The sequence below is a fragment of the Aythya fuligula genome, chromosome 1, assembly GCF_009819795.1.
Source record: "Aythya fuligula isolate bAytFul2 chromosome 1, bAytFul2.pri, whole genome shotgun sequence".
Lineage (NCBI taxonomy): Eukaryota > Metazoa > Chordata > Aves > Anseriformes > Anatidae > Aythya > Aythya fuligula.
Window position 1 is genome coordinate 199,631,654 of NC_045559.1, and position 1,050,395 is coordinate 200,682,048.

The 1,050,395-nt window shown below is 38.1% G+C and overlaps 1 protein-coding gene across 9 annotated transcripts; it reads right to left on the reverse strand.

The window, feature by feature from the left end:
- Positions 1–67,566: 67,566 nt before the first annotated feature.
- On the reverse strand, positions 67,567–951,335 carry DLG2 (discs large MAGUK scaffold protein 2). 9 transcript variants are annotated; one of them, XM_032198439.1, is made up of 24 exons: positions 951,246–951,335; positions 700,648–700,728; positions 630,736–630,897; positions 484,400–484,453; positions 463,171–463,221; positions 414,909–415,033; positions 392,242–392,411; positions 364,935–365,071; positions 353,542–353,686; positions 350,448–350,589; positions 334,624–334,779; positions 303,784–303,852; positions 292,853–293,009; positions 276,276–276,378; positions 161,879–161,993; positions 120,356–120,532; positions 110,296–110,371; positions 91,404–91,449; positions 78,548–78,598; positions 77,918–78,019; positions 76,749–76,921; positions 75,935–76,044; positions 70,294–70,385; positions 67,567–69,245 (listed from the first exon to the last, which is right to left on the reverse strand). In XM_032198439.1, exons 1-24 carry the CDS (start codon positions 951,300–951,302, stop codon positions 69,139–69,141), a joined length of 2,658 nt encoding a protein of 885 aa, XP_032054330.1. In that variant the 5' UTR covers positions 951,303–951,335; the 3' UTR covers positions 67,567–69,138. The 9 variants fall into 9 exon arrangements, with proteins under 9 accessions (XP_032054330.1, XP_032054339.1, XP_032054347.1 ...); XM_032198448.1 differs by lacking the exon at positions 951,246–951,335 and adding an exon at positions 950,032–950,515; XM_032198456.1 differs by lacking the exons at positions 700,648–700,728; positions 951,246–951,335 and adding exons at positions 938,475–938,549; positions 950,032–950,515.
- Positions 951,336–1,050,395: the final 99,060 nt, after the last annotated feature.

The following is a 1,050,395-nucleotide window of genomic DNA, read 5'->3' on the forward strand; positions in this document are numbered from 1 at the left end:
GAAATCATGCTGCTCTGAGAGCTGTAATAAAATGATGTGTGTTCTCAAGTTTTAAAGTAACTCTTCATTTCAGTGCTGATGTGTGGATATGGCTAAAGGCAACAAGCTAGTGGTAATAGGATTAAATTAAGCAGTAATAAGATTAAATTAAGGAACGCAAAATGAAACTTCAATAAGAAAGAAATTTCCTGGTGGTGAGACTCAAATAACCTGTCAAGTACAGCTCATAACCTGACATTGAATCATTTAGGAAATATACAATAGAGAAATTTGATACAGGAAGGCATTAAGTAATCTAGTGCCTCTTTTCCATCTGAGAGTTTAAACAATTTCTATCTTTGCAGACTCATGTAGTTTATGATGAAAAAAATAATTAAGAACAAACACTGTTACAAGTTGACTCTTATAAATCACCCATCTGGAGAGGAGGTGGGCTGCTTCTGTCATTGAACAAAATGATCATGATTTGGAGAAGAGATTGGAGCAAAGCATAGTCTGAATGCTGATGTGAATGACTCAGATTTACAAGGATGAGAGGAAAGGGTCCAGATTTCCAAGGATTTCAGGCTGCTATTCTCTAAACATATTTTTGAACAAAGCTAATCTTTTATTATTATTATCATTATTATCATCATTATTATCATTATTATTATTATTATTTTATTTTAAATGCGTTTGAAATGCGTTTGGTTGTTTGCACATTCTTTTTTTGAAAAACAGTGAAAAGATATGTGTGTGCATGATTCAGCTGATAAACTTTTAAATAGCCCTTCTTCTGTTACTGATACAGAGGTAGCATTTTGTTGCTATTGGTTTGCATGACAGAAGTTCCAGCTGACAATCACTCAGGAAAAGGTTAATGTGCCTCTTGAAATGTAAGTCGTAAATCAGAATTGTGCCCAGCTGGCAGTGGATGGAATATTTCCCTCCTGTTTGCCAAATTCCTCCCTAGAGGAGTTGAAGATTTTACAGAGTTTACAGAGAGCATACACAGATGGAAAAGTTGAACAATTCCTTTTGTCCACAGAAACACAGAAAGTGGTTAGAGGAAGTCCTGGTATTGTGTCAGCACTGCTCAGCAGTAGACAGAACACTGGTGTGATACCAATGCTGTTCTGGCTACAAGTGCAGAGCACAGCACTGTATGGGCTGCTGCAGGGAAAGTTAACTCCATCCCAGCCAGACACAGTACAGCTAAGCATTTATTTATTTATTTATTTTCCGCAAAATGTGCTAAAAACTGATACCCAAGAGTGTGTTTCATAGAATTGTGGTGGTTTTACCGTGCTGGGCAGCTAAACCCCACAACCGCTCTCTCACTCCCCCTCCTTTAGATGAGGAGGGGGAGAAATAAAGCAAAGAACAACTCACGGGTTGAGATAAGGATAATTTAATTAAAGGGAAATAATTATAATAATTAAATAAAGACTACCATGAACTAAACAATTTAACTAAGGGGAAGTAAAAGGGAAAAGGGGAAAAAGGGAGGAAAACAAACAAACAAAATAAATGAAAGCTATATGGAAGTGCAGAGGAAAGAAATTACTCTCTACTTCCCACAAATGAGCGATGATTGACCACGTCCTTGAAGCAAGGCCTGAACGCACGCAGCCGGTGTTCGAGAGGAGGACCGACGTCTTCTCAACGAGAGCCCACCCCTCCCCTCTTCTTCCTGTTTCCACCTTTTATTGCTGAGTGTGACACCACATGGTATGGAATATCCCTTTGATTGGTTTAGGTCAGCTGCCCTAGTGATGTTTCTCTCCTCACTTTTTTCCCACCCCCTAGGAGGGTTAGAGAAAGGCCCAATGCTGTGCCACTGCTGCTCAGCAGTAGACACAACACTGGTGTGATAACACTGCTGTTCCAGCTACAAGTACAGAGTATGACACTGAATGGGCTGCTGCCGGGAAAGTTAACATTCCAGCCAGACCCAGTACAAGAATGTATTGATTAGGCATGGCCAGGGTGGTTATGTGGCTTGAACTGAAATCTCTTAAAACCTGTCCCAGTATCTTAACCAAAGAACCCTTTTCCCTTTTGAGTCAGTGGGAATTTATCCACCAGGTCCTAGAATCACAGTATTCAATAGTAGATGTGTAAGCAGAGCCTAATAGTTTTCACTGGCTTAAATCCATGAATTTTCCTTCCTTGACATCTTGGCATGGGATTGGCTTGGTGATGAGAGAAAGCTTTGAGCACAGAGCTGATAATTTTAGTTTCCTCTTTCTCTTCCCTTGTCTCCTTTTTGGAGACTGATCTTATCATCTGCTGTCTACAGGAAGCCTTAGACACACTAAGGGCACTAGGAAAGGTGTGTGGATTTTGTTGCTTCTATGAACACATTTGTGAGGCTGGGTGTGACAGCTGCTGCCTGGTCCTCAGGCAGATCAGTGATGTAGACATATTGGTCATAAGTCTAATTGTCTGCAGCATACAGGCAGCTTTAGGAGACAATGAGCAATTCAAAAGGATGTGATGAATTGTACAACACTGTTTAGAGCCAAACATTTCTTCAGCCACTCCTGTGTTAGGCACAGGTAACAGATTTAAATAGTTAATGCAGCATGACCAAAACTGTTTAAGAGCTTCAGTTTCTCCATGAATCTGTCAGAAAAGACCGAAGTGTTTCCTAACCCAGGACATCTTGAAACACAAAGCTCTGAAACCAGGGCATCAGCAGAGCCACTTTGGAAGATTCTACTTAACAAACAGACCTAATGATATTTCAATTAATGTCATCCAGAGAACAAATATGTCTTATAGTTTTGCAGAAGTAAAGGGCAAATAGGTTACTAGCTTGAATCAGAACAACTCTGTAGGCAGACTTCTAAGTGTTTCTTCATAAGATAATTTCCTAAGTTAGAGCAGCAAAATTTGAACAGCTTCTTTATGATGCAGCCCAAATGCAAGAGAGTAACATGGAAAGGCAGTGGAGCAAGAGAAAATCGATTTTCATTTAACTCTGGTAGGCGTTAACTGGAGTGTGAAAATCCAGTGGCCAAGATTTGCTATAGAAGGAAACTGTTCTCATTGTCCTGAGGGGAAGAACTGTTCAAACAGCTGATTTTTTTTTTTTTTTGTATTCATGACCTGAATTGGGCTTGACTGAAAGTAAAAAAAAAAAAAAAAAAAAAAAAAAGTAAGAAAAAACAGCAAAAGCAAACAGATTTCATGTCAAATGAAACAGATAATTAACTTTATTAACATTTGAAAATTCAAAAGTTTGAGAAAATTCCAAACATTCAATTTAAGAAAAGAGGAAACAAGACTTGATATTTCATAACTGAGACTACTCACCAAAGCAGTTGTCTGAATTTATGATTTGTTACAAACTATATGACCAAAACATTTTATGCCAGTCTGCACAAGGAAGTCATCTGGTAGCAGAGTTTTGCATTGGGCTCCACAAGCTACACAGGGACACATTTCTGTGTGCCAGAGCAAACACATTTAAACAAACTTCCCACACCACAAGAGAAAAAGGAAAATGTTCATGAAAGCAAAAGCTCCAGTACAATGGAGACAGAGACCTGTAAAAGAAGAATGAGCGCTGGCAGCAACCTCATTACAGTGCTTTTCTCGTGATGTGGCAGTCCATGCAGCAGCACTTGCAGAGATGGGGAGGATTGAAGAGCAAGTCTGTGCCAGGATTGCCAGATTTTGCTTTCGTTTTTAAAGCAAGCTGATATGAAAGGAGAGTTTCTTCTGGGTGTGGAGGGCCATGAGTCAAGCTGTGCTGCATGTACTGCATGTGTTATGCTGCACAGATCCCTTGGCCACAGGATATAACAGGATATGTAACATAGCCAGCTCTGTAACAGGAGAGCCTACAGGCAGTTCTCACTTAGCCCCAGTGATTACACCACCTGTGTGGCCTTGTCTTAATTAAAAAGTGCAGTGAGAACTTCTCATGTAAATGTCCCACTAGAAATAAAGAATAGCGTTATATCCTTGTGTGAAAATCCTGTAATAGTCTGAATAACCAAAACTGGGGAACATTGTCTACAGAAGGGATCTGCAGGGTGCGCAGTGTGCAAATCTGAGGAAGGCTCATCGCTATTCAACTTAAGGTTCCCAGCATCTGAAGTAGTGTAAGATTATCTGTACTTTTTTCTCTTTCTTTATAGTGTTAGCTCTAATAAATAACATCTGAAATGATACTTTAAAGAGTCTGAATGTTTTTTTCATATGGGCATCATAATAGAACAGAACTTCCTGGTGTAAACCAGGTTGTTTGAATATATGCATTGACAGTTTCAAGCATAGGAAGGTAGCAAGAAGGATTTGACTGTAATGTGAGGCTCAGAGAAGGCTCCAGCAGAGGCTTTGACAAATTGAGTTTTGTGATTGGGGTACTTCTGTTCACATTGCTGCCTTTTAGTTTCAAAGCATCTGCATTGTCCTTCAGAAGGGCACAAACCATGGAGCTGCAGTGTGGACATGTTTCCTCACCACTCAGCCACTCCCATCCATCCATCCATCCATCCATCCATCCATCCATCCATCCATCCATAGCTGGATCTAACATGCAAAGTGTGCTTTGAGCTGTCCCCATACTCTCTGCCCACCTAACCCCACTGAGAGCTCTGGAGCTGGGTCTACACATGCACCAGAACATGTCCTGCATACACAGCATGGGAAGGAAAGAAGTAGATATGCCAGACTCATGAACAGACTGTTTAATGAAGATACACAATGACAAGTTGCAAGTGTGCTTGCAATGATGTCTTCAACAGTATTGGGTGAAACTGCCCAAGCTGCTGTTCTGTTGAATTCCTGTATTTCTATGTCTACTTGGTTAATCAGCATGTTGCAACAAAGAAATCAGTGTAGGCACAGGCAGAAGCCACCAGGAGGAATCTCTGAAACTGAGTTAGTCAAGAATTTAGTTGTGAAGATGTCTTTGAGGGCAATAAATCACTGTCTTATGCTGGATTGTTGTTTGAAGCCAGTCCATTGTCTCATTTCTGCAGTGAATGAGCTCAGGAGTTCCTGAACACCCAGGGAATTAATGACTCAAATGTACTAGGTGATGTCCAGTTATACCACGGTAATAACTACAGAATAAACTGGAGTTTCACACTTGCAAATTAATGCTCAAGCTCTTGTCACAAAGTCTGCATTTCAGCTGGCTCTACCTCACATACTGAAAACAGTGGCCTGAAGAAAGGTGTCCTCAGTGACTTGGCTGCCATTTATCTCACACACCTGATGAGGAGGAGGCTGGTGGCTGGGCTATCTGTGAGCAGGAGGTTCAAGTAGAGACCTCCTGGTGTTCCTTCCAGCCTCCTGTGATAACTCACATACCATAGGCATAGACATGGAATATTGGAGTTGCTGTATTTGATCATATTAGCACATGATCACAGGGGAATGGAAACTGAAAGGAACATCAGGAGATCTCCTGTTGAATCCCCTGCCCTGTCGGCTATGAGGCCAGGTTGCTCAGTCAATTATCCAGTTCAATCTTGAAAACCCTGAAGGACAGAGATTGTACAGTGTGTCTGGGCAACCTGTCCCAGCATTTGACTACCTCATGGGGAAAGTTTTTCCTTATATGTACTCTAGTCTAGTGTGATAATATTCTTCCTTTGTAGCCTATCCTTACATACATTTCTAGTATGTATTCATTTTGCATTAGAGCTCAGTCATGAGTTCCTGATTAGCCAGGCCGGTCTTCTAATACATTTTCTTATTTTCCTCACTTTGTGTGGACTATTATTCTGCCTGGAAAAGGCAATCCTTAATGATGTGTCCACACACATGAGCATATTTGTCCTTCATTGAAGGACCTATCCCAGATGGACACAGACACTGTAATAAAAACATTTAAAATGAATAAAATGCTTTCAACACCTCTTCTAATGAATAATTAGAGAGGCCAGTGTATTAGTCTAAAGTTAATGGAGTTTCCTTTCTTGCATTCGCTGGTCACATATAATCATTTTTGATTTGCTTTTAGAAATAAAAAGTCCTCCTAGACTGTGCAGTTCAGAGAGGTTTCTACTGATCTTGTTGAAAGAAGACATGCTGCCGCTTATCTGTGTCCAGCATGTCCAAAAAGAGGTGGATTGGCTAATTTGAAGTGAGATATAAAAAGAAGATTAACACTCCAGAAGGAAAGGGCAGGTGTCCTGCACTGAAGTTGCTCAGGCATGGTAGCCAGGAAAAAGATGCCCACTACCAGAATGCAAAACTTGCTAACTTTTTTTCATTTTGGTGGGTCATTTAAAATCTTGCTAACTTTTTTTTTTTTTTTTTCTATCTGGTAGCTTTCTGTGATGGAGCAAGTTCATCAGTCAACCAGGGAAGAATGACTAATGTCATCTACCTGTACTTCTGGAAGGTCTTTGACAGAGTCTCATGTGACATCCTGACCTCTAAATTGAACAGATATGGATTTGCAGGGTGGACTCTGGTGGATAAAGAATTGGCTGGATGGCCGCAGTCAGGGAATTGTGGTCAATGGCTCTGCGCCCAGGTGGAGGCTGGTAACAAGTGGTGTCCCTTGGGGGGGGTCATCTGATTCTATGATTTTAATTTCACAGACAGAAGGGTCACTGTACCTTTGTACCTTTACTAACATGGGTTCACATGACTTGCATTATCTTATCCAGATATGTAGAGTCATCATCAGGTCTCTTTTAGAAGTGGAAGACCTCTAAAGAGTTCACCAGGACCAGTGCAAGACAGAAGCAGAGAGAAGACACTGCTAATATACACACTACAATACTCACACCACTTTTCTTCAGCCTTGTGTTCATAACCACCCTTGACAGTTAGTAGTGAGGTAGGGTCCTCCAAATTGTTTTGTTATTTGGCATCAAAGTCTTCCTGCTTGCCTGTAAAGAAAGAAATGGGAGCACCTGCCTAAGGTGTGCCTTCTGAACCACCAAACCACCAGTCCTTTCTGCAGGTTAATTAATTTAGCTCAAGAGATGTTAGGAGAGGACTTTTGCCATAAAGAACTCAAAACCACCATACAGGACATTTATTCATTGAGTTTACATTTTAAAATATATCCAAAGCAATTTTTTTAGCAAACTGTATTTGTAATAGAGAAAAGGGAAGGCAGATGAAGAAACAGAGATGCTGGTGTTTCTGCCTCTCCCTTTTGTTCTTCCAGCTGTAAAGAGGTTTCTCTTGAGCCCACTTGACTGGTAACACAGGGAACAAAGGGTGCACCACATCTCTCTGTTTTAGGTCCTTTGAAGCTACTGGATGCTGTAATTTATATGAGTCTTCAAACTTCAGTGAATTAGCTGAGTGCACATCTGTTCTATAAATGTAGGATTACAAAAGTGACATTTACACAATTTTCATTGTGGACTCTTTGAATAAAGCTTAAGACTGGGTAGGCAGGCTGTGTCTGCCTCCTTTGAGCCTGCGGATAAAATGTGACAACATGCACTGTAGTTTCTGCTTATTTAATATAGGAGCCAGCTTGTAGCCATCACCAGTGCTAGATAATGTGGAATAAAACATAGTTTAAGTCTGTGTACAGATTGCATCAAGAGCTTTCAAGGACCAACTCTAAAATCAGCTGATATCATCATTAGTTCACCCAGCAGTTTTCAGCAGGAGCAGCTTAGCAGCCTTTGGAACCGTTGACTGTAAGGTTTCTTCCTGCATTGGAGGGAAGAATGTAAAATAATATGCTATTTTCCAATACAAAAAGATAGTTTTTTCTTTTCATTATGAAGCTGAATGCCTTATCATTGTGACTTATTTAAATCAGCCCCAGGAATGCTGATTAAATGCAAGTAAAAGAGAGAAAGAAATATTATCTGAAACCCCTACTCGTATATATTGCTAATACAGTTTGTGTTGAGAATTTCAATGCAAGAGGTTCAAATGGTTCATCTAGCAGCTGTAACTTTACCTGTGGCTGTATCTGTCCTGTTGCAAATGTGTATATTGCTCATAAGAAGTAAGCATCCCTGCTAAAGACTGTTAAATCGATGTTTTGATATACACACAGGAAAGGTTCAAATTCCAGCTGCTGTGTGGATAATAATTGAAATGCTTATTATACATAAACGTTCAGAGTTAGACATAATTGTAAATACTGCATTTATTGATGTGCAACCATTGTATTACTATTAAATTTATGCCTTACTATTAAATTTTTGCCTTAGCTCTGGGAAAAGTCTATAGATGTGAAACAAATTTTCTTGGCTAAATGGTTGATGCTGTAAAGATTGATTGGAAATTGGGGCAGAGAAGGTGGTAATGGAGAAAAAATTAAATCCAGCAGCAAGAACAAAACACAAAAGACACACTTCTGAATTTATAAATGTGATCGGAAGCATAGCTTACATCTTCAACATTGCTGTGTGTGATTTTCCTTCATTTTCTTTTGTTTGGGCATGGTGTTGGTGGGCTGATGGTTGCAGGAGTTATTCAGCTCCCCACTGGAAGAGTACTCTGGGAAAAAAGGATAAAAAGGGCCGAGACAAATGATTATAATATTAATGAATGTGTTTGTTTATTTATTTATTTATTTATTTATCAGGTGGATTACTCTATTTGATGTGCATCATTTGAGGTTCTCTATGTCTCAATCAAATCACAAAATCATTCAGGCTGGGAGGGACTTTGGGAAGTGTCCAGTTTAGCCTGTTGGTCAAAGCATGGTAACCAAACAGGTTTCTCAGCGCTTTATTAGGCTAGGACTTGAAAATATCCAGTGGCAATGACTGCAGAACCTCTCTGGGCAGCTAGTCCTATGGCTCAGCTGTCCTCATGGGAAGTTCTTTTTCCTTTATCAATGGCTTTCTTGTATGGTTTTGTGTAAAACTGGGCACTATTTCCACTTCCCTGCATCTTATGTCTCTGCTCTTGTCCAGCCCAAGAGGCTGTTGGTCTCTTTGTTACCAAGGCACATGTCTGGCTCATGCCCACCTTGTCATCTGTTAGAACCCCCAAGGCCTTTGAGCAAAGTTGCTCCCCAACCAATTGCTCTCCAGCCCACCCTTCAAGGAACAGAACTTTGCTATTATGTATTTTGAATTTTGTAAGGTTCCTGTAGGCCCTTTCCTCAAGTCTGTCTATGTCTGAATGATAGCTCTGGCTTTGAGTTTGAACTGGTCTTCCCAGTGGATATAAGACTGTTGTGGGAGAAAGTGGTGAAAGGCTTGCTAGAAATGAGGTAAATTCTATTCACTGCTCCCCCTGACCCACAGAACCACAGGCCATTTTATCCTAAAAGGCAATCAGGTTGGTTGATTTACCCCAGATTAATCCATGCTGACTGTTCCCACTCTTCTTCTTCTCCTTCGTTTGGCTGGACAAGGCTTCCAAGAAGACTTGATCTGGTGGACTTGCTCCATGAGTTTCCCAGACATCAAAGAGAAGCTGAATGACCTGTCTTTCCATGAGTCAGCCTCTTGGACTCTTTTTTAAGATAGGGGCAATATTTGTCATTCCACAGTTGTCAGGGAGCTCTCTTAGCCTCCACAACTTTTCAAAGATGACAGAGGCCTGGCTGTGACATTGACCAGTTCTCTCAGCCCTCTTGGACTCAGCCTGTGACTCATAGTGAAACTTTGTGCAGATAGGTATCTTAAACTTTTTTTTTTTTTTTTTTTCTTGGAAAAATATGACTGATTTTTCTCCAGGTGACTGATTCTGCTCTGTTGAGGTCTTTGTATAAACCCTATCTCCATGTTAGCTTAGGATCCCACTTAAACAGAGAGTCTGGAGCATGCCAGAAATCAAAAGGTTAATAGTAAGGAAATACTTAAAAAGCTAAAAATAAACAACAACAAAAAAATCCCACCCTTTACCCTGAAAATAAAAAAGGGTGCAAGGATGTTTTTATTGTTTTCCTCAGACAACGAATTTTATAGCATGTGTGAAAACAAGTTCTTTCTAAATGGTCATTGCTGCCATTTTTCTTTTTTGACAGCCAAAACAAGCAAGGGAAGCATATATATTTATATGTTGGCCATAGCCCAGGAGTCATTGGGAAGGCACACTGAGACATCTATGCATATAAATGACTTTCAGCGTAAGAGTTATTGCAAGTATGATCCTCCAGTAGTGATAAACAGATTAGTTTATCTCATATATTATACAAGTGAGACACTGAGTAAGAACAATTAGATTCAATAGGACAGGAGATTGAAATATTAGACATATTTCTTCTCCCATAATGAACAAAGTCCAGACAGCATTACAAAGGTTCCAGTTTTCCTTTTCTTCTTGACCACTTTCTCAGAAATCAGTAGCTAACAGATAAGGAATATGGTAATAATTTATTTTTTTTAATTAGGTTTATCCTCAGCAGTCCTATGATAATATGGAAAAAATGTGCACCTGCCCAGTAGAAACTAGATGCAGGTTTAGCACTTGCATCAGGTAAGCATATTAACCAACTAAAATACTTGAATTTATTATACTCACAATGCCAAATATTAGTGAGTCTATTTTCTGGATATCTTATTGCAATAGCTATTAGTATGCTTACATTGGTCCTTTGTTACAATTAGCACTACTCACGAGTGCAAGTAGTTGCAAGATTCGCTGTCTGATGAGTGCATCTGAATCTAAAATACCCTTATGATTTAGTACAGAGACATTTTAAACCCTAACATATTAATGTCTACAGTAATGCTGTTATTAACATTAATGGTCCTATTACTCAATAAGGAAAAAAAATGTTTTCTCATTATGTACTCATATTTAAGATCTTATTTATTTCTGTTCTACCACAGTTTTATACATATGATATATACCTTCATAATCACAAATGTGAAAATAACTGGAAAGAATGCAAATATTTTACCATAATTAATGTTTGTGCATATGCTGAATCTTACAGCTCAAGAAGCCTTTCAGATTTTATGCTCAGTCCTTTCTTTCATCCTTTTCCCATGCTTGAAACCAAGGACAGAGACATCTCACGTGTCAGAGCATACCTGGGCATGCTGAAAATCTGCTGGTTGAGCAGGGAGTGACCCAGAAATAGGAAAACCAAAATGGACAGGGCAAAAGTGACTCTGGACACCTTTACCCCCTCTGAAGTCAGATACGTGGGTCAGGGATCAGGATGGGCACCTCTGTTCATGCATTCTAGCTAATGGGCTTCTCAGCTAATGCTGTGTACCTTTGGCTGTAGTTTCACAGAACAAGGCAGTGCTTGCTGTTTTTCTCGTTGAAGAAGAAATATAGGTCTGAGTTCAGGTCACCCAAAGGGACTCAAAAGCTCGTAAGAAAATGATTTTCTCAGGCTCACTAGGGCAGGCATTTTGGGGTCTCTCATCTCCTGGTTGAATGCAGCAAGATGAGGCTACTATGTAAAATGCAAGCGATGTGCTGATACTGGTCCTATTTCCTCCCGTGTTTTAAGCAGTGGTAATGTCTGTGCTTAATGAGCACACTGTCATGGTGTTATGCATGCTGCAATAACATGTACTGATCTGATCAGGCCTCTTAGGGGCCCCTGAGCTACTTTGCTTAATTTTTTGATCTGGCTTGCTTAGAAATAGGTGCCAAACTACTCAGAGGGGGCAAGTGCAGGGTATACACAGAGCTCTGTGCACCTGGGGACCTTTGCAATCCAAACAGACCAGATGAGCTTCATCTCTCCAATTCAGTCATAATGAGAACTGCTCTACTGGGAATTATAAGGTGATTCTGGGGAAGACAGCACTAGTGCTAGTTGTTAGCTGTTTCTCACTTTAGCTGTACAGTGGGGATAGTCATTGTACAATATTGCTCACTACTGGAGCATTGACATTTGCATTTATGAAATTTGACTGGAGTATCTCTTCGCTTGGAAGACATCTAAATGCCTCTTTTGAAGGCTCTGGAACATAACTGCAAAGAGCAATGAGGGAATAGTAACAAGTTTATTATCCAACAGTTGGTGTGAAAAGGCGTGCATTGGGTTGCCCTGAACATTTCCAGAGAAGTAAATGGCAATTCAGAGAAGGAAAAATGTCTTTGCTGTTGCTCTGTACTCTAGATGCCTGTTGGAAGATGAAAAATTATACAAAGGCTTCTCCTTGGGGTGACTCTGGTGATAGGGAGCTCCCAAATACAGCCTCCTGGGGATTTCCTGATGGCATAGTGCACAGTAAAGGGCTAAGAGGGCTATCTCGACCCGTGCTAGCATAGGCTGGAGTTAATCAGAAAAGGATACAGGGCATCATGGCCTTTGAAACCACCTATAAGTTATCAAGGTCTAGTATGATGAGCAGCGAAAGGCATTCCAAGGCCATTCTTAACACTACAATATCTCCTCACTGCTGTATGCAACTAATAGATAATCACAGCTTTCACCAGGTATTCAAGTCCCAAAGAGGTCCACTAACATTTTAGTGATCTGGCCCTTCTTCTAATGGTGATGGATGTGTTGTCCTCTATGCACTCTCTTCCAAGGGTAAAATCCAAAGGGACTTCTCTTATATGAGTTGATGCAGAAACCCCATGAGAACTTTGAGGTCAAGAGCTGGCTGGCCACAGTCAAAAGCAAACCAGGGACTCTGCCAACATATCGGGAGTACAGATGATGCTATTGCACTGCTTACAGCCTACATGGTTTTTACCAGTAGAATATCTGAAGGTAAACTGAGATGTCCTGACTGTCATACTAGGACAGAGCCAATGGATCGTGGCTAGTAGCCAGCTTGTTTGTGCGTCACAGAGGTTCTCACACCACGTAGAGGTAGAAATTAAAATAATTATGCTTTTGGGTTAAGGGCACCTCTTCCAGTTTGCAGCATGTGCAATGAAAGAAAGAGCTTATATCTTCCATTTAAGATTCTTGCTGATTCAAATACTCCTGTGCACCACAAAGGCTAAAGGATTGTTACAGGTTGCTTGGTCTAATAGTAAAGACAAGATAAAATGTTTTGCAGAATTACGGGAGAAGTGAGTGTGGATATCTCATTTTCATTTGGAAACAAAAATCATAAGACTTTCCAACTTCACCTTTGAAAATTCTCCCCTTAAATTTTAGCTGAATATCTTTTTCATGGATTCATATTATATTTTAACTAAAATGTGGAATTGTTATTTGGCCAGCAGTTTATTCAATAACTAAACTTGTAATTTTTCTTTTTAGAGCAGTTACTGATAAAGAAACCTCAACCCACACCCTTGCTGACTCAACAGATCTTTCCATGTATGCTGACATATTTTAAATTCATAAATCAAGTCCTGAAGTTTAATTCTGTTAATTTCTGTGGAAAGCTCATAAGCTACAGGAAAATGCCTTGCAATCCATTTTTGTTTTTGTATCACAAAATCATTATTACTGGTGGGTGATTTGCAAGTCAATAAAACCAACTTGACTTCCTGATCTTCTGCTGAATATGCTGTCAGTTAGGAACAAGACCCAATCTATTTTACTTGCAAATCAGACAAATCTGATGTAGAATCGTTGATTAAATACAGATGCTCCAAGATATATATATATATATATATATATATATATATATATTTTAAGAGAGGAATTATATTTGAAAGTATATATATATATTTATATATATATTTATTATATATAATATATTATATATATTATATATTATGTATATTATATATATAATATATATATATTATATTATATTATTATATATATTATATATTATATAATATATATAATATATTATATTATTATATAATTATATATTATATATAATTATATATTATATATTATATTATTATATATTATAATATATATAATATATTATATTATTATATAATTATATATTATATATAATTATATATTATATATTATATTATTATATATTATAATATATATAATTATAATATAATATATATATTATATATAAATTATATTATATTTATATATATATTTATTTATATATTTATCCCTGGAAGTCTTCAAAAGACGCTTAGATGTAGAGCTTAGGGATATGGTTTAGTGGAGGGCTGTTAGTGTTAGGTTGGAGGTTGGACTCGATGACCTTGAGGTCTCTTCCAACCTAGAAAATTCTGTGATTCTGTGATTCTGTGATATTCTGGGGGAAACAACTATATGCAACTATAAGCAACCATAACTTAACCTTGGATGTTTTTCATCTGAAGTCTTGGTAAAGAAAAGGTGGAAAAAGTGATTTCAGGAAATCTCAGCAGATATTCTGTGTTATGCCCCAGACAGCATACAACACACAGCTGCTTATTTTCTGTGACTAAAGCATTTTTGTGCAGCAAGGACCATGTATTTGCTTCAAGGACATTATCTAGAAATCTGGCTTCCAGGCTGCTGCTGGCAGCAAGCTTCTGATTTATTCTGTAAGCTGGTAGCTTAAGAGGCTGAGCTCAGTGAAAAACAAAAGCGCTTATCTGTGCTGTGGACTGCAGGGGACTCTTAGCATTAAGGCTTTCATTGCTGGCAGCACAAAAAGAGTTGCTCTAATGAGCTTTAAAATCACATTAGAACGCAATAAAAATCAAAGTTTTCTCAATGCATTCTTAGCAAGATCTGCTCTCTGTCTAGAGCTGTGGTTAAAAAACTCCAAAACTTCTTAGTTTTCTGATAAAAATCTGTTATCCTAAAGTTCCTTACTCCTTATTTCCAATTTTCAACTACTGTCCCTTGCACTGTGATAGTGTTGAGCAAGAAATTAATTGGGAATGATTTATTCAGTGGACTTTAATGTCTTAAGGTGTTGGTTAATAACAATTTTCTCAGAGTTCATTACTGATTTAAAACTGGTAGATGAGTAATTCCTGAGAGATTTTTTTGGCCCGTAATTAGTTGGCAAAGAGCTCAATGTGTCTTCTGGATGTGACTGATGGATGAGAGTTTAAACAGATGCATATGGAATGTGGTTGCCTTATTCTTTCATTAAATGTATTTAATAGGATAACTGTGCCTCTCTATTAAAATATATATTTAATTTTAAGGTTATAGCAAAATCCTCTGAATCTCAGCAATGATGGGAAACACCTATGTCAGCTCAGGGGTGCTGCGTTGCCAGAATTATGCATGATTAAATTTGACTGTGCTCCACATAAACAGCACCCTGATTTCACATTTCCTGTCACCTTCACTTCAGATGCACTGAGACGTCACCATCAGCCTTAAAATCAGCTTTTGAAAGGTGTGTCTGGTGAGAGGGACCAAGCCAATGGAGAACCAAAACCCCCAGGAGGAGTGTTAGGACTTTGCCCTTCTTGCTCTTCTTGAGTGACAAATTGGGGTGGAGGCTGCTGGCAGAGGGAGCTGCCCTTGCATACACACCTTGTGGGCACTGAGGCTTACTGGGGGGACTTCTGGGAGGAACTTCACTTCAGGAGGCTTTTCAAAATTGAACTTTGAGGTTCCTGAGTTAACTTGTGCTGCCACATGAGCATGCATGGGTGAATGGCGTGCAAGAAGAAATGCCTCCCTTGGGGATATGCAGCCTGCGGCAGCTATTTTTGGAGCAGTCAAAAACAATAGAGGGAGCAGCTCCTCCCATTTGCTCCCGGAGCTGTTATTTTACATCCTGTACTGTGCTGAGCAGCCAGCTGCAGAGACCACAGACACCTCCAGGGTGGATGCAATGAGCATTTGTGCTTTCTAAATAATAAAGTAGGAAAGATACAGAACATTTCAAATCTTTTTAAGAGGCCAGGACATGCATCCTGTCTTGAAGCCAATATTCATCTAAGCAACATCATAGATGCCAGGTTATTCACAGTGCACCTGCCTGGAGGCACTTGTCTCCTCTTGGACTTTTTGTAGTTTCTCTGCCTCTCCTTTCCCCCATCCCTCACACACACTCCTTGTCCACACACAAAACAAATTAGTGAGCAACACAACTGTAGAACTGGCAATTATTTTAAATAAGTCATCTCCCCCACTGAAGCCCAGGACAACATACTAACCTCTTAAACTGTATTTTGGGATGGTTTGGCTCATCCATGGTTTTCCTGAGCTTCCTCCTGTGAGACAGACTCAGAATAACCAGCAGTAGAGTCTCATTGCACACCCCAGGGACTATCCTGGTCTGTTGTATGGGGTCTGAGATGACCTACACCTCCACGTGTCTGCTAGGGGGGCAAAGTGATGGCAAGTGAGATCGAAAGCCCAGGTGAAAAGGTTGGGCTGCAGAGCCCTGTTGTGCACTGCAGCTGCTGCCCCAGCACTCTTGCAGATGGTATTACAAAGCAGTCATCCCACCTGCACCTGATGTTCTATCAACGCATTGCACCAGCCATAGCGCACCTGTTTTCATGAAAGGCAATAACTGGCCCATGTTTCGTTGTACTTCACAGTCCAGTGAGGGCTGTGTACCCTGACCTGGCAGATACAGGGCTCTGGGCAGTTGGGGATGCTGTGTCCAGCAAGAGGACTGTGGAGGCTGTATTGAGAAGCGGGGTTTGCTGCTGAGGTGCTGCCTTGCCAGGGCTCACTGGGGAGCACTGTGGTGAGTTCATCCTCCAGACAAGTTTGGCAGAGATGGTAGGTGCAGGTAGCTGCTGAGAACTAAGGTTATACAGGAAAATAAGAGGAAAGGTATTCAACTCACCGTAGAAACAGCAAAAGCTGGGCAAGTAAGGGACAGTTAAAAGAAAGAGAAGTATTTAAATTCTAAAAATATGAACTAATGGCAAACAGGATTCGGAAGGAACCCTGCTCAGTGCTACTGAGTATAGCAGAAATTGGACTTTCCATCCATAATTATTTGAATAGCTTAAAAACTCTTCATTAACTGAGTTGTAACTATGAGTGTCAGGGTTGAATTCAGTTCTGTGCCCTGAGATAAGGCTTCCTCCTGTTGTTCATGTGATGGAAAGCATTCAGCTTAACATGACATCAGCTCTCATTCCCCAACAACTGCACTGAGATTTATGACAGTGTTTCCAGCAGCATGTTTCTCCTGCTACTAGAGACAGAGAAGATGAGCACATCAAAGGCCTGCCCTCCTCTAGTGCAATGCAATGAGTTTTACATAAAGCAGCACATCAGTTTTGTCTCCCATTTGCAACTGATATGCTCAGTAATGTGGCAGCAGCTGTGACTGTGACAGGAGCAGTGAAGGTTTCTGACCTGTAACCTCATCTGTGCTGGCAAATGCAGCAGAGAGGCAGTAGGACAGTGGACATCCAGTCTCTCCAAGCAAAAAGTTATGCTCTGAAAAGACTTACTTACAAGGTTTAATTTGGCTTCATAGACAAGGGGCTTCCATGTAGCTGGGATACTGCCAGCCCTCCTTCCTCTCACTTGTGTGAAGAAGCTTCATTTACTTTGACAACCGTATCTGCTTCTCTTATATATCTTCCTCATGCTCTTCGTCATTCTGCCCCACAATGGCTTGCTGATGTTCTCCTTCAAATTACCTCTGCAGATAGCAGTGACTTCACACACAGATCTTGTCAGCTGTACATGACATGCAAACCCCATGTTCCTGAGAGGAGATGAGATCACTGCTGTTGAGAGCTGATTTGTCCCTAAGTGTGACTCTGGATAAGGAGAAGTTGTTAAGATTTGGCATTACAGGAATTGGAAGAGTGTTTAAGATTGAAGGCTCAAAATAAACAGAGCCAAATAAGGATGGAGTGAGAAAGCTCAGTGCAAAGTCACCTGTGGTGGTGGTGGAGTTCATAATGAAGTCAAAGCAAACAATGAGATGGTCAAGAAAAGCTATAAGCTTATGGCTGGAAGGTCATCAAGTCAATGAAACAGCAGCTGCGGGGAGGGAAGAAGGTGTTTGAAGATGGTAAATAGAGATCAGAGAGGAAATTCAGAGACAGTCTTAACTTCCTGCTGAAACAGAGACAAGTTACTCCAATTACAGAGGCAAGCCCTCCAAAGAGGGCTGATATTCAGCTGTGTCAGAAAATGGCTTTGTAGAGTTAACAAATTATCAAAATTTGTTTCTTCTTATCTTTAAGAAAGCACAAGACCTCCTCGGCACAAAGCTGAGGCACTCATAGGTGTGAGGAAAAAATGCCATCCTTCCAATCTAAACTACAGCTCCCACAAAGGAGGTATTTCACCCAGCTCCTGGTAAGACATAATGATTTTGGTTTAGTAAACTTACAGGTTATAAAAAAGATCACCCTTCAACAAGATATGACTTCAGTTTCAAGGAATAATTAGAGCTTCTGTCTTAACCTGCACCTCACATAGAACAGAACTGTGGAATTCCCCAGAGATTGCAGGGAACCAAAGGGATCAAAACATTTTGCATTTCTTTTACTTCTTTTAGTTCTTTTACTTGTACTTATTACAGTGTTCTTGATATTGAAGTCATCAGTTATTTCCACACATATGCCTTAAAAAGTCTATTCACAATTTTGAATGTGTTGTCATCAAACATCTTTCAGTTTACACCGTTTTAGAAATGATATAAAAGAAACACATCACATTTCAATATTAGGCATGTTATGACACTTAATTATTCTTTCCTCCATGTTTCTTATGACAGCTTTTCAGGCAAGCATCAATCAATAGATGTTTTCCAACTTCAAAGGTAGTGTTTGGCCTATGACATCTCAGAGTTGCTCATCAATCATGATATATTTGAAAGGCAAGGTAGCATTTAGATATTGTGACTGCCCTGTTAAGCATACTTGTTCAATAAACAGCACAAATAAATAGCATCATGCTTTGAGCTTCCAAAAAGCCAAAACTATACATTACTAGTAACCTTTGGCAAAGCTTAATTTATGCAGTCCCATTCATGGAAAAATCATGTATGACTGGATCTGTTTATAAGTGATCTCAGACAATTTTTTCTCTTCTTTAATTCCACTGATGCATACAGTAATACTCTCTATTTTCACTAGTGCATGTAGAAGGGTGAATCAGCTCTATATTATTCGTAATCTTCCCTCCCACCTTCAGGTTAATTATGTACTAGAGGGAGATGGATGTAGGAATTGAGACTGAAGTGAAGCATTTCATTCCCAGCTTCAAGCAGGTAAGGACTGATATATTCCTTGAAAAACAAATTTATACTTTTTTTTTTTTTTTCTTTACATAGTTACAGAAGAAGATCAAAATGTTAATGAAGAAAGCTTGAGGTGAAGGGAAGAACTAATCTTCCATGTTACTCACTCCAATGTTGTTTTCTCTTGGGAAAATCAGGTCCTTTTAGAAATGAAGATCAATGGCAATTGAGGTCCCTGCCAAGCTGAGAAGTTACAGCTCTTGGTCTGTACCTCTGCAGTATCCCCAGGATAAGAGAGAGTCAGGTAAGAGTAGAAACAAGACACATATCTGAGAACCTTCCAGGGTGGGCTGTACAGGGTTTTTCCATTATAACTTTCCAGTTATACCAATTTTAATCCATTTTAATCTTCTGGTTAATAGAATAAGACACATCCTTTTACCCTAAATCTTATCTGAGAAAAAATTTAGAGATCTGGCTAAAATAAGTGACCACTATTGCTAGAATAAAATGAAGACTGTTAACAACAGCATGATTCCTCTGAGTAGGTAATGCTTATCATGTGTTGGGTTTGCTGGATGCCCTTCAACAGCAGTGGATGAGCCTGGCTGTAGATTGCTGGTCTGGTGACAAATCATAGAATCACAGAATGGTTTGGGTTGGAAGGGACCTTAAAGATCATCTAGTTCCAACCTGCCTGCTATGGGCAGAAACACCTTCCACTAGAAGGAGAAAGGGTTTTCCCTTGTCATTTTTCAGCTGCAACTCTTAAGTGGAGAGTATGCAAGGGAAATGAAACTTAGGGATTACTCTGAACATGTCACACTGTGCTGTATATTTGAACAGTGAAATCCGACAGAGAATTTCTTAGAGTTGTAAGACTCTTTCCTTTGCTGGCACTATGATTGCCTTCACCACCACGGGCCTAGCTGTGCAAGCCATTGAAGAAGTGATAATTTATAACTAACACATTAAAAAAAAAAAAACTGTGAAAAAATGCCTAAAATAGAAATTCCATCTACAATGCCACATTTTTAGTGTCACAGTGTTAGAAGGAATTGATCAGTTCCCTGCTGGAGAGCTGGAATCTATTTTTTTTTTTTTGTTTGTCTGGTAGAATCACAAGTGATTAAAACTTATGTTGTTGCTGATGCCAGGCTTATTTCTATCTCTGTTAACTCCAGGGCAGCATAAGAATTGGCAGGGCTGTATGTTTGGGGCCAGTCAATAATTTTATATGTTGGCCATCAAAATCTTGTGGGGGTGCTTTCATGTACATGGGAAGTACCTGAAGCTGCATGCCCATCACTGACTCTTACCCCTCACTTGCGTTTTGGAACTTTTTTAGGATTCATAATTCTTTGGTCTTGGCTATTCTTTACCCTGGAACAGAACTGCAGAGGATGCATCAAACCTTCTCCAGTGCAGCTTCTGTTATGTTTTGGCAGTGCTATATTATAAGTGAAGGAACAGATATGTATGCCTGGAGAAGCTGGATGGTGGGCTAGTGGAACAGACTGTCCAAAAATCCTCGTATTTGTACAGAGGAGTGTTTTGACTGATTCTTCCTGATGCAGGAGAACTTAAATTGTTCCCGCGCTCCCACAGAATCACAGAATGGTTAAGGTTGGAAGGGAGCTCTGGAGGTCTCTTGGTCCAATTCACCTGCAGGGACATCCAAAGCAGATTGTCCCCAACCCCATGCTAACGAGTTAGTCAGTGCTATAGAATCAGACAAAATTTGTTGCTATTACTTCTCTACCTTTACAATCCAAAGTAATAATAAAAGATGAGCCTCATCTGACAAAATGGAGATACCTACATATATGATCTCATCATTTGATCTCCTTTAATGATCAACAGGAGAGTAATGATCATTTTAATTCATTTTAAAATAGGTACTGAAAATGTGCCAGATGTGTCACAACTTAAAAATGACTGTTTCTTCCTGTTGAGTTGAAAGGGAATCTATGGGGAGTATTTCAGGTACAGATATTGATGCTGTGATATTCCAAGATAAATGAAGACCTTAGCACCTGTCCTGGCAATATTTGGCAAGACCTCTAGAACTGAGCTTTACTGCTTAGGTTTCTCTTCATAATTTTCCTATTTGCTCAGGAATTGCTATCATGAACTTTTCATAAAGGGATCATTTCTTCCAAAGGGCAAAAGAGTTTTTCCAGAGGCACAGAAGCTGAGTAATAGTGGTATACTAATTGTTATAATGGTTTATAATTCCCCTCACTGTTTTTAGTTTCAATATCTACTTAATTCATTGTAGTGCATACAACAGAGGCACCTCTAGCTAAGTAGTGTCTGTAGCTTTGGTCCCTTCATCCTCTCCACTGTGATTTGGCATTCTTCTCAAAACATCATACATGGCAGATAACGTTTTCCACACTATTTTCTAAACACTGACATATAGAATCATAGAATCATAGAATATCCTGAGTTGGAAGGGACCCTTAAGGATCATCAAGTCCAACTCTTGACACCGCACAGGTCTACCCAAAAGTTCAGACCATGTGCCTAAGTTCACAGTCCAATCTCTTCTTAAATTCAGACAGGCTCGGTGCAGTGACCACTTCCCTGGGGAGCCTGTTCCAGTGTGCAACCACCCTCTCTGTGAAGAACCCCCTCCTGACGTCCAGCCCTTAGACATATGATAAGTAAGTGATAACAACAATGGTTAGCATTATGGCAATGCAAAGCAGTCTGTACAAGATCGGAATTAGACTCTTCTTACTTCTTCTGAACTGGTACACCCCTAATTATGCTAGTTCTTTTGCCATAATACTAGTGGGAATGGTATTGAGGGTTGGCCAAATTGCTCAGTAGTCTTACCAGCACCCTTATTTCTTGTATCTGCTGAAGATAATATGTCAGCTTACTTTCCAGCATCTGTTGTAATAACCCTTTTTAACTTAAAAATAAAAATCTTATTACTAAGAAATATCAGCAGATAATAATGTCCATTAGTGAGCTACATCTTTGAAAACCAAAGGAAGAGGAAAGCTTAGCAAATCAGCAGGGCAGACATAGGATTTTTAATTAAAATCCAACTTTTCCATCCAAGCCAATGCTCTGTTTATTATCTGGAGCAGCAACTGCTTGGGAATCTTTTGCAGACATCCAAACTTAAAAGCAGAAAAAATGATTCAGACATCAGAGGAAGCACAATACAACAGCAAATACTGATACACTAATTGCTGTGCTGCTCTTGGGTTAATTGAAAAAAATCTGTCACTGTTTATTCTCCTAAGACTAACATCTAGTTTACAGGCAAGCTCTATTTGTGGCTGCTTAAAAAATTAATTGACCATATCACAGTATTGAGAAAAAGCTACATTCAAAATAGTTGCACGAAATCTCTCATGTTTCTCTGCAAAACCAACAAAGATAAGTCCCTAAAGGACCCTTAAGCCTTTTCACAAGTCAGCTGCATTCAGAAATACATAGAAATAGAATACCATTTAATGTGGTGACACATTGTTCATATGAATTCTTACAATACAAACAGCTGCAGTGTTTTATAGTTATAAAAATCCTAGTAAGATCAGGAGCACTACAATATCAGATGATCTGAAGATGCATAGAAAACGAGTCTTTCCCTTTTGCAACCTTAGCCTTCAATCATGAATGATGTCTTCTTTTGTAGAGGAAGTGCTTCTGACTGGATGTAGACTCAGGTAGATGATGCTTCTCCCATCTCTCCTTTTTTAAGCATCTGGCTCATGGTTCGAAGGATCTCTTGAGTCTTGCATGCTGAAGGCTGAGTTACTGAAGCAGAAATTTCACAGCCCTTCTGTGCCTGCTGAGCCCTCTACAATCCAGAAGAACATCAGGCTGCAGAGGCTTCAGGGGAAGTGTTATGCAAACCATAATGTGGAAGTAAATTCCATGTACTAGCAAAGACATCACTATAAGGGCTATCTATCTTGGCTACAGTGCTTAAGCACTGTATATTTCATAGAGGAAGATGGATTTTCCAGAATCTCAAAGAGTGAAACAAATGAGAAAACATGCAGAATCATTAGAAAGAAAGCTCAGAGGACCACGATAAGATAACAGTTAAAGCCGTATATAAAGGTTGTTCTTCTGCTTTTTTCATGCTATTCACTCAAATAAAAAGCAAATAGAAGAAAACTCTGAGTTTACACCAGAAAATCATAGAATCACAGAATTGTGATTCAAAGGAAAGGTTGGACTTGGTGCTTAGGGACATGGTTAAGTGGATAACACTGGTGGTAGGGGTATGGTTGGACCAAATGATCCTGGAGGTCTTTTCCAACCTTAATGATTCAATGATTCCATGATTCTATGATTCTATATTTAGCAGATGATAAATAATACTAATACATGATGCTAATAAACAATAATAAATAATGCTGAGATCAATTCATTTAAAACCAAATTTATTTTAGGAGTGACTTCACCTGTTTGGGGATTTGTTTAGCCATACCACTTGACTGGTGGTTTCCTTTAAGCACTATTCATGCCAATGATTGATCTGCAGAAGTACTACAGCCCACAGCCTAGGTCTAAATGGCTGGGATACAGGACAATCAGTCTTTTTTCACAGATGAAAATTGTGGCACCTACTTGTCTGCTATTATATAAAGAGACTGAGATTTGATGTGTTTTGCTTTCATGCCATGCCCACAAGGTCACCCTTCTTTCTGACTCAGTGAATTGCTGGAGACAATTGATTTTTCTAAAGTGCAGCCTTGCACTTAGATTGGTTTGATTTTGTTTATTTGGGACTTTTTTCCTATTTGGGAGTTGTCTCCATTCAAGTTTCATACTGGTGACCTTTAAAAACACTGCATGGTACACAGAATAAGATATTTGTTTTTTCCTCTCAATGCCTTAGTGGAGAGAACCCCACATCATTTTTCTCCTCAGTGTCATTTCTGGTCTAGGCACAGTCTGGCCCTGACTGCTCATTCATGTCTCCAAGACCCCCCTTTGTTTGTATCAATACACCAAAGAAACGGTGCCTGGGAAATCCAGCTGGTGAGCTGAATTCACACCAGTGAAGTTACGTGGTCCCACAAATGCAGGGTTGAGGCTGGGAGCAGCACCTCCTTCAGCTGGCATGGCAGATCCGAAAACTGTCATAGAAATGTATGCTGAGAGATCAAAAACTCTTTTTATGCTTTTCAGGAATAACATTATTTGCACTGTACTGCGTGTGCCACACTTAAATGTAACATCGCCATCCCATTAAGCAGCTGGACCCTACTCAATTTAAATTTTAAATCCACCAGGAGATATGCTTCTGGGTTACTATCTTACTACCTAGTAAGCCCGTAGTGTATGTCAGTTTTCTGCCTTTGGCAGAGAGAAGATTATCAAGCTTACAATTATTTGGAGATTCAGCCCAACATAGGAGGTATGAGGGCAGCAGACATGCCTGTGCACCAAATGGAGTTATACCGTCTACCACAGACATAGAATTAAAACCCTTATGTCCAAAAGAATAAAGTTCTATGCATACAGTCCCAAAATTGTCATACAAGTTAGAAGAACCTTTCTATGTGACTAGATTTCCAGAATTAGAAAGCAAAGCTCTGATTCTACCCTGGAGGATTTGTTCAAAAGACAACGAATGTCAAAATCAAAGTGATTTACTGGACTGGAGTTTAATGGGTAAAGACCACGGATAATAGATAGGAAAGTTCATTGACCAGATGAGGGGAAAAAGACACTGCTGAAGGAGTCCTTTCTCATGCCGAGGACTGGAAAAAAGACAGACCTTGCAGCTATTTTCCTCTCTTTTAAATACAAATACTTCAATGGAAAGACATGCAAGCAAGATAGCTTGGGCCTTTCCGGAGAAGCGAAAGCTGTTGTTAGGAGATGACTAAAACTCATCCTTGAGATTATCCAACACAACAGAATATAGAACAAATAGAATCGTGTATGTTTTTAACAGGAGACTAATTATACATAACACCTTCTAGCCTAGCGTGTGCATCAGCAATTTGCCTTTACAAATTTCAACTTTCATACTTTCCCTTGACTAGTTTCTACTTTTTACCACCTATGGCTTTGCAGATATGTGTGTGATGATAATATATATACACACACATCCTTATAGAAGAAAACTTCACATTCATCATGCATATATTGTGATGAAATAGTAACAAGTACATCATATTCCTGGAAACCATTTCCAAAGATATATATAAATGACAAGAAGATGATTGGGAGAAGTTAGCATGGATTTACAAAGAGGAATTCATGCCTGAAAAATACGACAACCTTCTACAATGAGATGACTAGCTTGGTGGATGTGGGAAGAAGAGTTGCTATTGTTTATCTTGACTTTAGTTAAGCTTTCAACACTACCTCCCTTAGCACTCTCACAGACAAAGAGATGAAATCTCTTCATGAGGCACGAGCACTTGCTGGGGGTTGACTGGTTAGAAAGCAGCTTGGCAAAAAAGGATCTGTGGGTTCTGGTAGAGCTCAAATTGACCGTTAGACACTACTTTGCAAAGAAAGTCAACAGCATCCTCATCTGCATTGAGGAAGAGCTTAACCAGAAGGTCAAGAGATATGATACTTTCTCTGTACTCAGCACTGATGAGACACATCTGAGTACTGAGTACTTCCAGATAGTAGAAAAAGATGGGCTTACTGGAGCAAGCCCAGCAAAGGGCCAAGATGATTAACAGTTTGGAGTATCTGTCGTATGAGGAGAGGCTGATATAGCTGGGATTCTTTAGTCTGGGGAAAAGAAGGCTTATTTTTATTTTATTTTATTTTATTTTATTTTATTTTATTTTATTTTATTTTATTTTATTTTATTTTATTTTATTTTATTTTATTTTATTTTATTTTATTTTATTTTATTTTATTTTATTTTATTTTTATTTTTTTTCTCCATGTGTATATATATTTGATTGGAGGTAACAAGAGAGAGCAAGACTCTTCTCAATGGTGCCCAGTAACTGGACCAGAGTCAATGGGCACAAACTGAAATTTAAAAAAAAAAATCCTCAGAAATCCCACTTAAACATAAGAAACAGCTTTTTCACAATGAGGGTGGTCAAACACTGGAACAGGTTTACCACAGAGGCTCTGAAGAGACTCTTGGAGATATTCAAAACCCAATTGGTTACAGACCTGATCCCCCTGATTTGAGCAGGGCATTGGAGTAGATGGTCCCCAGAGTTCCCTTCCATCCACGTCCACCATGTGATATGTATTTGTAGGTCTCTGTTGTCAATTCTCAGTATATTCTACAAACACTAACAGAATCAGCCTCATAACATTTCTGAAAAGTGACTAAATATTATACCCATAGTATAAATAGAAAAGCTGAATCACAGCAAGGAGGATAAAAAGGGGCATCTGAAGTCCCCAAAACTGGACAAGTCTTGAATCTCCTGCTGTAGTAACTAGACAATTTATCTCCCTGACTGGATATGAAACAGACTTCTTTAAATGTGTTATTTAATGAGTAAAAGAAAAAATGGCAGTGATTGCTTAAAAATTCTGAAACAGACTGGTGGGGGTGAGAAGTGAGATGACCTGATTTTTTGCTGAATTTATTAGTCTTTTGGAGGGTCTTAAATCAGTATTCCCTCCCTTGCTATTAATTTGACTTCTGCTATTGACTCTGTTCTGACTGGGCCATTTTAATTAGCAGAAGTCTTTTCTTCTTTCCTTATCTACTGAAGAAGACTGGGATACATAACAGAGGATATTTCACAAGGACATGGGAAGCATTCAGATTAGTAATTTTACTTCTGTTGTTGAAAATAATTACAAACCTTTTACTTTTGAGTTGGATCAGTGTAGTACACAAGCTACATTTCAGAGTATTTCACTCTGCTTCCTATTCTAATGAGTTACTTAAGAGATTTCTCTTACACCTTAGATTAGAGAGACAAACAGAATCAAATTCATCAGTGGCTAATTTCTTTCTGAGAAAACAGTTTATTTTTCTTGAACTATCAAGAAGCCAGCTGTAATTTACATGTTCCAAATTCTGTTGGCACTTCAGAGGGGGTTGGAGCAAGTCTCTGAATTTTCTGGTTGAAGGTCTATCTTAGACAAGAAAAAATACCACAGCAAACTTTCAATGACATAAAGTACACACAAACTCAAACACTTGACTTTTACTGGTTGAGGGACTGATATTATAAGAATTTTTGAGCAAGGTGATGGCACAGCATATTTTTCCTCTGGGAAGATATGCTAAGGCACATAAAAATCAGAAAGGTGATTGGTGACAGCCCACATGGCTTCACTAAAGGCAAATCATGCCTGACGAATTTGGTGGGATTGTATGATAGGGTTACAGCGTTATTGGATTAAGGTTGACATGCTGGAGCGAATAGATGCCATCTAGAGGGATTGGACAGGCCTGAGAGGTGGGACTGTGAGAACCTCATGGAGAACCTCAACAAGGCCAAGAGCAAGGTCCTGCATCTGGATTGTTCTGTTCTGTCCCTCTGCTCTGTTCTCATCAGACCACACCAGGAGCCCTGTGTTCAGCTCTGGGGTCCCAGCACAAAAAGGATGTGGGCCTATTGTACCTGATCCAGAGGAGGGCCACAAAGTTGATCAGAGGGCTGGAGCACCTCTCCTGTGAAGACAGGCTGAAGGAACTGGGGCTGTTCATCCAGGGAGACCTTACAACAGCCTTCCAATACCTAACTAGAAGATACAGCCTACAGCCTACAGGAAAGCTGGGAGGGACTCTTTGTCTATGAGTGCAGTGACAGGACAAGGGGGAATGGCTTTAAAATAAAAGAAGGTAAGTTTAGTTTAGACATGAGGAAGAAATTTTTTACTCAGAGGGTGGTGAGGCAACAGGTTTCCCAGAGAAGTTGTGAATGCCCAACCCCCGAAATGTTTAAGGCCAGGCTGTTTGAGTAACCTCGTCTAGTGGGAGGTGTATGATTCTCTGATTAAGTGGCTTTCAGATTTTATGAGAATGCCATGAGTTGATCTCCTCTTTTTCTGATGCTACCTTGGCTGTGGCAGCTGGTGAGAAGCAGCTTTCCCTCTTTTTCAGGGGGAAGCAGCAATGGCCCTGCTGCTTCCTTGTAGAAATCTTCCACAAAAAAATTTTCCTGTTCTCTCCGTGGGATGTGATTAGCGGTAAAACTTGTACTGTTCCTACTAGCACTTATGACCAGTGTCATCCCCACAGCTATGGAACTGCCCTGTCTCAAGAACTGCTGTGTGGCTAGAGCGTACCTATTGGAAGAGACAACTGGGACACATGCATCAGCCCTCGTTTGTGTTGGTCTCTTGTGGTCTCTTTATCGACTGCTCCCAGCCTGCCCAAAGTAAAGAGTCTGGGGCTCATTTTTATGGGAACAGTTTTCCCCTGGGGGAGTTCTCTCCCAACTCTTTCTCTCCAGTATTTCTCAGCTGTGTGTGTATGTGTGCAACTGGAGAAAAAATAGTGTCTCTGCAAATTAATTATCTCTTATATTCATTCTTCTAGAATAACATATTTATAGTTACCTGAGCTGCTTCTGACATTATGAGCTAGCATGAAGTCAATCACTCACTGCCAACTTTCATCATGCTGTTTTGTCAGTGAATTGCTTCAAATGCACTCATCTTGCAAATTGCGCAGCAAGAAATCCCTCTTCCTTAAGGGTCATTTTAAAAATAGTTTCCAAGAAGGCATATTCTAGTCCAAATTGCCTCTGTTCTTTTTTTTTTTTTTTTTTTTTTTTTTTTTTTTTTTTTTTTTTTTTTTTTTTTTTTTTTTTTAATGAAACGGAGGAATACAGCCTATAAAGGATGAGCACAAATGAAAATCCTGAAGCCAAACAAGCTTGGATTTCAAGCTGTTTGAAGTTTGGTTCCAAACTAGCTAGATACAGTTTCTTTTACATTTTTCTTCACTCCCTTTAAGACTCATACATTTTCCTAAGGGAGGGAAACTTTTAGTCAGTAATTTACATTGGGAATAATCAGATTATAAGAAAAAAAATAATAGATTCTAGGCTACCTTTGGCAGAGCCAGTGACTAGCTTTGAAGAACTAGAGAAATCTTTGTAAATTACGAATCCATTTCATTCCAGAGCTGCTGCTTAATGTGCTGAATGGCAGATGTCATTTATTTAAGCACAAAGCAGGTTAGTCCTTTTCTTACCAAAAATGAAGCTAGTTGTATAAGCAAGAAGCCAGTTCCAAGAGATAATTACCCCTCAGGAAGAAAGCATTAGCAGCATTCACCCATACCTGATAATTATGGAAATGATTAGATCGTGATACCTGATAGTCTGTGCCTTATCATTTATTGAAGATTGACAGTAAGCATGCACACCTAGCATGCTTTGCCTTCTTTGGAGGCTTTGCAGGCTCTTGTATGGGTGTTTGATGGCCTCAAAGTCTGCTGAATGCAGTCACCAAAGCTTTTGACTTCTGTGTTTATGACAGAATCCTTCACTGAGGTGAGCTAGCAGGAAAGCTCTCCAGGACTGGCTGTACCAAGGTACTGCTTCTGCTGCAGATCTTTTGATTTTCAGACAGCAATAGACCTTGCAGAATAGGAAACATAAAGATCTTGTTTAGCCTCCCTCACCCTGACCACTAGATAAAATCTCACTTGAGATTAATCATAGCTATTTCTAAGCAGTTCAACTTGCCATTTAGTTCTGGTCTCCAGCTGAATTTCCTGCTAGAGCTAGAGGACTCAGTAAGATGTTAAGAAGTAGCCCATTGTTCATTAAAAGTCTTCTACATGTATTTTCATATCTCTCCCCCCTATTTCCATTTATTTCTGTGGGACACAAATAATCCTGAACTGCCCATATTATTTATCACATACTTATTTATTCCTTGTTAGCTTCCATACAGTTTTTCAGAGACAGGTACCACCTACCCAGCAGTTATAGCTTAAACTTCTACCAGTCCTTGTGATAACCTTCTTCTTCTACCTTATCAGTCAGCCTGTTCTCACCAGGGATTTTTTGGGTTTACTACAAACCACTGCATAGCAAAAACCTAAATATATCAAATGAGAGAGGAAGAGGTGATAAATGAAATGAAACATGGCACTAATCTTCTGTAATAAGTATGCATTAAACAGTGCAAAATGTGACTTTACATTGTCTGTTACTTAATGCCATGCTGGAAGTGAGGCATTAACGTTTTCACACTTGCAAATTCAACCTTGCATTTTTACATGTCCATGGTAAAGTGAAGTCATTGAATGGTTCTTCAACATATGCAAAATGCATCCTTGGTAGTGTTAATGACAACTGGAGACCTCAAAGGTCAGGAAGACCTTAAAAGATGAGCCTAGAGCTCCAGAGACTTTCTGGCTCTGAAAGGCAGGTATGTGCTAAGCCAACAGCTGACTCTACCTTGGCTTTCTGCACCACGGTCATAGTTTCAAAAGCCAGGGACCTGCTTGTCATGTCAGACCAACTTGAGTCTCACAGATGTGTTAATGTCAGCTGTGCACCATATTTAAGCACATATTCCAGAAAAAAAACCAACTGCATTTCTGTGGAAATGTCCAAGCTAATATAGACTGTTCAATGTATCCTGGTTTGGCATCCATGGCATGGATAATGTTCAACCATGATGGTTCAGTGATGGGTAATTCAGAAATGTCTCTATCAGTGCAAAGGACTGCAGAACTGGTCAGTTTTGCCCAAGGAAAGCAAGTGATAGGAGTGGAATGAGCAGACAATGTCAGTGGCAATGAGTTGCATGTGTTGCCGAAAAAGACAGGAAGCTCCTGAGGGAAGCCCATTCTAAAGGTTCCACAGCTCACAGACAATTCTGTTATGTAGACAAGTAACACGGAAACATACAGTGCAAATATATGATGTGTCCCTACCCAGTCTTTTGTCCCCATCTATCATGAAAAACAAACAAACAAACAAACAAACAAAAAACTTATTTTCCCTCCTAGACTTCCAGATGTGTTCTTAGCTTCACAAGATTTCCTTCACATCACGTTCTTTTTGAAACATCTTTTTGTGAAACAAAACTGATTAATCTATCTTGGGTCTTTTGTTGATTTTTGGAAATCATTGCTCACAAGCTGATCAATCTGCTGTATTATTTATGCTTTTGTTACTCTGATACATGGACAACTTTCAGCCTCCCTCATCCAAATTGCTGAATATTTTTTACAGACTGTTAAAATAGATAACACTATGCTATTACTAATCCAGTAATTCTGCAGCGCACATAACATAAGAGGTGTGCCACTGCCTTCAGAAAGAGTGGGGTTGTCAGCTGGTATTTATGTATTTACTTGAAGGCAGCTCTCTATTGCTGCTTGGATACTGTGGTGCAAAGTTTATGAATTTCCCAATCCTTCTGATTTTAGTAGCCCCTGCAATGAGCTAGAGGTAGGTACTGTAATCACTACTGAATTTGAGTTATTATTTCCCTCAGACAGCAGCTGAATGTATTTGAAGGCAATTGCTTTAAAGCAATGTCAGCACTGTCTGGTAACAATGACAACATGTCACAGAAAGAGTTGTGTTGAATGAGGTGCTCTGTTAGAGGAATAAATGTCTTGTCATCCTAATAGCCACTTTGCAACAGTCTGCCTCTGTGCAGGGGCTTTGCCTGGAGTCTTTGTAAATTTGCATACAGATTCCACTGACTATCTGTTTGCTTAAGCCTAGACCTGTAACTTGCCCATTCCCACTGCAAATTATAGCTCTTGGAGGACTCATGGCTCCCGGGAGGATACACTGCCTAAGTAAAGGCATCCTGAGCAAGAACCAGGCTATAAAAAAGGCTCAACATTTTAGTGGCTGTCTGCAGGAGATTTGCCTAGAAAACAGCTAGCAGGAATGGTGCAAAACAGGGCCAGGGCAGTGGGGAGAATCAGGGGTCTGGAGTCTGAGCTGGCTCCCTGGTCTTTTTTTATTTAGCATTTTTTGATGAATTATGCAATTTTCTCAGGTTAATGCTTTGTTTATTCACAGCTATGTCTCAAGAGCCTTCCTAAGGTCAGGCACTCCTTGCCAAGCAGCACAGACTCAGGGCAAGTCTCAGCCCCCAAAGGATTTACATCTAAAAAGACAAAGCAGAGGAAGAGGCGGGGGGGGGGGGGGGGGGGGGGGGGGGGGGGGAGGGGGATGAGGAGGGGGCACTGGCAAGGACAAGGTTAGATCACCTGAAAAAATAAGGTCAAGACAGACTTCACTTTATAGATTTTCTTGTACATAATGCTTTATGCAGCAGGTCTGAAAAGGCAGGTAAGCTCAAAGTGTTCTTCTGTGCACTGCAGTGCCTCTCCACAGTTGGACTAGAAAAGGTGATGCTGGTTTCAACCCCTATGGCGCTGTGCTGTCTCTCTAAGAAGATGAATATGGGAGACGTTGCAGAGGCTAAAGAGGGAAATAACAGGTTCTGAAGCCTTTGGCATGACAATTAACTTCACAGCCACCTGGAGATGTAGGACAGAGGGAGGAGATCACCAAAAGACTGCTTTTAGATTAATCTAAAGGACTAAAAGAGGAAACAGAGGATGTGACAGGCTGTGGAGGTACATGGGAGTTAAGACTAACTCCTCTAAATTGTGGTATGGGAGTTCAGAATGCAATAGGAGAGAACAACTCGCCCAATTTGTCACATATGTGCAGACTATCAAACCTTGGCATCTATTTGTTGATAGAAAGAATTTACGTTGCAGTGTGATTGCACAAGTTATGCAGTGGAGTAAAGGTAGATGAAACATGGAAGTGAGTAAGGACAGGAGCCAGGAGCTAGGCTATCTGTTTTGCTGCCCACAAACCCATGTGTTTATGTTTGTTTTTCTCATGCTACTGAGAAGAGAAGGACCCACAAAAAGCAGATTGTGCAGAGCGTATATCAGAGGGGGGCAGAAAATGGAGAGGGGAAAGAGGAGCTGTCCTGGTTTCAGTTAGAACAGAATTAATTTTCTTCCTAGTAGCTGGTGGAATGCTGTGTTTTGGCTTAGGATGAGAAGAGTGCTGATAACACCCCGATGTTTTAATTGTTGCAGAGCAGTGCTTATACCAAGCCAAGGACATCTCAGCCTTTTGCTCTGTCCTGCCAACGGGCAGGCTGGGGGTGCAGTAAGAGCTGGGAGGGGACAGACCCAGGACAGGTGACCCAAACTAGCCAAAGGGGTATTCCATACCATCTGACGTCATGCTAAACAATATATAGGGGTGGCTAGCCGGGGGGAGGGGGCCGGACTGCTCGGGGTTAGGCTGGGCATCGGTCAGCGGGTGGTGAGCAATTGCATTGTGCATCACTTGTTTGTACATATTATTATTACTTTCCTATTATCACCATTGTATTATTATTATTATTATTATTATTGTTATTATTATTTTGTTATTATTATTTTCCTGTCTTATTAAACTGTCTTTATCTCAACTCACGGGCTTCACTTTCCATTTCTCTCCCCCGTTCCAGAGAGGGAGGGGGGAGGGTGAGCGAACGGCTGCGTGGTGTTTAGCTGCCGGCCAGGTTAAACCACGACAGGAGCAAAGAGTTGGGAAGATCGGAGCAAACACAAAGGCTGAGGAGGAGCATTTTGGCCAGGATGAGTGAAAGAGTGCTGGAGCTCAGCCTGTGCAACCCCAGAGAGCTTTCCCAAGCTGGTGGCTCTCACTGAAAGGAGGTGGGGAGACCACCCTGCCTCTGGGGCTGGGGTTAACTTCTACACCAGGGACCTAGAGAACACCTCTCATTGTCTTACTTGGACTGTATCAGAAAGATACAAGTTTGGGATTTCCAGCCTAGGTGACTGACTTTCAAATGTTCATACACCACCCGCCTTTGAAAGCTCTGTACACAGGGAGCGGATGGGGCAGGATAGGAGGATAGGATGGGGTAGGACTTTTCTGTCTACTGCAGTCTCTGCAGGGACAAAGCAGCATGATCTGTGAAAAGCAGTGATTTTCAGAGAGGAACTGTTCCTTGGGTGCCTTTCAGGCCTATAATACACAATTTACTGATAAAAAGAAAAATAGGAGCTTCTCTGTTTTGTCATTTGATCACAGCTATGTTTGCTTCCTGCCAGCTTGTCAAAGTTTAGTGACAGCAGAAGGATCCTGCCAGTCTTGCTGCCAATTCCTCTAATAGAAGCTCTCGATAAATCCTTCCTTATGTTTTCTCCCAAATGGGCCTGAACCAGTACCTTGGATTTGAACATCTCCAAAAACAGTGGAAGAGGAGTGTTCAGTCCAAATCAGAATTGAGTTTTGCTTGATTTTATGTTGGAAATGTGATATATGGAGTAATAATTCGTGTTGAGAAGATGGTTGATATTAATAAAGAAGGGAGAGATGTGGGAGTGTGGCTATGGGGCGTCAACAAGCCCCATGGTTGGTGTTGTAATCAAGAAAAGGAATGGAAAATGGAGACTGTTGTATGATCTGAGAAAAATTAATGAAGTCATGGAAGATATGGGAGCACTTCAACCAGGATTACCAACTCCTACTATGCTCCCCAAGTCATGGACATTAATAGTAATAGACTTAAATAACTGTTAAACACTTGCCAGAATTTGGAAAACTTTGCCATGTTTATGTTTCAATTGATACCTTTTCTGATTGTACATATATATAGGTGTGCTAGTAATATGTGAAAGTAATGTTCTGTAATGAGACTGTAGTATCAAGTGTCATTGTTCTTTTACCCAGAGGAAGACGGTCCATACTGTTTCAAAGGCAAAAACAAAATACAGCAGTGGGCAGGTGTTTACAGTATCTAAATTACAATTTGTTAGCACCAGTAGAGTTCTATTAGGAGGTTATTTCACCTTCCTAAAGCTACCACCTCTCTGACAATACTGGTTAAAAACTTCTTTTTGTTAGAGCATTATAATTTCTTTGCCAGCACAGGGAGGCTTTATGGCTGAGGTTAATAAAATGTAACATTTCATTCCAGAGATCACAGTTTGTGTGTCATGCTGTAACACTCTTTGCTTAGAAACATTTTCCTCTGGGGTGGAAAATGGCTAGGTGAAAGTGTTACACAGAAGCACTACTTTAGAGCTATCTGTGTCTCTATCTGCTTTCATGCAGAGCCAAAATGGGGACTCCTAGGCTTAGTAAGCTGGAAAGCTCTAATTACAGTGAGTTAATGCACCTGGACAAAAAAAAAAAATCAGAAAAAAAATATATATTTTAAGAAGTGACAAAAGAAAGTTTCTAAAAAAGTTTCTTCCAGATCAGAAAGATTCTGATTTCAGTTTTAGGAGGAGATGATCTGAGGCATCTACTCTGCTATGAGTTTTAAACTGCTGACTGAAGGAATCAGTTTGCTGCCAGAGTCCTTACCCAAAAAATCAGGGTGCTCCCTGACTTCAGTTACATGGACACAGAAAATACCAATGCCCACAGAGATCTTCTGTTCTACTGGGGGAGTGATAAAGATAACAGTAAAATGTCATTTTCTTCCAGTTCGGGAGGAAAATAAGGGACACTGAGGGTAATGGAGGCAAGGATGAGCAGCTCAGAGGTCCAGCTTGGAGAGGGAAATGGAAGAAACAGCTGCACCACTATGTGATTATTTTGCTGCTTTTAAAATGTGTAAGGCAGCTGCCCTTAGTAAACAGAAATATAATGGAAGAGAAAAGGTATAGGAGGAAAATGAAAGTATTTGGCATTAATGATGTCTAAAAATGCAGCATTTTGATAATGGCCAAGAAGCCAGCAACAGCAACAGGCAATCCATTTTCTAGTCCTGAAATTCAGTGCAGCTTCATTATCATTTAACTCATAGTTGAGCAGTTAATGTTCTCCCTGGTAACTACATGCAAGAACAATGTCATACTTTGCAGTTCCCATTTAATCAAAGGTTCACAGCATTTCTCCTGCACAGATGGTAAATAGGACAGCCCTTTGTTATCCTGCTCAGACTTGCTAATGCTCAGACACAGGGTGGGAGGAGGGAAAACCAGAAACAGTGGAGAATGTCAGACCACTTGTTTCAGTCTGATAACATCTTTTTCATCTACATTCTCCCAGGTGCTACATAAATAGAGTACCATCATTTTAATGACAGGGGCTTTAATGCATCTGCCTTCATGTGGCCAGGGCCTAAGTTCCTATTATAAGCAGCACAGATGTGGGATGTGACTCAGCTTCTTAAACACGAGCATCCCGTGCCACTGGAGTTTCTTGGAGTCTGCTCTCCAGCCTTTCTCTGCCACTGCAGAAGGGAATGTGCCACTGTTTGGTTCTGTAACATATATAGCACCTCTATAGGGATGCTTCAGATATCTCAGGGCATGTAAAAATGATAAACAATGCCTATATGCAGCAACTGAATCAAGCCCAGGTCATCTGAGTCTGGATTTACCTTGGAGGGACATACACAACGGCAAAGAGCAGAACTGGTCAGAAAAGCCAAGCTGCAGCCTGCTGCCAAACTCATGGCAGGAAGACGAAGGGCAGATGATAGGAAAAGGTCTAGGGATGACCTCCAAGAAAGGTGAGATTAGATTGTTTTGAAGCTGTTTTGGGGACCTGCTGTGATTTTTAATGACCAGTGTGATGAACCCACTCGGTTGTGAGCAGTCTCCAGTACAGACTGACCCATGCCACCAAACATCTGCTTTTAGTAGCCCTCTCTGCTACATCAAATGCTGTTTTGTGATGAGAAGGTCTCTGCTGGATTCAGGGGCAAATAATGACTTAAATCTCCTCAGTGCTCCCTTGTGATCTCTTATTAACCAGGATCCATTCCCTTTCATGTGTGTTCAGATAAAATTAGAAAGCATTTTCCTTTTCTGCTTTTCCTAACAGATTATTTCTGCAAATCCCAGCTTCGCAAATGCCAACTGGTCAGACACTTGGGTTTCTGCATGCGCCTTGAAAGCTTTGCAGCAAAAAGTGTATATCTTCACAACACTGGTACACTGCCTTTACCATCTCGTGGCAGGTTTCCAGTGTAGGGAAGGAAGAAAGAAGTGGCCATGGATTCTGTGGGTTGAAGCCACTGGTGGGGAAGGGTTTTTCCCTGTTGTTACATTGAGCTCCCAGCTCCTGTCCTTGTCTCAGCATGTAGCAGGAAGCACTACATTTGAATGTAGACATCTCAGCACTTCTTGCCTAAACTCAGAAATCTTAGAATCAGGCACAGCCTTTATGCTTCTGATCATAATGTAACACTGTGTACTAGAGACCCAGGGCTGGATCTTGTTTAGGCCATTTCAAATCTGAAGGCATCAACACTGCAGAAGCTGGTAAGAGTCATCCCTGTGTGTCCTTTTGTCATAGCCATTATCTCTGAGTGCAGTCAGAGGGCTGCATTAGCACTGAATATGGCAAGGAGCATGGTGTTGTCTGCCAGGTGGACACAGCCACTCAACTGTCACATTGGGCATGAAAGTGTAGGTGAGAGAAGCTTGCTGCTGCACTGGGGTTTTGGGTGCTTGTGGGGTTTAGAACGATGTTGGCTCTGTGATGCTCAGGTGTGGGAATCCTCATGGTGACACAGATCTCCAGAAGTCTGAATGTCCTGGAAGGAATCATCTGTGACATGAGCCCTTGTGATTTCTTATGACTCAGAGCAGTGGAAAGTCATGCGTGTTGTAATATAAGGTCATGTGTGTTGTTGACTCTGCACTAGGACCCGAGGCAGGGAATATTTCGTGTCTCCATTTGGCTCCTACCAGTCTTGGAGTGACTTTTGTTTTATTTTTTTATTATTATTATTTTTTTCCCTATTTTGCTGTGTCACATGGAATATTTCTTTACTGATCAGAACAGGTTTTTATTTCTTATATTATGCTCTTACTGAGGACTCCTTGAAGCATCTTCTGACCAAGGCAGGGGTGCTTCTTCTCTTGCCCACCGCACTGCCCTTGGTCCTGTGGGACTGCTCCCACAATTTTGGACTAGGTACCCTATTCAGCCTGTGGTGTCCTTACCGAGGTGGCTGTTGCTGGTGGACTGCCTGAACAAGGGGTGGGGCTGGCCAGGTAATGGTAACTATTGCTGAGGCCTCCCTTGGTAGCCTGGCCAGAGCAGACTCAGGATATGGGCACAGCTGGACCTAAAGGCCAGGTGGTGAAAATTGCCAGGAAATTCAAGCTTGAAGGCATTGCCGTGGGCATGGTATCAGGACAATTTCAGATGCAGCCTGCCTGTCTCTCAAAGTACTTAACATGCCATCTGAGACTCTTGTGAGTGTTTGATTATAGAAATAATCTTTCTTCATATTGTTTTGGTTTTTGCTTTTTAACTTTTGGGAGAAAAAATAGTTCAATTAAATTACAGACATGAGTGTTTGTTGCATGCAAAATGGATGGAATCCTCTGTGAACAACTTATTCGGGAAAACTCGGTGACAGAGGTGTTTTGCCTTCTATCTGAGACCAACAGAAATGTTACAAATAGTTGAATGGAACCAGACCTGGAAAACACTGGGTTAGCCAGGTGGGGAGGTGGCTAAAAGTGCTATGCCCTGCACATTCCTCTCAACCTTCTTGAATTTCCTCTTTCTGTTAGGAAAACTGTTTTCCTCTTCTGCATGTTGCAGGAGGTGGATGGCTCCACCGCCCCAAACCCCACGCAAGCTCTCAGCTCTAGTAAAGAGTGGGCAGTGGGAAGATAGAAGCAAAGGCTTATTTTTGAGGAGTGCCACTCTAGGTGGAACATTTTAGACTGATAAGGTCTGCAGCTCTGCCAAATGCAAACTTAAATGTATACACCCAACTTGCAAAATGATATATATATATATTTTTTTCCTCTAAAATTACCATAGTCTCCATCTGGTAGCATCCTGCAGAACTGAGCTGTATTTGTGTGGATGCTTTGATCAGGACGTGGTGTACAGCCACTTATGCCTCCCATTTTGGGTTTTGCTCTCTGTTTATGCTGTAGAAGTAAATTAATTCATGTCACCAGCCCCAGTGTCTAAACGAAGCACATCTATGCAAGACAGCGACAGAGGCAGACGTGTGTCCAGGGAGGTTTACAGCACAGGCACGGCAGTGTCAGCTGCCTCATCCCTGCACATCTCAGAGTGCAGCCAGGCTGCTCTGTGCTTCCAAAAAGGTGCCAAGCGATGGATGTGGGAGCCAAACTGTGGGCACCAAGTTTGGAAAATCTTACAGGAATCTTGGCACTCGCCTACTAGCCTTGCCTGGATATAAACAGCAGTTTTTGTCAGAAATCTGCCTACAGATTCCCCCTCTTCATTTTCTATCCTCACTGTATCTCCAGATGAGAGCTTTAATGCTTCACAGTATTACAGGTTGTTTTAATTCAAACAAAACAAAACAAAACAAAACAAAACAAAACAAAACAGCAAGAGGTCTCCCTATCATACAGTATATGTTTATATGAGTATATATATATATAGGTATTTTGCTCTGGACAGCTATAAAATTTGGTAGGTCATGCCTCCTTTCATGTATAATGCTTTTGCAAAAAAAAAGAAATAAAAAATCAAGTGTGATTTTCTTTGAGGTCTCAAAAGAAGAAAGAAGGAGAGTAAATGCTCTGTGTGCAGTTTAAAATCTGTCACTGGACCATTTCCTCTCAGTTTGAACTTCATATTCATCTTTCCTGCTCCCTGCTGCATTCAATATATTTCTCCTACTGTAGTGGTTTTCACACAACTCCTTTGGCAGCCATAGGAGAATTTCGCACCACTCAGACTGCATTAGCACTTAGGTACCCTGAAACATCAACTCCTGTATCTGACTTAACAAAGCACTTTGAATGGAGGGGTGAAACTTTGCTGAAAATATGTTTGTGGAAGTGGTTCTGTGTTATAGAAGCCCTTTTCCTTCTTTGGAAGATGGGTGGAGAATGGATGGAGATGGATGGAAGGAGCAGCGGGTGCTCTGGCCTGCTTTTAGTCTTGGAGTGACCAGATCTGTGGATGTTCCAGCCCCACAATGTGTTCTTTTTTATGTTTCCTTTAGAGCTGAGACAGGTACATTGTAGGGATAAGGAGAGAGCTATAGGGTGAGTGAAGAGGAATGGTTCATGGGTTAGCAGCTGGTGAGCTCAGTGCAGGACCCAGCTCTGGTACAGTGTGGGCTTAGTGTTGTCCTCCAAGCTCAATTCTCTGTAGGTAGATGGGAAAGAAATTTGCTCTCTGCTTCCCAGGTGCATTGTGCGATGCTCAGACTGCAGAAATAGTGCTACGTAACATAGGTCGATATGATGATGAGTAACTTACTGCAGAAGAACAGGAAACAAAGATAAATGTTACCTTTCCTTTGTGCATCTTGGAGCCCTTTAGAGACTCTAAGGTATAAAATATAGAAGAAGCTTCATGAACATAGTAAAAGCATGTTTTTAATAAGAATGAAATCATTACACAGAAGTACAGCTTACATTGATTTTAGTCAAGTCCTTAGTAACTCAAATTAATATAATATAACCCACTGCTTAGGAAAAAAAAAAAAAAAAAGTAAACCATTGCACTTTTCATGGGGAGATGATCCTCAAGACTAGGATACTAGGATTTTCAGAGTTGTCCTCTAAGCAAGCCATTTCTTTTGGGGGCAGATGGAGATAATCAGTGTCATGGAAAGTGAGGCCTAATTAGCCTCTTCTTATAAAGCTGGGATTTCTTCACAGTTGTGGTAGACCAGAAACCTCTAGTAGCCTGGAAAATGCCTTGGGAGACTCAGAAGTTTTTTCTCATGCCTGATGTCAGTTTTGAAGCTGGAGTGAAGCCAGCAGTTTCTGTCTTTACATAGGTATTAGCGTATGTTACAGCAGAACTATTTTGCAGTGTTGTAATTACAGTTTGAGTCTAGCTTCTTACCTAAACTATTATGAGGAGTAAATGCATACAGGACATGCTTCCTGCAGAAGTAAGCTGAATCTGTCAAACAATTTAGAAGTCTACACCTATGGAAAAATAGACTTTAATCAAACTGCCTGATTTAATGCCTGCATTATCAAACTGCCTGATTTAATCCCTGTACTCCTCAGCAGTCATCCATGGAATACTTTTTAAAACCAGAGTCTTTTGTCTGGCATAGAAGTAATATAATAAATGCTCAAAAAACTAACTTATGTACAATAAGTTTTCATCCTGAGACATTCTGCCATCTTGTTCTGCAAGGTGAGAGCATCTCCTTAGCTATTGTTGGTAAGAGGTGCTCACCTGACTTCTAACCAGCTTTCCTCTAATGATACAGCACCTTTAGCTGGAGAAGTGTAGGTGCAACTGAGGAGTGCTGAAGTCAGTTGGTTCATGTCCTCCTCAGTAGTGTTCAAGTATGTTTTGGAGGAACCTCAAATGATTTGAGCTAGGCTGTTATTCCATTAATTCCAGTGTGTTACAGCTGTGTTACAGTTATTGTGTTACAGCTCCGAAACAGAAAGGTGATACCTGATATGTGTAAATATATATATATGTATGTGTTGTTCCTTCAGTTTTTGTGTTTTTTTTTTTTTTTTTTTTTTTTTGAAAAAATACTCTAAATGCTGAGTGGACTGTAACAGAAAGTATTGAAATTATTGACCAGTTACAAAGGCAAAGAGCATACATGTATAAAGTTGTAACAGGGTAGGTTTAGGTTGGATATTAGGAAGAACTTTGCCAAAATGGTTGTTAGGCATTGGAATGGGCTGCCCAGTGAATGGAGAAGGGGCTTGCTGGCTCCAGGGATGGCAGAGTCCAAATAATGGGCAATACTTTTCTTGGTAAGTGAACTGTAACTGTTCTGTGTTACTGATGTATTCATGATGCAGCTCTGGCATCACCCTGATCCATTGCTCGATGTAAATAGGTTTTCCCATTCTTAAATTGGGAGTTTTTGTGCAGATATACTTTGAAAATGAAGTCTGTCCCCTATTGTAAAGAAATAGGAAAGGGAAAGTAAGCCTCCTGAATACTGTCTGTTTTTTTTTTTTTTTTCTTTTTTCTTTTTTTCTGCAAGGAGGAAAGTGGCCAAGGTAGATTACTGGGAGAGACTTAAGTAGCACAAGTGTGGAGGATAGACAAGAAGATCCAGAAGGTTGTTCCAAGCTGCTGATGCAGCAGATAAGTAGGTGCAGCAATGACTGTGAGAGGAGGCAATGAACCCGCAGGGAAGATAACAGTGCCAGGCAGGGTTGAGGGGAAGAGACAGTGGTGGAAGGCTTGGCTTAACAAATTAGAGTATTTACTCTTACCACACAGGTCTGAGCAGCGGAATACATTTGGTGCAGGAAATTTGACTGCCACTCAGGAAATGTGCTTGTGACTCTTAATAAGGGTGGAAGTGAGGCTGGCTGAGACTATTCTGAATTTCCATACTGATCGTAATTCAGGTGAGCACAAGGGATTTCAGAAAGATCATGTCTCTGCCCTTGCCTATCCACATGGTACGTGCATAAGCAAAAATACACATTCCCCAGAGAAATCACAAATCAGATAAAAGAGGGAAAACCAACTTTTTTTTTTTTTTTTTCTTTTCTTTCGCAGCACTAATCACCATGGTATCCAAGTGTCTATTTGTTAGGCTTGCATAAATCATTGCTTTTGTAACAGCCTCGGGGGGGGGAAGTTTTATCTAATTTATTGTGACTGTCTTCCGCGATCTCTAGGCCTACACAAGAATGAAGAGCAGCAGAAGGAGAATGCAGTACAAGGAGGAGGAGGTGAAAGGGACAGGGCACAATGTGGAGTGATTCCTGTGAATACACAGAACAAACCTTTAATCCTACCTAAATGAAACAATGCCAGACAGGAGCATGCACAGCTAGAAACAACATTCATTATTCTCATACTAAACCACTAACTTCCTTTTGCTGACTTGATGCCTCAATTTAGCCATACTTTACTTTGGGTTGCTTCTGCTTATTTTTCGTTGTCTATCTTCATCTGTACATATCTCATAACTTCTCTGCCAGAGGAATTGATAGAGGTGTCTTTTGCTGTTCATGCCTGCTGTATTTTAAATGATTTTCTGAAGTCTGGGAGCAAAATTATGATGTGTTTAGGCCTACATACAAAGTGTCCAGGTGTCAAGGGATTTAAGGATTTGAAAATATATGGGCAACCTCGAAGATAATCCTTTGAATATTAAAAGCAGCAAACCTGCCAAGCCCTTTGGATAGCACACTATATAATCTGTGAAGGAATTCCTGTTACCATGGCACCTCTTGGAAAAGCTTAGCAATACTAACTGAAAAAATGGTGGTGGTGGGTTAAAGCAAGAATAGCAGCTCTGAGCTCAGGCACACTGTTGCTGTACCTCAGCTGACCATGCACTGAAGTGCACGTAGCTCTGATTATGTTCTTACTCCACCACAGGTGCATGTTAAAACTCACCACCATAAACCTTTTGCACTTAGGTTTCAATTTGAACTTGTGTCATAGCTAAAACCCAGCAACTGGTAGTTGTGTTGCTTGGTTAGGACTCACAGAAGCCCAAGAAATGTCAGTGATGTGACTGTGTCTCTGTGATGGAACTCAGCTTGCAGCTCCCTCTATGGTTTGGGCAACTCCCAAGAGGTGGGATTTGGCTGACTGAGTGTAATGTCTGTTTCTGAGCTAGTCCTCTTCCATTTGTCATGAATTGAGATAAATTGGCTCCTCTAGTTATGATATATCTCATTTTAAAGTAAAACTCTAAAATAAGCCAACTGGAACATATCCTAAAATCAAATTTTCTTCCATTGGCTATAAAAGACACCTTGGATCATTAGTGCTGTCAGTGTAGGCAACCACACCACAGACATTTCCGCAACTCAGCTAACCAGATGGAGGCTTTTAGTGTAATTTGAGATGTTGAGGGACCCGAGACATCTGTGTGGGGTTGGACAGGATGACATGAAGCCAACAGGAGACACATCTTTTGAAAGTGGCAGCTGGAGGATGTCTCATAAAGTACTAAATTCTGATAGCTAGAAACTAAAGAGGGCCCTTTGGATGGGATACAGCTCCAGACTAAGACATTTGAAGTAAGGCATTGTCAGGTAAGTGCATGTCAACTCAGTCTCTAAGCACCTCTAGAGAATTAAAAGCTCATCTCATCTGGTCAGACATAGGCATGCAGTACCATTTGAGATGTCCCATCTTTCCTACCATCTGCTATTCTAGAAATGTGTAAATGCTACATCATATCAGGCTTTGTATCAGACACTCTAGGGTATATAAAATATCAGATGACATCCCAACGGACTGAATCCAGTCCCTAGTCAATACAGTCAATGGATACTGGAGCACACATCATCTCACCTCAGCTCACTCCATAGCTGGCTGGCTGAATCACTCTTTAGCTGGGGAATTTAAAGATCCAGGGCTCATTTTAATTGCCCACCCATAGTCATATATGGTCTTTGAGGGGCTCTAGGATGTCTGAGACATCTGCATGGGCTTGGCAAATATGACACAGGACCTGTTAGACAGGACCTGTTAGAAAACTTGTGGCCTTCTGAACCAACAACTGCAGGTAACCAAGAGGTAAGGTCCTTTAAGGTGTCTCAAATTATTCTAAATACCTTTGTACAAGCAACTGCATGAGTGTAGCCACTGAAATGGAGGTGTCCGAGCGTCTGATTCAATCCTTCTCTAAAAGACAGTTGTAACAAATCTCACCCTACACTTTTCTCTCCTTATTTATACTAGGCTTCCTTTATATGATTGTCACTTTAATAGGGGACTTGTTCTTGTTGAAGCCTTTCAGTGTTGCAGTGAGGATAAGAGAAAAAACATAACATAATCGAGGCAGTCTGCTCATATGGGTATACCCCAGACCCTCTGCAATACTCCTCAGCACAGAGAATACTTTTCCAGCAGGGTCTAAGCCAGTTGCAATTCATCAACCATTGCTAAGAAAAACTGAATTAACTTCAGATCTCAATGCAGTTACACTCAGAGATGTGTAGCATTTTTATCCAAAGACCATAAATTTATTAGGTATAGGATCTTTCAGATACGCAGTTGTTTGTACAACTCTATACATTGTGCACTACATTGCTAATAGATATACTCAGAAACAGTCTCTTTGCTGGTAGAGCCCAAACTTCCTCATGCATTTGTCTTTCACCCCAAGAGAGAGCACTTCCTTCATATCCCCAGGGTTGCAGTAAAAACCCTATAAAAATATTGTTCCCATGGTGTGGTATTTACCTTAGCTGACTTCTGCTGTCTAAAGCCCACTCAGACCTCATCCAGATTCCCTTAAAAACACTGTAGCTGGAAAAGTGATATCCTGCTCTCAGCCCTAGTTACTCCCTTGTGGAATGAAAGCAGAAATATTTACTATTATCTGTTTGGTTTGTTTTGTGGCTTAAGCCGATAAAGTTTATAAAAGTATATATGACCAATATATTGTTATGATTGTTCTTAAGAGAGAGAAGTTGGAAAGATTCAGCTCTTTCCAACTCATTTATTCTTTATTGACATGGCAAGTGACACAAGTTTTGCCAAAATGTATAAAGGACAGCACTCTGAGGTCTGTCAGTTGTAGAGACAATACGTCAAATATCTGCCTTGATGGGGATACAGATCACTGTCTGTGCAATTATCTCCTGTGACCATTTGTGGTTACTGCCCAGACTTGATTTGCTGCCAACCTGCCAACCGTCTCCTTTCTCTCGGAATCTATTCAGTTTTATTTCATCATTTTCCAAAGAAAAGGCTTTGATCACAGTTTGGATTCTGAAGGAGAAGAAAGTGTCTGTTTTGATCTCTCCTCTACCACTTTATCTTCATAATATTCCCCTGACAAATGGCATCTAATCCTATGGTACGATAACTTTGGTAAAATATTGACACCTGGTTATAATACATATTTACCTGCAACAGCTCCCTGTAGTGAAATGGTTTGTTAATGAATTACTTGTGTATGTACTTGATGTTTGTTTTGTTTCCTTAGAAAATCCCACTTTTGTTTTTAAAATTTCAATCAATGCATGTCATTATCAGTTCCACCAGGAATGCAAATGTTTTGGTGTTTTTTATTTGAAATCTTGTTGATATCAATATTTGATTATTTTGCACTGGTTTTCATTGGTTTTTAACAGATGGACACTTTCCAGGGAAGAAAAGATGGTGACTGGGAGTTTCAATTCTGTTAGATCCACGTCTTGGGATGTGCCATCATGCTCCAGCCTGAGCTCAGGCATTGCTAAATTATGAAAGTTATAATCCAGCCCTCAGGGTAAATCAGCTGCACTGCGTCTTTCAAGAGATACTGCAGCAGTTCAGGCAGCCAAAGAATTCAAAACAACATGTTCAACATCAGTGGTCTCAGTGAAAAATGAAAATCTGCTCACCAAAGAACTTAGATTATGCAGAAACAGACTTTTTTTTTTTTTTTTTTTTTTTTTTTTATGTGTGTGTGTGTGTGTCAAAAAATTGCTGATGAAAATTCCCTATTGCTTTTGTGAGGAGGAGAGTTGTCAAAAGGCTAGAAAAGAGAATGATGTCAATATATTAATGGTGTGATTTGTGGCTAGTCTGGATTGCACTGTAGATTTTCTGATTCTTTGTGGTGATGTGCCCTAATGTGTCAGGGGCAGTGACAGAAGTGGAGTGGTATTTTCCCCATTCTGCCGAGTACAGTACCATTGCCTTGCTAGAGAATTTTTACTGCAGGTCCTGAGGAAAAGAGATTTTGTGACATTCTGTAGTTTTCTGTTAAGAAGGAGCCCTAGATTTTGCTCTAAATTTAAATTTCACCTCTGCTTCTCTCATTTTAACTACTCCTGCCTCACCTGCCACAAACTCCTCTAGGCAGTCCAGTTTCAACTCAAAGTCTAATGCACCCCAGATTGCTCAGAAGCAAAAGTGCAAAACAGATCCTTGGAAATCTTTGTGTTCCCAGTGGATGTCATGGACAGAGTCCAACTCTACCTCTGCTGCCCAAGCTGCTGAGACACCAATTTTCAGATTTTGTTCATATTCTGTCTAAGTGCATTTTAGACCACAGCAAATCAGAAGGCTTATAAATCATTACTTAGCACTGGGGAATATCTGATGGCTTGAGCACTCACAATCTTGTGGAATCTGGAAAGAAACACTGTGAATGAAAAGCTATTTTTATACAGAAAGGAAAGACACTGTGATATACAATAATTCCTTGTGAATCATGTAATTGGCAGTTTGTAAGCAAAATAAAAGGCATGCTATTTTGTTAACAACGTGTAGGAATTAATTTTTACTTTGATAATAGAGCAACCTACAGCAAGTGTCATGGCAGAACATTTCACTAGTAGACAAAAGAAACTTCCTTTGCTGCCAGTCAGATATTTTTTTGCTCCTGAATGACACAGGTGATTGCAATGCTTTGCTGTGTGCTGACAGCAAGAATCTGTGCAATCTCTCTTTTCATGAGACAAATTATTTTTTTCCAATATCAAGGCCAAATGAACAGGGACTTCCATAGGAGAAGACACCAGGACTTCCTTTCCTAGCAGGACTGTCTTGTTTTCTTAATTTTTCTTAGTAATGCAAAGTGTTCTTGCAAAAATTATGGCAGTCTATGTTGATGAATGGGAGAAAAGGTTTTGGCATCCCTGAGTAGTTCATCAAACCTAAGAGAAGATTACTCTTCTAAATACCAAAAAGTAACCATAACCTGTAACCAATGCAATGATGAGTGGAAAGAGTTTTCTTCCTGACTCCAGGACAAATAGCCTGAAGAAAGAGTTTTGACTGTCCCTATCTTTGCATACATGTTAAGTACTATTTGTAAGAAAGCTCCCCAGCCCTTTCAAAGACCTGTTTGTGGGAGCAACCATAAACTAGAGCTGGAATATACCTTTGCATTTCCCAGAAATTATTCCTGTTCACTATGAATTGGAGCTTCTCATTGACAGAAGGTGATAAGCAGCATTTTCAGGCTGATGAGTTTTCTAGGGTTATAAAACAGAAGACTAGTATGTGATAGTATTTTGAACCTACTGCTGTTCCCTGGAAAGCTAGAGGCAAACTTTTTGATTAATTTCAGAAGAAATGTTAGTAGGGTACCTACATCAATAATGTCCCTGTTGTCCAGCCTGATCCCATATCTCCAGTGGGCTATTAAAGGTTTTCTAACATTTTTATTTCTTAATCAATATGATCTACTTATTAGTCAGAAATGTTCTGTAGTAAAATTTTACCACAGCTAGCTGAGTTATTAGTGCCATTATCATAAAGTTATGTGAGTCCATGCATCCATGTGACTATGTTCTTGCTGGAGTAAATAGTGGGGGGTACCCTGACCCTTCTCAAGTGCTCCCTGAAGTAAGCTAAACTGGCAGTAACATTCTCCTTATCTAGCTGAAGTTTTTTATAACAAGATACCAGAGCAAAGAAGTGTTTTCATAAATACTTTTCACAGATAATAGATACAAATTTCCTCTTCATTCTCTAAACTTAGTATTGTGATTAATAATGAACAAGTGCATTAGTGTTTATAAAAATACTTGTTTCTCCAGCATCTCTCTGATTTGTGGTAGGTTCAAATCACATCAAAGGTTCTCATCTTTCAGCTGGTATGTGAGAGGTGTCCTCCTTTGGTCAATACTGTTCAAATACATGAAGCATTCTCCAGGTGTACTGTATAGGTAAAGATTCTCAGAGGGTCACTTGTTTCTTTGAGATGTTACAGAGTTTGGGTGGGAGGTTCCTACTTGTTCCTAGACTTGTTTAGGTGTTTAATGAGTGCTGCAGTTGACACCAGGGTGCCATTGGATTTGTAAGTGCTGACAAGTTTTAGGGGACCCTGGACAGCAGTCAGACTGAATAGTGCTTTTGGATCTAGGCAATAAATTCCACATGAATTTTGGAAACCAAGGCAGATGGTCTGAATACCACTCAGTTTTCCCAGTCTTTTACTCATACAGCAAAATTAAAGCAGTGTGATGGCAATCCAGGGCCATCGCTATAGCTAATCCTGTTGCAAATAAAAGCACAGAATTGCTAGCCAGCTGAGGAAAGTGATTGTCCTGCTCTGTTCTGCACTGATGCAGCCTCACAAGTAGTGTGTGAAGTACTGTGTGTACTACACCAGTGTAAGAAGGCCATAAAACGATTAGAGAGTGTCCAAAGGAGGGCTACAAAGATGGGGAAGGGCCTAGAGGGGAAAATGTATGAGGGGCGGCTGGGGTCCCTTGGTTTGTTCAGCTCAGAGCAGGGCAGGCTGAGGGGAGGCCTCATGGTGGCCTGCAGCTCCCTCACGAGGGGAGCAGAGGGGCAGGTGCTGAGCTCTGCTCTCTGGGGACAGAGACAGGACCCGAGGGAACGGCATGGAGCTGGGACAGGGGTGGGTCAGGCTGGCTGTTAGAAAAAGGTTCTTCACTGTTTGGGCACTGGTTCCCCAGGGCAGTGGTCATGGCACTGAGGGTATTGGAGTTTAAGAAGTGTTTGAACAGTGCTCTCAGATGTAGTGTCTGATTTTTGGGTGGTCCTGTGTGGAACTACTCCCTGACAGCCAATGGAATCATAACTAAGTAAATGCACTGGACGAGACCAGTGGACAGAGACTTAACTTATTATTGCTCATGTCACTTTCAGAAACTTTTTTTTTTCTCAGTTGCTCTCTAGGGAGCTTTTTTCTTAGTAAAAAGTAGTAAATAGTAAAAAGAAATTTCACCAATTCTTACACTTTTTTTTTTTTTAATTTTTAGCCTGCCTCTGAAAAACTGTAACATAGTGTCCTGTTTTCAGAGAGGAGGAGATGAAAATGATCAGTAAGGATCAGAGTTCAAGCAAACCTCATCATTCTCCTAGTCCATCCTCCAGGAAGAGGGATCTTCTCTGATGCATTTTCTATGACTTTATCCAGTCCAATTTTTCAATAAATCAAATGACTGATCTTCTACAACATTAATCTGGGAACTAATCCATGGTCCAAAGAAACTCACTATACAGAAATTTCCTCTTTGCTGCCCCTTGCTATACTAGTATCAATTTCCTGCTTTGTAGGAGCACAGCAGCATGGGTTTGATCAGTGATATACTGGTAGGGAGTGCTGTGGGATCAGCAGGTGCCCTACCAGACTTTGAGGACTTATGAGTAAAAAGGAGAAATAGATAGCTGCAGATCTGTGGTTAACATGTCAACAGAATTTACTAGTCATTTCTGCCTGGGTATATTATATTGGGACTGTATTTACACAGTGTGGAGAGGTAGTTCTGAAACATGCAGACAAAGAAAACAACAGTAATCCAGACAGTTTTCATACATCTTTTCCCTCTCAGTGAGAGATAACACCCCCACAGGCAGTGCATTAACATTATCATTTCTATAACAGCAGTGCCTCCTGGCCCCAGTGGAGATCATGGCCTCATCTGCTTGGAGCTATGGAAACATATACTTAAGGTCCGTCTTTATTTCACAGTGTTTGTGCACTTATAAGAAAACTAGAGATATGAGCAAGTTCAGTGTCGCTATCTTCATTTTATGCAGTGTAGGAAGAGGAAACAAAGAACAGAAATGTTAACAAGTGGACTCAAACCCTCTAAAATCCATCTTGGGACTAGAATACAACTGGACTGATGGCCATACATTGTTAGTGATGAAGAACAGGGGTCAAGGGGAGATGTGTGAGTCACTAATAGCTTCAAAAATAAGATCAATGACATTACATTAATTTTACAAAATTTTACTTATGAGAGAAAGGCTTTAAAAATCAGACAGTGCAGTATGAAATGACAGAAATCAGGTTTAAATACAAAAATGTCACACTGCATTACTTGTGGCATTTTGAGTCAAAATGAAAGCTTTTTTTTTTTTTTTAATTTACTCTTAAGTGTAATCAGCGCGACGTTGAAATGAGGATTTCTATAAAGGATCAGTGTCTCCTGAACATGAAGAAAAATTACAGAATCTTTATCTAGAGAAACCAGCTTACAGAGTTCTCCCCCTTTTCCAGTTATGGCTATTTGCTCATCTCACGATTTGTCTTCCACTGATGAGACAACAATCAATAGAAATTACAGCACCTGCTGACACATATGATTAATATTGGAAAATAGTTGTAACCTTTCTGTTGAATGCTTCTGGCAGGATAAAACACAAGCATTGGTTGCTGCTGGTTATACCCATGTTCCTGCAACAGTCCTGCAAGCCTCATCTTATTGACTGAGAAAGCATATTATATTATGTGTTCAATGATATTAATAAATAAACAGGGACACTGTCACTATCTCAGAATATTGTGGGATAAAAATTATAACCCAGTCCTCCTCCCATGGCAGTATATATATATGTTTTTTTCTGGGATAGCCTGGAGATATTCTCATGCCTTGCTGTCCCTCAAATTGTCTGGTTTCAAGGTGTCTGAGAGGTTGAAGGGGTCTGTCTCTGTTCCTGGAGATATGATGGCACTTTGTAGGCACTTCATTTCCCAGGCTAGACCAGCTGTCCTGTAGCCCAAGTTTTACTAAGTGTCTCCTGCTCCACCGATTATATCAGTCTCTACAGTGCTTTGGATAATGGAAGCTGAACCTATTCCTAAAGACAAAAGTGACATTTTTTGAGGGAGTTTGTCCCTTTTCCTTACCCTGTTTCCTTGTCCCACGCTTCATCACTCCGAGGCTGCAGCCTGCAGCACACCATACATGCTAGACATGCTCCTCTAGCATGCTTGTTTCCAAATCCATGAAAATTTGTGGCCCTGGGGGCTGTCTGCAACATGCTCTGAGAATTGAGTGCAGAAACGGTCTTGACCATGCAGTCATCCCCCTGAAGGGCACCCATGGAGGGGCTGCTTGGAATTTGTATGAACCTCTGCTTTGTCTGCCCTACTCACCAGCTGTCAGGAACAGCAGCATCCACTGCCCTTCCAAGGCCAGAAGCCATTGGACTTGCACACAGAATGTACTCTTGTCTTCCCTCAGTTCAATGCAGCAACTAAAAATGGATGTGAGGGACAAAGTGTAGAACTGACATGGGCCAGTGTGCCTCTGGGCATCTAGCTAGAAAGCTGAGAGCAAGTGACACATGTCATCTGCCAATTTAAATGTGCATGACTCTCATGAAGTCTTCAATAAGGACATTCAAAAAGGAAAAAAAAATAATCAGTAGCTTTTTGGTGGTAGAGCTATATTACAGCCTCCCACCAGTTTTAGTGGTTTTTGTTTGATTGTTTTTTGTTTGTTTGTTTTCATTTTCCTTGTTGTATATTTTCCTTAAGGAAAAAAAATATATTTTTTTACAAGAAAATAGCAGGAAATTTTCAGCTGACTCAACCCTACAAAAATACTTCCGAGATCTCATATTTTTTATTCTGCTCTGCACCGCAAAATATACAGACTGCGTATTTGCTTGGTGCCTGTGTCCCTGCAAGTTCACTTTCAGACATGTTAATCTGTTTAATAACTCATCTAATGTCAGTGACTGGCTGTTCAGATTAGATTTCTACTTTCTACAGCCACTCCACACACTTACTGAGGTGATTCCCTCTGCTCATACTGATCGGAAGAGTTTACCAGCGACTAGATTAGCTTGCATATGCTTTTGCTCAGATTTGTTGATATTTTAAGGACAGAATATTTCAAGAGCAGACTTTTCTCAGCTTTTTGGATGATTCTCAGATGAAAACAAAAAATGCTACATCTGGTGAGAGTTAATTATATTTCAAATCTGTTGCAACTGATTTGGCTTGGCCTATAAATACTAAGTAGAACGTGTTCAGTGTTTGAAGACTGAGACTATACTTCTGTGCAAGTTAGTTTTGTAAGTTAATGGCTCCATGGAGGGATAACAAGTGAGCTTTTGACAACCAGAAACCCCCTGTTGTGTGTTGGATAAATGCCTGGATAGAACTGAGACCAAAAGCAACTCAGGGCTAGATGAACTAAAGGGCATAGTACTGGGACGTGGTTTTGCATACAGAGCAGGGGAAGGTAAGAAGTCACTGTTCCTCCTTATCCAGTATTGCCTTACACAGCTGAGAATTTTAATCAAGGCCCAGGCCTTCTGAATAAACCCCAAATCATTTTGTTTTTCCTTTTGTCTACACCTCTTATCAATCTCTGTCATCATCTCTCAAACATGAATTTCCTGTTAGAGGTAGGATGATTTTACCATCCATAAATTCCAGATGGGGAGTCTGTGACCTGGAAAGAAGCCAGAAGAAAACCAAGCCTTTCTAAATTTCAGTCCATCCCCTGCCTAACAAGATCAAAGGTTTAGCTGTGCTCCTAGCCTTTGGCAGCCTAGAGCGGAGGCAGGTATGGCAGGCTCTTTCAATAGCAACAGAGCTCTATGGTGGAAAAAAACATTCAGTGACATCCAGAGGCAAGAAATGGTTGCCAAAACAGCCAACAAAGATATAAGGCATCATCCTCTGGTATCAGGTAAATTTTCTGAGGCAAAGAAAAACAAAAATAAAGGCAACAACCCAAATTACTTGTATATTATTCTCAATCATCACAAATACAGGAAGCACGATGTTAACTCACTTTGAAACTAACTCAATAAACCTGAGAAATCATGAGTTAAGGCCACCAATATAAGATCTTGATCATCTTTGTAGGCCATCACCAATACCTATTAATGCCCTGTATTTTGTGGTGAAACAACAGTGATGGAGAGATGCAGAACCAGACCTGGGCAAGCCATATCAGTGCTCACCTACTCCTTGACCTTAGGCACCTCAGTTGATTTAATAATTTAATGTGGTGTGGTCATTGAAGAGTCTATTAGCAGATAAAGTCTGCTTCCAGAGAGGTAAATCACGACATGCCCATGGATTTTTACTGTCTGTGTGACCTCAACAGACAAAGAAGAAATAACTGCAAAGGCTGAGAAAATTTGTATGCTAATGTCTTTATGAAGTGAAAATATTTCCAAAACAGTGGCACTCATAAAGATCCACAAAACCCTTCCCTGACCCTGTATATTTTTGGCAGTCATCACTGACAAAGTCGGTACATGCTATATTTCCTGCAGGACATAATTATATCTTTGCCAAAAAGATGGGTTGAAACAGGAGTTGGACTGCAAAGACAACTAGTCCTTGAGATGCTATAAGCTGTTGAGGTCACTGGGGAATGAAGCTACTGAGCATTTGGTATTGATTTTGTGAAAACTCCCAGTAAGAGATACTCTGTCACACAAAGAAGTCCACTGGTACTAGGAAAACAACAGACCAGGGATGTCTGGTGGCTTGCATGAATTTGAGGATCTAAAGTTACAAGGACACTTATATCAGTATAAAAACTGCAAGAAAATGTCTTTCAGGATCAGGTTACAGATGTATATTGTGACCTATTCTTAAATTTTTAATTATTTTTCTCCCCATGGAGGTATTAGGTTTTTAGAGACTTTACAAAGCAGGCAGCCTTTGTGAGGATAATGTTATTCAAATGAGATTTGCCAGGCTGCAAGGAATATTAAAAATTCATGCAAACACAGAAACCAAGAAGATTCTTTGTATAAGTTGACTTAAGATTGCTCGTTATTTACATATAGATATAGCGTATTTTTCTTGTCCTGACTAGATGCTTCCTCTTCCCCCTAAATTCTGTGGCCAAGAATTTTCAAAATTTGTGAATGAGAGAGTTTACAATTAGCTCTGAAGTCCTGCACAGGTAGGAAAACACAGGTCTAGTGGACGTTTCTAATCTTCTGAAGGACATGGAGAGAAAGGAACATTTAGTAGAGGTCAGTTCCACTTCCTTTATAATTAAATCTAATTGGAAATTAAGGAAGAGAGGTGTCTTTTCTTGCCATGCTAAAAGAACAGACACAACAGATTAGACTCAGCTTGCAGTTCAGCCCCAAAGAGAATCTTCCGTTGGTCATCTGTAGATGATCTTTTTTTCTTTTTCTTTTTCTTTTTCTTTTTCTTTTTCTTTTTCTTTTTCTTTTTCTTTTTCTTTTTCTTTTTCTTTTTCTTTTTCTTTTTCTTTTTCTTTTTCTTTTTCTTTTTCTTTTTCTTTTTCTTTTTCTTTTTTTTTCTTTTTCTTTTTTTTTCTTTTTCTTTTTCTTTTTCTCGTTCTCGTTCTCGTTCTCGTTCTCATTCTCGTTCTCGTTCTCGTTCTTTTCCTTTTCCTTTTCCTTTTCCTTTTCCTTTTCCTTTTCCTTTTCCTTTTCCTTTTCCTTTTCCCTTTCCTTTTTCTCAGTGGTATTTTTGTATATGTTGGCTGAAACAGGGGATTGGATGCTTTTGGTGAATTCCACCAAGTTCTGGCCAGTTGTTCTATAAAAAAATAAAAATAAAAAATGTTTTGGATATGTGCCATAAATTTGGGGTATAGCCATAAATTTTGGATGCACACATTCATTGGCCTATCTGCATCCAGAGGTGGAGCTCCTCATCACTTGAAGAGTATCTAAAGCCTACCCCAACTTATAGATCTTTGAAAGAAAAGCAAGGACAAGAGAAACACCAGAAATATTACCTCAAATTGCCCAGCCAACATGATCCCATGAGAGAGGGCTGAAAAGGTCCTTTTCTTCTGCCTGTTGGACTTTAGACATCACTTTTTGGACTGGAACATTTGGAATTCTGGACTGATAAGCAAAAATGGTATTGTCTTCAAAATAATAGTTTCTTATTAAAAAAAATAAATATATATATATGTGTTTTTTTAGCACCACAACTAGAACTCTATCCACTTTTAGTCTTACATTTCCTGGATGAACTTAAATGAACTTCCAATTTGCCCACAGCTCTGGCACTAATGTGTCACTGATATGGAGCAGTAAGTGACAGAAGAGATAACCTGAATGCAGTCAAGACCACATTTTGCTAGCTAAAAATATAATTGACACTTTTTATTATTAGTTGAAGAACTCAACAGCTTAAAAATATGCGATACGTAAACAACTTTTTTATTACATTCCCAAGCTTAAAAAGCAGCTTGCTGGGCAATTTTTGGCAGATAAGTACATAAACTTACTATTTCACTTGCAAACCAAGTGAGAAACATTAAAAGTGCACTGTTATAAGAAAATCACATGTAGACTAAGCTTCACTTGATCTCTGATGAAAAATGGCACTTTGTATTTCAACAGATCTTTATTTTGCTAGATTTTTTATGCCTGTCATCTTCATTTTTATTTCTTTTTCGAAATGTCTTGCTGACATTTTATAAGACTTTTTTTTCCAGCTTCTGAAACCCCATCAGCATCTCTCACACTTTCATAGTCTACAGGGCTTGGCTGACAGTACTGCCATTATGTTGTTTTTTACATTCTTCTATCAGTCTTTTTGTCCAGAAAAATGCTGAGATAAAAAATTATGGTACTGTCCCCTGATGCCCTTAGATGACGAAGTTGAAATAAGATTTTTTCAGAGGTCTTCTCAATTATTTTTTGTTATGCATGATGACTGCATGATGGAAGAATAAGAAAAGACAGGCAAGAAGTCATGCCTGGATTCCTTGTGAGAAGTTAGATTTGCTTGTGTTAAAGGTGTTATGCAAGTGTGGATGGTTTTGCTCACAGTCTTTAAATTACGGGATTTTAAGTCAGATAGGGAGAGTCCCACAGGTTATTTTTGCTGAGTAGGGAGAAACACCTCTCACTTGTAAGAAATAGTGCTTTCTGCTACATTCAGAGTCAGTGATGCAGTCATGCTGTACATGAAGAGTATCAGTCTTCTCTACACATCAAGTTTTGGTGCCAGGTTTTCCTATGGGTTACACTCCAAACTGACCGACTTAAGAGCAATCTCATTCTCCACTGCAGTCCTTTCCTTTTCTGACCATGCTTGTTTCTACCAAAGTATTTTTTCTCCCACTTATTTTGCTATTAAGCTCCCCTTCACCTGCCTGCTGTTTTCTGTGTTGTCATTCACTCTGCATGCCTTACAGTCCGCTTGGGCCATCACCATGGATGGCTAGTTTCTTTCAGCCCCTTTGTTTCATCACCTTAAATCTGTTTTTTCTACAATGTGAAACTTATTCAAACATTTGTCTAAACCATCTTATCTTCCTTTATTTCTAGTTCTTCAGCATTTACTGTGTTCTGGTATAAATACAAGTTGCTTGAAAACAACTTTTTCATGATCATTAATTAGTAAATTAGTAAAAAAGTAATTAGTAAAAAAGACCTTCAATAAATTTGGGAAGAAGGAAGGTTTTGGGATGCTTGGTATTTCTCAGGTATACTTCCAGCTCACTTTTCAAATGCACATTGCCATTTGGGCAAAGTCTCTAGTTCCTGCTCTATAACACATTTGTCATTTATTTCCTACTTTCACTGTTGGATGGGAATTGATCTGTGTAAGTGTATGATACGGTGTATGATATGGTCTCTTACTAATGGCTCACAGATCTCTTTCTCTGTCAAGTGAATGCCCATATCACATAATAAACTTCATACTTGACTCTGGAAACTTCTCAGGGGTCTGGGTAGAGCTCATCATACTGTCTGGAACAAACTTTTTTTTTTTTTTTTTCCATTAGGTGCTGTGCTTATCTAAGACAAACTTACCGAGAGCAAAAGACAGTTTATTTATTATTTTATTTCTTTTAATATTAAAAAAAAAAGGAAAAAAAGGAACCCTAGCTGACCCTAGCTGATATGGACTTGTGGTCTGTCTGTGAGCAATGATTTATTCTGAGCCCTAAATGTCAAAATATTTGTCATTTTTGGACTGGCACTTTTGAGGCATTATCTCTTCATGAAAAGTTCAACCACATTCAACTTTCCTTCTCTTTTTGACATGCAGCTAAAACCACAAAATTTCAAACTTGAGAGAAAGTCTTTCTTTTTTTTGTTGTTATTGTTTTTGTTGTTATTATGATTGTTATTATGATCACGATTGTAATTATTTCTGTCTGTGTATTTGACATTTGTCCCAGGAGCAGCAGTCAGTAGCCAGTGATACAATGCTGTAAGTGAGTAGGAAGGCATGGATTTAGGATAACTCTCTTTGCAGCCCTGATGATGTCATCAAGTCAGCTTTTCATGGCTATACCAACTCTTCAGCTTTTTTTTTTTTTTCCTTCAGTGTTTTTGCTCTCATCCCCATGAAACAGGACATCTCTAGGGCAGCAAGTTTTTTAATATAACAATGACCCACAGTGCTGCTGTAAGCCCATAGACCTATGGAAATAGCATAAAATGCTTAGAAGTGTGTGAGAGCACATCCACCTCTCTATTTTGAGGTGAAGGTAGGTCTTGACATTGTTAGAAATAGCAGAGGTGATTGGCACATTGTCCTGGCCAAATTCCAGCATGGCTGTAATTGAATGCATTAAAGTAGTGCCTGTAATGCTTCACTCGTGAAATGGAGGATGACATTTTCAGAGAACTTGAAGCCTACAAGCTCGAGAGTGCTGGGATAGGGCAAAAAAGGCAGGTTGTAGTGACACTTTTTCTCTTCTTCTTTCCTCCAGTTTCCATAACATTGTCTGGTGCCTGAATTTATAACATATACAGGACTTGATGGTGTGCAGATACTACCTATCACCTCTGCATTCTGTTTTCTCTGACAGAAAATGGTGCTGTCACCACTCTGGAGTCACTGCTTGTGGGGACAGCACACATTGCTTGCAGGTGCTGTGAGCTGTATGTCCAGCAGTGTCCGAGAGCAAGTCAGGCTGAAGAGACTGGCTGACCCATTGAGCGCAGAAGCCCTTGAACCAGACACAAGCATCCCAGCAGCCCTGCAGAGGGAGCCAAGTGTGGTAAATCCATAAGGGAGGCTTTGTGGCATCTCGTATTCGTACCCAGAGGGGTTTTCTGGTTGCTATGCCTGCTTCCCACCAGTTCATTAGCCAACTCCACACTAAAGTATGAAGAAAACACAGAGTAATTTTTCTATTTTGAAAGAGGATGGAGAAGAAGAGTAACCAAGGCACCTTAATTTCTCTCTCATTATACAGTTATCGATGCTTTTCTTCATTTTTTCCTGAAGTAGAAGAAAATACTGTCCTAAAGGAATAATGCTCTTTCCTCAGTTCTAGCTGCTGATGTCACTTAGGATAATGTCCTTAGTCTCTGTGACTGTTGGCTTCACAGCCCCCTTTCTCCCTGTTTCTATTAGGGCTCCCTATTTCCACCTTCCTCTTCTACTTGCCTCAGCTCCAGGTTGTCTCCTTATACCCCTTTTACCCCTACACAAGCACAGATATTCATTATGGCCTTTGCAGTGAAGCATCACTCTCCTGTCATTTATTTATCTATTTATTTATTGTTCCCTGTCTGCCCTTCTTGCACCTCCAGCTAAAACAAAACAAAACAAAACAAACAAACAACAAAAAAACCCAAAACAAACAAAAAATAAAAACACGCAATAAAGGCTGTGGTTTAAATCACTTCTTGCCTACGCTGTCCTAGCACAACAGAGATCATGCTGGGATACTGCAAGACACCATTATTACTTCTCAGCACCATGGGCACACATAATACATAGGTGAAATCCCCACTCACATACCAAATAGACAGCAAGAGCCACCTAGGGCAAATATAAATCTTTGTCTATGGGACAAAATGTTTTTCTGTGGAGAGCTTGGGAAGACTCTGCTCTAGTTGCTATTAAGAGAGTTGATCCCTGAACAACCAGCACCTCCAGCACCCCAATAGCTTTGCTCCAGCCAAGGTGGTAAACCCTCCATAAGATACCTGTACCCATAAATGTGCTTTCCATTTGTTTTCTAAAAGCTTACCAGGCAGGCTTGGCAGTCTAGAGGGACAATAGCTTCACTGCATTGAATTTCAAGATAGCTATGTACAAAACCTATTGTATACATTTCCTGCCCTGGGCTGGGCTGTAATGGGTACATGTTCAAGTACCTACATAAAGGACATCAAAGAACTGAGATGTAAAAATTTACCCTGTGGGAGTTGAAATGAGTCAGAGTTTCTGGACTGGTGATTTGTAGGTGGGAACATGGTGCTCACAGTCCAGGTAGGGCAATGTGGCACTGCTGCCCTTAAAGCTGAAATATTCTGGCTGTTTAGGTTTGGTGTTTGTGTCACTGGATGCTTTTGTCCATCAGGCTGGAGGCACAAGAGCTCCTCATGGCTACACGTTGGCTCTGTATCACTAAAGTATTCACACTGAGCCCTGTGCATTATTAACCAAAGGCTGCTGGCAAGGAGGTTTTTAACCTGCTCACCAGAGGCAGGTATCTCCTGGTGCATGTTACTGACCCTTTAAAGTATTTGTCGTGTAGTGGCTCAGGGGTGATACTGCCATCCAAACCCTGTCTCAAAGTCCCCTGTGCTGCAATTGCTCTGGTGGCATCAATGCCCCTCTGCCCCCATGGTGTAGGCCATGGTCTCTCTGGGCCTGCTCTGGTCCCTTCAAGCTCTCTTGTGGCTTCAGCTCTTTTGGAACCTGTATTGCTGTGGGAACTGATAAAAAGCTGTTCTGGAATGATCATCTGTGTGTGCTTGTGTCTCCCTCCTTGGAGATCTTCAAAAGCTGCCTGGACATGGGCCTGGGCAGCCTCCTCTGGGTGTTCCTGCTTGAGCAGGGGTTGGACCAGATGGACCCAGAGGTGTCTTCCACCTGCAGCCATTCTGTGGTTCTCTGTGCGCGTGTGCATGTATGTGCATGTGTGCATGTGTGTGCACATAGGGAAGAGCAAACCCGCAGATATTTATCATGGTTGGCAGAGCTAGTCTAAGATGAAGCCTGAAGGGTCTCTGAGTACAAGGTTACATAGGGTGACTACACATTCCTAGGCATTAAAGAACCTGAAATACACCACTAGGGAGCAGGCAAGTGGTAATGCATAGCCCTGTGAAAGAAGACAGTTTTTAATGGAGCCTTTGCTCATGGAGAGAAATCCCCATTGATCACATATTTCTACCCTAAATTCTCCCCATCCCAAATTCACTTACCTCACTTCCATACACTGCAGCCATGCCCCAAACCCAGTCCCACCATGGACTAAGCTGGTTTAGTTGGAAGTGCTCCTTCTGCCAATCACCTTGGAGTTGGGGATTAGAAGGGCTTTTCTCTTCTTAATGGGCACAGCCTCAGAATATTGCTTTCCTTCTCATTTGGTGTCATTAAAATACAACAATGTGGTTGCCATTGAAAAAAAAAGGCTCTGGATACACTGCCTGTGAGATTATATTGTAAACTAATAAGCCTGCTTACCTACAGCAAATGCTAGCCCTATTAAGGAAGGATTATATGTAGATTAGGAGTCAAAAGCTTAGAAAACATGTCTCTAATATTTTACTAGAGGTATATTCCCGTTGATCAGCAACTGAATCCCAGCAGATCACATCCAAGCAGGCAGAATACAGCCAATAAATACACCACTCGAGGAAGAAACAGGCTGCTTTCCTGCACACTGCAAAGCCTTTCTGAGACCCCTATTGCATATGGGTGATGACAGGAGTTTAAGGCAAACATCTGCCATTAGACCCTTGAGATTTGTTCTTTGAGCCATCAGGTTGACAACATTCAAAACACTTTCTGTTAAAAAAGGGGAGAAAGACATGGGTGTTTGACATAGATTTGACACTCTTAGTACTTAAGCATAGTGATAACTGTGACATTTTAGCCTCATGCTTTGACTTTCAAGATAATGAACAGCCCTTTGACCAGCTGTTACTGCATATGGCACCATGGCAACTGCCTTTCTTAGGAAAAAGGGAAAAGAAGATAAGATCTTAAAAGAATACGTTTCATTGCTGCCCGTCATTATTTATTACAGACCTTCATTCCTACTGTGGCAGGCAGAGGTCAGAGGTGCCACTGGTGAGATTTTGCTGCAGGCTGGGCCTTCACATGACCAGCTGTAAGAGGTGGATTTAACTCTGGGTTCCTAGCATCTTTCTGCTTGTCTTGCATGTTTAAAACCCACCCCAGAACTCTGCAGCTTAGGGACATCTGCAAATCACAGTTTACAGCTGTTTCCCTATTGCATTTCTAGACTCTACTGCAAGGCAGCATCAGGAAAATAGTGTGTGGAAGTGAAACAACAATAGGCTTAGGTTAAACTTCTTTACCTTCTGTATTTAGCAGAGCAAACTTCCAAATTCAGGCTTTTTGTTTAGCCTGGGACTTCAGCTAATGAGCTGGTGTACTGTAGGGACAAGCTAGGGTATTGCTTTTCTGCTGATGTTGTAACAGCCTTATTACTATTATGCAAACTATGTATTAGACCTAATTCATTTTCCCTAGTTGCTACCACCTGCTTCTGCTTAGAGGGAGGGCTAATGAGCAGTTGACAGTAATTAATGAGCTTCTGCAACAAGCATTTCAATTTCTTCACTGAATAAAATTAGATTTCTCTTGTGGGCACGGTGCTCTGCCTCCTTGGGACATCGAGCACCATTAACACCCTAGTGTGTCAGGGACAAAACATATCCATCAGCAAGTGTTTGTAGCGGTTGGTACTACCCAGAACAACCCTTCTTCACAGAGCAGGGGAGCTCTGTTCTGGACTCCAGCTTTTCAAACAGGTCTAGACACCAGGTCAGACATGAAAGTTTCAGTGGTGCCCAGCCAACCAACCCAGTCCCTGCTCTGCAGCTGTGGAATAGCCTTTGCAATGGGACTGTAAATGAGTCCTGCTGTGGCAGGGCTATTACAGTAACTATTCCTGTACTCTCCGAGATTTTTTATAATAAAGATTGCTGAGTTGCTTGACAATGGGGAAGAGTGTTTGATAAGTGCCCAGAGATTTAAGTAATGAAGCCCCATTTTCCTCCTCTCCCACAGGTGACACAGGGATCCAGCTGTCATTGTCTTGGTGCGTGTGAACTGTAAAGTAACACATTTATAGTGAATTGAATAATTGCTTATCCCAAGTAGGCACTTAAACTCCTTTGAAAACCAGTGAAGTGACTTTCCAAAGATCAACTAGGCACTTGGTTGTTTCTGTACATAGAAATACTGCTCATCTGCTTTGTGACAGGTCCCAAATAATTTTTCAAATTGGGACATCATGTCTTTGAAGCCATGGGGGCATGACTGGAAAAATGAGCCCAGATACGTGGCTGGATATGTGAAATGACCATTAAAAGGCAGTGGGACAAGTGAGAGAAGGAGCCCATTCAGAACATGCCACATGCCTGGCTGAGGCAACAGGCTGGCAAGCTTTGCCACTGCTGTCACAGCTTGTCTAGGTTCTGCAATTGTAAGTATTTCCTGTTTCCCAGGCATTTTACAAAATTTATTTTCCAAGTTTCTCTCTCTCTCTCTCTTTTTTTTTTTTTTTTTTTTTTTCCCCAAATGTAGTCTGGGGAATTAGTTCAGATTTGCCCAGAGACAGGGTGAAGAAAGTACTTTAAGAGAGGCTGCTCTGTAATGAAGAGCCCACCTACAGACTGCTTTGTACAGCACTGCTCAGGAAAGCAACTTCATTTTGTTGCTGCCTGTTGGGGCAGTAACTTACTGCTGTGAAAAATCTCAGTAAACAGTTTTTTTTTTTTGTTTTGTTTTTTTTGTTTTTTTTTTTTTTAAGTTATGCTCATCTGCATATGAATGTGAACTGTTGTTTGGCTTCTCTCCCTCTTCTAAATCTATTCAAGAACTCTAAAGCTTCACAATGAATGTTTAGATGATTAACCATCCTTGTGATTATGCACGTAAAACTCCATGAACAGAATTTTTCTCCCTGTAGTGTCAGTTCTGGCTCCCAGAGCCATATGGAAGCTCTGTGGTCCTCTGCAGACTGAATTTAGTACAGGCTGTGTCTCAAAAGCAGTGTCCCTGTTGCGTTTCTGTCTCTGCTGAAAATTGACAATGTTCATGTGACCTCCCCAGAGCCCACAAGACATCTGCAAAGACTTTCTTGGGATGGCCAACAGCCAAGGCTCTTGGGCTGTTGGGATCCCATAGCACAACTGAAGTTTATGCTCCACTAAACTGCTTGCAAGCATGTGACTATTACAATACTTAGCCCAATGGCTGTGGTGTCAGAAACATAGAAAAAGAGTCCTTAACTAAACGAAAAAAATCTGATAATTATTTGTCAAGATGTTAATGTTACCCAATATACAGCAAAAAAGTGATGTGGAGACCCTGCCAGTAGCTCACCAGAGTGAATCTTCTTTGTGGCAACTGTCACATTACTGTGAAGTCAAAGAGGAAAAAGTACAAGAAAGAAAAGTTTCTTTATCCTCGGTTGTTCTTGAAATCACCATCCCACTTCCAGATTTGTCTGTCTTGTGTGACAGATGTGATAGGGTCTCAAGACATATTAAGAGCATATTCATTCTTTTTTACTATTCTGCTTTAAGGAAAAGAGACAAATTATGCCTTGTGAAGAAGCCATTTGCTATAAAGTGTAAAAATGCTTTAATATTAATATTTATAATAAAATTCATGACATATTTATAAACACTCTATCAAGCATTTACAACTGAACCACAGCTGAGAGCTTGGACTGGAATAAATAAGCAAGGACACGGTTAGTATGAAATATACATCTTGAATTTTATAATTGTGTGTGCTTTATTCTTTACACAAATGGAATGGATGCGCAAAGTATTTACACATAACAGGAGTGTAAGCTGGACAGGGTATTTTGTAAACTCCAGTTCAGATTCTGAGTACCCCACACTACAGCTGGACTGAGAAACATCCTGCCAAAGAGACACGCATTGGCCAGCATGCCAGATGGAGTAGCCTGCCGCGTGCAGACTGTTGCACTCAGAAATTCGGGCTGACCGTTTCAAATTTAGGAACACAAATCCAGAAATGGAAAGATTGCTATCCCACTAAGAGCCAACAGTGTTGTCTTTTTATTAATATTATTATTATTTTATATTTTTTCCAAAGATCTTGCCTAGGATACTGGCTACTGCCCATCCTCAGGAATGCTCTTTGACACCAGAACAAGGTACCTGGGCTGTAGGTCAGGGCAAGAAGTGTAAGCTGGTAACGCAGGGTGAGTGACGATGGCTCACACCTCAGACTCCTCACCCTACAGATTCTTGAAAGGGCCAGCGGGGTTCCTATTGCTCTTGGTGAGATGACAGTGGTGCTGAAGCCTTCTGAAAATCTGGCCATAGCATTTGGCCCATGAGGTGTCTTCACATTTGGTAATTTCACTGCACCTACCTCCAAGGGATCTTGGTCCAGAACTTAGCCCTCTAGGTAATGATGTATTAATGTAATATAGACATTAATAATGGTGGAAAGTGCTGAGTTGCTGTTAATAACACGGCCCTGGTGCTTTACAGTAGTGCTAAAAGGTTGACATAATGAAAAGGATGGATGTTTAAATTCAGGTGGTGTAAATGGGATGGACTCCACTGAAACTGGTGGAGTGACCGTGATTTCCACCAGCTGAGGATCTAGGCTAGCTGTGTGTTGAAAAGGTTTTAGCTGTTATTTGCTGTCAGCTTTATTCTGATTTGTGCCCTAAAATATCCTGCAAGGGAACAGTCAATTTGTTTTTACATAATGACAACCTCATTCTTACCTCTGAGCTAATTGACAAGATGTCTTATTTTTAATGGAACAGGAAAACACATTTATTTCACCAAAGCATGGGCCTGAGCACATGAATGCAGTTGCACAGTGAACCACATGCATAACATGGCAGACAAAATGTTCAAGAGAAGAAATGCTGAGATTAAAAGCTATGAACATAAAAGACCACTTTTCTGTGAATATGGCAGATATTATGGCTTTAAATCTGCAGCTTGAAAAGAAAATGGAAACTTTTGTGCATTAACACTGTTTTCCCTACAAATATCCTCATATGTTGTCACTCACTGAATCCTCTGGTCAGGGATATAATTTGAAAAAAGAAAAAGAAAATAAGGAGAAACCCAAAGCAAAAATACAATTTGACTGACTGCTGATGAGCTAGTAACAGTGATGGTGTAACACCAAAAATTTCTCCATAGAAAACAAATGTAAATAGGTAGGTGGATGTTGTATAGCTAGGACACTGTTGCTGGCTCGTAGTGGTTATTAGCCCAGGTTCAATGCCACTCTCCAGGATGAGGATTTGAAATTTCAGTGCAACGGAGAGATTTCTTATCCTTGACTTTCACAGGGTGGTTCCTAGGACCCTATCCACACCAGAGCATCAAACCATGCTAGCTACAAACACAATTACATCACAGAATATTAATCTAGAAACAGCCTTTACTACCAAAGAAATTACAAAGCGCTAGCATGGACAGGGTACCTCTGTAGGAAGGGAAATTAAGCAAGAAAGAGGCTCTTTCACTGGTTCATGGTCAGACCATTAGACCAACAAAGAGAGCCTTTTCACTGAGCCCTGTTAGCAAGCTCTCAATGAGTCAGTGCACGGAAGATGCTCTGTGGCAAGGAGAAATAAATTGGTTGTAATATTGCACATCTGCACAAAGCTAGCAAGATGCCATTGTGATCATTCATGGGTGGACAAAAACTGTGATAATTTTGGTTCTGCTTAGACCCTATGGTGCTACACACTGTGCCAGAACATGAGAAATAGCACCAGGGGTGTGATCTGGCACTTTTCCTAAAGGGTCCAGCATTTGCATTTGTCTCATGTTTAGACACTCGCTAGTCTTTTACATGGACAGAAAAGGAAACTGATTACTCTAAGCTGTGTTAGCATCAATATGATCTCAGGTGCCAATTGCTGTGGGTTGTGATTTTGGACATTTTTTTTTTTTTTTTTTTTTTTTTTTTGCACCAGATGTAATTTTGCATGAATCTTGTGTTTCTCTTCCTCCTCCCACTACCACCCAGTATGATCTGAACAGCTGCAATGCAAAAATGAACTGCAGCTCTGAGGATGCTGAAACGTGAAACACAAACATCAACACACAAAACAAATGGGAGTATAAGTCCTAAGAGAAATAAGACTTCTTACTGCTTCTCTTGGTGAATTGTTTTTAAATATATATTTTATTAAAAAAAAAAAAAAAAAAAAGAAGAAGTGCAATGGCAACTCTAAACTGGAAGCACAAACAACAGACAAGGAAAAATAAATAGTGTTACTACAGTAACCAAGGACTGATGGAAAAATTGATTGTACTCAGCCATAGTGTTACTGTTCACTGTAAAGCACAGCACATGACAAAGCAAAACAGTTACTAGAAGGATAGTGCTGTAAAAGGTTGCATGCTGAACTAAGAAACAAAGAAGCAGGTGTAATTGATTGCTTAAAAACAGAGCTGAAAATTAGAATGAAGTTCCTGCTTTAGGATACTTATTTTTTTTTCAGGTCTGGTGGGCTATTTGCCAGCCTGGGGCAATAGTACTTTGCCAGCCTGGAATAATCCAAAGATCTGGGGACACTGTGGATTTCTGCAGAATTACCCAAAATCTAAGCTTTCATTCATTTTTATGTTATAAAAAAAGTTTCTAGCCCTTCTGGTTACAAAGCTCTTTTGGAGACTTAACTGAATCCCTCGTACATAAATCTGTGCTGGCCAGGCAAGAAAAATAGTTGTAAAAGAAGTGTGAACTTCTCAAAGTTACCATAGCAGGGCAGTACGTGAGGGGCCACCTCAGGGCCACTGAAATGCCTGCATTTTAACCTTGTCACCACTGGTGGCTATATTGCAAACATCCAGCTCATTGCACTCTCTGTGGAGGTTGGCTGGATATACCTGTCAGCTTGACAGGGCGCAGAAATGTAAGCTTCAAATGGACAAGTGACTGAGAAGTCTATTTAGCATTTGCCCTTAAAACGTCCTTAAACATTAGAGTTGCTGTAGCCACCAGCTAATAAGTATTGGACTCCTGCAGCATAGCAGGCAGGAGATTGTGGGTTTTCTATAAAACTTGGTCCAGCAGCAGCAAAGGCAATTCAGCTTACTGTCATTGTATCTCTTGCAGTTGTCCCCTTCTGTGTCAGAGTGAAGAACAGCATCAGTATACAAAAGAAGGGCAATGTGAAATGAGAAAAAAATACCTCCCTCTCCTCTTTCCCTGCACCCTAAACTGCGATTCCACAGACATTCCCCAAATCCCTCACAAATGACCATTGCCTCAGTTTTTGCTTTTAAGACCCTTGTTGACTGTGAAATGAATGAAGATACAAGTTAGTTGCTGACCTGCCTGCCTACAAAGAGAGGAAAGATCAAATACTTTTGGTATTTCATTTAAAGAAACAAGAACAATCATAAAACATTTTCGGGTGAAGTGTTATAACTGCACTCAAGCACTGACATCTTGCTTCTGTAAAATCATCCATTTCAATTTAAAGATGCATTATCCTTTTGTGTTCAGAAAAGGTCCTGCAGGGCAGTCAGTTCAAGAGATCTTCCCACAGGAGCTCATCATGATTAAATAGAGGCAAGGGAGAGGATTAGATTGAGAGACAAACAATCTGACAACTGCAATTTAAGGAATTATCTTGCTTGTCATTAGTAATAGAGAATTTGTTACAGAAAAGGGATAATGCAACTTGATGGTCCTCTTTACATTTTACAGTCTCACAAGGGTGTAAATATTTAATCTTTCAATTAATTAATCTTTACAAAATATCTCACAAAAACATTTGTACCTATAGAAATTAGTTTCTATACATCAATATATTTTTATTTTTATAAATTATTCCATCTTTAAGTGCCTTCTATCAATATAAATGATAAAATAGACAATCAAAAATTTTAAAGCTTTTCCCAGTTGTATCCCTCCTTGTCAACATAGGTGCTGTGAATCCTCATACTTGTGTGTGTCTGCACGGGAATGGGTTTGTGTGCACATACGTGTGATGTGAAATGCTTCCATCCTCTCTCACCCCCAGACTCCGTTAAAATAAATTATATTGTTATTAGTTCCTGATGCAATAGTGTTTCCAAAGGGGAGAAAAGAAATGCTTGACTTGGTTTCAGAAATCAAAAGATGTGCATAGTTACCAAAGTAGAGGTGTACCAACTACAAATGTGCAATGACAAGCTTAGAATAGGATCCACCTCCCAGTCAAGTCAAAGACAGACCTACCAATGACTTCAGTAGGAAGTGGACCAAGTACTCTGAGATTGATTTTGCAAGGTGCATGTGGCCCTGATCTAGCAAAACACTTAAGCCCGTGCTTAGCTTTAAGCACATGAACAGTCCTACTGGAACTGATGGGACTGAACGGCATAGGGAAGGATCACAAGTGACTCCAAGTCAATGGACTACTCACATGTGTAGGAACTGGGGTCAAGTGCTGAGCGCCTTGCAGGATCAAGCCCTATATGAGGTTCAAGAGCTGGGAACTTCTCTTTAAAGCAATCAACACACTGAGCTCAGCCATTGAAATTGATCAAAATGTCCGCACGGGCACAGGAGGTGGCTAGCTCCCCTTGACAGAGGGTCTCCATGTCAAAAGTTTATACCTACAACTGGTGCTTTCAGCACACAACAGATTTGCTTTATATGGTAGAAGTCTTTTTGTTCCTACCCTTTGACCCATCAGTGTCCTTCATGGCTTCAAACACTTTGTGTTGTACATTCATCAAAATTCACATTGACTGCAAAGAACATAAATGCAACAAAAACAGGAAAGCCTCCAAATAGTATATTATGGTTTTCTTCTAAATATTCTCCCGTCGTAATCAGAGGTGCAGTGGCTAATTTATAATTTTTCCTTTGAAGGAATCCAGATGAAAGGCCCAGATTGTTCTTCAATTACAAGTTTGCATTGATTATATATATCTTCTAAGCTATCTCCTTGGACAATAGCTGTGGTAAGAAAACATATCAATACTTCTTTTAATTGACATATTCTACAGCATTCTTTGTCAGCAGATTTTCAGTGTACTTACAGATAGTTATGCAATCAATAGAAATAGCAGCCCTGTGATGCTTTGATTATGGAAAACTCATACACCTTGCAGATGGCAACAAAGTTCAAAACAGTGGAACCTTCCCATGACAAAGACCCATCCCACTGCTTATAGTAAAGTCAATGAGCAAGGTTAATTTAGAGAACAAGTAGCTCTGTCTCATGAGGGCAGTGTGGTAGGTTCCCACCGTTTCAAGTCAAACTTAACATTTAATTTGATTTAGAAGCTAATGAGTAGCATCAGATTTACAGCCTGTTCTTTACCTGACCTGGCTATAATAAAGTCACCTTTGCCTGCAAAATTTAATTAGATCAGGCCAAAAGTTACAGAAGATAAAGCAACTGCAACACAAAGCAATCTCTATACTCTTTAATTGCTTGTCCTCACAGCAGAAATCTGGAATTGCAGTTCAGATCATGTGCATTGTCAGCATATGCAAGCAGTGGGAGCTTCTGAGTGCTATCCACAAATACCAGTTGAGTGAGTATAGAGCTGCCTAATCCAGCCCAAAAGAAATGCTGCAGCCCAGAGGCCTTAAATCCTGCTCTTCTCCAGGTCAGGAAGAAGATGCCTTTCTCTTTCCCTTCCACGATCCATGTGGGTCCTTTCCAACTTGGGATATTCTAGTATTCCATGATTATATGATTGTCTTGAGGCAGTGAGGAATTCTGCCTTGGTATGTATGAATGCAATGACGCAACATTTTTACTCATTTCAGCAAAAGCACGTTTGGGGCAGGGAGGGAATAAAATTCATGCACAGCTATTCCTTCAGGGCATCAAACTGCCCTTGAATTTCATGGGAAACAATAGTCCCACTCTAACAGTCTTTACAGTGGCCACACTATACTAATATGCACTTTATTCCAGTGACAGAACCTTTTGTAAGTTGTTTTGTAAGAAAAGACTACACCTTGGGAAACAACTGTTTTTAATAAAACATACCTGTAAAATATTCTCCAAATTCTTGTTCTAATTTAATTGCTCGATCATAGGTTTTCTTGGCTTGCTCCTCTGTAAGACGTTTATTCATTTCCCTAGAAACAGAGAGGAAGTCATCAAGTTTAGATTCTTACTCAAAGAGTTTTCTAAAAGATACACTCAACTTAATTCAGAGATTGACTGAGATTGGTATAGGAATCAAGTGCTGAAACTGTTCCATCAGTTCATGAGCAGCTTCAGTAGTTTATACTTATAATCTCATTTTTATGTAGTATAAACCTACATGTCCAGATTTTACCTCTGACTATTTCCCATTTCTCCCCTAGATTTTTATTTTGGGTTTACCACATCACATTCTCAAACAATATACAAGGCCTGGATTTGGTAACTGCTAACTGAAAGGGACATTTGGCATCAGGAACCCCTGGCTTAGTTTGGGAGCCAAGGAGGTCTCAAGGTCTGAGCACTTAAGGCACTTCTGCCTCCAGAGCTGAAGATCCTTCAGGAGCCTCCTTATTTCCCAGGCTCAAGGCTGCCTGTCTTGGCTGAATGAGGTTGTCCAAGCTGTTGAGGCTTGGACTTGAATCTGAGGCTTGACTGAAGCTGGGGTAGTTGAAGTGAAGAAATCATGAATAAAGGCAGGATTGCATGCAGTGAAAATCCTGAGTCTATTAGAGAAAGCCCAGAGTCATTGTGAACCCTGTAGGGCAGCCCCAGAGGGACCCATGCACTGTCTTCCAGAAAGACTTCTGGGTTCAGGTCTGGGCATGAGTTCTGTAAAGTCACAAGACATCAAACTAAGTCTTTGTGGAAGGAAGAGTTATGATGAGTTACTTATTTGTGTTCTCTTTTGTTCCAGTTCCTTCTGACTAAATATAGAGATTCCCAGTCAAGAGTGTCTTGTAGACTCTAAAATGTTCAGGGTACCAATAAATGTAAAAATGTAGAAAGTGCCAGTAGTATTCTATTATTGCAAATCTTTTGTTATTTGATGAAGCATTTCTGTTTCAACAGAGGCATTATTTAATAGCTGTAAGTAATGAGTTGTCTTGCCCATGCATGCTCGGTTGTTAATACCACTGTATACTTGCAAAGAATCAAGCTCATAATCATTCAGTGCCTTACACATACATGCCTACAGATATCCAAATTAATTAGTAATAATAAATAGAATTTTATTGTTTTAGGAGTTTCTACAGCATGGATTCAGTTTTCTTAAAACACGAGGGAAATTTTCTGAGGCAACTCAGAAAGCAAGAGAAGTGAGCACCTTGTGTCCTACATAAATCTGATTTAATGCCTTGCACTGAATCATATGATTATGTGGTAATGGGCTGTATACAGTTTGACATGTTTGATGCATGTAGGAAATTATGTGCATGATGGTGCATAAAAAATGATCTATGAAGTGCTCCACAGTCTGAACTCGTTACAGCTAATTCCCACCTAACTTCTGAAAAGCACCCTGTAAGTTGTCCCAGATGCAAAAATATTTTTGTAGAAAGGACTGAAAGTTGTCTATCTGTATAACTAAACCATATGAGTGGGAACACTGCTTAGTACATCTCTCTGGAAGTACCAGTGCACTGCAGAAAGCAGATTTATAAAATGAAGGATAAGAAAGATACCTATGAAAAGATTGTGGCAGTCATTGTGGATTGTATAAACAGGTTTAATATATGCCAATCTGCGTTATGCTGCTAAATTTGTAATACTACTAATTCTATTTATTGGAAGGATCGCTATCTAATTGAGTTCAGTCAGTTTTCTCATCAGCTGTGCCTATGTGAATGTGTCTTTCAGTGACTGAACTGAAATTCTGGCTTGGAGCAGGAAATAGCATTGCAAATTTGCAGGTGAACTTCACATTTTATCTCACTCAGCCAGTATTCTAGTGCTAAAAACATTCTCCTCCTTCCAGATCTGTTCCTGGTAAATTTCTGAGGTTTCCTCAATATCTTTGACTATCAGAAGAGAAAACATAAATAAAAATATAAACAAGCACTTAAGTGAATAAATGCCTTGGAATAAGCAGAAATTTGTATTATATTTGCAGGACATAAATTTGCCTGTGGTGTAAAACTGCTAGTTGTATTCAAGCCTCTGCCCAACCTGTGCCTCCAGGAGAGAGGATAGAGAAGATGGAGGACTATCGCTCATAGTGAATTAAAAATGCTGTCAAACAAGGGTCCCTTCGATTTTTTTTTTCTTTTCTAGCCAGGGACCTGCACAGATGGTGAATTAAAAATGCTTGCAACGAGCTGTCCCTCCAGGCATCTTTCCCAGAGTTTTTCTCCTCTCCCAATGAAGCACTCTCCCAGACAGCCTCTTCATTACTTCCAGCTCTCATCCTTGTGATCCAACCACTATCCTCCCTCTTCTAAAGAGAGGTAGAGAGGTACCAACAGGGTCCCCCCTGGGATTAAACCTGTGAGGTGGAGTCGTGTAGAGGTGGGCAAAGACGGAAGGAAGGCAGGAAGGGAAAAAAGTCTAATTTTCTGATTAGATTTTTTTTTTTTTTTGTCTTCTATGATTTTAACTTTCTCTAAAATTAACCTTCAACTCATTTGTATGAGCAAGGGTAGCAGTTATGGCAGATCTATCATTTCAAGCAGATTTTATACTGGTATAATTCCTATAATTTTTTATGTTTTCTGATTATAGCAAAAAAGAGGGCTGCACAAACAAATTGCCATGAGAAAAATTAGGTTGAGAATTTGCTGTTCATCTGTGGGAACTGCCCATATGCTTCTTCTTACCCCAGGGTACAAATGAGATGGCTTTACCCACTATGAGAATGTGGAAAGCTGCCCTGCATCTCCTGGGCAGCAAGAAGATAAGTTTAGCCAGACCTGAGTGATTTAACTTCATTACTAAATAAAATAAATGATTTTTGTGAGCAGGGAGTTTAGAATTATGCCATTATTCTCAATACAATTCTTAAAAGAGATTGATACTATTTATATTATAAGAACTCTAGAATAAAATTATAGTTAGAATTAGATGATTTTCTAATTCTAGAAAATTAAAGAATAAAATTTAGAATCTTATATGTTTGATAAGAAAAATACATATTAGATAGATTAACTAGATAAAAATGTTACTTGTGGAAAGCAGGCTGCAGGGAATACAGTAATTTAGAATGCCTGAATTCATTACTTTTTTCTCATTTTTTTCAGGAGGTGGTGTATTGGCTTTACATAACTTATTTCTATAAAGCGTATACCTGCAAAAAGATTCCAAACTAATACTGATATAAATGGACTTTTGCTGCCCTGTTAAAGTCTAGATTTCTAATTAAGGGTGTTTTCCGTGCGATACTGTAGAACAAAGAATTCAAAGTCATATCATGGATTTCACTTTGTTTATCCCTACTGTTCTATCAACACTGATGCAGGTTTAGGTTTAGAGAATGAAGAATAGCTTACTTTTGATTTATACTACTAAGGAAAATTCTGCTAACTCTGCATAATTTGTTTTGTCCTAAGTGAAATATTAGCATTGCTTTGGTTTATTAATAGGGTGATTGTCATAATATTTTGCCTTTTCATAATTCTTTCCAGTCAATCTTTTCAGGGATTTGTTGTTCTTACAGCACATCAGCTAAGCCTTCAAGTTATCGCCACATATTTGGTTGTTTCTAATGTATTTTCAGAGTAAAAAGCCTATTTATTTACTACATTTTTATCACACCAGATGCAATGTAAGCATTAAACAAATAATGGAAGCATTTTATGGATGGGAAAACTGCAGGTTAAGATCCATCTTAAAGCAATCAATGGCTGTCAGACTTCCTTGACCTTTCTATAGATAATCAGAATATAAGTGAATTGCAGGGCTGGAAGAAATGTGAAGAATTCATCCAACCTAATATGTCTTTGATCTGAATAGGACTTTAAAAGTACCACATATCGTGCATCATTCCCTGTAATGTGCCTGGGCCTGCAGGCACCAAAAGGTATGGCCAAAAAGGATGCACATTCAGTCATGGGGTGGGGCATGTTAGCTGTCTCCAGCTCTATGACCCAATGTTTGCAGTCATACATTTACCATAACCAGATATGCATCTGTCACAGGAGTGAGGGATATCTACATTTTAGTTATACAACAGATACCTATGGCGTCACCTGGTGTTTGCAAAGCTTTTGGTGACAGAAGAGTGGAGTTCTAACTGTCATCCACATCACAGCAAATTAAGCCAATATATTCTCTCCATAGTTGTACATGGAAAATGTGTATTTTATCCTGAGCTTTAACTACTGTGAAGATCACTACCCTATTTTCTCCTCAATCTTCTCTCCCCCCTTTCCTCCTCCACTTCCCGGGTGGTACCCAGAACCAGGACAGCACTCCAGCTGAAGCCTTATCCCTACCAACTAAAACAAAATAGCTGTCTATGTTGTCTTTACACAACACTGATGTTAATGCAGCCCACAGTGGCAGTTTCCTTTTTTGCAACAGCATTAACCATCCATTCATATTCCTGTGTGATCCATCCCAACTGCCAGATGCTTTTCTGCAGTGCTATTGCTTAATTATTCCCTGCTTGTACTTGTGCATTTCATTTTCTCTCCTTTGTCTGTGCTGAATTTCGTCTTACTCATTTTACATTGAATTTTAATCCTCTCCTCCAAAGTGCTTTCCACCTCTCTCAGCCTAGAGTTAGTCATAAACTTTACAAAAGTACTGCCCAATTCATTGTCCAAGTAATTAATGAAAATAACGAGTAGTCCGACAGCTCAGGAAATACACTTTCAGGATATCTGTTATCCTCCCACTTCCATTTTCAATGACCGTCTGAGTGTGGTTGTGCACATGCTCTAATGATTCCCTCTGGACAATATTTCCTTAAGCTACTACTGAGAATGTCCCATGGGCATGTGTCAAGAGCCAGAATAAAAATCAAGATGATACAATTATTGATACTCATCTCCTGACATAAGAAAATAAGGTCAATTTGACTTGCTCTTGACACTCTTGACATTGGTTGCCTCATAACTTTTTTTGTCCTTCCAGTTATGCACTTAAGCTGCTTAATTGTTCCCTTAATCCCAAGATTTTCCTTAGTACCGAAATTAGTCCGCCTAGAGACAGCATGAAATTGGTGCCTTCTCTTTTCCTTCTTGGAAGGAGTGTTTACCCCTCTCTTGTCATGCAGGTCCTTGCTTATCCTCTTGCTCTTCAAGCATATGAAGGGCTGGTGAAGAAGCATACACTGTGAGTCTGACACAGGTTTACCCTCTGGTTCACCCATGTGTGTGCACTGTGACTACACCCCAAGAACACCCAAGGCTGGATGGGACAAGCTGTGACACACAAGTCCTTGGTGAACCTGCTGCGAGGTTGGAACAAGTACTCCGAGCACTGGTGGGGAGTCCTTCATGGTCCAGCACCTAAGCCCACATGTCCAACTGGGAAAGGTTCAAAGGCAGCTTTGGCTCATTCCTTGAGACTCTGGGGTACAGCAGATGGTATGCATGGAGAGCAAGTCTTCACTGTTCTCACATCCTAATGTTATTACTGATTTTAGAAGACAGGCAAAACACAGATTCCAGACCTGTGATGTGCCACTTGAGATTACAGCCCCCCCCCCCCAAATATATATAAAAATCACTTGGAGGAGCTTGGAGGAGTTTATACTTACATCAGAGGCTCCCATGATTTAGGCTTAATGAAGATAGCGATGGGATAGAGTTGTGCAACTTGTAGTCGTTTGATAGCATTTCCTGACACATCGAGTATACAGTGCTTGCCCTGTTGGAAACAGATGAGGATGTGTTTATTTCTGCAGAGTTTGCTGAAGCTAAATCAAAAGAGGGAAGCAATTCTGTGAGGCAGTGCCCTGGGATGGGGCCATGGCTGACACACCAGGGAACGGGGACACCAGGGCCCATACTCTGTTCCTCTGCACTCTTGCCTTTCATATAGTCCTAATATAAAATCTACACTTGAAGATATGGGGACATATTTATTTATTTATTTATTTTTACTGGGGGTGGTGATGGATTTTTCTCAGAAATGAGGAAAATCAGTTCATAATAATAATATGATATCTATGTTCTGTACTGGTTAATTCAATTCTTGTTTGTGTCAAAGACTCCCTATGTCACCTGAGGCAAGTCATTTAATCTCTCTGGGCTTCATTCTTTGCCTCTGTGGAAGTGATATAAGTTTATTTACCTGTCTTATAGAGGGAAGAGGGAAGGCTGTTTTGGGGTGTATTTGAGGTACTGTGTTAAATTGCTGAATCCGTGGCACTACATCTAGGTACCAACTGTGCCAAGAATGTTATCATTCAAAGTTAGAGACTCTACACGTGGAGTCATCATAAATCTTGTAAATATTAGGATGACATTTTTCATATAATTTATATTTTTGGCAGAAGAAGCATATCTGAGATACAATGTGGCCACACACCAGATCATGTTGCATGGGCAGTAAAGCTGGTGCCAACCTACCCTTTCTGCCACAAATCTCACAGACTGGACACTAGTCCCATATAAATTATCATTGTACTGCCCAGCTTCTATAAATTTGTGCTCTTGAATATCCTTTTCCATTTGTTCTCTTGAAATGACAAAATGATAATCTCTCCCATCCACTTCATAGTCACGCTTTGGCCGTGTGGTATCTGCATGAAACAAAAAAAAGAAAGGATCAAGAAGTCTATAAAACCATGTCATGCAAAAATGCAGTGATTAAGATTTACTCAGTTGACAACGCTGTAAAGTAGAGGTGCTCCCCATCTGGGAGTATCTTTGGCTACTACACCTTGTTTTTAATGGAGTTATGACAACAAAGTTGTCATTTTGTAGTGATACCTTCTCATGTCTACCTCTAACCAATAATAATCACAGGATAACGTATAATAAGCATTTGCTAGAATTCCACTTTTTTCATTATGATCACAAACACACTCAAATGCAAAACACATTTCATATTGTGAAACCAATCCTACTGTGGCAGCAAAAATGAATGGCAATCTCATCAATTTAATTTAGCCTTAATTATAAGGCTGATTCTGATTTCATCTCTAGCCATTTTAAGCTGTTGTATTTGCAGAGCCAACATCTTTAAATGAAGTAAGACTGTAATCAGAGACTGCAATAAGCACTCAACAACCTCTAGTGATCCAAGATATAAACACCACTTAATTCAGGGACCAGTATTGCTTTCAGAGGAGACAGGCTAGATCTCACACAAGTCACAGGCTACTTCATAATTTTGTTGGTGGATGATATTTAACCGAGTTGAAACATTTTATGTGTTACCAGTATTTCAACATTTTATCTTGTTTAAGAAATAAAAGACTAATTGATTAGTAAACTGAGTTTGTGGTTAAAAGGCCCCCTATTTAAAGGGAGACATGAGGCAGCATCTGGACTCTTCTCACAGAGGCCATTCTGCAGCCCACCCACTACCAAACCTTACCACATAACCGTCATACACAGACCTCCACAATCTTTTTGCGTTTGTTCCTTTGACCTTTTTCCTCTGATGGAAAAATGGCTTTTGAGAAACTCTACATAAAGTTTGCAGATGCTGCTTTCACCTCAATCCAGTTAATGCATGGCGTCAAGGGATACAACTGACTCTGCTGCAGAACAAAGAATAAAATCATACTTACGTGGTACGCATGACCCAAACTTATCAGGGAATTCAGATATCAAATCATCGTTGATCCGATCTTTCATAGGACCCAGAATAATAACTGGCCTGGTGTAATTAACTGGCAAACAAAAAGAAAGGTGCATTTTGATGATGTTAGTGGCAATAACAGCAAATATTCCCAAAGTTGTACTAAGCAGAGTTGCTGCCTTTATTGTTAAGTTGCTGCCTTTAATGATAATTTATATGGGACTAGTGTCCAGTCTGAAGTCAAATCTTAGGTCTAGCTTTTATTGAGAGATCAATTTTTTATTGACATGTCTAAGGAAAATGGAACCAGTACTACTCATTTGGCAGGGCTCAGAGCTCAGTGATGGTGCATGCAGATGTTGTCAAACACCATTAGTAGAAGCCATGGGAGCCTACTGGGGGGAGTCCTGGGATTGTCAGGAAGCAGGCATATATAGTGAGGAGATTTAGATAGCAAGGGACACCCTTAAGTCATTTCTTACTCATGTGATGGCCTGAGTGGACAAGAAGGTGCCGTGGAAAATCTGGGCCTGCCATTTCAGGGCTTACTACTCTACTGTCCCCAACATGTAAAACGAAAAATATAAGGAACAGTGACACAAAAGCACGAGAAACTTACTTTCCTGTCTTGTGACAGGTTCATAAGAAAGGATGCAGTCTTCTTGGCCTCCTGATGAGAGAAGAAAGACAAGATTGAAGCTGACATGCAACGCTTCCAAAACTGAAGCTTCATAAAATGCTTTACACAGGCAGATTGGGTTCAACACTTCTCTCTGGAACTGTGCTCACCTGAACCATTCCAAAGCCCCTCAAAACTTCAAGCTGCTGAGATCATTTTTTTCCCTTTCCCTCCCTCCCCTATCATATATTTCAATTCTCTTCGCTGAAACTGGGCTTTTTCAATGATCCAGAATAGTGTAGGCAGTAAAACCTCATGCATTGACTTGATAGCAAGGCTGTTTACATGGATAGTGCAGAAACTTCAGATACAACTGTTTTGCTTGTCCACTTGTTAAGACCCTAACACACTGCTCCAGGACATATACATAGGCTACCTAAATTGAACATTTTACCCTCAGAAAATGTACATTTTGGCTGATTATTCTTCTGTGTGTAAACTCCATAGTTCAGTTTATTCACAGCCTGTTATCCAGCTATGAACTGTTCTCTGACCCTTACCCTTTACCTGAAGATAACTATCACAAAAGCGTCATATTTACACTCCTTACACTCCCTCCACTGTTGCTAGGAGAGTGTTGCCTCACTGTGACATTTTGGGAACCAAAGCAGAGGACTTTGACACAAGACACGAGTGGAACTATATGGTTTAGGACTTGGGCGCAGGTGTACAGCCCTCCTGCATTGCTGTCCCTTCCTCTACAAAAGTGAGAGAGGAGAAGAGGGAGGATTCTTCAATCTACTGCATGAATAATTCCTGCACATCTTTATTTTGGGGTCATTGTCACATGCTTGGTACCACATAAGGGCTCTGGCAGGTTATAAATATGATTTAGGCTTATCAAATTTAAAAGCATGACTTTATTTTTCCTCAGTTTGGGGCTCATTTTTGAGAAGATTCACAGCTGGGATTTTGTAACAAATTTAGATATTATGGAAGAAAGGGTGTCATTATGGGCAGCTGTGCTTCTGCAAAATAGGATTGCCTTCATGTCATCTGCTTGCACACACATGAGTCTGTATGACATTATTCTGATGGGCTCCTGACAAACCAAAGTGTGCATATAGAGGGGAAGAGTGCTACATGATTCCTGATGGATGATATAGGTAGGATTTAGAGGGAGGTACAGTTCACCCTGAGGTAGTCTGACTGATATCTGAGTCACTCTTGAGGCTCCTTAACTATATTAACAGGACTTCTATAGAATGCAATGCCTAGCTCCCAGGTAGGTACACAAGTTTTGGTGGTTTAGTCTTACCGACCCCTTTAGCCCCCTCAACTTTCCCCTTAAATCTAATTTGCTCAGAGATATTTTTTCATAATATATTACATAGACGGCAGTAAGAAACATGTCAGAAAACCTTCCGAGTAAAAAGAATTTAATTAAAGAGTACAGACAAAGCATATTAAAAATTAGTGGTGTGTTAGATCAAGAACATACAGGGTCAACTCCAAGCTAGCAATGGTATTGAAGCAGCTGAGAAAAAAGCACCATTTTTAATAAAAGGTAAAGATGAGACAGTTTTTGAGGTAAAGGCAACATAGCATATGAGAGCGTGGATAATGGATTATTTCTTAGTGAATATTTGATACTGTGATCACTTGCTTAATTTCAGTAAAGTTAAAAAACTAGAATTATTACTGCAATAGGTTTCATGCATCAGATTTATTATTTATTATTTATTATTTATTATTTATTATTTATTATTTATTATTTATTATTTATTATTTATTATTTTATTACTTTCTGTTAAGTTTATCTGGGAATTTTGGGGGTGATATAGAACTCAGGATGCCCCATTTCCCTGGGGATGAAATAATTCACTCAACAGGCTGGATGAGGATGCCCTTATACTGCCTGTCCTCCAGCTCCCAGGAGCCAAAGCTACACTTTCAACAGCCTGAGATGAAACCATCACATACTAAACATGTGGAGGGGAGACTGTCTGCACAAATACAGTCTTAAACTTCAGAATACTTATATCAATAGTGTACAGATCTTTGGGGGGGGGAATTCATTTCAGCTAATTTCAGAAACTTGTATCACAAGTGCTTAAGCCTGAGCTAGTCTCTAGGTACCTGATAGAGTCAGTAGGTGCTTGCAAATAGGCAAGTGCTTATACTAAGACTTGAGTCATCTGACTTCTTTCAGATGTCTACTTTGTGATGAGGGAAAAAGTCAGGAGTGTATGTGTCTTCTTTATCCCATAAAGGCATTTAAACAGCAAGGTCAGCTGCAGATATCTGCTTTTAAACAGATGATGAGTGATGGTGACAAGGACTAAAAGAAAATTTCCAAGAACTCTGACACTGTTTAAATTTTTCTCTGTGGTCTAATATTTTGCTTCAGCAAAGATTTATAACCAGCACAAGTAAGCCAGCACAGATTTTACCTTCTGTTTTGCTCAGTCTCTGGAAGACATGTCCACATATTAAAGCTGTCACTGTATCCACACAGTGTGTACAGGTACGGGCAAACAAGAGACAAACAAGCCTGGAATTTCACAGAAGTCTTGGACAGACTGAAGGCAATGAAACAACTCCAGCCCACTCAAATTGTATTGTAGCTTAAGCCAATGGAAAGGGTTGAAGCAAGCAAGGAGAAACTTTGAGGCTGACTGTGATGCATGGGGACTTACGAACATCCCTGGAAGTCTTTAAAAGACGTTTAGATGTAGAGCTTAGGGATATGGTTTAGTGGGGACTGTTAGTGTTAGGTCAGAGGTTGGACTCGATGATCTTGAGGTCTCTTCCAACCTAGAAATTCTGTGATTCTGTGATTCTGTGATCTTCCTGAGGAAAGGCTCTTCATCACTGAGCTTCAGACTTACACAGGATGTGAGCATGGTGGAAGTCTGTGCCATTTCCAGTAATTTACTTTTCCAGAAAAAGGGCTCGGGAAGCTTAAGTTTCTATGTGAATAAAATCCTTTCAAGCACTGTCCAGACCAAATCCTGTAAGTCTTTAGGGGCTGATATGCACATTAACAGTACCAGATGGTAGTCTTTAATGATCTCTTCTCAGTACTGCACAGTTTTGAAGTAGTACATAAAGTATTAAGTATAATGAAGAGCTCTAGAGTCAATCAATAATCAGATTGCCATAACCTTGTGATGGCTTTGAGGTGTGACACAGCATGAAATTCAGCAGGACACAGGCTCTTATTTATCATTTGACTAAGCCTCATTTACCACCTACATTAATGGCTTAATTAGCACAGGTTTGCTGTATTGATCTGGAAAATTGTTGTGAAATTTAACAGACAAACCAAACCAAACCAAACCAAACCAAACCAAACCAAAAAACAAACAAACAAACAAACAAAAAAACCTTTCTGTAGGGCTTAATCTCTTGTTCTTCAGTAAAATTCCATGAAGTCAAAAAGAGAAGAAAAGGGAGAAGATAAAGAAAGAGGGGAAATAAAAAGTAAGCTTTCTTTAATCTAATACACCATAAATAAAATTACTGCAGGTCTTTCACTTTTTCAGGTTTGCTATGGCTCCAGCTCCCTTTGTTCTTGGTTTGCCTGTTGGTGAGTTCTCATGCTCAGGAAGAGAAGACTAACTTGGAGTTTGTTATAACTTGTACCCTCTAAAAACTGAACAGAGAAGTCTAGGAGGTCAGAAGAGTTTCATAAGGATTCATTTTTTCCCATTAAAGGATCTTATGGTGTTTCAGAGAGTAACCCTGAAATGGATGTAAAGAGTTGTCTTTATTTTCCCTTTCTGGCTAGATGGCAGACACTGTGAAAGATTGGAAACTACAGTTTCAGTAGAATGCAACAGTTTCCTGCGACATTTTAGGCATTTTTCACGTAACACATAAAAAGGCACCATTTTCTACTGCCTTGCTAGAGCATCCAGAGCTTTCACAGTGCTGGTGTAACTGCATCCAGTGCGTGTGTAACAGGGCAGGAGAGCTGTTGTGAGCTGTCAAGTGCAGCCACCATCTAACCAAATGCTCATCCTCATCATGTATCTTATGTAGTGGAAATCCATGATTTTTGGCATCCTATTAATGGTAGTAAATGAAAACAAACAAATAAACAAACAAAAACAAACAAACAAAAAAACCATAAAGATATCTAGGGCAGTAAATAATAATAATAATAAAATAAAAAATAAATGAGTAGTGCTTCTGAAGACAGATAAAATATAAATTAAAAAAAAAATCTTGTTTTCTTTCATCTGCACAGTCTGTATTGGAAAGTCAATCTCATAAACTCTTTTTGACTCACAATCCCTTCCTTGGACCTCTACTTACCTAAATAAATGCATAGCCTTTCCAGATACGTTGATAGCTATGAAAGACTGGAAATCTAATGTATAAAAATATCATCAGAAGTCTAAGAATGAACTTATGACTGAAAAGTGGTCTATCAGTACTATATGTTTAAGATCAATATAGCTTGTGAAGCCATGCAATGAAACTTCAATACTTGTACAAATTTAAGTATGCCTGAATAATATACAAGCCCATGGGGAAAGTAAGAGGAAATGCAAGTGCTCTAATTAATCAGTGGCCTAACATAATAATCAGGACTCCTTTAAGCCTTGTTCTGAGTCTTCAGATCTCATGACAAGAATGAATTGCTGACCAAGTACAGAGGGTAAAAATTTTTGTTTCTAATTTTTTCTTATTTTAAACTTTTAGTCATGTATTGCCTCTCTAAGTAATTGATGCAATCACAACCAATTATGCAATTAGGCTAAATAGATGTGGTAATGCTTGTGTAATTTTGATGACAGCTGTAAAAACCTTTACTGAACTATGCATGAAAGCATTATCACACATATGCGGTGGAGAGACTTAAAATTCATGGCCATTATGAAAAGAATGTCTTGAAAAATAAAAACTGATGAGTCCATGGTAAAAAAAAATATGTTCTTACAAGCTTGATTTGAAATGGAAAATTAGAACATTTTAAGTTATACAGTTGAGAATAAGCTGCCAATCATTTTTTAATTAGCTGGTTTGGGAATAAGTCAAAGTTGGCTTCATTTATACTTAAGAAGGAAAACTTTCTGCTAGACCAGGCTTTCATATGCAACTCTGAAAACTTGATTTTTCTGCTGATAACAGGTGCAAATCAACTAACTTGGTTATAGTCCTCATATTAACATGACCCATGTAAGGCAGTAGCAGCTGTGTGGCAGCTTAGCCCCTTTTAGATCAGGCCAGAATTGTTCCTGGCTCAAAAATGCTTTCTAATCTTTCAGAAAGGGCCAAGTTCTACTATCAAGTATGTTTTTGATTCCCCCTGAAGTTGGTGGGTCTGAAGGTTATCTGTTGAGATAAAGATAAGGATTTGGAGAGGCTGCCATCTCCCCTTCTTGCAAGACAAGCACAATAGTGATTGCTGCTCAGCTCCTTTGGAGTCAAGAAGGAGGCATGCACATGTTTAGGAAAACACTCAGCTGGTTTGTTTTAGCTATCTGCTTAAGGACAAAACAAATTGTTCTCTGAAAATCCTTCTGTGTCTCCATTAACCTCAGACTGAATCTAGTGCAAGAAACTGAGAGGGTGATGGCTGTTTTAGGGATCCATACTGGTGAAGGGAATCCTACAGTTGATTCCAGCTCTTTTACTCATTTCAAATCCAATGCTGAGAGCACTGACAGAAGAAAGCAGGTTTACTATCTGCAACAGCCTTGTTCCTAAGGAGTGGTCCAAGGATTTTCTCTTGAGACCACTTAAGAGATTTTTCAAATAAATTAATATCTTGAAATAAGAAATATATTATTTTTCAATCTCCAAACCCAAAACATGAGCAATGGAATACTTCAGCCAAATACTCAAATGTTGATCAGGATATTGACTCAATAAATAAGAATGCATCAGGATATGTCTCAGAAAAAGCCCAGTCAGTTTGTAACCCGTCTATTAATCACTGTACAGGACACATCCTGGACAGCTCTCAGAAATGTTCAGCATCACTTTGTGTAGCTGTACCCCTGATTTGGAATGGTTCTAGGAATGATGAAGTAATAAAGGTTTCAGTACTAGCTACTTTTCACTAGATGCTCATCACGAGAAGCAAAAGTTAGAGAAACATGTTAAAGCAATTGCCGGAGACCCACTAGAGATAATGCAGAACACTTTACTTTGGACTCCAGATGGACTGTTTTTACAGGGACAAATATGAATGTCTGCAGGTGTACATGTGTCACCTGCCAGCCATTTCCTGTCCACCCACTTTTCTTTGTACTAGCAAGGTGTGAATTGCTGTTATTCCCCAGTTCAGAAATCAATGGGCAGGCAACCCCTTGTTCTTCCTGACTGTTTCCTTATGAAACAGAAGAGAAAAAAATGGGGCACTATACTAGGGTCACAGCCCTATGCAAAACCATTGAGCTCTACAGCACTATTATATTTGCTTGACAAGAATTTTCAGCTTCACATCCTTTTTCACCAGTGCACAGACTTAGGGCTAAATGAGTTTGCAGGTCAATGTACGTGGTGTCCTGGTAAAAACACCCGTAGTCCTTCACCTTGAACTGTCAAATTCTCCTCAAAATGGCACTAAATCACACTGAAGAACAGCTTTGTAACATGTCTGCCCCAAAACGGAATTAAAATAAGTTTTGTTCTGTAGCAGCAACTGAGGTTTGGCATTGTTTCCAGATACCCAGATGCAGAAAAGAAGAGCAGAAATAGCTGCATGTTGTCTTATTCCGCCAGGAATTAACTTTATCCTGAACACCCATTATTTTCCTTTTGTAAAAGTAAATAAATTAGAAGGCAATGTTCACAGACTAGTTCTGATTACTACTGTGAGGGGTATGGATAGGTTTCTACCATGCAGTGTCCTCTGTCAACTGTCCCACAAAGTTAGATCTGCAGTGAAATATGAAAACTGTTTCCATCATTCTTATCTCCATACCCTCACTGTTTGTCAGCTGCTCTCTGTGGCCACCCTTCTCTTGCTCTCCTCTATCTCATGATTCTTCTGATTCTGTCTTCTTCCCCCTTGTCCTATCATTATCTGCCTGAGTAAAAAAGTCACATTCCATCTTTTTTATAAGCCCCCTTAAAGTATTGAAAAGCTGCAATGAGGCCACCTTGGAGACTTCTCTTCTTTGGGCTGAACATTCCCAGCTTTCTCAGCCTTCATATGAGAGAGGATTTGCTGCAATGAGTTGTGTGATGGGATGTACTGCTGACATAGAGTAGCCTGGAGATTCAGAGAGTAGCCAGATGGACTCAGGAGGGCTATAAATCCCCATAGGAGACGTTCATATTACATGGTCTAATTGAACTAATTGAACACAGGGTCAGGCTAGAGTTGACATGCCATCGTGGCCATCTAAAACAGTAATTTCAAAAAGCTGGTGTCCAAAGTTGCTGGCTGCCTGAGGTCATGCCTTCAAATGTCATGTCAACACACACCAATGAAGCGTTAGCAAATGAAACTAGGCCCTTTGGGCAGCAGCTCCTGGATTTTAAAGCCACTTTTACTTGCTTAACCTAAGACTGACTGCTAAATGTCATAGCTCTGCCCCAGGCAGAGAAGAAACTACTCCCTGCATCTCCTCCAACAGGCAGCAGTTTTTGGACACACCAGTAATATCTGGCCAGCTCCAGGCAATATGCTTCTGAATGCTGCTGGGGTGAGACAGGAGCTTGCCCAGATGGAAACCAACCTTGAAGGAGATGCCTGCTGTGGGCAGTGCTTTTCCTTCCAAGCATCTATGTCCCAACTGACTACCCCAAACATCTGCATTCAGCTCTGGGGCCCCCAGCACAGGAAGGACATGGAAGTATTAGAGCGAGTCCAGAGGAGGGCCACAAAGATGATCAAGGGGCTGGAGAACCTTTCCTATGAGTACAAGCTGAGGGAGTTGGGCTTGTTTAGCTTGGAGAAGAGAAGGCTCTGGGGAGACCTTACAGCAGCCTTCCACTATCTACAGGAAAGTTGGGGAGGGACTCTTTGTCAGGGGGTGCAGTGATAGGACAGAGGGGAATGGCTTTAAACTACAAGAGGGGAATGGCTTTAAACTACTAGATATAAGGAGAAAATTCTTCACTCAGCAGGTGGTGAGGCACTGGCTCAGGATGCCCAGAGAAGCTGTAGATGCCCCATCCTTGGAGGTGTTCAAGGCCAGGCTGGACAGGGCTTTGAGCAACCTGGTCTAGTGGCAGGTGTCCCTGCCCATGGAAGGATGGTTGGAATGGGATGGATTTTAAGGTCCCTGCCAACCCAAAGCATTCGGTGATTCTGTGATTCTATCCCTGTTCTTGCACCTCAGAACATACACTTTATTTCAAGTTATTGCACAGCCAACAAAGAACAGGCTACCTGTTATGATGCAGTTTGGGAAGTAGGTTTTGTGGACCTGTCCCATATGTTGAGCTGTACTTGGGTGCCCATCTTAAGTCACTTGTTCAGGACAGTTCATCAGGAATGGGGTGTGTTCAGCCACCAGTCTAGATTCTTATCTGGGTTTTTACATTCTCACTCTGAAATAAACACACTTGGAAGAGACTTCAGGAAACTTTTGAAAATTTAATCTACTGATTCTGTCATGATTGTAAAGTCAGTCTGGTGAAGGAGCATCTTATATTTCAAATATAAAGTCCTCCCTTCCTCCCCAGTAGAGGACAGAGAAAAGATAAAATGGTTCAGAATTGGTCCTCAGCAGTTCAAAAGTGCCTACTGTTATCTTGTGACTCTGGCAATTGCTTTCCAATAAAACCTTTGCAATACAAGAGAATATAAACTAATTTACCATATCTGAATTGCATAAGATTAGCTGTTTTACTGAAACAAAAGAGTATTTATTAATAGAGCTTGACTGCTATGCACTCTACCAAGACTAGTAAGTACAAGGTATGATACCAATGATTACCTGAATGTATGCGGGTACTTAGCACAAGTGCCGAGTGACTGGTGGAAAACTTAAAGCTAAGCAAATGGCTTAAGGGAATTAAACAACTGTCTGATTTAGTAAGTATTTTCTATTTTTCTCTCTTTAATTACCTTTTATTATATTTCCATTAACCTACTCCAATGATTTTTTTAATTACTCTTATTTTTTATTTTTTATTTTACTTTTCAGCACTTCCAGAAAAATATTTACAATGGTTAATTTTTTGAGTATTGCTAATAATTACCCCCAATTTACAATCTATCTTTAGGTTATATGATCACATGTAGTCTGTAATCCAAATCAGATCACTTTGCAGGGTTGGGACCATCACTTATAGGGGATCAATGTCACTCAGTTGCAGTACTTAAGGGGTGAAGGTCTATCTTACCTTCTTTGAAGACTTCAATACATATTAGGAAACCTATCCTGCCAAAATTATAGGTTCAGAAGAGTTCTGGGGGCGATTTATTAGTTGCACATACAGGTATTCTGAAATGTGAGTAAAAATTGTGACCTTGTAAGGAGTATCTTTTGCAGTTTTGCCTGCAGTTATAGAGCAATTTTACTCTGAAAAGGTCATCAAGAAACTGTCCTCCTGCTTGCTGAAATAAACTTCCTGTTGCTATACCAAATAATCCTGATTTTCACAGACTACCCAAGGCCAGGTTTGGTTTTATATTCCAGAATACATCCCAAGTAGCAACCCTCCTCTCTTTTTTTATAAAGGTTGACAGTTTTCTTTTATAGCTTTGTACTCAAATGTAGTTGTAAAGAGGAATTTCAAGCCATTTGCTTCAACTGTTTTTTTAACATTAAAAAAAAAAAAGCAGGAAGAGAAACAAAATAAAAGAAACAAACAGAACAAGCAATGCAAAGTAAAAGGACTCTAATGAAAGCAGTAACTTACTGTAGCTACTTTCACTATCGCTGGCATTAGAAGAAACATGTTCTGCAAGAACAGTACAGCAAATTAAAGAACATAACCAAGCACCATAGAGCCGCAGAAACTCAAAAGAACTGCCACAGTCATGCAAAGGTAGTTGTGCAGAGAGGAAATAAAAACTATACAGTAACATCACCTGAAAATCTTAGATAATTTACACAGTTAAAATGAAAGCTTTCTCTCTAGTGGAGTTTCAGAAAGAGATTTTACGTTATCTAGTGATATGCATCATGGCAAAGCCATGTCATTTCTTGATGAGACAATGATATCTCTTATAATTTAATTTCAAAGTACAGTATGATCCAGTTGCATCTCACTGGATGACTCGGCTAAATTCACGAAACCTGAGTGTCTGTTCATGTTATTCGTCTAAACTAAAAGAGATCTGTCTCCAGCATTCATCACTTTGCACTATCCCAAGGGGTTAACAAAGTGACATGAAAGTGGTTTTGGTGTCCAGTACTGCAACTGTTTATCTTAACCTGTCCCAAACAAACAAACAAAAATAAATAAAAAAAAAAAAGGAAGAAAGATTTTTTTTTTCTTCAGACAGCCTCAGAATTTAATACTTCTAAAGTATAAAAATCTTTACCAGACTAGTCTGCATGGGTGAATAGGAACATAAGAATTATCACAGTGGGATACACTAGTGATTTGACAATTCTGGTGTCCTTTTTCTATTATTACATTACTTAAAGAAAAGTGCAGTCTATAGCATATGAAGTGGTTGTTCCAAGTGGTTGTTCAGTCAGCAGGCTGATTATCATCAGTCAGATCATGCTTTATGGTCTCCAGGAGGTCTTCAGATTCACATTAAACAGTAGTTTTAATAGTACCTCTGATAGAAAAACTTTGCAGATGAACTATCATTTGACAGTCGAAAATTTTCAGCTGGATTAGGGCATTTGGAAACAAATGCTATAATGGCTATATCGTGGGGAGCTGCCCTGGGTGAATAAGAATGAGAAACGGGTGGTTAAATGGTCAATGGGTACAAATAAGTCACCTCCTGACAAACACCAGGAACCAAAATTAATCCAATATTTGGCACTTATCCACTGGCCAGATTAGCCTGTGGGTCACCCACAGTCTTCAACTGCCTCTAGATGTTCCCAGTGAAAAACGGTAAACCATAAAAGTCAAGAATCCACTGGGGTGAACCCAAAGTAGACCACACGTGGAGGATGAGCATAGGAACTGTGCCAAGACCATCCCTTCTCTGCAAGCTGCTGCGTTCCCCCACATACACATCTAATGGCTGGGGTTCATAGCATGGGACTGACAGAGCTTGAGGAGCAGCTGAAACGAGAATGGATGATATCTGATAAAAGTAATAATTGAAAAATTTGGTCTTTGTCATAGTTAGAAGCTTCAAAACATTAGACTTACATTTTAAACAAAACCATGTATTGAATTTCGGACATTTCATAGCAAATTAACAGGGACTGCCTCAAACCATTATGCTATACAGGGCCCTGAAAATTTTTATTAAACACGAACAAATATCCTTCCTAGCAATAACTGTCATTAAAAACTATATCTTAGTTTAATATCAGTGAAAATTGGATGGGGCTAGAATGTCAGAGGCATGTCAGTAATTGAAAGGTAGCTGTAATATTAATAGAGAAACTAGAGCCTATATAATACCTCTGTGCTACTTTTCCCCTAACAATTTGCAGAATTTAGTTATCTCCTTTCAGGTGTCTGGATGTTATGAAGATTCATCTTTCTAAGGACACAGATATTCAGGAGAGTTTAGCAAATCAGAAATATTCTACTTCTTTTTAGGCAAGGAAAGTTCTCCCTTTGTTCCTAGTGAACTACTATAGCACTTTCCTTGAAGAAACAGAATGGTAAAATTCAGGTGTCAGTAACATTTGCTGTCTATCACTGAGAAAATTGGTCTTGTAGAACTGTTCTTCACACAAGAGAAGAAGCTTTCATCTTTAAATGGTGAGATACTTTATGGCTTAAACAGAAACCATTAAAATGTTCCATAAAAAAATCAACCAGGAACTGAATAATCTGTAAAACTGTGTGCATGGATGCGCATTCCTGTAATTAAAAAGCAAATACAAAACAGTAGGTGATGCAGTGTCAACATTCACATACATTTTGCTTCAATTACTTGGCACTTAAGAAAAAGAATAAGAACTGAAGGAAGAAGCAGCCAAACACATGCAAGTGCCATTTTGTTTAAATTATTTAGGTCTGGATACAGCATGTAACGTAGCTATTTATATAGAAATCAGCTGCAAATATTTCACTCTGTACAATTTTTCTGGTCTAACTTTCAAGGCAACAAAATTGTTTCTTAACATTTATCTGACATGTTACACATTCTGCAATGCCAAGTCTTGAGACAGGATTACTGCATCAGAAAAAGAAATTGATTAAGGTTGCATGACAGAGAATAGGTTGCTAATGGTGAAATGGGTCCAAAATTAGCTTTGGAGAAGGCATGGTCTTCTCTAGCCTGCAAATGACTTCTTCCACTAATAACAAATGCTAATCTAAAATCCAGCAAAGTGACAAACACTCCCATGCAAGAAGCTGAAAATGCAGAAGCAACAGCATAAAATAATTTTCTATTGATCTCCTCAGGATGTGATCAAGCTAAAATGTTTAGCTTTCCCTTTGGATGGAGAGGAAGGGATTATTGCTGAGAAGTACATTTTAGGCAGCAAAACAAGTTCTAGGTATGCTACTTTACGGAACTGCCATGATGAGAACAATAACATACTGTCAGAAACAAAAGGTGTTACTACAAAAGAAGTGAAAGTGTCTGCTTGATACGCTGTATGTTATTTAATATTGTCATGCAGAACAAAACAATTGAAACATTTTTTAAGCATTCACAGCTGGGTAACAAATAAAACTCTATCTTTTGCATGCTAGGAGTGAAGGGTCCTCAGAGAAGGAACAGAAGCCAAAACAAAACAAAACAAAAAAAGATTTACAGTGACCATTCCTGGGGACTTACTCAGAGTCTTTGTTCCATAACCGTCGTCACCTAATCCGGGGATGTCCTGCACGGAAGTCCCCAGAGAGAGCAATGAGAAAGGAAGAACAGCCGCAGAAGAGGAAGGAAGAAGTCAGTGGAATTGAAATGGATACTACCATGACTGACCATGTTGATTGAGCAATCTGGATCCCTGCTTTTTCTTTCTGAAACAACGTTAAGCCCATGTTTTATGGGAATGCAGCCAATGAAAGAGGCAGTGACCACTACACATGGCTTTTTAGCTGTGATGAAGAAAGAACAACCCAATAAAGTCCCAGAAAAAATCCTCGGCAGAAAATTTAGGAGAGAATTATTAAGGAAAAAAGTGAATTCTCTGGGCTTGGAACCAGCATAGATTTTGAATAATGCTGGTTCTCTATACGTACAATTTAAGCAGGCAGTAAGTGCCTGGGGAGGTACACATTCCAAGATCCAATTTACTTCTTTAAGTTATTAGTGCAGATGCTTCATTTAGTTTTTAAACTTTCAGTGAAGCTGTCCATGGAAATCAACTTGGAGAATGTCAGAGGCACAAATGAGATTTGAGCAGAACTTTTAAAAAGTAACAGTTTAGTTCAGTATTCTAAAATAAATCACATTTGCATAATTCTGAGCCAGTTGTGATCTGGAAATATTTAATTAGAGCCAGGTTTGGGTTTTCACAGGTGCCACAATGATTTTCAAGAGCCACATATTTTTAGGAAAGTGAAGAAATATTCTTCCAAATGTTCAGGTCACTGTTTCATTCTTCTAAAAATTATTTTTCCGAGGAAGGAAGGACCAGCTGGATCCAAATTGCAGTCACACATTGGTCACAGTAGTAATACCTCTCCTGCCTGCCTACAACATGTATTTGCCTAGATGTGTGGGATACTGGTATCGTGCGTGTCACCCATTTTTCGTGCTGCATGTGACATCGTCTCCAAGAGGTTACTTACGTTCTGGATCACTTGTTTCCTGCTCACTCTGCTCCTTGCTCTTGTAGAATGGGAATTTTCGTGAAAAGATGAAGTTCTTTTTACGCTTGTCATTGAATGACTGTGAAGGAGAAAAGGCATGGGGCAAAAACAGGGACGTCTAATTGTTGTCACACTCATGCTGACAAAACAACTAGTTTGTAAAAGTGGAGAGAACTGTAGTGACTCAAATCAGTCCAAACCAAGTGGATGGGAAGAATCACAGGTGGTGAATGGTTGTGGTGAAGCCTGCAGGTTGAAGGCAAAGCCCCTGGAGACTGGATCGATTTAATTACAGAGTCTCGAATGACAAACTTCAGCTCCTTATTTGAGAGGTATTGTGTTTGACTTGCTCACATAAAGGGCTACAGATGGCTTAGCATGCTTTGAGATCAAGCCACTCATCTTTAATCATAGCAGACTGTGCACAGAATTAATGAACCAGCTGAAAAAGAATAGGCTGCAAAGAGGAAAGAGGAAGTATTTGATTTTTTTCTAGCAGGTGTGTGAATGCAGCTCTGTGACCATTACAATCATATATGATTTCATAGTGCTTTATTTGTTCTCTAAATTGGCAACTTCTTAAGTGTGTTTTAATACCTTTTTTTTTTTTTTGGAAAACATTAAAAAAATCACTTTATTTTCTGTTTTATGTATATATTTACTCATTAGGTTCCTCTGGATATGCTTTTAGTTTTATGTCTTTTAGAGCTGGGATTCTGCTGATAAGCATTATTACACTGCATATTGAGCAACACATATCACTATATTTCTTCAAATATGGAATTAATATGGAGGAAAATGTCCTTTTTACATGACAAAAAGTTTGGCTTAATAAACAGTTGCAAGGGTTCATGGCACATTATGATGTAAAAGTAGTATATACCTACTTGGAACTCCTATTTCAGATACTAAATGAGGAGTTAAGATCCTTGTGTAGTCAACTGACAGAAGCTGGCATTTCCAGAGGGAACCTATGCTGAGCTATAGACAGTGCTTAACTGAAGTTATCCATGTTGTCTGTCAGACAATGTCCTGTGCTGTTTCCCATACAGAACATAAGCAAAGCTCAGACTCATGATCTTGCATGTATCACCTCCAAGACAGCAGAGACTTTCTCAGCTCATTTAAAGAAACAATCTCATGTGTTTGGGATTGCTTGAACAAAAAAATATAAGCAGTATTTGTCTCCAGATCTGAAATGGAACAGATTTAGGGTTTCAGATTGTTTTTTTATTATTTTATGTTATTTCATTTTATTACATTTTGGAGGGACAACATAAAATGTAGTTTAAAATATGTATTTTTTTTTAAAGATATGAAGGTAATCAGAAAATCTATTAAAATTGTTGTTTACTTGTGTCACGAAAGTTTCATGCCACTTTTACATTTCAAGCATATTTAAAGTTCAATAACTGAAAACAAAGGAAAAAAATGCACATGTAGAATAAATGATCCATGAAAATCTCTGAGTATGTAAACATTCAATGCGAAATTAATGTGGAGGTCATGCACAAATAATCCAGACAGCATGCAATTTCAAAACAAAGCAAATATGAAAGAAAGCCAGAGGTTAAAAATGTGTATGTAGGATTAAACCAATCTGTGTATGAAAAGAGGACTGACATGCACATTATATTACTTTAATGACCTAAGGATATAATTAAATTAAAATGTGTTTTCTGTGATAGTTTCTTTTACTTTTCCAAAGAAAGAAATGTAGCATGTTAACATTTCCCAAGTTGTGAAAATGATGTTTGTCATGATTCATCTCAATTTGATATAGTAATACTATAGGCATTGCACTTAAAAAGGAAAAAAATATAGATATATACACACTATATAGCACCTCACAAACAAAACAAAATAAAACAAAACATTTTTTTTAAGTGACAAACACTTCATTATCAAATGCCATTTCACTTTCAAATTAAATAGAATGTTATCAAACGGATATATAAATATGTTGTTTCACAGAGATTCTATGATAAATAACCACTTATAAATATTATCTTTCATTTTTTTCCCCAACATTCTATAGCAAAAACTTCAGAAATCCATTTGCATTGGAAGAACATATATATATTTTTTTCAAGATTATGCGTGATCTAACAGAATATTCCAAGTTAGACAATTATACTATACTGTTATATAAACTTTTTCTCCTTTTTCAGTTTAAAATTCTGGGTAGCTTGTTAAATGAGATATTGTTCCTTCAATTTGGATAATCAAAATCTGGCAATTCATAGCAGGTGACCATTATGTCCAAATGTGCTGATATCTATACCAAAAAAAACCCTTTTTCTTAAAATAATGCTGACTCAGTTTATTAATATCCACATACAAATGTTTATGCATGTGTCAATACTTCTATAAATTAATCAATGTGTATATTCATGTTATTCACCACAAACACTACCACAGTGTAGTCATATATATTATATTTAAAATAATAATAATAATAATAATTGTAAAATATTATAAAAGAGTAACCTGTGTCTGGTAATGCAAACTTATTAAAATAATTAATCTTTACTTTTAACTGAATAGGCTTACTGAGCATTTATTTAATTGCACATAAAGTGCATGGTTTTTGCAAGAAACCTAAACCAGGAGCCTGGATTTTGTTTTTGTATCCAACATAAATGTGATTAAAATCAGGTTGGCAGTCTCCACTTCAAGGATATGAAACCCTGCAGACATCCAGCAACATGGTTCTTGATAGATATCATGATATATATTTGTATTGTACAGAGATATGGGGGGTGGCAAAGAGATGATAGGGAGACATACAGAATAAAGCCATGTTTTTATCAAACACACTGTGTTAAATATAGATTTTGTTTTGTTGAGAGAAGAATAGAGATCAACAGTAGATACATATTTTCTTTTTTAGGAAGATGTGTGTGAGGAATGGTGGTTTAACAATAAAAATGAGATGTATATTTTTGAGAGGTTTTATTTCTGTAAAATGGAAATTTTGAGACTGAATAAAATATTCTGGAGACAGTTTTTACAGGGTCTCCTTACTTTGCTGAAGAGCTGTGAAATGGCAACAAGATGACTGAGAGAGGTATTTGCCTGCATCTCTCAGCCTGATGTAGAAGTTGCATGCAACCGGAATTGAAATTGTGATATCAAGCTTAGGCTCGATCCAACAGTATTTATGCAGGCAGAGTTTCTGAAAGTCAGTGAAAAAGTGCCTGAAAATGGATTCCTGTGCAAGTTGCAATGTCTTTGCGTAAACATTGTAAAATTCTGTAGTGGCAAATAACTTGGTTATTTCAAGCACAGGCTTTTTTCAGACACTGTACGATAGACAGCTTTTATAACTCACTGCCATGGGTTCACACAGCCTACCACTAACTAAGGAACTGGCATTAGCAAGCACTTTGTATAGACAGGTGCCTACGATATGAAAGCAGATGAAATTTTCAAGTGCTGTTTGACAACTGAACAAACTGAAGAGGCAGGTCATTCTGCACAACACTAAATATGATGATGATTTTTTTTTTTTTTTACAGAAAATAAAGGGGTGGGGGAGGGGACGCTTTCACTAACCTCCTGGCTTGAATTCTTATTTTGACATTACTTAGCTATAAGCCTGTGTTTTGAAGAATCCAGAAGAAAATTGTGATCTGCATTCTTGCTTGACCAAACATCCCCAGATGGCCCCAGTTTGGTACATGCGGCTTGCAAATACAGCTTTCCTCAGTTGTGACAGACATTAAGACACTGTGTGTTTTTTGTTTTTAAGAACTTCCCTTAGTATTTTTTGTGTGTGTGTGTGTCAACAACATTTTTGTATTCCAAATGCTTTCCTCTAGATGCAGCAGCCTTACAAATGTTACTCATCAGCTATTACGATAGTGTGTTTAAAGGAAATTTTCATGTAAAGTTGAACAAACAATCCAATTTCAGAATTTGCTCTGTAGTGGTAAACATCACAAAGAATAGTGCATCAATAATTTGATGGGTGTACCATGCTGCAATTGTCAACCATTACATTGTTTATTTGATCTCCCTCCTTGTATTTTTCCCAGTACAGCTGATGTAGCCTGTACTATATTTTGTGCAGATGTGCTCTTGATAGAGGTTGTCCTCTTTGTGTTTTTCAAGAGAGTGCAATATATTGGAAAAATATTTCTTCTAATGTTCTAAAAGCTTTAAATGCAGTTAGCTAGTCTAAAAGCCATTGAAATACACTGGGAATGCTTTATTTTGGTATTTCATTCAACCAATGCTAATCCTCACTCCTAAACTGGGAACCAGTGTTAGGGGATCACCTGAGGAACAACTGCTCCAGAGCACTGGCTGTAAAATTCTTGTGTACAGAGTGCAGATAAAATTCATTTATAGGCAGATTTGAGGTAAGCTTTAGCTTAGTTTGTATGTTACATGGTTATCTGTATCAGTCTTGTTATGAGATTGGTCTTGATGTGTATATGAGAATGATGAATATTCATTCATTTTACCACTTATCTGCCACTTTTTCAAATTATTATTCTTTCCTTAATATCTGCTTTTGGCCTAACTTAAATGAAGAGTCATCATTAATACAGCATTTTACCAAAATCTGCATGATCTATTATCAACTTCAAGGCTTTTCTTATTTTATGCACATTTTGCTCTTTAACAACATTCTTTTCCTCTGTTTGAACAGCACTTAACTTAATAAAGTTTTGGGCACTCAAGCACTGCTATATCTACATGAACTGATAGATCCCACTGCACCACAAAGTTACACTGACACCAGAATGAGAAGTTTGTGCCTGAAACAGATAATCAGTGTCATTTCTCTTTTCAAGTATATATACTACCTCTCTGCTTTTATAGTGAACTTTTTTCCTAGTAATCCAAAGTCCATGTCTCAAAAATGGATTTCTCAACAGAATCCTGTGTTAGTGTATTTTTTTTTTCCTGTGAAAAGTGAGACATTTCTGGGTCTGGGTCATTTCTCATACAGAGAAAGCTCTTAATGACATCTGTGCAAACAAGCAGAAAGATAAACGAAGAAGTTGTTAGTGGCAAATCTAAGGCTGGCTGTATAGTGTCCATGCAGTATAATCCTTGAGACATCTATCTTTCATTCAGTCTGTGCACACCATTGTATGTTGGCAAGCAACCAATGTTAACTTCTCCATATCTATCAGATGTTGGGAGTGGGATGCCCTGTTCTGTTAAGTCCAATCATAAATTTTCTTAGACATTGCAAGTATTTGCAAATAAAAGTGTCTTGTCCTACATTCATTCCTTACTGAATTTTTGCATCATGATCTGTTTTGATAACTTCGGGACTTTGGGATACTTTGTGACAGAAGAAGCTCAGGTGAAGATCTCTCTACTTGCTTAGCTTTTCTTAGAAGCTGCAGGAAGAGTTAGATCTTGGAAATTTGAAATGAAAAAGTACGAGCCTGATTAAAAACTCCATGCTGCCTAGATTTAAAAGGCAAGGGTAGTACTGTTTAATATTCATAAATATGAAATTTTACTTATCCACTTGTCAGCCAGCAACTCAATTTCAATTCCTAACAAAACAAAGGTTGAAAACAACACCAACTACCGGGGGAAGAGAAAGACTAATAGGCTTTCAAGAAAGCATGTAAAAACAGTATTTCCAATTCTGCAGACATGTTTTTAACTTCGTGCAAGGTTCGAATTACATTCAGAAGGGAGTACTCATCTGCTAATTTATATTGCATCGGTGTTGGCAGGATTGAAATGCCGATGTACAAAGCCTGAGTACGTGGCAGGCAAGGTCATGTGCAAGTACCTGAAGGTTGTACATAAAGAGAGGGCAAAGGATTTGTTCAAGCAGCAACACTGAAATTAATAGTGTGAAAATAAGAAAGGGCAAAGCTCCTTGACGGTAAAATCAATTTGGGTGTAGAATAATCTGCCCCAAGGGAAGCAGAAAAGCCTAGATCATTTTTCACATTTAAAAACAAATCTACCAGTCTTAAGTACTACAGGGAATAACACTGCAATGCTGGGGGAGAAACTGAAAGAGGGGTGATGGGAAAAGAGCCAAACAGTGAGCCTCTGCTAGCTCACATGCCTGTGCTTCTTGAGGAGCTGCTCACAGCCCAACACCATGGAGCTGTACCTGAGCCCACATCAGCTTTCACCCAGCCTGACTCACAGGCTGGGTGAAGGTCTCTTCCTCTGCTTTCTTAAGGCTGTCTCTGGAGCTAGAAAGTTGTTTGATGTTTGGCAGTGTTGTCTGATTCTTCTCTCTCTTTTTTTTTTTTTTAAATTTACTTCCCATAGTAACTTTCCCTCTTAGAGCTGATGCACTACCTCAGCTATAGATCCTGCTGATAAACCTTTGTACACGTCAACCTGTCTCAGCACCGTTCGTGCAACAGCAATGATGATGAGAGAGTCTCAGAGATCAACAATCATATTACTATGGACTTGGCAGACTTTTGTGACCATCTGATTGCCTGCCCAGGCCCACAGCTTTCCACAGGGAACATTTCAGTACCTCTGTCAACTCAACCTTCATTCCTCAGTTTTGACCAGATATTTTCTCAAATCTTTTTTTTTAAACCCTAATTGCCATTTAACTGCTGGTGCTTCCTCACATTTGAAAATGAAACTGAGGATTTTGGTCACCCCTATGCAATCTTTTGAGTTAATTCACTAGTAAATAAAACTGCAGAAGATGTTAGTTAGCTAATACAGTATAAACAACACAAAACCTTCTCCTTTATCACTATTCTTTGTAATTTATCATTTATTACCATGGCTATAAACTACTATATAAAATTTTCTTTTGCATAAACAATGGGCTAAATAAGGACCTTTGTTACACTTCTTTTGTAAAATAGTAGTGGAGAAGGATTTACAATACCTACATGCCTTCAGACCATTCACTGAAAGCTAATCAGAGCAGACTTGCTTTGCAACTGCCCTTTTGAGTTAAAAGGAGGTAGGTGACTGGGGTAGCAGACTGAATGATGGCAAAGATCTCACTCAGGAGACAGTCAGTCATATCAGGTTCATTACTTTCATTTAAAATGTTTATATGTTTGAGCTTTACAGCTAAAAAACATACAAAATAAAGTGATAGGCAAGCAAAACCAAAGTCACTGTAAGAGACTGGTGCAAGGCTTGTGCAGGAAGTTCATCTCCCATATATTCCAGTAATTCACCTCATACTGGCAGTCTCACAGATGGAATATCAGATTAAATGGACTTTGGATTTGACCCAGTTTGGCATTTCCTGTGTTCCTATAACCTTCAAAACATGGCCTGTGAGTCACAAAGTCAATCAGCATTAAATGGCTTGAATTTGAGTGAGACAGAAATAAAGATGTGAAATATGGAGACCGTAACATCTTGGTGAGCATTAACGCTTAACTCCACTCTTCTAGAGTTCTGTGTGAATATTTTTCTGTTTCTAATTCCTTGAATCTATTGCCAACACTATCCATTTTTATTTTTGAACCACTGGAATGCAGTTCCTGAGGTGCTTTTCAGAAGAATAGCCAAACAGCTATGAAATTACCTATACATACATGCAGATCTCCTACCATTTGATTCAGGGCATTAGACAACAAGCTATAAAAATAGCACACATATGAAGTTAAACTCAGCACAAATTTCTGCTGGAACAGCTTAGAAGAAAAGCAATTAACGCTCGGCTGTAAACTTAGGTATTCTATCTGTGCTAGCAAATTTTCACCCTCTTGTATTTAATCTGTGACCAATTTAAACTTTTTAACCCTTATGTCAGCAACTCTCCAACTTTCCTCTTACCTAAGCAGGATGGCACAGTTTTATAATGGCACAGAAAACACTTATTGATATTCTTATTCCTAACATTGCGGCCACGTAAGAAGCAGTGTTATCTCATAAATAAACTTCACACAATTATCAGGTTGAAAATCTATGAGATTAATGTATTTTAATTGCTCATTAACTGCAGAAATGACTCCACCAGTATTTCTTTGACTGATAAGCTGCCAACAAGCAGCAATATTTTTGACCATCTGGATATAGTTCAACGCCAAAACCTTTGTTCTCACATTTGAAACTCTATTCAATTAAGCTTACAAATTTTAGACATTTATAGTCTGTATTTCTCAATGAAATGAAAAATGGCTTTTTTTTTTTTTTTAATGGCTTTTTTAAAAAATGGCTTTTAATGGCTTTTTTTTTTTTTTAAAAAAAAAAAAAAAAAAAAAAAGAATTTTTCCACTGGATTATAAAAGAAAGCTATTAGAATATATTTCTTCACTTCAGGTGTGTAAAAGCCTCAAATTTGACCTGACAGTGTTTTCCACAGTTCCTCGAACTGTTTCATCACTTTAAAGAAAAAACGTGTTCCTTAAGGCATGCCAGTTCCCTGCTATAATCAACAATGCTACAGAGGAATAAATCAAAACTGAGGGCTTGTTTTCATTTACTTCCATTTGTGATCACAACACAACAGGCATTACTATTAAATTAATGTAAGTTTTTGTAGAGTGCCTCAGCATACCCTGGAGCAACAAGACAATATACAGTTAAATTTTCCTGGCTATGTGTTGTTTTATCAACTGAATTTCATTTGATTGCTTCAGCACGTGAGTGAACTAGATGCTGATAACTGCAGTATTTCCAATGTCCCTTGCAGAAATGCTGAACAAAATGTGTTTGGCTCAAGGGGAATGAACAGGGCAGCCCACTAATATGGGCTTAGGTCAAAACAGATGTGCCTGGCAACAGCTCCAGCTGTCGTGAAATGTGAAGACAGGACTATGAAGGAGGTGAAAATGTGTGGAAAGGCAAGTACAGATGGACAAATGAGCCCCATCTTTCCTCTGCCATGGGGAGGAGCAGCCTTCTCCAAGATATGGGCTGCAGAAACAGTGCTGAGATCTAATTCTTTTACGACCCCCACTGGTACCCCCATTTCTGAGGTTGTGCAGCCTCTGGCAGAACTTAAATACAACAAAGAAAAAACTGGAAGCAAGACAACATCAGAACAATATAAAGAGCTTACTGCTCCTCTGCCCTGCACTGGAAAGCTTCACACCAAATTTCTGAAGAGCAGCTTCAGACCTACTAATGCCTTGTGCCAATACAAAGTCTTTGTGCAGAAAATACCTCTGCTCAGCAATTTTCTTCTAATACTTTTCAACAGCCTTCTTTGGCTCCTTATGAAGACCTACCTAGAGGTCATATGGGTTGTAAAAGGAATTTTTGCAACATGGTTTCACATGGCTTTTTTATTCTTGTCATTCATTTCCATTTTGTCATAGAGGAAGCGTTCTTGAATGCTTGCTGAAGAGTAACAGCTAAAATTCAATATTGCAGAAACAAAGCTTTTGTAAAAGATTTTATGTCAATTAGTAATGGAGATATAAAACCAGAAATTTTATGACATGACTGATTTCCAAAGTTTATTTTAAGAAGCAAACATGAAAATTTGTTCTTATTCTCTGGTTACAGCAAAGCAAATTTCAATCATTCTAAGACGGGGGAGTGTACAGTAAAATACTGATTCACAGCTCCTAAAAGAAATGACATGCAGAATGATTTTCTATAAAAAGCTCGCTTCTGAGTAGAAGGGGGTTTTCTTGTCTGTAGTTTTTTCCACCTATAGCTCTACAATTAAAGAAGTTCAGGATCTTGCACCGTCTTTGCAGCAACAGCATAGTTTTTACTGACACCGCAGGAGCTATACACTGGGCTGAGCAGGGAGCTTACCCCCACGTATTTCTAGATAGCTTCATCTATGGACCCAAACGTATCCAAGCATTTACATTTTACACTTGGAAAAGTGGTGCCAGAAGACTTTATGCAGACTATCTGTCTTCACAGAATCACAGAACTGTAGGGGTTTGACGGGACCTTGAGAGATCATCTGGTCCAACCCCCATGCCAACGGCCAACACCCCTGAGCAGGCTACCCAGGTAGGCGTCCAGATGGGCCTTGAATATCTCCAGAGAAGGAGACTCCACAACCTCCCTGGGCAGCCTGTTTTAGTGCTCCGTCACCCTCACTGTGAAGAAGTCCATTCGCATGTTGGTGCGGAACTTCCTGAGCTCCATTACCCCTTGTCCTGTCCCCATAAACCACTGAAAAGAGATTGGCCAAATCCCTTTATCTCCCACATTTCAGATATTTATAAACATTGATGAGATCCCCTCTGTCTTCTTTTCTCCAGGCTGAACAGACCCAGGTCTCTCAGCCTTTCTTCATAGGGAAGATCACCTCCCTTGACCTGCTGGCCACACTCCTTTTAATGCATGCCAGGATCCCATTGGCCCTCTTGGCCACGAGGGCACACTGCTGGCTCATGGTCAACCTGTTGTCCACCAGGACCCGCAGGTCCTTCTCCTCAGAGCTCCTCTCCAGCAGGTTGTCCCCCAGCCTGTATTGATACGTCTGGTTGTTCCTTCCCAGGTGCAGAACTCTACATTTGCTCTTATTAAACCTCATTTGATTTCTTCCTGCCCAAGTTATTAGTACCTCTTTTTATTAGGTTATTAATAGCATTTTTTTTTTTTCCACTGCAACTACTAGTGCAAAGATCAGTCCAGAAGAAATGGCAGAGATGATTAAGTTAGCTCTGAAACTGCATAGTCTGGATACAGCCCTGTGGTCCTTAACTTTGGATTATTGTATCTGATCAAGATTAAATGGATAAAGCTGTCATGCCTTGTCCTTGTCATGCCACAGCCTCATGGAGAACTGAAGAGTGATAACTGTCTCACTGTGCATTATAATGGCTGCTCTGTGTTTTAGAAGGGCACCCAGCTAAGGCTCACAGAAACAGGATTTATTGCATCTGACTTTGAACAGGTACACTGTAGGTGCCTGTGGCAAAGACAGTGACCCCAGGCTCACTTCAGGCAGTGGTTGACCACATCTCTTCCAGGCAGCAGAGACAGGCTGGGGTTCTGGACCATGAAGAAAGAAAGAGCTCTTTAATATGGTAAAGAGCTCTTTAATATGGTATTTTTGAGTTGGAGAAATATTAATTTATGAGACAGCAAATTCATTTTATATAAAGACCAGCTAATATTTTACAATGTTTATATAATTGTCCCAACATCATGTGTAACTAATATTTCTGCAGGAAGTCATATTTAAAGCTTTCTAGACATTCAGGCAAAATTGTCTGATGGGTAGAAGCCAAGCTAAAACATTATGACCCATCTCTGCTATTTACATCTTTTCTGGAAGTTTATAAATAAATGCCTAATCAACGCATATTTTAGCTAGAAATTATCAACTTAAACAAATTATTTTTAATATCAGTAGGTGTCCAATAAATGTTTGGTGCTGAGACAATAAAACATTTTTCTTTGGGGAAAATTGTGATGTGTTTGTTGGGGTGTTATTGAAGACCCATTTTGTTTATACAGTCAGGGCCACACTGTAGCATTCTGGATGCTAAATGTTATGAGGAATGATAAGTTATTAGGAATCATAACAAAATATTTTATTCTATTTTATTTTTAATGCAACTGAATAAATCTAACAGTCCTTAGCAAAAACATATACTAGGGCTCAGGCCAGCTTCTCTACTGCATTTAATGGGAAAGGTTTTTTTGCCTTCAGCACACTGGAAACATGACATAATGGACCTAAAACAGAAAACTAAATCAATTGATACTGCAAGTGGAAGCAGCATCAAGGAATGGAAAAACAAACAAAAAACCCTAAAATTTAATTACACAACAAAGTTGGACTTTACATTTCAAATGCTCAGAATTAGTCAGAATTGACAGAATAGGCCTTACAGGAAAACTGTAATCTCCTACAGCCTTCTGCTAATAAAGGATTATCTACATTTTAACAAAGGCTAGCTAAAAAAAATTTGGACTGAACTAAAGTGCTTTGACAGTCACAGTGCAGAGTAAGCAGCAGAATCATGAATTTTCATGATCTCATCTGGGATCACATTAGTGGGACATATATCTGCAGGACAAGGAGGTTCAGTAAATGCCCATAGCCCCTGGTCCTTGCCAGGGCTATGCTGCAGGCTCGTCTGTGCCTTGTGTCCATCCCACCTTGCCTTGCTGATTTTGTGTCTGGGTTCGATTTTGGACATGGAAAGTTGATATGGACTTTTCTGGGAGCCACAGGGCTGTGGACCAACCTGGATTGTTGCCACCAGATTTGATGTTCATGCTGTGGGACTGCCTTGACACCCCGTGGAGCACCTTTCTCCTGATGTACCCTGCCACCATCAGTCCTTTTCTGGGTAGGTTTTTGTGCTCCAGATGATATCCTTGGTAGCTGAGATCTGACTACAGCTCACTCTGCCCTCTTTAGCACATTTTTAAAAATAGCAGTAAGTATAGAAATAGAACAACAACACTGCAGCTGCATTATTCACTGGCTGCTCCTCACAAATTACAGCAGTGTCAATCTAGAAAAAAATATAAAACTACTGGATTATGCAGGCTAAAAACAGACACAGACAGACTGCTGCTAGGCACCTTGCTCCCAGGCATACGTACCTCAAATTTCTGAAGATTACAGCTGTACAAATCAATGCTCCTTTTTTAGGCAGTTGTTGGAATACCAGTTGAAGATCAAGTTTTAACTGAACTGAGCACTTACTCCAGTAAGGGTACTCAGATTTCTTTGAATCCCCCCACAAGCAGCCTTCCCCATTAGAAAGAAACAAGAAAGTAGAAAGACTGGTGGAGCAGAGGTAAGTCAGCCAGATTGGCAAGAAGAGAGAAATCTGGCTGAGACTGAGAATAAAGAATGTTTAATTGTGTGTCAGTGCCTACGCCACCTTCAGTAACCCTCCTTCATATCATCCTTGCAGGTAGGAGTATACTGCTTCATTTTTGTTCAAGCTCTCTTCTTAGTAAATTGCTCCACCTGTGAACCCACACGTTCTGTTGTTTGACACGTCCATTGTCTTTTCCTCAGCATCAGTTGCTATTTTCTGACCACAAAATTTAGAGGAGGAAAAAAAAAAGGCAGACTCCCTCCTTTTCTCTTTTCATACATTTACAGATATACATACACATCAAGGTGTACAGAAATGTTATTGCCAATCCAGCATCTCTCCTTTCACTACCATTTAGCTGCTGACTTGAAGGTATTCCAAAAACAAACATGAGGAAGGAAAGGAAGGAACTGTGTGGATTACTTTATAAGGAAAACCTTATGAGTACATTTTTTTTTTTTTTGGATATGTGCTGAGAGACTGGAAGAGGCATGAATTTGTTTCTTTGGGAAATAAAATTGGTTATTTACCAATAAAAAACATTCTGGAGTCACTGGCTAATTAAGGGGTGAAATGAAAAGGCATATAGTATTTTAAAAAAATAAAAAAAAATCTGTTTAACTATTTTTCTGTTTTACCTAAACATTATGCTTCAGGATAGTGCAATACTTCTCAGGGACAAGAAACGTCCATGAATATTAGAAAAAAAATGAGGTGTTGACAAAGGTCTTTCCAAGAGCCACAGTTTCTGCTATAAAAATATTTTCAAGAGACAGTCAAGAAAGTGTATATAATCTGACAGTGAGAAAAGCAAGAGATGCTATTTCTGTCTCCTGAAAGACTGGTTGTAATTACAACAGTTAAGAAAAAAGTAGATTACTGGCTTGTCTCTTTCTCCTCTGTAATATTTCTGTCATTGTTTGGCATTCTTTTAATTCAGTAAAAATCTGAAAAGCCCTCAGCCACTGTAGGTTTTAGTATTAATAAAACAAAGTCTGCTCTTGCTAAGCCTGAAGCTTGTGGTAGGCATAATTACTAAGAGTTCAGTATGCTGCTTTGATAGATACTACTCCAGTAGCTTCCTTCAATATAAACATTTTATATAAACCTTTGTGCTGCTCATTTTCCACTGGTTATCCGTAGACCAGTTGGCCCCATAGACTGAGAGAGCATATGTTTAGGAAATGAACTATTTTAATTTAAATTCATTTGTGCTTTTGCAAGTTTGAACCTTTAAGGTAACCAGTATCCTGGAAATGCTGCCCTTTGCTGCAGTAACATAGAGCAGCCTTTGGGAATTTGGTGGATGGCCTGGCTGTTTTGATATGACACCCATGTTATTTAACAACTGGAAAAAGCTGTGAAGATCATTACTTCATTATGTAGATGAAGCTAGAGAATGAACTTGTTCAACCCAACTGAGGCACGATCAGTGTTTGAGTAAATGAAGCTGTTTATATCAGTCTTGTATTATTTTCCTTATTATGTAGGTGATAGCATTTCTGACTGATTTGATATCTTTAAAAACATTAGTAGGATCTAGGAACCTGATGATTTTTTTATTTATTTATTTTTTTTAATTTAACATAAGCTGTACTAATGTTTCATTTGCTGCTTATACAATAAATGATATATCTGAAACTGAACAAGTAAGTTTATTTTGCTCTAGGTGAAGGGACTAGAAAACAAGACTTAAAAGGAGCAGCTGAGAGAATTCAAGTCTATTAGTCTGGAGAAGAGGAAACTGAAGGGAAACCTGATCGCTCTATGACTAACTGAAAGGAGGTTGCAGTGAGTTGGGTGTAGTCTTTCTTCTCAGGTGACAAGTGATAAGATACGAGAAAATGGTCTCAAGTTGTACCAAGGGAGGTTTAGATAGGACATTAGGAAAAAATTCTTCATGAAACAGTGGTCAAGCACTGGAAAAGGCTGCCCAGGGAGTCCCCATCCCTGGAGGTATTTAAGAGATGTGGATGTGGTCCTGCGAGACATGGTTTAGTGATGGGACTTAGTAGGTCAGGTGGATGGATGGACTTGGTGATCTTGAAGGTCTTTTCCAACCTATATGATTCTATGAAAAGTAGACATGTTGGGTTAAGCCAACAGAGATCTAGTTAGCCCAGGAACTTTTTCCCCTCTTATAACCTCCCTGCTTCATGAAATGAACAATTAGTATGTCCTGAGCTACATGAACACAGAGTTAAAAGTTGTCACTAGATCCACTGCTTGAAAACTTATCTAATTCCTTTTTAATTTATTTATGCTTTGTACATAATCCTGTTGTGATGGGCATCAGAATTTAATTTTGCATTGTAAAAAAAGGTACAAAGGCCCAATTGTACTAAGGCCTGATTTAAACTCAAGACCATAAGATTTCACTAGTGCTCTCTAACTGAGTTTCACATTCCCTGTTTTTGTATTCATCCTGATTGTTTATGTTTTCTAATCCACAAGCCATGGACTGGAGGATTCTAATGAAATGAATTGAAAGTGGTATAAATATTCTAAATCATACTTAAAAAAATACTAGTAACTTTCTATATGAGGTAACACACTCAAGTTTGATTAGAAAAAGAGGAAATTTGGGGCCTTTGAAGAGGTTATCCTTTAGCTATTCACAACTGAACAGGTTTATCAACTGTATTGCTGAGTGTTCTTAAACACCTTCTTAATGAGACACAAGAACCCAACCAACAAATGTCACACAGTCTATAATACTGCATTTTTATCATATCTCTGAATATGGGATTAAAAATAAGGTACAAACAAATGAAAACACATAAGACTTGAAGCTGGTAAAATATCCAGACAATTCATATTTTAAAATCAAAGAGAGAATTTAGCTCAAAGAATTTTTTTCACTCTCTCATAAAGAAAAAAAGTCTTCTGTGGCTTATTAGCTCTTAAGCATTGCTTCTATAAGGAAAGAAAGTATTTGGGGCTACCAAGATAATTCATATAAAAACACAATACTATGAACCTTCTACCTGTGCAAAATGTTGAAGCAGTTTCTGTATTCAGTTATTTATTTATTTATATTTTAAAAGTTTCCATGCATATCCCCTGGCCAAATTTAGAAACATCACATGAAATGCTATTCTCCCAATTTCATCTTTAGGGTAAATTAAACTGGAAGGAAATTTCTCTCACTTGTCCACATGTACATATGAGCTCAAAGGTGCAACAGACACTCATAAGCCCCTTCCTATCTGAATTTTAGTTTGATTTCCAAACAGAAGAGTTCTCCTGGGCTTACTGCAGCCTTGTTTAGCTGTGCTGAATTTCTTCCAGATTAAAAAAAAAAAAAAAAGTAAAACATGCCCTGTTAGACAGCTTATGTCACTTCTTTTTGAACACTGAAAGACTAAATGGAAATGCTGATCACAGACCCACGCATACATATATGTGTATGCAAACACCATATTTTACATGATGGTGCTTAGTTTAACTGTGGACACTTTTACCCTTTATGCTCTTTCAAATACAATTCTACATTACCTTTTCCCAAAAAGTCTTGATTTTTTTTTTTTTTTTTTTGTGTAGACAAAAGCAAATTTTAGCAAATACTAACAATAGAAAGTATGTTCCCAAAAGGATACAACAGTCTTGATCTGTAATTATGCAATTTATGCATACTGAAACAAACATTGATATGAAGAGCAAGAAGATTAATGTTACACTGATGACAAAAAAGGAAAAACAATTTGGGGAATCAAGAGGTAATTAAATTTTTGACAGACTCTCTTGAATAAGGACCATTAGTTATATGAATGATTTATTCCCCTAAGGTTTTGATTATATACAGGAAATAGGCATTTAACAAGTGATTTCATTGGCAATATGAAGAATATTATTTCCCAAAATAAATGATAAAGTTAATTTACAGGGTTGTAGAGAGTGGCCATTTCAAATTTAAAAATGTAGTTCTGACTCCTGAAGAAACATGATGAGATAAAGAAGTCCTTTCACAATGCTGTCTATTATGTATTTTATAGCAAGTTACTTGCATATGCAAATAATACGCAGAGCCTGAATTATGATTCCATGCACCTTATAGATCTGGAAATTTGTTTCCATTGGTGCAATTATTCTGCATTCGCATTAAACTCAGGAACTGTTGTGCATGGCAGTAAGGGAAGTATTTGCAAATTGCAACTCTGAAATATTAGTTTGCTGGCATTTGGAGGCTTGGGAAGCACTGCGCTAGGAACTGCTTCTCAATGAGAGGATCTTTTCATCCTGCTAATCTGTTATAGTCTGAAGTGAAAGGACAGGATAAAATGGAAAAAAAATATGTATTTTTATCCTCATTACGGAGTGAAAATGAAGCAAGAAGAGATTAAGAGTGAGAATTCCAAACTAGGTAGAAGACCACAAGAACTACAGGTCTGGAAGGGACCTACTGAACCACTTATTTTTTGCTCCTTTCTAGCTCCTACCTATAACTGTGTATTCTGAGCTTTCAGTTTTCACCCTGAATTGTGTTTTCCGGAGCCAAATGGGACTTTTTGTTTGTGGCTTCAGAAGTACTCTCTTGGTTTTATCACTGAAGCTCTCAGTTGTAAATCCCACCCACATCAACTTTGTTTCAAAACCAAATCCCTGCAAAAGTAATATCAAGTGAATACTCTACTGCTAACATGTAAGCTATACTTAAGCAGAAAATTATACCCCCACAGCCAGTACTGTGGTCATTTTTCATGTTCAGAGTCTTGCCAGCCAGACGGTAATGTGTAAGGTATTAAATATCATACCAGTGAAAACAGTCAACTGCTGGGCACAATAAAGCTATGCTGAAGAGTGATAACAGCAGAAACGCTGCTCTGGTGAGCTAGTGCTGGTGGGAAGGTACTTGCAGATTTGGTGTTTACTAGCCCACTGTGTCTGCTGTGAAACACACCTGTGTTCAATGTCTGTCACAATTGTCAAAGCAGAATGTCCCAAAACCTAAATTTTGCTTTCAGGACTCTAACATTCAACCTTTATTTTGAGATGTAAGAGCTTTTGAAAACAGGAAATTTTTATTTCCTGCCCTGCTCTATTAAACATATATCCATATATACTTCTTTTTAAAATCTACCCTCATATTATATTTCTGTCTATATATTGCTATATTGCAGACTTTTGATGCAACAACCTCAATATTTCTCATGCTGCTGAAATTTTCTCTACTCTGAAACATATGAGTACAAAGTGCAACTTCAAGAGGTTTTGTTATTTACGTACCCCTTTTGCATCAATTACACCAGGCTTCGCATTGAATTTCACCGTCTTCAAACGGGCACGCTCCTTTCTTTCAACTCTGTGGAAAAGAAAACATAAATAAGGAATCACATGTTGATTAGAGCAGTGTTTTGTATGATGCGTTTGATATCTGATCTCCTAAGACCTCTGGTGGCTTATTATGCGTGAACAGAACATCTAAAGCAAATTTTACAAACTGGGAGAGATGTCAGATCACTTCCTCAGCCAATAGCACTTTGCTGGAAAACACAGGACTGACTTTAAGGAGCCTTAGCTCTCTTACACCAGCACTCCCTCCCAACACACAAGGAGATGTGGTAAAAGTGCATTAAGGATTTACCTTCTCTGGTTTAAGCTGTCCAGAAATTAGGCAACATTTATGGTTCTGTGGTTAGAGGAACAAAAGAGGGACAGACAGAGAATAAGCCATTCACCTCAGTGCTCTCAGATGTGTACTTTGGGGTACAACAAATTTCTCTCTATGAAGCCAACTTTTTCTTTTCCTATAGAGGAAGCTTTGATCCCTAGTTTACATAAAGGATGAACATTTAGATTGCCCAAATAAGGCAAAGTGAATCCAACCTATTTAAAAAAAAACACAAAACACACCATAGTTTCAGGCTCACCGACAGCTTAAAAGTTATCTTAAAATACCTTACAAAACAACATGTGACACATAGCAGTGGTGAACAATACCTAAACTCATGGCAAATGTAAACTAAAAAGGACAAAGTTTCACCTGATGGATTAAAATGTAAGAAATCAGAGTTGATGTATGTACTTTCTCACTACACCTCATTTTCCATCTACACGATAAGATGATCTACAATCATCTACAGGATCTACCATTTACTGGTCCAAGCAAAAAAATTCCGATCATCTGCCTATAATTGAAACAGCAACTCTGTTTGTCTAAGCTTATGAATTGCTCTAGGAAGTCCAAGTCAAATCCTGCAAAGCTAGCTTATAAGAGCTCAATATTGTATTTTTATTAGACAATGAATAGCTAGGGGAAAAAGAAAAAAAGAGGTTGATTATATCCTCCAAATTGGTCCAAATATGACCCTTTTTCTAACTTTCACAGTTTCCATAAAGGACATTAAAATATATTCTCTCAAATCTCTTGGTTTCTAAGTCTGGATAGCAAGATTACCTAGTTCCTTGTGAACATTTTTTTTTTTTTAAATAAAAACTCTCATCTTTTGATAGAATGATAATTAGCACAACATGTTTCCTTTTGTCTGAGTGGGCTTATACATTTCCTACTGAAACACAGTGAATGCTGGTTACTATAGTTACAGTTTAAATTTAGAATAAATGCATTTCTCTGGAAGTGTGGAATATTCACATGGAAACAGCTCAAATGCAGTTTTCAAATTAAATCTGTGTTATTAAAAACACATGAACAGTCTTAAAGTTAAACTAGCAGATGAAGTCCCTTGATAGTATCAGTAAGAAATGAAGACTTGAGGCTGTGTAATTGCCTAAATAGGATGGATGCCTTCTGAGAAAATAATTACCTCAAATGAACGCAGTATTCTACTTATTAATCTGTGTTAACATTTACACTAATTCCAGTCCTGTCTAACTTCCTAAAACATCTGCTTTTAACTTCACTTCTTATTTACTGCATAAAGAAATTTGGAAACTAACCTTGAAGAGTGGATCTTATTTATTAAATTCTTCATAATTGCCTTAGCAGTCAGGGAGGAATGGTTGCTCTCTACAGGCGTACAAGACAGATGAGGAACTGCAGAAGCATTCTGCATTGCTTCTAGTAGTGCATAAATAATATCATTAAGTGCCATTAATCCTCCTGGCAAGTGTAGCAACAGTGTTCATACATGCTTATAATGCCTGCTGAATATTACAAGCATTTCATAATCTACAAACTGTATTGAGGATAGCATACAGTGTTGTCTCCCGTTACAATTTTCCTGACACTTTTCATAATAGACATCTTTTCAGTTACTTATTATTTAGCTGAACAGTAAACTTCCAAGCCAAAATTTCATGCATCCCAGGGTGATTACAGTACTGCTGCTGCCCAAAGTGTCAACAAAATGGGTTAGCTGTTAGAGAAAAGCTGGCAGAAAATAAATGGCTTCACCCAGGATATAAAATTATTTTAAAGCACTTTGGCTCAGGTGCTCCACTGCCTTCATGTATTGGGTGAGGGACTTGAAGTGTGACAAGATGTTGCTCTGGTGTAAGGAACAAACCTCTCATTTTCCTTTAGGAATCCTCCCAGTATCCAAATGTCTGAAAAGCTTTGTTTCTTTGCATGCTCTGGAGAAATTTATTAGAAATTGGTTCTCCAAAGATTCTGTCTTTGTGGTGTCCAGAGTGTAGGCTGCAGTGAACAAAGATGATTCTATAATTTCTCATCAGAGCTACTGGGACATTTTTACCATAGACAGAGGCAAAAAAAAAATGGACTAAAAATTGTTGTGAATGACAGAAAATAAAAAATACTGAATATCGGTTTTGCATGCATCATTGATCCAGCTCTTTAAATATATATTTTAATTAACTTTTAAAAGGAACATTAATTCAAGCATTTTTAGTGTTTTTTTTGAATCTTTTTCAGTCACTATATTTTAACAAAAATAAATGAGTCATTTTATCCCCAAGAAAAAGAGGAGGTTAGGCACAAAGAGTGTTTCACAGTAGCTGACATTGGGAATGCCTAAATTCTTTACACTTCTCCATTGTTTTAGCTGCTAGTACAGCCACCATCCCTTGGACAATGTTTTGAACAATCAGCTTTGGCAACTGCTTTTAAAAGAAGAAAAGTTTCACTTTAAACTGCATTCATTTTTCATTCACCACTGCTGCACAAAACTGGATTATAAAGGGATTGAGCAAAAAATTAAGTGAAGGGGAAGGATTCTTCTCTGCCAAATTCTGCAGAGACACAATTTTGCAACCAAAAATTGCATGATATACATTGATCCCATGCCCCTTTCTAATTATAAATCTGTTTGGTAGAACTATGCTTACAGGTTTGAGAAAAGCAAGGACACAACTTCAAAAACTACTTCATGGCTCAAGTCCCATTGCCTGGGGGTCACTGAGGCTAAATGAGGTTTCAAGAGATGTTCAAAGATGTGACTTGGGAGCTGAAAATCTCTGAGCCTCACATGGAGACAGCCTCATCAAGCACAACTGATGAGGATTGCATCTCCTGCTTTCCACCTGCTCTTCAAGTGTAGCTCCCTGCAGAAACATTACGGTGTACAGTGAAATGGTCTAAGACCATCTGAGATCTGGGGCAGATGGAGTATATACTGTGTACTTGTTTTCTTCAGAGATGCTCATTCATGCAGGTTTCTTCCCTTACCAAAAAAAAAAAAAAAAAAAAAAAAAAAAAAAGGATAAACTGCGGTAAAAAACTTATAAGCTGTCCCAATCTACTCCATCACTACTTGTGTAACTACAGGGAGATTTAAATCTCATTAAACTCAAGGGGAAATAAGTTTTTGAGAGTGAAGTATGGCATCACTGTCTGTTGTGGCTACGCTTGCTTCCAGGGCATCTGTACTCACAGGAGAAACTTTATTTCTAGTTTATTTGCTTAGGCTTCTTGTGTGATGAAAAGAGAGTTACTGTCTCATATGGAGGAACTAGTAGAAGGACAATAATCTAAAAATACCTCTTCCAGCCTTTTGAGTAACCAGGGTGAAGTAAGACATGACCTTCCACCTGGCTTCACAACTTTGAAACTTCTCATGATAGGAGACACCTTATAATTTGTTTCTTTTTCCACTAATGATAGGGATTCATTCTCCTCTTCCCCAGTATGGCTAAAGGAGTGAAGTTCATTCAAAATATACCTCAGACTTCAATATTTCCTCACTAGCAAGTTCAAGGCTTTAGTTCCTTATGATGCTGTTCCCTTCTTACTCATTTTCTGAGTAACTTACTACTGGGATGCAACACCTAAAGGCATTGCAATGTCTAAACACCTTTCATGTCTCTTGAAAATGGGATTTTTCAAAATAAGACTTTCAGATATTTTTGTGCACTGCAAACAAGAAGAAATTGAGTAAACCTCAACTGAACATGAACTTTGAACCTTTATTGTTGGGTATTAATGGACCACTGGGAATTTTGTCAGTGCCTTTGTAAAAGCACTAATCATTCTTCTCAGTGGAGATGTAAAATAACAAGTGAGATATACATTAATCTTTAATAATTGCATTTATCATTGATGTAGGGATGCAAACAAAAAAACGGTGTCTGTAATACAATAAAATGGTTACAGTAGCCTAATTTGCATGGATTTGGCACTGAGACATTTTGTAGAATGAAAGCAACTTCCAAATCCAGTATGAGAACTGTAGTAATGAGAGTTACTACATATAATAATGCAATATAAAATGGATTTAAAAAAAAAAAAACTTGCTACATTTTACATCTTTGTTAACATGTTTCTTCATGTCTTGCTTAGCCATTTCCATGACACCCACTTTACATTTGTTTTGCCTGCCCATCAAGTGAAAGATAAGTGAAAATGTGTAGTCCAAATATGTGGAGTCAGTGCATAGTCTTTCATTGCTTCCATTCTTTGTACTGTTTAGCTTTGTTTATGTGAGGTCTGAGTGTACCAATAAATTCCTGTTCTCCAAATTATCTTTGAGCATACCTGAAGTGGTATTTTTACAACAGAACATCAGAATTTTTCAATAGCAGAGAACATGCTGTCTTTCAGCTCTTCTCCTTCACTGACTTGCTTATAGAAAGCAGCTTAGCACCTGGTCAATATTTTATGAAAATGGTAGATCTAATGCTATTAGAAAATGAATTCTCATAATACTGTAGAACAACTTAATTCTGTTTAAAAGCGAATGGCTGTTTTCCTTCAGCAGATAACTTTCCGTCATTGCAGGAGGCAGGAAGAGGATTATATATATACACATGCATATCAATTTTACTCCGTATTTATTTTTTCTCATTAGCTTAGTAAGCATAGTCAGGTAACATTTTAGACAAAGCTTACAAGATCATGCCACATTAAAAGTTTTATAATCTAAACATTAAAGTCTTAAGTGATATTTAGGAAGGTGGACAATTTGTAGGAGACCATTAAAAATAAAACTCACTTGAGTGGATAAACATGCCCTTCTGCCAGGCTGAGCAGAATAACAAATTTAAGCTGGCTTTTTGCCCACAGGGACTTCTGTGCTGAGGAAATCTCTTGTTCCTTGCCCTTAAAAATGTTCATGAAACATTGGTTTTTAATTTATTATTTTTTTTTTTTCTCCCATTTTGGTAGGAGAGTGTGGTTACACGTGTTTGCAGGGAGAATGCTGTCCATCTGACAACACAACTGTCAGGCTGGTGCTGCCGCACACCTTTAGTCAGTGATAACAGAGTTACACAATTCTTTGCAGCCACATGCACTCAAATGAGCTGAAAATGGAAATCTTGGAATTATGGTTTTGTGGCTGCACATTTTAAAGACAACAGAAGGATTAGTGTGAATACTATAGTGTTATCAGACCAACTCAGTGCCTACAGTAGGAGCAATAGTAGAAGTGGTGAGAACTTAGGCTAGGCTGTTGTGTGGAATTGCAAACTAAATTAATTTCAGACACACAGACCCAAGTCAAACAAAAGTACACACATCACAGAAAGTACTGAAGCTTTCCATTCTTGAAGTGGGAGGTTGCTGTTGTATGGGGATTACAATGTTTTTCTCTGTGCAGACGCTCGGCAAAGTGAAAAAAAAAAAAAAAGGTGTAAAATCAATGCTACAGCAAATTAAAATACATTTACTCCTAAATAAAAATATCTGTCTAGGAATTTAATACACTTTAACTTATGGACATTGGTTTCATGCTTTTTTTAAAATTTATTTATTCGCTTAAATGATGTGAGAATTTCCATGGGGAGGGAGTCTTAGAAATAGGCTGCTCTGCCTGCTACTGACCTTTATGGGAAGCTGAATCCATTTGATTATCCTGACAAGAGGAAGGACAGTGAGGCAACCAAAAATTATTGTGATCAAAATCCTAGCATATGTAGAAATGAAAATCTAAATCTATACATCTAAATCTAATAAAAATCTGATGTAAAAATCTAATACTGCTGGCCACTCTAGTAGAATATATAGTAATTTTTGATGATGTGGTAGTAATTCAGATACGTAAATGTAGTGCTCGTCTAAGACCATAGGCCAGCTGAGGCATTGGTATAGGACTGGCAGCTATCCCAACACCTGGGAGACCTTTCTTGCTTTCACCTTAGGCATAATTTGGATAAATCTTTGTTGTGGACATGTAACCAAGAACAATTTGGCTTGTAATATCCATTCATTATTACTATACAATAACAACTATTTGGTGACTGACCACAACTGAAGTGGTTTGCAGCCTCTTATGCTGAAGTTCTATGGTTGCCTACACCGATACGATCCAAAATCATAACACCTTTATAGCATTACATTTGGTTTCTACCCAACTGGCTACTCAGTCCTATGGTGCTGAACAACAGATGTAATCAGGCAGCAAATACATACTGACAAATGGATGAAATGCTGTCTCCAGATGCAGAAAGGGTTGCAGCAATACTTCAGCACTGCTGGGTATTGAGCATTTAGTTATTGCTCATCCCCAGTGAAGTCACTGGCTCACCAGTTTGTGAGGTTTGGTTCTTGCACAGATCAGTGGAGAAACACAAGGCCCCTGTCATTTCCTTGTGCTGCCTCTTTCGGAAATCTCCTTTAGCTGCAGTGGTACCCTCCAAAACTGCCTCTTAAAGTTTGACTTTACAATTTAACAACTTACACAACATCAAGTCCACACATTGACAGCAGCACTGAAATCTAATGACAAATAGCTTTCAAACTCTATTTAATCACTTAGATGTAAAGGCTGGTAATATATCCGACATCCTGGAGTTAATAATGAGTGGCAGCTCCTCTCTAGTTAGAAATTATGATTTATTCTGGTATATCATATATATATCATAGAGGAGAAAAGGAGTATGGAGTCATGATTTATTATTTAAAATTTATCTTATCAACTCATGCTACAGTGTTATTATTTGAGGAGCTCTTCTTGAAAAATATGTAAAAAAAGTGCAAAACATGATACTTGGAAAGCAATTATCTTTACACAGTGCCTTAAAGAAATAATATTTTATATAAATATTTTATATTTATATAATGATTTGGTGTGTATGTATACATATATTTATTTGTATACATACATGTATATATATACTGAGTAGAACTGAAGAGGTCGCTGGTTTTCAGAGCTATTTCATAATGATTTCACTTACGAAAAATGCAATAATTGTATGTTAGCTGTTGTTGAATAGAAGATAGGGTGCAAACCAGACAGCAAAAAGACTCATCCTGGCAGTGATAATCTCTGGATCTGCACAGCCTCCCTCTCACCCGAAATACAAAACATGTTGCAGTCCCACAGGACGGTATAATATTTACGCATATATACAATGGCAGAGGAAGGTATCTAAATACAACACACATACATGCACACACACACAAGAAATAAAAATAATAATAATAAAGAAATTATAAAGAAAATGAACAGAAATGAAGTGGAGATTGAAAAGCACAGACAAATATGAAATCTCTTCAGCCTGCAACTTCACAGAAAGGTGGGCTTGCGGGACAAGTCACATCTCAATAAACAGCCACAGATGGTCTTTTCCTCCTGTTCTATCACAAGACATATTTTACTGTTTGTTAATAAATACGTCCTAGTACATATCATGAAACTTCTAAAGAAATCCTATACATGTATAAACTGTAAGATGTATAACAGGAGCCTGGAGAAACCATTTTAAATGAAGATGCCTATATTTGGTCAGATGAATCCTGGAGCTATTCTGCTTTGGATCAAGTCTCTTGTACTCAATAACCAGCACACGTAGAGGAAATTTAACTCTGAATTAGCATATTCTGACAAGTCTGATGAGTTTTCTATAGCTCAGCCTTGTATGCACTGATGGCTCATCCTCCCCTTGGGTGGTGTAAATGACCACAGAAGTTGCTGGCGAGAGTGTATTGGTCTCACTGGTTCCGAGGTATCATCCAGAATCCACAATAAGGAAATAATAGTCACTTTTCAATGCATTTGAAAAAATAACCTTGTATAACTGAAACCTTTTATGAAACAATAGCACCCTCCCCCACTCCAACTCAGGTATATCACATCATTACATTAGTGCAGGCAGAAAATCAGATGCCATTGATTTTTTCAGACTACTGAGATTCACTAGTGAAGAATCAGGATGACAAGTGGAGAGCATGGTAATGAGACCTGTGTCTTCTCAAATTTAAGCCCCTTATTTTTAGACTGTAACCAATATTTTAACATCACATCCTTTCCCCAAGCTGTGTTGTATGTCTGACCTTGACTAGAAAGCCTCTGTCTTTGGTCCCACCATTGTGTATCACTATGTAGGGAAGCCAATAAGTCACAGGCACTTATATCCTCTCCACCTTACAGAAGATACAACACTTCAGCCGTTGCTTTGCTTTGCCCTTCTTTCCCTTATAGGTATCTTATTATGTTTGACAGCTTTTTGTAGCTTTCATGGTGCGTACCACACTTCCTCAGTAAAAATTGAACAGACTTTCTTCTTTGCCCATTTGTGATCCAATCGTGTCATTACAACAATATCTAGTGTTTATATTAATAATAGGCAGGAATTCCTTTTTCAGTATCTAGAGACTATATATGTTTGTTTAATGGGCACATTTTCCCCATCTTAAAAATTATAATGTGGTTTTTAGTTCTGTCTATTATAAAACTACAAAATTGCCTTTTGCTGAAAACCCTGGTGTTGTTGCTATTCAAACATGGCCACGATTAGAGAAAATAAGGTCTTTGCAGGGCTCATGTCAATTAGGTTTCTGAAGGCCTTTCAATTTACTTTTATGTAATTTAGAACAAGGGCTACCATGAATTCTATTAGCACCTGGGCCAACTCTCCTTGAAAAAACAGCAGGTGCTCTATAAAGCATCAGACATCCCATTTTCCCATTATAAAAAAATGGGCACGATCATTTTTATATTAATTCTAAAGCTGAAATAGCCAGGAATAGAAAGTTTATATGCAGTACGGGAGCATTGCTGCAAAAGAAAAATGTAATGTGGCTTGACAGATTTCATTTTCCTCCCACCCTTTCAGTTCTTGACCTTTTATAGTAACTATAAACAAAGGCACAAAGTAATGCTGATTTGTGCAGCAGTCTTGATACTATCAGGGACCTGTGGCCAATTTTATAAAACACCTAGACAGAGTAAACAATACAAATAAAGGGAAACATTCAGATGTCTATTTTCTCTCCACCAGTCGGCATAAATCCATCACAGCTAAAAAAAGATTTAGATTTAGCTTGGAGAAGGGAAGAAAGTTCCTTCATTTACATTACATGAAAAGCATACTGTGATATTGATTATCCATCAGTTTCCAGACAGGCAGAGATTAAATTAACAGATTTTGAAGTCAAAGAGGACCATTATGTAATTTAGCCTTGTTCTTTATATCACACAGGCTCAGCAGTTTAATTCTATTACTCTCAGAAAAGAAAGACATACACTCTTCATTTGAAAATGTCAAGACATTCATCACGTCCCTCAGCAGTTTGATGTAATGGCTAATCACCCTGACATTAAAACATGTGTTCTACTTCACATGTGCTAATTCCCATATTTTGGTTCTGGTTTTCCCTTTCTTTGTTGCAGTTCTTTAATAGACAATCTATCTTTAATAGATGGTGCTCTCTTTCTCTCCCCCATCCCACTTTTCTCTGTGAAAGTGCTAATCAAATCACCTTTTAGGTTTCTTTTCAACACAGCTAAATAGCCCAAGGTCTTTAAATATCACAGTGAAAATCTTATCTTCCAGCTCTTGAAATAATGACTGTGGGATTTTTCTCTACTTTCCCCATTTTTTTTTTCCAGCAGATTGATGCATACTTTTTTGTTTGTTTGTTTTTTAAACAAAATGGAATATTTTAACATCATGGCCAAGGAAGGAGGAAGGAGGAGGCAGCACTCACCTCCTCTTGCTGGGTATAACTCCCATCTCCTCACTGTCTCCCTCCAGAGTGACCCTTCTCGCCTGCCACCATTCATCATCTGAGGCGTTGATGACATGAAGGATGTCTCCGTACTTGAAACTGAGTCCTTGGCTTGGGAGGCCACTGTCTTTGCTCTTGTCATAGTCAAACATAGCTCTGTGAAAGGAAATAAAGATGTAAAGACAAGTGATTATCTCAGTCTTGGAAACATTTACTTCTGAACATTTTGTCATCTTTTATGTTCCAGCTAACCAGTTCTCCTTTCCAAAGAGAAAGGTCTTGGAGGAAAACTTCCTGCTTTGAAGGTAATGTTTACAGAATACATTTGTTTTAAGAGAAACTGAACAGTGAAGTATGATATTTACTATTTCACTCAATAAAGAACAATCACCGTTTCAGATTATCCAGCAAAAAATGTCTGGTGGCCGGCAACTCCTCTGTGACCTTGCCAGAAGTAATTTGTGGCTGTTAAAATTGTTCCTGTGATAGGATGGAATTCCTGAAACTTGAAACTAAACTAAACTGAAAGACGCCATTATCAAAGTAATGATAGTCTGGCACATGTCCCTTCAAAATGCCCTCTAGGTGCATGCAGCACTACCAGTTTCTCTGTCCACATCCAGTCCCCCAGTGCAGCACAACTTGTCCAGATAGCTCTGGTTGTTTTCTTTGATGTTGATGAGGTTTTCCACTGGTTTAAAGTGGACCTCTGCTTTGGGTATGCCTATGCAATAGTCCTATGTACAGTACATATATTATGTACATGGCCTATGTATGGTACATATATTAATATCTGTATATGGACTCTAAAGCAGAAATGGAGAGCCATGTTGGGAGTAATTCAGCATGAACTAATTGCCAAAGTATTCAACCAGATCCTGAGAAAGGATCTTCAGTCTGCACTGAGCTCTATATTACCAAACTACAGTGAAAACAATCCTCAGCCTCATCCAGGCCTATGCCCTGCACCTCCACCAGCAATCCCTGGGGTCAACATACTCTGTATTTCCCATTGAAAGGCCCTGGACATGAATTCCAGAAAGGCTGTATGTGTGTGCAGGTGGCTAGCTGAAGTTATCCAGATAAAAACCTAGATCTTGGTTTCTAATAAGAGAAGATATATAGATATTTTTTTTTTTTCCCCATACAAAATACAGTTTAAAGAACGTGTGCCTGACAACAACTGATGTTTATTTTCCTGTAGGGAAATTCCTATAGGGTAAATAATATGTTTATAATACTAACTACAGAAAGGATAGATGAGTAAAATCCCAAGAGGGACATAATAAGACCAACTCTTTATTGTCAGAAATAAAGTTGAAGTAATTTCTTCATTGGTAAACACATCTGTGAGAAGGATTTGATATAATTAATTGTTATGCATTGTAGTATAATTGCACAGAATGATTATAACAGCTTTATGGGTAAAATTAAAACACTCAAGGCTACCTCTCATAATGAGGAGAACTTATAAAAAAAAAAAATAAAATTATTGGAGTTGTAACTATGCAACCAAAATAATTCAAAAGGTCTCATAAGCACTCATTCTGCACGAAGGATCTGCTTCATGAAGAGAAAAAATGCTTTTTGGAATATGCATTCTCTTAAAGAGTTTACAGTCTAAGAGCTTCAGAAAAGCCCAGATAATTCCTTTCTCTGAGGATGAACACAATAACTAATCCTGCTGAACTTTATGTAATCCATGAGCTTGGATGAGCTTGAGCCTTTCTTGGTAAATGTTCTTGGAACGAAAGTAAAAAAAAACTTGGCTATATCTTAGTAAAAAAATATTTTCGTGAAGGATTCTTATCAGTAGCAGATCATCTGTTGCCTTCTCAAATAAGGCTTTCTATAAGGTCGAGTGATGAAGAGGAAGCTATGCACCATCAGCTGCTTATCCTTAATCAATTAATGACACCCAATCTCTGAAGAAATGGCAGTGCACATACAAACAGACTTACAGCACATCATTCTGTTGGTATTGCTCTTATCGGCATGCAACACTCTACATTTTATCACCATATTAAAGAGCCATCATCTGAGAAATTCGCTGAGTAATTGTGTTCCTTGTCATGGAAGCCTCTCAACATCTCAAAAGCCTGATCACAGAGTTGGCTGCCATGCTGAATATGGGGAAGATGTTACAATCCTGAATCTACACACAACTAAATCACTCAAAACAAATGACAATATTTTCCATTGCAGAGAATAAGCAAGACTGTCACATCCCAGAGGTAAACTGCATTCCAAACTGAAATGCTCAATATTTTGAAAGTTCTAAGGTAAAGGGTGTGTTGAAAAGCTAAGGAGGAGAAAGAAATCAGAGCGGTGTTCTTTGTTCTTGAACAGACATTTTCACCTTAGAGCAGAACTTAACATCACAGACTGCCATCGTACTAGTTGACATTAACAGGGAATGTAGAATGCACAGGTTGCCACTGACTTACTATGATTGGAGTAATCACATGTAATGATAATTAAAATGAGATTATAGATAGACAAGAGAATTTTCAAGCAAATGTTTCAGAGAGTGAAGGACTTGTAGCTGCATGCTCTACAGATGCTGATTACTCCATTACTAGACGAAAATGACAAAAGAGCTGACTTCAGTGCTCTTTCACAAACATTTCAAATTGAGAGACAGGTTTAACTTTATACATGTTTAAGCTTACAACTTTGAAACCGTTTGTAGTTCTGTAAAACATACTTTTACAAGTAGGCAGTTGGCCCAGCTTTAGAACAAATTGAGTTCTTCATTCTAGACACTGTTGTATGCATGTGCACCCTCAGTAAGTTTGCTGATGACACCAAGCTCTGTGCTGCGGTCAACATGCTGGAGGGAATGGATAGCATCCAGAGGGACTTGGACAGACCTGAGAGGTGGGCCTGTGCCAACCTCATGAGGTTCAACAGGGGAAAGTGCAAGGTCTTGCATTTGGGTCAGGGTAATCCCAAGTACAAATCCAGGCTGGGCAGAGAATGGATTGAGAGCAGCCCTGAAGAGAAGGACTTTTGGGATGTTGGTTGGCAAGAAGCTCAACATGAGCTGGCAATGCGTGCTTGCAGCCCAGAAAGCCAACCGTACCCTGGGCTGCATCAAAAGCAGCGTGGTCAGCAGGGAGAGGGAAGGGATTGTCCCCCTCTGCTCTGTTCTGCTCTTGTGACATCCCACCCATCATTCAGCTCTGGGACCCTCACACAAGAAGATGTTAGGATAGAACAAGTCCAGAGGAGGGCTACAAAGATGATCAAGGGGCTGCAGCACCTCTCCTGTGAAGACAGGCTAAGGGAGTTGGGGTTGTTCAGTCTGGAGAAGAGAAGGCTCCGGGAAGACCACAGACAGGCCTTCTAGTACCTAAAGGGGACCTACAAGAAAGCTAGAGAGGGACTTTTTGCAAGGGCATGTAGTGATAGGACAAAGGGTAATGGCTTTAAAGTAAAAGACAGCAGGTTCAGATTAGATATGAGGAAGAAATTTGTTACTTAGAGGGTGGTGAGGCCCTGGCACAGGTTTCCCAGAGAAGCTGTGGATGCCCCATCCCTGGAAGTGTTCAAGGCCAGTCTGAATGGGGCTTTTTGAGCAACCTTGCCTTTTGCAGGTGTCCCTGCCCATGGCAGGGGGTTGGAACTGGATGGGCTTTAAGGCTCCTTCCAACCCCAACTATCCTATGATTCAATGAAATGTCCAACTCTCAGCAAAGTCTGTCTGGCTTTTTCAGCCAGATACCATACAAGATAGGTTCTGTCATTCCATGGGAAATATCAGAAGAAAAGCTGAAATGCATTAGTATCTTTTCAAAATATTATGGAGAGGACATAAGCAGCCCAGTCCTATAAGAGACCCATCCTACCAAGGAGCACACATCACACATCTCTGAGAGATGAAGATATCTAAAAGAAGCACCAAGAAGTGTTATTCAGACTAGGATTTACCCCATACAGACCCATGCATTTTTCCTTGAAAAGTTAAAGGTATCTCCCCACAACACAAGTACACAGTGTAGATTATGGAGATACAGATTAGCAGAGCTAACGAGTTACTGAGCATACTAACATGACTAAATGCTGCCTGCTTATTCATGGGTTGCTCTAACTCATTTTTAGTGTCTTTTACTACAATTTTAAATAATAATGACCTCAATAACCTTACAGTTTTCTAATGGTGAATACCTGAGAGGCACGGATATTAACAGCTTCTCTCTCTCTCTTTTTTTTTTTTTTAAATTTTTTTTTTTTTTCTCCACAGCTGACAAAAGCACATCTTAAATAGGAGTTCTTCCTTCAGGCGTTTAAGTCCTCAGCCATCTATTTGCATCTACTGTTCAGTCCTTTTTGGATCACGTAGGACAGAACCAAGAGCTCTACAAGGCTCATTTTTCCCAGTCAGCTGATTAAGTCTACTGTTGAACTGATATAGTTATTCTTTATGACAAAGGAAATCAGTTTAAATTATTTAACTTTAATTTCATAGCCATCACCAATGTCACTGTTAGGCCACATCAGCATCAGAAAAAATTCTGTTCAGTATCTTCTGGATAGTGCATTTCACAAATAGGAACCTGGGTTACACAGGATAGATGAGACATTTTTGGGTTACAAATATAGAAAGACCAGTGATTATTCTGAAGTGTGTATAAAACACTGAAATAGGAAACAAAGTTTGCTGAAAACAATTCAAACAAGTGTGTTGAACTTATGAATTACCTTATTAGAAAAATAGCAATAGGAATGGGTGTGATTACCAAAGCTTTAAAGGATATGTGCTGCATTTCCATTAATGACTTTTTCTTTTTTCCCCCAGTTCCAAGTTTTTGCTTGAGTTTGGGGAAAATTATTTAATATTTGTACAACATTCTGAAATTAAAAAGTGCTGTTTGAATGCCATACATTGCTGCTGTCTTCTTTGTGAATGTTTCCTGCTTGTAGAAAATTAAGAAGCACAGTCCTGAGAAGTGAAACAGAAGGTGCAAACATTTAGAACATGCTGGATATCAGAAATATTCAAGATTATATGAGTCCCTGACATTATTCCAGACTTCAGAAGTGATCATTGCACTAAGCTAATCCAAGAAGTAATTTGGAAAGAAGCTAACAGGTTTTATTTTTTTGCTTGGTTGCTTCTTAATAATTATTAGGAACCCACTTCAGTGTAAAACTTGAGACAAGCATTTCACAACAGCATCAAAATTCCTTGCTCAAAATTTGTTTGAAATGAAAATACGGTCAGTGCCAAGACACAGTATACTACCAAATGTGCAGTGAGGTGTCTATACGACAGTGAAGACCACTAAAATGGGGACTCTTTTTTTCTTCAATTTAGTGTAAACACTTTAGCATTTGAGGTATGTTGAAAAACTAAGCTGCATCGCATAGTAAATTTACAGAATCACAGATTGCCTGAGGTTGGAAGGGACCTCTGGAGACCACCTGGTCTAGCCCCGTCCTGCCAAGCAGGGTCACCTAGTGCACATTGCACATGATGGTTTTGAATGGTTTTGATGGTTTTGGATGGTTTTGAATATCTCCAGAGAAGGAGACTCCAAAACCTCTCTGGGCAACCTGTGCCAGTGCTTGGTCACTCTCATGGTAAGGAAGTGTTTCCTCATATTCTAATTTCTATTCTAGTAATAACTCTTCTTGCATCAGGAGTTATAAATATTTGGCATAGGAGAACTTATATTAGATTTATGGAAATAGCAAATCAATTCATGGTTCAATCCCATGCATTGCAACCTACTGGCACCCACCATGCCTGTATTGTTACCAGCATTTCAAAAATGAAAAGTAAGGTACAGAAAGAGTAAGTGGTCTTGCTAAGCCTTTGGCAAAAAAAGGGAATTTAACAGAGAAACTGAGATTCCTCATCTGAGGTATTAAACACCGTTTGTAAGTAGTCTTCATGATCTTCCTGACGAGGCAAGGGATATTAATGCATTTCAAGCGCAGCAATATATTTTGCTGAATGCCCCTGTATGTTCAGTGCAAAAAAAAAAAAAACAAATCTCCCATATCACTGTATCATGGCTAGTAATCTCAACATGATACAGTTCAGGTACTGTGTGGCAGCTTTATTTACATCTTTGAAATTACTTTCTTCTTCTGGCACAGATGGGAGTTTGCACATAAATTTACAGGCTGCTCTTTGCCATTTACTTGATTATGAAATGACAACAACATTTAGCAGGAGAGATCTTCAGTTTCTGTAAACAGCCCTAACTCTTTTGCAATCTGCTAGCATATCTGCATTTACATGAGTTAAGGATATCACCATTTTCTCTGAAAATTTCCTTAGCAGAGATTTAGGGAGAGAGAAACTATTCTTCCTCTTCTTTACATCTGCCTTATGCCCCCCTCTTCCCCCATTTTTTTTTTTAAACGATGGGGAAATTCAACACACAGAGATCTAATAATTTTCCTGGTTTTATACAGTAATTCAGTACTAGAGTCAGAATTTGACCCCAAGTTTCTTTGCTGTCTTTTCTGCATTCTCGGTAATAGATGTATTTCCACCCACTTGCAGGCTCAGCTTGAAGAAAACATTAAAGCAAAATGAAAGAAACCCTAGTGTAATTCATTGCTATAGCTACAACAGAGAGCACAGCAGTGTTGTGATAGAAACAGCCATCGCAATGCAATTAAGATGTTATTAGAAGGGTTAAATTTTCACTTAGTAGCATGTCAATAAAGACTTCCACCTTCTTCTCCCAGGTTTTCTTTAATCTGGAGAAGCTGAACAGGTGAATCCTACGTGTAGATCATACTGAAAGGTTGCTCTCCCCACGTGAGCTTGGGAAGCTCTGAGGTGCTGCTTGCAATGCCTACAGGCTGCCAGAGCAGCCCCTGTGCTAGAAATGATCCAATCACACATTGTCACCTCTGAAAGGGTTGGGAGTGGACTGTTTTGAAGAACACCTTTCATTAAAAGTATACTACAACAGTGTGGTTTCAAACAAACAAACGAACAAAAATGTTTGTCTCAGGCCTTTGACTGAAAGAAACTGTGATTCCTGGTTTGTTGTGTGTTTGTTTCTTTCCAATGAGTATTTCCTGTTTTAATGATGTTGCATCATGAAGCCGATCCCCTCAACCTCAATTACTATAGTTGGTCTGAGAGGAACAAGTGTCAGCAGCATGTGGACTATTATATTAAACCATGCTAGGGCACTGCAGCATGGTTTCCAAGTGCTCTTTGGAAATCAGAATGGGCTAAGGATCATTCCCAGCAACAGTCTGGATACATCTCCCTTATGTGGTGGGCAATAGGGCATAAAGGAAGGGATGGGGCTGCAGTGGTGGGCCATAAGTCTGGAGGATGCTCCCAGGCACATGAAGTTTGGAGTATTAATGCAGCTGGTAGGTCTAAGCTTTCACTGATGGAGAGCCTGAGGGACTGGGGCTGCCCTTCAGGCACTTCCAAATCCTATCATACATTTACATCCAAGCCCCTTCCATTTGCTGTCATGCTATTTCTTTATTTCATTCAGCAGTTTCTCTATTCACTCCAAGCCATTCTTTATCATTTTGCTCCTAGTGGGAATTTGGTAGGGAGCTTTGCCACAGACTTCAATGAAAAGAGGTTTGGAGACAGCAGCATTAGTTCTAGAAAGATTTCACTAGGAGAGGGGAGATATTTTCTTTCTGTATTTACATCAGGAAAGAGGACTGCCATTTGTCATTGGGGAATATTTTGTTCATTTTGCAGATGCTACCATGATCCTTAATATCAGCTCCTACAAGCAGTGCTTGTTTGGTTTGCTTATTTGGGTGCTTTGCTAGTTCTTGTGTTCTCTCCAGGCAATGGGTTCTTCTACACTGAAAAACTTGAAGTCAATGCTTTCAGAAGTCTATACCCCTCTAAAAATATGTCAGTCAATGAATGTATGCTATACTTTCATGCTCTTGCTGTGCAACAGCACACAATGTTCTGTCAATGGCACAATCTCTGTCACTGTGCCGTGTCACAGCCAATATCGGTGGGGTTTAGGAAGGAAAACAGAAGTCTCAGATATGAAACTCCGAAGCTTGAGGTGTGAAGCATCACTGATCACTTCAGGAAGCTGCCTGTCAGAGCCTCAGGGACTCATGTTGTTAGAGAGGTTTTGAAGCTTTTGACTTCATCAGTGGCAGGAAGGATGACTGATCATGTTCCTTGTCTTTAGCTCATTTGCCAAATAGTCTGTGTGCCCATCACAACACACTGCTTGGGACAGTGGATCTGATGATCAATTCCAGGCTGTTCTAGGAAATGCAGCACAGGTGACAGCCCGCTGTGAGGAAGGACCAGCAGCTTTAGCTTTTCAGCCACGGACATAGACAGAATTCGTGTTGCTTTCAGACTTATCTGGCTTCCAGCTCTTCTAGAAGTACTTGAAAGGTAACCCAAGAAAATGAAGCTCTTTCATGTTCTCTGCTTTTCATTGTTTCAACATTTTACAGGGCATAAAGGGGCCAAACAGAATTTCCATTTGATTTGCAAAAATCTGAAACTAGCATTAAACTGTGAGCATATTCCTTGACCCTTACCACCCTTACCACATATTTTTTTTCTTTTTAGTTGCATTTCTGATAAATGTAGAAGCTTTTAAATTCACTTACATTGTACTCAATGTATTGTTAATGTATTTAGGCTACAATATTTTGAAAAAACTCCAGAGAAGATCTGCAATAACATACTGTTTGAGAAGTACTTTGGGAACTGTGTGAAATTTCATTATGAAGCCCCAAACTCGTGAGTGAGTTTTGAATTACTCAACAAAATGGAAAACTTAGGTTAGGTTTGTCCTGAGGGGTTATTTTAAAGAAATGCAATCATTTCTGACTGACCTTGACCTGGCTGGAGGATTATGCATCAAAATGATGTGAAATTTGCATGTGCTTCTTCAAGGATTTGTTTTTTTCTCCCCACACAGACTCAGTGAAACTGCAGCTTGACTGCATCTCAGATTTCTGTCTGAGGAACCCATACAGTTTTGCAGCACAGATTCCTGTGTTGTGACATTTAAGATTATCTATATCCAGAAAGAAAAAGAAAAGTGACTGGATGTCTAATTAGGGATACTTTAAACTAACGGGTAATTCACCTGAAATTTCAACCTGTGGGTTGCACAGTTTGACACAGGAGCCAAAGAGTTCCGTGATTCTTGGTTTTAAAGAAATGGTAACTTATTTCCTGCCTGAAAATACTAATTCATTTTTCCCCCCAGGAAAAATAAAATAAAATAAAATAAAATAAAATAAAATAAAATAAAATAAAAAAGATAAAATAAAATAAAATAAAATAAAATAAAATAAAATAAAATAAAATAAAATGTTATCTTCAGAGACAACAAGACTGAAACATTGGGACTCTGTGTGCAGCACTGCTTATAGCCATCCCCTCCCTCCCTGCTTCCAAATATGACTTCTTCCTAATACAGAATACACTGTATAAAAGCACTGAATTTATTATTTATTATTATTATTTTTAAATAACTAGTTTATGATATCTCTCAGTATTACAATAGCTCTCAAGATTCTGCTTTGGGTAGTTGTTTTTTTAGGTAGTTGTCTCAGACACCCTGTAGTTTGCAAATTGCTTTCTCCCAGACCTAATCATGACCCCATGTCCATTAGAAGCTTTTAAAATTACACTGTGGCCAGGCTGCCCACAGAATTCATTGTATTTCTACTAGGTTATAATCAAAAGAAAATTTTCAGCACAGGAAAGAACCCCACTGATAACATAATTATTACCACCAGCTAGATATATGATGACTTCTTTGTTTTTTTGGACAAGGATATTAGACATCTGGAGAACTAAAATAAGGGAAAGTCTTTCTATGTAAAAATGATCTACATTTATGATTTGTATAATTTGAACATAATAAATACAAAGAGAGTGGCATGACGTCATCTTAGCAGAATGACTCTAGTACTGAAAAACACCCCACCAGCCAAAATGCAGATAACTGTGACAGTAAAATGGGATATTATTATTATTATTATCAGAAATCAGTATGTAATACTAGAATGTTGTCAGACAGAATATTCATACTTATTTCTTTGCAGGAGATGTAAAAAGTTTAAGTCTTCAGACTTTTCTAGCATGAGAGTGCTCTTTTGATCATGTCATAATAAATCTGTTTATGCACTACAACATTTAGAGACTCCTTTTGAAAAAGAATTGTTCTCTAGCTATTAAAAAAGTGTAAACAGGCAAATCCAGGAGAAAGTATTAACAAGACAGAACATTGGCTAGAATCATAGAATATCCTGAGTTGGAACGGACCCATAAGGATCATCAAGTCCAACTCCTAGCATCGCACAGGTCTACCCAAAAGTTTAGGCCATGAGACTAAGTGCACAGTCCAATCGCTTTTTAAATTCAGACAGGCTTGGTGCAGTGACTACTTCACTGGGGAGCCTGTTCCAGTGTGCGACCACCTCTGTGAAGAACCTCTTCCTGATGTCCAGCCTAAACTTCCCCTGCCTCAGCTTAACACCATTCCCACAGGTCCTATCACTGGTGTTTACAGAGAACAGGTCACCTGCCTCTCCACTCCCCCTCACGAGGAAGTTGTAGACTGTGATGAGGTCCCCCCTCAGCCTCCTCTTCTCCAGGCTGAACAGGCCCAGTGACCTCAGCTGCTCCTCATATTCTTCCCCTCTAGTCCCTTCACCATCTTCGTTGCCCTCCTCTGGACACTCCAACCGTTTAATGTCCTTTTTGTACTGTGGCGCCCAGAACTGCACACAGTACTCAAGGTGAGGCTGCACCAGTGCAGAGTAGAGCTGGGCAATCACTTCGCTCGACTGACTAGCAATGCCGTAGAATCATAGAATCTATGGCTGCTTTGTCTCTGAGGAGAGAGGACATTTTGGAAAAGTCAAGATGTTTGTTTGCAATGGCTCCTTCTTAGTAATGGCTTCCTCTTGGACTTATCATAGAATATCATAGAATATCCTGAGTTGGAAGGGACCCTTAAGGATCATCAAGTCCAACTCTTGACACCGCACAGGTCTACCCAAAAGTTCAGACCATGTGACTAAGTGCACAGTCCAATCTCTTAAATTCAGACAGGCTCGGTGCAGTGACCACTTCCCTGCGGAGCCTGTTCCAGTGTGCAACCACCCTCTCTGTGAAGAACCCCCTCCTGATGTCAAGCCTAAATTTCCCCTGCCTCAGCTTAACCCCGTTCCCGCGGGTCCTGTCACTGGTGTTAATGGAGAAAAGGTCTCCTGCCTCTCGACACCCCCTTACGAGGAAGTTGTAGACTGTGATGAGGTCTCCCCTCAGCCTCCTCTTCTCCAGGCTGAACAGGCCCAGTGACCTCAGCCGTTCCTCGTACGTCTTCCCCTCCAGGCCTTTCACCATCTTCGTAGCCCTCCCCTGGACACTCTCCAACAGTTTCATGTCCTTTTTATACTGTGGTGCCCAGAACTGCACACAGTACTTGAGGTGAGGCCGCACCAGCGCAGAGTAGAGCGGGACAATCACCTCCCTTGACCTACTAGCGATGCCGTGCTTGATGCACCCCAGGACACAGTTGGCCCTCCTGGCTGCCAGGGCACACTGCTGGCTCATATTCAACTTGCTGTCTACCACGACCCCCAGATCCCTCTCTTCTAGGCTGCTCTCCAGCGTCTCATCGCCCAGTCTGTACGTGCAGCCAGGGTTTCCCCGTCCCAGGTGCAGGACCCGGCACTTGCTCTTATTGAACTTCATGTGGTTGGTGATCGCCCAGCTCTCCAACCTATGCAGATCCCTCTGCAAGGCCTTTACACCCTCATTTGAGTCCACAACTCCTCCAAGTTTGGTGTCATCAGCAAACTTGCTTGAAATACCTTCTATTCCTACATCCAGATCGTTTATAAAAATATTGAAAAGTACCGGCTCTAAAATGGAGCCTTGAGGGACCCCACTGGTGACCGCCCGCCAGCCTGACGCAGCCCCATTTACCATAACCCTTTGGGCCCTGCCCATTAGCCAATTGCTCACCCATCGTATGATGTTTTTATTTAGCTGTATGGTGGACATTTTGTCCAGTAGGATCCTATGGGAAACCATGTCAAAAGCCTTGCTGAAGTCCAAAAAAATCACATCAGCTGGTTTCCCTTGGTCCACCATATGGGTGATCTTATCATAAAAGGAAATCAGGTTAGTGACTTGAAAGTTCTCCTTTGAGAACAAAAGAATCAGAAGTTGAATTTGCATTTTTATTGTATCAGCTGTCTGGTTCTTTTCAAATAACGAGGTGTCACCTGCATATGGGAACTACAACATAGATTGACAAAGCCGATCAAAATTATTATGGAGATTAATTCTCCTGACAAATGTGGAGAAATGTGCTAAATCCATAAACTCTGCAGGATGCAACTATTTTAGAAATCATAATATCCTTTTGTCTCTAGGCCAGAACTTGAAGAGCTCATTAAGAATTTACTCAATCAGTGGGAGGTTGCTGATAGAGTCCTTTTTGTTTTAGCACACTAACTTCAACAGGAAGCAATGCAGTGCATTCCTGTTTTTGACTTTGTCTCTTTTAAAGAAGGGTGATTTTCTAAAGATCCACATGCAACCAAAGACTACTAAATCTATATTTTTATGGCACAAAGGTCAGGAAACTCTACATAACCTCTGGTTCTTAAGGCCAAACATAAAAACTCTAAAGGCTTCAGTTTGTGAAGCTATAACCCTATACAATCAATGGATATGGAACAATGCTGAAGGCCAGAGCTGAACTCAGCCAAGACCTTCTAAACAAATAACAGAAAAATAACAGTTTGCCTGAAGGAGCAGGAGTGATTAGAAGAGATGTACTATTTTCTCAGCCCATTCTGTGGATTCTATGAGCTATTATCTGTCATCCTTTACCTATCCAAAAGAGGTTTATCCCGGTAAGGTTTACTATATGATTGGGTTGCATGGTTTTCCTGGTAGATAATGTTTTCTATAAACCTTATTTTCTCAAGTCAAATGAATACTTTGTAAATACACTTTTCATTAGTAGTCCCTTCTCATGGGCTTAAAAATATGATGTCAGCATATTCAAAAGCAGAAATAAACCAAGAAAAAGAGCAAATAATGATAGTCTTTGGTGCTACCTCTTAAATGTCAAAACCCCATGATTATTTCTTCTTGTTAATGTTATGTTTGGTGGTTTTACTCTGTGTGTGGTTGTCAATACTCTTTAGAAACTTTGAAGTTTATGAACTTTGAAGAAAGAAGTGCTGATTAACCACTGTTATCAAAAATATTTAACAGTAACTATATGTACTTTAACAGTTATTAAACAAAGTTGCAAGGGGATGATGCTAAACTTCTTAGCTTCTGTCTTTTAAATATAAAATTAAGCCCATGCTGCACTGAGCTCCTTGCAGCTCATCACTCACTCCACTGCATTTCCCAAAACTTCCTTTCCTGGGAGCCCTGGCTCTCATGCACTAAAAACCCAGCAGGATTAAGGGTAACATCAGAAGCTCCTACATCCCATTTTTAAAGGTAACTTAAACACAACTGAGCCTAGGTTTTGTTGACTTTCAATGAAGATTAAGCTCTGAATTGCTAAATTGCCTTGAAGATGTTACTCTAAGCAGCTTTAAGATTGACAGAATTTGTGTTAAGCTGCTCTGAGTCTGATAGGATGAAGGCCTGGTGCAGTGACAGAAGCTCTTTGATTCCTTGCCCTTGGATGGTGCTAGGACTATCCAATAATAATAAGCCATTCTTTCTGCTGCCATGAAAGAGGCTCAGAGTTTTGATGGTTTGTCCATAATGACATTTCCTCATTTTGTTTATGTGTGATTCCTGATTTATGCAAGGACACTAAGCTACAGAACTGGGACCTTGCCTTTTAATATCTTTATTTAAAATGAGCCTTGTGGCAATAAAAAAAATAAACAAACATAAAAAGAAATTTTACTAGAAATTAGTTGTTTTCTTCTCCTATACTGGTTTAAGCTTACTTTGATTTTAAGCCTCTCTGTTTTACAGAAGAGAGATTTACCACTAACCCCTACTTCTACTTAGCAATTAATTTTAAATGGGGGCAGTTTATCAAAAGCCATGTCCTTAAGTTAGGCAAAGTAATAATAATAGCACTCTCTTATATCAAGCTGCAAAAAAATCATTTTCTTTAGCATTTAAGTAATCTGAATAATTTCAAGGGGATTACACAAACCTTGAGTTATGTATTGAGACTTATCTGTGGCATGATACTTTGTATGTAATATAAAACAATTCACAGATCAGTTGCTTTCCTAATGTTGCTCATATGGTCCTGCAACTAGGGACCCCCAATCACCACTACAGGCTGGGGGTGACCTGCTGGAGAGCAGCTATGCAGAGAGAGACCTGGGAGTTCTGGCGGACAGCAGGCTGACCATGAGCCAGCAATGTGCCCTGGTGGCCGAGAAGGCCAACAGTATCCTTCGGTCCTTCGGTGCACTCAGTAGAGTGTTGCCAGCAGGTCAAGGGTGGTGATCCTCCCCCTCTGAGTACAAGAAGGACTGAAGCAAGTCCAGAGGAGGGCTATGAAGATGATTAGAGGACTGGAGCACCTGTCATACAAGAACAGGCTGAGAGAATTGGGCCTGTTTAGCCTGGAAAAGAGAAGACTGAGGGGAGAATTCATCAATGTGTATAAATATCTGAGGGGAGGGTGTTGAGAGGATGGAGCTGGTCTCTTTTCAGCTGTGCCCAGTGACAGTATGAGAGGCAACGGGCACAAACTGAAGCACAGGAGGTTCTGGCTGAATATGAGAGGGCACTTAGTTACTGTGAAGGTGACAGAGCACTGGAACAGGTTGCTCAGAGAGGTTGTGGAGTCTCCTTCTCTGGAGATATTCAAAACCTGCCTGGATGCCATCCTGTGCAATGTGCTTTAGGTGATTTAGCTCAGCAGGGGGGTTGGACGGCATAATCTTCAGAAGTCTCTTCCAACCTCAGCCATTCTTTGATTCTGTGATTCTGTTATAGGCAAACATTTTCTTTCATATTTATTTTAAAAAAATAGAAAAAAGAATCCTCATTTTAGGATGTAATACTCAGTTTGTAAACCCCATATACTACTACTACTTTTTAAGTCTGAATCAAATAATTCTGTCATGCCAGAAGCTAGAACTTCATATACCTTAAGGATAGATTTGTGTGTGCAGGAAACGGGAAACAGAGAGGAATGACGAAAATCTAGCTTATGTTTCCAGCAGCTATAAGCGCACTCCCTCCCTCACTTACTGGCATCTTTCCTCTCTTTCATAAACCATTGAATAATGCCCTCTGAAAAAAAAAAGACTCTGTTGCATGTCTTTGTGTGGCATTTTCACCATGGCTGATCCAAAAATGTCCTCTTACTATGGTGCTGATGGCTTCCATACTTTGAAGCAGGAAAGTCCTTTCTAAGAAAAACAAAAACAAAACAAAAAAACAAACAAAAAAACACCAACAACAAAAAAAAAACAAAACCACGCTTGTCATTTAGGAAGCTGCATGAGGTTAGCTCTTGCTTCCACAGTAGGAAGGAGGAGCAAATCCCATTCTCCTGGTAGAGAAATCCATAGTAAGTACATGTATGACGAGAACTGTTCTAAAACTGCAGTCCCTGATGTCACAGGCCCTGTGGTACTAAGAGTCCACTAAGAGCCCACTGTCACCCTACTCAGAGATCATTAGTGGAGCTGATCTGAACATGTGAGAGAGGGTAGATTCTCACTAGGAGGATGGTAAATGTTAGTATAAGTGGTGCATAGAGGTTGTGCAATCCAGAGAGATATTAAAAACTCATCTGGATAAGGCTCTTAGCAACTTAATGCCATTTTGAAGTTGACTCTGCTTTGGAAAATAAGAATACTTAAGGAGAGTATTATAAAGAGAGTATGGTAAAGTGGCCATGTCATCAATGCCTGTGATGGGTAAATTAAACATAAAGGGTGAAATCTTTGTGATTTCAATAGAAGTAAGCATCTACTGAATCTACACATTAGTCAGAAAATCCTGCAGTGTAAATTACACTGTCATTTAGTGTTTGCTTATACAAAAATTATTTGAGTCCTACAGAGTAACAGAATGGAGACCCAAAAGCAAGTTCTTTTTTTTTTTTTTTTTTTTTCTCTTTTATTTTTTAATTTTATTTTGATATCCCAGGGATCTATGGAAAAACAAACAAGCAAGAGATTGAACAAACAAATGTCTCTGACTGAAAATGTATATTTCTTTCACTTCATGTGGACAAAGTTAATTGAAATATTCATCAACAAGATTTTTTTGCCTGGGCAAATTATTTTGTAACTTCATTTACAAACTGTAGGAAATTCATGTTTGTTCTCTTGCAATATGAAAAGAGCATTGCAATTTTGTGGATGATTTAAAGGCTGAGGAAGGATGCTCTCTTTGGAGAAAGCTGTGGTATACAGCAGGGTGAGTATCTGACCATATGTGCCCTGTTCCTATATGTTCCCTAAACATCTGCTAACAACTGTTAAGGAAGGGACAATTTGGCTAGATGGACCTTTATGCTGAGCCAGGATAGCTGCAAAAACAAATTGGTGTCACTTTTATAGAGGAAAATAGGTATAGAATGTGGGAAATAGAAATTGCCTGCACAACTTGGATTGGTGCTGACAGGAGAAAGGATGTGGAAAGTTTTCAGTGTTTAAAAAAATGAACAAAGCAATCTGGATGGAAAAAGAAATGAAACACTTGAAATATATGCAGGTGATAAATTATGAGAACTTCTGGTTTAGGAGAATTAGGACAAAGTCTTCAGTTTGCAGACAGTTTGTTCTGAGAGTTAGTGAGCTAATGGCCCTCACCCATCAGTCCTTGGGAAGAGCAATTCCCAGCACCTAGGATGTTGCACAGGCAACCCACAGGCTGCTAGACATCCCAAGGATCTGGGAAAGCTACTGCCAAGCCACAGAGATCCTTTGTATGTGTCAGTCCCAAAACTGTATCAGATAATTTTTGACCAGATCTACCCAGTGTCTCCTTGATAGAAGCCTTTGTTTCATGATTAGGATTATTTCAGCAACCTGAAACCTGTTATAAAGTAAAAAATGCTAGGTTGTGTTAAATAGGCTGCCCAGTTATGTGGTTGAATCATCATCCCTGGAGGTCTTCAAGAAATGTGCAGATGTGGAAGTTAGTAGTATGGTTTAGTGGTGGACTTTAGTACAGTAAAGATTGTGCAGCATTCAGATACTACATATCAATTACATGGGGCATTGGGGTGTAATAAGAAAGCTCAGGAAAGAAAAGGCCATGGCAATAAAGCTAAATGAATTATTTACAATCAACTTCAGGATGAGCTTAAGGATGAACCCACAGAAGAGCCTTTCAGATCTGTCAAATCAATGGAGCCATCTGCACTTGATGTGTCAGTAGACAACGTTTAATAACAAATCTATAAAGTGAATTGCAATAAATCACGAGGACAATATGAATGACTCGAACATGAGGAAATGTAAAATGAAAAGCCAGTTTTTTACAGGGAGACCACAAATAGATCAAGTCTAAGTTGAGTAGCAGGAAGATCTACTCAATTTCTTTAAAGACTTGGTAGAACTCCATGGATTAGGAGTTTCCAGCTGACATAGTAAACCTGGATTTCCAGAAAGCTTATAACTAACTTCTTAATTGTTCCCATTAGTGATCTAGAAAAGGTAGCAAAAAATGAAGCAATAATAGTTACCGAAAACACGTATGAAGGGTAGCAAACCCAAAAACTGACCAAGAAGACTTACAAAAGGATGTCAAAATATCAAATAAGTGGGTGATAAAATACTTGATGAAATTCAACATTAATACATACAAAGTTAGACATGGTGAATACCCATGGTCTTTGATAAATATTCATACTGATGTTCACTAGCTCAACAATTACTCCCAGGAGAAGAAATGTTGGAAACTTTGTGTATTATTCTAGGAAAACATGAATTCAATGCTTGGCAGTCATGAAAAAGGCAAATTTGTTCCTAGAGTTTTGAAGAAATAAATAAAGAACCAAACAGAAATCATTGTTATTATACCACCATACAAGGATACCCCCACTCTGGTACTACCAGATCCCCTCATTCTGAAGAGGATCTGCCAAAGGGAACAGAGAGGCCCATAAGGATAATCTTCTCACAGAAATAAATTATACAGACGAGGACTTCTCAACTTTAAAAAGATGACCTTTTTAAAGACTGTGATAGAAGTTAAGAAATTATGAATTTGAGGGAAGAGGAGAATATTGGTGTTCACTGTTCTCACAAAACAAGAAATTTAAGGTATCAATTTAACTACTAAGAAATATTATTCAAGACCTAATTAAGCAGTGGATGTAGCAGAGGTTGAAAAATTAAATGGATGTAAAAAAAAATCTTCCAAAAGAAGAAAAAAACATCACGTGGTAATTTTATAGTTTCAGAGCATTGGCTATCAGATACTATTAGACACAGAATAATGGGTGTGAAGGACCTGAAGTCCAGCCAAAATTGGTGGTCATGTTCACCTTCATGTGTTCACCATGCACCATTGGGATTTGGTTTTTGATCTGTATAACCTGAAACAATAGTCATTTGGCTCATGACGACCAGCTTGAAAGACAATTTTTATGTTTATGTCCTGCCCTAGCTGTGGAAACCAACTAAGGAATTCAAGCTGAAACTCCATTTCAGCTTGTACACAGTTGTACATACTTGATGCAGCTGCCCATAAACACTGCATTAGAGTGGGACCCAGAAAAAAGCTGGGACTCACTCCTAAGGCTAACTGTTTTCTCCATGCTATGTAACTTACTGTACATATCTCTGCTTCTTTACACAGTCTTTCTGTCTGAGAAAGCTTCGAGCTATGAAAAGTCCTAATTAAGAGACAGACATGACTGTTCTTATCTAAACATTTATTTTAGATAAGACCATTCCCTTTTCTTTCTTCTGGTAGCTATGTAAAAAGGGATGATTCTGATTTTAAAATCTTGGCATAGTTATTAAGGTTTATAAATCAAAATAGTTGAAATTAATTTATAGAATATTATTTCAGGGAATCATTGGGTTTTCCAGTATTGAGTATCAGTTCACAATTGAACTGAATACGAGGATTAAAAACCCACTGAAGATTTAAGGGCGTTGAACAATCTTCCCTAAACGCTTTTTTTTTTTTTGACCAATTCATTGTTTTCATGAAAATCTATGAATTTATTTTTACAGAATTTTACTGGTAAAATACAAAATGCGATATTTTTAAAAGTACCTATATATGTTCAGGTTTGCAAGATAGCAACTGCACATCTTTCAAACCTAGCATAGTAATATTCATATTTTAATCATACTATTGAATACATGCAGTGTCCTCATATAGCACCATATTTCTTTATGCAGTTAATCCAAGTATTCCTCAGTTTTAGTGAGAATCTTCTACTACAAATCTAGTTCCTTTTGCCTTTGGGTAAAAAACATGAGTAGAAGGGTAATTTCCGGAAACTGTCTCTCAAACCTCATTAGTCAAAACATTTGCATTTTCAGAGAAAATAAACTATTAAATTGGATGTCAAGTAAAAGCTGAAGCAGCAATATCTAAAGAAAATTTTTAAGAAATATGTTTGTATGTTTGCACCTCATAATAAACTAAATAAGAGAAATATTCTCATAATGTTCATACAAAAACTGCCTTGGAGAAAAAAGATGCCACTGTTTCCTAAAGATATCTTTGTTCTTGTATGTTGTTAAATGATTGACAGGGTAAAAAATGAAGTGATTAACTTCTAGCTAACAGACAACAGTAACATGGGTCTGTAATGACAGCACCCGCAAATGGCATAGTGTCCCCCTTATCTGCATTTTAAAGCAACAGCTGGGTCTTTTGCAAGGTCTGCAGAATTTTAAAGAGAGGCAAGATCAGAAACAACAGAACTTCTTTACTTCAAATGCCATGAAAGTGGTCCTCACAAAACCAGAGCTTGAACAGAAAGCACTGGGAGTATGTGCAATAATTGTACTGGTAGATGGAAGCTCTTATAATTTGTGACATCTATGTAAAATTTACCCTGACATTTCTGAATCAGCATAACCTGGATGTATGCTTTCACTATCTATCCATTCTTCCCTAGACCGAGACATTTGTCTTGAAGATCTTTTTGAATCTGAATATTGTTCTAAATGGAAGATAATTATAAAAAGATGCTTGTGCCTTTGCCTTAGTATTATTTTACATCTAAGCAGTTAGACATAGCTACACCAGAGTCTAAAACTGCCAGCTGGTTTGCAACCTCACTGTTCAAGGCTAATCCCCCGTAGCGCACACCATCCACACTGCTTAGAACTAGAATCAGGTCTGCTTTGAGCCCCTGTCACATCCTATGACCTTTAGAGACCATTATTTTATGAATGTTGTATTCTTCCTGTTCAAAGTGACTGAAGTAATGTTAATGGCATGTTGTAGCTTCACAGACTGTGTTTTATAGCATGATAACCAGAATAGCATTTCACGTCCTGAACATGGAGGGTGTGAGAGCATATAGGGATCTCTGAGATTGGAAGCCTGCTAGGATAGGGTTGCAAGACTGTGGCATACAAAGAGAAACAAATGCAGGGATGTCTTATCCATACTGCCTAGAGAAATCTCTGGAGTGAAATGTCCTAAAATAACATATCCATATTTGGTCTTGGAGGCAACCAGGTACTTTGCTCCAAAAGAGAGTTTGGGAGTAAATTAGCAGTATGGTGTGAGCAATCAAGGCTCTGAGTGCAAACTGGCCTGTGAGATTATCTGGATTATATAGTCATAACCAAAGAATTGTGCCACAGTAACATATTTTAAGAAACCGTATAATTTTGTGGTGAGATAAAGCTATGTCCAACATAACACATTTCAGCAGCTGGAACTCCCATTTTGGAGTGAAATGAATTCATGAAAAAGATTGTGGCTCACAAATCAACGATGATATTTTTTTTGCTAATCATTGATATTGTCTTTAAAATGGCTTGTTAGTTTAATGGTTTCTTCGGGAGAAAATGGCAGCTCTGAGACTATACAACCCCATGAAAATCCAGGCTGGCATGTGGTTTGTTTTAGATATAGATTTGATTGTGATTGTAATTGCCTTGGAGTTTCTTGATGATTGCTATTCAGAAAGCTTCAGATGATCCTGAAAATCACAGCCATTTCTAATGTTACCTCTTTCAAGTTCAACAGGGTAAAAGAGTACTGAATACAGACTATGACAAAACTTTCTGGACACTTTTAGTTAGTCAAAGCTGAGAGTAAGATTCAGACTGACTGGTTTTGATGCCTAAAATAGACTTAGATGGATTTTAAGCACCAATGTCTTCCTGAAAAAATCAGAGTTCCTACTACCTTTAGTAGACCCAGTATCTCTCTCTCTCTCTCTCTTCTCTCTCTTTCTCTCTCTCTCTCATTTAAGCATTTATGGAATTCACATTTAAGGCAGAGAAATATCCAAGCCGCACTTAATCCCTGCAGGGCTCAATCTTACTATGCTGTGAACATGCTTCAAAAAGCATATACAAAGTTGAATGCAGGGAAAAAAAAAAAGAAAAGTCTTTTTTTGACTATTTCCATTCAAAAATGCAGCTGTGATATTTACCTTTTCCTAGCAGACTAGTGTTTAGAGACTCACTTGGGTATGGGAGATTCAAGGTTTTCCTGATCCATTGACTGAGCAGATATAAATTCAGTTCTCTCAGCAGACTGAAGGGATTCAAAGACAGAACACTCTCATTTTCATAAAGTGAAGGTTCACAAGACTGTCATTTGTGGAAAACAAACAAACAAAGAAAGACATTTTTCAAAGAAGTTGGTGAGAACCTCTTGGGATTCAGCTGCCAATGTGCTATCCTGGTTGTTGTCAGTGGTTCTAGGCAGACTTTGACTGAAACAGCAATAATATGGGGAAAAGGACATGCACCTGCCAGGATATTTTGCAAAATGTAAGAATACCATCATCACCACCATCTCTTCCTCTTACATTTTAAGCAGAGATTGCTGCCTTGCAAATAATTGAGAGCCTGTCCTCTCTTGTACAACTTTGATCTTAAGCTCCCAGAAGAGCTGATACCTAATACAGAGACCAAAGCCAAGTTTTCAGCAAGAATAAGAATTCAGGCATATGCCTGCATTCAATTTTTCCTCTGAGCTAAATCCAGGGCAGACTGATTTAATCTAATCCACCTCTAAGGTGTTGCTGTGCTCTGTAAAGGATGATACATCCTTCATTAAGGATGTATCTAGCTAAACCCTCTGCCTACCACATCAAAACTGAAATCTCTACAAGGTATTTCCATTTACTGTATGCAGAATTTACGTGACTAAGTTAAGCACCTTGTACCACCCTCTGTAGACCATGTATCTGTTTATGAGATGTTTTGATGCTAAGGCTGTGCTCCTGTAGCTCACAATATGGCTTGCAAGTTGCATTTTCTTCCATTAGAAGTATGGGTGACATTGGAGTCAGCTATGTTCACTGCCACTGCATCTTCACTCTGCTCACTCCTACAAGCTACCTTGGAAAATGCTTTTAACAAAGTCAGTTCCAAGCTTCTCCCCTCATCAATCAGCAATAACTTACTTATTTACTTATTTTTAATACAAGCTGCTAAACTTAAAAGGATCCTCTACTTTGACCAGTCTATTGTCCTTGATTGATACCAAAAACTATTCAGTATGGAGAAGGGTGATTCAAGGTCTGACCCATTTTGTATTGACTTGAGGAAGAACAAGAGTGTGCCATGTTGCTGAATGGCAACATCAATTTCTTAAACACTGTGCAGTGAGATCAATGAAGATAAATCAATACATCACTTAACAAAAGGTGGCATGGAAAGAAGTCTCATAGGCTTTCCCTAAAGAGATAAGAGAAAGGAGGTAAGGAGTAGTGTTAGCTGCAAACACAATAAACCAAATACTGGGAAAGTCCTACAAAAATGCATTAACCTCCTTCAGAGACTGTCAACAAATGGGATTATCTAGAGCTCACATATTTTTCTTCCTGTCATTAAGAGCTCATCCCTCAGTTTTAAGAAACAAAACCTAGAGGTTTACCAAGTAAAATGAGATTATCTTTTGCCTACACAGCATAAGGAAAAGGATGAGAATAGGATTTAAAATGAGGCAGGAGTGATGTGACAGCAATGAAAAGATTTACATTATTACAAATGGTCTGGGAGAGCCTGAAAAACTCAGAACATTAAAGTATGGATACTGTCATGCTACCATGCTTTGATATAATTTAAGCATTTCTTCATTTCCAGTTGACATGATTCTGAAAGGAATGATGTTGGAAAAGCATTATATTTATGGTTGTATTAGGTGTTGAAATATGTATTCAAGTAGTTAACAGTGTTCTGTTTCCATCATTTCTCTCAATTAATTATGAGGGGTGATTTGTTTGAGAAGAGGACAGATTGAAAGTAGAAGGCATTCATGATGGTTTAGTTACGACTTAACTGATGTCTTATGAAATTTGAGAAAACTGCCACATTACTGAATGGATGAAAATTTATTGTGATGCTTTTACTATAGCACACTGAATTGTGACATTATTTGGCTAAGCAGAATTCTTAGAAAAGTCAAATACGTCATTGATAAAGGTGCATTTTTTTCAAAGGCTATTTTATTTGTGTATGATGCAAGGATAGAAAGATGAGAAAAAATGAATGGAGTATGCTTCCAGAGGAGTGTAATTCCATTCTTTCTGACAGCCAGGAAGGAATAAATCCAAATTAAGCTAGAAAAATTCATGTGAAATACACAACTAAATTTTAGGAATGGAAATGCATATCATGGGATGGACTATAATTTCAAAACACTGCTCAGGGGAACAAGCATTGAACAGTGGAATCTCACTAATGTGCTTCTCACTCAACCCCCAGAAGTAATAGATGCCTATAACTATAATCACAGGGAACATCCTTTAGGTTTGTGCATTACAGCCTGAGTCCCAGACTTCCAAAGTCCCATCTACTTCTCTCAAAGTTCCAGACATACACAAAAACAAGGGTTGAAGTGTTGAAAGATGTGAAATGTAATGACTGCAGCTGAGCTATTGAAGTAATGAAGAGCTGAATACCGTGACTGATAAGCTCTTAGATAATAGATTAATGAGTAAGATGCCTGTAATTCATCGAAGGACTAATGGTTATCTACACAAGGTATCTGCGGTATACTACAGAGAAGGATGCAGAGACCAGAAAACATCCAAATATAGCATTTAAAGAGATGAATAGAGCAAGAACAGAACAGAATGGTATTAATCATTTCAGGTCATACGTATACATCATGTATCTTAAGCAATCAGTGTATAAAGAAGGCATGAAGGACAACAACAATGTATAGAGAACAGATACAACATGAGTAAAATAAAGATGCAACTTGATTTTTTTTTTATTTATTTTAACAACGAGGCAGATGCCACTGTGTGATGCTTAATTACTAGCACCCTGTGTTAAATGCACATAACACAGTATACAGGAGTGGGAGCAGGGGATGGTGCAAGGGAAGCCAAAGCTCAGCATGAGTTGAGGCGTGCCAGGGGTGTCAAGGTCAACAGGAGCTTCTACACCTGAATTGGCATTAAAAGGCTGAACAAAGGAAATGTGGGACCATTGCTGAATGGGGTAAGTGATTTAGTGACAGGAGACACTGATAAGGCTCAATTCCTTCCTTGTTTCAGTCTTTACCAACAAGGTGTCACTGGGTGCTATTCTTGGAAATGGTGTTCAGGAAGAAGAAAGACCAGCGGTGGGTAAGGACTGAACTCAACCCGTACACACCCACAAGACTTGATGGGCTGTATCCAAGGGGGCTGAGAGAACTGATCAATGCCACAACCAGGCCTCTGTCATCTTTTAAAGGCTGTGAAGATCAGAGTATGTTACTGATGACTGGAAGTGGCAAACGTTGTACCCATCTTCAAAAAAAGCCAAAATGTTTACTCAAAGATGAGTCCTAAGTTCTGCACCTGGGACCACTAACCTCCTTATCCAAGTCCTTCTTTTGTTGCTAATGTATTTATAGAAGTAATTTTTATTGTATTTAACTGCAGTAGCCAGATTAAGTTAAGTAGGGCTTTGGGCCTTCTGATTTTCTCCATTCACTGCCTCACAACATCTTTGCAGTCCTTCTGGCCTCCTGGCCTGCCCCTTTCTCCAAAGGTCATAAACTCTTGCTCTTCCTTCCCTCCTCCTCCTCCTTCCTCCCCACCCTCCCCCCCTTTTTTTTCTTTTTCCTAAGTTCTATCCGAAGCTGTCTGTTTAGCCAGGCTGATCTTCTTTACCACCATCTCATCTTTCAGCACATGGGAACAACCTGCACCTTTAGGATTTCCTTCCTGGACTACTTTGTCTTTCAGGACTGCCACCCAAGGGACTCTGTCAACCAGTCTAAACAGGCCGAAGTCTGCCCTCTGGAATTCCAAGGTGGCAGTTTTGCCAACCCTCCTCCATACTTTTCCAAGAATCCAAAAAATCTATTAATTCATGATTCATCACCACAAGCCCTTCTCTCTCCCGAGAAGCAGGATCAATGAAGCCAACATGATTATTTAACAACGGTCATTATCAATTGAAAATACACTGAAGTTAAATCGTTCTTCCTCCGTTAAAGAAGTAGATACAATTTCACGGGCATTCAAGAAACATAAAGAACAGCCCCCTTCTACAGGGCATGATTACACAGCAACCCAGAACTATTCTAGAACTGGAAATAAACAACTCATTTTTTATTTTCTTCATCACAATTACCAATTAATTAGCTGTTAGGGAAATCTATGTCAGACAAAATATTGGCAGTAGAAACTTTAGCCTTCCTAGTAGATGGCTGCTTTTATCAGTGAAAAATGCTAAGAAATGAGGAAATAAATTCTAAAATTAGTCAATCAACTCAAATAAAGTTTCAATTATTCATGTAATTGGGGATGATTAGATCACTCTGTACACACACTGGGAAAAAAACATTCACAGAAATACTGAATAATCTTTAAGTCTCAGACCATTGTGATTATTTCAAAAGTATTTGTATTTTCATACAAGCATTCCTCACCAGCTTTGATTAGACTAAAATATTTCTGTTGGTGGTTCATTTTTCCAGGAATACTCTGCATAGCTGATTTCTTAAATTATCTTCACCCTATAAAGTCCTATTATCATGTGAGCAGAGGTGAGGGAACACATCATGAAAAACATTTCTGGTATTTGACTTCAAAAGACTGTAATGTTTCTGGTATAAGTATCTTTCAGAGAGAATCTTACTGAAGTAGTTGACCTGAATGTTAGCAAGTCTACTTTCAAGCAATACTCAAAGAAGAAAAGTGTTGTTTTTACCTACATCTCAGCAATCCCGATCCTCTCTTGTGGGTATAGACTTTTTGATATATAACAAAGACACAATTACAAGTATTCCCTATTTACTGGTTGAATAGAGGAAGTCCTTGACTTAGAAGGCTATGCCTCTAGAGTAAGTGTTGAGATGGATCCCATGCCAATAATCTTGGACCGTAGCTCATTTCCAGACCAGCAGCCCATCAGAGAAATAAGAGAATTTAAAACTACATAGATTTCTATTTTTGTTTGTTCAGCCTGTCATAACAGCAATGGATGAAAAGCCAGACATTTGATACACATTCAAAGGAAAGGATGTGGTGGTATGTTTTCAAAGGAGTTTATTTGAGTCAACATGATATCTTCACGACTTGTGTGGCTCCAGCACCTTAGTTATAAGACAGAAGGAAGGGAGAGACTGGATTATCCTTTTCTTAAACCTGTTGTGATTTTCTTGTTTATGACACCTAATAGCTTTAACCAGGGCCAAGGTCATTAACTGGAAATTCAAGCAAGTACCCTTCTGATCCCATTAGAAAAAGTGATTTGTGAGTCATGTATTTCCTCCCTTTTGTTGGCAATAAAAAAGGATAAAAACCCAAACTCTTCTCACATATCTAATTCAGAAATTTCAGATAAATTTTGACCTCAAACTTCAGTGTCCTGTAACTGAAAGACTCTTACACAATGTATTCAAACTCTATTTTATCTCCAATAGCTAAAAGTAGGTGTCCTACAATGAACAAACAACTCATCATAGTACTTCAGCATCACTCCACCTCTCTCTTGTAATACAATTGTGTATTTTTGGTCTTAGATATTTCAGAAAGAGCTCAGATAGGATTGAAAATTCTTTGTGTCCTTTAAACATGCAGGGAAATTCCAAGCACCATCTTTCTGGGTAAAATTCTTATTAGCCCTACAATTTTTGCCTGAGTTACATTGTATTACTCCTTGATTCACACTACATTAACCATTAGCTATACTGGCTGCAGATATGGTTTACTGCTGCTTGTAAAGGACATAATTATTACTTGCTTTTTATTATACTCTTTTAGAATAATTTCCTTATTCCATATCCTTATCTGTCTGCTCTTCCCAAATATAATAAAATCCCATTTCACATTCAAGTCCCCTATATTTCTGGAATATATTTAGACACCAAGGCAGCTGGCAAAAGAAAATAAAAAAAAATGATGGAACACAAAAAGCTGAACTGAAGCAACTTAATATTTTTATAAAATTTCCCAATAAAGTAGCATTCAAATTGAATTGAAGCATCCTTTCTTAAAAATTCAAAACCCATTAAGCAAATAGGGATTTTTCTTTCTTATCCTAACGTAAATCAAGGGCTGCTGCAATGAACCAAAGAAAATGATAGCAGTTGGAAAGTTTAGGGAAAAGAAACTTTAACCCTTCTTCATACTGCCCACCCTAAAAAGGAGCATGTTCTTATGCTGGTCCAGTGCCTGATGATTTTGGAATGCTGATACTGAAAAAATGAAACTAAAATAGCTTAAGAAGCACCTACCATACAGCTATTTCACACTCTACCAAGAGGAAAACAACCTCATGTTTTCCAGACCCTGAATTCAGCAATGGTCCTTGCATTCATCTGAATAATTTTCAAGTCATTAATTCAGTCAAAGTCCCTATTATTTCATACCTTCAGTAAGAAAAATATCTTGTCTGCTGATTGATATTCCTTTTTTTTTTTTTTTTTCTTTTCCCCTTCCTTCTACAGTCTTGTAGCCAGAGCTGCTGAAATTCTCCTTCAGGGCAAAACTATCTGCTGAATTTTATCCAGCCTTTTTCAATAGCTGTGAAGCTGTGATATTCTTAAAGGGAGACTATAGGGGAGTATTGCTAACTGAATCACTGTCTATACTCATGTACAGGACAGACAAAATCAGACATTGATTACTGAAGATGGATTTTTTTTTTTAAATCCCCATATTTCTAATGATCTTTTAAATCACTTTCTGAATCTTAGCAGCAAACAACAATATGAATGAAAGAAAACTAGAAATAACCTAAAAAATACAAATTCCTGAAAGTATCAAGAAAATAAAAGATCATTACATTAACATAGTAACTATAATAAAAAGTCATCCTTCCTGACTTATGCAAATATGCTGCATATGCACATTCAGATATTGAAATAATTTCTCAGGCACTTGCTTAATGAAATCAAATCTATGTGAAAGAACTGAACTGGTAAAATCATCCAGTTAACTGCCTTAAACCAGTTCCTGGTGGATGTCATAAAAATTTGTCTGTACCATCATGTCTGGAAGAGATACCACAGCAGGATTACTCTGAGGGTGAATGTACTTTGCGGGGCATCTCACAGGATATTGCATTCACATCGCCTTGCTGCAGCAGAGCCTTCTTGTTGCAATAGCTCACCACTGAAATAATACTGAAAGGGAGAATTGCATTTTGAATCTGTGAATCATGTTAGAAACATTGCTTCTGCCATGGCCTCTACACTTCTACTGAAAATGTTTTTGATTCTGTTTACAGTCTCTGTTAAACTGTTTTCAAGATAAGTTCACGTAGATGTCTTCTTCCTTCTACAGAAATACATGAGCATTTTTCAAATCAAAACTTTACTTCTCATACAAGAAGAGCTCTCTCAGTATTTTAAGTACCACAAATCTTGACAAATGCAAATCCAACTGCCTGGATACAGAGGGGAACATACAAAAGGTCTGAACTGTGTGTGACTCTACATCTTGAACCATCTGCAACAGAGAGGTAGGATACGGCTTGATGGCCATTAGGCTGGGCTTCCTATTCATGACAGATAACCTGTGATACTTATCTGCAGAAATTGTCTTAGAGTCTCAGCAGCAAGGAGTAATTACAACAGCCAGTCACTGCAACCTCTACCTGGATTCTGAAGTGCCTCAAAGACATTAAGAAGAGACAATGTGGCTGCAGAGATAGCACTTGTTGAAAGGCAAAATTACAGACCTTTTTGGTTCGCAGAAAGAAAAGAATATTGATACTTCTTGGAAATCAAAAGGACACACTTACCATGATCATCAGCATCCTAAGGTAAAAACTATTTCAAACTGGAATAACTAAAATCTAGGTGGCTAGAAATATGAGGCTATAAAAAATTTCTCCTATTCCCTCAAGTAACTGCTTCTATCCTAACTTTTAACAAAGCTTTCATCTGCTTCCTGTCACACCAGGACCCTTTTGAACAACTAGGAGGAAGATGTGAGAGTGGAGATAGCAACACACTGTTGCCTTCCCTGTAGGCAGTAGTTTGTATAGCAATAAATATTATGTGGTGCTAGCAGGCATATTGATAACTATATCAGCACAATAAACTGGGTGAAAGAATTGCATTGTCTGTGAGGTCAACTGAAAAACATAAGAAAAAGAAGTAGCATTTATGGAAAGCCTATGAATTTTTCATTATCTTAATTCTTATTTAGTGAGAAGCATCTGGCAGATTTTACCAAACAGCTCATAGTCTTCTTTTATTTGCTACATTTCTATGAAATCAAATTAGATAAGAACTTACAAGAGAAGTGTGGCCCAGTCAGTGTCTATAAGAGGCAAATCTGGAGACATTGCAGAAGGCAGATGCACAAACACAAATACATATACACACATATATTTATGCTTATCTCTGACACATTTTTCTACTCTGTGTGCTCTGAATCCAAGGTGCATTTAGAGAGGATCAGATCCTACCTGCCAGGACTATTGACTGTTGCCATACAACCATCCCCTAGAGCAAACTGCAGACTATCTGCATCTAAAATGCAATGTCAATGGTGCCTGGGAGGTCCCAGTCTTTGTTCCCTGCTGCAGGACTTTGTTCCCTGATGCAAACGGGGTAGTAGGGAATGACCAGATGGAGATATTGAAGAGCTCCCTGTGATCCCCATATTTGCTAAGCAATTCTCCAAATCCTTTTCAGGCTTGCTGTAGTTAGTACAGTCATTTCTATTTCTCATATCTCCATAAAAAGGTTGGGAAAATCCACTGATCTCCTCCTCAGCCTCATCACTTAACTTGGTTGGGCTCCCTTCTCAGAGGTGGACTGCCTTGTGGGGAGACAAAAGTTCCTCCTCATTTATCTTTACTGGAAGGCTCTTCAAATGAGAATTCCCACTGCTCTGTTCAGCAGGGTTATATTCTGTTTCAACACTGTTGTCAGCTTTCTGCCAGTGCAGCTAATTTGGAGAGCCTGTGCTAGAGCATCTTTATAACTTCCATTTAAGATGCTCAGGTGAAGAACTCTTTAACAGGAGCCAAGCAATCTTATATCTTTCTCTCACATTGGACACTGCTAACCTGTAGCGTGCCAATGCACATATTTAGATTTCCAACTTTTCACTGTAGTTCCATGAGTTTTTTCTTCAACTGGTTTCCTTCTCTGCGTTCAGGATCTAACTTTCTGTCATGTACTTTTCCAGTTGAGAGCTGCACAAACCCATTGTGTCCTATTATAGCTGTTGACATGGAAATGTCATAAGAAAATGTTTGTTGGATTAGACAGCTTTTTCAAATAGAACAGACAAAGCTTAAATGCATGTTTTGCTGACTCACTTTCAGCCATTTTAAGCCACAGACACTGATGGATCATCTTCTGAGTCTCTGCTTAGAAACGAGGCTGTCTGAAGCTGTGACTATCTTGGTTATAGAAATTTCAAACAAATCCTATTTCCACACATGGCTAAGTTATTCATCATCATCTTCTGGCTTGGAAATGATTCTATCTGACACTTTCCTGCTGGATGAGGTTCTAAACCAGAAAGCAGGCAGTCCCACTAGGGAACAAGAAATCATAATACGTGTGCAAGGAAAAGCTATTAAAGGAGCTTTTAAGAAAAGAAAAAGGTGTGCTGCTTCTTTAGAGCAGACATTGCATGTCAAGCACATTACCTGTTCTGGGACATTATTTAAATCACTTATGAAACAGAACAGTAAGGGAAATGGCCAGAAGTATGTACTACTTACTTCTACTGAAGCTGCTAATAGAAAAGCTGTTTTAGCAGGTATTAATAATTCAGCACTAAGGACATGATTTCAGATCTCAACCAGCTATTTCACATCTAACAAGTTTTACTGATAATGTAAAGATAAGATGAATTAGACAAGAAACACTTTGATAAGGAGCTGCTTTATATTCTGAGCTTTAAGAAGAGATTGTTATCTGAGATTACTTTAGGCTGCAGTTTATTCACAAGGGTCTCAGTCCTCCGAGGTGCTCAGTACCACTTGCATTAGCTTGTAATTTTGAACACAAAGAGTTTAACGATTTGCATAGCCACAAACACATACAGATAAATCTGGTTTTCATCCATTTTTTTGACACAACTGGAGAATCACCCCTTGGTGACAGGTGTTCTGGGTTGTTGGTTTACCCCACAGCTAGGAATTGTGCATTCATCTGAGGTGATCCATGGTCTCTCTGGGCAGCAGCAGCAACATAACCCTGCAGGTGCCCAGTATCTCTGGGACCTCATGTGGGATACTGGGGGTCACCAGACACCATCCTGAATTTCAGAGAAGACAGCATGGGTGAGTTGGTGGGTGAGAAGTACTGGAGATGCAGGAAGGAATCAGCTGGGCTTATTTCACACCAGTTACCTAAGCATAGTAGGTCTGATAAACATGAAGATATGAAGGAGAGAGCTGATGTCAAGCCAAGGCGAGAGCTGATGTCAAGCCAAGGCAAGGCTGTTTTGACTGATTTGTTTACGTATTCATTTTTCACTCTCCATTAACCTCTTCTTTTTTTTTTTTTTTGTCTCTGAAATATTTTTAAAAATTGCAAACTGACCTCATTTTTCCCTAACTGTTCATTAGTATCAATACTGCAAAATACTAAGAAATATAGTAAGTGTCAGGAAAAACTACAGAAGCTTTTAAGGTGGGTGTTAGTTTCAACTGACAATATATAAAATGCATTGATTTTCATAGTCCTAGGACTTAGGTGAGGCATATTGTTATATTTACAGCATCATATTTCAGGGCTTATTCTAGCACCAAAATGCAATTACGATATAAGCCTAAAGGCTTTTGAATAGTGAATACTCTATGATTAATAATTCTCATGTCCATCTTTCAGCTGAGAGTGATAACAATCTCTAAACATATCTGAACAGCAGGAAGCACTTCTTTACAGTGTAGGTGGCTTTACAGTCACAGGCTGCCCGGAGAGGCTGTGCAGTCTCCTCCTTGGAGATCTCCAAAACCCACCTGGACGTGGTCCTGGGCAGCCTACTCTGGGTGTCCCTGCTTGAGAAGGCGTGCAACCAGATGGACCCAGAGATGCCTTCCAACCTCACACATTTTGTGATTCTGTGAATGTAGCTGTGTGTCTTAGTTCAGGCACTTCAGTAAGGATCTATGAAAATCTCATAGGCATAATTCACAGAACTGCAAAATGCCTACAGCTCCCACTGATATCCATGAGAGGTCATCTCAGTAAAATCAGCCTGAATGTAGACATTCCTTGTTCTCAATTTTTAGTTGATTATATATATATATATATCTTGTGAAAAGTCTGTACTTAGTGCTGTGGGATGAGGAACATAGTTTTTGTAAACACCGAAACAGTGATCCTCCATAAGCAGTCTGAGGTTCATAAGAAAACATAGCTGAATACTAGATTTGGTCTCATTTTCCTACTTATTTTTATACATAGGTTATGTAAGCCAAATACTAAACATGAATTTAAAAATAGTAAATAATCTCTGTATTGAATGTATTGTCTGTTGTATAATCAGGTGACCTCATCTTCCTATCCTTCATTTTTCTCTGCTCCTCAGCTCCTCTAATAATCTATAAAGAGCTGAGTAAATAATTATTCAATTTCACTGCTTCAGCTCGTGAACATCCACCTTGGGAAAGGATCATTGGCTCTATGTCCAAGTGGAGGCCAGTGATGAGCAGTGTCCCTCAGGAGTCCATCTTGGGACTGGTACTGTTGAGTATCTTTATCAACAACATAGACATTGGGATCAAGTGCACCCTTAGCAAGTTTGCAGAAGATGCCAAGCTGAGTGGTGAAGTCAATACAACATATGAAAGGGATGCTGTCCAAAGGGACCTGGACAGGCTGAAGAAGCGGGCCCACGTGAACCTAATGAGGTTTAACAAGGCCAAGTGCAAGGTGCTGCACCTGGGCTGGGAGAGTCCTGGACATGAGTACAGACTGGGAGAAAAGCTCATTGAGACAGCCCTGCAGAGAAGGACTTGGGGGTTCTGGTGGATGAAAAGCTCGACATGAGCCAGCAGTGCATGCTCGCAACCCAGAGGACCAACTGCGTCCTGGGCTGCATCAACAGAGGAGTGGCCGGCAGGTGGAGGGTGGTGATTACCCCCTTCTGCTCTGCCCTTGTGAGGCCCCACCTGGAGTGCTGCATTCAGCTCTGGGGCACCCAGCATAGGAAGGATGTGGACCTGTTAGAGTGGGTCCAGAGGTGGGCCACAAGGATGATCAGGGGGCTGGAGCACCTCTCCTGTGAAGAAAGGCTGAGAGAGCTGGTGGTTCAGTCTGAAGAAGAGAAGGCTCCAGAGAGACCTCATTGAAGCCTTTCAATACTTAAAGGGGGCTTATAAAAAAGATGGAAAGTGACTTTTCACTCAGGCGGATAATGACAGGACAAAGGGGAATTGTTTTGAACTAGAAGAGGAGAGATTGAGAATAGATGTTAGGATGAAATTCTTCACTGTAAGCATGGTGAGGCACTGAAACAGGTTGTCCATAGAGGTTGTAGATGCCCCATCCCTGGAGGTGTTCAAGGCCAGGCTGGATGGGGCTTTTGTCAGTTTGGGCTGGTGGGAGGTGTCTCTGCCCATGGCAGGGGAGTTGGAACTGGGTGGGTTTTAAGGTCCCTTCCAAACCAAATTATTCTATGATTCTACAGTCTCTCAAGCATGCAGGGTGACCCTCCATGCTTTGAAAAACAGACGTTTGCACGATCTCCTTGGTTCTGACTCTGAGCATTGCTCACTGAAACCAGCGAAAATGCTCACTGCTGATGGCAAGATCTGAAAACCCTATATTTAGAGAAAGAACAGCTAAAATGCAGTAATTGAATATTAAGAAACTCATACTAAACCAGCACATATGAAATGAGTAACTCCCCTATTGGGTTTCAATTTTCCAGTCTGAAATGGCATTTCAAGTGCAACAACGCATTCACAAGTGTAGGTTTTGTGTGTAGCTATCTGGCCATTTCCAAACATGTCTGCTAAAGACCATCAGAAAACCCATCTTTCTGTACTATGCCATTTAGCACAGATTTTCCAAATGCAGTTTTCTGCTTTCTGCTACCATTTGGACAACTCAGTTGCCTAAGAGTAATCCAAGGTAAGTAAACAAACTGTACTAAAATTTCAATTCCCCTCACTTACCTATCAATAAAGAGAATTCTAATAGTTTCTGTCATGCCATTCAAGTACAGGCACAGCACTGGAAGCTCTAGCTATTTATCTCTTAAAAGCAAACAATAATACCAAGGTGCCAAACTCACTTTTAGTCTCCAGAAATTTAGCCTGACCTACAGTGTTCTGAAGCCTGAGATGTGCAGGGTGGTGCCACTGGTGGACAATGGTCCTTATGAGTCCACTCCAAATTTTATGAATTGTAAACTCACACAGCTTGAGGACCATGCACTGAACTTGGGTCTATCATCAAACACTCTCAACAGCACTAATGAAAGTCGCAAATGAATATAGACAGAATTCTGGGGGATAAGAACATGTAGAACAAACCAGGCTACTTTCAAAGCTGTGTCTCAGTGACTTACTCGCACAGCAGAAAAAGTCATAGAACAAAAAGCCATAGAGCCTGATTTTATGGCTTCTACGAGGTACACGTATGCACAATGTGCATGCATGTATGTGTCTGCATGTGCCCATGTGGCTGTGGCTCAGATTTCACAACTTTAAGTGACTGTAATATAGATGTTTACAACTCAGCTAATCACCTGAGGCTCCTTCCACTCAACTGTGAGAAACAGACATTTTTGGGGCATGATTCACCTGAGTAATTTTAGATGTCTACTTCCGAATGAGATGAATTGTACTCTGAAAGTGCCAAAAGCATTCCACTGACTCTAGAGAGAGACTAAGAAACTAGCTTAAATGAAGACCATGTGGTTATAGCGTATTTAACACTAACTTATCTCTGTATAGATATTTATATATATTATGTCTCCTTGCAGTAGATAGGTGTGACCATTTCACACCTCTGCTGTTTCCCTCACTAACTCCTTCCAAAAAAAAAAAAAAAAAAAAAAAGAAAAGAAAAATAAACTATGTCTTTTTCAGATTTCTCCTTCTAAATCTACAGAGTAGAGCTTTTTATCACCCATGCTGATATTGTCATGAGTTCAGATTTCACCACCAGGATGTCTCCACAGCTTGCATTTATCATGTTCATGTCAGACTGCTCTTATCACAACCTGCTGTGCAGGGCTCCCAGGAGAGTTTAGCCCATGGAACCTTGATCTGATGCTCAGTGGCCTATGGGGGTTCACTGTCTCCAAACTGACAGGGAGATTGAAGGGTGTCTGTAACAGACATTACATAAAAACAGACCCACATACCACATGCGATCTTCACAAACTGCTTCAGCCAAAGTCTTCAGTTATAACTCTGCAAAGTTCCGAAGACAGAATTTCTGTAATTTGTTGGTAATCAAGTCTCTTGAAGCTATACAGCATCATGCTGATTTCTAAGAAGCTCAGGAAATGCACATAAAGGTGTCTAAGACCTAATGGAGAATTTATTGTGCTGGAAATTGGAAGTTGGAAATTGGAGTAAACATCCCAACGTGTCTCAGCCTTGACTTCCTTTCAGCTGTTGCTAAGTTGCTATGGCAAATCTTCAGATTCTGTTCCTTAGGGCTCAATGGAAATGAACCAGAACACAATCATTTTTAACACATAATGTTTTGTGTTTGTACAGCACATTCCTATCAAAGCTACAAAAGGTTTAGCATTAATTCCAGCTAGGAGAAATTCCAGCTACCAAAATTACATCTGGATCCACTCCTGTCCCAGCTCTGATTTCCACACCCACCTTTACACCTAAGTGTACAACTTGCATTGAACTGCTATATTTCAAAGTAGTGCTGAAGTTGAAATATCTGCATTTCAGTGATCTTGATCAGTCAGTCAATATAAGACAAGAAGTAGCCATGATTAGGTGCACTGATTTTTAGTCACTGATGATATAAAACAGATTTTAAACAGTAAAATAACAGTGGAGGGACTGGGGTGTCTATAAATTTTTTGAGTTGTTACTTCTGAGTGATAGCAACATCAAAGCACCTGTTTGTGGCTTTGGCTCATTGGAATTTTTAATTACAGACATTATTTCAGAAGCTGTCTAGTTTGAATGAAGATTAAAAGGCACTGTGGCTGTTCATTCTAAACTTATTTGTCTTTTTTTTTTTTTCATCTGTAAATCAACAACACAACTTAAGAAAGCAGTTCTTGGGAGCCAGGTGAGTCCTTGAAATCCTTTCCTTTGTAAATCCAACAGCAATAAAATATGCATTACTGAAGTATCTATTTTTATGCTCAGAGATCTAGCATAAGTACTTTAAGTTCTGAAGGAAACTAATAAATCAACTGAACAAAAACCCTTCATCATGCTTAAGCTCTCAGTTTCCTCCAAAGCTGTATAATTTTATACTAAAGTTTCAATGGCTGCTTGCATTCACTAAACTTTATGTAAAGTACAGTACTTCCATAATGCTTAACTCTTCTGTCTTTGATTTTGGCTGGGATAGAGTTAATTTACTTCCTGATAGCTGGTATGGTGCTGTGCTTTGTATTTAGGATGAGAATAATGCGCTAATGTTTAGCTGTCATACAGCAGTGCTTGCATAGAGCCAAGGACATTCACCTTCTGGTGCTGCCCTGCCAGTGAGGTACTGGGGGTGCACAAGGAGCTGGGAGGGGTCACAGCCAGGAGCTGACCCAGACTGGCCACAGGGGTGCCTCGTACCATGTAGTGTCATGATGAACAATAAATATGAGGGTAGTTGACCAGGGGGGCGACTGCTGTTGGGTGTCTGGTTGGGCATTGGTCAGTGGGTGATGAGCAATGCATTGTACATCACTTGTTTTGTATATCCTTTTATCATAATTATTATTTCCCTTCCTTTTACATCCTATTAAACTGTGTTTATCTCAACCAGGAGTTTTACCCTTTTTTGTGATTCTCTCCACAATCCCATTGTGGGGTTGAGGTGGGTGTGAGCAAATGGCTGTGTAGTGCTTAGGTGCCTGCTGGGTTAAACCACAACACCTTCAAAAGGCTGTCATGTCATTAAATAATGTCATCTAGCATTTCCTAAGAGTTATCACAAGCTATCTGAAAAATTCAGCTATGGATCTGGATCTACAAGGACAAAGGAAAGCACATATCTATTTCAAAACAACCAAACATATAGTTCTAGAAGAGCAGATTTTAAAAGCTTGAGTACATACACAGAAAAGGAAGATAAAAATTTGCATGTGTAATACTAAAAAAAACTATGTGTGTATATAGCACAGCACAGCACTTAGCTGGTGAAAGGTTTGTTTCCTTTCCTCATTAATCATGAGCTGACAGATGAATCCCATTGAACTGAAAAGAATAGTAGTGGAAGTTTTTAGCCTCTCATTTCAGTTATTGAATTCAGGTTAAATTCATTTAACATCAGTAACAAATGTATTCTAAATAACAGAATTTGCTATTTTTCATATGCGTTCTCTCATTTATTTTTTTTTTCCTAATTGGAGAGATTGGCAAAGAGCATATGAGCTCTTAAATGAGTTAACAGCATGTCCCACTGCTCAGTCCTTCCCTGAAGTCTCTGAATACTTTGCCACCAGTGGTGTGACCTTTCTGAAAACATCCCAGAGCCATAGGTTACGATACAAAAGGACCAGTAAGTATTGAAAAAATGTTTTTAGAATTCATGGAAATTCATGGAAAATATTCTAGGAGGCATCAGAAAGTCTTACAACAGACTGAAATAAATAAATAAATAAATAAGAAACACAAAATTATGCACAGAAAAAAAGACCATGTCAGAGCTACAAAATTTATCCTGAATAAATCATTGTCAATTGTTTTCCTGATGTAGTATATACATTGCTTAAATGTGACTTTTAATTGCTTTCCTCCAACTTGTTCTAGTCCTATATTCAAACCATTATTTCCACATTAAGTTCTCACCTCACTTCATTTAATATAACTACTTTAATATATCTTAATTAAAACTACTGTGCTGTTACAGTAGGGGGCTGGATTGCCCCCTAGATACAGATTTAGAAACATACAGTTTTGTGGAGAGAATAATTCTAAAGTAGATGTCTAGAACAGGATAGATGAATAAGATGCATGCAGGTTCCCTCCCTGGAGGTGTCCTTCTCTTTCCATCTAAAGAGAGCCTCAGAGTGACTAGCTAAGATATAGAAGTATGCTCTGGTCATTAAAAGTTAGGGGAAACATAATGAACACTGTGAAGATGTTGTTTGCATAATGGAAAGCAAGCAAACAAAATGCTGGATATAAAATTATTTTATTGGCATGTCACTTTTTTGAAGAGGACTCTGAGACAGCAGTGAGACTGATGGAAGGTGGCTGCACACTGAGATGGGTTTTCCTACAACAGCTTATGCCAGAGGATGGTGGGAGTGGGGGAAATCAGAGATCGTGAGTAAGAAAAACCTGCACTTAATAAGCCCTGCATCCACTGGGAAATCTCCTCACAGAGCTTTGGTTTTTCTCACCCTCTTTTCTTTTGGCTTTACAATGAGCAGATTATTATATGCATTTTCAGTTGTTACAACTTATATAGAACTTGATTTTATTTCCTTGCACTGGAATTTGCTTTGATTAAACTCTCTGGCTAAAAATGACTATGCTCGTGTTCAGTGAAGGACAGGAAAATCACTAAATACCAAAGAGGGGAAAACAGCAAACTTGACTTGGCTTTACAGCTACAGATTTGCAACATATCTTTTGCAGACGCTGGCCAGAATAATAGACTCAAATAGAAGTGTCACGGATTGTAAGAATACCAAAATATGGTCAATCCTAGACTTTTTACAGAGCTTACTAGCTGTAAAGTGTTTACACATAAAATGCCCTAAAAATTTCAATCTCAGAAAACAAGCACATTTCCCAACCCACATTTTTTTTTTCCACAGTGCTTAATGTAGACATAAGGTACCTTTGTAATTAGTGTATGATTTGAACTAACAGTGCCTAGCACAATGCTCCACACACTGCTGCACTACAAACACATTATTATAATATGCAAAATACAGAGCTTCTCAAGCAGACTTCTCAGAGTTGGACACAGCCAATTGTGTAGGTTTGACTGCACGAATTCATGTTAATAAAAGACTAAGGCTTTTGAGGTTTTCTGCTTGAGAGGTTTTGGGATTTTTTTTTTTTCTTTTTTTTGGAACAAGTCTGGAATAAAAGAACAGATTTTACATTTATGGTTTGGGAAGAGATATTTAGATATGTGGCTAAGACATCAAAGATTCCTGCAGTGAAGCACCAGGGCATATCAGCTTAGTGAGACAGACCACATCCAGAATTCATGAACTAGCAAAAAGCCAGGCTCATCAGTTCACACAGAGCAACACTGTACAGAGGAACCAGGCTACTCCAGATGCAGCAGAAATTTATTAGCTTGGCTCCGTGTGCAAGATAATAAGCCCTGGTTCTCAGCAGGGTTTACCAGGTCGATGCTGATACAGGCGTAATTGAGCTTTGCTGCAGCTCAAACCAGTAAGTTATTCAGGATCCCGCATTAGACACTTATATATACACTTGAATTGACTTGTGGTTGCTGGCTTTGATTTCTTGCACTGTTCTTCCTCACATTTTGAGTTCCAGCTTACCTCAAAGCAAAATAAGCTTGGATTTGTACCTATATGCCCAATGACTGTAGCTTTTCTAAAAATGCAATTTCAAGGAGTTGACCAGAACTCTTAACTACAAAGTCACTCGTTGCTGGGTCCATAAAATATCCACTGCATGATGCTTCCAACCTGATTTTGTCCAATAGTCCCCTGGTAACTGCATTTTAGTCTTTGCCCTTTCTGGTAACAGTACCAATTAGTATTTAATGTGGTTGCTGTCCACTAGAATAAGACCATCAGTGCTAACATTTTTTTTCCTTCCTTCTGCGTTACCTTATCCCTTCACACTGAGGGCACAATGACAAAATGGAGAATTTAGCCTTAATTGGATCTCTGCAATGTTATCACCTGAATTAGCTCCCCCATGAATAATTATCACTGCCTGGAGGCTGACAAATTGCTTCTCTCTACTTCATGATTGTCAGGAATTTCAAATTATATGCTGAGCATGAGGAAAAAAAAAAAAAAAGTAAAAATTAGAAGCCTAGAGAAGCATAATTATTAAGACTATTAAGATATTTGGCACAGAGTCCAATAGTCTCCCAAAGTCCCAAAAGGCATGAGTGACAGCAAGAACTTTGCTAGGACCAATTGGGTGACTTCCAGTCTCACAGCCAACAATAACTATGGCAATAGACAGTTCAAGCAAACATAGTCCAAGCAAAACTTGTAGCAGACCACTACTACACCTGGATTACAGTTTGGCAGTTTTTATGCTATTCACTACCCCATTTAAGCTACCTACATTTGCTTGTTTAGGGTCTCATTTGCATATTTGATCTTGCTAGGTAGATGGTAAATTTTTTGCAGTGTGGACTGATAAAGGGTACACGTGAAAGAGGAGAGCAGCAGACTGTCACATATTTAGAATAGCATACAATAGTCTTTGTTTTGTGAGAATGTCTTGCGGAAAAAATTGCTCTTTATAAGAACAATCGTTCTATGTCTGGGCAAGGCCTCACACAGAAACGCAATGCATCACTACACCACAAAATCAATCTCAGATATCAGAGAGCTGACAACTGCTAAGAAATCTTCATCTCATAAAGCCGAATCACTATAAAAGTACAATGCTCTTTGAAAACAGCTTGAAATGATGAGATTAAGCAATAGGGCCTTATCCAATTTTCACATTAATGATGCTGTGCTTGTAAGATTGATGCATTTCTCAATTCAATTCAGTTCAGTTCCTCAAAGTTCTTTCACCACCCAGCTGAACCCAAAACACAAAAGTCAGGCACAGACCAGGTAGCTGGTGACATATTCCCAGGAGAAAGCTCTCCCTACTCACCTGACATACAGTGACCTCTTCTGATTAGTCCTCAGGGAGCCAGACCCAGAACTCATGCTGTGATTCATCATCTGCTCACGCAGGTCATGGATTTTTGCCTCAAACCGAGCGTACTCTAAGGAGATTAAAAAAAAAGAAAAAAAAAGAAAAAAAAAAAAAAAACAGAGAATGAAGCTATTTTAGTTTTCTCGACCTATATAATTACATAATCATTAAGGCTGCTAAATGTAAATGAATATTAAATTAACGAGTGTAAGGCATGTCCTGAAAATTGAGGTCTAATAGAACCTCAGATTAACATATTATCTTAGGTAAATATATGACCTCTTTATTGCAGTAGTTGAACATATCAACACTTTCCACACTGACTGTTCACTCTCTCAGATAGCTAGACCCTGTTTCCTGCAGTTTCAGAAAAGGAAATAAGCTTTAAAGTGTGTTATCAGATACCATACTTTCTGCAAAAAGGATGCTGAAAGCAGGCCTTCTCTATATCACTCCTCCTTCCAAAACAATGAGATACCTTGGTAGGGACAATGGGATGATGTACTAATAACTTATATCAAGGAATCATAAAATGGTTTGGGTTGGAAGGGACCTTAAAGTCCATCCACATCCAACCTCCTGTCATGGGCAGAGACATCTCACACTAGGCCAGATTGCTCAAAGCCCTATCCAGCCTGGCCTTGAACAGTTCCAGTGATGGGGCAACCTGTTCCAGTGCCTCACTACCCTCTGAGTGAAGAATTTCTTCCTCATATCTAATTTAAATCTCCTTTCTTTTAAACTATTCCCCCTTGTCCCATCACTTTCTGCCCATGTAAAAAGTCACTCTCCAGCCAAGCATTTAGTGTAAAATTCCACTGAACTGAACAAGCTATATTAAAGTCTATCCCTGAAAGAGCCGTGAGATTCCTGTGTGAGCAATAATCCACTGCAGCCCATTGAGAACTGAAACTGCTAAAACTCCCAGTCTAAGCAAACAAATCATTACTGTGCATTTACAAACTGTTGGTGGAGCCATAACTGGGTCTTAAGGGTGGGTGATCCCATAAACTTCAAACCTGTTTAGCTGTGTAAAGATGGCCTACAACAAGCTCCCACAGAATTTTCTCCTTCATACCTCTTTTGGCAGCTTTATAAAACATGTGACCTGCTGACTAGCAACATGAGGCAGGGCTGGGACAAGGGTTCATTTGGTGAGGCTCCTCTCTGAAAGGACACGTTCCTGTTACAGCCTGGTCAACAGTCCATCCTGCCAGAGTGTTCCCCCTGCTCATCTGGCCTAATGTGCTGTGTTTCGGGTTACAATAGGAAAAGCTGAAGTTTTGGGAACAATCTTTAACTCCTTGAAACCAACAATGTAAGGTCAATATTCCAGCAACAGAGTCATAATTCAAACCCAAACTGGGAAATCTACCAATGTGAGATACAAGGCTAACTTGAGGGGGTGGAAAAAAAACATTTCAGTGAGTCAGTGACACTTTGAAGAGTAAGATGTTGCAGACTGATGCCAGTGAAAAGATGATGTTCCCTGCACTCCAATGTTTTATTTTACTGCCTTCTTCAGAAAGAGGATATACGATTCCTCACAGCAAGTCTGGAGCAGAAGCAAAAATGGCACGCAAGGTTTCCTCCCTTAAGGGATGGAGGTACATCTCATCAGGTCACAACTCCTCTCAGTTTAAGCAAACAAATCATTACTGTGCATTTACAAACTATTGGTCTGCTGTTTGTTGCTGTTTGAGCTATATAAGAATGCTGTAATACAGCAATATTCTCATTTTTGCCTAGCAGATATCTCAGCATTATTTTTGTTTGATCATTTGTTGTTCACACTGGCTCTGTTCCCAGAATGTCTAGATGCTTTGCAGCAACAACCAATTCATTTTATTCAGTGCCCTTTAACTTTTCATTGGATAATAACATCTGACCTTTCCAAGATCCCATGTTTTGCACAGATGCTAGCTACCTTCAAGCTGGCTTACCAGAGTGGTTTACTTTGGGTTTGCGTTTATTTGTTTGTTTGTTTTGTCTTTTTCCTTTCTTCTGATGATGAATTTTAACTCCCTCTCCATTGAGTTTATTTGGCCTTGCCTACTGATTTTTTAAGTGACAGTGGCTACTTTGCCAATCATCTGGGAAGTGCTGCTGTGTTATATGGCTCTTCAATCTTCCCACATACCTGTGACTTCACCGACTGCAGCTGAAATTCCACATGTCAGAAGAAGAGACACTCCTACATGCAGACTGTATTTCAAATTTATTCTTTAGATTATTCTCTTGGTATTCCTTTCACCTACAGCACATCTTTAAACTTCTCAGTGATTCAAAAGCCCAAATCCTCAAAGGAACTAAGGCTCCTACAAACCTGTGTTGCTTTGTAAAGTGGGGTTTAGTTTTGAGGTATTTATCCCAGTCTAGGATTTAAGTTTGCTCTATGTGAGTCATATTTGTTCTATTCGCTTGCTCTAAAATGTATTTAGTAAATAATCATCTTCCAAGCAGGACTTTGTTTAACTTCTGTTTCATTATAACAGAATTTAACATTTCTTCTTGGCAGATAGGAAAGGTGATCTTAAAAAGAAAGAGCCTTCATTTATTTTCCTCAAACAATGTTGGTCCATTGCATACAGGCAAAATACTAAGATTTCAGGGTTCTTACTAGGTCACTGTCATGTGCTGGATACATGGAATAAGGCAGTAAACACATAGTACAATTCAGTCTCTTTGATGTTGTATACCTGGATGAGGCCAAGGATCTGAATGATTTGCATCAGAGCAGCTGCAATGGCAGCTTTCCCTTTAATAAACAACCATGTCCCAGGCAGACTCTGTATGTGAGGTGTGGGAGTGACTCCCAGATTTAGACATCAATCTGGAGAGTGAGAAGAGAGGGCCGAAAATCTGACTCTCTAGCACAGCATCCAGCTATTTGCAACTCCAACACCAGCACATGAGACACCCAGATGACTATGGGTTGATCAGATGATGTTATTACATTTTATATTCTAGCTTTTGGAAGGGCATTTGGAATTTAACTGATTTTACTTGACTATAAATTTCACAGAATCACAGAATCATCTAGGTTGGAAGAGACCTCTAAGATAACCTAGTCCAACCTTTGACCAAACACTAATCTGTCTTCCACTAAACCATATCATAAAGCTCTACATCTGGAGGTGTTTTAAAGACCTCCAGGGATGGTGACTCAACCACTTCCCTGGGCAGCCCATTCCAATGCCTAACAACCCTTTTGGTAAAGAAGTTTGTCCTAATATCCAAACTAAACCTCCCCTGGCACAACTTTAGCCCACTACCCCTCATCCTGTTGCCAGCACATGGGAGAATAGACCAATCCCCACCTCGCTACAGCCTCCTTTAATGTACCTATAGAGAGCAATTTATTCTGAATTAAATGATCTCTCTGTTTTCAGAAGACATTCTGAAACCACAACACATCTTAAAATTTCTCTAATAAGTGTGTAGTGGAAATACATGGTTCAAGGTACTGCTCTCTGATTCACTAAGAAATACTAAAGTATGAATGGTAATTCTGTTTCCTTGTGATCCTGAGATTTTTTTTTCCTTTGAATTGAAATACATACATAACTTGAAAATTACCAAATTTATGGGTACACATTTTCCCAAAGTACCTTCTTCATATTTGGTGTATAAAAAAAAAATAAAAATTATATTAAAAAAAAAAAAAAGGTACAATTTCCCCTTTCTCCAAACAAATTCTTGGACCAAAAATTGCAAGGCCATCAATGCAAGTGGTATTTAACCCAGCTCAGATCAGCTTCTTTAGTCTCAGTCCTCCTATTTCTTTTACTGATGCCTAGATACTACAGTGACTGCTGCATTTGAAATGTGAAGAGAAAATGAAGGAGTGATAATCCATTTCTGCTATCAGAACTGCCATGGTAGTCCTTCCCACTGGGAAAAGGTTGTTTCTTCTTAGCATTTCTTAATATATGAGGTCATATGAGAGGAGCTGTTTCCTAATACCTTTGCATTTGCTAGGTGCAAGCAAGTGGCAGTGCTAAAGTCTAGAAAAAACACTTCATGCTTCCTTCAAACTCAGCACTGAAGCTAAATAATATACTTCAAAGGTTCCTACACAATTGAAAGGGCACTAAGGTTGTGGCATACTGACAAGAAATGCAGTTAAGGCTGATTCACTAATTTAATGCCCTTTCAAGAAAGGGAGAACAAAGAACGTATTGCTGCCAGAGTGCATCATTAGTGAAATATGCCAAATTTTTACTTACCAAAATCCATCTGCAAAGGTCCTACCCATTACCTGAATCACTAATGATCTCACAAACTAATTCTAGTAGCTTAAGAAACTGATAAAGTTAAATATTAGACCAAACAGTAAAGGGGTGAGCAAACAGTAACCTATGTCATTGCTGAGGTCAGACCAGATCATATAATGGCGTCTGGTGGCCTATGGCTCTGGAAATGTCACTCTAAGAAACAGGGTAGAAGAAATGGAGTGAGGTTCTTGTTCATATTCAACTTTAGAGATGGTGCAAGATTCACAGCATTGCAAATAGACCTGAATTTAGCTGTTGAAATAGGGTTGAAATACAATCTACTAGCCCTGAAGAGCTAGTGCCTTTGGGTGCAGGAATGCAGATTGCTCTTGCCAGCCATGGTCTGGATGCAGCGACAGCAATACTAATTTTTTCAGGGCTCTGCCATCAGTGTCTGCAAACCCCAGCAGTGCTGCCCCAAGCATCTATTTTTCCAAGTGTCTGTTTTCTGAAGCTGGCTTGCTCAGCTCTCTGAGTAGTCAGGAGAGAGAGGAGTCAGCTTGACTTACTACAATGTGAATTGTCCCCAAACCCAACCAAGGCCAAAACTGAATGTATTTGTCAAATATGGACACCAGTTTGAACAAGTTTTTTTTTTTTTTTTTTTTTTTTAATATGTGTTTGCTTCATACAGGACACAGTATCCTGAATATGCAGACAGGGACCCAGTGTTTGTATTTCTGCCGCATTCCAATGGCTTGCCAAGTGCTAAACCTGGCACCCACACATATTCTAATCTTTGAATATGAATGTAATTGTTTGTTTTGAAAAGCACTTGCTTAGGTTGAAAAGACTGGATAGCCCTTCAAACACTTTGAGTATGTGAACTCTGTATGTGAACACATACAGAGAAATAAAAACAAGGTAAATGGCCAAACCCCTAAAAATAACCCCCTTAAAAACTAACAAGCAAACAAACAAAACAAACAACAACAACAAAAGCTAGCAGTACTGCACCTAAACGGAAACATCAAGTTTAGCTGGCCAAGGACAAAACCACAATCTACAAAATCCTGCCTAATCCACTTGGGCATCTGAGGTTATGCAGGCACCTACATTTTTACTGCTAAAATGATTTAAACACTTAACATCTTGCCTCCCCTTCTACAACTGGGTAGGTGGGTACCTACATGGTGTGGAGGAGGTTTCTAAATGTCCACTTCCCTTCTGTGTTTCCTATGGACTAACTTTTGATGGCCCAATATCTGATTGAATTTGTAAGCTCTTAGAAGACTGGTTCATTGGTGCTTAAGCTCCTCCGCGTGTTGTACCATGAGTTTATGAGATCCGTGGTGGAAGCCTAGATGTTGTGGATAGGATGAGTGCTGTTGTGACTTGAGTCCTTTCACATATATGGTCCAAGGACTTTTTTCAATTAAAATAAGCACTATATCAAAATTTTAGGTTCAAATTCTCCAGATCACTTTGGAAATAGCCTAAAAGACTATTTATTGCACTTGAGCATACAAAAAAGCTCCTGGAAGTCTAAGGTGTATTTGAAAGACCAAAAATGAATGGAAGAGACTAAACCTCAAGAAAGTTTTAGAAAATTGTAGTGAAAAATCAAGTAATTTCTAAATCTAAAAATAGCAAAGAGAGTTTATATCTGATGGTTTCATGGTAATTTTTGGTCATAAAGAACAGCTAAGAAAAATGAGTAAAGATGCAGCTGCTCTTTTGTGAGAAAGAGTTGCAGAGTTTTGTAAAGTTACATTACTATTATTTTTCACTTTTAAGTTTATAGTAAATATTGTAGCTTTGATTGAATTTAAAGAACTAAAAACAAACAAACAAACAAACCACAAAACAAAACAAAACAAAAAACACCAATCTGATCTTATAAATAAAGTTAGGCAACTGAAATGCTGACAAAGTATACAACAGTTAAAAATAGAAGTGCAGCATCACAGTCCAAGGTTTTATTAGCTTGAACTCTTTCAGTGTTAGCATTTCTAGAGAAAGAGAAATTTGTTCTGTCAGCAGGTATCAAAATTTGCTTTCCAGTGTAATTCAGGATCATCACTGTTTGCTTCTAGATGACAACAGATTTCATAATTGCTGCTTTTGCGCTTCTAAAATAATGCATCTCTAACCCACTACAGCAAATGGTGAAGCAATGATTGCTAATAATGTAAGTGGGAGGTTGGAAAAGGCGATATATATCTCTTGGACTCAACTGGGGTGGTGTGGAAGGAAAGAAAAACTTAAACCATTCAATTTCAACAGACAACAGTACTAAAACACAAATGAAAAACAAACAAACAAGCAAAAATCAACTAAAAAGGCATTAGTTAGATAGAGAATTTTATCACCTCAAAAAGGGTATGTCAAATAACTGCAGACACCATAATAATGGAATGGCTGCCAGACCAGCTTCTGCATCTGTATCAATTTGACATCATTTCAGTGGATCCAGGCCAGTTTAAGCCTTCTGAGATTTTTTTTACTGTTCTGTTTTGTGGAAATACAAGTTGTATGCCACTGCAGTAAGTCGCAAACTTTCTGCTTTGAATATCTGAGATAGCAATGAGCATGATACTATTATTATGGCAATATTATTTGTGCTATTTATGTAAATCTTTTTTTTTAATCTGTTTTTTTTTTTTTTTTCCTTTTTTTTTTTTTCTCTGCCCCATATTAGCAGATGTCTTGGTTGAATGGTTTAAGATTTAAAATAATAGAAGAATGCATTTGTTTCAAAAGTGAGTAGTTTCCGTTTCTGCCCTTTACCCACAATTCTGTGCAGTCACCCCATCTTACACATGGAGGCCAGAGGAAGGTTAGAAAACCAGTATCAAGAGTTCAGAGGACGGGGTCTGATTCTTGCTGTTTTATAATGTGAACCTGAGTGAGTCACAAAGAACAAGACATACTATATGCTATATACCCATACTACAGCACCTAAGGCAGATATTTGGGTGCCAGATTGACGTGTCCCTAGCTATGCCTGCCAGGTGTCTTGCATCATACAGCTCTGGAAGCCTCTGAAAGCAAAAGTGAAGGATTGGGCAAAATACACGAATTGTTTTTAATTTTACAGTTAGCAATTTATGTCTTTTTTATGACATTTTGCTTGTTGTTTAACATTTTATCTTGAACCATTTTTTGCCAAAAGTAAGTTGTTTTGCCAAAAGTGCTGTTTTTATATGATTAGAAATTTAGTTATAGTTTCTATAGTCTGAGGTTGCAAGATTTTTTTTTTGTAGCAAGTTAATGATGGTGAAAAATATTTGTTTATTCTTTCAGAAGTTACCACAGACCTCAAAGAAGCATGCTGTGATTAGGTACACTTCACTGTACCTTTGCTTCTTATAACCAGACATGCTGTGTCTGGCATCGTCCACTGCCAGGGACATGATTCTGGATAAGATTGGCTTTGGATCAAATATGGTATGGCAAGTGCTATGCTTTTAATGAGTCCAAAAGATCAGTTAGATTTAACATCAGTTAAATTCATCACTTGACAGGAAAAAATGCATACAATTATGATGCCATCAATAGACAATGCAATAGCGTGCATTATTTATTGGAGAAAATGTTGCTTGAATAGCCTTACTCCATTCACTATACACTGAGCAACAGAACACGTTATGCTTCTATTTCTTATCAGTCATACAGCTCCCCTGAGCTCACTCAAAGGAAATGAAAAACACAGAATTCAATATTGAGCAAAGGGAAGATACATTTACATTTTATTAGTTTTTATGAGTTTGAATATACTTGCTTGTTTTTATTAGAATATTTTCAACACACCTTTTCAGGAATCTTTCAACAATAATGACACAGGCATACTTATTGACTTCACTCATTGCTTTGGCCTTTAGAACTTCATCACAGTAGGACCATTAATTTCTTCATTTTTTGATATTAGTTGGTTGTCTTCCTTTATGAATATACAGGTAAAGCCTTTACACTTGAGCCTGCCCTCAAATTAAAATTTAATTCTGTAGCTGGTCTCATTGCCTAAACATCACTATTAACTTTATTTTCACTCATTTTATTACTGAAGATAATGCTTCTTCTGTTGCACCATTAGATACAGCCCTTATATTGTGTTAGTTGTGAATATAAATACACCTGAAAAGATACCTTCCTCCCACAATACATTCAGGAGACTAATACTGTACTCTATTCATAGTCACAGGGAATGTAATTCCAATCTAAATTAGTCTCTGGAAGCTTTAGTTTCAGCAACTTCATGCCTCATAATGAAAGAGATGTACTAAAATAAATCAAGCTATTAGTGAGTGACAACGACTTTGTATCCCACTGAGGTGTTGTTCTACCCATCCCCTTAAAGCCTATCCTTGGCTTATGAAGCATCAGCCTGCACTCTCTCAGCTGGGAATTTCTTGTAGCTTCTCCCAGCTGTTGAAGAAAACTGTGTGCGACTCAACACCTTCAGCAAAGAACTTTGCCTTCTCTCCCAAGATTTTGGGAACCTTTTACCTGCAGAGAGTTTTACTGTATCCTCAAAAACTTGTCCCCCCTTTATCTGAATTGCTGCACACCCAAACTAAACAGGAGTGTTTGGGGCACTTTTTCAAATTCCACTAGGCTCACACTGAGCTGACATGTTGGACAACATTGTGTGTACATGTCTAAGGGGCAAGCTCTGCAACAAACATATCACATATGGTCTGCCTTGGCAGCAGTGTGAGGTCTTGGAAAAGCTGGGTACATCTCTTTACTTCAGGCATATGACTTGCACAGCCATGCTTGCCCAGCAGAATAGCATATGTCTCATTAACCTTGATAGCTTTGTAGGAGTTACTGTTTTGTACAGTGCAGCAATGTTTAAAGATATCTTTGGTGTTTTAGGTACAAGATGACTCTCTGTCAAGGTGAAAAAAGCTTCCCTGCATTTGAATCCTTTCTCTTCAACAAATGTTTATGCGGGACATTGCAAAGAAACAAAACCTTTTTCTATTAATAGCTAAGCTAATTCATTTAGCTATTTCATTGCTTCAGGCTAGTGGTGGAGGATCTTATTTTCAGAGATTTATTCAATTTCCACAATTTCCCATCTGAAATCATAGTTCTGGGGAAATTGTTACTTGTTATTATTGCTTCATTGCTTTTTCTTGCTTCTTTTTAACGAGAGGAGTTGTTTCTTAGGAGCTGAGCATTTTATACTGATTACCCATATCACCTTAAAGATGATGCTGTCTTAGCCTGCTTCCATTAAAGACATGAATTGACAGGAGAAAACATCATACAGAGGTGACTGTTGCTAGAGTTTCTTAGGCACGGCAATACAGGGAAGTAGTTTTTGTGGTTTTCACTAACCTTGTATCTACAGAGGCTAGCTATTCCTCTTTTTTGGGCTCTGATTCTAAGTGCTTCCGACCCTGCCTCCGACTGTTTGTAAGGTTCCTTCTTCCTAAAGTCTTTTGGGTGCCAGTCCACATCAGCTACATGGCTTGTGTGAGTTTTCCCAAAAGTGTTTCAGTAAGAAGCAAGTAGGTTAGACTTTAGACTACTTATGCTAACCTGGCAAAGTCTGATTGATGCAGACTGTGAAGTACTCTGACATGAAACTGCCTGCAAAAGTGAAGAGGCAGCAATACAGAGCGGGGGGCAGACCAGGGCAGGTGGTATCTTCCATAGTATGCATAAGATGCTACCTGGATTTGGTTTGTACTAGACCTTTTGGGAAAAGAAAAAAGGTACAATCCTATTTGTTCATCTTCAGGATCAATAACAAATTAACATGATTAAGAAGAAACATGATGTGCCTATGAATACTGCAAGAATTCACTGTGCAAGTTATTGATATATAGAATACTGCAAGAGTTTTTGATATAAAAGGGGAAAGGTAGGTCAGTCTGACCCATCTGATTTTCAGACAGAAATGAAAACAAACAAAACTGCTAAATCAGAGCTCAAAACTCCAAATTGAAATTTTACACAAATTTTCACAAAAACTTTCACAAAGACATCATATGCCAATTTTCTATTTATATTCCATTACATTCTGATATACTCAGAGTGGGAAGAGATAACAATGGGGTTTTTCTAAAAGAGTTTAATTCTTAAAATAGAGTTGTAAGTCAGCTAATGTGGTTTTAGTAATTCCATAAATCATCATGAAAGCTAAAACCAACAGGAAAACAAAACCAACCCAAAACCAACCAACCAACCAAACAAACAAAAACCCTGCAAGTCATTATAAAAGAATAGGTTAAAGCAGAAAACAAAGTAGTAGCGAGAATACCAGTACTACGTGATGCAGGAACTATGATACACATACCAGGATGGATATACAGACCAGCTAAAGCAGAGATCAGAAGGAACATCAGGAAAATTTTTTGAAAATAAACAGGAATAAATATCGTAAAATCACAGAATCATAGAATATCCTGAGTTGGAAGGGACCCATAAGGATCATCAAGTCCAACTCCTAGCATTGCACAGGTCTACCCAAAAGTTTAGGCCATGAGACTAAGTGCACAGTCCAATCGCTTTTTAAATTCAGACAGGCTTGGTGCAGTGACTACTTCACTGGGGAGCCTGTTCCAGTGTGCGACCACCTCTGTGAAGAACCTCTTCCTGATGTCCAGCCTAAACTTCCCCTGCCTCAGCTTAACACCATTCCCACAGGTCCTATCACTGGTGTTTACAGAGAACAGGTCACCTGCCTCTCCACTCCCCCTCACGAGGAAGTTGTAGACTGTGATGAGGTCCCCCCTCAGCCTCCTCTTCTCCAGGCTGAACAGGCCCAGTGACCTCAGCTGCTCCTCATATTCTTCCCCTCTAGGCCCTTCACCATCTTTGTTGCCCTCCTCTGGATACTCTCCAACCGTTTAATGTCCTTTTTGTACTGTGGCGCCCAGAACTGCACACAGTACTCAAGGTGAGGCTGCACCAGCGCAGAGTAGAGCGGGAGTTTAGTTGAATTGTTTTGCTATTGTGATTAGTGCCATTTTCTTATACTGAATAATGCAATTAACAAATGATTTATTCCCTTCCTCACTTTGACATCTGCTGGGTAATAGAACTACCTCCTCCTGTACTACTTCACTTTCTGATAGTCATACTGCTCTGCCACACAAGGGTGTCTTCTGCCATCTCCTAATGCTGTCTGGGACACTCTACTTAATTGAAAAGAACTGAGCAAAACTAGAAACAAAAGTATCCATATTTACCATAAATAAGTAAATAAATAATTCCCAAATGTCCTGAACAAAAAGGAAAGCATGCAGAAAGGAATAAATGGATTAAAAATATTTCCATGTGTATCAATCTTTTCTAAGAGGCAGTATTGAAAGCAGCCACAGAATTATATTAGTTTTCTAGAGCTTCCTGATTAAGGGGGATTACCATTATTAATGCAAACAACTAATAGGGAAGGGTTGAGCACATTACAAGCCCGAATGAATTTTAAAAAGACAAATACATATGTTACCTCAGGATAAGTCTAGCTCCCTGCATGCCTCTTAGCCTGTTACAAGGAATATTTTGAGTACTGTGCAGCAGGATATCTAGGTGCAAACATATATGTTCTGCAATTGGCTGTTAATTAGACACAGAGGCTATATTTGATGGTCTGGGTGCTCTGAAATGTTGTTTAGCTTGAGCACCAGATCATGTAAAATTGGAATAACGTCTGAAAATCAAATAAATGTCTCATAATCACTGCTGTCATTCTTGAGCTCATCACACACAGAACCAGGGAGCCTTTAAAGCACAAAGATCTAGCTAGACAAGATCTTCTTAAACCAATTCCAGCTTTAACAGAAAATCAAAAACAAAAATCCTCTTGATAAACTGCTCAAATCTTGTCCGTGATTTATTTAAATTTTGGCATTTCATAACTCTTGGAAGACCACCCACAGAATCCAGTCCTCAAATGGCTAGATTCATTCTTCTAACTAAGTGCCATCGAAGTCTGCTTATTGGCTTTTTCACCAACACAGTGACTTTGTATAAATTGCTCTTCCATTGTATATTGATTCTCAGGACAGATTTACAGAGAGAGCACTATTTCACCTACCAATCTCCATTTTGCTAAATAATCAATCCAATATTTGTTTCAGTTTTACCTGCTATGCTTGCCTCTCTTTTACAGTGTTCGTTTAATCTATATGCTGTTTTAAATGGCAGTGCCCTGTATCATACTCTATCAAACAATCCCCTGAAAAAAACAGATACATTGCATCAATCATATTCCTTTTCTAAAAATTAAATACATTTTCAAAGGCTGATATGTGGAAAATTTTCTCAACTTTACTAAAAAAAAGTAAAACTGTATCATTTTTTATCCCATTTTGCATTTACTTCCCTGTTTGTTTCTAAAGCTGTTTTAAAGTGTACTTCTACATACTACTGAGAGACTTATGCATCTCTCAGTCTCCTAACTGCACATCATTCCTTTTTCTCCCTTCCTTATGATGGGCACTATGGGTATCATTTCCCAGATAAAGCACTATCTGTAGTTAAACAGATATTTGGAAGGCCCTTTATGCTCCCTGTGCCAATTCTTTAGTATCTTGTAACAGATCACCTAAATCTGCTTAACCTCAACACATAGGTCAATCCCACAGGAAGAAGACTTCTGCTATCTCCCTGCTGTGCTGGTGAGCCACATTATGGACAAGGCTTAAAAATTAGTAGAAAATAGAAGTGCTGAACATTTCCCACCTGATATCCAGGCTTTTTGTATTATTTCATGACTTTGACAAGCATCACAGAATAAGAATGACAACCTCATCAGCTTTTCCCAAGGACCAGCAGTTTGTTCTCTAAAGTGAACAGAGGGTGATGGCACTGGAATAGGTTGCCCAGAGAGATTGCGGAGTCTCCTTCTGTGGGGATATTCAAAACCTGCCTGGATGCCATCCTGCACAATGTGGTCTAGGTGATTCTGCTCACTAGGGGATTGGACTAGATGATCTTCAGAGGTCCCTTCCAATCTCAGTCATTCTGTGATTGCTTTGTTTTTCTACCATGGTGGTTATTTTTGTTTTATCAGTATTTTATACTACCCTACCTCAATTCAATGCAGAGAGAGAGAGAGAATAAATGATGTGTGTGTGTGTGTGTGCACACGCATATATAGAATGCAGAGATGGAGAGAGGGGGTGGGAGAGAGAGAAAAAGGGGCTGTTGCAAATGTTAACTGTTTACTGGCACAGACTTTCCCTACAGTTACCAGCCTACAGCTAGTGACAGCAGTTGGATTGCAGTGCCATATGTTCCCTTGAAAAGCAAATTCTTTTAGGCTCATTCTCACTGGGAAAATAATAATTTTTAATACGGTGACAGTTTTTCAAGACCACAGTCTATGGCGTTGCCCTAAGATTTATCTGACATCTGTTTATTATGTAACTCCCTGCAGACTGCCTTTCCCTTTCCTGAAGAAGTTGTTGACAAAAATGGTGATATTCTGTAATATTTTATTGGCACTGTGTTTTGGTTCAGCCTTGGTAGACTCACTTCTTCAAGACACTGATTTTCTGCTTTTCCACTTGTGAATGTCCAGTATGATCTATGTAGGAAAAGGCAGTGGATCAAAACGATCACTTGCGTGATTTAGCCCTGATAAAGGTCACACCCATACAGCTTTCTGAGCCAGTTTAGACAAGGAGAGTCAAAACCCCAAAAAACTTAAACTTCTTGAAGAACAAGTTATGACTTTAGTTTCCTGTGCATTCTCCCAAGAAAGACACATACTCAGATCAAAAGAGAGTGGCTTGGGTGATATCGTATAGAAGTGTATTATGGGCTGGTGTTTGTGATCAAGTTCCTAAATGTCTTCTGTGTGGTGGCAACTGACTGAATTTTTTGAAGCACAATGGGATGATTTAGCTGAGGCCTCAATGAGTTCTCAGGTGAAAAGTGATAGGACACAAGGAAATGTCATCAGGTTGCACCTCATGAGGCTTAGATTGGATATTAGGCAGTATTTCTTCATGGAGAGGGTGGTCAAGCATTGTAACAGGCTGCTCAGGGAAGTGGTGGAGTCCCCATCCCCGGAGGTATTTATGAGACATGTGGATGTGGCACTAAGGGACGAGGCTTAGTGATGGGACTTGGTAGGTTAGGTTGATGGTTGCACTTGGTGATCTTGAAGGTCTTTTCTAAAACAGGTGATTCTATAATTCTATGGTAACAGATTGCATCAAATTGCATTGCCTAGCATTTTCCAAGGACAAACAGCACATCCTGACATGATTGCAAGGCATCAGAAACTTGCAACTGGAGCACGAGTCTGAGCCCTCAGAGTGAAGAGGAACCAGAAAGGTTGCCAGCCTCAAAGCCACTTGGGATCAGAAAGGCATCAGGGAGCATACGACACAATTATAGCTTTGTACAGATGCCTGTGTAATTTGTTCTTAAAGTTCCCCGGAGACGGAGACACTTCAACCATCCCAAATGTTATGTTCTCGTGTTCTGCTCTCCTTGCAGCTGCTTTTATTCCTAATATGTCATCTGAAGCTTTTTTTTGCTGCTTTTAAGAACCATTCCTCCTAGTTTACAATGCAGAAGAGAAGGCAATAAAAAAATAAAAAAATCTGAAATATGTCAACACTAGAAATATATTGAAATTAAAAATAATAATTTAAAGTGGAACACAGCTAAACAGACCGGAAGGAATAGCTTAGCAAGTGAAAACATTTTGGAAAAGTCTGCAAATGTCAGAAATGAGACCTTAAAGAAACTGACTGTATTCCAATTGGGACAGATGAAGCTCATTACTGCCAGTGGCCTACATGCAATAAAATGGGTCAGTATTGCTACAGATACCTTTTTGGTGTGTCCCTGTAATTAGCACAGAAGTATTATTATTGTAATTAACTGAATCCCCTAGTACCTAGTGCAGTGTTCATGGCTGTAAGCAGGTTAATGTGAAAATTAATTTGTGCTAATTCATGCAAGATCAGTGACGCCCAAACCAATCCGACTGCAGTGGCATTTTGTGGAGTAACGTTATTTGCCTGTGGACTTAGAGAATGCTTCAAGAATGTCTCACAAACCCATTTTAGCTTTCACCTGTGATAAAGCTCTTGTGATAGAGAGCTATCTTCTTTGAATAAATTTATCGCAAAATTCACTCCTAAATGGCTATGTAGTGTACTAGTCTAGCCATAGAAATTAAATTAAAACAGCCTCTTTGGCCTGTTTCCTAGTGGTCCAATGGGCTGCTTGGTCCCACCACAGACTCCTGATCTCAAGGATGAGTTATCTTTTCATCTTGAGAGGGTTGTGTTGGACTTCAACGGGAAGCAATGTACTTTTCCTGGTCCCACATGCACAAACAAAAGAAGATGATAAATATTCACCTGCCAGTACAGTAGGCCAAGTTAAGCTTCAGAGCTTAGACTAAGCTGTCTTGTAATTGGGACTATTCTTGTACAGTCTGAACAGTGTCTAGCTAGGAATGGCTAAACACATTTCCCCCCCTTCTGTAGTCTGTGCTAAACCAACTTTTTCAATTTGCTTGGTTTGCCTTCCTTCAAAAGGCTACAGTCCTCTACATCTCTTATGACTGCATATTACTCCTTAAGTTTTAAGCTGCAGTCTTTGGTCTTCCTCCTGCAGAGATGCGTTACCAAAACAATGCCAAAGAGACCAATCACAATCTAGTCCCACTTCTTGATCCCTTCTTGTTCACTGCCCTCCCACCTAGAACCCTGAGGTGGGTAGATGGCAGGCGGTTCAAAAAGTCTGACTGCAGCCTATTGGGGTTAATCTTTCAGGGACCCAAATGAGATCTCAGGCTTGCCCATAGCTCAGATCAGAGCTGCCATCCTCCAGAGGACCTTCCATCTCCGTTGAGGAGAGGAGGAACTGAGTGGAGCAGTCTTCCTTGCCCTTGCCAATAACAGCAGGGTATTTATCTGTGCTCTGTCCTTTCTGTCCTGTCCTAAACATGACAAATCAAAACCCTGACCTCTCCTTCTCTTGACTCTTTCTGTTACAACTAGAGGATGTAGTTTCACAACACACTGCATTTCATGGCAAAAATAGCCTGCATGGTCTCTGCCCCCACTGTCCCATCACTTCTCATGTGGGGCTACAACTGATTGGGCCATTCTACTAAAGATTACTAAAGACTTTTAATGAGCATTAACAGTGGGGAACACTGAGCTGTAGGAAGGAGCTGAAAACAAATGGACAGTTGTGAGCTCCTAGTAGCTTTAGCACCACAACCCTTGCAGAGTAAGGAAAGCCACAAAGCTCCAAAATTCCCAGCTCATCCACCCCTTTACCCTCCATCTGTACCCCACCGGAGGCTCAGTGAGAGCCAGGCCTCTCTGCAGCTCCCACAGCCCTCAGCACACCCTGAGCTGCTGAGCATCAACACTGTATTTCTTCACTTGCACACTGCCCAGCATACCTCAGTGTGCCCCATTCCTTGTCCTTTACCTAGCCAGGGTGTCTGATCCCCATGCTTCTGTCCTTCCCACTCATCTGCCTCGTCTCTCCACTGTTCCTCTTAAACTACCTGTTTACACTAAGTTGGAGAAGACTTCCTTTTACATTTTTAAAGAATACGTAAGCCTGCTTTCTATTCCCCTTCTTCAGCCTAACTGCTCTTCTGTTTTCCCAAAGCTTTCTATATCCCACTGATTCCAGATCTGGAAAACAAACAAACAAAACACTGTACATTTGATTTTCCTTTCTATGTATGCATCTTCTTGTTTCTCTAACAGGTATTGAGCTTGTTGGGTTCAATTTGTCTCCATTCTCCCGGCAGATTTCCATCTGAAGAGTGGCCTGTGATGATTTCAGGTGCAATTTGCTATCATTACTTCAACTTTCCTTTTTACAAGGCCACTTAGTTGAAAGAAAATCAAGTTGATAGAGACTGAGTTGGGAGTGGAAATATAAGAATAAAGTGAATAAAGAACAGAGAAACAAACTGTCTTTTCTATAAAATTTCATAGGAAGCTTGCTGGAAGCTAGGCAGGTCATACTTTAATTTTTTAACACTATTAAATATGTATTTAGCAAAGGGCAATAAATAAAGCGTAATTATTATTATTTTTTTTGAAGATAAACAGAAAGCTAAGAATATCTGACTGTTCAAAGCTTAGAAGATACATAAGAGGAGCTCCTAATGACCCTACAAATGCAGCTTTAAAATCCTTTTATAGTGGAGCTTTCAAGAGGGCATAATAGTTCAGTTCATTACAAAAAAATATATGTCTTTGAAATTAGGAGCCTGGTTTGACTTTCATGTGTTATTAGCTCTCAGTGGAATTGAAGCATTTAAATTGATTGTAATGAGACATTAGCAGACACTATTACTGCAGCAAACCATTCTTGTTTTGAGATGGCTGGCTCAGGAGGCCTCTAAAAGCATCCCAACAGGCAGCAAGTATCTTGCACTGACAAAGGGAAACAAAAATCAGCTTTATAGAGGTTTGCCACACAGCTGGCTCTGCTGCACAGCGCCTGCCAAATGGCTGCTCTGAAGGGCACAGGTAGCAGAGGGCAGAACCCTTCCAAGGAAAGAGAGACATGACAAGGGAGCTGCTGCTTAAATGCACGTTTTAAAATATACTAAAATGAATTTCTGCCAGTCATTAAAATAAAAAGAACTAAATCACTAGGAAAATAATAAAAATAACAAAAAAGATACAATCAAAGCACACTTCTTAAAGTAATAATAATCATCTTTACCCACATATTTCCCATACACAGGATACTCATGGTAATTCTATTCCAAGAACTACAAGACTGTATCATTTGACTTCTACCTCAGCTATGTCTCTTCTATTTCTCATTTTCAAAAACCCATCCCACATTTAATAATATTTTCTAGTTTCTGCTACATTTTAAATACAATTTAATGAGTGACTTTCTCTCCTCTCATCTCACCTTTCTGATTTCTTTGCTATATAATTATGTTAAAAGCCTGGAATAGTCTCTCACAGTTACCCTACTTTCATGAAGCTTGTAAGAATTTCACAGATTTAAAACTGTAATAGATGCTTGTCCATGGATATATGCATATTTTTGTTTATTCATTTAGATTGATTGTATAATGTAAATTTCTAAGGCAAGTACAGTGAAAAAAAAAAAAAAAGATTATGAAACATTCTGAAAAGAAACCATTGCAAATGTGACAGCTGCTAAGAACCACTACGACTTTAATATGCCTCCTTTCCCTAGAGGTTACTATTCTTGCTGGCCAAGGAAACAGCTGTAGCATGCTCATGAAGGGCAAAAAGGCCTGGAGAAGGCAAAATTGCCCTTTGGCAGTTTGATGTCTTGTTGGAAAGCTTGTCAACATTATTTACATTTTAATTTGCATGCCAGCCGCTACAATGCTTTATATTCGGGTTCTGATTTAAAGTATCTGCTCCACCGCAATCACAACGACCTTTGAGTTTCTCCCCCATTATCCCCTGGGGGCTGCAGCCCCAGCTTGTTCAGCTATCCACAGAACTGGCGGTGAGAAATGTCAGGCTGAGCATGACATTTATCCAAACGGTTGGCTTGCACATAAGGTAGCCTTTTCTTAATGTTTTTGATTGATTGTTTTTTTTTTTTTTTTTTTTTCCCTCTAGGAGATTAAAGAGGGGCACAGGCAATAGTCACATCCCATGAAAAGGGAGTGCTAAAGGAGTTCCCTTTCCTGCAAGACAGAGGCAGGACTGGAAGCATTCATAATATGGTGGTGGTTGCCCCAAAGAGCAGAGATGACTAAAGGGATGAAAATGGGTGGTGACTAATTACTGTTGACATTATTTGTACTGATGGACTGACAACAGAACTTGGCAGGATTATACCCACTGGCTAGTCAAGGGGAGCACTGCCATAACCATGCCCTACTCCAGATAACTCATGGCACAGGCATAGAAGTACAATACAGGCATTAGCCCCCAGCCAGTCAAGCTACTTCAAAAATACTGTCTTTTTTACACGCAAAGTAATGACACTTGTAAACATACACAGATTAATCAAGGTTTTATGAGAATTACCTCTTTTGCATCTTTTGTTCATTACCGAAAAGACACTAGTGAATATATTTTGAGCAAGAAAAGCTTTCAAGGCTACTGAAGTATCCCTGGAATACAGAATACTTTTTTTGTTGTCACTGGCTAGTCCTGACTTTCTAATGAATTCATGGCTTTGGGATTTCCAAATACAGAAACATTCTCTTCTTTAAGTTACAGGGAATATCTCTGTGGATATAGATACAATAAAGAATTTTTAAATCCATATCTTTTGCATTTCTGATTAATATTGATTTAAAAAAAAAAAAAGCAAAAAACTACAAAAACAAAAAACAAACAAACAAAAACCAAACCAAAACAAAACAAAACAAAAAAAAAAAAAAAAAAAAATTTTTATACCCCTGTGACTTTGGGCAGCACTAGTAAGAACAAGACCAAGGTGGGTGTACTTAGCACAGTAATATCAAGAGCCATATTTTATGGGGAGGAGGATTTCTTCCTAGGCCTGTTTGTAGGGATTGTAACACCTGGGTTTCTGTTATTGGTATGCTTTTGGGGATCATCACAGAGTTTTATTAATACATTCTACATTATTATAGGGAACCTGCTTTTAGCCTTTTCTCAAGTATCAACTTTAATGCATCTGTATTGATATACCACATTAAATGGAAACATGAAGCCTGACTCAGTGTTTACCAGTATTTCCAAATAAATATATGGGACCATCATTGTGGCAACATCTGAACAGTACCGGTCTACACTTCTTGTCTCCACAATGAGTAGTAAGCAGAATTATTCTCATTGCTATTTCAACACAGGCAGCATTTCTTCCTATTTACAGATATACCAATATGTACCAGCTTCAGGTCTGCTGATGTCAATGATGTAAAACCAATCAATACAAACCCAGTTTCTTATATCACATTCTATGTCACCCACAGGAAAAAGATTTCTCAGCCCTTTCTGTGCCTTTTGTTCCCACTACCTTTAAGACCAGTTTCAGCATTTCCACACAAAATAGCAGCGTTTTATCATTTCGTACATTTGAAAAAAATGAAGTGTTCAGATTTCAGTGAGGCAGCACTATCAACACAGTGGATACAGAAGACTCATGTTACACATTTGTGTGAAGATAGAAATATCACTTTAAAGCACAAGAAGGTCCTATGTCGGTTATAGATTTGAGGATAATCAAGATGAAGCACAATTCTGAATTTGCATCTCCTCAAACCTGTAGATGCAAACTGACTATATTGGCACTAGTCCTTTCTGTTTCATAAGATAGCATGTAACCCCAATAAGACAAACTGTTCAGTTTTTATTTATTTTTAACAGTTTCAGCTGTTTGAATGGTCTGTTTATTCCTTTATCATAAGGATATGTCATATGTAACTTCAGTGCGAGAGGTTTCTGTCAACCTCTCTTATGCTTGTTTTGCCAAGGATTTTTAAGTCAGAGAGTGCTTGACCTAAGAGCAAAATCTGGTTTGCCTGCATGATGGCTGAGACTGAGGACCTGGGTAAGATATGGTTGCATGAAACACTATGATGACTTCACATATTTTAATGTCATTCTTCATCACGATTTCACTACAAAGTTATGAAGGCACCAACATGGACAATATTAGAAGGAATAAAAAGGGGGGGGGGGGTTGGGGGGGACTGTTGCTCTCTGTCTACAATCGAAAAGAAACTAAACCTCTGAAGAGATCCAGGATCAAAGGACCTGGGAAATGTCAGTTGGCTGGGACATCTATCATGTTACAAGACTTGATGCAGCAGCCATGGGAGAACAGGCTCTGCAACAGATCGGAGCCAATTATCAAAGTAATCCCATTTGGCCATAAAAATATCTAGTCATTTAATACTGCTAAGCCATGTTTGTAATCACAGAGCTTAATGAGAACAACTTACTCTGAAAGGAAAGAAGGGAAATCTCTGGAGTAGAAAGGCTACTAAAGAGGATGTTAACAAATAAAGTAAATTTGAGGTTTTAAATTCTTTTATGTAGGCCATACTCTATTTATAGGTTGATTTTGTTTTGTTTTTTCTTTTCAGTCAAGCCAATGCTGAAGGCAGCCTCAAGATTCTGAAAGTGCACTTTTGTCTTCACATGCTGTGCAATGCAGGCAAGTCTCTCAATTAACGAAAGGGTTCTTTTGTTTGAATGAGATTCTGTTTAATTTCTGGCAGGCAGATTTCAGTTCACAGAGTAAGGGAAGAAATAATTACCATCAGTAGAAGGATGAATAGTAGATGAAACTATAATTCTCATTACCCACCAGAATTTCAAAGTGAACTTAAACTATAAGCAAGCATTTAGCATATCTGAGCAAAGGGGAAAATGTATTGGACAAAAGTCGTATGGTTTCATTCAAATCTTGAACAACAAGAATGAGTGGGACTTAACATCTGGGACAAGCCTGAGAAGTATTCTCAGAATACTGAGAAGGGTTCACATTTCTTTTGAGAAGTCCAGCCCCTCCTTAGCATGTTTACTGCATATTGGATGTCAAACCCCAAGCACTAGAGAGTATTTAGGTCAACTCTGGACTTTAGTGCTACACATTATGGATTTTTGCCAGTTTAGACTGTAAACTCCTGATGGAGGGGAGCAAAGAAGCTCCAGATGGAGCTCACTGGTTCCCAGTGAAAGGACAAGAGGCAATGTACACAAATTGAAATACTGAAAATTCCATTTAAAAATTAGTAAAACAACAACAACAACAACAACAAAACAACAGCTTTTTTCTTCTAAGAATGACGGAAGCTGCAGCAGGTTTCCCAGAGAGTTTGGAGACTCCATTCATGGAGATATTAAAAACTCAACTGGGCATAACCTGGAGCAACCTACTGCCTCTGCTACTAGTTGGAGCAGAAGATCTCGAGAGCTACCTTCCAGTCTCCACTACTTTGTGATCTCTCAATAATCAGTCTAATTCTCTGTGGTGATATACAAATGTAACATACAAGCAACTCTCCTTCCTCTCTTCTACTTAGAAATACAGAGCTTGTAAACCACAGTGGGAAGATAATATATGGTTAACAACTTCAGTCCTTTAGAATGAAAAAAAATCTTTAGAATAAATAAAATATTACTCTTAGGTGTGATAGTGTCCCCTGGCTCATATTATTCTACCTGGTCATGCTGTTGTTGAATGACTGGGTACAGCAATACAAAGGTTTAATATCCGGCTATATTTAATATCAAACTCCTTGATATTGAAACACAGTGCCCACGATGGTTACAGGTCTGTCAGCATTTTCAAAGGTTTATAACAGCCATAAAAACTCATAGAGTATAGAAATGAGTCAACTAGTACTTATAATTGCTGGCATTTAGCACCAGAGAAGATGACTAAGAATCTATATTTGAAATACCTGGAGTTGGTGGAGTCCAAGTACAAATCCTGGGTAAGATCAACTAAGCACTACTTTTTTTGTGAACTAAATACACATAATTCTTTGCAGCTTACTGGTTGCAGAACTTTTAAGGCAAGCACTCACAAACTCATTTATTCTGCATTTTTGGTACACATTTCTTCTGCTATCTTTTAAAATGAGCATCATTTTGACTTTACTTTCCCCGAACACAAAATATTGTTATTTTTGGTATTCAACTTCCTGTCCTTTCATCAGCAGAGGTGGCTGCATTTCACATTTGCAGAAATAATATTTAGGAAATTTCCTGGGGAATCATTTTCAATGGAAGATGTCATGTGTTTCATGCTAAAATACAGTTTGACAGCATTTCAAATGGTCTTTCCATTGTGCTTAAAACAACCCTCCAAAAATTAAGTTAAAACTAAAATTTAGGGAATTAGTATCATAAGGTCTCAGATTTTTCTCTGACATAAAAAAGCATTCCTAGGATCATACGTTAGTTTTATTTATGTCAGTTTACACAGTTATCTATATGCTGTGGCTTGTGCAATTTACCTGATGATGGCTGATATTCCATACCACATGTTAACATAATTTACAATTTCATTGCCTTTTATCCAAAAGAATCCTGGTGTGTTTCTCAAATTTAATGCACTACAAATACAAAATATCAATGGCATCTGCATCAAGGGTGTCAGTCACAATTACAGAAACGCTAAAAATAAATTAAAGAAAAGAACAGTGGCTAAATCAAAATGGTGCTTGGGCTACAGATTGAGTAGATTAATTTAACTACACCTTTAGCTGGATGACCTATGGAGTGGTTCAGCAACACTCAATATAAGGTGTATGAACCAGAAAATAAAACCCTCATAGATGCTAAGGTAGGTGTTAATCATGGTTGTCGTCTCAGGCTGGTCTTTCATTTGTATCTTGTTAGGTATATAAAAATGGTGCAAGTGAGATCAGAAGCAGGCCCTGTATGTCAGTGCTTAGATCTTCACATTTTCTATTATTCAGTTGAGTGACAATATTAATGGAACAGAAGTTATTTACTTGCATGTTAAATGCCAAATTTAAACTGGGCAAAACAGTAAATTAAAGATGTTTCTTCCCTGAAAAGGATCACCTTTTTAATTCAAATACAATTCGGTAGCAGGAACACTGTTTTCAGCACAGGTAAACTAACATTAGATCCTTCTGCCCCTCTTTTCTCCTTGCCCTGAAGGATGGTTTGGGGAAATTGAAAATTGAGGGGGAGGAGCAATGTTGTAAATATTTTGGCAACCAACAATTAGAAGGTTTTCAACAAATGTTTCCAAGTACTGTTACTGAAATTTTCACTTTTAAGGTGCTACCATGTGAATCTGAAAGCCTTTCAGAAATGTACAAGGATACATTTTATTTCAGTAGTATCTACCTCTGGCTTTGTTTTCTGATTCTTGTGCTTCTGTGTTGTTGTTTTCTAATATAATGATCTCTCTTGTCTACAAGTATTTCTTCTAATATTCTAAAAATGACAACAGGAATAAGTAAAAATAATTCATATATTTAGACCAGAAAAAAAAAAAAAGAGCACGTTTCTGGCATTTTGAATTTCAGAATGACATGAAAGATCAGGTGTATTTTCCCTTCATAGTATACTTTTAAAATAATACCTCCATGAAAAAATCATATCTCTATGAAAATTCATCATAACCTAGATCTTAGGTAAGGCAACCTAACACTGGAGAACAGCACTGGCGGTAAAAGAAATAGAGAAGACAAAAATATTATTATTACATAGATCCAAAAGAAAAGACAGGCAAAACAGTTAATTTTCTTCCTGTGTTTTTTTTTTTTTTTTTTTTTTTTATCTTGAGAAAAGTCCCAACGCAAATACAAATCATTATTACTGGATCAAACATTTTTGTTATAATTAGTGGACAATCCTGCAGACAACACCTACAGCTATGTCTGTTTTGTTCTCTGTTGACCAAGGTTTCAGAAAATAAACAGAAACAAAAATGTTCAGTGCTTCAGCCTCAATAAGTACTTCTCTGCTCACAATTTTTTGGCCATACTCACACTTTGCTAAATATATGAAATAACTGAGGAAAAACATCAGATTTTAAAGGTTTACAAATAGTATATGGTAAAAGCCAGACTAATTTATGAATGGTAAATAACCTGAAATAAAGTTATATATGCACTTCACAGTAATTCCACTAGAAAGTGCATGAAAATACGCAGTTGTATCTACTTTCTGTTTCAAACCCTTCTACTTTTGCTTTTTCATATCTCTACCATTTATGACCTATGCTGTGAAAGAAATTAAATATAAACAAAGCAGAATTTATACACATCTCTGAAAAGAGAAGAGTAAACTGCCTGAGTGTTATGTCAGCAGTCAGGTGTGAGTTGCAAGAAAAGAAAGACAGTGAATACAAAGGAAGACATTTGAGTGTAAAGTATTCATACCACATAAACTTACAAAAGCCAAAATGCAATTGTTACCATAAAAATATCTTAGTGGCTCCACAAGGTTATTTCAGGAATCTTGTGAATCTGGATCAGTTTACTGTTATAGCTCCAGGATGATAAAATTTTAACAGGGACAGAAGAAAAACACAAGCAGGAAACATTTAAATTACATTTACCATTCTCGAACAATTTCTTAAATTCAAACAAGGATGTTTTAGAACATCTCCAGAAAATTTTAGGGTTTAACTGACAAATTGCCAAATATTGTGAAATGAAAGTGATTCCATGCCTAGGAAACCTGTTTTGTATGTAGGAGTGCTATTTTCTCTCTCTTCTGAAACTTGGTTTGTGTTGGATGGGTGTATTTCACTGAAGTATTTAATGCCTGTGGTTGTACCTTAAAGATGAGAAATATAGAGAACTGCTGCTAACAGAAGGGCTTCACCTAATGCTACCTACTGATAGTTATATTTTGCATTTCTGAACTATGGTTCAGCCCCCCGCCAGTGTAAACTGGCTGAGGAGGTCACAGCTAATCCATGACACATGAAGCAGATAATTATTTTGCCCATTCCCAATTTTCCATGTGGGATAATAGATTCCTTTTCACAGGGAATATTTTGGTAATGGGAGATGCACAGATCTTCCACAAACACATGAAACAGTATTGCAAATAAATACAGAGAGAATAAAATACCATTTACAGGTAGTGCATGCTGCAGATTATGGTATTTGTGCTTATACGTTCCTAAAATAGCTGTAAGGAACATAGAGATTGTCTTCAGCAAGCATTACTTTTCTTAGACACTGCTAGTTAAAATCATTTGCTCCTTAGTATTGCAAGTTGCTCTGAATGTTTTTTCTGCTCATTGTACACATTACTGAATGTAGTGGAAATGTTTCTGAGAGTACAATCTGCTTAATATGTAGAAATAAATAGCCATAAAAAAACAAACAAACAAACAAACAAAAAAATGTAAACTGATTACAGTCTGCCTGGCTGGCTCACTTGCAGCAAGTGGCTGTATACAACCCAGTTCAATCAGTTCTTTATTACTTCATAATGTTAAAGGTTATTACCACAACACACAAAAAAGGGATAAGAGCAAGTTCTTAAATTAGCATTTCCTTAGCTCAAATGCCAGCACGCTAATCCCTTTCTTTAAAATTTAATACACAGTATTGTAAACCACACTTACAGTATGCTTTTTTTTTTGTTGTTGTTGGTGTTTGCATTTTTTGTTTTGTTTTGTTTTTCTGCTCTCTTTCAAGTAAGAAACATTCCAGAAGGAGTACAGTAAAGAATTAGAAGGGACACACCATGTCCCATTCTGTCAATTTACGGATTCTTCAAGCACAGCACATTGGCCAGTGTGATGTAACGATGACACTAACTTTCAGGATTTTAAAACTGTTGTCAATCCAGATTACACTCCTGCCTGGTTAAAATAATAGGAGATTTCTGTTTACACTAAGAAAGTATTCTGGAAATCAGGGCTTCATCTGCAGTTTTATCAGGCTGATTTTGGAATGAGTTCACTGGTAAGTCCCAAATAGAAATACGGTGATGCCATTATTTTTAGCTTGTCATACAAAATAAAAACTGTATGTTAATATAATGCATTAAGCCACCAACTAATAATGCAAGGTTTGTAGAGGACAGAAGACAGCATGCCACTGTTTAGACAATGAATGAATCTGCCAGAGATTAGTATTGCTACTGTTTGCGCACTGGCAAGTAAAATAACAAAAGTTCTCCATCTCTGATGATTCCAGACAAGACAGAGAACTGAGGACCATAGGAGAAGCAGAGGTTTAGGAGCACTTTCAGCCTGTAATATGATGGGTTTACAGCTATATTCATGTAGATCTGATCCTGGATGTGAGTTGAATCGTAGACCTCTTTTTATAGGCAGCTTCTACATAGTTTGTAACTATTCTGTGATAGAGACACAACCATGGCAACCAACAGCATTTTGACTATGCACTAGGACAACACAGCCCTCTAGGGCCTTCCTCTGAGGGCACTAAGAAACTCCACTGAAAGCTGAAATGAACAGATTTCCTCTTGAAAAGGACCTTTGACTGATACTATTCAGCTTGTGTTAACCATCTGCAGCATAGAAGGTGTAGGATTAACACCCAAGCAAAACAAACATCTACAAGCATCTACAAATTAGCACTTTTGAGATGGATTTTACTTAGAAGTGATTTTTTTCACTGCTTTCCTAACTTAAATACCCTCTCCTGCTTGTACAATCATACAAAACGTAAAAAATCTCATACATCAGGATTAGACCTTTGCATGTATTTCAGTTCCAACACAAGGAACAGACCAACATCAAAGAGCATGTTGTGTTTATGAACACACTCCGCTCCACTTGCCAAATTTGTTCCTTTCATGCTCTGAGTGTTTGATAATCCTTTAAAACAGTATTCCTCTGCCTTTCTCTCTGGGGAAAAAAAAAAAAATTTAAAAATTATGACAGATTATCATTTTTTACTATGAAGTTCCAGCTCTTCCCTATGAAAAAAAAAGTTACATTGGTTATTCTCAACATCAAAGATACTATATATCTAGGCTGTCATTCCAACCCATTTTCCCACTGAAGAGCTTCTCACTGAAAGTACATCATTATGATTACTTATTATGCTTATGATTTATGATTACTGGTGCCTGTAGGTCCTTGTTTCATATCCATTGTGACTACTGAATTCAAATCTGAAAGTCCTCAGAAACAGCATGCAATGTCACTTTATTAGTCTGTTCAATAAAAATAAAAAATAAAAAGAATAAAATAAGAAGAGATTTAATAGATGGTTAATAGTTTTCAGGTCTATACACTAGAGCTTTCTGTACCCAAGATTCAGCACAAAGTATAAAGGCATTCTTTTATCTAAAAGTATAGTTTGTGCGTGTGTGCTTGAAAAGGGAAAATAGAGGTGTTACAGGCACACAAATTTGAGTTTGCTGCTGCAGTCTCCAGCTACTTTTGACACAGGGAAAAAGCACAGTCAAACATTAGTTATACTTATGGCAAACTGAAAAATAATTCTTTACCAAAAACTGTTGATCACTACTTGCCATGGGACTTCACAGCAATCCTGAAGGTCAGTAGACCTGAGATATTTCAGACCAAAGAAAAGAGATGGATTCCAAAGCTAAGGACATTGTTTTACAAGACATTTTCCCCCATACATTAGATTTTATATGAAAGATAATTTGAACATCAGTTCCTTGGCTGGTTTCAGCTGTAACCAAAAGGCAAAAGCTGAGGAAGATTCCTCTTGGAGAGCAGATGTCTGCTACTTAGAGAGTGCTTTACTTCAGCCCCAAAATACTAGCCCTATTCAGGAATTAATAGGAAGCCAACACAATTCTTGCAGTTGTGCTGTAGCTTGCTTCCAGCAGGAAACACTGCTAACCATGCAGATGGCTGTTATCTGTACCAGCTTGGGTAACTAAGGGGATTCAAGGCTCAGCACTCCATGGAGCATGCTGCAGCCAGTTGCTGCTGGGTGGGAGGCATGGATGACAGGAGCAAACTCATATTCAGATAAAACAACTGTGCTCTCCAGACCAGAGAAAATTTAAAATACATTTCTTAGTCACTGCTGGTTTTCCCTCAGCAACACTCCCAGACTGTTAGGCACCCAGAATAAAAAGAGATTTTTGCCATGTCCTCTGGCTCCTTTCCATTCACTTGGCCTCAGTCTTATCTGGACAAAACTTCAAGTAGCTGGTTTCTTCTGGGTCCAAGCCTCCATACCATTGCCTACAAACTGAACTAGTTGGTAGCTTAATTTATTGTGCTATAACAAATAGCAAATCTGGAGCTACGGTGCCCACAAGAGCCATATGCCCGCATCATAACTTTCTCCTTTTAGGGTTGCTTTTCCTGTCCTAATTTATACTTCCTGAGTTACAGTACATACATTTACATGGTTAATGTTCAGATTGCTGAGATTACACCACAGTGATGCATGCAATATAAATGCCTAGACAGATGGATGCAATATCACAGATTTCTGAAAGAAGGAGAACTTGCAAAACCAGAAGCTCACACTTCAAGAAACCTCATTTGCTAGCACAGGGGTCACTGAAAATAGATCTGAATGCTTAAAAAGCAGCTAAATAGTCTTAAATAAAGCACTGCTGACACAGGTATACAGTCTTTCCTAGAAACAGGAAATCTGTTAAGCTGGCAGGAAATGATCTTCTTGAGAAATTCTGGATTTTTTATATATATATATATATATTTTAGGTTACATTTTTATAAAGAATAAAAGCAAAACTGTTCTGCAAAGAAAGTCTGTGGAAAAAGCCACTTTGCCAATTGCCTTAATCTTTAAATTAAAATGATGCTAAAAAGAGGTACTTTATTAGTTAAGCCAGTATCTGTTCAGCAGCTTTGATGCTTCACGCATAACTCATAGAATAGGGTATTTCCAAGAGGCAGCAGTATAAGTTTAAATCACTACAGGGTAAACAATTTGGACTGACAACAGATGAGAGGTCTCTGGAAGAGAGTCTCTCTCCAATTACTAATAATACAGCTATAAGACAACAGGTGCTGGTCTGCTGAGCCCTCTTGATATTTTGATAAAACAAACTCTCCTCTCCTACCGAGAGAAAAGAAAAAAGAAACTGGCACAGAGGGACAGAAGCAATGTCTGTCTGCTTTGATAATACTGCTGATGATAAAAGGAAAACTAAAATTGCCGTTCACGACCACCTGCCTCTCCTGACAAGGGATACAGGTATCATACAGCAATGCTATTATTTCTGTTTGGTAAAGTATGCTGTTCAATTCTTTTCTGGTTAAAGGAAATAAAAAAATACTTTGCCAGTTTATTGATCTTTGGTAATTGGCAAGCTACTGTGGGCAGATATTAAAGGACCTTTCTTGAAAAGACAGAGAGATCATAGTGAAGCAAGTGATAATTAGAAACTAAAGCTGGTAAAATTCAAAAAGTAATACAGATATTATAGAAAATACACCTTTTCCCTGCCTTGCTGTGCTATATCATTTTTCCTACAGTTTGTTTCAAAGTCTCTCTTTGCCTTTCATCTTACACATCTTTCAGCACTGTTGTTATGCAAGATGGGGAATCATTCATTTTAATGTGATACTAAGCATTTTACCACAAAAACAGAGAGAGGATACCATTTTACTGATTACCTAATTAAAAAACTCTACAATATATATTCTTCACAGCCCTATGCTACACACAAAAGATTTAATGCTGAATCTGAAAAGCCATATGTAATAAAAGCAAAGAATTTTTAAATGCTTCTGATTTTACCTTTTTTTTTTTTTTTTTTTTTTTTTTCTCTTGTTACAAAAGCTACAGCAATCACTCTCTTTAACTGCTAATAAAAGCAATTTAACGACAGGTAAATTTGCTGGTTTGTAGCTTCTTTGAACACACACCACACTCATGAAAGGAAAGTAACTTTAGCTAGAAAAGAGATCCTCACAGCACTATGGTGAATAATTCATCATTGCATTTTTCTTTTCATCTCATTTTGTGCCAGTAACGTACACAACTGAAAATATTGTAAAAGCTAAAAACAACCACAGACAAGGACTTCCAGCAGCAAAACACAAATAAAACTAGCAGGCAGGTTCCCCCAGCTCATATAATAACAGCTTTAGCTCGACAGAACCCACATCACTCACCGAGGGCAGAATTCACTTGAACAAAAGCAGAGCCCAGTCACCAAATGCAGCTTTGCAGGACTCTTGATGCGAGATGCTCCTGTCTGCTGTTCAGTTCACACTTGCCTTTATAACTAAGCCAACCAACAACATTCAGTTGCTGAACCTGATGAATTATAAAACGGTAGCTCCCAGACTCTCATATTTTACATCACAGGGGGTGGTCATCCAGCATACACACTGCCTGTGTACATATATTCTGCTATAACTCATCCTGATAAACACATCAGTGCTGGCAGCAGTGACAGTAATTGGTGCTCAGGATGTACAAGCACAAACCAATAGAGCACACTCCCACCTTCTGCTCTGTGCAACATCTCTACCTGTCAATCACTGCACCTTGTTAAGGTGGAATGATCAACTGCACTTCAGGGGAGAATCTAAACTCAGAGGAGAAACCATCTACTAGAAATAGCTTCTTCACTTAAACCTTTCTTAATACATCCTCAGTCTCTTCTAGATACAGTTTTTGTGTTCGTGTTTTGTTGTTTTTTAATCTTCAGAAAATTATCCCTTCTTAAAGACACAGTTCTTGTTTAGTGACTAACACACGGTTCACAACTTCCACTATCATGAATGGATATTATTGAGGCAAATTCTGTGGAATTTAACAAGAATAACCTAACAACAGTGCTCCAGCAACAATGACTATTAAAAACAATATACCTATTAGTTAAAATTAGGTATATATTTTTAAAGACTCTTATAAAATGTCGGTAGGTTTTAAGTACATCCTTAAATTTAAAAATATGTATTTATAATGTTCTTTACTTCTCTAATGCCTATTTTCCATATTCTTGCATTGTTTTAAAGCAAATCTACACATAAAAAATAACAGAATCAAACAGCTAAAGCTCAGATACATTATATAATTAATTAAAATAAACAACTTGAAATAGGATTAATTACAGCAATGGCAATCACAGTTGCTGCACATGATAGAATCTAACTCTCACAATTAGCCCCCAACAAGTAAAACTTGTTATTGTATTGGTCATATACAGACAAGGATCAGTCACAGAAAATATTACTGTAAGGAAAGTCTTTTTTAATCAAGTAAAAAATGTTTATTCAGAGGAATATCCAGTGATCTTGTCCACACTTTACACGACCTCAAGACTATTTGTATGAGTGTGAGGAGCGAATGAGAACACTTTATGATGATTTTCTGTTTCTACATCCCTGGTAATGACACTCAGAGGGCTCTACTTGGAGCCTGAACTTGCTCCAGCTCCTTTCTTTCCCCATGACTGTAAAACTCTTCCAACATTTGGCACCATGACGCAAGGTTGTGCTTTGGAAGGTGAGTGCTGTTGTGTGAGCGGCTGTGCACTTTCCGGATGCTCTTCCATGAACAACTGGGCTGAGGAATGCAAATGAAGCCTGCGCATGGCAGCCCGAGGCAGAAACCCAACCCTTGTCACCATCTGGAATGCCTGATGTGCGTCACAATGTGGGTACGGGGTGTTGCATTTCATGCATAGCAAAAGCAAGTCCTATATATATCCCATTTCTCTTGTCCTCAGCTGCTTGTTTCCCCCTCCTCATTTGTCTCTTTGTGTTTGGCACCTTCATTATTTGAGAAAAAAAATAAATCACTAGAGGCCACAAGCAACCTTACTTGCTTGAATTAAAAGCTGTACATAATTGGGTGGCAGAATATAGGGAAGACATATCAGGACTTAATCAGAACAACGGTTTTCAAGTCTATAGCTTTATCAAAGGAAAGAGCAGCTGAGTTTCAATAACTGGATTCTCCAGTGATGCTGGCTGGGGATAATCCAAAATGGCCAGAAAAAAAATCTAAGTGACAGACACTGGCTCAGTGAGAAGTAGCAAAAAGAACTGTGCCACTGAATTTGGCTTTACAGAGAGAAATTCTATTCTCACAGATTTATGTGTTTTACTTGCAAATTATGGAGGTTCACTACAATGGCCAAAGCACAAGAATTTGTTGTCTTGTGTACTAATCAGGGTTTTCTGACTTATTTTTCAGGTTTCATACTACTATGAATTCTGCCAAAATGCCCCTAAATGGCATTTTTCTTTTTGTTTTACCGTAACTATTCAGGTTTGAAGAGGCTTACCACAAATCTCTGTAAACATGACAGTGATTTGGTGCAGCATGGTGAAGATGTAGCCAATGTTTGATTGAATCTTCTTTACCAATATAGCATTCATTCTAAGATTCAGTTTACATTTATTGAATTACAGGTTTGTAAAACTGACCAATATCACAGCAATGTATCACTACAATATTTCATAGCTGTGTGTAGGTGGCATGCATAAGCCACAGTCTGTGGTATTACACAAGAGTCACAATTCCAAGAAATATTGCTACCTCATTTCACACTTACTTTCAATTTTTATTTAGCTACCTTGGCTTCCATGTTATTTTCCATGGGAAATATTTCATACCTGCCAATTCCATAGTATTCAGCAGTGTGGTGCTCTATCGAAAATAAGCCATATAAAGCCTGCTGCCTTCTTAGTGAATGGATACGCTCATCTAACAACCTGTGTTTTCCAGGCTATGTTCATGGCTCACATTCTAGTGCAGAAGGTGAGATTTGAAATTTGAACTTTCTCGCTTCACTGACAGGTGTGTGAGAATCCCATATGGCTGCCATATTTATGTGTACCTACATACATATTTAGTTTGTATTTTTAAGGCATTTGTAACGCACACATTTGGTATTTACTTTGAGGTTCTTTGCTTCAATCTGCAAGCTAGAAATGATTAAGAAATGAAAAAAAAAAAAAAAAAAAAAAAAAAGACAAAAGCATTCCCATCTGATGCCAAAACATGATTTCTGTCTTATATCATCATGTGGTATAATATTGACTACACCTCATAGAGATCCCTTTTGCTAGCTAAAAAGAGCACAAAGATCACTGGGCATATTCTAGCCAAGGCATTCAGCTAGAATAACAAGTTACCTTCTCAAGTCAAGAAGCAGCTAAGGAAAACTCAAATAAAGAGTAAATACAGGAAGGTTTGATACTAGTTAGATCATGAATTAGCTAGTACAGTTAGCACATATCCCAGTGAGGCAAAACCACACCTCCAGGATGTCCACAGAGTGGACCCACAGTTCCAGGCGAATAAATGTCAACCAGCAGAGACAATTTCTAGACTATCCCAGATGGTCCGGATCAGTAGATTGATCAGTAATTCTCACCATGTGGCTTAAGAAGCCATCATGCAAACTAAGGATGTATTTATTTAGTACCTTGCATTTAGCAATTAAGCTCTTCAATCCCTTTAGTGATATTTTTTGTTTCCCAGATTTAAACTGGCTAAAGCAAATGCTCTTTCATCCAATAGCCTGTTGATGATACTGTCAGAGAGCATCACCAAAGCAATAAACCCAGAAGGATTTAAAAAAAGACAGCATTTATCAGACCATAGCATCCAGAAGAACAGTAATAACAAGAAACATAAACTTTCTAACAATCAGATCTAGTAAAACTTTGTTTCCCACAGATGTTTCTCCTTTGATCTCAGACCCCACCCATTGCCTTGCCTCAATCTGAAACATTTCACATCACACCAACTTCTCCTGGGCCCCTTATAAGACAAAGCTCAGGACTTGGGTGGCTCCAGGTCACTAACCAGTTTGTTGCCCACTTTCTTCCCAGAAAAAGCACTAAATTACAGCTCCCTCCCTAACCCCGCTCCAAGTTGCCAGGAAATCTATAGGACCTCAACTAATTCTGAGACATCCCTTTTTCCAAATCAAAACCAGCTGAGCATATTTGTCTTTTATTACATTTGGTAAAAGTAACCACTGGTTACACAACAATTCAGCACCTATATTCTCCAAGAGGCAGTTGGGTTAAATGGCATTTTTGTATTCTTTGAGTACAGAAATCTCTCAGACTTGATTCCAGCAAAGACCACATAAATTCATTTATGAATTTCACAAGCTCCTCCACCATAAGTAGTCTGAATACAGTGAGAATTTGTCCTTTTAGTTTTACCTGTGTGGTAAAAAAGTACCACCCATTGAGTCAGATAGATTTCATCGCTGTAACCTACATACATCATTCATTGTAAAATAAACAGCAGTGACAATGTAAATGAATTTAATTGTCACAGCAAGGTGAAGGAGAAATTCATTTCCTCTCAATGTAGCACACTTGTAATTCCATTTAAGAACAGTTTTTAAATAGAGTTTGAGTTTTTAAGATTAATCCTTGTGAGGACAAATGAATAAAACTCTATGTTTAGATTAATTAACAAATTAGCTTGCACAGGGCTTTGAAGATGTAAAGGACTGTACAAGTGCTATTTCTATAATAATGTTTTTCTAAATTACAATACTTTTCTTCTTCAAGTGACATCTTTTTTTCTGCAAGTGCTATGTGCAAGCTCAAGTCTTCTTTCTGGAAAAAAAAAAAAAGAAAGAAAAAAAAAAAAGGAAAAAAAAGGGAAAGAAAAAGAGAAAATGGAAAAAAAAAAAAAAAAGGAAAAAGGGAATTAAGGAGGAAAGAGGATATGCAGCTAGGTCTGAATGAAGAGACACCCAAGAGAGCAATTCCTGTCAACCAAGGGCAATGAAAAGAACTTGCTTTGCTAGTTAGGAAGGCTGAACACTCTTAATGTTGGCTTCATAGTCTCCAGAATATGAATGATCTTATCAGAAATAAAGAATTCTAAAGGAAGGCAGGCCAGATGGCAATTTCCTGAGAACCTCTGGAGAGGCTACCTGGATTTGATTTGAAAAGTCTTTTAAAGCACCCCATGAACCTGGAATACTACAGCAGCCCATTTAAAAGCCAGTGGATTTCCCAGTCTGACACCTCATACAAATGCTGCTTTTCTGTATGGCTTAGATTACTTCATCTGGTTAAAATAACCAAGAAACTTGGATGCTATGGTTCAGCATCCAGATTTTTTTTATTTATTTTTTTTATTTTTTCCCTCTGGATTATCATTTCCCTTTAACTCCAAGTTTCCCACTCTTTTATTTCTGCTGTTTCATTTTAAATGAGTTACAGTGTCTACAGCTTACTAACTCCAAGAGCTGGAAGAAGAGCTCAAGATCCGCTTTCTATTAGGCAAAACATTAAATTCAGTAACAAACCAGACAAGCATCTTTCATGCAAACAGAAGGTCTCACATTCAACTCCTTATAAGCCTGGTGTGGGGAGAAAATGAGTTAACAGCTATGGATGGCAAAGAATGGTGGAGCAACATGTAGATCCTCCTGCGATTCGCAGTCTGAGTGTGTGCACTCTGTGGTGGGAGGAGTAGGTGGCTGATTTGGGGAAGAAGCAAAGCACAGGAATGATACACTTGACTCCTCTGAGGATGGTGACGAAAATCTGTCAGCTTGGCATAGTTCTTCATGTTACCTACAGCAATTACTGACACATGGAGAAAGTAGCGGCTCTACAGACATCACAGTAAGAGGCACGGTATGTGCAGTGGAGACAGCAGAACAACTTTATTAAAGAAGCCCATGGCAGTGTTGCAAAGGAACTGTCTAGGCTATCCAGGAAGATGGACAACTGAAGAGCACACAGAACAGTCTTCTTTAGAAAACTGTAAAATTTAGGCCTGTGTTTGTGGTAGATCACAAAAAAAAGACAAGTGGCATAGCCTGAGAATGCCTTCTGCACTGGCTATGACAATGAACTAGCAGAGGAATCAGTACACACATACTTTTAGATTAAGTTTTCCCCTCCTACAGATTTCTTTCAGGAAAGAAGATACGAAGCCTGGATGACTAACTACAATGCAGATGGCAAAGCAATGTAGAGATACCCATGCTAGCTCCAAATGAACCAGCTTAGATGACACCATGAGTAAATTTAACCTACTCATTTTGAACTCCATGGTTATCCTGTTCATGTAGCATGAACATTCTAAGCAGTCTGTGATGCAGTCAAGCCAAGGAAGGACAGCAGGTGATACTCAGGGTAGGTCTGTGCCAGCCATTCTTGCAAAATTTACTTCTGCAGTTTTCTTGCCATTACTTGTAAAGATGCCAAGGATGTAGTACCTCCCAGCAAGGAAGAATATGCAACTGCAGAAGCATCAAAATGAAGAATTGTTCTGAAAAGAAAGGAAGAAATAACTGCTCTGTTGGGATATGGCAAGCCTTCCTTCAGCTCAGCAGGAATCATTTGTAGTCTTTCATGTTTTCTAAGACTGCTGAAACTGCAGAATTAACTGTCTTGGCTTGAAATCAGGTCAAATAATTCAGCTCTCACCAGAAGCCCTTTTTGTTAGTTATGGGCAAGGACAACCTGGTGAATCTGCTTTAAGATGACTTTCATGTATTCCCATGTTTTCTGGACACTTGAAGGCATGAATGGCAAAGATACTCCATCTACAGGGCAGTAGTTACTGTGAACAAGGAAATGTCCATCACCCCATCACATGTGCAGTTTTTACCTTGCAAACAACTTCTACGGAGTTGAGCATTTCAGGACAAGCTACCATTTTGTCAGGATTGTATCTGATGGGACCCAGGAATCAGGACAGCAATTAGATGCTCTGTTCTTGAACTACTTATAGCTCAGGGATTAATTAGGAGTGGAAAATGCTCTAAGACCTTTAAATGAAGAACTGAAGAATTAAAGGAGGTGAAATATAAATACTTACTCTTGTTCTCACTGCAGCATCAGAGTCTCTGAATTAAACATACCCAAATAACTCAGACTACATAGGTACAACAAGAACATTTGATTAGTATTTCTTAAATGATATAATGGGATTTATCAGACAATAATGAAGAACTGAACAGAGAGATTGTACAAGTTGAATCTGAGAATATGCAGTTCTAAGCACTTAAATTTGTAGCTTCCTACTCATTTGCCCTGACCAGCTTTCAGCATGATGCCTGAACTGGAAAAAAATCATATGAAAAATACAGGCCAAAAAGAAAGTAAGAGCAGCATTGGTGAGGGGAAGTTATTTGCCATTTCCATGTGCTTAAATCTCCATTGGCTTTTTTAGGAGAGAGCCTTGGAAAAACAAAGAAGGAGCAAAAGGCAGTAGACAAAAACCTGGGAGATTTACTGAAGGAGTTTCCATCCTGCATGTCTTGGGACAGATTCTGCTTCTGTGACTCTGTTTCTCTGCTCAGCGCTACTTCATGCAGGTACTGTGAAGAAAAACTAAAAATCATATTTCATATGTTCAATATTTGACATATTTCAATGTTAATGCTGCAGGACACCTAAGTACCTTTGAAGCAAATGGTCTTGCAAGATTTGGAGAGCTCTAAACATTTTGATTTTCTTGCGTCTTTTTAGAAACACAGAGTCATAGAATTATCTAGGTTGGAAATGGCCCTCAAGATCACCAAGTCCAACCTCCAACCTGACCTACTGAGTCTCATCACTAAGCCATGAACCTCAGTGCCATGTCCACATGTTTCTTAAATACCTCCAGGGATGGGGGCTCTACCACTTCCCTGGGTATCCCATTCTGTTGCTTGACCATTAAGAAATTCTTCATAATGTCCACTCTAAACCTCCCCCAGTGCAATTTGAGACCAATTACTCATGTCCTATCACTTGGTACCTAAGAAAAGAGATCATCACTGTCCTCATTGCATCCTCCTTTCAGGTAGTTGAAAACAATGAGGTCTCTTATAAAGCAATCAAAAAATATGTACCTGAAGGTACTATCAAAGTTGTGGGCATGCAAAAGTTAATTAGATTATACCAGGAAGTAATGAGGAAAAAACAATCTTTCTTACCACTAAATTTCATTGCTTTTGTTCCCAGTAAGCATCTCTTTCGACTACTGTACTTCAGTTTGTACCAAGTGAGAACAAGGGCTTTTTGGGGAATGGAAATGTAAATCATGTGTGTGTATACACTATCTACACACATCCTAATAAAAAAGAAGAATCTGGTAAATAAACTTTTTCTGAGTCTGACTGACCTGCAGAACTGAACAAATAATTTGCAATGAATATATGGTTTCTCCTCTACATTAGGTTTGCTTCTGTGCTTTTTTTTTTTTTTTTTTCTCCTGTTTTCTTTATGTGTGTTTTTTGTTGTTATCACAAATTAATAATCACACACTACTTAGTAGATGCTCTCTTCCTATAGATGATTTATGAACATTATGCAGTTAGTATTTGCAGTATGAGTTTTGCATGATCATATACTATTTCTTTGTCTCCTGCCAGGTGAGGTGTAAATATTAGCACTGCATATCTTGGGAAAATATTCACATACAGTACATTAATTATAAAATATCACTACTACAAAGTTCATCTAGAGTTTGGATGGAAATTAAATGCAAGTGATCATAAAAACAGATGAATCATTTAATTATATATGCATGTTTCTTGTAAAGTTTTTGAGGTATGTCTTTGGCTTTTCTTAGAAACCTAAGAAACATCATCTTGAATGTAAAATTATAATCAACATTTTTATTCCTGTAAGATAATTCCTATACCAATACTACACAGAATAATGAACTTTTGCCTTGCTTGGTTTACAGTTAATTGATTTTCAAATAAGCATCTGGATTTAAGCTACAAACTTGTTGACTTAAGAAGACTTGGGGAAAGTTAGGGCAAATCAATTACATGTAATGAAATCAATGTATATAAAAGTTAAAGCATGTTAATATTCATATATTCATGAAGGTAACTTTAGGATCTTCCTCTGAATGAAACTACCACAAATAAAGGCCTCTTTTTTTTTTTTTTTTTTTTTTTCCTGTAATGATTAAATTCTTTTGGGAGCTTAATATGCATTAATTTAACACAATACTCCCTTCAAACAATTGATTTTCTTGAAGTTACTTCTTAGACATGGGCAAGAAAGTTAATGACTTCCTGTGGGAAGGAAACCTCAACTAGCGTTAGTCTGGATGCTGTAGCCAGAAATTGTTTTTGACTTTTCTAGGAAAAAAAAAAAAAAAAGGAAAGAAAAGAAGAAAAAATAAAGAAAAGAAAAAACACCCTCTTCTTTCTTCCTATGTAATAGAAAGAAAAGAGACAAAAACACACAGCTTATATTCAATTCAGTAAAATCTAGGTGTATACATATAAAGAAAAGTGACAGAGGGCCAAGCTGTGGAAAAACAGATTAGTTCTTAATATGGTACTGAAGAAGTGAAATGCCGTCATATTGGAAATAATCACTGATGACAGCATTGACACCCCTGCTTTACAGTTTAGAGAATACCATTTTGCCATTTTGAAAAGCTCATTTTTTTCTTTGAAGTAATGATACTTTGAGTGTCCTGTATTAACTTACACTGATGAATTTTTTGATCTATGTGATAAATATTATGGCTGCTGAAGTCTACAGAATGTTTCACATTGCTTTCTATATTTGAGGACTCACCAATCACAGCTGAGACACAACCTGCCATGTGAAGGCATGTCCTGTATGTACTGAACGTTACTAGGATTAGGATAATTTTATGCTCTGCTTGGTAAATCCATGTGAAACTTCAAGAAAGACTCACGGATCTTATCTTGCCAAAGGTAGTTCATCTCTGCAGCTTCTCACCAATATATGAAATAAGAAAAATGACAGAATTATTCCACTTACAGTTTCTCCAATTCTCTATTTCCAGAGATCCTTGAATCTAACCATAACGTATTAATGAATATTTTGCATTTTGATATTTTTTTAAAAATACTTTTTCAAACAAGTTTTTCCTGCAGGGCTAGGAAATCAAGTTAGACAGGGAAAGTTAATTTTCCACAATTTCGGTATTTTGGAAACTTTCTTAATAATCAAACTTCTATACTTGAAAAAATCACAGCAAAAGACCAGATAGTATGTGGTGTGCACATCCAGCCCAGGGACAGACCCCAAGCACTGCTCAGTGAGGAGGAGGAAAGAGTAAGCTGCAAGGAGAAGGAGCTGCAAGGAACCAGAAACCCAGCTGGGCTTCTCTGGTACTCTGGCAAAATAATATCCTACCAAAATGTACCCTACCAAAACACTTTTCCTTTTAGTACTAATATGAAGGACAAGTAGATTAGGCAGATTAATGGGAATATAAGAGGTGCTCAGTGTCTACTAATACACAGTAGTGTCATCAAATAAATAATCATTATTAGAAAATTTAGGATTTTAAATAATCATTATTAGAAAATTTAGGATTTTCTATGCAAAGGAAACTATACCCTCAATGACTGCCCCATGAGTTAAATGTCCAAACATGTTAAAGTATCTGGGTCTAAGACATTATGCTATTGATAGTTCCTAAATCAATGTTTTATGGAATAAGGTATTTCTTTGTTGTGTTTTTTCTTTTTTTTTGGTTTTTGTTTTCTCTGCAACATGCCATCAGTGCCTGTTGATAATATCCAGATGCAGCACTGTCAGTGAACAGTTTCTCCTTTTACATGACAAGCATCCTTTCCAAGAACATTAAATATTTTTAATGAAGTATATGTGACAAATAAAATCCCATAGCTGGTCTTTCACCATGTCTATTTTGCTCATTTAGTCATGATTATACTGTTTTAGCATAAAAATGCTACTGCAAGAGAAAACTAAAATAAATATCTTACAGATAAATTCTCCTCAGCCAGAAGTAGCATTTAGGGCTTTAGAACAGGAAGAGGAAAACTCAGCATGGTTCCTCCGCTATTTTAGTCATGACACTTACACAAATCCCAACCATCTTGGCAAACACAAACCACCCATCACAGTCAGTTATCACATGTATCAAAAAGGAAGACAATTAACAGGCAATCTATTTCAACATATTTCGGGCAAGATTTCTGCACCCCCCTACCCCACCACCCTTCATATTTTCCTTTGCTGGCAGCAACCAAACTAGGAAGAACTGTAGGAAACCAAACTGTAGGAAGAACTCTTCCTGCAGAAAACATGGTGGTTATCTGGTTGCTCTGCTGCTCAATGCAACTCCCTAGCCAAGGCTAGCTACAACCCTCTTCTGACTCCAGTAATAATTGTTTTTTTTTCTGAGGTGCTCTATTCAGAGCAAGAAGTACTTTGATATGTCTTTAAAAGCACATTTTCAGATTCAAGCCTTTCCTTTCCTTTCCTTTCCTTTCCTTTCCTTTCCTTTCCTTTCCTTTCCTTTCCTTTCCTTTCCTTTCCTTTCCTTTCCTTTCCTTTCCTTTCCTTTCCTTTCCTTTCCTTTCCTTTCCTTTCCTTTCCTTTCCTTTCCTTTCCTTTCCTTTCCTTTCCTTTCCTTTCCTTTCCTTTCCTTTCCTTTCCTTTCCTTTCCTTTCCTTTCCTTTCCTTTCCTCCCCTCCCCTCCCTAGAAGAACATTGATTTAAATGTTTTCTGGAGAACTTTATTACCAGGCACTGTATGATTTAAAATATGAACCAATATTTCAACAACGGTTTTGCTAGAGCAGTTTTCTACCATAAGAAGGTTTATAAAATATTGGGAGATCACTTTTCCCTATCCCTTGTATCTGTCTGTTTCGTACTTTTTTTTCCATCCAAGTCTGCTTCTCTAGCCCAGAAAAGGGAGACCCACACTTTAGGAGAGGCACCACAAACAGTGATGCTGATCCGAGTATTCCATAACTGGAGGAGAGTAATTCACAGCAGTTAAGTGGACTCGATCTGTTTGCATGAGCAGATACAGAACTACTCACAGTCTGTTCTAAGTAGCAGCACAGGAACAATTAGAAAAGGTCCCTCATTTTCTAAGAACTGCTTTCAAAAATCTCATCAGTAATGGGAATAAAGGTGGATCTTAGGTCAAAAAGGGCTCTTTGTTCCTTCTGCTTTGTTCATCTGGCTTTATCTCCCCATAGCTCATGAAACTGATTGATAGCATATATTAAAAATTGTAATAATGACATGCGTTAATTAAAAATTAAAAGGCTATGTAGATTTATGCAAATTATCACATTGTGCAGCATTCAATCAATAATAAATAGGCAAATTAGGGGTGACCCTCAAGTGCTTGGCATGCTGCCAGTTCAAGAGCTGCAAAGACTGCTTGGTGCCAACAGGTTGTGTAGCTCACAGCAGCACCTATCTGCCTGGAGATCTGAACCTGAGCATTCATTCCTGGTACTCCGACATTCTGGCTGCAGGGAGAAAATGTACTTAAAAAAAAAATCTTTATACCACATGTTCACATTCTGCACTTCTTGAAGCACTAATCATACAATGATAGCCTTTGGCTTCCAGTCAGCTTTACTTTCACACTCACATGTGCTTGTAGAATGCTGCAAACACTACGAGGGATGGCTTAACCCCAGTGTAACAGGACTCTGAGCTGGCTAGAGTTGTGAGGTAGATCTGAAAGTCTTTTGGACTCAAAAGGTGGAGGTTTTCTTTGAATGACAACAACAATGCTGACGTTTTTAATTAGAGGGTTGGATTTATGATTAGTAACTCAGATGCTTCCAAGATGGTTCTCAGGCCCCAAGACAGACAGCCTGGAGAGCCTCACATCCCTGTCACTAAATTCTCCTACTGTTCCAAAGCTTAACCTGGCCCCTGGGACTGGTCCAGCACCTGGGCTGGCTCCCAGACCATGCCCTGCCATGTACTCATGGCCCTGGCTAAACCATGTCAGGGACCCTGCTAACAGTTTAACAGGAAAGGCAATCACATTCCAGTTTGGTGCTATTGCCAAACCTTGTTTACTAGCATACATGCAACAAAAGTGACTACTTTTAATGGAACAGGAATTATGCAGCTCTTATGCACAGATTTCCTCTGGCCCATCATGGCCTTGTATGAGGTGAGGCTCCTCACTTTAAGCCCCTGTTGCTTCTAACGCAGTGACTTTCTAAGAAACAGCAGATAACACACCAACATTCCTGTCCGTCCTCCCTAATCTTCTCTGAAACACTTGGAGCCTCTGCACAGGCTGCAGATTCCCATAATCTTTTTGTGATTCTTTCCCTTTTCAAACCTTGAAGTTTCTCCCAGCTTTTAGTACCTTCAGTTCTCCATCATACAGGAGTTCCCTCCACCTCACCCCAGGGGCTCCATCTGGCTTGGACTTAAATGAACTAAAGATGATTATGAACAACCAAGTAAAAACCCAAACATTGTCTGTCACATCCAGAATTAATTTTAGGTCATTTTAAAATGTCAGAATTAAACCAGAATAAACTGATTCTCTATGATCTTGTTTGGAGAAAGCTCTAATTTTGGATCTGCATCAAGGTGATGTTTGTTTCTTCAAAACTGTCCTCTCCCTATACCCAAAATAGGACAGTTATGTACCTCTTATTCCTGCTCAAGTTTTAGTACTACCACAGACATATTCCCTTCAAGGACAATAACTGCAACATGCACTTTACACCCATTAATTAAGGACTCAGGCAGGTCAAACAGGTCTGAGTGCTGGCCCTAAAGGGCCTGAAACAGGACCTACCAACTTGTCTATTTCATTTCTGCGTTGTTAGCTACTCTTGCTACAACTCTGCTTTTGTTTACACACCCACATTTTCTACTAGGTTGCATGCCCTTAAGTTAGGGCACAATTTCCACACTGAACTCCTCAGGTTGTCAGGCTGAATTTATTACATTATTCCATATCACTAAGCAGCACGTCAAGCACTCAGATGAATGCTGAGCGAGTACTTAAAGGATAAAAACTATTATTATTTTATGCCTTCAAACCTCTGGTGTAAATTTTGTAATTTTCTGCTTTCAAGTAAATAGCAATTTTTGTTAGCCACGCATTTGTACTCACAAGCTTCTGTGCAGAATTTGCTGCTCAGGCATCCCAGGACAGAGGAACAGGATTTTTTTGTCAAGATTCACTGGGTTCGGCTGAGAACAGAATTTTGCCCCTGTCCTTACATGCTTGCATTTTTCCCCCACATAACTCTTCTAGTGAAAACTATGGCAGAACTTGCCTCCAGAGGAAGAAAGCAGAAAACTACCAGGCATCCCTGCAATATGAAACAATTGCTACCAAAAATGGTACCTTCAGCCATAAGGATGCAACCGTTCATCACTAGAGAGTTGCTGCAAACACTGGGGCCACAGCCACAGAGTCTGAGCCTATCACCTGCATCTACAGTCTTTGTGAATGAGTCTTTTTTCAACTTTGTGAAGTTGAAAAGTTGACCAAGCCTTCAGCTGGCATTGTAGCAGGCTGTGCAAATGGATCCTCCAACTCACTACTCTGCCATCCCAGATCCCCAGATTCTAGCGATCAATCTTTAATACTGAGAGATATGGGTCTAGAAAAGGCTCATAATTCCATGGTGAAATAAAGGCAGCCATCAGAAAAAATAATAATAATAAAAAAAAATCAGCTGATACAAATTAAAAGGTTTCAAGTATAAAATAATTTTATATATTTCAATATATAAAATGTTTTTCAAATTTCAAGGAAATCTAGCTGGCAGGACTAAGAACAATACAAAGGACTGTTTCAATCTATCTGGACCAAAAAAGGTGTCTGAACAATGGTGTAGGTGTATCCTTAGGTGAAGATAATAAAATCCTTAACACATTCAGAAATCAGGGAAATATTTACTGAATTATTCCTATTCATGTTTTGGAAAGAAGTAGGATGATGCATTTTTCCTTTGTAAAAGGGATGAAATACCTGTCTGTAATTAGCTGAGAGTTTTAGTCATTAAAAAAAAAAAAAAACACTAAACATTATTAACTGGGTATTGAAGATTATATATGAACAGGCATGATTAATTAATGTCTAAGAGTTCTTGAAGCAACAGATGAGGATGCATCTGGTGCATAGATTTTCCTCTTCAGTGCATCTTGGACTGCTGAAGAAATTCCAGCAGGCTGAAAGAATCATGCTGCAGACAGACAAGAAAGACTTGGGTAAGCACAGTGTAGTCAGCCTAATAGCAATGCAGTTGAAAAAAATGACAAAAACAAAACAAAATTAAAGACAGGAACACAGGAACAGCATACCATTCACAGGATTTTACTTAAAATACACACACCCCAAAAAAGCCTCAATCTTGACTTTAAAAAGATGACCAATTTAAAAAATATATATCTTTAAATGTAATTGTGCTTTGTGAAGTGTTTGAATTAAAACTGCAGGCTGTGTGTCATAGAGTTACCGGTAGAGCCAATATTAAGTTGCAAGTAATTGGCTTGTTTCTCAAAATATTATTTTAAAGCACAAAATGCTTCCTGATATCTTCAGTGGGGTTTCAGAGGGAAAATGTTCTTCAGAATTTTCATTCATGCTTTTTAAAGTTAAGCCTCTTTTGACTGAATTCCAGGATAGAACAAAGATTTGTAGAAAAGGTAATAACAGAGAAAATCAGCAATATTTCATGATTTGGTTCATTTGTTAAGCTAGTCCCAGCTGAGTGAAATCCATGTGAATATAATCAACTTATATGATAAAGAAACAAGGAAATAAAGCCTGTGCTACAAATGCTTGAAAAGGTACCTAGAGTAAAAATGGCTGAGATAATTCAGATGGGTTAGGTGTGCTTTGACTGAGCAGAAAAACGAGTAAAATGAAGATTAGAAATGCATATTTGGGTACTGATGAAACTGTTACTAAAACACTGAAACAAATTCCAGTGTTCAAAAATGACAGTGAGGCACTGGAGAGGAAGGCAAAACATTCAAAAGAAAAAGAAAGCTGAAGAGCTGGTGAAACTTTTACAGAGGTTTTTAGCTTGGCAAAGAGAAAACAGAGACTTTGCAATGTACAGCCATTTTCATGGAACGAAATGTTACATAGTTAATGACTTTCATTTAGAAAGGCATGAAAAGGAGAGGACATTAGAAATTGGAAGACAGACAAATCCACGTGGGAAATAATGCACACATTTTACTGTATTTATATTCATATACCATGAATAACCATTGGAAGAAATTAGCACATAAATTGCTGACTTCTCCATTTCTCTGTGTCATCAAATCAAGACAGAATGAATAAACTCTCCAAGATCTCAGAGACAGTTTTCATCTTTGACTTTAACCTCATGGAAAATATGGTTTTGTTACACACAATTTTTGTGCCAGTGTGAAAATTAAGCACATACAATAATAACACGGGTACGTGTATAATGGAGTAGGTAATCCAAGCCCATACCATGGCCTTAAAGACTGTTAACTGAATCCTGTGCAAATTTCAGCGTTGCACTGAAGGATGGGTTTTGCCATCTTTCTCCATAAATAGTTAAAAAGAAACTATAATTCCATAGTAGTAGAATTTTATAATATACTGACGTCTTATACTGTATTTTCAAGACATTCATATTCTCCTTCTTTGCATATTATTATATCCCATATTGGATTATATGGGCTAAGATACTTTTCTAGTTCCCCCTCATCCCTGTACATGTGTCTACCCCACTCTGGGTGCAGGTAATGACATATGTATATCTAAATACCTGATCTTGTGGATCCTAGACCCTGGCAGTTTGCATTACATTACGAACAAAATTTCTCCTAGGAAAGAGAGGAACTGGAAAGAAATGGAAAGCTAAATTTTGCAAATTCATCTATCATGTGTTAAACTCATTCGTAAATGAAAGCAACAATAATAACCACGATATCACGAGAAGAGAGAGATTAGGAAATTAGTTATGAGTCAACAAATGCTACAGTTATAACTTTATTAATACAAACCAATAAAATGCAAATATATTCTTAACACAATCTATATGACTTGAAATGCTTTGTGACCTGTCCCCCTCTAGATTTTTACATCTGTGGAAATACAATTGATGGAGTTTATTAACTCCCTCCAAGTAGTTTATGGGGTTTATTTCAATGTTTACGCATTTCTTTTTAATGTTTTAACAGTTTTATTATCTCAAAACCTGAAATTTGACTAAAATAGAGACTCCATCAAAATTTGCTTTAAAATCTCTCTCATTAAATGAAACTAATCTAACTATAGTTAATTTTAGGCAAAAGGGCCCAAAAATATAATGTATATGAGAACCTCTGAAATACATGAAATACAAGAAAACAGACAATAGTGCTTCCTCCCAGTTTTGCCTCTTTGAAGACAGTGGCACCTTCATCACAGTGGTCTCTTTGGGGGATCTCTTCACCTTCCCTGAGCACAAGTTTTGCTCTGTTTTGTGTGTCATTCCTAGTTCCATCTTCTTTTTGCACCTCTGTACCTTAGCAAATATAACTTAGCCCTTAATTTTTCAAAGCATTTTGGGATCACAAAATGAAATGCATTCTGGATGTGTAGCTACTACAGTGAACTAATTAACAATACTTTAAGGAAGAGAAAGCAGACAAAACAATGTGGCTTCTTCTTTGCTACAGTGAGGTTTTCAATAAAAGGAGCAGTCACACAGAACAAAGATGTTCTCTTGTAACCAAGCAATGCACATCTCTTCTGTCACCTACAATTGGCAATAATTCATATCAGAGCTCCGCAGGGCTTCAGGATAAAAGTAGACTGGCAGAGTTGCCCCTCTACTCAAAAAGGGAGATAGGTACACAGTACAGCAGGAGATCTGCCTTCTCATATATAGTTTACTTTGAATAGCCCTATTGCAGGCGTTCATGCTGAAGGAGAGGCTGAGAGACCTGGGTTTGCTCAGCCTTAAGAAGAAAATGCAAAGGGGGGATCTTGTTATTGTTTGCAGCTAACCTATTGGGAATGTCTAGAGTAGATGGAAAGAGGCCACCTTAAGAGAAGATGGAAAAAGGCCATTTTACAGGTGCACAGTAAAAGTATGAGAGGCCAAACCAAAAGTTTCAGTAACAGAAATTTCCCTAAACCTAGGGAAAGAAAGAAAGAAAGAAAGAAAGAAAGAAAGAAAGAAACAAACAAACAAACAAACAAACAAACAAACAAACATTGCCAAGAGGGCAGTGAAACACTAAAGTTACCCAGAGAGGCTGTAAGGTACCCAGAGTCCTCAGCCAGAGAGGCTCAGAACTTGACTGGAAAAGGCTCTGAGCAGCTTGGTTGAGTTGGCCCGGCTTTGTGCAGGGAGTTGGACAAGACATTCTCTAAAGGTTCCTTCCAAACTGACTTATTCACTTATTCTGTGTTTAATTCCTGGATAGTTTCCAGAGCATTCCCTATTGGTTCCCTAACTCTACTCTTGCTAACACATCAGAGCACTGAATGTTTTTGGAAAATTCCATCCCCTAGCATTAGCAATATATGACTTTAAAGGAAGAAACTTCATCACTTTACTTTCTTTCTTTGTGCTTCTAGAAAGTATTTAAATGAAGTTTTGTTGTTGTTGTTGTTGTTGTTGTTTTTTCTTTTTTTCTGTTTAAGTCAAAGTCATTTTCGGCTAGAGAAAAGAATATTTCCACATATTTTAATCGTGCTATCAAGTGAAGAGGTCAGCATTCAGCCTTTCAAAAGAGGCCATACCTGTCACTGACATGCCTTCATTTCACAGAGATCTGCTTCTTGTTCTACAACAAATATAAACTCTTCATGTTTTTAACAGATTGGTGTTTTTTTTTCCTTCCTCTTTAGCCACAACTTCACAGATACATTCTGATCACCTGGGAAGGTGTCACTCAACTCTGAAGTGCATGTGTGCTGCTCTTAAGGAAGGACATTCTTGTTACATGCTTTCTCTTTCCCTTCTCTTCTGACAATGTCTGATGTTGATCTGGCAATTTACTAATGCATGAGTTTTGTTTTTTCTTTTAAATTTTGCTTTTTTAGTTTACATCTGGCCCAGCCATTTACAGTGCACTAATAGTTAACAGATGTATATTAGTATATTCTTAAAATTTGTCCTTACTTACTCTCCATTATTTCAAGAATATATATATATATAATATATATATATATATTTTGGTGGAGTTAGAGCTCTGAAGATTTAGAAATTTCTGTCCTTTTGTAAAAATAAAAGGAAATGCAGAGAATTCAGTGAATTAACATATTTTAATTTCTGTAATCAAATGCTATACTAAAAAGCTCTTCCAGAAACATTCAAAAAAAAAAAAAAAAAAAAAAAAGAGAGAAAAAAAAGATAGAAGTAGAACCCAAATGCTTAAAACTTTGAGGGAAGCATTTTTATAAAACTGCCTTAAGACAAAATATGCAGGTTTTAAAAAAATAAACAGGCACATCATGTAAAAATTAGTTTATAACTATAGCTACATGTGGGAATATCTCCAGATTTGCACATTTTCAGAACCTCCTAATCCTGAAGAGATGAAATTTGTCTTCGCTTTACACCTCCACATTTTGCAAATCAACATAAAAGCTGCTAAGGGTGTACAATCCGTTCTGAAGTTTCTCACACTTCTCATTTACAGGTCATAGTCCCCACCACTAATTTCTAGGGAATCGTAGAATGCCAGATATTGCTTGCTTAAGTCACTGAATAATCTCCAGTCAAATACCTCTCCAAAAAAGCTCATTATGCCCCTAAAGTGTAGTAGTCTCACCAACACTTTTAAACATGGCCAGTGATGTAAGAGTTCAAATCACCCACGTTGGGTCTTATTTATGTAAGTATGAATGTCCGCAGTTACTGGACCTACCCATACTCACAGTCACTGAACATCAGTTGAGAATATAAAAGTTAATTGGGATGGAATTATACCCGCATGACTCATGCAGAGCATCCAAAAGCTGAACCACAATTTGACAGAACAGCCAATGGCTAAGGAATTCATTCCCAACACAAGTGAGGTTAGTTGTGGACCTCACCAGATTTGCTTTTAAACATTGTTTTTCATCTTTCTTTAAATAATATGAATATGTAGAAATATGCATGTATAGATAACTTCAAAAATCAAACCAAAACACTTCTCCGCCCACATTGTTTTCTTTCTAAAGGTGAGACGAGAACTGTTGCTGGCATATGTTAGTTACACTAATTAATGCAGACCTGGAAGGTGTTTTGAAATTACAGTGATGACATAAAAATCACCAGTTTATAGCTATGCAAAATAAGTGGTCCCTTTTTCAAAAGCTTTCCACTTTGCCTGCCTTTTGGATAGGTGACATTATACAGTCTGTATCTCCAGTGAAGGATATTGAAGTTAACCACATTACAGCTGAGTAATCCTGCTCAGCCTCAACCAGCACACATAGAAATTAGTAATTTATTTTCTAAATAGGATGCTAAGAGACAACACTTCAAATGATTGTCCTATAAACATAGACTTCTGGACATAGTGGTTTTACTGCATGAATAGACCCAATTCTGTTAAACTTGAAGAAAAAATGTTTTCAGAATTACTGTTGCCACAATAGCAGTTTTGATAGAATAGATGTAACAGATGAAACTCGTGAGTCAATTCACATCACAGAAAGAGTAACTTCTCATCTGCCTAAACAGACTATGTAGACATGCTTTAAATTATGAGATTAAAATAAATAAATAAAAATCCAGAAATTCAATTAACCAACACAAAATAAAGAAATGAGCATTTGATGGGAACTGCAAGGAGAAGACATCAGTTGCTTGATAAAATAAGAAAAGAAGATGATAAACTATGAATCCAGTTTTGTCAAATGGTGAAGCAGCTCTACAACATAGCCACAACTTGGGACAAATCCAACATAAAAGGTCAGGTAAAAAAAAAAAAAAAGTAATAAAAAAAAAAAGCTTAAATGGATTTCACTTCAAAAGTTAGAAAAATATTTCACAGTCTAAAGATCGAAGGTGCCTGATCAGATTTGTAAAAGTATTTAGGTAGATACCTAGCTTAAAATCACCAGTGTTAACTCAACACACTTATCTGGTGGATTCTGGGACATTATTTAAGTATCTAACCAAAGTCATACCCACTTCTAAATGCTTCAGTCATTTTTAGAAACAAAAAACATTTTCTTATAGGTGCTGCAGTATCATGGATGCTTTTGAAAATTTTAGCCAAAGTATTCTAACTCCACATGATTATTATTCCTGACCTAGGTAGAATTATTAATGCTTAGCAGAGTAAATTCTATTCCATGCAACTAAATCTTTTGCTCACGCTTTCATATCATGTTTCAATTACTGCAATTTCTTTTTCTCTGTCATTGGCAAAGGAAATCTTGTTTCACTGAAATCTATCCAAAATTAATTTTACTACATCTTTGCTTTGATCAGCTTTTCCATGACACTTACAAAATTGTAACAATGTTTAATTTACCAGTATTGTTAGGCCAAAGTCCATCTTACTGATCATTACTGTCTTACTGTTTTCCTTGCACTCTGTCTTCTGCCTGTCTGAAAACATCTATAATCACATCTTGTACATAAAATATAACTGTTTTGGGCAGGGGAGACATGTCTTATATTTAAAAAAACAAAACAAACAAACAAACAAAAAAAACATAGCACAAAAGGAGTGTGTGTTTAAGGATCACTGGAATAATACACTTAAATAACATTATCTTTTAGCATCTGGTCATTGGAAAATGTTTTTTTTTTTTTTTTTTTTTTTTTTTTTATGATTTTACATAGGTTTATGTATGTGCACGCACAGATACCTATATGAAAAAAGGGATATATTTTATCCCATCTTCTCACATTCAGTAGAGTGGCGATTTTCAAGTATTATTGTGCAAATATTTAAAGTTTATTTTATCCTAAGAAAAAAACATCACATTGGAGAGCAAAATGTTCAACACTCACAAAGCAGCAGAGAACTGAAACATCTGATGGGTTTATAACAGACTGTGTGATTACAATCCAAAAGCTGCGAACAGGAACATCTTGTTGATTGTGTTTGTGATAGACTTGTTGATGGACTATGAGGGACAAGAGGAGGGAATGATGGTTATTTTGTGAGCACAGTTTGTACCTGTATGGGGAGTAGCAATGACCATATTACTTAAATGAAGCCCAGGAAATCTCAACTAGAATACTGCAGATTCTTGCCTGCCTCGGAGAAGTGCAAACGTGGAAGTGTCCAGTGGTCTCTGGTTTTCTGTGGCATTCTTTCATGACAAGAATACTAGCTTCAGAGATTAATGATAAATGCCATAAGCCCACATAGGCTCCTGACTGCAGAAAGATCATGCCAATTGAATATTTCAGATGTGAACAAAACTAGGTTTATAATCGCAAAACACATTTACATATTAAAAAATCCACATCCCCCCACAACAAATAGACTTGATCCAAATCAAGTGAGTCACGCAGTATCAGATCCATGGAGGGGGGAGCCAAAGCCTTCATTAAATAGAAGAGAGTCTGATACAATGTTTTTTATACTGGAGCACAACCTAAAGTGTATATGGGAAGTGTGTCACCATAGGAACCACTTTGCTGAAATGAGTAGGAGAAGTGAAATGCAGGGAGGGAGAGAAGCATTTAATAAAAGGATGAAAGTACTGAATACTACTGCATTTGAAAGCCAGCCATTGAATTTTAAAGATATTAGCCAGATGTTAATAAGGTGATTAAATTCATAAAAGCATGGGAGAAGAGGTAAACATAATCCAGTGACTAATCCAAAGGAAGAGTTAATTGTAACAGAAATGTAAAACAAAAGTACAGTCAGCATTCTGCAAATGCAGCTATCCAAACACAAACAGAAAAAAACATAAAAACATCAATTTTATGTCATTGGTTACAAACCAAGATGATAATCTGTAAACTTTGTAGCACAAACAAAAAATAATAAAAAAAAAATACTCTGAATTTTGATTTTCTTGCAGCAACAGGGCAATAATATACAAATAAGGTAATTTTTAGAATTCAGTCACTCAATCCATATAGCGGGTTGTACAGATGGATAATGAAGAGTTACTGAAAAATGTGAAACCAGGGATAGTTGGTATATATCCTTTTAGACTGAACGATGAAGAGTGACACCATGTACTTCAGTCACAGAAATAAGGAGAGAAAAAAAGAAAAAAAAAAAAAAAAAGAAAAACACCTCTAAAGCACTGTTATCATCAATAACCACATTACTAATGGTTAATAGTTCTGGGCTGACTGAAAGTAGAGACCTGCTGTGCTACGAATTATATACCTAGAGAATAGCTGCCTCCTTCTTAGAGATAGATGGATGAAAAAGGCACAGGCTATGGAGAAAATGTAACATGCAGAAGCAAATATCAATTATCTCAGTATCTTTTGTGCAGAGAGTTAATTAATGGGCAGAGAAGTATAGGCACATGGGGCCTTTCAAGGGATAATGAGGGATGAGGCAAGGATTGAAGGTGAATGAGCCTGGATTGAAGCTGAAGTACAAAGACTGGTGGGAGGAGAGGGTAGAAGATGAGAAGATGCTCTCAGAACTGCAAGACCTGCAGGGGATGAACATCGCTGTGTGGTGCTTGGGGATACTGGTGCAGAGGAGTCACCAACTCACTCCTATGGGTGAGCTGGTCCTCCCTGTCTCCCTAGGTGAGGGAGAGAGGAGGTGCAAGGCAGGCCTGGCCTCCTGGCAGAATGGGCAAAGGGGGTTAAGGGATGAGCATAAGCTCTCCTGTGCTACTGCAGCAGCTGGCTCAGAACAAGCTCTTATAGCAAACATACTGAAAACTCAAGGAGTTTTCACAGTGCATGTCAGTGGAGGAAACCAAAGGCTGTCCTCTGCAAAATCGCTAATAAGGCTTCCAAATTAAAGTGTACAGGGCTTTGTTCTTGTAGGATGCAGGATTAATGAGCATGCAGAAATAATCCTTTATTGTTTGCTTGCAGCAAAGGAAACACCCAGAGATACAAAACTGGTTGATATATTTAATACTATAAGGGTGGGTTAGTTAGATGGGTTTTATTTTATTCTTTGTAACATAAAGGAAATACTAAAGTAATGTCTGCAAAATGCACTGTAGTAATATAAATTTTATATATTTCCTTTGGTGAAAACAGTTACACCAATAAATATGTCATGATCAAATCAGATTTTATTGCTTAATTAAAAAAAATGAGCCCTGTTCTTAAACTGTAATCTACAGACTAAATCTGGAATTCTTTATTTAATTTTCAGAAGGCAAGAGTTCTGTTTTATATTGCAATTTGCTAAACAAGTACTAAGTAAAATTTTATTTTGTATAATTCTATTAAAATTTTATGCTTTCAGAATCACAGAATGGTTTATGTTGGAAGTGAGCTCTGGATGCCACCTGGTCCAACCACTGCTCAGTCAGGAACACCCAGAGCAGGGTGCCCAAGACCATGCCACATAGTGAAGACTGTTCATTGTAGAGTATATGCTGCCCAAATCACAACTTGATAATATACAGAGTCAAATATTATTAAATTTGTTCATCTTTAATTGAAAAAATCTATCAAATATGCATATGTTTTAACTATATTTATAATCAAAGCCAAAAATCTGAATAATTTCCTAAACTGTATATTATCAGTATACTACATGCAATGCAAATAAATATACTCCATACAGTTTACGAAGAGCTTAGGGGAGATTCAATCTTCATTTTGTTCAGGAAAGTAGGGGAGGAAAAAAGAAAATAATTGTACAGTCCTTAAATAGCTATGTTAGCTGCTCAAATTTTCAAGGCAACTAAGCATTTGAAGTCACGAGGCTTTGGCACTTTACAAACACCAACCATCTGCTCTTCATTTTCCAGAAATCAACTGCACTGAACAGACACCCAAGACTCACATGAAACAACACTAAACAAAATGAGGGAGCCACAGCTACGAACATCCATAAAGAAAGAAGGTCACAGCAAGGAACAATAACAGTTTCTTACTTCTCAGAGAATCTTTTTGGTTTTCCTACAGTGACATGAGAAGCTTAATTCCCATGGAGCATGTGTTCTTGCTCATTAATTTCTCTGTTTTTAGAGGTCTGGAATTGGATCTCAGCATCAAAGCTCTGCTGGTACATCTGCATCTCACATTGGAAAGATTTTCCCATCTGTTTTTTTTTTTTTTTTAATGTACATCTGTATTGTTAACATTTTCTTTTCTAACTTGGGATTCCATTTAAAACAATAATGAAATAACTCAGTCTTGGTAAGCTATAATTCTCATAGTGTTAGAATTCACATTATCAGTTGTTTCCAAAGAGACCTGAAACTAGCAAAGAATATCTTACCAACCATTCATTTCATACTCTATTATGAATGTTTTTTCTAGCACCTACCTGGACAGACTGGTCAGAATGAACTGCATCAGGGTGCCCCTATACTAAATTTTTGTCTATTAGAATACAATAGCATAGAACAGAACCAATTTTTCCAATTACCAACTGTCCATCTTTCCTAACTAGGGATTTTTCTTCCCCTGTAGCTCTATATGAAAAATTTACATTTGCATGTTTGTTATGGTTTCAGTACAAGCTCACTGACCTGCACGTAAAAGAAACAGCCCCTGTAGGGCAGAAAAAAACAGCTTTGGAAAAATGACTGCCACACAGATATCCAAATAATTCATCATGATTAATTTTATTTCCATAAATCCCCTGAGAAGTAATAATGATTTGCCTCTTCTGATAAAGCATTGCCGCCAGCATTATTTGTAACACTGAAGTGAATACAGGGCACATCATTGTACTCCCTGGGTCTCATCATAATCCATGCACCACTGAAAAATACAAATTATAGACAAGACCCCAGGGATCTTAGACTCCTTGGAGCTAAAATCAACAGCAGGAGGATTCTACAATAAAACTCAAGTATCAAATGAGACTACAGTAGTTAAGTGAGACTGCAGCGGGATCAAAGTGGAACTGATTTCCTACAGCAACTAAACATCTGCACTACCATAAGCAAACAATCACAGGACAGATTCCTCTCCTCATTCCCCATAAGCAGGCACTGGTCTCTCTCCAGGAGAGTAGACCCACACAACATCCTTGCTGTGCCAGCACCGCCACTAAAATAGCCACAAGTTTCTTTAATGGAGGTTCAACACAGTAGCCCATCACACTGAAGCATTTCTGCTCAAGGGAAAATCACATTTCAATTATCATCTCTTGGGTTCCTGAGTTCAGTCAGGATGAGATCATTCCATAGGGAAACTCACACAGAAGTCATTTCTTTGAGTGACCTTTCACATCCAGGGGATGCATCACAACCCATGTCTGGGCAGATGACAAACTCTACTGACCTTTCTCTTCCACTTCATCAGTCTAGATGGGATTTCTGCTCCTCACAGTGGGGCTTGTCAAGACAAACATTTTTTTTCATCTTATTTTAATGCATAAGAAAAGAAGTACAATCTAACTGTTGCTGTGTTTTTGTGTCTCAACCCTTTCAGTCCCTGCTTTTCCTCACTGAGCATTTGTTAATTGTGACTTCAGCCAGTAACTGTGTTTCGTAGGCCTGTAAAGTATCATGAATGCGTATGGCATGGCTCAAGTATGCAAACCTAATTATGTTATTAGCATCCTCCACCACCACAGTCTGATTTCATTAGCTACTAACTTGGTAACTGCTAAGAGCTACAAACAAAGCTGGATTTCCTCAGAAAAATCATAACAGTAACTTTCCAGAGGTAAAGAGCATTGCAAACACAGAGCTTTCTACTTCGAGAATACCGCTCGCAAAGTGAAGTGGAAATGTGCAGACAGTATTTACAGCTTTTTGTTATTAAAGCTGGGGAAAAAAGCATTGAGAGAAGTTAGGTGCAGAACTAACACTCCCTGTCAGTTTTCAATATTTTGATTTTCAGCCATAATTAATAGTGGTTTTTCAGTAGCTTTGTCTCCTAGTTTTTCAGATCTGAACAACAGGCAGAAGAAAACTTATTTCACAGAAGGAGCTAGTAACTAGCATGGCTAATATAATTGGGAGAGTTTTTAAGGAAAAAGCAATCTTATTTTTGCAATGAATAACAATTTTGTGAATTTGAAAACAATCATTTTGTTTCTGCAAGCTGCTTTTCCTTCAGGAAAGGAAATCAATCAGAAGCATGGCAATTAATAACCATGAAAGGATTAATTTAATGACATGACAACATGGGTATAGGTGAGCAATTCATGATGTCTTGCAGGTCCATATATTGTCACAGCATGGAGTGGGGTGAGGACTCCCATTGTCTGCAGGTTCTCTTCCATCTTTTTATTTCCCCATTAAGACTAAGCATCCTATAAACCTGATTCATTTAAGCATTTTGTTGGAAGGTAGGAGGCTTGAGGTATGCTTAGTGGAAAAGAAAAAGAAAAATTACCACTGCTGATGGTAATGGGAAGCCAGAAATTAATGACAGTGACTGTAACAACTGATTATAGGCTGCACCAGCCATGCAGGACCAGCCCATGGATGGCCTCATTGCCTGCTCAGTCTGTTTGCTTTCCATCGGCTCATAGGAAAGAGGTTTCAAGGGAAGAGTGAAGATTACTTGCAGGGTGGGAAGGGCCAGGACCCAGGTGAGATCTGTGTGTGTGGTAGATGTACACAGAAAGGCACAGAATCTGCCTCTGACAAGAAGATTCTCTGCCTCTGTTGAAGAAGAGCTGGATCCCCCATGTGGCTTTCCTCCCCTACCTTTTGTGCATCCCTATCTACTTTGCCACATCATGACTTAACAGTCAGGGTATTCTCTTCTTTCTGTATTTTCTTCCTGCTCCTACTCTCTCTTTAGGGCTTAGTATTGTAGAACCACTGCTTCATATCCTTTTCTTACAAAGAGGCACATGGAGGTTTACCACAGTTACCTCTCCCACAATGCACAGTGAGATGGACTGCCCAATTTTACACAACATCCATCAGCCTTTAATCTCCCCACCCCCCCACCCCCCAAAAAAATTACCCTTCTCCTCATAGCTTGCAGCAGCATGTCTGCTTAGGCTATATCTCACTCAGAACAATGGCTAACCAAATGAACAGTTCAAATGAAAGAAACTATTCAAAGAAAGATGTAATGCAATCAATTATGCCCTTATTACATTTTTGTACTATTCCCTCATTTTGTTAAGGTTAGAAGCAACATCTTTTTTTTTTTTTTTCTTAATATATATATATTTTATTTTATTTATTTTATTTTATTTATTTTACTTTTTATGCAGTTGATTTGACAAACAATTTTAGCCTGCTAATCTTCAGTTCGACTTGTTATCCATAAGCTAGTTTAAGTTCATACAAAAACTGAACAGATGCATGGAAACCTATGGTCTGATTCAGATCTTGAATCAGAAACTTTTACCTTCTTGTCTGAGTCATACACTAACATAAAGAACAATGTGCACTTATGAATTACCAAAAATAAAAACTAGATTTCTATCCTTTCCCACCTCCCCTAAATTTTATTCATAACTCATAATCATAGCCTAATTAGAGTAAACAAACAAAACCCAAACTCACTGAGACTAAGAGCACAGAACCAGTAGCAGGAATACTTCAAAAGGACTGGATAGTGATACAGAAATAAAATTTTGAAATGGATAGTGATGAGTCAGTGCTGTTTAAAGAGTAAGTTTGCAATAATAATCTCTGTGCTTAATAATCTCTGTGCTTGAAATAAATGGGGGCCAAAAAAAAAAAAAAAGACTGTCAAAGGTCCAGACTGTCAAGCCAGTTGTACTCCAGCCCCTTTCTTGTACTGTTTAGTTGGGCTTTATGGCCATGTTAGGCGTTGGAAATATGATGCTTGCTCCTACAAATGCACTTAACATTTCTCTGTATCTTAGAAGACAGTCACTGTCAAAAAATATGATCAAGCTTTAAGTGAAGTTAGGCTACCAGAATCTCTATGTTGATAATTATACTGACTTTGATTTTATGCTATAATACTGTATTATAGGGATTATCCAAAAAAAAAAAAAAGGTTTCGCATGAGCAAAATCTTCAATTTTCCTATGTTTCCTGTGCACTGTTATGTTGTCTTTAATTGGTGATCTGATTAGTCATTCCATTCTCTTGGACAGTAGTTATGATTCCCTCTGCTTATTACTAGAGGCTTTTTAAGATTTGTGAACAGAATCAACCGGAAACTTTAAATTAGTCATTCTAAACAGAATGGCAGCTAATTTGAGATCAAACAAATTAAATATTGTTTTCAGAGCTAGTTAAAGTCTGATGTCTACAGAAATTTTAGCTACAGATTTAGGAGTAGCACGAGCTACATATTTAGGAGAAAAAATATTTTAAAAGTGACTGAGCAGCTTCTTTATAGTAACAGAAGAAAGCTTAAATCTGTTCTGTTGATGATTGGAGACTGCGTTTTCTTATATCTATGCTGCTGAATCTAGCTAGACAAAACTACAGGACAGGGAGCAAAACAAGGATATAAATGCATGACATGGTTCTATAAATGCATGGCTTTTGTTCTGCCATGACTTTCTGTGGCACACTGGCATAGCCAAAAAACCTGCTTTTGCACACATTATTTTTCCAAAACCATAGAAGAGGAAGGTATAGAAGAAGAGTCCATTACAGATAGCCACATAGTAGAGAGGAATACATATGCTGACAGATATCTGCTTGGTTACCATCTCTAGACAATTCTCAGATTTCAATTTTCTCTCTTTATTGTCTCTGCCAATTCATTAGGGGACAAAACAAAACAAAACAAAACAACAACAAAAAAACCCTGTTTTGAGTGTGAAGTCATATCACAGGCATCAAATTGAACCAATTATCAATATATTGAAAGCAAGTCTTCTAGGAATTTGGACTTTGGTCACAATAAATGCCATCTTTGTATTCTGGTTTATGGTTGCTTTATGGAGCAGTGTTTTTTGCAGTTATCAAATGTTGCAATCACCATGGCAACTCCCCACTCACTTTTTCTACTATTTGGCTTGTCAATCCGCTAGAGGTAGAGAGTCTGAAAGCACAATCATGCAAAAATTTGAGCAATTTTGACATCCTTCTTGCTACGAAAGCAAATGTTCTTAGCACCTCAGTAGAGCAGCTCAGCCCTTTACAATCCTTTACATCCTGCACTGTTTTGTATTCAGAATCTGTCTCAAGTTCAGACAGGGTGAGATACAAGAAGTAGTCATTTATACACACAGGTAATTTCATTATCCATGTTACAGCAGCTCCAGATGTCACAATCAGCATGGCATTAAGACATCATTTAGAGATGATAACGAATTAATATAATGTATTTTCAAAAAGAAGACCTTTAGATTCTTTTGCACTTCTGTCATTTGTTCTTGTGTCATGAAGGATGTCATCCTTCCTTCTGCCCATTTCTGACATGTGAAGAACAGTGGAGAAGTTTGAGGAGTATTTTGCTCTGACTGCATACTATTTCTCATTTGTAGCAATTCACAGGCAGAACACTCTAAACCTGGATTGCCCTGTCACAATTTATCTTTTCTGATTTCCAATTTCTGTTAAGAAAAGGGAAAAGGGAAGAGCATAATGAAAGAAATGAAACCCTCAATTGAAACCTGTCCAGTCCAACTATCACTTCTTTCAGCAAGATGAGCTTCACAAAAGGATGCCCTGAACTCCCTCTTTGCCAGTACTTCTTCAGTATCTGTATACAGGGCAATCAAAGAAGTGACTGTCACCCATAGGTCCTTGTGCAACCTGTTCATGCACCACTAACATAGGTAGCATGTGTGTTAGTGCAGGTTGTGAAAGCTCACCTGAAAAACCATAGGAAAATATGTGAAATTCAGGCTAGCAAGTAACAGAATATATAGCTAGATTGAATGTATTCCTACAGGCTTCAGAGCAACAACTTCAGGATCAGGTGTCATCTGAGTGGTAATTTTTGCTTATACCTTTCCACATCATATCAGTAAGAACTGAAGAGCACGAACCTCCTGCATGGGAGCTTTGTCCAGCCAACACTTGTTAGGATAGGACATCCATTATGTAAACTAGTTGCTAGTTTAGTATAACTCAACTAGCAATTAATCATGTTCTATTCATTTCTTTCACACAGTCGTGCCACCGAACTCAATTCTAGAGTATGGATGCTTCTAAATCTAAAGGAGCATCTAAAATGAGGTAATGTGCAAGACTATTTTATTAAATATATTTATTTATTAAATAAACTAACCACAAGTAGCTCCTAAACACTGAGCAGGTCTTCCATGAAACTCAAGTTTAGATTTTGTCAGATAAGTCACCCATTTCTCATTAAAGATTATAACATCAAGTGTTTGGAAATTTAATGAAATGTAATGTTTGGGGCCTGAACAAGTACAAGAGAAAGATGTAGTTTATCAAACTTGAAAAAGTGATGGAAAATTGTTGCATTTAATTTTTTATCAAACTTAATGAAAAGTATGGTCTTATGTATTTAACAGAAATGTGGTATATTTTGGTCCAAAAAAGAATTTTTTAGGAAAAGTTATATAACTTAAAAGAGAACATTCAAGGTGTTGACATAGAATAGTAAGTTGATGCATTATCATACAGCTAAATTATTAAGAAGACAGAAGTTTTGTTATCAAGATAGAACACTGAACTAGGTTTAAAGGTATATCTCTAAAAATACCAGATGGGACATTCATAATAAAAAGTGTACTTGCCCTGATCTTAGCAAACAGGAATAAAAATCCAGCTTGCAACTCAGCAATACTATATATCAAGAGAAAAACTCTGAATACCTTTCCAAGGATCTAAACATTTGAAATAAGTTGTTTCCACTCTGCTTTACAAGCAGATCAGTAACCTTAATGCAAAATCATACCTGAAATATCTGAAAAACAGCAATCTGCATCACCCACTAGAAAACCAATCAGTCACCTGCATTTCATGAATGTAGGCCGTCACCTGTATTTCATGAATTTATTATAATTGACTGCCATCATTCTTAACTTCTTGTCATGGAAAGCATAGAAGAATTAAATGATGCTGTTAGGACTCCAATTTGAGTCCTTCCATTGATGAAGGCTAACTACATACTGGGCTGCACTAGCAAGAGTTAAGGTAAACGAGTTAAGGTAAGTGATTGCTCCCTGCTATGCAGTTTTAAGGGACTAAACCAGGAGTCCAATGCAAAATTTCATTAATAAACTGAAGGGTGCTCAGATGAGGGCAGGAGAACATAATGTTCTAGGAGAGGCTGAAGAAGCTAGGTTATTCTGGCCTGAAGTAGAGATTTGACATCTTTCTTCAGCTATTGACTGAGTGAGCACAGAGAAGTCAGAGCCAACCATTTTTGAAGGTACTTGGTGATAGGACAAGAGGCAATGGACACAAGATGCAGCAGGGAAAATTTTATCTAAATATAAGGGAAAAAGATGCAGTTAGCATAGTCTGCACTACAGGTTGTATGATTTCCACCTCTGGAGATCTCTGAAACCACCTGGAAAAGGCCCTGAGCAACCTGATCTAATTTTCAAATTAAGAGCTTTGAGAAGGAAGATGGACTAGATGATTTCCAAAGGTCCTTTCCAATGCAAATTACTCTATGATTCTACAAGAACAATGTTTCAACCAAAGTGAATTTATTGACTGTTTTATTGCCAAAATTTCTCTGAAGATATTTTCAAATATTGACCTAACTAAACCACTTGTTAAAACTTGACTAAATATGAAATGCAATAGATTTACTTCACATACCAAAAGTCAGGTAATATATGTCATATTGTCAAACACAAAACTCTTAGGTTAAAGACCTAAGAGTTCCTCCAAGGTACAACATATATTTTGTGTTTGGGTACTTGCAGCACCTGCACTGTACTAAGTTATTCACTGGGAATTCTTTTCTAAACTTTTTTCTAAATGTTTCTAATTTTTTTTTTCCTTTAAAAAACTCCTTTTAAAAAACTTTTTTTCTTTGTATATCTGAGAGCAATCAGTAAAAAGTGAGGACAGGCAAGAACAAAAGGAGAAAATGTGAAAGTATTCTACATATTTATAGGAATTGGTGACACAGACACAGGAGATATTTTGCATAAACACAAGAGATACTTCACCTCAAAAAGTACAAACTTCCTTTTGACGAGAAATTTGTCCCCTTGCTTATCATGAACCTGGGGAAAATTAAAGGTTGGACGTGGTGCTTAGGGACATTTTAGTTTAGTGGGTGACACTGGTATTACGGTAATAGTTGGACCAGATGATCCTGAAGGTCTTTTCCAACTTCAGTGATTCTACGAGGATACAGGCAGGAACTGAAAGATGGATAAGGAATTGGTTACAAGGAAGATAACAGTGGATTGGGCTGTGAAGGAAACTGTCAGTCTGGAGCCTCCTAAGGACAGGCTGTGGGCCTGCTCTTTGGGCACAGAGAAGCGTCTGTGACGTTTACCAAGTATGTAATTTACCACTGTAGGAAATCTGGGAAGCGCAGCAAATAGAAGGATGGGAACATCACACAGGAGAAGCTGGAGCACCCCAGAGACTCCATTAACAGATCTGCTGAAGTTCAAAGGAATCTGAACAAGATAATACAGTTTGAGCTGCTGGAGGGCCTATTGCCTTGTTTCAGAACAGTATTTTAAATACTACCCGTAGCTCCAAGGGTAGCCCCATTCTACAGGGTTAATTTAATGGTTAGACTCACTGAGTGATATTTTAGAGGTTTGGGTTGTTTTACTATGCCTAGTAACCTCCATCTTGAAGAAATGACAGAGAACATGAGCTGTTATTTATGTCTTTCTTGGCAGGAGTCTTGTAAACTCATACAGCAGTTGGCTGTATATTGTACTCTTCCCTGCAGTGAATTTCACCTGTTGTTAACTGCTCTGATTTCTTACCCCTCAGCTTTTCTGGAGAAAGACTGAGTATGCATTTATGAAAGGGAAAAGACAGGACCAAGAGTAAGTGTCTACAAAGACTTTAATGTTTTCCTAGATAATAAATACAGTGCATACTGCTTTGATGGGGATCAGATAGATATTTGAATTTGTAAGTTGCTCTAAGAGAAAAGTGTATTTTTGCAGCAATTGAACAGTGTTTTGATTATGCTTTGTGTATGGTACCAGCAGGGGCACACATTCAAAAGATTTTTTTGAAGTATAAGTTTATTTGTTTAGACATGAAGAACAGCAAAAATGATATGTAAAAATTTCAATATTACCACATTTAGAAAAACATTCTTTTATTCTGGAATACTTCATCTAACCTAATAAGCAACTGAAGTAAAGTTCCAGTGAAGATTTTTCTTGAGAATGGCATTTATTATGTATTCTGAGTGTTACTTGAGTTACTAAAATAATATTGTGGAATAGGATGCCTGAATTTTCTTTCTACTGCTTCTGCTGAGTTTGGGCAAATCACAGTCCCTTTGTCCTCTGTTTTATTAAAATAACAGAAACAATTCTTCTGGCTTCTTACATGGTTTTGTTACTCAGCAGTTATTAGAAGCCTTTGAAATATTCAAATACAAAACGTTACTGAAAATCTAAGAATTGTTATTATTATAGAAAACACCCACCAATTTACTTTCTAGAAATACATTTATCTGGTATTTACTGTACTTATATCATTTTCAAATGCTTACCCATTGTGAAAAAGGAATACAGCCACTATAAAAGTATATGAATGTGTTAAGTCTTTGAACAAGTACTGGATGTTTAAAGGTTTGGTCACTTCAGTTCTTGCTACTTAAAATGGGATCAACCAGTTTCTCAGTTTAAACTGAGAAATATTTTAAATTTAAGAGCAGACTATATTAAATGGCAGAACTCCCACCCCCATAATTCAGAGGAATGAAAACAGTTTCAAGCTGCATCAGAATACAATTCATTACATCCAAACTCAAACCTTCTTCCAGCTAATTATATTGCCACAGATGGAGGTATGCAATTTACTGAGCATCTGTGCATAGCAAAATTTTTGGACAACGTGGGTGGTGCAACTTTTAAATCATACACATGCTGTGACTGAACCAAAGCAAAAAAGACTCATTGATGAGAGTTATTTTATGATTTCAAACAAACACAAAGTACTGAATTTCACAGTGCAATTAAATGCATAAAGGCACAGTGGAAAGTCAAGTGCAAACCCAGATTCATATTGGGAATTAGAGAAACAATTGTGTCCTTTAGGACTAATTCTATTTCTTCTGTGTAAATCAATGACAGACTAGAACAGAGACTTGCAGATAGAAACGGGGAGAGAAACAGAACTGGTCAACAAGCAAAAAATTCACAAGTAGCAGGCCTTCCTTAGCAAACGATTGATTCTTGACATTCTTTTCCTCTTCTAGCATTTATGGCTTTCAGATTTCTTATAGCTGCAGCTTTGCCTGATATTTAGTCAATGCTTCTGTCAGTTAACTTCTACACTTTGGGCCTGCTGTGGCCCTGGTGTTGGCAGAGTTGAACTTGAGTGGCAAGGAAAGAAAGACAGGAATTATCAAATATGCCCAAACACACTTATTTAGTATCTAAATCTTTGACTTCTATTAACTGATAGTGATATAACTACACACTGCTAAATGTACATCAGTGCATTGGACACAACAAGCTCACAGAATGTTTTGTATCACCAGTATGTTGTGTAATATTTAATGTGAGTGCATGGGTAGCCCCCCTATAAGTTTTCTTCTATCGCCTAATACACCTGATCCAGGCATCCAGCACAATTTGCATTTGAGTGAAGAAAACTAAATCCATGAGAGAAAAAAAGCCATAAAAGTTACAATCCTATGATGCATACATGACAACCAGCAAGCAACTTTGATCGTGGATCAAGAGTGGGTATACACTCACCTTTCCAACCAAGCACCTCTACAAGTGATACCAAATTTCTGTTACTGTTACACGTTGTTGCTGTCTGATGTTTGAGGACAGATGATACTCAATCTGGCATAAAATTACAACTCAGGCTCAGATGGTGCCATACTGACATAAAACTGGTCAAATTTTCTAAACATGATTGAATCAGCAGACTAGGCTTGCAGGGCATCAGCCTTCTAAATCATGTTGCCACAGTGGTTTTGGTGCAGTACTCAGAGACCTAAAGATGGATTGCCTGTAACATCAAGCCATGACCAGTGAGGCTACATAGTACCATAAGCACAGCACCCCCTGAAAACAGGTTAGACTCTGAATCTTTCTAGATTCACAAAAAAAAAATAATGTTTTTCTCAAGTACACTTACAAAATTGGACTTTCACAAATACTGTGCACAAAAAAACAAGGGCAACTTAACCGAAAGGGGGAAGAATTACATCATACCCTACTCCTAAACACCAAGTGATAAGACAAGGGGAAATGGCCTCAAGTTGTGCCAGGGGAGGTTTAGGTTGGATATTAGGAGAAATTTTTTTACTGGAATGGTTGTGTTGCATTGGAAGAGGCTGCCCAGGGAAGTGGTTGAGTCACCATCCCTGGAGGTCTTCAAGAAAGGTGTAGATTTAGAACTTAATAGCATGGTTTAGTGGTGGACTTTAGTACTAGGTTAAAGGTTGGACTAAATGAACTTAGTGGTCTTTTCCATCCTGAATGATTCCATGATTCTATAATCATTCAGTTGCTTGTAACAACAGTAGAAAACTAATAATACATTTAATCATGCTGAGCCTTTTTCCCATCTGCTCCCTTGACAAACATGCTTCCACATGTCATTTCTCCCTGCACTGACAGGCTGCACTGACAAGCACACCTCTTGTCCCTTCCACCAAGTGTTTCCTGATTTTCATGGAGAAATGAGTTCTCATTGCCCCTGCTCTTGAGGTTCATTTTTGCTACAGTGCCAAGATTTTGCCTCCTCATCTGCCTCACCCTTTACCAAAGGACAGTCTCCACAGCTGTGGATCTCACCCTACTTGGTGGTGCTGACAAAGAGAAGAATCAAGATCTGAAGCACAGGAATTACACTGTGATTCTGTAATACTTGTGTCCTTTCTTTTACAGACAGACCCATTTAACCCCCTTTACCAGCAGCAAGACTAGCAAATGCAATTTTGCAGGTTTTTTTTTCTCACTGGCTTTTTATCCTTGTCCCATTCTTATCTCCATTCCTTTCCCATCCCACAGCTGGAGCACTTTGGATGTGCCCTGGTTCCATCTCATTTCCCCAAGGGGCAGCAGAATTGAGTCTTCCCCATCCTTCTGAGAAGCCCCAAGCTGCCTCTGGAGATGAACGTAAATTAAAAAAAGATTAGTTTAGTTACTTAGTGGAAAAAAAAACAACAAAAAACAACAACAACAACAAAACAAAAAACAACAACAACAACAACAACAAAAACAACCAACCAAACAAACAAACAAACAAAAAAAAAAACAAAAAAAACACTGAGATACACAGTTGACCTGCCATCAAAATCAAACAGTAAATTTCAAATAATTGCCCGAACACCTTCTGTCATTAGTTGGTAAACAATACAGAACTACACAGCAATTGCAAAATCTGTTCACTGAACCATATTAAGTATGAACAAATTCATAAACACTGTCATCTGACTGCAAACATTTCATGAAGAGAAGAAAAGCAAGATGCATTTTTTTTTCAAATAAATTGTTTGCAAGTAGAAATCTGTGGTAATGAAGCTGGAGAAGTAATATACAATACCATCTTTTGTATGAAGAAAATGATCAGAGCCCATCCAAAGTCACTGTATTAATCAGATGAGATAAATATTTATTCAGGAATATCAGTCTCAGTGCAAAGAGCAACAAAGGCTGAAGCTTCAAATGCTCTGTATACAGCTATGGGTATAAGCAAAAAAAGATGAAAATACTTCATATCTGCCCAGAGCACAGTCTTTGTTAGAGAAAAATTTGCTGTGAACAGCTCTGAATATCTATTTTCATGGTGGTTGGTTTTAAAATATAATATTTAATTAACAGTACCCAATTTTCACTCCGTTTGCATCCACAAATTAAAGTAGCATAATGATAATCCAAATGAAATAGTGACTGCAGTATAACAATCATTTTTAAGTTTTAAAGAACTTTCAGGTCGTTTTGTATGTTCTAAAGAAGAGACAAACGGTTTTGTATTTTGGATCATTTAGCTAGCTAATTGCCAGGCCTATATTAAGCATTTTGTTGATGGATATGCAAGTTCCAAACTTCACAAAATCTCAGGAAAATAAAATATTTTTGAGACCTCAGTCTTCTGAAGGAAAATACTGCTATGTATACCACTACACATCCTGGTATTTGAAAATCTGGGTCACATATAAGTGCTTCTATGAATGCCTTTGAAAAATTAAGACTTCCCATTACAGTGGCTAATCTACAGACCATTAAGTTTTAAAAATCTCACTTTTTTTTTTTTTCTTCACACTTTTATGATTTAGTTAAAACAACAACAACAAAAATGGCAAACTAATATGTAATATATAAACCTTGGAAATATTCTATTAGCTACACTGGAAGAAGCCAAGAAATGGCTTGAAATAGACATGATTTTGTCTTAATGTATTTACAGATGCCTAAGAGTATGCAACACCATGTATTCAGTGTAAGCATCTAGGCTATAGAGTGTTTGGGGCTTCATGGCCCTATATAACTTCTGTATGGATATGATTCCTTTAGCACCTGCAGTTGCTGTTCTCACTGTGTCATGCAATGGTCTGCAATTCCATCTTGTCCAGCTCAGGGCTTTCAAATGGGGCAGAGACAGACTGTGGCAGCAGGAAATTCAGAATACACTGAAGTATGTGGGTGAGAAAGCAGGAGGGCATAGAAGATGTCAGAGGGCTGGGGAGGGCTAGAAGAGGTTGATGATCCTCCCTGGTCTGCCCTACTCCCAGTGTCACCAATCCACAATGAGGGCTTTACTCCAGGATGGTAGTAAAGTTCCAAACTGCAGGATGGATCCAGCATCAACATGAGGAAAGACTAGGAAAAGCTGTAAGGAAGACAGCAGAGCTTTCCATTGTCTCTCTGTGCACTATGTATCTGGGAAGAGATCAGCAAAATCAGATAGTGCTAGAACTATTAGTTCCAAATTGTACTCTCTCACTACTTCAGCTTTCTCAACTGTGACACAAATTGTTGCATTTCTCATGTTCATGGATGAGAACTTGTTTGCTGGGATTTTGTAAAGCTTTCTGACTGAAAGGCTGGGCAGTAATGCAAATTGTTTTTACATTTCTCTGAAACATGGTGACATAATCAGTGGACAAATGCAGACAAGCCCAAAAAGCTAGTATTAACAGGAAAGTGATTTCTAAAGAGCTCTTAAAGCATCATCTCAATGTAAATAAAAAGATAAAGCTGTTGGTCAAGGAACGCTGGTGGAAGCAAATGATAAATGGCAGGATGACTGAATCTGAACAGCTCTATCAATTACACTCGAAGTAAAACTAGATGAAACCCAGCCACATAAAAAAAATATATTTGTTCTAGTCGTGTGTTTACTTAAAAGTCAAAGGAAAAACATTGAATCCAATAACTTTTAGCAAGAAATCAGATTCTAGCATTAGTATTCTGAAAAACCTGCTTCTGATGAATTGTTTTACATTGGGATGGAAGTATTCCATCTCTGCTCTGCACTCTTGAGGCCACACCTGGAATTCTGTGTCCAGTTTTCCTTTTCCCCCAAAGGCCAAAAAATACGTTAAGAAATCGAGAGAGTCTAGAGGAGGTTCATGAGGACTGAAGATGTATGAAGAAAGGTTGAAGGAATTGATTTTGTTCAGCATGGAGAAAAGGTGGGCATCTCATCACTGATGATGGAGGTACTCTTCAAGTAATGCACCGTGACAGGACAAGAGGTGAAGAGAGCAAATTGTTTTGGGGAAAATTGCATCTGGATATAAGAAAAAGAAAAATTGTCATCGTAAGAACAATTAAATATTGGAAGAGGTCACCCTTCACCTTGAGAAGTGGTGGAATCTCCCTTGCTGGAAATTTTCAAGAAAGATTTGACCTGACGTAATCTTGGGTAACCTAATATAAAACCTTGCTGTAGTCAGAGAATTGAACCAGATGATCACCAGAGGTCCCTTCCAACATGGATTGTTCTGTGATTCTATGATTTATAGCTATATGAGAATTCCTAAGTGGAAGAAACATTTGATAGCATTTATAAGGGAAAATTAATTTTTAATGTTTGGGGGCCTACTTTCTGAAGACTATACTTTCAAAAGCAGCCTATTAGTTACCAAATATTTGATGATTTTTCAATAGAAGTGCCAGCCTGAATAATTTAAAAGGGATTTCAGGAAAAATTTGTTAACAAAATTCCCACTCATCTATCAGCAAAAATCTAACATTTCTCTTTCTCTTGAGAGCCACTGTGTTTCAGACTCTTTTTAGCTTTCTCTCTGCATTGTACAGCCTAAGATGATTAGAAATTGTATTGCCACTGTCACTGTAAGTAAAAAAGAAATATCCAAGACTAATCTTTGGAGAACACCAAAACAGATGCTGATACTTTTAAAACAGAGATTTTTCAGGGCATAATGACACAACAAATAGCACCAGAAGTCATCTGTACCGTTGTTAATACTGTGTACTTTTAATTTTGCAACTAATTATTTTAGACAACCTAGTCAAATACCTTGGAGAGGTATGAAAAACAATATTAAATTATTTATACCCATCAAGGGTAAAAGAAAAAAAAAAAAAAGAAAAAAAAAACAGGAAAAAAAAACACACACAAAAAAATGATTCATGGGAGCAAGTGGTTAACGGGCATATTTCCAGAGTTAACATGTGGATAATGAAGAAATTATTTTCCTCTCTAACTGTGAATTTGTATAGAAGGAAAATATGTTCCCAGGATGTTAAAGCACAACTGTGTCATCAGAATCAACCAATAGAGTTTAAATAATCCTCTTTATATAGGGGAAATGGCTTATCATTTTCTCTGTAAATCAGTGAAAAAGGTAATGGGAGGCCCGGGATCTTCCTGAATGGATGTCCACAGGGAAAGTAAAGTTCCCACATTTCCTTTGATAAGCCTCAATCAGTGACAATTCCTGTTCCTGGACTGGATACAGGAGTCCTCTTTTTGAACCCATCAGCACTCAAGTTGATGTTGTCAAGTTGTATCAGGCAGCAGTATGTGGGAAAGTTATAATGCTTCCTCTGGGAGCTGCCAGTTATCAAGCAGGTCTCCTCAAGCCCTTTGTTTCCTCAAAAGCTGTGGCCTATAGAAACACCACTGAAACCATAGATCCCAATTTTCACTTTCACTAATATTGTCTATATAGCTTTGGCAGTTCAGAGAGGCTTGAAGTTGCTCTCTTGTGAGCATAACTGTAGATTTGGTTCATATAGTTGAGAAGATGGTACAGAAATAATTGAACACACTGAGTTGTGTCCATTTTCTCTTTAACTAATACAGAGGCAGGCTGTTCTTGTGAATTATTTGATTGGCTTGTGTTACTTAGGCAAATATCTCATCAAATTTACATGATAAACTGAATAACAGATCAGAGATCAGGATTTAAATTTTAAATGCTGCAAAGAATCTTTCTGCCATTATCTGTTAAAATACAATGACAGACTAGTATGAGATAAGTACTACTTATGGGAAGGATCCATCTAAATAAAGATTTGTACATGAAAACTAACATAAATCCTAAAATGACATAAATTTCAAATTGGCACTGTCGCCTTTTTAGTTCCCTTTATCTCAGAAAACACTTCCCCAGTGGGCCAGATGGTCTCCTGTGGTCATCCACACCTGTTTTAGCATTACAACTGAACAAGACCCTGAACAGATAAAGTGTTTCACGTGTCCTGTTGATTCCTTATCTTTTCGTTTGATAAATGCATACCTAACCAGAGCACAGTGGAAAGGACTATGTCTCGTATGCACCCAGGAGGGTATATAAGGCACATAAGAACATTCCTGACTTATGTACACAAAAATATATGCCTCAGTCTGTATTCCACTCTAGAACAGTACTACTTCCCAACTGTCAATTTTATCTATTTAATCTCATCTATTCTGTCAAGTTTTTACTATAGTTTCAAAGTTATTTGGACAAATGACTTAGTAACAATAAACTACGGAACAAGAGCTGGTGTGAAAAAAAACTTAGTTACTTGCTATGCAGTGTAAGATAATATAGAAACCTCTTTTAAAGTTCTTATTTCTGAGTTGTTTAATGATGACTAAGTCTCCATTTAGATGATTTTCTTTTGTTTAACCCAAATATTAGAACAGTCACTAGTAGAACCTGGGTATGTATTAAAAAAATCTTGTATTTTCCAAAAATTCTGAGAATAACCCAGACGTCAGATATGCATATACACTCAGCATTTCTGATTATAACATTTTTATGCGATCAGTGATTCACAAACAACAGTATCAAAGCAGAAGCTTAGTTTAGCATTAAGTAATAAGACCACAGGAAGTGCTGTGCTGAATCAGAGGCAGTCCTTCATGCAACTGCTTTAACGTAGTGCGAGACATGCCAAGGGGAATGCAGTTGCTGTCTGTCCCAAATCTCCCCTGAGTTTCACAGCATTTGAATTGCTCTTTAAGCTTCAGTGCTGTATTCTTTGATTACATGAAAATGTCATTTCTAATAAAATCATTGTACATTTTTATCCCTCATCACAATGAGCTTCCTAGCTTCTGCCTAAACAGGAGCTGCACTTCTGTCCCTCCATATATCATGTTTCACTGCTGCTACCTGGTGATCATGGTATCATTGCTGGGATATAATGTACCTCCAGATAGCCATCCACAGATCCCCATGTCCTCTGCAGATATGTGTGGGGTTCCTTATCACTTCTTTCTCCTCTGCTTTCATGCCTGTCAAGTCCTCCAACAGCCCTCTGTCCTCCTTCAGAAATGGACAGCATGGACAGGCATAAATACCACCTTACACCTGAAGCATAAATTTTCATTTTTTTCTTATTAAAAAAGGATTATAAATTTTAGGGTTTTGGCTAATGATTTTACTGATGTAAGTAAGTGAAAAAGGGGCACAAATAGAGCAAGAAATTATATTGAAAGCATGGTGTAAGTTTTCCCTCTACAGGGAGAGCTGTACGCTTGCTGAATCATTGTTGTTAATGTCATAGTGTATCTAAGTGAAGCACAGTATACACCTTCCAATATGCTGGACAACATAGGAAATTTAAAATTCAAACTCATTGACTTAAATTCAGTTCTATACGGATCACTATGAAAACTGACAATAATGAATCAGTCTCTGAAGACAAACTCACAACATTGGAAAAACATGATTTGCAATTGCAAATAAGTTGGAAGTCACACAAGCAATGTGGAAGGTAGGTCTGGACACAAGATCACAGGTTTTTCAAATTCATCACAATTTGGTTCTGATCCTCTGTCCTTTGACACGTTACCTTCAGAGGTTTAAAGCATTCACAAAACAGTAGTTATACAACATATACAACATTAAACAGTAGTTAAAATAACTACAAAAAGTAGTTATTTTGTGTTGTAATCACTTTTCAGTGCTGAAAAGGAGGCTAATAAACCCTAAATATCTAAAACTTTTTTTTTTTTTTTCTTTCCGTAATTGTAGCTCATATTATCTCCACAGGATATAAGCAGGTCCTGAAAAATTAATGCTGTGTATGTTCTACTCTCAACATTTTTTGCTGAGAACCATAGGCCTGTTAGCTTTGCAGCAACTGAGTTCCAGTGAATTTAATGATATTTCTCTAGGTACAGGAGAGGAAATTGAACTGGAATGTCAGCACAGAAAATTTCATGGGTGTTCAAGCTCTGCTGCATCAGTCCTTCTGCAGTGGAGCAACAACCATGCTTACAGACATGTAAGAGTCAGTTGGTTTATGGGCATCAGAAGAAAATCTCCACAAGCAGAACCATATCTCCACTATTCCATTGGTTCTGAGATTAATTAATATATATATATTATTATTAACAATAATAATAAAAAGAATATGAAAAGTTCTTTGCAACTCCAACAAGAAATACCATTTGACTCCTTGGACTTAACTGTCATAAAGTCATGTCACCTTTGTGGGCTGATGAGCCCATTCTCATTTACATTATCTAACTAATAGAACAGAGAAATGTAACTTTCATTTATTCATCTTACTTGTTAACACCAGATATCCCCTTTAAAATTTTTCCTTGGCAGACAGGTTGTCAGCATCCCTTCAGACTGACAGTCACTGAGATGGAGAAAGTCATATTCTACCCCCTGGTGAATAAGTAAATGCAAAAGACCTTAGTCCAGAGCAGACATTGCCCCACCACTTCCCAAGGTAGGGAAGAGGAGCAGGCTTTGCAGCCATACACTTCACCAATTCAGCAGGGCTGCTGTGGGACAGCAGAATGCTGCTTTCTGCTTCACAGGGTCCCTATTTATCTACCATGAATTTCTGTGGATGGGTAAAGTAATGTCAGAAATGTTATTCCATCCGTGTTATTCCATCTTCGTCTGACTATCTATTCTGTATCCATTTTTGGAATATGCTGACATTTTGCATTTTCCAAAGAAGCACAGCATCTTCTTCAAAGTTCATTTCTGATCTCATCCTCTATGTAGTACAAGATTTGTCCATAAAGATTAAGCTTAACAAAGAAGTCAGATTCACTCATCCTTTACAGCTATATTACTGTCATCAAAAAACAGCACTTCTGAGAGGCAGAAGTCATCTTCTTACATGTCACCTCTTGAAATTTATATATGAAACCAGATTCCTTACATGAAAAAATTGTCTCATTTCTCAATATTCTATGTGCTACAGGACATATCTACAAAGATGGGTAAGGAAATATATTTAGTAGCAATATCTGCACTAGAAATACTTCTCATTTTAGTATATTTGTATTTTTTTCCATTTTTTATTTTTAGTGTTTCACAGCACAATGAAACCCAGATTCCTCAGTGCCAATAATCAAGACTTTTGCAACCTGAAAACTGAGTTCCTAGCACCTCATTCTTTACTCAAGCTACATTTTGTTACCTGTGTATTTTTTTCAGTGGCTTTTCACTTAGTAATTTAACTCCTATGTGCTTTTTGAACATTAGATACGGAGCCATTCATGATATTTGTGATGACAACAGTGAAAACAATTGAATAAAATCTACCATTTCTAATATTGATCAACACTGTCCTGTTTGTTACAAGCAGAGTTAGAAACTGGAATTCAATGCTTGTGAAAACTGAAAAATAAGTTGCTCTAGTCATCATGAAACAGGACAAAACCATTATTATTCATCTGTTCATTTTCTAAAAAATTTGGGTACATGTCTAGACACAAATTCACAGAAGGACATTGTCTTTTTTCCAAGATTCCCTACAAAGGCTCCTTCTTAACTTACCTTTATATTCTTTCCAACTTGCTTGTTGTTCCATGGGAACAGTGCAAAGATTTAAACTGCAGCCTAACATTTATAGTATAAAAACAAACAAACAAACAAAAAAGCACTTCTGGGTAAACTTCACTTGAACAAAAAACTAACAGAAATCAAACTGCACAATATCTGATAAGTCAGCCTCATTTCTGCCTTCATTTGATATCTTTTCCTTGTGCAAAGGATGGAAAGATAGAAGAAAAAAAAAAGAAATCCTTCCATGTTTTCCCTTTTAGAAACAATTGCCTTTCACACCAAATAATAACAGCTCTCTTTCTTATCTGTAATTCAAGGTTTCTGGCAGGTGTATTACAAGTTAAAGAAAGCAAAGAAAACCAAAGTGACATTACATTATTTATTAATGTAAAGGTGCTAGAATAAGGTCTACTAACCCTGAATATAGCAATTTATTTTTTCTTCAGAATATGAACACTAGCATATTCTGGTTACCTGCTTGTCATTTACTCTCCAAATATATCTATAGGTAATCTGATAATAAGTATATTAAAAGACCCCTGCTCAAGGAAGATCTTTACCAATAGAAAAAAAAAATCCTTATCAAATTACTTGAACATCATCTCAATTATTAATTACACAACTGGTGGATAACTCCTGCCTGCAGCTGCCTCTACTGGGTAAGCAATTCCACCCAGTGCTTTCAAGAATTTGTTACTGTGTTTTCCATTTTAGGTAAATTACAACTGAAACTTTTAACATGAAAACATCACAGATCATAGAATCTTAGAATATTCTGAGTTGAAAGAGACCCATAAGGATCATCCAGTCCAACTCCTAGATCCAACAGATCTTTTAAACAACAAGTTGTTTCACAAATAAGCAGTTAGTGCAGCTTAGCTAACTGTGAAACAACCAGCCACAATTCACAGATCGCTTTTGTTACCTACAAATGCATTTCCTTGCTGGGGGTCACAGCATGACCAAGTATTATCTTACTTACATACATGTAAGTAAGTACATATCCGCCTTCTGCTCTGCGATTTCAGGTGATCTTAGCCCTTGGTTAAAAACTGACTTGAGCCTTAGGTATTTTTACTGTCCAAACAGTGTAAGCCAAAAATTCAACATCTGTAGCAGCTCTGAGGTGAATCAGTACCAACCAGACATCTGTCTGTAAGACAAGAGCTTTAATGCCCTTGTACATTTCAGCACATAACTGAAGCTCATGTGGTAAATCTGGTAGAGCTCTTAGAGCTCCTGGCTTTAAGACTTGCTTGCAATCATTCTTCAGAATGATAAAATAATATTGAAGAACAAATGTGTAATTTCAAAGAATATAGAACTGCTGGCATTCCTGCAGAAGTTTTCTTCTTTAAAGTATGAACTAATACAGTGCCTCTAACTGAACTTCCAAAGCCATTCACAAGTACCCTCATCCTACAAGTGTGAATGAGAGCAAAGGTAAGCAATGCAGGTGGAATCCTGCTAGGAATGCTTCAAACCATTCTTGCTGATTGTGCTTATAAATAATAATTATATAATAATTATTAGGAATAATAATAATTATTCCTATCCTATCCTATCCTATCCACACAGAAACGATGATGGAGCTACTTATCCACAATCACAGGACCTCAGAACACAACGTGATGAACATTACCTGCAATAAGGTAACATGAGGAATAAGAACTCCACTTGAGGAAGCAGATTTGAGATCATTTCTCTCATAACAAGTGTCACATAAAGACCATCTTCAGCAGCCTGACAGGCACATATTTGCTCAGGAAGGCACACTGCAGGTTTACTCATGACTCGCATGGCTGGGCCTGACCCAGAGCGTTTGCCGGTCCTTGCGGTAGGCAGATAGCTGTTAGCAGCTGGGTACATTGCCCAGGCAGGTAGGAGGGAAGGACAACCACAGGCATAGTGTGCTGAGGCATAAACTTCACCCTAAAGCACTTCATCAGTAATGCTCACCATTCCTCTTTAACACTTGTGTTACAATATCAGGGCAATGCAGGAGTTTGTTGACAAAATAAAGACTTACGAGCTGGCCCCCAAGCCATCAAGCTGCCATTGCAGTTTGTCCCTTAGGCTTGTCCCTGAACAGGCTCTTGAGGCATCAGCAAGAAACAGCATCACATGGCAAGGGCTCACTGGGGACAGGTGGGTAAAAAGCACTAGTCTACACATGAGCAGAATCTGGCCCAGCTGCTGGCTCTGACTAGATGAAGAAGGAGTGATCTACGCTTTCTAACTAGCATAGCTCTGTTTCTAGAGCACCTTTTGCATAGTGTCAGTGAATACAAAAGTTTTCTAATGCAGTTTTTCAAAGGAAAAAATGCACTGAAGATTTTCTGCAAGAATTAAAGGGCCACAATCTTCCAAGGGTTGTTCTTTAAATATATATATATATTTTGGATTGTACTAAATAATTGCCTTCCCTATTTGCAACGAAGCTGGTTTTGAATGTTAATGATTTATTTCAGTGATAACCAGCAGCTATATTTGTTGAAACTAACACATTTAAGTGATAAAATTCTATTTTAATATTTATGAATTTTAAGCTTCATAGAAACATTGAAATGTGATAAATATCAGTGAAAGTTTTTTCAAGTTGCTGAAGCTGAGATTAGAATAATGTTTTGGATTGTTGTTTATTCATTAAATTTCAAAGGAAAAGGCAACAAAAAGTCTTCACTCTCCTCCTTACTCAGGCCTACAGCAGTAATGAATGATTTACGAGAAAACTTCCCAAGTTGCAAAACAGCAAACTCTTACTTTCTCCAACATTTGCTTTCCCCTGTTTTCCACTTGTCATCTGTGCAAGACCATTTCAAGTAGATGTATGGCCAGAGCAGGATTTATAAGGTTGGTTAAATTCTGGAAGCAGTAAATTGTGATGTACCAAGTTTTCATGACAATTACTGTTTTTTATTAAATAATCTAATAAAATAAGTATGTAATTCCATAGGGTTTAAAATACTTTGATGGGATCCACTGAAAATGGTCATAACATTCATTATGACGCAATGTGAGAAAGCTCATACCATGATATTATGGTCCTACCAGTTGCAGATCTGTCTGTCCCCCAGCATCTCCAGCTAGGATTATTAAATGAACTAGTTAAAACACCAACACCAACAATAACAACAAAAAAAACACTTTCAATTGCATTCTCATTCTGCCTTTTTTCTTTTCTTTTTTTCTTTTCTTTTTTTTTTTTTTTTTTTTTTTTAATTTTATGAAAAGGCTCATGAGCAACAGTATGCAAATATATCCCTCTACACAGGGCTTGTGGGTGTCCCACCTCTCACAACAGAATACCAATTCTTCCCAAAAGCCAGTATTATACATTTATGGAAAAGACAGATAATGGAATGAATAAATTTATTTGCACTGTCTTCAAAACAGCCAGATTAAGTCTGAATTTTGCAGTGCAGTTCTTCTCAGCAGGCCAGTCTGATGGGTGTCTCTGAAGAGAGCCAGAGACTGAGCCCAGGCACCCTCTGTAAAGCAGAGGGTGCTCCTAGAGCACAGGCAATGACTGAAAAGGAAAAAATGTCTGATTGGGGTAGTTGTAAACCCCCTGTAGGTGGTCTGCAGGCTGCTTGAATTTCTGTGGTGGGAATTACCAGTTACCATTACAAAAGAATCTACAAGAGCAGGAACTCCAGCTGGCTGATGTTTACCAACAAAAATTTGGGTTCCATAATATGCAACAAAAGACAACAGTTATAATGACAGAGATATTTTTTGAACAAATAAAGCTGCATTTTTCTACTCATTAAGGAGACATATTTAGCTGACCACATGTAAGGTCTGATGCAGCACCCAGTGAAGTAACGAGCAAGATCTTCTACTCCTGCGTTGATTTTTTTTTTTCAAATTTCTTTCACAGTTTTAGAAATCTACCTTTATAAATGTCATTTTTCATACGTTCATGAAGACTTGCTGTAAATAAGATTTTTCCCAGTGTTTTATTTATAGTTCAATTTCCTAAGTAAATTTATGTATGATGTTGATGAAATAGTTTTTGATTCTACAAGTCAGCTTCAGCATTACCTTACAAGAATCCACTGTGCACAAATATTAGTAGCAATGCTTAATGTTTCTGCAGCACTTTCACTGTTGGAAATATTGTGTGTTTGTTATATCAGTACCTTTATTTGAACAAAAAGCACTTGCTGTTAATACTTTCATATTTTATTTTAGACAGTTTATTATATAGCCGTTATCTTAAATTTACGGCATCTGAGCACCCATTATACAGTCCCAGCACATCCTGCTAAGTAAAGCTGGCTAATTTTGACAGCAAAATTAATAAAAATGAATAAGAGTGCCAAGCCTCCTTCTTCATTTAAAGCTATAATCAGAACCAAACCGAGATGTCAGTTTAATAGCACTCACAAATGACTACAGTTTGAATATTTTCCTTTTCAAATACTCTCTTCTTTATATTAAACATTAGCTCACATGGAAAAAAAAATGCAGTAGTGAATAAACACGGTGAAAAGCTTTTCAGAATGAAAAAACAGTACTTATCCAATGAATAACCTTTACTCAGGCAAGAGCAGCACAGTATGACTGAGGAAAGCAGGAGGAAAAGGGGAATGATTAAATGATTTAGATCACGGTAATCTATAATCTGGTTTCCATTCAATTCCACTTGCACAGGCTACAATCTTTCTTACTGCCATAGCTCAGGAAAGGCTATTCTTCTTTGAAAAATAAATGTAATTATGCTTATAAAATATTTTTTATGCAGAACTATAATGGGTTACTCATTGCTGGCGCATTTTCATAGTTGTGATAGGGTATAGTAAGAGTGCCAGCTGAAGCTTGTTAATTGCTAGGCTATACAATCTAATGTATTTTTTAAATATTATGGAATGCATAAATATTTGTATGTTACTACTACATCTAAAATGATAACTAGACCTTCAATCAAGGTATTTTACAATACTGAATAGCTACTACAATTATGTTCAATTTCCAAGACAACTTACTGTTGAGAAGAATCCATATGTTAGTGCTATAACATCTCTACAAACTAGAGAAGATTAGAGAAATCTAATATTATGCTGTTTTTTCACATGAACAGAGACAATTTGCAAACATGCCAGAAAATTCTGAGGGAATCTCTCCCAACTTTTCACATGCTTTTCTATCCTCTCCTTTCCTGTCTTCTAAGCACACAGATACTGTTCTGAAGAAAAAAAAGGCTTTAGATTTTCCTTAGCAGTAGTGATCTCAGAGCAAATCTACATGGGTAGCTGCTTTGAAGATACAAATTTTAGCCAAAGAGACATTCTGACATAAAGGCCCCAGGAGGAAGAAGCAATTTTACTGACTTTCAAAAGTGCACTATTTAAAAAGAGCAAGTTTTGCATTTTCTGCCATCTGACTCAACTGTTGGCCAATGAATCCCCCCCCCCATCTCCTCCCATGCTACATCTGGTTCTCAGATTTGGAATTTTCTGTGGGTCCCAATGAATAAAAGCCACCATATTCATTTTCTTTAATTCCTGTTTGTTTCCATGGCCATGCATGGATTTTTGCTGTCCCAGGAATTGCTGGAGCATTTAAGTTGAGCTCCAACCAGCTGGAGGCTCCTGCTTCCACTGATGTTTTAGTTAAGGGCTCTGCTCACTGCAGCTGAGGCAGGTTTTTCCTGCCCATATGGAGGTAAATAACATCTACATATGGGATATAGTATGCAGGGAAAATTATTGATGCAAGATATAATTTGTGATGGCATTTAACTCTCTTTGGTGTTGATTTGTAAAGGCCGGAGGCCAGACATTTCCAGAAAAGGATCCCCAGTCACAGAGTGCAATTCTTGTTTTCATTTACAGAAGCCCAGATTTGACAGTGTTGTGTAACTTCAGCAGACTGTCTCCATGAATGGTGCAGATAAAGACAGATATTTGGTCTTGTAAATTTAGTTTTGTAAGCTTATTTTTTTGTTTGTTTGTTTGTCTGTTTTTTTCTCCCCCCACACATTGCATGGCTATTTCTGCAAGAACTCTTTTGTTTGCCAGTTTATAGCGCTTGTATATTATAGCACTTATAGCACAATACATGTGATGCTGATGCAGCCTGTTAGAGAAGAAATGTGTCCTCATACTACCAGCAGCTTCATTCTCATCTGGTTTTCATGCTTTGCTGTATGGCTAAAACAGAGCTTACTAATTAGCTTTCTTAAAGCTGAATTTGGTGATTCCAAATTATTCTGAGGATGACTTGGTGACCCTGTTTGCCTGCTCACTCAGTTCCACAAGCAACCACGTCTGCACCACAAGACAGCCATGAAACTGGCCATTTCTCATGACCTCTGAAGGACTAGGCAGCTGCAATACAAGATGCTTACAGGAAATAGTAGGATTCCTTGTGCTAATGTCAATGCATTTTCAATCGTGCCATGATGATAGGACTTCTGTCATAAAAAAGGGCTGTGGAAGTGGGATGGAAAGGTTTCAGCTTTTGTTTTACAGATCAGCTTGAACAATCCGAAGCATTCCTGATGAGGAAGCATTCCAGGATTTAGAAAGAGTTCCTCTAAGGGCTGTCCTTCAGCTTTTGCAAGCACCTGCCTAATTCCCTGAGAGAGACAGCTCTTACTAAAGTTAACCAAGGCAAGCTTTGATTTGCCACCATGCCTCCATCCAAGATCAATGCCCCTATGTGTAACCACCTGAGAAATCTCTGCTGACCAGCTTAGAACTCACACTCCCTAACTCAGGGTGCATGGAAGGAGCACAGGGTGTTTTCTGCAGCCCTGCTACTGTTATGGACACAAGCACAGAAATGTAAAGAATCAGATACAAGTCACATCAAAATCACTTGCTCAGGACAAGAAGCATAGGTTTTCAGTGTTTTAAGCTCACCACCTGTCTTTGTGAACATCTTATTGAACAACAATATTGAATTTCCAGCTTTGCTTTGGAAGAACAGATGAGAAATACAATGCAATCTGTAGCACAAAGATGTTATGATGTCAGAGATATTGGAGATGGGTAATAGAGGCAACAAGAGTGATTCAGAAGCGTTCATTTTCTTTTTGCAAAAAAATTACAGATGCTAGATAGTATAGCCTGTGTATGCGAAAACCAAGCACAATCTTAATAACAGTCATTACAGCCGGATTTGAAAATGGAAAACAGAGGATAATACTTGACTAAACAATATGAAAGAAAATAGAGTAAATCCTATTGTGGAATCTTTCATATTATAAAATTTCTAAAGGGAACTAGATGGACACCCTATGTGTGGGACACTGATATTTTCAGAGTGGAAATACACAGCAAATACATTATACAAATACAAAAACAAATACACGAATTTCAGTGGTTGAATGATGAACTACACGGGATGCTCCTTCTGTTTTTCAAGCCCCTGAGCTCTTCCAGTTCCTGAGACTGTATCACAACATCTCAGTAGAGCATTCCAATGCTGCAAAGAAACAGCACAGCCCTCCCAGCTCTCAGAGCTCATTCTCCCAGCATCTCCAGTTGCAGGGTACAATGCCAAATCTGAGTTTCCTTACAGCAGTACAGGAGCTTCCGGCCTTCCCCTTCTCCATCTTCTCATGCTACTGCTCCTTCGGTGCTGCTGACTCAACTATTTTTGCATTAAATTCTTTTTTTTTTTTTCTTTTTTAAGCTTTTTTAAGTTATATAACTTTTTTTTTTTTTTTTCTTTTTTTTTTTTTTTTTTTCCCCTTTAACCATGATATTTTCACTTACCTGATGAATCAGTAATCTGAAGGGGTAATAAACTATGGTGGATATAGGGGGAGCAATGGATAGGATTAGCTGGGGAAACTCAAGCCTGTTTTACCATCAGAAACACTGCCATGTATAACAACCTCTAAATATATATTGTGAAATTACATTTTCTCTTTGAACTGCATCCTCCTCTAAGTAAACCAAACCAGCAGGATATAGTCATTTTGGTTTTGAGCAGCCTGGGAAAGCAAGATGGCACAAGAGAAGATGCAGACACGTGCCAGATGAAACACTGGGTGGTCCTAAGGCAGCCCCTGAGCTGTGCGATGCTGCACAGAGATATGTCTGCATTAGTGAGTTTGCTTTGGCTACCTCTGGAACAAAGGAATTCATTAATGCAGAGGAGTTTTATTGTCATGACAGTCAGTCCTTTCAGTTTTAGAATTTACAATTCCTATTCAGTTAAAATTTGGTATGGCAAGAAGGAGGAGGCACGGGTGCTACTCTACAAGTGAATCCCAGAACGATTCTTCTATTTACAGAGTCTCAATAGAGTGACAGAAGAGAAGAGGGTGGGTTAACAAACAGATATAGCTCAATACTGTAATCTGAATCAATCAGGGACAGACCATTTAATGCAGTGTTTGCATTACCTAAACTAAGTATTCATACTAGGAGAATTGTGATGTTTTGTTACAAAACAAGACTGGACAGCACAAGCTGTCTATGACCACTGAAAAGGACAGTTCTGGGTTTACAGGAGGAGAATGACACAACAGCAGGATACAGGTAGAAAGCAGAACATCTAGACAGCTGAACAGGTTGTAGTCTTTGCCTACCGAGTAAATTTAATCTTTAAAATTTAAAGAAATTTTAGCTGGGAATTAAGGAGGCTTAACAAGACATCCCAATACAGGGTACAACAGAATCAGTAGAACACAGCCACACCTAACTCAGTTAGGTTAATTAGACGTCCTCTATAAGATATATTTTCAATTACAGAAATAGCTCTGCCTTTTTTCTCTCTTGTACTTCTAGATTGCTACCACAGATAATACTGGTCTACAGAATATGTTTTCCACTGCTATGGTCATTCCCTTGCATGCATATTCTCAGAAACTCATAAATTAAGAACACTAAAACACTCAATTCTCATACTGAAAAGAACTACAGAATCTTTTGTAATGTTTTTTATCTACTACTTTTAAATTATCTTGCTTAGAAATGTATTAATTTTCTTTTGTGCTCTTGTGCCTTTGCTGTCATTGCAATATCCCCTAAAGAAAGCCCCAAGGTCCTTCCACATGCAGTGTCCAAAAAAATTCCTTCATAAAGCCCTTTGAACAGCCTGCAAACTAAGTAGAAAAAGAAGATAAATGCCCACATATTATAAATTAGCTGCTGGCAAAAACAATTGTTAGGTTCATAGTTGGTTATCATAAATAATTAACTTTGTGAACTATTATCCACTTGAAAGGAGCGAGCGCTAATATCTACTGCATAACATGCTAGTACTTACTAGTGGGGATGCAGGTCCCATCCAAGATGACAATATCTGTAGATCTTTTTATGTGAAACAGCAACTCTGAATTTGATTCTGCTTGGATGCTAATTTCCTTCTCTTTTCACACATAAATTATAAACATTGGGTTCCACTTTCTAGCTTCCACAAGAAGATTTTCTAAGTGCTTGTTTTTATAATACACACTTTGATTTTTAAACCATGTTTCCTTTCAAAATTTTCAGTTTTTTCCTTTCCACATTGTTAAATTTATTATATCACACTTTCAAGATCCATCTCCACTCACCTTTCTTCAAATTATTTTATTTGCATTTAGCTCTTTACTTTTTCTACAAAGGTAGCATTCTGTATTGCTGCTGTAAATAGTTGTATAATTCTGGAGTATTTGTCTAATCGTGAAAGAACTATTTATTTGAGTTTTCCTCCAATTCCTTTCAAAATTTTATCAAAAGAAGAATTATTTTTCTAAAAAATATCCTCTGGACTACAGTAACTATGCTCTGGACAACAGTAACAGGACACACATACTCATGAACTTGTATCTGGGGGTCATGAAATTCAGTCACAATTGTGCATTAGAATACTGAAAGAATACTGTATTTTGAAATATTTGTTATGAGATTTTAGCTGCCTTTTTCTAGGTGTGATGAAATACCCTTAACTCTTCTAACATAAGTGTTTTTTCTTGACAGTTTCCTCTGCTCTTCACGGTAAGGATGTTGTGGAGGAGCTGTATTATGACCCAGAGCACATATTGAACCACAATGGACAATATAACATTGTTATATGCCTTTGGAAATGTGCCTGCTAAATTCCAATCACAAACTTAAGAACTTCTTTTAGGACTTTGGCGTACACTGGAGATGTTTCTTCTCTAGCAACATAACTATTATTTACTAGATTATGATACTATTTGTTTTCACCTTGGTATGTATGATGTTAAAAAACAATAAAAATTGCTTTAATAGATTTAGGAGGATTATTTTTCTCCTTAAAAATGTCTATTGAGGAACACTTCCACTCCCAAATATTGCCTAGTATAAGAAATTGCCTCTTGTACTCCTCTTCTGAGTATCCATCCAAAATTTCAAGAACATACACAACTAATAACTGCATTTAGAATATGTGAGAGGCCAAATATAATAAATGGGATTAAGACAAAAAACAAACAAACAAACAAACAAAACTTGCTTGTTCATCTAAATAAGGATTTTCGACATACACTTCCCTTATATTGTATAGCATTGTTTCCAGATAGGTTAGAGCACAGAAACATGGAGCAAAACCAACTGAATACAAAGACAACATGTACAAGTTAATTAAGTTGTAGTGTCCCTAACAAAATAAAAATAAATTCGGAAAACACCTCAGAGAAATCAACATTTTATAGGAAATGTTCTGTTGAAAGTCTGGCTATAGTAAAGCATTTGAAATTCTGTATGGAAAAATATCTCCTATTTTAAATTGCAGTGGTAAGAAAATTACAGATTTTCTCTCTGTCAGGAAAACTACTTTAAATTATTGATGGAATTATACAAGCCCATTTCTTGTCCCACATATTTCATAGTTTTAATTCCTTCAATTCATTGGGCATATCAAGAAAGGATAAGAAATGTGCAGTGATAAAGAAGAAAACCAATGTGTTTTCTGAGACTCTGACCAAAGTCCCACCTCATGCTTTCATTGCCTAGATAAAATTATTCTGAAGTCACATGGAATATTAGCATGAAAAAAGCTTTCATGCTCTAGGAACTGACGTAAAAATAATATATTGTTGCTAAGATTAGGTCTTAAAGAGATTTGTCTAGAGAGCATTTCGTGCAATTAGCTAGATGATAAATTATTAAGTCTAATGGAAACCTTTATTAAAAAGACTTCAAAATACCTTCATGAATCTTAGCAAAAAAATTTGTCTGGCTGTTTAGTTTCTAAAGAAAATGGAAACATTGTCTGTGTACAGAAAATGGCTGCTGGATCATTATTGTTTCTTCTTTACAGATATGGAATAAATATGGAAAAAAAAAAAAAGACAGCAATTGCCCAGTCTTAAAAGTTCTCTTTCTACTTCGCAAATATATGTTAGAGTTCAGAAGATATATTCTGCAATGTCTTCAAAATTTTAACAGCCTTATAACCTTTGTATCTCACACCCTAATGTTACATTCCACACACACACACACACAGACAGTGGAGGGCATTGCCTTGTAATTAGAATAAGCAAGTCCTGGAAACAACAAAACCTGTCCAGATAGAATTGGGAAAAGATTTCCAGCAGGAATAAATAAATAAATAAACACTATAAAGTCACTATTAACAGACCCAATGGCCTCTGCATACTAACTGAAAAACAAACAAAATGACACCAAACAAGCATGCAGATGATATATGTATTGATGTTATATATATTACCTATATTGCTCTCTTATCTGACCCACGCTGAAGACAAAGTTTACACGCCCACAGATCCTGTACACAGATGCAGCAAAGTGGATCCATGTTCCACTCCTAAATTAAAACTCACACAAGACAAATAACACTCATGTTAAGAACTTTCCTACATTGAGGAGTGTTTCCCATATTTTAAAACCTGCAAAGTAAAATATGTAGCTCTTCCCCAAAATCCTCTCCAATTTCTTGGCTCCTTGTCTTTTCTGTCTAAGAGTATTCCATTCAACTAAACAAGGTAGTATGCACACAAGCACAGAACAAGATGACATAACATCTGTCAGCCATGACCCTGTATAACCTTCATAAGATTTTTCCTTTGATTTCTGTTTGTATTATTTTTCATTTCCCCCTTCTTGATGAAAGCCATCTATATACTAAACTCTATTCATTATCCATAATACAATATTATTTAAACATTTACCAGGTTGTTAAATATTATCTCTCTGTATAAACAACAGTAGATCCCTGTGTTGCAACTAAGTGTTCTTCAGCTCACTGTTGCAGTGCTTTTTTACTCCATATGGACAGAGTAATTGTGGCAGGGTCATTTTGCCTTGGGTTGATGTCAGATACTGATTGTGACCAAAAGGTACTTACATATTAAAGCCAGAGCACGCTCTACCCTGTAATTTCTTAATTCCTCCTTCTAACAGAGCTACCATGCAATAATATCAATGAGCTTTAAGTTTAGTTTAGTTAAAGAGGTTTCCTATAAATCACTTGACCCTTCTATGCAGCTTTTCTTTCTTCTTTTTTTTTTTTTTTTTTTTTTTTTTTTTAATTCATAGTGCCGGAAGAGAGCTGAGTGTCAATACCTCTTTCTAAGCCCTAATGTAAGGCAGAAGTGAAAATCTTGTGTGCCTACAGGAAAAGTGGAGCTTCCTGAATGCATCTTGCACTGTTTTCCAGTTATCAGTGCTGTTCCTAAGGCTCTGAAAGTTTTCAGAGGAGACAGCTGTTTTGGGAGTTGGACTCCTTGGGGAGCTAGTAATGAGACCTAATGCCTTTTACTTCCAAATTGCTTCTGCTGACTTCGTTGAAGTTTTATTTTCATCTTGACAGTAGAGTTAACAGGCCCACCTCCAATCCACCATCATCACTTGTCTCTGTTTCTGCAGCGTCATGGAGACTGGTGAGTCAGTGCAGCATCCCTTTTTTAGGGCTCTTGTGCCCTGAGAAGCAATCAGGCTGCCAAAATAGCAGGTACCTCCATCCCACTGTTGCACCCCACTGCTGCGATGCACCCACCGTCTGCCCTAGATGAGCTGTCACTTGGACTTGGACTAGTCAGATGCTCTCTATGGGGTGCAGTAGCCTCCCTCTTCTGATATTAGCTGCACACACTTAGAGTTCAGTTATGTGAACTCTGAATCAATTGCATAGATCACATGTAGATTTTTAAAAGCAGAATCACTATGTTAACCTTCAGAATTAGTTTTAAAAAATGATTTTTACTTTATAAAAACTCCCTATTGCAGAATAAAAAACCCTCCCTGCTCCTGCCAATTTCCTTGTTCCTTCCTGATAAACAAACATATCCCAAGATAACAGCCTAACAAAACATCTATGTAGGCAGGCAGCACAACCCCTCTGAGAATGGCTTATTTCCCCAAAGAGTCAGCTCATAAATGATGTGATTTACCATGTTTCTGGCTGCTGCTGCTCTGGCTCCTTGGGGCTGGACAACACTAGAGAACCTGATCTTGGGTGAGTAAAGTGGTGAGTCAACCCTGTTGCAGAGGGAAGGAGTGGTACCATGCTCCTGGTGATGCAGAGGGATGGAGCTTGGCAAGAGGGCAGACATCCCTACTCCCTCCATCCCACAGACACACCACAGCTGAAAAGACAAATGCTTTCATCGTGCAGTTACTGCTCTGAAAATTGATTTGATTATGACATTGTGCCTTGCAAGGAGAGTGCTGCCCACCTGATGCTAATCCACAGAAAGGAAAAATCTGTGGGTTTTGAAAACAAAGCAGAAAAAAATTCAAAAGATTTATGTGGTTGAGCAGAAATGCAATCTTGTTTGTTGAAGAGAAAAATCTGGCTCCTCTCAGAAGAGAATAAAACCACATATCTTCTCTCCAAAATAATTTTTGCATTTGTGAGAGCTTCGGAAGAATGAAATAAGCATCAGTGGAGACTGCAAAATGAGACACAGAACTATTGCACTACAGCAACTGGAAGAAGAGAACTGAACAGAATCTAAAAGAAGCAGGCAGTGCAATAGTTTAAAACTGGCATGAAACCCAGCTTGAACCCTCATTAATTTGCTGCTTTTTACTTCTCAAACTTTTTATTATTTCTTCTGTCTAGGCCCTGTTCTCTAAGCTGTGAAAAACAAAAATACGCAGCACAGAATTTCTGTGTTGAAGCCAGACTTGTGGCCCACAGCAGCAGAAAGTCCATGCTGGAAAACCAGTGACTAATAACACTTGTGAGACATGTTGTGTCAACACATGTGACAGATGCCGATCAGGAGAACTCCAGCTGAGCCTCAGCTACAAATTTAAGACCAGAAAAATCCTGGAGGAGGGTTGAAGACAATAGCATCTTTTCACAGAGATCAGTTTGCACTGTTTGCACCTGCTAAGCTCACAAGAGTAAATCTGCCTCTAGGCACGTGCCATGTAGATCAGACAACTTGAACACTGAGGAAATGCTCAGTCACTGTGCAATTTGAACAAAGGCCATCTTTATCATGAAATATTTATTTTAAGAGCTATTTGTTTTTCAGTGCACAGTGGGTACAACAACCTGTGATTCATTACAGACAACCGATGGTGCCGCATGTTGCCCTGGCTTTGCTCATCCTTCCTTCATCTTTGGCAGCATATCTAGGCACAAGGCTGCAAGATTGCAGGGGTTGGGATGGCCCTACATAATTTGTTTATACAATGCTGAGCCAAATTTTGGCTCAACAGGCAATGCAGCATTTAAACCATGCCATTAAATGGTTATAGTGGTATGTAGGGAAAGCATTTAGGAAATTTTCAGTAATGGAGATGTATTTTATTTAAAAAAGGGGCAAGCTCCAGATGGAGGAGGTGGAAAGAATCATCTACAATGTCTGTTAAATTCAAATTCAGCTTGAATTAAACAGGGCTTCAGTACACCTTTGAGGTGGTATGTTCAGAAATGAAACTAACATCATTCCATTTGTCAGGGAGAAAAGCCAGTCAGGTGCTGGGGCCAGAGACCTTGGGCACAGAGGAATGCTGCAAGGGGTAGTTCAGCCAGCCCATCCTTTTGCCAATGCAGCTCTCTTTTGAATGACTGGCTCTTCAAGTGTTCAGAAGAAATTCAGGTTTGCATGGCATTAGGAAGCCCTTTGGAAACACATGCAGTCTGTTGGGGTACATCTTAACAGAAGAACCAATAGACAGAGCAGGGGAAAGGCTTTAAGCTATAAAACAGCTGGTGAATCATAAGCATGTGGGAAGGACTGCTCCAAAGCAGGAGAGAATGAAAAGAATTTGAAACAGAGATTTTTTGAATAGGAGGCAGAGAGAACACAGCAGAAAAGAGGTGAAACATGTCTATGACTGAGCAGGAGCTGAAGCACAGAGATTACATACACCACATGCATTACCTGAGACTAGAGGTTCAGAAATAATGTAGTATATAAATTCCAGTGCCTTGGGCAGAAGGGCTCTTCATTAGCACCCAGTGCAGCACATGTTCTTTCTCATTGCATTGGAGAGACCAGGAACTGCTGAACTCTGCCCTGACTATATACAATTGTACACTGTGCCAAGACAGAGAGGTTTGCACACTCAGACCCATACTTTCCACCCTAAGAAAAAATGAAGTTTGGAGGCAAAATTATCTCAAATTGGAACTGAAACTAAGTTACAAAAATTAAACCCTCCACTTTTTCCAGTGTTAGCCTTGATCCTGTAACTGATGAAGCCACTTGAATTGTATGGCCTGCAGGAACAGATCACACTGAGCAGAGAGAGTCTGAGAATAAGGGAATTGGGAGCTCTAAGCTCTGACTCCCACATGTAACAGCAATATTCCTGATTTCCAGTTGCCTTCACAGAGTTTTCAAAAAGCTAATTCTGTGCAGTTGACATTTTCTAATAAAAACTGCTCCCCTGAAAAGTTATCAACCGGTCTTTACTTTCTCATTAGAAGTAATAATAAAAAGGCAAAACAGAACACTCTTAGAGGACTATGGGGAAAACAAATAAATGAAGAGTAATGGAGAATCTGAACTACTTAGACATAGAGACAATAAACAGAAACAATACATCAAAGAAGATATTTGAAAGCACAACACAAGATTGCGTATTTACACACAAAATTGCAAAGGATCACTAGACAGAAACTAGTTCTTGTTTAGACTATAGCATAGAATAGAGGTTGTGAATTGAAACGAAGAAGTAAAACTAGGTGTGTATAAAGAACCTTCCATAAATGTTTGGTCAGGTATTTACCACACGGTTTAAATGACTGCAATGAGTCTCAGCACAAACAGAATAAAATAGAACATTTTAGAACTAATTCCAGGAAATATAAAACAGAACCCGAACAGAACTACAAAAGCAGAGGTACAACCTACAGAACAAGCAAATGAATTTAATGTCAAGCAAAAGTTTTGGATACCCAGAGCGCAGTAGTTATACCTGAGCAAGAACTGTAAAGGCCACTGGTGTGTCTCATATCTGGTCTCTGCTCAGAAACGGACTAAAGATATTTCTGATCAATGCTGCCAGATTCTTGGCATTTCTGCCATTCTTTAAATTCCCCCTTTCAATTAAACACAGAAAAATTAAGCCTACTTTAAAAATACTGAATTAATGGCAGCTTTATCTCAAGAATGAGCAGAAAAGACCTGTAGTATTTATAAAAAGGTCCATTTAAAGAACTCAGATAATTTATTACTGAGGAAAAAAATGTTCATATTTAAATAACAAAAGATATCAAGGCTTAACCAATAAAATAACTACTACATTAAAGACATACTATTAATCCGTCCTTTTTCAAATCAGTATAAATCAGGATATAATATTAAAGAGAAGGAAATGAAAACTGAAGACGGAAGAGGTAGAAAATAAAGGCAAGACCGGCCATATGACATCTAGAAAGAAAGTTCTTATGATGTGATATTGATCTCATCTTGATAAGCAGTAATAATTTCGTTTTCAAAGTAATCTGTAAGCTAATATTGATAGAAAAAAAAAAATCAGAGGTTATACATAGAATGCCAATTCAATATGCTCTGAATTTAAATTGGTTTAAAAAGGGTGAAACCGAATCTGCTAGATATACTCACTTACAAGCAAATCCACTGTAGCCTTTACAACCCAAACAATAGCAAATGTTGGTAAAAGGATGAGAAACAGTGAATTAGTCAGCTTCTGGTCAATAAGTAAAATGATTATTCTGTACTCTTTGCTTACTTTGGCTAAAAGGAATCACACTGGGAAAATTAATTGGATTTTGTAAAGAAGCATGGTTTGAAAAAGATCAAAGTGTTCTTTAGAATAAAACTTATTTTTTAGGTCATGATTTTGTGGTTGCATCTTAAATGTGAGGCACTCCAAGAAGCAATTGTTTTAAAAGAACAGTGTGACAGTGATTGAATAGAAACCTGAAAATAGCAAAAACAAATTAGTGACAGAGGGGTACATAATGAGAACAGAGACCAAAATAAATGGATGCAAGATTCAAAAACCAAAACCCAAAAAACATAGAAGGCAGTTTTTTGACCACGCCTGGTTTTCATTTTTGTTGTTGCCCTCCCAATCCAACCCCCCCATGAGATAAACATTGATTTAAATCTCAAATTCAGAACTGGAATCATAAACAATGCTTTTGTTCTGTTATTAGGTAAGGATTATAGCCAGAGTAAGGCATACAGCCCCAACTAAACAGTCCAACTGCTGCCACTAAATGACTCATGCAAGTCAGTGTCCATAGGAAAGGACCCTGTGGCTATATCTACCCTAGATACTGGGCCAGGGTCTATTTTCTGGCTTCTAGACCAACTGAAGGATATCCATAAGCCTAAAATAGGCTGTGCTTAATGTGTTGAATGACAAAGGCATGTGGTTTGGGTTAATGCCTAAACCATGGCCACCATTTGTTTGCAAAGGCAGCACTTTGCCCAAGCAAAAAAGCGTGTCAAGAACTGTGATGATAGTTTAAGACTTAGTGTAATGCTGTGTATTTTTACTGGTACAGATACAGTTAGGACTGTACTCGTGCAGAATTAGTGTTAATGCAAAAAAAAAAAAAAAAAAAAAAAAAAAAGTTTTAAATCTATCTGGATATTTGGAAAACTGCAACAGAGAGAGAGCATTTTGCTGTTTAAAACATGTGAGGAACTGGCTCTTCATTAGAGGCTTCACCCTTGAATTTACAGTGGTGTCTTACTACAATACCACAAGAAAGTAGTTTGCTTGTCAAAACTGCATTGAACCCATTAAGGTGTTAAAGGAACCAAACATGGTTAACTGCCACCATGAACCATCAGTCATGTAGAGCTTGATCCTGCGAGGACCTGAGAGCTTGTTGGCATGTGGCCTCACATCCTAAACACTTACATTCAGGACTTGGACTCACAGCCGCTCCCTTCTAAGAAATCTCTCTGGATGTCAAAGGGTGAAAGCTTTGCTGGAGCAATGTAGTTCTGGGTAGGGATCTAGAAGCAGCCGTTGACATAATTAAGCACAGATCTGCAGCTAACAAAAGCTACTCCATTTATGCTGTCTTCCCTAGGAGACAGATTAATTTGACTCAAAAAAGGCTCTTTTCTGGAGCATGGAAAAGAGAAGAAAAGAAGATCCTAATTTAACACAAATTACATTAACTGACAAAATGATATACTTGTTTGTCTTGCTCTGTCCCTACTTTGTCATAATTAACGCTGATTTCAGAAAAACTTGCTCTTTCCATGATCACATAAGTTGTAGAAAAACACACAAGCACATACTTACTAGGTAGTATACTTATGTTTACATACACACACATAGAGCTATTGGAAATTTTGAAAGAGAAAACCATGGCTGTAGATCCAATTCACTATCACAGAAATTCCTTACAACAGAGGAAAAAAAAAGAAAAAAAAAAAAAAAAAGTGGTTTTGAAGTTAGCTAACAAATTCCTCTAAAGTTCCTCTCTACAGCTTAATGTGGTTTGCCATATTCCCAATGCCATTCAAGAGACACGAAGTACAGATGGGTTTTTAGAGGCTGACCATCTTCACAGCTCTCCTATAGAGTATATCTCGTATGATATACTGGTCACAGTTGTGCAAAAGATAAAATGACACCAATTGCTTCTGGTCAAAAGATTATACCAGAACGTTGTGAAATCTAATGGTCCAATGGCAAAGCAATAAACTGTATTCTTTAATAAAAGATTTCTCATAAGGCCCAGAGGATTGTTTATAATGCAGATCTCAGAAATGGTTGTTTATTCTTCTTGCTTAGCTTATTCCTGCAGTATAGAGCAAGACATATGCCAAAGACTGAATGTACAGCAGGGTAGCCTTTTTGCATTAACCAATGCAATGAAGTTAATTAAATCATAACAACCAAATCTGACTGTTTTGGAGACACTTGTTCAGAAATGTGAGTAATTTTAAGAAATAACATACTTTGGTTGACACATATGCCCATCATTACGGATGAATTTACACAGTGGATGAATCTCACAGTGTGTCAGATTGAATTATATCTTTTCAGCAGCATATTCAGTTGTCAAAACAACCTGTAGGAAAGGTTTTTTCCTTTTGCTAAGCTTCTAAATCATTTTCTCTGGAATCACTGAAAATTTCTGTCCATCTCTTCAGCGATTTATCTCAGTTAAATGTCTTGGCTAGTCAGACTAAAATTTGAAGGGAAAATTATAAAGGGTATAATCAGAAACATGCTCAAACTGAAAATGTTTGTGTTTTTGAATAGTAAAAGAAATGACCCACAATCAAAATAAGCCTACTGGTAAACCTGAAAGAATTAGAATAAAATTGTTGACTTCATTATTTCCAAACAAACCCTAAATGAAATAATTTTTATCTCTATTTTTTTTTTCTTTTTCTTATATTTATTAACACATCATATTTTTTTTTATTTGCTTTTCATTACCATCCTATTGTTAAAAGCTGAATTTTAATTATTTGGACAAATTAATTCAGATATAGTACAAATAGCAGATAAAACATTTTTTTTTTTTTCTACAGAGCTCTTGTATATATACTTTGAGATATGTGAAGTAACAGTTTTGCATATTTCATTTCTGTCTCCTGTTGATTGCTAACACTGTAGGCTTTACAATTCCATAATACAATGAGTAGAAACACCAGGTTTAAACTTCACTCAATATTCATTATTGTGCAGTAAAAATTCACATGCAGGAGAGGAATAAGTGTGAATGCATTTAATGTGTTATCAATAATTTTAGATCATTTAAGATGAAAAGCTAGATTTAATTTCACTTATTAAAAGCCTAAACAATTATTGAACATTATGTATTATTATTATTCATTGTTCAAAATATGCTGCAAATATATTCATGCTTTAAAATACCTTCCTGTGACCAAAAACATGATAAGCAATGAATCAGAACATCACCATTAGAATCTCACAGTATTATCTTCAAACTGCAGCTCAAAGAAGCGATCAGTACATCAGCTCTCTACAAGGACAAGATGTAAGGTTGCAGCTAATGCTAGCAATGACACTGGAATGGGGTTATATCAGGTTAACGTAACTCATGTTCGCATTTGTTGACTCATTTTAAATGTGTTCCCTTCACTGTTATTACCAAACTCAAATATGAGCCACGACTGTAAAATGTTTATATGCTGCAATGAAAACCTTTACAATTTTGATTTGAAAGATCCAATGTTTTCATAGCATTAAAAAAAGACATTGCATCAAAGAGTTTATAGGAAAAAGACAGTAAAAAGAAGACTGAGAGACAGCAGATCAAAACTGGGAAAGATTTAAGTGTGTGTGTGCATCTCACATTCAGTCACGCAACACTTCCAGCATACCAGTTCCTGTGGGCATTGTGGAAGACTGTCATTTACTTCAAGAAATTTAGTTGGAGATATTTTTCGTGCCCACTTTCAGCACATCACATTTGTCACCATGTGACATTCTTGAGGCCTTGAAACCCTCTGTCACCATAAGGCCTCAACAAAAGCAATCACATCCCTCCAGGTGACTGATTTAAAGCAGCAGCCATGTGTGTGTGGTGTGCCTGGGCCTCCCCCCTCCGCACTCTTCTCCTTAGTGCACCAGACCTCAATGCACACCCCCACAAGGGGGGCCTGCATCTCAACATTAATAATAACTGCAGTTTGTGCTCCAGACTGTCCTCTGGATACTTCACTTGGTATCTAAAGGACTCTCCTACCTTAGCTTGGCCTACAAGAACCTGGCAAGAGATGTTCAGACACGTCCCTCATGCTTTCTTTCAGGGATCTCCTATCACTTATAAGGATCAATTGGGAAATACCTGTGCACTATTTTCACTGTTCTTCTAATCCTTACCTTTTTACTGTGTTACATGCAGGAAAACCTGATGTAGGTGGGCTCCTACCTTGTCATGTTGCCAATGTTACCTTACTGCTGCCTTTGGATATTTGACTGTCTTTATCTATTCGGTACTTTCATCAGCTCTGAGAGACACTCCAACTCTTTTTACTCTGTTTTAAGAACGCTTTACTGACGTCTGTAACTGGGCCTTCTAGGAAGTATAGCAGAACAAATACGACATGCTAAATTCATTAAAATACTTCCCCGTTGATGAGAGCTACACAAGCCCCAACAACCTTTATCAGAGACATGATGAAGCAGATCTCCACAGCCAGTAAAAATACAAAGAATACTCTAGAAATTCATCTCACTATTTAATATCTAAATTTCTTACACAAAAGGCATTTGAGGACTTCTTGAATACCATTGAATAAGTATTCCCAGACAAAAACTGCATTAAGAGATACAATTGAACATACATAATAATTTAAGGTAAAACACATTACAGGGATATATATTTAGTCCCAAGCAAGATTTACAAAACTAGGAAGTTTACAGATCTGGTTATACCAAAAAGAAAACCAAGGCTTTTCAAGAGTTGGAAATGTGAAAACTGCTGCCTCCAAACAGAAATGATGGCCACTGCAAAAAGGAAGGCAGCATGCCTTTGGCATCAGATCTATTGAAAACATTGCATCCATTTTCTAAAAACGAAAATTCTTTGTGGAACTCTTCGCATGAAAATATCATATGGCAACCTCTATTAAAGAAGGCACTCAACAAATCTGACTTCAAGTACTAAATAATTTAAGAGACCTGTTAATAAAGCTGTTTTATAAGCATGTTTACTTGTAAATTTTCCAAAAAATGGTTTATAAAGTAAGTTATGTCACTTTGAATAATACATTCCAGTCTTGATATACAAGCAAAATCCCAGCTTTTGGCGTTAAAAGCCAACTCACTATAGAACCATTAGTCATGCTTCTAGACTTCATTCATTTTTGCCTGGAAAGCACATGGACTACCATATCAAGTAAGCTAAGAGACTTAGGACCCCAAGTCAAATCAAATAAAAAGACTTAGGGCTATGGTATCTTTCTGAAGTCATAGAGGGATTTTTGAAAATTGCACATAATTAGCTGAATGCAAGAAACTAATCAAAGCCCTTAAAATAATAAATTATTCTTAGAATTAATGCAAGATTCCTGTTCCAAAATACATTACTAACCATGGTGCTCACAACCATTTGTTATGCCCGAACACAAAATCAGCTCACTCAGGCAGTGCATACTAAAGCTTGTATAATAGCTTGGTTCCTCAGCACATCTCAAAGCAGTTTACAAATGAAAATGGACTGATATGACAATTGTTGGACATGCATAGCTTCCACTGAAGTCACAAAATGCATCTCAAGTTTAAGCCATAGTTAAAGAGCCTGTTTTTGCACGTTACTCACTAAAACTCTCCCTGTCTTCAAGACCCAGTAAACTAAGCAGGGATGCTTTCGTGAATGGGAAGTGCTGAACAGTGCTCTCATGGAATTTCACAACGTTCTTATTATCATGCTCCATTACCCCTTGCTACATCACACCTCATTTTACAAACAACACCATATAAAGGATCAAAGCAGTCTGCAATACCATAACAGTAGAAGAACCTAGAGGAAAAAAAAAAAAAAAAGGCAAAAAAAAAGTTGATAAGCAATGCAAATGTAAGTGGTGGAGTTAAGAAGAACCCACGATGCCTGGTTGTCAATCTTATGCTTTAACCTCGAGGTCAAGAAGCCCTCTTCTGCTGTCATTGCCACAACAGACCATGAACTGAGAGTGAAAATCTGTGGGGAAACAAGGAAAATATGAGAAAGCACCTCTTTGGGCTTGGAAAAGAGAAAAAAAAAAAAAAAAAAGAAAGAAAGAAAAAGAAAAAATCACAGATCTCTCGTTTCTGATAACCATATTGCAAGACTGGGGACCAACGTCTTGTATATATATGCAAAGCCAGTTCAAGACTCTTTTGCAGTGCAGGCAAAAGTGATCTCTCCAGCCCCATGAATAAAAGGCCAGGCTACTTCTTCAAGGAAAAGTAGGGGAACAGAGAGAAGGGGCTGAACTTAGATGGAGAGGAAAGGGAGCAGAGAGCCAGGCTCACCCCTCTTCTGCCAAAGAGGTGGGGGACACCCTGATCCCTCCTGTAAAGCTGGAGGCAGCTGCCCACACAGCTTTCCAAAGCTCTGGCACAGGCAAAACAGGCAGATGGGGTTATTTTACCACCCTTTCAGTCTGCAGCCCTAGCCTGCTGCCTGCTCTTTCTATGTTTTAAGCCTGCCTTGCTTACACAGCCCAGTGTAAAATTTTTCATTCATGTAAGTGTTTAGCTTCAGCTAGCTTTGCAAATGGTTATGCTATTATTTTCCCTGGAAATAGCTACAGAAAATTGAAAGCTGCATTCTTTCCTATGCATGCATCGAAATCCAGAAGATTAAACAATCTAAATCTTTCTTTCTTTCCAAATAAATTTACCCCTCCCCCCCTTTTTTTTGACATTATCCACCATTTTCTTGGTGCTCCCCATTAATTATTTGTTAGTTTTATAGCTTTCTTTGAATTCATACTAGGTTTTCCAGCCATTATATTTTTAATTTCACAGACAAGATTTTTAATACATTGTCTACTGCAGCAATAAATCACTTAATGTGTTAGAAAGCAGATTGCTTAGTAATTGCCATTTTATATACTATACTGATGCAAGCATTTTAAACATGATTGAGTTTTCAAACTTAGAAACAATGTAAAGAGAAAGGAAAGAATGCAGTATAAATATAAACAGCAATCAGCAGTCATTGTTTTCACTTGCATTACAATTATTTTATTTTTTTTTATAAACTTACTAAGACAACTTTATCTACCACTTGTGACTCAGTCTACTGTTAAGATTCCAGTATCAACTACCCTTCTCATCTCATTGTTCTCCAGATTTAGAAGGAAACAGTACACCCTCCCATGGATGTGGTAAAAGGTGCTGAGAAAAATGTATGATTTATCAGTCACTAAACCAGAAAGAGATTGAGAGATTTCAAAGGCAAAAGCATTCCTAAGGAGCAGACCAGGGATTTATGGTAGACTATCACAGAAAATCTCCCTAAGTGAAAATGCAATACTCTTCTTTATTTTTTTCACAGCATTTAAAACTCTCTCCTAAGAGCCAGAACAATTATATTAGTGGTAAATATCGACTTTTCTGGTAGACTTTACTACTCTATTGCCACAAGATCTATTCTTATTACACACGATACAGTATCACATCTGGACCTGTATTCACACAGAAGACAAATATCAACCGTTCTGTTACTGCTTTGGGCCCACATTTGGACAGCCTAAAGCTTCCCTGTGTTTAGCCTTTCCTATTGGGTGTCTTGGCACCTTCAAAGAGATAGTATCAAACAACATTTGGCACATTGGTAGGCACATTGGCATGCACATTAGCTTTAAGCCATCTGAATCTGGGCTTTTAACACAGCATCCCAGTGAAGTGAACGTCATATGACATTCAGTGCAGAAAGGCGCTAGTAGCAATTTCCACTCTGACAACAACTTAGTAACATCAAGGAAGCCACTACCTTTATCTTTTGTAACATGGAAGAGAGTATATAAACATAAACAAATGATATATGTATATTTTATCTATAAATTATTATTTTATTTTTTCACCTTATGGCAAAGCCTAATACCTGTGATATTGTTTACCTTTTCAGCAGCCTCAAGTTTTCACATGCCTCTCTAAACACATATGGACTTTTTTTACCACAGAAAGATCTCCAAGAGGAGCACATCAGAAAAGGAAATTGTAAATTAAAGAGCATAAATTCAACTTGTTTCATGACAGCAGTAATCTCCACCCCTTTTCAAAATAGGTAGTTTACCAGAACTGTGTCTCTCTTTCTCTTCCTAAGATGTTTAATTTCAGACCTCAACCCCAAATATTCTCATTTGGAACATAGTCCTGTTGTGCTTCTACAATTGTACCCAGGGCAAGGAAATGAGGCACCTTGTAAGCTCCTGTCTACAGGAGATTCTGGGAGAAGTGATCACAATTCCAGGAAGAGAAAGTGTGAAGATGAGGTACCCAAACTGTACCAAAAGATAGCACAGAAACACTTTCAAATGGAACTCTTTGAGCTTTTTCTAAATTCCTAGAATTTTGAAGTGAGAAGTTTCATGATGAAGATTTCCATAGAAGCCAACTGGATTTGTGTGAAAGTCCATTTAGTAAAACTCCATAAATTCCCAGTAAGAACTGATTTTATCAGAAAACTGTTAATTGTTCACTCACTTCTAACTGCTTAGGAAACAGCTTTGTAGGTAAAGCCCAGTCTCCAGCCAGGCCTTCCTCTATCCAGCCCTCTAGCCCAGAACTGACAATGCTTTGCTTCATTCTTAGTACTGTGAAGTCATTTCATACAGTTATTACGTATTTGATGCAATTTTATAATTTTTGGTTGCAACAGAATAGTTATAGGGACAAGACAGAATAAAGCAATTGGTGTCCTCACAATCCTCAACATTTTTCTTTGCAGCAGTTACCTCCATCATGATGAAGATACTTCCTCTTTATTTAGGTTGTTATACAACAATGCTAAATGAATGTAGCTTGTGAGTAATTAAATTAATTTACAAACTCTTTATTCCAGTGCAGGGTGACAGCTTACAGTGAAACTCCATACAGTTCCTGTATAATAGTTGGCACTTGCATTGCACTCTACACTTTCAAAACACAACTATTGGCTAACCCATAATACACTTTTCTGATGCTTAAGGATGGCTGCATTGGTTAACAAAATAATCAGAGGAGAGCCATGCAAAGTCAACCAAAGAGTCAGTACCCACTGACTGTCAGAACTCCACTGAACTCGCTATAAATATTACTAGCATCCCAAGAAGATACTTTACACTGAGTTGTTTTCCACTATACAGGAGCTGGATTTTTAAGATAGGTGCTAATTTCATAGCATCTAGCACACATGCAGAGCATATTATTCCCAGAAAAAAGTAATGTAGTTACACTATTCTTGGGACACAAGCTAGACTGTCTATATTTTACCCTCCAAGCCATAAAGGCAGATCACCCTTATTCAAATCTAGCTTAGATAATTAAAACCATATGAACAGCCTCTGATACAGGTGGTGGTGTTCTTCACACAAAATTTTGCATGCACAAACATGTGCACATGTAACATAGTGGAGGTTTTAAAAATAAATAGATGAATAAATAAATAAATAAATAAAACATTGAAAGCCATCACAGGAAAAAAAAAAAAAAAAAAAAAAAAAGAAAGCCTTATAGCCACAACTGAAGTGCCCAGCTATACAACAAATTGTCACTTCACAAATGACATCACAGAAAGGTTAGTGTGCCAAGTTCTTATAACTTGCTACTCTGTACACCCTTTCACACTTGGTCCCTATTACCACATGCATGTCTCCATAATTTAGGGGATAGCTAACAAAAGGGATACTTTTCAGACCCATATTCATAGAGTTTTTATGTTTATGCAAAAACTTTTGCAAAAGCAAACAAAGAAAATTACTCTCAGTCATCTCCTCTGCATACTCCCACATGATCTCTCCCATCTTGGTACAAGAAAGAAGGAAGACTCAGGTGTGCCACTGCAAATTCAGACGGACTCTGAATTTTCCATGTGTATCTATATGTGCCTAAGCACTATATAGATACACATGGAAACGTGTTGCGTTTCACCCTTAACAGAGTGACAAAGATTTTATCAAGGTTTATGGAGTTTGGTTGGGGATGGATCCCACCATCCACAAGACAAGCCCTGCCCCACATACATAGTTTAGCACCATGTAAGGATATCCTGAGTGCTGAGTGGCAACATTTGCTACAGCAGCTGATGAGTTTGACAACGTCAATGTTCAGGGCCAGATTTAGACAAACATAATGATCAAGATTTACTGAAAAGCAAAAACAACAAAAAGCCTGTGCTGATTCTCTCCAAGATAATGAAAAATTGTTAAGCACCAAGCAGCACCAACCATCAATTAAACTCAACATTTAAAAATGTTGTTTGAATGTTGTAAAGTCTGATTTTTCTATGTAATTCTGAGCTGTTTTCTGTAAACCATTCTAAAACAAACATGCAGTATGTTGAAACTACTAAAACTGATAATTATTACTGGGGTTAGACACGTGTTTTCCTTGCAAACTCCAACAGGAGCTAGAAGTCACCAAACAGTACTTCAGAGTGTCCAATAACAAAACTTTCAGAACAGGTGACTAATGCCAGATTTCAAAGTCCAAGTTTAAGCAACAAAATATGATTAATCTGAATTTCTAGAAGAAGTGATCACTCAGCAGTGCAGCAGATGAAGATATTTCTATTTTGGACCTTAACTTTGAGCACCTGGCCTAGAAAGTATTAACTATAATATCTTTGAAACCACCTTCCACTGTGAAGACAGGAGAGGAAAAAAAAAAAAGTACTTATGTTCAATAGATACTAAAGATTCTAAAAGAAAATGGATTCTCAGGTTAAAAGATACAGATTTTTTTTTTTTTTTACTTTGTAGATAAATTACATTCTATCTTTAAAGGCTTATTCATACTGAACTAGGGTTAATATATATCTATATATAAAACTAAACCAATTTAAATTTTATTGATTAAATATTGATTTAATTCAGCTTTTACTTAAGTATCCAACTTAACCACTGTATGTTAATCCAAAGATGTGAGAGAGACTAAAATCAAAGATACTATGCATCTTCAGTGCATTGATCTATCATGCACAAGGTTTTCATAATCAAAATAAATATTAAGCAGAGGGTTTTTTGTTTGTTTTGAGGCTGACATGACATAGCTTTTTTCAATGATTCCCCAGTTAATAAAGTACTGAGACTGACAAAAGAAATATAAATCTGATTATTTCTCTTGTCAACTGCCAGGTTAGCCATCAAAAAAAAAAAAAAATGGTTTAAGACAGAATGATATAGATCAAGGTCATAGGAAAAGGGGAATTTATTGTGCAGGTATCTCAGGTAGTAAAGATTTCCAGAGACAATGAACTGACTTGCTGAAAATCAGTCTTATATCAAGCACAGCTAAGCAAGTGTATGATCCAATACTGTATAGCTTCTTATCCTTCACACACAAAATCTAGGAATGTGTGGCATATTACAGCTGTGAAGGAATCTATTGAAGGCATCCCATGCAGCTCTTAAAATCTGACCCTGGAGACTCCCCAAATTCCAGTTTCCAATGGCTGTGTGTGCACGTGTGTACTTATGTGAGTGCATAGCATGTTACTCACTGGCATTTCTGTGATTCATAAAAATTACACATCCATTAAATATACCCCCAATCATTATTTATACTTTCATTGAATCTCTCTTATGTTGCCCCTCTCAGTAAATAGAGCCTGGAAGGCACACAGAGCAGGGCAACCATTTGCTGTTGTAAGTGAAACAATTTAAAAAGCTGTGCATGCCAGGGCAGTGCTCAGAAACAGCTGAGAGTTCTTCCATTTACATTTTTCTCCCTCTCTAGTTTATACTTTATTTCTTTTCTTCTCACACTCTGCCATCATTCTCACCCATACGTTGCAAGTAAAAATCAACTGATTTACCTACATGTCAAAATGCAAGTAAATAGATTGTCTTTGTCTCCTTGCTTGTCTTGAAACCCTTTAATTTTAATTTTATACCAGAATACCAGTTTTGTTTATGATACTTTGCACCTTTTCTCCCTCCATCAAAACAATTTGCCTCAAAAACGATCCCTGAGATCATGTTGTTTAGTGAGTAAAACAAAGGCACAGTTGAGGTGTATGTCTCTTCACTGGTTATGGACAGACCTCAGGGAACAAGCTTAGCCAAAGGCCCCATTTAATTGAAACAAACAAACAAAAACTTAAATTTGTATTTGCATAGCTCCGCAATATCATTAAAAGAAGAGATCCTGAGTGTGTCAGGAACTCAGTGTGTCATTTCTAAAATAAGAATTATGCAGGTGATGGAGCACTGGCACAGGTTGGCCAGAGCAGCTCTGGAGTCTCCTCCTTGGAGAGAGAGATTCTGTCACCTCCTGTGATATTTAGCAATGCTACCGTAACAACTTTCACTTTCTGTCAGACTTACAGGCTTTTATCAGCACAAGAGACCTCCACAAACAGGCTGCAATCCCTAGATGCTTTGGGAAACCTTCATCCTTTAATACCACGGAGCTCAATTCTCTCCTATAGTTGCTGTTTTGCCCTTTCTGAGGTTTTGCAAGCAGGGAAAATGACACCAGAGATTCTCTCTTTAATTTGTCTCTTTACTAAACACAAGAGCAAACACACCCTGAACTTAGAGGGGAGATTTGAAAGCCATATATACTTTTTTTTCTTTTCTTTAGAAGATATTCAAGAGCAGTTCTCCAGAAACCCACAGAAGAATATGATTGTTTAATTTCAAACCACAGTATGTTGTTTGCTAAGCACTTTTACATGGATTACTGCAGAGAAAGCTTAAGTTCTTAGAATTCATATTATGTGGGGACATAAGCTGATACAATGATTGTACAGAGGCCTTTATTTGAGTCTTAGCTTAAACACACGAGCATCAGTTAATAGTGCGAAGTCTCATCCGATTTATAGACTGTTCTGTATTTTCAGTTTTGTTTCTACATGAAGTAATTCACCTGAAGGCAGAGAACACCAGTTGTTGGAAGTGAAATCCTGAACTGTATTAAAATGAAACATGTTAAACTCTTTCTATATAAAAAAAAATCTATTGCAGAATCTTTTGTATCTTTACATGTGATAGGACAAGGAGTAATGGATTTAAACGAAGAGAGGGGAGGCTTAGATTAGATGTAAGAAGGAAATTCTTTACTATAAGGTGGTGAGGCTCTAGTTGTACAGGTTGCTCAGAGAAGCTGTGGATTCCCCATCCCTGGCAGTGCTCATGGCTAGGCTGGATGGGGTTTTGGGCAACCTAGTCTAGTGGGAGGTGACCCTGCCTATGGCAGGGGTTTGGAACTGGATGGGCGTTCAAGTCCCTTCCAACCCAAACCATTCTGTGATTTTATGACTTTATAGCCCAATCACCCAGGACTAGTTTCAAGTTACCCTAGCAACCTCTAAACATGAAGTTGTGCAAGTTATTATAAAGACCTTATAAAGACCTGGAAAAGCAGTAGCTATGAAATAGGACAGGCAAACTAATTGTAACTAAAGGAGAAATACAAGTGACACTGAAATTAACTAAAAAACAAAACATCAAAACAATACATTTGCAATGAAACATACCTCTTTTGGATAGAATACATTTGTTTTCTAAACAAAAAACACTATTAAGAATTGAAAAAGAAAGGAAGTGAGAGAAGAAAAACAATGCAATGGGCTCTGAGACCATAATTTCATTTTTTTTCCCTCAGTCTGGTTCTAAAGCAAATCTTCCTTGGGCTCCCCTCACTAAGCCAGCTGCATGCTCTCTGTTGTGGCTCCCCACACCTTCCCTACAGGGAGACTCAAGCATGTGGTCAGGAATGTTCCAGTCTATTGTTAAAAATACAAAATTAGGGTATTAATTTAAAAGATAAATGGTTTCTATAATATCACTGCAGTTGTAAAATTGATATTTCTATTACTGCCAGGGAATGATTAAAAAGCCAGTATACAATTCACACATCTCCTATCCGTTGCTGCAAGTTCATGTTTTCCAGAAAAGCTGTCACATTAGGTCAAAAATAAGGGGAAAAGGTTATCAGCTTAGTGAATTTAAAATAGGGAAGAAAAGTAGGAAGAAACTCGATACCACACGTAACAGTAAAATTAGCAGCTGCAAACATAACAGCTGTTGCTGGTATGATTCTTCATTTGTATTCCCAGTAAGACCAACTTCTTACTATGTGAGTACCTTTATAAAATAGTGAGAACAGGAACTTACTGAACTTAATTAATAAAATGCCAAGGAAAAGTAATTTACATCCTCTAGTAACGTATCTTTACATCCTCTAGTAATGTATCTTAACAGATACACTATTTTTTCTGTATATATAAATAGAATTAAGCATAAAGAACTACATACAAACAATGAAAAACTAAGCACAGTCTGCACTAACTGAAGCTCAAAAAAAGTGTAGAAGAAAAAAAAAGCACCACCATGACTTCAAGCTATCACATTTACAATGAAAACAAGAGAAGACAGGTTTTAAAAGGAAATCACATTTTCCATGCACAATTTCCTATAGCTGACACAGACAACCTTACAGAAGAATATACTATTTAAGGAAACATAAAGCCTGTTGACAGAAATGATCTAAATACATCTGAATTATGAAAAGAGTACTTAAACTGAAAGAGTTATGAAAATGAGCATCGAGCAAGCTCAGGAGTCTATAAGGAAGCAGAAACTTCAGTACAACACACTGTGATGGCTACATTACCCACAAACCCTAAATCATAGCATGAACATGATAAAAGCTTTAAGCTTCAACTAACACACAGTGTTAATGAATCTGCACATAAACATTAAGAAAATAAATGAAAGCCATAACTTTTTTCATGCATAGTAAGTATTGGTTATTTCAGTCAAAGCGGAAAAAAAAAAAAAAAAAAAAGTACTTTTTTGAGAACATGACATTCAATGTTGGACAAGGTACACTACATAACTGTGCTGGGAATATGATATTTTAGCTTAACAGAGGAACTAAAATATAAACTTTTTTTGTGTCTTTGGAGCTTCCTACAAAGATTTAGCTTTAAAAGAGCACCCGAAGAACCCCAGCAATATGGTGCTTACTGCATGGGGGCAGTGCCTGTAGATACAGGCAGAGTCACACAGGGACTACAGCTGAGCAGCAGGAGAGCAGAAGTCATGGTGAGGATTGCTCAGATAAATAGAAAGGAAATGCTACCATTACGAGTGAAAAATAAGATTTTTAATTGTCCTTTTCATTTTAAAAATGGATTTGGGGTTTCCCCTCCCTTTTTTTTTTGCATACATGTTTTTTCTTTTTCCTCCACATCAGTTAAAGATAGCATAAAGTTTGCAATAAAATTCTGAGGTTGACAACTTTGGTCCAACACTGTAAAAAATAAAAGTAGTATATTCTCAGTCGTATACAGTAATTAGAGGCAAAATCTATACCTAGGGTATAATCCTATACTGACAGACAAATGTGGGACTATCTCAGCAACTGCTGCATTTGTCCTGAGGGTATCAAAGCTGTATTTACAAGATCAAAAGAAAGAAGAACAGCAAATGTCAATCACAGCATCTAACCATGCACATTAACTGCTGACATAACCTGGAGCACTTAAGGATTAGTTTAAGTGCCAGAGTTTTAGTTTTTAAGCATTCAAATACCATTTGCTAGATTTTGATATATTATATGAAGTTGTGGGTTTTTGTCATGTAATACCGCAGAACACCTTAACTTATACAGAAATCTCTGCAACAATGAAGCAATTTCTTGCTTACTGAACTGCTGCACTTCTCTTAAAGCACTACATGCTAAAATTATTAGGAGAAATAGTTTTTCCATTGTCACCTGAAAGCTGGCTAGTCTCTCTTCAGTGGGCACTTCATGTAGAATGACAGGAAGCAGAGGCCTGACATTTAATCAGTTGGAGAAAAGAGTCTATTGTTCTGTAAATTGGTTTAAAAATAAAAGAAAACTACCCAACCGCCCATATCAGTTAATAAGGAAACCAGTGAAGTTGGAGACTCCACGATAAAAAGAAGTGTGCAGGGGGAAGCAGCCCTTTATATTGCTACCTGAATGAGAGGTAAAAACAACTCTAAGATAATGAATTTTGTAATATATTCTGTATACTCTACCAAAAAGTCCAGCTTTCTCATTTGCGTTATTACTTCCTTCTATATTCTCTTAAGAAATAGACAAGTTTCTCAATGAAATTCACTTAATGTGCTTCAGAAAGACAACCAAGAAAACACACTTCTCATTTCTTGTTTTTATTAATCTTTACAGTGGTGACGTGTTCCAGCTGAAGGGAAGGAAAAGACTTTTCAAGCCCCTTTGGTCAGTAGGACAACATTCAGTGTAAGTATTACTACATGCTTGTCCTGCGCTTTCCTCATTCCCTGAGCTGTTGGCTACTGTTTGAAACAGGATCCTCAGCAAATGGACCTTTGGCCAGATCCAGCATAGTCATTCCTAGATTATGTTATTTACTCTAATATATGTGCATGAAATATAACCTTAGTGTCTTGCATTCTTTGGCAATTAGATACAGGGACTTCTAGATGAAGGCCAACTGCTGTAATGCAACTATCAAAGTAGTTAAGTTATATCAGTTTTCAACAGCTGAGAAAAGGGGCCTTTAACATAAGCATTCACATTTCAAGGTACAGAAGAGATCTATAAAAAACAAATAAATACAGTTAATTATTCTTCCAATATATTTTGTATCTAACGTATTTCTGCAGCCTCTGAAAAGCCTAAACACCTGAATCAGGAATATTTGTGTCCATTGTACCAAAACAGGTGATAAACATTTATATTTTCAAGGCAGGAGCAGGGAATGAAATGGAGATAAGAGCTAAAAAACATCCATGACTGCTCAGGAAGAAAGACCTGTAAGAATGACTCCTGGATTTGTACTCCCGCATTTTAAGAGCAGGTTTTGTTCACCGGTAGGTCTGAGGAATGCATAAAACAAGGAGCATGCTTTTGTAAAAGCTGATGCTGCTTATTAAAGTTAGGTCTGTTACAAGGCACTGTTCAAGACTCCCAGGTTCAGGAACAAAAGAACTGAAAAGTGAATTTATTATCTTTTCTGCCATGAGATGCTTATAAATTGTAAGTGCAGCTCTCCAATAATTTCCACAGCTAGTGCCTTCAAAGACAGACGCTGTGTATCCCAGTATCTCCCTTTGATACTCTTTTTCTAACCTAAAAGTTACTCACTGCACAGCAGACTGAGCACAGTGACATCAATCAAGCAGCTACCAGCTTGCTCCAAAGGTGATAAAGCAGAAATTCTCTCACTTGTAACAACTTTTTAACCTCTTCATTATGAGCTGGTCTAATCAAAAGGTAATCAATGAATGTTTTCCCTATATGCCAGCTGTTAATAAAGCAAGTTAATTGGCTTGGTTGAAAGATTGAAAGCACCTGGAACTTGTGACTGGTTTAACAGTTTTCTAGGGAGTGCTGTGAAGGAAAAACTGCAGAGAGACTGCAATGCAGCACAACACAGCTTGTAGACCACTGACACTGAATGTTTGGCAAAAATTTTAGGACTAAACTCTATCCCTTTTACAGTGCTGTAATGGGAAGGAACTCGAACATTTGAGATTGAGATTTGCAATAAAGCTTTTTAGCATTTTCATTAGGAGTCCAGTATTCTGTCTCCCCAAATCCCAAACTGTGTCTTATAGGACAAATTGTCTCTATTTTAACTTAAATTCATTTATAAATCCATTTCTACTATTTTAGTTTCACTGACAAAATGTTTTTTTTTTTTTCTTTTTTTTTTCTTTTTTTTTTTTTTCCTTAATTACTTCTATATTGGGCACTATTATTTATATTTATATATAATATATTTATATATATATTCATATAATATATTTATATTTATATAAATATGTTTATATTTATATTTATATAATATATTTATATTTATATTTATTTTTAACACTGTTGCCATTAAAAACAAAATGTCCTACATAAAAACATGGAAATGTATAAAATGTTTGCCTATGTGTTATATTTTCCCATTCTAATACACAAATATTTGTTTAACAAGAGCACAGTGATCCACCCTATGATGATAAGTCAGGCTATTATTTTGCAGAAGGAAAGGGTATACTCACTAGCTTCATATTTGTGTGATCCTTTAAAAGAAATGTGAGAGTTGCTAGACTGGGAGTAGGGTTAAATTGCTTCTAAGAATATTAAAAATTGGAGAGCAAAACTAATTATGAGGGATTGGTTCCCCTTCTAATTTCATTCTAAGTAGCTTTTGGTCCTTAAATTCTCCTTAATTTCAATTCAATATTGTGCAGAAGGTGTGAACAATACATCAATACACAGAAGTCATCTTTTTGAAGCCTGCAGGATCGCTTGTGTACTTTAAATACACACCTCAACACTCACAAGGATAACCAGAGGTAAGAATGCTCAACATTACTGGACCTTCATTTACACTATATACATGTACATGAGATACAGTACACAGGTATTTTCAATTTTTAAAATAAAAGTAAGGAATTACTCAAACTAACAAAGAAAAAAAATAATGATGGGCATTGTTCCTACATCTATGAATATACTCTCAGTGTTGAGGTCTGTTTTTTAATCTCTGTGATTTGTTTTTCTCTTGCTTCTGATAAAATTGCCAAAAATCATTTCATGTAATTTGCATTTGTTTGGACTTTCATTCCTCTTTTTTCTCTTCTTTTACTTCTCAGAGATATGAGAGAAACACAAACGGTGAGTGTACATGCAGAAGACAGGAATTAAAGAGCAGAAGAGCTGAATGAGAAGTTCTTGGTTCCTTATAATATCCCTTGTACTCCCATTCCTCTCCTTGTCATGCAAACCACTGCTTCTATCTTCCATTATCCCTTTGTTCACTGAATCCATACTCTTTTACAGAATTTTCTCCTACTTCCAGGACCATTTTCATCTGAGTTCTGCTTGGTTCAGATAAGTGCCATCACCAACCACAAGTCTGACAGCATTCAAAAAATTCTGTGATGCTGTTATATTTTGACTGTGCTAGTCTTTGCATTTGTTTATTCCAGACAGGATGACAAACCAAAATGCCATATTATCAAGAGGAAAAACTATTCAAGTTGATGGCAAGCACTGGATTTTTTGCAGGAGTTGCCATTCTCATAAGATTTGCTTCCAAGTCTATATACATATACATGTATATATATACATGTGAGGGGTGTTATAAGCTTAGATAAACTTTTGACTGTTTGAAACAAGGAAAGTGAAATTTAAAATTTGAAAGCTGTTTCTATAGTATTCACCTCATCTTCTTTGCACGACAAACTTGATGATGTAATTTTGGAGGCATTATTGCCAACACAAATAAGCTTTGCTTTACTGCGTAAAAACTAAATTATTGGAAAGTAAGCTTTCCTTACTAACAACTTTAATTGCTAATCATCAGCTGGCTTATAGTATTGACTGGTACTTAAATCACAATCACTTAATACATGCAATATCAATAAATGTTCACTGAATATTTTTGTTTGAAACAAGCTCTAAAGGCTAAATAAGCTATAAAAGATAAAAATGGTATATTTTGGTTAATATTTGCCATGTCTATTCCAAACCAACTGAGGCTGTAGTAACAACAATTCACTTCCAGTATGAACATGGAAAAATAAAGCTACAAGTGCTTAGGCACTTTTTGGGAAGCATTTCCAAATGCAGAGCCCCTGAAGGAAGCACAGCTGTACAGTTTTAAGACTGTATTCTAAGATTATATTTCATTCTTATGCTTCAAGATAAGATATGATAAATGAGAGATCGGGTGTAAATTTCATATAAAGAAGAAAAAGAGTTGTGCAGGATCTTTAAAATAAAACAAATATTTATGCTGACATAGAATGTTTGTCTTTATGAATGATCTGTAAATCCCTAAGTAATTTTCTGTGAAGGCTACTTAAACAATGCTTTAAAGCATGTTTCATCTTCCTTTGCTGTTAGGGATTTATTTAAGAAAGAGAAACTTCATTTCACATCTGTGTCTACACAGTTTGTGTTAACCTGCATCTTAGGTTAAAATGAAATAATTTAGCAGCAAGATACAACATGCTGGATGATTACCGAGTGTTCTCACTACCTGAAAAAAATAGATCATTTCCTACAAAAAGGCTAACTTTCAGGCTCTGTTCTTCACCAGCTCCACTCTTTTCAGAGTGTCTTGAATGATTTGGATTAAACAGAAAACTGGCTACGCTTCGCAAAGTCACGCAGTTGGGATTAGTCTGCCCTCAACAGGGTTTTGGGGGAATGGAGCAGCAATATAAGAAAAAATGGAATAAACATGTAATATAATACTTGAAGGATTTTATCAGCAACATTTGAATTGCATGCTCACCAAAACTGAATTTGACATAGGACAGAGCTGATAGAATGTAGGGGAACAGTACATCGACTAAAAGTTCAAATGCAATAGGAAAAATCTGTCAAACAGTGCATGTTTTATGAGTTAACAACGGCATAAAACAAATCTGAAATGCCAGTGATTGCTACAAGTAGTCAGACACCATGGTGATAATTGCAATATAAAATCACTAGACGGCAAACAAAACTGCTGCAACTAACAGGCATGGCTTTATTCAGAATCCAGTGTGGATAGCTATGTCATGGAATTCCTTTTCAATACTTTTTCTCTGAAATAACTCTGATTATTGCTAACATATTTTGTATTAATATGTTCCATTTATTTAGCTAAAGATAGGCACTTGCAATTTCATTTGCTCTCATCTACACATTTCTTAGTACAGCCTAATTTATTCTGCTTGGTGACTTAAGTGCAGATAAGCTGATAAATGGATGCATCATACCAGATCTGAAGCACAATTCTAAGTTTGATAAATAAAAGATGTTTTTCATTTTGTGTGCTATCATCAGGACTCAGAAAAACAAAAAAGGTATCATGCTGCATAAACTCTGGCAGTACTAATTCATCTCCCCAGCATCTCTGAAAAAAGTGACTAGTGAATCTGTTTTTAGAAATGCAGTGTTTCTAAGTGTGTTTTCTCCAAGTGTTTTCTGAGACTTTCATGTGGTCTAGGCAGGGCACAACTATACAGGATCAACAACTAGGGTTCACAGGTCATAGTGGGACTTATGAATTTAGTTTAATTAGAACTATTTTACTGAAAACTGATAAAATGGTGCCAGCAAGTCTTCACTGACACCTGTATGTGCAGAACTCTCATGGAGAATGTTTCACAGTGACAACTACTGTGGAGAAAACTGTCTTTAGCTCCTATCAGAAAGTAATACCCCTGGATAGGCTAAATCATACCCTGAATGTCTTATTTCCTGCTGAATTTCCTGTTGATGCTTTTATTTACAAGACTAAAATTTTCTCTTGTAAATACTTGTCATCTGGGGCTAATTGCCCACTATGTAGAAGGACACAGTCATGCAACAGTAGTAGAGGGAGTCTGCATTTGGCTGGAGAGCTTATCTCCAGCCATTATCAGAATTTGCTTAATTCTGATCTGGCTGTCTGAAGCAGCTTCAGATCTTCCTAGCATTTCTGTTCATTCTTATCTTTTGCACTATCGGTCTCCAGAAGAATATAGAAAAGAACGTAGAAAAAGCAGTAACAAAAATAAACTGATCAAGTAAACATTCATTACAGTCTTATTGTATGCACATTTAAAGATAGTTCTTATAGTTGTATAAAATACTTCTAAAAGCAAAGTCTGTGACAAAAACACAGTCACTTCCTAGGAATAGAACTAACATTTGAATTTTCATTCCAGATAACTCTGATGATATGGAAAAGCACTGTATACACCAGCCTCATCCTTTTAAGTGCATGGCTTTAAAGCACTTATCTTTTACCATATGTCTTTAAGTTTATTATTTTGCTTACCCTCCGGCTGGTATTGTGCTATGATTGTTACCGTCTGCCCCGCTCCTTTTAGTGCCGCTGCAGCCTGCTCGTGGGTAGCACCTCGAAGATCAATACCATTCACCTGCAGAGGGAATGAAAACAATAACAGTCTGAGTAGTTTAACATTAGAGAGAAAGATAGAGGTTTTTTGTTTGTTTGTTTAAATATTTGATGGATGTAAAGATCAAGTTGTCCAGATACAGAAGTGAACGTACAAACTCAGAAAGGCCGAGAGGATGTTACCTAAGACTACCCATGAGGATCTGCACTTACACTGCAAACTTTTTGTTTGTTTTTAATGCTTATCCATCCCTGTTATTTGGCCTCTGCTTTTGGGAGTTTCCTGCTCCACTTAGTTTATTTTTGATGGTCTCTTCATCAATCAATTTCTTCTAAAATATAAGATTTAAAGGTTACGTTTTCTGCTGTGCTGAAAGGTCACTGCAGAATACTGCAGGCAAGGAAACTACCAGACCTAGCAAGCCCAGTCTGTACCTTCAGGCGAATGTGGAGATATATGGAGTATCTACAACAAAAAAAAACACTGGTTGGAGGACTGCCAGAACAGAAACTCCATCTACCATTCTCTTTTCACACACTCCTTCTCCTGTTGCCTAGAAATATCCCCCTATCTTGCTCATGGCAGTGAAGAGTTGAGAACAGATGCAGCTAATTTTTGATAGCAATAACCCAAAACCCAGGAGATCCCATAGTTTCTGATCCAGAAAACTGCACTGTGCTGCAGAACCATTAATGGCATACACAAACATAACTGTCTAGCTGAGGTTTCATATTTCTGAAAATGTGATTCCATAAGACTCAACAATTTGCTAGTTAGACCTGTCTGCAAATACATTTCTCCACTCTTTTTCCTTTACAACAACGAAAGAAAAAAAATTCCTAAGCAGTTACTATTTTCCTCCCCTCCTTTCAATGATTGTTTAATATTTCTCCCTATTATATTCACAAAAATGACCCAATGACCTCTCCTCATTTATAAAAAAAAATAAAAATTGATTTGAATTTTAACTGTCTGTATTCCAATAACATTTGAATCTATAGAAGATATAGAATTTTAGAGAAACATGATTTGTTGCAATCTCTCAACTGCAGTTCATAGGAATTTTAAGTTATCTCATAGAAAAATAACTGAATTTTTGAGTTACTTTGTCCATATGTGCATTCCTCAGTGGAGGGTATGAATACCACCACCATGCTGTTAATGCTTGCTTCATCCACGCAGGTATCTCAGACCCTTTAGGGCAGCACAGGAAGGGCATTTGAGGCAGCAGAGTACCAAAGGGATCTCAGTAGACAGGAGAGAGGATGAGAGTGTGTATACAGGGATGAGACATTTTAAGGAGCACCAAAGTACTTATTGCAAGGTAGAGACCTGGTAGTAGAAGTGTAGGCTGGAAGACCACCATACCTAAATAAACATTCAAAGCAAATACCTGTACCAGAACTACTTTGGGAGAATAGGTATGCATAGGTCTCCATGTTGTTAACATTCATATAGACAATCTGAAGCTGTGTCAGTTACTCAGTATTCTGGTATTGCCATATATTAGTGTGTTTGGCTTATATATTTGAAAGCACTATATGCTGATATATACAATCTGTATTTTTCTACATTTTTCTCATCTGAAGTATGCAAAATTCATATTGTTTTTACAATTTGTATCTAGATTGTGTACAGGGAAGTGAAAATCTTTACTTAAAAGTAATGGACTAATGGACCTGAAAAGAAATTCTGAGCAAATATAAGATTAAAGACTTCCTAATTTGTCTAACACAAGAGTTCTCAGTTGTCCTGTCTTCTGGTTTGAAAGCAACAGCTGCAGAAATGCCTTATGGAAGCTTCCAAAAAAATAAATAAATAAATAAATAAAATGAGCCAAAGGTTCAAATACTTATATCACAGTTCTATATGTGAACCTCAAGTTCAGTGGAAGGCAAGACTAACATAAGACACCTGCAAAAAACTTGCTGACATTTAGTCTAGGAATATAGTATCATAAATGGCAATAGTTAAGTGCATTCTAAAATAAATAGATAGATAAATAAATAAATAAATAAACAGAGTTCTTAGCATCACAAAATCTAATATATTGTAATACCTGATAGTGATAATACCTAAAGGTGAATATAGTGTCAATTAGGACTTAGTTTAAAACCACAGTGGAGAATACAAACTTCTCAAAAGGAGAAGTGATGTATACTACTGCTGTGGAAGCAAAGGGTTTTGTGCCCTACATTTACTCTGTGGTGATACTACGATCCTTAATACTGGGCAAAGGCCTACCAGCACTATTCATTAACTCAGGGCTTTAGTCACAGCTTTAGTGTCTCTGGAGGCCTGAAGAAAATTCTGTCATTTAGGCAGCACAGTGCCTATACCAGGCCATAAAAGAAACTCAGCCTGGATTCAGTGTTTCTGTAGAAGACAATTTTGAAACCAAGTCACCTTTCCTTCAAAGCTTGGCCTTTATCTCCTTTTTTTTTTGTTTTGTTTTGGTTTGGTTTGGTTTGGTTGTTTTGGTTTGGTTTGTTTCCCTCAGTATCTGGAGTCCTTGAGAGACTCCTGAGAAAGAAGCAATAGGATGAAGAAAACAGAATTAAGAAAAACTTAAAGAAACATTCCTGAATTCCCAAGTGCTTGAGCTGGGGAGAAGCATATGAATGATGTCACCTGGTCAGTTTTACAAGGTGAAAAAAAGAAATTAGAAATCAGTTTATTTAGGCTTAAACTTGAAGACAGTAGACTTCAGAACACAAGCCTCTCTTAATCAAAATATGAAAACACCATGGTGATCTATAAAAGTTGTATTAACAGAACATCAAGCATTAAAAAGCATTAATAAATCATAGTAATATCTCTGTAGATAAAATGAAAGAATGTAGGAAAGAGAAACAAAGCACATGCTTATTGCTCTTCCTCTGCAGAACAATAGTCCTATCTATAGTTGACGTAATAACTAAAAACCCAACAAAGCACTAAGAGTAAAAATATATAAAAAAAATGTTGAACAGGTGAGTGACCTAACTACACTGCATTGCCAAAACATTGATCTCCCTCTTGTAGGTGCATAGCTGCAGAAAAAAATCAAACGTTTTTTTCCAAATAGACAGGTGTGAGTCTGTTTAACTGTTGTATTGTTCAATAATGCCTGTGACAGGTTCTTCCTACAGAATAATAGATGTTAAAGTTAGAAAGGACTTTCCTATCACCTAGTCGGACTTGCTAGAGAATGAGAAGAGTAAATGCTAACTCAGTTTCTGCCCTGAAAAGTATAATTTCCCAATATTTAAAAACAAATATAATCAAGTCCCAGAACTTCTAATTGAAAAAGATCATATTCGTGTAAAAACATTACTTCTGGATGAATGATGCCATTAATTTACATATTTTAATCAAATTCTTACCCTCAGGCCAAAATGAACAAGAGTTTTCATCAGGGTAAAACAAATATTCCGTTTTGCCTCTTCCTCCAAAGCAGTATCTTAATTATTACAATTGAGTATGGGGATATGTTTGTCTGAAATGATTTAATTTCAATTTTTAAAATATATTTAAATTGCTGCTTTCAATTAAATTAATGTTGTTTTTGTCAAGAATAATCAGTAAATAAAACAAAAATACCAGAAAAATGTCAAGTGTGTGTAGGAAATTTTAATGCATATTCAAAGGTCTTTTTTTCTTTTCTCTATTAAATGTGCTAGCTTCCTTTAAGAAGCATTATACAATAAGCAAAGTAGTGCTTTGTTGTTTTGAGCTTGACTGCACAATCCCGATGTCCTAGCTTAGAATGAAGTTGACTGCACAATTTCCAGTGCCTAACGCCTAAATGAATTTGACATAATGGAAATAAGAAGAGCCTCCAGCTTATACAAATGTCTGTCTCTCCTGCATGCTGTGACAAAAAAGTGGTTAAAATGCTTCCAAGCAAAGAGAAGTTCTGCACTGAAAGATTATAATTTAAAACTACAGACAAAATTAAACTGATCTGGAGAAAAAAAAATGCAACTATAGTTCATAGGAATTATAGTAATTGTCCTTGCATTCATTGACTCAGACAAAAGCACTATTTACTTCATTAAATGCTAAATCATATTCTAAATGAAAGATTGCATATATTTCTTGTATAGATCACATTATTCTAAAACTGGCTACATTCCCTTAAAATATCTGAGTAGGCCATATTAGCACAAAATGATTCAATTCTGAACAGTGTCATTTTATGACTTACTCCAGTCTGGCTGTCTTCTCCTGTTACATTAACTTGAGCATGACCCACATGTAGGTCATTCAAATACAGCAAAGTCCAGCAGAATATCTGTTTTGACATTTATTTACTTAAACTGCCTTATTTTATCTTTGTACAGTGATTAAATGAACGCCTGGCATCTTTTGATGAATTAGAAAGGAAAGGAAAAACACACCCCTTCTCTAGTGAGGAAAACATAAAGGAGTTCTTTTCATTTCTGCTTTGAACTGTCAGTACCTGCTTTTATAGAGTAAGGCAAATAGCAAAATAGCAAATAAAAGCACCTTTTTACCATGGAATACTACAGAAGATTTTTACTTTTTTTTTTTTTTTTTTTTTTTTTTTTTTTTTTTTGAATTGTGGCTGAATTCTTTTATTTTTTAACCTATAAAATAAGAGTTTTTGTCATCTGAAAGAGTAAACGGAATTCTGAATATGAACAACTCTTACAGCCAGAATTCTCACTGACTGCACTGAGGTAATACAAAGAACCTTATTCACTTGCCTTGACTTTGCTCATTGACTTAGGCATTCTCAAGGTCATTAACAAAAGATGAAAGGAAAGCTGAGCCATGTTCTCCAGCAGTCCTGACTAGTCATTGGAAACAGAATACACAGCATCACCCCTTAGGTTATGGAAGCACGGTCTTCCAGCAAGATGGGGAACATTGTAAAAAACACGCATTAGGGGTGACCTGCTCTGAACATGACTGGGGAAGATTTTCCTCATGAGGAGGTGGCATAATCATGCTATGCAATGGCCCACAGCACTCAGACAACAGATATAATCCAGCGAAAATTACAAGAATTCAAAGAAACTCATGCATGTTGCCAAAGTACAGTCCTTCACTGAGCATCGACCTGTCACCTCCTTGCTACACGAAGCCTCCAGCAGGAGGCTGAGGCCCGCTCAGCACCAAGGACAGCTCCCGGGCGCTGGGACAGCCTAGCTCTTGCTTTGCTTGACAGGAAGACTCTTAGAAATAGAAAGAACAGAGAAATGCACATGTGGAAAAGAGTTTTCACTGCCTAGCCTACCTTGTTTTAAATATTCAGACACACTTTATTGCTCTTCTCTCACTTTTCTTGCTTCTTTTTCCATGCCTTTATTTTATTCCTACCAGTTAAAACTGCTTAGCTTGGACATGCTATTACGGTGGTTACCTTATCCTCGACTCCACTGAAAACACAATACCATGTTCTCCTTCTCTCTTTTTATGGAATGTTTTCTCTTCTCTCTTTCAGTGACCTTGTCAATTCTCCTTGTCTTTCTACCTTAGAAATATGACTTCTGCCTCTAGTATGCTGGTCTTCATGCTCTGATGAGCTGGGCATTCTAGAGGCAAATTCTTCTCTGTCTGGAAAACAAGAAATGCTGTGGGGGTACAAGCTGCATCATTTAGTATGCCTTTTCCTGCCAGCAAGTTTAAGGCAAGAGATAAACCTGCTGAAAGAGGTATCAAAGCACTACATCTTTAAAGCAGGAATAAATATCGTGTTACTGAAGTGGTGTCTTGCACACACTGCCTTTTACCATAGGAACCAACCAGCTTTATGATTCACCAGACCACATGAATCATTCCAAACAGTACCTGTTATGTTTATAACCATAGTCAAAGACTTATATTTTTAACCCAAACTGTAAATTTTAAATTTGTAATTTAAACGAAACAGAATTTTTCCTTATAGAAGTGCTTTCCATGTGATTGTAGTATTTGTGAATGATGCCAGATTGGCAAACTTTTAAATCAAAGTAATTGCACTGAAACAATTCACTACAGTGATAGCTTAAGAGCCATTTCCTCTTGTTTCCATTAGAATTCCTTAAAACTTGTTTAAACTGGGTTTGAAATAAATTATGGCTTTGGAAAAGGACACATAGACTTACAGGAGCCTGAAAGAATATTAAACTTACTTCACTCAGGTCATTAAATAGCTACCAGCTAGTTCCATTACTGACCTGAACCAATGTGATCCTGCAACTACAAGTTGATCAATGGTATTTTATCTCATTGCTAAATGGTAAAGTCTAAGCAGAGGTACACACGTAGTCTTTTTGTATTCATACAACTGTTGTTAATGGTGAAAATTTTCATATATATATACCATGCTGGTTAATAGTGCAGACTACTATTTATTAACTAATTTTTAAATAAATATACATATTTTCCATTTATTTCATATATAAAATATTCATCAGTCTTAATAAGTAGGAATATTCATTAAGTTAAAATGCTCATTACCACATCTTAAATTTAAACCTAGTAGCTGTTTTATTTACTTTCCCTCCTTCCTCCACTCAAATACCACCACATACTTTCATGGATCTTACTATAATGTAATCTCCTCACCAAAGTCTGTCTTCATATATTCACTCTCCTTTACAGTTAGTACTATCTTCCTACTCTAAACTGATAAAATACCAGATTGTCCCTCCTCCCACCTACAGCTTTTACTTTACACATGACTGCTACTTTCATTCATTTTCTTGGCTTTCTGAATTAATCCTCTTTCTCCCCAATTCTGTTTTCAGCAGTTGGGTTTCTGTCTCCTACTCTCATCCTGGGTCACATAGGCATTCCCCTGCTGATAGCAGTCATAGATCTTGGCTTCCACACAGTCCTAAAAGGAATTTTTCCTACCAAAATATGCATATAGCTAAATTATCATTGATTATTTTTTCTCATAATGTTGTAGTGTTCTTGTTTCTCATTTGAATTTCAAACAATGATATAAATGGAACTAATTACTGCAATTCTCCTGTTTCTGAAATGAAGTAAAGGTTTCCATTTTACTAAGTGTCTTGTAACTCAAAGATGATAAGAACAATCATTCCAGCTGAAGCCAATATGTAAAAGTTGCTCAGGTACTGGAATAAAAAAGTAAATCAATATTAGAGGCTGCTTAAAGACAGTAGGACATTGGTAACTTGTCTGACTCCAAGCAGTGAGTTAGTGGCAAATTTGAAAACTGAAATCCTTGCCCTATTCTCCGCTTGACAGGCTTTCCATATTTCCATGTTCATAGGCTATGGTAACACGGGCTGTAAGATGCGGGATGACATCTTGTGTCTTGTGTCACAACAAATCTATACTGAGTATGAGGCAATATTTGAATGGTTCAGAGGTAGCTTGTCTAACTGGAATGTTTGGCTGTAGGTGAAGTGTTCAGCTCTAAATGAATTGTTCAGTGCTCAGTTGTTAAGTTCAGACTTTTTTTTTTTTTTTTTTTTTTTTTTTTTAATATTAAAACTGCCTGAATCACAATGTTCATATTTATTTGTGGCTCTACAGAGTAGAATTATGTGACACAGGCTCTTTGAATAGATGATGAGCAGTAGTCTCAAATATAGAGTAGATTTTTAAAAACCTATGGAAAGGAAGTGGCTCTTGTATTCTTCTGTAGTTTTTCTTTTGTTTGTTTGTTTGTTTTTTAAGGATCCCCAAGATCTTCTCCAATAAATTACTGAAGATATCCCTCAAATACCTTACTTAATACTTAATGGATGGCCAATTTCTATTATTACGTGTCTCATTTTTTTAAATCACTCAAGAACACAAAAGCTACAGGGCAACAGAGCAGAATGATGCCTGGAGTCTAGTTTGTTTAAGCACAAGACACAAGTCCAGTCTGGGGAAAAATCTCTGAAAGAATAACACTCAGGGATGTAGTCATTTTGTCCAGAAGTAGTAGTTTTGGCTTTCAAATTTCTATTTTTATCTTCCCTTCATTATGAAGGTGACATTAAGGCTACGCAGAAGGCTATATAGCTCAACCCAAATCCTCAATACATCAAACGTGACATAATTCTGTTAGACAATCTTGAAACAATTTTTTCTAATTTAGAGTCCTTGAAGTGAATGTGAACTCCTCTTTAAAGAATTAGGAGCTGAAGAGCAAGCAGTCTGGCATCAGATCATTCCTACTCATTGAGACAATTACAAAATTAATGTTTTAGAGGCAACTGATGATTTCATCACAGCAAAAATACACGGGCTCTGGTCTAGGCCAATTTGCTAGCTTTGCATGACACAACTGACAGGTCTGATAGCTAACACTGCTTGGAAAAAAGAGACATATCTTATTCATGAGAATTGTTAATAGTATTTATCAGGTTCTAATCATGTGCTTGGCAATATCAAAGACTTAAGTAAGCAGTTACTGCATCAAGGAAACTGCAATATAAACTATATATTACAGAAAGGTAGTGGGAGGAAGAGGGAGAAAGGAGAGGGAGAAAGGAAACAGAAGGGAGAGAGAGAGAGGAAAAAAAAAAAAAAAAGAGAGAAATCAATCAGGAAGACAGATTTCTAGATTAATAAAAGACAAAAAGGTATCTCTACAGTCACCTAATGCAGATACTAGTCTAGCATACAGGTGGTAAGTTTTTCCCCAGAAGCTCTATTAAGATTGTATTTTAGAAAGCCATCTATTTTATTTTGAAGTCCCAAAGTGACAAGTCTACTACCTTCTATGGCAATATAATCCAGTCACCCTGACTACAAAACAAGCGCATCATGTTTTGAAGTTGAATATGTCTAAGTTCAACTTAGCCAGCCATCAGATCATATATATTTATCAACATCAGTAAAAACAGTCTGTTACCAGCTTTCTTATCCAAGGGTAAGTATTTGCAGATGATGTTTTTTACATAGACACAGTTCATACTTCATTGAAGTGAATTTTCATGGTCAAGGAGAATGCTAGATTTTTCCTGACATGGAAATTAAACTCCAAGGCATTTTGTTAATTGATGATGATGATGATGCCACCTCTTTAAATGTATAAAATAGAAGATTCTCAAAAGCACAGATTTGCAGTAGCACCCAGCTTTTGTTTATTAGGTGTCCAGTTGCCTTCTGTACCTCTAAAAATCTCTTGTACAGAAATTTTGTAATGGTGATTCAGTGTTGTCATGTGAAATGTTTTTGATTTATCATGATGACAGCAAATACTGGACATATATCTGAAGATAATAAACACATTGTAAAAGGTGAATTTGAGATCATTTACAAGGTTGGGATGCAGTGCACCCAGATGACTTCATGTAAACATAAACAGGTGGAGGACTCTTAGAGACCTACTACCATTTCTGAATCATCCTCGAATTTCATAACTTTCTAAAAACTTTTCATCAAAAACTTTACATCATCTTCAACACCACAGGAAAGTAAGCACCCTAAAGATATGCCTCTGCAGGCAAGTGCTATATGGCAAAGGGAGTACCCCTCATAATCCTAACACTATTACACAAAAGTGACTGATGCTCCATGGAGAAAGGATTCCGCCGTGCCCCATAGCAATCTCCATCATAAAGCCTGTTTTGTGATTGGGCCGAGTGGAGATGATTCAAACATTTTCCAAGCCAGTCGCAATTTTGAAAAAAAAAATAAATCTGAGAAGCAAAACTAGTATTTGACTTTTTTTTTCTTTTCTTTTCTTTTCTTTTTTTTTTTTTTTTTTTTTTTTTTGTAGTTTGTAACTAGGTAGCAAAATGCCCTCTTTGCCATAAGTAGTTTTACTGCTTTTACCATGAGCAAAAAGCCATTTTAAATTAGAAAGCTGAAGTAAGGGAAGTCAATCGGAAGGTCAATTCCAACTGCAGCAAAATGGAGCATAAATATTGCTATAAATAGGAACAGAGCTCTAATGGTCTATCTTGATCTATATGCACATACTTTGGAGTAGAAATTGCAGAACATTATTCTTTCTAAAGTGTATTTTATTTTTGCTACAGATGTGTGTGAGAAGGTGGGTAGGAGTTGTGTGGGAGGAACCAAGTAGAAAGAAAAGCTCATAAGGAAAAGCAAATCTCTCACATAAAATGACAGCAGGACAATGCACAGACAGAAGATAAAATCTGATCAATATAAGAGATGACCTTCCCTCTACAAGGAAAAACCTTGTATAAAAGACCAAAGGCAATACAGAATTGAGATGCTGAAATACCAGTTTTGCAAACTAACCATATATTATGCTATCAACCAGATGAGAAGGTGACAGAAATCCCTGCAGAATATCTCTGGTAACCCTTTCCCCAGTACGTAGCTATTTGATTCTCAGGAAGTATCAGGGGATAACAGATACCATCTTTCCCCATATATGAATACTTCATGATGAACGCTATGCTAGATCAAGATGAAAATCACACAGAATTTGTCTGATTTTGTTCATCTGCCTCAGGTGAGATACCAGTGAAAATGGAAGCATTAGGAGAGTACTACCTGCATCTTCACAGTGCAGCCTGTTCTTTTTCTACTCTTTTTCACACCCTTATTAAGCAATTATTCTACACGAAACATATTTTATCTCCTTAATGTAATTGGCAGGATGTGTTGCTTGGGAGCAGCAGTCTTTCTCCAGAGCAAGCAGTCTCTTCTTTCTCTTGACTACTTTCAGGATAGCAGCCACACTTAATCCTGCCACTGTGAGACACATAGTACTAAAGCATTTCCGTAGGAGAATAAAATAAAACTGATACTGTTTTTATGGCACACATTTTATTTTGCGTTTCTTTGTGATGAATCAAACACAGTATTAGGTGAAAAATCTAACATGTATTGTAAAGGCAAATACGTGAAATGTGAAATTCAGTTTAAGATGCCTAAATATAGACATGCACATACAGGATAGGTGTTTGAGCTTATAGTCAATGGATATCCAATCAATACAGGCAATAAGGACTACAGAGCAATTCAACTTGCTCTAGACACCTCCTAGTTGGCCAGCTGAATCAGTCTCTAGTCTTTATTGATTTTAATGGGGAATACACACCCAGAAAGCATGTCTATCTTTAAGTATCTTAATCTGAAATTTAGTCTTTCCCAACAACACAAAATTCAATCATTTCAATAGTTAAGACTTCTTGTTACCTCCCTGTGGCTATTAATTCACTTAAATTCTTTCATTTACACACATACTTAACTTGATGTAGTCTGGTAGAAAAATCATAAAAGCGTTTGAAAAAATCTGAGAAAAGAAATTCAAGGAGCATTGAGTTCTAATTAATTGTGTGTAAATTGTGTGTCAAGCCTTGAAATGGTAAATCTTAATTCTGCTTCTGAATTTGCGAGGGTAAACTAACTCTCTGCTCTGTAGAGGTATATACAGAGAATCTTGCCAGACTGGTACTGAAAATGCTTTTGAAGAACACAGGATAAGACACCTAAATCAAGTAGTTATGTTTTATGGTAATTTGATATGAGATTGTAAAGCAAAATCGTTATGTTAATAAATAAATATATATTTTAATAGGACTGTATTTCTCCCCTATATCTCTCAGTATTTCCCCTAAAGCTTAAAATGTATTCAAAATTTACAATGCATGTACATCTTCTCTAAAATTTTAAGATTTGTACTGTTTTCTGTCAGTTAGGATACATATACAAGGTGTGGGCATCATGTTCATGGCTCTTTGAAATCATTTGTGCTCATCAAACTGATTTTCACTAAACAACACATTTCTATTTTAATAGACAAAATATCCTTTAGTGTTGGAATTGGGATTTCAATTTTCAAGAGTGGCATCAAGGAAAAATACATTTTATTTATACTAGAGACCTTGTTTTCATAACAGATGGAGAACTTAGTCTTGGCCCAGACTGCCTGCCTTAATTTAAAGAAATCAGTTAACATAATGGCATCCCATTTCCACTGCTATAAAATGGAAATAATACTTCCATTGGTACTTTTAGCTGTTCTGTTTGGGTTGTACACTTCTGATTGAAAAGCTAATCTGTGTGTAGGCAGAACCTAGCAAATCAGTTCTTTATCCCAATTAGTATTCAAGATGCTATTTGGTAACATTTTATTTTACTCAATAGCAGGACAACCCTAGTGGGAGGGACATACTCTGTCATACTGGTGAACCATGCTGATGTATGCATTACCACATTTTTAAAGGCATTTGGAAGTCAAAAAGAACATGATTAGTTTGGTAAGAACTCACAAGAATATAATGAATTATAGCAAGAAGTAACCAGCATTTAAAACACCACTTTTTAGAGGGGAAAAACAGCTTTTCATAAATGTAAATTTACAAATCACTTTTTGCTATTTGAAATGTTTGCAGTTTGAAAGAAAACATTTTCCATTATTCTTCAATTTGCCTTCAAGGTTTAGATATGACTAATTTTGTCTCTTTGCACAGAAGCATTTGGAATATCAGCCTGCTTTCTGAGATAAGTTTTAAACATTCCCAGTCAATTAACTGAAAAAAAATAAGAATATGGCTACCACTGGTTTTCCTAAGGTTTTAGCGTTACCGGTCAGATTTCTGTCATTATTGATCCTGTGATGCCACCTGGTGGCGTTTAAGAAAAATAAACTTAAATTTCACTCCTTGCCCATTATATGTCATAGCGCCCCTTGGAGGATGTTTGGACTCTGACACATAGCTCCTCTGTCACGTAACAGTGAGAAGGCAGAAAATCACAGAATCACAGAATTTCTAAGTTGGAAGAGACCTCAAGATCATCGAGTCCAACCTCTGACCTAATGCTAACAGTCCCCACTAAACCATATCCCTAAGCTCTACATCTAAACGTCTTTTAAAGACTTCCAGGGATGGTGACTCCACCACTTCCCTGGGCAGCCTGTTCCAGTGTCTAACAACCCTTTCGGTAAAGAAGTTCTTCCTAACATCCAACCTAAAACTCCCCTGGCGCAACTTAAGCCCATTCCCCTTCGTCCTGTCACCAGGCACGTGGGAGAATAGACCAACCCCCACCTCGCTACAGCCTCCTTTAAGGTACCTGTAAAGAGCAATAAGGTCGCCCCTGAGCCTCCTCTTCTCCAGGTTGAACAAGCCCAGCTCCCTCAGCCGCTCCTCATAGGACTTGTTCTCCAGGCCCCTCACCAGCTTCGTCGCCCTTCTCTGCACCCGCTCAAGCACCTCAATGTCCTTCTTGTAGCAAGGGGCCCAAAACTGAACACAGTACTTGAGGTGCGGCCTCACCAGAACCGAGTACAGGGGGACGATCACCTCCCTAGCCCTGCTGGCCACACTGTTTCTGATACAAGCCAGGATGCCGTTGGCCTTCTTGGCCACCTGAGCACACAGAGAAGTTATGGCTTTATGGCGTCAGGCTTTACAGGCTGTCTCTGGGACTACGTATGCATCCAGTGAATCACCCAAAGACAGTGCATATTTCTATCTTCGTGGGGACTAACTCACTAACTCATGGATTTGCAGTCTATTTAAGGTATATTTATAGGTACCCAACTGAAGGTGAGTATACACATCTCTCAACTAGTCAACATTTTGCCATAATTACAGCACAAGCACGAATTATGAAAGTGCTGTGAATCTCCTCTTCTACATTGGAGAAGGTGGCTTTGAAAACTAAAGCACCTTGACCAAGGTCATGGAAAAACAACAGAAAAATCGGGAATTCATTCTAGGTCTCCAAAGTTTAAATCACTTATGTTGCTTCCTATCTGGAAGAAATTTAACAAACCCTGAGCTAATTTGATATACTAGTTTGGTGTGCATTTGTCATGGTTTAACCCATGGCATTATTGGTTCTTGATAAATCAGATTTATCGTGTTTTGAGAAACAAGTGGGTAAACTGTAGCGAAACAAGTAGGGCAACAGTAGGGAAGTAAGTGTTTCTGAGGGATGAGACAAGTAAGCATAGACAGAGAGAAACAGACCTATTCTGTGCAGCTTGATAAAATTAAGGTGTCCAGGACCCTTCACCAGACAATGGTCTAAGATTAATCAGCTCTAAAATTAGCCTGTGCATGACATTTGTTTTGTTTGAGCATGGGAGAAATTGATTCATAATAGTTATTTGTGACTTTAATAAGTCAGCAGTGCCTGTCTTAGTGATTGCCTGGGGGAATATATGCAGTCTAATTTAGTAATAATTCCATCCCTCTCTGTTCAATGAACAAACAAACTACTCTTGCATGACAAGTAAATGCTGCAGCAACACTGGTAAGTTTAATTAGAACTTATGAAAACATTGCTGTGAAATTGACAAAAAGTGGAATTAAAAATTCAACTTTGGCAGTATCCCACAGTGCTAAATATATGCCTGCTGAAAAATAAAAGAAAATGGACTTTTAAAGTTGTATGTGAGCTGCTGGATTTCTGAATATAATGTACTGTGAAGGCTCCAATCTCATAGTACTCTTTTATTCAGCCTTCCTGTACAGCATCTAGCCAAAGAAAAATACATGAAATAAGTGTCCTAAAGAAATTGTCACTTCTATTCCTCATGCTCCTTGTCTGTATTCTTGTTAGCACAGGCATTTGCTTTCCTTATCTCTCCATGCTGATAACTTTGTAAGATTCTATTGTGGCTTTCTTGCAGTTCCCTACGAACTTACTTATTTAGGAATCTCTTCAAGGCACATAAACGACTTCTACTTGTCCTTACTCTTAAACTATTTGCAAGGAGCAGACCAAAATAAAAGACAGAGTTATGATCCTGTCCTGGTTTCGTCTAGTTTACAGTTAATCTTTTCATAGTGGCTGGTATGCACCATGTTTTGGATTTGAGAGAAAAATAATGCTAATAATGCACCAATGTTTAGTTGTTGCAGAGCAGTGCTTGCACAGAGCCAAGGACTTTCATATTCTGTTGCTGCCCTAACAGTGAGGTACCTGGGTGTGCACAAGGAGCTGGGAGGGGACATAGCCAGGAGCTGACCCAGACTGACCAAAGGGATGTCCCATATCGTGTGGTGTTATGCTGAAAAATTAAACTTGGATTTTGGCCATGTGCAGGGGGACCACTGCTCAGGGACTGGCTGGGCATTGGTCAGTGGGTAGTAAGCAATTACATTGTGCATTACTTTTATATATATGTATTTTTTTATTGTCATTATTATTTTCCTTTCTGTTTCTATTCTATTAAACTCTTTCTACCTCAACCTGTAAGTTTTTACTTTTTTTTTTTCTTGTGATTCTCTTCCCCATCCCACTCAGGGCATGGTGGGAGTGAGTGAATGGCTGTGTGGTGCTGAGCTGCCTGCTGGGTTAAACACGAATGGATCCCCACAATTTCAGGTTACTGTATCCCTTCAGTGTTAGCTCACCAGATTTGCCATGATTTTACAAAGAAGCAGCAGGCACTTTTTTACACCTAAACTTCAACGTGCAGAAGGTAAATTCACTATTCATAGAACACGCCAGAGGTCAAGACATGCCTGAGCAATGTAGGAAAGGCAGTTCCAGCTCCCCCTTGAAGGGAGTCACACACTGACCAGGAACCTGCCATATAACCATGCCACAAACCATACAGTCCATAGCCATCTTCTTCCCCTGCCATTAACCCAAATGCAGCCATGGATACAAGATGCCAGGGACAGAAAGCACGACAGTGGGAATGAGTGTGACACTTCAGCTTCATGGACTGGTCACTTGTCTGGGATGAGTAATTCCTGGGCTTCAGTTCTTTGCCTTAAAGCTATTTATGTATTTTACATAAAACAGGCCCAAGTCTATCAATTTGTATAATGTTTTGATTTTGGTTTTGTTCTTGGTGTTGGTTTGTTGTTGTTGTTTGCTTGCTGTTTGTTTGTTTGTTTTTTCTGTAAGGCAGAATGATATGAATGGATGCTCTCAAGGCTTTTACTGCCCTTCAAAATCCTTTATGTTCAGATTGCTTCAATCAGATGTTCAATTACTTGAGAGAGCCTAAGACAGAGCCTAAATGCTGTTTTTTTAAATTGCATACTATCAACACATACATGAAAGAAAAATTTCATAGATGTTTTTGAGACTAAATAGGCAAAATATAACCTCAGGCTACAAAGCATCTTATCCTATAAGATTTGCAAATAAATTTCAGAGTGATCATCATATTCATTAGAGGCACAGAGATAATTAACATAACCTAGTTAATCTCATTGTATTGGGGCAGTTGCTAAGCAGTTTACTGCACACTAGATGGCACCCCCAGCCTGGATGATTTAATCCTACTATTTCTCCTCAAAGAAAAACTGAAGTTAGGAAGTATCTTCTGACTATGTAGTGCATTTTGGGCAAAATGGAACTGGATGATGGGCTAAACTAAGGAGTGCTGAGGTCCTCACTGTGGTGTTGCCATACTGTAGGTAATATTAAGCAGAGCAAATCTCATTGCAGCTAACACCCTGAACAAATGGTATATAAAGCAAGAGTAAATAAACAAAATACTCAGTGATGAACTGTTTTCAGCTTGGATTTCACACAATAGAAACCAAAAAGGCATTTTGAAGCCTTTGTGTGTCCTTTGCAGTACAGACAAAGAACAAGATTAAGCAATCTGTCAGCAAAACCCAACACAAATACTTACAGACAAAATTTGATCTCCTCTCTGCAGTTCTCCACTGAGATCAGCAGGCCCGCCTGCTAGGATGAAAGACACGAAAATGCCTTCCCCATCTTCTCCTCCCACAATGTTAAAACCAAGTCCTGTGGAACCCTTGTGCAGGATGATTTTTCGAGGCTCTCTGTACAGAAACAAAATAATAATGTTTATCCATTCAAAGATTTAGTGTGTAGTTATCTCAAGGCATCTTCAGCATACTATATTTTCCTTAAGAAACAATAGCTTGCTCCTACCTAACTAAACCGTTTAATAAATGATATAAATCTGTTAATTGGAGAATAACAACTAAGCAGCGACCTTTTTTTTTTTTTTTCCTCATGGCATTCAAACATCTCTATTAATTCCAGTTCACTGGAGTTATCCTCACCAGATCAAATAATAGATCCATTAACAGAAAAAACAAAACTCTGAAGATACCTTATAATCTCATTTATAGCAATACTGCATATACAAGTGCAATCAAACTTCAGATGGTACCTTTTTTTCTTAAAAGTTCTACATGAACAAATTAAAAAATAAAATATCTGGACAAGGCAATGACAAAAGGTTTTAATCTTGGCAGATTTGAAGCAAATAACATTTGCATGATCAATCTAATAGAGGAGAATCTTCCAAAAAACTCTGATTTGACATTATTAAGAACTTGCAATTGTAAAATCACACAGCAGCTTTATAAGTGCCCCAGACTGAGGTATATCAGCTTTTGTGTTACTTGTTTAAAAAGTTGTTCAGTAGGATGGAAATCAGTAAATAATAACAGCTACATCTCATATAGCACTTTCCATCTGTAAATTGAAAATATACCCCAAAGGATGCATAATAATATGAACTTTACTGACAGGAAAACTCAGGTCCAGAGAAAGGACTTTCCTAATCAATCAAGGTAGTGTATTTGAGAAGTGTGCCAGCTATTCCAGTTCTTGATTTCTATGTACCATGCATCAGATTTGTCTCTCCTTTGGACAAACAAGCACACAAGAATATATACATGCAGACACTATGTTTACTGGTACTTACATAATTCCAAATCCTTCTAACAATTTACTTTTCAGAAAATAAATAATAATAAATATAAATGACATTGTAATATGAATGTGTGTATCTGAAGCCCAGTCCTGCAAATACTCACATCCATTTATGTCTGTGATTCCTCACAGAGAAAGAAAATCTGCTTCTAATTTTCAGTTTTTACAAATAAAAGTTACTAGGTTACTAGCAAAGTGACAATTATAAACATGCATGTAAGAGACCTCAAGAGCTGTGCTCCCCAATACTTCCTGTTAAAAGATCCTATATTTCTTGTGTACTCTGTAATGGTTCTGTAGAATACTAATGGCTTTTTCATTTCTATTTTGTTTAAAAAAAAAATAAAAGAAAAGAAGGAAGAGAAAAAGAAGTGATGCATTAAGAGACAAGTCTTATTTGGTGTGCTTTAAGTTTTATGGCTGTATACACTGGAACTTTACCTTTACAAGATAATTCCAAAATCAGTAGGAATTCGTTAGCTTTGCCCAATGCTAATTCACAAGTATTATCCCAGGCTTGATCGTGATCTTTAAACAATATCTCAACTTTCTGATATCTAGGCTTAGTATTTTTGAAAGAAAAAATCAAGCAGTTTTGATAATATTTTAAAAAGAGATTGTAACCCTTTTTGAAAGTATTCTTCCTACTCTGTATGTGCCTCCATTTTATAACTTAACATTAACATACAGTCAGAAAAAAAAATAAAAAAATACAACTGTGAGAAAATGACATAGAGTATTGACATTGCATATTCTTTTGAACCAACCAAAAAATAAATAGATTTTTTTCCCTCTCTTTTGGATCATTTCTGTTGATTTGCCTTGTAGCAACACTTTTAGCACCTCCTTAGCTATGTGCAGATTAGACATAATGTAATCCAGATCTAAGAAGTCTAAATAGGTTTTTAATTAGGAAGGGTGGCCTGGGGGCTGGAACAGAACTAGGACAGCAGCTGGAAGCATGGATTCCTTCCCCACTTAGCCCATGTGCTGCTGAGTGAATTTGGCAAGTCATTTGTTCTTCCCTCTTCAATTTCTTCACCAACAAAAAGATATGGTGACACTTGTCATTCCTGAGTCCTACAGATGAAAAATAGTTTGTGAAAGCTAGCTACTGCCAGTATTATTTACCTGGATATTGAGGAAAAAGAGGCAGTAAAGTCAAACAAATATATATGCATGCTCTGCTGGTGAGAAATAAGACGAGTTCTCATTCAAAATGAAATTGAGTATTTTTACACATGACAGGCAACTTGGATCATAAAGTTGAGAGCTAGTGCTATGGGCAAAACTAGGTCAATACAACTAGGTATCTACTGAATGCTAAGCTGTGCAGCTCAACAAAAAGTTGGCCCAATTATTAATCCCTGCCTCTGATCAAGTCAGCAGATTTATGCCTAAAATGCTGTCAGTGCTGTTTTGTAATTTTGGCCTTTTGACAGCAAATTTCACATTCTGCTCTTGAATGATTATGTTCAGAGGAAGCTCAAACAATAATGGGGAAATGTCAGAAGACGTGATTAGAACACAATGATTTCAACTCCTGCTTTTTAGCCTTGTGAGGTAATTTTAGTCATGACTCAAATTTGGCTGTATAGAGACTACTAGCCATAGCTTGCCTCCATATTTCTTTCATTTCTGAGTATCTTGTGGAATCTGAAAAGTGGATTCAGGAATGCACAGGTGTAGCTGTCATAAAAATAATCATCATAGAAATAATCTTTAGCCATGACTATGCTGCAAAAATAGAATGTATATACCATAAATACAAATAAGAATTTTGAAATATATCATAATACACACCTGCACAACAGAGTCTGAAAAACAAACAAAGAAACAAAACCACACTTGTGCTGATAATAAAGGGTCGTAGCATTCTATGGAGTTAAAGTAGGAAGACATTTACTGATTAACAAAACAAACTACAATACTGGCAGATGATCTCTTAAAGAGTAATCTGTCAATGCTTTAAGCACACTCAAAGAAAAGCTTAATTATGACAAAGCTAAAGATGAGGATCAATAGAATCACAGAATGTCTTGGGTTGGAAGCGACCTTAAAGCCCACCAAGTCCCAACCCCCTGCCATGGGCAGGGACACCTCCCACCAGACCAGGTTGTTCAAAGCCCCATCCAGTCAGGCCTTGAACACTTCCAAGGATGGGGCATCCACAGCTTCTCTGGGCAACCTGTGCCAGGGTCTCACCACCCTCTGAGTGAAGAATTTCTTCCAAATATCTAACCTAAACCTACCCTATTGTAGTTTAAAACCATTCCTCCTTGTCCTTCACTCCCTCACAAAGAGCCCCTCCCCAGCTTTCCTGTAAGCCCCCTTTAGGCTGCTGTACGGTCTCCCTGGAGCCTTCTCTTCTCCAGGCTGAACAACCCCAACTCCCTCAGCCAGTCTTCACAGGAGTGGATAATATATCACCTGCCATAGAATATTATAGTCATCTCAATGTAATTATTAAGGAGATCTAAGAACAGGTGCTTCGTTTTTTCTTGAATGTTTGGAAAGCAACATTAGGAAAAAATCTTCTCCTTCTGTTGAACTTCTTTATTAACATATTTCCAATACACATCAAGGGTCTCCAGACAGAGTGCAGGTAAATGCCATAAATGAAGCAATGGAATTGAAGACTAAAAGAAGACATGGTCACGAGAGAGTAAAAAGTGAAAGAAAAATAACTTCACATTCACATGTGAATAACAATTTCTTCCTGTAAATGCATTCAGTAAAAACATGTTCTATAAAGACAACAGCAAATAAGGCAAAGGTAATTTCAGTGTAATTTATCTAAAATGTACATTGTTTTGTTCTAAGACAATAGGTGGCACTCTGTAGCTACTAAAAAGGAAAAGTCTAACTGCATGCTTTTGCCTCCAGCTTTAACTACTTATCACATTTACAATTTCTTCTGTGATAAATAAGGCTGAAGGTAAGTTTCTAGGTGCTAACAGAGCGTACTAGCACTTTAATTCTGTGTGTGCATGTTTTATGCCCTCCTGCAGTTTTGTACCAAATACAAACAGAGAAGAGCAGCAGGGGAAATCAAGCAGAAATTAGAAAGAAGTATGAGATGAAAACATCCCTGGACTGACAGAAGGCAGCAGAAGGCAAAAACAAAATAAAACAAAACAAAAGCAAAGAAAAGAGATAACAGGACAAAGGGAGAGAGTACATCTGTAAGGAGTAAAGGAAAGAAATTAAAAAGAAAAAATGTAGAGAAAGAAGGAAGATTAACTATAATATAGCCAGAAATCATAACAAGGAGCGAAGGAGCAAATGAAGTGCTGCAATCCACACAAATTTACAAGCTAAGAAATCAATGGGAGAATCAATTTGGATGGACTTGCTTCAGGGAATGCAGCAGATCTGATTCTGTAAAGCACATTATAAATTGGAGGCCTGATGTAAGAGCAAAGTATTATGAAATTAATATTTGAAACCAATAAGTAGCAACAAATCAGAGGAGGTAAAACTTCAACACTTAATGAAATTTCTCCTGTCAGAAAAATACAATTTTAAAAAGTCAAAACACTGAGGCATTTTTCCTCCTTACCTTTTTTTTTCTTCTTTATATTTGTTATACTTGTTCATTATGCTGAAAACAGATAAGTGTTTTGTATCTACTATATTTGTAATGAATTTTTGTTTTGATCAATCTTACTCTTTTATAGTAAGAGACTGACAAAAACAATGTGAGTCTCCCTATCATTCTCCTTTGGATTCTGAATCCACAGTAATTATAGATTTAATTTAGGAGATTAAAAAGTGGACTGATAAATGAAGGGGAAGAGCTTTCCGAAAACAAGTAATTCTTATAATAGCTAACTGAAAGAAAATCCATTTTCAATTTGCTTATTTTGTGCTGTTGGCTACATTAAAGAATACAGTCACTTTTAGTATTCATATCACACTGATACATCTCTGCCTTTCTGTTTCTTTTGCACCATCTATAAAATCAGGGTGTTGGAAAGATTCTGTGCTTTTTGGACCATCTACAGAAATTTAAGCACATTGGATACTTTCAAGTATCAGACCATAGAGATTTGGTCAATTACATATAATCAGTGAGGTATCCCAAATGAGCTGGGACTGAGAAATAGGGCTTTGATCTTGCTTTGGCCACAGGATTATTATTTTTCACAGAATCACAGAATCACAGAATTTCTAGGTTGGAAGAGACCTCAAGATCATCGAGTCCAACCTCTGACCTAACGCTAACAGTCCCCACTAAACCATTTCCCTAAGCTCTACATCTTTAGTTTGCTTGTTTCAAAAATGCTGTTTTCTTCACAAAGAATATTGATATCATATATCCATTCATGCACACCATGATCTGGTGTTACTGTAGAACATACCATAGAAAGCTCAGCAGTGGGACTGGCAACACCCAGACCCCAGCTTGGCCTACCACCTTCCATGCGAAGCACTGTGCTCACAGTGACAAATGACAGGAGAAAGAAAACAGTCTCAAGTTCCACCAGAGGAGGTTTAGATTGGACATTTGGAATAATTCCTTCATGAGAGGTGGTCAGGCATTGGAATAGGCTGCCCAGGGAAGTGGTGGAGTCCCCATTCCTGCAGGTATGTAAGAGATGTGTGTATGTAGAACTGAGGGACATGGCTTATGGATGGGAATTGGTAGATGAGGTTGAGGGTTAGCTTGGTGATCTTGAAGGTCTTTTCCAAGCTAGATGACTCTATGATTCTGTGATAATGCAACACAAAGTGTTCACACTACTTACAAGTAGCAAATAGCAGGAAAGAAAATTGTAGAGTGAAATTATACTAGTCTAAGGTTATGCATTAGTGATAGTACATCATACATCATGGAAAAAAAATGATACCTTAGGATCAAAGAACCATTCTCTTGCGCATTATAGTGTCTGCCTATAGCAATTCACTGTGTGAGCACTGAGTTGTGCCTGCTTAGAGTCAGTTGTCTAATCAAGCCATTTCTTTTTCAATAAAATACTTGTAGTTTCCCTCTAGTACCTCAAAAAATTCTAATAAGAAACTGCATGTTTATTTTGGACAGCCAAAGGGCACCAATATTGGAAGGACCTGAAAAAGGCAATTCAAGTAGGTTGAAAATTCTTCCTCATAGCACTTAACACAGAAAGCTATGGTGGATAGAGAAGGTGCCGGTGTGTACAATGTTTGTGCATGATAAATCTTGTCTGATTTATCACACAAGAGAGAATTTGAAATCTTAAGTGGTTGAAGGCATGGATTATACACACACACCCTTTTAAAAGCCATCAAAGTTCAGTCAGAAAAAAAAACAAAAAACACACCTCAGCTTATTCATATTTTCTTTTATACCTTCTACAACTGCTTCAGAACAATTTAGAGAAAAAAAATATCTGTAGTGATTTCATCTATTGTTTTGTTGCAGTATCATCTCTGCAGCATCTTGGCTATTACTTTTTCCCCTGTTATTTCCCTCTTAGGCTTGGCAAAATCTTTCCATCACAACGGGAAACAGTACTGCCCACAGCCCTCTCTCTGGTCTACCTTTATTGTGATGTTTCCAAAACACTGCAGTCTGGCAGCAGCAGGGAGCAGGCAGCCCTTCCCTTCTCCAGCCCCACTATTGTTACACAGAAGTGTTATACCTGACCCAGTGGGGTCTGATCCCCAATTCATGACTTTAATTGTTACTATAATGATTACATTTATGACTGAAAATAACAAATAAGGAAATCTTCTTTTTATCCTTTGCTGTCACATTGAGCATCACAGTCCAGAGGCGTAACTTTGCCTTCTTACACTCAGACGTTATTTTGGTCACGTGCCAAGTGAGCGTTTGTATTCATTACAACATGCAATTGATTGGTAACTTGTAATCTCATTTTGCCAAGTGTTGATTTGCAAACAACTAAACCTTCAGCTTTGTATGATCTTGAATCAGATCACATAACAAAACATAAATTTGCTTGCAATGGTGACCTGTTCTGTTGAAAAAGTATTTTATCAGGTTAATTGACTATGGTTTCTCTGGCATTTCTTGTTGACTGAATGTTGGCATTAGCTGTAGAAGCAGTACTATATCCTAACTTTAATACTGAATACGTTTTTTTATGCATTTATTTTCCAAACATCATGTCTAACTTGTCACAAACTTTGAAGTATATTTAATATGAAGGAACCTACTGGGAGCCAGGCTTCAACCTGACTGATGCATGCATGAGTGCACTGACTTATATATGGACAATTTTATTTGCTTTGTGGGAACCCCTCTGGACTTTAGTAGTCTTTCATTTTGTCCTTTGTAGAGAAATTAAAGCCTGCACACCAGGCAATGTTTTCTGCTTACAGCTAGCAAGATAGAATTGGCATACCAAAATAATTTCTTATTTGAAAAGTGAAACTGGTCTGTATTTTTACCTCAGTGCCTGACATTTACCTCAAAGGCATAAGAGTACATCTCCTAGATATGAAAAATTTCAGTGAATTCTAGAGAAACAGTGTTGGACAACTAATATGGTCTGCAGCTTTGAAAGGGAGATGATTATTCCAGTGTGCTTATTCATTTATACATTGTCTCACATAAGCATTTGTCTCTCTTCTCTGATCTAGGAGGTGCATTATTTACTTGATAATAATCAAATCCAGAAATCTGCATCTCTGTTCCACCTGCTATACCCAACACATACACATACTAAAAAGATTGCTATGCATCCTGGTTTTAAAAAACTATTTGTTATGTACAGAAATCACTTTTCTACAAACTATTGCTTTTGCCATTCCATAACTCTATTTACCATGAACACAATAGACAACCACATCACACTGTCAGGAGACAGGAGGCATTCAAAGGTTAAGAGAATACCTAAAAATAACAATGCCTCTAAGCCATGTTTTGAAATATCAATACACACTACATCAGAAGCAAGCATCCATTGTTACTTTATATAAGATACTTTGGAAACAAAGCTGTCTGTAAAGTCTGTTCTGTTCAGAATAAAAGTTCTTACCCTTAGACCTGGTTAAAATGCTGTTTATTTACATATTAATATTTATATATAAAATGTTCTTGATAAAAGAAGTTGAAATTTCAATTACTAAGTAGCTCAGCAGAGTAGATGGCTGGTACAAACAGTAGAACGTTATGTAAAATTTAGTCTGAATGTCATCTGGAGACAGAATTGCTATCATAAAGTACTAACATTATAGATTTGTGAGAAGAACAGAAGGATTTCCACGTAACAGGTTTTAGTTTTTGTCCAGTATTTTTCCCATTTTGAATATTCACAGCTAAATTTTTTATTAAAACCATTAAAAAAAAAAAAAAACTCAGATTAACAATATTTTCAAATCCAAATATTATAGTTTTCTTGTTTTTAAACCAAGAAGATAAACCATTTAGGAAGTTACTAATGAGATTGCGCCAACAATGACATCAGACACCTGTGAAGTTCATGGCTTTGTAGACACAATAAATCTGTTCACCTCATGTACAGCTATTAAACTGTGAAGAATATAAGGCTTGAATATAAAGAAAATTTAGGCTTTAAAAACATTTTTTTAAACTTTGATACTCATTTTTGCTACACATAAAGCCCACGAAAACATTCTCTCAAAAAAATATTTTTTTATGTATGAACCCATTACATAGATCAAAAATCTATTAAAGTTTTTAAAACATCTGTGCTAGCCAGTTCAATTATCACATATTCAACAAGGTGGAAAGGAATAAATGCCAGTGAATGCAATTCCACCTGCATTTCTTCGTCCCTCCAGTATTTCATTTCTCCTTCAGAGGACCAACTAATTGTATTACTGCAGTGCCTACACAGTCAGTCACACAGAGCTAGCATGCTGGTCTGAAATCTCAGTGTGTCTTAGGGATGCCTTCCAGGCAAAGTAGTCATTTACAAAGCACATCTCAAAAGCAATATAATGAGTCACCTAAATACAGGACTCTACTGATGGAAACCCAGTTCCTAAAAGAGAAAAATAACTTGTTTTGACCTGACATCGTATTAGCTATAAACTTATTTAGCAGCATGGACTTCACAAAAACATTAAAATAAATTGAGCTTTAATATAATGAAATATTCAGGGCTGAGCTGATTACTCTTATTTGCTCAGCAGTGTAATAGGATAACAGTCCCACTTTCCTATGTGAAATGAAATATGACTCAGTATAAGTTGATTAGTAATAATTACAAGCCAGATATTCTTCTACCTCCTGAACAGCAGGAGACCTGTAATATCAATTGCAGATTTCCCCCACTCTAATGATTCATACACAATATATGCAAACTGTCTGTGTGGCCAGTGCAGATTTTGCAATTTATCTAAAAATTCATGTAGACAGATTGATTACCAAATTTCAATGGCAATTTAAGCCTGTGGGGTACCTCCTTATTATGGAGTCCAGTAGACCAGGTCAGAGACATCATAATAGAAATTATTTTCCTAAATCTCAATTTAGCAAACTCTCCTCTTTTTTTTTTTTTTTTTTTTTTTTTTTTTTTCCTCTCAGTTTTTCTTATTTCTAACATAATTTTTCTCATAAATTGGTTTGAGAAAAAGGCAGGGGGATAGAGTATGTCTTTCTTCGTTCATTAGAGAGAAAGAAAAATAAAATTAAAAAAAATAATAAAATGAGGGTGTTTTAGTACTGACAGTGGTTACCCAGAGCTTGTGTAACTTCCACATTTGGTGACAGTCCCAGCTTCACTAGAAAAAGACCTGGAGAAACCAGAAACTTTGAAATTAGCCCTGCTTAGAGCAAGAAGGCTGGCTGATAAGGCCTTCATTTATAGAATTACCTTCCAGATAAAAGCTCTTAAGCCATATGGGCTTTTCCTATAAGGATTTAATTATTGATGTTTGTTTTCAATGGAAAATTAATAAAGCAGTCTTACCCATTTTAAATAAAAACATAAAATCATTATTAGATTTGTTATATTTTTCTTTATTGTTTAGTATTTCATGTTGAAACTTGTGAGAAAAACATTTCAAACTTCATTTAGGAGTGGATTATTTTACATGTGTGCTGTTTTCTTTTCTCACTGCACCACAGTGAGGTTGCAACATAAAACACAAGCAAGATGGCACCTTTCCTGTTTGGAAACTTTGGACTCCCACTTTTATTATAACAAAGAAAAGCTTTGAAATAAAACCTAAGAGTAGTCCATAAGTTATTGCCTACAAAATACTTCAGACAGTTCTACATTTCTATGGGAGTAGAGAAACAAATATAACATTTTCTGGAAACTTCACCAGTCAGAGAAACCAAAATCTAAATGATTCCGTGTTAAATATCAGGTTTTCTAATATCATAAAGATGCAAAAATATTAACTGAAGTTATGAATTATTCATATTTTACCCAATTATTTCTGTTAGAGTGGAGCCAGCTAAGTACTCAAAGTGATGCTTCTACAATTAACACATAATATAGACAGACGTGCACCAGCATGGGATTATTATTCTCTATCAGAACATCTTCAGCCTTAGTCTGGGACAAGGTTTGCTTTGCCAAAAGGAATTCATGCATGTATTAAGAAAACAGAGTAAGACTTCACTGGGAATTCGCATGATTAATGGCAACCATTTTACAGCTAATACATGTGAATATTGATGTTAGTCAAGTGAGATGAAGAGATACTGAGACATGTGACAAATATTCTTGTCTCTATGTAAACCAAGCTTTTCAATATGAATATCTAAAAAGGGTCAGTACTAATTTGAAAATATCTATTTCTGCATCTCACAGACATTGAGAGATGTATTCAACATGGTATGCAACAACACAAGTTGTTAACTCTTGCATGTAGGTGGGGAGTTCAACATCTAGCTTAGGGATATCTGAGAGCTCAACAGGCAGCTTCAACAGAGAATCATCTTACCCTTCCACAGAAATGGTCCGCTGCAAGCTCACTGTGGGTGGCCGCGTTGCAGTGCTGTGCTGGGAATGACTGTATGACCAAGGAAGAATAGAGAAAAGTATTTGTTAAAGAAATACAAGTTTCTCTTGCTCTTATTGTCTCTAGCAGTTTAACTAACACCAAAACAGAAGTAACAATCAGATTGTTTTACATATGTCTAAGGCATTTTGATTTCAGCAATGCTGATCTCTTAAAAGAGGGCTCAGCTGATCTCTTGTGTTTAATATCAGGTTTCATTCCTCATTAAAAAACTACAACGAAGAGATTAGTTCCCCTTGATCTTTCTTATTGTTTTTTTAAATACATATATACACAGTTCAGGGACTTAAAATAACTTAATTGCTAATTGTTCTGCAAAATATACTAACTGTAAAACACAAGATAATTTGAAAGCAGAAGGTAAAATGGTAAAACATAATGTTAACAATCTAATTCTTACTGTCTCTTAGGCAGAATGTTCAATACAAGAGACCATGCGCTACTTGAAATTACAGAATCACAGAATCACAGAATCACAGAATTTCTAGGTTGGAAGAGACCTCAAGATCATCGAGTCCAACCTCTGACCTAACGCTAGCAGTCCCCACTAAACCATATCCCTAAGCTCTACATCTAAACGTCTTTTGAAGACTTCCAGGGATGGTGACACCACCACTTCCCTGGGCAGCCTGTTCCAATGCCTCACAACCCTTTCAGTGAAGAAGTTCTTCCTAACATCTAACCTAAAACTCCCCTGGCTCAACTTAAGCCCATTCCCCCTCGTCCTGTTACCAGGCACGTGGGAGAACAGACCAACCCCCACCTCTCTACAGCCTCCCTTGAGGTACCTATAGAGAGCAATAAGGTCGCCCCTGAGCCTCCTCTTCTCCAGGCTGAACAAGCCCAGCTCCCTCAGCCGCTCCTCGTAGGACTTCTTCTCCAGGCCCCTCACCAGCTTCGTCGCCCTTCTCTGCACCCGCTCAAGCACCTCCATGCCCTTCTTGTAGCGAGGGGCCCAAAACTGAACACAGTACTCGAGGTGCGGCCTCACCAGAGCCGAGTACAGGGGGACGATAACCTCCCTAGCCCTGCTGGTCACACTGTTCCTGATACAAGCCAGGATGCCGTTGGCCTTCTTGGCCACCTGAGCACACTGCTGGCTCATATTCAGCCGACTATCCACCATCACTCCCACGTCCTTCTCTGCCTGGCAGCTCTCCAACCATTCCTCTCCCAGCCTATAGCTCTGCTTGGGGTTATTGCGCCCCAGGTGCAGGACCCGGCACTTGGTCTTGTTAAACTTCATGCAGTTGACCTCAGCCCATCGGTGCAGCCTATCCAGATCCTCCTGCAGAGCTTTCCTACCCTCAAGCAGATCGACACATGCGCATAGCTTGGTGTCATCTGCAAACTTACTGAGGGTGCACTCAATGCCCTCGTCCAGATCATCGATGAAGATATTAAAGAGGACCGGCCCCAGCACCGAGCCCTGGGGGACGCCACTAGTGACTGGCCTCCAACTGGACTTGACTCCATTCACCACGACTCTTTGGGCCTGGCTATCCAGCCAGTTTCTAACCCAATGAAGCGTGCGCCAGTCCAAGCCTAGGGCAGCCAGTTTCTTGAGGAGAATGCTGTGGGAGACGGTGTCAAAAGCCTTGCTGAAGTCAAGGTAGACCACATCCACAGCCTTTCCCTCATCCACCCAGCACATCACTTTGTCACAGAAGGAGATCAGGTTCGTCAAGCAGGACCTGCCTTTCATAAAGCCATGCTGACTGGGCCTGATCGCCTGCTTGCCCTGCAAGTGCTGCGTGATGACTCTCAGGAGGATCTGCTCCACGAGCTTCCCTGGCACTGAGGTCAAACTGACAGGCCTGTAATTTCCCGGGTCTGCCCTCCGGCCCTTCTTGTAGATGGGCGTCACATTTGCTAGCCGCCAGTCAACTGGGACCTCCCCCGATAGCCAGGACTGCTGATAAATGATGGATAGTGGCTTGGCCAGCTCCTCTGCCAGTTCTCTCAGTACCCTTGGGTGGATCCCATCCGGCCCCATTGACTTGTGCACATCTAAGTGCCGTAGCAGGTCACCAACCAGTTCTTCATGGATAGTGAGGGCCACATCCTGCTCCCCATCCCCTTCCACCAGCTCAGGGTACTGAGTATCCAGAGAACAACCGGTATTGCCACTAAAGACTGAGGCAAAGAAGGCATTGAGCACCTCCGCCTTTTCCTCATCTCTTGTAACTAAGTTTCCCCCCGCATCCAGTAAAGGATGGAGATTCTCCTTAGTCCTCCTTTTTGTGTTAATGTATTTATAGAAACGTTTTTTGTTATCTTTAACGGCAGTAGTCAGATTGAGCTCCAGATGAGCTTTAGCCTTCCTAATTTTGTCCCTGCACAGCCTCGCTACATCCTTAAAGTCCTCCCTAGTGGCCTGCCCACTTTTCCGAAGCTTATAAACCCTCTTTTTTCTCCTAAGATCAAGCCACAATTCTCTGTTGAGCCAGGCCGGTCTTCTTCCCCGCCAGCTCATCTTTGGGCACTTGGGGACAGACCGTTCCTGCGCCATTAAGATTTCCCTCTTGAAGAGCGCCCAGCCTTCCTGGACCCCTCTGCCCTTCAGAACCGCCTCCCAAGGGACTCCACCAACTAGTGTCCTGAGCAGCTCAAAGTCAGCCCTCTGGAAGTCCAATACAGCGGTTTTACTGGTCCCCTTCCTGGCCTCGCCAAGAATAGTGAACTCCACCATTGCGTGGTCACTCTGCCCAAGACAGCTCCCGACAATCACATCCTCCACCAGTCCTTCTCTGTTTGTGAAGAGAAGGTCTAGTGGGGCACCACCCCTGGTAGGTTCACTAACCAGCTGCGTCAGGAAGCTATCTTCCACGCTCTCCAGAAACCTCCTAGACTGCTTTCTCAGGGCTGTGTTGTGCTTCCAGGATATGTCAGGGAAGTTGAAGTCCCCCACGAGTACAAGAGCTGACGATTTTGCAACTTGTGTCAGCTGCCTGTAGAGTTCCTCATCCGTCTCCTCATCCTGGTTCGGCGGTCTATAGCAGACCCCGACCAGGACACTAGCCTTGTTGTCCCTGCCGATCCTAACCCAAAGGGACTCGACCTTGTCGTTCCCAGCCTCGAGTTCTACAACCTCGAAAGACTCTCTAATATAGATAGCCACCCCACCACCCCTTCTGTGCTGCCTGTCCCTTCTATAGAGCTTATAGCCAGGCATTGCAGCACTCCAGTCATGAGACTGGTCCCACCACGTCTCCGTGATGGCAACCAAGTCGTAGCCTGCCTGCCGCACAATGGCTTCCAGCTCCTCCTGTTTGTTACCCATGCTGCGTGCATTGGTGAAGATGCACTTCAGCTGGGCCATTGCCTTATCCTTCGGCCTTGCCATCGTTTCCCCTGGCACAGCCCCAACAATCCTAGCTTCAGCCCCATCCCCCTTCCTACCTAGTTTAAAGCCCTCTCAATGAGCCCTGCCAGCTCCTGGCCCAGGATCCTTTTTCCCCTAAAAGATAGGGACCCGTCTGCGGCCATCAGGCCAGGTGCTGAGTAAAGTGCCCCATGATCAAAAAACCCAAGATTTCTGCGTTGGCACCAGCCCCGGACAATTATGGTACAATTATGGTACAATTATGGTGTACATTATTACACCATAATGTAACTTCGGATTTTACAAATTTCAGTCAACATTTGCTATTTGTATCAGATTTTAACTAGCTTGAGTCTTTCCATGATATTTTATCAATCTGAGACACAACATTTAGGGAAAAAAAAAGTATTTTCTAAGGAAAATGAAAGCTCTGTGGAAGGAAAAATCATTCCAATTGAAAATCCTGACATCTAATGACTGGTCTCCTATGTTGCATTCTCACAACGGAGGAACCTCAAAAATGGTTAGTGTGTTAGCTAAGCACAATAAATTACACAGCAAATGTTAACGTCAGTATTATACTGTTGTATAATAGCATTAAACCATTAATATTCATGCAAATATAAATGAATAACAACACATCAGGCAGTTGTGCAATAACAACTTGCTTTCCTTACTGAAGACTGTTTAAAATAAATAAATAAAAAAGTAGAAGTGTAGAAGTGTCTGGGTGTGTTCTATGATTAGTTAAAAGGCTACATAACATAGTGAATCTAAATATTAATAATGCAAACCACAGATTAAAAAAAAAATAAAAATCTTTGACAGTTTTTTTATCACTTATTCTACTAACTGCAGGTCTTGTCTTGTTTTCCAGCTTTGTGTACAACTCAAGCTGTTCAGAAGTAGACCTTGTTCTTAGTAAGAGCTAAGACATTCAACATCAACGAATAATGCATATATTTTACATGCACATTTTCCTGTAGCATAGCCATTCTTGTCTGTCTTACAGCACAGATTTGATTTTTCTGTATAACACATAGACTTGTGACACATGGTATCTTGCTGCAGGACAAACAAAAGATCTGTTGACTGCTTGTATTTCCAGTTGAGACCATTGTGCTCTTGTTTCATATTAGTAAACTGTTGTACTCATCCTTGTTCTGAATATTTCAGAAGGCTTGTGGGAAAGTATACTCCCCTTGCTCAAAGAACTACAGAGCTTTTATCTATTGTATAACAAAGGACAGGATATAAAGGGGAGAAATTCCAGAAGAGACTCTGACATCCTGGTGTGAACAGAATTGTTCTTAAGTTGGACAAACATTGTAGAATAATAGAAATACTACTATGATAATAATAGAAATACTACTATGAATAATAGAAATACTACTAGAAATAATACTAGAAATATTAGTTAAAATTTCACATTAAGTTTGCATCTTGCATATGTTTGTGTATTTTTCAACTGCCTTCTTTGTTTAAAAAAATTAAAAAAATTAAAAAAAATTAAAAAAGGTTGTGGCTTGTCTTCTGTCTTCTTCCTCTACAGAGATGGAAGGGAACATTTATCCTTACGTTCTTGTACTATCTCCCCAGATCAATGACTAAGGAAGTGAACAGCTTCCCCATCACCTTTCCCCCTGTACATGTACAGAAGTGGCACAGCAGATCCATAACTCCTCCATCCGTTCCACTAGCCCTTGACTCTCAGAAATTTTACTCCCTGAAGCTGCACCAAGAGATGCAAGAATATGGCTGGCAGAAGGAACAAGAACCCAGCAGAGAGAAGGGATGATGATGCAGGTGGTGCCCCTCTAAGTCACACTGCACATCAAGGTCTTTGTCTAGAGGAAGGATGGCAAAGCCATGCCTGAACTACATTGCCAATGCCAAACTCTCAACAGACCCTTTAAAGATATAGCTAATATTCTCACAACAGATGCTACATATTTTGTGGGAAGAAAAGTCTATCAGGCAGATGTGGCATGGTAGCAACTGAAAGCTTCCTGCAAGAATCTGAGTGAATGTTTATTTCACAAGTATTTGCATACAACACGGTATGTATCTGAGTCAACCCCCTCAGTCTTAGGTAGTGTTCTTCTGTTTTAGAAAGCAATGCTGTCATAGGAAAGGGAAGCTAAGGAATGACAGCTGATATGGCACTTTTCCTTAAAAATCTTAAGCCACCTTTCTCTATTTCAGAACCTCATCATTACTAGAGCCATAGCATACCAATATGAGCAGAACTGCAACATTTACTTCCAACCACAACTAGCCAAAATGGCTTGCATTGTGAAAGCTTTGTTTCTTCTCCCTAAAAAGATTTCACTACAAGCAAACATATTTGTAAAACTCTGACCAGCTTCAAAATGAGCAAAATTACGAGAGCGTTAACAATAGGATTTTCAGCTGCTGAACACTAAAAGCAAATAATTGACCATTTATCTAGAAAATTAGCAACATACAAAGGTCAAAAAAATATACCAAATAATAAAAATGTGGGATGTGACTGTATTTGGATGTTGCAAATAAAAGAGTAGACTACGTTTACTGAATTTATGGAACAGTGAACTCTTACTTCTGCAGCAGAAGAGTCATATTGAAGAAAGGGGTGGTCTTTGTGACAGATTCTCATTCTCCACCTGAACAGCAATGCTGCATTTGACTGATTACAAAAACTGCTTTTGAGGATGGATAATTAATCCTGGCTACCTGGTGCCAAACCTGTAGATTACAACCTGTCTGACAGATCATGCTGTTTCCAATCATCTTATATAACAGATCAATAAAGATTATGATTTTTTTCATTATACTATTCACAATGGCCCTTACAGAATTAACAAAACCTACCAGTCTTTATAAATGATCTGCTCTTTGATATGATAAAATCTTCATTGATGTGGAAGAAATTACCCTGCTGAATGTAGGCGTACCCAGATTTAAGGCCAGTATTGTCTGCACTTTCATCAAGTTATTATTGGATTTCAGTATTCACACACTTTTAAAAAAGGAATCTTTTTATGTGATTTTTTTTTTCTTAACACATATGATTACTATTTAGAATGGTTCTTGAAAATGTTAATTATGAACTTTGTAAGGAAAATCATTGGAACAGAAAACTGAAATGAGATCAAACAGCTTTTCCAGAAGTGCGTAGGAGCACCAGGTTCCTTCATTTTGGGTGCCCAGTCAAAACCACTTCCAAAGCCCTGCTCTGACAAAAGTGGATATTCATTCCTTTCAGAATATCAGATGTGTAAGACCTCAGCAAAAGGGCGAGGAACCCAGAACTCACTCATCACTCTCCTCAGCCACTTGAGAATTTGGGCTGTACCATCACACCTGCAATTTCTTGCACAGAATTGTTATGGGTGGGGCAACAAACAGCAAATCAACCAAAGGGTCATCCAGACAGGCTGACAAAAGAAGAATATTCAGAGGGAAAGGCAAATTCTTAAGAAAATAAAATCATCGCTACATTTCAACCAATAAGTGAAAAGAAAAAGACTAGGATAGATAGTAATATTATTTTCTATTATATCAAGTACTCTGCTAAGTAATTCTTACTCATATTGAGTATGAATTAAAGCTGCAATTTCAATTCAGTATTCTGCTGAAATTGCCAACTGTTTCAAGCACTAGATGTCATCAGTATCTCTCTCTGGAGTGACTACCTAGTTATGCAGAGCTGCACAAGGAACCTCATACATCGCTCCTTACAAGCAGGGGTCTCAGCTAGTGGCAATATTCCACTCATTAGCAACCCCTTTTCAATCCTAGGTATTCGTGACATACAGTTAAAATGAATCCTTGGCCTCTTTGGATAAAAATAATTCTTAATTGGTGATATGAAAATTAATTTTTATGTGCCATTTATAAAATTTGATGCTCAGTGCAACTTTATGCCAAGGTATCATCATGAATACAATGACAGCTAAAAATTAAAAACACAGTTTAACTGTTGTTTGACACAAGTGGCTGTGTAGCTGACAAAAAAAATAGCTGTTTAATATAATTCCTGACTGACTGATTTAAAAGATAAAGCTCTTGATGGCTTCTGTCAAAGTGGTGGAATTAGCATAAAGAAGCAGTTTCTATCACATGCTTAGTACACTTGTACAAGTGCCAAAGATCATGTACCGCATATTTTGGTGCACAAAATACAACTTCTAATGAGTTAATGACACCAACATTTGCTATGATGAATGCCTAAACACAGACATATACAACAATACTGAGATATTTCAATAATTACTACATTTTTACACTCACAGATCTAAGTTTTCAAAATTTGACATTTAGGCTTAAAAAATGCCACCTTTCCTCTGAAATGAATGAAGAAAGCACATCTCAATTGTTTTAATAATATAAAGTAATAATATTTTAATATATCACTCAGTATTCCAGACACTTAATATAGAGTTTCCCTGAAGAAATGAATCTCATAGACTTTTATTCCTGTAAAATACCAATTTTAATTTAATTCCATTTAATTTTAGTTCTTTGAGACAATGGGTATATACTATTCTTGTAAGAAAATTCATATGAGTGGAGGAACAAAGAATGAAATTCTAAATAAATAATAAGAGGCAAAATAGGCACAGAACCCAAACTCTCTCTCTCTCTCTTTTTTTTTTTTTAATGGGTTTAAGTTTTTTTGGTTGCTTGCTTGCTTGCTTTTTTACTTTTTTTTTTTTTTTTTTAAATCTGTTTTTTAAACAAAGCTTGCCATTTAATGTCTTTATGTCTTTGTAAAATAATAAAAATAAGGCAGCATGGTGTCAACATATTTTTGAAATTATTATTATGAAAATAACAAAATTACTAAGTGTTATAGTAAAAAGGAGGGGGATAGTCCATCTCCTCAGTTCGAATTCTGTTCTAGCTCAAGGATGCTTTAATTTTACTTCTACTCTGCGGGTGATGCTGAAACCAATGGCAACATTGTGAATTCTTCTTTCCCTTGTAGGGACCACAGGAAATACTGTATTCACATCACAAATGATGTGGCACTTTCACCAACACATGATATTCCAGTGCAACCCCCATCTGGGGTGAAACAATCACATTTGGGAAACATTCATTGTGTTTTAAACTTCTACAATGCAATTTGGCAAATAAAAAGAAGGACAAACTGGCATTAAGGGATCAGACTGCATGACAATCAAATCATAATTCACCTCAAAACCTGCCAATGCATTCAGAGTGGAAGAAAGAAGGTTGCTACAATACCAAATTTTTCCTGGTCTCTTCTGCACATAAAAAAAAACAATGCACATTGTCTTTTCACATGGAGTCCTAGAAAAAACATCTACTTTCCTCTCCCAGCCCACTTCCTACCAACAAAGAACAGTTGTCCTCCATTTGCCATAGCAAAAGAATTCATTAGTTTTCACATGTTATTTGCTTTGGCAAGTGAAAACAGACAGCAGAGATATCATTAATTGCTTCCTAAATTGATTGACCTGTGCATTTTTGTAAAGGAGCAGTGATGGGGGATGGGGCCAGTGTCACAGGCTGGACAGACCTTGCCAAAGACTGGCTTCCGAGCAACTCTGTTGAAATCCCAGCCCTGAAGCTGCCACACAGAAGAACGGTATACACTACAAAATGGATTTGTCTATCAACAAATTCAGTGCAAATAAATAAATAAATAAACCTGAGCTCTGATTTATTCCTTGTTATTCACAATATTAAAAGAAGACCAATACATACAATACTGAAAAAATTTCCACTGGGTAGCAGTGAGGGGAATACTAATACTGTTTGGTTTTATGATGTACTCTCAGCATGTTGTTTCTTATGTCAAGGACTAGAGGTAGCAGTGCAGTTGTTTACAGAGTTTCTAACCATTTTCTTTGATGGATGTAAAAGTTTAAAAAGGCAACATGCTTTAATTCCATTAATGTGGAGTTTTAATTCAGCTCAGTGAAGTGAAACCAGCTTTTCTTGATGCTGCCGAAAGCTAAACGTTTAACTTAAATGAGGTTTTGCTTTCCTATGGGATTAATTAGAAGACCAGAGAGTACTTTTTTGGGTATTAATTTTATCTCAGCTACAAACAGCTTGATAATATCCAGCACTGACAGTCACTGACCTATAATAAAAGCATCAAACCAAACAGACAGTCTCCAATCAGAGATAAACAGGAAGCTTCAGAGAAAAGGACATTCAACCCTTCTACCTTCAGATCACCCTTCGGCAATAAAGCTACGCACGAGCTATAACACTGTTTTCCAGTACAGGCACATGCAGCAAGGATTTTTGGAGTGACTCAGCAACCATAACTCCTTTTTAATTTTTTTGTTTTTAATAGATATTCTACAAATAGTATTGCTATGCTGAATACCTACCCAATGGACAAAAGAAAAACAAAAGGATTAGGCTGTCACTGCCTACAGACATGAAGAATAAGGACTACATTACATCTTTGTCCAGGTTCTCTGGAATAATTTCTCTTGCACAAATGGAGTCAATGGGGTTGCTGACCTCATCCTTCTCTCCTTCCTTCTCCAAGCAGTAGCCAAAGAGAAGTGGTTACCCACATTTCCCAACTTAAAGTATCTGAGTTATTGCAGCACTAAATTAGCATCATGTAGAAATAAGGAAGAATGCAAGGTGAAACTGTGACTCAGTGGAATGCTTCAGAAATGTTGCAGCTCCTGGAACAAAGCTAATTATACCGCTTTATTAAGAGTGTGCTTAAGTCAGCACCTGTCCTCAAAGTGGTGAAACATCCACAGACTTCAAATCTGCTTCCTTACAGCTGAGGTGATTGCAGGAGATAATGATAAGCTTTAAAATATGGCAAGTATGCTTATCTGAGAAGGAATTGCTATTTTAGTTTGAAATATAATATTTAAAACAGCTGATGAAGTTTGGAATGATATGCGGGGGACTGAAAATATTTAGGAATGCTATTTAAAAGAGTAGAGTGGAAGGGTTATACTGCTTGCAAAGTTTCACATGTAGTCTAATATTTACACAAAGGGTAAATACAGACTTATACAGTACTGTGAAGGAAACAGTATTGAGCAAACTAAACATCCTGAATGAAAACTGTACTAAAACCCACTGTGATAACTTTATATATAATTAATTGGAACCGACGTTTAAGAAATGTGAGACTTGATTTAATGATTCAGACATGGTACCTTGTTCTTTTGAGAGTTTACTCTGTTCTAGATTTCACTGCTAGGTACTAATGACTGTTATATGATACATTTCTAATTTTCCTTAAATTTGTCCATTTCACCCCATCATCCTTCTAATTCATTATGTTCCATGTTCATACCCTTTTCTCATGTTCATTAAAAACGGAACATGTTAAGTCTCCATGACAGTCCAAGACATTCTGTTTTTGAAAAAAAAAATGCATCTCAACCTTTCTGACTAGCCTCTCATTCTTTTAAAAAGTATTGTTATTAATATTATTATTGTTTATCTCAGTTATTGTTTATTGTTGTTATCATTACTGTAATGAATATAATTAATTATAAAGATTCAGCTGGGACTTGAAACACTCATTGATGACGTCAGTTTTGCAATTATACCAGCTAAGTGAAGACTGAGGTTTGCATCTCAAAAATCTCAAAATATTTGAAATAAGGGAAATCTTACACAGCTATGTAGGATAAAAGAAAAAAAAAAAAAAAAAAAGGTGAATGGTAGAGGAGAGAAAAATCTCACCTTCTCACTTGTTTAAGCAGTATCAATTAGAAGTGGTCCATTAACAAAAACTTTGTGTTTGGCTCTAATTACAGCTGAGGAGGAGGATGCAGTGATATTTTTGTGAATTTAAATTGGAAGCATTTGTTTAGGAATGACAGAAGGCTTCCTGATGTGCTTGGCATGGCCTCCCAATTACCTGCATCGTGGTACCCTGATACCAGTGCCTATCCAGTGCTGAGTTTCCAATCCTTTCTGAAGATCTGAAGAAAGTATCTGTCATCCTCCTGATTACCCTCCTCCCTGGTCTTTGACATGACGCTTATGTAATCCAATGTCAGTAAGTTGTTTTTAATTGTGTTTTGTTTGTTTGTTTGTTTGTTTTGTTTTGTTGTTGTTTTTTTTTTTTTTTTCCATGCTGCTGCACTTGAATGCCATACCTCACTTAGTATTTGTTGTCACTCCTAACACTCTTTCAGCATTAGTGCTTTCCAAGCATTACCACTCCAGTGAATTACACAGGGTGCAAGAGACTTGGAGATTGTTTGATTGCTCTGTGACACAAGTATTCTTGCTGAGTAAAAAGAAATAAGCTTCAATAAGGGAAAATTCTAAACTAATTCTAAAGACTTTTTAAAATAAAACTTCTACTAAGGATGCCTGGAGACACTAAATAATCAGAATGATCAGAATAGTGTTGTAATAATTCACAGGCAGAGTGCTAAAGCTTGTGGCTGGATGGAGTCATTCAGCTTCTCCCTATTTATTTTTTTATATATATATCATTATCTGCCCTATTTAATTTCAAATTTATTTCTTTTTCTGATAAAAATGCAACTATTGCAATAATTGCACACAGCCACATATGTATGGTTCTTCAGGTTTTGATACACATGATGAGAGTAGGAATTTACCCCCAGCACCACAAGATGCAGGCAGTGGCCTCGTCCCACCACAGCTGAGCCTCTGCTGCAGGGCGCTTGACCAGTGGGGTGCCTGGGGAGTACGTAGCACAATTTCCATCAGTAGATGTTCTGTGGCAACTGTAGTGCACAGCACTCACCACCGTCCCAGAACACCAGCGTGGATGTATTTCCAGAACCGTGTATTGCTTCCATAATGAAACATATTTATCGCACACAAAGCTCATTAGGTTTCTGTGCTAGTAATGACCCAAGTATCTATAGCAAAATCCCATTGCAGTTTAAGCAAATGTCAAAAGACATTAGCAAGCTTTTGAAAAACTGGTTCTCTTTTAAGGAACTTTGAATGACAAAACTTAGATAGAAATCTAGGAAATCTTTGAAGTTGTACTAATATTCATATAGACACAATAGACTCATAAGATTTGCAGTTGAAAAATCCCAAAGTACACATCATACATGTATTTATAAGTTGCATTGCTAAAAAAAAAAAAAAAGTGAGTAGGGAAGTAATGAAATTGCTTCTATCAGCTAAAGAAAAAGCTCATCTAATTTACAGTCTGTGAATACAGCATAAATTCTGAAATGCTGTAAGCTAGGAAATTGTTCATATTGATGCTAATAGCCAGTAAAAGCTTGTATTTCAGAAAGTGTCAAGACCAGGATTTTAACAGAATATTTAACTGAATTATTTTTGTCAAAGTTCAGTTTCACAGGAGATATGTGCTAAATAGGAGGACAAGAAAACAAATGGTTAAACATTCAGACACCAGAAAAATCTGTAAAGATCTCACATTTTCAGGTACTTTTCTACTACAGTCCATAGAAGTTCATTTAAAGTTATGAATACCATTTATAAGAATTTTGAGAGTTCCTTTCCCTTCAGGAATTACAGACCTAATTCCAATTCAGTATTTAAAAAAAAAAAAAAAAGTACTATGTGATTTCAACAGAGAACTCTGCAATCTTCACATTAACAAAATGGACAGAGGTTATTAATAGTTCCATTGGCTTTTTGCAATACTGCATTTATTGCCTAGAAAAGCTTAGCTTTGTTTTCTCTTCTCAAAGGAGGGTTGACTTTCTTTGTACTCAAGATGGCAGTTGTAAAATAATTCATAGGGCTTTTACACTGCATCTGCTTCCTTTTAAAGAGTAGGGAAATAATAGATAGATAACCCTAATGACAACACTGAAATAACTGAAACTCATTAAACTAATTTGCAAAATTCCTACCCATCTCCATGCAAAGAAAAATAAGCACAAAGTTCATTTCATGGTAGAGTCATTGCACTGCATTTTACTCATTCAAGAGAAAGCATATGGATGATGACAATTAATTAAAGTGATTTAAAACAGCAATGAAAAACTGTCTGATGCCAAATCATAGCATGCCATTAACAAACATTTCTGTACCCCATGAGATTCTGTATCACTGTATTTGCACAATAAGAACATTTTCCATATAAATGTGAATTTTAATTCTATTTCTGCATAAGACCAAGTTTATTTCCTCTGTTCTACTTATTAATTCTCATGTGTGTACTGCAATGAATTACGCTACCTGTCCAGGTGAATCAGCCAGAAAAGGAGTGCATTCAGCTTCCACACAAGTGGTTCATTAAAACAAAAAAGATTATCACAACAGAAAGAATGCTAAATTATGATTACAACCTAAAACCAGAACAGCACACTTCATATTGCAATTACTTCTGATACAATGTTTACTGCACCTGTGTGATACTTTCAGATAATGTTATCTCTCCTATTTGGATATACATTATCTCTCTGCAAACTGGGAACATGGGTTGGATTTTATTTTTATTTTTATTTTTTATTTTTATTTTTATTTTTATTTTTTAACAGACCAGAGGTGAGAATGTAATTCTGCTGTTGTTTAGTGTCATTTTCTCTGTCATTGCAATCAGCCAAGCATGCATGTATGTGTGTGCAGTTCCAAACACAAAAAACATAAAGGCCAGAGAAATACGCACAGGGAAAAACAAAAGTAGAAATAATGCAAGGCACATAAACATAAATGACATACAAACAGAGTACAAACAAACAGGATAATGAATGGTAATTTGAAAATGCATAAGTATGAAGAATGTATTTTAAAATGAAAGATGAACACTGAAGAAATTCAAGAGCTTAAGCTCTCCTGTTAATAATCTAATCTTCATGAAGCATGATTCTTTTGTACTTGATAGAAGCCAGAGGTAATCAGAATTTCACAGGAAGCAGTCAGCATTTTGCACCGTGAGGTCTGACGATGAATTATACACTAGAACTAGATATAGAAAGTTTTAAAAAGCTATTAAATTTTATCATTCTGGGGTTCCTTACAGTGGGAGGTCAGACATAGTCATCTTCCACAGTACAATATTGCAATATTGTCCAAGCAGACTAGTAATTGATTTTGCTTGTCTTTGATTATAGGCCATAGATTGGATTAGATGAGCAATGGAGTAAAAAAATTATTTGTATATTCCATTATGTCAATCCTTACATCCCTAAATTAACTGATAAAGCACCATTTATTTAAAGATGCTCATTAAATTCAATACTTGAAGAGAAATTTGGCTATTTAGGAAAGAACCGTGAAAGAAATTCATGAAGAACTGTAAGGCTATGACAGTCATTAAGGTGAACTGTATAGTTACAAACCTAGTAGTTAAGTCAGTTGACTAAAACATTGCAAACTGGTTTTAAAAGACCTGCAAAAATAGTAAGCATGACTGAACTGATAAGCAGTCAATTTGTGGACATTTCTAGGAACTGATTTGATGTCATTAATACACTTAATAGCATAAGTCCAGGACAACAGGCTTACTTTCCTTTGCTAAGCTTTTCAAACACTTCTTCTAGGTTAGGGATCACTTCATATAACTACAGTCTTCACTTCAATCAGCAAAGAAACCCGAAGTTCTTGGGTTGTTTTAAGCTTACTGTAACGTGAAGGGTAATGCTGCTGCCATGTTTCTACCACTTTCAGATTCCATTCATTAGGTAAACAGTTTTATCTAGAACATAATCCTGCTCACTGTTTCCAACTAATCATTTCTCTCTGCAAGTATCTTTACTTTGGTTCTCAAATGTTATGGGCCAGAACCAATTGGGCTGGGTACACCGAGAGAAAAGACAGTGCTATCTAAGAGACAGGTGCATGAATAGCAGACAGACAGGGAAGCACAAGGAAGCATAAAGCACCTCAAATGAGATGCCATCAATAAAAAAGATCACAGTTGGATTTATACCAGCAACTCATCCAGTTATAACAAGGACAAAAAACAGAATTCCATCAGCATTTAGCACTAAAAAAAAATAGCAACACAAGGAAGCTACTTTTGGAGATTGGAATCCTTTGTCCATATTGATCCTGCACACACAAACTGAGCTAACATTGCAATTTTTTGTTTCAGTTCTCCATGCATTACTTTTTGAGGATAAAACAGTTCTACCTTGCAATCAGTGAAACTCTTCATCCATAAAATATGGATTATTCAGATGATACAAATGGTAGTGTGAATATATGCACATGCATTGGATGGTCATCCACATTTTCCTGTCTTGCATATGCAAGACTGGCAGGAAATTCCATGGCAATAGGCTCTTGTGTTTAGAATTCCAAACTGATATCTTATTTTATTTTATATTATACCTCTCTTCCAACTCACCAGGAACATCTACTATTATAAATAATGTGTTTAAATGATCTTTTCTTCATCAATTCTCCAAATGCATACATCAGTAAACCCAAAGAGGGTTATTTCACTTGTCAGTTACTTCTGTGTATAATGTTCATTTTTGCACCCAAGTTAAGTTGATAGTTTGATTGCTTCTTTTTTTTCTCCTGGTGCAAGGATAGACCTGGAGACATTCTACACATCTGAGGCATCTAAATTCATTTAAACTTGCAACCTATTGTTAAACTTATCATAGTTAGTTTGGTTGTTGAATTCCTTTATCCATTCAGACATTCCTACATGTTAGTTCCAAACACAGACTCTCTTCCTTTTCAATTAAAATGCAGAACATGCATATTAATGTTGGAAGAGGTTCATGAATTCAGTTAATGTATTTCACAGATACCATTCTAGACTCATTAAATATTCCCACAGTAAGTGTTAACGCTGTGCAGTTATGTCCTGGCAGAGACCAGAGGTAAACAAAGTCTCATATTAAGACTCTGAAAACAGTCAGCATTTTACAGAAGAAAATGAGACAACTTCTTTTCACTTCTTATCTCATGTTGTCTACCTGGAGAATGGTTTAAGTCTTGAGAGGTTAAATGTTAACACCTTTTACTTATTTATTTTTATTAGGTCCTATATTAATTCACTTGGCTTTTTTCTTTTGTTGCTAGGAAAATCCCTTCAGAATACTAATGAATTCCTGCATTTTGGTTAATTATTTGACCAAACAATATCAACATTCCTAAATCACATGAATTCTACTTTTTTCTATGAATTTATTTTCATATCTATTGACGTCATCTTGACTTTTCAGAAAAGATAATGACACTGATTTACATTCACATGTTACTAAAATTTGAATTTGTATTCTTTATTTGTGTGCTTTGTTTGTTACTCCTTTTAGCAAGTGAGTCTGAAACTTCCCAGCCTCCCTGTGGATTTCCTCTGGGACAATAGGCATTTAGCCTCTCTGTTCTTCAACTACCTGCCACTAAAAAAAAAATTAAAAAATATTTTTTTTTAAAAAAAGATAAATTAGATATCCAGACCCTTATTGTGATGGGAGCAATTATAACATGTCTACATTTAGGTAGACAAGACTAAAATTAATTTGTACTATTCACCATTTCTTTGGGCAAGCTGAAGAAAAGCTGTCATTTTGTAAGTTGTATCAATGCCGCATTGCTGTTATGTGACACTAAACTACCAAGTTTTTTTCTGTGTGAAGTGGTAATACAGGAGTAAAAAAATTGGCAAATTTAAATGTGACAACATGAAAGCTTGGCTTGGTTTGACTTGCTAGTGCTGTTCTTTAAAAATGAAGCAAAAACCTTTTAAAGAATAAACTGTTTAAGATCCCAAAACATCAACAAATTCTGTATGCATATTTACACCAACAACTTAGTTAAATTTAGGTTCAACTCAAACAGGTCAGTTGCATAACTAGACTTCCACAAAACTCAGGGATGTGTAGAGCTTGTAACCCTTTCTGGACACAAAATGTGCATTTTTTCATTTTCTTTCCCATGGACCTTCCCAGTGGCTTTACTTTTTCCAGTGACTTCATACCTATACAGTGCCTTATAATGACTGTAGCTTAAGATGAACATCTATGTTATTTGTCCCAGTATTATAAATTTGCACTGAAAATCCTTGCATAAGTACGTATGCTTTAGCAGGGGTAGTTTTGTCCTTTTTACTGTCTCCTACCAAAAATTGATGCTCAGGATTTTGTATTTCCCCTATATTTCTTGGCAATAAATAAGAATACTTTTTTCTCCTCTCCCTTTTCTGTCCCCCACCAAGTGATACTTCTCAAATTAATATATATAAATGCTCTGATGCTTAAGAAACTATGGTGAAGTACAACAACTATGTAACTTACGTTGTCAAAATTTTAACTCTAAATATTCACCCTTCACTTTTCAGTTATTTTCAGTATTTTCAGACTCCCAGAGATTTTGGTTCTGATCCCAGGGTCCTTCACAGACAGTAGCTGGAAAGAGACTCTTGTGGGGATATTGATAAACAGTAAATCCTGAGAAACGTTTATTTATTGTGTGACTTTTTTTTCTTTTTTTTTTTCAAAAGCACTTGTCACCAGGATAAACTGTCCTTCTTATGTATATTCTGAACTGAGGTGGAAATCTATAACAGAAATGTTAAAGATCTGAAATCATATTTAGATCTTACTGCAGGGTTACATCATTGGAAGGTAAGTCTAGAGGGAAAAAAAAATAATTTTTAAGCAATCAACAGATAACTTTGTTGGACAAACATGTAGTAAATCCAACTACTCCACAAATGCCATAATAGCTTTAAAATATTCTTCTCAAAGGACTGAGCTACTAATTCTCATACCATCAATGGAAGTAAGAAAATATGGACACAAGTCAACTGGAGTGAAATTGCTTTAACTAGGAATTAAAAATGGGCTGATGTGTTCTAGCTTGTGTATACTCAGCCTACTTTCAATTTGAAATGTGAAAAGAAAGAAAGAAAATTCAGTATTCAAGCTGAGACAGAAGAGCAGAAGTGTCATGGTTTCCAAAGCAACAACATGACAAACTATGGAATTTAAACAGAAATTAAGAGATTCTTGCCTACGTATCTCTGTCCTGTATTCCTTTAGTAGCTCACATTTCACTTTCAAATGTAATTTAGGTACTTCCAAATCTGTATTTTATTGAAAATCAGTTGCACTTTGACTCTTGAGAGTATCTGAAAGCTCATCTTGCATTTTACAACAGGCAATTTTCTCACCAGGCTAGTGAATCATGTAGTGTTTTTTAAAAAAATTATGCAGTATCTTCCATGTCTCTTAAATACTACAAACATTTATAGGCATATTTACATGAAAATGAGTTTAAATCAATAATAAAAATGTTTATCAGTCCTCTCCACACCAAAAGAAAAGCTTAACCTGTAATTAATCTGATAATTATTCAAAATCTAGATGGTATTTAAAAACAGCTCCCTTACTGTAGCATATGTACTTAAATGTACTGTGTAGGTAAATGAGAGTTTAGTTTCTCACAATTTTGGTTTTCCTTTCTGTTATTTTTCCCATTTTCATAAACCTTTTTGTACTAATTGTGTTGCCAGACAGAATTAATGAACAATGCACAGCACCTCCTGAAGTTTTCTTGAGACTTTAAGTCCAGCTCAAAGTTACAGAAGATTCTTAAATAATGTTTTTATGTTTTTTTTCCATTGCTTATATCACACTGAAGTGTCTGCAAGCAAATGGTTCCAGTTATATAGCCAATAATTTTAAAGAGAAACATTTTTTTTTTAATAAGAAATGTAATGAGTACTGATAAATAAATATTAAGTAATTATTATACTCTTGGCCCCATAAAGGTACAGATATGTTCTGATAGTGGGAAAAGGAAATCTGCAATGGGAAGCAAAAATATATAGAAATTTTACATTAGACCAATGAGTTGGATCCCATCATGCCAGGATTTTCTTTAATCTCTGTATTTCTGTGTTTCTGACTATCTCATTAATTATGCCTGGAGTTGTTCAAAACCAGGCAACATGACGTGGTGTGTGGCATCCCAGACCATGGTTGGGGGGTTGAAAGTAGATGGTCTGTTAGGTCTCTTCCAACCCAAGCAGTTCTATGATTCTATGATTAATTAGTATTATATGCTTTTGGATCAGAATAAGTAAAGTGCTGTGAAAACCGTGAGTACAAGAGATGAGGACTGAGTTTAAACAGTTCATTTAGTTTTGCAACACCTTCCAGTGTCCATGAATGGGCTTGCATGATCATCCTGGTCCAGGATGATCATGATCTTGGAGGTCTTTTCCAACCTTAATGATTCTATAATTCTATGATTAGCCTAGCACAGACTCAGCAAAGAGTGCAACCCTCTGATTTCTGTTTCACAGATGTATGTTTAGATATATTCCCCATTCAAATTCAAAACTTACTTGACTTACTAAACCAACAAAAATGGACATATTTGCAAGAAATTACATATATGGCTTATGTCAACAATAATAAATGGTGGTAATTAGATAGAAAATCATTTGGGAGCTTGATTCAGCAATATATTATTCCAGTGGGATAACTGCAGTGTAAAACAAGACCAGCACATTACTGCTGCTGTTATAATTTTCTCGCATTTCCATGACAAATTACACTGATGTAATTAGAGGTCCCACCTGCTTTCAGCAATGCCTCCTATCACTCCACTTGGTACTAATGATCAGTCCTGTTTTTGCAGTACAGAAAGTCATGCATATCTGCATCTGTTGGAAATATATTTTAACTCCAAGGGCTGCTATTGGGGTCTGTGGATGCATGTCACATATTTCGCAACTGGGCAAATTTGAAGGAAAGTCTTTATCTGCCAAAGGTCATATGACTTGTCAGTGGTTCACAGAAATTTCCCAGCTCCAAGCTTTAACCAGTTCTTTGCTTTAACCAGTAAGCTTTCTCATTTATTTATTTATTTATTTATTTATTTATGTGTGTTTGTAGATGCAGCCCTGGAAATTATTCTTCCTCCAATATATAAGGCATAGGTAGCCATAGAGTAGCTTTATTTACCCTGTCTGCACAGTCATATTTCATTTCTAACTCAAAGAACTCTCTCTGGGGGTAAAAAGAGTAATTTGTTCTCCAGGTTAAATCTATTCTTGGTTTTTCTGATGAGCTGAGGGTCTAGCAATTACTGTGACAGATGGAGTGATGATTTTTATGATGTGGAAATTGGTCCACAGGAATGAAACTGAAATCTCCAAACTCATTTCTCACTTTGGCCTTTAGACAGTTGTCAGGTAATAATTGCCATTAACTTTCGTCACTGTGGACAAGACTTGAATTAGTGAATGACTTCAATTTGTTAGTGTAGCAGTTGTCTGCAGAGTGACACTGTCAAGTTTCTGTCATTTGTTCTGAATACACCTAAACCTGGTATGGAATCAATATTTAAAATATGGGTTTAAATTTCTCCCAACACTCTGAAGTATCTGAACATTGTGTATGGAGCTCTAGTGCTCTATCTTTTTGGAAGAACTGTTTCAAGGGTATTTTTAGACCAGATTCATAGACCGGAACAAAATATTTGAGATACTGCTTATGTATATTGAAAACGGGTCTCACAGAAGTTGTTGTTTCAAACAAAATAGTTATGGTGTGGACTTAGGTGTGAATGGACTGTTTGGATTTTCATGAAATCATCTGAAACATCACTAGACAATAACTGCGGGAGACAGTGTTAGGTTGGTGGGTAGCATCCTTTGTAGCAAACATCAGGATCCAGTTAAATTTCAATCTGGGGTGTCATGGTCCACCTCACCCTCCCCCTGCTGGGTGACAGACTGTCCAGGCCAAAATCCTCAGGCAGGATCCAGTTAAAAGTGGTCTGATATCCTTTTAGTCTCCTAGTTCCACCATTAACACAGAAAAGGCATTGGATTGGCACATAGGACTGGCATTCAGGAGTGTTTCTTTGGTCTTACTGAGAGATTGAATTTCAGGGCTTGCTTATAGGCTTGAAAAGGAAGGATATATCTTCCTTTATTCCCAGCTGTCTCTCCGTGGGTATGTTTGTAATCATAACAGCAGGAAAACCTTAATACTAGTGATTTACAGATGTTTTCTTTGTAAGAACTGACATTTATTTCTTCTCTAATGACCTAGTTAAGAAAATACTGCTATTTAACTAAACTGTGTTAATATTTCTGTCCATTTTATGCATTAAGAATATACAGTTTAATTTCCACGAGTGCAGAACATTTAAAAAAAAAAAAAAAAAAAAAAAAAAAAAAAAAAAAGTAGATCTATAGCTCACAGAAAACACAGTATCTCTGAAAATCAAACTATATATTCACAAAATCACAGAAACACAGATTCACAGAATGGATGAGGTTGGAAGGTACCTCTGGGTCCATCTGGTCCCATCCCTGCTCAAGCAGGGACACCCAGAGCAGGCTGCCCAGGACCACGTCCAGGTGGCTTTAGGAGATCTCCAAGGAGGAGACTTGACAGCTTCTCTGGGTAGCTTGTGCTAGTGTTCTCTCAATTGCTCAGCACAGAAGTGATTTCTGATGTCCAGACTGAACCTCCTGTGTTCCAATTTGTGCCCACTGCCTCTTGTCCTGCAACTGACACCGCTAAATGTAGCACGACTCTTTACACCCTTCCTTCAGGTGTTTATAGATTTTTTTGAGACCCCCACTGAGCCTCCTCTTCTCCAGGCTGAACAGCCCCAGCTCTTTCAGCCTCTCCTCACAGCAGAAGTGCTCCAATCCCTTCATCACTTTGGTAGCCCTCAGCTGGATGCTCCAGTATGTGCAGGTCTTTCTTGTACTGGGAGCTCAGCACTGTACCTAGTACTCCAGGCGCAGCCTCATCAGTGTTGAGCAGAAGGGAAGGATCACCTCCCTCGGCCTGCTGGCCATGCTTTGCCTCATGTAATCAAGAATATTGCTAGACTTCTTAGGCTATTCCTACAATACAAAACATTTCCCAAATTATAGAATAGAAACAACTTTTTTTTTTTTTTTTCCTATTTCCTTTTAATTTTCTTCTATTCTGTGTAATGATATTACTTATCTTTCTCAATATAACTAAGAAGATTATCATTAATGATAGATAAAGCAGGACAAATAGAATTACATGACTGCTCAACTAAACAGAGTTAGTTAACAGCATAACTAGAAATAAAGCCCAGCAGCTCTAACCTGAAGCATCCCATCTTAACCTGAAATGCTTCTGTAACTTTACATAATTAACCACTTGAACTGTAGAGATTTTATGCCTCTACAGATTAAGTTTCTCCTGCAATCATCTCTCTGAGTTTTCTAAAGGTGCAGCTTTCTAATCATTTTAATTAATAATGTCCAAAATAGAAATCTCTTCATTAAAGAAAAAGGAAAGAGCATGAGAGTCTATAGGAATGTTAGTGCTTATCAGGATCGGAGATTCATCCATGCAAAATAACAGGAAAGCTGAGCATCATTTTTCTTTCATTAACTACAACAGCAATGTGACTGGATCATTTACTTAAAGAGAACACTTGAATCAGGATTTAAAAGAAATTACAGGAAACTGTTCCAGTTGAGACTTTTAAAGTTGTTAATTAAAAGTAATAAGGGAAATCCACAATTCATTTGTATCATTTCCAAAAGATCCTGAATAATTTAAGGACATGCAGGGACAATCTACATTGGGACATTGCATTCCAGTTGTAGAGAGTTAATCAATATCATTTATGCTGATTTTGTTTTGTGTATAATATATAACTATAAAATATTGAAGTTCTTGAGCTGCATTCAGAAGCAGCCCAGACCAGCTAAGCATTATGGGCACGTAGCTGGATGTATCTGCACTGCATCTTGTCAGCCACTGCAATGTGTGTTCCCACTTGTGAGTCAAGCTTATTTTTAGAAATGTCTAGGTGCCAGAGTTAAAGAGGTACTTGAATTTCTAAGGATGTTGTTCAGGGAGTTAAGACTATAACACTCACATAGCTAATTCTCACTGAAATCAGCAGCAGGATGCCTCAATGCTGATCAGTATGAACATCACTACCCACATCAGACTCTGTGATGACCAGTTTAATACCTTAAATTGCCTAGGGGCTGATATATATTCTGTACTTCTGAATGCCTAAATATGTGTTTAGGCACAGATATGTCTAAAAGTCAGTTTTGTCAGTGGTGCTTATTCTTTGAAGATGCCACCTTATGGTTTTAGTGAAATACTTTACCAAGGCTTATTTTAAATGTACCATTTTTTTTCTAAGTGCTCTGTGACTAAAAGATGAATTTGTTTCCACTGACAATGAATAAGTCGAACCTTGGTGTTGCCTATTTTGCTGATCAAACTCCACACAAAGAATTGTTCACTTATTCCCTTCCATCACCTTTAAGCAATGCTATTTAATGGTACTAGTTCCCAGATAGCTTGCTGTCTGTGGTTGGAGTGTTTAAGATGAAGATCAGTCCAGAAGTTGATTCTAAGGTATCATAATAGGTAAAAGTACAAATCTGCTACAATTCTGTTATTAAATATTTAAACTCATTTGTCCAAAACAGACTCAATTCCAATTTTGCAAATTCTTTATTATTATTATTATTAATTTATTTATTTTTTCTCAAAGTAAATGAATATGACTAAAACAGAAGAAGTTCATTGTAAATTCAAGAAAGGTGGTTGTGTTTATCTCGGGCAAGTTGAAGACTGAATTTCATAATCTCCATGCTATTTACTGCCTCCTTGATAGATCCCGTCTTCAGGTTGTCAGGCATTTCAGAAAGCTCAAAATACAGCTAGATGTGTTTTGGGAGATATAATTCCAATATTAAACACATGGTATTGAAAAGGGGACAATGCGTACTCCCGTATGATGTGAATTTCAATGATGATGACAAGAGCATCCCTGGAAGGCAGCTACACACAAGTACAGCTATATGCATCATTTTGACAATAAGCTTGTTCCCAGCAGGTTATTGTATTTGGTTTATGTGGCAAGGGTTTGGCAGCAGTGGGGATGCAGAGGTGGTCTCTAGAGCCCAGCAGCTGCCCCATGTCAGGTCAGAGCCAGCTCTAGAAGGCCCCAAAAGGGACCCGTTGCTGGCCAGAGACGAGCCATGAGCGACTTTGGATGGGCCTCTGGGAGAGCAGAGTTAAGGAAGGGAAAAAAAATCCTGCTGCACTACAGCAGCTGGGAGAGAGGGGTGAGAACTGAGAAAGAAGCAGCCCTGCAGCCCCCAAGGTTAGTGCAGAAAGAGAGCAGGAGGTGCTCCAGGCATACAGCACAAGTTCTCCTGTGGCCCGTGGAAAGGCCCCTGGTGGAGCAGGCTGTCCCCTGCAGCCCATTGGTCCCACATGGAGCAGATCTCCATGCTGCAGACCATGAAGGAGCCCCTGGTTGAGCAGGTGGATGTGGCCTGGAGGAGGCTGCGGCCCATGGAGAGCCCCTGCAGGAGCAGGCCCAGGGTCACAGCTGCAGCCCGTGGGAGGAGCCCACGCAGGAGCAGGGAAACTGGGGGGAGCTGCCACCCGTGCTGGAGAAGTTTGCTCCAGAAGGATGGACTCCGTGGTATGGAGCCATGTGGGAGCAGTTGCTGAAGAGCTGCAGCCTGTGGGCAGCCCCCACAGGCTCAGTTCAGGAAGGACAGCATCCTGTGGGAGGGACCCCACATGGAGCAGGGACAGAGAGTGACCGTGAAGGAGTGGTGGAGACGAAGTGTCAGGGACTGACCGCAGCCCCCATTCCCCATTCCCTTGCACTTCTTGGGAGGAGGAGGTGGAAGAGAGTAAATGGGAGGAAGGTGTTTTTAGTTTGCTTTTAGTTTCTCACTGCTATAGTCTGCTAGTGATAGGCAGAAAATAACATTAATCTAATCTCCCTATGCTAACTCTGTTTTGCCCAAGGCAGTAATTTGTGGTTTATCTCCCTGTCCTTATCTCAACCCATGAGCTTTTCTTCCATCATAATGTCTCCCTGTGTTCTGTTGAGGAGTGGGAGTGAGGGAGTGGTGTGGTGATGCTTAGCTAGCCATGGGTGTGAAACCACTTCAGTTATTGTGAAGAAAAATCCACACAGATAATAACAAATGAGAAAGAACACTATAGCAATAAGCACTAGAGAGCCCCACCATTCACACCTCTGTGAAATGTAGTTACCTTAGGTTCCTGCTAAGATCAGTGAAAAGAAAACAGCACCTTCTCAGCTGTCCCTTCACACCCTGTAGAGGGATCCCAGGGATCCCTAAAATGAAATCAAGTGACCATAATCAGTAGTGCATAGCACTGTAGGCATGCACTAGTCACTGAGCAGAGTGGCCCTTGTGTGCTCATGCTGGCAGCTATGGGAATTCAGCCACACATCAGAAGTAGCCCCACATATCAATCGAGCCGATGGACATTACAGGCTCATTACCAATATGCATACCAATACACTTACGCACAATTTTATTTGCATAACTCTTTTGAGTCATGTGATGCTCAGTTACCCCTGAATATCAATGCAAATAGCATTTTGTTTTCTCTAAAAGACTTTGCTGCAGAGCCCTGTGCCAATAGTATCTTTTCCCCCTAATCCCCATTGGTGAAAAAGTAGTGGATGTCCCAAGAACTGTTATCATTAATTCATCCAATACCTTAAAATCATTAATTGTGTTATTAATAACACAAACTGCTGTTAATAATAGGTTGCAATTGTCACAGATAGCACTAGATTTCAGAGACGCTCATGAAATCACTGTTAAAATACTTTCATAGACTGGGAAAATAAAACACAACTCATTAAGTACCTTGCCTAAGATTGAAGATCACAGTGTCAGCTAGAACTGGGCCAGGCTTAAAGAAACTAATCTTAATTTAAAAAGCAAGCCAAATATTTTAAATTCAGGCACCAAAGCCCCCAAAGTGGGATCTGAAAGTTCACAAATACCAGACTTAGGATGAACAAAATTTTCATTTATTTCTGAGAATGGATCATGTTTCCAAGCTTTTCTCCTATGACTACAAAATATGGTTTTCCACTACATGAATTCAAACATATTGATGCAATCACGTGGCCTCATGATCAAAAGCTGAGGAGAAAAACAAACAACTATGAAAGAAAAAATATCCCACAAATTAACAATATTGAGGCTACCCTTTAGCAAAAACTGTGCAGGCAACTGGAGTGCCAAAAAAAAAAAAAAAAAAAAAAAAAAAAAAGACAGGGAAGTCGATTTTGGACAGAACTGAAGCACTTTTGAAGTGTGTCATTGTGATGAATGTAATGAAGCTCTCAGCACAAAGACCATGAACTCAACATGTTCTGTTACATTATGCAGGAACAAAGTCTTTTGTTTGTAGAAACAGTGTTAGTCTGAGCTACAATTTTCTTTTTCTGCCACTTATCTTCTAATTGTACATATAATTGTTAATAATGACAGAGGACAGGACATGAAAATCCTGTATCCATTCCCACTTGCTGCTCTCAAAGGGAAACCTACTACTCCAAAATTTTCTCTCTACTTTGATGGTACAGATTTTTTGTTTCTGTCTTAAATGGGACAGGTTTTCAGCTCTTGAACATTGACACAGACCTGTTAACGTCAATGCACAAGATCTGATCAGAAAACAAATAACTTTAATGCTAAAATGTGAGTGTATTGTTCTAGACTGCAAAGCCTCCCAGAAGCCAATATAGATCACCATAAAAGCAAAGGTTATAAACTTGAATTTATTATAGACAAATAAGGCTTTGGCCTATGAATTCTCTTTGCCTATTAAGTTAATGAGCCTTGACAAAGTGATCATCTGAGGAGTAGCTAACAAATTATCTGGAGCAGCAGTTTGAAAGGTGTTGGCTGGCTTACAAGCATTTCAGTTGGGAGAACAAGACATCATGTTCCTCTTCTTTTGGGAGAGCTATTTGTCAAATCAAATTTCTTGCAGTTCACCAGCAGATTCTCAGTACTGGAGCACTGAAATACAACAACTGCAGTTACCTAAACAAGCAATAACCCCTGCGCCTTCCTCAAACCTATGGATAACAAATTCTGAATTTTCTAGAACCTCTGAAAGAAGACAGAGACCACTTCATATTTGACTGGAGAGCAAATCAGTATATAAACTGGGGGAATAAGACTCTGAGGAATTAATGTGAGTAAAAGGAGACTCCTCAAGATACTTGGGCAATATTGGAGGATTTTTTTGTAGTGCAGTTCCCAATAAAGATGGTAGCAGAAATAAGAAGATAGTCTTCTTATGGTTCTTCCAAATATTCAACACAATGCATCCCTGAGACACATCACCTTTGTGAGGATTAAGACTGTAAACAATGAACACTTCTGAAAAAAATAGCCACTACTAATAGTGTTAATACTTTTCTAAAATATACTCTCCAACTACAAATACTGGGTCCATTTGGAAATTGGATCATGGTGTGTGTTGTAAAGCTGTAAAGCAGTTTCCTCACAAAAGGCATTTCAGTGAAAAGTATTTCAACTGGTTTCTTCCATGGTCAGTTATTCAAAAAGTCCAGTGGAAAAGCTGACAGCATTTGAGAATATCAAAAACTGTCACATTTTCCATCTGAATGTAATTACACAGTGGGGAGGGAGTATAAATAATAGCAATCAGTTGCCTTTACCACAGCATATAGCAGAGTATATTGCAGAGCATTTAACCAGGAGTTGTGTCTTTTCTCATCTTTTTGTAATCTCTCTGAAGTTTTTGTTGGAACACTGAAACAAACAAAGTGGTTAAATGCACAAGCACTAGGGCTTATTTTTACATCAAACTGGAATGAAGAGAAATAAAACCTTGTTATTAAAGGCAACCATTAACTGACACTCAGTAGAAAAAAACAAACAAACAAACAGTTTTTTAAGTCCTGATAGCAGGTCATCAAATGTCTGATGACCAAGTATTTAATCAATAACATGGCAAAACAAAAGGATTTTGTTTCTAGGGCTCCACTGATTACTGGCATCTGAATATCTGGTCTGCAGGTAGTACCCTAAACAAATTCACCCTTGTGGTGCAATTGCCTAAAGTAACTAGGAAAATAAAACTAACATTCACATTTTAAAGAAAATGTACAGCACTGAAGAAGCTTTCAGGGTAGGGCATAGGTGCATTACCTAAGTGTTCCCTAGGCTTCCAACCTTAGATGCTATTGTACTGGGGAAACCTGGTGTGCTAGCTCTAAGGAACAGTACGGAGCACAGAGTGAAGTGGAGACACCACGACTAGGCTCTGTGACCAGGTGGGGACTCAATTGCTCTTGTGCACGCCGAGACTGATAAGCTGCACTTTTTGCTACCCTGAGCCAACGACCTGTCATGTTTTCACAAATGCTGTACCCTAGTGTACTTTTGCTCATTATAATATCATTATAATATCAAAACACACCTCAATCCCAAAAACTACCCACCTCCAAGGTGCAACCACCCCTCACTGAGCATGCGCTCTGAATTTCTCAGAGCCTATTAATTTAAAAGGAGACGGGAAAACTTTCCACTAATCATAACTAAGATATGCTTGACTAGAGTCACTCAAGCTCCACCTAAAAGATAGAAAATAATATAAATTGGCCTAAGAGAGAGGGGATGTCAGAGGAAGATACCATCGTCAGGGAAGATACCATCATTAGAGAAGATGCCATCATTAGGGAAGATACTGCCATCAGGGGAGATACCATCCCAAGGGAATACACCATCCCAAGGACCTCCTGACCCCTGGGATCAGTAGACAGGCTGATCCTCTCTCTCCTCCCCCCCCCCCCCCCCCCCCAATTGGGATGCCTTTGGGTGAGATCTGAACACTTGGTTATACTGTGTTCCTCTGCGGAAACTTAGAAATCTCTATAGAGTCTTTGTGCCTTTTAACGCATAAATTTCCAGGCTGTGCACCAGTGTCACCTGTGTATTTCATGCATGCTAGCTTGCTTTTGCAGACAGTAACCATTGCCAGCAATCCAAAAAACCTGTGTACCTGTTGCTGTAAGAAATTGCACTTGATTGCATTGTTTCTAGCCATGATTATTCTCATTAAACATGACTAGAGTAAGGGCAGTTATACGTTATTGGTGAATCCGTGACCGTGGTAGTTCAGTGGTCTGAATCCAACCAGACCCCTCTATAGAGATTCACCATTTACTGAGCGATGGATTATACCTGTCTATGGTTAGCAAGTTACAGTCTAATCCTCAGTGCTCCCAATGCACACTTGCATGGCAGCAAATTCCCATGGAACCCGCTTGTTTCACTTTCTAATTCAGGTAGGTTCCTCTCTTTCCAAAAGGACCACTGTTGAATAAGGATATTTTTATAATGATCTCCTCTGTTGTCTGTCTCTGAACATACAGAAGAATTGTAATGCTTATAGACAAATTACTCATGTACGTAAAGATCATTTTAGTTTTCTTTTTGAATTATTACTTCCTTTAAGTTAGTATCTGCAGAGAAATTAAAAATATTGTGGATAGATTTGTTAGTGCCTAGCACCCTTCTGGATTTATTTATACCTTTATAGAAATGTTGCCCTTAACACTGTTTTTCAACCATATCTGTACTGGCCTCAGCAGCTGGACTAACCACTTTGTCCAGTGATTAAGCACCCTTTTACAAATTCTAGAAGCTACACAGTTTTCATTCTAATAAACCAACAGCTTCTGTATGGTCTTACCACATCTGTTGCATTTTTCAGTCATATTTGTCTTACTGCTTTTTTAATTTATCTTCCTATTTCATAGCACTGCAATGACTTCCACAGCTGTTTTTCTAATCCCCAGGGTTTCTTTCCTGTTATTGTATCTTACGTTAATTTAGCGTTTTACTTTCTACTTACACTTTACTTTCTACTTAACACTTCTGCTCTCCTCTTCCCACAGTACTTTGAAAAGTGCTTTCTGTGCTAAATGTTTATGATCAATGCTCCAAACACAATTATTTTTCTTCTGCTGTAGAATATAAAAGATGTCCTGTTTGCAAATAGTTTGCTACTATGCTAACAGACTATGGAAGAGCAGCCAGGTTACGCTACCATGCAATTTTGAATAGTATGTTTTTCTTTATTAGATATTTCTTGGAGGTAATCGCTAATTATTTTATAGCAATGTCTTCCATTTCTTCAATTAGGAAAATGCTCATCATTTTAGGTTTTACTAACTGTCCTCTCAGAGCACAGATAGCCTACAGAGTGCTAAATTTTAAACATGCTTTCAACCATGACTTGGTGAAGGAGGTGATTTTTCTTTTTTTCTCTTTTTCTTCTGAGTGGCTTAGGCAGCCACCCTGTAAACCCAAAGATGCACAACACAGAAATCAAATGACTGAATTCAAACCAAATTACTACAGCTTTCAGTGAAGTCTTAGTTACTTTCCATATCTACAGGTAAACATTTACTGAATTAAGTTGAATGTAATACATATGACATAGCCTGTTTTGGAGCACCATTCCAATGGATCAAAACATTGCCTGTAATCATCACTGGATTTTGGATGACCAAAATTATATTCCAAGGTAGCATATATCTTCCAGTGGTGCAGATGTTAAAGCATGGTTAAAAATAAGCGTAAGCTGCAGAAAAAGAAGATCTATGGTGAAGATGCTATGAGATAAATCTAATGATGTTCATGCACTCTAATGAAGGAGGTGAGGAAGAAGCGCATGCAGTACCTGGTGATGTCAGAGTCAGGGAGCAGGCCTACGTGGTAGTGGGGATAGGGAGCTGTAAGAAGGAAGCTTTTGTCACACTCAACAGGGGAATAGTGCCTAGGAGAAGGTGGTTTATCACACAGTTTGTTCACAGTGCTGTAAACAGGTTCAGGAGGCCTGGTGATACAGAGACAAGAGTAAAAGATCAGGTGCATATTAGTGGCCAAGAATACAGAGAAAACACAGCAATCAGTTTAAAAGCATGCACAGCAAATTTGTCAAGACCCTTTCAGTAAAGTGTGCTGTTAAAGGAGACATTAGAATTTGAAGAGTGTTATAGCATACAAGCAACTGCATATAAATATAGACCAAATATAAGTGTGCCATAAAACTGGCTTACAGAAGTATGGGACTGGAAGGGAATACCTTACCTCTGAGGTTCAGTGACAAATTTTCCCAAATGCTCTTTTTTTTTTTTTCCTTATTTTTCTTTTTCAAACATTTCTTATGTTATCACTTAGAAGAAAATATTATGTTTATTACATGAAAACAGGTGTTTTTACCCATTAGGTTAAGATGAAGCATATATTATTTGTTTAAAACAAAACAAAACAAAACAACTTTTTCCTGCCTCATTGTCCTGAGGCTTTGCTAATGAAGCTGCGGTCAACATGACCACAGCATATGCTAGAACGACACTGTAGAGATGGTAACACTGTGCAAGCAATTCATCTCACTGGCAGGTAATTCCTTTCAACAGTTCTTTGCTCTCTTTTTGGATTTGGCCTTCAAAATCTGATTATGCAGATCACATCCCAAACAAGTAACCTTGCTGACAAGGCTACAGTAATCTCACTTGCACTCTTGCTCCAAATTATGGACAGCCACCTGTGAGGCTAGATATGAGGAATAATGTCCTAAAACTGGCACTGAGAGGTCACCTAGTATTTCTTTTCTGCTGTCTAGAGTTCAACCACTTGGGAGAAGAAATACTTACTAGGAACCTCCCAGGGAGCCTCCTGGTGAGAGTAGAGGAGGGGATGAAGCCTCAGGGATCCACAGGAGACAACCAGCAGTTTTCAGAAAAAATGCACCACATAGCACATTTCCAGACATGTAACTTCTCCAGCTATTGTGTGGGCCCCAGCAGATACCCTGGGCCTACTGGCAAAGTGAAGCTTGACTTATAATTTCCTGAGTTTCTGCTCTAGAGAGTGCCAAGATATAATTGCTGTCATATCCTAGCTTCTGCCAGAAGATCCAGTACATGGCACTGTCTTTAATCACAGCAACACAGCATTAGCCAGATGAAAATCTTATTTTACAGACCTGAAAATATCAAGAGACCAGGCAGTCAATGAAACTCTTTTGGTTCTTCTGGCTATTCTGTGCCTCACACAGGTGTGGTTTGTGCTGTGACTTTCACAGGTACCAGAATTTGTTATGGTTGTGGGTGCACTGGCAGATATAGAGAACATATTTTCCTTTGTTGTTAGTTTCTGGTTTTGTCCTTTGGGGAAAAAGGAGTAGCTAGCTGCTTTATGTAAAAATTTGTCTCACTTAATGTTAATAACATTATTCATAGCAATCTGACATATGATTTGAGAACTCTCTCTGGCTGACTTTCCCAGGAAGAACTTTACAGTTAAAAGTGGCAATTTAAGGTTACCAGCTATCAAAACAGCAAAGTTGTCACTCATTTGATTATAAAGCATTCTGTCAGGCATATAGCACAATTCTTTTTAAAATGAACTTAAGATAGCAAATGTTTTTTTCTCAGCATATTTCACACTTGTTTCAGAGGGCTAGATTTAATAATTTATTTACTACATCAATTGCTGTTTTCAACAGTAAAAATCCAGAGGAAAAGAAAAAAAAAAAGACTACACATACATTTATTTTTGACACATACTGCCTTTTATTCACTCAAAAATCACTTTTTTTTAGACAATATATTAAAGAACAAATAAAAATAAATATAAATGATGCCTACTGTGAAAGAAATATTGCCCTAGTGCAGGAAGATGGATACAAAATTGTAGATTTATCTATGGCTCAAGACATTAACCAGTCCATAAACAGCTTACTCACTTATTAAAGACAATCTACTCATCTCTGAGTGGTAGATGACAAAAGAGTATTGCTACCCTTTGAAAAATTGTGAATGCTCAAACTATATTAAGTCACCAGTGACGTGACTGACCATCCAAGCTTGTGCTGAGACTCAAATCAAGCTATAGAGATGGACAGATACAAGGGATTGCTACATTAATGGGCAGTTGCAAACTGCTTCCAAAAGCAAAATGAAGATGAACATTCAGCATCACCCTAGATATTGAAATCAAATTACTCCTTCAAATATAAACACAGGTCACAAACAAAATGTCTTGTGGAACCCAGGAAATTTTAAAATATTTTGTATTTTCTCTCCTTTCAATCTTGCTGGATGGTAGGATGACAGAAAATTGGAACAATCCTTTCTCAAATGACTGTGCCGATGTATAAAGTCCTCTGTTCATTGCTGTAACACAAATGATACTGTGACCTAGCTAACAATATATTACCTGTAATTGAGTTGCTGAGAATTCTTAAGGTTAAGGACAAGAATTCAAACCTATCCTTTTAATCCTTTGCTTAGAATAGGATTCCAGACATCAGTTAATTTAAAATATAAGTGTCCTTATTGTAAGGCCTATGAAATGAACTGATATCACCACAAAAATTGCCATCAGATGTCATTTTTTGTGGTCATTAAAGCCATGGACTGATCAGGTTGCTTAGATACTTTCATACTATTTAGACACATGGCTTGCTGAATGGTAACACTGGACCCTGGGTACATATCTGGACCCTGGCTATACATTGTATTGGAAAAGGAAAAGCAAGAACTTGAAAAATAAGTAGAATACAACATCAAGCATCAAGCTCAAATCAGTATAAATTTATGTTATCTTCTAATTTGATTTAGCAAATGTAAATTAAATAGGATAAAAATAACTGAAAGCATAAATAATGGAAAGGAAGAGAATGATTAAAATATACCGGGGAGATTGCTGTCCTGGTCACCCAAATTGTGGTTCATGTAGGACAGTAACCTTTAAAAGTCATTTAAGATACTTGCTGAAACAGCCTATCTTCAAATATCATCCTGACTTCTCACCTTGTTCTCTATGGCAAGCTAGTACTTATCTACAACAGTGCCTGCCTTCTTTGGAAAACAACAATCTTTCAAAATAAGTAAAAGTCAAAACACTGAGGCCTTATTTTATGATGCATTAATTCCTCAAATGAATCAAAAATACATGCAGCAGGTAGTATACCATGTTGTAACTAAAATGTAAAAGATGGCTATATATTTTTTTAAAGACTGAATCACTGTAGTTTACTTGCAATTGCATCACTTTCAGAGACAGCAGGTACAGCTTCAGAGGGTTTGTGTCTATAATAAGTACTAAGCAATGTTTGCAATTCTAACAATGATGAAGGACAAAGAACTATGGTTTAGAATGCATTTTGTTCATTGTCTTAATTTCACAGAAGAATACCCTTAAAATGTCAAATAGAGTGAATATTAATGTATACTCAATAAAATGATAATAAATTTATCCAAGAAGTAATTGTCAAATATGAGTATACTCTGAACAATAACTAAATGCTTCTGTATTATCTTAGTTAGCGGATTTGTTCCTTTTCTGCTTTTAAACTGTTTGTTGTTGTTGTTTGTTTGTTTGTGACTAACATAGATTACAGTTCTTTGTTTTTATCTGCAAACTAAAATGTAATCCCTATGATAAATGAGAACAGCAACTCTCATTTGGTCAGGATGGACAGGAATAATTAAGTTAGAAAGAGAATCGGGTATACAAGAGCAGAGGAAAGGCATCAGAAAGTATCAGCAGTAGCATAACTTGAGCATGTCTCAGCAGATAATTCAGTGACTGCAGAGAGAATCAAGTCACTCAGTGCCACAAGGTAAGCTTTTAAATGGTAGCTTGAACAGCAGATAGCAATAAATTACTTTTCTATCCCCGAAAAATTGAAAGCTGGAATGTTAATCAGTAGAGAGCTAGCTGTAATGAGGCAAGATTTCTAGGGTAAGGTTTAACTAATTTGTGGAACAGCAAAAAACAATAAGAGGGGGAGGTAGAGTATCGATCTGATGAAGGTTCTGTTTATTTCTTTCATAACAGATTGTGTAAGAAGAACAAATCCTACTAGTTGTTCATAGCCTTTATTTTTCTTTGTTTGGAACAAACAAATTGCGTTATTATTTCAGGCTGGCTTTATTGCACAACAGAAGTTATAAGAAGATGTCCTTATTAAAACTATTATCTCCTCAGCATCATGCAGAGTCCTCAATTCAATTTTAACTTTTCTTATTGCAGAATTCTGTTTGTGAAAGTTCAGTTGCCAACACATAGCACATTAAATGTTAACATTTTTTTTTTTTTTTTTGGTTTTTAAAACCATTTGTGTTATGGAAGGAAACCAGATAAACTCTCATAGCATATCAAGTCTGCAGGGCTATAACCATAAAATGCTAAATTCAATCTGAGAGAAAGTAAATCTCACAATTCTACAAGTCTCCAACAGTTGATTTTGTTTTGCTTTGTTTTGTTTTTCCTCTGAGTAGCAATTTTTAATTGTATTCAAGTTCAATAAAAACATATAGCACATTAGTATTGCTCACATAATGTTGCTGGGAAGTGTGAAAAGAACTGTTTTTAAAATTATTTCACTATAAAAACACAAATCAATAGCAATTTAATAGAAATGAAGTCTTCTATTTCGAATAGCCAGTGACTCATATGTATGCCTTTGACTTTAGTTTCTCATTCATATGACCTTCTAGGAGAACCATACATCTTGTTCAGAAGGTTTATTTAAAATTGAAAGTTGATTTTATTTCACAGGTTATGTCCTAGCAGTTTGAATAAGACCAAAACACTCACATGATATGTTTATTTCAACTGGAAGACTGTCAGAGAAGGTGTGTGAAGAGCTGGAAGAAACTACCAAAAGGATATTACCCTAGTTCTTTCTGGAAATCCTTGTGTAATCAATTATTTCCCAGCTTTTGCATTATTATCTGCTATGTTCATGAGCCTTAAAGTTTTCCATAAGTGCAAAACAAGTGCTTGAGATCATAGCAGTATTTTAGCACTGCAATGAATAGTAAGAATGCCTCTTAGCAGTAAAATTTAAACATTTTAATCATGTTTTCAACAGCCTACGAGAAGGCATAATAGAATAATTTAGAATTTCTAATATTCTATACCTAGTTCTACATTCATTAGTCTTACACATTAGGAACTAGGAAACAAATTAACTGCTTAATTTGAAAAAAAAAATAAAAATAAAATCAGTACAATTTTCTGTTGCAGCAAAACAGAAAAGAAGAACGTTTCACATAAGAATGGTGAGACTGTCAGACTGCAGGCCCATCTGCATCAGTACCTGGTCCCTTGCAGGGATGTTCAGGGAACAAGGACAGTAAATAATGTCCCTTCCCTGCTCAGCTGTTGAAAATCAGCAAATTAGGGACCACATGGACCAGAAATGAAAGCCAAGCAAATTGTGTTTACTGGGCCTATCCACTGTGAATTTGTGCACTTTTCCTCATCTGTATTTAAACACTGATAGGTTCCTAGGCAAAACAACACCCAGTGGCAGTGAGTCCAGCAAATCAATTGTGACATACCGAAAATTTCTACCTCTGTGTATTGTAAGCCTGTTACTTGATAGCACATTGATAACATTTGGAAACATTTCAAAAACTTTTTTTTTTTTTAATTTAAACTCACTTGGCAATGTATTTTACACTCCCTGCCACTTAGTTATAACAAAGTGTTAGTAATAATTGTTTACTACCTTCCCTATTACAGGTGCTTTTGCAGATCTCTGTCCTATTTCTCCCTATCACCCTTTTTCTATGCTGGAATTATCATTTATGTAGCTCTATCTGGAAGCCATGCTACACCCTTGATCATCTGTCACCCTATTCTGGGGCTATATTGAGTTGTCTTCATGTAGTATTCAAGAATTGGATGCATCATAGATTCATACAGAAAAACATTATCTTTAGTACTCTCTTCCTGTCAGATTCTATTTAAATTCTAATTACCCTTTTGACTACTCTTGAGAACTGAGTTGACACTGTTACAGAATTAAACACATCTACCCCAAGGTATCTTGCTTAAGTGGTAATAGCTGCTTTATGAGTCCATGTCAGTGGATACATGTAGTTTGTACTTAGACTTAATTTTTTATTTTGTGCACTATTAAACATTATGCACCATTTCTGCCTGTATTATAACTGCCAATTCTACTATCTTATTTTAAAAATCTGCACACAAGCCTTAAGCTAGACTCTGCAATTTTATTTATTTATTTATTTATTTTTGTAAAGAACTGAGTATTAAGTAGCTTCCACTGACAGAAATAGAAATCCCATTCTTTGGGAATCTCTGACAAATTTGACGAATACGTGTAGATTACTCAGGACATAACAGATTGTCTGTTGACATTACAATAAGTAAAATTTCACTTTTAAATTAATTATTATGAATTCTAAAACAATGGGGTAGCAAACAGAAAGCTTAGACAATTATTATGCATTTCTAAAGTTTAATAATATGTTTAATGTTTGCATACTAAATATACGAGACATAAAATAGTTGCTTTATTGAAGGCAACAAATAATAATATAGAGCTAAAAAATACAACTGTGACTTCTTTTTCTGAAAAGCTATTGACAGAATTCTACAAGGAGCTGTTGTTAGATGATAGCATAACTAAGTACTGTAACTTTGCATTTCACCAAGGGTCCAATTTAAGGTTATATAGGCAAATTATTTTTTTTTAATGTAATATACATTTAATGTGTAATGTAAATAGTATTCCTGTATTTATTTATTTATTTACAGTATAGTTGCTTAGGTTGATAAAAGGCTAAACCAAGAAAGAAATACTATTATGGAACACCATGTTGAAATCAATATGATCATCAGCAGAGTCACCAAATTCTGATCCAGAGCATGAAATCGCTACCACATGAGAGACAGGGAGTGACCAGCAGCAGCAGCAGGCTGTCATCCTCCAGAAGGACAAGCAATGCAATTATTGAGCAATAATGACAGACTGCCTGCAGAAATCATGCTCTAGTCCTGCAAACCCCAGAAATCTTGGGTTTCTCTCATTTTTTTCTAGAGAGATGGCCTCAGTTTAATCCTGCCAGCATTGTATCAGCAACTTTTGCTACCTGCTCTGTAGCTCTGCTCCTTTCCCCTGTCTTCTTGCACAACTATTGATTATCCCAAACCTCAGTTTTTATTGTCTGAGGGAGTTGCTGGTTCAGCAGCTCTGAAATTTATTGTTGCTCTTCTCCAGGCTATTTTTCTCCATTGCTTCTTCATGTCTCTTCACCCATTTCTCACTTATGTCCTTCCTTGTCCTAATTTTAAGTTTACTTGCACAATAAATACGTCTTCTCTGCTTGTGATTTCCATTTTCACAGAAACATTGACAAGTTCTCACTCATTTTTACATCCAATCTCACTGTAACTCCTTGCCAAGTACACTCCCTTCCATTCCTCCAACCTTTTCAATGTTCAAATCTGACAGGACCGGGCATTCAGAGCACTGAGCAGAATCACTCCTGATTATGTTTCTATGTCAGAAAAGGTTGGAAGAAATAAGTAGAGAGAAAAACTAGCTTGGGCTATATAATGCTGGGCTCAATCATGCTGGCTTTTTTAAACAATCAGTATTAGAAAGTTGGGAGAAGCTTTTCTGCCCTACAGTATGAGGATGGAATTTAAAAGAGTTTTACCCTTATAGATATACATATATATATATAAAGATAAATGAATTGCAGTTTTTCCAAAGACCTGTATTTGTTGGCATTTAGACAGATTTTCACAAATGCAGTAGAAATACTGTGGAGGTTGAACTTCATCAGCTTCTAGAATTAAACACCCTCATGCTATGTATGGAATGCTATAATATTTAAAATATATCACCATGATTTTTAGCATGAACTAAGCTATGTAATTCTTCCTCTACTCCTTAAATGACCAAATGACCAAACTGCTATGGTTTAAAATAAATACAATTCAACTTGATGAAACTAGCGATCAATTAAAGTTACTTTAAAAATAATAACTGTAATTTGCACTAAATTTTAAAACAAAACAGACGTGCAACCTTTTCTATCCAGCCTCAGGTGAAAAAAAAAAAAGAAAAGGCATTAAAGTATTATCTGGAACAATTAATCTGCTGACAATGTTACAAGTGATTTAATATTACTATATGTAATTAATTATCTTTAAGACATAGGTTACATGATGAGTTTAGGTGAGGCATAATGATATGATTGATGAGATCTGATAATTACCTTTCATATCCATATAACTGCACCAGCATACTTCTGCATGTCTTTTTTTCACTGCTGTAGAGCAATGTTGGGTCAAAAACATGGTGCAAAACTCACTATGTGAAAGCACTACCTACAATACTCAGTGCTCTTCTTCTTCATCTGGGATACAAGAGTTTCAGTTCTGTTCCCTCAAAAAGAACAAGAAATGCAGCTAAGCTAACTCCTTTCAGCAAATACACACTTTTCAAATATGCAGTGTTTTGTCAATGGATGATTGACAACTCTGAATGAAGTCAACTCATTCGAGATCCCAATGGAACACTACTAAAATCTGCAGTTCTCTATCCCTATTTTTTTACTTAATAAAAGCCCAAACCATTGTCAAACAACTGCTATTCATAGTTTCATAACATGCATAACTTCATATTATTTGTAATGCTTTAATCCTGAACAGTCAAATCTGTGCATCAATACAATTTTAAAGGTGTTTCTATAAAATAACCTCAATTCAACAAGCAGGCTTATGTAAGTACCCAAGAAACAGTTGAAGAATGCTGCTCTCAATACCGGGAAAATTTCCCTTGAGACTTCAACTTAATGGTTCTCCTTTTTCTCCTCCCCAATCCCCAGCACCTCCTCCTTATCCAGAAAATGTTATTTTGCAAAGATGCATATAAAAGAAATCAAACGTGCTTTTCACAGCAAAACAGATAACTCAGACAGCTTTTCCATCCATGAATCTTTAATGTCTACCCAGAGTTAAATGTTAAAGTACATTTTTTATCCATTGAAGCACAACAGTTTGATGTTACTATTTTCTGAAGTTAAAAAGGAAGTAAAAACTCAAGATGGTAGTTCTTTATTTTATGCATCTTTTACCTATGTTGTTTGTTAAAGCCAGAAGGAGCAACCGTCTAAAAACTACAGAATTTCTTTTTTTTTTGCTAGAAATAGAAAGGCAGACATCTGCTAAAGAGTAAATTGTTACTTCTATCTCAGCTCTATTAGTAGTGTATATTCCACAAAACACTAAAACAACAAATCACTTTTTTCTTCTCAATATAGTAGAAAAGTTGTCAGGAAGGGACCTCTGTAGGTCATCTCATTCAATCTCATGCTTTAAGCAGGATTATTGCCAATGCTAGCTCATATCAGTCTTGATTCTGTCTAAGCAAATCTTAAAAATCTCGAAGCATGGATACTTCACAGCCCATCTGAGCAATATGCTCCACCACTACCTCACTCACCTGGTGTCTTTTTTTTCCTTCTTAAATTGAAATCAGATCATGCCAAACAAACACTTCTGGCCTTTGATCTTTTTTGCATTTTATGTCACTACTGAGAAGAGTTTGGTTTCATCATCTTTGCTGCTGAGTAGTTGTAGGATGCTCTTAGAATGACCCTTGGTCTCTCCTTCATAACACTAAACAAGCCCTAGCTCCCTCATTGTGTCTGTAACTTCCATGAGATTTAACTCAGAGTCTGATGGACCCTTTCTTGTTTACCCACATCCCTCTTGAAGTCAAAAACCGGGAACTAGTCAGTCTTCAAGAACATAACTTATCTTTATCTGCTGGCCATTTTTCTCCTAATGTAGCCCGGTATTCTGATTACCTGCCTTGTAATGAGAGTTCTCTTCTGGGTCCATGTTCAGCCTGGCATCTGCTGTAACCTTCAGGTCATTTTCAATGTAGCTGTAATTTAGATACTTGTTTCACAGCTCATATGAGTGTGTGCAGCTGTTCTACCCCAGCTGTAGAACTTCAAATTTCTTACTGAAACCTTATTTCAGATTTCTTACTGAACCTCCTTTCTAGAGGTTTCTCCTGGTCCAATTCTTAATCAAGATCGCTCTGGTATATAGCTCTGCCCTTCGTCATGTCAGTAACTCCGCCTTAACTTACCATCATCCACAAAACTGCTGAGGGTGCACTCTGTGTCATGATCTACGTCATTGATGAAGATATTCAACTGACGCCTGGAGTATCCTGAGGTACTCTGCTCATTGCAGCCTGCCTGACAGATGTCAAGTGATGATCTTCAGCCTTTCAGCCTACTGGTTCAGTCGGCTCCCAACCCAATCTCTTCTTTTAGTCCACTCTTCCTCATCTTTCAGATGAGAACTCTGTGGGAGATTGTGTTAAAAGCCTTACCAAATCTGCTGTAGCATGCAAAAGTGCACAGCCGTGCTGAGAGAAGTCTAATAAGGAAGATGGCAGCTTAAAATCCAGGAAATACCCAAAAGGCTACCCAGAGGGTTTCCAAAACTTTACAAATCATACATTCTTTCCAGCTACAGATGAGATGTACCCATTTATCCAACACTTCCTTATGTCTGGATGAGAGGTTGCTGGAGGAGTTTTAAAGGGCACTCCCTGTATCCTGCAGCATGTGTGTTACAGCTTCTCCTGATCTTCACAGGGACAAGGAATGAGATGGCCTGGAACAGCTTTGCAGCCACTCCCAAAGACAGGTGATGGTGAAAAAGAATTGCCACATGCCCCACAGTACATCGGATGCACATTTTGTGAGTTGTAGTGAGGTCCAGGGATGCCTTTGGAGCTAGCTGTGTTTTCATCCAGCAAAGAGCCATTTCTACATGAGGCAGTCCCTGCACTGTGGCCCTGGTTGGTATAGGACAATCACTGCTATCCACATGGCTCATCATTTCATCAGAAAAGTCAATCAGGCTGTACAAGTACATGATTTGCTTTTGGTAAATCCATGCTGACTATTCCAATTACCTTTTGGCCCCTTCAGTGCCTGGCAAAGATGATAATGTACTTAAGCTCTTTCTATACTGTCTGCCATTACATTGTCTCCTCCATCAGTTTTTTCCTCCATCAATTTTTGCCTTCATTTTTGAAACTAGCACACTTGCAGAATCACTTTTTGTTACCCTTCATGACCCTTGGAAGTCTTAGATCAAAGCCATCAGCTTTCTGGCAGGCAAGCAACGCTTGTCTACATCTTGCATTTTAGTTCAAGAAGCTCTTAACATAGTCTAGGCGGCCTTCTGATGAATTCCCAGTCATACAGCTCAATCGTATGGCTCATTCCTGAGTTCTCAGCAAGTTTTATTTAGAAATCATCCATCTTTCATGGAACCTATGTCTGTGTGGCAGCATCCCAAGCAATTTTGCTTAGCAATTCTCCAGAAAGAGTGAAGTCTGCTCTTCTGAAGTCTACAGTCATAACTCGCTGACTACCTTTACAGACTTCCTTTGAATCATGGATTCCACCAACTCATGGTCATTCTGATCTGAGCTGTTATTTATTTACCACCTTTCAGACTGGTTCTTCCCTTTTCATGAACAGCAAGTCAAGCAGAGAATTATACCTGTTTATCCCCTTGAGGAGCATTAGGAAAATTGTTAATACCACAATCAAGGAATTGCCTGGACTGCCTGCACAGCACTTCCATCTTACTAGAAACTAGTATATCTTTTATACCTAAGTGATATATGTCACATTCTACTTACCTGAAATTTTGTTATCTTATTTGAATTTTAAAATGTGACGATCTTTTTATAAAAATACAAGAAGGAAAAGCTTCCATCCCCAGGGAATTTAAAATGAATCCAACAAAACAGAAAGTAAATTACGCCTTTCAACTGACAGCATTTTGGACCAATATTATACACAACTTACAAAAGCTCAGCAAGTAAAGAGTAACATCCAGTTTCATTAAAATTTGTGGCTGAGGATGATCTGGTACGTTTCTATCCTTTGTGCTCTGATCAAGCTTTTTTTTTTTTTTTTCCTACAGTTTAATTAAGTAAAATATGTTCTGTTTTTTTCCAGATGCTGATTCAATATCAGCCCAAGAATGTAATTTTTTTATCAACAGAAACATGCATTTTGTTGGCCAAAAAATATTCAGGTAAAGAAAAATCTGGATCTGGAATTAAAAAAAAAAAAAAAAAAAAAAAAAAAGGAAAGAAAGAAAAAGGATAAAAGAAAAAAAAAGAGGAAGAAGAGTAAGCGGACAAGTTATGATGAATTTTCAACTGTTTTGACTTCACCAACAGATTCATTAAAGCAAAGAAGTTAAAGCTTCTCATCAGCTTCACTCAAGTCATATGTACAACAAATTCTGAGATTGCAAATGCCTCTTATAGAGGAGACGTTACTGTTCCAAATATTTTTAGTTGGCACAAATGAAAATCTGACAGAAGTGTTGCCATATTATGGCTGCATGGGTAATAAATTTCCTTATGTGATCACCATGTAAATTAACCCTGAAAACCTATTATAGTGAGAACCAGGTAGTTTTAATGGATAGCACTGCAGTAGTTGGCAATTATCTTAATTATAAAAAATTATGTGAAGGAACCTAATTATAAATGCTGCAATCAAGGGATCTATAGGGTTCACTAGAATTATCAATATGATAATTAACTTTCCAAAAGACTTTAGGTCTTTCTAAACTGGTCAGGAACAAAGACTTTTAAAATATCTTCTCATTTTAAAGGCAGACTCACCATCAAATCCTATTGCATTGCACAGAGATAGTGCAATCACCGTTCCCAGTTTATAGCTGTCAAAATTTGTCAGATTTAATGGTATCATTTTTCAATAGTCCCACTGGAATTAATAGGCAATAATCAGCTGCACAGATGAAAGGAAGGAAGGAAGGAAGGAAGGAAGGAAGGAAGGAAGGAAGGAAGGAAGGAAGGAAGGAAGGAAGGAAGGAAGGAAGGAAGGAAGGAAGGAAGAGAGAAAGTTGTCATTCATGGGCTAAAAGGTTTGATTTTGAAGGTCAGAGCTTTTCAGTCATAGTAGTCAGAGGAGAAGCCTGGTCTCCTGGCTCTTGTTCGGGTGTCCCTTGGATAGAGCTGTATGATGTGTTTTCAGTGAGGAAATCCAGCAGCAGGAAGCGCCATTTTTCTTATGACACATCACTGTATTCATTTAATCTTTGTGCTACAGTATCCTGGATATCAGTGTAGCATATAAACTATATCACTGTTAAAAATTCCATAATAGTCCTAATAAATTTAAGTCCTTCCTTCAATAAGGTGAAATAAAGACTTGTTTAGAGATTGTTATTTGATTTGGTCTGTTACATTCAGGGTCTGCTCACATACTATTTGACATCTTTATTTCTGCCAGTGTCCTATACATGCCACAGAAGGTGATGCTTGCAGAGTTGATAGTGCCAATCCTCCATATTTCAGGTAACAGACCTTCATTAGAAAACATATTAATTCGGAAGTCCAGATAGGAAGAATACAGGAGAGGAATATTCAGAATATACTGTGCTTTTTTGGACATTTATTTTTTATCCAAATAACACAAAATGAAGGTTGGTATGAATACCTCAGCCAAGAATTAGACTATGTAAGTAGTCTTTACTGTCAGGACCTAAACCAACAAAATTAACTTGTTTAAAAATAAAAATGATTGGAATATGAAGACATCTTTCTTCCTAAGAAGATCAAAAAGACATTGTTGTATTTCAATAAGTATCTTGCATGGTTCTTCCAGCAGGTATGCTTTCTATTGGATACTTACCTCAACAATGGACTAGAACTGTCATTGCCTTCACTTCTGTTTTATAACTATTGTTTCCCAACCCTTTTTTTTTTTTTTTAATAAAAATAAAAATACAAGCAATTAAAAAGTTAAAATCAGCTACAGGAGCAGAAACAAAGGACTTCTAAGGATACTTCTCCATTACCTTTCAGTTTTACTAACTTTTTAAATGATCTTTGCATTCTGAGTGCAGCTTTTCTCTTGTTTTAGGATTCCTTCCTGTATTATCTGTGACTTTTGGATCTCCTTAGCTATTATTTACTTTTAAGATTGAATTTTCTGCTGTTTTTAAACTTTGCCAACACTTTCTCAATAATAATGGTGCTGATGTCTCATTACAGAAAGAGATAAAACAGCACTACAAGTCCTCATAATTGTAACCCAGATACCATATTAGTATTCTTCCTATACATAGGCATTTTAGAAATTATGGGGTCAGTATGAACTCAGGTAAAGCCTTGATGCACAATTTAATGAAATCAGAATTTTAACTATTAATTAAAATATGTAACTTCTTGGAACCCTTTGGAGAAAATTCATCCTGACTGAATGTCTCATAAATTGAAGGAAAGCAACATTGTTTTTGCATCCTCAATCAAAACAAAGGAGAAATTATTTTAGCCAAGACAGGGAAGCAAGGTGTGGTTTCCATAAATTTATGTCTTGATTAAAACTGTATCATGATTTAGTTACTCTGAATCTGTCTGATCCAACAAGTTAAGCAGCTTGAGATCTTAATCTTATACAACAAGAAATATGAAATGCAAATTTGCAAATTATGAAGCTGACGAATACATAAGTGGATGAGATCCTTTGGCCTAGGATACACAGTAGGTCAGGTTAGATGACCACAAACAGTGCCCCTTTTAGCTTTAAACACAATGAATCTATAAATACTGAAGTACAGGGAAAAAAAAAAATCATTTTCTGTGGCACTAGACATTAAAAGATAAGGTACTAGCCAAATAAGATAAATACACAGTTTTATCAGTGATGTTCACAACACAAGGCATAAAATAACTCTTCCTGCATTTTCCTGTGTCTTTTCTACCTGGCAATCATCTACCTGGCAATCATTACCTTATGTCTACAATCCTTTTTGGATTGTTAAAAACAAACAAGCAAAAAAAAAAAAAAATACAGAAAACAAACAAACAAACAAACAAAATATTGGAAGCTATTTCCTTGGTCATTTTGCTGATAATCACAAGAACTTCTTTTATAAATGTATCAAGTGCTACTGTACAGTTTCCTTTTAACCTCTATACTCCCACAGAGAGCTGTTTCATATCATGATTCTCTAATAGTTATGACACTTTTTCTAGTTTCCCACCTAAATTTATTCACAGACAGTTTACAGCCAGTTTATACAATTTTTTTTTTTTTTCTTTTCGCATACTGTTTACTCTCTGTGTCATTTATCTTTGTGTGTGTACACAGAGCAATTACAGGCTATTTCAGCCTTGCTTTCACAGAACTAAACAAGACAGACCTTTCAGAGTACACTCTCACAGACAGGTACAAACACATGTACAGCCACTCCACCCATACATCAGTGAGCCAGATGAGTCACTGATCCTGAGATCTCCTAGTTGTGCTGGTAAGAAGCTATCACAGCTAATACACCTCTTAAAAAACAGCATGTTTTGCTCAGTGTCAGCACTGCTCTAATGCAGCCATGTTGTTTACGAACTAGTGCAGGATTGTACCCAGAAAACATGGACTTCTGGTCAGCATTCATTCATGAGATCTTTCTCTTAGATGTCTCTATACCTGTAATAGCTATGATTTTTCTTCCCTTGAACACAGGTGAAAACAACTATATGCTGTGTGCTGTCAGGAGTGCATGGAGTGCTTCACCTTGCTTTACCAATGCTTTAACAATGTTCTTTGCAATTGCCATGAAATGTAACAAAGAAAAGCATCTGACCTGGTGTAGTCATCCTCCACAAGCATGTGCTTTGGAATGGGTGAATATCTTCCCGGTGAAATAGGGGCCAGAGATGCCTTGTACTCTAAAGTGCCGTTGTTTCCAGAAGAGAGTATATGATTTTCCATTGGTGGAGAATAAGCTGGTGGTAAGAATAAGCATTTCCTGTTAGCCATTTCTATATTTGATTAGGTCATGACTGCATCATTTTTATTTAAGTACGAAGAATATGCTTGCTGCTGTAAATAACACCAAAACAGACAGTTCATGCCTGAGAGAGCTTAAAATTTAACAAGACAGATTGAGCAGCTGGAGTTTTCCCAAAAGGTTAATAATAACAAACAAAACAACAGCAACAACAACAACAATAATAATGGTAATGGTTCATTTTGCAGAAATTGAATCTTTAAAAGGGATCCAAGTAAGAAAGGATAGTTTGGAAGATGGGAAACAAAGACTTTCTTCAATTATTAGTGACTCAAAGAAGGAAATGTAAATAGGAGAGAATGAGATTAAAAGCACACACATCTTTTTGGCTCCATTGTACAGAAGTGGGAGCAATACAGTAAGAGCTCATTGCAGGATTAAAGCAGGAATTGTATGGCAAGAACTATGTTTGGTGAAGATTTAAAGCTGTGATTTACTTAAGGTGCCACATTTTCCCATGTAATTGAAATTTCAGTACCAATATAAACTGCATTATTTAGAACTCAGTAAATCTGTATACAGAACATAAATTGGATACAAATCTCATACAAATTAATGACTAATAATGACAATTACAGGATGGTGCTGTCTGATTCTATCTTGGGTCTGTGGATTTTGTTATTTGTTTGCTTTTTGCCATTCTCAAGTTACTTGCAATAGCTGTAATCAAATCTCTAGTTAATGTAATTAGAAAAGGAAATGATAAGTAGCAGAAACAAAGACACATGCTTCTGCAACGAGCTACAACTAATTTTCTCATTAAAAGAAGTCTTTCTAGTCTTATTTTCAGTCCTTCCTTCAGATGCTGAGATTCAGAATGCTTAAAAGCAAAATATCCCTACAGGGAAAGGCCATTACCCATTCTGAAATACTCTGAACATGCAGATATAATGAAAGGTTCCCCGAAGATAAATGAATCTCTATGCACCAGCAGCCTGGGATGGGCTACCGCAAATCTTTTCAACCTCTACTCCCTCTCTGGAATTGCTTCTGTCTGTTCATATGCTGCTGATCTATAATCTGACATAATAAAACACACTCTTTTAGAACTCTCAAATTATTTTAGGAAGTATTATAATGCTGGAGATTGGATAGGGACATTTAGTAGTTTTACTTGTTGGGCTTTGCTAAGATTCAGACCAGACTGCTACTGAACAATCATGACTGCCATCTGTTGTAACATTTACTAAGTAAATAGGTATGCTCTGCACAGTTGAATATACCACCTGATGCGAATCTTACAAAACCTTCTCTTTTATTTTAATGGAGCAGTCTGAATAAAGAGGATTATGGATATGAAGCTTTCCCCTCAACTTTTTCAGTTCACAGTGGCAACGCACTGCAAATGAGCAACTAAATTAATCTCTTATCTTTTACAGAGAAAATCTACCTTTCCCAGTCCTTAGTTGGTTCCCTGACCTTAAGTGCCCCTAGTATTATTGCAGAAGATCAAGATGTGTATGGGTCAGTTGCTGAAACTCTCCAAAAATTAAACTGTCACCCAGTTGTTAGGTGGTGCAGCTGTTTCCTTTTGGTAATGAAACCCCAGGCAGACAGTTTTTTGTGAAGAACTGAATGAAGGAAGGGAGTTTTAGTAACAAAGTGATTAGACCAGACGGCATTAGTGGTATAGAGAGCTACAATTGAAATGCTAAGATCACTGTTTATGAGAAGAGAATGGGAATGGAAACATCAAGAGGACTGGTAGATGGAGGTTTATAAGAATATAGTATTGATAGCACCTAGATTCATCAGTAGGTTATCAAACATAGAATAACTTTGGGCAACTTCTCAGGACAGCCTAAACCCAAACTAAAACAAAGACTCAAGCCATTAAGAAATTATACCAGGAAATAGACTAGATTGGAGTCTAGGACACTCAGACAGGGAGACAAAGGAGAAGAGAGTAAACCCTGATAGAGAGAAAAACCTAATCACAGTCATCTCCTTAGGACTACAAAAAGCACACAGTCAAGCAGGTTGGCAACCTAAGAAGGTGGTGTATGTGTATGGTAAGGGCTTCACAGCCACCCTCCCTTGTCATCTCAGGGAATCTTAGTAAGCTCACCTTGCATGTGTTTTTGCTTGAATGTCGAAAAGAAGTCTAGATGATTTTCAGTACATGGATATCACAGCCTGAGGAAAATCAGTTTGTTTTAAAATAAACTAATCTTCCCTTCTTATGAGATCCTGCACTGAGCTTTATTAACAATTAAACAACCAAAACTCATTCCAGCAACTTTTCCGATAGCAGGGAAGATATTTAATTCAAGGACAAACAAATTCTTAGTCCTCGGTGAAGGAACAGCAGATGAACATATGTAAAGTTAATGGGCAGAATGAGAATGAAGCAAAATGGAGTAGGAATTTAGAAAGTGGATACACACAGAAAATGGGCAGATTTATGTAGATAAAGCAGTGATTTTACATTCCAAGTAAACATTTTATGAAAATATCATATCCGTTTTTCTCAAACTTTTCAGTAAGTTTGTTTGGATCGTTTGCTGCTTGTTCTGATTTTTCAGTGGACAGAGGACTCCATTCTTCAAATCCAATCATACTTCAAAATATATCTGCATATGTATATTACTGTAATTGTCACAAGAGTTGCAGTTCAATCTGATTACTTGGATATTGTCTAATTTGAGTCAGCACAGCAGTACATCATCTACACAGTTACTTTAGCTGCAAATATACTTTAGTTGAATTGTATTATTGGTAATATTTCACAAGTATAGCTTGCTTAGGTGGCATCAAACATTTTATTTTTGTAGCCTTCCACACTGTTTCATAAACTTTAATGGTGTACTTTGGACAAGCTATGAAACATCCACAATGATCTGACAAATTGATGTTTCATACAAAATGAATTACAATAGTCACTTACAGTGAGTAATATCTGGTGGGCCATAAGGATCAGTCATGTAAATGGTGGTGGGCTTTCCAACTTTCAGATACACTACATCTGATGTGTTCTTCAGTATCGCTACTGCCTCTTCATGGGTAACTTCTTCTAAACTGTAATTATTTACCTTAAAGAATGAGAAATAAGACAGGTTGAGTTAGGATCCAGTGGCAAATAAAAATAAAAAAGACACAATTGTCATAATGTTGGAAAAACTGCTGTAGACAAAGAGCACTGAAGATATTGGAAGTGGTATTACAGTAAGGTAGAAAATAAAGTTTTCTCAACATATCCATATTCAAAGACTAACTTAACAGTTTTGATAATGTCGGAGAAACATAATGGGTGAGATGGCACCTGGTCTTGTCAGTAGATAAGTACTTTGTGAAATTTTGCTGATAGTATCATCTTTAATATAAAACTATATTTAATAATAATTTAATAACTTAACACACCAGATCATTTACTGCCTACATTATTTGGTCTACCGAGAATTAACTGTCCAAATCCATCTCATAGCATGGATGGCTAGGACCTGCAATATTCCTAACACCCCAAATCTTTCCATCCATAATATGTCATTGATAGTTGGAATAATAAGAGATACATAGTGATATAAAGGGGCTGCCTGTGAGGTACAGGAAATTGAAAAACAACAAACAACAACAACAACAACAAAAATGAAAGGAAAGGAAAGGAAAGGAAAGGAAAGGAAAGGAAAGGAAAGGAAAGGAAAGGAAAGGAAAGGAAAGGAAAGGAAAGGAAAGGAAAGGAAAGGAAAGGAAAGGAAAGGAAAGGAAAGGAAAGGAAAGGAAAGGAAAGGAAAGGAAAGGAAAGGAAAGGAAAGGAAAGAAAAGAAAAGAAAAGAAAAGAAAAGAAAAGAAAAGAAAAGAAAAGAAAAGAAAAGAAAAGAAAAGAAAAGAAAAGAAAAGAAAAGAAAAGAAAAGAAAAGAAAAGAAAAGAAAAGAAAAGTTCTGTATGCAGGAAGGAGGTTTTGAGTGTGAAGGTTTATGAGTTTTCTGGAAACACGAGACAGACACTGAAAAAATGAGGATGTAGCATTAGCTCTGTGCTCTATCCTAAAAGAAAAATACTTAACCAATAAGAGGATTAAATAGGGATGGAAACAGTGACAACAGCCTTGCCTATTTATGCTTTACTCCAAAAAGAAAAAAAAAAAATCAAAATAAAAATGTCAGAAGGGGTATACAATTTATTCACACATAGATCCACTGTATCTACTGATGTCAACATAGGTTATGCTCCTATCAACAGACTAGAGAACGGTCCCTATGCCAAAAAGGATACAGCCTGAACAGAGAAGTCACAGGATAGAGAAAAGAAGGGTGTGGATTTAGCTTTGAGACGTGTGGCGTAAGGCAATAGAAAAAGCTTCATTTCAAGGTGAATGTCGTGTATGAAACATTTGACTGTGATTTAAAGCATCATCATTCAACTTTTACAGTTATTGGATTTCAAGTTATTGGATTTACAAGGATTTCTTGTAAAGTTTATTCATGATGGAAGAAGCTCCTCAACTGTAGTGTAATACAGTACTGCAGTAAATCACAGAAGGCATTGCATACTTTCTAAGGAATTTAGTATCAGTAAATAATTAGAGACTTGGCTGTGATAGTAAGCTACTGGCAAAGGAATTAAATGGGTAATTGGTAACCAAAGAGAAATTCAAGTATTATGAAAAATTGGAAGACTATTTGTACCGAGATGATTTAATCAACACCAAGAGATATTACTATTTAACAATACTACTCGATAGTATTTTCAAATATAAGGATTATGTTTACATTTTGATCCTTTTACAATTCTCAGATTTGGTTTTAAGGTTAATTGAAAGAGGTAATGACAGGCTTATTATGACAATTCGACACGAAGAACTATGATACAACTTCACTGCCAGAAGAGAGTTACTAACACGGTATGCTGTATTTTGACAGGTCTTCCATTAAAATAAAAAATCTGATCCCTACCTTCTATAAATTTCTCTCTCTTTTATTTAATTAGTTATTTTTTTTAGGAACAGCATTAACATACATTTGCACTTTTAATAAATAAAAAAGTCTTTTTAATTTTAATATATATTTTAATAAATAAAAATATTTTATTTATTAAAAAAATCAAATAAACATCTTTTAAATTACTAGGCTGGCAGGATGCTGAAATCTCTCTTAGTTACATATTTCAAAACCATCTCAAATGCTGAAAATTCACATTTTTGTCAACACAACCATATAGTTACCCTTTATTTTCCCTCCTTTCCATGTTGCTCGTGCATTATCACAGAATAATTGAGGTTGGAAGATAATGCCAGATTTCATCTGTTCCCACCCCTGCTCAAGCAGGGACACCCAGAGCAGGGTGCCCAAGACCAGACCCAGGCAGCTTTTGAAGACCTCCAAGAAGGGAGATTTGACAACCACTCTTGGCAACCTATCATTATATACTTTTTTTTTTTTTTTTTTTTTTTTTTTGGGTGTTTCATCTCAACTCTACAAGCTTTTTCAAGTAAAAGAAAATCTCATATAATAACCTTCCACTACACTTCTGCTTAATAAAAGATGTTCTTAGCCAAAAAAATAAAGGGACACAAAATAAAATATCATAGCAGTATCTGAATTTTGACAGCTTGTAATTTTTTTTTCTTTTTCTTCTGGTAATCTAGTTGATGAAAATCATGGTAAGACTGTTTCCATCACTACACACTTGGATATCACAGTTGTGCAAGTGGAGGATAAATTACCATTTTAGAAACAGGAAATTTAGCATGATACATAGAAAATTTATACTTTCCATGACAGGTCTTACTTCATCTCTATCTAACAATAACTTTACAGGACAGGTAGCTCACCAACTCTGTGTATAAGTTGTACAAATTTTAAAGTTAGAATACAAATTAAAGACCAATTAATTCTAAACTAAGAAGTAATGCCTGAGCAATTATGAACTATTCTTTATACACTTAAAGGTCTTTAAAATCATTGCAAATTTATACCACTTTTTTTTTTTTTCTTTTTTCCTCATTTCTAGTACATATAAGCTTAAATGTGCAGAATATTGTAGAAAATGAGTATGCAGAGCCAGAACTTGGTAGAATTTGAAAGAAGGTAACATGAGTGAAATCAAGATACAAAGGAGAGCTTTAAAGAAGCTGGATGAAAGCTTGTGGAGAAAAAAAAGACACTTCGAAGTAAATGAAGTTCTGTTACAGAAAGCATTCCAGCAAGGAGATAAAACCACCTTCCTTAGGCATTGCTGAGATCAATTTAGAATTACAATATATAAAATATACTATGGATTCCCCAGTTTCATTCAAAGGGTAGCTCTTTGCTTTGGACCTACAATTCCCAGTATTACTAGAATGTGCAAGCATTTATAACTTTTCTTCTTTTTCCAATTCATAAAGCTATCATCACAAATAAAGACATTTGAATGTATTGTTATACACAAACAAAAACCTGAATACATTGATTATATTGCTCAACTTCCTAGATATTATTGCAAGACGATTGTGGTATGCCTTTTTTTTTTTTTTTTCATAAGGAAATCTCTGGATATAATCTCTCTAAACATCATGTCAGAGATGGTGATTATTAGGAAATATGATATTGCAATTGTTTTTTCCAATGACTTGGGGAGAGGAGAAACTCTCATAAAAATCTCCAAGAGATACAATTTCTTGAACTTCTCCTTGTTTCCTTGAAAGATGCTTCTTTTAACTGAATTTTATCTACCACCATAAATCTGGCTGTGTTTCACTGGTTGAGGCACAGCCAGTGCATGATAAGAGAGCTTCACTTCCTATTGCTACAACAACCGTAGTGGAGGATGTAGTTCCAAAAAAAAATGTTAAGTCAGAGGTAAAGAAGATAGAGAGTGGGAGATGTGCACAAAATACAAAAACAAATTGTACAGGGCAATATAGCCCCCTTTAAGATGCTGAGATATTTATGCAGAAGGGCTGGCATTGGAGCTATGTGGACGGAACAAGTACTTCATACCAACATTCTGGCTCTAGGACACCAATTTAAATAGCAATTTAAAGGGAAACAAAACAAAACAAAACAAACAAACAAACAAAAACTTGAGGCAAATGAAAAAAAAAAAGAAGTTCATCCGAGTGGTAAAAGTATTTCTCAGTTCAAGAGTTGGATACCTGAGCCACAGAATAAAACCATGGGAGCCAGAGGACAGAAATCAGAAAGAAAATAGGCATGGAGCAAGCAAGGCTTTTCTGAAATGTACCAGATAGAGAAAATTCAGAAATGCCTACAAAATGTGGGAGCAAGCACAAGTAGCCTGGGAGGAACAAAGGAATTGTCTGAGCAGCCTGTGATCAGGTTAGAAAAGCTAAAGCCCAGATATAGTTAAATCTGGCCAGGGACAGATTCTTTGTCAGCAAAATGAGCAGTGGGACCAAGTGCACCTTGGCAGGTTTGCTGATGACACCAAGCTGTGTGGTGTGTGCTGGAAGGAAGGGATGGCATCCAGAGGGATCTGGGAAGGCCTGATAGGTGGGCCTGTGCGAACCTCATGAGATTCAACAGGGTCAAGTGCAAGGTCTTGCATCTGGGCCACGGCAATCCCAAGCACAAATACAGGCAGGGAATAGATTGAGAGCAGCCCTGAGGAGAAGGACCTGGGGGTGGTGGTTGATGAGAAGCTCAACATGAGCTGTTAGTGTGTGCTTGCAGCACAGAAAGCCAACCATATGCTAGGCTGCTTCAAAAGCAGAGAGGCCAGCAGTGTGAAAAAGGGGATTCTCCCTAAGGTCCCTTCCAATCCAAACCATTTTATGATTCTATGAAATGCAAACAGCACCTGAAGTAAAAAATAAATCAGGAAAGCTGTTTCTATAAACAGAAGGAATGTTATAAGACATACTGATATTACAGGAAAATGACGAGGAAAAGATAATATAGTAATTGAGAAGGAAATTAAAGATACTTACAAGTCCAATCAAAAAGATATTTGAGTGGTGGGGAAAATCAGTATGAAATATTGCCAAAGAGATATAAAAAGACTGCCTTTTTTTTTTTATTTCCTAAATAGCATAATCAAGACAACGAAGTTTAAACTCAAGCAAGAATTATCGTATTTGGAAGTTTTCCTAGATTCATATTGGAAATAAAGGCACTGAGAAGTAGCTGGAGTGAAAAGCTTAGAATCCCCCAAAAGACTACAAGTGTTCTAAAAAATAACTTCATTCACAAGAGCATAAGCCAATAACAGAATTAGATCTCTGGAGGCATAATGTCTTAATTCATATTTTTCTTTAAAGGGAAATTGTTCCTTTCTTCTATTATTCAGAGTAAGAAGACTGGATTCACTCAATGAATGAGACAACGAGGTGATCTTTGCTTTGTCAGTGGTAATATTTGCTTTAGTGTAATATTCTACATCTGATTCAGAAAGTGGATTTTCCTGAGCAAATACTGAGTGAGCACCAGCAGCAAATCCAGAAAGTACCTGCAGTCTGCCCACTGTAAATCTAGAACTGCTGATGGCCTTTTTTAAAACTCACCATGATTTAAAGAGCTGTGAAAAGTAAATGGTTTTCCAATACTGAAACCCAATCTTTAGTACTAAGGATGAAAATCTGCTTGTACTAACTAACATATAATCCCAAGGACTCCTAAATTAGTTACATAACTGCTGAAGTCTGTATAGAAAACAATGGGCCAGCTTCAGATGACTGTGTGTTACTCCCTCTGAAATTAGCTTGCTTAGATTATAAGACTGTAAGTGGGTATGGACTCAGTGTCCTGAAACACTAAAACAGATCTACTCTTTGCTGAGAAATACAAGAGTTTGTGCTTCACGGAAAACAGATCTACTCTTCGAGTAGAGACTGAACTGACAGGCTTCAGGCATCATGTGCATGCAGTGTGCAATTGACACCAAATGGTAGTGAATCATCTTTTTTTTTTTTTTTTTTCTTTTCATCTTTCTATCCTCCCTTTTGAACTGATTTGGGTAAAAAAAATAAATAAATGAAGTGACCTAAGGCAATGAAGTGTTATGAAGATGATGCAATTGTGTAGGAGCAACCAGATAATTAGAGTATCATGAGAATGAATTAAATGGGGAGCTTATAGCTATGGTACCATCCAAAAACTGATTCTAGAAAATCTACCTTTGAATGCTAGATACAGCATTGCAAGCCCAGAGTCAACAACAGTGTCAACCTGGCTCAGAGCCTAGTGCTGCATCAGAAGGGATGTAGTCACCATACCCCCAGAGCTGCTTCTGTACCAATTCACTTTTCAACTCAGACTATTATCTTACTCTTATGTGCTTCCTTTCTGCTAGTCAGCCAGTACAACTGACAGATTAGGTACTATCTGTTCACACTTCTCTGCCTTTGAGTCTAATGGGGTAATGTCTGTCCTTCATTATCTGGCATAGCCACAATGCCACACCTACCTGAGCAAAGAATTATAGCATCATAGAATGGTTTAGGTTGGAAGAGACCTTAAAGCCCACCCAGATCCAACCCCCTGACATGGTCACAGACACCTCTCACCAGACCAGGTTGCTCAAAGGCCCCGTCCAAACTGGCCTTGAACACAGCCAGGGATGGGGCATCCACACCTTCTCTGGGCAATCTGTGCCAGTGCCTCACCACCCTCTGAGTGAAGAATTTCTTCCTAATATGTGTGCACGAGGAGTGATCTGAAACAACAGAGGGTCTGCTCTACATACAGAGATCTACTCTATACACATCTGAAGGGGGTTACTTTGGATTACACCTAGTCTGGCTCTTTAGATGGAATGCTTATTAGCAGCTGCAAAGACATGCACATTTAGAATGCTTCTGGAGAGCATCTTCATAAAAAAATATCTGATTTGTTTCCTCAAAGACCATCCCACAAGACAGAAAAAATCATTTTAAAAAAGCCCTTCTGATCTGAACCATAGATGCACCTTAAACTCAAATAATATTTTCTGATTACATTAACGCAAAAATGATCTTGCATCCACATATAATCTAAAAGAACAGATATCGGTAGCTGATCCTGTAAGGCACAGATTGACAGTTCTAAGTCACAATCCCATCATTACCCTGTGAAACTACCAAGTGGTAACATGATTTTTTCATAATTGGATGGAAGCCTGAATTTCTGAAAAGGAAAGTGGCTTCTGTCTTTTTCCTTTTGTTTTCAGCAATAAAACAGAATCAAGTTAAATCTCTTGGTATGTGAGTCACATCATTTTTTCCTTTCAAATATAAATAGTCCTACAAAAGTATGATCTCTCTGACTGCATAGGCTTAGAAATAGATTAATGAATAATGCCTAAACATGTACGGGTTTTTTAGAATAGGAGACAAATTTTTGAGTACTTAATAAAATACTTATGAGATAAATATTATCTTAAATCTTCTTCTAAATCTTGATATTTTTAAAGCTTTCCCTGAAAGAATATCTTGCTTCTAACTATTAGCCTTGTTTTGTACAAGGAAATACAGTTTTACACTGATTTCTTTTATCTATTCTGTAGCCAAGCACTTCCAAAGTGAGATGATTGTTTCAGATTAAAAAAAGGTAGTTATCATCTGAGAGGTAACAACTTCTTAAATTGTTTTGCAGTTCTTCATTATCAGCTCATTATCAATGAGCTGGAGGATGTGAGGAGTGCACTCCTGCCAAGTTTGTAGAAGACTTCACCTAGGGGGCTGGTCCATATACTTGAGCACAGGGCTGCCATCCTGAAAAGGCTGGTGGAAGGGTCAAACAGGAACTTCGTGGTATTCAATTGAGATAAAGAGTAAGTCCTGCCCCTGGCACTCCCTAGCCCCTTTCAACAGCTATGTGGAACAGCCCTTGTGTCTCCTGGTGGACATCAAGCTGGGCATGAGCCATCTGTGTGTCCTGGCAGCAAAGAAGGCCACAGCATGTGGGCTGAATGCGCACAAGCAGAACCAGGAGATGCAGGGAAGGGATTATTCCTCAGCACTTGACACTCATTAGACTGCAGCTAAACACTGCATTCAGATTTGCCCCCTCACCACACCCACGCCGTCATACATTGAAGATCAATAAACCAGAGCAAGTTCAGGGGAGGGTTACCAGAATAGCTGGGGCAGCCCAACCTGCGCCCTGTGCGGAGACGCTGGGAGAGCTCAACTTGTTCAGCCTGGTGAAGGGACAGCTCTGAGGACAACTAACAGAAGCCTCCACTGGTCATCAAGACAGAGCTAAACTTAGTCGAGTGGCATGTGGCAATGGGAGAGATGACAGGCATTAGCAGAAACAAGAGAAGGTCAGAGGGAACAGGCTGTGCAAGCTCCATCCTAGAATGTTTTCGAGAATCAACTGGATATATTCATGAACGACCTTGTATGCCCCCATAGCTGACCCTACTTGAGCAGGAGGTTGTACTAGAACCCTCCCAATGTTCCTTCAATCTGAATTATCATCATAGCCTGTGATGCTCTGTACATGATACCCCTTTGCTCCTGCCCAGTACAAAGAGAAGCGGCCCAGCTGAGATGCTCATTGCAGCCACATTCCCACTGCAAGAATTACTGTCAGCAGATCAGGCACTACTATAGGTATGACCACCAGATTACAGTAAGGTAGAAGTCTCCTATTAGTTGTCAGTCTTCAGGGCACTGCTCTGGTCTGTTCATTTCACATGCACCTACCAAAACCACTGAGTTGAGTTTTTGGCTGGAGCACTCTTATGTTTCCTACAGTAATTTTACTATTGGGTAACTAAGAGTTATCCTACATTGGAGAATTTCCATGTGGAAGTACTTAGGATAATAAGCCACACGAGCAGGCTCAGTGCCACAGTAACATAACTGCACAGATATGCCCTTGTACAGATTTCACAATAATCACAATGCTCAATATTTACATAATACATCTTGTGAATGCTTAACACACTATTAGCAATCTGCATTTAATAACTGTAGGGACATCAAACTGTGAAATGCTCAGATGGCACCTCATTGTTTTACATTTCAATATTAGTTTTGATTTTGCAGCATCTCTTTTATTACATCTTAAATTTTAATGCATTTGATTTGCATGTTCTTTGGGATCTGAAAGCATTTTACCCAAACTTATCAGAACATAGACACACAAAAAGAAACAACCACCACAGCAGCTGGTGAGAATTCCAGAAGGATGACAAATTCTAGTAAATATTACAGAGAAATGTTGGAAAATAAAAAGATCAAGAAAGCAAGCACTACTGAGAAGAAAAACAATGAGGAAGAGTTCAAATATATAATAAATAAGGAATCTGTGAAGCAGCAGTAGGACCATGCAGGTGACAAGGGTAATATTGCGTCGATAAAAGTGGTAACACTGCCAAAAGAAAGCAATGAATTCTTTCACTCACTTATCACAAAGGAACATGAAGTAAATGCCATGAACTGACATATACTACAGAGGGCAGAAGAGAAAAAATACTGAAGGTATTCAAGAAAACCCACAAGGTATAAAGAAGTCAGGGTGTCTTGTCAGAGAGAACCACAAAACATATCTTTTCATCTCCATGAATTTTAGAAATAGGTTTTGGTCTTGCAACTTTATCTCCAAAATGTAGTAGTTAAGAGCAAATTGATACTATGACTTTTACGCAACAGTGAAAAGCTTGGTCTGGAAGTACGGGACTATGCATGTTATGGAGAGCGATATTATGATTGACTTTTTTCCTCATTTTACATGCAGTGATAAGAGGAGATGATGGTAAGTGCATGGTGCAGAACAAAAGAAAAGCAGTATGAAGATGTGACATCAAACATACTAAGAATGACTTCTGGTCATTTTCAGAGGTCAGATTCAGGAATAAAAACTTGTCCCAGTGGATAAACCTGTATTTACCTGTATCTGACTGCAGTGAATCATAGGTTAAGGACTGAGAAGAGATACTTAATAGGCAAATCCTACCAAAAATAAATAAATAAATAAATTCTACATTCTGATGTAGAAAATTGTTTTTCTACTGAAATTCATTGTAATTAAGTGACACTGGAGGCAAGGAATGCAGTGTGCCTGTGTTTTGCAGATATTATGTATTTCTTCAAGTGAATTGGAAGAAGTTAAGAGTAAGGTAACAAAAATTTGCAAATCACACAAAAACCGAGAAGGAATTATCACCACAGCAAGAAACAACAGCCGAATACAAGTAGATTTTCTATACGGTGCTAAAGAACAAAATAAGGAGCAACTTTGGCAAATATAAGAACACATTTCTATGGAAAAATGAACAAAAATGTCATTAAAGAGCAGGGACTTGAATTTCACTGTGCTGAAAGCCTGAAAAGAGGAAATGTCAGAGAAATGTTAAGTTCTAGTTTCATTTTGCTTTGATTTGCTAACATTATTTGATCTTTAAGTTGTTTTATCTGTCTACTAGGTTTAATTAAAAAAAGCTAAAGTCACCAACACAGCAACCAAGTGCCTTTTTTGTTGTTTTTATTTTTTAAAACCCTGAAAATGAATGGCCATCTTCACATGTGACTGGAACACAGTGTTCCCAGCCAAATACAGAAAACTTCAGATATATTTTTACAGGCAGAAAAAAAGGTCACAGCAATTTTTCACTGCTTAGATATCATGTCACAAAGCAGAGCTACTGCAGTACACTTTTTTCATGGCAATGACTGAAAATATATTTCTCTGCTTGCTGAAATCTATGCAAATGCATTGACATGAATACAACTTGACATAGATTAACTTCTGCTGATTCATCAGGGTCCCTTACAAAGAATTAAAGAAACTCTGTGAGTGGGAAATAATTATCTAGAGGGAACAATATACTAGCACTGCAAATATCAGGAAAAATTTCCCAAAGTGAGATCTATCAGAGAATTAAGAACACTTCCTCAAGGATAAAAGATAGAAAATGTATCTTTAATAACATCTAAATGGAGCATCTACATGAAGCATTCATGCATATAGTAAAATATAGGTAATAGTCCACTGACAGTGGCTACACTTGAGAGTTTTGTGGCATATTTTACATCTTATCACTTTCTTGAAATGGTCAGTAGAATCAGTTGTGCTGTAATAAAGTTTGTGTAACACCTTTCTTTAGAACTTTTACGGTACATTTTGACCTATGTGCACAATACATTTATTCTCTTCTTAGTTAAATGACTGTAACAGCAATACAACACATTGCCTTTTCTTCACAAAATATTGGTTTCCCAGTATATATTTTTTAACAGTAGTCCCAGAAATACATATAAATAATGAGAAACAAATGAAGATGTCAAAAATCTAATATAATTATTAGAGAAGTTGTAATGGTTACATTCATTAAAATGTACAGTAAATAAAATTCCCTACATGAAGCAACTTTCAGTCATACAAAATCCAATTTACATTTGTCATACTTACCATAAGAAGTCTATCTCCAACCTGCAACCTCCCATCTTTTTGTGCAGCTCCTCCATCAATAATCTTGGTGACATAAATACTGTTGTCCCCAGGGATGTGTTGGTTTCCCACTCCTCCTGCAATACTGAAACCCAGACCTGGAGAAGATATGAAAAACAAAACATTATCAGTACAAGAATAACACTAAGTAAGAGTGTAATTGTATAATTACAACATTTTTTAAAGAAATGCAAACAACATAACAGGTATTTGAGGGGTCATATGCTTTCATTTTTCCTTGGAAGTTGAGGGACAGAAATAAATCAATGAAATTCCTTTCCACATACAATAAGAGAAAGGTAAATATAAAAAGAATCAAACCAATGATGATTTTATACTAATGTCTTGTCCACACCAGGGGACAGTGCAACCTACATAAACAAGATATGGCATAACTTCTTCATGGTGGAAATTTCTGCTGACTAGTAATGAAACTCTGAAGCTTGGACTTCATTTTAATAAATATTGGTATAAAATAAATCACAGTCTACCACAAAAGAAATTAAAGGTATTCTTATTGTCTACAGAATTTGAAAAATACTGTGAGAGGTGTACTACAGATTTTGTAAGTTTCTGTAGTACCGCATTAAAAGATGTGAGAAAATGAAAGATAAATGGTGTATTTTGATTTAATTCTGCTTTGCATATTTTTTCCAGGACACAAATATCTTTGGCTATTCACATATAAAATAGGAAATTGATAGTTCACATATAACTTTCTCTCAGTTTCTCTCTTTTCCTATCGTCTGACACAGTACATAAATAAACAGATCATTGCTCTCACTTGTAATAACATTTTTATCTCTCAATCAGAGAAAAGACAGAAACTACTGCGCTCCATTTCCATTAAAATCTACTTCATAAGGTATATTTTTTATAGATTATATATCTAATGGGAACTTTCATTTGAACAAATAAGCTGTTACTGACAATAACCTGCTTAGATTATTGCTTGAACCAGGCATTTCTCTTTTAGCTGAATAGAAAAAGTAGTTGTATCTACATAGAGAATAATAACTAGTTTTGTCTTTGATCATGGTGTTCAGTCATTCTTAAAGCAAACATATTAGTAATAGCTTCAGCGTGAGCAGTGAAAATGCAGTAGAAAAATGAACTGCCTGGAACTTGGCATTTTATTGCAAACTCACCAGCGTGACTGCCTGTGCACTTAGACTTAAGTGATGGTTTATTTAATACACACAGACTTCTTTAGCAGCTATATGAGTACAGAGATAAGCTTTTTGAGTGAATTAAATCTCAAAAAAAAAAAAAAAGTGATTTTTTTCTCACACTATTTTAATTTGATCATTATTTTTAGCTTAAAAAAATGTGAGGTCAGATAACATAGTGAGCTACTTCATGGATACTGTGAAAACAGTAAATTACAAAAAGAAACCTCTGAAATTATATCTCAAATTGAAATACTAAATTAAGATGACTATTATCAGTATACATTAAGTTAATTCAGAAGTATCAGATAATTAAAATGAAGCTTTATTTAATTTCCAGCTAAAGCTGATGATCACTGTTACTATTTATGTTCTACTGCCAGGACAACTACAAGAATAAAAAGATTACATAAGGGTATTCTAAGAAAATACCCAGAATTAAAATTTTCTTTAAAACATTAGATGTGGACTAGGAACAATGACTGAATGTTCCCTGGTGACATAATTATCACCCTTTTGGGAAAAAAAAAAAAAAAACAAAAAACAAACAAACAAACAAAAAAAAACACTGCATGTTTCTATCAGTAAAATGAAGCTCCGACAGTATTCCAGAATGATGACGACAGGCACAGGAAATGAGTGGGCAGCTCACTGCAGCTGGAGAGCTTTCTTCAGCTCCACTGCTCACCTACAGCATCACTGTGGGAAGATTAGGTTATCATATGCTTCAATCCTCTTCTCTCTCCTTTATTAAAAGTGCACACTTGTAAAGGGCAAGGTCATTTCTGTCTGTATAGATGTACCGTATTTTGTGCAAAAGGGTTCCTTGTCCTGCTGCAGTATAAGCAAAGACCATTGCTTCTACTTGAAGCAGTGCTGAGAGGGGTGGTGGGGTGGTGGTGTTTTTTTGTGTGTGTTTTTTTTTTTTTTTTTTTTTTCATGGTTATATCACAATTGACATGTAAAATCACAAAACAAACAAACAAACAAACAACCTTGTAACACGCTACCCCATTACAAATGTTTACGGTGATGAAAAGAGTAACTTTTTGTGCTTTTTTAATGGACATAAAATGTGACAGCATGGAGCTATATTGTGTTGGTAAGCAGGGTCTGCCTTTAGAATCCATATAATCAGCCTCAAGTATGAAAAGGTGTAAAAGAACTGAACAAGGCAAGACAAAATACTGCAGGGGTGAGGGTGGGTGGGAGAGCCAAATGAGGAAGAGAGAGTTTCCATGGCTTTTCTATCTGTAATGATCTGGATCCATCTGGATCCAACACTTGTATGTGTTAAAAGATCACTTCTTGGGAAAAATGTGGAATGGAACCATGGCAACATTTAATTTTACTGAAATTATTTTTGCTAATTGCCAGAAACACTAGGAAAATATATTACAATAAATCTTTTGGGTAGGATTTATCTGGCTAAATGACATCAGACTACTATGCTAACCATTTATGATAGCTTTATAATCAATGAAAATTCATTAAAGACTTTTAGAGGGTGATTCATCTCATCTCAAACAGACATCTGAAAGAGACAAGATGAATCACGCTCTTGGTTTCTGAAAGGCTGGGGGCTGGATGTGGGAACAGGTGGGTGGGATGATCAGTGCGACACAGGTTCACAACCCGTTACATTCTCAGCTCCAATTATACTGAAGGTTTCTGCTTTGTTTTCAGACCTGAAAAAGGTTTGAGCATCTATGGTTTGGATCTCTCTTTTAACTGGCTACATTGGGTCAGTATTTCCGATTTTTACTTGTCTTTGAAATGGAGAATCATTCAAATGTATGGTAACAAAGGGAGCAAGATGCGTTTTCTAAACTCAGTTGTTTGAATTGCTCTGTTAAGTTCAAAAATCAAAATAGAACGTTTAAATGTAGAACCTTTTTCTTATTGACTTCTTGACTTTGGTCAGGAAGACTTTGCCATCAGAATACAGAAGGATGGGAGACATTTTCAGAATTGCCCTTCATCTTACTTTCTGTTTTCCTTATTTACTCTCTGCTTCACAGCAACACATCTGCTTGGACAGAGAGCCCAATTTCCTCATAACAGGAATTAGATGGAGAAAAAGAGAAAACTACTCCAAGAGGAGAAAGGGAAGAGAATGGCTTTAAGAGTGGTGTATGCATGTCCATGTCACACGGCTTCATTTAAAGCCACTGTAGGCACATACAAAATTGTATAAAATAGGCAAAATGAATCAAACTTTATTTCCTTCCATTTACAGCGGGTAGGTGTTTGCAAAATTCATCCACCTTTACCACAAGTGCAGGAGATAGTTTTTTTTGTTTGTTTGTTTGTTTTTGATTAGTCCAAAAACAGGTGCTTTTATATGATAATAACAAAATCAATGTGTAAGACGCAGGGGATATGTCCACACTGTGAACATATCATTTTCCACAGTAACCAAACAGACAGGGAACCTAAAAGACCAATGACTGCTAGATAATGTCAGCTTTGTAAAAAGAAGTGAAGTTAAATGAAACTCACTATTAATACAAATGGGATTTTGTGCTTGCTACTATCCTACACAGAGAAACAGGTTTATTTTAAGCTAGCAAACAGAAAGAGGATTTTAGAGGGCAAATCCAACATGAGTTCCACAGTCCTATCTGAGAAGCTCAAAATAATGGGGCAGCCAAAGACAGTCAAATTTAGGTCATAAACTGAGACGTTTGTGATTTGCAAATATTTAACCAAAATAGTGTGCTCTAGAGACATAAAATGTGTAATTCTTTATTGCAGAATTCCTGGTTTTACCACAGCATCCCTTATCACCAAGAGACAGACATCCTCAACACTGAATACCTTGAAGCCACAAAAAGCACAGGACTTCTAATAGAAATATTAGGTTACAATTTAATTAAATATGGACAGAAATGTGCATGTAAGCACAAGAAGAAATAATAAGGGTTAGAAAAATGTTGTGTATTGACAATGCAGAGCATTCCTTGAAATAAAACTGAAAATGAGTCATTTCTGTCAAACCTGGTAGGTCTGGGCTCTATTAAGACTGCAACACAGATATCTTGTCAGCAGAAGACCCTGTACCATAACATCAGGATGCTGACAGCAAGATTACAGCATGTTCCATATGCCATTCCCTTGCCTGCAAGCCCAATGGGAAAGCAAATAATTGCAATAAATATATGTATTTGCTAAATGAAAACAAAACAAAAACAAACAAACAAACAAACAAAAAACAGGCAATGAACAGCCACTGTGCTTATAGCTTATGGAGGCTGAAGAAAGCAATATTCTGAAGTAAAGGACCACCCCATAACAATGGTGGTCTCTTAGACAGTACAAAACATCTGTACTAAAATTAGTTGATGGTCAACAATCAAGAAAATGACAAGGGATGTGGTAAGGTTTCCATGTCCTGTGTCCTTTGTGTCACACAACAGTGAGCTAGGCCTCCTCAGCACAAGCATCCAAGGGCTTTTGATGTGAGTAAAAAGAAAAGTGAATGAAATAGATAAGAGAATGAGCAGAAGTAAAGTATAAGTAAGTAACTTATGTATAGATTTAATGAATACTCCCCTCTCTTACTGTATGATGTCTCATTGTGTTTTGCTACAACCATTTCCTACAGGTGAGAACCGATCTGCTCCAGAACAGTATCTGAACTCAGATTTTGAGAAACTGTTCTAGGCAGCAAAACAAGCTAACACAAACACAAAATACCCATGCAACACCCTGCACACTGAGGACCTTCCATGACAACACCTGGCTGTGGGGTGGGACACCCCACATGGACCATGCTCCTGTGAGCAACCGGAAAAGGCAAATGGAGGCAGCTCTCATCTTTCCACAAACCAGACGCTTTTACAGCACCTGGTTACAAAAATTAGAGCTCAGTATTGAAATTACTTATTACTTGAAATTACTTTAAGCTTCCAGAGCCAACGTTTAGATGTCTCTCTTTTTTTTTTTTTTCCTCTGAAAAAGGGAAGAACAGGATCATACTTATGAACCTACTCATGACTTCATCAAACCTGGAGCAATGAAGTCCTACACAGGCCTCTAATTAATCAAATTCCACTTAGAGGGAGGAAAGGAACATGGATAATATAAAATGCTTTCACTGTTATCAGCTGATCGACTTGTTTTGACAGGCCCACAGTTATATCTAGCGCTGTATGAATAAACAAACTAAAGCAAGGTTAGTTATAAACAGAGGAGCAGCAGGGAATATCCCCCTCCCCCCTTCCCTTTTGCTCAAACCTGTAGTTGCCAGTTTTAGGTTTTCTGGAGGAGAGATAGATATAGTACCTTATAAATGTGGAATTTTAATATCCTTGTTATAGCTGTGACTTATGATTAATGTTCATTATTGACATCAGTTTCATTTATTATTTGGTATGCACAAAAATGAAATATAGTACAAAACAAAAATTAAAATATTACACAATAATTAAACAATGATACAAGGAGGAACTTCTTCTACAGAGCTTTCCTTCCTTCCTTCCTTCCTTCCTTCCTTCCTTCCTTCCTTCCTTCCTTCCTTCCTTCCTTCCTTCCTTCCTTCCTTCCTTCCTTCTTTTTTCTTTTTTTTTCTTTTTCTTCTTCTTCTTCTTTGTCGTCTTCTTCTTCTTCTTCTTCTTCTTCTTCTTCTTCTTCTTATTCTTATTCTTATTATTCTTTTTATTCTTATTCTTCTTTTTCTTCTTCTTTTTCTTTTTCTTTTTCTTTTTCTTTTTCTTTTTCTTTTTCTTTTTCTTTTTCTTTTTCTTTTTCTTTTTCTTTTTCTTTTTCTTTTTCTTTTTCTTTTTCTTTTTCTTTTTCTTTTTCTTTTTCTTTTTCTTTTTTTTCTTTTTCTTTTTCTTTTTCTTTTCCTTTTCCTTTTCCTTTTCCTTTTCCTTTTCCTTTTCCTTCTTTTCTCCCTCTCTGTCTATCTATCTGTCTGTCTTTATTTTTCATCCCATGGATCAATTCCTGAGAAACTATTAATCCTAGAAATAATGTCTTTTTTTTTTTTTTTTTTTTTCTTTTGTCCATGCTGCAGGGGTAGATTCAAATATCAATTCATTTGAGTGAATTCTTATAACAATTCCTATTCCTGACTCATGTCAAAGCTTATACCAGAAGAAGTTACATGAGTAAAAATTGACTACGTTTTGTTCTGAGGATGAAAAAATCAGTCCAAAGTACAGTATGATTCATAAAACTTTAACTAATATTCATAACAAGCTTAAAAGCTGCCTGCTTTCATTGCCATCTTTAGTTCCCATTTCAGACCTGTTCCCAAATCACTTCAGAGGGCTTTTCTTGAGTAAAAATGTGGTAATAGCCTTGACTGGAAGAAGGCCCAGCCCCCTACAAGGCCAATCATGACCTGATGTCCCTTTCTAAACTTTCTAAACAGCCTTGAGTTGAAAATTTCAAGTATCTTACTGATTGTTTTTGACTTTTTTTTTTTTTTTCTTCAGAAATATCTAATATTTTCCCAGATGTCTGGTAGAATGTATGTTGAAAGATGACGTACAGTGCCACCAGGTAAGAAGAATATTCTTTGAAATCACCTTACACAAGGAGAAAATTATAGCTTATTTTACACTGTGTGTGTCCTTCATGCCTTCAGCTATTTATCCAGCAGTTGTCATGCTGCTCCTTTGTTCCTGCCCATAGCCATTTTTACTGTAATTATTTTTATTAATCCCTACATTCTGGCTGTCAGTGCATCACCTTTTCATACTACTGAACTGGCAGAGATGCCAGATTTCAGTACAGCCTGCACTGAGGATGCAAGTGGACAGCATACGCAAGACTTCCATAAGCATGGCAAGCACACTTGAGACCATGACTGCACACTGTTTGACAGTTGTGATTATACAGCAGGCAAATAAAATGCCTTCCTTGCAAGTCAGCACTGTTTGCACAGCAGCACTGATGCCTCTCTCCAAGGGAATGGGCCCTTCAGTCACCTCAGGAGAGAGGGCTTGCAGCTTTTCTGCATAGAGGAAGATTTTGGTCAGAATTTTTAGTGGAAAATAAACAGAAAAAAATTGCCTCTTACTCTTTTTACCTGCACAAATTTTAAACACTGCAAATTCAAATTTTAAAATAAATCTTAATAAAAAGTTAATTTTCATTTTAACTATTCTTAATTTAATAAAATTAAAAATGTTAATTGAAATTTAAAACACTGCAGTGACACAATCTGGCTGCACAGCCCTGAGTAGGGACGTCTGCTCTCACTGCATGCTTGAGAGACGAGAGTCAGGAGAGAGTCAGGAGAATGATCCCACAGAGATTAAAATCTCTTCAATGCACAGATGCATGCACACATTCATGCTGACGCTGCCCCAAATAGCTCTCTGAATGACTAAGGGCTTGGAGGGATAGCAGCCAGCTAACACTGAATGGAGGAGAGACTGTGGTAGTAGTGTGGTTGGTGACTTAAATGGCGGTGACAGCCAGATGATTTCGGTACTTTGGTTAAGACTACCTAAGCAGGTTTGAAACCTCCATTTCAATTTTTACACAGTGCTATCCATGCCATCAGGTTGCATATATAATTTTAAAATTCAGCTAGCACACCACTACCGACAGTTTCTTACAGCTGTTCCAGATCAGTGGGGTGCTGGAACACCTGGCAGGCTCCCTGTAATAACACTGATTTTTCTGAGCTCACTCTTGATCTAGGGGTGCAAGATACTACAGCTTTCCTCTGGGATTCATCTCAATCCTCTAAGACCCAGAAAAGTCAGAAATGCAGAAAAGTCCAACCTAGAAATTCTGTGATTCTGTGATTCTGTGATATTAACAAGCCTTGCGGCTATTTCAGGGATTTTTTGCTGACATTGCTCTGGTCTCTATGCCTGTTCAGAAGCAATTTTAAACAATTACAACTCTTCTCCAACTGCTTTTTTATTCTTTTGGGCAGAAAAAACAAATAACAACAACAACAAAAACAAACAAACAAAAACACACAAAAACATTGCAGTAGAAACCACTGGGTTGTAACAGTAAGAAAGGAATCTGTTCTCAGGACATGGGGTTACACTTCAGAAAGAAATGTTTACATTGCCCACTTTGAGTAGATGATGGGGAGGAGAGATTATGATGCAAGTGTTAATATATGTGCAACACAGCGAGAGTAGGCTCAAAAACAATCGCTCAGTAGATACAGTAGGTAAAACATTGGTTTTACACTATCATAACAGTAAAGCTCATCTTTCTGTAATCGTTAATAAAACCTTAAAAATGTGTTTGCTAAATTATATTTCTGTTTGTACAAATTGAAAAAAAAAACAAAAAAAAAAACTGTCTAAAATACAAATGGAAACCATTCCTTCTTTTCCAATCAGTTTTACACTTAAATATCTTTCCCATTACGGACTTCTTGCCTGCATATACTCATCCCCAAAGATTCATTCCCTCCAGATGTAGCTGAAAAGAAGAAAACAGCAAGCTAGGAAAATACACTTGGAGGCTCATTAGAAATGGTATTTATTCTTAATTTCTACATTTATTCATATTAATTTATTCAAATTTGGAATAAATTTCCCAGAAAGCACAGACCAGCAATGGCCTCATTGCACAACAGGAATTCTCAAGAATATTTCAAAATTTATCTTGAAAAGAGAAGGCAGTATTCCTAATTATTCACAATAAGCAGGTTTTTAAAGCATTAACGAGGATTTTAGTTCACTAAAAATCGTATTAAATCAGTCACAATTTTAGTAGCTTAAATGCAAGAGAGAGGAGATGATTTTGTTTTTGACATCTACTGGCACTCCAAGAATTAAAGCAACCAGCTCAGCTCTTTCAGAAAAAGGCACAATACACCAAGTCTAAACATTTAATGTTAAAAACAGTCAAATGATGCTTTTAAAATTTTGAAAATTACTGACAGATAGAGCTGAGATATGCCACTTAGTATTAACTGCTCACGATTTTACTTTTTGAAATGTCTTTTCACCTCTCTCATTTCCATGCAATGTTTGCATATGCCTACACTGGAGCTGCATATGTACACTGATTTCACGTTCACGCAGGAAGTTTCTGCACATTCTTGGTGCACCCACAAGTACAAACAGTCCTCATATCCAGAGTCACCAAAAATCAGAATTTTAGATTAGGGCAGCCATCATCTGGCTCCCTGCTTCTGTGAAAGCATCATTTACATCTTGCAGGGAACAATGTTAAACACGGCATAAGTGACTGTGCTGTGTTGAATGTCATATGAATGGACTGTTAAAGACTATCCTTTCTCTTTTTCTCATTCTATTTGTTTCTGCATTAGCAGCATGTTTCTTGACAGGGGTTTGTGAGGAGGGGGTGCTTTACTCCATCCTCAACACTACCCTTTAATTCAGTGGAAAAATCAGCTGGAAAAACCTGATCAAAGATGAAGCAGTAAGCTGTCATAATTGGCAGCAGAAAACCAGGAGGGGGGTTGCAGCATGCATTTTTAAGATTGTAATATGCTGACCTAGAGCTGCACTACTGCCAAAAGAGGTAACTCTGCTTTCCTCCCTGCCCTTGGCCACACTTCCCCACTGCATGCCTTGTACCAGCCATGAAAATTTTCTAGCCAAATAGATTAGCAGCTGAAAATGGCACAAAACCACAGACAAACTGGTCTGAATCACAGACCAGGTGCATGTTCATCAACACCTACAGAGGCGGCAGCAGGGGCTGGCAGCAGAGGATGGTGTTGGACCCCAAGTCCTTTTTCCTGGTGGCACAGCTTTCCACAGGGCACATTAGGAAAGTTGTGACTGCTGCGGAGTGCAGGCAAATTGAACCTGGGGGATGCGCTAAGAAGGAAAGATGCAGGAACAGAAGATGGAGACAGGAGCACAGAAACAGCTGTTTATACCAGCAGAGCACAGAGAACATTTCAGTGAAAATATGCCATTAGAGCGTGAGGCCTACTGGGAGGAAAGGGAACAATAAAACTTCTCTCCTTAGCTTGAGAGAGAGAAAGAGAAGTTAGCAATCACAGATTTGTAATGCTCCTGAGAACTAAGACAGATCTGATATCATTATAAGTGAAGAAAACAGTGAAATAGTGATGCTTATTAAATATTTCTCCAGTTTTTGCTCTGGCAGATATACTGGTACATGAACCTTTCCTGACTAGAGAATGAAACATAAAGCCTTTAACTCATCCTTTCAAGAGAAGCACTGGGCTCAAGAAAGATGGGTTTAACCACCTTTGGTTGCCCTGATAGAATGGCATTCAGGGAGTATTCATGCATATATTTGAAAGCAGTGGGAAACCTTGTTTTTACCTTACACAAGTTTTTAAGATAATTAGACTCGTTACCATAATTATGTTTTTGAGTTGTATTTATTTTAACTGCACCCCCTGTTCAAAATGTTCTTTTCCCTCAAAATGTATCTCATAATCAGGTCTGTAAGGTTATCAACTTGAGGCAGAAGTATCTGGAAATGGGATCAGCATCGCTGGGCTGGATCTCACTGGTGTAAAACCTAGAGAAGTTCCTTTTCCCTAACCTTCTCGTCTCTTCACTTGACAATTTATATGAAATCTTGAAGTTTTTTTTTCACCTTCCAGTTCTGCTTGGCTATTAAATTTCACTTGACTCTATTTTTTTTTAAAAAATTATTTATTTTTAAATACAAGTCAATTCCAGGACGTAACTTTTGGACCTAAAAAATAAAAATAATATCTCATGGATTCTCTGCAGGCAGTTACACAAACCTGGAATGCACTGACAAGATCCAAAAATCTGCTATTGCTTTAACAATACATATTCAGTTGGGATCAAACTGTGAAATAAAGTTCACTTTCTACGCACACGGAATACCAGTTGTTTCAACCAAATCTGTGCTGACAGTCAATCATAGTTTGGCTGTCATTAACAAATAGTACCTACATCATTTTCAGCTTAGTTTACTATGAATTACTGCAATTACTGACAGCAGCACAAATTATTTCACCTCCTAATAACACTAAATGAAAAGCACTTGATCCTGTAGGTGTGGAAACCAAGATATGTTTTAAAGTAGTAATGTTTTAAAGTAGTCATTATTATTATTATATTATTATTTTTTAATTATGGTACTATATAAAGCTGTGCTTTTCTCACCATTGTTTTCCGATCAAGATTCAGTCTTGAAACATGAAATAATTATTCTAATTCACACACACACAAAAGAAAATATTTGCTGTGTGTAACGTTATATATTAATATACAATAATAATAATATATCCGGGTCCAGCTAGGTCACTACTTTCTAAATTGGATGGTTGTTCTAGCCAAATATTTAGTAAGTTTTCACCAATTAAATGGAGAAAGAAGAAGCATTCTGTCAGGTTGGGATTTGTTTAACAACCATAAATGTCAGGGAGAGACTCATCAGTTTCTTTTGTTCATCCTCCATTCAAAGAGGGGAATTTAGCATTTATCTTCTTATTCCTGTTGCAAAGCTGAACAGAAATACTTTCTTGAAAAGCTCTCTGCCAATTATATTGAAGCTTGAAAATACAAAATGAAATCAAAGTTCATCTTGTATCCTCTTATCTATTTGCAATCAACCCATAAATAAGACATCATCCATTCAGTTCCATCCTCTTTAAAAATACAGACAGAAATCAAGACACAAATTCACATTTATTTTATTTATTTATTTATTTTTTAATGTAAGGCAATTTATAGAGCCCTGCTGTTAAAAATTTACAATTACATAGACGATACAGAAAAAAGAAAATACATGTTGCTTACTGAAATATACTAATAAGGTGAAGGCATGCTGAAAACAGATTCATAAGTCATTGGTCTTTGCTTTGACAATTCTTTTCTCTCTGAAACTATACCTTGGTCCCTTAGTTCTGTCTATCAATGATATTTTCTTGCAGCACACTTAAGAAAGTGAAACAAAAATGCTTTATTTGCCAGTGAGAAGCATCCTCTACCCTCATAGAGTAAAATCAGACGCTTGTGTCTCCTCAGAAATTATGTTAAATGTTTGCTGAGGGAGTTATACTCTTATACATTACTAGAAACTTAACATGAACACATATTTGAAATCTGTATTCAGAAGTACAGATCTTTCGAGACAGGTCCCTGAGCACATACGATTTTCTAAAAGCTTGTGCTTAACAGTGTGGAGACTCAGACTATAACACTTCAATGTGATCGTTTCAGGCTGGGTTACACTACAGTTTTTCTCTGAATAAGGGTTTTCCTGACACTTTTTATCAGAGAACTTCATTAGATACATTAAAACACAAGACCCTGCTATTAGTCCCCCTAGGGGTTCTATCACAGGGTGTTAACATGGTCTTTGCCTCAGCTATTTTAATTAATAATAGTGCCTGAATCTCCCTGCAATACCAGAGGTAGGGTGTCCAGGAATGGCATACACAGCTTCCCTAATGAAAAGTGAAACCCTGTGGAAAAGAATGAATGCGCTGATGTGTTGATTTATTCCTTGACCATTTCTTGGCCACCCCTTGGAAATTTTAGGCAGTTCTTTGGATGAAAAGACTCATCCTAGTTACATCCACAGATGCATAACCCAGACCCTAAAAGATTGATTTTAGATGTAAAGAAATGCAGCTTTATTTACAGATGGAGAAAAGCATTTTATCTGCAGTCATGACTTAGCATTAAAAGCTTTAGTACAGTCCAAAGCAAAGGAGTCCTGGCCATCCTCCAAATACTGAAGCCTGCTGTGAGAACAGCCTTTGACAAAGAACCAGCCATATTCCTGACCAAGATGTTTGTAAGGAGCATGATCCTGACTTGAGCAACAGGAAAGTTGAAAAGCAGAGAAACCCTAGCCTGTTGTGAGTGAAAAAAATGCAGGCTGAGACTGCAGTTTACCTGTTGCAGTATTCATTAATAGTTTCACGTGTGAAGAGGTTTCTTTTCTAAATTTTTTTTATTGCTCCTAGCCACAAGTAAAGAAAGAGGGAAATCAAAAACACTAAATTACAGTTGATAACTGGCACATGAATTGTGTGTGTTTTTTGCCTGGAAGACACCCTCTTTATTTCTGCAGGTACGTACTTTAATAGCTCTGTGCCTACTGTTTATCTTCATACTGCAGTGAAAAGAGAAAATTTTGTTATGATCACAGAGTCTTGGGGTTGCAAGAGACTCAACAGATCATTTATTCTATCTCCTTGTCCCAAGGCAGAACCAAAGACAATAGCACCGTGTCTAACAAATGGCTGTTCAGCACACTTGGATATTTCTACTGCTAGGGACTTGGTGACCTGCCTGGTAATCTATCATATCACAATCCTCGTTTGTCCTAAAATGCAATCAGTCTTGCTTATCATAATTTGTCTACTAAGCTTTGTTCCACACCCTCCCTAGGGGGCACACAGAGCAAATTCACTCTTCAAAGATGTGCTGTAAAGCAAGAAGATTGCTATCAGGGGCCCATAAGACCCTTCTAAGTCTTTGGTGTTTCACATAAATGACTTTAGATCACTCGTTCTTTCCTTGTAGGACAGGCTTTCTAAATCTCTGATCATTTTTACTGCACTCCCCTGGAGTCCTTCCAGCTGGTCCACACCTTTCTTGAAGTGGAAAGCTCAAAGGCTGAGCTCTCCAGCTCAGTCTTTACCTGTGAAGGATGAAAGGATTTCTTATGTCTTATAAACTATACCTCAATTTATAAAACCCAGTATAGTGTTTGAATGTTTTATCGCAGCACGATGTGTAAAAGACAAGATGCTACAGCTAACAAAGTCTTACATCCTTTTCTATAGGATTTCTGTCTGGACAGCTTTCTGTTAAGCACTGTTTATTGCATTATTTGATTATTTCTGTTACACTTGTTTTTTCTTTCTTTCTTTCTTTTTTTTTTTTTTTTTTTTTTTTTCTTTTCTTTCCTGACCACTTTCAGTGTTAAACCCTCTCAGCACATGGTGTCATCTGAGAAAAATGTGAAAGAGTTGCAAAAGAGGAGTATGACATCCTCTGGTAACATTACTCTTCAAACTTTTTCTAGGTGCTTGAGAAAAGATTTACTACTCTCTGGCATTCTGAGATTCTGAAAGCAAACTGATGGCTTTATATTCCCATCACTTTCCTTGTTCACTTCAGTGAAAATATGTTTTCTGTTTGCTCTTCCCAGTTTTTCCCTTTGCCTTCTCTACACAAGTGTTTAAAAACAACCCCTGTTTTGTCAGTCACATCTGAGTGGTCTGGGATCAAGATCTTCAGGGCCTGCAAAGTGTTAAAATATCTAACATATTTATGTGCTGTCTGGCCTGCTGCTTCTTCATTTGAAGTTGAGGTCTTTCCCCTCTGTCACTGGTTTTAATCATGATAGCAATCTTATCACAGATGACCTTTTTGTGAAAATTGATACCAGAAAAATAGCACGCACTTTTTATTATTTTCCCTCAAAAGCACCTGTCATCTCAGCATTCTCTCTCTAACTACAAAGTACATATCTAAATTACAGTCATTTACACCACATTACAAAAAGGATGTGATTTGCTATTATAGAATTTATCAGTATTAATTTGAAATAACTTTCAGAAATTTTGGCTATAGCATTTGACAATTATTAGAATTTAGAAACAATGCACATCCTACCTACAGACTATTGGTAAGATTCACAACTACCCTACTACTTACACTGAGTTCATTTTTTGATTATAATACAGGAAACATAAACATGCCTATACTAAACTTTACTAAATTATTTACTGTAACTTTATGCTTCGTCATTTCAGTTTTCTCTATTGGAGCGGCTAATATGCCAATCTATTATTTTCATAAGACCTCCTAAAAACTGTTTTGCGTAACAAATAAAGCAAAGCAAAGAATAAAGAACAAAGAAAAAAAAAAGTCTATTACATCCTCTTTGCAAATATATCTTTCCAAAGTAAAAACTTCAAGCATAGTCTGAAGATACTGTTCTTTTAGCTTACGCAACATATCTTCTATCATGTCCCAAAGACTCATTTTTGTCATAATGCCCTATTTTACATTCTCTTCAGCTCTAAGATCTTGCTTTACAACTGTTTCTTACTATCAAAGGAAACAATTGGACAAAATTGTTTCTAAAGAATCCATGAGCAAGCTTCTTATTTGTTCACAGAAATCACTACTGAAAATTCAGAAGCCAGCATCCCAGGTACTGAACCTGGGTTCATGCTCTTGGAATACTTTGGATATGTATTTCTCGTTCCACTGTAAGTTGCCTCCACATATATATTTTGCTGTTGTAAGTTCTCAGTTGTGCATTTGTCTTAGAAAACAGAAACTAAAGGCTGAAGCATCAGGTAGTCTTCTTGCTTTTCTGACTGTCTTAAGTCAGACAAAAATGTTCTCTGGAAGAGGTCGGAGGATTTTTTTTTTTTTTTTTTTTTTTTTTTTTTTTTTTTTTGTTCTTTCAGACACCAAATGTTTTGTATTATAAGAAAAATATATCACCCTGTCATTGTCCCAAGTGGCAGAAAAGAACTTAAATGAGCCTCTGCAAAAAGAAGAAAAAGAAGTGATACTCTCATGAATTGTAAGGCTTTAACTGCTCACTTGAAAGAACAGTTGAAGAGCAGCTGTCTGTGTGCCAGTGATCACAAGCCTTTGGCAAAGCAAAACTGAACTTTGCTTCTGCAATAAGCCTGATCTCAGTGTATCTGCAATACAGAAACCTCTGCAAATCAGCTGCCTTTGTATATGTGACTGCTGCAACACATGCAGTACCAGAATTTTTGTGCACTGGAGTCCCAGAGTTTTTTGTCCCATACCTTAGGATGACACAGCTGGAAAGTAACTGCAGAGACCACTTTTTTCATAGCAAAATGCTAAGAATCTTCTTTCATCCAAACTACAAGAGAGACTGCTATTTCTAGGAATATTACTATGATATTTAAAGAAACAAAATGAACAAGTAAAGAAACCCTAACTGATTGAAGAACAGCAGTTTTCCCTATAGTATTTTAGCTTTAACTTACTATTTGCTTTTTTTTTTTTTTTTTGACAATTTGTCCAACACCTTTGGATTTTTCTTTTTTGTTTTTTTACACATGTTTATAGCTGGTTGCTACTTTTTAGCTGTCACCTAGACAGCTAGATAGAAACCTAGATAGAAACCAAGTTGCATTATTTCTTCTGTTTTCATTATGGCTGACTATAATTATAGACAAGCTTCAAAATACTGAAAGCAAAATGAGGGTGACAGACCTGCAGAAAGGACTAGGATATAGTATGGGGAATAGACAGATGAATGACTATTTGCAATTAATCAGTTTGGCATCTGGCTTCTGACTAATCCAGCTACTCCCTTCAGAGATGCTTTAATATACTTCCTTCCTTTTTTTTTTTTTCTTTCACCAGCTGGTGGAAACAAAATAATATCAAAAATCTTGAATATTTTTTAAAAATAAGCTGCAAGTTGATATTTTATTTACTGTATAAATCCAATCTGTAAAGCTTGACTCAGCTTTGTCACTCTACCACCATCAAAATCTCTGAGGCCTATCTCAGAAGACTTAAAATACTGTCTGCCTATGCTTAAATTCAAAAAAAAGGAAAGGAAAGGGAAGGGAAGGGAAGGGAAGGGAAGGGAAGGGAAGGGAAGGGAAGGGAAGGGAAGGGAAGGGAAGGGAAGGGAAGGGAAGGGAAGGGAAGGAAAGGGAAGGGAAGGGAAGGGAAGGGAAGGGAAGGGAAGGGAAGGGAAGGGAAGGGAAGGGAAGGGAAGGGAAGGGAAGGGAAGAAAAAAAAAGGAAAGGAAAGGAAAGGGAAGGAAAGGAAAGGAAAGGAAAGGAAAGGAAAGGAAAGGAAAGGAAAGGAAAGGAAAGGAAAGGAAAGGAAAGGAAAGGAAAGGAAAGGAAAGGAAAGGAAAGGAAAGGAAAGGAAAGAAAAGAAAAGAAAAGAAAAGAAAAGAAAAGAAAAGAAAAGAAAAGAAAAGAAAAGAAAAGAAAAGAAAAGAAAAGAAAAGAAAAAAGAATAGATACAGCTCCCCAAGTCAAAAAAATTAATTTAATACAATTTATTCCTCTGAAGGTGCCTTTCATGGCACTGCAGTAATTTGCTGATTCATGTTGTTTTCAGCAGACAGCAGATTTCTTGAGAAAGATCTGGACACCTAAAAAACTATCAAGAAGACAGATGTTGCTGTGTAGATAATTAACTGAACAATAAGGGATGAAATCACTGCTCTGTAATTTCACCTGGTTAATTTGCACTTTTGGCCTTATATTCAAGAAAGGAGGAAGCTCTGCAATGAAGCAGCCATAAGGATTCTCAGACTCCTCAGCTGCAAGTGACAGATGTCATGTCAATAAACATATTCTACAAAGGGTGCTAAGGCCTTAATGTATCTTCTGTTGCATCAGGATGTCACATCAGGCTCAAGGTAATTGCTGTCATATAATTTTTTATTTATTAAAGTGCTGAAAGATCAAGCATAATCATTCCCTAAAATTCACCTGAGGAATTTAAAACTAAGAACATACAGGTGGTGAAAAAAGGCCAAGAAAACTGCCACTCCTTAAACAATTCTCACTCCTCCACTAAGAAAACAGAAAAGATACTGGCCTTCTGTGTACAGAAGGACTTCTTTCCACACCCAGCCCAGTAGTTTAGCAAATGACGCCATTATCCTTCCTCATCTTTTGATTTATTGTGTATCTGGAAATACTGATGAGGTAATTAACATTCTACTGTACTGTCTGATGTATCTCCTCCCTTTCTCTTGATGACCTGATGAAAACAGTGATGGCAAACATAATGAAAGGGATCTTCTCTAACTCCCTTTTAACTCTTACACAGCATTCTGGAGTGGAGAGGGAAATGATGAAAATATTCCCTGACCCAGAAATCCTTAGTCTACAGGAAAAAATGACTACAGACATTGCAAAATTATGAGACCTGCTCTAATTACATTACATTTGGTAAGTAAAAAAAAAAAAAAAAAAAAAGGAAAGGAAAAGGAGAAGAAGTTGGGAAATATATAAGGAATTTGCCAATTTGTGTAGCACTTGCCATAGATAAAAAACAAACAAACAAACAAACAAACAAAAAACAAACACAGTGTTTAGTGGTGGAGAAAAGTCCTCAGGATTTCTAAAAATAACAGAGAGAAAAATGCAATGGTATCAAAAAGCATCCCAAAGCTCAGATGCCAAAGTTTCCCAGAGACAAAAGATTTTGCCACAGACAAAAATATTTTGTGAGGAATTTTCTAGCAGCGCCCCAGTATGTTTCTAGCAATCAGTATGCAGCTGGGAAAGCCATCTAGTAAGGAACTCACTTTGAAGCACTCCCACAAGTACAGGATACATTGAACAAAACTTATTTTTCAAGTGGTCTGCTCTACCTTCACACAGAAGAAAGCCATACAAGCAAGACCTGGAGACACATCTGTAACTATGTTGGTGATCCAAGAGCTGAGCACAGAAATTGAGTGCACCATTCCTCTGTATGGGCAAAGACAAGAAAGCAACATCCTTCCCTCAACTTTCCTGCTTGAGATTACAGAGTTAAAATGGCTAAGGTGTCAAGAGCTGTGTTCAGGGCAATCTCATAACTCCTGCTAACTAACTCTTGATTCTCAGCAAATGCCTTAAAAGTTAACTTTGACTGCAACAAAAGGGTTGACAACATGTCAGAGAAAATGAGGTCATACAACTGCACTGTATTACATAGTGTACATAGCCAGAGCTGACAAAACTATCAAGGCAACTGAATAGTAATACAAAATTCCTACCTAACTCAGAAAGGGCAAGTACAGAAGATTTTGTCAGTTGAAATGTCAATCAGCACTTAGTCCCAAAATGGCTGAATTTGGTCTGATGTGACAACTGTTTGATATAACCTTTTTCTGCAATTTAATTGCAATTTGAACAACCAACACAAAAGACATACTTTTTTTTTGTTTTGTTTTTATTTTTCTCCACTGAATACAAAAAGAACCTAGCCAAAGCTGCTTTTTCTTCAAACAAAATCTTAAACTTTTTGGCATCCGAGCCTACCTGCACATCTTTCTTTCCCAGTGCTGCTGGTTTTGCTCTACTGCAGACACAGTTCATTAAGATGAATCGTATTCTGCTGAAGCTGCCTCATCAGTAAGTATTGCTGAAGCAATTTAGTAATGATCTTAATGCGCAGTGCTGGATTTTTATAGCCATCTCAATTGGCTATTAAAATACAGCACTGAACTTTGGAATTGCTACTGCACTACTTCAGAAATTGTTAGCATGATGGAGTTGCAGAAAGTACTGTTCATTTCAGTAGAAACTTCGCTTGTTATGAATGATTTCTGGAAACTGATACTTAAAATCTACTATGAGATTGGGTGTGCAATTTGCATATTAACCCAAAAGTCTTAGAACTACTTGGAGAGTTTTTAAGAATTGAATAGTTTTGAGGGAAAATGAAGACAAACAAAATATGTATATATAAAACTGCTGCATAGTCTTCCAAGTCATTTTGCTCACTCCTTTATTGAAAATGGAAAATGAAAGGAAAACACACAAAAAAGGAAGTCACAATTATGACTATAAGATTCCAAACAAGTGACACCCTGCAGCTCATAGGATACCTCTACTTTTTAAATGGTGAGACAACCCACCAGATGGGTGGCATTTAAATTCTGTTTCCTTGCTGATGGAGAAAGCCATTACTTTGTCAATTAACTACTTAGCTCCAAAGATAGTTGAATTTGGTCTGTCATGACAACAGTTTGGTACCACCATTGTCTGCCATTTAACTGCAATTCTAACAAACAACACGTCAGATTTACTTTGTTTTTGCACTGAATACAAAAAGAAGCTAGCCAAAGCCTGAAAAAATTGAACAGAAGTGCCAATCTAATGACTATTATTATGTGAAAGTACTCTAAATAAACACTACTTTTCTTTAGGAATGAAGGAGCCACTCCACACTGAATGGTTTTTAAGAAATATTTCATATGTGGTAATTTATACAAATGAGATGGCAAGTCTGTAGTGACCAAAGGCACATAAATATTTTATCTGTGCCATTAAGCAGAATATGATAATAGCAGCAATATGCAGATATCATCACTTAAAGAATGAGGTCCTGAGTCTGAGAAATAAAAGGTGCAGATATAACCTGCCATTTTTTATCCATCGGGCATTGGCAGCATTAATATATCAAAGTATTTTTTAAAAACAGCAAAAGCTTTTATGGCATTATTACAAAGATTTCTAATTTTATGAGTTTCAAGAGAACACCATATTCATGTGATAAACTATGCAGATACTCACATATTCTTATATGAGACAATCTTAGCCTGCAGGGAAACTATGTCTTTTAGAGATGTTAGCTTATAAATGATGATTTTGAATTACTTTCTTAAAATTGGAAAATTATATATTAGTGCTTGATGGAGCACTTTCTGCTGATTGGATGAAATGCAGGTCCCTTCAAGCAAAGACATTTCACCAAAAAATGGTATTTTACTTTAGTTGTAGTGTCTTTTTTATTCATACCTGTGGTAAGTGATTGTGCATTACAGTAATATGAAGTGAAGCACGTAAATTAGAGTTGAGAATCTAAGTAGTTTGTTAAATCTAGGTTTGGGAATATTTGCCTGCTTTCACATTTTTCTACAGCTCTCTTTTTTACATTTCTCTATTTTACACTGTTTTAGATCAGGATTCATGAAAAAGCTCACAGCATGGAAGGAAAACATTGAAAAACATAAGTGAATTCATAACTGATGAGATCATAAGACTGAAATTTTTAAAAGACTGTAAGAAAAGGTTTCTGGCTAATGTAAAAAAATGCTGAAAACACTTTGGAAATATTAAGACATTTCTTAGCATGAAATTTAAAAAGTTTTGGAAGTTTTAAGCAAATTAACAGAATATTTGCCTAACTTGCCATACAACCTTCCTCCCCCCAGATGCTAAGGATTGCTGAGTGGTATTATTGCCCAGTAAATTAGAAAAAAATAGGCCAGTATAAAAGTGGGAGAGAGCCATACTAATAAAAATATACATATCATCATCAGTCTGAAGGAAGCCTTTGCAAACAGTTATCAAACAGCAAGATTGGAAAGTTCTCAGTGTTCTCTGGAATAGGGAAGGAGATAATTGGGTTTCATTGTTTGCAAAAACTCCCTCTTTCATTTTAAGAGCTCTAACTATTACCTGAGATAAAAAGCAGACCTTTGCCTTTGCTTTAGTAGACAAAAATAATAGGTTTTCTTCTTTCCTTATTGGGATCAGAAATTGTAAACATAAAAACAAACAAACAAAAATGCAAAAAAAAAACACAAACAAACAAAAACACTCTATTCTGCTGTCCTGAATTGAACACTTCTTTTTTTTTTTAGAAGACAGTCTTAGCAGAAATTTCAGAAATATGCATACTTCTACCAAACTTTCTGGACTATTTCAGTTGTCACTGGAAGCTGGATGCTATGTATGCAACAGAGTACAAGCTTTTCCCACAAAGGCCATCAATCCAAACAAAAATACAACTCAACTTCTATGAAACAAGTATGAACTTCTGGAGTAGAGAACATTTCAGTGACAATTACAAGCAAATCTGCAGTGAAATCATACCTTATACTGTTGGTGAAAATCTCTGCATCTTCTCAAATTTCCATAACTAAGCAATGGGTTAAAAACTATACTACTTAAAGCATACCGATTCTTCTCCTAGTATAGTAGGAAAGCTTCATTACTACGCAGTGACTTTCTTCTTTGTCATCAAGAATAAAACAAATAGTTTTGTGAAAAGGAAATCTCACACGTGTTGCACAGTCGCTTCAGGCCACCACAGCAAAACAATGAAATGGAAACTCTGGAACTGGTTATGCCCAATGACTTCATCTAACATTTAGATGAATTTGCATAATTAAAAAAATACATGCATATAAAGCCCTTTGTATTCATCCCATCTTATTTCTGAGTATTTTATTGAGATGCCCAATTTAGGAGCTTAATCTTGGCTGACTAATACTTCTTTTTTAACAAATTAGATAAGATAAGGAGGATAGCCATCCACAGAGAGATACAGAACTAGGCTAACAGATGTATTAATTTCTAATTTAGAGCTCAAAAACATATCAATACCCCAAGTGAGTTAAACAAAAAGTCCCCAAACAGTCCTAATTCGGACAGCAGGAAAGAATAGAAAAATAAGTGCCCCAAAAATATCTTCCATTAGATGCCCAGAGCTGGGTTGCGTGAACCTGATAAAAATGTACCATTGGCTGAATTCACCAGGAATGTAAAAAAAAACATGTTTGTAAAAACAGAAAAAGAGTTGTAGCTGCTGGTTGTTTCAGAGCCTTTCCATGCAAAACAGAGAGAATAAAACAGAAACTGTAGCCATCTCTGCAAGATTCAGATGCAGTTCAAACACTGAAAGGATAGTTACTATTGAATTATCATAGAGGATGAGAGAAATTAGTCCTATTTCTCTATAATTTTATTCTCAAACCATCACAATTTCTAGATTTCTAGATCAGTGTGACCAGCAGGGCTAGGGAGGTGATCGTCCCCCTGTACTCAGCTCTGGTGAGGCCGCACCTCGAGTACTGTGTTCAGTTTTGGGCCCCTCACTACAAGAAGGACATTGAGGTGCTTGAGCGGGTACAGAGAAGGGCAACGAAGCTGGTGAGGGGCCTGGAGAACAAGTCCTATGAGGAGCGGCTGAGGGAGCTGGGCTTGTTCAGCCTGGAGAAGAGGAGGCTCAGGGGCGACCTTATCGCTCTCTATGGGTACCTCAAGGGAGGCTGTAGCGAGGTGGGGGTTGGTCTGTTCTCCCACGTGCCTGGTGACAGGACGAGGGGGAATGGGCTTAAGTTGAGCCAGGGGAGTTTTAGGTTAGATGTTAGAAAGAACTTCTTCACTGAAAGGGTTGTGAGGCACTGGAACAGGCTGCCCAGGGAAGTGGTGGAGTCACCATCCCTGGAAGTCTTCAAAAGACGTTTAGATGTAGAGCTTAGGGAAATGGTTTAGTGGGGACTGTTAGCGTTAGGTCAGAGGTTGGACTCGATGATCTTGAGGTCTCTTCCAACCTAGAAAATTCTGTGATTCTGTAGATATCACAATAAGTTATGCTTTATATATATATTTTTTAATTATTTTATTTTATTTTTAATGTTTTTAAGTCTGCCATTTTTCTACTCAAGTTCCCTGGTTACTCAGCTGTTTTGCCTCACGTATCCCTAGCTTCATTTTTCCAGCTGTGTTGTCTTTTAAGATGTTACATTTCCTAAAGAACTGAGGCCAGAAGTTTATTAAGAAACAGAAACAGTATTTTCTGGCTTTATTTTTTTTTCCTGGTATATAATAGAGCTTGATATCAGTTAGGTATTGGTAGAATCATAGAACCACAAAATATCCTAAACTGGAAGAGACCCACAAAGATCATCAATTCCAACTCCTGGCTCCACACAGAACCACCCAAAAATCGGACCCTACATCTGAGAGCATTGTTCAAATGCTCCTTGAACTTCAGCAGGCTCAGTGCTTTGACCACTGCTCTGGAGAGCCTGTCCCAGTGCCCAACCACCAACCAGTGCAGAACGTTTTCCTAACACCCAGACTGACCCTCCCCTGTCCCAGCTCCATGCCATTCCCTCGGGTCCTCTTGCTGTCTGCAGAGAGCAGAGCTCAGCCCCTGCCCTTCCACTCCCCTTGTGAGGGAGCTGCAGGCCACCATGAGGCCTACTCTGCTCTGGACTGTACGAACCAAGGGACCTCAGCCATCCCCCATCCATCTTCCCCTCTAAACTTCACCGTCTCCATAGCCCTTCTTCAAATGCTCTCTGATAGTTTTATTTCCTTCTTGTATTCTGGTGCCCCAAGCTGCATACTGTACTCAAGGTGAGGCCTGAAGTTTGCAATTCACTGGTCACATACAGTGCAAAGTTTTTTGTAGGCTTTTAGAGGAATCTAATACAGAAGTTATAATAAACACCAAGAATCAACTTTAAATTCCTTTGTTTTGAATGTCTGCCCATTTGTTCCCCAGAAACAAAAGCTGTAGTGTATGTAATCCATTCTCATTACTGTTAGCCTTATTATATTTCAATACAGAGCAAGAAAAACATATCACTTAAGGACAGGGTTTTCAATAGTGTCTAAATTCCATTGTTTTTCAATAGGAAAGCTCCCTTGCATATCCTTCCTCTGTCACAAACCTCAGCTACTGCAAAGATACTGGCTGCTATAACCTGCAGAGAGTCCTGAGTGTTTGAAGTAAAGCACTTACTGTTTATTAAATACTAAGCAAAGCCATAACACTGAATCATTAAAATTGTATGTGACTGAAGAGACATAAAGGAGGCATAGAAAAGACAAGCTCCTAAGCACACAAAAGACAGAAAGATCCTGCAATGATCTGAGTTAGCAATTAAGTTCTAGACACTGACTATAGACATCAGCCAATATTACCAATCAGGTGTGGCAAACTGATGAATGCACAAATTTAAATATCTACATAGCTGCAGTTCTGTTTGAAACCTCGGTTCTCTATGGTGAAACTCATTTGTGTCTTCATTTATCTCTTTTCCAAAAAAAATCGAGTGAAAGAGTTACACTGATTTTTATTACACATGATGCTTGGACAGCTTTTGTAAAGCAGCAGGAGCAATTGCACTCAGACCTCAATTTGAAAGGGCCCAAGTTCTTACCACTTGCCAGCATATGGCCTTTCCCTTGCCATATGCCCAAAGCCATTGCTACTAAATGCATATATAACTTCTTATGTTCAAAACAGATTTGCAAAATTAACCTTTGTCTTTTATATGCTGGTTGTTGGCTAGAAAAACTAACATATATTAAAAAATATCCAACCTTTATGAACTCATAGCTTGCAATACCATTGTTCTGAATACTCAGATGAAATTAAAAAAAAAATTTTATTAAAAGCCTTGCAAATTTCCTAATTACCTTCAAGTGCTGAAAGATATGATCTACTACACATAACTAGAAAAGCTAGTGATCTGCAAGTTTAAGTTTTTACTGGGGAGCTAAGAGTTGCTTTCATTTGGTAAATTCTCAATGCAGAAAGATGAACTCAGTAAATTACTGACAGAAGCAGATAGAAAAAGAAGCATCTGAAAAGATCTGCTGCTTCAAATTTAGTGCAAAACAGTTGCCTTGTCTAAAAACACATTCACCTTTCTTACTTTGTGAATAAACTTATGAGCAGGGAGGCAGGAGCTGGTGCATGGACTACCAGGCAAAAAGTTTTGTGTTTTTTTTTTTTTTTCCAAAAACTATCTCAGCAACTTTATTATTTTTTTTTTCTAACCAAGTTTCCAGTTAACTTATTTTTATAATATTGAAGTGAAAATTTAAAAAAGATATTTGGCTTAGCAATAAAATTCAGTATTTATAGCACATAACTGTAGTAAACTTCTTATTCATAAACATATGGCTGCAAAATCGATATTTGTAGCACTAAGCAGCAAAGCTTCTTTAGCTAATCATAAAAAGCATCTTTTTTGTATCCTCTCTATTTTGTGGAAATAGATAAATATAAAAATAAGTACTTGCAGGCACACAATCAAAGCAAACATCTTGCAAGAAAGTTATTAATAAATTGCCTTTCCTGTCCATTTCCACAATGCTGCTATAATTTGGTCATGGTAAATAACTTTTCTGTTTCATCACTATCTGAAAGGATATGTTAATTTTAGTTTAGTTAGCCTTAGGTTACTCAAAATGACTGTCATATCATACAATTTGTTTAATTCCAAAGCTTTAAAATCACTGCTGCCTGCACTAATATTCTGATTTCATACGCATAGGAAATCTCAACAAATATGCTTTTCTGTTAGAAAGACAGTTTAGCATTGTAATGACCACAAGAATCCAGACTTTGAGGGTTTAGCTTAAGATGTATGTTTAAATCTACCATGCTGTTTGCCAAGAGTAGAGGATGATATTTTAGGTCTCACAGAAAACCATTATATACACAGAAGAAGTATAGTATAGATGATATTGAAAACAGTGAACTGTCTCTGCTTGATTCTCAACAATTCTAAGTGTATTAGAAACAAAAAATATTATTGGCATCAAAAACTACTTAGAAGTATACTGAAGAATTCATGTGAGATGAAATGTAAAAGAAAGCACTGAAAAAAACCCTACAGGTTATCCAGTGCAGATGAAACAGGTAGAATAATCTCATATGCATGAAATATATTGGACATGTGAATTCATTCATTTCATGTATATGCTATTAATTAAAGACTTGCTTAAGAAACAATTATTTGAAGGCAAAAATCTACTGTCTGTTCATTCTATTCTCATACACTGTGAAAAAAAAATAATAATTTTCTTTGTCCAGAAATTAGGTATAAAAGAAAAACAATGATCTAACAGCTAATAGCTGTAAGGAAATTTCAGGCAGGAAAAACAATAAAATTAAATTTGTTAAAAAATAACTTCTGTATGTAGGTAATAATAATAAAAAAGCACAAAAGGAAAGGTGAAAAGAAAATATAAAATTTCACTTCAACAAATATTACTCAGCTTCCTGTGAGACACTTTACAATTTGTAATGATGCTACTAAAAATTTGTGTGTGGTTTTGTTTGGTTTGTTGTGGGTTTTGTTTGTTTGTTTGTTTCTGTAGGCTGAAGGTTCTGTTAAAAGTGATAAAGGTGATTTAGGCTAGGGAAGGCCTTCTTCTAGGCTTCCATGGAATTTTGTTGAAGGAAAAAATAAAATTCTTCTATGTATCTAGGTAAATTAGTATTCCTTGTTCCAGAGATAACTGCAGGACAAACCATCAACATGAAAACAGAAAGAAGAGGTTAGGTACCAAATAAATATTTTTAATAAAGGGAGAATTCAGAAACTCTGCATCCAACACCAAAGGTCCAACACAGAGGAACTTCAGAAGAAATGTATCTACTGTCAATAAAAGCATACTATTTCAGTGTCTTGCATTTATTCTGAAGATAAGGAGCTATCTCTACAGCAAACATGAAATGAAACAAATCACAACTTCTTGAATTCTTTATATTCCAGGAAAAGACATACAACAATGAATTAAAGTTCTACCAACCTAAATTCACTTTATTTCAGTATATGACAGGTCAACTAGTTAACCAATTGACAAAGTCAGGTCCTATTTGAGCTAAGAGAGAGGTCAAACGTCAAGGTTAAAACTGATGTCTTTTTATGTTCATATTTACCTTTAGGTCCTTTGAACAACTTGATCTCTACCACGGTCTCCAGAATAGGTCTCCTTCGACGAACATACAATCGGACTATGGAGCCAGCCTCTTTTAGGGCCTCCACAGCTTTGCTGTGTGAGACTTCTGACACATCCACCTCATTCACTCGCAAGATGCAGTCATTGACCCTTCAAGAAAAACAAAGAGTAACAGATACTAAATGCTTCAGCTGTTATTTTGGACTGAGTAAGGTTTAGTCAGTAGTATTATAAAACAAAAAACACACCACTGTCAATTTTACCAGATGACAATCTTCATGCAATATACTAAATTAGCAACGAGTTGGAAAAAGAATGCATCTCTCCAAAAGACATCCTGGATTCAAACTAAAGTCTACCTGCTCACCTATGTCATACTCAGCTACTCACCTACCACACTCCACCATAAATTGGGGCTGGGTCCCCTGGAGTGGAAAAGAATACTAAACATCTCGGTTTTGCAGACTTTATTAAAAGACTTTTTACTAATATCATCTAGTTACAACATTCATGATGCATGCTTCTACTACTACTACCATTGCTCTTAAGGAAATAAGTTCACTTAATTTAATACAGAGAGATCAGTATTCATTAAAATATCTTCTTAAATCTTCTTATATCTCTCTTCTTCAGCAGAGACAAAAATTCTTAAGTTATCAAAATACAAATGCTGTCCTACAAACAGCAATTTAAAAGAGAATATTTCATCCTAAATAACGTGAGTAAATTTCATTGTTTACATTTTCACCACAAAATGTGTCTCCAAGATCTGCTGTTTGGTAATAACATCTTTTTTTTTTTTTTTTTTTTTTTTTTTTTTTTTTTTATAGAATACTAAAAAAAATCCCTCATTTTCTTAATTTTGGTCATGTGCTGAGGAGGATTAGGTAATATATTCACCCTCAAAACAACCTAATGAAGTGGAGTAGTATTTTCCATATTTTACAGTTGAAAAGAAAATCTACACTTTGACAGCACTAAAACCATCTCCATAGCACCAGGCTAATGTCTTAACTACTGTGCCATCTTTTCTTTGCAAATGAGTGTAAGAAAAGCAAATTCCAAGCAACTAGATGAACTTAAACAATACTGTTCTTATGTGATGAACGTTTAGTATGAGATGCCTGTAAGTATTTTGGGTATTGAAGAAAAAGGCATATAAAAATGAATGTGTTCTTTTGCATGTCTGAAAGGACAATCAGCAAAGAAATTATGGAATGCTAAAAATATTCTCATTTTTGCTGTTTCTATACATAAAGATTGACCATGAAATACAACCCTTTACAGCAAAAGAACACTTGAGCTCGATATTGCTCAGGAGTCTTAGCACATGAAGAAAGAATGAATTATTCACAAAAGATTATCAGAACTTAGAATGGATTTTTGTTACATTTGAGTGCTGCTGTTTTTGTTTAAAACAAAAACGAAACAACAACAAAAAACACTACTTGAAACCAAAGATTTTTTATGTTATCAGCCTTTTGAAAGAGCATTTACTGGGGGAAATATTGATAATATCCTTCAACAGACAATTGATCTGACGTGGAAAGGACTGAAAATTGAAACTCCAGACAAAAAGTGCTGTATTGCAAAGTTTCTAGTTTTTGTTCAATGACTGGGTTTCGTGCTTTCTGTCAATGCCAAAAGCATTCATGTATAATTGCGTGGTTTGGCTGTCAAATTAATAAGTGGTCTAATATAAATTGCTTTTTTTCTATTAAATAAATTATGAATGCATCCTGCTACTACTTCCTACTCAGATAGTAATTATGTCTAAACTGCTACTCTGTCTTTCTATTAATACTGCCATATATCTGATTTTTGTCAAATTTCTGACGCTTATTGTCATAGTTAAAATACAGACTATATGAACATTAATGAAGAAAACACAGGATCCTAGCCATTGGATAGTTATGAAGATGATAGAGTGGGAAAAAAATATAAAAACACTAAAAAGAAGTGTTACATTTCTTTTGTTTCATATATTCTGTGCACTGCATTGATAAATATTGATACTACTCAATAACCCTGTATATCTACAACCTCTTGTAAAGGTTTTATTGATGCCTCTGTAAAAGATTAAAAAAAAAAAAAAAAAAAAGATTTCCAGAAAAAGTCAACTAAGGACACGCAATTGCAACTGACCTTGCCAAAATCAGTAAGCCACACACATACTAAATAAAGCAAAAATAAAGCAAAGCCTTTGGAAAAGGACATTTACACTCTGACAGAAATCCGACCCTAGAGTTATCTATTCTCTTAAAACTGTAAGACCATTGTTAATAAAAAATACCCAGATTAATAGTACTATTGTAGGATGAATGTAAGTGAGATAACGCAAAGCTGCTCTGGTGATGGAAGTACTTCACTACAAAGTGTTCTGTTTGTATACTAACTTTTTCAGTGCAGATGTAACTGACACTAATCATCCCATTTAGTTTGCTATGATGAACCCACCTAGTGTGAGATATCCACCTATACCCTTCCAAAGCTATAACTCCTTCACACACACAGGGTGAAAAAAAAAAATAAAAAAAATGAAGAAAATACATGCACATGCATCTGAGTGTGTATGTGCATGTGTAAGTACCTATAAATATATAAGTACCTATACATTCTTATGGCTTTAACACAATTTTTAACGGACATGCTGATGCAGCAATAGATCAACACTGATCTCATGGGTGTACAAATATTCATTGAGAATATTCAGACCACTAAAACAGCAGGTCCACTGTGAAATGAAATAAGCTGGTGAACTGATCTTAACCTTCTTTTTATTATTATTAATATAGACGCTTTTTAAAATTTTGTACAATCCAGTTAAACTGTAAAGTTTCTACCATACTCAAGTTCTACTCTCTTAGTGACCTGTAAATGCTGCAGCAGTATAAAACTAAAATAAAAATAGCAAAAAATATCAGTAAATCCAGCATCAGAAAATTCTTTTAGCTGTTGAAGTGTAAGGTCTTACCACTTAGAGGATATAATTTTGCTCTTGTGAACAGCCCTCCAGTGTATTTTCCCAGTTTCATTCAGATGTTCATGTAGAAACTGTATGGCAAAAATATATTTCCTTTGTTGATATGTGAACTCCCTTCCCAATTTATCTTAAAATCTTCCCAAGGTGGGTATACATTCTCTGTGCAAGTTAGTTTCAGGCCCAGCTTCAGACGTGTTGAACAAAAGATCCGGCCCATAATCCAAATATAGTAATACACAAGTCAAAAAAAAAAAAAAAACAAACAAAAGAGATCCCTATACCAATAACTGTATTCATTCCACAAAATCTCCAAGTCGGAGGAAATTGCTCCAACAAATCTCATTTCCACAAGAGATTTTTTTTTTAATACTAAAGCATTTATGTAATAGAATCAGTACTTTTAAATTATTTCCACTCTACTTATAAACCTTAACATATTTCCTTGAGAAAGGAAGTATGTTCATATGATTACTTTTTAAAATACGTATGATAAAAAATGTAAAACTTTCTAATGAAAAAAACAGAAAATGAAGTTGTATTCTAAGCTATGAGTCTTGCAACAATTGAAAACAAATATTTTATTTAATTCTGAACAAAAAGAACTCTTAAAAAAAATAGTCTTCAAATTTAGAACTTTAATTGCTGAGGCTTAATAATACAATCTCATCATTTGCTGATGCGATGGGTTCACGGAGTTCTTGGCTAAATTTACTCATGTTTCTTTGAAAAGCAACATGTGATTGGAAGTATTTTGGAAAATGCATGTACCAGGTTGAAAAAGAATGAAAATGTTTGCACCATAATTTAAAAGAACATAAGCCTAGAAACAATGTTCATGGTATTGTTTCCTTGAAAAAAGAAGGACTACATATCTCATTTCAGCAAAACATAGAAGTCTCTGATTTAATTTTGAAGTAGGAGTAATGTTATTTCTATTTTAGCCAAAATACTCAAATTGGGACTTCGCATTATGCATATATGTCAATCTATTTTAGTCATCCATGCAGGTTAACTGCTAAATTAAAATTAAGTGAGGCAGCTCTTCCCATGGCATGCTGGCTCATGTAAATGCTGTTACAAAATGGGTATATTCTACAAGAATTTGTAGAATAATTCAGGTATGAAGAACTCTGGCTCACAAAACACAGAACATAGTAAGTACATGCTACAATCATGTCAAGACAGTTACAACTGATGCAATAAATATGAGTGAGATTTTGCCTTTTAGGACAGGGTCAGGGATGCAGAGGTTTACCCATAGCTGTTGCTATCTTAATGAGTGGTTGGATTAATTACAAAGAAATACTATACTTTAAGGGCTTTTACCAACTTTGTTCTAAACCTGACTACTTTCATCTGAGTTTTCTGATTACTAATTTCAAGAAACTGTGCAGACATCCTTGGAAAGGTGGTAATTGCTTCAGTCAAGTTGTAAGAACAGAAGATGAACGCAACCCTTAGGCATCTATCAGAAATACAGTAGGTGACAACTGGTAATGATTACTCTGTTCAGTCTGTTCTATGCAATGTGGTGCCCTGCAGAGAGACCCAAAGCAGTCTAGTACAGCAGCAAAGAGCCGCAGAAGACCAAATGGTCCTGCCAGGAAACATTAACCCACTTGCAATTCCATAAAGGAACTACTTGGAACCAACCATGGTCTCAGGAACAAGGGACTTATCTGCACTCCACAGGACAATGCAGACGCTAAAAGCTGCAGTAATCCACAGGCCTTAGTTACCATCTAGACACCTCCAGACTCATTGGCAGTCTATTAATGGGGCAGACCTGCTTACACAAATACAGTTACCATGATTTATACTGCAGAAAGGCCAACATTACCAGATCATTTTGAAGCAATTCTAACTTTTTTAGGTACTTCCTCAGAAAAGTTAAAATTAATATGGACTTTATTATTTAGCCAAAGCTTAGAAATTAAGAAAAAAAAAAAAATCTGTTAAGGGAGAATCAGTACAAAACCTTAGGTACCAGACAGAAAAGATAAGAGAGAGAACTAAACTTTCACTTTGTTTCTTTGCTCCTGCTTTGTCTAAACTTTTCAGTCAGAGTTCCCCTATAAAAGGGCTGATGTTTCCTTTTTTTTTTTTTTTTTTTTTTTTTTCTTTTTTTTCCCCATATAGACATCACAAAAACAAGCACTTCAAGCAGGAACACAAGATTATAGGTGACAAGTTGAAAGGACTGACTATTATCCTTTCTTAAAGATATCAGTGAATCATAATGTAAATACATTACCTGACCCCAGGAGAACCAATCTAGTCCATTAGTTAGGGAAGACTGCCACCTCCATCCCTTTGTTGACGTCTTTATTTTTTTTATTTTTTGGGGGTAATTTTGATATGCACCCTCCCCATCTCATGGTAAGTAAAACGTACAGTATATAGGGATAAAAAATGCAATTATTGACACTGACCAATAAAATTTCTTTACATTATTATTACTATTGTAATTTCAACCAAGAATGCAGAATAAAGGATCTCAAATTTAAAAAAGCAGTCTTCAGATCTGCCTATTCAATTACTGAATATAAAGCTAAAACTAAATGCCAGTGATACACATGTACCATGGGGCATACTGTTTTTTAAGTATAATGATACTTAGACACATGATCCAATTTCTGTAGCAAAATCACATATACCCTCAGGCCCCTTTCTGACATTGTAAACTAGTATAAAACTACTGTTATGTCCAATTTAAAAATAAAGGGATAAAACATAGCAGTAAAAGAAAATTTCAGATCTCATTTGCAATTTATGGTTCTTTCTGCAAACTAGAGAACATCAAGTGCTTATGAAAATACATTTGGTGAAGGCACCAGCCAATCCTAATTCAAAATTTGACCCTTGTGTGTTTTATAATGAAATTCCATAAATCTCATAGAAGAGTTACTTGCTGAAACATGGCTGATAAAAGTTATGGTTTGGGTGGAAAAATAATTTATGAATGACTTGAAAGAATTTCAGCTGAACTTAATAAAAATCTGAACACCTAGGAACAATCTAATTTTAAATATATATGCAGATATTATAACAATATAATGGAAACCCAAGCGTATTTAACATGAAGGCAATATCTGAACTATATCTAACCCACACTTCCAACAAGGGCAGAATTGTCTGTGGTCTTGAGAAAAGCAGATAAAAACTAAATCTAAAAGTTTGGTTTGGACTAAAACTAAAGTGTTGCAAATGGAAAGAAAAAAAAATCATCTTCTCAATTCTTTAGCAAGTGTCATTCATCTGTAACAAATAAATTGAGGAAAAATAGAATGTTTTTCCCTCAAAATGTTCACCTAATGCCATCCCAACTCTTTCTGTACAACTCTGAGCCGGTCACTTACTTTATTTTTCATAGTCTTCAAATAGAAGATGAGAAACCCATATACCTTCCCCCGTATTTTTCTTCCGTTTACACTATACATAAACTTTCCAGAGGAAAACCTGCACATTTTTGGCTAATCTCAGACAGGGACCACCCTCCAGTGTAGCCTGTAGGCATACTGACCACAACAGATAACGAACCAAAGCCGCTCTCTGCCTTGTCCTGGCTGCATTCACCCTTGAACCCAGCCCTTAGAAGTCAGAGATGAAGGCCAAATGCTTCCAGCACTTGCAAAGGGGGTGGGCGTATGGGTCTGTATGTGTGTAAAGACAGGGAACTAAACTCTGGCATAGCATTTCTGTGAGTAAATGGAGCCAGATAGACGCTTTCTCCGTCTGTACTAGCAAACCAGTTTCTGTGTGTTGGCTGTGTGGAGCCTGAAAGCTGAGACGAGTCCTGTCAAAAAGCAGGGTGTGCTCAGTTAGGCCTAGTGCTGTGCTGCTGCAGCCTTGCACCAGCAACCAAGTTGAGTTTCAGCCAGAGACCGAAATCAAAAACCCTAGGAATGTTTTCCATTTAAGAATATGTGTTGCTTTTACAACAGAGTAATAGAAACCCTGCAGCAGTATCTGCAGCATATCACCAGCCGTCAGCCCACGCCTACTGGTGGGAGGTTTTGGTGAGTGACCTGAAGTTGTGTTAGTTGTCCCCACAGTTCACTGTACACTCCTCTGGACCGTTGCAGCAGTTTTGGCATAGAAAGAGCAATCTATCTTTCCATGAGGAAAGTCAGTCTCGAGTGTGTTCCCTCCCAGCTGAGAGAACAGAAAAGAAGCAAAACAGAGCAGGAGGAAAAGCCTGTGCACAGCAGACACTGCTCGCTCCCCCTGGACTGGTGCAATGTCTTGGCTGCTTTTCTGACTGTCCAGGACAAATTAGCAGGAAGCCCTCATCCTCCAGAAGGCAACAGCCATGTAGGATTGCACCAGAAAGCAGAAAGCATGGGCGAAATTCCTCCTCTGTATACCAGGAGCCCAGTGATAGTTTAGGAGGAATAAATGCCTACTGTACTGCAGTCAAAAACTTCAGATCACCTCCAAGAGGGTTTAAGGTCATGCCAGCCTGACTTGCAGGTGTATTACCAGAGGACTTCCATTTCATTTACAGAACAGAGACTGAAGGGAAATTGTCAGGGAACAATTCAGATTTCAGAAAACACTTCTGAATTTCAGAATGTGTTATTGCTTCAAATGATTGTGCATTTCCATAGCCTGTTAATAACATGGCCTTATTGAGACCCGAAACATAACCAGCACAGCTATAGAACTGTCAGGATGTATTTACATTTATTGTCCATTGCTACTGCTTTAGTTACTCATGGATTTTTTAGTACAACAGCTATCTTAATGAAATGTCTATGTATTAAAGAGTCTGCATAACAGTAACTGCATTTGGAACACAAGTCTGTGACTGGTAACAGTATCAGTAAAAATATTAGCACAGCAGCTCCTTATCATGCACAGCATGCCTTCTCCCCTCTCCCTATGTTTCATTTATGACTCTAATTTCTATTTTGGAAGTTGTAAGTCAGAAACAGACAGCATATGCACTATATAATTAGGAATGGAAAAGTCCCTGCAGCCTTTAGACTGCTAGAAGAAAATATATTTATAATCTTGAATATGTTCCTATTCACACAGTTTCAATGGAGGACACATTAGCATTTGCTTTTCGTTACTCTTTTTTTTTTTTTTTTTTAATATATTATTTTAAAGGTCTTAAATTCAGCTGTAAGACTTCACTCTAGGCACAAACTTGGCTAAAAAGCAGTTTATCTGTTGTTTAAAATACTTTGGATCATTTCTGCATTCTAGCATATTTCTGAGAACTTCCTGGGCAAAGGCTGGGGCTCTCCTTTCGTTAACTCTTTCCACCACACTCAATAGATCATATTAGCCTTTTACGCAGTATGCCTTTATCATGCAATGTCTATTTGTTTGGAAGTGCTTATATACATCTCTTCATTGAAAATATCTGCAAAGATACTATCTAGTGTCCAAGAGAGTCTGAAGACTGCTCATATACATCAAATTGGCACAGTGAAATCCAATGCAGGATTAGCCACACCAGCACAGACACTGGCCGCAGTATGTCTAGCATGGAAAGCCACCTAGATTGATGTTTACCATATGTCTACAGCCAATTATCATTGGTAAAAGGCCATGTTAATGCCACTCTGCAACTTTGAACTCATTTAGAGCTAGCTTGAACTCCTGCAAAACCAGCCATGCAGTGATTGATTTCAAGAGGGGGCCCATTAATGGCTACCAAAAGGAATAAAAATAGAAAAGAGAAAAGGACAGGCTCAACCCCACAGTGCAAAAACCTCTCTCACAAATTAAAATGAGAGACCTTGAGTGCTGGATGGCTGCAGGGTAAGATGGCCATCACTCAGGCTGCACTGAGCTCCCCAGCCAAACCTTACCATCTATGGGAGCCTTACCACTGAGGAGCACGGCCCACCCAGGAATCCTGCCCTTTGCTTAATGGAAACACTGCTGCCCCTGAATGATCAAGCTTCAGGGATGATTGGAGCTGAAGTCTGGATGAAGGTGTTTCCCTGGCTGCAAAGATAAAAACTATATGAAGCCATAAGCCAGAACAGGGGTCCATCAGACCTCCTGTTTCCTTCCAATGGTGGCCTTTACCAGGTGGTATAGGAAAAGAGCAATACAGTATTTACCCAGAATACATTTTCAGATTCTGATGACTCTAGGGTTTCCTGAATCACATATACTACTATTTTATTTAATAGCCTGAGCTAGGTTCCTTTTCCACAAATTTAATTTGTTTTCAAAACCCATGTACACTTCATATCCACAGTGTTCTCTGCCATTCAGCATAGTTTTGCTACCAGTTAATAAATAAACAAATTTGTTTGATGTCCCCAAATCCTTTCATTAGAAGAGATAGCAAATATTGCTCCTTGGTCATTCTCAATGCTCTGTTTCTCTCCTGTGGTTCGGAAACAGGACATAATCTCTTGCCTTTCATAACTGATTTTTCATCATCATAAGAAAGGCCCTGCTAGACAAACTCTACAAGCCAAAGGCATATAGCTGATCTAGTAGTCACACTAGTTACCACCTGTGATAACATTTCAGAGAAACCCCACCCGTCCATCTTTCTATTTATCTGAACACCTCTTGGGTGCACCTGCAGATTTATAAGTGAACTCTGGAAAACAAACAAACAAACAAAGACAACAACAAAAAGCACTTCAAGTCAAAGCTGTTTCTATTAGCTTTGTTTCTTGAATAAATGACATTGTTTTACATTGGAAAAAAAAAAATCCAGCCAAGCCAATAATAAGTCATTTCATTCTAATAAATTTTGAATTAAAATAAAATAGAATAAAACAAAATAAAAGGTTAGACAGTCAGGGAAACAAAAATCAAAACAACCATCTGCTGTCTTATTATCCAATATCAACTCCTAGAAAAATGATTCCAGAGCAGAAAATGTTCCACTTTTTATAATGTAATGCTCTTTTTAAATTGCAGTAAAAATCTCCCATTATTCTGGAAAGCATCCTCAATACAAGAATGAAAATAAATTTTGCCTCTTGCTTTGACTCAATTAAATATTTAAATATATTACAAAAATTGTCACCACAATTGAAACTAATGCAGGTGTCCCTGATCAATGCTCATGATATCCATAAGGAAGAGGCCCTGGTTCACAGCCTGCACCTTCCTCTGTGAATGACATGTTTACTGCAAGACTGCTCAACAATAGTTGTCTTTTAGGAAGTGAAGCAATTTTGGAAGTAAAGAATAAAATACATTTATTTCATAGCTCTTCCAGTTTAATTACTTTTCTAGAAGATGTTGGCTCATGCTTACTAGGGAGAGGATGGAGAATGCAGGGTTCCCTTCAGAGGTGAGCTGAAAGGTGATTTTTTTTTTGTTTGTTTCTTTTATTATTTTCTAATAAGGGAATCCCTGACTTACTTTTCTCCCTTTGCCACTGAAAAGCAATGTGGACCTAATTTTGCATCAAAAAATGTTTGTTCAGCTAGTATTGCACGCCAAAGTCTTTTTAGACCTGAAATTTGTATACAGCAAATTTTCATATGGGGATGCAGCCAGCACTCCATTAAGAAAAGTTCACAGGCAAGTAAGACTTAAAAAAAATAGCTTATTTAAACAATTATAAGTCCAATAAGTAAACTGTATAATTTAAATAAATTCCCACATCATTTGAAGACTTTTAAAAATTCACTACTGCCTAATGCACTAATCATGTATATTTTAAGTTGTTGATTTCCAAAAGAAACTTGGTAAGCAGTTAAACTGAGTCCATTCTTAGGCATAAGAGTGAATGTGTAACTAAATTTTTAAAACTAACACTGCAGAAAAACAATAATTTGACCTTATTATTATTATTCAAAACTGTATAAAAGCTGAAGTTTCAAAAAAACCACGAATGCTCACTGCATCATATTGACTTGGAAATACTTGAAAGCTATTCATGATGACCTCCTGGAACATGACCAACAATATTCAGGAGCTAAAAATGGTGGTGAATTCCACAATAACTCCAAATATTGCTGTCTACATCCTCACCTTAGGAAAAACAAACAAACAAACAAACAAACAAACAAAAACCTGTCAATATCAAAATTTCTAACATATTTGGCCCAAGGTTGAGCCAAGGGAAAAACAACACCATGAAAAGTATAATTTTTGTTTCCTCTGAAAAAATTCAGAGGTTCAGGATGCTTCTTGGACAAACCCAATGCATACTGAGAAGAGAAGCAAAACCCCACTGGGTTTACACCTCTCAGAAGAGCCTAACCTCCTTACACATGCTCTGAGAACAGGAAGTAGTTAGCTAATAGCTAATCTTGCAGGGTGTAGCTATGTAGAGTTGAGAGGGAGGAGTAGCTAGCTCCCATTCAATTTGCAGACAGACTCAAGCATACACTTTTTGGATAAGTCAAGTCTAAATACAATAATACAATAGGAGGACTTCTCCATTTGTTTTTTTCCTTCATCACAAATTCTCTGAACATAGCCTGTTGCTATATAAGTCACTTGGAAGTATAGTTATTCTAAATCACTTATAACACAATGATTTTCTGCATCAAACTTTCAGCTATTGCTTGACTAGCATAACTCAAGGCAAATGAATTCTCATTTACTAGGTAAGACACACCTATAGTAACTTTGTAAAGAGTTTATGATCTTTTGCTTCACATATTATTGTTTTAAGACATAGTACGTGCATAAGGCAGACTCCCTTCCCCCAAAATACGCAACATCCAGTTCAAGCAGAGTTAGGAATTACAATCCATAAATGTATGCCAAGTTGAAACTGCTTGGTTGGGGATTAATTCTTCCCTTTGCCAGACATATCAGTATAAAAGACAAAACAAAACACTTTTCCTCCCATAAAAGATCATTTTTAGTTATCAGAACTGAAATTCCTGCCTTGAGTTACTGGAAACCAAGTCCAACTTTACTAAAAGCAATAGATCTGCAATTGCACAGACCAGACACAAGAGTGAGGTGACCACTCCAAATAAAGCAACCCGCTGACCAAATGCCTGGTTAGTAATCAATCACCCTCTAGGCCTGATGAGCCCACATTTTTGTTTAAATGCTTGATTTTGATTGCAAGCTTATGACAGTGAAGGGACAGCAGAGGAAGCAAAGAGTTCCATGTAGGCAGGGGAGGGCAGGATGAGGAGGGGGATCACAGACAGAGCGCAAGAAGCTGGGGCTGACGGGCACTCCTGTAGGCTTCCCTGCAACAGGCTCTCAGATTTCAGACAAATTTCTTTTATTAACCCTTTCGCGAAACCTATAGCAAGTACCATTTCCCTTTTTTAATACACAAATAAATAAATAAGTTGCTTCCCCCACCCTTTCCTTTGCATTTCTTATCCAGCTCATTTCTCAGCTTTGGTATCCTTCGCTCTTACCACATTTTTCCATTCCTCCGTCCGTTCTCTATCTCCCCAGTTATCCTCAGTCTCTCTGCGTCTCGTCTCCTGCCACTGCCATGTACGATGCTTTCCTCCTGAAACTACTTCCACTAGCAACCGAGCACTGAAACTCTGAGTGCATCCAGGCTCTGTCAGCAGTTCGGCTTTATCTGGGTGGCTCTGGCAGCCAGCAGAGAGAGCAGCCTCTAATGGTGGCCAGAAGGAAAACTTCTGCTCACAGGATGAGTATCTGTGTTTGCCTTCAAAGCCGGAGGCCAACGTGGGACAGCAGAGAGGCAAAGAATGAGAAAAAAGGAGGTGAAGGTAGCTGTGGGGTGTTGTGGGAGGAAGGTGTTGGGATAAAGAAATGGGAAAGGAAAACAAAACCCTGTAAAGTCTGAGATGAATGAAGAAGGCACCAGGAAGCTGCAAAGCTCCTCCCAGCTTCAGGCTGCTCTGCAGGTAGTGGAAGATGCCCCAGGCCAGGCTCCGTAGGTGTGGAAGAGGGCAGGGACATCTCTGCAGCCCTCACTTACCCTCCAAGCCCTCCGGTTTGGCTGGCTCCAGCACCATGCGGGGGTTTGAGGCCTGGCGTTGCACAGCCTCCAGTGCTGCCTCGGTGAGTCCAGCCCAGGGAAGGATAAGGTGCTTCCTTGGGTCCAAGATATGCTTTGGCTGCTAAATACACCAAACTACTTGGTTATTCCTCACCCATGGTTAAAATCCTCCCAACTGACACTAGCGCTGTCTGAAGCGTATTCAGGTTTGTGCAGGAAAACCAGTTACAACAGATAACCCAGAAGGCAATTCCACATTCAGGTTTTTTTACAAGCACTTTTCATCTTTGGCGCTCAAAGTGCTTTGCAAATATGAACTCGTTTAAGCTTCACAACAAGCCCTGTGAGGCAAAGATAATGATCACTATACCCGTTTTACAAATGGAGAAACTTTAGCACAAAAGAAGAAAAGTGTTACCACAGATCAGGCATAGCAAGTTGAGAACAAAACTACGCAGTCCTGCCTCCCAGGCGCTTGCACTAACAAGTAGAAAACACTCCCTTCCGCTCAGGTTTGATTAAGAAGAGCTATTCCAAACAAAGGTGTAACATTAAAAAAAAAAAAAAAAAAAGGAAGAAAACGTGTACTTCAAGTTCTGTAGGAAACTTCAGGAGCTTCAGAACGTAAGTCCTATTAGGCTACACACTTTGAGTAAGCGAAAAAAAATAATCTTGCTTCTTGCAGTGACATGACTCAGGGTAACATGCAGAATGGCACAATGTAAACAACACATCCAAACAAAATACACATATTGCAAGGTTGATATTAAAACCTGCATGCCATGGGGAAATAAATGTAAGCCCCCCGCTCTAACTTCTGTAGTAAAAGCGAAATGAGGAATGTAGCAACAGAGATCAGGAATGGTCAGGAAATACGGTTTGGCTAAAGCCTGAAAGTCCAAGTGTTTATTCAAACAGCAGCTGAGAGTTTTGACAGTGCATGAAATGACAGACTGTCTGTCTCACCATGTATTAGCATTTCTGAGATTAGCTGTCAGAAGCAAAAAAGCCAGCCAAGCTTTTTCTTCGAAGTTTTTGAATCAGACCTTTGCTGTTTATAAGGAACATTTTTTTTTTTTTTTTAATGAGAACATAAGTCATTTTCCTGTTTATCCAAAATCTTATTTTCAGATTCAGTGGGAATTGAAATAAATGGAAAATTCAACAGAACCCCAGAGGGTTACACCTGTAGAGTATAGGCACAGATGTGAAATATTTTTTTCCTTGACTAATGTCAGACTCCACAGAGAACTGATGATTTCTAAGGTATATAACCGCAGAGGGCTTCTTACACAAGACAAATTATCACTGAGCTATTTAAATTTGTAACTGCAGTAGAAGTGCAAACATGTTGATGAAATAATCACTTGGATTTGGCTGCATGGTGCTGTTCTGCTGCTACTGCTGCAGCATGCTGGGGCTACTGAAATTTCTGGTGGGATAGCTGCTGAAGAAACCCCTGGCAAAGAGCCCTGTTGACCAGTTCAGTACCACTGCATGAAACATCTCATGCAATTGGCATTATAAACCTGCAAGGTACCTACAGTCCTAATAACATACTGTTTTGCTTAAGTGTTATTCTCAAACAGTGGTTTCAGTTAGTGGAAGACAGCTCAGAAACTTACCGGGGGAAGAAACCAATACATTGTGTTTAAAAAAAAAAAAAAAAGTCCATCGTTATTTTCTATAAAGAGGCTATTAAAATTCACCAGTTTCAAAGCCCACAAGCCAGAGAAAAGCCATGGCTTTTCTTCCTATTAGATTCTATTTCATTTACCTGAGAATTCATCTGTCAAAACATCATTTCCCAATCCTTTCTTGCATGGCATAAGAGATTTTTCTGCAGTCTATCGAATTATTTTCAAAGTAGAAAAAGCAGAAGTGGGATCAAATTCACAGACATATTGGGTCTCTGAAATACTGAATAAGGAATGCAAACTTCATGTAGAAAAAAAAGAAAGAAAGAAAAAGAAAAAAAGAAGGATTCAGCAAAAGAAAAGTGAAGTGGTGAAAGCAGCTGAAAGGAGACTTAAATGGTAACATATTCCGTTGTCAAAAAGAAGTATAGATTGGTAATGTAAAACAAGAGTCATTGTAAGCCACTTAAAAATATATATGTATATGAAAATTCAATTTTGGTTTTGTGACCTGCCTTTTTTATGTAGATCCCCTGCGATAATTCATTTTTTTATATCATAGTAGCTCAAAAAACGATATGAACAGATACACAAACAAACACAGTTAATAAGATCAAACCTCCTAACACAAACCAGGACAGAGTGAGCAGCCAATAATTCATGATCTAATTGATGACGGTCTGCAAGGCAAGCATGTTTTGCCTAATGGGGTGAATGTCTCTTTATTAACTTACTACTAAATTATGTACTGAACTAATAGCATTGTCAGAGGCCTGTAAACAGTGCAGATATGAATCAGTGTTTTGTGGCAGTACTGTAATTATAATAACATCCTGAACAAGCTTTATGCCATTGCAATGTGCATAGACCTGGTACTGATAGGCTTAATTCAAGATCAAAAGTTAACAGAGACTTAGGCAGTGAATCACAAGGCAGACACACTTCTGTTTTGATATATCATGACGGTGAAATAAAGCCAGTTGCCCAAGCTGGATTAGAGACACACTTATAAAGAACATGATCCCTCCTGGGAACAGCTCTTCACATTAATCTGAAAAAGCTCCTAATTTTTTCCTATTCTCACTCCCAATTCACTTCTCAGTAAGCAATCTAGAGCTACAAATGGATATCAACAGGTAACAACTGTCTGCCTGCTGCTGCTGGAGGGATTGAGGTTTCAGACTTTTCATCAGAGACAAAGTACTGTCATTGCAGCCTGTGGGGCAAAGACCAAAGGGGGGTCTTTTATCAAATCACTTCCCAACTGGGGCCTTGCTTCTGTTCCCTCTCCTCCATTTCTTTTTCCCTTTGAGTTTCTCTGGCAAACTGGATGTAATTATACCGGCATACTTCTTAATTCTAATTTTCAAGTTTGAAAGAATAGCATGAATTTGTAGTGTTTCCTCTTTGGTTCATCTTCAGTAAGATAGAGGGAAAAAGAAAAAAAAAAAAAACACAAAAGAAACCAAAAAAACAAAAAAAAAAAAAGAAAAACAAACAAACAAACAAAAACACTGACCAGAATGAAATCTTTGCCTTTAAATCCCTTTTTCTCAGTTTAATTTTTTATTATGAACAAAATATGAACATGAGAAAGAAGTTCCTCTCTTGCTACATATATCTAAGTAAATTATAACACTTTGACACATCACAGTGGGTTAGTTGATAACTGAAGAGAACACAAGTCTAATTTGTTAAAAACCTTTGCTGGTAGACACTTAACTGAAGCCTTAAGGCACAGAAATAGGAGAGAAGTAATCACTATTCTATTCCAAGCTTTCTGCCTGATTTACTGGATAACTGAGGGTAAGTTATTTAGGCTCTTGTCTCCAACAATTAGCATGTGTGCTACATTATTTTCCCACACCAGATCACTTGGAAAGCTAGGGAAAAATATCCACTGGGGCTGACTATTATGATGATGGTAGAACAAGGCAGCATGCCTTAAAAATTCTGCAGTTACATAATCCTAAACCTGCTGACAATCAGTAATTAGAGTAATATCAGGAAAGACACATTTGCAAAGGAAAGACAAACACTGCACACCCTTAGTGGTTTATAACCTACAGGATATAAGGGTATGTGTGCCGTCTGCCAAAGGTAACTGGCAGTAGACATGCTTTTCTCAATGTGTTTAAGTGCTTACAAATACCCACACTCTTAAGGGGAAAAAAAAAAAAAAAAAGAAAAAAAAAAAAGTATGCTCACAAATGGGAAGAGACTTGAAACCAGTTTCCTAGAAGAAAGAATGAATGAAATAGCTACAGGTCCAGGCAGCTTACCAGGGCAGGATACCTGCGGGCACACCCACTTTCTTCCTTGACTCATTCCTCACATCAGCCTTCTTTCCTATTGAGCACATCTCAGGCTCAAATACCAAAAAAATCTTTGAAACAACAGTATCCCTTGAAATTCAAGCCTAATGCTGTCCAAATCAATCTCACAGTCCTGCAAATAAACTCTTTCATATTCAGTCACATTAGCAGTAACAATGTGATCTTAGAACCACAGGTTCCGTAAGATTCCCTGGGCCACAAGACTGGTACAAAATGTAAGATTTCAACCCAGGTTCTATCTCAGATTCTTTTTGTCATCTATATTCCAAGACCTTTTAAAATTCATATTTCCAAATTTCCTTCACAAAATGGAAAAGTGCTTTTTCTGAATCTGGAAGCAATAGGTCAGGAATTCATATGTGTTCATTCCTGCAGATAGATTTCTGAGAGAAATACCTCCACCATAAGACCAGAAAAAGACTGTGATAAACTATAACTAGATTTTATTTATTTATTTATTTACCTTAAAATTGTTTCAGTTTATGACTACTGGAAAAAAAAAGAATATTTGGTGTGTCTTTGCTCTTTGTACTTATTCATAATTGACAGCTTTTCATTATTCTTTTACTAGCTCTTATTTTAATCAAGTTTTACCAGCACACTGCTTCTAGTTCCATTAACTGATCACTTGTTTTCACAGAGTATGATGAATTTTTTAAATGCATGCTGCATTTTAGAATCCAGAATTTAACTTATGATCAATAACTGTAAATAAAAGGAATTGCTGAGATGGTATATTGAAGTTCGTTGTTTTATCTAGGCAACTGAGTCAACTACTATATTTTTTTTCTCAACACAAAGTCAAATAAAACTAAAAAAAAGGCACTGAGACATAAATTGCTGCAATTCTCTTTCTTTCAGATAGTAAAAGTCTAAATTCAGAGCCTCTTTATTAAAATGTAGATGCTTGTCCATGGAAAACTGATTTTTATGAGACAGAAGAAGCAGCTTTTATGCATCAGAAGTTTTAAAAGATCAAACTGCTGAGAGAAATTCTCCTTCAACTCAGTGGGAATGTTTGCTACTCCTGGAGCTTTTAGATTTTGTCTGTCACTGACTTGAAAATCAAAGCTTCAAATAACCATGGTATGCAGCAAAAACTAATTTTCAGTTATTCTCAAGACTATTATATTCACATTTACCTAAAGTAATCAAATCCAAAAGTAATTATTTTGTATTCTGTGATGTTATTTACCAAAAGAAACCAGAAAAGAAGTGCAGTATATGGACATCACAGAAGATTCCACAACTTAATGTATTTTGGCCAATGTACTTACCTAAAATGTTCTCTACAGTCTGAATTATGCAGTGTGTTGTCTGTTTTACTAGCTGTAGAAGTCAGCGTATTTCAGAGACAATAGTATTAAAAATAGTAGGTGTTAATATTTGAAAGTTCAAGAAATTTTAAAAATCTAGTAATGTTTTATCAAAATGAATGTAGCCTAAAGTGGCTGATAACTTTTACTGTTAAATATTGCTGTAAAGATATATGGGCCATGAAGAGATACAAACTCACACTATGCATTGTACCTACTGTCAATAAAAGTAGTGCTCCACAAAACTAAACAAAACCAAACAACAGCAACAAAAACAACCACCACCAAAAAAAAAAAAAAAAAAAAAAAAAAAACACACAACAGAAAAGTATAAATTTATTTACCTTTGTTCCACTCTCACAATCAAGTTTTATATATAAATAAAATATACAGAATCAGAGAGTAATTCAGTCTGTAAGAGACCTCTGGAGGACATCTAGTCCAACCTTTGAATTGAAAAGTTAAATCCTCAGGGTTTTGTCCAGACAAACTTTGGAACCCTCTAAAGACAGAGGTCCCACAACAACCTCACTGAACCATCACTTACAATGCCTCACTAAACTACCCTAATTAAAAAAAAAAAAAAAAAGCAACTCCCACCACTACCATCTCAGACCCATCTTGCATTTCCCTTGTTGCAACATTTGACTGTTGCCTCTAGTGCTTTCTCTCAACTGTTCTTCATGCTGGTCTTCATCACTACCACAGCACACTGATGACTCAGGTGCAAATTAGAGAATCACTGTACCATTTAGTTTGTAAAGCACCTCTTGAGATCATCTCATCCAGCCCTTCCTGCTGAAGCAGGGTTAGCTTGAGAAGGTTGTCCAGAAACATGACTGGTCAGGGTTTGAATACCTCCAAGGATGCAGGCTCCATCATAATTTCTCTGGGCAATTTGTCCCACTGCTTGACCGCTGTCACAGTAAAAAAAAAAAAAAAAACCTGTCTTGTCCTTAGATGGAATTTCACATTTCAATTAATTATTTTATTATTTTTATTTTATGTCCATTGCTTCTTGAACTGGGCTTTTATTCAGAAGAGTAAGGCTCTGTCATCTTCCTTCCCTCCTTCACTGTCACAGTTATGAATATAAACTGCCCACCAGGACCCCCAGGTCCTTCCTGGCAAAACTGTTTGCCACAATGCCAAGCCCCCACCCTCTACCACAATTGTTACTCCTTTCCAGGTTCAGGAGGTTGTGTTTGCTTTTGTTGAACTTTGATGAAGTTACTATTTACTGTTCCACTTGTCAGTATACCATACATACATGTAAAAGGTTTGCCAGGGTCTGTAGCATTAAGTCAATTTCTTGAAGGTCGCTTTCAGAATCTCTCTATTTGAAGAACTTCACTGAGCTCAATTACATCAAAGGGACTTTATGTAAAATGCAGTAAAAGTGATTTTACAGGCTTTTATGATTTAAGAACAGGCAGTAGATTTAGAAGCCAGTTCAAACAGTCCACAATACTATATAATGTACAGTAGTTGCAGGCAGAGTCCAAGGCAAAAGTGGACACTAGAAAGTATATCTGTATATATATATATATATATATATTTTATATATATATATATATATATATTTTTTTTTTTTTTTCTGTAAATGAACACCAATCTCCCTTTCTCAGGGATTCAGATAGGACTTCTACTAGGTACATGGACTATTGCCTTTCTTGATGGATGTTACTGCATGTCATTGAGCTGCTGTTCCTACTGAGTGGCCTTAGCTGATAAACTTGCCATTAAGTAAAATTATTTGTCATGTAAGCAGAAGCTGCCCCAGGATAGCTTTTCTCTTCAGTGGCATATCGGTGAAGATCACTGATACATACATTTTCAGGTGTTCCTAAAACATGACAGGATTGTTTCCTTGCTACTATTGTAGCAAAGTGAAACCCACTTAGCAGATAAAACAAGGAAAGGAGGAATTTTCCCCTAGGAAAAACACAGTGAAATAAAATAAAATAAAATAAAATAAAATAAAATAAAATAAAATAAAATAAAATAAAATAAAATAAAATCGCGCCATCCCAAACCTTTCAAACTTGGAGTTTATATGCAAGTAGCTCTCTTGCATTCCAGACATAAACTTTCCTTGGAAATCATGGTGAGGTCTTTTGAATGACTTCTGCCCTTACGCTGTAAAATATTGAAAAATATTGAAAAATACGTCCTATGACAGTGTGTCTGTTCAGCTTGTGTTTGCGTGTAAGATTGAGAAAACCAAGTACAAATTCACATGTACTACAAAAACAAGAGCCTGTGGGAAACTGAGGCAGTAAAAAACACCTTTTGAGTGCTGAGTACAATACGGAGTTACTGAGAAGAAATTCCAGGTACTCTGTATCTCAGATACTCTATCTGGAATTGATACCGTGTGATATTCAGCTAAAAATTTGAGATTTTCTTACTAAGTGTAAAACCCACAGGATTAAGTCACTCCATTTTCCTAATGGTAGTTTTTAGAGACATTTTTAATATGACTACAGTTTTATTTGAAGTAAAAAAGTTCTGCTGATTGAATTTGATCTAATTACATTCAGATATTCTGTACTAACAAGAGAAGAATTTGATGTAAATGCGTTCTGTTTACAAAAGAGAAGAGCAAAAATACCAAGCCAAATATATGTTTATCAAATATTTTTACTACTGTGGTTAAATTTGAATTATAACATTTCACTTCAAAATGGTAACAAATACTGTACTCTAAGACTATCATAATAGTCCTAGTAATAAGATAAACTTTTATTACAAAACACAAAGCTTGCCAAGTCTAATCTTAATATGGATTAATGAATTGCATTAGTACAATATCTTTTGTGGATTTAGAAGGTCTTCTTAAGACTTACAACACAGTAATTACCAAGTAACCACGAGTTCAATTTACAGTTAATTAGTAAAGCAATGCATTACAAAATATTTGATTTCATATAAAGATAGTAAGACAAAAAAAAAAAAAAATAGCAATGATGTGTGTCTTCTTAATAGCTTAAACCAGAACAGCTTCCAAAAGTAATAAGAACTCTACTAAAAAGATATTATTATTTTTGGAAAGGAATTCTTTCTTATTTGTGATAAAGTTTAAGACACCCCTATGTTGTTTGTCATGTCATATTTGATAGTGTGATTTCCAAACATCTGCTTCCTGACACTGTTTTGCATGAAGCCCATCTGGCCCAAAGCAGACATTTACAGTATAGATCACTATAGCTGAGGTACTTGAATGCTCTTGTACGATGTGATTCTTCTGTCATAGACATTGACTTTAGGATGTGATGTATGACAAAACAGAAATACCTAGTATTTTCTTCACTGACTGTTAGGGGACTCTAAAATGATTAACTTAAATGTATATTGCTGCACCATCATCATGAAGTTACATGAGATTATTTCTCCTCTCTTTGTCTACAATCTTATTTATATCGTACACTCTTCAGGCAGTGCCAACCACCCTGACTCTTTGTCACTGTAACAGCAAAAATAACATTATTTTCCTAAAAGGAATTACTAACCTAACATATGAAATATTCAAAACTTCCTCTAAAAGCTGACCAATTCCTCATACTTTTATTTTTGAATTAAAGGACAAGGCTTTCCAAAAGTGTTTCTGTTACCATCTGGTCACATTTCATGAATTTTAGGCCATCTGCTTTTTGGTAAAGACTGCTAGAGGTCAGGTTCTAGTGCTGAGATCATGAAAGCTTCAGAATTTTATCCAAAGTCTTTCCAGCTAAATTGCCTTTTTGCAGCATCAGCAGGCTTCACAACTGACATCTGAGTGCCAGTCTCTGTGACAGACAGAAACCTTTCTGAATTAAGTCTATAAGGAAAGAAAAGCACAAGTACTTTTGTGGTACATTTTGGTTAAGACATGCACTACGATTAATTTGGGTACCACAACTTTCAAGTGATCTATGTGCTTACCTCAGGAGCTACAGCAAAAGCATACTCTGGAGGTGACTCAAAATACAGAACAGAGTCATCGCATCCTCACAGAGACAAAAAGAAAAAAAAAGTTTGGAAATGCAGATAAGCATACCTCACTGCTGCAGTCACACATCAGGGAGCATCTACAAATAGCTAAGGCTATTTAGGAATGGCTCTGTAGTTTGGGAAGTGTTGATAGCCTTAATATATAACATGAAAGCATAGCTCTTCAGTCATGAACATATAATGATCAAGCAGAGAAGACTTTCTTGTTGATAATGACTTTTTCCTTCTCCTGTCCCCATCTCTCTTCTTGTACTAAATGAAATGACTGGTACAAAGATGGAGGTGGAACCAGCAAATGTCCCTTTATACAGGGCTTAACTAACCTTATCCCTTAAATAACCTTATTAGTATTTAAACTACTTAAAGCAGTTTTCCTACATTAGTAGAAAGGAGAGTCTAGTCATGTCATTTATTCCCCTTTACCACATGAAAGACCCAGTTCACACTGGACTCTTAGAGGACAATTTATAATAATGAAGCAGACAGTTTTTACCTTAGTCTTCCATCCTCTGCTGCAGCTCCTCCTGGTATAATCTTAGTTATGAATATCCCAGGATCATCCCCAATATGTGGGTTATCTGTTCCTCCAGCAATACTGAACCCCAGGCCAGAATTCCCCTGAAAAAGTAAAGAAAAGAAAATGCATCACCAGATGCTGGATTTTTACAGAACTTATTTGCAGTGCGCAAGGAAAGTATCCTTGCTTCTTAAAGAGAGCATTTTATTTGGCAACACCATACTTTCAGGTGGGTGACTCAGCCAGAAAAAAAAAATAAATAAATAAATGGCAGTTAAAGAACAGAAGCTGCAAACACAAAGAACTCCCAGAGTTAATGGCAGAGTTAATGGATGCTTCTGCAGAAACAGGATTTGACCTAAATTTATTTTCAAAAGCAGTCACATAAATTAGCATCTGAACTCCAATATGAATTTATCCAAGTCAATGAGAGCTGGAGGCTAAAAACACTTCAGAGCTTTAAAAAGACGTTTAAAAAGCCCTTCATTTATAAACGGAAACAGTGAGTAACATTTAGCTCTGAAATATTTTAGTGCATCATTTTCTGTTGAAAAGAGATCATTGTTCAGATTCACGTGCATTTATTTATTTAAAAAAAAAAAAAAAAAGTGTTTCTTTCATCCTACTGATTTGCTACAAGGAAATGTTCGAAATATTCATTATTAAGATCTTTTCAATAATCCTATTTACTGCTACTGCTACTTATGATGATACCATGAGAAATAAGTTGGTATGCATGCACATACATACACAGAAATGCAGCCACTGTTTCTCACATAGAGTTCTAACCAGCAATTCTAACCCATTTTTGGAAATACATTTAAGTTACTACACTTTTTCTGTATAAATAAATATTAATCACAGACATTCTTTTGAAATACAATAATACATTCAATGTAATACAATACTGAATGGAGTCTCCATTGTCCCAAAGTATTTTACTATTAGGTATTTAGGCATCTTTCTTAGGCATCATTAGGTAATTAGGTATCTTTCCAAAAAAACATGGATGTGGTTTCATTTCTATGTAGTTCTTGGGAATGAAGTCATCTTTTCCACAGAGTTTTGCTTTGTACTAATTCTGATCACATTCTTCATTCAAGAATGCATTCTTCATAGTTGTACAGGACTATTGCTATTGCAAAATATGTCCAGTGTTGTGGTGCTGTGGATAAAATACATTCAGGGCACTGAAAGTATCTCTTTTTTTTTTTTTTTTCCCCATTATTTCATGCAGCATCTCAGATTACTGGTAATTGCTTCTCATCACTGCTGTTGTTCACAGATATCTAGTTCAGTCCTAGTGACAAGAACCGTTAATAAAAATAGCAAATAGCACCTCTTAAAGAGCTTATTTCTGACTTTTTAAACTACAGTTCAATTAGTAGCACAGGCATGTGTACTTTGTGTACGAAAATCTGCATGTTGCCTGTGTGCAGTGTGTCAAATTCTCAGTTCTGTTATCAGTATTCTACATTTGCAAACGATGCAGTTCTCATTACTCAGGAGATGTCCATGGAATCTGCAGCTCTGCTATCAGCATATAATTGTGAATAAAGTTTCAGTACAGAACTAATTTATAATCCAAGGAGAAAGATTTAGAATTACACATATCTTAATGCTGCTCAGGTATCTATAATATGAAAAACATAACATTGTGTGTACATATAACAGTTTCTCTATATTTTCTCTAGTGTTAATAAGTATCTCCAGGCCAGCATTATGAACCTATGACTTAATCTCTCTTTCATCATTGGAATCATCTCAGATTAAGGTTATTTTCTGTGCACTCAACCATACAGTGCACTCAACACCAACTTGCAATCTAAACAATATGATAAGAATAGTTTCCTGTAAGTTTTTCTATATGTCAAGTTATTAATGAGTTTAATCTTCCAACATATGAGAATGAAAAAAATGTATGCATATACACACTTCAGGAAGATTGGAACCTTAAAACAATGCTAAAACCAAGAACAAATTTCTAGAAAGTTTATTAGAATAAGCAATATTTTATTTTTAAGAAAAAATAAAATCATTAAAACAAAATTATTGGTTTTACCTAAACTCCAAAGAGATTTTAAAAGTATGCAATACTGTGCTTCTGAATAGAGATTGATTTCCAAGTCCCCAAAACTTACTCTTGATGGGGAAAGAGGATTGCAAGGAGAAATGCTGATATAATTTTTAGTTGAATTGGGAACACAAATGACTATATTATAATAAAAGAGAGTAAAAAAAAAGTCTGTAGAGCTTTATAAACCATCAAAGCTTGCCTGTTACATGGGGTGTGCTTACCTGCTACAGGTCTTCACATAAAGTTCATTAAAATTCTTACCAGGAAATAATTTTTCTGGAAAGGTTTTACAGTTTCCCTGCACTCTCCTTCTCCTACCATACTCTTTTCCATTAATATTTTAGAGGGAGAAAATACAACTATACTGACTGTAAGCAGAAAACTGCTACAGGAGAATCAGTACTAGCCCTTAATATTTATCCATAAATGTGCATCTGCTATACTGCAAGACTATTCTGGTTCTGCCCCTTAGGAATAACATTTAGAAGAACAGGGCAGTGCTTCTTATTGGCACTTTTGTACCCAGAAAATTACAAGCAATTATTCAGGTTACAGACCTGAACTTGATCAACAAGATATACAAGCTGTCAAACACTAGCTGGCTCAGCAGCTAGGTATATCCCTGCAAGGCTTTCCTGCACCACAAAGTGAGTTGCAAAAGTTAAGAGCAATTAATTTTTTTTTTTTCTTTTTTCCCTCTTCTCCCAATGTAGTTCTTAAAGGGTCTTCATTCGCTCCATAGACAGATCTTCTGTCTTTGCATGGGGGCATTTCTGGTCATGGCCAACAAGGCTAAAAGCATGCCTGCCACCACTCCTGGGTCCTATTAAGAGCCTTGGGTTGAAAAATAACATAAATAGTTAAAAGCTCTTCTATTTCAGTTCTGAGCAGCAATACTGATGTTTATGTTCCTCCTCTTTCCTCATGCTTTGCCCTGTCTTCCTAATGTACAGGTTCATCAGCATATGGTTGTTGTGTTAAAAACTCATTGCAGTTAATGAGCTGTAACCCCAAGTATCAATTATGCACTGTCTATTAGCACAACAGTTTCTACCATTCTGTCTATTAGCACAACCATTCTACCAGGGCTAGCTCCCCACCCTCTACTTTTTGCATCTCCTTTGTCCCCATCCCAGAAAAATACAATATTTGTTCTTTATCTTCACACCTTCCAAGCCTTTTCTGGGTGTATCTCTGTCTCCCAGCCATTTTGTGTTTACCAATCAAAGCATGTACAGTCATTCAGCCCAAAACAACAGCTGAACCATCACTTAGCCACTTAGCATTTTCCCCAGTGGTATATTCATGCTTTCTCTCACACTGACTCTCATGTTTGGGAGTTATTCACCATAAATACCTGTAATGTTAATTCACTGTCCTCCCCCTATTCAAAGGATTATTTTTATTGGATGCTTACAAGTAACAACAAACTCAGAGCCTTGGTGATGATGCTGATAAATGGTTTAATAAGAACAAATAACAGCTGGTTTAATAAGAACAAATAACAACATATTTGGGGGGCAAAATACTCTGAACAAGCCTCAGACTGATGTACCAACTTCAATGACATAGCTCAAACATGATTATTCATATGCCTAAATATATTTTTCCAGACCCAAATCATTTTATGTTCCATTTATATTAGCTGAATTCTCTCTTGACCTAAATATATCCCTTTGTTCTCAATTGCTACTACTATAAAAACCTCATATAATTAGCTTCTGACTATACTGGGAAGACATGCATAAAATTACTCAGCAAAATATGTACACACACATATATATATTAATTTTGGTTTAGTTCCTTACCACCTTCCCCATCTCTTATTGCAAGGCCTCAGTCATGAGCACAGCCTAGCAAAAAGTGTAGCGCTATACAACATGTCCAGCTTGGCTCAAAGAATTACACTGCCTCAGTTTCTCAGCTTCTCTCTCTGCCCAACTTTACTTCTCAAACACAGAAACTTCTAACAAACCACCAAATCAAAATAATTGATCCCAGCCCACCCTGAGAGGCCTCTTTCCTGTTTTCATCTGAAGGGAAGCTCAATCCTTCTTCTTAGGGTTTACTGCATAAGCCTACCTCCTTTATGCCTTTTCCAGTCCGGGCTTTCCACCTCCATGAGGGTCAGACAAGCTCTTTATAGCTCAGCCTGAGATTGGAAGAAACCTGGCCATAATTCTCCTGGCCCAGAAGGGGCAGACAACCTCTGCCAGAGACACAGTATCACTGTGGTACCTTCACAACACAGTATCACTTGTGCTGTACCTTCTGCCAACAACGAAAGGCAACACTTAGGATCAGAGTAAGATGATGGCTGATTCACATGCCAGGGAAAGAAAACAAAAGTTGCAAGTTCTGGCCAGTTTGAATCTCTCCCCTCAAGACTTGTTAAACTGCCAACATAAAGATCACAAAAATAAAATGAGAATCCCCAGCAGGTAATGGTTTTGGGTAGCCAGAAGGCCATGAGACCCATTCTTCTTCTTACCTAGCCTTCCATCTTGAGTTCTCCTTTCATATGTCACTGTGAGCAGCCATGCTGCATCTTTACAGGTTGCAGCACTTTTATTTTGTCACAGAGCAACCCTCAGAAGTGCTCCACACTGACTTTTGTGGAAATATTTACGTTTCTACAAATGATCTTTTCCTTAATGTGTCTCTTTTTATTATATTATATTATTTTATTTTATTTTATTTTATTTTATTTTATTTTATTTTATTTTATTTTATTTTATTTTATTTTATTTTATTTTATTTTATTTTATTTTTCTTATTTAATCTGCCCCTTTGCATTAGAGCACAGATTGATTATGAATTATATAAATTAATTTGATCTTTATTAATATCACAGAAGAATAAATGCCAAAAACACAGAAATCAAACCAGATATGCACAAAGGCAGACTGAGTTCTTCCCTAAATAAGGGTCATAAGTTTTGTATTTTAGCATGCTAAATAGGCATACAATTGTATATGGGTTGTTTTCCTTTTTTTTTTTTTTTTTTTTTCGTTATAATCAGTAAGATGACAGTAGAACTCAGTTTTTGACACCAGCTACAGAGAATCTTTCTGAATGACTTAATTACTTCAGTACTCCCGAAAGAACTGATAATGTTCTGAAGTGACATGATTTTGAAACTCTCTGGCATTTAAGTTGGAAAAATAATAGACATGAACTGCACAGTATTTATTTGACTGTTGCTGCAACCTCACCCAGTAATGAAAGCACACCAAGACACCTATTCCAGAGTCCCTTACTTCGTTCCAATACAGAACGAGGAACTGCATTTTCCCGAACAGACTCTAGAGGCCGAGAACTGATTCAGGCTACAAGACATATTCCCACAGCCTCTATGCCTGAAATGATTGTCATGTTTATATTATTATTATTATTATTGTTATTATTACTTATAGTTTTAAAGGAGCCATTTTGCTGTTAAGGAATGTAAGTCAGTATTAATAAATGATTTTATGAAATCTGTAACGTGCTGAACTAGGCGAATAGCAAACAAATAGAAATATGTAAACAAAACACTTGACACAAGCCTGCAAAGCTTTGCACTGGTTTAAAGGGAAAGCATTGCCAAGTAAGGATGTCAAGTCCTTGGTACAAGATTTTTTTCCTGCTTCTCAGCAAATTTATATCCAAACACAGCATCACAGAAATGTATGATGACTCTTCCACTAGGCCCTCAGAAATGCTACTTATCAGTACAGAGGAAATACACTGGTCAGAGCACACATTTGTGGAGAAAGCATTCAATCTGTTCATGGGACCATGTAAAAGAGAATCAAAACTCTTGACACTTGCTAACATTTAAACTTGTGCTTGTTGCTGTTTCTTCGGGGAAAGTTTTATTGATTAGAGAAAGGAGAGAAGAGGAGAGGAAAAGGGAAAAGGAACAATGATAATATACATATACAAAGTGCTGCGAAGTTTTGAATGAAAATGATAGGGCAAAAAATGGCTAATTAATTAATAAATAACTTGATCTGATTTGTAATCTTGCAATAATTGTTCTGATTCCCTACAAAATTCTGAGACTTTAAAAAGAAAATCTTCTTTTGCCAAACCATGTATTTATAAGAAGCAGAATTTTATGTATTAAAGAAAACATAATCAGGAACACACTGCCTACTTTGTTTATTCTTGACAGGGTAAGTATTTCTAAGTTTCTCTCAGGATGTTTATTTTATTTTATTTTATTTTATTTTATTTTATTTTATTTTATTTTATTTTATTTCATTTCATTTCATTTCATTTTTTCCCTGCTGGCTTCCCACTTTTACTCTGATGTTCACAGACAAATATATGGAATGCTCTTCTCTCTCAGAGCTTTTACAGATGGCTTAAAGTATGAATTGCTGTCTAAATTGGCAGGCTTTATCAGAGCAAGTTTAGTCAAGAGAAAGCTCACAAAATGATAGCTGACTCATTCCTAAATACATGCCTTTTTTTGTCTCCATTTATTACAACTTTAAGGGACCCTATCAACTTTGTTATTTGATACTCCATAAAAAGTTGTCTGCTGAATTTAACAACGAACGAGAAGTAGCCTTCAGTGTTTTAAGAGTACCAATGGCCTATAGGCTCAGTAAACCCTTTCCTTTCTAACTAATGCTATTTTTCTCTTGTTTATGCAAAATTTCAAAACACTTTAATATACAAATTTAAATTTTGTCCTCTGAAGTCAGTATCACATTTGACAGAATATCAGAATTTGACATAGATGCATCAAAATCCTAATAATTTCAGTTTTGGTTGCTACATAAATTCATTCAAGGCCCCTTCTTACTCTGTGTAAGTACCGCACATTTTTTGACTGTGATGTTGGCTTAGGAATTATTTATTTTTGTTAAAAAGGAGAAAGATTTTCTCGTTTTTCTTTTTTAAACAAGTAAATGTTGCTGCAAGGAAACGTTCGTTCACAAACTACGTTCTACATGGTGGCAAAACTGTGGGAAATTCTGTGACAAAAACTTGAAAATTAACCCTTTATTTATTTGAATAAGCTATATCACTCTGTACTCATTTTTAATTTTTACATTTCTGTTTAAGTGCAGTTATATTTCTGAATCCTTACAAAAAGTAGAATATGAAACTAATACTACAGCTGTTCAAAACAGTTTGGCTGGAATACTCAGAAAATCTTTGTTGTGTCCAAAATTCATCTCTCACAGAGTACCTTTTTAATATCAAAGCCAGATTTTACAAAATAGTAGTACATGAATCCTGGCTAAGACTGATGCCAGATTTGGTTCCACTTAGGGTTCTTCCCTCAGGGTACTTCAGTTTCAAATGAAATAAAGAAAACAAAACAAAACACCTTCTCCCATAAGACAAAAGAATTAACAACTTCTTGCATAAACCACATTTTTCCTTCTTTTACAGGATTAGGTTTCTCTCAGTACTACACAACACTGTGTGTAAGTGAAAGCTGAGAATAAACCAGCCCTACAAAACTGGGGGTGGTTGTTGTGTATTTGTAGCAAGAGACAGGGCAAATAAACATTTAAGGACTGTGAGGATTAGCGTTAAACAAGAATCAATCAAGTTAATCAATTCCTTCAAATGAGACAAATGATTGAAAACTCTGACCATAATTGATGGTCATGGGATGAATTGATACAAGCCAGGATTAGCTGTTCCTCTGAAATAGTCTTTGATATGCTTTCTCTTTTCCTTTCTACTACAGCAGATAAATGTACTTAGTTTGGCACCCAAGATGGTAATATGGAGTGACTACCATTGGCTATACAAAGCTTAAGAAGAGAGCAACCTTTGGAGGTAGATGAAAAGATCAGTGGATGCTAATTATGTCTCATTGGGTTCTTATTCTGTCTGTAATGTCTGTAGATGTTGTTCAGTGATATTTTTATCTACAAAGTACTTCTCAACTGAAACATACAACTTCACTTTATCCAAAGTGATATAGGACTTTTTCTGTCTATCTCTCAGCCATAAGGATGCAGATTATACTTAGCAGGGGTATTTCACCCATCAGCCAACAATGCCCAGTTTAACAGCACAAAGCCACAATGCAAACAGCTGAACAAGTTAATGTTTCATGCCAGAACAGGTGATTTTGTAATATGCAAAACACTTCCATCTAATACATGATTTTGAAAGAAAATGTATGTACAACTCTATTTCTCAAGGTTCTAGGATTCTTATCTGGACTTCTCACAATTTCTCAGCATTTACACCAACATTATTTTTATATTCTGAAGAAAGAGTTATACATGCTAAATTACCAGACCATTTCCAGCCATTCAGTATGTGACTGTTTAGCCATCTCCCATCCTAATACATCTTTCTAATCCTGCCAAACCTGGGGAACCTGATAGGAAAAAAGACTTAAATAATTTCAGCAGTTTTCAGTATTTGCACATTCCATCCTATACTGTACTTTTCTTCTACTGTGTTTTATACAAAACTCAAATTTTAAAAGCCTAAACATCAAAGCCACTTTTCTGTCTCATTCAGAGAACAAGGATATTTGCATATTTATCCAAGTGCTGTTGAACTCTTTTGTACTTTCAAATCTACTCAAGAGTAACATAATTCATGAAATTCTCACTTCTCCCACGTATGCTGGCATGCTCCCCAGAGTCGGAGTTTTGAGACTCCATAGTTATATTACGCTCCATATGGTACAGATTTTCTCCCTCACAGTACCATTTGTTGTTTTCAAGCCCCTTATCAGGGTCAGCACATTCATTACAAAACCACAATACACACGACTACAACTGCCTCCTTCGTTTACTCTCACTTGTTATCAGTAGAGGAATACTGTTCTTTCAGCTCTGCCCAAGTGAAGTACAGCCTTCAGGAGGAAGAGTTTTGAAAAAGAAACAAAGGATTTTTATTTTTGATCATATGTGTGAAATGTACAGCTCTGTAAAACAGCAAATCTAGACCAGGAATGAAGCCACTACCAATAATTAAAAAAAAAAAAGAAAAAAAAAAAGAAGAAGCTAGTGTGTCCTATGTCAATCTGTGTATACAGATTGATATTGATGCAAAAAGATAGATATGAACTCTCTTCAGGTTTGGTTTTCAAGACCTAAGAATTTCAGACCTTCCTTTAAAGGGACATAAGGAAATAAGATTTTTCCTTTAAATAGATGTAAAAAACAAACAAAAACAAAACAAAACAAAACAAAACAAAACAAAACAAAACAAAAAAACCAACAGCACTAAACCAACCAAATAGGAATAATAATAATACGAGGAATCAGGAACTCCCTCTTCTAAGTTGAAAAAACATTAAATAAGGGATACTGCTATATAAGATTTCCCCTATGACAAAGAAGAATGTCACCACCCCTATTCTGTATCTCTACTAAGTGCACATTAACAGCTTCTGAGCTGTGACAAATGTGCATGTCTACTTTTTTTTTTTTTTTTTTTTCCCAATATGCTTCTTGTCCTACTTCAATATTCTGTGTAGGGATGTTTTTTCTCACTATCATGGGGGCATCATGACCTTGCCTATTCTCTCATACAGAAAAATAGGCACCATACCATCTTTTAGTTAGATGCATACAGTGAAAGCAAACAAATGTCACAGAACACACAATCTGATGACTAGCTGAAAAGTAGCAGGGGAGAAAACTAAATATAAAAAAAGTTTTGTCAAAACATGGATGCACATTCTTTGGAGTGGAATTCTGCTTCTAGGGAGTGAAAGGTTTCAGTTCACTTGAAAAAATCTTTGTTTTATGGTGTCACTCCAGGCTAGCACTAGACTTCTCATCAGCCATAACCTGAGAGCTTTCTGAACTCCCAGGACTCCAAAATCAAAGTGAAAAAATCAGATCAAGGAAAGGAAAGCACTCACTAAGTGATAATAGTAACTAGACATAAGGAAAAATAGCAGTAACAATAGAACACTGACAAGAATTGGAAGAATAGCAAAACTAGCTTGAAAACTTTGACATGATCATCACTGAAGTTTTCACAATGCAATTACTTGCAAAAACTGAGGAAATTAAGAGTTGTTTAAATGCTTGTAAGCCTGTGTCAGAGGCAGGCAGTCTCACTTTTGTACAAGGGCTTAGGGAACAAAAAAATGATTTTAGTGAAGCTATGGAAACCAACTAGGTTTCACCACTTAGTACTAGCAATTAAAAGGAAATGAAGAGAAGGAACTTAGTTCCTCTCTAAGGGATGACACACCTCTAATCCCATTCTGCTGATAATTCACTGCCACACAAAGAGAAGTTGAAAACCCCAGTGGGTGTCTTGAGAGTATGTGGAAACCCAACACATTTCTTGGTTAAACCAGTTTGTAGCTTGAAGTCTTTTTGTTGAAAAACTGTTGTGTATCTAAATGGATTTACCTGCACAGATTGCTCGAGTACGATAGTTCTGTAAAGTACTTAGGGGAGTTTGAGATACCTTGAATATGAAAGTTGCTGGAATAAGCCCAAGTTCTAAGCTATTCTCTAAGCTACTGTTCTTTTCTTTTTGATTGTCATATCCACAAATATGAAATGAGTATATAGATTTGTTCTCATCTTCCAATTTAATTATTTTAGTATTATTAATGTATTATAGCCCAAAGATTTATTCTAGTGAAATACATAGATGGTTAACCATCTAGATTAAAATTCTGGAATGTTTACATCCATTACAAAATGCTGATAATTTCTAACAATTCTCTCTAACAATTATTCCATCATCCAGCATCAAAGGCAAAACAAATGAACAAGTAAAACTCTTAATTTGCTTCTTTATTCAAAATCATGAACTCCAGGGCATGTAATCTTGAAGAAAAAGCAAAACTTGAATGAACTAAAAGGCCCTTAAGGCTTTCAAGTTCAAGCACAAATCCTGATGGCAAATGACTGAATATTCTTGCTATTGCATCACTTACCTTGCCATCATTGCACTCCTCTAGTGTCTGTGCACACAGAGTTTAGCATTGATACAGCTTTTAACACAAATTAAAGCAAGCTTTTGAAATACTTTCCTATTTTGAGTAACACTTATGACTTTTGCTTCATATCAGCTGTAAGTTTCACTGAGAAGAAACACAAAGAACAAAAAATAACATAAAATGCAAGTCATTGTTTTTCAGAGATAGAGATCTAAACCTTACTTTTTTCCCAACTTTGTCCTAATCCTATTTTAATATAACATTTCATTTCAGTGACCATTTTGTTTTTTTTTTATTCTCAGCAAAATTGACTGTATATGACCCTAAGCAGTCCAACATAGCTTCAAAAGTGTCTGCTTTTGAGCAGGATCTTAGACTAGATGATCTCCACAAATACCTTCCACCCTGAATTATTCTCTGCTTTTATTAAATTCTAGTGTCACAAATATTATATATATATATTTTCAAAATCTTCTTTCAAGCTTAGAATATTTTGGTCACTAAAAACTCCCTTCTGAATTTTATCTTAAAAATTACATGATAGTTAAACATTGTGCACGTGTACCTAAAAAAGTCCTGTACCTTGAATAACTTTCAAACACTTATTTGAAAGTAAGCAAATTAGTTTTGTCACATAAGAAACACACAGTAGCTATCCCTTTACATTAGAAACATCAATTCTACATATGCCCTTCTGAAAGGAAGAAGTGAATAGCAGTCTTTAACAAGATGTCTGTCTGTAAAACCTAATTAAAAACATTCCCATCCTCCTAGAAATTGGTTGAAGTAAGATTCAGTGTTCCTTTATTTATATCAATACTTTCATTAAGCTTGGTTAGGTTATGAATACATTTTGCATATATATATATATATATATATATAAAAATATACAGAGTACAATGCAACAGAAGTAGACTGCTCTTCCGTACAATATTACTGTAATAACTTGTAATATCAGATATTATTTTTATTGGAAATTCAAAGAAACTCTAAATTCTCATGTACTATTACAGATTTGTGTCATGGTAATGAATCATATTAAGTCATATTAAAAATAACTAGGATACGTTAATAGCAATATTCAAGCTAAATAACATTTTTTCAAAGCAAACTGTGGAAATAGAAAGTCCTCTCTTCCCCAGCTTTCCAGATGCCACTTTTGCCTCTTTGAAGGTGGTAGGAAGAGAGGCTGAGGAACAGAGGAGTCTAGACTGAGATTCCTACCATACAAATGAAAGTTAGATGAATTAGAATTTGACCAAAATTATTTTTAAGAAGAAAAGCAAAAGACAACCAAGTCTCAAAACTCCAAATCATTTCCACCTGGTATTAGACTCTCTATGGAAAGATTACAGTCTGAGATGCCTCTGGGTCAAGGCTATGTGGCTTACACAGATAAGACTATTCAAGGGCAGTAATAAGTTTGACAAGTGGAATTTTCAGAAAAATCATCCTATTCATATTGCTGTCTGAGAAAATATCAGTATTTCAAAATAAACAGCCACACTATAAGTATATCCTTTTAAAACCCATCTTTTATCTGAATTCCTAACACATTATGTCTAGTTTACCTAGTATTAGCAGTAGTTTTCCTGTCACTAGAAGACTATTTTTGCTGATTCATTTTAGGAGTATCACTCTGAGAAGTTAACCTAAAATTCCTGTTGGTATTTCTTCTGTTCCTGCAATGGAATCCAAATACATTCCCCTGACAGTAAAAAGCAAAAAAAAAAATAAAAAAATGTATTTAATGTGAAAGAAAAGCTAGAATTAGCTCTTCAGAAAGTGAAAGAGTCTCTGTGTGTACACCTTGGCAATGCAAATGCAAATTTAAAATTTTACTCATAAAACACTCACTGAAAAATAAACAGTATGCTCCTGATACTACAGCCTTCTAAATTAATTTTACTTTTCAATGGTACTGGATAAATTCAGAGAAAGAAGCAGTTTCAGTAGAGAGAAGGGGGTTGCTAATTCAGCATTTGTTAGCATCTCTAGAAGTGAAACTTTCCCTCTCTGTTTATTATTATTATTATTATTATTATTATTGTTATTGTTATTATTATTATTATTATTATAAGCATTCACATTAATTACTGTCATTTCAGGGCTTTTTAATTCCCATACCTCCTCCTAAAGGGGAGGCATTTCTCTTGCCCTCTTCAGAGCTACTGAACTGTAGTGGGTTTTGAAGCAGGGTGCTGAACATCACTCTACTGACATCCTAGAATCCTCATGAATAACACCAGCAGAGTGCATTGACCTGTAAGAATGAGGTAAGATAAACATATTTTTTGCATGATTGTATGTTTTTGGAAAACAAAACAAAACAAAACAACAAAAAAAAAGTGGCATCCATTTTATTTGGTTTCCAAAATATGTTCAGTAGAACATCTTCAATTAGGGTAGGCACACTACATGCCCTCTATCTACACTGTATAGAAAGAGACACTTCTGCAGTGCAATTCATCAACATGCAAATTGGTGCAAGTCAAAATGTTTCACATACATTTATCAGTTGCAATCAACCTTCATTTAATAATTTCTTAGCCCTGGCATGCAATTTGTGCTCTAAAATGAGAGAGAAAATTGAGGTAAGAAAGGGTGTTAAAAAGCAAGAAAGAGAGAGAATGAGATCAGAATAACCAGCAGCTCAGTGATGAAAAACTCATCGGAGCTGCCAAACCTGAACCAAAATACTGCTCTGGAACAGACACCACTGGGGTTTCCATTTCAAAGGAGTGCCTTGATCAACAGGCACACCACCTCTGAGCTAATGAATATATAATTGTATATTCAAAGTGGAACAGGTCCAACAGGAGAAAGACACACCTCATCAAATCTAGGCATTCATCATAGACAAATACCTGCTATACATCGGGCAGAAGAGGCATGTCAACCCCACTTTCCCACACATTGGATAGGTATTTTTATCATGATTATGAATCCTTTTCCTGTCACTTTACATATTTCCCCCAAGGAAACTTATGAAAGGTATCGTTTTTTTGCCAGTGTGCAGTGGAGGCAGGAAAAAAGATAGATAACTTTATGATATAACATTTCACATCAAGCTCTCATCCTGCTGTCAGTGGTATATGGGTAACTTGGTTGGCTTTTCCTAAGATTCCATCTGCGAATTCACTACAGAAATTGTATGTATAATCAAAAAAATATTTAACATAAGGAACTTACATTGTTTGTATTCATGCATGTTAAATATTTATCTTTACCTTTTTAGGTTTGTTTAATACCTTATTCAAAACACAAACATGGTTATTTTAAGCATCAAATATATTTCCATTCCCATGTCTGATTATGAAAAGCATCAACTTAATCTGAAGACTAATATACTTTCTTATACTTTGTCCTTATACTGTATAAAATCCAGACTCCATTCTGCATCACAATTTTATTTTGCTTGCCTAAGTATATACAAGTATAAATCTACTGCTAATAATGGTAATACCCTAAAAAAACAAGGGGGAGACAGCATTTTGCAGTGTAAGTAAGATTGTTCATTAATATTCTATAGCTAGCAAACAAATTATACAGTCATTGTAGTGTTATCTCCTTGTTACCAAATGTATGTGAAAGGCAAAAATCTATCAAAGAAAAATGGAAAGCATTGCATGGGATTAAGTTTTAGCATTTATTAAAGCTTGTCATCATCTACAAAGTCATCCAGGGAAAAATAAATAAATTGATCCATGTGCAAATTACAGACAGACGTTTGTTATCGACAAACTTGACATAGACATACAGAATCAAAAGATTATCTCCACTGACCAGAACATTGGTCACACGAAGCATGTAGGACATACTAGCATAGACTGTAATATTAGATATGGCTAAAATATCCAAGGCATGCATAATGTTTTATGCCAAATCTGGCACTCTAGGAAAGATTAAGACTCCAAATGGAACAATCAGTGAGTTAATGAACAGCTTTAAAACAGACAAATGAAACAGCCATTAAAGACATTAAAACAAACAAACAAACAAACAAACAAACAAAACACTTTTTTTTCCTCAGTAATCTGATGTGGTGGGATATATGAAAAACAGAGAAGAGAGCATGACTGATGGAAGAGAGTATGACAAATATCTATCCATTTCAGTGCTTGCCTCAGCTCTCTCTAGTGTCACGCTGCACTAACATCTGAAATGATGTTAAATAAAGTAAAATAAAATCCTTAATTCCTGGCAAAGTTTTTTTCCTATGATAAGGCATCTGGAAGTACAGAGGAAGAAAAAAAAACCAATACAAAACAAAACAACAACAACAAAAACAAACATAAAGAAAAAAAATAAAACATGGGGATAGCAGAAGAGGTCAGCAACACACAACAATAGGCAGCCCGTCCCCTTCACCTAGTGAAGACTCAGAAACACATTATGGGCTTTGTTTATTTTGAATCTGAACAACTATATGCATCATTACAAAGGGGATAATAGATGTCTGTGAATTTAATGATTTATCTCTTTTAAGCTGACAAAACAAAAACAAAACGAAACAACAACAACAAAAAAAAAAACAACACCCAAACCACAACAACAACAAATGAAACACCATAAAACTAGAAAAATAATTGGTTTGATAATTCTGTAGTTATACAGAAAGTAAATATTAATTCTGATAAAAATAGTTTTACAGCTCAGTGACACAGAAATATTGAAGTTACTCAATGCTGAATTCATTTACAAAAATACTGATACTCTGCAACATATAATTAATTTAAGGAGTGGCTACAAAGAATTCTCTATAGAACTCAAAATATGCTGTCAAAACAACAAATGTAAAAATAACAAGAGAATTAGAATAATCTAAGAGAAACTTCTGAAGCTTTTGAAAGTTAACTAAAGTTTTGCATGTAACTTCACTAGATGAGATTTAACTTTAGCCTCAAGCAACACATTACATCTGTGCTGAAAGATGTAACATGATGCTGAGATTTTAGAGATATAATTTTATACATAAAATTTTATATGTAAATCAATATCACACTAGACAAAATGAATGCCCGAGCACTTAAGTAAAAAATATTTGATTTGACCCTTTCTAACAAGCCCGATTTTATAAATGTCCCGTCTTTAAGGCTACACTACCATCATATGGGCCAAGACCAAAGACAGAATTGGGCATGTTTGGCCCCACCACTTCTTGGTTGGACTCTGTTCTTCCAAAGTGCTCAGTATTCAAGTTGAGACAAGATGCTTACAGCACTTTGTTTCATTTAGATCCAACAGTTTCTGCAACTAACTTTTAGTTATTTAAAAATAGTTGTTTCCTACTTAGATTTAACAATAATGAACAAAGAGCACTTTGGTAAAATTGAGTAAAATTGAGAAAACACGTAAGTACTCCACCTATTCATTTTACTAAAAAATTCTTTGTAAAACTTACTAAATTACAAGAAGCTATTAATTTGTTTTCACTCTCACCCTGGCTAACCATGGTGATTCCTAATTACTAGGAGTTTTTTGAACTTCTAGTACGAAGATAAAAATCATTATGACAGTTAACAAAAACATCGATCTCACAACAAAGTAGTACAGCATACAGATAGTAGCAAGACAGATTGCTTCATTATAAGCATTTAGAAAATACAGCCAGGAAATCAAGAAAATTTCAAATCTAAACTTAAGTTTGTTCTGCTTCACCCATGAATGCATATCTGTGTGTGAGTCATCCACAGACAGTGAACCCACAGCACAGAGAGAACAAGTGCTACAAATACCAAATTTCAAAGTGTGCTGTGTTTATCCACCATCTGTTCTTCAAAATTCCCATAACAATATTTCATAAAACTTCTCAAATTTAAAGTTACTCTGTCAATGTATGAAATAATATAAAAGAAGACATGTGTTTTCATTTAATTTAACTGCAAACTTCTCCAAACAGGGCATTGAATCAAAAAGGGAATTATTTTTTGTTGGCTGAATGAAATTGAAAGGGAACAATATGGGCACATGGAAACATGATCTGACCTCTAATTATCCCAAAGAATGATACCTCAGTGAACATATGAGATTTCCTCCAGATTTCATATAAATTTCAGTCACTACGTACAAAGAATGGTCCTTAGCTTCGCCCAGTGTAAAAAAATATAATAAAAAAATAAATTCATCTTGATTTAAAGTGGTCACAAAATAGACTCCCTACTGAAAAATTAGAAATTAATTTAAACTAGTGAATTTAAACTAGTGATTAAACTCAGCATTGTTTCTATATTTCCAGAAAGCCTCTCCTTTGACTGCCTACTTAAGATCACCCACTCTAGTGAGCCAGCTTGTCAGAGGAGCCAGTATGAAATTTATAAGCTCATGAGAATGCTTAAATTATTAACAGACAGCAATTCCTAGCAGAAATGTGGCCTGGAAAAGCTGTACTTCAAGAAGCAACAGATCAGTATTTTCAAAGATATATCATTTTCCATAGGTATGGCTGAATCTTCAGTGAAACTGCTTAAACATATTCCAACTTCAGAAAAGAATCCTTTATGTATTTACACCACATTACTTCTCATGTCAGGAATAATCATATTGATTTTCCACTTAATAAAAAAAATAAAAATAAAAATCTGGACGATGTTCCTACACTGAGTATCATCTTTGAAATAGAGAGCATCTCACTTTACTCTGAGTAGGACAGATTCAAGTTTAGTTAGTAATGTGTAGTTGGTCATAAGTTTTCTTTTCTTTTCCTTAGGTCCTCACTGAATGTTTACCTACTCTCCAGTCATTAGAAAGACTATTTCATAGATTTAATCAGTCCTTTCTTTTTCATCATGCCTGCAACTATATTATTATTTTTTCTTTTTAGCAGAGTAATTGCCTCCTGCATATCAGTTCTAACACTAAAATTCAGAAGATTATTTAATCTGAAACTTGCCTCAATTATCTGTATTCTCACAACAGTCTCACAGATAATCTTCCTGTCTTTTTTTCTATAAAGGATGTCTTTTTTTCATTTTGCTTGAAAGCTAAAATTCCATTTTGATTTGACTTCCCTCAGCTCTTTTTCAATATCTGAAGACTTATAATAATCTTGTCTGACAACTTAGAGAACTAATTTAGCACTTCAGATTTTAGTTTTGTGCTTTATCCTTCAAGTAATACCTAGAAAGACATATTGTTTTCAAGGGCCTCTTTTTGCATTAGAATTTGGGCAGTTACCCTGCAATTAAACCACATATTCTGTGAATGAACAAATCAGTTGCCCAACAAAATAACCCAAGAAAAGAGAATGATGATTTTCTTAAGGTTTAGAAAACTCATAGTGTTAATAATGAATGTATAAGTCTTCACTATGGTACAACTGGCAACGGAAGGCATCATATGCACTTAAAACAGTTCAATGTGAGTTTACTTTTTAGGAAACTTTTCCCTTTGCTCAACTTCTTATCCACAGAGTGGAAAGCATCTTTTGGAGGCTGTACAATGGAGGCTTCATTTGTACAATGGAGGACAGCTGATGAGATAGCTTATATATTATCATGTTCTCTGTCTATCTCTCTGCAAAGACTGCTGGTGTTCTCATTATAGTATTTTTCCCTTATCTTGAAATACCAGGGTCACATTCTGTTTTTACAACTCAAAAACAGGTTGTGAGATCTATTACAATATTTGATGACTTTTTCCAGCAGAGGATGGAGAAGTCAACAGGAGTGCTGGAGCAGCAGTGAGGAGTAGCAGGAGGTACCTGAAACACAAGACAACTGCCTTGATTCAAGTGAGACACTGGTGAGAGAATAATGCCCCTAGCACACATCACAGAGCTGAAGTGGTTAAAAAAGGATGATTAATAGTTCCAAACAAGGTCTAGATGTTCTTCATATCCCATCAGTGAGCCATCAGCAGCATTGCAGACACTTAGTCCTAATGTAATCTTGTCCATCACTAAAGTAAGCCTACAGATTAACCATTTCTGCAAAGTACATTCATTTGTTCTGTATCTTCCTGCCTCACTTCTCTAGTCCTTGTTTAGTCTTGCTCTTTGCTTAGCCTCTGTAGTATTACTATTTCAGTTCTATGCCCCCAGGATGATGTTTTTCTTCCTTTTATTACCTTAAAAAACAACAAACATTTTTTTCTCCTTTCTTGAATATTTTTCAGTATTCCATTACCATATTTCCTTTCCTCTAATTCTCTAGTAAGTTCTGTGATTGCTGTTTTTTGGGTTTCTTATTTTGTCTGATATTGACTTTAATATATTCAAGCTTTCTTGTAGTGTCAAAATAATTTAAGAAACTGCATTCCCTGCATAATTAAATCTAACAGAAATCCAAGGAACGTAACACCAGGTTTAGTTAATCAGCATCTGAAATGCTGCTAAGTAAAACAGAATCTAAGAAAAAAGCGAAGTTCTAGAGTCCTAGGTTTAATAAATATTCAATGAAAATATCCTTATGTCTTTCTGCTTTGGACATCTACTTGTTACACTGCCTTATACAAATGTACACATACAACCAGATTCACAGAATACCCCAAGAGAAAATTCTTTTCTGTAAAGAGTGGTTTTTTTTGGTTGTTGTTTTTTTACTCCAAAGTAGGTCATGTGCTGAATACCAGATGCTGCAGGAGGCTGAACTTGATTAGACAAGATAAAGAGGGACAAAGAGGAGGTGCACTAGGTGCATTCAAGGTGCACTAGGAGAGAGGAAGTAAACTCATAAGTAGCCTGAGGAAGTCTTCAGGAAGCTGAGTAAGTCAAATATGAAAGGGAGAATGAAGGGGGGGAGGGGTGAGATCATGGCTCTCAACAAAAGGGCAGGAAGTTGAGAGAAAGGAAGAATGTAATTCTTCATTCTACGATAGCTTGTAGTGGTTTGTCTTTGGAGGAAAACCTGTGCAGGTCAAGGGAGGTGATTGTCCCCCTCTACTCTGCCCTCGTGAGAAAGGCTGAAAAGAGATGGACGTGTTCAGCCTGGAGAAGAGAAGGTCCCGCAAAGACCTCATTGTGGTTTTTCAATACTTAAAGGATGGGGAAGGACTCTTTACTCAGGTAAATAATGATAGGACAAGATAGAATGGTCTTAAACTAAAAGACGATAGATTTAAGTTAGACATTAGGAGGAAATTCTTTACTGTAAGGGTAGTGAGACAATGGCACAGGTTGCCTAGAGAAGCTGTGGATGTCCCATCCCTGGAGGTGTTCAATGCCAGGCTGGATGGGTCCTTGGACAATCTGATCTAGCGGGTGGCATCTCTGCCTGTGGCAGGGGGGCTTGGAGTTATATGTTCTTTAAGGTCTTTTCCAAGCCAAGCCATTCCATAATTCTATGAAAAAAAGACCTCAGAGTAGCAGCGTAGCTAGACCACACCCTGCCACTCCTGGTTGAGTCTCACGGGTGGCACAGTGAGCATTTACACTTACAACATGATAATTATTAGTAAGTTAGTAAGTGGTAACGTGGTGGTATAACAACAGAAGAGCCAAGAAATACCCTACTCTGGAATCCACGTTATTTTCACTCATCCAAGATGATACTTAAACAGTGGGGACATATTGGTGAAGAAAAACTGAAGGAGTCCTGAAAAACATGCGATGATACTGCCTTCGTTTATGTGTCCTTCACCAAAGAAAGCACACAATAACTTCATCATCATCATTTAATTCATATGAAATAAAATGAACTGGGGAGAGAGAGACGGTATAACAGAGACAGAAAAAAAAAAAAAAAAAAAAAAAAACACAACAACAACAACAACAACAAAATGGTATTTACTTTCTGTTTGACAGCTAATTAGGAGATGTGAAGAGACAGAAAAAATCTGTCTATAGGAGTCCAGCAATTTTTAGGAAACAATTGAAATATGAAGAAAGAATTGCATAGTATTCTGACTGCTGGTTAGTCAAAACTGTCAAAATTGTCTTTTAAACTATGATATATACAGAAATAGCTGATAATGAAGATTAATAAACAGAGACAAATATAAATAATACTTTTTTTTTCTTCTTTTTTTCCTTCTAATTTTACAAGCATGGCCTTAGGCTACAATTATTATCAGAAAAGCCTCTTGACCTAGAATTTGCATAAATTAGAACTGATAAAACTGAAATTTTTGGTCAAGGGGAATGTTGCCATGTAAGCAAATTGCTTTCAGGTCAAATCAGCAAAAAAACCCACAAACTTCTCCTCAAACAAAATGACAAATATAATTAATTAAAAGTATTTTTTGTAGGAGGTATCATAAAGGTTTATGAAAAAATTCCCCACAGAAAACACTTTTCACAAAAGAATCTCAGAGATCTCCAGTAAAAGTGCACAGAAATATATGGTGTTTTTTTCTGAACTTGTTACATCAGGAACTCCTCTTCATTTGAACCATAAGGTACTCCTCTTCATTTGTTTCCATCTGAACATCAGGAAGCACCTCCTTACCATGCAGGTGATGAAGAGCTGGCACAACCTGCCCAGAGAGGCTGAGGGGTCTCCTCTTTGGATATCTTCAAAAGCCACCCAGACATGGTCCTGGGCAGCCTGCTCTGGGTGTCCCCTGTTTGAGCAGGGGTTGGACCAGAGGGATCCAGAGGTGCCTTCCAACCTCAACCATTCTGTGATTCTGTAATTCTGTGAAGAACTACTCAACAGAAACAAGGGTTTGAAGCTTGGAAAAATGTCTTGAAAGAATGCACAGAATCAAACCTATAAAATGTTGTCTGTTTAAAAAAAAGACTTCCAATACATCTATATAACAATATAAATACATAATTAAATGCCAGCCAAACTCAACTGGCCCTGAAGCCATCATTATTTTCATATAATTTAATACATTTGCTGCTGCATGTTTACCAATGTTTTCAGAATTTCATAAAATATACACAATCTGAAGTTGCTAATTGGGAAATGAAGGGCTTTTTATTACTTATTGACTACATCATTCTCTTGTACTTCTTCTAATTGAGGTAGAGTTTAGCACTGTACCTGTGTGAACTGTGCTGTAGCCATCAGGTAAAACTGTTCTCTATGGGCAATTTTGTTAGTATTTCATAGTGGCCCCACTTTGTTGCTGCATGTACATTGCTTAATGCTTTAAGTACAGTTTTTATTATATAGTGTACTAGAAAGTTATGAATCATGGACAATATGGAAATGCTTAAACTTGGCATGGAAAGGTACACGATCCTCGCACTCTCTCAGTCTAAACAGAGATTCTTGCAGCTTTCCACGATGCCTATCTGTATGTTCCACTTTCCTTTTTTTCATTACATCTATGCATGGAAGTGCTCTTTGGGAAAGCAAAATGGAGCTGGGAGGCAACCAGACATTCTTGGGCGCTTTCCCAGATACCCTAATGTAAATGTAGCTTGTTCTGTTGAGTGCTGTGCAAACACAGATCCCAAACAACCCAGAAGTTTACAATCTAAATGTAAGAAAATGCATAGAAAACCAGCATACAAACAGATGGGAGAATACAAGAAAACAGTAAGATATGCTATTCAGCAAGTGATGCCAAACAAGAACATGGAAAAGCACAATGACAGGGCTCTATTTTGGTAGAAGTGGTGAAAAGAGCTGTCAGCAAGTTCCAGGATAATTGACTTGTTCTAATTAATACTTAATGCTATGTTTTAAGTTACTTCTCCACAAACATCCTGTCCTCATGAGTGTAGTATCTTACATGACAACATAGAGAACAAAATACCCACCCTGCATAAATCAGCAGATGTGGGCTTAACTCTTCTCCCTGCTCTCCTCATTCTTTCTTCCAGCCTTGCCTGGGGCAAGACAAGCTCCCCAAGCTGTGACACAGCAGTGGCCTTGCTGTAGTGTGCTGCACTTAGCTGTGTGCTGAAAACCCCACAGCTTGATATTGTTAACAGAGCTGAAAGGATCTCTTCAAGCTAGGGAGCTTCATATTTGACATTCTGCAATACTGGAATTATGACATACAATGACTTATCTGATTGGAATTAGGAAAAAGAAAAAAAAAAAAAAAAGAAAGAAAGAAAAAAAAAAAAAACAGTAAGATTGACCAAAAATGTCTATGCACTAAGCAGTGAATTATAAATTAAAATAAATACATTTCTTCCCATGAAGTAGATTTTGTAAAGGAAGTAAGAATGAGAAGTAAGAAAAACCACCTTATTCCCCCTGAGATTTGTTTCTGTTTTTAGCAAAATTTGAAGCATAAAGAAAATTTGCATTATCTTTAGTGTTCGGAATGATGGTGATAAAAGATGCAATGAACAGAATAATTTTGTGTTGCACGTATGGATAAGAAAGAAAACCACAACAGCATAAAAATGTCTCTGGCAAAAATAACCCAGGTCAAGGACAAATCACTGACATAGAGTGCACAGTGAAAGGTGTGAAATATGCCTTAAAAATAAATAATGTATAGCTGCAGAAGCACAATTCAAACTATTAGTTTCCTATTTGCTTTTTTTGGGAGATAAGAATGAACAATGGCAAAGATGGATTAGGTCCATTGCTCTCATTCCAGGTGAAGAAAGTAAGTAGATTCTTCAGTTGTTGCTAAGCTTACACAGATGAAAAGTTTGAATGAAGAAGCATGCCCTTTTGATGATGTCTTCCTGCTTGGCAAGGGACATTTGCTTTCATTATCTGACAAAATTACTTCAGGGATATATTTCCCTCCTTTCAAGTTCTTTAATAACTATTTAGAAATATAACTGAAAAGCCCAGATCTACTGCTTACATGTCATGAAGAAAACCAGTTAAATCAGAGCTGTCAAATCTTTTTCAACTTAAGTAACAATAGCAAAATCAGAACAATAGTGAAATACTGCAAAACTGCCATCACCTGTAGTTCAGTGAAATATACTCATCTATATTTGAATTAATTAAGTGTTAAAAGCAGTCTTGGATTCTTTAATTGAATTAATAACAATTTACTCATTTATCAGTTGTATTGTGTTAACTCCAGGAACACTAGTCACAAAGCAGAGCTTGATTTTTCTAGCACTTCATAAACAGAACAAGATGACATTTTCAAGGTGCTGAGGGTAGTGTGGTACAACTTTGCCTGGGAAACACATAAGCCTGTAAGGTGTTTGACACACCTACACTGCCTCTCAGCACAGTCCTGAGCTGGTGGGGGTGTGTTAACCACATCGCTGGAGAAACAATCCTCATGCACCATGACCTCACTCCTCTCCTTATGTCCACACGAACGGCAAATCACATTGCTCTTTCCTCAGCTGTGCTGTATGGGCAAGGGCAGCAGAAATTATAAATCCAGCCACCTGCTCAGGTGACAGAACACAACTAGTGTTCTACATAGCCTGAGGAGGAATGTAAAGGACACCTTAATGCATCTGGAGCAGGTGTAGATTCAAAATCACAGTCTAGCCCTGAAGCACCAACTCAATGCATGACACATTCTGCATACAAACGAGGATTTGATGCGTTCTGTTTATCTGTCTAAATAGGTTTCAAAATCAAGAATTTTGTTGTGGTGCCTATGAACAAATCCACCGGAATCACAGGAAAAGAGGACCCAAGTTTCTGAGTTGACTTCTGTGGCTGCTACACACAATTCTCTAAAGTAATACCTGTCAAGCTATGTTTCAGAAATTTCTCCTACAGGAATGCTACATCACAAAGTCAGTGTTAGGAGGGATATTTAATAGCTTTGATGGTTAGTAAGTATATCCAATTTCCAGCCTAAATTTATACATGGCCAATTCAGACTCATTTATTATTCTATCAACTGTTTCCTTTGACCTATCTAATTACCTTCCCTATCTGGTGTTTACCCTCAAATGTATTTACAGATTGCAATCACATCTCTCAGCCTTTTCTTTTCTAGACTTAATGGGACAAGTTTTTAGACTCCTCTCAGAAGCCAACCCATTACCTACACTATTCCAATACACCTAATGATGCTTTAACATGTAGTATTTATCTCTTTTCATATGTACATCAAATAGCCTATTTTGATATTGCTAGGATATATATATATTTACAAATATGTAACATTAGTTTACTTATACAAAAGGAGCTCATAAAAATCTTTCCCATCCTCTCTCAGTTCTTGTTTTGGTTATATAGCATAAATTCCCATTCTTAGTTATAGGTGCTTAATATAGCAGTTGGTATGATTAAATTTAATTACATTACTTTTGCCTCACTTATTGGGATCACCAACTGATCTCTTTAGGATACTTACACCCTTGTCATGCTGAAAAATCTTCTCAACACTGTGGCATCAGGAAACTTCACTGACACACAGAGTATGCCAAGTAAAAACTTTTAGTGCTAAAATCATTACTAAACAGAATGCATCTCCAGAAGAATCCATGAGGAGTCTCCTAATGTTCCCAGTACAGCCTGCCAGTTCCCTCTTCAGAACAATCCTTGTCATCTCCTATAAACACAGGTCCTCTCGGTTTCACAGCCCTAATCCCCATATTCTCCAGCATGACCTGTAATTCCTTTTACATCATCTATATTGAGAAAGGGGACATCGGTTCTCTTTCCCTAGGAAGAAGTCTAAAAAGCTATCAGGTTAGTCTGGTACAATCTAGCTTTGCTAAACTGTGTTGAATTTTGTCAAGTTTTCCATTTATTTCCATGACCTCCATATGAAAGAATATTTAAAGCTTTTCTAAGATTAGCATGCCATTTAGCTGAAACTTTGGGATACAACACATTTTCTTCTTCCCAATTACATGAACTTGCTATGTTCTGCTTCAGATGTGTGACCACTGACTTGATGGAAGTGTTAAAAACCTTATTTAGTTTGTTTAAAAGTCTAGAAAGGAAATCACCTGTTCTCCCACAACCTAAACACATTTTGGGCTCTTGAATTTGTCCTTGCTCATAACTTCTATTTCTAAATAATCTGCTATCTTGTCTTTCATCCATGTTCAAAATGATGATCCTTAAAAAACATGGAGTAAAAGTAGTAACTTAAAAATAACCATGGCCCAAACCCAATTACTATATCTCACTAGACAACACTCCAAAACTCCATTCCTGCTATTTTTCTATTTAGAAAATAAACTTCCTTTTTTTTTTTTTTTTAAAGCTTGAATCAAAAAAAAAAAAAAAATCAACTTATTTCTAAAAGTGTCAATTCTTTCTAAAATACTGACCTTAAAGATGTACCTTTTGCACAGACCAATCCTTTTTTCTACTCTCAATATTCCTTCAAAGGTATCTTTTACTCTGCTTACACCCAGGATCCTTTCTTACAGCTTTTTTCACCACTAAGTTGCAAAACTAATTAAAAGTGTTTCTAAGTCTTCTTGATTACCAGTGTTTACCTCTGCAACTCAATAATACTCCTTAGACTTCTCAGAGTTCACCCTTTATAAAGTGAGAAACTCAATTAAAACAACACTCCTTTAATTTAAACAATTGATTTTGATAGGACTTGGTCCTAGGTGCTTTGCTAAAATCAGGTCTTCTGTGAGATCTTTAATACTGAGATCTAAAATTATTCAATTTCTTTATGTTTCAGTCACCATTTGATAAACAAATATATTGGCTGTGCAATCCAGGGATACCTGGTACCTTATTATTAGCACTAAATGTCCTCCAGATCAAGAAGTTAAGTCTCTGTAATTCTACAGTCCCCAGTAGTATTTCTCTCAGTAACCAGAATTACTAAAATGGAAATACCATAACCAGGCTCAGCTAGAATACAGGGAGATCAATAAGAATAGCCATGGTGATACAAATGAGAAAATAGTTACTATAACAAAATTAGACTATATTTTAAAAGTCAGTAACACACCAGAAACAGACTATGACAAGTGCATAAAATCTGAATAACCTCATGGTCCATTTTACCAACTGCATGTGTACAAAATTATTCAATTGAATATTTATACTATATTTGGATAGAAAGATGAAATTTGATAATAATGATTTCGTTGTTTGGAAAACAAAATCAGTACATAACAAAACCTCTGCCTGCTGTGGTTTCTGTGAGCTCTCCACTCTACAGAATTTAGGCTTAAGAATTTTTAAAATCTTTTTTACTTGTTTGTATATATGAAACTACACCTATCAGCTCTATCAACAGACTAAGAAAGACAATTAGCCTGCATCACCCTCTTCATTAGGGCCAGATCCAAAATCCATTAGTGACTGTAAAGAGCCTCCTATTGACTTCATGAGGCTTTGGATCAGTTTATAAGTGCATGCCTAAAGCAAGATGAACATGCCATATGTTGTTTTCTTTGATGGTCTGATTTCAGTTCTCTACCTATTCCTTTAGAATTTCTGGTGGGTGCTTTTTCCTTTTTCCTTTTTTGCATTTTGTTTATCATCAGTTATAATAGCATTCCTCTTATTCACTGCCTCTGTAAGTTAAAAAGTATAGGATGTTGCCCCTTCTTTAGCTTCTCTTTGTAATATTTTCAGTTTATAGCTTGCTTTCTTTTAATTTTATAAATGGCCACACACTACTATATGCTCAAGCAAACAGCAACACACCTACTCTTCTCTCCCGTGAATATCAGAGGACACTGGTTAGCATAAATACAATAACAAAAATAATTGGTAGAATTTGGTCAGTTTGCAAGTCTAGTAAAAGTGCTATTAAATGCCATTCTAAACAGTACTGCTGCTTCAGTAGGCTTTTTTCAAGGAAACTTTATTGATAAGTGCTTCACTATTTAAGTGATACATTACAAAGATAAAAGGAAGGAGAAAGAAAATAAATGGAAAATAAATAACAATAAAAAAGTAAGGAATTTACAGGCACTTGTCCATGCCTTCTGACATTAGAAAGTAATAATTAGAAAGAATGGTTCCTCTGTACATTTCAGTTTGCATACTGCTTTAAATTATTCACTAGGTTGATGTCTATTTTCTCAGTATCTCCAGAACAATGAACTATTTTCTCAAGCAATTTACTACTCTAATAACAAAATGATTTAGGGATCACTTACTTTTTCACTGTCTTGCCTGTGTCTAATGCCTTGAAACTTCCCAGCAGCAGAGCAACGAATACAGACTCTGCTTTGCAGCACAGAGATGTTCACTCCAACACAACAGGAAAAACTTATAAATCAGCTCCCGTTTTCTGCAGCAGTCTCTTCAAATTGATGTTGACATCATTCTTGCCACCAATCAATTAAATGACAAATGCCTAATGATGACTTTTTCCAAAGTATAAATGTCAGAAATCCCAAATGTTGCATGATGGGGATATGCTGCCCATTCTTACATCCAAAGAGTACTCTTATATATACTTTGCTTGCAGCACTTTTGTTTTGAAGCATACCCCATTTTCTGTGATGCAAACATTGTGACCTTCAAATCCCTGAAAAGCTTTGCAATGCACTTTTAAAAGGCCTTGCTGTTACAGGAGGGGGTTGGATCAGTTGTTCTGATCAATGCAATTGTTTCCAACAACTCAGATAATTTCCCCAAAGTGCTTTGGATACTGCCAAAAAACTCTGAAAATGAATCTTAACACAGTGTCCCAGATGTGTTCAGGTTGGAAATGCCAAAAAGAAAGACCTAAAGCCATCTGTTAAAATTTCTAGCAAGAGTTCTTCAGCTGATACTACTGTATCCTAGCAATGATGCAAATGAGGGTTCTAATTTAGAAAAGAAAACAAAACCATATTCCTTACTCTACATCAACCCAGGAGTCAGTAAATCAAGCATCACTAACAGTATCCTGAATGACAATGCTAGCAAATCTTTGGAGTGCAAAAACAAACAAACAACAACCAAAACAAAATGAATAAACAACAACAATATCAACAACAACAAAACAACAATGAAAAAGGACTTCAATAAAAGATAATCCTTTGGAGACAAAACTAGAATGAGACCTGAGATCCAGCCACTTAGATCAATAGAACGGAACAGAACAGAACAACATAGCATAGCATAGCATAGCATAGCATAGCATAGCATGACCAGAACATCAAGTCCAACCACCTGACCCCTTCAGGGCTAACCAAAAGCTAAGGCACATTCCTGAGGGCATTGGGCAAATGCCTCCTGAACACTGACAGGCACGGTGCACTAACCACCTCGCTAGGAAGCCTGTCCCATCATCTGACCACCATCATGGCGCAGGAATTTTCCTTCATGCCCAGGCTGATCCTCCCCTGGCCCAGGTGCGTGCCATCCCCGTGCGTCCAGCCATTGGTCCCAGGGAGCAGAGAGCAGCACCTCCCTCAGAGCTTCCCTTCTCAGGGAGCTGCAGGGCGCAGTGAGGCTGCCTCACAGACTCCTCTGCTCCAGACTGGACAATATTCAAGGTGAGGCCATACAAACTCTTACCACCTTTAGCTCACTGCTAAACCACCTTCAGGAGGAGAATCACCTCTTTTGACAGGCTGGCCAAGCTGTGTTCAATGCACCCCAAAATGCAGTTTGCTCCCTGGCTGCCAGGGCATGCTGCTAGCTCATGCTGAGCCTGCTGTCACCAGCACCTCGAGATTCCTTTCTGCTTAGCTACTCTCCAGCCACTCTTCTCCCAGTTTGTTTCTGTGTCCAGCATTGCTCTGTCCCAGACGAAGTACCCAGAATTTTCCTTTGTTGAACTCCAATCTCTTGGAGATTGTCTAATGCTCCAAGATAACTCGATTGCCCTGCAAAGCCTTTCATCACTCCAGGGAGTCAACAGCATCTCCCACTTCAGTGTTTTCAGCAAAGTTGCTAAGGATGCATTTAGATCATTGATAAAAATGTTGAACAAGACTGACCCTAGAATTGAGCCCTGGGGAACACTGTTGGTGACTGTCAGCCAGATGTACCTACATCTGGCATTCACTACAAGCCTTTGAGCTCTACCTTCAAGCCAGTTCATCACCTATTGTAACATGAACCTGTTCATCTCAGTTGGACAATTTGTCCAGAAGGTTGCTGTGAGGTACACTAACAAAGGCTTTACTGAAATCCAGAAATATCATGTCTACTGCTTCCTTTCATCCACCAACCAGGTGACCTTATATTAGAATGAGATCAAATTATTGAAACAGGTCTTTCCCTTCATGAATTATGCCTGATAGTTTACTATGCCTGATAATAGCTTTGTTCTTTAAATGCCTTTCAATATCCCCCAGGACAAGCTTCATAACTTTTCTAGGCACTTGAGGTTAGATTAACAGCTCTGTAGTTTCCTGGGTCTCCTTTCATACCCTTTGATATGGGTATGGGTATAGCATTGGCAAGCTTCTAGTCAGCAGGAACCTTCCCAGACTCCCAAGACCTTTGGTAAATTATTGAGAGAGGTCCAGCTATAATGTCTGCTGATTCCTTCAGTATACTGGGATGAATCTCATCTGTCCCCATGGACTTATGAATGTTCAGCTGATACAATTGGTTCCTTACAATTTCACCAACCATAGATGGAAAGTCACTACACCATCAGTCATGGTCCTCCAACTTTTGATTAGCGGCTAGTTCCAGATCTGTCATTTCTATTAAAACCTGAGGAAAAAAAAGGCATTAAATGACTTTGCCTTTTGCTCTTCCTTACTTGTTAGGTGACCATCTGCCTCAAGTATCAGTCCAGCCTCTTGCTGTTGACATATTTGAAAAAGCCCTTTTTTGTTGTCTGACCCCACAGTGTCAGAGTGACACTCAAGTTGAGCTTTGGCTTTTCTTGTTTTCTCCCTGCAGTCTTGTACTTGCCTTGTCAAGCCAGACCTTGCTTCCAGAGGTCATGTATTTTCCTTTTCTGCTCTAGTTCCAGAAGGAGTTCCCTGTTCAGCAAGGCTGGTTTTCTGCCTTGCTTCTTGATTTTTGGTACAGGGGGACTTCCAGATTCTGGGCTTTTAAAAGTCCAGGTTCTTGGAAAGTGACCAGATCTCATGGATCCCTAAACACTCTAGAGCAGATTCCCAGGGGCCACTGCTAACCATTTCCCTGAGAAGCTTAAAGTTTGCTCTTCTAAAACCCAGGGTGGCAACTCTGCTGACCATTTTTATCCTTACACTAGAAATTTTGAACTCAACGTGATCACTTTGGCCAAGACAGCCACCTACTGTCACAAGACCTTCCCTATTCTCAAAAAATCAGTCTAAGAGGGCACCTTTCTGAGTTGGCTCACACAGTACTTATTACAGAAATTATCTTCAACATACTTTAGGAACTTTCCAGACTTGCTTGTCATAGCAGCATGATATTCCCAGTTTATGTCTGGGAAGTTGAAATTTCCCATAAGGAAAAGGGCATATGACATAGAGATTTCCCCTAATTGCCTACAGAATGTTGTCTCTGAACTTTAGACCAGATTTTTTTTTTTTTTTTTTTTTTTTTAATTTGAAAAGGCACTAGTAGACCCTTAAAACAATTTCCAGACTCCATGGGAAAGATTCAAATCCTTCAGCTATGGAAACATCTTCCATTTAATCTATTGCCTTCCTGACCCCGATGACCATGAATTCTTGACTCCTCAGGAGTTTTCTTTCCTCTTGCTCCTTTGAAAGGAAGACTCAAGAATCTCTGTATCATATGGATGCAAACGACCAGGACTAAAGTGCCTTTTTAGGAAATAGAAACTTCATTCATAGCTACCCAGGTTAAGGAGATCTTAATTACTACGCCTCCACCTGAATGGTGGGGTATGAACAGAAAGAAAGTTACTAGTTACTGTCTTTAGTTCCCTCCCTACTGAATGAGCAGGTTCAGAGTGTCTCTGGGAACTCAAGGTTCTTAAGTCATTCAAATCCAGAGTTCAAATCAAGTTCATGAATCTCATACGACACCAGGTGAAGGACAAGTGGTGATCTAGGAGAAACAGCCCTTCCAGGAAGCACAAGAGTGATATCAGGGTCATCTGCATCAATTACATTCTGAAATGACCCTGTAGTACCTGAATTGCTAGGCACTTTTTCAGAGTTAGAAGCCTGCATTTAATCTATGTGGCTGTTTTAGCCATCTATGTCCCTTTATGAATCTGAGCCACAAATACCACATAAAAATGGTGGCAGCTCCTTTTCTCACAAATTTGGAGAAGGTAGATGCAATACTATACTATCTGTTTGAATCCCTGCCTTTACTGAGGGATCTGTTAAATATCCTACCCACATAAATATCATCCTCTAAGGCAAAGCCTTGAGATTCTTTGTATTCTACTATGACCCTTACCACTAACACTACATTTTGTTAAAGAAATTAACAGCTGTTTCTGCTTTTGTGGCTTTGAGAGAGGCAAGCACATACAGGATAAGCAGATGCTCTGGAGGTTATTTTTTGTTGTTGTTGTTGCTGTTTTTTTCCTTTTTCTTTTTCTTTTTTTTTTTTTTTTTTTTTTTTTTTTTTCTTAAACCTAATTGAGAAAATAACACCCACTAATCCTAAGAAGCAATTTAAGAACCAATTTACCAGGTATCTTCAAGGATGCATAACTTTGCTCCTTACATGTTCTTTAAATTATGTATCCAGCCAATTCCTACACCATAATTTCTATAACACAATTACAAGGAAAGAAAACAGTTATCAACAGATTTTAAAGACCTGTGAAAGCTAGGGCTTTGATAAGATGCTGCCAAAAGAAAACAAAACCAAGCAAACAAGAAAAACCTAACAATAAAAGCACTACCCCCAAAACCACCTCCCCACTCCCCTCACCCTGATAAATGGAAGAATATAAAAAAAATCACTTTTGCTTTTCGATGGCATTTTCCATGGTATTCCTGTTTACACACTCTTTTGTTGTTCTAAATTTTCAAGAAGGAAATAGGATTTGAGACCATAGGAAATTTGATAGAAATTATAATAACATTTACAGTTTTGGTTCCAATTTCAACTTAAACTTTTAAAAATGTTGATTTGCTATTGTTAAGAACACCTTTCACCTTGCTTTTTTTTACTCCACCATTTTCAAGCTCCTATCAGCCTCTTCATGACTGAGTTTTACACTGTACACCTTACCACTAGGGCTTTTCTGTGCTTTTTTGAACATAGTTATACTTTGAATGCACTGTTAAGCAAAGAACCTCCATCTAACATTGACTCTAGGGGGTATGCTGGAGTACATGGACTCTATTTAGCATCATAGTAGAGTCCTGTCAGTGTACAGTTGCATATGTTTCAGAAATAGATAATGTGGGTGCGATCCCTTTAGAGCAGCTCGCCTCCAGGATCCAGCTTGGTTGCTGCACTTTGTTTCATTACTCACTTTGACTTGTGCATTTTTCATATGTACACTCTCTTTTCCAGTGAACCATAAAAAGGGGGGTTGCACAAATCACTTCTCCTAAGGAGCTCCTGTATCTATAAATCACATTCGCTAGTTAGCCATAGTATCTAGAGAGTAGATTTACCTAAGAAAATACAGTACAAGCAAAATGTTTGTCAAGCATATGAGAATAATATAACAGGAATGAAAATCTGACAATTTCCAAAGCATACATTTGTGTCCCATAACAGCTGTTATTGCTTTTATTTCCTCTTCAGGTAGGCTGCTTTTGTCTAACATAAATTACTATTTTAAAATAATGTTTATTCCATGAGTACTTCTTGGCAATTGTCATGAGTGAGCATGTATTTTTCACAAATACATTACTTTTTATTTTACTCTTGTTGAGGTTTTCTCCTTTCTTCCTCCACTATATTATAAGCAAACATGAAAAAGCTCAAGACTATCTATCCTGTAGGTTTCAAAAGTTGTATAAAAATTACTTTGGCCATATGGAGTTTAGTCTTGATTTATGGAAGACTGATTTCCAATTAAGGCACTCTGATGTATCATCTGGTAAACATGGAGAATTTGGGGGGTTGATCTCTGCTGACTCTGGTCACCATTAAAATGACAACATTTAACAACATCTGTTATGTTGTAGTAACCTGAATTACCCTGGTCCTCAGTACACAGTGATAAAAATATTTCATTTAACAAATACAGCTTTCAAAAATGTCACCTTTTTAATTATATCCAAGTAGGTAACCAATGCCTCAAAGTTAATCTAAGACAGAGGACACAGTTGGATCATTTACCTTGAACTCCTGCCTAATATAGGCTGTAGGACCTACTTAAATTATCTCTAGAGAAAAATACCATTTAATTCCACAGTGTCTCTTCTTTATGCAGAGCAATGATTACAAAAAGGGGACAAAAGCCATGATGGGTCTTGCACTTTTTCCCCTTACTATGAAAACTAAGCACACATCAATCTCCTTGCATTCCCATAAAACCGTTCTTCAAACAAAACCATATGCCTTCTTATCTGTAATGTCTTCTGCTTTTCATAAATTAAAGGAAGGATGCTATGAGCACACAGTCTGCCTTGCTGATCTCTCCACAATAAACTACATACTCAACTATGTGTCACATATATATACCAATGTGGTTGAATGCGACCTTACCACCAAGATCCTGTTGTCTCCCTTGTCCTTCTCAAAATGTTCACTTTTGTCCTCTTATCAGATTAGTTTGCATTTGACAATATTTTTTGCATTCATTAACATCCTCTATTTCTTAGTATGCATGTTAAGCTGTTTTTTTTTTTTTTCTTTTAGCTGCTATCTTTCCTGCTGATTAACACCGTTTTGCCTTTACTAAAACTTTCATCCAGTCCTCAATCACCATTGCTAATCTATTAGCATCTTTATGTCCAGTCTTAACCTGTCTAAATTCAACACAAAAACATCAGTTTCTGTTCTCTCCTTACATGTAGGATGAAGGGCATTCTCTTAAAGGTTATTTCTCATGTAAGTTCATGTTTTTGTTAGCAAGTCCCCCCTTAATTTTCCCTGCTAGGAAACTAAATTCATGAAGCTCCCTGTGCCTCTCACTAAGAGATTGTTTTCTAAACTGTCAATTACCCTCGAGCCTCTCCTAAACACACTTGAGATATCAGTATCCTTTTCAAGTAATAGCAGAATTGAGCACAATATTCCAAAAGTTTTAAACATCAGGTCCCAAACCCTGATGAACTCCACATCACAAAAGCTGTTCTACCCCACAGCCCTTAGTTATGCATCCACAGTTTTCACTAGACCTTTGGCTACAACACTGGACTGAAAATTTGTGTCTGGCTGGTGCCTGGCCAAGAAGGCCCAGGATGTTTTGCAGATTCATTCCTTTCCAAGCAGGGGTGCTTCATTTCATACACAGACTGCATTCCCTTTCTTGACTTACGACTTCAGATTTGGCCTTTTTAGAATACTTGACTGTGTTTCACCCAGCACAGTCCAGCACTCCTTTCATACTGACCTACACAGACAGCAAGCAGGATGACTCATACCATCCCATTTGCCCTTTTTAAGGACTGCCACAGCATTAGTTCTCTTTCAATTCTCTGAAATTTCTTCAGTACTCAAAGACCTTTAGAAAACTCATCATGACAGATGCAGACACTGATCAACCAGCTTCTTTAGAAATCAGATAAGAATATCAAGGCTCTATCTCATTCTCATAATTAATGATAGTTTTGAGCTTTATTCATTAGAATTGCATTAGACTTGAAGTCCTCACTACATTTTGATTTATCTGATCTCTTTCCACCCATTTAAACTAGCATTGAAATTTCAGGAAGATCATGGTTTTCTTCAGCCCTTTTAGACAGATATTTCTCTGCTGCTGGGAGAGATGAGTAATGGCATTGTTTGGAGGTAGAAAATCAGGGAAGACATTGATTTTTAATGGCTTTTGTTACTTCTGAATTTATTGCTTTAAGCTGATACAATTCCTTTTCACTGTAGGTCTATACACACACTTATGACTCAACTCATTTCTCCCTCAGCCTGATTACAATGAATACACCTAGGAGTGTCACATTCCTTTTCTAAGCTTTCCTTCAGAAAGGGACTTCCCCCCCACCATTTGAATTATAACTACAGAGCTGTAGCTTTCCCATGAGAAAGATTAATATGAAATCTCTAGGCATATTTGCTAAAATGTAAGCTCCACAGGTGCAGCATTTCTGTTTGTTTAGCAGGTAGATTTAGATTAGATTTTCAGCAGAAATTCTTCACTCAGAGGGTGGTGAGGCCCTGGCACAGGTTGCCTAGAGAAGCTCTGGATGCCCCATCCGTGGCGGTGTTCAAGGCGAGGCTGGATGGGGCTTTGAGCAGCATGGTCTGGTGGGAGGTGTCCATGCCCACGGCAGGGGGTTGGAACTGGGTGGGCTTTAAGGCCCCTTCCATCGTTAACTGTTCTATGATTCTATTCCCAAAATCAAAATAATTTTTCAATCTTCCGTATTTTGATTACCTTATGTGTTTATTGACAAAAACATGTACAAGTACCTCACTGCAATGCAGCACTATTTTTGCTTTGGAAATATAATAAATATATCTATTTCTCAAGTATCTAAATTTACCTTAGAACTACATTTACCAGTATTTTGTACAAGTTATCTTAATTTTAATTTTAAATTATCTAAATATTACATTTATCATTTCTAAATAAATAGTGGATAGACAGATAGTACACATATTTCAGCATTTTTAAACATTCAAAGGACTTTTCAAAGGCATAAAATTGCAATCTTGTTTCTAGTTATTCCTAAACTTCTGTAAATCTTGCACTATTAGTAAAACCCTTGATATTGGTGAAATAGGCACTTCTCACTGTGTACTCTTCAAAGTGTACTTCACTAAATGGGTAACTATATTACAGTTTAGGATGCATATATATTCTTGCGACTTTTACAGCTGGCCTGCTTTTCTGTTCTTCAAGTTTCCCCACCATGAAATATGATAAAAACCCTAGGCACATTATCTTCATCATCTAAGTTAAGAGAAATATTTGCACTCTGAAGCACTATTTACCATTGGTAAAAATGATAGTGTCAGGCTTATAATTTATTTTAGCACATTTTTTTCCCTATATAGTTTAATTCCCATTAATTGCAATCTGTCAACTAAACTTTCACAGTCAAAGTATGCTAACAGAGCCTCACTGCTGCTTGACAGGTGAGGTATACGATGTGTGTACTGTGCTCTGAGTGCAATCAGTTAAACTCGGCAAAATTAAAAACCACTCCAAAAAATAAATTATTCATAGAATTCAGTCAGAATTCATATATCGCATTAAGCTGCATAAGGTGACTTTCAAACCATGCTTGAGACTCACCAGCTAGGTCACATTCTTAGTATAAAGCAGCACCTTGCAATATAAAACATGCATGAGCAGCATACAATTGTTTTTTGACTACTTGAGCATACCTTCAGCTAAGTTACCTTAGCCACTTGACTTTTAGTTGCAATTTTAAATCGGGACAAAATTTGAGAGGAAATTGTCTACATCATCTCTTTCCAAAGAGCTTCTAAGTGTTATAAAGGGGGACATTGCTCCTTGAAAATTACTTTGCAAAAAAGTATATCAGATCAGATCTTGCCCCTGTTTTGACAAGAAAGAGTTGTTTTTTCCCTTCGCAGTATCAAAGAGAGAAGCTGGATGGTAGTTATAAGATGAAAAGAAATGATCTTCTGACTGCTTCAAATATAAGAAAAAAAAATACCTGCAATGCTGCATACAAACAGTAAATTAGGCATTTTTATTGTGATATGCTATTACTATGTTACAATGCGTAGCAATGAAGTTGTGGAATCCAGGCTGGGTAAAACAGTGAATTATTTCCTCCCTTTTTTTTCCATCTCTCTCTTTTTTTTTTTTTTTTTCTTTTTTTTTCAATTTTTCTCCATCTGTGCAATGCCATTCTCTACCAGTGGCATACTGATTCCTCAAAGTTGAGTGGCCCTAATTTATGTATTACAATTGATTTTAAATTAATAACAAAAATGAAAGGCACTTTTCTGCAATGGAAAACATTGCTTTTTCTGAAGAGACAAATCCAGCACGTCAAAGATGCCTTCTAAAAAGTCCTGCCTCAAAAATGACCATCTTTGCTGCACGATGATTACTATAATCTCCAGAGTGATTCATTTTCTACCAGTAAATTGAGGTTCATTTTTCTCATTTATTTAACTGTACATATTATTTTAAATCTACATACTATTTGCCAGTGCCAATTGCAAAACTAAGTGAAAACTGAGTTGAACCACTGCTTTGTAGCTCTTTAGTTTGTCATATTTCTTTTTGCGCTGCTTTCTCAGTCTTTCTCCAAAAAGATTTCTACATACTTTTCCAGAACCGTCAGCATCTCAGACACGTCATTCTTAGTGTACACACACTCTTATATTAGTGTTCCAGCAGCTTTTATTCAGAAACAGTATATCTACTTTGAAGTACATAGCCTACCTTCGCATTTGCAGCTCTGCTTGTTACTGACTAGAGCTCATTGATTTGAAGTATCGCAGGATGGAACATTTCAGGTTTGTTTGGGTGTTACATTTAGGTTTTCTACTAATGGACTTTTAATGTCAATTGGGAAAAGCAGAACTATGCAGAGCAAAATACATTTGTTTGCAGTTTGTGAAAACTGGGATGTTATCCAAGCTCTCAGAACACCCCTAAATCTGAGCTAAGCTCTCAAATCAATAAGGGACTTATTCCCACAAAATTTCTAGGCTATATTATTGCCTATTGACAGCTGAAATGCTAAGTACAAGGAAAAGGTCTGCTTTCCTGCATCAGCCCAGAGGGCTAGGACATACAGCTCCAAAAGCCTGTCCTATTTCACAGTGCTAAACTTTTTTTCATTAGACCAACATTAACTGAACCCTTAACTATTCCTTTCAGCAACTGCAATATTCTGTAAGTTTACTTCTGCAAGTGTAACACTTTAAAACTTAACTCTTTAAGCTAGCTCCTGTAAAAGCTGTAAAATAAGCCCATGTGCAATCTGTACCTGCAGAGGGATGGGGCAAGACACCCTGTGATGCTTACTGCTCTCTTTACACTATAAAGGCAGTCTCACAACCAGCCTGGATTAGATGCTCACCTTTCAAACACCAAACAAGAGTGAGATAACACTGGCCTTGGACTTCATCAGCTAAAGATAATACAGTAAATAAGCTGAAAACCACATGCTAGAGAGCTATATCTAAAGTAAATGGAATTTTCAGGTAAAGCTGTAAATAATAATAAAAGTAAAACCAGCAGTTACTTGCTGCAAATGATCTAATGAGAATAAGCAAGTTAGGAGGTGAAAAAAGGCAATAAATGAGTTATAGTACCTGAAAGCATAGCCAGATGGGTGAGGGAGAGGATTGTCCTCTGCTCTGCTCTCATGAGACTGCACCTGGAGCCCTGCATTCAGCTCTGGGGCTCCAGCACAAGGAGGACATGGAAGCATTACAGTGAGTCCAGAGGAGGGCCACAAGGATGATCAGAGGGTTGGAGCAACTCTCCTGTGAAGACAGGCTGAGGGAGTTGGTGTTGTTCAGCCTGGGAAGAGAAGGCTCCAGGGAGACCTTACAGAGGCCTGACAGTACCTAAAGGGGGCCTACAGGAAAAGGAGAGGGACTCATGGCTTTAAGCTAAAAGAGGGTAGGTTCAGATTAGATATTTGGAAGAAATTCTTCACTCAGAGGGTGGTGAGGCACTGGGAGAGGTTGCCCAGAGAAGGTGTGGATGCCCCATCCCTGGAAGTGTTCAAGGCCAGGCTGGATGGGGCTTTGAGCAACCTGGTCTGGTGGGAGGTGTCCCTGCCCTTGGAAGGGAGTTGGAACTAGATGGCTTTAAGGTCCCTTCCAACCCAAACCATTCTGTAATTCTATGAAAAATAAAATGTCAATAAAATAATTTAAAAGAAACAGCAGCAGACCACTGCCTCTGGGCAGCTCTGACTTGCATGAAAGAACTTTTCACATAATAGGTAACTCAAGGTCTCAGTGATCTTGGTAAAGTTGAAGAGATAACTGTCAAGTAAAGATAAGCACAAATATATATATATATATATATATATATATATATATATATATTTTCCCTCTGTACTCACATAGGGCTTTTAAACTTTTAAATAACTGCTGTTTACTTTTTCAAATTTTCTTCTTTTTTAATATACATTATTACCATTATTTTTTTTTCCTGTAGTTGATTTTTAATTCTTCTCTATTGTTTTCACAATACTTTCTAGTATTGTGTTAGTGCCTTCTTTCTAGTATGTATTCTACTGACATACTGTCCCTGAGCAAATTCTCTTCTTGTGATACAGTATATTGGAAAATGACAATTCTTATACTCTTATGGGAGGGAAAAGGATCAGTGTGTTGAGTGACTCTTATTAAATTAGAAAAAATATATCAAAATCTCCAATTTTATTTTCCTGCTTGAGCACTAGTCAAAGCTCCAGATTATTTTGCAAATGCTAAAATACCTCATTGAGCTTTCACAACAGTATATTCAGTAATTTAAAATTTCTCACACAACAGAAAAACTCTGATAAACTTTCCCATGTTAATTCAAAATATAAATATCCCTCCAGGGTTTAAACTGGACCTACTATTGAAACAAATAGTGAGCCCCTCACCTAAAAAAATCCCCAGAGGCCACTACACAAATTACTAAGAATAGTGAATATGAAGACCTTAAAAATAAATATAAAAATGCATAAAATTCTAATGCATAGTAATAAAAATATTTTTTGCCTTGAACCATCAAATGTAATTCCAAACTATATTTTTTTCTACCTGAAATATAAAGCTATTACACATGCATGGGAGACATCCTTCACTGAGAAAATGCCCTCAGAGGAGTCTAAATGGCATGCCGCTTCAATGTATTGATAAATTCAAGGAAATACATTATTCTGATTTAACTGAGCTAGCATCCATGCAATGTGTTTCAGACATATAGACTTAAATGCAAGATTTGAAGGTAAAAATATGAAAATATGAATACATTTGATAGGCACACAGAGGGAGCTAAATGTATAGTATTATTTCAGTTTCTTTTCCTAATCACAGCGTAGCTATAAACAGTAAGTGTTAAAATGTTTTCCTTAGTCACTTACATCCTCTTCCCCTCCTTCATCTCCCTGTTTAGCGGCTTTTCTGAGTACTGGGATGAGAAGTGTTCCCACTCTCCAGCCGGAAAAGAATGCACCCTTTAAGCAACTGTAGCAATGATGAAATATAGGACAAATCTTGCTTGTAAACACAGACTCCATGGAAAGCCACATGCTTTTTTAGCCCTTGGCTTGGATAATTCCAATTATTCTGGCAGCACATATTCTGAATCAGTCCAGATTGTCCCTATCTGGATAGGACAGCTTAGTCCTCCCAGTCCTGTCACTGCTTTGGGGAAAACTGAGACAACTCACCTATTCCACTTCATCACACTCCCAACATGTAGAGGTGCAATAAATAAAACATATTTTGTACACCTAAGAGGGATATCAAATATGTAACATCAAAGGCTGTTGCTTCAGACTTTCCCAGCTACAGACTGGGAGAGGAATGGTTGGAAAGCTGCCTGGCAGAGAAGGACCTGGGAGTGATGGTTGATAGTCGGCTGAATATGAGCCAGCAGTGTGCTCAGGTGGCCAAGAAGGCCAACGGCATCCTGGCTTGTATTAGGAACAGTGTGACCAGCAGGGCTAGGGAGGTGATCGTCCCCCTGTACTCAGCTCTGGTGAGGCCGCACCTCGAGTACTGTGTTCAGTTTTGGGCCCCTCGCTACAAGAAGGACATCGAGGTGCTTGAGCGGGTGCAGAGAAGGGCGACGAAGCTGGTGAGGGGCCTGGAGAACAAGTCCTACGAGGAGCGGCTGAGGGAGCTGGGCTTGTTCAGCCTGGAGAAGAGGAGGCTCAGGGGTGACCTTATCGCTCTTTTTAGGTACCTCAAGGGAGGCTGTAGCGAGGTGGGGGTTGGCCTGTTCTCCCACGTGCCTGGTGACAGGACGAGGGGGAATGGGTTTAAGTTGAGCCAGGGGAGTTTTAGGTTAGATGTTAGGAAGAACTTCTTCACTGAAAGGGTTGTGAGGCACTGGAACAGGCTGCCCAGGGAAGTGGTGGAGTCACCATCCCTGGAAGTCTTCAAAAGATGTTTAGATGTAGAGCTTAGTGATATGGTTTAGTGGAGGGCTGTTAGCGTTAGGTTGGAGGTTGGACTCGATGACCTTGAGGTCTCTTCCAACCTAGGAAATTCTGTGATTCTGTGATTCACTTTGCCAGCCAATAGTCTTCAGTAAGACAGTAAGGTGGGGTTTTGTAGTTTCCAGTTTCAGATACAACTTCTGTCCCTCAAAATGCACGGCCGGAACTCCCACACCCCCCTTTCCTCCCTCCTTTTTTTCTGCCTTTTCATGAATATACCAGACTGGCACACCTTGTACCTCTGTCAAGCACAGGTGGAACAGGACCCCGTACGACATGCACAGCTCTACAACCAGAATAGTTTCAGCATAATGACTCTCTGACAGAACAAGAACAAAGAACAAAGTTTTCCAGTGAATAATTATATTTTGGGTGCCAAATTAGGGCTGCTTTGAGGTGACAGAAAGTCACATGCTCTGGGTGAGTAATGTTACAAAAAAAATCAGGCTGTTCCAAGGAATCTTAATTTAGGTCATTAAACTGAAGCAACCAAATTCTGCAGTTGCCTTGGAAAATGTTGACCTGGTATTTCTGTGTCACATTAGCAGGACTGTACACCAGGTTCCTTTATCTCTTATTCTCCTTTCATCAGCTTGCTCCTGCGCAACCTAAGGTCAAACAAAATCTAATAAGGCATAAGAGACGAAAGGAGAAGACAAACCTTGCCTAAACCATTGCGTCAAGCAGCCAGAAAGCCTGCCCTTTCCAATGTCCAAAGACATCTCTGAAGGTGAACAACAGCCACTAGTGCAACCAGCTATCAGGAGCATAATCTTCTGTATCTCATAACTGAGATATAAATGGAGCTAGAAAGCATAAGAGAACTTCCCACACAATGTTTGCATGCACTAAACATGTATTTTCAAGGACCTTTCTTTTTTTTTTTTTTTCATTTTGTGGAACGTTATTTTACACAGAGAGAGAAATACATTGCTTTTCTGTTGGTTTCATACAGCTTCATTCATAGATACTTCTGCCTTTCCTTGTAGGCAGAATGTGCTGGCCCCTTCCAGGAAAAAAAATTCCGTGGGAGAGTTTTATTGTATTCAATATTCATAGATCACTATTCTACTATAAACCTGATATAAACTGGTCAATAAGAAGGATTTTGCCTTTGAATGATAATTGATTTCCGTTTGAGTGCTAGAAGAATAACTACCACTCACTATTAGGAAGCAGGCAGGCCCTAGTAAAAATGTAATAAGGGCACCCAGTCAGAAAGAGCTCAAAAGGGAAGAAAACATTACAGTTCTGCAGAAACAAATACTCAGAGAGCAACACTGTGTTTGGGAGAGTTCTACAGGTACCTGAGGGACACTCATGTTAAAAGATTTGCTTTCTCCTGTTGGAAGATGTCAGACCACTCCACTGGGGTTGCAGATGGTCTTGTATTGATTCATGTAGTCTGGGTTCTCAAAAGGCACAGTTCTATGGCTTATGCTTTAAAACTTTGAAAATATCTTCTCCTAGGGTCCCTTCTTGACCAATCCCTTCCAGTCTGTTATTTTTGAAATAAAAAGGGGCTTTTCCTGGTACTGCACTGTCCTATAATATCATTCTTGAGAGGTCAAAACACGCTGCTGCAGAAACAACCAATATCTAAGACCTCAGAAAAAGCAGAAGGCAGATACATTACTGACTAATAGTGAAAAATGTATTTCCCAGACATGTAAGCAAACAGTGATCTCAGCCAAAACATGACAAACAGATATAAAAATAAGACACTGAGTCAAATTAAATTCCTTGTGTCATTTGAATACAACCCAGTTTCCAATGCTCTTTAGCATTCAGGGGGAGGTACCTCTTTACCTTTATGTGAACTGCCTTTTCACCAAAGAAACAACTGGTGAAAACAGCATAGTTACTAGTACAGTAGTAATTACCTGTAAGGGTTCCAAAGAACAAGTAAAAAGCCAGGCTTGAAATAAATTCATTTTTCTAAACAGTCTATCCCTCCCCCCCCAAAAAAAAAAAGTTATATATTTTTACTTCTATACAGACACAGAATAAAAATAAATGTTAGAATATCAAATGATTTGAATGATTCCGTGAAAACAGTTTTACTAACCATAAATGCCCTATTTCTCTTAACATCTGAAGAACAGACAAGGTTACATGAGCAAAGAAGTACTGAGATCTGAACTTAGACATTGAACTTGGCATGACTTCAACATGAATCATGAAGAGACTTACTGCCTTCTCTACTCTTTGAATAGAATAGAATTGAATTGAATTGAATAGTTTAGTTGGAAGGGACCCTCAGAGATCATCAAGTCCAACCACCTGACCCCTTCAGGGCTAACCAAAAGCTAAGACACATTTCTGAGGGCATTGTCCAAATGCCTCCTGAACACTGACAGGCACAGGGCACCAACCACCTTGCTAGGAAGCCTGTCCCATTGTCTGACCACCCTCATGGCACAGGAATTTTCCCTCATGCCCAGGCTGACCCTCCCCTGGCACAGCTCTGTGCCATCCCCATGTGTCTGGCCATTGGTCCAACGGAGCAGAGAGCAGCACCTCCCTCTGCGCTTCCCTTCTCAGGGGCTGCAGGGCGCAGTGAGGGCCTCTCCTGACTGGGCACCCCAAGGCTCCTCAGCCTCTCCTCACAGCACATGCCTTCGTGCCCTTTTACCAGCTTTCTTGCCTTCTTCTGGATGCTTTCCATTGCCTTAACATCCTTTTTATATTGTGGAGCCCAGAACTCCACATTATATTCCAGATGAGGCTGCACTGAATATAGTGTAAAATTCACCTCTTCAGTCTTCTTTAAGGTAACTGTTGATATTGGCCAACATTCCATTAACTTTTATGAAAACACCCTCTTCAGTACATGCTTTAACAAGGAGTCAATCAATTAAAACTTTCCTCTGGCTTAGAGAAGTTAGTTAGGCTTTGTCACAGTCTGTTCAGTTCTCTCTTACACTGAGCACTGATTTATTTACCAGTGCAAATCAGTCTCTTGTTAGCACTGGATACATTTTTCAAGTCATGCAGTAATGGAACACTAACACCACTGCACTAATATAAGTCATTTTATGTAGAATTTCCTTTTTACAGTCTTTAATATTCAAGCTAGGGCAAAGTAATGGCTTTTTTTTAAGGAATTTTCTCTTAAGTGTGCATTTGGGCACTGTAGCCTATTACAATTTGCCAAGTCTTAGTCTACACCTGCATCTGCATTTTATGCCTGCAAGTTGGCAGAGAAACTCTCACGCTCTCTGAAGTGGTTGAAGGAAATAAAACTGCTTTTTTTTTTTTTTAAAAAAAAAAAAAAGTGATTTTGAATTCTCTTAACTGTGTAATTGTGTTACCTAAGTAGACTCTCACGAGAGCTCTAAGTGAGCTCGTATTTAACAGTGATCCTTGCGGGTACAGGGACTAGTGAGAATATCTCATGAGTGGTTGGTACAGCTGAAGAAGAGCAAAAGGATAAAACCATGTCAGTGTATGAGGGGCTGGCAATGTCCTTAACTCTTGGAACAGCACTGACCACAGCTTTAGTGTGAATCTGCCCCAAATTTATCCTCTTTGTGAACTCTCATTGAAGCCTTTTAAGTTCAAAACCCCAAGTCTTGTTAAACTGTAAACTCAGACACAACATTTTAAATAGAAACAGTTGAACAACATTTTTTTCATAGACAGAAAAACAAACAATCTTTCTATACAAGCCCACTTCATTCTTACAGTCATTTATCGATAAACCAACTGGATCTTAGGTACCTTAAAGGAGGCTGTAGTGAGGTGGGGGTTGGTCTATTCTCCCACAAAGAATATGGGAGAATATTCTGCCATAGAGTCTGGTGACAGGATGAGGGGGAGTGGGTTAAAGCTGCATCAGGGGAGGTTTAGGTTGGATATTAGGAAGAACTTCTTTACTGAAAGGGTTGTTAGGCATTGGAACAGGCTGCCCAGGGAAGTGGTTGAGTCACCATCCCTGGAGGTCTTTAAAAGACATGTTTAGATTTAGAGCTTAGTGATACGGCTTAGTGGAGGACTTGTTAGTGTTAGGTCAGAGGTTGAACTCGATGATCTTGGAGGTCTCTTCCAACCTAGATGATTTTGTGATTCTGTGTGATTCTGTGAAACTTGATGACACTCAGCAAGCTCTACTCCATTCAACTCCTTGGCCCCTAAGTGTTTTTTCCTTCTGGCATTTCCAAGACCCCACTGCTCCCCAGCTCCACACAGGACACATTCTGCCAACAATCACATGATGGTTACCCCAAGGGATAGAGCCATTTTTTCTTTCTAAGTATCATATCTAAGCAAGTAGCTCTCTTCAGGAATATATCCTACAGAATCATGTCACCTATGGATAAAGGTGACTTTGTACAATTAAATTAAAGGTGTCCTTAGCTAGTCTATGGAGATTGGGAGATGCTGTTATATAGTCAATCCCTAACCACCTTACATTTTGTTATGCCACAAATAAGAAAGTGGAAAAAAGTGCAAAAGGCATAATATACCATAAATCATTTTATCTTTTACATTGTAAAATCCTTTAAATTATATAGACTATTTCAAAATGTGGATAAATGTCATTAAAGAAAATATTGGATTTTTTTTTTTGGATGCATAATTATGTAAGTTGGATAACTGGGCTTAACTGGAAAGTTTATTACCAACTGTTTGATATGGGAAAACTACATTTTTCTCTCTCATCCAGAGCAACCTTAAAACATCTTACAGCTTTTAAATACAGAGAGATTTTCCATCTAATTTCTAAAAAAAAAGTTTTGTGGAAGAAAATGGGTAATCAACATGGAGAATGTCTTTCTTCTGAAAATGCTGTTAGTCTAACATAAATGACAGCTATTTAAAAGCAATCACTTGTGTTTTATATCTCACACAAAAACCAGCAGACACAGTACCGTGCCTTTGAGACAAAACACTGATACATGTGACAGAACATTTCAGGCAGTAATAATCAGAAGCCACAGATTCAGCAACGGAGAATGGAGCAATGAAGAACTGAAATGTTCTCCATTAAAATCTGTAGCTTTTTCTGACATTGTTTATCAGTCTTTAACTGATATTATGTGGTATTATATGTTGAATAACCATTTATGTGCATCAGACAGGTACAGTAGATGCAAGTCACATTCGTTTTGCAGTACGTACACTGATAAGTTACACATCTATTAAAAATGAAGCAGTTTTCAAAATATCACCCAGGAGGCATGTGTTCTGTTCAGTGACCTTTGGAAACTCTAGTCCAATGAATAGCTACTGATGCGCAAATAACTTGAAAGACAGTAGATAAAAGTGCCTATAACCTTATACATTATCTGTTATGAGTTGGCTGTGGTAAAAAGATATATTGCTCTTTTGTAATTTGCCTGAGTGAGCAAATCAATGAGAATATAAGCTTGTATCCCTATAAATTGAATGATTATGAAATTCATTATCCTGGACAATTAAAAATATAACATTCAGAAAAAGTGCAATGAATTGTATAATCTAAGTACCTAATTTAATGGTAGTTTGCTACCTTACAGGCATTTGCTCATATGCCATCAGTCACATTTTGATAAATCTGGCTTTGCATTCAAACATTTTGTGTAGGAAGAAGGCTAACTGTTTGCTTCAAGATTATAAAATTTAGTATTACCAACATGTTGGTAGAATACTGAAGGCATTCAGCAATAACAATCTTGCATCCACTAACAATCCATGTAAGCACTACGATACATGACAAAGCTTAGACTTTCTTGCTCACACAATATGCTGCCCATCTGGTCTTGATGTTGTGGCAAAGAAAGTCTGCAGTCTAAAGAAAACAGTTATGTAACCAAAAGGCAAGGAAAAAAACACCAAATCTAGGAAGATACGACGCAATGTGATCTGTAAATATACTTCTTTCTTGTGCTACACTTAAACCACGCTACTAACAAAGCCTTTACTGTGAGTCCTGCTTATACCTCACGCAACTCAGACTTGTCTTTATAAAGGTTGTAAGAACATCCTTTACATGTAGACACGGTTTGCAGCTTTTGTCACTAGAACATTAAAAACACTACTTCAATTTTTATTTTATAACTTAAGACTACACATCCTCTATTATCATGCAAGGAAATCAAGGAATTTAAAAGAGAAAAGCTTCTACAATTCCAGGTCACAGTCTAAAAATCGAATTACCACATTACATGGGCTCTTCCCAATGGTGAAACACCTAGTCAAGCACTGACACAGTTATGAGGAAGCAAAGCATTCCGGATACTGGTCTGTAATTAGCTACACCTGAAACATCTTAAAAACGTAACAAGCTTATCCTGTTGTATCATTCACTTTTTAACACTTTAGAATAACAAGTGGACATCTTTATTCAAAATGGAAAATATTTTATTCTTAATTGTTTTTAATTTCATAAGTAATTGCATTATTTTTATTACAGATTATTTTTTCCTATAAGAGAAGAATAAATTAAACTTACCCTTTCCAATGTAATTTCTTCAAATTCATATTCAATTTCCGTTCCATTGACCTAAAGAAAATAAAATCAGAAAATCCCTTAAATGCACACAGAAGGTAATTTGGTAGGGATATTGTACAGGTATTTAAGTATGATCAGTTTACTGAAACACATTTTTCAACATACTGCTTATATGGTCTAAATTATAGAGTTGGCCTCCCTGTGTATTGAATGGCATGTAATCAAATCTACAAACTTGAAAAGAGTAAAAGTCAGTATGTAATGCACTGAGATGGTGGATAACTAAGTCACTTACATAATATGAGTGGCATTTGATACAGCATGTTTGTGGACTTCATGCAAATATTTAAATAGTTTCTGAGGAAATAGTTTGCATGTCAAAAACAGAAGACATTTTCCTAAAGATTATTCTCATAAGTGAAAGAGGGATTAATTATTCATTACCTTCCAAACTCCTATTTTGCAATACAAAACCAAAGAGGAAATTTGTAGTACTTATGTAAAAATCACTTGCTGATACATATACTGAAATATATCTTGTTTACTATATTAACCTAGGGCAAGAACATGACAGAGGACCTTTGCAATAGACAGCTGAGTATCAAAAAGGCACAGAATGTTAATGCAATTCTTATGCTGAGTTTCAGTGTCAAAATAAATTAAACTACAAAATGTAGAGCACTAAAATGGATTGCACTGGACAAGAAATCTATCCAATGAAGATGTGACACTGATTTAAGCAGTGTTGTGAAACCTTGTTCCACTCTAACATGGATTTTTTCTGTCCCTCTAGGCAACCCACTTAACATCCCTTTCTAAGTTTCCTAATTTCTTAAATGGGTAGAGTGCTGCATCTGAGAAGGCTACAAAAGCTGACAACATTGTAATTAAACTGCACAGTAATGATTAGTCAAAAATAAAAGATGTTGCCCGTAAATCACACTGTTTTATTGTTTTTGTGATGGTAGGGTGTTTCCTGGAAAATAGTTGAGCTCTAGTGTTTTCCTTAATTTATACTTAACAAAAAATATTTTTCTTGTAAGAACAAAAATGAGATTAAGCATTAGTATTGACCTAATCTTGGAGGAACAATTTGGTTATTTTTCAGAACAACAACATTTAGTGCTCCTCTCTGCCATTAACTGCTAATTCTTCTATATTAGCTTTCTAGCTGTAATCAGAAAATAATACATACAAATCACTCCTTATCTAGTCAATCACCTCTCAGATGTAATTAGTTACTTTTGTTGTGAATATTATAACTAGGTACATGTATCTTCCAAACAAAAGCTTCCTGTAAAAGCTATCAAAACTATTTAATTTGTCTATAATTCAAGATTTGATAAACATGAAATCAAAAATAGAAATACCCCCAGAACTTGTGTTCAAAAGGAAAGAAGGAAAGAGGGAAAGGGAGAAAGATCCAAACAAATAACCCATGCTTAGCAATGAAATGCAAACACAGCGTCAATGAATAAAATACAAATACTTGTATTTTTATATGGCTATAATCTGGTAATCACATTACATGACACCAAGAACAGATATGAACAGAAAGTTTCCTATAGGGTATTTTCCTGTTTTATGTTATAACTTTAATGCTTTCTGCGTAGTCTTTTATTAATATAGGCAACTAACTAGGTATGAACTGCTCTATAGCTATTCTGTTTTTTGTCCTTTCTTGTCTAATGATAATGAAATCAAAGCTATCTATATGTCTCTGTTTTCATGATCTTCTCTTTTATCTTAGGCTGGTGGATAGCTCTGATCTATGTCTTCAATTCCTCAGTCTTGCTCTATAAAGCTGTCCTTGCTTCACTGCTTATAATCACTTTTCCTTTGCATTAAAAACTCGTTAGTGCACCAAAATGGGAAAAAGAGGCACATGAGAAGTGAGCAACTTCTGTATAAAAATGAAAGGAGAAAACACAAGCTGAATACTCAACTTGCATTTGCACACAAACAATATCTTGATTATGATCATCTGAGGAGTTTCTTTTATCATCCACAGTCACAACTCCAAAAAGGTTCAGGTCAAATCTCCATTAATCACAGCAGAGATCCTTTATCAGGTTCCATAGCAGCAGGGATGATATGGATTAAAAGGCTGATCTTGATCCAACTCCTTTTATTATTTAAGCATATGTATCTATGTATGTAGTTCGCTGCCCTTTCTTGCTGGTTGCTCAGAAGACCACTGCAGTTATTTTGTAAAGGATCAATTAAGAGATTGCACCTACCTGAGGCAGGTGGAATGATGATGTATGCAGTACCATTCGTTAGCAGCACCACTTTATTTCATATTTAGACTCTCTGGCTGTGCCTACACTGCTGAATTATAGTCAATTTTCAGCCAAGTCTCAGTGCTTAAGGCTGTTTCTGTCTGGAGCCTGCTGGAAGCAAATAGCCTACGAGTGAGCCAACAGTTAAGCAGGAGGAGAATCATGGCTCCATTGCTGAAACTGGCTTGTTGGTCCTCTTATTTAGCAGCATACATGCATACCCTCTATTTTCTTCTAGTGTAACTTGACAGCCTCTGGCCTGACAAGGCTCCTGAAAAAGTTGTCTGAACCATCAACTTCCATTTCTTGCAAGTGGGAACCTTTTCCTATGTCTCTCTTTACACAAATTTTCTGATTACTGCTTTTAGATCAGGTTGCCCAGCAAGATTTGCTGTGTTCGGCATGACTTCAGATAGTTATGAAAAATTCCAAGCTATTTCATATGGTTTCTTCTTCTTCCCCTCCACAAACAAAGAAATCACAAGCATTTCCAAGTTGGTCTGGGAATATTATTTCCCATCTCTCAGATCTGCAAGGTTGACAACAAATATCCCTAATCTCAACTCAATATCAAATTTTGATATCCGTAATACTAAAATGTGAGGTAGTCAGCTAACTCTCTTTACATTCAGTGAAGAGAAACAGACACTTCTAGGTCTTACGTCATTTCATCTGACACTTGAAGTCTCAAACAGGTTATCTGAACTGTGCCCCTGAGGTTTCCTTTCACTGAGTAAAGAGTCTAAATATGAAGCATAAAGTTTGGTAAGCACTTGCCTTAAAACTGCTTTCTTTGAAATACTCCTAACTCTAGGCTGATAAAAAGTCCTACCTAAAGGATGCCATATTTCTTTTACAGTTACACACCAGTGAAAGCCCAGATCTCTGGTTTAGCAGCTTTTCCAATTGTTTTGGGGGGCTTGCCTGCACCTGTAACTAGCAACACATACACAATGATATTCAGCGCCTGCTCCCACAAGCCCAACTTGTTAGGATGTCCACATGAAACAATTCAGTCCCTTCCCTTCTCCTAACGCCCACAGCCATGTGGGTCATGTACACTGCTGTTGACTTCCCTCTCTGGTTTGGGACACTGATGTCCTCTCTTTGGAGAAAGAGCTCAACAGCACCTGTGACAGTAACAGGCCCAGGGGAGGGCAACACCTTTTCTCAGAAGACTGGCAGAAGAGTGTAAGGAGCACAAGTTGGGGTGTATGGGAGGATGCAATCAATCACTTTCATCCTTCAAGGCACAGAGTCTGGAGTCAAGATGCACCTCAGTCAGGAACACACAACAAAAATGTTGTTGGTGAAGATAAATACGCAAAGAGATACAGCATGAAACCTTGAGATAACCTCTGAGGGCCTTTGATGCTCTGTTTTTCAGCAACAGCATTACCAACATATGCTTTTGACGAAAGAAGATTTCTCAGTTTCCCGGTGTAAAATATGTTTGTGATCCAGAGGGTGATGGGGCTTTCAGCCCCTTTAGAATAAGTTACCATACTCAATTAAGTCCAAATGCTTGAAGTAACTGCTTGCAAAAGCAAGGTAACAATTGCCTTTCATTTACAGCTGCATCTGTTATACTGGAGGTCTCTTCCCAGCTTTTGACAAGAACATTTCTTTAAGAGATGCAATGTATGGCAACTATCTAGATTCCAGGATTCAAAAGAGATTTCCAGGTGAAGGTCTAATTGCTACTAGAGACCAAAGCAGACCCCGTATCTTCCTAAGAAGAAGGAACTAAAAATCTTCAGAGGACACTTTCTTTTAGGTGAGTGAGAAATAAAGAACATGTGAAAACAGGTACTCTATATATAGGTTTGTAGGCAAAAATGAAATAAAGCCGAGCATACAGTACAATTTGAAAAATTTGGATTAATTTGTTCCTTTACATGAGGAATTTTACCTTCATTTTTCTGGAAGTTTGTCTCATTTAGTGCAGTTTAAGAATTACATATGAAGCTGAAGTAGTCTCTTACAAAAATCACCTCTTCAGATTTGGGACAGATTCCCAAAACCATAAGAATAACATTCTGTTGAGTTTATCATTTTCACATACTTGTGGCAGAATCTTGTGGCACTTTCTTAAGAGTGTAATAGGTATGTTTCTTCCACTTAATAATAATTTGATACAGGTTTTATACTTCTGAAATTATTTGATATGATAGACTTCTTTACACTGAAACAAATAAGCATTGCCTAATTCTTTCTTGCTACACTTCTACAGTACATCCACCCGTTCAGTTAAAGATGTCATGATATGAATTTTAAAGATAAGAACTGCATTACAATATGACAACAACATCAAAACACTCAGAATTTATACAACTGTAATTTTGAGAGACCACTGTACCTATTCTTTCTAATAAAATTGATGTAATTAGAGCTGTTTGTTATGCTTAGTCTTCTTTTCAATAAGAGATTCTATTGCTTAAAAATTACAACATCTGTAGACTCCTATTACAAACAAAACCAATTTTAATTATATCTAATTGGATATTGTTTTTCATCTGTCTTTGAGAAAGAAGACTGCTGCTTCTACTTTTATTATCACACACACATAGGAAGATAACTACACTGCCACTGATTTTCACTCAACATGCAATTTTGATTCTTTTGCCTGTTGTCCTGGTTTCAGTTAGGACAGAGTTATTTTTTTTTCCTAGTAGCTGGTAGAATGTTATGTTTTGGATTAGGCTGAGAAGAGTGCTGATAACATGCTGATGTTTTAATTGTTGCAGAGCAGTGCTTACACCAAGCCAAGGACGTTTCAGCTTCTCACTCTGTCCTGCCAACGGGCAGGCTGGGGGTGGAGCAAAAGCTGGGAGGGGACAGACCCAGAGCAGCTGACCCAAACTAGCCAAAGGGATAGTCCATACCATCTGACATCATGCTAAACAATATATAGGGGTGGCTAACCAGGGGGAGGAGGGCTGGACTGCTTGGGGTTAGGCTGGGCACTGGTCAGCGGGTGGTAAACAATTGCTTTGTACATCACTTGTTTCATACACATTATTATTATTAGTAATATTATTATTATTGTTGTTGTTGTTATTATTATTTTCCTGTCTTAATAAACCATCTTCATCTCAACTCACAGGCTTCACTTTCCCATTTCTCTCCCCCATCCCAGAGAGGGAGGGGGAGGGTGAGCAAACGGATGTGTGGTGTTTAGCTGCCGGCTGGGTTAAACCACAACACCTGTACAGTTTCATCAGTTGCCTAAGCACCAAAACCTCAATAGAATATATGATTGCCAACTCCATGACTTATAAGTAACCTAGGACATACTTGTCCTTTAAAAATTTCCAATTTGTGGCATAATTAAGACAGTCCATTTTACATTCAGGAAACATCAAGACCATTTGGGGAATTTAACAAGTATGGGATTTAAACAGCCCTGCATGATTTCTATATCAACAAGACCAAAGAGTGATCTTTATTTAGCTCTCAGTTGTCTCCAGATGTAAGTTATTTCTTCATTAGTTGAAAAAGCTCCCTTACTGTTTTCAAGAAACCTGCTGATCTCCTTTTGGTATTGTTTTCCAAGTGCATTCAAAGTTTCCTTTCTCACTTCATATAAATATATCAAAACCATTTTTGTCTGTTCTGTGATTTCAAATATGATGATTTTATGTTTTTGAACTGTCCTAAAGAAACTGCCAGAAAATATTTAATGCCACTTTATTTCTTTCATCTGAGTGAGTGTATTTTATATGTTTTTTTATACAAGATACCCCATATCTATTTTTAATCACAGTGCATAACAAGCCCACTTCCTTCTTTTCCCCTTAATTTCCTCCAGGAAACAAGGACAATATGTTAAGCTCTTTGAACAGAAATTTACCATAACCTAAAACTTTCTTGTCATCATATGACTGTTCTGGTGTGAAGAACAATGAGTGAAAGACCACATGGTATTGAAATAAACTTATATGTTATCAGGAAAAGGTTTTGCTGTGTATGTGCAACTAATACATGTATCCTTCCACAGATGCCTACAGAGCACTTGGCCAACACTCATTTTACATTCTTGAGGGAAGATACCACCCAAACTAAAAATTAGCAGAGCTTCAAGAGCAAAATCCAGCTCTTAGTCAACACCTGTAAAGGTCTACAGCACAGTCATGATAAACTTGTATTGCTCATATTGTGACTTTTGCTTATTCTTTTCCTCTTAGATGTCTCTTATAACCTTCCTCAAGTCTTGATTTTTATTTGATAATCTTCACTGTTTGTGTACCATGTACCATACTCATCCTCTCCTACTTTTTCTTCCTCCCTCATTGTAACCCTGAGTTTTCTTGTTTTAATTCTTTTAGAGAAAAAGAAACATTTATTGAGTAATGATTATCACTCTTCTCTGTTTGATTCCCAAATTTTTAATTTTATCTTCCCCTTTGATCAGAACAAAATAATTACCTCCTCTGTATCCCTTAGCAACATGCATAGCTTCTCATGTCTCCAACTCAGCCTCCACTGCCTTCTCTGATTTTCATTCATGCTTTTTTACTTCTCCTTCCTTCTTACTATCTCTAAATGTTTTTTGTTGCTGTTGGTGGTGGTGGTGGTTTTCTTCTCTCTCTCTCTCTCTCTCTCTCACACACACACACAAAAGCATGCACATACACCCAGGATTAAACATAATTTATCTAATCTCACTTCAACCAAAGGATTGTTCATGATTGTCTTTTTACCTTATCTTTTCCATCTAAACATAATCTTCTCTCATAGCTCCTGTTAAGTCACTCATACACTTCATGCACCTTGATTCCTTTTATTAATGTGCTTTTCCTGCTTATCCTTAATTTCAAAATCTGGCCCAAGGATTATCTTCCCATTTCCCCTACTTGTCATGCTGTTCTCACTCACAACCCTTTCCCCTATTCAGCAACAATATAGATTTTTTTTTGATGTTCCATCTCCATAGATCTGACATTTTTGACTTGTCTTAATAACATGTATCTTGATACCCTCCTCCTACGCATTCTTGGGATTTTATGCTGTTCTTTAATAACACCCTATTCATTACATTGTAAGCCATCATTTTTTCCTTCATCTTTTCCTTTTTCTCTTTGTTCTGTCCATATCATGAGGCTGGCCATATACACCACAGAAGAAAAAAAGCCTAAATGTTTTTAAGTGCAATCACTCTGTATACCTAATGCTAACCCATCACAGAACTCCCAGTTTCATAAGCATAATCAGTGGAGCAGATTAAAGCAGAGGTCATGATTTCAAAATGGGGGTCACAGTAGATGGAAATGAAAGTATATCTGTGTATGAATTCTATTTAGGCTAGCACTAAGAAGTGCTAGCCTGAGGAGGCTAGCAGATTGGGCTATTCTACCAAGCACCAAGTGATAAACTGAGGGGAAATGGCCTCAAATTGTGCCAGCGGAGGTTTAGATCAGACATTAGGAGAAATTTCTTTACTGAAAGCATTGTGCAGCATTGGAATATACTGCCCAGGGAAGTGGTTGAGTCACCATCCCTGGAAGGGTTCAAGAAATGTGCAGATCCAGAACAGTACACAGTTTAGTGGTGGACTTGTCAGTACTAGGTTAAAGGTTGAACCAGATGATCTTTGAGGTCTTTTCCAACCTGAATGATTCTATGATTCAAAATTGTTCAAAATTAGTATCACCAAGAAGACACTCATGCTAATTTAATTTTTTGTATGTACAATTTTTTCTCTTACACAAAAATAATATTCCTTCAGATATCTAACAGATAGATATCTAAGTTAAGAAGTCATCTAGGCATCTTATTTTTTTTTATTTTTATTTTTTTTTACAAGTACTAGGGAGAGGAGTCTACAGAAAGTGATTTATGATTTTTATATTAAGTGATTTACATATCTTATTTTTCTAATGGAGTTGCCATTTGAGGAATCTGTGCCTGCTCACTATCTACAGACATTTCAGACTTTTATGATTTGCATCCTAAAAAAATTATATCCTAAAATTTCTTATCCTTGTACCTTAATGTATAATATACATCAGTGCAGTAATATGAAGCAGTGCATTCATAGAACTGGAAATAGTCATTTCTTCCACAAAATTATATTCTTTCTTGTGCAGTTCAGGTCATTTACTATATGGCTTCAGAAGTTTGCAGTCAGTCTGCCTTTCATTTTCTTCTGTACTTCCGACATTGCTGACACTCTAACATATGAATAAATCATAAACTTTCAGTTTGTCAGGATCCTATATCTCCAGTCCTTTTCAGTTTTAGAGTAAGATCCATCAAAGTTTTCAATTGAGTGAACAGTTCATACATTTCTAGAGGAGATTTTCCTGTATAATATTACATTCTGTGCACAACACACATAAAAATGGAAAATTGCTGTTGCTTGATTGACCTTACTTCATCAACTAAGATTACGGAGTATTTGTAACTTGGGACTTATAAGGTTATTTTCCTGATGTTTAATATGGTAATCTGCATAATTTTATTTAAAATGTTGCTAACTGTGGCTAGAGTGTTTAAAAGGCAGAAATTAATACATAAACTGCGGGTTAAGTTTGATTCATTTAAATACTTAAGATATTTTTTTCCCTTGGTTTAAGAAAGAAATCAATAGCATATTAACTGGCAAAATTTTAGGCAAGGAAAGTACAGCAATCATTTATTGAATTTATTGATATCCATGATGTTTTACATAGCAATCATGATGAAATATGTAATATATATATATAAGCACACCCCATTTCCTCAATAAATAAACGTATAACCAACATCCTCTAATCTCTTGTACTTCATTAAATGATGGCATACTCTGACCCAGATTGTGTACCTAAAATAGATTCCCAATACCTTTGTTTACCCTTGAGAGTTAACGCTCCCTTCCCTGCTCTCTCTCATTGCCTGTGAACAAACCACAGTCATTGAATTCTTTTGGTTTCTTATCTTCCTTTGTGTTTCTCTAGCACAAGTACTGAAGGCTAAACTGTACTCTTAGTAGCACTGGTGCAATCCCACTGGTGCTATTTGGCTTGTACCACTGTAACTGATCTTACATTTATTCATCTGTGAATGCAATTACACCTGCATGAGGGAGCAGACTTGAAAAGGTAATTAAAATACCTGCACAAATAACAAAAATAAAAAACAAGAAAAATCACATAAATAATAAATATTCATATTTATAAACAAATGTATGCATTCCACAGAAGCAGAATTTTACACATGAATTACCTGCTTTACTAGTATTTTTATAGCAGCAGAAAGATTCATTATTTCTCTTAAAATCTTGGAAGACTTTTTAGTATATGTAAGGGTAGGAAGCCACAGTCCTTTGCACTCTATAACTAAAAGCATAGCAGAACGGCTCCCTTATGCCCAATTAATTTTGCTTCAGGAAATAATAAATAAATAAATAAATAAATAAGACAATCCGAATGGTTGAGACATCCAAGGTGGTTTTCTGCTCTTCCTCACAAGCTCAGAGAAAGCAAAATGGTGTAACTTCTTGTTCACAAGGATTAGCAACACATATCTAAGAAGCAGCTAATACAGCAAAACTTATCACCACTCGACTAAAGACCAACTTGTCTTATTCATGAAATCAGTCTTCTTAACACATGAGAATGGCTCCTGGACTTCAGTCCCACATTTGAAAGAAAGATGGACAATATTCAATGACAAGATATATGAATAAAATATTCCATAAACTAGAATTTCTGTCCTTCTACATGAAAATTAAATGCCTGGAGAACAAAAGATGAGCAATTCTCTGACTTATTTTACAAACAAATTTCAAAGAAATACATAATTACCTAAAGAAATAAAACTGTATTGAAAGCATCAGCTGCAAATTATATTTGTCCTCCACTGGGGGAATAACAAGAGGTCATATGAACAGTTGGAGACTTTTACAATTTACAGAGTAAGAAAGGACAGTATTAATACAACTGCAATCTGCTTTTACTAAAGAAAAAGATGATGGTGAAATCAGAGTGATTAATCAAACTTGTACCGTGCACATTATTTGAGAAATTATTATAGCTCACTAGTTTCCAGATAAACGCAGTATGTTATTTTCACTGTTCCATCACCTTTGCAAAGTTTAAGTCCTGATATTGGACATTATACAAGATTAATTTTTTATGATTACTACCCAATTAATCTCACTAAAGAATGAAACAATCACATTTGCCAAGATCCAATAAAGAGAAGTTTTCTGCCTAGCTAATATAAAGAATTGCATATTCAGTACAAGCAATATATGACTAAAAAGAATCTGAAGTTTTAAACTATTCTCATCTTCATGCAGGACAATTTACAAGCATATATCACTAGACAACTGTAGTGGGTTTACATGGCAAGGTTTTGGTAGCAGGGGGCTATAGGGGTGGTTTCTGTGAGAAAGATCTAGAAGCTGCCCCATGTTTGGGAAGGGCCCCATTGTTTTCCAGATCTGAGCCAATAAGCGATGTTGTTTGCGCCTCTGTGAGAGCATATTTAAGACAGGGAAAAAAACGCTGCGCCAGACAGCAGCCGGGAGAGTCAAGGGAGTGAGAAAACAGCCTTGCAGGTGCCAAGGTCAGTGTAGAGGGAGGGGGAGAGGTGTTCCAGGCGCTGGAGCAGAAGTCCCCTGCGGCCTGTGGTGAGGACCATGGTGAAGCAGGATGTCCCCCTGCAGCCCATGGAGTACCACAGTGGAGCAGGGTTCCATGCTGCAGCCCGTGGAGGAGACCACGGTGGAGCAGGTGGCCCTGCACCGACGGAGGCTGCTGCCTGTGGAAGACCCCTGCCGGAGCAGATTCCGGGCTGGACCTGTAGCCTATGGAGAGGAGACCACGCAGGAGCAGGTGACCTGTCAGGAGCTGCTGCCCGTAGGGGAGCCAGGTTGGAGCAGTTTTCTCCTGAGGGATGGACCCCATGGTACGGACCCATATCTGGAGCAGTTCTGGAAGAGCTGCTGCCTGTGGGAAGCCCACGCTGGATCAGTTCATCAAGGACTGCATCCCGTGGGTGGGACCCCACAGCACAGGGGACGAGAGTGACCGAGAAGGAGCAGCAGAGAAGAAGTGCTGTAGACTGACCATAACCCCCATTCCCCCGTTCCCCTGCGCCGCTCGGGGGGGAGGAGGTGGAAGAGGGTGGATGGGGGGGAAGGTGCTTTTGGTTTGCTTTTTCCTTTGTTTTCTCACTTCTCTCGCTTGTTAGTAATAGGCAATAAATCTTACTATCTCCTTATGCCGAGTCTGTTTTGCCCGTTAAAGTAATTATTGCGTGATTTTCTCATCCTTATCTCAACCCTTGAGCCCTTTTCACATATTTTCTCCCCATTCCTCTTTGAGGAGGGGGAGTGAGAGAGCGGCTGTGGTGGAGCTCGGCTGCCCACTCGAGCGAAACCACGACAACAACTCATAATGTGCCAATGTAAGATAAAAAACAAACAATACAAACAAACAAAAAAAATTGCACTTCAGTTGTCATTTGTTATTATTAATGATCTTCACAAAGTGGAAATTTATCTCCTTTATGTATCTTTACTTTCTATGACCCTCAAACTAAGTCAACCTTCTACAGAAAATTACAGGAGTTGGGATTTTTAATATCAGGAAAACAGATATTATCTGTAGTATATTTGGGTTTGCTACTGTATGCAGAAAGCTAGGTCATCTAAACACTGATTAAAAATATAATTTACCATTGAGGCTGATTCACCCATTCACTGCATTAAAAGTGGCTTTTTTTTTTTTTTTTAATTATGTAAAATGTGGATTAGAAATGAGTCACACTCTAAAACAGTCAACACTCACAATCTGCAACAGCACAGACTTTGCTTCAGAACATTTCCTGAAACTGTGCTGAAAGTCTGTTCGTTTTACAGCACAGATCAGTTAATCCCTGGCTAAAAATTGGGGAAAATGAGAGAGAATTTCAGTTGCTGATTCTGCATTTTTATTATAGTAAGATCATGTTCATTCAGATTTGTTTTCATTGTTTTAGGTGAATAATAGGAATACACTGAAAATATTCTTAAAATTTTAAATCAATTAACACAAATAATAATAAAAAACACTACTATAAAATACTGCAAAGGAAAATGTAAAGAACAAGACATACCAGATTATAAGGGAAGGAAACCTTTTCTAACCAATATTGCTACAAATGATGCATTATGTATTGCCAGGATAACAACAAACTTGCTTTGGCTGAACTTTAAGAGTTACTTTGTAAAGCAAAACATAAATCAATTCTAGACATAAAAAATAAATATCCTTGAAATTGCAAAGAAGTTTTCTTGTATATCTTTGGATATGTCTTTGGATTGAAGCATCACAGAAATTAAGCCCTAACATTTCCAATAAAATAAGAAACCAGTATTTTTCTTTTCCAATTTTCAACCAAATTAGCTGTCTATTCAATACTGAGCACGTATAGAAATTACTTCTCAGGTTATTCAAGGTCAAAATAATACTTCTATCTCTGACAACAGCATTTAAAATTTTGCTTATCTAATATCTGAAATCCTTCAAAATGAAGTCTTATGGAATGTGAAAGCTCTGTTCATCCTTTATCTAATTGAAACTATTAAGATAATGACACCTGTACTAACTCTTCATTTTTGAAAACAGCTTTCAGTTAAGGTCTACACCTTTCTGAAACAGTGAAATTTATCTGCAAGTGTCATTGTCTGAAACCACAAAGAAATTAAGTCTACAGATAACTATTCACATGTACTCATCATGCTGTGTTTCCCACTTCATTTCAGAACTGTGACTTCATGACAAAGAAATTCAGAGTGAAGTTAATGCCACAAAAAAAAATAGTCTTGTCTACTTGAACAGCATTATCAACTTTTTAATTATGTTTCCCAATTATGCCTTTTATGCAAAAGAATAAAACCTTAAAAGAAAAAAAAACATTTATGGAAGACAATGGTTTTGATGGCTTAACACCATGAATTTGTACTATAAAAGCACAATTTCAAGAGGTTACGTTAACCATTGGATCCTCACAAACCCAGGGACTCTACCAGTTTTAGCTGACTGCTAAAAATACAGTAATGTTAACTATGGGTCTGTAATGTAATACAACAAAAATGACACAAAAGTAGAATCTAATTCAAGGACAGGGAGAGCAATACAAAAACAAATTCAAACTATGTTTAGGTCAGTTTGGGCGATGCAATTCTAGGCTGACTCAGATCAACTTGGTTCGAACAAGTCTAATAGACAAGCTCTGCTCTGAATTCTGAAGCACATACTGACCTCATGGATGAATTCTCTTAGATGAATTAAGAATGAAGCATATCCGGGCATAAAGGAGGGGGTATATTTGACTTCTTATATTTGACAAGTATATTTGACTTCTCTCAGAGAGAGAAAAATAACTGTTTGGAGCCATTCTGGCTTCCCCAAAGTGGAGGCTACAAGGATAAGAGGACTAGCCCAACAGACAGAGATTCAGAGGGCAGAAGAGTTGTGAAACCAGAGCACTATACTTCATTCTGGGGCTTTATTTCAGACTAACTTCAGTGTAGTCCAGGGCACCGACTGTCTGTTAGTGACTGAAGGGTATCCAGAAGCCCATCTTCCAGTTTAGTTTTCTGTCAGAAAGTCTACTTCATGATCTCCATCATGTTAACTGAAGATTGGTAATCAAGGACAAAAAGAAAATTTGCTTCTCAAGCACACCCATGATGTAGGACTAAAATGCCCAATACATGTTTTGTAAGTAGTAAAAATCTGAAAAGTAGGAGGCATTACTTATGCATTTTCTCTTCTCTGGCCACCTGAAGCAGCAGGACATGAACAAGTGTATGAGTTGCCCTCTTTGCAGTTCAATAACCTCTTCTCTTCCAGTCTGTTAATGGCAAAGTTTCAATCAAATGCCTAAAGGAAGAGCCTCTTGATTGAGTCTAAAGGCCAGGGTTATTCACAGGCAATTGAAAATAGGAAGTATTAGGCTTCTGCAGAATAAAAGTGTGAAGAAGTAATTAGATACGTGACCAAGGGATGCTTTTACTTGACGGATGGACAGAATGTTGATATTCATACCTACAGCCAGACACAATGAAGGTTTTCTTCTGATTTTTCATGTAATCTGATATGCAGCACTCAAATATGCAAATTAGTGCTCATCTCTGAGAAAGATAAAATAAATCTCCTAAAATCTTGAAGTTATTTTACTTTAGAGATATGTTTTTTTCCCTAGTTAAAAGTTATATCAATATGGCAAGCTTAAATATTCAGAATTGCCTCCAGAATTTTAAAGAGAAACTCAGGAAAAACAGTGTTATTTTAAATATTCCTTTCTAAAATGGTATATTTTAAAAGAAAAGGTTTGAAATATACAGGTTTTCAGGTAAAAAAAATAAATAAAAAATAACATAAAAGGCTATGAAATAGAGGCAAAATAAATCAGATTCATAAGATCCATTCTGTATTTTTGGTTTGGATTTTGGAAAGTATTAACCTGTTTTTCTACTACCCATCGTGCGAAAATCCATTTAAGTCAGCAAATTGCAGGATGAAGCTCCTTTTACTTATACAGGTTTCAGGATGAATTGTATTATGTTAATTCACTAGTCTTTTGTTATATAGCATCCTTTTCACTAACAATCTCAACGTATTTTATAAACATGAATAAAGTCAATCTTGCCTTAAGATTGAATATAATATAGAATATAGAATATGACTATAGAATATAAACATGAATTAAGTCAATCTGCTATTCTAAAGGAAAAATCTGTTATCCCACTATAGAAATGATGGCATGCAGAACACAGGAGTGATCACCAGGCCAAACAGCACTGTGTTCAAGGGCCAGAACAGAGAAGCCAAGCCAATACAGGTTATAAAAGCTAGCACAGAGCTCTACCTCATTTAGCTCTTTCACTGTAATCCACGTTAACTGACAGACTGAAAGATGAGTATAAACAACAAACAAAGAAAACTGGTGTTTAACAATCTGGAAAATATACGAGTCATTCAAGATAATGAGATGTGCAATCTAATTTCCAAAACTATCATCAAACTATTTAGGAGGAAGCAACAAATTTATTCACATGATAAGTAAATGGACAAATATACATGCGTATACATATTTATATGTTTATATTTCTATTTATTTCATATATTTTAAAACACAAATGCAAAATCCCCAATTCCAAGAGCTCTCTAGCTTTGCAAAAATTCAGAGCCTAGCTTTTTAGACAAGAATTTCCTTTTACTCCTCTGTTCTCTTCAAATAGTTGCTCATCAGTCATAGTTATGCACTACATTTCATATTTGCTATGTAATGCCACATGACTTTTGTTTTATTGTGGAAATATGTAAGGCTACCTCCTTCCTCCAACTTACTTCTTTAGGTCCAGACTGTGCCTATTTCATGTTACCCAATAAAAGACTTCAGGTTACTGACTCTCTCTCAGAAATTTGCATAGCTCCCCATTATTTTTTTCCAGTCAGACAGAATAGGAAGAATTTATTTTTCTTCACAGCCTTTATGCACCTCTTTTCATGTGCTAAATGCAGGTGTATTGACGGGCCAGCTAAGAAAGAGGAGAAATCTAAAACTTTTTCCTAACATCCCCATTTTGGCATCATCATAGCATCCACACTTCCAGCACAGGAGCTGTCAAAAAGCAACTGCCCCAGAACAGCTTAGAGCTCTTGGTGTCCCTAAGCACAGATCCTACAAATCATCTGCATGGCAAGCATGTAAATAAACATATAAAATAAAACAAGGATTATTACAAGGATTACAGCTCATTAAAAAAAAAACAAAACAAAACAAAAAAAAACACACAAACCAAAGTAGCCTGAAAATTACTTCTTTAAGAAACAAGAGTATCTGCACAGAAGTCAAGCATAGGCAGCACAGTTAGCAAAGCAAAACAATAAAATAATGACAATGATAATAATTTGGAAGAACAATAAGAGACTGAAGAAATACAAGGAACTCACTGGGAACAGAAGGAGAATAAAGTACGTATTTCTTGGCTCTTATCTTTGTGACAAGGTGGGGGGAGGAAGGGAGCAACCAAGGTACCTGAGAGAATTTAAGATTAACGTGAAGCTAAGATGAACAGGAAATCAAATTCCATCACAAAGTAATCGGGAGGGTTTACATCAACTTATGAAATTGATGCAGTAAAGCCAGCTAGTTACTTTTCACTTAACTATGGAGCATATTGGAAACTCAAAAAGAAATAAATAAGGCTTATTCTGTGCAGCAGAGAAACTGTGATGATTCATACAGTATTAAATTAATGCTTCTCATTATACAAAAAGATCTAAAATTTACAGCCAAAGAATAAAGAACAAACAAACTCCCACAAATGTTTAATTGTGCTTAAAATGCCACAGAATAATTCGTTTTGTACCATAGAAGTTTCCTATCAATTTATTCCCACGTCCAAAGCTCAGCAAGCCAAAGTTTTCAAGTCACTGAACCTAGAAAAAAAGCTAATTAACAGTTTCTTCTGTTACTTGCTGCAGGCCCAAATTATAAAGAATAACACACAGTATAGTAGAATAAGGCCTTTTCTTTTATCTCATTTAAGAAAAATATATTAATGAAAAACAGTCTCTCACAGGATCATTTTTTTTCAGCTGTTGAGATGAAAAGTTTGAAGATTGTCAACAGTACCAAAAGGTTTAATTATACAAATTGAAATCATTATATTGTTAATAGGACAAATCACACTGTTTACCAGCTCTATACCAACAGCAAAAATTAAATTTATATCTGGTGGACCACTGGAAACATTACATTTGAAAATGCTTTAGGAATGCTAGTCATTGCTATGAGGCCCCCTCCTTCTGAAAACACTCAGGAATTTTTGGAGGAGACAAATAGCAGTGTTCTTATTGAAATGGAAATGCATTGGATCTATATTGCATAAAAAGAAACACTGAAACAGGTTTCTTGTGCTGCTGAGTCAAGAGCTGAGTGATATCATAAGAAGTCTCCATCTGGTATGTAAAACACTAAAAATAGCCTGAGTTTATTTATTTATTATCAGTTGTGGCTAGCAATGGCAGAGAAAACTAAAAACAACCTATTTATCAAAATTTGAAAATTCAGGTTTATTCCAGCATTTCATGTTTGAAAATAAATGGATTACTTAACTTTGCCCAGGTTTCATGAAAAGCATCTTACATAAGGTATCAGTCAGAAATCAAAAAACAGTTATGTCAAAAAATTGCAGAAGATGTAACACTTGCATATCATAGAATGGTGTAACGGTTGGAAGGGACCTAAAAGATCATTCTGTTCCAACCCCACTGCCATGAGCAGGGACACCTCCCACTAGATCAGATTGCCCGAAGTTCTGTCCAACCTCTCCTTTATATATCCATTTGCTTTTATTTATTTATTTATTTATTTTTTAATCAAGTTAATTTAGAATTACTCAGATTTGTGGAATGTACATTCCAAGGAAAGAACTAAAGGACAAGTACCCAGGACTAGAGAAAAACAGGATATGAGGAAAAGAATGTGAACATAGGAAATATGGTCCAATTTTTAAGACCTAAAATTGTCTGTCTTTCCTCTGACTGACAGGAGGCTTATTGGACTCCATATGCACTTTGAGGCATGACGACAGGAGCTGAATATCAGACACTTAAAAAGACTCCAGCCCTGACCCTCAGTGCTGCTGGGTGTGTTAGACAGGGTACAGTTATGAGAGAGGATTGGCTACTCTCTTGTCCACTTGCGAGATGGATGCATACAGCATGGGACAGGAAAAAATATAATTGAACTTAGTTTCTCTGATTCATAAAATAATTTGTTCCTACAGGGGTAGACAGGATTTCATGATAATTAAAAAAGAGTAATAACTTTCAGATGCTTTATTAACCAGCTACATAATGAATGCTAAGGTTATTTACACATTCACCAGAGATGTTCCTAGACATGCGCAGTCTTTCTCCAGTCATGTCTGAAAGTTCTGACAGTACTAAAAAGGCAGGTGTTCAACTCATATTCAAGTTTCAAAGTAATAATTAAATTTTGTTTTCTCTTATCTCTGAATTGACCTGTCTGAAAAACAAAGCAAAACAAAAAACACTTTAGGGAATATCTAAATGTTATTTCCTGCAAGATAAATAATATGATGATAACTGAATTACTATACACTTAGCTCATGGAGTTTTGGAAGACTTTCCTCTGTCTTTCCAAATATTTAAGAGAGTGACAAGTCTTTCTAACACCTACAAGTTATTATGTATGTACTGTACTGGGTCTGTCTGGGATGGAGTTTTCTTCATAGCAGCCCATGTGATGCTATGATGCTTGTGGCTGAAACAGTGTTGATAACACACCAGTATTTTTGCTATTGCTGAACAGAGATTGCACAGCATCACAGCCTTCACTCTTCCCCACTCTTCCTTTCCTCTCCTGCAGCAATTAGGCTGGAATCGGTAAAGTCCTGGGGGGGGGAAACAGAGCCAGGACAGCTGACCCAAACTGACCAGAAAGATATTCTATACGATATGGCATTTTACCCAGCAATAAAAGCTCAGGGAAAAGAAGAGGAAGGGGAACATGTTTGCGGTTATAGCAGTTGTCTCCCAAGCAACTGCTACATGTGCTGAAGCCCTCTTTTCCAAGAAGTGGCTAAACATCTGCTTGCCAATGGGAAGTAGTGAGTGAATTCCTCTTATTGCTTTTTCTGCACACACACCTTTTGCTTTCCTTATTGAATTGTCATTACCTCCGCCTATCTGTCTTCTTGCCTTCCTTCTATTTTCTTCCCATCCCATGGGAGAGGGAAGTGAGAGAGGGGCTGGCTGGGTGTTTGGCTGTTGGCCAGAGTCATCCCACATCTTGGGCCAAGGTTGTCGGTAAACCTGTTTTTCACGTGCTCACCTACTCAGTAGAGGACTGACACAGAAACAAACATGTCTCTGGCTCAGCAAGTACAGCACCTTCCTTGCAGAGGAAATACCACAAAATGAAACTAAGCCAAACTAAACTGAACCAGTCTTGGGAGCATGAAGAAGAACCCAGATCTCCCAGCCCACTCTCCCAAACATGAGGCTGGAGGAAGAGGATGTTTGCCCATTTGTTTGTCTTTCTCATTCCGGGGAATGTTTAAGCATATAAATCCTGATCAGAAAGAAATGTCTATTTGTAAAGTAAAGACCCCATGTCCTGTGGGGCACTGTGTTGGCCTGGATTCCACAGATAGGTTTCACCTTGACATTTATTATTGACTAGTCTAAATAAGTCCCTCTTTGGAAGCTCTGTTGTGCCCCATTTTTCAGGGACATAAATCTTTCCATATACTGGGTAAGAGAAGGTGACTAACTCAGAATTGTCTATTTTTACGAGTACCTTCTGTTTATTTATCTAGTTCACATCATGCATTGGAGACTGAAGCAGCCCACGGGCACTTTTCAGTCTACTGTCAATATTTCTCTTGAATGTGTTTTGTCGTGTTATTGTCTTATTTTTATTTATTTATTTTTATAAGAAAAAGGGAGACTAGTATCAAAGTAGTATAAAGGTGTATAAGTATCAATAGACTGTGTTGTAAGAATAAACCATATTGATTGAACATCTTGTCACTAGCATAATGGATCTGTATTTAGGAATTCTAACACTGTAACTGTGGGTTGTCCTGGGCACAGGTCCAGCACTGGAAATGAGAACTGGGGCTCACAATGTCCTTCATGATGGACCATAGAGAACAGTAAGTGTAAAATGTCTCATTAAAACAGAAGAAAAGCCAGACCTATTGGAAGTGAGAACACAACAGATGGTTCTGATGTTAGGAAGGAAAACTGAGACTTAGGAAGGAAAAATGAAACTAGGAAACTGCTTAAGAAAGTTTGATGCGAATGACTGGAGAAATTTTATTTAACTTTTCTGCCCTTCCCAGTGGCTGAAATTCCCAACATGGGCTTAAGTTCTCTTCTGCTTTACAACAGTGTCATTGTTCTAAATTGCTCTTGGCTATGACCTTTACATGTGTTCTACACAATATTTTCTAAATTTTATAAATTGTCAGAAACAAAAGTGGCAATGATAACTCCTATTAAACTTCTCATCAGTAGGCTTCTGTAAGACAGAAACCAGCAAAATCATTAGTGTAGGTGGACAAATAATTAGATTTATGCATTGGAACCATAAGAAACAGTTATGGACAACACCTGACAGATGAGAGACATTAATTAGGAGCTTTAAAAAGAGTTACTGAGTATACAAGGAGAAAGATTACGTACTGGCTGGCTAGCTTCATACTACTTGCTTTCCTTGCATGCAATTACTTAAGCCTGTTACTTGTCTTATTATTTATCCAATTTGTTTTTTTTTTCTATGTCTTTTACCTTCAACTATGGTTGTTTGTCAATTCTACAATGACATTGTTATCAAATGCATGCAGAAAGCAGATTTTTTTTTTTTTTTTTTACTTTAGTAAAAACATGTATTTATTTTAAGGCAAAATTGTTTTTATTATAAGCAATAAAAATAGAAGCCATGTAAAAATACATTAATAACAACATATGAAATCATCTAGTTTGTGCTGATTTGTCATGTACAGTTATTATCTGCAAAAGGGATATATAGAGAAAAATTAAGAGCTGTTTGCATCATTTTAATATTATACCATGAATCGAGAATCTTAATAAACTACAAGTGTGTATACTGCTCTAAAAAGGAAATATTAATGCTCTCTGTTACTAGTAAAGAGGAAAGACTTAATGAAATCACATTTTTTCAAAGAAAGGCTAGTTTTAGTAAGTTACAGTTCATGTGTTGAAGTCTCAACTACAAATTACGTGCTTATAATGTTATAATTCACCTGAGTACAGTTATTATTCCTGATTTCTTCTTCTAGAAATGAATAATCTGTGTTACTGTAAAAGAGACAATTAATTGAAAGATTTGATTATAACTTCTATCCAATACTAATTAGAATTTACTTGGGAAAATAAACAAATTATATATAAGAAATTAATACTTACATAAGGAATTGTGTCCAATGTGTCTGTGTTGACAATTATAGGGGCAGGGCTTGCCTAAAAGGAAAAAAAAGAAAAGAAATGTAAAAATCTGAAATTCTTTAATATTGAAATTTAATTTAATTTAATTTTTTTTTTTTTTCAACTTTTAATTAAGATCAAAGTATAAAAGGCTATCTACCCATTGAATCATAGAATTATAGACCTCTGCATCATTAAGGTTGGAAAAGCTCTCCAAGATCATCTGGTCCAACCATCATGCTACAACCAACGTCATCCACTAAACCATGTCCCTAAGTGCCAGGTTAAACCTTTCATTGAACACCCCCAGGGACAATGATTCCACCACCTCCCTGGGCAACCCTTTCCAATGCTTGAACACTCTTTCTGAGAAGAAATATCTCCTAATTTCCAACCTGAACCTCTCCTGGTGCAACTTGAGGCCATTCCCTCTAGTCCTATCACGAGTTATCTTCAAGAAGGGGCTGATCCCCAGCTACATAAACCTTCCTTTCAGGCAATTGTAGAGAGGAGTAAGGTCTCTCCTGAGCCTCCTCTTCTCCAGAATAAACAGCCCCAGTTCCCTCAGCCTCTCCTCATAGGACTTGTGTTCCAGGCCCTTCACCAGCTTTGTACCCCTTCTCTGGGCACATTCCAGGGCCTCAATGTCCTTATTGTTGTGAGGGGCCCAAAAATGAGCACAGTACTCAAGATGCAGTCTCACCAGAGCAGAGTACAGGGGAATGATCACCTGCCTGGGCCTGCTGGCTACACTATTCCTGATACAAGCCAGGATGCCATTGGCCTTCTTGGCCATCTGGGCATACCCATACAACTCATGTTCAGGTGAGTGTCAACCAGCACCCCCACATTCTTTTCCTCTGCACAACTTTCCAGTCCCAAGCCTATAGCATTGCATGGGGTTGTTGTGACCAAAATGCAGGACTCACATTGTACAACAGTATATAAATTGGATTCTGTTCAATCAATTTAGGATGAAGGAAATAGACTCTCGGCCTCCAAATCATGGTTCACTTTTCTTTTTCAATTTCTTTTGAAGTTCAATAGGCTTTGGATCACATCCATGCTTTTGAGTAGAACTATAAGAAACAATGTATTCAATTTACAATTTAGGCAATCTTGGGGGTGAGGGTTACATCTTCTCTTTCCTTACCAGTCCACTTTTTGTGTTTAAGGACAACCAAGATGATCAGTTGATCTTTATAGAATATAAAACTCAACATTTTGTATGCTTATACTATTTATCTATATCACTATATGGTATACGTATATGCATGTATAATGCGATATTTTTATCAAAACTGTATAACTTGACTATTTCATGTGCACTCAGCTGATGTAGAGTTTTAAGTATAGACCTATTTTAAAAAGATCTGTGAATCTGTAAAGCCGTGAAACCTGATCTTTAGCTTATTGATGAAACCCATATCCATGTTGTTTTCCATTAACCCAAAACGCCCTAACATCTTCCCCGTCCCATGCTGAGGTCTGGTGGTGGTTATCCAAGGCCAAGCTCTGATTTGACCCATCTGCATAACCTTGTCTCAGACTGGAGAAAATTACAGAGCTGTGGTGAAGTATATAGTAGAGCCACACACTTTAATAAAATGTCAGAGGCAGAACTGCTGAGGTGGAGTTGATAACAGCACAAAGACTAAGGAAGAGAAACATCAACATGTTGTCAGCCCACTACAACAAATGATGGAGTGCAACCCTTCTCTACCTGACTGATGCCTGCTTGGTCAGCAAAGACATCAAACTACTCCTATATACTAATGCTTAGCCTAGTTGCTCGTTAGTCCTATTTATCTATTTGTATATTAGCCAATGAAGAACTGCCTATACTTGGTTGCATATTGGAACAGGCTCCCCAGTGAAGTAGCCACTGCATCAAGCCTGTCTGAATTTAAGAAGTGATTGGACTGTGCACTTAGTCACATGGTCTAAAATTTTGGGTAGACCTGTGCGGTGCCAGGAGTTGGATTTGATGATCCTTATGGGTTCCTTCCAACTCGGGATATTCTATGATTATATGATACTTTAAAATTGTATTAACTGCAGGGTCTCTTTGTGCATGGCAGGGATATATTAGCACAGCACTATTGAAGACACTGATCACATTTCTGTTGTTAAATACTCACTGCAGGGTTTTAAATGGCTTTAAACTAAAAGAGGATAGATTCAGTTAGACATTAGAAGGACATTCTTCAACGTAAGGGTAGTGAGGCACTGGAACAGGCTGCCCAGAGAAGCTGTGGATGCCCCATCCCTGGAGGTGTTCAAGGCCAGGCTGGATGGGGCTTTGAGCAATCTGGTCTGGTGCGAGGTGTCCCTGCCCATGGCAGGGGGTTGGAACTCGGTGGTCTTTAAGGTCCCTTACAGCCCAACCTATGATTCTATGATTGTATGATCTCAAAACTAAGTAACATAACCTGAATTAAGAATGTAAAATTAATTATTGCAATAATTTGAATGTTTTGAGGGTGTCACAGTTTCTTTCCAATTTTGTAAGATTCTTTCCAGTTATTGTGAGATAAATCTGTGTTCAAAGAAATTATACATTATTGCACAAAAGTCACTGATAATTAAGGCCATTTTTTCTATACCACTGTGCAACCTGTAAGCAAAAACTGAAAGTAAAATACATATGATATGGTGTGTATATATATCATGCCATCTATCTATTATCATAGTAATGTATAGTTTAATACTAAAGATGCGTAGTATCTGAAAAGTTGTTTCACAAACACACACACACACACACATTTATTCTTGTTGTGCCCCATAACATGGGGCACTTTGAAATAATAAATAAAAGCTGAATGTCATTAGATTATACTATTTTTAGCTTTAGGCATATGGAATGATTTATAACTGTATTATCACTGAAGGTTAAACAAGGTTACTTTTTTATAATCTTAGCCTACACAACTCTGGAGTTCAATATACTTAAACACTGATACCTTTGCTACAGGAAGAAAAAGATTTATTTTGACAATATTCCACTGTCTCTACCAAATTTTGTGTTTCATTGATTTTATCTTTTTTGTATTTTTATACACTGTGAACAGCTCTAATAGTAAATATAAACAAAGTTTTCAATCTTCAGAATGAAAACATCTTTTCACTGCTTTAAAAAATAGTATTTGTTAAATAACAATCTTTCAGAAGTAATTTTCCAAAGCATTCCTGTACTATACTGATTACTTCTAACTCAGTTTAGGAACAAAGCTTTATATCCATATCAGATTTTCATAAAAAATAGCAGTTTTCACAGAATCACAGAACAGTTTGGGTTGGAAGGAACCTTAAAGCCCATCCAGTTCCAACCCCCTGCCATGGGCAGGGACACCTCCCATCAGACCAGATTGACCTAAGGCTCATCCAGCGTGGCCTTGAACACTTCCAGGGATGGGGCATCCACAGCTTCTCTGGGCAACTTGCTGAGTAAAGAATTTCTTCCTAATTACTCACTGATCAGCTGCTTTCAGGACTTTCACAACCTTGCTATGTCCCAGTTTCAGTCCCAAACATTGTCACTAAGAAGAACTTTTTCTTATATCTGGTCAGAATTTCCCCTAATGAAATTTCTGTATGGAGCCTCTTGTCCTTATGAATATCTAAGAAGAGTCTGGCTTTGTCTCCTCTCCAGCCAATTGCTCAATCCCCCTATCCAATCTCCCTTATATGCTTGAAGACAGCAGTTAGATTCCTCACAGAAGCTCTTCTTTTCCAGGATGAACAAACCAAGCTCTCCCACACTTTTCTTGTACAGTCTGTGCACCAGACCCTGCCACTGTTCCGTGCTCCAACACCTTGGTCATCCTCCATCCAACATACTTTGGCATACTGGGGAGCCTGTGAATGGGCACAGTACTCTGGCTGCAGTCTTGAAGGTCTGAGGAAGCAGACAGCCCTAAAACTCCTGGCAAGGTTGTTACTAGCGTGGCCTGGTCTGCTGTCAGCCTTTAGTACTGTGAGGACACATAGCTGACTCATGTGCAACTTGTTGTCCACTCTGAAAAGCTGCTGCCTAGCCAGACTGTGCCTGGCCAGGCCTGCTGCACATTTTATTCTGTCCAGGTGTAGGAACTCCTGCCTACTGTCACTGAACTTTATGAGGTTCCTCTCAGCTCGTTTCTCCTACCTGTTGAGATCCCTCTGAACAGCAACTGTAATGGCTAGTGTACCATCTCCTCTGCCCAGTCAAATGTTATCTAAAAACTTGCTAAAAACTCTACCTGACCATTCTGGTTATTAATGAAGAGATTAGCACTAGCATCAGTGTCAACTCAGCAAAACCACAAGTCAGCAGCCAGATCACATACCACCAAACTGCTGACCACTACCTTTTGGGTCTGGTGGTCCATCCGGTCCCACACATCTTTTAGCACTCCCATCCAGTCACTTTCTCTCTCATTTGGCTACAAGACTGAGAATTTGAGCTGAAAGCTTTGCTAAAATCAAGGCAAAATGCACCTACTTCTTTCCCCTCATCCACAGAGTTGGTCATCTCATCACAGAAAGCTGTCAGATTTGCAAGGCACAATTTACTCTTCATAAAATTATCTGACTTTTTCTAGTCACATCCCTCTGTTCATCATAATTCTTGTTGAGGCTTCCTGGTGGCACCTACCAAGATCTTTCCCTTGTTAGCCTCCTACCTAACCCTGACTCCCAGGTTCTCACCTTGCCCGTCACCCCTTCCACAGCACAAGTCTGAGCATCTAAGCTGCTCCTTTGAATATCTGCGATCGTCCCCTGACCCATCATCTCTCCTACCTAGCCTTCCTATAGCACCTGTAAATAACTGTCTTTCAAACAAGAATACCATTCAGGTATCATTTTAGCACAATGCTTATTGTACTCTTTACTAATTGAAAAGTTAAATTCAGCTTTCAATTATAATTTTCTCCTTCCGAGATGTTCATCCCAATCAGATAGATGAGCATAAGATTCACAGAGCAATACTTTCAGATGGATATAGCAATTATAGCCACTCACTGTGTGTATGCATGCATGCATGCACATGTGTGGGGGATACTGAGTCTGTGTTTGCTGTTTGGATTCTTTTCTTGGTTTTGGACAGGAAAACAACAACAACAACAACAAATTCTGTTCTAGTGACTCTATCATATGGTAATTTTAAGAACACTGACCTCCTGAGCTACAACACTGCATTTAATAGAAGTACAGGAATCAACTCTGATTTTGTTAGTTGTGTCATGTTTGTAGATAACTGCATATAAAGCAGGAGGCTTTAATCATGGGAAGTTGAGAAGACAGTTTGAAAGCACTGGAGAGAGCCCTAAATATAGTGCTAGCCACGGAATACATGAGATCAAAACAGTTTAGTAATCCTAGTGAAGTTACTCAATGGATTGGTCAAGAGACAATCAGAGATGATAAGTAGCAGTCCACAAGAAGGATCTTGTTTTCTGAGATCATGGGCTATATCTACTGTGACTTAAAAACATGCCACATGCTCAAATTCACCGAATGCTCAAAAAAGATACCCAAATATTGCTTCAGTTGTGGAGAATGTTGAGAAATCCAACACAGCAGTTCATCAGCTCATCAAGAATACTTCTAACTGTGCATAAATTAACAAATGCATGCATAAAAGGCTCTAGGCTCTTTCTAGAATCTCAGCCTACTGTGATCTGTCACACTGTATACCTATACATATATAAACTATCCACCCACTTCTGAGACTGGGTGAGAAGAAATGGCCTTCTAGAAGACAATGACAATGAAGTTATTCCTATCTCTGCCCCTTGACCTGCTCTGAAATCTTCAACAAGACATTTAATTACTCTTTTGCTAACTTTTCCCAGCTAAAAAACACTTCTAGCAAAGCTGGCTCAATTTCATCAAAATTTTAAGAGAGATGACGGTTGGCAAGAACTAAATAATCTATCACTATGTAGGGAGTTTTAAAAGTTTTAAATGTCTAATTGACTAACTTGCAGGATTAATTAAAATCCATAATAATTAGTTCATAAGAGACAGCATTCCCTTAAGATAGGTAGCATGCAAAGAGCTTCCAGACTTCACAATCAGATTTTTAAAATGGCCAGAGGCCTTAGTGAATTTACTCACAATTCTTCATTTGCAAAATAAATCCAGACCAATTTCCAAAAGACGGAATTTTACTGAGTGTACTGAATGGAATGATCCTGTTTTCCCATTCCATGTCCACTTTCCTTTCTGCTCTAGTCTCTACCCATACCTAAGTATTATTTTATGCTGATTCTGGACTGTGCAGGCTACCAGCCTTATAACTAGTGTTCCCTTCATAGGCTCTTTTCCTGCCCTTGACTAGAAGCAGTGCTTTCAGCTGAGCCATCTCTGTGCTTTGAAGGAAAGGCATCATGCTGACAGCTGCAGTGACAGATTGGCATAGCTGGGACAAAACTTGAATAACATTGGGGAGAAAAAAAAAGGAGAAAGATCTTATTTTTCTTTTTAAAGGACTCGAGCACAACAGACTTTGCTTCCACAAATATATATGAGATTGTTCTGCTTGCAGCGAGTCAGACAGTCTAGTTGTTTTTCCACCAAAAGCACAGCTTAAAAGAAAGATACAGCAAAAGCACTTGAAGTAGCTAGAAAGAGAACAAAAAGGCACACAGTCTAGTTCATGAACATTTTCTCTGCTACCAAATTCTCTACAAGTATGTGACATGACTCATACCTCAGACGAAATGAACTTTCCTTCTACCTTTCTTGCTTGACTGGTTTTACTTACAGCATTCATGGTTTTACAGACTATCCATCTTATATTGAGTCATTCTTTTTGGACCATGCACAACTCCTTGTTTTAACTGTTGGTACTATGCAATGCTGTATTCAACATCAGACCATGAAACTACTTGCATAGGTACAAGGTAAATGAGGCATTTTAAAAATAATGATTGCAGCATGTTACTCCTTGACCAGAAAACATTAAAACAAGCATGTGACCAATTTTATTTAAAACTATCCACCTAGTTGTGACTTTGAGTCAGAACTCTCAACTGCTTGTTTTCCTATTAAGGAATCACCATCACTCTATATTTTTAAGGAAACTCTACACTCGACATATTTAAGTAAACTCAAAATAAAGAGATGGTGAAATTTTGAGTAATACAATAGTGTATGCATTATCATTTAAAAAGTAAATGGAGTTGCCAGTGACTTATTACCATCTTTTGCAGAAACCTGATTCAATAGACTGTATGCCAGAGTTAAGGACTTGTCTTTCCAGGTAGTCAGCCTTAAATTCTAAAACACCTTGTAGAATATTCCACTGCAACTCCATTTTTCTTCAGAAATGTTAACATGTTGTGTTTTAGTAATGTGAAGTGGAGCAGCCCCCGTATTTTTACAAGAACAGAGCACCTTGCATCTCTCCAATACTATTTCAGACTGTTTGAGGCCTTTAGAAGGTAATACTAATTTATATTTATTTTATATTTTCAGAAGTTTCCTTTCACAACTGTAAGAAATAGATTTACAAAGACACACAATGGGATGAAAGATTAAATGATAATTTAGATGTCAAAACAGTAGTTCTCTGGCATGCTCTGAAGCCTCAAGATCACAGAACACAGAACCTTTGTTGTATTTACAACTGAATTACAAACTATAAGACTAAAAAGAAGAAAAAGTCATTTGCTCTTTGTTAAAAAGAAAATATAAAAGATCAGGAGACTCTTTGATAGTCCAAAGACTGACTTTTCAGTAAACAATCATACCTCTGCTTAGGGACATAAAACAGAAGTCAAAAGCAGCTTTGCTTGAAAGGCTGCGGCTGTCAAGAATAGAAGAAAAATGCCTCAAGAAATCCTTGAGGCCTTTCTCTACCTACATATATAACACAACCTCGTATAAAGCTATTTAAAGGTAAACAGTTCCTTTCAAATAAGGTGGCATTATTTTGGGGCTTGGGGTTTTGTGTTGTTTTTTATTAAAATGTAGGATTAATTTTCAATTTAAAATTGTATTAGCTGTGACATTAACGGAAACGTCTAAAGGATTAAGAAAAAAGCTAACATTTTCATGGGCTTCCACAGGTTGTCAGAAGAATGACAAGAAAGCACCCACTTTACAGTTGTTGAAGTTTTACCTGTACTGACACTGCCCGTTAGCTGTTTGAATTAGCAATAATTAATGTAACAGTAACTTTTTGCCCAAATCTGATCCAGTGAAGGACATAGAAATGTCAATGGAAAAAGCTCTATAGAGAATGAGGGATAATTATGATACATCTGAATTTCCAGTGAATATATCATTCAACTAAATGTTATTACCCATTAAATTTTGAGGTGATAACCTTCCTACCAGCAGACAGAGTGGATCCATCTGTCTCATTCCAGGATGCCAAATGCCATAATAAGACTCACACAGAGGTCCTATTATCACATCTCTTCTGACTCACAAAAGAAATTGATGCAACTTATCTTACACCAGTGCTCTAGCTTTGCACAGAAATTCAGGCCTAAATCCTGTATTTAGAAATACTGCTTCAGCACATGTTCATGGTCTTTGGAAAGTGAATGGGCCATAAAACATTCGTTACCTATATCTCCGTTCTATCCTCTGATCTGATCTCTGCTATACTTCAGAACTTTCCCAAACTCTGTCTTAAATGTGTTCATCCCTTAAAAAAATTAAAAAACAGATTTAACCAATGCAAGCATTGACAGTTTCTGCTATGTTCCTAAGTCTGGATCTGGAAACTTTAGAGCAAAAATAGAGATCCATCCCATATGGTCTTTTTATAAGTATATTATCATAAAAACTCTGACATCTGATAATGCATACATTTTATTCAGATTTTATAGTGTTCTTTACAATTTTAAAAGAAGAGGAAACATTTGAAAAAATCTGCCTTGACACTGCATTCAGTATTAGTGGAAATATGCACTGCAAAAATAAAGGGTTCAGTGATGTTACTGAAAAGCTAAGAGGTAATCTAATTTACTTTCTACGGTGAAATTACCAAAGCATATTGTACCTTCCATTTTAAATGTCTTAATGGGATTCTGCTATATCTATCAGATCTAAAAATTTCTGGGTGAAAGTCCCTGCATAATTGAAGTTAATGGTAAAACATTGATCTGCTTCAACAGAATCAAAATTTAAGCTAGTATGTTTCTACTCAATATTAGTTTTAGTTTTCTCCTGACAGTATTTATAGAGCATGCATGCATTTAGCCAGCTGGTTAATGGAAGCAAGGCAACTCAAGTGCAGGTTTTGAGATACAGGAGGGACTTTTTTGAGCTGTTTTATTTCCTTTTTATTTTTCTATTTTCTTTTTTCTTTTTTCTTTTTCTTTTTTTTTTTCTTTCTTCTTTTTTTCCTATTTCATAATCTTTTCTTTCTCCTCATATATACAAAACGTGTACATACACACGTATATGCATGCACTCACAGACAAAAGTATGCATCCAGTTTTAAGTCATTCTGTTGATACTGCTACCTGCTACAGTGCATGATTGAGCCTTGATGTGAACAAAGATGAAATTCCTTCCAGAGAGAGAAAATAATCCTCCTTTCTCTTTAAAAGCAAAGGCTGCATTGCCGGTGGCATGTCGGTTTACTTTAAAATCATGGCAGACCAAGCTCACAAAGCAGTTATCTCCTATCTTATTTTGTTACCTTCTTACAGCCTGAAGTACCTGCAAGTTAACGTAACATTTATTGCTGCATGGAGAATTTTATAACCAGCCTCAAAAGCACAGAAACAAATAGACTAAAAATTACAACACAGATGAAGACAACAACAACAAAAAAATAACATAAAATTAATGTGAAATAGGAAAACTAACAGAATTCCATATCTATGCCGGAGGTTTATCATGGCATAAAGACAATTCCAAAGAACCAAGAACACTTGCCCTCAGGAGCTGATCAGTGACACTGAGCACTGTACAGCACCCCAAAACTAATGTAATAAGTGAGCAGGCGCCAAAGAGCACCAACCTCTGCTTGGAATGAATAGAAGAGACCGAGGTTTAGTGGTGCTACAGACAAAAAGTGAAGAACGTGAAGAGTAAGAAATACAGAGGAAAGATTCTTTGGAGTTTTACAAATGTTTCCACATAGCACAGGAAAATCAGCAAAATCATCATTGATCCTATTTCAGCACTGAAGTTAACAGGAGAAGGGTTGGACATTACTGTGGTCCATATCATCTTAACTCATTTATTCTGTTTAAACATGTACAGGACCAAAGCTATTTTGCCACATGCTTTCACACAGTTAATGCATATTTAGCAATAATTAAGAACAACTTAAGAGAAGATAAAGAATTAAATTTGACTTTGAATATCTGCAACAAACTCAAGGTCAAATTTGGCTGTGCTAGAGAGCACAGGGTTTTGCTTTTTGTGTCAGCAGAAGTAAAACTTCTAACCTAAAACATCTGAAAATATTTTAATTGCTGTCCCATAGTGTACCTTCATGTCCCAGAATCACTAGGTGATTAATAAAAATAATAATAATAATAAAAAAAATAATCCCATATATGTTGCTTGTCAACAGTTTGTTTCAAAACTGTTAAATAACCCTTAAATAAAACCCTTAAATAATCGATATGAAGGACTAGAACAAGACAATCTAAACGACAAAGTAGATAAAAACCCGTCCCAGTTGGAGGGGGCGCCTAAGACAAGGCGACCTACATGTTGCATTGCCACATCATCCTTCAAAAAAGAAAGAAGGGCTATTGTTATGGGGGGCTCCCTTCTGAAAGGGACAGAGGGACCGATATGCCGACCGGACCCAACCCGCAGAGAAGTCTGTTGCCTCCCTGGGGCTCGGGTGAGAGACTTTGCCAAGAAAGTCAAGCGCCTGGTATGGCCCACTGACTACTACCCGCTACTGGTCTTTCAGGCTGGTAGCGATGAAGTAGCAACGAGAAGTCCGAAGGCGATCAAAAGAGACTTTAGGGATTTGGGGTGACTACTTAGAGGATTAGGGGCACAGGTTGTGTTTGCCTCTGTCCTTCCGATAGGGGGGATCGAAGCTGAAAGGCGTGCTGTTCACATAAACTCGTGGCTTCGAGACTGGTGTGACCGGCAGAATTTTGGGTTCTTTGATCACGGGAAGGTCTATGCTACACAGGGCCTGATGGCACCGGATGGGATGCGCCTCTCTTGGAGAGGGGTAAGGATCTTTGGTCAGGAGTTGGCAGGGCTGATAGATAGGGCTTTAAACTAGAGTCGAAGGGGGAAGGGGCTAAAACCAGGCGCACCGGTGAAGACCTAAGGGATGGTACACTAGAATCAGAGGGGCAGTGTGCCAGTGAGGTCCTTCGGTCAGATCCACAAGTTGCTGAGTGTAAGGAGACACACCTGAAGTGCTTCTACACAAACGCACGCAGTATGAGGAATAAAATGGATGAGCTAGAAGTCCTGGCCCAGTCCCGCAACTACGACATCATCGGCATAAGCGAAACCTGGTGGGATGAGTCCTGTGACTGGGGTGTTGCGATAGATGGTTACAGGCTCTTCAGGAGGGACAGGCAGGGTAGGCGAGGTGGTGGGGTGGCGATGTATGTGAAGCAGGGGCTGGACTGTGTGGAACTTCAGGTCGGCAATGGCAAAGTTGAGAGCTTCTGGGTAAGGATCAAGGGACGAACGAATAAAGGGGATGTCGTTGTGGGAGTCTATTACAGACCGCCTGGCCAGGACAATAGCGCCGATAAATTATTCTTTACAGAACTAAGAGAGGCCTCGAGATTAACTCCCCTTGTCCTTATGGGGGACTTCAACTTGCCGGACGTTAAATGGGAGTGCCACACGGCTGACACGAGCAAGTCCAGGAGGTTCATGAAGCACCTAGATGACAACTTCTAGGTGCAGGTGCTAACGGAGCCAACTAGGAAAGGTGCCTTCCTAGACCTGTTGCTAGAAAACAGAGAGGGTCTGGTGGGAGATGTGGTGATTGGTGGCCGCCTCGGTCATAGCGACCATGAAGTGGTTGAGTTCAAAATTTATGGTGACAGAAGGAAAAGTGCCACCAAAACCTCATCCTTAGATATGGGGAAAGCGGACTTCAGGCTGCTCAGGGAACTAGTCAGCAAGGTCCCCTGGGAAACTGCTCTTGAAGGCCTCGATGTCCACCAGTGCTGGTCATTCTTTAAGCGATGCCTCCTAGAAGCACAAGATCAGGCAATTCCTAAATATCGCAAGTCAGGCAGGTGGGGCAGGAGGCCGGCGTGGCTGACCAGGAACGTTCTAATGGAGATTAGGCGGAAACAGAGAGTGTTTCGCTACTGGAAGGAGGGCCAGGTGTCATGGAAAGAATACAGGGATGCTGCTCGTGTTTGTAGGGAGAAAGTTTGAGTGGCCAAAGCACACCTAGAGTTGAAGCTGGCTGTGTCTGTGAGAGAAAATAAAAAGAGTTTTTTTAGATATGTGAACGGAAAAAGGAGAACTAAAGAATACATAGGGCCGCTCCTTGATAGGGAAGGTCTCCTCACAGACAATGACATAGGCAAAGCAGAGACGCTTAACGCCTTCTTTGCCTCTGTCTTCAATGCTGATGATGGGCTTCGGGACCCAGGGTGCCCTGAGCTGGAGGACCGGGACGGTGGGGATGACAAACTCCCAACCGACCCTGAACGTGTGTGGGATTTGCTACTCCACCTGGATCCCTACAAGTCCATGGGTCCGGATGGGATTCATCCCCGGGTGCTGAAAGAGCTGGCGGACGTCATCGCGGAACCTCTCTCAATTATTTTTCAACGATCCTGGGAATTTGGAGAGGTCCCAGTAGACTGGAAGCTGGCAAATGTTGTGCCAATTTTCAAGAAGGGTCAGAAAGAAGACCCTAGCAATTACAGGCCTGTCAGTCTCACGTCAGTGCCTGGTAAAATCATGGAGAAGATGGTTCTCGAACTTATTGAGGCGCACCTGGGGGGCAAAGCAGTCATTGGTCCCAGCCAGCATGGGTTTGTGCAGGGTAGGTCCTGCCTAACTAACCTGATTTCCTTTTATGATAAGATCACCCGTATGGTGGACCAAGGGAAACCAGCTGATGTGATTTTTTTGGACTTCAGCAAGGCTTTTGACACGGTTTCCCATAGGATCCTACTGGACAAAATGTCCACCATACAGCTAAATAAAAACATCATACGATGGGTGAGCAATTGGCTAACTGGCAGGGCCCAAAGGGTTATGGTAAATGGGGCTGCGTCAGGCTGGCGGGCGGTCACCAGTGGGGTCCCTCAAGGCTCCATTTTAGGGCCGGTACTTTTCAATATTTTTATAAACGATCTGGATGTAGGAATAGAAGGTATTTTGAGCAAGTTTGCTGATGACACCAAACTTGGAGGAGTTGTGGACTCAAATGAGGGTGGAAAGGCCTTGCAGAGGGATCTGGATAGGTTGGAGAGCTGGGCGATCACCAACCACATGAAGTTCAATAAGAGCAAGTGCCGGGTCCTGCACCTGGGACGGGGAAACCCTGGCTGCACGTACAGACTGGGCGACAAGGCGCTGGAGAGCAGCCTAGAAGAGAGGGATCTGGGGGTCATGGTAGACAGCAAGTTGAATATGAGCCAGCAGTGTGACCTGGCAGCCAGGAGGGCCAACCGTGTCCTGGGGTGCATCAAGCACGGCATCGCTAGTAGGTCAAGGGAGGTGATTGTCCCACTCTACTCTGCGCTGGTGCGGCCTCACCTCGAGTACTGTGTGCAGTTCTGGGCACCACAGTATAAAAAGGACATGAAACTGTTGGAAAGTGTCCAGAGGAGGGCTACGAAGATGGTGAAAGGCCTGGAGGGGAAGACGTACGAAGAACGGCTGAGGTCACTGGGCCTGTTCAGCCTGGAGAAGAGGAGGCTGAGGGGAGACCTCATCACAGTCTACAACTTCCTCATAAGGGGGTGTCGAGAGGCAGGAGACCTTTTCTCCATTAACACCAGTGACAGGACCCGCGGGAAGGGGGTTAAGCTGAGGCAGGGGAAATTTAGGCTTGACATCAGGAGGGGGTTCTTCACAGAGAGGGTGGCTGCACACTGGAACAGGCTCCCCAGGGAAGTGGTCACTGCACCGAGCCTGTCTGAATTTAAGAAGAGATTGGACTGTGCACTTAGTCACATGGTCTGAACTTTTGGGTAGACCTGTGCGGTGTCAAGAGTTGGACTTGATGATCCTTAAGGGTCCCTTCCAACTCAGGATATTCTATGATTCTATGATTCTATGAAATCCTAAATCTGTGCAGGACCACCACACTCACATTATCCGAAAATTAAGAAACATCACTGTAAAAAGCAAAGATACTCAGGGTTCAGATCAATTCAGGCTTTTTACAACACTTTGCCTTAAGTGGCATAAAATACATTTCTCAATGGAGAAATACTATCTTAAATTACAACTATTCCTTTTTTCACTATAGGGCTTGCCAACCATTTTCTGTCTCAGGTTTCTCCCTGTGGCCCTTCTGTCTCAGAGACTGGCTCTGTGGATGACTTGCTGCTCGGTGCATGCTAAAATTGCCGCTTTTCAATCATTTCACAGATTGTAGCACGCAGCTGGAATGAGACAGGCAGCTGAGCAGAGAGGATGCCTCTTATGATGCCATGTAATGCCACATGGTTGTTACTGAAAACCAAAAATGATGCGATCTTGATTCAAAATAGAATGTGGAAACACATTCATACTTCTTTTAGTTTTTAGGTCCAATTCCCCTCATAGCTAAAATAAAATAAAATGCATTATATAGCTCCAAGGGGAATAAGATGTCCAATTTCTTTGGACCTAGTTTAACTTAATCTTCTACCTCACAGTGGCTCTTTTAAGGAATATGTTCTACTGAAGCATGACACGTGTATTACACCTGCCCTCCACCTTGCACGAGGCAAGGTGATGGCAGCAGGAGGCAACAAGGCTGGGCTTTGTGAGGAGAGGCCAAGGCTGCCCAGTTCCCAAAGGGAAACTGCTGAGGCTGGGCCACAACCTTCTGCACTGCCATCACCTTACTGAAGAGGCTGAGTGTGACCTGTGGTTTTAACCAGGGGAGAGGCATTGGGAGTGATGCTGAAATGGGGAAGAGAAAGGAGAGGTGTCTTCCCTGGGTGTTACATCCACTGTTTGTCTTGTTTCTCAATAGCCATCTCTGAAATTAAATGTTTTAATTAATTGGCAATAAAGTTGAATTCAACCAATTTGAGTCTGCTTTGCCTGCAACATCCCTATTGTTCCAAAATTTCATTTTAGAATAGATATTTGTTTAGTGTCTTTTATTTATTCATCCTAATTCCTGATAAATCTATCAGTCATGTATTGGAGGTGAGACTGGAACAGCAGAAGAAAGTAAAAGAACAAAAGTCGTACTAATAAAATGTCTTGAGTAGCAAAGAAAACAAAGAGAAAGTGGAAGGAATACACAGCCACAAGGAAAGTTAAAGTCCCATGTACAGACAGAAACACATAAAGTAGCAACCAACTATTTTTCATTGAGGACCTTTCCCCAAAGAAGAAAAGCTACACCTTGTTCTGCTAACTTATAGGCCATGAAGATGCTATTGCTGTCAACCTCTTAATTCTTAGAAATAGTGTTTACCAAAAATTTTCAAAACACAAAATCAGCAGAGCAAGGTACCACAGGTTTGTAGAATAATGGAACCATATTAAGGGAGTGAACGTGAGATAAGTACTAGGAGTGCCATAAAAGGGGTATGGCATTGCTTAAGTAAAGAAAGTACTGGGGGCCATTATAAGTCTAAGAAGCACAAACAACATGACGGGAGGGTGCAGCATGACTGACAGTCTTTCAAAGAAGTTATAAAGGACCATAGAAATACACCTTATTTAAATCAAAATTATAGGCCAACCAAAAACTGAACACAATTCTTGTCAAGAAATAATCAAGGGAAGAGCATCCTTGTGAACCTGACAAGATTACATTAGGGTGCAAATACACGTCAATACCAGAGAGACAGACTTAAGAAGCTGGACTAAAAACAAAAGGAAGAAATGACAAAAATTCTCAGATAAGAACGATAATGAAACACTTAAAAACACTTAAAATCAGCACAATCATACTTTCCTGTTTTTCAACAAACATTTTTAACATTGGACTATTTTTCAATTTCATGCCAAGGACAGGCAAGCAGATTTTACACACTGATGCAACTATGTGGCAATTTCATCAAACTACAGTGTAATTTCCCCAGAGGAGAAATAAAAGCCTTATTGCCTAAAACTCTTTGTATAAACTCAGACTAAGCACTAAAATGCATACTGTAGGCAGTACTCACATTTCAGCAGATGGGCAATATGACCTATGAGGTCTTTCCCTGTCTTTACATTTTAACATTCTGTCATTTCTAAACAGTGTTGTTTTGGCTAGAATGGATGCAGAAACACAGAGTGAAAACTGATTATCTAAAATTGAATTAAAATAGATGGAGGCAATTATAACAGTGACTTATGTAGCAGCAAGTAACATGGTATTTTACTGATGAAGTAGTCACAAAAAAACAGCATAAGGCACCACTTTGAAATATGACTCTTCCTTGAATGTAGGCTATCTTTTAGTTCCTGATTTGAAGACATATTTTTTTCTTTGTGAGACTCAAAAGCCTAGGATGCTACTATTCTTACACATTAATTACAGTGATCTGGGCAGGACTTGGAGAGCTCTGTGTTCTCTGGATTTACTGTTTGAACGTGTGTAACTAAAAGCCACTTACTCAGAAAATGAAAAAACCTTTCTTGTACACAGAGACAACATTGACCTCTCACTGTCACTGTATCAAACAATGAATGTAACAATCACAGAGACATAAAACCTAACAACTGTCATAGCTGATTTACCAAGATTGAGAATTGAGTTTGCAAATCAATTAGAGGAACTTCAAATGTCACAACAACCTTTCATGCATTTACATGATCTCCCCAAATCACTGGAATATTAAATGGTTCATAATGTCAAGGCAGATTTGTTACAAAATAATAATAATAATAATAATAATAATAATAATAATAATAATAATAATAATAATAATAATAATAAATGCCTCCGGGTGTCTGACATTTTGGAGTATTGTTTCTTTGTTTTTAATAACTGGAAAAGCTCTAGGAAAAGACCTTCAAAAACAAGCTTTGATTACTGTTAGGAATGAAAAAGAAAACATGTCCTGACAAAGAATGCAGTGGAAGTTTTGCACTATACATCAAGTGATAGGAGAGAACACCCTGGAAGAGGATTAAGCATACATTTAGAAACATAAAAGGAACTGGCTGCTTAAGGCAGAATGTAGGTAGAATGCAGGCATCCAAATCCACAAGCGCAGTCCTCAAAATATTCAGCTTTAGGAACTTAAATTTTTTTTTTTTTTTGTGTCTACAAAACAGTGCTTCAAACTCAGCTGTGAAAAACAACATCTATCTCATATGACTCAGCAGACATGAGGTAGCCTTCTACTAAAGAACACTTTGGACAGATGCTGTCTCTCCTCCTACCCTATCTTTTTAGGTACCAATTCCACCCTCCAATTTGAAGAGAAAAATTTTAACATATCCCTCTCACCCTTCCCCCCTTTCCCGCCCCCCAGTAAATCATGATGCCTAGCAAAAATATCACCCTCACCACTCTCAGCCTGTTGTAAATCCTGACTTTCGCCATAGGAGGTCTGGGAATAATTAACACCTAATCTGATGGTCCTTTCGAAAAGGTAACCAACTTCACAGGCAGGTGTACCAATTCTGAGCACTAACATATAAAATCCCTGCTGCAGACCTGACCCTGATACTAAATAAATGTTTGGTTGAGAGGACAAGAAATGGGAACATTGTGTGCTTCAGAGAAATGGGAGAAAAATGGCATAGAAAATATTACAGCAAGAAGAACACAGAATCTGCAGGAGGCACCAATTTCTTTTTAGGGCAGCTGTAACAAGGAGAAATCAAGAGACTCCAAAGTTAAAGTCAGCCCATCCTTCACATGCTGCTATATGCTTTGTGACACATTCTGAAATGTCTTTCAATTATAGTTTAAGCTCTCTACTCATACACAAACAGGGATCCAAGCAGCTTTTGTTACCAGCCCATAAGGTAGTGAAGGCACTGAGTTGATATAATTACTAGCTACATAATTCTTCAGACAGATGATAATATACTTAATCATTCAGATATATGTCTATTCTGCACAATATACATGGATTTTCTTATAGAGATACCCCATGAAATTTACATTTCACATGAAATGAAAATACACAGAAGAAATAAAAATAGTATTTTCTTTCCTTTACAGCATGCCCTATCTTGCTCACCTAACCCAGCCACAGAAAGTCTCATCCTGCATCTGCTGCTACATATAGGAAAATAAATAATTCCAGAGCACATTGCATGAATATAAAGTAAAATATGATTGAAATTATTAACCCATATTGATATAAACATAGATCAGTCAACTTAATTATTTTATTTCATACACAACACACACTAGCATATTACTGTATGCCATTCAGTGATAAGCAGTAATACCCATTTATATTTTTATATGCAGATGATAAATTTATTCTTTTAAAAGCTTTACTTCTATTACATAATTCCAGAAATAAGAATTATATTTAATATAAGCTATCTCTCCAAGGAAACCTTAAAATTATAAAATAAAAATGTCAGCACCATATTTTAACTCCAGACATACAGAACTGTGCATTTTCTTCCCAGAAATTGCCAGCTTTTATTAAAGGCTGTTCTTTCCCACTCACACATGCATCAGTTGGAAACACAACCATCCAGAAGACCTGAGGTCAGAGATCCAAGTTTTTTCAACTCAACAGAGAAGTTCAATTTAGCCATTTTCCCCCGCTGAAAGAAACCTAATGCTCAGAATTTCAATTTAACAACATGTCTTACTTTAGAGGTATGTTACAGTTTTCCTTACCGAGACAAAAGAATGAAATGAATCTTGCTCACGGTTCTCAATAGCTGAAATTGTTTTCAACCAGAAGAGGTAGCTTGAAATATCAGACATTTCAGAATGCTTCATACCGAAAGCTGCAATGTTAGGGGTACTGAGGTGAGACAGACTTGCAAAAGGAGGACTTTGGATGTGTTACATAAAGTTCTTAATTAGATCTCTGGTACAAATTACTAACCTAAGAATAAAAAGTTAATCAGAAAGCGTCACTGGAAGGATAGGAGGGCAAGATTAGAACTGAGACAGATGTTTCACTTTGGGATAATCACACAACTGCCTAGCTAGATGTTGTTACACTATTCAGAAGTGAAAACACACATGAAAATTAGAATGTTCCTCTTGTATAATTTAGGACTAAACTGTTCACTGCTGGTTCTCCCCAGAAGAAATCAAAACAAATAAACAAAAACCTAAAGATAACTGCATATATTCGGTTGCAGCAGTCACTTAACTCTCAGACCCCTTTTAAGATCCGAGCCAAAATGTATTCATATAAATGGGAAAATTTGGAAGATAGGCATTGAAAATAGAACTGGCATGAGAAAAATCATTGCAAGGATTTTGGTGACAAAACATAAGAATCAAGCAACAGAGTTTTGCTTTGTTTTGTTTTAATGTGACTAAACTAAAAAAACTATCCTAAAAAATAAAAACCATGGGATGTGAAGGATTTCTTGTGTCTCCCAAAGGATGCCATTCCACTCCACTGCCAAAGGGATGTTGTACAATTGAGTTATCTCTTCACCTGTTTGGGTATATTTTCCCTGCACTTATGGGAGGTGTTATCATGCTGCAGAAATGATAGGACTTCCACCCATCAGAGAACAGACGTGTTTGTTATGATAAAATACAGAGCCCACAGAAAACTTAAAGATTTCAGTAAGGTCAGGATTTTAGTGACAGCATCTTTTGGGGAGGAGGATGTAGCAAACGTGTGGGCTGTCTACTCAGACAATTCACACAAAGACTGACATTGCACTGAATTTCTGGAACTGGATGTCACCCTATACCAAAGAAGCTTTAACACAGATCTGAATCTCAGAGTTGCTAGGAAATCATGACGAAATGGAAATATCAGATATAGAAGATGAAATACCAGAATGAACAACATTTATACTCTTCGATTCCTCACCTTCTCTTAAAAATGGATTCCTAAAAGGAAGTAGTATAATTAGTATTTGTGGAGAGAGGTGAGAGGAGAGAGAGACTGAAACTTACACGGTACTAGGGACAAGAGTAGGAAACACATGGCCTTAAACAGTATGTCCTTTACTGTGTTGCAATCTTTTTCTTTTTGTCTACTACTAACAATTAATTTTAAGACCCCAAATAGTTGTAATCAAAGTTAACTGAAAAATAATAATAGAAAGGCCCAAAATAATTGAAAAAATCAATTCAAGTTTAGTAATTAATGCTGATAGAAAATAAAATAAAGGCAAAACATTAAAAATCATAAAGATTTGACTGTTTTAGTACAAAACATTTTATTTCAAAAAAAGCACAAAAACCTACACAGTATACCCTGGGTACATTTTTGACCAACTTTCTTAAAAACATTGATGTAAAATTTTTCAAAGAAAACAAAATGTTAAACAGCCTAAGGCAAAAATTGCCGCCCCCCCCCGCCCCCCCGCAAAAAAAAAAGGCAAAAAAGGCCTTCTGAAAAGAGAGTTGAGTTTTGCAGAGTGAAGGTGAAGGAAGAGAGCTTGAGAGCTTCTCCCTCCCATGTCCCTAATACTGTTTTGATTGATGAGAAAATTGTATATCAATTTAAATGCTCAAAAAAACCCACAACCACCTAAGAATTAACTAAAGTGCAATAACTCTTCAAAGGCATATTTCAGAAAATATCTCAACTGACCAAATGAACAGGTTCATTTAGTGCAAATTCTGAAATCTATTAGCTGTATATAACAAGGAACAGGTAACTCTTCCTTTCCTTGAAAACTCTATCCACAGGCATTCACTACTGTCCACCATCGTATTTAGTGTAATGGTTTGAGTCGACCTTTGGTTTGACCCAGAACAGCTGCTTGTATTTTCTCGCAACATGCTCAACACCATCTGCTTCACTGAAAAGTGGAAGACTTAAAGTGGGAGGATAAATAAAGTAATTAGCCAATTCTTCATCAACTCGAATAGCTAATGATTACCCCCTTATGTTTTAGGACATAAAATGGATTCCTGGCTGTGAAAATGGTTACAGCTAGAATAGCTGCAATAGGCTTCTACTTTCCCTCATGCATTAGGTGCCTGTGGGGAAGGTTTGGAAGTGGGGGGCTGCAGGGCTGCTGTGGGGGGAGGTCAGGGGCTGCACTGTGCCAGCCACAGATGTTTCCATCAGGCCCCACAACAGCCCCACAGAAAGACACAGCTGAACCCAGCGGCCACATTGGAGGCACCTGTGAAAATATTTCATACTGGGCAGAAAATGCCAAGGAAGGGGAAAGGAGGGATCACGAGGGAAAGAATAGCAGGAAGTACCCATGGAAAAGTATGCTCATCACCCGAAAGGACTGCAGGCTGTGGACAAGCCCACGCTGAAGCAGCTCCTCCCCCAGAGGGCCTGCAGCCCATGGAGGACCAATGCTGGAGATGAGGAAATGAGAAAGAAGGACACAGCAATAGTAAAAAAGAGTGAAAAAGAAGGAAGAACAGAGAGAAAACACTAAGCCCTGACCCCAAGCTCCCATGCCACCCCCATCAGCTCACTGAAAGGACTGCACGTAACCTGTGCTGACAGCAAGGAGAGAAGTGAGGTGCCTGGAATGAAGCTGAGCCAGGGAAAAGCGAGGTCCCTAACTCTTTTTTTGTTTCTCAATATCCAACTCAGTAAGTAAATGCTTACAAAGCTAGGAGGAGTGGCTAATACATGTATCACAGAGCTGTGCTTTCATTCAGAGGGGCATCAGCAGGTTGGAGGGTTGGGCTGAGAGGAACCTCACGAAACTCAGCAAGGGCAAGTGCAGGGTCCTGAACCTACAGAGAAATAACCCCAAACACCAGTACAGGCTGGGGGCTGATCTGCTGGAGTGCAACTTTGCAGAGAAAGACCTGGGAGTCCTGGTGGACAACAAGCTGACCATGAACCAGCTATGTGCCCTTGTGGCCAAGAAGTCCAATGGTATCCAAAGGATTCAGAAGAGTGTTGCCAGCAGGTCAAGGGAGGTGATCCCCTCTGCTCAGCCCTGGTGAGATCTCACCCGGAATACTGTGTCCAGTTCTGGGCTGGAAGGACATAAAGCTACTAGAGCGAGTTCAGAGGAGGACTACGAAGATGATTAGAGGGTTGGAGCACCTGTAGTACGAGGACAGGCTGAGAGAACTGGGCCTGTTTAACCTGGAAAAGAGAAGACTGAGGGGAGACCTCATCAATGAATATATAAATATCTGAGAGGCAGGTGTTGAGAGGATGGAGCCAGTCTCTTTTCAGTTGAGCCCAGCAACAGGTCGAGAGGCAATGGTCACTGACTGTAGCACAGAAGGTTCTGGTTGAACATGAAGGGGCACTTCTGTGCTGTGAGGGTGACAGAGCACTGGGACAGGTTGCCTAGAGAGGTTGTGGAGTCTCCTTCTCTGGAGATAGACAAAAACTGCCTGAATGCCATCCTGCGCAATGTGCTCTAGGTAATTCTGCTTGGCAGAGGGGTTGGGCTAGATGATCTTCAGTGGTCCCTTCCAACCTTAGCCATTCTGTGATTTTGTGATTCTGTGATTGACAGTAAATTAAATTAAATTCCCCAAGTTGAGCCTATTTTGCCCATGACAGTAATTGGTGATCGACTTCCTTATTTTTCTTTCAAGCCATGAGCTTTCTCACTCCCATTCTTCCTATATTCTCCCCCGTCCTGCCAAGGGGCAGTAAGCGAGTGGTTGTGTGGGTGTCTGGCTGCCATCTGGGCCCAACCCACCACACCTTGATATATTACAGCTTCAATCAAAGCCCACTGCAGAAGACCTTCCATCATATTAAAAAATATATATATATAATAATAAAAATAGACTTTATGTAATACCTAGAATTAACTTTTCCATTATTTCTGAAAAAACACTGAGAACATGTACACACTGTGTACGTGTACTAAGACTTGTACTAAGACTTCAGGTCAAGACAATAATGACAAAGCGTGAATAAAGAACTCTTAATGAATTTCATGAATGAATTTCAAAGTTTCATGAATACTGGTGCAATTACATCAAATAAATATTTATACAGTTTATATACAAAGGTAGAGCTGCCCCAGGTACCCCCTTATGTTTTATAGGAAAAATAGCATTCCAGGTCTTTATGCCTTACATGTGTAGCTCCATTTATAATGCATATTTATTTCTATGAAAATAAGTACTGCTATCAATCAAGTAAATGTTAAATAATTCAACCAGTAAGATTACATTTTATAATTCGATATTACAGATCAGCTGGGAATATCCCACTATGTCTCCAGCAGAGAATTTTAGAATTACTTAACTGTACATCACCCTTTTACATCTATCCAACTTGATTACTGCCTTCCTATGAAACATTAAAATATTTAATATTTTAAATAATTTTTAGTACAGAATAGCTTCTATAAAGCTTTGTTGGAACTTTGCCAATGGGTTGTTTAAAAACCTCTAATACATTAACAGCAAATGACTGAGATAACTGAGCAGTTCCGTTTAAAAGTATCTTATATTAGAAGAATAAGAACAATATAGACATGCAATTTTACAGACAGGTCTATGTATTTATGGTTGTACAAATGTGTGTGCTGTTAAATCCAGAGAGCTTTAGTGGCTATTAGTGTATTTTCAGCATAATGGAAATAAGAATAGTATAGTGATTGCTAAATTCCAGTCCAAAACTCCTACATGATGATGGCTTAACTTTGCATCTAAAAGTCAGATGCAGCAATATTGCTGTAAAATTGTTTCAGACCAATTGAAATTCTACTCCACTAGTGTTTCCTACTAGTGCTGCTGTAGTTAAAGATCAGTTGTTGTAGCAACTAAACCTGGATTTTGTGGCCTTTGAACTCATTTGGTAGATTGAATCTGAATGCAAGCTGTCTACAAAAATATAATTTTCTTCCCTTCTCTTGTGTGCCAATTTTCTTACTGTGGTTTCCAGATAAGTAAATAAAAATCTGAGAAATATTTTGTATGCATTTGATATAATCAGTATTGAAAAAATACTTTTTATTTAAAAATCCTTGCAATTTGCATATCAAACTTTTAAAAATATTTTTTATTTTTTATTTACTTTTACATAGAAACAACAAGAACAAAAAAGACACTAGCATGAAATACAAAATACTTTAACAGTCTATCTAACTGCAGGTGACTGTACTACTTTGGTCCCAGTTCAGCAGGGTACTTAACTTTTGGGTAGACTTCAGCATTCAAAATACAGTAACAAAGACTGTTTCACTGTACTTAGGGAACAGTCTTAAGCACTGTGCTGAACTGAGGTCCACACAGTTTTCACTTTCCTTGCTGTTGACATTGCTTCTTAGTGAACTCTTTTTCTGATGTCCACAAAAGAAAATATTGCTTAAGAAGTTTTAACTATCTTTAATGACTTCATTTAGTCGTGGTTTTGTTCTTAAATTTTCAAGTCATTTCTTGTCTTACTCCATCTTTACTACTCATCTTCATTGATGATTTGGATGAGGTAATTGAGTGCACCCTCAGTAAGTTTGCAGACAACATCAAGTTGGGGGGTAGTGTCAATCTGCTGGAGGGTAAGAAGGCCATGTAGAGGGACCTGGATAGGTTGGTCAATGAGCAGAGGCTGATGGGATGAGGTTCAGCATGGATAAGTGCTAGGTCCTGCACTTTGGTCACAACAACCCCATGCAGCACTACAGGCTAGGGACAGAGTGGCTGGAAACCTGTGCAGGGGAAAAGCATCTGGAGGTGCTGACTGATGCTCACCTGAACATGAGCCAGCAGTGTGCCCAGGTGGCCAAGAAGGGCAACGGCATCCTGGCTTGGATCAGGAATAGTGTAGCCAGCAGGGCCAGGGAGGTGATTGTCCCCCAGTGCTCTGCTCTGGTGAGGCTTCACCTCGAGTACTGTGTTCAGTTTTGGGCCCCTCACCAGAAGAAGGACATTGAGGCCCTGGAGTGTGTCCAGAGAAGGGTTATGAAGCTGGTGAAGGGTCTGGAACACAAATCCTATGAGGAGCAGCTAATGGAACTGGGGTTGTTCAGTCTGGAGAAGAGGAGGCTCAGGGAACACCTTATTGCTCTCTATAACTACCTGAAAGGAAGTTGTGGAAGTAGTGGGGATCTGGGGGTTGGCCTCTTCTCTGAGATAACTAGCGATAGGACAAGAGCAAGTGGCTTCAAGTTGTGCCTGGGGGGCTGGGGTGGGGGGAGAGGTATGTTGGAAATTAGGATAAATTTATTCTCAGAAAGAGTGGCCAGGCATTGGAATGGGTTGCCCAGGGAAGTAGTGGAGTCACCGTCCCTGGGGATGCTTAAGAAAAGTTTGGACATGATGCTTAGGGACATGGTTTAGTGGGTGATATTTGTGGGTGGGGGATGGTTGGACCAGATGATCTTGGAGGTGTTTTCCAACCTTAATGATTCTAGGATTCTAAGGTCATCTCAAACTGCTGAAATGACCATCCTGTATTGATCATAGAATCATAGGATGGTTTGGGATGGAAGGGACCTTAAAGCCCATCCAGTTCCATCCCCATGAGACCAGGTTGCTCAAAGCCCCATCCAACCTGGACTTTTACACCTCCAGGGATGGGGCATCCACAGCTTCTCTGGGCAACCTGTTCCAGTGCCTCACCACCCTCTGAGTGAAGAATTTCTTCCTTATATCTAATTTAAACTTATCCTCTTTTAATTTAAAGCCATTACTCCTTATCCCTAACAAAGAGACCCTCCCCAGCTTTCCTGTAGGCCCCTGTATGTACTCAAAGGCCGTTATAAGGTCTCCCTGGAGCCTTCTGTTCTCCAGGATGAACAATCCCAACTTTCTTAAAGTTTCATCATAAGAGAGGTGCTCCAGATATTTGATCATCTTTGTGGCCCTCTTCTGGACCCACTCCAACAGATACCTGGCCTTCTGGTGCTGGGGGCCCCAGAGCTGAACACTGGGCTGCAGGTAGGGTCTCAGGAGAGCAGAGTAGAGAGAGAGAATCACCTTAATGGCAAGGCTTGAAGTACAAGAACTAGCTGAGTGATTATCTTGTACCTCCAGCCAACATGTCCATCATCCTAAGAGTACACCCTTCTTTTAGCTGGAGGACGGTACAAGTTTCTCACAGACTGAATGAACTCATGCGAATTGTCCCACTTCAGCAAAGCCCTCACTACCCACTGCAAAGAATTCTCCAGTAACATGAAGAATGACTAACCTCAAAAAGATAAAAATCCTATCAGGATGCCCGTGGAGCCAGGAAGTTACTAAGATTCCCAGCAAGGGGACTGGGCTTGATGCTGCACCTCCATGGTGGCCAAATGCAGCAAATTCCTGTTAAGGTTTGTGGAGATCATATTCCAGATACGCTTACACATAGCTGGGTTAGCCAAAAGCCTGCATGAAACAGCTGAAAGTTTGTTTGGACTCAACAAATAGCACAGCTTGGCCTAGTCTAGATGATAAAAGCTGCTTTATGATAAAAGAATCGAAAATGCAAAGCTCCCCATCTGTTTTATGTGAAATGCACAAAATATTTGATAATCTCCCTGCCTCAGCCTTCACAGTCTGAAATCAAATGAACATTGACATGACTCCCAAATATCTTGGATAACAAAAGAATCATAAAGCTGTTGTTTCTGAGGCGCTTTAAGAAATGTCAGACATCAGGCAGTAATGACATCTGGAGACAACACAAACAGGATCAATTTTGCTTGATCACCTTTTCTGCCTCTGGTCATTTGTTGAACGTCAACTAATACTTCAGACTTAACAAAAATAAAATAAAATAATTTGTCTTTGGGGCTTTGGAATTTTATTATTGCTATTATTAGTAACAAAGAAACAAACAAAACACAAGCTCCTTTACCCCTTCTCCCTCTGCCACCAAATGTTTCTGACATGGCAATTCTGTTTCCTTATTTATTTATTTATTTATCTTTAGATTTGTTGAACCCTCAAGCACAAGAGGTAACATGATGAAATAGAAACTGGCAGAAAGTACATTAAAGTTATTATCACCTGAGGACAAATCCTGGCAAGTGAACCACAAGAAGAAAGACTTCCATCTGGAAATAAGACAAAGCATACAGGTAAACCTAGTAATGCGACTACTGCTTTGGCAGCCATTCAACAATGTGAAAATACAGATGAGGTATGAAAAAAGTGGTGTAGAAGTAATGGGGTTCTTCAAAGAGAAGACAGAAAGGGCTAAAGGTGGGAATGAAAACATTTTCTTATTTTCTCCGGTACCAAAAGTTGTTTTGAAAGTGCATTACATAAAAAGTGCAAAAGGCAACCTCTGGGTGAGAGAAGACAATAGCTATGATCAGAAGAGACAAGGACCAAAAAATGATGAATCTGAAGATCTTTTTTGGTTTTGACCACTCAGCAGAATATTTACACAATTCTGCATTTTCATCCGCTACAAAGAGCTGATTCATTCCTTTCTGTGTTTTCATTATGATTAACGTAATGTTGTATTTCTTGGTATGTGGACTAGTTTAGCTGATAGACAGCAACCAGTGCTTAATGCCAAAACAACTAGGCGTGATAACCTCAATTTTCAGCACAAACTATTTAAAGAGTAATGTATCTGTTCCAAATTTGTGCTGGCTACATGGACTTAAATGCATCTCAGTACAAACAGAAGATCCACTGAGAATACTGCTATGACAACTCAGAGAAAAAAAATAACTACAAAAGGCTTTTTTTTTTCTTTTTTTTTTTTTTTCAGATTTATACCCACAGAAGTGATCAGAATGCTACCACTTTTATACCTGCAATGTCTGAACACGCTAATAACTGTCCCAGAGGCAACTGCAATATATCGTGATTCTGCTCATTACATACACTACACGTACATGTGCTGTGTTACAGTTCATTATAGAAAAAGTATGTTACAGTCATAGTGAATTGCAACAAACTGGTACTGCCCCTCATTATACTTCTGTAGGGTTTCACTATCTTAAAATCTTTAACACATTAGGTAATAGCGATAAAAAGAAAAAATATATAATAATAATGATCACAGCAACCTCTACGTGTTTTCAGAGTTGTTGAAAATCCTGTTGGCTAGGATTTTCAGAAATACTCTATGATTAATGTGTTCAGTGGATGCTCTGATAAGTGAATATTTCCAAAAATTAGACTTCCTGAAACTATGAAGAGATGACATCTCCTTTCCCCATCAACTTTACCTCTCCCCAAACTTTGCCTGGCTACATTTTTAGCCAGTTGCTGCTGCTTATTCACCTGTAGCCAAGTTCTACCCTTAACAAATGCCCTCATACTGCTATTCTGCTCTGAAAACACAATGCCAAAAAAAAGCCATTCTTGAAAAATTAAATAAATGAGCACAGAGTATATAAAACTGTCAATAAGTGAATGAACTTTTACCACAAAAATTTTCATGTATTTCATACACAAATACATACACATTAGCAGGATAAATAGGCAAAAAAAAAATAATAAGCTGCAGTGGAACCGAGATTTCATTCACAGCTGCACAAGACATTATCATTTGCCTGTAAACATATTAAAACATGAATGTGTGAACGGCTTGTACACTAAAAATGCAAATACTCACTATTATGTTTTTTTCAATTTTTAGACAGGATTAGGAAAAAACAGAAAAAAAAAAAGGAAATACCAGCAGGCTAGAAAAAACTGCTGTACAGAGTCACAGCTGTATTCATGGAAGAAGTATATTTCAGTTCTACAAAGTACAAGTGTTAACATTTTTGTTTTGCTTGTTTTCTGCTCTTCCCCCCCCCCCCCCCCCAAAAAAAAAAATAAAAAAAATTATGTCTTACTAACATCACATGGAAAAGTTGTGTTTTAGAAGCCTTAAGCTGGTGGCTTACAGAGAGTAAAGACTGTTCAGAACACACCAGTGTGAGACAGCATCTGCCCCAGAGAGGAGAGCCCAGGGCTCTGATTTTTTTACTGCCTTCTTATTGAATAACTAGATAAGAATTTTTGGTACTTCTCTGCCAAAGTGTGATTTGTCTGTACAAGTCCATCTGCCTGACTGCAGTCTCACAGAGCTAAATTCAGCTGCAACAACTGGCTGCGACAAGTGAATTCCATATTCATAACTGCGAGATGGACAGATTTTGAGGGAACCCAGATAAGTCTGCAGAAGAGAATAATAGAAAGAGCAAGGGAACAAGGTGTCCCCCAAACTCTCTATTTCCTAAGTGAAACATGATTTTTTTGAGTTCCTGGAGGTAGCAAAGTGCTTGATACATGTTTCTGCACTTAGCACAGGGAGGCCCTCAAGTGCTCTGCTGTTGTCAAAACCAAAATGCACACATCAAATTGCACATTAAGTGACTACCATTGAAAGAGGTGGCTGTGTGCTATCTTCTGGGACAGCTTGTCTCCCATCCCTTGTCACATGCTTCTGCTCTCAGACTTGTGCTGGCACTAGGCGCTGTGCTGGTGGACATCAAGCTGGGCCCTGAAATAGGTCTCTCATAAAACCTTTTTTTTCCTCTTTTTTCCTGTTTTTAGCTTTGTGGAGTATCAGTTCTCTGACAGAGCTCACTACTTGACTGTAAAAAGCAGCACAATGAAGGAAGCAAAGCGTAGGGCCAGGACCCCACTCCTCCGGCAGCCACTCTTCAGTGGATCAGCTTAGAGGACCATGGGAGCATGGCTGTGTTTTTCCTTGACAAAGCTGTCAAAATCACATTTCTCATAAGATAGACCCTACAGGATGAAGAAAGGGAAAACCAGAGTTTAGACCTTATTCACATTTTCAATAAATATTTAATGTGCTCAGCTATCAGATGAGTGATTACCGCAACGTACAAACTGGGACAAACCAGCACACAGATAAATAGCAAAGGTTTCTGTGAGCATGAATGCAATGCATGCTAGTACAGCCCAAAGGAAGCATTTATCACAATTCAAAAGAAAAACAAATGTAAAGAAGGAGCCTTAAAAGCCTCTGTTTAACTTTTTTCATATCTGAGTGCAGCATAGCTGCTCTACAATGTCAGTTACTGGAAACCTACAGCACTACTCCATCCAGCTGTCATTTTAAATGTGTAATGAAAATCATTTGTCTGATGTTCTGTTTGACCAATTATATAAGCAATTTCAGCTGCTGAAGTAACCTGCTTCTCCTTGTACAAATACTTAATCGGAAAGGTAAAACTCAATATTAAAAGTACAATATATCTACAACAATACCAGATGTAATTTTGCTAAATTGGATTTTGTACTACATTCATAACTGGCTCCTGTGTCTTGAAAGAAAGCTTATACCAGAACTGGAATTTACAAAAAGGATTATCATGTTTGTTTTTCTGATTTTAATTTTAGATATTACAAAACCTGCATTTTTTTGAACACATAAAAAGTTTATTTGATCCCTGTATTTCTAACTCTCAAAACAATGGAAGTTTTTGAAATTCAGTGATTATTTAGTTGATTCATCTAACTGCAATATTTATAAAAAACACTGGTATATATATAAAAAAAAAAAAGAACACGTTACTTAATTTATAAACTATTGTAAAAATCTATGGCTTACTTCAAAGCAAACACAGTTCTTAAAAGCAAAGTCATTTCAGCCATATATTTATTATTATTATTAATTATTATTATTATTATATATTTTTAACTGTTATTTCTATTTTCTTTCATCCAAAAGCCACATGCAGACATTAGGAAATAGAGAGCTAAATTGACAGACTCTGCAAATCCTGTCATTACTGCAGCAAGGAACTCCCCTTAGCTTTTTTTTTTTTGTACAGAAGTCTGACATTTTTGTAGTTGTTTCATATACCCCAGAACAGCAGAGATAGCCACTTACAAAACAGAAATTAATTTTCAAGTTTACCTTCAAGTTGTATCCAAATAGCTGAAACAAATTCCATCTCAATTTTAGTGATTGCTCAGCATACAGCTATGAAAAGTTGTGCATCATCCTTCACGTATTTTGATTTGGAAAAAAAAAAAAAACACAAAACAAAACAAAACAAAAACAAAACTTTTTATGTTGACATAAGAGGTTTGCGTCTTTGAACGTCTGAATTAAATTTAGTGGAACATTAGACAGAAAACACAACCAGGGCTATCATGTCTTATTTCTATCATCTTAGGCAAGCCATAAGGCAAATCTTTTTTTAACTTTGGTCTGGAGAGCAATCAGTCTGTCCGTCCTATGGACATGCCACAAAACAGTTCCAGCAACCTACAACCTGATGAGTCACCATAAGAGAATAGAAGACTGAAACCATGTTGTGTGTCACGTGCCACCAGAGTAATGCAGGGCAGATTAAAGACACTGCTGCACTGCAAGTTCCTGTGACAGTAAGGAGCTTATTATGTGAATCTGCCTGGGTGTTCCTAGGAGTGGACTGCATTGCATGTTATAGAAAAGTTAAAAAAAAAAAAAAAAAAAAAAAGTTTTGAATCTCTGATTCTAGGGAAACGCCTTTTTATTCTCAAATACGGTGAACAATTTATCCATGAGTGAATACCCAAGCCAAATATTAGAGAAATTTAGCAATAGCAGGGTGACTACCACAGAGCTTGTGCAGTTCTGGCCAATTACCAGTGTTACAAACAGCCTCCTCCTCCCCTCCAAATTCCACAATTCCCTTCCTATGCCCCCTTGCATCTCCCTGAAAATCCCAGAAGCCAAATTATATGTCAAGGGGAGAAAATGTTCTTGGCTTCTCCAGGCATCTAGGAGAGGCTTTGAAGCATGGGATTAATTAAATACAAGTCTAAATATGGTGCCACAAATCATGCAAATCAAGCACTGACATATTTATGGCTGAACAATCAGCAGGAGACAGCATGTGTGTAGATAAACTACAAATCATTACAATCATTGGTTAGTACACTATGTAGCATATATTTTCCCTTTTCAGTATTTATATGAAAACATACAGAACATCTTGTGCAGAAATACTTCCATGATCCGTGTAGCTGTGTCTATTTCCCAACTGCTTTTTCTGCTCCATAAAGTTACGTATCATTAAAAATATTAACACTTGTAAAAGACCTAACACATTAATAGGAGACAGAAATTTTACTAGAAAAGTAATACCTGCTTTTCTTTTAAACACAATCCTTTTGCAAAGTAATAATATGTTAACAATGCAGGCAGAAGAGGCTGAATGCCCTCTTGAGACACAGCAGAAAATGTGGGATAAATGGCATATCCCCAGGTTCCTGACTCTTGAGAGAACAGAGCCTCATGGTTTGTGCTGTTCTTTTGTTTTGTTTTGTCTTCTTTTTCCTTTTTTTTTTTTTTTTTTTTTAATAAATGTATGTTAAAGTCTAAAAATGTCTCAGCATATTTTGTTTCTCTCTTTTCAAGATGCAACGTGTCCATACTGAACACAAGCCAGAAGCATGCCAAGGTGGCCAAGAAGTCATCCTGGCCTGCATCAGAACCAGCAGGACCAGGGAGGTGATTGTCCCCTTGTGCATGGCACTGGTGAGGTTGCACCAAGAGACCTATGTTCATTTTTGGGCCCTTCACCACAGGAAGGAAGTGGAGTTGATCCTGCATGTTCAGAGAAGTTCAGTGAAGCTGGTGAAGGGACTGGAAAACAAGACTTATGAGGAACTGATGAAGGATCTGGGGCTGTTTATTCTTGGGAAAAGGAGGCCAAGTAGGGACCATATTGTGCTCTACAACTACCTGAAATGAGGCTGCATTGAGGTGGGTGCTGATCTCTTTCCTCAGGTGCCAAGTGATGCAACGAAACAGCTTCAAATTGCACCACTGGAGGTTTAGATTGGATATCAGTAAGACATTCTTCATGGAAAGGGTGGGTAGACATCAGAACAGGCTGAGCATGGAAGTGCTGGAGTGCCCATCCCTGAAGGCATTTAAGAGATGTGTGGACATGGCCTTAAGGGACACAGTTTAGTGGTGGGCTTGGTAATTAGGTGCGTGCTTGGACTTGATGTACTTAAGGGTCTTTTCCAACCTAAATAATTCTATGGTCTTTCAAACCAGAATCATATGTACAGTCATTATGCTAAGGAACCCATATTTGCCAGAAAATATTTTGTGATGATTCGTGTTATTGTGGACCCAGAACATTCCCTACACTGCTAACATGATTGCTAACTTTAGTGCTGGGAACAAAAAAGTCACCACTTGCTAATCCAAATATACAAATACAATGAACATAAAGGAATGTTGTTCTCTAAGGCAGCTGGACTGGGAGAGTGTCTGTCGGATCTGACCCAGAATGTTGTAGACTTCTCAAAGTCCTTTGTCAGTCAATAGGACTGGATAGGGAATGCTTATAACAATATTACTTGTCTTTCAAAATAGCATATTAACATATTCTGCATTTCTGCTTTGAAATATTGCCAATAACCTGTGCAACTGTCACTTAAAAGATGTACAAATTAGTATACTCATTTGCTGCAAATGCAGCACGATTCATTTACTCAGTTGCTGCAAATGCAGCACAATGATCCATCAAGGCAAGATGCTGAATTAAGACACATTTTCCTGAACCTCACAAATTAGGAGCTGTTGCTTAAATACACTCTTAAGAGCACAGCAGCCCAAGGATGGGACAGCAACTTCTTTCTGCACATGCACTCTGTGTTATCCTTCCTAACAGTGTAAGCAGTAAGTGATATCTTGGCTCACAACACCTAGCTTCCTCAATAGCCTTGAAGAATAAAAGAAGAAAATGAAGAAAATGAAGTTTGCAAGCTAAATAAGCACAATTATTTGGTTTCCCCTTAACTGCCATTTTACTGGCACTCAAAGGTACTAGCTGAGTGAAAAGATTTGCCTTAGGTAGCTAAAATGGCTCTGGGTACTTCCACAGCCATGAGTAACTTAACAGAAGAATGGCCAGTTGCATTTGGGACTCCAGGAACCTGAAAGGAGCAATCTTCTCTATCAAAACCACATCCAATGACAAATCATTTCTTTGTACTGCTAGGAGAGCCAGTATCTCTCGGAATAGACCTTCTGCTTTAGCACCACAGCAGAATGCCTCAAAGCTAGCTCTCACCTTGTGTCACCGTGCAAAAAGCTCTCAAATGATACGCTGCAATTTCAGCAACAGTGCCAAGGGCCTTCAAAGAGCACTTGCAGCTCATACTTAAGAATTTGGTTGCTCACTGCCATTTTTGAAGCCATGACCCATCTATAATATTGGGTTTAACTAACAAGCCTCTCTAGCACTAGTAAGGAAACAGCTCAGTGATGCTATTTCTTTTAGAAGACACTGACTGTGAAAAACTCTTTTCTGGTATTGTTTGAAAAAACAACTGAAAATAGTTTATTGATGCTGACAATAAACTGTTTAGAAAATATGTGAAAATTTCCACTTTTATGTAAGTTTTTAAAACAAAATACCTGTATGCATTTTTGCAGATAATATATCCAGGATACTTCCTGAGATTATATGTTTTTTCTTGAAAACATTTCCAGACAGAAGACCCGAAAATTTAATAGCAAATAGAGATGAATTAAAGTGAGTTCGGTATTGTCTTCTGAGCTAGGAAATTACCAAAGGTGGGAATCCACTTGTGCTGCTTCTCCCTTTCAACAGAACAATAGAAAACTCACAATCACACACTTATTGGAGAGGTGTTTAGAGGCCCTCTTTCATACAGACTGCTCTTGAAGTAAAATTTGTACCTTGGACTTCTTAAAGCAACAGCTCAACCCACTCTCCCTCCATGTCTCCTTCCCCAGCCACGGCACAAGGAAAAGCTGTTTATTGTGCTCCAGCTGTTAGCATTAGTGTGTGCCTCTGATCTGAACAAGCAGGTGACTGTAGGTGCCAGCAGTCTTTGTCTGTTGGCCAGAAAATTACCTCCAGTGTTACAAACTGCCTCCATCCATGGAATGGCTCATGGAAAGCCTCAGGTCACTGCCTTTACTCCAACTCCTGCCTCCAACAGATCTCTTACAGATAGCATAACACTGGGACCATAGGTACAAAATCACTGAATGAATCAAAAAAAAATCATTTTGTGATGTTAAAAGTGATAGAGATAGCCAGTGCACTGCAGAAAGGCAAGAAGCCTTTACAAAGGCAACAGGGACATAAAAAAACTTGCCTATTAGCGTTTATTTTATTTTATTTTATTTTATTTTATTTTATTTTATTTTATTTTATTTTATTTTATTTTATTTTATGTCATTTAATGTAATTTCATTTCATGTCATTTCATTTCATGTCATTTCATTTCATTTTATTTTATTATTTTTTTTTCCTGATAAACAGAATCATAAATGAAAGTGTCAAAAAAGAACTCAATGTACTGGAGCCAGTTCTTTGCTCTGACATACTAAAGAAGGACAAACTGTGAATTTTTTTTTTGCCAGATCATGGCAAAAAACAAAATAAAAATCAGATCTATCAGAATCAGGATGACAATAAATTAATAAATGCTGTCTAGTACATGCTCTAGGAATCAGGGATCTGTGCACTGAATTTGGTACTGGAGTACTAACTAAGTAGTATTTTTTTCAAGATGCTCTGTGTCTACATTATGTCTGAAGACAATTGTTTCTCCCAAAAGTATCAAGCAGAGCAAAAGTTTGCTCAGAACTTTATATAAAGAAAGCTCCACCTTTGAAGCTGTTGCTGACTTATTTACCATCACATCTATACATAAGACTGAATTTTCAAATAAACTTTTTTTTTTTTTTTTTTTTTTTTTTTTTTACAGGTTAGCAAATATAACTGTTTCACTACTGTTGCTCCTTTTATTTTTTATTTGCAAAGATGACTATTTTCCAAATCAACATAGACTTCAAAACACCTCATGGACTTCGACTTGTATCCCCACATTAAGGGCCACCACTAAGGCCAGCTCTGAAACATTTTCCTCTATTATCCATCTATTATGATTTCCTGTATTGTGTCTATGCAATATAAATGACAAAATGCTTCTCTATGTGGATGTACATACAAATAACATACATAAACACCCAATTCCTTCTCATAGCCCACTCAATGCTCACTTTAGGCCAAGAAAAAAGAGGTGATTCTCTGAAGCACACCATCTCACCATAGTATGGCAAAAAAAACACCAAGTGTTGGCCAAGGCCAGTGCCTTGGGCACCCCTCATACAGGGAATCAGTCCAACTGATGTAGGTTGATTCATTATGGGCACGGCACAAGATGGGGACTTTCCTAAACAGTGCCATTGGAATTATGTGTAATAAAGGAGTTTAAGGTGCAGAGTTCAAAATTAAATATACGGAAGGACATACACAGGAAAAACCTGAACAACTTCACATTATCTAAACAGAAGTGGATGTTATTGCAAAGACATTGAAAATACTGAAGTAACTTTCCAGTGCATCCATAACTTAGAATCGAAGTAACTGAACTAGGCTTAGAAGTGGCCTTTAATTTTATTTATTTATTTTTTAAAAAAACACTATTTCATTTTCTCTTTATAAATTCTACACCTTCAGAAGCCAAGAAACTCTTTGCTTTATATATATATTTTATTTTATTTTATTTTATTTTATTTTATTTTATTTTATTTTATTTTATTTTATTTTATTTTATTTTATTTTATTTTATTTTATTTTTAGATACAATAAACTTCAGCTCCTTAGAAAATATTTATAGCTTTTTGTGATTAAAATTAAAAGACAGCCTAGGTAGCATAGCTTCATACATTATTTTAACACTGGCTTTATTCTGGCATCAATAGTCATATGTATCTTGTATATAGGAGAAAATGTATAATACATCAGAAACTTTTTTTTTTTTCCATTTGATAACAGATTTGATTATTGATTCAAAAAATGAAGCTTTTTTATATATAGCAATCACCTTCAGTCAACAGAGCATCACTTTTTTGGACCAAAATACAAGATAAAGTATAGCTACACTATCTGACAATACTGTGCCTTATTGCTTCTCTGTTCAGTGGAAAGATATTAAAACCATTTCCATCAAAGAATTGATTCAGTTTCTAGAGAGAGTGCCCATGTTCAGTGTAAGCTAAAGCTGGTTAAACTCTAGTCTATACTGATTCAGTTAAGTAAAAATATATTTCAAAAATCTATTTCAACATTTTTTTTTCATTGTGAAAGTATGACAAAAGAATTTGGCATTGACATAATACAAAGCTTTTGGATGAGATTAAAGGGTTTTTTTTTTGTTGTTGTTGTTGTTGTTGGTTTTTTTTTTTTTTTTTCCAAGAGAGAAATGAAAACATATGCATCAGTTGAGGAAGGGTGAATAATTTTTAATAGTAAAACCATACAAGTGTCACTGTGATTTCCATTTCACAGTACTGGGTTACATGCACTGTAATCATCACTAATTGCTTATAGGCACCTGTACACATCCTGGTTGCTTTACGCTTTGTTGGCAGCTCCCTTGCCAATAAGTAAAAATCTACAGATTTATTGACAGCTAAGGAGGTGTTGCAGATTTATTAAAGATTTCAATTACACCTGGAGTTCAAAAAAAGAGAAAAGCAGGTCACGTTTTCTCTCAGTAATAAATGTAACTAATTGAACTAACCCCCCTCCCTCCCTATTCTCTCTACTAAAATCTCCCCATTCAACTCCATGCAAGATGAGAAAACGACCCAGTTACAGAAGCAGGCAAAGTCCGTTATATGGGTTGAGGGGACAGTAAATAAACACATTCCTTTGTCCCACACCGGGATGGAGTTCAAAGGCTGCAGGACCCAGAGACAGGACCCAAACCATCTTAACAGGAAAACTCTTCTGGGAGGACACCGCGATTTCCAGAGGCCACCAAGCAGCGGCAATTCGCTTCCCGGACCTTCCCCACCGACCCCACGCGTGGCAGCTCTCAGGGATGCGCCGCCAAGCAGCGCAGACCCCAGGCAGAGCACACGAGCGCTCGCCACCTCCAAACCTCGCTTTTTCTTGCCCTGCAGCATCCCCAGGGGAGGGTGCGAGATTGGCTCACCTGCAGCGGGGAGGGGGCCCAGCCGTGGCTGGGGGCTGCCTCAGACCACCACTCCCCCGCTGTGCCCTGCGGCTCGCCGGGGGCTTTGTGGGGGCTCCTCCGCTCGGCGTCCCGCACAGCGATGAACTTGCTCCCGCTCCGCTTCGCAAGCGTCTGGGATGTAGCTGGGGGGCCGCTTTGGGGCTGGGGGTGGCCGCAGGAGCAGCGGGACCCCCTGGCTGTGGGATGCCCGCTGCTGACCGCCCCCGGCCCCGCAACCCCACTGTGCAGGTGCCCGTGCATGGGCGCTGCGATGCCCGACCCCGCGCTGCAGCACTCCCCGCTGCGGGAGGGAGCGCCTAGCGCCCGCATCCCCTTCTGGATGACAAGCCACAGGAGGAAAAGAGGGGGAGAAAAAGAAAAAAAGAAAAAAAAAAAAAAAAAACAACAACCCACAGCACAACACTCTTGCAATTTGGAGATTTAGTCTTTTCTAGCTGGCCCTAACACAAGTCAGAGGCATCCTGCTGGAGCTGATGCATACGTGATTCCTTGTGGATACAGCATTGAGACAAAATAGTGGAAAAGTGGAAAAGATCCCCCCTTTTGCCAATGATCACAACAAAAACACTTTTTTTTTTTTTTTTTTTTTCCCTGCATGCCTGAAAAGACCTTGTCAACAAAATTGCATCAGAAGAGGCAAACAAGCTCAGGAAGAATGTTATCTGCCCTACATGCTAAACCGTGGTGTAAGCTCTGGTAGGTACCAGCATACTCAGACACAGTGGAAAGAGAACAAGAAGCTGGTTTTAAAAATAAGGGCACTTGGAAAAGATCTGTACAACAACACATCAGCAACAGCTCATATCTATATAAATGTGAATATATTAGTTAGGGCTAAGATCTTCAAAGTTATGACTGACATATAATTTTCTCAGCCTGCACAAATTCATGCTTGTCAATAACCTTCTGTACAGGGTTTTCAGTAAATCCCCTCTGGGGGGCTCCTTACTGACATAAGCTACTCCAAATTTTCCCACAGTCTTTATTTGCCAGCATTTGCTTTTCATTGTTCTCATGGAGTGATGGTGGTTTATGTATGAAATCTGGGGTGATTCTTTCACACACCTAAGGAGATCTGGGGACATGCTCATCTTGCGTGACCAACTCTTTAGCTCCTTAAGACTTAGTGGTCTTGGACCCTCATATATCTACACTTACTAGAGGCTTTAGATTTCTTTCAACAGCCTATCTCAGCTACTTTTAGCCATTGGACATAATTGTTTTTAATAATAAATATTAATATTAATTATAAAATTAATTATAATTAATTATAAAATTAATTATAAAATTATAAAATATTAAATTAATATGTGTCACAGAATGATTTTACTTCCATTTTAAACCCATCTAGGATTTAAGTAAATAAAAAATTAAATGGTTTATAAGCAATATTTACAATTTCAACATTCAAAGACTAAAGTAAGTTTACATTCAATGATTTTAAAAAGAAAGAGACAACTATGACCATGTGCAAATATACTTTCAAGAAAGATAATTTTTTTATTTTATTTTATTTTTACAAATGATGTGGTGCATTAAAACTTGAATTCAGTTATTTAATTCCTTCTGAATTATAATCTAAATAATCTAAAATTTAAAAAATAAGTTTAGCTCTTGCTAAAATACATGATACAACCTGGTGGTAATCCTTGATGACAAACTATGGCAATGCTCTAACACTGGAGAAAATATTTTGACAACATTCATTCAAATTGTCCTATATGAAACTAAGATCAGTTTTAAGTGTATTTTCATTCCAGATGCCAGTCCCAAATTATACTACAATAGCATTATAATGCAAAGGTATCATAGAATCACAGAATGATTTGGGTTGAAAGGGACTGTAAAGCCCATCCAGTTCCAATCCCCTGCCATGGGCAGGGACACCTTCCAGTAGATCAGGTTGCTCAAAGCCCCATACAGCCCCCCATACAGCCTGGCTTTATTTAGTTTTATAAAGTTTATTCAGAACTTTGCTGAAAAGCCAAGATCATGCATGTAGTCATATCTTCTCACATACCAAGTGCCCAGCTGCAAGTGCTCTCACAGCTCTGCACTCAGGTAAGGTCACTTCATGTTTGAAAAATAAATATTAATGCACTTCTGAACTGCAGGTGCAGATATGGAAGCCAGCAGTTAAAAACCTGATTTAAGGGAGTCTACAGGGTAATCATTGCTAGAAGTAAGGTAAATGTAAAGATAATGAAAATGAACCTGGTTTTGCAGTTCTGCATACAGAGTGGAGGTGGTCAAGCTGCTGAGGCAGCTGCTCTAGTGCTTATGGGTAACTCAGCTCCCAACAACTTTTGGATGACAATCTACATTGTTTCTGCATTGTTTCCAACAGGACTACCCCTATGCAAGAACCACTAATCAATGTTATAAATTGTATATATAATAGCTTATTTTATAATCATAATAATACCGTATGTGTATATAAAGAAATATATGTCTATATAAAGACATATGCATATATGAACAGAAAACTAGCAATGCCTTATGTGGATTTCATTCTCATCATGGTAAGCCTGTATGAGCCATGAACATTAATATCAGCTTAAGAAAAAAAGAACTAGTTCATATTTTTGGGGGCCTTTTTCTTTTGGCTACACAGAAAACTACCCAGTCTGCTCCACGATATACTGCTGCTATTTCAGCTTCTTCACACACCTGTTTTGAGTGGCCAGAACCTAAAAAACAGATTAAATATTTATTTCAAAGCTATTTGGTGAAATCTGGCTAATTGAAGAAGTCAGAAAAAGTTCACTTATTAATTTTAAAAGAGTTACTCAAAAAACGAAAAGATGCTATCCACCGTGTGACCAACAACACACCTGCACTCATAAATAATGGATAAAACCACTCGCACCAGAGAACTAAAATGTCTGTTACCAACACCATAGTCTTACGTTTTAAAACATCAGGTCACCCTTTAGTGACCTTCCTACACCCGTCCAAATGAGGCAGACCTGCAAAGGCATCCTCTTGGCTGCAATGTGAATTCATACTCTGCTACTATACTACATTTGAAATGGACTCTTATCAGAATGTGAGAAAGATTTTTTTTTTTTTCCCCAAAAAGAATTTGACACCACTGAACTTGCCCTGAACCTACACTATACCTCTAAAGTATTTCACACTTAGAAAATACCTAAATAATAAAAAACATATCCTATTAATAAAAGATTTAACAGTCCAAAAGAAACAAGTCCACTTTTATTATTATTTTTTTCCCTTTTTGAAACAAAAACACTTGAATATGGGATGTACATGTGCAGCTAATTGCTAGACAACAGGATAAGATGGATTCAAAAGATAATGTGATTTCATCTGCTTTTAGCTGAACCACCGTATTAGGTATAGGGTGGCATGCACTTCTGGCTCAACTTGGATTAACACATGGCTAAAATCCTCATGCTCAACTATCCTCCTAATTTGATAACTGGTACACAAAGCAAAACTGAATATATTGTGCAGTACACTGCATGAACTGTGTTTGACCCACTATTGTTATGGAAAAATCTCACTAAATTTCTTTTAAAAATATTAACTAGGCATGACAAAATGGAGCAAGTAGATTTAGCTGATATTCTACCAGCACAAATAACTGTAACTGGATTACAGTAATGCTGGACACACACCAAAAATAAACACTGAGAAGAGTTTGCTTCAGGCAAAAATGTACATATGGGAAACAAAAAGTGCATATGGGAAAGAAAAATGATTAATAGAGTTCTGAAGGGAAGCTAGAAGCATGGGAGAAGATGATTTAGATGTAGTAACAGATTTTTCCCTCTGAACAAGAAAGCAATATTATGCAATCATAAAAAAAACACAGGATGAAGAAACAGTAATAACCATGGAGTAGACCATTGCTTATCCAATGGTCTTAAAATTTCCACAGATGTTTTGCTAGAAAGAAAAATAACAAGGAGAACAATTATTAATATGACAGCAAGGCACAGAAAATCATATGCAAATTCCTTGCAACTTATATATATATGTAGTTGAAAAGTGATAATGGCTTGCAGAGAAATAATAGTCTTAGTGGTGATACAGGCTAGAAGAAATGGTTGCAATTAGTCCAAGAATCAGCCAGGAGTCAAGTGATCTGGCACAACTCATTACTCTCACAGGATACCTTGGAAATCTTGGGCAAATCACTTGATTTCAGGGACTATCCCATATGTAACATGGAAAAAAAGAAAAAAGAAAAAAAAAAAGGAAAAAACAAAAAAACACTTAATTTAATGAAGCCAGAACACAAGAGGCAAGGGAAAAGAGATGTCTGAAACCAGCCCAGTTTCTGTTTCAGGCATTACCACCCCTCGCTTCCTCCTGGTGCATGAGGAAAGAGAGGCACACAAGACTGTGACACCAACAAATAAGCAGTAAAAAAAGGGGAAATATAATAAATAGTGGCTACTTTAAATTTTCACTATTAAGGAAATGTCACAGGAAATCTTGCCACGGAGCAATATTTTGTTTACTAAAAAGGTTGTGGGATCCCCATATCCTTTCAATAAAAAGATGAAGCTCAAACTTTGAAGTTTGATATATAAATATCACAGTACTATCTGAGACATGGCTCCTGCATAACACATCTGCCTGCATGATAGATCAAGGGCATGTAGCTTTGATTTCTATGAGAGGGCAGGAAAGCTTAAGGAGTTACAAACACAAACATATCCATTCTCACTGTTAGCTGCATATACTAAGGTTAACATAAGGACAGCAATTTAGGAATCAAGATACAAGGAAGACAAAAATGACAAGAGTTTGGAAGGGAACTGTATCAACAGAAAAAAAAAAAAAAAAAAAAAAAAACAACCCTCAGCTGGGAATATTAAGTCACAGTCAATCATGTCAAAACTGGTGGAGAACAGAGCAGTACGTTTACCAATTTCACATACAAGTGAATGAAACTCATGAAATTGCAGTGGAAAGACTGAAATACAAGTGCCATGCCAACATGTAAATATCCCTTACAGAACCTGCCAATTTCAGGTGGAGATGTGTAATAAATTGTGAAATTCTCTCCTCTTGAGAATTCATTATTTCTGTGCTTTAGTTTACTTTAAACTAAATTCATATAAAGCCATTAGAGAAAGTAACTTAGATGGAACTGCAAAAAGATCTGTTTAGAAAAGGCAGATTAAATGCAGAGGGCAGAAAGGACAAATAGGGTTGTTGCAAGTGTAATTTTCATTATGTGGGGAATTCGTACTGACACCTCTGTTCCACATGCGCTTTAGGACAAAGAGGGCCAGGTTCAAGACTTCCCAAAACACTTAAATATAATTTTCAACCTCCACCCATTATCATGTGGCAAGCACTGCTGAGTCCAAGGACTTTAACCTCTTTAGCAACCCTTCACTTTACAGTCTAATACTTGCACTTTGGGGCAAATTTAAGACAGCTTTTGTAAGACTTGATTCTGCATTTTCAATTCTTTTGGGAATTGTGCTTCAGAACTGCAGGATCAGCTTAATGCTCCAAGACTGTTTTGCACATAGTAGAAAAGGATACAAAGAAATGCTCATGGATAATAGTTATTTAAAATTCATATCCCCAAGGTCTGTTGCATGAAGATGTTGAGAACCTTAATTCTTATTTGTGACTCTGTTAATTTAGAAATAAAACAGCATGTTATTTTCTATGGGTGATTTTTGATTTTGAAAGAGAAATTTAAGTATGTTGGGTCTCCATTCAGATACTAACCTAAACAGTAAATGTATACCATAAATACCCATGAGATATACACAGTAATTTAATTAGGAGTTTTATTACTGAGTCACATTACATTAAGATATAAGCACTGCATGCATTGCATAATGAAAGAGTACAATACAACCAAGTTAGTCTTTCTGCAGGATTATATTTTTATTCTTCTGCTGACAATCCAGGTAGAAAATAAAGAAAGTAAATTAGTCAGCTCAGGCAATCTTTTCTAGGTGTAGTACCTATTACAGCATCCCATTTCTAACCAATTGCTTAACATTAAAATTATTTTGAAAGAACCTAGCTCAAAATCATTTGCAGACAATGAGACATTTTTTCTCCCTTATGAAGATATTTGGGTTATCATAGAATCACAGAATATCCTGAGTTAGAAGGACCACAAGGACCACTGAGTCCAACTCCTTGGTCCATGCAGCACCACCCAAAAATCAGACCCTATGTCTGACAGCATTGTCCAAATGCTTCTTGAATTCCAGCAGTCTTGGTGCCATGACCACTGTCCTGCGCAGCCCGTCCCTGTGCCCAACCACCCTCTTAGTGAAGAACCTTTTTCTAACACCCATCCTGACACTCCCCTGTCCCAGCTCCATGCTATTACCTTGGGTCCTAATTTTACATTATGTGCCATAATACACAATATTTTAAAATAGTTTGGCATAGTTCTGGGACTGTCTTCTTATGGGCCAGTAGTAAGCTTTCACAGCAGATGAGTGGAAAATAGATGGATGTGATCACATTGCACAGCCAGAAGGGACAAGGTTTATAGCATTTGTTACTGAGAATTCAAGTAGCTAAGCTAATTCTTCAGCCTTATTCTTTAGGAAAATAAGGACAAAATAAAACCAAATAAAAACAGCTAACACATTTGACTGGAACACAACTGATTCAATATTAAAAGAATAATGAAAATCTGTCTTGTTTTTCTATAGATAAAAATCAATCCATACCTGGCCAAACTGAGATTTCATTTCAGTAGCAGACAATGGCTAAAAAGATTTCCCAAACAGAAAAATCCTAGCATGTTTTTTGTAATGGAATTGCATACGGAACAAGAAGTAAGAAAGAGAGACACAGGAGCAAGATGAACCCTCCATCTTATAATGGCTTCACATTTAGATGAACTTTACCCGTAATCACAGTCCTTCTGGACATAGGAGGTGTATATACATTTCATGTATTTTTTCTTCTCAGGACCAGTTGCTTTTTGCTGTAAATCAGCAAGAAGCCACTGAGAACTGATAAGGTAAAATTCTAGGGTTGGTGTTATGCTGGTCAAACCAGATCATCTCAATAGTGTAGACAGCACTTGAACGTATGAATAAAACCACACTAATAAGTAGTAGTTTCTCTGTATTAGTAGATGTAAAGGCAGCCTGCTATTCAGGACTCCATTCAGTTTTAGGGAGAGAAAACAAAAGTAGATAGGCTTCCCAAAGTGCCACTTTGGAGAAAGATCCCCTGGATGCACATGGTGAGGGACTGACCATGTGCCTGAGCAATCTACAGCTGCATTGGTCATGTGGGTGATAAAGGAGAGCACTTTTTGTCCTTTAAACTGCGAGGATAATTTTTATTTTAAAAACATCCAGGAAAGTTAACCATCTAACAAAATATAGGGCTTTGCTTGGAACCACTTGCTGTCTTAGAAAAACAATCTGGTCCCTCTATCAAGATCACATGGAAAGCACATTAGCTTGTGAGGGAAATAGAGATGTTGTATATTGTCAAGTAGCAAATTACATTTAGGTAATTCAAACTAGTCTGGTCTGTTTCTCCTCTCATTAGAAGTCATTGACATTTTGTTTTTCTACTGTGTGATGGTAAACAGTATTGGAAGGATCAAGGCCAGAAGAAACATGCAGCCTGAAACTGAAGCCACAACCACCTTTTGATTTCATAGATTTACAATCTATGTTCCTAAAGGAGACTTCAGAATAAATCAAACAACAGTTCAGAAGTTACATACTAAAAACTAGGTAATGATGTGTATTGCAAGGCCTTTGCTTTATTTTGCATCACTTATTGTAATGAATTCAAACATTTATCTAGGAAATCTTCAGTGAAATATCTCTTACTCTGAGAAACGTTTGCTTGAGTGAGTTTCAACATCCATCTCCTTGGTTTCATTAGATTATTTCTGTTCTCTCATTTTACTCTAAATCATTCTTTTTCCTCTCAGTAATCACTACTTTCAAATGAAAAGATCAGCATAGCTGCCATGGTTTGTTAGTTTGTATCTATCCCATTTTTAAACTGGTTTCTCATGCCAGCTCTTCCATTCCTGTAAGCATTTACTGCTGTTCTTTAACCTTCATCCAGTCTGAAGAAGATTACACCTCTGCAGCCTTGGGTGACAGTGAGTTAGTGAAAGCTTAGCGACCAAAGCACCTTCAAACAGCAACAACAACAAAACCCCAAGCAGTCCCTGAAAAACTGATAAAACAGGTTTATTAAAAAAACAGTCCATATATTTGGGGAGTTCTTGTAAGACAGTTCTTGGCAAACTGTAATAGTTACCTTGATGTCCTGGACAATGTGTACAAATACAGCACACAATCTAAATACTAAAAGAATTATGAATACAAAAAACAAAAACAAAAAAAAAAGCAGTCTATGTACTACTGATCTCAGTAAATGCAAATCCTTAAATTTCAATGTAGTTATATTTTTTACAGTTTATGAAGATTAAGGGTGATTCACCTCAGCACCTATGGGCTCGCCAGCTGGGTCAGTAGCTTCTGCAACTTCTCAGTCAGCTGTAGTGTAGGTTATTTCATCTAATGTTGCACTCTCATTCAGTTCTGTTGCCTTGCCAGATTCTTACACGTTAAGCAATCACATATCCTCTGTGATCCTTTGTTCATACTCTACAGTTTATTGCAGTTTTGTCAGATGCATTTTTCTGACCTTTGTAAAAAGTTCTTGAAAATACAATTCCATTATATCGATATTTTTTTCTTTCTACACACAGAGTTATTCCTCCAAGGAATTTGTGCAGACTTTTGACAAAACTTTTGCATTACAAAAGATTTGTTTAGTCTTCTTTTGTAAGAATGCTTTATATTTTCAACCATGTTAGGTGATGTAAAGGCAGATTTCCTGGTCTGTATTTCTTTGAATCAACTTTAAAATCTGGTTTTAGAAATTTGCATTTTTCATTATTATTATTATTATTTTCATTCTTGTATTTACAGAACTATCCTAAAAGATAAGATACTCATTGTTTTAGTGTTTTCCTAATAATGTAATTCCTCTTTTACTGGCACTTTGATTTTAGGCACTGTTCCTGACTTCTTACTGTAATAAATAAATAAATAAATCGATCAATCAATCTGCAGAGTAGACAGTGAAGCAAATATCTAAATAGTTGTTTTGTTTTGTTTTGCTTTGTTTTAAATCATTTTCCAGTGGTCTCTTTTGTAGTTTGTTCAACTATTCACCCTTCCCAATGACTGTACGTGCTTCTGATGTGCTTAAAAGTATGATGCATAGTGTCTTCATTTGTACTCAGGATTCCAGTTTATCCAAGTAAATCATTCATATGTAAATGTTACCTGAATTCCATAAACAGAATAAATTATTTGCCTCAAAGACAGACAATTTATATATATATATATATATATATATATGGTAATCAATTAAATATAGTTGAAATGTCCCACTAAAATGCATTGTTAACTTATGGAACTCACTGTCAGTATACAAAACTGTGCACAAGCTATGGTTATAGTTTATTTAGATAAATTTTAATTTAGATATAATTACATTCCAGGGCATCAGCATAAATCAATAAATATTGACCAGAATCCCGAGAAAAGCATACAGTATTATTGGCAGGTACCTCTGGACTACACTTGTGAAGTTCTGCCTTCCCACCACCAAGCACAGAGCCCTAGCACTTTTTAAAGAGCAAATCTGAAACTAAGTTACACAATTAAAACTTCATAGAAACGTGAAAGTTCAAAAGTATATTTTTAACTACTTCAGAGCAAAACATGATGACACTTTCATCTACCATTTCAATCAAACATAATTTTGTTCTTTCATGACTAATGACTGATTAGTGAATTGCTTTTATGCCAAAATAACAGTTTCTAAATATGTTCTTAAATAGATATAATGATTGCAAAAAATTACAACAGGAAAAAGGGAGCATACATCAACAACTGTTCCAGATTTGTTTCAGCCCATGTATACAGGGCTGTTTTATGGAGGCAAAACATAAAGTTTTAGAGGAAGAGTTCAATGACAAATTTGTAGCTGTGGAGAAAAAAAATTAAATAATTACTTGAAATTTCTAATATTTAGTGCTTCTCAGAAAATATTTTGGAACAGTAAATCTCAGCAGATAGCATTACTTGCAAAGATGCTTCCCCAGTTCTTTTTTGTTATAATCCACATGTATTAAATTCTGTAGAGCTACTGAGCTACTGGAATACAGCTGAAGTTAAAACTGGAGATGGACATGACAGGCAACAAGAAGGTTTTCATAGGTACACCAGCAACAAAATGAAGATGAAGGAAAATGTGGGGATGTAGTGACAAAGACATGGTTGGGACAGTCAGTGATTTTGTTGCCTCTTCATGGCTAAGGTCAAGGTCTGTCCTCAGGCCTCTCAAGTCCCTGTAAGGAGAAGCATAGTCCAGGGGTGGAAATGCCACCTACAATAGAGGAATATGGAGCTAGAAACTACTCAAGTAAACTGGATAGACACAAGTCAATGGAACTGGATGGAATACATCCAAAAGCCTGCCAACATTGTAGCCAGACCTCTCTCACCTTTGAAAGGCTGCAGTATCTGGAGAAATCCTGATGACGGGAAAAGGCAGATGTCACATCTGTCTTCAAGAAGGGCAGGAGGATCTGGTCTTCCTAATCTCAGCCCATGAAAGTTACAGAGGAAATTTTAAAAGTTCACAGATGACAGACACCAAATTGCAGGGAGCATCTAATCCACTAACAGGCATGGCTGCTATTCAGAGGCAACCTGACAGAATGGAGAACTAGGCAGACAAAAACATCATGAAGTTCAACAAAGGCAATGTGAACTCTGGCACCTTGAGAGGAATTATTCCATGCCAAGGAACTGCTCAGGGACCAACTGGTTGAGAGCAGTTGGGGGTCCTGGCGATGAAGGTGAACAGGAGTCAGCAGTGTGCCCTTACAGCAATGAAGGCAGACCACGCTGGTTGGCATTATTAGGATTGTAGATAAGAGGTCAAGGAAAGTGATCCTTCACTTCCACTGAGTGTTATGAAAGCAGATCTAAAGTACTGTGTCTGTCAGGCTAAACAGCAAAAGACAGATGAACGAACTGAAGTGAGTTCAGTGCAGGGTCAATGAGGTGATCAGGGGTCTGGAACATGTGATGTATATAAAGACAGAATGAGAAAGGCCACGTTTGTTCAGGCCAGGAAAGTAGCTACAGGGAAAACCTAGCTGGACCCTCTTAAATGATGGCTTCAGAAAAGCCAGAGCCAAACACTTCCCAGAGCTGTACAGCAAAATGCAAGGGACAGTCAACACAAGCTGCAGCGAAGGAAATGTGAGTAGATGTCAGGAAAAAAAATTACTATGAACGTGATTAAGTACAGGAACAGGTTGCCCAGAATATAAAAAAGCACTAATGCTTATACAAGTGTTGCAAATGCTTCCTTTACTCAAGAAATGTGCCTTAGTGTAGAGCACATTTTTTGATGTTTCACTGGTCAGTCAAAGTTTGGTGCCTCTTCTTGAAACACCCAGCTAGTATGAAACCCATTAAAAGGTTACATTAATTTAAATTCAAGCTAATTATCTGAGAGAAGTGGCATTGTTTCATATTTCCAAAGACGACTAGTTGGCAGAAGTTACAGCACAGCCTCATTTTTACCCTATTTTCCCTCCCAAATATATATATATATACAATTATATATATATATAATTAATATATATAAAATACTGAGTGTAGATCTTGGCAGGTGAAGACAAACTGTTTCAGCATGGAAAATTCATATTGCCAAAGAGCTGACGGAATGTGAGAAAGATGAAGAAAGTATTAAAAAGAAATTCTGTACTGAATCAACTTTGCATTAATTATTCAAGGACATTCAACATGGCAAAGGAGGACAAGCTTGTACTAAATACTAAAAACCCATTATCTTTTAGAAAAGAAATAATGCTTTTTTTTCTTTCTTTTTTTTTTTTTTTTTTTTTTTCTTTTTCAACATCTTTTGACAGCTGTTAGTTGATTACCAATGGATTGGATTGGATTTTCAAAGTTTGTTAATAGTATGTTTCACAGAGTGAAAGATTTATGAAGGTTTAATTGCACATCCTTTGTCTTCTAAATCCTTTATTATTTCCACAGTGGTTTTCAGAACAATTGAAGAAAACTATACCTATGAACAGCAATCAGAAGATGGTGGTGGCAGGGCACTGAGGGTGTAGTCAGGCTGCCTGTCCCACGTTGCCTACAATCCAGGGCCCCATTTCAGCCCTTGGTACCAGTTCCTGCCCCAGCAAGGCCACAGGAAGAAGTCTCCAGCTCTGGCCTGCCCAGCTTCTCTGGACTGATGTCCTAGCCTAGCCCCATCCCAATTTTGGAAGCAAAATTCAAAAACCCATTATCTTCATAAAGCCATGAAAATTACTTCTGTATTCAGTCTTCTATGTCCTTCACCATCTTCACTATTTTGCTCTTCCAATGCATTTAAGATTCACTTGATTTCCCTGGACTGAAGGCTTCTGTAAAAATTCACAATCATTGTTTTTCCAATATGTCTGTATTTGCCATTCAAAAGCAATCTACCCACACAATTAAAACAGAGGTGCATACTAAATCAATATTAGAAGTTAGTATTTTGCTCTTACTGAAGTAATCAACCTTCTGCTTCAACTAACTCAAAACATACACCATGAGTCTGACTGGCATTGAAATACCTATTCAAAAAATGAAAGCAAAATAAAAGCTATAAACTATCTACTGGAAACATGAACTCATTTTCCACAACAGCTTCTGAGACACCCAATTGTCAGGGTGTCTAACAAAGCCTTGAATTTACAGCAGACATGACTCAGATTTATTTTGACCTAAAACTAAGTCTTTGCACTCTTCATTTTATCTCAGCTTTGGATTGTACTCAAGTTGCCAGGAAAAAAACAGATAATCCCAGTCAGTAACAATGAGACCCTCTGTACCGGGATGGTTGCTCCCAAAGCATAGCGGACAGAGCACAGCCCCAAAATTGCAACCTCACCACAAGCGGGAAAAGCCTGAAAGTGAAGCGTGTCCAGAGTAATCTGAGCTCATCTTGGTCCAAGCTGACTTTAGCTTGTTTGTCAGTGGCAGCAATTGCCTAGCAGTTGGGTGTTTGAATTAAATCTACCTTCATTTTAGCTGTTAACAAGTGGTTATTCAGCATGGACTAAACTGTCTTTTACTCTAAAATAAAATGTGGTATGGAAGAGAATGGATAGAGAATGATACCAGAGCTCCCAGACTGCAAATGCAAATGTGTAAAAAACTATATCCTCAAACTGAAATTTAATCATCTTGGTCACTTTTATGGGAAACCTGAACATACTTCATATTGATTGTCCTCTTCCCTAAGCACACAACTTTTGGAATCTGACTCCTATCATACCTATCATAATTAGCTAAAAGACAGACTGAAATTTGCTGTTTCGTGTTCATCCTTTCTCTAAGCAACAAAACATGCACAAATAAACACTGCAGGATACATTTCAGTTTTGACAGAAACAAAATAACAAAACACAATCCCACTAATCATTAAGTTGATTCGTGATTTGATTATTATTATTATTATTATTTTTAAATGCCACAACAAAACATCTGGAATCTACAATGCTACTTCAGATACAACATACAGTGACAGTTCATGGCATTTATATTGTACTTCACCACCAAACTGAAGCAACCAACTTGCCTCTTCCTTACCCTAGACTGAGAAATGTTTGGGCACATCCCTGTTCTCCATGTGTGTACATGGACAGGCGACTAGCAATGTACATGTATACATAGAGTGTGCTATTGTCTCATTTTTTTGCACTTCTTTCATTGCAGTGAACTGAGCAATTTCCAGTATATTTTCCAGATTAAAAATCTTTCAGCAAAATCTAATGAAATCAGTAAATAATTCAAAGGCAGTCAAAAATATGTTTTGTGGGAACTTCAGTAGTTACCAAACAAATAAAACATTCTCAGCTGCAGGTGATCTGTTGTGTTTTTCTATTTTACTTACATCAGCAACCCAAGACAGTGCATGTAGATCCAGTTCAGAGAATCACTGAATAGTTGCGAAGGGAAGGAACCAGGGCTGAGCAGAGGGGAAGGATCACCTCCCTCCACCTGCTGGCAGTGTTCTGCTGCATGAAGCTCCAGAGGCTGCCGGCCTCCTTTTCCACAAGGAGGACCCATCATGGATGGGTTACTTGGTGTTCACCAGGACCACTAGGTCCTTTTCTTCAAAGATGCTTTCCAGACTGTTCATGAAAGGCATTCACCTCCCATGTAATTACTTGAATACTTTCATGGCAGACCTCTGCTGTCTGTGTGAGTTCAGAATTAAACTAAAAGACCACAGCATAGGACTGCTGAGTGATGAAGGTAACCTCCTGCTGAGGGCAGGATATGGGTGCCAGTGTAGCTTAAAAGAAGCTATTATTTTATAAATACCGTTTGCAATACTTAACTCTGTTTGCTTTGCCTATTGTACATCTGAAAGTCTTTGAAAGAAATAACTCAAAACTGGGGAATGGTTTATATTAGGATGCATAAGAAATTGTGATAATTGGACCTTAACGGCAGGTCTCAGTCATCAGAAAAAAAAAAAAAAAAAAAAAAAGTTAGGAAGAAAACCTTACTCAGAAGTAGCTTAGAGGGCTCATCATAAACCAATGGGCTCAAACACTACAAACAGGTGAGTAAATAGCATATAGAGTTAACCCAGTGCCATGATTTTTTTTTCTCATGGAAATACACCTGCAGGAAAAGTGCTGCTCACTACAATGTAGCCATCATCATTGGCAATGTGGAAATACTTTTCAATTACACTCATTCTCTTCAAAGCTGTTAATTTATGGTTCAAAAGGGTGACATATCATAGCATTCATGGCAACACTTCAGATACCATATAGTCCCAATTAATATCATCTAATTTTTATATCTGCAAGCTTGGTGGGACATTAATGCCCACCTAGTCAATTTATAATAAACAAAACTTGTTCAGTGAGGAAAGGCCCCAGTTCACTTGGGCTTGTAACTGTAAGCCTGACTCACAAAGGGCTGAATGACATCATGACCAGAATAGCACTGGGATGAGCACTGATTAAGGCTCTGAACTACACCTTCACATATTTGTGATGTATGTGTAAAACTGATTGAGACGATGCAGAGGAATTAAATGTCTGTCTCTCTCCTTGTGCACAACAAATACCATATTTAAACAGCCACAAGCAGTACAGAATCTGGCCCATAGCATTTCTATCTTCATTACAGTCACATGTCTGCTTCTAAAGCCAGATCTCATCAGATTCTAAATCATTCTGATTATAGTAATTTCCATATTTTACAAGACCTTTTGCAATTCTGTAGTTATTGATGTTAACTAGAAAAAGAATAACCCTCAGTTTCTCCAGTAATGAACCACTGAGTTATCCCACGATATTATCTCCCCAGACCCTGAGGGTGACTTTGAAAAGAATGTTAGTTATCTCTAATGGAGATATGTAAACAGATGTTATATTTGCCATCTGATTAAGCTTTTTAGAATGATCATTAAAGTCACTTACCCATATGGAACATCACATACCCATATGTACCTACTGTTTAACTAGGCAAAGCACATTCATTGGTCTGAAGAAAATATATCATTTGTGGTAGCTTAGAAGAGACTATGAATCTGAACTTCTGTTTTCTTCATTCTCCTCTGGAAATAAATTAGGGTTATGTACTGCATGAGCTGTTTTCAAGCCCTCTCATCTCAGCTGCACCAAATAATCAAGATCTTATGGTTAAGATAACTAAATCATTCCCTTGACTGCTGTATTTGACCCCCCTCTTCCACCAAAGTGTCTCTGTGTAACTCAGGGGAAGCTATTTAAAACAACATGTGGTCACCGCATATGCCTCATTTTCTTGCTATTTAATTTGAAAGCATTGGGTCTAATTTGTAGCAGGATTAAGAAATAAAAATGCAGCTGATGTCAACATGAAATGTTTTATATGCTTCATGTGCTTCATAAAACTGAATGAATCCTGAATTATCAGGTGTGAATAAATCCAGAGTCCAAGATTAGTGTGAAGGTGGGTTTGGGGGGTGGTGGTTGTTTTTGTTTGGATAATTCTCTGTGCTGTAGTTTGCCCTGAGTTTGTTAGAGTGACCATGCTGGTTCTCCCCTACTGGCTCCCAGCTGCATTCTCCTTACCCTTTCATTCTCTGAATCCATCTTGACAGATGGATTCATATGCCAGGTTTCTAAGCTACACAGACTCAAAATATAGCTGTGTTAACATAGTGCTGTCCCCAAGCTAATACAGTTTTCTCAGCTTGGCTTATTATTCTGGGGCACAAAAAAAAAAAAAAAAAAAAAAAAAAAAAAAAAAAAAAGCTGAAAAAGGCTGTGTGCTTTCAGTTCCAGTGCACACACATGGAAGGATGAAGTAGTTGTTACAGGGAAAGGCTAACTTCATCTTGAGCTAATCACACTTAATCCCTGGGAAAACAATAGCCATATACTTTGCTTAGCTTAAGGAGCAGAGAGAACCTTCAGGATGCACAAGAAAAATTAGCTCTTTGAAGACTTAATTATTATCTCTATCAAATACAGAGAGAACCTGTGTTATAACTCAGCCAGATTTGTTTGCATTTTCAGAAGGAACACCCTTAAAAAAAGTCATCTTGCTCTACTAGAAATGCTGGACTATCAGAAATACAGAAAATGATTTCCAGGTTAGTTACTTTTTAAAATAGATAATACTTCACAGAATCATACAGTCATAGAATTTTCACTCCCTAACACCAATCCATAAACAACTAAACCATTTTGGCTAAAACACAGAAACAAAAAATCAAATCAATCAGTCTGAAACACAGAAGCAGAACATGGAAAATTTTAGCTTTACATGAAAACTTTGTCAAAGTTATAGACTGTAAAAAGATAATCTCTTCCAATAGTAGTAGGAATGCTATGCACCACACTCAGGTACTACAGTTGTCATAGCTACAACAAAATAATTATAACAACTTTCTTCAGTTAAATAACTTTCCTTTGTACTAAATCTCTACTTTACCCCAACCGGGCTTTTTCCCTGGATGTATGCTTATAATAAATGTTTCCAGTATAAAATATATCATTTGTTTCTTATAGCATCAGTAATATAAAAAATACATGTTGTCTTTTGTGTAAATCCACTTGATCCAGATTCCTGGGGAGCGTTTTACATTGAGTGCAGGTTTCTCCATCTTTGATGCAGCTGCTCCTCCTTTTTTTTTTTTCTCCCTTCCCTCCTTCCCTCTCCATAGCAGCTTGTTTCTGCCTCTGTCCCTCAGGGCTGTGATCATACTCCCATTCCCTCTGGCATCTCTACACTCACATCTTACTCTATCCCTGCTATTATAACCATTTCTGTCGTAATAGAAAGACATTTCCCCAACACTCCTCTTTGCTCACATTTAGAAGATATTGCAGATACTGAAAAATACATTATCATACCTTCACTGAGACATTCTCTAATGAAAATGAAGTTATTTCTCCTGTTAAAGGATGCTTCAGCATGCAGTGGAGAGTTACTAAACACATTAAAATGAAGATATGCTAGCCAAGACACTTTTAAACACAGCTTGGATGGTGCTGTAAAGGGGAAACAGGCCATCAGTCCCTAGTGTATCTATGACTGGATCAAGCAAATTCATGTTAATTAATTTTGGTACTTCATTAAAGATGCTAGGATTTGCAATTTAACAGGCCTTGGATATCACTTCTCAGCCTTGTCCTGTGGCAGGCCAGAGCCTAAGTATCTTAATGACAGTATGCAACCAATTAGTACAGAATCTCATTTATTACACTCATGTTGATATTAAAAGTAATGAGATGAAGTGCATAATAATAAAAACAGCAAATAAACAAACATGGTTTAGATATAAAGCTACTTGTTTTAGCATCTTAAACATTTTATAACTTGATTTGAAGCATACCTTCCAATATGGCCAAAGAATGATTACCATTAAATATACATTACCTACTGCTCCATGACATTTGTTTTTTGACCAGAAAGTTGACAACATAACTCATTTTAAGCTTGTGTTATTGTAATTGGTACACTTGACTGAAGATAATTTTGCCCCTACTGAATATTCTTAACGACAACATCAGATTTCATTTTATTGTGCTGCTAGTAACAAATAAAAACAATAAACAAGGGAATATGAGTTTCCAAGCAAAAAAAAAAGCTGTTTTGTTTAGTGACTGGCAAAGTCTCTGCAGCAGTAGGTGTTAAGAACTGAACTTCAGCACACACAGAACAAAACAAGAAATGAAATTCTGTGCTGTACCTCTGAGAGATTGCCTACACAGCACAGGCATCATTAAAAGGAACTAACGCTCCAATCTGAAGCACGATAATTGCCTGGTGTTATTCTGCTCTGAGTTATTCTGCCCTGAGTGCCTTTGTGCACCCCAGCCAAGAGGAAACCGTAAAAAGCAGTGGGAAGGTGACATGATGTTGTTCGTGTAAGCAGCCTTGCAGCCTGCGGGAGCTACTTTGAGCTGTTTTCCAGCTCTTTGAGCTACGATCCGTAGCTCTCAGCTGGAGGGGCAGCTTCAGTCAAATTTAGTCTCTCACAGACAGACTAAAAAATCTGTGGAAGTTGCAATAATGTCCCTGCCTGTCCGTGGACAGTGACATTTCATGGAATACCTGAAGCCCACAGCAATGCTGTGTTTATGATAATAGAGGGTGCTGAGGCCCTGGCACAGGTTGCCCAGAGAAGCTGTGGATGCCCCATCCCTGGAGGAGTTCAAGGCCAGGCTGTATGGGGCTTTGGGCAGCCTGGTCTGGTGGGAGGTGTCCCTGCCCATGGCAGGGGGCTGGAACTGGGTGAGCTTTAAGGTCTCTTCCAATCCAAGCTGTTCTATGATTCTGTGATAGCATACTTCAATATACCATTACCACCAGCAGCCTTGATTGCAGCAAGATTCCTTATGCCAACATTTGCAAGCATCTCCCAACACTAGGACCTTTCAGATTTTCTAGCTCAGTGAAATTCTGTCTATTTTCACTCCCTCCAAAGTGATTTGTGAGTCTCAATATATATAGACCCTTGGTTAGAGGTAAGGAACCCAGAAGCGATGTAAGTGTATCACTTCAATTAATCTCTTTGGAAAATGGTCTAGGGCAATCAGGAACTGGGAAGTGGTGCTGCAAATGTATGGGAATTAAAAATAAAATCTTGGTACCTAACGTAATGAAACAAGACTCTTTTAGCCTATATGTGCCTAAACCACATTGGGTAATTTTCTCCAGCTCCAAATTGTCTCATGAAATAAGAGAGAGAAGAGGGAAGGGGAGGAAGGAGAGAACACATTCTCATTGTCAGGGATGTATGAAACAAACAACAAAAAACTTTGTATAAAGAACTTATAGCAGTGGAAAGCAATCTCAAACAGGGTAAAAATACAGGTTAAATTCATTATAGCCAGTGTCTTGTTTTAATTGTTTACTCCACACACAGTATAAATAGACATAAGCTCTTGCAAACTATTTCTTCACACACACACACATATTTAAATAAACCTTTAAGATAAGAAAATAATTGTTTTGCAAGGAGTAAAGTACATTCAATGCTTAAACAAATTATTCATGCAAAATTAAAAAGAAAAACAATCAGCTATGAAAACAAAGAGGAGGGAAATCATATATAGCAAAATCAAGCAGTCATTTTATGCTTTGCACAGCTATACACAAAATGGATTTGAAATAGAAGAGCTTAGCTTATATGCTATAAAGTCATGAGGATTAGTTGTCAACCAAGAATCAGGGGCTATTAAAGCCATATGGAAAATCTAACCTACTGCACTTGTAGTACAAAAAATTTAGTTTTTCCATAATATAAAGCAAGCTTTTACATAAAAGGAATTTAAGAATACCTTTAAGACCAGATTTCTCGAAGAAGAGTTTTTTTTCCTTGCTTATACTTAACACCTGATGTTAGTCATCTTTTAATTCTTTTAATCCCAGTCAATGAATTATGGCAGATTATTAAAAACGGTTATATTTACACAAAGTGCATTTACATTTACATTTAAATTGACCTTATTTAAATGCAATGTTTATTATTTTGATGGTAATATGCCTATTTTAAATTTCCTTATTAATTCCTTTTATCATCAAATGCATTTTAAAAAGGCAGCCCTGAAGTAGTTTTAAAAATTATGAATATAATAATTCTGAATCTTTTTTTCTACATTTTTTTCCCCAAAATACTAATCAAATATAATGATTCATTAAGAGTAGCTTCAGACGATTAAAAATACAAAACCTGATGCTGCTTGTAAAATGGTCTTAGTAAATATTATTTTTGCTATAAATTTATTTTTGAAGTGACTTTAACGAACAACCTTTTTCCATCCCTCATCTGAAGAGTGTTGCTACCACTAGTTGCCTACATGATCTGTGAACACAAAAGTACACACTAATCTATCAGCCTTCTGAAACTGTTTTGATGAATACACAGAATGCCTTGTGATAAAAACTTCCCAAATTTCAAAAATAACATTGAAAATGCAATAATTTTATCAAGCTAATTTTACATATAGCTACCTGTATACTCTAGCTTGTCTCCTCTTAGTTAATGTTCACTGATTGTACAGACACTCAACTCAGACCAACATAGATAAATTATTAAAAATGTATCTTCAAGTGACTGCATACTTCAAAAGGTCACTGTACAAACTACAAAGCTCTACATGAACCACACACATGCACACACACACAAAGGATTAAATATTAACTTGTATTAAAAAAACAACTTGTATTTTTCAATATTTTACACTTGGTCTAGAAATATATTTGTCTGCAAATTTGTTACACCTGCTGTAGTAAGTAACAGAAAGGTTTTCAAAAACATTTACGAAATTTAGAAGCCAAAATCACATTCCTAAAAGTTTCCTTAAATAAACAATAAATTGTTGATTTGTTTCATGCATTTCCTCACTTGACTTCAACATTTTCTATATTAAAAGATATTTACTTTCTGCTCTTCCATACATTGTGTCTAAAAGAAAAATCGGTGTTGACCCAGCTTTAAGCTGGAGCTTGGACTCTAAAATCTAAACAGGGTGCTGTGAATCTTAATTACTATTATATCTGTCTGAAACCTTTACATCTCTATCTATAAAGACAATAATATCAAAAATATTAGAGGTGACTTCTATAGAATACATAAACAAATAAATAGTACATTTCTATTAAGATAATCCCCATCCAGCTTGCTGCATTTTTTTTTTTTTTCCCATAGTCCTTTATACTCACAGAGATATTTATCCTTATGGCTTCTTTCCACTTCATGAGGCTGATCTGGACTACAAATTCCTGAACTGGATCTCAAATACTTTCTAATTCTGCACAAATTCATTCCATACACTTTTTTGTGTATGTGGTTTGTAGTTTTGAGCTCTTTGTATAAGAAAGTTTGCCCTTCTGTTGCCCAGTAGTTGTGTGAATTCCCTTTTAAATTTTCAAAAGTGACCACCGGGTCAGAGTATTTTTCCAAGTATTAAGTATCACACTGAAGCAAGCATATGTTGCAAATGGTCTGTATTTCAGTTCAATACAGAGATTAAAGAGAAATTGCATTTGCTCATAAAGGCCAAATCATGCTGCTGGTTTTCCAAGATTAATATCTGAAAGCTCACAACCTTCTTGTTCAGCAATAACGAAGTGATATCTGATTAGAAACATGTGCAAAACTAATCTAGTTGAAGAAATGAGTCACACAAAGGTGTCAAATCATCAGAGAGTGTCAAGTAATCCAGTGCCAAATTCTGGCTGAAACCAAGATAGATCCAACTGTGCTCTGACTTGGCCAGCTCTTGCAGAATAGTTTGAGTGACTGGAAATGCACAACATGCCTCACACACAAGACAGACATATGAAGTCCAAAAAGTGTTTGTGCAGACAGAAAGTATTTCTTTATTATCCTGCTCTTTCTTAGTTCTGATCTGACATAACAGGATCACTCTCAGAAGTATGACTATATTTAAATCTTCAGTTCTCATTCAATATTTTGTATATTTTCCACACAAGACTCTAAACTTGCTGCAGAGTCGAGGACGTGTGAACTCTCCATACCCTGCCAGAGCTGTTCCATCATAAACCTGCCAGGCAACCTCCTCATAAAAAGAAATTCAGAAGACGGTAAATATTTAGCGAGATAGTGAAAGTCTATATTTCAAGACTTAGAGGTGTTTCTTCAAGAAAGTTGGTTGAAGTATGAATTTCAAACTTCCCCAAACACTCAAACAAGAGAGGATGTATCTTTAGAAAACAGGAAGGTTAATGACTTCATCTGAATAAACCTTAGAAACATCTAAAAGTACCCCTTTTTGATGAGGTTTTAACATACAGTTAAATTTGAACAAGCAGGGTTTGGTTAGATATTTTAAAACAAAGAAAAATATGCCATTTTGGTGTCCTGTAGGTGAAGAAAGTAAGAGTAAACGTTAATATAGAAATAAATTATTGTAAGTTGCAGACGTTTGAAGGGTCAATAATCCTATAGCTTGTGCTGGAATTCTGGGTCTTGCTGTCCAGAGTGCAGTTATTTCCCTGTCCTCTATAGTGCTTGTTAATTTTTACACTGAAGAATGGATGAATGACCTGGTCAAACATGGTTTACATTGCTTGTCTATGAGTCAAGTTAATCTGTACAGGTGAAACCTAAAGTGAGATTGTGCAGACAGGAAAAATAATATTTGCTGATGCTGTACAAAAGGCATAAAATATCATTACTAAGTCCTTCTGGACAGTTGACACTACAGCCTGTGATTTTAGCACTATTATCCCTCAGACACCTGATGCGCATTGTTTTTATTCATCTCAAAATGGAAAAATACTAACTCCAGATATCCCAGTTCTTTTAAAAGTAAGGGAAATGCTTTAAATTATATGAGGTGGTCTTCCAGAACTGCTGTATCATCACCATGGTTCTGGTCATGTAGTGCTTCCTTCCATAGATCTATCTTCCCCTTTTGCTTTTTTATGCTAGGCTCTCTGCAAAACTCACTCCCACTGCAGAGGGCATCACAGTGAAGGTAGCCTTCTTGGCTCATTCCTTCTCCTACAAACAGCACGTCACTCTGCAGAGAGCTTGTACAGAAGTCATCTGTCATGTATTTCCATACATAAACTCATCTGTCAGCTGGCTCCTGCCCACACAAATACCCCATTCGTTGCCACATTTTCTGGCTTGGAGATATCCTTCCTGACACTGCAGTAGAACCTTGCTGACTGTTTCTGGTTAAAGATGTTTAACTTCATGAAAGATTTTGATTCACAGTTTTGCATAAATAAACTGTATATAAAACCACTAAATGAAGGACAAGGAAGACAAAGGTTTTCAGTATAACATGGCTGAGGGCTGCAAAATTATTGGGGTCTGTGTTTTGGCTTGTATTACATTGCCTTTCTCCATATTCCAGGTAAAACCTGGTCATTGCCACATTGTTTGCAATAGAAAAATAATACACTTGATTTTCTGTATTGAAGCTAGTCAAGTAAAACGATGTACCCAGTTAAGCCATGACCTTCTGTTTATACCCTGCTACAAGCTTCTATCTAAAAGACACAGCAGTCAGCAAGTTAATTGTTTTAATTACGGAGTACAAGTAGAATACAAAAACAGAAGCCAACTTCACCACTGCAAAGAGCATTACATTTAGATGAGTGAAGAACAATTACAGCAAATTGCTTCCATGATGACATTGTCTAGCAGAAAAATAAGGAGAAAAAAAAATCAAAATACCCCAAATCTTATGCTTTGCCTCAATTCCTCTCCAACAAGAGCCCCATTTTTCCCATTTATTCTCTCAGCTAAAGACTACATGTAACTTATCGATTAGAAAAAAAAAAGGGGCGGGGGGGGGGAAGGATATGAAAAAATATTTTAGCTAACATGACCATTCTGTATTAAACTAACTGCAGTGGCTACAGAAGCCACAAGATGGCACATTGTTTGTTCCCTGTTTCTCACAGTAGAAACAAGATTATGTTAGGAATCAGAATGATAAACTACTGCAGCTTTATTAGCCCCATTATCTTTTCAACAAGAAGCACTTTCCTCTGTGTGCATCATCTAAGATTTTAGCTGCAGTAAGTATTGAAGATTCAGGAGAAAAGAAAAAATCAGAATTACCATGTTTGCATCCAAGAGCATTGCTCCGATTTCCAAAGAGCATACACATACCCTGGTAGTGAAATATTACTGCTTTTACCTAAAAGCCTGCAGCAGTGTGATCACAGACATACTTCAGTTAATATAATATGTTTTCAGGAAACAAAACAGATTTTTAAAATTATATGAATTATCAAAACAGCAGGACAGCATGCAAATTCCAGTGCACACAGCATATAGTTTTCTTCTGCTTCCTCAAATTCTTTTATCAAATGCCTTCATGCATCAGGCAACATTTAGGAATCCTACACATCTCCATCATTACTGCAGCACCGCTGATGTCCACAACATTATGTGAACACATTTTCTTCGCTGTGGAAATCAGCTGAAATGATATGAACAATTCCACAGAAGCTCTACATGAGGAAAGATGGCCATGCCCATTCCCACAATGTCAGTCTCAAATCCTACTCAGTGTTTGAAGTTACCACAAAGAATTGTATTTCATGAAAACTTTAAGGGTTTGATTCAGAGCTTTAGTTTGTACTGGAATGAAACAGATACCTCTGAACCTTAGGGGAAGGAGAAATTAAAATTAGGAGAGTGAATGCTTTTTGGCTGAGAACATCTCTGTGATTCCATCTGCCATCCTTAGTATGAACTCCTCATTCAGCCTTTCTGGACAGACTTTCCGGTATCATATGTTTTTTATATCACACGTGTCCTGTTATGCACTGAAAACTGGGTTCTGAAGACAGGTATCAGAAACTTGAAAGCAAATACCAGCTTTTCTTCTACCACAGTTTGCACTAGGCTGGGAAGTCTGCAAAGATAGGCTTTTAGACAAATAATCATGGACTATAAAACTCTAACTGTCTCTTCCAAGTGTTTTGCAGTCTAATTTTACTTTCAACACAAAGAATGTAATTACGAAATGCATCTCTAAACCCTTTTCAAGTAAGCTAGTAAAGCAACACTCCAACTCCCTTAATAAAACTCTTTGAGCTGCAATGTTTCTAGGTTTCAAATATTAAAGCTACATTTTATGTGGTGCTTATCTACCACAGTGACAGGATTCTAAAAGACAGTTTCCAATTCAAACCACAGCAGTCCCATCTACTGTTTATTGATGTTTCTAAGCTTGTGTAAAATTATATCATGTTTTCTTTCCAGTCTGGGAATATTTCTCTGCTTTGGATTTTATTAAACCTAGTAATCTAAAAAACTAAAGTTGTTTTATAGAAGTTAGACTGTAGTCAAATACTATAGGACAGCTTCATGAGGTGAAATGATGTTCACTAGCCCTACCCCTTTTGGTCTCTTGAGCAAAACTCTTGCACCATAAAAGGACAAGGGCACAGCTAAAAGTTCTTACCTTTATTATGTTGTTTTCTAGTACCAGTTCTTAAAAGTCATCAACAACTTGTATGTGATGAAGTACAGGAACATAAACATATTTAGAAAATAATTTGGTGCATATTAGCCACAATTATTAAATGTTTTGCATTATTCATCACAGTGCTAGCCAAGGTCTCTTGTAATTTTGGCTTACATGCATCTAATGTTGCAGTTGTTCCAGGGAGTTGCAGTTTCTGCCTTCAGAAGACAGTTGCTTTGTATGTGTGAAACAAAATATCTTCATTGTCTCTGTTTCTTTGCTTTTTACGTGTCCTAATTTGGCACTTCAAAAAACAAACCAGAAGGGAAAATGAAGACAATGAAAGCAGAAGACTTGGAGAAGAAGGGGAAGAAAAACTGTATTTCTTCCTACAAAGTTTGTTGTGTATATGAAGGACTAATGCAGCAGAACAATTATACATGGTAGTTTCCTCTCCCTATCTAATTATAGTAAAATTACATAGAGATATTGAACACATTTTTATTCCATTTAGGTATGTAATATGGGACATTCAAAAAACTGTAAAAGCTAGAAAGAATGCTCAAACTAAGAAAACTCAAACTAAGTAGCCTCAAAACAACATTTGGTGGCACAGCACATTGCATGCAGCTATGTGCGTTTTTTTTTGTTTGTTTGTTTGTTTGTTTGTTTGTTTTCCCTGTTAAGATTACACTTTGCAAGATTTTTATGGCAAGTACTCAGCTTAAACTGATGCTAAATACATAAAGATCTCTGTGGTTAATACTGACCCCTCAGGGGAGCTAAAGACTGGAAAAAATGAACATAAAGAAATGTTCATTATACATTGTGCTCATTATACATAATGGATATACATTATACAGCATTTGGCCTTCAAGTCAAAATTGCTGCTGTCATGATAGAATATATGAAACAAAACAAAACAAAACAAAAAACCTTTAGTTCACCAGTAAAAGGGTTTAGGAGAGACCTTAGTTGATCAATGAAGGACTTCCCGGAATCCTTAGCATTCAAAGCACTTCAAGCATCAGATTTTGAACATGCCCTGTCATAAAGTCCTATAGAGATAGTATGAAGCATAATTAAAAGCAATTTCATTTGACTGAGAATAACAGTCATTTCTCTTGCTTTGAGAAAAGGGAAAGAAAAAAAAAAAAAGTGTGGGGGGGAAGGTGCCTAAAAGGTTGTCTCAGGAATCCCTGCTGCTGCTAATCCAGAAAGCATTACAAGCAGCAGAAAGCAGCAGTCTGAATCTTGGTAACACAGACTGTACTTAACTGCAAGAAGGCAATTTGATTCAGTGTTCTTTAACCAAGGTTCCAAGGCAACAAATCCAATCTCCAACTCATATACGTTCATACCCCAAACAATTAATTTCTATTTAAGTAGAAACCTTTAAAAAAGACTGCTCTGCATACCTCCTCTAAGGTCTGATGAGCCTGCTTGTATCTTTCAGTTTCTTTTTTCACCTGACACTTTTCTCATTGTTTTTTTGCCTCTTACAAGCTCTTAAAATGTACTGAAAACCAAATAAAATTATGGGTTTTGATCAAACTTTATTTAAACTTGAGTAAATTTTTTCATTTTCCATTCTCAAGTATTGTAAGGCATGACAAAATTCAAGGTCTCTTAAAAATGAAAAAAAAAAAAAGTGTCAAAGATGCCATTTCCTAATCAAATGCAAAAATGTAAAAAAGCTGTTCTGGTTGAACCAAGTGTTTATCTCACAAATATCCCATGTCCCACAGTAGCCAGGAGGGGAAAAAGGACAATTCCTACCCAGTTTCTGTAGCCAGATGTGCTGAGTCCTGCACTTGGACTTCATCTTCCACTCTGTACCCACTTCACCAAAAATTTACACCACTTTAGACACCTGCACTAAATGCTGGAAATGTGGTCTTCCTCCACCCCACATAGCATGGGAATAGCCATATTTACTTTGGTGCTGTTTAACCCACCCCATTCCATGACCTAGCACCCTAATCTTATCTACATGGCACAGCTGCTCCATCCAGGTAGGCAGCTCTGTCACCAGTCCCTCTCCAGCAGCTAACTTGTATGAGATGGAGTGTGTGTAGTTGTAGACTTCGTAGCTTTTGCTGTAGCACCTGGAGACTTTCTTGATTGGTTTTAAACAAGCTTAGAAACCTTCTGGATTATAGCCTGCTGGGACTATCACCATGCACCATCCTCAAGATGGACTATATGCTGCATCTCCCCAACATTTCTCCCAGATGTGATCCCTGCCCTTCTCACCTACCCTCCCCAACCCTATTTCTTCTTGCCTCAAGGCTAGCACATGAAGGGGCCACTCCTGGCTGTCCCAAAGATCTGCCTCTTTTCTGCTGCAAACGTCCCTGTTTGCCTGCATGCATCACATTACATGGAAACATGATGTTCATCCCATTTACCTCCACACTGCCACTGAAATGTGCATTCTGCCTTGTGTCCCAGTTGCTCCATTTCCATGCCCCAGTGTCCCATCTGGATGCCAAGTGGTAGGACCTCTCACCAGCAGGAGATGGTCAGGGAGGCAACTGGACCCAAGTGCCCCAAGCTAACGCCATGGCCCGCAGGGGACATTTGTACAAAAATCTGGGGAACAAGTGTATATGTAATACAGATCACAGCTTTGCCTCACTCATGTCCTCTCCATGATTGAAAAAGAGACACAGACATTCTGCCAATGCTCTCACACATCTTAACATGCTTTGTTTTCCCTTTCACCTTCTCTAAAGTTTCTCCAATAGGTTTTAGCAGCATTTTTCATTTCTGGCTATTTTGGCCTTTGTTTTGTGCTCTATTCTTTTCTTAATAATTTCTAACATAAGAGAAGGGTTTAGGGCTGTTAGCGGTGTTGGGTTGTTTTTTTGTTTGTTGGTTTGGTTTATCACTACTGAGGTGATCCTACCTGGGAACTATTGTACTCTAAAATCTGTGTCCTAAGTACCGAGGCCCTCCATGTTAAAAATGCTTGTCCTCTCTCTACCACCATATGCACCACTTTGTAATCATTCATGCTAAATTTCATAAGCCATTTTATTTCTGTCTTTTAAGATTCTTTTGCAATTCATCATTCAGACTGTCTTTACTACCTAAGCTTGCAATTTATCATAACCTAATAAGCTTAATTCTTGACTATTCACCCCAAACTCAAATTAGGCAATACATAAACCCAATCTATCTTGCATTTTTTCTTCTCCTAAGTCTCCACTATGTAAACCTCTAACCACCTAAAATAAATGTTAATACCAAGCTACTACAGAGATCCTGCAAATCATTTAATACATATGAAAATTCACACAGTGTCATAAAGTTTGTCATCTCGTTAATAAGAATGGCAGATCTACCTGTATTCCAGTATATACATTTTAAGTATGAAAGTATTTTAGATCTATTTTAAATTTCACAGAGTTGCCTCCTTCAAGAACTATTACTTGTTCTGGGAATTTTTACCTCTGCTAGCAAACACTAATAATGGAAAGATAAAACTTTATATGTTTGTTTTAATCAAAATCATGCATTTTATGAAATATTTAAACAGACTTGTTTTACTCTATTTTTTATTTCAAGAGAGGGAGACAGATTTTACAATATAGCTAGAATGTGTTGATTTTTTTTTTTTTTTTTTTTAAAGAAAAGGAAGTTCAAGAAAATTAAAAAAAAAGTGCTGAAGGTTGTGTGGTTTTTTTTTTTTTTTTAATTTCCTTCTTAACACCATTAAATGAGTACAACACAGATAATTCTGTGATTATTCTAAATATGAACAGAACAAGAATCTTTTAAAAACAATCCTCTATTACAGTCTGCACTGTATGTAATTTTAAAAAGAGAAGCTTCTGAAAAGAACAGAATTGTGAATGATTCACTATCCCATTCACTATTATCACTCAAGAACCAGAACTATAACATAATCCACTCCTCGTTAAAACTGTTTTATACTGTTTTGCATGGTTAAGTTTTGCCTTCTGAAATTTACTAGGATTTTTGCTTGAAGGTTAACTTAGAACATGATACCACTATATCCATAAATTATAATTGTCCATCTATGAGTAATAACACTGAAGAGAATACATTTGTTAAGTATGAGAAACACTGTAATAGGAGAAACTAAGTACTATAGTACTACATCAATATCGTAAAAACTGTTATACATAGTATTATATAGTCTTTTATGCTCATCTCTAACACTGCCATAATAAATGTTAGTGTTGTATTTAAGATTATTTTTGAAATTCTGCTGCTTTGAAATCAGCAGAAGACTTCAAGCTCGAACAACCTCTTAGTGAGTCATACTGAGGTACCATTTTTATTCCACTTTTACTTTTTCTGAATATATATTTATTTCACGCAGTTTACTGTGGGACTCCCAACTGTGAAACATGGTGAGAACTTCCACACACTTCTGAACATTACGGTGACTATCAGCATTCTTTTATTATTACTAAATCTACAACAAACTTTTTTTTTTTCCTCTCAATTTGCTTTTAATTAAATATGGAAAAGAAATAATGCAATCCAGAGTGAACGAGACTTCATTTGTAATCTCTGAAATATAATACTGCATTACATTCATTATATGCACTGCAAAATTACTATAGCCATAATTACATCCAAAATGAATTACTCCTTACTTCAGAACTCACATCTGAGATGTTACAAAGAAGACCCATAACTTTCAATAAAACCTACCATTTGCCATTTGCTGACACTTCACATAGCATTAGTAAGAACTTAGCCATTTAAAATAACATATACTTACTTGGTTGTGCACTTATCAAAATTCTGAAAACATATTCATAACAAGTTTCCAAACCATTAGTCCAAATTAGTAATGATATATGACATGCATATCTAACATCTTCTAGACACAACCACATACAGTTGATTATGTTTAATCATATTACTAACAACAATCGAGATAATCTTTGAATGACATATTACCTGAAAACAATTCAATCGAGTTTTGTGTTTCTTCAGTAAGCGCTCTTCCAAACTTTGTCTCCATTTAAAAACAGTAAGAAGAGATGGCCACTTCAGCTGGCTTGATGCTTGGGTTTTTCCTTTCTGCCCGTCCAAGGAACACCTTTTTTGGTAATGTGGGCACAAAACCTCTTGAGCTGCTGCTTTTACACTAGGTACACTTCCCCTGTGGTTTATCAGGGTTGAGTTATTTACCGCTAGAAAGTTCATTTTGAACCCCACCTGATAACTGTTTTTTCACTTTTCTTTTTTTTTTTTTTTTTTTAAATATATATTAAAAAAACACTTTTCCCTTACACATCTGTTTTCAAAACCTTACAGAAGTTTTCGTTTCCCATATACAATAGTATTCCGTACTCTAAGAACCCTATAGGAAGTTATACAAGCATAACTTTTGCTGTAATTTATGGAATCTTCTGCTATTAATAGCACAATCCCAAACTGATTTTGTCATGCACGCACCAAAAAAATAGTTTATTGTTTTTATCTGACCTATCCCACAGCCTCAGAGACAATCCAAATCCATTGTTAATAACTCTCATATGAGATGGGGAATCTGCACTCAAGTTGTGAGTCCTGTGCTGTTCCTCTTCTATTGTACTAATGTTACCGTTTTCAATTTTAGAGTTGCCAAAAGCAGATCACAGCATCAGCGCAATCATGCAGCATAAAAAACAACTCCATTGACACATATACTATGTGGCCAATAGAAATGTAGTAGCTTTATGAAAAAGCTGTGAAAAACACAGAAAAAATAAAAAGCTTCCTGAATGTAGTTTGCAGAGCCAGATAATTAAATGCCAGAGGGCTATGAATTGTACTGGATGAGCTGAACTAGTTTTTTGGGTGTTTTGTTTGGTCGTTTTTTTAAATCAATCATGCAAGTCTGAGCTCATGCAAGGACACACATCTCTCCCCACACCAAAACAATAATAGGAAAATAATGCCTGAAGCAGAAGCTATAGTTAGCAAAGCTGCAATTGTGAAACGCTTTCTGAGCTTTCCCTGCCGCTCTGCCCCCTCCTCAAACACACTGGAAATAGAAAGAATTGTCTGCAAATTTCTCAGCCTCTGACAATTTTCTATAAACCAAGCATTTTTGTCTTTAATCTGAAGATGTTCTTGCTACTAGTACAGATTTATCTTTGCTTTGGTAACACTGAGAGACAAGTTTTCTATGAGTATTAATGCTAAACATAAAATCAATGCACAGAAAACCTTCCCCTCATTCTTTTCTAGAAGCATGACTCAAAAGTCCAATCATCTCCACTATTATTGCACAATGATTTCAATAATTATTGGGATATTTATCAGCAAATCTGGATGACTCTAAAAGTTCCTGACATGTAAACAGTGGGAAAGCTGGAAGAATGAGAACATGTTACTGGTTCTAGTGAAGGCTGCAGCAGATGAAAGATTACATGTTTTAACAACAAGTAGACAATATGGAAGAAAGAAAACTGGGGTAAAACTGCAATGAGAACATGCACTCAATATATTTAAGAGTTAAATCAGGAGATAGAGGGCTATCAGAAATCCAGCTCTGCTATTTCTTGAACTTTTTTTCTATTATTAGAAGTGAAGAACCAGAAAAGGAAACAATTTTGCGATACTTTTATGAAATATTTAAGGTGCATGAATGGAAGCATCAAAAGCAGAGAGGTTCCTGCATTTTGCAATACAAGGTAAGGCTTCTGGGGCAGGGGACACCAGATTTGGGACTGTCAGGTCTGAATGTCATTTACTTTGCAGCACCACCACTAACTCCCCAAACTATTAGAAAGGAAATGTAAGCAAGCCAAAAAGATTCTACCTATCACTCAAAGCAAAGCATAATTTTCAGCTGGAAGCTCTCTGCCACATCTAGACAGATGAAATGAAATCATGACTGTCAAGTAGCACAAGATGACTTCATCATTATTATCAGAAGGAAAGCAAAACAGTCCAAAGGAAAACCAATTTTGTTGCTCAGCTGATTTTTTTCATGACTTGCACAGCACTGGGCTTGATTAAAGTATTTTAACATCTTTATTATTTTCCACACTTGTATAATTGATTTCTTGTTACAATCTCTAAAATAATCTTCTGCTGAGTTTTACCAGTACATTCACATGCTAGTTGCAAAATATTGTGTTAAGACAATTCTGTGATTTCTCCAGCTTTTGGCTAAGAAATCATATTTTCACTTTAAAGCACGGAGAACAAGGACAACATCATCAGAGGATTATTTTGATCAGAATCAGACTTGAAAAGGTTGCCTCCTATTTCTTTTTTTCCCTTCCAAACAGTAAGTGAAGTAAATGAAATAAAAGAAAAAAAAAAATCTTCAGACTTTCACAAACCTTCTTTCAGCTTTTACACAAAGTTTAACATGATATTTTATAGGACCAGTGGATGGGGATAACATAAGAAAAAAAAGGGGGGGTTGGAAGGGAAGGGGCAGTCTTTCCTTGCCAACAGAAAATAATTCAACTGTAAACTGAGTCTTCAAATTAAAACTGCAAGAAAACTGTGAAGTTACTACTTGGAGTCCAGGACAAAGAAAAGTTAATGATCAGAGATCTTGAAAATGTGATATACAGAGGATTTTTTTTTCTTTAGTTTATAGGGGGAAGGAGTCATAAAGAGGCATAGTTGTCTTTAAAAGTGAAAAAATCACTACTTACTATGTACTTAATATGAGAAGGTAAAGTTCTTAAATTTCAAGAAGACATCTTGAGGGGAAACAGTCATACATGCAATGTGTGCTGGACTAAATTGCCTGAAATAATCATAGATTTTATTTTATTTTATTTTATTTTATTTTATTTTATTTTATTTTATTTTATTTTATTTTATTTTATTTTATTTTGTCTTTAGAAAGACATCTATCTGGAAGAGATCTTTTTGTCTTGAATCAGAGGGATGCCTAAGTGACCTCTTTTGCTATTCTGTCTTATTTATTTTAACTTCTATTTACTAGTGACTTCACAGAATCACAGAACTGTAAGGGTTGGAAGGGATCTCGAAAGATCATCGGGTCCAACCTCCCTGCCAAAGCAGGTTCCTCAGAGCAGGCTGCCCAGGTAGGCGTCCAGACTTACTTTCTTTTGGGATTTTTAGCATCTACTTTTAATGTTGAATAGCTCAGAAGATGTGAAGAACTTCCCCTAGTAAAGAAATGAAGACTAAAGGAAATTTTGCTATTAGTTATTTGGAATGAACCTTACAAATTTTGCATATATATTCACTGACTTTAAAAGGGTAATAAAAATAAGACAGCCCCGTGGTCAGGAGAAATTTTTATAACATAAAAATATCAAATATTTATTTAATGAAACAGCTGAAAAATTTAGTCTCCCACTCCTTCAGTGGGAGGTTAAACAGCAAAGTCTTAAGATAGTTGACAAAAGCAGTGGGGAACCCAAGATCACACTCCTTTTCTGAAATAGGTGTTACTATTTACATTTATAATTAGCTGGAAAAACAGAAAGACACCAATGTTCGGTATGCCTAACTACATGTATTCAATATGTATTTGAAAATTCAAATTACTATTATTTAAAAAAAAAATACAACTGGCAGTACCACATCCCTTCCCTGGTAATGGCTGAGACAATGCATACATGCTGCAAAAACCACGCTCAAGGCAAACAAGATCATCCAACATAATCCCAGCTGTTGGGTGCACTGGGAGATGCTGACAGAGCACAACAGAATATTTTCCAAAATCCAGGTTTTGGTGCACACCATTGCATATGCTGCAGGTAAGACTGTACATCAAAGTGTTAGCTACAGCATGTTAAGAACATAAAATACAAGATCTGGAATGTAATTCAGCTGGCTATGTACGCAAGTCCAGTAGCAGACACCCCAGAGAATCCTGCCAAGCCTAGAGCTCTAGAAAAGCTCAGATTTTCTAAAGGTCCTGTGTCATATCTGCCACCTCATACAGATGTCTCACACTCTCACACTCTGTAAGGTACCTAAAATGCACAGGAGACTGATGCCTAGGCACCTAAATCCTGCCAATTATTTTCTGAGACCCTTTAAGCAGTTTATGTCTGCTAGTGTATTACAAACACAGAACTGTGTTCAAGTCATTCGTTTGCCCAGCAGCTTTTGCAACAAGATGACATATACCTTAGCGAGTTGCTGAGTCCCTGCTGAAACAGAACGTGCTGAAATGTTAGTAGCAGAAATCACTTTTATGCAGGTTAGTGTCACCAGAAATTTCAAATGCCAAGTGAAATGAAAATAACCAAGGACAAAGAGATGAGGGGGAAAGGACAGATACACCTCTTGTGTCTAATGAGCAAAATAATAAATTCACCTTCCAACACTAACTGGAAACCAGTTCCTACCAGTTCTTCAAGAAAGCATGAAGATCAAAGAAATGTAAATAAAATCCAGCTACAGTAAGTATGCTAATTTTTGCCTAATTTAGGAGAAGAGTAATCAATAAAAGGGATAGAGAGATATAAAGTGGAAAAAGCCATTGGAGAGCTGAATAAAAAGGGACATTCTGTGCAGCATTCTGGAAAATGTCATATGGTAATATGGTCATATGTAAATCATAAAAAGAAAAGGTGGGTGTGTGCAATAATAATGAATACAACATAACATTGTTTATAACCATAGTGATTTTTTTATATGAAAAACTGGATACTGGGACAATACTATCATACATGTTCTCAGTTCATGTCTAATATGCACACACTACAGGTATTCTTCTAATTAAAATACAAATAATAAATTGTGGTTGTAACCGTCACCTTCTTTCCTCAATTTTCCAAGAGAAAACAGACACACAAAAAGGCAGAAGAGCCTCATATAATAGGGTGGACATGGATGCTCTTCAAATTTGTCCAGTTGTTGTCCCTTCCTCAGGCCTCAGAGAGGAATTCCTTTCTTCACTTTTCAGGCTCTACCTTTCTGCTTCCAGAGGATTCAAGATAACATTTTCTGAAGTTAGTAACATTTCTGGAACACATTTCAAAGTTCCTTCAGAGCTTTTCCATACCCACACATAGACTTTAATCATGTCACCCACCATTTCATCTTGCCAGTGATCACAGCCAAGATGACAGTCAAGTTTTTTTCCTTGCTTAACTTTATTCCACAGATGCTTCCTAAACAACTGTAGATTAAAGTATTCACAAAGAACCACATAAAATGAGTGGTCTTTCTCAATGCTATTTTAAAGAATATTAACTGAACAACACAAAATTAAGATTATGTTTTACATAGCTATATTTTTCATCCGCCAGTAAAATAAAACACTTTTGTTCTTTTTTTTTTTCCCCCTCTTTCTGAAAAGTAAACATACTGTAAGCTGCATGCTGGCTGATATGCTTACCACTATTATTTCATGTCAATTTACGTATCACCATGGTAATGAAACGAAAATGCTTAGTAGATATGGCACTTGAAGGCTACTCCAGCCTTGAGTTATCCTTACGATTTTTCAGAAAGCAGATAGAAATTATTCTGTCAGATATTATCAGTAGCAAAACTGGGATTTCACAACCTCCTGAATACTTCACTACAACCTAAATGAAGATTGCACCAGAGAAGATAAGAGTTTCAAAGGTACAAATTCTCTCTGTAGATCATGACTGAGGGCCTCATCCCCACAAGATTTTAATTACATGATTATTTCAAGTGCATTATATTAGTCTTTAGAAATTTTTATAGTGCTCATCACTGTCATAATTAAGCATCTGTATTACAATATAACTTAAATAATCCATCTATATTCAATTCACAAATTATTCGCAATCTAAGTGTTTTTATTCTTGACAACCCTTTTGTTTATAATGGTTTAAAATGTTTAAAAAGTTAGTAAAGCAGACAGTTTTATCCTTTGGAATTTCCCACAACTCTTTTCATTGGAATCAGCTGTGAAATATAATCAACACCATTTTGATAACTGACATTTTTGTGCTTTGTGAAATCAGAATATTAACACGTTGCTCTTCATGTCATATCAAGCTTCAAAGTTCCTTTGATTTCGTAGGTACATCAGTCTCCTAACAAAGCAATCCTATATAGACCTTCTAATTTGAACTGAGATGCCAACTCTAAGTATTCAAATCTTGCATCTTCTGCCTTACTTCCTTCATCTGTTTACAAGAGACTGTGGATAATACAGAAACATTCTTAACATTGCATTTAAGGTAGCCCATTTTCTCTCTTGAGCTATGTGCACAGGTTTTCAAGTATGTTCACATCTATACATCCAGACAGGAAAAGTAAGAACAGGGGAGAAGTGCCAGACTTCCTTTATTTCCTATTGCTGCTGGGGGAGTAAAAGTAAAATGGAAAGAGCAGGAGGACTGCAGTTAACACAGTTGCTTTGCAAAATCAAGACGATGCTAATTATCACAATGGGTATCTTCAAAACAAGGTATTTGATAAAAGACTACAAATCATAGTCACAAACTACCCTTTGATTTCAAGTCATTCTTCAGACAAGCAGAATGAGTAAAGGAAAAGCTCGAATCAAACATTTGTGTTCTGAAATGCCTATAAGCCTGTGTTAGTAATCACACAATAATCTTTCATTTAAAAAAAGTTTACTCTAGCTTGAAACAGGGTCTCTCATTAAAGGATAAATGAAAAGGTCTAGGGAAGGATGTCAAATTTTTCTTTTTAAGTTATTATCTTGTATTTCCATTATAGAATGGAAATACTACACTGTAGTATGCTCTCTGCAGCCTCAGGACTTTGAAACACAGAAATATTTGAAAACTACTTTCTAATTTATAAAAACAAGCTATAATATACAGTCTTTCATTTGCAGTAGCACATGGTTCCTGTAAAGCTGACAGGCAGAACTCAGTTGCAGTTGCGATACTGGAACATTTTGGAGCACATTTTTCCTCTAGGATAAACACTTAAAATGCCAGTGTCAAGCAGGTACCAGAACCTGCAGCCCTACTGCCAATGGGGAATGCAGGCATGATAGTTCCCTGGTAGAAGTGACACATATGAGAGAAGTTGTGAATTACTGAACGAGGCCCACGCAGCCATCTCAAACTGAATGAGCCTTAAGAACTGTTTGTCCTTTACTCTTTTATGAGGATTACAGATTAAAATCTTATTAGTATGATAGTCAGAGTTGTAGAAATGCTTATACAATGGAACAGCTGCATTTTTGCTCAGAGCTTCATTTACATTCTTCTGGATAAATGGTAGCTTCAACTTTTATTTTCTTGGGTTAAAAAATGTGTGCATATGTGTTGGGTTTTCTATTAGCTTTTGGCCCCAAAGGCTTTGTTCCTTTTCTGCCTGATTATAGAAAAATATCAAAGAAATTTTTCAAGCTTTGAATTTCTGAACATCTCTTGTATCATGAATTATTTTAGCATGCAAGAATGGAAGAGAAAACGTTTGATGCAGCATTTGTTCTGGTAAGCTCCCAAGTCTGGAGGGACACTCTTAACCTTGTCAATAGGGCATTAGTTAAGCAACTTACACTACCACTAGGAGGTGTGGCCCATCTACAGCTCTCCACATCAACTTCATATTATGACCATGTCAATAAAGCTTAATCATCACTCTTGATGGAGCCATGAACTGGGCAGAAAATTCACCAGGAAAACAATCCAGCCTGTAATAGCATGATGTGCAATATTTAAAAAAATGTGATATTCAAAGTTGAATATCAGTAATAAAACCAGACTGTCAATGTCAGTTTCATTCAATACTGAAGTTAGAGGAGTTACTTTACACCCTTTCCTTGAGGAGAATTTCTCTCTGAACCATAGCTGAGATTTTTATCCAAATGTGATGAATTTTATGCATTTTGCTGTTTCTCAGAAGTTTTTCTAACTATTAACATAAAATGCAAGTTGTTTTTCATATGCCTGAATCCTCCCTCTTTTATTTTCATTTGACACTTCAGAGAGGAGTCCAAATCAAGCTTGCAGAATCACTGCACTATATAGTGTATTAAAATGAAACAATTCCTAACTTCAAGAGAGTGAACAGTAAAAATATCTACATGCGCATGAAAAGGAGAAATAAAGAAAAACATGAGACATCTTGCAAAAGCAGGTCAGTGGCAGAATCTGGGAACTCTCTAAGTCTCTTGGCTTCCAATGCAATTCTCCATTAGGGACCAAGGTGACCTTGCAAAGCTAGAATTAAGACTTTCAATTATAACAATCTTGTATGCACTGATGAATAAGCTCAATTACACAGCATGAAATATTTTTGTCTACCAAGAGGCAATAGTGTGTTTTCTTCCTCATTTGGGCAGCATTCAGCTTTCAGATAGGCATGATTTCTTCTTTTCCAAGGAGAGATTGCAGGGCAGTTCTAAGGGTAATATTTGGCCTTTGCTGCCATGTATTCTTCAGGATCAGCTACCCCAGGGCAGCTGCCCTTGTCCTCCAGGAGCTCAGAGAGCTGCAGAGAAATTAAAATTCTCAGTATACAGAGGGATATTTTCTGCATTTTTAAAAGATGAACAAAGCGTTCCCTCATAGTTCTTTACTTTAAGGTCCAGTAATAATATAACCACATCTTTCTTCCTTGAAAAAAAAAAAAAAAAACAGGAAAATACTTTGACTCTACTGGCGATGAGATCACCAACAAGGAAGGTGACAAGTAAATCCAAAATTAATTGTACATTCTGTGTTGCTCAGCGCCAGTTTGAGGCCATATTACTGTTCACTTTAGCAGGATTGGCACTCACTGACAGTATTAAAAAATAAGAACACTTTTTATGTAATCTCTGATATAAACACTACGTAGCTATTTAAAGTTAAAAAGAGAATTCATTAGCCTGTGGGATGCAGAATTCAAAGTTGAATAATAAAAATCTAAGCAGATCATATTCACAGAAATGACAGTTTTTTCCATGACATTTATATAATGAAATGCTCTTATGTCAGAATGGGCTGTTCTTACAGCTTGTCCCAAAGCACTTACAGACAGTATATCTGTGCTGGTGCAATTGGTGCTCCTGCTAGGAGACAGCTGAGGGATTAAGTAACTAATAGCAACTTTTTTTCTCCTTCTTCTTTTGGTAGTAACTGTTAAGATTAATCAAATTAAGTGAAATGTGGTAATTCTAGGAAAGAGTTTTAAATAAAAATTCCAGGTTTGTATGCATGTGCACATTGCTTTTATGGAAGATTGTCTTCATGTGCAATCAAATGTGAAATGTAAACAAGCAGAATTTCAGAAGTAGGTGAACCTGTATGTAGAGGTCATCTTAAACAAAACACAGTGGAAATGCTTATCCAGTTAAGAATTCTCTGTGATCTCAGCACTAAATTACTCTAAGAACTGCAAGCATCAGCTTTACTGCAGTTTTCTGATTTTCCTTTTTTTTTTTCCTGTCAGTGCAGGAAGTTCAACAAACAAACAACAAAAAATAATTTTCTAAAGTTTTTCACATACTTCATATCCTACAAGACAAACAAATAGATCGATATCTAAGTTTTACATCTTAGACATCACAAAAATCCCAAAGGAGGTATTTTTCACAAACGTGGGCTCTATACATACAATAGAAAACTTAAAAAACAAAACAAAACAAAAAAATCACCTCTGCAAATGACATCATTTACATCACCTACATGGAGGAACCAAGGAGAAACATAACTAACAAGGTATGTTGAATAATTCAAGACATCTTTCATACATCACTGCAAGATTCACAGAGCATCAAGGGGAACACCTCAATTACTGATATGCTTTCCCCTTCAGGGAGCAGTGAAAGTTAACTTTCACCATTAGCACAGTAGAATATCACTTTAATAAATTTATTTTAGAAGCACTTAATACTAATCCTTAGATACAAACAAGAATAGAGTAAAAAGACAAGGTGAGGAACAGGCTCTCAGCTCAAAAGCCAGCTGTGGCAAGGCAGTCTTCAGAAGGAGGTAAGCTTTCTTTCCAAGGTTATTGGGAAATTACCAATGATTCTTTCCAGTTATCTGGAGACATTGAATACTGTTAAAATTACAACGTAAGTTTTAATTTATGACATTTCGCTACTTGGATGCAGGTTAGTTAATATGAAGGAAGGCATGTAAGGGATTACTGAACTAGAGTGACATTTTTGAGTATTAAAGATTTAGGTGGGCTTAGAATGGGAGGGAAAAAAACTTGGTCATTTTCTGCCTTCCAGTCTTCATGCTTCCATGAACCATGCTTCATTGCTAACAAAACAGCACTAAACCATAACAAAGTTTGCCTATCTTTTCATTTCCAACCACATATTACAGGATTTTAGAGAGAGACCAGAAAACCAGTGTAAAGGAAACATTCTCTTAGGCACCGATATATGTGATGGAAATATGTTCAATTCATATACCTTGCTGGGTTCAAACTATCTCATCTTCTGGATTTGAGGTATCCAGCCCTGTTCTGAAAACTGGTTACCTCCTCATTTGTTCTTAATAACAAGAATTGTATCTGGGAATAAATATTTTCAGAATCATTCTGGGCAAGGACTAGCTGATCTCTTATAAACACCAAAACCAAGTTAATCTGTTCTAGATTAGATGATGTTCTATCACGCACCAGGGAACAGCAAACTATTTGTTAACAAAGAATCCTGATTTACTTTATGTAACTTCTCCTCTCTTAAAAAACAGAATAAAACAAACAAAGCCTTACCATATCAAAATTTCTATATGTATTAACGATGAGTAAGTATATCTGAGAAACAATCCCATAATTCATTTACATTTTCAACCTAATCTGACAGTATTTTAAATTTGCGAAGTTTTCAACTGTCTCCTATGCTTTCCATTCGATTATACATATAATATAGCATTCCTTAGGTAAAACAAGGAGCATTGCCAAATTGTATTATGCTTCTATGGAAAAATGATAAAATATGATTTCGTAATTTGAGCTTAGACTTGTCTTTTCTTTCTGATATTTCACCAAATGATTTGGAGAAGAGATGCAGCTAAAAACCCAGCAAATAAAACATATGCAGTACACTTATAAATTCAATGAAAATTTAGATGTTGACAAGAAGTTCTGAAAACCAACAGTATCACAAATCTTAACCATAAGAAGAAACAGCAGCAGACAGACAAAGAAAATAATATTTTAAAATGTTCTGGGTCTCTCAGAAGGAGGAAGAGGAAGACATCAAAGGACCCCAATAAGTGAAAAATACCATCAGGAACTGAACATTTGGCACCACAGAAATGTTATGTTGTGCTAACTTGAGAACCAGTTTTGACTTTTTGATTCAACCTTGAGAATGCCAGTTTTGCACCACGGGTTGGACATGATTGTCCATATTTATATTGCCAAAGCCAACATATACAACCATACTCAGAGTACAATATTACAATGATTCAAGGAATTACCATCAAGAAACAATAGAAAAATATACTGAAGAGATATAAGGCAAAATTGTACCTGTCTGGGTGGTGCACCAGCTACCAAAAATTCATATTCCTTCAATAATGGTCATAAATTATCAGATGTTTTCTTGCTTGTTTTTTGTTTTGATAGCAAAACCAAACCAAACCAAGACAAAGCAAAACAAAACAAACAAACAACAACAACAACAACAAAAAACAACATATAATCAAAACAATCAACACAGAAAAAATGATTATATTCTATTTCCAATTGTATTGTATAGTTATAGCCAGAGAATTTAATGCTGGAATTGATTCCAGCTGTAAGAGGCATAACAATTAAAAGACAAGCTAGAAGCCAAGTAATCTACAGAGAAATTTCAGAACTACAACTTCTCTTCTACATAACAATTAGCACTCTGAAGGTAAAGGAATATGAAAATCAGGAAAGGCTAACATGCAGCTAGTCAGAGAATAGTTGAGGTTGGAAGGCACCTCTGTGTCCATCTGGTCTCATCCCTGCTCCAGCAGGATCACCCAGAGCAGGCTGCACTGCCCAACGTCCATGAAGCTGCTGAAGATCTCCAAGGACAAGACCACACAGCCTCTCCAGGCAGCTTATGCTCGTGCTCTGTCACCTGTACAGTACAGAAGTGCTTCCTGACAGTTAGAGGGAACATCCTGTGTTCCAGTTTGTGCCCATTGCCTCTTGTACTGGCACTGGGCACAACTGAACAGAGCTTGGCTCCATCCTCTTTGCAACATCTTTTCAGGTGTTTATAGACAGATGAGTTCCCTCCTGAGCATCTTCTTCTGCAAGCTGAACAGTCCCAGCCTTTCTCCAAAGCAGAGATGCTCCAGTCCCTTGATCATCTTGGTGGCCCTCCACTGGACTCTATTATGTCCATGTCTCTCTCATACCTGGGGACAGAGAACTGGACCCAGCACTCCAGGTGTGGCCTCACCAATGCTGAGGGGAAGGATCATCTCCCTCAACCTGCTGGTGATACTTTGCCTCATACAGCCCAGAATACCATTGGCCTTCTTTGCAGCAAGGGTCCGTTGCTGGCTCATGTTCAGCCTGGTGCATTCTTGGCATTTTCTTACAGGTTGCTGTCAGTTGGGTGGCCCCCGGCATACACTGGGGCTATTCCTTTGCAGGTGCAGGATTTTACATTTCTCCTCACTGAATTTCACGTGGTTCTTATTGGTCCATCTATCCAGCCTGTCCAGGTCCCTCTGCATAGCACCACTATCCTCTGGTTTTTAACCAGTCCTCTAAGTTTTGTGCCACCAGTAACCTTGCAAAGGGCACAATCTGACCTACATCAGCCAGAATGTTAATGAAGACATTAATCAGAACTGCACCCAGTACTGACCCTTGTGGTACACTACTTGTTACTGATCTCCAACCAAACTTTGGGCCACTGCTTGCCATCCTCGGACTCAACCACTCAGCCAGCCATTGGAACCATGATGGGATGCAGCCACGAGTTCTGATGGAGCTGGCAGATGTCACTGCCATGCTATTCTTGAGTAGTCAGCACCAGTTAACTTGATAAGCTTCTACGATGAAATGACCAACCTGGTAGGAGAGGGGAGGGTAGTGGATTTGTCTACCTGTACTTCAGGACTTTGATACTTCCTCCTCCAGGATCCTCACAGACAAGATAGTGATGTGTGGACTGGATGGGCAGATGGCAAGGTGGATCTAAAACTGGCTGGATGGCTGAGCCCAGAGGGTGGTGATCAATAGCATATCAGAAAGAAACTTCAAGGGCTATTTCTATGCATTGCTCAAAACAGACTTACAAGATGGGTTTGCAAATGACAGCTGGGTGCCAGCACCAGCAGTGGTGGCAGACAGCACTGTAAGCCTGGTGCTGGTTGACAGCTGCTGGCCCTTCCTCTGTGCCCTGTCAAATAGGAAGTGTCTGTACCTTGAACAGCTTGGCTCTCCCTCAATAGGGCCCATTCCAGTAGTATTCAAAGTTCCTCTTCAAACTCCAAGGCTGGGAGAAGAACGTCTGGCCAGAGGCCAGAAGAGACTACAGGATATCCCAGTCAACAAGATGATGTTGTATTAACTAAACATTTTGCTACGTGTTCTTTACCCTAAATATAAGAACAATCCTTCCCCCTTCCCCAGAAAATACAGGACACTAGTTGAATCTATTCTGAAGCGTGTAAAATTAAACTGTTTGTCTAGATGCTGTAATGCAAGTACTTTATAAAAACATTTGCAGTGTGCTTTTTTTCTTCTATCTAACAGTGGGAAATAGCTACTAGCAAAAGAAACAAAGACCGTAAACTACTGCAATCCATAGATTAACAACTATTCCAATATATTCAGTACAGTACTTTTAATGACTTTTGCTTTCAGCTTTTGTATCTTCCACATAACTATAATATGGATGGATTTAGAGATATAATTTCATATGTTACCTCCCCCAGTTATATTCTTAATAATTCAGTATGTTTATACTTTAGGAAAAAAAAGTAATAATTACATTCTTTCATATTCTGTATTATTCCACCCTTTGCGATTTCCATATTTATTCTATTACCATTCATAAAAAGTTTTCTTTAACAGTTAACAGGTCCAGCCTTATGCTCAAAATTGAATATCCATTCTATATGCCCACATAATTGCTTGGAAACCCTTCAAGATCATTACATCAATAGTGTGTACTTTGAGCTTTCTTGTCAATTACCAATCCAATCCAATCACCAATCTTGAAATCAGAAACCATTGCAGTGGGAGTAATTCAAAACCAAGACAGAGTAGAATTAAGGATTTTGTCTTCTATAAGTACAGCAGTCTGTCCTATGGTAAATTTAAGAAGTCAGTGTCTAATATTCACTTAAGCTCTGTATACATTGAAGCACTACTTCCAATCATGGTATTTTTAAAGTAATTCATTCAAACTTATATAGTGTTTTTATAAGACACTTTGTATCGCACATTATGGAAGTCATTTAAATGAAAAATACTCCACAATCACACAATATTAGAACTTTATTAAAAAGATTAATCAGAAAAGCAGCATTGGTAGATATATCAAGCAAGCCAGCTTTGCTAGAACAGAATTCTAAGAAGTAGGCTTCAGCTCACTGATGAATTACTTGGTAGACTGCTATGGACTGCCGACCAAATTTTTCAACTCAAAATCATAATCAGCTTTATTCACATAAAATAAATGCAATCCCTGATATGCTTATTTATTTATTTTTTCAATTTAATGACTACAAGATACCATTTCATATAAACACAAATATATCTGAAAAAAAAATCCTTCAGTGAAAATCACCTGGACAATCACTTTTAAATACAGAATTGGGATGTCTGAAGAATAAAACATTGTTTTCAAGACCTCAGAAGTTAACATGCTTCAAAGTTGATATAAAACTGTTTTAGTAGACATTTCAGGAGTTTATGAAAAGAATGGGAAATTCCAAAACACTTAAAATTAATCAGTACATAATAACAATCATATATAGTTAGAAAAAAGCCAGATTGTCACTGGAAGAAATTCTAGTGATTCCACTGTTGTTAGTTCTGCCATTTTCTTGAACTTTCAAGATAAGTCAGAGATAGGAGAAAAATTATATACCATTCTTTTTTGAAATGAGAGAGCATTTTTTTTTTTCTTTATATCACAACCCCAACTAATCCTTATTTTAATACTGCATTTGTGCTGCCCAGGAAGTCTTCAAGATGGTCATTTAGTAAGTGTAAACCTAACTTTTTACTGGAATATTTAACGATACCATTTTTTATTTTTATTTTTATTTTTTTTTTTTAGTAAAGATCAGCTTCTTTGTTCTAATTAGAAAGCTCCTGAAAAGCTTCTAAAAAAGAAAATACTCTTTATTATTAAGTACCAAGTGTACATCATCTTTCTTCATCTCATTTAGAAATGTCATCAGCATGTGATGACATTTCCAAAAAAGGAAGCAGGATAGAAAAGGAGGAAGTGAGGAATGGTACATGCTTACTTTTAATATAAAAGTATGTCCAGGAACATATTTGTATCGGTTACCTGTATACATTGTTTTAAAAGTACTCTAATAGTTATTACAATTTAACTCTGGGTGACTATGTAATGTCACATACTTTTTTTTCCTTTCTTAAATTATAGAAACAAGATGGGAGAAAGCTGTTGACAGCACAACAAGAGGGGAAAAGAAGCCCCCTCCTTTGGTGATGTACCAAAATAAATAAATAAATAAATAAAAATAAAAGCAACCTCTGACATAAAAGTGGAATGCTATATAGGCAGCTTAGAATTTGTATTCCTATTTTATGTTCTCCCAGGACAAAAAAAATATGCTGATTTTAAAACCTTTGACAAAAGCAGAATATAGGAATTAATATTAATCAGTTGTTTTGGTATTAGCAAGCCTGCTATTTGTGCTGGCTTTTGTGATATGCATATAAGGTCTCCAGGGAACTGCAGCATATTATCTACCCAGGAAATGAGTCTTAAATAGGCATGTGCCTGCCTACAAATGATTAAGGTATATCACACGTGTGAATGAGCAGCTAAATTCTGCCAGATACAATTAAAATCAATAGCTCAGTCATATATAACAGTCTAAGATGTGGAATAAATTTTCTATTAAACACAGACACCTTGCTCACTAGTAATTATGATTCCTATTTCTGAACAGCTGAAGAAGCACTGAATGCCGTGACTGAGGCTTACAACCTTACCAAATCCGAAATTCAAAATATATATTTTTCTGAATTCATGTATTGTGGATACCACTGGACTGGAAATGCAGCAACGTATTAAAAATGTCCATATGCACTTCATAATACTGTTAACTTTTCTATCAAGATTTTAACTTTCTGCCAACCAGTTCCTGGGTTTTCCTTGCCTAATTTTAGGAAAATTGCAATAGGCAGTGAGAAAACTACTGACAGAAGGTTTGTTCCCCAGGAAATCCAGAGTTCACAAGCTTCTTCCTATTAATCACCACGAAGATCTACTACCACATGTATGCTAGGAAGAGTCCCACAGGCACTTAAAAGCCCTGTGTGACTTTACGGGAGGCTTCAGGAAGGAAGCCTTCCTGAAAGGTGGTAGCTTGCTCAGCAGGTATCATGCCAAATGCCACAGCAGAGCACAGTGTTCCCTGTAGAAGTCTCATCTTTGTGAGGGAGGAAGAGAAAAGAGACAAGAGGAATAGATGTGTACAGTAGGGCCTGGACAGATTTCAGCTAATTTAATTGCCTACATTAGGAGCCTAGTCAACTTTCTCTCCCCATATGGTGAATAAAGCATTTCCAGAGAGCAGCTCAGCATATGTAAAACATGAATCACACCTGGCTGTACGCATCTTCTTCAATCGCAGTAGGGCAATGTGGCCATGCTACTACCTCAAGGCTGAGTGAACCCAAGCCTAAGAATATGGCTAAAATTTAGGCTACGCAGACCTTACCAAACCAGCACACATTCATGCGACGTTTTTCTGCTGTGATCATTGAATAATTAAACATAACTAGTTAAATAAACATAATGGATGGGTATTTGTGACATGAAGGGTGTTTTTACCCTCACACACGCCCATCTGCCATCACTCAAGCTGCAACCACAGAGCCATCCAGATGACCATGAGGACCCACAGCTCAAAACATGTGCAGCTCAAAACAAGATGACAACTTGCAGCTGCATAGAGCTGGCAGCAGAATCTGAAGGGTAAAAGGAGATGGAAAAGGAGAACCCAGGGAAGCAGCAGGAACAAAGCAAAGATGTCCCATTTAACCAATTGTACACCCAGTGTACATCATGGTTACAGATACAAGTCTGTAAAAATCACACACAGACAGAGAAACGTGAATCTCACGATCATTGGATTATACAGGCTATATAGGGATGCCTAGGTATATAATAATTTAGTGTAATTAACATTGTCAGATATCCTTAGTGCCTCTCTCATTCTGTAGGCTTTTTTGCACATGTTGGGATTGGTCATTTCATATCTGCAAGCTCATACACATTGCATGCTGACAACTATTTTCCGGATTAAATTCATTGAAGTCTGTTAAACTTAGTAAGAATGGCAAGGCTCATACTAAGTGGATTTCTTTTTTTTTTTTGATGGAATCTTCATGGGGAAATTGAATTTAACAAGAAACATGAAGGAAAGGGGAATCTGAATGAGATCTGGATATTTGTCTTGATATATTCTTTTTAAATCTAAGTGAATGGATTTGTTAGCAATCCACATCATAATATTTGCTCTTAAATAGTAATACCATATCAATTGACTTTAGATTTTTTTTCAATTAAATTTATTCTGAGTCCCATTCATTTCAGTTCTATCTTTTATATTCTATATGCATGATATAAAATATATAATAATATATAATGTAGTATAATATATCATACTTTTATATGATAACATAATACAGATATATATATTAAAACAAAAACATATATATATATATTTTTTTTTAAGAAAACAAGTGTTGAACATTCATGTGAAATTTTGAGCATTAAGGAAAGAAGACATCTTAATTGACTGATGGCCTATTTGCTCTGAAAAATCAAACATGAAATTCAAATGTTGACAGTAAAAACTCATTTTATTTTCCATTTTGGGATCATTTCACAGATTTATTTTTACCTCTGTACATTAATTTATGAAAAATATACGTACACATTAACGAGACTCATTCAATGGTATTGTATATCACCTTTAACATATTTAAAATATCACAGTATCAATTAAAAAAGCTTAGCTTTAGCTCAACTTAATTGTATAAGTATACTAATCTATGTGCTTCTGATTTGGTACTGGTGATAATGCTTTTCTTATTAGCAATTAGGAAAAACAGCTTGATGCTAGGCCTTCCTTATTGAATCTTCATTAATCACAATAAGACTGCAGTATTCTTATATTTTTAGTGTGTTTCAAGACTGCAGGAAGATCTTCTATTATCTGCATAAACAAAATCCCTGCTATGTAACCATGAGTTCATAAGGAGGACCATGGTTTTAAGAGGAAAATAAGGAAAAAAAAAAAAAAAAAAAAGGAATCTAGGCAGACTGGCAAGACAAAAAGAACAAGAAGCTTAGGACAGCCTCAGTAAATTTCTATGCTAATTCAGTGAAAAATTTCTACACACCACGGTGAGAGAGACACAGAACGCATCAGAAAAAGAGAAAGATACAGAAAGGTTTATTGGGTCACAAAACACTACTGGAAATAGGTGCTCTAAACCGTGTTTATAATGTGAGTTTTCATTGAACAATAATTCAAAAAAAAAAAAAAAAAAAGTTAAAACTGCCCATTCCCGTACCTTTTCGAAGACAACAGAGGACAGCTGGCAAGTCTCAGTTAGCCTGCCCAGCTCCTAGAGGTATTAGATCTTTTTGTTCTATTTTTTTTTTAAATGCAAAATATCTTGTAAAAGACATCAAATGGTCCTTCTGAAAAATCAATACCTCAGTGTTTCAGAACACTACCTTAAAAAGTAGACACTCTAGATTTTTACTCACTTTTAAAGCTACTGGCTACGGCTATTAAAGGAATTTTATAGTGTTATTGCCCCAGTCCCATAAGATCAGAACAGGGTAACTGTGGGATGAGCAAACTGTTACTGAATGGTGCTAAATAGCTCTATAAGAAAATATCACCAGGCAGTCAGCATTTTATCTGTTCCAGATAACACTTCAGAAACGTGTTGTATCTGGGCTGGAACAAAAATGAAGTGTAATGAAATTCCCCAGGCTTCATATTTTAGGCTTTGGGCAGGCCTAGATATTGATTGGCTTGCAGAACTTTTAATTTTGAAGTAAATTCTTACTTTTTATGTTATGCACAGAAAAAGTCTTGTCAGCAAACAAGCACCACTGGAGCCTGCGAGTCTCAAGTTAGCAGCGTACCAGTTTTGGTCAAACTGGTTTGTCCTCATCAACTGACTTGTAGACCTCAGTAAGTGTGCTTGCCATGTGCTTGCATGGCATCCTGCTACTCACCACGGCTCACTCGAGAGCAATCCCATCTGTCAAAAGACTTTTCTTTTTTTTCTCCAAAAAGTGTACTTTTGTACAAAGACAAAGTGAAGCACAAGTTTTGTGAATTGCAGAGCAATTCAGTTTTTGCAGTTTCACAGCAGCTGTTAAATGATGTTGCTCGACAATGCTTCCAACAGCATAGTAGCCTGAGTGAATTAATTTCAAAATGATTAAAAAAATAATAATAATCAAAACTATTACCAGGAGATATTTTCTAATAGAAAAGTGGTTTGCAGAAGACACTTGCAAATCAGAATATGGAACTAGTTGAAACACATGGCAATTTACAGTCATTATGACTTTGCTTACCAAGCACCTTGCTAATCTGGTAAATGGTCATGCTGAAAGTATAGCTGCTTTTTTAATCACTTAGTCTCCAGTGACAAATAAGCTGTAAAATAACTAACCATCGAAGATCTGCCCTCAAGCTACCAACCTCATGTGACTAAGAGATGCCAGCATCTCTTACCCAAAGAGCTTTTTCCAATGGTCTGGTACATCTTTAATAGCCCAGCCTAAATGAATAGCTGCTTATCAGCATTTCAGTAAACTGGGGGCAACTTTGGGGACAGCTCAGCTCAAGGCTCATATTCAGGATTCATAATGTGATCACTTATCCTTTCTTCCACAGCTGTTGCTTTAAATGATGAGTAAAACTAGTCCAAAGCACATGAGAAATCTACTCTCAAAATCAAGGGGAAAGGGGAACAATGAAGAAAGTCACATAAATATCGAAAATCCTCTCACTCACTGGGGATTCTGATTCTGTGATATATGATGAATTGCTACTTAATTTTTTTAACTGTAATTCATGAAAATCACTTATCATTACTTCGAATTGTATTGAAGTATGTTTTTCTCCTTAGGACCACAAGTTTTCCTTTAGACATTTTAAATATTTGGGAAAACAAGTATTGATGATTTATGAAAAATGTGTGCTAATACCATAATCTAAAAAAAAAAAAAAAAAAAAAAAAAAAAAATCCATTTTAAGACAAGAAGTCACTTATTTGAAATTGCACATGGTAGGTCCAAAAATCAGTATTCTGCTTTGCACTCTTTTCCCATGTGGTTCTCCCCAGGTTAGGAGCTCTGAACCCCTGAGTTCTGACGTCAGTCATTTTGCAGATCTTTTGCTCAAGTTACTAATAACCTTCTACATTATAAATTTAAAGGGATTTAAAGAGTATCTTCTTTATCCTTAGCTTAAATGTTCTCATGCATCTCTATCTCACCATACAGATTGCCAGGTTCCCTTAGTGATTGCCTTCCTTTGCCACTTCTATGGTTACTTCATGCTCTTTCATGTTCTTGCCCTTCTCCCTCTATTTTGTGTAATCTCCCCTGGTAAATTTTTGCCTTTTCTTTCAGTTGGTATCTAAAGAAAATTGTGTGTTGTCTTCTTATGTCCTAATCAATTTAATTGCACTTAGCTGGCAGTATTCCAAAGCTGAACTCAGTATTCCTGGTCCCATCTCCTAGCTTGCACTTTACTCAGCTCTCGCAGGAGCCAGAAATATTATCTGTAAATAAACCATTTCACTGCATAACCCTTTCCACCACCCAAATAGACATTTTCCAGAACAGGGATGACTAGGCAACCAACCAGTAGTCATACTTTATGTCCCTGAGCACAATGTCTTTTGATACAGAAGAAGTTTTATTTACTAATCAAATTCTACATCCAAATCTGAAGCCAGAATCTGAACCCTGAAATTGTGCTGATTGGTTAATCAACAGAAAAATATTATCAAATTGGTAATGGTGTTTTAATCAGGACACTGAATGGTCAGAATGGAGGGTTTTATTAGCAGGAATGGGTACAAGGAGGGATCAGCTGGACAAACAAGCTACAGCCAGGCACCTGTAAAGCATATTTGTGGTCACTCTTCTGCGACACAGGATCTAACAGAAAACTTTTGGACCTTCAACATCTGGTCTACAACAGAACAGGCATAACTATGGACCTATCACCCCCATTAACTCTGCTGCAATCCACCATCAACAACACTAATCACATCTACCATTACAGATTTTCTTGTTTTAAAGCTATATTCAGGATAGATTTTGTCTTCATTATACTATGGGTTTGAACACCCCCCCCCATTCATCTATAGAGGAAAAAACTTCATTCTGGTGTCAGTAAAAGAGACTGAAGAGACAGGGTGCCATAGTTAGAGAAAGAAAAGAGAAAAGTTTTACTACACTGCCAGATTTATGTGAGGATAACAAGAAGAAGGAGGGTTTCAGGGGAGTAAAATGAAGTTTTGAGAGATGCGAATGACCAGTAAGCACAAGATAAAGGGGAAATTGATGAAAGCATGGATAGAAAATATTAATCAACTCTCTACCTGGTAGAAGGAAGAGGAATATGATGTTGCCAATTTTTGTAAATTGCTCTTAAATTACAAATATACCAACAGAAAGGCAAGGCTCTTTCTTTGTAAGAGGTCTCGGCAAAGAGACAATCCTGAGGTTAATGCAGATAGGAGAGTTAAAACTGAGTTTGTCTTTTGTCCCATATCCCAGATCTTGTACCTCCTCTTTCTGGATTTCCTACAGCTTCTCTTATATGAATTAACTAACATGAATTTTTCCTTGGAATTCTTCACCTCTTGCTTCTAGGATGTTTTTTCCCTTGAACAAGATACAATTTATTTATCAGTAACGAGAAGTAAAAATAAATTCTACATCTGAGAAGTCAGGTAGAGCTGTGATTAAAGGCTGACATTTTTACCTAGTATGCAAGACTACATTTTCCATTTTTATATATTCCCTGCAGTAGAACTTGTACAGATATATGTGAGTTGGCACCATTCTGTCAATTCTCAGTGTGGCAAATGATTCTGGAGACTGGACCTTTTTTTTTTTTTTTTTTTTGAAATAAAATACGTGAAAATGAGTACCACTGATAAGCCAAACCTTTAACTAGTTTTTCTTGGGATCTGCTATAAAGAATCCCATAACATAGAGTCCCAAATAGAACATAGGTCCAGAAGAATCATCTTCTCCAGGCTCAAGAATGGTCTAACCCAATAAAAGGTAAGGTAAGAATGGCAAGAGGCCTGCACAGATGAACATCGCTTACTATAAAACTCAAATACAACAACAAGGCTTACAAAAAGTGAAAGCAGGGACAGAAGACCTGGGAGGAATATGGAGACACTAAGCATGCACAGATGGAATTATGAAAGTCAAAGGCCATCTGGAGTCAAATCTGGTCAGGGACATGAAGGGCAACAAGAATTATTTCTATACGTAATCAGCAGAAAAAGTCAAGCAGCAGAAAACATAGGCCTCTGCTGAATGGGACAGAGGACGTGGTGGTACAGGACATGATAGTGGCCAACTTACTCATTGCCTTCTTTGCTTCAGTCTTTACTGCCCAGAGTGGCCTTCATGAAACCTAGGTCCCAGTAGCAGGGTCTGTAAGGTCAAGGAACATTTACTCTCCGTGAAGGAGAGACAGAGTATTCTCAACAGTTCTCACTGATAGGACAAGAAGCAACGGGCACAAGCTGAAATGCAGGAAATTCACTTCAAACTTTAGATTTTATTTATTTATTTATTTATTTATTTTTCCCGTAGAATCTCCACCCTTGGAGATATTCAAAACCTGACAGGACACCAACCTGAGAAGCCTGCTCTGAGCACAGAGCTAGACTAGACACTCAGTTTGAGCATTTCATCACCTATTTAGCCTTAAGATACACTAATGTACACTTGTCAGCCTTGTCAGGAAAACATTTTTATGTATGGTTTAGTGGGTGACACTAAGGGTGATGGTTGTACCAGATGATCTTGGAGGTATTTTCCAACCCTAATGATTCTGTTCTATGATTCTATGACAGAATAAACTTTTAATCTAACATGCATCCCTACAACATAGACAAATCCCAATTCATATATATCGTTTAGAAAAAGTTATACCATATGACCCAGTGAATAATGTGTTCTAGGCTTCACCACACTGGAAGTAGACACACTAGACTTCACAGCTCCTGTAAGTAAACAAGAAGGCTGTACAATGCTTTGTGGAAGCAGCTCTCTTTGGTACAAACTTAGATTAAGGAAAAGATCTTCACACTGAAATGTAGTGCTTTTCTGAAGAGAAAACCTTGAAAGTGAAAATGAAAAGAAATAAAAACACGTCCAGAGGGACCACAGTATTATATCCTAGCACCAGCATAGCAATCACATTTAAAATGCTTTAAACAGTTTGAAAATACTTTCTGCTATTATGGAGAGTATCACAGATGAATATTTAAAGACAAGAATAATTCCTAGGAGAATTGTATCTGACCTCCTGGCTCATAGACATCCATCTTATAAATCCTAAAATATCATACTTCTATAGCTTCAGTAGGAAAATACTATTTATAAAAAATAAAAAAATAAAAATAGTTCCACTATGTATAACCATAAAAAATAGTAGAATCATTAAAAGCTTTTTTATAAAGATAGATATTTAATTGTATTTGAATACGACTTCTTTTGATTTGCCCTTGACTAAACTAAAAGCACATAGAAAAAATTACAGGGAATGTTAGATGTGAGCTACACTAATATCTGGTTAACTGCCTCTGCTGCGAAAGCTCTTTTTATTTTAGTAAAATTTTTTGCACAAAAGCATTTTCCAGAAACTGATGTAGTACGTTCAATACATTTTTATACCCTAGCTTAATTGCAAAAGCTTTTTCATAATAACAAATATTGTCCCAAGCAGAGACTATATTTAATAAATATGCTTATTATTTTCCTTAATGAAAGCAATGTTTAAAAATTGTAGGTAATCCCATTACACTGTACTTCAATTATACAGCCCAGCTCTCCTGCCCTCCTGCTGATAGAGGACTACCTCATCTTAGTTTCCAATTATATACATTAAGCCCTTCCACAACCACCTTCATTATTACACACAGCATGCTTAGTTCTATCAGAGAAAAGCTGTAATTGGGAAAGAGCAAAATGCATTTTCAAGCCTAAGATAATCACAAGAAAAGTTAATTATGTCAATTAAAATAATCTTCTCTCCACTCAACAAATATGACCTATTTCTACAGAGAAACACAGTAGGACAGGTTCTGATCCTTGATAAAGCATGGTATTTCTCCTCAAGTCATTCTTACCAGAAGATCTGTGAGCATGCCTAATTTTGACTTTAAATTACATCCTAATACAAGAAGGGCCAAAAGGGACTCTTAGTGAACCCAGAGAAATTGTCTAAAACACAAACTATGATGTGTTCCATACAGACCCCAAATTAAACCTAGGTATTTCTATGCTTGGATGAAACTTATATTTTCTGGAAGCAGAAAAGGACTACTGACACACAAGGTCCTTCAAAAGTTTAAAATGGTAGATATAAGGAGTGAAATCTCCAATAAAACTGACAGTTGTACTTGGTGAAGAATTTCACAAAATCACAGAATGGTTGAGATTAGAAGGGGCCTCTGCAGATCATCTAGTCCACTCCCCTTGCTCAAGCAGGATCACAGCACAGCAGTATCAATAGGCAGCCAGGTGAAGTTACGAAGCATTGACTTTATTTATGTCCCTACCTCAAGTCTGAGCTTTAAGTTCTAAGATACTGCCACATATGGCAAAAATCGAGCTGTTCACCTCATAGAGTATTAGACAAGGCATCATACAGGAGGTTGACAGATCCTGTAACCGCACATGCCCAACCCTTAGGCCCTTAGGTTGCAGAAACAAGAGGAAGATGAACCGCAGTTCTCATTATTAGCTGTTTCTGGTAGTTAATTTTTCTTCCTCTGCACACTGAACCTTATTTTGGCATCAAACTTGGTTGACCTCTGCCATTTCACCCCTTTTTAGAACTCTGATAAAGTTTTCAAAAGCCGGCTCATTCCCATATTTTTGCAATATCTAATTGTGCTAACACAACTATCCACAATCTTCCTTTTGCTGAGTTAAGCTTTTCCCATCCCTTACAAAGACTTATTTAGACCATTTTACAATCTACTTTGGAACATTTCTTGAAGCATTTGATGTTATTATTGTTCTATGGGCACCAAAAGTAGATGTAATATTTTAGAGAGTTTATATTTCAAATTGTTACCATAAGCTCGGTGGCATAAATACCAACACTTACACCAGGTAGTTTAGGTAGTTCTTTGTTTACACTAAATTTATACTTTTTTCTTTTACATATCCTAGCAATTTGCTGTATAAAATTTGTACAGACCATTGACAATATGACAATAGAAGTCAAATATAGAGCATTTTCAGTTTTCATAGGGAAATTATTCTCCTAAAAGTTCCAACACCTTAATTTCTTTTATCCTGATTTGTTTTTTCCTTATCAGTTGGTAACTTTGTTAGAAACTTGGGATCACTGCCAAAGATGTTTACTTCAATTTTGTTTCTAGACCTAAATTAGATTTCTTCTAAATACTAAATTAGATTATTAATCAGTTAAAATCTAAATCTTCATTATTAATTTACTAGAAAAAATACAGCAGCTTGTAAAACATTTATGCGGCAGTAAACGGAGAGCTACTTTGCAGAGATCATGACATGCCTAATTTACTACACAACTAAATATTTAATTACAAATGGTGGTAAGGCTGAAGGTGCTTTGTTGAAATTTAATGATAAAAGTCTAAACTGTATTTTGTGCATCAATGGTAAATTTCTAAAACAAGCATAATGAAACAGGCTTCCTTTTGTGGACTTTCCCTTACTAGTTAAATGAAGAAACATGTACTTTGCTAACCAAGTTATTACTTACAGATAGGTCTGTTCCCCAATGTATTTTCAACAAAAATAAGTTTAAAACAACTTTTTAAATTAATTGAAAAGATAATGCACTTCACATGCCTGTTGAAATAAAAGTTGGAGGAAAAATTATGTTCCGTACAGCAGCTTATTTTTTGCATTTGCAATGTGATATTCTTGACTCAATGCCTTTCTTGCTAACGTCTTGAAATAGAGTAACACTGTTTGAACTTTATGTACATGCTTTTTTTTTTTTTTTTTTTTTTTTTTTTGTGATTCAAGATTAAAATTTTCAAAATTTCCAGGTAAAGTCCTTTAAATGCATTTATTTATCAAGACATATATTAAATGTTTGGCCAATCAGCAGTTTAGGAAACAACATTGGATCTTCCATAAGGCTGTCTCAATGCAGAAATATTATTCCTAATGTTAAACACAGCCAGCAAGTAATGATATCTAGCATAGTTATTAAAGGTGAGCTTTCAAACAGGTATTCTTAGGTCAATAAATGTAGCTGAATGCTTCAGAAGTCATCAACGGTACAGCAAAATAGATAATGAGGAATGCCATTAAAAAACATAAACATTTTCCTTGAGATAAAGATTAATTCATTCAATAGAATACACCAAAGAACGAACAGGTTGTAAGCTGAGCCCTGAAAACAAGCAGCAGCAAACAGCATCAGTTTCATTTAGTCCTGAATATCTATTTCAAAACAGCAAATTGATACTTTACTGTCAAGATGCTTTTGTTAACAACATAGAATTTCCTGACCCTTAGCCACCTTATAAAGATGCAGGACAGTCTTGCCAAATATAAACCACCTAAAATTTTTTGAAAAGTTGCCTGCTAAGAAAACCAGAACTGCTTGCAGGTATCCCATCAGCAAACTAGAAAACATCATATTTAGAAAATAAGAAAATATATGCTAATCTCCCAGGGAGTGGGTTAAAGCAATACAACTGACATTTACTACTGAACATTTTCATAGAAGGCAAAAATAAAATATTTTAAGAGAACGTACATCTTAGTTTTCCAATTTTCCTACATCTTAATTATGTCTCAAGGCTAAAGAATGTTTCAAAGATATATAAAATAGCATGATAAAGCTGTTCAAGACTAAACTGAATAAAGAAGTATACACTTGGTAACAGGCCTCATGACACATCAGCATCTAATTCATTAGCTTAATAACATGACCTTACTTATCAAGGTAACAACTTCTCAAGCAAATTTTTAGAAGGTAAGTGGTATCACTGGTATTAATCAATCCATGCTCTGTTTAAACACTGCTGCATGGAATAGGGAAGAAAGACCTAATGGAAGACAGATTGAAATAAATTGAAAATTCCTATTATAGGACTGAAACATGAAGTTTTCATGCAAAGTTTTCTATTCAGATCCAATTCTAGTTTAATAATTACCAAGTTTTTGTTCTGCTAGGCTTCAGGAAAGGTGCATGGTAGCCTCAGATTGGTAATACTGTCTAAGATTAATTATTTGATTAACTAAAAGAATAGCTGAACATAATGAGACAACTCAGCATAGTGTTGGTATCATCAATAGTTGCCTCAAAAGAGCTGAGTTGTGTGAGCTGTGTGGCTTTGTATACTTCTGCATCTAAATGCATGTGTGTATTTGCGGGGGGGGGGGGGGGGAGGGGCGGGAAGAGAGGGGAGAAATATGGGAAACTTGTTTTGCTATTTTGCTATGATATTTATATTTAAGCTGTTGTAAAAAAGAGAGCTTCAGTCTTCAGAACAGTGCGTGAATACTTCACATGACATTACCTCCTGCCTGATGGTAAAAACTATCATATTCCACATATGAGAGAATCAAGGGATTAGCTAAAATCTCTTATCTGAAACTGTTAACATATATTGAAGCTATAAGCACAAGTTTCTCACCAAGCTTACCCTGACATGCATCAATGTTTTAACCAGCGTGTGGCAGAGAATTATTATTTTTTTTTAATGGTGGAAAGAAAAAAGTGCTTCCTTTAAAATAAACTATCTTGAGAATCATATTACATGACAATACTTCTACATCTTACTACAGCTGCACATATTCCTATTTGACAGGGTATCTTCCAGTGGCAGCAAGTTACATACATACCAGCTGCAAATACAATACAGTATACTAAAAATGCAGAAAGTGTAGTTTGAGAATTTACCTTAGGAACTAAAACAGAATTCCCATAGCTCAGTTTTCTCCAGGGACACTGATGCCAAAGGACAGATTGTTTTTTGTCAGTGTTTCAGACTGATCTCTATTTGCAAACAGTGAGCAGTGCCAAATGTAATTCTGTACACAAATCAAACACATATTTTGTTATGCACTGTTTTAAATTGCATATTCAGGACAGAGAGGCAAGTAATGCCAAAAAAACATACCATACTTGCACATCATAAGAGCCATTTTCATAATATACTTGAACACTGCATAAAAATGCAAAGAAATAAAACAATTCTAATAAAATAATGAGCACCTTATGAATTAAATATGCTACACACTGGGATTTAAAAGAACATGATATAAAATGTAGACCAAGAGTATAAAGTGCAACTAAAGTTACAAATAAATAGATATACTATATATATATATATATATTTTTTTTTTAAGATGGTAACAATAAATTAACATTACTTACTGAATGCAAACAGGAAAGAGAAACATTTTTATTTTTCATTGAAAAAACAGAACAGCTTGTAGCCTATGATAATAAAACCACATTTGCTAGAAGAGATTCAAACTGAGTCACAGCACGAGCACTAGCAGTAGCAATTAATACAGCCATTGGCATGGCAATTGTTTCCTGAACGTTTACTTAAAAACAAGATGGACAGGAAGACAAGGTATAATTTAACTGGTAGAGTTACTTAATCTGATTCTAAAATAATCTGGCAAAACCAGGAAAGGAAAAGCTGTTTTAAGCAACACACTGAAGAGCATGATCGTGGATAAAAGGCCATGTTGTACCTGACTGGCCAATACAGACAGCAGCGTACATGCCCAAATGATATGGTACGAGGAAGATGAGGCATCATCGATGTATGACAGCCAGCTAGTAATTGAGTTCTTTTAGATTAAACTGGAGTGAAAGAGAAAATATATTCTGTTTTTTTTAAACATTTCACCTATAGCTGATTAATCAACTCTCTCTTCAATCAATATTTCTTCAATTCAAGATGATTTAAACAATAATCCCCATTACTACTCATTAATAGTTATAGCAGGTGCTAGGTCTGTGAAGGCAGACTAGGAAAGCAAAACAAGAAGAAAAATACTTCACAGATGAAAAAAAAAAAAAAAAGATTTTGAAAAGAATTTGAAATAAAGGATTGCAAAGGATTAACTTCAGTAGTTTATTATTCATCAGTATCTTGTTTTAAAAACATCACTCCTGCATTTTTGCAAGATTAGTTGAATTTATTTATTATTATTATTATGGTGATGGTGAGGTGAAAGTGAATTATAAGTATAATAAATCTCTACTTAGAAGCTTATTCCTACTGTTATATATTAATCATGGTGCACACAGGATCATAACCAACTGCAAATAAGAAAATAGGGGGGGAGGGAGAGAAGAGTTGAGTAGCTATATGCTCATGGATTAAATCACAAAATAAGAAAATGCCTTAGAATTCCAACTGTGCTAAAGCAAAAGGCACAACAAGCTCTGGATATAAAATGAACTTGCATATTTTTTCTCCACACAGTTTTGTGCTAAAAGATCTTCCCATAAAAATGTAAAATAGAGCACTTACAAGCTCCATTTGAAGATTCCTCCAGTGGTCTGACATAATTCTGGCATCTGTTCAAACAGGTAGTTCTACAAATAACTGATGCTGTTGTCATTCCATTGAATCTGATCAGTGTGGGCGCTCCTTTGCCCAAGTAAAACTGTCCAGCTGCTCTTAGTGCTTGTGACAGCTATGTGAGACACCCCTTAGTGAAGCAGTCATTTCACCTTTAGCCAAGGCAATAACTAGACCTACAAGAACCTTTCAAGACCTTTCATCACTTCATCACAACCCCAGTGGATGGGAAGTAAATTGGTGACATCTGGTCTGAAAGAGAGCACCAACTAAGAAATCTGAAGTTTCTACAGTATACGTGCAAATACTGCAGCAAAGAGAGAGTTAAGCTTGTTTGGAATTATTTATATACACATGTGTTTGTATAAGAAATGTAATGAAAAAATATGTTTATCTGGTATTATATTCTATGATTTCTTAATCACAGTTTCTATTCTTTGATGCATGCAGTTATTGGTTCAAGTAAATTTTTTCACGTCTTTCAAATTAGATTACTGGACAGCTTCTTGTAAGCAAAATAAAAATTAAACAAGAATACATAGCTTAAATCAGCACACTCTGCAATTAGCTGTATTAGAATACAGATATGAGAATCATCTGGATATTGTGTCATCTTAACATGAAGAGTTAATTGTCACTATTCCTAGAACACCGTCAGAAAAATGATTAAATACTCTTGTTTTTACAGACAACTTTTTTTGTTATACATCCCAGTTTTTTTAACCTTTTAGGGAAAATGTTCTTGCTTTTTTGCAAATATTTCTTTGTAGGCTGCCAGTCTACCAAGTAGTTATTTGACCCCAAAATAACCCTTAATCAAAGCCCACAGAGTGCGAAAACATCTTCTGGACTGTGTTCTATCTAGTCTGCACTATATTACATTTAAAACTACTCATATTGATACTGTTCAGTTTGTGAAAGTTGCTTATGGATAATCTTTATTTACAGTTGACAGTCAGAAACTATGTCATTTATGTCATTATATACACACCTTTTTAAGAGTTAAATTACTTCTGTCTTGAATTATAAACTGAATAAACGAGTTAAACTGGTATGATAAACAAAGATTTGTGAGGGAAAGATGGCAGATTTTCAAATACAGGACATCGGTTCTTAGAACTGTTAACACCAGAAAAAGCACTTTGGTGCCTAACAGCCAGAAAGGGTTCTAACAATGCTATTTTGTAAAATAAGGGTGAAAATCAACTGTCATTTAAACACCTCACATGGGTGCTGTTACACTGCTGCTAAAAAGTGCAGAAGGAGAAAGCTCCTTTTAAAGTGATTTTCCTCTTCTGATGTAAAAACTCAAAGTGACCAATTCTAATGGTTTTTATAATTTGGGTCTCATGGTTCAAACATGCTCCACTTTCAAACAAGCTTAAAAAACAGCATTCAGCTTCCCCTTTGAAATTAAATAATAGGGTTACTCTGGCAAATATTACCCTACTTTCAATATTGAACCTTGAAACCCAAATTCTATCAATATAATGAAGCATTATCAGAAGGTTTTTTACAGTGCTTTACCTCACCCTCTCAGATCAACAAGATTAATTGCTCAGTTACTTTTCTGTACCTCTTCCAATCATTTAGAGTACTTATTTTTATAGCATAACCGCATGCAGTTAACATCTCTCGATTTCTGCTTGATTGTGGTTTAATGAGAAAAATTCAAGACATCAATCTTTGCCTTAAGTTATTCTAGTTCCGATGTTCAAATGATCACGTTTGCTGTCATAACAATCCTTTCATGAGACAATCTCAAAGCATTTTAATAACTTTAATAAAACAGGTACGAGCAGAGCTGCCTTGAAAGGAGTTCAGTTGTTTTCAGGCAATATTATTGGCAGCACTCCCTGTACACTAAATATCTCCTATTTGAGGGCAGGAGTAGCACTAGCAATCAAGCCAATGCAACCACACTGAGGTAGAAGTTGTAGATAACAGCAACACATGCCAAAAAGAGTTTATAATCCAGTTTAATAAATACAATGAAGTATAAGGAACTTGGACACTTTCGTTTTCCATAGCAAACCAAGAACATTAAGAGCAATTAACAGGCATTATCCCATTTACTTAAAAAGTTTTAACCAGGACAGCTTGGGGGACACGTTCAATTTTCCAAAGTTCTGAGCTTTTTCAAAATCTTTTGTTCTATTTTTCAATTAAAATAAGGCTTTTCAATATATCATAAAAACATGTCCTGCATAAAATTACTGGTGCACAACCATCTAACACCAGAGAAGCATTATTGCCATGGTTAGGACACTTAAGACTGCTGTTCATCCATTTCTTCCCATGTTTTCTCTGCTTTTCAGATGAAAACTTAACAGTAAGAGTTTGGGTTAAGTGTTCGTATGTGTCTTTTAGAAGCTTAACATCTACCAGGATGGCCTTCACTTTTGTTGGGGAACCAATGAGCCACTGTGCTACCACAAGGTTTGGCTTAGATTCAAGGTTGGAAATCAGGAGAAATTTCTTCTCAGAAAGAGTATTGGAGAGGGCATTGGAATGGGTTGACCAGGGAAGTGATGGAGCCACCACCCCGAGGGCGTTTAAGGAAAGGTTGGATGTGGTACTTTTAGGGACATGGTTTAGTGGGTGATAATGGTGATAGGGGAGTGGTTGGACCAGATGATCTTGGAGGTCTTTTCCAGCCTTAATGATTCTATGATTAGATGACTACAGCCTCCAAGGAAATGCTGGGCTGGAGGGGAAGCAATGATTGGAAGTACAGGACAGAAGCAGCAGTGCTGGCACTCAGCAGTGGGTACTGGTTCAGGAGATGAGAAAACCTGCTCAAGAGCTACCACAGGTCCTAATGAGATCAGGTTCACCTCTTCTCTTTGGCTTCCCAACTTTTTGCCACTTATTAGCACCTTTTCCCCTTTCCCTTTGTCTTTACCAAGCCCCACATTCAGCTTCTGCAGCAGAGACCAATTTCTGGTTCCTGAGAACCACTAACCCAGAAGCTGCAGGGGTTTCAGAGGTCCAAGAAATAGCCTCCCTATTGTGGCAAATATCTGTATGCCAACTCTCCCAGTGCAGGGACCACCATTTTCAAGTAGGGGGAGATGGGGGGCAGAGGGAGATGGGGAACAGGAATAGATGGGAACTCCAGCTTAAGAAAAGATGGGGAGCTCTGGAGATGCAAAAGCACGTGGGAACCTATCTGTGTTGCCACACAACCAGACATCCTCATGCAGGCACAGAGCATGTGCACAGGAACACCGCACTGCCACAGAGCTTTCTTAGTTCTTCGCACAAAGGACTGCCTTGGTCATCTTCCTTTCTCCCACATTTGTGTGCAACCACTGGCACTGCATGTTGCATTTCACATATTGGAAGCTGTTTCCCTAAATAGTCACCTGGGAGATCCAAATTCAGGTGCTCTCTCTGTATGATTCAGGCCTGATCTCTAACATTTTAAGGAGCTGCTCTGTCAGGTTGTACATGTGTGTGTGTGCACAAATAAATCCATGCTATAGACTTCATATTCTCCCCACCTCTCAATTTTCATCTTGGCCTTAAGAAAATAAATAGGCTCCTGCAAAATTTCTATTTCTCAGAAATACTTAAAAATATGTATATAGTCTTGGCTTGTTCTTGTCTAAATAAGTTCAGCATAATAGAAAATCTGTCATGAAGCCACACTCTTCAGGCGCTTGCTATACAGATTTTAACAGCAAGAAACTCTTTGTATGCACATAGGCCATTAGAAATCATTGCATTATATTATCTCCAAAAGCACATTAAGAAAACAATGTTTAATTCAAATCATGTTCACAGAGGAAAAGCTAATTATTCTTCCAGTAAAAAAATATGTAAGGTAAAACTGCATAATAATTCAATTATTATACCGTTATAAAAAAAAAAAAAAAAAAAAAAAAAAAAGAAGACATGCAATTAAATGTTATTTTTAATTTACTTGTTGACAGACATATTTCCATATATTTGTTCTCTTGTTCTTGTTACCAAGGTATTGTACTGAAGATGTCAGTGTTGATCAGCTTCCAATCATCAATAGCACTTATTGCAATAGCATCCTGCTAGGAATGGGATTTTCTGCCTTTGTTGGAGTACGTCATTTATTTATAGGAGAGGAAAAAAAGTAATGAAATCATAAAAAGTGAGACCTGACTATGGAATAAAGCTTCAAGAAAGTGATTTTACTTTTGCCTTATGACAATTAGCAGTTTACAAGATGTTTTATTGGATACTTACTCTCTTATGGCAAAAATAAAATTCCATTACAAACATGCAAATAGCATGCTCAAGATGCATGCAGAACAAAAGCCTAAAAATTATGAGGTATGGCTTCAATGCTTGAATAGCACTGAACTGAGTTGTCTCAATTATTTTGAAAGTTCTATAAAGTTGTATGTAATATGATAGATTTATAAAAAAAATATTTCCAAATACCTTAATAGGGAAAGAAAAAGCTTAATTCTTTTATAGCGTTCTTTTAGACTGTGTTGCAAGACTCTTGTGAAGAAAAATGTATTTTCTTAGTGAATAATCTGGCACTGTCTTATACAATTTTGCAAGGTTATTGGAATAGTCTGTATACATACGTGCTTTAAGCAACCCATACTAAACATGTTTTCAAGGCCACTGAGTGAGCTCCACTGTGTCAGCGTTGGAATGTGTCCACTCATCCTGCCTGTCATCTTGGAGGAAGCCTGAAAGCAAATGTTCCTCTGGAGGGAGCCCCTCAGAACTAAGGAAGATCCAGTCTGCAACTTTTTTTCCTCCCATAGCAACATGCAAACAACAGGCAAGTTTGCATGATTACCTTTTTTGTTGAAATATGTTTAACAAAGAAAGTTTGACAGTCCCTTGTACAGCTAACTGCATTTCTATTTTCTTTCATGCATACGGTGTGAAACATAAACCACTTTTGTTTGGATAACTTCCCAATGGCTTGGATGCTTAAATTTTAAAATTATCATTGAGCACCTATTCAACCAGTAGGAATGCTTTGCAGAAAAAGTAAATGCCTGTCCCCTTTCCAAACCATAAATACATTTTTGCTACTAATTTATTAGCATAAATTTTTGCTAATCATTTTCCCTACATAAGGAGCTTTTTCAGCTACAGATGAATCCAGGCAATGGATAATTACTTACTGTATCGGTGACTGCTTTACATAGCATAAGATATATCAAAGACATAAGAAAGCAACCCATTTATAAATTCTTTGACTACATCAAAGACAGCAAGGAAAAGAGGAAGCCATCATTATCAGACTAATGAGGCAACTTTATAACATTACATTTAATTTTTTTCACACAACCTGAAGCTGCGTTTCATGAAAGAAGAATTAGTCCCATTTTGAAACTGGTTTGTCTTTAATTTAGACCTGCATTCCAGTTTTGTCTACTAACTAAATGCTGCTTATATTTACAATAAAAGCCTTGATATCCTCCAATTACTACTGCTGTAAATCCTAAAACAATTAAAGTTTTGCTTGTGGAGAAAGAAGGCAGAAGAATCTTACCTACAAGGGCTTCCAGAAAACAGCTGATTAAACAGTTAAATTTTATGAGTAGAAAAACACTGAAAAAGATTGCATTGGCCATTTTTGCACCCCTATATATCTTTTTAAATGAAAGGGATACATGCTGCAGCATAGTTTCAACAAGTATAGTGAAACAAAAAAAAAAAAAAACAAACATTATTACATTCTCGTTGGTCCTACAATAGAAAAAAAAAAAGTATATATAAGCAGCAAGCAATCAATGGTTGTCTGAAGAACCTAACATTATACTCATAAAAATAATGCAGCACAGCAACAAGTTCACTGGAGTGCTCCCTTAACAGACAACATACCAGATGTACAGCTGTTTATCTTGCAAAAAGGAAATAAAAATAAAAATAAAAATAAAAATAAAAATAAAAATAAAAATAAAAATAAAAATAAAAATAAAAATAAAAATAAAAGGGGATAAAGACTTTTCAAAGGATCTTTCCTTCAGCATTTAATAACTAATATACAAAGCAGTCAAGGATTCTTGCATGAAATCATGAATAGCAATAGGTCGTTTTTCAGGGTATTAAAAAAGCTAACCAGATACACAACGGGATGCCAGCAGGCAGCTTGCATTAGACATAAGGCTTTATATTCCCACTAGGAACATACCTTCTCTGTTTTTGCTTTCCTGGCGTTATGCACAAACCTGCGTCCCAGCTTCTTGGCATACCAGATTGAGGCAAACATTGTAGTGATGAAGATTTCAGTCTGAATATGCAGCACACACACACGCAGGAAAAAAAAAAAAAGAAAAAGAAAAAGAAAAAACACCCCAAAAACTTCCACCACAACTGAGATACAAATCTAATGCTGGTTCAGATCTCTCAACTATGCTGTTGCTTTGTCAGGTTCTCTCATGCTGCCTTCTGAAAAAAAAAAAAAAAAAAAAAAAAAAAAACCAACAAAAAGCACACACACAAAAAAAACACCCCAGTGTGGCCAGTCTGCAGGTGTATTTACATATTGCCAGCAGGAAGTCCAGGGTGAGGCATCTTTGCATCCAGCTCACATCCAGTCTGCTAAGTGCCTGTCTGCAGTTCTTTAGCACTGTCACCACAAACTACATATGTGTCAGTATGAAAGGAAGCTGCAGTAAACTACTGTAGCAGACAGCTCACCTCCTCTTCTCCTGTTCTGAAATTTAACTCCTTGGTTCTCTTCGATTTGCCAGCATGCAACAGAAGCAGCAGCAGTTCAAATATGAGATACACAGCACTGCAGGAAAGGAAGGGGGTACAGAAGTGCCAAAAATAGAAATGTGTATTAACTGTTAAGGTGAACGAACAGGTGTTGTATGTGTTCCAGTGCAATTAAACTATGAAAGGAAAGTGGATTTTACTTTATTCAAGTTATTTGGGATAGATTCAGAGATTTTTGCTACCTAATTTCAATTCACAACAGAAATACATCATAGCTGTTCTGTTTACTTGCTGATGTCATACATGCTTTGCTAAAGGCTTTAAGACTCACTCAAGGACTTCTGCTTTGCTAATAGCTCCATGAAATAGAAAACTGATTTTTTTTTTTCCAAATTAACCTTTAAATTCTGCCTTACCTAAGCATGCTTGTTCCTCTTCCTTTAATTGCAAGTTATTTTACATTAGGAGCTGAGAAGCAATTATGAATGCCTATTTTTGCTGTGAAACAGCAGTGTACTGCTTCCCTTATGCCACATACCTCAGCTTTAACCCCTGCACCTCTTTGCAGTTATAATCTCTAAACAATAAGCAGAAACATACCCTTTTGGCTCCACACATATGACTAAACAGATGTTCCTCCCAGCCAGAAGCAGTATCAAAGCTGCAAATTTACAGGGTTTATCACTGTGTTTTGTATTTGATAGTACTGTGCTTTATAGGGCAAATACTTCCCCTTGTCCTCCCACCTATGATTGTGGAGATACCAACATGCCACTGCTGTCCTGTGTGCTGGATCACATTTGCAAAGCACATACGCAAGAGTAATTTCTGCTCTGCTTTTATGTGGTAAATAGCAAATCAAAATTAATAGAGGCACAGCAAAGGAAATATAGTCATAGCAATCTAATGTAGGACTCCTGGGACCAAGGAAGCTCTTTATCTGCCCCAGGATTTTCAGCAAATGGCTGAAACTATTTTCTCCAGGGTGCCTGAATTCCAAAGGCAAAATATTCCACTCCCACTTAAAACTCACCCAGAGTTACTGGAGCTGGATGGCACAGCCCAAGCTTTGAGCCTGAAGACACACACTGCTCAATTCCTTTAAGACTAGAAAGAGTTCAAAGAATTCCTTCAACACAATTTAAAATGGCGAGTTGGTTAAGTAAACAGAAATTCTTAGATAGTGACTTTTTTTCAGGGAAACTCCAAGGTATGTTTGCTTTTTGCCTGATGCATAAAAGCTTCTGACAAAATACTTTGTAACAGACAATATTTCTGGAAAGGAATAGTTTCTAATTACTGCCAATTCAGACTTTTAGTTAACGCTGGTAGTCAGTAAATTTGAAGCCCGAAGACAAAGTAAAATCATCTTTGAAATATAATTGCTACAGAAGAGCTATCTATCTGTGACACCACTCCAACTCTCTGAACTCTGGGCTGATGGTAAGAGGGTAGGTTCTCCAAGGTGCAAACCCTTTATTAAACCACATAGCAGACTTGCATCACTCTCCACATCTGTGGGTTGTCAAAGTGTCTTATAAGGGAGTATAGGAAGGGGAGCAGAAGGAAGGAGGAAAAATATGCCCTGAAAAACTGAGGCAGAACAAAACAAAAACAAAACATATTTTGTTTCTATCTGGGATTTCACTGTAAGAAAACATGGATGGAAAAATAAGAATGCCAAAAAGAAGCAGTAACATCATTACATAGCTTAACCAACACTATAAATGTTAATGTAAAAAGAACAGGAATAAAAATTTTACATATATGCATAAACAGTAGAACACCTCTCCCACTCTGCTCCCATGATTTTATAAAGAGAATAAGTATAATTTGAAATCACTGCACTACAACCAAAAAAGGGTATATTCTCTCAAGCAACTATTTATATAGTTTTATGTATATTCAGCTGCTAAGAAAAATTGAAGGAAACACTCATTAAACAATAAAATCTCACTTTATGACTTCTATCATCGACATTAACAGTTTTACTGAACTATTTATTCAGAAAAATAGGAACAATAAAAAGCCACAATTCATCCCACTTAAAAGAAAAAAAATAGAATACATTGTTCATTTAAGGAATAATGACAAAGCAATAGGGAGATAATTTTCTCCACCCACTGAAAATGTTAGATCAGGAAGCATAAACCTTGCCAAATACCTGATTCTGATTCTAATCAGAAATGCATTTTAACTGTTTGCATGCACTTGTAGATCTAACTAAAATCTACAACACAGGAATGGCCAGACTACAAGTCATTTTATTACAGCTCCATCACACAGTAGTCTGCCATACGTTGTCAATAGCAGGTTTATTAGGTCTGTACCGGTATCCAGGGATTTTAAGATTATTAATCTTTTACTGTAACCATAACAAAGTCTGCATTTTACAGAAGTGCTACAAGCTGAGCTGCTTTAGAAGAAGAATTGGAGCTCCCAGCTGTGGTCTGCTCATAGGAGTAATATGTACTTTAGCTTGCTCAGTGAAGTGCTACATTACAAGGGCAGAGAGATGCATGCAATTGAATTGCAATATTATCGTAGACAGGAGATAATCAGTTAAAAGCAAATTTTACGAGGGGCTTCTTGCTGCGAATGAGTGGGTGGTTTTCAGTAAACCAAACCACATCTATACTATACATTAAATTGCAATCTTGTGCTTCTCTGAGAATCGGTCTTACCACAAGTGGACACATGGATATAAGCACAAAGCAACTACAGTGTTGAATCCTACTGTTGTTAATACATGGCTCCCCAACATTGCAAGCAACAGCGATTGATGCTCAGCTCTGAAACAGATGGTCATTTCAAACACCTTGCCAACTGCTTGTATGTGCTGAGTATCACCGGTATTTTTGCTGGTCAGGCTCTTCTTTCAATTTTAATATTGCTGCTTTACTTAAGCAGCACACGGGAAGAAGTACAGCTTCGCTTTAGACAAGGCATTCATCTTCTCTTGTTAAGGGAGAACTTCTCGCAGCACGCAAGTGAGGTGGCAACCTCCCCCTCACACACCTGTGGTGAAGATAGATATTAGCTGTAGATGGTGCTTCTCTCCTACCTCCATCTGAATATATACACACAGTAGTCATAAAATGCCCTGACAAGGCCCTTTAAAATACAAATACAGCTCAGTAATAAATAATGCCTTTCTTATAAGAATAGGGAGACAGATGAAAAGATTAGTCATTCAGGGCTTGCAGAGCTCTGCTGCCAGTGAAACGGACAGGAGACAGAACAAGTTAAAAATGAAATAGCAAAGATTTAAAACATTCACTTTGCTTCAAGGCTTATATGTTAACACTCTGCATAGCTGTGGATACAGGAACAGAGATGATGATGTGAAACTAAGTTAGATTTTATTTTATTTTTAGTACTAGGCAGGAAGAGATACTGATTTGGCTGACTGTACAAGCAATCATTCCCCATCCCTAACACATCCAATTATCTTAGAGTTACATGATGCCAAGACACGACATTTTATGACCAGAATACTAGGAAAGACATGAACCTTAATTTCTGCTATTCCATCTATCCAGAAGTTATTTTTTTTAAGCATTCAAACCTTACAGAAGTTCAAGTAAATGGAAGTCCCAGGGTTTAGTAGGGACCTGATTTTTCCTTCTTTGCTATAAACAGAAACCTCATCAGACAAACATTCCTCCTACTACTGCAACAGGCAATATTATTATGGGAAATCCATGTCCTCTCTGACAAAAGGGGCAGTCAACCCAACCAGTAACACCAAAAACCTTTCTCATTTCTCTCCTGGTGAGGGTAAACCCCACTCTGTTACAGTCACAATACAGATAGAAGATTAGTTTCTACTTGTATTTTCTTCCAGTTATGATGTTTCATAACAGATTTATTTATTTTGTAATAAAAAAATATATAAAATTCTATCACTTAGGCCTGAATTTTAAAGATGGGAAAACTGGGTTACTTGAAAATTAAATGCTTCCTTGAAGCATCTAAGCCAATGGCTGCAACAGAGCTTAGCAATTCTGAGAACAGTCAGATACTCTGACAAACAAAGGTTGCAGAGAAGGGAATTTAAAACAAAACAAACAAACAAAAAAATGAAGGAAGATGGAATAGAAATAGGAAAAGAGTGAAAATTAAATTCTGTATATTAAGGATGGGAAAGATGCAAACTCTGCTCTTCCAATTTCAGTTTTTCTAGCTTATCTAATTTCCTTAATAATTCTTGTGCCAAATGTTTTCTCTTTAGAAATTACCTCTTCTGAAACTCAGCTGTGACATTACAAATTTGCTCCGGTCTAATTTGCCCCTTAAAACACGGGATACTGCATGCAGACATCTCCTGTCACTTTTTTCTGAATTATAGCAGAATTGCCATCTAGCAGAGGGCATCAAGAATTCCATGGTCACAGAGCAGTAAAGAAAGAAAATGCAAGCACTTTCCCTGCAGATCTCCTTTAAGTGTGAGGCCCTAAAAATTGTCAACATGCCCTCTGCCATGCAGTTATCACTTTGGTTTTTCAACTCTTCTATTATTTGATGTTGTAGATCCACTCAACTTGCTTGACACTAAGGGGCATGCTTTAGTGATGGGACTCAGTAGGTTAGAGAGATGGATGGACTTGATGAACCTGAAAGTCTTTTCCAACCTAGATGACTCCATGATGTATGGTGCAACAGGTCAAGAGGAGAGGGGATGAGGTGTTGTGCTCCCTAACTACGTGAATGAGAGCTTTAACTCGAAGTACATGAAATGGAAGCAAAATGAGTAAGCACAAAACACTGAGAATCAGCATATCCCTGCACAGAGTGATGTATTTTAACACTACACAATACAATGGTATAAGAGACAATGATTTAAATTTATCCAGTTCTTTTCCCTCTTTTATTTGTTAAGCTTTGGAATGGAGACAGACTTAATTATGGTACTTAATTTTGATTTTAGAAATTGATTTTCCACTCTAGTTTCTGCTGGTGCATAGGAAACTCTAGTGAGTCACACAAGTGATACAACAACCATTAGCAGCCTTAAAAATAAACATTAAGAATTTCACTTTATTCTTATCTTGGCTTCAGTTCTGTACAAATTGTTTCTTCATTCAGTTTTCTGCTAGAAATTTTAAAGTTTCTTCCTGTGATTTTTAGAAATCACAATGAAAATGGTGTATAAATTCCTCAGATGTGCCATTGTGCTGTTCAGTTTCTTGTATCAAATCAAATCATAGTGTATATAGTACAGTTATGCATCTGCATGGCAAGTAGTCCTACAGGAAATAATATAAAATACAAAAATTATCCTTAGGGAGAGAAAAAGAAAGAAGGGACTACATTCTGCAAGTTGTGCTTATGTGTGTTACCAGTGCATTTTGTAAAGGACTTACTAAATATAATCCTGAACAAAAGTGAATCTAGCGTGGAAACACTTTTACTGCTGCACTGTGTGTATCCCTCCCATCCTGTGGTATTTAAGGACCTTTGTTTTCTTTGCATTTGTTAGTAACTCTGTGGAATATTATTTCTATTTCAGAAAGGGAAGAAAGAAGGCACAAAGAGTGAGTTGGTAACAGCCATGCTGGAGGCTGGAGCATCTGCACAAACTCCTCTCTCACTCAGCATATGGCCACAGTGTTTGCCATAGCCAAAGCCAAAGTGAGGTGGCTTGCACTGTCCTAACTGCCAGGACTAACCACACTCAGACCTGCACCAGTCCATCTTCTGTCTGTCCAGAGCAGGTGAACTGGCAACATCCATTTACCTACCCACAAAGACCACTGAGATATACCCTCTCTGTAGTTTCATACAACAGCAAGTGGGACAGCCTTTAATGAGCTGTTCTAACCATTACTGATTAAAACAAAACAACCACAACAAAAGAACAGCCAAACACACACACACAGAGAACATTTGCAGACACAAGCATGGGAATATAAATCATCCTATGATAAATATTATTTTATTCCTGGCTAATTACAGGCTGGCTTCTCTTTCAAAGCCCTCCTTAAATCTCACTTTCACTTTATCAGCCCCAAGAGCAAAATTTAAAAGTCATCTGAAGCAGAATCACAAGTTACAGCCACTGTATCAGTGAAACACATGGTGTCCTTTGGCCAAGCTCCATTTAACAGTTCAAGGTGAATGTGCTGAGCCCTTGTCCCAGTACCATACTCTCCAGAAAACCCTTGTGCCTAAGAAAACAAGTTTCACTGAAACTCAAGATGAAGAAGAACTACTTATGATGAGTTCAAATAAGATTGGGAAGAAGTGAGCTACCAACTAACCTTACACCCCCACCTTATCACAGGTGGGCATGTTCATACTCCCATGGGCTGAGCCCATTCTGTGCTCTTCTGAGCAGCAGCAGAGCCCTCGCACATTGATCCACTCAGCAAGGCCAGGCTGCCTTGGGCCACTCTGAGCCCTGACCTGCCCAAAGCAAGTCACTGATCCCAGCTTAGATCCCTCCCCCCCTTTCTCCAGCTATATTCTGCCACTGACTGGGCTGCTCCCACCTGAGCAGCCTCTTCCACCCCTTCCTCTCTAGGGCCTCCCACCTGGCCTTTAAATGCTTCTTCAAGAACATAACCCACATGCTGAGAACAAAGCCACACAACAGGTACTGACTTATTCCCCTTTTCATTGCATCTATGGCTCTTCACCTTTGCACTCAGCTTTTCAAGGCTGTGATCCACACTCAGGTATGCACCCTCACACCCTAAGTCCCACAGGGAGAGGCCCTACAGTTCAGAATCCCTTGGGAAGTCAGAAGTCATCACAGAGGTAAATCACTGAACTTTGCTGAACTCTTGAGGTGCTGAACCCAGGTTTAAAAAGCAATGCATTCTCACTAAAATGAGAAAGACAGACAGGGAAAAGGCTCTGCTTAGTTCCTCCAAATACAAGATGGTCTACGTATGACAGCCAAACAGCAACAGAAGTCTTCATCCATGACTGGCAACAACTCCTGCTTCTTGTGTGCAGAGACAAGAGCTCTCTGTGCTCGTGGAACTGACTCGCCACCAGTTCATTGCTTGAGCACAGCTCGAACTGCAGCAGAACCAACACAGGGTTTTCTGCCTTAATTCTGCCACAGCTCTTCTGCATGAGCTTAATTATTCTTTGCAAGCCAGCTGCTCACTCTTCAAATGAAAAGAATAATGCTCTACCGCACTGGGACAGACTAAAGATAAAAGTATTAACAAATGTGAAGTAATGCGATAGAGAGCATTATAGGAAAAGGGAGCATCTACCCCCGCACTGGCTTATGCAGAACCATTGAGAAGCCTGCAGAAAGGTCTCTGTGAGTCCGTAACAAAACTGATTACACAAATGGCTCATTGTAATGTGACACATGAAAAAGTCTATTTTGGCAATAACAGTAATAAATGGTGGTGTTATACCTCCTTTGACTGGAAAGAGAAAATAACTGTAAAGGAATATAAGGTCAAAGAAAAGAACATACTTTTCTTTCATGTATGAGAAGATCTTCAGAAGAACAATATATTGCAAATAATAAAATATAAACGGTATGTTTCCCCATCTAAAACATATTCCAATAAATTAATTACATGCTAAAATAAGCTAACATAAAATTTACTGTACTGTGTTTTCTTAATCAATACCATCCAAGTGCTACCCCAGCCCTTTTTATTCCCATTCCTTAGGAAAAACATGACAAATGCAGATGTAGAGGTAATTTTTTGTTGTTGTTCCAGAGGATCGTGGCACTTTGAAAATCAGAGGAAAAATTGTGGCAGCATATGGATAGTGGGATATACTTTGATAACAGACGGCCTAGAGTTGATCAAAAAATTCCTGAAAAATTGTTATAGCTTTTTAGGACAACAAGTAGCATTTTTTGAATGCCTTGAAGTTTTTAAATTTAAGCAGAGTGTTTCAAGAAAACAGAAACTTTCTGAGTTGTCTAACCAGTGGAAAATTGAGAAAGTGTTCCTTGAAATTGTCAAAATATTTGTCTTTCTTTTTCATCAAAAATCAGAACATTTCAGCCCGCTCCCAGGCTGTCAATACTGCTGTCTAAATTACATTTACATTTAACTTTCCCCTGGGATCCCAGTCAACAGATATTTTTAAAATTTCTTTTCTGCACATCTCCTTGAAAATACTTACTTTCGATTCATGCATTTAGCAGACTTAAAGATTCTCCCACACCTTTCTGCAAATTATTTTTTGCCTTCTTACATTGGTTGCCTTCTTATATGTCACCCAGATTTCATGAAGACACTATAATGAACTTACCTGAACTTTTAGAAAAGCATCATGAGGAGGGAAAGCACCACAAAAGCAATTAACTGCGTTCCATTTTTCAGGTATAGCAGTAAGCACTATGTTTCATGTCTAGACCTCCCAGAAACAGAATACAAGAGGAATGAGAAATTGTTTCCCAGCACTCCTCCCTCACAGCTAAGTACACAGATTTAATACACCCTACTTTTTACAACTCATCCTTTGCCTTCCACATAGGGATGTACGAGAACAATCACTTCCAAGGACTCTAATCATTCGTTGTATGGTTCTAGGAGAGCCAGATAGGTAATGAACTGAACCAAGAATTCTTCCTGTTTCCAGCTGAATTAACTAACTAGTTAGTGTGGCAAAATCCCATTCCCAGCAATGGATGGGAACTCTGATCTTACTAAGAGAAACAATTTTTTCTTTCCGCTTTCGTTCTCTTCACCATGCAAAGTCTTGAAAGGTTCGTTGAGGGTAAAAGTGATGAAAGGGACCAGACTTCTAAGGAGTGCCTCATCCTCACAGGTTTATGCTTCCAGATACTGTTGGTTGTCAGTTAAAGCTAACTGGTCTTGTAATTAATGGCAGCAGCTGTCTGGGCTCTGGTGAGCCCCACTTCTGATCCAGATCATATCCTTATTACATCAAGCCCCACAGGGGACAGATAATAAAGGGAGTGCTACCAGTCACCTGCTTACCTTGCACTAGCCTGCACAACACTCTTACATCCCTTAAGAGTCATTATTTTAATCAGTTAAGCACATCCCACTGCCCAAACTGCTTCTTTAATATGCCCTCTGACTTCTCTACTCTTTGCTTTCAAGACTCCCTTTTCAAGTGCGTAACAGGCATTTATGAGCTTGCAGTTCCTTAAAAATATTGGATTAAGTAATACTCAGTTATCTGAGAAGCCGTACTCTGCCTACAGTAATGATGTAGGAAAAGACACCAAAAAGATAGTAGATTGCAGCTGCATTGCACAAATATATTGGTAATTTGTTGTGATTTAAAGATGAGGTAAGCAGACAGCATAATCTTCCAGTCTCAGATGGCTCCAGTCCAAAGAGGACTGAACCAATATACCTTTTCATTATCTCACCTATTACGGACAATAAATCACCATTAAAGCTCAGGACATAACATGACAACATAAATGTGCTATATGAATACATTACCTCAGTGTACTTCAAGGCAAGACCTCACTAGTGAAACATGGCCATTCCTACCTAAGGGATTTCCATTAGAACAAGTCCACAAAAGAGCATGCTAATCCTTTGGCTTTTATTGCACACTCAGTGCACATCCCAAGCAATATATCATGAATAAATATTACATCTTACGTCTCATGTTTCTTTGCCTACGTAAGGAGTTACAGAACATCAGACAGGACTCCATAAATCACTGTTTCAGCTGTTTCTAGGACAGGGCACACAGCTTAGGTTTTAGCCTCTATAGCTGTCCATTTAGGAATGTGTAACTTGCCTTGCTGAGAAAGAACTACATTTGTAGTTACACAAGCAGGCATACTACGTTACTAATGCAGATTCAGGAAGGTTTATTTTATTTATTTATTTTTAAGCAATGCTATGTATAAAGACGCTTAAGCAGAAACAGGTAAAATATTACATTAAGGAGAATACTCTTTGAAAGCTCAAGATAACAAAATGAATTACAAACTACTTGCAAAGTTGTGGCCTTCAGAAGTTGAGGTAATTTTCTCACAAAGCTTTTCCATGCACAGAGCAAGGGAGACTGGTAGAACTGATATGTGGTAATCTGATTTGCAGTTACATTTAAACATCTGGTCTGCTTGGTTTTCCTACATTGATAAACTTGATTATGAGGAGTATTGAAATGTTATGGACTAGCATTTTTATAACTATTTTACTTATGTATCCTTCCTGGATAGGTTTTAAACTCAGGATTGGAAGTAAAATATGGCTATAGATCAACGTCATAATATACATTTTAAATCCAGTAAGTTCTTAATGGTTCTTTTACTACTGTAGGAGTTGAAGTTGGTTGATATTATGCAACACAATTCTCCCAGTATAATTGCACAAAGAAGACACAGCTACACATAGGATGGACATAGCTAAATGAAGAATGGTCTGTAGGATGTTTCACTTCAAGTGGAAAAAAACAAACAAACAAACAAAAAAACCAACCCAAATATACACACACAATCCCTTATAATTCCTAAGATTTAAATTCTCTTCTTCCACTTTAACGGGGGGTGTTGCCTACTAAACAACACTGTTTTTCTCTCATCTGATGCTGGCAGAGTCTCTGTTCTTCTGCTTACATGTATCTCACAGATTTAGGCAGTATGATTTAGGCAATTTATAAAAGACCACATATTCACTTGGAACAGAGCATGCAACTATTTAATTGTTCCAGACAGTACTAGATATAATGGTAAAAAAAAAATAAAAATAATAAAAAAAAATAAAAAATCTAAAGGTTGCCAAAATGATTTAGGTATTTAGAACAGAGTTAGTTATTGCCAACACCAGCAGAATAATTTACCTGTAACTCTTCAGTTTGGAAGAAAGGTCAAACCATTGGCTCCTTTCAGTTTATAGAAGCAGAAATCCCACACATTTGATTCATCCGAACACACTTATTTTAAAAAAGCAGAAAGCCTAAAATACTTCAGAACACTACAAAAAATAGTATTTTGCACTTAATTAGGCTTCTCAATACACGTGAAAGCACTTCAGGAGTTTCCCACAGGTCAATGAAAATAAAAACGGACAGCCATACAAAGAGTGAATTAATTTATAAATAAATACTGATTCTGGCACTTAACTCCTATATAATTTATCCTACATGAGGAGGTGAAACGATGCAACAACTAGCAATTTATTCTTTGCTAAGATGTGGGCATAGCCAGTGGTATTAAATAATCTGAATTGCAACCATTTTCCTATGTGTACTTAAATATTTTCTGTAAATCATAATTAAATACATTTTCACGTTGGCATTACCATATACTTTAGTATTATAATTCTAAACTTTTCAAGTTTTCATCCACACATGACAGAATGCTTCTGGACAGACCAAATGGATTCTACATCACGTTTTTAACATGAACTGAAGCATTGTATCTACAAGATTTGAAAAGAAAAATGAATGTGCATAATTCTAATTAGACTGCAACTGAGCAGAACTGTTCAGCTGCCTTGCTTAACAGCTGGTCTAAATCTCTTAGGGAGGAGCATATTTTTACAAAACATTTTATGAGGCCACACACTGAGAGCTACAGGAGTTTATTATAGAGGCAGACAGGTTGATTAATAAATAGCAGTTTTGCTTTAGGAATCAGAAATATAAGTGGATGGCTGTCCAAGATGCCTAGGCAATTTGTAGATTTATTTTTATTTACATGTGTGTAATTTAGTGACTCCAAATACTGTATTAAATAAATAGCCTCATGCATAACTAGCCCAGATCTTTTATCAACTTCTCAGATGCTTATATTTGGCAACATTCAGAAGTGAATATACCCATCCTCAGACAGAAAGATTTAAAGAAAATGAGGATAAAATAGCTGAGCCAACACGTAACAGCAATCTGTCTCCAAGACACATGTACAGACAGTCTGGCAAGATAACTAGGGCAAGAGGAGTGGAAAGAAAGAAGGCCAAAGACTGGGGTGTGTCAGATTTGCAGTTGTGAGTCACTTTATTTTTTGAGTTACTGTGCAAGATAGATGTCATGACCTTTCACACAGCATTGCTGAATAAAATGCTAGTAATACTAGATGTCAGCCTGGACAATAACTGGAATCATCTTATAAACGGTCAAAAATATTCAAAGTTTTCTAAGAGGCACAACTTTCTAGCACCAGTTCTGTGCTCTGGACCCAATGCTATTGCTTCATAGTCTTAGTGAACAATGGTGAATAAGCACATTGGTTTGTTTTTTAATGAAATGTTTATTTGGCATTCTGTCATTAAATGCTTCATACTGACAACCAAAATGTTTTCTACATATTTGTACTGTGGAAAACAAAAATAAAAACAAAACAAGCAAACAAACAACAACAAAAACAAAACAAACCACTGTAAACAGAGACTCAAGCTACTTGGAACTACATTTCCTTCTCCACCTTACCGTTATTTTCTTAACCTTCTGTTAATTAACTAAGAACAACTGTCTCCAGTCATTGAACTCCATCAGTTCAGAGAATCTCTAGGTAGTCGCCCACATTAATTTGCTGCACTTCTCTTTTCTGTAGTCCTCGGTCCTCAGGGCCATAGGTAACTAACTGTATAAAACACAAGACATAGCTTTTCATATGGATAGGTTGAGGTATACCAACTCTCTGCCCAATCCATCCACACAAACCGAACTTGTTAAGAACATACAAATGGGGTTCTCTTTGCAGCTAGGTTACCTACATGAAATTGTCAGTGTCCCTCCTCCCCATTTTCCATCCTTCCTTCTTTCTTTCCTTATATTTATTTTATTTGTTCTTTATTTGTATTGTTTTTCTGCTTGGATCAAACAGTCATTCATTTCAACATGCTTTCATTCCCTTTACTCCCCAACTTGCTATATCATAGATCCCTCACAATAGCTGGAAGACGATTATCTGGTAATATTTTTCCTGAACTCCTTTGCCTGTACTTCTAACCTATGAGGCTTAATCAGTAGTATATTTTGTGAACTAGGAATTAGGCAACTTTCTGCAATGCAAAATAAATAAATAAAAATTAAAAAAAATCTACCAACTAAGTTAAAAATAAAAATAAAAATAAAATCAATACCACATCCATAATTCATTAAAAACCTGTCACTCTTCAAACATTTTTAAGCATCTCATTCTACCTCAGAGGTTTTCAGTTTGAAAGAACTCTTTATGCCCATATTTCAGGGACCAGAGGGAATCTTGCTTCAAAATTTCTTTACTACAACATAAAGGATTAATCAGTCAAAGAGGAACAGGTGAGGGGGACATTATTTTGATAGCGCATTTTTATTACTGACTGCACAGAGTACCTTTTCCTACTTCTCTCAAAATAAAATGGTATAAATAAAGCAGAAAATACGGAAATATAAAAACCAAACATAAATGGCCCATATTTCACCTGGTCTAAAGCTGTCAATGAAAATTTAAAAAACAAAACGAAACAAAAGACAGAAATAAATAAAAAATTAAGTTTATATCTGCTGAATAGATGACACTAACCTTTTAAAATAATGTTTTGATTAAAGAGCATCCTCCAGCAATATGCCCAGCCAGCTGCTCAATGACACACACAGGTATACAGAATTATGCAGAAAGAGAAGCTAGTTTGGCACTGCTTCCAAGCAAAGTGATGTTAGTTTTGTTCCACTGGCCTTGCTATAGGCACATTTCCTGATCTCTCCCTTCTGTAAAAATTATTTGGGAAGGTCAGTACCTCCTGCTCTGCAGCTCTGTTCAAGCACTGTGGTAGAGCTGCCACTCACAGATGATGCTGGGAAAACTGCCACGACCAGGGAGCTGCTACTTGTTTTCTGTTATTATTGTCTTGTTTGCAAAAGAAGAAGTCAGAAGAGCTCTTTTTCAGCTCAAATTACTTTGTGTCTCAGTGTTTTTACAGATTTCAAATGATCTCAGTATTACGCAGTTTATATGGAGACCCTAAACTGTAACTGCAAGATCATTTTTAGAAATATTTACAAAACTATTGGCTATGATAGATTGCACAATTTACACCTAGACCAACTTGCTTTCAGATTCTGTGGCTCTCTGAATAAGCAAATCCTGTTTTGCTTCAAGGCAGTCAACTCCTTCCAAACGTTACACCCTGCCCTACCATCCCTCTTAATTGCCTACTTGAGACCTGGTGTGGGCAGCATCATCCCTAAAAATCCATCAGAACCTTCTGTCTTGACTCCAAGCTCTTTTGTCTAACAGTGTGGAGTTCCTGGGATTTCTGAGATTAGTATTTCATCACTTCTTGCATAACCAACCATGGTCCAGCCATCACACAAATCCAGCAATGCAACACGGCTGCTTTCTGCCAGTATCATGGGACCTGTGACGTCAAGCTTGGACTGAAATATGTAACTTTTGGATAGCTAAAATTAAGTGAGGTAAATCACACCTCAGAGTAATCATAAACATCCTATACTACTAAAGAGAAAATGTCCATTTGTGTTTTTTGCATGAGTTGACAGACAAGAATATGTAATTATATCCCTTCAGTACAACTAATTGTGATAGTTAAGAGAAGCACTCTGAAGAATATTTGATTTAATAAGACCGGTGGCATTTGGAGATACCTTAGTTTCCGTATGCTTTTGTGACACCCATTTCCACTGTCTTTCTAACAGGATGAAAATAAATTTTTGGTTTTGTGTTCCACAGACACAGATGCTCAGTGAAGTGAAGTATTGGATCATCTCTGTGCCCTCAAATATATGCAAATATCTTTCTAAAATTCAAAGTACACATTCTTACTGTAAGGCTGTGTGCCTCCACCTGCATGTCCTTTTCCAACAGTTTTATTTGAAATTCTGCTGGACTTTTCAATAACCCTTCAGGAATAAGATTTATTTATTTGTTTATTTTAATACAGGACCAGCAACACATCCCTTCCTTATTGCCAAAGCAAGTCATGCGTCCAGTTTGTTTCAGATACTATATTTGAGTTCTTAGCCAGAGACTCTGGCTGTAAGCATGATCACATATTTGAAAATACTACTTGACAATACTCACAGGTAGACCCATTTAAAGTTAGTCCTTGGTCACAATATTTATGAATTAAAAGTTATACAAAAACTTGGTGGTTTAAACCTTCACTATCAGAGGATGGCATCTTATCATCTGTTTTCCATCCAGGACAAATAACCCTTGTAAAGATGAATGTGCTCCCAGACTTCTCTACCATCTCCTAGTACATCATTTTAAAATTTTGTAAGACTCTTTTTTTTTTCCTCCACTAAGCTGAATAATACTCATAGAGCTTTCTCTTGTGTACTGCAAGAAAGAATTGTTAAACATCTCAATATCAAACATTTAATATTTCCTATATTAGGATACATTTTACTCATGCAGTGTAAGTAGAGTTACTGAAGCATCAGGAGTTCAGACTGCATTTTTCTGACATGTTAGACTTCATGACGTTATACACTACCTGAAAGGGTATGTTAATGATATCTTAGTGCAGCTTATTAGCATTGATTTAATGCCTAAAATTTTCACTAATTGTACCTACAGAAGGCAATAAAATAGTTAAATCAGACACCACTACCCTTTAACTCATATCCTGATTGTACTATTAAAATTCAGATTTGATCTGAAAGATGCAAAAAGCAGGAATCTATAGTGCATTAATGCTAGATGTTATGTACTAATTCCAGAAATCAGGGGAAAATTAGACAGGAGAAAAATGTGTCAGTTTGATCCCAATTCTGACAACAGAATTGAAAGCCAGCATCCAAAACCAAACATTTTTTCTCTGATGTAGTAATTTCAATAAAACAGTTCCCAAGTCTTCAATTTATTTCTAAAAAGCTGTAGCTAGACAGGATATAGAAAATGGAGAAAATTTAGTGAACTAATCTTTTAGGTCAGCCGAGATAAAAACTAAAATTATTTCCTCATTTACCTCCTCACTTTAGAGATCAAAATCATGTTTCTGGCTTGCTGATACAATTATTTGCTTGTATGCTTGCCAGGCAGCATAGTACATATCCATCTTCACTACATGCTACACGCCAGCAATCTCTCTGCTTGTGCTAGGCAGTTGGAAACCAATCTGTTAAAGTCCACAGCATGACGCAAACCCACTCTCTCTTCCTAACACCTTTCTCATTGAGAGTTTCCTTGAAGAGCAATCTCTCTCCATCAGCACATCTCCTCACTAGTGCCCGGCCAATAGATCTTACAGTTTGCACACAAGTTTTTAAATGATGCTTTCTTGGCTTAGAAGGGTTTTTTATGGGTTGGCAGAATAGCACACAGATGAAAAACTACTTGGTTCTACCTCTGCTAGCTATATATTCTGATATAATTTGGGTGACCATTACCCAGCTACTTCTCTGGGCAAACTGAAGAGCAGGAGAATTCATCAATCTGCTAACATAATCCTCATTTAAATCCTCATGCACAGCAGAAAGTACTTAATATTACAATCCATCACCTATCTGTGTCTATCACCTTGCTGGTATCAGTACAGGAGGAGTCATTTTTTTTCCTTTTTCTTTGAGAATCTGCGTTTAAAGTTGTATTAGAAGAATGCATGCACTTTACAGACTTGATTTCAAAAATGTCTGCCTTGCAATTTGCACAGACTTCTAAACTAGGCACTCTAACACTATTTAATCCCTATGGCTGGAATAGATGGTTTTCCATCAACAACTGGAAATGATTCCTTCAGCACTTATCCATCATGTCTGAAATCCCACTGTCCTATTAAAGCATCTCTGACTCATTGCAAACAATTTAATTTGGAACAAAAGATCCATTTGTTATGAACAACACTGAGTATTAGCGATGGGACAGAACTGCTAGGACACTAAAGGGGATTCAGGAAACTGGGCTTCAGCTGCTGGCTCAGCCATACTGCTGCTGTAAAGCTCTACCCTGTTCCCTTCCCCACTGCACGTCTTTGTTTCACCAGACAGAAGAAAACAGTACTACTGATCACCCCTGTAAGACCTTTCAAAATATGCAGATTAAAACTGCTTTATAGGTCAACACAATTAGGAAAAGGTGAGGTTCTATACTACGCATTACATTTGAAAGACATAGGTATGTATGCATAAAAATTTGTTTAAGTCTCCAATAATATATTATTTATAACCCCCCTCCACCTTTTCCTTTTAACCTTTTTTCTTTTAGGATAAGGAAACCAAGAAAGAGACCCAGTCATTCATCAGCTAAGTTTCCACATCCTACTACCAACTGATTCATTAAAAATTAGTAATCAAAATTAATAAAGAAATGTAGAGCACAGATGAAGCTAGCATGAACCCGTGATGCCAGAATGAGGACTTTAAAATGAAAGAAAGTCATTTGAGAATGATATAGAAATGCTGAACAGCTCTGCAAACAGCAAGGTAAAGTTTAGTGATGCAGATACAGAGGCCACTTCTGCACAATAAGATTTCTGAGCTGGAGCTACAAAATCCATCATAAGCATTAAATACAATAAATAAATGCATTTTAAAATAATGGCAAATTGCAAGCACATTCACACTCCAAAGCCAGGAAATACTCTCCAGAAAAAAGGGTAGCATAACTTTTATTTCCACTAATCTTCATTAATTAGCTTCGAATGACCAGAAAGTTCCTCTCACACAGCCAACATATACAAAGAATTTAGCAAGCTAAAATAAATAAATAAATAAATGAAGAAAAGATTGCTTATAGCATGCAAAAGAACTATCTTGTAGTCCCAGCCCCTCTCTCTCTCTCTCTTTTTTTTTAATCTATGCTTTAATTCCCATATTTTTTTTCTACATGCTTTTTTTCTCCCACAGCTATGCTTTTATGTCCTAAACTAGTATCAGAATTTTGTAGCATCGAGGACCCCAATTTAGGCCTACTCCGTATTATATTAAAATATAATTTGTTATAACTGCTAGAATTATTAAAAAGCTTTCAAGGGATATTTTTTAGTATAAAATTTGGCTGCAAAGATTTCTTGCTGACAGAGGGCCCAGAGGAGTTGAGATTCATCTTTATATTCAGCTTCCAAGTGATGGTGTTTTATCTATACGATATATTAAATTTTATATCAACTTTCTTTTCTGTGATTACTATCGTTTTTATCTATGAAATCCAACAGTATTCAGCACAACTTAAATACAGTTTCAGAATAACTGTTCAGCACCTTTTCTGTAGATTTACTGACATGTAGGAAATGCACCAAAATGTAATGGAGGAACTTAAAGAATGAAAGGGGATGCTTCCTCTGTTACTACTGTAAGTAGACAGTTTTTCTCTCCATCAGCAGAGTTACAGCAACATTTATCTTTCTCTCAGGCTACGTATTTGTACTTAGTTCTTTCAAAGGAAGTAGCTCCTTTCCTCTCATCTTCATTGTTTAATTTTTCTCTAAAAAGGAGGTCAGCACTATGTATTAGGGAAAAGGAGTTGCTAACTCTTTAAAGAGGATGAAAGTAAGAAAAACAATGCTGCTTAAGATTGGTTCTGAATTTCCTTCTGTGGAGGTGGAATGTGTTCAGTGTCTGAGCAGTCAGTCTGTCTTTGGGGAGACTAGGGACACAGCAATGGAAGATAAGTAGAGAAGAAAACTTTCCATTACAGCCAGTGAATATAGAAAGCACAAATCCATCCCTTTTCTGGTGCAAGGAGCAGAACAAGAGGCAAGAGTTGTACAAGCACAGCAGTAACATGTTAATGGCCTGGTGCTGATACTTTTTGGCCCATATCAAAGTACTTGAAGGTCATTTTGTGAGGCAAAAACATTTCTAAGAAAGGCCGATGGACAATGAACAAGACTTCTCTCAACAGTCTTGTGGGAAAAGTGCATCTACCTAAAGAAATGGTCATCAGGGCAGTAGAAAAAGAGATAGAAAAACTAAAAGACAATACAAGAAAATCAGTATCACAAAGATCAGTATGGTCAATAGGAGGTGAATAGGCCCTTGTAGTTAGCCAGGAATGACTGAAAGCATCCAAACTGAAGTTGGAGGAACAGAACAGAGAAATTTGGCTCTGTTCTGCAGCCACAAATTGGACAGTGGATGATATCAACGCTGAACAAATCCAAGTCCTTTATGAGCATGTTCCAGAATTAAAACCCTAACATTATGGATCAAAAGTACATTAAGATGCACTGTTGTTTAAAGTATGAGTAGGATCAGCGGTAGGATAAATTCAGTTCAGTATCAAATACGAGAAACAGCCTAGTGTATATGATAAATCAGCAATCTTTAAGCAAGATGCCTGTACCTTGCTACATAATAAAACCACAAAGTTTCATTATTCTTAATACATCAGCACCTGTGGTAAATTGCAATAGGTAAATATTTCCTGAATATTTAACTAGGTTTATGTTTAATTTACAGTAAATGGCACTGAATAAAAAGGAGCCAACCCTGAAAATTCTCCAGTGCATGTTGAATCACTGGTCATTTCACCCTCATGAGAATTTGAATTTCAACAAGAATTTTTAATTGAGCCCCCTGGATTTTAGCTTATGATTTAATCTACCAAGTTGCTAAGGCAACGAATGATTATAGCTGTTGGGCAAAATTCAGTGAATTGTTAATCGATCTTAATCTGGATACAGTGTATCAGTAGTTATATCACAGGGGAAATAGAAAATGCTACAAAAAAAGTGTTCTTTTAATCCTTAAATTAAAACATACAAAGACACTAGAATCGCAAACTCATATTTCATAATAAACATCTATATTAGAAATAACATCTTCTAAAACCAGTTGTTTCAACAGAAAGGAATCTTTCACCAAGGTCTATATATCCCCCAGCAGCGTGTGTCTCAGAGACATCTAATCAATGAGCTTTTTAATGTGTTTGACTCTCCCTCTGCTTTGTAAGGGGGAGAATAGATTTATCCTGATCGAAGGTTGCAGTCATTATTCTAATAGGATTGTGTTAGAGGATAACCTTTGTATGATGCTGTTTCAAATCCATGTACTTCTTGTTTGGCCCACTATATAAAGCATAATGACCAGCCAAAGTATGGTCAGGAAATTAAGCAACTCTGCTTTTTATTCTTTTTTTTCACCATGATCATTAACCAGTCACTCAAGATCTCTGTGCCTGTTTCAGTTTCACATTTCACAGACAGAAGGATGTAATCAGACTTACCTGTAAATGATGTGAGAGCAACTTTGAAATTATGTATTTTAAAATTATTCTTAGCATCCAGTGTTATTATTAGGTGATATATATAATAGTCATTTTAATGGTCACTAGTAGTTAGCCAGAGAGTGAATTTTCTGTTTTATGTTTTTTTAAGTGTCCATAAATGCATACATCCAGTTTTAGTTACCTTTGCAGTTGTAAAGGTAACTAAAGCTTTCACTCTGTTTTAATCAACTACTTTTTAAAGAGAACTAAACTCTTCTGAAAATCCAAAGCTAGTGTCTTATTCCTAATATATTTTCAGAAAAACAAAACAAAACACCTTAGCTTTAGTAGCTTAGGGCAATATTTCGCAAAACAAACTGATGTATTACAATATATTTAGATATTATTTCTTGAACATGTATTTCTCATTTGATGACTGTTCCTCACACTATTTAGCTCCCGTAATCTAGAGAATTTTTTAAATTATTTTTTCCCCCACTTTGCTTTCCTCAATAAATTTAACCTGGAAAAATAAAAGAGACAAATACCTATGAGCAAGTTAACACAAAACTAGTATCCTAGATGGAGACAAGGGACCAGAGTAAGTTTTCAATAAATGTCTCTATGAGTTCATTTGGATTTCAGTAGCTGAACAAGAAGATTGCAGGTATACAAGTAAGGAAGAATTTTCCCCTGGCAGCTCACATAGAAAGCTAATTACAAAGTCTTCCACTCCCCATCCCTTCCTCCAATTTATGAAACTTTTGGAAGGTAAACTAACTTATCACAACATCCAGGGCTTTGAAAGATCATTAACCTTTTAATTATTTTGATAATTAATAATAAATTAATATTGTTTGTGGAAATAAGAATATGGTCCTCCCCTGCACCACCTGAAACCAGAAGACCTACTACTTCAAATGTGTATGTGTGTACAGCACACTGATGAATCATAAGTAGGCTCATGATTATGCTACAGGAAACAATAAATCAGATAATACCTCCCCCCCCCCAGTAAATAAAGAACTATGTAGATGTGTTTCACTTGGAGTTGTACAGCTGACTTCTTTTTGGTTTCACAGTATATTTTTTACTTCGGTAATCTAGACTCAAAATCAAAGATTTTATCAGAAAATGTTTTAGAATTAACTATTAAGAAGGACAGAATTAAAACTAAAAGCATTTAATGTTTACAACACTGTATTTTTGTATTCTTTCCACATTTTCTCATTTGCCTCTCATATGGAGCTTCATTTTCACAATTATTTATTCATTCTCTCCCCTGTGTTTATTATGCAATCCTCATTTGCCCTAGTGTCTTTTCATTTTATCTACTATTTGTTTCAAAGACTTCTACACCCCCCACCCCACACCTTTTAGTGTTGCCCATTATCGCAGAATCACAGCATGGTTTGAGTTGGAATGGACTTTAAAGCCCATCCAGTTTCAATTCCCCTGCCATAGGCAAAGATGCCAGCCACTAGATCAAGCTGCCCAGGGCCTCATCCAAGGAGGTCTTGAACATCTCCAGGGATGGGGCAACCACACCTAGGTCGAGTCTCTGCCTTTGCCTTCTAGGGCTTGGGACCATTACCTTCCCTTCTGCCTTCCAGTAGCTGCTGTGTTAAAATATATTTTATAAATACTTTTTGTAAGAAATTTGCTTAGCTGTTTTACCTAAAGGAAGCACATGCCACACCGTAATGCGGAGAAAACTCTGAATTTTGATTAAGAAAAAAAAAAGGAACAAACTTGTACAGCCCTTCAAAATTAAGACTGTTAGGCTTGTTTGCAGACATATTACAAATAGATGTGAAATACATTAAAATGACTGTCTACTGCTTTTCAGTCTTCCCAAAAGAAGTTAAATAAGATAGAATGCTTTGAATAAATGAAAGGATCTGTCTGAAAGATGGACATCAAACCATGCATTCAGTTGAAAATTATGATACTCTAGAAATTCTTAGTAAGTTATATACACAATCATATGTATAACACGGGATATTACTTGAGTAGAATGCTTAATAAGTCACAAAAGAAACAGAAGAAACTTCATCCATTTTCTACAGTATTCATATAAAACAAATCTAAAAAAAAACCCTAAATTGTTATTCTGCAAACTTTTCCAACCTGACAGTCCAGATTTAAAACTTTTTCTCCTTTTATCTATACAAAAGGAAAGGTAGCTAAACAGAACACACTAAAGACAGTTAGGTCTCCTGTGTCTTACATGTTTTATTCTTTGTCTAAAACACATCAGTAAAATGCCCCTTGAAACTCTATTTTACATCACAAGCTTAATTAAAAAGGCACATTGTTTATGCAATTTTGACAATATTCCGTGTAATGGACAATAACAGGGTATTTAGGCTGAACTCCCCCTTGACTTCAGTCAGGACTTCTGCCAAAAAATAGATTATTCCCAGTAACAGTTATGCATGCACATGGTTACAACAAAGCACAGAACTAAAAAAATTGGGTTTGATGCTTTCAGCATTTGTTTTTTTCTTTTTTCTCCATTCCAAAAAGACTTGCTGACACTTGACAGAGTTACATTTTGATCAGCTCACACTCATTTTTTTTTACTGTACTGTGGTTGATTCAAAATGTCATGACAGATCAGGCATGTATAATTAGTATCAGATTTATATATATATTTTTTTAAACACAAAACTAGAAAGGTAAAATCTAAAAAAGGTGACTCAGGCAAATAATTTATGAATGACATTTTATACAGTACTTGTCAGAGTATAATCTCTACATCCTTTAATTAATTACAAGGTAGGTTATAAAAGTAAAAAAAAAAAATTAAAAAAAATGTATGTCATTTCCTTTAACTCTAAATATAAAAAAAAAATAATTCATATAATACTGTAAGTAGAACCAAGTATTATTATTTATGGAAGATTGGATCAAGGAAGACCTTTCTGAGCTGATTTAATACCTGTCTTCTTTCATTTGCCGAGGGTCAGGGGAAAAAAGGGAAAGACTGTGGCATAGCAGAGAAGCGCAGAACTCTGAATTGCAAGTCCCAAGATTTGGATTCGAGCTACAATGGAACATAACATATGTAATAGCCAGTAGGGACTTTTTAACAATCTTCCTTATTCCTTATCACCCCAACCTCAGAGCTGTCTGTTTTCACACTAAAGATACTTCAACTGGAAAACCTCAGGACTGAAAAACTGAGACAATGTTTTAAAACTGAATATATTCGAGTTATTTCCCCAAAATCATAGTTAATTATATAGCCCTGTTACATATGTAGTATTGAAGGCAAGAGACTTGTTCTAAGACTGGACAAAAAGAAAGGTAAAAATGGCACTTCTCATCTATTGCTTCCAAGACTCTCTCCTTATCCTTTGGACCATGGTGCGGGAAGGACGCATGGCAACTTACAAAAAAAAGCCACATAGTCATGCAACATTAAACAGATGAATATTTCAAATTAAATAAATAAATAAGTAAATAGTTTAAAACCCTGTGACAAGATAAGTGACTCTATCTTTTTTTTTTTTTTTTTTTTTTTTTTTTGTGTTCTTGGTACATGAAGGGAGGAGTCTGAGTCTCAAGAACATTTGGCAAATAATCCAACATACTCTGCCAAGAGCAGAATGGGAATGCAGTATTTATGGGGCAAAACTGTATATTTCCTCTAAGTCAGCCATACATGGTTTACTGCATACACTGAAAGAGTTTACTATTTTAGAGTCCACAGTACTCACCGTGGACTTGCTTATAGTCAAGGTGTGTAAGTAATTTTATTCTATATTTTCATAAATCAAAATAAGGGTTTGAAATGAAAAGGTTTGCTGCATGTGTTCTTTGTAAGTCCATACATACTGTGGCACATTCACAGATAGACACGTGCAAACAGCAGATTATTCATTCAGTAACCAAACAGAAATAGAAATTAGGTCAGGTAGACCTGAAATATTTCATTCAGTCTGATACAATAGTTTTTATCTGGAGGGGAGAAAATTATTTCTTTTTCTATCCTTGTTATTGAAGATTCTGTTCCATTTTGGAATGCCAGTTTTAGAAGACAAGTCCAAAACTATTTTGCAGCTTTGAAATAAATTGTTTTGACTTATCCAAACCAAACCTGATATTAAAAATGTCAATACAAAATACTGTGATTTCTGATTTGTTTTCTTCTTCTTTATTCAAATGAAATGATTTGCCAACTTTGACTTAAAATGCCAGAGTTTTAAGATAGAACAAAAATAACTTTTAGGACAGATTTACACTGTGTTAATGGTAAACACTCTATGTAGTCAGATTCTTAGCTTTAAGCTACTATTTCTAACAAATTTGTGCATATGTTTTTTGTTTGTTTGTTTGTTTGTTTGTTTTTTTCGTATTGAAAGATATTTTATTGCAGCCAGGATACTTAAAGCCAAGAAAAAGGAACAACTTTTTTCCCCATATTTAAAGATGATATAGCCCCTTAAGTATTTCAAAAGAATTACGAAATATTCAGTTTCAGCAGACTGTTCCTAGAACAAGATAACATGCCAAATTGTATAGCAAAACCCACAAGAAACTAGCAGTAACTTGTAGCATTTTTTAGCTGGTTAGCTTTCTTGAGACTCATGAACTGGTAGGAGAAACCTTATCGTAGAAATTTACAATGGCTTGGGTTGGAAGGGACCTTAAAGATTATCTAGTTCCAAGATTAAAGATTATCTAGTCTCCAGGCTGAACAGCTGCAGCCTTTCCTCACAGGAGAGGTGCTCCAGCCATCTGATCATCTTTGTAGCCCTCCTCTGGACCTGCTCTAACAGATCCACATCCTTCTTGTGCTGGGGGTTCCAGACCTGGATGCATTACTCCAGGTGGGGCCTCACAAGGGCAGAACAGAGGGGAACAGTCACGTTCCTTGCTCTGCTGGCCACTCCTCTGTTGATGCAGCCCAGGATGCAGTTGGCCTTTTGGGCTGCAAGCATGCACTGCCATCTCATGCCTTTTGTCCAACAGAACCCCCAAGAAATTATATTTGCTCTTATAATTTTATTTGCTCCAAATTCCAAGCTGTAAATCCAGAGCAAGTGAAGTTGTGCATTAAATTGTGTGGCCCCTAAGGTGACATCAGAAAACTACTTCTTCCATTTATTAAGAGTTTTTTAGACTACACTGGACTTAACAAGATGATTGTCACTAGTTTATATTAAATGAAATTAGTACAAGATCAGACTGCTTTCATTAAAATATGTTGTTTCTCTCAGTCCCTGTATGATCTCATCTCACAATGATAAAGAAAGGTAATAGGATAGTTCCAAATGCAACTCCTTTTCAATAAAATATTTGTTAGAAAAATGCTAACATTTCATTAAGACCATGATAAAAATAAGACATAAAATTCATATGTAAAGTTTCAAGTGAAACACATACATAGTTCTTTGATTATACATATAATGAGCATATATCACTGGTACAAAAGCATACCATAAATTAGTAGTGGCGGTTCTTATGCATGAGTGAATTTTAAAGAAGTGGAAACAATATATCATGCCTCCCTTCTACAGAATATTTAAGACCATACTGTCACTAACACCAATATTCAGTTTTTTGAGAGTCTGGTAAATTGAAGACATGTAATTATGTAAAAAATCTGTCTACTTACAAAATAACACAGCCTTATAATTTTAGTTACCATAATAGCTTTGAGTCCAGGAAAGAAATACTAAACAAATAAAAATACAAACCTAATTATTTTTAAACAACTTGCAATTTTGAAGATCATCTACAGCTTAGTGTACCTAATTCATCTCTTAGGAAGGTATTTCGAACACTAGCACTGCTTTTTTTCCTTCTGAACATTCCAGAAATTACCACTGAGCTAGCAGGTTGCTGGTTTCCAATCTGCACAACCTTGAAAATGTTATATATTACAGGTTATTATGTCCTATTAAACAGAGACCTGTTTTATCAGAAAGCAAGACCTATGGGACAGCAATGTGCATTGTACTCTACAGCTCAGCTGAAAGCCTCACTAAAACATAATTTCCTATCCATCTGCACAGTTGCATATGATTCATATGTTCTGACTTCTCCTATCTGAAATGTCCTGTTTTTTTGTGTTCTCTCATGAAATATTTCCACGGACCAATAAGCAACGGAACAAACAAGGCCTCCCTGCCTATGGCTTTGAACTATGTCATTAAATTCTGATGTTTAATAAGGTGCTAGCGCCAACAGAAGCTTTTACAGTGGTGGAAATTTCACATTTTTTCCTCTTAGTTTCTCTCCCACTCTGACACCTCTCATATTCACCTGTATAGATGCACTGGTATCTAATACAAAATGAATCCATGCTGTATCATTTTTATGGAAGCTGTAAGAATCTCTTTTCAGCTACTAACCTCTTTCTGATTTGACTGAAAATGGTGAATGGAAGAGAAAATTGGAGAAGGTGGCAAAAATCAGAATCATGGCCTAATACAGTGTGTTAGGACAACATCACAAAATACTTACTTTTTCTTTCTTTTTTTTTTTTTTTTAATTTTAAAGTGCAATTTCTGTATTCCAACCTCCCTCCCCGCCCTTCCTCCCCCCCCCCCCCCCCTAATTCTAGCAGCTTTACATAAGTAAAGTAAAGTAAAATAAAGTAAAGTAAAGGTGCTTATGCAACTAGAATGGTTTCAATGTTTCAGTACTTGATTTTTGCTATCATTTGTAAACATTTTTTCTTAGTGATTTAAGTCACTACTGTATATAAAGATTTTTCCACAAAGTTATAAGCCACCTCTAAAATATTCAGCTAATTAAACATGCATGAGTAATTTGTTCCCCCTTCCACTGTAGAAATGCATATTTTTCAAAATTACATTTTATCATCTGCCTATTCTTCTAGATCTCTTTAATTCCTCTGAATCGCCTTAAAGCTTCGTCTTGTTTTCAGTACCCAAAATAATTGTGTGCCATCTGCAAATTGCCCTATGCCAGTGTAGCTATTTCTCTGATAATTAATTCGAATATTTATATTTCTATAACATAGTCTTGGACAGATTTCAACAATGTGTATAGACTTTCCCGGGTTGTCTTAGAACAACCTCAGTTTTCCTTTTGCCATATTGCAAATAGTCCATTAATTTCTCACAATTGTTTTGATTATTTTGCTTCTAATCTTTCATACTATTTCAATTCTGGAAATATTTTCCCTCCTTAGCAGCTTATAGTGATGAGACTTTGTCAAAGTTATTTACTAAGTACAAATAAATGACTGCAGTCTATTTTCCGATTATTACTAATTCACTGACACTATCAGAGATTCTATTAAGTGAAAAGAAACCTGTTCTTACTTTACAAAAGCTATTCTTGTTTGTTCCAATCCCATTACATTTATCTCATTAAAAGTATCTGGTACAGATTTTCAGATGTGTAATTTGCAAGATCATCCCTAATGTTTCTTAAAACACAGATAAATATTTGCTTCCATTCAGCCCTCTCAAGAAAACAGCTGTGAAACTGAACATTTTGGCCAACTACCTCCTTATCAGCCACTTTATTCTATATAACGGATACTACGTGTAAGAAGGAAAGATTTTAACTTTGCTTTTTAACTTTTTAATTTTTATTTTTTTTTTTTTTTAATTTTTTTTACTTTCACAAATGCACAATACTAACAGTTCTTAACTGCATAGTTAAATTACCCCAAGTGCAAGTTTACTTGTGTCTCTGGAAATCAGACTGCACCAAGCAGATACAGTTTTTTGCTTCCAGGTCTGGGTTTTGTCCCTGATACACACTCACAGGCCCGGGAGCAGAGAGGTTTGGAGCCCTGCAACCCTCCTGTATCTGCAGAAGGGTCACTGACATAGCCCAAGGATAAGCAAAATCTACGAGGCCAAGTGGGTAGTACATTCTTACTCTGTGACCTTAACACTTCAGAAAAATAGATGAGACTGGATGAAATATGGCATGAATGGATGTAACACTGTACCTAAACTCGTTAGTCCTCAAACAATGCAAAGCACTGTTGTCCAGCACCCTCAGCACTTTCCGCATCTTGTGGTGTAATATTTATGAAAAAGTGTGAGCTCTAAGGTAGATTCAGGGCATAAAAAGGTTAAGGATATTGGGGTAGGGGAGGATTAAAAATGTGAAGCCTGTCTTCTCTATCTTATTTTTTCCTGAAATGCTCATTCTTGCCACAGATTCAGCAGCCACATGCAGCTGCTTGGGTCACCTCTACCACCGTGGAAGTGAAATTTCCTTCCTTCCCCACAGTCAGGAAGACATCAAAGCAGTTATTCAGTAGGAGACCAAACATCTTACAGGGAACGGAAAGCGAAAGACATTGCCTTCATAACTAAATAGATAAGTCTGGGGGAAGAAAAAACATTACTGGAGTACAAGGATTTTTTGCAAATTCTGCATTTTGACATTCCATGAAGCATGGCCCTACTGCTTTAAATAGTAATCTTTTAATTTATATCTTATTAATATGATTGTATCACAAGTTTAAATGCTCCTGCAGCCCCCAAGATGTTGTAAAAGAATAGCAAATAACATGACCGGCGTACAACATGGTGTCCTCCACCAGCAGTCCTAGAAGGCAGATTAGATGAGAACACTAAACCCATTACTGAGTAACAAGTATAATGTTTTAATAAATAACTTTATGGAGAATTTGAGTAAGACCTTCTACCTATCACAAGTCTTCAGTATCATACATCAAAGTCCCCAAAACATTGTCAGAGAGTTTGTGAGAAGTCAGGTGGGCACAGGTGCCCCTGAAAATGACAGGTCCCACCAGGCCATGCCAAACACAGTTACAGTCTTGAGCCCCTTAACAAAGCATTCACCCTACCATAATTAAGAAAACTCATTTATACTAACCATTATGATGAAAATTATGTTGCAAAACCCATCTAATTGAAAGTATAGTAACACTCATCAACTCAATTCAACACATGCAGAGAATTAAATTAAGGCCATTAATTAATTAACACATTAATTAAGTGGTGGTGTGTTAGTAAGGGGGTTAATTTCTACACTGGGCAATCATAGCAGATCCTTACTCTTTTGGTCTCTTTGGTTAAAAAGGGACTGCATTCCCAGAACCACCTTTAATCAACATCATCTCTCCCCCTTCCCCCTCCCCCCCCCCCCCCCCTCCCCCCCCCCCCCCCCCCCCCCCTTCCGGAATGAGTGTATTTTGTTTGTCCATGTGTTTCTCAGCAAGAGGCAAGGCTGCAGTGCAGTAGTAATGGGAAAAAGCCAATAAATGTAATAAGGTAGCACTGGTCTATAATTCAGCCCTGAGACATGAACATCTCTAGCTAAAGAAATTACAACAGAATTATATGATAGTTAAGAAGTAGGTATAATTTGATTATAGTAGAGAGATTAGTAGATATAATTTGAGTATACACAGGGATTCCTATTAATTTCTGCTCACTTGTATTGTTTTTAACCTGCATAACTCTGTGGTATCACATTTAAGCTTTCCCTTGTCTGTATATTACTTAGGACAATGGAACCCTGCTCTACAGTCACAACCCCTGGGTAATACTATAACCTAAATTATCATCATCATCATTCAGATTGAATTAAGAGGTTTGGAAAGAATATGCATCTAGGGAGGAATCTCCAGACCAGTCTTGCTTAGATCATTACTGATAGCTATAATGAGAAGGGCAGTGGAAAATTTGCTTTGAAGTATTCAGGAGCCTGGAAGGACTGCACTAATAACCTGGTCAATAATCATGATACAGCAAAGATACAGTGATCTGTGCTGTTCTACAGGGGGGCAACTCCAAGAAAGGATGAATTTCATGTTCTCCCACACCTCTCATTTTATTATCAGATGAGATTCTCAGAAAGAATTTAAACGAGTTTCTGGCTTACAGTCCTTTGAAAATCAAAGGGAGCTGTATTAGGCTGAAAGCTACTTTTCCCAAAAGCCTAAATATATAAGAATCCAGCTTTTCAAGATTATATATAAACATGACCATCATCCCTGGATTTAGCAGTGTTTGGGAAAATGTTGTACTTAATATACCCACATCTACCTACACAAGATCTTATTGAAGTCCTTGGAGAGTTCACCCACAGCCAGATCAGACCCTCAGCATTTGTATCTAGAGTAGGGAAGTAATACCAACAAAGCCCAAATTTCAGTCATGCAAGTCCAGCAAAATTCATTTAGAGGCTGCTATTTTTATCAAAGTTTCTCCCTCTGTAATCCCCAGTAGCAATGCAATGAGCAAGCTGCTATATGGACTCAGCCTCCTTTTGAATATTAAATTACTGAAGTTCAGAAGAATTAATTAGTATCTCACCTACTTACCATCTTCCAGTGATGCCTCAGCTATTATGGCACTACTTTACAAGCAATTTCAGCTTAACTGAATACCTTAAGTAAAACCTGGGTTCCAATTGCTAGAATAATCCCCATTAAGATAATTGTAACTGAGTTATACTAAGTTATAAATAAATAATAAAAAAAAAGTGATAAGTACATGCTGTGATACCAGGTTTACAGCAAGACACTAGTTTATTCACCTCTGATATTACCACACTGTCAAAAGCTGTATGTTTAAGTAACAGTGCAGATACGCCAATGGGCATGAACAGTTAAAAGAATTAAAGTCAAAAGAAGCTGTCAGTAAAGCATCAGCTCCCAAACTTTTCAAATAACTCTTTGCTGGTTTAATAGTTTGTGCCTCTTTTCCCCAGACATATGTACCGTATATACCTTTAGCTATTGAATGGAAACCACTGTTCTCACAGTCCCTCACGCTTAAGTATTTGTGAAATATGTTTTCCTATAAAACTCTTGTATCAAACTCCAACAGCAGAGAGCTAGTCTTGCCCATCTCTTGCTTCTTTCATTTTAGCTCTGGGTAAATAGTACATTCTTTATATGGAAGAAAGAAACCAAAAAGAAAGGAGAATAAGAGGGAGACAGGAAAAAAAAAAAAAAAAAAAGGGATGAAGCCTGGATTTCATTTTGCTCAGGCTGCTTCTGTACCCCACTGCAAATTGACTCAGATTTCTCCCACTTTGAGATAATGACCTGCCATCGCAACTCAGCTGTTGAGTCATTCCACTTCAACAAAGAAGCATGAAAACAAAAGGTTCCATGATGAAGCCAGTACAGGAAAAGTTACGGAATGCCATAGATACACATTCCCGGTGGCTCTACAGCCCAGCTGACCACACAGAGTTTTTAAGTCATTCTGGTAATGATACAAATAAATCTGTACTGGGAAATGTATCTACCCTGCTTCTCTGCAGCTAGTGTCAGAAGGCAAAGCACAGATGCATACAGTCCTCTTAAAGGTTAAGTGTGGAATTTCCCAGTAGCCATAGTGCTGAAGGAGAATACAGGAAGCAAATTAAGTTTTTCACAGGAATCCCAACATTTCATTTTAAAAATAGTAATGAAATGCTGATGCTGTAGCACTTTTCTCAATACTTCCCCCCCCCCCCGCCACACACACACACACTGAGTTTAGAAACATAAATATTGATGCTTTGCTTTGCCTGGTTAATCTCTACCTTTGTCTACACATGCAGCTCCACTTCTTCAGTAGTGTTTGAGGTGCAAGTGTTTAGTAGTCCCTGTGGCCTAGTTTACATTCTGAAATAGAGACAGGATTAAAATTCACCAATCCTGGTGTCTGTCTGTATGAGTGCATAGGTCACTAGCATTTTCAGCAATGGTAACCTGTCTTGGCTAGTTCGACTGAGATTGCTTGAGCTAGTTTTTCCAGACATTCTCTGGCATTACAGCTATTAGTACAGCACAAGCAATGCAGAAGCAGCCTTGTCTGCACTTTACTAATTCCTACTTTCTTTAACTAAATATCAACATCTCCAGGATACTGAAAAAGTAATACAAAGCAGAAGTCAAATTATGAACATAATAATTAGGAAAATAGCCCAGTTTGAACTGAAGACTAATGCAGTTCAGATCTGCTCAGTTTGCAGATCTGTTGCAAAATAGTAAAGGAAGCCAACTGCCTAATGACTGCTAGAGAAGAAACAGCAGCAACTTGAATGTGAAATCAGATGCAAGTGTGGTCTTCAGAAGTTGGTTGATGTCATTAACACTCTGAGTGTTAAGTTGTTAACTTTGTGCTATTTTAGCTATTTCCCAGTAATTAATATAAGCCTTTATACTCACATGCCATGTGCTATCACTAAAAATTCTATTTCTCTGCTTGGAATTTGCTCATCTATTTGATCAAAGACACAATTTGTGACACAGACTTCAAAGTAGAAACTTCTTTATTTGTTGAAAACACCATTACTCTTTTCAGCCTTTCCAATGTCATGTTATCAATTGCAACCATTTTATTAGGTCAATTATCAGGTTTAATGAATTTTTGGCTCAGAAGCATGCAATTCAGCTGCTAAGGACTGATCAATGCAGCAGTCCACATGGATATTTAGTATAACTGTAAAAGAAGGAAGGCTTTGGAAAGAAAAAAATAAACTATTTATATTTATTTGAGAACATGTTCATTTTCTGCATGATACTCATTAACCTAATAAGCTAACTTCTAGCCCTTATGTATAAAAAGGACATGTTCTGTTCCCATTTGGAAGATAACAGATGCAATACAGAATGCTCAAGTCTGTTGGCTGAAAAAAATAAAAATAAATCAATCGCATCCGCCACTGCTCAGAGTTTCTGGAAGTCTCAACAGGATAAAAGCTACCCTGAGTATTGCCATTTCAGCAGGCCACTGTGACCCACTAGTTTTGATGACATTCAAGTGCATTTCATATTGCTTTTGCTTGAGGGGAGGTGGAAACACCTTCCAGCAGTAAACAAAATCAACACAAACTGCTCATAAAGACCGTGTGTGACAATGGGGAGACAGGGAGAACCATAACTCCTATTCTCTCACAGCAGAGAAAAAGCAAAATGATCAATAAAAATGCAATTGTCTTGAACAAGAAGGGCATCAATCGTTACATGTTAACAGCTACCTGGTAGAAACTTGTACTTTGTGGGTGGCTCACAGTATTAACAAAATCCATGTGTAGGTGTAGGAATGGTTATAACAAAAGTAGGGAATAAAGACCTAAAGAAGAAATACAGGAATGGATCCTGAGTGCAGTTCAGAGAAAAGTAGCATAACAAGACTGATTAAGCATGGAAAAGACAAATAATAGCATAGGAACAGAAAAGACAGCAAAAAGTACTATGAGAGATCAATTTAGCAAGCAGTGCAAATCTTAAAAAAGTCACCTGAGTCATCAAGACTGCTGACTATTTTGTGACATTTCCCAAATTGTATAAGCCTCAGTAGCACTATTGTCATTAAGAAATTATTAGAAAGCAAGTGAAATGATCTGCTGGAATAGATATGTTGCAGAGAACCACATGGCAAAAGTTTTTCCATTTGAAAAATCTGAGAAGCCTCAAATAGCTATTGATATCACGATGCTACATAACAATAACCCCCAAAGTTCTTATTTAAATTAGATTCTTGAAAATAGGTGAATACTAGGCTATTCATGAAGATGTTTTTTCATCTAAATGCCAGAAATCTGTTGGGTTTTGTTTGTTTATTTATTTTTCCCCCCACAGCTCCACACTCCACAAAACTTTATGACAAGATGAAATAAGAGCCACAAGTAACACCAGTTTAAAGAGGAAACACTTGGAAACAAAGTATAAATTATCTTGAGCACCTCTTAGACTGCCAAGGTATTTCTCCATAAGGTTTGAAGGTTTGACTAAATCAATTCTGTCTTCTACATGCTAATGGAGGACCCACCCACAGCTTCTGGAGCTGAAAACTTCTGCTTTGTACTATTTTATTTATTTTTTTTAACCTGGTACTGAAAAAAGACAACATTTTTGATGTGTAACATCACTGGATATATAAATGCAAACAGCTTCTACTGAGTGAGTGAATTACAAGGGTATTCCTCAGTGAAAAGGTATTATGGCAGTTTAATGCTTCATTTAAAATGTAGAGTATGTTCCCAAGTGTCAGTAGTAGCTGAAGTCTGACAGAAGGGCATTTCAGCTACCGAGTTCAGGGAAACAGCTGGTGTTAAAGCTGTCTGACATGTCTGAGAGAAATCCCTCCTCATACAGTCTGACTAATAACGTCAAGATGCTTTATTGCACTTCGCATCAGCAGGTCATGAAACACTTCGGAAAGGTGGCAAACACTATTACAGATATTTTACAAGCAAACTGATATTTCTGTACTCGTAGACTCCAAGAAAGGAACTAAGAGAACACACAAATCTTACATCTGTATAATCTAGTGGCGATTCCATAGATTTATTTGCTATATTTCATTTATTTCATCTGTGGAAAAAAAAAATCACATACACACACAAACACCTTTATAATAGCACATCTCTTCTCAATTTATTTGATATTCTATGAGAATGTTATATGGGCAGTGCATCAAGTGAAAAACAGCTCAGTTAATCACAGAGAAGCAAAGAGTAACTAGTTCTATGCAAAATATTACAGAAAGACAAAAAGAAAAAAAGAATTCCTGGAATCTCTCATTTTCTGTATTATAAGTGAGAGATTTCACCAGAAAAATTTGCAATTTATCAGACCTTTTTCAAAACATACGACTTAGGAATAAGACTATACTTAAGGTGAAATCCATTATCTGAAAAGTATAAAAGATGTAACAGCTAATTAATACTAATGGATAAAGCACCTAGCAGATCAAGAACAGTGAGTCTCCTGAAATTGCAATTCAGATTAACATTTGAAAAGACCTGCAATACCTAGGAGGCCTTTATAAAATAAACAGTGTACATAGCCTGAAAATATTTTCAAATTCCTTTGAAAATTTCTTTCTTTATTCTTCAGGCAAATCTAACAACATGTAATGGGCTGGTAGATATGGTCAGAATTTTCTTTGCTTGTGTCCATCATGAGCCATCATTTATTTTGCCAAAAAATAAAGAATTACAAGGCCTGAGGTTTACCTTACGTTGCTGAGATTTTTCCAATTAAATCACCCACAGAGGCAATGTTATATGGTTTATTTTAAACTCTGTCACAAGCTAGAAAGATAACAAGATACTGTCTACAGCAACATAAATCATATGGGAAGTCAGTCAGAAATCCAAGGTAAAAAAAAATAAAAATGAAAATGAAACACACAGAACAGTGAACCTACATATGATGCCAAAAAACAAAAACTATTTTTCATTGGGACTGTAATATTTAAATTTTGCATCATTTTAGGACGTTCTTCACAATAAGACAAATATCGCAAATATGGAAGACATTTCTGCCCACATGAAATGGAGAAACAAAATATTCTTCAAAATACTAATTTGTAAGCTAATTATTTTTCTTTGAAAAGAAGTGAAATAGAATAAAAATTCAGAGCTCTTTTTGCTACTCTTCTAAGAGCAAGAACAAGCATAAGCACATTTGTGTTTTTCTTTTGTCTCTTCTTAATCTGAATGCATTTTTATATAAAAAAAAAACATAGATCACAGATACATATCTATGATATGTGCCTATCTGCCATAACAGCAAAAGATAAGAGAAAATCAGTACACGATTAAACATGTAACAAGTGTCGTATCTTAATGAAGCAACATACTGAATATTCAGTGAAAATTCACTAACGGATACAGACTGCAGTATGGGGCTTTGCCAATAACTGCATATTAAAAAGAAGGGGGGGAAAAAAAAAAAAAACAACAACAAAAACCTACCACCACTACCACAAATGTTAGGAAGCTACCAGGGCAGAGATCAAAAGTATTATTATAAGATCATTGCTACAGGGCTGAGCCACCCTAGGGCTAAAAAGATGCCTCATGCAAATTAGCAATACTTATGAAATGTAGCCAGTGTAAGCACAGGAAAGGATGCCAGATTAAATTTTAGATGACTTGCTAATATATCTATGCATACATTAATATGTCCTCTATATAACCTCAATTAATTTTGCAAGTGCAACAGAAAACTTCAGACTTCTATTCCTCACATATATCATCAGCTTCTCACAGTCCTTCATCACCCTTAGGAGCCTCGCCTCTCAAATGCAGCATCCTTGATCAAGAATGAAAGCCTGTACTATGACACAGCCTCAACTATTTGTCACACCTGAACAATCAAAATTTAAACAAATTCAGCTTTATCCTCTTCCCTACATGAACCTCACCTTTAACATAGTGTTCTTCCATAGTAATTGGAACTAGGGATGTTCAGTATCTCTGAAAAATGAATGGGGTTTCTTACATGATCCCTAAAAAAACAAGAGGAACTAGATTTACACAGAATGGTATACAGGCATGGTGATGCTGAAAGCTGCAGCAACCAGCTTTTCCTGTGTAAGTCTGGTTCCCTCGTAGTTAGGGGTATTTAAAGACTGACGACTTCCAAGCAACTGTTCACTTAAAACAGATAGACTGGCCTGTTGAATGCATTTTCTAATGTTGTTCTGAAGTTCTGTGCAAAAAAATCTTGACTTAGTCTACAGCTCAAGTGATCCTCTGCAACTTCACTGTCTTGGACTTCATTTTTTTCATTGTGTCTGTGACCAGTGCATGACTTTGTATTTCATACAAAATTCAGTAGTGAAGCACTCCAAGAAATTTTCAAATTGAGAAATGAAGCTATGGCCTCTGAAAGTATGGAAGTTTTGATTTTATTTTTCCAAATGTCTTTTGAATTCAATTTTTATTGAATTCAATGTAGAATCATGAAATAAGTAGCTTTTACTTAATCTACATTTTCAGACTCAAAAAAATTATTCTTTATGACAGTTTCCAGAAAGCTCTGGATAAGACATTTTTCACAGATTAATTAATCATCTAGGATTATCCTTAGAGCCTCTTCCCCCTTCTTTGTTAATTTGTCAAAGAAGCACGGCAACCACCATGGTAAGGTCTGACTCACACTTGCACAAGGCAGGCTTCAGAGATGAAGAAAGCTGTTTTATTAAAGACAGGAAAGGGGACATGCCAAATTCAAGCAGCCTCCACAGGAAGAACCCTCCTGAACTCAAGCAGATAAAAAGGATGATAGGAGTGCACAGAACACTCTACACACCCACCATAAGATGGGTGTTGGGAGAGACCTCGTTTGGAGCAGAAACAATGATCAAGCAACACCAGCAACATCATCTTTTCCACACTGTATACAGAGAGTCTCAAATAATTGTTAAGATAGGGGCTTTTGCCATCATTGAGGAAAAAGATGGAATGGAATCAATGTACTGTGGCGATGGGACAAGCAAATCTCATTCTTCTGAAAACCAATTTGCACAAGTGTCATTTCATGGATAACCTTAACTTTGGACACCTCTAAATAAATGAATTGCTCACTTGCTCCATGTGGAGGGGATTTTCCCTCTCTCCACTCAAAAGTCAGTCCATCAATTCTGACTTTCTATAAACTGCTGAGCTGTAGGAGAGCACTCTGGGGCAGCAAGAGGAAAAGGAATAGGTAAGAGTATCTCCTTCCGCTCTACAAAGTAGAATTGTCAAAGAGGAAGCAACTGAAATGTCTGAACCTCCTTATTTAAAAATATCTTAGGCTAAGGTAATAATAGTAATTTACATGATACTTCTTTTTGCACAGCTACCATTGACGCTTACACTCACTCCTTGCTTTGAATTAGCAAATAGAGATAGCTGGAATACCTTGGCATTCAAAATATGCAGACAACCATGGAGATCCAAGCTCCTTATCTGTACTTTAACTCCTAGGCTTATCTAAAGAAAGGGGAATATATTTAAAACAACAAGAGATCTAATATCACAATAATAATAAGGTTAGAAGCCAGAGCTCTTGCTCATTTAATAAATAGTGATTAGCTCTATTCCTACATGGAAGGGAAAGAGAAAAGTATTTAATTCAGAGACAAAACGTGCACATCTGAATTCCAGGTACATCTGTGTTGTATTCAGACTTCCCAACATACCAGGTTTTTTGAAGACACCTAGTTTCTAGCAAAGCATTTTTACTGAATTAGCGCTTTCTAAACCATGTAAGAAAAAAAATAGCTGCGTTGAAGCTTTAGAACCTGATCAAAGGATTCTGAGCTAATCGCACCATCTAGTGTCAACGAGAGAAAATGCAAGACAACTGTTTTAAACTATATTCTTAGTATATTACACACTTCTTTCTTAAGTAGACTAATAAAATGCAATTTGCTCACCGCTACAAATTGCAAAGAACATTTATCATCATAATATGTCAACTCTCTCTTCCAAAACACTGGTGAAAAGTTAGCATTTTCCCCAAATGTTAATACAGCTACATAACCAATAAGTTCCTTTTAAACTTCTGTGTTTGACATTCAAAGTTGCTGAAGCAGTTATAAATTTTATCCTCTCCATGTTAATAGGTAGATCAACCTTTAACAGAAGCTTGTAGCTTTCTAAAATTAAGCACTTCCAGCACTGAGTTGAGTGTATGGGAAATGTTACCCAACAGTAGTAAAAGTTAATGTAAAAATTTGAAGTTATAGAAGTAAAAGACATACTGAAAAGCACCCTTTCCAGCGCAACTGTTTCAGCACTACTGTGTCCTTTCTAGCACAACTGTTCTTACTTTTTATCTTCCGAAAGGAAGTAATCTGGCTAGTGTATGCTACAGCGTAGGGACTTGAAAGACAACAAATATGTAACATCAACAACAGAAACCCTATTCAGAAACATTTCCAAACAATATTTATCACAAACAGCACCTGGGTGTCTCAAAGAGATTTTCATAATGGCTGACAATCAGATTTTGGATTATTCAACACACAAAACTGCTGAGATGTTGTTAAAGAAAAACACTTTAGTAGTTTGGTATTTAACAAAACAAAGTCCTTTTGCAGTACCCAAGAGAGACCAGATCCACTAGGATGATTCTGGACTACATAAAAGAACATAATCCAGAATATGAACCTACAGCCAAATTCTTTACCATTTTGTATGCAGAACTTGGAATCAAATTTAAGATGTATCTGTACTGTGCAGCATGTTACCATATCAGGCATTTATATTCACTTGTCTTCATAAAGATGGGCTAAATCTCTCTCTCCTGGGAGCTAGAAAGTCTTTCAAGAATCCCTGGGACATTTTATTTACAGATATACACAATGGTATGGACAGGCTCATAGTTAAACTGCTGGCACATTTTTCCAACAGATCTTTTAAAAGCAGTGTTTGGCATTTTTCTGGAAAGACGTGGTTGAGGGGCAGTATGCTCCAGATTTAGCCATTATTCAGTGCAGCCATGTTTGTGCAATACTGCTGAGAAGAAAATGGAATACTGAAGAACGTCAGGGCATAGGATGGAAATTACATAATTCAAAAAGACAACAACCTAGGGTTTTGGAGAGTTGGGAAAGACGTTTCTCAAATAGGCAGAAATCATTGTGACAAAAGCTTCTGAAGGGGTATTTCCATCAAATACCAGAAACAAAACTGACTCCAAAGTAGACATTTCAGATAGACAGTGTACCATAATGTAGCTCTAACAGAAGGTTTACTCCAACCTCCTGAGCTAATTCTCTACTGAAGGGTAAAAGACAGGTCGAAGACTACATGAGAAAGAAAGCAGAAACCTCACAGACATCTAAAGAGATAAATTACTAAATCTAGAGTAAGTGGCAGGCACAAGACACTACAGCCACTGTGAACCTGAGGGAAAGATGTAAAAAGAACAGAGTCAAAGTCTGAAATCCTCAGGCTCTGGGAATCCTCAGGCTCTCTTGCAGGAGATAGTGTTTCCCAAAAGGAAATACTGCATAGCTCCTCTCCTCCCTCCTCTTCAGGAAACAGCTGCAGACAACAACTTTCTGCTATCGTAGGAATGCGTTAGGCTGGGAGATCTTTTAAGGCAACTGCAGATGTCTGAGGATACCCTTCACCTGACAACAATATGCTTTTTATCATTGTTGCTACATTATCAGCTTGGATCATGCATACTTGGATGCTTGAAGGTCTCTACCTGTAAAACCAAATATTATCCATTTTTTACTTTCATGAATAAGAAGCACCACCATAATCCTAATATTCAAAGAGCCCAAAGGATCAGCGATGTTTTCTTTCCAGTCAATAAATTGTTTTGTCTTTGGTTGTTCCCTGAGTTTACACTGAGGCCACATGAAGGTAATCCCTTCCAAACAACTAAATTAAGCTATTTCTGCATAAGAATATGTATCACAACTTGCTACCAGTGGTTTCTGCAATAGAAGTTGGATAGACAATGTGTAAATCTGCTAAAACATGAAAAAGCAAACTACGTACAAACTACACACAGAAACAACAGGAACAGCATACAAAGATTACTTCGTATGGTTGTTCTAAGAAAACTTGATGATCACCAACTGAATTCACATCAGTCTTTAATAATAAATATTTCCTTTCACTTGTAACCACACTGTAATCACTCCACTAGGTAAGTGATCCACATTTTGGGTACCAGAAACAGCAAAGCCCATTTGCCTTGTTTGCTGCTTGGTTAAATACCTGAACAAAATCCATTTCCCAGAACGTCACCACCTCTTGTAAAACTACTCTCCTTTTCTTACCTCCCCCCCCCCCCCCCCCCCCCCCCCTTTTATTACCCCTCCAGAAGAAAACAAGTAATACAAAAACTATCACACACCTTTCATTAAAGAAGCTTTAGGAACATCTTCAAACTATTGCAGTCTTATTTAAAAGCAAATTTTCAGAAATGGAATTCCTTTTGATTAATATATGGGCTCACCATTAACAGAAGCATTTTTCCTCAGCCAAATTTATCAGAGGACACTCACACAATCTGTATTTTATAGATTTACCTTAGTTAACAGAGATGTCTCTACATCACCCTGAATCACAACAAAACCCACAGAAAACATAAAGTGCTTGAGTTGTAAAGATCTGAATAGTGGCAAATGAGCTCCCTTTTCATGCCATATCTTATGACTTTGATGTAGCTTTGATGTGAAAAATAGTATTCCATCAGATGTTATATTTACAGTATTTATTTTTTTTTCATTTTATGAGGACAATTGGGAAGGGAAGTCTGCCATTCCAAAACACAAGCTTTGCCAACTAAACCATCACCAGTTGCAATATAGACCAGACTTAAAAACCTGATGTGGGACAATCAATCTATACTGATACTTGCAAAATGCAATTTGTTTGTTTGCACAACAAAGTAGGTTTCTCAAGGTCTTCATGACATACATTTTCTCATGGTGGAGGACCAAAGCCACAGTAAATCCTACCTTCAAAGGAGAAATGTGCGACTGTAAGACATATCCGTGGACATTCTCTATTTGAGACAAGTTCTTCTCTGACACGTGAACAAGCTCTGGGCCTCTCACTTCATGGGTTAATCGAGGCAAGGTATGATCATGTGGAACATCCTCATCTTGATAGCGGTATTTCTAGGGAAAAAAAAAAAAAAAAAAAAAGGATTAAAAGGGTGAACAAATATGCTTTAAGGAAGCAATGCACATGTATTAATGCAAATATGGTATATCAGTATGGTATATCAGATAAACTATTTGTATTGCCTACTCTGTTCTAGAAAGAATACTTCATTCTGTTTTTAACACTTCTTCAAAAAGAGAAAGAGTGGCATTATCATGCTGATACACAGAACTTTTACCTTCAGATAGACAGCTGAGAAGATGTATTGGCAAGCAAAAATACTGAAAACAAAGTTGTCAATCTGCTGAGCTGTTGTGCCAGCTCACGTTTCACACCCTCACATTAATAATTGCACTTATGTAGCTTTTTCTCTGTAAAATATTTGAGTCATTCTCCATTCACCACAGCATACTGTAATGCTAGAGAGCATACATGCACCTCCACAGAGTTATGGGCATGGCAAAACTCTGCAGTAAAACATTTTTTCCCCTTATCCTGTAGGCCAAGTGCAGTGTGAGGTATTTTTAACTTCCTGCTCTGCAGAGCAGTAACATAGGAGACAGAGGAAGTAAGCAGCTTGTCCAATATAAAAAACAAAACTCGTACAAGAAGCAATGTAACTCTAACCCTAAAAATTAAATTAAGTGACCAGACCTCTAGGTGCCCAATCACAGAGATGCCAACCCCTAATTGAATGGGCTCAGCCATGTCCTGAGGTGGGGTCTGTGTGGAACTGGCTGTGTCCAGCCCAGGCAGCCCTGGCCTCTCCTCACAGAGCCTGGCCAGCACCTTGTGGTCTACACTCAGTACGCATACACAAAGCACTTTTTGAGGGAAAAGACTACAGAATGGCTAACGTGAGGGGTATGATTTCATGTTACACATGGTGCTGGTGGAGGACATGGTGACAGTACAGCAGGGAACACGAGGAGGAGAGCAGAATACAGATTAGATAGGGAATCATAAGTCTTTGGCACAGAGAGTGTTTGGTGCTATTCCACATGTTTTCAGCTGAAAGCTGCATGCTAAATATTGAACGAACAGAATCAAAGACTAAAGGAAAGACAAAATCTAGGACTTATTTGAATAGCCAGAACAAACACACAGAGGACTCTCAAGTTCAGGTATGCTCAGAAGGACTTCACAAAGCAGACTTCAGTGCTGCTCCTGGCGCTCTCTTTGAGCACCAGGCCCAGGGGTGTTGTTTCATTTACTCAGTCTTCCAAAGGAAACTGTCCCGATTTATTCTTGCCTTCACTCTGATACATGGAATTGGTTCTGCATTTGCCAACTATTTTCCAAATGCCTGTGTGAAATGAATTATTCTCTTTTTCCTCTCTGGGATATGCTTGCAACCCTTCACATTTTCACTTTTCTGATAACATAATTAATGAATCTATGAAATGACTGGTACCAGACAAGTAGTATTTGGGCAAGAAGCCATCAGCCTAATAGACAATACTCCAACCAATGTCACATTAAATGCTTGGCACACAAATCACTTAAGCCCCAAGCAATCAATTATTTTTTGAATTCAGTGAGTACACTTTCAAAAGACACAACTACTCATAGACACCCTCTCCAAAGTGAATCATTTGTAAAACATGATTTTGATAAATAACTGCAGAATGCGAGTCATCTTTCTGTGAGATGATAAAAATGAAAATTTCCAGTGACCACTTTCAAAAGAGACAGGACAGCAATGTCTCAAGCCATAAGGAGATTTAGCTGGATCATTCAAACAGCTTTACAGCACAAAAAGCAGGGTGAGGTAATGTTAAAGAGGGAACGTCTCTTCACGTGCATTGGTAAGACTTTTTGCCATCACTACACTTTAGTGTAGCCATTGCATAACTGAGAGCCAAGGCATACAGTAAATTGGCTGATGACAAGCCCCATGCTCCCAAAAAGCATAACACTTCTGTGCAGACTTTCCAGTGAAAATCTGTATTTTCTAATTAAAAAGAAAATATATATATATGATAACTATACTCTTCCATAACAAATTAGATAATATCCCTGTCCATATGCCATAAACTAGGAAGCTTACAAAACAGATTTCCACTTTTCCATTTGCCCTTATCCCGCCCCAGCCCGAGCCCAGCATTCTTATTACTCATGAAGTATGAGCCTAGAGCATTTCTGGGTCAATCCTGTTATATGTTTGCCTCGTGTTCTTAGTACCAAACTCATTGATTTTCATACATCTCTCCTCCCACATCTCTCCTCACTGAAATGCTTTCAGCTGTGAATCAAAGCAGCTTGACACAGCAAAAAGCTAGAGGTAAGGAAAGTTTCTGAGAACAGAAGGCTGAAAATACCAAATCAGAATTGAGACTTTCCTGCAGGAATGCTTTATTTGTTTCCATTTTTCTGTCCTTGAAATTACCCAGTTCCCTAGAAAACAGTATTTTCTCTAAGGGTTAATACAAATCTCTGGAGGGAAAAGCCTGATTGCACGGAAATGCTACTCTTCGTTTGACAAAAGAACAGGTGGATGTCTTATGATAATTAAATTACAAATCAGTGCCTGCTGCTGACAGGGTATTGTACACTGCCAACTAGCATCAGATATTTAAAATTCTCTGTAATTACCTATAATGGGGGAATGGAGTGTGCTGCTGTGAATTTTTAATATGAACGTGCTTTTTTATAAGAGATTGTTCTCTCTACAATGTGAGATTATTACAGCATTACTGCTCCTCACAGAGTACTGTCTAAAGGAGCATTTCTAAGGCTGTGTTTGCTAAGTAGTTGTCAGCTAAACAGGATGGGAGATGGGAATCTAGCAGAGGGTAATGGTCAAAAGCCTTAAATTTGAACAAAGCTAACTCTCAAGAAAAAAAAAAAAAAAAAGAAAAAAAAAAAAGTGGGAAGTCATGTAACAAATGTGGGAAGTCAGTAACAAATCACAATAGCCAGACCAAAGCACTTAAACGGAAGTAAAGCTATTTTTACAACCTACCTTTCACAGACTCATGAATGAAGATGGTTGGGAATATGTTGTTCATTTTGGGGCCAGAAAGAATTGGCTCTTACAAAAGTCCTCAGTACTTTTTGTAGCTATCATGATTTTGCTTTGCAGAAAATGCAAATAAAAGGCTTCATTTTCGATCAACTCAATTTGACCCATGTCCTAAGGTGAACGTGATCTTGCTGGAATTGCCATTCAAGGACACATGTCCCTGTTCTCTGCATGGCTGGACCACACTTAAAAACATCACCCACTACTTCTGCTAGCAACAGAAGTGCTGCAAATGTGGGGAGCAAAGTGTGTTATAGGAGTCACAGGCCTCTACAACATCCTGTGAAATGAGAGCAGCCAGTCAATGGCTTTCAACCTACAGAAAGGCACCGTGACATATGTAAGACACAAAGATGAATGAATAAAGGTAAAACTGTGATGTGTCTTTTCATGCAGCTGAAGCTTTATTATAGATACAGTTGATACTCAATATACTAAATTTCTTCATTTTTATGTACAGGCAAAAATTAAAAGCATCAGCATAGAATTTGGTTGGTCCATTTAGACAAAAAAATATTTTTATTTTTTTTTTTAAATCTCATTAAAATATCAGTACCACCTTGTCTCGCTTTTGTTTGAGAATTTTCAGTGGTCTTCAATGTGTTGAATTTTACTGGCACTGCTCTTCAGAGGCAGTGAATTTCAATGTCATACAGATGAGTATCTTGAGAAAACAAACTTTACAATTTGCACACACAAGTCCTTGGGCATTCATCCAGTCATGAGTAGAAATAATGTTACTCATCCAACTGATTGCAAATGAGCAACACAGCTTGAATTCTGAATATTTGCAATCAATCTATAGAGTAAAAAAAGAAAAAAAAAAAGTACTCTTCTCATTATATAAAATGGAAGAAATCACAGTCTGCTTGCCAAGACTGTGGAAGTAGATTAAGAAGCCTAAATCATTGAATAATTATACTTATTGTGAATGACTTGCTCTTTTGCGTATCAAGTAGATTTCTAACAAGCTTGTCACTGTATCACAGCAATACCTTTCATCCAAGAAGCCCAAAGAGCTTTACAAGTGCTAGTCAAGTCTGATAACATCCTGTTGGAAAAAAGTATGTGCATCATCTAAAGGTGGGTAAAATTAGGCACAGAAATACAACTTTTCAAGGTCACAAAAAGAGTCAGTTAGGCAGTGGTAGAACTCACATTTTTCTATTCTGCTTTTCTAAGCTTAATGCAACTATAGTGATGTTAATAAGCATAATTAATAATAATAATACAGTTGTAGTAGGTTGTCTAATGCCAATTTATTTTCCTTTTAGTGATTTCCTCTCACCAAAGGTTCCAGGAGACGGCACACTTTCTAAGGTCGGGAATTAGGTTTTCTCTGCATCAATGTAATAGCTAGCAGTACTTTGTGCTGTTTATATTGTGTTATCTCTCAGAAACCAATAGTGATTTTTAGAAGACAAGAGGTTTCCTGCAAGAACCAAATTGTTTCACAGAAGGGACACTATCAGCACTGAATACTGAGAACTTGCATGATTTTTATACTCAGTACAGAAAGAAGTTCCTTTTTTTTTTTCAGGAGGGAAAAATAAATAAACAAATAAAAGCAAATACATGATTTCTTGTCTCAGTTTACTGAAATAAGAAAGTATTTGCCCATTATAGGTAATTTTCATTAAAAAAAATATATATATATATATATGAGTACAATGCAGAGTACGGAATGTTTTACAATAGTATCCTTATCTGTTTTTGGATCTCTAAATATTTGTGTTTTGTTCTGTTTCACTATGAAGAAGAAATTAAATGGATGTTAGCCAAAGCACCTTTCTTGTTAGCTGGATGTAGTTGCACCTTTCGCTCACAAGATGGCACAATAACCATCGAGTTAAAGCATGTTTTCACATCTAATGATAAAGTACTGCAGGAAAAAATAAGGAGCTATGCAATGTCAAAAAGCTGCAGGTAAGTTTTTATTTTGAACTGACCTGGTACAATATTAGGGAAAGAAAAAAAAAAAGAAAAAAAAAAGAAAAAAAAAAAAGACTGCAATCTTTTATACTAAGTACATATAAACAGGTTATAATCATACACAAAGCTGGCAGCTAGAGAAAAATGTAATAATTCATATAAGCATCAAAAATTAAAAGAAACTAGGAACCTGTTGGTTTTTGAAGGCTTTAGCATGAACAAAAACACTATGTATTGACAAGATTGAGACTAGCCCAGAATGCTGCATTCCTCAAGGAATTCTAAATCCTAATTAAAACCGCCTGCATGCAAATCTGTACCATGAGGTATTCAGCTCCATATGCTGCATCACATTTTGGACCTGTTAACAGCATCAGTTTAGCCCTCTGGAGGTTGCTAGTTGCTATCCACTAATTTAAAATAGATTTTTAACTTGAAGCACCAGTATAAAAAAAGACAATCTTAGAGGGTGTCTTTGCTAGTATTAAATGATGAATGTGGCTGCAGACTATAAAATCCAGTAACTGTTCAAAAAAAAAATAAATAGATAAACAATCAGTATTTGCTGGACTATGTGAAGCAAAAGAACAATGCAGGGGAACCATACAGTTTTTCAGCATCAGGCTGTAGCCACTTCTTCATCCTTTTGTCCTGCAATAACTTCACTTGCATACCCCTTTCTACAGTTTTCAACTCTTCCTCACAAAATACTCCTTTTCTGATATGTCCATGTTCCCACAACCACTACAAAAAGTCCTCATGCCTCATTAGCTTCCTCCTCCATGCCTCCTTTCCCCCTGCAGTTTCCTGTGTAGCCCTTCATGTGCTCCCATTCCATTCCCTGATCCTCCCCCCATCTCTGCTGCTTCAGTCCCCCAGCATGGAAGCACTGAGCCTCACAAATTATTCTAATTTTCCTCACCTGAAGCACAGCTTCTGGCATAGGGCAGCCTTGCTGAGATTACTACTGAGCAATTGGAGTGATGGCAAACACCATGTCTCAGTTTCCCAGCCAACAAACTCGTGGCGGGAATGCAGCACAGCAAAACACCCTGGTTTTATATCAGAAGACTATAAAGTAATCATGTAATAAAGAAATAAGAGTATTACCCCAAATGAATGATACAGGGAAACAAACAAAAAGTATGCAACAGATAGCTTGCCCTTCTTGTTTTCTGTACCAAAAAATACAGATTTTAGTTTAGTCCAGCTTTGTCCAGCCCATGGCACAACAAGCCCTTTGTGTTTTGCAGATGAAGCCCTCACACTAGTCTTCACACCTGGGTGCCCTACTTAGTTAAATTTGCAGAAAACATAAGACTCCTCTTCCTAGTACACACTGCTGGTGGCTGCTTTAAAGTTATCCAGCTGTAGTGAATAAAAAATGCAAGTGATTTGTTTTGCACATATCTGTGTACTTATTTAAAGCTATAGCTGTGCATTTAAATTACATAATTTCTCAGTGCTCTTCTGAGCCTCTGTCAATAGGGTAACACCTACTGAATTACTCTGGACAGTAACCAAGATTGTTCCTTAACTCCACCTCCTAAATCCATTTTCCTTGTGCAGCCCTGCTCCTCCATCCTTCTCGCTTGTGCTATCAGCCTGATCAAGGCCCTTTTACATGTTTGTTTGAATCATGCACTTGGTTAGCTACCAGCCTCACAGATAAGTACATCAGCATTAGTGGAAGAGGTAATGCTGGAGTAAGGATAAAAAGTCAAGGAGGAGTGGTGTAATTTATTGAGATAATTTTAGTGGTAAGAAAAAGATACATCAAAATATCACTCCTGAGTCCTCTTCTTTCTTTTGTTGGATACATATATAACCCAACGTGCTTTTTTTTTAAAAAAAAGGCCAAGGGATCTGTCTATCTGTAATGGCAAATCCAAGGAAGACTGAATTTGAGATTTTCCCAGGAAAGAGGAGGAATAGAAAAATCATCACAACAAGGATGGGGCAAATGGGGATGAATACTGAAGCTCAGTTAGTAAAAACAGAAAAAAAAAAAAAAATATGGAGAATTCCAGCATCTGCACTGCTGTGGTGCATAAGCATACCAGTGAAACTCCTGGGGAAAGCATTTGTCTCATTTCTCTCCAGGGCTAGTTTACACAGCAATAACTGCTCCCAGCAATTACTTCTGAGGAGGAAGAAGCCCGTGGCTCTGCAGGTGGTGGCCGTTGTGTAGAATTGCATCCAGAGCTGCTGAGAGTTATTTTAAAATTTGACTCCTTTTCTGCTCACGCATTCTTATCTCTCAGACTTCTTGTGTGTAGGTGTCCCCACTGATACTTCTGCTATTTTCTGCAGTCCCAGGTCTAAATGAAATCTAGGAGGAAAACTAGACTCTGCTTTTCATAAATTATGGCTCACTTCATAGGTTAAAATAAAGACAAAGCTTCAAAGTAAAATACTTAGTCAAGGATGTATGATTTCTTCATAAAACCTGTCACAATTACTGTGCATACAGGACACATTAAGTCCTTTGGGAATTAATTGTGCATCAAGGGACACAGAATTGTGCATCTGCTGGATTCCAGTATCATTTCTTATACATATTGGAAAATTCTGGACCAAGGCTATATAAGGAAAAAGGATGCTCTTGGGCTAAAGCAGGCAAACGCTATTTTAGACAACTATTTCTATTCCTGATTTTTGCCACACAAGTCTTGTGTATTGCTAGGCAATTCACATAAACCAAACTTTCCCCAGGTGTGGAAATGAGATATCCTCACTTTGAAAAATCTTGGTAGTCACAGATGGCCATTTTTTGCAGAAGTGCTGAGCATCAGCAGCTTCAGCTGAAATCAGGGAGAGCTGGGGTTTGGAAAGAAAAATTGCTCTATAATCCTGTGTGCTCCAATAAGTCAGGTATCAGTTGATATTGGCCACCTAAAACTTAAACTTCTAGTGTAAGCAGGACAGACAGACTCCCTCACTAATAACTGGAACATCAGAATATTGTATGTATATTTTCCAAAGACTGCTTCCAAAGACTCAACCCTTATTCTAACCTGGACTGAAAACAGTTTAGGATTTAGGCTCTCTAAATGAGATGAATTTCATTCATGTTGCAAGCTGGGCACAGGAACTAGTGGACTCATTTTATCTCAGGGGTATTGTCTAAGGAGTTAAAATTTTAGTCACAATCGGATATTGAAAAAATAAATTAATTAATGTTTATGAGCTACTAGGATACTATGGTCAGGCTCAGTATAAGAGGAAAATCAATGAGAAAATTAATAATTCTGTAAACAGAGCACAGTTTGAACTGTATGCATTAAATAATGCATGGAGACATATGTTGAATGTGAAATACCATATAAAGTACCCCTCCACCTCACTGAGTGAAGCAGAGGGCCTGTGAAAACAAAAATATCTGCGTAATTAAAAATGTATTTGAGTTCTATTATACTACTACATTACAATATATGGCCACAAAGGGCCTGAAATAAAATTGCTTAGACCATCTTAGTTCTTGCATTTCCTAAATCTGAGTGCTTAACTTTATAACCCTGCCATCCCTTAACTGTTCTTTGAACACCATGTATATGCACATAAAAAAACTCATAAACTTGAATAGCGTTCCTGCTTCTTATAGTATGAAGTTATGAAGTGGGTATGAAGATAAGTACTGAATTTTTCAGTGTTTGTGGAAAACTGACTCTTCTTAAATAAAAATACAGATCTTCTGTGTACATAAACTGAAAAATAATCTCCCCATTGTTGCTCTGATGAAGTCAGATTATTATCTATGAAGATAAAATTATTTTGTAACAAAACAATCTTTGTGCTCAAAAAGTTATTAAAAAATTGAAATATTTAAATTTCCTGCTGTTTTTACCAATTCCCTCTCTTTAAGACTTTTCATTCAGAATAACAAAAATATGGATTTAAGAAAATTTAGCTAAATATTTAAAAGGCCAGGTGAATTTGTGTCAGGTGAATTTGCATGTGGTTGACACCCATAAGAGTCAAGAGCAACTCTAAAGCAGGGCGCTTACTGAAAAATCAGCTTTTGGACCTTTTTATCTGAATCCTTCTACAGACTTTTGGTACAGAATAATTGTGGCAAAATGATCTGCACCTTCAGATACTTTAATAAAACCCTGGTTAAGAAGCAAGCCAGCAAAGTAGCTGTTATTTGGGGAATATTTGCTTTATTGAGCATCACTGTGGTGGTTTTACTCAGGTGGGCAGCCGAGCTCCACCACAACCGCTCTCTCACTCCCCCTCTCCTCAAAGAGTATTTCAATTTTTCTACCTATCCACAATCACACTAGATCCCAGTCATGAGATTTAAGCAGTTTATGGTCCCAGGGGAATCTCATTCAGCTCACTGATCAGATGGCAATACATCAGGGTAAAATGACTCCCAGGTCAGAAGCTGGGCAGGAAGAGTTTATCCCATTAAGCTGCGCTACCTGCAGATACATTGAGTTTAGTGTAATGGAAAATGTCCTGGACCTAAGTCCTTTGAGGACGCAGAGAAAATGAATGTGAGTTCACCCTTCCTTTAGCTATATCAGGTAGTAATTGCTTCGCTGGGTGGAGACAATGATTCTCTTCAGGGGTTGTTCTTTTGGAGTCTCATTCCATATTCTTGTTGGAAGAATAGGCACATTTTTATTTTTAAGAGATCTGGAGCACTCAAATTTTAAATAAGCCAACTGGGTTTACAGTCTCTGAAAACAAACTGAAGTCCATGCTTCATACACTTGTTTTTTATCATGTTATAGTATATATCTGACTGGGTTAGTGATACCCTTACAGCTCAAAAATGCTATAAAAATTTGAATTCATGTTATGTGGCATGGAAGACTATTCAGGCACCAGACAGTCATTCAGATGGAAATTTACACCAGTCCACTGGATTTTGTTGAAAATCAGTATTCTACATTTCCTAGTCTGGACACATTAAACTTTATGGCTTTTGAAAGTTATTGCCTGATTGTATTTCTTTTGTGTCTGCCTATCTTAGTATTGAATTCTGTGTTATTTTGCTCCTTTCTTCTGGATGAGTTCTTTGGTAGTTTCTATAGTTGCAGAAAGCAGATGCAGAAAGCGGAAGACAGAGGGAAAGGCTGAATGCTTTAGAAGTTAACAAAGTTATCTCTGAAGCCAAAACAAATTTATTCCTTGCAGGCTGACCTTACCAATGTTCAAAGCTATCCTTCTTTGCAATAACACTAGCTTAATTAAAAGGTTAATTCCCTACTGCATTCACTGAGGATCCCTGTGGATCTTGAAAAGTCTAGATATTGTAACTTTTTTTTTTTTTTTTTTTTTTTTTTTAATTTTCCTTATATTTTCATCTGAAGGAAGTAAATATCTTGTATAAAATATCATAAGTGAAGAAAATCTACCTTTTGTCTTAATGACCAGCTTTCAGGAAGGCTGCTGCATAAATGACTGTCAGCTGAATAACAATGTCATGGTACATTTTCTGTTGTTCTTAATTATTAGAAAATGAGGACAAAGCAAAACCCATCCTGGTTAAAATTAGATTCAGCCCAGATCATGAGGCAATCATGAGGCACTGTTAAGTTTGAAATGAAAGACATCATTATAAAATAATACCCAAAACAAAACTCACAGACAATCCCAAGCAAATAGCTTGGTCTAGACACAGCAGTTTTATTATTAGGCAGAGAAGGGTTTTTTAAGCCCTGGCCCAACAAATGAATTGATTGATTATATAAATAAATATTTTCTAGAGCTTTATACAAGCAGTGGGCCAAATCCTGAGATCTACAAATTCCATGAGGAATATGGCCTATTTAGAGATATTTGATTTTTAATTTTTAACCTTTTTTAGTACTTGACTAAGTGCTAGATGGATAGCCAAGGATATATACATTTTCTGATGCAGTAGCAATGTAAACTCCATGAAATAAAGGTACTTTTATAAAATTCACATCTTTTTCTCTGCATAAACCATGTCTCTTGCAAGAGCAGGCAAGTCACTCTCAATTTTCTGTCAATCCTCTGCTACTCAGCTGATAATACGAACAAGGAAAACAATTTATTGAGACTGGGGCTGTGATTTTCTGCTGAGGAAAAGAATGCTCCCGGGGAACCAAACTGAAAGCTGCAACTCATTTTTATCTTGACAATGAGAAAGCAAGCATGACTTTAACTTGTTGTTGACCTTTGTTGCAGTTGGATCACTGATCTAAAAGTCAGTGGCTATATATATAACATTATTCACATCCAACTATCATGTATAGAGGGAGAAAACACATTTTACTATTTATAAAACTTCTCTGCATGAGCAAAGTTCTGCAAACATTAATCACAACTGTGTGAATGAGTATATCCACACCAAGGAAAATGCATCCCTTTGCATGATTCATCCCATCTCTGGTGCTTGGGAAGGGGTGGGCTGCCCTTTAGTGGCACAATGTGCTTGCCACTAACTATCCAAAAATGAGGCCAGTGGTGTACCTTACCCAGAAGATCCTCTGGCTCTCAGATCCTGAGATAAGCAGTGGACATGTGCTTCCCCTTGGGAGGTGTTTTTATTTTTCGGTGTAGTGACTTGGCATTTCATCCTAATTGCTGTGTGACTAAACCAAAGTGAAAACTGCCTGTGTGGGAATCGCCATAACTTGTTGTGAACATACATCTGTATTTTTCAAAGCTGATAATCTCCAGGTGGTGTTAAATTAGCCTGGTTCTTCTCTAGCTCCCTTGGGAAGGACAGCACCATCTAATTTCCCTTGCTACCATACAAACTATTAGACTCAAAGTTGAACATAGCATTTGTCAAATCCCAGTTCCCAGTAATATTTTGGCCCTATACATCCATGTTCTCATAGATACTTTTCAGCATTATTAGCTTATTAAAATTGTGGCCTTATTAACTTTTCTAACCATGAAAATGATGATTAAATGGTGCAGTAGGAAATGTTTAGAAGAGTTTCTTTTACAAATGATTAGCTAGTGTTATGAGATGTGCTCTAGCTGTCTGAACACATGTAGGGTGATATCTCACTTTTGTACTGACTCTTCTAAGTTAGTAATTTGTGTTTTTTTTTTTTTTTTTTTTTTTTTTTTTTTAAGGAAATATTATAACAATATTGAAACAGCTAAAAACATAGGATATTAACACTTTCTGTTCTTGAACTTTCCAACAAATAAAATTGTCATGGAACTACTGTAAAAAATGTTTCCTTCATTTTTCATTTCACTGATTTTGCAACAAGATTCAATAAAAAGTTATCCCCTAAAAGCTTAAGAAATCAGACCTGAAAATTACATAGCATTAACAGGACAAAGCTTATTTTCAGAAACTTGGTACTACTTTGTTGAAGCCATATTTTTCTATTCCAAATAAAGTGTATCCAGTTGTTGTACCAACATTTCTAAAGTGCTTTAATTATTGCACTTACTGTGTGAAAATTTGCAGTTCTTGAATTCTTCCAGCCTCACTAAATTTGGCACATCAGTGCTGCTCATTTGCAAGTGTTCTGCACTCACCTGGAAACAGGTCAGATGTCTACATTATCCAATACCCTTGCATACTTTCTGACAACTCTCTGCATGCTATCAGAGTTGATCTGCCTGTAAAATAATTTGAACACCTGCACTTCAGGTACATATTGCCAAGTTGTACTAGCTAGTGTCATATGTAGAAGTGTTTAGTCACATATCCTGGACCCATTTTGCTCCTTGTTTAGGCTTCAGAATGCTTCGTATTTCTCAGCTGTGATTTTATGTAACAATTACTGAACTTGGGATAGACTACATATGGAACATATTTACAGTTCTACAAAACAAACAAACAAACACACAAACAAACAAAACACTATTTACTATAGTAAACAGAAATCTGAGGCTGCAGAATATAATATTGCCAGGTTTCATCTTCAAATTTATTATAAAATAGACCTAAGAAAAAAGTGTATCAATTTCTTTCAACACAAATATTTTGAGTTTATACCTGACATTTCTATCTTGTCACATATTTAGAAACATAGAATCATAGAATCATCTATCTTGGAAAAGACCTTCCTGGAGAAGAGGAGGCTCAGGGGCGACCTTATCGCTCTTTATAGGTACCTCAAGGGAGGCTGTAGCGAGGTGGGGGTTGGCCTGTTCTCCCACATGCCTGGTGACAGGACGAGGGGGAATGGGCTTAAGTTGAGCCAGGGGAGTTTTAGGTTAGATGTTAGGAAGAACTTCTTCACTGAAAGGGTTGTGAGGCACTGGAACAGGCTGCCCAGGGAAGTGGTGGAGTCACCATCCCTGGAGGTCTTTAAAAGACATTTAGATGTAGAGCTTAGGGAAATGGTTTAGTGGGGACTGTTAGCGTTAGGTCAGAGGTTGGACTCGATGACCTTGAGGTCTCTTCCAACCTAGAAATTCTGTGATTCTGTGATTCTGTGATCATCAAGTCCAACCACCAACCTGACTGACCAACTCCCGTCACTAAACCATGTCCCTTCGTACTGAATTCACACGTCTTAAATACCTCCAGGGATCCACCACTTCCCTGGGCAGGCTGTTCCAACTCCTACCCACTCTTTCCATGAGGAAATTCTTCCTGGCATCTAATCTAAACATCCCGTGGCACAACATGAGGATGGTTCCTCACATCCTATCGCTTGTCACCTGAGAAGAGACCAACACCCTCTGCACTGCAGCCTCCTTTCAGATTGCTGTAGAGAGCAATGGCCTCACCTCAGCCTTATTTTCTCTGGACTGAACAGCCCCAGCTCTCTAAGCCATTTCTCATCTCTCTTGTTTTCTTGTCTCTTCAACAGCTTAATTGCATTTCTCTGAACATGTTCCAGCAGCTCCACATCCATCTTGTAGTGAGGGGCCCAAAACTGAATACAGCTCTCAAGGTGCTGGAGGTCCAAATCAACTGGATTGGACTCCACTCACCACGACTCTGAGCCCAAACATCCAGCTAGTTCTTCACCCAGCAAACTGTACATCCATCCAAGCCAAGAGCAGTCATTTTATGCAGGAGATTACTTTGGGACATGGTAGTACTTATTGGCTTATTTATGTAATAAGACATTTATCAGTCTTTCTAGGATATATCAGAAGTCAGTAGTTGTTTCTCATTAGTAGGATGTGGAATTTTGATTACTTGTTATCAGTAAGAAAATACAGTCAGAAAACTCCCAAAAGAATATGAAAAGGATAAAAAACAAGAGATATCCCAAGTGGAATTAATGTTAATATCTGTATTTATTTATACCAGTACCCACAGGGGTTTCATATGAACTTCTGCTGTTTCAAAAATCACTTGAGCTGCTTGCATAGTGAATCAAATAAGGAATTTCCTTGAAAAAAACAGGCTAAAGAAAATCAACATATCAATCAACTGCTTCACCTCAGTTGTAGTGCCTGTTTTTAAAATAACATTCCAAGTTAACACAGTGTGAAAAACAAAACAAAAGGGGAAATTTGAAATAAAATATTTTGTTTTCTTGCAAATATTATTTTAATAATTATTTTAAAGGTAATTCATGAAGATGGAGAAATTCCCATGAAACATTTCCAAAGGGAAAAAAGATATCAGAATAGTTTCAACTAACTTAGAGTTATGTCAAATCATATAAGCAGATAACATATATATATATAAATTTCATATGCTATTTCTTATGCCAAACAAGTTTATTTTAAAAAAAAAAAAAAAAAAAGAAAGAAAAGAAAAAAAAAAAAGAAATAATCACATAAAATCCCTCTAGTGTTTTTATTTTAGATTTCTGTATTTTAAAATTACAGAAAAAGAAGTCTTAGAAGGAAGAATAATATCATTCATTAGACCTGAAGGTCAGAAAGGGAGAATATCATTTCTTAGAGCTTTTAATATAGCTGAAAAAAAAAAGAGCAAACATTTGGGCACACAGTCTCTGCTATTAAATTAAATTTGTTTCTAACTTTAGACATTCCTAATCTAAGTGTATGTCAATTAAGTGCCCAAAAGACAAAATTATAAATAAAACAAACAGGGAAAAAAAAAAAAAAAAAAAAAAAAAAAAAAAAAAAAAAAAAACAGTTCAGGGATGATATTAAAACTTGCATTTCACTCCAGCATTAGGGAATGCATTGATACCCTGCAAGTGCAACTGCCTGTTGCAGATTTTTCTGAAGCTGTTTCTGATCCATTATGCAATCCTCTGTCTTTCCAAGTTTCAAAAGGATTTTAAAGAGATGCTAAATTATTTCTAAGTTAGCTAAGCCACCTATAACTCATTAAGTGGAGAAAATCAGCACATACGTCTGGTCTTAAGAATCACTCTGTTTCTTCAGCCTTATCACTTCCAGTGAAATTTGCTTCACAAGATTGGACAAGTCTAAGGTGAGATGCACAGGCTTAACAGTTAGGGGCGTGTGTTCATCCCTTTTTGTCAGATGCTTTGCAAAAACCATCATAGTGACAATTAATTTAAATAACATGAAATATTCAGTGAACCCAATTCTTCTCCCTGTATAAATGGTCATTTTAGCTGAGACCTAAAGTGGAGAGCTGAATATTGATGGCAGATCTTTTCCTCCGGATATGCATAAACCACTGAATGTAGAACTTCCTCTGCAGAAAATACATTCTTAATTTCCTGAGGTTCATTAGAAATCCCCCAATAGTGCTGTGTCCAGCAAGTATACCCATTTGTGATCAACATCATTTGAATGAATGAGCACTCCTAATGGAAGGTGGTTTCCTGTGCTCTCAACCCTCTTAAATTCACAGATGGGTTATGCTGCTTTCTGCCCTGCTCCCGCCCTCCAACACTGCCTGGGATGCCTACAAGAGATGCAAAAATCACTAGAAGGAACCAGACCGAGAAGGTGAGGGGAGATGGAAGAATTACCTCTGCCAAGTATATGAGAGAGGGGTGATTGAAGACTTTTAAGGCCTGTATCAGGAGCACAGACGACTAGCAGAGTTAGGGGAGAAGATCATCATATAGCAAGCAAAAAAAAAGACAGAAATTTAACACACACATGAAACAGCCAAACAGAGTTCAGAAATGAAAAGACAGATTACACTTGAGCCCCTGTTATTCAATACAATCTTTCATAAATAATTCATGAGTTGAGAGCTACACAGAGAAAATTGCAACTCTTGCAAGATACATAACTGTAGTAACAAACTCTGAGGAGCCTGGGGAACTGCAGAAGGAAAGCAATAGCTTGAAGAATTATGGTGGTTTAATCCAGTAGACAGCTCAGCACCACCCAGTCACCCGCTTGCTCTCCCCAGGTGGGATGGGGGAGAGAATCAGAAAGGTAAAAGTGCGAGAACTCGTGGGTTGAGATAAAGACAGCTTACTAGGTAAAGAAAAGCCGTGTATGCAAGCTAAGCAGAAGGAATTCATTCACTGTTTCCCATCATCAGGCAGGTGCTCAACCACCTTCAGGAATGCAGGAATGCATCGTGCCTAACAGCTCCTTGGGAAGACAAACACCATTAGTCCAAACATTCTCCCCTTCCTCTTCCTTTCCCCAAGCTTTTATTTTTCAGCATGACACCACATGATATGGGACATCCCTGTGGCCAGTCTGGGTCAGCTCCTGGCTCTGTTGCCTCCCAGCTCCTTGTGCACCCCCAGGTGCCTCGGTGGTGGGGCAGCACCAGGAGCTGAAAGTCCTTGGCTCTGTGTGAGCACTGCTCTGCGACAGCCAAACATTGGTGTGCTATCCCCACTATTGTCATCAAAAATCCAAGACAGCACTGTGTGAGCCTCCACAAAATATATATATATATATAAATAAAAATTAACTCTATCCCACCCCAAACCATGAAAATAAATGACATAGGCCCAGACAGCATGGATTTATGAAAGTCTGGTCCTGATTTATGAGCCTGATCTTTTTCTATGACAAGGTGATAGTGGATGAGGGAAAGGCTGTGGATGTTGTCTACCTGGACTTCAGTAAAGCTTTTGATACTGTTTCCCATGGCAGCCTCCTGGACAAACTGGCTGCTTATGGCTTAGAATGGCGTACATTTTTCTGGGTTAAAAACTGGCCGGGTGTCTCTAAAAGACTCTAAAAGAGTCATGGTGAATGCAGTTAAATCCAGCAGGAGGCCGGTCAGTAGTGGTGTCCCTCAGGGCACAGTATCAGGGCTAGTTCTCTTCAACATCTTTATAAATCTGGATGAGGGGATTGAATGCACCCTTGGTAAGTTCACAGACAACACCAAATTAGGTAGGAGTGTTGATCTCAAGTGTAGGAGGGTTCCGCAGTGGGATCTGGATAGGCCGGACTAAGATCAGTACACAAAAGTCATAAAGGTGCTGGAGGATGTCCAGAGAAGGGCATTGAAGGTCATGAAGAGTCTGGAACACAAGTCTTATGAGGAGCATCTGAGGGAACTGGGGTTGTTTAGTCTGGAGAAGAGGAGACTCAGGAGAGGCCTTAATAACTACCTCAAAGGAGGCTGTAGCGAGGTGGGGGTCAGTCTCTTCTTCCAAGTAATGAGCATTAGGACAAGAGGAAAAGTCCTCAAGTTGCTCCAGGTGAGGTTTAGGTTGGATGTTAGGAAAAATTTCTTCACTGAAAGGGTTGTAAAGCATTGGAACAGGCTGCCCAGGGAAGGTTATGAGTCACCATCCCTGGAGCTATTTAAAAGATGTTTAGATGTGTTTAGGGACATGGCTTAGTGGTAGCCTAGGCAGTACTAGGTAAATGGTTGGACTTGGTGATCTTAAAGGTCTTTTCCAACCTAAATGATTCTCTGATTCTATATACACATAGAAAGGAAAAATAGGAAATCAAACTCACAGCACTGAAAATGTTGCTGTACTGTCAGCTGTACGAAATGGGGACATAGATTAAAAAAAAAAAAATTATTGATGGGAACAGACAAGATCAGAGGTCCATGTACATTATATTGCCAAAATAGCAAGAAGAGTATCTCTTTTTAAGAAAAAGCTATTGTTATGAGTTATAGAACTGTGAAACAAGGTTTATAGCACAACTGTTGTCAGCGTACGTGCACACAAATATGTATGCACAATATGATATAAAGGAAGCAAAATTTTCAGTCTCTGTATGCACTGGAACACCTGTACAGACATCATTAATAGACAGCATTAAAAAAAGGCTTTAAAGGTGTGTTAGTATATCTATCTTACTGAATTTGAAATGAAAAGTCATTGGTAATGCCAGCTGCAATTTTTCTGTCTTACTTGGTACTTCATAATCTCTTAGGGAGAGAGTAGACTATACTGTCATAGCAAAAATCATTTCACCTAGAATTTAAAATGTTCTTTACGGGCAAGGCATATGCTGTTATTGCTAAGCTTAAAGCACAGAATATCTGGTTTATTCAAAAGCTTCCTACTAGCTTTGTGGGATTATGGTGACCAAGCATACTAACTATTCATAGGGAAATATATTTGTCTTCACAACAAAATATATTGTCTTCAAATATATTGTCTTCACAACAAAATATATTTGTCTTCACAACAAAAAGTTCTCTTATCACTTTGGTGATGAGACTGGGGCAGAGCAACAGTATAAACTTTTTTCCCATTTCTGTTACTACTGGTACTACTAGTGGCATTTATTCTTTTTTTTTTTTTTTTTTTAATTTTTTTTTGAATTTGGTATATAAATGGGACTGGCCAGTTTGTAGATATCAGAAGCAGCAACAGCAACAGGATAAGCACCCTTCCTTACTGTCAGTAGTTTTTTGGCAGGAATACCAGCATCAACAAATCACAGACATTGTTTCTATAAACTGGCACCTTCAGTCCATAATCTTGGCTCATCTGTTTGTTTTCCAATATGAAAACTGAGACCTTTTAGGAGTACTCTGTATTAATCAACAGTATTTACATATTTTCCATATAACAGTCTCCTATATACAAGACCACTCATAGTTGCATACCTGAGAACCTTTTCAGTGATGCCCAGTGCCAGGAGAAGAGGCAATGGGCACAAACTAGAACACAAGAGGTTCCAGCTGAACATCAAGAGGCACTTATTTACTACGCAGGTAATAGAGCCCTAGCACAGGCTGCCCAAAGAAGTTGTGGAGTCTCCTCATTGGAGATCTCCAAAAGCCACCTGGACATAGTCCATGGACTCTGGGTGTCCCTGATTGAGCAGGGGTTGGACCAGATGGACCCAGAGGTGCCTTCCAACCTCATTCTATGATTCACCTCTTCTGTGATTCTATGAACATGCAGGAAGCATGTGTGGGCTCTTTTCTTCCATAACTGTTTCACTAGTGATTGTTTTCTATACATTAACTTTATTTATCTCCCACACTATATATATATATATTCCAAAATATGAAAGAGAAAAGAAATGGGACCCTTCACTCCAAAAGTAAAGCTCAAAGAAAGCAATAAGTCCAAGAACAATATTCCTGTGAGACTCCACTGTTCTCTAGCATCCTTCAGATACTATACTTGGATAACAAGTATATTTTTGAAGTATCTTCTGAAATCTGAAAAACTGTGCTTTTGCTTAGCCAATTAAAAGCAAAGTTCCAAAGCTGCAGCTCCTACAAATTCCTCCTAAGACACTGCAGCCATATTCAAGTCTGTACTAGGCTAGCTTTAACACCTCATGTTACTGCAATTGTTATTATCCAGAAAATCAACAGATTTGAAACCAAGTCTCCAAACCACACTCTTTCGCAGACCATTCTCCACTCAGGCTCATGGGAGGAGAGAAACTGGGCATTTGTAGTCAAGATCCTAAGGCCACACATGTGATTCAGACCCAAGTTGCTGCAAATAACACATGAACATAGTCACAGTCTTTCTAAAGGAGGTAAAAGAAAGCAATAAAAGAAATCAAAGGTACCATGCTGAAGAATTCTTGAAATTGTAATGGCAAGCCTGTGTACACCAGTGAATACATCAGAATAGCATCTTTGTATGCAGAGCAAAGATGAATCTAAACCCTACACATCTTTGTAGTTTATCCAACAGAGAGCTAGGAAGGTGATATTAAAAAAAAAAATACATCACCATCTGCACACAAAGTGAAGCTGACATTTTAAGTTCTGGTCAATGCATTTCCTTCTCTTCAAGGTCTACTTACATTTGAGTTTGACAGGACTCTTACTGGGGATATAATCACCTGCACTATGCTGCAATTTAGAATGAGAACAGGGATGTTATTAGTAAAGAGAACATGGGTGGGCTGCAGTTTACTTAAAATAAAATAGTAAAAAAGGACTCGAAGAAACTGTATTTAAAGCCTAAAGAAATAAGTCTACTCTACAATGAAATATTTTTCTTGGCAATAAATAATGCTGTGCTAGAGACAACAGAAAGCATAGATCCTTTATTAAAAATCGTGAGGTAAAAGAGGGATTTAAGAAATAAGCAGCACAACTTTTTGCACATCGCTTCCCTTAATTCAAAGGGGCCATAAAAATACCCTTGTACCATACATACAGACCTCTTAGCCTGTTATATTTTAGGCCCCCCAAGGACCTGTGGAGTTGGTAAAAACAGAGAAATAGGGAGGGTACTAATTATGGAGAGGAGGGATGTTTCCTTGGAGGCAATGTGTGCGGGCAGGCACCTCCCTAATCATTGCGAGCAGCTGCTTTTGTCCTTTGTGGGATGTTCTTGCCATGAGTTTTTGCTATCTTGCTGCACTCCCCTGTAAGCACATAGTGACTAGAAAACATCTACCAGTTTTTTTCAAAGGTCTGAAAATGTCTGCTGCCTCCTATAAGCATGAATTCAGCACTTGAGAATGCCACTGGGATGTTAGTAGGAAGCTTAGATACGTGTAGGTGGACAGCAGAGGTTTTCCACAAGGCAGCCACAGGACTAATGATGGAAAATTGTGTTGCTGGTCATTCCCAAGATTGCTCTTTAAAAACAGTATAAAAACAACTGACTATTTGCTGCCTCCTGTAGGATTACAATCAGCTAATAATTTTGGAAGCAATTACTAATGCTCTGAAAACAATGTGTTTTGACTGCATGTAAATGCGTTATGTAGGGAAGGATCATTTGAGCCAGGTTTCACTTGATTTTTCAAAAAGCTAATTTATTTTCTGGATGTTATTGGCTTGAAATCAGTTCTCAGCAGGTGAAACTTCATGCGTAACTTATTAAATGTATGTTAAAAGAAAGAATGAAAAATCAAAGATTATGATTGCAAAATTTTCATTAACATAAACCTGATTCTCATTTACACAGGGACTAGTATACAGCACAAAAGCTGTGTGGAGATTTTTTACTGGGGGCAGATACATAATTTTCATCCAACTTAGCAACCCTCTATGATGCCAAAGCTGGGTATAACAGTCTTAATGCAAATAAGAATGAGGCCAAGTACACAGTAAATAAGGATAGAAGCTTTATTTTCTGCAAAGGCTTCCTAACACATTTCCTGCAAAGCAAAGAGCACACTCCAAATTTTCATTTCTCACAGCCAATTCCACAAGATACAGAAAACATTAAACTGCTAACCAGCTTCCTTGATGTAAAAGCCATCCTGGACAGCACCTCCAAATACCTGCATTGGATAATCTATCCAATCTATTAACCTCTTTTCACTGCTATTTGAAGAATCTCAGCATACCCTGATATCTTCTTTCCCAGATTATCAGTAATAATGTGGAGCATCATTCTGCTGGAGCATCACAAAGCCTTAGAAAGGCAATATCAGGACAGTAGTGGATGACTGTGATTTCAGTGAAATCCCTGTGACGGGCTGAACTATTGCAATTCTGATGGTTCAGTCTGGGACTAGTAGTTACTCCAGCATGAATCCAGCTCTGTAGGCTCCTATGAATTTTGGTGTTGTTATTGAAGAGACGGCTAAGGGATTCAGGTTACTAGTAAGGAAACCTGAATTAAGTAATTCATTAGAAAAATAATTATTTAGCAAAATAATAAAACAAAACAAACAAGCAAGCAAACAAAAACTCATACTTGTAAAAACTCTTACATAGTGTTCACTAATTCATCTAAAAGAACTTCATTTTAGTTGTCAGTTATATTAGCTTATTTTGTAAGGACAAATGAACTTATGGTAAACTAAATGGCCATGTTCACCTGCAAGACTGAAGCAGAGGTAAAACAAAGGACAGTTTTCTAAAAGCAGCAATCAAAACTTTTTACAACTACCTACGATCTCACTATATTGGTTGTCACAAATAAGAAAAAAAATATTGCCCTGATAATTATTATTATTAGGAGGCTTGCCTCAAATATGAAATTAAAATGTTTAGCTTTTTGGATCTAATTTTTTATAGCAAGTTATTTTAATTTACTTGCTTTAAGAAATGATTCTCAGTGCTTGGAGTTATAAATTCTATACAAAGTGCTCTCCAGTTCAGAATAGAAGGAAAGAAGGAAATTAAAAGTTTTCCATAGAATGAAGTTTGAACAAAATTATCCGGAAGCATGTTTTACAATATTGAAATAATAGAATACAAAGTGTTAGATAGAAAGTATGCTAATACATTAAAGATGTTAGTAGAACTAAGTAAATCACAATAAGAAATTAAAATTAAAAAATAATGTGATCACCTCCCGAGGGAAAAGGTAATTAAAATGGGAATGTTCTTATGAAATGCTCTCATCTTAATGAAATTACACTTAAAAAGAAAAAGGAATATTCAGATCTAAGACACTGTATTTGAATAACAAAGCTTTTGCTCTTCACCATTGATGTAATATTTAGAAACATATACTTACATTTTTCTTGTCATTTGCAAGAAAAGTCTGCTCTTTCTTAATACACTACCTTTTCTAAACTATTGCAAATCTGATCATTTTAACTTAGCCTATGATCACTACCAAATCTGGAGCTTAATTTTTATAATGATGTACTGCTGGACATGCATACATCTTTCAAATCTAAAGAATATCAAGCACTTCTGAGATGACCTAAAATCTATCCAAGTCAAAAGAAGGACTTTCATTTCTTTGGGCTTTCATCTTGTTTTCACATCTTATTTGAAATATTGGACCCTTCAGTTGTAAATGTAGAACAAATAATGCTACTGGACTGGTTGTCTTACAGTGCTGAAATGGAGGAGAGGTACATACAGTACCTTTTTGCCTCTTAAATAATGATATTTGAGAAATGCAGTCAGCAGTGGCTTACAAACATTAATCTTCAGAAATGTTGTGTAATGCCAGTACCTGGATACACTTGGATTCAGATAATGAAAGCTTTGGGAAAATATCACAGTTATTCAGCACTGCTCCTTACAGACTAGCATCTCAACAATGTGGTTCTTATCTCCAAAAGTGTTTATTGATTTGGATCTGGTACAATGAGAAAACAGTTTAAGCTTATAAGAAAAGAAACAATGGACAGAAAAACAGTGCACTTCTAGCACAATAGATTAGTCCATCAAAAGAAGAAAATCAATTTTTTCCAGTGGCTTTCTTGAATGAGGAAGACTGATGACAATTCTGCTAATTCCTATAAAATATGGGGATCTCTTAAACATTGTCTATCTGTAGTGCTTTCTTAATAAAGCTAAATAGTCCAGTAAACAGAAGAAGACACATGCATGATTTTGTTTTGAAAGAGAAACACAGGAACACATGAACACATATTCAATAGGCCCTAAGGAAAAGACAAAAGCCATACTTATGCATATATTGAAAAGTTAAATGAAAGGAGGAATCACCAATCTATTTATTTCATCTTCTGACTTACTCTCTGAAAATGTTCTACATTTGTCTTTAATTAATAGAGCACCCTTTACTATTTCAACCTAGATAAATTATTCACATGAGTTCTGTGACTCAGTTATAGAATGTAACAGCTCTGTTATTTTATATTATTGCTGTACATAGGTAATCAGAATGTATTGTGCTGCAAAGGTAATTATGATGGTGTTTGCTTTTGTCATGTTATATTGGGATCCTCAGCAATGCATTTTTGTAACACCCTGCATTTCTTATGGACTGGAATAAAATTGTCAGGAGTTTCCCAAAGCTATGTATTTTTCCACAAACATATTATTTACATGAAAGAGATCCCAAGTCAGTGACAGTTCCTTCCTTTGTAGTGGCCAAGTCCTGTTACAGAAGTCTATTGTATTTAGGCATATGTTGCTTTAATATGGGGGCTTAAGAAACTATATAAACATATTTTTGGAGACACTGTGATATTACTTTAATGAGTAATTCACATGAGAGTCCCTTTATCAGTGTAGATATGTGTGCACAGTTGTCATGAACCAGTGGGTGTACTGGGCAAATTTTGGTTTAGGAATTTGAATGTCAGTGATTTAAATTTCATATCCATGTAGCCATCATTGGACTTGTATACTTGTAGGTGATTTGGTATTTTTTTCCTTCATAGAGACAAAGATTTATGACAAATATTTATATTCTTGAGGATGGGAGAAGTTCTCCTGATAGCTTCAAGCCTCCCCTTCATTGGAAAAGTTCAGAAGGCAAAAATCTATCAGAAATTTTGAAATACATGCTGACATCATGGTAACAAGTATGTCACAAACACTAATTTATGCAGTGTTTCTTCACTCAGTTTTTCTGTAATGCCAGGTGGGTTTTTTTTGTTGTTTTGTTTTTTGGTTTTGGTTTTGTTTTTTTTCTGTTAAGTAGGCAGTGTTTTCACAGATAATTTATTGGAAATTAAACACAATACATGAGTCTAACACCAGCTAGCAAGATACAACAATTCAAGGAGGAATTTCACCCCTACATTGTGATGTCTTGCATTTTTCTAACTGATATGGAACATTAACTGGAAATGACCCCTGAGAAAGACCTCACAGATCTTGTACCCTACCTACATACCAGTGAAAGTGTTTTGTTTGTTTGTTTGTTTTTTAATGTCCTTGAATTTATGTGTTTTAATCTGTTCTATTTCATATGTACTTAAATTTATCTGAAGGTATTATTTACCTGCACATATTAATATGCATACCTTTAATACTTTCAGTTTACCAGGCAAAGACTCCTACTAACTCTATCACATGGATCAAGAACAGTTTTAATGAAGAACACAATATTATGTTAAATGTATTTTTCCTACCACTTTCCTAATTATCTGTTTCAGCCTATGTGAGCAGGTACAGTATCTCTGGGGATTTGGTTTGCCACAGAAGTCTGAAAAACTCAAACCTCTAAGCAGCAGTTTACAAACACTGTAGGGGTCTCATATCTTCATGAGTTTTAGGAACTTCCCCTGTAAGACTTGATTGCAATTCAAGATGAAAAATAGTCATCAGTCATCAATCATCCACCAGATTGCAGTTGGGTCAGGTTAGCAAAGGCTATGTCAATTGTCACACTTTGCAGAGGGACATTCTTGTGTTTTAAGTTTTTTGTTTGCTTGTTTGTTTAAACTGGCTGTATAGCCATGGGCTTTGTGTCTTGCAACTATAACTTTCAGAATTTGATCACTTTTCCCTGGGAATGTTTAAACTAGCATAGTGGAGTCCCTGAACAGGTAATGACCCACAAACCTGTTATAATGCTGGTTATAATAAATAACTCACAGGGATGTCTCAGCCTCCCAAAGTTATTGTTACATACTGAAGTAGTCTCAGGTTTTGCAGTTCTTAACAGGTAGTGTAAGAGGCACTGTGGAGAATTGCTTACAGTGTCACTCCCAAGGTTTCCATTGATTGCTAAAATTGGGTGATCTGTTGTTTACTGCCCCTATACCCACCTGTCAGCCCATAACATATCTACAATCACTTGTCAATAAATGTTGGCTCTAATGAGCTTGGAAAGATTGAGGAAAGCAGTGTTAGCCTTACTGTGTGCAGCAGCAGGATAATACCTGTTAGTCACAATTCTGTTGTGCTCATTACTGTAGGGCTGACTGCACCCACAAAGCTTGTCATGAGTGAAATGTTAAACAAGCTTGCACAGAATGATGTTATTAAAAGTTAGGTTGTTTAGGTATCCCAAAACTCAAGGGTTTAATGCCCTGAAGTTGTCCTCATCTACCTATGAGCCACCAAGGCTGGAGCTGCCAGGCAGCCCAATTGCTGCAGATCAGAAGAAATGGGAGAGGCCTGGACAGATGGTGCTGACCTCTGAGCATGGACAACAACAAAATAATATCTTCCAGCCTCCTCCTGCTGCAGACACTTACATCACCAGGTCTCCATCCCCAACTGGGGGGCTTGATTTAATAATAATTTAATAATAATTTTTAATAACAATAATAACAACAACAACAACAACAACAACAACAACAACAACAACAATAATAATAATAATAATAATAATAATAATAATAATAATAATAATTTGCCAGTCCTCTTTAATATCTTCATCAATGATCTGGATGAGGGCATTGAGTGCACCCTCAGTAAGTTTGCAGATGACACCAAGTTAGGTGCGTGTGTCGATCTGCTCGAGGGTAGGAAGGCTCTGCAGGAGGATCTGGATAGGCTGGACCAATGGGCTGAGATCAACTGTATGAAGTCCAACAAGGCCAAGTGCCGGGACCTGCACCTGGGGCGCAATAACCCCAAGCAGAGATACAGACTGGGAAAGGAGTGGCTGGAAAGCTGCCTGGCAGAGAAGGACCTGGGAGTATTGGTTGATAGTCGGCTAAATATGAGCCAGCAGTGTGCTCAGGTGGCCAAGAAGGCCAACGGCATCCTGGCTTGTATAAGAAGCAGTGTGGCCAGCAGGGCTAGAGAGGTGATCGTCCCCCTGTACTCGGCTCTGGTGAGGCCGCACCTCGAGTACTGTGTTCAGTTTTGGGCCCCTCGCTACAAGAAAGACATTGAGGTGCTTGAGTGAGTCCAGAGAAGGGCAATGAAGCTGGCGAGGGGTCTGGAGAACAAGTCCTACGAGGAGCAGCTGAGGGAGCTGGGCTTGTTCAGCCTGGAGAAGAGGAGGCTCAGGGGCGACCTTATCGCTCTCTACAGATACCTTAAAGGAGGCTGTAGCGAGGTGGGGGTTGGCCTGTTCTCCCACGTGCCTGGTGACAGGACGAGGGGGAATGGGCTAAAGTTGCACCAGGGGAGTTTTAGGTTGGATGTTAGGAAGAACTTCTTTACCGAAAGGGTTGTTAGACATTGGAACGGGCTGCCCAGGGAAGTGGTGGAGTCAGCATCCCTGGAATTCTTTAAAAGACGTTTAGATGTAGAGCTTAGGGATATGGTTTAGTGGGGACTGTTAGCATTAGGTCAGAGGTTGGACTCGATGATCTTGAGGTCTCTTCCAACCTAGAAATTCTGTGATTCTGTGATTCTGTGATAAATTAAGATTCTCCTAGTTCAAAATAATGCTGATGTGCTTCAACAACAACAACAAAGTAAATATGAATATATGCTATCCTTTAACCTTCACCATGACTTTTTTTAATGTTATTCACTTTTTAATAGTCTATGTTACAAACTGACCTTATGCATTTGGGGTCCTGAATGCAATGTGGTATGAGTACAATGTAATACAATAAAGAGTACAATATTTCTAACTTTTCCGTAAAACTGTTTCTAAAAGTAGAAGGAATTGGTCATAAAATAAAAATATCTAAATGCCAGATATATATTCTTCTTCCACCACAAATAGATTGAGACAGTTGTATTTGTTGTGTGGACTGTAACAATTAAAAGATGTAAATGGATGTGGATCTAATGAAAAATAAGTAATTTCTCATGTTTAAGTCTAGAGTGAGTATGACTATTTTTAAAATATAGGGAATATTTGAAAGTTTCATTAAATTTTACATGTAATTGAAGTGTAGAAGTTTACCTAAATTGTTTAAACGTTTTCTTCAGCAGAACCATGTAGTCAATGTTATAATATTTAAGAGTTTTCTGTAAAACATGTTACTATTTTTTATCGTTTTTGCTTATATTTGTACAATGCTTAATTTTCTAAAAAGTTAAATATGTTTCATTAACATTGGCTTATTCAGTGATCCCAGTCCATAAGCATTTCCATACAGTGGAAGGCTTTCTTCATTGGCATTTGTCCTTAATTTTCTTTTTATTAAATACAAAGTGATATTTGTAGACATTTATTCATAATTTCCAGAACAGTTATGACTTCTGTATTATATAAACACAAAGAGGAGTCTACAAGAAAATAAAAAACGTGTTTTATGTATTAAATACTTTTACTGCATGTTGCTTCATTATTATTATTATTATTTGTTAGGGCTCAACAACAGCAGAATTTTCTGCTAGTTACAGAATGATCTGTACACTGTTCTTTCATTAAACATCCTAAATTTTCCACTAACTTTAGGTGTGGGATTATGTGCAGGAACTGACTGTTCTCAAGGTAACTGGGTTTTATTTCATTCATTTTCAAGGGTTTGGGGATCTAAAATTAACATTTATGTCTGAAGGAGGAAATAGAAGTAATAACAACGACTATAGATTTCTTACTTATTCAGTGGCTGATAATTTAAAAATGTTTTTCATATTATATTTTTGTGACCTTGAAAGTTATATCTTGAAACCACTACTTTTGTTCTGGTTCACCACACACACTTCATCTGTTGAAGCACTGACTCATGAAATTCAAGTGTGACAAGAGTAGATGAATACCATTTTCTATGGACTTCAGAAGACTAGAGAGGCTGTAAAAGAGAATAATTTATGAGTAACATAATTGGACTAGGATTGGAAACCTTCCTACATCGTTACCATTGTGTCAGGTGTGGAAGAGTATATAAAAATTGGTAGCTATAAAAAAAGTCAAATGATGATTTGATTTTATTTTCATTAGATCAAAAAGTTATCTTAGAAAAAAAGTCTGCAAGTAAATTGTGTTTTACTTAGTGCTTCCACCTCCCTTCATATTATATACCATGGTGATCAAAGGCATTTTCACTTTAATTGTCCAAGTGCAAGGTCCTGCACCTTGGGCAATCCCAAGCACAAATCCAGGCTGGGCAGAGAATGGATTGAGAGACGCCCCGAGGAGAAGGACCTGGGGTTGTTGGTGGATGAGAAGCTCAACATGAGCTGGCAATGTGTGCTTTCAGCCCAGAAAGCCAGCTGTACCATGGACTGCACCAAAAGCAGTGTTGCCAGCAGGGAGAGGAAGGGAATTGTCCTGCTCTACTCTGCTTTCATGAGACCTCACCAGTTCAGTTGTAGGGCCCCAGCACAAGAAGGAAGTATTAGAGCGAGTCCAGAAGAGGGCCATGAGGATGAGGGCTGGAGCACCTCTCCAATGAAGACAGGATCTGGGGTTATTCTGCTTGGAGAAGAGAAGGTCCAGGGAGACCTAATTGTAGCCTTTTAGTACTTAAAGGGGGCTTATAAAAAAGATGGAGTAAACTTTTTACTTAGGCAATTAATAAATAATAGGACAAGAGGTAATGTTTTTAAACTAAAAGAGGGAAGATCTAGATTAGATGTTAGGAGGAAATTCTTCACTCAGAGGTGGTGAGGCCCTGGCCCAGGCTGCCCAGAGAAGCTGTGGATGCCCCATCCCTGAAGGTGTTCAAGGCCAGGCTGGATGGGGCTTTGAGCAGCTTGGTCTGGTGTGAGGTGTCCCTGCCCATGTCAGGGAGGTTGGAACTGGATGGCTTTTAAGGTCCCTCCCAACCCAAACGGTTCTATGATTCTATGATTGTTCTTTATTTATTTCCTTCCTGAGAGATGACCATAAATTCAAACACAGATACCTTTTATTAAGTTATGATAGAATCCAATTTAATGAAAACTTAAAAATGTCCATGACTGCAACATTGATATAAAATTCTCTTATTTCCAAGTTAAGAACATATGTAATTATTTGATGTTATTATTCTGCATTGAAGTGTTACCACAGTAAATAACATGAAACAAATTTTTGTTTCAGAAGTGTATGCTAGACTCAGTTCCATTTGTGTTTTTTGTTTGTTTTTGTTTTGTTTTGTTTTTTAGACCTAATCTTGGTATTTGCTACACACATTTGATCTCTTTACAGACTAAATACTGGGATTTTTCAAGGGAGTCAATGATAAAAAATTGATAATTTCTGTGTACCCTAGCTCATAAAAATGGAACAGATTTTTTTTTTTTTTTTAAGTTGATTGCCTTTACACTTCCATTGTTTTTAAACTTCTGTATCAATGATGCACACTTCTTTATTTTGATAACTCATAAAAAAGCAATTAGTTAAGATGTATAAGTGATAATATTCAAAAGACCAATTGATTCTGTAGCTTAGGATATTCTTTTGGTCTATTATAGTTTTATACATATATACATATGCATTTTTAATACTAGAAGTCTATATTTAAAAATGTTTTCATTTCCAAATAATGCAAATTTTATGTACAGATATTTCTCAAGAGATTCAAAATAGTGTTTTTATTTACAGAATTTTATCTTCACAATTACTGTATGGTGATGAGGCCTTCAGCAGTAACCAAGGCTAAACAGTTCAAAGGAACTTGAGTGAATTAGACACACAAGTTTTCTAACATAATTATTGCGACAAATCCTTGCCAATTTAGTGCTAAAGAGTCATCATGGCAGCACAAAACATAGCTATTTCTATCTTCTCAGCAACTGCAGGGACACAACTCAATGTGTTATTACAACAATGTGTTATTACACGTGTGAGTAATAACAGTGCATTGCCAAAGGGTTATTACCACATGGTGGTAATAGCAGTGCAGGACTGTAACACGAGCTACAGAAGAATTATCAGCATAAAATTTTGCCAGACATTTTCAATACTGGAATTTCTTAATAGAAGAAAGCATGACATTGTAACATTACCTCACTTACACTCATTTGTACCTATCATCTCTCTCCACTCCCGTGTAAGAGCACTGAAGTGTTTTGCTGGACACCATTCCTCTTGACCTTGTGATGCAAGGTGTGTGATTTATGGAGTACTTGGAATGATAAGGACAAAACACTCTGGATAACCCACTGGTACCTTGGGGATACCACCACCTCAACAACCTCCTGTTCTCCAGCCCATTTCCAAGAAGTAGACTGTGGGAGTTTCATATCACGCTCCCCTGGCTCTGTAGACTCAGATATGCACTGACCCTCTTTAAAGAAGTGTTACACTAGTGCTCATAGAGTACTGTGAAGCTTTTTGGCATGCGTTCAAGGACAATCCATGTGCACTGAAGTGTGGGATGCTATGGACCTGGAGATATAACAACAGCATATTTGTTATCCACAGAGTTAATATTAGAGTGGGTAGAATCACAGAATCACAGAATTTCTAGGTTGGAAGAGACCTCAAGATCATCGAGTCCAACATCTGACCTAACGCTAGCAGTCCCCACTAAACCATATCCCTAAGCTCTATATCTAAACGTCTTTTGAAGACTTCCAGGGATGGTGACTCCACCACTTCCCTGGGCAGCCTGTTCCAATGCCTCACAACCCTTTCAGTAAAGAAGTTTAGGATAGAAGGGTAGGATACAATAAAAGCTGTAGCACAGAGATGTGGTGCCTGGGTCAGGTTTGTGTTCTAGACAACAGCAGCAGCAAGGACTGAATGCTGATCTCAAGGCTTGCATCTAGCATGGAGTCTGCCATAATTCAGGACATACAGGCACTATGTTCAGTATAAATAATAAATGACGAGTTATGAGGAAAACTTTGAAAATGAGCAGGTTTATTAGCCAACTAAACTTTGAAAATGAGCAGGTTTATAGCAAAACAATTTGTGATAGATGAAATGATTAGTAAATTGATGAGTTTAACCAGTCTGTTCATCTACTAAATGTGAAGTTTTTCAAGGTTATCTGGGACTGCCAGCTGCCATCTATCCCACTTTTTCTCCAAATGTGACATGACTGTACTCAATGGCTAACTAGTTACAGCCTTACTCATCACTCTGGTAGACTCCCTGGCTTTACTTCTCTAGTAAGCTGAAACCAGTACACAGATCCTCACATAATATAATCAGAGAGAACCTCAAAAAGACCTTAGCCAAGTTGTATAAGAATAAACTAGCCACCCACTATTTCCATAGAATATAAAGAGGTAACAAAAAAGTTAGAAGATCCAAAGTTACCCAAGGTTAAACAAGTTCTTTGAGCTTGTTGTTTGGGTTCTGTTCAGATCTGTGTGAAATTATGTACCTATGAGCCACAATTCCTTGGCAGTAAAATGAAATTAAATGCCCATCTGCCTTAGCTGGTGCTTTTATTTCTTGCTAATAAAACTCCTCTCAGCAGAGAGCTGGTAAACAATTTCCATTTGTCTACAGTCGCTTCTCAACAGACGTGCACATTCTTTTGAGCTCTGCCAATCACCCTCTAATTCTTTCCAAATTAAGTTAACAGTAATGGAAGCTGTAAGTGTATGTACAGATTTGTAAGAGAAATAATAAATGCTTTACACTTCAAGTGTAATACAATGATCATCAATGATCATCAATCTTGCAATGAAAAACAAACAAACAAAAAAAAAAAACACACATAAATTAAAAAATGTTTTCCAGGGATTATCACTAATAGTTACAGCATGTTCACACAAAATCATGAGCAAAATAGGCATGTTATGTGAGAGACGTCAAAGACAGAGAGCAAAAGACCAGCAGGGAAAGTAATACATCGTGAAGAGCCTATTTGAATCATATCTTGATGCTATATTTGAATCCGAAATAGTGAAGAAAGTGATGCCTTTTAGAATCCGCTTTCAAAACACTTTTCCATTCATTCACCAGCTCAGGCCTGTCCTAAGCCCTCTATCACCTGCTTCATGGAAAAACAGCTCTAAGAGTAGGTGTGCACCTCCCACCGGCAGCATCCTGCCCCAGGGTCCTTGAGTCCTTTGTCTCCACCATGGCAGGGAACCGCGAAGAAATTCTGCCTTTCAAGTAAGCAAGCACGCATGCACTGCAAGCTATTTTTAAAACCATTCCAATTAAAGGCCTAAAATAGAAAACATGGTGATTGATTTAAAAAACCAACAAAACAAATCAAGCACATCGTAAATTACAGACATTAAAATACATAAATTGCAGTGGAAGGTATCTACATTCCTTTCTGTTAAGAAGTCAGGATGCATAGTCTAGTCTACAAAGTGAATAAAATATTCTAAAACATTTTATTCACACAGGATAAAAGATTGCCACAGGGCAAAAGTTTTAGGTATCTAAGCAAATAAAACCTTGTTAAGTGTTGCTTTTTTATAAAGTCTGATTCAGAGAAAACCGTATTTTACTATACTAAAGTACACATCCAGTAGTGTGTTTCTTTCAAGGTTATACAAGGCAAGTCAGCTACTATGGAAATTTGATGTGAGCATAATGTTTATACAGTATGAATTGTAAGGGGTAGAATACAAAACATAAAATTTGTTTCACTTTACTTACCAATCTGTAAAGCGCAGTGAGAAGTCTGAATGGTTATTCCATAGTAGATTAAATTTTAAATCAAGTGCATAAACAGCACTGATAAGACTAATGCATAAAACATAATGAGAATAGGAATCACTGGGACTGCATTCCAATCTACAGATTCACAGACTGAATCAGACAGAATAAAAAATAATAATAATAATTTTTTAAAAAGTCCAAACTAGCTGCTAGAATCATGTATTGCTCGAAATTTTTTATAATACCAAATTTTTTTATAATTCATTAGTGGTTATTTGTTTTTTCTTATTGCTTATGTCAGGATTTGAACTTCAAAGCTGAATGTACTGCACACAACACAGTCAAAGTTTTACCTGTAGCACTGTAATTTTCTCTTTATAAAGAAAAATTTAGGGTAGTAGTCTGCAAAGAATAATTTTATTTCAATGCAGAAACTCAGTAGTAGCTTACATATTACTTATGTTTTAATAATCACAGTTAGGTTTTAACTGTTTAAATTAGGCTTTTTGTTTCTCTACTGTTCTGAATGGTATGTCCCTACTATGTAAGTGGAATATTGTAGATCTGTTATCACCTCTTCAATTACAGTAACAAAGTAAGGAAAAACAATGAAAGAAAAAACAGTCGAAGTTGGAGGACAATGTAAATGCAAACACATTTAAAATTTCCTTTTGGAAATAGGCATTGCTTCCCAGAATCATGTTTAAACTAATCATAAAATAAACATGTATGCAGACAGCGTTAAGAGCAAGAGCAAGGTTTTTCAGATCCCAGAAAAGAGTCTAAAATCTGATATGTTAGCATCAGGAAACTTCTAAAGTAATAAGCTGTATTAGAAAAGCCTCAGGTAAATGGCCTTAGGGACCAGGCAAACCAGGCATCCCCTGATGAAAAAAAAAAAATAAATTAATTAAATTTTATCTCTCAACGATTATCAGAAAACAAATTAATATGAAGCTTTGCCAGATAATGTACGTGTTAAAAATGCACTTACTGTACAGATAAAATTAGCTCAAGCTTTTCCATTCTTAATGGATTATATACCAAAACATACATTTAGAGCCAAAATGTGGAATTTTGTTGACTCAGAAATATTTAAATCAAGTACAGTGGATATCCCTTTATTTGTGCTCTTTGGAGTATGCAATATATAATCCTTTCACGAATGGATCTTCAAAAATCCTTTGCAGCAATTTACTCTTTAAAATTCAGGGTATTGCTTCACACTCTGTTTGTACAAATCATGAATTTTATAAAAGCATAGTAGTGGTTTATCTTAACAGTGCCAAACTGTTAACAGGGGTGGTGACAGGCTGTCAGTTCCTAATGATACTGGCACCATCGGATGCCCGGAGTCTCTGATTCAGATCCTGATTTCAGTTGTACTAACTTTATCCTATATGAGTCAGTTTTGTTGAGGGTAGTCGCTCTTAAGAGTCATGAGTATTAACTTAACAAGTGCAAACAATACTGTTGATTTGCCTTTGCAAAAAATAAAAATAAATCTCAGCTTTCCAGCTACTGAGTTTGAGTGCTGCTAAGCCTTATTGCAATAAGTGCTCTAAGCGGATCTGAAGTGACACATGAAGTCACATGAAGTGTCACTTCATGTGTCACTTCACTTGTTCAATTCTTTCACTACTGTCATTCTGAAAGGGTGAAAGGACAGGTCTGATTGTCATGAAATACATGATTCTGACTCTATTCCTTATCTACTATGAAAAGTCATAAAAGATAAAGTACTTTTACAAAAGTTATACATTAGTGACATAATTTTAGATTTTTAAAAATGAATACCGTGCAGTAAAAGGGTTTCAACTGCCATCGTTTACCATTTACAACTTGGCCTTGAAAAATAAGATTTTTATAGAACATAGTGATTTAACTATGAAAATAACTCTATTGTAAACATTCTGAGATAGGAAAGAATAACTGTAGCCTCCATCACATTGATGTTCAATCAATAGAGGTGTGTGGTATTTTACAGAAATTATTCTGCAGCTTATAGCAAAGAGTTACAATATTTTTTTCAGTTGTTACACAGATTTCGCCATTTTCTTTTTCAACAGAAAACTATTGTGTATTAGTTAGAGGTTATCAAATAGAATGAAAACTAGTTCTGATTTGATTGCACCGTTGTTAAGAACAAAGAAAGAAAGTCACATGGGGAAAAATAGTAACAGTAATTCAAGAAGAACAAGATATGCAAATTTCAGTAAAGAGATTGATTGTTATCCTAGCCATACGTGAAGAAAAGCAACCGATTTCTTGTCTAGAAAAGCTTTAAAGTGCTGTAAAGACTGCTAACTAGTGTGATTGCTAACACTGGAATTATTTATACCCCTATCAGACTTCCTAGAAAGAATGGACTGCCATAGTATTTGGATTGTTTTAATAAGAAGTATATGTCAAGTCTGAAAAGATAAAGATGGCTTGCCTAGATTTTTTGATTTTTTTTTTAATCTGTCTAGTCATCACACCATCCTATAAAAATAGCATTATGTGGGATGAATAAAGACTTGAAGAAGCAGGAGCATTACTAGAGTTGTAGGTAAGAAAAATTGCAGATCATTAATTCTCTCGGGAATGTGGAATTTCGGACACGCATATGTGTGTCAACAGAGACACAGACAGACATGTATGGATATATTTGTGTTCCAGGTCCATTCCTTGATCATCAGGAGGGTGAAAAGAAACATTCTTGAAATTAAATTATTGAAGGAATGGAAGTGTAGACATTAGGACTTTTCTAGTTTCACAGATAGGGACTGTTGTGGGCACAGTGTAAAACTGAGGACACACTTTGGTCTAAGGTACGCTGGGCTTTTGATCTTTCTGCTTTGAAAATGTGGTGGGGATGTGTCACAGTCAAGAAACTGTACTGATACAAGACATATTCTTCTGTAGTGATAGGTGACACCAGTGGTTTGACCTGGCACCCTCTGACCACCCATCCCAGACTCACCCTGCAATCACCACCTCCTGCCCTGTAACCTCTCTTGGAGCCCTCATGCCCCATGGCTGCCCATATGACAGGTTCATAAGGCTCTCAGCCATGTAACATTTTGACACGCTTCTCACTGTTACGCAGATTGGTCACAAATATCATAACTTCAAAAACATCACTGATGGAGAAAGGTCCTGAAAAACTTAGCTCTCTTGACTGTTATACAAGCTGTAACTCTACAAGTATTTCAGGCTGACTTCTGTTCCAGAGAGCAGTACCTTTACTTGGACATTCTTAAACATCCATTTTAACATTACATTCCCAACTTCTTTCTATTCCCAACTTCTTTCTATTCAAATTTGGTCAAATACAATCTGAATTACTTGAGTGTCCCTTAAATGTCTTGTACAGGAGATTTTTCTTTTTGTAAAATATTTAAAGTATATCTAGACTAATTACCTTTTCACAGTGCAGTAGGAGAATTAAAGGACCTCCAAGAATGTTGTAATACCATCCACCCTCTAAAAATGTTCTATCTTAAATCAACTATTAAATCAAAAGATCAAGATTTGCCAATAAGTTCTTAAATGTCTGAAAAGTATATGACATTTCAAGGAGAACAGTTACAGACAAAACTGTTTCATATTACATATCTTTTAGAAAGAGGGCCAATTATTCTGTCAGTTACAATGTGGAAATACAGCGCAACTCTGCCGATTTCATTCAGAGTAATTCTGGGCCCCCTCACTGGGGCTGATTGAGCTGATTAGAGTCAACAGGAACCCCTTAATGAATTCAGCAAGGTCTGAATTTCAGACATAGCATACAAAATTAACAGGCAATAGGTCAACCAGGCAATGATCAAGGTTATACCCATACAGAAGCATAGAAATAGCCAGCAATACCTGATCTTCATTAAGGCAAGTTCATTTTTGCGAATGATAGCTGGCATTCTGCTATGATAGCTCCTTTGCAAGGGTTACTGTTTCTCTCCCTTCTCCACCATCTGAAGTTTCCTTCCTCAACTGCCTCCCACTGCTCATGGCCACTTTTGCTGGAACCCCACTGCTTCTCTTGTGTTGCCAGGATCATGCATCTCATTTTGTCTGAGAAAAATCAAGGCAAGACTGTACAGCTCCTATTCCTGATTTTCCTGCCAAATTAACTGACACCATAGCTGGGTGCCCAAGGAGCTGTTGTTTCTGTTGGACAGGATGCATTATAGTTCAAATAAAAACTGAAATTTGCTTGTTACTGCTAAAATCCCTGGAAATGTCACTGACTTGCCAAGCCTGACCCACTACACTTAAACATCTGTAAATTTGATTAAATTTTATCTCATACTGAAACTTAAGAGTGTAATTGTGCTTGGAACTGCTAACTGTACCCTGAAGGGTTTTTTTTTTTTGCTCCCTCCATCTTTTTACTTTAAGGCTTTTGAGCTTTGGTAGTTCTAAAACCCAAAATGTACAAAAAAGAGCAAGTGTATGGAATGATAAATCAACAGAGTTTATGTCCCCTTTTAATCACAGTCTCCAAAGAGAGAGAGGTTGTGAAACTAATTTAAAGGCAAGCAAGGCGTTATCTTACTCTAATACTAATTCTCTAATAGGGAGATGTCACTAATAGTCAGTAATAACTGTCATGCCGTGATGCACATTCAGTTTCTCCAAACTCACTGGGGCAATCTATGAAATGTCTTAGAATATATCTTATTAGATTTATGTAAGAAATTTAGGTGGTTTTCTTCCAGTAAAATGAGCGAGACAGACAGGAAAACTGAGTGTGCTATAGAATCATCATTCTTCAATTGACCATAATAAAAAGAGGAACAAGGCATTAAAATAAATAAATAAATAAATAAACTGTCTTTCTAGAAGTATGTAAGGATTTTGCTTGGCAAGCCTTTACATGATTATATTTGACAATGCAAAAATATACCAAAGAGAAATGAGCTATCATTATATTTAAAAACAACAACAAAAAACATTTTAAAGTTTTTTTTTTTCAACACTGAAAGCTTGTTAGACTTCTGTTTCTAGAATTAATAGAATATCTGAGAGAATTAGAAGATTGGTATTCTCTACGTGAATCAGCACTACCATTGCATGAGACACTGACACTTAAGCTTAGAGACATTTAATAAAATAAGAAGAATGGTAAGATTCAGGAATCTTGGTTTGCCTTTCAGATTTAAAAATTTATTGACTCTTGCTATTCTTTGGTCATTTTGAAGTTGCAAGTGAATCTTTCAAATTAAATGAAAAGTAGGAAACAAGACACTGTCCCAGAGTCCATCATGGAAATGTCTTACCTTAATTCTTTAATGATTTTTGATAGTATATGGTTTGTTGAATTGCGTATTGGGTTTGTGTGGCAAGGTTTTGGTAGTGGGGGCTGCAGGGGTGGTCTCTGTGAGCAAAGCCCAGCAGCTGCCCCATGTCAGATCAGAGCCAGCTCCAGATGGCTCCAAAAAAGACCCACTGCTGGCCAGAGCTGAGCCATGAGCAATGAGAGTTGGTTCTCTGGGAGAGCAGAGTTAAGGAACAGAAAATCTGCTGTGCTACAGAAGCTGGGAGAGAGGGGTGAGAACTGAGAGAGAAGCAGCCCTGCAGCCCCCAAGGTGAGTGCAGCAGGAGGGCAGGAGGTGCTCCAGGCACACAGCACAAGTTCCTCTGCAGCCCATGGAGAGGCCCCTGGTGGAGCAGGTGGATGTGGCCTGGAGGAGGCTGTGGCCCATGGAGAGCCCCCGCAGGAGCAGACCCCACGCTGGAACTGCAGCCCATGGAGAGGAGCCCATGCAGGAGCAGAGGCCCTGGGGGGAGCTGCCCATGGGGGACCCATGCTGGAGCAGTTTGCTCCTGCGGGATGGACCCCGTGGTATGGAGCCATGTGGGAGCAGTTCCTGAAGAGCTGCAGCCTGTCGGCAGCCCCCGTAGGATCAGTTCAGGGAGGACGGTATCCCGTGGGAGGGACCCCACGTGGAGCAGGGGCAGAGAATGACTGTGAAGGAGTTGTGGAAATAAAGTGTCAGGGACTGACCGCAGCCCCTATTCCCCATTCCCCTGTGCCACTAAGTGGGGAGGAGGTGAAAGGGGGGAGATAGTGCTTTTAGTTTGCTTTTAGTTCTCACTGTGTTAGTCTGTTATCAGTAGGAAATAAATTACATTAATCTCTCTGTGTTGAATCTGTTTTGCTCATGATGATAATTGTTGAGTAATCTCCCTGTCTTTATCTCAGCCCTTGAGCTCTTTCCATTGCATTTTCTCTACCTTTTCCATTGAGAAGAGAGAGTGGGAGAGTGTTTGTGGTGCAGTTTATCTGCCCAGCTGGGTAAAACCATGACAATTTGTCTTTTTTTTTTTTTTTTTTAAATGATGATAAGATAGAATTAAGAAATATATCTCCTTCATTGTAATAAACTGTAGAATCTAAGTACTAAATTTTATTGTTAATTTTCAGAGGAAATTGTTTGTCCATATTAAACCAGTTGTGTCCCTGATGAAGAGACTGAGTTTGTAGAAGTATACTCTGTTATTTATTTTTATATATATTTTATTTATTTGTTTGTTTTTTTAAATTTCCTGGTGCTCTGAGCTTGCATTCACACAGATATTTTAGCAGGAGAACTGTTTCTTAGATTACAGACAGCCTTTATAATTTCCATGACTGTGCTACCTATTCGTCTCCCTTTGGCACATAGATATGCACTTTTACTTCCTGAAAGATTTTATTGAAACAATGTATAACCTGTCACTTCTCCTCTTGTTTTCATTTTTCTTACCAGTTTTTCTGTTGTTTCACTATCAAGTTTAATTGCTGTTGGGCATTCTAAAATATTTTTAAAATATTAAACAAGCTAGTCTGAATAAGTTTTTATTCTGAAGTATTTTAAAAATCTTCCACAATAATGGGTGAACAGCCACAGTCTTTTCTTTCTCACCTTGGAGATACCACCCATAGGGCCCAAGCAAATTAAGGTAGGATTGTGTGAAAGAGAGAGCAAGAGAGAGAAAAGAACAAAGCAGAATCGTTGCTCCTGGAGAACTGGATTTAAATACATGAGACAAATTGTCACATTGTGCCCTGTGCTTTTAAAGGCCTGGATGTATAGCCCAATACCTCAGTGCAATTACCAGCTTGCAGGTGACTAGGAGTTCTTTGCTTTCTTTCATGTTTTACCTAAATTATCTGCCTAGGAATCAAACTTTTGCAACAGAGACCTGGAACAGCACTGGACTCAGAAAGCAGAACAACAGTTATACAGAAAATAAAGATATAAAATACAGCAAGAAACACACACGAGAAATGAGCTGTCCTGGTTTCTCAGATGATCTAAACAACCTATTCTAATTAATGTAGGAAGTTTTCAGGAGTGCTAGAGGTGAATTCAGGCTGGCTGAATCAGTGTCTTCCAAAAGCATCTTTGCAGTAAGAATGTTGGCATTTTAGATTAAATGGTATTTGTCAGCCTCATCATTGCAATGTCCACTGTTAAATACTATTAAAACTGAAATGAGTTTATCACCTTATACCCCTGAGTGGTGCCTTGTATTGCATAGATCATTTTCTCTCAAAAAGGTGCTTATTTTGTTTTGTTTTGTTTTTTTTCCCATAACGTACTCACCTATATCAGTGCATATATATATATTATATACATATTATATATATATATAACCTATATTAGTGCATATATAAAAACCTTCAAACATCCTACATGCCTATTAAGCACAAGTGAAGCAGGACTTGACAATTACACAAGGTGTACAGTCAGACAAGTATGGCCACCAAATACAACGATGGCCAGCCTATGATACATGGACCAAATGAAGGATGTTAGAAAGATTCAATGTTCACAGGCCCTCACTTGTTTCCCTCTTTTCTCAGTACCATCAAAGGACAGAAAACTGTCATATGAAAGATAAATCTGCACATGATAGTTGGTAGGTCAAGGCATGTAGCCCCACAAACAGGATGGCCTACTTCCAAGGTAACTTAAATGTTTAACTATTTTATTTCTTAACAAAACTCCCCGAGAAATCTGCTTAGATTCTGCAGGTCTGTCTGGTTAAGAAAGTTATTCTTCACAAATATCCCTCTTGATTTTGATCTCCAATTTAGGTTGGAATAGCTTGAATGAAATATTTCTGACTTCCAAAATAAAGGTTTTTGTTTCTGACGTATGAAATTTTCTAGATAAGCACTTTTCCTTATAATTGTTCCAATTGAAATATTTGGAAGCCAAATATTTTCAACAATACAAAAGAAAAAACAAAAACAAGCAAACAAACAAAAACCTTCAAGGTCTGCCATTGTCAAAATGTCTGATCTCCAAATTGGATAAATATGGATTTAAAGGGTAGATCACTAGTGGATAAGGAATTGGCTTGAAGGGCACACCCAGAGAGTGGTGGTCAATGGCTCTACGTCCATCTGGAGGCTAGTGACAAGCAGTATCTCTCAGGGGATCTGTTCTGGGCTGTTTAGTATCTTTATCAATGACATAGACAGTGGGATTGAGTGCACCCTCAGAAAATTTGCAAGGGACACCAAGCTGAGCTGTGCAGTTGATACAACAGATGGAAGGGATGCCATCCAAAGGGACACGGAAAAGCTTGAGAGGTGGGATGTGAACCTAGTAAGGTTCAACAAGGCCAAGTACAAGGTGCTGCACCTGGGTCAGGGCAACCCCAGACATGAGTACAGCCTGAGAGAGGAACTCACTGAGAGGAGCCATGCAGAGAAGGACTTGGGGGTTCTGGTGGACAAAAAGCTCGACATAAGCCAGCAGTGTGTGCTTGCAGCCCAGAAGGCCAGCTTCATCCTGGGCTGCATCAACAGAGGGGTGGCCAGCAGGTGGAGGGAGGTGATTGTCCCCTTCTGCTCTGCCCTTGTGAGGCCCCACCTGGAGTAATGCATCCAGGCCTAGGGCCCCCAGCACAAGAAGGATGTGGGGCTGTTAGAGCGAGTCCAGAGGAGGGCCACAAAGATGATCAGAGGGCTGGAGCACCTCTCCTTTGAAGAAAGGCTGAGGATGTTCAACCTGGAGAAGAGGCTCTGGAGGTGTTCAAGCCAGATTGGATGGAGCTTTGGGTAACTTGGTCTGGTGGGAGGTGTCCCTGTCACAGGGGGGTTGGAACCAGAGGGTCCTTATAGTCCCTTCCAACCCAAACTGTTCTATGAATGAAAAAAAGAAAAAGGGGAGGGGAGGGGAGGGGAGGGGAGGGGAGGGGAGGGGAGGGGAGGGGAGGACTTTCATTAGCTAGTTAGATTGGTTTTCAATGTAACATGTAGCATATAAATGGATATAAACTTCATTATCAGTTTAGATACAAAATACTATGAGGATAGTTACTAGTCACTTTGGTGATTACATTTACACCTTCCTAAGAAAACCACGTAATACAGATCCTTATGCTGCTAAATAGCTTTATTAGTAATTAATGATTTGCACTTTGGGATCAGTTAGAAGTATTTTTTTGTTCAGTAAGAACATTACTCATCAATGGCAACTAAGCCGGATAGCAGAAGTAATTAGGTTGCAGTTAGAAAACTGTTCAGCTCCAGCTTCTCCACATGCAGCAAATAAACTAAAATTACCTATTTCAGCAACTTTAAAAATGTTAGATGCTTTTCCAGTGGGTGGAAATATTGCCTTGATTTCTTGGTGTGAGAAAGCTGATGTTTTCTTTTTGCAAATACTAATCATTATCTTGGAGATACAATAAAGAATATAGAAAGCTTCCAAGAATAAAGTGTTTGGAAATTAAAATATTCCTGTGTTATGGAAGGAAGACACAGATGATAAGCTGAAAAAGATAGCTCCAGCTGGGACAACTGAATTTTTATACTTATGGGAAAAAGTGACTTCTGAGCTATCTTAATGGATAACGTGATACTCAAATTTTTCTCAATGCGAGTATTCTCAAGTGCTTTCTGACAGACATTGTCACTGCTGGAGAATATACTCAGGAATATTTCATTCTTAATCCTGCTTTAAAAAATTAGGCAAAGTCTTAGGAAGTCTTCTAACAATTTAGTTACTTGTACATTGACTTCTGATTGCTCCAACTTTCACAGTTTAATGGGTCTGTGACCATAATAACCTTATATATATATTTTCCTGGACTTTTTTTTATCAGTCTCATTCTCAGTTTTGGGAGAGAGGTGACTCAGAAGCCAAGTCAAGAGATACAATTCACTGGGTTCCTGACTTACGTTTTGCTTTCATAGTGGCTAGTCCTGTACTTGAGCCAAAGATCACTCTGGTCTTGTGATACCCAAATTTACCCTAAGGCTTAAAAAAACGTGGTTTTCTACAGACTTAGAGGAGATTGCAGATAGAAAATATCTGGTACTTGTTAAATACTTGTAAAAGTGGCAAGACCATCTTGTATAAACCACCTTAGGGTATGCCTGAGAGGAGTCTGGTAGTCTTCAGTAGCAAGAAAGCATGCTGAGAAGCATCCCTGCAGGCTACAGAGCATAACTCTTGATTTTATGGAGCAGGAAGCTAGGTAAAATGAAATGCAAAATGAGCTGCAATCTCCTTGGCATCTCTCCACCTCACACACAAGAAATCTCCTAGACTCTTAGAGAATGTTCTCATAATAATACAGATGAAAAAAAGTACCTGGTCCTTTAACTACAATTTGCAAAACTGGTGAAAAAATAAAATAATTATTTTTAGTTACTTTTTAAGTTAACTTTTAGCAGAATGAATCATTAGCTGCACTTCAGGAAAGCGTAGTTGGAGTGTAAACACCAGGATGCAACTTCTGAGACTTCAACTTTTACTCAGTGCAGATTTTTATAATGTGTTATGTTTTTATAATTTTAGGCAGTGTTGAGATTACAGGAATGCTGCTTGGTATGATTACTCCTGAGCTTTGCCCCAGAGCCTCACTTCTCAGGCTGGAATCTTTTCAAGTCTCCTTTGTCATTCACAGGAACTCTACATCCAGAATTAATGAGATGACAAATTCACCAAAATGTTTCTGGAGAAAAATATTTTTTAACAAGAAAGGTCTGATCATATCTTTGTTTGGGAGGATCTTTGAAAAGTGTGAAAGAATGGAAACTCTCATTACAATCACCAGTTGCACAAAGCTAGTCTGGTTAGTTTAGTATTTAGAAACAACACTCATTGCTTCCCTATTGAGTTGACATCTATACTCATAGTAATTTCAGTCTAACATACAAAGTGCAACACATCCTTCTTTTCTAGAACTGCTTGTTTATTGCAGTGCTGATTCTGCTCTTTTTGTTTTATAGATTGGGTACACACAGTCAGAACTTACTCAGAATAATTTACATTAAAACAGTTGGAAGGGGTAAAAAAAAAAACTGTAAGCTCTCTACTTGGAATGATTTTGTCTGGACCCAATTTGTTGCAAATTAACACTTAGCTACAATTGCTGTAAAGCAGCACCCAACTGTCAATGTGTTGTAAATACTTCCTAAAATCTGTACTTGCCATGATAAATTTAAGGGTAAATTCATGGAAGTTGTAGATCTCATTTGTTTTCAGTTAATTGCTTGCTAATTAACTGATGAAAGTATAGTATCAAAAAGTAGTAGGGATGTTACGTAAATGTTCAAGGACATTTATGATTTTTTTTCCCTAGGGCTTAGCAAGACAAACATTCACAGAAAATCTAGAATACCATTTCTTTTTTTTGGGGAAAACCTTCTTTTTAAAAATAAAATATCATAAAGCTAATTTGTATCTACCCTTTTTTAAACTCAATGAGTTCAGGAAAACCTCTTCAAATAATAATTTTAAAAATATTATTTTGAAGAACAAATAATAAAATTAGATTGCAGAGTAAATATTTGTCTGTAAAACAACAGTAAATGTATGAGTTTATGTGATAATTAAAGAAAACTATACAAAATTCAGGTATAACAACTGACATCAATGTTATCTATTATCATCAGATAAACAATCAGAAGTTTCCCACAGCCATAAGATTTCCTACTTTTATTTCACCAATGGAGAATTACAATATGCAAAGGTTGTTGTATTTTAATAATAATGTAATTCTCTCAACTGAAGCAGTACCTAAGAGGTTTTTACTTTCATTTCAGCAGATTTTATACCATTTTGGGGGGATCATTTTCCCCACCTGGTAGCTGGGAGAGTCATCTGGTTATGTCCCAGTTTTGTGTGCCCCAGAACAAGAAAGACTGATGTGTTGGTACAAGTTCAGTGGAAGGCCATAAAGATTATTAGGGCCATGGAGCACATGAAACACAAATAGAGATTGAGAGAGGGTTTCATACAACCCAGAGAAAAGAAAGGTAAGAGTGGAAACTTGCCCTTCAGCTCCCTGAGAGAAGATTATAGAGAAGACTCAGAAGACTCAGACTCCTCTCAGGACTACAGAGCAAAAATACAAAGTTCAATAGGGAAGAAGTACAGCAAAGGAAATTTCAGTCATAAACTAGGAAAAAAAAATCACAGTGAGGGGGATCAAACAATGGAACAGGTTACCCATAGAATCATAGAACCATGAAACACAGGGCAACCTGAGAGTTAAACCATCTGAGAGCATTGTCCAAATGCTTCTTGAACAGTGACAGGCTTGTGGCTATGACCACTTCCCTGCAGAGCCATGACCACTTCCCTGGGAACCCATAGAGGTTGTGGACTCTTCTTCCACGGAGATATTCAAAACTTGACTGGACACACCCCTGGGAAACTTGATCTAACTCTGAAGCTCCTTTTGACTTCAAAATCAAAAGTTGGTCCTACTTGGACAGGGGCATTGGACCAGATGACCTCCAGAGGTCATTTCAACATAAATTATTATATAATGCCATGGTTTTTGGAAAAGAAGGAATTTTAATTTGTCTTTTTACCTTGAAGGATTAGACTTGGTAACTTGGTATTTATTTATTTACTTTATCTGAGAAATGTTCTAAAATCACCTCATCAGTTTAGAAAAATTCTTTTTCAGTGAAAATTTAGAATACAAAAACATATTCAACTTTAATTCATTGAGTCTATGTCTCTTAAAGATAGATTTCTACAATAGCATCACAGGTAATAATATCTTCATAGCATAGAAAAATATTCATAATAACTGCAAAATTTTATGGTAAAAGAAAATTACAGAGAAAAAAATGTAAATCTCATCCCCTAAGATAATGTTCTGAGTCACCATAGATGGTGGCATTCAAATTTTCCAACAGTCCTGCCAAAGTGAGGAAACTATGAAAGATTATTTGCATAAATTATATCCTGCTAGGTTTAACATCAAAAGTAAAACCAAGAAACAGGCTCCTGCAGACAGAGTTGCTTTTATGAATAAAGTTTTGCAAAACAGTTACTGAATACCATACCTAAACACAAGAGCAAATTACTGACCAAGGAGATTTTGTGCCACTGCTTTTCCAGCAAGCCAAAATCTCCTCAGAGAAGCAATGTCTCGTCAAATATTTGAAAAGCCAAAGCAGCATTTCCCATAACTCCCAGATGACCAGAATTTGGCCTCCAGAAGTGGTGTAGAAGGATAACCATTACCATGACCTACAGATGCTTATGTCACCTATTGGCCAGCATATATTGTATGCTTTCTGTGTTTAACCAGCACAGCCTATAGGTGTGTTAGAGCCCTTTCTACACAAACAGGGGCTCAGGCTGTGCTGATTCTGATGAGCCATGCAAAAGTGTGGAGTTCAGTGCCCTGTGTGACAGTCGGGTCTTATTGATACATAGAAAAACCTAAGCTACAAATAGAAATCAACAACAGGAAAAAACAACAACAGCAACAACAACAACAACAACAACAACAAACTAACAGGAATGAAGAATAGAAGTGCCTTAATATGTATTCACAGAGTTGCAGTCTGACATTAGTCAACCATGTGGTCTCTTTTGTTCTGGAGCTAGAGAGCTGAGCTGAGCTACAGAAATCTCATTAGTGACCAATGGTACAAATAATTAGCATTTCCTAAACTGCAGCCAAATCTTCTCTTTTCCAGGTTACAAAGGCTGCTCTCCTTGGCTCAGACATTTCATTGCCAACAGCTACTGGACTGATTTGGGATAAAGCCTCAGGTTTTGGCTGAGATGTCATAACGAATTTATGGATTCCTCTCTTCACCATGCTAACCTGCCTGATGGTGGAAGAAAACCAAAAGCTATCCAGACACCGAACTTGGCATGACATTAATGCTGGAGATCTTTATGGAGCACCTGCAACAGGGCCGTGCAGATGACTGCACCATGCAATGCAGGAATGACCACTGCACAAACTCAGGCTGCGGAGGAGGAAAAGGGTGATTGTGGTCCTGGCACCCCCAGGCTATCTTCATCCTCACCCAGCACTGGCTAAATCCATGCCTGAGGTGATAACATTTAGCTCCATCAGCCACAAAGCTCTTAGATTGAGCTCTCATGAACCCAGCCTGCCGTCAGTGCAAAGCCTGGAGTTCTGCCACGTGGGAAGGAGAAGCCCATTAGACTACAAAAATTGTTTTCATATCTCCAGAAGCCAGTATTTCCCATGCCAAACAGAAGAATATAATCTGTATCTGGTCCATTCATTGTTTCAAATAACATAAAAACGAAAGATACTTAGTGCCCAGAGTCCCGTCTTTACAGCCAGTGCCATTTTTATTACCTGATATATTTTATCTTATAAAGGGTTAAGGGTTAAATGGTGCAGACATCCTTATTTCTGTTTAAATTGTGTTAAAATTAGAAGAAAAAAACTCTTTTATAAATGTTTTAATAAGGCAGAAATTTCCAGAAACAACAATGAAACAGCATTTATTGATACTTTGTTTCATGCCTTTTTTGTAATAATGACAAGTAGAAATTCCGCTTTAAATTGAAAATAAAGATTCACAAAGCAGTACACATTTCCATTAGCTGGGGCAGTCAGAAAACAAGACAAAAGAAAAGAAAACAAAAAACATTAGAAATTAGTTTGGGATATGAAAAAAAGTACAAAAGGTATCATTGCTATGGAAGAGGGAGGAAGTTTCCAGATACAAAGCAGAATGGTAAGGAATGTGGCAAAAGAGAACTATTTGAGTTTTCTGCTTTAATATATTCATCCTAATTGAACATAAATAAATAAATAAATAAATAAATAAATAAGGAATTGCAGTTTGAATATTGTACCACCAGCGAGCCTCAGCTTTGTTAGCTCAAAACACATAAGAGAAAGACAGGAGGTATATAGTTGGTGTCAAATGCTACTGGCATTATGTCACATTTATAAGTCTTAATTTACGTATATGCACCTACTTGCACTTTATAGGTGCAAAGGTCAATTATTGCAAGCATAATTAACATATTACTGCCAAAAGTTGTTAAGCTATTCGGGCAGAATGAAGATCTGAATAACAGAGCATGATAACTAGATTCTGTATTAAAGGATGAGTAATAAAATATAGGATCTGAAAAATTTGGCTCATTTAGAATATTGTTGGTTCCAAGAGAACATCATTTCACTTAATAAAATCAAAAGTAATAGAAATGACTGCATTCTGTAGCATAACATAACTTGGGGGAAAAGTGTGTGAAACTCATGCAAATTAGCATGGAAGAAGCTTGAAAAAAATGTTCCATAAAGTAGAAAAAATGATATATGTCTGCCTCTAAATAGAAAGAGAAGGATTAAAGGGGACTTTTATGGGCAGCGTTTCAATACCTACAAGGAGGCAACCAAGAAGACAGAACAGAGCTCCTTACTCAAGTGCTCGGTGGAAGAACAATAGACACCAGTCATAATTTGAATCAGGGGAGGTTCCAGCTGGATATAAGGAAATAAAAATATATTATGAAGATAATTACAAACTAGAACAGGGGTCCAGAGAGGCTGTGGGATTTTAGTCCTTGTGGGTTTTCAGGACGTAACTGGATAGCCCTCAGCAACCTGGTCCAATTTCAGTGTTAACCCTGCTTTGAGCAGCAAGGTCAACACTTCTCCAGTTCTATGATACATATAGGCTCTCCAGTTCTATGATACATGCTAAACTGAAGTTTCAGCTGTGAAAGAAAACAGGTATATACTATATGTCTGTCTTGAAAATGGGAACACTAGTGCTGTTTACAGTCACAACTTATAAATCACTTCTCAGAAATGGTGAATAAACTCCATTCCTGAAAGGAGGAATAAAAGCCAACAGCTCTTATCTGAGGCAGATCAAGGAGTGAGCTTTAAGGCAAATTAATTCCCATATATTCATAATAGAACAGTATCATTTTTATTGACTCTAAAAAAATCTATAATAGCCAATAAAATTTTATACAGCAGGAGAAAGCATGAAACTACTGAGCTGTAAGAGATTAAATATGCTGTTGTTGTTGATTTTCTTTTTCAGAAGCAAAATAGAGGTAAATTTAAGTCTGGATAGCTTTCCAACTCAAAGCCTATTCACAAATTCGGGATGAAATTATACACAAAATCTTGTTTCTGTAACTTTTGAAGAATACTTAAACATATCCAGCAAGTTTGCTTTTTGTTTGGACAGACAACCGGACAAGAGGGAATAGCTTTAAAGTCAAGGAGGGGAGATTTAGATTAGGTATTAGGAGGAAATTCTTCACTCAGAGAGTGGTAAGGCACTGGAACAGGTTTCCCAGAGAAGCTGTGGATGCCCCATCCCTGGAGGTGTTCAAGGCCAGGCTGGATGGGGCTTTGGGCAACTTGGTCTTGTGGGAGGTGTCCCTGCTCTTGGCAGGGGGTTGGATCTGATGATCTTTAAGGCCCTTTTCAACCCAAGCCATTCTATGATTCCATGATCTTTCACATATTAAATGATCTCTCCCAGGTACATGGCTCAACTATTTTAGGTAACAGGATGTACCTATACTGGCAAATGAAGAACAGCAGTTTTGTCCTAAACATGAAATTATCGTATGGGGAGGTCAAAATTACAAAACTGATGTCAAAAACATAAAGGGTATTGCTCACAAACTATGCAAACCAATGAATCACTACAGTTTGATGTTTTCAGAACACAAAATATAATGGAGTAAGTCAGAAATCTGGATGAATCAAGTGAAGAGATGGCTATTTTGGATGGCTTCACTCAGTTATTAGCATTCTCTGCTTTGACTCCAATGTCACCTAACTATTAGGACAGAAAAAGTGAAGACGCCTTGTTGTCCCAGGCAGTTCTGAGAAACAGGACAAAATATGTTTTTATATACCATGGTTTCAAAATCTTCTATAAAGAACTCTGAGAGCAGAGAGCAAGAACACTACTTTCTACAGCAGCAGATGTACATCTTAATATAGTCCACACAAAACATTTTGAGTGTTAAAATCCAATCTACCAGAAGACCTAATAGTAATGGGTAAGATTTGTATTTTTGTTTCAAATTTCATGTTTTCAAGAAAGCAAAAGAAACCTTGTACAGCTGGTCAAAAAGCTGATCTGAAAGCTGAGCTGGTTCATTGTTTTAATAGAGAAGTACAGTTGATTATAGTTGATGATAGTTATATGTCAGTCTTTCAAATTGAAAAAAAAATGTTTACCTTTAAACCTAAATTAATACCGTTAAACATATATGGATAGTTATATCCATTAAAAATCATACATACACACTTTCCAGTTAAATTGAAAGTTTCTAATTTATACAAAGTGATAAACAAAATACTTTCTTGTTGATTTTAAATTCTAAGGTATTATGGTTGTAGCTGGTGTTTAGGTTAATCTCTTAGGTATTACAGAGTGGCATATATACAAAACTGCAGCACAACCATAACAAGTGTCATAAGAAATATAGTGCTCATGAGAAATGAAGCGGTCCTTCTTCAGAAATCTAGAAAAGGCATATAAAACAGAGATTTTCAGTTTAACAGAAATGAAAGAAAAATGTTGCTAATTGTGTGCCCTAGATTTTATGGAAAACAGGTCTTTCTAAACCTGATTTCCTCCTCTTACAAGCATACCACTTTGGTTGACAAAGAAAACTGTCAAATGTAAAATACTCAGATTTCTGAAAGACCATTATGTGAGAACTACACTGAAAATTAACAATATTAAATGGCTTTAAAGCATAGATTTAACAGACAAAGAACTGGCTAGACGATAAATATAAAAAGTAGTCAACAGTGGAGTAACATGATTTGAATGGAAATATCTCTAATGTAGATTTGTATCTATAGCAGCAAGTCTTGCACTACTGAACCATTTCATTAAATGGTTTGAAATGCATAAAAATGCTTCTGATGAAAAATTTGGACAACATAAAAATTGGCACAGTTGAGAACACTGAAGGCAGGATTGCAGAGGTCCATTCCCCCAGAAGAGATGGGATTCATCTGGCCAAATTAAACTGCCTACTTCATGGATATCTGAGCTAGTCACCTCATTAGAAGAGCTACCAATTTTCGATAGTCAAAGAAATAGGCATTTATATGCTTATAAGAGATCAGATTTGCAACACCTTAGAAGTGGCTGTATCTCTACACTGATAATAAAAGAAACACAGGCTAACTCTAACTAATGATGTGAATATTTGAAAGTAGTTGAAACTATTCCCATTCAGTATTTTTATAATAAATATATTTAGGAAAAAGAAAATAGATAAAGCCTACAGAAAGAGGCGTTGAATATTGGAACAGTGATAAAGTAGAATTAAGGGTTGTGGTAGACAAGCAAAGAAACTCCTATGATATTTGTTTTGGAAGAAAAGTTAATTTAGTCCCTAGATATAACTTTGAAGAGCAATAGACCCAATCAGGAGCAATCCAAGGTACAGAAGCTATTTTACTTCAGTATAGAACACCATAACACCAAATGCAAGGATATTGCATAAAAATCAAGTATCTACGTTTAAATAAGGGCTTTTTAAAACAGGGGACCTGAACAAAGAAGATTCAAAGGGTGAGAAAAAAATATTTTAATAAAAGGCTAGAATGTTCAAGCTGTTTAACTTTCCATCGGATGACTAAGAAGTGATTTGAATGCAGTGATTAATATAGTAAAAAACAAACAAACAAAACAAAACAACAACAAAAATAAATAAGTAAATAAGTAATATAACAAGAGCCAGTGACTGCAGTGAGCCAGCTTTGCACTAGAAAGATGGTGCATGCTACTAGAGGGGGCAAGCAGCCATCATAACAAACTGCCCAAGGAAGTGATGGTTTCTCTATCACCTGATACTTTTCAGGATGGAATGCCATGGAATGTCCGTCCATGAAATAGGTGTATACTTTAGTCCAGTGTAAATTGCTTGATTAATGAAATGTGACTAAATCTTATGGCTCCTTGGGCAGCCTGCTGGTATAGATCCTTAAGCTTGTGTATTGATGGGTGGGGAACAAAGATCAGGCAAGTGCATGGGTAGTGCCTGTGTTTCACTTCTGCCACAAGATCTAATGACACCAAATCTCTGAATTTATAGAGGAAAACATTTCTTTCCAAAATTGTTTTCTGATGAACTAGAGCTATAGCAGCACGTGCCAAAATGTGGAGAACAAAAGCATGTAAAGACCTGCACTGAAAAATATTGACTGGTACACAGGAAGTATTAGGTTATGTCTTCACCTACACAAGCACAAAGGAGCACCTGGAACAATGGCAAGTGGAGAAAACCCTGAGTTTGCATCTGAGAAGGCTGGATCATGAGACCAAGAAGATTTGCAAGAACAGCCATGGAAATATGGAAGGTGGTGATCACTATTCAGTAGGTAAAAGTATTCCCCTGATCAGTAAAGGTTAGCATCATAATTCTGTACAAGCATTGCTGGAAAAAAGAAATCAATAGTATTTGCTGGAAGGTTAGGAGTTTCAATCCCGTGTCCTGGGTAATGCTGATTTAAAATTTAAATTTCATCACTTGATTTTCCTGGCAGTTTCACTTATTTTACTTCTTGTTATGAGTTATATGCACTGCTCAAATAGCTGATTGATTCCTCCTCAGAGAGCTGTCAGCTTATTTCAGTGGTTGGAAAAGTTTTCTGTGTATACTTTCTTATGTCTCTCTAAGTTCTTATGTTGATGACATCACATGTTAGTATGTATTAACTCACAGAAGCAGAGGGAGATTTAGGTTATATTGCCGTGTGCTGGGAGATAGCCTGGCAAATAAAGGTATGATTTAAATTCCACAAGGATATTAAAATTCTTAATTTTAATGGAAACGACAACAAAAAATAATGCATAGATTAACCATGTGCTGCATTTCTTTCTATTTTAATTCTTTTCTATCGTGCATTCATTACAGGGATTGACTAATGAGAATCCTGAGACAGTAATGCAGAGTTTGTTTATTTTGTAGATACTAACAAGTTCTGTAAAGACAAGAGACAGAGAATATATACTCTGAGTTCACAGCTCTCCAGTCTATGCTTCCAAGGATAAGCCACTTGGGCTCATGCCACTGTTCACTCTCTTCCTGAGCATCTCTGCACCGACTGCCCAAGGCATTCGCTGAGATGAGAGGAACCAGTTTCTTCCTTTGTAAATTTTTAGGTCTCATTAAGAGGACTTTTTCTTTCCTCTGTTTCTTAAAAAACAAACAAACAAACAACAACCAAACAAAAAAACCTCCTTTGGACTGTCTGCAGATAGCATTGTGCTTCTTGGGCTGGTATAATAAACGTGTATTGGTTTATACCGTCACATCTCAGAATATATATATATATACATATATATGAAAAAAATAAGGATTACTGTTAAAGGATCTAAAAATGATACTGATTACCAGCAATATTCTTTACGAGTAGTATTTGTTTCTAAAGCACTCAGGTCATTAAGACTGGAGTCACCAAACAGAAAACAAGCATTTAAGAAAATTTAAGAAAAATGAAGAAAAAATGACAAATTATGTTTATGAGCTAAGAAATGGTTCCAAAGGAGAGAAACATATGGCAATAGGACCAGCAATGAAGGACATTGTAATATCTTTTATAAAGAAAAAGAAAAATTAAAATAGGCTTTGTAAGGAATACAGATCACGAAAAGCATGAGACAAAAAGGAGGTGAACAGAGAAAATGCACTCTACCATCTGGATAGTGTTTGACATCAGCAAAAGCAAACAAGAGTCTGAAGGAATACATATTCTCAGTTGTAACTATACATAATGTAGCCAGTATAGGAAGACTTCTGTAGTTGAGGTTGTTTTCTAATAACCATGTTATTTCCCACTTTTCCAGCAGCTTCTAACTTTTTTTTTTTTCTTTTGGCAGCACCTTGTCCTATCTCTCTGTCTTGTAGATTAAGAAAGTTTCTCCCTTTAATGTCTCCTGATAGTTTTTCATATAGATGAAAGATGATTTCAGAAGTAACACTGGAGTAAAGACCTTATAGCAAATGAGAATAAATTTTATCTAGTCCCACAAAGATTGTCAGCATATCAGACTATGTACTTCAATTTCTTTTGGCCCATGTAATAATTATGTATAACCTTTACTAAAATATCATAGTTTGGTTTTTATTAATTACTACGGTTATTTCTCACTCATATGTACTTGAGATACCAATGTTAAAATAGCAGTCCCAGTTTTTGTGGCAGTGACACTGAAAGGAGAATTGGGGTTGTATCATGATATGACCAATGGCATAGAAAGGCTGAAAGCTGGATGGAGGCTGTTGTCAGAAAATTTCAAGATTGTTAAAGTAATCTCAAAAGCAGGAACACTTTATTCCCATGGCTTGGAACAGGGAACTACATAGTTTTAGATATATTATATAAATTTGTCTAGCCACTAGGCTGAGGAGCTGTATCATTAATATAATCTTGAATCCTCACCAAGATGAATATTAAATCATTTTCCGTCAGAAGCTCAACCAATACATACATCAGTAAATTAGCTATATTTTAACTGACTGATCCTTTGAGCAATTGCTAGCATGTGGTTTTCACTATGAGCAGGCAGCATTCACAAACTGACATGATGTGTTTGGAGCTCCTTTTCAGAATTAAAAAGAAAAAGCAAGTCTGGATGAGATTTTGTAGTTGATCAAAATCTCACTCAAAGGACAGAATGACACAAACAACAAGTTGAAATTTCCAATTAGCTCCGTATGAGACACTGCAGAGATGCTTTCATATCTTGTCAATGTAGAGGATGAGTATTGCTCTTTGAACATTTTAATGGATATTAATGTGCATTCTGTGACAAATTTGGACACCATCATATACAAACCTGATTTTTTATAAAATATGCAGAGACACTAGAGAATGTAAAAATGTGAGAATATACTGAAAAAAAGAAAACAAACTCAATCTGTTGGATATCAGTTCAGCTATAACCAGTGTAAAAATTGTTATTTAGCTGACCAGAATTTGTAAATGTGATTTCCCCAAGTCAGCGAAAAAAAGCAATTAGTAAGATTTTATCTACGCTTTAGTGATAGGTCTGTCGTAATCAATGTCCATTGTTATTTTAATTATGGCATTTGAAACCAAGCAATTATAGCAATACCCAAATGCAATAAAATAAAAAACAGTTTGCTCTCATGACAAGAACGCCAGCCAACATGTTTAATTTGGGAAGATATAACTTTTATCAAAATCTGGAGTATAATTTATGAGAAAGATGAAAACCTCAACTGCTCTCCACCAGTGAAGCAGTGCAATAGATTAAATAATGTGCAAATGATTGGAAAAGTAAAGCCTTTAACAAGACATTGATTACAATTTCTAATAAAAGTTCCATTTACTCAAAATGTTTTAGTGGCTAGGACATGGGATTTGTGTCCTTGATACCCATGTATTTTAAATTATTAGACCAATTTTCATTATTAGTCCAAATACCTGCATGCTTCTGAGTGCAAGAAATGGTTTACTGCAGTTCATTTTGTGTCAGTATGTAATCTGATGTCAGCAATAGTAGTAGTAGGGGATTTTTACCACTTTCACAATATGCTTCCACTCAGGTTTGCTTGATCACATCACCACAGTGAAATACATGTTTTGTTTACCATGCTGAACATTGGCAATGTTATAAGAACTTAACAGTCCTGTTGTGTTCCAACTGTTGTGTCTCCAGGAATGAGATACACAGGCAGGCAAGAGAAAGCTGTGGACAGTCCATGTGTCTCAATTAGTGGTGGGAGAGGGCTCCCTTAGCCTAGGAACAGTGCAAACCTGTTAGATATCTGTGCTGTATGCTGCCTTTGGCTTCCTCCAGGAGGCTCAGCTAGGAATGGGACACGAACGTGCCGCTTTCTGGATGTGCTTTTTAAAGACAAGTAAGGCTCTTTTTTTTTCGTTTTTTTTTTTTTCCTCTCTTTTTTTTTTTTTTTTTAGAAAAAAATCTTAAAAAAAATCTTAAAAAAAAAAAAGAAACAAAAACAAACAAACAAACAAAAAACTAGCAAGGCAATGTGTAGAGATGTTGAGGTCCAGCATTCCCTAGCAAAATACTCTGAAGTCAGGCCAATTCTCTCTTGGAACGACCAATGTCAGCATATTAATACAAGATGAAAACAAATGACCAGACAAGAATTAGCCATCAATTGGAAGGCCTTAATCTCTCCCTACATAGCACAGTATGAGAATATTAAGCTTCATGACAGCAATGACTTATTTTAAGTGAACAGTTACAGCTAAACTAGCAAAACAGCAGCATTCAACAACACTCTGCTGAACCTAGTTTAGTGCACCTTGTAAAATTTGTGCTTATCCTACAAAACTATTTTTACTTCCTTCACATTTATATTTTTCTTTTATTCACATTTATATTTACTTCCTTCACGTAAGGACCCATAAAAATTGGCTTTTAATCTGTGGGACTGTCCTACACATCAACATACACTTTCCACCTGGTAAGTCTGGATTTAACACCAAAGGTTCAAAAAATTAAATCGAATTAAAATTGGATTCCCTTTTAAGAGAATGAGACACCGCATGTCCAAAGCATGAGATTCTCTACTTTTCATCACGATGAATTGCAAGAGTATTGGCACACAGCCTTTGCAATGTGTCTCCTGCAAAGAGTATTTCATATTTAATCAGTAATTGTCATACTTTATTTCCCAAAGAGAGAGCTGATTTGACATTCCTGGTACCCTAGCATCCAATAAAGCTATAGGCACATAAAAACTTAAATATCAGAGCACAATAAGTACCTCCCTTTTAATTCTCTCTCTTCACATTTCTTGCTGTGTTAAGAAAAGCATCCAAATTCCCTTGCTTTAAGAGAGAGAGAGAGATACAAAAGCACAAAGACGAACAAATAGAAAATCTATGCCTTCTTAATGAAGCCAAGCCACTCTTTTCCAAAGTTACTTCTCAATCTACCTCCTCTGAATTATGTACTGCTTTGTGCCATTAGATCTACAGGCAGCCTAGGCATGTTAGGCATATATAGTATCCTGCATATTTATGGTACTTAATCACAATAAACAGCTGGTTTGTGTGCATGCAATGTCATTTTGTGCTCAGCAGTTCACAAAAATCCTGGAAAGAAGAAGAGATTTCACTATGATTAGGACTGTTGGTCAACAACTATGTTTAGTGAAGCATATTTCAAGAAAGGTCATTTTTAATTCTACCTGGAAGTGGAACGTGAGCTTTGTTTAGCCTTTATCTAAAACTGGCAGCTCAAGTAATCTAGACTGTCATATCTTTACCCATCGTTTCCACTTCTATTTAACTCTTCACTTGATTTCAGCTTCTCAGACTCTGTAAATGAAGTGCCTACAATGGTAGAAAATTTCTGCAGTATAAGCTTGTAATAAGGATGTACAGCAAGCTCAAGACAACTGTTTCAGGCTTCAGATTAGATAATTTACATTAGTTAAGATCTAATAAGATCAAATCCTTAATCGCTTAGTCTTCCAATTTCAAATGCACAAAACTAGTTATTAGATAAAGTCCAGGCTATAGTGTCACAGTTTTCAAAACAGACACATTTCCTCACCTCCCCCCCTGGATTGTTTTGTATTATTGCTCCTTTCATCAGATGACTGTCTTAAGAACAGACAATAGAGGACTGAACCCCAGTTTGCCCTCTTCCAGCAGAGTAAATATGCAGACCTAAGCAACTCCTTTACTCCTTTACCAGCAAAAGGGTTTATATTGATTTTTCTTATAACACCCAAACTCCAAGTACTCAACTCAAAGAGACAGCCTCACTGGAGAGCATCTCTGCACTACATTCTGTAAGCCTATGGAAGTTCTGACAGAACTTTGGTCTGACTCGCACTGGGAAAGTCACATGCACCTTTATTTAATACAGGAGGGGAGGGAATAGCTGAGAAGTCTGAAAATCATTCTGAGCAAATAATTCAGTTGGTTTGTGAATACCTTACATTTTTAGTTGTAGCAATCAAGGAGCATATTAAACAAACAAACAAACAAACAAACAACAACAAAAAAAAAGCCCATTTTATTACATTGGGATAGCCTGTGCACTAAAACCAGTCCCACTGAAAAGAAAAGTTGATGTCAAGGGCATGAGTTATCCTGTACTGTGAAGATGAGAACTTAGGTCTGTTTGGGGTTCTTCAACCCACTGCTAATGAAGAACCACAGACAGCTTCTTGGATAATGAATTATTTATCATATATGAATATGAGATGCTTAGTCATGTTTATAGTTAGAAGGCAATTGTCTTATAAGATCTGAAAGTTCACTGTAAAACCAGTGAAAATGTCTGATATATCCAATTCTTTCTCTAGAGGTTTTCCCATATTAAAGAAGGAAAGCTAATTGATGGCTTGAGATATGGTTCAGCCTTAGCCTTGCTGCAGATTATTATTGCATTTCTATGTTATACAGTCAACAGAAAACTAAGAAAGCAAGAGGGAAGGAACTTTAAGCAGTTAACATTATATACCCTCTATTCAGGAAACAGCACCTATTCCATAACCAATTTATCAACAGTCTCTCTACTCTTTCAATCTTTCCATTCCCGTTCTTTTTTTTGTGTTGTTGAAACTCACTCTTCCCCACATAATGCCTCTCTATCTTGGTCTTTTAACTTGTGTTTCTCTAATTTGTCATCAGTATCTCCTTCTTATCTTCTGCTCAGATATACCCACTATTACCCTCAAGTCATCCTCTTTAGCAATAGGTATACAAACCTGTGGAAAAAAATAGGGATGTCATTAGGAAGCTAAAATAAGAAGACAGCTTTTACTCATTAAGATCAACTATTCATTCAAAAGCTACCTCTCTCCCAGCAGCCAAAAAAGGTGAGTGCTGACATTCATAGGAGAACTTTGGAATTTGCTCAGCAATTATCTAATTTAAATTGCTGAATTACTAGGAAAAAAAACAGCAAATAGTAAACCCTCAAAAGATTTTTAAAAATGTCTTGACTCAGAGCTCAAGAAATCATGCAGTTTTTTCAAAAGTCATGGGAAGGGTTTTATACTCTGTAAACATAGGTAAAATTTCTACCTGCTGATTCCAGACTCCAATCATCTCCAAATTACAGTTCTCCCTTCCTTCTGTAACACTGGGGAAGAGTGAGTAAGGTTTAGTCATTTCTTATAGATCTAGCTTTTTCTCCTTCATTGTTGCTTGAAATGGCCTAGCGAAAGCTCCATTAATTCATTTGCAGACAAAATTAAAAATAGTTATAGCCAGAAGAGTCAGGAGGAGAATCCAGAAAATGTGTGGCTAGCATTTAACCCATGATCTCATGGCCTAAGGAGCACAGCCTACATCCACCACAGTGGAAAAAAAAAAAAAAAGATCCCCCCAAAACATTGTGTTGTAGAGGCAAAAATTGTGTTAATTCTTGGTACTAGTGTTAAATAATGGGTAAAGTGCTTCAGAATGGACAGGAGAAGAGTTTTATCCCTTTTGTTACAAAGCATCTGGTATACTAAAGTTATATGAAAATGCCCTTGTGGCCACTTCCAGAATGTACATTTGGACACTTTCTGTAAGTGAACACCTTTTGCATCTGTTACCATGTCTCAGAGCAATCCCCAAAAAAACTTTGTGCAAGTTCAGTTTCCCACAAGGCTCCCAGGTATGATACTTGAAAACTGGCATTGAAACATCCCACAAGCTCCTCTTTCTTTTATATAACAATTAACTGAAAACTGCCAGCAGAGGGTTTGCTTAGATGCACCAATTTTAGATGCAGGTTATATCAGAAAATTCATCTCAGTTGTTTACTCTAATTCTGCAAATGTATTTTATTGCATAAATAGTATCAGAAAGTTGCACCATCAATGACATTACTGTGATACAAAAAGTTTGTAACATGATTCTGCCAACAGGGACTTGGCAGGATCAGGGGGAAGAGAAGGCAAAACCACAATGAAATGACCAAGGGCTTTGAAGTTTCCAGGTAGGGGGAAGTATCTTAGCACTGTAGGACTGGAAATGAAACAGGGAAAAGCAGAAGTTGTACTGAACATTAAGAATGACAGAGGTGTGGTTAAGAAACGGGGGGGGGGGGGGGGGGGAGGGGGGGGGGGACATAATCTCTAAAAAAAAAAAAAGAGATTATGAATAATCTCTAATTTTGCTTTTCAAACTCAATCTCCAGTTAAATTCAGTGCAATCACAGAATTATAGAGTTGCAATTTGGGCTGCAAGTGACTTATGCCATGCGGTCCAAGTGCTGCTCAAAGCAAAGCCAACTTCAAACTTCAATTGTTCAGGGCCTCTCCCTTTATTGTTTTAGAAGCCTTCAAAAGGAGCTTTGAAAATATGAGATCCAGAACATCTGTGGAGTTTAAGATGAAGAAGAATTTAAGCTAAGAGAAGTACAGTTCTTTTGGTGGAACTTCTAAACAAAATCAAAGAATCTGGCCACTTGAAATTTGGCTAGTAAGAACTGAAATTTATGCAGTAAGAACTGCATATTTGTAAAAGGACTTCAGAGGTCAGAAGGGACAGAAACCCTTTGAATATGGGCAAAGATGACAGAATACATCTGTAAGACTATAGACATGTAACTATGAGAGGTTTTATAAGTCAAGACAAAAGCTGCAATTTCAAATTCCTATATTCAAAGAAATCTATATCTGTTCTCAGATAAGAATACATTACTAATGTACTTGTGTGTGGGGGAAGCTCTAAGTCAATTCATTCAATGATAATTAAAACCTGCAACATTACTGAAACCTTACATATTAATGTACACATTCTCACTCTCTTCACAATGTCCTCTGCCTCGTATATAACCACAGTATTGCAGAACTATCATATTCTCGATTCTCTGGGTTTTCTCTGTTTGAAATAGACAATTTAACAACTTTCTATTTAATCATGGAGTTGATATAAAGAACATGTTTGGCTCATGTTCAGGATGCTGAATATGACAATGTATCTTAATCACCTGTTCTTTACAGGGTTTAAGAGTTTCTAGATGTTGAAAATTTCTACAGTATTTAGCTACAGATTAAACAAAACTCAGCCATTCCTCATTTGTAATGAAATCGCTAATAATGTTTTCTGTAAGCAAGAACACTCATTTTGTTTCCCAATAAACAGAGGTGCTGTTTTCCTGTTGTTGAGGTTTGGGTGCAAATGGCATTGTAGAAAAGATTCTCCCATTGTAGAAGCCAAGGGCATGACAGTTAATTACTTTGGTCTTTATTTTAAACTGTTTTTTTTTTTTTTTTTTGTTATGTAAAATTCTCCAAATTGTCTACTACTTCCCATATCTTTTAAGTTATTCAGTGATTAGAAGGTCTGACTAAATATATGGCTCTAACTAGAATCCAACATGGAGTAAAACTTTAAACCAAACATTTTCTTTTCAGATGCATAGGCACTTGATGTTAAATCATTGACAAGCTCTACATTCCTCTGTTGTGACAACAGTAAAGAAGTAAAACACAATTGAAATTTGTCCCTGAAACACAACTCTGTACTGTAACAATCACATTTTATCATGATTACTTTTGCCCTGGGAAATTCTCCTCAAAATAACATACAAAAATAATTCCATTTGTAGCTGTAAGCCTCCTACAAACAGTTTATGTAAACAATTGAAAGGCCTTGGGCTACCTACAGAGTGTATATAAAGAGTATATATTGCCAATAAAATTAAAGATAATGCTTAGATTTCTCATATTTCACATTATCCATGCTTTTATGAATTGGTGAAGATTTGCAAGTATGAAAAAAATACAAAAATAATTTCAATCCCATATGTGGAGACTGAATAAATTAAAAAAAAAAAAAAAAAAAAGTTGGATATTTACCGAGGCATCAGAAATCAAAGTAAAGGCATTTAAGAGTTCACCTTAAGATATAACACACTTCTTTTTCAGAAGGATTTTCCAAAGGAATAACTACTCTACCTTAAACTACAAAATGAATGATGACTAATTTTTAAATTTATACTCAAAGCTAAGGGAATTACATCAATCATTCTCAATTGTCAGTGATACCCCAACTTTCTAACTTTAATAAATAGTAACATTTAAAAAATATTTAATCAGGATATTGTCTCCAGAAGCTATAAAAGTACTTACTTATGTTTCTTAAGGATATTATCCTTATCTGCAAAATACGGAAAAGATCTGAAAAAAAAGTAGTGAATTTAGACTGTTAACTTCAGGCTGCTGAAGTTTGCAAAAGCTATTTCTGAGCTCCTTACTGCTCTGTAATAATAGCTTTATGTAATAATCCAAAGATTGTGTTGGTGTTTTTATTATTATTATTATTATTATTATTATTATTATTATTATTATTATTATTATTATTATTATTATTATTATTATTATTATTATTATTATTATTTAGCCTGGAAAGCTTTGGGTCTATCTTTCAGTGTTGAGAAACATTTGTAGCTCTTGTGATAGTGAGCTGTTTAGCCAACCTAAGTTAACTTCATACCTAAGTAATCAAGAAATCCCAGATGTTTCAAGTCATCACATAATTATAGAAGTGTTCTTTAGCCCCATTTTGATAAATTTATATTAAAAAATAAATAAAAATCAAACATATTAAGTCTGTTATAAGGGAAAAAAATCAAGGAAGTAAACAGTCTGATAATATATGTTGACTTATAACCTTCTGTACGAAAGAATGGGAATGCAGAGGGTTTAATTGCAGTCTGGTGACTCTGAAGTTTCACTGGCTAGGGGTGAGAAATAAATTTCCTCTTCCTTAAGAAGGGATGATTTTTTTTACACTAATGTAAACCATCTTTCATCCAAGCTTACAAAATACATATCACTGTTTCCATGAGGCAGGTGGTATAGGGACCATAGGACAGATGCATGGACGTGCTCTCCTCTGGGGGGAAATATGGTGTATGTTTAACAGCACAGTGAGGTTAGGGTTTACTCCAGAAACCAGGGTTAGCGGATGGTCAGGCCCTCATATATGTTCTCCAGGAGGCCATGGGAATTCAAGCTGACACAAATATTCATCACTTTTGGCTTTGTTTCTCAAAAATGCAGAATGTGCCTTCAGCAACAACACAGCCTATGCAGGTAACTCTTGGGCCAGTCCAAATTTAGAGTTTTGTACAGAAGTGACTGTGAGACTGAAGCCATCGTTGTCCCAGAAAACAGTTGTATCCAAACTACCAACCTAATCTCAACCTAATATGAGATTAGGTTGGTAGCTGGCAAATACCTACCTAATGTGATTTAAAATACCTGAACTAAAACCCCCTAGTTTTTAAAGTTTATATAATGGAAATTACAACTGACCCAGCACTGCACAGCACAATTACAATTAACAGGATTTTTCTGAAAAAGGGCTGTGGTGCCTTGGGGAAAAATGTAGGTCACAGCATCAATTAAAAGCAGAACAACCTCTTCATTGCCACTGTAACACTTAACCCCAGATCATTTGGTTGTTGTAAATTAAACAACCTACACTGCATGACATCACAGGAATGAAAAACTTCCTGAATAACTAGTACAAAAACTTATTTCAATCTCCACCATTCACTTTACCCCATATAACATGGGCAAGTAAGACAAAATACTGATATCACCAGTATCTTCCTCAGTTTTATTGAGCAAAAGTACCAACTGTATATTCAGTTTTCTTTGACACTAACACCATATTCATATTAGACCTCTCCAGGAAAGTGTGTGAGAATTACTTAATTGAGGATTAAAAACAGCAGTTACCTTTGCTGTTGATTGCAAAGGAGATATACAATTGTATAAGACTCTAGGGTTTGGTTGCAGTAACAGAAAGGTCTAACAAACACAATTCTATGCAGAGGAGTCGAAAATATAACCAAATAATTTCAGAGAAAATGTGAGTTTCTGCAGGGACCACTACTAATAGTTTATTGATATATATTTCTAATAGCACTAGAAATATCAGTGATGTCTGTTAATAGAAGCTACCCCACAATTTAAAGACTTTCACCTTGAAACTATTGCCCCCCCCAAATACCCTTTTTTAATAACACTAACTACCTGTTTCTGAAAAACAACAATTTTCAGTAGTATTCAAGCTGGAAAGCTGGAAGACAGATATTCAATAACAAAACCCCTCAAACATTACTTGTTTTGTTAGTTTTCATCTAGAGATAGTAGATGATATCTTGTATTCATTTTTGTCATTTTAAGTTTTAACCTTTCTGCTCAGCTGGTGAGGTTGAAAGGTCAACGACATAAGCAGGGTAAGCCAGACGGCCTGGGCAAATGATCTGCCAAAGTCCATCAGAGAGACCACAAGGGAACACTGGCTGACACCATAAGAGAAAGGGGGAAAAAAAAAAAAAAAAGATAAAATATACCTCCACTTCCTCTACTACTCTTGAGTAATCATAAATAATAAAAAGGTAACACAGGTAAAATTAGACGTGATACCCATGTGATGTTTTCCGCACAAAAATTCTTCATAAACAAATGATTACTCATTGACAATTCTATATTGGTTTATAGAAAAGACCAAAGACTCATTTCTAAAAAGTTAGCAGGGGAAAAATCTAAACAGCTATGTTAGTTAATAAGTATGACCCCAAATATAGAAAGGAAGTGAATCTATACATCTGATAAATTCTATTTAACACAGACAGCTTTTGAGACTCAGATTCTGCCTATTTTCTCTAGCGGGTTTTTCAAATGGCAATAAGGAGTATAGGAGTCCTGTTCCCCTTTTCCCAGTAGAAATGCAAAGAACATTAACTTTTCATTAGCCCTATATCCATCACTACATCTTGTTATCAGTGTTAAGGACTAGAACTCCAATGTTGGAGGCCTTCAGCAAATTCAGAAGTCAAAATGAAGTGGCTAAACTTCAAATAGTTTCCAGTCTGAGAGTAAAACAAGAAACAACAGAAAGAGATGGACCCCAAAACCACAACTGTTCAACACTTTTCATTAGCACTTGACCAAAGACCTTGACAACTATTTATGTAGCCATTGAATGTTTTTAGACATTAAGACAAAGACAGATTTTGCTGGTGAATGGAACAAAAAGCATGGAAACGTGATTTGGTTGTTTGTTTGTTTTTGAAAATTTCACAGCTGAGCAATGGACCTTTCCATTCTTGCCCAACTGGAGATAAGAGTCACTTTTTCCCAATGAATGATATAGGGCAAGTAGAATAGAATCTACTTTTGTGGTACCTCAAACTTATAGAAGGTAGTTTATATGCAATCCAAATCAAGCAGGGTGCCATAAAAGAAGTGCTAAAATAGGACATAAGGGGCTGGGGAGGGCAAATTAAAGCTCATTTTAATTATACTTTTTCTAGGGATTGAACAGTACACCTATAGACTTGCAGACAAGGGGTCTCAGTTTCCCCTTACCTCTAAATGTGCTAAAATGTTATTGTATGAGAACAGATCATTCACTGCACTGAGAGTATATGTAATAGTCTATAGTAATGAATTACTTATATGTAAAACAGATAGAAAAAATCTAATGGCTCTTCAGTCAGTATGATGCTTGGCTTTCATAATCAAAAAGCACATTTCAAAAGAAAGGAAAATGTTATTTCCCATTTATAGATGGAAAACAAAGGCAAAGAAAATGAAGCAAGCTCACAAAATGAGCCAAGAGACTGGTTACAAAGCCAGGAGTAGAACCAATGTGTCTCAAGTCTAGAAAGTCTAGAATTCCATTTTAAAGACCACACAAAATATCACAGAGATGTAGATGGCAAACAGTCACACAACACAGATACGATATCAAACCCTGTCAAACAGATCTTCTGGCTTTAATCAAAATTTACCAACTGCAGATTACAAATCAATGAAGGAACACTAACTCAAAAATCAGTGATTTTGGCAGGATTTAGCCTTCATTCTCCACACATTTTGGTCAGGAGATGGCTGTACTGAGCTCTTTATCTATCTGGTGTATGGAGTTAAAAAAAAAAAAATCAACAAAAGAGCAAAAAAGTGAACCTGTGACGATGACACTGACTTTTTTTTTTTTTTTTTTTTTTTTTTTTTCCCTCTGGGTTATTAATAATAGAAGCGTGGATGACATAAAATACAGGTGTATTTTATGAGAGAAGCCTCTTTAGCTAAGAGATTGACAGCAATTATTTCTACTGAACTTTCAAAGGGTAGACACAGGTAATGTGTGATTGATTCATGCTTGCATAAAATGCAAGTTGAAAATCTCAGGCCAAGCAAAACACAGAGTGAGAAAAACATTGCTGGCCTCCATCCACCCACGAGAAGAAAGGTGAAAGGAAGTAAATGTTCTCATTAGACCAATTAATACAACTTCACATATTTTCATTTGAGCTAGTAGCTGGGGAAGAAGGTGATAAACTGCCTTAGTTACATAAGTGGAATCTCACTCATCTCTATCATCTAATCCCATATTCCTGCACTGAAGAAGAATTTGCTGAGTGTGCTGGAGCAGTGAATACATACCTGAAATATTTACAGTTCAAGGCATCACTGAGTTTAGCCTAACGTACAGCATCTCATAACACTGACAACAGTAACTTAGCTTAAACTAAAGTGTGTGCATCTATTTCAGAAAAGCATCTAATCCTGAAATGTAACGCAGTGGAGATCTACCACTTCCCTCGATAATTTGTCCAATGTTCTCACTGCTAGAAAAAGCCTGTTCAGCATTTGTTTCTGCTTTTCTCTGCTACACTGAAGAATCCCCTTATTTCCAGTCTCCCCACAGGAATACACTGTCATAAAGTTATGTCTCTCTCTGGAGGACTTTTTCTCTGTTCTCTCTCTATAAATATATATTCAATATATTTTAAAAGTATAGACTCCAAAACTTGGCATGATATTTTGCATTATCTCACTGTTGTTACATAAACAAATGAAGCCACCTCCTTATTCTTAACTCTTGGTCCTTTCTTTTACATTAAAAGTTCATTGTATAAGCTGAGCTGTTTCTTTCATCTGAAACCATCTTAGAATCACTCATTTCCAGCATAGGGGTCCCCTCTGTGTATGTGTGGGTGGCATTGCTTCCCTCTGGCTGTGTAATCTTTCTCTTCCAAGTAATAATCCTTTGGTTTCAGTGGATTCTGTTTTACCATGCCAGACTGTAACTGGACTGCTCTGTTTGACTGCTGTGCAGTCCTCCTCTTTTTCTACTTTTTCAATCTCTGCAAGATCTGCAGATTTTGCCATCCATGAATTAATGTCACTTTCCAAGTAATTTGAGAAAATATTGAAATATGTTGTCCACAGCCAGTTCTAAATTGTGGGAGACTATCTCTCAGTATTTCCACGCAATGGTCATTTCTCATTGACTAGCACTTTGAGACATCAGCTAAGCAGTCCTTAATGAATATTATTTTGATAAAGTATACTGTTATTTATCTAAACAAGATACAATGTAATATTAAATCAAATGCTTTACAAAAGCCTAAACCACATTCAGGGCCATTCATCAAGCAAATTCACATTCTAAAATGAAGTTTATCTAACATAATTGCTTTGCTTTAAAACTATGCTGACTATCATTAATTTATTCTTACCATAAATTTATTCTTACACTTGCTTTCTTAGCTAAATCCTCATTAATCATTCCTGTATTTATCCAGGGATGACATCTAGCTAACCTGTTCTGTAGCATTATTTGAAAAAGAAAAATAAATAGTATGATACTCATACTCCGGAATTTCAAAAATATTCTAACAAATCTCTTCAATCTCTTTTTTTATGTCTCTTGGGTGAAAGTTATCAAGTAATGAGCCTTCTGATTTACTTATTTTATCACTGGCAGATGTTGTTTAACATGCTTTTAAAGATTCAGTGCCGTTTGCATAGTAGGGACACTGGATCTCCTACTACCATATGGGCCTGTTAAGGAGCAAATGGCACTTTCCTCCTACTGTGTGCCACTCAGTATTGAAGAGGTATTAGAGTTTTTGTTCATTACTATATGAATAAATGACACAATTAATTAAACAGTGACTGACTAGCTTCATTTCTCTTCTTTGAAGGTGTTAAAAAAAAAAAACAAACAGTAAAATTAGTTATGTGCATCCAAAATAAACCAAAAAATAAGCTTCATTAGACCTTTTACAAAATCCTAGGAGGCAGAAAATGAGTGTTCAGATACATACTGCAAGAGTTCTTATCCATTATATGTACCATTGAATTCATCCTGGGTTGCCACCTTAAGTGCCACATAGTTTTGGCCCTTACGTTTATGAAAATTACTTAGACATCATAAGCTGTTATAAATTGATGTCCATCTGGCAGAGAGCTCTGCCAGATGTAGGGTCACTCAGAATTATCACCTGCCTTATTTATCCCTGTGTCTTGTGAACTCTGAAATCAAAGGATAGCATTTTGAAAATCAACAATATATCCCTTTAGAATACTTTTACCAGAAATATCCCATTAGTGAGCATTATCCTGAAATCTTAACCTGTCTCCTTTTTCTCATGAGATTCCAAAGGACCTAGCTGGCAAGCAACCAAAATATCAAGTTTCTCTCTTGTCTATTACCATAATGGCAGGAGGTCATACACTGAAAACCGAGAACACAAATGCAGTGTAAAATAAACGGAATATTTTGATAATAGATATTTATGGAGGTTAGTAACATCATGCAACAAAGTCATTGGCTTTTCTGTTTGCTTGTTTGTTTGAATTAGATCTTTTTTACTTTTTTTTTTTTTTATACTAGTAGCTTCAGTGACAACTCCTTTACTGAAAGAGTTCTTTGATATATATATATATATATATATATATATATATATATAAAATAAAAATAAGTAAATAAAACAAATAAAACATCTTCGTCAATGCTGTTGTCTGTCAGGCTTCTCAGGTCCATGATAGCAGCACCATTCAGCACAAATATACTTAGTTTTCCTTTCCTGTATCTCAGGTTGGTCTTGCCTGTTACAACTAAGAGATTGATTGTATCACTGCAAGTCCAAAAGAGAATAAAGACATTAAGAAAAAGGTGAAATTTTCCTGATCACATGAGATATCTAAAATCTAGGCATTGACATGTTATTTGACCGTAAAGAAAGTATAGACAATGGAGAGAGACAAACATTTTTCTGTTATGATCCATCTCAATCGATAGGAGACATCCAAAACCAGTTGGAAGGACTGCATTCAGGAAGAGTCTCTCGATTGGCTATCACTTGTTCAGATGTCATAAGCCAGGTGAAGCCAGTTGTTTTTCAAAAAGTCCAAATTTTTTGCAGTTTGATCACTGAGGCAGAACCTCTTATATGGTACAGCATTTTGTCAGTTACTGAGGCATTCAATAAATAAATAAAAATAAATGTCAAAATTCTGAAGTAGCAGTCCAGAAACTATTTCCTTTCCTCACTTTTTTTTTTTTTTTTCTCCCACAGCTCAGTGCACTACTCTCACCTGTGCATTAGTCCATTCCATTTCAGGAAAAGGTCCCAGCTGAAGGCCTCTACCTGTGGGATTCTCTTCCTCTTGGCCTTTCTGGAAGTACATAGAGACATCTACTCAGGACATGTTCCAAACTCAGATTTTTCATTGTGTTTGCATACGGTGCTTAGTTGTGTGGTTTTGCTTCCCAGGTTGCTTTTCAGGGGTTAGGGGTCTTTCCTGCTATAATTGCTCTGGGAATATATCTGGCATGCCATTTATTCCCTTCAAGCTGTAAATTGGTGTTATTACCGGCTGAAGTTTCCAGAGGCTTTTTAATATAAATGAAATAATATTATACAATATTCAAAAAGGCAAGTAAATACTATTGCTTATAGGTATCTATTAAATAGCTGTTTTTCCTTCAAGGAAGAAAAATCAAGAGAGATATATTTTACAAGAATTAATGCTGCATTACTGTACTTCAGTATATTTTTAGTATGAAACATCTACCAATCTCAAGTAATTATTAGCAAATCAAGCAAAAATGCTATAAGGAATAAATAAACATTTTCTTGAAAGTCCATCCTTTTCTAGCTAAAATTAGAAATAACCCTGTTGCTTCCATATCTTAAAACCTACTCTAATTATCACTATGAATTTGTGAAGTTTTAACAGTAGGAAATTATATGTTTGTTTTTAATGAATATCAGGCTTCTTTTTGTGTGTGTGTGTGTATGAAATGGAAGTTCTGCAATGAATTCAGGCCCCTCACTAGGCATGAGTCAATGCCATTGCAGAAAACATGAGTTCCTACCAAACAACAATACAAGAGAGCTCTGTAAGTAAAAGAGAGAGATATGTTACAAGGATCACAGAGTTTGTTAACAGCAAAGCTATAATGTCTGTAGCTATGCATCCATTTTTTTTTTATTATTATCATTACTTATATATATGTTTATAATGTTTAATACCTGAAGTACTGAAAAGCATTTTTACAAAGCCTGTATTCTTTATGACGTTTATGTAATGTTTATCCTCACCTTGTAGTATACTACTTTATAGACTTTTTTTTTAAAAGACACTTTTAAAAGATAATAAGATACTCTTAATAATGTACTTTTAAAAGATACTACTTTTTTAATGCAAAAGGACAAACACTAGTATTTTTTCATTCTCACCTGCAAGATTATGTCTTTTTACCTGTAAGCATAAGACCACTAGGCTAACAAGGTATTCAGGGAAATCTTGAAACACTGTCAGTAAAAAGAATGGCTACTAATTGTAATAAATAAATAAATAAATAAATAAATAAATAAATAAAGTATAACATTTTAAATGTTAAGTATAGTCTAAAGAAAAGGGACTTCTAGCTCTGCTTGAAAGGATTACTGCTGTCATAAAACAGTATTATTAAGAACTGAGCATTTTACTGATGCTGTCAAACTTCAGGCATTTGGATGTACCAGCTGGGAGCAGAGTCCTTTGAGACATGGGAAACTCCTGAGTATGGTTCAAAGCTTAAATGCATGAAATTGCCCTTTGGAGGATGCATTCCTACCATGCCTTGTATAAGTAGGATGGATTTAGACCTGAATATTCAATTAAACTCATATAGACAGGATTTTTTTCACATGACAAAATCTGGAATATACAGTGTAATGAGTGGCTATGGATTCCCACACACGACCAAACCTACCAGTGGTAGGCTTGTCCACTAAATGGACAAGCCCACCAGGGCTTGTGCACTTCAACCATGGCATATGTTTAGTTTAGTTTAGTTTAGTTTGTAGAATGGATTCTGAAGACAAAAAGAAATGTAGAGATTCATAAACACAGGAGAAATGCTCATGGAGCACTAAGAACTGCTCTGAGGAAAGAAATATTAAGTGCAAAAATACAAGTAAGGAATGTATTTATGGAGATCATTAATTAAAGAGGAACCAAGAATGAGGTTCTGTTGAAAAACAGCTTTCCTTCAAAATATTAATAATATCTGAGTATAAGGTTATAACTAGTGTGCTGTAGTCATTGATGATAAGGCACCAGCAGAACTGTATCATTTTGGGGACACTGTGTTTTAAGGTAGATACTGAACAAAAATGAAGAATATATACAGAAGAGGAAAAAGAGTGATGAAGTGTTTAGAAATCACAGCCTAGGAAAGACCAAAGACAGGATATTACATGGGGATAGTGATCAGTTGCCTCCACTGAGGCCAGAAACCAAACATACCGTCCTAAACAGGACACTGTGGAAAATGTCCCTAACTGCTAGGAAGCTGAAACCTTGAAACAAACCCTTTCAAGCCCTCCATGCTATGACTCCATAGCTTTTCTCCATCAGAAATTTATTTCCTAGTAATTTCAGCAATTTTAATTCAGAATCAGATGAATTGCTGCCTGCCAACAGCAAAAGGCATATTTCCTTTGTGCTAATTTAATATATGTATATATATATACACCTGCTTTCAAAACATGATTGTACAAATTGCACTGAGTGGATCTATGGTATAGAAATGCAATCCCCTTTGTAAAAATAGGCTCTTGAATAAATTCTACTCAAACAGCAGTGAGGGAGTGCTTATAAAACAACATTAGTCTTAGGCATGATATAGTATGACAACCTTAAAGGTGAGCTAGCATGAGTTTCCCAAACAGTTTTCTAGTGTCATTAAATGCAGTAAGGTATCACTTTGTCTCCAGCTGTTGCTTCAGAAGGGTGTGGGTTCCCATCTGCCATTTCTGACAGCTACAGGAACATTTTATTCTTGCAGGACATCTAAAATAGCACCTCATGCCTATCTTAGACAACTGAACCTCACCCCAAAGAGTCTTCATTTTATTATTTTTAAGATCTTTTATTTAATAATAGACAGTGACATTGATACTAATGATATATGTTATAAATATATACTTTAAATATAAAGTTTTGGAGTTTTATTGTATAGAAAATTTAAATCTCCTGTTCTTTGATTAAAAAAACAAACAAACAAAAAGTGTTTCAGCTACCTTAAATGTTATGAACAACTATGATACCTATGATCCCTCAGGACAGATCACTCTAAAATAAAAACAAAAAACAGTCAAACTTTTACACAAGACCTAAAGACAAACTGTTTTCAGTGTTCAAGTATTCTTCTTCTGAATGGCTTGTATCCACCTAAACTGGACCACTGTCTGGAAAGCCGTGTGAATCTTTGGATTAAAGCAGGATGTATTTATTGCCATGGAAAAGGAATGGCACATATTCAATACTGGGAAGTCCAACAAAATTTACAAGAACATCAGACAGTATCCTACAAGTCAGCCACCCAAAGAAAACTGAGGAAAATAATGTTTTCTGCTTGAAAAAAAACTTCAGAAATTGAAGAAGATCATGTGAAAATCTCAAGGAACTATAAAATCCCTGACAAACTTACACGGAGGGCACTGAAGTATTGCTATGCCAAGTAACAGTAATAAAACAAAGGGAGGAGAGATGTGTAAAGACAAAGGGAGAAGAGATGTGTAAGGAAAATTGTGATACTATGTGTAAATAAGGCAAGAAAATCTGCCCTTACAGGAACTTCAGTATACTGAACGGTATCTGCAAACAACATTGTTAAATTCAAATACATTCCTTACACCAATGATGTATTTATGCAGAATTTACACACTCACAATTACAAGCAACACTAAAATCAGCATTTAGCAATGGGATGTTGAACTTTTGTGGCAAATAACTGCATTTAAGCTAAAAACCTCAATTATGTCAATGAGGGGAAGAGAAGTTTCAAGTAAAAGCTTAGAAATATATAGGAGGCTACGATTTCCTTTAAAAATTTGAGTCTTTCTTCTTGCCAACTTACAGCAGAATAATAAAAGCTTGATAGCACATTGGTGATGAGTCCAAAAATACTTTTAAAACAGGCAGGCTTGTGAATGAAATGAAAATTCAGGAGCAGCAGATGGGTTTAACTGCTGTTAAATGTGGAGTGGTTTCCAAGAACATGGTGTATGTAATAATAAATAGCCGGAGACATAAAGTTTCCCCAGTAGTTTAAATCCTGAGCATACGAGCTAAGTGAGGGCTTTCAAGATTTGGCTCACTGCAACATCCTTACATTTTCACCCTTGTCTACAGCAGCAAAAAATGCTTGTTATTGACAACGGGTGTCAGCAATGGGTGCAATTAAAGCTGTGCCGAGCAGTTTTACAAGCAGGCAGGTTTAACATGGGCTCTCTGAAACAAGAATAGTTCTTGGCTGCGCTCACAGGTTAATCACATTCAGCACCAGCATATTCATTGTCAGCAATGGATAATTATGCTAGTGTACACAATGCCTCAATTTGTGCATATGTTTTACATAATAACCATGCTATGAATTGCCTTCCCTTCTAATTCTTGATCTGGATGCAGGAATTGGGATGGCATGCTACATCCAGGATTTCTGCAGCGAGGGTCTGACTGCCTCCATGTCTCATGCTCTGTTGGTTTAAAGCAAAAGTGAAGTCCCAAAGGCCCAGCAAAGCAGGCAGCAGCTTTTCCATGTGCACTTAAAACAGTTCTGGCTTCATCTCCCAAACCACCAGAAAATGGTTTTGTCAAGTGGCAGCTGTAACTAAGTCAAAGCTGCACTTGTTACCCAGTATCATTATATTTGACTGACACAAATATTTGTGACACAGAATAAAACTGGAACTTATAAAGCCATCCAGCATTGAACAAAGACATAGTCAAGGAAGGGTTCAAAAGAATGAGAGAAATTGAGAGAGAGCAGAAATCTATTTTGGGACTAAAGCCCAGAAAAATAAATAAAGAAATAAATAATCACGCCTTTTCTCTTCAGTTAAGCCAATTGCTTCTGTAAAAACAAAAGGTTTGGGAGGAACTGTGGAGAAGAACAGTGCTGGGTCCAAAGAAGCCTCTGGAATTCAGTCAGACCTGTGCTTTAATGTATGAATCTGCCTGTAGAGAGGCAGCAGGGATCTTGGTTAGTCAGTGTATAGTATCAGTACCTGCTGAATACTATCTTGGATGAGCTGGAGGGAATGGGATTAGTATGGGAACAAGTGCAAGAAAAGAAAGGTGAGGAGTCAAGTGAAAGAACTGTATCAGACAAGAGCAGGGATGTCACAGCTTCACAGGGGATGCAGGGTACATGCTTGTTCTGTTGCCAGCCTATTACTTTTCACTGTTAGCCTAGAAAAATTGTGTTTCTATACTGGGATTCAAAAAAAACCTCTTTTTTTTTTTTTTTTTTTTTTTTTTTTTTTTTTTTCCCACTTAATTGTCTCTGTAAAACAAATACTGAAATAACTGTTGCAAAAACACAGCTCTTCAGTCCTATCCTTGGACACCGTTCATGAAATGGGAAAAAAGAATACAGGCTACTGATGCTTGTGTGGCATTCAGAGATCTGTCAGTGTGCAGGAGTCTTTCAAGAGATCTTCTCCATCCCTTGTGTGCACTTAGTGAGGCATAGCAAGAGCTCACTCTACTGCTTGGAAAACCCAGCCAGCATGCCTTTCATTCCCAGCCCCCAAATTAATGGTTAATAAACCACCGTATAGGCTCATATATTTTTGGTCAATCTAATAAATAAGCTTACTAGCAGAGTATGATTACTTCGGAGATTTCCAGAGCTGTTGCTTCAGACCAGAAGGTCTCACCAGAAACAGCCTTACTGCTGCTGTCAAACAGCTGTGAAACTGCTTGTTTTTGTTGTTCCCTGTTGATATTGCTGCTGGTACTGCTGGCTAGCTTAACCTGTGTAATATTGCAACTCCTCCTGGAAATGGCTGTACCTCCAAAAAAAGGCAGCTGAGCAGCAGGCTCAAGCCTGGACCCTCACTAGCCTAAATTTCAGTTGTTGGCTGAAGCCCTGGCTCTGGTTTGGATCAATCCAGCTGGTCTCTTCCAGGCCAAAACTGCTCTAGAAGGGACCAGGAGCCAGATCATGCAAACCCACTTCCTGTACAGCAGTGCAGACCCAGCCACATTCCACTACCAGAGGTGCATAATGTACTACCTGAAGTAAAATCACCCAGCACTTCTAATTGTAGAGTTTACTATGTCATATGTTGTGTTTTTGTTGTTGTTTTTTCCTCCATTTAGCAGTCACCAATGACTTTAAGGGTAGTTTCTAGAAATGCAAATATGCTTGTTTTCAGATTTCTGTTAATCAGGGCTATCAGCAATGATACAGTCTGATTGATTCTGCAACAGTGTTTTTTTCTTCGTTCTTTTGCTTGTTTGTTTTTAACATCCTTTTCACCAGCCATTTAGACAGGGAATTGTGAGAATAAGAGACTACATGATTAAACCTAATGTTTAGTGAAAACTACTTAAGCTCATGCTCAGTAAACTGTGGTCTCTTCTCAGATGTTTCTCAGCCAGTTGCACTAGGTACATCAAAAATTGATTTGATATGCATGAGCTCCTCTTTCACCTCCTAATAAAGTAAGGATAATAGTCAAGCACAAATACATAGGTTTGTCAGATTTTTCCCCTGAAAGTGTAAACACTATTTACTTTTTTTTTTCCCGAACAACCAACATGAGCCTCTTTTGCATTATATAGGCTGTATTTCTGGCATATCCTGCTTCAGATCAGCAATTTTGCTTTCCAGCTGAAGCCAATACAAAATGTTTTACATATTTTCTCATGGGTTGTTCACTCTAAATGACCTTAATTTTTTAATTTTTTTTTTTCTATAACATTTTGGAGATCATCTGCCCAACTTGTTTCAGCTTCAGGAGTTCTTCACTGAATTAGTAATAAGAGTTAAATACATGCCACAGCCAATTGTAGTTGTTATCCAGTTTCTTACCTTGAATCGGCATTGGCAGCATATCTCCTCTGAGACCACTGGTTATTAAAATATGGTTATCTGGAACAAAATTTAGGCTGTTTTTTTTTTTTTTTTTCTCCTAACTTTTTATCAAATGCATAAGAGACTTTTTCTACAACCAGCGACTCTTTTACAGGTTTATATGCAGTTTGTGAATCATAGAGTTTAACAAAGCAAAACAAAACAAAAACAAAAACAAAAAAAATGTTTTTTATCTGAGAAAAAGTGGGAATTTACCAAGCCATTTTGGCAATTGGTTTGTGGTCAGTATTAGCTTCTATTCATTTCCCATGAATAGTAATATCAGATATTTACACCCAACCATTTGAAGTCGCTGTACATATAGGAAACTTATGTTCAGTTTTTATTACCTGTAATGCAGAAGCTATTTCCAGGCTTTGCAGAGTGGAATAAGAGGATTGAAAGCAATTTAGTATTTCATCTATGAAGATCATAAAGATCCTGTAATTCTTTCACCTTCCCAAATTCGTTGGTAAGATTAATTTCCCTGTGTTGCTCTCCCTTCAAAGATAGCCATGTGTGTTGAGGTTACAGATGTTAACTTGGATCAGTGTGATGACCTACCAGTACTCCCAAAAAGCAAATAATGTAATACGTAAAAGGAGTTCATTCAGATTTGACTGAGCACCCCATTTTTTTCCAGAGAGAATCTGGTCGTGACTTTTTAACCTTTCTAGGTCCTACTGCTTGTGAGGATATCATAGATGTGCTTCCCACTGGAACATTTTAGTTGTCCAGCACAACTCAAATGACAATATAAGGAAAGAAGTGTTTTCCAGGGTTTGAATGAGCAGACTCATTTGTACTGTTTCTCTAAGACATCTGCTGATTCACCAAGCTCATAAAAACACCTGGCATAAATTTTCTCTGAAACATCATTCCTTTTTTTCTTAGCAAAGCTAATAAGTGTGCTTGCTCTGCTTATCCTTAAGGTAAGGGTCATTTACCTAACTGTACAAATTGGAGATTAGTTGGTGTCCATCATCCTCTGATGCTTCTGGAGGCTAGAATCATGCTCAGCCACTGAGATGAGTGTGTTTCTGCAATTTCAGTGCCAAAGAGACCTGTCTAGCCTTCATCTGTCACTGCTAAAAGGCAAAGGTTTCCTATGGCTGTGGTGTCATATCTACCACAGACACATTTGTAGATGCCTCAAATGCCCTATGACACATAAAATACTGCTAAATGTCTGTGGTTTGGCAGTTTTATTACTCTTGGAGAGTATTTTTTCAACTTCCACTCTGCATCCTTCATTTCTAGGAACACAGTTTCTTGATGAGGAAAGAAACTTTTTTTTTTTTTTTCTTTCAGCTAATAAAACATATGATTTCCTTGGTACCATTACCAGTGGAGTGTCCTCAAACATGCTATGCTGTTCATCCATCCAGTTAGTTCAATACTCCTTTAACGTTAAGGTTTCCTGAGTAAACTCTGCTCTTTGGAGTCCTCCCTCTCTGGTCAGCCTTTGCACACTTTGGACCATGCTGTTCAGTGGAGACAACACCTCATACTTTCCCTCCCTCCCTCAAGATCCCCAAGATCTGGAAAGCACTTCTTTAATGGGATATGTGCAGCACTGATCTCTTTTACTATTAATAGTAAATTTACTATCTAGTATCCAAACCTGTGCTTTTCTGACAATAAAAACATCTGTTTCTTACAATATAATGAAGTGTACACCATGTCCAACTTCATAAATGTCCCATTTACTTTCAGTTCAACATTGCATTTATCTCCTAACAAACTGCTGCTCATGTTCCTATGAGGATTTGTGTGAATAAAACACACTGTTTGCTCTTGCCAGCTTTTGCAAAGTGCTTTAATCAATCCTTCTTCCCACATGTTATCTTTTGTGGCACCCGGATCATTGGCTTCTGTTAACTAATGCTTTTGCAACTCCACATGCATTTTTGCTACGGTTGGAGTCGTGATGCCGTACACTTAGTTCTCTTCTCTTACACTACTGGGATTCTCATTTAGGATAATAGATATTCATCTATTACTCTGAGCCTGGTCTTCTTTTATTTGTCAAATTCTTACATCTTTCTTTCTGGGATTCCTTACCTTTGTTTACACTCCCAATTGCATGAGCTGTGTTGGGATAAGAATCCCTTCCCCACTATTTTCTGCTATAAGACAGCTAAGGGGTTTTGACGTGCTCTTGGAAGAACTCCAGTTAGATGACTGGGAGAAAACAAACACGGGGTGTAATACAGAATATAGACTTGTTGTGTGTCCATGGTGCACACCAAGGATCATCAGCGTGGGGAGCACAGCAGACTATGCTTACATCTCAATGCATATGTTCCAACATGATCTCTTAACACAGACTCAACCCTCCAGCAGTGCCAAATAGATCTTCACTCAGTTTCCTCAACTTTTTGTATCTCTGATTAAAACTACTATTGATATTTCATGCTTATAGGGTATTAAATATTCCTTGAGCTTCTTTACTTCAGTTTTATGGTCTCTTTGCCTGAGGCAACAAAACCTATCAAACATATCAAGTATTTCAAAACCAGGTATGATAAGAAAAGAAGCTGCCCTTTGCTGGTATTCACTGCCTGCACAACTATAGTGGTGTTGTTTTCATTGTCCTCCACCTTCCTGGAGAATTTCATTCCCAGTGAGGCTGGCTTTGAACTGTTTCACTCTCCTCCTCTATGTATTTTCTCTGTTCCTTTTAACTCCTTCTACAAATTGTGCTCAGCAATCCCTTGGTTCAACAACACTTGCAATAGGTCATCTTTAGACTATGTCTGGTTTCAGCAAGCTGGAAATAGTCAGAGAAATCTGATGTCACCTCCCATGACCCAGAGACTGTCTTACTAATGTAAACACAGAGGCATTCGCTGGCTGCCTCAGAGAGGACTAATTGAAAAGAGGTCTGTCATGAGACTCATTTAAAACGCATCCTACCTGTTTTAACATTAAATTTAAAGTATTTCTTTATAAGAAAATAAAGCAAATGTTACTACAGACAAAAGAAAAATAATTACAATGAAAAAACATTTGGGGAATATAACTGCTCTATTTTTAGTGCCTTCAGGGGCATAAATATGCATTTGAGAATTTGTGCTATATCTATATAAATAAAATACACTAAGTCAGAAATACATTGACAGGAAATCTTTGTGCTGTTTAATTTTAGCAGGATGCTAAGCATTAGAATTTGACCTCATGACTCAGGGGAAAAAAAAAATTAAAGAATAGAAATAATTGTTTTACATCAGGAGGTCCAACCTTCCTAGATTTAAAGGAGATACACTCTTTAAAGACTTTGCCAAATTTAATTGTTATAACAGTTAATCCCCCAAATGACAACAGAATAGAATTTTTATGAAGTTTCTTTCTGAATATTTCTCAATTCTCTTCAGATGAATTCTTGGTGAGTTAATATCTGTATCTCCTTTAAATACTCATAGCTCTTAAATAAAATGAACTCTTCTTTCTTCTGTCTTTAGGTTGGTATCTTTGGGATTTTGAAAGCCTGCAAATCTTCATATTATTTTGTGAGTCTACTGAGAATATATTTATACATACATTATGCTTATTTTATCTCTCTATATAATGTTTTCTGTATTGATTTCATGCAACAGCTCAGCAAGAATCTGCCTATCTTCAGAAGATGAAGGGATATGTATTTATTTGTATAAGAAAAAAGATACATCCACAGTTTGTCCTCTAAAATATTAATCCTCTTTCTGAGCTACTGCCCTGAAGAATGATGTCACTGAAAACAGAGAATTACAGAGCAACCACAAACACACAAGTAGTTGTACATCGTACTTGTAAAGCTCATTACCATGCACATGCCATTCACTGAATTTCATGACAGCAATAAAATGAACAGTGCCCTTTAATACCTTTACCATCACTTTTCACAAGAGTATACTATGTGCTTTTTTCACATAACTTCCCCTTATTCATTCTGCCTACACAAAGTAGCTCAAATTTCTTACAGCTGCCAGTCTCTCCCTACATGAGCACTAAACACCTCCCTAACCCTGCTCATCAGTCCTCTCACTCTGCTAACACCTGCATTCCTGAGAGACAGTTTCTCATGGCTGATGTGCACCTTTTGGAAAAACTGAATATGGGAGAGGTGGGAGATGGAGATGAAGAGATTAAGGGAGCATTGCATGAGAATGTGCACTGAAAATGTCATTGGTTCGCGTGATATGGGAGGACTGTAGACAATTCAGCTACATCACCAGATGACTGCAGCATCCGTAATCCCTGACAGATAGGCAAATGGTGCCCAGCCCTTTTCAAAAAACTTTGTGGGTGAAATTATCTCTGCAGTATTAAGCGGTATCATCAAAGTGTGATGTGTAATCAAGTGCTTGATACCAATGAGCTCATCCAAAAAAAAATGGGTGCCGATTTCATCTTACTAGCTCATGGGATACATGACTACAGGGTGTCTGTCACAAACTGTAGCTAAATTTGAAAAGTCATAGATCAGATTTATGACAAGATATGAATTGTTCAGGCATTATGCTTTAGAACGAGTACTTATCAGAATGGACAGAAATTTATAATCCCCTCTACATTGCAACACTTCGCTAAAGAAATATCAGAAATAAACCACTTTTAAAGATGAGATTTCTGGTCTGATTAAGAGGTTGCTGATCAGCAAGTCCTAAATCACTCTGACCATGTCCATGATAACGAGTGATCCTATTTTATACAAACATACACACACATCAACTGCACACAGGAGACAGAGCTAAGGTTGCCATGGGAACTTTACCTCCAGATTTTTTTGGTTTTGTGTGAGTAGAATAACACATATCTAATGTTTCAATAACTTAGCTTTACCTTGTAATTAACCGTGTCCACATTGTCTTTAAGCAGAAGCTCAGTTTATCTGGTGGGTGAATAGTACTGCCCCATGCAATAACTTTATTCAATATTTTCGAAACTTGGTTTTCTAAGCAGAAGATAATTTACACAGAAGTCACTGTGCAGGAATGACTCCAGTACAGTATAGAAATAGCCATCTCAGTGCTACACCATGTGGTTCAGCTGCTGATAAGGTAACCTCTACAGCAGCACTGAACTCAGCACAAGCTGTGTGGTTGCAACCTAGATTATGCTAGTTTTTGACATGGGTTGATGCTGAGGGATGTGAAGAAGCAGAACAGGCCCTGCTACCTCCCCTTCACCAGCAGCCATCGCCACACACACCTTTAATCCACACAAGGAGCACCTGCAATGCCCAGCCTTGTTTGCCACGGTTGTCCTCCATTCACTCTTTCTTCTTCAAGCTAGCTGTGAATGTAGGAATACATTATAAACTTAGTCTAAACTTAGCCTTTGGGTTTTCAGAGGTGCTGGCCTACAAACTTCATTGATGTTAGCAGTTGAAAGTATGCAGCAAGTAGCTTTCCTCGGCACGTTTTCCCTGCAGACCAGGGCTCTTGGATCTTAGAGAAGTTGCGTGAAGGTACCAGAAAACAGGAATGGTCACTAAAGTGAAAAGTCCAGAGAAGAGGATGCTGAGGGGAGACATCATCACTCTCTACATCTGCCTGAAAGGAGGCTGCAGCAAGGAGAGTGTTGGTCTCTTTTCTCAGGTGAATCTTGGAGGTCTTTTCCAACTTGTGTGATTATATGATTCTAAAGGGAAATGCAGTTTTTTTTTGTGCTATCTCCAGAATAAGGCATACTAGAAAACAAAACAAGCAAACAACAGACTTTCCTCCACTTTTGAACATGTTGCTTCCTCTAGAGACTTGGACCTTGCCACATATTGTACCCAAAAAAAAGGATTCTAGCACTGTGCAATCATTATTGATCTAACTGCAGCAACAGTGCAGTTACTGACCCCAAGAAAATTAGCTTTATAGCCTGCAGTTGTGATACATATAAAGATATGTCTGTCACTACTGCAGACATGGAAAATGTGCTTTCTGAAGAGCCAGCTGGTGTACTCAAGGGGAAAGGAACTGAGAAGAAAACCAAGTCTTTGGCACTGTAGTGAAATGAGACCCTACCATATAGGTCTGTGCTGAGGAACGAGTTTACTTAAAATATTCAGTATAAGTCTCCTCCCTAAAGGAATAGCACTTAATACATGTTAAAATATAATTGTATAATTGGAACTCAAGTGTTTGGGTTATGTAAAAGGTGCTGTAGGCGTATCAGCTTAGACAGAGGTAATTAGATCTTGTATATTAACGTTTTTTCCTTAAAGGGATATTCAGCATTTAAAAAAAAAAAAAAAAAAATGTTGGGAATGCTGAAGCCTAAAAACTTGAGGTGGAAAAAAGGTGCTGTTTGGAACTCCGAGTTTAGCCCTGTGTTTGCTTTGTTCCTAACTCTGTCACTGACTGGACTGTAAAAATATTTTTGCAGTAGATTGCCTGATTAACACAACCCCAGCTGGGTGCCCACACAATGGCAACACTGCTACTGCTTTTGGTGAAATCAGCATAAAACTGAATTGTCAGTAAGCATCAATCATGGTCTGAAAATAGGACTAGATAGTAGCATTAAATAATACAATAGTTTGCATGTATATGTAGTAACAGGTCATACACTGAAGCCACAGAAGTCTGTGGTAGGGCCAGAAATAGAAGAAAACAGAGCTTTAATGCCTCCTTGAGGCACGGGTTAACATTTTATACAGAAAAGAATAAACAGCCACACATCACTGCTTAGCTCCGTCAATCTAAGTATACAATAAAAACAAATATGATTTTACTCACAATAAGTCAAATGACAATCAATGGCTCTACAGCTTTTGAGTATCCAATTGAAGTCCTTGAAAAGGCAAGTGGATGTGCAGGATAGTAGGTTAATACTCCAACACAGGATGTGGATAGAGAAGTGTCACTGACTTCTTGGGTTTTCAATTATATTGCAAAGATTCCTACAGAAGAGGACCTATTAAGTTTGAAAAGGATATACTGCATCTCTAGAAAGTGAAGCAACAGAACACAGGTGAAGGCTGTTGTCAATTTTATTTTGTTTCATTTTTCTTAAGATAAAAGGAAAGTACAGTTCTTCAAGCTGGGGTGGGGGGCGGGGTGAGGAGAGGGAAATCACATGTTCAAAAGCTTTACCTACATGTAGTATTTTCTAATTTCATCACCATTATCCAACCTATTTTTGTCTTTTCAAATAAAAGAAAAAATATGCTATTGAAGACACTCCAGGAGAAGAACCCAGACCTGAGGCTTCTCATTAAGAAATTTGTACCCAACTTCGGAATCTCCAGATCCAAATAAAAATTTCTACTCAAATCAACAGAAGTTTAATTTGAACTACAAATGGCTCCCTAATTTCTTATTTCTCCCTCCATACAGTGCACATCAAAGACCACCCTATCTTTACAATGTGAAGCTTTGTGAGGAGTTTGAGAACAGTACAGATACTTTCTTTCTAGGTGAGTCAAAGCCTCTCTTGATAAATGTAGGGGAAAAAAAAGCTACTTTTTGGCTGTATCCTAAAAGTCTCAACAGATCAAGTATTGTGGATTGAAAAGAGCTGGGTGGCCTAAACAGAGCTCCCTCCTCAAGGCTCACCTGTATGAGAGGAAAGAAAAGCAAAAAACAGTCCCCAAGACAAAGTTTCAAAGTTTCTTGTCTTCCTTTACTTTTACCCACACCATGTATATGAGCAAGAGAGACAAAGCCCTTTTCCAGAGGCATTCCCAATGCAATTATCAGTCTGCTTTAGTGAATTTTGCTCCAAGGTTTGTGACTGGAAATTTTTACAGAACTACAATATTGCTGAAGTTGGAAGGCACCTCTGGGTTCATCTGGTCCAGCCCCTGCTCAAGCAAGGACACCCAGAGCAGGCTGCCCAGGACCATGTCCAGGCAGTTTCTGAAGGTCTCCAAGAAGGGAGACTCCACAACCACTCTGGGCAGCCTGTGCTGTTGAATGGAGTCAAATCTCTTAATTAAAAAATAGAGGGAAAATATTCAGACAAAACAAACAAACAAAAAAAAAAAGGCAGCAGTTACAGAACTCCTTTAAGAATTCAGGGCTTTTTTCACTTGTCATTTTTTCAAGGTGCATTTGTTCTAAAATGTGCTTTCTGTCGTTGGATTGTACCTGAAACTGATCTCTGTGGACATCAGCTGAACACAACAGCACATCTGGGAGCTGGGAATACCAACAAGTTGTCATGTCTGCATGCAGTCTGCACTCCTCAATAAAATGCTTTTCTTTTCTTTTGGGATCTCACCTCCTAACCAGTAAGTACGGGACAAATTCACTTCATTTTCAAAGCTTTACACACAGAAAATGTAACTTATAGAGTAACAAGTTCAAAAACTATTCAGTTCTTTCTGGTTTTCAGCACCTTCTCTTTTGTTTTGCTACAGCTACATTAGACACACTAATCTTTTTGGATGAAAAACAAAAACAATTCCATATTCATCATGTCAAGAAAATTAATTTTATCTTGAAGCTGGTGAATGAAAATTATCAAGACTTTTATTCACATGTAGAAAATAACAATATAATAGCTAAAGAATACCAAACAAATGTTCTATTTACTCTATCACTTTTGCACGCTTTATATGAAACTCAAAAAAGCCATCTAATTCATGTCTACTTTAGTCCTCCTTGGTAAATTTTGTGCCAAAATTTGTTGGCCCTAAATCCAACTGAAGTCCAAGAGAAACTGATGGACCATATTTAGTGGTCCACAAACTATAATTCTTGGATGATTTCTGGGGTTGTTTGGTTTTTGTTTGTTTGTCTTCCTAACTAATCTAAGCATGGTAGGAAAAGCAAGAGAAGGTGATCTGAGGTCTTGCACACTTTTAAATGGCAGCAATATATTCACACTAAGTATCCATCTTGGTGTGAAATGCCATGGTTCTTTAGGTGCCAACTCTGACTGAAGTCTGACTAAATTTTGTACACAAACACCTCAGTAGAAATCCCTGACCCTAAATCTTAAAGCTAAAACACACCAAAGGATAGGCATCTCATAAAATGTCTTTATCTTTACATTAGCCATTTATGTGTATTACCCAAATTTAGAACCACTAATGTGGAGGTGTTTCACTACAATATGTTTCTCATAATCTAACCAGGGGAATAAATTATGTGGGAAATTCAAAGTGAAATCTGCACCTTTTTCCTTTCTTGGGCTATTTTAATTTTACTAGCTCTTAGTTTAAGGAGTTAAAGAAAATCTTCATAGGAGGAGGAGGAGTTGAAGGAAACTCTTCTTCACAGAATCATAGAATCATTAAGGTAGGAAAAGACCTCCAAAATCATCTGGTCCTACCATCACACCACCAATGTCACCCACTAAACTATGTCCCTAAACACCACATCCAACCTTTCCTTAAACATCCTCAGGTGACCCCACCACCTCCCTGGGCAACCTGTTCCAATGCCTGACTGCTCTTTCTGAGCAGAAATGTCTCCTAATTTCCAACGTGAACCTCCCCTGGCACAACTTGAGGCCATTGCCTCTAGTTCTATAGCTAGTTATCCATGAGAAAAGGCTGACACCTAGCTCCCCACAACTTCCTTTCAGGAACTTTTAGAGAGCAATGAGGTCTGCCCTGAGCCTCCTCTTCTACAGACTAAACAACCCTAGTTCCCTCAGCCGTTCCTCATAGGACTTGTGTTTCAGGCCCCTCACCAGCTTCGTAACCCTTCTCTGGACACGCTCCAGGGCTTTGATGTCCTTCTTGTAGTGATGTACCCATCTTCTTAAGAAGGAGATATGTATATAAATTGGCAGGATGTTACTCATTAGAGTTTTTGACCAAAAAAAAAAAAAAAAAAAAATCTTGCTCTTTACTGCACCATTCAAAGTCCTGTTTGACTTCTCTTGCATAAGAAACCTCAGGGACTTGTCAACTAGCATGTTCTATATAAGGCAAATAGACCTCTGTATCACAAACTTTTTTACACTTTCAAATTCAGCTTTACAGCCTTAAACAGACATTCTTCTTCTTCCACCCACTACCTCATCCAAGGCCTACAGTCACCAAATTTTGAGAATATAAGAGTGGGAGTATTTCTAATGTAGCAGGTAAGTGTAAAGTGCAGAGCTTAGTGCCCTGTTATATATGTATGTACATGTATGTGAGAAGGTATGCACACATTTTTCTATTCCTGTCCACCATTTACTCCAGAAATTCTCTGTAAACTTCATTCTCTTTCCCAACCACATCCACTGACCTGGAGTCTAACAGTGAATTTTAAGTGAAATCCAGTAACAGCACAGAAAGCACATATACATATTTGAGAAGTAACACGAAGTAGTGAGATAAGATGTAGGGATGAACAAAGGAAGCACTGGGGGAAGAGAAGTACTGCATGGACAGATCCTTAGAAGATACTTAATTTTCATCAAAAGCAATAGGAGATGGTGCCCAAATTCTTTTGACAACATTGACCTTAAAGGCTCACAAACTCTGCTAGAGCTTTTCTTTCTGTTTTACAAATAGATCAACTAACCCATAAAAGGTGAAATCCTCACCCCTGTAACAGCAGCCCCTTCAATCTTAGCCCCTGGCAACACTCCCAATTTTATCAAAAGGGGTTACATTGATTCTCTGCACGTCTTTTGTGGAATCAATAGAAGAGAGAGAGTAAAACTCAGAATATTTAACCCATTTTCCCTTGTTTTAAACCCTGGATCACACTTCCCAAAAATCTTTCTGTTTTAGCTGAAGAAATATTTCACCTGGAACTGCTAAAAAGCATACCATTTCTTCTGCAAAATGAGGTGTATGGCTGCATGTTAAATCACTCTGCATTTCTCCCGCTTTCAGTGAAATTTTGATGAGGTGACTTATAGAGGTCCTTTCCAATCATCATTTTTATGATTCTGTGATTACTTTGTACACATTCTCATAATGTGAGCTGACCCTATCCTACCTGAGCTTCTCTCTTTTATGAAGAAACTGAAGATAGTAGAAGAAATATCATCAGACTATGGAACAACTAATTCTTATTTACTAACAGAAACTTTATTAACCCTTGGAGCCCTGTGCTGTCCCTCCTGGTAAATACAAATAGCCAGGAAATATCTGGTGCTTGCACACAGAAAGTGGATTAGTTTGAGAAGAAGCTCCATTGCACACTGAACATATTTATTCCAATCACACTGGAAAGTAGCAGTTTTTAATGCTGTGTGAAAAGGTGCCACACTCCAGCAGCAATAAGAGATTTATGCATCAGATCTCTACACATTAGGCAATTGCAGACAGCAAATTAACACTCTGTTTTAGGAAGCCAGCTACAGAATGAGGTTCAACAGCCTGAGGTTCAACTCCCAGCTCTGTGATGGAGACAGCACTGCTCTGTGCCAACAGTTGTACCTGACCTGAAGAAGCAAGCGTGAAGCTCAGGGGCCTTATGACAATGACACTTAATACAAAAGCTCTTTCTTCATAACCAGATCTTGCAATCACCTAAAGATTGGTCTCATAAAGTCTCACTTCCCTCAGTCTCAGCTAGCTTTCAACATCTTTAAAGGCTACAAACTTCAAGACAGTGGTAAGACGTGCCCTTAATGCTGTGAAATTAAAGAGCTGTGTGCCTGAAATTCATGTGGGGGTTGGTGCACATATTAAAGAGTACAAAACACCAGGGCTTTAAGGGAGAAGGTGCAACAGGCACGTCTGTAATGCGTATAGACACACAAAATTAGATCCTCAAGCGTATTTTCTAGGTCATCTTTTCTCCCTTCTCTGCTCTCCCCCTCCTCCCCTGAGCTTTCTTAATTGTTCTGGGAGGGAATACATATTTCGAAATGTATCACCAAACTCTGTCTTATGAAAACATATTGTCCTGGTTATTTTATATCCCAAACTACCGTGTATGGAACATTAGTCATCAGTTAACTTTGCCAGTGCAAAAATGTACTATGTTTTCCTATACTGTCAAGTGTTTTTTTCCCACCCAGCTAATTTATAATCTTACTTAAGCCAATGACCAGAAATCCAAATGCAAACAGCAACACAGACAAGTGAATGCAATTAGTAGAAAATGAATTAATTTTATTTATTTTATAGGTACTGTGCAAAACACTGCTACTAACAGCACTGAAAAAAACCTTCACTCAAACTTCTGCTGACTGCTTTGTTCTGGGTTTGATGGGACTCTATATATAGTGTTTTGCTGGATTTACTGTAGCTTTCAGAATGTGGGATTTAATGAACAGTTTAAGATAGTCATATGGCCCCCTGAACTGGGCTGAATGCCTCTCCAAACTGTCAGCCTAACCAACAGTTCCTCAACAGTCACAGAATGTGTACAATGCAGTTACTGTTTGCATCCTTGCAACAGGTCTATACCCATCTCTTTGCCTTCTTTCTGCCTTACATATCATCCTAAGACTATTTTTAAACAAGCTTCGCAAAATGCAAACTCAAAGAATCAGAGCTCCAGAATGTGCTTCTTCCCTACAGCAACTTTACATAATAAATTAAATGATTGTAGGATCACTTGGATGGGTGGAGATAAGAGCTTGTCAGCACTTTCATTTCAAACCCTGTTTTCCAGGGGCTTGCATTTCAACCATGACAATTTACTATGGGCAAAAATTGGGATGTGAAAGCTTAGACCTGGAGGAAGAACTTTATAAAATAAATACTGTGGGGATGGGACTGAACAGCAAACAAGGAGGAGGAAATGCTTTGATTTTTCACTTATATTATCCTAAGCAACCTTGCCTGGCTTAACCCCACCACAGCTTTAGGTTGGTCCTTAAAACCAATGGTGCATTGTACTTACACTGTTCCATTCCATTTCAGTGCTGCATACATGCAATAATTACTGATTCACAAATACCAACTCGATTTTCTAGGAGACACAATTTGCCTCAGGCCACAGCAGGAGTTCTATGTGAGAGTCAGAAATAGAAATAAGGAGTTCCAAGTTCCCTGTCTTAAATCAAGGCCACATACCTCTTTCCGGCAGCGACAGTTTTCTCAATGTTTTATTGAAGGTGATTTTTCCCTGATGGATGTGATGTTTAATACAGACTGGGATATCCCTCCCTAAGAATTTCAAGGTATCCCACTGTCAGCTGACAACACCTCACAGAATCTGTGTAAGTGCCAGGACTAACAGTAAACTTGCAATTTACCTTAACAGGTGGTTGTTTTAAGTTATGTACCAGGTTTAAAGTGACAGACAATAGTGTCTTATTTAAATACATCTAAATCACTGAATTCAAACTTCTTTGATCTTATAGATCTGGGCTTGGAGTAGCTGCTTCCTGTCACTGGTGATGCACAGTGTCACCAGTGTGCTTGTGGTAGGTCCAGAAGAACCAAGCCTGCCACAGCTATTATGGCCTCTGTCCTCTTTGTCAGATTTTCCAAGCTCCATCCATTGTGGGATCATGACTTTTATACCGCATCTAGTCCACTAAATACATCAATTTCTCAGCATGCTCCTTAGTTCCTGGCCCAGTGGTTCAGAGAGGCTTGTGCTCATGTTGCTGCTAAAGTGGCATCATTAAATGAAATTGAGGAGATGCATTGCAGATTTTCAAATATCATGTAAAGGCAAGGGGCAAGGGTAGGGGGTGTTTGGAAGTATAGAATATCAGTAACCTACCCTGCTGTAGTCTCATCCTTGTTCTCTTGAAAAGGGTCCCTTTGCTGAACCATGCCTGAGAACTGTCAGCATCCCAAAACACAACCAAGCAATGAAATTTACTGCTTTATTTTTTAGTTAGCATCCCTCAAATCTGGCAGCTGGTCCAGGGTCTGTAGTTACCGGTCTGTTTCCATAGGGGATGAGCTCCCGTCTCGCAAAGCAAGTGACTTTATATGTGTCTACATTGTCTTCTGCAGGCTGCTAATTATTGACTCAGGCTGTGTATCACACTTACCACAGCTACAGAGCCTCCAGGTGATTCATCACATGGACTTCAGTGCTGACACCAGCTTACATCTTTCTGAAAATTCATAGTTATCACATTCCATCTTAATTACACTCAACAGCTGTGAGCATCTCCTAAAGGAAATCTCCCTAAAATGATGTGTCAGAATTCTCAGAATCCGGGTTTCCAAAATATCAGTTTGATGGAAAATTGAAAAACAAAAGTTTCCGTTTAAGACTCAGACATTTTCCCAAAACTAGGAAGTCTTCTTTCTGGCCACATACAGCTTGTTGGGGTTCAGTTGAGTAGCTGCAGTCTAAGGGGTGTGATTCCTCATTAAAGTGGGGTGAGGAGTGCCATTTTTCCCCCTCAGGATTCATAATGATACTCTGCACATAAGAGCCAAGCAAAAGAATAGCCCCAAATGCCCTAATACTTCATAAGATCATTCTATGCAATCTCTCCTGGGATTATAAATCATTAACTTGTACAGGGAGTCACAGGAATCCTCATCAGGAATTTTCCTTCCCATTCAGGTTTCCATTGCATTCAATGCAACACCCAGGTGGCTCTCTTTAAATATCCCATCCCTAATGATTACTGATATTACATCAAATGCTTAAAGATGAAGGGAATATAATCAGAAAAATGAAAATGATAAATTTCTGTATTGTAATAGTGGAAATATTTCTGACAGCTACATTGGAAACATAAAAGCTAGTTTTCAAATATCAGGAGAACACTGTTCAGTGACAATTTTCAGTTTTACTGCTGTTATCACTTAAATATATTTACACAACACTTTACCACCATTCTCTTCTAAGATGTCTTTTATGGTTAAGACAAATGTCTACATTTAGCCTTCTTTCAGTCAACAGTTAATTTGTAAAATTAAACAGTTCACATAACTGTGCATCAAGTTATTCCAATATTTATATATTTCTATTTGAAGATCACATTTTATATAACTGAAGTACAATTTAAAGCAAAAACATATTAAAAAATTGAGTGTCTGAGCATATTCTGAACTTCCCCTTCCAAATGTTCAGTAACCTTTAGCTACGTACCTCCTGCCCTACTTTTTCCATAGGTATACTTTATTGTCATATTTATGAGCTTAAAAAAGAAATCAAATTCTCAGCATGGCTACATGTTCAAAGGCACAATACAGAGGGTATTCATAGTGCCCGTTAGTTTCAGGTGAATTTTTAAGTAACCTGGAGTGATGAAAGTCAGTCTCCATTGCTGTGCTACCAGCAAATATTTCTGTTGTGATGCATGCACACATGCATGATGTGAGCATGCACAGCAAGCACTGTGGGCCATCCTGTCCGGTGTCCAGCCCCTGACAGCTGCTTGAAGCAGATATTCTGGCAAAACATAGAAAAAATCTCATTGATTTAAATGGAGTAGGGACTGAAGATCCCACCTGCAACAGGAGATTCTTTCAGTTTATACACTTTTCAAAAAAAGCAAATATTTAAAAACAGCACTTTTAGTGTTCACATCTTAATTTCTACTACCCTCACATTTGTTATGGAGTAGTCATAGTCATTCTCAGGGAATCTCCTATCAGCCACCCATCTCCTTCACGATGTATAGGGAGCTTGTGGGCAGGACAGTGGCAAAAGATGAGATACAGTATTTTCACACAAGCAGAACTATTTATAACATCTGATCCTGATGCTTTTAGAAAATGCCTGGGCATTGCCCGCCCAGACATTGGCCAGTGCCAACAAGTGACAGCTAGCAAGTGATGAAACAGTATCACTTGTTTGCCTTCCTGTGAGTTAACTCCTACTTGATTGAGGAGATGGGCCTTTCATTTCAGAGGATTCGTAATCAAACTTTTTTTTCTCCTTCCAATTTTCAATCTAGCCAGACCTCACTGGAGTTGCTTTCTCTTCTGTTTGTGCCCTGAGAACCCTTGCCTTAATCTTATCCCACTGCTTTATCCTCCTGACCCTAAGCTGATCTCTCTGCCCCATCTGTCCTCATGCCTTTTCTTCATTTCCCCCACCTGGATCTTCACAGTGCCACCTCCTGCCTCTCCTTAGGCCTCTGCAACATCCTTGTGTCTTCTGTAATATTGACTTCTGCAGCATCTACCGAGTTCAAGACAAACTCAGGAGCACGTACAAAGTCATGGTCTCCTCACCTCTGATGTCAGAGTACTTCAGCAGTGAGATGCTGCTCAGCAGCTGGGAAGAGTACTGAAAAGGAGGATCCACTGTATGAAATTAACACTGGGAGGACTTCCTGGCAGGGCCAAGTAATTTGCTACTTTGGACTCAGAAAATTTCAGTCTGTTAACCTTTCAATTCAATGTACAGTTCAATGTACAGGGGGAGGTATACCTCTTCCTAAGGTAAAACATTAGGAACATTCCTAAAAACATTCCTAAAACATTAACTTGGAGGGTGTTAAGCAATTCTTAATAGGAAAATAAAATAAAATACAACCATATGAAATCCTTCGGCTTACACCCCTTATCTAGCTTGCATAGATGCTATTCCAGAGAAGAACACTCTCCCTGCCTTGAGCTCTGCACACTAATGCACAAATCCTCTGTGACACAACTGATCTTACTCAGAGCCTCTTGCCAATGGCAATCCTGCATCTCTTCTGCAACTCCTTCTATTGCTGAGCATTTTTATTTTAACACTGTTGTGGCCTAACAAGAATAGTGTGTGGAAGTAGGTTTCTCAGTGCCCCTGTCAAACATTATGCATAGCAAGTGGCAGCACTGTTCCAGCTGACTTACTCTGCTGATTGTCTATGAATAGGCAGTAAACTCTTTCAGAGGGTACTGGAACCCTATACAATATCACAGTCTCTATAGATGGATCACAGCAGTCAATATGACTATAAATACATTGTATTTTTACATGCATCCATTTTGGGGGCATTTATATGCCCCCCAAAATCTGAACTATGTCCAGAAATAAGAGTAGAATTAATTATTACGTCCACATTAGCAAGCAAAAGCAACAGGCACAGATGCACGGAATGAAGAGCTGGTGCGGTGAGAAGGATTCAGCAGTCATATTACACCTTTCTTCATGTGTTTTATTTTGAAATAGTTCTAATCTGGTTATATAAACTGAGTTTCATCAAAAAGCAATCTCATTTGTACACTCCAAGCCTACTCTGTAATGCAAAACAAAACAAGATACATGTGCAGGACTGGGAGAATCACTTCAAAAGCTTATCTATAATTCAAATGAAAATGCTAATCTAGATGCATCCAGAAACCACCTCAGAGTGTCCCACAAAATGTAAAAACCCACTTGAGTTCACAGAGATGCATCAAGTGCCTAAAGCATGTGCAGCTTTGAGCATGGTCTACTGCTTATCATTCCTAGTCAGGAAAGTATTTTCTTGTCATCTCAAATGACTGTTTCTTTCAATAACAAGGTCTAGACTATGACAAAGTAGAGACTATTCTCTATTAAGGACAAAGTGACAGATCACAGTTTGTGCAAGAGACTAATAATGCTGGTACAGAAAGTTAGTACGAGAAATCTAGTTGATCACAATACAAGCTAGTTGATCACAATAAAAATAGTAAGCTAAATAAATATGAAAGTCCAGACATCAATAATATCCCCTACTATTTGTTTAAATGAAACCTGGAGTTTTGCAACAGCTTTGCAAAACATGGAAATTCTGGCAGATGAAGAAACAAGTGGTTTGACTTCCACCCTCACCTTGGATAGTGGAATAGATCATTATTTGGTTATTTCAGCTAAAACAGAGAAAGAGTAGGAAGAAAAATGCCAAAAGCAGCTATTGTGCCAGAGAACTGGTTGTGATAAATGTAGGAGGAAAGAAGGAAGGCAGGGAAGAGAGGGAGGTATATTCTAAACTTTTCAATTATGCTAGGACAAATGAAAAAATAAACCTAAACAGAAGGAAAATAAGATCTATCAAAATACCTAGTCAAGGTCAAAAAACAGTGAGGACATACATCTTTCAAAGGAATCTCTTCAACAACTATTTCCAATATAGAGAGGTAAAAGAGATAAGATAGAAAAAAACACTTTCATGTGAGTGTCAGAGTTGTGACCAAAACATAATTTAAGAAACATCTTAGTCAATATGAAATACCTTCCTGGCACTCCTAATAAAAGCAAAATGAACAGGATATTAAGAGTCAGGAGATAACTCTTCTGCAATACTGAATGAACTATTACATGGCCCGATTCAGCAAAGTGAGTAAGCATATACAGACATTTAAGTGTGCATTTACGTCTCATCATCCTCAGAGAGTCTGATATATGCCTCAGCACTCCTCTCAGTGGAGACCTGTGAGTGGAGGTCTCTCTTACACACAAGCCTTACTTTAATCCACAGACACAAAGCAGCCCAGTCTCTGTGGAACAACTCTAGGACTTGGAGGCTACACTTTCAAGCCCCAGCTCTGCAAGATCACAAACAAAAAAAATTTTCAATACACCTGCTGGCACATAAGGGCCATGTTTTAGAACCTGCTCATTCTTTCTCTGCTTCAGCTCTGTACTGCTGTGAAGGAAACATTGGTACTTCCCTACCAGAAAGAGGAGAAGTGCTTAAAGTTATCACAGGGTACAAAAGTGATGCTTCAGATAGAAGCTACCCTGACTTTAAGATTAAAGTGCTCTGAATTCTTTGCAATTTGAAGGTCAAGTCTCATGAAACTAGGATCATTGAAAGTAAAGGCCCAGGACAGGGCCAATGGTCAAAGTCCAGGAAATCAAGCTGAAAAGGAAAGCTTCCCGCAGGCACAGTTAAGACTCCTCCACTGCCTGCTTTGCAACATATGGTGTAGTAAGAGTTGCACACCCTCTTCCTGCACCCCCAAATTAACTCCCTGGCACCACCTGTTAGGAGCGAGCAGACTGGAAAATAATTGCATTGGGGACAGATAAAAATGGGAGTGATGGTTTTGATGTAGTGCATTTCTCTCACTCACTTCTGTACCTATAGGAAAAGAATATCGTATTTGGCACAAAATTAAAATTAAAAACTGTAAATCAAGACTGTGAGCAATATTTCATTCCTGTAACTTGCACTGTCCTCTAGAAATGATCTAGTTAATAACCTGACCTGGTTATTTTATGACTTGGAGATATTTGTCTGAAATCTGAATTCCTTTGTTGTCTATTCCACTACCTACATTTTAAAGCTGTCTTTCTATTCTGAGGACCTATTTTCTCCTCTGCCACACAGAATACAAAGTGTCATTGCTATATAAACTCCTTGCCAAGTTCAAGAACCACGTGACTGTAGAAGTCACAATATTATGAGCATGCTTAGGTCCATGATTTCATGCCATGTAACTAAAATATTTCTTAAAAGAAACATCCTTCCTTCTTTCCAAATTTGTCTGCTTGTGGGTAATGGATCTATATCCATAAATCAAGAAATATAATCCTATGAGACCAAAGCAAAGAGTTATATATTTATATAACTCTATAATAGGGGATGCAGAGCAAAAGGGGATAAGACAGGGAAGCTTGAAGTGCAGCAGATGACACACTGGTATGTATACAGAGTATCTCATGCGTGCTTGCAGGTCGTATCAAAGTGTACTAATCTGACATGTGTTGAGCTATCCCAGGATAACTCAGCTCACTTGTGCTCCTTCGCATCCTTCTGAAAATGATCACTATCCAGCACCACCTCTTTTCCTTTGAGAAGCAGTTCATATACCACTACAAGAAGATAAAATATTGGCTGTGACTAACTTAATGAGCCTGAAGCTCCAAAGAAAGAGGTGGAAAAGAAGTTTGAAATTTATTATTTTTATTCTCCTGCTTCTTTCTAACAGGATCTGAAAATCATGAAAGAGCTTAAGTGCATCAAAGAACATCCCTTGAAAATCATGCTTACAGGCAGGAATACAAATTGGATACCAGTCCCCAGGCCACTGGCCTACCTTTGTAGAAGGGTAGCTTGCATTTAATTTCCCCTGACTAACAATTCACCTTTATTAATTAGAATTTAACACTTGAAAACATGGGGGGTTAAGTTTTTAAGTAAAAATTAAAAAGAAATATGAATTGTTCTTATGAAAATGCTGCAAAATTAAAAAGGCTTTTAAACTATTAAACTCTCAATGCTATTTATACCGCTAGTGGCATCATGACACAGCAATTAAATTATAACCCTTTCAATAAAAGACTGTAATTTTGCCTATTTAAAATGGAAGGGAAGAAACAAGACACTTTAGTTCAGGAAAGTCTCAGGTAACCAGAGATGTAGGCAGGCTATAGTTTGGGGAAAAGGAGAAAGCAGACAATTGTAAGCGTTTGACTGTAACCTAGTTTGTGTTTAAGTGTGTTATAGGAAGCAGTAGATGATCCGTCATTAACCTCTAGCTGAATTATGTTTAGGGAGCATTGGGTTATCTATAACCCTTTTCATAAAGTTACTTCATTTTATTCAGGCTGGTCTGTCACATAGGAACTCAAAAAACTATACTGTGTTCCCTAGTTTGTGGACTATTCAACTAAACCTTGACAGTTGTAGCATTTTTGAGGATTAAAAAATCTTATATAGATAATTTTAAAATAATTCCTACCACTATCATTTTTTAATATAATTGTTCATTTTTTCTTACCCTATTTTAAACATATGGGAAAAAAATTAGTTTTCCTTGCTATCCTTAAACTATATAATATTAATGGGACAAGATTCTTTAACCCCCTTGTAAATTCATCATGATTGACCCAGCGATCCAAGAAGCAAACTTGTTTACTCAAATATAACAACTTTTTAAAACATGCTATCACTTTAGAATTATTTCAGTAAAATAACGAACAACATTGGCTATACCCTAATGTCAAATCAGAATTTATATGGGGAGAAATACAGCCCAGCCCAAAACATTTGGAAAAAAATTTGGGGTGGGATGACATTACACAGCCAAAAATGAAACTCCTCTGGCTAACTGCGCCACCTTTTGATTTAAATTTAAAAGAGAAATTAAATGATTGTCCGGTTCCTAAAAGAAAACACTTATTTAAATATATGCCCGTACACTTAGAAACAGGTTCAGGAGTTTACTTTATTTATTTCCTACAGAGAAGTGCAGGGCTGCATACTTTAGTATTGCTATTACAGTTAAAAGCCATGTCAGCAATAGAAATAGAAAAAATATATCCATTCTTGCTGGTTGTGTTTCTGTAATAACAGTATACACATCAAAATCAATAAAGCCGGGCAAATGGCAGCGTGGTGGTTTAATAATCTTAGCACTGTTAGCTAAGTATGCAATCAAGTCAAAAACAAATGCTTCATAATCCATTCGTTTCTCCTATGTAAATCTATACTCGTACAATCCTGGGAAATAAGAAACCTTTACTTCTACTGATTTTTTCTAACATTTAAAATGTACCAGCTGTAAGCCCTAATTTATAGCCAACGTATCGCAATTTGCACTGAAATATCTAGTCAGACATGAAATTAAATAGCACAGATATTCAAAGGAGTTACAGCATGCATTTAAATATATTAACCACATCCTACCTTGCATCCAAACATCAACGACAAAGTGTTGTTGGTGCATGCAACTTTGCAGTGGCAAATCATTGGTGTAAAGCAGTCAGGATTTTTAACAATAGGGCACATTCCTTTAGTGCTGCAGTAGTGGCAGCCTACTGAAGGCTAAAAACAAGTAGCTAACACAGCACATGGAGTAGCAACATATGCTGTTCAACAGCTAGCTTTTCTCTTGCTGGTCAGAAGCAGCCTGCTTGAATCTCTACCTGTGTCCCATTCAGCCATCCCCTTCTTTGTTGATGAATCAACGACGCAGCATTGATCACGAATCTCAGGATTTCCCTTCCTCTGGGAAATTAGTTTTTACATTGGAAAAAAAAAAAAAAAAAAAAAAAAAAAAAAAGAGAGAAATGGAAATGAGGGGGACTAGCAGGTGTGGCAGTATTAGCATGTAAAAGGATGTAAACGCCTACTCATAACAATCACATAAGATTGTCATGCTAGCTGAAGTGGGCTGAAATTATTCCATCGGAAGAAAAATACTGCAGCTCCTGATTTGGTAAAAAGCCAGTGAGTTGCTGCAATACATAGTCATTGTGGGGAGAGAAGAGAAAAAAAATTACTTATCTAAGAAGCCAGAATCCTCAGCCTTTATCAATATGCATTCCAGCAAGGATTCCCTTCCCAGCGCCTCCCCGAGAAAAAGAATCAAATCAGTCGCAACTCCGGAGAAGCGATGACCTTTGCTTTCCCCAAAAAGATGAATCTCAGCATGAAACAAACTGTACTCAAAGCTGAAAACCCCAGATGCTGGGAGTTTGCAATCAGGGAAATACAAGTAACATTTATCCAATCCTGGCTTGCCACATGGGAGCTTTCTCCGGGCACAAATTTACAAATAGACAGGTTGAAGGATTGCAGGAGACACTGAATAAAGATATGAAGTTACATGGAAAATGCACCAGCATGAAGCTTAAAATGCAACCCTCTTTAAACCGCTTTTGATGCGATGTAACAACTGAATCTCCAGCTAGTACTGTTATCCTATAACCTCCAGACGGCTTTCTCTATTCCAAAAATGCAATAATTAAAGAAGTTTGGGAGCATAATGCTGGTTTGGATTCAGTTACAGCTGTCGCTGTTTCTTCAGTTAAAGCAACACCAGCTGAAAATGCATAATAAAGCATTTGGATGAGCAAACTGCTAGCTGTGCTTTTTAAGAGGATTATTTATATCAGAAGTTGGATGAATATATCCTCCACTTCTAGGTTCAGCACACACACATATATAAAATGAAAAGGCTATGATATAGGAAGTAAAGCAATGTCTTCACCAATTTCACAGCTGATAGCAAAGCAAACCCAGCAGTTGTTCCACAATGACTTGACCCTGCTTTTTGTACCTCACTAAGCTCTGCCCATCAATTAGAAACTCTTTCAAAAGAAATGAGAGCAGCTTGTCTCCCTGGCAATTGTGAGTGCGTTCTCAAGGCACAACTGAAACAATTTTCTGTAATAAACTCGAACTGAAAATTTGTTATACAACAGAATGGAGAACATGGCAAATGGAGGGCTCTGTATGCAGTTAGGTCAAACAGGATAGAGAGTAAATGCTACAGAATTTCTCAAAAGGTCTGAGACTTCAGACAGTAATGTATAAGATCTATTCTATTAATATTTTATATTTATATTTAATATATATATTGTGCATGTATGTATTTATATATACAGATACATAATATATATACATGTATCTATACTTTAAGTAGCATTTACTTGGTATAACTTAATCTCTCTTTGCAAAGTTCCAAAACATAAAAGAAATATTTTATTAGACAGCTTAGATTTGACACTTTCTTTTGCTTTATACAATAACTTTATTTTTATCCATTTTTTGTGTGTAGCTAAATCTCTACTTGATTTAATATTTTCTGATGATTGTTTTTCACTCTTTGACTTTTTAAAGTTAGAACCTGCAAGAACCTAAGCTCAGTAAAACAGCAATAGCTTCTAGTTCAGAGCACCAGACAGGATTGTTCTGCAGTTAAAAGTTACAACCCAGTTTCATTTCTGAATATTTATTTCTTGCAAATTACAATCCAGTGTCCTCAATTCACTCAGCTCATACTTTTAATCTACCAACCTGGACACAAGTGCTATATGTGTTTTGTTATACCATGGGAGAAGACTATGCAGATGCCAATCAATTGGCTATCAATAATCTAAGTTTGTCTGACCTGTTAGTCCAAAGAGACATCGCAGCAGCACTTAATTCCACCTTGCTGTGCCAGTTATCGCCTGAAACAATGAGTGAGCGCATTTAGAAATGTACTGTGGTGACAAACAGCAGCTGTAACATAGCTGGATCTTTGATCTGTTTATTCCTAGCTTGCCTGTCTCATTATTAAGCTATATATTATACAGATTTTCTTTCAAGTACTGTCTCTCGCATAACCAGCACTGGTGTAAATATAGAAAAGTGTAGTTTCCATGACAATACATTCCATAGTTACAGCCAGCAGCCACTATCATTAAAACATGAATCACAGTGCTACCTTAAGGTGTGAGCATGCTACATCATTGGCCTTATAAGCGTTAATTTGGGAAGAGGGTGGCATGACAATATTTTTGGTAGACTCTACTACAAAATGCCACAAAACTGTGCTATTTAACAGTTTTAGCAGTTCTAATATCCACCCATCTTAGACCTTTAGGTGATCAGTAACAGTCTCAGTCTGTTCTCATCATTAGCATTTCTAATATGAGAATAAATTGCATCTGCACTTTTCGATGTTTTAAACATGATGTCCTGATTTAAAACTGGACCGATAATCACACAAATGTGATTTCCGATTAATGTTCATGGGGCAATTAAAATCACCTGCATTTAATTTCCAATTCAGATCTCAAAGAAGGGAAGGAAAAACAGCCAGTTAACCTCTTGGATCCTTTGGATCTCTCTACATTCAGCTGGCTCCTACTCTCAAAAGGGAGGACATATCTCTTTATTAGAATTCTCAGCTCTTTCTTAGTCCCTGATTTTTAACATGATACTATTGCAGACTTTCAACTAGAGCAGGTTTCGCTTGTGATTTTGTTTCAAGTACTAAGAAGCATCAAGCCCCAGTCACCTGAGTATTGTGGAAGGCATGAAATACATCTCTTCACACTTAAACTAGTTGTTGCCTTCAAGTGAAAAACAGTTACCTGACGTACAGTCATTTGGGAAGAGATCAGAAAAGAAAGACTCATTCCAATGACAGATTGGAACAATAACTCATATCACAATTGGCCAAGACATTTATTTCAATTATGTGACAACCACATATAGAAAACTGCTATAAGAAAACATTTGTTCAGATATCCTCTTTTACCTTTTCTACCAATAGCACTCATCACAGATGCAGAAGCAAACTGATAATTGCTAGAAAAGTCATTTAAATCATAGTCAGACTGCAGGAGCAAGGTTTCTTGGAAAATCAATGTCCACGTTTCCTCTCTCTCTGACAGAATATGCAGAGGACCATACATTGCAGGGGTTGTCATATGAAAAAGAGGGAGCAGAGATGTTCTGCGCTTGGTGAAGCCGTCAGCTTTGTTGAGAGTTCAGTGCACTGATCCAGACTACTTGCTCACAACAACTGTGCTGCCACAATGAATCACACCTCTTTTGCTGCTAGAAAAAGGGGAGACTCCCAGCAAATCTTGGTGTCAAGATACTGTCTGTTACTTTGAGTAAAAGTGACCCCACCAGTGAATTAGTCACCTGCTATTGTCTGAACTGCATGTTCGCAAAAGTTGCTCTTTCTCGCACTTGCTACAAAAACTCTTGCCCCATTTATCTTCTTCACTGGTCTGTTCAGCTGGTAAAATTTCCCCCACTGTACCAGTCTCTCCATCAATTGCCTTCAGCCAACCTTTCCAGGTTCTTCAACGACATCTACCTTTCACAGTGCTCCACTATGTGAAAATACACAAATTAACCTGCAATGATGGAGTTGCTTTACTGTAAATATTACGGTCATTTTTGATGATACTTCCTCCCCTAATGCATACATACCTTGCTCTGCAACAGAGTTAGCTCAAATAGCACTCCTGAGACCTGACATATCACATGAGAACCAAGAAGGCTGATATAGGTAAAAATGAGTTAAGTTATTTAACTGGAGAGTCACAATGAATTTCTAGATATTCAGCCTTAACCAGAATATTAAAGATATTTGATTTTGTGTGTTGTTGTTTTTTAATTCTCTGCTTCTTCTATTGAATAAATTGCTTAAGATTTGATATTATAGTATACATTTGTGTATTTCCCCTTCCATATTTTCACTACTCAACTTTTCATTCCAATGCTCTACCATGAAAATTTCCTCTAATGCTCACCATACCCATCAGATACCAGATCAATATAATTGATAGGCCCTTGGCCAAGCTATATGCATTGTTACCTCCTTCTAATCTTCTGTAAAAATTCAAAATCACCATCTCTGTTGTTCTCTGAATTCCCTGTACTCTAATCAAGCCTCATCAAAACTAAATCTGTCTCTGACAGTGATTAAAGAGTTGTCTTCTCAAAGAATCATATTAGATGAAAGAGAAGAGGAAAAGGCTTGTTACACCACAGGCAGCATGTACAAAAGAAACCAGAGAATATAAATATAAAACAAACTTGAAAGATCCCCCATCAGAAATAGAAATGACTACATACAGCCTTGTTTCTTAAGAACAAAATTGTCCCAAATCTCCCCTGGTCTAAACCACATTTTCACAGATGTCCTGTCATTTGCAGGGATTTGGGGCATTTCAAAGACTTTAACTGTGCCTACCTTTTATGTGAGGTGGTCATTTTGGGGAATGAACTGTTACCCATTTTGTCTAATAGATCTGACTGTTATCTATTTTACTGATATTTGTCTGCTGGTGTGAATCAGAAGCTGAGACTTAGTTTGCCTGAAAATCCATCCACCTTTGGAATAACTAACATTGAAGCTCATCAAGGAAAGACCATACAGACACCAGATATCAGTGCAAGAGCAGCTAAGATTGCTGGAAGATAGCCATAGCTCACGTAAAGCTGGGTTTGAACCCATGCTAAGGGGTAATAAGTGATTGAATTTTCAGCCCCAGTGTTAGAAGGGGGCTGGTTTTATGCATCCAGAGGCTTAAGGACTCTGGATTTATTCTGCTGTAAGAGCAAATGAATAGGGTCGAGATGAGAGAGAGAGCCCCAAGGATAGCCATGTAGCAACAGGTTTGCTGCTTCTACGAGATGCAATTGCTGTTGCTGCGACCCACCTTTTCCACCATCACCTGCAGCTGCTACTGCATTATACAGTCCTTCATGGCAGCTGGTTTGGATTTCTGAAATCTCTGTATATAGACAGAGAACACTTGTCTCATGCTGGTTCTCTACAGTTGTCTTCATCACCTTGACTAGAAAGGGTGTGGACAACTAATACAGATATAAAGTTCTCCTGGAGATTCATGACCATGGAGGAAGATGGGCAGAGAACAGCTAGGATGCTCTGAAAAAACACCTATGCATTAAGAATTCAGATGTGGTAGGCAGCTTGGAAAGCACTATATGACTCAATCTCTCTCCACCTGAAGGTGGAGATAATGCCTTCCAATTAAATGCCCATATCTCCAAGTACACAGTCATATAAACAATGATTTTTAAGTTAATGGGAATACTCTTACAAAAAGTACTCATGCTCCTAAGTGTTCACACATTTTAAACTGCCACATTATCAGCACAGTTTTGCATTTTTAACCAGTGGAAAACTGGTTGAGGATGTAACTTATAACATTAGCAGTTTTATCTGAAGTGTTAACTATATCTAAAATTGTTTCACAAGAAACAATATGAAAACCTAAGATGCCCCGAGAGAAAGACACAGATCTTTCCAGAAACTAATTTTTATCTGTTAAATCACTTACAAAGCCACTAGTTGTATTTGTGTGGGTTTTTTCTGTTGTTGTTGTTGTTGTTTTTATAATTTTTTTAGGCATGTATAAATTTAAAAGAAAAATGAAAAGCAAAAAATACTTGAATTAAATATTTGAAGGGAAAAAAAAAGAAAAACAAACAAAAAACAACAACAAGCAAGCAAAATGAAATTACTCCTCAATAGCTACAAAACTGTTCTGCTTTTCTGATGATTCCTAGTTATATGTTCTGTTAGAATTTTTCTGTGACAAACAGAAATAAAGACTCAGTCCTACCAACAAAGAGTGAAAACTCACATACAACATATTCAAAATATACATGCCCCTCCTTAATGTCATTTTATAGACACTCTGATTTGTTCAAGTGATTATACTGTAGAACAAATATACCTAAATGAGCTTAAAATGATCAGTTTAGACACCACATGCTTGCATGCACAATGGACCAGGTGCAGTGTTTGTCCAGGATGCTGGGGCAGAAGAGGAGTTAGCCTAGACTAAATTTTGTGTTATGAGGACTACACTCTTACTAGGATTAAACTGGCTAGCTCAGTTATGTCAATATGAGCTGAAGTCATCGCTACATATATATATATATATATTTATTTATATGCATTAAATAGAGGTGTAAGTCTTGCCAAAGTCTTACACATGGTCACCAGCCCTGCAAGCATGTCCTTTCTGCTGTGTGAACATAGGTCTCCCCAAGGTAAGAGACAAAATAGCAGTAATTTTCCAGCAATTTTTCAGTCTGCCCCTGAATCAATATAAATTTCTACTTCTGTAACATCCTTTGGTGAATATTCTTCAGGTTTTTCACTTCTCCTATGACAATCTGTCTTTGTTTATTCTGAATCTATCTCCTGATATCTTTATCAGCTGTCCCAAAATGTTGCAGTGGAAGAAACAAGCAACTCCTGTTCATCTCTCTGTGTCACTCATGCTTTTGTAAACCATTGCTGTATCCTTTCTAACTCGTCTCTTTTCCATAATGAAAAGTTGTAGCCTAATAGATCTCAATTTATGTCATAAAAACAGTTTTTATATATTTGAAGATGGGTATTTTTAACTCAACTTGTTCTCTTTAATTCTTTTAAACTTCAACATAGCTCATAAAATCCTTAATGTCTTCAGTTGTTTCCTCAAATCTCTGCATCCCTCTCAAAGTGTATATCCAAACCATGACATTGCCAAGCAGAATAATTCCTTCCATCTCTCACTTCCAGTAATTCTCTAAATATATCCCAAGTTTTTTAGATTAGTTTTGCAATAGCCTCACATTCTTCACTGAGACTCATTTTGAAATTCATTTCTACGCCATCCCATACTTCTCTGCCTACTGATTAATCAATATGCATTTGGTACTTGTGCAATTGGATATCCCTTCCCACATGCAATACTTCACACTAGCGTTTCATCCTATTGCTTTGAGGCCATATATTTATACTGAACTTTACATATGCCAGTCCCCTGGCAAATTCCAGGGGGCTCAGGAAATGGACTTTTATGAAAAATACTTGGAAGCAATTCTTCCTGGGATTTGGACTAGCCGGAGTGCAGAGTGCTACATCCCCAGAAAGAGTTTCAAAGGGGAAGTTCACTTTCAAGAATGCGTGTCAGGTCACAGAGAAGTTCCACACGCTGCCTAGATCTCACTGACTTTGGATCATACAGGATTCAAATGTTGGTGCTCATAAATGACCCTTATAGGTAGGAACTCAACAGGGGCTATACCTGGCTAACGGAAATTAAGAACTCCATCTCATTTAAGAGTCATGTCTGGAATGCTGTTGTGATCTAAATAAAAGTTTGGAAACGAAAGAAGCAAATAATACAAAATAAAAAAAGTAAAAATCATTATCACCTTGACCATTTCCTGAAAGCATTTCATAAGACCTTTAACTCTCACACACAACTCCCATAATTTGCTTTTATTGGCAAGCCAGTGCCTATACTACCTTCTCTAGTACTGAGCAGTTCAGACTACTGCTGGCAGCTACAGAGAGGAACCACCGGAAACCAGCCTTCATTTCTTGTGTCATATGGTACTACTATTTAGAGAGAAATGATAAGCCTAAAGGAAAAGTACTTGAAATCAGAAGTAAAAATAAAACTGATGATGCATCACAATTCACAAGAAACAGAGAAGGTCGAGCTTTTCGGCACTTTGGAGAAATGAGTTTTTCACAACATTACTAGTTTTTTTTTGCAAGAAACTGATATCTTGATTGCAAAATGTCACCAAACAAAGTGATAATTTCAGGCAGGCAGAATAAATAAATAAATAAATATATAAATGGACCAGGCCTGAAACAATCCTATTTAATGCAAAGTCTTACATTACTGAACTCCACATTATTACATTTAACCCTTACTAAGGAGTAGGGTGCTAATCAGACACATTTCATGTCAGAGATCAACTTGGGCTGTCACCGTGTGTGCTAGAAACAGGAAAATAACCTTTGATTCCTTGATGCACATTTTATTTTACTCATAAATTCTCCCTGATGAGAAAGAAGTTCTGATTAACCAGATGTTTGACTTTTTAAATTTATTTATTTATTAGTGGATAGATGCATCCTTTTTTGCCAGCTCCCGTTCAGAATGAGTGTGGTCTAGTGGTTCCCAGCTGTTAGGAATATTGTTGCTGATGTTCTGTGGATTTTCCTGAAAAGGAAATTCTGCCTTCATTTCTAGCAAATGACACATTTTTTAGTATTTAATAGCTTTTCAGTTATGAAATTCTCTTTCCATTAAAAACAAACAAACAAACAACAATGTGCAAAACAAACCAACCAAACAAACAAACAAAAGACATACCCAAACCTTAAATTTCACTCCAATGTCAGCAGAAATCAAATAAAAGATGTGATCATGGTCATATCTAAACTTTACAAAAAGTTTTTCAACAAAACTCCCACAAAAGTATAACAGAGACCTCTGTATGACAACATCTGCTTCTGTACTGTTTTTTGGCTCTTCTAACTCCCCTGTGCTCAGGACTGGTGGTGGACACTGGCCCTGGACACAGCAGGTGCGCAGTATCCCATTACATGACCCTGTTTTTGGGGGGATGGAAAATTTGGATACATCTGTTAAATGTATCCTCTACACATCTAGGAAACAACCACTGCTAATGACAGAGAGACATAAATGCCCCTCTTGTGTTTTTTTTTTTTTTTTTTTCTGAAAAGGGTCTGTGCTTGGCTCCAAACCACACAGAGACGCCAACCAGTGGAGCCACTATAGCAGGAAAGGGCCATTGGAGAAAAATGCCTCTGAAATATCTTTCTTGTGTGTGTGTGTCTGTGTCTGCGTGTCCATGTGTGTGTCCTGGTTTTAGATAAAACTCTGAAGCATGACAAGTTTTTTGCAGTGGAAAACGTAAAGGCTACCCAGTGAAAGCTGGGAAGGGGTCGCTTTTTTTTTAATGTTGTGGCATAGATAACAGCTCCTCGCCCAAAGCCTTGAGGGTCACAAGAAACCTGATGGAGGGGTAGGGAATTTCGTCGTGGGTTGCCTGGGAATCCTATCAATCCTCTCACTCACGGGAGTTTTTCTGCTGGGCGCTCTCACAGCACAGGCTCTCCCCTGGAGATCACAGTCCTCACTTGACCTTCCAATGCAGTGTGCTCAAGGAGAAACACAGGGCTGATTACAACCATTCTTTTTTGCTCCTTCATGGTCAGAATTGACCACTGGCCCTTTACAGCGCTTTTCTATTTCTAAAATTGTACTAAAAGTCCAGGCAGTGATTTTTGACCCTGCTAGAACTGCACGAGCATTTTCTGTCCCCAGGGCTGTGGGAGTACTAGCAAGTTCTGCTGCTTTACACTGATGTGAAACAGTTCTGGAAATCAAAGCTGTTAAGGAAAAGCACATTGACTCCAGCTCTGTGTCAGTCACGAACATCTCCTACCTCCAGTGTTCCAGTACCCAGGAGGAAAGGAACGACCTAAAATGAATGTTACACAGAGGGAGTGTCTCCTCTAAGGTATCCATGGGAGTAATAAAATTAAATAAAGCTGTACTCTGGAGAGTTGTTGGAGAGCCTGGTTGCCACTTCTGTAACGACAATTTTAGTGCCTCAAAGAAGAGAAGCTTAGTGGGAAATCAATGCATTTCTGACGGAAAGGAGCCAACACAGCTTAAACTGCATCTAGTGGTGGCAAAACTCCGAGACCCTGAAGAACCATTTTGAACTAATCTGGTGACCAAAGACCACCTCCTTGCCATGGAGTGAAAGGACTGCTGCCAGACCCCAGCATGGCCTCAGGACCCCCGTGCCGCAGGCAGCTCCTATTCACTCAGGAGCACCTCCACAGAAGTGATGCTAATGCAAAGCAACGTGCGCGAGATCAGCTTGGGGTGCAGGAACAGGAGTCTCCCTATCCTCCTTGTAGCTAAATTAACACCAGCCAGCCAGGAGAGGAGTTTAAAAGAGCAGAGGCCTGGGGCTGTTTGACTCTTGCCTGGCTGAGAGCTGTTGTGAGCCAGCTAGAGGCACAGACAGAGAGGACCATAATTCTCAGGGCGGCAGTATCCTTGGTGCTGCCCTGTCCAGGTGTGTGAGCGAGCAGCTTTGTGGCAGTGGTAGCTTACCTGGGGAGAGCTGCCCTCCTGCTTCTGCTCAGTCTGCAGTGCAGCTGACTTGTCTGGAGCAAGCTTCCAGGAAAAACAAAAAAAGCAGGCTGGGCAAAGTCTGCTTACAGGCTGTGCTGCAGCAGGAGCATCCATCTTAGATCCAGTGGAGGAGGAGAGCTTGGACATGCTCCCTTTTTAAAGCAACAGTGCTCCTACTGAGCATGGTGAGGAAGGGTAGTGCTACGCTACACCAGTGGTTGCATTGGGTATGTGCAAAGCACTTTACAGACATTAGCTAACTGATCATTGCATAACCTTTTTGAGCTAGGCAATTAAACATCATCACTACAGTTTTGCAGGTATGAAACTGAGCAGGGCTGAACTTGTGCAGAAGCAGCCTGTGATTTTAAGGTGTGTGAGCTGAAAGGCTTTCGGTCTGATTTTGTAGGTGCAAACCATCCTGTAGGCCTGACTGACTTTGAGAGCACAGAGAATCCATAACTCCACTTGCAGCCAAGAGTGTACGGTTGTTTTTAAAAGCCAATCCCTGGAGTATTTCAAGCTGGAAATAGAAAAAAAGGAGGCACCCCAGATCACTAAGCCGTTAGGATCATTCTGGCTTTTGTGTCTAAACATATCTAAGGAGAAAAGTCTAGAGTCAGCGTTTTGTCTCCCTGCTTTCTCTTTATGCATCTGGACAGGTCTCCTTCCCAAGGGCTCCCCACAGATATCTGTGGAGCTGTTGATAAAGGTTGGTGTTTGAGAAGGAAAATAAAGCTTTTTCCCTTTTTGCCAAAGCTTTGTCCATTTTTCTCTGCAAATTTCCTGTTTAAACTACAGGAACTGAAGGACTAGAAGATGGGACACCAAAGTTGGATTCACCATCACCCTACAAAAAATGTCATCGGGGAGTAGCGCTGGGTTCGGAGAGTGGCATTTATCCTTTCACTGTAGCTCTGCATTGGCTTTACAAAGGGAAGAAAATAGACAACGCATAGTAAATAGGGGGACAAGTGGGACATACTGCATGACTGGGAGCTGATGTTGACAGAGTGGTATGTGATGTTTGCTTAATTTACTCTTTATTATCCTCAGGGCATATTTTAGTTATATGGCAGATCCTTAATAAAAAGAAAACTTTCACCTCTAAGTATGCTTGACCAAATAGCTATAAAAGAGACCTCAAGGCTGCCTTTCTCCTGACTTGTAGAGTCTTTCTCCTGCTGTAGCAGTAGTCTACCAAGGCCCAGATTTTCAGTTGGATGGATGTGGCCTGGTACCTTGTGGGATTTTCACTTGTAGGCTGAACAAGTTTGGATTTGAAATTAAAAACAGGGCAAGTAAGAACACCCATCAGTGCCTCATTGTGATTGTAAGTACATAAATAGCTTTTCACATCTCAGGTTTATCTCATTCAGTGCTCCAGACAGGAGAACTCACTTTCCTTACAGCCTTAAGACAACAGCTGAAGATCCTGATGTCCTTCAAATCATGCTTCAAGGTACATCCACGTATTAATGCAGCCTTTTTATCCTACAAATCTTCCAGATGTGTGAGAGTTACAAGCTAAGTATTCTCCAAAGGGACAGGCCTGAAGTAATTCAAAGTCCTTCGTTAGGCACTCTGTCAATGCTGTAAACATCACTATTTAATTGATGTACTGTTTTTATTATGTGTGCCCTAAGGGACTGCGTTGACCAGAGCCTCTTGTAAATTGAATAAATAAACAAATAAATAAGCAAACATTGTTGCCTCAACCAGCTCATGGTGTGACAGAAAATTCTGTGTGGTTTAATGTGGTTTCCACACAACAATTTCGCTGGCTGGAATGGCTTGTTTGATTGTCATTGGCCCTGGCAGGCTCTTCCAGCTTCTTCCTCCAACTCAGCAAAGACAGAGAATGGCACTCTCCCTTTCTGGATTTCTACGGTCAGTTAGTTTATTAAATATGTCATTTTAAAAGCTTTTTATAAAGTTAAAACTGTCTATTCCCTTCCTTCATCTGGAAAAATGGGTGAAGAATTTTGTCATTTTCTGTTAAAAGTGATTAAGTTGCATCCTCATTCTTCCCCCATCCCTACCCTGTTCCCCCTTGTCCATCTACCACACCTCATAGCTCTGCAAAGCCATGATCTCTCATTTGCTTCTTACTTGCATATTGTCTGGTCCAAAATACTTCTCAAACTTATCTTTTAACAAAAACTCAGAAAATAGTTTTAACAATCAGGTTGAAGTGGGGAAGAAAAAAAAAAAAAAAAAAGTGTGACTTGGGGAGATAAGCTACCTAAGCCAAGTACAGAAAGCAACATAGGCATCGGAGCCATCTCTTGGTGAGGACTGGCCACACCAGTCCTCATGCTGAGTGGGTTTAATCTCTGTGCTGTCATGGCTAGAGAGTTTTACATGCCTTGGATGGCTGGCTTGGACATGTGTTTGGTTTGGTGTTTTTTTGGACACGGAATTGCAAGCACATACTGACTGCAGTCAGACTTTCATCCTCATGAATGTTATGCATGTGAGCAGTTTTACAGCTGTGAGTCATCATCTTGCCTACATTCATATGTTCTTTTCCACTCTGGAAGGAAGCGCTTTCATTCATGAGAAGAAAAAAATAGGTTTCAAGCAGTATCATGATACAATCCCACCCTCTTATACTGCTCATCTCCTTGTTATGAAATTTGATTCCTCTAAGGCATGACTATAACTTAGAGTGTAGAAAAGCGAGTTAAGATGGAAAACAGGTTGTACCAGCTGAGCTTCTATGAATGCCCAAATCATTTCTCCTAACAGTGGACTTCTCACAAAAAGCTGCTTAAAAATTGCAGGACAGTAATCCTAAGTAGCCTTCACACTGAAGAGCAATAGGTAAGTATTGTCAGATGATCCTTAACACAGACCTTAAAGAGCCTGAAGAAATGGAGATGGACTGAACTGGAGAGGGAATGCAAAGAGATCAGATTCTACTTGTGTGCCCTTGCATTCACGAGCTCCAAGACCCATTAACCACATTGCAAGATTGTTCATGGGCAGTGGAGATGTTTTTCCCATAGCCGAACTTTTATGCGAGTAAAACCAAAAGAAGGCATTGTACCAAATTTCTCCCAAATGCGTGACGCTGATGTTGTTCTTGGGATAGATACTGGCCAAACCAAACTGAGTTAAGTTCAAAATCATGACAAGTGTCAGGGAAGGAGTGTTTCTCAGAGTACATTCAAATAATACTTGGATCTGGACATACTCATAAATATGTTCCACAAGAGGAAAATCAGGCTGGATTTTCCCATGAGAAACAGGTTGTATTTGACCTTAATGTACAATTAGCTGTTAAATGACTTTCAAGGAGACTTTCCTATGATAATCTACTTAGCCTTTAGCGCTCATTTATGTCTTCATGGTGGAGATTGGGGATGATTCTACAGAACAAGTCTCAACTACATTTTTTCCATTTAAGTAAATTATTCCTTTATGGGAGTATTGCAAGAATTTTATGTTCTCTTTTCTTCTTTCTAATGTATTGTTATGCCATAAATTCTGTCATGAAAGTCATGAAATCATGAAATGATTGTAAATGAAACACTCCACAATTCAGAAAAGATTCACCAAAAGAACTGATGGACTTTTGGTCACCCAGAAGATTATTTAGACATTTGTGTATTGTAGGTGTGAATGTCACCACACTACTGCTATCAGGTACTGACCTAAACACTGGTTCTAAGAACTCAGATTAAATTTTAAATAGTTAAATCTCTCTTGGTGTCTGGATGATGGAATCACGGAATCGTGAATCACAGAATGCTTTAAGTTGGAAGGGACCTTTGGAAGTCACCTGGTCCAACCCCTGCTCAAGAACCCAGAGCAGGCTGCCCAACAGCATATCTAGGTGGTTTTTGAAGATCAAGAAGGGAGATTCCACAGCCTCTCTTCCAGTCCTCAGTCACCTGCACAGTACAGAAGTGCTTCCTGATGTCCAGACAGAACTCCCTGTGTTCTGATCTGTGTCCATTGCCTCTTGTCCTGGTACTGAGCACCACTGAAAAAAGCCTCACTTCATCCTCTTTGCAATCCCTCTTCAGATATTTATAGATAATGAAAAGATTCCCCCTTGAGCCTCCGTCTCTCCATGCTGAGCAGCTCTCAGCCTTTCCTCATACAAGAGATGCTCCAACCCCTTGATCATGTTGGTGGTCCTACATTGAGCTCTTTTCAGTATGTCCAGGTATGTCTTGTACTGGAGGTTCAGACTGGAATAAATTTATGATTCCTAGACACAATTCAGACTCTATAAAAATTATATACGTGTATTTTTATACAATTTGTTTGATATATATTATATAGATAAAAAATTGCATCCACGTCAGGCTAAGAAATGCAACATACCTCACATTGAAACTCTTCAGGCGTGATACCTCACATAATCCCGATAACACAGACAGGTCACCTCCACACAACACAACACTTTTTTTTTTTTTTTTCATGACACTGGAGAACTATGTTGCATTCCTGTTATACCTGTGTCTAAGGATATAAAACATAACTGCAACTGCGCAGGAGGACTGTGTAGTCTGCAGACTGAGCACTTTCTTGGCTAGCACTTCTAGGAACCTGCCCCAGCATCTTTGGTTGACTTCAAAAATCAGTCACGGAGTGAACTAACATTACTGCAATGTATATGGCCAGAGAATTCAGGTTCTGCAATGAGCTGGGAACTAAAGATGCGTGCGGTGAGACTAGCAGGGGGTTTTTATCAAAATGTGTCCTTCTGCTCAGCAGGACCCAGGTCTCAGAGAGCCACCTGAGAGGTGGCACTCGGGATCTTCAGGTTTGGAAACTGCTGCTTCTCACCAATCTTTTGCTCAAAAGATCATGGCTCCTGTCTTGGTCTGCAACATTCAGAATCTACACAAATGCCACCTGTGGCACCATTGATGACCATTTATCAGTGGATTGCCAAACAATATTATTTTGTGATTACTTTAACCTTTTAACTCTGCAAACATTTAACATTCAGATCAATTGCCAAATTACCTTAATTTACCAATTGATTTTGCCTCAGATGAGCTGCAGTAACAGTCCATATGTTTACTCTTAATTAGTGGCTAGCTCCTCTTTTACTGGAAATGAAGCTAAATTCAATTACCTCATATTTGTTGCAGGGAAAGAGCACAGACACAGTCAAACACATACTCAACAAACACCTGACATCATGTTAATCTGTGGTAACCTGGCCATGAATTCAAACCTTTACAGATTTGCAGATGAATGTTCAGGACTATGGGCTTTAGCTTTTGTTGTTCTTACCTGTGCTTCTGTTTAACTATTATTGCTTTAAAGATCTTTGTCCTCTGTTAAACATGTTTTAGATTATTTCTGCCACCCTTAACATATTAATTTTCCAACTTTTCTCAAAGGTGAGTATCAGTGTGCATCCAGACTGTGTTCCTACTCTCAAATATACTATTTTTGTGTGCTCTTTAGTGATTACTAATAACATGTTTTGTACTGTACAATACGAAAGAGGACAGCACCTCCCCAAAGACCTAGCAATCAAAGTTAGACCAATGAAAATAATTATGAAAATTATTCTGGAGATTTTATATATATATATATATATAATTAAAATTAAATAACTCTCAGGTATAATTGAAATGTACGATGTTTGAAGAAATTTAGATTCATTCAGTTGCAAATATATATAGCAGCTTGTTTTACTCTGGGTGGTTAACAGAACTGCTGGAATTCTGTTCTTTCAATATGAAACCATTTTTCTGAATGAGATAAACTGTCAGCCACAACCAATAATTATACCTCTTTATGAAGGATAAGTAACGGTGGTGTCTGTTTTAGGCTGTTGCATTTTCAGCCATAGGAAGGAGCTAAAGTTATATAAATTTGCTAAAGGAGTTCTTAGACAGCTGTTTACCTGGAAATTATGCTCATTTCTTGTGTCAATGTGAAATACAATTTATTTTATAGCTGTGGCAAAGAATTAATAAATAAATTGTTGAAATGTTAGTACACAATTCATACAGTTTTGTATGTACCTCACAAGAAGATGATTATATATTTTTTGCAGAATATTGCTAGTGATAAAACCAATAAATGCCTTCTACTCCACTCACTGCATCTTAATGTGTAACAATAGATATAAACAATTTAGTACATGAGAATAAACATCAACAAAATGCATGCATTCATTCTTGCGGAGTTTTAGGATGCTCTTGCAGTCAAATCCTCCATCAATGCACCAGGGACATGTAGAGCTGCTCTTGCCTTCGAGGGGAATTACCTGTGTTAATATTCCATGTATCAATGTCAGATTGAAACTAAATACTACCTAGCTTTAAAAGATGCTAGTCAGTAAAATGGAGTAGTCAGGCTGAGCCAGGTGTGTGCTGGAAAGCAGAAAAGAATCACAAGATGGGAAACTGACTTACAACCAAATGCAGAAACAAAAAGGCACAGCTGAGCTTCCTGATATACACATGGGATTTCTGAATACTGGTAAAACTGGCTTTCCAGGGATGAAATGATTACCCCTAAGATGAAACACCCATTCGCCATATCTGGGTAGCAATCTGGGAGAGCTTTTTGCCAGTAAACCTGAGCTACCTTTAGTTTAAGAGAGCTCTTTCCAGAGCTGCTGCAAGTGCAGGTGACGTTGCAGCCACATGAACGTAGGCTGACATACTGAGGTTCCATCAAATGTTCTCTTCTGCCACCTGTACCCTTCCCTCCATGTCCCAGGCAGTCTGCTCTTCCCTCCCTGCTGGCACATCCCATCTCTGCCAGAATATCATGAAGCTTATGTCACTTCTTGGCATCAGAACATGAAGTGGAGGAGCTGAACAAGATTCAGTAGCTGTGGGATCATTATATCTACCACTGTGGCTGCTGATCCATGATGAACATCACAGCCAGAAGCTCCCATATGGAATCTCCTACCAGCTGCTCTTGAGCAGACCTTGATGCAGTGATATCAACCAGTTGAAATCTGACCCTATTGAGGAGTTAAGCAGAAATGGAAACTGTACCCATCCTGTGTTCCTCTTATTTGAGACATCAGGGTGTGTGCAGGTCATATTTTAAAGCCTTTCTCTGCATGCATATGGATTAGAAATATTCTACAACCAAGAGAAGGTTAATTTTAACTTCTGCTACTCTGCTCTAAAGGGTAAACTGAGAAATATCTCAAGGCAATGAAGCATAGTTCTCATAAACTGACTGTTCCTGATACTAGATGCTTCTGTAGAGGATTCTTAGAGCTATCTTGCACAATGGAATATATTGTCATTATATATTCAGTGCAAACACAGTTCTCATACCATGAGAAAATCTGACAGTTTTTTTGTTTTGTTTTGTTTTGTTTTGTTTTAAGAAAGCAGAAAGCGGACTGGAGTGTTTTTACTAGGAGAAAGGAATATACTATGCCATGCATTATTTAGTGTGAAGAAATTTATATCACAGAATTACAGGATAATTCAGGTTGCTAGATGCCTCAGGAGGTATCTGGTCCAAACTCCTGCTCAAAGCAGGGTCAACTAAGAATTCAGATGAGGTTTCTCAGGGGTTGATCCAGCTGAGTCTTGACAGCCTCCAAGGATGGAGACTGCATAGCCTCTCTGGGAAACCTGTTCTCCTGATTCACTGTTCCAGTGGTAAAAGTTTCCCCTTAAATCTAGCCCCAGTCTCTCTTGTTTCAATATACACTCATTGTCTCGTGTCCTTCTGCCATGTGCCACTGTGCAGAGCCTGGTTCTGTCTCCTTGAAAGCATCCTTCTGGACACTGGGCTCTGTAGTAAGGTCTCCCTTGAAGACATCCTTTCAAAGACTGAACAAGCTTGGATCTTTCAGACTCCCCTCAGAGGGTAATTGTTCTGCTGCATTGACCATCTTGGTGACCCTCTGCTAAAGATGCTTGAATTTATCAACATCTTGTGTTGAAAGGTACATGCTGTATAACAAGCTCTGAGAAGAGAGAAACAATAACTGGATCTCACAGTTTTTCTCCTGGTCATAGATGTTTAATTTCAGGAGGTTTCTGTTGGCCCTTTCCTCCAGACTGTTCACATCCATGTGGATGGCAGTCCTGCCCTTGAGTGGAACTACTGGTCTCAATGCGGTGTCTGTTGACTTGACAAACATATGCTCCTCATCTCCAGGTCACAAATGAAGATCAACTGATAAAGAGGAGAGGTCCTCTGATAGACTGCCTGTGATCGTCTACTCATCACTAGTTTCTGGGTTAGTCACCCACTACTCTCTAAGCCTGATCATTCAGCCCATGTGTTACTAAACTAAGTTGTCCAGCCATCCAAACAATAATGTCCCAACTTGGATACAAGAGGAAGCAATGTCAGTGTGGGAGTGTGGCCATGGGGGTCAACAAGCCCCATGGTCGGTGATAACATCGGACTCTTAAGGATGAGACCATCAGGAATGTAAAGAGTTTAGTGGGAACAAAGAAGGGTGATTCTGGAGATGCCTTTCCCATCTGGTGTTGATTATTCTCCAGCCATTAAGGCATGGAAGTTGCTGGGTGTTTGCTGTTGCTGGGCAAAGTTGTTGACCAATGAATAGTTAGTGGAAAAGTACTGCTGTGGGGTGAATGGTATAAGAAGGGAGCCTGTCCTCGATAAAGAATAATGAAGTTATGTCCTCAATATGAGAGATGAAATTATGCCCTCAGTAAGAAAGAGTTGAAGTTATTTCCTCAATAAAGAAGTAGAAGTTACTGATTCTAAAAGAACCCTGGTGTCCGTGTGGTCGTTTAATCACATGTCAGAAGTCTTTCTACAAAGTAAAAGGTATCCTTAGATACCTCTCTCACAACTCTTCCTTGTATCAGATTTATGACACTTATGACTATATGTGATGTTATAAAAATAATCATGTGGTCACCACTGCATTTTGACAATAGTTTTAACAACCTAGAGGAAGCCGTGTTAAAAAGAGGATGGAATCCAGGATGCTTCTGCAGACTTCAGAGAGATCATAGAAAGTACACATGGTCGCACACTCTCCACAAAACAACCTCTCTTACTTTACAACTTTACTTTACAACTGAACCCATAAAGTCCTTCCAAGGATAGAAAAGATAAAAGGAGAAGAAACTAACTGATCAGGGCATGTTGAAGGCACAACAGAAAAAAAAAGAAACAGGGTAAAAAGTCCACAGAATCAAAAATAAGTGAGTAGGTTGACCCAAACAAAGTACTTGCAACAGCAATCTGCTCCCTTGAGGTACCCCATGAGCCAGGGGACATCACTCCTTGGGGCTCTTCCCAGAGAGGTGAGAGGATGAGGGAAAGAAGAAAGGGCTTATGCTCAGCAGGGTCCCCACTATCAATTTACCTCTTAATTCCCTGAAAGCCTAAAGCTGGGAGACATTAGTGACTATGACCCATGGGTTCTTGGGCTCCTGATGCACAGAGAATTCACATCCAGGAACAGGATAGGGGGAAAATAAGGCATTTGTTCATAATGGGCCACTAAAATTAAAAAAAATAATAATAAATCAACTTCTAAAAATCAGATTCAGCTAGATTTTAAATGTAATGTGTATATATATATTGATTAAAATTTAAAATTCTGAATCAGGACAACTTATGCTAAGCCTAGACTTACTGAAATTGCAACCAATTAAAGAAATAACAAAGTGCATTACATCAATGATTCATCTCCAATTTTTAGAGTTAAGGAATGCTACCTTTTTACATAATGAAATAGCTGAAACTGAGAAATTGCTATTTTTTATAATAGCCCAAACTTTGTAAATATGTCACATTACTATGTTTTGTAGTTTATACAAAAGATGGAATGCAAATATTTACATGTTTTGCAAAGGCCAGTACTTTCTTGTTTTGTTGTGTAAATAAGCATTTGCCTCCAATTCTTTTAGTTTCTATTTATTATCAGATGCAGCAGGAATATTTTCCTCCTGTGAACTAATCCATTGAAATCTGAGAAAATGATTCAGAAATGAATTAGCAGACATGCTGCTCTCCTATTCCAATCTATAAATAAAATCCAGATAGGAGAATATGAGATCTATAATAACTAAAATTTGAAACACACATGGCCAGTTTTTTGAAGTATCTGAAAATATGAGCTTTTCAAAGGCATCTACCAAAATGAAGAACCTAATTCTGATTTAGTTCAGTTACAGATATGTTGATGAGAATGGTGTTTTACATGCTGGCTACTTATTAGTTTTGAAAATCCCACTGAGAACCTATTTGTTCTGTTAGACATCAGCATGCCAGTTTTTCAGTCCACCGTCTCTCTAATTAACTTAGCAATCAGTTAAATTAAATGCAATATAAATATTCAAAAATTAAGACAGAAAAAAATATCTTAGAAACCATGTAATTTATTCAGTGAATGTGTAGGTATAGTTCACCCTTCTCAATGCATTCTTCTCACTAGGAAAATCAAGGTTTGTGTAAAAATAATATATGTCTGCACATCACCACATTTAAGCCATTGGACCAGGCAAAGAGAAAGATTCCTTAGGACATAAAATGCAAATGAAATAAATTAAAAAAAAAAAAAAAAAAAAGGTTAAAGTTTTCCTGCCTCTGATTTAATTCATGATTATAACCAGGGATTTAATTCACTTTCATTTAAATCAATCTATGTTGCCTCTGGTTACCTATTTATCTCCTTCATGTTTACAAAATGAGTAATAACAGAATGAGTTTCTTCCTTTTGCCAGTGTGCCGCATTAGGAAGAGTTATGCCTCTCACAACAAAAGTGTATCTTGCCCTTTTCTGCTGTCCTTTGGTCTTATGTTGATTATTCCTGCTATAAAGTAATCCAGAAACACAAGGATTTATTATTTTTTTTTTCTTTTGTGATGTGGACATTTGTCCACTAGATGCTGCACTAAGCCCACCTGCTTATTCCTCGTACTACCACCCTGCCTGAGACAGAGCCCTGTACTCCAACTCCTTCAGCTATCTGAGCTATCTTAGCAAGACATGGGGCGCATGAGCAGAGACAATCTGCCTCTTTCAATCTTATTTTGTCTTTGCTGTTGGACTGTGTGATAGCAAAAAGCCCAGTCTGCTATGACTTGTTAGTAAAGTATACGGTTAGTGATTATGAGTTAAATTCTTATAAACAGCTATATACAAAGAAATATTCACTTTGTCATACTGAATGTGGCTTAATGTCTTTTTGTCCACTTTTATTCTCTTTTGACAGAGAAGACATCTTTTAATGCCCATCTTATGGCTTCAGAAGCCATCTTATGGCTTCTGGGGAGAGCTCTGATAACACAGGTGTTTAATGAAAAGGAGCCATGGAATTTGCTGCCTGCTCCTGAGGTCCAGAACTGCCCAAGATGAAGCCCGGTTCCAAGACAGCAGCAGAAACTGTGTGCAATGCACTGCAGAAATGAGAAATTTTAAAGTTTCCCTGCTCAGAATTTTCTACTGCCCAGCTCAAAAAGCAAAACACAGCATCTCGTGACTTTCTACTATCTAATAGAAACTTTCTACTATCTGATTCTTCTCATTCAAAAGCCAGTCAGACCAAACACCTGTTCCAGGAGAAATGATGACACTGGGATGGAAAAAATGGCAAAGCAACACCAAAGTCCTTCAACCAAAACCACCCACATTATGGGCAACACCCCAGGTCTCTGCAGTCTCTGTGTATGCAGGGTTAGGGAGCTGGAGAGGTTGTTTTGAGAATTCAGTTTTACACTTGGGTGCTTAAAAAATCTACTGCAGATTTAACTTTGCCCAAATCTGTTTCAAGCCATTTCCTCAGGAAATTATTATTTAATTCAAACACATATTTTGCAATTAACATAGAATGATTCTTCCCTAAGACTTTTACTCTGTATAACCATTTTTGCTATACAACCTTCATAGGAGCACATGCACTCCCATATTTCTTATTGCTTTCTAAGTCCCTTGAAGAAGATATTAGTTCCTTCCTCAGCTACATTTCAGCCCACTTCTCCTTGTTGGAGCAGATCAAGCTGTCATAAGAAGATTAAATTTAATTAACTTTCATTATACTGTTTGAATACCTCTTACATATATGCTCTGGTGGTGGAGTTCATAAATTTGGTAATATTGAAAAGCTGAATTTTATTCTCATTTAGCTTAAATGATCTCTATCAGGAACAAATTCTGTGATTTCTATTTATCACAATACAACTGTGCTGTACAAAATGACGAGCTGCATTCAATCTTAAAATTGAACTGCTTTTACTAACTGGTATGCAAAGCCATTGTAATTTTCTCATTAAACAATACAGCAGTGCTTAAACTCCAGTCTTCCCCTTCCAAAACATGATCCCCTATATCAGAGCTAGTTATTTTATTCACAATAAGGCAACATATAGAGAATGGACTGACATCCCATAGTGGGCTTGCTTTCGTTCTGGAAAAAGGGAACAAGGGCAGGAGGGAGGCTTTAGGCCACTTTGAAATGGGAGCTAGATAATATTCACAAACTGAGTGATGGTCACTGTTCTTTGTGAGGCTGAAGATCTCTTGCCTGCCACCAAGTTTCCCATGTGACATTTAGCTTCTGATCTGGGAAAGAACAATGAAACCCAGAGCATGACCCAAGAAAGGCCACTGAAATGTTGCTCTTTTCAGCTGCCTGTCCCCTGCCTCTGGGTGGGGGAGGAAGCAAGAAACACAAAAAAAAAAAAACATGTACCACTCTATGTTCTAGCACTTTGTATATAAAACACATCAAAAGATAAGTAATTCTGGATTCTCAGAGAAGATACATCATGTCCAGAAGAGATTTGGTGTAAGCTTCTGTCATATGGGCATGGCATACCTCCTCCTGAGGAGCCAGGCACTATGTACCACCAGATGTGGGAAACCAATGGTCCCTTCTTGGCAGGTTTCCCTTTTGGGTAGGTTTAGTCAGCAAGGTTAATACCATGCCATCCAAGGGCTTCCTTACCCAGAATAAACCTAAATTGTCACCAAAAAGTGAGTATTTGATCACTGTATACTGCCATGGCAGAGAAAGACGTCAATGAGGAAACTTATCCTGGTCCTACTGTATGCAGTGGTCAAATTTACACTAACTGTCCCATGAGTAGCTCAGTAATTCTCCCTAAATCAGTATTAGCAAGTCTAGACCTAACTTATCCTGAAAATGAACTCCATAACAATATTATTATTATTGCATTACATATTCCCATCTAACAGTTTTGAGGACACATAACTACATGGAAAATTTGAAAGAAAAATATACAGGAAACATTAAATAAAACTTTTGATTTTGACCTGAGTTACACAATAACAACATAAAATTGGACACGGCTTTGAAAGTTTACAGGGAAACTCCCCACAGCCTTTCTGAAATTCCTTTCACTCTTGACATCTCAGGCCAAATTAATTTGCCTAGGCAAAGTTTTATGCTTAATACCAGAAGGACTGATTAAAAGACTCAGACTGAGCTCTGTAGCACAGGCATTAATTTTCTTCCATGTACCTTGTTCTGAGCCCAGTAATTTGAGCTAAACTACATCATTTCAGACCATGAAAAAATAAATTATTAAGTGCCATAGGCAGGGAATAGAAAAGAACAAGGTGCTACACTGGGCTTCAACAATAACAGGGAATTGATTAGGTGAGAAATGATCCATGCTCCAAGCTATAAAAAAAGATGGAAAAAAAAAATAAATCCCAAGGTTCCTTCTAATCTGACTAGCGGAAAATTCATCCCTGTCCCCAAGTCTCATGATAAATTTAATCCTGACTAGCTGTATGAGATGTACCTGCCAAGCATTTAAAGCAGAGGATTTTCAATACCCCCTCAAAGCACTGGCCTACTCAGTCTGGCATGTCTTTTCCAGTTGCATCCAAGTTTGGTGCTTTAAGGAAAGGAAAAAAATACTCATTTCAGAGCATACATATTCAACTTGGATCATGAAGGAAAATAGTCCTTCCTGAAATTTGTAAGCAGCTGGATAATCTTAAAACATGACAATTAAGGACAGAAGGCATACCATGCTGGACTAAAGAACCACCTAGCCTTCCTTTATGCGATCTTTCTCTTTGGTAAACTGTCCCAATTTTCAACAATTACTATTTTCTTGAGTTAAATACATTATTTTCACCATTGTATTTAGTATTCATTGATGGATTTATCCTCCATAAATGCATGATATTTATAATTATACATTTATGCAGTACAATTATGCACTGTGTCAGGAAGCAGGGATTCTTAATTTTAAATCTGCTACCTGACATTTTTGTAAGGTAGATGCTAAATTTTGTGCTGTGAGAAATAGCAAATGTCTGATGCCTTTCCATCTTTTCTAGACCATTTAATATGGTCTATAACCCCAAACTTTAAGAGGGAAGATTGTATTAAAGCTATTGACTATGATGATCACAGTCATTGTCTTAATATTGACCAGGAAGTATTAGGAACATGTTGAAAGCAAGGTTGATCTTCCTGTATTCTGGCTACAACCATAGAATGAGTAAGGGGACTTGTATTTCCTGGACATCAAGGTCAGGAGGAATGAGGCAGCCAAGCCCCCTGGGAGCACAGGGCATGAAATGTCTCTGAGAAACTAGACTTAACACCGATCTTTAAAGTGGGTTATCTAATTCCATTTTAAGAACTGGTAGGGTGCTCTAATGTTTACCATAACTTCTAAGAGATGCTGTCTTATTTGATTTCTGCTTTCATCAATTTGGGTTGTTTTAAACCTTTCCCAGTGAGCTTGAAAGGCCTTTCCTGTTTATTCTTGGTGCAGGAACACAAGTCCAATGACCAAATCAGCTCCAAACTTTAAATGAAGGGAAAAGATTAAGATTTTTTAGCCTGAAGGACTATATTCCCATTTTCTTTTTAATTCTCTCCACTGCTTCCACACCTGTATTAAAATAGGGACCTAGATAAAATTCTATCAGGTATCTTATTAGTCCTACATACAAATGTTAGACCTTATTTCTATCCCTTTTTATTTCTTTATTACTATTATTATTCATCCAAGGGTCACACCAAATTTTCTACTTACAGTATTGCTCACAAAACAGCATTTTTGAAAAATTGTTTACAGCGTTACTTGAGTCATTCTCTGACACTTGCATCTGAATATCTGCACTAGGATTTTTCCTTGTTGCGCTTCCCAGAATGCAAGTGTACATTTTACCTCTCGTTGCCTCTAATTTCAATAGCCATAGGCATTGTGTTTCTGTCTTTAGCTTTGGTTAGCAACAATAGCTTTGTATCTTCTGCAAATTTCTTGCCATTTATTATTCCACATTTTTTATATATATATAAATTATATTTTAGTTTTGCTTTGCATTTCCCTTTCGTCTGTTGTTTTAAATGTTCCCATGTTCCCTTTAGTCTTTTTTTTTTTTTTTTTTTTTTTTTTTTTTTTTTTTATCAGGGAAACTGTGTTTTCTGAGACATGGCTTTGAGGATACTCAATACTTCCAAGTTATGCTAGCAGTTCCAATTTTAAAGATATTACCTTTTCTCAGACGTGCCAAGAGTTATTTTAATCTTTGAAAAATAATGCATTAAAAATAATTATTGGTTGATGCTGCATTCTGTTTGTATAAATATAATCTGACCATGATTATTGCTAGGCAACTGCTATTTTTTGGTTCAGCAATTAACCATTGGTCTGTCACAGGAACATCCCATGTTGAGTTACTGGGAATCTAGCATTGAGGATCTTCTCATTTAACAAATCTCAAAGCTTTGGGGGCCATCATTTTCTGCAATGCAGCCAGAAACAATGCAGCCAGAATTTATATACAGGAATCCAGGCACCATACTGGACTAACATGCCATGCAACAATGCCTCCTAATTTCCACAAAACACTAGTGCCAAATTCTGCAGTTTATTGTAATTTCTGGGGAAGTACTATCTGATTGCACCATCATTCCAAAACACAGGAAAATGAAGAAGAAAAATAATATATCTAAAAATACTAAAAACACTACTTGTGGTAGAGAATCCAAAATATTTCCCCACACAATGTTTGTGATTATGGAAAAAGCAGTATCATCAGTACCCATTCTGTTAGCATTTTTGGATTTGCTGTGGTGGAGCAGTGCCCAGTGTGCGGTGCCTGCAGGGATCTGCTTTTGTTCCTTCATAATCAAGGTGTCAGTAGCATAAAGGGTCCTTTTGTCTGCTCACTTTTGCAGGAGGAAATGTCACTGACACCATTTCTACAGCCTATTCATTGATTTAAGGACAGGCTATAGATAATGGGAAAAGCAAATGTACCCCAAGAAAAGGTAATAAAAGGAAAAGATTGCCACCAGGAAAATGAAGATAGTTAAGAATCAGGAAAGTTAGCATTTAAATTACAATAGAGAAGTGGGACAAAAGACTTTTAAAAAGCAGTCTTGAGGGTAGAAGTTACTAGAAACACACTCAATAAATAAAGTCTAAGCAAGTGAAAGGAGTCAAGGACGCTTTACCACCAAAGTCACACAGAGCTTGGTGGCTGAGATGGGGCTGTGTGTTTTACTTTCTTTTCTTTTACCACAAATAGGCATAGATGCCTAATTTGTAGCCTGTAAATCTTGCTCCCAGCTGAAGTCGTGCTTCCAGGGAAATCAATGGCAATATTCCAGTGGGTCAACTTCTTCACTGAAATTTTGGCAATGCTGGATGAAAGGGGCAAAAGTGACTTAATTCATACAAGGATTTATGAACAAATATTTATGAACATGAGGTTTTCAAGTCAAATTCAGAAGTCAATTCTTCAGTCTCAGTGTGGTGCTAAATACGGGGTTTTGTACTCCTTCCCTATGTTTGTAGCATTTGCTGTTGTGAGACTGTCAAGGCTGAAAATGCCACTAAGCTCAGTAGATACTCCCACACTAATGACACCCAGCCCTTCCATGTGTTTGATTTTTTCCACCTTATACAGAACATACATCGTTTAGGACTGCAGACATAGTTGCTTCTGTATCCTATGCTCTGACATCCAATAACGGAGTAAAGAGGGACTTAGTTTTTGGTTACGAAGAGTGCAGAAGTATTAATTACAAATGTGCCCACTAAGCTATAGACTTATCTGGATTTAACTGCAGAAGGAAAACACATGGAGAAAGTAAACCTTCTAAATGACAAAAGGGGACTCCCTGATTTTATTTAATATGATGACAGTAGCAACTCATTCACAGTCATCTTGGTTAAATGTTGATTTAACTTAATCACTTCTGAAATTCACGAGAAGTCTCAATGGAAAACACATCTGACCGCTTGAACAGCAAACCACTGAAGCTGATTTTTTGGGATTGCTGAGGCCTTCCTGAGCTACAGCAGCATCTCAATATAGCCCAGGAGCTAAGTGAAAATCAAAAATTCTAAACATGACTAATTCAGAGCTTATAAAGCACTTACTAACACTGATTGTTATAATTATATTGCCAAAAACATCAATAACTTTGAAAGAATTATAAAACAATTCATATATTAGCTGCCAAGCTCTAAATAAAAAACTGGCATAGCTTATCACCTGTAAATTCATGATGAAGCAGTTTCTCTGAATTTCCCTCCATCTGAGCACATAAAAAAACTAACACACACCCTGATCCTTGCAAGAGGCTTTTTCCTGAACAAAAGCTATCTGTAGATCTTTCAAACCTGAATTAAGAGAGAACCCTTTGCTTGAGCAGCTTCCATTTCTGTCTCAAGTTTCTCCCACATTTCTAGCAAGCTTTGTGGGAAGTGTACAATAGCCCTTCCATTAATGTCTTAGTACATCTTACCTTTTTAGACACATTTTTGCTTGCTAAACTCTGTATACAATAGGGTCTGTTTTGGAGCTCCTTAAGACGTCCCAATGTATAATGAGTTAGAAAAAGCAGAGAGAAAATAAATAAATAAATAAAAAGGCCTCATAGGCAGAATGACTAAAAGGATGAAAGTTGTTAAGTTATGCTTTCTGATTCCTTGAGCAATCTACTAAAAACACCCTTTCTTCTCAGAGTGCTGACCCTTACCCTCCTCTTCCATCTATTCCTCCTTCACTTCTTTTTCCATCTGCCCTGGTAAACCAGTTCAATCTGCATTAAGAGCTACAAAAAGAAGAATGTTTGACAAAATGACTCGACTGCTGCCGACTCTGGTATCATCTGCTGTCATTTGTCTCCACTGTTGTCAAGATTAAATATCAAATGGACCAAGCATAGCTCCTAAGGGGCAGCAGTTCTGGGGAAGCAGGCTGGCATTTTCGACCATCAAAAGCAGTAGAGTTTGTTATAATAACTTTAAAATGTTCAAAGGGTTTTATTTTCTGTGTCACTCAAGTTGCAAAACTGGACTCAGCCTTTCAATCTGGGTGAATTTTTCTGAACTATCTGTTTTATTGTACTAATACATGTGTACAAGTTCTCCAAAGCTCTAATTACAAATGAGTTTTGAATCCCAAATGAGACTGAAAGATGTGTGATCAGACACTGATGTACCAGGCAATGGTACTCAAACACAGAAAGGGACTCATCACTGTTATAAGATCTGTCAAGAAACAGAAATTCTTGCAATTCAGAATTTCAGTCCATTAATTAAAATGGCAAATAAAAACCCACATTTTAAACCTAGCTATTTGGATTTCAGTAATTAATGCTGGTTTATCTGCTGAGGTAAGTGACAAAAGATATGTACTAAATGTATTCATGTTAAAAGACTTAGTCACATAATCTTATGCATAGACATTTGAATATTTGTCTCTATTTTATCATTATTGCTGTGCATTCAGGCAGACAATGAGAGGAAACTCAAAGTTTAAAATCATACAGCAAAATTTCCATAAGGCACGATTTAGTTAAGGACTACTTTTTTTTTTTTTTTTTTTTTTTTTTTCTCTCTCTCTGCACCCCCTGGACCCCAATACTGTAAAACAGTCATTATAAACAATGACAAGATTTCTTCATGTAAGTCCTCAATGATGCCAGTTACGCAATGAACAAAGTATTGTGGTTTACTAATAGCAAATGTTTATCTTCCTATTTCTGTTCCTTATTTTGAATGTAAATTATAATCCTTCTGTCTATGAAAGCATAGGTAAAACATATTTTTCCATTTTTCTGACATTTCCAGAGTGTACTGTTTCTTAGATCATTATTCTGGCTATCTCTTTTGATACAGTCTTCTCTTTTGCAATACTTGCCAATTTTTTTTTTTTTTTTAATCTAGTTCCCATCAATCTATTACAAACTTTCTCAGAAGTTGCATTTGGCACAGAATTTTTTTTTTTTACTATAATCTTAAACTTTCATATCTTTCCCATCTGTTTTATATGACAGTAATGAGAGCCTTAAAATGGGACTCTATTTTTGCAGTGTTCCAAAAAAGCCTTCTGTGCTGTATATTGTTTAGCAATACTCTTTGCATAGTGCCATTAATTTCTAAGGGCCAGATGCTGATAGTGCGTTTTAGTGCCCTCAACTTCCATTAGAGTCAGAAAGAGTGTAGGATACTTCTGTCTTCGCAGGAAGTCATCAGTGCTTGGCAGAAGCTAATTGGTCCACTGGGAGAAACATAAATGCACCGATATGTGTAAGTGTGCTTGCTTTTGTTCAAGACTATCCACAGATTAACCTCATGGTTTGTCTAAAGTAAACAGCAGCCACTATTTTTTGCTGAACTCTTATAGTCTATACTCAGAAGCTGCAGTAAAACAAACAAACAAACAAAAAACATTTCAACTAGTTTCATTTTTTTTCCACTGAAAGTTTGTTGTTGTTGTTTGTTTTGTTTTGTTTTTAGGTAATAAAAAAGTGTTCCCTAAAAGAATGAAAATGTGAAAATGTATTTCTCAACTTAAAAACATGAATGGTAAAAACAAAGCAGCATTACTGAATTTTCAGTGTCTAAACTATAATCTAGACACTTATCCACTCGACTAAGCTCTGTTAGGCCAAATGGAGAATATCTGTAAACATTCACAACATGTTTTTTCTTATAACAAGGAAATGTAATGTACATATGTTCTGCAGCCAGGAACAACCCCTAGATGCTGGCAACCTGAATGACATGAAAGAAGAATAGATTCCATTTTTGTGCCACCACATTTCATAATAATAACAAAAAAAAAAAACCACCCACTGGTAAATTTATAAGAACAGACTTGCTCTACACTTGCTGAATGAAACAAAACTTTTAAAGTGAACTTTCTTTAGTAAGGTATGAATTTGGATAGAGGAGTTGTAGTAGCAGGATTTATAACTTAGATCTTTGTGGGTCTCCAGTACTTTATTTGCTTCCTTGCTGGTCCATCTACAATGTTTCTGGCAATGACTTTCTCAGGCTCCCAAAGACATCCAAGTCCTAGAAAAGCATGCTCACATTTCATCCTAAATACCAAAGTCATTGCTTGCATTATCACACTTTTAATGAGGAAGAATCAAGCTGAGAACAAATCGAACAATTTAGTTTTATAAAATCTTACTTCTGAGCAGGAATCAGAGGATTTAAATTCCAATAGAGGTGAGATACTGAGTCACACAGGACCAGGGTTACTGAAGTAGCGGGCAGCTCCACCTCCCAAGCTACTCCATCCCTCCAGGCATGACATGGAAAAATTTGTCCAGATGTTTCAGTTATATAAAGCCAAAAAACGAACGTTAGTGAATCCTTCCTTGCACACTAATGAGGAAACATTCACCTCTAGAAACAGAACATGACAAACGAAACAATTTAAAGAAATACTGAGAAATGACCAGAGGTAGGTTTATTTCTACAAAGATACTGGGTTAGTCATTATTTAGTGGTATTACTGGTATGATCCCTGTCATCCCTTCTACATCATACTCCTTATTTTACACCGTCATCAAAATCTCACCGTATTCTTTTGTACAACCTTGCTGGAAGCAAAGAAAGCATGGATGAAACAAATCTTTGCTCTGGGCAGCTATTGCAACCACTGATTATTTGAGAATAAGAGCTTAGTTTCTTTCTGAGGATATATGCTGAATATTTTACATTTGTGTTCATGGAGTAGTGCTCCTACTTACAGACCAGGAGTATTGTATATGATAATTGTTAATAGTAAAATTAACCTTGTTTAAGTTGAACTGTTTAAAATGTCAGTGTTTGCTCTAAATTCATTATGTTGGATACACCTATACAAATAAATTTAACAGTACTATAAAATTTTGCTGGGTGCTAGAAATCAGTTCACTTTACTATTGCATCAAGAAAGCTTGTAGGAAACTAGACCTAGACAATCCCTGGGCATGGTTCGGTAGCTAGCACAGGCCAAGACCCATTCCCAATAGTCAATTTAGATGCATCTTTAATGTTTTGGGGAGCAGGAGAGCTTAATGGTGTGGCTGTAATGCCTGTGGAGCTCCAGGCCAAAGAACAACTCTGGCTGCTTCTTTACTTGTGCTTACCCTCAGCTCCTCTAAAATCAATGAAGACAGAGAGGCACCTCCAAAGGACAATTTTTCCACCTAGCTAGGTTACCAGTTTGAGGTGTAAGTACCCTTCTGAGATGCCCTTTCTTATCTCTCTATATATTCACTAAATACAGAGGGAATTAGACATTTACCGTGTAGACAGATAACACAACCCCCACCTTAAAAAACAGTGATTAAAAAGTCTCATGGGGAATACCATCTGGACACTCTTCTGTGTAGATCTGTGGCCTAACTGAAGTAATTGGGACAGACTTGTAAGACAAAGACTTGTGATGTTACTGTTTTTCAAATTATACAGAAACAGCAACAGACAGGTTGAGAACTTGTGGGGAAAAGTTAAGGACCGGACTAGTAAAGGACACATTGTGGTCGGGGTCTACTACACGCCACCTGATCAAGGGAAGCCTGTTGATGAGGCCTTCTTGCTTCAACTACAAGAAGAAGTCCCCCATCTTGATGGGGGACTTCAACCACAGGGATGTCTGCTGGAAAAGCTACACAGCAGGCCGTAAGTAATACAGTAGACTCCTGGAGTGTTCCTTTAGGATAACTTCCTGGTCCAGGTCCCTCAGCAAATCTGCAGACAATGCCAAGCTGAGTGGTGCAGGTGATATAACAGAAGGAAGGGATGCCATCCAAAGGGACCTAGGCAAGCTTGAGAAATGGGACCATGTGAATCTAATGAGGTTCAACAAAGCCAAGTGCAAGGTGCTGCACCTGGGTGAGGGCAATCCCAGACATGAGTACAGTCTGAGAGAAGAACTCATTGAGAGCAGACCCGCAGAGAAGGAACTGGGGGTTCTGGTGGACAAAAAGCTTGACATGAGGCAGCAGAGCATGCATAAACGCTAACTGCAGCCTGGGTTACATCAACAGAGGAGTGGCCAGCAGGTGGAGAGAGATAATTATCCCCCTCTACTCTGCCCTTGTGAGGCCCCACTTGGAGTGCTGCATCCAGGTCTGGGGCCCTCAGCACAAGAAGAATGTGGATCTGTTAGAGAGGGTCCAGAGGAGGGCCACAAAGATGACCAAGGGGCTGGAGCACCTCTCGTATGAAGAGAAGCTGAGAGAGCTGGGGATGTTCAGCCTGAAGAAAAGAAGGCTCTGGGGAGACCTCATTTCAGCTTTTCAATATTTAAAGGGGGATTATAGAAAAGATGGAGCACAACTTGTTAGTTGCGAAGGTAGTGATAAGACAAAGGTGAACAGTTTTAAACTAAAGGAGAGGAGATTTAGATTAGAGATTAGGAGGAAATTCTTCCCGCAGAGGGTGGTGAGGCACTGGAACAGGCTGCCCAGAGAAGATGTAGATGCCCCACCCCTGTAAGTGTTCAAGGCCAGGTTGGATGGGGCTTTGAGCAGGCTCATCTGGTGGGAGGTGTCCCAGGCCATGGCAGGGAGTGGGAACTCAATCATCTTTAAGGTGTCTTCCAACCCAAAGCATTCTATGATTTCTATGATTCTAAGATATCTTCCACAGCATCTCTTGACTTCTGATGGAGCTGGGGATCCATTGCACCATGCAGTGCATATTACCACAGGATAGGGTCTTAAATTCTAAAAATACTACAGCTGGAAAAATGAAGGTTCAGTTTTAGGCTACACATCAACCAGTATACAGTGAGAAGTCAACCCTCAAACACAAGGAACTGCAAGGAGAAGGTGTCTCTTTTAGACCTCAAGATGTATGATGCCCACATTCACCCACCCCAGAAAAGGTTTTAAACTGAGTTTATTTAAGCTGGTCCTTGTGGACATGTAAAATTATAGCTCATCTTGGATTGAGGTTCAGCGTGGGAGAAAGAAAGCAGGAAAAGAGGATGTATCTGTGAAACTGGCCCATGCCACTCCATTTCTGTAGCAGGTGTTGATCCTATTAGAATAGGGTAATATGGATTTAGTAATTCACCATGATCCATTGCTTCACTGGACATAAGGGAGTTTACAGACAGAGTCGGCTGGCAGAGGTCCACAGGAAAGAAATCGAGGAACAGCCAAGCTCAGAGGGGATGATCCTTCTGTATTAGCTCTTTTTTTTTGTTTTGTTAACAAAGCCAAACCCCTAGAAAAAGAACTATGCATCAAGCACGGCATCGCTAGTAGGTCAAGGGAGGTGATTGTCCCGCTCTACTCTGCGCTGGTGCGGCCTCACCTCGAGTACTGTGTGCAGTTCTGGGCACCACAGTATAAAAAGGACATGAAACTGTTGGAAAGTGTCCAGAGGAGGGCTACGAAGATGGTGAAAGGCCTTGAGGGGAAGACGTATGAGGAACGGCTGAGGTCACTGGGCCTGTTCAGCCTGGAGAAGAGGAGGCTGAGGGGAGACCTCATCACAGTCTACAACTTCCTCGTAAGGGGGTGTCGAGAGGCAGGAGACCTTTTCTCCATTAACACTAGTGACAGGACCCGCGGGAACGGGGTTAAGCTGAGGCAGGGGAAATTTAGGCTGGACGTCAGGAGGGGGTTCTTCACAGAGAGGGTGGTGCACACTGGAACAGGCTCCCCAGGGAAGTGGTCACTGCACCGAGCCTGTCTGAATTTAAGAAGAGATTGGACTGTGCACTTAGGCACATGGTCTGAACTTTTGGGTAGACCTGTGCGGTGTCAAGAGTTGGACTTGATGATCCTTAAGGGTCCCTTCCAACTCAGGATATTCTATGATTCTATGATTCTATGATCTGCTAAATGTAAATTGTATTCTTAGAGTGAGCACTGACACTGCTAGTGATATGCCAGATTGGGTGCCATCCTGCAGAGATAAGGTGGGACAGGGAAGTCAAAAACAGGAGCCAGTTGACAAATGCAGTGCACAATGAATGGGCACCTTTTAAAGGCACTAAACTTCTTTTATCTTATGGTGTGTAAAAAATCACGGCCATAGCATATTTCTTTACTTGCAGTATACTTGCAGTATATGAAAATAATAGAGATTGAAAAGAGGGGTGACTTTATCGCACTCTACAGGTACATTAAAGGAGGCTGTAGCGAGGTGGGGGTTGGTCTATTCTCCCATGTGCCTGATGACAGGATGAGGGGGAATGGGCTAAAGTTGCACTAGGGGAGGTTTAGGTTGGATATTAGGACGAATTTCTTTACTGGAAGGGTTGTTAGGCATTGGAACAGGCTGCTCAGGGAAGTGGTTGAGTCACCACCTCTGGAGGTCTTTAAAAGACATTTAGATGTAGAGCTTAGTGACATGGTTTAGTGGAGGACTTGTTAGTGTTAGGTCAGAGGTTGGACTCGGTTTATCTTGGAGGTCTCTTCCAACCTAGATGATTCTGTGATTCTATAAATCAAAGTGAGAAATACTGGAGACACATGAAAACGGAATACAGTTTATATGTTCATGAAACCCATGTCCTATTTATGGATGGTCTCAGCAGTTCACATTTCATATTCTGATCCAGTTGTTCTCCGAATATAGCACAATTTTTTTTATTTTATTATTTATTTTATTTTATTATTTATTTTATTTTATTTTATTTTATTTTATTTTATTTTATTTTATTTTATTTTATTTTATTTTATTTTATTTTATTTTATTTTATTTTATTTTATTTTATTTTATTTTATTTTATTTTATTTTATTTTATTTTTTACAGTTTCTTTTCTCCAGCTTTCCCATGCTAGAGATGGAACAGCAGCTGCTGAAAAGTTCCGCGTCTTGAGTGCATTTGCCACTAGATGGCAACTGCTTAACTTTCCCATAGCACTGGAGAAAATGTGTAAAGCATCAGCTGAGCACCTTCTTCAGACAGACTGATTGCATACCGTTTCATAATATTTTTTTTCTTTTTTTTCAGGTACTTGAAGATTACTTGCTAATTAGTTCAATTACTGAAAAAAAAAATAATCATGAAATACACATGTTAAAACAGAAAATGAAACTTAAAGGTAGAAAGAAAGGAAATCTCCCATTAAATAAATCAGACCGTGGTTTCTAAACTTTTCAATCTCATAGCCTATCACTGGGGTAGAGGCTGCAATCAATAAACTGACAGCAGTTTCATATTTCATTCCATTAGCTCTGCAGAGGTAATAAATATGGAGCAGTTCACAGTTTCTCATAATACAAAGACCTCAATAACATTGACAGCCTCAGAACAAAGTGTTTCCATTCTCAATGATTTCCCTGTTTGTTTGAAATAATTCACTGAATTTAAGTGGTATTTGTGTGCAACTCACATTCACAGACTTTCTGAAAATTATTTCAGTAAAAAAAAAAATGATCTTTATAAAAATAAACACATCTATACAGCCCAAGAAAAGCATTGCTTAGTTGGAAAGCCAAGGCACATCCTGAGACCTCCTCCCACATGCTCTCTCTCTATAAAAAGTGCCTACTAGACAAGGGAGCCTGTTTCTACTTTTTGTCCCACTAGTATTATCTAGAATAAGTCTGTTGGTATTATTTGACTCAAACTGATATAAATTATATTAGAATCAAGTACATTATTTTCAGACAAATAATAGCACTCAAATTTATCTATAATCTTTCTTACTCTGTGGAATTTTAACTCACAAGGAAGAATTGGAAGAGAGATCCTTTTTATCTTTTTTTTTTTTTTCCCCCTCTTTTTTTACTGACGATTTGACAGGGTCTAACAGAGGGTTTGTTTGTTTGTTTGTTTGTTGTTTTTCTTTTCATGAGAAAAATATAATATCCAGTACTTGCTTTACTGACATTGAGTGTATGCTGAAAAACTTTGCCAGAATGAGATTTTATACCAAAACTGTGGATATACTTCTAAAACATGTAAGATCCATACTAGAAAGTTTGCCTTTGATTATGGCCTCAATTATCATAGAATCATAGAATAGTTTGGGTTGGAAAGGACTTCTAACTCCAACCCTACTGCAGGGACACCTTCCACCAGACCAGGTTGCCCAAAGCCCCATCCAGCCTGGCCTTGAACATCTCCAGGGATGGGGCAACCACAGCTTCTCTGGACAACCTGCGTCAGGGCCTCACCACCTAAAGAAATTATAAAGAATTTCTTCCTCATATCTAATCTAAACCTACCCTCCTGTAGTTTAAAGCCATTCCCCCTTGTCCTATCATTGCACCCCCTGACAAAGAGTCCCTCCCCAGTTTTCCTGTAGCCCCCTTTAGGTTACTGGAAGGCCACTGTAAGGTCTCCCCAGAGTTTTCTGTTCCCAAGGCTGAACATCCCCAGCTCTCTTGGCCTGTCTCCAAAGGAGAGGTACTCCAGCCCCTTGATGATCTTTGTGGCCCTCCTCTGGACTCACTCTAATACCTCCATGTCCTTCTTGTGCTGGGGCCCCAGAGCTGAATGCAGGGTTTCAGGTGGGATCTCACAAGAGCAGAGCAGAGTGGGACAATCCCCTCCCTTGCCCTTCAGGTCATGTTTTTTTTGATTCAGCCCAAGATATGGTTGGCTTTCTGGGCTGCAAGTACATATTGTCAGTTCATGTCGAACTTCTCATTCACCAACATCCCCAGGTCCCTCTCCTCAGGGCTGCTCTCAATCCATTCTCTGCCCAGCCTGTATTGGTGCTTGGGATTGCCCTGGCCCAGATGCTGGAATTTACACTTGACCTTGCTGAACCCTATAAGGTTTGCACAGCCCCACCTGTCAGGCTTGTGCAGGTCCCTCTGGATGTCATCCCTTCCCTCCAGCATGTCAATTGCACCACACAGCTTGGTGTTGTCCTCAAACTTGTTGAGGGCAAGTGACAATTTTTCCTCTAAAGTTCCTCAGCAAACTCCTTTAGCTGTTCTTTCAGATTTCTTCCTTGATACTTAAGGAAGACTCTCACCCTTTCACTAAATGATGAAAAAAATATTTCTTCTTTACACACCTTTTTCCCACAAGAAAGGAAAAAAAAAAATCCCATCTCTTTCTGCATGGCAGTTTTAAATACCTTTATTTTCCTGGCTTTGTATCTCTGTCAGTCAATCAGGCCACCTATGATATGATCGTTCTTCTTCCCTCTCCACTACCCTCCTCAACCTTCTCTGCAATCTTTATAATGCTCATTAATTAGTGATCACGAAGGATTTAGTTGCAGTTTTCTTATGTCACATAGAGACCTACCATTCCATACTATCTGAAATTCATGGGAGTGGTGAACTAAATTTTTCAGGTTTTAAAATCTCACTTCTGGTGTGGAATTCCTCTCCCTGTGCCCTGCAGTATTTTCTGTCTGCAAAAAGAAGCTCACTTTTGCAACACTGGTATTAGGAACCTAGAAGTTTGTTACCTGTATCAGTCCCCCTTGAACCACTAGTTAGACTTATTTCTTAAGAACTATTTTTCCTATTGTGGAATTAAAAGCACCCATCCAAGAAGAAGCTGCTGGCAATGATAGTGTTTCAACTCCTGGGTAGAAGCATCTCTCCTGTGAGGACAAGGAGATTAGGCAAATTTATGGCAAGGGTTACACAAAATGGTTGCCTGTGACAGTGAGGTATTGAACTCACTGATCTTGCCTTCACCCTTGAGAAGATCATAAATTAGAAGTGGTGACATGCAGTTTTATCTGTCCTGAGTCTTCACATTGGATGAACTCATCCATGAAGTACAAGTGGACACCTTTTGACTGTTTTAAGAAGAGATACACTTGGTGATTTTGTAATGATTACACGTGGATGTTGTGTTGCTCTATTTATCTTTAAACTCAGATGTGGCATAGACCATTTGGATGGAAAGAAGTAGAAGAAAAAAAAAAAAAAAGACAACTGCTCATCCAAAAACAAACAAACAAATATCAAAGAAAGAAAGAAAGAAAGAGAGAGAGAGAAAGAAAGAGAGAAAAAGGAAGGAAGGAAGGAAGGAAGGAAGGAAGGAAGGAAGGAAGGAAGGAAGGAAGGAAGGAAGGAAGGAAGGAAGGAAGGAAGGAAGGAAGGAAGGAAGGAAGGAAGGAAGGAAGGAAGGACTTGAAACATAACCACAGGAATGGGGAAAGGACACTAAAAATCAGAGTGCTTTCTAAAGCAATGAAAAAAACATATTGACACCACAAACAGTATATAGCTGAGACATGCAACCCGCCCCAAGAAACAGTGAATGTGGAAAGAGCGATGAAGTCTTACAGCACCATCAAAATAGGAATCCCTGAGGTTTCATGAAAAAATAGACACTAGTGGCTGAGGTAACTACCACATAAATTTCATTTAAATGTTTTTGGAGTTAATACACTTCTGGTTGGATTGTCAAAAGTTTCTTAATTTGGACTGACATTTCTTGCACCTCCAATAGCATTTACATGAGTAATAACTTGGCCAAAGTGACAAGATTTCTGCCCATGAGTCATAAAATGCACATAGTTAAAAAGGAAAGATAAACTTTAGAAACACTAACTTTTTTTTTTCTTTTTTTTTTTCCACCAAATAGGTGAAAGATGATGTATCGTGTACAACAGTCACGTTCAGTAATAAAAAAGAACCATGCGCATTTGCTATATTGGCTTTGCCAGCCAGTGCAACTGAACTAGTACTACCACAGTCTGCTTTGTTTTCCAGGTTTTCTTTAGACGTTAAGCAAAATTTTCAAAAACGCTGAAGTAGCTTAGGAACCTATGGGTTGATTTTCAAAAATTAAGGTTATGTCTAAATGGTAGGTAGCAGTTTAGACATGGTAACTTGGAAACCAAAAACAAACTGACAGCTTGAAGCTTTGTGTGGGTTAATTTGCCTTGACAAGAGAGAGGCAGGCAGGGGCTGCATCCCCCTGACTTAGATATTTCGAGGAACTAGGGTGTGTTTTTTTTTTTCTCCCTTTTCATCTCCTCCTCCTCTAGCTGTCAGGGTCAGAGTAACAAGTAGAGAATATCTGGGAACAACAGTAACTTTGCCAAATGGGAAATGAGTAAATGAGTAATAAAATCAGTCTATGGCCCTGTTTACTACTGAGGAATATTGTACCCCAGTTGCACACTTTTATAGGTAACTTGAATGCCACTTCCAGATATCCTCTAGTTTTGTTTTTGTATCTCAAATCTGTAAGCAGAGACAGATAAGAGTTTAAGGTAGAATTTTATGTCAAACTTCATGCCAAGAAAATCTAAAGAAATTTAGAAAAGATAAAAACGTTTTATTTTAAAAGACTGAACAATAACAACAACAACAAAAGCTTTTTGTCTCAAAATTTATGTATTTTAGCTGCAAAATTGAAATGTAAAGCAACACCAGAGAGATTTGATATGTTTAAGTTCACACAAACTATTCTTTCTCCTTAAATCATTATTTATCTAGTTTTCAATGGCCAGTAAAATTAGAAAGTCAATTATTCACAAATATTCCACAAGAAAACCTGGGATCTCAATTGGAATGAAAGAAAGAAAGGGTGTAATAAGCAGTTAACACATTGAAATAAGACTTTATAAAAGCTCTGACAAATGTACAAAATAAGCCACTGAACAGTATTTCATTTCAGTCACTGCAATAATCATTATGTTTGTTTTCTAATGCATTATTATTATGCTTAAGAATGTTTTATTTGAATATATTCTGATACAAATATTTCTCTTTCATTTGCTGATGTTTCCAAAATGAATTAAGAGAAGGTGAAAGGGAAAAAAAAACAAAAAAAAAAAAAAAAAAAAAAAAAAAAAAAAAAAAAAAAAAAAAAAAAAAAAAAAAACAGTGTTCTGTGGTTCTGCAATAAGTATCCAGCCAGTTTACTTCTGTGAAAATTAAATGACTATTAAGAGGAAGTCTGTTAACTTCTAACATGGCTGGGAGAAATAAGTGGCAGTTTACAAAGAGAGAATTATTCCATAGTGGTCTGCTATTGCCAAGGCATCACAGTCAATTGTTCCCCATGAAAGGGTCAGCATCAAGAGAGTCTAAGGCCAGTCTCTTCTGCATTCGGAAAAGTAGGGTGATTTGGGTACAAAAAGAAAAATACACTGCAGATTTACAAAGTACTTATCCTGCACTAATGGGAACCCAGAAAAATTTTGCTTAAATGATAGGTACCCAAAGACTTGAATTCTTCTGCTAGCTGCCCAGCTAGTCCTGTCTTTTGCCTTCATTCCTCACTCCCAAAGTTGTGGGTTTTTGTTTGTTTGCTTGCTTAGTTTGATTGCTTTTTCCTCTCCACCTTTTTCATCTAACACAAAATACTGTGTGTCATCTGAAAGAGTTTTGAACTTAACACCCTCAGTGGTAATGAGTTCATCCCCCTAGTGTTGTGCTACAGACCCTGGACTCCTGCAGAATATTGCATCAAATTCCAGTTCCAGAGGTTAATTTTCAGTGTCTTCCTTCTGGCCTTAAAAAAGCCACCTCTGGCACTGGCTGTTTCAGTGAGGACACTGAACACCAGGCAGGCAGGAGTTTATGGCCTCACAGAGGAAACACGTGGTGAGAGGTCCCACTTGCTTCAGTGAGCTATCCACCTCTGCCATCAGTGAAAAGCACAGAGAAAAACAAGGGAAGGCAAGAAGGAAGCAATACAAGAAGAAAAACACTTAAATAAAAATAATAAATAATACCTTGGACTGCCTCAGGGAATGTAGGGAACCAAATTTAGACAACCTAAGTCTGTGACTTGGATATTATCACTCAGGGGAGGGATGCCACAATACATGCACAGTGTGATGGTCTATACAAAGCACCATCTCTCCTGCTCACAGCTTGGTCTTTCCCACTGCTGTCCATTGATACAACAGGTTTATGCTCCTGGAATAAACTGTCTGGGGCTTTTCTGTGCAGTTCCCAGTGGGAGCACGTCATTTTTAAAAGAGTAGTAAATTCCAGTTTATTGTAGTCCAGCATGTTGCTATAGAGCTTTTTATGAGGAGGCACAGTTTTTTCTCCTTGCTACATTTATTACTGCTGCTCAGCATTTTTCAGTGTCTCCCCTGTCTATTCCTCTCTTCTGTTCTCATTTCCACCTTCCAAACTTCCCTAATCTACTTCTTTGTAATTCCAGCTCTTTCACTACACTTGCATATTGGCATGATTGGATCTTGTTATTGGGCTATCTATATTCCTATTGATTAATTTAGGATTTCCATAAGGGACCGGGATATTATATTATATTATATTATATTATATTATATTATATTATATTATATTATATTATATTATATTTTATTTTATTTTATTTTATTTTATTTTATTTTATTTTATTTTATTTTATTTTATTATTTCATTTCATTTTAATTTTATGGACTACGGGAGTGACATTAGCCACGTGTTCATGTAGCCATCATGTGTCAGAATCAGGCTGAAGGTGGCTCTAAGAGTTGGGTTTAATAGGTTCATACAGAGTTGCATGTGAACTTACATTGCAATATGCACACCATAGTGTATAACCTAAATAGGCCCTTTCATTTCATACCTAATGCAAAGATAAGGGGCAATCTGCCGGATTTTGGCAGAAAGTTAGTGAAGTAAAACTGGACTGGTATTGAGTTCAGTATGACTAAGTCCCTCTATTAATTATACCTGGAAGTGGCATTTAAGGCACATAAATAAAATTAATGTTTGGGAGCTGCTATAAATATTCTTATTCAAAGATGTAATAAAAAGAGGCCCAAATAAACTAACAATAAAGTTAAAGTCAGCTTAGAAAAAGGAAAAAAATGCACCCAACGGAGCAAAAACTATGAAACCCAGGCTTAAATTTAATAAGCAACTTAATAAGTTTGTGATAAGAAAATAAACTAGGTCAGCATATTCTGTGTACAATGATGATAGCCTAAACTAGCTAATTTTGTATATTTTAGCCCCTGTAACCATGAGAAGCAAAGGGCAACTGCACATTCTTCCAGCTATTTACAGACAATCCCTTAAGAAGCATTTGCTCAAACACACTTTCAGTTTAAACTGATTTTAAAAATCAAAAGCAGATGAAAAGAAAAACAGATTTCTCAAAGTTTTCTCCAGCCTGTTTGTTAATTACCAAGTGTTTCAGCTGTGGTCTGATTGTTCCCAGCCTGCTGTACCCTACCTCCTCCTCCCACTCGCTCCTGCAGAACAGCTCTTGTTCTGCACCTCTTGGCACCAGAAGCATTTCAATGGCAGACTGATCCCCCTCTGCTGCACACCCCCACTTTCAATTCATATTTCTGGCTGTTCCACATATACACAACATGTCTACAAAGCAAACTATCAGATTAATGCTGCGCTCCACCTAGGCTAATACATATTGTTTCTCAGCAAGTGCATTCTCTTTATACTTTGCTGCGTACAAAGCACCTGTCTTTTACCACATAAAATGGATCCTGTCCATAAGTTTATGCTGTAAAATTAAGCTGAAAGAGAGGTCGCCAGATTGAAATAGAGGTAACTTTGTTCACTTCTGGATTACCTCACTCATAGAAAAGGAAAAATACCTGTCATGGTAGATAAAATTTGCATAACAATTTTGTCCTTCATGTGTAGGTTCCTCATTTGCATTTGGAAATAGAATCTAGCTCACACATGAATGGAAGAACATATAAGCAGTAATTTATGTACATCTACGGCACAATATCTCCCCGTAACCTAATGGGAACAAAAGAATGTCTCATCTAACAGAATTAGGTCAATTTTCTATAATTTGTATATTGCTGTCATCTAAGTAAATAGTCTTCATTACAGCACTGCTGCATACATTTCACATGTTCACCACTAAATTAACTTGAAAATTCTGCAGTGCTCAAATAGATAACTAAAATTGGATCGCATCTTGATTAAAAGCACTGTTGTCACACATCAGACTTCACTGTGAGCATTAGGGGTACAATGCCACATGAACACCTCACCTGGTGCACAGATTGCAAAGAGACTTCCCAGCCAAAGTTAAAATCTGCCAAAGTTTGGCAAAATTCTGTATGGGATTTTTAGTTATTTGGAATTCCACTTCTGTGTTTCAATTTCATGCTCTCAGACAGTATTTCTAGTTTCTGTTTCAACATCAGGTCTGCCATAAATTTAAAACACAGGTCAATGCCTTTAACACAGTTTAAGAAATATGACATAGCAATATAAAATTCTGCAAACTTATTGTCACATTTCCATTTACTGTTTTTAACACTCACAGAGGGACCAAACATTAAAATACATTTTATGTTGAATATATTAAAAGAAGAAAATTTAAATATATTGTTGCTCAAAATTCTCCTGCTGATTCTCTATGAACTCTGGACATTCATTTATTTCCTAACTTGCTCCTACCGTAACTTTTTTATGATCGCTATTATAGTACAAGTAATTTATTAGCATGCACAATGGATACTAGGGAAGGCTGTTCTACATAAAACCTTTGGTAGTAGATTGAAGACCTTTCCAGCAATGCCTCTTTTATCAAAACTGATGTGTTTATGGGCATTCAGAAAAAGTGTGCTGCAGGAGCAGCTGCCTTAGGCTGTGGCAACACCTGATGTGGCAACACCTGATGTGGCAACATCAGCCACAGTTCTGACTGGGACGGTAAGAAAATCTCAACCATTCTTGAAAAACTTTTGCTCATCCTAAGCCAAGGTTACAACCATTTAGACACATATCCTATGGCTTCATTTCTTGAAACATCTTTTGATTTTCAGCAGGACAAGAATTTCCCATTTTTAATCTGTTATGGTTTGAGTAGGACAGTCTCTTCTCATTTTGCCCATTACTGTGCAAACACAGTTATACTGGAGATCTCTCTTTAGACACCCCCAGTTCACAGTCAAAAAAAAATCACTGCACCTTAGTTTACTCTAGTTGTGTGTTGTAGTGTTGTGAGCTACAGGATGTATGGAAATGACTTTGACTATTTTAAAGCATTGCATTTTTTCTAGTGCTTTCATTTCTCCCAGAGCTAATGATACTTTTATTAACTAAAAGAAAGTTTCTAGTAGAGATGGTGTTTCTGACACATTTCTAACATGGGAATGAGTCATATGTCTCATATCCACAGTATGGATTGAATTTTCACAATGAACATTTATGCCACATTTTACACTGTTTCTGAAATTAGTATGCAAAATTACTATTGGTGACATTTTTCAAGTCTAATGTGATTTTAATTGTACTTAAAATTTCACGCAGAGCATAGTTTCCCAACCATTGCCCCATGGAGTCTTTTGTAACTCAAGCCATAGTTTAAATCATACAAGGCATATTATTCAGTAGTTGTCCTTCTATAGCTTTTTCAAAAAAAGTGAAATTTATATTTTCATTAATACTTTTTTTTTTCCCCCCCCCCCACAGTTGTGGTGTGCTAGTTCAGAAAGACAGTGATTCATTACCTTCTTCTTGGAAGGTATTTTTCAAAACTGAACCATAATTCTATTTTTTTTTTTAATTTTGTTTATTTATTTCACAGTGGAAAGATACATATTCTTTAAAGAAATGATGTACATGCACTGCTTAGAGGAAAGGGTATTCAAGTGAGTCAATGTTTAAGCACCCATTCTTCAGTAAAAAATCAGAACTGGCATACTTTAATTCAGTTTACACCCATCAGACTTTTGTGTAGAACAAAGAAAGCTTAAGAAACATAAATAAGCAACGCCCATAGAAATAGCATACATCTGTTCTATAAATATCTTGCTGTGCTTTCTGAACCATATAGTTTCTTTACCACACCATTAATTTTTACACAACTCCAAAAATAAAGATGACTACAGTGACTTTCTAGTGTATCACCTTGTAAAATACATATGCTATGCTACAATATCTCTGCACCACCACAGGATGTCTGTTTTCTTTTTCACAGAGCATTTGTCATTTAGCTTTGCTGTTGTTAATGCTAGGAGCAGGAGGCAGTGCTACATAGTTAAATTTTTAATGAACTAATTGGGAATTTACCCTGCAATAGATGCAATTCAGTCTAAGCAGTAGCATATTCAGCTCCTGGTAGAACCATTAGTTAAAGGATATATTCACTTAGATTCGTAATAATACGCAATTCTCACACACAGCTCTGTGAGAATACCATATGTGACTAGTTACCACAGTCCTCACCCAAAGCATGTACTAACCATAGCAACATGGGCATCAGATGTTGCATAAGCAACCTGATGAGGTCTGTATTTTTAAATTTGCTCACACAACAGTTTCAAAGCCAAATGCCTGAATATTTGCTTTAAAACTGAACACCTGAAAAAGAAAGAAAGAAAGAAAGAAAGAAAGAAAGAAAGAAAGAAAGAAAGAAAGAAAGAAAGAAAGAAAGAAAGAAAGGAAGGAAGGAAGGAAGGAAGGAAGGAAGGAAGGAAGGAAGGAAGGAAGGAAGGAAGGCAGGAAGGAAGGCAGGAAGGAAGGAAGGAAGGAAGGAAGGAAGGAAGGAAGGAAGGAAGGAAGGAAGGAAGGAGGAAAAAGAGAGAAGGAAGGAAGGAAGGAAGGAAGGAAGGAAGGAAGGAAGGAAGGAAGGAAGGAAGGAAGGAAGGAAGGAAGGAAGGAAGGAAGGAAGGAAGGAAGGAAGGAAGGAAGGAAGGAAGGAAAAAGAGAGAAGGAAAGAAAGAAAGAAAAAGAAAAGATGTGTTCTAAAACCACAGTTAGCAGCTGGGTTTGGACATTCTGCACAAAATGTTCAGGTTTGAGTTCCTAAAATTAAATGCCTCAATTCAAATTTAAGCAAGTACATAAGTGGCCTAGTTATAAGTGTCAAGCACAGAAAGTATCTCTCCTACTCATCCATTTACTCCAAGGGATGAGACTCCCTGCAAACCCAGCCACTTTAAAGGACTAAAATTGGATACCCCCATATTTCAACCAGACTCAGATTGCTGGGCTTCCCCTTCCAAAACTGCATTTTAATTTCTGTCTGGATGCATCTGCAGTGCCAAAACTGAATGTTAATGGGCAGTATCCATACATGATGCTCTTCTAGACAAAGCCAAGTGTACTCCTCAGAGTTCCAGGGAACCTCTTGTGTTTGCTCAGTTGTGAGAACACGACAGCACTTGGGGTTGAATCTTCCTGGAGAATAGCCCATGTTTTGGTGTAGTTGTGACGTGTTCCTGGTGCCAAGCTTGATGCTTCACTTGTCTCAGGCACTAACGTTGTGTAAGCAGAGATGACAATTTAGCACAGTGCACATCAGCACACTGTGATTACTGAGAGGTGCTGGGGAGGTAAACCGTGTCATCGCTTGTCCTCCGGCACAATTCCTCCCTGAAGGGCTGTACCTTTTTCCACAGAGCCCCACGAGCTGCTTCTGCTAACCTATTCCTGTCCAGGGAGATGGAGATGAGAGTCACATCCACTCTCTCTTCCCCTGCTCAGCACTCTGTCCAAGCCAAGAGCCTTTGCCCCCCAGGCAGTCATGGGAGCTATTCTTGTATTTTTACAAGCTAATTGAGCTTAGAATTGAGCTAGTGTGGCACATCTCTCCTCACCAAAAGGCTCAGCTGTTTAGAGACATTCATCTGTGAGTAATGCCTTCAGCATTCACAAAGGATGAAACGCTGAGCTGCCCATCCTGTTAATGTGCCACGGTGAGTGCGCTCAAGTTGGCCAGATCCAGGCCTTGAGGGAGTAACTCCAAAAAAGCATAATGCTGCAAAAGATGCCATTTCTCTAGAAAGTCTCCTCCCTTTGATTGCCAGAAAGAGCTGTGTGTTGACCTGGAAACCCACTTCTCACAGGAGGCTGCCTAAAGCTAGCAGAAGGGTCAGCATGGTGCAGGCTGGAAAACGAAGCAAGCAAGATCTGAAAATTCGGAGAAGCTGAATCAAACCGTTTCTGCTGCAGAGAACAAGAGAGAGGCTAGAGGGAGTCCACACTCCACTGATTAGGAAATGGAGTGACTCGTCTGGCTTTGAAACAGTCTCTGTTGTCTTACAAGGTACATGGAGATAATAGTGTGGCCGTGGGGAAGACTTGGCAGACACTTCTGCAGGCCACCGCCACTGTGTGTTAACACAGATGATGTAAGAAGGTCTCTTCAGAGTTAGACATGTCTTTCTAAAAGAGCCAAAGTCTGGAAAAAAGACCTTCAGTGAATCCAAACACTTAGCAGAAACAGAAGAGAGGTAAACAGGGGAGAAAGTAGCAGGGGGAGCAAAGGATATGAGTAGTCCTGTCTGAGAATTTAGTTTGGGATTATAACCTTGTCAGTAACATCTGCGCCAGCATTAAAAATTACCACCATTTGCCTTGACCATAATAACCCATTTTGTTTTATATTATTACCCATCAAGTCATATCAGAACTCCTGTCACATAGCACTGATAGTGATTTTAATGTTTGTGATGGATTTTATGGCTGGCACATCTCTATTTCAGTGATAAGAAATGTGCTCTGGGCACTTTTTCTCATTTGGGTATTTTATATTTTGTTATTTTCCTACTTCATTAATTAATTTAGTCAGAACAAAATCCTTAAAATGGGATGAGAAACTAACTGAGAGAAGAGCTTTGCATTCCTTACCAATCTGCAGTTTAGATAAAGTGGTTGTAAAAGAAGTAGTTATAAAATCTGACTGTACCAGAACACCTCTCTCTAAGGGGAGTAAAGAATAATGCTTTTTATTAGAATAAATTTCCAAATACCAAATCATTTGACCCAGAAGAGTATTTTAACATGACATCTACTTTACACCCTGACAGACAGTTGGTTATTTTACAGCTATTACTCAAGGTTTTAAACAACTGCACCACAAATGATAATAAACCTGGTTTTGTAAACACAGATGTGCTGGGGTTCACAGCAAGTTGTTGCAAGGTTGTAAATTCAGCTGTTGAAATATATCAATTACTGGTTCTTTTTTTCTTGTTTTTGTTTGTTTGTATTGTTTTGTTTTTCTGTTTAAAACAAAGAAACAAACAAACAAACAAAACAACAACAACAACAAACCAACACATCCTGTTCTTGTTCATAATAGGCAGACTGGGGCCAGCTCCAGACACAGACCATCTAAGCAGCTGCACAAGGCAACACAGTGCCAAAAGGTAGAAAAATAACTGACTCCACTGCTTATTTTGACCACGCCAAAGCTCTAAAAGACCAGGTTGGCAAACACTGGTGCTCTGAAGAGAAAAATGCTGGGTATTTGGGCCGTGGCTGTTGTTTAACTTGACTGACAGGCAGCAGGAGCAGAAACTCCTTATCTTGCAGCTTTTTTCCCTCTCTGTCTCAGCCCTGCTGGCCTCCCTGAGGCAAGCGAACAAGATTTCAGCTTCTCATCCTTGAGCCAAGGAGAGATAAAGTTCAATTTTGCTTGTGCTGCTGAGACGCCTATTTTGCCTATGCTGCTAAGATGCTTTTAGTGGCACTTACAGCAATCAGACATGAGAGATGGCCAGTTTGCATTTTTATTCTACCAGAGAATATGTTTACACAGACGAGGGCAGACAGATCTGACCTCCCGCTGATATGCCTGATCCAAACCAGCTTTGGTCCAGGAATTCTGCAGCTGCAAGCAGCTGGGGCATCCTGCTTCTTGGTGAATAAAGACACCGAGCTGAGGAAGGGCAGCTTGATCTATAACCACCTACAGGACAGCATGCAGTGCCCCTTATGTCTGGCTCCATCACCCATAGAGGTGGGTCCCCAAAACCCACTGCATGGATGTGAATTTTAACACAGGGGAATATGTAACCTGAGCTGGTGACATTCTAGCTGCTCCCAGTTCGCAGTGAAAGAACCTTTTTTTTTTTCTTTTTTTTTTTTTTCTTTTGTTCTTTGGAAAACTTTCTACCTTATGCCTCTTGGATAAGTTGCTCAATCACCCCTTTGATTTTGGCCATAACGTTAACTCTGAACCTCCTGGCTTGGGGATGTCCTTTTTCTTGCGCCTCCACACAGCACCTGGTGTATCACAGACTCTTTAAGGTTGGAAAAGACCTCCAAATTTATCTGGTTCAACCGACCCCCACCCACCAACATTACCCACAAACATCAGGCTCCTTGGGATCAACGGCACTGCAGTGGAAGCCAAAGAATGACTTAGTTGATTAATGCAACTACTATAGGCTATTTCTCATGAGCCATATAATTATTATTCCATATGATTATTTACAAAGCCCTGCTTCCTGCTTGGTGTACTTGACCTAAATTTTGCAACACTCCAGTGTAGTAGACAGGCGATTGTGTTGGCTTCAGATAAATTAAGGAAATGTGTTCCTTTTCGTTAAATATAAACAACACAGTCTGTAAAGTACCTCTGTATTATTTAATTTAATATTAAGTTTGTTTTGGGTTACTACTCTTTACATTTTTTATATTTCCAGAGGGTAAAGATTTTTTTCAATTAAAATACATAACATAATTACAGAACTTGTTTGGGGGATGCCAGAGGCACCAATAATTAGGCAGGCTTTGGCATTTAGGAATTCATGGGATACTTGAGCTTGAGTTTCAGGTAATTTCAATAGCTGGGCAATAAAATGATTAATGGTAAGCCATAATTTAATGATCTCATTAGCTTCACGGGAGAGTGACAGGACAGAATTCAGAGGTCAGGTGATACTTTAAATACTGTTGTGGAGACTTATACAAGGAGAAGCTGCAGGTCAATTCCTCCATCATTTGGTCCTTCAAATCCATCACCTGGTGAGCAGGCTGAGATGGGTTACTGAAGGCAGGTCTTAGCTTTCCTTAGCATGGCATTTTCCCTAAGACTTTTGTGGCCATGGGATATTTTCTTCTACTTCACTGAGTGACTCAGCTTTCAGCTGAAATGAATTTGATGGATTACTCCTGAGAGCTTCTGTTTCAAAGGATTTTGCTTTATTTAAGTGAAACTCGTAGCAGTATCCACTTGGTTCATGTCTGGCAGATGTCCTTAGGAGGAAATTGGACCAGAAAGGTGTGGGAGGAAGGATCCTTCGAAGTACGGGTAATGAGAATAAAGGGACCAGGGAAGACATCCCAGTGCCTGGAGGAATGAAGAGTCAGCAGGACCTTAATTCCTCCAGGTTGGGTTACTCAATTTAGGCATAAATTTATTTCTGTAAATATTTATGGTAGTCCGGGATGCACCACCTACCTTCAGCTCTAACAGCAACCCACTGTCTTCCAAAGCCAAAAAGCAAAGACAAATATTTGTTGTTCCCTAAATTTTGGAGGTAACAAGAAGTCACGTGAACCAAGAAGGTTTGCAGAAAGGCAGAAGCAAAGTGTCTGGGAAACTAAGAGATCTGACCATGCTCTGTGTTGTATCACCTAATATTGCATGTCCTGTTATACTGTTTCTCATCACAAGTGAAATCAATAGCTAACACTATGCTTCAAGCATAGAATATTCATCGAGTCAGACATATTACCAGAGGTGCAGGCCATGTCTGAAGTACACAATAGTTGTTTCACAGTCATGAAAACCGAAGCAAGCATAGGATCAGGCAAAATTTAGTCTGCCACATTCTCTCTGATCTAACATTTCCTAAAATATTTGTGAGTCAGTGACATTCTTTTACCTATTGTATGACTAGGTTTCTTTATCTCTTCTTAAACTGGAAGATTGGTAGAAATGAGTGAATAAGAACCAAGAAAATTGAAAAAGGAATGACATATTAAACTTTAGATGGCACATATTAACAACATATTCATAGTTTTAGAAAATGGGATCTGCAAACTGAGGTATAGACAGTACTCAGCACTGGAATGTAGCTAAAAGTCAGTTATAATCAGTAAAGTGGAGGAATTTGTTTTTATTCAAGACCACTCTTTAATGCTCTATCTTAGAGTCAATGGAAATTCTTCTCATAAACATGTTAATCCTTGTGCAAACTCACACTAATCTGTCAGAGACGCAGGTGGGCAATCCACTTTAGCAGCTAGAATGTAGCAGCACTCCCTTCAGATGTGTTATGACATTGACTCCAGAGTGTATGTGGTTCTTGTGGAAGTTCCAAATTACCTTTGCATGCAGAAGAAATGACCCAAGAATAAAAAACAAACAAACAAATAGACCAAAAAAGGTCCTAATGTGAACCTTACTAAAGTCCGTTATCAATAAAGCATTTAATATATGTTAGGGCTGAGAGGGATTTGAACATTTTATTTGGATTTGTCCTCAAATGGCATCAAGGCTCATGTGTCTTTAATGGAGAGCAAATATTTCCATTTGAATCTTTTCTTCTGTGCATAGAATGTACAAAGAAAGCTATAAAATCCATCCCACACCCTTTCATACTTCCACAGAAATAGAACATTTGTTCCACTAACTACAAAAGAGTATTTTTTTAATCATAAAACCAAAACCTAGGAAAAAACAAATTTCTTAGAAAGATTCTGTCTGACATGGACAGTTCATCATGTAACAATGACATTTTTAGTGGATTTTATCATACATACTATTTTCTTGTCATTCACAATGATCCCCTGGACAGAAATTGCTGTGATATTGATGAGGATGATATAGTACTAAAGAATTTTCAGGTTACTCTGAAGCATGGATTCCCTCACATTCCTATAATGAATAAATAACTTTTTCTGTAGAACTGTAAACAAAGTTGCTTAGTTTTTATTTTTATTATTTTGTCTTTAGGAACTTCTCTGTAAGAAGGATAGAATGTAGGCAGAATAGAACTGTAGAACTTCTCCATAAACACAAAGTCCAAAATATGTAAGTAATAAACATTTTTCCCTGTGAATGTCACCACCGTTTTTATCATCATAGCTCAAAAACCTTTTTAGTTGGTCTTGTCTTTGCATCTTTGAAATCTGTTCCACTTACTTTCCAACACAGATCAGAGCATGGCTATAGTCCATCTATTCTGAGACTGCTCTTCCACTGGGATACAACCTGCTCTTATGATTTTGAGGGTTCAGACACAGAGATAAGCCCTCCTTCCTTCTTTACATATAAAACTGATTTTCTATAATCACTCCATTATTCTATGTGTCAAAGATTAGAACCATGAGCCAAATTTTGGTCATCTTGCTGCCAAGTAGCACTTAAAATTTCATAGATGGCCTATGCCATCCTAATTGTGAGCTTAGCATGGATGTTAGACACAGAGAGGTAATGTGCAAAAGTTGCCAAGCCCCATTCTGAGTGCTAAAACAGTCAGGCTGTGACTGCCGAATGCAGATTCAAAAGTAATCAAATTAGGGTGAGTCTTTGCAACAGTGCAAAACAACCATTTCTGCTGGGAAAGGAGAAATGGAGTTACTCAATATGCAAACACAAAAAAAACATGCCATCTGAAACTGGTGCAGAGGGCTGATGCAAGGTGATTGCCTTCACCTTCATTTCTTTTCCGTTTGACAGAGAAAAACAATAATAAATTCTCTAGATAATGATAGGATTGGTGGAGGATACAAATGAAGATTTCTCATAACTGGAATGGACAAAGAAAGCACTAAATCCAACTTTGCTAATCTTGCCTTCTTGATTATTCCTCTAATAAAGAACAGGAGATGGTATTGTTATTGTAGAACATGATTCCAGCACAGCTGTGAGAAATGCAGTGTGCCTTTCTACTATTACAACACATTCTATAAAAGTATTAAAACAAGAGTGCTATTTTAATAGGGAAGACTAAAATGAAGATTTCAAGGATATTTCATACAATTCTTAACCATATCAAGAGTATCTGTTTATAGGTGACGATCAATTAATAATTGTGGAATCTCTAACTAGATCTATGTTTTCAACAAAGAGATTGAACCAACTGCTGTGGGATGACACAATGGAATAGTTCTCAGACTAAAAAAAAGAGTCTGGATGATTAACAAACTACTGATAATTCCAATATTCATATTTGCCAAATATCCAGTATACAAATGCAAAACACTTAGTGTTAGCTTCAGGTAAGAAATTATTTCAGGTAACAAATGATCATGCTGCAATAATGGGTTTCACAAAATCCTAGCAATAGTAAAGGATCATCCACAGAAAGGACACAAACTTTTAAAAATAACTGGGAGTTAAACTTCGGTAATTAAAACTTTGACTATGAGTTATTGTCAACTTAATATCCTACTGTTTTATTGTCATAGCCTAAAAGTGAGAACAGTTTCAATAAAATTGTTCATACAAGTGCATTCAGTCATATTGCAACAACATAACTGCAGTTCATATTTTACCTAGTATACAGTGTCCCTAGACAGTAATGTGCAACTTAAGAATAACAAAATTCATCTTAAAGAAATAATTTCTCAATGTTTCTCAAAAATGTTGATTAAAAGGGTTTTACTTTTATTAATTTCCATGTTGTGTATATTTGGCAATGAACAGCACACACACAGAGAATCCTGTCTATCTAAAAGACAGAGATCAGCTGATATCCTGAGGCGTGCATGTTTGTATCCCCTTCCAATCTCCCAATATACACTAATAGAATTTTTTTGGGAAACAAAAGACAGTTGCTGTTCAGAGAAAGCAGTTGGAGAGGAGAAAGGAGAGGAGAGGAGAGGAGAGGAGAGGAGAGGAGAGGAGAGGAGAGGAGAGGAGAGGAGAGGAGAGGAGAGGAGAGGAGAGGAGAGGAGAGGAGAGGAGAGGAGAGGAGAGGAGAGGAGAGGAGAGGAGAGGAGAGGAGAGGAGAGGAGAGGAGAGGAATATTATATGATTATAACACAAGATTAAATTAAAATTAAAGATGATTCAAAACGATTCAATGTATCGCCCTCACATGATCATGTAATGCTACAAATCATGGGCTGCTGGAGATCAAATAGGGCAAGACTTCACACTGTATGTAACTTGGCCTCTGATGCAAAGCATGAACTTACAAAATAAAATAGAAACATTATCATCTAGATGGTATTTCTATTTTCATGCCATTTTTATGATCTTATTTAGTGGATAATTGGGAAAGTGTTTTCTAACTATGTAAATCCTGTAACACAGTTTGGACAAGTTTCGCTTGTTTATCTTTAGAAGTATATATAATATATAAGGTAGATTAAAGTCTTTTGAATTCTTAAAGAAGTTAATAAGATCCTTGTATGTTTTTACATTCACATCTTAAAGGCTGCATAAAATAAAATGTGGAGGAAATAGATAGTTTTTAGAACCAAAGTAAATAGTGTTTTAAGTAACAGTATTGCAAATCTTGAGATTTGGATGCTACCTTCCCTACTGCATTATTTACATTGGTTTTAGACATTATTTCAGCTAAAATATCAACATAGGACAATATCTGAGGAAGAGGAAAAAGACCAGGATATAAATTAAATTTTCAGTGCACGCTCCCCCTCTTTTCCCCCCATATTGTCACTACACTGATAGCTAGGAAAATCAATGTGTTTTTGGTCTTGCTGACCCATTGCTGAGTCACAGTCCTAAAATAAAAATAATTTCCTTCCTGTTTGTTCTAGAAACTTCAAACCTGCCTCTTAGCCACCAGCCAGAAAATGAGGGAGTCACCTCAGCCATTCAAGAGATCTTGAGAATGATTGCAATAATCAGGCAAACTTTATAATGAAGTACAGCTGTAATGAGCACTCACACAGTCACATGGCAGAATTTTCCACTGGGACACAATATCCTCCTTACTATTGGTTTTGCATTAACCAACTGACACTAGCGTTGGTCATTCTGTGCTTCTTGCCTACAGCTCTCCACTTCACCACCCTCACAGGTCCTACTTTCTAAAGATCTGTGGATCCTCAAGCAGGATACAAGGCTGAAGATCAAGACATGAATGGCTCTGCTACTGACGCCATGAAGTGGAGTTATTTGCCATTAAATTCCCAGGTTTTTGCTTCTTCTTTTTCTACATTTTGTGACCAAAACAGATTATTGCCTTAGTTTATGGCATATACTAATCAGTGTGCCAGGAGGCCTTCATATCATGCTTTACATTAGATAGAGTTGTTATGCTGTGGCTCTAGGGTTAGCCACATCTATTCCCTTTCTAATGTCTCATATTATCTCCTATGAGATATAAATATGTTGACCTGTGGCCTTGGCCTTTTAAACTCTAACTTGAGGTATCAGCAGTGTATCAGTTCATTTCATATTCCTGACCCAACTGTTGTCTCTCACTTTACATTTTCCTCCCAGAAGTACTAAGCCAACAGAATTAATAGTTCCCAGATTCCTTTGTGTATATATATCTATAAACATATATATAAATATTTAATAATATGTAATGATAATAAGATAATTTATAATAATAGTTTCTATACACACATACATTTTTAGCTGGATGAATAAGCTTTAAAAAAAGAAAAAAAAAAAAAGATTTTTCAGTGACTTGACAGAAACATGTCTCTAACTGTGTTTGCTGCCTTTCCACGAGATCACCATGTGTTACCCACCATGGTGTGTGTGGGTGCTCACAAACAGTCCAAAACAAAACTCAAAAGCACCACAAACCAAAGCGGGTGTTTGCCTGACAGTGATCGCGTGAAGGAGGAAGACAATCTCCAGCTGGATAAAAGAGTAACCAGGGAATTACAAAGCCTTTTGAAATAAATAGTGAGTTATCTTGAAATGACATTTAAAAGAAGCATGAAAAACTGTATCAGTGGGTAGATGTTTTGTCAGGAGGACAGGGCAGCAGTTAACCATTTTTGATGCAGCCACAAGTTGTCTCATCGGCTTTGCAACCTCCATCTAAATGTGTGTTCAGGACCTTTTAGTAATAATTATAAAACTATAACATTTCTAGGTTTATATTAACATTTCATTAGTTTCTAATATTATAGCGTATTTGTATACTGCTGATAGTGATCCTGAACATATAATTCACAGCTTCACAATTAATAACACACCAGTGTAGCGATTAACTGCTTCAATCCTGATCTCATTTATTTTATGTGAATTGATTGTGATAGTAGTGACCTAAACCAGACTGTCTTCTTTAGGTACCTACCAAGCCTACCTTCTGTGTTTGTCTGATGCTGTTTCCTTCACCATAAAAAATCTTTTACAATTGCACTTCATTTCTTTCTCCTTTGTCTACTGAATCTGGACTATTTCTGAACTTCTTAGTTTGAGGGCTCCCCAGATGCCATACAAACCCAACCAGCATCCCCCTAACCAATTGTTCTGGACAGGGCAGGGTAGTGAGTGCCATCTCAACCCATTCTTTTCCCATTTGTATCTGGACAACACCTTGTTGGGTAATGCGATATATTTATACTGTAAACATGACAACTAATATAACCAGGGCAACATATGGCACTCATAAATTATTACAGAAAAGTCCTATATCTGTCACATGTTGTCAGTGAGCAAGTTCCAGGGAAAGACAACTGTCCCCTGAGTTACTGTATTCACACAGAGAAGGTTTTGACTGGTATATTGAGCACACGGATTGATTTTTTTTTATTCAAAAGTAAAAAAGCAAAAGAATTGTCTGCATATGTCCTAGACCTTTTTAGCATGTGTCACTACCCAGCTCCCTTTCCTCCTTCTTCCTCAGCCTTTCTATATCCATTCATATCCTCTCAGGCTGAGAGCTGTGGTCCCTCTTCTGTACCAATGATGGGAGCATCCTGTGTCCTTCCAGCAGCTGGAAGGAAAATATAGAGCATGCTGGCTGCATCTCCATTAGCAATAATTTTGCTTTGGCACAGTTGTGAAGCAAATCCTCTGACCACTCTCACCTTACATTGATTTGGTTTGCAGAGCAGTTTTCATGCATGTGAAGTAATTTCTTTAGGAGATAACAAAATCAAATGCTGCAGTCAAAAAATCACAGAATCACAGAATGGTTGATGTTGGAAGGCACCTCTCGGTCTACCTGGTCCAACCCCTGCTCAAGCAGGGACACCCAGAGCAGGGGGGCCAGGACCACATCCAAGGAGGACACTCCAAAACCTCTTTTGGCAACTTGTTCCCATGCTCCATCACCTATCCAGCACAGAAGTGCTTCCTGATGTCCAGACAGAGGCTCCCGTGTTCCAGTCCACTGAACAGAGCCTGTCTCCATCCTCATTGCATTCTCTCTTCAGGTATTTACAGGCATTGATGAGACCTCCCCCCTCCACCTGCCTTATCCAGGCTGAACAGCCCCAGCCTCAGCTTCTCCTTACAGCAGAGGTTCTCCACTTCCTTGATCATCCCGGTGGCCCTCCACTGGACTCTCTCCAGTATGTAAGTATGTACATCCAGCATATTTTCAGTACAGGTCACCACTAAATGAACTCCAACCCTGAATGAGGACGTAAAGATTTAAGAGTGGTCAGTTTATTGAGTGGTCAGTGGAGTTGTTCAGTCTAACCCCTAGTCTGAAGTAAAATCCCTGAGACAATTATTGCACATATTTAGGGGCTTCTCTACCAGCAGTTTGATCTTCCAATCTGTTTGTAGTGCTCTGAATTACTTGCTAACAAAGAAAAAGGATTGACTCTCAGCTTTGCACTGATGCCCCCAAGCTCTTCAGGAGTCTAACGTTGCATCATATTTTCTGACACCTGTAATATTATATGGCTTTAGTAACATACAATACTTTTGTTATAATTCTGGCTCCTGGTAATGCCTGATTTTTAGAGACATTTCAGCTTTCACCCAGCAAAGGACAACTTTTCTAGAGCTTCTGATTAAAGGGAAAAGCCTGAAAATTTGACATGAAAGCACCCTAACAACTCTTAACTAGTATGCAAATGTAATAATCTAAAAGTCTAATGTTTCAAAAGTTGCTTGTTTTGATTCTGAGGGTACATGTATGATTTTGATTGCTTGTGATCAGAAAGATTGCAAACTAAGTACTGCAAAAGTGACAATACACAAAGAATTCCCAATGGACCAAATAAACACATTTAATTAATGATTTTTTTTTTTTTTTCTTAGCTTTTAATAAACATAGGTGATTAAAGCAGTAGGTACAGCTTTGTATCTACATGAAAATTTTCAGGTTGACTTCTTCACTTGACAATGAATTTATGAAAAGACATATGAGTGCTGGCTTTCACCCTGGCACTGGCTGAATCAGGAAAGAAATCCTTAGATGTTCTGGTGAATAAACACCACCAAGTGCTCCTCGTGCACTGATGGACAGGCAAAAAGACACTCTTGTACACCTTCACAAATAAATCAACACAATATGTTTCTGAGGGAGAAGGGGATACAAAAGGCAAAATATTATTGGTGCCATGCCTGGTGAACATGACTCACAGAATCACAGAATCACAGAATTTCTAGGTTGGAAGAGACCTCAAGATCATCGAGTCCAACCTCTACCTAACGCTAACAATCCCCACTAAACCATATCCCTAAGCTCTACGTCTAAACATCTTTTAAAGACTTCCAGGGACTCCTTTTGTGCAAAGACCTGGCTTACCTACAGCACGGGAACAGACCCTGCAGATCCCCTTGGCATGGTCTCCACTCCCCTTAGCTCCTATTTCCCTGGGGACCAGATTGAGGGATTCCACCAAAGGCCTATGCCATCCGCTGTGAGGAGCTGCAGCAAGGCAGAGCCCTGAGAAGGACAATACCCTGCAAAGCCACCAGTTCTCTGGCACTTCCCTGCAGTACTGCTGCTGCATACACTGCATACCCGCACAAGGACCAAAGACGATCTGGCTCCATGTGATAGTTTGCAGCAATGCTAATATTCCTCTATCGTTCCAGCATCTCTTTAAGCCTGTGCCTATTAGTTTTTCAGCTTAATCATCTTTGGCATTGTTTAATCTTCTTGAAGACTTGATCTCCAGAAATAAATAGCTTGCCATAGAAAAATGTCTATCATGGCTTTATATTCATATATTCATATCCTTCTTGCCACATTTTATTAATGTGTTTATTTTAATAGATAAGATTCAGCTTATGAAACCAAATTATAACACACACTAGCATGTTCAAAATTCAAATATTGACGTGTCCTGATCTTATCATGCGAAGAATTCATTGAATATCCTTGGCTAAATGTCTTCTCTCATTTAAAGAAAAAAAATGAATATGAGAAATGTACAGAGAACTCAAAATAATTTGAAGTAGTCAGTGAACTGTAATAAATATTAGTTTACAAGCAATCTGGCATTTATCCTCTTACTTCTCTTCCACCCACCATCTTTTCTCTAAAATGGTAAAACTATTAACAGCAAGTCTCTTACAAATAACTTGCACATTTTTGTTCCACTGGTAAATTAGTATTTGGTAATGTCTTTTACTGCATTTATTTACTCCTCTGCACTCTGCATTTTGAAACATAGCTGTAGTCTGAAACGGAGTGTGACTTTGGAAGATCCTAATTTTCCCATCTCTTAGTAATTTTCTTCCTAGACTTTCATAGTTTAAAGCCAAAGGAAAAAAAAAATGTTTTGTTTTCCCCCAACTGTCAGTTTTGAAAACTAAACCAGGAAATAGAAATTCATGAATTCCTTGAGCTTAAAGCAAACAAATTGCTTTAACTCAGCAATAAAAAGTCTATAACAGGTTCTGTTAAAAATAGAATGGTTAATGATGAAGAAAACAATGCAGATTCTGGCAGATGCTTACTGGCTGTGCAGCAGTAACAGCAAATCCACTAGGATCACATCTATGTAACAACCATTTTGATCTTACCACTGTAACATGTGAATACACTGATACTCATGATGCTGGGTGAAGTTGGGAGCTACTGGTGTTTCTGTTTTACAAGGCAGGAGACAGGTACCAATAAGACAGTTAACTTATCCAAGGCCAAACCACACGCAGGTAGCACCTGCTAAACCCATCACTCTTCCTAAACCAGTGTCCTACGCAATGGACCGCCACTTGTCTTCAGTGTCCTGTAATATATGTATGGACCAAGAACTGGACAAAAACGTCAGGTACTACAGGAGCACAAAGTGGTGGCAATTGGTGTTATATAACAAGGTCACAGCCACCTCTCTCTTGATGTGTGTTTTATGACAAGATTATTTGAAAACAAACAATTTTGAGTAATTTTTTTTGTTTGTTTTTGAGAAAACATGGTTAAAACCAGACAAACAGAACCGTCAGGAGAACTTGATTCATTCTTACAAAATTCCTAATAAAAAGCAATCTGTTTAGTACAAAATTGTAATTTTGCTCATTTGATCTCCTGCTCTGTGTAGCTCCCTGTTCTTTATTTGTTGTGTATGTTGCTTTGTATGGTGTGCTGCTAAGTACATGTTTAGCGTGCACTCCCTTGCCTTTCACAGATCTCTGAAAATAAACTCATTCTTGAGAAACTCGTATAAATAGAGTCAGCTGTCATTGCTGATAGCCTTTTTGTCCATTTCATGTTCTTCCTAATGTATTTGAGTCCACAAACACTGCCATCCACTGGGAGAACTACTTTCCCCACTGTGTCACTCCACTGATCTTCTGCCCTTCCAGGTCTGTTCAGCACTTAATCCTCCAAGACATGCCTGTGGGCATTAATAACATTCACCCTGCCCCAAAGCTTTCCTGATACTCCTTATGCCCCTGGGACATGTCACACAACAGATGCAAAGCAACATAAACCCTCAGCAACACTTCTCTGGCAGCAGGATAGAGTAGATAACCCGATACAGCAATAGTGAGACTGTGAGTGTTTGGAGAAAAGACTTCAGCCATCTGAGGAACACACCCATAGTCACCTGAAAGGTTGTTTAAATTACTTTATACTAGTGTTTTGGCAACAGGTTCTTGCTTTATTAATAATAGCCCAGGAAATCATAAACTAGTAAGGCAATTAACTGTGTTTTGCTTTTTTTGTTTGTTTCTTTGTTTGTTTTCTATTCTTATTCATTCAACACTTTTTTTTTTAACACTTGATACTGCTTCCAACAGTATAACTAACATTATACTTTAAAATATGAAACAAACCTCTGATTTAATTCTTACTATAAAAAGATCAAAACTGAGCCAAATATGTTCTGAGGGTTAAAAAAAAAAAAAAAAGACTGAGAGGAAAACAAGACTTCAGGGACTAATAAAAAGAATGGCTTCTGTAAGTCTGTAAGTCACAGGATGATTGATTAAAATGAGAGAGGAGGAGAAATGGAATATTAGTCAATTATAGACTGACTGTGAGCCTCTGACATGATGTCTTGTGAGTAGGTAATCACAGTCCTACAAAACATGGAGCAAGGCAGTTCTAGAGAAGACAGAAATACTAATGCCACTGGCAAGACCTCATTGAAAAGACGGAGTACTATGGTTTTCATCCCTTTTCAATTGTGTTTCAAACTGAATAGTTACAGAGAAAGTAAAAGTTGAAAAAAGACAGGGTATAATCTGACCATGAATCATTCATTCTGGAAATCAGATTTCTAACTGTAAAAGCAGAATGAACCTTTCACCTGGAGGATGGGAGAAAGAAACTAAACTGACAACAGGATGGAATTTGACACAATTTTCTAAATAATGATATGGGAATTGTGTTTATGTCTATATTGATAAAATAAAGGAAGGCAGACACACTGATCCTGAGGCCAAGTGGTCCAAACTGGCTAGTGTTCATGTTTAGGTTTAGTCCCTTCCTGGATAGGTTGCTCTTGGAATAAAACTAACTGAAGTGGTCTGAACAGGGGCAGGGAGAAAGCTAACCATTGGTATTTTTCGTTTAGAGATGTAGGTGTATTTAAAGACTAGAGACCACCATTTAATGTTCCTCATTGGCCTCTATTCTTGCTTTAAATACACCAATCCAACCATAATTTCACCTACCCCAAGAAGCAAACTGCTGCTTTTTTTCTCTTCCTGAACTCGAATTTGGAGCACTGAATCTGTTTCACATGCAGATCAGATCCTTTGTACCGATGTGTAGCATAGTGGCTGGGTTTCTGATGAAGTGTTCTGATTGATTCTTCAAGTTGTGTTGTTCAGTGAGTAGATGTGGGCAGTGCCTGAAGTGGAGGTAAAAGCTGACCAGACACAAAGGACAGAGTGAAATTGCTCACAAGCTGAACCACCTGCTCTGCTCTGAATCTGACCCACCCCTTTTCAAACAAAGGTGAACCTACTTTACAAAGTTGAATTCCTTGGAAAATTCCTGCTTCTCTTTGATTGGAGAATGCTGTAGGGAAGCAGCAGGAACAGATGAAAGGAATGCACCAGCCTGAATTGCTGTGTTGCACTGAGTTTAAAGGGTTTGTTAAATATGTCATCCTCCCCTATTACTTTTAAAAATATCACTCAAAATAATGAGTGTAGAAGAGTCTTGTTAGAGGATTAGGGTCTCCTGGTGCCTGGTGCTGCACAAACACATCTAGAGACACAGCCTGTGTCTGCACAGACATATGGCTAAAACAAACTGGAAAGGTTTCTAGTTGCAGTGCAGTAAGTTATACTCAACACATAATACAAACTATGCTTGTCACTTGAAAAGGAAAAAGAGAGTAACAGTTTCAGTTCTGTCTTTGTCACTCAGAAATATGGACAGCTTTAATGCTTTGTATTATCTTTAAGCAGTCACGCTGAAATTAGATGCCAAAATAAGCAATGTATTTGCCAGTTGATGTAGAATTCTGAAATGTGCTAGCTGCTTTGTGGGAGGAGAGAGGATTTCGTCCTCAGGGAAAGGAGATTTTCTATGGTACAGAAGTGGCTCTGTAGCACATCCTCCTCTGCCTAAATAATGTGACTCATCTGCTCTTAGTCTGGAGCTCTGCAAATTATGGTATTGTAAAAACATGCAAAGTTCACACTGAGTTCACAGAGCTACAAAAATAAGCCATTTCCTGAACAGTGGTTGATCCAGTGAGCACAGCTCTGTGCTGGAATTCAGCAGTCCTGAATCCTGTTCTTGAATATGCTACTGATTATTTGAATGACTTTAGGAGAGTTGCTTTCTCTCTTAAATCTCTTTTCCTTCCCTGCCCCTGTCTTGTTAGCCTCGTACATAATATCTCAAAGATGAAGTCTGTGCTAGCCGTCAACACTGATAATCATTTTTCCAAACTCATCATCTCTTTAAATCCAATATTCTCTTTGGCCATGATGGATCCTACGTTGGCGTGTTCAGATCCATTCCAGATGCTGTCATAAGATCATTTTTCCAGCTCATCAGTTTGACCATATCACCCTTCTCTTGATATCCCAGCATGGGTTTTCACTTCCCTGCTGTGTCTAATAGAGACTTGTCTTCACTGCCAAAACTCCTCACATGCTGTCCTTGGTTATTATCTCCAATTCAGTGATGAGAGGGAGATTCTCCTTTCAAGTGGTCAATGCTAAATATTTAGATAACCCGTTTACGCCTTTTCTCATACTGTATCCAGTGCTGGGGATAAAGTTTCCTTGGCACCTGCAGACTAGCTCACTTTTATGTTTTTGTTCTTCTCTAAAATGACTTGCTTTCTCCACTGTACAAAACAAAGTGATTTTATTTATTTATTTATTTATTTATTTATTTATTCTATAATAAATGGTTTAACCATCTAGCCAACCTCAGCTCCTTGTTTCCTTTTGTTCCCCATCTAACAGTTTGTCTCCCTTTGTTATGCCATTTTTTTCACCTAGATTGTAAGGTCTTTGGAGCTGAGACAGCTTTCTGATCTGTGCTTGTACTGTGCTCTTCTGATTCGTATGTCAGGCTCCCTGGGTGCTATGGCAATATGAGCGGTAAAGTAGCAGATGACAACTTGGTTTAAGCATCACAGAAGAAGAACAAGGGAAAAAAGTGAGAGCTGAGAAATGCAGGAATAGTCCCCAGCTGTGTTCTCCTTTTATAAGCCCACAGATATTCAATGTGGAACTGAATTAACTAAAGAACAAGGCATCGGACACATGAAAGTTTACAGAAAGAGCTTGAACCTTTCCCTTCCTTCTTATGGCCACTTTCTGGGGAAGTCCTACTTTTTCCAAGGCTTCCAGATGCACTTTCACAGCTGGCACAATGCAGGACGGAATGAGGTACCTATGGTGATACATTACCAATCATTTCACTATGCTGGAGGTTTTTAAGCTCATTATACTTGATTTCAACATGTCTAGTCCAAAGCTTTGTCTTTACAAAGTACCAAGAACTGTTGCCAAATAAACAGAAAACATGCGTAAATCATAGTCAGTGGAAACAAGAGTGATGATGTGGTGAAGGCACTGGACAGGATTCAGAAATTAATCCAAATAATGTTTAAGCTTTGGGTTGTTTTTCTCCTTTGTCACAGATCTTCTCTGACCACGAGCAAGTTACTCACTATCTGGCAGCAAGAAAGTCAGAAATGTTCCTACATTTCTGTCATGCTTCAGGGAACACGACTACTTGTTCTAGCAGTCACTGTCTGTTCTACCTGATGTGACTTATGGGGGTTTTATAGTGACCATCGCTTTTGCACGTCTGCCTAGCTCAACAACTTACAACTAACACAGAAATGCATATTGCTGAAGTAACGGTGCCTTTCTAGCACCTGGTAGGAAATATTCAGTGGAAAATGTGAAAACGGATTCTGAATCAAGATTTTAGCCTAGTTCTGAGTGAATTCTGCTTGACAGCATTCCTTATTCATGCACTGCTCTTGCTGATGGTGTATCTATATGCTTCAGTAAGGTTCTCTGTCCCACAAAACCTTGCAGGAGAAAGCCCTGATTTTTCCATAGAAAGAGGGTTTTTGAAGATTGTATTAAAATACATGTAAGTCATAGGGAACAAAATACTTGGATTACTACTAATGCAACAGTGTCACTGGAAGTTTTGCAAGTAACTAAGTATGGCAATGTGTGAGTATGCATGTGGATTCTTCTATGAACTTTGATAAACTTCATGCAGCCCAAAAAACCTATGTTATAAACCTTTTCTCAGGTATTTCTTGGTGAGATCAATACTCTTTCAAATTAAAATTAAAAACAGTATTTACTGGAATTTAATATCCCTGAAATCAATTCCAAAAGCCAATTTAGTATACATGGTGTTTCAAACAAGCATAGCAGTATCATTGATTAAAACACAAACAACAACAAAATAAAAACACCACAACACAACACACACACAAATAAAAAATAATAATAATAAAAAAATAAATAAAATAATAAAAACAAACAAACAAACAAAAACACACCACAAATCTATGTTTGCAATGTGTGTTTTTTTTTTTTTTTTTTCAGTTTCTGTTTAATAGAACCACAATCATGACTATTCAGCCAGTATGCCCAGTGTTAAACCCAAAAGAGGTATAATTATTTTATTAAAGTTTGTACTCCCTTGCAGTTGTCTAATAAATTGGCAACATGGAAACCTGTAACGGATGTCTGTTCTTTTTTTCAAAATATCACTGAGATCTGCCATGGACAAGAAGATGTCTGTCTGTGATCTGTAGTGTACCATTTAAGCACTACCATGTTCATTTTTTACAATAATTAGATTTCTTACATCTATCATTTTCTCCAGGGTTACAGTACAGCCCCTCTAATGCAGAGTTCTCTAGCTTTGATCAGTAAAAGAAAGGGAGTAATAGAGATATTGCCAGGGAACAGTAACTGTCTATGTGTCACTGGGTAGATTTATTCTCTCCAAATAATGTTTGAAACTATTTTGAAAGTGGAGTCAGAAAGGCTGCAAAGCCCTAGACCTTGTTGCTGTTATTAAACCAACAGCACAAACAACAAGAAGGTGTCTTTCACTATGATCAGTAAATGAGAAATCAACACCTACATGCCAGTTGCACCTTTAAAAATCTCTCAAAATATCTCTACTTGATGGATTTGACTTCAACAAATTCTGGGTCAGGGTGGAAGAGGTGATTTTCACAGTAATTTATTTGCCAAAGCTAGGAGAAGTGCAATAATCTACCTCTAGTTGTCAAAACTAGCACTAGGCGGAGTCCTTGAAAAAGATAAAGAGTGAGGCCTCAGCTGGACACAGTATTTGGTTACATAACCAAAATCCTATGTATGAAGCTCTGATTCCCATTCTCCATTTTGTCTGATGTTTTGCCATGACAGAGGAGAGTAGTGCATGGATTTGTGTCTAGGAATTCAGCCTTGGACAAGCACTAGGGAAGTAGGAGAGTTTATTATAGTCCCCACTACTGGTCCTTTACAATACATTAAAGAAACAAAAGAAGGGGACCTACCTCTAACATAAAGTACTTGTCTCATGCCTTGTAACAGATATACTGCAACCAGGTCCCTACTGATAAGGCAGTGTCCGTTGCTGGAGGCAGGACTACTTTCACCAGCTTTCTGTCACTCAGGAAATCTGTAAGAACAATTCTCCTCCAGACATCTTTGGCCATTACAAATACCCTCAGCAGCACACAGAACTTGGCCACAGGCCCTAGAGTCCCATAGTATATGGAAACAAAGGATTGTCTATGTTCTCCACATTAAAAAGCGTATATGCTGATGTTCAAGGCTACACTGCTGCTCTGTGCCACCTGTGACTTACAGAATTATTGTAAAGGGATGCTAAATTTGCTTTGTATTCACTGGAATGAAATTATTCATGGAGTATAAGCCTATAATTATCTCATTTCCTTTTTCTTTGTATGACCTTACAAACCTGGCTTTTCAAGACAACAGTAATGATTTTTTGTTGAAGAGTAGTTGAAATATGTTAAGAGAGTTTAAATACTACTTACTGGCATTTTTTCACTGCTTACAGAAAGGAGTGATCTTTACAGGAGACATGAGCTTGACAAATAATGAAAAAAAACTAACAGATTTCCACTTGAATATAAAGTTATACTTAACCAAGTAATGTTTTACAAAGGACTGGCCAGTTCAACCTGTAATTAAAGTGGTAATTCTGAAGAGAGAAAATCTCACTTTTTTTACTCCTCTCACTTAGATAAAATTGTCAGGCATATAAGTGAAGAGTGTTCCCTAACAGCTCAGTCCATCCATTAGCGAGCTGTGCATTTCAAACACAATTGCACTTCCTTGTACTGTTATTCCTTACATTAAATCTAACTTCACAGCTTCTCCTTCAACAGTCTGCTAATTCCCCTCTCTTCTAAAGTCCTCTCAGCTACTCCCTCATGCTATTTGCTCTTTCACAGTTTCTTTCTCTACACACAGTCTGCTTGGTTTCCTTCTACCTCTCTGTACCATGGCACCTTTCATTCATAGAATCCTAGAATCATTAAGGTAGGAAAAGACCTCCAAGATCATCTGGTCCAATTGTCCCCCTATCACCACTATGACCCAGTAAACCATGTTCCTAAGCACCATATCCAACCTTTCCTTGAACACCCCCAAGGACAGTGACTCTACCACCTCCCTGGGCAACCTGTTCCATTGCCTTACTACTCTTTCTGAGAAGAAATTTCTACTAATTTTCAACCTAAACCTCACCTGGCACAACTGGAGGCTATTTCCTCTAGTCCTATCATTAGTAATCTGTGAGAAGAGGTCAACTCCCGACTCCCCACACCTTCCTTTCAGGCAGTTGCAGAGAGCAATAAGGTCTCTTCTGAGCCTCCTCTTCTCCAGACTAAACACCCCCAGTTCCCTCAGCTGCTCCTCATAGGACTTGTATTCCAGGCCCTTCACCAGCTTTGTAGTCCTTTTCTGGACATGCTCCAGGGCCTCAATGTCCTTCTTGTAGTGAGGGGCCCAAAGCTGAACCCAGTACTCAAGGTGTGGCCTCACCAGAGCAGAGCACACGGGGACGATCACCTCCCTGGTCCTGCTGGCTGCACTATTTCTGATACAAGCCAGGATGCCACTAGCCTTCTTGGCCACCTGGGCACACTGCCAGCTCATGTTCAGGCAAGCATCAATCAGCAACCCCAGATCCTTTTCCTCTGCACAGCATTTGAGCCACTCTGCCCCAAGCCTCTAGCACTGCATGGGGTTCTTGAGGCCAAAGTGCAGGATCCAGCACTTAACCATGTTGAAAGTCATACTGTTGGTCTCAGCCCACTGATCCAGCCTGTCCAGGTCCCTCTTCAGGGCCTCTCTACCCTCCAGCAGATCGACACTTCCCCCCAAGTTGATGTCATCTGCAACCTTACTGAGGGTGCGCTCAATTCCCTCGTCCAAATCATCAATAAAGATATTAAAGAGTATGGGCCCCAACACCAACCCCTGGGGAACACCACTGGTGACCAGTCACCAGCTGGATTTCACTCCATTCACCACCACTCTCTGGGCCCAGCCACCCAGCCAGTTTTTAACCCAGCAAAGAGTGTACCTGTCTAAACCATGGGCTGTCAGCTTCTCCAAGAAAATACTATGGGCGACCATGTCAAAGGCTTTGCTGAAGTCTAGGTGAACTTGTCTCTCTTGCTATGCAGCTTTCCCACAGTACCCCTAAACATGCTTCTCAAGGAGTATTTCTTGTAAATGTAGTCTCAGGAAAAGGTACAGTCCTGTCCAAGTTTCTGTCCAATCTGTGTAAGACATGATTCTCTACTCACTGTCACCCTGTCCAAGCACTCAGGTTTCCCATCTTTTATCTGGGTTGTGTCATAAATTCTTTGTCTGACAAGGGTGAAATGGCAAATGGCATCAGCAGAGCCAGGATTTGAGCCTTTATCTTTATGAGATAGCCTGCTAGATAGAGATTTCTCCTATGTCTACATAATGTACGAAGAGCAAATACTGTCTGTGTTATGCTCAACACTGTGACTCTACACAGTCTGTAAATCATCGGCACTTGCACATACAACTATCCAAACAGCTTCAGGGAAGAACACTGCTTTCTTTCCTTTTTATAAAACATCACAAAAACTTAGTGATCAAATTGAATATTAAGTGGACAAGTCAAAAAAGTCATCTTTAAACTCTTATTAAGAATGTGTGGGCACAAAAGAATAATGGAGGGAAACATCACTAAGCTCTAATACTGGGAATTTTTCATGCTACTAAACCTAGAGGGAATTTCTTTCTAAAGAAAAGAAGAATTCTGTTTCCATAGTAACTCAGTGCTAGAGCCCCCTTACAGTCCAAATTTAGCAGAATTATATGTGCGGGTTAATTCAGCATTCTACTATGCACTTGAGGCTACGATGAAACCACTAACCTTATTGCACTTGGATGTCAGGTTGAATTCAAACTGGGACTGATAATATTTCAAGCAAGTCCAACTGTAACACTAAAAAGTAACAGCATGCCTTAAAGACAAGGGAGAAATTATAGGTGATAACAGGACGTAAACTACCAACCTGAGAATGACTTGAAAAATCAAAAATGCTATCAAAAATGCTATGAAATGGCTTAGCAACTAAAAATGAATTATCTTCTTCCCAGTCTTGACATTAATTTACTTACTCCTATCAAAAAAAAAAAAAAAAAAAAAAAAAAAAAAAGTATGTCAGTGATGGTTCTTTCCCCCTGTACTATATAGAGATTATCAGTATGTAGGAGCTGCCATGCCTTTATTCAGGAAGGGTCACTTGCCTGTCCATGAGGAGATATTTTATTGCACGTTTTTGTGTACCAGGACAGAGCACTGAGTCTGTAGAGAAATCACTGCACCTTAGCTGGCACAGCTTGTGTTGTGTATTCAAAACACTTGGTTAAAAAACATCCCAACAGATAAAAGTGCCACCTGCTTAACCAAAGCATTTACTGTCCTTAAAAACAAGTGGAGGAGGGAATTGTCATTCTGAAATGTGTCACTTCGGTGACCAGTTGATAGGTGCTTAGCAGAGACTAAGGGAAGATGAGGTGGCAGCAAATTGAAGATAAGTTCAGAGGTACTTTAATGAAGACCGGGCTCATTAGAAAGATGTCATCAGCACAGCGTTTTAACACAGTCCTCAAAGCACTGCTTGAACTTGGTAACAACTACATGAACATGCTGGCTAGAACAGAGTAGCAGTCTCTCCCTGCTTTCAGCAGCACTCAAAAGTGTATTAACCATGTTAGACTGCATGGAAAGCATGGAAATCAGTATACTGCTTTGTAGTGTTAATGGCAATGAAGTATTGAAAAAAAAAAAAAAAGTCCCATTTTCCCACTGTCAGATACTTGAGAACCCAGCAGCAAACTGAGACATCTAAGTGTGGTTTGTGTCAAATACCTTTTTTCACTAGAGGAGAAATATTTTGAAACAGACACTTCCCTTGGGTTGTTGCTTTTTTGAGTCATCTATCTGATTTCAGGATCAAATCAATAAACTTTTAGTTCTAACTATGTGGTCACAGGATCATTTTGCTACACACTTTGTCCTATGCTATCATGCTTTGTCTCTGTTCCAAAGCTGATGAGGGAGAAAATGACCATAATAAAATTAAAAATCAAAAGCCTGACTTTTTAGCTAAGGCAAAAAATTTTATTAGTCATTATTAAATTGCTGATTTTTGGATCTGTATGGGTAGCAGACAATTATGCATGCTAAACCAATGTATTAATACAGACTATAGATAATTCAAAGGTACAGAAAGAGGAAACTTTCTTAGTGGGTGCAAGGGGAGTGGGTTTGGGAAGTATGCCAATAAAGTGAGACTACATTACTAAGCTTTCTTTTTGCTTCAGTGTCAACATTTCATTCGCCTTTTGCAGTAAATAAAAGGAAAGAAAGCAAATTTCATCTGATCATATTTCAAGTGATTCTTAAAAAAAAAATGAAAGGACATCTAAACAACAAATTAAAGCTCATTTTAACACTTTTACCTTTGTCACAAAGACAAATTAAGGTACTTAAGCATCAGTCTCTTGGGAAACAGTACTGAAGCTGCAGAGAAAACTAATTGGCTGACTATAATTTGCATACAGCTATTAATTATTAATAAGGTTAATGTTTTGTGAAGTTTAACCAGGAGTAACTATGTAGCAGCTATCTAAATGTTTTACCCACAGAGAAGGTGCAATGTAAAATGTGACGTCCAGCTAAGTACTGGTGCATCCTCTAGACATCCTAGTCTGATGTCAGGTACAACAACATAGAGAGGAAGAGAGAAAAGGATATAAACTTCCTCTTTAACAATCCCCAAAGCTCAGCTCATTGAACCTCTCAGCTCAAATCACCTCTCCAGGTGGTGCGGACACCGCAGCCTGGTGGTGGTGGGAGGGTTAATAACTTCCCCATGACCAGCCATGCCCAGGGTGTCCTTTTTGCCTGATTTCCTTCACAGCTTGGAAGACAGCAACTGGGGCTGCATCAATGATCCTGTGTGCCAGATGCCTGAGTGTCCTGCTCTTAGCACGTAACTTACAAAGGTAGAGAGGCTTTAGACCTGCTTATTCCCCTTCACATAGAGGCTTTGTTTCTCCTTACAGAGCTGAGTGAATGAGATGTGTCTTGGCACTTGCTGAGGATTTTTAAGGGTCGAAAACCTAGCCTTGCGTCCAAAGCTTTTAGCAAAATGTTATATAAAATATGTAGCTTGACCACTCCTTTAGTCCAGAAGTAGCATTTTCTCAGCAAAGACACACTGTTTTACTTGCCCATGGCTGTTCAAGATGACTTTTCATGCTGGGACAAAAGATACGTCTGCTAGTCACAGGAAGACTTGTCAGTGCACCAGCAGCACCAGATGAGCATGGACTATAGACTGTTTGTGTGCACTGACCTGCACACAAATGTCTGCTTTTCAGGTAACTCAGGTTTAAAAATGTCTAAAACAAGGATTTAAATCTAAAGTTCAGGTTAATTGTGTGGTGAAAAGCATCCCTTAAAGGTAATCTATAAAAAGATTGATTCTGATAACATGCACTAATCTCTTTTCTATCTATCTCCTTCCCACCCAGGCAACAGATGCAGGAGGTGTTCCAGAAACCCTGCAGTGCTCCAGACACAGTTTCCTCACAGAGGATCCCTTCTGTGAAAGTGATGACTTCCAAGCCTCCAACATCATCCATGGTATAGACAGAGGAAGCAGCCACTATGTTGCTGCCCTGTGCCACTCCAATGGCCACCGGGATCCATGCAGGGAAACAGGCTCTACATCAGCAGCAGCATCAGGCAGCCAAGCATGGGATAGCTCTCATTGCTGAGCAGCTTGTGTGAAACAAAGTTAGTGTTTAGGGAACAACAAGAAATATGTTTCCAGAGGTGTTCAATGAAAGCTTTTAACAGTGCATATTTTCATGTAGTTCTGCCACCTGAATTGATTATATGGTAGTCAGTAAGTGAGCCAATAAATTGAACAACCATCTGAACAATCATTTTAGAGAAAACATTGTACTATTGCCAGGTTGGATACAGCAATGCAGAGCTTTCTTCCTTCATCTAGGGAAAAATCTATGAGGTTTTGTAGTGTTAAGCCATTGGAATTTTGGTTTCCTTTTAGCAGCTAGTCTGACTCAGAGATTAGATCTGGTGAAGATGGGCTGGGTATGAGAACCTCTTCCTGATAGTCCCCTTGTGCTTAATAATTGGCATCAATGAAAAAAAAAGGAATTTTAAAAGGACTTTATTATACGTAAAAGGAAACAAACCAACCAAACAACAACGACAACAAAAAGAGTCACCATTTAAAGAGTCAAGTTAGAAGATATTCACTGAAATGTATTTTCCCTTTCCATTCAGTCTTGTCCCAATACATGGAAGCCTTGCTGGCCATTTATTTTGGACATCCACCTGGGCACTATGGATATTTTCTCCCTTTCCTCTGGAATGAATCTTTACTATTTCTATTTCAGCTGCTACTGGAACACTTACAAAAGAGAGAATATTCACAAAAACCTTCAGGAAAGAAGTTATTGAGAATTCGTTCTACCCTTCTCATTTGCACTACATATTTATTTCCTTTCTCTCTTTTGCCATAGCCACAGCATAGCTGCACACACACATGCATATCCATTATGTTGTTATAAATAAGAAGCTGGCAAGTGCACATACCCAGCTAGGCACCTAATTGCAAAGTGTATTGAGAAATCAAATTGTTATCTGCATGGCAGAATTCCTGATAAATATGTATCCATTGGGTATGTCATAGACTACTGCACATGAGCAGCAGCATCCAGTGAGAGAAGTGTATTTCTGTTTGGGAGATTCTTGCACTGAGTATCATGCACCATTCAGTGACTCTAATGCTTCTAGGAAGGATCAGATTTACCACTCCTGTGCCGACCATCTGTGCATTTCTGAACCACTGCCGACATAAGATAGGCAAGTGTATGTTTCAAATAACTTTTCTTTCTAGGATTTTCATGAGTGGCTGCTCATATTTTATTGCACAGATTTTTCTTTTAGGATAATAATTAATGAGTATACTTATATGTAACACTGAGAGAAAAATCTGTTAATAGACTTTCTGAAACAGCACCTCATAACAGATGAACCACATACAATAATGTGTAGACTTATTTTTTGCTCTGTTACACTTCTGAAAGGAGTGAAGTCAAAAGAATGTGATCAAAGATTAATGGTATTACTATGAGATTAATTTATCCTGAAGATTGTTAATAACACTGGGGGCAATCTTAGCCACCAGGTATCACACCTTCTGTAATAGAAAAGAGTCAAGAATTTTCTTTGTAAATCAGCTAGGCAGAAGACCAGAACTTGTCTGTTGAATCGAAGCACAATAAAATAGCTGAACACATCAGGAAGAAGCCTATATGCAAAGTGTTCTCCCTATTTCATAGAGAAAAGCTCTAGGAATCTGCAGAATTTGTTATCCAGGCTTGATTTACTCTACAATATTTTCTCTGTTAAAACTTTGCTTCATAATGGCCTTTAAAAACAGGAAAGGTAGTATGTAAGGACAGTTACCTCTGTTTGTGTTGAAAGAAGGAAGATAAGAGATGAAGAAATATTTTAAGTAGCTCTTGAGAGAAAATAAAATTACTCTAAAGAACAGTTGGCATTTCCAGTAAGAGACACATAAGAAACCATAAAAGACCCTATCCCAAGAGCTTTGTTCCAATGGGGCAAAGCTTTCCTATGTTATGGCTGGCTCAAATATGCTGGGGTTTTATACTTGCTTGAGAGTGAATGACAGAGTAAGTAGCTGGAAAAATAAGTCTGCATGGAGAGAAAACACTCAGCAAAGTGAGAGAAGTGAGGAGACGTTCCACTGGGAAGGCTGGGCAAGGACACCTTAACTTTTCAGCCATCCCTTTCTCTGATGATCTCTTCATGTGCACAATCACCTACATCCCTCTCAGCTACCAGGTCTGGAGACCTCCTTCACTACAGAGAAAAGAATAAAAAGGATAACACAGGTAAGAAGGCACCCACCACTCCCTAGTTGTCATGTAGCTGTGGCACAGCAACTGCAGAGCACAACTCCAGTGGCTGGGAATCAATGACAACACACTAGATGCACCTAGCATGGAGATTTGGAAAGCCGCAAGTGAAAACTGTAGACAAATAGGGATGGTCAGATGAATCAGTACTTTGTGAACTATGACTAAAAAGTCTTATTTCATTAAAACTAGGATACACCAGGTTCATATAGACACTGTGTGGCAAGATGAAGGAAACCCACTAAAAAAAATCATAGAATCATAGAATATCCTGAGTTGGAAGGGACCCTTAAGGATCATCAAGTCCAACTCTTGACACCGCACAGGTCTACCCAAAAGTTCTGACCATGTGCCTAAGTTCACAGTCCAATCTCTTCTTAGGACTGTAAATACTTCATTAGGTAAAAGAGAAGGGGAATGTGCTTTGATTTTGGGGAAAAAAAAAAAAAAAAAAGGAAAAGGAAAAAGAAAGTAAAAAGGGAAAGGGAAAGGGAAAGGGAAAGGGAAAGGGAAAGGGAAAGAAAAAGAGAAAGAGAAAGAGAAAGAGAAAGAGAAAGAGAAAGAGAAAGAGAAAGAGAAAGAGAAAGAGAAAGAGAAAGAGAAAGAGAAAGAGAAAGAGAAAGAGAAAGAGAAAGAGAAAGAGAAAGAGAAAGAGAAAGAGAAAGAGAAAGAGGAAAAGGAAAAGGAAAAGGAAAAGGAAAAGGAAAAGGAAAAGGAAAAGGAAAAGGAAAAGGAAAAGGAAAAGGAAAAGGAAAAGGAAAAGGAAAAGGAAAAGGAAAAGGAAAAGAAAAAGAAAAAGAAAAAGAAAAAGAAAAAGAAAAAGAAAAAGAAAAAGAAAAAGAAAAAGAAAAAAGAAAAGGAAAAGGAAAAGGAAAAGGAAAAGGAAAAGGAAAAGGAAAAGGAAAAGGAAAAGGAAAAGGAAAAGAAAAAGGAAAAGGAAAAAGGAAAAGAAACAGGAAAAGAAAAAGAAAAAGAAAAAGAAAAAGAAAAATAAAAAGAAAAAGAAAAAGAAAAAGAAAAAGAAAAAGAAAAAGAAAAAGAAAAAAAGAAAAAGAAAAAGAAAAAGAAAAAGAAAAAGAAAAAGAAAAAGAAAAAAAGAAAAAGAAAAGAAGGAGAAGGAGAAGGAGAAGGAGAAGGAGAAGGAGAAGGAGAAGGAGAAGGAGAAGGACAAGGACAAGGACAAGGACAAGGACAAGGACAAGGACAAGGACAAGGACAAGGACAAGGACAAGGAGAAAGAAAGAGAAAGAGAAAGAGAAAGAGAAAGAGAAAGAGAAAGAGAAAGAGAAAGAGAAAGAGAAAGAGAAAGAGAAAGAGAAAGAGAAAGAGAAAGAGAAAGAGAAAGAGAAAGAAGCACAGTCATGCACATACTTAGTCAAAGGATACACCAAAAGATCAGATGTTACTATAACTATATTCAGAAGTGTACTAAAGAACATTGGTCATGTTGTCTGTCGGTGACATTGTCTTGAGAGACTATGCCAAAGCTATTCATAGAAAGTTAAATAAGTCTTCTGATAATGACAGTACTACCACCTTGATCGGAGCACTTGTTCTGGAAAAGACTGACTCTTCATAACAGAATAGTGGGGGGACCATAAAAATGGCTTTTTAAAATGTGTTAACAGCCAAAGTAGTGCCATGCTTTTGGCTGGGATAGAGTTTATTTTCTTCATAGAGACTCACATGATGCTGTGTTTTAGATTTTTGATGACAATAATGCTGATAGCACACCAGTTTTAGCTGTCACAGAGCAGGGCTCACACAGAGCCAAGGACTTTCAGCTTCTGGTGCTGCCCTGCCAGCGAGGTTAGTAGGGGTACACAAGGAACTGGGAGAGGACAAGCCAGGAGCTGACCCAGACTGGCCACAGGGATGTCCCATACCATGTGGCATCATGTTCAGCAATAAAGACTGGGCTAAAGAACAAGGAAGGGAGGAAATTAAGAGTGATGGCATTTGTGTTCCCAAGATCTCTTAGACGCAAAGAGCTCTGTGCTCCTGGGACTGGTTGAGCACCTGCCTGCTGATGGGAAGCAGCAAATTAATTTCTCAGTTTGCTGTGCTTGCGCATGCAGAGCTTTTGCTTTACCTAGTAGAAGCAGAGGATGATTTCACTCCTAGTAAACTGCCCAGTAAACTCAACCCAGAAGTTCTTAGATGTTTACCTTCCTGATTCTCTCCCCCATCCCACTTAGGGAGAGTGAGCAGGTGGCTGGGTGGTGCTGAGCTGCCTTCCAGATTAAAACACAAGGAGGAACAAAGATGACATTGGTCCATAACTTGATGAGGTTGGTCACCTCATGAAAAGGGCTTAATGCCTTCTTCACCTCTGTCTTCAACAGCAATCATGGGCCCTGGTACCCCCAGAATACCTTTGCTTCACAAAGCATCTTGTATTTCTCAGTCCAAGGGACAGGCGCTGAGCTCTGATCTCTGGGGACAGCAACATGACCCAAGGGATCAACATGGAGCTGTGAAAGGGGAGGGTCAGGCTGGGTGTTAGGAAAAGGTTCTTCACCTAGAGGGTGGTCAGGCACTAGAACAGGCTCCCCGGGGCAGTTGTCACAGCACCAAGCCTCTAGAGTTGAAGAAGCATTTGGTCAACACTGTCAGACATAGGGTCTAAGTTTTGGGTGGTGCTTTGTAGAGTCAGGAGTTGGACTCGATGATCCTTGTGGGTCCCTTCCCACTCAGGATATTCCTTGATTTTATGAGTTGTGTGTGCAAAGAGATACTATGTCATTAAAACAGAGGAACTTGCTTGGGAATCTCTGTTTCATAGGAACAAGGACAAAGAACAAAGGAAGGAAGGAGGACAGAACAAGAATGACTAACAGATAATTAGCAGTGGAGACCACAGAACCCAGGTATTTGGAGGGGTGAGAACAAAATTCTGTGGCAAGCAAAAGCAAATCCTATGTCAGAAAAAGTACGTAATCATAGTCTGCCTAGCTACTGAGAAGGAAGTCAGGAAAAAACATCAAGAAGAAATGTGGAGTCCCAAACCCAAGGGAAAAAACAGTATTTGGCCAAAGATCACAGCAAGAAATAGAGAGCCTTGAGGATGGCTATGAAACCCTAAGAGGACCTAATGAATCTGACCATGGGATACATATGTAAACATGACAGAATGTATCTTCCCAGTCCTCTGCTAACATTAGTTAGGTTATACTCATGAGAAATTAGCAAGTACAGCTTTCCACTGTAAGCAGCAAAATTAAATGACTTCCCAAGGTAAATGTCTGACAATAGAGGAGGGACTCAAGAAACTCCTGTCTCTGTGTCCTGTGATCACTCCAACTAATTATTCATTTCCTTGTGCAATTACTGCAGAAGAAAAAAAAATAAAAATAATAATTAAAAAAAAAAAAAAGCCTTACTTAGAGTATTTGAAATGAAATCTAAATGGAATTCTATCTGCTTAAAAAAAGATTAACTGTAATAGGAGAAGGCACGAATCTCTTGGAAATACAAGAGAAACAGAAATCAATATTTGGCATCACCAATTCTACAGATTTTACATCAAGTAAAATGATTTTGTAATGGAACTGATAGCAACTTTTTCCTGTCTGGTCAGCACCCAAGTTTCAATTCTTTGTACGCTTGAATAATAAAGTGATGAGCATTGCGTACTACATAAAGACAGCCTGAGCATCTTTCAATAGACTTCAGTGCCAATTCTTTACACCAGAGGAGCATGTTTGTACATTTAAAACCACTGCTCTTCTAGTACATTTGAAAACTGAGGTGCATTTGTGGCTACTAAATTACTGTGGGGCAAACTTACTCAGACATCTTGTTGAGAGCTTAATGGGTGAATAAAAAGTTGAGCAGAACTACAAACAGAAGATACTGGTTGGTCTTCTACAGTTTTATAGCATTACAGTGGGGAATCTAATTTTATCTTATACCAAGATAAAGCTATTAGAGATGAAGTCATTTCTTTCTGATTCCTATATATCTTACAGCAAAGTGGGGAGTTGTTATGATTTATCTTATTATCTCCCAAGCAGAACTAAAGAGAGGGAAGATTTAGAATGGTCTTAGTCTTACTCCATGAACAGAAGTTTATGCTGCTGTTTATTTCTCTGCCTTCCATACCATAAAGACACATTTACATTTAGAGTCAAATCAAATAACATTATTTTTACAAAATCTGATTACTGTTTACAAAATCTGATTATAACAAAAGCAAACTGGAATAATCCATGAGGATACTAACAACGCATTGCAAAGCCTAGCCCTAAAATATTCAGAAGACTAAGATTAGTCAGTTTTAAAGGTGAGAAAAAAATTAAGTCAGTTATGTAAAAATAAGGTATATATCACAGCCATTAACCTCTCCACACTCTTTTAACAGATAGATATGAAGTAAAAATAACCCCCAAAAAAAGATGACTGATGAGTACATGTAAGTATTAGCTGCAAAGGCAATATTTTTTCTTAATCCTCAAAAATATTGAGGCTTAAAAACATTTTCAAAAATTCTCATTTTTAGCACTTTAATAAATCTTTTTCTTTTTTACTTTTTTTTTTTTTTTCCCAAGAAAAAAAATCTGTAACTCCTTTAAGGATTCTAAAATAAAAATAATTATGCAGAGAGTATTTTTGTCAAAAAACCCTCCAGTTTTCACCAAAGCTCAAAATAACAGAATCACAAGTAGAAGAAACTCCTTTTCTGATTACCAAAGAAATCAAATGTACCCTAAACAAGACTGAAGCTGAACATACATACCCCCTCCTGTTACACTCCCTGCAGCGCTGGCACACTCCCAGCATCACCTCCCCAGTGCTCTTGTGCCCTAAAAGACTAACCTGTGTCTGGAGACTGTACAAATCCTGGAGAATAAATACAATGGACTAATTCATCTCTAGATGGTCATTGATTAAGCGTCTGCACAAAACACTGACGGATTTAAAGGTGATCGACAGTCACAGAAAGAAATTTTGCATTGCCTTGTTTTATTGGTTTTAAGACATACTGTAATATATTTTTTGTGCAGCTGCCATTGGAAAGACAAATTGAAGCAGTAGCATTTTTTTCTCAAAAGTCACCTTTGCCCACCAGTGATACATCACATAACAAATAAAATAGCTGCTATGATGCAGCTGCACAAAAGATGCTTACGTGTAAACAACAAGCCCACAAGAAAAGAAACTGCACAACAGTAACATGAGAACATAACCAAGGTAGCATCTGGTTTTTTTCTTCTCAAGATATTGCATTGTAGAGCTCAGTTAAGTAAAGTTTGAACCGCGTTTCTGTACCTACACTTACAATATTCCCAGGGAGATATAAAGCAAGTGTCTTCAAGCAATCTACATTTGCCCATATAAGAGTCATTTTGCAAGCCTGAGCCCTCTAAGAAGAAAATGACAGAAAAAATAAATACAGAGAATATACTGAGAAGAACAAGAAGAATGATTAGTTTCAAGGATGGTAAGAAACGCTGAAAGTCCTTAGTCCTTATGTGTTCGTTTCTGTTTTATCTCCAGAAACATTAGTATAGAATACATTGTGCCCCATTAAGTGCAAAGGGTAACCATTGAACAGAAGTATAGATATTTAGTCACTGTATTCAGGTCCTTAAAATGAGAAACTAAACCCCAGCTCTGGTTTCCATGTCTTAATGCCAATGTGTGCACACAGGGATGGGGAAACTTCCAGAGGATACAGACAGAGACTGCAATTAGCTTTATTACTGCTCAGAGAGCAATCAGAGACAAGGGGCACAGAGGCTCTTTTGTGTATTTAGCACAAGTAGGCTGAGCGAGATACGATTTGGTGCAAGTTCTTTCAGTACTCGTTGCTTAATTCCCCCTGCACAAAAGATTAATTATTGAAATTGGAGAATGGTTGGACTCCTGCTTTTGGGGAGTGCCTTGAGTGACAAGGAAAGTGGCTGCTGAAGGTGACATTGTCTTGAAAACTGAATAAGTCTTCCTGTCTAATAGACAAAAAAATAAAAATAATAATAATAAAAAAAAAGTATGCTTATTTTGCTTTCCCAGCATCACAGAATATTTGATTTTATCAGCTTCCCAGAGGCAACAACAGGCATCTCATTGGCCTCAGCTCTCAAAAGAAGTGAAAACATATCCCACTTCTGTGCAGTGTCCCATATTGTTAAATAAGCTCAGCATAAGCTCAGATGGAGTGGATCCATCTCTCCACAATAGGAAATATGCTAAGAAGCATTATCAACAGGAAAGAGGATCACAAGCTCCAAAGCACGATTAAGCAGGATAGCAATTCCTCAAAGGTACTAGATCACATGAATATTCATCAGTGATTACACCCAGTGTAAACTCATTTTCACATAAATAATAACGAAAAGGAATCTAGCTAGTGACCATTTCCATTTCCTAAGACAGAAAATCAACCATTCTTACAAAAAGGAGACTCAGAGAGGAAAAAGATAGTAAAGAAAAGTTAGGACAAAATACAGGAAGCCCTCATGAGTTAAAAGTGGGATGCACATGGCAGCCTTGGCAGATCTACTGACCTATGGTCACACTTAGTTTTCAAAATTGAACCAAACCCTGACAACATAACAAGGTCATCATTCACCAAAATAACTTCTTCAGTGTACTTTACAGCAAGGTGGTTTAGAGTTCCCTTTTCTATGTGCTTTCTTTACTTCTTTCCCCCCCCCCACAAAACCAAAAAAAGACCATGTCTTCTTTCACATACCCATCTGTACTTCCCTGATCTTTCACAGTTCATTAAGAGCTGCTGCAATGCAAGATCTTATTTGCAGTTCTTTAATTGCCATGCAATCGCCACTTAATTTATAATCCTGCTGAGTATCAATTTTATTTTATTTTCTAAATATCCTAGGACCCTAAAGCAGGGAGACAGAGAAACAAGTGATTAACAACTCCCATGAGCTCATGTTACTTAAACATAATTTAAACTCAACATCAGAGTCATGAACCCCAGGCTTCTGTTCTTGGTTCAAACAGTTGCTTGCTCTGTGACTTTAGGCAAGTGGAAGCTACTGGATTGCCTTCTCTATCTTTGAAACATGTATTTTCTTTTCCCCTTTCTTTTATCTCTTGAGTTTTGAAAGGACTCATCATTCAGGGTCAAACTTTACTGTAATTACTTATGCTCTACTTTGACTCCCAAAGCAGTCATCAAACTAGCAATGGGGAAACCTAGTTTAGATACAGAATTTGAAGGTATAGTGTACAGGGACTTGGGGCTACAGCCAATGTATGGCTTGACCCACATTTAACATGCACAGTTTTGAGCTGATGTAAATAGACCCTTAACACAGACTTTTAGGCAGAACAAGAAAGTTGAGGTTGAGCCACTGAGTTCATCCAAAGCATTTATTGAATAGATTGCATAGACTGAAAAGAACATTCATCATCCTGGTTACTTTTTATATTTTGCTCTTCAGTGCCTGAATTTTATTCCTCATATAGATTTTCACTATGATACTCTTTTGGCCTCATATAAACAGCTTTACATTTTCTGATACGTTTTATGAAAAATGAGTAAAGTGCACAGACAGGTTCAAGGGAAAAGGGCACAACAGTTCTCACTTGCAAGTTTTTATGTCCTAATGGTGAGAAGAAATGAATTGTCTCCAATCTTATTTGAAGTGCAATCCACTAAGCTGTTGTTACTGCAGAAACTGTGGATTTTATATTGATGTAATACTGTGTAGATACAGTTCCACCCAAAAACGAAGAGAACTTATGTAGAAATTAAAGTCTACATAAGAAAGAATCTTGTAATGACAACATTACTCATTTACATTGCCCTGTTGAGCTCCATCGGAAAATTCCTGAAATAAACTTACAGCTGATGTCAATAGGTTTTGAGTACATCAAGACTGTTACATGTGTAGTTTTCTGCTTAGAAATAAAACTAGTTCATATTTATAGTAAATGTACAGCTGTAATACATTGATTGATTTTGTTTCTTTCTCCACATGCAAATGTCCTGCATGATTTTTTGTGCTCGATGTAATTGCTGGGACAGAGACCATTGCAATGGGCAGAGATGCTTTTACTATGTGACTACATCAAAATGCTCTTCTATTGCATCACAGCATTTGTTCATGACATTTGTTCACTGTAGTATATCAGGCAGAGATACTGCACTATGATAAGTAAAACTGCAAGGTGATGCCAGGCCATCATTATTACTGCCTCATCATTCACTAATTTAATTTCATTCAGTAGTATCTTACCAAATAACAGAAAAGAGGAATAGCATTTCTCTGTCCCTCTCCTGACTGCAGGAGGGCATCTCTTCAGAAGATCTGCTCTAGTTCCTAATCATTCCCTTTAACAATTGCAATTTATCACAGAGGCATATGTTTGCAGGCACCACAGGGGGCACGTGCTCTCTCTTCCTGAATTCAGATGCAAAGGGAGTTGCAAGCAGATCCACATAGTCTGTGAAAGCTACAGCTGAGAGGGTGAAACCCTTCTGTATGATTCTTACTAAATCCTGTAGGACTTATGTAGGATAACATTGGGCGTATCCATTGCAATAGAGTAAAATCACTCCAGAGGAAGATCAAGGCAGATCTACTACGAGGAAGAGGACAAAAAGCCGGTATCTGCCCCATATACTTGGTAGCCAGTTGTTCCCCACCCTGTACCACCACCCCAATCAGAGCCGAACTCACAAGAGACAGGAATAATTTCAAGAGTGTCAGTAATTCACCACACTGGATCAAGCTTTGCTGCCATTTAAACCCAATGGTACTCCAGTAATGTTGATGAGTTTCCAAGGACCTAATGGAGGGCAAAGTTGCATTCAGAACATCTCCTCTAATGGTCTCCTTACATCCCTGTTTTCTGCACTTCTGTGGGAGCAGTACATTTATTTGTATGTGAATAACAGCAACAATCAGGAATGGTTTGCAGTGTCAGTAAGTGCATACAAAATGAACATAGATCTTTCATCTTGACCAGATCCTACACCTTAAGTATAAAATTAGGAGGTCTAAGAAGCTAAATACATTGCTTAAATAGCCTTATGAATATTTGTCTCATGATGAGTGTTATTTGAACCAAAAAGCACTATTGCAAATAGCCTCAGAACAAGGTGTCTCAATCTGGACTCCCAATAGCTCTCATCACTACAGAGAGGTAATGAAGGTAAAAAGACTAAGAAAAGGGCAAGATGACTTTGAAACTATGTATGCTTTAGAAGAAGGAATCAAAAACTCAGCAGCAGCTTTTAGTAATCAGAATTTTAGTCCACTGACTTGCAAGCTGCCCTTGCAAGATCTCTGAAACATATTCAGTCACAAACAAACAGTCTAATGGCATTAATTAAGGAAAGTGACAAATCTTTTGCTATCAGACTTCTCTGGCACTGAAAGAACAAAGATCTAACTGAAAAGACACACTGGCCCCTTAACTTCCTCAGACCTCTCTTCTGGAGTTAAAGATCACCAAATGCTGCCAAGATGTTAAAATTGCTGCTTGCATCCTATTGAAGAAAACACAAGGTATAAATTATATTTTTTATTCAAGGTGGTACAGTCTCAAAATCAACAATAAACACAGGACATAGATAACCAACCAGTCCCAAAAGCTACAACCACAGAAGTAGAAAACAAGATGAAAACATACACTGTCATTCCCCTCTCCTCCCCATTGAAACATTACAGATATGAATGGTCTGGGACAAAGTGATGACCTATAAACAGTAGTGGATGAGGATGCGTGAAGAAGCGACTAATTGGAGTACAAATACTTACATTAAGAAGACATCACAATGAGACTGCACAAGAGGAACACCAGTATCCTGATCAAGAGATATAATGGGAGACAATAAGCAGGAATATGTCAATAGAGGGCAGAATTAGAGGATCACTGCAAGAGAGAATGCAAAGTGATTTTTTTCACTCTCAGTATTTACAAGAACTTACACATACACAGAAAAAAAAATAAATAAAAACTACGATATCACCAAGGGAGTAGATTGCAAAATATTAGTGGGATATGAAGGCACCAGAATTCCAGATCATGTAAATAACCTGAATATCAGCCAACACACATCAGTCTGAGCTACAGATTAAATAACACAGCTGTTTCAGGTGGAAACAGAATCAAGTGGGTTTGCTCTCTCTTGCAGTAGGTTTTATTTGAATTGTTCTGCTAAAATGCAAATGAAAAAAAAGAAAACAACCCACGAGATGATACAAGTGTAGATGTAGGTGCTGCTAATACAACATAAATGGGTGGTAAGAGATATGCAGTTGTTACAAAGTATGTAGCATCATAGAAAAAAGTAATATTACATCATTCTCAGTTTAAGCCCTAAGGGTTAAAATAAAGGTCTACAATAATAACTGAATTCTCAGTCATGATAAGTTTTAGAGCAGCATTCAACAATATTGATTGACATATGATGAAAAATGCCATTAGCACTCACTTAGAAATCTCTGCTCACTAAAACTGATAAAACCTGATAGGATCAAGGTGTCTTTAAGTAAAACACTCAAAACCTAAATTTGCAGTGTCCCTGAATTTCAGGCTGAATTGCACTTAACAAAAGCTCTCACCATACTTTGGTATAATAAAAGACGGAAGATTTTTAAGTTTATTAAATATGGCACTATCAGCAATTGCAGTATATACTTATGAAATAGAAAACACAGTCTATCACATGTCCAAGAGAAAAAGACATGCTAAAGTGGAAGTCGATCTGCCTCAAAGATTGATAGTGCAAAACCATAATGGTATATTAGAAAGTAACTCAGAAGCTATGGTGATGACCTCTTATTGGTTGTTGTGAAGATGTTTACATCCTGCTAAGCAGGTGAGAGGCTGACATTGATGCTCTGGCCTGGGAAACTACACAGGCTGATTCTTACACTAAACCAAGCCCAGTCTGTCGCTTTATTCTTTGTAAAAAGGGCAAGCCAAAACCAAGGCAAACCAAAAGAAGATGAAGGCTTACAATAAGGTTTTCATTGTGCCTTTTGATTTCACTTAATCACTAGCAATTTTACCATATTTCCTTAAGTGCAGGTGTAAAATCAAATTTAGCTCAAAATTACTAGGTAGCCAGCACCAGTGATTTCATTGAGTATGAGTCATAGTATGCCCTGAGCAGGTTATTATTCTTGTATTAAAAAAATAATAATAAAAAAATAGAACCAGCAGTCTTAATTCTTTGCTGCCTTACATCAGGTGTGATTATTTGTACCTGGGTAGAGTGAAGGCTAAGTGGCTTTGCATCCAACAGTAAGGTTTAACATCCATTAGCTGTTGGGTAAACATCTATGCAAAGTTCAATGCAACAGAAAATTAGGTCCCATGACTTCATAGCTGCCAAAGTCAATGTTTTGACTCTTGCCAGAAAAAGCAGATAATTCACCTGATAACACACGGCACCGGTGCCTAATTTCCCACAACCCCTCTCTGTTTCCTCAGCAGCACAGGGTTCAGCACTCCTGCTGTTGGGGCTTCCTTGCTAATGGGAACACTCAAGAAACTAATGGTGGCAGCTCCATGCTGTCACTCTGCCAAAATTTGGTAGCGATTGGAAAGCCAAAGGTTTTGAAAGTCACCCTTGAGCTCTTCCCTTTTTGAGACAGAAAGACAGGAGGCTCTGGAAGCAGAGAGGTCACAGAGGCAGCCTGTCCTCATGTCTTGTGCACAGTCTCTCTGTTCCCTGTGGCAAGAAATGGAAAGATACATACCTATAAACTTAAACCCAAATGAAGAGATTAAAGTCTGTTTGCTTCCATGCGTTAATAACTGAGACTAAGAGTCTGACTAGCTGAGGGCATGGCAGTAATACTGAGAGGTGTCTCATTTCATCTAATTCTTCCACTTCTCACCACTTCATACACATATTTCCAGGGCTGGATTTCCCTTGTGAGGTTCTGACATTGCACCGTTGCCATTTAACCACAGTCTCTGCCATACCATGGAGAAAAAGTCAAACACACATAGCCCAAAAGCAGTGGGTCTGACTGGTTCACTGACTTTGGGATGAGCAATTTCTTCCTCCAGGCAGGGTTGACACAGTGTCTCATGATCTGGGGTTTTGTTTAAATTTTTCACCCACCAATAGCCTCATGGTGGCCTGACATTAAATTAAGGAGAAGCAGAAAAAGGACTGAAAAGTTGCCCAGTCTGCACTCAACGGCCAGTTTGTATGATTGGAAGGAGCCAACTCATACGAGTACACGTGCAGCCAGGACACAACTAATAGAGCCTTGGGGAGGGAAAAGAAGAGAAATATGAAACCTGCATGGATAGAAAAAATGATGAAAGCATTAGAAGGATGCTAGATAGATGACAGAAAAGGCTGAAGGCATCTTCATCCTTTTCACAGATGGGATAGGAAATTGAGGAACTGGTTTAAAGAAATTGCCAGAGAGCTGGGCTTATCTAACCGCCACATGCAAGGTAAGAGGTAATATATTTGCAAAATTCCATTTAAAAAATCCATCTCAGTGTCCAAGTTTCTTTTCCTTCGTCTCCTCATTAAGTAACGAGGCAGATAGACAACAAAGCTCCTGAGTCAATTGCCACTGCTAACATTGGCACACACTGGGGATCTGGCTTAAACACAGACTCCCTTTCTCAGCTCCTACTACAGTAAGGCAGGAGTATATGCTGTGCTGCACATCCCTGTTCCCAATGCACTAAGCAGTACCCTTACGCAATATTACACTACAATGATTGCATTCCACCATCTTTAATGTCATCTCCAGGCTGCCAAGCAACACATCTCTGGAAGTAAATTCATATTCCTTCAGCCTGTCTCTGCCCGTGTTTATGAAAGCCATTAATTTCAGCCATTCACCTTCCCTTATTTTATAAAAAGCACTACAATCCCAAAGGGAGATCTGATTAGAGCCCAGGAGGAAAAGAAACTGCATAAAAAAACCAACAAAACAAAACAAAACAAAACAAAACAAAAAAAAACAGGAGAAAGGAAAGGAAAACAATATATGTTTGCAAAAATAAAAATAAAAAATAAATAATAGTCCTATGGACTGATGGTGCAAAATGCTGCAGTCAGGCTGTTTGCTCTTTTAACTCAATATGTAAGGCTTTGGGACTCTCAATGTCATCAACACATGGTTATAATTCCACAAACTTCAAAACCTTCTTTATAGTTTATCCATCCAAAAGGGATTGTTTAAATTTATCAAAATTAAAAAATAATAATAATAATAAATGACTATTACAGGAGCTCCATTTTTCTATTTGATAGCTGTGGGTATACAGGCTTGACTATCTAGTAAAACTAGAATGAAAATCAATCCAAATACTTCGCTGTCTTTTCTAAGGCTCAGACATGCCCTGCCAGTCAGATGAAGGCTTTCCAGATACGCACTGCTCAATAACACATTCACAGTTCATACAACAGCAAGTCCCAAATCCTGCCCCAGAGGTAAGCAGACACTGTTGGTTCAAGATACTTTGTTCTGGTTGTCAAGGAGAGAAAACCTCTTCAGCTGACAGATAATTGTTCCTGTGCTGGGAGAAAAAGGATCCACAGAAGATTTTTAATAAAATAAAATAAAATAAAATAAAATATTTGAGAATAGAGAAATTTGAGATAATTTTCCCCCAACCCTTTCTTAAAAGGAAAATAAAATCCTTCAGAAACTTTTTCATCTTCCATAAACACCTGGAGTGCAAGCATTCATATGAAAAGACACTTTGCTCATGGCTTCACTTTTGGAGAGGTCAATGCATGCCAGTTGCTCTATCTGATGTTAAAAGTAATTCACTCTCTTTTTTTCTTTTCATTTCATTGGATGGCAATGTCTGACTTCATCCTTCTGTTCTCTGGATAAACCACCAGTATCTTCCACAACACTCATATAGTATGTCAATATATCCAATTACCTCAGAGCCTGAGTTTGTTGCTGAAAAAACACCCTTAGCATGACATGGCTATCAGTTGGGTAATAGTGTCCCAAGGCTAGAGAAAGCTCACTTGCCAGGGACAGAAATCTGTAGGCAAAGTAGAGATTTCTTTGAAGTTAAATCCCATGTCCAGAGTTACTGTGGATGTCATTTCTTGGAGCTCTGTGCTGCAGTACATGAACCCAAGATTAAATAAGGCAAACAAATACAGTACAAACATAGACTGTCAAATCTGTGGTCTTTGGGAATAACAGTGTTAATAATAGCAACTGCAATTCTGTAATGTAAAACATTAACAGTTTGAACTAACCCATCATTACTGTGGGAAGACAGCAGCTTTCCCTGCATGACTGCTGAATAGTATCCCTCTTTTCCCTACTGTTGCTTGGAGGGGTAAATACAAAGGGGAACAAGGCAAAGCAGAAAAGCTGTCCCCAGGTTTCAGCTGCAGTTGTTTGAGTTACTGGAGGGAAACCACTGAAAAGGTGTAACCCTGTGGCACCAGCCTCAGTATAGATGGAAGCCAGGAGAACTTTGGCACATATGTAGTTTAAAGGTGGGAGCACACCATAGGACCCAACTTGAAGACATAAAGGAGAGAAAAATACCCTTTCAATTCTGAAATGCCTGCCGTGAACCCAGCAGCAATAGCTAACTTTTATAATGCACAGAAATATGCAAGAGCAAATGCTTTCTATAAAAAAATATTTTTACACAGGACAAGTACAACTGGGTGATACCAATTCTGTTAGACATGACTTCACTTATTTTGTTTTATTTAATTTAATGGATATTGTCTCTGTGGAAGGAAAACAACCAGGCTATTTTTACCATGGAGATGATATCTGATAAGGATGGCTAGTTCAATTATGCATGAGGATGGGGTTGCAGAGGTGATTACAAAAGTCCAAACTCTGGAATACAGTCTTTATCTTTGCTTAAGACCCATAGCTAGTATGCTAAAATCACTTAGAAAAAAATAATATATATATATATATATATATATATATATATATATATATATTGTTTCTAGGATGCTCTGCTTTGGAAAACAAAAATCCACACACACAAAAAGAACCCAAACTCCCAAGTTCTGATATGCAAGCAGGATGCTATCTCTTCCAACCCCACTACACAAGGTGTGGGGTTTCTTCAGTGACTCTAAGCCCACAGCAGTTTACAGCCAGGAAATGCAAACTGAAACTCATTTTCCTTAAACATCTGGATGAAAACTGCAGTCATTTAGGAACTTCAGTAACAGCCCAGCTGTATCTACAGTCAATGCAGAGCATGCAGATGATGGTGTGATCTGGACCATCCATCCCTCCATGTACATCATATGGAATAGCCATGGAGCAGCCAGTCCTGCAGGTAGAAAGTGCCATCTTCACTTTTCCTCCATTATCATGTTGCTGTGTCTTTTATTTCTTTTTTTCCTCAGTAGGCTACAGGACTCATCTCTGAGGCCACAACAGGTCCCAAATAAAAGTAGTTGTACCTCTAGTGAAGAAGAAATGACCATGGTGGATTAGTACACACACAGTTCCTATACCTCATGAATTTCAACCTCATGAAGTTCAACAAGGCCAAGTGCAAGGTGTTGCAGCTGGGTCAGGGCAATCTCAAACAGACTGGAGGATAAATGGGTGGAGAGCAGCCACACAGAGAAAGACTCAAGGCACTGTGAATGAAAAACTGCATATCAACCAGCAGCACATGCTTGCAGCCCAGAAAGCCTACTGCAACCTGTGCTGCATCAACAGAAGAGTAGCCAAGAGGGCAAGGAAGGTGGTTGTCTCCCTCTGTTCTGCTCTCTTGAGACCCCACTGGGAGCTCTGTGTTCAGCTTGAGGGCCCCCAGCACAAGAAGGACATGGAGCTGCTGGATTGAATTCAGAGGAGGTCTACAAGAATGATCAGAGGGCTGAAGCACCTCATCTGTGAAGCCAGGGTGAGGGATTGTTTTCTTTCAGCCTGGAGAAGAGAATGGTCAAGGGACAGCTTAGAGCAGCCTTTCAATACTTAAAGGAGATTTGTAAGAAAGATAAGGAGAGATATTTACTAGAGCCTGTAGTGACAGAAAAAGGGGTAATGGTTTTAAACTAGGACAGGGTAGATTTGGATGAGATATTAGGAAGAAATTCTTTACTATGAGGTTGTCTAGATACTGGAACAGGTTGTCCAGAGAGGCTGTAGATGTCTCATCCTGGAAAGCACCCAATGCCAGGCTGGATGGGGCTTTGTGCCTGGTCTAGTGGGAGGTATCCCTGACAGTGGCATGGGGGGTGTAACTGGATGATCTTTAAGGTCCCTTCCAACACAAACCATTCTATGATTCCAATAAAAAAGATGAAGCTACTGTGAAACCCAAATATCTTCCACCTTTTTCTACTTTTCTGCAGACTGAAGAGTTTGAGTCTTCCTCTAATGATTAACATTCATCTGCATCTCTTATTTTTTTTTACTGAATGACTGACATTCTGGTTCCAAACCAAGCCCAAGTTGCCAAGGTATATTATTTGTATTCACATGTATACATGCAGGTTCCAGGAAGAATCCTAAAATCTAAAAATGGCTATATTAATGACAAGCAACTAGGAGCTACCTTACTTAAGATACCTAAAGTGTTGATTCTCATTAAAACTAACATGACCTGAGCTGAAAGATCAAGTGAATTAGAGAGTATGCTTGTTTTTTGCTTTTTAGAATGTTAAGTACTTAAAAATACTAAAGCATAATAGTAATACAGCAATATTAATAAAACACCAATAAGAACACTGACAGTAACAGTTGTAGTAAAACAGGTATCTAGCGTCTTTAGAGTGTCAAAATCTCACATCCAGCCACAGTACAAATGGGGGAAAAAAGGCTATTCCTTAATCAGGAATTCAATTACCAGTTATTCCATTTTACGATTCTATTTAAGAGGACAAAGTACCTGAAAAAGAACTAGTTATCTTTAAAGAAGTTAATTTTCAGAAAGGTGCCATCTCTTGTTCCTTTTTTGAAGGATGTAACCTGTTAAATCACTTGCAAAATGAAAAGACACGAGGATAGCCATCCATTTCTTGCAAAAGATACACAGAATCATTCGTACAAAATGAACCTAGACTTTTTCCATCATCTTGTCCTAATGAGCAAAGTATATTTCATATTTCATTCATAGTAGCAGCAAAACATAACAGGCAGAAGAAACAAAGTTATATGCCCTGTAAATCCTCTTCCCTAGAGATACCATTTTACAAGATTCTTATTCAGCTACTATTTATAAGCTTCCCTTTTGCCACATAGTACATAATGTAGACTGATGCTCTATCTTTCCACAAAAGCATACATAAACAAAAAAAATAAATAAATAAACAGCAGCTGCAGGCACCAATACACCATTTCACTGAAATGGTGGTGCCTGAATCCAGTTTAAATGCCTCTAACTGTGGGAGTTAACAAACTTCACTTATTGACAAGCAGAGTGAGAAACTGCACGTGTCTGATCTTGGTTCAGAAAAGGAAACATTTTATTTACCCTGAGATTTAATAAGAAGCCTAATTAATTCAACCTACCTTTAGAGATTTAAGTGAGAAGTCCAAGCTAAAAAAACTGGTGTTACCCAGTGTCTGCTTTAGTGTAAACTGTCCTTTATAGCCAAGTGTCTCCTTTCAAAGGGATCTTACAGTGCCTATGGTCTTAACGTAGGCTTCTCAGTTTAATTGAAGATGGTTGGAAAAATCCAGGAAAGTTTAAACCCATCCTGAATTATGGAAACATCTTACCAAGTTTTCAAATAAAATCAAAAATTCAGTCTACTGTTCTATACTTGTATGGAAAGTGTGATTAGAGTAAAATGGACTCATAATGCGATGAAAATAATATTTTTCTTCAATATATCTCCTCCTAGCAATCAGATTGAGTTGGTAGGTAGGAAATCTTGGCATTGCTAGCATTGCTTAATGAAGTCTGGGTTTGTTTAGTGTGGAAAAGAGGAGGCTCAGGGGAGACCTTATTGCTCTCTACAACTACCTGAAAGAAAATGGTGTGGAGCTGGGGGTCAGCCTCTTCTCACAGGTAATAGGACTAGAGAGAATGTGCCAGGGAAGGTTTAGGTTGGAAATCAGGAGACATTTCTCCTCAGAAAGAGTAGTCAAGCATTGGAACAGGTTGTCCAGGGAGGTTGTGGGGTCACCGTAAAGTTGAACATGGAGTTTAGGGACATGGTTTAGTGGGTGACATCAGTAGCAGGGTGATGGTTGGACCAGATGATTTTGGAGGTCTTTTCTAACCCTGATGATTCTACGATTCTGAGTGAGAGTGTAACTGGGACAGTAAGCTGACTTTTGCCATCAAAGGACTGAAATATTCCAGTTCATCAAATCTCTCTCAATGCTAATGTGAGTTTCAGAATTCAAGTTGAATTTGTAGAATCAAAAGTTAGTATAAATTATAAACCAGAAGGAAATAAAAGAGAAAAATAATAACTTTGTTGAGGTGATTCAACTATTCTGAGCACCATTTTAGGCTGAATAGTAAGAATTTTTTTTAAGTTTGGGGCAAAGCAAGCAAAATCTTAACTTTATTTTTAAAAAAAAAAAAAAAAAGATCAAAAAGATTTTGTTAGAAATAGAATGAAAAATAAGATGAGAGAGTTCAGGTAGTAAGCTGCTGATTGGATGAGCTTTAAGAAGTATAGATAACTCTATATATTACTGCTGAGCTGTCCTAAATTTTGTAATCAAAGGTATTTCAATAGATGTGTTAACTTATATTAGTAAAAGTTTTCCTTTACTTAGGTTCTGTACTGCCTTTATATGGCAAGGGTTTGGCAGCAGGGGCTGCAGGGGTGGTGTCTGAGCGCAGAGCCCATCAGCTGCCTGATCAGAGACAGTTCCAGATGATTCCAAAACGGAATCTGCAACTGGCCAGATCCAAGCCGTGAGTGACGCTGGTCGGGCCTCTGAGAGAGCAGAGTTAAGGAAGGGGGGAAAAAATGCTGCTGTGCTACAGCAGCTGGGAGAAAGGGGTGAGAACTGGGAGAGAAGCAGACCTGCAGCCCCCAAGGTGAGTGCAGAAGGAGGGCAGGAGGTGCTCCAGGCATGCAGCACAAGTTCCCCTGCAGCCTATGGAGAGTCCCCTGGTGGAGCAGGCTGTCCTCCTGCAGCCCATGGGTCCCACATGGAGCAGATCTCCACGTTGCAGCCCGTGGAGGAGCCCCCGGTGGAGCAGGTGGATGTGGCCTGGAGGAGGCTGCGGCCCATTGAGAGCCCCCGCAGAAGCAAGACCTGGGCTGGAGCTGCAGCCCGTGGAGAGGAGCCCACACAGGAGCAGGGGGGTTGGGGGGAGCTGCTGCCCGTGGGGGACTCGTACTGGAGCAGTTTGCTCCTGGGGGATGGACCCTGTGGTATGGAGCCGTATGGGAGCAGTTCCTCAAGAGCTGCAGCCGGTTGGTAGCCTCCACAGGCTCAGTTCGGGAAGGATGGCATCCCGTGGGAGGGACCCCATGTGGAGCAGGGACAGAGAGTGATTGTGAAGGAGCTGCGGAGATGAAGTGCCAGGGACTGACCACAGCCCCCATTCCCCAATCCTCTGCACCACTAAGGGGGGAGGAGGTGGAAAGGGGTGGACAGCAGTGAGGTGTTTTTAGTTTGCTTTTATTTCTCACTGCTGTAGTCCATCAGCAATAGGCAATAAATTACATTAATCTCCCTATGCTAAGTCAGTAATTGGTGAATGATTTCTCTGTCCTTATCTCAGCCCTGGAGCCTTTTTCCATCATATTTTCTCATGCTCTTCCTTTGAATACGGAGAGTAGTGGTGGAGTTCAGCTGCCCATCAGGGCGAAACTGCTACAGGCTCCTTATTCTCTAGATGGTACTGTTCGGAGGAAAAAAAGCATTTTTTCCTCTTCTTTACACTCTCTTATAAAGAAAGTCAGAGCTGGAAAAGGCTTTGAAAGAAAACCAAACCTAATTGCCTATCTACTACAATGTCTGAGTCATAGCAGCAATTAGAGTTGCCTTTCAGCCTAGCCTATAGCTACCAATTTAAACAATAGACAATTTAAAATGTTGCTTACCTTACAAATGTAGAGTAATTAGTTATTTTAAGGAAGATTAAATTTGGCATAAGTACTAGGTACACATGTGAAATCATGTACAAATCTTGCTGCTAATATTCATAATTCCTAATTCTGTTATGTGCTACTACTGTTTATCACCATCAATTTTCTTATCTAGCTAAAACATATTTTATGATTTATGATATACACCTTTAAAAGTAAGTTTCACAACATAATGTGATCTAAAAGTAGAGTGAACAACTGGGATATTTCCAAAAAGGAAGAAACTGTGGTCTTCAAAAGATATTGACTTCACAAAAAGAAAAGTGACTGCAAAAATGGTGTTATGGGGTATCATGATATTATTCTCTGACTGAAGCAGACATTCTCCATTTGCAAAGAGGAAATGCGCTTTCTGTGTCCTTCTATCCGTAGCTCAGACCTCAGAGACTCACCCACATTAATAAATTTTGTACTGGCTGCCATTGGTCTTTGGTACAACACCAGAGCAATCCTACAAACTTCAGATTGTGCCTATGTGACACCTCCAGGACCCCTGTTATTCTCAGCAGGAACTTGCCATAGGAAACAATTCATTTGACGTGTGAAATGGGACAGAGGTGTCTCCTCACTCTCATTTAGCTGTGTTGGCTCAGCAGGTCTAACAGGAGCAAAAAGCAATGAAAAATGGATTTTCACCACTGAAGTGAGCAGCTGTGAGTCGGAATATATCAAAGCAACAGCTTTCTTGACTTAGAAGGTGTCATTCTTACCGAGTCAATTTTGCTTATAAATCCCCACTGCTTCTGTTTTCTGGATTAGGAACGTGGAATTACACACACTCTGCATAACAAGTAGGCATGTTGGGGTGAATAAGTATTGTGAATAAACCTTGAAATCACAGGCATTTGAAACAGAAAGAACCTGAACAAATCCTTTCTGCTGAGAAGACACAGTCAGTTTTGAGTACAGCATGTACATTATGTGAAGCAGTATATATATATAAATGGTGATGTAATAAGTTGCAATCCAAATAATGAAAAATAGAAAGCATGTTACAGTAATATTCAAGGCTTAAATCAGCAATTTGTTCTATCTAATATAGTGGGCAAAACAGTATGAAAAAGAAGTAATGAAAATACTCCAAATTACATATTACAGGGACTTCTGGCAGTATTCTAACTGGTATAAGCTAGAAGCTGAAACCTAGAAGCAGCAGGGCAATAAAGCAATTTCATTTATATTTGTGCTTTTTTGGTCCTAGGCTACTCAAAGAGCTGGAAAGAACCTGGTGTAGCTAACAGCCTTGGGCTTTGGAGCATACAGCAGCCACTCAGTGCTATTGGAAATCTTTGCAGAGCTGTGGGTTGTTTTTCCACAGAGTTTACAGTGACAGTTGTCTTCTACAAAGACTTTTGCAATCTTCTCAAAGCAGGAAAAAAAAAAATAAAAAAAACCTTGAGGGCTCTATAACATCAGTGGTATTTTTATGTGCTGTAGACACAGAAAGGATGAGGATTTCATTAAAGTAGTCACTAAAAGATGTTTTAATTCTACATTAACTTATTGTTAATGTTTGTAGAGCATTTCTTTCCTTACCTATGGAAACATTACATTTTGAAATCTCTGTGAAGAGCTTATTTTAATTTCATGAGCACTTCTTCATAAAACTATAACGACCTAGGATTCAGACTTGAGGAACAATTGGCATTTTTCACATTGAGTAAAAAATAAGCTCTTGTTGCTAGATGTTCCCAACCAGGTTTCTACTGGAGCTTATCTCCGTGTGTTAGCACGGAGAGATTTAATCTCTCTCCACAGACAATTACTATCAACATTTTCTAGAGATGATCTGTGTAGTTCATTTTTCACCATAACAGTTTAAGGCTTTGATTCCATCCAAGTTTTCTTCTCCTTCAAATAATGAACATTCTCCAGACAAATAATGAACATTTTGTAATACCATCATGTCTTGCATTAAGTACGTTAATGCATTTTCATAGCCCATGAAACCATCTGCATGGATAAATGCTGCCTCCAGATAAAACTCTCCAACTGAAAAGACTCACAGCTGTTCTCTGTAATAACCACTTGGGCTTCATTTTCACATAGCACTTTTTTTTTTTTTTTTTTTTTTTTTTTGTGGTTAGCTATCATGTGAAAGGTGTTTTCACTGATAAAAGGTGATAGAAGGTGTCCTGGGATTAGATCACTACAGAAAAATAAATAACTAAATAAATTACTGCTGAGCTATACAAGGATAGACCTTGCTGAAGGAACGAGGTCCAGGAAAGGTTGTGTAAAACTCACAAACACATGCAATTTCTCTATGAAAGATTTCTGTTTACTCTGAATGCTCTTTGATTGATCCTGATGTTCTTCTCTGCTGATAGAAATATTATGTTAATTACAGCTGGTACCATCTGTATTAATTTAAGAACAAATGCAATTAATTTGAAGACTGTAAGGATCTGCACAGCTCTAGCCCTCTTTTCTGGACATTTGCTGGATGTAGAAATTTCAGTCAAAGTAACCATAATGATTTCATGGAAAAGCAGCAAAAGAATTGACCCTTGAGTAAAGATACTGTATTTCTCAGTTCAACCCTTTGGCCGTAATACTGTAACACTTCTTGGTGTGTGTGCATGTGAGAGTGCTCAACCAATCCTACACACAGGAATTTTAAAAGCTTCCATTGACATAAAACACTCTAGAATACCCTCGGAAGATTTGGGAATGTGACAGAAGAAAATTTTAATAAGTATTATTTTCTTACATGTAGCATAATCTTGTTTAATCACCAAACCTGCTACTATTTCTTGTGGAACAGAATTTTGCACTTTGGTGTTTTAAATCCTTTCAATTTTCTGTTTCCACCATGAATGTTTTCACCCATTTTTTAAATAAATATTTTGAGAAGGGCTTTCTTGTCTCAAATCCTTACATGGAACTGTATCATGAAAGACAGCAGATTTGGGGATTTTTTTCTTCTCCATGCTCCTAAGATTTTTGGTGCTTTAGTGTCATCCACACATTTTGCTTATTTATTTATCATGTTCTAATGTGTGGTGTAAAATTCATACAAGTAGTTAAACCAGCACTGGAGAGACTAACTCAGTAAAATCAAACGCTGTAAAATGAACAAGATTCAGAAGGAATAGATGATGCAAGGTACAAAGCCAATGAACAAGGATGGACAAAATTTGCACTGACAAAGGGGTTCTTGTAATGATCTGTAGACAATTGTAAAAAGTACTTTGACAAATATCTCCTCCTTTTGCTGCTTCAGATGGGTGCTCCAGACAGAAGGAACTACCCAAGTCCTGGGAAAATCACGAAAATATAAGTTTACTCAAATAAGAGAAGCTCAACTACTACGCTAGAGCCTCTTTCAGTATAGTTCTCATATGCAGTATGAGAAACACAGTTACCTGAAGTCTCAGCAACAAAAAGCTATACATAGAAGAAAGTTAGTGATGCAGATCTCCATGAATTCTTTAAATTTAAGTTTCCAGAGTAACCTTCAGTAGAAAGCCAGGTGTGTGAACGTATGGTAAAATCACAGGCAAAGTACTGCTCTACTTTCAGGCCATACCTGATTATATCTCACAGCATGTGAGATAACCATGCATGTACATGTCTAAGACAACAGCTGTTGCACAACAGCCTGAGCAAAATCTGACTGTCAGCAACAGCAAGGAAACTTAAAGTGATTTCTAAACAACATAGCTCAGATTGTAACTGTTTGGATGATCTTCACATGAAGAAATGTTTTTCTGAAGGCAAATTCCACTTATTTCTCAGCTAGAAAAACATCTTTCTTGGGTTGTCTTTAATGCATTTTCAATTTGGAGTCATTAAGCCAATATTCAATGCAATTTCAACCTGCATGCACTCTGAAGTCATGCACGCTGCCACCTACATTTCATTCCTGTTCCAGTATATTCCTAGTGATACAATAGTTTTCTTACATGGTTGGGGATGTATTTTCAACCAGTTGTGGTTATGGTAGATAAGCAAATCTCAGAAGCCCCTCTGCCAGACACTTAAACAGGAGGAACAGAAAGATAAACTGAAGCCAAATATACCAGAAGTTACAAAATCCCTCAGAGAAATGGAGGCCAGAGATACTTTGCTCCTGTATCCAAACCTTAATTTCATAAGGCTTTTGTTGAGGGATTAAATTACAGCACTGCTCTTACAATGTCTTTTTTTTTTTTTTTTTCTAATTACTATTATAACACAAAACATGAAACTGTCATGAATCATCTTATTCATTGACTTGTGTCTGGCAGAGAATAGTACCAGCTGCTTCAAAAGAAGGGGCAAGAAATAAGAACAACAGTAGAATAAGTTATTTAGTTTGTACTTTGGAGCATGGAGCCTATATTTTGAAATCTTATGTCACTTTTCCAGTTTTTTCCTCCTCTTTCTTTTTTTTTTTTTTTTTTAAGTCTTTCCAAACTCTCAGCATCCAGTATGTTGTCACTGAGATCCGCTGATGGGCTATTGCTTTCAATAACATCTCCTTTCATCAGTCTTAGGAGTGTTGCATTTCAGCCTCACTGAAGGTCCCTTTGTTGGAAAGTGCAGGAAAACTTCAAGACAGGAAGAAAGTGTACTGCTTAGTGCTATGACCTGTTAATTCATCTACTTACAAAACATAACAGCCTTAATCTTTAAAATCTCCAATCCTGAAAGTCTTTATTCACTAGTGACCTTCATATAAAGAAGAGCTGATAAATTTTCAGATAGGTACTGTAGGTTTGCTCTTGCTGTAGACTGATAACATTTTGGATCCAAAAAGTAATTACAGAAAGAGGGAAAATGCCTCCTGTTTATTTATTTTTAATTTAACCAGGAATTGGTATTTCCTGTTAAAGAAAGGGAGAAGAGCAACAAAACTTCTTCCCTGGAAGAAGAGATTAAACAGAGCAAAATAAAGTCTTCCCGGATGGTCAGGAAGAAGTCATCAGCAATAGAGCTTAGTTATTTGAGGGGAACAATAGCTGAATATGGGAAAAATTAAAAAACACGAGATGATGTTTTACAGTTGGTGAGGTGTTCTATTACTAGAGGCTCATGCAAGAATGGAAGTGATATGCTGTACCAGTATGGTGAGGGAAAGGCAAAAGGCACAGTGGCACATTTCACTGAAATGATGAAGAAGAAGAAACAGTGGGCCCAGGGTTGGGCTAGACATGAAGGCTGGGGGAATGTTGTAGTGAGGTCACCACCACAGCACTGAAAAACCACCCTACAATGGATGTGGGTCCAAAATTAGAACCTGTTATTGTCTTGGCCTTTCTGTTATAATTTTCTTCAATAAGAAGTGCATTGAGGTAGCATGGATAGAGCATTGTTTTGATATAGCATTGCCTTAAACTAACTATATAAAATCAAAGTCTCTGAGGGTACAGCAGTCAGTTTCTGAGAGCCACAGAAAGGAAAAAAAATAAATAAATGGGGGGGGGGGGAGTGGGGAATAAAACCTTGGAAGAAGATCTAGAAGATTTGAAACAGTAAGGGTAGCAATTTTTGAGCTGTTTCCCAAGGTACCCACTGAATGATATGCACTGCAAGAGAAACAGGCAGTATTTCAATGAGAAAATATCACTGGAGGAATCAGAGACTGTGTTGAAAGGTATTGCTCCATAGATAAGTTTGATGTGAAGCCAAGAACTAGCATCAAATGTCAGTTGTGGAGAGATTGTACATGTGTGAAAAAGAGACAGTCATGGCAGATGCAATTTAGACATAATAAAACTGAAACAAATAAGATCAGAATAAGCCAGGGAAACCCAGAAGTGACTCATTGCTGTTTACAGTTTGCAAAGAGAAACAAGAGGTATTGCTTCTGGGGTCCTGAGGAGGGGATGAGGGGGTGTTCTACATAGTTAATTGCAACATCAGTGCTGAGGGGCCTTGTCCTTTGAGGGTTAAGCAGTCTGTGTAGTCATTAATTTGGAAAAGTTATTACAATTGCTTTCTCTTCTATTCTCCTCGCAACACAAAATTGGTTATAGGTTACACATCGCCTTAATCTGCACAACATTCATGATGGTGCTTCTGCAGTCCTTCATGTGCAAGGCTGCAGCCAGCTTTTCCCTTTGACACGTGCCACCTACCACCCCTGGTTGCTGTACCTTGTCTCTTGTCTTCCAGCATTTGAATTGCTTTTGTTTTTCTTCCCTCACCATTTTCCACTCCTTGGACCCTAGATTTTGGTTTGTACTAGGGATGATGGTAGTATCCATAAAAAGTAGTCCTTAGACAGTAATTAATTGTTTCCAATATGGTACATGCACAAAGCTTAGAAAGAAAGAAGGAAGAGGCTGGTAAACTATGAAGCCATTTGGAAAAGATACTCAGGAAACACCCGACGCATTGGAGAAGACAGCAAGGAGGGAATGCCCTTCTGGGGATACCCCTACCACTTCTCTTCCTGTCTGGCTGTTGGGAAAACTCTTCCTTTTCTCTTTTCTCTCTATATCTCTTTTTTTTTTAGATTTTTTTTTTCCTTTTTTCTTCTCTCTCTTTTTTTTTTTTTTCTTTTTCTTCTGTTACAGTAGATCTACAAGAAGGGCCGGAGGGCAGACCTGGGAAACTACAGGCCTGTCAGTTTGACCTCAGTGCCAGGAAAGCTCATGGAGCAGATCCTCCTGAGAGTCATCATGCAGCACTTGCAGGGGAAGCAGGCGATCAGGCCCAGTCAGCATGGCTTTATGAAAGGCAGGTCATGCCTGACGAACCTGATCTCCTTCTATGACAAAGTGACGCGCTGGGTGGACGAGGGAAAGGCTGTGGATGTGGTCTACCTTGACTTCAGCAAGGCTTTTGACACCGTCTCCCACAGCATTCTCCTCAAGAAACTGGCTGCCCTTGGCTTGGACTGGCGCACGCTTCGTTGGGTTAGAAACTGGCTGGATAGCCGGGCCCAAAGAGTCGTGGTGAATGGAGCCAAGTCCAGTTGGAGGCCAGTCACTAGTGGCGTCCCCCAGGGCTCGGTGCTGGGGCCGGTCCTCTTTAATATCTTCATCGATGATCTGGACGAGGGCATCGAGTGCACCCTCAGTAAGTTCGCAGATGACACCAAGTTAGGTGCGTGTGTCAATCTGCTTGAGGGTAGGAAAGCTCTGCAGGAGGATCTGGATAGGCTGCACCGATGGGCTGAGGTCAACTGCATGAAGTTCAACAAGGCCAAGTGCCGGGTCCTGCACCTGGGGCACAATAACCCCAAGCAGAGCTACAGGCTGGGAGAGGAATGGTTGGAGAGCTGCCAGGCAGAGAAGGACCTGGGAGTGATGGTGGATAGTCGGCTGAATATGAGCCAGCAGTGTGCTCAGGTGGCCAAGAAGGCCAATGGCATCCTGGCTTGTATCAGGAACAGTGTGACCAGCAGGGCTAGGGAGGTGATCGTCCCCCTGTACTCAGCTCTGGTGAGGCCACACCTCGAGTACTGTGTTCAGTTTTGGGCCCCTCGCTACAAGAAGGACATGGAGATGCTTGAGCGGGTGCAGAGAAGGGCGACGAAGCTGGTGAGGGGCCTGGAGAACAAGTCCTACGAGGAGCGGCTGAGGGAGCTGGGCTTGTTCAGCCTGGAGAAGAGGAGGCTCAGGGGCGACCTTATCGCTCTCTATGGGTACCTCAAGGGAGGCTGTAGCGAGGTGGGGGTTGGCCTGTTCTCCCACGTGCCTGGTGACAGGACGAGGGGGAATGGGCTTAAGTTGAGCCAGGGGAGTTTTAGGTTAGATGTTAGGAAGAACTTCTTCACTGAAAGGGTTGTGAGGCATTGGAACAGGCTGCCCAGGGAAGTGGTGGAGTCACCATCCCTGGAAGTCTTCAAAAGACGTTTAGATGTAGAGCTTAGGGATATGGTTTAGTGGGGACTGTTAGCGTTAGGTCAGAGGTTGGACTCGATGATCTTGAGGTCTCTTCCAACCTAGAAAATTCTGTGAAATTCTGTGAAATTCTATGTTTGCCACCAGCTATTGACCACACAAAAATTTCATCTTTGTTTCATCTTGCTTTGTGCAAAAAACATCCTGACAGGGAGCAATACATCCATTCATGATTTATTAGCCTGTCAAAAATTCTTTAAAACTTTTCTGTATTAAATGTAGGAATTCCCATAAAGACAGAAGACAGCAAACATTCTCCCTTAGCTTAATACCATTAAAAACAATTACATAGCAACTACCTACAGGTTGCATTTAACTCTGAGCTCTTTCTTAGGTTGAGAAATACTGCATTTTCTGTGTGAGAAGGAGTGACATAAATATTCACTTAAATGTCAAAAATTTTGTGAAAGTTGATCTGTTTAGAAGATCATGTCAACATTTAAATCTAGCTAGAGGGCAATCTCAGGGTCAAGCTAGATGTTTCAGTCAGATGGCTAATGGTAATTAGATCTTCACAAATCCCCTAGTAACCAGCTTCTGACAACTTTTGACAAGTTGGTAATTATCTTAAACAGTCCCTGACACTTGAATTGCTTGCTAATTTTACCCCTTATAGAGACATGGCAAATGTACGGTGGACGTATTGTACAAATATTTGTTAATTAATCCTCACAAAATATCCCCCTAAGATACATTAGTGTCTCCATTACTTCTATTAGCATTTTACGGTGAATCAGTGGAAGCAGTTCAGGTCTTCTAGGGTCACATTTACACTTCTGCACCCATGCTCAGTCTTTCTTCTTGCATTTCTAACTATGTTTACCCCTGAGATGATCCTATAGTTTTAGGTCCCTTTTGAGGTTTATGATACCAATCAGCTGGGCAACTGTGACTGTCTTATTTTAGCTAAGCTGAATTGGTTTCTCTAGTTACCTAGTTTTACTGTCTCAGAGAGACCAAGCTCAGAGGAAGATCCCCTGTCTCAAAAATACTTAAATCATGCTGTCTGACATGGGAGTCAAATCTCACTTGATGTACATGGCCCATCTCTCTTTTTCTGATGCGTTTGCAGCAGCTGCCTACTCTACAAAAGCGCCACAGCTCTTAGAAAAGAGCCTGACCTAAGTGTGTTCTCCTCAGTTTGATCTCACATAATTTTAAGCGACTAAAATAAAATATAACAATTGAACATCATTGAAATAATGGCCTGATGTACCAGCTGGGCAAGAGAGAAACATGCTGCAAACAGCTCACTTCAATTACTCACTGCTTATTTTTTGTATATTAATTAAGTAATTTAGAAGCAAGAACCGAGACAAAAACAAAGGAAAACAAATCAGATTATCTCATTGTCCCACTAGCTCTTGCTCTTGCCTCATCTCCAGGGCATCTTGGCTGACCCTTCACAACAGTTTGCTCCTCCTCCCACAATTTTATGTCTTCCTTCTGTTACATATAAAAAGAGAGAAAAAAACTGCCTGACCAACATTAGCAATCCCATCCTTGCTGCTTTGTAGGATGGTATTAGTTTGACCAGATGGACACGTCTACAACAGAGACCTACTTCTCAGCTAGTCACCTAAGCTCTCTCTGGTAAATGGAGAGAAACTGGCACTTTCAGGACACAATTAATCTCATCCCCGTGTAGATATTTAAACTAGGTCATATGAATCATGCCTCAGAAGAGACAATTCCTCTCTACTGACACTAAAGGGAGCCTGAAATCACTAGATACAGATGTTTACATCGGTTATGTCTAAAGTTAAGTGAGCTGAATACCACCTGCGTTCTTTAGATTGCTCTCTTGCTTGAAAGGCAAAATGCCTTATATTCACTTTCCTGTTATGCACATGGTTAGAAACAAGTATGTGTCCTTCCTCTCCCCTCCTTTAAGAACTCAAGCATTACAGGAGATATATGAATGTATCCACATGATTCACTACAAAAAACAGGTTTTCATAAGAAATTAATAACATCTCAAAACATTACGTTCACAAGGAAAAGAGGAAAGCCCTGCCCCTGAGGAGGAACAGCCTCAAGCATGAGGACATGCTGGGGGCCACCCAGCTGGGCAGCAGCTCCCAAAAAAAGGGCCTTGGAGTCCTGGTGGGCATGAGTCTGAACATGAGCCAGCAATGGGTCCTTACCGCTAAGAAGGAACCAATACCAATGCTGATGGCATTCTGGGCTGCATGAGGCAAAGCATGGCCGGCAGGCTGAGGGAGGTGATCCTACCCCTCTGCTCAGCACTGGTGAGGCCACATGTGGGGTGCTGGGTCCATTGCTGGGCCTCCAGTACAAAAGAGACCTTTCTCCTTACTGGAGAAAGCCCAGTGAAGGGCCACCAAGATGATCAAGGAAGTGGAGAATCTCTGCTGTGAAGATAGGCTAAGAGAGTTGCCACTTTTTAGCTTAGAGAAGAGATTTAGCAGGCATGTCATCCATGTCTATAAATACTGGAAGAGAGGGTGCAAAGAGGACAGAGCCAGGCTCTGTTCAGCGTTGCCCAGTTCCAGGACAAGATGCAGTGGGCACAAACTGGAGCACATGAGGTTCCCTCTGGACATCAGGAAGGGTGGGTGATGGAGCACCGGCACAGGCTGCCCAGAGAGGCTGTGGAGTCTCCTTCTTCAGAAACCACCTGTACGTGGTCCTGGACAGCCTGTTCTGGGTGTCCCTGCTTGAGTAGGGGCTGGACCAGAGGGATCCAGAGGTGCTTTCCAATCTCAACCACACTGTGATTCTGTGAAAAGTGCACAGGGAGAGAAGTATATGAAAGCACTGATGAGCTCTCAATGAGTTGTTAGACTTCTTCCCAAGAATTCAGTTTTTTTCTTCATGAATCTTCTAGCAGAAATGAAATAATCTTTCAAAGTCTTAACATTTTCCTTTTCTAAAGGACCTATGTAATGTGATTTTATTTCTAATAAAATTATGCTTCATATAATGTCTAGTTACTGAGTTACTAACTTTGATCATAGCTATGATAATCTAAGGATATAAGTGAAACAAAAGGGCAGCATGCACCTAAAAGTGCTTCCACTGTTTCAACCAGTGGACTAGGTCCCATAAAACAAACCACATCTTCCACACATGCTTTGTTTTCATCATAATTTATCTCTTCAGTTTCCATTTTATCTGGGAGATCCCTGTTTTGCAAGATCAACCTTTCAAAACAGTTCCTGACTTTTGATAGTACTCAGACAAATTTCTAAACAGGGACATGAGCAAGGTCTGGGGTTAAGAGCTTAATTCCTTGCAATTTCTATTATGCTATTTATGCTTTTTTTTTTCTTTTTTTTTTTTCTTTTTTTTTTTTTTTTTTTTTTTCTTTTCAGGAAATTGACATGAAATTGCTGATAAAATACATATTAGCAAAGATCTGAAAGAAAGAAATATACGTAATGGCAGGTTAATGGAAAACAGATCCTGTCAAATTAACTAATATGCTATCTGTTCTCAGATGGGATTACAAATTTGGCTGACAATGGTAGCAATATTGATATAATATACTTAGATTTCTGTAAATCATTTGACATGGTACTGTATGACATTTTATTAAAAACAAAATCAAAATAGCACACTTTAAATGGATTAAAAAGTGTCTAACTGACAGGATTCAGAGTGTAATTGCAAACAGGGCAGTTCATCAGCTTTGTCTATTGGGCTCCTCAGGGACTGGTGTTTTTTAAATGTTGATCAATCGGGGAGAATTACTGATCAGATTTAGCAATGACAGAAAAAAGGTATTGTGGTAAACAGTGCAGAGAACAGGTCACTGCTACTGATCAATGTATTCTTTAATATAGACAGCAATAAAGTCCTAAGTCTAGGAAAAAAGAAAGCAAACCTTACTCACAGGAACTTTTCAGAGAGGCAGGGTCTGCTATTAGGCAGATGGGAACTCTGGTAGATAGAGGCCAGAATAGGAACTCCCAGTGCAGCAACATAGTTGACGAACTTGATGTAACCCTGGACATACACACAGGTATCTTTAGTGAGAGCTAGGACATTTATTACCTCTGCATGGGGCTGCAACTGTTCTGAGGCTGCACATGTGGCATGCACAGCTTAAGAAGCCTGCTGTGGAACTGGAAACAGCTCAATAAGACCTCAAAGACAAGTCAAAAGACAAGCCATGTGAGGGGTGAGAGTGCTGGCAATTGTGCTTTGTAGTAAAAGGTGCCAGGAGCACCATTAATTTACTTAGTCAAAAAGATGATTAGGTGATGCCTTCATCCCAGTCTAGATCAACATGGGGGGAATAAGCCTTTGCAGTGGACTCTTCAGTCCAGTGGACTTCAGTCCAGTGGACTTCAGTCCAGTGGTTTTAAATGTAGCAAAAAAAATGAAAGTGACCCAAAATCTGGAAGCCAAGACTAGATTAATTCAGACTAAAAATATGTCATACATCTGCAAATGACTGATTAACCCCTGGAATAATACACTTGTGAAAGCTTCTTCTTCTTCAGAAATTACACAACAGAAACTTTTTTTTTTTCTTTTTCTAAAAGGTATGGCAGGTGCCAACAGATGTATCCTTGAAACAATTCATGATAGTATTACAGTCTGCGCTATCAGACTAGATTAATTATGATTGTTCTGTCTCACTTGAAAACTTGGCCACTTATTTTTGTTTCCAAATGAAAACTGAAGTTTTGAAAACAAATCTGTAGCAAGCTGAAAATCCTGTCCAAAATATCTGCAGATATGTGTGAAGTAACTATCATATTTTTCTTCATCTCTCCTGCAACTTGGACGAAAATGCTTTTTGGAGTTTTACTCCTACAGTTAATCCTCCTTTCCTAAGGTTTTAATGATCCTTTGTGCCATCAAAGGAAGGCAAGCCTTTCCAATTACTTCTCTTCAGAGATTTCAATTTGAAATTTGAGGGTTTTACTGCTTTGGTGAAGATGAGACAAAAAAAAATGAAAAAATGCTTGTGCTCAGGTTTCTTTGATTTGTTTTTGTGGATTTCAGATTTTATTCTACTTGTCTTTCCAGAAGAACTCTGGAAGCTGCACGGTTATTAGGAGAATTTATACTATTTTGCTCACTTACACTCAGCTCTCTCTGGAGACATAAAGGAAAAATCAGCCACCCCTGAGAAAACAGAGATGGCTACACTTTTAGTAATTTTTTAATGTTGTTGTTATGGAGTTTCTGTATTAGCCATTAATCCATAGTTATCACGTACTATTTTGGCACTGGGACACAGGTGGAATGCAGACTGCTTGAATGTGCTCCAGAGTTCATTTCACCAGTGTGTGTCCACAACTGAAAAATTATTTTTGATTTTGGCATCTCTACACCCAAAAGACACTTTCCTTGTCTCTCGCTGTCTGTAAGGATAGCATGGAAAGTAGATAGTGGGGATTTCCTCCTCCCAGAGCAGGTACAATCATTTCATACATTCACCCTGTGCCAAAAACATGAGGGACAGGATAGGAACACATCTCAGCATGTCCAAAATACATATGCTGCCATACTGTAGCGGTAAGAGAGGACACACCTGTGAAGAGTAGCCCTGGAAAATGAAACACTAGTTCAACCACAGAACCCAGAATATCTTTATCCAACTTAGTGTGAGCAAGTGGGACAGAGGGAAGATGAAGTTAGAAGCATATGTAGACAGAAGCTAATCATGAGACATTGGTGGGCAACCTTTAATTGTTGCTAGCTATTATCAGCTCCATCTATCACTGATTAATAGTCTTCTGCACTTCTCTCCATCACAGTGATAGGAGTCACAGAGTTTCCCAAGAAAAAGAAAACCTTACTTTTGCCTGAGTCCAACATTTTGTATGCAGCATTGTTGTCAAGATTGTTGATCTAATTTCTCTGCAATCTCATAAAAATCAAAGAGGCACTGGCATCTTTAGTACTCAGGGCAAGCCTATCAGTGGTGATTTAACAGCACAGTATTTCACTTTTCATCACTTTTATATAAACATAAAATTGTCAAATAGAGACATGATATTATATTCTAGTTAGTTGGATATATTAAGAACCCAACAAATTTAAATACGTTTAGATTCCTAGATCTTTTCAATTCTTCCTTAACAAAAAGGCCAATTATATATCTCTGATAAGAATAGCATATCAGATAAGCTCTAATGAGCCCACATTAAAATGGGAGATACAAAATAGAACTGAAATAATTTTATTGGTACTAGCATGTATCCAGAAATTTCTGAATGAAGAGTGCCCAACTTCCGTATCTTCCAGCCCATATTTTTGTGACCAACTCTTCTAAATTTAGAAAAGCACCCCTTACCCCCATAGCGTAATATTCGTATTTGCTTAATGTTCACAAAGAATTCTATCATAGTAGTGGATTTAATTCCTTATACTGTGCTCATCATCTTAGCATCTCTGTACCAATTCACCCATTTATAATTGCCTTTCAGGGAATATTATTCTGGCATATAGGTTAAGTATAGTTCCAATCTTACTATATACCCAGAAAACCAGAGCTGCTGCTGTGTTATTAATTTATTCTAATTACTGCTTTCGTTTATTGCTTGTTATGACCATGTACTGTAAATCAACACTTGCAGCTGGGTGGAGAGGTAAAGTACATACTTAGGCATTACAAATGCTTGCAAATCTGGGCAAGGTTGATTTCAGAGGTTGAAAAATCAACCTTAAGGATTCAAAAAATGCATTTCTTAAGCGGAAAGAACTACTGTTTGAACTGTGTGAGACTTGATTCAGATCTCCTATTAACAACACTGGTGTGATTGCAAAAACTAGGCCATAAATGAGAACTTTATCTTCCTGCCCATAAGTGTGGGCAGTAGCAGTATATTTTAGTAACAGGTACAGCAAGCTACCAAAAGAAAGAAATGCTGCAGTGTTATTACTGTTGTAATTTTGAGAGAGCTCTCTTTGTAGGAACTTGTCCAAGACATCAGTAACCCCTTTTTATCACAATGAGTTCTCTCTTCACTAAATTTTTTTTTATTTATTAAAAGGATAACAGCAATAAAAACAGCTCAGTTGTTTTTAGCTCTCATGGCCATATCCCACAGCTGTTAGACAAATCCCTTATAAAGTTCATGGTCTTGCTTATTTTATAGTCTAGGCAAACATTTTATATTCAGACAACAAAATATATTAAAGAAATTCAACTAAATATTCACAACATACATAAGATTATCCTATTCCTCACGTCAAATCTTTTAGGGTAGAAATTCCACACCAAATTTATTTGCTTTCTAGTACTAACCTACATTTTGTCTTGGTGTCCTACATTACTAGAGGAACTCTGACCTGCCACTTGATTTATTGCTATGACTATGCTGGTATGAGTACACTGAGTCAGACTGTGTCAGACTTTATCAGACTTACAAAAAGGAATAAACTCAATTAAAAAAACTTCCCCTGAGTAGAACAGTTGAAGAGTAATTTTTTAATTAAATTAGAGAAAGTGAGAAGCCAGTCTTGTTTATTTCTTTTAAAATATTACATCAAAGCCATTCACGTGACTTCTGAACTGTTCTTCACTTAGTAAAGAGGTGCTAGTGGGTGGTGTGTGGTAGAAGACTTAAAGGGGGAAAATATGCACAAGAAAACAGGGACCATGTCTGGAAGTCTGTGAGAGTTGTGAGCCCAAATCTCTTTGATTTCTCTATAAATGCCTAACTTCATCCCCCATTTGCAAACACCATAAGTCTACAGAAGAACATGGTTTGGCAATATAGGTCCAAGTCTGAAACATTCAGAAACTCTTTTCATAGAATCATAGAATCACGACTTCTTTTGGAAGAACAGAACAAGTCTTGGAACAGGTGGTGAGATATGTAATATACACAATTATGTGGAGAAATCATTAGTACATACTAGAAGAGAGGGAGAATTCACAGAATTGTGTGAAGATAGTTTGGACTGGAAGGGACCTTATAGCCCCTCCAGTTCAACCCCCCTGCCATGGGCTTCCCACCAGACCAGGTTGCTTAAAGCCCCATCCAGTCTGGCCTTGAACAGTGCCAGGGATGGGGCATCCACATCTTCTCTGAGCAACCTGTTCCACTGCCTCACCTCCCTCTGAGTGAAGAATTTTTCCTAATATCTAAGCAAAATCTACTCTTTTCTAGTAGATTTAGATTAGGTATTAGGAAGAAATTACAGCTGCATGTAAAAACATAGAAGTTGGTAGCTCAGTTGGCTTTTGCAATGCTTCATGGCTTTTGGCAACGAAACACTGTTATTTATTACTATGATTCTTCTGCCTTTATTAACCCACAAGATAACATTGCAGCTGGAAGCTGCTCAGTTAAGATAATAACTTATGGTTTTGAAACACAGGCGGGACAAGAAGACAAACAGAGAAAGCTAAAGGATTAAAGGATCCGAAATTCCAGCATCCTCCATGGGCCCTGGCCATACAACATTTCCCCCCTTGACAGGTCCTCTTCATCATCTGAGATCCTCAAAAAGTGACGATTCATAGGTCAAAATTTCAGCTATAAATTGTATCATGATTACGATTTGTCAGGCTAGCATGATCTTTTAGCTGAAGCATAGGCTAGGGAATGTATGAAGGGAATACAAGGGAATGTATGTAGAATACTTCTATCACCACCACTGTGACCCAAAGTTTGCAGTCAGAACAAAGAAAGGTGCTTAGTTAACCCAGTGTTCAGGCAGGAGCGCAGTTCAGTAAGGTGGCAAGTATACCTGCTAATATGAAGACAGCCTTAAATTCCTGCTGAACTAATCTGGGAAACCTTTGACACTTCAAAGGGTATGGATCTGAATTCATAACAAAACCCACATGATCTTTACATTTAGCTCTGATGGCCCCAAAGCCAGTGCTGACTGCTGCTGAGAATGAGGTACCCAGTGCTCACATCAAGTCCCATGTTAAAGTACAAATGAAAGAAATCAGCTCTTCTTCCCAAATTCCCAGAAGCACCAGCTGTGCCTCCAGTAAGACCCTCAAACTGCCAGCCAGAAATAGCAGCCCAGATTCACAATAAAATCCATCAGAACTACACATACTGTTCCTAAAGGGAAGGGGAAGGAAAAACTCTTTCAGACCTTCAAGAAAAACAAGACCCTGGCCAATAAAAGTTTTTTAAGTTTGTCTCAGGCTGTGCAAATTAAATATTTGCAACGTTTCCAATATTTTTACAAGAAAAACTGCTAATACTGAGAGAATTTGAAAAACTTATCTATGCCAAGAACCAAAAGTTTTTAATGGCAACCACTAAAATCATTTGCATTTAAATACAGAAAGTATTTTCAATACACAGTGGGCACAATTGTAACTTCAAACATTTGACACTGGGCAGCCCCCTGCTACAATCTGCTCCTGAGACTCAGTTTCACGGAAAATACCACTACATATTTAACTGCCACAGATCGTGGGAGATCACTTTTTTGGGCACATTTATACAAGAACACTTCTGATCTTGGAGGCACTGCCTTTAGATTATAAGTCACTGACTTCTGCATTTATTTATGCTAACTTCCACTGAGGTACAAAATTGTGTATATATGCACAAAGAGAAAGAGATGAGTTTAAAATACAGTATTTTAATAATATTGTCTCTCATAAACAGGCAATGGTAAGCAGTAGTTAGATTATTTTCTTTAAAAAAAATCAAGCTGAATTTCATTTTTAAAGTGTAGGTCTGGAGAAATTCTGATAGAGAAAGATATTTTGCTCATAACTTCTCAGATATCTTTCTCCCTTTTAAAACCACTGACTTTGCTTCCGCTCAGGCAGGGAAAAGCAGTTATTCACGCAGGCAGGTACGTGTTCGTGGTCTGTGCTATTCTTTAGTTAACTGTAAAAATAGACTTTGATTAAGAATGCATGGGGTAGACCTCTTTTTATAAGTCTGCATATGCCAACCAACTTCACACGGGTAGTTTCAGATAGACTGGCAATCAAGAAGCAAGAGTCCTACCTTGAACTTGAAAAATCTGCTTTCTCTAAAGCCATAAACTGCAGCTGCCATCAGAAACAGACCCAATTGCTTTTCTTTTTCACTTTCCAGGGCAAGCGAATCTATTTCCTGTTACAGCCTGTACTTATAGTTTAATTCTATCTTATGACTTAAAGACTAAAATATTTGAGAACCACTAAGATTTTTCCACCCATTTAAAAGGGGAAAAATACAAAACTCAAAACAGATGTTTTATAATGTATTTCATTTATTTTGGCCACCCATAAAGCTGTGGCTTACTTTAGTGCCAACCAAGTTAAAAGCAACAGAGTTCTTCAGAAACACTGTGTAATACGTTTTAGACTGACCAGGCATGGGGAGCACCTTTCAATTAACTCCTATTTAATAAGTAATTTTTTGTGTCAGAAAAAATAATTTAGGAATTGCTGAAGATGTCAGTGGCATTGCCATACTTGGGCAATTCCTCCAGGGATGTGCAAAGTTTATAGTTTGTCTATGTTATTATACCCCAGTGCATATCTTGGAAAGCAGATGACCAATGTATACATTGAAAACAGATGGGTTAGATGAAGTTAGAACAACTGAGGACAATGTCATTAGAACAACATCATGTAAACAACAGTCAGTATGTTGATATTGTATCTTAAACAACTATTCCAGAGACATTTAACAGCTAAAGTCCCAACAAATTAAAGCTATCTTATCCAAACAATCATCAGACTTGGGCTAGTACAGACCTTTCACTTTTTTTTCTGTGTTTATGAATGAAAGCAAAAACATTTCAGAAGTTAAACCCATGAGAATCCTAACAGTTGCTGTGGTACTTACTGATAAGGTATCTCTTGGAAATTACAGTAAAAAGAGTCATGTTGAAATTTCTCCTGTACCTATTCTTATTTAGACTGAGAAATCATTGCTCAACAACAGACCCACTTTAGTAGAACACCTTCAGCACAGTACTGCAGGCTGGGGGACGAAATGAACAATAAAGAATGGTTGGTCTCAAAACATTTCTTTATTGACAATTTACTGCACAGAACACAGGGCTTATAATGTGGATATGATTTACTAACCTGCCAAAAACATTATAGGGAAAGCATAAGGAAACGACAACGGCTGTATTTTAACAAGGCAGCAACATTAAAAGTTTTAACCTGTATTTCTTGGCTTGCTATCCATATATTCAAAGAAAATATCTTTTTCACCTTCCACCTCAGAAGAGACACAAAAAGTGAATTGCAAAAGTTAATTAGAAAGTAATAACCTGTGAAAGCTTAGCAATTCAGTACAGCAACCAGCAGTACAGACTTTGACCACATACATAGGACCAGATTCTTAGAATGTGAGCTTCTAAAGCAAAATACTTTGTAATCAAATAGCCTTTAAATTATTTTCACCTAATAAGCAAATGTGAAGTTCATTATTATCAAACAAGTGCAAATACAGAAAACTGACTTTAATTCAGAGGCATGCTTAAAGCAGTTTAAAAACAAAATATCCTTTACAAGTATTTCTCCAGGTAAAACAGTTTAGCCATCATTTGCCAGCGCTTTCCTTCTCAGACAGACACACTTATCTGAACCTGAAAGAGCCAGAATGCCGAAAGTACCTCCCCAATATGTTGACTGAGGACTGTAATTCATCTAAATTATGCAACTGGATTCCCACAGCTGGCCCACAGCTTGTCTTAGAGCTCAATTCAATGCCAATGATCCTGTCTGCTAATATTGTCCTACTTGCAGAGAAGGTAATACATCCAGCAACTTATATTGAAGTTCTGACATTAATTAACAGAACAAGCAAACGTTGAGATGAGTGACAAACGCTGGTTAATAGCTACTGCGAGACCAGTGCTGCCAGCTGGCATTTTTCAGTAACACTTTGCAGTAATAATCTCTTGTTTATTTCTTAGGACTTTACTTATAATTTGTTTGTAAGCATTTTGTTTCAGTGAGAAACAAATCAGGACACAAAGCCAAAACCAGACACAGCAGCAAGACCCCGATTTTCAGACAAGTAATCAACAAGAAAGCATGCAAGCAGCATCACTTGGAGGATGCATGGGGGACAAGAGTATAGGAATTCTTATCCTATATACAGCAATGTAGCTTTGCACAAACAGCCTTTGGCTTCTTGTCTCTGGCCTACCTGGACAGTAACAAAACATATTTATCAGATCATACAAGCCTAGAACCTGAGCTGCAAGCAGTTAAAAACTGAAGGTCACTATGCTGCAAAATTAAAACATGCTCCTATGCTTTAGCAACACAGACAACGATAAAACAAAGCCTCCACAACCACCTGTAATAATATGCCTGTTCAGCTAGCAATTCCAAAGTCCTCAGCAACACAAGGTAGACATTTTCTGCAGCTGGTTTTACATGTACATTCCTGCCAAATTGTTTTCTCGTCTTCTCTTACCTTCACATTAGTCCGGAGTGCACAGTAACATGCAAAAAACATTGCAGTAAACAAGGAGCATATGGACCAGTATTCAGCGTCTCTGCTCTGCACAAACGGTACACACACGATCCCGAGCATGTGCTACTAAGGAGCATCCGTTCCCTCTGTCAGTTTGAAAATGCATTGATCTCTGTTTTTCTGACTACAAAAAGACATGTCTTGAAGGCACTGAATGAAAGCTACATATCTCTTCATCGACTATATATAGCAATATGCCCAGTAATTTCAATTAGCAGAGAATTCAGCGTCTGAAACTTGGACCTCAGTTGCTTTTCCTTCCAGCATTTTAAATTCAGGGGGGAAAAAGGAGGGGGAACTCACCCAGAGGGGAAAGGTGAGGAATTAAAATGTAAGCAGCGAGTTACTTATATTTCCCCCTGGCTTTGATGTTTTTCTTTTCAATATTTTACAAACGTTATACATAGAAAATGAAGAAAGGTTTCTCTGCCAATTCTCAAATTTACTGTAGATTCTGCACTGTTTCTGTCTGGTCTTGTTAAAGATGCAGCATCCCTTTTAACAAAGACAACGTCATCAATCATGACAGATTCAACATGTTCTACTTACAAATACAGTCTCTGATTAAGGACAATGGCTGGCTGGCTTATTAACGTTTCCTCAAATGCAAGTTCAGTCCCCTGTGCTAATCTATTTTTAAATAAAAAGTCCCACCTACTCCTTCACTCCCATTTAATAAAAATGCAGCGGACTACTTCTAAAGATCCTGTATTGCATTGTGCTCCTAGTTAAAACACTGGACATAGGTTTCAAACTGCTTGCCTTCTTGCTGGGATTAGAAGCACAGTGAAAAATTAAAATTAAAGCAGGAAAATCCTGGAGAAGGATGTGCCCTCACATTTGTAACTACATATTCTGAATTTGAAATGCTCAAATATCTTCCAGAAGGAGGGAACTCAGAACCTAGCCAGAAGGCAAAGCTTTAATTCACATGCACAAAAATAAGATCAAACCACTTCTTTTACTCCTGTCAACCACTGGGATGCTACAAATTAACTGGTTGTTTACTAGACTGCAGGAACAGAAAGTCAAAGACTCATCTCTTTGTTTACAGCACCAGGAACCACCGATATTCTTACTGAATTATGAAGCAGCCTTCAGGAATAAAATCCAAAAAGAACCTCTGCTTTTTTTCACTGCAGCAGATACTGTGGGAGGCAAAGAGTGGAAAAGGCTTTACTAACCCCTTATCCATCAGCATAGAGCAGTTTGTGTAGGATAAGCATAACTTAATAGAAATATCTGCAGTGACTTTTAAGATTTCTTTAAATAATGCTTTACATAAACCCCCAGAAACCTGCAGAAATACTGAAGTCCTATCAAAGTCAGTGGGTATCTTTCTGTGGGCAATGAGGTGAAGAAGCTTAAAGAGAAGGGCATGCATTTAAAGAAAACGAGGGGGAGGGGAGAGACGGCAGGGTTTTTTCCAACATCTTCCTAAAGACGAGCTCTCAGAAACTGTCGTCAACTCCAAGTGAACAGCTATTTTTAGCCTGTCATTGTTTGTGCCTTTTTTTAGGAATGAAAAAGGCAGTTGTGTTTAAAGCTAGATACTGCTCTATAATGTGTCCTAAGACAGCTACTTAATTTGATCCCCAGCTCCATCTGTCATACAAATTAAGTAATTAGTAATCACAACCATCTTTGACACAAGCAATGACTTCCAGAACAAAAAAGATGAACCCTCTTCTTCAATCTAATTCTGCAACTTCTATTAGTAATTAAACTGGTGTCTAAATGCTATAGTTCATAAAACCAGGATATCCCAAAGTTATGATAATTCAGACTCTGGCTGCAGCAATATTTATCCAATAAGCTAAAACATAGTAACCCATTGCTCAGCAAAAGCATGGGAGAATTAATTGATTTATTTTTTTGTTTTGTTTTTGTTTTCTGACAGTCTTCAAGTGAAGAGAAAGGGAAAAAGATCATAGTTTATTTTGCAGTACAGTACATTAACAATTAAAATTTAGCATCTAAGTCATTGAGAAAATATCACATATCTTAGGGAATTGTGATCCACTGGAGAAATGAAATTCAAAAAGCAAAGATGAATAGATGCACAGTCCTGAACAGCGAAGCAAGGCTCAGGCAAGCATGTAGCTGCATATGAAAATCAAATTCAAGTCTCTTTTCTGCCAAAGGAATTACACGAGGTTTCAGTCAGCAGAGTCTCTGAAATAACTTTCTACTTCATTATCCTAAAAAAGTTAATGTTTTTGTATTTAAGCAAACAAACCCAGTGTGAGGAAAATAGGGATCTTACAAAAAGAAAGCAGAGATGTGTAACTATATGACTCCCAAGCGATAACCTGTATAAAAGACATCATATATATTTAGGAAAACAAGAAGTAATGCAGTCCCAAAGTCTTCACTCAGGAAATCCCATGACTCCTGAGTGTCTGTGAGGAAAAGTTATCTAGGAAATTACAGACCCTGACCCTCATAACACTGTACCAGTGAAAAGGGAAGACTCCCAGCCATGCCTCCTATAATAACTGTGGGGCATTTGAGAATTTGATGGAAAATTGAAACCTCTGCACAAGCCAGCAAGGTATTACTTTGATAGCAGACCAACTTAGCAGGGGCATTTAGCAGGGGCTACTTCAGGTAATCTGCAGAAGCAGATCCCTGCAGGGTTTCTTCACCTCTGCCAAACATTTCTTATTGCAGCAATCTAATTTTTAAAGGCAACGTTCTCATAAAGGAACATACAACATTTCATTATGACTAATAGCTACTCAAAAACATCAAATATTGGTGCTTGATTGGTGACAACAATGCGTGAGGAAAAAGCCTTGCCCGAGTCTGCCAGACATGGCAAAAATAGCAGAGCATTTCATGTTTTCAGGGCCTCTTTAAAAGGGAGACCACAGGGAAGAACCCCATGGATGAAAGGGGTTACTCCATTAAAAAATCAAAAAATCAAAAAATCTAGGTTAGGCCTGAAAACAGTAGAGAGACAGTAGTCCAAAAAAGCCACATTACAGACCCTCTTTAAATGACACACAACTTGTGACCTGAATATTCTTAGATGACGGAAACCACTGAAGCTTTCATCTTGAACTGTGAAGTTTCAGCATACTTTATCCTCCTGTTCCAAAGGAGGGTGAAAGGAAGCATTTGCAAGGAAATCCTGGTTGTCTGTGGGGGTTCAAAGTGAGCAGAGGGCCCATGCTGGACCTGAATCTCAGGAGGCCCTGAGGGCAAGCTGCTTCTGAGGAGTAAGGTAGGGACAGGCCTTCTGCTGCAGTCACCCCACTGGCTCCTCTGACAACTGCAGCAGAGTGTAACATCACTATCATTGCCCAGAAGAAGAGTAATAGGAGGTAGTAGTAGTAGTAGTAGCAGCAACAGCAGCAGTAGTAGTAAAAATGATCTATTGCTGTTGCATCTCGAAGCTGTGGCCAAGGACCGCCACTGTCCAAAGCAGGACAAAGCAGGAAGTACATGGAAAACCTCATAGGAAAACAGTGAAACCATGTAATATTTTATTCCTCTGCAGCCTAGACCATTTCCAATTTTTTCCCAAGCATCATGGAAGTGGTGATATTTTAAAGAAGAGGAACAGTAAAACCAACAGACTAAAAAATCAGTGAAGAAAGCAACGTTCTCCAGTTTTTGCTCCACTATAGTGCAAAGTGCCTCACTCACTTAAGTAGCATATTTGTGGGTAGATGTTATAAATTGTTTTTAAAGATCTTGCTGAATAAAGACAGACTTTATGATCACCCTCTGATAATCACATCAGGGAAATAAAGGGAAAGCAGAAAACCCAAAAGAGAGGGGGTAAGGACTGAAGAAGATGGTGTGTTGTTCTCTGAATGGACAAAGAGGGAGAAATGACAGTCCTGTCCTCTAAGTCACTGACTTTCATCAGTCATAGGTGCAACCCTATATCTTTTTGCAGTGTTGCTGGAGGTACTAGCTTGTGTGGTCATGGCACTATGGCTACAGTCATGCTCCATCACACCCTGCCTTTGCGCACTGCAGTGGTACCACCCATACGGCACTCCAGTCCTGCATTGGCTAAACACATCTGATTTCAGCACATGAGTTTTAAACTGGAAGGATTTTACTCCTTTCACAATTTCTGAGATTTTATATTGTCATGAAAATGTGCTTTTCCACAGCTACAGAAGTTCATGACACTGAAAATCTCCATGTCTGAGGGTGGGATAGTGAAGAAAGCATTATTACAGGAGCATTATTACTGGAGGCCTAGGGTGCTGGTTCTAAATGGAAAAGCATAGCTGACTCCCAAAGAGTAGATTAAGTCTGAAGCACCTGGATACAAATGCAGAATGGAGAATGTGGACCAACAGCCACAACTGGCAAGAAGGTTTTCTTAGGCTTTCCCTTATAAATGCAACAGTAATGTTTAGTAAACCGTAACAGACAGAAGAACTAAATCAGCAGTTTGAGCTCAGCAAATCCTAAAATCTACAGAAAGAGAAACAAAAAAGGATGAATAGATTATTTGCAAACTTTCATCGTCAGTATTGTAAACATCTCTCTGGAACCCTGGCATTCTGATGGAAAAGTTGCTGAGTCAAATGTTCTTCCTCACTTCCAGGCCAGTAAACAGCAAAGACCTTCCCCTAGGCTGATTTAACTGAAGCCACAGTTCTCCTGAAAACATTCTATTTCCTTTTTCCTACACAATCCTATTGATACAATTGTCTCATTCTTGAGAATTTAATACTTTTCTCCATAATGTCCCAGTTTTCTGCTTTCTGTCCTTTGTGGTTGCATGCAGGAAGGTTTTGATGGGAGATATGAGAAAAACATATAATTTACTCAGAAACTATTCCTTCTCAATATTAAATTTATACATATTTTATGAACCAAGCCTTTGTGGTTACTATTTCAAAACAAGCCATAAAGCCATTTATAATAAATAAATCTGAAGAAAGTATATGGCCAAATAATAAATAAAATTAAGCGAAGAATGACCCAGTCTGGTGAGCCTTCTCTCTGACTGAATTTCTCAGGAAAGGCCATTGCTTCCAATGACCCTAAAACTGAATACTGCAAGAAAAAACAGAGGTCCAGAAAGAAGGAATTGGACTGAGTTTCACAAAACATCTTGGATTACTCAAAGCCCAAGGGGCAGGTGCTGAGCTCTGCTCTCTGGGGACAGCAACAGAACCTAAGGGAATGGCGTGGAGCTGGGACAGAGGAGGGTCAGGCTGGGTGTTAGGGAAAGGTTCTGCACCCAGAGGGTGGTTGGGCACTGGGACAGGCTCCCCATGGCAGTGGTCATGGCACCAAGCCTGCTGGAGTTCAAGTGTTTGGACAATGCTCTCGGACATAGGGTCTGATTTTTGGGTGGTCCTGTGTGAAGACGGGGGTTGAACTCAATGATCCCAGAGGGTCCCTTCCAACTCAGGATATTCTATGATTATATGATTTTTCCTCTGCTGTACCTGTAATATCTGGACCAGGTTTTTTTAGTACCTCATCCTACCCAGCTGATTGAGAAGACCTGACTCTATGATCACCTACATTGAGAGACCCAGGCTTGAAGAACTAAAGACAAGGTGAAAAGCCCAGATGATTAGAGGCCTACACTTCTTTTTATTTTTTTTTCCCCATAAAAATAAATAAACATTATTTATCATGATTGTTTAGAAAACTTGGAGAAAATGAAACTTAGGGAAAATGTCTATCTTTTCATAGTTTACCATCACTCCCCAAATACGAATTTATGTTTTACTTTTATAATTTATTAACTATAATTTATGAACTGAGCTAATTCATTTAAGCATAAAATCCATATTTCCATGGTAACAGCATGAATGAAAGAGGAACAAACCTCCAAAGTTCAAATGCATTTATTACAGTACTTAAAAATAAACCTCCAAAAATTTTCATCTAGGAAATCACTGTAGTGTTTTTGTATTTAAATAAATAAATAAATAAAGCTCTTTTTGTAAATTTGTATAAGAACTTGATTTTGAATTGCACTTGATAAAGACCTGTATGTGTCAAAACACCTAGGATTTTCTTCTCTGTACTGTGATTTTAGCAGAGGAAAATATTAAAAGGGAACCTATTGGTAGACTTAGAAATACGATATAAAATTTAGTAACAGTGGAAGTAACCTATGTTTTCATGAAAACACAGGTTTGGGTTTTATTGGCATAGCCAGTATTTTCATTACACAAGGAAAGCGCTAGATTTCACAATACCTGGAGAGTACAATGATGGATATTCATCAGCCATGCTCTAACTATTCCTCTTCATTCAACTGATAGCAGTTATTAGCTTAATGTGTTAATAAACCTCATCTAGAAAGCTCATCAATTAGATAAATATCTTATTTTGAAAATACGTTTAAATTTAACCAGTTCTTGAAAAGTTATTTCAAATCAGCATAGCATTTTAACACAAAGTATAATTAACTACTGAAACTATTTAGAAGGTTTTCATAACATTTTCTAAATTTTAATGATTTCAAATCAAGGTTCAAGATATTTCCAGAACCCTTTTGAGCTAAAAGCATATTATTGGGCTCAATAAAAAAATAGATAGACAACTCTAATAATCTATCCATAAATTTTCTTTCCTTGGAAGATAAAATAATATTTAAAATAAGTATATTACAAAAATTAAGGAGGAAAAACTCCTCTTGGAGAGAACCCACTTTGAGATACAGGCTAATAAATCAAAATAATGTGCTTCTGCAGGTGGAAATATATGGTTGCCGCGCTAATCAGAGCTTTCAGAAATACAGTTTGCAAATTAGTCTACAGAATCCAAGTATGTTTAAATCAGATATCCATATTACGTATGTATAACTGTACACCTAATATTACAAAAATGCCTGTCAGCAACCTACCTCTGTGAAAGCCAGTGATGCATGCTATATATGTATCTCATCTGGGAGCTGTGACTCCAACATTTGAAGACACCTTGCCAACCTAGATGCTTTTTCCTCTGGAAATAATCCTCAGACTAAGACAAAATTATCCTGGTAGGAACAATGGCATTGGCAAAACAGCTCCCATGACTGGTTGAGATTTTTCCTGTAGATTTTTCCCAATAATTTCATTTCTTACCTCATCTCCTTTTTTACCTGTCAAGTCAAAATATTTTCAGCTGTATTTCCCTTCCAGTAATCCTTAGGGACGTTTCATTTTTTAAACACAAATTAACTAAAGACAATTCTAAAGGTGTTTGTCTTTTTCAAAAACAGCACTTTCACCTGTGTCCTTTCTGTTTATTACACTACCACCACCTCTGATTGCTGTTAATTGCACTGCCCTATTGAAGTCTTGTGTCCAGGAACACTAGTGCCATGAGAAAAAGATTTTATTCTCCATTGCCTTCTGTTACTTATAAACTGATGCCACTCTGCTGTTGCTGTTGTCTTACAGCAGGTGTGATGCAATTTTACTCATCTCCACTAAGCACTCAGAATGAACTTTAAAACTTAGGCACCACTGAAAACTGGGGAATTTATACTGGTATAGACAGACACATACATGACATACAGACACATACAGAAACATATATGCACATATATACATACATCTAAATATAAAATAGCAATCAACCTTTTGGAACCAATACGAGGTTAATTTCCACATACCAGCATAATAAGAAGAGCTCGCTCTTCTTCCTTCCCCCCCTCTCTGCTACATCCCCCTATCCCTCCTACACGCCAATTGCAATATTATTTCTAAATTGCTAAAATAAGGTGAATGATATCTTCTTGATATGATCAAGCAAGATTCCTAAAACAAAATTATTCCTCAGCAGCAAGTATCTACATCCGCTAAATCATGCCCAGTAAATCAGACAATATGGGTTTGAATCCACTGTTGCTTTTGTACATCTATGCTGCTGTTTCTGCAAACAAAAGCTGAGAAGACCTGTCTCAGCAGTTAGTTTCCAACTGCTGGACTCGAAAAAAGCTTTATAACTTTTATATATATATATATGAATATATATATATGTCATTGTCCAGTGACAACAGATACCGATTGACACACTATTGCCACGATTGTTATTCTAGGTCCAAGGAAACACATCACTGTGAATGCCATGGACAAGGTATGATTATTGTTTTCTGGACAGCAGACTGCAATGACTTGAGTTGTGGAGATTTTGGGAAAAAAGAAAGGAAGGAAAGAAGGAAGGAAGGAAGGAAGGAAGGAAGGAAGGAAGGAAGGAAGGAAGGAAGGAAGGAAGGAAGGAAGGAAGGAAGGAAGGAAGGAAGGAAGGAAGGAAACTATATAAACAATATTATGTAGAATATTAATATGTAATACTAGTTTAATATTGTAAATCAAATGTAAGTGATGACACAGAACTAGGGCATTTCATTATCAAAATGAGTCTACTAAGTCAAAATGATTCACCTTTTCAGATCATGAAAAATTTTATCTCTACACACAAAACATTTTCAATACATTGCATGCCTGAAGAGAAACTTTTACACTGATATTATCTAAGCAATAATATTATTTCCAAACAGTTAAAGAAATATTTGCACTGATACTATTTAGCAGTTTCTATTTCCAAACAGTTAGAGGTGTAGTTCTAAAATACCAGGCCTTACACATTTCTTCCAGAGATGTCCTCTTCTCACTTCAATATTCCCTTGTGTCACATGAAGTGAAGATCAGATAAATTCAGAGAATGTCTCCAGTTGACATATCTTATGAAATGCAAATTACTGCTATAATCTGACGATATTTCACAAGCTAACTGACTTTTACACTGTTTCTCTGTAACCATTTAAAAAAGCTAGGGGCTCAGGCAATATTTCTGGCTATGATGCTGTCTACAAATATTTTGTTATTGTATCTATTTGCAAAATTATTCTCTAAATGTAGTACACAGGGTCAATATCTCTTTTTCATGGAGGACAAGACTGAATGAGACATGCATACTGACAGCAGAATATCAACTGACAAGAGCCATATTTATCTAAGAGGAAATTTTTTTGTGCCCTTAATCCTTCAGTTAAATAGTTTTACAAATAGCAATCCCCTTGACCCAAAGCATGCCCCATCTCACATATTAACAAAAAAAAAAAAAAAAAAAGCATCAAATCTCTCAGGAAAACAAAGCTAGAGTCTACTGTCAGTAGCTAGAGTCTACTGTCAGTCATACTACGAGTAACCTTTTTCATTCCAGCAGGGTCATAAAGATCTACAGTCCTATAAAATACAAGAATCTGGGCCAAAGAATAAATAAAATAAAGTATGATATATGCTGAGTAAAAAATCACCTCTACTGAAACCAACGCTAAAAAACACCTTATTAATTTCAAATAATTTTATTCATGTTCTTGAACATACAAAATGATGCACATGCGGTGCTATTGAGTTTGTATGTAAAACTCAGTTATAAGAAATCAGCCCTCATAGTTCTTCGGTACCTTCAACCCAAGCATGGCTTCCTAATTTGGTTCCTGCAGGAAGTGTACTCCCATAAACATTACAAAAATCATAGAAAGTATATAAAGCAGTGGAGATTGCTCAGAATTTCAGGGAGTTTGGTCCTGATTTCAGTGATAGATATATTGTGTAGGTCTCTAATGGATGTACATTTGAAAGGCAGGAGATACTTCAGTTTGCATTTATCCATCAGAATTGAGGAAAGGTCACCAAGAGTTAGTGACTCAGAAAGACAAGTCAAGCTGGACTATGAAAGGATTTTTATCTTATCATAAGCGAGGAGGATAGGAGGGTCTGTTGTGAGAAGTGACTCATGTCTAGAAAATAGAAGAAGGCATTTGAATTAGTCTCTTGCGAGCTGGAGAGATGTGATACAGCTGTGGATTTTTTCTTTTAATCTGAGTCTGAGGAGAAAGAAATAAGTGAAATAAATAAATAAAACATACACCATAGGAAGGGCTTTTTTTCATCCTCCACCAAACCAACACAGGAATGTAGTTCATCTCCCCACCTTTGATGATCCTTGGTCCTTCACAAAACCTGTGATGTAATAACGTAATGAGAATTAAATTTAATGTTTGACAAGGAATATGTTTATGTGAATGCATACATTTACCATTTTTAATTATAAAAATGTATGTCTCTAAACACGTTTTTGGAAATCTGCTATTAAGGGATGCTGCTGGCCTACACAATGCTATTGGAAAAACAGGCCAAACCACAAAACGCAGTAAATGGGCGCAGTAAAAGTAGATGATTGTTGCCTGCTGATTTCTGCAGACTTCTGGCCAGAAAGTCAGGCTAGATGATAGCCCAGGCCTTCTAGCCCAAATCCAGCTGTATCCCCTTGCTAATCCCCTCCCCCCCATTTTTATTTTTATTTTTTTAAAAAAAGGCGCAATACTGGAACAATCTGGAAAAGCTTGCAATTCCCCAGTTCTTACTGTCTTACCAGAAAGCTGTTGTTTCATACTTTTGCTTTGCATTGTTCTCTGCTTCTCCCCTTGTATTTTCTATAAATAGTGGAATTTCATGCCAATTTGCAAGAAAGATTTTTGTAAGAGATGCAGAAATTCTGAAGCTAAAAATGAAACCGTAAAACTCAAAATTAAGCTATGCTCAAGCTAAGCTCAGAAATTTTGGCCACTTGCTATAATTAAAATTTTCAAACATTTCTTGATACTTCTTGATACATCTGTTTGGTCTGCCATTTGACAGCCCTCTGCACTGAAATAGCTTGTTGAATATTTTAGAATCAACATCACAGGACCACTGTTTCAGTGAAAGAACTATAATTAATTTTTCACAAGTGCATAATTTCAGGGCATTGTGAAATAAAACTTTACTGGGTTTCTTTGTACAGCAGTGTTCTTATGTCATACCGAACAGATGTGTCTATGGCAACATATTCCTATTATCATTGATCTTATCTAACATCATCTCTGAATTTTATTTTTAGATAATGAGAACAAATTCAATGATAATTTTTAAAATCAGAATGAAAATTGAAGTTTATGCATAAAGCATCCTATGCTTTTATATTACCCTAAACAGCTCGAATAGGTAAAACTTTTTTTTATATTATTAGAACCAGGAAACATTTGAGACCAAAACAGATCACAATTTACTTTTCATTTCCTGGCTACTGCTACTACAAGGATGATCCATTTATTCATTATTTCATTATTGCATAGCAAACAGTGTAAATTAGAATGTTATTTCTCTATACTAGAACAGAAGCTGGCAGCAGTCAGAGATTGCACCGAGGGTCAGAGCTCTCAGGAGCTCTCTTTCAGCTTACCAGGTGTGGCAAACAGCTCTACCCATCAGTTTACTTATCTGTGAACTGTTATTTATGGTATTGCTCCCAGTAAGCATTCTCAGGATCATAGAATCATAGAATGGCTTGGGTAGGAAGGGACCTTAAAGATCATCTAACTCCAACCCCCCTGCCAAGGCATGGATGCCACCCACTAGATCAGGTTGGCCAAGGCCCCATCCAGACTGGCCTTGAACACCTCCAGTGATGGAGCATCCACAACTTTTCTTGGCAACCTGTTCCAGTGCCTCATTACCCATACAGTGAAGAATTCCCTCCCAACATCTAGTCTAAATCTATCATCTAATATCTTCTTCCTACAACCCCCAATCCTTGCTGTCCAGCAACTGCACTGCACATACACCTTACCTTTCAGTAAAGACATGCTATGAGAGTCTTCAGCCTGAAAACTTTGGATGCCAAATATAAATAATAGAAGTTAATGTTTTAAAGTCATTTTTAGAGACTGATCTGAAATATTTGATTTCTGTAATCTGAACAAATGCATCTCCATGCTCATTGAATCTTTCTGTTCTATCAACTACATCATTTCCCAAAGTATTTTTCCCTATGTGAATGCATTTATTTGTGTCTTCCTTTATCACAAGCAGGCTGCCTGATTTTAGGAATGGGACATGATTTTTCTCACAACACTCCCAGCATATACTGAGGAAGCCTCAGGTCTGGCACCTGATATTTCTAGGGAAAAAAAAAAAAAAAAGAAAGAAAAAAAAAATTACCTGATCACGCTTTTAGCTTGATATTTTAGTTAGAGTCTTAGTAAGATACCAAAATCAATGAGATACCACTGACTAATATTTCTCTGGACTTTCCACTAGAATAAAACATTACGTCTTCCTCACATCTCTGTTCAAATAAACTCAAAATTCTTGTGTCAATGTTTTCTTGGTATATGGTTTTATGTTCCTCTGAGCCCTGGACCTCAAAGGTAGCTATGTAGCAGCCTGAGCAGCCTGCAATGTCTTCATCTTGCCCATTAGAAACATATTTTGCTGCCTTACTCCTTATTTTACTATATTTCTTTTCAGCTACTGCACAATCTCCACACAAAACAAGTTCAAGGTGAAGGGCATGAGAGGGGAAGGGAATTTATGCCCTCTAGCCAAATTTTCTGAAGAAGCTTCTGACAGCTTTATGCCTCAAACAGAATTCAGCCCTATGTAGGTAACATGTCAGAAGGTCCAGCTGCAGAAATAGGACACAGAACTACTAAAAGAAGATTCTTTAATTACAAGAAAAAGTGAAATTGCATATGAAAAATCTTAGTGCAGAAGAATTTGCTTTCTGCCCTTTGCATGGGAGGAGTTCACTTGTTTGGGCAAAAGCCTACACCTCGTGATTTTTTTTAACTCCCTGCTTTGCTATAAGCACACACCAGTGTGATAAAGAGCAAGATGTTTAACCTACGAGATCTCAGGATTTTACATATTATTAGCTCACGAGTATGATTAAGTCTTTTAGACATTGTAGGATTATCAAATGATACCAAAACAAACACAGTGAAAGCAAGTTTAAATCAAACCTACCAAATTCCAAACAGTCTTGGATATAGCCTGATACCTAAAACCCATCTAAAGCCTCAAATAGCCACACCGTGTGCTCGTTCTCAAAGTCCTTGAGGGCTACTAAAGCATTTAGATGCCTAAATTCATTAGTATATCCTGATTTAGCATCAAAGTTGTCTCCATCTTTGAATTCACACATACTCAAAGCATGTATTTTTATAAGGCGGTAACTACGCCTAGCCTAAAAGCCTGTTGCAACTCACTTTTGCAGACATAGACATGTAAGCCTTGACTAAATCCTCCCTTGAACTTTGTCTAATTATCTCTATGAGGCATAAAATGTAGTTGAAGTCAAGACCAACAATAGCATCGTGGTAGTGGTGCAGCAGCAAAAATGATGCCCTTTTTTCACCTGAGCACCTTGTGTTTGAGTCTCTCACTCAGGATCGCTTAGATCACGCACTTCATTTTCAGAGAGCTATATTGCTAGATGCTATGTAGGTAGACTTTTCCTGGTGGTACCCCATTACTCACAAGGGAAAAGACAGAGACCTAATGTAAGCAGACTGTATGTCTGGACAATTTTTGACTCTCCTGACTTCTTTCTGTTTTTAGAGGGTGAGAAGTGCCTGAGCCAGGCTGGTTGTCCTCTGGATGTTCTGACAGGTCTGCCTCACTTCTTTTTCTTGTCAGAAATTTAGTTATGGCAAGTCAAACTTACTGTTCCCTCTGCTCTCAGACAGGTGCCTAGAATTTTGCTGAAAAAGTGCCCAAACTGAGCACTAGAATTAGCCTAAATGTAACTGAGGGAACCACATTAGAAAGCACTGGTATATTTATAGATACAGAACAGGTCAGAAACAACTGTATCACTACCTTCATAAACTGCAATCCAATACTGTTTTAACTTAATATGACAAAAGTTTGGTAAACTAAATACTCCCATAGAAACTAAACCAATCTACATTGCTTATAAAGCTACTGCTTTGGTGTATAACTCCAAAGGAACAAGGCTCCTTAAATGTGCAGGGAAGTTTAATCAAAACTGAATTCCATCTCTACACACGTTCCCTGGAAATGTGATTCATACCCTTGCTTTCCTCCCATATAGCTATGAAAATGGATGGTGGATTTAAAGAACTCCTTTCCACTGGTAATGCAAAAGCTGAGTCACTTCTTGATATTCAGTCTGCAGCCTGAAATAGCCTAACCTTGAGAGGAAATAGCCAAGATTTATAGATAAAGAAGGTGAAAAGAATAGACCAGAAAAGAAATGAATCTTTGTCTGGGATAGCCTTAAACCTGATAACCAACCCCGTGATGAACTGCCAGAGCAAAGAACTTAGGAACTCACTAACGAAGAGTGGATAGCCATGACGAATGCAGTTTTGACAGGCAGGAATGTAAATGGGCATGTCTGCATTGGGCTTGACTAAAGGGATGTTAAACACTAAATTAAAACCAAACATTGACCAGAGATCATATGTAAGGGTTGTCATTTGGGATCTTTTTCAGCCTATCATTCTCTCTTCAAAAGGCAAGACAAAAAAGACTTCATGAATCAAAAATAGGCTGAAATAGCCACCACATCAATTTGAGAACCCAATGTCTGCTAGGTGAAAACAGTAATTTTCAAAAAGGAAATTCAAACTTGTCCTCTCCAACAGCTGCAGCTTTCTCTTATCTCTTGGAAGCCAGAAAATGTTCAATTCCCAATAGTAAAACAACACCCCAATGATCCTACTGCGTATCTGGGATCTAGTCATTATGTAGATGTAGTCATTATGTAGATACCTGGGACCTATACTAATTTAGTGTGTATCTTACTAGTGCTAGTTGACTTAATGTTTTTTCATATCTACTTTTTATTGCATGTCAAAAGGAGAAAAAGCCTCATCATTCACCTTAATGCTGAATAATCTTTCCTGTAATCTCCTTTTCTGGAACTGGGAGGTTTTTAAAATAATCTGTATATTGTCTGAAATTAATGTATGCACCACAATTTTTCAATGCTGTTTAACAGTATTATTCTTGCTCATGCCAGCTAAAATGTGTTTCTGTAGATTTCAGATGAGATCTTTGCAATGTAATCTACTTGGTATTGCTCATGGCAAGTATTTCGATATTTCAGGAGGTAATGTCCCACTGTCTTCCAATGCTTAGACAACACAACAGGGATAAATGCAAGGAATCAAATAATTTTCTCAGATCACATAGGCTCTACATTTTAATTTCTGACTTCACACAATGGTATTGCCTGGAAGTTGGTTACCAGGAAAGTCATAGATGCTATTGGTAGGTGTGAATACCCATCGTCTGCAAATGTGTTGCTTTTCAGATAGGCCCACTGCTTTCACACTCCTTGTTTCTCAGGCTTACTGAGATTGTGCCCGGTATAAGAGGGAAGGGAAATTAAAAGGTGCCTTTATGCCATCTTTTTAAGTGGCTGAATTTATCGATGTCTGTAGGCAGAACTGATCTGCCTAGAGACATTTTCATAAGCTATCTCCTGTGGATGGAATGCCAACAGTTCCCAGAGGCCATGCTTAATTGTTCCAAGAAAGAGCCATATACCTAATGATAGCTCCCAGCTGTAGCTGCAATAGATGTTGTATAAATCAATGAGTAAATAAGAAATATAAAGTAATAATTAAAAAAAAAAAAAAAAAGTCAAATTATCAAGCTAGAAAGAGACATCAAAATCAAATAACAATGTAAAGCCTATTCACGGAATAGATCAGTTCAATTTCATAAGCAATTCCAATGATTAAAGCTATGATTTAAGCACACACAGAAGCATCAGTTCAGCTTACAGGATCATCTGATGTCTCTCAAGGTTTAAGCTAGGTATGTACTAATGTACGTTTTGGAGTCACGAGCAATAGAAAGAACAGGTTTGACCCAAGTAATTAACGTAACACACTTTTTGGAAGCAATATCCACCAGTCCACAGCTAGATAACCATGGTGGTTCTTAAACTGCCTAGAAAATGAAATCCAAATGGTGATTTTATCTGTTATGAAAGTCTGCGTTCTGACAAAGTTAATCCAGCAAAGCTTTCCTTGAATGGGGAGGAAATAAAGAAATCAGTTTTTGTGGGTCAGTGTCAAATCACTGCAACAAGATAAAAATACTATGGTGGCTTGGTTTTTCTCCAACCCTTACTGTACCCTCCTCTGTTTATCTTTCTTTGGCTAAATATTCCTAGCGGCAAGGAAAACTAATGTTTTGCTTATTCTTCAGTTTGATAGGACTGATGTTTTCTTCCCACTTTACCAGAAAGGACATTTTGAGACACCATTTCTTCTCCATTTGTTGTTCCAAGACAAGGTGACATGACCTACAGCAACCAGTCCCTGGGAAAGTGGCACATCTGCACCCATCCCACTCCATGGTCCTTTCACCCAGCTGAACCACTTGACTCTCCTTCATGTCACAGAAGCTAACAGGGTTGGGGACCAAGTTCTAACTCACCCCACTGCCCATGGCTCCATACACAACTGACTGCAGACAAACAGGGGGGGACCCTATTGATTGTCTCCTTTGAAGGAGAGAATATTCTCAGTCTCACATTCCCCTGTACATTCTCCAGGGCCCAACAGCCTGATTTCATAGAAATTTTAAGAGGAATATGCTTTGCCAAAATGAACCTCAGGCTTCACACTCCAGTACATATCAATACTGCAGGCTGTGGAGTAGTGCATTAGTATCTGTTCTAGCTATAAGCCAGCTGAGGTGCTGGAATTAGTTAGAACGCTGTGGTGATTCTGTAGGTTAACTTCTTTTCCCCAGGTGAATAAATTAGCCTAGAGCAAGCATATTGTGGACTGCAACATACATGCAGGACTGTGCCTCCCAGCTGTCCAGAACACTGTTGGAAAATATTCACTCAGAAATTTAATGTAATAGTTCTTATTGTTGCATCTCGTTTCAGCCCTAACACGTCCCATAGCAGAGGCAGAAAGTGGCACTAAGAAAATTCAGTATTTGTTGAGTTTCCCCCTCCCCTGAAATAACATTCTCCCCAGGGGTCTCCAACCAACCAAGGCAACTTGTAGCACGGAAGGCAGAAAAAAACAGTCTGCTGTGTAATCAAGTGTTTAAACACACATTGCAAGTAGGCTACGACGCACATGTCCACAATCCTACAAATATTAATATGCCTAAACAAGGGATTAAGCAAAGTGGAGTCATCAGAAAAATACCATCATTAAAAACAGGATTTCCCCATTTTGTAATGGGGTAGAAATGAACTGCAGAGTAGGATAGATATGAAAAATACTCTAACACCATCTAAATTATTCCCTTATTGGTCTGTCCTCCAGGGTGTTACATTATAAAATGAATTATAAATTAATGAAAAGAATACTATATTTGAAGTTTGGAGCTAGCTCAAGTCCTACTAAAACTGCCATTGACATTATCAAGGCCTGCAACCATGTACACCATCTTCCAAGCCGTGACACACGTTCATGTGAATTTATGAGAAGAACAACAGCAAATTCAAAGCTACTATGGACAGGCTGAAATTTGGAAGCAAGTAACTTATTTGATTAATTAGTTAATTTTTCTGAATATGTCCACACATGGCTTACAAGGATCTCCAAATTATTCACTCTACAGCAATTATGCAACAACAAAAAAAGTGCTCATATTAGTTTAACCTGCAAAGAATTAAGAGTGGTTTATTTTGAATCTTTTATATTCCAATTTTCAGGAATAGTCAATTCTGACAACATAAGTTTCTGCTTACAAGAGAAGTTAAATTTTACTCCTGTGATCAGCTCCCTAATATGGAACTTAATAATTTCAAAAAACTGTTGGCTTTCTTATGGATTTCTGCTAGTAAATGTTTGCTAGACTAACTGGAAAACAAACATGAAAGGGAAAAGTAAATAGCCAGAGTCCATGTGTTTATTAGGCCCATGAATATTAATAGACAATGTAAAGGGTTTGTAATACTCTAGATCTCACAAATGTACAAGACAATAAAATACTGAATAAAGTCTAGCATCACAATTTACACATCTGTGTTTTTGTGTTTTGGGTTGTTTTTGTTTGTTTGTTTGTTTGTTTTTGTGTGTGTTTTTTTTTTTTTTTCCTGCTTGTTAAAATACATTACTTCAAAAAATCTTTTCTTTCTCTAAAGAAAGGTGAGAAAAGAGAAGGTAGGAGTAAGTCTAGAGACACCACAGGAGAGAAGGTAGGAGTAAGTCTGTAAAGAAGACAAAAAATACCAAACTTCAGTCACTGAGAATAGGCGCAGAGGAGATGGGATGTGAAACAATTGAAGGTGTGTAAAGCTACTAGTGTAATGGCAGCACATATCTATTAGAGTTCATGTTGAAAGAAGGCAAAATGGGAGGGTGGGAATGGCAGTGGTGCCTCTTGTTCCCCTCATGAATATAGATCCCTGTTTGGGGACTTTTCCGTCTCCCACCCTTCACAAACTGTTATTTGTGTGGGAGAGCAGAATGCCATTTCTTATTGCTCACCCCTGACAGTCTGCAGAGCACAGCCCAGCTCAAATATTCTGCTTGCCTTGTGCACATTGCTTCAGGGGGAATGCAGGGAATCCAAGAAGCTCCATACAAAATCACAGAGGAAAAAAAAAAAATAAAAAAATTTAGACTCTTAAGTTTTGCCACGTAGCCACAGAAACTTCCTAGTTCATAGCTCCCATTAATACTTCTGCTTAAAACTGAAGGCCTTTTCAAAATAATGCATGCTACATTTCAGAGCATACATGATGCAGTTCTTAGTTTGTACTGGTCAGATACTGCTGGAGAGGGTAGCATGTAAGAATTTTGGATTAAGCTTGTGAATCACTAAAGAGCACTGGCTTGGCAGTTTTCTTTCTGCCTTAGATCATGCCAAAGCTAAACAACCCACTTCTTGGGTGCCTTCTATCACTGCACTGTCACGATGTTCACCAATTTGATCATTCCACTCATTTTCACTTGCAATATTTGTAGGGCTTTTTTCCAGCTACTAGACCAGAAATTTGCATTTTCATCTTCACTTTAGAAAGGATCTTTCTTCAACTGTATTTTTTTTTAAACAAACCCCATAGAATTCCTAGCGAATAACTCCATTAAGCACAAAGCTTAGGCTTAACCTTAGTCTCAAGTTCAAAATAAAATCCTCAAAGTCATTGGTGTTTAAAGTCACAAAGCAAAAGAGCAGTAAGACCACAAGAAGAAGAAGCTCTAAAAGAAGAAGAAGAAAAAAATTTAAAATGCACCATCAAGTTACTCAAGTTACTGCTTCTTTGTGTGTTTGCATAGATTAATTTATGAATATTTTAAGTGGGAGAATTGTGCTTCCACCCATGGGTAGGTTTTACCTAAATTTTGAGTAACTTGATGGTGCATTTTAAAAACAAGGAAAGATCCCTAAGTCTTCCAGTCTTCCAAGAGGGAATACAAGACATCTTTGATCACATCCCTCATGACTACTGCTTGGGACATAGTGTCTCAATGGTTGCTGACAGAATGCTAAAATCCCTGTATCTCAGTGCCTCAGTGAGGCTCTCAGATACTGTATGCCATATATTTCAATTCAAAGCAGATATTGCTCAGTAGCATCTGCTTTCTTTAGTAGAGATGAATACTTACCTCTTTGTCTTCCATTCATACACCCAACTGTCCTATTACTGCTCCTCAGTGACAGATGAGTTATTTTCTACCAGAAAACCATGTCACATAAGCTTTGAAAGGCTAGCAAACCATATAACATGCAGACACAGTAATTATAAATAGTACTCCCTCTTTCTCTCCCATCAGCCTACATACTTGAATTAAGTAAGTTTGCTAGTGAGCAGTGCATGCTAGGGACAGTTAAGTTTTCCCTTGACAACAAGCATGCAGTTTTAAATGGTTAGAGAAATCCCTGTGTTCATGTCCTGAAACCAAAACCATTGTCCATTAATATTTGATGTCCTGCAAACGTCTGAGGGCTATTAAGTGTGCACAGCACTCATCTACTGTAAGTCTAGAAATAGGAGTGAACCCATAGAGAATGTTTATATGTGTCAAGTTTAAGTGTACCAATGTAAGCAAAAAATAAAAATAAAAAATAGTAATAATAATAATAATTCTCTAAATGGAGCTGGCCAACTTGTCACATCCCACTGCATACTCGTGAAGCCCTAGCACTGTCTGAAATCAGTGCCCTGGAGGTGAATCAGTTGGTTACAAGGTGGAAGTTGCCAAAAGAATTTTGAACTCAGCTTCCAGAAATTAAGTTTTCCTATTTGCAAACTTTAGTGCATTACAAAGAAGAAGTTATAATGCATAAACTCAGTGGTATGATGAATGGGAAAGGAAAATCCAATCACAAAGCTCATTATTCACAACTAGGTTCCTTAATTTAGCTATGGAAACAATGAAGACATCTACTTTTAAGCACTTTGGGGAATGGGACAGTCTAATGTTTCTCCCCCCCATTCCTGAATTAGGTATAGTTATTGAGGCATGCTGCTGTTTCACCTGAATATCTACCATTTGCTTTCCATACTGTCCTACTGGAAATATTACCAAGTTCGTATTTAAACAACTTAAGATAGACAAGATACTGTGATGGTATCCATCCCTAGAAATTTCTGACTGCCTGTTTTACTTTAATAATGCCATTAACTTACTCACTGCTAGTTAACAAAGATAAAACTTTTAAAGAGCATGTAAACCAAAACAGTAAAAAATTTTGCGAAGCCAATTAACAAACACATTAAACTAAGAAAAAAGTGTTTATGCACACTAGTGATGGCACTAATTTCAATTTTCAATTTCTGAAGAAACATTAATATCTATTAATAATACATGCCACTTACAGAGCTCTTTTCATCTTGAAAGAGCTTTATAAACATTAACTAATTAAATTGCCTGATATTTTTCATTGTAATTTTATATATGTATATGAAATTGAGGGTCAGGGAAGGAAAGGCTATTAGTTGCCTGGGGAATTCAGTATCGTAAAAGCAAAAGCAGAAAACTTTTCTTATTTTATGCAGAAGCTGCTTTTTCTTCCTCATGAACGAATGACTTTCTTCTTCAAAGAAGCTCCCACCCAGGCCAGGTGATCAGTAGAGAACATTCCCATTACACCTACATCAAAGTCTTTCCGAGCCTGTTGCAGAGCATAAAAACAAAATTAACAGTCTGGAACTGTTTTATGCCATTGAAGAAACAGTAATTTTCTTTGCCCTGTGACCTCTCCATCTTTTTATTTTTTGTTGGTTGGTGTTGGTTTTGTTTAATTAGGAAGATTTCCTGATTAGTTTGAGACATCTTAGCAGTTGGTCAAAGATCCTGTATGGTTGTAGCTATCCAAAATAGTCTTTCATTTCCAGTGGGCCACAATGGAGCATTTTAACTCAATATGCAATTACTCTTGCCTCTTGTATGGAATCTAACCTTGTAATGCAACTCTGATGGGGCTAATAGGAAACTCCTGTAAACAGAGTGATCGTAACCCAGAGGTCCCAAACACATACAAGTATTTATCGGCTAGAATTGTGTTTTTCCCAGTCTATAAAAAAAGAAAAAAAAAAAAAAAGATTATTACTCCTATATCAATATTTTATATAATTGAGCACCTTTATATATAGTTTGGCCAGCAATTCATTGAAATGCTTATGCAACCTCTTAAAGGATATTTTTTCACTGTCAGATTAAGAATTTTCAGCTAAATCATTTATAACAGTGATGAAACTGTTGGACAGGTTTTAACAAAGATCACTACAGTCACTAAAAATACCACAAATATTCACATGTTACGTCCTAGTGTAAAGTTGTTAATCAAAACCAGAGATACTAAGATGCATCAGTCTAATGACTATGAAATCTCAAAAGTTTTTCTCACCCTGGGGAATGATTTCTTGTAATAACAACCTTCAGGTAGGAGAGATTATCTTACTGACATTACCTGAGGTGCAAATTCTATGAATTCTGCAAAAAAAATTATGTGACCTATTTATGGTGAAATATATCTTAACACTGAAATATAAAAGTCTAATGCATGGGAATGACATGCTGTGGCACATTTTTCAGGATCATTCTTGCATATATTTACCAGTTCACATGTTTAGTTTAATGCACTTTCAATAATTTAATTAGAATTAGTGATATACCTGTGGTTTGTGATCATATAGAAGATTTCATATTGTAGTTTAACAGAACTGGGGCCTTAGCAAATGACAGTCCTAAATTTCTCAAGTCGTAACACTCCTGATGGCTTCTTAACCTGCATGTTTTTCATATACACAGATTTACAAACATGTTATATTTTAGTATTTCCGTTAAGAAAATATGATTTTTATGGTGTTAGACACATTCAGGATAACCCAAATTGCTTTACATATTTATGAGGGATTCTTAGTTACAAAATACTTATCAATTGTACCCAAGCTGAGACAATAATAGATGTTTTAATCAAGACGGGAATATCATCCAGGGTGACAAATATATTACCTATTTTTCTCCAATAACTCTAGAAGCATTACCATTATTATGATAACCAGTAGTGCTAGTTATTTGTACTCTTGCAGCACATAGAGTTCCCAATGACAGAAGATGCCCTTTTGTGTCAGCTGCTGTACAAACAGGTATTCATATTCAGTGAAGTCATGGGAAGTTTCCAGTAATTTATAGAAGACATATTCAACAAAAGCAAGTCAACATGTTGTTTCAACAGCTACAGAAGCAGGTTGAGCAAGAGGTTCCAGCTGAGTATCTCTCTGGAAAGATGCTATCTCACAACATCATTGTTATCCCACAAGATGCAGTGTTCTACTATCATCATCATCCTGAACTATATTAAGGATGCATATAAAATCAAAGCTTAATGCCAATACAGCATCTGATATCACTATGTGTCCTATCCCAGAGAAATGAACACATCTTATCATAGTAATAATTGAAAATGGATTACTGTGGTTCATATGTAAAAAGGCATTATTCTGAGAAGTTTTAATGGTGATACAACTAAAATGAATTGCAAATGGGAGGGAGCGCATGACTGAGAGTTGCTGTCAAAGAGTGGGTTACACAGAAGCTGCAGTGAAGGAAAAGGAAACTGCTAATACACTTTTGGGTTACCAGAGATTTCAGTGTCCTCTTGCTTTTTTTGTCTATATCCTGGCAATGTTTTCAGAGCTTTCCTTCTACATCACCTATATGTTCACATCAGCCCGTGAATGCCATGGTAACGTTTCCTCTGAATGTCACTGCCTCACTGCCACCCCCAGAAACATTCTCATTCACCATCCTCGATTATTCAGCCTCCAGATTTCAACATATACTGAATCTCACTGCCTACTTCCAGCATGTAGAGAAAAGCAATCTCATACCTAAATGTCTGTCCCACCCAAAACCAGTTTCCTTAATTTCTGTATTTAGGGATTCAATTCTCCATTATTCTTCTTCTTCCAAACAAACATTATGGATACTATTTGTTAGTGTGTTTGTTGTGGATAATATTGTATAACATGCATTATGAGATAGTTTCAGTAGGTGCCAGAGGATTTGGGATAGGAATCTGCACCTCAAAGATAAGTTTTTGTTGGTTACAACCCACTGACTGAAATAAAGACCCAACTAACCTAAAGGTTTTCAAAATGAAACATTTACTGGCCATCACATTACTTTTAGTAGCTGATGAGTCTCTGAAATGTAGACATTCCATGGTCATATGGAATACAGGAGGAAATTCTTCACTCAGAGGGTGGTGAGGCACTGGCACAGGCTGCCCAGAGAAGTTGTGGATGCCCCATCCCTGGAGGTGTTCAAGGCCAGGCTGGATGGGGCTTTGAGCAACCTGCTCATGTCAGGGAGTTGGAACTGGATGGGCTTTCAGGTCCCTTCCAACCGAAACCTTTCTGTGATCCTATAGTTCTGTAATATGCATTTTAAGAAGGAATGTCCCCCTTCCCTCTACCAACACAATGTATCTTTAGATCAGCTCAGTAAAATGGGCTTTGTCCCATTATCTTTGTGACATGAATGGGGCAAATGAAGATTCCCGGCAACCAGAATGAAGACAGTGTAGGAGGGAACCTGCTTATTGATGTAAAATGAAGCTATCCCATCGATTTTAGTAACAATTCTATGTTTTAAAGATGCAGGGAACTTGGCCAAATGAGCCTGCAGCCATGTGAAAGCAACTGGACTACTGACACTTGTCCTTCAGGAGGAAGAAGACACTCCCCATACACACCATGTCAGCCACAGATTACTGAGTCAACCCTCTGACACTCTTAACATTCAAAACTTCAGAGGCAAACTATCCTCTCTGTGCACATTATTGGCTGGTTGGCAAAGTCTCCAATACTGGTTTTCTCACCAGAAACTGGAAGCCTTTCACTGAGCACTGGCACTCCATCTGACTCCCAATGGAACTTTGAGTAAGCCAAGATAAAATGCACACAACTACCAAAGGTGGCAACAGGAGAAATAGTCAGTTTCCATTTGAGGAGCTCTTCAGGCAAAGTTTCCAATCTTTCTGCTGAGACAGCAATGCTTTTCTTCTTAAACCTTTATGGATTTCAGCTTGAAAGAAATTTATATTTCATGTTTAGAACATAATGCTGAGATGTTTACTATTATAAAGCACAACATCTTCTTTCAGCATTTAGATTATCCCTTCATTTAAAACCTAAAATTAATCCTAATGGTATTTATCAAAGAACAATAGAAATTCAAATCAAATTGACATTTTTTTCTGTAAGGAGCCTAATAATTACACTTTTTTCTACCTTACTTTTTTTTTTTTTTTTTTGAAAGATAGATCTGAATTTCTATTTTTTGCATATGGAACTCTATTGTTTATACAGCATAAGCTAGGGCTTTTGTTACTCTGGCAAAAAAATAAATATCTTAATATTAATTATGATCCAGAGAAATATAACCTTGCCTGCACCTGAGATTTAATCCGTATTGAAATGGGTACAACTGTTTTAGACTTGCATTTCAGCCTTGTTGTTAGCCTTTATTCTGCATCAGTCTGGTGGAAATATCAACAATGAAATGCAAAAAGTATTAAAAACATGAAAGAGTGGACTCCAGGGTAACTGATATTACTGCAATACACTCAAGAGCTTTAGTGGTTGACTTATGGCGACAGAGAATTAGCACTTAGTGGATCACAGATATCACTAATATCAAATAATTAAGTAGTTTCTGTAGCGTGGGTACAGACAGGGTAACTTCTCGTGTTTAAGGACTAGGTAGGATTTTCTAAAACCTGTGAAAAAGGAAAGAGCAGACATGAAGTGTATGTCAATATGGAAATGACTCCACAGCTGCAAAATGTTAGCTATTTTTTTATTCTATGCTTTATTAAGTAGCATTATACATGTAGGATTCAGGCCCAGGCAGGGGCATGTGTAATGTCCAATTACTAAATGACCCCTTGGTCTGGTTTGGGTTCTGGTGAACCAGCATTCTCCCAGGCACAGTGTGGGCATGATGTAGGAATTTACACGGGTCACAGACCACTTCCAATAGAGGCAGACCGGTCACAGCCATCCTGCCTCAGGAAGGCCATAGACCTTGGCTGTATGCACACAAGCCTTGTTGTGGTAGATGGAGTCAGGGCCAGAAAGTAGTTGCTGGCCTTTTTTATTTGTTTATTGGTATACTAAACTCTTAGTGTCTGCTCAGATCGTGAATAGAGTAAGAAAGAATATAAGCCCTGATGTAGATTCCAGCATGTATGAAACCATTTGTCTTCAGAAGATCCCCTCTGTGCCTGGTTGGATGGCAAAGCACACAAAGAACTTGGGAACACAAAATATCACACTAATGTTAGGACAGAGCCCTCTTTTTCTTTGGGAGAGTCTGGAAATTCATTTTTATATTTGTGGAGGAGAACAGTAAGCTTTTACATCACATCCCTGTGACAGCAAATTCCCCAAATCTTCTTCATTACCCATCCTGTGATGGGCCTTTGAGAGCTACCTACCCTCACATCTCCAGAAAAATCCCCACAAAACCATCCCTACCTACATAGCTGGCATTTAAATGGTTTGGGGTGTAATTAGTGATCCACTGGGATCAAGGAAGATGCCACACTTCCAGGAACAGAAAGGCAAAGGAAGGAGACTGCTAGACCCATCAAACAGTTGCATAGCATATTACAAACAAACACACAACTGGGAAGGAAAAAAAAAAAAAAAAAAAAAAAAAAAAAGAGAGAGAGAGAGAGAAAGAGAAAGAGAAAGCTCTATGGAAAGAGCAAGAGAAACTTCAGAGCAGATGCTGGGTGTTGAAGGATGCAGGCCAAAAAATAAACTCCAGATGTTGGATGTTCTGTGGCACTCTTTGTCTCTCCTGTAATAAGGTAGAGAGACACAGGACACAAGTCTAATTTTTCCTTAAAGCCAGGTGGTAAATTCAGGATTAAGACTGATCCAGTTTCACATTAATCGCTAAAAAACAGAAATTCCCAGGAGCCAATGCATGAAAACCAGAACCATTCACAGTTATGAGATCTTGACAGTAAACAGACAGAAATGTCTTAAGATTCTCCTCCACCCCAACTACCAGTAAATCCAGATCTGAACTGCCTGTGTGCCTGGTCATTGCACCAGTACCAAGCTGTACAGAGAATGCAGCAGGAGCAAGGAACTTTTTCTCCAGTTGCTGTAAGCTCCAATGCTAAGTATTTAGATGACAAATTGTCAAAATCTAGTTTGTTTGCTCAGCTTTATTTTGGCACTTTGATGCACAATACTGATCTCACTCTCATCATTTCATTTTATCTTTTCACAGTGTAACTTTTTAGAAGACATGGAATTTTTGAAAAGGAAAAATGATGTCACATGGTAACATGCTAAATTTCCTCCCCTCCTCAGTTCATCATCATGGTTGGAGTCCATAGAGCCATACCACTGTCCTCTATCACTTGTGCAAAAAGAGAAGGGGCATGAAGAGAAGACCATTTTCAATGTGGATCAGATATGAGAGAGACAAAGACATATATTTTTCTACTAGAGTACATGGCTACTTGCTGCATCAATAAATAACAGAATAAGGACTCTGCAGCAGAACTTTTCCTGGAGGCCATCATCCTTTTGATTCTTGCCTTTCTCTGTCACAGCTGTGAATGTACCATCCCTGTCCAGTTCATCGACCCAGGTTTTTCTCAGGTTCTGCTCATCTTGCCCTTTCTCAGTCTCCTGAAGGCTTGGAACTATCTCCCATTTTTTTCTTGCTCTCATCAAGCTCCACTGATCTATTCCCCTTCAACGTCATTCTCTTTTTTCCATTCCCCATGGAGGCCTAGCTCAAGTAAAGAGGAACAGCATTGGCACTGAGAGCAGATTATGCTAACTTTGTGCTTTTGGAAGTCCTGATCAGCCTTGGGTAGGCACTACAAAATATTCATTTACAGATACCTGATGTTTCTTTTAAACAGCATGAAAGTATTGGGCCCACTCATAACTGATGGTGTTTCAGTGACTGCAAGGCCACATTCTACTGGACCCTACTTCTAGTTTTTATTTTTGCTGCATGTCAGCACTGGCAAAATTCACCTTAACTCAGGGTTATTCCCTGAGCTTTAGGACAGAAGTAGAATATCAGCTGTAATGGTAGCTGCACGCAAAAGGAGATGGCCTCCTGAAAAGAACAGAAAAGAGCTCCCACTAGAATTTGAGAAGGAGCTACTTGACCCAGTGAACAATGTCAGACAATTCATTCTATCTTGACTTTTGCCGGAGGGAAAAGGCCATCCACTACTAGTTCATTATTGCTGAAATAGCACAAGACTGGTTGATACACTGATTTAAACTAACTCTCCCTACAGTTTAACGTTGGTTCCACTGAACTCACTTGCATACCATTCATCTGAGAGCTTCCATAGTCTCTCTTCTCTGGTTGCATGCCTTTGACTCCACTTCTCATGGGCAAGTTTTTGACACAAACACTGAAGCATGACTTTATGGGGGAAGAGAGTTATCAATTAACAAAAAGCTCTTGACTTTGAAGTCTTGTGAACCTCTGAAGGACATACTTTTACTTAGTGGTAACTGAACCTGTAGAAGCAATCTTGTTCATTTTATGGAGCACACACAAAATAAAAACTCTTTCAGGAAGCTGCAACCTTGCAGTTCCAGATAAATAAATCATGCTGGTACTATGAACATTCAGAGACTGACAAAAATATTCTGAGTTATTGTGAGGGTTTAGAAACAGCCCAGATATTTCTTTCATCCTATGAAACCAAACTTGAAGCTATTTTGAGAAGTACGTTCTTATGAATAAAAAATAACAGAGGAAGAGTAAAAAACATAGTTAACTAGTTAGCTATACACTTGCACGAACCCATTATCACAGCACCTAGGTGCCTCTAGGTTCCTTGACATAAATCTCAATTTGTCCTGAGGAAAAAAAAGTGGTTGTGGAAAAACACACGGGAGAGAAAAAAGTGGCAGTGTGCATAGCAAAGTGGCCAAAGCAATAGGCAAAATGAAGTCCTTATATTTAGAACTGGGTACATAGATGACACAAGTGAAGATGTGCAAATTCCACCTGGAGGGACGAAGAAAAGATGAATCAATTTGACGGCTTTAGTCCTGTACAAGGTACGGGCTGATATGGGCTCAAGAAGCTGGAGACAGTTTCATTCTCAGTTTGCTCTGTGCATGCATGGAGTTGACCTGGATCCTGAGCTCCTAAATAACATAGACAGATCTTCTAAAAGAAGTCACTTGTCCAACAGAGCCACTTGTGTAACAGAGCCATCAGGACTAGTACAACTCCAATAAATTCAGCACTAACATGGGTATGATGAACCCATCTGTTGTTTCTAAGGTAATCTACACTACCAATTTTCATATTCAGTCTGAATCAAATTTAGATTTAAGTCCTCATTAACCGGCTTTCTCCTGCCAGTCACAATAGTGTTGTTACTTTAGACTGTGATAGGGAAACCCAGAATGCAACTCTTGAATGTTTCCACAACACTCAGAAAAAAAGTTGTTACCTATTTTTGTGGCATTGGGATTCAAAAGGGATTTGTCCCATTATGTTGAAATTCTTTGTAATATTAACAGAATTTTAGGGTAGTATGAAAGCACAGTTATGAGAACAATATACTAGACTTTGTAGACTTAAAGTGAGGTATGTTTGCCCTTCTCTCCAATCACAGAAGTTCTTTAATTTATTTCTCAATTGTTCATTACAATCATAACTATTACTTTTGTTTTATTACTTACTTTCAAGTTTGCTTTATAGGAGAAGACATTCCTCCCAGATTAGAAACTGTTTTTTCCTTCTGGGTTAAATTGTTTCTTTCTTTAGCATGATATATGTTCTCTGTCTCCTGTTATTCTTCAACCCCTCAACCTTAACACCCTTTCATGTTCCACATCTTCCTCCTTCTAGATCATTTGACTACCTGACTTAAAAGTTTGGAAAATGACTTCCTGTTATTTGTGTTATTCTCATTCTGACTTATTATTCTCTTACCCTATATTATTTTGACTAACCTGTCTTCAGAACATAGTTGGGCACTACAGCAAGGATGATTTAAGTTTAAATAGATCAACAATTTCATTGTAAGTGGTAAGGAAATTTAACTTTCTGTTTTTTGTTTTTTTTTTTTGTCCAATAATGGAAAAGAAATATTTCTAATAGCACTGTAGATTTTAAGACCAGGCAATACAATTTTCTTAGATTATTGAGTGAGGACCATAAGATTTAAAAATATTGACCAGGCTAAGCCTACACATAAATCACATAAATATATTGTTTACTGTATATGCACATTCTCCCAGGTGCATCTGGAAGAATTACTATTTCCAGTAGTAATAAAGCAGAAAAGACACTAATAAATAATTAGAGCTCTTAAATGCAGTATTCCAGCTTTCTAGTCCATAGCACATGATGGCTAATTTTCTGGCTCAAGCTGCAAACTGAAAGCACTTTTACTGTATCCAAGTACAGATGATATTCCTAAGAAAGGAATAAAAAGGTTTGCTTTTAGCTCAGGCCTGTTATGATGACCTCTATATTTATGAATGACACTGGAGGGAGATACTAACAATCCAAAACAAAGAACTCAAAATACAGAATATCTTGCAGAAACATTGCTTTAGGCAATCTACCTTCAGCTTGGTAGATGATGATACCAAGAGCACAAAAAAAGAGAATTGACATCAGACAATGGAAGCAACATAACCAAATTTTAGTGTAGGAGACACTATGATGGTTTTATGCACTGTGATTTGCCGTGCACCTTTTGTAGTCTGCTACAGTATAGATGCTGAAACAGAAAAGCTTATGAAATAAAGTATGTTACTGTAGTAAAGCACAGACTGAACTTCTAGACTTCCAAAAAACTAAAAATCTTTCTTGACAATCCACTAAAAGTAAGATAGTAATGAAGGCTTGATTGCAATAAGTTAACCAGAGGATGGTGGCCATTGAAAATCTTGCTGAATGATTTTTTAAAAAGTTTCCTAATAATAATGGAGGAGAGGTGGGTTTCTTAACTGTATTTCCACCCTTGCAACTCCTTTCTGGGCTGTAGAAGCTACAAAAAGAAGGCTAATCAGAAGTTCTTAGTATTTTATTCAAGAGATCTGGCCTTAACATGAAAAGTACTGTAAAGAATTTTTTCATAATAAAGATCTACTTGTCTGTCTATTTAACTGTAATCTGATCTCTAAGCACCTATTAAATTATGTAAATACTAAAAGATGGAGAAAAAAGTCTTCTCTATTTTTCCTTACTATTATAATGTTTGTCTAAGCTTCTCCCATAACAAGTGAAATAAACCCTTCATTCCCCTCTTCAAATTCAAAGTGAGAAAATAGCTGAGTAAAAAATCAACAAATCAAAGTGAAACAACAGTCTCTACCCTAATTCTACTCTTTTCATTGTGAGATAATAAGTGAAAGACTATCATCTCATTGTAATGGTGCTGACATAGTGTTTTGTAAGTCAAATCTCATAAAAATATAAATGTTAGTTCAAAATAGTTATATTATACTACAGCCTTCAAAAGTGTTGGATTCATAAAACCAGAAAAAGTGAATAACACAAATAATATTTTCATTCTGTTTATTCTAAATAATGCTTTGAATCTGAATAACACTTTGTGGAAAGAAAATGGAAAAGCAAGTGGAATAAAACATTCGTACAAGCGAACTGTTTCCCTTTCATTTGTTCCAGCACTGAGCAACAGCAGCAAAATTCTTCTGCTATTTCATACCCACAAAAACAAAGCAAGCCCTTCCTAGAGCATGAAGTAAACAAGAAAATTTTACCATGCTAGATAGCAGGATCTGTACTTGCATCTCCTGGTGATTAGGTATAGATTATTATCTTAGTTATAATTAAGACAAGTCCTGCAGGATATCATGTGGAAAAGTCCTCTAGGTGACTGGCAATATGTTTTGTGCCATCTGTTTGCTTCTTTCTCTGCTCCCTTTACTTCACCCCACTGCAGTTCCTTTCCCACCTACATTGTTCTTTCTATAATTCATTTACAAAATGTATTATAAAAAGAATGTTCTCAGAGTTTAACATAATTCTTTTATTCCATTGCTAATATTGTTCTACAACATGACTAAAGGTTTTCACAAATCTGTTATCTGCCTCCTCTGCCCAGATGTTAACCTTTCTTTCTTGGGTACAATATGGAAAAAATGGAGTAGCTACTGATCAAAAATTACATAATTATAATATAAATAATACTTGTTGTATACTTGTACTGTTGGAAGGAAAACAAGATTGGTCTTTGGAAGTTAGTGAGACTATTATTCCTTTCATATAGTTCATAATAGAGGCATTTTTTTCTTCAGCCTTCTTAGTCTGGATGAGATGCAGTATTTCTTTTTGGCAAAGAAAGTAGGAATTACAACTAAACATAAAACTCTGCAGTTAAAGAAATGCCTGAAGTATAAAGGTATCAGATGAAGAGAAGCTAAGGAAAACATGAAAAGAAGATAGTTGATAACTAAACCCTTACATTGATGCTATTTCCTGAGTTAACCTATGTTTTTGTCTGGATGTGGAATTCACTGCACAGAGAGCTAGAGTCTGGTGGATTTTTACTTCTTTTTGGGACGGAGTGTCAGTGTAATTAAAAAGACTGTCAACCTCATAAATCTGTAACTGTGATTTTCTTTTACTTCAGTATGAATATGACAATCTGCCAGACATAGCATATAATGCCATCACCTCCTTAGCTCTTCTCTTGGTCTTACCATGAGAGCAGAACTAATAGAATTCAAAAGATCCTAAGGAAAAAATACAGTCGAAGTTGTCTTTTTGTGATAATATAAGGTGTATAATGTCACACCTTATATTACAAAAAGAGGGTCAGAGGGCTTATGGGAAAAAAAAACAGTCCTATCATTCCATGTCTTAAGGAAACAACAGCAATACTGAGTTTCTGTTCAGCTTATTTAATCAAAGCCCCATTTGAATCTTCACATTTACTAAAATTATCCCTGAATGACTTTAGGTCTTCCTTAGTCCCCATAAACACCATTAAATGCACGTCTTCTTCCAAGCCCACCTAAACCTATTTGATCTCAGTAGTCGGGTGTGATTATGGTAATCAGGATTCCTGACTAAATCATTTTCAAATAATGCAGAAATATACAGAGCAAGAAAAATATTTATAAAAAAAAAAAAAAAAAAAAAAAAAAAAAGTTATATTATTCTATCATTTTTAAAAGAACTTGTAAATATTTTTTTTCTTTTTTTTTTTTTTCTGACGTCCTAGATTTACTGAAATTCAATATGTCTTTACCTATATTTAGAGTTAAATCTTTATCTGAGCTCCTGACTGCTGCAGCATCCTCTTCTCTGACCTCCCTATTTTATCCTCAAGGTCTGAAAAATGCATCTGCTAGTACCACCTTTTTTGCTTATTGCTTTAATTATGACCCTCATCCCCTTGAGTATCTCCCTTAACTCATTACATTCAAGCCTCTTTCAAATCCCCGCAGAGTTCTGTTCTCATTTATCTCCCCCCAGCTGTCTCTGCTGTTCTTTCCATGTCAGTTTTGACCAGCCACTTTGCCAGGAAAGCACCTAAAGACCTTTCAGTTTCCTTGCATACAATTTTGGCTACAAATTCAGTCACAAGATTTGTGCCGTAACTTTGATTAAGATCTCCCCAAAGGCTCATTTCTGCTGTGCTGCCTGTGGGTAATCTCTAGCTAATACTGACATAAACATTTAACCGTAACCTTATTCCAAAAAGCAATTGTCCACAGTATTTGTATGCTCTCCATACCTAATTTATTTAAATGTGTCTTGTATTGTGAACTCCCCAGGAAATGGCATGCCAGGAGTCTTATCAAGAAGGAGCACACATCACAGGAGGCATTTCATTCATCATCTTACCCCTTAAGGTAACCATTTCTGCCCTGGTTTAATAGAATTGTGAGGATTTGAAGTGGAAAATGCCCACTGGACAACTTATCACATCACCTAGGAGTGACTAGGTCATTCTCCACAGTGTACAACAAAATAGAATGTCCAGTCTCTTGTTAAATATGTTCTGGGAAGGGTCTTCTCTATTGCTCCTTTATATTATTTTTTTTTTTAGCCCGGAGACTACCAATCTTCCTTTATTCATCATTATTTTATGGATACTTGCAAAGCACATTTTTTATTGTAAATAATGGAACTGCAATCTATTAATTCATAATTGATAGGTTCTGTACTCCTGCAGCCTGAGAACATTTTCTGAAGAACCAGGGGTACATAGCTCCTTTTGGAATATAGTCCACTGTCTGTACTTTTTCTCATTAGTCATTTCTGGAGCCCAACAAAGTCATGCTCAGAAGAGAGCTGCCTTGGCTTAAGCTGAATGTCCAGCCAGATCTGGTCCTGCAGTCTCACAGGCACTAGCCCTGCAGCAGATGCCTAAGGTAGAAGGACCTGAGAAGTGTGTAGTGATACTTCCTCCGGTGAGTGGTGGTACCATAACAATGCTGTGCTTTTTAGTTTAGGCGTGGAACAATATCCATAATTCCAGTTGTAAACACAGGATCCTTATGTTACTTGTTAATACACCTAGATTATTTATGTAATACATATTTCTTATGCTTTTTGCACCATTTGCCATAGGTATGCCATTCTCAGATAGTTTTATGTAACTTGCACTTTGGTATTGCAGTACCAGGCTTGAAATATGACTGCTAGGACTCTGTTCCCTAGTCCTTCTCTATTTTAACATTTCCCTTAAAAACATATATACCTTCGTTCCAGTTGCCCACTGTTCTGTGCCCTTGGATTTTATCTAAATTTCTCTTTCTCATGTGTGGTCAATGTTCTATCTTTTTAGGGTATGCCTACTCCCAAAGAGCCATCCTTTCCACAGAAGTATGCTGAAGAGGTCCCATGTGTAGGCTATTTTACACTTTCATCCAGAACCTTCCTACATTTCTTTCTCCTCATCAGCACTAAGGTCATTTGGATGCAGCAGTCATCACCAGGGTGACCTCTAGAAGTCTTATAGATGAACTTTTTGCTTGCCTGGATTTCTGCAGGGATCTGGGGAAGCTGCAGTAGGTGAGACTCTTACCTAGGAAACCCATAGTTGCCAGATAATTCTGTGTGCCAGCAGCCACAAGATAATCATGCACATGGCCTCCCATGCAATAAACGGAATTTCCACCTCTTCCCTCCCTCGTGCTGGATCTGCATCACATTTTATTTCCAGACGTTTCTACAGGAGGGGGGAATATTTTTCTATTGTATTACAGAGAGGTAAACTTAGCAGCTCTTTTTTGTCAGCTGCCCTTTCACTTAGTTTATCTTTTCTTTTTGTCCTTTGTTTCTGGAGTTTGGAAAAGAGCTGAAGGGTCTCTGCATCTTCTCCCCACCTCCCTCCTCCCCCGAACACACACCGCTCTCTGCTCTGGGATTCTGCTCACTTGAGGTTCCCAGCCAGCAAAGTCATTATGCTAAGTGCTGCACTATCAGCAACAGCCATAGCTACTTTTTTTTTTTTTTTTTTTTTTTTTTTTTTTTCCCCTAGTGAAACTGTAAAAATATAATTTTGAGACTTTTTGGGAAAGCAGCTTTGTAATGGATAGTGCAGAGATGCTGAGTTAGCAAGCATTGAGATAATTCGGATTGAGAAGTAATATAATTAAATCAGTTCAGAAATCTCCAGAAGATAGCTGTGCTGATGCTGTGCTGCACCTTCTAATACTCTTCTGAGAGCCTATACTGCACTCCATTTTCTGCATAGTGGGTTTGCACTTCAAATCTCAGAAATCTCTGTACCTTGCTCTATTCTGCAGTGTTTATGACATTAATATGTTATTCAGTATTATATGCATGTGTACTTGTATGTATATATGTGTATGCAGCATAAGTATGTGTTATATGTGGAATATTTTACATCTGATGTTAAAACGTAATCATGCTCATAAATGTTATTTATTAACACAGGCAGCTGTTCTGGAAAACATCACCATGATGCTGGTAAAGACCTTAAAAATCAGCTAAAAAGGAAAAAAAAAAAAAAAAAAGTAATGTTAAAAATCAAATTAGTGTGGGAGACTGACAGCTAAACCAGCCCTGTGAGACGGGATTGGAAAGACTTCAGTGACTGAGAATCTAACCCACAACTCTGCCAACACCAGCTTAAATGTTAGGTGCTTCCCCTCCACAGAGTTTCTAATATTGATCCCAAGAGCTAGGCTTGAGTCTGCACTTAATGAAAACTCAAGCAAACAAATATCAGAGCTATTTTATATGAATTTTTGGGCTTGCCGCATTTCAATTCACCCTAGCTTTTCATTGTCCCTAGCTTATACAGCTACAAGACATAACTGATACATATTAGCTTGAACCTGAATGTCTAAGAAAACAAGCAGGGAAGGCAGGAAACCAGGATAGATGTGCAAGGAGTTGCTGAGCAAACTGAGACACAAGAAAGAAATGCACAGGCTGTGGAAACAGGGACATGTGTCTCCGAACCTTTAGGTGACGGTTCAGGGAGCAAAGTCTCTCCCACTGTAAGAGAAGAGCAGGTTTAAGACCCCTTGATGAAGCTGAACAAGTATAAGTCTATGGGGCCCAATGCCATGCATCCCAGGAAATGGGGAGGAAACATCATAGAATCATGGAATCATTCAGGTTGGAAAAGACCTCCAAGATCATGGAACAGATACTCATGGAAGCAGTGTCAAGGTGCAAGGCAAGGAGGTGATCTGAAACAGTCAGCATAACTTCACCAAGGGCAAATCATGCCTGACCAATCTGGTGGCCTTCTATGATGGACAGAATGCATCATCTGACAAGAGAAGACGGACTGATCTGGACTTCTGCATGGTCTTTGACACAGTCCCACATGACACCCTGATCTCCAAATTGGAGAGACATGGATTTAAAGGGCAGACTGTTGGTGGCTAAGGAAGTGGATGGATGGCCACATCCAGAGAGTGTAGTCAACATCTCTATGTCCAGGTGGGAGCTGGTGATGAGTGATGTCCCTCAGGGGTCAATCTTGGGACCAATACTCTTTAATATCTTTATCAATGACTTCAACATAATCGAGTGCACCCGCAACAAGTTTGCAGACAACACCAAGCTGAGTGGTGCAGTTGATATAACAGAAGGAAGGGATGTCATCAAAAGGGACCTAGACAAGGTTGAGAAGTGGCCCACGTGAACCTCAAAAAGGCCAAGTGCAAGGTGCTGCACGTGGGCTGGGGTGATCCCAAACACCAGTACAGAGTAGGGGGTGAATGGACTGAGAGAATGGACTGAAAGTCCTTCTGTGGAGAAGGGCCTGGGTGTACTGGAGGATGAAAAGCAGTGTGTGCTTGCAGCCCAGAAGGCCAACTGCATCCTGGGCTGCATCAACAGAGAAGTGGCCAGCAGGTGGAGGGAGGTGATTGTCCCCTTCTACTCCACTCTCATGAGACCACACCTGAAGTACTACATTCACCTCTGGGGCCTCCAGCATAAGAAAGACATGGACCTGTTACAGTAGGTCCAGAGGAGGGCCACATGGATGATCAGACGCCTGGAGCACCTCTCCTGTGAAGACAGGATGAGGGAGTTGGGAATGTTCAGCCTTGAGAAGAGAAGGTTCTGAGGAGACCTCGCAGTGGCCTTACATTACTTAAAAGGGGCTTATACAAAGATGGAGAGTAACTTTTAATTTGGGTAGATGGTGATAGGACATGGGGGAATGGTTTTACACTATTTTTGGGTGGTCTTGTGTGGAGTCAGGCACTGGACTCAATGATCCTTTTGGGTTCCTTCCAACTCAGAGTACTCTATGATTCTGTGATTTTAAAAGAAGGTAGATTTAGATTGCATTAGCTGTTAGGAGGAAATTCTTCCCTCAGAGGGTGGTGAGGCACTGGCACAGGTTGCCCAGAGAAGCTGTGGATGCCCCATCCCTGGACGTGTTCAAGGCCAGGCTGGTTATGGGCTTTAAGCAACCTGGGCTGGTGGGAGGTGTCCCTGTCCATGGCAGGGGGTTGGATCTGAATGGGCTTTAAGGTCCCTTCCAACTCAAACCTTTCTGTGTTTCTATGAATACAGACACCACAGTTATAGTTTGACCTTTGTGACTACCCAGAGATATGAGAAGTATTTTCCATGTTAAAATGAGAAGCTTTAACATTCGGTTGATTATTTTTTGAAAGAAATTTTCTCCAGCTGTACTGTATTTATGTTAAGTTATTCAGGAAGCTGGACATTATCTCTAGGAGGGTTTTTGTTAAAGAAATCATACGTTTGGCAGATTAGGATACTGTTCTAGAAATGTCAATTATTGGAAAAATCACAGAAGGAGGAGGCCAAAGATTTGATCTGCTCTAGCTGTAGCACACTGCTATCTATTGATGTTGGGTGATTATTGAAAATCACTTTTCAACACTAAAGGCTAAACTGTGAATGGAAACCAGATCTTCTGATATTTCAAAAATCTGTGTGAAGCAGCATAAAGGTGTTTTTTTTTTTTTTTTTTTTTTTTTTTTTTTTTTTAATAATACATAAGGGTGGGACAGCTTGGCATGTGTAGGGGAGATTTTGGCTTTAAAATACCTGAGTGTTCTTTCTGATCCCAAATGGATTAACCTCACCATCATTTATTTTTGATTTAATGGGCCAGATTCATTCAGAATAATGGTTTGCATTCAGGAGCAATGTGGCTTAACACCAAACTGAGCAGCCTGGTTCACCCATCCTGCTGTGCTCTCCCAAGTGTTTGAGTGCTTGAACAGTAAGCTGGGCTTTGGCATGGTAAATAAATAAATAAAATAAAATAAAATAAAATGATAAAATTAAATAATAAAATTAAATTAAAAATAATAATAATAAAAAAAAATCCACCTGGATAAATTGTCAAGGCTCTGCATCTACACAAACAGTAGGGCAAGGGTAAGTAGGGTAATTGGGAATGATGGAGGATTCCTTGAGCATGCACTGCCACCCAGCAGCTACTCTTTTCAGTCACAGCTTAGGCTGATGCAGTGGACAGGGAATGACGTCCTCTAGGATTATCTGGTCTCAGTGCATAGGTGCCACCTACAAGCCACTTGAACACTGTCAGTAGTTTCTGGCAGCAGATCAAGGGGAGGATGCTGCCTCCCCCTGATTACAGCCAATCTGCTTTGCAGACACTGGTGACACTTCCAATTGCTGTCGTGTGTTTCCCCCTCTGTCTCCTCCTTGCTTTTTCACAGGCTGACTGTGAAACGGTTTATTTTTGGCTAAGAAAGTGTGATTTTCTGTATCCACTGTTTCTGAGTGGAGGCAATGCAATGACATTTCTAACCTAGTATTTCATCAATGATTTGGGGGAAGGTAAACGGACAAGAAGAAATAACAGAGGGGCGCACAGCAGCCTTCAACCTTGTCCATAATTACTGTTATCAATACTGCCAGTTCTTGACCCAAGATGTAATGGGAATTCCCCTTGAGAATGTGAACAGATCAAGGTCAACTGCTTTGTGAAATATAGGAAAAATACACCTCTCTGCCTGGTGTTAATAGCAAGGTTCACCCTACAAGGACTGAGTGGCTGTACCATGGCCCCTTGTAAGCACCTGAGTAGCCATGCTGGCTGTGTGCAGGCAATGCAGCCCCCTGCAGCAGGAGGAAGCCTCTGCTCCTGCCACTGGCATCACGCTAGAAATAACTGCACAACCTAACCAGCCCCTTTGGACAATGGAGTGATTTGATTATAAGGTAGGTCTCAATAGAAAGAAGATTGAAATGAATTTAAAATCATAACTGTGTTGTTTCTTTTGGATAATAGCTAGATATTCTAATGCAATTGGCCTTTTCCCCCCATATGAACTGTCTGATCATAACATTAAAAAAGGTATTTCTAGGGGTTTACAGCATGAATATCTGAAAAATTCAACAACATGACTACTTGTAAAAATGATTGCAATACTGCACAATGACTCCAAGGTTAACTATTTCTTGGTGTCAGTAATGAAGTTATGCTGAAAAACTTTTAGACAAGAAAAGATTTAATCAAAAATATTCTGAATAACTACACCCCCTATTTAGTAGTTGAGTGGAAATATAAACTAGGAGGTAAAGTGTCTCAATCAGGTTTTGTGATTTTTTCTTATTGTAAAGAATCACATTTTAAAAATGCAGGAGATGCCATCAGTTATCTGACACTGGGAGAGTTGTACTGTAGAAGCCGACCCACTTTGTTTTTGGGTCAAACTGTGGTTATTCCCAAAAAAAAACAGCCTAATTTTTAAGGCTGCTAACTTAGCTTCTGCAAACAAGTAGCAGGTTCTGCATGCTCTCTCAAGGGCTCAAATTCTGAGAGAAACTGGTTTCATCTTGAATACAAAATGTGAAATTGTACGATAGAAAGATAAGGAATGCAATACGTAATTTAGTCCAAATTAGGTTTAGTGGCAAAGTCTAAAGCAGTTAATGTTATATTCATTCTCCAGGAAACATACATTTTGATGGATTTGGAGAACATGAATAGCCACCATTTGTTTCTCCAAAAGATTTCATCTCCTTTAGAAATGGCAGCATGAAACACACTAACATTATTGTGAGTTATTATAGAATTTTCAAAATCATTGAGAAAAGGAAGACAATATTTTAAAGTGATGGTGATTGTTCTGAAGGCTGGAGGTCAAATAAAGAAGAGCATCTTGTTCATCTGCAGGCATGAAGGTAGGGTCAAAAGAAACGGAAAGATAACAGGCCTGAAAAGCCAGAGGTTTTAAAGGATGTAATTGAAATATTAAACACAATACAATAAGTTGCTGCGATATAGTGGTATTAAAACATTGTAGATATATATATAAAATAAAATATTTAGGATCATAGTAGGTATGAATGTAACAAAAAATCCTAATGCTTCTTGTCAGTAATCTAAGTAACTGAGAATCACAAATCAATATTAAGGAGGGATCTGACTGACTTTTTGAAGACATAGTTCAAAGGAGGTCTTTTGCATCTGCAGATGGAAAACAGTGTGAACAAAAACCTCTGAGCAAAATGCTCCTTTTATTACCTTAACACTGTTATAACATTGTCCTAAGTTATTTGCAATAAATAAATGATTCCAACAGTTAACTTAGTAGGATGCATTCCCTTAAATTGGTGCTAAATCCTATTATAGATTAAGACTCTTTAGTAAAAAGGGAATGTCTGTAGTATGCCTTCACTGCTGGGTCATTTCTAACTCTAGAGGAAGATATTTCTATCAGGAAGCCAGTGCAGGAGAAAGTGCAGGACCACATCAGGGTCTTCTTACTACATTTTAACCCATTATCACAACAACAAGAACAAAGTTCCAGGGGAAGGGTAACTTTACAATACAAACAATCCCAACAGAAGATCTATATAGAATGCACCTACACCAAGATCTTGGTTTGCTCCCTGTTACATATTTGGTTCTTTGTCCCTGACCATGTGTCCACACTACACCCACTCTGCTTTGCACACCATATCCCTTTCAGATGAGCCCATTTGGTATCTTCAAAAAGCCACTTTGGAGAACTGCTAATTTCTCTAACAGATAACATCAGCCTCATGTCAGAAAATGACAGTAGCAGGTGGAGAAAGAGCATAGAGCTTTGTGAAAATGCTTAGCTCTCAAAAACAAAAAAAATGTTTCACAGATGCAAAATAATGAGGTTTACACAGTCTAATTATTAAAGGGGGGAAAGAATAAACCTAGTGCTATATTTTATTAGTGATTTTTCCCTTACATAAGAAGTGCCCAGGCTTATAGAATAATGTTGAGAAACTGAATGAATGAACAAATGAATAAATAAGTGTTGCTTTAGGCTTGATACTGAAAGCTGCTTTGTGCCTTCAGAGCTTCCTGAAAGACTTCAGGAAGGAGCTGAGGCTCTCACAATGAAGGGGAGAGAATATCTAGCAAGATCAGACCATTGGTACTGCCTCCAGGGAGCCTACACTTGTAAAGTAAGAAGTAAACTCTTATTTCTCTTTTTATTCCCAGCTCCCATTTTGTTTAAGGAACTAGGCAGGTTTGAAATAACCTTACTCATTTCCATAGTACTACATAAAAACAAGACCAATGAATAATGGAACTGCTCACCTAGCTCTGTAAGACTGTGATGGATAGCACATATCCATTTAGGAGATGTGGGTTGTCGAAGAAACAGACATAAGGAAAAACATAATAAAAAGATAGATCACCTTTGAAATACACCTGTTAGTTTTGCTTGCAGATAAAGAAGAAAAATAAGGCATATTTCCCCTTTGTTTGTAAAACGGATAAGAAGTCAGACAGATTTTGTGTCACCTGTAAAACTTTTCAGGTGGTTCTCCAAGTGCTATGCTGGGACTGGCAGAAACAGGCTGCAGCTGTAACATTACACTAACATAAAGAGGGTGGAACTCAGTTTCCTCTACCTCTGGTCTGGATCTCTTGCTCTGTGGATGCGCAGTTCTCGTGGACTTTAATGGAAATTACTCATCCTTTTGCATTTCTTTCCCACAAACAGATTTTTTCCAAATGCTCCCACCATTAAGACAAAATTTTCAAAAGTTTACAGCACCCGGCAGTTCTCACTGGAATATGTGGCTGGGTAGAAAGCCACATTAGAGAAGCTGTTTTTGAAGGCTTCAGTTGTAAATCAAGAGCTCAGTAGAACATCTGGCCCTGCAAGCACATATTTCCTCATGTAAAATAAACTACACATCCCATGAAGAGGCCATTGTAAAGTTTGTACGTCAACTCAATCCCATTAAAATACTATTAGTTCTTGGGACAGCCGATTGCATAGAGGTATATTTTATTGTCCGTGAGCCTGATTATTTATTACTCTTTTACCTTAAGCATACTTCACAGAGGGACTTATAGCATTGATTTTGATGTGCTCAGGATGCAACCCAATGTCTCTAAGACAAGGCGTATAAAATCTTAAAGCTTGCTGGGCTGTTTAGAATAACAATCTGCCAATGAAGAATGTAGCATTCTGTTTTATAGGTAAATGAATGCAGCTAAGAAATGTGTGGGTTTTTTCCTTTTACTTCAGCTAAGGATTTTTCAAGATACAGTAGGCTATCTCCTCACTGCAGCAAGATGCTATTTTGATAGAATTAATTTTAAATAAGCTCCCAGCCTTTCATAGTTCAATGCACTAATTACTTCCACACAACACAAATGCAAAATGACGCTTCATATACACAGGGTTGTAAGGAAGCTGGAGCCAGGGAAGCACATAAAGCAGAGTTAAGACACAATGTACAATTTGTTCCTCTTCTTTTACACACAGAGGTACAAAAACACATTCAGGCTAAATACTGAAATGCTAGATAAGGATATAAACCTGCAGGAAAGAGATACACATAACTAAGAATCTTTTGTTCTTTTAACATTAGAGCACAGGAGAAACACATAGCTGCTTCATGTTGTTAGCCAAGAATATCCTTTAAGGCTAGCAATGAGCAACACAGCAAGAAATGTGAGAGATATTTTCAAGTAATCTATTTCACGATTAACAACAAAAAGAATCAAAATGACATTTCATTTTTTTTTAATTTTTTTTAAAGAAGATTAGTTCAGCACAATTTTTAAAAAGGAAAACTATTTTTCAAATAAATGATAAGATAAATTAATCAAAGTTTCTTTACAACTTAACTCATTACAATTCAACATATGTTTTTTTAAATTAATACTTAAATCAATTTCCATTCTGTACAAGCCATCATCTGGAAATATACAGAATGAGGACAAAATCATTTAAAAACTTTTTTTTTTAATATTTTCTGTGCAAAACTGGACACTGTATGCATCCATGTTTTTCTTCAACTTTGTTCCCTGCTAGCCTCAAGAAAGAGAAAAGCTGAGGAGGGCTGTATCCCAGTCAGAAGGCAGTGCTAAGATTTAAATACTGCAGTGCTCTGTACATTAACTATGTTGGAAGTGTTAGTTGGCAGATCCTCTACAAGACATTATTAACTCCTTATGTTAATTTCAACATTTTGGCTGTTAAGCATCTATAAATCAATCTTTAAGTTTCTTCCTGTGCTCAAGTAAAAAGGCTATTTAATAGATTACTATGCTTAGTATACATACCAGCTAGTCAGAAGGAGTATTAAATCAGCTAGTTTGATCTCCAGTCTGAATTTAGATTAATCTGCTACTCACTTGTCCTGTAATGCCCTTCTCTGCTAGCTTAAATGGTTTTTGCTTTCTGGGGAAATCTTTCCCTGAGAGAGATCTCCTCTAGGGTTAGACGTCTGAAAGTTACACCTCTAATTTAAACTAGAGTCCTCAGCTTTCTCTATAGTCAGGCTTCCTTGTCCAGGAAAGACAGGCTTCCTGGTAACTGGTTTGGGGGCAGGTTCAAGCATCCTTTGGATGCACTTTTCCTCTGCACCAGCTTTAGAGGGAAAAGTAATGCCTCTCAGACTACATGCTCACAACGTTAAAAGCAAAAGTCAGGTCAGCTGAATCTGGGTTGTTGGCACCATAATCAAGAATAAATTCACCACAATTACTTAACAGCCTGCAGAAAATGAACTATTAGAAAAAGATTTATAGTGATAGCTAGTCACCAGGCAGCATTGCAGCTGGGTGGGAGAGAAGACAAAATGCCTTCAGGTGGTAGTGGGAAAGAAGGTACAGCTCATGTTCTAGTTGTGTGAATCTTGCAAAGAGGGGAATTTAAATTTTTATTCAAAGAGAGAGGGAGAACTAGAAAGAATGACTGATGGAATAACTAGTGAGTTACTGGTTATTCCAAATACTCCACTGGAGTGCTGGAGAGCAGTGTTTACAGCCTGCTCTGCTTGACTTGGAGCAACTACAGAGAGATCTCTACCTTAATGGCATATGCTTTTCTCTTTGTTTTGGACTGGAAAATTGATCTTGGATGTGCAAAACTTTTTATTTTCTAAGAGACATATTGCATTTCAAATAAAACTTTTCAAAATTGCCTGACCAGTTTTTAGGAAATTACTGCTATACTCTCTACATAGCCTGTATGTTAGTCCAAACCACAGCCACAAAATGAGCTAAAACTAAGCTGTCTGACACCTAAAATCTTAACTGGCCAACCAAGTCGTGGGATGTTCTCTTCACTTCTTTCAAGAGGGAAGGAAAAGAAGTTTCTTTCCCAAGGAACGTGTAATCATACAGATTCCCTACTGTCTTTCCAGCTCCCTGTTTACTCTGAGCTAAATGTTATTAACACTACCTTATGCTAAATAAATACAAGCTTTGGCACTCCACACATAACGATGTCCTGGCCTGAAACACATTTTCTTATTTAAGTATTAGATTCTAAGTAAATAACCACACACCAAGGCATGCTCTCAAAGGTGGGTCAAAGGAATATTTCACTTGCACTATTATAAAGCCTAAATCTGCTGCTCTCTCATATCTGAAAATTGCCTAGCAATGCACGTGCACATCTGACTGGTGGGGAGATTATAAAGAAAAAAATAAAAATCCCAAAACTATGGATGATGGAAATGCCTTTAATATACCTGAAAGATGTGCACATTGATTTTCATACAGTCACTTCTGGTAGGTATATTTGAGTATTTACCTATACAAGTACGTGGGAGAAAAAGCATTAGCAGCTGCTAGGAAAGTAAACACAACAGTTAAAAGCAAAATACTGCCTTCATTTTTCTTCCATTACCTAGTATCTACATCACAGAGCCATTCAAGGACTAAATCCTGCTTAGGATTTGGTGATTCAACAAAATAAAAATATTATATGCAAAAGCCTTGACTTCTTCTATGATTTCAGAGAAAAATTAACAAGCAGCATGATTTTGAAAAGGGTAAAGGCATCATTTCAACTTCGTTTGATCTTTGGTGTAATATCAAAGCCTTTCTTATTATATTAATCTAGATAATTCTATTACAAATGACAAAACAAAGCATCTGGATGAGGGTTTCTTATTATTTCCAGAATTGCATACTTTGCAGAATAAATTTAGTGGGAAACCACAAAATTTCAAGCCTATATATGATTGACATGAAAGCGTTAGAGTTTCCCAGGAACAAGAATTCTAGATATTGGTAAACTGAACTGAGCAGCGCAACCCATCCATGGAGCACTAAACCTAAACATATTTGACCTGCAGTCTAACCCAGTGGCCCTACCAACTCCAGATTCAAAACTGATTCTGCTAGCTCTGGGAGCTACCCCGGTACTTTTAAGTTGCTGTTAGCAATATCACAGCCAAGCTTGTGCTTTGGAATAAGGAGGAAAAAAATAAGGCTCTCTTTGAACCAGTGTTGCTGTCTCCACTTTCCCTTGACATCACAAATAGAACTGAAAAATCCCAGCATCCATTTCTAAGCACAAGTGATGTGAACTTATAAATTCCTCCCTGATTTGCAGTATAAATTCCGCAGAGGTCTTAGATAAGAACCCAGGTAGGAACTTTACATAATAATGAGAACATACACGAGAAAATAAATATGTTGTCAGAATTCCTTCAATGAAGAAAAATCTGTAGTCTAAAAACCCACAAATAATTGAAATTATCACACCATAAATTTTGAATTGGGTTCAGCTATGGTGAATTGCATTGCCTTCTGGCACTAAGCCCTGCTAAGTGCTTCACCCCTCACTTGGGGACTGATGAGACTTAATATTACCATCAAAGTACATCTAGTCAGTCCTATACCAGCCATACTGAGGCCACAATGAAATTAGACCTTGAAACCAGGCTCTTTGTTCCTTTTTATACTGCTGGAGTCCTTGTCAAGTTAAATTACATGTGAATCAACACAAAGTCTTAAAGACATAGCCTCCAGTACAAACTTTTCAGCATAAAAAGTATTAATCACAGATAGTAATTAACATTCTTCAAATTAAGTGCAACTATAAAATTATATAAATGCTAATAAACAATCTCATTAGTACTTATTTCCTTTCTGTTATAAAGATTAATCAAGGGTCATAACACTGGAGGTGGCTGCGTTCCTGTGATTACAACTCTGTTATGCAGTTAACTTAACGCAACATTTATTTCCTTTTTCATACACACTGCCATATGGTCCTTAAGGAAGAATGAGCAATGTCTAACAATTTTCTTTAATGTCAGAGTGATATTCAAGAGGAAAACACATCAAAATCTATATGAAATGAAATTCAGCATTACTGCAAAGCCCCAAATTCTGAACTATTTTTGTACTTTTGTTAAAAAATAATAATAATAAAAAAAAAAATAACCAACACATTATCTTGCCTGTGCTCTTTGAAATACTTAATGCAATCAGCTCCAGGCACATTATCTGTACTAGGCGCGGAGATGCAACCAGTGCAGTTTTATTACTCTGCCTTTATGACCTGTGAAGTGCAATGTGAAAATTACCTAAACTGTTTCCAAGGAAGTTAGCTCAATCCTGAACATATACAGGTGGCTCAGGTACGGTGCCATATGAAAATAGCAAAATCACTTCCAGAGCCAACCTGCTCATATTTGTGCAGCACTGACCTGCACCTTTGCACCTTCTGGACTGCTTGCTCAGGTCAGTACTGGCTCAGAGCTCTCAGTGCCCAACAGTCAGCAAGGTCACAGACCTTTCCTTTCTCCATTACCTCCTCCTGGACAGTTTTGATAGACTATTTTGTCAGTGTTTTGTATGATCTATATTTTTTCTCTTTCAAGTGATTCTGCCCTTCTAGTTGGGCAGGAGGTGCTGCTTTCTTCCATTAATCTTAAATTTGATATTAAGTGGGATACATTCTCCCTGGGAAACTCATAATGTGCTAACCATATTCCTACTGTTGGCAGCACCTGGAGCCCACCAGAAAGAAAGGAGGACAGTAGAGTCATTCCAGGTGTAGGAAGCCCATGCTGTGGTGTCAGAAAAATGATACAAGATTTACTCCCAGCTGAGGGATAAACAGCGTTTCAAATCTTTTTCTCAGAAACCACATGTAAAGCTTCTGGGCAGGACACTATCCTACCACAGCCAAACACTGACTCATCAGCAGCTTGAACAAGTGTATAGCAGTGTATACATGAGCATACATACATGCCCTAACACCTGTTTTAATATCCTTTCTCTGCCATCTGGTGATAGAGCAAGTGATGTAAGTAACCAGTGAGGGAGAGAAATCTCTCCACCTGCATGACAGTGAGGCATGGTAGAAGGAAATACTTCCAATTCATGGTAGAGGTTAGCACTCTTCCACTCCTACCTGAATACACTATATCTAATCTGATGACAGGAAAAAAAAGAAGAAACCTTCTTTGACTCAAACTGAAAAAGTAGACAAGGTGAAACAATAAACATCTGTTGCTGTGGAACACAGACACATTCTGAAGTCCTGAGCTATAAGTGTGGTGGGTTCCTTACCCCATGCACTGACAGGGTATCTTGTTCAAAGAGTGAGAGGAGTGAAGGACAGTGTTATTAGAAAGACATAGAAATAAGCACCATTCATGAAGCTGTGGAACACATTGGTGCTGCAGATTGTGAATGTTAAAAGTTTGCAGGCATTCAAAAACTGCCTGGATGTGTAAAGACAGTAAGACCAAGACAACTGCCCCAGTGGATTAGTCTCTCTATCTCAGTATTCTGTCTCCAAAAGTGGCAAACGAAGAGATCATTTAAAGCTGTGTGAGCCATGCTCTACAGATGTTCCCATTTTTCTTCCCAGAATCTGTTAAGTTGTTAAATAGAAAGAGCCAAGAAATCCTGCAATTAAAGACTTCTAGAGGCTGGGTGATATTCTGAGGATGTATTATTACATGCTGCTTCTGCACTTATAATCTTCCTGAAACCACTGGGTATACTGATAGAGTAGTTTGAAAGGGCCTGGACATTTCTCTGTACCCACAATGCCTGAAGAAAGATATGCAATAAAAATATCTATTTTTATCTTTCAAAGTATTTGGGAATCCATCTACATTTGCTAAATCTGGCAGACTTGAGCCCTTTTTCTTTGTTCCTGGGAATCCCTTTAACAAGGAAAATCCCCCTTCTACTTCCCTGGATGATGATAATAAATGGTAAGGGAGCCCAAATGAGGGTCAGGCTAGCAGAGATAGAGAAAACTTGCCTTCCTTTTAGAGGATGAAAGATGACTCCTGGTGCCATGGTCAGATAAATTAAAGTCCTGAGACATGTGCACTGTGGTTTCCCTATCAAATAATTGATTAATGAGCAAAAGAAATGCAAACAAAAAGTGGGAGAAGAAAGTGAAGGTAGAAACATGTAACCATAGTCAACTTCAAAGCCTTGACCTCTTTCATGTGGCTGTTCTTTTAATCTGTTTCTCTCAATCCTCTACCATCTTCCCAGACAGCAGCAGAAAGAGGGAACCAGACTTTCATTAGCTCCTCTGGATTTCCAGCCCCCACAAGTAGATGTCTAGTGCAATTTGGGTAATATGGCTGACTTGTAGGTGCCACACGAAAAGGCACAGGTCATAAGACTTACCAGCTTTGTGTAGGACATGAGCATGCTAGAGCACCTTAAAAAATATTGAGCAGACATGTATGTGCAATCAAATGAAGCCTTAGATGTTTGCTTCAGAGGCAAACAGCATTGGCCATACTGGCAAGCTTTCATCAAAAACAGTTTGAAACTTAACAGCACATGAAGAATCCTAGTTATCCACAAGTATTTGGACTCCATACATGAATCTAAGTTTCATTTAGAAATTAAACCTATTGTGATGCAATTTAATTGCTGCATGCCAACAACAAATCTCATCAGCAGAGTATGTAGAATAGATGATAACATTTCCCAGACTGAATTTCCATGTGCAAGCACATTAACTTTTTCATAGCACAAAGTTGATCAATTTTATCTGACACTGCTTGTCTATTCAAGTGAACTTACAGTCTAGTGTGTCTCAGTCATTGATTAATCTAATATAGTCTAATACAGTCTATTATATATAGTCTATTATAGTCTGATATTTTCTCAGACATTTATTCATTGCCTCTGGAATCAGTAAGAGAAGTTTATTTGCAAACACACATATTTCAGTGCTGGTTCGACTGCGTTGTTGACGCTTGAAACTTCTTTTGCGTACCTCTGAGAAAATAGACTTGAAGGTATTTGCCTGAATTTCTCATTTTAAAATACAGTCTGCACAAACAAGTTCAGGAGATTTACTCTGGAATGAAACTACAGGAAGACATTTCTTGTACATCAGCAAGGTAATGATAATGAACCTATATGTCTTTTAGAGGTAGGAGAATTGGGAGTTCTTATAATGTGTTTAAGAAAAGTACAAATACTTACAATTCAAATATTGTAAAAATGCAAATTTTGTTCAATGCAATTATAATGAATATTTTCAATTTACCACCTTGATGAAATAGTAAAAGAAATGAATGAAACCACCAAAACATTGTTTATCTCAACACTAATGAAGCAGGGAATGAATGAACAGGATAAATTTAACACCTGGCTGTACCCAAACAAAACTGTTTATTTATCAGCACACTAACATTTTGTTCTTAGGGCCTCTTAACTAAGAACATTATACATGTATTGCAAGTCCTGGAAGGCTTTACTTCAGAATAAAAATTCCATATCATCACAACCAAATGTCTCTGTTAAACAGGCTGAAAAGGTAAGCTGTAATTATGTTCAGAGGCAGGTTTAAAAAAAAAAAAAAAAAAAAAAGAGATACTGTGGAGATTGACATACCTAAATATTTGTGATCACAGAATCACAGAATTTTCTAGGTTGGAAGAGACCTCAAGGTCATCGAGTCCAACCTCTGACCTAACGCTAACAGTCCCCACTAAACCATTTCCCTAAGCTCTACATCTAAACGTCTTTTAAAGACCTCCAGGGATAAATGATCCCTGTGATATATTAGACCAGATATTAGATATATTATTGTGATATATTAGACCAACTTTTGATTTAAATGTATGTCTTAAGGGCAGATAGCTGATGATATTCTTGGAGACATTGTGTCACCAATGTCTCCATTGGGTAGAAAAAGTGAGGCTTTGTGGGGATGTTTCAGGCAGGAATTAGAGTTCTTTGGCCTCAACTCAGGAAAGATTCAGGCTCCCCCATCAACCTAATGTAGAATTATGAACCTAGCTATGCCATTGACTCTTAGCTTTGTATCTTGTGCATCCAGGTGGAAGAAAAGGGTCTCACCAGCATGAAACTATGGTGCAAGAAAAAGGCCACAGAACATACATGTATAATTATGAGTGCTGTACTAGGAAGCATCCTCTATACAGGAGGCCTTTATCACAACCACAAATCACATGGGAACCACCAGGTTTAGAAGAAACTCTATCAAAGAGAAAAAAAAAAAAAAAAAAAAAGGGTTTGAATGAGCTTAGGTGAACCAGAAGTCAGAAGTCACATACATAAAAGCAGAACTCTGCCCTATGCAATGGTCTATGGGAAAGTACAGTTTTGGCTGTTGTAATTCTGAAGTCCTTCAAACCAATTCTACACACATAAATTCACATATATTCATTACAAGGCCCAAATAAGAAAGCACGCAGCTAAATCACTAGATTGCATGCAATCTAGAGATAACTCATTTTTATTATTATGTAGATTAAAAGGTTGTTCTTTATGCACATAACTTACTAATCATGAATATATATGACATATTTGGAGTCTCAAGTCTAATCCTACATAGCATGTTCTCAAGTAGAACATCTAATTTTTTCATGTAGCTGCTCAAAGTAACCATGAAGCTTGCAAAATGGGGACTTAATAAGGATCTAAGTTATTATTACAGTTCTGACTTCATTTTTATGTCCTAGTTGGAAAATTTTGCTTCCAGCATGTTTCTACTAGTTAAAAGATGATTTATCCCTAAGAAAACATACTATAACAGCACTGGGTCTCAACTCACTGTTCTTCAAAGAAGTAACTGGGGCACCTTAATTGGGAGTCTGCTCTGCTGTTCTGGTAACTGATGGAAGGAGACAGGAATTTCCATAGGTTGTTCTTCCCTCCTTCTTTCATATCTAGGGGGACTGTACTCTTAACTTGGCTACTTTGGTTGAGTGACTAAAGTCAATCAGGTGAAATCTAGATCTATGTCTTCCGGGAACGAGCTATATTTGGATAAATATTTATTGCTTCAAGAAGGCCTTTTAATCTTAATGAAAATCAAGTCAGTCTCAATTTGTCATCAGATGTGTTTGATATTCAGTTTCAGTATTTTATAGTAGAAACGCCTCAGGCATATACCTGTCTGCACAACTCTGGCCAAGTGCCACAGAGATTCCTGCTTTCACCCAGACAGGGAGAATTTTCTACCATATGCCCCCCTACTCCATTCTATTTTCATACATACTCTAGATTTAGATATAACAATGAGTCATACAGGAAGAAAAAAAAAAAAAAAAGCTAGAAAGATGTGTCATCAAACTGATGGGATGCCATTTAATTTGTTTAATGTTTTAATGATTTTTATATAGTATCTCTTTAAAAAAAAAAAAATGCATAGAGAATGGGGGTTAGGCCTTCAAAAATGCTTCCCAACTGACAGCAAAATAAGTAGCTAAATGAGGCTCACAAAAGTGTGTACGTAATGTGACTATGAGGAGCCTTGTTTTTTACTTGATTTTAATTTATCAGTATTGTTGTTACAGCTCACATCATGTATAGCAATGAAAGGCAGTGGGTTCATCTCAGAATTCTTGTCTACACTTGAAAAGTAGGCTGTTGTATTGTAAGGAAGCAAGTTGGGTTGCTTTTTCTTTCTAAAATAGCAATACCAACAAGAAATAAAATTTTATTTTTATTATCGTTTTCTGCCAGTGCTGCTGAAAATACACTAGTGTGCTTAATAAGAAACCATCATTTTGCACAAACATAACATGGAGTGCACTCCCTCAGAAAGAGATGGAAACAAGTGTGCTAGAAAGAATGAAATTGGGTTCATGGTGAAATAGGGAATAGATATATCTGAAAGGATTCCTCCTGCTGATAGTCCTAATGATACCATTTCAGAAGTCTGAAGAGCTGCTGTCTTTTCATCTTCAGCTGTTGCCAAGGGGAGATTGAACTAGATAAAGTTCTAAACCATATCTGAGAACAATTGCTCTTGATACCAAAGAAGATGAAAAAGAGGATGAGAAGGTGAAAAGAGAGAGTTTCTCCAGGAAATGAAAATTAAGGAAACAATAGCCAGTCTTATATTTTTTTTTTCCCTTTAAGGGAAAGAAAAAAAAGAAAGTCACAAGAAGCACTTGGAGATGAACCATGTTTAAGTTATGACTGCAACTTTCTCAGGATAGCCAGAAATATGCCTAAACTGTGCTGTGGCTCTGTGCTAAAAATTCAGATTGTCCCCAGTGGTTTTAGGATCTCCATCATCTCTGAACAGCATAAATTAAATTAAATTAATAAATTGTCAAAAGAAAATCTGTTTGACTTTGCATGGGACTGGAATGACAAAGACATCAACCCTATGTGGGGGCACTGGCAGCCTCAGAGCTCAGGTTGTGCATCAAAGCCTGTTTCCCCTAAGCTGCCTGTTTGGCTTTGCATTGGGAAGCAGGAAGAGCATGTAGGAATAATCAGGAGAAACAATTGGTTTAAGGAATTTCTCCTTGGCTGCCCTCAGCTTGAGTTTCTTTGTGATTCACCATCATTCCACACCCTTGACATCAGATTTGAAGAAACTTGAGCTGATCCAGGAGGATCAGCCACTTTGTAGGCTTCAACTCCAAATGATTTCAAGACCCAATAGCTGGACTGACATAAACTTGGCTTTGAGTTTATAAGGGAAAGTTCAACAAGTTAAGGCATTGATTCATTCTCTGATGAATACAGTGTGGATCACAGAGCAGGAGGTTAGTTGGCCTTATGCTAAGGCTTTATGCTTATACACCTTATGCTAAGGTGTATGACTGGCACAGTAACAAAGAAGTTCATGCCATGTCTGTGAGAAAAATATGAGGTCTGAAATACTCTATTCCAGAAGATGTTTTGGATAAATGGTATCATGATCTTAGTGGATCAGAAGTACAGGTTTATCTATGAATACACATCATAGATATATATGTGACACAGAGTCTACATTAAAACAAAAAAACAACAACAAAAAAAAGGCACAAATATTTTGATGTGATTTAAGAAAAAAAAATAAGTGTACAGGGGCACATTTGCTTTATAGAAGCTATGTGGTGTAATTTGTTTTGTGAGGGATGTTCAGCAAAATGATGAACCTCTCTCATCTCTACCACGTGAGATGAGGTAGAAGAGCACTTCTTGTACAGCTTGCAAGTGGCCCTAATGCAAAGAGAAATGGTGATTCTGAATGTGAAAAACTTGTACTATTAGTGGAATACAGCAGACACACATGAGACTTGCCATGCATTTGCTTTTCAGCTGTGACATGTCACCAGCCAGCCTGGCACAGCTGCACTACAGACGTGCTGTATGCCATTCTTCGTTGATGATACATTTCCCACACTCTCTAAAGTATTGTATGTATTGTCACTCAGCTGAGATTGCAGCGAGATAAATGGCTGGATGGAGGAGGGACAGATGTTATTATTGCCCTGGACGATGGAAAAATAGACAGAGCTAAAACCGTCCATCTCCTCTGGTGGCAGCAGCTGACCTCTCCACCAGTACATACACACAAGCTGGTCATCAACCCATGCATACTTCCTGGGTTAGTTTCAGCAGAGAGGCTCTGATGCCCAGCCATAAAATCAAAACAGCTCTTTCTCTGCAGCCACTTCCAACCCCCCAGAAAAATAAATAAATAAATAAATAAATAAATAAATAAACAAACAAACAAAAAACAGGCTTTATTAGATTGGATGCTGTTAAAACAACCTGTTTACTAAATAATTTGTTAACCATTTTGCATGCAGGTTACACAGAGAAATTTCACCTTGCAGGTTGTTTACATGCTGTTCAATTTTAACTGCTTGTTGGGCACTTGCTATTCACAGCATGTAGCTACTCACACAAGGCACATGGTGTTCTTTCCATTTTCTCACAGGATTTCTAAAGCATTTTGGACAGATTTTGTAGATTTTTTATGGCTATAAGGGGGTTTTATTAACAAGACCTTCTGCATACCACAGGCCACTAATATTCCAGAGCTGACAGGACTTGTCCACATGTAAATATGGGTATTCATATCAATCCCAAAACATGATGTGAACAAAACCCTTCTTGCTTTACAAATATAAATGAAATTAATAAGATTATATCGAGAAGCTCCTAATACTCTGGATGAACAGTCTTTGGCACTTATGCATTATTCAAGCCGTTCTGTCTTGGACAAGGTAGTTCAATGTTTTTAACGCTCTGTTCCCAGATCCTAAACTCTTCAAGACATGGAAAGTCAGTTGTTAAACTATCAACAACCCCAACTGACTTCAACAATCCCAACAATCTGTTTCTTCCTTGTCAGTCTGGTTGCAAATGATGGGCTTAAGGATATGGAGATGCATAGATGCATTAGAAGGCATTCAACATATGCCTGAAACTTCCTAAACAGCACAAAAATATTTCAGTGGTTGAAAAGAATTATCCCATGGATTTTTGTCTGCCAGAGAAATGGCAGCCATTAAGGGTAAGTAATCCTCAAAATAATACTTTGGGACTAACAACTGCAACTGTGCTCTTCCAGCACAACATTTTGAACAAGGTAGAAATGCCTTACCATAACTGACTTCAAAATTCAAATACCTTCATCATCTTTTAACACAAAACCCAGAAGACTTTGGCTTCTACATGCTTATAGCTAATGCTTCAGAAAATTCTGCTAATAGATTAGATAATGAGAAGAGGAGGAGATATTCACAAATGTTAACTTGAGCCCAGGGAGACAAGTCATTGAAGAGCTGACTACAGAAACATGCCTTTTTCTGCTGATGATACAGGGAGTCTGAGGAAATTAGATTTAATAGATACCCAACCTCCACAGTACCATTCAAGATATTGGCCCAAGTTCAGTCTTGCCTTTCAGACACAGTTCTATAATTAAATAATGATAACCAGAAAGGGTCTATAATGCTCCTTTGCAATGGCAAAATGAAACAGATGCACATCCTCTGCCAGGTGCTTGTTGGACCCTTTTGGAAGGGGTCCAAATAATTAGCTACTCACCAGATGGGTAGCAAAGCACAAACAACAATCTAATGTGTCTTCTGGGTACAAGCAACTCTGACTTTTGGTGATGTAATAACATTAACATGTGACAACATTTAAGTTGTCAGCACTTTGAGAACTTAATTTGGTTGTCTGCAATCTGCAGTGGTTTGATTATCATAATCCTACATCTACAGAAAGGAGATCAGGAATACAGCTGGTAAAGGAAGATCCTTGACTTCCCAATGGGACTTACAGACTTTGACTCACTACCAATAAAGAATCTGAGACACTGAAAAATAAAATAGAAAAACAAGATAAACAGCACCAGCGGGTACGAAAGAGTTCTTCTGGACATTTTTAGTAATTCGCAAGATTTTCAATGTCCATGGTTCATTAAAAAAAAATAAAATAAAAGTCTAAAGAATTTTATTCTCCACCCTTGAAAGTATATGTGAAATATACAGGAGACCAGACAGGGTGGTATGCTTTATAGTGTTTGCAAGCAATCATTGGAATAACCTTCACAACTCACCTCTGAGCTTCATTGGTACACAAAGCATGATGTGACAGAGACAAGTGAGGTTTTCCAGAGAGGCACATTATTTCTCAGAGTTTATTTTTCAGCTGGCAAAGCTGTTCATATAAAATCAAAATCCCAAACAGATTAAACTCCCCCTCCCCAACTTTCTCCACAGTTTTGGGACTCAGGACTTTGATTGCCCAATTCATTGCTACATTTATAATGATTGCATTTATTATCATTGAAATAGTTCTCATTCCCCAAAAGATATTCCAGATGAATATCTTGATTCATGTTATTTCACTCAGATCGGCTTTGTAATAAAGCAATAAAACATTTTCACGAGCAAGACCAGTATTAAGGAGAACCAGACCTGATCTCTATTTTTTAAGCTCTGCTCTGAGCCCACCAAATTCAAGGAGAGCCTTCTGATTTCCTTCCATGAGTTTTGAATCAGACCCTTTAAAGACTCACTTTCATAAACATCTGTCTATTAAAATAGAAAATTTGGAATATTTATCAAACAGATTTTTCTAATTAATTTTTCTTCTTGGCCAATGAGTCCATAACATTTTCATCTCTACAGAAAGATGTAAAGAAACAGTTCGTTTTTTTGAAATAATAACAAACTAAAAAAAAGAACAAGCAGTAATAAATTTAAGATATGCTTAAAACTTCTGTCAATAAGGCAATCCAATTGGTAACAAAACAACATGTGAATCACTATATTGGGATAAATAATTTTGGCTAGTAGTTGTTTGAGATTTTCTTCTGAGGAAGATAAATTCCTTTAAAACTAGTTATTGATCTCTGTGCATCTAAGAATTCCCCTTCAGTATCATCCATGAAAAAGGATGACAAGCATTAGAAGGAAATGAAATCACTTATAACAAACTTCCCCTGAAGCTCTGCATGTGCCATACTGGATATTTTCTCTGTATTCCTTTCCTGATCTTGGCTTAAACAATAATTTCATTCTTGTTGTTTATCACATGGGTATGGATTAATATTAAATGGATATATTTGTGCATGTGGTATGTATGCACTGGGTATAGATATTAATATGCAATTGTGTGTATGTATGTATAAGACATATTCAAATCATAAGAGTCTTATATCTTGAATTGCAGAAGAATTGGAAACCTACATAATTAAGGAATCTACTGAAATGAATTTCAAACAGTGGAAAAATAATTCTGAAGAACATCTGCTGGAACATACGGCACAACAGGATGTGCAGTATTATGCCATGATAATACACCTTGGGTGCAGTATGAGGCATGAAGCCAAAAGGCATATTTAGAGGGTAAAAAAAAAAAAAAAAAAAAAAAAAAAAAAAAAAAAATCTGGATCTGGAATGAAGCATACTAAGCACCCAGAACTCTATTTATAATATATAGTTATCATTCTCTATGATAAGTATATATACCCTAGATATCCCTATATATACTATATATATAACTATGATACACAAAATTGAAGAAAGGAGCCTCACTGAGAATTGGTGTACCCAGATATGTTTATTAGATCTCTCCAAGTATTTCAAGAAATTCTATGGCTTGCAGAGAGCTAACTTTCTTAACAAAAATTCTTCCATATATTTTCTAACTGTGCCCATGCAACAGAGGAGCCTAACATCTACTGTCTTTGAATCAGCTGGAAATCAAAGAAAATGTTCAGCTGTGGCTCAAAGTTAGACAGAAACATCATAGGAAGCCAAGAAACATGGAGAGATCAATGGCAAAGTGGAAGGGCTTCTCCCTACCTTGACTTCATAACAGTGAGATTCTGCAGGGACTGTGTGTATACAAGAGGGGCCGTGAACAAGCTGTTGGATGTTTCACACAGCAAGATAGGACATTTCCCAGGGAGATAGAACAAGACAACTAATTAAGCGTCGCGCCAAAAAAAAAAAAATCAAGCAGATTTCTACCTTTCCTACTTTTTTTTTTTTTTTGAGGGATTTTTTTCCTCCTGTAAACTAAAAAAAAATATTCATTTAAAATAATGATACAAGAATATTATCCTTTGAGAATCCCACGAATCAGTTGTCTCTTCTGTATCCCTCAGAGAGGGGGAAGAAAATTGGCTCTGTTGTGCCAATTCCAAAATATGTTTTGTAAAACTAGAAACTTGTGTGGTAATGTAGGGAGCTGCAGAAAGCTTATGAACAATGGAAAACATTTTGGCAAATATCAAATTACTCACTTTAAAATGACATCCTTAATATCAACTTCCAGACTAAGCTCGTCACATTTAATTTGCGATGCCTCCCCCACTTACTTATTAATTGTGTGTTCTCTGACACATGGTCAGTAGGCTGGTAACTCCAATCACCTAGCTGGGCATCCAAAGTAGTGACAGATCAGTCATCACCAACTCCTGTGTCTAATGTTAGAATGTCAGATGCTGCCAGAGGGAAGAAGGGAATAATAAATTACTTTCTGTGTTGACTAAATATAAGGCACATTGGGGTAACAAGGCAACAAGGGAGATTCAAGATTAACTTTAGCTAATTATTCTGATAAGGGCACAGAGAGTCTTGAGGTCTCAATCTTGTTATGCCAAGAAGCTTATTAATAATCATGGTTTAAATGAAGACATATTGTTTTGTTGAACCTGATTTTCTGCAGTGGGAAGGCCTGAATATGAACAGGAGTGTCTTGTTCTGGGTCTACGGTTTATAAAGTAATTTTGTATAAGCAATACATTGCATGGATTTGTGTCTGTTGGTGTGTGAACATGTCTGTGTGCAACGTCTGTGTTAATTTGATGAGGTGAACCAGTAAAAAGAGGGCTAATAATAAAACACTTCTGAAGAAGATGGAAAAGTCTAATGGGGAAAAAAAAAAAAAAAAAAAGAATTAAATAAATGCAATGTAAAATATCTGGAATCTGTTTTCATGTTCAAATTAACTGAAGATGTAGACTCCATGTGTGAATTGCTATGAATGGCTTCCTAATGATAGTTTGAAGCCAAAAAATCATCAGAAGCACTCAGAGCACAAACATTCTGAATAACTAAGCAAGCTTCTCTAGTACTTTGAACAAAAGCTATTTAAAAGAAAATGCTAAGTAAAATTAATGAAAAGGCAAATGATTGATCCAACAAAAGCTTTTCTTGATTCATTTGTAATTTCATCTTTGATTGCCAAAAATTGAAACCTATTCCATTAGAGAGGTACTTGTTTCCAGATGCAATAAAAGTGTTTTGGAGACTGCACAGTGAATAAGCTGGCCAAGTCTCAAAGTCCCACCTCTGACAGTCAGCAGGGATTCCTGTAGGAAGAAGAAAAGTGTTTAGGAGATGTCCTTTCCTACCAGCATCCTCTGGCACCCCTACTCCTGGTTACATTCATGTCTTGTTCTCAGCCACAAACTGGATCCATTTAGTCCTGAATGGGATGAATGCAACAGTGCAATACAAAATATATCAGATATCAGAAGGCAATCAATCACTGAAGTGAAAATGGAGATTAAATGATATCACAACTAACCAACCAAACTACTATGGTTAATGCAGACTAAAAGTTTATCTAGGCCTGCAGCTTATTTAGGTTTTCTTGAATTAACTGAAAATTTTCAATCTTATCTTCCATTTTTATAGATAAAAAATATTTCTAAGATAAAAAAAAAATCTGGATAAAAAATGTGTTGGTGTTGGTATTGATGAGATCATGAAGGCAGAACAGATGATGGAAAAAGTTTCAAAATAAAAATAAATTTCCTGCTCTTGTGTTCTTTTTTCAGCATAATCAGGTCAGACAGCCCCTTGCTTTACAAGAACATGTGCAAATATAGATTTGTCAGTGGTCAGTACAAGGGATTAGATGCAATCATCAAACCCTCTTGTTCTCTATTTTCTGGGAAAAAAAATAAAAATAAAAAATGCTAGACAACCACAACTTTCTTTTGTTGGTTTGGTGGGAGAGTATGCTCACATATTTATTTATTTATTTATTTATTTATTTTTCATCTTTCTTCCCATTGCAATAATCAATAATCTGAGGATCAGTAAATATACACTGTTTGGATATTTCTGGAAGATTTGACAGATGCATTTAATAAAGTACAGAGTTTATTTTCCCCCATTAAACTACAATAAAGACATGCCATAACTTCAAGATAAATCTGTGATTAGATACTATGGTTGTGGGTGGCAGCATAAAGCTACTGAGAAAGCAAGTGGTATAAATGTCACAAACATCAGCAGATTCCTAGGGAAAAATAAGCTCAAATTTAAAGTTCTAAAACCACTGGTCTTGACTCATCTCACCAATGTTTTCCAGATGCAAACCGTTTAGCCTCTATGAATATGAGGTCCTTCAAAAAAGCAGAGTTGAATATGCCTTCCATAATGCACAGTAAAACTTCATAACCCCTGCATTTTCTGCCACAGTGACAAGATGTCACAAAAGTAAAATCAAGTGGATGATGTAAAAACCAGATTCTAATTAGAGATCTAATTAGATCAGGTATCAGATCAGGGTACGTGTCCTGAGAAGCCAGAAGGAACAAGCAAAAGCAGTTATCTGAAAGACACCGACTTAAATTGCCCCTCAACCTCTGTCATGTAGAATCAGAGAATCACAGAATGGTTTGGGTTAGAAGGGACCTTAAAGCCCATTCAGCTCCAACCCCCCTGCCATGGGCAGGGACACCTCCCACCAGACCAGGTTGCTCAAATGTAAAATGTCTGGTTGTTCGGACAAAATACCTAAATGCAGGGAAAAATAAAAAATAAAATAATAAAGTAAAGTAAAGTAAAGTAAAGTAAAGTAAAAACCTTTAGAAACTGATTATTGCTCTCAAATAAGCATGTAATTGGAGATGAGTTTATCCCCCTTTTGAAACAGTTTGGTCTTCATTTTCAGGTATGTAAAATGTAGATATCATGTGATATGCCCCTGGGACACCTGGTTTGAGTTCAGCCTGATCAAGACTTTAAAAAAGACTATGAAAAGTAATATGATTTTGTTTTTGTAATACAGCCAATACTCTCCCCCCCCAAAAAAAAAAAAAAAAAAGCTTAAAAACAATTGCACACATACACACAGATACACGTGCATGCAAAGCCACCAAAATCTTGTTCCAGCCCAAGTTTAAGGTATTAAGCTAATCCCAAAGCAGCTTGCTTCAACCAAGCACATCAGCAAGTGCCAAAGCACTGATCCATGATTCCTCTCCCTTGGCAGGAGGAACTGAAATCCCTGCATCTCTGCTTCAGGTTTGATCTTCTTCATCCCAGCTTATTTAGACTTGTACATCTGCAGAGTTAGACCTCAGCCAGTTCCTTTTCACTTTCTTGCAAGTTTTCAACAGCTACAGATTAAGCACTGTATGATCTCTAGTATTCTTTCCCCAAACTCATCTTTATTTCTCATCTGTTTGAAGTGTATAAATTCTATCATGCTACTCCAGGGAGAAAGCATGTGGTTGAATTACAGCTCGTGAGACGCTATGGTGCTTCTCACTGAAGGATCTGCAGAAGCATTCATTAAAAAGAAAAATTTCATGAAAATACTTTTTTGTACAAGCCACTCAGTAAAAACCAGCAGATTTTTTGTCTTAGAAAATAAGATACATTCCCTTCAAGCTCTGAGCTTCATGTAACATGTTAAGACTGTGATTACGAACAATCTTGTGAATTATTCCATTTCAGAAGCTTGTAATTTCTTGCAGTTTTCCTGTTTTTTGTTTGTTTGTTTGTTTGTTTGTCTGTTTGTATTTTTCTCAGTGGTTTTGCATCAGTTGTTTTGTCTTCTTTTTGTACATGCTGGAGTCTGATCCACAGCCCATCGAAGGTATTGTAAAATGATTTTGCAATTCCCTTTCCTAAAGCAAAACTGAGTGCAGTCACAGAATCACAGAATGGCTGCAGTTGGAAGGCATCTCTGGGTCCATCTGGTCCAACCCCTGCTCCAGCAGGGACACCCAGAGCAGGCTGCCCAGGACCACATCCAGGTGGGTTTTGGAGATCTCCACAACCTCTCTGGACAACCTGTGCCCATGCTCTGTCACCTGCACAGCACAGAGTGCTGCCTGATATTCAGAAGGAACCTCCTGTGCTCCACTTTGTGCCCATTGCCTCTTCCCCTGGCACTGAACACCAAAAAGAGTCCTATATGTATTGTGTACCTATCAGACACAGGGACTCTGGAAAATATTGCTTTTATACTGTTTTCTACAATTCTAACATGAAGCAAACTTATGAGAGAAGACTACCAATGAAATAATCAATATGAAAGTTCATGAAAATTTTAACTAGTAAGTGTGATCACTTAGGGCTGCCATTGAAGTATCAAGTGATGTCTTTCTATATGCAGTAAAGCAGGATTCACTTTAACATTCATTGAGAAATTTTCAGCAAAGGCAAAAGAGGCACCAATCAGAACCTGTTGTGGGAAGCAGTAGGTGCCAGACTGAAAGTGTCTGTCACATTTACATAAAGGTGGGTGTGAAGTGCACCTCAAAAAACTATGCCATAAGTGTTACTAACTCATACCAGCCACTTCAAACTGACTTCCAGCATAAACATATTCTGTCCTAAGGAGTATCATGACACAAAATATTCCTAATAAAAAGACAATATATTACAAATTAACAATATATTTCTAAGATGGTCCTGCTCCTCCATTGGCAAAGGAATACTTAACAGTTTGGCACAGAGGATTTATTTTCTTTCTACTCTTTCTCTTCTTTCTCTTACGCTCAACAGTACCATTTTTATATTTTTTTACTGATTTTTCACAGGTCAGCAGGAGACAGGAATCAGAAGTATTGCTCTGTTTTTTCCAGGCTTATCATTTCAAATGCAGTTTGATAAGAAAATGAATTTCTCAGTCTCAAGGTTCAATATAATTATGAGACAGTTCTACCTCTAGACCAAATAATATAAGTTTTAGTTTTTGGCACCCTAAGGCTTGATATGCAGCCTTAATTTATTCAAGGGTTGCCTGCAAGAAGATAGGATGCCCTCTGCCTGCCAAATTTAATTCAGACTGCTTTAAACATTGGAAAAGCATAAAATAAAATTACCACTTTTGTTTTATAAAGCAAATTAGCTTCCTGATTATAGTACTTTAAACAAGGACCTGGATTTGTCTCACCTAACTGGGAGAGCTGATCATTGTTGGCACTGTTCACCATCAGGAAAAGAAAGGAGCATTTCTAGCACAAATTTCATTTGACTTGTTTTAGAGATTTGTCTAGGGACAAAAATGTGGACTGTGAAGGATTCTGTATCATTAACTCAAAGACAAATGTCCACACTACTATAAATAAATAAATAAATAAAAATCAACCACAGTCCTGGAGCATTGGAGCATGTTTATATGTGTGTCAACTATGGATGTCTTAAACTTCTCTTCCACAGTTGCTCTACTACAGTTTGTCCTGGGGAGTTCTTTGTCATCTTCCTTTGTTCCTGTATCTCAAAATTCCCTCTTGATTCATTAATCCCATATGACTTCAGGATTTAATCTAGGCACACATGATAGGGTAACCCCCTTCGTTGCTCCCTGTGACTGGAATCTGAGATACCAAATGTAAGTAGAGCACTCTCTGCACCCTGTAGCCAGAGACATCTTTGAATTTCCAGTCCTATTTCTAACCCTTAATTAACACATTCCTTCTGGTCTGAGTGGCTTCCTTTGAAGTTACAATATTTTTATGACTGCTGCAATACCTGAAAGTGATAGATCATTGAAGTATTAACTATACATCTCTCTTATTAATTTTTTTTTAGTTCCAAGGCACTGTCAACTTTCCATAAAGGCTACATATGACATATTAATGATATAAGTGACAGATTTGGCCTTTAGAAAGCTTTTGCAGTATTACTCTCCTGAACTCCCACTTTTTATCAGTTTTGCTGTCACAGCCTCTTTCCTCACAATCATTCCACTAACTGAATGTAGAAAAGTAAAGCAAAAAGTAAGCCTGGTGTTCTCCCATATTTGATGACTGCTCACAGTTCACAACTGCTCTTCAAAAGTCTCTCCCACCTCCCTTATGTCTGAATTTCATATTAAACCGCCTGCTGAAACAGGTTGGGATGTTGCAGGCAAACACCACCAGCCTGCCACATGCACATGGCAGCCAGAGACAAACAAGCATTACTTGGCACTGTTTTTTGGCTGCATGTTAAGAAAGGTGGAGGAGGAGGCCACATGGCCACATCTACCATGCCTCTGTTCAGTTGTTCCCAAGATGATGGCCATTCTGAAATATCATGCCAGTGTGCACACTGTAGATCTTTACGGTACTCCCTTTTCTCCAGACTTACTCATATTTGCATCATACAATCATTAAGAATGATGTTTTGCAGCACCCCCTACTGCAGACCATGTATCTCCAGGCTCATGCCCTGCCCCTGCCTCATCTATTTACTGTGAACTCTTGCCTGACTCCCACAGTTATCAATCAGTGTCTCAAAGACATATATTTTTTTTCAAGAGTAAAATATAATGTTTATTTTTATTTTCAAATGGTAAGAGAAGGGACATTAATCCAAAGCCAGAGTTAAATCCTGAAATCAGCACTCATACTTTTCAACTCCTCTGTCATAGCTTGCAAACTGGGAATAGGTGTAGCAGGCATATAAAGAAGACATTAAATGAAAGCATGTTATGTGTTTTCCCACCTTCCTACATATATTTACACCACAAAATGAAGATTTGTTGTTATGAGAGAAAGCCAAATCATTGATACTGGTGATTCTTTCCTCTGACTTCAATGATTTTGGTATGCCTTTGAGCTGTGATTATTCATTTTGTAGCTACACATGAAATCTAACAGATCTACAGAGTGCTAATTAAGGAAAGTAAAGTATATTCATGTAATCATATACATTAGAGATCAATATGACAGGCTGTTTTTCCCATCTCTAGTAAACACTTCAGAATAAAACAAAATAGCTATTTGGAAGAGAAATACATGCAACAAGAGATTTAGCACTGTCAATTAGCTTTTAAATCCAGTAGAAAATACTCTACAACATTCTGATATATGTTTTGTGGTATTATGCGGTAGCAGGACTATAATGTCATGTAGCCCAATAAAAAGGAACAAGATTTCATTCCATATTAAGTGTACCAGAGAAACACAGCTAAGTTGATATTAGCATATCACAAATGTGAAAGTGGGACATGGACTCAACGTGAAATTAGAACAGCAGCTGGTATCCTGTTAGCAAGTAAAGTGTATTTGCTTGTGGGTAAAAAAAAAAAAAAAAAAAAAAAAAGGCCAATATAAAATCAAGCCATGCAAATGAAGAGAACAATCAGTCAGTAAAGACTCTGTGAACTGCACCGCATATCTCAGGTTGCCTGTGTACAGTGCTGTAAGTCATTTCACACTCATATATTTAGTGGGATCAGATCATGTTCTCCAATTTGAATTATCAAGAATGAATTATCCTTTATAGAAAATCTGAAAAATAGAGAAACTTAGGCTCTGACAGGTTTTTCATTCTATTTTCTTTCTGCATTTTGTGTTCCAATTTGTGAAGCAACATTTCAAAGCCATCTACAGAAGCCAGAATAATATATTAAGCAGGCAGAATGCACAAGATATTTAAAAGTACACTTCACACAAATGCTCACTATTTATTAAAAATTAGTATCTGTTTTAAAACCCTACCAGACAATAACAAAAATGTAAAGCTGTGCGTTGCTCTTTGACTTCCTATCACACCAGTTTGCACAAAGGGGATCAGCCACCTTATTCTCCCTTTCTTCATGCCCCATTTCTCCACCTCTTCCTCTCTCCCAGTGAGGCAATGGTTATTTTTTTCACTCTGTCTCCTATCCAGGAGATGAGTTACTAACAGTATGTTGGGGCAGTCTGTAAGGACACATGCAGTAATTCGTTCTGACCCTGTGGGTTTTCTAGCAGTAATGCCCAGAATCCACAATGAATTTGTTTTGTTCTCTGTTCGCTCCTTTGTGAACAATACCAAAGCTAAGCTACTCCATGCTATTTCTATTCACCAAAATACAGGGCCAGGTTACTCCGAGCCAGGCAAGTCCAACTACTCTGCCTGACAAAGCAGCACCTGAAATATTTCAACAGCTCTATTATTTTCTCTAATGCTGGATATCTCACAGCATAGCCAGCCAGTGATGATTCTCTCACTGCATTTAGCATTGGTGCAGTCTCATCCTGAATATTGTGTGCAGCTCTGGGCTCCACAATACAAAATGGGTGTTGAGGCAAAGCTGGTAAAAGGGCAGGAAGGCATGTGCTGTGAGGAAAGGCCAAGGAGCCTTGGGGTGCCCATTCAGAAGAGGAGGAGGCTGCAAGGAGGCCTCACTGTGCCCAGCAGCTCCCTGAGGAGGGAAGTGCCAAGGGAGGTGCCGGTCTCTGCTCCTTGGGACCAATGGCTAGATGCATGGGGATGGCATGGAGCTGGGCCAGGGGAGAGTCAGCTGTCAGCCTGGGCATGAGAGAAAATTCATGTGCCATGAGAGTGGTCAGACACTGGGACAGGCTGCCTAGCAATGTGGTTGGTGCCCTATGCCTGTCAGTGTTCAGAAGTCATTTGGACAGTGCCCTCAGGAATGTGCCTTAGCTTTTGGCTAGCCCTGAAAGGGTCAGGTAGACGGACTTGATGTTCTGTTCTGTTCTATTTCTATTTCTATTCTATTCTAATCTCATTTTAGGCCTACAAGAGGATAGCATTCAAGAGAAGAGGTAAGGGCAAAAGGCTGGGATATGTTCTTTGATAGCCACATTCTGATTAAATACTATAGGTGTTCCCTGAGACTTTCCAACTTATGTGGCATCTAAGACCAAGAGACCTACCTTCAAGTCCACAACACCTGGCTCCTTACATACTTGGTAAGCAGAAGCAGGAAAGCAAAGATGACATTCAAATTGACTTTCGATATAAGAAACTCACAGAGGCAATAATGTCTCCACTGACTTCAGTGACCCTGCATAGCCAGTGTCCTCAAGCACTCAAAGTTAAATGTTGCAATAGTTACATCCTAGACTGCTACCCATTGCTGTCTGAATACAGACTTAGCTTCTTCATGTTTGCCATAGAGCATTAAAGTGGTGTGTTGCTGTTTTACAAACACTAAAACTATCAAATCTTAATTTCACCCCAATTTGGTGATTTAATAGCGTGGGTTTTGTTTTGTTTTTATTTTATATGCATCTGTTCTAGGTTTGTATAAGGCTTTAAAGTATCATTTCACATTGATAGACTAGCGTGGTACAGCTAAACATCAGTATAAAACCTTCAGTCTCAACAGCCTCATTACCATTAGAATGATGAAGCAATACAAGCCAAGCAGCACTGCACCATGCAGAACAGTGGAAGTTTTCAATGTCATAAAGTCTAAAGATATACCATACTTTACATGAATTGAAAACATACCACATTCTTACCATCCTTTTTTAATTTTTACAGGCAAACAGGACTACTTCCATCCTGCCAATAATAACTAAATTAAGTATAAAATAAATACAATGACTACAACTCCACGTGCACATTTTTTTTCATGCTTCTCATACACAATAAACTCTTGCCTTCCTGGAATATATTTCAATTCCATGTAAATTGTATGGGGAATGGCTAGTTTAACTATGACAGAAAAGTCATACCAGTATCTCCTTCCAATCTCATGGCCCTCTCTTCTCCAGATGAGATGATTTGGCTGATGAGATGTCAAAAAGTTAAACTGAAGGATTCCTGTCTGCTCTGAAAGTTGGGAAAGGTGACTGCAGGTAAAGGCCTAAGGCCATTTAAGATAACAGTAGGACATTAAGTCTCATCTCAGAGAACAAGTAGGTCTACAAATGAAGAAGAATGATCTGCAAAACTGACACGTTGAGTTAGCTCAAAAAATAAATAAATAAATAAAATAAAATAAAATAAAATAAAATAAAATAAAATAAAATAAAATAAAATAAAATAAAATAAAATAAAATAAAATAAAATAAAATAAAATAAAATAAAAAATTGGGCATGTTTACTGCATGATTGAAGATCAGTATGCCTAAAAACTGATAAAAAAGGATCTGGACTCCAAAAAGTCCAAGATAAAGGCCAAAGTTGCAAAGTTACAGGTAACAATCAAGCGTCTTTAGAATCAATGGTCAGTATCACAGTGACATTCTATAATGCCTACAGTTCATCTAGAAGAAATATTTGGGTGAAAATCTTCAGTGATGCACAACAGAGTGTTATGAAACTGAATTTGCCTGAATATATTAGAAGTGCCTTGAATTGTTGTTGCAGTGACTTTATTCAACAAAATATATTTTAAATTGTTAATTTCAGCAGTGTAAATTGCTGCTAGGTACCCAATACTGCTTTCAAAAAGCTTCTCCAGTTTCTACATCAGCAAGCTGAGCCATTCCTAACTGTGCCAGTAGAACAGAACTAATTTAAGAACAACTTAGCAGGAGCACATGAGGCGACTTGAACCATGTCCTGAACTGCTGAAGTGTTTTCCTGCAGCTGTGCAGGGCAATTTTAGACCATTGCTGTTGTAGTGCTCTCCCACAGCTGAGCCCACAGTTCCTGGAACTGGTCCCAGAGGCACTAGGCTAAGACAGACTTCAACAAACCAGCAGTGACCTGAGATGCAGTAGCAGGTCTGCTTAACTGCTTAAAGCTTTTGGGCTCCTATACCCTGATCTTCATCAACATTACGACTAAAAGCATCCACAGGAAGAAGAGAGATAGCCAAAGAAATCACTGAAGCACTTTGATGTGCAGGCAGGAGTTGAACAAACATAATGAATACCATTACCACAGCAAGGTACTTCCCTACCATATAGTTTCCAACAAAATATCAGATAATTTTTGTACAAGACTCCTTTATAGCTCTGTGATTTGCTTGATTTTCAGGGCTGGGGCTTACAATAGAGATCAGACCAAATGCTTCATGAATGCATTAGTCTTTGTAGGCTGAGCTAAAATATCAGGTCCTAGAGCAAGAGTAGGCTGCTGCAGGTCAATTTTAGTTCCTAAATCCTGTCTCCTCTTTTCTTAGTGCTGTTTTTCCAGTTCCTAAGTCCAATATGATGGGAGTCCACTGTGGGGGAGACCCTGGAAACTCTACCTCTGAGAACTGTCCTGTACTGTGTTAAAAGGAGTTGATATGCTCAAGAAAGGGACTTTAGAGTGTCAGACTGGCCATTGATTTCCTCTTCAGCGTAGCCAGGCACACTCTCTGCTGCTGGCACTCTCTTTGATAACAATGAGAAATGTTGCTAGTATCTGGGCAGCACACACAATCCAATCTACTCCCCTGGCAATTCAAATTAAAGCTCCTAACATATTTGCAATCTACTTCAGCATTCAGTCTACTTCTTGAGTTAGAAGTCATGGGCTAGGTTAAGGGTATATTAAGTCATAGCACGATGTCCATGTTTTTCCAATTAAAGTACCAAATCTATATTTTTGCTGCATTTTTATATTCTTTCTTTTCCAGCTTTTTTGATAGCAGTTAGGATCAGTACATAGCCTAGAATGCAAACTAACTTATCTTCTATATCTTTAAGTTTCCTAAGAGCTTTACTATTTCAGAGACATTTGGATTCATTCCCCCTGGCAACCCTTTCTCAATGTAAATGCTCCAAACTGTTCTTTTCTAGTATGCTGCACTACAGAAATTCCCTGTACACAGACCCCAGGATATTGGAAAGGATAATTTATCAATAGAATTTAATCTCACTGCAAGTAAACAAAAAGAACAGTCAGCATAATGCTCTGACAGTGCTTGCTTTCTGTTTTAGCAAAATTTCAAAATGCAGTGACAAAAATTGACAGTGCTTTTTTCTTCCATTTTGTCCCATCTGAAACAAAACACTATTCCTACTTCATACACTGTCAATTCTAGTTTTGCATCTTCAGAGATATCTAGTTGAGAACACATAATGGCAACTGACACTATCTACATATATGCAGTCTCTGCATACTTAGTTCATCGAACATAATTGCCTTAAGCAAGTTGTCCTTTTTGTAACAATTAATACAAATCCTATATTTCTGAAAGTCTGTCAGAAAGCAGCAGCATTAGAGACAGTTGCTTATATATCTATTTCATCTTGAAACAGAACTATATGCAATCATGGAAATTACAGAATCACAGAATTTTCTAGGTTGGAAGAGACCTCAAGGTCATCGAGTCCAACCTCTGACCTAACGCTAACAGTCCCCACTAAACCATTTCCCTAAGCTCTACATCTAAACGTCTTTTGAAGACTTCCAGGGATGGTGACTCCACCACTTGCCTGGGCAGCCTGTTCCAATGCCTCACAACCCTTTCAGTAAAGAAGTTCTTCCTAACATCTAACCTAAAACTCCCCTGGCTCAACTTAAGCCCATTCCCCCTCGTCCTGTCACCAGGCACGTGGGAGAACAGGCCAACCCCCACCTCGCTACAGCCTCCCTTGAGGTACCTATAAAGAGCGATAAGGTCACCCCTGAGCCTCCTCTTCTCCAGGCTGAACAAGCCCAGCTCCCTCAGCCGCTCCTCGTAGGACTTGTTCTCCAGGCCCCTCACCAGCTTCGTCGCCCTTCTCTGCACCCGCTCGAGCACCTATAGGTCCTTCTTGTAGCGAGGGGCCCAAAACTGAACACAGTACTCGAGGTGCGGCCTCACCAGAGCCGAGTACAGGGGGACGATCACCTCCCTAGCCCTGCTGGCCACACTGTTCCTGATACAAGCCAGGATGCCGTTGGCCTTCTTGGCCACCTGAGCACACTGCTGGCTCATATTCAGCCGACTATCCACCATCACTCCCAGGTCCTTCTCTGCCTGGCAGCTCTCCAACCATTCCTCTCCCAGCCTGTAGCTCTGCTTGGGGTTATTGTGCCCCAGGTGCAGGACCCGGCACTTGGCCTTGTTGAACTTCATGCAGTTGACCTCAGCCCATCGGTGCAGCCTATCCAGATCCTCCTGCAGAGCTTTCCTACCCTCAAGCAGATCGACACACGCACCTAACTTGGTGTCATCTGCGAACTTACTGAGGGTGCACTCGATGCCCTCGTCCAGATCATCAATGAAGATATTAAAGAGGACCGGCCCCAGCACTGAGCCCTGGGGGACGCCACTAGTGACTGGCCTCCAACTGGACTTGGCTCCATTCACCACGACTCTTTGGGCCCGGCTATCCAGCCAGTTTCTAACCCAACGAAGCGTGCGCCAGTCCAAGCCAAGAGCAGCCAGTTTCTTGAAGAGAATGCTGTGGGAGACGGTGTCAAAATTATTGAAGAAGCAATGGTTGACATATTTTAGAGTGTACAGATGAAAGTGATACAGTACCAGAGAAATTCTTGCTTGAAAATCTGAGCAATGGAATCTAAGACTATGTTTGACTTGAGAACAGTCAGTGAGGAAATGAGCTGGTGATCTGAATCATGAAATAGCCACGCTGAGATGCATTGTCTCATTTGCTTTTCTTAATGGAAATATGAACCTACATGATCAGACAGCCAGATACAAAGGTATTTAGTATTAGGTTTATTTTAATATACCTAACATGGAGCTGATTCTAGACCATTTTAATGTGTAACTATACAGTAAATGGGAATTATTTGGCAAGTTTTCTGACCTCATTGCACATACAACTTCTCCCCAAGTCTGGCACCATAGATCTTTACTTTATTGAGGTAAGACTGAACTGGGTAGCTGTAGTGGGTTTACGTGGCAAGGTTTTGGTAGCAGGGAGCCATAGGGGTGGTTTCTGTGAGAAAGATCTAGAAGCTGCCCCATGTTTGGGAAGGGCCCCATTGTTTTCCAGATCTGAGCCAATAAGCGATGTTGTTTTGCGCCTCTGTGAGAGCATATTTAAGACAGGGAAAAAACGCTGCGCCAGACAGCAGCCAGGAGTGAGAGAACAGCCTTGCAGGTGCCAAGGTCAGTGTAGAGGGAGGGGGAGAAGTGCTCCAGGCGCCGGAGCAGAAGTCCCCTGTGGCCTGTGGTGAGGACCATGGTGAAGCAGGATGTCCCCCTGCAGTTCATGGAGTACCACGGTGGAGCAGGGTTCCACGCTGCAGCCCGTGGAGAAGACCACGGTGGAGCAGATGGCCCTGCACCGACGGAGGCTGCCGCCTGTGGAAGACCCCTGCCGGAGCAGATTCCGGGCCAGACCTGTAGCCCGTGGAGAGGAGCCCACGCAGGAGCAGGTGACCTGGCAGGAGCTGCTGCCCGTAGGGGAGCCAGGTTGGAGCAGTTTTCTCCTGAGGGATGGACCCCGTGGTACGGACCCATATCTGGAGCAGTTCTGGAAGAGCTGCTGCCTGTGGGAAGCCCACACCGGATCAGTTCATCAAGGACTGCATCCCGTGGGTGGGACCCCACAGCACAGGGGACGAGAGTGACCAAGAAGGAGCGGCAGAGAAGAAATGCTGTAGACTGACCATAACCCCCATTCCCCCATTCCCCTGCGCCGCTCGGGGGGAGGAGGTGGAAGAGGGTGGATGGGGGGGAAGGTGCTTTTGTTTTTTTTTTCCTTTGTTTTCTCACTTCTCTCACTTGTTAGTAATAGGCAATAAATCTTACTATATCCTTATGCCGAGTCTGTTTTGCCCGTTACAATAATTATTGTGTGATTTTCTCGTCTTTATCTCAACCCTTGAGCCCTTTTCACATATTTTCTCCCCATTCCTCTTTGAGGAGGGGGAGTGAGAGAGCGGCTGTGGTGGAGCTCGGCTGCCCACTCAAGCGGAACCACGACAGTAGCAAAATTGCTTTCAGAACAACCATAGTTTTTAATCTTTGATCTCCTAATGTGATGTAGAGAGAAACAGCTGTCTTCTGAATTCCATAAAAGAAGAGTTGTTAGTTAATAAAGCTATAAATATTACAATGGAAAAAAAAAGAAAAAAAAAAGAGAGTTAAGAATATAGCAAGGATACACAGTCAAATGTTTGGATATTAGCTGATTACCAAATCCATATTTCCACGCAAGCAACTCTTCCATAGAGAAAGCACGCTCATATGCAGTCCTCCTCCTCTCAGGAAGGACAATCTAATCCTCACAAGCACATTCACAAACACTTGATGCATTCAGCAAGGGAAATGATGAAGTTATAAACAATTGGAAATATGGTGCCATAATGGGAAGACCTTGGGAATGCTTTCAGTTAGGATTCATTCATGCAGATACATTTATATTCTTGGGCTTCAGTAGTCACCCCAATGTAATAAATGTCAGAACTGTAACTTACAGAGAACTACTAAGACTTGGGATTTGTCAGCAGTTAGGAATTGAACCTTAATATCCTTACTTGCACTTTAAAAAAATAAAATAAAAATGACATTTTCATCAGTATGTCTTTAACATTTTTGCAGTGGAGCATTTGCAGAACATCACTGACTCTAACTGTGATAGAAGTGTCAATTTGTATGGATATAACAAGATGACAGATATTTCTTCCCAAGAGATACTGGCTATTCATAGTAACGCCTTGTTCCCTGCCCCTCTAGGCTCTTTCTACCATTTCTTTACTAATTTTGAGTCCTTTGCTGCTTACTACCACCTTTTCTAGCCTTTCCATTCCTTTTCTTTGCCTGTTTCATGATGCTTTTTGCTATGTATTGCACTTTTCTACCAGCCTTTATTTTATTTTTCTTTTCATAATTCCAGCATAGCCTAGGGAAGGAACAACTCATCCCTTTACTTTTAGCCCTGGACTAACCTCTTACACATTTATGTTATATCTTTTGCAACAGTGACCTTATTAATTGTGTTTTAAGGGGCCATTTCAATGAAATATGGTAGTAAATGTATTAAAAATTACCAAGGTCTAATGAAAGCATTCCAAGAACAAGGGATATTTCCTCAATCGGCTGAACATATTGGACACAAACCTATCTCACACTTCAATTTCAAAAGCAAAGTAAAATTTGTAGGTTAAAGCAATTGGATGGAGTGTGTTTACAAGCTTGAGATGTCGCTTCCCCATCACTTTGTCTACTATATACTCTTCTACTTAAAAATGCATATATAAAATAAGATTTACCACTCTGGCACTGTTCCTGTGAGGTTCTACTGAGAAAGTGAAAGAAATTCCAGGTGCAATTTTTCCTTCTTACAACACTGAGTCTGAAGTTAGTAGGAAGACGTTTTTTCTGTCTTTGGCCAGCCTATTTTACGTACAACAGTTTTTGCATTTTCCATTTTTATATACTGACCATTTGGGTTGTCAAAATTCAGACAAGTCTGTTTAATAAAAGACTGTTCATCATGTAAAATCTTTTCAGGGTCACTTCGGAGCACTTTTCTAACTGTACAACTTACTCACATGGTGAATAAGCCAGGATGGATGGTCCCCTGGAAAATCAGAGCCATTCTGCTGCTGCAGAGCAAACTGGCTCAGATGTCCTAAGGGAACTATACTCTGAATGACCTGAGCAAGAAATAGGAAACCAGAAGGTAACATTATGATCTAAGTTAAAACAAAGAAAATGTGGCTCTTCAACCAGGAGATTACCCATGGCCATTCACAGCCATGGCCATAGCACTTCATACTAATGTTCATCGTCCTGTTCTCAGGGTACTGAAAAAGAATCTGCTTGAGTCCTACCTATTCCTTAAATGACATAACTTTTATTATCATATCACACTGTGTTGTAATTGATTTCAGTATATCACAGAGTGGGGCTATGAATAAGAACCTTCCATCTGGATTGCAGTCACCCCTTACAGTAAGTGCTGATATGCATTACTTATGGGTAGAGTAAAAAAAAAAAAAAAAAAAAAACTGTCAAACATTGACATTTAATATCTTCTGTCTGGGAAGTGGAATAAAGTGGAATAAAAATGTAATATCTGGAAAGGGAGACAGCTCAGAGTCAACATACACGTGGTGGCTATTTTTGGTTTCTAAACTAATGAGTAAATGGCATTCCTCTTCATTAAAATTAAAGTGTGCATAAATAATGCATAGTTCTACTGATATCACAGAACTATCGTGGGTTGCTTTGGGTTTTACTTTTGGTACTCTGTTATGTCAGCTTATAGAGTGGGAGAAGCACCATACAGATACCTAAGAAAAAGGAAGAGCCTGGAGACACTCAGCATTGCTGCATCCATGGGAACACAGTGATGTCCATGGATTTCTCAAAACAGAATCAGATACTTGACCTACAAGACTCAGTCAGGACAAGTGAAGCAGCTGAGGCTGGGAATCAGAACAAGCAGTGTACGGAGCAAGTGGAAACCAGAAAGGGCAAAATGCCCTAGAATGACTGTGCCCAAACTCACACATTCCCTCAGATTTAAGCTTCTCCTTGAAGTACGGCTTAGACTGAGAATCACAGCTGGCATCACACCTCCTGGGACTGCAGCATAAATCATTCCTTTCTGCACACCCACCTCGACTGACCCTTCATTTTTGCATTTTAAGATGTCTTAAAGAAAAAAAAATAATAATAAAAATGTAAAACAACTTCTTATATGGCACCTACAGATTAGAGTAAAAGGGTTTTTATATGCCTAGCATGAAGGAGTTTAACCCCATATTTCCAGACCCCCAGGAGAGCAAGAACATCCTTCTAACATCTCCCTTCTGCTCTACTAACAGCTATAAAATACACCTGATTAAGCTAGACACTTCTTTGTGTCCTCCCAACACTGCCTGCAACATTTTCTCCAAAAACTCCTCACTGAGGACATTTCTGGGAGCTGACAGGAAACTCTAGTGAGAAAAACTCACAATAACATTTGTTTAGAGGTCTGGATGGCAACCCCATACGTGGCTGCAGTTGGGATGGGCATTTCTGGGCTACTCAGAATGGAACAGAAGTAGAAAGCTATATATAATTACTTTTTTAAACCCCTTGTTTCATAGTAACTATGATCACAAATGCAGAGAAAAGCATCTGGTATTAACACAGAGCTGAGATATGAAAGCCCCCAGCCCCATGTGTGAGTGAGAGCCCACGCTCCTGAACAACTTGGTCAATGTTCACAACAATAGCCTCCTATGTAAAAAATAGGACATGTCTTGCACTGCCTGTCTCCTATTACTAAAAACAGTGTTGTGTCTTTTCATTAAACACTTCTTTATGTACTGGCGAAAAGATTGTCCTCTTCTCTGTCCATACCTAGTGTGGCAGAGAACACTTCCCAGACCAGTAAGAGAAGCAAAACTTTTACAGAAAGCAATTAAGACTATGCAGAAAATTCAAATTGATATGGTTAGCCACATCTGGTTTACTAATTTTAAAAACTGTTTTGACAGTCTCAGGGAGAAAAGGTAAAGAGGGCGTGAAAATTTTATTTTACTTCCAGTCCCAAACAGAGTTTTGGCTTTTCACTTCCTATTTCCTGGCCTGTGAGAAACAAGCCCTTGTCTTCCAATCCCTTCAAACTCCCTGCTTTGTTTTCCCTGGCACAAGTCAGTGTTCTCTGGTCCCCAGGGAGGTTTTGAAACCCAGAGCAGCTCTCTAATAAGTTATGGAAGAGTGGGACAGAATGTGTACTTGGCTTGTTCTTCAAGGGTCATGGTACATTAAATGGCTAATCTAAAGTTTGGAAAACCTCAATTAGTTTACTTTCATGAGAATGAGCAGAACTCCTGAAACTACTTTACCCACAGAGAGGTTAGGCAAGCTTGGAAAGAACTTCATAAGAGCTCAATAGCCTCATATCCTTAAGGAAGAGTGGTTTCTGGTATGTAAGCATGGAAATGAGACCCACGAGCCAGTAGGTCTAATCCTGCTTCTGGCAACATGTTCTGGTTTTGTCCAATATAGCTTTGTCTTACATGCATGCATCAAGTTTGTTATAAGAACTATTTACAACGTCTCCTGAGTGCTCTGCATGGAAGAACCAAAGGTTATTATTGCCATTCCAGGAAATGTTGAGTAAAAGACTCTGTTAATGGCAAAAAGACCCATTCTGTCACATGTCCCAGACTTCTCTTTATAACCTCTTTAAGATCTATGGATTAGTGTTGGCTATGCATCTGCATCAGCTTTCTTTCCTGCATTCCACAGCATGCCATTTCTTAGGACACTGAGTAAAGCAGTGAATTTCTGGTACCGTTCCATATGTCACTTACACAAAGATTATCTATTCAGTGGTTCATCTGCACTGACATCACCAGCATCACCACAAGACTACTATGTCCTTCTCTAGAAAATGGGTGGAGTCTGACCATAAAGATTCAAATGTGCTGCAAAAATTTTCTTTCTCAACATTGTGTAAGTAATGATCTCATATTTTGAACCCTAGGATTCTTTCACAACACTTCTAACATATAGGTGTAATTGTGAAGCACTGATATAAAACAGATAACGCAATTTGGACTGTACTCATAAACTACCAAGAAGTGATAGCTTTCTTGACACAGGCAACAGGTTAGATCAAAGCTTCCAGCATTACAAAAAGACATTACCAATTTTAAAAGAATCCTAACAAATGAAGCACAAATAAAATAAATGGCCAATTGAAATAATCTCTGGAGAAATACTATGAGAAATAAATAAGTAGATAAATACAAATAGATTTATTTCTAAAGTATTGTCCTTCATGTAACTGCATGAGGTGACCAACAGACATAACCTATTGTCATCAACCTCCTACAAAAAAAAAATAAAATAAAATAAAAAAATTCCTACCTAAGTGCACTGCCCAACAGAAACAACAACAACAACAAAAAAAGAGAATCCCACATTCACACATGCATGCAGATTTATCTATACCTACCATTTAAATAAGAATTATTGGGTAAGATTATCTTCTTACCTGGCACAGAATACATGACAAAAAAGAGGATATAAGTGGGGGTTCAAGAACCAAGCAAAAGGAAATGTTGGCTGAGCGACCAGGTAGAAGTGTCAGGCCAGTGATGATTAGAACCAAGAATGGATTTCAAAGGCAGTTGTAGAAAATACCATTAGATAAATCTTAAAAATGGGTCTTACTTAAGTTTTCTAGAACATATTAATAACAATAGTGATAAATCATGCTACAACACACATTTCTGAAAGCAGAAATAGCCAAGAAAAATTCACTCATGAGTTTTGGAAATTAATGGGTTTTGGTCACATTTTTGCAATTGTATATAACAAGTTTTGACTGGTAATAGAATTGATTGGAGGACTCTTAATGAATTCAGCAATGATGCTTCCATTTCTGTTCTTTTATTGGCCATCAGGAAGATGTTCTCTGGAAAAAAAAATGGGTCAGAAACAGAGTTTTCTTGTTAATAAAAAGTATGCTTTTCCCCAGTCTCACTCTAGGATGGATCTAATAATGGATCTGTGCTTCATTCTAGCCAAATTTGGGTGATATTTCTACATATTTTGATCATGATTTATTCCATATAGAGGGATTTCTTTCTGTATAATGAGACCTTAGGTAGAAAAGAACTCCAAACATTTACTGAAGCACCAATGATTCACATTTGTAAACAGCAACATTTTCTGTTGGCAATCTATTTTGATTTTATCTATAGTTAAAATACCAGTAACTGCACAGTTGTGATTTATTTTGCACCTTCTTGTACCTCTGTATTACAGATGGAAAAAAAAATAATCCTTAATGCACATCTGACTTCAGGGAAGCCAAATCACTTCAGCAGCCCAGTTGTTCATATACAAGAAATCCAGCAGAATGCCATGGAATGGGCACATTTACCATTAATAGGTACATCCTTTTCACTAAAGAATGACACACTTAATGAAAAAGGACCATTCCTATTTTTAATGACCTTTCCCAGGTCAAGTCTTGAAGCAATAAATCCTCAAGTGGAAATGTCAGTGGATGGCTAACAATAAAATCCAAGGTAAAATAAAATATTTACGTGGCCACTGTCTAATAGGTGTTAAGCTGCAGATATAGACAGCATTAAGTAGTTGCCAAAGGCTTGCATTTAATACTCTCATGGCCTGTTTTCTTCTTCTTTATTATCTTTTCTCCTTCTTTACAGTCTTGCTGTCTTTCCCTGTTTCTTGGTTCTGCATCTTTTTTTTCACTTTAATAATCCAATGAATTCCCCCTCCACTGAAGTGAATCACAGTCAGGAATTTCCGATTATCAGCTGTAACAGATAAAGTGTAAAAAGAGTTTTAGAGGGACCTCTGGAGCTACAGCAGAGACAATCTATAAAAAGGAGGAAATTAGTAGATGTAGTACAAAGATGTGGCAAAGCAGAGAAAAGTCAAGCTGGTTTAATGTACAGGACACATTCTTCACTAACTTTTGAAGTCTCTTCCTTTAGAGGAGACAAAAGAATCCAGATGAGGTTGGTTATTCTGCTTGTATTTACAAAAATATTAATAAGGTCTTTTACCAAAGTGTCTTTAAGAAATTACACTCTCAAGAGTTAAGAGGAGAGATCAATCAAAGAGTTAACAGCTTGCCAAGAATTGAAAATGAAGGATAGTAATAAAAGACAAGTTTTCACTGTATAAGGAAGCATTCAGTGAAGTTTGTTAAGAATCTCTGCTGGCACCTATGCAATTCAAAATAGTCATAAATTATTTGAAAAACAGGTAGTTGACAGGAGTGCTTCAGGAGCTATTGATGTATCCACAGTAGCAAAAACACAAGTTAACTGTGTAGAGCTACAAAAGGATCTTGTGAGACTGTGTAATTCAGTGTTAATTGCTGCCAATAAAGGGTGAGATTCATCTACTTGACATGTGTGTCTTGTGTGATTTTATATGCTTTCAAGTAACCTGCCTCACCTCAAGCTGCCTCTCAAGAGAGAGAGAGCTACATGACATCACAAAAGGGCAATTAAAAAGGCATTAAATTCTATCCATGGTGAAAGTAAGTGTTGATTGATTCAAACTAACAGAAATTTAGAAATAGAATCCTAATCTTAGGTATACTGAAATGGTCTTTCATGAATAACTATTTGAGAAATAGTTCCACATGAGTTTATCTTGTAATTTATAAGAAACCTTGTTTTATGCCCTGTATTGTTCTTTTCTCTTGTTTTGTAATGCACATAGGGTGAAAACAGTTACTTGAAATTTATCCTTTCAGGCCACTTTTCAAACTGGTACAGAGTTTGCTGTATAACTGAGATTTACGTCTATTATCTCAGAGACTATCAGCTGATAAATTCATCATCTTCAAACTTCAGATCTGAAAGTAGATAGTACTGATCAGAGAAGACTAATTTATTTTAATTCCAATGATCTTTTAGAACCAAAATTTATGTTGCTGTATGCCTCCATAGACTCTTTAACTGACTAGAAGCATGGAGAATAAGACATTTCACTTAATCCCTGAGTGTACTGAAGTTCAGCTTTAAGAGTGTTTCATTTTCCTTTATTTTCTTTTCCAAGAAATCATTTTCAGTTGTGGTATTGTTGCCCCCACTGACATCAACTCACACTGACTCCATTAAATTCATTATTTCATCTGTGGTAATTGTACCTAAGGTAGGACCTTATAAGAACCACAGCCTGAAATCTTGGAGGGCCCCAATTAATCATCAAAATATATGAGCTGAAGAGAAACCAGAGTATATGCACCATGCACAGACCAATCAGCTACTTGGGAACAACAACTATAGATATTAATATATAATAATATAATAGATATATATATATATTCTCTTCTATTTTTTAATTTTTAGTTAACCGCTGATTTTGCCATGGTTCTTAGAATCACTTTCCTACAAACTGATTGGTTGTCAAGTAGTAAAATTCAACTTTTAATACATTTCCATACAATTTTCTCCATTAGACTCCCATTCATTTACTTCTTATTTTCATTGTTTTTGTGCTTGCTATTTTCTCCATCCCATTCCTTATAGTTTCACTGTAAGTCCATCTGAATTGCTGGTCCCAATTCAGTCCCATGGCCATCTTCCATACATTTCCTTCTGCCCCATAACATATCCCAGAAACACCTCCTTTCTCTTTTGGAAGACAAAATACCTGTTTTAGAAAGGTGTGTTATTAGACCTCAACCCTATATTCCTTCTTCGATCTGGCTGCATTAGTTGTACCTGAATTTGCTTCAATTCACAGAGTAATTAGAAGAACTGAAAGAATTCTGAAAAATATTCAGTATAATGTAACAGATTTTTGGAGCATCACTATTTGTCAGAGGAGTTGTCAAAGTCCTCTTTCTTCTCCAGCTGGTATCTGGAATTTGTCACCAAAAGTATTTAAAATCTGTTATTCTCATAACATTTATGCTTTGGTTATTGCTTTTCAGGGGGAATTGATGAGTTTTTTGTTGTTGTTGTTTTTTGGTTTTTTGTTTTTTTTTTTTGAGGAAGTCTTTGTTCTACAGTATCATATTATCATATTAATGCTCATGGCTTAGTGAATTTTGGCCTACACATTTCATTGGCATGCTGCTTCGAGCCTAACTTCTCAATCATTAATGAAAATATCAGGCAAGTCTGCATGTAATAGTGGTTCTGGAAGCAGTGCCAGCATCTCTCTGTAACTCAACATATATCCATCTGGGCACAGTCATTCCTGGGGGTCTAAAAAGTCATGTAGCAAGACTAAACTCCAAGCCAATTAACATGAACTTTTCTTTAAAACTTCAGGAGATAATGTAGCAACCTCTTAAAATCAGCAGGAGCTGGGCGCCTAACTGCTCTTAATGTTTTTGAAAGTCTATCTCAAAAAATATATATATATAAGCAGCAGCTAATAATTTAGTAATTCCATCAAAACAAGCAATTAAGTGTGTCTTGCATGATTTGTTCTCTATAAAAATCACGCTGCTTGTTTACTCAAACTTCTATTACCCTCTAGATTTTACTGATTTCATCTCTGGGTATTTATTCAATTATTTTATAAGGAATTGAAATCTAATTCATGAGTTACTCACAGTGATACCTAAATCTTTTCTCACAGCCACTCTATCAAATGAAGAGGCAATCAGTCAGAATAAGACGGACTATTTTTGCCAATGCATATTACTATCCTTAGAAAGTAGAAAGTAACTGAGCTAAAGTTTAGTGAAATTCCATGATGCTGAGCCTCACAAAGTATTTTAAATCACCCAGATTTTCTATTTTGGATTAATTTGACTAAGCAACACAATTTCATGTTACTAACTAATGCATCTCCCTTTTTTTTTTTTTCTTTCCACAAACTAGCATTGAAATTTCTATCCGCAAAAATTTAGGCAAAGTTCCTGCAGCTTTGCACTGGACAGATGCAACATTAGGCCCTATCATAACTCCAGTTCTTGCTGCTCACCCACCCAGTTTGTAGATACAGGTAGAGATTGTTCCTTATTTTCATATGCAATGTATCTCAAAAGAAAACCTAGCAAATGCATTTAAAAATACTGTCAACTTTAATCCATAACTGTTACCTGTACCTATATTCTTATTACATAAAGCAAAACCAAAAAATTCCTGCAACGCTTCTCCAACTAACAAGACACACTACTTGCTTACAGATGCTCTGTCATGGTGATATGATACACTACTCTGGACTTAATTAAAAATCTAAGTAATTTTCTGTGGAATCACTGATGTGTTTTCCAGCATCTCTCTGAGCTCCACTTTGAATAAGGTCAGTACACAAGGGGTTTTCTGGTGCCTGTAAGGTGACACTGCATATCGTCATCAACATTTCTGCCACACTTTGAGAGCAGTACAGTGGAATTAGATGTAAATCAATAAATGTGTGGTGACACTAAGAGTTGCCTATCTGGTTCCTGGAATTAAGGTCATGAAAATGCCTAAGAATGAAATTAAGAAAAAGCAGCACACTGGCTAGAGGCAGAGCAGAATGCTAGTAGTAAGGGAGATAAAAGGATATTTCTGAAATTTCATGTCTCCTATTGCAGGTGCCTGCCTGACCTATGCCCTAGAAGAGGTTATAATACATTGCCCACAGCCCTCCTCTACTTACATGCCCAAGTTGTCTCTTTAGGTAGAGATGATTTCTTCATCCTTTCCCCTCAAAAGACAGATGGAAGATGAGATGCTCTTAATAGAGGTGCATTTTTGTGAACAGAAATTCAGAGTTGAACACAGGTTTCACTCTGGAGTTCAAATCCACCTCCCAGGAGAGTGCTATGACCAGCAGCAATGAACAAGGCTCAGACAGAAAGTCTCCATCCTATCTGCCAAAGGTGGCCAGCGGTACAGGAAAATATGAAAGAAGTTTGAGTGCAAAGGATATGAGATTTACTTCTGAACACTATGGTGCTTAAGTCTTAGAGGCAATAAAACAGTGAGGAAAAGAGGGATGGGAATGGGCATGGGCTTTATGAATTGCCTACTTGGATTTGGAACTTGAATTTTGTCTAAACTGCCTTTTAGTTACTAAAATGTTATGTGCATCCAGGGTTTTGTAGTCCTGCGATGTATCCCTAACTGGTAGACTGGCAGTTAGTGTTTCATGGCAGCTCAGACTGCTATTTGTTATTATCCGGCCTTTTCAATTTCATGACAGTTGGGGTCTTCTGGCTCCTGCTCAGAAAGCAAAATAAATGTGAAGCTTCTACAAGTGTGACAGTATCTTCAGTCAGTGATGAATAAAAAGGAATCATAAACAGAAATAATAAGCTAAGAAAAAAAAAAAAAAATATAAAGATTACAACACAACTGAATAAGGGTCTGAATAAACTGAAGGCTAAGGAACTGAATAGATTGAAGGGCATGGAACATGTCTAAAAACAAATGCTAACAGTAATTTTTGTTATGCTTTAGAGATGTATGTTTTTTAAAAGAATTGTGTTTAAACCACCTTGAATATCAACAGCTTCAACTTGTACTTACACTTGTATTCCTGGAGCATACTCCTTACTAAAATAAAAGCATAAAATATGTTATTATGTCAATATTCTGGTTTTGCACCCAACAACTGAAAGACTAAAATAACAGGCAGTTTCCCCACCTCCTGTCTTGCCCAAAATAAAAGATTTCCAAATGCTCTGGAATACAATAAAATATATGTTTTTCATTATGATTTTCTTACACCCTCAGTTTCAAAATACAAATTTTCTAAATACTGAGCCTGGGAAATTAAGTGTGGAATCTGAAATCATATTGCACTGTTACACACTACTACCTTAATAGATCTCAAAGAAATTTAGGAATGTAGCGAGTATTTCTAAATATACTTTGGTGAAACCAAGGAACAGACAGGGTGATTTTTCATATGGTGCACTTTGAGCAAATCAGAACTCTGAAATTTAATAACTTCTGAACGTTATTTCAGAAAAAAAAAATGCATTTTTTTCTGAAAACACAGTTTTGCCTCAGATCAGCCACAATGTTGTGCATTTTATGTAAATTTACCCGTAATAAGGACTTAGAAATAAGTTGACAATTCTGTTAATTACCTATGAACTCAAAACAGCTCACTGTAGTCATAGCTATAGTCGTGCTGTAGATTATCACTGCTAAACACAGTCAAAATAAAAATATAGAATCTCTATGTCCAAAATGCCATTTGATGGTAATACAATAATCGGATATAAATGAATATAGATGTCAAGCTTGATTGAGTAAATTGACCAGTTAACAAGTTCCCTTTTCTGGGACTTTTACTGCTTAACAGCAGTTAAGCACTTCTAAAAATCCAATAAAATTGTGCTATGCTAAACTACTGCTGTGAATGCTATGAAACCACAAACCTAATTCAAATTATTTAATTTTCAGAGGTGATAAACTAGAGGAGACCCTTCTACTTTTATTCCAAAATCAATTTTGCTATTGATCTCACTGGAAAAAAAAAAAAAAAAAAAAAGAAAAAAAAAAAAAAGGAGGTCTTATAAAAGGTTCTATTATTAAATGGAATAGAAAGACAATGAATAATCTTACAGGAAGAACTCCACAACTTCATATCAGCCTCAAATAATATAAAAAAAAAAAAAAAAATCAACAGAAAATAAATGAGAAAAATAGAAAGTTCTGGTCCAAAAAGCATTTTTATTATAGTTTCCATAGAACTGATATTTCAGAAAGTTAGTCACAATTTGAATTTTGCAAAAGAAAGCAGAAAAAAATCACTGTTTAAATCACCCATTAAATCTCTAAAAGCACAATTTATGTACACATTTACAGGTGGAGAAAATTCATAGCTGATCAGATTATATTCAAGTAGAATAAGCCTATATGCTACACTAGAAAACTGATAAGCATATATCTGATAAGTAAAAACTTCATTGCTACAGTTAAGAAATGACAAAATAAATGCCAACCAGTTAGCAAACCAGTTCTGGCTTTATTTTATATATATATACACATACACATCCAGGAGAGGATTCAAATATTCAATATTTAAAGACTTTTGCTAGCAAGGAAGAGAATGAGGAACCAAAGCCTGTGTTGTTACACCAGTGCAAATCTAGATTTACTCTAACGTATCTGACAACAGAATTTCGTTCCACTTATCTAACTTTTATTTTAATGAATTCCAGTCTATCACAAGTAACTGCCCATCCATAACCACAAGCTTAAGAAGCCTCTAAACCACTGATTGCAAGAAAGATATTCCAAGGGAAATATCACTCTCTGCTTGATGAGTTACCACACTTTATCTCTAAATATCAGCTGCAGACCTCTATCAGCTGCAGAGCTACAAAAATCCTTTGGGAATTTTGTTCTATCTGCTATGGCCACTCTACAGTTTTATTTACCATCTAAATAAAGTAAGTTTGCTAATGTCAAATGTGACATAAATTGGTTCATTAGCAAAGAGGCCTGGACTGAGTTTACAATTAAAGGCTCTACTGTGCAGACATGCAGCAGATTGCCACCCACAATCCTGTTTCACAGAAAGGGTTGAAATCCAGGTAGATTACAAATTCTTTGGTGAGTTGTTCACCCAACTTTCTAACAGAGTTTAGTCTTTAAATAGTGGCTATTTGTGTGTCATGCTTTGTCCTATCATGTTTATCCAGTAGCAGTGACCAACACAGGATGGTAGTAGAGATGAGGGGTGACAGTGAATCATTTTCAAGTTATTAAGTGAGATATTACATGATAGTATTTCCTGTAACAACAGATGACTGGATTCAGTCTCCTGAAGCTTATTTCCTGTCCTTCGGTGCAGTATTTCCATTCTGCTACTGTCACGACATTTAAAACATTTATAGGTGGCTATCCAGTGTTAGAAATCACTGCCCTTCCCTTTTGGATGGCATCTCTGATTACCTATTCCACAATGAGAGTGGGATAGAAAAACAGTTTGAAAACAGGAAATGTTTGTCCAAATGCAAATACTCCTCTCTAAGAAGTTAGAACAGAGCAGGGAAGAAGGCAACGTGAGGGGTCTTTTGTGGGTGAAAAGAGAGCCTCAAACTAGAGTGCTCCCTTACCCATCTTCCCCTCCCAACTAATGGAAAGCCCAGACTTCACTCAGGAAACCCCAGGCTTGTACCATGCCAGTGAGAGGAACAGCACCATTGCCAGACTGAGGTGCAGGTGGCACAGCAAGAAAGGGTAGGAGTTGAACAGCAACAGGTTCAGATTATCTGGGGACAAGGATGGAGAGCTATTTATGTAGCAGAGATCTGTAGAGCTGGGGTAAGCTCAGGTGCCAGAGGCATGGAGGAGGTATTGAAAAGTCTGTATAAAAATACATATACATAACATGGATCTGTGGGAGGGAAAACTTCAGGCTTTCTCTGGTTTTGCTTATTCTTTAATTATACTGCATCCTATTTTAGATGCTTCTACCATGGATTAAAGACAATTCAAAGGAATGCAGAATGTGTAGCCTCTAAATGTAGCCGGTCCTGAAGCTCAGTTCTCAGCAACAACGGTGACAGCAGAGCAGATTGCGGATCTGACGGCTCCTACACACCTTGCTCGTCCTGTTGCTCTACAGCTTGAGCACAGCCCCTAAGCTGAAGGCAAAGAACTGAGCCAAGAGGTGGTCCAGGCTGCCAAAACAATGCATCAAAAGCTTTTCTTGATGTTACTCCATTATCTATGATGGTAAATATTTGTTAGATGTCTCTTCTCTTTCCATAAAAGAATAATGGCACTGTTCTGTCATCCAGTGCTTTGTCACAGAGCTGCGGGGTTACTCCAGGAGTTGACCATGGCACAGTGAAGTGTTTTACAAAGATGTGGCATCATGCCTAGGCTGACAGCTCTTCCCATGGGCTAACTACCTTTGGTGAAGCACTTGTTCCAAACTGGCATGAATGGCGTATCTCTATGCAGCATAATCTTGCTCTCCACTTCTCCCATTTTTCACCTCCCTCATTTCTAAAATGGAGATAATAGCTTTTCCCAACTTCTTCACAGGGGTCTTGTGACAACAGATTGACATCCTGAGATGCTCAGACTCTAAGGAAATACCATAAAGTACCGAAGGTAAGAAGCTGAAAAGACTTCAAAGCAGTAGGAACGGCTGGTTTCAGGATAGGCCTAAGAGGTAGGCCTACAGTGGCTCAGATGAATATGTACAGTTGGAATGACTGAAAGGTTGCATCAGAATTCATAATTAATGTTAAACATTTCAAGCAAATATTTGTGACTTCACATAACATGATGACACTTGATGGAAAAAATGCAGATGCCCACCCAGTAAAACTCGCAGAGGCATGCTGGCCTGTAGAAATGTATATACAAGCTTCACTCAGACTGTGAGAGTCATCAACACACAGGGATGAGCCAACACCTTTGGGTTTTGGCAATGCTCAGATCCCAGGAAGGGATGATACAGCTCAAGTCTGCTTGCATGGATAACTGAAGCTCTAATTTGCAAAACGCTGAAAGCACAGGATATTCAGGCCTATACTTCATAGCCTTCCTGTAACACAAAACAGTTTATTAATTATATGTTTTATGGGCACTTTCCCATTTATATTTCTTGCTTCCCTAGAGCACACAGAATAAACAAATAGAGCAAACAAATCCTAATTTGCATGACTGTTCCCAACTGTAAAAAAAAAAAAAAAAAAAAAAAAAAAAAAAAAGCCCAAACAACAGAGATATGAGTATTCTGAAGGGAAGAGTAATTTCCATCTTTGAGCTTTGAAGAAGCTTTATTTTTTTTTTTTTGAAAAAAGCTTTGAAGAAGCTTTTTTTATATTTATTCCTTCAGAAATGCCAGTGCAACACCTCCATGACTTACAGGATGCCCCATTCCTAGGCCAGGATTCCTGTCTCACTTATAGTGTCATAAAAGCATTACTAACAGAGCTGAAGGGACACACCCCCAAGCACTTTGCAGGAGACATTCAGAACTTTTGGGGAATAAACCTTTGTAGAACATGTTCACTAAAGTGGCTATTCATATCCATTTATGTGGTAAGGAGAGACCTTTAAGTTTCTATAGCCCTGTAAGTGGAATTACACAGTATGTATTGAATGAATAAAAAGACTTGCAATTTAAAGGTACAGATGAAAATGCCACTAAAATATGCAATCTATGATGGTTAAATAGATTGTGTATTTTTCATGACATTAAGGAAAAAGGTGTCTGGTATAATACAAGGTTATGTGAGATGCTGTAATACGTCTATGGCTTAGGCTATGTCCTCATGCAAACCTGTATTCATTTGTATTCTGCATGGAAGTCAGTGGCAGTTCCACACGCTTATAAAAGGACATCTATAATAAACATATAGGGTAGCCTAGAAGGAAAGTCTCTTAGCTGAGTCTCTGGTGTAGGTCATCACTTTGCCAGCACTGAGAAAGTCCCCTGTCATGGGTTCAGACACCTGTATTGGAGATGGTCATCTATGTCTCCTTTACCATTAATCAAGAGAAGTACACCCTTCAACAGCCCAGTTCATACTCTAACAAACAGTGTAAAGATGAACTACACCTCGAAAGTGTTTATAGCTCTCCATTGACATGAACCTGGACAGATGAATTCCACTTTCACCGTCTCTATAAAATGTTGCCAAACAAGGCCCTGCCCTTTGTCTTCCATAACTGCTTCAGCCACATGTTTCTTCTATAAATTTTTAAAGTGCCAGGCACAATGCTAAGGTGCAGTTTCCAGATATCATTGGGGCAAAAGTTACTGACCCAAGAGTCACAGCCTCACTGCTCCTCTTGAGCCACATTTCACCCCCTGGTTAAGTACACGTCATTTCTTAATATATACAATACATATTTTTGATTTCCTTGAAAAATTAAATCACTGCCTCCTCATATGCTGTAGCACATCTAAGAGAAAAATAATGAAAACACTTTAGTTCACTTAGCTGGGGACTAGAAATGCTTCTAGGCAGTCATATTAATCATATTTGTGGGTTATCATAGGGTGTAAACAAAGAGTGGAGCTAAGTTTGTTCTTGTATATATCTCCATAAATGCAGAATACTTGAAACACTTGTGTTTGACCTTAGCATGGAATTTCTCATGTCAGGAAAACATGGCTTGAGGGTAGCAACACCCCTGGGATATAACCCTTAAGCTATGTATATGTTATCAGAAAAACTATACTCCGATTGTACTTTACATCTGGGAATAAAAATAATAAATACCATGCAATTTGGATATGCACACTGTTTTTAAGCTTTAGTGACACTGCCAAAACATTGCCTGGATAAAACAGATCTTAAAGCAGTATTTTAAAATTGTGCCTAAAAGAATATTCAGATTTGTTTAATACTTTCTGCTCATAAACCTCATGAGCTGCACAAACTTTACATAGCTAAAACTAAATAAAACCAACCAAATAAACAACAACAACAAAAAAGTTTACCTTTCAATAATTGCTATCACAAAGATTAATACCAAGGTTTAGTTTAAAGAAAATTTCAAATTATAAATATTTTGTTCTCATTTATACACTGTTGCACTTGTGTGACTGGAGGTGCTGTAGCAACATCCTGATGCTTCCCATAAAACAAATAAAGCAATAAAGACAGCAAATATCCTACACATAATGTGTGCTTAATGAGACTACTCATTATAAATAAGTCATGTGAAATGTTTCCTGATGATGAAGTCAAGCAACTATGTGGGTCAATCTGCAGATAATGGTTTTGTACAGCTTAATGTGTACCATACGTTTTTTTTTAACTGATTTATCACCTCACCTAAAGGGTTTCTGAGCTTGTTTTGCAATTGTGAAACCCCTCCCTCGTTCCACTGGGATCACATTAGCTGAAACTTGAGGAAGGGCCACATAAATTAAGTATATATATTTTATTGTCAAGGAGCCATTACCTCTTTTAAAAATCTTCTTTCCCTTTCTTTTTTCTCTCTAATCCTTGATGAGCTAGAGGAGTAAAAGGTTCATTTTGCCCTGTTTCTCTCAAATTTTGCTCCTGAGCCATTCCCTTCTGTTAACACATACACTGCTAGCTTCTACCTCTATCTACCCAAGCATGAAGCATTCGCTGTCCTGCTGGGATGTGCTGTGGTTTGCTGCTAATCCGACACCCCTTACTTTAGCTGGAACTTTCCCCACTGAATCCATGAATCAGATTACAACAGACACATCCAGACTCTTCCCCACTGCCAGCTACAGCCCCCAGCAAGCGGAACAGCATCCTTTTCCCTAGGGAAAGGTGGGGTGTGCAAACGAGAAGGAAGATTCAAATCTAGGCAAGGTGAAGAGGGATTTAAGTGGTGATTTTAAAAGCGGCTTAGTAGCTGGCAATAGGTGACAGCCTCGCAGCAGTGCAGCATGCACAGTCTGTAAACGGTGAAGAGGTGGAAAGCAAAGCACCTTCAGCACCAGGCAAGGAGGGGTGCAGGAGTCCTAGGAATGATGAAGAGCTGCAGGAATACCGTGACCTAGCAGAAACATGCATGGTATTGCTTTAATACCTCCTCTAAAACCAAAGCTGGGTTTTAACACTCAAAATTTTCCATTACTATCAGCACAGAGGTGAAAGACAGGAGAACAGAGCATTGTATTAACAGCTCAGTTTTCAAGTATTTCACATATTAACCACAAAAAAACATTCCCCACCACCCGGATTGTCTACGGAATTTATTAGCCAAATGGGTTTTAACAGAAAAAGACTTAAAGCTCAGGGAGAGAGAGAGAGAGAGAGAGAGAGAGAGACCCTGCAAAAGGCACTTTCTGGAGTGCAGAGCTATTTATTTATTTTATAGAGCACATCCACACAGGAGCGGAAGGGACACGGTTACAAGGCATAACGCGAAGTCCTGGGAGAGAGCCGAGCCTGGCCAAACAGAGCCATTTATTTGTTTTGTGTTTAAAGAGAGCAAGATTGATTTCAGAAATGATTCTTCCAGACTCAGAGCCTTAAAACAAAACAGAATATGCGTGTTTCAATATGTTCCCGCCTGGCTCCATTGTACAACAGTGTCAGAATATTCTTTACGTAGAGCACAACCACCAGAACTAACATACAGGCATCTTCCAGAAGTATGAGGTTCTTTAAAATAACTGCTGTGAAGTAAGAATGCAAAACCCTTGATCAGTTTGAACCAGAAATGTTTACAGGCTGACTCCCAGATCAGGCTAAAATCAGATATTGTGCAGGGCATTAGCGCATTACTATCACTCCAGTGTTCCAAATAAACTGGGAAAAGACAAAGCCCAGTAACTTTATCCCCTCTGAGCTGATCTATCCTACATAAACAGAACAATAATATCCTACACATGTATGCGGGGCTCTGAAAGGAGTGACTTTTGCTCTCCTTGTGCTATGGATCTAGGTGTGGGGAGGTCAGAAAGACTTCGGGCTCAGCTGCCATGCAGGCTGGCAGCCAAAACATGTGCTAAATTCCCCCAGTGCAGCACTTACATAAAGCAGCAGCCCATGAGATATCACAGCATGCAATGTGATGTGAGGACCCTTGCACCCGTTCCCAAATCCACCAAGTCAGTGTCCCTTTCTCCTGCACACTGAGGGGACAGCAAGCGCCAAATGAGGCTCTGCAAAGCAGTGACTTAGGGCATGCACCAAAACCATTGTCCTTTGTACCCCAGATACCCTTTATTACTCTCTCCTGCCGTTGTTTAGTGGCAGATGACACCCCAAAAGGGGCTATTATGGTGGAAGGGGATATGGTAGGCCAGTGAGCTCTGCAGTGGGGAAAAAAAAAAAAAAAAAAAAAAAAAAAAGTAAGAGAAATCTATTAATGCTGCAGGGTAACGGAAGGTGAATGTGCTGAACACTGAGCTCAAGAAATCCTGTCAACAGGGCGGGAAGAAAAGACAACCACAAGTATTTTTTGCAACACAGGTGCAGCCTGCGATCCTTCATTATCTTAGCACAATAAATCTAGCTAGCAAACTACTCCAACAACAGGAAGGTTTAGTATGCTTAACAGCAATGCAGTGAAACTCCTTTTGGAGTATTTTATAATCAAACACTACGAATCCTTTGGAAGACATAACTAAAAGTGCAAGAGCAGACAAAGCCACCCTTAGGTAATTCCCTTGATTAAAACTCTCAGACTTAAAATAAATCTAATTAAGGACCTTGTGAAGACACAGAAAGCCAGTGTTCACTTATGCCCTCTTTTGCAGATGGTGAGTTGCCAAACAGATCTGAGAACCTTAATTGCAAGAATACCAGCAAATTATAAAAAAAAAAAAAAAAAAAAAAAAAGGCAAATTAGGGACTGCAAAAGAGTCAGACTGTTACATAACAGCAATGCTGCTGGATGTCCTGGTTCTTACACTAGATGGCAAAGGCACTCCTGAGAGGACACAGTGCTTTTTATAAAAACTGCTGAAAAAGGAGAGAAAAACCTCACCCATACTCATGACATCAGGGGTGATGCAGCCAGCAAAACTGATGAAAGAGGATACCCTTTCTACCATTCTGCTTAACATTCTTTATTTGAGAGCTTCCTACACTGCTCTTGAGAGGCATCCAAACACACACTGTAGGCATCACAAGGAGTTGTCACAACTGGCCAGAATCTAGCTCTTTTTTGGATTCCACCATCCATCCATAGCAGCTAATATGCTCTGTTTCATCACTGGAAAAATTAATTTCATTAAGTGGCTTCCTATTAGAATGCTGACACTTCACAGACATTCTTCTCAGATAAAAGCAAGGCAGATAAAAACCATTTTTTAAATCATATGGTGAAAAACACCACCTAAGAGAAATCTGATTTCATTTTCTCCAATTGTTTGCATTAGACTCCCAAGAAAATAAAACCACTGCAACATGGTAAGAAATGTTTACAAATGTCTGATACAAATAAGGTAGGCAGAAAAATCTGTTTGGCCACACAGAAATCTGTTTGATGAAAAACAAACAAAAAAAAAGTGACTTGTGAACTACACATTCTTTGCGGGTTATTGCTGAGCTCCTTCACTCCATTCATCATTCAAAATAAATACAGGTGGAAGCAACCTCCAAGCAGGCAATTGCTTCAAGGACCATGTGTTGTATTCTACATTAAAAAATAGTAAAAAAGATAAATAGCAATCAAGTGAATGGTTGAACTGTATTCTAATAGAGAGTTGTTTTTTGTTTTTGTTTTCCCCATTATAGCAGCTTAAAAATAGCACTGCTTGGAGTTATTCCGATCTTAGACATCTTCTAATGTTAACAAAGACAACAAAGCTTGATCCTCAGTTTACCATTTTTTGTGATAATACACAAATATGCAAGATAGCAGGTCTATCAAAATTACCTATGCATGCACACATTTCTGGTGTAACAAAACAACCAAAGAATAAATCTAAATTACTTTATTTTTGATGGTTTAAGAAATAAATACTCTAAAAAACACCTAGTTGGCAATAAAAATTATTTTACTTACAAAAGCATTTAAAGTCACTATCAGAAAAGTCAGTTTTTGGTGTTAACGAAAATCACTGATTGCAGCTGCTCCTGACCTAATTACTTTTGTTATCAAACGCCCAGTGTACTTCCATTTCTGAAAGCATCATGCTGCCACACTTGGGCTCATGTCACAGCCCTCTTAATACAAACTAAAACAACCAGGCCACATTGCCAAGTCAATCCGAATCCTCTGAGGATGTGAAGTAGTAATTAGGAAGACCTACAAATTAGTCACTGCCCTGGATCCTCAGTAAAAGTCTATTTAGCTCAATGATTCAATCAATACACTTAAGTGAGTCTATTTTCATATATAGATCAACAGTGATATCATTATTTTAACATAACATAAGTACAACCAAAAACACGGGGTTTGCAATGACTTGCAAGATTAGGTAGAGACTGAGGGAGGGCAAAAACTGGAATTTGTTTCTCGCTCATCTACTCATAAAAGGTGATAAGTTGATAGCTGAGAACCAACATCACGCTGTGGTCCAGAGCCAAAGAAAATGTCAGCTAACTCCTGCCAACCCCTCAGCTGAGATAAATCATCATAGCTCTATTAGACAGCCCTCTACTCTAACTTCCAGCATCCAAGGATTTGGCTCTATCTACTATGCATATTCAGACAAGATATAAATCAATGCAGTGTCAGCTTGACCGCAGTTTCTTTTTTTCTCTTCAAATATTACCATGTCCTTGATGGTTAAAAACAAATCTCACTGAAGTCATCTAATTGGCAGAAGGCAGAAAGCATTTACAAAGGTCATCTCCTACAAATCCAGCAGACTAAATTTTACTCGCTGCCCACCACCCCCAAGGTTACCTACATCGGGTTAACTTTCCCACTTACTAGTCCAGAAGCACTTAGAATTGCCAGTCTTTCTTTCTTTCATGAGAATGTGGAAAAGAAAAGCTGCATCTCCCTTTCCTTGTGTCATCACCTGAGCCTGGGGACAGGCTGGTGCTTTAAACATCAGTTGTTTCTGGCAGACCCTGCAGGAGCTTATGAATGAATTCCCACAAAACTGTGTCCACGACAGGGCAAAACTAGCAGGCGGCTAGTCATCACACGCAGCTGGAGCACAGTTGGAGCAATCAGCAGTAACTCCACACTCCCTCTGAGCTGGACACCGTCACCAACCATACCACGCCTTCCCCGTTGCTCCACATGGAACTAATTAAATTTCCAAAGAGCATGAACTTTTGAAGAAGCCCCGCTAAGCCCATACCCAACATTTCAACAGCTCAGACTTCCCAAGGAGTTTGGTCTGGCATCAGGACTCATTTCTGTTCTTTCTCAAATGCACTTAGGATTGAAATTTTACCTGACAGGGCTGCTCCAAACACAGAGACTTACCATTCAGTCTCTCAAAGCTTTGGATTAAAAGGCTCAGACTTACGGTAGAGTGCTGAATGGGTATCCAGGCAGGTGTTTCGACTGAGCATTTGTGGGATGGGCATCTGCCATGGCTCTGCTGCAAATAAGTGAAAATGGCATTATGCACAACACAGTACGTGCTGCAACAGGCACGATGGGTTCCATTCCAGATGGAGCATCTAGGAGTTTGCCAGTGCCCATTAGACCTCACAAAGTCATTTTTCCACCATTATATAAGATCTGCAGCTCACTGGATCACAAAAGGCCTTGGGGTTGACCCATTAATTTTGCCTTGAACTTCAAAGTTGTGTGGGTGAATGCAACCTTCATCCACTCTGAACCCCAAGCACCTGCCATCTGGTTTTCCTCCACACTGGAGGATTCAGGGAACAACAGCAGAGCTTTAAGCATCAGGTAAAAATCAGCTTTTTTTTCCCCATTTCATGACAGGCTGCATTTTTGCATCATGCAGCCTTTGAAGCAGTGATAGCTGCAGCCTGAACAACCCCAGAGCTATTTTGCAGCAGGAGAAAATCTGTCCCAAATTCTCAGGGTGTGTGTTACTTTGCTGAGCAGAACACACTGACTATTCCCCAGATTGACCCCTGGAGGACAAAGAGGAGGAAAAAAGTGCAGGACTCCTGCAGTTCCCTGAAACTTAGCAGAACCAAAAGAGTGAGGGGTTAATTTGAAGTCTAATGTTCCACATGGCAGTGCAAGATGCTACCATCAGGCCTCCAGGCTGATCTTCCTGTAATTTCCCTTGCATTTGCAGTGATTCAATTACATTTTCGCAAAAGTTTGGAGCCCATCAGAACAAATTGCACAGCAGATTGGGTCAGAGTCCCTGAAGAAAAGTTCAGAATAAATTCTAGTGTCTGCCACCATTACTCTCAGCATTTCACATAAGAGTCAAACTATTATTTAGCTGCTTGAATTGGAGGACTCCTCTAATTATGTGTGTTCCTGAAGTTGGACATAACAAGAAGGAAAAAAAAAAAATCACTTCTTTTTTATTTTCCTTTAAGACAGGTATATTGCAAGCAATTACAATACGCCTTTCTTTTCCTCATGCTGAGAGCAAAGGAGAGCAACCTCTGCACACAGGAGTGATGAGACTTCACCCTATTTTCAATTATGAGCCTGATTTGAGAACATTAACTAGCCAAGCCTAGTAGTGCTTTCTTCTTTATCTCTAAAAAGTGAACATTTGTAAAGTATTGCAAAAACTGCGCATATCAGTTTCAGCTTTGTATTCCCCAAACCTTAAAAACTTTTGTATTTGCACTTAGACAACTTCAGGAATATGCAAAAAGGCATAGCTAGTAAGCAAGAAGCATTGTACTTTTAGATGAAAGTTTAGAAAGTCTTGTTTAAAAGGATTTGAAAAAGTCATTGGTATCATGGCAGCATTATCCTGTGGGTGGGTGTTATCTCCTGTAACGAAGGGATGAATGCTACAGCAAACTAAGTAATCCTATTGAAATAATAAAACTATTAATAAATTTTGATCAAAAGCCTGCATAAATTATTGTGAATTATTTTTCTTTCTTTTTTTAACAACTGAAAAGTCTTCAGTCTAATCCAGGCCAAGATAAAGGTAAGAAAATTAATAATTTGCTTTGGACAGGAAACATTTTTCTGATTGAAAAGTCTCATCTTACAAACTCTAGTAACCAGGTATATAAAATGATTGTCAGTAAACTACTTAAAAAGACTCCTCACATTCTTAAAGAGGACACATCTGCAAAATAAAAGGCCAGGACCTCACAGCAGGGGGGAGCAACACTCTGTAAATATTCCTGACTTTGAGATTCACTCCCAAATTGTCCCAAGACCCCAAGTCACACGACATATGCTTCATATTCAAAGGCCAGAGGGACAGAGGTAATGAGAATTGCTTGAAGGCAGTAGCTCCCAGTTTTCCAGCCTTGTGCTGAGCAGGGTGACTGCAGGACTTGGCCCTTCAGAGCTGGATATTTGAATTATTGTCCTAATAACGTGACATTGCACTGGAATTGTCTGAGAAATGCGTGTAGCTCAAGGGCTAGGACAGAGCATTTATCCCCTCCAAAATTTTATTTTTTCATCTTTTTTAAATTACTGCTGATTTCCTATTTGAATGGTCAATACTTTTTGGATTTTGTTTAAAAACAATGCTTTTCATACTTTTTGTATCTTCCACCCTCACCCAGTTTAAACATGAAATAAGGCTGATAAATAAGGTTGAAAAATAAGGTGCATAAAAGTGTTCAATCTTACTTTTTTTTTTTTTTTAATCAGCCACAAGCTCCAACATGTTGTACCTTACTGACACCAGCTAAGGAACAATTTACCCAAAAGATCAACACTACATAAGGTATTCTGCAAGCACAGGTAATACAAGTAAGTGTGGGAATAAAGACATTGGGAAATATTTGCAAGCTGCAAAAGGGACTAACTCCATTTGATTATTATTGCTAATATTTTCACCAGTTTAGGAATTTAGTGAGGACTATAATAGTATAGCAAGGACTATAGTGTAGTAAGGACTATAAACTCTGGTCCACCATTACATCAGAAAGTTAAAAATCAAAAAAGAGGTGAAAATCCATCACTGGAAATCATCTTTTTTCAGCCAATCTTCAGAGTACAGTAATATGCTTTTCATGTTTACTAATATTTTTATGCAAAAGAAACGTGTCTTGCTTTGCTATTGTGGAAAATATGTTCCAATAAAAGAGTTCTCCATCTGAAATGGAAACAGACACTGCTTCTCCATAGCTTACAAATGAGTGATTTCCAGACTCTTCTTTTACTCCTTTTCTTTGAGGATACTTGGCCTCCTGCACTACTTCACCCTTGAGACAACTCTGTCATAGTGACAGACAGAGTTATCCAGGCATAGGCTTTATCACAGTTCCATGCAATCAGAGCTTTCAAAATATGCAGTAAGATCTTCAGCTTGTGTAATTTTTGTATAAAGAGACTTGGGGACACAAAAAGATAAATCCATTCTCATTGCTGAATTCTGCATCAGTCGCTTTTTTTTTTCTTTCTTTCTTTTCCTGGGTTGATGCTCTAAATCCTTGATAAATTGCATAGCAATAAAACCGTCAGGAAGCAACGAAGTGATGACCAAAGCCAGACAGAGATGTTAACCCCCATTCAGCTAGTGCAATCCCTTCTCTAGAGGCACTGTTACATGTAATTCCCCAAACGACAGGTTTATCAAGCATCCAGAAATTACCACATAGGTAACACAGAAAAAGTACCAAATTCAAAAGCCAAAACCAAGGCTTCAAGACCTTCAAAGTCTTTGAGCCAAACATTTACCTTCCTAGCATGCAGCCTTAAGCAAACTTCTTTCCTACATGCTTATCTCAGCCAAGTGTTGAAATAACTGACTACTATTAGCACTGCTTAGAAATATCAGTATGATGTATCTTGCGTATACATTGATATAATGCAGAGCAGTAGTGTTACTGCCTGGAAAAGTCCCTCTGACTTTTCTGCATGGAAATATTGAATCAAAAAGGGGTAAAGGTGAGAGTTTTGTGGCACTGCACTGCAGAGGTTGCTGGTGACAGAGATGCATTTGCACATTAGCAAGCTCTGGGGAAGGTTTCAAGGATGTGGACGTTACATGGATCAACTGTAGCAGTTTCTGGGAGAGTATGGGGGACAAAAAGAGCATGTATAGATAGATTATTGCCACTGTCCCACAAGCAGGGAGAGATTACATGTACCATCAATACCAAATTTTGAAGGCCAAATATTGCCTAACATGATTGTGGCCAGAGACACATTTGGAGACAGGTCTTAGGTCAGCTGAAAGATGTGACAAAAGACAAAGAGGATATTTAGGAATATTTTATCTGTTCAACATTTTTTCAGGGCTTTCTGAACTGCAACACTCTTTAAGATCTGACTTCAAACTCTACCTCAGAGAAGATATTGGTGATCAGAGTCATCTGATCACAGGTAAGATTTCCTTTGTATCCACTAGAACATCCAAGAATATGATTTGCAAGTTACATACAAGTCCTTGAGTGAGGTCTCCAGTAACAAAAGAGTTGGCTGAAGTCAAACTCAGTGGAAGATATTTATCTACTCCTACACAGCCTGACAAATTGCCTTCTCTGATGCAGATGATTCTCCAGGGAAATGAAAACTGTAGAACTCAGCTAGAGGTCTCAGACTGGGTAAAATATAATCATATACTAGGCAATACCCCTGACCTAATGATTCACTCATAAATAACCATTTTCTTCTCCTTAACTGCACACATCCTCTCATTTTTCAGAAGTCTCACATTAGGTGAAGGGAGACAGAAGGAAATTTGCATGGTAGTAGCAAACAGATTAAAACACAGAAGAAATACCTGTTTATGTTGCAGATGCATGCCAGGAGACCCATCTTTTCTGCTTTTAATGGTCTCCTGGACATTGCAAAGAATCCATTTGGTCAGCTCCAGCTATCTGAAATGCTTAAAAATGCAGCTCACCTCAGCACTAGGAAATTATCTTCCCACCTTCAGCCAGGCCCTCAGAATATTAGAGAAGGGGCTGGCTAAGGATATATAGTTCTGCTATCATTAGGAAATGTTATCATTTATTGAGGCAGGATCGGGCTTTCTAATTTTCTTTGTCTTGCTCAGTATCTTCTACCTTTCCTTACGTTTGCAGCTCTCCACTGCTGTGCAGTAATATTAAGCCCTAACCATATCTGCCTGAGCAGTTAATTGAACATTTTCTTTTCTCCGTTTATAGAGCTGTTCATAGATTTATGAAACAAATCACCCTTCTTCTTTCATAGTTAAAACCAATCTCAATAAAGACATCTCTCTGAGATCAGCAAATTATAATCTAATGAAATCTATTGAAAATTTCAGTTGCACTAAACAAGGTCAATGCTCAGAAGAAACGAAATGTCATTCAGAAATGAAGATCAAAGTAATTCCCTTCTATTCCTGCTGCTACCATAGAGACCAAGGGAGGGGGAAGAGGGGGAAGAAGAGATTTAACAGACTTAATTCTTACTGAAATTTATAATTAACTACAAGGGAAAAGGGACAATTACCATATTTCTAAAGAATAAAGGAGAAAAAAGTTGAGCTTTTGACAAGATATAATTACAAGACATTGCATATGCAATGCACATTGGCTTGTTCTGTGTAATTTTCTTGAGACTCCCCCCTAAAAAAAATGATTTTTTTTCTAGAAAAGACAACACGTGTCTCATCAGTTTACATTCATAATGTTTGAAATCCAAAAGCTAGCGGCTTACAGTAATTGTTCCAAAATTTACCATTGGTAAATAAAGATTTTAAATAAATACTCAGTTACACTTCCCATCTGTCAGACATCTACGAGTATATTCTCCAGCTAAGATAAATGGTAATCAATGAAAAGGGTCTTCCTGCTCTTCTAAGTCTGTGCAGTTTAACCAGCAGCCAACCCACAGTCATCAAAGCTGTCCTCAAGCACCACTTAAGAGTGGAGTTTACTAAATGACATGTAAATTGCATGGATTCAGCACTATCACACTTTTAAGGTCTGTCAGGAAAACACCACAGTTTGAAGTGCTCATCAGTACCTAATAATGACTATAGAAAAAAAAGATTTTGATTTTAGCTAAATGTGAATCTCTGGGGGGAAAATCATTATGTATCCTTTGTGTCTGATTTGTTAGAGCCTGGAAATTCAGCATAAAAAACTTAGCTACCCAATTTATGGTTTGGAACTGCAATGATTCAAAGCCTGAAGTCTTGCAAAGAAAAAACAACAAATGTTGCCCAGATCTATTTAGCACTATTAACAATATGCGGGCACATAGAAATGTGGTATTTTTTTGTTTCATATCCAGCTAAATTTAAATCAGATCCTCATGTAATGCAGCACTCTACAGCTCTGCTGGTTTTGGTAAGATTATAACAACACCTGAGGCACTGTTTCAAGCTGAGTATTTATACTTTGCTTTATCATTTCCTAATCTGGGGACTGACTCTACAAACAGCCTCCCAGACACACACAACTGATCCCTTAGAAACTCCTATAGAAAAAGCTGAACCTCACTAAGTATATACCTTTTTTAATCCCTATATAGAATTTAGATAACATAATATAATGGGGAGGGAGCAGTGGGGGAGGGAAGAAGGCCTCTTTTCTTCAGAGAAACCTGTTTTAAAAGCACTTTGGCATAAATAAATATTCTATTTGCATTAAATTTATGCCACCATAATCAATAATCCAACTTAACCTCAGTATTGACTCACCTCTGCAAAGTGAGACCAACAGCTGGCACGTAACATGTGAACCAGCTCTCCACCTCCAGCAGATGATCTGATCTGATTTACCATTCTGGCCTTCTGAGAGCATCTTGGGACTAGTTTTGCTGCTCTAAATTAGAGATCATGGAACAGCGAGGTCCCTCCTGCGGTACCACCTCCATGTTGTTCCATCCTTCAGCCAAGTTCCAAAAATACCCCTTAATTCTACTGGTTTGGCACTGGGAGTGGATAGTGTTGGCTAAATGCTGAACAAGAGTTTCCCCCTTACTTAGGGAATCCACAGTGTCCTACTGGGACACAAAATCTATCTTTTCAAAGCATGGAATGCTATCAACAAGGATTTGTAATGATATGCTGAATGCAGACTGGCAGTTTCAAAATCAAGAAGCCCAGCCACAGCAACTCCTCAGTCAGATTTACAGTGTTGCTGTTGAGCAGGATGAGTTCTGAATTTTGCCTTGTCTTTTATGTTGGGACTACAGGGAAGGGAAAGCTAGTACTAACAAAATGATAAGGTACATATTTTACAGCCTTTCTCTGTTTTACTGCTAGCTTCATGCTGCCAAGCGGAGTGATGAATGTGTGGAACACAAGGGACCTACAGAAGACTCATACACTAGGTTTGTGCTAGACGTTGATCCCATACTTCAGAGTAGTGGCTTATTCTCCATGACCATTGCTCGTATTGAGACTTCTGCTCACACTTCTGTCAGTTTTGCCTTAAGTGCACACGTTGGTCTCCCTGGTTCTAAATATATTGCCAGACGAGCAGAAGAAAATAGAATAGACAGATGTTGCTGGCTCCTGGCAACATTGCCAGTCAGAATTTAATATGTTCATCCTTGGTATGGCTTAGCAACATAACCGTATGACCCTTCTTCCTAGGGCCATCACAAAACATATTTTTTCATCGTCCATCCTTATTTCATTCTTTTAAATGCTTGAATTAAATTCTTAAAAAAGGTGCTTGGAGGACAGCCATGAAGAGGAAAATATTGTAGACTAAAACAATTTAAAAAAAAAAAAAAAAAGATTAAAAAATCTTCTTAATTAATGCAACGTACTAAGTCTTTCATTAACTGTAAATAAATACATTTTTTTCCACTCACATGAATAATCACTTTTTCATTTAGTTTTCTGGTCCCACAGAAGCCAGCCACACTTGAATAAAATATGGAACCTGTCCATTGCATAATGCAGTTTAAACCTCCACGGAGTTACATGGAAGCTGGCAACAAGAATCTCAGAAGAGTATTTTTTCAGAATTAAATTAATTTTTGTAGCTAACAAAACCAACAAGGTCAAATTAGGTATTCAGGCTTGGTCCGAAGGCAACCAGTTCCCTGGTGTACAAGTCAGGGGGTACAATTCAGGAGTTAGGCAACAAACAAGCGGCTTGGGTTTTCTGAATAAATTGGGGTTATTTTATTTGGTATCTAGTCATGTGTACACTGTACAGTATCTAGTCATGAGTGTACACTGGTTTCATCTTTGCAAGCTCTTCTCAACACACAGAAACATTCAGGTACTAAAATCTGGAGTTTTAATCAAATCTAGATTGCCCGGGAAATTTTAAAATCTCTGACATATGAGGTTTTTATCTACAAAGGTTTTAGTGACAAAGGACTGAATGGCAACTTGTGGTATTATTTAATTCTCTTTTTTTTATGGTGCTGTGATTGCCAGTTGCAAGTATCAAAAACCCTGAACCTGACACCTGACCCATGAGGTTTAAAAAATAAAAATACATTTTGATTTCTCTTCATTTGCTTTCTGATTTTTAAACCTTAAGACTTTCCATCTTTGAGATCTCCTTTGGAAAAATGAGGGCCAGAAAGATATATTTTTTTATTTTTTTTTTTGTCACTGAAAGCTGATCATCTTTTCTAAGTCACCTGACAACGAGAGCTGGGGGATTCAGCAAAACAATCTGTATTACAGAGAAGCTTGTCTGGCAACACAGAACTACCTATTCTATTTTTCACCAACTGCAGCTACTGCTGTACTCATAACACTGCAAAGGACTAAAGGATGAGAGAACTGATAGCCAGGGGAAAGGACAGCATGTTGCCTCCGACTGTTGGGCAGCACAGTGGGAATGTTCTTCCTTTCCAAAACCTCCTGGTGACAGGGATGGAGTCTTGACCTGAACTTTTATTTATACTGAATTCCTGCAAATGATAAACTACTGCCACAAAATAATGTGCATTATGCAACAGGAAAAGAAAGAATCTACATTGGGAATATGATAAATTAAAACAAACTAGAAGCCCATAAGTTCTCTTTGACTGAGTCAGCATTTCCAAAGTCCTGGGTGCAGAAATGTATGGAAACATGAAATCCAAATGGAGAGAAAGAATCTGTACAAATTAATATCTTATATCTTTCTTAATCATAGCCTACATTTTGGCTGAAAAAAAATAATGTCAGGAGGATTTAAGGTTTGGGGAGGTACGTCAGAAATTAATCTTATTAGATGACATCTATAGAGTTCAAAACAGGATCTTTGAATCCCTTGTGTGTGATCTACAAGGGCATGTTCACTCCACCACAACATTTATGTCATTTTCTACAGGCTGGAAATACTGCAAATTCCAGTGTAAATTTAATGACCATGTGTTACAAATGTCAACTTTTTAAACAGTGTTCATCTTTTGCAGTTTAAATAGCATTCATCTTTTACTCCCTTTTTATTATTTATAACATGTGAAGAATAAAACTGATGTATTTACTCCCTCTTGACATTAAGATCCACTTTTCCAAGAATGAGAATGGCAAGTATTTGCACAAATCAGACAAATGGATATTTAAATAAGGAAAATTAACAGATCTGAGGCCAAAAATAGTCAGACTGCTGTTCTGTAGAATTCATATTTATTGAAGTAAATTTTAAAATAAATTTAAAATAGTCTGAAAAACAAACAAAAAAAATCTGTCATTATACTGCTGAAAACTTGTATAAACTGATGCTATAAAAATTTTTTAGGCTTAATGGAAATAGGGTTACTCTAATGCACAATAAAGCAAGTAAAAGCAGATTATGGATCAATATAATATAATGTCACTGGTGCAGCTATTTAAATATGGCACCAAAGCAAGATGAGGAAATCAGCTGTAATTTCTTTGGCTTCAAGCCTTTGTAATACGAAAGTGTTCTGAAACGAGATATTTGCTATTATTCAGATCATTTATATATGTTAATATGGTGTTCCCACAAGCATCCAAATAGCAGGTGACCTACAAGTGACAATCCTATCTCATTCCAACACCAAAGTTGGCAGCAAAGACTGAATATCTGGAGTTGAATATCTGAGGCTCATACGCTTGACTTTCAGAATCATTTTGGCCATTTAGTAGCAAATCCATGAGACTGAAAAGCTGTGAGGAAAAATATTGTGGATGGTTGGAGCTGGGATTCCTGCTCAGAGCAGCAACGGTAGTGAGTTGATGGTAAGCCGACATTTGTTATTGATCAGAAGACCCTGGGAAATTGTTCATTGCAAACATTCAGAGTCAATTCATAAAACAAATAGAGACATATCTCCTGTTATTAAAAAAAGGAAAAATAATAAATAAATAAATAAATAAATAAAAGATCTTAACAGGACTCATTGTCCTGTCCCCAATCCTCTTTGCCAAACTCTCAAGGCCAAGGATGGTTGCAACTATGGGTCCACACCACACCACCAGAGACCCAGAAGTAGGGTTAATTGCAACTTCCTTTTTCCACCTTCTTGCTTATTTTCAATTAAAAACAAACATCAAGGAGTATAAGTCAGATGCTTAACACAAGCCTGCATCCAGGCTTTTCTCAGTGGTGTTTCACCATTGCTGCTGAGTGCTTTTCACTGGTATCACTGATACCAAGGGGCACTTATAGGAGCCTCTGCTCTGCTCCAAGGCAGATTGGAGATGCTGTCTTAGATCCATCACAGTTTGCAGGAACCAGAAAGACCTGGAAAGGCCCAGAAAGAACAAAAAAGAACAGGAGGTGAATGAGGCCACAGAAGGAGCATATGCTCCTTATGCTCCTTCTGTGGCCTCATTCACCTCCTGTTCCTTCCCCGTCTGGGTTTCTCCATTGTCATGAGGGGAATGACAGCTCGCATCTGTTTCAGCAAGTCCACCGTACTCTGTGGTGTCCACCCACCACCACTCACTGCTGTCAATGGGTTCTTGGGGTATCTCCTCCTGCCCTTTTCCATGTCACTAACAGGGGCCCCTGTTTTACATGTACATCACGCAAAAAATATAACAGCAGTGACAGCTGTACTAAACATTGTTTCACCTTATCATTTATGTTACCTTGAGCTGTTCTCACTACCCTTGGCATGTTGCAAGTCTTGTGGCAATTGTGAAATTCATCAAAAATAATCCAAAACAGAGAACAGCCATGCTGAACCCTAATGTCCTTATTTACCCCATTAACCGTTCCTTATAAATACTATCACCATGTGCAAATCTGCTTACAAATATGTGATAACCTGCCTGTCCTGAAGCAACAGAAAGGAAGTTCACTGATCATCTCCCTCCCGTTTAATATTAGGTTACTTTGCTAAGTTTGAGGATGTCTCAAAGAACTGTTCAACTTATCCCTATCCCACATCTTTAATTTGGGCAGTGTCCTTAACCACAGTCTTTAACCTGACACAAATTTTGTGGATAAAAATTTATTTACATGCACGTTTGGAAGGAATTATTTAGAAGGACCATTCCCAAATAACCAGGTTAGATCCAACATTAGTATAAGCGTGCTGAACTGGGACCAAGGCATTTTTATTTTGCAGGCCCAGATATGCAAAGCAAGCTACGTTTTTCCCCCAAAAAGCCACAATAAGCCAAAAGAAACTTGCATCTCTCCAATCAGAAACATCATGACTATCTAAACTACATCTGATTGGCCTCTTTAAAAATGCTAGGACCCATATAATGCCCTCATTTTTTTTTTTTTTTATTCTTTAGTTTAGAGAATTAGCTGATAAGCAAAGAAAATATCTGCCTGATACCATGTATTCTGAAAGTGCTCCAGTAGCTAGAGATATTAATAGACACAAGCACAGGCTAAGATAAAATATGGAATCGTTTTCTTTTAGCTAGTAAAAATAAGTAAATTACATATCATTTAGGAAGTGATACAGAAGCAAACTGCATAATCTACAGAAAAAGAGAACAAAATGCTCATTGAAGCAAAGCTTATTTATCACTTTATCTTGCAACCTGACACAGTACATGCTCAATCTATTTAATTACAGGAATAGAAAAATAGCAGAAAAATATGTATACATTACAGCAATGTTTCCAGTCCTACCTTGGTCGTGACAATGCACAGACAATCCATTCTGTAAATCTCCACAGGAGTGTATGTAAATCATAAAAACAAATCAGCAAGGGTGAGGAAAGGCTTTTGAACAGCATGAACAGAACCGGAGGCTTGAATCTGCACAGCCTGCTTTTCCAAGTGGGGCCCTCATAAGAAACTCGAGTCCTCCTCCACAATGCTAAAGGCAGTCATGATGCTCAGAGGGATCAGAAAACCCATTAGAAATCGTCTCAAGCAAAACTTCCAGGTGGCTTATCAGGCTTGATTGCTGCATTGTTCAATCTGCGATCAAAATATTCTGTTGAATGGTATGCAGCCTTCTACATGGGAAGATGAGAACCACAACAAGCACAAAAGAGCAAAAGCATCACATTTCAGCCCTGGCTCTGGTTTCACAATTCTGATCTGCTGTTTCAGTATACCCATAAGATTTCCTTTGCCAAGTCTCTCGCTCTCTCTCAATCTCTCTCTCTCTCTCTCCTTCCCTGTCTTTTTTTTTCTCCCCCCTCTCGCTCGCTCTCTCCCTCCTCTTTTCTACTAACTCCGAGCAAGCACAACACACACAACTATCGGGCCCATCTATCACAGCGCTGTCACTTCTCTGCCAAAACAACTGCTTTCGGTTGTACGGGTTTTTATTAAGAGCACAATTCCTGCAAATGCATATTGCTTGAAGTGCATGATTGAAACGTTAAGGTGTGTGCGATAGCTCATGCGTCACATCTACAATCACTCTGAATTACTAGGTCACATTCAGATTCAGGAAGTGAATATAAATAACAGCTGGATAAGGCGAACTTTCAGAAAGTATAACAGAAAATAAGCAGTCAGGTTAAAAGGTGGGAACTGCACATTTACACATGCACACAGGTCTGGGAAGTGCAACAGTGATATAATTTTAATTTATTATCCGTGGAAATAGAAAAAAAAAAAAAGAAAATCACAAACAAACAAACCCACCACCATTATATACATTATTGAAAGCTAGAGCGGGGCACCTTTTTTTTTTTCTCACTTATGAAAAATATATCAAAGGTTTAATTTTTTAAAAAAGCACACTGAATAACAGAGCTTAAAGTCTCCTGGAGTTCTTTCCCAAACTTTTTCTGCACCTTTGACAGATTCGCAGACTTAATCAATTTATTTTGTGTTCTGTGCGCTTTGCTCAGACCTTTACAGACTGTTTAGCCCCAAGCCCCTACCTTTCTTGCAGTGATGTTGGTGCAGAGCTTGCCTTTCAGGTGTCTTACATGAATCATTCTGAATTAGAAAGCTTGCTGTCAGCTCTCAAAGTCTTCCCTCTCTTACAGATAGAGGAAGAGAGGGGAAGAAAGAGGGAGCGAGAGAGAAAGAGACACAGAAAGGGAGAGATATGTAAAATGAAAGCTCTGGCTAAAGAGAGAGGAAAATCAATGCTCCTATTCACTGGAAAAAAAAAAAAAAAATACAGCCAACTGGACTGTTGACAGCAACAAGAGGAAATGTCTAGACACCCATACGTTACAATTCACCTTTTCAACACACTGGACAGCACAGTCCCCCCGGGTGCTTTGCTGAGGATCTCTCATTCTCACTCAGAGCTAAAATATGTTTTCAATAAAGCAAGCCCTTCCAAGAAAATAAAAGGATATTTAAGAATCACCTCTCTTCCATAAATTACTCAGGTTATAACCCTAATATTCTCATGATTGCTAAAGCAGCAAGAGGTTCAGTAAATGACACACATTATGTTGCCAAAATGAAGTCACTGCTACCAAAGTTACAAAATCCATAGTGAATCAGATATGTGGTCAGAGAGCAACCAACCCTCCCCCAGCTAGTAAAGTCTTGAAGGATGTAATATCTTAAAGAGAAAGTCTCCAGAGCACTTCTGACTTTGCCTAAAACTTTAGCTCACTCTGAGCAACCACACGTGTGCAAAACAAACTTGATTTGTGTTTACAGCCTGCATTTCAGCCTGCATGTTCTCTCTGCTGTGGTTTAGTCCAGTAGCCAAACAGCCAGACAAGCCTATTAAACTATAGATTATGTGAATCAGGGAACTTTTCAAACATCCTTCAGGTCAGAACCAATTAACCACCTCCACCCAAGAACAAATTAACCTGTTAAATTGTTCTAACCAAAGCAATGCTTGTGCTCTGGGCATGACAAGAATAAAAGGGAATTCAGTCAAACATAAAATTGGAAGACATTTTAACATTTAGATGTCAAGCTTTTGTCAAAGTTTGTTCTCTTCTACTCGGTAGATTCAAACTGATCTAGTAAGGTGTGCAACATTTCGATACATATAATTACCTAATGACTTGGCTATAAAATTTCATATCATGCTAGAAATTGGCATATGGGAATATATTTTGAAATTGGTCTCCGAGGACATGATCTGTAAATGCCTCTACTTGAAGTAACTCCTCTGAGTTGGTCTCAGGGAATTCATGATCCTATTCACCACCTATATGAAAAACGGAGGTTTTGAACACATTGAGGCTGTGTAAGCAACCCAACTTGTGTGTGTGTTTGGTAAAAATCAGGCTCCGTAAGTGTACACAGAAGTTTTCACCTGACCTTCTCCATTTTGGGTGTTTAAATCGTGCACTGTCACCTCCCTCCATAAAATGCACCAAGGAGTATTTAACAGCACAGGATTTGCCTGTGCATTGCCCAACCTTACCACAACATTAAGCTGCAGCATCCCTGAAATATTGCCACCTACTACCACCTGCAGAATCTCCTTTAGCTTCAGACAGAAGAGACCCACACTTCTGGGGACATTGACCACAGCTCTACTCTTCCATGGGCTCATTTTAGTTGCCAGGGCTCTTGGTTGAAGCTTCTAAGTCACATCTATCAATGACTACTCAAAGCCAGGGATGCACTATATGAAGAGTTGACTGATTCAGTGAATCCAGAAATTCTCCTGAGAATGCAAGCCCTTATTTTCATTAACACCCCATCCCTAACCCAAAGATCAAGTTTAGTGGCTCCATTTTCTTCCTCCAAGTAGATACTTCTACCATTCATTTTATTTGCCTAAACATAAGATTTTCAAATCCTTGGCACAGCTTTCCCCTTCATTAGCAACAACTCCTTCTGCTCTAATTTCTGCAGGTCATATCGCTGCTTAGTTTTATTTTTTTTCCTCTGCTCTTCCAGCCTTCATGTTATCTGTCCATATGATCACAACTGAAATCCACTATAGAAAGACTTGACCCAAAAAACAAACAAGTTCAGAAGCAGCCATCTGGGGTGAAAAGAGATGGTTTATCGTTGCTTTTGTAGTTGATTTAGATGGCCAAAAATATTCTCTGATGAGCTCTGACTCTCAGGAAACCATAATGTAGAAAGAATAACAACTATTCCCCACTGTGATAGCAGTGGCTCTGCGGACCACCATGTGAGAGCCACTTACCTAGGTGACTGCTTCCTTCTCCTCTAATTTTACCAGGGTGTCTATTTTTAAATCATACAAAACCAAGCAATACAAGGTGAGTGGGTAAAATGTGATGGTCTTTACAATGCAGTAATTTAGACTGGACAATTTAATGCTCCTTTCTGGCATTAAAAACTTTACTGCATCCAGATACTTCCACTTGGATAACCAAAGCATAGGGCTTAATTAGGCAGTTATATTTAGAAGCAGAGCCTGTAACATCCAGCTGAAATGAATATTTTGTAAAAGCAAGCTTCTGTAAAATTTAATAGGAAGGATTCTATGATTTTTATATTTTTCATGACACCTCCTTTTTAAAATAATTCATAAATTATTTTGAAACCCAACTATTGTTGAGCAAATATTGTATAGAGATACTGATTCTTTAAAGGGAAAATAATAGAAAAAAAAAAAAAAAAAAAAAAAGCTTCATTATTATCTCCAACTCAAACAATGGAAATGAAGGGGGGAAAAAAATAATAAATACTAGGTCTCCAAGCTTTGGTGTAGACACTGAGAAAGAAGACATCTACCAGACTGTTAGCAAAGTATTAGGAATGTCAGCATTTTGCAGAATTTACCCTGTGACTAATTAGGGCTCTATGCACCTACAGTGAGAACACAAAAGCACACACATCCTCTCACAAATGTGGAGAAAGATTTATTTACGCTTAATGTATCTTAAATTGTGTACTACAGAGTACTTGCTAATGGTACCAAATTGGCAGTCTTTTACATGGGGTTATGTTCTCTTTCCTGTTTTCAGGTCCTATATTGCACCCAAACAAGTTACGAATACATTAAATACTTTCTTGATTACTTGTCTTCCAAGAGGGCAATCGCTGTAGTTATGAAATTATGTTTCTATGGTCAGAGCTCATTTATACCACTTGAGCCCTGTTCCAGTGAGGTTGCTGTGCATCACAACTGGTTAGTTAATAGGTCACCACTGGGATAAAAGTTATGTGAGTAATTATATGCTAGAAGGGAAAAACCCATGAGACAGCCTCTTTATTAGGACTGTTTCTGTGGTACACAGAAAATAAAAAATGAGAAACCTCTAATCTAGCAGATCCTGGATTTGTAGTCAGGAGCTATACTACAAATGAAATGTCAGAATAAATCCTGCTTTAGCCATGAAAAGAAGTTAATACAAATTTCAGAAGGCATGAAGTTTTGTATACCTCAGTTGCTGAGAATTTTAATGCAGTTCCCAGGCTGAACCAGAAGCCCATGAGTGCTGGTGTTAATTTAAAGATCAACAAATTAGCAATTCTGCCCCTCCCAACTGCAGCAGCCTTAACAGCAGCAGCTCTGCAACTGGCCTCAGGCCCATGAGAGTCTCAGGCAGAAGCTTTTGTTATAGCTTTCCCTTCTCCTGTGCATGGCAAATTTCATTGCTATTTAGCACAATCAACGTTGGAGTCCTGACCATTTCCCGAGCTTTCTCAACAGAAAGAAACAGATAATTTTCTTTTATGTGGGGTATCACAGTCCTCACTGCTCTGAGCCCTGTAGATGGTAAAACAAGCATGGGGAGAAGGGGAGGCCAAACAGCCAGTTCCCCTACTCCATCCCAAGCATTCTGCAGCCACGTGGCCACAGTGGCCCCAGGCTCAACAGATTTAGAGGATGTTTGTTTTCTGCTCTACAGCTGTGGGGGGATCCCCTCTGCTCCTGCCCCAAGCCTCCAAGGGAGATCAGTGGGGCCATGGAGCGGTTGCCTCCCTTCCTCTCTGGGAGCTGATACAGTGCTAGGCTTCCAGGAGAAGTCAGGGTGGAAAAGACTCCAGGAGATCTTCATTCCAACCTCTTGCTCAAACCGGAGTCAGCAGTGAAGTCAGAGAACATTATTCAGGCTGTTATCCAGCCTGGTCTTCAAAATCCCCCAAGGTGGTGCCCATACAACCTCTCTAATAGTCTCACACCAACAAGCTCACTAGCCAACAGACATGAAAAGAGGGTGAGGCAAGCTGGGAACAGAATATGACTTGCAGTGTTGTAGGAAATGCACATTCACAATCCCAGGGTGTGGAGCAGAGGATGGGGAAGGGTTCTTGAGCCATTCTACAGCTCTGAAAAGCCTGGGATAAACTAGCCTTTTGAAAGCTCTGCAGCCTTTCCCAATTTAAAATTTCTGCCTAGGGTTTTATGCATTTATTATTTTCCATACAAAGCCATAAATGTTTTCTCTTGCTTCCCACAAATCCTTTATTCAGAATGAAACAGAACTGACTCAGTTACGAACGCTGCCCTGGCTTTATGTGGGCTGGGGTGCTCTGCAACAGAAACACAGTACTCAAGGGCAACACGTCCTGAAGTGGCTCTCAGCTCTCAAGATCCATGGTGAATGAAAAGTTCATTTTAATTCTTGAGCATTCTGCCTGGGGAAGTAAATCTAACACCCAATTGATCATCAGCAACTGAAAAGCACTGGTGCATATGTTTAAACATGTAGCCAGTCCTAAATATCTATGTGTCACTGTCATAGCCGTGTGCTACTGACACTCGAGCACAGTCACTTGAAAAAGAAATCAGACAAAATGACTCTTCCAAATGAACTGACACAAAATGGTAAATTCCAAGGCATGAAAATAAAACATCTTGTATCTGCTGTCCCGTGGTACTGGGAACTGAAGAAAATACCACCCACAGCTCTGAATTTCTTATTGTTTGGCAGTGGGCTTGCCAGTTTTTGGAGTTTATTCTCAGGTACACATTGTGCTGAAGGGATACAAACAGCATGAAAATAAAATTTGTAGAATTGCTGATGGAGAAACATTGAGTCCAGGAGTCCACAGTACTGTGACTACAAGCAGGAAAAACAGTACATTGTTCAGATGGGCATTCATATTGGAAATGATAGGAAATTGGGCTGGGATCAGGACATCTCGTGTTTTCTACAACATTTTCATGTAAGCAGTGTATTTAGCGCACATATCAAGCCCCTGATAATTCCTTGCTGTGTGGAAATAATTTCCTCCATAAATATATGGGTAAAATTCAGTGAGTGTACAAGTTCATGCAATACAATCTTTGGATTTGACAGATATTAATCATATTTTGCAATGGGGCAAAATATCCACTTCAGCTTTATGCAGTAAGGAGAGTGCATCAGCCCCGTACCTGAACTGATTCATGCTCTCCTTTTCCCTACAAAGGTGATTGGGGACATTCAAAACTGCACAGAAAGAATCAGGTTCTTAAAAGGGGGTTCGACCAAAACATCCAGTTCTGCTGATCTCACAAAGAATCACGCTTCAACTCCAAGTAAGTACCAGAGGATACAGTACAAAAGTTTTCTGATCATTTGGGAATACAGCAACAGAAGAAACTCAGAAAGTTATGCTAGACTATTAGTTCTTTAGAACTCAAAAAAATAACGAACAGAAAAATTGATCCAGGAATGTAAGCAAAACCCATGGAAAAGTATTAGACAAGGTAATAATCTGCAATTTTCCACTGTTATAAACAACTTTCATTGAAGTCTACAAGGTATCACATATGCATGCCAACTTGGTTAATGTCTGTTTTCTTTTCGTCATGTTTCCAGCTTACTAACTTTAAAAGAAAACTTAATAATTTTCTTTCACTTCCAAGAGAAAAAATACAGAATGACTTCAAGGCTGAAACTCTACATAATAATACCTAGGCCCAGGAGAATTGTTCCAGCCAAGTTGTGAACCTATGAAAATAATGGAGATACTATAATGAAACACTTACAACTGCAACACTGCAAACAGCAAGGCTGTTACAAAGAGAACTATAACTTACCTCCTTACCACAGCCATGAAGTCATATTGCTTCATGCATTATTCAGTGTAGTTTTATGGTCCGTATCATTAGACTGCCCATACAAAAAATCACCACTTTGCTGACATATTCTTCCATACTGACTTGAAGCCACAAAGAAACTACAAAATTCAATGGGAGACTGAAGAAAAACCACCTTGGATAAAATTTACTAACCATGCAAAAGCTCAGAATTCAAAAATACACTGAAATGAAAGCAGCTTGAGATCAGCAAACCTATAGAACCTTCACTGATATTAACAACATTTCTACATATGGAATAAAAACCCAATCCTGGGATGGCATGAAATACACAGGGCCAATAACATACAAGAAAAAATTGAAGCAATAAGCCTCATTTGAATGTGCTAACATACCTGCAGTCAATAACGAGAAAAGAAAAAAAAAAAAAAAAAGACTGAAAGACCTCAAATTCACTGTATCCTACACATTTCACCTCCAGCAAAACTCAGCTAAATAAATATTTCACACTCCATCATGAAATAGTGGACCCTACCTTTATCTTCATCTCTACTGCATAATTTTCAAAAGTTTGTTTCTCCTTATTGTGTTCCCCAAATTGCCCAGATCCTTCTGATCCATTGGAATCTGCAGCCTAAAGGGGAAAAATAAATAAATAAATAAATAAATAAATAAATAAATAAAGTAGCTGAGATTGCATTATAATTCTGTTATACCTTAATGTAACGATTAGCATGCACATACAAAAATGTAGCCCAAATTCACATAAACCTCAAGTGGTTGATACATAAGATTTTCACCTTGATGTTTTGTCATGCAAAATGTCTGGGGTTTAATCTCATAGTCACACTCATGGAAGTCTGTGAAGGTCTTAATAGGATAAACCTAAAAGTGATGCTTATCATTATCTCTAGTTGACTTCAGAAGGCATTCAGGGTGCTCAGCAGCTCTCAGCATCACAACATCAAGATAAGGAAGGAAATCCGTGCCCTGTCACAAAGGCCCACAGATAGTAATGGGGTCTCATCTGGAGTATCTGCAGGAACAGATTTCTTTACAATACCAACCGCATTACCTGCTTTTTCTTCTCATTTCTAATTCACAACATTCTCCTTAGTGATGTATTTTTGAAAGGGTTTCACACTTGCGTAGTAGCCATATTTGCAAATACTTAAATTGTTGTGGGTTTTTTTTTTTGACCTTTCCTTCATTTACACAGATTACAATCTTACATCACATACAGAAAACCATCAAGAAAACACAGTAATTTTCTAATTTTCCCCCAAAAAAAGTATCTTTAATAGAAGTAAAAGTCTGTATTTGTTTTTTTCAATTTTCCTGCTGAAAATCCAATATGTTATTGTAGATTTTGCATTAAGACAATAAATATTACAAATGACTTCTCTGTTTACAATGTTCTGCCCTGCAAAAATGTGCTTGAAGAGGTAGGCATTGAATGAAACATTATGACTGCCACTGTCTCAAATCTCAGAAAATTTCTGGGCACTTTGCAAGAGCACGAACAGGAAAGCTGTGTGAATTCAAGCAGCGTACAGTCTCCTGAATCTATCAGCGCTGAGCATCACAGACACTGTGAGTGATTTAGGTCCATCCTTTTTTTCAGCCTGTTCACCAGGAGTGCAGTCAATTTTAACACAACAGGCAAGAAATTGTTAGCATTTTAAATAGATCAACCATTGCCAGCACAACTTTGAAAACAACAAGCCCGTGCCACAGAAACAGCCAAATCACATCCACATGTGCAAATGTTTTCTCCTCTGATACTAGATTGTTTACTTAGGGCTCCGTCCAGCAAAAGACTGAATGCTGGCCCCAACCCAGCAAACTACTTAGACACGTGCTTTTAACTTCAGTGCAACCAATGGCCTTGGTTTTGTGCTGCAGCCGAGCATGTGTTTAAATGCTGTATTGGATCAGGCCCAGCAGCTACATGGGGTTGAGCACACGGGACTCCATGCATGTCCTCTCTCAGTTTTTAGTTTCTCTAACATGCCTGCAGTAATGGAGAAGCACGCATTCCTTTGCCTTGTTTCTTAACACGGAAGAGTGTTGCGTATCTTCCATCTGGAAGGGAGAGCAAGGCAACATGGCCAAAGTTATGCAGGAAAGCAAGGACCTGAACCCAGCAGCTCTGAACGTTGCAGGTTTTTTTTTGTTTGTTTTGTTTTGTTTTTTGTATTTTGTTTTTTGTTTTTTTTTTCTCCAAGAAAAGGAAAATTGGTGTTACAAAGAATTAAGGAGCATGCATAAAAAATTCATTTCATCTTTGCCGTCTTTGAACACCTGATGTGTTTTATACTGTTATTATTTACAGGCAGCAATATACATGTAAGCTTTGCAAATCAATGTGTTACCTATTTCCGCTAATCATCAAGACCAGGCTCTGCCTGATCCTTAAAGAAACTAAGATTCTGCAAGTTCTCAATGGGGCTTGACAATTTCCAGCAGAAACTACAGACTATAGAGTAATAGTTATCAAATGAGTGCAGCTGCAAACTTGGATAAGGAACAAGTTTAGTTTGCTTATGTTTTACCTTTTTTTTTTTCTTCTCCCTCAAAGTTGTCATCATTAGCTGAATCCAGTATTTTGAAAGAACAAAAAACAATGTCAAAAAATACTGTGAAATGTTTTCCTTAGGGAAACAGGTCATGGATTAATTGTGAAGAACAGTAAATGAAGGACATTAGGAGGCTGCAACAGCTCAAGTAAAAGTAATAATAATAAATTTGGAACATGTCTCTGTTCCAGTGCTTTCAGGTTCAATACACATTAGCAGAATAATATCTGATTCCCAAACCTGAATGAAGTATATGCTAGCAATCCATCTGAAAACCAAAAGTCATTTAGCTTCGTGTTTTGAAATAAACAGGACTGTATAAACAGAGGCAAAAAGGATGCTTGTTATGTCCTGTGATAGGTTTATTAAAAACTAAGTACTCTTGGCTTTGAGTCTCTTCTTATTCTTGACATACATATGGTCCTCCCTTCAGAAGCTATCCAACAAGCCTACACTCTCTAAACATACATGAACACAGTATACACTAAAGTTGCCTGCTCATACAAAATAAGTATTTTAGCAACACCTCATTATTCCTGATCTGTGGAGGTCACTATGAAAAGCAGAACTGGCAGCCCCAGGGTGACACAGTATGAATGCAGGGCAGCAAATGCACCACACTTGTACCTCTTGGTAGGAGGTTCTGAAAATAATAACTTCAAGCTTGAATTAAAACTATTAGCAAAAGCCTACACTGTTTATCAGCACCTTGTATCTAGAAGGCTGGTATTTGGAAAATATCACAAAAGAAAATATTATTTCCTCTAAGTCTGTCAGAACAAGACTGACAGACCTGGAGAAAAAGAACAGAGAAGAAATTTTACAAGTAAATGTTGCAAAAACAGCTTAGAACTTCATTTGGTAACTTAGCTCACATGGCTGGTAACTATAAGACTTGCAGATCACACCAAAAGCAATTTCCAATTCTGTTTATAATTAATGCTAATCTATTTAGATTATAATTAACATGGACTATTTAGACTGTAATCTCTTCAGGGCAATGTCTCTCTCATTGTGCAAACTTACAGCATTATTTAAATGTTTATTAATAAAATAGTAATCACATTAGCTACCTTGTTAATTTTATCTAATTTTAACAGTGCTCAGCTAAGCTTGTCTGTGCTTATAACACATCTTTCCTATAGCTTATCAGAACATGCACAATTGTCACAGTCAACTGTCAACAAAATTCTTGCTGATATTCTTTTTTTTTTTTTTTTTTTTTTTTTTGCTAAAGTACACAGTTATGAATTATGAAAGACTTGTCTCTGGTTCCACTTTCAGCAGGCAGCCTGTTCCAGTTCATGTCTGAGCCAGCAACCAGCCAGAAGGAGCATCTGCCCTCGCAGGCAATTATGGCATGTGAGGTTTCCAAGAATTCCTACAGGAGATCTTCCTATAGCAGCCAAGCTCTGCATTAGTGGATGAATTCTCCAGCCCATTATATGGCTCCAGAACTTATATTTCATGTATCGATATGAGGTACTTGTAACCATCCATGGTAGTTACCACGTTTTTGTCTAGGAATGAGGCCCAATTTTGGAAACACTTTGATTAATAAAATATATATACATATATATATGCAAACAATATTTTCTTGTTCCATGCTCTTGGACATTGCTGCCACAACTTTGACTTTATTTGCGCACACACCTGTGTGGGATATTTCCTGGGGCACATATACCATTTGTGGCTGGAAAAGGCTGATTCAGCTTTGCAAATGACCAGGGGCACTGATGGGAATGTGGCAATGTTCAGCCCAGGAGCTGAAATAAATCTGCAGCTGCCTTAGGATTCAGGGAGCTAATGCAGACTCTCCTATAGATGGAAGCTTAGGGAATGCTCTCCTGTGTGTGTTTAGAGAGAGAAATTCAAATCAGAAGCTGATCTGAGACCTATTTTGGCAGTTTGTATTGAGAATTCCTGGAGAATCCTTCTCCAGGACTCACAGATAAATTCCCAGCTTGCCCTGAATGATTTACAGTAAGAGGGGGGCAGGGTATTTAAAAACAAAAATTTAAAAAAAGGAACTGTTAACTTGTGAATGCCAATATCTGTCAGAAAATCTATCATCTTGGTAATCAAATGCTCCCAGGAATATAGAGTGCTGAGAGATACTGCTTTTATTTAATTAACTTTTATGAAAGTAAGCAGTTTGAAACAAATCATTAGAACATTTCAGAAGTTACACAGGGAAAGCAAAATACACTGTAACATATGCTGGAGTTATCCATTTTACAAGACACCGATGTAAATGAATTCATTTAACAAATACACTGGAGTAGGAAGCAACCTGAGCTGAACTGAGCTGCACAGCAGGATGCTGACACCAGCAAAGACCTGAGCCCACCTTGACGCAAGGTTGCAGCCAACTCCAATAGTGCTGTACTCAAGCTGTGTACGAACTAAAGCTGGATGCAGGTCAAGTTCATCCTTTGCAATGTGCCAGGAACAGTAGGAACGCCTTCTGTGTCTGTGATCTGACCACTGAGGACTGCACCTTTTTGCTGTATCTAGGCAGGGCTGACCGCTCTCCTAAATGTTCTCTGAGCATCTCACTTTTGGTTCTTGCTGCTGGCAGTCTTGGACCACCAAAAAAAAAATTGTAGTGCTTGAACAGTTTGTGGGAAACAAAGCACCATTGTGGGTTCAGAGAGCTTTTCCTGCAATGACATGGGAAGGAAAAGTCCTAGAGACCATGAGATATGCTTTCCTTTTTCTGTACCTGCTAGTCCTATTTCTATTCCTCTTGTAGTCCTTATTATAGGAAGAAGTGTCGTTCAGCAAATTTTTTGGCAGGAATTAACTTTTACCCATATCACAGATGACTGAAAACTCAGACAATCCCAGAGCAGGCTATGCTAGAAACTAAAATCAGGAATGTAATCCTGCTGAAGCCAGGCAGAATTTCACTTGCTTCAGCTAGGCCTAAATTTCAGTCCAAAAATAATATAGCAGAGCTCTTGTCTTGCCCACAAAATCCTTTAGAAAAAATGGTGCCTAATTGAGTGTTTCTGAAGGCCTTTGCAAAAGCATGCTTCTGTATCCACAGCTGAATGATTCCCTCATCACAAAGGGGTTTGTTTCTATTTCTACAGCAGGGATTCTGGTTTGCTGTTTGGAGATGTCCAGGTTTGTCCACATCACATCACAACAGCTCAGTCCTTACAGCCATGCCAGGTCAGGGTGATGTTGCATGTTGCTACTGGGTCTCATGGGCCAAACCCTGCAAGAATTTCACTGCAGTCCCTTGGGCCCCAGTCTTCCCAATATGACCAATAAATGTGAAGGTGAAGTGGTGGAGTTACCATCCCTGGGGATGTTCAAGGAAAGGTTGGACGTGGTGCTTAGGGACATGGTTTAGTGGGTGGCATTGGTAGTGGGGGGATGGTTGGACCAGATGAACTTGGAGGGCTTTTCCAACCTTTATAATTCTGTGATTCTATGATTCTATGAATGGAAAAAAGGAAAACAGGCATTTGGACATGAATGCTACCATACAAATCACACCACAAGCACTTGAATTTTTTAATACGTGCATATATATATATAGAGAGAGAGAGAGAGAGAGAGAAGTTGAAAGAAAGCATAAATATCACAATAATATTTATTTTCCCCCAGGATTTTTATGATTCAACTTTAGCTAGAATGGATTCAACCTTTCAGAAGATTTTATGACAGACTTAAAGAGTGTCAGAGCTCAGAACAATTGCATGGCTGCCAGCGGGTGTTGCAGAAAGGTCAGGCTCAGACTTCATGATCCCCACCCTCCTGCAAGCAAGCCTTGCTCTCAGAGTACCTCTGGTTGTCAGAATGATACTAGTGAGCTTTGCATTTGCTTGTCCCGAGCACAGATTTGCCCACTGGTCTATAAGCTGTCACCCAAGTCACTAAATATTGCATAGTCAATTTGGCTGGGCTAACACCTACCCTCGAATCCTAGCTCCCTGACCATCCATATCGTGTAATTACCCGGTTGTGTTCAGACTCTGACCTGGAGCAAGACAAATGACTTTCCAGGAGACACTAGCTCATGCGTCATCTTTTCTCCTCCCACATTCACAGTTCAGATGAAGCTGCCTGGAGTCAGCTGGCTCCACAAACTCAAGCCTTGTGACCAGAAAACACACCCAGGAGCTTCACCTTTCAGGTCTAGGCTCCATCTCCAATGCCAGTCGTGCAGAGTTTTGTTTTCAGCTGGATTGCAAAATGAGCCACTTGTACATCTCCTTTGCCAGGGAGTAGCATGCCACTAAGGTGGCACAGTGGTGGGCTATGCCACATTCAGTGGTTCTTGCAATGGGGATGGACCATGGCACTGTAAAGCCACCAGAGCCCTTGCAAAGATGAGCCATACAAGGGCTATTGCTCTCTGTCCTGCTGAGACCTGGCACACCAAATACAGGGGACTGGAAGGATCTGCTAGCCTCCTGCATGTTGCAGAGAGGAAAACTGGGAAAAGAGAGTATTGCAAGGCTGAAGAGATAGTGACACTCAGTCCAGCTGTATGAGAATGATGCTTAAAACATGAGCCCAGACAGATGGGTTAGAGGTCTCAAAGACCCTCCCTTGCTGTAGCTCCATGCCAGGCAGCAATCCACAAAAGGAATGGAGACAATTGCCTTCTGTATGGCTGAGTTCTTATTCTGATAGACTGCTTTCCAAAGCATTCTCTGCAACAGAGTTACCAAACACCATAGGGCAAATTCAGACTCCTTTAACCACGAGAATGGATGAGGTGAGAACTTTAAACAATTAATTGCATCTCCCTCAGCTCACTGGGATTCAGTCAGATCCTGACTCTCAATGCTTCCCATTCCTTACCTTTCAGCCATTGCTCTGCATTTTTCTGGGCATAAAGAAGATGAAATATGAAGAGTGATTTGGGATATTAAAGATCTATTTCTTTCAAATAAAGCAGAAGCTATTACTGAATTCTCCTGAAGGCTGGAGGAAAAGGACTAGAAAAATTAAAAGGCTGAACATAATTAATGAATGCTCATTTAGAATTGGCTATCATGCAACATCTTGGAGGCTAAATTTACAGCTGAAGAGGGCAGGCTATATGCAGAAATGGGATGTAGAGCGCTGTGTGCGCTGTGTCAAGCTGGGCGAAGGATAGGGAGCTGTGGCTGCAACGGCTTCCCTTTTAGCGCGGAGCAATGACACCTGCAAAAAGCCCCTCTGAGCAGAAAGGTTGGCTGCTGTAAGAATAACATGTTAAGGCATGTGGTTTGATTCCTGTTGTGCCCATCTGCATACATTTTATTCATTAGCTTCAGTGGAATCCTTCTGCATTTAAGCCCCTATAAGTGAGCACTGAAAATTCAAGCGAACCACAGCTGGAAGCAAATGCAAACACTTGCAAACAGAAAACAGAAAGTAAGTCATTAATTGTAACAGAAAACATGACTAATGGTATTAAATTAAATAATATTTGCATGATATTTTAATTAGCAAAGATAATGTTTATTTTACTTACACAGAAGTAAAGTTCTGGATACATAAATCCCAACCTACATATTTCAGTTGCCATAACAACTTGATACATTTATTCTCTTGTGTCATTTTGTATTGCATCAGTGCTGTGGTTTTTTATACAACCAAAAAGAAAGAAAGAAAAAAAAAAAAAAAAACTGCTTTGGTTGCTATGATAATACATTTTTAATTGTTCTTTTCACATTCAGATTTTCCTGAAACTAATATAACTTTCCCTCCAAAGATGGTCACTGCACAGTATGGGAGTTTCACTACCAATTCCAGTGCTCAGCTCAGCTCTGCTCAGCTTGCCAGAATTCCCAAGGACATGTGTAGCCATTCTGCTCAGGCAGTGATCCTGCTATTTCAGCGGTCCCCCCTGGGGACTACTCTATGGTTAGAGTTAAGGTCGTAGCAGGAAACCAGTAAAGTAACACCCTGAGCTGCATTTTCTCCTGAAAAACAGAAGGAAATTTAAGTAGGGCTAGGTTCTTCAGGAAGGTGTATAGTCAGATTTTGGGCAGCAGTGGCAGCAAACAGCTGCAGGGGTGCAAAGCTGCAGGGGTGCAAACTACATAAGTAAATGACTGCAGCACTCTCCTGGCCAGGAGGATATTTCAGAGCAGCTTCTACATTTCATTCACACCCTGGTAGTGTGCAATGAGCTAGGCTTTGCTTTTAACCGGGAGCAGAACTGATTCCTAAACTCTTGGGGCCTCCAAGGAGATGGCCCAATTTTTTCTATAAATCAAGGCAACCAAATGATACAATGATGGGAGGAGCAGAGATTAGTTTGGCTTTTCCCCTCCCCATCTCCAGCTAGCTGTGCAGTGTAGCAGAGCCTGCAGTTGCTTGTTCACCTTTCCCAGCTCTGCACCCTCACAAAAGGACCCATTCAATTAAATTGCAATTACCTAACTGCTGATGCTGCATTTCTTGCTGGTTCCCTGTAACAAGTGTAATGGGAGAGACTGTATTAATTAATAACAATTATATTACAGTGCAAGATGAGGAACTGCTTGGCAACCATTGTTCTGTACAGCTGGTGTGGAGATCTCAGATTAGAAATAATGGGACATTTATGAATGTAAGGTTAGAATTTTTGATGGAAAAGAGCTAGTCCAATGGCTCTTGTGGACTGCCTTGGCCTTTGGGGGCAGCTCTTCACTTAATGCTAATTATGATCGCTGCCACTTCAGCAAGGAGAGCTCTGACAATTGCTTTCAGAGAACTGTCTCCTTAGTTGTCAGAAGTGAGAATGTGCATGTGTGTTACCACGCACAGTTTAGGACAAGCTCCATCACAATATTTTGCTATGACAGGCAGCTTCTCTCTTTTTGTTTTGGGGATTTTTTTTAGTAGGTCATACTATTCTTCCTTATAAAAAGTATATATATATATGAGTAAGAAAAAATATGCGCATAATGGAATTAGAACAACCCCAAATGAGAGGAACACCCAACAATGCTACGTACTACATGATAACTTGGTAGGATAGAAAGTCACTCAGATAATGTGATTGAATTCTGATTTATCTCACTATGCACTGCAGGTCCATAGCAAATTCAAGGATAGAAACAAGTCTCCTGCCTCCACCACTGGCCCACACAGTCTCTTTGTGTTTACACACATATCCAGGGAAATTATAGAGGAGGAAACTATTCACATTTCACTTGAAATGAACTGAAACTCATTTTGTGTCTGTTCTTGCCAGAAATGGTGAATTTAAGTCAGTCTACTCAATAGCAGTAATAAAACCAGTCTCATTTTGAGAACAGGACCGATATGTCACAAAGTGACACTTAGGAAAACCAGAGGTGTTTTACACGAATGCAAGGATATAAAGCCAGTATTAAAGACAAGGAAAAAAAAAATAACCACTAAATCAAAACCCTGGGGAATATTGTAATGACTTTTACTTCTTGAGATAGTTTTGCTTGCAGCATCCTGAACCTTAGGATGCAGAGTATTTGTTTTGGCCATAGCCATAGGGAAGGGAAGTAAGCAATGGCTGTCTTTACGTTGGCAGGCTGCCTTGCCAAGTCATGGCTGCTGAGCTGCACAATCATATATACTAATGCTGACATGCAAAAATACTGCGGCTAAACAAAACCTTCAGCAAAACAGAGTGCCATTTCTCTTCATTCAGCATCTCTCCTACAGAGCATTGCAAAATGCTTTGCACTGAGATATATGGAAAAGGACTCAAAAGATAAGTTAAGTGGTATGACTCAGGTCATGAAACTGCAGAATATGCCATCATGCTCCCTAAATGTTGATAAACAGCTGATGATATAAAGTGAAAGGGAAAACAAAAATTCCCTAGATACTTATCAGGAGGTTGGGGACCCATGGAGCTGCCAGACAATTTCTTTTGGGACAACTTTCACGAATTAGATACTGGATAAGAATCTGTCACTGCTTAATGGAGAGATGGCATAAACCTGTGCTTTAACATGAGCACTCAAGAACTATTAACACTAGCCACTGACCAAGGTTATTACAAAGTTATGGACCTTGTGGGGTTTTCAGCTTCCATGAGCTTGTGGTTGTAGAAGTGTAGATATGTAAGGGCAGCTGTAAGTGCAGTAAATAAACATTACTGGAAACTGCATCAGGATAACAGGAGCAAATACCTCGTGTAGCAGGCAGTGCCAAGGAAGTCTCCAAGTGTCCATATTGCTCAGGCATGTCTCTCTCCCTTGAGTTTCTACAAGGACCAGGAACCCTCCACAGCTGTCAGCTAAAGCTGATATTTCTTTACTTTTACTTTACTAAAGTTGATATTTCTCTACTTGAGAAACAGTGCCCTTGTCAGGAGGCACTGACACTGAGGTCCAGATGACACTATCAGAAGGGGAGCCTGGATGAGGCAATAAATTCAGTCTCATAAGGACCGTCACTGACTGTGCAACACTTCACACTAAAACTGTCTGCTACTTTATGCATTTGAAAGGCGTCTAGGCAGCCTAGATGTGTCTTTCTCTCCTTTGTTGAGTTGTGCGTACCACCAAGCTGACTGACTCAGGTGTAGGTGTACATATGGGCTTGGAGGAATGCTAGATGAAAAGCTTATCTGAAAATATTTTCAGTGTTGGCGAACATTTGCTTAAAACATCTTCAATCATCTTTATGTAGTAAAGGGAATAAAAAGACCTTTTCAGAGAGAAGGAATTAGCAGGGATCATGCAGGGAAGCAGTTTGAGGCCTTTAAAAGGGACGGAGAGACTATGCATGGAATGGTACCTCTGCAACCCCGCTTCTCATTAGCAGGGGCTTAAATTCCGATTCTGGTTACATTAAGAAGCCTTGGAAAAACCTTGATATTTGTTAATGCCAACAGCACATAGCTCTGTGTACTATTCTTTATACATTTAGCCCATTCTTTACAATCTATTGCGTTAACACCAGGTCAGCTTCACATTTCACTAGCTTGTACCGAAAGCTGAAGTTAAGCAAGTTCATCTTCTTGATAGATGTTTCTGCAGTACTTAGTAAAACAGGGTTCACAAGAGGTGCCCCCTCTGAGCCACAGTCAAATCTAATACTTCACTTTTCAAAGCTACTGGCAAAAACACAGTTTCGACTGCTAAGACAAATATCTGCAATCAGAGATGCCATTTCACAGTTTGGAAACATCACGCTGCCTGTTTTCCTGGATTTGGTTAACTAGGACCCTTTTTCCATATCGTTCTTACCAGCAACCTCGTCATAATTGACAATCCAAGCCTTTACCACCTTATGGCTGGAATGCAACAAAACACTGTTAAGCTGGGCATGAAGTCTCTGGTTTTTCCAAGAAAAGTAAGCTGCATCCCTCTGCTCAGCATTGATCAAGGATGTCAGACCAGTCCTCCCTTCCCTGTGATGGCTCTCCATAGACCAAGAGCATCAGCACAAGGAGCTTTTGGTCTTTGTCCAGGGGTCACCGCAAACTGCAAGTGAAAAGCAGTATCTGACAAGTCTAATTCTCATAAGTAACCAACTGTTCACTATGAGCACAAAGATATGTGTGTGTCAGGCATATTACCTAGGTGGGAACAAAAGCAAGGAACCCAGCTATGAAATATAGAGTTACTGAGTTAAGAAACAGCATTAAGAAGTATAAATGTAACTGCAGAAAATTGGCTGTTTCAAGCAACACCATACTCAGCATCCTGCATACTGAAAGCTCCTGTTACAGGATTGCTGCTGACCCAGCAAAGACACTTTTGGGTATCCTGGGAGCACCTACTGTCAAAAAAAAAAAAAAAAAAAAAAAAAAAAAATTACAAGATATCCTTAAAAAAAAAAAAAAAAAAAAAAAAAAGAAAAAAGAATACTGATTACATAAGTGGAGGCATATGTTTTTCATGAATCTTCCTACTCCTTATGAAGAGGCAAAGCTGCCTGTTTTGTAACCTCTGTTTTCCTACAAACTACCACAACATCACAAAATGTGTGAGAAGACACCAGTCTGACGTAAAGAATGACCTGAAATCACTCAGCAGATCCTCTCTTGTAATTAGCAAATTCAAAAATACACAGATTGAACTTATTTTAGTAGTTCATCAAAACAATAATAATTAATGTTTCCACAGAGTTTCAAAAGCCTTTTTCTGAGAAAGTGGCCTTCAGATCCACTATGGGCTTGGTCAGTTATTTCCGATTTAACTTTTTTCAGCTTGTACAGCTGTTGTCTCTTCTCAGAAAGCTTTTAAGGCAGATACCTTGACTACCTGAAAGTGCTGAGCTACAAAAATAAAATACAGGGACAGGCACAGCATTTCAGAAATTCAGGTATTCTTCCCCATACTAGTGCAAAGAAATTGAATGCCTGGAAAACCTTCCTAATTTTGTTTTGCCCTTTCACCAAAGAAATGTTACATAGCTGCAACAATGGACTGAACAACACTAATGGGATTATAACTATATAGTAGGAAGGCTGAGCTCCTGACAGAAAAGCAGAAGGATATAGATCAGCCAAGTAGTCTAGAGTACTGAAATCATGCACATAGAAGCATTAGTGGGTTCAACCATTTTTCCTCATCATTGCTGTTTAGGTCTTGCAGACTGATGAAAGAATGAGATTCAGCTAACCTGGCACTCTTCAGATATCCCATTTTTTAAAGTATATTAAACATTTAGTTTCAAAACTCATCTGTAAAACTAGTTTTCTGGGTTTGGGGAATCAGCACAGAGGTGAGGCTGCAGATTTCTAGCCACAGATTACATCTCCTTTATGCTAGCACATGGAGGTTCTGCTCCATCAAACTTTCAATTTCCCTACAAGATGACAGAAGCTGGATAAACGTGAACAAATAGTGGGATAATATTGATCAACAAAAGGAGAATGTCATAAAAATAATGATTGCTATGGCAGCAACCACTTCCCTTGTGGGACAAAGGCTAGTTTTAAATATGAAATGAGACAGTCTTGCATCTCCCTCTGAAGAATGGCAACACCAGGAAGTTCCTTATTGAAAATGTCACAAAAAGCTGAGGAAACAGAGGTGGAGGTAGATCACAAAAAAAAAAAATGGTATGAGAGAAGACATGCAGAGGGGAGACAAGACATGGCAAGCCCTAAAATTAAAATAAATAGAGTGGTTTTATATGGTGGAAATGTGAAAGTCAATGAAGGCTTGCAACAGCAAGGAAGATTTGGTTTGAGAAATAAACCTAGAAAGGGATTTCCATACAAGGCTTTTAGGATGGATAAATGGACTGAGATTTCATAGAAGATAATTGTTACTAAAGCCTCTTTTCAGCAAAGGGGAGAATAGCTAAGAGTGAAATTCACCTCTTCTCAGAACACAAAGGTCTAGCCAAAAGCTTTGTTCATGATCCACCTAAATGTTATAATGGAAAATAGGCCTGTTTTGTCTCTGTCCTCTAAACCAGAGGTTGCCATAACCTGTAACATTGTGAAGTGGTGCAGGTGATAGTTAAACACAGTCAAGTGCATAAAACATCCAAGCTGAAAATGCAAAAAGTCCTGTGGTTCTAGTCATGTCATTTGTAACTGTATTACATAAAATGTGAAGAAAAATGAGATCTTAGAGTTCACAATTTCATTTCTCAGTTTGTTGCCTTTGGGATTGTATTTATTATTTGTGAAAACCTGCAAGTACCTGTCCCAGTTTATAAAAATCTAAACAAAGCAGGAAGGATATTTTCTCTTATATGTATATATTTGTCTTACTGAGCAGAAATATATGCACCTATCCAAGAAATCACTCTCAGGATGATCTTTATATGATCCAGAAGTCTTGGGGTGATATTCTTCTTTATTCTTGGGAACTATTGAAGAAGCATTTTAATAAAGAAGAATTGGTAGATTGTAGAAATATATAATGGGCTCTTAAACCTCTCCATAGAGACCTGTGTCCTTTGCACATGGAGGGCAATGAATTCTCTTGCTTAGTTGCTCAGATTGGTGAATGATCAGAGTTAATAAACCTGTAAGTGAGACAAATTGTTCTGAAATATTTTTAGAGTGAAACTTAACTAGTGTAGAGTCATCTCTGAATATCAATTTTACAGAACCCTTACAGTTTTACAGGGCAAAGAACTGGATTTTTAAGAGTTGATGTATTTGTTTTTGCAGGTGGTAAAAATATAACTTCTCAGAATCTGATTAGAAACAATGAATTATTTCACATATACTTTGGAGGAGCTGCTAGCTTGTAGTAGAAACCTGTTGGGACATTCTGAAATTTTTAAGTAGGCAATTCTTTCAGAAGATTACTCTGGTATGACAACAGCCCGTGTTAAAATATAATGTGTTTTGGAAAAGAAGGTATAATATGTTAAAATTGCAAGTGCTTTTTACTAGGTGATATTTTCATGTATCGTTGACAACTAGATCTACCATTCTTGACCTTGATACACAGAAGTGGAATTTACTCAATACTCTGATCTCAAAGCTTATTATAATGGAGACCCATTGTTTAATTAGAAGTGGCTAATGCTGTATGCTGGCTAATATTCGGGCACATTTTCATTGGGGAAAATTATTGGTTTTGGTCCCTAGCTGCTCTTCTGGCCTTCACCCAACCCTTTGCAGATGTAACAACAAAACCTAGATCAGAAAACTGCCTAGAGGTTGTTTGATAGGCATATTATATAAATATGGACCCCAAAAAAATGAAAACAAACAAACATGCTGTGGTAGATGTGAGTCTCACCATTGCTCATCTGGTTGAGTGTGTTTAATGCCAAGATCTCAGTTCTACTCTCCCTCCCACCAGTGTCATCAGGAAACAATTATTAAATTGTTCCCTGTCAGAAAGGAGCTAACAGACCAGTGACTCTAAACTCTCATGAAAGTCACAATGTTGGTGATGATAAAATAAAAGTGAGAGGCAACAAAGGTAAAGGCTTTGAATGTGAGCATGTCTAACTACCTAAGCACAAGCTGATGGCAAAAGCAGAACCATGTCTGACTCTGAGATTCACCACAGGGGACAGAAATTGTCTGTTTAGGGAATGACATGACATACTCTATTGTGCTTATATGGCAAGGTTTTAGTAGTGGGGGGCTGCAAGGGTGGCCTCTGTGAGCAGAGCCCAGCAGCTGCCCCATGTCAGATCAGAGCCAGCTACAGATGACTCCAAAAGGGACCTACTGCTGGACAGAGCCAAGCCATGAGTGACGCTGGTTGGGCCTCTGGGACAGCAGAGTTAAGGAAGGGAAAATCTGCTGTGCTACAGCAGCTGGGAGAGAGGAGTGAGAACTGAGAGAGAAGCAGCCCTGCAGCCCCCAAGGTGAGTGCAGCAGGAGGGCAGGAGGTGCTCCAGGCACGCAGCACAAGTTCCCCTGTGGCCCGTGGAGAGGCCCCTGGTGGAGCCAGCTGTCCCCCTGCAGCCCATGGGTCCCACATGGAGCAGATCTCCACGCTGCAGCCTGTGGAGGAGCCCCCGGTGGAGCAGGTGGATGTGGCCTGGAGGAGGCTGCAGAGGCTGGAAAGGGGTGGATGGAGGAATGGTGGTTTTAGTTTGCTTTTAGTTCTCACTGCTCTAGTGTGCCAGTGATAGCCAATAAATTACATTAATCTACCTTATGCTGAGTCTGTTTTGTCCACAATGGTAACTGTTAAGTGTCTTTATCTCAACCCATGATTTTTTTTCTTCATATTTTCTCCCCCTGTTCTGTTGAGGAGGGAGCATGAGAAAGCATCATGGTGGTGCTGAGCTTCCCCATTGTCATTAAACCATGTTTAATGTTCAGGTGGCCTTACTTGCATCATCATGCCTTCATCTGAAAACTTTCCTTCCACAGGAATCTGGGATAAAGAGGCCAGAATGCTCTACTCAGGAGCATTTCTGTCCACAGGATGACACTGTTCTGCATACATACAACTTCTTGGTTTGAAATGGAAACATTGGCCTGACCACATTAAAACACACTCAGAAGCAACTCTAAAATGACATTTAACAGATGCGTTGGCACTCAAGTTATTGACAAGCTACAGAACAAATAAAAAATTTATAAATAGAGACTCAGTATGGATACCCAGTATGGGTAAGACATTTAGCTGCAGCGAGTCATAAATACGGTTTTAATAACACAATGACTTTGCAGTTATCCATTTCTAAACATTACCCAAACTAGTTGAAAAGGCAAGTGTATAAAATAATTTCTGCAAGTAAAGCATACTTTCTTATTAATGCACCAAAAACACAATTTCCAAATTATTATATATAATAACCCTGTGAAGCCAAGCTCCAGCATTGTTTTTAAACAATTATCTAGTTACGGGTGTTACACATTCTTGGGAGCAGAAGGTACACTGCTGCAGGAAAACATGAACCAAAATGTCACCTATATTGTACCCCTTAAAAAGACTCCTGCCTTCTTGATGGAGAACTCAGTGCCAAACAGAATTACATGGGAATTGGCTCTGGTACAAAATCAACCCACAGACACAAACTGCATTTGATCAGATAAACGTATACTGGTAGGAGCTAAATCTAGCGAAGAAACAGACACATAAAACTGAATGTTTTGAACCTTTCTAATGAAACATTATGGTTGATCATACCTAATGACTCTTGCATATTAAATATCACTTAAACAGAATCAGATTTGGCTCTTGGGAGTAAACCAAGCCATACAAATTAAGCTGTACCCAGTTACAAAGAAAGAAAACAAACAAAAATCCAGAGAAGAGACTGATTATTTTTTTATATGCACATATTAAAGGGTTTTGCAGCTCCAAGTGCTTTAGACAAGCTGCTAGTGTGAAAGATTAATGATTTGATAATTGCACCAGGCAGAAGATTTTTAAGTAAGGGTTTTACTACTGGAACTTTTAACGAGCCGACACTTAAAGGACAGAGAAGTAATTACGATGTTTATAATAGCTGGGTACAAGGATAGCAGGCATTCCTGAAGCAGGCAGGAATAGGAGGATTCATTTTGCATGCTGCAATTGGCTGTTTTTGCAAAACGAGCCTCTAAACATAAGAAATGCACGGAGCAAGAATTAAATGAAGAGCTGGAATCTTTGGGGAACATCTCAAAGCAATGATATCACAGTGCGCTGAATGTAGATTGTGCATATGAGATAAGTGTGTGATGACCAAACTTGCACAGTAATTGCAAATGATTCTAGTTCAATATGCTGAAAGTATCTGCACCATATGCCCTGTAAGTAAGCAGTCTTTCCATACCATAGTACAGGGACAAGCAGACCTTCAGATACCAGATTTATATGTAAGAGTGGCAGCCAATCATTCTTTTCCTTCATTTTCCTCTTGACTAAAGGTCAAAACACTGCTGACCAAAAATAAGTAGCACTGGACACCAAACTAATGAAAACAAAGGTAAAACAAGGGTAAATTTATGTCTTATAATGTGCCTCTGGAGCTGAGCACAAGCCTGTGGCTTCAAGCAGTATTACTATTGTCATAGCTAAAGAGCAATTCAATTTTGATATTACCAGATGGATACCTCCATCTAGGTACTTTTATGTTCTCCATTATTGCATTTTCTGAGCATCTCACAATTTTAATTGTATCTACCTACACAGCATTGAAGTGAGAGGCATCCTTTACCTAGTGACTGCTCAGTGCAATGCAGAGTGTCCTGGGAGGAAAGAAGACTTCTTCCCAGACAAGTGACCATTTGCTAAGCTGAGGAGCTGGGCTTACCCTTGCAAACCCAGTCTCAGACATCAGCAACCTGCTGATCCCAGCTGCACAGCTGCAAAGCTCTGACAGCAGAGAGGGCACATGCCTTTCCCCAGTGTTATCTGCAACTGGGTAGGCCGAAAGCACTTTTCTGAGCAGTGGAAAGCCTGTTTAACCCACCTCCAGATGAATCCCTATCTCACATTTCCTAGGGGTGAAATCGGTCCTCTCTCCAAAGGGGACAACTCAAAGAGCCCAAATTTCAAGAAAACCTTTTCAAAGCTGTGAATGCTGGTCTTATAACACTTGGTCCAATGAAGTAATGAAGCTCTTTGGCAGCAGCCAAATTGCAAACAAACCATGTCTTCATGATTTTCAGCAGCAGATTGGGCACATCCCCAGTCAGCATGCTAGCTGTGGTGAATACTGTGCTGAATGTTTATAAAATAAGGTAATGCTGAGTTTCCCAGCACTGAACAGTTTCTGTGCTTCTAGTCCAAACAAATTAAGATTAGACTTGCAAAATAGCTAAAGCACCCATTATACATGCTTGCCCTTTTCTTACTCTTCCCTGTGCATCTGCTCCTGGCCCCTGCTACATGGGCAATATAATTGTTCACTTGGCTTAAGCCAATGTGGGTGTCTTATTACTGAGACTTGAAATGACTCAGTTTAAAAGTGGCTGAGATCCACAGAGCTCTGGAGGCACATAACCTTCTAGTGCCATCTCTCCACAGCCATCTTCTCAAGGTAGCTACCTGGGATTTGCTTGTTTCCTGAAGGAGCTTGTCTGGAGCGTACCAGTTAGCTCAATGCCTAAGCACTGTCAGCATCCACAGACTACGTGTTCCTGGCATACTTTCACAACCTGCTCAATTAGGTGATCTCAGAACACACTTTGCTGTGTGCCGCCAACCCTTGTGCTGAATGTGGCATATGCTGGTACTAGCATTCCCTTAAACACAATTTGAGAGGAATGAAAATAAAGCTCCTATGATAGTGCCCAATGTACTAGGCATTTAGAGTAGGTATATTACTCTTTTCTGTTGAATTCTGCCACTTATAGATTTGGATATATAGAGTGGTGAAGGGCTGAGAGAAAAACAGGAAGGGCTTTGCATCTATGACTCTTCAACGCTGGTCTTTGGGTACTTGCAAGGTATGGAGGATTCCATCCTTGTATATACCAAAGAAAAGATAATATGCTATGATTTAACACTCCTCAGTGTAAAACCTCTTCCCAGGTAAAGACCTCTTCCCAGGTAATCTCTTTAACCTCTAGACTATAAAGGCATGTGTCAGTGTTCTGTCCCACTAAATATTGGATTATACCACATACATTGGAAACGCCACAAGAAAAAGCAAAATAATATATGTTGGTATATGTTGGTGTAAAGCTTAGTACACTGTTGTGGGTGAAAAAAAGAATCATTATCAGCTTCTCTCTGGCCAAGAAGGAAAGAGAAAATGGATTTCCCTCATCTTTGGAGAAGACCCCAAGTAAATAGCTTCTTCATAAGGAAAGATGTGTCAGCAGTGCTTTTACGCCCATTGCAAGAGAAGTCTAGTTATGGCCTTACATACAGCAATGACAGAATGATTCTGAATCTCAACTGGAATGAAGTACCAAAGTTTTAAAGAGGCAGATTTTAAGGGAATGACATCTTGTCCCTTTTTGGAATTTATTATTGTTAGCTTATAAGTTTGTTCTGGCTTTTGTAAACCTCAGTGTTTTTTGTTTTGTTTTGTTTTTTGTTTTGTTCTGTTTTGTTTTATTTATGCAGGGCACTCAAAGACACGGTCTTTGATTGATATCTGGACATGCATGGCAAGATGCCTCAGACACTGCAACTCCTAGTCCCCTTTTGTGACTCAGGTCTTCAGTCCCCCTCTCATTACCTCACATACACTCCTTCAGAGAGAACCCAGAAGAGCAAGGAATTAAAATATACAGTTCCCAAATCCAGGGTTAGCATTTTCACCAATAAACAAATCTTGCAGAGTGGTTTCCAGGAATTTTTTTGTATACACATGGAGATATAGAGATATATATAGTGTCTGTGCTGTCAAGACTATTTACCTTCCACAGCGCTGCAAGGCTTTTTGTTTTGGAAACTAAAATATTTCATACCTCTAACTACAGTTCCTTTGGGAAGAGTCAAAGCCAACTAAATATTTTCTTTCCTCAAAGACTAGGTTTTTTTTAAGACCCAGCATTTGTTGCTGCATGGACATATTACCTAAAATGACAACAGTAGTGAGAAAGAACGAGTCACAAAGGTCATTTTAAAAGAGTAAGAGAAAGAAAGGCAGAGAAGCTGGCAGCTCCTGTTATTATATGTGATAAGTTAAACACATGTTTAAGTGCTTTTTGGAACAGGGATGAATAAACTGTTCTCCATGTCTACTGTGGTCTGAACAGAAAATAATTGGTTCTAACTGCAGTTAGGGAAACTTGCGTTTGTCATAAGGAAAGACTTTCTAGCAGTGAGGGAATAAATTACCTAGAAAAGTTGTGGGCTTTCCATCATGGGAGGTTGTAAAGAACAGATTAGACAAACATGTGTCAGGAACAGTTCAAATACAGTTGATCTGTCCTAAGGCAAGGGAATGGACAGCATGATTTTTTTAGGTCTTCTCCTGAGCCATATTCTGGAGTTCCTATACCACAGCTAGCATGTTGGACTTGTTCACGTGTTACCTGATATGTCACATTTCCTGCTTGCTGTATGAATACATGAAACAAGCAAAAGCCTTCAAAAGTAGAGCCCAGTAAATGATTTATTGAATAGTGAACTTGCCCCAAAACACAGTTTCATTGATTCTGAAACTATCCACTAATTAAAGTTGATTTTGTCAAATTGGACTTACTGGAGGAAAAACAACAGGGATAGATTCACACAATAACATTCATATATGTATTTCTTTCTTCTTTATTCCCTAGCATCCACCCACTGAAATTATTTTGGTCTATGGTATTTACAGCTCTGCCAGATACACTACCACATATATTTAGTTTTTGTGCTGGGTGAAATGCAAAAAATAATGTGATGGTAAGAAATATTGCATCTGGAAACACTGATACCATCTATCATTCTAATAAATAACAAAGCTGCTAATGGTGGAGTATAAATCAAAGACATTGTTTAAATATCTAGGCCATGCCAAAGTATTTAATGATTTCATGAGGGCCAGGAGCTCCTTCAGGGTCAACACCTGAACAGCACAGAGTTTAACAAATGCATGCAAGCATGAAGAAAGTGGTGAGAATAAAAAAGCAGTAGTAATTAACATTAAACCCCAGAACATGTTTTGTTAATGCCATTGCAGCCATGGAGTGTGATGTGGGATCATTTATGTTAATAATTTGGACGCAACTGGTTCTGCTGATATATTCCTCTGGCTTTTCACATGCTTTTGCAAAATCGTGGTCCCTGAGTTTGGAAGTTGTCTCTCTTCTGAGACAGGAGGTTATAGGATGGGCTGCGACCCTGTCATCTCTCTTCTTTGATGAATACCAGTCCCAGTAAGCTGTAAGGCCTAGCAGCAGCTTATTACAAACCACTACGGTAACCACCAGTGGCAAAAGAGAAGGCTTAGAGGCAAGTCGTTTCTGTGAAACCGAGGGAAATTTGCATAGTAGTGCAAACAATGAATCTAAAAAGTTTTCTGTTATCTAAAAGTCAACACTTTAGGAAAAGTAAATATATCAATACAAAGGAGGGATCACTGGATACCTGACCTGGACAGTGAAAACTGGTTTCCTTTTTTAACCAACAATTAATATTAGAACATAAATACAGAAAGGAAAGCAATTTATGTAGAAAATTAACAGGTGGGCAACCAAGGAAGGTTTTAGTTGGAAATTTCATGAAAAGGGGATGGTCTCTGGACTGAATGAACATCATTGGGCTTTTAGTGTAGAGGAATACAGCATGTAAGAAGGTAGGTTTTCTTCTTTCCACATTTGGGGCATGTAATCGAGGACAGAGGAAAGAAAAGTACAAAACCATCAGTTCCCATAAGGAACAGACCATGAATAAGAACTTATGTTGTATATTAGATTATCCAGTTACGTTTTCATGAGGAAATTCTCTCAGAAAGCAATGTAGACTGCAAATTTGAAAATGAGGGTACCCTGGGTAGTCTGGCTGTCAGCACTCTAGCTTGAAGAAGTTATTCAGGTTTCTAAACAATACTTTTATGTTGTTTTGCTTTAAATTAGAAGATAATTTTAATAAGGTTAGCAAAGTTTGGAGTTAGCCTTATATGTTCTATTAATATCAGCACAGAATTTGGCATTTAAATTCCCTTGGACAAGAGCAGGAGCTCAGTCTTTGGAGATCAATGAGGTTAAGGGAGATGAGGCTGAGGGTCAAATACTTTGATGAGGTTGAAATGGAAAGTATGTGATCCACTGTCTTTCTCAGATACTTCAAGAGATAACATGCTGGAATACTCTTGCAACTTTTTAAATCATACAGCTTGTGGAAAAAAAAAAAAAAAAAAAAAAAGACAAAAATAAAAAGACAGGGATCAGCTAGTTGTGTCTTCAGGCTGGGACTCAAATGTTAAATCATTCATGGAATATACCCTACATTAATGTTAAGACTCATTTGTTCTGATTTCACTCAAAATTTGAATGCTTGCTCTCATTAATTCTGAAAGCTTCCGTTGCTAATTAATTTTTACAATTAATTTCTTCATTTCTTCAGAGAGTTTTGTTCTAGCAGCCTGCAATTCTGATTTATCTTTTTAAAGAATCACATATAAAATACCATGTAGAATTATGATTTGTTTCTGGGTTTTACGTTTTTTAAAAAGATGAAAGCTCTATGAAAGAAATAATGATGCTTATGAAATGTGCACTGGGACAATTTTTTTAGTTCTATCTCTATAGTTCTATCTCTATACTTCTATCTATACCAAAAATGGAACTTTTTATAAATCTTTAATTCTGTTCTGAAAATTTTGCAGTCCGTAATCACTCTATTTCTTTCTTGCTTTTTAAGAACAGAACAATTTATTGCTCAGTTTTCTGATTTTTGGTTTGATTGCTTTATTTGGGGCTGGGAGGGTTAATTGTTTGTTTCTTTGTTTGTTTTTTTAAGTACAGATATGATGGTCAGATAATTAGTTCAGACTGCTAATTCAGTTGATAATCTGGAGGCAGGCAGAGGTAGATTAGAACCAGTGCTGATGAAGAAAGGCATTGGATCCTCCCACTGGCCACAAGCAAAAAGTGTATAACCTGCAAAGGTGTATAACCTTCTTCTATATATCTATTTCTCATAAAGACATGGTTTTTGGTTGATATATATGTGCACTTTGACTATGGAAAGGTACAACCCAATGTCAGTCCCACACACATGGAAAGTCCTATTATATTTTTTTACACTGGATACAATCACTGGTGTATTAATAATCTCAGCAGTAAGCAGGCAATATTTATGCTCTTCTGGGGCCAATCACAGGCACCAAGTATCAGATAAAATACACCACGGATGAGAAAAATAAAGTTTTTTACTTCCCTTTTGACAGATGGCAATTGGAAGGATGAAGAAATTAGTGACATATTCAAGGTGAAAGAGATAATGCTATACATCTTCCATATTCCAATCTAATTCCTTAATGAAGGCCACTCATTCAATCTTATAAATCATTTTGTGGCAATTTTCAGACTTGAAACATATCACTCATTACGTATATTTTAATTCACAATCTGTCCAATTACCTCTAGGGTTTTCTGCAGATTTTCTTGTCCTGTAGCAGGAGATGTTGTCTTCTCCCATTTCTCTGCAACTTGGTTTGCTTCTTCTAATTTTTGCTCATAGCTTTTCTGGGAATTTAGCAGTGTCACTTCATAAAACTCTTGAATATCTGTTTGTAAAGAGGAATGAGCAAATGGCATTATTTTATATGATGTCATTTGAGGCCCTGGTGTTTATTCTTGGTTGATACATATTTACACATTTTCAGAAGACAGATCATAATGATAAACACATACAACATTTCTAGCAGAAAGCATCAATATGCAAATTTGTTTTCTAAAATGTCAATGAGATTCTTGAGGTATATTCTCATTTTTAAAGAGGTTCTTACAAATCATTTCAAAGAAATAAATGAATAATATTTATGAGGAGAGACTTAATGAACACCTAGACAATATAAGTAGAGCAGACCCTTACAGAAGTGTAACTAAGTCACAGACCATTTTGATGAGGAAACTAGAAAGTCATAGATATAAAATACCCTAAGAGGAGTTTGTTGTCAGACACCTGCCCCAGGCATCTGGGCCACCCTCAGCCCCAACTGCAGGTGCATTTAGGAACATTTTTAAGTGGGACACAGAACTTGAAGAAACACTTTGTGTGTTAAGCACTTCACTTCAGAAGTGGCTAATTAATGTTGGTTTTAAACCAAGGGCAAGTAACACACCATCTCTTTGTATCCTGCTTTAGAGAGAAAGATTACATCTACCTGGATACCCTCTTTGATGGAGGGGCTGGTTATAAAAGCTATCATGCTTTCATGTCTCTCTAATAAATGCTACCTAAGGTGTAAAGAATGTGGAAAGGCATAATTCTCAACAAGTAGGTGTCAGACAAAGCAAAGAAGGAGATGGAGAAAACTTTCTAGACTTAGGCAAAGAAATTATAGGGAAAAATCAAGCTTATTATATTTATATAATGCCTTTCCTAAACACTTGTGACTATGTTTTTTATTTTATATTTCATGAAGAAATGTTCTGTTTATATTTTACCTTAAATTGTATTAAATTAGACATAGCCCCACACTTAATGAAAGCTGTGATAAATCTGTACCTGATGTTAATCAGGAAAATGAACTTCTCAGGATGTTCCAGCATGTCTAAAAGGAAAGAATATGTTCCCCAGGAAAGCTTTTTAGACCAGAAAAGATAATTCTCCCAGCATTAACCATAAGGAGTGACTAAATATTGGAAAATATTGCCATCATGCCTGAGCTTCAAAGATAACCATGGATTTTCTCATACAGTGTCAGGTCCCATGCGTGGGCCAGGAAGAAATAATTTCTAAGTATAATAAATAACTGCTATGGAAGTACATCTGCATTTTGTGTTATAAGCTGTCTCCCATGATAGGAGACTGAACTAGATTGTATGTGACCATCAGAACTGAAAGAGCAGGGGAGAGAACAGCAGGGGCACCTGGCTTTTCTGCATCTTTCAAGGGTTAGTCAAAGCTAGTCAGCAGTGTCTAGTCTGTGCAGTGTCCCATACCCTTGAAGTGTCTGGCCAGATCTCCAGGAGGCACTCTTCCTTCTTTAGTAACAACTCACATTGAACTTTTCTTCTTTTTTTGTTTGCTTGTTTGTGTTGTTTTTGTTTACCTTTGTTTTGTTTTCCTCCAACTTCCAGGTTCATTATTTACTCTATTTCTTATTTACAATAGGATAAATTAATCAGAAAATTTTATTTGAATATTAATAACAATGATCCATAGAAAGTTGATACTACCTTCTATTTCACAGACAATAAAAGAAAATTGCTGATACAAATATTTGTAAGTATTGATACTTCATATTGCTAAGAGCATTTGCTTCCAGGGTTAAAGTTAGCACCCACTTTTAAAATGAAAAGCTATGGGACAGTTGCAATGAGAATGGGAGTTCCCCCATTCTCACTGGGGGGACTTCTGACCATTGATTTGAATGTTCACAGTGGAATTGAAAACAGTTCTAATATATGGTTTGACACCGTCTCAATTTATATTGTAACTGCAAGTTTTAAGACCAATATGTAATTATCTCTAGATAAATACTTTGCAGAAATAAACTAGAAATTGCCCTCTGGCAATGGTATTCAGCTGGCATAGCTGTTGTTATCAGAGTATTAATTGGGTTGATGGTAGTCAGTCCAGGAACAGCAGAACAGTGCTTTCTTTCCAACTTTAAGGACTATCTTACCCTAGCATGTTCATTAAAAATAATGTGCGAACCATATTTGCATGTGTATCCGCGTGTGCAAAATAAATATAAAAACCTCAGTCTCTTTGTAAAAGTCCTTATCTATTCCAAGGAGGCTGTGGGCTTCTTTCACTGGAATAATGATTATTGGTGTGCAGACAAGAGCATTTCAAGTGTACTTATACGGTTACAGAAGAAAGCACAGAGGATTCACTTAGTTGGTTGCTTTTTTATTCCATAAGCTAAAATTGTTGTTTCTATGGAACAAGTGCAGTCACTGACTTGCAGTCAAAGTTAGCATAAAATAGGATCTGTAATTTGCTCTGAGTAAAATCTGCTCTACCAAGCGATCTTCATTATGTCAGACATGCAATCAAATTCTCAGAGGAAAAAGCAGCTGAATACTACTGAGGATGGGAAACAAGGTGTAATAGGGGTGGTGGGATCAAGCAGTCGTAGAATAAAATTTGGAGCTAAGGTTGTAAAAAGTAGTTGTCAGGGCATAGCAAATGAAATCTGAAATGAAAAGAAAAAAAAAAAAAAAAGAAAAAAAAAAGTGTAGCTTGTAGTGGGAACTTATGGAAAGATAATTCAAGAGACTAAAGAATTACACATATGAAACCTCTATCTATTTATTGGCACAGTTTTACCTCCCTTCTTTGAAAACAAGTTCAGATTTCATTTAGAAATCTGCTGGTGAACTCAGTAGGCACAAAACATCTCCCTTGTTTTGGTACCAGAGGAGCTGTTTGACCCTCTCCACTACTCCAAACATTTTGTCAAGCAATGTATTCATGTTTGTTTAAAGTGTCTGTGAATCTCACTGGATTTTCAGTCCAACTGAATTTATTCATTTGCTTCTTAAGAGTTGACTTACTTTATTTAATAAACTCTTGTTGTTCACTTAGCCTTGCCCAAATGTTTTGTCAGTTTCACTGTATAAAGATAAATTGCGTAGAAGAAATTATATATATTGTAATATGAAGTAATCCTAAAGATTCAGTGATACATTTTATTTTGGATAATTCCATCACTGGGGAAGCAGGAAAACAAATTTTCTCTACATCAGCATGACAGAAAACACATCAGTATCACTTTATAAATGCCCATAGACAAGTATAGAATACATCAGTGTGTCTGTGCTCTGCAGGCAAATTCCAAGGACACCCTTCTCTTGCCTTGCAGACCTTTACAAGGATAAGCAGGATCAAACCCTTATAACGTAGGCCAGGGAGCAGTTTTCTTTACTGCAGTTTAAAAAATACATATTAATCATTTAGGCTTGAATTTGAGTTGTGCATATTCTTAACTCAATTAAAAAAATATATAAATATTAAAAGACAATAAAGTGGACAAGACTAATAACTGGAGAAGACACAATGTCCTACTCACATAAAAGAGCGACCTTTCTTTCAGCCAGCAGCTACACAGAAAGAAAAATGTGATCAGACAAAGCTGAACAGGCTGCCTAAACTGGGCCTTGTCTTCATTTTTAGTGATTGGTGCTGCAACCCTAAAACCATTAGTCCAGTGCCATATCTGTTCCAATGTATATTCACCTCAATGTCCATTCATTACAGCAAAATGTTACAACTCTTGCAGCAAAGGGATTAAACAATATGAAAGGCAACATTTTTGAATAGCCTAAACTTTCTGTCTTCTGTGGCCTGGGCTCTCGCTAGCATTCTAATGAGAAAAATAAATAAATAAATAAATAAATAAATAAATAAGATAAAGCAATGCAATCCCTCATTCATCTCTAAGCACTTCAGCAAGAGAAAGATAGAAGTAAATTGAAGAGAATTCAGACAAAGGCAGATGATTAAAGGTCTGAAGAGGACTAACTTTTAGAGAAAGATTAAAGGAAGAGAATAATAGTAACACATACTTATATTTCCATTCATTTCAAAGCAAAACAAACAAGGAACCATAGAATTTTGGCTGACAAAATTGCCCAAGGCTCCAAAGAGAGGCAAACCAGCAGGGCTGAACTGCTGAGGCTACAAACGAGCACACCAGGTATGTATATACGTCAATCCCTTTGTGATCAATAACCCATTTGCAGTGGCTTCAGAATCACTACTGGATTCACGACAATGTTGTTCCTTTTAAAAAAGTCCTCTTTGGAGAATCAGGGAAGAGTAGACACAGCAGCTTGCGCATAAATATTATTACACGTTATTAACAATACATAATTATACACCAGGGGGTTGCGCTGCCATCCAGAGGCACCTCATCAAGCTGGAGAAATAGACTCGTAAGAATCTCTTGAAATTTGACTAGTGCAGGGTCCTGTCCCTGGGGAGGAACAGCCTTAGGCCCCAGGACATGCTGGGAGCCACGTGGCTGGGCAGCAGCCCTCAGAAAAGGGCCTGGGGGTCCTGGTGGGCACCAGGCTGAACGTGAGCCAGCAATGGGCCCTTGCTGCTAAGAAGGCCAATGGTATTCTGGGCTGCATGAGGCAAACATGGCCAGCAGGCCAAGAGAGGCAATCTTTCCCCTCCGCTCAGCACTGGGAACGCCACACCTGAAGTGCTGGTTCCAGTGCTGGGTCCCCAGTACCAGAAAGACCCGCACACACTGGAGAGAGTCCAGTGAAGGGCCACCAAAATGGTCACCCTCTGCTGTGAGGGTGAGAGAGCTGGGGCTGTTCAGCCTGGAAAAGGGGAGGCTCAGGTGCATCTCATCTGTCTATAAACAACTGAAGGGAGGGTGCAGTGAGGATGGAGCAAAGCTTTGTTCAGGCCAAGAGGCAATGGGCACAAACTGGAGCACAGAAGGTTCCGTCTGGACATCAGGAAGCACTTCTGTGCTGGGTGGGTGATGAAGCACAGGCACAGGTTGCCCAGAGAGGCTGTGGAGTCTCCTTCTTGAAGATCTCCAAAAGCCACCTGGACGTGGTGCTAGGCAGCCTGCTCTGGGCATCCCTACTGGAGCAAGGGCTGAACCAGATGGACACAGAGGTGCTTTCCAACTTCAACTGTTCCGTGATTCTGTGAAATCTGGAATAATTATCTGGTGTGCTAGGAATGGCTCAGGAGCCAGTCACTCCTGCAAGCTCTCTCCATTTTGTGAGACTCATTACTCTGGTTTTAATTTAGAAGGAAGAAGTGGTCAGGATTTGCTCTTATGTATATGTCTTGGCTCCCTCTCTACTACTCCTTGGATCCACCCAAGGGTACTGAGGGAACTGGCAGAGGAGCTGGCCAAGCCACTATCCATCATTTATCAGCAGTCCTGGCTATCGGGGGAGGTCCCAATCGACTGGCGGCTAGCAAACGTGACGCCCATCTACAAGAAGGGCCGGAGGGCAGACCCGGGTAACTACAGGCCTGTCAGTTTGACCTCAGTGCCAGGAAAGCTCATGGAGCAGATCCTCCTGAGAGTCATCATGCAGCACTTGCAGGGGAAGCAGGCGATCAGGCCCAGTCAGCATGGCTTTATGAAAGGCAGGTCATGCCTGACGAACCTGATCTCCTTCCATGACAAAGTGACGCGCTGGGTGGATGAGGGAAAGGCTGTGGATGTGGTCTACCTTGACTTCAGCAAGGCTTTTGACACCGTCTCCCACAGCATTCTCCTCAAGAAACTGGCTGCTCTTGGCTTGGACTGGCGCATGCTTCATTGGGTTAGAAACTGGCTGGATAGCCGGGCCCAAAGAGTCGTGGTGAATGGAGCCAAGTCCAGTTGGAGGCCAGTCACTAGTGGCGTCCCCCAGGGCTCGGTGCTGGGGCCGGTCCTCTTTAATATCTTCATTGATGATCTGGACGAGGGCATCGAGTGCACCCTCAGTAAGTTCGCAGATGACACCAAGTTAGGTGCGTGTGTCGATCTGCTTGAGGGTAGGAAAGCTCTGCAGGAGGATCTGGATAGGCTGCACCGATGGGCTGAGGTCAACTGCATGAAGTTCAACAAGGCCAAGTGCCAGGTCCTGCACCTGGGGTGCAATAACCCCAAGCAGAGCTACAGGCTGGGAGAGGAATGGTTGGAGAGCTGCCAGGCAGAGAAGGACCTGGGAGTGATGGTGGATAGTCGGCTGAATATGAGCCAGCAGTGTGCTCAGGTGGCCAAGAAGGCCAACGGCATCCTGGCTTGTATCAGGAACAGTGTGACCAGCAGGGCTAGGGAGGTGATCGTCCCCCTGTACTCAGCTCTGGTGAGGCCGCACCTCGAGTACTGTGTTCAGTTTTGGGCCCCTCGCTACAAGAAGGACATCGAGGTGCTTGAGCGGGTGCAGAGAAGGGCGACGAAGCTGGTGAGGGGCCTGGAGAACAAGTCCTACGAGGAGCAGCTGAGGGAGCTGGGCTTGTTCAGCCTGGAGAAGAGGAGGCTCAGGGGTGACCTTATCGCTCTTTATAGGTACCTCAAGGGAGGCTGTAGCGAGGTGGGGGTTGGCCTGTTCTCCCACGTGCCTGGTGACAGGACGAGGGGGAATGGGCTTAAGTTGAGCCAGGGGAGTTTTAGGTTAGATGTTAGGAAGAACTTCTTCACTGAAAGGGTTGTGAGGCACTGGAACAGGCTGCCCAGGGAAGTGGTGGAGTCACCATCCCTGGAAGTCTTCAAAAGACGTTTAGATGTAGAGCTTAGGGAAATGGTTTAGTGGGGACTGTTAGCGTTAGGTCAGAGGTTGGACTTGATGATCTTGAGGTCTCTTCCAACCTAGAAAATTCTGTGATTCTGTGATTCTGTGATACTCACCCATCTTCAGCTGTGTAACTCAGCATAATCCAGCTTGTAGCACCAAGACTGTATCAAGTATATGAGATAACTTTGGCATCTGTATGATTTTCACCTATGTAGAGGCACACTAGCAGGTACCAAATTCATCTTAGTACTTTTATGCCATTCAGAAATTTAGCCATTAAGACACGTGCATGCCAGAGCACTGAGCAACTGGGATTATCCCAGTATAACCCCTTCACACCAGCTGATCAGTAGCTGCACTTTCCATGTACCTAATAGATGCAGAGAGTTAGGATGTGAGAGTATCAAAAGATGTGTTTTCCAGAGTAATATGGTGTAGAATACAGAGAGGCTCAATTTGAGCTGGTGCAGGGCTACAAGCAGCTGTACAGTGAGGATAGATTTGCAAGGTGCCAAAATCATTTAGGGTTCAGAAGACAGGAGATGTAAAGAAAACCACAGCAGGAGTGAAGAGAAAAAATCTTTTGTATCTCTTTTGTGTTTACAAAAATGAGGGAAGAAAGAGGAAAGACTGCATTCCAGTAACAAACAAGCTGATGCCAGGCTTTCTGACACCATCTATATTTTATAGAACACAAACAATTAAGCCTAAAAGGATAATCTTGTACATCACTTAGCCTGAAGTTGTACTGCATGTGTCAGCAAATGCTGCTTCTCTAGTGATTTGACAGTACACGTGACCACTTGTAACAGAGAAATGCAAAGTATTCCATGCACAAAACCTTAGCCCAAGTCCACTGAACTTACAGGCACCTACCCACCACAGCAGGCTTTGAACTCCAGGTCGAGAATAGGCTGTGCTAACAGCTGTTCCAAAAGCTGTTACCTTCAGTTGTGCTGAGCGGAGGTTTCCTTGCTGCCATCCTTCTTGCAACCTATGTAGATGTTGGCTTGATACCCTTTAGATATGGCACTAATGGTATTTGCAGCAATTGTTGCTTCTGCAGATGGCTGTACATTTTTGCAATTAACTGCAGCATCATTAACAACGTAGAATCCCATTACCCAAGAAATGAATTCTCTCTGTATCATATTTCTATGGACCCAAACTGGGAATTGGAACTAATATTCTGTAGGATATAATGAAAAGGGCTTTTTTTTCTTCTCCTTCTGGAGGTCCTTAGCCCTGGAATTCATTTTCTCTGTGCTGTGCCAGTGCCCTGACTTGCTTTGCAGTATAACTCCCATCTGTTTTTCCAGGGCATTCAAGGACAAGGTGGAATGGGGGTCTAAGGCAACATGCAAACACAAGCTGTTTCCTTTCCAGGAAATTTGGGGCAGTCTTTTTGTCTATATGTGGGATAGTGTCTGATGTGTATCTTTTAATGTTGTGTAACCCAGCACAAATGCCTACTGTCTGGCAGAACTCTGCAAATCAAAATAAAGTCAACTCTTACAGGCTCTTGATGCGAGTCCTTTTTTTAACGAAGGGAACATTACAGCATACATCTAAATGGCATCATTTATATCCTGGGGAGCAGATTATGCTGGGTCAGCTTCGGCCATCTGGTCTGAATTATTAGGTAGAAGCAAGGAGGATTGTGCAGGATGTTGTTCAAGAAGGAAGACTGATTCACACAGTAGAAGTAGCAGGGAAGTGATCAGAGATCATACCAGCTTGCCAGTAAAGGGCTTTAAAGATCCTGCACGTGGAAGTAGTCCAAGGAGAGGTTAAATAACATACTTCACTGAACACACTATGTGTTGTGGCTTTTCCAAGCAAAAATGTTTCCATAATGAGTTAAGTCATCTTTGTAAGAGGGAGAAAATAAAAACCAAGAGAAGAAAAAAAATAAAAATAACTTGAAATTGGATGAGTTTTTGACTAAAGCAGGACTGTGGTACAGACCCTGTGTAACAGATGGCAGATCTCCAGTTATCAAGCTGGTACATAGTTTTACAGTCATGGTGAGCCCAAACCTGCCCCCATTAGCATCCCTTGGTGCAGCAGCAGTCAAAAATTCTTTTCCCGTTTCAGCTGTATCTCATCTTCAGGGCTCTACATATATTGTAGAGTAATGTCTAATTTGGTCTAATAAAGGTGTGAGATTCAACAAAGGAAGAGCTCAAGGCTTACCATTTGCAACCAGAGAGTGTAACACCAAGACATGTCAAGTCAAAATGAAATTTAGGTACCCTCTAACAAGGTTTTCAGACAAGCTTTTGGTGCATGAGAAACACAGATGCCAACCCAACAGCAAGAGTTGCTACAGAAGGAGTGAACAGGTCCACTATTCCACACAGTGCAGTGCAAGCCAGGAAATTAGTCTTCTGCCAAATGGGTGTAGTTGATAAACAATCCTAAATCTATTAAAAGCAACCTACTCTGGTAGAACATGTACCAAAGTGGGCAGCAGGAAATATAATTTCTGTTATTAACCTGTCTTGATTCTTGAGCTTGAGTAAATCCCATTCATTTGGCACAGGTGGCCTTCTGAAGTCCCTTCCAACCTGAATTATCCAATGATCCTATGATCCTTTGCACATCTAAGTGGTAAGTTCTTTGGGGCAGGAACAATTACTAAGCAAGTATGGACCTGAGCAAAATGGGATCTTTTCATCAAAGGAGCTCTGAAACACCGTACACGCTGTAATAAACTAAATGGCTAGCAATTAATAATCTTTGTGAGAGTTATTTAGGTGCAGGGAAAAAACATTATGGAGTACTTCTGGATGTGCTGTACAATTGTGTCATTTTTTTGGTTCTGTAATATACCCAGAACACAATCAGAACTCTCCTAAACTTCTCAGCTAGGAATATCTGCCTCAAAGGCAGCTGTCCAAAACCCAATGAGAATAAAATATTCAAAATATATATCTGTGCACAGGGAAGACAAAATAATTGCTGCAGCCCTTTCTATATAAGCAATGTTTATGCTAACAGTGAAAACTAGAAAGTGATAACTCTGACAGTAAAGTCAGTACTTAAGCTTGTTCAGTGATGATAGTGAATGCATTGATATACTTTTGCCTACATATGCAAACTCCTTATTCATAAATAAGCATCTCAGCCTGGATGTGTGCATTCACCATTGACAATATGTGAACATCTACAGTTGCTAATTGTGTTTTCAATAGAACAAGAGCAGAAGCTGTGAGAAAGGCTCAATAACGCAGAGAAACAGTTTTAACAGGGCAGAGTAGGTTAAAGCAGTGAATGCAGTGCTCAGCTCTGCTCACTCTGTCTGGAGCTCAAGCTGGAGAAGCAGCAAACCCCAAATCCTGCAGTGACATTTCATTTTGCCCAGGCTAGCCAGGGCCTGCAGATCAATGCATGATCTGCAAGGCTCAGAGCAGGATCCCAAGCACATGCTGGCTTCTTTGCACCTACAGAAAAATTGAATTGTCCCAGGATTTCTTCCAATAGAGAACTAAGTAAATAAAAAGTGATATTAATAATATTAAGTGTTCAAAAGTGACAGCTAAGGAAACATGAAGACAATGAAGAAAGGTTTCCTTTGTTGCAGAACAGACCTTGTGTAAAACAGTGTTTTCTTTGAAAAATAATGTATTGTATCAAATTCTTTCCCAATAAGCTTAAATATGAACCTCCTTTTTCTTTTTTCTTTTTCTTTTTCTTTTTTTTTTTTTTTTTTTCCAGTGCTGTGCGTTGCTCTGCGTGTAGCAGTTGGAGACTGTGAACGTTATATATGGACAACAATAACATATACCTTTGGGAAGATGCTTTATTCAGTGTGTTGAGTGTTGGATGTGAAGCCATTACTGGAGAGATTTTTCCTTGTTTCTGTGCAGCAGTTAACAGTTATTACAGAGCATTTCTGATCTTTTGGAAGATCATGCAGCCCCACTGTGGGTCACAGAAGTTATGAATAGATTTTTGTCTGAATGGTTCCAACATGCACCTAAACTACTGTAGTAGAGTTCAATACCTGAAAACTGCTCATTTATTTATTTCATTTACTTCTGTGATTTTGTTGTTGTTTTTGTTCAGGTGCTCAAAATTTCTTCAAGTAGGCATAATAAAGAAAATTTGTCAAAGTTTTACTGTAAAATACAATATCAAAACTGCAAGTATATTTTCATATCTGAGGCAGGAGTAATGGGAAGGAAAAAAAAAAAAAAAAAGAGTTGATTATATTTTTCTTCACTTTTTCTTTTTTAATCTTGGAAAAGAACTGGGTGCAAAGTCAATTTCCCACAGAACACCAAGGGAAATGCCACATACCAGACCCAAACCAGGAAAGGCTTTATCATCCTGTAGCATTTTATAAGTCAGTGTAGTTTTATAAACACTTTTCCACCGTAGCTGCACACGAGCAGTTTGGGAGTAGGTAGGGTGGATGGAAGATTAGTGCTGAGGGCACACATTTTGGGAGCTGCAGGCTTTGGGGTAGCTGTGTACACTCAGCAGCCCAACCAGGGTCTACCCCTGTCAGATAACTCCTTGTAGCACCCAGCTTGCTGAAACTCTTAAATATATATTTATATAAAATATAAATATTAGATAGATAGATAGATAGATAGATAGATAGATAGATAGATAAAACATAATTTGAATATAAATACTAATATAAAAATATATTTGCATCCCCATCTTTCTCCCTTGGCTGTTTTGCCCCAACACAGCTCAAGAAACTGAGGCAGTGCAGAGGGTCCTAGCTGCCATCCATGGAGAGGAAAAGGCCAGGAAGGGAGCAGTTTGTCTACTTCACACCACTCACCATTTCTCTTCCAAGGATGTGACCTTTCAAAAGGTACATGCATATTTTATTTTCCAACACTTGCAGTCACACAGTGAGTTACAACATTGCTGTTATAGCACTGCCTGATAATAAATTCAGCACAGGAACATCTGCATTAGCCCCTCTTTACACTGTGGTTTCTGCCTTCCTCTTTACCATGGATTGCTAAGATTATCGATCTCCTTTTCCCAAACTAGTGTGAAGCCCTGAAGTTACTGTGAAGAGAACATGTCATCAAGGAGCAGACACCCAGCATATATCATAAGGAAATGATGTACAAATAATACATAAGGCATGTATTATAAGGAAACTCTGATGAGCCACGCTTGAAAAGTGCAATGGTCAATTTGCTTATTCTTGTGTATGTAATGTTTCAGGGATTGGTCCAGTAGGAACCCCAAGAGAAAGAAATCCAATTTAGACACACTCTCCCAAAGTCCAGTAGCAGAGTGAGAACATTTTCAGGAAAACCCCATGGCAATCAGTAAGAAATTAATAATAATTACTTCCTGGCCTTTTTCTTCAATCTACGAAGAAGCATCTTCATACACAAACCCTTTCAAAAATCACTTTACTCCTTAATGTAAACTAGGAAAAAGTGTTAAAACGTAACAGTCCATTCACCACAGCAACTCCTTCCCTCCTTTAATATTCCCACCTCAAGGTCTCACCTAGGAACATCTTCCTCTCTGCACCTCTCTGATCTTCTCACTGTAGACACCTCACAGTCTCCTCTTGGTGGAACTGTACGTATCTGGTCAGCTCAAGGTCTTGCTTTTTAGTGGAGCATCAGCCTCTGTACTCAACAACAAGCTTTATTTTTGTACCAAAGCATACAACCCCAGTTTTTATCATGTGTGGTACCATATGCCCATCAGGTAATGTGTGAGGCAATAAGCTGCAACTCCGGCCTCGTTTCTGATGAGGTGCTTTGAAAAGTCAAACATAAGTGATGGTGGGGCTGCATCTTGTCTTCATCTCTCACCCACAGCCCCGGTGCAGCCTGCCCACGTGCCAGGACAACCAGGAGTAGTGTCCTGGCTTACAGCAGGTGATGTCCCAGGGGCTGAGCACCACATGAGCTGCAGGGATGGAAGCTGACTCTAAATGTGCATGCCTGCAACTCAAGAGGATTGCTTCTTACTGCCCACCTATTTTTAGCTCTGCAGATGACAAGTATTTCAATGTTTTCACTTAAAACAAAGTATGCAAAGGATAGATGGAGAAGGAATAAAGTTTCAAATAATTTAAAACCAACCTATCCCTTTGACATGTGCCTAAGCTGCAGAAAAAAAAAGCATGAACACGTGCAGAAAACTAGGTTAACGATATTCTAAGTCTCACCACTTCAGCTGTCTCTTTCTTCCCCTTCATTTTACTAGTGGGAAGTGTAATGCAAGTGGTAAAAACACGGAAATAAGAACTTCAGGCTGCAGATTCTATTTGCAGTTTTTCCACTGATTTGCTGCGTGACCTCAGGCAAATCAGTCTCTGCACTCCAGCTTAACCTTCTGTAAAGTTGAGATACAAGGGCTTTGACTTACCTATAGGCTCACAGTGGGGTGTTACCCAGCTTAATTAACTAATGTCTGTTAAACACTTTGAATGTTTCTGTACAAGTTTAAATTATTACAGGTTGCAATCTTATAAACTCTGGCTTATGACCTTTGAACACATTTGCAACAATGTCTAGTGCAAGCCTTACGATTCCTACTCTGCTGTAATAAATTATACTTTAAATGAACCCTTTCACTGGAGCGACTGTAACTTTAGTTATCTACACTTAACATTTACAGTCATTGCACTAATTGGTCTAACCTTGTATCACAGGTTTCAATGAACATCAAAAGACTTCATTGGCCATGCCTGAATTTGTTTCACTTTATATTCTCATGGGTTTAGTAACAGCTAAGAGACTTCATGTAAATTCATTGACATTTGCTGGTCTCCAGCTGGAAGGAGAAAAATCTTGTATCCTTTACACAAGTCCTTGCAGATCTAGAGTCTTTATACTGCTCTCAATATTTTCGTTCTCATGTAGTTGATTGGTTTATGGACTCAGTGCAAATTCTTTTTTAACTTCAGTAATTTATATTTTCAGTCAATATGAATTTATGCATTTATTCATTAAATAATTTTGCATTTTTTTTCACTGCCTCTACCAGAGAATAAATTTTTGTTATGTTTCCTGAAGAGGACCCTTGTGCCCCTAAACTTAAAGTAAGCATTGGGAGAGCAGAAGGAAATGCTTTACAAAAAAATGTTGCTCACAGATTAGCCATTTTTAATAACAACTTTGATCTTTGTCATGGGGAGATTAATGTTATGAGCATAGTACTGTGATTATTAACAAAATGTAATTTTTCAAGGGAAATCATTCGTAAAGTTTTATTGCGGCATCTTTAAAAACATCTGACAGGAAAACCCAAGGAAGCAGAAAGGGATATGCTAATTAAAAGGCATTATATAAATGCTAATGGAGGATGTGACCCATAGCCCATGAATTGGCATGTCATGCCCTAGTATCTTATCACAGAAAACAAATTTAAAATTGTGTACAGCTCCACATCAAGGTGGGCCACAGACACAGGAAGATCCAAGTGTAACTTAAAGGCACAGCAGGTGTTCAGAGGCACCATTGTAGACACCAAAAAAAAAAAAAAAAAAAAAAGCAAGTTGGCTTCAGAGGGGACACAAAAGCTAACATTGTTAATGCCCTGACATTAAAACAGTTGGAGAGTTAAACATAGGCTGCAAAATTTTGGGATATATAGCCTTTCATAGCTTATATCAAGCCTTTCTATGATTTTGGATGTGTTTTAGAGATAAAGTAAGTTTGTCATACCTGCTGCAAGGGTTTGGCTGGATATCATGGATGTTGACAGCAGGAACAGGCAAAATTACTTTGCACTCATCTGTGCTAAAGTCCTTTGTGTAAAACAACAGAAATCTGGAGCAACTCAGGACCTGCAGAGTGAAGGGGATTCAGTCCAGGTTCCCAGAGGCAGTGCCACTTTGCGCACATGGACTCACTGTTGATTAAAGCTTTGTAAATGCCTGCTGAACCCATAGCATCTGAGGGTCAGATTGAGTTTAAGATGGAGTAACTTAATCATAGCTATCTCTGTGTCTCTGAGTGTACCAAGTGCCTAACCAATAATGGGCAGAGTCAGTGCCCTAAATGCTATCTGAGGTCCCTACAAGGCTGGCAGGTGTGGTACAAGACTTACACACATTTGTGCCTTTGTGGAGATGCAAACAAAGGTTTAAAGTGGTTTGACCCACATGGAGGATACTTGTACTAAGCACTTGGTTTGGGGCTTGGTGATTGTATTTGCATTATTTTTCATATGTTTATTGGTTCTTTTCTCTGCTAGTAGAAAAACATTTAGGACCAGTTTCATTGTTCCAGGTCTTCTCTTTCGTAATTCTCCAGCAATACAGAATTAGCCTTTAAAAATCTTGTGTTGTTAATCCACATTCTGAAAGCATCAGCACTTCAGTGAAGAAGACTGAATAAAGCTAATTCTGTAAATTTCATTTCAAAACATTTTTTGCAGACAGCTATTTTGAATGAATGATCTGAAGTCAAAGTTGGAGTTTGAGGACAGTAAAGAAAGACTGCAGGCACACCAACAGAGATCTGTTGCTAATTCTTTTAGCTTTCAAAACATTCAAATTGTGGAGGAGAACATGAAAAACACTGTAAAGCATGAAAGACAATACACTTTCCTTGAGTATTGTTTCTAGCACAATGCAATTATTGATACAAAAATACTCTTGGTCCCTACAAACCAAAGCGTACAAAAAATCAGAGAAACAGACTTAAAAATGGTTCTGCCATTAATTCACTATATTGCCCTTGGCAATTCACTCTATGTGTAATAAGTACTTACTAAGTGCACAATAAGGTTGTGAAGATCAATTTGTTAGTATTTCTGTCATGCTTTGATGAAATCAGACATGATAGGCTAAGCTGTTTTATTATGTTCTTCTTGCTATGCTTGCTGTAAGAAAAAGCCAGGCATTGTTCTAACAAGATAATGATATTCTATCAGTTCTTGGAATGATAAATCATGTCAGAAAGTGCAATTCAATTCATTATTTAAAATCATGTCAGGAAGTGATCTTCATTTTTTAAAATTAAGAGGAAAGGTTTCAAATGACACCTTGGATGTAAGAAGAGGACTAATAAATACTAATTATCTGAAATAAATTATTGAAAAGTTCTCTGAAGGCAGACAAATATAATGAGGAGTTGCAAATCTGTCAGTGGATAGCATCTTCAAATTCTCTACTTGTCGGTTACAAATTTTAAAAGAACATTATTTTTTTTCCCTTTGTTGACACTGGCAGAGGTAGATCTATCCCTACAGCACAAAAAGCGCATGTACTTTTCCAGATGTATAGAGAGAGGGTTGGGAAAGGGGTATAACACACACAAAAGCCTGTGGATAAACATACAAATGCTCCTGCTGCCAAGTGAGGCCTAGTCCCACGCATAGTCCAGCTTGATGTTCAATGGTCACCTCTGTGGTGTTGAGGGCACTGTTTGCCTTGAAAGACCATTGAGAAGGGTTGAGAAGAGAGTTTCTGTCCTCAACTGCTGTACTAACACTGGCTATGTTCTTCTGGACCTGTGAAAGGGGGAGAAGTTGGTGCAAGGTACAGGCCGTCATTAACACAGCCATTCTCTGTTACCGGGCCCCTTGGTCAAGTCACTCCAGCAGTCCTCCTTTTCAGGATTGCCAACTTCTGACATCGTCTGTAGGCTGGGAGTCACAAGTTTTCCCCCAGTGATAGGAATGCAGGATTAGACCAGCTTAAGCTTTCACTTAAGTCTCACTTTCTCTTGCCTGGATGAGTGCTCTCGCCACTCACCCATTGCCTTGAGAGAGGAAATGTCAAATGCCACACCATCAGCTGGCAACACAAGAGGCTACTGCCCCCATGGTCTCCTTATGTGAGGCAAGCTCAAGCCTCCTCGTGCCTGCAGGCACTTTATGTGGTCTTTCTGTGTCAACCCTGTCAAATTTGACGCTGTTCTTCACACACTGAACTCCTCACATAACACAGTGTAGACACTTGAATATTTTTTGTGCTGCAGCGCCTCAAAAAGGTCATGTCTGAAAGGTATATTGTGCAGATAAACACATGGAAGAATATGAGGGCAAGCTCTAGCTTGGATTTAATTCATCTTTTTCTTATAAGGTGTGATGCCTTGTGGTTTGAACAGGAAGGTCTATTGTAGCTAATAAAAATGGGGCTAGCCACATGAAAGTCAGCCTTTAAAGGTGAGATAGACAAGAAGAGTGCAGATGTGGTGTTTTCAGGAGGTCTGCAGGTGCTATTGAATGCTATAATGGTAAGGGCTGAGTGACCACAAAAATAAGGAAGAGAAGAAAGGAGACTGAGATTTATTCCTATTGCTACCCACCCATGCACAGAGAAAAAAATTTTGGTACTGTGAGAAGCTGACTTCCCCCTGTGAGACTCTGTCAAATTTCAGGATAATGATTCAGGCAGCAAATAATCCATAGACATATTTACAAACCCAGGACAGAACAAGTTAGACAACGGGAGGAAACTTAGTGCTGTAACAAGGGATCCAACAGCGGCTTCGGCTTCAAACAGCAAAGCTGAAATATGGCATTATGCCTGTATATTTAATTTACTTATAATTTCTCTTACTGTTCTGCATTGCAAACAGAGTAGCTGCACAGTGGTGGGAAAGAACATGCCAGGTGGTTATGGGCTCAGAATTACCATTTTGTTTATATTATCTACTTACAAATGCAATGTTAATTAAGGTTCAGATGCAGCGACTGACAAATAGTGGTCTGCAAATGTACAAGTTCTTCTGAGTAATAAGAATTTCTTATACAAAGTGAAGTGCTACAGTGTTGTGTTCAATATGGAAATCTGGGATCTGGGACTTCATTCAATGAATGCATGCAGAGTGCTCCACTGTTAATTGAGACAATGTAATTAAAGTACCCACAAGCCACCAGCATGTGGGGACATCTAATGGACGTTACGGAAAGCAGTGCATTATGTTGGACTACTGTTCTCAGTGGTTTGTTTCTAAAAAAAAAAAAGCCACAGCTGAAAGTGTGGATGCTGGTGAGCCAAGTGCTGAGTGGCATAATCCCGGTCATTAAGTCATAGGAAAAGCTTGACTGATCAATCAGCAAAGCCCACATGGCTGCACAGGGGTTGGACTGATGTGACAGAAAAGTAAAGCAGCTGCCAGCAAGTTTCTGAGCTTGCAGACCAGACGTGCAACATATGGCAGAACGCCCTTTTTATTGTGATCCTGGGAAGAGCTACACATAGAGTTCAAGGAGGCTGCCAGCTCCCTTTGCCAACACCAAAGTTGCCAGCACCAGCACAGGTGGCTGGACAAAAGATGTCGCTTGGGGTATGAAGGCAGGGTGAGCTGAGCAGTGTTTCAATACACTGCCATACATTGCTGCACTCCAGGTACATTACGTGGGCTGAGCCCTGGGCAAGAGCTAGGGGGACATGTCTGTGGGCAGCCACCAGTTTACCCACAACAGCCATAACCCCTTGCATAAATCAGAGCCATGAGAAATTTCAACAAAATCCACAATGGAGAGATTGCTCTGTTATAAACAGGCATGGGAGAATCAGCTTTTTTATTATTCTATATTATTATTTTATATTATATTTATTTTATTATGTTATATTCCATATATATTTATATATCCTGGCTGTCACTGAATGTATAAAAATTGTTTTTTCCACTGACTCTTGATGCTTATAAGGAACCCCTTCAGCACCCTACAAATATTGGCAGGGACATATTGCTGGTGAAGCAATCAAGGACTGGGGAGAACAGCCTGACATAGAGCAGCCTGCCTGCAGCCACGTTGAGTTCAGGTTCCTGAATGATTAATGAAGTGATGGATTTATCCTGCTAACAGAAGGGAATAGCTTGTGGTCCTAAATGGCAAGAAATTTAACACTGATAAAAGAAGGAGGAGGGGGTTGCTTTAAGCAATTCATAACACAACCTGTGCCCATCAGCTCCACAGTATTTTTTTGAACTATGCTGCAGGAGAGAGACAAAATAAATAACTCCATCAATAACAGACACTTTCACAATTGATAGATTAACACGATATTACTTAGGGCTCAGTTGAAACAGCCATTTGTGCACGGGGGTAATATTATCAGGCTGAACTCATTTTTACAAGATTAAATCCTTAAGGAGCTTTCTACCAGCTGAAGAAAACTAACTTATGGCTTTAGAGATAAATTTTAAGATTATAGGAGCTCCTTCAAACTGTATTCAGTATTCATGCAAAGGATTTGTGATACTTAAACTTATAAAAGTAGATGTGTAAATTTTGTTTTGTTCTTTGGTCAGAATCTTGTTTTATTCTGATAAAACCCATCGTGTTGGGGATCTGTGTTGATAACACAGTGGTGTCCAGTAAAACCACAGAGAATCTTTATATCATGCCTTTAGGCTAACGCACACAGAACTGCATTTGTATGCATAAGAGATGCAGCTAACCCTGCCACTTGTGAAAGGGTTGCAAAGCTGTTCTACTTAGATTAAAAATAAAAGTAAATAGTCTCGTTATTGCTATATACATCCAGTGTGGAAGTACTCATCTAGAAAGGAGCCAGCGTGAAAATATTAAGCATTTGCAATGGATTGAAGGAAATTGGATAGGGTTGTAACCGAGTATGGGAACAGCAGTTATTTAATTAACACTGGATTCTGCTATTCCAAACTGAACTTGAAGTGTCACTGCTACAGCAGCAGCCACGTAAACCCAAGAATCTTTGGAAGAGAGCTCAGACAAAATTAAATCAAGCAGTGACAATAAATACATAGAGGCAAAGGAGGGGATGCATGGTCACTTCTCTCCCCTTGGTGCTCATGCTACAGATTTGCATTTATGTCCTGCGTGCCTCGGTTCTGCAAAACAGGCAATGTCACTCTGTAATGATCTGTCCAGAACTGGGAATAAGCATTCACTTTTAAATAAATAAATAAATAAAAGAGGAGCATGCTGCAACAATTCATTAATTTCCTTCATTAATCATTATTTAAGACTCAATTCAAAATCTCCAAAATTCTTGGTATTATCATGCCTTCAATATTTCAGATCATGTTCATTATAAACAAATTTCTTCTAGAATAATATGATCTAAAATACAAGCTGTCAAAAATCTTCGTTAAATATAAACTGTCAGCACTGGAAATATGCTCAGCTGAATAATAGCAAAGTTTATGTACAAGATATCATTAACAGTTCGTGATCTTTCACATACACTGTTCATTTATTAGAACATATGGCCTGAAAGATGCCATCAGTTCAAGTTTAAAAACAGATTTTTCTTCAGCAGCTTTTTCTAAATGCCTTGTCAGTGACTGTCCATAACTCAAATAGCACTTTGCCATGTAATGGAAGTATTTGAAAAGATGATTCAACCTCACATGATATTGTTTTGTTAAGAAATACCTCTAAAAATCTGTCATTCTCCCAGAAATCACATAAATCTTTTGGGGAACCAATAGAGGCAAATCTCTTTTGCTTTTTGCAAATATTTCTCCTAATTATGACTCCTAAGCCACTTCATTTTTTTTTTCTTTTTCAGTTTGGTTCATTGAATGTATTCTTTAATAAGCCAAAAAACAGATGTTTGACATAGGGTTTCACAGATGTTTCCAAAATATTTTCTCAAAGACAGAGCAAAAATATAGTCTTAAAGAGCCAATCACATAGCTTTAGCTGTCTGGAAAATGGAAATCCATCACCACTTGTAGTATGTTTTCTCACTACAAATGGCACCAAACACTTGACTTCCAGAATACTGCTGGGAGTAGGAAAAAAAAACAGAATGTAAAGGGTCAAAATGTAGTTTTTGCCTTCTCCCTTGTCCTGCTGGTGGGATGCTCAGTTGCCTGCAGTCCCCTGTTGCCTCTCTGGCAGGACAGTAGGGACATCAGAGCAGATGAATGTGGTGGGTACCAACTGCTGCCCAGTACACCATGAAGTGGAAGATGAGGAAGGACTAAGTGCATAGGTAGCTGCTGCTCAAGCTGGAAAGAATTAAGGCCAGATCCCGTGTCTGCAAGCACACGAGTCATCTGGATCTTGTCTAATCTGTATTTTCTACCAGAAAAAAAAAAAAAAAAAAAAAAAGTTTTCTTCCTGGAAATTCCCAGTAAGTCTGCTCTCTACTATTGACCTCTCCTGGATTTCATTTATTTATTTATTTATTTATTTATTTTGCTACGAAAAGATAAAATCTTAGATTAAAAATATGAGTAAATTGTCTTCTTGTTGTTATATAGTTTTGTGGGGATAATTGGACCTTTTATTTTCTCAGAAACACTCTAATACAAACCAATTAGCATATGTACAAAAATCTTTTTTGTTCTGATTCTAGAAGCTTTTTTTCTTTAGCATCTACCGCCTTTCTTGCTTTTCTTATTTAAAATTGAGTAATTATGAGCCTAACCCAGATTTTCACACTTATAAACCTCCCCAAATGCACAATCTGACACCTTCAGCTACAGAAATTGAAGATAACTTCTAAGAAAAGTGGTGAATAAGAAAAAGAAGCAGTAAAAATGCACGAGCAACTAGAGCTCTCCAGAAATGCAGTAGGAGACAGAAAAGTTAAAGTGAGAGTTTGGCAAGCAGAGACAAGAACAGCAGATTTTCCTCAGATTACTTCAACATCAGATGTACTATATTTGTACATTAGCCTGTGACTGAGGCTGAGAAAATCATTTATCAGAATGTGCAGCACAAACATGTATACTGAGGTTCTGGATGAAAATGCAATTATTAAGAGAGATACATTTCATAAAAGAACTCAAAGGAAAAAGGAAATAGTTGAATAATTTATAACAGATTTGATTCCGGTGGGACACGTGCAATTTTGGAGGACTTGTGAAATTCCTAATTCTGGAGATCAGGTTCTATTGGGAATAAGAGCCCCAAATTTAAGGGGAAAAATAAGGGGGGGGGGGGGGGGGGGGGGGGGGGGCAGAACGGGAGAACATTTCCAAGACTTCAGACAACTAAACACAACTAAACCTGAGTGCAGGTGTTGGAAGAAAAAGAATACAAAGTGGACAAGATTAGAAAATTTCACAGGAGGAATATGCAGACTGCAAAAACAAAAGGAATCTGCAACATTTGTGGGGATGGAGTGAACCACAACAGACCAAACCCAGTCCTAAGCTATAGCTCTCACCTGTGGAAAGACCTTCCATATTTGCAAGAATCAGAAGCCAGAATGTATTTAAAACAAGCAAAGTACTATTATAAAATTTAAAGAATCACAACATGGTTAAGTTGGGAAGGCATCTCTGAGTCCATCTGGTCCAACCCCTGTTCCAGCAGGGACACCCAGAGCAGGCTGCCCAGCACACATCCAGGTGGCTTTTGGAAATCTCCAAGGAGGAGATTTCACAGCCTCACCAGGTCACAGAATCACAGAATTTTCTAGGTTGGAAGAGACCTCAAGATCATCAAGTCCAACCTCTGACCTAACGCTAACAGTCCCCACTAAACCATTTCCCTAAGCTCTACATCTAAACGTCTTTTGAAGACTTCCAGGGATGGTGACTCCACCACTTCCCTGGGCAGCCTGTTCCAGTGCCTCACAACCCTTTCAGTGAAGAAGTTCTTCCTAACATCTAACCTAAAACTCCCCTGGCTCAACTTAAGCCCATTCCCCCTCGTCCTGTCACCAGGCACGTGGGAGAACAGGCCAACCCCCACCTCGCTACAGCCTCCCTTGAGGTACCTATAAAGAGCGATAAGGTCACCCCTGAGCCTCCTCCTCTCCAGGTTGAACAAGCCCAGCTCCCTCAGCCGCTCCTCGTAGGACTTGTTCTCCAGGCCCCTCACCAGCTTCGTTGCCCTTCTCTGCACCCGCTCAAGCACCTCGATGTCCTTCTTGTAGCGAGGGGCCCAAAACTGAACACAGTACTCGAGGTGCGGCCTCACCAGAGCTGAGTACAGGGGACGATCACCTCCCTAGCCCTGCTGGTCACACTGTTCCTGATACAAGCCAGGATGCCGTTGGCCTTCTTGGCCACCTGAGCACACTGCTGGCTCATATTCAGCCGACTATCCACCATCACTCCCAGGTCCTTCTCTGCCTGGCAGCTCTCCAACCATTCCTCTCCCAGCCTGTAGCTCTGCTTGGGGTTATTGCACCCCAGGTGCAGGACCCGGCACTTGGCCTTGTTGAACTTCATGCAGTTGACCTCAGCCCATCGGTGCAGCTGTACAAGGTCACCTGTACAAGGTTTGAAACTGTTCAAGAGGCGTTTGCAGCCAACTTCTGCAGTGAGTTTTTACTGATTAGTTGCGTATGGCTGGACAACTTAATGTGATATCTGAATTTACATGAAACTACTTGAAGACGAAATGTACTTCCATTGAATACAGATAAGCAACCACAGGTAATGCTGTGGAGAAAGGATTCCAGTTGTAAGTTTATAGGAGTTCTACATAAAGTTAAAGCAAAATCTTGTAAAGATAAGATTTGTAATTGTTTCAGGGAAAGAGAGTATTGATTCAAGGTCTGAAAGCATAGCAAATGGTAAAGGCTCATTATGAAAGCTTATGCTGTAGGACAGAAGCTTATGAAGGTAGAAAATCAATTCTGTGATGTCTTTAATGGCATTGGAAAGTTGTCAACAAAATATAAGATAAGGATGATGAAATTCAATGGTCCTGTCATAATTGTTCCTAGAAATACTCCTACAGTGCTCAGACAAAAATGTCAACAAGTAGAACAAACACCTGAGTCTGATGTATGCATGTATATACCAAGAAAACTTTCATATTGCAGAGAATTGACTGCCAATGCTGCAGAACAAGCTGAAACATTCCAAAAGAAATAGAAGATACTGACAATTTAACAAATTTCATCCACAATCCTTTTAATAATATAGCCAAAATTTCATGCTGTATTTTATTCATGTATGTAACTTCATGTATTTTATTCAATAATATTAGACTGATATGAAACTGAAAAAAAAAAAAGTCTGACAAAACACTCTATGATGATAATTCTAGAAATTGTAGTTCTATGTAGATATTAAGATGTTTTTCCATGCTAGAAATATCTTTTTCCTGATTTATTTTGTGATTATTCCCATCATATAGAAATAGCACTATTAGAAAATATGAAAATGAAATCTGTAGCTTCACATATACACGTATGCATGTAAAAGATTTTACATATAAAATCTTGGACCTGGCATACCATGTATGCTAAAAATAAATAATTTCAGAATTATTTATCACAATGTCATTGTTATAAGTTTAAACACTTTGTAAAAATTTTAGCACATTACCTCAAATCCAGATTGTCTACAATCTAATGGTTTTGTGGGAAAAGCTATCAAAATTGTTTTAAAAATGCTTTAAAAAAAAAAAAAAAAAAGTGGGATTAAATTTAGGTTTCCATCTGGCATGCCTAAATTACAAATCTCTGATTCTGGGCCTCAGAAGTGTTGGCCATGTTATATGTGTGGAGACAGACCCGTAGACTAAGCATTTTGTTCTTAAGTATAAAAATAATTTAAAAAAAAAAAGACTGAGGCAGAACCAAAGTTCAGCAATTGTTGGTTAAGTTCTTAACTTCATATCCCACTTCTCAGGGACAAAAAATATAGGTCAAATAAAGTCCTTAATTGTTCTAGAGTATTTTTTCTGAGTTTAGTATTTGATTAAATAGAGTAGCAAGTCAATTCATCACTCTAAAAGTTCAAGAACATTGTGTGATTCTGTTTGTCTTTGGAAGAGGGCTATCATGACACCCACCCAAATATAGTAACTTATATACATACACTGTGAGTGTGCTTCATTAATTTATACCACAGGAAAATCAAGTTCATCACTCAAGCAGTTTCACATCACACTAGTGATTTCGTGTTAAATCTTTCATAGGATTTACAACATGGTATCAGACCATTGACATGCTGGTCCAGTCTCTTCTATGATCAGCATCTGACTGTGACCAGTCAGACACTTGCTACGAACAGCATAAGAACTTCTTGATGGTCTGTACCCATCCTTGTCCCTGCCAGTGGCAGGCTCAACCCGAGGCATGACATTTCAGATCCCTTTCCTCAACAGTAAGTCTGGATATTTTTGATGTACACATAAAATATGCAGTCACTGTCTTTGTTTACTTTTTTGGCTTTGATTTCTTCCCTGTGGCCACTTTAAAAAAAAAAAAAATCACTTCCATAGTTTCCCAGTTTTCAGCTCTTAATTATGTAAATAGCCTCTGTTATGCCAAGAGAAAAAAGAAGAATCCAACTTCTTTCCTTCTTTCATGTGGTTTTGCATCCTTTTATCTTTGTACCTTTCCTAAATTAAAAATCTCAGTCCATTCAATCACTTTTCATATATGACTGTTTCTGTACCCTTCACCATACAGTTCATTCAGCTCTATCATGCTCCTACAGCTCAGATATCTCTTTCTTGCAATAAAATGGCCACTCCTGAACAGTATTAAAATGGGCATCAACAACTCATTTATGTAAAAGACTTTGTAATGTCCTTTGTGTTGTTTGCCATCCTACTCTTTAGGAATTCTCAGATCCTGTCAACCTTTCCTATTACGAATGCGCACAAAAAGGAGTCTTCACTTTACCATCTACAATGATGCCACAACCATGCCTATTAAAAATATACCGGTTGTGACATTTATCTTGTTTTTATTGTGACATAGATTATATTATTCAGATACATTAGACACACTCAGAATACCAAGGTTCAGTTGAAATGCTCCCTGGAGAAGGGAAAATTAGCTGTCACCGAGGGACCTTATAAATATGAGAAGCAAATAAAATTTTCAGGGGTGAGAAAATGATATATGGAAAGAAATAAAGAACAAAGCAAGAAAATAAGTTAACACCATAATGCTCAAAACATTTCTTAAACTCCATCTTTACTTTTCCAAAAAAGTATTAAATGGGTTGCAAATATAGATTCTCTCTCAAAATATATGTGAGCATATTTCATGTTTAGAACAATGTTTCATGCCTCTTCTAGTTTAAAAGTGAGAATATCTAATCATCATCACCTTGTAGCTGCTGGAGGTCTCCATAGCATGGGCAGAGAAATCTGCATCCCATAGACTGTGAGAAAATAGCCATTTGTGCCAAGGACACTTCTATTTCTAGTCTCCACATTTCCTGGAATCCTTTTAGAGGAACCAAGCACTGATAAAATCCAAATTCATCTTATGTCATGTGATATCCGAAAAAATTAACAAATCTTGCCAAAGTTATTTAAACAAGGATTGGGTAAATTTGAATCTGTATTACTGTTTTATGTTCAGCTACTGAGCTTAATTAAAACAGTAAAAAGTTCTAGCAGCCTTTTCCTGAGATGTTTGTAGAATTATTACGAAAAAAAATAAAAATAAAAAAATTGTGTGACTTCAGGCAAATGCACACAAGTTTCAACTTATGTGTGTGAACAGTCATGTTAAAGACAAATGGATCACTCATAACTTTAAGGTAAGCATAATGGTACATCAGTGCAGAATTGAGCCAAAATGTGAAACTCCCATCGAGCTTAAAAAGCACATTTTGACAGTCCTGAATAACAGCTTTAGTCTGACAATTTATACTGAAAATAAACAAAACCCTAACAAATACACTACTGAGAGTTCATAAATATTAATTTGACATTTCTACCAACACAAATAAATAAAAGCTATAAAGTCAAGTATTTATAATACTGAGAGATGTTTGTGTGTCCTGTATCTTATACATCGTGGGTTTTGATTGGTGTTTTTCTATTATTTATATTTCCAGTCCAATTTGCTCTCCAAAATATGTTGCATTTTAACTGGGAACCTAAGCATGAATTTCAAATTTTCTTCACTTCAAAAAAGGTAGATGAGAAAAGTGGATAGGAGACCTGTCTGTTTACTTGCCATTTGAAATGCAGATAGAAGTCATGCTGTTGCAGATAAAAAGAGTCCCTCCTTTTAATACCAAGTAGCAGTGGTTAATTGTGATGCATCAGGACGCATATGCATTGTCAAGAAACAGACACATTAATCTTGGGAAATGTCATCAGGCAGATCAAGACACACTGGTCAATAAAACCCAAGTGGCATTGTCAGTCTGTAGATAACAAAGAGATGACTTAACTTTAAAAAGGCAAGAAGACTCATAGTTCCATTTTAATAGGATTTTCTTCTAAATTCATAATTTAGACTCTTGCCCACCAACTTCAGTCAGAATTCATGTGCTGTATTCCTGAATCAATTTCAGAGATTTTTCCTTTATTTCCTTTATGCAAACAATTTAATGAAGGACTCCCTCCTTCTTTCACACCCTCTATAAAGGTGACTCCTTCTGAAATTCTCTTCTGTTTAGAAATATGACATACTGGCATTCTACCTCAGACTCTGATCAGTCAGTTGCAGCACCTTTATGACACACCCTGAGCTGCAGCACCCAGCCAGCATGGGGCTGGGCCAGTGCCCTGAGTATGCTGTGAAGATGTGGGCTTCTGCCTTGAAATGGGGGCAAAATTCCTGTGTGCATATAATCTTTGATCATGTTTGGATTCATCTCCAGCCTTTTGCAATCATCACTGGCTAGTCTCAGGGAAAAAAAAAATAATAATAATAAATGAAAATAATAAATAAATAAATAAAATGAAATAAATTTAAAAAATAAAAATTAAAAAGAGTTGTACCTAAGACCAAATGCAAGGTTGCAAGGTTCTTAATTCTATGATGAATATAAAAAGATTATGGTCCTGCAATAAAGCTCTTAAGGTACACGTCATCTATCTGCCTCATGCTTGTACTCTTCTGCTTGTTCAGGACAAAATCACAGACTTTCTGAAAAGAATCTTGTGTTTTAAGCTGCACACGTGTTTAGGTCCTGTGCCTCCATTTGAAGGGCAAATGAAGTGAAAACTACCTCTGTAGGAACCAGTCCCTCAGAGGTCATTTGCTCCAACCAGATGAGCTGCAAAGACGTCTTCACTGCTGTGCAAAACCCATTTTTTACTCCTACCTGACTCGGTTCCAGCAGAAGCCATGGCAAACTGTAGCCAAACAAATGATGTGTTTTGCACCAGGTGATGCCCAACTTTCTCTTTCTAGGAGACAAGGGGCCTCATCTTTCTTAAATTACCACTATTATGAAGCTCAGATGAACAAAGCTGTAGTGTCAGTTGGGGCAGAGGAGGAAGGAGGAAGATAAAATGGCACAGGCTTGAGACAGCTCCTCATCTGTGCCTAAAATGAAATAAGGTTTAGCTTAGTGTCCCTCAGATCATGGACAGGGTGCCTATTGAGGTAGAAGACACAAAGAGAGGATCCCTGTTTGAAACAGAAAACATCAGAGCCTCCCATCCAGCCAGGGAACACAAGGAATATCAGGCAGCATGAAAAGGATCCGCCTTGGCACAGTATCAACTTGTCACGGCTCCTGTAAGGCATCACAAGAGAGACTTCTGAAATGACTTGAAAGTTGCTTTGTTGCCATTTCAGAGAGCTCCTTCCAAACATGATGGTAAGCATGGGAAAGGTGATGATTTGAAGATGTAACAACAAGAGGAAGAGAGCTGGCATCCACAGCCCATCAAAGATGGAAGCTGACATTTTGAAGCGAACAAGAGATGACAAGCCATGTGGGGATGAGACAAGAAGGTTGTTCAAAGTGAAAACAAGATTGTGTTGTATAAACAGAGAGAGGGGAAGTAACAGAAGACTGCAGGAAGGAGGTGATAGTGTCAATGTACTGGGGTAGAAAAATGAATTTGAATTGATTTAAACAGGAGAAAGTTACATGTGCAAACACTGGAGAAAAGAACCTTGCAGTCAGTGAGATGCCAGGTGATGAGAGACAGAATAAGACTTCTAGTTATGCTGCAGTTACAAAAAGACCACATCCACATAAAGAAGGAATGCAGAAGGATTTGCAAGAAAATATTCAATAATCTCATGTCTTTGTGCTGACTTGAATTGATAACTAACTACATGTAAGTCAGACCTGCCAGAAAAGCAACCTAAGGCCATTGTTTGGATAAAACAGCCTGGAGTAAGCAGGTAAGTGTGTGACCCATCAGCATAGACGTGATAAGATGAATTTGTGTTCATGGATAACAATGGCAAGAGACAAAGAGAAAATGAGTAAGAGGAGGTCCTCGTAGCATCCTCGCAAGAAGCTGGAGAAGGGTCAGAAGGTGACAAAATGTGATCTGAAACGTGACAAAAGGTAATAAATGGGATTCAAAATGTGACAAAAATGTGTCAATATCACAAAATGTGATTCAACAATGTGATTCAAGTTAGAGGCGCTCAGGGAGAAGGACATCCCAGGAAAAGGGTATGGTCAATGGCATCAAGAGCTGCTGCAGGTCAGTGAGGGAAGAGGCACATACAGAGACTTGGCTTGGCAAAAGCCACTGCAGACTGGTGAAGGCAGACAAGGGAATGCCAGTTGGACTGGAGAAAGTCTAAAACAGAATCAGAAGAGAACGTTTTATTTTAAGACAAAATCTCTCACTTCATCTGCTCTGTATTCTTTCATGCTTTTGGCTTCATGCGCTTCCAGTGTCCTACTTACATAACTCCTAGGAAGAGTACGGGTGGAGAAGAATTATTGGGATTGCAGTCCTACAGCTGGGCAAACGCGACCGGATGGCTGCCATGTGCCCGCTGCCACGTGTCAGGATTCCTTATAGGAACACAAAGCAGCCAGCCAGCAGCACTGTTCTTCATCTCCAGCTGAGGACACCACCAGGGTAAGGCTTATCTTTAAGAAGGGAGGGTTGAGAGCTTGCATAACTCACTGGTTTTGAGCTACTAAGCCAGGCAAAGCAAGCTGGCATGCAATAGCAGCTCAGGCTTTCAGCTCTGGAGCTGCCTGGTTCAATCTGCAAGGTGTCATTCAAGAAGAGAGGCTGGTACAGTTGCTTTGCCTCAGTGGAGAAAGACTGTTGAAATGGCACCTTTTAGAAGAAACCAGCTTTTGAAAATTTGTAATAAAACTAAAGATTGGCTCTAATAGCTAAACATTCATGTTCTTGCCTAACTTCATTTGTAAGATTTTCTTCTATTTCTCTTACTCCCATTTTCTTAATGGGTCCCCCTAGTGTTGATGGGTTTTCTTTTAACTGAGTATACTCAGAATCACAGTTTCAGCAAATCATTTAGTGAGAAAGGAGAGAAATCTTTACCTCTCTCAATGTTTCACTGTAACTCTCTTCAGTTACAGTGAAATAACTAACATGCACTCATTAAACTGGCATTTAACCCAATGTCTCAATGGGTGTAGCTCCCATTAACAATCATTTAAATGAATAGAGCTGCAAGCTCTGGACCGGTTAATGATTGATGCTAATTAGCAGCAGATGAACAGAAGAAGCCATCTTAAATAAACAGACAGATCTCTGCACTAAAAGAAAAGAAACCATCAAACTCCCACTTATAATGAAGTTAATTTAAAACTACTGTTGAACAAAACTAGGAGTTCAGCTTGAAGGAGACACTCAGCATCCTTCTCCTGATTGCAAAAGAGAAAATTCATTTTCAGTTGAAAGCCTACAGTTCTGAACCTATTGTAGACCAGCCATATGAGCCCTATTCTTCTCTTCCAGCAATTAGTGGCAGTCGCCCTGGCTCTATTGCCTCAGGGTTAGCCCACATCGCTGATAAGTCCACCACAGAACAGTGGATGCAGAAGCCACCTGATGTCACAGAAAGTTGAATCTTTGAATTGCAGCTCCAGTAATGGCATTTCAGCTTAAAAAAAAAAAAAAAAAAACACTCTTGTTGTGGATCTTTCAGCTATGCTGCACCACCACTTTCTCCAAAGTGTCTGTTTAAAAAACCTCAAGTGCTATATTGGACTATATTGGACATACTGTTACAGAATTAGGTGAATGTTCCCTATCTCTTAGATACCATTTCTCAGCTAAAACACGACCATCTTCTCTAACCCTTTGGGCTCTCTCCTTGCTTGCTTTATTCTGTTTTTCTCTCCATCTCAGCCTCACCCAGAAAGCTTCTGTAAAACTTCATGGGTAGTAGTCAGTGCCCAGCATGGGCCTTACCACTTTACTTCTTTCTTCAGCTCCTTCATCTTTGTTTTCCTTCATTTTGCTTCTCACAAGCCTGTTCCACTGGTTTTAGTCAGCCCTTAATTGCACTGTGCAGTCAGTCAGATTGCAGCCCTTCCGTGGTAACTCCTTTGCCCAGTTGCAAAAGCTCTTGGAGTGGCAAGGGCAGTGATGCCATCGAGGCCTTTTCACAGGTCTGATGCTTGGCCTCATATCTGACACTTTGTAAAATATTCCACTAACAATGCACGGAAAAGACTAGAACTTAAATTATCTCTCTCAAAGTATTTCCAGCCTAGCAGGACCAATAAGACAAAAAGATAGTGGCATTATAATTGGCAGATATGACTCGACACACCAAAATTGGAACTGCTCTGAAGAAGGGCTGCTGGATAATTTTTCCTCTAAGACAATTGTTCTGAGCATAGTCATGCCTTTTAAAGGACAATTGATCCACTCCCACCAGCACAAACCATTAGGATTAATGGTTAATGCTGAATGCAGGCAGACCTCCAGTGAGAAGCGTTTCCATATTCGTCAGATTCATATTTGTTTGTTCTTTCTTGGCATTAGTCCATTTTTTTTTTGAGAGGAAGGATGGGTTGCTTTGCTTTATAGGATTTGCAAACACAAGTGGGGAAGGTAGGAGCTCCTTAATACTGTCTGAAATGACCACAGCTGTGAAGCAGTACAGAGCATCACCTCAGTAATGTTAAACCCAAATTTTTCTTGGACTCTCCGTTGACAGTTTGCTATGCTAAAAGCAAATGTTGCTCAACTGAAGCGAACAATATTGTGCTTGTTCACAGCTGTATTCAGAACTAGCAATTGCCTGTCACAGCAAGATGAAGTTAATGCCAGATGTTGCTATCTCTTATTGCAACTGATAATAAAGCTCTTGAATGAAAACAATAACATCGCACTTGGGAAAATTCACAGAAGAGGTAAGAAGCCAGATTCTCAGATGTTGGGAACTAGCAAAAGCCAGTTTGCATCATCTGAGACTCTGGTCCCATATCTCTATTTCAGAGAACCAAATTGAAAAACTAAATTAGAAACTGATAACTTAGAAAAGGAATGCAAATCAAATGAGGAATATAAATCAAAGGTTAATAAATTTTGCTAGAGGTTACTCTTGTATTAAAGAAGCTCTCAAAACATTTAAATACATTTGAAAAAAAAAAGTCTTTGAAGTATCTGTAGATGACTTTCAGCTTTTGTAACAGCTTATTTTGTACCTATTCAGGGACCTGTGCAATTGAGTAAGTTTGATACTGGGAGCGAGGAATTGGTAGAGCTGTGTTTCTGCTTGATGACAGCAAATAGGGACTGACAACAAAAAAAGACATTTTAAACGGAAAAATGGAAATAAAGCACTGAGATATCTGCTTGTGGAATTCATGTTTAAGATCAGTTAGAATTAAATGATGCATTTTGTTAGAAAATGAAATATACGCTTTTCCGTAAGCATAAATTCTTATTTTTTCCCCAGACATTCCTAGACAGATTACAGAGCCAATTTTTAAACTAATAAATAGGAAATCTTCTCAATACCAGTGAGTTTAGCTTCCCTATGCTCCTGAGAATATCTAGTCAAAGAGAACTGCCTAATTTATATTTTCTAAGTAGCAGATAAAGATAATTATTTTTAAGTGGAAACATAATTGCCATCAGAAATTAATTCCAGTAGCAGAGAAAATCCAAGACACCAATTTATAAAAGAGAGTTGTTTCAGCCTTCTCAGGGATAAACTAGTGATTTGATCAACAGTGATCACTAACGAGAAGTTTGCTCGGTTACAAGTGCCTATCAAATCTGGTGGACAATTTTGTCACAGAGAAAAGCCTCCAACACCTAGAAAGGCGCTGAGTAGAAAAAAAAAAAAAAAAAAAAAAAAAAAAAAAGGAGAAAGAACAACTAGTATGGGTGGAAACAAATGGAAAAAAAAAAAAAAAAAAAAAAAAAGAATAAAATGGAAGGATTCAAGAGATTACAGTCTCAAAAATGAATTGATGGGACAACAGAGTGTAGATAGTAGATAAAGCACCCCAGCAGTACCTCCTGCTCCTGGAAGGTCCCCAAGGAGCTGGTGGATGGCGCCCCATTGTGCAATTTTCAGAGCCATCAGACAAGGCCAAGGAGCAGACCCTGAGGTCACTCAGGTCCCCCCATCCAGCTTCTCCTGGTGGCATTGGACACTACAAATGCCTTTGAAGACTGCAGCTGCTTGGATCATCATGCTGCAAGTGGGTCACAAACCAGTACCCAACTTCTATTCGCTCACCCCCACTGCAGTCTTGGCTCTTTTCTCATCATTGCTCCCACTACATTTGCTTACTCACCTGTGTCCAATTAAAAATAATAACAATAATAATAAGAGCTGCATCTGTCCACTGAATGGAGCACAACCTTGTCCATTGCCCATATGGAAAAGCTCTTTGGTCTAATGCTGCTTTTTTCACCCTTTGGCCTGCACTAAGAGGAAGAAATCCCTCTCTGCAACATCTTCTGTGATGGTACCATCTTCCATGCAGCTCAATGTACTTCAGATTTTTATACAGGAGTTTCTTGCCAGAGATATCTGGATATTACAGAAACCACTGTGACTCCAAAATCCATTGTCAAAAACAAAGCTACCTTCGGACTGGCTTGCATTTCCCTGGCACCTGTTGTTGACACAGAATAAAATGCCTTTTAAACCTTCCCCAGTTGTTCCTCCTATTTCTAAACTATTTGAGCACTGCTATAATTTTTTAGTGCTATGTTGCTCCCCTCAGAATATTTCCGTAGTTTGCTTTGCTCCTGGTACAATTTAATGAAGAAAGCTAACGACCTCTCTCTATTACCTCAGCAGCACCAGATGCAATGAATGCAGTACCCAGAAAGTCATTTTAATTCTGCCCTCAGTCCAAACCCACACACTTGTCAGGGAAGGCTGAGGACCTCGCTTTGTAAGGAAGTAAAGAAGCTTTATCAAAGAAACAAGTCACTATAGCAACACTGTAAATGAGAATTTATGTTTTGGGGTAGGGGAGAAGCAGAGGGTGTTATTCAAAGAGAGCGGGTCCTGGCCTGTAAGCCTGCGTATTTCCAGCATGTGAATGGTTCCATCTGGGAATACTCACAGTGTCATTATTGCCCTCTCCAGATTTCTGGTTTCTGAGCTTTTTTCTGCATTGCATTCCTGTTTGCAAGCCTTTTCCTTGCACTCACAAGGACAAGCATCCTGCCTTTGATTTTGTATGAAGCCTAACATCCTTTTGCTACTTTAAAGCGTTCGACTCCATGCTCACTGTCGAGTCTCTGTCAGGAGGACCAAAGTCCAGCTTGTTCAGATTTTCTGCCTTGAAACAATATCTCCACCCTGTCAACATATTCATACAGTTTTCTTTCAACACTTACAGCTACCTAGGAGTGAATTTCAGTTGCATTGTCTCTGCAATTCTCCGCCTGCCTCTCTGCTGTTGTTTAAAGCCCCTGCACAGCTGCAATGCCAGACAAAGTTCTCCAAGCACACCCGGGCTGCCTGCAGTCAGCTGCACACATTCTTGTCCAGGGAGGTATGAAATGTGGCCGGACACCCAGACACCTGTTACAACATGTTTTAATAACTAAGGTTGACCGTATTTTCTACAGAAATAGAAATTCTCAGTTATGGTTTCTGATAAAAGCACCCTGGAGTTTAGTAGCTGACACTTTGATGCTTCTTTAGGTAAACTGGTGAGAGGGGAGCTCATCTGTCATGGATGAGCAATGGTGGAAGTGGGAAAAGTTAAGGCTTTTAGGTAACAGGAACTCAATTAATTTGACTTGAGCATTAAAAGATAAAGCAGTGTCAGCTCCATGGCACAGGGGGAGGGAAAATCTCCCTAATGTTATAGATGCGAGTCTATACTTGTCTACAGTGCTCAGATAAACATCAAGGCCAATTTCCTTGCAGTACCTCACTGCTCTTAGAATATAACTTGAGATAAAATCTTTGAGTTGTTAAAATTCAGAGAATAATGTTAAATTTTGAGCGCTAGTCAGCCAAAATTATGTCCAGACTGATTGGCATTCATGCATAATTAAAGCTGGTTTTGTTCAAGTTACTCATACATTTACCAATTCTCGGCATTACAGGAGTAAGAATGGCTTCTACTGGAAAACACTTCCTGAGTCATGCTACCACTCTTCTCTGTCTGTACATGGCCTGAGAGACTGCTGGGCACATTGAGCAAGAACCTCACTAGGGTGAGTCAGCTTACACAACCCCTCATTTTGCTGCTTTACAGCACATTTAGTATATTTCCACTCGGATGATCTCTGAAGCACCCCTCTTTGTATGGAAGCACGAGCTTCTTCCTGGAAAACCAGGAAAAAATCCACTTCCAACTAGTTTTCTATGATGTGACTTCAAAGATGCTATTGGAGAATGAAAGGCATTGTTAGTATTTTTCTCTATGAATACATCAATATGCGTTTTATCTCTTTGACTGAACAAGTGGCTGTTCTGTCACATCAAAATTTACACGTGGTAGTTCAGTAAAGAACTAGATATATAAGAAATCCCCAGGACAAAAGCACATTCCAGTCTCTCAACTTTTATGCCATGTAAAAAAAAAAAAAATACAAAAAGGCACAGACAAAAGGCACAGAATTGTTTTCTACCAAAAATAGAGATTTAAGACCCTCAGCTATCCCACAGTTCTTTTCCTGACTCATTTTGTTCATGCTGTTGCAGATTCAAGGAGCAACTGCCCGATGAAAGCTTCACACATAATTGCAGGCAGGAGGTATGTAAAAGCAATCATTGAATGCCATGACTTATTAAAACTGTATAACTAAAATATGTTTCAGAGTTAGTTTAGTCTCTGTTTAGTATTCCATTTTTAACACAGTTAGAAAGTAAAGAAAGCCACTTACAGTGAACCAAAACTTCCCTTGTTTCCATGGAAATGTTTAGAAGGCTGATCTGAAGTTAACCAGACTGGTAAATACAAATGCTTGTCACCAGCCAGCTTAATCCCCACGGCTGCCTCTCGTACGCACCATCACACCCGGGAACCTTTTCCACTGTGAAACACTCCTTAATGACAGCTGATTTCTAATCCAGTGCACAGACCCAGCAAGATCCTCTTGGATATGTGTAACAGAGCTGGGGGCAGGGGGAGCTACCAAGCCACACACTCGCTATCTAAAACTTTCATTTCAACAATTGGCCCTTTTAAGGTCCTACATTTCAAACGATGACCGGGTGTCTTTTTATTATACAGTCACTCTCTGTCATTCCCAGTTTTCCCCTAACTACAGGACTTTTACAGCGGTGCAATGTTTGTCTTGAGTGAAATTACTCCTGCTTTATCCCAGTCTATGTGAGATAAGAATGAGCTCATTTGTGCTTTAGTTGTTGAAGAGATGTTGTGGATCACTATTTAAACATTAATAGTGATGTTTGCTATGGAAATACGGTATATAATAACCAGTAATGCCCAGCAAAACTGACAACTGCAGGTCTTGCTTCAGGGAAGGGGTAAGGGTTTCTTCCAAGACTTTGTAAGGGAAGGAAGTTATCTGAATATTGCTACGAAACAGCCAAGAAAACCCAGTCATTTGTGCCCTTGTGAAACTGCAGACTTCACATGCATATCAATTTTTTGGTGTGTTCAAGGCAGAAAACTGGCAACACTGAAAATGAGACGCAAGTCCTGCTCTGCCAAAGTTTCAGAGCAAGTTGACCTTGGGGTATCTCACTGCTACCTGAAGGCGTGGACCTGCTGCTCCATCCCACCTTTCTATACACCTCCTTGTCCCCATGCCAGACACTTCTTCCAGCTTCATTCCTTGCACCAGCTTTGATGCTTGCCAGGCCTTCCCTGAGGTAATTCACCCTCACTGAGGTAATTCAGCTCACTAATTTGACAGAAAGGCAGGCACTTCTAGCTCAGCAAGTCAAATTGAGCCCAGCAAGAGACCAACGAATGCCAAAACCAACATTAATGGCCAGAAATGGCCATTAATGGCCAGAAATGGGTGGCTACCTCAATAGCAGAGAGCCATTACATTGCCTCAGCTGTATATCTGAAACGTACCTTAACTTTAAACAGTTTAACTCTATTACCCAAGTAAAAATCACATTTAGCTTCATTTTGTGCCTAAAAAAAAAAAAAAAAAAAAAGCCTGAAAACTTACTTCTTCAACGAGCAGAGAGTAAAAAACAAAAGTTGCAGCTCCACCCCATGCTGGAGCCACTCCATTTTGTTTTCAAGTACTTTTAACGTGTGGGAAAGCTCTCTATTGCCACTGCCTTCAGGCATTGAGGTGGGTGTGAAATTAGCTCGACCAAATGGGCTGTGTGAGATATTCAGTGTGCCTTGTGCTCCAAAGTTCTTTAGGTGCTCTGGGAAACACACATTTTTGTTTAGGAAAATACACGGTTGCTATATTTTACTTCCAGCAACATGTTGTTCAGCACTGTCATTTTTTTATTCAGTATAACACTTTTTCTGTCTTAAAAGACCATAGCGATTGGTATGGAACATATAATTATTCAGTCACTTGAGTAAAATATTAACATTGTGCACATACAGTTAAATAAACATTTTCACTTAAAAGGCTAAAAAAAAAAAATGAAAGCATCATAGATGGTGACTGTTTTGTGGTTACCATGTGCCTACCTCAAACAGAACTAACACCTATAATATTTATGTCACTGAACAATACAGAAAAGTAGTGGTGAAAAATCTCACATAAGCTGTGGGTGAGGTATAGATTCACCATCCTGCTGCAGTGATATAGCTCCCAAGATAAATAAGATCCAGTAAACTATGAACAACTTGGGGAGGAGAAAAACAGCAAATCAAGAGAATAAATGTTTGTTTGTACAAGCCCTGGAAGCAGGTAAACATCTTAAGCCCCTAGCCGGAGGGATTCAAGCCGGTGTGAACATATCTGCAGAGAATGGCTTATCAAATGTTTTCAGCAGGAAAAAAAAAGCAGTATCTGAAAGTGAATCATAGAAGAGATTCAGATATTTCTGCTGTGTCACATGAGGTCAAGATACTTAACATTCAGTGAGCTAGAAGACAACAACAAAACTTGAACTATCTTTTACCGTGACTTGAGACAGAGCAGAGCCCAGCCCTGACAGCAGATGCACGAGAAACAGCTGTCAAAGACCAAACAAGCCTGAGCAGTTTCATCTCCTGGGATTATCAGTGTTACAAGGCTGCTTTTGGAAATAAAAAAGTGAAAGAAACTGAAAGCAATTTCTTTCCTGACCAAAGTTGTCTGAGTAGCAAAACCAGGAGAAATGCTAATCTCCCTAGCACACTGTATCTGCCGCTCTATGAAGAATAAAGCAGTGTTTCTTTTAAAATGCTTGTCAGAAAAATAACCCTAAAAGAAAGGGAAGGGCATCTGATTTAAAAATTTAATTAATAAATCATTTTCTCTGCTGTTAAATCAATGAAAATAGAGGCACAGAGTGAGTCAGAAATCTTCAATAAAACTGAAAGTTTTCTTTGAAGCCCTTGGGCAGTCTGGAGTCCATACACAACAAAACTCAAGTTTCATATCTTGAATTTTCTTGTAATTTGAATTTTTGCCCTGTTTTGAACAGTTACTCATGGAACAGAAGTTCAAAAAGCAGGTGGGCAAGCAAAGAGCACATGAATCATTAAAGAAGTATCGCAGAGATTCAAACAGCAAGGAAGGGAAAAGCCATACAGCTAGCAGGGACTTTAATGAGCTGCCACAAAGGGGATTGCTACCCCAAAGGTCCTTGAGGAGTGAAGGTTCATATCCCATATATCCACCAAGACCTTGAGAGGGGGCTATACACCTATACACCATAGAACAACAGGAGCATTTTTGTCTCTGGCAAGCTCTCTGATGGCACATTATTTCCTGAAGATAACTAAATTAAGTTTTCCTACAAGGACAGACTGAAAAAACTGGGTTTGCTCATCCTAAAAAGAAAAGGCTAAAAAGGGCTATCGCTGCTGCCTTCAACTACTGAATTGGAGGGTGCAGAGAAGATGGAGAAAGACTCCTCAGAGGTGCCCATTGAAAGCACAGTGGGCAACATGGGAAATTCCTACTCAATACAAGGAAATATCACCATGATGGTGGTCAAATATTTGAAGAAAGGACCAGAGAAGCTGCAAAATCTCCAGCTAATAAGGCCCTGAGCAACCTAATCTATGTTGGCCCTGCTTTGAGAAAAGGGTTGGTCCAGAGCCCTTCAAAGGTCTCTTCTAACACAAATTGTTGTGTGATTCTGTCCCACCAAGGTGGGCAGATGGTGTAATCAGTCTCCCCTCCTTCCCGCTGGTTTCTAGGATTGTACACATTTGGAAACCAGCTGTTTTGCAGCAGCTTTCTAAGAAGATATGTGTGATAAAAGGTTCCTAGTTTGTCAGAGCACCTTCTTCAGAAGAGGAAGGAGATTTCACTGTGACTTTCTGAACCTAATTGTACAGAGCTGAAATTTTGTTTAGATTTTGTATAAAGAGAAATGTCTGGAGCAGCACCACCAGCACCAGGACTTTCAGTGGAGAAAAATACTCAAGCCAATAGAGAGCCTACCTGATTCCCCATATATTAATGAGTAAAGTCAAGTCCAACTTGGCTAGGTTACACAACTAAATTGATTGAATCCTGGGACACTGCTTCTACCATGAGTCTTGCTGCAGAGAATTTCACCACTAGCTTGCCTCCCTGAAAATACAATTTCATGTCACAATTACCCTAAACAACTGTGATTTTGCAAAAGAAGCAATCCTGTTCCAATTCCTCAGCCACGCTTTTTTTTAAACTTGTGCCAGCTTTGGCATTGGTCTAATCCAATGGTGAGCTGGCACAGGACCTATATTGTTGGCACTAGAATGAATATTTTCTTTGGCCATAAGTAGCTTGGCTCACTGCCGATTCAGATGAGCAGCAGAGCTGGTGCAGGAGCAGGGGTAAGGAGAAGGCATCCACACATCCAGGGATCAGCCATGTGACAATTTGAAACACTGGCTTGTGACACAAATACTGCTCGGTGTCAAGAGAGGCAATTTCAAGAGAGGTCCCTGGAAGCAGTGCAGTGAGCCAGACATGCTGCAGAGCACAAGATGGAGCTGGCAGGCTGTTGCCAGAAACCTGCCTGGAACTGCCATTGAGAAGGAAAAACTGAGGCCACCGAGTCCATGGAGTCCTTTAGAGTAAACTGCTTTACTTTAGCAGTATTTGGGACCTATTCAGCCTTAGCTTTGTCCCTGTTACCTAGCACTTCAGAGGTTCCCAACAAGCCGTTGTACTTTTCATCTTAGCGCTAACTACCCACATCAATATCCTGCTCTAAATGATGCAAATGGGAGTTCCACTGCAGAGTTCAAGAGGGCAGGGATAGATGAATACAGGGACTTGTGGGAACACCAGGAGTCTGTCTGGCTTCTGGCACACAGCCCAGCAATTCATGAATTCAGAAGAGACCATTAGATCATTTAGCCTGACCTGCTGTATATCACAGGCCATTATATTTCACCATCTCATCCTTGCAACCAGGCCAACAAATATGTATCAGGTACAATAAACTGTTATTCCCTGCAATATTGCCAGCCTGAACAAATGCAATATTTTTTTCTGAAAGGATACCAAGTTGTGACCAGTGTCCTACAGCCTGTGGTGGAAGACAGCTTTAAAAAATGAGGGATGAGGAAATATTCTGACCAGTGCAGGCTGGTAAAAGCTGCTGTTTACAGGACCAATATATTTGATTAACTTGGCACCTCATTACAAGGAAATATGAAGCCGCCAGTGGGAATGCTGAAATAAGTGTTTTCCAGAATCCATGTTATGGCTCATGATACAGTGTGTGGTGCCTGCTTAGATTAATTGCAATTTAATTCCAAATGCTTGATTAATATTGCAGTTCTGTGCAAGTAGTAGTGATGTATCGTGATGTATGGTGAACATAAAGCACAGACATCTATAGCACAGATGTCAGGATTAGCATGCTCCTTCTCCAACATCACCCCCAGCTCACTCACATCCTCATCTTCAGTCAAGATCCAATTACTGTTCCTCTGCCATCCCATGCCATAGCTCTCTAACACTGACATGAAGGACACTGCTTGAGTGCTCAGAGCATACTTGACACAAAATTCGCAGAATTCCTGGCTGTGTGAGAATGCCTGCATTAAAACAAAAAACATGAGCATTTTTATTGTATGAACCTTGCAACTGCGCACTGAAAGTGCATCTTAATTCCTCATTATTTATCTTAATGTGCCTTCAAATAACAGAAAACCCCAAAGACAATGTTAGTGCAGCCATGAATGTATTTTGCTCATGTGTAAGATTGTGGCCATTAGCTGTACTATGTGACTTGTTGAGAATCAGTTCTCATATCTTGCCCCAAAGACTGTCTGGGAAGTATCTCACCTAACTTTAGAGATGTACAGCGTAGATAGAAACAGCTGAATTTGTTTCAAGAGAAGAATCCTAGCCATGATTAGAAATTGGGTCTTGCTTATCTCTAGACTTTCTCTTGGATTACTGGGTCCAGTTTCAGTTTCCCCAGCACAGAAAACATTGATGTACTGGAAGGAGGCCAGGAAAGGCCATCAAGATAGTCAGGGAACATGACATACCTGAGGGTGTTGGGTTTATTTGGTCTTAAGAAAGAAGGTAAAGGAGAGATCTCACTGCTATCTACTACACCCTGCTAATAGAGGATATAAACAAGATGCAGACACATTCTTCTCAGAGGTATGAAGGGATAGGGTGAGAGACAACAGTCAGAGCAGGAAATTTTGTCTTGGTATAAGGAAAAACAAATCACCACAAGCACTGTCAAAATACTGGAACAAGAAACTGGAGTGGCTCGGAAACCTTTTGCCTTGGAGATACTCAAATCTCATCTGAAGACATCCTGGGCAGGAGGTTGGACTAAATCTCCTTCTGATGAATCCTCCAACCACAATTATTCTGTGATTTGTGAAAATACCTACAGATGTTCCAAACTGATCTTACATAAGGACTCGAGGCATTAGTCGTAAGGCATGATATATTGAAAAACATAAACAGAGCCCTTTTATTCACTTGCTTGTGACAATTACTACAACTCACGGTTTCAATCTTTTCTCCATTCATGAGATTTTTTTTAAACTGAAAACTGAAAGAGCCGTGCAATCTTACAGCTCAGGGATATGGTCCTTAAGAATCTAAAGTATACTCCATAAATAATACATGGCAAGGTCTACACCACTGCACCTACACAATGTATTCTGAATTAGTTTGCAGGCCACAACACGGGTGTACCCACCAGGGAGCTTTTGCTCATGGATAAGAGCAGTCAGTGCACTCACTTCATGGGTTCCTTCCAGTGACTTCCATTAACTGATTCCCACTCTGAACAAAATGGATCTCTGTTATTGCCAGTGGTTTGATAGCTGGTGTATGGTGCATTGGAAGTGTGCCTAAAAAATGGAGTTTATTTTAAATATCAGCCTCTTACTGAGGATGTGAAGGCTCTATTTTTGGAGAAGCTCGACATTTACAATGCTGATGTGCAAATGTAGAGCAGTCAGTGAGTAGATCTTACATGTCCATTCAAGACCAGAGCTACCTTTATATGCTTTGTGTATTACTTTTTCTCAGTGAGGCCTTGAGGCAGAACAAGAATGGGAATATCACTTTACATGGAAAAAAAAAATATGAAAAACAAATTAAAGATATCACATTCTGTTGAACATTCAGTATTCCCACTCATAAAACAAGACTATATACTATGTTCATAATAACTTGAAGCTAATGAAGCACAGCTGCTTTATATGCTTCAGAAGCAGATTAAGACACAACAGGATGTTCAGTAACTATGTTAGAAAAACAAATTCCTTAAACTATCTATGTTAATCTACAGGAAAAAGAAAAAATAAGAAAAAGAAAAAAAAAAAACTTCTGCATACGAAAGCTGGCTCTGTGCTCAATCTATTCTTGTAGTTCCTCTGGATTAACACATTATCTCATGTTGGATTCAAAAAAGTAAAAGTGAGAATGGTGGCAATTAAACCTTGATCCAAATCTTGTCTTGAGCTGTCTGTATGAATGCGTGCTGAGCTTGAATTTGCATATTTTCTTATGTAAAATTTGCATCAAAGTGAGGAGAAGACATACTTCACCTACTACTATAGGAGCTACACAGAGCTATCAAAAATACTGACACCTATTTAAATTATGTTTGTATTTAGGTCAATGTTGAAAACTGAAGCTGTTTTATATATATATATATAAATATTTTGCCAAAGTTTTCCAAACACCTTTAATTTATATATCATTTTTCAGACATTAGTGCAGTATCCAATATTACAACACATTAAAAAAAAAAATGTTTCTTTTTTTAAAGCTAACACATCTGTAAGTTGAAGGAAATGAAAGTAATAGAAAGTTACACAATTTCTGTAAATATTAAGATGAAAGTGTTTGTATCTTCGTATTATCATTTCAAGCAGTCCTGGACTGTAGACATAATAGATCTGACATTTGAGTCTTGCTTCAACCTTTGCAGCTTAGAAACTTCTTTTGTTTAAATAATTCATGCTATTTTCCAATCACTTTTTAAATTGCCTTTATGCCAACACCTTTGATGTGCATCACCCCTTACTAAGATGAGGTCAAATCCTGCTCTAGCTCTTGCAGTGTAAATCTGGTTACTGACAATCTCATTTAAAGTTATTACAAATATTCATGGGTGCAATTTACCACAGACCCTAGGTTCTTAGATTATAGTCACTATCTCCTTTAAACACCACATCCTTAAGATCTGAGCAACCTAGAGATTTAATTGTATGTTGCACTTCACTGAAATGCTGAGGATTTTTTCCCTCCCCAACATAAGCAGAGCTTTATTTTAGTTTTTGGCTGGTTTTCCATTAATAATCCATACAGTTTGCAGTGGTATGCATGCTGATGGCAATGATGTAAATCTAGAGCAGATCCAGTGAAGTCACTGGAGAGATGTATATGCAAAAAAGACAAGAGAAAGCAGAAAGAGTCCCCCAGATGTAACATATCTGTAACACTCACATGCACAAAGGCTGACCTATGACAATAATTTACGCATATTTAATGCAAGAGGCAGCTGCTTACTTACAAGACGTTTTTAGGGATAATGAAGCAAGAGCCTTAGATCCTGCAGAGAGGTAAAGGTAGCAAGTGTTTTGTACACTGATACAACAAATAGAGCATCATGATGATACCAAAAGCTCAAGATGAAAACTGTAAGGACTCTGGCTCATAATCAGAGGCAGATAGGGATGGAGTGGCTAGAGGAAGGACAGGTCTGTCCTAATTCTATAGGTTAATGCAGATGTAGTAGTGATTGTCAGAAACACCATGGGTATCTGCTGCTCAGACCCCTCGCTTTACAGCTGAGCTTTAATGTAAACTCTATGTGGGGCTGAGGGCTGCACATTGTGTGCTCCGTTCCTATGTCTGTCCCATTCAGCCATTCCTCCAGCATCTGCAACCTGGAGGTAGGAATCACGTCAGCATGCTACCCACAGCTAAGGATCACGAATCAGAACTCCTGGATTGCTTTGATCCCCCAGGGAATGCAATGCAATCCTACAATCACCTTCCCATCATGACAATTTAATGGTTCACAGAAGTAAGTGCTCAGCTGACTACGCTCTTAAAGCAGCGTGGGTGCTCAGAGCAGACAGAAACAAAACTATTTCTGAGTTAGAAAAAAAGAAAAAATGAATATTAAGAGAAAAAATATATATATTGCAAGAAAAAATAGGCAATTAAAAGTTATTTCTTAAATCTGACAAGCCTTTAACTTAGACAGCCTTGCCATAACAAAACCATGAAAGATACACAAAGTGACTACGGAACTTCTATCAGAGAGATAAGAGATTTCATTGAGAGAAAACAAGAGCCAGCAGATGAATGAATCTTAATTCCATAGCATTTGTAAGGTCTTGAAAGTTTAACATACTTTATAAAAGCTAAATATTATTGCCACAATCAAGGGAGACAAATCCCATGTGTGTCTCCATTTATTGGAGTGGCCAGAAGGGTAATCAGGAAATTAATTTCTCAAATGCTAATAATGGGGAAATGGATTTTTTTCAAAATGTTTACAGGCGCAGATTTAATCTCAGCAGCAGTCACAATAACTCCTACATCCCCTTCTATTGCTCATCTTTTCCTTTCCCAAGCAGCATAATAGGCCTGGAAGTTATGTGGTTTGGAAGTATATACATGTATGTATGAAACTGTCAGTGTAGGTTTCCTGGAAGTGCTCATTGCTCCAATTCCTTCTTCTCTAGCCCTCTTCACAGACCTACCAGTGGTAGCCTCTGCTATTCTTTGCAGGTTTGATGCTACATCATTTCCCTGTTGTGGTCCTCTTGGTGAAAATCTGCTCACCTTGTTCAGAGCAAATCTGGGATACAAATATGGTTATGCACGGTTATGCCTTATGGATCCAGGGCTGGTACTGACTGACTGATACATTGGTATAAAATCTATATACACTGATACATTATTGTAGAAGGCATTCAGAAGAAATAGACTTTAATATATGGGTTAAATAACTCATATAACTACATAGTATACATATATATGTGTGTGCAATATATCTGATTTGTATAGATCAGGAAATGACAAAGAAGTTCGTTGAACAGGCAAACAAAAAGATCTGTCTGTGCTTCAGTGAGATAAAATGAACTAATTTAATAATCAGCTAGGGAAAGCAGCAACACAAAATAGTTACAATAGGAAGTTAGAATCAGGAGGAGAGGTAAGAATATCTGCTAAAATGTAATAATGTTTGTTCTTCTCAAAGTCCCATTCATCAAGACTTTTCATACAAAATAAGCATTAAATTTGTTCAGTGCCCCAGATGTTATACATTTTTGTGATTTTCTAACATGTCACCACCAAACAAAAAAACAACCAAAAAACAACCAATCAAAAAAAAAAAAAAAGTTACTTTCATTATTAAAACTCTTAACCCTGAAATGAGAAGGTAAATGGAGTACCCGTAAGTGGCCAAGAGGAAGGAGGAACATGGCTACATTACTACTGCAGGCTGGATTTCACTCCTAAAAATTCATACCCTACTGGGGCAGGCAGTTTCCTCTCTAAAAGCTTAGAAACCAGGACTGAAGTAAAACACTTCACACATTTACAATAATAGAGCATCAAAGACTTCTGAGAATCTGACTCTTTTTTTTTTTTTTTTTTTTCACATGGAATGATGGCAATATTGTGACACTAACAGCTCCATTTACTGTAATGGAATCCTCATGGTACATGTGGTGGAAGAACACAGCTGCAAACACTTTCATGGGGAGTGTTATGTGTTTCTTTATTATTTAGGTTGGTTTAATGGCTCAATCCTCTTTCAGATGAAGATAAAGGGAAGAAATCCATTTACTTGATGACTGTGCACCCAGGCATTATTGGAATCCATGATAAAAGGTATTATTAGTCACTTTTATTACTGATCAACATTTTCAAACGACAGCCTGGAGTAAGTTCCAAATCCATATTAGGGGGGGTTAAGTATATTTGGCCCAATTTGACATCATTTCCATTGATTTTTATACAAGCAATCATTAAATATTTAAATAATTGCTCCAAAATTTTATAGAATCATAGAATCATAGAATATCCTGAGTTGGAAGGGACCCTTAAGGATCATCAAGTCCAACTCTTGACACCGCACAGGTCTACCCAAAAGTTCAGACCATGTGCCTAAGTTCACAGTCCAATCTCTTCTTAAATTCAGACAGGCTCGGTGCAGTGACCACTTCCCTGGGGAGCCTGTTCCAGTGTGCAACCACCCTCTCTGTGAAGAACCCCCTCCTGACGTCCAGCCTAAATTTCCCCTGCCTCAGCTTAACCCCATTCCCGCGGGTCCTGTCACTAGTGTTAATGGAGAAAAGGTCTCCTGCCTCTCGACACCCCCTTACGAGGAAGTTGTAGACTGTGATGAGGTCTCCCCTCAGCCTCCTCTTCTCCAGGCTGAACAGGCCCAGTGACCTCAGCCGTTCCTCGTACGTCTTCCCCTCCAGGCCTTTCACCATCTTCGTAGCCCTCCTCTGGACACTTTCCAACAGTTTCATGTCCTTTTTATACTGTGGTGCCCAGAACTGCACACAGTACTCGAGGTGAGGCCGCACCAGCGCAGAGTAGAGCGGGACAATCACCTCCCTTGACCTACTAGCGATGCCGTGCTTGATGCACCCCAGGACACGATTGGCCCTCCTGGCTGCCAGGGCACACTGCTGGCTCATATTCAACTTGCTGTCTACCACGACCCCCAGATCCCTCTCTTCTAGGCTGCTCTCCAGCGTCTCATTGCCCAGTCTGTACGTGCAGCCAGGGTTTCCCCGTCCCAGGTGCAGGACCCGGCACTTGCTCTTATTGAACTTAATGCGGTTGGTGATCGCCCAGCTCTCCAACCTGTCCAGATCCCTCTGTAAGGCCTTTACGCCCTCATTTGAGTCCACAACTCCTCCAAGTTTGGTGTCATCAGCAAACTTGCTCAAAATACCCTCTATTGCTACATCCAGATCGTTTATAAAAATATTGAAAAGTACCGGCCCTAAAATGGAGCCTTGAGGGACCCCACTGGTGACCGCCTGCCAGCCTGACACAGCCCCATTTACCATAACCCTTTGGGCCCTGCCCGTTAGCTAATTGCTCACCCATCGTATGATGTTTTTATTTAGCTGTATGGTGGACATTTTGTCCAGTAGGATCCTATGGGAAACCGTGTCAAAAGCCTTGCTGAAGTCCAAAAAAATCACATCAGCTGGTTTCCCTTGGTCCACCATACGGGTGATCTTATCATAAAAGGAAATCAGGTTAGTTAGGCAGGACCTACCCTTCACAAACCCATGCTGGCTGGGACCAATGACTGCTTTGTCCCCCAGGTGCGCCTCAATAAGTCCGAGAACCAACTTCTCCATGATTTTACCAGGCACTGACGTGAGACTGACAGGCCTGTAATTGCTAGGGTCTTCTTTCTGACCCTTCTTGAAAATTGGCACAACATTTGCCAGCTTCCAGTCTACCGGGACCTCTCCAAATTCCCAGGATCGTTGAAAAATAATTGAGAGAGGTTCCGCGATGACGTCCGCCAGCTCTTTCAGCACCCGGGGATGAATCCCATCCGGACCCATGGACTTGTAGGGATCCAGGTGGAGTAGCAAATCCTGCACACGTTCAGGGTCAGTTGGGAGTTTGTCATCCCCACCGTCCCGGCCCTCCAGCTCAGGGCACCCTGGGTCCCGAAGCCCATCATCGGCATTGAAGACAGAGGCAAAGAAGGCATTAAGAGTCTCTGCGTTGCCTATGTCATTGTCTGTGAGGAGACCTTCCCTATCAAGGAGCGGCCCTATGTATTCTTTAGTTCTCCTTTTTCCATTTACATATCTAAAAAAAACCTTTTTATTTTCTCTCACAGACACAGCCAGCTTCAACTCTAGCTGTGCTTTGGCCACACGAACTTTCTCCCTACAAACACGAACAGCATCCCTGTATTCTTTCCATGACGCCTGGCCCTCCTTCCAGTAGCGAAACACTCTCTGTTTCCGCCTAATCTCCATTAGAACGTTCCTGGTCAGCCACGCCGGCCTCCTGCCCCGCCTGCCTGACTTGCGATATTTTGGAATTGCCTGATCTTGTGCTTCTAGGAGGCATCGCTTAAAGAGTGACCAGCACTGGTGGACATCGAGGCCTTCAAGAGCAGTTTCCCAGGGGACCTTGCTGACTAGTTCCCTGAGCAGCCTGAAGTCCGCTTTCCCCATATCTAGGGATGAGGTTTTGGTGGCACTTTTCCTTCTGTCACCATAAATTTTGAACTCAACCACTTAATGGTCGCTATGACCGAGGCGGCCACCAATCACCACATCTCCCACCAGACCCTCTCTGTTTTCTAGCAACAGGTCTAGGAGGGCTCCTTTCCTAGTTGGCTCCGTTAGCACCTGCACCAAGAAGTTATCATCTAGGTGCTTCATGAACCTCCTGGACTTGCTCGTGTCAGCCGTGTGGCACTCCCAGTTAGCATCCGGCAAGTTGAAGAAAATTTGATCAAAACCACAGAAGAGATTCAGTGTTGGATACAGAACTATGTGAGCAATCAGATATTAAGTTAGGCAGGATGTTCTTCAGCCACAAAGTTTGGTCCCAGTACAGGTCCCAGCTTCCCCCAAAATTATAGGATCATTTGAAGACTCGGAGAAGAGGCCTTATGGCATGAAGCTGTGAATGAAATTTAAATTGAAATAAGTCATACCATGTGTTTTATGTCATGCCAACCTTTAGTATTACTCCATAAAGCCAATTCTAACATAAATATGAATGTGTCAGCATTGCACAAGCACTGCCAAGTCATTTGCCCCTATCCAGATGCAGTTAGTGAAGGACTCTGCCACTGCCACTTCCCCCACACTAATCTGTGTGCCTTGGACCCGATGTGATATGCTGTTTGTATCCAACACTTCTCTACCAGCAATAGATGAAACAAAATGTCTCTAAAATAACAAGAGGTTCTCATGGAGCCCAAAAGATGACAGGGAAGAGAAGGTAAGAGACAGCTGAGAACTCGCAGTCCTTGAATGTAAAGACTGTAGGAAGTCAAGTCCATCCTGCCCTTTGCTTTGACAGAGGTAATCCTTACTGAACCCTTCTGCCACTTTGAACACAGGGGTGCCACTAATAATAGCTTTTAAGTCATTCCTTCTGTTAACTCTACTTTACAGTGCCTATTTATTGAATTACTGCCTATCCTTTTTTATATCTGTTTTCAAAACTGAGGAACATGGGGATAGGATTTGTCAAAGCAAAAATAGGTCATGGTTCAGTTGCCCAGGCTACATTGCAAACCGGGAAAAAAAAAAGGCTGCTAAGCTGCCTGTCACTAAACTCATCCTAATCTAAGAGTACCACAAGTTAAGTACACTTCATATTACAAAAATTCACGTTCCTAAGAAAATATTTATTTGCTATTCCAATGCTAAGGCTGCTTATTAGCATAACCAAATTTTATTACCTGTCATCATACATCCAAGATTTCAAAGCATTTTTTCCTTTAAATTGGACAGCATAATGCTTTTTAAGTTCAAGAAGTCTGGGTAGTGTTTTCCAGAACATATCCAACCCCGACCACTCTTTCTTTCCCTCCTCTTCATTAATCAAATGAGTACTCCACTTACAAGCACAAAGCAGCCTGCACACATTTTCCCCAGAGGAGATGTTTGCTATTGGCAGCCTGCAAACAGGGAACCCACGTCAGCATCTCCTTGGTCCATGGACTGCTGTCGTCGAGGGTCCGTGCTTATACTTAGGGGAGAATTTGGTCTGCAGCAGGTTCTCCTCTTCCACTGCTTCCTAAACCCCTCTGCTCTCCCTTTGCAGTATCACTGGTGATACCATGGGGTTGCCTATTCTGATATCACAGACCTAAGCTACAGCTGATTTAGCAACTTAGGTGAAAGTTTTTCTCATCTTTCTCAACTGTTATACAAGCTGCTATTTAATGACCACTGGATGGTTTATCTCCAAAGCAATGTCTATAACTGCAAGTAGGGGATTTTGCTTATCTTAAAGAATTACTTATTTCTATTTACTTTTATGATTTCCAACCCTTGTAACACACCTCACTTTTCAGCAAGTCTCTGATATGTACTTTCATGTATATATAAAAAAAGCCTAAACAATCTGCAATGAATCCCACAAAGTTCACCAAAGTAGGCCTACCATGTCAACACATGATTTAGGACCTGCCTTGCTGCTAGCTTGCCAAGAACACTTGCTATTATTTCTCCCAAAACATAGCTGCTGTCCACAGCCTGTTCCAGCAGAAAATGGCACATTTCTTCTCAAGCCCTGCAGATTAAAGATATCAGCAAGAACAGTCATGATTAGATTAGACATAAGGAGGAAATTCTTCACTCAGATGGTGCTGAGGACCTGGCACAGGCTGCACAGAGAAGCTGTGAATGCCCCACCCCTGGAGGTGTTCAAGGCCAGGCTGGATGGGGCTTTGAGCAACCTGGTCTGGCAGGAGGTGTCCCTGCTTATGGCAGGGGGGATTGGAACTGGATGGGCTTTAAGGTCCCTTCCAACCCAAACCTTTCCATGATTACAAATTCAGTGGTATACACTGATTCTGGCAGCTGAGGGGCTCCTGAAGATGCTGCAGCACAAATTGGGCTCTCCCAGGTTCATTGCTCATGCCACAGGGAGCAGAGCTGAGCACTGCCTCGTGGGGCAAGTGGAGGTCAATCACTACCAGCAGCGATGCTCTGACCCAGTCCTGGTGGTGTAGATGCTGTAAGCCCTCTGGCAGCAGATGTTTCTGTGGCACGATGAGAAGGATTAACTTTCACATTTTCCTCTGCACCTCCTTGAACTGTGCCAGAGGTTATCTGCAGCTGGCTCAGGGACACATCCCGGTGACTTGGTTCATGCTCACATCTCACCGCATCCTCTCTGTACAGCACATCCTTACTATGCTGCAGTGTTACAGGTCCTTGCATTACTGAGAAAGCAGAAAGAAACTGGGATTTAAATATGAAAAATAAATAAATAAATAAATAAATAAATGCAGAACACAGATCTGAGCTGCTTTTGACTCTCTTGTCTTCAACATTTAAGGCTTCAAAATAATTGTGTTTCTCATTTGTGCCTTATGGGATGTGTCACACAGCTGAAATTTAAGAAACAAATTCCACCCTGTAGATTTAGTGAGTGAATTGGTCTGTTTGGTAGTGACTTGGCAACAGCTCCTGCAACAAACGTTACATCTACCCCAGGGGTGTCTTTTCTTCTCTGTTGAGAACTATCTTCTGACCGTTTGCTATCTCGTATCTTCTGTTTTCATGAGGAGCTTCGTCACTGCTGCTGGTGAGCACACCAGCTTTGCAGTGCTGTATTCAGGCTTGGAGTGCAGTTCTGAAAATATCTTTTAAAACTGAGATAGATTTAATTAATGTTGCTGAGCCCCCCACCCCAGCCTGAACTTCTGGGACATCAGACACATCACTATGAACAGCTTTAGCTAAGACCCCACGAGATCACAGCCATACAGTCAAGCCCTAGTTTGGGTAGAAGGTTATTTTGTTGTTGTTGTTGTTGTTTATAAAATGATACTGAAAGGAACAGAAGAGGAAGAAAGCCAAAGGAGCCTGTCCTAGTAAAGATGGGTGGGTTTCCATTCACTGATAAATATTATGTTAAAGTATGTGAGATATGAATTTGAGTGTCCCCCTAGCAATACTGTACTGTTCTCTGTGGTTTTGCTATCAGTGAAGAATACTAATTGCTGAACAACACAAAGGTCCCTACACAGCCATCAGACGTTAATGACCTCAACTTACTACACTGTGCTAGAGCCGCGCCACTGAGCTGCAGTGAAAGACCACACGCTCTTACTAATCCCCCTAGAAAAGTTACAATCAAAGAAGACATAGCAGTCTCCATAGAAACAACTGAAAATCTCCATTGATATCACAAATAACCAAATGGGCTCTGGCTGGAAATCCTGAGCTGCAGGTGGAGCCCCGATCCTCCCCACAACCCCACTGAGGCCCAGAAGCCCACCTCAGCCCCAGCCAGGCCGCAGCGATGCTGGTCCCCAGCTCCACCACAGCAACCCCACGGAGCTTCTGAGGAAAAGAGCAGCATCACAGACAAACATTATCAGGACAGGGAAAATGGAGCCCTGTGTGGTGGAACTGGGTCATTATGCTTGTCCTAAAGGAGGTGGAAGAGATGATACACAGCTCTCATCAGAGTGAAGATTTCAGGAGAGATAACATCTGCTTGTCTACTTGTTTCTTCTAGAAAGAGAAAGCCAGCTGCATGACAGGAAAGGGGGATTTCTGTGGGGTTTAGTATGACCAGGAGAGATACCACAAGAGCCAGAGGGCAAAGATTGCTCTCTGTAGCAGCAGAAGAGGGCTCACATTAGACACAAATCAATTACACATCTGAATCTGACCAGGGAGCAAGAAGAGAGCAGGGAGCTTCACCAGGAGGTGAAGCTGAAGCTCCACACTCATCCTTTATGTCCTTCCTCTGGAAGACACTGAAGAAGAGAGGTCAGTCTGTGTTTGTAAAACAAAGCACAAATGGTCAAATTTGTCAGACATGGAAGATGTTTAAAGGCAGAATACCAGCAGAGGTGTCTGGCTTGGAGAGATCTGCTTGGAGCTCTGTGCTGCTGAGCCTTCCTCTGGCACCCAACCTGACATCACTGCAGCACTCTGCAGTCAAATTCCATGCTGCTGGCAGGACAGAAACATCATTGGCATCTAACGCTTGCCTCCTAGGGCCATTTCACAGTCAGTCCTGTCCTGCAGAATTTTTTCTTGCCTATGATCTTGGTCATTTTTACCCTTTATACCTCTATGCCTGCATCTATGCTCCTCTGCTACCCTAAATGTATTTTTTCCTCTTGCTATTTGCTGCCTTCAAGTTTTTCTAGAATGTTATTTTTTCCCACTTGAAGCACCATCAAACCACATAAAATACGTTTTTAATCTTTTTTCTGTTTTCTTTTTTTTTTTTCTGTAAAAATTCTTTCCAGCTCTTTCCTTTCTAATGACACTTTTCTCTGAAATCCCTCCAATTCGTCCATGTCAGTCTGCCCTCGATAAACCCAAGCCAGAGATACTGTTCCACCTGTGCCATCTACAGCTGGATCATCACCTCCCTGGTAGATAATGTTTTTGCCTCCGTGTGTAGCCCCAAAATTACACTCTTTACTGCCAATACAAGCCCACGTCTAATTGGTTTCCCACTGCTATCTCTAGGGGTTTTTTTTCATTTCTAGTGCTCTCTAAGTATCTCTCTCCTGCAGAACAGCTGAGTCTCAGATTATTTTCCCCCAGATGTATGAGACTGCATTTTCCAAGCTGGATCTTTTCTGCTAATATTGCTCCCTATTTCTAACCTTTACCTCCCCTTCTGCCACTTCCACTCTTGTCAGTCTTCCCAGCTCCTTGCAAGACAGCATCCTCTGCTCATTTAGGGACACAGCATACCCTGAGCACAAAGCAAACCAAGGAACACACTGTGCCTTGAAGTTGACAATTTGTTCCCTTGTGAGAGGCATCTGTTAGCATGTATAGATAAACGGCAAATTATTTTTCCCTCCATGCTTGCTCCTTGTTTCTGGTTGGCATGCTACAGAGAAACAGAGGGCTAAAGCTGAGGGTCCCTCTCCCTCTTTGGTCCCCACGGCTGCTAACCCATCTGTGCAAAGGAAGCAGAGCTGTCCCACAGAAGCTCACCCTCCTCCTCCCATCTACAGATGCTCACCCGTGTAGTTTGCATGGGGGAGGAGATGATCTTCTCCCTTGTTAGTGTGCTGCTTATGGTTTCTTACAGCTTGCCAGGGAAGCAACGCCACAAAAATAACCCAAACACAAAGATCCCAGCCATCTCTCTCCAGGACTCTTTCCCATTTGTCATTTCTCCCTCTGTTTATCACCTTCCTTGCCAGTCTTAGGGAGTGTCACAGTGTGCACAGCCAAGAACTCCGAAATTTGCTTTTGTGGTTTGATGAATCAAAACCTCTCCTTTGTGAGACAGTTTTTTCTAGAAAGATTCACTATTCCTATACGATCTCCTACCAGATTAAATGAGGGTGCAGGTGTTTTCTAATCTTCATGTTGCTCTCTACCTCCCATCAGCACTCATGGTCAGTGCTTAGATAGACAGTTTGGATGCACTGACTTCAAATGCTATTTGTATGTTTTCACTCTCTTACTCTGTATCTTCCCTAGGCAGGGAATAGAGATTTTTTTCTTAACAGTTGCTCTCAGGATGAACCAAGACAGCATTGTATTCAGAACAATACAAATAAAAATGCAGACAAGAAAAGTTATAAAGCTTAAATCCTCAAAGTAAAACATTAATTCTAAGCACCAGCTATTAAACTTTTATCTATTTTTTCCTGAAATCTCACATCATGCTAGCGTGCCAGCAGCCAACTATTGCCATGCTAGAACAACACACAGAAGCAGCTTCGAGCTCTGCTGGCCTTTGTGAAGCTGTTGGGGATATTTTGGGTATTGAATTTTACCCAGAAAGGTCGGTGAAGAAATATTCTAGAGATTTATGTTTGTTTTTGGTACCCAATGCCAGAATCCTTGAACCTGATTCTGAAGGCTACAGGTTGTCTTCTCACTTATGGTTCCTACATGAGCTATGGCAAATCTCAGCTTCCACTATTAGCCCCGAGGCATTTGGTCAGGTTATATGAGAAGAGATGCCATGGGAGTCAGGTGTATCTCTGTGGGTGCTGCTGCCACTATTCTCAATGAGAAGGGAGCACAGGTCGGCTGCAGTGCTGGGACCAATGCCTACAAGTGAAAGGGAGAGGAGGGGAAGGGGCAAAGCCTGAAGAGAATGGAGGGAGGCATGGAAAAGACTGAAGTCAAGAAACATGTTTGGGCAGAAAAATGCATCCCCATGGCCCTGCTGGAAGAGACCATGTGCATCCTTGTGGTTCTTCCTCTGAATTCCAGAATTCTCAGCTCCTTTTCCCAAACACAATGCTGCTCTGAAAAGAGAGCTAAAAGCATAAGACTCCTCTTATAAAGGCTACAGTTCTGAAGAGCAATAACAAGCTATTTCTGCAGCCAAACGTGATGGATGAATGCATCTTGCATCAGGTCCTTGGAACTGCCTTCCCAACCCCTGGGAAAAAAAGAGAACGTAAACTGCCAGCAAAACCCTCAGGTGTCAGATGTATGAGGATAATAAGTATGCTATTAATGCTCTAAGCAAACAGCATAAGATAAAATATCCCTTTTCTCATGACAGGAATGTGGAACAATATATATGCATATATATATGTGTGTGTATATACATATATATACACACAGAAAATGTCAGGCACTGCTTTGTTTTGCTTTTATAAAAACAAAAAATGAGATGTAATTTTCAAAAGGGGAAAGTTAATGAAAACTGCAAACACCAATTGGAAAGTGAATGCAAGGAGAGAGAACAGTGGCAATTTCTCTCTTTTTTCCTGATATCACGAAGGAAAAAATTAACAAAAGGTAGAAGCAAAATCTATGAGGTTATCTTTGCTTATTTCTAGCTGAGTTATATCTGACATGCCCATTGAAAATCTATGTGCCTTAATGCTGGATCTGGGCAGAAATAAAAGGTTTGCACTCTGAAAGGAGGAAAGAGAGAAAGGTACTGGTACTAACTCAGATGTGAGGTTGTGAATCAGGACAGGATTCATCTTACCAAATGTAGACATCTAAACTGAGGAAGTGTCCAAGGGACATGCTTCAAAGGCACAACTCCTCTCATTCTGAAGTGCACATCTGAATCAAGGTGGATGGCTCTCACCTTGAAAATGTGTCATTCTGCATACTGACGGTGAAAAGAGTTCCTATTGGATATGTCTGTCTATACTGCAGATTCAAAAGCTAGTCAGAATGAGTTTAAAAACCTATTTAATTCAATGATATGCAGTAAGTGGCACAGGGAGCCAGTGTGAGAGCCAGGAATTTGCCCCTGCATCATTCAGAGCCGGTCAGAGATGATCTGTCCCTTGAACAGCCCCCACTTATGGGGCAGGGCTGAGGATTATGGACATGAGGCAAGAACTGGCACGGATGGCAACTTAAGAATTGAGCAGGAGACTTTTTTCAGTCCCTTATCCATGATAGCTGCAAGAAAGTAGAAAGAAGGGAAGAGGGAATACACACACAAATGCTGTCTTTTGGCTCATTTAAGCAGGTAATGTATCAACCACATCATTAAATCCTGAGAACTTCTCAGGGACTCTAAGATAGGAGACACGGTCCTTTGGATGCAGATATTACACACCCTGAACTCTACCAAAGGTATTACAGTGGTCTTATAGACTTCGCTCTTTCTCCCCAGGAACTCTCTGTGCAACTCTGAGCACTCAGTCTGAAGAGGAACATAACAGAACTAGAGAGGGAAGATTCAGAGAAGGGCAGCAAAACTGATGTGAGAAGAGGATGAAAATATTTGAACTGTGCATCTCTGCGGAGAAAGAAATAAGAAGACACATGAAGAAATACATAAAACAATGGAAATACATAAAACTGGGTGGATAAGAGAGATCAGATCACTTTCTTCACCTTAATTCAGGTCTGAGATTATTGCTCAGATCCACTGCAAAAGTGGATCTAACTCATAGTAACTTTTTCCTTTCCCATTCCCATTCCCATCCCCATACTTCTTCCTTCCTGTGCCCTTGCCCTTCCCCTTCTCTTTCCCTCCTCCCTTCCTTGGTTAGCATTCTGCTGGACTGGGGAGCAGACCACCTGGCTGCACAGCTACCCCAGATCAAACACTAACAGAACAACAGAGGATGGAAACGTGTGTTGGGTGTGGGCAGCCCCCCTGGCCCAGCAAGAGCACGCATTAAGGCTGGCTGAGTCAGTCATGGCATCCCATCTCAGTTTCTCCAGAACACAGCCAATGTTTTTAGCCAACATAAAATCCCCAAACTGGTTGGTTCTCAAAAAGGAATCAGACTTGAGAACATCTTCATCTTTCTGCTAGCAGACTGTGAATAACCACAACCCTCTGTTTGATTCCAGAAAGAGGAATATCCCAGGAGGAGCCAATGCTCTGACTTCACAGTTTTAGGGAAGGGAACCCTCTGCCACTAATGTGGTTCTGCAAGGCAAAACTGTAAGCACTGGGGATAGAAAGCTTCAGTGGTAATACCAGTACTTTGCAAGTTCTCATGTTCCTCTGGAAACTTAAGAGAAATTAAAAAGTATATCCTTTTGGCTGTAGAATAAAGCTATTGTCAGACTCTTGTGACTCATATGAATCTATCAGAGGTACAGTCAATGCAACTGAAAGTGGATATTTTCAAAATTGAGGGGGAAAAAATTCTGCACAGAGAAGAATTGGATTGTGGAACTCGTTACAAGACACATTTGAGACCAAGATCTTGGCTCAATAAAAGAAAGCAAAGATTTTATTTAAAAGAAAAAAGAAAAAAAAAAAAAAACTTCTGGAATGTTATTTGTTTTATTTTTTAAGTACAGAAATGAACTTCATAGGACATTGCATTGATTCAGCAGCTCCTGAATTCTTGTATGAGAGAACACTGCCAATAAGACAAATAAAATTCTTGTACAGAAGTACATCTTCTTGAGATCAGCAGGATAACTTTCAGTTTCCAAGAACAAGTTTACTCAGCAGTCTGTGTTCATACTGAAGAACAGCATAATCATCCTGCAGTCTTGTAAATGACATCGCTCTTGCACCCAAATCATTAATAAAGAATAAAGCAAAATAATATGAAAGTTATTAGAAATTAAATATGAAATTGCAAATTAGGCGTCTTTTTAAAAGTTCTTATTCATTCATTTTATGTTGAAATGTCTAAACAATTCAATTAACCTCTTATATATCGTTATGCTCCCCATCACTCCAGATTTCCTATTTGCTTTGCTTTTCTCTGCAGTTGTCTTACCACTCTTTTAAATCCGTGCAAATTGTCTTACTTTTCACATTTATTTTTATTCACTTCACTTATTTCAAGAATTATTGCTATGTTGACCATTACATTCCCTCCCACCTGTGATTTCTCTTTCTCAGGAGATAAATATTTTTTTTTTATTTATTATAGTATATGATAGGTAATTTAGTTTTTCCAAGGAAAGTTTGTTACTTCATATGTGAAAGATGTTTATTTTATGAACAGCAGGACCAAGGACTAAAAAGGCTAAAATGATCCTGCTCAAAATACCTGAATTGCTCAATCCCACATTGTTGCACTGATTTTAATATATCTCCACTTGGGAAGAAAATGATGTGATGATTTAGTGCTACATCCCATATGCATTAACAAAGATTTCCTGAACATAAACTCAAGAGAACTAAAGAGAGAAAAAATTGAATAACTGGGATGGTGACTTTTAAGCAGGATAACACAGAGAAGTAGAAGGCAATTCAGTCTGGATGGACATGCTAAATCATTATTCAATTGTCTGCAGGTCCACTGCCTTGTCTTCAGAGGAGTAAAAGAAAAACATGTTAAACGTACAAAGCTCAGGATTCTCACAAGAAGAAAACTGAACTGATCTGTAAGACCATTCAAGTCTCAGGAGTGAGGCAAATAATAAAAGATTATTTTTTTTTTTTTCCTGCAAGTAAACCTTGAGCTGTGCAACTGAAAGAATCTGAAAGTTTTATGCCTTGTTGGGTACTCCACTGGAGTACCATGGAGATACCATGGGTGGATTAGTTTAACTCTCACCAGTAGGGTAGATTACCAGGGTTTGTTGAAGCAACCACTGAATGTAGAAAACTTTGAGTCAAAGAAATGGCTCAGTGAGAGGCACTTGAACAGCTTTTTCTGTTTAAACACTCCTTCCTTTACCCCCTACTTTTCCTTGGAAAGGTACATGGTGACAGTAACCTGGATATTCATGAATTCTGATTTACCAGAGAAAGGCATAACAAGCAGCAGTCTGGAAGGTGTAACTTCAGATCAGCTTCTGAAGATCAAGTTGAGTTTATCACCTTCAAATCAGAAATCAGACATGCATTTAACCAAGAAAGTAATTCACCAAGAAAGTGATGATGCAGACTACTGTGGAAATTGCTGATTCTCCCTACTTTGATGTATTAAAGCCAGGGCTGAATGCCTTTTTGGCAAACAGCTTTATCCAAACATAAACACGACTGGGCTTGGTAAAGGGCACTACATAAAATGCAATTGCTTGTGATATATGGGCCATCAGACCAGATGAGCTAATCATCCCCTGTGGCATTCTGTTTTATAAATCTATTAACTAGAATTTGGGATATATAGAATAGAGAGACAGGAGGAGAAACTGTGATTGAGTTTGTATAATCAGTGCCCATGGACTCAATCATGTTCCTTTTGGAATTGTTGCCAAAAATCCCATTGTACAGGTAGTGCTTGCTACAAATCATGAAAGCAAAAGGCTTTTATAAATGGGGAGGCTGAGAAGGGAGAAGAAGCATTTGTTAGGTGCTGAATCTACAAATATTTAGGAACTTCTTTCTCTTTTGGGTTTAGAGAATTTAAATTCAATGGCAGTTGCCCCAATGGAAACAGAGACCTTTGCAATGACCTGTTGAGAAATAACAATAAATATATCAATAATCCAACAAATTGAACTTTGCCAAATGTAAACCCACTTTCCAATTTCTGTCCTATTTCTACCAAAACCAAACAACCTGAAATCTGACATGCCTCATCTTATGATACAGAATATTTTATTTGGAAAGCTTAACCAAAGCAACAGGAAATCGCTCTCAGACGGAGGAACAGCATAGCAGACCTGTCAATTACTCTTACTGTAAAATTTGTATTTTTTAAATGTCCTAATATTTCCTTTAATGCCAGCTCTCAGAATGAATTTACCTGAACTATCTGAACTATAATTTTCCTGTAGGGCTTAAAATGCAACAGACTTAAAGAAACAGCCCACTGGCCCGGGTACCTGTGAAAAACCCTGACCATAAAAAGGTTTTAACTGAGACAGAGACATTACTGAACTGAAAGCAGTAGCCAAGTTCCAGATGTTTAGAGCTCTCATGTAAATATAATCATTTCTGTGTCATATAGTATTATTATCTAATAGTCTCCAAAATACTGACTGTGTCTTCCTGCGTGATGTCCTTGTCTCTAAATTGAGGAGACATGGATTTGATGGATGAACCACCAATTGGATAAGGAAATGGCTGGATGCTCACACTCAAAATGTTGCGGTCAATGTTTCAATGTCCAGGTGGAGATCAGTAACCACCACAGTGGGGTGTTCCTCAGGGGTCAGTATTTGGACTGGAGCTGTTTGAGATCTTTGTCAGTTACATAGATGGTGAGACCGAGTGCATCCTCAGCAGGTTTGCCAATAACACCAAGCTGTGTGGTGTGGTTGACATGCTGGAGGGAATGGATGGCATCCAGAGGGGCCTGGACAGGCCTGAGAGGTGGGCCTGTGCAAAACTCATGAGGTTCAAGTCCAAATGCAAAGTCCTGCACCTTGGGCAATCCCAAGAACACATACAAACTGGGCAGAGAATGGATTGAGAGTGGGCCTGAGGAGAGGGACCAGGGGGCATTGGTGGATGAGAAGCTCAGCATGAACCAGCAATGTGCACTTGCAGCCCAGAAAGCCGACTGTATCCTGAGCTGCATCAAAAGCAGCGTGGTGAGCAGGCTGAGGGAGGGGATTGTCCCACTCTGCTCTTCTCTCCTGAGACCCCACCTGGAGCCCTGCATCCAGGTCTGGGACCTCCAGCACAAAAAGGACGTGGAAATATTAAAACGAGGCCAGAGGAGGGCCATAAGGATGATCAGAAGGCTGGAGCACCTCTCCCATGCTGGAGCACAGGTGGAGGGAGTTGGCATTGTTCAGCCTGGAAAAGAGAAGGTTCCAGAGAGACCTCATTGCAGCCTTCCAGTGCCTAAAGGGGGCCTACAGGGAAGCTCGAGAGGGACTCTTTGTCAGGGATGCAGTGATATGACAAGGGGGGATGGCTTTAAACTAAAACCACAGGCTGCAGCTCCGGTCCAGGGCCTGCTCCTGCGGGGGCTCTCCATGGGCCACAGCCTCCTCCAGGCCACATCCACCTGCTCCACCGGGGGCTCCTCCACGGGCTGCAGCGTGGAGATCTGCTCCATGTGGGACCCATGGGCAGCAGGGGAACTGCCTGCTCCACCAGGGGCCTCTCCATGGGCCGCAGGGGATCTTGTGCTTCATGCCTGGAGCAACTGCTGCCCTCCTGCTGCACTCACCTTGGGGGCTGCAGGGCTGCTTCTTTCTCAGTTCTCACCCCTCTCTCCCAGCTGCTGTAGCACAGCAGGAATTTTTTTTCCCCTTCCTTACCACTGCTCTCCCAGAGACCCACCCAAAATCGCTCATAGCTCAGCTCTGGCCAGCAGAGGATCCCTTTTGGGAGTCATCTGTAGCTGGCTCTGATCTGACATGCGGCAGCTGCTGGGCTCTGCTCACAGAGGCCACCCCTGCAGCCCCCCGACTACGAAAACCTTGCTTTATAAACTCAATACACCCAGCCACCAAATTTCACGGATTTTGCAGGCATCGTTGACAGGTCAACAATTAGATCTGGCAAAAATGGTCTGTGGCAAGGAAATATCCCTTAACTATAAAACTCCTGGCTCCTGTTCGCAAAAGAAAGAATGGGGCAGATTTATCCCAGTCTCTCAGAGTTTTGTTTCACCCATACCTATCTAGCCCTGTAACAATATGGTATTGCTATTGCTAGTAACAGGCCATTACCTCTGTGTTGAGTTTTCAAGACCTCAGGACTTAGCCTCATCACTAGCTCTTACTAAACTTTTCTTGACTTGCCTGGAGTTTTGTTTTAACTTGTTTTAGCTATCACAGCACTTTACTTAATTGGCCCGGTGTCTATGGCTTGTTTCTTTTATTTACATTTATCTTTGTATGGTACAGCTATAATTTTATACAGACAGAAATAGCAAGCATTTATTCTAGGTAGAGTGGGATATTTATGACCAACACAATGATGTGGTATAGAGAAATATAAGTCTGGCACAACAGCAAAGGTCTTGAGAAGTGGAGATAGAAGACATTAATTAAAGGAAATGCAGACCTATAGCTGGACAAATCTACTTCTAGGAGTAACTAAAAGAACAGTAATAAAAAAATGCCTAACATACATAAAAGAGACCAAATATAGTAAATTTAGATGTAACCTGGAGCTGCAGACCAATGAAGAAAGAGTAAAGGTAAAAAGAAAAGAAAGAGTAAAGTGCACTAGCAAACATAAAAATAGCCCCAAGTGGATCTTGGAGTGTCGTGGTTTAACCCGACCGGCAGCTAAACACCACGCAGCCGTTCGCTCACCCTCCCCCCTCCCTCTCTGGGACGGGGGAGAGAAATGGAAAGTGAAGCCCGTGAGTTGAGATAAAGACAGTTTAATAAGACGGGAAAAAAAATAACAAAATAATAATAACAATAATAATAATGATGATACAATGGTGATAATACGAAAGTAATAATAGTATGTACAAACAAGTGATGCACAATGCAATTGCTCACCACCCGCTGACCGATGCCCAGCCTAACCCCGAGCAGTCCGGCCCCCTCCCCCCGGCTAGCCACCCCTATATATTGTTTAGCATGACGTCAGATGGTATGGAATACCCCTTTGGCTAGTTTGGGTCACCTGTCCTGGGTCTGTCCCCTCCCAGCTCTTACTGCACCCCCCAGCCTGCCCGTTGGCAGGACAGAGCAAAGGCTGAGATGTCCTTGGCTTAGTATAAGCACTGCTCTGCAACAATTAAAGCATCGGGGTGTTATCAGCACTCTTCTCATTCTAAGCCAAAACACAGCATTCCACCAGCTACTAGGAAGAAAATTAATTCTGTGCTAACTGAAACCAGGACATCTATCCACCCCTTATTCCATACCATTTATGTCATGCTCAGGTTACACTCTTTTCCATACATTCTAATTAGTCACCTATAGTAATCATGGTAGTGATAACATACAGTATAATATACTATTTAACATGGTGCAATTCAGTTCATGGGCTATTCTCACCCAGTATTAAATCTCCTTGAGGTACACACCGGACCTCTCCGTTCTTTTGCATCACCCACCAAGTATATCCAGGTCCCTGAGCGAAAACAATTCCACGAATAGGTTTGCCTTTTCCTGAGGCAGGAGTAGCCCAGACTGTTTTACCCAGCATATTTTTTACATGCACTACAGGAACTTTATCCCCATCTACAGTACGTAACAGGTTTGATTGGGCAGGTCCAGCTCGGTTGGTAGATCCCCTAGTATTGACTAACCAAGTGGCCTTTGCCAAATGCGTATCCCAGTTTTTGAACGTCCCAGCGCCCATTGCTTTCAAGGTAGTCTTTAACAGGCCATTGTATCGTTCAACTTTCCCGGAGGCTGGTGCATGATAGGGGATGTGATACACCCATTCAATACCATGTTCTTTGGCCCAAGTGTCTATAAGGTTGTTTCGGAAGTGAGTCCCATTGTCTGATTCTATTCTTTCTGGGGTGCCATGTCGCCATAGGACTTGCTTTTCAAGGCCCAGGATGGTGTTCCGGGCGGTAGCATGAGGCACAGGATATGTTTCCAGCCATCCGGTGGTTGCTTCCACCATTGTAAGTACGTGGCGCTTGCCATTGCGAGTTTGAGGGAGTGTGATGTAATCAATCTGCCAGGCCTCTCCATATTTATATTTCAGCCATCGTCCTCCATACCAAAGAGGCTTTGACCGTTTGGCTTGCTTGATTGCAGCACATGTTTCACAGTCATGAATAACCTGTGCTATAGCGTCCATGGTCAAGTCCACCCCTCGATCACGAGCCCATCTGTATGTTGCATCTCTACCTTGATGGCCTGAGGTGTCATGGGCCCATCGGGCTATAAATAATTCACCTTTATGCTGCCAATCCAGGTCCACCTGAGCTACTTCAATCTTAGCAGCCTGATCCACCTGCTGGTTGTTTTGATGTTCTTCAGTAGCCCGATTCTTGGGCACATGAGCATCTACGTGGCGTACTTTCACAGCCAGGTTCTCTACCCGAGCAGCAATATCTTGCCACAATGCAGCAGCCCAGATAGGTTTGCCCCTACGCTGCCAGTTGTTTTGCTTCCATTGCTGTAACCATCCCCACAGGGCATTTGCTACCATCCATGAATCGGTGTAGAGATAGAGAATTGGCCATTTTTCTCGTTCAGCAATGTCTAAAGCCAGCTGAATGGCTTTCACTTCTGCAAACTGACTCGATTCACCTTCTCCCTCAGCAGCTTCTGCAACTCGTCGCGTAGGACTCCATACAGCAGCCTTCCATCTCCGATGCTTCCCCACAATACGACAGGACCCATCAGTGAACAGGGCATATTTCTTTTCATTCTCTGGCAACTGGTTGTACAGTGGGGCTTCTTCAGCACGACCCACCTCCTCCTCTGATGATATCCCAAAGTATTTGCCTTCTGGCCAGTCCATGATAACTTCCAATATTCCTGGGCGACTGGGGTTTCCTATTCGAGCCCGCTGAGTAATCAGTGCAACCCACTTGCTCCATGTAGCATCAGTTGCATGATGCGTAGAGGGGACCCTTCCCTTGAACATCCAGCCTAGTACCGGTAATCGGGGTGCTAGGAGGAGCTGCGCTTCAGTACCGACCACCTCCGAAGCAGATCGAACTCCTTCATATGCTGCCAATATCTCCTTTTCAGTTGGAGTATAGCGGGCCTCAGATCCTCTGTATCCCCGACTCCAAAACCCCAGAGGCCGACCTCGAGTTTCCCCAGGTTCTTTCTGCCAGAGGCTCCAGGTGGGACCGTTCTCCCCGGCTGCAGTATAGAGCACATTCTTTACATCTGGTCCTGTTCGAACTGGCCCAAGGGCTACTGCATGGACTATTTCCTGCTTGATTTGTTCAAAGGCTTGTCGTTGTTCAGGGCCCCATTCAAACTCATTCTTCTTACGAGTTACTTGGTAGAGTGGGTTTACAATCAGACTGTAATTTGGGATGTGCATTCTCCAAAACCCCACAACACCTAGGAAAGTCTGTGTTTCTTTTTTGTTAGTTGGTGGAGACATAGCTGTTATTTTGTTGATCACATCCATTGGGATTTGACGACGTCCATCTTGCCATTTTATTCCTAAAAACTGGATCTCCCGTGCAGGTCCTTTGACTTTATTTTGTTTTATGGCAAAACCGGCTTTCAGAAGGATTTGGACTATTTTCTTCCCTTTCTCGAAAACTTCCTCTGCTGTGTCACCCCACACAATAATGTCATCGATGTACTGCAGGTGTTCAGGAGCTTCCCCCTGCTCTAGTGCAGACTGGATCAGCCCATGGCAAATGGTAGGGCTGTGTTTCCACCCCTGGGGCAGCCTATTCCAAGTATATTGGACTCCCCTCCAAGTGAAGGCAAATTGTGGCCTGCACTCTGCTGCTAGAGGGATGGAGAAAAATGCATTAGCGATATCAATTGTGGCGTACCACTTGGCTGCCTTCGATTCAAGTTCATACTGAAGTTCCAGCATGTCCGGCACTGCAGCACTCAGTGGTGGCGTGACTTCGTTCAGGCCGCGATAGTCCACTGTTAGTCTCCACTCGCCATTAGACTTTCGCACTGGCCATATGGGACTATTGAAAGGTGAATGAGTCTTGCTGATCACTCCTTGGCTCTCCAATTGACGAATTAGCTTATGGATGGGAATCAGGGAGTCTCGGTTGGTGCGATATTGCCGCCGGTGCACAGTTGTGGTAGCAATTGGCACTTGCTGTTCTTCGACCCTCAGCAACCCCACAACAGAAGGGTCCTCTGAGAGACCAGGCAAGGTAGATAATTGTTTAATGCCCTCTGTCTCTAAGGCAGCAATACCAAAAGCCCACCGGAACCCTTTTGGGTCCTTGCAGTATCCTCTTCTAAGATAGTCTATGCCAAGGATACATGGAGCATCCGGACCAGTCACAATGCGGTGCTTTTCCCACTCATTCCCAGTCAGACTCACTTCAGCCTCCAATACAGTCAACTGCTGAGATCCCCCTGTCACTCCACAAATATAGATGGGCTCTGGTCCTTTATAGCTCGATGGCATTATAGTACATTGTGCACCGGTGTCTACTAAAGCCTTATACTTCTGTGCGCGTGATGTGCCAGGCCATCGAATCCACACAGTCCAATAAACTCGATTGTCCCTTTCCTCCCCCTGGCTGGAGGCAGGGCCCCCCTAATCCTGGTCAGAATCTTCCTCGTTTCTGTGTTTGAAGGACTGTCTGCTGGAAGTTGGAGCAGCAAACTTTTCGGAGAATCCCTTTTTCCTGATTGTTTTCTTTTGCAACTCACGTACCCGTGCCTCTAGGGTCGCGGTAGATTTTCCATCCCACTTTCTCATGTCCTCTCCATGGTCTCGTAAGTAAAACCACAGGGTGGCACGGGGTGAGTACCCACCATATCGTCTTCCTTGTGTGGGTGAACGCCTACCCCTGACAGCTGAGACACTGCTTTGTACAGGTGCGAAGGAGAATAATCTCTCTTCAAGTTGGTGAACCTTTTCAGAAAGTTTCTCCCAAGTGTTCTCCTTTGGTCGGTGGGCACTGGTTGGTTCAGGTGGGGAGGACAATAGATTCTCTTCAAGTTGGTGAACCTTTTCAGAAAGTTTCTCCACAGCTGAGACGCAGGCCTGTAAGGAAGAGGAGAGACTTTCTTCGTACTGCCGGAGTTGTTTAGCCGCTTCACCCACTGTGGGTTCCTCATCCTCTTTCCAGGCCATTATTGCCAATGAGCTGGCATATGATGATGGTGCACTCCGTACAAACTTCCGCCACATGGGTCGTGTACACTTGACTTCATCTGGATCTGTGGATGTTTGTTTGAGGTCTGGATCCTCATAAATCACTTCCCGTACGGCTAATTCCCTCAGGTACTGGATTCCCTTCTCCATAGTGGTCCACTTGCCTGGTAGACATAAAATATCTTCCTTGAAGGGATACCTTTCCCTCACAGCTGAGAGGAGACGCCTCCAGAGGCTGGTGGGTCGTGCTCCATCTGCAATTGCTTTGTCAATGCCGGCGTCTCGAGCAAGGGATCCCAGCCGCTTGGCTTCCCTGCCGTCTAATTCCACACAATTGGCTCCAGAGTCCCAGCACCGGAGCAGCCAGGTGACAAGCTGCTCACCTATACAGCGACCAAAATCTTTTCGCACATCTCGTAGCTCGCGCTCGTTTAGGCTTCGGGTAGTTACTGTTGCTCTTTCGGCATCCTCATCTTCCTCTTCCTGAATCCTTGACGGCCCAGCGTCGTCATCATCTTCGTCATCTCTATACTTAGTTTTGGCAGAAGCCTTACCTGGATTGGCAGAAGACTCTCTGCGTTCTAAACGACTTGAATTTCTATACCATATTTTCACCTTCTCTACAGGGGCAGCTTGCACTGCTACTGCTCGTTTCTCTGACTTTGTTACAGGGTCTGCCACAGGGGTTGGAATGCCCTCTGCAGGGTCAACTTGCACTGCTACAACTCGTTTCTCTGACACGGCCACAGGAGCTGGAGCGGCTACAGGAGCTGGAGCAGTTGCAGGAACCGGAGCTGTAGCGGCTACAAAAGCTGGAGTTGGAGCTGGAGCAGTTGCAGGAGCTGGGACTGGAGCAGCAGTAGGAGCTGGAGCTGGAGCAGTTGCAGGAGCTGGGACTGGAGCAGCAGTAGGAGCTGGAGCTGGAGCGGCTTCAGGAGCTGGAGCTGGAGCGGCTTCAGGAGCTGGGACTGGAGCAGTTGCAGGAACTGGGACTGGAGTAGCGGCCGGAGCTGGAACTGGAGCGACTGCAGGAACTGGGACTGGAGCAGCTGCAGGAGCTGGAGCTGGAGCAGCTTCAGGAGCTGGGACTGGAGCAGTTGCAGGAGCTGGAGCTGGAGCGGCTGCAGGAGCTGGGACTGGAGCGGCTGCAGGAACTGGGACTGGAGCAGCTGCAGGAGCTGGGACTGGAGCGACTGCAGGAACTGGGACTGGAGCAGCTGCAGGAGCTGGAGCTGGAGCAGCTTCAGGAGCTGGGACTGGAGCAGTTGCAGGAGCTGGAGCTGGAGCGGCTGCAGGAGCTGGGATTGGAGCGGCTGCAGGAGCTGGGACTGGAGCGGCTGCAGGAGCTGGGACTGGAGCGGCTGCAGGAGCTGGGACTGGAGCGGCTGCAGGAGCTGGGACTGGAGCGGCTGCAGAATCCACCGTAGGGGTCACAGTGGCCGTTGGATCTGTCACAGGGTTTGGAGTGGCCGCAGGGTCTGTCACTAAGTTGACAGCAGTATCAATGGCAGCTCGATAGGCATGAGCCAGGCCCCAGCACGTTACAATGATTTGTGTTACTTTGGAACTGCCAGAATCATTACACCTTTTTTTCAAGCATTCTGCCAGTTTTTGAGGATTTTGCCATTGTTCAGGGGTGAATTTCCAACACACTGGGGGTGCCAACTGCTCTAGATGCCTGCCCATATCCACCCATACTCCCTGCCACCCACAACTATACTGCCTCCGGGCAGATCTCCGGATGAGCTTCATAAGTAGTTGTTTAACTTTAAGCAGAATCTGAAGTGCATTCATGAGGCAGAACAACAAGACTATGGTATTCTGAGTATTCCAGAAATATTCAATATCTTGGAGAGCTATTGTGACAAGCTCAGGGGATAAGAGGGTGGTGAAGGAGGAAGGCAGAGTGACCCAGGAGGATACAGGGGTGGTGAAGGAGAAAGGGAGAGTAAGCAAGTAAGGAAAAATATCCTCCCCTTTCCCCTCCACAGATTGACTCTCTAATGGAGAAAAACAATAGGTATAATTGCTAATAGTTCCCAAGATGCTGTTTCCAAAGTACAGAGTCCACGATGTTACTGAGTATAAATACCAAGTTAGAGTCATGACCAGATATCTTATCGTCTCATAAGCCATTGCTATAACACTTAGTACCATAATGGTCTGAAACCAGGGCCCGGAGAGGAGAAACAACACT

Coding starts and splice junctions, on each gene's coding strand:
- DLG2 (XM_032198498.1), bottom strand. CDS start 728,911: ATGTGCCCTATTGTTAAAAATCCTGACTGCTTTACACCAATGATTTGC. Junction 630,898..700,647: donor TGGAATGGACTAATGCACAG/GTGAGAGTAGTG, acceptor TTTTTTCCCTAG/AAATACCGCTATCAAGATGA. Junction 463,222..484,399: donor CATTGGACACAATTCCTTAT/GTAAGTATTAAT, acceptor TATTTTCTTTAG/GTCAATGGAACGGAAATTGA.